The sequence below is a fragment of the Stenella coeruleoalba genome (assembly GCF_951394435.1).
Source record: "Stenella coeruleoalba genome assembly, chromosome: 1".
Classification (NCBI taxonomy): domain Eukaryota; kingdom Metazoa; phylum Chordata; class Mammalia; order Artiodactyla; family Delphinidae; genus Stenella; species Stenella coeruleoalba.
In genome coordinates, this window is record NC_137169.1 from 84,962,905 (window position 1) to 86,116,337 (window position 1,153,433).

At 36.1% G+C, this 1,153,433-nt stretch overlaps 2 protein-coding genes and 1 pseudogene across 4 annotated transcripts; 1 reads left to right on the forward strand and 2 right to left on the reverse strand.

Moving 5' to 3' along the window:
• Positions 1–121,438: 121,438 nt before the first annotated feature.
• On the reverse strand, positions 121,439–935,481 carry DPYD (dihydropyrimidine dehydrogenase). Of its 2 annotated transcripts, XM_079926014.1 has the most exons (23): positions 935,350–935,481; positions 896,593–896,703; positions 823,687–823,769; positions 743,069–743,156; positions 715,718–715,879; positions 699,790–699,986; positions 693,378–693,459; positions 685,291–685,378; positions 587,536–587,643; positions 585,645–585,814; positions 570,560–570,770; positions 548,933–549,117; positions 516,374–516,589; positions 462,290–462,454; positions 410,565–410,633; positions 401,487–401,570; positions 350,308–350,428; positions 349,375–349,494; positions 275,866–276,008; positions 243,163–243,342; positions 143,770–143,913; positions 125,885–126,025; positions 121,440–122,814 (listed from the first exon to the last, which is right to left on the reverse strand). In XM_079926014.1, exons 1-23 carry the CDS (start codon positions 935,386–935,388, stop codon positions 122,644–122,646), a joined length of 3,078 nt encoding a protein of 1,025 aa, XP_079782140.1. In that variant the 5' UTR covers positions 935,389–935,481; the 3' UTR covers positions 121,440–122,643. The 2 variants fall into 2 exon arrangements, with proteins under 2 accessions (XP_079782141.1, XP_079782140.1); XM_079926015.1 differs by lacking the exon at positions 243,163–243,342 and having other exon boundaries at positions 121,439–122,814.
• LOC307181574 (cytochrome c-like) lies at positions 816,275–817,085 on the reverse strand (annotated as a pseudogene). The gene has a single exon. The product of its transcript is annotated as a cytochrome c-like (transcript).
• Positions 935,482–1,128,499: 193,018 nt separating the features above from the next.
• LOC307187032 (geranylgeranyl transferase type-2 subunit beta-like) lies at positions 1,128,500–1,129,688 on the forward strand (the record flags this gene model as incomplete). Its single annotated transcript, XM_079922792.1, is given in 3 exon segments — positions 1,128,500–1,128,713; positions 1,128,716–1,128,909; positions 1,129,101–1,129,688. Coding segments are annotated over 3 exon segments (990 nt in total). The 3' UTR covers positions 1,129,683–1,129,688.
• Positions 1,129,689–1,153,433: the final 23,745 nt, after the last annotated feature.

Here is a 1,153,433-nt window from a genome sequence, read left to right on the forward strand (position 1 = left end):
AGAAGGGGCCAGATTGTGAGTATATTTTGAAGGTAAATCTGTAAAGATTGCTAATGAAGGGGAAGTGTGGTGTGAAAGAAAGGGAGAAGTCAAAGATAAAGCCAAGCGGGCTCCCTGGTGGCGCAGTGGTTGAGGGTCCACCTGCCGATGCGGGGGACACGGGTTCGTGCCCCGGTCCGGGAGGATCCCACATGCCGCGGAGCGGCTGGGCCCGTTAGCCATGGCCGCTGACCCTGCAGGTCCGGAGCCTGTGCTCTGCAGCGGGAGAGGCCACAGCAGTGAAAGGCCCGCGTACCGCAAAAAAAAAAAAAAAAAAAAAAAAAAGTCAAGGAATTTAATTGAGCAACTGAGAGAATGGAGTTGATATTTACTTTGATGAATAAATCCAGGGACAGGGTAGGTTTGGAGAAGAGGATTGTGGCTTTGGACGCGTTAAGATTGAATTTCCTATCGGATACTCAAGTTGCGTTGTCAAATAAGGAGTTGGATATGTAAGTGTGGACTTTAAAACTGGATATATAAGTTGCAAGTCATCTTAAGTCTTATTTCCTGGTGTGTCTCAATATTTAGCAGTTGGAGAAAAGAGGTGGAAATTAGTATAAGAAGCTTAGGAAGGGCCAGTGAGATAGGAAGAGAATCTAAATAGAGTAACAACCTCAGAGTCAAGCGAAGAAAGTGTTTCCAGAAGGAGAGTAAAAATGCAGCTAGTAGGGACTTCCCTGGTGGTGCAGTGGTTAAGAATCCGCCTGCCAAAGGGGACACGGGTTCGAGCCCTGGTCTGGGAAGATCCCACATGCCACGGAGCAACTAAGCCCATGCACCATGACTACTGAGCCTGCGCTCTAGAGCCTGTGAGCCACAACTACTGAGCCTGCGTGCCACTGAAGCCTGCGTGCCTAGAGCCCGTGCTCCGCAACAAGAGAAGCCACTGCAATGAGAAGCCTGCGCACAGCAACGAAGAGTAGCCCCGGCTTGCTGCAATGAAAGCCTGCTCGCAGCAACGAAGACCCAACGCAACCAAAAATAAATAAATTAATTAATTTTTTAAAATGCAGCTAGTAGGGGGAAAAATTGAAAATTGAAAATTGCCTGTTGGATGTAGCGATGTAGAGAGGAATTTGATAACCTGGACAGGAGTGTTTACAGTGACATAGTAAAGATGAAACTGATTGGAGTGAGCTCCAGAGTGACAGGGTGAAAGAAAGAGACAGCAAGTATAGACACCCTTTAAAGATGATATCTGTGAAGAGGAGCAGTAAAATTGAACAGTAGTGGAGTTGATCATGAGTCAAGAGAGGTTTTTTTATTTTTCTATTTTTGAAATTTTATTTTTAATTGAAATATATTTGATATATAACTATAAATTTAAGGTGTACAAGGGAAGTTGTTTTTTTTTTTAACGGTAGAAATTATAGTATATTTGTAAGCTTATAGGAATGAACTAATAGGAGAAATTGATGACTCAGGAGTCAGGACAATTGCCAAAATAAGTAGGTAACAGGATGAGGGGATGCAGCTCAGGGAAGCACCAGACTTACACAGAACCATGGAAAATGACAAGAGAGGGAAGGTGGAGAATGCAGGTCCAGATACAGATAGATTGGTAGTTTGGTAGATGTTCTCATTGCTTCTGAGAACTTCTAATGTCTCAGTGAAGTAAAATGCAAGGTCATCAGGAGAGAGTGAAAAGAATGGAGGAGCTGTGAAGAGTTTGAGGAAAGATGAGAGGGATCACCTAGGACATTAGGAGTGAGAGTATACTAGGCAGATGTGGTAGGATGCTGGTGGTGAATTTCAGCATAGTTCTGTGTTTTTCTCTAGCTCTCCCAGGGATAAGAGATTGAAACTGAATCATAATCATTGGTGCTGTAATATTTTTAAAATTTGTAAAGATATTTTCTCTTTCTGGATCATAACAAAGTATTATGAAGCCTTTAATGTCATCCACTCTCTGGGAACATTTGCATTTTCAACAGTAGGAGAAACCATTACCCGATACCTGATGATTGAATAGTAGAACTTCAGATTTCAGTAATAAGGTTGGTGAGGAAATGTTATTGGAGAATGAGTACAACTGTTGTTCCTCGAATAACAGTATATTGTTATCAATGGATGCACGAATTTGGACCTTTATAAATAAGCAGTTGTGATTTTAGATATTTACTTCCAACAGAGGTTATTCATTAATGTCTGGGTGAGTGTGCCACTTAGCTCCAGAACAAGAAAAGAATAGGAACAAGGAAAGGTTTAAGCGGGTAGCATATTTGTAAGTCTTCTTTGTTGCTGTCCTATGGTTATCTTTTAAAGCTGTGATTCATTTCCAGGGTTCTTCACCTAAGTGAATAATAAGTACCACAAAGATTCCCATATTTTCTTTTTTTAGCCCTTTGGCCCATTATTACAATGCTAAACTTAGACATCTTTGGAAAATGAGAGCACAGTGGTGTCCTCATAACACAAGATGCTAACTCTAGTCACCCCTACCATTTAATAAAGACAAAGGAGATGTCTCTCTCTCTTAAGTGGCAGAGCTAACCTTATAATCTGTCATAGCTCTGCTAAAGCAAGAAAATTCTGAGAAAACTTCTGACACATTTTTCTAGACTTCTGGAAAAATAGTATATAAGGAACCAAGAGAGCCTGACATGAAATGAAGACAGCTTACTATTCTGTCTTTTTTCCTTAATTGGAAATGCTGTTTTATAAGAAGCTCTATTTTATTTTCATGAACTTCAAAGAAGATCAGAGGAGTCTGATTAAACTAGAAAAATCTTCACTGGTGCTTTAACATTGTTGTTTTATTGCAGAACTGGTTCAAAGAGAGGTTGATGGGCCTGATAGTGCTTTCTGGTCTAGGTTACAATGGGAATCTTGAATTCTAACTGGATAATTCCCAACAGAAACACAAAGATAAACAGTGGAAAATATAATTCAATACAAAGATATTATTTACTTATATTTTCCATTTGCAATTTATTGGTTTTTCATTGCTAAGAGTCATTATCTAGCCTGTTATTTATGCATCCATCTACCCTATTAAACTAACATTTATTATGTATGTACGTGGTACTAGACTTCATACTAGGTACAGAGAATATGGAGATTAGTCAGTAATGGTCCTTGAACTCATGTAACACATAATCTAATCTTCCAACATAACCAATGGTATTGGGTTGAATTGTGTCCCCTTAAAATTCATGTCTACCTCAGAATGTGGTTTACCAAACCTCAGAGCGTGACCTTATTTGGAAATAGGATCTTTGCAAATGTAATAAGTTAAGATGAGATCACACTGTGGCATCCTTATAGGAGGAGGGTTATTTGAACACAGACACAAATAGAAGGAAGGCAGCCATGTGAAGACGAAGGCATAGGTTAGAGTTATGCTGCCCCAAGTAATGCCAAGGATGGCTGACAGTCACCAGAAGCTAGAAGGATACAGAGAGAGCATAGCCCTGCCCACACCTTGATTTCAGAGTTCTAGCCTCCTGAGCTATGAGACAATAACCTTCTGATGTTTTAAACCACCCAGTTTGTAGTTCGTAATTTGTTGTCAGCCCTTGCAAACTAATACAGATACTCACCCATTTTGATATATCTTCATTACCTTCAAATAATTCTCTTCTCTCACATTTTCTTTTGTAAAATCATTCTGTTTAACTGGGGAAAACTTTCAAACAAGTGGTCTGTTACTAGTTGATTTACAATACTCTGTGTCGACCCATTTTCTTTCTTTCACCCATCAAGCATTTTTGTTCTCATGTAGGGTAGATGTTTTCTTTTAAAAGTACGTCTATGAGACAATACACTTAGCGCAAGTGTATTGTGGTGTAAATAAAAGTTAATCATAGAGGACTAACTAGAAGCTGAAGACTTTTTTACCAAACCACAGGTGAAGGGCTTATAATTCTTCCCTGAATTTCAAATACTTTTTGTGAGAAGCAAATATGGAAGAAAAATGATATCAGGGCTTTTTAAAGTTAAATGAAATTTCTACTTGGCAACGTCTTAATAAACAGAAGCCAGCTAAGCCATATTTTCTTTTATCTGCACAAAATGAATGGCATTTCAATCAATAGATCCAACAGGAAAAGAGCAAGCTGTGGTAGTACAGCTGCCAATGTCAAATAATAGTAAGTACTCAAGTAAGTACTCAAACTTGTCCCTGTCCATTGGCAGGGACAAGTTTTGTGCACATGTTGTTTCATGAAAAGCAAATTCTCATGGTAATTGTTGGTGACCATGGAGATCATATTCTAAATTAACATTGTACGATTATTGATTTGGAGGTAGGAAATGCATTTATCCTAAAAGCTCATTACCTAGCAACCACTGAGGCAGAGTCACCCAATCAGAAATTGACTCTCACATAAAACTATGGAAGTCAAGTTACATGCACAGTTTTTTTGTGTGTGTATGTGTGTGTTTTATTTGGTATTCAAAAATAGGTCTGCATAGAATAGAATATTCATAGCCATTACTTTTCAAACCTGCTCAAGCTAGATTCTCTTATAAAGAATAGGAGAGAGCATAAAAAGATCTCTTAGGGTACTTGGGAAATAGCAAAATGATAAATTACTTGCATTGGTTAGATAACTTTTATTTTTTTCTTCAGGGGAGAGCCTCCTTCCTTACTTTGTAAACATTCCTCCTCATTCTCTCTTTCTCTCACTCTCTCTCTCACTTTCTCTTCTCTCAGGACTAACCATGTAGAAAATCTTACAATGTACGTATACAGAACTGTCTAACCAACACAACCTACTTTCACGTGGCATTTCTTTTAAAATATTTCTTTATGAAATATTTCCCTAAGATAATAATGCTCAAGGCTAATCAGAAAATCCCAATTTGATGTGAAATAAAATGTATGTGGGCTCTTCTTAGGTATGATCCCATGAGAGACAGCTGTTGTGTGGTACAAGTCCAAGTTTACTCATTCAGTTCATGGAGTTAAATAATAATTCACCTGGAAATAATACTCCTCAATGACAATAAATGTTTGTGTACCTACTTTAAGATTCTACTAGTTTCCTTTCATATTTTAATATGTTGGAAATAATTTCATGCTACTGTATAAAAGTGGAGGTGTTTTGGAAGTGGTGGAGACATATCTTTAAAAATCTGTTATAATAGCCTATCACATACAAACCCTGTTCATTTTTGGAATACTTGCTAAAACATAAGAATAAATTAAACTTTCACATTAAAACTAGGAGGGTAAAATAGTCAAAGATCTTGACCTTCCTTACTTAGTATCTCTATATGATTTTTTTTTTTTTTTTTTCGGTACGCGGGCCTCTCACTGTTGTGGCCTCTCCCGTTGCGGAGCACAGGTTCCGGACGCGCAGGCCCAGCGGCCGTGGCCCACGGGCCCAGCCGCTCCGCGGCACGCAGGATCCTCCCGGACCAGGGCACGAACCCGTGTCCCCTGCATCGGCAGGCGGACTCTCAACCACTGCGCCGCCAGGGAAGCCCTCTATATGAGTCTTAATGATGTTTGACTAGTTCTGATCACTTCTCAAAGGACAAATATTAACGCAATAGAAAAATGTAATTCTATCCTAATGCTTTGCAGGGGAAGAATTATGTGAACCGTGTATGTAACTATATCCTGAACCTTTAAAATTGGTCATAAATCTCTCAAAAAATTTAATTTTTTAATCTGTGTAGACTTGTTTTCATCATGCTTAATGTTAAAATCTAGTTACCTGTTGAGTGCCTGCGTAAAAGATGAAATGCTTGCAGCCTTTGGCATGACAGTTATAGCTATTAGTTATTAAGCTGGTAAAGTTAAATTTATAACCAAGTGACCAATGAATGAATGCCTTACTCCCTAATCCCTATTTTCTATCAGTTAGGCATACTACCATCCGAGAGGCTCTACTGAGTTGGATTATAAATAATATATCTATACATACACAAACTAGACACAGAATGATGTATATAACTGACGTTAAGATCCTTAGCTGGCATTAGTAATGTACCTCATGACTCATTCCCTGACAAATATTTATTGAATGCCTACTAAGGGCCAGGGATTGGGGATTTAGCCATAAACAAATCAAACAAAACTCCCTGCTTTTGTGGAACACTAATTCCATGATGACTTTAATTACAACATTGCAATGAAATATTTAATGAGAATTGTGTATAAGATTGAGCAATATAACTGGCTTTTCATTTAAGTAAAATTTATATAGAGTGTAATATACAGGTAAGAAGTAAACAGTCTGACAAGTTTTGATGAATATATACACCTGGGTTTATAACTGCAGTCAAAGTATAAGACATTTCCATCTCTCCAGAAAGTTTTCTCATGCTCTTTCCTAAAGAACCTATACACCACATCAGGAATGACTGTTCTGATTTTGACAACCAAAGATTGCTTCTTCTTTTTCTTAGATTTTATTAAATAGAATTATAGAGTATGCACTATTGTGTCTTACATCTTTCACTCAGCATAAATTTTCTGAGATTCATTCATGTTGTTGTGTCAGTAGTACGTTCCTTGTTATTGCTGAGTATGATTTCATTGTATGACTATACCACAATTTCTCTATTCATTCAAATGTTGATGGACATTCGGGTTGTTTCCAGTTTTAGGTTCTTATGAATACAATCTGTTACTTAAACAATCTGGCATAATCCTTTTTCATATAAGTCTGCTGTCGGATATATGTACTGTGAATATTTTCTCCCAAGCTGTAGCTTGCATTTTCATTTTTTAACCATGTCTTTTGATGAGCAATATTTTTAAAATATTTGAAGTCAGTTTGACACTTTTTTCTTTTATGGTCAGTGCTTTTTGTCTCATCTTTAAAAAAATTTTCCTCTTCAAGAGTCACAAAGATATTCTATGTTTTCCTCTGGAAGCTTTAAAGTTTTAACTTTTGGTTTTAGGTCTATGACCCATTTCAAGTTAATTTTTCTGTGAGGTAGAGGTTGAGATTTATTTTTGCTCCATGTATTTATCCAGTAATCCTGCATTATTTTTTGAAAAGACTATTTTTTTCCCTATTGAATTGTCTTGGGGCATTTGTCAAAAGTCAATCGACCATATATGTTTCTGGAATATTTCTGAACTCTACGTTCTGTTTCATTGATCTATTTTTTAATCTTTATGTAATACCATACTATTTATAATAAATTTTGAAATTAGATATTGTGAGCCCAGATTTTTTCTTCCTTATTCAAAGTCACTTTAGATATTGTAGGCTCTTTCCACATAAATGTAAGAATTAACTTTGTGATTTGTATTTTAAAAAGCTTGTTGGCAATCCCACTACTGGGCATATACCCAGAGAAAACCATAACTCAAAAAGACACATGCACCCCAATGTTCATTGCAGCACTATTTACAATAGCCAGGTCATGGAAGCAACCTAAATGCCCATCGACAGATGAATGGATAAAGAAGATGTGGTACATATGTACAATGTAATGTTACTCAGCCATAAAAGGGAACGAAATTGGGTCATTTGTAGAGATGTGGATGGACTTAGAGACAGTCATACAGAGCAAAGTAAGTCAGAAAGAGAAAAACAAATATCATATATTAATGCATATATGTGGAATCTAGAAAAATGGTTCAGATGAACTGGTTTACAAGGCAGAAATAGAGACCCAGATGTAGAGAACAAATGTATGGACACCAAGGGGGGAAAGTGTCATGGGGGTTGGTGATGATGGTGGGATGAACTGGGAGATTGGGATTGATGTATATATACTAATACGTATATATACTAATATGTATATATACTAATATGTATAAAACAGATAACTAATAAGAACCTGCTGTATAAAAAAAATAAAATTCAAAAAAAAGTAAACAGAAATGGTTACAATTAATTTTATGTTATATTTCGTTTAACTCAATATATCCAAAAATATTATTTCAACATATAATCAATATAAAAATTATGAGATATTTTATAGTCTTGTCTTTAGTACTGAGTCTTTGAAATCCAGTATGTATTTTACGCTTACAGCACATCTCAGCTTTGATTAGCACATTTCAAGTGCCCCATAGCCACATGTGTCTAATAGCTGTCGTATTGAATAGTACAGATCTAGAGGATAAAAGACAAGCATATTAAAAATTAACTTGTAGTTGAATATATATTTTGTCCTTCTATAAATGCATGGAAGCTAATAAGATAACTTCAAAAATTTACTTTCTTAAGACACATATTGCATTATCCAGCACATTTCTCAGTCTAAGCACTGTTTTAGGGAGGGATAGCAATGGTTAGGAAGCCAAGCTCTGAGCTAGATTGCCTATTTTCCTATACTTCCTCTATAATCTACTGTGTGACTTTAGACAAGGTTCTTATTCTCTTATTCTAAGACAAAGGTCTTAGGTAAGTTAAATAAGATCAAACAGTGGAAGGTGCACAGTAAGCATTCAAGAATGTTAGCTCTCAGTATTTCACTCTGTGTGTGTGTGTGTGTGTGTGTGTGTGTGTGTGTGTGTGTGTGTGTGTATGTGTATTTGGAAACAACTTATAAATGACCTGGATAAAAAAATGGATCCAGTGGCAAATCATGTTCATGTTCCCTTTTGGTTGGTCTTATAGTTAAACTGAACCACATATATCAGGTTTGATATATTAAAGTGGAATAATCAAAAGCTTCTTCATGATTTTTATGAAGAAAAATCATGAGGAAAGTGTCTGTGGAACCAACCAAAGAAACAGCCACCTCTACCCTGGCCAGCCGAGAGAGGTTCCATCTAGGGATCTTAAAATTGCTCTGTATTTAGAGCTGAATGGACTTTTCAGACATTTTTTATAGATATATTTGCTCTAATTTCTATTTCTGGTCCCAAGCTGCCAGTAACCTCTGCTGGCTCAGTTGACATTTGGCAGCTCTCTGACTCAGTAACTTAAGTCAAATTACCCTTTTCTCTTTGTTTTAATAACTATACTCTTCTATTCTCCTCCCTGGAGGCCAGAGAGAGGACAGAAGGAAAAAACGAAGTCCCTCTGAGGCAAAGTCTTAGATTTTTGAAAGAATCTATTTTGGACTTGCTTTAAAATCCATTCATTTTGATGAATATAATCTAGTATGTGTCTGGAGCCAGCCCAGTAAATCTGTGAAGATTCTCAGCTTCATCTCAGTATTCTGAGAGACAATAATTCTGCACTTTGGTGGCATAATGAGATTTATTTGCACAACTTCCATGAGTGTATCTATAGGATGTGCTTGTGGGGAGAAGGGTTATTCAAGTGCTATCATCTGACTTTCTGCTTTCAGTAAATATTTGCTATTTGAGATATTTTTCTATGTATGTGTCTCTTAGAGTTTCTCTGCTTTGTGATGTGTTCTCCTCTTGGGAGCCTGGCAGTATAAGTAGTTGACAAAAAAAGCTAATAAATCTGAAGTTAATAAGGCTCTAGACAGCAAAGTACATAGAAAAATGAGTCTCACTAGCTGCAGTGTATGGTTGAAGGCGGAACTGTCAACAGGAAGTCTGATTATTGCAAAGGGCAGGACAAAGCTCAGAAAAATTCCAGATGAGTTTTCAATTCACTGAAGTCATATCTCACATCAGCATATACCTCTCTCCTGGGATTTGAAGTTGGAGAGAAAGTAGTCAAGGAAGGATACAACTCTCTGTGGGGTTTCAGCTTAGCTTGAATTTGGAGGTGGTTCAGGTGAAATACCTTGAGGGGCAAAGTATGCAGGAATGGAGAGTGTCCACACTCAGATACATCATGCACCTTGAATGTTTGTATAAAGAGCTGCATGATGGAACCTCGTGCATTTTGTGATAATTTGCCATTCACGTTGCTTTTGAAGCTCAGTGATACAGATTCACTCCCTACCTACAGGGAGATCAGACACATTTAAACAGCGTTTATCTGCTGTGATTACACAGTGGAGGCGAGGTGGGGCCGTGGGCAGGGATTCGGTTCATGCAGACCCTTAGGCAGGAGCTTGGCTGCGGGTGGGTACAGTGACCGCTGGCGTCTGACTGTCATGGCAGCCACCACTCTGTATTTCCTCAGAGAGGTCCTCAGATGGGATGAGGTGTGTCACTATGGTTGTGGAGGTGACGTGCCGCTGGGACGGAGGCTGCTCTTCTGAGATCTGAGCGCTGAATCTGTGATAGCGGTGGAGACAAGATCCCTCATAGCTTCTAACATGTAAAAAGAGTAAGGGGCTGAAACACTGTATATTTGAGGATTAAAAAAAGGGAAAGGCAGGGCTTCCCTGGTGGCGCAGTGGTTGAGAATCCGCCTGCCGATGCAGGGGACGCGGGTTCGTGCCCCGGTCCAGGAGGATCCCACATGCCACGGAGCGGCTGGGCCCGTGAGCCATGGCCGCTGGGCCTGCGCGTCCGGGGCCTGTGCTCCGCAAAGGGAGAGGCCACAGCAGTGAGAGGCCCGCGTACTGCAAAAAAAAAAAAAAAAGGGAAAGGCAGCTTAAGTGTACAGCTGACATGGGGACACAATTATCAAAGAAACTAGGTTGTCTCTGATCTATAACACAGGAATTGGTTTCTCTCAAAATCAAGTCAACTACCTCTTGAAACATACACATTTCTCACACTGAAGAAAAAGGATCTCATTTGAAAATAGCATGTCAGGAATGAGGGTAAACTGAGGCTTCCATATAATTGTAAGTTTCTCAACACTTATGGAGTAAGCAATTTGTGTCAAGTTCATTGCTAGGTCCAGCAGGGAGGTCTAAAGAAGCAGGGGTCTCATCCAGCAACAACTCCCTGACTCTTCCCAGATGTCCAACTTTGTATGAGGCACTGGCCCATGCAGGTCGGAGACAGCAGAGGGAAAGACATTCTAGAGTCCTTGCGGGTGTCTGACAAGCACATATTCACCTGCTCTGGAGACCGCCATGTCACCTGGGGAAAGAGAGAGAGAAGAGGGTGGGGGGGAGTATCACTGAGAGAGTAAACCCTCCAGCTCTCTGCCTTCTCATGTAGCCTGGCAGGACTTCTTGCCTTTGAATTCAATGCAATACAACTGTGTCTTAGAATCAGCTCCCTTTTCTGGCTTAAGCTAGTTTGCATGGATATCTGTAATTTTTTGAGGGAGACCAGACATACAACAAAGGAAGATGAATAAGTATTAAATTGAAGTAGAAATAATCCTTCCTATTCTAATTTCCATCTTCCTGCCTTGTATGTGTATATTTTTCTTGATTCTCATATTTTTTGAGCTGCTCAATGGACCCTTCTCTTTTCTCTACCCTCTTTCCCTTTGTAATTTTATGTGATTTGCGGTAATAATGATGTCAAAGTAAATGAATCCCAACCTTTTTTCTCGTTTCTGGCTTTTATGCGCATTATGCTTGATAAAATTGGACTATCCACAGTATGACAGAAATCTATTCCCTACATGGTTAGTGTATTAGTTACCACTGAACTAATACAGTGTTTCCCATGTAAACCACAGCCTTTCCTATTTTAATCTCTATATGGCCAAGGCCTACTTACTTGACTCTGCTTAAATGCTATATATTTCTGATTCCTCTTGTTTCCCTCATCCCTCTCATCCCCTTCCCTTTCAAACCTATCCACTCTGGGGAGTAATTCTCTCTCCTTGAACTTCCCACACTATTCTACGTACTTTGCATGTGCTAACTCATTCAATACTAACCATAACCCTATGATGTACATAGCCTTATAATCACCACTATTTTACAGATGAGAAAATTAAGGCATAGCAATCGCATGACTTTCTTGATTTCATGCTCCTGGTATATAACAGATCAAGGATTCAACCCTAGACAGTCTGGTTCTAGGGTCCATGTTTTCAACCCTTATTCTGTAACGCCTAAGTATTGTCAGTGCTTTATATCTAACGTTAAAGATGTTGATGGCAGCTTCCTTTCCTCCTTTAACCTTCTTGAGTGTAGAGCAGCTGTTTGATTTTCTCTGGTTGCCCCACATTGCCTAGCAGGGTGCCTTACACATTCAGAAACTCAATAAATATTGGGTGAAGGATTGATTCTCTTATTTTGTTACCGCATCACTTTCTGTGGTTTGGTTGTCTCTAAATTTAACCAAACAACATATTAGTTGATGGTCAATATGTTGATTTATCAAAAAAACCTTATTAAGACCAGAGTAAGCCATCTCCTTTATTTCTTTCATGCCCCCTCTCACCTCCTCCTGGCTGAGGAAGAAAGTGGAATTGGTTTGACATGACAAATTTTGTGAGCTGCTTTTAAACAACTTAATAACCTCCAGGGTTTTACAAATTGATCTTTTTCTTAATGAATTGCCCCAGAAACTTTCAGGTTTGAGAGTCAGACCAACTGCTCCATAATTCATGAGTTAGCCCTTGTGTTCTTCTTGTAATGTAGGATGAACTGATTAATTTTTTGGACATTTTGGCAAATCTGATCTGGGTGACTAAGTCCCTGGCCTGTTTTAAATCCTATTTCTTAAAGTCCTCTGGTAGGAATTATATTATGTCTCTGACAATAGTGGCCTTTGTAATGAGAACTGAAACAAAACAGGCATTAAACATGCTCATGTTAGCCAACCATTATTCATTTCTCCTCTTACTACAAAGAGTGTCTACCCTTTGTTTATGACTATATTTGAAATATATTTCCTGGTTGCTAAATGTTACATCCCTCCTGCTAATCTGATTTTGTGTATCAGAAGCATATGCATAGGTTGAGGCTTTGGATGATAGAATTTGGATTCATTTATTTTTGAAGGTTAAAGTTTGGGGATTATTTATTACAGCAGCCCACCCTATACAAGCATGACCTTTACCTTGCTCATGAAGAAGGGCTGGTCACACAGACAACAGCTACTTAATCTTACTTTATTATGCCATGCAAGTGCTTGGGAGAAATTCTGAGCTAATGCTGTAGTCAAAATAAACTAATCTGTAATAGTTGAAGACATTTCCCTCTTGCCTGAAAGCTGTAGCTCCTATAGCTTTAAAGCGAGGCATTTATTTCTACATTCATCCATTTTTTTAACTAATATTTATTGATGTTCTATCATGTGCCTGGTCAGGTGCTAGGTCACGAGGAGCATATAAAGATGAATAAGAACTGACGCCTGCCCTTGAGGAGTTCAGCCTGGTGAGAGGACACTGCCAAGTTGTGTATCAACAAAAATATTGGGTATTTACAGAAGGAAGAGTGATTAAGTTCCTAAAGTACTTAGAGAAAGTGACTTTTTTTTTTAGCATCTTTATTGGAGTATGATTTCTTTACAGTGTTGTGTTAGTTTCTGCTGTATAACAAAGTGAATCAGCTATACATATACATATATCCCCATATCTCCTCCCTCTTGCGTCTCCCTCCCACCCTCCCTACCCCACCCCTCTAGGTGGTCACAAAGCACTGAACTTTAGCTTATATATACTACCAATTTTACATTTGGTAGTATATATAAGTCCATGTCACTCTTTCACTTCGTCCCAGCTTACCCTTCCCCCTCCCCGTGTCCTCAAGTCCATTCTCTACGTCTGCATCTTTATTCCTATCCTGACCCTAGGTTCTTCAGAACCTTTTTTTTTTTTTAGATTCCATATATATGTGTTAGCATACAGTATTTGTTTTTCTCTTTCTGACTTACTTCAGTCTGTATGACAGACTCTAGCTCCATCCACCTCACTACAAATAACTCAATTTCGTTTCTTTATATGGATGAGTAATATTCCATTGTATATATGTGCCACATCTTCTTTATCCATTCATCTGTCAATGGACACTTAGATTGTTTCCATGTCCTGGCTATTGTAAATAGTGCTGCAATGAACATTGTGGTATATGACTCTTTTTTGAATTATGGTTTTCTCAGGGTATATGCCCAGTAGTGGGATTGCTGGGTCGTATGGTAGTTCTATTTTTAGTTTTTTAAGGAACCTCCATACTGTTCTCCATAGTGGCTGTATCAATTTACATTCCCACCAACAGTGCAAGAGGGTTCCCTTTTCTTCACACCCTCTCCAGCATTTATTGCTTGTAGATTTTTTGATGATGGCCTTTCTGACCAGTGTGAGGTGATACCTCATTGTGGTTTTGATTTGCATTTCTCTAATGATTAGTGATGTTGAGCATCCTTTCATGTGTTTGTTGCCCATCTGTATATCTTCTTTGACGAAACATCTACTTAGGCGAGAAGATGACTTTTGAACCAGGTCTTCATTGCTAGAAAGGAGTGTGCAACACCAAGAGGAGGCAGAGGAAAAAGAGGTTGGGCATGAAAGAGAGATAGAGGGATGGAGATGGAAAGGAGAGTTGGTCTCTGATGTGGAAGGGCTTGGTGTGATTTTTCTAAAGTGGTCGTATTATATTCTGAAGGTAGTAGAGTCTGAAGGTTTTGAAACATGAGAGTGACATGCTTGTTTTTTTTGTTTTTTTTTTTTGTAGGAAGATCATTTTGATGTCAGGTGAGGCACAATTTGGAGAGAAGGTAATTGGAAGCTGCCTATAAATACTGAATGACATTGCTCAGAATTTGATTTTCTGGAGATGTTTATATAAAAACTCAACCCTAGTGGAAAGAAGGATTTTATTGATAATGATCGTGTCTTGGTAATCGTTAATGATTTATTTGCCCTATAGCAAAAGAATCAGCTCTGGCATGACTTTACTGCTCTCAGAGTACAAAATCACTGTTATTTTCCCCAGCCCAGGGCGCGTATCTGAAATTCAACCAAACCCTTGGCATTTAAGCAAGTTCACGCTCATTTGTAAGCTGCTTTGCGCAGCAGTATTTGGCCAAAACTGTTGTGCATGTTTGGTGGGAAAATGGCCTTGAAGGTAATTGTGGAGCCCAAACTTTCTCTCCTGATTAAAGCAGAATCAAATTTTATTTAAGAGGTGATGAGACTGATTATAGGGCTTGGGATACTGTAGAGCTGACAGCAATGGTGTCTGCAGGCCTAATGTAGAGCCTTATGCCAGCCTATGGCCGAACTATTAATCAATGGTGACAATGACGACTGTGATGCGTGATGTAAGTCACCCTTGGAAAAATTAGCTGTCTTGTCTGTGTCCACGGAAAGGAATGCTTTCTCTAATCATGGAAAACTGTATTTTTTTACATAAGAAATCTCAGATCCCATATTCAAAAAGAAGAATCTTGCCGTTCAGGGTGTATTTGAATAGCCTGCTGGATTCATGAGAGAACTGGGGTAGATTATGATATTATGGAGTCAGGAAAAGTAATTAAACACACTATATCGTCCATCTCTAAGATCTTATATACTAATAAGACTTTTAAAATGTTAAAAAATATATATAATGAACATATGCAGTAGAAACCCACATGTGTTTACAAAGAATTAAAACTCTAGAAAAATATCATGATGTCATGATGTTTGGCTTAATCAGACTCAGCCCAGGAAGAAGTGGAAGGAATTTTGCAGGTGGAAGCCATGACCATTTGATGTCTCAGGTGGTAGTGAGTAGTGATGAAAAAGCAAAGCCAGAGCTACTACCCATGTGATAGAGTAGAAGTCCATCTTCTGAGTCATGTCCAAAGACATAAGTCCAAGACCTGACTCTGCCACATTTTGGCTCTGGGATGGTGGAAAATTCATTTAAGCAATATATGCCTTAGTCTTCTTATCTGTAAAATGAGCAAATTCAATTATATCCCCTCTGAGATGCTTCTTAGTTCTAACACTCTATGAATTCTGTGAATTCAAGTCATTGTCTGAAGGCCCACAATTTCAGGGGTTTGACGAATCTGGCAAAGCGGTTGGTTTACCAGACTCTGTTGATGGGCTGTTAGGGCCATGGTGCTAAAGCAGCAATGTCGATGAGGCAGGGAGGGAAGGACTTTATATTCCTTCAGGGTTGGAGCTGATCTCTATCTACCTCAGTTTCCACAAACCAGTTATGAATGTGGAGTTGCTGAATGAAGGTTATAGCACTCATAGGACTGGATCCACCAAAGATACAGGAGAAGGATGCAAGCTTAGGATATTCTGGCCCTTTCCTACAGTGTACATGCAGTGCCATGATTAAAACAGTAATCAGCTTGGTGACTTAGGCAAGTTGCTTAATCTCTCCGAGCCACGTTTTCCTCACAAGAAAACTGGGCTAACCATAGCACCTATCTCATTAAGTAGGCTTGAAGATTCAGATAAATAATTTCCAAAAAATAGTACTTACTGAGTGGTAAAGGCCTGGCATTTTGTCTGAGTTTTAAACTCTCAATCTTACTTATTTCTCAAAAGGAGTAATGGGGATGTTGAGTAGAAAGACTGAGGTGGTAGAGGGAGGAAAGAGGGACACCAGAAACAACATTTTTATAGCTTTGTAGCTTTGTCTAGGGCTGGGCTTTGTCCCACAATTTGCCTCAGTCTTCTCATAATTCATAGGCATACTGCTGTTGTAGGTGTGACCTTTGACTTTCTAGAGGAAAATAATGAAGCAAGAGAAAGTTAGTGCAAGTGGATTCGTGGCTAAACATAAATGTGTCTTCTGTATTTTATGTTCACACCAGTGTGTTCTACTTTAAATTTCTCTATTTTTTCCCCACTTTTCAACTTGGTAGAAATCATTTGCTGTCCTTATGTTCAGTTAGTGAATTTCTTTTGTAGGAAAAAGAGCTTTTTAAAAATCGACTGTAATGACCACAGCACAAGTGAATCCTTCCCGTAAATTCACTTGGATTTTAACCTTGACTATTGTAAATGAAATGTAAGAATAAATTTAACATGCCTGAGAGAAGCAATGGGCTCCTCTTCTATTAATTTTAGATTCACACCTATTATTAATTTGTTTTTGGTTTCCATAGCGGGAAGACTAAGATTAATTGCATTCAAAGTGTAACAGGAGTGGTTTGGAAGACAGAGGCTCAGATGAAGATTTTTGAAACACTGTGATGTATTATCTAGAATGACTGTGAAAGTATCTTCCCTTGAGAATTTTCTGAAGAGACTGGCTTCCTTCCTGTTTATATTATACTCAGTGCAGTGGTAGCTGAAGTGTGGTGGTGGAGGCAGTGGTGGAGGGTGTGTATCCAAAGCCCCTTCCAGTCCAATCCTTCAGAGTCTAATACCAAAGGGAAGGAAACTTCACAAAGAGCCTTCATCATTAGAGCCAACTTAATGACAAAGAGCAATTAAGCATTTCTATGGTGGGTAGTGTTCTGCGTCTGTTAGCTATTATTAAACTTATTGAGTTTTTGAAGGGATTTATCTCTTGTTGTCTCTCTTTGCCTTGGCTCAATAAGGCAATGAAATCAGAATTGCATGCCTGTGACAACACGGGGCGTTGCCACCGGATGAAAGATGTTACCAATTTAGCCTGCCGACCACTTCAAAATCAAGAGGAGGAGCAGATGGGCTGGCTCTGGAAAATTCTCTTACTTGCTAGATGAAAACAACTCATAAAGTACTAAAGACGGAAAAGTGATTTTTAAAAATTAAGCAAATACAAATCAATTTTTCGTGTTTCTTGGTATGTTTCCTAAACAATAAAATCATCTTTGGCCTAGAATCAATCAAAGAGCATTTGTTGAGGGCCTACTAAATATCTGTTATGAACTATGGAGTACAAAATTAATGAGTTTTAAAGATATGGACTGCTTCTAAGGAGAGTACATATGATTACCAGGACAAGCTGCACACACGTGTGTATGTCTGTCTATATCTATTTGTTTATCTATATATGTATCTATCTATGCATCTATGTATCTGCCTATATATCATCTATCTGTAGAATTATATTAACAACAGGTCTTGAATTAATAGTATATGTATATCACATATAGATAAGACTAAATGTTAAATTGTGAGGTACTGGTATATAAAAAACTGTCAGTTATGCAACATGCAATACAGGTATTGTAAAGGAGAATTCTTAAGAAAAATTAATATGAATAGAGACATCAGAGACAACTTGATTTGGACGTTCAGGTGCATAGATGGGAGGAACAAAACAATTGGTTGTGACAAAGAGCTTGAGCCAAGATAGAGGTTGGAGTCAGGGAGGCAGTGAAAGGATCTGCTTAATGGGGGCTAATTTTTCTTGATTTGGAATTACAGAAGATAAAACAAAGTAGGCAAATAGGCCAAGAAAGCTAGACAGAGCTGGAATTAATGTGGAACCCATTATAGGTTTCTAAATTGGAGATGGCATATGGTTTAGTGGATGAATGAATTTAGATTTGGAGGTAAGCTCTACCTCCACCACTATTTTGTTAGGTTGGAAACTTGCCTAATGGAATTATTTGGGAAGATGAGAGTTGAACAAATTGTGCAATAGTAGAGGCAAACTTTTTAAAGGTGGAGAGGAATATAATTTAGCATAGAAGTTGCTGCAAACTTGGTGACATCATTCATTTAAAAAAACATTTACCAGTACCACCACTGTGCTAGATACACCCAATGGACAAGCTCCCTATCCTCCTGGAGTTTATAGTTGTGTTAAAAAGCAAAATTTAACTGAGTAAATTTTAAAGATCCTATTGGCTTTATTCAATGATTCATGAACAGGGCAGCATCTAGCAGAAAGAAAGGAGCTCTGAGGAGCTGTACAAAATAGAAGGCTTTATAGGCAGAAAGTGGAGAGGGACAAGGAAGGAGCAGCTTGTTTAAGGCAAGGTCAACTTCTTTTGGGGGATGGAAGGGTTTTATTGAGCAGATTACTTCATTAGTGCTGACAAGATTATTTCAGATTGACTGGTTAAAGGTTACATTCCTGGCAGAGGGTGAAACTGCAGTTAGGTTAGGTATTAAGTCTTGGTTTGCTGACATGGGGCTTAGGACAAGTGACTCCATTTGGGGCCTGTTGCCTCTTTTTAAATAATTTGAATGATGTCCACATTTAATACACACTACTACTTTGGTGTAGAGAAAAAGTAGCTTCTTTTTGTACAACTTGTCTAATCTTCCTCCCCATTCTTATCCCACTGGAAGAAAATATAACATTGCCCATTAATAATATTCCATCTCATCTTTCTCAGTCTCAATCATTTAACAGTCTCTGTGGGTTAAATCTTTAGTAAATCCAGAATTTTCAATTCCCCCTTAGGGCTAGTTTAGATTATCTCTTTCACATGACTCAATCTTTTAGGCAAGTCTTTAGTCTTTCAGATTTTTTTGTTCTTCTTCCTGCTCTTTTCCACAGTGGCATCTAGCTATGGAAAGCTTGTTTCAGTGACCCTGAGGTCATGGAAAAGAAGGTAGGTATTCCCACGGTGTCTTTCAGATACTGGTGATCTGAGCTGATAAGGCACAACCAGAGCTCTCTGAATATTTGGAATGATATTCACATTCCACAGTTAAACCCTGGAATCCACAGTTAAACCATTTGTCTCTGATTCTGTTGTCTTCCTGTCCTGGTCCACCTCCCCTAGCAACAAATGCATGTGTGCTCACCAGGGCACACAGGACCCCTCCGTGTCCCACATGGGCTCTGTGGCACCAGGAGAACTGTCTCCATCTCTCTAGCTGCCTTCCCAGACCATTGTTGCACTGTTGTTCTCAGCCTTCCTATGTGATGCCTGAGAAGAAACATGCAACCGACCCTCTTCTCTTTCACATGGTATGAGTGGGCTTTCTCAGACTTACCCACATGGGCTTTCTCAGACTTACCCACATGTTTCTAAAACTCCCCACATCCTGAAGACTTTAGCCCTGTTTCAGTCTGAATTATCTCCCTCATCCTAATTCATACGTTGAAGCTCTAACCTCCAGTTCTTCGGAATGTAAATGTATTTAGAGATAGGGCCTTTAATTAAGGTCAAATGAGGTCATATGGGTGGACCTTAATCCAAATTGCCTGGTATCTTTATAAGACAAGGAAAGCTGGACACACAGAGAGACACCAGGGTTATGCACACAAAGGAAAGACCATGTGAAGACACAGCGAGAAGGCGGCCATCTGCGAGCCAAGGAGAGAGGCCTCAGAAGAAACTAAAGCTGCCAACATTTTGATCTTGGACTACTAGCCTTCAGAATGGTGAGAAAATGAATTTCTGTTTAAGCCACCCAGACTACAATATTTTCTTATGGTAGCCCAAGCCAACTAACACAACTCCCAAAGCAGAAAGTTGAAGACCTATCCTTATGACTTCTTGGCTCTTTCCTCTCTCTTTCCTTTCTATGATTTACTGGAGCAGGAAAGTTGAACTTCCCATTTTCTGTGCATAATACTTTCCTATTTTAATCCTCCTAGGTACCAAGCTTCATAATACACCCATGATGGAAGAAAGGGTAACTCTCCCTACACTAATAAAAAAAAAAATCCATGATTTGAGTCTATCAGGCATGACTGTTCTTATGGTAGTCATGGAATAATTTGTAACAGTGAAACTAGCATGAAAATGCATTAGTTTAATATCCTCAAAGTATTATCCCTGCTACATGGCTTTAGTGGAGGAGACAAGCTTTAACATATAATCACACAAGTGAATAAGTAATTATGAAGAGGAGTAAGTGTGATGAAAGCAAATATAGGACCTATTGAGATGGGAATGGGTGGCAGTAGGGAATTCCTCTCTAAGAAAGATTTCAGCTGGGACTTGAAGGAAGAGTAGGATTTAGCAGGGAGCAGGGGGAGAGTGTTTCAGGAGTGCCAAGGCAAAAAGGAGGAAGGACACTCCTCTGAGGAACCAAATGGAAGCTAGTGGTGGTGGGTGGGGGCTGAATTAGGGTGAACACAAGGGTGTGGCATGGGTGTCATAGTGCACTGGGCTAGTATGTAGACCTGACTGTGGAGGGCTGGTGGACTGCGTCAGAGGTTTGAGATTTTAATCCCAGTACAAGGGCAGCCACCAAAGGATTTCAGCCTGTGACTGCCAATTTGTGATGATGGAAACTCCAGGAAGCAAAAATATGTAATGATAACAGCTATAGTAGCATTTATTAAATGCTTCCTTGGTGTCAGGAGGTTTCTATGTTGTTATTCAATCCTCACAACACCTGGTGAGGTAATAATTGCTACTCTTTATTGGGTACTGACAGTATTCCAAGCGCCATAATAAATACTTTACAAATAAATCTCTACTCTCACAGCACACCTGTCAGGAAGTATTATTATCTCCTTATTTTCAATAATAGAATGCAGGCTCCGAGTGATTAAGAGATGATTAAGGTAAGTGGCAAAGCTGATGTGCAAACCACAGCTATACAGCCCTACCTTCCACAGTCCTAGGCATGTAGTATATTTAAATAGAGAAACAACTGGAAAGGGTTAACAGTAGACAAAGCAAGATAAACAAGAAAGATGTGATTTGAGGAAGGCCTTTCAATATTCCTGAACCTCTCATTCTGACTGAATTTAGGACAAACCCACAAAATCTATATGTCATTCTACCTACGTAATTCACCAGCAACCCATTCAGCCACCTCGTGTCCATGCCGTACGTATTAGTTTCCTAGGGTTTCCGTAACAGATAGTCACAAACTCAACAGTAGAAATTTGTTCTGTCAAGATTCTGAAGGCCACAAGAAATCAAGATGTCAGCTGGTCCGTGTTCCCTCCAAAGGCCCTGTGAGGAGTATCTTTGTTTGCCTCTTCCACTGGTGGCTCCAGGCCTTCCTTGTCTTATGGCTGCATAACTCCATTCTCTGCCTCCATTTTACATGGTCTCTTCTTCTTTACTCAGTGTGTCTCTTCTCAGTGTGTCACTTATAGGACACGTGTCCTTGGGTTTAGGACTGGATAATCCAGGAAGATCTCACCTATAGATCCTCAATTTAAATGCAAAGATCCTTTTTCCAGTAAGGTCGGATTCACAGGTTCGAGAGCATGGGCACATCTTTTTCCCACTTTACCACGTGTTCCATTTCAGGAAGCTCCTCCTGTGTTCTGGATGAACATCCAGAGAAAACCCAAGGTATTACCAATCTGGTTGTGATCTCTTTGCTTCCAGAGGAAGAAGACCTCCCTGGTCAGTGTTCAGCTCTCTTGCTGTGGTTAAGGCTTCTGACCAAATATAGACAACTTAAAAGTCTACAGAAGCCCAAGGATTTTTTTCCATTTTGTATTTGGGAATTTTGTGATATTTCAGAATTCACCAAAATCATATAATTTCCTTTTCTCTCCTTGATACGCAGCTCTCTTTCATGTTTCAGTTTGTACATAGAGCATTAGAATGTGTGTTGTTATTGTACGTAAGAGTAAAAATGTTTGTCTGGAGTGTAAATAATAGTTATGACTTGATCATTTCTTTTTTTCATTTTTAATTTGTCAGTGTTAGTCCAATGAACTGAAGTGAAAAAGATCTTCACACAGTCCCGAGTTAACAAATTCTTTTCTACTCATACATCCAGGCATAAACGATAAGGCATCGTATGTGTTTGGAATGGAACCCTGTAATCTGACCTGCAGATCAAAAAAGTGCTAATAAGTGGCAATCAATCTATCAGCCAACAAATGGTTTTATTTTCACTCAGTAAGGGTTTCACGCTTAAAGGGGAGATGGATAATTAAGACTTCATGTTTCAAAATATTAAATATTGATTTGTAGACATTTAGCAGCAGGCATAAAGCTCTCCTGAGAGATGACAACAACTGTCTAAAAGATTATAAAAGATTTTATTTCTCTTGGTAGAATTTAGCATTTATTTCTTATTTAAAAGATGTGAAATGAGTTAGTAAAATATTATATCAAGGAGATAGCTTGGAGCTCCACAAATGGCTGTCATGTCTGCAGTGTGTGGCTAGCCAGAGTTAAAATAAAACCGTTTTGCTACTTTCATATTGGCTTTTGGTTTATTGATGTGTCAGAAGGTTTATAAGCTCTTCAACTCAAGTTTTGATTGTTTTATCCAACTACTGTCACTTCTTATCAGTATTAAAGGCAGAAATCAAAGAAAAGGCCCAGGGGAGGAGGACTTCCAAATGTTGCTTTTTGCTGTCACTGTTGTAATGCTGATACCCTCCTGACAGGCCCTTTTTCTTGACACCACGGGGTAATTAGGGGGATTTTTATAAGAGGTTTTACCAATTAGTTAATACATTTTCTGATTAAACACTCCTTTGTCTCAGCCATAGAGAAACTGCCTAAATGAGTAGGGGCTGGGGATGGGACCCACAGTCAGGGCTAGAGGGAAACACCATTGAGTCCAAATGTCACCTGAGCTTTGACTTTCCCAAGACCTTGAGTCAGTAATCCTTGTCAGTGCAGGCAACTGGGACAACGTTAGGGTCAGACATAATTTTCAGACCTTACAGAGTAATTCTGCGTTCAATAGACCCCATGTAATGTGTGGATTTCTAGTACCTTGATGAAATTCACTGTCTTTCCAAAGACACTGAATTCTCCACTAATAAGCTCTCTACTAATAAGCTCTTTTGGTTGAGGGAATGTGCAAGATAAAGAAAGGACAGCACATTGAATGGATGTGGGGACACCTACAAAACAATCTAAAGGTTCTGGAAATACCCAACATAGAAGATTGATAAAAATTGCAAAATTCCCCAGTGTTGCCATAGCATTCTCACAGATACAATTTGAGTTTCAACTTTATTTATCCTACTTAATGTACTTCGATACAAACAAGCATGCCATCAAAAATCATATGCCATTTGGTTTGTTGAATCAAGCTCTCAGTTGATAAAAGTAAAAACTGTGGTTCCAAGGCAGAACTCTTTTGGCAACATAAGGCTTGGAGGTGTTGGGTGGAGTGAAGGGATGGTGGTCTTGGGTCTGCTCTTCTGCTGGGGTAAGAGCAGAGTTTAAGCCTTAGAGTTCCCCAGGTGGAGGGTGCCTGGGAGGGACTTGGCTGGGCAGTCTCTGCTGCCTCTTATTTTGCTCTAATGGTGGCTTCCTACCTCTGAGCATCTTCTCAAATTTCCTTCTATATGGCATTCACTCTGGGGTCTTTTATTTCTCATTTTAATACTTTGAAAAATTGACAGCAGTTGGATTAAAAAAATTGGAATTTGGATTGAAGTTCTTATAAAGTTTCTTTCCATTGGAGATCATGTAATGATTGGGCGTGTTGCTTTATCAGCTCCTGCCACTTTCTAAGACTGAGGTAGGTAACATCCCATAGGTGTAAACTGTGAAGAGAAATGAGCCAGGGCCTCAAGTTCCCAAATTGTATCCATGATTCTCCACTGGATGATCCTTGGATTTCCATGCCCGGTGGTGTGCTTTCTATTGATTTTTGTTTTCTAAATCAATTGCACCATGGGGCTTTAGAATTGCTCATTAAGGAGGTTGAAAAGAAGCAAATTTGGTTCAAGTTTTCGTGCTGAAAATTTGCACTCTCTAAACCTGAACTGCCTAGCACTAGGGCTCTGCAGCCCTTGCCTCATGCTTTGGTGGCTCCCTTGCATATATCCCATGGCAAAGTGGAAAAGATTTAATGAATAGCCTTGTGGTACATGAAATTGATTTTCTTAGCAAATATTAGTTTGGGAGTTTCATGTGTGAAACTGACATGCAGTGTCACAGTTCATTTTATTTTCTTTTTTGCACTGGTATATTCAATTTTAGAACAAAAGTATTTTTGTATTTCCCATTGAAGTTCATGTGATGCAGTTTAGAGCTATCTTTTGCTTATAATGAAACACTTAGAATTAAAAATGCATTCTTTTAAAGGCACATCTTTTTTTTATTAGACATTTGAATGCATCACACGATTTTATCAGCAGTAGTAAGTAGAGGATAGAGTAGGGAAGTGACAGAAAATCCATTTGGCAGAGAAAATAGGCTCTCTTCATACGTGTATGTGATTGCATGTGTGTAACATTAAGTAATCGTAATGCAAGTATAGACATCTTTTGGCATCATAATGGCAAGTCAGAAAATAAAATACAATTTTTAAAATGTGGTCTGTTTTGGTCACTTGATTATTCACACTAGCAGAAAATAGAAAATAGGCTAAGTCAAGTGAATCTACTACATTAGATTCTAAATTAAGTCCTGGGTTATATCTCTTTTATAAGTGAAAGAGAATTTAAAAGGCAAGTCATCTATTTGGAAAAGAAAAGGAGACAACATAGTTAGAAATAAACAGTCATAGTTTGTTTTAAACATATATTTTATAAAACAAAGAAGCAGCTGTGTTTTCCATAAGAGAACCATTGAGAGTGCATTAAATGGAATATTTAAAGCTGTAAAGTTCAAATGGGAATTCATACCGATTATCATTGCCTCTAATAATTTAGATAGTATTTCCTAGTATGCAAGAAAATCTCTAAAGTATATGCTCATGTTCATATTTATATTTAGGTTCGAAAAAAACAAAACAAAGAAAAAAATCTTTTTCTTTCGAAGAGCTTCCAGGAGTCTTATTCTACATGTAAATCCCTTCTGATGATCAGGTGATCAAGGAAGTATTTGTCATTTCTAAAATACTAAACATTAGATTCTGAAGATAATGCACCCTGAAGAGGGGAAAACCTGGCTCGTTTAATAACGTATACTTCATTTAGAGTTCTGAGGAGCTTCGTTCTTCTGGCTACGACATTTCCCCCAGTCATGGTTCTGATGTATGCAGATCTCTAAGTACATTTTAAATAGAACAACAACTGAACGATTCACTCAACAGGATTCATGAAGAGGAAATAGACATATTTCGGCATGGGAGAATATTTATGCATTATTTAACAGCAATAATGTTTGAATTCATACATTATGCAAATGCAGTTATAATCAGGAAAATGAAAGAACTTGGACTGCTGCAACATCCTTAAACCCACCATTAGGTACCTATTTGTGCATAACGTGTAATGCTGCACAATGTCTTACGATGCTACAGTGTGTCACTCGAAGAGAAAAGTTATCAGAGATTAACTGGGTATAAAATGAAAAGTTGATGAACCCCTGATTGCTACCTTGGTACTGAGTTCTATAAATTTACCCTCAAACAAGTGCAAGGATGTTAATGATAATTAACACGATATTGGAATAAAATGCACTTTACTCAAATGCTGCCCCCCATTAAAGCTTTCTCCCTATTTAGATATGGACGACTTCATCTTCTTTATCTAGAGCGCCCTGCTTATGTGCAGGCACTAGTCTAAGAATTTTACATGACTTACCTCATTTAATCTCCTAACAATCAGCTCATAACAATGCTATGAGGTAGACACTATTATTATTCCTATTTTACAGATGAGAAAACTTAACCACAGAGAGAATGAGTATCTTGCCCAAGGTCACTGAAGTACTAAGTGATAGAACCTTGACTTTGAATACAGAAAGTCTGAATCCAGAGTCTACTCTCTTAGTCTCAATGTCATGTTGTTTATATGTATTACTATGACAGTTACTTAAGCTCTACTTCCTTCTTTTAGAGTGTAAACTCCCTGCTTTAAAAATGATAATAATCGAGCATTTGTTATATCCCAGGCACTGTGCCAGGCTGGGTGGATGCACAGATGAGTAAATATAGCCCCTGCTCTCCAGGGGCTCACAGTCTAGCAGGGGAGATATACATGAAACTAGACTGCATTGTGGGAAGAGAGAGACAGGCATGTAGAGGGGGAATTAGAGAAGCAATTGGAAGGGCCTCTAACTCATCTGGAGGAATGGGAGCAGGAAACTGAAGGAAAGCTAAAGGAAGAAATCCCCATGACTGGGTTGCATCCTATTTGCTTGGTCCTTTCCTTATCCTCTAGCTCCTGGCATGGGATTCTGCACAGAGAAATTGAATACGTAGATCAGTTTAATGTTTCATTGGTTGAATTAAGTCACTCTTTCCCAACACCAGGGACTTCCGTGTTGGTGATTTTGGGTGCCACAGTGTCTGGGGAGAGTTTAGAGAAGACATGTGCCCTGATTTTAACTGAAAGTAGTGGTTCCTGTTGATCTGTAGAGAATGTTATAAAATCCATGACCTTGACCCAGGGGAAAAAATACACCTATGTGGAATTCTGTGAAATTTCAAGGTGTTTGTGAACTCTCTAAAACCACTTAGGACCCCAGGTTAGGGACCCCTGGTCTGAAGGACGGCAAGTTGGATGAGTAATAAGCCTACTAGTATATAATGGCCATGAGTACAGATCAGTGGTTCTTAAACTTTCTGGTCCTGAGGGACTTCTTTACATCTTTAAAAAATATTGACTTTTTAAATTTTTAAATTATTGAAAAACCCTCACCCCAAGTTTCTGGTTTATGTGGATTATATCAATCTACACTTATGTGAGAAATTAGAACTGAGAAATTTAAAAATATTGCCTATTAATTCAAAAATTGCAACAACCCCCATTATGTGCTTACATAAATGTGTTATAGAACATAACTATGATTTCCAAATCACAGAATTAGCAACGCAAGTGGTATTAGTTTACATTTCTGTAAATCTCTTTAATGTCTGGCTCCATAGAGGATAGCTGGATTCTCAAGTCTGCTGCTGCTTTTAACCTGTTGGGATATGTTATTTTGGTTGAGCATATGAAGAAAAATCACTCTCACATAGATATGTAGTGGGAAAGGGAGGAGTACCTTGAATAGTTTCATAAGATCATTGTGGACATTCTTCTTTGATATTCCACCAAAACTTGGCAAGTGGTTGTTTCTTAAAAGTTATTTGAAATGTCAAACTTGAAACCATATTAATGAACTTTTTGTACTGTTACTTGAAAGTCCACTAGTTTCTTTTTGCATTTTGAGTGGATCTTTTGCTCCTGCATGATTTTTATAAACGTTTGCAGTGTTATTTGGAAATGTAAATTCACTGAGTTTTGCAGATCTTCTTGACACATTTCATTATACAGCATTAAAAAAATTGCATTCACTAATATCACCATCAATCTCACCCCAAAATCTTTAACTTTGGGAAGCTGTCAAACTCATCATTATGGATACAAGATTTCCAAAATTTCAATTTTCATGTGAATGAAATTTAATTTTATCAATGACAACAAACGTCAGTTGCTTTTCTTGAAGCGATAGGTTCACTTCATTTGTTTTTGAGAAAATGTCTCTTAAATATACAAGATTGAATAATCATAGTTTGTCCATCATTCTTTCAAGTAAAAATGCTTTTCCACAAAGTGACTTTTTCAGCTCACAACACAAACAATCACAGAAGTGTTTCTCCTTGAGACAAATCTTGTGCTTCTCTATGCAACCAAATCACTTCATATCTACTTCCCATTTCATCATCTTGATTATTAAATAGTGTATTCAAGAGTAGTTTTAATAAAATTAATTTTATTGTTTCATAAAGGACATTCTTAAGGGAAACTGGCATTTTTTAAAACTGTAATTGCATGGCAGTTGAAAAATACGATTATATTGTATAGCTGGAGGTCACTGCCTTGATTTTGCAAAGGCATCAGAAGTCCTATCCAGCATTCCTTTTGCACCATTAATGCAAACCATCAACACAATGATAAAGGCAAATAATGTCTTAGTATTATTATGAAAGTAGTTTTGACCTTGAAGTTGCCCTGAAAGATCTTAGGGACCCCTGACATTCTGCATTCCACAATTTGAGAGTCATTGAGGTAAAAGGTACAAAGAGAAATTAGCTTCCTCTATGGAGGAAAGTTGAAATAAATATGGAGGCAAGTTGAGAGGTTTGGGGAAAAGAGATTTTCAGGGAGAGAAGCTAACTAATAAAAGTATTAGTGTGTACCTAGGTGTGTTTCAAGTGCAAGGAAATACTGTAGACTTCTTAGATGTCCAATACACCAATCTTTTTTTTTTTTTTTTTTTTTTTTTGCGGCACGCGGGCCTCTCACTGTTGTGGCCTCTCCCGTTGCGGAGCACAGGCTCCGCACACGCAGGCTCAGCGGCCATGGCTCACGGGCGCAGCCGCTCCGCGGCATGTGGGATCTTCCCGGACCGGGGCATGAACCCGTGTCCCCTGCATTGGCAGGCGGACTCTCAACCACTGTGCCACCAGGGAAACCCACCAATTTTAATACTGTATTGTTCAGGATAAGGGTGTGAGACTCCTGAAGCAATCATTTTCCTGGCTGCAATTTTTGACCTGAGTGTTTCAAACACACCAATATCTATTTCTCTGGGTAGAATTTAAAGAAGGAGTCAGTGGGAAATGGTAGGAGGGAATTACACTCAACCAGCTGAAAATAGAGATTTTTAAAAACCTCACAAAACAAAGGCTTTCGAGAGTGAACTTACACTGCAAACCCATAAGCTTCAGAGAACCCTGGTTTAGAGAGGAGTGTTGACAGAGGCAAAACTGGAAAAGCAAAAGGCTGTTCTGCAGTAATTAAAACTAAACTGAAGAAGTCAAAAGATGCTTGTTATTCTGTGTTTTCATAGCAGTGTGTTCAGCTGCCATGGAAGAGGCTCTATTAGCATTTACTTTACAAATCTCATTTCTTCAGAGGTCAGAGCTCAAGCTGAAAATTCACTTCTGGTGGAAATTCCTTACCTTTCTGTTGGTCCATATCACAAATGGAATGCTTCCTAGGTTTATTTTAGTTGTCTAAATATTGTAGGGTTGCCTGGTAATAAATCAATTTTATGTAATATTTTTCTTCTCTTTATCTTTAGTCATCTTGAAACACTAAGGGTTTCTTGCATTAGAGTAGAATCCTGTATAATACATAGATCACTGATAAAAAGATAATTTGGTGTTGTGAAACAGGTTAATAAGAAAGAATATTACTAGCCATTCATCTTGCTGCCTCCAAGGGAAAGAATATCTTCCAGAGAGATAGCAGTTGAATGTCTTTTTAAAAACGCAGTGGTAATTTTCCCACCAAGATTATTGGTATGTGGATGGAAACTTGCAGTAGAAAGTTACCTAAGCTTCAAATTTCATTCATACTTTGTGATTTCCGTGACATCACCATTTCTTTAAGCACAGTTAAGGTATATTGTGTAGTACATTTCACATAGTCCAATATGCGGTTATTTCTGGGACTAGGTTAGCATTTGGTGGTGTTTCCTGCCAAAGAATTTTGCAAAGGAAAATGCTGTGCTTGGGTAGTGCATGAAGAATGTAATCTGCCGGGACTCTTGAGTACCCACCACATGAATAAAAATATGTGCTCTCAGCAGAAAAAAAAAAAAGCTTAGACTAGAAAAACTTACCCTGTTCTTCTGACCTCTGTGAGTCATTGTCACAAGAGAGGACAAGTAAGTACACAGCTCTGGAGATAAAGATAAAGGAGATAGGGTAGTAATCTCATGTTTCTACCTATTTGGAAGAAACTATTTTTTGTGATCTGGAATGTTGTAGACATTCACACTTGGCTTTGTAACTAATATAGTGATTAAACACATTTAGGTAATTCTGGACTGGGCATCAATGTTAGATTAATGGAAGACCTTCCTGGTAGTGCAATCTGTTCAACTACCCAGAGGGGTTTCTCAGAGGACTTTTTGGAGGTATCTTGTTGGGAAGTTTATATAAGAATAATCATTGAATTAAAAAATCACAGTGATAAAGGGGGCATTGGAGATGGTTTATTAATGGTTTATTACCATTCATTTCTCAGGTGAAATACGTTTTCAGCTGTTTGGGATCAAATCAGATGAGAGCGAACCTTTGGATGGGCAATAGTCCAGAGAACTCCTTGAATTCCTTTCAAGACCTAAGTTTTCATGATTTAATAATAAAAAAATATAAAAATACTTGCATTGAAATAAAAGCCCTCCATACATTCTAGCTATCATTTTTATTATCTTAACTGTTGGTTAGATGCTAAAGAGTGAAGGGGTAATAATAAAACCAGGTCTGAGAGAAAAAGGCTGAGAAAAAGACTGTCTCTCTATAGAGCTTTTCAAGGCAAGTGAAAGCAGCATTAGCCTGCTGAGTGGTCGTGATGGGGAACAGTTGAAAAGAGCTTAGAATTTCCAAATCAGCACAAAAGCAGTACAGGTGTCACTTCAATCTCATATAACGTTATACCCCCCCTCCCCAAAACCCTTGTTCCCTTCGTGAGTCAGAACCAATACAGCTTAAAAAGAGGCCACGGGAAGGAAGCACGGTGTTTGCTTACTCATAATGAATACTCTCCCTGTGATATATTGATAATATTGCTGCTTTTGTTTTTAGAGGTATAATATATGCCCCCCACCATCACACACACACATATTCCAAGCTGAAACATGGCACCAAGAGCTTCATCCTGCACAGTTTCATTATTAATAATGTTATCATTAATGCAAATGTTGACACATTATCTGCACAACCATTTTCTAGTAAGGAAATCCACAAATAACACTTGACATCTTGTTTGCATAGCAGCTACAGTGTGTATTTTTCACTGTTCTTTGTATCTTTACTGCTTATTGGAGCGCCACATCATTTTGGCCTAGTTCAAAATCTTTTAATATGCAAACCTGAACCAACATCAAAGGACAAATCAGCTTCAAAATGATTTTCCACACTAACAGTCTTGTACATCGCCACCAAATATTATCACATTGATTACTACACAGTTTTAAGATTCAATGGTTTTGAGTTGATTTTTTCCATACTAATATATGTGGACTTTCATTATATGATTTTGGGGTCATAATTTTTTAGTTCTTTTCTTAAATCTTCATTAAATGTGCAATTTTTAATACAATTCAGGGTTTTCTAGCATCATGATGTTAATGATACTTCAATTATTTTACGCTATTGTTTGCAATGCAATTAAGCAAGACACTGAATCTTTAATATTAACGTTTCTTCTGTATGCCTACAAGCATTACATAACCATTGCAAACTTGCTACAAATTCTGGAGGATTTAAATCAGAAACAATCTTTGAAGAGCTAGACCTCACCATAGGGGGCAAACATCTTGGCTCCTAAGAAAGGCATTGTAGAGAAGGTTTGCTAATTGATTTTTCCTTATGAACAATCTGTTTCTCTTCCAGTTTATTACAGGAGACACTGGCATTTGTCATTTTTCCAATATTTGGAGCTTGCTGCCTTAATAAATGCACATATCAGATGATGCTCGCTCCCTGTCTGATGGGCGAATGGTGTTGGGCAGAGGAAGGTCACACTGATGTTAAATTTGCTGCTGAGCAAAGGATCACAGTGTAAATGGAATCCTGAAAGCCGGGAAATGTGAGTGTGCCAGTGTAAATAATCTATTAATTATTGACAGCTAGGGGACTGAAAAATTCCTATTTAGTCATGACATCTTCATTTTCACGCTGAACCATTTCTGGCATTTTTAAAATTAAAGTTTTCTTTTACTATAGATATGAAATATTTCCATTTATACTAAATCTCTGCTGGTGCTTTCTTCTTCTTTTGACATTTTGTCTGATTTTTGCATATTAAAGCAACAGCAGATATGGCAAAAGGCAGGGAATGATCCAAGAATGAGAAAGAGAACCATGGTATTAGGATTGCTTACACATTACACATTTAAAAAATTCTGTCCCTACGTAGAGGGGAAACAAACCCCCAGGAAAAATGTAAGTGGTGTTTGAGAAGCTTCAGGCACATTCACTATTTATAGAAGTCAAATGACATTGAAGGTGCTGACACTTGTGAGACCATTTAGCAGATATCGCAGGACTGTAGGTCATTTTCAAACATTTAAAAATATTCCAAGCAAAAGGACAAGGCTAATGTAAAATATTTTAGCGTCCTTGCTGTAATTTTTTAAAGTTAGTGTTATAAACTGGTCAATGACATGATACCTTCATATATTCAATTTCTTTATCTCTACTACACATCATCAGGCTTGCTTTATTTCCGGCATCAGCTATTTGTTTAACTGAAGTAACTGGCACTCTGCTCATCAGAGTTTAACTGGAGAGAGTATAAATGTAGCCTAACGAAAAGGTTGGACCATGCAAGAACATTTGGGGACTTCTGAGGCACAGTGGGTTGGTGCCCCTGACATGTTGGGGAATGGCTTTTATTAACAGCACACTTCCGTTGGCGAGGTAATGTTCAGGCCTTTGATCACTATAAAGACCCTCTCTTCTGGGTTTCTTAACAAACTAAAAGGTTGAATCAGGTTCCCTGAAGTTTGTGAACCCCTTTTTGTCCATTTGGGTCAAGTTTGAAGCCCAAATGGACCAATTTATGTTTTCAGGTTAGTGTTGCTTTGAGTTGAGGAAATATGTTTGAACTTTCTATTCAGCAGTCCAACTCAGGGGGTGTGAATAACGGTGAACTGTTCACACGAGCCCCAGCACACCTCCACTGCTGGGTCTCCTACTGCTGGACTGCTGGTCCAAACTGGCCTTAAAGGATTTGCCACCAGGAGGAGGTCTTTCATGTTTCTCTACCTTTGATTTCCCACTCTCTGCTACTGATCATTTATGATAAACTGGCGCCTTTTGAGGTGAGCAATGTCATGGCTGCTGTCTACATTTGAAATGACACTACATTGATGCATTTTACAACTAAAACCAATATGAAATACATGATATTTAAAAGGAAGGTTTTAGGTAATATGTCTAAGATAGAAAGGGAAAAAGTGAGAGGGAAGGGTTACCATGGAATAAACGTAAGTGTGAGGAATTTAACTATGTAGTTTGTTTAAAAGAAGAAAGAAGGCAGGAAGGATTCGTCAAGAAGGAATCCTTCAGAGGCTAAGCTAAGAGCAAACCATTATTCCTAACAGAATCACATAGTAGGTATGAGTCTTTGTATCTTCAATTTGGAAAGATATTTTTCTTTTGGGGAGTGATGCTGTGCATTGTGTGTTCTACAACAACAGTATCTGAAATGGAGGAAATATAGATCCATCCTCATTGCTTATAACATGGGAGAACTAGCTCAGCCATAGCCCTAGTGGTACTTGAAATGCTCATTCTGTCCAGCAGAGGGCACTAGTAACTAGTGCACACCAGTAACACATTCACGGTATTTCCCATGATGAATAACCATATTTTCAATACATTACAAACCACAGTAATGAGAAGAACCAGTTATTATTTTTGTTCTTGTTATCATGACATAATATCTTTTATTTATCCCAGTGAACATTTCCAACTTCTATAGCTTCAATTAAAATATCAGTGCCGGATTCAGAATACTCAATGTCCAGAATTGGTCTATTAAAACAAATCCACGCAGATGTTTTCACGTGTCTGAATAAAAGGAACTTTCCTGACTTTTTCTCACACTAACACTTCTATTCATTTAAGCAGGATTCCAAAGCAAAAGGGCAACAATTCTAAACACTGGAGATTTTTGAATGGATAGAAATGGTGCTTCAGAACTTTTAAGAACCGTGTCTCTGCTGCCCCAGTAGGAACTTTTCACTGAGGAAACACAGTCAAGGTTCAACAAATCTTGATTTCACAGACAGACTCCAAAAATTTTAATTAGCCATCTCCTTACATGTTTAGATATTATTTATGTAACCATCTTATTCCGTATTTAAACACTAATTGGGCAGCCTGCTGACTGTTACTGAAGAATTCCTTGGAGGGTGACAGGTATTTCCAACCAATGATATTTTGATAACCAAAATATCATTCGCAAACTTTAACTAAAGAAATTTGGCCCTTTTCATCACCCTGGACCGGATGTATAAAAGGAAGAAGCCATAGAACTTTATATATCTTAACGGCTCCTCAGTAAACTTACCTATAAAAAACAATAGCAAACAGCTTCAAATCACTGGCAAGAGTTTCTTGCACTATTTTTGTGCAGTAGCAATCTAAAAATATTATTATTGAATGATAGTTATCTAAATATAAAGTCTATGCATATTCTTATTAAAAAGAAATGTTATGACATTTTTAAATTAATGTCTTTTTATATCCCCATATGTACATATGTGTTTAACTTTGGATCTGTGCGATTCTCCTGTTTTAGCAGGGAGACCTAGACCTTATGAATATGTGTGGTAATTAAAAAGTAAATAAAAACATGAATGTACACTGCACATCATTGAAATGACACACTTTACTATAAAATTATACCTTTTACGGCTTTCACTGAAAATATAGACTGTAGCGCTGGTTGATCAATCAGAGTTTTGAATTTTGTTATTCATATTTCTTATCACCTGTTTATGAGCAGTGTCCATTTTGCTTTCCATCACAGTTGTGCCTGGTTGAGTGCAGAAAAGGTTACATGCTAACATATGGTAAAAGCTTATAGGAAGATTTATACCATTTTGAATGGATTGTTTCAGGTTGCCTGCATTTTTAATACCGCTTTCTTGTCACGGAGAAGAGGAGTTTGTTATTTTTGGCTTTCATTAGAGTTCTCACTTCAGAGTTGGTTAGTGGGGGTTTCTGCTTTCAAAGCTGACATCTCTTTTCTTTTTAGCATCTGTTACATAAACAGGGTGAATAGCTACAGGGTTCCAAAATCGCGAAGGAAGCAGCTAACCCGCTTATTCCTCGCTCGACAATGTAACTGACAGCACGTAGCTCTCTCCACCCCTGCTGTCTCAGTTTTGAAGGGAAGCGCTGTTGCGCCGCCTCCCCGACACCAAGGCGCTGACAATAGGCAGATCTGAGGCAATGAGTGTTGCTGGGAAGAGAGCAGAGGAGAGAAGCCTGGTGGTGGGAGGATGAAGGTAATAAAGGAAATTATTAATACTTCTATAGTGGTTTTTTGCATCTTTATCTCACTGATTCTCATACCATCCCTTTGAGAATATATAATTATTACCTCCTGTTAAAAATTCTATATACATATTTGTACATATGTGTATTTTAAGTAAAGAAGAGGAGAAATACTCTAGGTAGGAGAATTCTTTTTTCTGTTCTCTGAGCAGGGACTGGTCAAATCAAAATGTCCTAAACACAAGGGAAAATATTACCTCACACAACAACAAGCTTCAGTGTAGAGTGGTTCCAGGGCAGAATGATGTCTTCAAGGACTGAACGTCTGCCATGGCCTTTCTGCTCTGCTGTTCTCAGAGCACACTGGATTCACACTCAGCTTGTGTCTTCATGGTCATAAAATGGCTGCCACAGCTCCAGGAGTCACAGTTCACATTGTCAAACAACACAAGATCTAGCACAGTCTCTTAAAGATAGCAAAGTCTGATGCATCAAATTGTACTGTTTTACCTCTGAGCTCAGTGGTGGCTTAATTCCCAAGCTCCACAGGGAAGCAGAATGGCTCCATTTGCTCCTGTCTCTCGGGTTCAAGCACATCATAAAAGAAAAACAGAAACAAAGACCTTGGCCTCAGAGAGTTAAGTAATTTATTCCAGGATCCAGGAGCATATATGGAACACAGTACCCATTGTTCTGTCTCTAAGTCTGTCCTGGAAGGTGTTTGGGTTAAAAGAAGACAGCCCTTTCAGATATCTGTTTATTTGTACAGAATATTCACTTCTTTGTACATAGTAGGCTCTCAATCAGCATCAGTTGATTTGATTTTAGGTTTAAAAATTAAATTAAAACGAAGTTCCCTCAGGCTATTTGGCTTTGCTCTCTCTCTGGCATTTCCCTGTGATAAGTTTAATTGAATTTGAACCAGACTCAACTGTGAGAAATGTCCAGGACCCAGATATCTTTTCTTTTGTGTTTAATTTTGTACTGATATCAACATAGATGGAGATAATCAGACTCTGAACTCATTCTGCTTCTCTAGGATGCTAGCTTCACTTTCTGTAATTAATCAGCCAATTAATCTACAATGCCTTTTGAGTAACCCCACTAATACTCCATTCTACCTGCTGTAAAGTATGTAAAAGGTGCTTTTCATCAAGGAGCTTGCAATATATTTGGATAAACATGTCAAATACAGGTAAAGGGTTGACTAATGGTTTTAAGGTTATATATGCATCAAATAATCAGGCTCCCTGGGAGGCTCAGTACACAAACAGGCAGACGATGTGAGCTGGCCTTTGGCAGGAGAACTGGCGACAGGGAAGCAGAATAATAACTCTGATGGAGAAGGTCTATTCAAATTTTATGAACATGAGTTTTCTCAGATATCTGCAGCTGCACCATCTTGGAGGGATTGGAACTGAATAGGCCTCAGAGGCATACCTCGGGCCTGGAAAACTGGGCCAATTGCTTAGGGCTGTGAACTCTATGCAGTGGGAGAATGATTCAGAGAGGCAGCCTTGAGGGCCAAAGGAGGACGTTTTTATTTAGGAAGATTTAACTAAGAGAAAAAGTTTGCAGGATCTATCCAAACAGTCAGCCAATAAATGCAGACCTCATCCCCAGCACAGAGCCCACCAAGCCACACAGCCTCTTTTATGACTTATTTAGTATGGTTTCTAATTCAACCTAATTTCCGCTGCCTTATCAGCAGTGTAGGCACACTGGACTTGATAGCAAGAGTTCTCTGATCTGTTGTTTTTTCTTTCAGCCAGAGTCTCTGAAGCTTGGATCAGGAATAGAGGTGTCGATTTAGAAGTCAAGAACAGGAGATGACTACTGACACCAGATAGGTACGCTACACAGGCAAGAAATTACAGAGGAGATAGCCAGAGATAGAGCCCAGAGGATTGCTCACTAGGGTTGATTCTAACCAAACTTGTCCCTGGATGTCTCATTTGTAAAAAGAAGACCATAATAGTATATCCATACCACAGGATATTGCAAAGTTTTGGTGAGTTAACAGATGCAAAGCATTAGAAAGTTTTTGTTTTTTTTGCAGTACGCGGGCCTCTCACTGTTGTGGCCTCTCCCGTTGCGGAACACAGGCTCCGGACGCGCAGGCTCAGCGGCCATGGCTCACGGGTCCAGCCGCTCCGCGGCATGTGGGATCTTCCCGGACCAGGACACGAACCCGTGTCCCCTGCATCGGCAGGCAGACTCTCAACCACTGCGCCACCAGGGAAGCACTAGAAAGTTTTTTGACAGATAGAAAGTACTCAATATTGTTATTAAGGCTAATAATTTTCTAATTCTCCCATTTTCCATTCTTCTCCCTTTACACATTTCTCCTGTCAGTGCTAAGCTGCCCTGGTGTCTGCATACCCTCCTTGGATGTTTGCAACCCTCTCCAAGCCCCTCTTGAAGTATATGTGGGCCTCCAGTCCTCCCTCTTGCCTTTCCACAATCAAAATTTAACTGTTCCATATCATGTAATTCAGCAATTCCACTTTTGGATGTATATCCGGGAAAAATGAAAACACTAAATTGAAAAGATACATTCACCCCAGTGTACATAGCAACACTATTTACAATAGCCAAGGCCTGGAAGCAACCCAAGTGCCCATCAACAGACAATTGAATTAAAAAGATGTGACATCTATATACAATGGAATACTACTCAGTGAAATGAAATACTGCCATTTGCAGCAACTTGGATGGACCTAGAGAATATTATGCTAAGTGAAATAAGCCAGGTAGAGAAAGACAAATACTTTATCACTTATATGTGGAATCTAAAAATTATGGAAAACAGAGACAGACTCACAGACATAGAAAACAAAGTAGTTACCAAGGGGCAGAGGGAAGTAGGGAGGGGCAAATTAGCAGTACGGGATTAACAGTTACAAACTACTATACATAAAATAGATAAGCACCAAGGATATACTGTATAGTACAGGGAATCATTGCCACTGTCTTATAATAACCTAAAATGGAGTATAATCAGCAAAAGTACTGAATCACTATGCTGTATACCCAAAGCTAACACAATATTGTAGATCTACTATACTTCAATAAAAAAAGAAAATTTAACTGTTCTATTTCAAGCCCCACTAAGTCTGACATGGGTGTTTGCATTATAAGCAGACAATGCTTTAATGTCTAAAGAACGTCTCTACTGCTGAGATATGAGACATCGACAGTGGTTTCCTGATTCAGGGCTCTCTTGGGTGCCCTCCTCAAAATACACTTGTAAGCAGTCCCCTACTCATGTGATACCTTGAAAGCAAAGCAACATAAATGGTAAAGAAGTAGGCACAGAGAAATGAGCAGTAACGGATGCTATCAGACTATTTCCACAGAAACCAAGAACTGGTTTAAAGAGAGAAGCAAACAAATTTGTGGTCATTTAAAGCCTAGAGACACATTTAATAACATTTTTTTTTTTTTTTTTTTTTTTGCTGTACGCGGGCCTCTCACTGTTGTGGCCTCTCCCGTTGCGGAACACAGGCTCCGGACGCGCAGGCTCAGCGGCCATGGCTCACGGGTCCAGCCGCTCCGCGGCATGTGGGATCTTCCCAGATCGGAGCACGAACCCGTGTCCCCTGCATCGGCAGGCGGACTCTCAACCACTGCGCCACCAGGGAAGCTCTAATAACATTTCTTAATTTCTTTAAGTTTCTATCTTTTTCCCCCTATGGAGGAAATCTACCCGACATAACATAAACCACTAATACTGCGCTCTAGGCAGAACATGGCTCTGTAAGCAGTGCAGGCGGGTTTCAGGGAAACTAACAACATTATTGATTTTAGCCAAGCTTATTAGAATCAGTGTTACATGCCCTCTTCCTCTACCAGATTGTATTTGGACTTCATTATGAAATCTCATTACATTAAAAAGAGGCAGCAATGAGTTCTGTAAATAAAAAATTTCCAAAGATGGATTTGTTAAAATTAGTATATCTGTGAAACCTGCTTTGGGTATCAATCTGTCAGGAAATGGAATCGTGTATTTTCTTTCTATCCTGCATACTCCCTGCTCTTTTTTCTGATTGAGAATATTCGCCAAATCTAGCGGCATACAGAAAATCATCCCTTGTTTTCCTGTTAGCAACCTCAGTGCAGCATACAACTGGGTGAGACATCAGATCACATAATGACTACAGGCAGCTTGAAGAGAAGAACATGGGTTTATTCCCCTTTCCATACAGCTCAGTGACACAATAAACTCGTGAATCCCAAGCAAGAGCTATGACAATGGAGTTAAGTCTGCAGCTCTCTGGCCCTGGTTTTTTTAGTGCAGAAATATGAAGGACTAGAAGAGATTTGAAATCACTCCCATTTCTGCTTTAATATGTGGCATATCATTTGGATTAGGCGGCTTAAGTGAATTGATGAAATTGATGGAAATGAATTTATAGTGGAAATTGTTTTTCCAAAGCAAACAGTTACCACATGTACTTTCCTCTTAGACCCTCACTCCTGCAGCTGTTTATTCAGTATCAACACACACAGTCTTGTAAATACTGGAGAGAATGATGAAAACTCTTTAGCCGGAAAGCTGAGTACTCTTTCTTCCAAAATTACAGATACAAACTCAACACCAAACTATGAGTGTGGCTTCACTTGGCACTGAGGAGAGATTCTGGAATCCCCATTTGAGAAGCAGGGAAAGATGAGAAGTCCAAGGCCTTCCTGGAGGGACTCGGAGGCAAACCTCTGGCCTGCTTCACGCATGGCTCCCCAGTAAACTTGCACTGGCTTTGTCCCAGAATGCTTCCTCCCCACCCACCCAGTTGACATTTAGGATCTCTATAGATCTGGGCATTGACCTGATCTGTTGGATTAATACTGACACGGGGACAAAGACCTTGGTACCAAGATACTGAGCAGAATATTACAGAGTAGGGAGAGCCACACAGAGAAGTTAGAACTCCCAGGACTCAAGTCTCCAGGTAAAGGATGACAGTTGAAGTGACAGGCTGATTTCTCCCTCTTCTGACATGGTTTTTCCCATCCACCATAACCTCTATAGATTAGTAGTGGTGTCACACATTTGCTCAAGCCATACACAGCCGTGCTGGGGAAATGTAGTGTCTTTATAATCTATAATTGATCTGAGTCTTCTTTATGAGTCCCCTCTCTCCTGGATGCTTTGAGTTGCCAATAAACAAGATATCAGTCTCCTCTGCTTTAAACAGTCTCATTTCAGCCTCTGGTTCATCTGTCTGGCCTCCTCCCAGGACTGCCTATGGGCTGCTGCTCCTAAACCATGGGGACTTGGCTTGGTCCCAAAGTTTAGGGGTGTCCTAGAGATCTGGAGCCTGGAAAAGCAGGCAGGCACTAGCTGCAGTGTTCCTAAATTCCGCTAGAACTGTAAGTTTTTAATTCTCGTTCCCTCTTGGGCTGTGACCTCAGGATGGGTGGGGCAGGGGAGGGGTATTGTATGCAAAGGAAAATGCATATGCATCCCTTCCTCTCTTTCTTTCCTTCCTGCCATTGCTCAGAGCTGGCAAGGTTGGGCTTTTATTTTACTTTCTCTTCCTTTCTGATCAGGACTTCTTACATCCTTCATTTCCCTTGCAGAGATCATTCTCACTGGTCATTGAGGTTTAAAGAGAGAATCCAATTCACCAATAAAGAATTTCAACTCAGAAGGCATTTTGAAAGCATTGCACCCATTGCCCACTCTTATATTGGTAGAGGTAAAATTTGAGTGGAATTATAAAATATTGGCATTATAAAATATTTCCCATATAAGCTTTCTTCACAATGACCGATTTCAGAGGCAAACTTGAGATGTCTATTGCCCTAGCTCCCATGTTGTCTAGCTAGATATCCTGACCTCACTGGAGTCTCCTAAAATTCTTTAAACCAGATGGGTATTTATCTTTAGTTACCACAGTATACTTGGAAAAGTGTGCATGATGCTTGTAAAAGAAACTGTGAAGGGTTTTGTATCAATCTGGCTGTTATCAGTGTGTATTTATGTTTACAAAATTCTCTTGTACTGATTTCATTAGAGCACTTTGAAGCAAGGAAGTCTCTCACTTCTAGTTTGTAGAGTTGTATATACAGAAGCATTAGGTTATGAAATTAGTTTTCTAAGTTTCTACAAGGGGAAAAATGATCTCATTGCACTCAACCCTAGTCAACCTCCCCTGGAGTACATTATACAATTCTGTATACAAGCAGTACATCTCTCGGAGGGCAACTGGGACACAATCATTCAACATCTTTATTCAACAAATATTTCTTGCACTCTACAGGCCAGCTCTTTTTTGTCGGTGCTGAGGACAGAATGGCGAAGTGTTAAATAAGGTAGAAAAAGTCTCTATCCTGAGGGAGCTTGTATTCTGGCAAGTAAAATAAGAAAGAGGATATGGGCGTGGACGAAAAATGTCACCTGCCATATCAGTCAACAAAGGATGTTGCGGTTATCAAGCCTTCAGCCACTGCAGCTGCCCCAACTGTGCACCCTGAGGGGATTCGGGATGGAGAAAAGCAGGATACTGGTCCTAGATAACTAAGGTGAATATCAAAGGAATGACGTCAATAAGTCCAGACTTTTGCATCTTCCCATACATAGAAAAGCACTAAATTCATTAACCTGAGATGTCTGGTTTTCTTTAATTAACGGTAATATTTTGATGCTCCGACTACCTGATTTTTTTGTTGCAGAAACTCCTATATATCCTGGCTCCTCCCTTACCTCTTCAGAGCTGTCTCTCAGAGCTGTCTGAGAGGCCGTCTTCTGGGCTTAAGTCCTCAGCAAGTCCACTGGAAAAAACATAATTCTCAACTTTTAGGTTGTGCATTTTGTTTAGTCCATGTGGGTAAATATAAAGAGTACCTAGGGAACTTCAAGAGTTTATCCATCAGAAGAAGAGAAACCTTGGGGAAGGGAGAGTGAGATTTGACAATTGTAAATAGTACATGGCCTGAATTTTAGAAGAGAGAGGAACTCATATTTCTATTTGGTGTTGCTGTGTAGACAGGACCAGGGTCAAGGGGGAGGATTAGGAAGGCATATCTTGCTCAATATAAGAAAGAACTTGGTAGCAATTAGAGTTTTACTTCACCTGTCTCTGTAGAACCCTAATATACTGCTGGCGGGAATGTAAATTGTGAAGCTGCTTTGGAAAACAGTATGACAGTTCCTCAAATGATTAAACATACATTTACCATATGACCCAACAATTCCGCTTCTAGGTATATATACAAGAGAAATGAAAACATATATGCGTACAAAAAGTCGTCCATGAATGTTTATAGAAGCATTATTCATAATAGAGAAAAGGGGGAAACAATCCAAATGTCCATCAATGGACGATCAGATAAAATAAATGGAATATTATTTTATTGGCCATAAAAAAGAATGAAGTACTGATACATGTTACAACATGGACAAACCTTGAAAAGATTATGCTACATGAAATAAACCAGTCACAAAAGACCACATATTGTATGATTCCATTCATATGAAAGGACAGGATAGGGAAATCTATAGAGACAAAAAATAGATTAGTGATTGTCTAGAGCTGGCAGAGGGGTTGGGGGGCTAGGAGAATGAAAGCTAATTTCTTTTTGAGGTGATGAAAATGTTCTAAAATTGATGGTGACGATGTCTGCCCATATCTGTGAATATGCTAAAACTGTATACTTTAAATGACTAAATGACATGAACTACAGTGTAAAAAAGCTGTTAAAAAAAGAAGTAATATTTGAATCTGTGGTTTCAACTTTTCAAACCAGATTATGGGACACTCCAAATTACAGCTTTGGTTTGAAAGAAAAGAGAGGGTCCATTTCAGCCTCCTTTTGAGCCTTTTAATTCTCTATTTTAGCAAGTATGGAAATCAGACATTGTCTGATGACTTGGGGAAACTGGGTTTTCTGAAAGATAACCCCTGCCTTTTTTTAGTGCTTTCTGTGTCCTTTGTCCTAGGTTCTCACTCCTAAGGATGCAACGATAAGATTCAGAAGAGAGAAAGATCTGAGAAAATTCACAAATCAGTTGATACTCTTCATCTCTCAATGAGCTTTTATCAAAAAGGACAATTTTTCAAAGAAATGTATAATAAAAGAAGGGTATCACTCATCAATACAAGCTTGAAATTTATAATAAGGAACAAAATATTAAAATTTCATAATTTTATTGCTTGTTATATAAAATAATAAAATTTTTACTTGTTGGTACTTACTGAGTGTCTATTGTGCCCTAGTCACTTTTAAATACCTTAGTCATAATTCTCTTTAGAGTTAAAGAAACAGTTTAGAGACACTGTAATTTGCTTCAAATCACTGTTTTTGGTTCAGTGGCAGAGCCAAGGCTTGAGTCTGTGTCTTTCAGACATCAGTCTGCTTTTACAAGTTGCCTCTGAAGAAAGTGGACCAAAACTACAGCTTGAACGTCCTTACCGCTAAGGAGTACAAAACAACCTAAGAGGTAAGCAAGAAACCTGGCTATGTATAAGTTCCCTCCACAAAGTTATCAAAAGTGAAAACATATCCTAAAGTGAGTTCTCCCGATTATTTCTTAATAGGTCAATACCATTGCGCAAAGTCTTGAAAATTCAAAATTTTCTTGTTTCATGATTACTGGATTCAAATGGCAGCGCTCTCGCTCTGTCTTTTTCTCTTGCTTTCTCCCTACACAAATTGCTAGCTGTTGAGCTGCCAACAAACCAGAGCTCCCCTGGTGCTTCTCACACATCTCCAGAAATGATGTCAGACCAGCTCGGCTCATGTTCATATTCTCCTTGGCTGATGAAATATTTAAACAGTGCTGATAGCCTCAGATGGCATTTTAGATGCTGAATACACCACCCTGTGGGTCTCTTTCCAGAGGAACAGTAGGCTGCAGTGTCCTGCATCCATCTCTCTCCCATGTTTATGCTAAAAATGACACTTCCTCCTAATGCTTTTTAATCAAAAGCAGCTCATCACCAATACTAAAAAAAAAAGTCATTGCCAGTAGGCTTGACTGACCAAGTGCACACAATTAGTAAGACCTTTCGGAGGAAGAATGTACAGAAAATGCTCCATTCTTTGACTTTCAATTAAAATGATAACTGCAACAGATCAAGTGATAGGAAACCTGTTGCCTTTCTGTCAACCCTGAGGCTGGTGCCTGGTGGGAGAGCAAGGCTGTCTCCGCAAGCACAGGTGAGCAGGTCATGCAGAGTGCAGCTTTTACACCCAAGCTAATTGAGGAAGACATTTTCATTTTGACCTGATCCCATAGAAAACAGACAAACAAACCCAAAACGCTTGTCGAAGAGCTGTGCTGACACAGGTAAGGTTAATAGGTGTGAGGGACTAGACTTTCCTTAATATTAATAAAACATAATTTGAGCCTTAACACAGTGCCCTTGTTCCTTAATTTTGATGGTAAAAATCAAACCGTTTCCCTTCAATGTCGTTAATGGGGTCAGTCTCCGAGTCTGAGTCGGTTGCCATGCCGCCAGTCCTGCGGAATCCTAAAAACCATCATCATTTGTTTCTAAACAGATCAAGAGCTATTTACCATCTCAGTGTTTTGTGCACAGCTGGGTGTCTGGCAAATGTCCAATATCCATTAACATTTAAAAATTAGTCCCATAATGCATCTTTTCTAGGGCTTGAGAAGTATACACAGTGACACATGTTGGGAACCAATTACACTTGCACTACCATTAGTCTGGCTGCATTCAACTTCCCAGCAAATGCAGGCTAATTTAGTTTCCAGAATGGTGTGTCTAAATTCATACAATGACCTTAGAAAAGACTGAGTATCTAAAGATTTAAAGTGGAACAAACTGCTTAGCAAGAATATTACTTCTCATAGTGAAACATGAGAACACATTATGTGATGATTCGCTGAATTTCTGCATGTTTCCTTTTAATCCACCTTTCTAATACTTGCAGTCAGGATGAGTCGGGAGGACACAGTTGGACTAACAGATCTCAGTAACCATTTTTATTCCCTTGGTCTGCAAAGCTAACATTACTTTGTATGTTAGCAAATAATTAAAAATGTGTCTATTCTTTCTTACTTCTGGGGTTATAGCTGGGTTACCTGATTCCATTTGTTTAATGAATGAACAAATCCTGTCTTAGGAGTAGAGCATGTCAAACTCTATTTGGGAATCATACTATGATACTGCCCAAGATGAGCAAAGCAAACTATAATGGGTGGTTTGGTAAAATGCCGAAAGTAGAGAAGTTCAGAAATAAATACTTTCTAGAAAGTGTTCTTCAAATTTGCACTGTCAGAAAAATTCCTCTAATAATATCCAAGGTGAAAGAGGGAGTCAAATCTATCTGGGGAGCAGCGCCCCCCTTTCTTCCCAGGTGTCCATTCAGTTTTCAGTCATCAGGATGGAAACTGATTGGCTTCTCTGGCTGATGATTCTGGAGCGCATAGTGTCCAAGCTTATCTTAGCTCCCTTAGTCTATGTCATGCTGTTTAATAAAGCTAAATTGCTCACATAAACAGAATACTGTGCCATGGGCTTTTAGGATTCAGAGGTAGTTTAAAAATATAATTTTTCACTAACATTCAACAGAACAATTTAGCAATAGCTTTACAGAAAATTGCAGGAAAGCAGTAATTTTCCAAATGTGCACAAACTGATTCAGCAATTTACAAATTAGAGACTTTGCGGTGGGGGGTGTGTGTGAGGATGTGCACTGAGCTAAAAAAGTTGTCCTCTCCTAGGGAAGATTTCCCATGCCTCAGGCCACGCTGGCGAACATTATTCCGTTTTTCTCAAGCACCTTGAAATATCATGGTAAAGCTCCTTTTGGAGGTTATAATTGTTAAGTTAAAATTGCATTGACTGAATTGACTTAAATTGGGGTTGATTCTAGGAAATGTCAAGGCCTCTAATTTAAGGGTAATTTCTAGTGGGTTCGGAGGCCTATGTTAGGATCTCCTCTGGTGTGCTCTTATTTTGAGAAGACTATATATTTATAATGTTTTGGGTTGAAATGCTTTTAAACATCATAGGAAATACAACTGCTTCATCAAGGCTGTTGATTTGTGTCCTTACTGAGTTAGGAGTTTGGGGTTAGCATTCTTTTTTATCATTTAGGGAGTGTGAATCATAGTTACTGCTTAAAATTTGTAGGAGAGGCACATAGACATAGTAGATTAAAATAATAAAGAATACATGTGCCAATCGGGGAAAACATCCAAACCTATAATTTTTCAAAGCTGTTTATACTGTATGTTTCCAGGTCATTTTTTTTCATGTAGGGATTAACCCAACGGGTGTAGAAGAATTTGATTTATTGGATGAGGAGAGCTTCAATTTGGTTGAGAGTATTTCATTTTAATAACTTGAAAGGTAAAGATTTTTACCTCTAACAGTAATTTGAATGTGTGTCCTGCTTAAAATAACTAGTTCAAAATAGGCTGGGGGAAAAGGTGCATTTTATCTTTTGTATAAAATGCATGCAGGGTTATGATCTCATCACACATACAAAAACCCTTTACAATTGGAATCGTGAACAAGAAATGTATTTCTTCCAACTTAATTATTTAGTTTCCTATGAAGAAGTTGCTCTGTAGAGGTCAATTATCCTTCAGGGATATCCTGGAAGAAATGAACAATTAGCTTGATTTTCTGTTGAATTTAGAGCTTGAGACTCAGTATGTGATCTATTAAAAAAAGGAGATAATTCCTCTTAAACCATGTCCTAATCTACATGGGAGCCTTACACTGCAGGTAAGAAATCAGCAAAGTAATCCAATCCACCACCATGGGGCCAAGACTGAGCATCTCGATACACAACAATCATGGCTTCAAAACATTAAAAGAAAAATCTCTTATGGGGAGCAACGAAAGATAACAGAATTCACTCCTCTTGAAGTGTAAAACCTTATGAAATGGAAATGCCATCTGATTTTTTTTTTAACAAAAGAGAATTGCTCAAATCTGATTAAAGGAAGTAGCAGCAAACATTGTAATTTGGGGTAATCAGGAGAGTATACAGGTTTATGGAGAGATGAAAGGCAAGAGTATGACTTTCATAAGCTTCAGACTATCGAGGAGGCTGACTATTACCTGGCTCTGCTCTAAAATAAGCTCTCTTACCCCAAGAAACAGAATTTAAAGTGGGGACTAAATTGAGTTAAAAAGCATCCTACACAGAGCTTTTCAGAAAAGCACTGAATTCGCCTACGCGATGAATCTAGAAAAAAAAATATTTCCTCTCTGGAAATGTCTTTCTCTCTCTTTTTGAGTTAACATGGGAGTTGTAAATACAACATTCGCTCTCTCTCTCTCTCTCTCTCTCTCTCTCTCTCTCTCTCTCTCTCTTTCTCTCTCTCTCTTTTAATTTGAGGATGGTAGTTTCAGCTGGTTCTATTCCCTTGGAGAAGCCGGGGCTATGCTTTAAGCTAAATAATATTGGATGCCCCTCAGGATCTTTACATCACCTTCATGTCACTGATTGAGCATTTCTCCTGAGGAAACATTCATTTGTTCTGTCTCAGTCCTAGGACTCTGGCTTTTAAACACACACACACACACACACACACACACACACACACACACACACACACACACTTGGGAGAGAGATGAGAATATGCAGAGGGTTTAAAGAAGAAGAACTCAGGAGTATATTATGGAGTGGGAAATTGTTGGAGTTGTGTCGTTTCAAATATAATCCCAAGAAAACAGTTTAAAGCCAGTTGCTGGTTTTCTTTACAAGAGGAAGAACGGTTTTATCAAAAACCACTCTGTGGGTGGCAGAAATAAGTTTCTCCATGGAGAGGGGGTAGAGCTCTCTTGAATGGCTGCTACATATGATACCAAAGATAATTTGTAATAATATATAAAGAGAGCACCCTGAATTCATTTAACCAATTTCAATGCGATTTAAACACTTTTCATGCATTTTCATTGACTTTTACAGCATTCTGGTGAGGCAGAGTGGGCAGATCTCATTTCTGCCTCTGCAGTTAAGAGATGGCTGTGATGAAGACTAGAGCCATGGATGTGTGGAGTGGTGTCTGGTGATACAAGATTAGGTGCTTCTTGTTGAATCCCTTTTCAAGTTATTTTTCTGATATATTTCCCTTTCAATATTTTCTGTACTCAGTTGCACACTGCTTCAAGTCTTGCCTGGAAGGAAGGGAGGGGGGTGTCCCAGGACTTGAATCAATCTGAAAGCCATGCTCTTTGATTTTAATCCCCCTTTTCCCTTAAACTCAACTTCTGCTGACAGCCTCAGCATGACCTAGTAATCTTGAGCCATCGGATTGGCATCAGATGTGGCCAGAAGAGATTTTATGAGGAAATGTGTGTTCCTACCACTCAGTCTGGACTTATATCTCCAAAATCAAGGCAGCTTAATGTGTCCTGAAGGATTGAGTAGAGGCAGCAATCATAGATTTTGGTGTCAAGACATGCCTGGATTTAAGCCCTGGCTTTGACACTTAGTCTGAGTCTTCCTCATCTGTAAAATGGAGATAATATTGGTAACCACCTCGAAGGATTATTTATTTAGGTGTTGGTGAGGATTAATGAGACAATGTGAGCAAACATGCGGTCACCACAGACCCATGCTGAACCAAATAGCTCATGTCTCTGTGATGCATAGTAGCTGTGGATTCAGAAGTGTCTTGACCTTAGTCTTTTCTGTAGTGTGCTTTCTTGGTCAAAGCCCCCAAATGCCAGCTTCCTCTGTTATACCATGTCAGAACCCCACAAAGGAACTTTCCTGAGTGTAATTTTATATCAAATATATGTTACAGAACTCTTAACATAATAACTTTTCTTGGCCTTGATTATTTCACAGTATATACCTACATCAAATCATTATGTTGTACACCTGAAACTAATATACTGCTATGTGTCAATTTTTTCTTGATTTAAAGAGTAAATGAAAGTAAAGATGACTGAGGAATCCATTAACTAATCTTTGCCCTATCGAGTAGTAAATTTTGTCATAAGAAGGCCTCACACCTCATAAAACTCTCTCTGAAGGTGCAAAATACGTGTGGTGGCAGTTTCCAAAAGCATTTCTGTACTTTGTTACCAGAATCAAACGTCAGAGAATGTTAGACCCAACAGCACCTTGGAGAGCTCCAAACTCACTGCTCAGCCCATTTTGCAGATGAGGAAACCAAAAAACATAAAATGGTCACACTGCTCCTCAGTTACTAAGTAGGATAAGAGCCTTGGACTCCTAATTCCTAGTATTGTGCTTTTTATATCTCATAGAATAAAACATAATCTAATATTTGTGGATACAAGTCTGAAGGCAAAGACTACTTGTTCATAAAACAACTGATCCATGTAAACAAACCAGTTATTCAGTCAATTCATTCCTTGGCCGGGGAAGGAGGGATGAGTTGCTGATGGGGAAGGGATTCTTAAATTGGCTGTTTGGCTAATTGTTTGATGAAAGCACTCACAGTTCGGGCCAGTGGTCATTCCAATAGTCTTCTAGATACAAACAGATCAGAAAAAAGAACTTCAGTGATGCCCCTTCCACTGCTGTTCTGGATGAATGGGAGGCAGTGGTTATGGCCATGGGCATTCAATTTGATGGAAAGAGATGGTTTTCATTCCTCAGGATTTACAGGATGCATAATTGTGGCTAGTTGTCAACTCTGTCTTATTCCAAAGGATGGCTCTGGGTGAGCCGTCACATTTTTTTTTCCTTCCACAGTGATTTGTTTCCTCTATTCGTTTTTCCTTCAGTGGTGCATTTACACAAGGCCTAACAATAGATGGACACCAAACTCAAGGGCACAGTCCAATAGTTCAAAAGGCCTTCTCTGGGAATTAAGGGGATGTTTGAGCAACCACCAGAATGACAGGTGAAGTCAATACAAAGCAACTTTAGTTTTTCTTTTCCTATTTGCTCTTAGAATTATGCATTTTGCCTACTGAAGAGTTGGTGAAGCTTCCTCTCTAATAGTAAGTTTTAAAACACCCCAAAGCATTTCCTACTCCATCCCCAAATTGTTTTTCTCTGGTAGAAACATTTTATTCTCCTAGGTCTCTAAAAGTTAGAAAATGTTTCAAAGGTGGCAACATCTGTTCCCTACAGTTTATCTGTTCCCAAAAGAGCTTTGCAGAATCACCTTCACTAATGTGGAGCCAGCACTGAGCTCTGTTACATCTGCTTATGTACCACATATCTGGATGCCTAACTACTTGTGTAATCTGAAGACCGAGATCTTATAAATGATGGCTCATAAATTTTACTACCTGAACTTTACTAGCTTAGAGCCCCCAGTTGCTCATTTGAGAATCTCAGTCCCTCTCCCACTTGATTCACTAATCATGTATGTAGGCCCACCCTGGGATACATTCACTTAGGATTCAGTCTGTCAAGTTCTTTGCAAGGTGCTTTACTAGCCTTGCAGTGTTCTTAGAAAGAAGACTTTTCCTGGGCACAGCATTTGTCTGGGAATGGCCCCAAGAGCCTTTTGGGAGACTGAGCTGTACCATTATGGGGGGGTGTCATGGGGCTGGAGACCCAAGAGAAGAGATAAGAAAGGCCTTCTGCCCTGCTCTGTGTTGTACTTTGTCACCTGGACTCCACAGTAGAATAACTTGGGTTCAGAATCTTATAACATTCAGCTCCGTACATCCTAACGTCTTCCTCCCTTTGTGTCCAAGACGGCTGCCTATCAGACTGGTGGTGGAGAGGAGAGCAGTTGGGAGAATGGGAGGATACTGTGCTATCCTCTCTGTCACTCCTTCCTTCTCAGCACCCCTCATATATACAACCACAGCAACGCTACTAACCCCACAGTGCCTCCTTTGGTTGAAACTCCAACCTCTTTGAAAATTCACTCATGGAAATGAATATCCATGTGTGTGATGGGGCATGATGGAGAGGCAATTGGATAGGAAAGTTCTCTTCCTAAAATCCTTGAGCAGTGTAGGAACTCAGAGTAGGAAAGGCTGGAGTCAATCATGTGGTGAGGCCCTTCCTCTCACACTGTCAGGGTGTCTGGTTCCTTCTGGCCGGCAGTTGTTTCTTAGGCTGGCTGGTTGTCAGAGGTAGATCCTCTTCTCCATGTGTCCGCCTCAGCTGGCTTCCAGGAGAACAGAGCATGCTGGTGACTGTTCTCATCAGTTCTTTATTGAAGAGCTCACATGCTTGCACTCAAACCATATAGTAAGGGAATGAATGTGGGGAGATTGCATGGCTTCTGACTCCCTACATTGGCCTTGAGGGTACGCCAAGTGGATGCTCTCTTGCTCACTAATTCTCCTTCTTCTCTCCTCTCACCCCTTTAAAGCCCTTTCCTACGTGAGTTCCCAGCACCATCCCTATTCCCTTCCTACTCCCACAAGTTCTCCCAGAAATTCAACACCCTCGCCAGAATAATGGAGCTGCTGTATTCTCTCCTTGGGTCCTGAAAAGTCCACAATGTGGGCCTCATGTATCCACTAGATGTTGTGGCTTTTTTCCTTCTATCGGCTTTTTGCTGGTCCACCAAATGCGCTCTCAACTAGAGCCCACTGGAGCTACAGAAAACATGCTCCCCCTCTACCTCTTCCCAGGAAGCTGTCCTTTGGAAGACCTTGTACCTAATCTTTGGTACAGATTCCCATTTCTCCTTATTAACAGACCTTTGACATTGTTTCTTGAGAATGATCCTGGCTTTCTATGTTCCCCTGCATTACATTCCTTACATTTATTGGCATGGATGGCACCAAATCTAAATCTCTTCTTTCTCAGGTGAAACTTAGCCTCTTTGAAAATTAACTCATGGACATATGTATACAAGCTGACCCTTGAACAACATGGGAGTCAGGGGCACTAACCCTCCCGCTTAGTCAAAAATGCCCGTATACTATAATTCAAAAAGAGTCATGTACCAAAATGTTCATTGCAGCTCTATTTACAGTAGCCCAGAGATGGAAACAACCTAAGTGTCCATCAACAGACGAATGGATAAAGAAGATGTGGCACATATATACAATGGAATATTACTCAGCCATAAAAAGAAACAAAATTGAACTATTTGTAATGAGGTGGATAGACCTAGAGTCTGTCATACAGAGTGAAGTAAGTCAGAAAGAGAAAGACAAATACCGTATGCTAACACATATATATGGAATTTAAGAAAAAAAAAATGTCATGAAGAACCTAGGGGTAAGATAGGAATAAAGACACAAACCTACTAGAGAATGGACTTGAGGATATGGGGAGTGGGAACAGTAAGCTGTGACAAAGCGAGAGAGAGGCATGGACATATATACACTACAAAATGTAAGGTAGATAGCTAGTGGGAAGCAGCCGCATGGCACAGGGAGATCAGCTCGGTGCTTTGTGACAGCCTGGAGCGGTGGGATAGGGAGGGTGGGAGGGAGGGAGACGCAAAAGGGAAGAGATATGGGAACATATGTATATGTATAACTGATTCACTTTGTTATAAAGCAGAAACTAACACACCATTGTAAAGCAATTATACTCCAATAAAGATGCAAAAAAAAAAAAAAATGCCCGTATCACTTATAGTCCTCCCCAACACCAATGGTTCCACATCCGGGGATTCAACCAACCTCAGATCGTGTAGTACTGTAGTATTTACTATTGAAAAAATAAAAGCATGGATAAGTGGACCTGTGCAGTTCAAACCCGCATTGTTCAAGCATCAACTATGCATGTGTGTGTGGGGTAAGACGGCTCCCCAAATTTCTCCCTGACCACAGAGTTGGGGTGTAGAGGTGGGAGGACTTGCAGGTAGTTTTCACAGTGCACCAACACGAACGGCACTGCTGGGGATGAGGGGCCGTGCCCTGTGCACACTCAGTATGTTTTCACACAAGTCCTTTAGTCTCTGTCTTAGGTTGGGTCCCCCAGAAACAGACCCCGAGACAAGGATTTAAGTATAATTAGTTTATCTGGGAGATGATCTCAGGAAACGCCAATAGCGGAATGAAGGTGTGAGACAGGAAAGGGAAGGAAGGAAGCTAATGTGTGTGCAGTGGACTCCCGAGCTCAGTCCTCTGCCAAACTCTGGGAGACTGTAAGCGACTTACATCAGAAGTGTCCCACCCAAGGGGTGGGGAAGATAGGTATTTATTCTTCTCTGTTACTAATGGCATGCTACTCTGGGAGGGATGAACTCCCTCAGCATTTCGGGCAGGCCCCGCCCTCTGTTAGAAACCAGAGAAAGCCCTCCGTGCAGAGTCATAGGTGCTCGCAGTCAGAAGCCGATAATAGCTTGCATTGGTGCAGAGCCAAAGGGAATGGGCAGGCCACTCACTGCGCCGTCTACTACTGCTCTATTCAAAGATATGAGGAGAAATACACTTTTATACTTTACTGGTCTGTGACCCAGAAAGGTAGAGACCTCTCCCTTCCTTTGGTCAGAACCTGCTCCATGCGGTTTGCTGGTGTGGTTTTTTGAAATGAAAGCCCTCCCTACCCCCATGCCACAGGGAAGGATTTAGCAAGGAAGAAGGAAGACTGGCTGGGATATTGGGTCGTTTATGATCGTCCGTCTTTGTTTGGAAAGCTCCTAAGAAGGTGGCTAGTACCTGTTTAATGAAAATAAGTATTTTCTAAGTGGAATAATAAATTAAAAATTGGGATTTGAAGCAAGAACCCCTGATCTCAAGAGAGGTGCTCTTTTCATTTAGTTCCACCTTTCCCTCATTAGGGGGTCCCTGAGCCCAGGAGGCTGGACACAGCAGTTGCCACCAATGATGGCAGCAAAAGGGTTCCCTCACTGGGAATTCTCCACCCTGACTGATAATGGCTTTTGTGTGTCTAGGACTGGGATCTGTAAATTGGCCTGCCAACCTGGCCAGAATGCTAAACCCCACTCCATTAAGGGCCATTCAAATCAACCAAAATGTCAGCACTCTTAAAAACAGATCTATTAATAATTCAAATGTTTTAGTAACAATACAAGTGTTTTCTCACATTATATTAGAAAATTTGACAATGTTTGCCCATATTTATGATTGCGCTGGCTTTCTTTTTCAGAAATAGTATGATTGCTAAGCACTGACACATTTGTTTCTGCACTGAATAGTCTGATTAGATGAAAATATCCCAAAGCCCATAGCTCTTATTTCAATAAAGAAAATTTGTCTAGGAGAACCGTGAATTCATCCCAAGAAAAAAGAAGCTAATTTTAGCATAGGATTAGTGGTTTTTAGGTGTTTTTGTTTCTTCTAGTTCTTTGATGATTTGTTATGGGTAGTAACTTTCTAATCAGGACTCATTCTGTTCCACCGGCTGTGACAGGTACTAAAGTTACCATGCTGTGGATCTGCACACGCATTATGTGCACATGCACATGCATTTACACACTTACTGTATTCACTCATCCATTGCACAAATACTTACTTGCTGATCCATAAATCTGTCACTAAATGTATAAACTTATTTGAAGGCCTACGATAAGGTCACTGCTATGCTAAAAAGGAGAGCACAGACCTTGTATCAGGAAAGACCTTAATTCAAATCCTATTAGTTGCCTAAGACTGAATAAGTGAGTTCAACTCTTCAAGTTTCAGTTTCTAAATCTGTCAGATTGTGATAAAGAAAACTTATCTCATGATTGATGAGGGTTAAATTAGAGAAGACATGTGAGTAAATTAATATTTGATTCTATGGATGACGCTATGAGGTTGATATCACTATGCACATTTTTGTAGAGGAGGCAAGCAGGATTCTCCCAAATATGATTCTCCCCAAGTTGCACAGAATGGCATCCATGTAGTTAAAGCAGGAGGCCACGTTCTGATTTATATACCTGACGTCTTGCCCTACAGTTTTCAGGCTGATATAGAAGTAACAGGAAGCTTCCTTTTATCTCAGGTGACACTACAATTGTTCTTATCAGGTAAGAGACATAGAATCTCTTTTTTTTTTTATCAATTAGATACTCATTAAGGTTAGCAAACTTTCATTGATTGGTAAAGGAGTATGTGGCTAGTGAAAGGGGCAGTAGCAACTAAACTGCAAAGCAGAGGATGCCTAACAACTTCCCTGAAAGTATTTTCATTTATTTCCATTGGGTTTTATTAAACATCCAGCATTACAGCCTAGGAAGGCTGTTTAAATATTCGAGCAGGAATTGATTGTGTGTTTTGACATAGTTGTGCTTTTGCAGGAGTATCAATGATCATATGGATTGTTTGTCCGTTTGACGAACTTCTTGCATGAGTGGTGTTGACAGTCAGACTGTTCCTTCAAGAGCATGTTTGGCTCCACCAGGGTCCTTTTGTAACATATTAGGGTAAATATTTTTCTTTGTGTGTGTGGGAGCACATTGCTAAAATCACAAAGGAAGGCGGTGGGAATATATGATTTTCGTATACAAATATTTATTTTACAGACATTTCAGAAACATTTAGTGCATACAGCTAAGTAGATCTATATATTGATTAGGCTGGCTTGTTCCCAGGGCAGGAGAACTTGATTCATCTCCTATAAATTCACTACTCTCTTTAGAGTTTCAGGATCTTCACCGGCAGCGTTTCTCCCAGGGTATTAAGGCCTTGGCCACCTACATAGGCATGGGTAAAGAAGAAAAAAGTAGGAGAGGAAGGCAGCAGCATGAACAGAATATTTTGAAGATAGAATTACAAAGCATAAAAAATGTTTACCTTTGATATCTTTTGTATAAGAAACCTCGGAAAAATAATTTTTATACTTCTCTTCATATTTTGACCTACTTTTGACAAAGGGAGGAGGATAAGGCAATAATGAGATGGGGTTTGGAGCCTCATCCACCTGAGCCCTCCTCTACCCCTCAGTGTGGCCTGAAGGAGGTTCCCAACAGTCCCGAGCCTCAGGCTCACCTCCTAAGAATGAGAACCTTTATAACTCCCATGTAGAGTTGTGAAGATTAAAGAAAATGTATACAAAGTACCCAGAACACAGTAAGTAATGAATCATTGTCAGATATTTTTATTTTTTAACAAGGTTATTATAGCCCCTGGGAAGACAGAATATCTGCTGGTTGGAATATGGTATTAGAAGTGGGCAAGGTGCAAAATTCTGTTTTTAGCTCTACTATCGACTCATTACATATTTGGCATTAGGAACGTACCTTCTCATTTGTGCCATTTAATTTTTAAGTTATCTGGAAAATATGATGTTGGAATTTGGTGATAATAACAGAGCCCAAAAGTGTTTTCAGGAAGGAATCTGGAGATAATGGGGGAGGGAATAGATCACACAGAGCCTTGTTGACCATTGTGAAGATGGTGACTTTGACTTCTACCATGTCAGGGTTTTCAGTAGAGGAGTACAGTTACCTGAATTAGGTTTCTAACTGACTCTTGTGGTTGCTGTGTTGACACTAACCTATGGGGTGGGGTTTGGGGAGAAAGGTAAGGCAGTAGGCAGAAAGACCCATCGGGTGGATGTTGTAGTAATCCAGGCGAGGGTTGGTGGTACCTCAGATGAGGATGGTTGCAGTGGAACTTTTGAGAAGTAATTATATTCTTGATGTATATTCAAAGTAGAGACAATAGCATTGTAGATGGGTTGGATGTAGGGTGCAAGAGAAAGAGAAGAGTTAAGAATCACTTGAAAGTTTTGGCCTGGCCAAGTGGAGGGATAAAGTGCCACCAACTGGGAAGGGGACAACTGAAGTGTTGATTTGGAGCAGATTTGGGGTGGAAGATCAGGAGCTCAGTTTGCCACATGCTGAATTTTTAAATGTTTATTTAATTCTAGGTCGATTGGGCAGTGAGAGGTATGCATCTAGAGTTGGAGATATGGATCTGGAGTTAGCGATATGTATCTAGAGGTCAGACTGGAGATACAAATTTGGAAATCACTTGCATGGAGGTGGTATTTAAAGCCATAGACTGGATGAGATCACCAAGTCAATTAGTGTGATAGTAAAGAGGACCAGCTGTTGAGCCCTGGGACAGTTTACTTCATGAAATAATGTCTCCCAAAATTTAAAGGAAGAGCAACATTATTCAAAAGAGCCCATATCTACATTTGATCACTTTTGTGACTTGTAACTGTGAAAAATATAAGTCGTCCTTGCTTTTGCTGGGTTTCTGCTGAAAGAGAAGATATAGTAAACACCAGGGGAAATTTGATGTTTTTTGAATGTCTCTTAACTGCCATAGACTTGCATCTGGAATATATGAAGAATGTTCAAAATTCAATAATAAGAAAACTAACCCTTGATTAAAACATAGACAAAAAAAATTTTTTTAATATCTTTATTGGGGTATAATTGCTTTACAATGGTGTATTAGTTTCTGCTTTATAACAAAGTGAATCAGTTATACATATACATATGTTCCTATATCTCTTCCCTCTTGTGTCTCCCTTCCTCCCACCCTCCCTATCCCACTCCTCCAGGCGGTCACAAAGCACCGAGCCGATATCCCTGTGCCATGCGGCTGCTTCCCACTAGCTATCTACCTTACGCTTGTTAGTGTGTATATGTCCATGACTCTCTCTCGCCCTGTCACAGTTCACCCTTCCCCCTCGCCATATCTTCAAGGAAACATAGACAAAAAATTTGAACTAAAACTTTACCAGAGAAGATATAAAAATTGCAAATAAGCACATGAAGAGATTCATAGTATCATTAGTCTTTATGGAAATGCAATTTAAAATCACAATGAGATATCACTGCACACCTACTAAAATAACTAAAAAGCAAAAACAAAAGAAGAAAACAAAAAACTGATAGTACCAAATGCTAAGGAGGATGCAGAGCAGCTAAGACTCCGATGGTTAGGAATGTAAAATGGTACAGCCACTTTGGAAAACAGGAAGTTTATTCTTATAAAGTTATATTTACTCCCCATAGACCCAGCAAGCATATTTACCCAAAAGAAATAAAAACTTATGGTAACACAGAAACCTGTACACACCTATTTGTAGTGGTTTTATTCATAACTGCCCCAAACTGGAAACAACCCAAATGTCCTTCAACTGGTGAATCGATAAACTGTGGTACATCCTTACCATGGAATACTATTTATCAATAAAAAACAAACTACAGCTACACACAGCAACATGGTTGAATTTCAAATGTGTCACGGTAAGTTTAAAAACCAGATTCAAAGGCTATATATTGTCTGATTCTATAAAGACAATCTATAAAGACAGAGAACAGATCAGTGATGTGATGGACTGGGATTGTGGAAAGGAGTTGAGTGCAAAGGGCAGAAGTGAATATTTTGGAGGGAGGGAACTCTTCTATATCTGGACTGTGGTGGTGGCTACATGACTACACATTTGCCGAAACTCATAGAAGTGCTCACCAAAAAGGGTGGATTTTACTGTGTAGATAATTATATTGCAATCGCCCTGATTAAAAACAGGATTTCTTTACACTAACAAAAAACAACTGGAAAAGAAATCAGAACAAACAAACAACCACATGGCTTCACAGTGTTGAACTTCTGGGAGACTACCTCAAAAGTCTAGAGAAAACCGCATCCCACGCTGAAGTCTTTCCCAAGGGCTGGGCAAGAGGGAGCGAGTCAGTGAGGACCCCTTTCATTCGCTGCATCCAGTGCACTTTGACAAAGCCAGAGACGGACTTGCTGTGGACCATTGGACAGCACATCGCCTCAGTGAAAGATGATCCAGCCTGATGTACTACAAAGTACCAGCATACAACAAGCTTGTTGTATTTTTAGATCCCGGACTCAGAGACACCATGTATGGTCTTTTCACCTGGGGTGAGGTTGACCTAAAACACTACAGGTAGATTCTCTGGAGTAAAAGATTTTTAACTACATGTCAGCGACGACTAGTTACAAAGGGAAAGAGAACTTGCCCCATTTGACACTAAATGACAGAACAATGTGACAAAAGCTAAAAACAGCAACAACAAAAATCAGTCTTTAAGACAAGAGGCTGATCCCCAGTAGCATTAGGAACAAGCCTTTTGATTATATCTTTTGTCCCATGAATAGTAAATCCCTACCCTCAAAACGCTTTCTAGGCTGGTCTCCTAGATTTTGATCTGATGACCTCCAAAGTACAATTTGCAAAGTTGAAGGAATCTGACCTTGTTTCATGTTTAGTTTCCATCTATCTCTGCAAAGTGTATTCTGGAGAGGAAGCCACAGGATCTTGTTGTCCCCCTATACATCAGGTACAGCACAGACCACATGTTCTATAGCTTTTTAGAGACCCGAGTAATGCGTTAAAGCCCCAATTAGTAAAAATGTTCTTTTGAACCTCTTGACTTAGTCTTCTAGCTAGGCTACTAATTGTAATATTGGCTTTCTATGAAACTTCAGCCTCAGTAATAAAGTATGGAGTAAGGCTTTGCTAGAACTAAGCTTGCAGAGACACCAGACAGGGTTCCTGCCATAAGGGCTGGCATTAGGGTAGGAAGAAGCAAGACTTAATAATAAAAAAATAATCATGATGACAATGATGATGACGATGACAATTCCAAGTAGCATATGCTACATCACAAATGTGCCCAAGAAATAGGAAACACAGTAGTGAAGCAGCACCCCGTAAACAGACGTTTAAGAATCAAACAGTTCTGCCCTGAAGTCCAAGTTCCATTCCTTTGTGCCTGTGAAACACTGGATGACTCACAGACCCTCCGTAAGTCTCAGTTTCTTTATCCAGAAAAAAAGATAACTGTAGATTCTACTTGTGCGCGTTAAAGGAGATCACACCTATGAACGTTTACGCACAGTACATGGTACAGCAAGCACTCCGTTAGTGTTAACTATTGGTAGTGGATGGAAGCGGAGGTAGTACAAGTCGTAGTGGGATTGGAAAAAAGTGGCTATTTCTGCAATGGTATGTCAAGTGTGCTCTCGGGGGGCAGATCCTGGCTGGATCTATACATTTGGGAGTATGAACAGTACTTCAGGTCACGGTAGTGGAGTGAGATTAAGGAAAGAACATAGATTGAAGAGAGGGTATGGCCTGGCAGGGGGCCCTCTAGCACGCCAAAGTCTAGAGGTTGGGCTGAGAAGGAGCTACTAAAGTTGGATTCGTTTTCTTTCTATTCATTTCAGAATTTACCTCTATAACACTTTACAAATCCCCCCAAAAACATCACAGTCATGGAATTAAGCTTCAGCCTAAATCCTGACAGGTAGCTCTACTCACTTTCATTTCTGTCATTATTAAGGGAATGTGAAAAAATAAGTTAAACTTTTCTTGGCCTGTGTAATTGTAGTCCAGGTCTCCATTGTCAAAGTAAAGGGTTGAAGCAATTATCTAGATAATTCAGGCAGAACCTACCAGGCCCCTGGGACCCCTCTCTCCTTCTGCTGCTTTTGCCTGAGTAACTAGGGAATCACTTCAATCCTCTCTCTGCTCACGTAACTCTGGTCTTACTATGTCTTTAACCATTGGAACTTGTCACTGAAATAAATATATCATATTGGAAACAAATACCAGGGAGGGAAGGTACTCTCATTTCACATGTGGATGTATTTTATTTCCATATGGACTGTGCTGGGAGCCAGTGCAGACAGCAGATCTAAAGTGTAAAGGATAAATGAAGGCAGACAGGTAGGAACTGAGTCCTTGTCAGTTTGAAAGGAAATCAAGCCCCCTAAAGGTGAAGGAGCTGAATTTTCTTGACAAGATCCTGTATTATCATTTATTGTTATTTATGGCTCTTTGGGAGAACAGCAAGAATACTAAAATAAAGGAGAACATGTTGACCCATGTCACAAAACACTATGAATTTATAACCTCCCTATTAGAGATATTTTCCTAATCAAGAAGTAGCACTTTAGCCTCAAGAAAAGGGATGTGAAAGGGGATGAGAGGTTTTTGATAAAAGACTAGAAAATTGTACTTGCTTAAATGCCCAGGATGGGATAAATAACAGCAGAGTAAATGAAAATCTCACCAGCAAATGACACCCTCCCTTTTGTGTGACTGAATATAAGTCCATGGAACTTGCAGTTGTGCCCAAATAAAGAGAAGCCACCGGCACTAACCCAGCATTGACAGAGGCTGTCAGATCTTATCTTAATGAGGCACAGATCCTAGGACAGGAGAGGAACAAAATGAAGCTGTGTGATAAGGTACACAGTGCAGTAATTGGATCAAGCTGAGGCAGTGGTGGTCCTTAACAGCAGCTCTGGATACAAACGAAAGGGCTGCCACTTGAAAATAATTTGCTATGTTTCAGTGTTACTTTTGTCCATAGACTTGTGTGTTAGAAGAGTCTTAGACTTTCCTTCTCCATTTGCCTTCCAGAATATTTGTCTCTAACCACACTTCAGCAAACTTAACAACATGGGAATCTTGAGATGCTTGAAATCCTTTATTTACGTGAATAGAATGTACTTTCTCAGCTCTTACCTTATTCTGCCTCCAGTAAATTCCCCATGTTGCTCACATAGTGTTGCAATTTGCATTGCATTGTCCATGATTTGCCAGGATTCCCCCAAGATGCTAGGTAAATATTGACATCCCATGCTGTGAAATGAGCTCTCCAGAATAAGCCGAGGTCTTGTTACAATTAAAGAAGTATTTAGCCCCTGTGATCCACACTTACAGCAGTTCCATAGACATTCTTTCTGTAATATATTGCTTTGTAACAAGCTACTCCAAAACTCAGTGGCTTTAAACAATAGCTTATCATCTCTCATTATTCTACAGTCTGGATGGGGCTCAGTGATGCAGTTCTCCTGCTCCACCTGGTGTTAGTTGGGGCTGGAACATAAGAAGATGGTTTCTTTACTCACATGGCTGGGCCTCACCTGGGTTGTCTAGAACAGCTGGGGGCTGGTCAGGCATCTCTCTCCACGTGGCCTCTTCATGTGGCAAGGTTGGGCCTCCTGATGGCGTCATGGTCTCAGAGAATCTGACTTCTTCCATGGTGCCTGGCATCCAACAGGGAAGACGCAGAAACTTCCAGTCCTTTTAAATCCAGGGCTTGTCCCATAACATTATTTCTGCTACACTGTACTGATTAAAGCAAGTGATGGGGCCAGCCCAGACTCAAGGGAGGGGAAATAGCTATTTCCCCTCTTAGGAGACAAAAATGCACCATATATGTACAAAAGGGAAGGAACTGACCTTTAGGGACCTTAGAGAGGCCTCCTGACTGCTCTGGTGGGGACTGAGGAGCATTGGACATTGGATTCATTGCTTGTAGATAGTTTATTTCTAGTGTAGAGCATATTATTTCAGGGATATGAGGTACCCTAGGCATCATTTAAAAGGCGTTTCTCCATGTACACACTGTTATATTTAAAATGAATAACCGACAAGGACCTACTGTAAAGCACAGGGCACTCCACTCAGTATTATGTAACAACCTAAATGGGAAAAGAATTTGAAAAAGAATAGACACATGTATGTGTATAAATGAAGCACTTTGCTGTACACTTGAAACTAACACAACATTGTTAATCGACTATACTCCAATATAAAATAAAAAGTTAAAAAAAGTCAAAGGCAAAGAAAACGTGTTTCTCAAACAATTTTATGGTTATCCGTAGTAAGAAACATCTTATATCATGATCCAGTATAAAAAAAATTTTAAAACATACACTTAGTAGTTTCATGAAAGAATATTGATCTTTAATACATGCATTGAACTCTGCTGTTTTTATTCTGCTTCATTTTAAAGAAAGTTGGTCTTGACCCATTGAAACTGATTTTATGATCTACCAATGGGGTAGCATCGTGATCTGAAAAATACCAATCTAATCCTAACTATTCATTTTACAGATGAGGTTGCTGAGAGTCTGCCTGCCGATGCAGGGGACACGGGTTCGTGCCCCGGTCCGGGAAGATCCCACATGCCGCGGTAAAGGCTGGGCCCGTGAGCCATGATCGCTGAGCCTGCACGTCCGGAGCCTCTGCTCCGCAAAAGGAGACGCCGCAGCAGTGAGTAAGCCCGCGTACCGCAAAAAAAAAAAAAAAAAAAAAAAAAGCTGCAGCGCAAGCAGTGATCTAATGTGAGCTGTTAATTTTGTTTACTTTTTCATTCTGGTCTCCAAAAAGGTGCAAATGAAGGATTTTTTTAAAGAGCGTTTTCTTTCTCATTACCCTACAACTTAACCATGCTTAGTGTATTTATTCAAGCATGAGCATCAACTCACAGCATTTTCAAACAAGCACAAAAACACAACCTATTCTCTGCCCTCAGGTTATTTTTTTGGTAGTTTATTTTCTTCACAACCCTAAGATACATAAAAGAAATAAAAGTTCATAAAGTCATACTTACTTATTAGAGCAAAGAGGGAACATTTCCTGACCTCAATGCTGTGAAGAAAGGGGGGGTGGTGGAAACGTCCACAGGAGATTTTGAGGAATCGGGCTGTCTTCCAGGAAGAGTTTTAGTATATTTCTGCCTGGAATCATAGATTGACTGGATGACCTCTGAATCCAAATCATTACTTATCTCGGTGTAGTGGTGTGATGGGGGCTGCATTAACTGATGGCCCAATTAGCTTTCCAACAATAAAACTGCTTATTAAGTAAACTAAACTATCTCTAAACATGGGCCTGCAGTTGACAGTGCAGAGCTGTACAGATGTTACTTTGGTTCTTCCTGTAGCTTGAGATTCTACTGCAGCACCGTCGAATAGAAATATGATGCGAGCCACATATGCACCACTTTGAAAATTTCTAGAAGCCACCTTCAAAGAAGTAGAAAGAAACAGGTGGAACTAATTTTTAAACTTTATATTTTGAAGTAAATTTAGACATAAAAGAGTTACAAAAATAATGCAACATTCCCAGACATCTTTCATTCAGCTTCTCTTCATGTTAGCATTCTGCATAACCACGGTAAGGCTATCAAAACTAAGAAATTAACATTGGCACAATATTATTAACTAAACTACGGACTTTATTTGGATTGGGGAAATTAACCCAATTTCAACATGGGATCAATCTAAAAATCATTAACAAGATATTTTACGTTCTTTGTTTTGTGCTAAACCTTCAAAATCTGGTGTGTATCTTACACTTATAGCATATCACAGTTGGGACCAGCCACATTTCAAGCACTCAGTTGCCCAGGGTGGCTGGTGGCTCCCACGTTGAGCCAAGTAGTCCTACCGTAACAAGTCAGAGAAGAGCTGCCATCAACAATCGACTTCCTCTTGTGTGACCCCTATGGTAGGTACTTGAGTCCATGAAGCACTGATGGGCAGGACAAAAGAGTCTATTGTTGACGGCACTGGCTTAGGGGTCAGGCAGAGTGGAGTTCCAACCTTGCAACTTACTGTTAGCTATGCGACTTTGACATCTAACTCAAATTTTCAGGGCCTCCTTTCCCTCATCTATTAAAAAATGAAGAAAATAACACCAACTCATGGGGTTACCAGATTGATTGAATGAGATCACGCGGTTAAACGCTGGCACATGCCTTACCGGGAGTGGCTGCCTGGCAAATGTTAGCTTTTAGTGGTTCTCTGTGTCACGGCCAAAAGATCAAATATATGTGCGTTTTCTTCAGTGTTGAGTGCTAGATAGTAAAAGTTGGTTTAAGGCTCTGGTTAATATTTTAGGAAAGCTCGATAAGTGGTTATTGAGTACCTACTATTTTCCAGGCACGGTGCTAAGTGCTAGAGGCAAAAATGTGAATAAAATCCCTTATGGAGTTTTCTCTGCAGAATCTGAAAGACTATTTATGGAAAAGGAATAGCTACCTAAGATGTTTTTAAAATCAATGGATCAGGCTGCATTTATTACTTGGATTAAAATTTACTTATTTCCTTGTTACAGAATGAGGTGGCAAGCTCATGGAGATGATTAGACATGTCAAAGAAAACTATCCATGGTAATGACAACAGTTAAATCCAACATTTCTTGAGCACAAAATCATCATGTGAACCCAGAAATATAACTCTAGAGATTTGCCTTGACTATTACCTTACAATGTCTCTAGTAAGGTTTTTGTTATCTAAATCTCTGAGTGTAGTGTATGTCGATTTTTAAAATCCTGACACATACAGAGAATCAGGAAACCACAGTAGTGACTCTTCCGAACTTGTAAGATAATTGTCTTTGGGAAGTTGTCCTATGGACGATCCTTCCCTTCCTCCCTCCCTCCCTCCCTCTCTCCTTCTCTCCCTCCCTTCTTTCTTTCTTCCTCTTTTCTTACTTTCCAATATTTCTTGCATCTATAACGTAAAAATTAGACAAGTTGGACAAATTATCTCATGATACAAAGTAAATGCAATTTGAGGAATGAACTACCTTGAACTTTCAAAATAAAGACTAATAGCTCATTGGTGTGTTTTAAAAGATTCTATTCATAGTGCAGTGATCACAAGACAAACAGACTGAATTCTGGCTCTTATATATAGATATATTCCTTTTGGACAACTTAACCGATTTGACTCTCAGTTTCCTTATTTATAAAATGAGAGTAAGAAAAATGCCTTCCTTTCAGGAATGCTTTGAGGATTAAAAAAGATAATGTATGTAAAGCTTGTATTACAACATATGCTTTACACACATCGACCACGGAATGAGTGTTCAATATATGGTTGTTTGTCAGTCCAAGATGTCAACCTACTTGCAATTGCGGGATGCTGAGGAATAAGAACTAGTGTAGCAAGAATGCAAAAAGAAAGAGTCCTTTAGCTTTTAATTAGCTAAATGGTATCTTTGTGCTTAGATGATCATTTTGAAATCTAAATTTTTTTAAAGCTAGATAAAACTTTTTTTCCCCATTCTACTCTCTCCAATTTAACTTTTCGAGGATCAAATATAGAGGATTTTAAGCATGATGTTTCTTTTATCACTTAAAGAGGATTGACTTTCTACCTCAGCCAGCAAGGTCATGAGACTCATTGCCCCGGCATGGAAGGAGACGGGGGGGAAAGGAAATGGGAAGCCCGAAAATGGCCTCTTCTGTTCCAGGAAGATTTGGGGAAAGGGTGAGCTGAGATAGAGTGAGGAGTTCTTCCTGCTCCTGGTTGGGTCCACTTCTCACTGGCACAAGGAAACTTAAAAATCACCCAAATAATTTTGTGGTCCTGAGAAGTGAGTGCTAATGGCATGGTGTGGGGAGAGGATGCAGGGTCTCTTAACAATCCCAACCTTTACAGTGGGTCTCCGCCCAACTTGGCTTAGAAATGATGGTGCCATGACTCTTAGGGATGAGCCTGAGGGAGCATCACTGGCTCTCCTTGGCCTTTGTAAGGCTTAGCAAAATTGGCCTGCTGTGGGGATGTAGAGGCCTTGAGAGGCCAGAAGACTACCAGAAGTTGGGATGAGGAGGCCATGCAGCAGAAGACTCCAAGCTGCATGCAGGGAATGAGTTTAAACGGTTGGGACTGTGAATCTGGCAATGAACACCACCCTCTCACTGTCAAAAAAAACTGTGAGATAGAAGCAATGTGCCTCTGCAGCTTAAGTTCATGGAGCAGGACAGACCAGACCAGACCATGTGTTACAGAGGACATGGGGTTATTTGTACATTCTATTTCCTTAGCACAAGCACTAGGTTGTGTTAGCTACATTCCTCCATATACTCTGACAACATTTTTACAAATAACAGGGCAAGGACAAGATAGTTTGAAATACTTAAAAGAGACTCCTATACCAGAAGAGACTGAGCTGCCTTAAGGGAATAATTAAACTATTGGATCTAAGTTTACCAGATTAGATTAAGATTTATATTCTCCTCTATTAGCTGGTAGTATAGATGTGTATGTTTGTATGTGTAGAAAAAAATGGGAGAATGAGAACATGAGAATATAGCCAATATTTTACAATAACTAGAAATGGAGTATAACCTTTAAAACTTGTGAATAACTATATTGTACACTTATAACTTATATAATATTGTACATTAACTATACTTCAGTAAAAAAATTTTTTTTAATTTAAAAACTAGGAGATTCCTTTCAAGGAGATGGCTAAGATTGTGAGAAGAGCACAGTTTTGTAGGGGGAAATCAAAAGTTCTATTTTGCACATGTTAAATATGAGATGCCTATTAGACATCTAAATGGAAAGGATGAGTAGGCATTTAGGTATGTGAGCCTGAAATTCAGAAAAGAGGGCTACACTGGAGATAACATGTAGGCATTATCAGCAAATAGCGTTTATGTGCCAGGGCATGGCTGGTCCTTGGCAATTCAAGTGTTTGAAGAATGTATACTTTTCACTAGTTATCTTTTGGCAACACTGCATGCACAGCTGGGATGGGGGATGGAAGCTTGACTGATTTTCCTTTTCCCTTGACCATAAGCCTAAGAAAAATGGAAAAGTAGGAATAGAATTAGTTGACCTAGAGGGTACGTATTGGTGCTGAGTACAAAATTCTTAGACATCTGTGTGGTTTCCCATGAGGAAGGGAACGAGGCAAACTGCCCACACTCCCTACAAGCTTCACAGAAGGAGTAGTGAGGACACAATTTGCATGCCACCCACGTCAATATTTTGAGAAGAAAAGTCCTATCCTTTTGTAGCCTCCTGGTTTAATACAAAGGTACAAGAAGAGTAGACATGAAAAAGGACATTGAACATTAACAAAAGCCACTTGTCTCCCACTGTTTCCACCTCTTTAACTTCTAAAAATAACATCTTTGAGAGCTGGGCCTACATATACATCTGTCTGTTGGGGTTTTCACCATCCTTGTGTCATATTCGTGCTTCATGATGAGGAGAAATTTACGGCATGTACCTCTCACTCCCTTCCTTCCATTTACCTCCACATTTACCTCTCCTTCACACATCCATCTTCCCCAAGTGTGTTCAGACATGACAGTGGAAGTAAATGCTCTATTTCATGTCACTGGGGATGGACGCCATCTTTCTATGTAGATGCGCATGGATCGATCTTCTCTGCATCACTGACATAATATAAAACTCCCACTCTTTTGAGGTCCCCACAGGTCCATTGTCATTCCTGACTTGTTTTCAGTTGCTGATTCTGCAGAGTCTATCTTGTTCTTGAGATAAACATAGTCTCCTTTTCTGAGAGCCTTGAGCAAAGTACAGGAGAAAGGTTAGTAAATATTGGCAGTAATGACGTTAAGTTTGCTAATATTGACAGCTACCATTCATTAAATATCTTCGTATGTTCTGGGTCACTATGTTCATCTCTTTGCCTGTCTTATCTCAGATACACGTGAAGTGGGGTTTGGGAGGCCAAGTACATGGTGGTTAGGGCCAAAGCTCTGAAGCCAAACTGTCTGGGTTAGAATTTTGGTAGCATCACTCATTGCTGTGTGATCTGGATCCCCATTTTTCTTGATTTTTTTCATCTGAGTAATATGAATAGTAATAGTGAGGATAATAAGGGTACCAACTGCAGAGAGTGGCTTCAAGGACTAAATGTGATAATATAAAGAAACAAAATTTGACATATTAAGAAACTAGAAAAACACTCGGCCCATAGTAAGTGATCCATAAATATCAGCTGTATCAATATCAGTATTATATTTGTCCTCCTGTCAAAAATGAGAAGAATAAATCAAATGCAAGTGATCCTAAACTGCACCATGATAGGTGGTATGTCTGGACTTAAAGTCAGGTTTGTTTCAGGCTATATATCTTCCAGTGGTACAGGGGCCAAAATGGCCCCATAACAGACTTCTGACATTTGTATATAACTAACGAATGTTTCATTCTAACATAAGAAATAGTGGTAAACACATCATGTGCTGTATCACACAGGTACATGTTATACCGCTGTCAAGAGAAGACCGCAGTGTTCCCATTTTACTCGACTCTTGCACTAGTTCAGGTGGCCCTGATCTACGCGCAAACTAAAACAACAACAATAATAACAAAACCCCCAGCAGCTATATGAGAAGGTCAGTGCACCCGACCATTACTACATCAGATCCCAGGCTGCAGATCCTGTCTTCACAGTCGAGCCTGTGCATGTACTTTGTACTTTAAAGCTTTTATAATTATCATTCTGTGATGCCTACTGTGTGGGTACCAATACCTAGGAATATTTGTGCCATCTGGGTAGAAATTAAAAGTCCCTGAAAGTTGACATTATAACTCTCAATGCATTTTTCTTCTCTATTTTTCTGGTTTCTAATGTTGACAACCACCCACATGGTATTCACTGGTTCTCAGTGTAGCCCACAGAAACGCCAGCTGGCTGCATGCCAGTGTCAGGAGGATGAGATTGTGGAGAGCTTCCTCATAGCAAAGCCTTGTCAACGACCAGCATTATTTCGGAATCTGAAATCTTTTTCTTTTTCTATCCCTTTGGTGTTTCTCTTTCCACCTGGGAGTGGGACAAAGGATGGGTTACTAATTATATTGTGGTAGCTGTGATTCATAACAACCCCAGCCCTCATCCTTATGCAGCATCACTCACTTAGCTGGTCCAGCTAATACTCGGAGATCGGATGGGGCTGCCAGCGTGCACATGCAACAACGCAGGAACTCAGCTGTGCCTCCTAGTAGCTCCGCGCTGGCTTTTAAAATATGATTTGTTTTCTCCAAACCTGTCCAACGCACAACATCCAGAAAGATACATGATAAAAACACAAAATCTGCCTTCTGCTTATTTTTGACAGTTATAACAATCTTTGTCTTCCATTAATAGAAATGCTAAATTTATCTGTTTGAGAATCAATGACTACCGAAATTCAAACAGAAGCATTTCAAAACCCAAGACCTTTCTTCTATCCTAACAACAACTCCTCAGGTAGCAGCACAGACTCCAAGGAGCAGTCTTTAGTTTGGAATATGGTCTTGTGTACATTGGATTGCTGATTAGAGCAATAAAAAATGAAGGAAGTTTGCAGAGTGCACAGCACTTCCTAGACTGTATGAAAACATGTTATCCTTTACTCAACAGGCATAATGCTTTAAAAATGGAACCTCACTAGCTTCAGGACCTACTTTGGCCTCCAAAATCTCCCAGCCAAGAAATCTAAGGGCTTCTGACTGCATGTATTTTGCACATAATGTGTGTGATGTGTGCATATCAGTATAGTAACTCTATGTGTTACTATGCTTGTATTAATCTGCCAGGAATGAGAGCAGTGCACTGACTTAAATGCCTTTAGAGAGTGATGGAGTCAGGTTACAGAGGCTTGTCATTCGAGGTGTATTTGGTTTATACTCGGTCCTGTGGTGGTTCAGAACTCTGTATTATCACATGTGGAGCATCGTCTCCTACCAAGGCTCTCAGGGGCTGCCATATTGGATTCCAAGTGGCTCTGAGTTTGGGAGCAACAACAGAAAAAGAGGGATTGATTGATGCCCCTCCTCTACCATAGACCTGAGGTTTCCTTCTATCTGCAATTCTGGACCCAGGGCTGTCTAGTAATTTATTTAAAATGTAGCTATGGTTTGGAATATTTAAGTTGTTCTTGCTCTGGGTATATTGTGTATTTCTTTGGTAGAACAACAGATAAGCTAGTATTTACTGAGTACTATGTCCTAGGCAGGTTCTAAGGGCTTTACATGTGTTAGTCCATTTAATCAGCATAGCAGTCCTATTAAGTAGCATTACTATTTTCCCAATTTCCTGATGAGGACATTAAAACACAGCAAGGGGCTTTCCTGGTGGCGCAGTGGTTGAGAATCTGCCTGCTAATGCAGGGGACACGGGTTCGAGCCCTGGTCTGGGAGGATCCCACATGCCGCGGAGCAACTGGGCCCGTGAGCCACAACTACTGAGCCTGCGCATCTGGAGCCTGTGCTCCGCAACAAGAGAGGCCGCCGTAGTGAGAGGCCCGCGCAGCGCGATGAAGAGTGGCCCCCGTTTGCCACAACTAGAGAAAGCTCTCGCACAGAAACGAAGACACAACACAGCAAAAATAAATAAATTAATTAATTAATAAACTCCTACCCGCAACATCTTCTTTAAAAAAAAATTAATAAATAAAAAACACAGCAAGGTTAAGTGATTTTCTTAGGGTCACACGGTAAGTAGTAGAGGCGAAACATGTCCAGTTCTTTTAACCACTATGGCCATGGACTTTGAGAGACAGCTTTTATGTAGAAGTAGCAGTAAGGAAATTTTTTAATATCAGGTCAATCCAGAGGAGAAGCTAGAAACCTCTGATTTATGATACATAAACTTCTTGGTTTTTCAGGCTACTTTGCCCTGTTAGCAAGAGCATCTAAGAGTCCTGGAATTGGGGGAAAATCCTAAATCTATTGTAGCTACACATTTTCTCCTTTTGCAACAAAAATATTCTGAATGTGTAAAATACATGAAAAAATTGCAACTAGTAAGAGATATGAACATAAAGACGTTCTTACCCCATGTGGTGGTAATAGAATAGATGTTTCCAGAACTGGTACTATCCACAGTTTTAAGTCTTACCTAAGGAGGAGATGAGGCTCCACTCCAAAGGAATGCAGGGTTCACTATATTAAACCATTTGGCTGGTGACTGTACCTAGAGTAAGGAGTGCTGCTGTACCCACCAATCATTTGTTAGCTTCACACACAATTGTAGGACATTTTCTATAAATGCATTTTCTGTAGATGGTACATTTGATCAAGGGCTAGACATTTCAAGGGATGCCTCTGAGTAGAAAGTTTTGATTTGCTACTATTAGGTCTAGCCGTGTCTCACAATGAGTCTTGGTTCCCCCTGAGTTCTGAGAGGTTGCAAGTATCTGAGGTAGTACTGAGTGACTGGTATCCCCAAGGAACCTAATACAATAAGGACCAGTTGAAACTCTGCCCTTGGAGACTCATGTATACTTCACCTTGGTCTGTGGCCAGGACACGGGAGATGGATGAGCCATTGGTTCATTTATTTCAATTAATTCCATATCACTCCACATCACCAATCCATTTCACTCCAGAGTAATACCAACAGCGTTCTCTTTTGGCCTGAACCAGTGAGTCCTTTAGATGTCCAGTGTTACCTCCTAATTATTTTCATTCTTGCTCCCCCTGCCCACACAAAAAAAATCATTAGCAGTACTGTGCGTGATTTGGTCGATTCACCTGCCAGTTTTGCTACACTCAGATTTCTAGAGCAGATCTGCAAACGAAAGGGTGTCCAAGTAAAGACTCTATGTGTGAGGATAATTCACTAACTAATGGTTGCACTGCTAATTTGATTTTGCTGCTGATCAGAGATATGAAGAGAATTGTAATTGAAACGCATTGCCACCAATTTGTAAATGTTGGTACACATTATCCATCATTGTTATGCTATTATGCTATTAACATAAATTATCACATAGAGGTAATTTAAAACTGTTAACTGATACAGGTATAACTTTTTCCTGGTGATAATTACACATAAAGGAAAGAGGTCAGGCTAAATGTTGCATGGTATTATTGCATGGACTTTGATGGACAGTAGTGATTAAGTGATGTTAGCGCTGAAAAATTACTTTGTTCCTAGCATTTCTATTAATTTTCTGTTATACATGAATTTAAAATATCATATTCAAATAAACAATAAATTTTTCTTAAAAACACACTTTCTGGGTTAACTTTTCTAAAGTCACTATTCTGCTTCATATTAATTTAATATTGATTTTAATGAGTTTTTATTTCATGTTTTTTAGCTGCATACTTGGCTATAAAACATTTTCTTTAAAAAGTTAGAAGACACTAACTCACTACTAGTGAATTCTTGGTTGAGTCCATGAATTCCCAATTCATTTGTATATTGATGAATTGAATTGTGTCCTATATTCTTAAGCAAATTGGTACCAGAAATAATAAGCTTATGCTTCAGAAGGTGAGTATTCAGTTTGACTAAGGGAATTGGGATATGTGGGCAGATTCTGTGTTGATGCTATGATACTATGAAGAAAGATTTTCAATGGAGTCTATCACGTTATGTACTGTATGTGGCTCTGGGGATATAACTAATGAAAGACAAACTGAGATCAATTATAGGATGAGAAGTAAAGTCAGATGAGGAGCACTGAATATTTCAGGTTTAAGCTTTGAAAATCTTAAGTGCTTGAAGCTTCTCAGCCAGAGGTTAGGTTGTCAATGAATATCACAATAAAAACACTGGACAAGTCATTCCTAGAAACGTTCCATGAGATCTTACTACAACTGATGTCAAGGACAAAATGTAAAATAACAAATAGTCCCTTAACAGAATAATGTGCTATAATTTTATCTCCTCCCAAAGGGTTCCATCAGTGCTAGGACTGTTGAGTCTATGAGACTCATGTGTTGCAAGTATTTATGAGATGGAGAAGAAACAACATAGGTGACATTCTGCTGCTGTGAAATGGGAGGCCTAGACTGATTTCTCAGTGCTCAGGTCAGAAAATAGCTGCACATAAAGTTATAGAGAACACGTGACAATAATTCTTTGTTATTCTCAACTGTGGGACACTAAATTCTGAGTCAGGACTTAGTGGGCTGTTTCTAAGTGATAAGTTCTAATATAATCACGAAGGGTGAAAGACAAATCATCAAGATTACTCTTGAAAACCTCAGGAAGTTGCACTATCGAAGACCTAGACACCCTCTTAAGAAATCCAGAGCCGCCAGTTTTCTCACAGGTTGTGTAGATCAGATTTCTGTGCACACCAAAGGCAGTAGATGTCATTTATTTAGGGCCATAATGCACAAGAAGGATATATGTATAAGCACCAGAGTCTGAGTCAACAGAGCAAGGACAGTCACATGATGAGGGGCATGTAAGAACCGGGACAGGTTGAAGGAACAGATTTTCATCTTCTCACATTCCATCCACAATTCTCTCTGAGATTTATAGGGACTGAGTGAAATTGCCGAAACTACTGGCCTAATTGCTTTATTTAAATGGCTATCTTTCACATTCTTCTTCTCTTTGCTCCCTCTCTTTTCTCTTCCTCTTTTCTCCCTTCCCTTACCTCCCCTCCACTACTAACTCTCAACAGAACATTATTTAGCATCACCCTGACAGTATCTTTGAGACAGAATAGAAGCATTAAGACTTAAAAAACTTGTATGTAGCGTATTCTCAGCTCTAAGATCTCTAATTTGTTCAAACCTCTATGACTTATTTTATGTTGGTAGGGATTCTTAATGTTTTTGTAGGTCCGAGATTTGAGTAGATTCTGAAAGGACCCTTTCCCAGAAAAAGGTACTATAAACATTCAAACTCGGGTTTCCCTGGTGGTGCAGTGGTTGAGAGTCCGCTTGCCAATGCAGGGGACATGGGTTCGTTCCCCGATGCCGCGGAGCGGCTGGGCACGTGAGCCATGGCCACTGAGCCTGCGCGTCCAGAGTCTGTGTTCCGCAAAATTCAAACTCAACGTAAAAATCAAGATCCATTCATGGTCCTATAATTTTTAACTAAGATTCTCTAGACCACCACAGGTTTCTCCTTCAACTAGCATGTGGTCCACATTCTCACAATCTAATAGTCTCTCCTATATCATCACTTTAGAAGGGACCTATAAGGATGATAAGGACAGAATACTAAGATTTAATAGCTAACATTCATTAAATGCTTAAAGATGTACAGGCACTAGTATCAGTTAACTCATTTACCATTTATCACAACCTGATGACAAACGTGCTGTTATCCTCATTTTACTGTTAAGGAAACTGAGGTACAGGAAGGTTAAGGAATTTGCCTAGAAAACACAACTAGTAAGTGACTGAGTCATGATTTGAGGTCAGAAAGTCTGGTTTGAGAGTCCAAGCTCTTAACCACTATGCAGTATAAAATTAACTGGGTGTCCTCTCTACTCAGTTTGGTAAAAAGAGAAGAGAAGATGATCATGGCTACACTGTACCGTCAAATTGTGACCCTGTGACAGTGGTTATTTCTACGAGTGCTTCCCTCCTTAGAACAGGATGTGCTGCCTCTTAGTACTCGAAGCTGGCTGCTGACCTACAACTACATCCAGCCAGTCTTACAATCAGTCCCCTTGGTAAACACTTGAATTGATTTCTAGCAGTTTTACAATCTGATTCCAGATTCCTAAAAGGACTATACCTACTTTTCAGAACAGGTTAATTACACATTACTGTTTGGTTTACAATCAAAATATAATTTCAAAGACTATTTAATTAAAATAATATTATTTAGGACATGTGGCTGCAAGTATCAGAAATTTAACTTGTTATAACTTAAGGAAGAAAAAAAATTATTGGGTCATGATCTCCAAAGATCTACAGAACAGTGAAGTCACGGAAAAATACAGAGAAGGTAATACTATTGGATATCTTTTGTCCTCATCTGCTTTTCCTTTTATTCATTTTCCCTTATTGCTAACTGGCTTTTTCCAAATGGCAGGAAACATGAAGCACCATAGCTTACACGTTTTACATTTTACATCTTAATCACAAAAGGGAGACAGTTTTCTCATTTTCTTCATGTTCAGTTCAAGAATCTAAGACAATATATTTTATGGACACAACTTGGTTTAATTTCCCAAGGGTTTGTTCCCTGGAACAAATAAAATGGGACTAGGGATAGAGGGGTTGGATCATTTGAAAACTTATTAGGTCTATAGAAGTATGTGGATGGAGTAGGAAGCAAGAAGTTCCCAGGAAAAGGGACAGAGTGATAGACAGCCCTTACCGAATGGCTATGACAGAAAACTCAACTCAATTTATTTTCTTGAAGTTAGCATTAAATTATAGAGAACTATTGTAAAGAGGGCTTGAAAACTTATTTCTTGCTTTACACATTGAGAAAAAATGGTATGCAAATTAAATTTGTGTTAATCCAGTAAATAAGTGACTGTTTGGAAAAGTTTTATTACAAATATTTCAGCAAAAGTAATGTTATTACAGTAAATAATATCAACCTCAGTTTGGATTTTCATATCAGTTTAGAGTGAGATAAAATTGTAACAGGAAGCCAATGGGAATAAGAAGCACCTTTCTTCAAAGCACAGCTGTGGCGTCCTGCCGAATGACCTTCTGGAGGAGTCTGGGACTTGCACTGAGGGAACTAAGTTCAGAAGCAAAGTGGATGGGTACAGTTTATGGACTGACGTGTCAGAGGTTTCCTCATAGTCTAATGCCACCTGGTGCTTTTTAATTAAATAAGCAAAATAGAATTAATATACATGACATTTTAAGTAACATGATTCTGAGACATGGGCCTGAGTCCGCTCCTAGAAGAATCTGTAGTTTTCAAGAGGGAGATTTCACCGGTGTAGCTACACCTGCCTTACATTGCTGTCACTGTGCTGAGTAAAAGATGCTTCTACACAAGCGTGTTCTTAGGAATTATGTTAGTAATAAAGGCTTGTACCTTATGGAGGTCATATTTTCAGCATTGAACAAGAATCAGGATGTGAAGGACAAGTTTCTCATTCTGTCTCACTCACATTAAGTGAGAAAAAGAAATTTATGTGTGAGACTTTATGTATTTAAAAATACATGTGAGTCAGGACGGCCTCTTCAATAAGTGGTGCTAGGAAAACTGGACACGTAAAAGAATGAAATGAGAACACTCCCTAACAACGTACTGAAAAATAAACTCAAAATGTATTAAAGACACTATAAAACTCTTAGAGGAAAACATAGGCAGAACACTCTTTGACGTAAATCACAGCAAGATCTTTTTTGACCCAAGATCTTTTTTTATTTAATGAAAATAAAAACAAAAATAAACAAATGGGACCTAATTAAGCTTAAAAGCTTTTGTACAACGAAGGAAACCATAAATAAGACAAAAAGACAACCCTCAAAATGGGAGAAACTATTTGCAAATGAAGTAACTGACAAAGGATTAATCTCCAAAATACACGAACAGCTCATGCAGTTCATACAACCAAAAAACAAACAACCCAATCAAAAAATGGGTGGAAGACCGAAATAGACATTTCTCCAACGAAGACATACAAATGGCCAACAAACACATGAAAGGATGCTCAACATCACTAATTATTAGAGGAATGCAAATCAATATTACAATGAGTTATCACTTCACACTGGTCAGAATGGCCATCATCAAAAAATCTACAAACAATAAATGCTGGAGAGGGTGTGGAGAAAATGGAACCCACTTGCACCATTGGTGGGAGAGTAAATTGATGCAACCACTATGGAGAACAGTATGATGGTTCCTTAAAAAACTAAAAATAGAGCTACCATATGACCCAGCAATCCTACTACTAGGCATATACCCAGAGAAAACCATAATTCAAAAAGACACATGCACCCCAGTGTTCACTTGCAGCACTATTTACAATAGTCAGGACATGGAAGCAACCTAAATGTCCATCAATGGAGGAATGGATAAAGAAGATGTGGTACCTATATACAGTGGAATATTACTCAGCCATGGAAAGGAACGAAATGGGGTTATTTGTAGAGACATGGATGGACCTAAAGACTGTCATACAGAGTGAAGTAAGTCAGAAAGAGAAAAACAAATATATACTAATGCATATATGTGGAATCTTAAAATTGGTATAGACGATCTTATTTGCAAAGCAGAAATAGAGATACAGATATAGAGAACAAGTGTATGGATGCCAGGGGTGGGGATGGGATGAATTGGGAGATGGGGATTGACATATATACACTATTGATACTATGTATAAAATAGATAACCAATAAGGACCTACTATATAGCACAGGGAACTCTGCTCAATGCTCTGCGGTGACCTAAATGGGAAGGAAATCCAAAAAAGAGGGGATATATGTATACATATAGCTGATTCACTTTGCTGTACAGTAGAAACTAACACAACATTGCAAAGCAACTATATTCCAATTTAAAAAATAATAAATAAATAAATACTAGATCTGCCATTTAAAAAAAAATATGTGGGAGTCAGATTGAAGCCTTTCTCCTTGACCAGCTTGAGTGAGTGTGAGAAACAATGTGGTGTGGATGGGCACATGCAGCTCTGAACTCCATCATTTGGAAAAATGAATAGCAGAAAGTTTTAGCTTTAATGCTTTTAAAAAATGTACTTTACTTTTAGATTTATAGTTAATATTTAAAAATCTCTTTCATCTACCATTAACTCTGGGAGCATGATGATGGAACACTAATATCAATTTGTAGCAGTTTTTGGGGGGGGAGTAGATGTGTCCATTTGCACAGCAAGTTCAAAGGACAATTTAAGATTGAACAAATGTAACCACGAATTTATGGTGATAGTAAGCCATCTCAGTAGCTTGAAAGGGAAAAGATGGTATATATGGGGAGAGAGGGAACAGAAGGATGAGATATAGTGGGGAAAATGCAAGAAGGGTGTGAAATTGGTAAGAAACAAAGTGTGTTTATACATAATCACAGACATCGATTCTATATAGAGGAAAAAGAAAATAGGATGTTAGAATTATAATTTGTGAGAAAGAAAATCCAGCATGCTTCTTGGTCATTTAGAATTATGACTCGTTACCCATTATGCCATTGGAAAGCATTAATACATAGTTGGTCAAGAGTATGGGCTGTAGAGTCTAAGTTCAAAAACCTTTCTTACTGGTTGTGTGACCTTGGAAAACTTAATCTTTTAAATCTCAGATCTACCATCTTCAGAATGTGGGTAAGAATAGAAGCTGCTTGAGAAGGTTATTCTGATTAAATGAGCAAATCCATATAATGTTACTACCATAGTGCCTGCTACACAGCAACCGCTTAATAAAGTTTCCTATTATTTATGATGCAGTCATTAATTCCCCCTCCTCACTTATGGATAGAAAAATCTGCCCCAACACGCACATGCACATCCTGGTCATATTCTTGGCTTCAGTACTCACTGGAATGGCCTTAACGTTGTCTGATCATGGATAACTCTTTGACCAAGGAATAGTAATGGACTGCTCAAGATAGAAGGTGACAAAGTCGTAACTACCATTCCTACTGATGGGTAAGCTGAGTCCCAGAATGCCTATGCATTCTTCATAAGATTACCCAACTAATTGGTGCTAGATTAATGATTTTTGCATTATAACATTTATTCTTAAGATCCTCTGGGGGCCAGGAACCTCTCTGAGCACCTGACAAAAGCTGTAGACTTTATCCTCAACCAATGTATCTCTGCACATATAAAACATTTTGCATATAATCTCAGGGAAATCCCCCACCACCACACTCAACACACACACACTTTCACAGGCTCTTGGTTATGGACTCTAGCTGATCAACACCCTCCTGATTTTGCACCTTGAAAAAAATAACTTTCGGTTAGATTCATCCTTGTTTTTCTTCCCATCCTTGTCCTTCATGTAGAGACTTCCATTCTCTCTTCCCCCTGTTCTCTAGACTATAGACACAGGAACAGGAGATCTAGAAGCAATGACTTATGTTATATTTTAAAGCTGGTTTGAACCTAGAGGTCTTACCCCCTGCATCCTTTGGAAATGTTTCAAGAAATACACAACCAACTCCAAGGAAAAAAAACTTCTACCAAATCCCTCAGGAACAGAGCAAAGAATAAACTAGGAAAAACATAAATGTGGGAGTATGTCCATATGTGTGGCTGTTCTAATTTTTATTATATCAAGAACATGTGAAATGAGATGGTGCCTCTAGATTTGTGCTCATAACAGAGAAAAAAATTGCCCAAAATCATTGCTTTCTTTACCTCCTGCAGATGATGACTTGTGGTTCAGCTGGAAACTTATATCCAAACTAAAGTTTTCCCGTCAGTGGTGGAATGATTTATTTTTTTCTTTTGGAAAAGTTACAAGCATCTCTCTGTATGCAAAAGAGTGAACAGTGGTAGACATAAGAGAATGGAAGGAAAGGAGTGATTTGCTTTCAAAGTAACAAATGCTTATTAGAGTATTAGTGAAGGAATAAGAGGGGGAGGCAAAACATCGGAGTGGTGAGAGGGGAGAGAGGAGAGGAAAGGAGAAGCATAGGGAGATCAGATTGCCAGCAGTTCATCCACCCCTCTGTTGGTGGCAGACAGAGGACCCCCACTGTCCCTTCCAACCTAGCCTAAAGCCCCCAGATAGAATAGCATGTGCAGTAGCATATGAGGGATATATAACAAAACTCCACAGACTGGGTGGCTTACACAACAGACACTTATTTTCTCACAGTTTTGGAGTCCGGAAGTCCAAGATCAATGTGTTAGCAGGGCTGGTTTCTAATGAGACTTCTTTTCTCGGCTTACAGATGACCACCTTCTCGCTGTGTCCTCACGCGGTATTTCCTCTGAGTTTGCACATCGCTGGTGTCTCTTTTGTGTGTTCAAATTTCCTCTTATAAGGACACCAGTCAGACTGGATTAGGGCCACCTTAACGGCCTCATTTTCTTAACCCCCTCCTTAAAAGCCTTATCTCCAAGTGCAGTCACATTCTGAGGTACTGGGTATTCGGACTTCACTGTAGGATTAGGGGGAGCCACAATTCAGCCCATAACAGCAGAGTAGCTTGTCAGCCTGCCAGCCTCATAAAAATAGTCATCCAGGCAGAGGTGAGCAGAAGTTTTTGTATTTTTCATCGGAGTAATATTTCCATAAGGTAGAGTGATGCAAGGTGGGCTTACCACTTACATTTTGAGCCATCAGGATTTGGAAGATATAAGGTAGATAGTGATTACTTTGGCTCTTTGACCAAGGTAAGTCCCAAATCCTACACCAGCTCTCTCTGCAAAAATCTGAAGTCTCTGGAACAAAAGATTTTCTGTAACCCTGAGAATGGATCTCCAAGAAGGCTGCCAACCCTAACATAAAGGCTTTGGTCCTGTCCAGCTCTCACTGCTGTGTATACTCACCACGGTGGAACATTTCCAATCCTGTCAGCTTGTCTTTGATTTTACATTTTTTATAGTAACTTTCTAGCCAAATATCAATGCTGCCCACTGTCTTTTAGATGTTCAAAATCAAAAGTTGCACAGTGGCTATGTTTTTATTTTATTTAAGGATTATTTCTATTTTTGGCAATCTTTGACAGCTCTTTTCAGCACTGACGCTACAGTAAACCCATTGAAACTCTGGCTTTCATGGAGAGCAAACAAGCCAGAGAATTATTTCACTCAACTCAGATGAGAGACAGATTTTTGTTATTTTCCGTCTCCAAAAATCCTATATATCTCCATTAAAGGTTTACCTTAAGAATGGAATTTTGTGTCTTGCTTGCATTTTCTAAACTTTGGAGTATTTCACATAAAATAGAAAAGTACCTTTCATATCTTTTATTTAAAGCCAGGACATCTTCTGGGCCAAAGAGGTGACTTTTAGAAATGGAGCTAGGACATGATCTTTTGCCCCAAATGGGAGACAAATCTAAAGTGTGCTGAGCTAAGAAGCCAGACAGGTTTCAGAAACCTCTTACCATATTTATTTTTATCTGTATACTTCATCTCGTGTCCATTCCCATATGATCTGCCATCAATTACCCATTGTAATGGAAACCTCGAGTTTCTTATAAGGTAGAGATACAATAAAAGTAACTGGAGGCCAGTGAGACTGCCAGTTCAGCTTTTGTCTGCCCCTGCACATCCCTGACTCCTTCCTATGGCCTTGTTGTTAAAAGCATCCATTTGTATATTTCTTCCTTTTTGCCTTTTAAAGTTCATGGGGAAAATTATCGTGTTTTGTTTCAAGGCACGTTGGAATCAGATCAGGAATTGAAATCCTGGCCCTACGCTTGCTGTGCCGACTTGGACTAGTTTCTTATCCTTTTTTCTGCCTTAGTTTCCTCATCTCTTAATTGGTGCTACGAAAAATAAATGAGATTACATTTATAAAGCACTTAGTCTAGTGCATGGCTACATAGTATCATCACTCCCTGAGTGGAAACTATTTGTATATTTCTTATCTCTCTCCTTATTATCTCTTTCATTTTGGTCCCATCTCCTCTCCTCTCCTCCTCTCTCCTTTCTCTCCTTTACTGTCCAGTTTTCTCTTTCTCCTAACAATAACATAGTATATGCACACCTTTGTCTGTGACCCAACCCAGTGAGTCTCAAGCAAGGGCTGTATTGGATATACGTAAGGATATTTAAGTATTTCAAAAGCCTGAGGGAAGTCTTAAATTGATCTGTAACAGCACTTCATTGTTTCTCTTCTTTTGACTCCAATTAGGTGAACTCAGTATAAAGAAACTGCTTCCTGTTTATCAGCAGCTCTGATGAGTTATAAATGTCTTGCATTAATAAGAGAGAGACAGAATGGGAAAAAAGGATCAACTTATAAACACATTTTTTTCTGGGAATTACATCTTTCAAAATGTGGAGTCCATGAGAATTGAGAAAGAGAATAAAAAAATTAAACACATTTTTTTCTCTTTTCTCATCTCTAAATTAAAAAAGATATAGACTAGATGCTTTTACCCGTCCTGAATACTAGTGGTATGGACCATGTCAGCCTGACTTTAACTGAAAGGTGTTTTGGTGTCTGAGGCCATCAGCCCTTTCATTGAGGGACACTATAAGAAAAATGTTTATGAATCACACCATTGTGTTAGTTGTTCAGGAATATTATTGAGGACATTGCCTGCTACATTATTAAGCGTGGCTCATGTATGAAAGCCATTCCACTATTTCATATTGGCATCTAGGAAACTTACAGTCAAATTCAAATCTCAATTCTAGCCACTGAACTGGTCTTTACAGCTTACAATTTATATTTTATTATCCCAGATCCTGGTGTTTAAAATACAACGTTTTCAGATTTTTCAATTTTGTAATATTTACCTCAAACCCTCTCTAGAAAAATTCAGAGTATGCATTAGTAAACACCTCTCCTCCCTCCTCTGGCTTCTGTAACTTCTTAGCACTCACAGATACCATTTCCTCCGAGGCTATTTCATTCACTCGCCTTCTTAGTCTCTGTTTATCTCCTGTGTAAAATCAATGACTAATAATTTGTGCACATGGACAAAAAGAGAGGCATCTGTTCTTTCTCCTCTCCCAACCTCTAATTTTTGCATGTGTATTTCTGTTTGGCTTGTAGATGTTATTCTATGCTATCCGGTAAGAAGAAATCTACAGTGATAACTCGTACCCCGTATCATACCTGACTTTCCCTTATGGTCTTAACTTTGTTAGTGAAGACTGATATTTTTCTCTTCTCTATATTTCTCTTTTCTTTTGTTTGAGACTATCTCATATTTTATTTTGGAATATGTCATATTTTACGTTGAGAAGATGGACTCCGGACAAAATTGTTCCTGAATTGCTTAGTTTGTACCTTACTTAAAAAACAATTGGTTATTGCAAGCCACATTACCCACAGAATGTAGCTGGCTCATGCCAGTCCTTGATTTAGTAATTTACTATAGATTATTGAAGGGGTTTTGCATTTTCATTTTTCAAATTGTTTCAAGAGCGTTTTGGTCATTTACAACAAAAACTTCAGTGAGCAGGATACACATGTAACATTAGTTTTTACAGAAGGATTGCTGAGACTCTGATAACTAAGATGGCATGTGGGTTAGCACATGGTGAAAGCCATGGATCTTGAGTAGGACTTCTTGGGTTTGAACCCCAGATTCTTCATTTATTTGCCACGTGGTTTTGAACAAGTTACTTAGTCTTTCTGTACTTTATTGTTTTTGCTTTTTAATCTGTAAAATGGGCCCAAAATGACACTTTTAGCTTAGCTCAGAGCCTGGCACATGAGCAGTATTATTGTTTTGATGATTTAAAAATTTCAGGATAAAATTGTCAAAACTGGCCTGCAATGAACTGGAACGTAATTACACATTATTGCCTTAATTCCATGTCTCTTGGCTATTAGCTGTTGGGTTTCTGTTATCCAGAGAAAGCTGTTCTATAGCCCAGCATTATACTTGTACATTGGGGAACAAAAGGGAGCTCATGTAAAATGAAGCTGAAAAAGAAGTTGATGATTTAAATAAATGAGAATTGTTTCTTATAAAACCCGGGAAGGATAAAGAACCCCACTCAGTTCATTAACCAGTCGCTAAATGGTGTTTGTGTTATCTCCATGAATACTAAATGAATTCATTATGATATGTGCTATTATGGTGAATAGCAAATGAATTCATAACGATGGGCTTCATAAAAATATTCCTAATGGAGAAGTTATGCATTATCAAGCTGGTTTCTAGAGTAACTAGGGCTTACACTTAAATGGGGGAAATAAATAATACTAGTCACGACATTGGTTAGTTGGAGTTATTTGGGAAGGTTCTACAGAACTGAGAACACAGTTCATGTCTTGGTAATATATCAGTAGCCTCAGATGACTCTCAGTTTTTGGTTTCTGTCTTTTGTTACTGATGGCTGATATCTATTTTTGTCTTTGATTCAAAGAGAAGGATCCAATTATATGCAGCTAGTCAACAGTAAACCTTTACTTTGTGATTAGAAAGATTAAGTGAGAAAGTCTTAAAGCGGTTTCAACCTTTCCTGCCCAGAGGCTATCTGAAGGAATGGTTATCACACTTCACCAATCTTCAGGTCAGTTGCTGTACATAAAATGCAGTGAACCCCCTCATCTGCCCACTTTCTCTCAGCATAAGAATAGAATAAATTTTAGAATTAACGGCATGAATAGTGTACCCTTGAAGTAATATTTGAATTTTATTGACCGTCATAAATAGATTATGAAATCATGGCAGCAACAAAAGCACAGATGGTGTCTTATCATAAACCTGCAAACTGCAAGCAATGAGCCTGAAGACCCCTCAGAGGGCACTTGTGGGCCATCAGTGGTCTAGAAACCACACTATGCTAACCTCTCATCTAAAGGTAGAATTACTTTCTTAGAAAAAAATTCACACAACTTCTTGATTTCATAATAAAATTAAAATACATCCAGGGCTTAAGTTTCAAGAACCAGCAGTTTTATGTGTAACCCTAATTTATGAATTACATTTGAGCCTCTAAGAGAAATATTTACTGAGAAGTATAAAAAGTAAAAGAAATACAAGGTAAAACTTTACTAATGCAAGCAGCTTAACAATTCAATTAAATAACATTACTTGCAGCCTACAATGTGCAAGGCATTGAGGGAGGTATGTAAATAAGACACTGTGTTAGTCTTCAAGAAATTTTCAATAGAGTTTGTCGTGTACATATTTCACTATGATATAAATTAAACTGGGATAAGACTTAGAACTAATACATATAATGGAATGTGAATAATTATAGCAAAATAACAGTAATCACGTACATAGGATTTTTTTGTGTGCCAGGAACCTTTCTAAACACTTTACATAAGTTCTTCATTTAGTCCTCACAACAAGCCTATGATGTAGGCACTACTGTTATCCCCAATTTACGTGTGAAGAAATGGAGCCACAGATGGTAAAGTAACACAGAGATAGCTGACTGTGACCTTTTCTTGCTTTTCTTCTAGGAAGGAGTGTTTTACTGAGAAGAATTTTGAAGCTGTAAAAGAGGGTGGAGTCAGAAGATGGAAGAAGGTTGGATTCCTGATACCATAAAAAAGATCGGACTTTCCAAAACAGAAGGTGGTATCAAAAGCAACAGAGATATAAAATAGGGTGACTGGTGAAAAAAAGCAAAGAAAGATGTTTGATAACTAAAACATCAATGGTATTTTTAAGTGAGTGGTTCATGGAAGCATTAGTGCATAGACATGATTTCCAGATTAAACTTAAAGAAAGAATAGGGCATAAAAATGTGAAGACAGTAAGTGACGCCTGTTCTTTTGAGAAATTTGGTATTGAGGGCCAGGGGAGCAAGGATGAGATTAGTTATAGGTATTTTTAAAAAGGAGAGCTTTTCAAAATAAGCATGGAATAAATTTAAGAGTGATTGTCAGAGGGGAGGAGTCGATGGAGACAAAGTGATTAAAGATGCAATCATCCCACCCTTTCTTGGGAGGGATATGCAATTTTATTTAATTTGTTTATTGAAATATAGTTGACATACAATATTATGTTAGTTTCAGGTGTACTACATAGTGATTTGATATTTACATACATTATGAAATGATCACCATGATAAGTCTAGTAACCATCTGTCCCCATACAAAGTTATTACAATAGCATTGACCATATTCTTTAAACTGTGTATTACATCCCTGTGCCTTATTTATTTTATAACTGGAAGTTTGTATCTCTTAATCCTCTTCAGCTGTTTCACACTGCCCCCACACCCCACCCTTTAGGCAAACACCCTTTTCTTCTCTGTATCTACGAATCTGTTTTCATTTTGTTTTGTCTTGTTTTTTGGGATTCCACATATAAGTAAGACCATATGGTATTTGTCTTTCTCTGACTTATTTCATTTAGCATAATACATTTAGCTCCATCCATGTTGTTGCAATAACAAGATTTCCTTTTTTATGGCTGAGTAATGTTCTGTTATATTACAGCTCCTTCTGTTATATTACAGCTCCTTTATCAAGTCATCTATCAATGGACACTTAGGTTGTTTATATATCTTGGCTATCATAAATAATGCTGCAATGAAAATTTCATATATCTATTTGAATTCGTGTTTTTGTTTTCTTCAGGAAAATACCCAGAAGTGAAATTGCTGGATACATGGAAGTTCTACTTTTATGTTTTAAGGAACCTCAATTTGTTTCCATAGTGGCTGTACCAAGTTACAATCCCACCAATAGTGTACAAAGGTTTTCATTTCTCCACATCCTTGCCAACACTTGTTATTTGTTGTCTTTTTGATGATAGTCGTTCTGAAAGGTGTGAGGTGGAATCTCAGTGTGTTTTCAATTTGCATTTCCTTGATGATGTTAAGCATCTTTTCATGTGTCTGTTGATCATCTGTATGTCTTCTTTGGAAAAATGTCTATTCAGGGCCTCTGCCCATTTCTTAATCTGGTTGCTTTTTATTATTGAATTGTATGAGTTCTTTGTATATTTTGGATATTAACCTCTTTTGGCTACATCATTTGCCTACATCTTCTCCCATTCAGTAGGCAGCCTTTTCATTTTTGTTGTTAGTTTCCTTTGCTGTACAAAAGGTTTTTAGTTTAATTTTTTTTCTTTTGTTTACTTAATTGAAGAAACATATAAAAAATATTGCTAAGATCAATGTCAAAGAGCATACTGCCTATGTTTTCTTCAAGGAGGTTTATGGTTTCAGGTCTTATGTTTAAGTCTTTAATCCATTTTGAGTTAATTTTTGTATATGGTGTGAGAAAGTAGTCCAGTTTGAGTTTTTGCATGTAGCTGTCCAGTTTTTCCAGCATCATTTATTGAAGAGACTGTCTTTTCCACATTGTGTATTTTTACCTCTTTAGTCATAGATTAATTGACCATATAGACTTGGGTTTATTTCTGGGCTCTCTTTTCTGTTCCATTGATCTATGTGTCTGTTTTTGTGCCAATACCATGCTGTTTTGTTTACTGTTGCATTGTAATAGTCTGAAATCAGGGCACATGATACCTCCAGCTTTGTTCTTTTTTCTTTTTTTGGCTATTCTAGGTCTTTTGTGTTGGTATTTTATAGAATATTTGTTCACTTCTATGACAAATGACATTGGTGTTTTGACAGAGATTGCATTGAATCTGTAGATTTCCTTGGGTAGCATGTTAATATTACCAATATTTATTCTTCCAAACCACGAGCACAGAATATTTTTCCATTTGTTTGTATTGTTTTCAATTTCTTTCATCAGTGCCTTATAGTTTTCCAAGTACAGGTCTTTTGTCTCCTTAGTTAGATTTATTCCTAGATATTTAATTATTTTTAATGCAATAGTAAATGGGATTGCTTTCTTAATTTTTCTTTCTGATAGTTCATTTTTAGTGTACAGAAACACAACAAATTTCTGCATTTTAATTTCATATCTTGCAACTTTACCAAATTCATTGATGAGCTCTAGTAGTTTTTGATGGTGTCTTTAGTATTTTCTATATAAAGTATCACATCATCTGCAAAAAGTGACAATTTTACTTCTTCTTTTACAGTTTGGATTCCTTTTATTTCTTTTCCTTGTCTTATTGCTGTGGCTAGGACTTCCAATACTATGTTGAATAAAAGTAACAGGAGTGGTCATCCTTGTCTTGTTTCTTATCTTAGAGGAAATGATTTTGCTTCTAACTGTGGAGTATGATGTTGTCTGCAGGCTTGTAATATATGGCTTTTATTATGTTGAGATATGCTCCCTCTATACCCACTTTGTTGAAATTTTTATCATAAATGAATTAACGCTGCCCAAAGCTTTTTCTGTATTTATTGAGATAATCAAATGATTATACTTCTTCAATTGGTTAATGTGGCATATCATATTGATCAATGTGCAGATATTGAAGCATCCTTGCATCCCTGGGATAAATCCCACTTGATCATGGTGTCAAAAAGATTTGTTGTTAGTTATAGGGATTGGACACCATGGTGTGAGGAAACATGGCTCGATGGTGATTTTCCTAGCTCAGGCTCTTCATTAACCAATGGACCTATTTCTTATTATTGTAATCCAAGAAGGGAAGGAAAGGAACTTGTGACCAAGATAGAGAAGAAAAGTGAATCCAGGGAGTAATTTCAGGGAATCCAAGAGAAAAGTTTGCTGATTTTTTCAATGTTTGGTACATTTCAATATCACTTGCATGTTTTCTGAAGAAATTTTTATCAATTTTTCAGACTCTGGACCTTCATTAAAGAAAGTTTTATAACACACACACACACACACACACACACACACACACACACACACACACCCCTACAGTTACTCTAACTATAATACACAAAAGCCTTAGTTTTGAGTAATTTCCAATATTACTTAAACATGTAATATATATGATGACTCAGGTAACTTTACCTTAACTTCATTAAACCAATGGCATTAGAGTCTATCTAACTTATTAATGGCACATTACACATTTCAGAAATGAGAGAACTTTTCACATAGTGCCTAGCAAAATGTTAAATGAATTAAATGTAGTTAAATATGAGCTTTAACACACATCTCATTTAACACTCACAAAAATCCTGTGAAATAGGTGTCATTATCCTATTTTACACATGAGGAAACATGTTAAGTGACTTGACTAAGGTTACAAGGGGTGGAGAGGAAAAGCATGGTCTTGAATGGGTTTCAAATATCGTAGTAGTACTTTCCCTTGCATTACATTTGTTTCGTTTGTACTTAAAATTGAAAGTATAAGGCAAGTTTAAACTATAAACTTCACTGTGTATTAAAAATTATAATATTTTTGTGTAATGACTTCTAAAAACTGTTCACAGTCTTGTACTGTGGCTTACACCTCAGCAGAAAAAGCTCTCAGCTCTTTGAGAGTGGGACCATTTTATGTAGCCTAAAAATGCTCTCAAATGAAGCCATTTAGTAGCAACTCCACAGACAGCCTCCGGAATATAAAGTATGAACAGAGTCTAAATGGGAAGAAATGTTTTTGTGGGGGAAGAATGCTATTATTAGTATCCTTACAGTCACCATGCTTGTGGTGTGGAACCTGAAGAAAAACAATGATGTAGATTTATTGATACTAGTCTCTAGTACCCTCCTGGAGGTAATTGATAATCAATTACTTATCTGACCTTAATATCTTTTCTATTTCTACCATAACAACCACAATAAGAACACAAGTGGTTTAATGCAATCATTTATTCCTTCCACAAACTCTTTTTAAGTAATTATTTGGTGCCAGGCACTGGGATTAGCATTTTCACTACAAATATGAACAGAGTTCCTAATCTATTCCCTTGAGGCTCTTGTTCTCTATTGTGTGTATTTTAGGTATATATATATATATATATATATATATATATATATATATATATATATATACACACACACACACACACACATATGTAGTATTACACATAAGACTGTTAAAATACATTATAAAAGATATTATATTAATGATAACCTGGCATTATGCATCAAACTAACAGTTGTCCCAGACGACTCAAATTCTAAACTTTTTCAGGAGAGAAGCTGCCTTATATAGCACTTCTCTTCCCTCCCTAACAGCTCCCCTCCTCACCAGCTGGTACAATGGCTTAGACTTAATGAGTGGCCAAAAATACTAATTAAATGATTTCTTGATTGGCTTTTGATAATCTTTATTCTTTAAGGTATATATTTAGCATTTTTCTCCACAGCAATAATTTTTAACCATCAGATAGATTTATTCTTTCATCAAACTCTAATAAATGCTACTAGACTACTACTACTAGGTAGTTTCTGGATAATTGTCACTGAGTTCAATTCACATCTAAACAAAGTCTTGATGCTCCAGTATTACTAAGGATGATTTGGCATATGTCAAAATTATTTCCTAAGGTCAGTAAATCAGGCAGTGTCTGCATAATGCCACCACCATTACATGATCTAACTTTCACATTCACATGTTGGCTTTATGTTTGCCCATCCAGGGGAGGAGAAAAAGTGAGAAAACCAAAATTTGCTTGGTCATAGAAGGCAAATCACTCAGTCAATTGTCTTGCCTCTCTAGGAAGCTATGGCTCAAAAACAAATTGAGCATATCTAAAGCTGATAAAGTGCCTAAGCTTCAAAAGCAAAACAAACCCAGAAACTGATAAATCCCTTTGCTTAAAAGCAAAACTGAAGAAATTTAAGTGACTAAGAGAAAAGCTTTTGTTTAGCAGCCAGGGATACGACACATAGTCTTGTGGGAGATGGGATGAGAATTAAATGATCACATAAATGATCCCACTGTTTTAATGGATGATTATGAAAAAAAAATGTTGTCTCATTTTGATCAGGGTTTACGGTAATACAGTGGAACAAGTTTGATAATTAAAGAGCTCCAGGAAAGCTGATGTTTATTTAAAAAAAAATTAAAATAAGCCATTCTCCTCACTATGTAATTTAGTTGACGACATTTTTTGTTTGTTTATTTTCATGAAAACCACTTCATTCTTTATCAGCTAGGCTCACTCATTTCTAAGAAGTCAGAATTATGTGCCCCCAAAGTCAATGATGTACATTGCAGAGCAATCAAATCAGCTTGAAGCATAAAGTCATTTTGTGATTAATTAGATTTGAACTAACTCTTCTTTGGAGGATACTTTGTGATAAATCCCACAATTTTGTGTGTGTGTGTGTGTGTGTGTGTGTGTGTGTGTGTGTGTGTGTGATTTGGGCAGTATTTAGCCCCGTGACCCTTTCTTACTTGTTGAAATACTCTCTACCTTTGGACTGCATGATAACTAACTCTCTTGATTTTTTCTCAATTTTTTTACTTCTTAGTCTCCTTTCTAGGGGTTTTCTTCTTTGCCCCATCTCTTTAACTTCTTAGTTTTCTGCCCCAGTTTTAACATGTGATGAAGGGCATAAGCTTTGAGACAGATTGTGGCTTCTCAATAACTATGGGACTTTGAGCAAATATTTTAGCTTTTTATGTCTTGTTTTCCCTCAATAATATGCCAAGATAATTATACTTGCCTGTTTGTTTCCTAGGGCTGCCACAACAAAGTACCATGACCTGGATGGCAGTCTCACAGTTTTAGAGATTAGAAGCAAGAAATTTAGTTGTTAGCAGGACCATGCTCCTTCTGAGACCTGCAGTTTTGCCTCTTTCCAGATTCTGGTGGGTTGCTGGCAATCTTTAGCATTCATTGGCTTGCAGTTGGGTAACTCCAGTCTCTGTCTTTGTAATCACATGTTTTCTCCCTGTGTCTATGTCTTCACATGACCGTCTTCTTATAAGGACCAGTTACATTGTATTAGAGGTCCACCCTACCCAGTAGGACCTCATTTTAACTTAACTAATCACATCTGCAATGACCTTATTTCCAAATAAATTCATATGCTGAGATACTGGAGATTAAGACTTTTGGGGGGACCATTTCAACCCATAACACTGACCTATGGCATTCTTGTTTGAACTAGAATGACTGATCAATTGCTTGGCATCTAGTAAGTGCCACAAAATTATATTCCCTTCCTTTCTCCTTCATGCTGGGTTATTATTACAGTGTCTGTCCATGACTGATTTCAGTCTGTCCCAATGTCCTTAATCTTTTTCCAAAAATGTGCACTGAATGTGGTGAAAGTTGGGTCACCACATTGATCTCTATTGATTCTCATCCTCACGCTGGTTTCTGAGGGCATGGGCTTATTAATGTTATTTGGTGTTTTTGTTTAGAGAAGCACTTACTTGCACCTCATGCAGTGTTTACCCATTGTTGGTTTCTTTCTTTGTCATCTTATTCAGTTTTACCGCAGTCTCTTCCACACCACAATATGCTTTTGTGCAAGAAATCAGATTACTCTAGGGAGAGGGTTAACGTCCACAGAGAGTGGACCCCAGGAGCACCTGATCTGCTACAGGAGGCAAGATGGCTCTGGAAGACACAAACTGTCCTAAGTTACGGATGCTCGAAGAAGAGTGGTTAGTTTTCATTGTAATACTTTACTTTTGGCTATGCTTACCTCCTGCCAGATTTCTAATTCCCTTGACATTTAAGATTGCCAAATCAGGCCATCTGTAAACATGAAAAGTTGTAAAACTGGGGTCTTTCACCAAAGTGATAGTTTTAATATTCTGAACAGAAGAAGGAATGATTTTTCTGGTCCGGAAAGTCCCAAACAATTTGGTTTGGAGTGGGTATACCTTCTTCCTTCTCTACCCTCTGTAATTTCTAGGGCTTTCTAAATGTGGGTGGATTTTGGTTCAATGACCATCTTTTAAAATTTTTCTTTTTTCCTTTCTTTCCGTCCAGAATGCGCCTTGGCAAGCATTGTGGAGAAGCCCAGCACAGCCTTTCATGAGCCAGAAAGGTTAAAACTGTGATGAAAGGACAGCACCAGCTCTCTGGTGCTGGTGAGTTATTCTGTTTATTCTACATATGTTTCCTTTTAATTAAAATGTCATTTTTAATTAAAAATGAAATGTCAAGAAGGAAAAAAAATTGGCAAAGTCTGGACTATTGCAATGAATGCAAGCAGAAAAAGTCAGTAGAGAGGAAAAAACTTTGAAAGGATGAGAACCGTATCTCATTCCCCATTTTTGTAGAAAGAAAAAAAATCCGGAAGAGGATTGGAGAGGTTTGAATGGTCCTTGTTGTTCATGGCACACACACACATCTGCTTTATAGCATGTTCCCATAATTAAAAAATATATATTCGATATGTGGGCACACGCTTTAAGTTAATGAGTGATACTGATGGGTGCCACATTTTTCATGAGTGACAGAGCCACTAATGAGATGCAGCATTGACTGCAGAGGGCACCAATAAATTGTGTAAAACACACTTGCTGGCCATTTATTTAATATATTTTACAGAAGTGTAATGCCTTATAGCTTAATATGGGGCTTTTATTTTGTTATAAACACCCAAGCCTACAATGGGCTTTTCAAGAATTATGCATCATTTATGCCTCCCATTTCAGCATCGCTCTGATAGAGAATGTTCCACATTATGATTAAATCCTCAAAGGGATGCTTCCATAGACAACTAAATTCCATAAAAATAATTGCACGAGAGTATCCATCCCTTTTTCTAGAGTGTAGGAGCTGACACACAGTTAGGAAGATGGTGGGGCATGTAGAAATCAGCTGTGGAGGAATGACAAAAAAGTAGTTTTTGTATTGAATAAGGGAGAAACCAATGAGGAGTGAACCTCTCCCCAGCAGGTAGTACTTTGATTTGGCCTTTCATCTCTTTCATTTTTGTCTTGTTTGCTCTTTCGATGAAAACTTCCCTTCCCTCTCCCTGTCTGTCCACGTTGGCTTTATTTTCTTCCCTCTGTGGTACTATGCTTTTCCTTGACTCGCGTCTGTGCATATTGTTTTCCTTATACTTGAAATATAATTTTTCCCCCAAACTCTCCCCTAACTCCCTTCCTAGCTACTCCTTCTCATCCTTTGCATCTCAGTTTATAAAATCAATTCTCAATAGCATCCAAATCTACTGCCTTTTCTCTACCATCAGTAGGTTCTGTGATTACCCGCCCACCATGATATTCTTTCATAACACACTGGACCTCTCCCTTGTAGCTCTTATTGCAACTGTAATTATATAATGAAATGCTTAACTTCCAACTTAACTTGCCTACTTTTTCTAGAGTGTAAGCTCCAGGAGGGGAAACCATGCCTACCTTATTGATGACTATGTCTCTAGCACCTGGCTCACTGTCCAGTACATAGTAAATGTTAGATACATATTTGCTGTTGAAAGAAATTTACGGTCAGTGAAGTAAGGCTCTGTGTGTGGTTAATATGTTTTGCTACAAAGCAGGTGGAAAGTAGTGTAGGTTCCTGCAGATTATGAACAGGCTCTACAAACAGTCAAGCACACCTCTACTGTAGATTTAGCTGTCTCTAGTATGGCTGTGATCCATGAAAATGATAATAGTGCTTAGAGTTTTATCCTGAAAAGATCAGGAAGAAAATGCAATTTATGGAGACATAATTCAGTAAACCGATATTAAGTTTCTACTGGCAGTGTGCTTGGTACTTACTGTACAATTTAAGAGCTCTCAGTTTAGTAAAATTTGTGGAGCAAGTGAGAATGAAAGAACATTTTTCTGCTGGCTATGCTTTTTGTTCTCCACCGGTAAATGTTATCTAGAGGAAAATGAAGGTTAGGTATCTGCCCAGTTCTTCACTGGGTCTACAAGGAAACATACTTGTAACTATTTACAAAGCTGAACCTGAAGGAAATCGAAATGATGCTAATTGTTTACCTTAATAGCTCATGAACTAACATGAAATGACTGCTTTTGTTGAAAAATAAATAAAATGGTAGAAATTTTATTAGGTATATATTAATTTCCTTGCCTCGTCCTCAGTTTTGTAAATATAAGTAATAAAAGTAAAGACATCTCCTATCCATTTCACTGGATATTTTTTGACAGCTATCTTTGAAAAATATTGAAAAGGTTGCCCCATTTTTCTTTATCACCATGACAGTCCAGAAGTCCTGCTTTGTGTCCAATTGAAATCCCTCCTGTTTTATTAAAACAATTTCTGCTTGTTTGCTTCTCTGTATCCACGGAGAACAACTGATCAGCATCCTTCATATAAAACCCTTTATATTCTTGGAGGCAGTAATTTCCTGTGAGATATTTAGTTGAAAGTTTCATAAACTTTAAGAGAAAAAAAGGACTGTGATTTTGTAACTTTACATTTTGTAAAGTTTATACTTTACAAAAATATTATCCAAAGTTTTGGACATAAAGATAATTACATTTACCTTCCTGTGTGACAAATTAACTCTAACCCCCTTTTAAATAGCATTTTGAGTCCCATCATAATACATTTAAATCACATATTTCCTGTCAAACATGGTTAATTATTTTGAAAGTGTGTGCATTATAGCACCTCTTTTTGGTTTCTCCTAATTTCTTGGTAAATCTCTTCTACTGTATTCTATCATTTAAATTTGTAATTGTTCCAATATGAATTATCACTCATTTTGAATTGATTTTGGCAATTTGATTTTAAAACCTTGAAATCTGATTATGGATAACCAATAAAAAAAAATTCATGTGAGAGACAATAAAATATTATCTTTTAGGGTTGAGTGATTCGATTTAGGAGCAGTTTTTAAAAATAGCTTATCTCTAGCATTAATTTCACATTAGTTGTCCACAGTAGTCTAAGACATCCAAACATTTACATAACAAAAAAGGCAAAATGTCACTTAAACTGCAAACATTTGTATGTGATCTAGAGGTGAAGTTATTTTCTGGGATTGACAGCACATGGTATTAACTGTCTCACAATTTCTTCATTCTTCACAGCAAGGGAGCTCTTCTTCTTGGAAGTTCTATGATTGGAGGGGTCTCGATACAAATTAACAAAAAGTTCTGCCCAACTGTTTCCTTGGTTTTGGTGAAAGGCTGCCCTCTTGTGCAGAGATGAGAAGCAACTGTTTAAAAACCTCATTTGCCTTATTAGTGATGCAATTACTGTTGGATTCTGAAATGAACATTAAGACTTTGCTTGGCACACACAACTCATCATTTAGAAATACCAAGAAGCCACTCTTAATCTTCCTTTGGATTCCTTCTACTTTATAAATGAATTATGATTTCCATAATTCTTTTATGCAACTCAGGCCAAAGGTAAACTTTCACTTCGATATAAGAATATAGCCCACTAATAGGAAGAATATACATGGCTCCCCTTTTAAAAAATAAATGTCCCAGCTTACCCTTCCCCCTCCCATGTCCTCAAGTCCTTTCTCTAGTAGGTCTGCGTCTTTATTCACATCCTGCCCCTAGGTTCTTCATGACCAATTTTTTTTTTTTTTGAGATTCCATATATATATATGTGTTGGCACACGGTATTTGTTTTTCTCTTTCTGACTTACTTCACTCTGTATGACAGACTCTAGGTCCATCCACCTCACTACAAATAACTCAATTTTGTTTCTTTTTATGGCTGAGTAATATTCCATTGTATATATGTGCCACATCTTCTTTATCCATTCATCTGTCTTTACATTTTATTAAAATATTCTCTCATGGAAAAAAAATAAGTAAATGATGTGCTTATTTCTAATTACAAAATCTTCTGATCTGTTAACAAACAGGGTCATATAACTAAATAAAAAAGAAGTCAGGGGGCTTCCCTGGTGGTGCAGTGGTTGAGAGTCCGCCTGCCGATGCAGGGGACAGGGGTTCGTGCCCCGGTCCGGGAAGATCCCACATGCCGAGGAGTGGCTGGGCCCATGAGCCACGGCCGCTGAGCCTGCGTGTCCGGAGTCTGTGCTCCACAACGGGAGAGGCCACAACAGTGAGAGGCCTGTGTACCTCAGAATCATTCCTTTTGGTCTGTTGAAGGCTGGTTCTTGACTTTGTCACCAGAGGGAGAGAAGAAACTTGGAAAATCCTTCCAAGATTAGCACTTAAAAGTGAAAAATAGAGCACACGCACTCTCCCACCCTCTTTTGGTCTTATTTTTCCAAGTATTTAGTTTCACCGAAGTAGTGATTCCAAAATTCACCTTTGATAAATAGATAGATAATAGTATATAATAGCAGTAGATAATAAGTGGATTATTTCTATCTAATACTTTAATAATGTTTTATTTTATGCAAATGCTTTCTTGCACTTTTTAAAATTAGGATTTTAAAGAACTTAACAAATAATTATTATTATTTAGAAAAGAATTAGTTGACTATCTGTGAAAGGTATGAGCAATGAAGAATACTGAGCATTGCTATCTGAATTAATTACTCTGTCTTTAACCCATAACTCACAGAATGGAGAAGTAAAGCTTTGATGTGGCTTACACTTTAGAATTCCATGAGGTCTTTAGTCATCTGATAATGTTCGAACTCCATCTTTTTAGAAGATAAGAATGACTTAAAAGCTAAAGGAGCCCCCCCAAAATAAAAATATATGTCCACACAAAAAGTTGCAAACAAATGTTCATATCAGTATTATTCATAATAACCATAATAGCCAAAAAACGGAAACAATCTTAATGTCTATCAGTGGAAAAAATGTGGTTTATCCATACAATGGAATATTATTCATCTATAAAAAAAATGAAGTACTTATACCTACTACAACATGGATGAATCTTGAAAACATTATGCTAAGTGAAATAAGCCAGACACAAAAGGCTACATAATGTATGATTCCATTTTCATGAAATGTTCAGAGTAGGCAAACCTATAAAGATAGAAAGTAAGATTAGTGGTTTCCTAGGAGTAGGGGTAACAGGGAAGGATGGAGAGGGAGAGGAGAAAAGGAGAGCTGCTATTAATGAGCACAGGATTTCCTCAGGAGGTGATAAAACTGTTCTAAAATTGATTGTGGGGATGGTGGCACAGCTTTGTGAATATATTAAAAAAACGTTGAATTGTACACTTTAGATGAATTGTATGGTATTGGAAATACATCTCGATAAAGTTGTTTTTTTTTTTTTTTAAAAAAAAGGTAAAAAGAAAACAAACCCTGCCCACTGTGTTCTGTAACAAAGTCTTTTCCTTTATTGTCAATGTCTAACATTTGGCATTCAAAACTCTTCTTATGTGTGCAGTTAGCCTCACAGAACCTTCCTTGGTTTTTAAAGATTTTATGTCACTGGTTCAAATCTGCCTTCTTGTTTTATGAGTTTAATTATTATGAATAATATTCCTTCAGACATTTTTCCCCCCTTCCAGGACAAAATGCCTTGCAGGGAATGTAAATATTTTAAGTGTTGTTACAATATTTATATGTGCAGAAACAAAGGGTCAAGGGCGGCCCTTTGCCCTAACAGATCCGAGCACAGGCTTTGAGGTCTGACCGATTAAGATTCAAATCCTGCTTATTAGTTGTGAAATCTAGCACAAGTCCTCTTTTTGAGTCTCAATTTCCTTAGCTGTAAAATGGGGACAGCTTCACACAGCTGTTCTCTCATGTATTAGATGAGATAATGCATTTAAAACACTTTGCAAAGTTGCTTAGCACATGATAGATATTCAAAAAAGAGATTAATAATAATTCTGAAGGAAACAATTTCGTTTATTTAACTAAAGTACATGACTAGAAAAGAGTTAGCTTCCTCAAGCCACTTTAATGTTAATTAGGGAGTTTTTGCTTTGGTCTTTAAAAATATGAATATTTCTAGAGCGTTCAATATGAAGATGCATTTTTTTTCCTTTAAAAAAAAGCTAGATAGAAACATGTAAGGAGTCATCACAGCTTTGGGAGAATGGACAAAATTATTCTCTTCAGGTATTATTTTCAAAATAATGGATTTTACTTGTCTTAGGAATTTTTTTATTCTTTTCATCACAATTGCAATCAGCACACTACCTGCTGTCAACAACAACAGAAACAGCTGGATCACCCATTTTGATGAGGGATTACTCTTCAGTATTTATAGTAACACCCATTTCACCAAGTGGAGCCCAAAAGAAGGAAAAAACAAACAAGTGACTTTCCTTATAACAGGTAACTGCTTTCTTTTGTATTAAATTTCCTTCCCTATTGCTCTCCCCAGCTTCAGAGTCTGAAGCCCGTTTTGCCACTCAGGGGACACTTTGAAAGCAGCCAAACCAATGTAGCTAATAGAAATTTAACTTTAAAAATACAAAGCTTTGCTTTAAATATCCTGTAGAAGCATTAAGCAAAATATTAAGGGATAAAAATAAGCACATAGCCATGCCAAAGACCTTGAAATCTGAACAGAGACTAGGTTCGAAGTCAGACATGCATAAATGTCTTTTCTCAGTGATATTAATGAAATGGTTAATTCTGTTGTCATGGCAACAAAGAACAGCTGTGATAAAAAAGCTAAAGGTCTATACATAATGCCCAATACAAGGTCTCTCTAGTTCTAAAGCTGATTTTCTTAGCTACAATAGAAGTGATGTGTTTTCAATATCATCCTAAGCTTTCACGTCAAATCTTCCCAGTTAATCCAATAAATAGACAAGTAGCATAAAAAGGAATATATGTTTGTACATTATAAACCTTATAAAAGAAGTTTACCTGTGCTCTATCTTAAGAGGGGATCTGGAAGGTAAACATATGCTCCTGGAAAAATAAAAACCTTTACTGAGTGGAAATTGTAAAAAATAAAATATGTTCAAATGGGATATCAGAGTAATTATCAAACACATTATTGTCTAGCCAGTCAGTAGGAATGTATTATATGTGAGATAACAATATCACTGTCAACAACAGCAATGCAACAGCAAAAGTAACTCAATTTTTAAAACTCACCAGAACATAATAAGTGAATGAGTTTGTTTTCCAGGCCCATCGGTGTTGTTTGTGTGAAAGTGAATTCACTTCAATTCGCTGAATAATCACACCAGTAAATCCACCCTGACTGCAGATCAATTTTGGACTCTGATAAAGACCCATATTTCATCTTTCTTCATAAACCTCTTCTCTCCACCTTCTGGTTCCTGCAAGTTGTCCTAGCTTTCTTGGTCTTCCTCATCTCTCCTCCTCATGGGTCTCTATCAGAACTATTCTCTCCACTCTCTTCCATGTTTGTAGCTCGGGTACTCATTGTGCCTTCCCTGCATTACTCTAATAACTGAATGGGTCCCCAATTTAATGTCTTCTCAGATGGCAGAGTGATCTTTTTAAAACACAAATCAAATTGTGTCGTTTGTCTTAAAATCTTTCAGAGAGTCTCCCTTTACATTCAGAAAAAAATCCAAACTTCTTTCTTTGTTTATTCATCTGTCTTTATTTTTTAAATAAACACTATATATATTTAAGGTGTACTTGATGATCTGATGTACCTATACATAGGGAAAAGATTACAACAGTCAAGGTAATGAACATATCCATCTCCTCACAGTTACCATTTTTTTTGGTAGTGAAAGCACCTGAAATCTATTCTCTTAGCAAATTTCAAGTGTATAATACAGTGTTATTAAGTACAGTCAGGCCATTCACTAGATCTCTAGACTTAACACATCTTACACAATGGCAGCTTTGTATCCTGCGACCAACATCTCCTCATTCCCCAACCTCCCTGCCCTTGGTAACCACCATTTTGTTCTCTGCTTCTGTGTTTTCAACTTTTAAAAATTACACATATAAGTAAGAGCCTGAAGTATTTTTCTTTCTGTGTCTGGCTTATTTCGCTTAGTATAGTGTCCTCCAGTTTTATCCCTGTTGTTGCAAAGGGCAGAATCTCCTTCTTAGAAGGCGCTTCATGATCTGAACCTTAGTGACTTTACTCTCATCTCCTGTGACACCGCACATCTTCCTCTCTGGCCAAAAAGACCTTTTGAAGCTTTCCAAATGGGCAATATGTTCTCAATATCTGTGTCATTTTACAACTCTTTCTTCCTTTAATTTGAATGTCTCTTTTTGCTTCTCCATCTAATACTCTCCGATTTGTAATTTTAGATCTAACTCATATTTTCAAAGGTGAGCAACATAGTATTATATGTAATGCAAAAAAAAAAATTAAATGTCCCATAGTTAAATAATCTAGTTAAATAAATTGTGTCATAGACGCAATATGGAATGTTTCAAAGCCATTACAAACTATGCCAGAGATATACATGTATTGATACAGAAAATATTTACTGCTATCTTTTTAGGTTACTATCAGGTGAAAAAACAGTATGTTCAATGTGATTCAAGTTTTTAAAATTAACTTTCTTGATGTATAATTTATATACTATAAAATGTACACATTTTAATTGTATAGTTTGATGGGTTTTTTTTTTTTAAATGCATACTAGCATGTGACCATCGTCACAATCAAGATAAAGAATATTGCATCAGCCAAAACTTTCACTGGCTCCCCTTACTAGTTAATCCCACTGCTACCCCTGGCCCCAAGCAACCACTGATTTCCCTTCTATTAATATAGATTTGATTTTCTTTCCTAGAGTTTCAATGAAACCATATAGCATGTGCTTTTTGTGTTTGGCTTTTTCCTTCCAGCACAGAGATTTTGAGATTCCCCCATGTTGTTTTATCGATAATCCTTTCATTTTATTGCTGAGTGGTACTCTACTTCGTTATTCAGTAATTTATCTATTCACATGTTGGTGGACATTTGGGTTATTTCCAGTTTTTGCCTAATATTAATAAAGCTGCTATGAACAGTCAAGTACACTTCTTTGCATGGACATGTGCTTTCTTTTCTCTTGGGTAAATCTCTAGGAGCAGAATTGCTCAGTTGATTGGTAAATGTATGTTTAACTTTATAGGAAACTGCCAAATTGTTTTCCAAAGTGGCTGAACAATTTTACATTTCCATCTTCAGTGCATGAGATTCCAGTTCCTCTGTAGTCTTACCAAGTTTAATAGTGCCATTCGTTTCAATACTGGCCATTCTAGTGGGTGTGTAGAGGTATCTCACTGTGGTTTTTATTTGTATTTACCTGTTGATTAATGACATTGAGCACCTTTTCATGTGCTTGGTCATCTGTTTATCTTTCTGGTATCTATTCAGATCTTTTGCTCATTTTAAAATTTGTCTCTTTTTCTTGAGTTGTAAGAATTTAAATTTTTTTTTCTGGAAACAAGTTCTGTTTTATGTATGTATTACACAATATTACATAATGTTTTATGTAATACTTACATAATATTACATAATATTTTCTCCTTGTCTATGGCTTGACATTTCATTTTCTTAATGGTTTCTTTTAAATAGGAGAAGTTTTCTTTCTTTTTTTTTTTTTTTTTTTGCGGTACACGGGCCTCTCACTGTTGTGGCCTCTCCCATTGCGGAGCACAGCCTCCGGATGCGCAGGCTCAGCGGCCATGGCTCACGGGCCCAGCCGCTCCGCGGCATGTGGGATCTTCCCGGACTGGGTCACGAACCCGTGTCCCCTGCATCGTGTCCCCTACTCTCAACCACTGCGCCACCAGGGAAGCCCTAAATAGGAGAAGTTTTTGCATGATTATGTTTTGGTAAAAATAAAGCATAAGCACATCTATCAAACACAGACAAGAACTTAATTGCGTCTTTCATCTTCGCATTCCTAGAACCTGGCTCAGTATCTGACATAGTCAGTGCACAATAAAATTTGATTGAATTCATTCAGCAAATATTACTGAGCACCTACAATGTGCCAGGAACTATGCCTGGAACTGGGAACACAAGTTATATATGAAATACAGACCTTGCAAATAAGTAGCTTATAGTTGAATAAATGAGAGGCAGAAATACTGTATATGGACAAATCTCTATATTCTCTGTGCCTAGCAGGATTCCTAGCACTTACTAGCTACCTGAAAAAAGTGTGCTGATGAATGAACTGCAGTGATAAAAACTGAGCCTTGCATTTTTTAGTGCCATTGTTTCAGATACACTATCCATTTATTTGAGAGGATTTTTTGCTTGTTTGCTTATTTGTTTTTAACTTATTTAATAAATATGAAGGTGGACAACCCAAATAAATGAGAATTCGATAGAAGACTGAGAAAAGTTTATAGCAGAGTTTTGTTTGGAGTGACCCAACCAAGTGAGCTGTTACTCTGGGGTCTCTGCAGAGCTGATGACTCCTAAAAGGAGAGGGATCAGGCAAATAAAATTTTTTTCATTTTTTTTTTTTAGGAGAGTTCATCTTTAAATAAAAATAGAGCCCCAGATGTCTGCATGGAGCTATCTCCTTTTCTTCTCTATTAGAAGTGGTCAGATCATATCTCAAGTCAGTTTAAATGTCTTAATTATTAACAAGACTACGATCATTCTTTACATAGATGTTGTCTATGTATTCCTCAGTCATTAGAATCAGGACACTAGTGTCATTATCTGTATAATCAAATTGGATGATTTCATCCTCAGGCTCTCTAATCAGCATGATACTGGTAACTCATTTCCTGTGAAACATTAACTCCAAGATATTAGATATATCATTATTGGTTACTACATTTGAACCTTTTTCTAATAAGGGCAAATAGAAATCGTGATTGCAAGAAGTCTCAAAACATATGAATAAAGAAAATGTTCTTTCAGCAGATGATAAATTCTAGTTATGTAGTCATTCATGTGTAAATAGAAAAGGCAATCAGGAGTGTGGAAGGATTTTTTATCTGGATAAATTGATCATTGACTACTATTTTAGGCATGGGATGTATTTTTCCTTTTATGATAATACTTAACAGGCAGGTTTTTTAGTATCAAGATTTAAGATGGGAGATTAAATAAAGCATTTTTAATTTTATGGTAGCATTCTACAGGGTAGGGACTTTTTACAAATACTAGTTTCCTCTGAGTTTAGCTTCTGTCTTCAGTTTTGAGAATAAATCACTACCTGTGGGTGGAAATATGCATCTTGATACATTTGGTAACAGCTTTGAAGACAGAAAAACACACACACATTTTTTGGAATGCAAATAGAGAAAATGCACTTCTTATAATCTTTGCATTTTTTGGAATGCAAATAGAGAAAATGCACTTATTATAATCTTTAGACAGGAATGCATTTCTGGGGAACACAAGGCTGTTGTCTAATTATTGGTGAATTCAGAACTGCTTGTTAACTTGTATTAAATTGAATTGGGATCATCCCTTAATCTGGCCAATGCATTGCCCTATTACATGTACTAAACTTTACCAGCTGGTTCATAATAATTCTTTCGTCCTTCTACAGGACAACTGGTTATATAGAATTCCTTAAAAAGCAACAAGACTTATTTTTTAAGTTTTCTAATTTCTTCCAGCAGCTGATAGGCATTACTGTAGAAAGCCTTGGAGACGACAGTGAACTTTGTCTGGCTTAGATTTGTATGGGAAAACTCTGAAAGAGACAGCAACGTTTTTCACACAGAGAGAAAGCCCTGGAAGAAATCAGTTACCTTCTTGGGGGGAAAGGTGGCTTCTATTGTTCTGTTCATAATTTAAAATCCTAATGATTGAAGAAGAGGGTTCTTGGAGGGAAGAAAGAATGATATATAATTTTATCCTCAACAATTAAAAACCAACAAACAGAGACCCAAACTCTAACCCAGTTGTAATGTTCCATCTCATCAATAAAGACAGGAATTTTTAAAGTTTGTAATTTTGTTAATTAATCTACCATTGCCTCAGTATCCTTGTCTAGAAAATGAAGATAATCATACTATCTTTGTCACTGACTTATTTTGAAGTTAAATCAAATTATTTAAACAATCCACTAGGACAATAGATGACACTTAGTACGGGCTCAATAAATATTAGTTTTACTATTAGTACTATTTTTAATACAATTATTTTCCACTTTTATTATTATTATGGATAACTCCTCTCTGGTTTCTGTAATGTTTAGGGTAAAGTCTGTAAAATGAAAAGAGCTGAGCATTCATCTTTGGGGGTGATCAGGAACTGACACTGGCCTTCTGGAGAGAAGTATCCTCAAACATTAGAGATCACCATGTCCTACTTAACAGATAGAAGGAAGCTGTGTAAGCCTTTCAGGCTTGCATCTTGGAGGGAAAAGGAGGTCATGGGAGACCTTGGCCTGAGCCAAGGTCCTGGGACATGATCGTGTTTCCCACTGTGCTGAGAAAGCACCAAAGATAAGTCAAGAGTTAGTGGTAATCAATTCACAGTTTTATTTGGAAATACAGGTCCATGATCTTTTCTTCCACAATTCTAAACAAAACCTCCAAAATCCAAGAGGGTTTGGGGTTTTTTGTTTTTGTTTGTTTGTTTTTTAGTAACTTATCATTTGCCAGTAAAATTAACCTGACTTGCACTCATTTGGGGGTGAAATCTGAAGCATCATCGTCACCCTTAGAGTGAATACACTGATCCAGAAATATTAATGACTTCGTATATGGAGTGCTGCCCTCATCTTTCTAGGGATGTATATGATATACAGCATATGCATATGCATTTTTTTCCTAAAATGTGAGAAATTCTGAAATGGGAAACACGTGTGGCCCCAAGCTTTGTGGATAAAGGATTAAGAACTACATCTCCTCACAGATTCACTTTGGTCTGGTAGGGTGAGCTGACCCAGTGTGCTCCATCGATTCCTCCCTGGGCCACTACCTCTGAGTGCCCACTCCTGGGGAGGCGTCTGTCATCTCCATGCAGCACCGGTGGGCTCGCCAAGAGAAGGGAGGCCATCGAGACTGAAGCCTCAGCCTGACTGTGGTGACTTCTTGCTTTAGAGAAAGCAACCCATCCCCACTTTTTTTGAAGCCAGGAGTCAAAATTTAAAGACTATTTGGACAATCAGAATTCAATCTGAAGGGTGACCTCCCCAGTGAGAGTAGAATATGGCCTTGTGAGTCGAACATTTCTAGTTCCAATAAAGCCTTTGTATATTGGAGACTTGGGCTCCTACCCATCTTTGGCTTTCAGTTTGGTGCTGAGAGCTCCTGCCGTAGTGAGATGTCCACACTTTGCCCCCCACTTCAGTAATGTAGCTAGTACGTTGGGACCACTCTGGGCTGACGCCTTCCCTCTTCTTTCCACTCATCTTGAAAATAAGACACTACCTCTGAGATTTATCAGTATCTAACCAATCATAGCAGACATATAAGGTCATGTTAAAGAAAGACTAAACATAGATGCTAGTCTTGGTACTTAAATATTCTAGAGAAGGAATGTGAATTGGAAAGGTGTTTGTTTAGTAATGAAATCCTAGAAATGGGATCACAGATGGAAATCATTAAAGCACCTTGGAGGGAAGGGACTCTGGCCAGGGGAGGTGACTAACCAGCCCAGGTGCTCTGGACGATTAGAAAGTAATGTCAGTGAACATTCCAACCATCTAACCAACTCCCTTTACTTTACTCCTGTTTTCCTTGTTAGAGAGAAAAAAATATGTTGACCCGAAGGCTTGAGAGTCCAAGCTCCTTGGCTGTTCTAGTTCTTATTGCACAGTCTGTTTCATAGAACTGTGTCTCTGAGTGGAGGTGATAGGAGTTTACCCCAAGATGTGGAGCTAGTCTGCTATGTGCGCTAATAAGCCCCCAAGACTAAGTTACCACCCTGGAGGCATTCTTGTAGGTGGGCGGCAGCCTTTCCTGAGACTGCCTGCCTTTGCCTGCAGAGAGCGGATGGGTGATTAGGAGAAGCTGACACGGTAACGTCCCTAGTTGTCAGATGGGAAATGTGCATCTTCCCCTCCAGGTTTTCTTCCTGAAGGAAAACATCTATTTTGGTATTCTTTATTCTTTTCTAAGGTTAGGGTACATCAGGTTGACAACAGTTAGTCAAATAAAAATATTTACTAAGCATCTATTGTTTTATCCTCACAGAGCCAGGCCTTAGGGGTGTGCAAAAGAAGGGGAGCTATGTTCCAAACAAACTTTAAACAAGAAGAAACCATTCCTGCAGCTAAAGCAGGGCAGGTAACTGTGGCTGGTTTGATTGACAGTGGGGAGAATTGGGGGCTGACTTAGTTAAAGGAGGGGGAGAGAGGTGTGAGCAGAGGTGGTGAGAGGTTCTAGAAACTTGGAAACAGGGAAGACACTTGCGTGTCTGCAGGGGCCAAGCAGCCAATGAGAGGGGTGAGTGGAGGTGGTCTGTCCACTTGGAGAGCCCTGCCTGAAGGGGCAGCTGCTTCTAGTTTTAGCGCAGGGGTCAGCAAACCTTTCCTGGAAAGTGCCAGATAGTAAATATTTCAGCCCTACTGTCTCCGTCATGACTTGTGACTGTGAAACTCTGTTGCGACCCCACTATGCAACTTGTTACCCATGACAGCAGCCATAGACAGTTCGGTTAGTGAATGGATGTGGCTTTGTTCCGTAAAACTTTATTTACAAAAAGAAGCTGCCTTGGCGTGGCTGCTGAAGTATGCCAACCCCTGCTCTAGAACTGATGGCTGTTGGATCTGAGTTTTCAAAAGGATTTAGAAATCAGGATCGTGATGTGACATATTTTGATCTTAAGATGTTGACTCAGTAAAATTTTTAATGCCACCTGATCCAAGCAAAATCATGTCTATGGCCCCATTGCGGCCAATTTGTTCACTCTCAGGAAGATCTGATATAGGCTTGGGGATAAGCAGGATCTGACAGCTGATGAGGAGAAAGAAGAACTTTCTAATAAAAAGAATAGCATGAGAAAGACGATCAGGGAGCAGAAGGTGCCTGTGGCGGGTGGTTAGGAGTATAAACACTAGAGCCATCTTCTAGCTGTGAGACTTTGGACGAATGACCTCACCTCCCAGGCTTGGGTTTCCCATCTCTGCATAACAAGGATTAGATTAGTTATTATTTGTAAAAGTGCTTGAAACAATTCCTGGCACAGAGGAATCACCAAATAGCTACTGGGTTAATAATAATTTAAAAAATTTGTTAAGAGGACTTGTAAATAACAAGCTAGATGTTTAGGCCAGCTTACTCTTAAGAATAAGTGCAAAAATTTTCACTCATTGTTCATTTTCCATTGACATGGGTGCTTTACTATTTGTAGTAAAGATTAGTGAATTCTACACAGGCAGACAACTTCCATTTGGTCCGGAGTCAAACTCCACTCCTGACTGGTCACTCACTCTGCAAATGTGTCTCTTGATCCCAAGGGGGACCAGATAGACTATATATACCAACTTGGGAGGAGAAGAGAGAAGGAACATCTAAGGAAATCTATTATATGCTAATTGCTCCTTAAGACGTTAGAATTCGTACCACAATCCTGTGAAGTAAATATGACAGTCTTCCCTCATCCTCCAAGTCCAGTAGCTTGCTGATGCTAAAAGTGGCCGTGACAGAAACTCAAACCCGGTTTAACATCAATGCCCATGTCCTTGCCTCTTTGGTAGCTGGGGTTTTCAAAATGTGTCTTGTGGCACTCTAGAATTTAGGAAAGCGACCATAAGCTCCTTGTGAGCAGAGATTTGTCTGTCTTTATGTTGAAAACACCAAGTCCTAGAGTATGCCCTAGGTATTTGTTAAACAAATGAATAAATATCGATACATAAATAAAGGAAGGGAGGAAGGGACATAGGACGATTTTTCGTGGCCTGTTTCAACCAGAGCAATTCCACCTGCATCTGCTTTACCCTTCTGGAAGCTCCTGCAGTGCATGTCACTGCCTCCTCACAAAAGCACATTATCTTCTCTGTGACATTTGCAGCAAAACTCAGAGAACGATAGTGTTATTGCTACATCACTGTATAAGGGTGTCTTCTCTAGGCCTGAGCTGAGATTAGAATCATCTAGCAAGTAGAGGCTCTTGAGCCTATGCTTCAGGAGCCCAGAATTCCCAACCATCACTTCTAGGACTTGCCCAGGCCTGTACCCTGGGTCCCCTTTCCAAAGGCAGATCCTACCATGAGACCTGTCATGTGCGATGTGGGACAGGCTCTTTGGAGGAAAATACGTTTTCGGTTTTTTTTTTTCTATTGACCTGCATATTGGCACTAAGGTGTCCACAGGCATGTGTCTAAGGCCACTGACAGGGGCAGAGAGAGTGCGGAGAGAAAGGTTTAGGCTGGGAAGACACTTTCCATTTGTACTTTTGTTCCAGGCACCGTAAATATTAGGGCCAACACATTGGACCCCTTTAACAGAAGGTAATATAAGGAGTGGGGGCAGCTTTTATTCCTTTTACCTGAAAGTAGAGCTGATGTCACAGAAGCTAAGAAGATTGAGAGTTCTGTTGCCTCTGGGACTGGAAGGATGTGAATGAGGATGTTAATGATGCAGTGGAAACTCAGGTTAGCAGAATCCAGGTTTAGAGTGATGGGACCCTGGTGTCTCCAGGAGCAGTGCTGGTGTGCAAGAGGATGGGGGAGCACATGGCCCCTTGGAGACAGATGTTAATCCTTTTGTTGTTGTTGGAAATTGGGAGTGGGGTGTGCTCTTCAAAAACGGCTGACATAGGTAGGCTTGCAGGTGAGGGTTGGCTGTTAACATTTATTTCATAATGTCCGTGTGACCTCATTGGTCCACACAGTGACCTAGTGAGGCCTGAAGATATTCAAATCAGGTGAACATTTCACATGAGCACTGTTTGATTAGCCCAGTGCTGACAGTTCAGCATGTGTCCCCATCGGAGCTGTCCTCACTAAAATTCAGCCCTTCTTGCAATAGTTCTCTTTAAGTACGCTTTGTAATTCTTTGGATGAGGGTTTCTAAAAACCTATTCTATTGGGGAGCCCCAAATCTGTAATTTCCTTCTAATGAGTCCTGTTAATTTGATGACAGCCTTCTCTAACATCAACACCACCCTCCTTTGGTCTGTAGGGGGCTTCATAATAAGACAGATCCAGGGGGACAGAGAGCTGCTAGACACATTAAAGAAGCTAGCGTCCCTGACTAAGGAAGGACTTATTAATGATTTTAGTCCCAAAGGGAGAGACACACAGAAATTCTTCAGAAAGAAATGGCAATGGCGAAATCAAAGCAACCCAGATGGCCTATAAACAGGCTAATTATGTGGAAGACCCAGAAGCAGCTCTGAAGTTTCTTCCCCAGCTGCCTTTGGAGTCTGCCTGGTAGCCAGCTGCTGGCGAGGCAAGCACATCTTCCACAGGTCATCAGCAAAGTGATGCCACATATTAAAGCAAGCGATAACCCCCTAGGATACTTCTTTATGTAACAAAGAATATTTTACATCTTTATGGGTAAAATTCTAGAGGATTTAGAAACCTCCATATTATTCAATGAGTAAAAAGTACTTATAAATTGTTTTTCTTACTGGAAAGGCATAATTATGGAACACTGCCTATATGTATTTGTTCACACCCATAACCCTGATGTCAGATTAAGAAAATGGTACTAGTACATGGTTAATGTATTGTAATTGAGAGATAAATGGCAACATTTTGATGAATAATGTCATTTAATGTCAAAGTTTTCTTTATCATCTTAGAAGTAGCAAGCCCAAAGCTTGGTGCAGACTCTGAAATTAGAGGCCAGGATTGAAAAACTCTGCTCAATCTCTTGGCCTTCACCAGACGCTTTGTGACACCCTGACAGACATCCTAAAGCAGGGAGTGCAGGGCTTTCTCCCTAATTGAGTTTGGTGATTTTTTTTTTAATTAATTAATTAATTTATTTTTGGCTGCGTCGGGTCTTCGTTGTTGCTTGCGGGCTTTCTCTAGTTGCGGCGAGCGGGGGCTACTCTTCATTGCGGTGCGCGGGCTTCTCATTGCGGTGGCTTCTCTTGTTGCGGAGCACGGGGTCTAGGCGTGCGGGCTTCAGTAGTTGTGGCTCGTGGGGTCTAGAGCACAGGCTCAGTAGTTGTGGTGCCAGGCTTAGTTGCTCCACGGCATGTGGTATCTTCCCAGACCAGGGCCCGAAGCTGTGTCCCTTGCACTGGCAGGCAGATTCCTAACCACTGTGCCACCAGGGAAGCCCGAGTTTGGTGATTTTAGCAATGTCTGCAGAGAAGCCAGGCACCTGATTCAGAATGGAGGAGACAGATGGTGGGAAAAGGAAGTGTGGAGGCTTCCTATTTAAAATGAATGCATCGATTTAACAATGGCCAGGATGATGTCATTAAAGGCATCTTGGTGATTACTAATTGATGTTCCCATGAGGTGAAAGACAAGTGCCCCCCCCAGAAATCTAGATATTATGCACGTGTCATTTTTAACTATATCTCATAGGAGGAAAGAACAATTGTTTGTAGTAGTTCTATGTTCAATATACGGGCTTAGTTTAGAAACCTAGAAGAGATTCCTAGCTGACCCTTGCACTCTTCTGGGCTTACACACTGTTATAGGATTTTCTGGTGTACCTACCAGTCTCCATCATCGTACTATGAGTTCCCTGAGGGACGAGCCATGCCATTTAAATCAAAATTTTATTACAGGGGAAAGAATGGTCTTTCCAACAAATAGTGCTGGGACAAATGGACATCCATGTGCAACAGAATGAAGCTGGACTCTTACTTTACACCATCTAAAAAAATTAACTCAAAATGGATCAAAAGCCTAAATGTAAAAGCTAAAAATATAAAAATCTTAGATGAAAACATAGGTGTAAATTTTATGACCTTACACTAGGTAATAGTTTCTTAGATATTACACCAAAAATATAAGCAACAAAATAAAGTAGATAAATTGGACATCATCAAAATTTTAAAAATTTTGTGCTTCAAAGGACACTACCAAGAAAGTGAAAAGGAAACACATGGAATGAAAAGAATTTTTACCAATTGTTTGTCTGAGCAGGGCCTTGTATCTAGAATATATAAAGTACTCTACAACTCAGTATAAAAAAGACAAATAACCTAACTAAACATAAGAAGAGAATATGAATAGACATTTCTCCAAAGCAGAGATAAAAATAATACACACAAGAAAAAATGCGTAACAAAAAGCTATCAGGAAAATGCAAATCAAAACCACAAGGAGATACCATTTCACTTTGCTAGGATGACTATAATCAAAAGGACAGATAAGGGCTTCCCTGGTGGCGGAGTGGTTGAGAGTCCGCCTGCCGATGCAGGGGACAAGGGTTCGTGCCCCGGTCCGGGAGGATCCCACATGCCGCAGAGCGGCTGGGCCCCAGAGCCATGGCCGCTGAGCCTGTGTGTCTGGAGCCTGTGCTCCGCAATGGGAGAGGCCGCGGCAGTGAGAGGCCCGCGTACTGCAAAAAAAAAAAAAAAAAAAAAGGACAGATAATAACAAGTGGAGATATTGGACATTCATACACTGTTGGTAGGAATGTGAAATGGTGCAGCAGCGACTTTGGAAAGCAATCTGGTAGTTCCTTAAAAGGTTAAACATAGTTACTACATGACACACCAATTCCACTCGTAGGTATACACCCAAGAAAAATGAAAACATGTCTACGCTAAGGCTTGGACATGAATGTTTATAGCAGCTTTATTAATAATAGCCAAAGATGAAAACAAATGTCCATCAACCGATGAATGGATAAATAAAACATTGGTATATCATACAATGGAATATTATGTAGCCACAAAAAATGAAGTATTGATACATGCTACAAGTTGGATGAAATTTGAAAAGATTAGGCTAGGTGAAGGAAGCCAGTCACAAAGGACCAAATATTTTATGATTCCATTTATGAAATGTCCGGAATAAGCAAATTCACAGACAGAAAGTAGATTGATGTTTGCCTGGAGCTGGGACAGAGAGGAATGGGGAGTGACTGCCAGTGGGTATGGGGTTTCTTTTGGGGAGTGATAAAATTGATAGTGGTGATGGTTTCACCCCTCTGAATATACTAATAGCTAGTGAATTTTATACTTTAAATGGCTGAATTTTATGTTCATGAATTGTACCTCAGTAAAGCTGTTAAAAAAATAATCTGTTGTGTACCCAGCCCACAATATGCCAGGCCCTCAACCTGGCCCTGGGAATGCAAATATGCGCATGGCAAGTGCTTGCAACTTAGTGCACTCATAGGCAGATGCATAAGGAGCAAAGATATTATCAGGAGGGAATGATTAACTCTCATGTCTGGGGATGCCCTAGAGAAGAGGTCCCAACGTCTTGTGTTAGTTTTTGAAGAAAGAAAAAAAAAATTACTCCTTGTATGAAGAGCAATACAGAACAAGGAAGCAGCACATGCTAAAGCATTAGGGTGTTTTATATATTTTGGTATAGGGTTCATTTTGTAAACCTCTATGCTAAAAAAGGGGGAAATAAAGGAGTTTAGAAAGCACTTCATTGGGCAATTGTTCTAGTACTGATGAGAAGTGGGAGGATGTCAGTTCTGGTCGAAAGTGTAGGATGGAGGGAATGGAGGGCAAGGACCACGCAGGGGGCATGTTCATGGAGCCCTCACTCTGGACCTCTGTGCGTCAGCTCTCTTCATCCGCAGCAGCCCCCCTATAAGGTCTGTTTACTCTTTTTTCACTTTAGAGACAAGGGAAGTGAGGCACAGAGAAGTTAGGTAACTTGTCCAAAGTCTAAAGCTAAGTGGCGAAATTGGGATTTCAAACCTGGGAAATCTGTCTCCAGAAACTGAACTTTTAGCCACTACTTTATTTTGCATCCCCTGAGAAACCTGCCACAAGGCTTGGCCCATCCCTTGTCCTTGGAAAGTGATTGTTGATGGAATGAACCCAGCTCTCCTGTCAAGCCCAAAGAGACTGTGCTAGGAAGCCCTGCCCTTGAGCATGGGCACTGCCACCACCTACAACCAGAGAAGTTGGAGATAGAGGCCCTGGTCTCATGTTTCAGGACAGCTGCCTCCTTCCTTCCTTTTTACTCTTTATAATATCCAGCCAGCAGATCCTACTGCCCAGGGGCACCATCCTGAAAAGCTAACTTAAAAAAAATTTGATATTATATTATAATTTTGTATTATTAAACTAATATTTATTACACTCTTTGCACGTGCAGGCACTGAGCGAAGCACTTTGCATGCAGTATCTCCTTTTGACCTCACAATAGTGCTGAGAAGTTGATCACTGAGAGAGTGGTATATTGGCTAATGGCGTGGATTCAGGAGATAGACTGCATGCGTTCAAATCTCAGCTCTGCCATTTACCGGCAGTGAGCCTTGTACATATTGTTTAGTAGCTCTGTGCCTCAGTTGCCTCGGCTCTAAAACTGATGATAATAATAGTACATACTTCATAAGATTGTGATGGTTAAAAAGACTATAGGATGTACGGTGTTTGGAATAGTGCCTGGCATGTAGTGCCGACTGGTTAAATGTTAGTTGTAATCTCCTTTCTCCTGAGAAAACAGGCTGAGATTATTAAGTATCTTCCACAAGAAGACACAGCTAAGCGGCAGAGCCAGGATTCAAGCACAAGGAGTTTGATTCCAGAATCTGCATTCTAAATCACTACGCCATGTCACTAGTCCACAAGATTCTGTTCACCTGGTATATATCTTCTGTGAAGTATCCTTTGCCTTTCCCAGATGAACTTAAGGATGCATTTATATTATTTCCATAATAGCACGATCAACATTCTATTATCAGAAAATTACTGTGTATTTCTAGTATTTTTCCATTACTTTACACAGTGGCTGGTATCTACTGGTTATTAATAAATATATGGTGTTCTCAACTCTACTGCTAAATATATCTTCAATCCATTCCTTCATCTCTAACCCCACTATTGCTGCCTTATCAGTTCAAGTTCTCAAAATTTCTTGTTTGAGTGGCTGTAAGGTCACTGTAATTAAACTTTGTGCTACCATGCCCATCACCATATGTCATGATATGAGATACTCTTAGTAAGCCTTTGTTTGTGCAATCAAAAGACTCTACAGTTTCCCTGCTGATAAAATTGATCTGAAAGCTAAATGTATATACACTTAGACCCGATAATTTCATAATTTGGACAGCCCCACCACCTGAAAGTCCTTAATAATTATCACTTGATGAATGTGGAGCTGTCTCTGCTATTTAAGGCATGGTAATGAAGAGTTAATTTGTAAACACCTCCTGGCTGAGTGTAAAAATGGTTGATGCAATACTATCGATAATATGCAAAGTATGGTTTTCTTTACTGTTGCTGTACCAAACAAGCTGTCTAAGATTTTCAACCACCCGACAAATTCCATAGGGGTCTGTATGTAGTAATGAACATCTTCCCTAAGGAAGGTATCTTCTAAACTCTCTGAAATTGACAGTCATTCATTCATTAAAATCTCACTTGATACAGGAACTAATAAACTTCCTTTCCTAAATAACAAATCCTTTACAATGAATAAAGATTAAGAAAACTTCATTTCTCATTTTGCCTCAGCATGAAACCAGTAGGCTAAATTTTATTTACTGCTCAATTACACACTCTGGTTAGGGGCCAAGCAGCTTCAGAATTTTCTATTTACTACAATTCTTTCAGGTTTTTTTCTATCTAGTGGAGTTGTACCTTATATTTTAGTTTTCAATACCTTGAAGCACCTTTTTATACACTTGTTTACAGTTAGAATATCCTCTTTTTGTGAGGTATCTATTTATGTCTTTTGCCCATTTGCTCTATTGGTGGTCTGTTTTTTTCTTATTGATTTGTAGGCCTTTTAATATTTTGTAAGTGAGTTCTTTGCCAGTTATATGTATTGCAAATGTATTTTCTCACTCTGTGACTTACCTGTTCATACTCTTAGTGGTCCTTTTGATGAAAAGAAACTCCTAACTTTTAAAAATTTTTTAAATTTTTGGCCATGCCTCACGGCTTGCAGGATCTTAGTTCCCCGACCAGGGACTGAACCCAGGCCCTTGGCAGTGAAAGCGAGGAGTCCTAACCACTGGGCTACCAGTGGGAGTTTCCCAGAAACTCCTAATTTTAATGTTGTCTTTATCAACTTTTTCCTTCATGATTAAGATTTTTGTTTTCTGTTTATTAAATATTTACCACTATGCGCCCATCAGATTGCTAACACCCCTCCTTCCAATATAAAGTGTTAACAAGGGTGAAGAGGAACTTGAATGCTGCTGGTGAAGTGTAAATGGCTATAATAATTTTGCAAAACATTTCGGTAGCACAAATAATAATAAAGACACACAATTCCTACAATTCAGCTATCCCCTTCCTGGTTATTTCTCAAAAGAAATGCATACATCTATGCACCGAAATACAAACACAAGAATCTTCATAGCAGCATTATTTGTAATAGTAAGAAAGACTACCAACGACCTATATTTTCTTCAATAATAACATAGATATGAAATCCTGTCATTCTTATGCACTGGAATACTATACAGGAATAAAAATCATCAAATTACCATTACATGCAATGGCATATATGACTCTCCAAAGGCTAATATTGAATGAAAGAAATCAATCATTTAAAAAAATACATATTGTGGGGAACTTCCATGGTGGTCCAGTGGTTAAGACTCCATGCTTCCACTGCAGGAGCACTGGTTCCATCCCTCATCCGGGAACTAAGATCCTGCATGCTGTGCAGTGTGACTAAAAAAAAAAAAACAAACAAACAAAAAAAACACTTATTGTGTGGTTCTATTTATATAAAGTTCAAAAATAGGCAAACCAGCATGGTGCTAGAGGTCAGGATAGTGGTTACTTTGCAGGAGAAAGGAAGAGGTCCAAGAAGGATTTCAGAGATGCAGGGAGATTTTTGACTTGGGTGGGAATTAAATGAATATTGTTCTCTTTGGGGTGTTCCCTTTTTTTTTTTTGTGATACGCGGGCCTCTCACTGTTGTGGCCTCTCCCGTTGCGGAGCACAGGCTCCGGACGCGCAGGCTCAGCGGCCATGGCTCACGGGCCCAGCCGCTCCGTGGCATGTGGGATCCTCCCGGACCGGGGCACGAACCCGTGTCCCCTGCATGGGCAGGCGGACTCTCAACCACTGCGCTACCAGGGAAGCCCTGTGGTGTTCCCTTTGTGTGATAAGCTGAAACTTATGACTTGTGAATTTTTCTGTGTGTGCTATATTTTAATAAAAAGTTTATGGAAATAAATTAGCACATAAGACAAAAATCATATTAAATTTCTTTTTGAGAATATTTGACTCTACATTTTACTGTCTCATCTCCTATACATATCAATGTAATCTGATATTTTTGGGCACAAATGAATGCTTTGATTTTACTTCTAAGGTCATGTAAATTTCTACTTTAGACAATTTTTTTTTTTCATATCTTAGGTACTAGATTCTAGCAACACGGAACTATTATGGACCTTACAAATTATCTTTAAGTCCCTTGATAAAGACCTGAAGTAGGACAATGAGAATAGAAGAAGATACAGAAGCACTTCTTATTTCAGAGGTAGAAGTTGATAAAAACTGGCAAAGGATGGGAGGAATGCAGTGGGACAGACTGTAGTTGATTTTTATTCTTTGGTCCATCCGTTTACCCAAATTTGGTAACAACAGAGGCTCTTGATCCTTGCAGAATATATGAGATTCCTATTGTTGCTGTAACTATCACAAACTAAGTTACTGAAAGCAACACAAATACTTATCATCTCACAGTTCTGGAGATCAGAGTCTAAGAAGTGTCTCCATTGGTTACAAACTAACGATGGGCTAAACTGCCTTCCTTTCTAGAGCCTCTAGGGGAAAGTCCATTTTCTTGCTTTTTCTAGCTTCTCGAGGTGCTCGAATTCCCTGTCTTGTGACCCCCTTCCATTTTTAAAGCCCTAAGTGACCAGCTGAGTATTTCTCGATTGCATTGCTGACATTCTGTCTTTTCTGCCTCCCTCTTCCACTTACTGAGGACTCTTGTGATTACATTCAGCTCACCCAGATTATCTAGGATAATCTCCCTATTTTAAGGTCAGTTGATTAGCAACCTTAATTCAATCTGGTGTTTATTCCCCCCCTTGTCATGTAGCTTGATAAATTCACAGGTTCCAGGCATTAGGACATAAGCAGCTTAGGGAGGGGACATTGTTTTGTCTACCACACAACAATATGATATTTTTTATGATACAACAAAGACGATGTGAACTTAGAGCTCCAGGGGTCACACGTGGAAACTGAAAATAAAGCCACAGAAGGCAGAACAGAGAGATGAAGGGAATCTGAGTTCTGCTGATGCCGTTGTTTGAAACTCTGGATCCAATAAACACTACCCCTGGGTTTTTAGTTATGTAAGCCAATAACATCCTTCTTTCTTTTCCTAAAATAGTTTGAATTGGATTTTCTGTCACTTGAAATTAAGCTTCGTGACTGATATGGGGCAGGAAAGAAAGGAAGAGCTTATTGTGATTTTATTGGATCAATCCTGAGTGACTAGACGAGGAGCAAAGCTATGATACACGAAGAAGGATGGGAAGAGATGAACTAAGGAGGAGATAAGAGTTGACTTTAGGCATCCGAAGTTAGGCTTTGTAACTGAATATCCGTTGTACAACAAGGACTCTGATATACACATTTGAAATTCAGAGAAGTGGGGATGACACATAGACTTTGGAGTCACCAGTCTTTCTCCTCTTATCTTTAATGTAGATGTTTTATCTATGGTGTTCTTTGCTAGGTCCTTGGACTCCTACACTGCTGTCTTTAGCAGAAGAGAGCATAAAGTTGCCATGTTCTTGTCTTCAGGAAACTTTCAAAGATTTTTATTTTAAGGGTTAGCTCAGAATAATACTGGAATAGGAGGCATTGCCATTGGCCATAGTTGTTGGTAAGACGTTGCAGTAGGATAAAAATTATGCATGCTGGGCTTCCCTGGTGGTGCAGTGGTTCAGAGTCTGCCTGCCGATGCAGGGGACGCGGGTTCGTGCCCCGGTCCAGGAAGATCCCACATGCCGCGGAGCGGCTGGGCCCGTGAGCCATGGCCGCTGAGCCTGCGCGTCCGGAGCCTGTGCTCCGGAGCGGGAGAGGCCACAACAGTGAGAGACCCGCGTACCGAAAAAAAAAAAAAAATTACTCATGTTTGTAGTCTCAAAAGAGAAAACGAACTTTCATTATTAAATATACCATGCCCCCCCAACCACATAAGTGCCCCATCAAAACATCACAACCTGTAAGAGGGAAGAGCAAGATGTAGTCTCCCAAATGTTGCAAAACAAACGGGGAATGTAAAAAAAAAATTATGGTTAGCTTCCTACAGTTCTGTCCCAAATCCCTAAGCCCTCCCTCTCTGTTTCACTCAGAAGAGATTCTTTTAAAACAGAGAAAATAAGCATTTTTGAGTTTCTTACATAAAGACATGAATTGAAAGTTTCTTATCTTTCACTCAGGTTCTTATATCTCCAAGAAAATATGCAGACTTAACCTTTTCAATAATTGAGTCTTAACATACATGTGTCTTTCTCACACTTGTGTGTGTGTGTGCGTGTGCGTGTTTGTGTATACTTGGCACTTTATCTTTGACCAAATACCTAGATTCCATGGAGCTGGATACCATAAAATCACAGAAGGTCAGGAAAGATGAATAAGCCAGCACTAGTAATAGGCAGGTAGATCTTAGTTTCAACAGAAACACATGAAGGAAAATTATTGGTAAGAGAGGAGATCTTGACCCGTATGTTGACTAATGCAAATCTTCAAAAACTTCCAGCAGTGTATGAATTTGAATTCATCAATGGTAGTGGAATAGAGAAGGCAGGGACACAGAAGACTCTGGGTGCTCACAGAACACAACATGTGGAAAAGCACTACACAAATTCTGTAAAGAAATAACTGCACAGATACATTAACCAATATGACTCAGTACTATAGACTATCTACCAGTGACAAGATGGCTTGGTTTCTTTAATGGCACAGCAGTTTATAGTGCATATTAGAAGAACAGTAAACATGAAAACAATGATAGACAATATCAGAGTTTATAAATGCTATAGATCAGTTAATGAAAGGCTAACATACTCAGAGGGACAATTAGCCATGCAAGTTTCCAACCTGAATGGGACTATTCACTTAAAAAATGTCATTTTGTAATTAAAAAAATTTAAGCAGAAAATCTGTACTAATTAATAAAAGAGGTACTATATTAATTAATGTTACCATATTAATTAACCCTTTCAGACAATGGTTATTTCATAGTTTCTTCAGGCCATTAAATGGCACCCTAAGACCACCAAAAGTGAATAATGCATCTCCAAATATTCATATTGTAGAAAAATAGGTAATACCCACTTAGTAAAATAATATGGAAGAGAGGGCATTGTCTGAAAGTCAAGTCAGCTGAGCTTCATTTCTAAATATGGTAATTGGATATATATATATATATATATGTATATATATATGTTAAGTTTCATTACTGGGATCTTTCATTTTTGTTAGAATTAGCTACCCTACTCTCTCTCTCTCTCTTTTTTTTTTTTTTTGCGATACGCGGGCCTCTCACTATCGCGACCTCTCTTGTTGCGGAGCACAGGCTCCAGACGCGCAGGCTCAGTAGTTGTGGCTCACGGGCCTAGTTGCTCCGCGGCATGTGGGATCCTCCCAGACCAGGGCTTGAACCCGTGTCCTCTGCATTAGCAGGCAGATTCTCAACCACTGCGCCACCAGGGAAGCCCAGTGTAAACATATTTTTAAGTGAACACATTAAAGATTTTAATGAACTCACTGTTAACAAGGGAACCAGTAAGATTTAAACTTGTTCCAGTATAAACATTTTCATTTTAAAATAACAAACATAGGGGCTTCTCTGGTGGCGCAGCGGTTGGGGGTCCGCCTGCTGATGCAGGGGGCACGGGTTCGTGCCCCGGTCCGGGAGGATACCGCGTGCCGCGGAGCGGCTGGGCCCGTGGTCCATGGCCGCTGGGCCTGCGCGTCTGGAGCCTGTGCTCCGCCGCGGGAGGGGCCGCGGCGGTGGGAGGCCCGTGTACCGCAAATAAATAAATAAATAAAATAACAAACATAATAGGAGAGACAGAAGATGATTTGTATCCAAAACATATCTTTGTTTTCTAAATTGCTTCACTATAGGATGCTTTTAAGTGAGGAAAAAAAAAGTGAATACTTATTCAATAAGTTATTTAATTAACCTGTATTATTTTGTTTTATCCTCACAATAACCTTAGGAATTAGAAACTATTTTAATACCAGTTTTATAGATTAGGAAGTTTGGTTGTCTGAGGTAACAAGCAATTAAGTGACAGCCAGGTATCAAACTCTAAAGACTGCAATTATCTTCCAACTTTGGTTAAAGCCCAGACTATGTAAAGGACATATGTTTGGAATAGTAGTGGAGGCTCTTAGTAGGAGAGTATTCAATTCCATTTTAATGAAACTGCATTTAATTTGTTAACACATGAAAGGATCTGGAGGTTTTTATGGTGGTGGAGAAATATGATGGGACATTCATGTTGGCAAGTAATCTATCAATAGAAGAGCACTGAAGAAGTGGAAGGAGATGTTGGATGGCCTGTTAGGAGGTATTATAAGAGCTGCATAATACACAATGGAGGAAAGAACCATGGCAGTTTCTACAATTTAGAGCTGGGGAAAGACTTGGGGAATGTTTTAGTAGTAAAATTGTTGGACATGGTAAGGGACTGCATGAAAGGGAAGACAAAAAGCAGGAGAAGTAACTATTTTGACTTTTGAAATTGAGTTTGAAATGCTTAAATACAGCAAGTGGTCAGATACATGGACAGAAGTCCAACTTGGAGGTATAGATGTTAGCACCATCTGTATAGAAGGGGTTATCAGAGTCAAGAGTGGGAAGAAATCTTAAGGACACCTTCATTAGATTTGAACTAGCTTGATATGTATGACTGACTGTGAATGGAATTTGCTGTAGAATTAACACCAAACTGCTCTACCAAGAGATAGCAAAAGACCGTGTTATTTAATAATGCTTTATAAAATTTTATTTGGTATTATTCAATCATACAGATTTTGTGGTAAATGTGCATTTCTAAAAGTGCATAATCAAACATTTAATTTTTCTTGATCTTGCATTTGTCATAGAAATATGCCACAGATGATTACATAAAGATTCACTACTTATGGATTCATATTAAAATATGCCACAAAGAAGAGATAAACTAATTTATAGGATGCTATTTGCTGATTATGAAAATAGAGAAATACGAAAATATCATTTGGCAGTAACAGAAAATATTTCTTTTTTATTTAATTACTTTCAAAATTCCACATAAACACTAAAATAAAGAGTTGGTAAAGTGGTATCACACATTTAATATATATTTCCAATACTATATTTTTCATTCTTGAATGATGAAGCACATGACCCACTGCTGTATAATCTGGGTTGTGTTCAAACATTAATTGCTGTAATCATGAAGGTTACTATTAGAAGCAGATAGAACAGATCTGTGCACAGCAAAAGAGTGGCTTTAACCAGAGCTCCGTCCTAACACATCTTACTTTGTTAGGAACATAGTTTAAATATTTAAAGAAGAATGTCATGTTGATTCATTGGTGGCGTTTGGACACCCATCTAAGGAGTGAGTGATGAATAGCACAGTGTGATATGAATGGTTACTAAATACTCTCGCCTTCAGTATCCAGCACCAAAAAGAAGTTATTTCAGCGAAGGGGCCTGAAAAAAGTTTCCCAAATCCTTGTTGGCTTTCTTTTCCTGCCACAGAAAATTATTATGTGACTTCATTTGAGCTTTATGGAGCTAATTACCTCTGCTTAGAAACAGAGTTAAAATTAAATGTAATTTTTAATTATAAAATGTTGCCTTGGAAACATTTGCTCATAAGTTAAATTGTACTTTGTTCTAAAATACTTATTTCTTTTACAATTAGAAATCAAAGACAGAGCCCAGCATAGGGCAATTTGGAAACTGTAGTATTAATTGCCACAAAACTGCTAATATTTTTCATAATGGACAACTGATGGTGAACGTCCAATTAACTGCTACACAGTTATATTTAACAGCTCTCCTCAGAAAAGAATTATTCTATTTTACGACCATTAACTGAATGGTCACTGGCAGTAGACATTTTTAAAATTTAGAAATTTCTTTAGAAATTATATGTTTGTTTGAATTTAGAAAGAGCTGAGCATAATGATCACAATTAAAAAGATCAGCATAAGTAGGTGACCTCAAGGTCCACAGCAACTGTTTCACAAATCACCTTAAGACATGGGATTCACAGCCAAGGGCAAGCCTCTCTTTGGTTCATAAGGTGTTGTCCTGGAAACCATTCTGATGCAGTCGATAATAGGGCAGACGGAGAGACACAGGGTACAGCCTGTACAACTGTCAGTAATGGTGGGCAGGTGGGTTTCAGGATCAAACTGGATAGCCTGCGAACAGAAATAAAGAGTCTTGCTGTCACTGCCCACAAAGGTCAAGAATGCCCCCATTTTAGCATCAACGTTTTTTTCCACTGCAGGAGAGCTGCACTTGGAGACAACTACGCCCAGCACCGTGGTGCAGCTATAGCAACAGTTGAGCTGCCAGGGAGAAGGAAAAAAAAAAAAAAGGACAAAAAAGAAATGCCTTTAAAATTAGAAACACAATGTTTAAAATTCCTTAGAGGTATTTTTCTCTCTTTGTGTGAGGAAAATATTTCATAACATAGTAACTCTCTAGTGTCCTGTGTTCTGAGAAAAACACAGGTCTTGTCAGTCTGACCATGACTGGGCAGGTGTCAGCTACCTGAGGGGGGCAGGGTGCTTCCACACCTTGTCCTTCTCGCACTCATGGTTCTCGGCAGTGGAGAAACGTCACTGTCAGATGGGGCAATGAATGCACTTGTTTGGATTTCAAATTATGTGTGTAGTGTTTAGAAGAAGGCAATAGGAAAAAAAATTAGCTTAAGTGCCAGCTTTCAGGTTTGAGGATTTCCAAGCTGATTCTAGGCATTACCCGACCACCAAGGGGAAAAATCACTGAAAGATGGGAGCCTGGACACCGCTTCCTGGTCCTGGCCTGACACTCCTCAGCTGGGAGAACCAGGATAAGTCTTCCAGCTCTAAAACTGCTCAGGATTTTGAGAAATTCAATAATTTATTCCATTTCCCCCCCTCCCTTCTTTCCTTCCTTCCTTTCTTTTAACATGAAGCAATCTATAATGTGCAATGAAAATACCTAGTGTGAAATTTACAATTAGATTTTTATTTAAAGTCATGATGATTATTTGTTAAAGAGAGAAACATTTGTTTCCAAATGTTATAACATTTCTTATTTGGAAACAACATGCAAGAATTTCCATCTAGGGGAGACTTCAGGGTAGATACGTGGGGGCAGAGGGGACTTGAGGACTTGTCTGGAATCTTGCAGAACAATTTGATGTTTTTACTCAGATGGTGCACTAATTTGGAGGAACAAGCTAGGGGGCTGAGCAAAATTATGAGGGTCATTAAGCCCCCGCCTCACTCCAGATACTCCTTGAGGCCAGGTCTGCAAATCTTACATTTTGAAATAATTACTGAATTCTGTTGTGTTTTTTTTTCCTGTGTCATACAACATGCTATATAATCCAATTCAAAATATTTTTTATGTTTAAACTTTTCCTCCCCCAAATGAGGCTGCTTGTAACTATAATTTTTTTCTCTTTTATGCACATAAAAATGAAAATGGTCTCAGAGTAAATTATGTCAGGCTGCTTAATATTTTTTAAAAATTTCTGATCTTTAAGGAAACAACCATATATCTGAACAAGAACTGTAGTTATGACAAACTATTAGAAAATTTGTCTAAACAAATTGTTGCTATGTTTTGTAAAACAACATCTCAGATGGCTGTTTAAATGAGTAAAAGCTATTTCTCTTCTTTATGTACCCTTTTATAAATAGAAATCCAAGAAACAATTGATGAAAATAAAATAATACTTATGTTTTAGAAATCTTAAACTTTGGGCTTCCCTGGTGGCGCAGTGGTTGAGAGTCCGCCTGCTAATGCAGGGGACACGGGTTCATGCCCCAGTCTGCGAGGATCCCACATGCCACGGAGCGGTTGGGCCTATGAGCCATGGCCGCTGAGCCTGCGCGTCCGGAGCCTGTGCTCCGCAACAGGAGAGGCCACAACAGTGAGAGGCCCGCATACCGCAAAAAAAAAAAAAAAAAAAAAAAGAAATCTTATACTTTGAAAATTTGCAAACATGTAAAACTTTTCAGTTGAAGATTTTGATTTTCTATTTTTTATCCTTTAGAGACATAAGAGTCAAAGGACTTTTAAAATCTTTTTAAATGTATAATTGTGATTTTTTTCCCCTCATTAATAAGATTATTTTTGCTAAAATTGTACCAAGGCTAGAATTCCAAGGTGGGAGTAATAACCTCTAAGATTTAAGATGTTAGAACCCTGATGCTGTGATTTTAGTGATGAAACTTCCTTACTTATCTCTGATTGGTTAATTAGAGAAAAGAAGAAATGAAAATGAATGTGATATGATTAGCATTTTCAAAGTAACTGTTAGAGACACTTCTCAGATAGAAAAAAAGTGATACAAGGGTGAAAACTTGGTATAGAAGTAGTGTTAAATTAAGGAAGAAGAGATTTTTAAAAAATTAAAATTATGTCTGTCATACCTGTATTAGGTGATCAGAAGAATATGTAATATCGTACCACAAGCAAATAGGAACTTTCTCCAAGCTGAATAAGGTAAATGAACTACAATTTTTAACAATGGCCAGTTTATCTAATTTGAAAATTCATTAATCATCTTAAAGGGATCTTATTTTACTTTATTATACTTCTTTATAGCTTGAAATATTTAATGAAAATAATATTATTCTGTAGTTTTTAGCCTGAAGACAGTTGAATGCCCAGTTTTTCTTTATTGTTCCATGGCAGACTCTCAGCTGAAGGCTGAGGAACTGGAAAGAATCTCTGGATCATTTCATGTGGTAGGAATACAACTTGTTGACTCTTCCAGCTATAGAGGAATTTCTGGTCCCAACCAGCCCATCTAGTTGGTGGGAAAATGCTTTTTCTTTCTAACTGAAGCTCAATCAATACTGAATGCAAGAGCATTCTCTTTTGGTAGAAGGAAGCAAGTCCTTTCAGGGTCATGGCAATAAATTGTAGCTCTTTTCCCTCTGCATGAGAGCATAATGCTTCCTCATGGGCATAATTGTGTGAATTTCTTTTTTTGTTTGAATTCTTCCTTCCAATTTTATGAGTGATGAAATGATACTAAAACAGTACTGTGCACTGAATGGTGGCATCGTTAGTATGAGTTATGGCTTCCCTTTAAAAAAAAAATCACTATGTTATGAGGGTGAGAGGACAGAGAGCTATGTCACTGCTGAGTAGCAATGTTTGGCACGTCTGGTCTGAATCCCACACTTTGTGACAGAAGATGCTTTCTGCTACAAAAGCCAAGAAGAAACATGCCTCACAGCATCCTAATTGCAGCAGGATTCTTACCTGGTAGCCAGAGTCATTACAGGTCATGTAGCATTTGCCACAGCTGATACACATTTCTTCATCAATCACAGCCACAACTTGCTCTACGGTGCTCAGTTCACCAAATGTTCCAAGGTACTGCAGTGCTTTTCCAATCACATCCTGAAAGATAGGCACTGAATTACTTACAGTGTTCATTGTAAAACATTGCCATGTGATGATTAGTATCTGTCCAAATTTCCCTGTTTTTATAAAATCCTGCATTATATAACTTAGAAGGTTTTGGATACTGTAGTTCTCACAGATATACTTTTTATAATTATAGCTTACATATTTCTGTCTCCTGAAAGATGGGCTTTCTGTATATATCTAGCGTAGAAACACAAGACCTAACTAATTGCATTCATCAGGTTTTCTACAAATGATCTAAATCAGTGTTTCTGTGGACAGAAGAAATGACACCCTTTTCAGTGGTTGTGGCTTCCTTTTTCTCAATTTTGGACTTTGAATGATCCAAAAGTAATGAAAAGTGACAAAGGGTAATGCACTGATACTAGAAAACTTTAGATTGCTAGGAATGAGGGGAATAAAAATGTGGACACTCTGCATTTATAGCACTGCATTTGGAGTCTAGATTTCATTTAGAAGAGTGCTTTGATAGCATACCCACCTGTCATGTCTTGAAGAGTATATTTCACGATTTAAAAATTCTAATTTATGTTAATTAATTAGGTTAATTTAATAGCTAAATAAGATGCTCTTTTACTATTAAAGAACTAGGATTTTCTTCATTCACCACTGAAGATTTTTCATGCTGTTACACATTGCTTTGTTCTTCATATTAATTGGAAGTGTGCTTAATATGTGAAGCACAGAAGATGTTTCATCAACAATAAGAAACACTTTGTTTCATAAAACAGAAGAATGTAACAATGTTTGTAAAATTAGTATGCTGTCAAGATTTTCTGCTTTTGTTTTTAACTTTTAACAAGACAATCTTTTGTTTGAATTCAAGGTCCGTCTTCAAGGTGGTTTGACTCACATTTAAAGCCACCTTCCTATATTCTCTATGGTATCTTATTTTCTGTTCTTCTTTTTATGACCTTGGTTACCCTTTTTTACTCTATTTTTTCCCGATTTCAGCTCTAAATGACAATATGCTCATGACTTTGAGCTTTTAAACTGAAACAAAGCTTACATAATTATATACCATTCGTGTGTCTCTCAAAAAATAAGGTGATCAAAAACTTACTGTCTTGACTATTTTCTTTTCAGTGTGTTGAAGGTATAATTTCAGTGATACCACAGTCTGTTTGTAGAGGGGGGGCACTTGATGTCCAAATCAATATCTCCATTCTGAATTTCTCTCACAGACTTAAGATATACTTTTATCAGCTGCATGATAAGCACTGTCATTAGAATTTGGTATGTCAAATTCACCCCTCACCGAATTTTTCATCAGCATCACAAAACTGGATCTTCCTTCTGATTTCCTTAGTCTTACTAACACTGTTAGGATTTCTTCAGTCACTGAGGCTTGAAATTTCAGAGCTGTATTTCACTCTGACTTCTCCCTACTCCAAGATCTCATTAGTTGCCAAGTCTTCTGAGCTCTGGATCTGCAATATCTTCTGAATCCTCTTTCCAAGTCTACTATAATCTTTAACCATTACTAATTAATTTCCCATTACTTCTAATGTACTTATAAGAGCCTACATGTCTCATCCTCTTATTCTCCCTTTCCTTTCTACCTTATGCAGTGTTGTCATCTTCATCTATGCTGTAGAGCACAGCTTAAATGTTCTCACTACCTTACTCAAAAATCTGTTGAATTAAATACAGTTTCACATTTAAGTCTAGCATTTAAGGCTTTCTACCAACTAGTCTTTTTTGGTCTTATTTCTCACTTCCGAACACCATGTGCTTTAGCTACACTGGACACATGCCCTACACTGAACACACTTGTCAGTCAACTCCTCTGGCACCTAATTTTATCTTGAGTCCTCTGTCCAGAATACCCTTCCTTCCCATCTTCACTTTGAAAAATCCTGTCCATCCTTCAAAGACATCTCACATGCCACTACTTCCTGAAAATCTCCTTAATTCTTCCTTCTCCTTTCCTAACCAAATTGAAGGTGTGATCTCCCGCTTCTTCATTCTCTTCTTCCTTTGTCTCCTATATCTTTTCCTCCTGCCCTTTTCCCCTCTTCATCCTTTCTCTCTCCCCCTCCTACCAATGCAATGGCCTAGAGTGTTTTATCTATTATGTGGAACTAATGGTTACAGATTACTTTGAGTTCTTACTATGTATCAGGCCAGTGCCATAATTTTTAAGCATTTTCTCATTTAAATCTCACACATTTTATAGAGGATGAGATTATTGACATTTAAGGTATAAAATTAAATAAATGATGAAGCAGGGATTCAGACCAGTGCTGCCTAACTTCAAATTCTATGATCATAAGCACTCTGCTTTACTGGCTCATCGGTTATTTCTCTATTTAGCAAAGTTTACTTCATGTTGTAGGTATTTTCTACATTCAGTTCCTTATTTGCAGCCTCTTAGGAGGCTTTATTCATCTTTGTATCTCATGTTGTGTATCTTGCTCCTCAGATCACTGAAACATAACGGGTACTCAAATCTTTGTTAAAATAAATGTATCTTTAGTTTTTCTATATACTAAATATTCAGCAAAATATTAGGCATACAGTTGTATGAGCTAACAGCTACTTTTTGATTTACCGAATACTTTTATTAATATGAGATTCACAAAAAGATTTAAGTACCTCTTTAAATACAAAATAATCATAGTCAACGTATCTGGATATGTTTAATATTTTCTAATATTTTAAGACAGCAAATGCATGAGGTCACTCTATGGCTGTAAAAGACTCTACGTGGTAGAAAATAATTTTTTCAATCTAGTAAACAAATTAGCCAGAACAGCTGTTTCATTGAATTAGATCATGGCTTGACTGAAATCATCAGTAAATATTCAAAAGATGATTAAACAGGAAACTCCTTAGATGGTCATCCAGCTTATAAGGCTTATTCCAAAGAAACAGTGCATATTTCTAAGGTATTTTATTGAAGGAAGCAAATTCACATTCTGTGTATATCAAATACGCCTTTTGCTCTATATTGGAGATTTGCTGTTGTCATTTATTAAAACATCATTGTTTAATGCAAAACTAAATCAAACAAAGTCCTTGGAGCCTCTAAAAATTATTTACACATGGTGTTAAAAATCACCCCTCATTCATCATAGTTCTTAAGAAAATTATGTATATATATATTTAATCTGGAAGAGGATAAAAGAATGGCAACAATTTTAAGTTATTTTGTAAAGAGTAATCAAAGAAAATGAATTATCATTCTATGTGGCAGAAAACGTGGTCATTTGTTTAAAACTCAAAGCTTCCAGGTAGCACTGCCAGCTTATAAATACCCTTGAGTACACGTTCTGGAATTTGGAGTTTGCTGAAAGTTGCATATAATCAGTAAAGCACATATGGCTAGTCTAGTCCCTGTGGGACACATACCTGTGGAGATCAGGGTACCTACATTCATTATTCCAAGCAGGGTGTGGATATACAAAGGTCGCGCGATCTGCTATAGCCATCCCTGATTAGTGGAAAAGTTTATGTATGAATGTGTATGTGGGAAGAGTGATGCCAAATTCTTTAAAGTGTAGGTGATACATGTGATTTAAATATGTTTTCCCAAAATTAACATTGGGAAGCAGTACAGAATTCTAGAATCACATCTTTGTCAATTAATTATTTGTTTGGGATAATCAGAAGTATTTTTAAAAACTAGATCAGTCAATATTTCTGTTTGATATAAAGTTTGGGATCAAAAGTGAGGAACTAGAGGGCCCCCATCCCATCCCTGCTGCATCATACTTAATGTATTAGGCTTAGTATGACTTTCTTACTTTTGGCCTATTTTTTTTTACGGGTGATTGAAGTATTTTCAAGTTGTGATTGATATCTGGCGTGTTAACTGTCCTTAGATTTAAGTCTTCTACACATCTGATTAGCATACTATTTACGATACCTGTAAAAATGTGTCATTCAAAGGCCAGGACCAAGGACAGTGTGCTGTGGGCAATCACTATGATGTCTATCCAAAACAGATCAAAATTATTTGGACGTAGCTGTTTAATTACTTTACCATTTCCTTATCTGTACCATTACCAATGTCACAGGTTCTTATCTGTTATATCAAGTTCACTGCTTGCCTAATAAACCTATCAAAATAGGAAATGAGATAATTTGGTTTGTTCTCACAGAATTTATGCTGACACTTGATAATTTCTTCCTTTACTAATGCTCTCAAGTCAAAAGTTTAATGATCCTTAATGAAGCTTTCTGGTCTACTTCTATCTTTTCTTCACTCCCCTTGCCACATCAACCTTTTCCTTTTCTAAAGAACCTAGAGCACCATTTAATTTTTAGCAGTGTGATACAGCAATATCATACTAAAATAGTTTCAAAAATACAGCATACAATTTACTTTTGATATCCTATATAATGTCCTCCGAGCTAGGAGACAGGGATGGTGACTGTACAATTAGATAGGGAAGTCTTGAGTTTAAATTCAGTAGAACTCTGATAACAGGACTCAGTGTGAATAAGCTGAGTTGGGAGGGCAGAGACAAAGCATGATTCAGGAAATAAAATAGTAAGTAAATTAGTGAAGAAGGTAAGAGAAACAAGCAAACCAAGAGATGGGGTAGGAGCTAGTGAGGACCTGGGAACTGAAGTGGGTGAGAGAGGGTGGAGTGGAAGAGAGCTTGTTACTGAGAGACAGATGGGTGAGGTTTGAGTGTAGTCAATATTGGTTCAGTAGAGATCTGTGGCCCTGATCACTATATTCTTTTTATGTGGGCTGGCTCAGGCTTTAAAGTAGCAAGTTCTTGCCAGACACTTTGGATTTAAATACATTTAATGAGGCTAAATGTGATATGTTTCTACTTTATCCTTACCTATCTTGGGCTTCACCTCTCGAATATGTTTTCCTTATCCTTTTCAGTTCTAAAAGCATTCTTTATGGGGATGCTACAAAGATAACAGGAGCTGAACAGTTCTAATTGTAAGTTAACAGTATACCATCTGCTCTAAGTAGTGGGTGTATTCTCTCTTTTTTTTTTTTTTTTTACTTTTAATAGACAAAATACATTTCCATTTTTCCTAATATTTTCTCCAAATTCAGATAATTTGAGGCTTTGGTATTTCTGAAACACCTTAAAATCTTGACGCCACTCTTTTATGATCGTCGTTGGTAATGTGATCTCTATTTTCTCATATGACTATTCAATACTGAGTTATCTAAATGCTTCACTCTTTTCCTATTCCTCGTGAAACTCAGAGATTATGTCACCAAATTTCAATTTGACAGCCTCTCATTCTTCTTGATCCATGTTCAGGTTAGTGCTCTGACTACAGGATTGTTTTCTATTGTTGTTTCTGAGCTCCCTGAAAGTAGATTTACTAAAGGTGGCATACTTGTACATTTAAGTTTAGACTTCCTTTCTGTGGCCTAACAAACTCTACGATGATATGGGATGGTTACTTTCCTTCAAGATTCTTTTAGCTGCCATTTTCCCCAAACAGATTTTTATAAGGAACCAGAAATAAGTCAATGCAGTAAGTCTCTCATTGCTTCTCTCTCCTTTGTGAGATTAAATTTCCAACATGGCAATTCAATAGTTTTGCCAATGTTTTGCCTTTAGTGGAGTGGGATTTTCATCTGAAGTCTGTAAAGGCTTACATCGCTGCTCTATCTTGCCTGTCCGTATTAACCATCTAGTTATGGGGTCTCTGATGTAGTCCCGGAAAACATTTCTGTTTTCCTTTCATTTCACTCTCCTGCAGCTGCTTCCTCCATGCTTCACTTTCACGTTTGTGGATTTCCATGCATGTGTATATCTTTTTGACATATACTGTTCCTCCCCCAGCCCCTTCATCAGACTTATTTATTCCAAAGAAGATATACCTTTCCATCATCATATTCCGGTCAGGAATCACATCTCAAAACATCCCCGTAAGACTTAAGAGTTGATTTTCACCATATTCTGTTCATGTGTTTTAAAGTGCAGTCTGATAATTTTTCATCTGCTATTTGCCTGTATATAGACAACTGAGAATGTTAATGCCTCCCGCCCATTTCTCTGGTATCTTCTGAAAATGCTGGGAAAATCCTCTACTATTTTTCTTCCTGTGTCATCCCTTTTATGCTCCATAGTATCTAATATGCCTTACAGTTATATATGAGTACTTTTCTCCTTCCCCTCACAACTCAATTGAAATAATAAACCTCTCGATCAGACTGACTGGTCTCCTGCCAACACTGTCTTGCCAGTCTTATGAGATGCAGTCTATCTCTTCCTAGAAGCAGCAGGAAGAGATGAAAACATCACTAGTGCCCCTAAACCATTCATTTTCCTACCCAGAAATTCAAAGACGTTAGAGATACATTCCTGGCTTCATAAAGAGAATGAGAATTCATTCTCAAATATATCAACAGAAGTGGGAAGCATTCGGGGAACTTTATAAGCCTTGGCAGACTCTCAAATCTCTGTTATATGCTGCCTGGGACTAAAGCACGTTTCTCATTTAGCAGGGCCAAATGTGCACGCTGTCACTTCAGTTCTCTTCAGCCAGGAGATAAAACGGCTTCCTATTTGGTTTCTTTTCTCTAGCACAGGTGAACCTGTGGAATGTGTTAGGAGCTTCTTCAGAAGGTCCTGGTTCATCTTTTAGAAGGAGACCTTTACATCTATTGCTGGAGGTCAGTTGTCTTTTTCTTACTTTATCTCATTCTTCCCCTTCCCCTTCAGCACTGATTTTGATTACCCTCCTCTTCCTCAGAAGCCTTTTCTTTCACAAAAGCGACAGCTCCGCAATATGGCAATATGTATGGTAAAGGTGTCACTATGAAATGGAAATCCAGATGTAGGGTTGATAAAAAGGAAATTGACTGGACGCCAGGCTGACGCTAGGGCCCCAGACTATTCCCTGCGGTAGGACTGACAGCCTCTGAGACCATTTCTTAGCTTCCAAGGACGCAAGGGGAAGCTGGATACCATGTTGGCTAGTGAAGACTTCTGGTTCTCAAGGACCCCCTAGTCACAGTGTAACACTGGGAGTAACCACTCTTGACGCTCTAGCTGAAATCCTTAAATGTTTAATCAGTATATCCCCTCGCCCTTTTACATCATGTTAAGACTGAGCAAGAAAACTGGATTATTTTCCTCATTACTGCCTCTCAGTTTGGTCCTTTCTAGGAAATCCTACTGAACAAAAGAATGAGTTTTGTATTGGATTTAAGGTCCCATGGCTGCATTTATTCCAAGTATGTATTAACACTATGCTTTGCAAACATACTCATATGCTTGAAATGCCACCTTCCTTTTTTTTTTTTTTTCTTTCATGAGAGACAGAAGAAGATAGTGATTAAGGACCAAGTTTTAGAGCCAGATTTTGGAATCAAGTCTTGGTTTTCATGTCTTCCTAGCTGTGTGACCTTAGACAAGTTATTTAACCTCTCTGTTTATTAATTACTTAATCAGTAAAATAGGGAAAATATGGATACCTGATAGGGTTATGGTGAGGATTAAATGAGTTAATTCACAAGCATGCAGAACAGTGCCTGAAACCTCATAAGTACTCAATAAATATTAGCTTTTATTATTAATTCTCTGCTTAATTAACACTAATTTATTAAACTCCATGTTAAATATCACCATCTCTGTGAAGCTTTGCACAATTACCCGAGGCGGAACTAATCCCTTTCACTCCTCTGTGTTCCCAGAGCATTTTGTACATATTTGATTGAACTGTAAATAATTTTTAACATGTGTCTTTCTCCCTTGTTAGACTGTGAGCTCCGTAAGGATAGATATCTCTCTTTTTAAAATTCATGTTGTATTCCCAGTTTCCTGGATTGCAGCGAGTGCATAATAAATATATGTTAGCACTACATCTCCACCAAGATCAGGAAAAACCTGGTGCCTTGAACCATGCCTTGTTAGTCTCTGGACGAAGACCCAGTCCTGAGCACACTGCTAAGGTCACATAGCAAATACTCAATAAATACTTACTGATTGACTGATATTGAAACTGCCTACTTCTGAAGCAGCAGACCATTAAGTCTTATCTGAGGCATTTGAAAGAAAAGAACAAAAGATGAGATCTATTGAGCATGGCTTGCTTAGAAATAATATTGTCACACTCATAACCAGAGAAGATGGGGGTAGATTAGAAACTTGAATCCATGACTGAAAAACTTGTTCAGACAAGAGGGGCTTAGTCAACTTTGTGGGACACTGGGGCCCTTTCTATAGCAGAAGGGGAATAATATACTGTGCTAGCTGAGAGGATAAACAAAGCAATGGCATGGAGTTTAAACTATTGAACAGAGGAATCTATAAAGAGGCCAGCAGCGAGTAGGGAAGAAACATGCTAAAATAAACAGATAGGTGGACAGGGAAGATATTAAGCACGAAAACAGATAACCCAGGCCCTCAGGAAAAAGGGGAGATGGAAAAATGGTATGTCAAGAACAGAAGAAACACTGTAGGGAAAACATAAAAGTAATGATGAAGCAGCAGAGGGAAGTACGTAGCATGCCTGGGTAAGTGTGGTACAATAAAACAATAAAAGCACAAGAAGAAATGTCTGATTCACATGCAGAGAGAAAATGACTCTTAAAGGGAACGTGGCTGTTAATTTCAATGGGGACTGAACAACCACGTGGCCGCATCATCCAGATGGAGTCTAAAATAATGGGCAAGGGGGCAAGGGACTCGTGAGAAAATGACAACAACCGTGGCTCCTTACATTTGAATAGAACTATGCCTCGTGCAATACTTTCACACACATCATTTCATTTAGAACAATGGAGTTGAGGTCTTCCGGCCTTATCTAGTATTTATTCTCCTTCCTGCCAATCTCCCACCTAGATTGTTACAACAGCCTTCTAACCAGCCTTCCTGCTTCTGTCCTTGCCCATCTAGGATCTTGTATCAACACCGCAGACAGAATGAGCCTTTGAAAAATTTTGTCAGATCACATCATTCTTCCTTTTAAAAAGCCTCAATAGTTTCCTGCCAAGGACTTTCCTACTTCGGGGTCTTTGCATTTTCTGTTCCTTCTGAATGGAACGTTCTCCCCCGACCCCGATATCTATCTGCATTTATCACTCTCTCACTCTTTGAAGTGTTTACTCATATGCCATTTAACCAGGCAGGCATCTCCTGATCAACCTCTCCAGCAATTACTTTTCCCCTAATCCTGCTGTATCTTCTCCACAGCACTGTGACCATCTGACGTAGTATGTACCCACTCGTTCATTTGTTTATTGTCTGTTCTATAATGTAGACACCAAATGTAGACACCACGAGAGCTGGGCTTTTGTTTTGTTCACTACTGAATTGCTAGAGACTAGAGTAGTGCTGGAACATAGTGGGTGGATGTTAATAGTTGTTGGATGAATGACAAAATGGATGTATGGGTGAATAGGACAATTATTGCCAACTGGAAATTGGAATCTCAGTGGTTACGTGTGAAAGGCAAAATGAAACAATACCAGATGTCCTTGCAAAGATGAGCAGTGCTTTCTGACCTGTGGACCACTTCCTCATTCTTAAGACTTCCTCTATTTTTTTCTCCACGTCATCATTTCCTTCTGGTTATTCTCTTATTTCTTTGATCACTTGTTCCCATTTGCTTCCCCAGAACTTCCTACTCCCTCATAGGGCATTAGGTTAAGCAAGAAATGAAGAAAATATACGTGAAGCCTCTGTCTTGTGTCTGGCACCCAGTAGGCGGTCAGCATGTCAGTTCTTTTTTCTTTATATCATCCAGCACAGGTGCAAAATTAGTTTGAGTTCACTAATTTCAATATGCTCAAATCTAAATTTTTCACCCCACATTAAAAAACTCATCAAACCTAAAACACCAAGAATAAAACCCTGATTCATTATCTTTCATTTTTCTTTATCTCAGTTAGTGGGACTATCAAAAATCTAATCATCTTAGTCTCCTTATTTTCAACTCCTTACTGTCCCTTATACCTCAGTATATAAAGAGAATCATCAAATTTTAGAGGGAGAATTATCAAGTCTTCATCAATTTAGCTTCTGTTTCCATAACCATGGCCACTCACCAAATCTAGGACCACATTATGAATCACCGGGAACAGCCCTTTTTCCACTTACCCCTCTAATCACTACCCAGTCTACAGGGCTCCTTAAACGCCAGTTCCTCAGAGAGGCCTTCCTCATCTCCCTCAATCTAAATTAGGTCTTGCTATGAAAGACTCCACACATCCTGTATTTTTCTTTATTGTTTGTATTACAAATAAAGCTTTATATTATTAGTGTGATTCTTTGTTTTAATACCTGTTTCTTTCTCTATTCTGTATGCTTCATGAGGACAGAGGCTGTGGCTGTTTTATTTTTTGTACTATAGATGCTCAATTCCTAGCACACTGCTTGTCTCATGGTAGGTATATGATAAAAATTTCCTGAAAAATATATGGACTTCTTCAAAACTTCCAACTTGGTTGACTTCCAGAGCTTTATGTATTCCTACTAACATTCTTGAGTTCACTTTATTGGACATATGGAAATGGAGGGTCACCCTAACCTGTTATCTACATCAAGCTGTCCATTCCTAACATCATAACTAATAGTGGGTAACATATACAGTATTTAGGATATGTTTGGTGCAGGCTAAAAGCACTTCACACACTACCTAACTTATAATCCCATGAGGCAGACTCTTTTTTTTTTTTTTTTTTGCGGTACGCGGGCCTCTCACTGTTGTGGCCTCTCCCGTTGCAGAGCACAGGCTGCGGACGCGCAGGCTCAGCGGCCATGGCTCACGGGCCCAGCCGCTCCGCAGAATGTGGGATCTTCCCGGACCGGGGCACGAACCCGTGTCCCCTGCATCAGCAGGCGGACTCTCAACCACTGCGCCACCAGGGAAGCCCAGGCAGACTCTTTAATTATGTCCACTTTACAGATTAGTTAACCGAGGCAAGTTCATGTAGCTGCTAAATGGCAGTGGCATAATTTGAACCCAAGCAGCGTGACAGAGTAGTTCCAGGCTTAATTCAGGAAACTCTTTTCCCATAAATATAATCTTCTAAAATCTTATAAACCTTGCTACATCTTGCAATGAAGGAAATAGCTTCTTAAGACTTTCTAACAGTCACTTTCTTCAAACACAGGCTACTTACTAGAATGACACTGGTAAGCCCAAATTCAGTTTCTTTAAATGCCTATGGCATTGCAGTAGGTAGAAAATCATATGTCACTCTCTTATCCAAGATGACTTAATGTATTGTCTGGACTCCATTCCTTCCTTATTTGCCAAGGATATAGCTTCTTTAATCATGCCCTTTCTGGTAGCTGTAGCTCTCCTTTCCTAGCATATAAACACATGCAAGCTTATAGTATCCTAACATATACAAACCAACCTTTCCCTCTACTACATTTCTTCTTGTCACTTTCCTTTTGATCTTTCTCAAGTTCAGGGAAGAGTATTCCATATGCCTTGTCCTTAATTTTGAAACCTTTATTCACTCTTCAATTTACCACCTCCTGGATTCTACTTTTCACCACTCCACTGAACCTGCTTAGGCCAAGATAAGCTAAAATATGAAGGTCTGATGTTTATGCTAAGGAGTTTACCATAAGATCATGCTTAAGATGTGGGAATTTTAAGCAAAGGGTAAAACAATCAGATTTGCATTTAACAAAGAATACTTCATAATAGTTGGAGGATACATTAGGTAAGAATGAGAAAAGAAGGTGGGAGGCCAGTTTGTAGAATATTTCAGAATTCCAGGAAAGAATGTATAAAGAACTTCCCTAAGACCTTTGCTGTAGGGAAGAGCAGAAGAGGAAGAGGACATGACAGATAAAAATGGTGGACACTGGTGAATGTCTATGATCCCATTCATGAGTGAGATGAGTCATAGGATGAAATCTAGGCCAAATTTCAGGTTTCTGCTTAGGTAAGAGGGTAGATAGAGTGCTGTTCGTTGAGACACAGGACTCAGGAGGAAGATCAGGCTTAGAAGGAATGATAATCAGTTTAGTTTGAAGTACGATGGCCTTTAGGCACCTTGCTTAGACTATCCAGGTGGAGGTATCCAGAAGATAGTGGGTGACACAGGTTTGAAGCATAAAAAGAGGTAGGGATGCAATCCAAAAATGTGCAGAAGACCTAAATAGACATTTCTCCAAAGAAGATATACAGATTGCCAACAAACACATGAAAGGATGCTCAACATCACTAATCATTTGAGAAATGCAAATCAAAACTACAATGAGATATCACCTCACACCGGTCAGAATGGCCATCATCAAAAAATCTACAAACAACAAATACTGGAGAGGGTGTGGAGAAAAGGGAACCCTCTTGCACTGCTGGTGGGAATGTAAATGGATACAGCTACTATGGAGAACAGTATGGAGGTTCCTTAGAAAATTAAAAATAGAACTATCAATCATACGACCCAGCAGTCCCACTACTGGGCATATACCCTGAGAAAATCATAATTCAAAAGGAGTCATGTACCACAATGTTCACTGCAGCTCTATTTACAATAGCCAGGACACGGAAGGAGCTTAAGTGTCCATCAACAGATGAATGGATAAAGAAGATGTGGCACATATATACAATGGAATATTACTCAGCCATAAAAAAGAAACAAATTGAGCTATTTGTAGTGAGGTGGATGGACCTAGAGACTGTCATACAGAGTGACGTAAGTCAGAAAGAGAAAAACAAATACCGTATGCTAACACATATATATGGAATCTAAAAAAAAGGTTCTAAAGAACCTAGGGGCAGGACAGCTATAAAGATGCAGACATAGAGAGTGGACTTGAGTACATGGGGAAGGGTAAGGGTAAGCTGGGACGACGTGAGAGAGTGGCATGGACATATATACACTACCAAATGTAAAATAGATAGCTACTGGGAAGCAGCCGCATAGCACAGGGAGATCAGCTCGGTGCTTTGTGACCACCTAGAGGGGTGGGATAGGGAGGGTGGGAGGGAGGGAGACACAAGATGGCGGAGATATGGGGACATATGTATATGTATAGCTGATTCACTTTGTTATAAAGCAGAAACTAACACATCACTGTAAAGCAATTATAGTCCAATAAAGATGTTTAAAAAAAAAAAAGAGGTAAGGATGGAAGATAGTTGAGTCGATATATAGGAAAAGTTTAAATGAATCATAAAGGGAAATGATATAGTAAGAAGGAAGCAGAGAGAGGAGTCCAGACACCATCATCATGTTCTCTCTCCACCCTTTTCTCTTATTGTACCCCAACCTGCACCTGCTTCTGTCATGTGAAGCTACATGCTTCTACTTGAACTCATCACCTCAAGGTCCACCTTCTGCTACCTTTTCCATCTGGTTCATATCAAGAAGAAAAGGGAACTATGTTGAACATATTTTAAAGTAAAGAATCAGCACTGTAGTAGAAGAAACATTTTTGTCTTCACAGAAATGTTAAAAGTAGTACTAAGGTCTTGGTTTCAAATAAGGGGCTTATAGCCAAGAATTCTGGACTTTGTCAGAAGGTTTTATTTGTCAAGTTTTTTTGTTAAACTCTTCCTTATTAGACAAAGATTTACTTAAGGTATGAAACTTTTTATAGAAATTGGCCATCCTTATTGGAACTTTGTCTAACCCATTTCTGATTCACTCTTGAAAAGCTTTAGCGAATTCTGAGACACTGAACATTTAAATGTAAAGTAAGTCATGCAATTTATGATACATTTTTTTGTCATTGGATCATAACTTGAGAGAAGGAAGGAGTCACTTTAAAATGCAAATATTGAGATCTTGGAATGGTTGCTTATTTGTGAAAAAAAATTAAAGGTATAGCCATATCTGATACTTTAGAGCAGAACAAATTTTAGATTAATTAAATAATCAAATGTAAATTCCAAAAGAACCAGATGGGGTGAATGCATATGATCTTAAGGCAGAAAAAGCTAAACTAAGCAAATAAAGAAAGGGAGAAATCACAAAACTAGCTTTTGCCAGATATGATTTCATAAAAGTAAAACTTCTGTATGTATATCTAAAAACACCATCATACAAATTATGAGGCAAATGGCAATATATAAAAAGTTTATTAAAAAAATCTATAAAACAAAGATAAATACGACAACAGAAAACTGGTCAAAAGAAATAAGTAACAAATTCACAAAAGAAGAAATGGTCCAAAATATATTAAAAAATCATGCCCATCTTACTACTATTTAGACATTGGAAATTAAAGAAAAAATACTTTTTTGACTATTATATTAGTTAAAATTAAAAATAAATCTATTGTTGATGGGTGTCTAAGAATATGAGTCCTCTCTTACATTTTTTGGCAGAGTGTAAATTTGCACATTCTTCCTGGAGGACAATTTGGCACTATGTATCAAAAGCCCTACAATTTCACCTGCAATTTCTCTTGAGGAAACAATAAGAGATCTACACAAAGATTTTTGTACAACGATAGTTATAATAGCATTATTGGTAAAAAATTCTGGAAATAGCCTAAAAATTCAACAATAGGTTAATTTTTAGAAGTTAATAAGTTCATATTATGAAATATTATAAAACCATTAGAGTGATATATAAATAATTATGAGGTTTTTATATAGAAAATTTGAGTATTCTATGTTTATTTTAATGTATTACACTTAGGTTTAGAAAAAGAACTAGAATTTTATAAATATAAATTTTAATAGTGATTAAGTTGAGGTGGTAGGATTATGGGTAAATTTTAGATTAATCTTTGTGCTTTTAACAGAAACAAAACAAAACAAACAAATGAAACTACAGAAGGTCAGGAGGAGGAAGAAAAGCAGAAAGGAAAAGAGACGTCTTTGTCCAGTGGTCTCCTCTTACAGATCTCTCATTAGATATTTTTCCCAAATCAAGTGATTAGTAGCACAGTGGTGACAAAAGCCATGTGTCACAATTCCCTTATAAAACGTTATTCTCCTTGTTCTATACTGACACCTTCATCTTCCATGAGCAATCTCTAGGTATATTTCATATATTTGCTAGAATGGATCCAAACATTTGGTCCCTATTATGAGCCAATCTTTTCAATCCTAAGCCAACAATTCTCAATTTCACCTCCATCCCCCACTCTACCACTGTTTACTATGTGACTTGATCAAATTATTTAATGCTTTTTAATTCCTCAATTTTCTTATCTGTAAAATGAATATAAAGATAGCACCTATCCCAGGTATTGTGAAGATTAAATGAGATAAAACATGTATAGCACTTGGAGCAGTATTGGCATATTAGAGCTATTGGTTGCTACATACTTCCATTGGTGCTTTCAGGAGATGAAATTTCTCTCCTATTCTGGAAAATCATACTGGAATATGAGTAAAAGTGAATTTATTAGAGGACAACTGTTCTAATTAAAAATACAATCATACACACACAGAGCTCACTTTTGGTAACAACATCATGACTCTAGCGATCAAGTGTCATCTAACGCCACCACGAATATCTCTGGGACAGGAACAGATCTCTATCTTCCTTCTTCCTCTAAAACATAAGCTCTGTCCCACTCTATAGAGATATAAAGCCTTATAGAAAGCAAGATGAAATGAGCAGTCATTGTCATGGCAAATGTAATTCCTCATTTTCCAGAAATAGTTGCACCTATAACTGGTGAAAATTCCCCATCTCTCTGCAGAAAAACCTCACCATTATCAGCTACCATTATGCTTTCTGACAGGACACACCATATTTCTAGAAATGATAATAGGTATTATAGAATGGGTATAGACACCCTGGGAAGAAAAACAAGATAGTGGAATATCCACTGGACATTGAGAAAAATCTACCATAGCAGCCCCTTAATATGTCAGCACTGTTATGGTCTTAGTTATGGGAAGATGGTGTCAATGGTCTCTTGAGGCTTATGTAATGTAACACCAGGGGTACTTCAATTTGGATCATCTCTGAAGTAACAATTTAGGAGAGGAATGTAAGCCTGTACGATTTCTAATAAGACTCCTCATCTCTCCTTGAGACTTTAAAAAAATGTTTACTTACTTTCCTGACTTCCCAGTTCTTTGGTTTATTTAATTCTGCTGAGTTTGATATTTTATTTGGATTAGTGATCGGTTAGCTTTAATTCAGCTTCAGCAGGTTTTTTGTTTGTTCTGTTTTTGTTTTGATTCTAGGTTATCAATATATTCCCTGACAGAATAGAAGCCTAAAAAAGGCCACAATGCTTTTATAATCACCTTGCTCTTCCTTTATTTCAAATATAAATAATATTTTTCTTTTGAATTTTGTATACATAAGGAAAAGATGGAGATCTTACATTTATTTCAAATTAATTAAGTAGGAAAAAACAAGCAGGGACAATTCCCACTTAACCCCAAATCATATATTAGTTATAGCCAAAGGGTGGGGGAAATGTGAAGAGTGGAAGGATCTGGCTTCTTCTTTACCATCAGTGTCCAGTTCATCCTTTCAGTATCACACAAATAATTGAAAGGAAACAGCTCAAGAGACTCTTTGGGGCTATTATACTGCTGAAAGTCCCAAGTGTTCACTTTATTTGGAATTATGGCATTAAAGTGCTGGTAGAATTTGTGTTCAGCCACTTCCATATTTCCTTTCAGAGCTCTGAATAACTTAGCCCTCTCAACATCGTCTAAATTCCACTGTTTTTAGCATAGGACACATTTCTTCTTTCTCATAGATAGAGGGGATTTTTAAGGGTTCCAACTCCTGTTTGACTACTAAAGAGGAATTTCAAAGAGCTCCTAAGAGTCAGCTTTTCAGCTGATGCTTCAACCAGGAAATGGAGATAGTCACTAAATGGAGAAGAGTAAGTTTCAGTGACTGAAAACCACATTCCCTGATGGTGACTTCAGAGAGAATGTGGACCAGTAATACTCTTTTTTTTTTTTTTTTAAATTATGATTGCTTTAAAATAATTCCATCTTGAGGGAGGTGGGCAGGAGGGAAGTAGGTGTGGCTATAAAAGGGCAAGCTGAGGGAACTTTGTGCTGATGGAACTCATATCTTGACTGTGGTGTGGATACAGGAACCTACCCATGGGGTGAAATTACACAGAACTAAACACACGTGTGTGCTCACACACACAAATGAGTAGAAGTACAACTGGAGAAATCTGAATAAGATCAGTAGATTGTATCTGTGTCATTATCCTTGTTGATTGTATCTGTGTCATTATCCTTGTTGTGATGCTGTATTACAGTTTTACAACATGCTACCATTGGGGGAAACTGGGTAAAGGGTACATGAGACCTCTCTGTATTACTTCTTACACCTGTATGTGAATCTACATCTTTTTCAAAATAAGAAGTTAAAGAAGAAAAACAAGAAATATAATGCACACATAATTCCATCTTAATGATAATTTTTGATATTATCCAGAAAATAATTTCCTGAAACCCAAATTTGTACAGGCTTTCCCAAGGCTGAAGCAGAGAAAGTTTGTCCAAAATGTAAGGTATCATGTTGATATTGATGGTGCATATTGATAATTTAGTTGTACTGTATGACTAAGATACCTCTTCGATTTAATTAAGATTACAGTAATTTTTAAATGAGTGTAAGAAGACAAAGAGTTCACTGTAATATTTTATGGCCTATTTAATACATCCAAAATTTGCATGAAACACATATTTGACAGTGTTCTAAAAAGTATAAAATATACAAATAAAAGAGGCTATCCTGTCACTGCAGACCGAATTTTTAAAACTCTCAATATATTAAAAAAAAAAACAGTGGTATATTTAAACAGGAAATAAACACAAACTAAACAATAAAATAGACATATTTATATATACAGCTTAATCTTTACCTTAATAGTGGGAATAGGCTTTTTGGGGATAAAATGGTTTCTCTCAAGTGGTGGAAAAGTTGCATTTTGTTCTTTCAGTCTAATCTTTTCCTCTGCTATGATTTTCTTGCGCTGCTCAAGATAAGGTCCAAAACTTGGCAGTTTCTAATAGGAAAACACACAAATAAGAAAGTATGTTAGCTCACAGAAGAGAAAAATGTGAGGATATAAACACAAATATTATAAACAAACAAATGTGTGTTCTGAGACTGTTTCACATATACTGTAACAAGGTCTTCATTCATTCTTGGACCCTAGTCTTCTACGTAACAGAGTCCATTAATTATTAAAAAGAACACAATAGCACAATACCTTTACCAAATAGGTATGTATTAGATATACAAATATTAATTGAAATACATTTCTAAACAGAGTAAAATTCACAATGGTAAACCAAATCATTCACTTAAAACAATAGCTATTTGTTAAACCATTTGTTTAGTTCATATAGACAGAAGGTGAAACCTATTGATGCTTTTTTTCCTCTTCATCAGGTTTTTAGCACAATATAGACACAGCCTAGTCTCTGACAAATGCTTTTGTCAATAGCAAAGGTACTTTGCCAAAGTTCAAATCTGTATCTCTGTTTTATTGTGTTCAAATTCTTACTACATCTCTTTAAAGATTGTAACTAACGTTGATTGCAGTTTACTGGAATAGCTGAAAAACAAAATGGTAAAAATATTGATTTCTCTGCACAGAAAATAAAGTTTATTTTGCATGAAAGAGGCAAAAATAGAAATGAAAAGCAGAGGAAATAACACAGTGCTTCAACAAACTCCCTCAGTATTCAAAATCACATTATGGAGCTTTAAATCTCAAGGTTATTCAATTGTACTTTACAAAGTTCATTTAGAAAGATACCTGGGTGTCATGGAAAAATGCTAAGTGGTTTCACGTTAACATGAATATGCCCTCATACTATTCATTATCCGACAATTATTTCCTCTTCACTTTGTCCTTCTCTTCTAGAACCTTTGATCTTCACTTTTACTGACATATACTGCTGGTGATAGACACCACTGAATTCCAAATGTTCTGTGTCTGCCTGGAACCTGGAATTGCTAGGTCTCTTTTCAAAGACTGCAAAAATACCACCCGCCGCCCCCGCACGCCCCCCCACCTCCCCCCCGCTAGCTCTCCTGCAGAATAAAGCAGATTTACCTAGCCAGTGAAGGCTTGGAAAACTACAGCATTCCAAGGTCATCTTGATCTCTGCCCCAGCAAGTAATTAGGTGAAAAAATCACACTTGTTTTAAAACACTGGCCTCTACCTACCAGGTTGCATAACACTCTAGGAAAATGAGTTCTCTGGTCCTTTAGAGGTGTCACTACAGTAGGTAAACTAAACTGAAACTGTGTTCCAATTTGGCCAAACTGCAACTGAAAATTTATATTAGCAGAAAATATTCATGTGGAACTATCTAAGATTGTTATTTCCATTACCAGTTTACTGTAATTATGTCAACAAGCTGAGCAAATAGAAACAATGTTATGAATGCCAAATTAATACACACAATTAAACCAGAACTATATACTTCATCTCTGCACCTTAATGCTTTTCTAAATTACAGTATTTAATGATTACAGTAATATGAAATGATATGACAGAGGGAGAAAATATATGAATATGTTGTATCTATTTTATCATAAAATAAGTGATGCTGTCTTGTTAAAAAGCATAAAATAGAGTCTAAAACAAATCCTCAATATTATCACATATGTAAGCCCTTTTCATGTAGAAAAGATAGTGCTTGCTTGTCCTATTATGAAATGATTCTTTTCCTAGGGCAGATGAGGTGTTACAGATTACACTTGGTGCCAAAGAAATGCCCCGAGGGTCCTTTCTTTGGTGAATGTACGTCCACTTGATATAAATCGTGTCAGAATATCAATCTCCCCACACTTCTCTTACACATCAAGGACACCTCTACCCTAATCTTATATCCTTGAAGATTATTATCAAGACTTGTTAGTGTGAAACACATGACCTCTGAGTCTAGCAGATCCCTCATGATAAAGGCAAGCTCTATGAAAATCTGAACCATCATCCTGATTCCTTGATGGGGCCTTACCTTCCTCAACACTATCTCATTCCACCTAAATGTTCTGTAAAATTATTCAAAAGAAATTATTCTCAGAACTTTTTAATCTATCTTCTTTTAAACATAGACCAGAGGAGATATTTTTTTCCATTTAGATTATTCTTTATCCAAAGAGAAATAAAGCAGTTAAATTTAAACTGTGATGATTTTAAATTGTTCCAATAATGGTAAAAATAATAATAATTAATAATAGGAAATCCCTTGATTCAGAATAGAATACAGCCTGAATAGACACCAACCGCCTGATATTTTCTGTAACTTTTTTGCCGTGGTTGACCACATTTACCGTATTTAACTAATGCAGGCTTTCCATAACTAAAGGTGCTACGATTCTAATGTGCTAATCTTTTATAACTAGTCCTAAGGAGAGGTTTTCAATTTAACATAGAGATTCCTATAGGATTTTCTTTGTGTGTGGGTTGAAGAATCAGTGGAAAAAAAAGAAAACTGTTGCCAAAGTTTTCTTTAAATCGAAAGCACACCCACACAGAATATCAGTGACTGCCCCCTCAATGTTCTGCCATTTATCTCCAAATCAAACAGGGTCTATTTTCATGTAGTTTCTCACTGCCATATGGAGATCCCAGAGGCTGAAGTATTGTACCAGGTTCCAAAACTTCAAGGCTGCCATAGTCACTTTGCTTTCTGCATTAGTGTGAGAAATTTCACTGCTTTAAAAAAATTATTATTACATCGCACGTTAGAATGCCTCTAGGATAGCTGAGAACTGAACATTTGAAAAGTTAAGTTTTCTGCAAATAAAAAGGTCAATTCTCCCTTGCACCAGAGGATCACATATTACATTTAGGCATATGTTTGTGTTCAGATCTTGCCAAAGGAACAAACCAAAGCAAAATAGAAATAAGAGTGAAGGTGAAGGCAGAGAGGGCCACTGTATATGTGTGCAATCAGCGATGATTAATAAAGCATTTAGTTCAAATCTCTGTCTGAACATATAGTTAATTGATTTCCTATTGCAGGAGGAGAAGCAGCAGGGCCTGACAGGGCCAGCAGCAGGAGCTTTTCCTCTTCATTCATTATTTTCTTGCAGAAAAAGTTGTAGCCTGCGGTAACTCAAAGAGAGCAGTTTTGAGCGTCATGCTATATTTCTTAAACAAAGGAAAAAGTTCTTTAGGACTCTCGAAAGCTGCTTTGTAACTGATGAGCTGAACAAAGCTCAGAAATGGTGTGATTTTTGTTTCAATGCTTTCTCCAGGGATTCATCATTGATGAATTTGTCCTCACCAGAAAAGCTAAATCCTACTCATTTAAAGATAACAGTATCTCACACTAAAACTGTCTCTGTCCAGATATTAAAAGCATTACACTGCCAATAGAAAAGTGACAACATAATGAATCAACAAGGATACCTTAAGCCAGCAAAGCTTTAGGGTAAAGAGGTCTATCTGGATTATAATTTATTCATGGATCAATCTAAAGGTAATTGAGCATATTATGAAGTAGAAGAGGGTTCTTGTTTCTAATAGAAGCAGGCACTAGTATCTTCCCATTTAAATTGCATAATTTTTATGAGAATGGCAGCAAGTTGGCTAATAGCACTGGTCTATAGTGCTGTAAGGGATCAACTCTTATTTTCCTAATCATACTCTCTCATCTGATTTGAAACAATGAGGGCAAGAAAAGTAATTTATTTGATATTCAAATGGTAATAAAAGATAAAATGATTTCAGGTTTATACTTAGTGCAAGATATATATATATATATATGTATAGATATAGTGCATATACTGTAAATATATATATATACACACACACACTGAGTGCAATATATATGTGTGTGTATTTTAATTTGTATACATATTTTGTACTCAGTATAAACCTGAAATCCAAATATATATATGTCTCATTTCTGTGTGTATACACTGACAGATTGAAGAATAAATTAGAGGTAAAGGATATAGTATGCTTCACAACTAAGAATTTATTTTATATGTTTTACAAAAACATGTTCACATATGACTTAGTTACACTATCTATCTTTTGTCATTTATTCAACATATGCAATATCAAATGCCTACTCTGGGCCAGGAACTGTCCTTTGCTACATTAAAGGCTGAATAATTTCCATACGTAATGTGTGTAATTATCATTGCAACTAACTTTGTAAGTATCTCTTGTCATTCATTAAGGGGTACTGCCAGGCTGAATTATATGTCAAGTATATCTGGTTATTGCAGTTATCTAAAGGCATTGTATACAAAGCTCCTTGGAAAACTATTTAATCTCAATCAAATGACCACCAAAGAGAAAAGTGAAGAAAACAAACTTTCGAAGAGTTGATCTTTAACAAAACTCAGAAAGGCAACGGAGTACTCTTGGATACCTAAAATAAAAAATGCAGGGCTTCCCTGGTGGAGCAGTGGTTGAGAGTCCGCCTGCCGATGCAGGGGACACGGGTTCGTGCCCCGGTCCGGGAGGATCCCACGTGCCGCGGAGCGGCTGGGCCCGTTGGGCCATGGCCGCTGGGCTTGCGCGTCTGGAGCCTGTGCTCCGCAACGGGAGAGACCACAACAGTGAGAGGCCCGCGTACCGCAAAAAAAAAAAAAAAAAAAAAAAAAAATGCAGGAGCACGATGGCTGGGAACCTGGGTTCTCTGAGTGTGTTCCTAGCACACCCTAATTTCAATCACTGTGCACTTGGCTCGATGCAAGGAAGTATGGGAGACAGAGATGAGAGGTCTCTGTTCTGTTCTGTCTGAATTCAGTTACTTTTCTTCTTCCCTTCCTTCAGTTATGACAGTAATCACTTACATTTGATCCTGATTTTTATTCCAAAATCTGCTTTCATATGGCTTACATTCAGAAACTCAGATTTTCCCCATGAATAACTGGCTTGTAATACTTAATCACTGATATAACAGCAAGCCATTTTTCATGATATTATCAGATTTGGACAGTGGAAAACAATAAGAAGACAAAGAGAGAAGGGCCATCTGTACATTATATTACCATAGTGCTATGTGGTGCCCAGTGGTGCACATTGGGACACTGGAGTAGGACATGCAAAATATATGAAATTAATGAAATATAACTCTTAGTTTAACCTGATAAATTTAAGTGGACAACTTCTGATCAAAAATGCAATGTCTATAGCAGTCAAAAGCAAAGATAACTCATGCTTCATAGTGAAAGCAGAAAGCCAGCATTTGCATAGTGGTTAGGATACTGATTTAGAAGTCAAATTTGCATTAAAATCACAGTTTTACACTCATTACCTGTGTGACTATGAGCCAATTACTTAACCATTCTGCTACTAATTTTCCTTATCAATGAAATGAGAATGATAGTATCTAACTCACGATACATTTGATGCTCGGTATAAGCATTAAAATGGAATAATTGTAAAGTGCATGCCTGCCAATTTATTCCCACAAGCCTTAACTGCTTATGTTGCATTGTGTACCAGGCTCTGTATTTCCACGTTTGCTCATGCTAGAACGAGCCCGCCCTGTCTTTTTTACCTGGTACAGGCCCATTTGGCATTTTCCTCTCAGCTTGGTATTCACAGCATTGAAGTAATGTCCTTTACTGACTCCCCTCTGTCCGCAGTGTTACGGGGGCCTTGCAGTGCTGCAGAGCACTCTGGGCACTTTTTAGCCTTGCACTTATGTCGCTGCCTTATCACTATTAGCTTCTGCCTCCATCTTCTCCACTTGAGGTCCTAGTTAGTTTTTGATCCAGCACATAACAGGTACTCAATATGTTTTTTCCCCCCTTGTTTTTGGCTTGTTGCTTAGCTTTTTTCTCAATAGGTTTTTCAAAACTTGAAAAATTATTGAATGAATGCATGCATGAATATCTTGAATGTATTTTAAAAATCCCGCTGGTTGTTTGAAATGTCAGGCAATCCCAAACAATTACTTTCAGAAAGAAATTAAGTTACAGAAATAAGTTCTTTAAAATTAAAAATTATATCATACTTACACAACAGCTGTGATTCATAAATTTAAAAAAACCACTTGTAGAGTGCAAGACACTTACAATTTATATATAAAAGACAATCTGTCTCCTTAAAGAGCCTGTCGTTAATAACAATTGCAATACTCCAAGACAGAGGCTGTGGCAGAGGTGCCCCAGGATGTCAGATGAACAATGACAATGTGCACCTGACCCCGGCTGAGAGGACAGAACTTTTCTAGAAATGACATCTGAGCTGAGTTCTGAAGGATAGGGTGAAAGTCGGTTGGCAAGTAGTGAAGTTGGAGGTGTGAGGGTCAGGAAAGGGGAGGAAAATCCTCCAAGTGGAATAAACACCAGAGAGAGAAGGGCGATACTTTGGAAGAGATGCTGGGGAGCCAGCAGACTGCTGACCCTCTGCTCTGTGTTTAATAAGATACAAAGGGTGAGCAGCTTCTTCCGTGAAGGGGAAGCAGAGCACATTTTGTTGTGAAGTGATAAAGTCGGGATGTATGTTACGGAGAATGTCAACCAAGAGAAGAAAATCTAACATGAATGGAATGCCAGCAAAGGATGAAGGAGATAAGACTTGCTTTTTTGCCAAGGACTGTGCCTGTGCTGGAGCTGCAAAGACAACTAGGAGGTCGTTCTTTCCAAAAGCAGTTTATGGCCTGTAGGAGGACTGACTCATATTCAATGGAACTGAGGTGAGAACATTATTGTTTTATATTGAAATATCATTTAAATGATGTATAGCAGATTCCTCTAAAGAAATAAACTTCATTGCTTAAAGCGATAACTTTTAAAGCAATATCTTTAGCTTGGAGTTCGGGAGATTAAGCCCTGATGGCATGATTGAAGAGAAACAAAACCAAAGAGATGGTCAAACCACTATGCATGAGAAATGCAGAAGAATTTTGAAACAGAGACGCAAGAGGGAAGAGATATGGGGATATATGTATATGTTTAGCTGATTCACTTTGTTATAAAGCAGAAACTAACACACCATTGTAAAGCAATTATACTCCAAAAAAGATGTTTAAAAAAAAAAAAAGAAAGCAGAGAGGAGAGGGAAGAGGAACGTGCATGAAGAGAAGGAAAAGCGAGAGATATAGAGGGAGAAGAGCCTATTGATGTGATGACGGGAGTACTTCTATAAAGAGGAAGTGCTAATATCCAATTTTAAGCAATCCAAATCCTCCCCTATGACCCCTAAAACTTTAAAAACGTCTCCTACCCACTTACATATCCTGGAGAGAAATTTGGAAGAAAGTCGGGGAAATAGGGTTGAGTTTCATGCTTGGATTGGCATATAGCTCAAAGAATAGAGACCAACGAGAGACAAGATTTGAGGGAGATTCAGAAATCAGTGGGAATAGGAATTTACTGCCAGAAGTGACATAGAGAACATAATCTCTAGGAATTTTGTAGCAATATCCAGAAGGATGGGACTGGTTGACCTCAGCTGACATTTGGGTTATGTAGGTAATTATAAGGAAGAAAGGGATAAGCAGAGGAAGAGATGCACAGTTTGATGTAACCCTGATTTAATGAGCAATTAATTCCAACTAAGAGACTTCTTAGTGAAGGAGGAATTTAAATTGTGATGAAAGATTATAAAAGGGAGAAATAGTGTGTGGTGTTGGAAAGGGGGGTAAAAAGAGAAAGGAATGGATGAGTAAAGGGTTGAAACATTAAGAAACTACAGAATGAACTTATTCTTACATGACTAAAACAGAGTAAGTGTCTGAGGAATACTAGCAGGTAAAGCTGGGAAATCTATGAAGGGCTCCGAATTCTGCGCAAAGCAGTTTGGATTTTTATTCTTCAGGGTGTAGGGAAACACCAGATATTTGAAAATATGTAATCAGGTCTTTGTGGTGGCAGAAAGAAGGATGAATTTTGGGTAGGTGCTTTGGCAAAAAGAGGAGAATGATCCAGAATGTTGGAGATAGGATTCTGGTTGTAGCAGAAAAGGGAAATAGATGACATAACATTTTTTAAAAGATTATACAGTACTCTGGAAAATAGAGAGCCAATACTGACTACACATCCCAACTCCAACAGTACACGTTGATTTTCACTCCCTCACAACCCACCAGCTGCTGCACCGCTGCTCTGACAGTGACTCCTGCCTGAAACCACCTAGCTTTCATTCTTTCTGACACAGAACCCTCTCTGAAAATCTTCTGTCTCTACCTCTTTGCTACTCATCTTTCTGCAAATGACCCCTCCTCTCTCACCATCCCCTGCTCAATCAGAGTCTCCAACATTTTCAAAATCACATGGGAACTGTGTTCACGGGTGGCTGCATAGGCTGTGAACTACAGAAGAGTTACACCTTAGTGAAAATGAGCATAAAACAGTGGTGGTAGGGAGCCTGGGAAGGATGAAATAGGATTTGTTTTTCTTTCCTTGCATTCTGGAGGACTCCTGCTTGTGTTTTGTAGTGATGATGAATTGGGGGAGAAGTGAAGGAAATCAACTTCCTCAACAATAGCTCTAGTGAGAGGGGATTGTAAGTTCTATACAGGAAGGGACTGCACCATCATTATTATCTTCATCAAAATCAGCATATTTATTGAGCATCGCTATACACCAAGACCTTTGCAAAGCGCATGAGTACCTAATCTCTTCTTCATTGCAACCCCATGAGGTGGGTATTGTTCTTGTCCCCTTTTACAGATGAGAAAACTGAGGTTCAGAAAGGCTAAATAACTTGCTCCAGTTTTCACTTATTAATAAATGGCAGAGCCAGGATTCAAATCCCAGTCTGCCAGATGCTAGACTCTCTGCTACGCTGTCACTCATATTTCGATGTAGTACTTACAAAGTTTATTAAATGAGTATTTAATGTATTCTTGATTGCTATAAAGAAGCATACTACACACATATTCCATTCCTTGAAATCTATGCTTCCCGTTTTTCTTTTTCCACAAACTGTGAAGCGGAAAACACCTCACACAGTAGACATCATTAAAGAAAATGCTGAACACATACCATGCAAAATATCTGTGTTAGTTTAGTCCTGTTTATTACTGGCCTCAAGTTTAATGAGCTCAAGTTAATACAGGTGAAAGGCCAGAGTGTTACATGTAGCAGTTAATGAAATACCATAGAGATGCTGAGAAAATGATTAGCAGCCAAATGTGAATTTAATATACTTCATTCTCAAGATGCAGCGCCCTGTGGGAGGCATCTTTCTGGGGGAAATAATGTGGTATATTGGAAGTAGCACTTGCTTCCGAGTTGGGAGATGGGGCTCCGATCTTAGTCTTGCTATCAGCTCTTCTTGTGACCTATGACAGTGCAGTGACTCCCTCTTAGTCTCAGTTCTCTTATCTGTAAAATGAGGAGGTTGGACCAGATAATTTATAAGGTTCCTTCCAGTGTGTCACTTTGTTTTGTTTTCAAATTCAGTTAGAAATCCTCAGGGTTTATGCCCAGGTAGCATCACATAGTCTGTGGATGAAACATTGGACTGAGTCATAAATTATATTGATATATACCTCTTTCCCTCCTATTTAGCTATAGAACATTCTGAATCTGTTGAAGCTGTAAAATATAGATATTATAAATAATGTTTATCAAACTCCTAAGATTGGAGTTAAACTGTTTTAGACTTCATCAGTACAACCACAGATAGCATTGCTATTTTATCTCATTATTAAATAATGAAATCTGTATAGATAATTAACAGAAATAAAAACAATTTTAAAAAGAAAGCTATTATAATCTGTATAAATTGGGAAATTCCTACGATCACAACTAACACTACACTGTAATTATCTTTACGAAGTTTGATGTCTAGTTACAAACTCACCTGAGACACACTCTATATAAAATCAACTACACACATAGTAGGAGTAGATATAAGTGATAACAGGCATGAAATTGCCAAGTGAGTAAGGTTAAAACACAAATACACGTCAACTGCATTTGTGTATATTCAAAGTTTTAGGTTTTTAAAGGAAAATAGGGCCTTCTACTAAAGCAGTGCAATATACAGAATGGTCACTCGTCTTGGGATGCAGAGACTAAGACACTTAGTTTCTAAAACAAATCACCTGCCCTCTGTGAGCCTCAGTTGTCATCTGTGTAAAACAGAAATAACAATGACCACCCTTCCTCCCTACTCTTCATAATTTTTTGAAATAGGAAGGCACGGATAGATTACTAAAATACAGCTTTTACCATTTTAAAAACTATAAAGCAGCATAGAACCCAAGTGTTATTTTAATATGAATATAAATATGATTTATGCTCAATATGATGAACAATATAAAGATGAAGTATGCTGAATTATAAAAATGTCACAAAATACTAGCTACACATGAAGAAAGACTTCCTGAGCTATAGTTCTTCCAATGCTTTAGGACGACTTGAATGAAATAATTGGCTTTTGAAATCCACCTTCAAAATGCTACTGCTTTCATGGCTAAACATTGCATAGAATGTCAAGTGCAAACACCAATAAGGGAAAATGGAATAAAAATTACTTCATTCAATGGTGTGGAAGCAAAGGAAAACAGAAAAATGGAGTGATGAAGGAAATGGGACCGCTATCAATATGAAAAAAGCATTCAGGATTCAGGCTATATTTGGAGCCAGAGTAGAAGATTAATCAATCTTTTCCATATTTATTCAATATGATACCTAGTATTTCCCTACACAAGAAACACCTGGATGACTGCTTTAAGCCTTCTTACCTCAAAGTGTGGCACAAGACAAAAACTGTTACATTTTGATCCAATCAAAACTATTTGGAGTTACATTTCAGGACATACTGGAAAAAAAGATCATCATTTTGAAAGTCAATTTTTAGGGTTTCTATGCTAAGCAGGAGATTTATACTGGAGAGAAAATAAAAGTAAGTGCAAGTTTTTAGTTGAAAGGAAAAGACTTTTCTAACATAGTTAATTACCATGCTAGTAGGAAGTATTTAACATGGGAAAAGAATCTTTTATATGCGTGGCAAAGTTCTCCATAAACAATAGCTTCTGCATACAGAATAGAAAACACTAGCTAACATCCATCTGTAACATCAGACTCATATCCAAACCTAGGTCACTACAGAAGGCAATCCTTGCCCCACAGATTTGGATTTTCCTCTCTGTCTCTCTTCCACATCACTTTCTAAACTATAATACCATTATTTATGTATTTTCTATTTTTCTGAATAGATCATAAACATTTTGAGAACAGGATACTTTTTTAACATGTTTTGTCATTCCTCTTAATTCTTTACATATAGTTGGCTTTAATTAAATATTTGATGAATGAATGAAGGATTAAAATCAACAGAAAGCTGTGCTGACAAGAAATTTCAGCTAACCATATGTGGTCACAGCTTAATGATGACAATAAGTGATCTAGTCTAAACACTTTTCATATAAAATATTCAGAAAGATTCTCTCTATGCACAATGCTGGGCAAGAGTGGGATTGATCTAATGCCTAATGACCAGGCAAATACAATTTTGCCTGGTCCATAATATTGCATAATCCAATATCTGATAATAACAGGGAATTGTAAAAACAGATAGCATTTGTAGTGATAAGGTATTGTAAGGTATAATTCCAGCAATCAATTTAGATTCAATGGCTTAGAGCTCAATACAAATAATTTCTTTGTATTTTCCAGGTTCTTTGTTTAAAGTTTTCTATCAAGAAAATAGTAAGGACCAACTATTTCATTTTCCTATTCATAACAAAAAAATCCAACAACAAAACATTTTATAGACCATAGTTACAAAAACCATTATTTTATTAAAAGTTTACTTTGAACAATTGTGAATCTAGGCAATTATCACATTAAGTCAAATACTCAGCTTCAGGGAAAGAATAATCCACTTGATTCTGTGGCCTTTACAAAGGCCATATGGCTATGCAGTACATGCTACTGTTCTTTTGACCCCCTACCGCAGCCATTGGCTGCCAGTCTTTTATAAAGATGAGCCTAATTCTTTGCATTGGCTAATACCACAAAATGAGGACAGCAGTCAAAGAAACCAGCCATTAGTACATAATTTTCTGAGCTTCATCAGACATCAGCCAATTGTTGAATATCACATGTCCTAAGAAGCATTAACACCAAACTCTAAAACTCTTATGTAGCTCTAAATTTCTAAAACCATGAAACCATAGCGGTTATGGTTTTAGAAATTGTTTTTGTGTATTATCTCAATTTCCACAATAACATAATTATTATAATATTGCTGAAACTTGAGGCCCACAGATGTGGCAAACACTTAATGCCCAAGTCCACATAACAGTAGGCAGCAGAGTAAACTCAAACCTAGGTCTCCCAACTCCAAGCGTAGCCCCTTCTCCTCTATATTGACTGGCCATGTCCTTCCCAAGCTTTTTAGCTGCTATTTCGCCAAAAATTATTGTATGTTTTTCGGCAAGGGAAAGATCTAATAAAATGTGTTCTTGTGGAAGGCTCATTCTATGTGCTAAGTATTGAAGATGTAACAGAGGGCAAAAGATATGATTCCTATCCTCAAGGAGTCTGTAGTAGTTTGTCATGTAATAGGATTAAACATAAATAAATAATCCTATGAATACATACAACATTTATACAATTTTCAATGATATATAGTTATCTGATTATTTGTTTAAAGTCTAATCCTATCCGACAACAACCTCTAACCCTTTGCTTTACTCACCAGGCAAAATCTTAGCCCGTATTTAACCCAATTATCCAGCTAGTCTATATTTACACTTGAAAACTGAATATGGCTGGAGAATATGACTGCTCCCCATTCCCCAAATGGGCACTAAGTACCCAATAAGCCTTGGTACGGTACCACTGTCATTCTTTTTTTTTTTTTAGCGGTACGTGGGCCTCTCCCGTTGCAGAGCAACAGGCTCCGGATGCGCAGGCTCAGCGGCCATGGCTCACGGGCGCAGCCGCTCCGTGGCATGTGGAATCTTCCCGGACCGGGGCACGAACTCGTGTCCCCTGCATCGGCAGGCGGACTCTCAACCACTGCGCCACCAGGGAAGCCCACCACTGTCATTCTTGAACTTTCTCACTACAAGATGACATTCTTATACCTTCTTCTTTCTCCTAAAAACTAAACTGCCACTCCTTCTCATTGTTAGTTGATGATCTCGGTTAAAGATCATTACATTATTGGTTAACATTTTTGAAGTAATTGTTCTAAATTTTATAAATCCACCTCATCTGTACTATCATCCTTCATCTTTTCTTCTTGCTATGATGGGAAGTGTCTTGGTTCTTTCAAAGGCTCCACTGAGGGCTCTATCTCACACCTGCCTGGTCATCCAAAGGAATGTGCCTCTGTAATTTTTATCTCTGCCCACCCCATGATTCACTCTCACTTTTAAAAAGTATTCCATTAACACACAAATGTGCTTTAATCTCTCATCCTGAAAACAAATACATAAAACAAATAAAATAACTCCTTTGAATCTACAGCCGCTTCTAGGTATTATTTATCTACTGCCTTTTAAATTTCTTTTAAGAATCGTTAATCGTGTCTGTCCTCACACCCTCACCTCCCATTTACTCCTCAGTATACTCTTGTCAGGAATTTGTCCTCCATTCCAAACCATGGAAATGCTTTGGTAATGAGGTCAACGAACACCTTTATTTCTCAAATTACATGGCTGCATTTTTGTGCTCATTTTACTTTATCTCTCAGAAATATTCAACCTAGGTAAGCCCTCCCTCCTTCTTAAAATACTACCCTTCTTTTCCTCCTACATCACTTCTGTATTTCTTTTGCTGGTTAAATCTTTCTTTGTGAAACTTAGAATATCCAAGGCTCAGTCCTAGACACTCTTTTTTCCCCCTCTGTTGACATACTCTTTCCAAGTGATTTAATCTTGTCTTATGGCCTTAAACATCATTTAAACTGTGGCTTTCAAATTTATAGCTCCAGTTCTATTCTTTAAACTGAGCTCTAGACTCTTATGTCCAGCACCTTAATTAACATATTTAATTAAATGTTGAGAAGCAATCTCAAAACTTAACATGTCTTAAGTAGATTCCTTGTTATTTCACTCCAAATAGGTTTCTTTTCTAATCTTTCCCATCTCAGATAATGGAGTGACTGCTCACCCATTTGCTCAAGTAAAAACCCTAGGGTTATTATGGCTTCTTTCTTTCCCTTATCATCCTGTGTAGATTGATCCTTCAGCAAAACATCCAGGCTCCACCCCCAACACACATCCCCAAACTCCCCACTTCTCACCATCTTCATTGATACGGCACTAGCCTAAGGCTTCACTGTCTCTCACAGTGAACATGGCAATAGCCTCCTAACTGATCTGCCTGCTTTCTCTTTTGACTTGATATAATGTATTCTCCACATAGTTACCAGAGCAGTTATCTCAAACACAAGTGAGAACAGGTCACTCCTCTGCTTAAAATTCTCCAATGGTTTCCCAGCGCACTTAAAATAAAATCTAAAAGCTTCACAATGATTGCAGATTTATCTGGTCCCCAACTACTTCTTCAGTTTTCTTTTTTGCTGTTCTCCTCTTAATCCACTATACTGCAGGCACACTGGTCTTGCTTTTCTCAAGTCTTATAAATTCCTATAGCCTTAGGGACTTTGCAGTTAAAGTAGGCCCTCCAAATCACACTCTGCGTATCTCCCTTTTAATAATAATCCTATAATTAATTAATTAATAAGTTCATTTCTCCATCCTCTCTAAAAGGTATGAACTACCAGAATAGGTTGTTCATCAGTTTCATTCACTGATGTTTGCCCAGAACCTTGAACCCTGACTGACTCATTGTATATTCTTAGTGAATGAAGGTACTGGGTGGCAGTGTATTTAGGATAAACAGTGCAGTCCTTGAACTGAGCTTGGCTTCCAATCCTGGTTCCATTATTTACTAGGTTTTTGACCTAGTCAAATTTTGCTTAACCTTCATATTATCTCAGTTGCCTCATTCATACAATGGGAATAACATTTCATAGGGTTGTAGTAAGGATTATATAATTTATACACTGTATATAAAATGAAGCTAGAGTTTTGTGCATAGCAGGCACTTAATAAATGTTAGTCCTTGTCTTCAACATCATCATTATTACAGAAATTCCAGCAGTGTATTATAGTTTTTTCAATTATTATCTTACATGTGCTTTAGCATCTTTTGCTATGGGCTTACCATTACCCTAGAATTAACATTCCCCTCCCTCCAGTAAACTATTTTTCCCTCTTTTACAAGGAAAGTCAATGGATTAACATCATGTTTTACATGAAGGAAAATTGTTTATTTCACATCCAGACTGCATACCCTCTATAAAGTAAGAATTGCTCACATTGTTATATACTTTTATGCTCCACATGTTTAAGTAAGTAAAAGTAAGGAAATGAAGATTTGATAGTTGCGAAGTAAATGTAAACACTAGTGCTTAAAGAATGAAGCCAAGCCCTAAAGTGAATGCTGTCATCTGTAGGGGTTGGGGAAAGATCCTAAGATCTGAGCCCATTACCGTGCTACTTCACGAACATCTGGCAGTCTGTCACTTCACAGGCAACAACATCTTCTCTAAACAGAAGAGACTTGAATTCATCAGGGAATCCCATAGTACAGTATATGCTTAACTTAAGTACCTGCTTTCCGTGATTTCCATAGATTATCATATTCATGACACTGTGGAGTGAAAGCATTCTTCTCACTCTCTAACCAGAACATGAAAAAGAAATTAAAACATTGGCAGGCACTTTGTCTCCAGTTTGTTGGACAAGTAAGAAAAGGACTGTCTACCCATTTATGTAAATGAAATTCTGTCAACTCAGCGCATTTTAAAAAGATGACAGCTGTCTGTCTATTAATAAATACCTGACAAGATAACAATTACATTTGGAGTTGACTGTTTTTTCTTTCAATAAATGTAGGTCAGTGGGTATTTTTAAGATTTTGTTTAAAATAAATTTTCAAACCCCAATAACTTTCCGCCTCATTTCCATTAAACCAGAAGGAGATTTCAACATGTACATTCTTGCTTTCTTAGCAGTGGTTTCAGAACATAATGGTCAAAGCCTTTTTTAATATATATAACTATGAAATTAAATACGTATGAGCTTACTGTGTGTATATACATACATACACACACACACATGCAAATACGACATCCATACTCTAATGCAATATTTTGAATTCTATAGAAAGGTGTAAAACATAGTGGGCTCTCTGGGCTTCCCTGGTGGCGCAGTGGTTGAGAGTCCGCCTGCCGATGCAGGGGACACGGGTTCGTGCCCCGGTCCAGGAGGATCCCACATGCCGCGGAGCGGCTGGGCCCGTGAGCCATGGCCGCTGAGCCTGTGTGTCCGGAGCCTGTGCTCCGCAACGGGAGAGGCCACAAGCGTGAGAGGCCCATGTACCGCAAAAAAACAAACAAAAAAAATAAAACATAGTAGGTTCTCTGTTGTCCAGTGAGCGGCTACTCAGTTTAGGGATTATCTGGGTTCTTGTGCTGCTTCTTCTATTTGACTTTGGATTTTTATTTCATTGTTAACTATCAGAAAGGAAGGGTAAGGATATATAACAAATTAATTAATCTGGTTACCCATCAAGCTTTGGGAATATATTTATGAATAATATATTAATGAATGATTTGAGTTTGGGTGGATTATCTATAGCATCCATTAATCCATCCTGGCCCAACGGCCTATTAGTTAGACTTCAGAAAGTGAGTTTTTTAAACAGAATGAGGATGAGATTTTGAACTTCCTTTTATGGAAGATCATTCCAGGAGAATGTGTTTTTCTCTGTCTAGTGGAGTTTGGGAGAGGGTCTATGTTGATGTATTAGAATGCCAGTTATAAGTACTGGATAATTTTATCTTTATTTATTACAGATTAAGAGCACAACATTGTATTTAATCACATTTAAAATGTTATGTTATTATTATGCATACTATAAGAGGAAAAATATAAGCAAAATAAATTGTTTAAAATATTAATAAAACTTTTTACACCTTCAGAGTCTGCTAATTTAAAGATGACATCAATTAATTGCAAGACATTCTGATTCAGAGGTATTAAAATGTGAAAAAAATGCATGTCTCATAATTGATGGAATGCATTATGTTCCCTAAATACTTACTGGTGCAGTTCTAAGGTTCTTTCTCATCATTGTTAGTAGCTGTAACAATGGTATTTCATTATTCCTAGAGCAATGCTGTATGAAAATTACATCATCATCCTAAAATTCTATTTATAAATAAATGTCCAAATTTTAGAAGTATAAAACAATAACAAAAACCTTATCATCAGAAAAAGGCAGGAAATAAATATTGTTTTATTTCCAGCTTTACCCCAAAAAACAATGTGAGTATCTGAAAGAAAGAGAAGGCAGAGAAGAGAACTCACTGGATGCCTCTGATTTGGGTGGAGTCCAGATCCGAATGCTTCTGAGATAGGTATCTGTTGTTTCCTGAATTCGATTTTCCCCCTATATCTATTCTAGAGGTAGGTAGTGCCACTTAGAAAATAAGATTAATGTGAGTTCAAGAAGAAATTATCGGGGGCTTCCCTGGTGGCGCAGTGGTAGCGAGTCCGCCTGCCGATGCAGGGCACATGGGTTCGTGCCCCGGTCCGGGAAGATCCCACATGCCGCGGAGCGGCTAGGCCCGTGAGACATGGCCGCTGAGCCTGCGCGTCCGGCGCCTGTGCTCCGCAGCGGGAGAGGCCGCAGCAGTGAGAGGCCCGCGTACCGCCAAAAAAAAAAAAAAAAAAAAAAAAATTATCATATGCAATAGTGTTCCTTCAAAGCAAATCACGATATCTGACCATTTTTTAAAAAGCAAAATTCACCTCTTGTATTTCTTATGAATGTTTTTGCATGAGCTAAATACCTGAGCAGTTGATGGACTTAGTTATTTCCAGGAGAAATTTCTGTTGATCAGAGTGCAGGGAATAATTCTATCACAGCCCCTTGGAAATATTTTTTTTTCTAGGACAGAATGAGCCACAGGGAGAAAGATACACAAGACAATGTCAAAAGATACAGCATCATTATGCCATTTAATGGCTGGTGTGGGTTACGTCAGCCAATAGTCCTGGGAAAGTAGGTTTTCCCTGAATAAAAATGAATCAAAAAGATAATGTCATATTTTATTAGACTCAATAAAATCATAAGCAAATACCATACATTCCTGTTAGTCATCTAGTGATGGAACTGTGTATGTGATGGCACTAATGGATTCCCTAAATGTAAATTACTGCTAAATTCCTAAGTAAACCGTCCCTCACTTCAGAGCCATTGTAATCCATCTCTTATGTCAGTTGAACTGTGATGCTTATCCTTCTGATTGCACAGGCTTTACTGCTTTTCTTCATTCATCTCTCATACTCAGTAATCTTTTTACCTCTCCTTTCCAAGTTTGTAATTTAAAAGCAATCTATTCACTACTGAAAAAAGGACCCTAGTGTAAATAAGATGACTTCGAGTTATGACCAAAGAAGCCATTACTGGCTTCTAAGAAATGGTCCAGGTTCTATTACACATACGACAATCTGGGGAGCCTCACTGCTCGCGCGCCTTCAGCAATGTTTCGTGTCAACACACAGAATCAAGGCTGGGTACTGACTTTGGGGTCTCCTTCTGTTACTACTTTTTTCACATGGTCTTACATTTCACGTTTGAGAGAAAAGTCCCAGAGGGCCAAGATTTGCTGCATTAAGTTCTTTGTCATCAAAATGGATTTTGATTTTTTTTAAAGTTGCAAAATAGTGGATTGGCTAAATTGGAACTCATTCCTCAAAATCCTAGATGGCCATTAAAAAGAAAATCATATACAGGAGGATTGTAAGAAGTATAGAAAATGCTTACATAATAAGAGAAATAAAAAGCAGAATTAGAGCAGTGTATGCAGTAGGATACTAATTTAGTTTGAGAAATTATTGTTTGTATGTGTATACACACACCGCACACACAGTTGGGATCTCTGAGTAGTAAGATTAGCAGTGATCTTTTTTATACTCAATGTATTTTGCTAATTTCTACAGTGAGCACATATTACTTTTATAATCAGAAAAATGTTATTAAAACAAATATTGTCTTAAAAGGTATACTAATGGGAAATATTATAAAAACCTTTGTGGGAATAAAATTACAGTTATCATTATGGCAAAAATTGTTCTCTTTTTTTAAAACTATGAGCTTCAAAAATTAATTTAGAACTGTAGCTACCACGCAAACCTAAGTTGTGGGAGAAAGCATAAGCAACGATGAGACAGAAATATGATAAGCAGACCTCAGGCCAAATTCTAAAATATTGTTAAATACATATTAAATCGGAAATGTTCATCCACTCCAGCAAAGCACTGTGCACATTTGAGGTTAGAGATATTTATTGCTGAATACATGACTAGATTTCTGTCCTATGTGGGGTGTTGGCAAATTAATGTGCTTCTAAGAATTAAACTGTAATGTAAACTTTTTAAGAATTAAAATTCTAATATTAGCTTTTATTAGAGTGAGTTATTTTAAATTTATATTTCTGAAGGAAGACATACATTTAGATAGATGTACATATAAAATATTTACACGCACACTCAGAATAAAACTTCGAGCTACCTAAACAACGGTAGTTTTCTGAATGTCCCTGAGCCTAAAAACATTGCATCTCCAGAAGGCTCTTTGGTGGCAAGTATCATCTGCACTGAACGGAGCTGAGAAGAGCTATCAAGCTAAGAGTTACCCTCACATTCAGTTTTGATGGGTCCGTTTGTGGATTGAAAGAGAACACTTTTGACTGGCTAGTGATGTCTTTTGTAGGCCAGTCTTTTTATGTAGAAGTCAGTGACTATGAGAGAAGTTTCACTAGAATAATAAACCAATTTCTAAAAATATGAAACAAAGACTATACATAGATTAGAGGCCATAGAAGCAAATACATTGATGCTGGAAAAATAAGGTATCAGTAGAGAGAGGATCGTAAACAACAGTTGGTGAGACACAGTGAAGGCTTGGATTTTACAAGCACTGAAGACCCATTAAGGTAATATCTACTTCCCAAACACTTAAAAACGGGTATCTGTATTTCACTAAGGCCTGCTATAACACATATATAACATGTATATAAATATATAACAATATATACTATATAAATATATATATTGTATGTGTATACACACACACATAAGTACACATGGAGAGAAGCCAACTGTAATTTCAACCCCATCTTCCTCTGGAAGCAAAGGACAAATGCATAAAAGGGAAACTGGGCATGTGCACATGATCTAAAAGAAGATAAATGAAGGAAAATATTAATGAGTCAATAAAATTTTCTCATTGCATATGATATTGAAGTTCAGAAAAAGTAGCTGTGGAAACTCTGCAAATGCTGAGACATTGGATGTGATTTGAAAGCTGAATAATCTTCTGTCTAAATAATCCAGTTAAGTTACACCAACGTTTCCTGAGAACCTACAATTTTTTAGGCATTGCCCTCTCTCACTGATTCACTGTTCAGCAAGGAGACTCAGGCTGACTGCACCATGGACACCTTCTAAAGGCGGCTATGCTGTATTGTACTGAGACACCAGCTTCGGAGGCCTAGAGACATACAGCTGGTGTGAAATGACAACCCTGGATCTGCTATGGATGCGGGGGAGCTCTTCTCACAGAACTCATTTCTGTACACAATCTCTTTCTTGCAACATTTTGTAGTGAAGATGAATTACCGTTATTGTCTTCTAATATCTATCCCAGCAGATGCTTGAACAAGTAACTCAAGTCCCCATGGGATAAAAAGCATAATGACAGGTTGAATGTGCTAACACTATAGGTTTCCCCACTAAAACCTTTATTGATTAAATGCCTTATCATCATCAAGAGTCACTCATTTATCCGATGCTTTCAAGTATATGTGAATGTATGGATGAACTACTTTTTCCTGAACAGTCTTCACTAAAAGATCACTTCAGAATCATCAGCTGAAGCTTTATTAATGTAGAATAATTGCAGAGGACACTCAAAGGAAGTTAGGTCAAGCACTGTTACCATCTTACTCATATACTGATTCAACCTATATACTGGGGTTTATCCACATTCTAGAAAGCTAATACAGAGATTAGAAGAGAAAGTTAATCCACTGTAGAGATACATTGCTTGGAACTTTTACATCATTGTAATGTCAATACAATTACAATTTTACATCATCACATCGTTGTAATGTCAAAGATGCAGTTTTTAATATTATTTGGTTTAGAATTTTGCATCTTTATTCATAAGTTGAAAATGGTCTATAATGTATTATTGCAGTGTTATTTGGTTTTAGTAGTAAAGTTGATCAAGGTTAATAAATTTATTGGGGGGGTTTCTGTATCTTTCTATAAGCAGGGATTGTTTAAATAACAGAAACTCTGACAAAACTATCAGCTATTCAGTTGCAAAACTACTCTTGCCTGATATCTTTTTAATGGTAAAAGTTAAAGTTTGCTTTCCAGTTCTATAGATGATAACTGGTTACATATTTCAAAATTTTTGTCGTTTATATTTGATGAGAAATTAGCTACTCTCTCTAGATTTTATTGCCAAAGTGTTATACATAACACATTATTCTCTAATTCTCTTATATTTGAGGTTACTTCTGGTTTCATTCCTACAGAATATATTTTTACTTCCTCCTTTTTGAGTTTTAATAATAATTTTATCTATTTATTGGCTTTTTCTTTTCAAATGTCATTTAAAATTAATTAGTTAATTAATTAATTAATTAATTTTGGTTATTTCCCAAACAGTCCTTGCTGACACCCAGGAGAAGAAAATATTCCTTGTAGATGCAGTGTATTTCCCCCTGGTGCAGGCTGACCTTCCCTTCTCTGAGCATCCTGAGCTGTCTTTATAATCTTCAGGTTCTATTGTGAAAATACCTTCTTCCTTTTCCCTCCTATCTTGCCCCTGTCCTTAACCTTCTGCCTAGATGCTCTTTCTTTTTAACATTAGATTTCTCTTTTTTTTCAGGCCAGAAACTTTGGCTTCCCTGCATACAGAGCATTTAAATGTACATGTGTAGAAAGCAGTAGGTGATTATAAAATAGATTCCCTCATTTCTTGGCTTCTGCAAAGAAGTAGGGATGGGAAGGGCGTCAAAAATTAGATCCAGCAATAATGAGTGACATTATTAGGTTTTCTGTCTGTTTAAGTACCAGGAAACAGCAGCATCTACTGAAAAGAATACTGAGCCTGGAATCAGATAAGAAGATTAAGGTTTTAGGTCTTTGTTTAAATTATTTTTTTCTGCCAGATTCAAAAATTAAGGCTTCTCTAAGGGATCTTTTACCAAATTTCTCTCTTTTTACTCAAAATATTAGAGAAGTACATGCAGCCAAACTGAAAAACAAAACAAAACAAAACAACAACAACAACAAAAAAACTAATTGTAAGTTTTGTGGTCTGGTGAATCTGCTTCAAAACTTTGTAAAAGGTTATTTGTTTATTTTTAATAATTTACCTTTCAGTGGTTTAGACCAGGTCATCTGAGGATTGAAGTTTAGTGAGAAAATTACTGTGCCAGTTGCAAATGGAAAAGAAGTTTCTAAATTTAGGTTCGTGGCTTTGGAGATCTTTGACTCTGGGATGAACCTGGTATCTGCATGCTGACCTGGGCAAGGAGCACAGCTCCCCCCGTGGATACCTCTTAAGTATGTAAGACAAACTATCATCATTTCCAAAAGATGTAATGAGACAAAAAATAATGTAATATTATTTAGTAATGAAGGCAAAAAAACTCCTCATTGTTTTTCACAGTCTTTGGAGACAAAAGGTTCTTACAATTTTGAATAAAAAGCCTTCAGTATAAAGCACACTAGGTGTGTTATTTATCGTGATTGCTAGTGACGTATTAGAGGCCAAGCAGAAGAGTATTTGAAAAGAAAGACCAATGCCGTGCATTCTGTAACTCTGGCTCACAACCAGTAAGACGTCAATTTTATGCCATCGACAACACATCTCATCCCTTCAGTGTGTCCCCAGAAGTCAGGTAGGAGTTCCGTGTAACAGCCCTGCACGAGAAGACGGTTGAAGACAACGACATGGAAATTAGCACATCGCGTGTCCCACTTTGCAGCCCAGTCTCTTGATTTCCATGATTTGACAGGAGATGATATCAAAGGCTGAAGAAGGGTGTTAAGGAATAGGTGAGCAGTTAGGATCGCGAGTCACACACTGACAGCAGAGGGAATGCTGGGGTGAGTGAAGCCACGGACATGGGCCCTATCATAGAAAATATGCTTTTTGTTAAAGCTCTCCGTATCGAGAGGGAGGAACAACCTTTCTGGCATGAATACTCTACTGCTGTGAGGATCTAGTAAAAGGTCTTCTCAGGGTTTGTTCAAAAAGGTCAGCTCAGGGACTACTGACCCCCACGACTTCATCCTGACAGTTTCAGCCCTCTCACAAAATCACTCTTGTCACTTCTAGCCTCCTGTGCTTTTCTGAAAACAAAACCCTCTACCACCTGCCGTCCATTATTCCATCAGCGAGCAACACGCGCTCTCTTCAGCTGATATTTCAATTTATTTGTGGTTAGATGTGCTATAATCCTCTGACCGAAGCCAAGGGAACAGTTTAAAGATTTAAAACAAAACGAAGCCAGTGCTTCAAACATCTCTTCATGCAATACTTACCAGACACAAAAATGTGGCTAATTCTCATCCGCACAAAAGCAAAACTAAGACACGCAGATGGTCAGTGCCTGCCCTCTGCAGAGGGAGAAGCAGGGTTGGCTCCAAGTAACAAATAATTATCCAGGTCCTTTGTAAATCAAGTTGTACCACTTCTCCTGTGAGCATCCACAAAGACGGCTGCATATATTTGCTATTAGCTCCTTCTTTGTCTGGGGATTTTGTTAATGCCCTTTCTTCATATAAGTTTGTGTCGCCTTGTTCTCACATTTGACACCAACTGAAATAGCCTCGCAGAACCTTTGTTTCTATTTTCTTCAAAATGTGTGTTCCTCAATGAGGTTTCATCCTAATCTCTTCTTTTCAAAAGGATATGAATTGAACATGCAGAGAATCAGCCTAACAGGACCGATTATCAATTTCCATTTCCTTTCAGCGCCTCTGCCACCCGTGGGCCCCCTAGACAGCGTTCCTTGAAGACAAAGGGTGTCTGAAATGGACAACTTTATTTTCTACACTGATCTCTCTTAGTGGACGACAGAGACTCATCGCCCATAATAAATCCTTCCTCTGACCCTTTTATATAATGCACAGCTGAGCTAAAAAGGAAATCAATGTGGCAATTTTAATTTAGCAGTTTCATTCTGTTAATTTATCTAAAAAATCCTATGCCATGACTTCCCCTTGTCAAAACAGCCAATTCCTGTCAATGTGAAAATGTGAAAATGCTTTGAGTTTCTTCCCTTTTTAAAAATAGTATGGCTGTAAAAAAAACCATGGGTCACATACTGAGCCCTCTGTGATTTTCTTGTGAGTGCAAAGCTCCTTTTGAAATCAATGTGAGCGCAGCAAGTTGGAGAAATGTGGAGGGTCTCTAGGGAGAAAAAAATCTGGGCCTACATTGTTTGTTAGCTTCGCTAAAGATGCCTGTGAAACACTATGGAAATGGGATGCCAAGAATCTGCAGTCTGTATGTGGTGGTGAAGCCTGGTCATTTTAGTAAAGTGGGGGCTGTCTAATCATGATTCATCCTTGGGGAGAGTTCTAAGTAACGAACCACACTGTGTTTTCTGTCAGGGCACCGTAAAATGAGCTTGAGCACGACCAGCAGACAGAGCCTTACACTCTGCTCTGGATGCCACGCTGTCGTAGGGGACGGAGGCCACCTCAATGCCACACAGCCATCAGGGCCACGGTGGGGTGAGCAGCAGTGGGGCCTGGGAGAGGTGCAGACTCCACAAGGGAGGTGGATTCTGCTGCCTTTTCAGTAGGAACCTCATGTCAAAGGAATTGCTTTTTCAAGTCTTTGTTCAAATCTGACTTTTCCGAAACATCCAATTTAAATTGAGAATTTTTCCTGCCTCTTGCCATTCCCCAGACCTACCTAGACCACTTACATAACTTTTTTCTTTTTTCCTCCTTGGCACTTGTGACTTTCAACCACCTTTATAATTTACTTATTTATTTTTATTATCTACCTCCATTCCAGGTAAAATGTTAAGTGCCCTGACTGCTTGTTCACTAAATCATCCTCAGAGCATGGCACAGTGTTTGGCACACCGTATGTGCTCAATAATTACGTTTCAGAAAGAAATGTTACAGGCCCACATCTGCCAAGCTGTCCTTTGGGTGTGGGAATGGCAGCATTGCACCTCTGTTGTCACCCCAGACCCGCTGTAGACGGTTTCCTGGAGGCTGACTCACATCATGGCCGTGTTTGGGAAGAAAATCACCTATTGCTCTGAGAACCCTCAGGACTTCCATAAGAACTGAGACTGGTAGAGGAGAGGAAGTCCAACTCCAAACCAGATCAAGGAACTAGCACAAGTGTGGGCTTATAAATAGTCAGATCCTGGGACTTGGGAATTGTAGAGACAAACCTAACTGGTTTCAGTTTGATACAAGGCTTCAGCTGTTGGGCCAGCATGCTTCAGCACAGTCAGTCAGTGAGGGCCATTATGGTATAGATACCATGCCAGGCACTGCAGAGGAGACAGCAACTGGCCTATGTCTACAAGTAGATTATGATGTATAGAAGTTAGCTTATGTTTCAAGTCCAGAGCAAGACATGGGGTTTAGTATCTTGAATCTTGAAGAACGGCAATGCTTTCAGCGGTGGAGATGAGACGAATGACGTTAAATGTAATGGGAATGGTGTTAAGAGAAGCAGAATGCATTTGAGGAATAACAATCATGTAATCCACTTACCTTGCAGACATGTTTACTGGAGGGAAATTGAAAAGGGAGATAAATCTAGAAAGATCGGTGGCTAATTATATTGGAGATGGGTTTTATATGTTGTATTATTTTATTGGGGAACCACCAATAGCTTTTAAGGAGAGGGCAGACTCCTTCGGAAGTCTGTGCTTTAGGCAGGATGTCTTATTTTGTTTTTGTGGGGGTAATGGGGTGGTGGTAAACATAATTACTTAAGTAAATAAATATTTGTGAGTGCTGAACTATAAAACTTAAGAACTATGAAATCCATCCAACTTCTAATCTTTAAGTGATAAAAGAATATTCTAGAAAGAGTCATGTATTTGCTTTTCAAAGACCTTGCAGATAGAGACTTTGCAACTTTGCTCGTCAATCTTTCTAGTACTCTGAACAGTTAAGAAATTCTTCTTTATTTCCAAATCAAATCTCTCTCTTTTTTTTTTTTTTTTTTGGTACGTGGGCCTCACTGTTGTGGCCTCTCCCGCTGCAGAGCACAGGCTCCGGACGCGCAGGCTCAGTGGCCATGGCTCACGGGCCCAGCCGCTCCGCGGCATGTGGGATCTTCCCGGACCGGAGCACGAACCCGTGTCCCCTGCATCGGCAGGTGGACTCTCAACCACTGCGCCACCAGGGAAGCCCCAATTCAAACCTCTTAACCTTCATTATAGCCAATTTTATCTGACTTCATCCTATATGTATACAGAGAATTACCATATGCTATACAAAAAGTCAGCCTGCTATATGCCTGAAGAGAGTAAGCAAGTAAATTTTGTTGAAATAATCTACTGTTCTCTAAAAACCTTGTTGCTTTAATCTTTCCTAATGTCACTCATTTTATCCCTTCAGTGAAAAGAAACAAAACAGAACAAAACTCTTAGGTCTCTTTGCTATCTTTATATTTCCTTCTGAAGATTGACATTAAAACTATACCTAGGAGAGTATGTCTATTGGAGAGAGTAGTGGATGATCATTTTGTGACTGTTTAATGTCATTGACTGACTTTTTAGTCCTCAATTGCATTGCTTTGATTAGTCTGATTAAATATAAGATTGCCTATACCCTCAGATTTTTCTTTTTTCTATACTCAGACCTAGTTAGATCAGATCATCCTCTGTTATCTTCAGAGTAAAGGTTAACTACCACATGACCAGGGTACAGGGAAACATGGTTTTGACATATTAATTTGTTTTAAAGGTAAAACTCTCAGTTTTAAGTTGATAAAATATAGACTGAAAATTTTAATGCCAACAATAACATTCTGAAAATTCTGGGTATCTTTACATATCAGAAACATATTTACCTTGCATACCAGCCAGTTCTAAGATATACACACAAAGAGTTTACCACAGTTCCTGTAGATAAAATTTATTTTTCAAATAAATTCTGCCTCTAATAATAAGGTTGGAGTTTGACCAGTTCATTGAGACTTGGTCCTTTATTACCCTCTGAAATTGGTACTATCAAGTGAATCTAAGAAAACCAGTAAAAATTCAACTGAATAGGGTTTGAAATATAGCACCTTCAATAGCCCAGAGCACTCTGCTACTTTCTAAATCCGATAAAAAAAGTAAATATATGAAGAAAAATATATTTGCTCCTTGACATCACATTTATATACTAGCTTATTTACGAAATTTTTCTTTATCGGTCCTTTGAATGTAAGAAAATAAGAAACCTAGATGCTTTAAAAATGGATGAGAGCACTTATTAACCAAGAAAATATACACGGATGTATATCAATATTTACTTTTGTGTTTTTATTCTTTCATTGTTCCCTAATTTTTCTATTTTATTTCCTATCTAATCTTTAACAGATTTTTAGAAAGCTACATCACAACATCCTAAGCATCCTATTTCATATTAAGCCACTGCTGGGCTTAGGTGGATACTTTTTTTTTTTTTTTTTTCGGTACGCGGGCCTCTCACTGTTGTGGCCTCTCTCGCTGCGGAGCACAGGCTCCGGACGCGCAGGCTCAGCGGCCATGGCTCACGGGCCCAGCCGCTCCACGGCCTGTGGGATCTTCCCGGACCGGGGCACGAACCCGTGTCCCTTGCATCGGCAGGCGGACTCTCAACCACTGCGCCACCAGGGAAGCCCAAGGTGGATACTTTTATTGAGTTGTCAGGACGATGAAGGTTCTGAGCCCTCAGCATATAGAAGTCAATATGCAGTAGTGAATCTGGGTCCCTGCCAAATATGGTCTGCCATTGTGAAGTTCCATGCCTGCATTTTAAATCGTGCTGGAGTTTCTTGCATTTCACTTTTCCTTGGATTTTGCTTCATCAAACAACTTCGGGAGAAGTATTTTACACTTCCAATCTCTGTGTGAAAGTCACTGATCAATCAGTGGATTTACGGTTTACAATGACACAATGCCTGATATATAGGAACCAAAATAAAATTTCATAATGAACTCCTTCCTTATCATTTTACTGAAGCAAATGGCTCCCCCTGCCCTGCTCCAAATAGCACATATTTCTGGCATTTTAATATATCGTTAGTTGGACCAGATAGATTTTAATCCCTAACAAAATCATTCTCCTAAACCTTAACTTATTTATTTCTCTTAATACTTTGCTATGAGAAAAGGCAAATAGTCATGTTAACTGGGTCACAGTGCTTTAATATTATAACTTTTAGTAACTTTTCTCAGTAATTTTAAAAACACAGAGAGGCACAGTTCCCAACAGACAGCCAAGGGAAACCAAAGAACTAGATTTATTCCAAGCACAGACTCCATAGGTCAATGTCCACATTAGAATTTGTGTTTTGCATTTTATATTATTTCCTTCAACTTGTTTCAGTGTCTCTCAAGGATGAGAAAATTATATTTTCCATGGTCCATTTGGAATTTATTCCTCCATATTTGTACAGATACTAGGGGTAAAATATTTGGTTTCCATGGATAGAAGACCACTGAGAAAAACTAGATGCTACTAAAATTTGCCTGCATCTTTGGACATCCTGTATGATCCTTCTCTTCCTCTCCTCCTATCCCAAATATCTGTGCATCCACACAGAAAATAGAATGGTTTGCATGCTCTTCTCTTAGTGATTTGCTGGGCAATTTCTGTTTCATGAATTTAGGAAACTCCTTCTATCTGTGGGCCCTTACTTTTTCTACTTGGTGTGAAAGAAAAACTCTAGTTTCATCCTAAAAAACATCTGGAGGAAATGAATCAGTAAGGTAGAACCACAACTTCTATAATATTGTTTTAACCTTAATCTTGAAATCTTTAAAAAGGATTCTTTTGGAATAAACTAACTAGTGAGAAAGAAATAAACCACTTATTTTTGGAAATAACAAATGATTTTAGGACCCTGTAGTAGCAACTTCCCAAATTAGCTCTTAGATTAAAATTTTCAGAAAAGAGGAAATATTTTAAAATAATCACATTTTCCTATCTAAGGTGAGGATGGTTTTTTGGTGAATGGAAACTGAACTTGTATCACTATGTCTCCTGTTTTATGTGGATGAATCTCTTTTTCAAAAGACTGTCTCAACCACATGAGTTCATTTTTTTTAACAAACCAACCAAAAAGTATTGCATCTTAGACATTCTGATTCTTAGACAAAGCATCAAAGCATCTCACTTTACCACAGAAAGTTAAGTATATTTCGGTTTTATAGCAGATCATCTACATAGGAGTGAAAAAGAAATTCCAGTTTTATAACTTCCTAGTACATATATTTATTAGAACTATGCTGAATACTTGCATAGGCCTGAGGTTTAAGAGCCCTAATTTACTGAACATGACAGAATAAACCATGATGAGCAATAAATTATTTCTATATAAATGCTTGGAAATAGTTCACTCTGCTTAGTGGAGATATAATTTATGCCATTCCTTTCTTTTGATACTATTAATGTTTTATAAATCCTTTTGAGATTACTAGTACAATGATCAACTTTAGCCTTGCTCTTGTCTGACTTGTCACAGATTCTCAATTTTGGGGATAACAATGAGTGAAATTTACTATATGTGTGAGACTTTTTCCAGAACTGTTCTTTGGCTCTCATTCTAACAGATGTGGTCTTAAGTGATAAATATCAATAGTTGGAGAAATTGAGAGGCAGTAGCTATGTCTCCACTTTCAGCACAAGTTTCCCAGTTGATTTGGTTTGGGATATCTTCTCTTTAGATACCAATATCTATATATAAATCTGATAAATTTGCTTGAGTAGAACTTCTGAATGTGAATATTTGACAAACTTGATTCTATCCTAGTGATTTTTATTATCTGTAGATTATAAATCATTTGTATACAAATGTCTTGCTGAAAGCTCTGGATCTTCACAAAACAAGCACTTACTTTGACTTGCCTCCCTGGCCCCTTCTTCCATATGTACACTGCAGCCAAACTAAACTTCTTTCAATCCCCAAATGCTGCATTATGTCTCATGCCTCTCCATCATGCACATACTGTTCTCTGGGTCTTACGTACCTTTTCTCTAGTCTTAGTCTTGTGAAGACTGACTATTTCTTTAGGTCTCAGCTTTTTTTTTTTTTTTTTTTTTTGCGGTATGCGGGCCTCTCCCTGCTGTGGCCTCTCCCGTTGCGGAGCACAGGCTCTGGACGCGCAGGCTCAGCGGCCATGGCTCACGGGCCTAGCCGCTCCGCGGCATGTGGAATCTTCCCGGACCTGGGCACGAACCCGTGTCCCCTGCATCGGCAGGAGGGCTCTCAACCACTGTGCCATCAGGCAAGCACAGGTCTCAGCTTTGATATAATTTCTTCTAGGAAGCACTCCTGTCAACACTTACTTCTATAGCACGTGGGATTAACCCATTCAGAGCATTTCCTCTGCTACCTTGAGTACCTTATTTTCCCCCAGGCTAATTCCTCGAAGGGCAAGGATTGAATGTTGCAGTATTATTAGCACAATGCCTGTCACATAGCTGCACTCAAATACATTCATTGAATAAATGAAAGGATGAGTGGGTAGTGAAAACATCGTCTTTTCTTTAATGTGCTTTCTGTACATGATTTCCCCATTTCAGTTCTTTTCTTCCTCCTGGAAATAGTACCTTGAAATGTTCTCAAATACTCTGTTTTCTTTGGAACTTTTCTGCCTTGCTCTACCTGGACAATCATTTATTCATTCACAAATATTTCTGAGTTTTGTTTATGTACAAGGCATTTTGCAAGGTTGTGAGAAGAACTCCAAGAGAAATCATACTTGGGTGTGGCCCTCAAAAAGTTTACAGTCTAATAGAAAAGGAAAGACTGGCATAAAGAACACTATCATCAAAGTAGAGAATAGTGCCAGGGAAAGGAAATGATGTATTCAGTTGGAGAGATAAGACAGGTCTTCCTAAACATGAACAAAGTCTTAAAGCATGTGCAGGGTCTGGACATCATGGCATACAGAGAAAAGACATTGCAAGCAATGAGATAACGTGTGCAAAGAAGAAAGAGGAAAACAGAGAGCGTATAAACACAGACAAAACCTGTTTGGAGCTCAGGGTTTATGAAGAATTGGAACAATGCTGATGGTATGTTGAGAAGGGAGCCTGGGTCTAGATAGTAGAGATCCTTGAATGCTGAGCTAAGAGTTAGATTTCTGGCAGACAAAGGGGACTACTGAAGCTATGAGCAGAGCTGTAAATCTCTCATCGTCTGGCTGAGTCTTGCTTCATCTTCCTACACAATATTTCTGTATCTAACTTTTTTTTCCTACAAAGCCACAGAAATACTTCTCATCCTGTTCCTGTTCCTTTTCCTATTATTTTATGACATAGTAATTGATTCTTCTAAAAAGCCCCACTTGAAGGCTGCTGGAAAGGTCATTGTCAAAGTACTTTCCCCCATCCTCATTAAGCTTTATTACTTATATTAAGTTAAAAATCCCAATAATTAGCCTCTTCTGTAGTTTCCTGCTGGCATCCTTCCAATTCCAATTTACCTGCTATACATTTTCCTGGTCCTTCTGAGACCTTTGACTCCAACTCTTCCATTTCTGGAGCCATTTCCTTGTCTTATATACCTCTGTGTTGTCTCTCTTTTTTGAAACACCAACTCACGGCCAAGCTCCCTTGGACATCTTGGATTATGGATAAAGCATATTAAATAGAAGTCATTAACCCCCCAACATGATGTTATATGTTGCCATAATAAACCTGGTCTGTATTGCTCATCTTGCATGAATCAAGCACATAGTAATAGGTATTTAATAAGTGCTTAGTGAATAAATGAATGGAATGAATCTTGATTCATGTTGGAATACATGTTCCTTATGAATAGGAATTAATTTTTATATTCTACAACCTCCTCTACTCTCACTGGTACAGACACTCAATAAATGCTAATTAAATGAATGTAATTAATCCTTTCAGAAAAAGGAATGCTGTGGAAAAATCCCAAGGAGGTGCCAAAGAGAATAAATTTTCTCACCTCAACATACTCAGAGCCTCATATATGGTATTTAAGATAATACAGAAATGTACTCTTTAGCTCTCATTTACTGATGCTTGGCCTATATGCTTTCAATAAAATATAGCCATTGTTGATTTTTTTTAAAGTCCACCTCAAAGCTTTCATATCTGGGTTTTTATGGCTTGCACAAACAAACAGAAGCTGGATGTGCTTAGAGTTATCCGTGCCTAATATTTTAATTCCATTGTTCAATAATTCCCATTCCTTTGCATTACTTTTGCTTTATTACACTCTTATAATACTCTCAAATATATCTATAAAACTTTACAACCCTTTTCCAATGGCATATGGTGTGTGTTCTGAAGAGAAACATGTTTATGAGCTGAAAGATGGGAAGAAAATGTAAAGTACTCCTATGGGACTTGGGGAGGGATTACTGCCTGTCTGCATGGCAGGAACACTGCAGTATATCAGACTCTTGCAACCTGAATCAGAGCTCTTCTGTTTCCGCAATGAACAGAAGTCTGGGAAGGTACTATGCCAACTTTGATGCTTTTAGGGGTTTTTTGTTTTGTTTTTTTGTTTTTCCTGCTGGAGACTGAAGTCAGTAGTTCCTTAAATGATACTTAAATTCTGTGTGCTATAGAATAATATCTATTAGCAAGGAGAGGAATTTAGCATGTGGACAGAGGTATGAAACCAAATACAATTTTACTGTCCTCTCCCATTGGAGCCCCCCACCCCCCAAGACTTTGTCAGGCCACAGTTAGTTCTTGGAGAACTTGTCCTTCCATAATCATTTTTGTAAGCCTACAGATTTTTGTTTTGAAAGACCCTTTTGTGTTCTTAAAATGCTTCACTTGTTGGGCTCTCAATTCAAATTTTGAGCTGCCTCCGATATACAGTCCCTATTTGTCTTTCTCATCACAATCATGGAGACACAGAGTCTAGAAATCTTAGCTTGGTCTCTAACCTTTCTCGTTGCTCCCTAATCGGTCAACAAGTACAGCCATTTCTCCTCTCAGTTCTCTCCTACCCACTTCTCGCCTCCATCTTCTTTGCTCTTCCCTAGTTTCAGGCCTTGACCTTATCTCCCATGGCCTACTTCAGTCATATCTTAATAGATCTCTTCTGACTCTAGCCTCTCCCACTCAGATTACCCTCCAACATGCCACCATAGGATGACTGTTCCTTTAAGAAAGCCTTAGAACTTCCGGGAAGATGGCAGAAGAGTAAGACGCGGAGATCACCTTCCTCTCCACAGATACACCAGAAATACATCTACGCGTGGAACAACTCCTACAGAACACCTACTGAACGCTGGCAGAAGACCTCAGACCTCCCAAAAGGCAAGGAACCCCCCACGTACCTGGTTAGGGCAAAAGAAAAAACTAAACAGAGACAAAAGGATAGGGACGGGTCCTGCACCAGCGGGAGAGAGCTGTGAAGGAGGAAAAGTGTCCACACACTAGGAAGCCCCTTCGCGGGTGGAGACTTCGGGAGGCGGAGTGGGGGAGCTTGGGAGCCGCGGAGGAGAGCACAGCAACAGGGGTGCGGAGGGCAAAGCGGACAGATTCCAGCGCAGAGGATCGGGCCGACCGGCACTCACCAGCCGAGAGGCTTGTCTGCTCGCCCGCCGGGGCGGGCGGGACTGGGAGCTGAGGCTCCGGCTTTTGTCGGAGCGCCGGGAGAGGACTGAGGTTGGCGGCGTGAACACAGCCTGCAGGGCGTTGGTGCGCCGCGGCTGGCCGGGAGAGAGTCCGGGGAGGGGTCTGGACCTGCCGAAGAGGCAAGAGACTTTTACGTCCCTCTTTGTTTCCTGGTGCACGAGGAGAGGGGATTAAGAACGCTGCTTGAGAGAGCTCCAGGGACGGGCGCGAGCCGCGGCTAAGTGTGCGGAGCCCAGAGACGGACATGGGACGCTAAGGCCGCTGCTGCCGCAGCCAGGAGGCCAGTGTGCGAACACAGGTCACTAGCCACACACCCTTCCGGGGAGCCTGTGCAGCCCGCCACTGCCAGGGTCCCGGGATCCAGGGACGGCTCCCCAGGAGAGCGCACGGCGCGCCTCAGTCTGCGGCGTCACGCCGGCCTCTGCCACTGCAGGCCCGCCCCGCACTCCGTGACCCTCCCTACCCCCCCGGCCTGGGTGAGCCAGAGCCTCCGAATCAGCGGCTCCTTTAACCTCGTCCTGTCTGAGCAAAGAACAGACGCCCTCCGGCGACCTACAGGCACAGGCGGGGCCAAATCCAAAGCTGAGCCCCTGGGAACTGTCAGAACAAAGAAGAGAAAGGGAAATCTCTCCCAGCAGCCTCAGAAGCAGCGGATTAAAGCTCCACAATCAACTTGATATACCCTGCATCTGTGGAATACCTGAATAGACAACGAATCATCCCAAATTAAGGAGCCCTGTGGATGAAAGGCTCTTGGTGCTGCAGCCAGGACTCAGTGCTGTGCCTCTGAGGTGGGAGACCCAACTTCAGGACACTGGTCCACAAAAGGCCTCCCAGCTGCACATCATATCAAACAGCAAAAATCTCCGAGAGATCTCCATCTCAACGCCAGCACCCAGCTTCACTCAACGACCAGCAAGCTACAGTGCTGGACATCCTATGCCAAACAACTAGCAAGACAGGAACACAACCCCACCCATTAGCAGAGAGGCTGCCCAAAATCATAGTAAGTCTACAGACACCCCAAAACACACCACCAGACGTGGACCTGCCCACCAGAAAGACAAGATCCAGCCTCATCCACCAGAACACAGGCACTAGTACCCTCCACCAGGAAGCCTACACAACCCACTGAACCAACCTTAGCCACTGGGGACAGACACAAAAAACAACAGGAACTACGAACCTTCAGCCTGCAAAAAAGGAGACCCCAAACACAGTAAGATAAGCAAAATGAAAAGACAGAAAAACACACAGCAGATGAAGGAGCAAGATAAAAACCCACAAGACCTAACAAATGAAGAGGAAATAGGCAGTCTACCTGAAAAAGAATTCAGAATAATGATAGTAAGGTTGATCCGAAATCTTGGAGATAGAATGGACAATAGAATGGACAAATTGCAAGAATCAGTTAACAAGGACCTAGAAGAACTAAAGATGAAGCAAGAAACGATGAACAACACAATAAATGAAATTAAAAGTACTCTAGATGGGATCAATAGCAGAATAACTGAGGCAGAAGAACAGATAAGTGACCTGGAAGATAAAATAGTGGAAATAACTACTGCAGAGCAGAATAAAGAAAAAAGAATGAAAAGAACTGAGGACAGTCTCAGAGACCTCTGGGACAACATTAAACGCACCAACATTCGAATTATAGGGGTCCCAGAAGAAGAAGAGAAAAAGAAAGGGACTGAGAAAATATTTGAAGAGATTATAGTTGAAAACTTCCCTAATATGGGAAAAGAAATCGTTAATCAAGTCCAGGAAGCACAGAGAGTCCCATACAGGATAAATCCAAGGAGAAATACGCCAAGACACATATTAATCAAATTGTCAAAAATTAAATACAAAGAAAACATATTAAAAGCAGCAAGGGAAAAACAACAAATAACACACAAGGGAATCCCCATAAGGTTAACAGCTGATCTTTCAGCAGAAACTCTGCAAGCCAGAAGGGAGTGGCAGGACATATTGAAAGTGTTGAAGGAGAAAAACCTGCAACCAAGATTACTCTACCCAGCAAGGATCTCATTCAGATTTGATGGAGAAATTAAAACCTTTACAGACAAGCAAAAGCTGAGAGAGTTCAGCACCACCAAACCAGCTCTACAACAACTGCTAAAGGAACTTCTCTAGGCAAGAAACACAAAAGAAGGAAAGGACCTACAATAACGAACCCAAAACAATTAAGAAAATGGGAATAGGAACACACATATCGATAATTACCTTAAATGTAAATGGACTAAATGCTCCCACCAAAAGACACAGATTGGCTGAATGGATACAAAAACAAGACCCATATATTTGCTGTCTACAAGAGACCCACTTCAGACCTAGAGACACATACAGACTGAAAGTAAGGGGATGGAAAAAGGTATTTCATGCAAATGGAAACCAAAAGAAAGCTGGAGTAGCAATTCTCATATCAGACAAAATAGACTTTAAAACAAAGACTATTAGAAGAGACAAAGAAGGACACTACATAATGATCAAGGGATCGATCCAAGAGGAAGATATAACAATTGTAAATATTTATGCACCCAACATAGGTGCACCTCAATACATAAGGCAAATACTGACAACCATAAAAGGGGAAATCGACAGTAACACATTCATAGTAGGGGACTTTAACACTCCACTTTCACCAATGGACAGATCATCCAAAATGAAAATAAATAAGGAAACACAAGCTTTAAATGATACATTAAACGAGATGGAGTTAATTGATATTTATAGGACATTCCATCCAAAAACAACAGAATACACATTTTTCTCAAGTGCTCATGGAACATTCTCCAGGATAGATCATATCTTGGGTCACAAATCAAGCCTTGGTAAATTTAAGAAAATTGAAATTGTATCAAGTATCTTTTCTGACCACAACGCCATGAGACTAGATATCAATTACAGGAAAAGATCTGTAAAAAATACAAACACATGGAGGCTAAACAATACACTACTTAATAATGAAGTGATCACTGAAGAAATCAAAGAGGAAATCAAAAAATACCTAGAAACAAATGACAATGGAGACACAACGACCCAAAACCTGTGGGATGCAGCAAAAGCAGTTCTAAGGGGGAAGTTTATAGCAATACAAGCCCACCTTAAGAAGCAGGAAACATCTCAAATAAACAACCTAACCTTGCACCTCAAGCAATTACAGAAAGAAGAACAAGAAAACCCCAAAGCTAGCAGAAGGAAAGAAATCATAAAAATCAGATCAGAAATAAATGAAAAAGAAATGAAGGAAACAATAGCAAAGATCAATAAAACTAAAAGCTGGTTCTTTGAGAAGATAAACAAAATAGATAAACCACTAGCCAGACTCATTAAGAAAAAAAGGGAGAAGACTCAAATCAATAGAATTAGAAATGAAAAAGGAGAGGTAACAACTGACACTGCAGAAATAAAAGAGATCATGAGAGATTACTACAAGCAACTCTATGCCAATAAAATGGACAATCTGGAAGAAATGGACAAATTCTTAGAAATGCACAACCTGCCAAGGCTGAATCAGGAAGAAATAGAAAATATGAACAGACCAATCACAAGCACTGAAATTGAAACTGTGATTAAAAATCTTCCAACAAAGAAAAGCCCAGGACCAGATGGCTTCACAGGCGAATTCTATCAAACATTTAGAGAAGAGCTAACACCTATCCTTCTCAAACTCTTCCAAAATATAGCAGAGGGAGGAACACTCCCAAACTCCTTCTACGAGGCCACCATCACCTTGATACCAAAACCAGACAAGGATGTCACAAAGAAAGAAAACTACAGGCCAATATCACTGATGAACATAGATGCAAAAATCCTCAACAAAATACTAGCAAATAGAATCCAACAGCACATTAAAAGGATCATACACCATGATCAAGTGGGGTTTATTCCAGGAATGCAAGGATTCTTCAATATACGCAAATCTATCAATGTGATAAACCATATTAACAAACTGAAGGAGAAAAACCATATGATCATCTCAATAGATGCAGAGAAAGCTTTTGACAAAATTCAACACCCATTTATGATAAAAACCCTGCAGAAAGTAGGCATAGAGGGAACTTTCCTCAACATAATAAAGGCCATATATGACAAGCCCACAGCAAACATCATCCTCAATGGTGAAAAACTGAAAGCATTTCCACTAAGATCAGGAACAAGACAAGGTTGCCCACTCTCACCACTCTTATTCAACATAGTTTTGGAAGTTTTAGCCACAGCAATCAGAGAAGAAAAGGAAATAAAAGGAATCCAAATCGGAAAAGAAGAAGTAAAGCTGTCACTGTTTGCAGATGACATGATCCTATACATAGAGAATCCTAAAGATGCTACCAGAAAACTACTAGAGCTAATCAATGAATTTGGTAAAGTGGCAGGATACAAAATTAATGCACAGAAATCTCTGGCATTCCTATATACTAATGATGAAAAATCTGAAAGTGAAATCAAGAAAACACTCCCATTTACCATTGCAGCAAAAAGAATAAAATATCTAGGAATAAACCTACCTAAGGAGACAAAAGATCTGTATGCAGAAAATTATAAGACACTGATGAAAGAAATTAAAGATGATACAAATAGATGGAGAAATATACCATGTTCTTGGATTGGAAGAATCAACATTGTGAAAATGACTCTACTACCGAAAGCAATCTATAGATTCAATGCAATCCCTATCAAACTACCACTGGCATTTTTCACAGAACTAGAACAAAAAATTTTGCAATTTGTATGGAAACACAAAAGACCCCGAATAGCCAAAGCAATCTTGAGAACGAAAGAAGGAACTGGAGGAATCAGGCTCCCCGACTTCAGACTATACTACAAAGCTACAGTTATCAAAACGGTATGGTACTGGCACAAAAACAGAAAGATAGATCAATGGAACAGGATAGAAAGCCCAGAGATAAACCCACGCACATATGGTCACCTTATCTTTGACAAAGGAGGCAGAAATGTACTGTGGAGAAAGGACAGCCTATTCAATAAGTGGTGCTGGGAAACCTGGACAGCTACATGTAAAAGTATGAAGTTAGATCACTCCCTAACACCATACACAAAAATAAGCTCAAAATGGATTAAAGACCTAAATGTAAGGCCAGAAACTATCAAACTCTTAGAGGAAAACATAGGCAGAACACTCTATGACATAAATCACAGCAAGATTCTTTCTGACCCACCTCCTAGAGTAATGGAAATAAAAACAAGAGTAAACAAATGGGACCTAATGAAACTTAAAAGCTTTTGCGCAGCAAAGGAAACCATAAAGAAGACCAAAAGACAACCCTCAGAATGGGAGAAAATATTTGCAAATGAAGCAACTGACAAAGGATTGATCTCCAAAATTTATAAGCAGCTCATGCAGCTTAATAACAAAAAAACAAACAACCCAATCCAAAAATGGGCAGAAAACCTAAATAGACATTTCTCCAAAGAAGATATACAGAGTGCCAACAAACACATGAAAGAATGCTCAACATCACTAATCATGAGAGAAATGCAAATCAAAACTACAATGAGATATCATCTCACACCAGTCAGAATGGCTATCATCAAAAAATCTAGAAACAATAAATGCTGGAGAGGGTGTGGAGAAAAGGGAACCCTCTTACACTGTTGGTGGGAATGTAAACTGATACAGCCACTGTGGAGAACAGTATGGAGGTTCCTTAAAAAGCTACAAATAGAACTACCATATGACCCAGCAATCCCACTACTGGGCATATACCCTGAGAAAACCATAATTCAAAAAGAGTCATGTACCAAAATGTTCATTGCAGCTCTATTTACAATAGCCCAGAGATGGAAACAACCTAAGTGTCCATCATCGGATGAATGGATAAAGAAGATGTGGCACATATATACAATGGAATATTACTCAGCCATAAAAAGAGATGAAATTGAGCTATTTGTAATGAGGTGGATAGACCTAGAGTCTGTCATACAGAGTGAAGTAAGTCAGAAAGAGAGAGACAAATACCGTATGCTAACACATATATATGGAATTTAAAAAAAAAAAAAATGTCATGAAAAACCTAGGGGTGAAACAGGAATAAAGACACAGACTTACTAGAGAATGGACTTGAGGCTATGGGGAGGGGGAAGTGTAAACGGTGACAAAGCGATAAAGAGGCATGGACATATATACACTACCAAACGTAAGGTAGATAGCTAGTGGGAAGCAGCCGCATAGCACAGGGAGATCAGCTCGGTGCTTTGTGACCGCCTGGAGGGGTGGGATAGGGAGGGTGGGAGGGAGGGAGACGCAAGTGGGAAGAGATATGGGAATATATGTATATATATATAACTGATTCATTTTGTTGTGAAGCTGAAACTAACATACCATTGTAAAGCAATTATACTCCAATAAAGATGTTAAAAAAAAAAAAAAAAGAAAGCCTTAAAGAGCCCCTTAAATAAACAACAGCCCCCTCCCTCCTGGCTACTAAGTCCCAGAGGACTTTGGGATTGCACTGCTCCACACACTCTTTACATCAGCAGCACTGGATGCACTCAGGGTCTTCTGCACATTCTACTCAACCTTAAATCCTCTTGAACTTCTTCACCTCTGAAATACGGCTCCTCTGTCAAAGGTGGCTCAAAGACTCTCGTATGTATTCCTGGATTTCTCCAATTAAAAAGAGTCTCCCTTCTATGCTCCCTGACACTATTGTTACCGCATCTCCATTGCAGCATTTTTATCCTGCTTTTTATTAGAATTTGTAACTTTAATTCCTGTAGCACCCAGTGAGTTGCATCTTCCTGTCTTCTTCAGCATCTCCATTACCCATTTGACAGTGTGTTTTAAGTGGACCCAAAATTATCTTTGCAGAAAGTATTGGCTCTACTCATGAGGATTTTTTTGGTCTATATTCTGACATTTTTAAATGACCCAGCCTTCCTTGTAGATATTCTAGTAACAGGTAAGATAAAATGGCATGGACCTGCCTTAGCAACACTCAGTGATGATCAAACAGATTTGAAAATAAAATATTCAAGGAGAATGGTTTGAAGGATAAATTTTTCTAGATTTTCTAAATTTTATTTCTAGGTGTTCTAAATTCAAGTTTTAGAGATCTACTTAACTAGATGGTCCTTTGTAAAAATCTCATCACTGTCAACAGTGAAGGATGGTGTAAAGTGCTGCACTAGGAAACCCACATTGCATTTGTATCGGGATGGGGCTCTAGAACATAGTATCTTTGTAAGGATATAACAGACATTTCTGGAGGGATTCTTACCAGAAAAAGCTGTGCTTCATTCATTTCTGTTGGTTTATACCTACAGGTATTATGAATTGTATATGTGATTGTTCCACTTTTTGCATGTTGCTAGGCAGTTTAGAATCTTATTTTCAACAATGCTTTATTAACAAACACAAGGCCACTCATAGACAATGGCTACTAACTCCATTCCTTTTCCATTTTATTTTTCTCACTTTAATATCTACCCTCTGATTTTTTCCCTTTCTAAGATCTATCTAACCATCTGTCTATCATCTACTTATCCAGTTATTACTTATAACTTGAAAATCATTGTAAGAAGTTTTAAATATGAACAGAGTTGAGGGAAAAAAATTAGAAATTTCTATTTCATACAAACTACATAAGGTAGCACTTTATTTGTAGAAGGTACTCAAGGGTTTCCTGACTGAACTCAAAGAATTTCAAAGCACTGAAAAATCCCAGAGAAAAAGGCTATAGGTCAGATGTAATCAGTCACTAGAAGGAACCCAAATAGGCTTTTGGTCAAAGTTGAAGACAATAATATGGTACTCATTGTTATTGGGTTTCATGTATTTATAGTGACTCATACTTCATAATTTTACATAAAAAGAGTGAGGCAACATATGCAGTATTTTTCCCTACTATAATCCTCATAAAGAGGGTCTGAAAGAGAATGGTACTTTTCATGCATGTACCAATACTCAGGCACCACTACATCAGCTAACTCAAACAGCAGTCACAAAAGTCACATCAATATTTCTCTTACCTCCACCTGAGAAAGGTTAGTGTTATGGGATGTGCACAAGAAGAAGGGCAAGGAGCATGGATTGCTGGTCCCTGCTGTATGTCAGAGCAAGACAACTGAAATACACTGAGAAGGTCAAGAGCAGCGGAAGCTGAAGAGACAACTGTTTGTGTGTGTGTGTGTAAATGTTCATAGGATCTGAAGAAACCTCAGTACAAATGTCAGTTTTCATGACCTGATCACATATGACTCAATACAGAGGTGAAATCAAGATGCCCCTACTGAGAAGTTCAAAGTATAGACCCCTGAAGAATAAGACTGCAGCAAGCCAAGGGATCCAGTCATAACGGGAAGGAAATCCATGAACACACTTTTCATATTACGCTCAGTTGGACTAGCAATGAAGATCATTAAAAACTGAATAATTTTAGTTTCTAGGGTTACCTTATTTTATTTTTTTACATTACAAAACTTTTCATTCATTTATTTACCTTTTAGTGTATGCTTTTTAAATGAAGATATATGGTTGCTAAGGTGTCTACAATTTAAAATACACTTGAAAAGATTTCTGTGACTTTCACAATTACCATGCTATTAACAGTGAACACAACTAAAATTGGGAGGGACATGGAGAAAGAAGCCGAGGAAAAAAATTGTCTTTAAAGATGTTTTTAAAGACACACACACAAAATATAATTCCTTCATTATCTTCATCAGACTTTCTTACATCTCAGCATTCTTTAGGTCAATCAGTCAAATCGCTGCTAATTCTTTCATCAACAGGAACATCATGATTGAGGTTAACACATCTGTGCAAAAGCTGTTACATTATAATAAAAAATTATAATTCTAAGAACTTTTTCCCTTAAGTGATATAGAAAATGCCCCTACAGATAAACTACTATTATATATCATTTCATTAATCTATTCCATGTTCATTACCTTGGCTATAGTATAGTTTACTAGGATAGGAAATGAATAAGATGCAGGAAATCTTTATAGCATAAGAAATATGCATAAAACATCTTGTTTCTATATTTTACAATTATAAAGGTAAAATAATACTATAGAAAAAACTGACACATAGAGAAAAGTAAAAGAAAAACACACACAGAAATCCAGCGCTCTAAAATTGGTATTCTTATGGGTCCTCCTTCCATCTTTGTCATGTGCAAGTCATCATGATGTAAAATTACTGTTAGAATGTGTTTGCTCATTTTGCATTTTATCATGTGGAGTGTGCCATATCACTGCCTAGAAACTGAAATACTCTAACTAATGATATACCATAATTTAATCAATTTTCCATATTGCTTCCAAGTTTTTATAGTTAGTACTATTTGATTATTAAATAATGATGAAGTGAACTTGTGTGCACATTTAAAAAGATGTATTTGGGAATATTTCCTTAGAACTAATTCAAAGGCTTTAGATTATAGGATTTCTTTTCCAAAGAGTTGAAACTATTTCCAAAGTTATCAATATTTACAAGATCGGAGAGAGGGAGAAGATGGCAGAAGGGTAAAACGCGGAGATCACCTTCCTCCCCACAGATACACCAGAAATACATCTACACGTGGAACAACTCCTACAGAACACCCACTGAACGCTGGCAGAAGACCTCAGACCTCCCAAAAGGCAAGAAACTCCCTACATACCTGGGTAGGGCAAAAGAAAAAAGAAAAAACAGAGACAAAAGAATAGGGACGGTACCTGCACCAGTGGGAGGGTGCTATGAAGGAGGAAAGGTGTCCACACAGTAGGAAGCCCCTTCGCGGGTGGAGACTGCGGGAGGCGGGGGCGGGGGGAGTTTCAGGGCCACGGAGGAGAGCGCAGCAACAGGGGTGCAGAGGGCAAAGTGGTGAGATTTCTGCACAGAGGATCTGTGCTGACCAGCACTCACCAGCCCGAGAGGCTTGTCTGCTCACCCTCCAGGGCGGGCGGGGCTGCGAGGTGAGGCTAGGGCTTCGGAGGTCGGATCCCAGGGAGAGGACTGGGGTTGGTGGCGTGAACACAGCCTTTAGGGGGTTAGTGCGCCACGGCTAGCTGGGAGGGAGTCCGGGGAAAAGTCTGGACCTGCTGAAGAGACAAGAAACTTTTTCTTCCCTCTTCGTTTCCTGGTGCGCGAGGACAGGGGATTAAGAGCGCTGCTTAAAGGAGCTCCAGAGACGGGTGCGAGCCGCGGCTAACAGCGCGGACCGCAGAGACGGGCATGAGCCGCTAAGGCTGCTGCTGCCGCCACCAAGAAGCCTGTGTGCGAGCACAGGTCACTCTCCACACCCCCCTTCCGTGGAGCCTGTGCAGCCCACCACTGCCAGGGTCCCGTGATCCAGGGACAACTTCCCCAGGAGAACGCACAGCGCGTCTCAGGCTGGTGCAACATCACGCTGACCTCTGCCGCCGCAGGCTCGCCCCACACTCCATGACCCTCCCTCCCCCCCGCCTGAGGGAGCCAGAGCCCCCGAATCAGCGGCTCGTTTAACCCCGTCCTATCTGAGCGAAGAACAGACGCCCTCCGGCGGCCTACACACAGGTGGGGCCAAATCCAAAGCTGAACCCCAAGAGCTGTGTGAACAGAGAAGAGAAAGGGAAATCTCTCCCAGCAGCCTCAGGAGCAGCGGATTAAATCTCCACAGTCAATTTGATGTACCCTGCATCTGTGGAATACATGAATAGACAACGAATCATACCAAATTGAGGAGGTGGACTTTGAGAGCAAGATTTATTATTTTTTCCCCGTTTCCTCTTTTTGTGAGTGTGTATATGTATGCTTCTGTGTGACATTTTGTCTGTCTTTGCTTTCACCATTTGTCCTAGGGTTCTATCTGTTCGTGTTTTGGTTTTTACTTAAAAAATTTTTTTTTCTTAATAATTATTTTTTTATTTTAATAACTTTATTTTATTTTACCTTACTTTATTTCATTTTCTTTTATCCCCTTCCTTCCTTCCTTCCTCCCTCCCCCTCTTTATTTCTTTCTTTTTTTCTTCTTTCTTCTTTTTCTCCCTTTTATTCTGAGCTGTGTGGATGAAAGGCTCTTGGCGCTGCAGCCAGGAGTCAGTGCTGTGCCTCTGAGGTGGGAGACCCAACTTCAGGACACTGGTCCACAAGAGACATCCCAGCTCCACATAATATCAAATGGCGAAAACCTCCCAGAGATCTCCATCTCAACACCAACACCCAGCTTCACTCAATGACGAGCAAGCTACCGTGCTGGACACCCTATGCAAAACAACTAGCAAGACAGTAACACAACCCCACCCATTAGCAGAGAGGCTGCCTAAAATCATAATGAGTCCACAGACTACCCAAAACACACCACCAGACGTGGACCTGCTCACCAGAAATACAAGATCCAGCCTCATCCACCAGAACACAGGCACTACTCCCCTCCACTAGGAAGCCTACACAACCCACTGAAGCAACTTTAGCCACTGGGGACAGACACCAAAAACAATGGGAACTATGAACCTGCAGCCTGCGAAAAGGAGACCCCAGACACAGTAAGATAAGCAAAATGAGAAGACAGAAAAACACACAGCAGATGAAGGAGCAAGATAAAAACCCACCAGACCTAACTAATGAAGAGGAAATAGGCAGTCTACCTGAAAAAGAATTCAGAATAATGATAGTAAAGATGATCCAAAATCTTGGAAATAGAATAGAGAAAATGCAAGAAACATTTAACAAGGACCTAGAAGAACTAAAGATGAAACAAGCAATGATGAACAACACAGTAAATGAAATTTAAAATACTCTAGAAGGGATCAATAGCAGAATAACTGAGGCAGAAGAACAGATAAGTGACCTGGAAGATAAAATAGTGGAAATAACTACTGCAGAGCAGAATAAAGAAAAAAGAATGAAAATAACTCTCAGAGACCTCTGGGACAACATTAAATGCACCAACATTCGAATTATAGGGGTTCCAGAAGAGAAAAAGAAAAAGAAGAGAAAAAGAAAATATTTGAAGGATTATAGTTGAAAACTTCCCTAATATGGTAAAGGAAATAGTTAATCAAGTCCAGGAAGCACAGAGAGTCCCATACAGGATAAATCCAAGGAGAAATATGCCAAGACACATATTAATCAAACTGTCAAAAATTAAACACAAAGAAAACATATTAAAAGCAGCAAGGGAAAAACAACACATAACACACAAGAGAATCCCCATAGGGTTAACAGCTGATCTTTCAGCAGAAACTCTGCAAGCCAGAAGGGACTGGCAGGACATATCTAAAGTGATGAAGGAGCAAAAGCTACAACCAAGATTACTCTACCCAGCAAGGATCTCATTCAGATTTGATGAAGAAATTAAAACCCTTACAGACAAGCAAAAGCTGAGAGAGTTCAGCACCATCAAACCAGCTTTACAACAAACGCTAAAGGATCTTCTCTAGGCAAGAAACACAGGAGAAGGAAAAGACCTATAATAACAAACCCAAAACAATTAAGAAAATGGGAATAGGAACATACATATCGATAATTACCTTAAATGTAAATGGATTAAATGCTCCCACCAAAAGACACAGACTGGCTGAATGGATACAAAAATAAGACCCATATATATGCTGTCTACAAGAGACCCACTTCAGACCTAGAGACACATACAGACTGAAAGTGAGGGGATGGAAAAAGATATTCCATGCAAATGGAAACCAAAAGAAAGCTGGAGTAGCAATTCTTATATCAGACAAAATAGACTTTAAAATAAAGACTATTAGAAGAGACAAAGAAGGACACTACATAATGATCAAGGGATCGATCCAAGAAGAAGATATAACAATTGTAAATATTTATGCACCCAACATGGGAGCACCTCAATACATAAGGCAAATATTAACAGCCATAAAAGGGGAAATCGACAGTAACACATTCATAGTAGGGGACTTTAACACCCCACTTTCACCAACTGACAGATCATCCAAAATGAAAATAAATAAGGAAATACAAGCTTTAAATGATACATTAAACAAGATGGACTTAATTGATATTTATAGGACATTCCATCCAAAAACAACAGAATACACATTTTTCTCAAGTGCTCATGGAACATTCTCCAGGATAGATCATATTTTGGGTCACAAATCAAGCCTTCATAAATTTAAGAAAATTCAAATTGTATCAAGTATCTTTTCCGACCACAACGCTATGAGACTAGATATCAATTACAGGAAAAAATCTGTAAAGAATACAAACACATGGAGGCTAAACAATACACTACTTAATAACGAAGTGATCACTGAAGAAATCAAAAAGGAAACCAAAAACTACCTAGAAACAAATGACAATGGAGACATGATGACCCAAAACCTATGGGATTCAGCAAAAGCAGTTCTAAGAGGGAAGTTTATAGCAATACAGTCCTACCTTAAGAAACAGGAAACATCTAAAATAAACAACCTAACCTTGCACCTAAAGCAATTAGAGAAAGAAGAACAAAAATCTTCAAAATTAGCAGAAGGAAAGAAATCATAAAGATCAGATCAGAAATCAATGAAAAAGAAATGAAGGAAACGATAGCAAAGATCAATAAAACTAAAAGCTGGTTCTTTGAGAAGATAAACAAAATTGATAAAGCATTAGCCAGACTCATCAGGAAAAAAAGGGAGAAGACTCAAATCAATAGAATTAGAAATGAAAAAGGAGAAGTAACAACTGACACTGCAGAAATACAAAAGGTCATGAGAGATTACTACAAGCAACTCTATGCCAATAAAATGGACAACCTGGAAGTAATGGACAAATTCTTAGAAATGCACAACCTGCCAAGACTGAATCAGGAAGAAATAGAAAATATGAACAGACCAATCACAAACACTGAAATTGAAACTGTGATTAAAAATCTTCCAACAAACAAAAGCCCAGAACCAGGTGGCTTCACAGGCGCCTGGTATGCAGGAATGTACAGTGGGGAAAGGACAGCCTCTTCAATAAGTGGTGCTGGGAAAACTGGACAGGTACATGTAAAAGTATGAAATTGGATCACTCCCTAACACCATACACAAAAATAAGCTCAAAATGGATTAAAGACCTAAATGTAAGACCAGAAACTATCAAACTCTTAGAGGAAAACATAGGCAGAACACTCTATGACATACAACATAGGAAGATCCTTTTTGACCCACTTGCTAGACAAATGGAAATAAAAACAAAAATAAACAAATGGGACCTAATGAAACTTCAAAGCTTTTGCACAGCAAAGGAAACCATAAACAAAACCAAAAGACAACCCTCAGAATGGGAGAAAATATTTGCAAATGAAGCAACTGACAAAGGATTAATCTCCAAAATTTACAAGCAGCTCAATAACAAAAAAAAAAAAACAACCCAATCCAAAAATAGGCAGAAGACCTAAATAGACATTTCTCCAAAGAAGATATACAGAGTGCCAACAAACACATGAAAGAATGCTCAACATCATTAATCATTAGAGAAATTCAAATCAAAACTGCAATGAGATACCTTCTCTCACCAGTCAGAATGACCATCATCAAAAAATCTAGAAAGAATAAATGCTGGAGAGGGAGTGAAGAAAAGGGAACACTCTTGCACTGCTGGTGAGAATGTGAACTGTTATAGCCACTATGGAGAACAGTATGGAGGTTCCTTAAAAAACTACAAATAGAACTACCATATGACCCAGCAATCCCACTACTGGACATATACCCTGAGGAAACCATAATTCAAAAAGAGTCATGTACCAAAATGTTCATTGCAGCTCTATTTACAATAGCCCAGAGATGGAAACAACCTAAGTGTCCATCATCGGTTGAATGGATAAAGAAGATGTGGCACATATATACAATGGACTATTACTCAGCTATAAAAAGAAACGAAATTGAGCTATTTGTAATGAGGTGGATGGACCTAGAGTCTGTCATACAGAATGAAGTAAGTCAGAAAGAGAAAGACAAATACCGTATGCTAACACGTATATATGGAATTTAAGAAAAAAAAATGTCATGAAGAACCTAGGGGTAAGACAGGAATAAAGACACAGACCTACTAGAGAATGGACTTGAATATATGGGGAGGGGGAAGGGTAAGCTGTGACAAAGCGAGAGAGAGTCATGGACATATACACACTAACAAACGTAAGGTAGATAGCTAGTGGGAAGCAGCCACATGGCACAGGGATATCGGCTCAGTGCTTTGTGACCGCTTGGAGGCGTGGAACAGGGAGGGTGGGAGGGAGGGAGACATAAGAGGGAAGAGATATGGGAACATATGTATATGTATAACTGATTCATTTTGTTATAAACCAGAAACTAACACACCATTATAAAGCAATTATACTCCAATAAAGATGTGAAAAAAAATTTTTTACAAGACCACCAGTTTCATACCAATACTTGACATTGTCTTAATATACGTAATTGTAATTTTTCTGCTTATTTGTTATGTGATATAAAAAGGAGAACTTATCTTTCTTTTAATTTTCTTCAAAAAGCAGTGGGCTTGAAAAATTTTTCTATGTTCTTTATTAGTTGTGCTTTTGTTCATGTATTTGACTATAGAGGTATCAAGATATTTTTCTAAAAATTTTAATTTAACCTTTTATTAAATAAAAATAGTAACTCTGCCACATTTATTATACTCTCCCTAAATTTATTGCTAGCCTTTTTAATTTAGGCTATACATTATGTACACAGGTTTTAAAATTTATGCATATAAATCTATAAATTATAATTTATATGTGTATTAATAAATGGAGTCTATAATTGTTGGTATTACCTTTATTTTATTTTTAAATTGCTTTTCAATAGTGATAACGTGCAGGGATATTAAACTTTATTTTCTTGTAAGTTTTTAAAGTTTATAGCTAACATACAGAGAAATCTATTTGTTGGTGTATTTTTCCTTTTTGTTGCTTTTTAAAATTGATTACCTATAGAAGTTTGATAAATATTCAGTTTTAATTTCTACCTGTTCTCTGGTTTGTTTTTTATATCTAACTATTTAATCCATTTGGAATTTGCTTAGGTGTATGCTATGAGACATTTTCGATTTTTTTTCTACGTAACTGCTATATATTATCATGTAATACATTTTAATTAAAAAATACTTTCCCACTGTTGCATGAAACTTTCTGTGATGCATAGAATTCATAGAACTTACTATACATACAAGGTTCTATTTTTAATTTAAAAAATTATATTCCATATAGGTATAGACTGTTCGTTAAGGGCTAATTACATTGATAATATATGATAATTACAGGAAGCAACATTACACTGATAATTTCCTTATCTTCTAGGGAATGACTTTTGACCAAGCTGGACTTTGGAGAGTTGGCACTGGGCTGATCATAAGTTTTCAAGAAATGAGAAGGATATTGCCTTCAATTTTTAAACTAAGTTATTATTCTATCTCCAAAATGAAAATAACCCTTCTCATTATATCTGAGTATAAACGTTTGTTTTCCTTTGGTAAATGAACTGTTTAAAATAAAACTGCATTTTGTATCATCACATAGTATTGTGAGCATGGATTCTGAAGCCAGACTGGCTGAGTATAATTCTCTGGGCTGCTACTGACAGGCTGGATAGTTTGGGGCAAATTACTTAATCTCTTTGTGCACTACTTTCCTCATAAATAAAATGACAATAATAACAGTCATTATCTCCTGGGGTTATTACAAGGATTGAACGAATATTTATATTATTTTACCTAGTTTTAGAGGAAAAGGGGAAACCGTGTTAACAAAAGTTTCCTAGAAAGGGTTATCATTTGGCTAAATCTTAAAACATTAAGTAGACGTCCACTATTTGAATTTTCCATTTTGACACCAGTTTCGGAAGCTGGTGGTTGCCGATTTAGCAGAGAATTTTTACTACATACTTTTAGAAAGTTCTGCTCAGCTCTGCTGGGACAAGTAGAATATTGCTTTTTCAAAGAAGTTCTAGCATAGGTTTCTCTTCAGATCATATAAATCTTTTGCCTTTTTTTTTCAAAGAAGTCTTAGGCCTAATGATGAAGTATGTCAATACTGCCTTTGACAGCTATCTCCTCTCAGTAGAACTAGTGCTGAGAGTACCCCAGTGTTGAGAGTATACATGGTAAAAGATCTGATAGAATAATTTACACACAGGTGAATAGTAGCTAGTGGGTTACTTCTTTTAGGCAGGATCTTATGTACATTTTTTATTTAAAAAGTGTCTCAGAAAGAATTGATATTTAAAAATATCACCCTAAAGGGCAGCTTAATCCACTATTTTTCTGGGTTTCTCTAAGCATTAAATTTGGTCACCATGAAGCAATAATCCTAGAGTTATTAGCTTAGGTCTACTAACACACACTTCTACTTAGTTGATTTAGCTAATCCTTAGCTTCCACTAAGAATTGATATGGTATAGTTATTTGAAGGACATTTTTGTATCTTTCACAAAATAGCAGTTGTAGGCATTGTACATTATATTAAGGAATATTTCTTAAATATGGATCCATGTAACAAAATTTCCCAATATTTAGTGCCTGTCAGAGCAAAATATTGTCTCTTAAGGCAAACCTAAACTTCTCCTTTTATCAGACCACAAGCACTGCAAAGCCCATGACCTTCTTTAGTTTCTTGGCTACCATTAAGTTTAAAGCTAAACTTGGTGTCCTGTTTCAGTACTATAGCTTATCCTTGGTTTCTGATACAAGTACTTCTTACTTCCTAAATGATTCCTGATCACTCTTAAATTAAAAAAAAAAAAGGAATTATCTTAAATATTTTAAATCTATAAGCTGTTTTAAAAAGCATATAGGTACATGAATGAAATAGTTATTATCTGTATTCCTCTTTTGACCTTTGTTAAATGTTAATTTTTAAAAGACAGTGGTAAATTTTTTTATTTCCAAGTAAATTTCAAGGTCCTACAGCAGGATAGGATTTCTTGTTTTATACCTTCTATACCCTTCACTTATAGGTACTCAATAAATAACTTGATTGGCTGACAGCTGTCTTTTAAAAGAGGATGTCTAGCTTTCGTTAAAAAATGATGGGTTAATAGAAATATTGAGCAAACAGAGGCTTTCTGTTATTTTCAAATTACTCCACAATGGTCTATGATTATTTTCTATATGTAAGGGAGAGTATATCCAGGATCACCACTCTTTAAACTGGAAGGAATTTTGACAGAGTCCAGTTCCTTTATTTCAGGGATTAAGAAAACAAGGCCCAGAGAGTTTATATCATTTGCAAAGGTTACATGCGAAGTCATTAGAAAGTCAAGACTGGAATTAAGGCTTCTCATTTTCTAGTCAAGTCATCTGAGGCCAATCTATTTATTCACTTTCTACATCCACACAATAAGAATGACTTGCACACATTTTAAGGTTTGAAATCAAGCATGACCCTAATTAGAATCTTCATTCATAAAACTCTAAGCTTTAAAAGCGTTAGGAGTCATGACACAAATAACAAAGTTCTAAGAGCTCACTGTGCCAGGCCCTGTGTTAAACATGTTTTATTATTTCATACAATCTTCACAATAACCCTCGATGTAAGTATTACTGTTATTCCCATTTTACAGATGAGAAAATGGGTGGCAGGCCCCATGCTTACTACCAAGATTCAGCTGAGCTGAGCTGAGCTCTCATTTACTATGAGTATTGCCTCACAAATCCATTACAGTACATGCTTTCCTTTTTAGATATGTAGATATTTTTTCCTAAACCAGACTGGGCTACTGTAATAATCCTCTACTAGAATCCTTAATTCCTACCCACTTAGGCCTTTTCCCTGGAAACTTCCTGCCATCAAAACAGTAATTCATACTCAGCCCTTCAGGACTTAAGTCACAAGTAGTGCTGGAATCCAAGAAAACACCAAGTATTCAGACAAATCGGGGAGGAATCATCTGAATTCCTTCAAAAGTCAGTGAAAAGAAGATGCTTCAATTAAGGAGTACCTTGGAGGAATGTAGGAATCAAATTTGTGAGGAGAAGGAAGGAATCTAAGGTGAAAGCAACTGGATCCTTTCTTTGTTTATGCCGTCCTCAACACCAGTAAAGAGGAGCGTACTAGATTGTCTTGGACTAGAAAGAAGAGCTAAAATGGACAACTAACACCATAATATTTCAAAGTGACACATATCAGAGAAAGTCTCAGCTAACCACTTCACTCCATAAGTATGATGTTTGTGAAAGGTGATCACCTGTTAATGTTGCTGATGAAGCCTAAGGAATCATGTGGCAAATGCTGAGGAAATAGTTCAATTCGAGCCAGATTAATTGTTCACCTGTTGGTGCCACAGTTCTGTGTAGTGGTTGTCGGGTCTTTTTGTAGCTGTGGAATACAGGGCCTCCTGAAAATGCTGAGAGTGTAGTGTCTTCCCGGAGCCGACTCTACTAGATGCCAGCCTCAATCACGCATGTGCCAGCTAATACCAGGCCACACAACCCATCAATGTTTTCAGCATATTTAATCATCTGCCTTGGAGAGACAGAAAATATTACTATTGATTTAGCTTGGTGTTTAATGTGGTTGTTAAATTTTAAATCACTGTACAATGACCAATACTTTGGGTAGTAATGTAATTCTTCCAGGTTTATCATCTCTCTAGAAGCTTAACTATTTAGTTCATTGTGTAGCATTAATCCAGAGAGAGGAATAATTTTTAATAACACAAACACTTAATAGAACAACTTTTCTGTAAGCTTTCTCATAATGGTAACAGGAAAAGACAATTGCTCTCACTGTGCTCCTCTGTAGACGTTTTGCCTGCTCTGTATCTCTGTCGGTTTTTCCATAATGTGCTCTTGGCACACTTACTTTAGGATTGCCGGTTTGAGAGCACTGCTTTTTTTATCCTTGTCACCAAATGTGATATTTTGAGCATTCAAGATACACTGCAAGTGTGGATAAATATTGAGACTGATTAATATTGAGACTGAAATGGAGAACATGTAGGTTCATCTACCTCTTTATAAAATGAGCCTTTAGGAAATTATTTCATCTTGGGGATATGCCTGGCTATTCTACACAATTTTTTCTAAAAGGCTAATAGTTAATGTGCCAGGCAGCACTCCTTCTGTACTCACTGCCTACAGGCAGAGTGGTCTTGGTAGGTACACACCTTAACATAGCATAACATCAACTCTTGCCTTTCCCACAGAGAAACTGATGGCTCCACTGAGTACACATCCCTGATCCAAAATGTTAGTGAACACATTTCTTATCGGCAGTGGAGCTCTCAAAGGTTTCTTCACTGTTCACCAACCACGTTCCAGTGTGGAGGAAGGATGTTAGCTAGGTATGGGACTAACAACAGATGCAATCTGGGTATTCAAGCTGACCCTACTGGTGGATGTTGGCTGCACACTGAATGTGGCCTGACTGAAACCTGTTCCTATATGAGTGTGGCACGTGGAAATTGGAACAGATGGCGGGGTCAGTAATAAGAAACTTGTTTGTTGTTGCCGATTGGAGGCCATTTCTCCTGCCAGCATGACTCCACAGATTTATCCTGGCATTGGTGACCAAGGGGAGACAAACAACGTTGTTCAACAAGCATTCTGAAAGATAGCATATGGCCAGGAATAAATCTCCAGAGAATACCAGGATGTGTTGTGTTGTGCTACACTGTGGTAGTATTGCTCCTAAGCAGTAGAGGGCATGGTGAGTTCGTCTGGTTAGCAGTATAAATAGAAGTGACTGAAAACAGCAGCAAATATAATCTGGTGAGCTTGGGAGCAATTGTGTGGTGTGCTGCTTCTAAGATTACTTGCTTAATAAACTGCGTTTGTTTCATTCTTTCTCATTTTACTACCAGAAAATATTCACATGGGTTGGGTTTTAGGGTGACAAAGTGTTGAGAATGTTTGTTGATTTTATATACATATACACACACACACACACACACACACACACACACACACACACACGTGCGTGTGTATGTATATATGTATATACATAGTAACTAATAAGAGAGAAGCATTAATGATGCTAGTCTAGAAGCTTAGTTAATTGGGAGTCTCTGGGGGGAGCAACTCAAGTTGGTGTCTGCTAATTAAGGCAATGCATTTTCCAGGGATTTAGAAAACCAAGAGCCCGTCTGACTTTATGACCACTCATGGGTTATAATGCAATAGCAGTGACTAGCTTTCACTGATTCTACTCACATGGCTGACTTGGTTAGATGCATTTCACTCTCACAACAAAAACTCGTGGGCAGTAATATAGTAACATTAGTCATAGAATAAAATACCAAGGTGATTCCACTTTAACATTTTTTCAGAAATCTAGAAATTTTGTCATTTAATTTGGTCCTTTTGATAAAAAGAAACCTGTCACAATTGCATATTTCTTCAGAAGCTTTGTGGATTCACAAATCTTATTCAAATATAGATTAATTTCCTGAGATACCTCCAAATTAGGTATCCTGAAATTCCATTCATCCAGTTTTGATCCATGCCGGCTCTGGTTCATTAGTGCTGAGCAGGTCCTGGTGCCTCAGATCCTTCTCCCTCATTTCTGATGCTATAGCAGGAGCTTCCCAATTACAACTGATCAAGTAAATGGGAGTTTTAGAAAATTGCAAGGTACTTTTCATTCTTCTGAGAACAAGTTATAAAAATAAAAATATTTACTGTTAAAGTGGTTTCACAAGATGAATCAAAGAAAAGTCAAACCATCATGAAAAACCCAATAATACAACTTCCAGATATGCAACAGAACAATGAAACAGTGCCAAAGCCAAAGACTTGGTTTTATTCATGGATTTAAAAAAATCTTGGACTTCTGGTATTTAAAACTCCTCTCCCCAGAATCTGGGTTTAATCCTAACATATGAGAGTGACCGGAAAAGCTCTGAGATCTGCCTAGGGTTTTATCCAAAAGGAAGAAAAGAACCTAGTGGGTTTGAGAGAGAATAGAGATGTTCCTGGCTAGTTTTGAAAGTGAAGCTCATTCAGTAAACTGTAGTATCAGTTTTTCCAAATCTCAAGTAATTAAGTTTTGTGTTATCCTACAAAGCTGAACATAAGTGTGAGCTGAGAGTGGGCCTTAAGTCACATAGGTTTGCAAACAGGTGGAGGGTAGGGAAAGCTCTCTTCTGAGTAGATATTACACCTGCAAACCTTGTCATTATCATCCCAAACAGGGTGGAATGGGAAGTGCTACTATGGTGACCTGGCTTCATGGAAGAGGGTGCTTGCATTTTCTAGCACAGTTCCTGGCACACAATGGAAGCTCTAGACATGTATGTCAGACAGAACTTCAAAGCTTGGGAGACCATGGGGCAGAAGGGCACAGAAGGTGGCCAGCAGGTTCCTGAGTTAGAAGGGAATTAAGTTAGGGCATGAAGATGGGCACCCTTGCTCCACTCTGCCTTACCTCCTTGAATTTATCTCCTGTTACTTCCCCCAACCATTCTACTCCAACACACTGCTCCCTGTTGTTCCTTAAGACTTTCACACTGCCTGTTCCTTCTGCTTGGAAATCTCCTCTCAGGCATCCACGTGGCCTATTCTTCACATCCTTCACCACTGTGCTCAAATGTCACTGTCTCAATGAACTGCAACCTGTCTCCTGACTCACATACTTTTAACTGCCTTACCCTGCTCTGTTCTTCCTTTTATATAGCCATGCCTCCTAACACACTATCATTTCTTATCCTTATTGTTCTTTTTTTTTAACAACTTTATTGGGGTATAAATGCTTTACAATGGTGTGTTAGTTTCTGCTTTATAACAAAGTGAATCAGCTATACATATACATATATCCACATATCTCCTCCCTCTTGCGGCTCCCCTTATTGTTCATTTTTATGTCCTCTCTCTTGAAGATAAGTTCTACAGGGGTAGGATTTATTTTTACTGATGTGTCCTAACTGTCTAGAACAATGTCTGGCAAACAGGGATTTGACAGTTATCTTAGGTTTCTGTGCCATGTGAACTGAATTCCCTTTGAAGCATCACAGAATATGTGCTGAGGGAAAGTAAGGAATTATTGACTCCTATGCTAAGTAGCTGCAGTGCATATCCGTGACCTCCTACCAAAAGCCAACATCCTGGGTATTCTAAAATCACATTCAAGAATTACTCAGTGGCTCTCGAAGAGATATATGCATTCCCATGTTCATTGCAGAAGTATTCACAATAGCCAAGGTATGGAAACAACTTGTGTCACACACACACACACACACACACACACACACACACACACACAGGAGTATTATTCAGCTATGAAAAAGAAGGAATTTCTGCCATTTGCAACAAAATGGATGGAGCTTGAGGGCATTATGCTAAAGGGAATAAGCCAGACAAGAAAAGACAAATACTGCATGGTATTACTTACACGTGAACTCTAAATAAAAAGGAAAAAGAAAAGACAGACTGAGAGAAACAGAGTAGAAAAGCGGTTGCTAGGGGCTAGGGGGAGGGTGGTGGAGGAAATTGAGAGAACTTGGTAAAAGGGTACAAGCTCAGTTATAAGATGAATAAAGTCTGAGGATCTAATGTATAAATGATGACTACAGTTGATAACACTGTAATTATCTGAAATTTGCTAAGAGAGTAAGACTTAAATGTTACCACAAAAGTAAAAAAAGCAAAAGAAAACAAGGTACATATGTGAGGTGATGTATGTGTTAATTAACTCTATGGGGGAAGAATCCTTTCACAACGTATACAAATATCAAATCATCACCTTGTCCACTTTAAATATCTTACAATTTTATTTGTCAGTTATATTTCAATAAAGCTGAAAAAAAAAAGAGAACTACTCAGGGACTCTCAAGTCAAATGGCAGGTCAAAGAGCTCCTTTGGATTCCTCCTTGGCTGTTTGCAAGTAGGGTCTACTAAATTAGATTTAGAGGTACTCAAGGTTTGAGAGCTATCCCTATATAATGCAGAGAGGATAGGAATTTAGATACCATTGGAAATTAAAATATATTGAAATGGAATCAATTTAGATTAGATAGTTCTTCAAATCAACTTGCACTCAGAGATCACGGGAGCAGTTTTTTAGTCAAAAATAATCAAACTTCACATTAAGGATAAATAAATCTATCTTCAGTAGGACTTCACCAAATATTTCTGGTGTTAGTGTGAAGAACTAACTTGAGAATTCTTTTTTTTTTTTTTGCGGTACGCAGGCCTCTCACTGTTGTGGCCTCCCTCGTTGCGGAGCACAGGCTCCTGACGCGCAGGCTCAGCGGCCATGGCTCACGGGCCCAGCCGCTCCGCGGCATGCGGGATCTTCCCGGACCGGGGCACGAACCCGTGTCCCCTGCATCGGCAGGCGGACTCTCAACCACTGCACCACCAGGGAAGCCCAAACTTGAGAATTCTGGTGAATGCATTTTAAAGAAAACTTCAGATAACATTAGGGAAGGAAAAGAAACTCACATCTTTCATATAGTTCCACACATTTAGAATACAGATACATGAGAATCTCTCTTTTTCTCAAAGACCTAAGAAAAAAATCAAGAGATACAGAAAAAAAGGAGAAAAGAAGTAAAAGGAAAAAGAAAAGATTCTAGGGATTTTTGTTTCAGTCCTCTTCAAATAGTTTATTCTCATCACTTCTATCGGATTTAACTTTCTCGTATTGGCTTAATTTCCCTTCCTCAGTGGTAGACTTAGAAAACTGCACTCCTTAAAAAAAAAAACTTTACATAATAACCCTTTTTAAAAAAGAAAAGTAACAATTTTTCTTCAGCCTTTCTTTTTTTGGCTAAACTAAGTTTAATTTAGTCTACAAAGCTAAATAATGCCCTTCCGGATTTTGCTTTTTGGCACTTGAAAAGTCTGGATTCTTTTACATTTGGCTCTTCCAGGGCTATTTTGATAAAATATTTGATCAATATTCTTTAGAGACTCCTACAAAACCTTCTAAAGCTACTACTTTCATTTTTAGATTTTGTCACTATAAAAAATATATGTTCACTCTGGGAAATTAAGGAAATACAGAAAAGAAAAAGAAGGAAACCAAAATCACCCAGAATGCCTGCTCTCAGAAATGCCAGTTAATATACAGATATCTCCTTTGCTTTTTTTCCTGTCCACATATACATGTTTTTTGAACAAAGCTGGAATTATATTTAGATATCATTTAGTTTCCTACTTTTTTTTAAACTTAATACGAGCATTTCTAGGTACAGTGTACATTATTTTTAAATATTATATTTATTTTAAAAAGGAGTCACTTTCATTCTACCAAGGGTGTTTATAACAAGATATATTTTTGAAATCCTGCTTGGTAGAACAGTTATATAAGAAGTGGGGTATCTCAGCATTTGCTTTAAACACACTGAAATATTTAATGGCCAGCACATTTGGAACTGAGAACACTTGACCAATTAGAGTAAATTCCTTGAACTGCAAAGTAAATAAACCCAGAAAAGTGATTTGAGGACCACTATTACTGATTGAGGTATCTGATTCTCTTGTCCACAGTGGAAAGAAACCTCAGGGAGGAGTGGACCTAGACTCCTGAGTAAGGCATTTTAGCATCATCCAGTGACTGTAGAAATTAGGTAGACCCTTCTATGCAGTAACTCAGTATATATAATGCATACATTTATAATGCTATCTATAAAATAGCAAATACAATCTTCATCTATATTCCACAAGTACTTCCTTAGAATTTAAGTTTTTCAAGCATTCACAGGCTAAAAATGATTTCTTTTTAATCATAAGAATTTTTTTACTATAGCATATTACCAGTGAACTTAGCTATTCATTACCTCAGGTTTAGTTTCTGAGATGAGTACAATCATAAAGCAAAAAGCATTCTGAAAAGAAAACTTACAACCCATCTTTGTAGGGCCATTTCTTATACGTCATCTTGCAAATTTTACTCTACCAGAATTTGGGCAGAGTTATTCTTAATAAGTGTGTAAAGGCTGCTTTTCTGTGTCATCAAGAAGAGTTATTCCCCCAGCACATGCCGACTTATTCCTCTAGTGTATGCAGTATCCCCAGTTACAGACCTTTCCTACATGGTAATCATTATTCCTGTTTTGCTTTTCTGGTCATCAAACCCCAGTACGTATCACCATGAAACAAATGTCAAATAAACGATTGTCTCAGGAGAACCCCAGAGCTGAACGTTTGACTCTCAAGACTTTGGAACAATATTCTCTGACTTTAAGGCCTTTGATAATTCAAGTGACTTTTTAAAGCAGAAGGACAAGAAATAGGTATGCTTCCTTAAAGTCGATACATAGGCAAGTGTTTTTCTTCCTGCTTTGCACAAATATAGTAGAAGAATCTTTTATATTCTGGCAACCAACCAGAACTCTATTAACTGGTAGATGAAGTAAACTAAACTATATGTTCCAGATGTAATAGGGAACAAATGCACTCAATCCATGGAAGGTAAAGTCACAGCCCACAAATGGAAAGAACTAAAAGTTATCAGGTCATTCTACATGAAAAGTCCATTTTGACATTTCTGTTGTATTAACAATCTGTTCCTGCTTTGGTGGCCTTGGAAGAATGAACAGCAATATTCATAGTCTCTACTATCAGCCTTGTTAATTTTTTTGAAGACCACTGGATAGTTATTAACCTACGACTTTTCACTACTTGAAGTGTTCTCATTTCTATAACAAATAGATTAAAATCAACAGAGAAAAGTTCCAAAGAGTGACAAAGTTATTGGGTTTTCTTGAGATTGTTATGCTTACTTCTTCATAATGGAGGTCTTTTGAGTCATGGTGAAATATCACCTATTTGGAGTCATATGCTGTGCTTTAAACCTCTGGTAGATCAGAAAAAGAGAGAACTTGGGTCCATCACTGAAATCTGATGCAGCAAAGAGGAGTGACAACTGAAGGAGTCTTAGACGAGTTATCATATTTTCTTACAAATTACGTTCTTATTCATTCTACAGTTATGCCAAAATAGCATTCGTTCTCTCAGCAAATTTAACAAATAAAATAAAATACCTTTCAATGTAGTGGCTAAGATTCAGTGATGTTGAGGGAAGGATGATAGGTAGAGAGATGCTAGTATGGTACAGGGTGTTGGTGGTGGGGGAGCAAGTGTGCACCGTTAATAGGAGAAGATGTCAAAAAAAAATGAAGCATAATAATAGTGCAATTTATCCTTGCTAAACGTACTGCAGTGTGCTATAATTAAATATGAAAACCTAAATTTATCTCTATGTTCGGTTGTCATTAATTTAACAGGGAGTGCACATGTTCTAATCTAATGGCTGATTTTTTTTTTCTCCATGTGCAGCATATTAAAATGTATATTAGCCTCAAGGTGCATAAACACAAAATAATAGACCAAAGGTTTTGGCCTGTGGAGAAAAAAATCCATGCTCAAAGGCCGTCAAGTAGCTGTGATGCAGGGGAGACACTCACTTAGCCTCATTAAGCCAAAGCTCTCTTTTGCTTGTCTTTTGTTCTGCATGACAGCAGCCTCTTTGTTGTATAATAATTCATTCCGAGTTCGTTCCAAGCTACCGAAACTGGTGAACTGTGGCCATTTTAATGAGAAGTATTGGTGGTATGCATAATCTGGAAGCCACGTGGCCAGACAATCACAGAGCACTGCAGCCCGCAAAATGAGATATTGTCGAAATCACAAATTTGTCAAGTTGTTTTTGGACAGGGTATTATAATAAGCACTAAAATATGCATCCTATTACTCTGCATCTGCCAGTCAAAGATCACAGTAATGAATGCGTGCTGCAGGGTAAAACCAGGCCGTTTTCCTAAGTAAAACAAACCACAGAGTACAGAAAAGAATTATGCGGTAGGTTTTTTTGTTTTTGTTTTTGTTTTTGGCATTGCTCGATTTCTTTTTTTAATCCTTTTGCACCAGGAGTCAGGTTCTCCTGGCATGGTGTCCACTGCTAGCAGTGAATACACAGAACCTTCTGATGCCAGGGAGTTTACGTGAATACATTGCTTTTTAATAGGTGTGCTTACCAATGGAGAATACAAAAACCTCAAACTCAAAGCTTAAACTGAGTCTAATGAAGAATTCCTTGGAGACAAAAGAAAAAAAGAAGGATAAGAAAATCTCTCCCAATGATATGATGCCTTATGTTTTATCCTTTCCTACTTCAAATGGTTTAGGCGTTGGGGCTTGTTTTTTGTTTGTTTGTTTGTTTCCCTGGGTTTTGTATCTGTTTGTCTGTTTCTTGCTTTTTTGTCTGTCTGTTGGTTTGTCTTTTTGGATTAACCTGAAGCTTCCATACTAGCCAGTTTAAGAAAACCAATACAGTGTATAAGGTAAGTCTTTTCACTTGTCAATAAAAATGGTCCTTAGGGAGAGTGACCATATAATTTATCATCTAACCCAGAGCGCAATTGAGAATGAAAGGGAGAGGGGTATCAACAATTGAAGGCATAAAAAACTGGTTTGTCACAGGCAAACTGGCCTATACGATTATCCTAACTGTAGGTTTTTGGATTGGTAAATGTGAAAGAAACTCACAATGACCAAAGGAAGTACAACACATTCTGTTATTTTAGACAATCTGTATTAAACGTGTAGGGGTTTTGTTTCTGTTTTTGTTTTTGCCTTCAGCTTACGGACTCTCCATAAAGCCCGGCTAGAAGTACAATGACTGGAAGACAATTGCAGAATAGGGAGAAGAATCCACCGTTCCACTCTTTTCTAACCACTCATTTAAACAAATTTTATTTGATCAGCAGGCACTATGAGAGACAGCAATCTATAAAACTATGGTCCTCATGGTGTTTATAAACAGGACTGGGGGTGAAAAGATGGTTAAAGACAAGTACCACAGTGACTCAAACAAACAGGTACACACATAGTAAATGTTCGTGTAGGTATAAACCAGATGGTCCCTTAGTTCAGAGGAGAGAAATATACTTGCTGGTGAGGAAAAATGAACAAAGCTTCCTGAAGTAGGTAATGACATCCTGAAGAATGAGTAGAATTTCATTAGGCAAGGACAATTGAGGTAGGGGAATTAATTGCACGTTATAAGCCGAGATGTTGAGGTTGTGATAGGAAGGAGGAGGGCATGTTTCAGGACCACCTGACTCAGAGATGATGCTGTATGTGCAGAGGAATAACAAAAGTAAGATCGTATAACAGGTTGCTGTGAGATCCCAAAGAGCCTTGAATGCCAAATAAAAGAATCCCTCGGGCTTCCCTGGTGGCGCAGTGGTTGAGAGTCTGCCTGCCGATGCAGGGGACACGGGTTCGTGCCCCGGTCCGGGAAGATCCCACATGCTGCGGAGCGGCTGGGCCTGTGAGCCATGGCCGCTGAGCCAGCGCATCTGGAGCCTGTGCTCCGCAGCGGGAGAGGCCACAACAGTGAGAGGCCCGCGTACCGCAAAAAAAAAAAAAAAAAAAAAAAAAAAAATCCCTTACGTGTATTGATCAAGCAGTGTCATTGAAAGCTCTGAACAGGAAAATGAGTTTTGGAAAGAGTAAACTGGCGGTGATATATAAGAGGGTTGGAGCGGGAGAAGCTGGAAGGAGAAAGCCTACGGTTGAAGAGCAGGAGAGAGGTCCTAAAAACCTAAACTAGAATGTTGTTATTTGAGTCAGATAAATGGGGCTCATCCAAGTGCTCCCATTCTTTCTGAAATATTTCTACTGTGAGACTTACACATATTCCCCAAGTTGCATCATATCTTCTCTGTCTTCCATGCCCTCAGCCACCAATCCATCTTGTTTTCATGAACATCTCTTCTGTGCCTTGTCTCAGGCGCAGTGATTGGAGAGCACGTGAGTGGTCTTGAGCTCTACTTTGAAAATGCTCAGGACCAAGAGGGTGAGTCTATGTGACTTGGTATAGCCTAAGCTAGTAGGCATTTTCTTTTGCTTTAATGTTTAAAAGTGTAAGCACTTGGGCTTCCCTGGTGGCGGAGTGGTTGAGAGTCCGCCTGCCGATGCAGGGGACGCGGGTTCGTGCCCCGGTCCGGGAAGATCCCACATGCCGCGGAGCGGCTGGGCCCGTGAGCTATGGCCGCTGAGCCTGCGCGTCCGGAGCCTGTGCTCCGCAACGGGAGAGACCGCAACAGTGAGAGGCCCGCGTACCGCAAAAAAAAAAAAAAAAAAAGTGTGTGTATACTTTGGGGACATAACTATTTTATTTTATAGGTGCAGGTTTGCAAAGGAAGATAAGTGCAAGGCAAACCAGAGCCCCGAGTTTGTCTCAGGAGATACAAGCTAGAAGCTCTGCCCACAGTTGAATCATGGAAGCCTGAAAGTGTAACAAATGTCCTGGGATGTAATGTCTGGAGTCTTAAAGCTGTGATGCATGACAAGCTAAGCTCTTCAGTGCCAGAGGTCTCTGTCTCTGGGGCACTAATACATCCCTCCATTGCTCAAGTCTTCTGTTTGGGGTGTATCCGTGTGTGTGTGTGTGTGTGTGTGTGTGTGTGTGTGTGTGTATGTGTATGTGTATGTATGTATGTGTTTTCCTTTGGTACATTTGCTTTGAAGTCTGGTCATCAAACTAGGCTCTTCCCTGGTGAGAGCACCATCCTATAGAGAAAACATCCACATTTACCTGCAGTTTGTGTAACTTGCTAAACTGAAGACAGACACACTGCACGGCAACCAGAATGCTTTCATTCACCTTTTAATTTCATTAGATTTGCATCTACTGGTCGAAATTCTGGTTTTATTTTTCAACTCTGATGATGAATACTAAGAATTATTTTACTTATAGCTCTATCTCATTTTGTAGGGAATGAGAAGTATTGTGGATTTTTTACTTTAAAGACTTCAATAATATTTATCTTCTAAATGGAATCTTCAAATATACCAGGGGTATCTTATGGCTTACTACATACTGAGACATGTCTACTATGAGATCCCTGGAAATATCTGTCTCAATAATATCATTCCACATGCTGATGTCATGACAAGAATCATTGAACACCTGTTAAATAATCAGAAACACTTGATAAAATTTCTAATGATTGTTCTACATAAATGGAATCCCCTACAGTGCATTGCTTGTATTTTCTTTATATTCCCCTTGAATATTCTTCCTTGCATTATAGCTATTTAAATCTTACCTTTCAACTAAACTATAAGTTCTCAATAGATAACACCTGCTTCACTCTAAGTTCACAGCACAGAGCCTTTCATGTGCTTTGGGCTAAATAGATATTAGTGGAATAGAAAGGTAAATCTAAATGTTTCACACTTTTCAGAGTTCCTCTCTATTATAGAAACATAATATGCAGATGTGCTAACAGAGGATGACAAAAAATAGCAGTCTTTTGAAAACTAGTATTTATTAAATGGATGGAATATATGTTATAAATTAGTGTTGTATAAACAATTAAAATGCTCTACAAGGACCAAACTGAAAGCTCATATTGGTGGCAATATGATATTGGATTTTAACTGTATTTCACCTGCAAAAGATTACTTTACTCCATCCCCAGTGCTATCATCTTAGTGTATGGCAACATTGTCTTGTAACTAGATTTCTCTAACAGCCAGTCCCACCTGCCCAGTGCACAATAAAAATGCAAGGCCCATTGTTTTAAAAAGCATTTAGATGGAGTTGGCAGGGCATTAAACCAAGAGCAGAACTCTTTTGAAGAGGGGAGTGTTGTGAGGCTGCACAGGTCACACACCCATGAAGCTGGCCCTGGTAATAGTCTTCTAATGATCTCTCGGATTTGATTTTGCGTATTTTCTATTTTCCCACTGCAGCACAATGATGTATTTAAAATGAAATTTAGATAATATCATTGTTTCTGGGTGAAACCATTTGACAGCTTCCCCTTGCACACTTAATATAATCCAAATTCTTTATCATAAAGCTCCACATGATGTGGTCACTGCCAGCCTCTCTAATCCTATGTGGTACGACTTTTACCCTTTTTCTCTAACTTTGGCCATACAGGCCTTCTTTCAGTCTGTTAAACTGAATCACAGATGCTTTTCTCTCCCAGTGGAATGCTGTTCCCTGACTCCCTCTCATCCTTCAGATCTCATTTCAAATATCACTCCCTCAGAGAACCCTTTCTTGATACCCAAACCAAAGTAGCTACACATTCCACATATTCTCCTAAGCACACCTTTTTCTCCTTCATTATAGTTATGACAAAATTTAACTTTTAAAAATATTAAAATTGTTTCTCTCCATTATCTGACTGTAATCTCCAAGAGGGCCAGAGCCCAGTCTATCTTCCTCACCACAGTATAACATCTGGCACAGAGCCTAGCTTATAATAGGTGCTTAATAAACATTTGTTGAATGAATGATTCATTCAAATGATCAATGACATTTTTCTCATTCTTTTAATGAAGTTAAGATGTAATTTGCTTGGGCAACCAGAAATATACAAGTTCACTCTGGCATTTGGAGGGGGGAGTACCAGGCTCTGTTCTGTACCCAGGAAGAAACTATTTTCTCAGGATAATGAGTATTTATTAATATTTATTTTTGTTATACAAAATAGGACCCAGAACTAAGTACATTCCCTCGTCATCTGTTTTCATGACTCCTGGGTGGTCTGAAATATAATGCCTCTTTCTAGGGCCTTCTCTTTCCCATTTTCTATTCTATTTCAGAACAATGAGCTGTTATTTTTCACTAGCCATCTTGTCCTTCTTTGGCTTCAAATAGAACTAGGGCCGTTTTTAAGAAACTACACACAAACAGAGTATATTGCCTCTTCCTGGAATTCTAGTACATTATTATGACAAATGTTTTTCATAGCAATATTCATTGCATTATGTTCAACTGTTTTTGTTGCTTGCCTGGAAATACTAGAAGTATAATTACTAGCTTTGACAAAGTAATAAAGTCAATAGAAAAAACTATGCTAGGATTATGGCCTCTTGTTAAGAGATAAGCAGCGAAGTCAATACATACATGGAAAATTAATATTGATATCAAATCCAGCTATCTTATGCTCAAAATAAAAAATCATTACATTCTTAAAATATTCTTCTATGAAATGTACTCGATTTATAACTTGAATGCTATAGAAAACATTAAAATGCTTTATATATATTTATATAGCACCTTACTTCATTTAGAAGCTTTTAATGATATGTTTTTATTATATATATATTATGCTTACATATATAATATATATATAAATATATATTATTTATATATATAAATAAATATATATATTTATTATATATAAATATATATATAAAAAATATATATATATAAATAAATATATATGTGTAAACTTTCTTTTGATTCTCTATAACAGTTCTATGAAATCAGCAGAGGAAGATTTAGTTATCTCCATTCTCTAGATGAGAAAACTGAGGCTCAGAAATATTACCTATGACCATGCAATCAGCTAATGATAGATTCAGAATTCAGATTTTCAGATTCCTGTTCTATTTTACTGTTCTATGTGTAAGAAATACAGCAGATATAAAAAGCATTTTTTTTTTTTTTGCGGTACGTGGGCCTCTCACTGTTGTGGCCTCTCCCGTTGCGGAGCACAGGCTCCGGACGCGCAGGCTCAGCGGCCATGGCTCACGGGCCTAGCCGCTCCGCGGCATGTGGGATCCTCCTGGCCCGGGGCACGAACGCGTGTCCCCTGCATCGGCAGGCGGACTCTCAACCACTGCGCCACCAGGGAAGCCCATAAAAAGCATTTTAAATTAAAAACATTTTGATGAACATATTCTATTATTCCATAGAAGAACTTAATAGCAAAAAGTTAATTCATGAAGAAGATTTACGATCGTACATTATCTGAATCGGTCTAGTATTATTTACTAAGCCCTCTTCAACCTTTCCCCATCAAAAAGAAGTGTATTAAATTAACATTATAGTTATTTAAGAACTATTTTTTTTCTAGCCTGATTTAACTTTATGGATAAAGTATTAATTATCATGATTTCTTGGTTTTCCATCAAAATGCAGTTGAGGATATTTAAACTGGTATTTCCAGGAAATTCCTTATGCTAACTTGGTAAAGCATTTACTTCACAGGAAGTATTTTCAATACTTTCTATAGGAAATTACACTGTGCAATTTCAGCCAAAGTTTCCAGGGATATGCAGGATTTATTTCCTGGCCTAAACCACCTCTAAATGAGATTTAAGAGTTTAAAAGCTGGTAGTGGAGGGGAGTAGTGCCTGTGTTCTGGTGGATACGGTCATACAGAGTGAAGTAAGTCAGAAAGAGAAAAACAAACACCATATGCTAACACATATATATGGAATCTAAAAAAAAAAAAAAATGGTTATGAAGAACCTAGGGGCAGGACAGCTATAAAGACGCAGATGTAGAGAATGGACTTGAGGACACGGGAAGGGGGAAGGGTAAGCTGGGACAAAGTGAGAGAGTGGCATGGACATATATACACTACCAAATGTAAAATAGATAGCTAGTGGGAAGTAGCCGCATAGCAGAGGGAGATCAGCTCAGTGCTTTGTGACCACCTAGAGGGGTGGGGTAGGGAGGGTGGGAGGGAGATGCAAGAGGGAGGAGATATGGGGATATATGTGTATGTATAGCTGATTCACTTTGTTATAAAGCAGAAACTAACACACCATTGTAAAGCAATTATAGTCCAATAAAGATGTTTAAAAAATAGATAAATAAAATATATTCAAATTAAGGGACTTCCCTGGTGCTGCAGTGGTTAAGACTCCACACTCCCAATGCAGAGGGCCTGGGTTTGATCCCTGCTCAGGGAAGGAGATCCCACATGCATGCTGCAACTAAGAGTTCACATGCCACAACTAAGGAGCCGGCGTGCCGCAACTAAGACCCAGTGCAACCAAATAAATAAATATATATATGAAGATATAAAAGATATTCAAGTTAAGTAAAATATTTCATGTACAAAATAAAATTTCATTCACAAATAAAATTATTATGCCTTAAAAAAAAAAAAAAGCCGGTGGTGAATGTATGGCTGGGCTACATTACATTCAGATGAATAAGATTTGCAAGGTCAGTGTCAGTATCAAATTTGGGTGTAAAATGCAAAGGTAGGAAATTTGATGTTCTCACTTTTTTAGAAGATGACTGACTCACATATATTGTATATACCTATATATGAACACATACATATGCAGAGGCCCATATTTAATATCTATTAGTGTATCTATTAAATGATGGTGTTAATCACATATACATACACACTCATATTTAATAGATATTAATATATTATATATTATACATAATATATGCTATTATATATAATATATGCAGATAGGCATACATACAATAGATATTGACATATACAATACAAAATCGATATTGACATATGATATTTTTTATATATTAATATATATAATTATCTATATGATATTAACACTATCAGCTTTTTTTGGTCAAGTTGTTACTCTCTCAGGTATAGCATGACTAAGAAATGGATACTTTTTTAAGCTTATGTTTGATGATTTTCATTGTATTTTCCCACTGATAAAGTAGAATTTTAAATATAACTCATTTTATTTTTATCTGTCCTCAATTGGACAGATTCATTAGTTCATTAAATTTAGAAATCCCTTCTCACTGCCCCTCTGTCATGTACTTAATGATCTGTAAAACACTTAAAAACACTAGAGGAGTTCGTTTTTTAAAAGAAACCCTACAGAGAAGCTTTCTGAAATGTCAGAAAATCTTTTGTAATCAGCGATTTATTTATTTGTGCTTTAACTACTAATGTTCATATAGTAGAGGCATTCTTTTGCAGGGCAAACCTGTAGTATGCTCTGCAGCTTAATCTGATGATAGCTGATACAGCTTATTTAAAAAAAATTTTTTGTTTTGCATTGCTATTGTAACAAAACTAGTTTAGAGCCTAATGAGCAGAATTAAAAGCCAGAAGAACAGGATTTAGGTTCAGCTGTGGGGGAAAGAGAATAACAGCTACACTGCATCCACACTCCTTTCCTAGCACTGTCTTTTTTGTGGACTATTTGGTAACATGGCATGATAGGTGAATTGAGGCCTGGCTGTAGGCTGTAGAACGTGGTGAAGACAGTGTTAAGAGCATGTGTCTAGGTAATCTGCACAGTAGGTACCCTTGTCCTAGGTAAGTTAAATGTGTTTTTACCTGTGTCATCACGAAAGTGGAACAGGCTAGGGCTGTACTAGACTGAACTTTTCTCAAGACCTGGTAGTGAAGTGGGGAGTTGGCCTCTACTGGTTATCTTCTGTGTGGGGTAAGGCTTACCTGGCCTGAATGAGTACCCAGACTTGGGCTGGGTACTTCTAGGTATGTGGGATGTAACATTTGGGACATAGTTTTCTGTTTGATTTCACTACTATACGTCAAACATCATGCTTCCTAAAATCAAAGGCTTTTCGCATTTCATATTTCCGTGTGCTGTCATACGTCTGACCTTGGAATCATCATTTAAACTATTCATAGTTCTTTTCATCTATCAAATTTTATAACCTGTTGTTCTCTGGGTCCTGTGTGAAGCATGAGCCTTTCTGCTTTTGTGTCCAACTATTCTCTTTGAGTTTTTACCTGAGTCATTATCTGCCTCTTCCATGATTTGTCTCTGGATAGGAGGCCCCAAATTGCATTAGCTGTTTTTATTATCCTAATACATTGAAAGCCTGATTTTACTATAATTTGTTCTTCATTTTCATCCCAGTTCTAGGTCTCCTGATAATCTGTTTTCTAAATTGTGTCTATTAAATGTCTTATTTGGCATTGCTTTTTCACAGATTCATATCTTACATCTAACCAGGTTTCGCTTCATTTCTTTGTCCTTATTTGTAACCTCTTTAGATTCTTTTATAGAAGTCAGCTTTTTCTGAGAATTGAAAAGTGGCTCTCAAATTATAACCATCTACAAATTTCCTTACTGTTCTTTTGACCTCATTTTCCAATGATTTCATTAAATAAGATATACAAAGTCCTTCCTACTTTGAGATATTACTTTATTGTATTATATACACCAGTATTTCTCAAACTTTAACATACACATCAATCACCTGGAAATCTTGATAAAATACAGATTGTGATTAAGTAGATCTGGGGTTGGGCCTGAGATTCTGCATTTCAAACAAGCTCCAGGTGATGCTGATGTCGCTGGTTCATGTACCACGCTTTGAGGAGCATTTATCTAGACAATTTTAGTTCATGCAAATAACGTAAATAACCTGATTTCAAATAAAGTTTTAAGGAAACTGTTCATGTTTTTACACATGGAACCTATTTGAAATGGTGGTTACTTGAGATGAATTTCTTTGTATTAGACTTTGTATTAGAGAAAGGATCTTACTTCCATATGGCCTAAGAGGGTGATTAGGATTTGATTTTCCCTTCTTCAGAATCTAGGGTCCTGCTTTGGGGTACAAAAATGCTTACGTGGTTCTTTCAAACCCTTCTTGATGGTAAGCTATATTACCTAGTGTTTGCTCCCATTCAATCACATGTCACCTTTTCCGCCTATTCATATAACTTTAGAGATAGATCCCTTTTCAGTGTATTGTCATCCTCTTGCCTTTTGCTTATTGGGGAGATTTATCTACTTATGTGGGATTTTATTCCTCAGATAAGATAGGTTTGATTACTGACCCCTGAGGAACACAAATGCCTAGTTATCCCTATTTGTAATTTCCTATTATTAAGTCAGTGCTCTATGCAGGACAACAAAGTCCCTCTCATTTCCATGGTGACTGAATGAAGAAGCAATGATTACAAGGAGCCAGCCAGAGCATATGAGACAGAAAAAAGGAGGCTTGAAATTTCTCCAGACTTAGGAAATACGTATTCCGTGGCACAGAATGGAGTATCACTTCTGAAATATTTCAGTTTCTGTGAGAACTGCCTACACCTCTTGATGGATATATTTTGAAGTCGTACAAGCATTCCCATACCCGTAATATGTGTATAAGCTCTCCTTTATTTTTGACTCTTTTATTTACCCTTAATGGTACATGGAACTAAAAGTGATATATTTTCTAGACATGGCTTGATTTCAGGTGATATATATGTGCAACCAGAGAATAAGATTCTTTACAATGAGCAGTGTTGAATAGGTGCTTCTACAGTAATCAGGCGTCATGTATTTGGACTTGACTGCCCAGGGTAACCATATATATTCTTATAGAAGCACTGGGTGCTTAAAAATGCTTTACTTCATTCCGAAGTTAACAAAAATGACCCTGAAAAGTACACTGATAGCAAGCAATATTGCACCAATTATACCCTTCACTGCCTTTGATTGCGGGGTTTTCTCTTTATTAGCTTAAAAGTGAGCAATACCAAGTCTAATTCCCCAGGGCCTTTTGTGCTTCTACAAATCATGTCAAGTTGCTCACAACCACTGAATTCATTGCTCTGATTTAGAGATAGCAGTACGTTGGATGAGAATTTAAAAACAACAATAGCAAAAATCATTTAGGTCTTCAATTTATACAAATTCGCAATTTCAGAGAGTTTTATACCTAGGTGAATGTTCTTTTTATGAGGATTCTTCATGTTCCTCATTAACCAGAGGTGAATTCTGGAGAGTCCACTTCTGGTAATGGCCAAGGGCCTTGTGTTGAACTTCTGCAAGTAACTCACCACACACACACATACAAAGTTATCCAAAGGGATTTAAGAATGATTAAAAGAAAGCAGAAACTGAAGGGAAGTTGACATTTGGAAGAAGGGAATAACACCATTCTTTTTGCTTGAGGATGGGTTCAGGTGGTATCAAGCAGGGAGGTTAAAATTCAGAGAGAAATCCACAGTCCTACTAGTTGAGAACGCAGAGTTCAGTGCCATCAAAGCGTCTAGAAACTGGGGGAATTTCTAGGAAAGGGGAAGGCTACAGAGAGCATCGAATTCTGCATATGTACTTGGCCCAAGTCTCTGGCTGACTTCTGAGCTATGAATGTGCTTGGCGGACTTCAAGCAGCCCAGCCAAAGCTGAAATAGCTGAAAAGATATTTCAGCTTCCGCTAAGTGCAGAGGCGTCAGAGTTCGGGGTTTGTGTTCACATAAGTTAACTGTCTGCTGAAACAAACAAAGTCAGCACTCTTAGGTAGCAAATAATAGAGTCCAGAGTCTCCACAACGTATCATTCACACAGTCCAGAAACAATAAAAAATTACCAGACATACGAAAAAGCAGGAAATTCTGCCAATTCTCAAGAGAAAGGGCAGTCAATGTAGATCAATCTTGAGACAATCCAGATATTGGAATTAGAGGTCAAGGATTTTAAGGCAGCTATCATAACTATACTCAAGGTATAAAAAAATATAATGATAATGAGTGATAAGAAACCTTGCAGGAAAGAAAATCTATAAAAATAAACCAAGAAGACATTCTAAAACGGAAAAATGTGGGATCTGAGATAAAAAAAATTTCACTAGGTGGGCTTAACAGCATAATGGTGATGGTACAAGAAGAAAGATTCAGTGAACATGAAGGGAGATCGATAGAAATTATCCAATCTGAAAAACAGAGAATATAAACAATTGAAAAATAAATAAATAAAGGAACATCAGGGACCTGTGGAACAATATCAAACTCTAATAAATATTTAATTGGAGTCCCAGAAAAGAGGAAAGAAAGAATGGGACACCAAAACTACTTGAAGAAATAGTAACTAAATATTGCCCAAATTTAGTAAGATGCATACATTTACAAATTCAAGAAGCCCAGAGAAACTTAAGCTGAATAAATATTATAGTTGATTTTGAAACATTAAAACGTTTTATAACATTTTAATACTATGTAGGGGCAAGCTGGGGAAAAATTTGGGGACTCTGAATTTGTAATATGTTTGGGGATATGGAAAAATGGGAAAATAACAAAAATGAACTAGAAATGCATTTTGTTCCTTTTAAATCTATTATTAGAATGTTAAACAGGAGTACTATAAGAATGAATTATCCATTAGATAACTAAATAAAAATAATATTATTCAGTCACTATGCCACTTAAATAAATTCTAAGATTTCCTTTCATTTCCCTCCCTTCCTTCCTCACTTTCTCCCTCTCTCTCTCCTTCCCTCTCTCCCTTTTATCCTGGAGAAAGGCAAAGAACATAATTTTTCTTATTGGCAACATTAGATTGAAGAAGAAATGACATTTTATTATTTGGGTCAAGAGTTACTGTGATAACCAATAGTTTTATATTTATAATATTGCATATTTAACAAATGTCTCCACAATTATTATACAGTAGAGTGCTAGGATATCTAAGATTATTTTAAAATAATTTCTATTTAACAGATATGAAATTAAAACAGAAAATTATTTTATGAAAATAGGTGATAAAGGAAAAATAACAAGCCAAATTTTCTCTATTAACCATTCAGAATATTAGAATAGGGTGACTGGGAAATTATACTGAAAATGCAAGATAGAATGTTTTCTCTACACTACTCATAGTAGAATGTTAATTATACATCCTCAACTGAACCAATGCCCTGGAGCTTTTCTATAATATTGATAAGAGAGTTCAAAATGGATGTCTCTTTAATGTACCACCTGACAAATACGAGATTAAAGGTCCTGCAGAATTTTGAAGGCCAAATGATGGGGTGTCTGATTCTGAGAGATAAGCTAACTCTTTAAATAGAAATGAAAGATTGCATGAGACTTACCCCCTTCTATCAGCCCCCCTCTAATTCCCAAGGTTTAAACTCAATTACATTTTCATTGGTACTTGAATTTTCCCTTATTGTCACAAATTTTGAACATCTGAATTTCAAAGAGAACACAACAGCCTTACACGCAGAATCAGTCATAGTTGGAAGGGTACCACCCAAATTATTTAGTTCGTCTATAAGAGACTGTACCATTACTGGGATTCAATAATGTGATATCTGAATAAAAGTCTTACTTTAATTACTGCTTTCATTTTTTTTTTCAAAGCCCAGTTCTTAACAAATTTTGAAAACATAAATTTGGACCTGGTCACTGTCTGTTCTCCGGTTAATTCTTCAAATAGCTTCAGGATAGCTTTAGTTAACTTGGCAAAATGCCCTCAGAAATGAATTAGCATGTTTAACAACTTGGCCAATCTCTCCCTCATCCCTACCCCAAGCAAAGCCTATTTAATTTCAAGCAGGCATTTTAGCATATAGTGGTTAAATTCCATCCTGCGTTCCTATCTTGAATTGGCTGATTTGGAGGCAGGCAGACTTCCTTCTGTATCTCATGCAATTTAGAAACAACAGCAGATTAGCGATTAAATTGGCTGAACAACTTCTGGCTCATATCAATTAATTTCTCCAAGGATTTTTCCTTAAATAAAGCATCTTTTATACACAGCTGCAGGGAATGTCTCAAACAACCCAGCTATATAATACACCACTATCTTTGAATACTTTCATTTTTAATGTTAGAAGCTCTGCCATAGAAAAGAGCCTGGAAATCCATCATTATTCTACACTGATACAAGTATAAGAAATAACAATATCAGTGTCCCAATAAATTAAGACTCTGTAAAGAAGAACTCTCACCTTCTGAAAGGTGCTGCAATCATGAGGGATCTGAGGGTATTTCTAAGCCAGTCAAAGAGCTATATATTTGGCATCTGTAGAGGTATTCTCCTTTTTAATGTTAAATTCAACATGAAATCTAAACCATGTGTAGTTAAAGTGATTTTCCAAGTAGAAAGAAAACAACCTACCAACCAAGTCCACACACTGTGAACAGTATAAGAGGAATGGGATCACCCTCCTTTGGAAACAGGGCTGAGAGGATAAAGTTGTGGTATTCACTTGTTTCTGGCTCCTAGAGTTCGATTCTTAAAAAAAAGTGGAAGGTTAAAAAGTTGTATAGTAAAACTGAGTCTTCATTCGAATGGGAAAAATAAATCACTTTCCTCTTGGGGTTTCCTTAAGATGCTTGGTGGTTTACCTGTACTATCCCCTCAGCTTTTGGAAGCTGATCAACCCAGCTACCTACTCCTTTCAAACTTCTCTATCCTCCCAGATCAGAGGTACCAGGAATTACCTATCAGGAATTACATTTTGTGTTGAGAACTCTCCAGACATAAGCAAGAACCCAGAAATTTGCCAAATGGGCTAAAACTTGTGCTTTAAAGTTTAAAAAAAGAAATCAGAATTTAATGCAGATACAGGAATATTACCTATGTTCCGCATTATCTGAGCATTTGGAAATTTTCCTTATATTTTATTTTTAGTAATTTTTATTACCACTAATGTTTTCAATAACTTTAGAGAGTATATTAATGCTAAATTAGATAATGGGAATGTTTCTGATAGCAAAAGTTTAGATTTATTAAAAAAATGGAAGAACAGATTTACACATTAAGTTTTTAGAGTGGCTTTTTTTTTTCTTCTCAGCAGATATCCAGTGGAAATTTTATATTTATCAAGAGTTTTAGTGCAGGATAAAAGTTAGAATTATTCCTGTCATAGGAAGAGCACAATAAACACTTCTGTGGAATATCTACCTCATATTTATATACTCCCTGGATTTATTTAGTATCCCGCTATTAGATTTAAAAATTAAAGCCCGTATCACTCTATTTCCTGTAAGTTACCACTTCTTGACACTGTACAATTCTTGGACATAATTACTTTGAGTCCCTAGAGTAATGTCAGTAAGCAACTCATGAAAGCTTCCTGGTAGAAGCAGATAGAATGAGACAATGACTACATAACTGAGATCAAATTATATCCGCAGGGAATATGGTGCTCTCTGTATCCTATGAAAGTCTACATGAAAAGCTCACTGATTTGGATGAATAGTGTGGAGAGTTCTTTCGAGCTGGTGAAAAGTCTGAATTATAGATTATTGGGAAAGAAATGTATATCCACTGGAAGAAACCACTAACAAGTGCTCATTTAAAACAGTACCTACATTGTTGGTTTTCATAAGCATTTTGATAGCATACTTGAAAGCTGTTAATTATCTAAAGTAGGTTAAACAGTTTCTTGCAATGTGTTTATACTGATAATTTGTTTAGCAAAGCAGTCCTTTTTATATCAAATAGCATAAAGGTATATTACAGCTACTGATGACTAAACATCCTGCATTTTAAATTAGTTATATCTCAAATTTACAAGTTTGTAGTTTTTCATTTCTAGTCTCTGGAAAAATTCTAGGACTTTCTTTCAGAGGTCCACTATTCTTATTCCATATTCACAAATATATAACTTTAATTAAATATGATCATATCCTGAGAGAATTATGTTTTCAAGTTTGGATGACAGATTTCTATAGTGCATGATAAGCTTAAACTTTTTCTTTTAGTCACATAGTCACAGATTCTAATTGTAAATCTGAGGAACTCTGAGAAGATGAAACCTTTTTACAAGCGTGATATTTTCCAACCAGCAAGTTAAGCTTTTCACAGGGAAATAAGAATATGATGAAGCTTCCCTAATTAATACCTATCTTGCTCTGTGATAGTCACTCCTACAGTGTTCAACAGGCTATCACAGTCAAGTGTCAAATAAGTTCCAGAAATCAAAGTACATTTTACCAGCAGCCGTTCTTCTCTTCTGAGAAGGATGTGGACTGGTTTGGGTTTGTGTTCTGATTTCCTGTTGTCTGGGTTCAAATCCCAGCTTGGCTATTTACTAGCCTTGACTGTTTTCTTATCTGTGAAGCGGGGACACCAGCAAGACCTATTTCACAGGTTGGTCTGAGGCTTAAATGTGGCACTCAGTCCAGCACACGGTACTTAGTAGGAGTCAGGAGAATGTTAACAATTGTTATCTGTTTGCTAGAAACATATCCAAAGGAAGTTAGGTTCATTTGGCATGAATTGTTCTTATCGAGTTTTTGTTTCTCCATATCCCTACCCATTCTGCTTCCAAACGAACACTGTTTTCCTTTTTTCACAATTATATATATATTTAAAAGCAGTGAGTTCAAGTTTTCTCCAGGGGGCCAAATTCAACTTTACTATTCAGAAATTTTCAGAATTCACATTTTTTTCCCTTTGGGAAAATCAATGTATCTTCAAAGTTTTGGCCCTGCTCCTGGGGATGATAGTTTCTCAGAGATGACCAGTACTGTGTTCGATCACATTTTCAAGCTCTCTCAGTTCCCTTGATGCAATCTGTCTGGGGCTGGAGACTTGCATTTAAAGTGGTTAAGTAGTACCTGACTAAACTTGCTCACATCAAAACAGGGTTTCAGTTTCCATTTAGTGATTTTTGTTCTGCTCTTTCCAGACTGAGATGATCCTTCTTAGTGGAGAGGATGGAAACAAAATAGGAGTTGAGTAGTTCTGTCAACTGTGTGTCGCCTGTAAACACTTAACAATTTTCCATTTACTTTCCTAAGAAATGGTCTGATCACTACCATTTTCATCTGGTAGCTCTAAAAAAAGATGTTACTGATGAGATGGATACCATCCATATTACTCTATTTTTTTCTTTCCAAATCAAAATGTCTACATATTAGCAAACTTCTTACATTTTGTCTTAGATGAAGCATCTATTTCTTTCCAAGGCAAAACAGTTGGGGGAAATACCCTTAGTATGAAAATGAGCTTACAAATGCCTGTAATAATGATCAGAGTTTCTTCTATTTTTTTTGGACAAATTGGGTTAACTTTTGAAACACTGCCATATTTTGCTCTTTAGATGAACTCTATTCTCAACTTGAAGCAGTTAATCACTACTGAATCAGGTTATATTGTTCTAACTTGCATTAGAACAGGCGTACATATTTGGCATAATAAATTAAAAAACTCAAAAATACTCTCTGATGGTGAACCGATGGTGTAACTCTTGTATACACCAATTACGCTCTGCCTGGGATTGTCGCTTGACTTTGTATACTCACTATGCTGAAATCTCCTCAAAGACAACCTTGAAGCTCATCCCTCAACCCCCAAATCCTGCTGCTGCTTCACCTCACCCCACCGAGCTCTGGCATGCTATACCTTGTAACACCAAATTAAAAATAAGGAGTAGGGCTTCCCTGGTGGAACAGTGGTTAAGAGTCTGCCTGCCGATGCAGGGGACACGGGTTCGTGCCCCGGTCCGGGAAGATCCTACAGGCCGTGGAGTAGCTGGGCCCATGAGCCATGGTCGCTTACCCTGCGCGTTTGGAGCCTATGCTCCGGAACAGGAGAGGCCACAGCAGTGAGAGGCCTGTGTATCACAAAAAAATAAATAAATAAAAAAATGAGTAGATAAAAATTTTAATGTTTTCCTGCGAATTTTTCTTAGGTCCAAGAATATAAGGCCAGGTATCCTGTAGGACTTCCAGAAAGAATCTTATAGGAGCAAACACAGGAAATATACAAGCATTGTAAAGCTAGGGCATAGTACCCACATACAGATCTAGGGTACTTTCAAACACCACTTAATTTTGGTTCGCTGCAGACTGACATGCACCACAATGCTTGAATAAGGACTGCACGAATGGGAGCTTCACCTGGAGTATAATGAAAATGTTCTAATGTTCTTGGCAAGTGTGTGTAGGGGTTTGCTTACCATTAAGTATAAATCAGTCATTGCCTGGTACCCTGAACAGTGAAGGGCACTAGAAGCACATAAGAGACTGTGTACCATAGGAGAGTCTAAAGTCCATTCAAATACCAGTTACTGCCTAGATGTCTGATTTTCTATGGAACTGAGATGACTTAAGAGAGAAAGAAGTCAGTGTTCACAGTTTGGCTGGGCATCCAGCCAGACGTGCACACAAATCTAGACAGGCACTGCAGCTGCCGAAGGAGAGGCCCGATGCTGGGGAGGGCAGAGAAGTCTGCGGGAGCCTGTGCAGGCTCCTCCCCATTGAAGGCTCTCTCTTCTCCATTACCCCCCAGCTCTCTTTATCTCAAACATGTTTAAAGACATAAATCAGCAGACAAGAAGGACTAGATTCATTAAGGCAATGGGTGGGGAAAATATATGCATATAAATAAATATCTAAATTCATAACCCAAACTGGAATTGTTGTAGAGGAGCTCAAAGTCAAGAAATCCAAAATAAAGAGACAGAACTGAAGGAAGAGATGGGTTCGTGACCTTTGCCTGTAAACAGAGTACATGGTGAGAGGATCAGGCCAGTGGGCAGGATGGCAATGTGGCTAACGATCTTGATGCCAGCAGTGAAGGGCCTAGGAAAGGAGGTGATGTGCCTGCAAAAATAATGATTTATCCTGAGTCCACTGAATACAGGTGAGCAAGCAGGTGTCGTGTTATTCTCAGTACAATCCACTACCACAGGTCACTGGAAGGCAGGTAGAAAGTTCACCACTTTGCCCACAGATTAATAGAATCTTAATCTGCTGTCAACCCAGCTCAAATCTAAAGCATTAGAAACAATGATTGTCTCAGCACAGGATGATAAGTAGAGGCAGTGAAGCACAGTGGGCAAGTGTGCAGATTTTGTGAGCACATACACCTGGGCTAGAATGCTGTCTCTGCTTTTACTAGCATGGGAACTTGTACAACTTTCTTAACCTCCCTGAGTCTCTTTTCTCCACAGGAAAAAGAGGAAAATGGTTCAAACCTTACATGGATTGTTATAAGGATTAAAGTAGGTAACATACAAAGCTGTCAAAACAATACTACACAGCAACCAGTTGAAAGTATTTTTATCATATCATCATAATTATTAATTCTACATTTCTTTGGGCAAATGACTATGAAGTCATGAACTGACTCTAACAGCTTTGTCTGTTTTATAAGATGAACACATACATCACCGAATGGTAGATGCAGGACTTAGCTAGGCTGTGCATTCAGTGGGTACAGTTGAGGGGCATCATCGGCCCCTTGGAATAACAAGACGGATCCCATTGACAAGACATGGGATGATGAAACCATGTAAGAGGAAGTTCATTGGAACAAAGGAATTCTTGGAATGGGAATATTAATGTCTAGAGAAGATGTAAGAAAAATTTTAAGCTAAGGAATCATTGTGTTTATGGCCATGACACAGGAATTAAAAAATCAGGTGAAAGTAGATTTTGTGTCTCATAGAATTTGAAGCACCCTCATTGTCACAATCATAGGTAGATGATGCTGTTACTTTCTTCATAGCCTTTAGAGTCTCTAACAGTGAGTGTGAGAAGGGGATTTGTATTTTAAAAACTCCAGAGTACATATATAAATGAGTAAAAAGTGTATCTTACTCTGGCTAACAGTTTTTATTGGACATCCTTCAAGTACCAAATAAAGTACTTAAAACTCATTGGATTAAGTTCTGATGAGCCTAGAAATGCTAAGGAGAGGGAAAGACATGATTTGATACAGAGTTATAGATCTGATTTCTGTGTGTGGAAATTCACATAAATTTGTTTTTGTCGCACTGATTTTGATAACGTGCCATAAAACTTTTGTTAATGCTAAGAGGAAAGACATAGCTAACGCTATAAATTCATATAGATATCTCTGCCTTACATATTTTGGTAGCAAATTAAATTTATCACTTCATTATCCCTTCCTGGCAGTTGGAAGTTGTAGACTTTAATGGAAGGTGCCAGGGCTGCTAATAGAATCTTCTCGTCACAGATGAAGGAAATGTAAAAGCAAAACTCACAAAGATTTGATGGGTTTTATGCTAAAAGACAACAGCACCCAAAAACACAAGCTAAGAATGAAGCCTGTACCCTATCAGGGGATGGAATTAATTATCTAACAGATTTGTAACTCTTTCTCTGCTATAAATAAAAATGCAGCAGTTTTCACAAGTGATCATTTGGCCACAGCCATTGCCTAGTATAGATTAGAATTAATGAGGACATTTACATAAAGCTTATACTACCATTTTCCACCCTCGAGACAGTTCATCTGTCCTTTCCCAATTGCTCCTAATTTCCCAGATTGAGATGGACACTTGTTCCTTTCTGCTTCTATAACTCCAGTATCATAATAGCAGTTATGTTGAAAGGAGGTATAGTTTAGTGGGTAAAGGCACAGTTTTGCAATAAACAGAACTGGGTTTCTATCCTGCTTCCACTAGTAATAACTAAACCTCTTTAAGCCTCAGCTTCCACCTTTATAAAATGAGGGTTTATATACATATAAGTAAATGCATGTATATATGTATATGTGTAGATAGTTATGTAAAGCAGTTAATTAATTTATTACTGTTATTATTATTATTATTTTTGCAATTGACCATCCCTTGATGATAAAGGGTTTATCTTGTTCATCACTCAATCTCAATTATCTACCACAATGCCTGGTATGTAACAGATACTCAGTATTTGTTGAATGAATATACATATGTTTAAATGATTAAAAGCCAAACTCAAATTAAAGCTTCTGAGCTAAGCAGAGAGACATAAATTCTAGTTAGTTCCCCAAATCAAACCTGTCACAAATGTTATGAGTTCAGAAAAGATATGTGATATTTGTTTCCAGCCATAATTTTTTAGGAGATGCATCTTAGATAATAGGAAGCACAAAAGCAGAAGCTTGAAGGAAAAAAATACCAGCATCAAAATATAGTTTTGAACTTTTTACAACTTTGCCATAGTAACGCCTCACAAAATGCACAAAATGTATACGTGTGAATCGAAATTCAACCTCAAGAGTTTTGTCTTTATTTCTATAAATGTTATAATTTTATTATCTATTAATAATGGTGCTATTACAAGACAAAATGTCAATGCATATATTAAAGCATCAGAAAGGTATTTGGCTTAAATTTCCAGACAAATGTCCCACTGGGTTTGTCTGTATAAGGGTGCGTAGGACATTAGGGCAAAAGAGCCCAGCCTTGCATGTAACACTCTATCAACAATCAATTTAAGGTTCTGTTCTGGGAGCTGTGGCCTCAGGCAAGGCCAGCTTTTCTTCAGAGGCTGCAAACACTGGCTGATGATACAAAGCAAAGGAAGCTGAAGGCCTACCAAAGGACCTAATCAAATCTTCCATCTTTCTGAAACAGCTTCTCATTTGCATTGTGATGCCGCATCCCTTACCTGTGTCACTCCTCACGGAGCCAGTTGTTCCCCTTCTAGATTTCTAAGCCCTAGCCAACCTCCCTGATGTGCAAGGCCTAAAGTATTCCAATTCCACGCCCAGTTGGCAGAGGGAGTTGGCAGAGGGAAATACATTTGTTTATGCCCCCAGCCATCCATTTGCTTTAAGCTGGCTTCCAGCCAAGATTGTTATCTAGGTACCAGTTATTCTTTTCCAATAGTTAAATTCATAAGGTTTTAGTTTCCCAAAGGCTACCTGATTAAAGTAATTTGGACATAAAAAGTGTCTTTAGTATTTCTTGTATGATATATCTTACTTTGTCCCTAGAAATATTACTGAATGCTTCTTTTCTAGTTTCTTTCAGAATTAGTTGTTTATTTTTTAAAAGTTAATTTAACATATTTATGTATATTTACACACAGTAAAATACACAGTAGACAGTTGGAGGAGTTTGAATAAATAAATATATCCATGAAACTATGACCCTAATCAAGGTATAGGACCTTGTTATCACTCCAGAAAATTCCCTTGTGCCTTCTTCCAGTCAATTTCTACTTATCACTGTTGTCATTTTGAAATCAAGTAGGACCCTGTAGGATCCTGTGGGGATCCTGGGCACAGAAGCTTTTCTATATCCTCCATTTCTTGTTTATAAGGAATAGCCTTCAGCTTCCATGACCTTCCCTGAATTCCAAAGGGTAGGTTCAAACTGTTGCTAATCAGGGAAGGGAGGGGACACACAGACAGACAAAGGAGGAACAGTCCAAAAACAATAGCGCAGCCTTGGGGCAGGGTCCTGCTTCCGCCTCAAGGGATACACATAACAATATCTTTGAGCTCTTCTGCAGAACCCAACCCCCCAACAAATGGAAGATGTTAACTACTTGATGAAGGATTCTTCATTTCAGAGAGGTCACAGTTTGATAACCTCAAGAATCACAGAAGTTCACTGGGAGACCACCTGAGGCCAGATTAAAGGAATACAGGCCCTGCACACACCTTGATCCTTATCAGCAACCCTACCCTTGAACCATTGCTATAAAACTCCTCACCAAATCCCCCGGGGTTGGAACACACAGTTTGGCGGCAGGAGCCTGCTGTGTCCCCCTTTGCCTGGCAAAGCAATAAAGCTATTCTGTGCTACTTCACATAAAACTCTGTCTCCAAGATTCAATACAGCACCAGTGCACAGAGGACAAGTTTTCAGCATCAATTTCTAACAAAATTTATTTTTCCCATACTAAAATTCCACATAAAGGGAATTATTTCGTAAGTATTCTTTTGTGTCTGGCTTCTTCCTCTTAACATAATGTTTTTGAAATTCATCTATCTCAAACTTTAAGGAGATATGTTTTTATTTCTCTTTGATAAATACCTGGGAGGAGAACTGTTGGGTCTTATAAGAAAGTGCCAAAGAGTTTTACAAAGTGGTTGTAACATTTTATATTTCCACTGGCAAAATACAGAGGTCTAGTTGCTCCATATTCTTGCCAACATTTGACATTGTCAGTCTTTTTAATTTTAGCCATTACAGTGGGTGTGAAGAGGTATCTCATTGTGGTGCTTCACTGCACTTTTTTTTTTTTTTTTTTTTGCGGTACGCGGGCCCCTCACTGTTGTGGCCTCTCCCATTGGGGAGCACAGCCTCCGGACGTGCAGGCTCAGCGGCCATGGCTCACGGGCTCGGCCGCTTCGCGGCATGTGGGATCTTCCTGGATCGGGGCACGAACCCGTGTCCCCTGCATCAGCAGGTGGACTCTCAACCACTGCACCACCAGGAAAGCCCTGCTGCACTTTTTAATGTCACCTAAGCTTTTTCTGTTTTTCCTTACCCAGGTTTGTCAGTTCTTACCTAGTACTGTCATTTACTTAGGAGAATATCATTCCTAATCACAGGTCAGGCTACCTAAACTATGGTGACGTGCAAGGTCACCTGTGTGATGGAATATAAGTTGGTGATGACAAAAGATGCATCTACCAAAACATTTCCTTGACTCACTCCTGCTAAGCTTCCTTTGGGTTTTCCAGGAGGGGCAGAATGTACCACCATCACAGATAGGCTTATCAGGCTTTTGGTAAATTAATTTTGGTAAATTAATTAAACAGAAGTCTGCTCAATTTTGGTGCCAAAGGACTAACGGAAGAAAAAAGGAGTGGGGCAAGGAAGTGGGGCTATAGAATGTCTGTCCTTGGACTCTACGTTGTTTCTTTTATTCAATTACTGCCTGCTCTAGGCCTTGACACCTACCTAACCAGTTAATGCCTTCCTCCTTAGCCCACGGAAATTATCCTTGAAGCTCCTTAGAATCAAGTGTATCTCTTATTAATTGACTTAATGTGAAAAAACCCCACCACATTTCATACAATTTAGGCTAAATACATTTTTTAAACACAGTGCAAATCAATTGAACTGTCCTTTCATGTTGCATCCTTCAACTGCTGAATATTCTATATGGCATTTCACAGAAATATGATTTGATTTGAGAACATCTGCAGCAGTCTGGAACACATTTCCCCCTGTACTTGACTTTTAGCTCATTATAGCTCTCAGATGTTCTCTCAGCAATCCTGTGACATATTGGAGTGTTACTGAACAAACATCAGTGAAGCCTATGTCTTGAGTAGTGTCAATCTCGGTTGAAAATGTTTCAGCTTTCTTAGCATCAACACTAGAAGAATTTAATTAACCCACTGAAACTTTCAAAATGATAGCTAATGCATGTAAGAAATGAGAAATCTGAAACGTAGGGGGAGAGTGGATAAGTGCTTAACCTCCCACAAGCTGATGCCTGCCACCCTCAGCCTGCGCTTAGGAAGCCCATGAAAAGCCTTGCTGCTCTGTGCAGCCTCCTAGACTTTGCCATGAAACCTCTGGCTTGCTCTGTCACCCCTCCGGAGATGGAGAAGGTGGAGGTGGCAACCACTGCTGTCACACTCCCCTGGTCCCCAAACGAGGTCAGCTTCCAACCTCTAATCAGCTCCCATCCAGCTGCTCTTATGTTTTTAGTAGGTGGGGTTGGGAGACCAAGGTCAGAAAAGCGCTGTTGGCAGTGACACGGTTTTTTGCCCACTGCTGCTATTACATTAAGGAAGCAGCTGGTGAGATAATGTATGCCAAAGTGCTTTGTAAATTATAAAGTGCTTATATAATTGTCAGGGATAATCACTACTGTTGTTTTATTCCTAGGTTGCAGGAAGAGCACTGAACTGGGCTACTGGGTGGCAAAGTCCACCAGAAAGCTGGAGAGATGGGCGTGTGGGGTCCAGAGGGGGGGTCTTGGTGAGAGTACACATTTGGATGATAACAGCAAGGAGATTAAAATTGGCTTCTGGGTCTGATGAGCACAGACAGTAATAGAAGAGCCATGGACAGGGGAATGTTACGTGAGGGCCAAAAAAGGGGAGGGGTTCTAAAAGATTAAGTCCAAGAAGCTTCTGTTCAGACACAGAAATGTTGTTTGACCCCAAGCCTCTGTCATACTTTCGGCCTTAGCTTGGGCCCTAGCCTTCCCACACTTCCTAGGCCTTAATTTCAGATTGTTTTGGAAAACATTCTCAAGTTCCCTGCCACCCCTGCTATTCTGTGCATATCTCTATATCACTGTAATTATCATACTATATTATATAAATAACTCTTTAATTGCCTAATTTCCACACTAGTCTGTGATCCTTTTAAAGAAGGCAGCATTATAACGCCTGGCACATACTAGGTGCTAACTGTCGTTTGCTTGATAAAAAGTAAGGGAGAAATCAGGAGAAAAGAGTGTTCAAAAATCAAAGAAGAAATTTCTAATAGGAAGAAGTGGTCAATTGTTGAATGTAAGAAGATCTAGTAAAGACAAGACTGGAAATTACTGGATTTGGTGATCACTAAATCACATAACTTGAACAAGAGCAGTTCTAGTGATTTGGGGGGTGGGGATGGATAGAAATCTAATTTTGATGGGTTGGAGATAGTAAAGCAAGTAAAGAATGAGAGACAATGAGTAGAGATGATGTTTTCTGGAACCTGACCTGTGAGAGGAAGAAAAAATTCAGACCCTGTTATTTATTTTTCTCAACAATCCTATGGGATACCTATTGTTATCCCAATTTTTTAAACAAGGAAATGGTGGCTAAGAGGAAAGTATGTAAGCTGCCCAAGGCCTTACTACTAACAAGAAAGAAGCTATGTGAAAAGCATAAACGCTGCTCAGTTTCATCAGTTGGATTAAGCCAATGGTGGGATCTCTTCACAATAACTTATTTAAAACCAGCTACAAAGCAGGAATAAATATTTTTGCTGTACGGTTTGGAAACAAGGCTATCTGGTATCTTCCGGCATTTTGCCAAGAGATCAGGCCCAGGGTGGAGTGATGTAATGGAAAACCGCATTATGGAAAACCGCATTATGGTACCAGCTGCCAGCACGTGGAAAGAGGTGCAGAAAGGAAAGTGAAGGTCACTAAAGAGGAGCTCTTCCGTTTTACAATTTTCAAAGGGCTACAGAGCTATCAGTCCTCTGGCAACAGCTACAAGTTATTTGCAATTCTGTATTAATCCTCACTGGCTGGTTGTACTCTGGTAATAATCATACTTGAAATGTCAGTGACTTAACACAATAAAAGTTGATTTCTCACTCATAAAAAAAAGCCTGTTGTGTCTCTGGATATCCTCAATGTGGCAGCTCAGCAATCCAGGCCATCCATTTTATGTTGCCACTTTCTCAACGTGAGACTTCAGAGTTTGCTATGGCAAAGGAAAGGGAATTTAGAGAACTGAGTGCCAGCCGTGAAATGTTTCCACTCAGAATTACATGCCACATTTCACTCACACTGCATCAACGAGATCTAGTCACCTAGTCCTAGGAAGCCTCCAAGAGGCAAGGAGGTTTACTTCTCCTACAGAACAAGGAAATATTAGTGAGCACCACCAATGCTGACCACAGACTCTGAGGGTATGAACAGAGAAGGATAATCTTGCAGGCTTGTTCTATATCTCAGTGAAGAATGTATACAGTAGTCCTGGGATAATTCTATTTTCTTAGGAGGCCAGGATTACTACAAATGCCATATGTTTACTTTCATTAATTTCACTTGGGACCTATATTGAACGTAAAGAAACATTTAGGCAACATTTGGTAACATTTAGGCTCCAAAAGATGACCAGCTTGATAGCCCTGAAACGACGGGTGACATTCTATAGCTCAGTTGGAATGGGCATATGCAGAGAATAATTGAAAGCAGAGGATCTAGAGAAGGTTCTCTAGTTTGAGATGAAATAGGATACAATTGATAAGCAGGAAAGACAAGAAAAATGCTTTAAAGATATACGGCAACAGAGGTTCAGGAGGCACGGTCTTGACATGGCTTGCCAGGAACAATCCACAGTAGATGGGGCAGCATGGGAGTGAGGCTTCAGGGCACTTCCAAGTCTATGAGGCAACTTCACAGACAGAGCCTGAAGCTGCAAATCAAAGAATTCCCTATGTAGCATTAGTCACATTCTCTGGGCAGGTTGTAGTCACAGCTTCTCAAACACGTTTCTAGGGGTCACTCGTGGCCATGAAGCACAGACTAATATAGGGCATGGATTTTAGACATGAATAAGATTGCTTTCCAATATCTATACAGCATGAAACGGAGGGGATATTTAGAAATTAGGTGGTTAATTAGGTCAATATGGCAACCAAACAGAGTAATCAGGTTTCTAAGGAGAAGAGGAGAAGGGATAGATATTTCATCTGGATATCTAAATGGATTTAGTTAATTGGGAGACTGCCAATTATTCAGAACAATTGAAGATATCTTGGCCTATCCTTCCTAAACTTCCAGGGTTTTGGTAATGCTATTCAATGGCAGTTACATGCATATAATTTCAAAGGTAAAAAAATACAAAACCAAAACCAAAATACAATAACAAAACCAAAGAACTATGGTTTGTCTTGTTTGATGTTTTGTGGGAGGGGGTAAATCACATCTTTCTTTTGAATTTCAAATAGCATTTAATTTTTTTTCTCAAATCTTAGATTAGGATAGGGCTTCCCTGGTGGCGCAGTGGTTGAGAGTCCGTCTGCCGATGCAGGGGACACGGTTTCGAGCCCTGGACCGGGAAGATCCCACATGCCGCGGGGCAACTGGGCCCGTGAGTCACAACTACTGAGCCTGCACGTCTAGAGCCTGTGCTCCGCAACAAGAGAGGCTGTGACAGTGAGAGGCCCACGCACCGCGATGAAGAGTGGCCCCGCTCGCCGCAACTAGAGAAAGCCCTCGCACAGAAATGAAGACCCAACACAGCCAAAAAAAAAAAAAAAAAAAAAAAAAGAAATCTTAGATTAGGATAAATTGTCATAAAGCTGAATATAATTAGAATCTCTGATTGACTATAATTGACTCTTTGCATTATCAAAATGACTCCTTTAATACCAGAATATTATATCTTTTATATAATGCTCCGTTTATTCAAGTGGACAGTGAGCTTAAACAGAGATATAACAAATGCCTATTTTTTTCTCAGGGGCATAGCTCAGAATTACAGAGAGATATTTTGCTTTATTCCATAAAATCAGGATTAGGAACAAAGCTAACTGGTTTGCGATAAATGTTCACTGATTTTGTAGAGTTCTTAGGAGGGAGGATAGGAGATGAGTTTGAGGATAGTATTTGAATTCAAATTTTATCTTACATGCTTATACTAATGGTTTCTTTACAAATCCTCAGTCCCCACCCAGAACAAGAAAAATCCTAATTTCTTTTCCTGGCTTAAAAGTACCATCAGAATTAATGTGGGTAACTTGTGTTGAAGATGAAAAGCACTTTTACACAAGTTCTAAGTATATAATTAATATTAATGAGGTGCATTCTGATTAAAGTAGTATATTTGATGAAGTATGAGGAATTATACTGAACCACTTACTTTCATGAAAGTGACAAAGGGAATAATTTCATTTGTACTTGGAATTAGATATCAATTTAATGAGTGAGAAGAAATAGGGACCCGTAAGTTTTAAAAGCATGATGGGATGCTGGAAACAGTAAAAATGTTGTATGGCTTACATTTTATTTCAGGCACACAGTGGTGGACTGCAACGAGGTGGGTATAATGGTTACAAATTCAAGAGCTCATCGCTGCCCAAATTCCTAAACCAGTCAAGCTGTCAGTGCTCCACACTCCAGGAAGTGCAAAGCCATATCCTGCAACATCTTTCTGTGTCGGTGCCCATGCAGGCATTACCAATTGATCACATACCTCCGCTGGGCTTGGCTTTGAGTTAGAATTCTCCTCTACAAAATGCTCTCAGTAATTGCCACCAAATATCAGAGTTCCCCTGTGCAATGAACCCACCTACCCCTGAGATGGGAGAGAAAAGAAGCTGGGAAGGTTTATAGGGGCACACACTGGTTATAAGCAATGCAAAACTATCTCTTCCTATAACATGAGAGACTTCTACCAGCCCCTCCTATAATTGTTGATATTAAATTCTGATACAGTTACTCTGATTTGGCAACAAAGTAGGCCCCTCCTTTTCACCTACAGTAGGACCAGTGATGAACCATTCATGCTAGTTTACTGCCCAGACCCCAAATTAACAAATTTATCTCCATTTTGCTTGGAAAGCAAACATTTCTGATTTGTTTAGGAGCTTTTTTGTGTGTATGAAAGGGAATGCTTCAAAGGACAAAGTTGCAGGCTTTTAAGCAGATCAAACAAAACTAACCTAATAAGGGCATGTTATCAATAGAAAGCCAAGAGAATGTATAAAAATAATGTATGAGTATCAGCTGGAAAATCTACACAGAAGATTGAAGAAATCCACTCATAAAGCATTGCTCAAATGTTTATGCTTACCCTAATGTTATCCATATATTTTGGATACAAATATATCACATATCCAAATTACCCCAATCTATCTATCTATGTTAGACTTAATTATAACAATAACTGCCATGCATTGAATGCCTGCTATGTGCTACATACATCATATATATGTTTTCTGGTCCTCACAAAGCACCCATGAAATCAGTATCATTATCTCACTTTGGCATTTCAGCAAAGGGGAACTGTAGGATTCATGTGGTTGGTCCAAGTTCACCCAGTAGTAAGACACTGAGGTGGGATTCAAACCCAGACCTGCTGGACTCCAAACACAGTGCTCTTTTTACTACAGCGGCATATTGACTCCTTTGTGGGATTCTTACACATTAATGAGCTGATGAGACACTCAGGACTACAAGAGGGGGATATCAAATCTTATCCAGCATTTTTTGCTTATAAGTAGGAATAATCACCATTTATAACAGGTGATTGCCCTATTCTAAAAGGATACTTGGCAATTCAGCATTCTACCTAAGATACTACTCAAACCATCTGATGATATTTAGAGATGTAGATAAGTTCCCATATCTATGCAGTAGACTCATTTGGTAATTTTGGAAAGTTTGAATTTCCAGGAACTGATGTTTTTTTGCCATGTTCTATGAAATGAACTAAAACAATAAAAAATATTTAGCCTCATGCAATCAGTCATAGAAAGCAATAATATTGATTTCTATTTCAATCATTACCCAAGTTAACTGAAAGAAATGTAACATGTCATCTGGAACTTCTCTAACTGTATAATGTATCCCCAAAACATAACTGCAGGGACAAAGCTGCAATGAGAGAAAATAGCATGGACAAGAACTATGAGGCCGTAAGATGAACTTGAAAGAAAATCGCTTTCATCACCTTTTCTCTCTCTTTTCTGGGCTAGCCGTGCAAGTGGTCATGGATAGGAGTTTGCTGCAAGAGCCCACGGGCTCCCTCACAGTGGATTTTTCATTGTAAGATTCCGTGTACTTGTTGATAAGATTAAATTATTTCAAATCCAGTTTACTTGCATAAAGTATTACATATATTTATTCTGGTCACAAGTTCTTTGTGAGATATAAGTATTATGGATATTTTCTCTCATTCTGTGACTTAAATTTTCATTTCCTTAACTTGCCTTTTGATGAGCACTTGCCTTTTGAAGTGCAACTTATCTTTTTTTTTTCTTGTATGGTTAGTGCTTTTTGTATCCTATCTAAAAAATTTTCCTTATAAGTAAATATATTTACTTATATTTTCTTTAAAACTTTTATAGTCTTTTTACTTTTATATCTATGATATATTTAAAATTACTTTTGTGTCCTGTGTGAGGAAAGTATGAGGTTCATTAAAATATATCTATATCTATATCTATGCTTATCCATTAATTCTAGCACCATTTATCAAAAGGATTTTCCTTTCTCCATTGGATTGCTTTAGTGCCTTTGTCAAAAATCAATTGAGTGTATATGTGAGGGTTTACTTCTGGACTTTCCATTGATCTATTTGTCTATCCTGACACTAAAACACACTTGCTTGATTACTGAAGACTTATAGAAAGTCTTGAAGGCAGATAGGTCAAATCATCTAAGTCTGTTCTTTTTCAAGATTGTTTTGACTATTCTGGCACCTTTGAAATCCAATGTAAATTTTAGAATCAGTTTATCAACTTCTACATAAACGTGTGCTGGCATTTTGATTGGGATTGTCATAACTCTACAGATCAATTTGGAGAGAACTGAGATCTTAACATATCTCTCCATTGATATTTCTTCATTAATTTTTCTCAACAATTCTTTGTAGTTTTCAGTGGGTGGCTATTGCATATATTTTAATTTGTTCCTAAGTACTTTGTAGTTTTTAAATGCCATTGTAAATGGCACTTTAAAGTTTAATTTTCTGTTTATTGTTCCTGTTGTTCATACAGAAATACAACTGACTTTTGTATATTGTCTTTTGTCCTGAAACTTTGCTTAATTCATTTATTGACTTTAATAGTGTTTTTATAGGTTTTTTAGGATGTTTTATGTACACAATATTACTATCTGCAAATGAAAACAGTCTTAGTCCTTTGTTTCCAATCTGGATGCCATTTCTTTCTTTTCATGTCCTTATTGCACTAGTTAGGACCTCCAGTATAATACTGGATATAAGTAGTGAGCATAGACATTTACGCTTAGTTCTTGATCTTAGGAGAAAAAGTTTATTTTTTTTTGCCATTACATATGAAATGAGCTGTAGAATTTTTGTACATGCCCTTTATCAGATTGAGGAAGTTTCCTTCCACTAGATTGCTTAGGGTTTTATGATAAGTAAATGATGAATCTTTTCAAATGCTTTTTCTGCATCTAAGGACTCGTACTGAGAAAATATAAAGAACTCCTAAAGTTTAATTAAAAATAAACCCAACTTCTAAGTGGACAAAAAATTTGAATAGACACTTCACAGAAGAAGATATATGGATGGACAATAAGGACACAAAGAAGTGTTTAAATCATTAATTTTCGGGGAGATGAAAATTAAAATTGCAATGTCATACCAATGTACATGTACTAAAATGTCTAAAATTAAAAAGACAGAGGATACAAAATGTTAGCTGGAAGAACCGAAACACCCATCCACAGTTGGTAGCCGTGTAAAATGGTACCACCACTTTGGAAATCTGTTTATAGGTTTCTTATAAAGCACACACATCACCTTAAGACTCAGATATTACACTCCTGGGTTTTACTCAAGAGAAATGAAAATATGTATTCACAAAACCAGTTATGCCTGAATGCTTATTTCAGATATATTTATAATAAAGGGAAAGTGAAAACAGCCCAAATGTCATTTTGAATAAATATACAAATTGTGGTATATTTATACAATAAAATATTTTTTACCAATAAAAAAAATGAATTACTTAACACTCCCCAAATCATGGATGAATCTCTGAAACACTGTGCAGAGTGAGAGTAACTACACACAAAAAAAACACACAATGTGGAATTCTAATTATATGATGTTAAAGAGTATGAACAAACTAATCTATGTTGATGGAAATTAGATTGTGTTTGCTTCTGGTGGTGAGGAGGAGGGAGAGATAATGACTGGGAGAGTGCAAAAGGGAATCTTTGAGGTGTTGACAATGTTCTGTATCTTGATAGAATTAAGAGTTGCATGGGTATATCATTTGTCAAAACTCATCAAATGGTTTATTTAAGACCTGTGTTTTTAAAGACAGACCTTTTTTCTTTATGTAAATTATATCTCAATTTGGAAACATAAAAAGCATGAAAAAATAAATAGCATGAAGACATAAAACTTTTAAAGTTTCGGGTAAACAGGAGATACCACTCTCCTCTTCTGAGACTGTTATTATTAGAACTTTTGTGATGATCATGCTTATGACATTATATATTCCTTGTGGATATTTCTTTGTTCTCTGTGTTGGATAATATACCAGAGACAAATAAATAGACATCTACATATCAAACACCATAACCAGATAGCAGTAGTTTTACAAAATCATATTACTTTTGGTTTTAAAAACATGAGAATGATGCATCTGGTCATATAGATGCGCCAATTTTGGTTTCTATCATCAAAATAAAGCCTTGTTTTATGAGTCATTATACAAGCACCACGACAGTTTCTCTGACTTTATCCTAATGAAAGCTTTTTAATGAGTACACATTATGTTCACTTATTAATATCACTGATATGTATTTCATCATATTTTAATACCTACTGAAAGTAATTTGGCACATTTACTGTTTTCTTCTAAAATGCCTGCTATTTTTGAAAGGGCCTGGCTGGAATTTTAATTATAAATTTGTTTCCTTTTTTTCCTTCCAAATAAGGACAGCACAGATAGTCTGTGCAACTTAATTGTATAAACATGTAGCATTGTGCTAGTTGCTTGAAAACTCAAGTGTAAATAAGACATGATCTCTGTTTTCAAGTTGCTCATAATGAGCTCAGCGATGGACAAGAAGTAATGTTAACTAGAAGATAATGTCATAACTGCAATAGCAGTTATATGAACAAAGGGCTGTAGGAGAAAGGAGTGACAATTTTCCCAGAGGGAGAGGAAGATAGTCATAGATGGCTTCACAAAGTAAGTGACATTTAAGATAGATCTTAAAAAAAAGATCAATTCATCAATTCGGCTACCACGCTGTTGCTCCCACATGGTAGATATTGGGTCAGGCACTGGCACAGAGTGTGTGGTCTAGGCCCTAAAGAAGCTTATACTCTAGGTACATTTTGCCAATCCTAGAAGGAATGCAGGTTGCTCACTTGCCTATCTCACTCTTTCCACTCTGGTTTCTTTCCATTTCATTTTACTAAAATAGACTTATACACCAAAAGGAACTTTTAAGTTCAAAGTTATTATTTTTCTTTATACATTTTTTCATTTCTGATGTCATGGGAAAAGTGATGGCTTGATAAGTCATTGACTACTAATATTTAGTTCTACCACTTAGCTGTTTTCTTACATTAATTTATTCATTCAGTTACTTATTCGAGCATCATTTATTAAGCCCTTTCTGAGTATCAGTGGGTCCCCAGAAATTGGGATACAAAGGTGAAGAAGACTGTCTGGTAGAAGAAACAGAGATGCAAAAATTCAAATGCTGTGTGATACTGGTTGCAACTAAGGTTGAGGAAGAGAAGGAGAAATTAATTCTGGTGTAGAGGTCAGAGAATAACTCAAAGAGAAGTGGATGCTTTCATTACTCTTTAGTGAATTGGAAAGACATTTCAGATGTAAGGAACAGCATGTGAAAATGAACGCAGAGACTAAGCAGTCAGTAGTGTTGTCCTGTGCTGTTTCCCTTTCACAGGCTCTTGCTTAGGAATCCTTCATCTCAGGCACAAAGAAGTGAAGTCATTTCCTCCTATGCTTTCTGACTGTAACATTCTCTGTTCTAATATTGGAGCCTCCAATTTCTTTCATGTTTCTCAAGCAAATAATCTCCACATAATTCTTATTTCCACACCTAAAAATGCCAAATACTAACAGTTTACTTTCTAATGTCACTAAAATATATACTTTGTCTCCAACTCTAAAGAAGAATTTGTGGATAAAGGTATAATTGCAACTATATTCTCACTTAAGTATTCTTCACAACGCTTTATCTAAAATACTTGGGGCCAAACGTAGTTCAAAATGCAGAATTTTTTTTTGGACTTTAGAAAAGAAAAATGGTACACATACTACCTTTTCCCTAGCACCTACAGCAAGATGTGGCGTGGCAACCTGGACTTCAACACATTCGTCGCTCGGAAGTAAACACGTAAATGTTCACTCTAAGAGGAATAAATAAAGATTATAAAAGCCTCCCATCGGTTCAGGCCGGGTTTGCTGCCAAATGAGTTATGTGAAACATTTGGTTTCAGAGCTTTTTGGGTTTCAGAAGTGTTAATGAGAGATCGTGGACTTGTACTGTGGTTATCCTCATTTCATAGTTTTAGAAACAGATTTAGAGAGATTAATTAACTTGTCCAAGTTGCTTAGCTAGTATAGTAAGGAAGCATCATGGAAACCTAACAGTCTTACTTGGAACTCTGTTGGTAACCACTGTCCCATACGTAGCAAGCAAACAGTTCACTTTTATTAAGTCGCAAGGTTTTCACCAGGTAGAAGAGGGGATTAAGGTAACTGAGTATACAATAAAAGTGCTTTGCTACCGATGCGCCTCCTTTTTTTTTTTTTTTTTCTTGCGGTACGCAGGCCTCTCACCGCTGGGGCCTTTCCCGTTGCGGAGCACAGGCTCCGGACGCGCAGGCCCAGCGGCCATGGCTCACGGGCCCAGCCGCTCCGCGGCATGTGGGATCTTCCCGGACCGGGGCACAAACCCGTGTCCCCTGCATTGGCAGGCGGACTCTCAACCACTGCGCCACCAGGGAAGCCCCCGATGCGCCTCCTTTTTGATGATACTGTGAATAGCCTCCCCTTCCTTATCCTCACAGACTTCCTCGTTGCTGACTGTCTGCATGGACTCTGGGTGTCATGCTTTGAGAACTGTATCTGTCCTTACAATTCTTCTTGCTTACATGTCTTTGACCTAGCTGCTGAACTAACTCCCGCTCCTGGTTCCTCAATGGGTATTTTCAACCATTGGCCATTCAGAGCCCAGTGTGCTGCTTTTCTGGATTTCCTCTCCTGACTCTCTATTTCATTTCTCTTCCAGCTCAAAACCATTTCTTACCAGCTTTCTCCCTCAAGAGAAGCTTGTGTTGTTCCCATTGCTAACTTCTCGATCTCTGACTGTATTCGGTTGCTATTCTTACTTTCATTTTTCTTGGCAATGCGGATCCTTGTATGCTTCCATCAGAATCAGGTTGTTAAAATGCAGATTCCTGGACTCACCTTTGACCAATGAAATCAGGATCTCTGGGAGCGGAGCCTGGGAATCTACATTTTCATAAGCATGCCACATGGTTTTTAAGCACCAGGAGTTGGAGGTCAATAGCTTTGTGGTGCAGCAGAGCTGGTGACTGCTCTTCCTGTGGGATCTACTTTCATGCTTGCAGGCACGAATTTATACAACTTGCACTGTAAGACCAGAGCAAACCATAAATGCCTGACTGCTTGCTCTTCCAAAGTCACATGAAGAAACATTGCTTGGGAAGTTTAATCAATTTATACGTGAGGTATGCATTAGGGAGACTATATTAAATATACTAATTATGTATATTAAATATACTAATTACTTGAAAGATAACATGACTAATTTGGCCAAACTAATTTGTTTCCACGGCTCAAGTCTCATTTTTCCTCCATCTTCAAACACTGTACTGTAATTCGTTTCTTCTAAATTTCTACTCTAATTTATTCTAGCCTGACCTCTGAGTGAAAGATGAAAGAGAGTAACAACTGTACTTTCCAAACAAATTTTTTCCTACCTAGAGAAGCCAGCTACTTCCAGCGGGGCTTTCTGGAAAGGGTCTGCAACTTCTCTTGTCCATTTATCATGAAAACAGGGTAAGAACCAGCATCCTATTCTTTAGCTAATGAGAATATAATATGAATTATTTTCAAAGATGCACACACACACACATACACACACACACACACACCTGCAACACTAGGAAGGAATAGCTAGGAAGCCGCAGCACTTTGATTCACTATTAGGGATATTAACCTAAAGGGGATAGTCACCTATTGTCTGAGTCATGTCAGCCCTCACCAGAGACTCTGGAGCATAGATCTATTAGCAGACCATCTGCTTGTTCCTCAGCTTAGTGCTGAGAAATGAATTGCTAATATAATCACATAGGCAAAATCTTTTTTTTTTTTAACAAATGATAATGCTGGAAATTACACTTTTGATTTTGATGAAGGCTGGACATACTAAAATAAAGTCTGAATCTAGATTCAAACTATCAGAAAATCAATTTCCACTTAAGTCACTGACACAAGTGTTTCCATCATTATCCATCTTCTATTTGAATATGTAAGTTTTCAAATGAGTGTGGAAGTCTTTTAAAGACAAAAATGGCACAGTGCAAGGCAGCTACTTCCATTTCAGCTTGCATGGTGACTGCATACATTTGAGACAATGCTTTTATAGACAGTCATAAACTATCAAAACTACCATGTCAGAAACAATTGACTTGATATATTTACATTGGATGAGTATAAAGTTATTTGTAATTTTTTTTTAGTTATGAACAATTTTAGGATATTGATGGTCATTGATAAAGGCAAGAACACTCACTGTCTAAATACTTGCAGACTCAGTTTATGATAATATGATTAGTTACACTAATAATGCTGCTTAGGCACAGTCTCGCTAATTATAATATTATAAATATTAATGTCACCCAGCCTTTTTGTTTGATTGCCACTCATGGAGTCATTCATCATGATATTTTCCTGGAATCCACACTGTAAGATTTTATTTCTTTCTCCCTTTTATTTTTCATCACTGGACTTGCAGGGATACACATTATTCTCCAAGAAGCCCTTATTTTTGGCTATCTGTTTGGAGAGGAATAGTGATATTTCCCATTAAAATTAGCCAAATGTAAATTGTTATATGATGTTTCTCTTATTCTTTCTGAGTCCCTAACCTTGCCATCCAAGGCAGAGTACCCAGGGTTTTTGTTTTCCATTCTTTTTCATGTGACCTGTTTCAAGTTAAGATTCATTTGAATTATTAAATGCTTCCTTAAAGAATCCTTTTACTTGCCTCTCTTTTTTTTAAGTTAATTATTGATGTAGTGACAAGCTGAAAAGACTAAGAATTATAATTTTTTCCTCCCCTCATTCAGGACTCAAGAAACGTCTTCTGACAATGGTTATCTATTTAGAATAATACAAAGGAAATACAAAGGCGAAATGCTGAATGTTGTTTTAGAAAAGATTTGCTAAAATCACTGTATTATACAAAATGTAAATGTAGTGTATATTTCTCTGAAAATAGCAGTTAGTGAGAAAGTTGGGACATAACCTTTTGAGCCCAGGTTTAACCACACAGCAGAAGCAGTTACAAAAGATACTGATTAGATTTTAATTTTAAAAACTTCATCGTATTATTCAGGGCTCCAGTGATTTGATTGTCTTGAAAATAGAAAGGTAATGTTATAATTTCCAGAGCTTGTTAAAGAATAAAGAAATCTCCAGCCTCCTACTGGAAAGAATGCCAGTCATCACCACAGTAAGCAAGAATTTGGAGGCACTTTACACTATAAACTTCAATCTTTTTCTTTTATATGACCTTGTGTTATATTGGTTTCATAAAAATGTAACTCAGAGACCTATCATAGAGTTGTAATCAAGCCTCCTTCAGAACGATTCTACAGCAGAAATCATATCAAATGGGCACTGTGTTTCCTCTGTTAGTGAGATGGTAGGAGGGCAAACAAGACCTGAAATAGAAAGTGAACAAGGCAGAGTTCTCAAGGACAACCCAGGAGAGGTGGCCACGTACCTTTCCCACGAGTTCAGCAATGCGAGGAACTGGTTTCCCTTTCTGGTGACTCTCGGTGGCTGGACTCTGCCCGTCCCAGTCTTGTAGCTCTTCAATGCTTTTCAGATAAAGCAAGGCTTTGAGGCCAGTGCAGTAGTCTTGAATGACAGTGAAATCCTGATTCTGAACAGCACTGCATACCTAGAAAAGGTGGAGCAACCAACTAAAAGTCAAGCTAAGAGCTAATTCTCCAAACAGCCTCACTTTTCATATAGTCAACACAATTTATTTTATGTGCCAGGCACTGTTCTAAGCATGACAGGTCAGTTGTTGCCTGGAGGGGATGGGAGTGGTCGGGAGGGAAGGACTACAAAAGGGACAAGGAAACTTTCAGGGACTGTGAATACTTTCATCAGCTTGATGTGGTGATGGTCTCACAGGTATACACGTATTTCAAAACATCAGACTGTACACTTTAAATATGTGCAGTTTACTGTATGGCAGGTATAGTCAGTATGGCTGTAAAAAAGTTAGGTCCAACCAGAAGAATTTCCCAGGAGTTAAATTTAGCACAACATGAGAATGGACATTTTAACTCTCTCATTCTCCCTCCGTTGAGACGTGCAGCCTGGACGTGGTTCTCATGCGAGGAGGTGGTCCTGCTGAGCAGGAGACCCATCAACTCAGCCCTCATGTACCACGGCCTGCCTCTTTAGCCTCATCTATCACTGTCCCCCTTTGTATTCACTGTGCTCCAGTCAGCCAGGTCTTTCCTCTTTTCCTCGAATTCGCCACATTCCTTCTTTGCCTTAAGACCTCGTAAGATCTCGCAGCCTAGAAGGTCCTTCCCTTCTACATATGGCTAACAGCACAGCTTCAGTCTCATGGGAATTATCACTTCCTCAAGGAGGCCTCCAGGAGCCCAAAATAAGTTAAGACCTTCTTTAGCTCATATATTTTTGACTTCTAAGTCTTGCAACGTTATTTGATTGACAGTTCCCTCCCCCAATAGACTGAATCTTCAGGAGGGAAGAAGCTATTTTATTTTGCTCAACATATTATCCCCAGTGACCAGCACAGAGTTTGTCATTTATTCTGCTCTTAATAAGTATATGTTGAATGAATGCGTAATTCAGAAGAGATTTTTTAAATTTGAGTGACATTTCTTAGAAAATAGAGATTTAATTCTAGAGTTAAGGAAGGTTGATTCTGAGAAATTAGGATCATTCAAATAAAAATATACTTGAGAGTCTGTGTTAGGATTTGAATTAGAGCTTGAATTTACTGGAGTTAGAGAAACACTCCAGGTTGATTATTTACAAAGATACTTCTCCAATTTTGATACCATATATAGTCTCCAGAGACTCATTTACAACTGCCAGTAGGACCTCCTCGCCCCTATGGCCCATCATCACTTCAAATTCAAAATTTACCATATAGAATTCAACACCTCTCTGCATCCATATTTCAAATCAATCCAAAGAAACAGCTATCCAAACAAAACTAAGCAAAGCAAAACTCACTTCTAGCCCATCTTCCCAGATATTAAATTCTTAGCATATATCATAGTTACTGGTGATTGCAGCCAATAAAGAAAAACCATGTCATACATGAATGTAGATGAAGAAATACCTGAAAATAGAATAAATCATATTCTATTTCAAGTTCTCTTAAAGCCTTCTGAGTCTTTAATTAACACATTTCATTGTAATCCTCATGCCTAGTGCACTCCCTGATACCTAGCTATTGCTAGGCTGGTTGAGAAAATTTATTGAAAACACACTAAGGGGTTCCAGAATAGGGAATGGGAAGTAGACAGAGACAGAGAAAGGGCAAGAAAAATATATACCTAAGAGTTCACAGCAAAAAGTGGTAGTGATTTCATCATATATATGAAAAAGAAGGCTAAGTGTGGAATTCTGGGAATATGAGCATTTAAAAGGAAGGCTAAGGAAGACCATGAAGGACACTAAGCAGAAGAGATACAAGACGGCATCACGGAAGATGTCAAATGCTGCACGAAGGTCAGTGACATCGGAGGTGAAAAGTGATCGTTAAATTTACCAATCAAAAGACTTTAGCATTTATGGGGGAGAAGCTCTGCAACAGGGCAGAAGCCATCTTATAGCGAGTTGAAGAATGGATGAGGATAGAGGATGTGACAATATGAAGACAGACTGCTCTGATGAGAAGTTTTGCTCCTATTAAGAGAAATAGGAGAGCTAGGGGTATAAGTAGGAGAATTTTGAATTTTTTTTTTTTTTTTTTTTTTTCGATACACGGGCCTCTCACTGGTGTGGCCTCTCCCGTTGTGGAGCACAGGCTCCGGATGCGCAGGCCCAGCGGCCATGGCCCACGGGCCCAGCCGCTCCGCGGCATGTGGGATCTTCCCGGACTGGGGCACGAACCTGTGTCCCCTGAATTGGCAGGCGGACTCTCAACCACTGCGTCACCAGGGAAGCCCTGTAACTTATTTTTATAAGGATGGAAATAGCTATGTTTTAGGGGAATGTGGACATTTTATATTTCAGAATAGGAGAGAGTGGCTTCTGTATATTATATTTCTGTCAAAATTGGCTGAATGATGGTGTGCTAAGAAGAAAACAATGTAATATCTAACATGAGATGAGCTCTTACTATGGGCCACACACTCTGTTAAACACTTTTTAATGTATTGGGTTGTCCAAAAAGTTCATTCTGGTTTTTCCATGAGGAAATTATATCATTTAGTCCTCAAAATAATGCTGAGGTAGGTTTAATTTTTAGCCCTATTTTACAGATGAGGGAAGTGAGATGCAGAGACTTGCCCCAGGCAGGCCACATGGTTAGAAAGTGGATTATACTGCATAATTCATGATCATGCAGTCTAAGGTGACTAAGGTATAGACATTCACGAAGGAAAACTCTTTTCATGTAACTACAATTATCTTTTCCATGACCCAAACACATGTATATATAATTTTAAATGATCAATTATCTTCAACCCAAATATAACTATTGTTTTGAAAACTCGATACTGCTAGATAAAAATTGTCAATGTCCTCCTGTTTTATTTACTTCTTACTTGTACATGAGTAGAAACAACAAGGCAAAAACCAAAAAGCAGAAATAAAAACCTTTCATTTCCTATTGTGAAGGGCTGTATGTTACCACAGTGCAGGAAAGAACATTGAATAACCACTAAATACAGACAAGAATATTTTCTAGGAAGTCCATTTATATCACATTAAAAAAAAATGTTTCTCAGGAGGAACAATTTAAGCATTAATTAGGCCTGTTATAACTTTCTTAGAGTTGATTTTCTTTTCAGAACAATTATAAAGAACATCATTATAATTTCCTCCACGGGATTTTTTTTTTTTAACTGTAAAAGTCAACTGATGCTTTACTTAATCTTCTTTGTTCACCGTGAGATTCTATTTTTTGGTAGTATATGTTAATGTGTATACTTTTACTATAGTCTTAAAATAGTTCCCCATATGGACATCATAAGAAATCAGATTTTGAAAATCACATCATGTCATGTAATTTATGGGATGTTCATGACTGCTGTGAAAACCTGCTGCTAAAAGGACTCTAGATACTCTGCAGTGTATGAATAGTCAAGTTGAATCTCAGTCCTCCCTAACTTTTCCAATGAGAAGATACAAGAGCCACTACTTCTCTTAATCCACAAACATGGCACAATTGTGTAGAGTAGATTCAGCGAAGTGGTGCTGGAGTGATCACAAAGTAGACTTGTGTATTTTAACTATGGAAGAACATGTGGGGCTAAAGGCTAAAAAGACTCCCTCCTTGCCCACCTCTTGTATGCACTTTACCCTATAGTGCTAGTGTTTCAGATAAATGGGAGCTACACCGAGCATGTGAAGGGGACACAGAACTTGAAGAGGTAGGAGAGACTACCAGATGGCAACTGAACATTGCTGGGATGGTGTGATATGCTGGAAACCCTGGACGCCACCATCAGGCATGGGTGTCAGAGGGGACCACTTCAGATATGTTTCATCATCAATCAAATGTCACACTATTTATATACCTTCCTAAAGTGAGTAATTTACCTTTTACTATCCATAAGATTAAATATTAATTTTCTGATAGAATTTCTGATAACAGAAGCGTTCACATTGATATTTCTTTGAAAATTTTAACATATATATATATTATCGGAGGGTCTTATTAAAATGCAGATTCTGTTTCTGTAGGTTTGGAGTGAGGTCCAAGATTCTGCATTTGTGACAAGCTCCCAGGTGGTGCTGATGTCGCTGGTCTACACTTAGAAGAGCAAGGATTTAAGCACTGGTGGGGATGAATCTCATCTTATCCTGAAATGCTGTCTGCAAAGTAAGTTTCTTCCAAACAAATAATTTCTTGATTTTTACTATTAGATTGTAGCAACATTTTCATGGCCCTTTAAAGCAGCACTACTTATCATAATAAGTCTCGTCTGAAAAAAAGAGAGTCGTTTTCTGATGAAATAGTAATGAGACCCAAAATAAACTTAGGACGCAAGCACACCACTGGGAACAGAGCTTTGTCCATGGGATTTGATGCTCAGAAAATGGATTTGCTCAGAAAGGTGCCTTGCTCTTGCCTAACCTGCACTGAGGGCTTTATCTCTATCTCAAAGGCAAATGGTTCCTTTTAAAACTCCAAACATGTAGCTGCTATTCCTAAATGGGTGTATTTTATATGACATCTCTTAATTGTTTGTTTAGCAGCTCTGATTAGGACTCTTAATAGCTGTTAACATGTTTGCTCAGTATAATTTGTAAGTTCTTTATGGTGAAGGCTGGTTTATCTTTCTTCGCAGCAGGGCAGCAGGTGCCATTATAAGGATCATTGCCACCATTAATTATTTCCATAAGCGTGAATCTCCCTACAGTGAGCTGTTCTAAATAGGAGCCCCTGGATTCTCAGCAGGACCAGCCCTGTGCAGGGGCTGAGTAGGTGGTGACCCCCCTGTGCGGCATGTTTTGAGGTGTGCAGTAAAGCTCCCGTGGCCACCGGACAGTCTCCTCTAGAGGTCCGACACAGTGCCCTGACTTTTCACTTTAGGTGCAGCCACATTTAATTGAAGGCTGTCTATGTAAAGCAACTGTAAAAATACCTGGGAGGTGACAGAGGGTTGAGGGGTGCTATTCCTTTCTCATTATTTCTCATTAAATGGGATTAACCATATTAATAGTAAATTACCTATTTACGGTGATTTATATTTTTAAAATCTCCTTTACATACATTATCTCTTTCAATACTCCGAATAAAACTATGAATCAGGCAGGGGAGAGGATAGTATTTTTACTTTAACAATGGAAAGAGCTTGGACTTGAAGAACTATTTCTTAAAGTCTAATTGAGTGGTTTTTATGCCATATCAAGGGGTTAAGAGCATACATGTAGAAGTTTGGCAGAATCAGGTTTAAACTGCATCTTAGCTGCCTAAGTGTGAGCAACTTTCTTCACTTAAAAATGGAGATTAAATACTTAGCACATAGGAGCGTCAAAGGCAATGTATTTAAGTGCATAAACTAGTAGCTAGCACTTAGTAAGCTAGATTGGCACCAAAAATAAATTTCATAACATGAATAAATCATTAGAGCATGAATTAGGCAGAATATAATTTTTTAAATCTATACTTTTTTGGTCTAATGCAGTAAAAGAAGGTCACGGATACTATTTTTATTTACATTAAGTAATGACCTCAAAAAAAGCTCTGGTCTTATTGTCAGAAGACATGTGTGAGACCCAGCTCTGTCCTTCAGCACCTGTGTGACTGAAGCTAGTCTTTTAGCTTGTTGTTTCCTCCTCTCACACCTCCCAATCTGAACACAGTGGATGATGATAGCTAATTCATTACTGTGAGGATTAAATTACCTCATGTAGGTGGAACTGCTGTGGAAATTAGAGTACCATTCAGACAGAATGGTATCAAACCTCAGAGTTATTATCAGGTAATCTAGAATTTAAAGGGCCTGGTGGAGGTCAAAATGGAAATTTTTGCCTGTAAAGGAAAACAAACTCCTTGAAACGTAAAAGACAATGTACTAGAAAACTAGCAAAGAGAATTCAAACTGGATTAAAAATACGAATCCCAGGCAAATAACTTGGCCAAGAAGAGTTCTATAGAAATAGAACACTGTGGGGCTGGGACTTGTTATGGTGCAACAGAGTAGCACCTCTTTCAAATGATATTTTGAAAATGTGACAAGGTTCTTAAATAGAGATCTTGAAGTATCAGACACAACTCAGATGAACCCATGATCACAATGATTCCGTTTCATTTCTTACCACATAGGTGGACAAACTACACTCCAGGTCTCAGAAATGTGTGCCACCAGACTGTAAGCAAGTAAAATACATGTTTACATTTTAAGTCCAAAGTAGTCTCAAAGTTTCTGTACATTCATTAGTAAGAGGGATATTGGAGAGTAACTACACTTAAGCAAAAATGGAAATTCTGCAATGCTTATCACATTCCAAAATATACTAATAACAGAGCCTTATGTGGCTGGAAGAAGTTCAAGAATATTCCCATGAAATATGTTTGAACCATGAAATATGTTTCATAAATGAAACACTGAATAAGGAGGATTATCCATCCAATTCTTAAAAGATTTCCCAGAAAAAGAAGAAAAATGTGATCCTATGATCTCTCTTTACTAATCTCTTTTGATAAAGGGTTAATCTGTTTAAGCAATGTAAAACACTTGCAATATTTTACATAGTGCTTTATTGTTTTCAAAGACAAAAGGGAATTTAGACATTTTTCAGACCAGCCTCCCTGTTTCACAGCTTAGGAGTCCAGAAAGGTTGAAAGAACTGTCCGTGGTCACACAGGTGGAGGCAGGGCTGGCCTCCCCACCTGGTCTGAAGCTTTTGCGCTAAGGCACTGCCTTTCAAGTGTCATCACTTAGTCCATACACCAATTCGGAGAGGAAGACAGAGAAGGTGCTATTAAATGTTTAGTGAGTGAAGAAATGGAAACTAAACATTGAATGTCCCAACTCAAAAGATTAGTAGGTGGTTGAGTCAATGGTCAGATTCGATCTTCTGACCTCTGCTTTTATTTCTCTAAATTCCGAAATCTTAATTGTAACGTGTCTTCCATGGTTCAATATGCTCATACTTATAATTTTCATAAGAAGAAGCACATTATTGAACAATGATTTCAAATTTATTATTTAATGAATAATGGCAGAAATCCACAGATTTTTAAAAGCATCCTAAAATAATTGGAGGACTACTTGAAGGTTTACTACTAAAACTGGAAAACAGACCTCTACTGTTGTTGGATGAAAATGCAGTTTCCAGTTCCATCTGTCCACACCCACTGATTAAAAACATCAGATCTTCCGAAGGCATGGAATCAGTCATTCCTCACTGAATTGAGTTCTGACCAGTACTGATAAACATGTATAAAACTACATTGTACTTTTGAAACCGGTGTACAATACATACCGTTAAAGTAATAATTCAGAATAACAATATCCCCCTGTGAGGTTTTGGTACTACATAAACATGGTACTGCTTACTAGAATTCATGAATAAAACACCAAAATTATGATTTTATAAAGCTATAGGTGAAAAGACAGCCCCTGGAGATACATAGTACATAGGGAGCTAGATAGGGATATATTTGCATATCCACATAAAACCACAAATCTTAGTAGTTCTGTCATATTAGTTTCCATTTGTTGGAGCTGTACAACATCAAAGTTGTGATGTCCCTATATACTGCATTTAGCAGTAATGTAATGGACTACGTGAAGAAATCAAAGTGAGAGTTTCTAAGTAGTTTCCTGGCAATTGAGACAGCAGGCTCTTTCATGTGCTCTGTAACTGTAGCAGTGCATTGATTTAAACTCCTTCTGAGATCTCAAATGCTTTTATACTCTTAGGTCTCTCAAGCAGCATTTTTTTTTTCAAAGTGATAAAATTCTAGCATTCAGCAGAATACCATCTTGTTTGCCCCAAAAGGAGAGGGCTTATTTCAGCTTTGCTACTAAACTGCACAGGATCACTAAGTAAAACAGCTGTCCAAATGCCATCCTATTAAGAAATCTGGCTTTGAGTTCAGTTTTCTATGTTCTGACCACAGCAAATTGGATTGGGGAAGAAAGAACAAAAACCAAATAGCCCCACAGATGTTGTTTTTGTGAAGGTTCAGTTCAGAAAAAGCCCAATGGATAAGCAGTTAAGCTTATTAATTTTTTTTCAAAGTTATCCTTTAATTGCTACTCATTGATAAATCCTAAAGGTATAGGAGTCACTTAATTTTTGTTTTGTATGTCATCTATTTCATTGTCGATTACATTCCTTATCCTCTTACCTAGCCATTTAAATTACCTATTTTCTGACAAATTCTAAGTATATGAATACCTCTTTTTTCCCAATCAGGAAGGAATTTTATGGAGCTTGAAAGGCTATTTTTCAATGTCCATCTGTGGTCATTCTCTATCTGATTAATTTCTTAACACACATTCAGCTGAAGACAGACTAAAGAGAATAAAGTGTTTCCAAGGTATTTTACACTGAGATTCAGACCACATTTTGCCAACCAGAATATATTCATCTATTCTCCAAGTACTTTCTTACAGGCAGCACAGGTGATGGGCCACGCCCTCGACTATTATTCAGAACAGCATTGTGGGACTGATCTTCTCACTTGTACTTTGTTGATGACACAACTTGACTGAGATGGCCTGGGCTGATTAGTCAAAGGGATGTGCCTTGCAGGTGAGATTGCCTCTGTCTCCTTCCTTATATCGTCCTTTACAAAGTCACTTCCAACTGGATTCAGATCTCAATTATGACCTGAACCAATAAATAATAATAGAAAAGAATCATACAGAGACACAGCACTGCTGTCTGCCTTTTATGAGGGGCTAGAGATAAAATGGGTAAGCCAGGCACAACATGTAGGGCCAAAGAACGGTGACTGCTTACCTGCCTCCTCAAAGACATTGCTGTTGATGGCCATGCTTCCCCACAGACATAAATACAAGACAAAAAAAACTGAGGCAAGGCCTGGAGTCTTCTGCACATCAGGGTCTTATGTAGCCCATTCTTCAGTTAGGGGCTGTGGCTGCAGTTTGAGGAAGCTTGGTCACTTTTGCTTCAGAAGCAGTAGGATTTTTCTACTAAAAAAAAAGAATCTCACCATCCTGGGCTATTGCTGTGGTGCAGCATCAGTTACCACAGTAATTTTCAATTACTCTGCAGTAACACAGGTGGTGGTGCAAGGGTTTCACAGAGCATTGTGCAAGCTCAGCACCTCCCATGATCAAAGTGGGGCAAGAAAAGGAAACTAAATATCCAAACAATAGCTGTCAGATGACTAAAATCCATAATTTTAGGCAATCTCTCTTTTTCAACAGTCAACACAGCTGCGAAAACTTGACTTACAATATCATTTACTAAAATACCGCACGGGGTTTGGATGACAGAAGGAGAATAAGTCATAATGCCTAGAAAGGAAATGTCTATTGGGCAAATTATCCCATGGAAAATTTTTTCTGGACCTTGAAGATGGATAAAGGTATGTGGTTATTCAACAATATAAGCAGACATTCATCATTCCAAGAAAAAAGGACTATTTGCCTGCAACGAGAAAAATGCTATTAATGTGAAAATAGCATCTCAAATAATAGTGTCCACTTCTTAACTCAAAGCCCTCACAATTCAGTAGTTGATTTTATGGTTAATATATTATTGATGAAAACACAAATTTGTGAGAGTAGTGTGTAGCTATTATCAGTGAGTCAAGAATCTTGACTGAGTTGCCAATATAGTCTGGGACAAAAAAGTTAGACAAAGTTCAGCTGATTGAGTGAATACTTACAGAGTTAAGTGCTATAGAAAAAAACCCTACCAATGTTCAAGTTAATATACTGAAAGCACTCGTATACACCGATGGAAGGCTGGAGAAGCAAAGCAAAAAGTTTGTATTTTTAAAAAGATGTGCTCTTTTTAAACATTGAAGACCTAAAGACAAAGAACATTAAAGACTTGTTCTTAATTCCTTTACTATACAGGTAGAAAACGTGAGGCTCACAAAGTTTGTGACTTTGTGGAAAGACCAGGGAAGTAAATTGTGTACCAGGTTTTTATTTTTTAAATTAATGAAGACCAAGAACCTGAAAACAAAATGCCTGGTTTTCAAGCTTCCACAAATAGATCGCTGGGATATGGTTACAGATGAATGAATGCAATGACCAAACAGGCAGTTTTATTTCTGCATTTCTCACTAAAAGAGCACATATTTTATGATTTATGAGTATGAGAGTTAACCTGAAGGAAGATAACAAACACCAGTAAAAGTTCTAGGCTGAGAGTTTTAGGAGGATACTCAGAGGTGATCATATGATTTACCATTGAAACTATGACACTTGAGAGTAAACAGGGCAATTATTCATAAAAACACCAGGACAATCATCATAAATTAAAATTGTCCTAGACAAACCTAGATCTATGATTTCCTTACTTATTAGAAGGTTTTTTCCCCCGTGTTTAGATTGGAGGGAGATTTTCGCTTATCCTCATGGAATGTGTTCTGAAATGCTCTGTCACTTTCGGTTTGGTTTAATATTCTGGTCCTTCAGGTACTTATGCAGGCCTCAGAACCTTAACAATGGATTGAAGTCACGGGGCATTTACTGCTTAGGTGGGAATTTGGAGTCATGGATAGCTGACCTGATCCAGATAGCCCTAGGGTTAAAGAGGCCCTCTTGGCCTCCAAGGGTCTTTTGGCAGGAGAAGAACTCAAGAAGAAAAGAAACAATAAGGACTGTCCCAAATCTGAATCTTGTAAGCCAGAATCTTGTAAACCACCCTTAAGGGTGGAAAAATCTGATGTACTTTACATATTTAAAAGTCTGTTCTTTTGTAGCTATCATTTCTTCATATTTTACCCAAATTCCTTTAGGCTTACTGTGCTTTGAAATTCACCTAGTGGGTATTACATTCCAAGTTCATGTGTAGCACCACATTTAAACTTCACAATAATACCATGAAATGTGGTATTATTTTCTTCAATTAGCAGATGGGTAAAAGAGGGTCAGAGAACTAAGGACCTTGACTAAGATCATACAGCTAATAAATAGCAGAGCAAAGGTTCAAATCCTGGGTCAGTCTGCTTCTAGGACCCTTTCTAATAACTTCTGTGTACTCTTGCTTTTCCGTTGTAACCACGACAATCACTCATGTGGAAACAGGGATAAATAAATAAATAAATTTTGTATTATATATATTTATATATATATATTATGAATCTATCTACCTATCTATGTATCTAAAATAGAACTCTTATGAGGAATATATCGAATAAAATATGTAAGTATCTGGGTCAGTACCTAAAGTACATGTATGGTAGGTATCATTGTCTGGATCTCATTCACCAGTTTTCAGAGACACAATAAAAGGATAGGTACGATATCTGTTTTGTTCATCACTGCACACTCACGTAAAGATTTGCGCTTGGCATGTGATTTGTTCAATGAATAAATGAATGAAGCAAGAGAAAGATATCAGAGCAACAGCACTCAATGATGAGCATAGTTCTTTCATTCTCTGTCAATAATTCATTTTCTCTTCCTCTACAGTAAGATATTTTTATTTCAATTCCTATTGAATTTAGAGTCTGTTCCATTCATTGCACCATTAAACATTAATTTCTTTGCACTTAACTCTTTTCTGGGAACACCAATGTATTTCTACGACGCAAAGAAGCAGCTCTACTTCTTTAACATTCTTCTTGATACTCAGCATACTGTTTGTCACAGCCAAACTTGGCCTGTATTTGGATTATTACTTATCTGGTGGTCCCACTCTAGATACCTGAATGTTGATAGCAGCTGTCATTTGATTTTTCTCTTCTAGTAGTCTCCTTTAATCACAACTGGATAAACATGTAATTTATTATTCTATAAAGACCTCATTTAATAGTGACTGAACTTACAGTAACATGTCCAAATTATGCAATGTTCTAAACTACTAATTTTCATTCATATATGCATATATGTTGAAGTGTTTATATATAGCAATCTAGATGCTATCCATGGTGAAGAACAGATAAAATAGAGCCAGGAGAAACTAAGAGAAAGGTCTTTAAGTTCATTTGCGTCTGGATTGGCTTATTTAATTTTTTTGTTTCTGCGTCACTCATATCCAGTTGTCTCCTTGGATCAGGACCAATATTTCCATTCTAAAGAATTCTTTCTCTATCTTTGATTATTTCAAGTTCATCCTTTAAATTTAAAGTTCAGAACTTCATCAACTTACTCTAAGTAGTTCAAGGTAAATAATCAAATTTACTACTGAACAGATTTGTGGAAACACTGGCATTTAACACAATTTGCCCTCCTTTAAAATATATCCTGCAAAATTGCTGCATCTTCCCAGTAAAGACCTTTTCTCTCTATTTGCTTGGGATGTAGCCAGGAGTGTTTAATAGATCAATATGAATTTTAATCATCAGAGAGCAGTTTTATGACATCATTTCTTCAAAAAAGTTTTACTCAAAAATTACCCACTCATTCATTTATTTTTTCATTCAAAGATACTAATTTATGAACCAGTCCTCTGGTTTCTTTTCAAATTCTATTATCAAACAAAACTGACTGCAGCATCCTGAGATGATGCTGTTTGTTTTATATCTATCAGAATGAACCTTCCTCAAAAAGATGTTGTCGGGACAAAATGAGATAAGAATTATGAAGAACTATATACAGGAAGGCTTTCTTGTTATATGTATGTCACAGTGAGTCTCATTCAGAGGTAAGAGTAACTATTCAAGTTTTTAATTGTGTATCTTGATGTGAAACTAGTGCCTTTTGAGTTTTCTTTCCATAATGATTAATTTCTAAGATAAGTTACTACATTGAGCCCCAGGACTAAAATTATCACATCTATGTTGTAAGCAATTGGCTTATCACACACAGATGAATATATAAGATAAAATGTGGAGACCAAGGAATAACTGAATTTCAACTGTCATGCTTTGACAACATAAACTAAAATCTGATTGCCATCCCCTCTCCACAAATCAACATACTGCAAGTTTTAAATCAATTAAGAATATGAATTAGAATATGTATATGAATTAAAGGAAAAGATAAATAAGGTAAATGCAGCTTAAGTGAATTTTATGTGTCTTACATTTCAGTCTTATCTATAAAATGTCACACTGTAAGTTAAACTATTGCTTACATCCTGAAGCTGTTATAAGGAACAGTCCCTAATTACATAACGCTCTAAAATGCAATAGAACTGGCTTATTTTTTTTAACTCTCTTTAGATTACTCACATTTACTTTGTGTGTTTCAGAGACATCATGCTCTATGAATATGCAACATTATTCTTAATTTAGCTCTGTAAAACCAGGCATGTGCAATGTGTGGTGTATTTGGCCATGCTGAATTCACCAGTGATTAAACTGATTTTTAGCTTGCGTCATTGTTTTCAGGCCCCATGATGAGTCACGGAACTTTTCTCTCACCTCATATATATTACTGCATCTGGTATCATTAGGATGGAGTTAACATCCAGGAGGTAGTGATTGATTTAGGGAGATGATAATGAGATTATGGCTCATGCCCTTAAAGCATGACAACTGAAATCCTATCCTTTTCCACATGAGGAAATATGCTAAATATTATAATATCTGACACGTCTATCACTGTGGGATTAAGCCAGCTATCTGAAACAGGGTTGATATTTTGATCCTTAGACATATTATCTTCTTTGTCTTACAAACACAGAATAATTGATTCGGAGATAATGAAGGTTTAAATCTGCATATCCAAATTTTTAATTCCAAGAAGTTTTTAGGTCCTCTTGGTTCAGATCTGTCAGCTTAAACAAAAGAAGCAAACAACCATCACTGTCTCTCTTTCCTCTGATTTTGTGGGGCGGGATCAGTAAACAGGATAAGAGAGGTGTTTAACTAGGTGTTTAACTAGGAATATGTATGTTTCAGACCGGGAGAATCTGGTATGAAAGTTTTCAAAAGACCCACAAGTCACAAGAACATTAAATGTGTGGGAAATCTGACCACTTAAACACAACAGAGAAGCAATATTTCCTGAGTGTTTGAAGAAAATGAGTTAGGGAAATGGATGAGCATGTTTTTAAAGACTAATAAATTTAGGCTTTTTTTTTCCTTTGGAAGGAAATGTTTTCTAGACCTTTTATTTACTTTATTTAAAAATATACATTTGATGCAAATTTCATTCCTTTTAATCTTTTCCTCTAACATAATCTTCTAGAACTCAGCTTCAGGATATATATATATATATATATATATATATATATATATATATATATATATATATATATCTGAGAATGATAAGGGGTAACTGAAACTGCCCTCTGAACTATTCAACACCCAGACGCTTTTTGTCTATTTCTAAACATTCACTGATAGAGACATCTACCCATTCATTTCTCAGCATCTGTACACGAGCATGTATCCATGTATCTACTTTGTGCCTAATCACTACCAGGCATTCATAAGAAATGGAAAGGAATATACATCCTAGCTGAGAGAGAAGACATATTTTTATGGGTTATACATGCATTTGAATGCTCGGTACATCTCTGGAAAGTAGGATAGAGAAAAGGAGATGCAACTGCCTATCTGACATCTCCACTGAGATGTCTCCTAGGCACGTTAACTATGGCCAGAATAGCATTCTTAATTTTCCCACTCCTTACGACCTAATTTTCCAATAGTCCAAGACTTAGGAATCATTCCTTATTCCTTTTTTTTTTTTTTTTTTTGCGGTACGCGGGCCTCTCACTGTTGTGGCCTCCCCCGTTGCGGAGCACAGGCTCCGGATGCGCAGGCTCAGCGGCCATGGCTCACGGGCCCAGCCGCTCCGTGGCATATGGGATCTTCCCAGACCGGGGCACGAACCCGTGTCCCCTGCATCGGCAGGCGGACTCTCAACCACTGCGCCACCAAGGAAGCCCCCCATGTGCCCTTTTACAGTCATCCTCCCACTTCCTCCCCAAGCTGCCGGCAAATGCTGATCTGTCTTCTGTCCTCACAGATTTGCCCCTTTGGATCATTTTCATATAAATAGAATTCTGTAATACAAATAGTACAGTATTTTGTGTTGGCTTGTCTTCACTTAGCATAATGTTTTTACACATGTTAAAACAACCTATGCTGTTATGGTGTCAGTTAATTTCATTGCTGAATATTATGCCATTGGACGTACCCCATTTTGTTTATCCATTCATCAGCTGATGTGAATCTGGATTTTCTCCATTTTGGGGGTATTAGGAACAGTGCTGCCACAATCATCTGTGTACAAGTCTTTGTGCGGATATATGTTTTTTTTTTTTTTTTTTTTTTTTCGGATATATGTTTTTATTTATCTTGGATAGGTACCTAGGAGTGAAATTTCTGGACTGTATGGTACATTTATGTTTAACTTTCTAAGAGCTGTCAAACTGTTTTCGAAAGTAGTTGCACCATTTTACATTCCCACAAGCAATACATGAAGTTTCCAGTTTCTCCACATCCTCAACAGCACTTATTACTGTCTGTCTTTTGAAAATAGTCATTCTAGTGAGCAAAAATGTCAATATAGCATAGTGGTTAAAATCAGAGATGCTAGGCCAAATTATGTGAGCTTAGATGACAGCTTTGCCACTTACCATCTTGTTATTTAACATTCCTGTCTATAGAATGGGGACAATGCTAATATCTATCTCGGAGGATTATTGGAGGGGTAAGTGTAATAGAACTAATAGCTTACAAGAGTATCTGACACATAGTAAATTCTGTGTGAGGATTAGCCATTATAATAGCTTTGTTATTATGATTTGCAAAGTTATAATGTACGTATAGCCTGTTTGTGGATCATAGTGAGGCTGTGGGAAGATATTTATGTTCTCTTCATTAAGAGTCTCTTATATGACGCTGGGCTAAGATAGTTATAACAAAATCCAGGCGCTAGAATGTCAAGTTTTATAAAAATCAAACTAAAGATCTTACATATAATTAGAATGGGTAAGACTCCAAATGGCCAGAGTGACCTATCAGACAACTTCGGTTAAAATTGGGACTTAGACTGATTTAAGCAGTGGTTTCATTTATTCATAAAATATATCTATCCATGAAAAAAAATGAAAAACTAGTATAGACAAGTTGTTTTCCTACATAAAGTTGCATTCAGTTCTCAATTACTTGACCATAAGGACCTTCTTCCTCCCTTTTCTTTACCTGTATATTCATACCTTTGATTCCTTTTTTCCTTTGCTTGACTGTTTGGATGATTAATGAATCATTGCGTGCTTCAACCAAGGAATGAATGGAGAAACAGCCAAAGAATGATATTCCCCCTTCTCAAATCACTACAATGCTCATTTTAGACACTTTTCCAGAGAGAACCAAGTCCCATCTTCGTATCAGGTATATTTCTGATGAATAACTTTAGAATATGTTTTGCACGCATGCTACTCAGTTTTTACGTATTACTGAAAGCATTTCAGAGCACTTCCCCTGGGTTTCCTGGTATAAACAGGAATCACTTCTGCATGCTTAGGTTGCTGCTGTCCTAATTTCTCCAGGTTCCAGAAAGTCTTTGGGTACCCATTTAATTCTCTCACAGCAAGCTATTCCTACTTGAGAGCTTCCTAGCTTCCTGTGTCTCATTCTGGGAGTGAAGTGATCTAGGTTATAGTGTAGTAAAAATATTACTATAAAATTGCACACTATTTTCACTTACCTATATTACCACTTATGGTTATAACCAAAGAAATGAACAGTATGAATATAACATTTAACTGTTTCTGTACTGACAGGGTTTTTCTCCATTTCTGAAATTCTATGCTTTTACAAAATAAGATGAATATATTCTCTTTAAAAAGAAGTAGTAAGGCCAACGGATGAAAGATACATTGAAGTAGAGTTTCCACAATATGAGGCAGAATTTGCTTATAATTTTAACTGGATAACTTGTAAGGTCATAAGTTATCTGTCACTGTGAATATAGAGGCTTGATAACCAGATGTGTAGAAGAGATTAGAATCTGGATGAAGTACCACTATGGGCTACACTCCAGTTTGTAGGAGCCCGCTTTCACAGGGTGATAAAACCCAGAAGCAGGGAGAGTTAACTCTCCAGAAGGATGAACTTTAACGAATGGAAGAGAGAAGACCCAAGGGAATGGCAGAGAAGTTTTTTCTTCATTTTCCCTGTGATGGATTGTCCCAAGGCACAGTTGTGTTTGTTTGTTTGTTTTGTGCCACACCATGCTGCCTGCGGGATCTTATTTCCCCGACTAGGGACTGAACCCAGGCCACTGCAGTGAAAGCTCCGAGTTCTAACCACTGGACCGCCAGGGAATTTCCCCAAGGCACTGTTTCTCTAGTCTGTCTGGAGGCAGTCCATGTGGCCAACTGACTGTAGCTTCTCTTTGCGTCTTGTGAAGCAGTGGCCAACTCAGTAACTCATTAACTTGTATTCAAATCGCATCTTCCTCTGCCTCATTTCTAGTTTCTTTTACTCTAACTATCCTAGATTTTACTTTCCAACAAAACAATAGCACTTGACCTTTCCCTCAGGCTCCTTTTCAATCCACCTGAGCTAAGACTAGCTACATGCTAGCCAAAAGCTAGAATAGAGGGCTGTAAATTTTGTTTTAAAATTCTTTGTGAATGTATAAAAATGCTAGTGGGGGATGATGATGATGAACCTTCCTATCTAACATCTGTGGGGTACTTTTTTGCAGGTACTATTTGAAGTGCTTTACATGTGATAATGTTTAATCCTCACATCCATCCTACGAAGTAGGTATTACTATTATCCCCACTTTACAGATAACAAAACTGAAGTATAAAAAGCTCACACACCTATTAAAGCCAAGGTCATATAGCTAACGAACAGTAGAGCTAGGATTTCACTCTAAGCAGTTTGATGCATTTTCATTTGTGTTGAAACATACATCAGTAAGACCTCAGAAGACTGAGGTCCCCTGTGCTTAGCTGGCAATTCTGAGGCTATCATTGCCTGTGTAGCCGACTCTGGACAAGGCCACTTGGGTCCTTGCCACACTTTTATGATTAGAATGTGGTCGCTAAACAGCTGAGATCCACTTGCTTTCAAGAATGCGTGCTTGGGGCATCAGACTCTCTACCTCCCAGGCTACTTAGCTCACACGTTCAAAAGGAAGCATCCTAAAACACACACTTGGTTGCACCAAAGTTTCTCATATCTTCCTGCGTAGAGGTTTATTACAGAGACCTGTAATAAAACAGACTTTTATTTTATGCTTAATTCAGGGCATTTGTAGTTTCACCTTGCATCATTTTTACCCACCATCATACGGTGCATATTACATCCATCCTGCACACAGACAGACATGCCCACGCTCAGGCTCATTATACTTATACGACTATTGGGGCTGTACTACAAAGGTTCCTATTTGTGTTGTGTAAGATACTTACAGCTGAGAGTGACCTATACTTTCGTTTTGCCTTTCTCTTGCTCTATTTAAAATAATAACCACAGAATCTCTTTCAACAAAAGGTCATCTGGGTCAATGGACAGAACACAGAGGATCAGATCACCTGCCATAATTGCAAATTAATGCTCTCCTGGTAATGCATTAACTACACACTATTGATCTACAATTGAATCACAGAAGAACTACTGAGAAGTGATTTTACTTTCCTATTTTTTTGTGCTTTTATTGCTTTCTCCATAACGCATTTTTCTTTCAACTGGAATTTTCTCTAATTGTCTCCATTTTTAACTTCCAACAGCGAGATGACTTCTAACTTGTAATTAGAATCTGTAAAAATTCATGTCTCTGTCTCAAAAGGCTTTTGGAAATCTACTGAACTGTAACTTTGATGCCATAAAACACGTACATGATGCACAGATACATACTTCTAGAGAGCCAAGCTTTTGAACGATTTTTTTTAACTTAGATAAAACAGAAATCCATTTGGTCCTCTATCTGAAATTACAATTTGTTGAATAGTCTGCAATAAAATATTCAAAACTTTCCCTTAAAAGCATTTTGCTTGGGAGCATTGATGATGTGATTTCCCTTCCTTGAGCAAACTTTTAACGTATAAGTAAACTGTTTCTATCAGATACATTGTTTTAAGGAGTGTAAATGTGAGAGGAAGATGAAAAAATCCAGTAAATATTTATACACAGAATACTTCTGACAAAATCCAGATTTCCTCTTGTTTGTGGCAAACTCAATTGATAAAAATTCTTCTACTGAGTGGAGCTGATCATAAATTTCAATGCTGAATTTGATCATGCTCCTAGTTTATACAAAGGTCATCTGGCCTAAGCCTGGTTTCTGAATTGTGAATTAGGAGTCACTTGAACTGGAGACTGAAATTTCCTGACAGAAATTTCCTGTACTTCTCATACACCTTAAACTTATCACTGATTTTTTTAAAACTTCTAAATGGGAGACATAGTTGTGATTTCTAAGAAAAGTCTTTTAAGAATGTTTTAGGCCTATAAGGACTTTGATATTTTACTGTAATTTCTTTCATAATCACTATTTGCATGAGTCCTAATCAATACTATGAAAATAAATGTGCATCCAAATTATTTGCTTATTCTTTAATCCTCAGTAAGTCACTGTCATCTGTAGCAAGAAAACCTCTAATAAATGTCAATTACATGACTAAAATTACATGATCTTGGTACTCTTTCTTCTAGGAGTTTATAATGAGAGACCAACACAATCAGAGTTGATATGCATTTTCCAACCAATCTGAGAGCTGGACCAGGGTGCTGGAGCCTCCCTGATGTGCCAGGCATCGCTGGATGGCAAGAGGTTGGCAGGATCAGAGAGGCTGGATCAGGAGGGAGGCACTAGACGTACTGGGACTCTGAATCGTGATACTTCCTTTAACATATTAAATATTTCTCACAGCAACCCAATAAGGTAGATACTATAACTTCTATTATACAGATGAATCAACCAAGGTTTACAGAGGTTAAATAATTAGCTTAAATTTATTTAGTTATAAAATGGTGAGTCCAGGAGTTGAGCAAAGAATTGTAGAACTTCAAATCTCCTTCTCTTAACTACTGTAATATACATGGCAATACAACCAGATCTGGATACATAACAGAGGCACACAAATACTGTCAAGAATCTTCAAGACTAGAATAAACAAAGTTTCTGAAAAACACTAGGGACCAACAACAACCTTTCTTAACTGAATGCATTAAGAGCAAGGAACTTGAGACACTGGTTGGCAAGATAAACGAAACAAAACACTACATATTAGACAATGATATAGAGGTATACGGCAGAACTGTTCAGCTTCAATTTTACCACACTAAGAAGAGATCCCACTAACCTTCCTAAGGCAGCTCTCAGAGCTCAGTTATATCTTTGGTGCAGAGCCCTAGGTGTCCTGTAGTGCAGTTACTGCCTAACAGAGTCGTCCTCCCTCTTCCTCTACCTTAGACACATCCTGTATTAAGATCAGAAAGTGAATAAACAAATCTTCACATTTCTAATCTTTGAAGATGGTTAGAAATAAGACGTTTTCAAGGCTACTCCGTAAGAAATGAGCTAGGTGTTCATATTTTAAATACTGCATGTTATACCCAAAACAATATTTTTAATAAACAGGACAGGTGAAAATTCATATTTGCATGACAATTATTTGTAGTGCACAAAGGCATTTTCTTTTTCATACTTATTTCTTCTCTCACACAAGAGAAAATTAACTCTGTAGTATGCTCTAAGTAAAAATAATTTGTTAAACACACATATTGCAAAATTGCAGGATTTATTTTAATTCACAGAGTAAAATGTCTTTTGGAATGTTCTAATGTAAATAAATCCAGGTTACCGTGACCAAAAAAAAAAAAAAAACAAGAAATGAAAGAAAAGAGAAGAAAAGTGATAAAGAATTGGGATAGCACATACAAAGCAAAATAGTACAGTACAAAATTGAATGTCAGGCCTGGGAACTCCTAGGGAGGTAGGTACTTATGAGAAACCAACTGTGAAATGTCTTTTTGTGGTCTGTATTTTCATTTTTTCTTGTAAGAGAAATATTTAGAATCTTTGTGGTCTGTACTTTCATTTTTTCTTGTAAAAGAAATACTTAGAATGGCACAAACAATCTATTCTGATCTGAACTCTTGGGGAAAAAAATTCAAATATATTAAGCATGTGATAGAACTGAATGATTCCGGAAAGGGATTTGTGTTAGTCTGATTTTTAGATTCATATCTAATAACATTTTTGTTGTATAGAAAATTGATGATGATGTTCTACCATTAACAGAACATGTACTGGGAGATATGTTTTTTTCTAGAAGTGATGGATTTGTGTTGATAAAAACACATTTTTGGAGACCATCATCCTTGGAAACAGTAAAAAAATATTTGCAAGGCAAGGATGAGGGAGGCTGGCTGCAGCCCTAGAAGAGAGGAGAGTTGAATCACAAAGGATAAAAACCATAAATTAAAAGTGAACCATGTGCTCTGGAAGTTCAAAGTAGAAAGGGCCCACTGAGCATTTATTTGCTCCTGGATTTGTGGAGAGAGCGAAGGGGTATGGTGTCAGACTGTGAAAATGTAAAGACCTTGTCACTCTTTAATAGCTTCCCATTAAACAGAGAATAACATCTAAAATTTTTATCGTGGCGTACAGTACCCCACAGGAGCCACCTCTGCCTGTGACTGCCCCTTCATCTCCTATCATCCTCATCTCCGCTGTGTCTTTCTGTCCTGAAACAAGACAAGACTGCTCTCACCCTTGTGCGCCAGGCCTTTGTATTTATGATCTTGCTCTTCCTTGTGCCAGGAGGACACTTTTCTCCCAGACCTCTGCATGGCTGACTTCTTTTTTTACTCATCCGAATCTGGGCTCGATTATCGTATCACTCCTTTGAGGGGGCTTCTAGCATGCAAGGTTCCTAAAAGCATTCTCAGTTGTCTGAAAACATCCTTGTACCCTTGGGGCTAGAACTATGCCTGGCACATAGTGGGCACCCACCACGTGATAAATGAAGATGTCATCTGATGTGAGTTCACTGAGGACATCATTTCCCTTTTACTAAATATCATATCTCAAATACAACTAAGATCACATCAACATTTACTGGGAAGCTACATCAATATGCTATTTTTGTTGACCTTATTGTGAATTAAATCCCTCCACAGCTTTTCTACAAAATCTTCTCTTTGCCATAGTTACGTCTATTTTAGATGTATAATTAAGTTTTTGCACCCAAGGATGTGTCTTTATATTTATCAACAACCAGCTTTATCTTCTTATACGGTATGAGTCACATATGTGTCTCTTGCTTTTCCTGAAGCTACATTGGAACTTACTCTGCCTCCCTATTTCACGTTACTTAAAAATTGATTAACTGGATTTCTACGTTTTCCCCAAACAGAACTCAGGAGCCCTAAGTTAGTCAGCTTTCTAGAAATCTCATGATTTCCTTTACTCAGCACATGAGAAAATTTATTAGAATTTAAAGTAATTTTGGAAACTGAAGAATTCAGGGATAAATTATTTAAGAAGGAGTAAGCAGTTCACCTGGAAAATTATAAGACTGGGGTAAACAAATGATACACAGGTGTAGTTCAAGAGTTGAGAATGAATCATCAGTTAATAAGTCAAGGACAGAGCATGCATTCACGTGTTTGTGAATGATGATGAATTTCTTTTTCATTTTCTAGAACAATTTCTTGAGCACAATAACATGGACGGTAGGAGACGCAGAGACAAATCATGGGGTAGAAATCAGGAAACATGGTTTCTAATCACACCGGTTAGCCAACTGGTGAAACAAAGTTAAGGTAATTACAAATTTGCAAATCTACAAAATGGGTTAAAAATGCTTATTGATATGCCCTGAGCTTTGTAAGAGCCAAATGAATTAATAACTAGAGAGGACTTTTTGAAAAACAGATGGTAATTCATCATTAATATTCTTTACAATATATTTGCTATGACCTAGCATTTTCTAATAACTCTCTATTCAGTCTGAATTCTGAACCCTAACTTAGTACCAAAACGAGTCTCTAAAATATTGAGGTGGATTTTTAAACAAATACACAATTATACACATCTAAATTAGTTTGGGTTTTTCAAAATAATGTTGGTGGATGTTGGCACTGCTCAGAATAATTTTGTTACACATTTTTTTGAACAGCTTATTAAAGTCAGTTTATGGACTGACCGAAAAGGAGACTCATGACTTTGTATACCTAACTCAGTTCAACAACCAACGTTGTTCACTTGGCTTGGCTCTCTTTAGTTTTGTTTACAGGAAATGAGATCCATTCTCAAAGTATGAAGAGTAGTTACTGATGGTATTGAAAACACATTAGCTCCCAAGTGACTATTTCTAATAGTCATTTGGGTGGATAAGTTATGGAATGATTATTAAAAAATTAGTTATGTTAAATCACAATTCATTTCAAATGATAAATTGATAAATTGGAAAGATTCAGAGAAAACCAACATAGAAAACACAATGTTTGGAAAATAATATGTGAAATAAGAATATCTAAACAACTAGGATTTTTTTTTTAACTGAAGAATAAAAAGGTAAATAGTAGTTTAAAACTTTGGTCAGACATATGAAGATTCTTTGATGAAGAAGTGAAACTAGTAATTAACCATAGCTCTGCATACAATGCAAAAAGGAAAAGACAATATAAAGGATCTGGCCAGAGTCAGGAAAAAATTTAGTCAGGAAAAAATTTCATATGGCTAATTGCAAACATCTTAGCTAACTCATGGTTATTTTCTCACATAAAATAGTCATTGTGTGGTAGCATTACTTTTTCTTATAGTAAAACTGTCATTCAAAAAGATTAGATTTAATTTCAATTAATTTCTTTTGAATCTAGATATTAATCTTTCTATCAAGTGGCGAATGTGTAATCATTCGAAAGCCTAGCAGGTTTCCATTTAATTTCCTCTGTTTGCTTATAAGCAACATTGTTGCACCGCAATCAAGATACTTTCCAAAAATTAAAACCTCTTCCATTAAAGACACCATCCATTAAAGTAATTTAAAATAATGCAATAACTGACACAGTAATTTGAATTTCACTGAATGGATACTACTTTTTTCCTATATATTATTCTACAAATATAGGGTTTCTATTTTTTAAAATAACTACTTGCATATTGTTCTTAACACTGTACATGAAACACTCATTAAAGCTAGGAAACAAGAAACTGCATAGTGGAAAGAAAAATGTGTCTATTTTAACTAGCTATGTGAAATAATTCTGATGCCATTTAAAATAACTTTGAATGGTATCAACTATTCTTCCTTCATGTATCATAGCCTGACTTTAATGATGATGATTAATGATGATTAAATAAAAAATAAGAAATAATTGAATAAATATATTTTCCGCTTACCCAATAAGAATTTAAAATATAGTACGCAAAATTTTTACCACCTATAGACCCCATCTATATAGTTGAAGCACTGCTGTCTTCCTGTGCATTATGACCAAGAGAGAATGTCCATAATGCATCTGCACTCATGTGGAAACAGTGTCATCGTGCTGCTTCAATTACCTCTTTTTCTCTAGTTTCAATAAAATAATACATCTCTTGATCACATTAAAAAATTCCATTTAGCTTGAACTAGCTCCATCAGAGCAGCTAATTATTGTCAAAAATTGATTTGGTTATATAACTCTAGTGAGTGTCTGTCACATGACCATGACTCACAGCAAATGCCCACTATACTCCCTCTTTCTCCTGTATTTCAGGATTTTCTATTAACTTCAGTGAAACCCATACAAAAGAAATGGAATAAAAAAACCCACCCATACAATCTCAATGAAGGCACAGGTCATAATTGTACATGAATGAACTTCCTATAATTTCTGATGTCCTGAATCAAAGTCCTTAAAAGATTGAATTGTAGTGGCAATATCATTAAATTAAATTATAGAAACCCAAAGTAATTCAGTGAAAAAAAAGGTAGCATAGTACTTATATCCTCTATCTATATACAATAGAGGAGAGTGAACATTTTGTGATGAAACCTATTACTAAAAGCAACTGACTCCGTCTGGGTTTTGGTTGCAATAGAAATCCCTAAATAGTTTTTATTAACAGAAATTGTAGACTAGTACTTAAATCAGATGAAGGGGATATAGAATTCATTCTGAAGGCTAGATCTGGGACAAACAACTTAAACTACAAGTTTAAAAAAAAAGCCAGTGTTAATTTATTAATCTTTTCAAACTGTTTTAAAGGGAAATTATTCAAGTTGTTTATTTACTATGCTTTTCCTGAATAACTAATTGGCAGGCAGAAGCAAACTTCCTTTTTTCAGAGTAGCCTTTCAAAAGATTTAAGACCTCAAGAGTTTATGAAGAGCTTGAGAATGTAATTTAACAAATAGGTATTTATAAATTTCAGTGTTCGGTATCTTAATTTTTTTTTTTTTTTTTTTTTTTTGCGGTACGCGGGCCTCTCTTTGTTGTGGTCTCTCCCATTCCGGAGCACAGGCTCCGGATGCGCAGGCTCTGGACGCGCAGGCTCTAGACTCACAGGCTCACCGGCCATGGCTCACGGGCCCAGCCGCCCAGCGGCACGTGGGATCCCCCCCCCAGACCGGGGCACGATCCCGTGTCCCCGGCATCGGCAGGCGGACTCCAAACCACTGCGCCACCAGGGAAGCCCAGTATCTTAAATTTAATAATAATTTTCACTTAGAATTTTTATAGATCTAACTTGCATATTCTAACTAATGAGAGCCTATCAAAAAAGATGAAAAATAAGATTTCAAAGACACTGGGGTTCACTTAAATAAATTAGAAGTTAGTTGGGTTGACTGACAAAGTAATAAGAGCAGCTACCAAGAATACACACCCATAATTAGTTTTGAACCTTATTTCTTGGCCAAAGTGTTGCATGTGGTTCTGTTGTAATAGTCATTTTTACTCCAAAGTTGTTCCAGGGAAATGATCTGGAATACTCAAATTATTGTCTAGCTAACTCCTTAGTTTTTATATAAAACATTAACTGAAGCATTTTTAAGGTAGGGTTATTGGATGCTTTACCACTGAAATGTTAAAATCCTCAGCAAAGCAAGTTGTAGAATAAGGTAATAGAAATAAACAGTGCCAATGAGAAATGGTACATTCCTAAAAATTGTAAGAAGACTTCAAAAAGCAAAAAATTGCCCATTAAAATGCAGCCTAGGGCTTCCCTGGTGGCACAGTGGTTGAGAGTCCGCCTGCCAATGCAGGGAACATGGGTTCGTGCCCCGGTCCGGGAAGATCCCACATGCCGCGGAGCGGCTGGGCCCATAAGCCATGGCTGCTGAGCCTGCACGTCCGGAGCCTGTGCTCCGCAATGGGAGAGGCCACAGCAGTGAGAGGCCCGCGTACCGCAAAAAAAAAAAAAAAAATTGCAGCCTGAAACCTAAAAGGCATTTTCCATTTTTAAACTGCAAGGTGGTCTAAAGTATTTTGTGATTTTTATATTTCAGTTAAACTCTCAATTAGCAAAAATTTAAGCAAGTGATGCTATAACCTAAGTATTTTAATTCAATAAAAATTTCCCTGATTCCTCGCCTTCAGTTTTTTATACAAATATTACCTTTGCAATGAGACCACTTTTTCACAGCACATATCATCTTACATACCAGATAATATACTTATGTTTCATATTTACTATATCTTTGTCCTCACTAGAATGTAAGCCCCATGAGGTGATGGACTTTTGTCTGTTTTATTCACAGAAGTATGTATTCCAAATTCCTAGAATAGTGCTAGGCATGTAGATTCTCAATAAATATTTACTGAATGAATAAATGAATGAATGCTTCTCTGTGATGCAAACTGATCAACAAGAAAAGAATGTTCTATCACACTTATCAAACTTATGAAAAAAATTTTAGCTTTCCACTTTTGAAATGTCAATACTTTTTCTAAAGTCACATAGAAGGTCATGGTTATTAAATTCACTTAAAAATTGAATTTGAAATTGCTACTTTGAGAATAAATCCTTATTCCAGTAGTGCACTCGCCTAACTACATAGTTTATTTATGTGCATCAAGAAAATCAGAATCAAAATGTTTAATTTATATCACTATTTCTGTTTATTACTTCTCTTTCTAAACTCCAGTATATCAGCACCATCACACTACTTAAATACATATCATCTGTCTGATTATGTCTTGCAAAAAAATGCATCTTGTCAGTACATACTTTACATCTGAGTAGAAACAGAAAGCTAGATTTGATAGTATTCCACCTTAAGTTATGTAAGTGGATGAGCTCTTCAAGGAAAATATTATAGAATCAGAGAAGGGGAATGAGGTGGGCAGTTAAGAGCCAGTGAACAAATGGCAACAGAGGAATGGGAAGGTGATGATGGAGGGATTTAGGGCCTTGAGGTGTACAAAAAAGATTTGAACCAACTGCCAGAGGGAATTTGATGGGAAATTTTTTTTAAAAGATGAATAAAAACATGCTTACCAGCACACCAAGGCCCAGCTGACATTAAACACTGTGAATTTGGAGTAAATTCAATTGGCAAAGTTACCTGAATTTCTCTAATAATATTCAGCATCCCAGAAGTATAGAAAATGAAAGGTTAGATTAACCCAGGACTAGGGAGTGGAACAGGGTAAAATTCAGTTACAATGGAAGAGAGATAGAAATATTATACATTCTCCACCCCATTCAAATGCCAAGCCAAAATTGTATATTCAGGGATTTTCCCACTCATAACTGTCCTGAATATATCTTAATACTGATTTTAGTTCAAACTTTAGCTAAAATTGGTTTAAAAATATTTTCCGGCTGAATTAAAACGTGACACATAATTGATACATAATCTGTACATAATCTGTAATTTTATGTCAGTAAAAGCCTATGTGTGGAAATTTACCTTTTTAACAACATCAATTGGGAGTCAATATTTTACATGGCTGGGAAGTTTCTGGGCCATTCTTAGCCAGAGCTGAAGGGGCAGTGCTTTGGCAGCCACTTTTTAATACCATGTTGACCTTCTCATCGCCTCTTCATAATCTGGTTTAAAAAAATGACGGGCTTGGGCTTCCCTGGTGGCGCAGTGGTTGAGAGTCCGCCTGCCGATGCAGGGGACACGGGTTCATGCCCCGGTCTGGGAAGATCCCACATGCCGCGGAGCGGCTGCGCCCGTGAGCCATGGCCGCTGAGCCTGCGCGTCCGGAGCCTGTTGCTCCGTAATGGGAGAGGCCACAACAGTGAGGGGCCCGCGTACCGCAAAAAAAAAAAAAAAAAAAAAAGATAAAAAATGACAACTCGAGCATACGCATTTAAAAAATACATTCAACAAATATTTAATGTGTTTTTCCTATACCCTGGTCAATACATCAGATGACCAGTATTCTAGGATGAGGCCTGGCATGAAAAGATACATTGAGCCAAACAGATTTCCTCTTTTGAAAATCTGAGCCAACAGATACTAAGCTGGTGAGGTATTTCATGTAGAAGGTGGAGCTGAAAGACCACCATGTCGAATGGGTCCATGATGAGCATGTGCTAGGCAGAAGTTCAGAGGAGGCAGGAACAAGGAGTAAGTCCTGAAGACAAAGGATCGAACAGAGCTACAGATTCCTTTGAGGGAGAAATCACATGGCTCACAAAAGAGATGGAAAAGGTCTCTGCCCAGAACTGCCCCATTGGTTCTTGCAGTTCCCGTCTCCATTCACATATAGAATACAATAGGCTTCATTTTCTTCAAGTGGTTTGAGTGAGTCTCTGCTTCTTGATCCAAGATGAGCCTAAGCAGAAACTGCAATTTGAGCGATTATTTTACCACATGTTTTTATGAAGACACAAAGTACTCCACATATTTATATGTGTCCATAAACTGAGTGCACATCTGTGTTTGGAACATATCATGTTATTTATTTTTCTATGTTCCCACATTTCTTCTCTTCTTTGAATCCTTACTCTAAGAATTAACTTGTAGCCTGAACACATAAGCTTTGAGTAGATGGGGAAGATCTGCCTATTACTGCTACTCCACCTTAGAGGTTCTGGGAGGGGGACAGGCGGTATGACCAGTTGGAAGAGCATTGGCTTTGCAGTCGAGAAACTCAAGGTTTTAGTTCTGGCTTTAGCGCTAGTCATGTGACTTTGGCTACACTACTTTCATCCTCCAAGCCTAAGATGATGTCAAAGAAGTATAAAATGATTTCACTCTCAGGTAGGCATGGAAATACTGTATCTAGCAGTAGCTAGAATCAGCACACGGTAGACAGTCAACAATTACTACCCCTCATGTGTGACTCGCCCAAGCTTACATGTCTGGAAATGAGCAGGAGTCCTTTCTGGAACCCACTCATAATGCATTTTTATACTTGAGTTCATGTATTCCTCCATGTTCATGAAAACAAATTCAGGTGATATTCAAGCCTAGACATCCATTATCTTCCAGATTCTTCTTGAAGATACTGCTCTGTATTCTCCCTTCATTTCTGATGCCCACAAGTCCCTTCTTTTACCATTTCCCTTCTTCTTAAGGAAATTCCTTCAGTCGTTCTTTTAGTTATGCTTCCTGGAAATAAATTCTTAGTATTTCTTGAGTTAAGAATGTCTTGTTTTATCTTTCCTTTTTGAAGGAAATAGGATTATGGGTTGATAGTTCTTTTCTTTCAACAGTTGAAAAATTTTGTCTCACTTTCTGGACTTGATGGTTTCTGATGATGAGAAATCTATTGTCGTAGTTGTTTGCTCCTCATAGGTAAGATGTCATTTTTTTCTTGCTTTCAAGGGCCTTTTGTCTTTAGTTTTCAGAAGTTTGATAATGATGTGTTTTGGTATGGGTTTCTTTGGATCTCTCATGTTTGAGATGCATTCAGCTTCTTGAATCTTGTAGGTTTATTTATGTCTCTTACAAAACTTGGGAAGTTTTCAGACATTCTTTCTTTTTCATCCCCTCCTTCTGTGACCTCTCCTCTGGCACTCTGATAACATGAATATTACAACTTTTGTTACACTCCCACAGTTCCCTGAGACTTTGTTCATTGTTTTCCTTTCTGTCTTTTTTCTCCCTGTTTTTCAGATTGGTTAATTTCTACTGCTCTATCTTCCAGTTCACTGATTATTTCTTTGTCCTCCCCATTCTTTTGTTGAGCCCATCAACTGAGTTTTGTATTTGTTATTATATTTTTCAGTACTGAAATTTCCATTTGGTTCTTTATAACTATGTCTTTTTTGAGACTTTCCATATTTTCCATTTGCTTCAAGCCTGTTTGTAATTGCTTCTTAGAGCAACTTTATGATGTCTGCTTTAAAAATCTTCATCAGATCATTCTAAATCTCTGTTACTGCTATCTTGGTATTGGCATCTATTAATTGTCTTTTACCATTCAGCTTGAGGTCTTCCTGGGTCTTGGAATGATGAGTGATTTTCAATTAAAACGTTGACATTTTGGGTATTATGCTAAGGGACTCTTCATCTTATTTAAACCTTTTGTTTTAGCTGGCATTTTTGGATACCATTCTGGTAGAGGAGGGCAAGGATGCTGCCTCATTACTGTCCAGATGCCCTACTTGTCCTCCTTTGACACCTGAGGGACATAACTCCTTGTTACTGCCAAGAGAAGATAGGAGTTCTGGCTCCCCTCTAGGCCTCATCTGACACCAGGGGGCTGTGACGGGGCGGGGACAGAGTGGCCTTGTTACTGCTGGGTGGTGATAAAAATCTTGACTCTCAGGCTTCACTGGTGGTGCAGTGGTTGAGAGTCCGCCTGCCGATGCAGGGGACACGGGTTCGTGCCCCAGTCCGGGAAGATCCCACATGCCGCAGAGTGGCTGGGCCCGTGAGCCATGGCTGCTAAGCCTGCGCGTCCAGAGCCTGTGCTCCGCAACGGGAGAGGCCACAGCAGTGAGAGGCCCGCGTACCGCCAAAAAAAAAAAAAAAAAAATCCTGACTCTCCATTAGACTTCCTCTGACAAGGCCCCGGGGGGGGGGAGGAGAAGGGACACCTCATTACTGTCAATGGGGTGGGAGTCCATGCCTCCCACATATGGGAGCTTATTATTGCCCAGGAGTGATGCTGGGTGCCTTGTTACAGCCTCCTGAGGCTGGAGGTAAGAGACCCATGCTTGTCCTTTGCTTGTGTGGACAGATGTGGCGCTGCAGTGTTTAAGCTGTGGTGTTTGGCTAGAGAAGAGCAGTTACGGTCAAAAATTTTCTGTCTTGCTAGGCTGTCTTTTCCTGGTTCTCTGGCTAGAAAGAGTAGGGGTTTTTTGTCTGCACCTGTTGTTTCTGGGTGGCTGGCTTCTTTGGCTCCAAGTCTGGGATATATGAGGCAAAAAGAAAACTCAGGAAATTCTCCACTGTGTGGTGCCTTGGGTCCTGAGATTCCTAGCCAGACTGCCTTCTCCCCTCCTTTCAGAATCTCTTTATGTTCGTTCTAGATATATAAAGGTTTTTAATTGTACTTACTCAGAAGCATAGGGAAAAGTACACCTACTCCATCTTCCTGGAAGCAGAAGTACTCCTCCATTAGCATTCTGATATATGTTATTTCCACTTTATATTTTATAACAGGATGTTAATTCTGATTGTTAAATTGGCAACACAAGATACTGCACTCCACTTTCTTGCCAGAGAATATAAGTGATGCTAAACACTCTGCTCCCCAATTACCATCAATGTTAGGTAGTAAGCAGACATATTAAAGTGGGATTTACCTCAGAGGTCACAGTCTAGTCCTCACATGAAAAATTTTACCTGGGTCATGTCAGACCATCCAAACCTGCATATCTGGTCCCTGAGAGAAATGCTTATGCTATAAAGTGCTGAGGCACTGTACTGCATCTATGTTGAACAACATTATAATATAAAAAGCAAGTGTATAAATAATAAAAAAATAAGTAATTTCTAAGTTATTTGTAGAGGGCTAATAAGAGTATGATGGGGCTTCCCTGGTGGCACAGTGGTTGAGAGTCCGCCTAGCGATGCAGGGGACACGGGTTCGTGCCCCAGTCCGGGAGGATCCCACATGCCGCAGAGCGGCTGGGCCCGTGAGCCATGGCCGCTGAGCCTGCGCGTCCGGAGCCTGTGCTCCGCAGTAGGAGAGGCCACAACAGTGAGAGGCCCGCGTACCGCAAAAAAAAAAAAAAAAAAAAAAAAAGAGCATGATGTACTACATCTCAAAGTATCACTTTATGAAGACAATGGATGATTTTCCCTCAGCTTTGTACCACAAGAAGGTAAACAACCAATTCATTTCTATATTTTGAAAGCTGTGATTTCTTTGCTTTGGCTACCAGGAAGTTCACAGTCAAGTTTGTTAATGCCTCCAGTACCATATGGCATAGATTGTGTGTATTGGCCTTGCCCCTGACTTCTTTTATTTTTCAATCAAGATTTTACTTTTACCCAGAGTTCCTCATATATTTGGGTTTTTTTTTTCATATATTTGGTTTTTATCCAGTGGTACAGTATACATTTTGGAACATGATCTCATTTATTTTAGAAACATACAGGTGAACAAATATGTTAAAAAAAAAAAATAGAGGGTTTGTAAGCCCTCAAAAGGACAGGAAATGAACCTCAGGTTTGTTCTCAACCCGTAATAGAAACTTAATGAGTGCTATGCTTTTGATCCCGCAAGGCCTCTTTCTCAAGAGACCCTACAAGAACATACTTGTCACATAATTTTCACTTTATTTGTTAGACGGAGTTTTGTGAAGGGACAGACAAACACAAGTACTACCTGGAGGACCGAAGCACCACTGTGGAGAAACTGAAGACCACTTTCAGCTGAGTCAATTCCACCAGTGGCCAAAATGGGAAATCCAGGCAAAGCGCGAGCAATGGTGGTCACAGCTCTCAAAGCAATAGGTCTGATGGCTGTGCCTACAGAAAATGAGGATGATCAATGGTTAGTATATTGACCACTTGAGCATATTGCCTTATAATCACTATCATGTGATGGCAGTGTTGTACTAGACGAAATTCAATTTTATCTCTACTTAAGATATATACGTATGTAATATACAAGCATTGCTATGTTTCAAAGTATGTTAATTTGTAAATGGATATGTACTTATTTTAAGGACTTTGATGCTATTATTGCATGCAGGCATGTTATGCAAGTGGGTATAGCAACTCTAGGACTCTCACATAAAATACATACATATCACAATTTGATATACAGTAATGTGTAAAAGATTGTATGGAACACTTGAGCATCTGTTTTAAAAAGAACAAGGAATAGCAGATTTTGTAAAAGAAAAACAATCACATACAGTGCATAAATAGACATACAGCTCTGTTATGTTTCCGCGAAGTATAAAGCAGCTGGTGTGAATAGAGATACTGCAAAAACAAGCAAGGTGCTGATGAACTTACAGATTCCATATTGCATTTTACATGTATTTCCCAAAATCTGATAGTGATTTTACTCAAACATAGTAAGCCTAATCTAATTTTCAATACATTAGAACATTTTAATCAAGTTAAAGAGAATTTACTAGAATTCAGTAATTAGAGTATGCGTTTGAGTTTGTATACATTATTTAACCAAACATTACCAATACATTATTTGCTAATTGTCATAAAGGCTGTATGGATGGACAGAATACTCTGAGGTCACTTTTTACATGATTACACTGTATAAGGCTGCTTAGACTCTCAAGGGTTAACCCAACTGGGAGTAAATTAATGCTCTCGTAACATAGTAATAGAATTTGATATTTCAGATGTACACTCATACGTCAACGGTCCTTTAAAGGCATTTTCTGAAGTAAAAATAGTTCTTTTTGTGCAACAATGTGGCATTGCCTCAAATAAGGGCTCTACAAACAACAAAACAAGCAAAGGGTAAAATAAGCCTCATGTGGTGCATACTTTGGCATCTCCTCCACCACCACAAGCATCCTTACCAGCATTCTCAATATGTATTCATTGGTGCTCCTATTAAGGAAGCACAAAGAGCTTTCATTAAAATCAGCGGTTTTCTTTTTATCCTGTTCATTTCAGATGAAACTGAATTTACGTGTAAACTAATGCTTTAGCACTCAACACCAAAAATGTTTGTGGAAATGTCTACTTGGCGCTCCCACACCTAAAAAATCTTCCTCTAGATAGCAGTGTTTCTTAGTCAAGAATATTCAATGCTGACACTTCAGGATTCCATAACTGACATTTAAATACAGGGTAGTAAGTTAGGGCAAATTAGAAACTGAACGTCAAGATTCTATTTCTATTTCAAAATATTTATCAGCAACTTCTTCTTAGTCTATATGTTTTAACCATAAAAAAGGCTAACATAGTGGACAGGAGAATGCATGGAAAGAATACACACACATATTTATAGAAACATACCTTTAGCTATACTAAAAAGAAATTCAAGAGTAAAAGTTAGAGGAAAGCATTTTTAAAGGAAGTTGTAACTTAAATAAACCTTTTAGACAGACATACAGCTATCTTGGCATAATATAACTGATGTGTTCAATATATGCTAAGTTGATGGCTCCTTTACACACATGTTACTTTGAAGTAATAAAGAAATATTGGGATTCTTTTTTTTTCTTATTTAGTTGACCCTGGAGAGTAAAGGAAATTTTTGCTAAGCAGATAAATAATTTATTTCTAACTGCACTGTTAGAAGACTATCATTAACACTAAGGGGTAAAATTTCAAAGTGGTACACAGGGATTTGGCCACATATTCCAATTGATATTAATGGACATCAAATGGCAAAATCCCAGAACACAGCTTTGAAAATTTAACCAGTTACATTTAAAGGGCAACATTATTACACAGGTGTTAAAAAACATCAGCAAATCCTCAGTGGCATTTGAAGATGTTCAATTAGGTCAATAAGACATTTTCTATTTGATGTATTTCTTCTTTTCTAAAACTTTTCTAATATAACGAATGAACATGAAAACCTTTCAAACTAATAAAGGTATCTTTTCAAAAATTAAGGGTAATTATGTTCTCTGAGGAAATGGGATCCAAAAATGAAGAAATGGATCCTTCTGTTGCTGGGTAATAGTAAATTCAGTTTTAATTTCCATTATAAATTCCATTTGATTGGTTTTCTTTATAACTCAATTGATTTAGTATGAAATATAATCTACCTGTTCTCAGCATTTTTATGGGGAATAGATTTTAAAAATGACTTTTATTCGCCATGAAAGGTTTTTGGAAGGAAACTGAAGGTATGTAAAAGGATCTTTTTAAATTGTTGTACAGAAATTTCTTTTTAGTTTTAAAGTGACAGAAATGAAAAAATAATAGATTCAATATAAAAATAAAACTTTTGGTGTGAAAGAAATACATATATCGATATCATACGAGATTGTACATATGTTAATTAAAATGCATACAGATTTCCAGAATCACAGTTATTGAGATAAGAATTTTAAAAACTTTGTCACTGCTACAGTAATTAATGATTTTAGACCAAAGACCAGGGAGGAAGAAGCCAGTTGAGAAGCTCAAGGAATTAAAAGTGGACTCCATCCTAAAGGAAGCAACAAGGTTTAAATCAAAAATTGAAATCCTATAAGCTTAAATTAATTAATAGGCAACGTGCAATTTAAATTAAGCCTTCATCTACATGGGGTAACCAGATGAACCTGATGGGAAATTAATTACATCAAGCCTTTCTGTTTCAACAGTGTGGGAGGTGCCAATGAAAGTCAGCCATTCTGAATCCCCACATTTTGAAACAAGCTGCAGGTTCAAACAAACAAAAAGTGAACTAGACCTTTGAGTTCCAACATTGCTGTGAAGAGTCCTGATTTGTGCCAAAGTGACCCTAGCAGAAAACCTGGGGGACTAGAATGAACTTTTGGTATCTAATCAATCGAGACCCTCCATATAGTCACATCCTAAAATGCAAATCAGTATGTTGAATTCATAGATCTTTGATAAACTTCACTTTACATTTGATTGATTCACGATCTAGAAAAACATTTCAGTAAGCCAGAGATGTTGAATTCAAAGGTAACCAATCTGAATTCAATGATTTTTTTTCTTAAGAAAATACTTTCTTATTTTAATTGCAATTTCAAAAATGCTACCATTAGTAGTAGTATTACATATTGATATGCAAGTAAGAATTAATGTATTATGACTTAGGTTCCTTACTCAGGCCTCATTTATCCATTCATCTGTTCATCTGTCTATTCAAGAAATATTAAGCACCTGTGCCTTCTTTTAAAAAAGAGGTAATTGTAACTGAATTGGAAAAGCTTAAAAGACAATCTCAGGTAATCAGTTTATGTTGTAACCATATTGTCACCCAGGGTGGATACCCAAAACACCAGCCTCAGTGATCTTAGGAGGTAATATGAGTTCAGTTATTCATTCTGTACATATCCCATTAGGAAAGCTTCACATTCATTTAAACATCATATATTTTATGATTGCTATTAATACAAATTCTAGAAAGAAGGGAATTTGAGGATGAATTAGTTACATCAGAGAGACAACAGGGCCAACTGCTTAGGTTCAAATTCTAGCTCCACTATTTACAAGCTCTGTAATCTTGTGAAAATTTCTTAATCTTTTCATCTATAAAATAATAAAATTATAATAACTTCACAGAGCTGTTTTGAGGATTAAATTATTTAATATATATAAAGGGCTAGCACATAATAAAGATTATACAGATGTTTGCTATTGTAACCTGTACTACCTAGAAGGACAATTGATTTCAGAGGGAGCATTTATTTAGTTTACTTTGTGCCTTTTATGCTGTTGCTGTGTGCTTAGTAATGCAAAGAAACCTTTTTTTTTTTTTTTATTGGAGACAAGATCGTGATGCCTAGGATGAAGAAACTTTATAACCTCTGCTCCCTTAGGAGAACCACACATCTCCCTCTCCCTTTTCCCCTCTCCAGCAGCTTTCATTTAGTGGTGTCATAATGTTGGTAGGATTAACTGACTCCAAAGCTAAAAATCTCAAAGGCAGACATCCATATATTTAAGATTTTATTTTGAGAATCAAAAGGTCCATGCATTAAATCAATATGCAAGACTTTTAATGACAACATCAGAAGTTGAGTTTATTGGTGAGAAGAAGGCAGAGCTTTACTTAGCATGACTAAACCCTTGAAGAGAAAAGACATTTTTTAATGGGCAAGATAGTGTGGAACATATGCTAATTTTGGATAACTGAAATTTTGAATAATTGAGTTTAATTCTGTTTGTTTTTTGCTTAATCATTTGACTCCTAAGACAGCTACTGTTACAGAGTTAGTTGTTAAAGCTAAGTCCACAATAAACTCCCTGATAATGGCTCTAGCCGGCAATAAAACAGAATTGGGTTATAATACTCACTCATGCTCACTGTGTATACAAAAAGAAAATGTAGTTTTAATTTGCTTACATTAATTAACATATAATGAATTAAGTGGATAACAAATTCCTTAGAAATTGAACTTTGACTGTCTAATTGTTAACAGTCTTAACATCACCCAGAAGAAAAAAAATATTAGCAAATCAAGAATTTCAAGGATTTAGGAGTTGAGAGATTGATTGTTATAAAATAAACATAAATCAAGCACCAAAAATTTATCCTTTAAAACAACTTTAAGGTATTAATGAACCTAACATACTGATAAATATGTAAAGCACATATATACATATATATATACACATATATACAATGGAATATTACTCAGCCATAAAAAGAAATGAATTTGTTATTTGTAGTGAGATGGATGGACCTAGAGTCTGTCATACAGAGTGAAGTAAGTCAGAAAGAGAAAAACAAATACCGTATGCTAACACATATATATGGAATCTAAGAAAAAAAAAAAAAAGGTCATGAAGTACCTAGGGGTAAGACGGGAATAAAGACACAGACCTACTAGAGCATGGAGTTGAGGATATGGGGAGGGGGAAGGGTAAGCTGTGACAAAGTGAGAAAGTGGCATGGACATATATACACTACCAAACGTAAGGTAGCTAGCTAGTGAGAAGCGGCCACATAGCACAGGGAGATCAGCTCGGTGCTTTTTGACCACCTGGAGGGGTGGGAGGGAGGGAGACGCAAGAGGGAAGAGATATGGGAACATATGTATATGTATAACTGATTCACTTTGTTATAAAGCAGAAACTAACACACCATTGTAAAGCAATTATACTCCAATAAAGATGTTAAAAAAATAAAATTAAATAAATAAAAATACATCTTTACACATGGATTAAAGTCCTCTGAGAAAATTACCATAATTCAACTAGAAACTGAAGTACTACAAGGATCCAGGGTTATATCAAGAGATATGAAATCTAAAGAGGAGAAATGGGAAAAAGAAAACCAATTATTTTAAGTTGTTATTTTAGGTTTACTGAAAAAGCTAAAAATTTTCTTATGAACATGTTTTAATTTTTGTTGAATATTTCAAGATATTTTTTCTGAGTCTTCATGTCTCTATAGCTGTTTATCTGCTTCATAACATATTCAATATATTCATCGTCAATTTATATTCAATAATTTGGTACCTAGCATGTGCCAGGCATTTTATTTTAAAGCAATAGAATTAATACTATTTACCAGAGAAGGGGCCATTTTCCTTTCTGAGCATTTATTTTTGGAGTGATTTCCATAGCCTGACACGGAGACTGGGGCTTCACACAGTGTGTGATTTAACCCTTAGAGTGCTGTGCAGGTAGATGCTATCATCTCTGTTTTGTATGTGAAGAAAGGGAAGTTCAAGCTGAATAAAACTTGCTTTATGCCAAAGTTTAAACACCAAGTCTCTGTGACTATCAGAGTTCATACTTTTCAGCTGCTACTGAGAAATGACAGTGCAGCAATTATGACGAGGATCACTTGCACATTGTCTTTGCCTAAGAAAACCAGTATCAGTATCATCTGTGGTCTAATGCTCAGAGCACAGGTTCTAAAGTCCAACCAATTAGGTGTAAGTCTTTGCTCTATTACTTTACACGATTGTGACTCTGAGCAAGCTCCTTAGTTAGCTTCCTAGAACATCAGTTTTCCCTATCTGTGAAACAGAGACATCAATAACAATAATATCGTAGCAACTTGGGGACTATTACATGATACAATTTGTGGAAAGCACTCGGCACAGGGCCCGGTTCATAGTATATATAAGCTAATATTACTATCAAAGCCAGAGAAAATTGATCAGAAAAATAAGCATTCACTATAAACATGTGGGGATAAACACTTAATACTTAGGGGGTGTTAATTAATCTCCTAGATATTAAATTTGGAGATCCTAAGTCATTTCATTTCTAAAAATTATAGTTTGAGTCTATGATTGTAAATGCATGTATTTGTGTGAATAACTCTTTATTAGATGTATAATGCAATTGCAATATCTAAATGTATATGTCTTATCCAGAAACTCTATTTCGAGAAATCTAATCCATTAGTGCATAGACATAAAGTTACATGTACAAAGATGTTCCTTGAATATTGTTTCTTATAGCAAAACAGTGAAAACAACCTAAATAATCACTAGCAGTTATGCTAGTAAATAAATTATAGTTCATCCATGTATGTATGATATCACAGGAAACTTTTAAAACTGACGTGGAAATATCTCTAGGATATGATGTTATGTGTTAAATGACAAGTAGCAGAATAATATATAGGGTGTAGTCCCATTTTAGGTAAAAAAATGTATGATTACATTTAGTATGTGGGCATGTAAATGCAAAGAATGTTGAGTTTTAAACTGCTAATAGTTATTTCTGGGGAAGAGGTTGAAGAGGAACTTTCAAGTTCGATATCTATACGTCCATATTATTTTATTTTTTTAGGTAAGAAAGTGTTTATGATTCACTTCTGCAACGAAAAGTGATTATTTTTTATAATGCTTCTAAAACAATACAGGAATAGGCATTTTCAGATTCTGTGCTGTGAAACATTTGTATATGGGATGTGCAATGATCCTACCCTCTGTACATTCAGAAGAGCACATTTGGTTCTATATCCAATATTTTAAGTAAAATATTAACAAACTTAGAATATATCCAAAACAGGGTGAATAGAATGATCTCTCTCTCTTTCTCTCATTCTCCCCCCCCCCGCCACATACACATATACACATGCACACACATAATGGGATGGACCCAGAGATGGAAAAAGCCTATGAAAAGTTTTGTTTGGAATCAAAGGGTAAGCAAAACCAGTAAAGCAAAATTTCAGTATGTCAGTTTTCTGAAGTAGTTTAGGATATGGCGATTTAGAAGAACACAGAAAAGCAAGAAAGTGCTTCACACATATCAAATTAAGGATGTCGAGTTATGTTACTAGTGTATGAAACTTTAATTTTAACATTGTCTGCCAAAATAAACTTTATTCCCCATAACTTAAAATGCATATGTATATATATATGTATATATAATATACATATCATATATTATATATAAATAGTTTATTATGTACAGCTAATTCCACTGTTATGGTGCAAAAAGATTGATTTTGAAATAAAAGTTTTTTTAAATAATATGTGTGTGTGTATAAAATGGCTGAAAGTAATCCCAATAGTTGTTCTTCAAATATTTAAGGGACAACCATGAAGAAAGGCTTCATTTATGTTTTCCTCAAAAGATAACGAGACCAAATGGTTAAGAACACACTATTGGTTTTATTGTTATTTTTATCATTAATTTGTTGTAAATTCAGCAACAGAAGTAGCTACATTTGGATGCCCATATCCCTTAAACCTAAATGGATATTTGGCAGGTAGTGGCAGGTAGTGGCAGGTAGGATGCAATAAAAAAGACATCTGTACTATAGAAAATATTGAATTAGATGATCTCTTCCAATTCAAAATTCCAGGATAATATGAACTTTGTCATGGTATTTTAAGGAGCAATTTTATATGCTCTGTGGTTTCCCAGTAGATACCAGTGATGAAGTTAACTTATAAAAGGATTAAGTATGAGTTAAAGTGAAATTTTAACATGCAATACATTCATTATAGAGACTCCTCTTTTGAGTGCTTTCTAATTGCCAGGAGTTTTCCTAAGTGTTTTTTCATGCATTGTCTCAGTGACATTACCTTAGGTATTTTTCTGTCCTCATGTTCTTAGATTTGTAAATGAGATCGTAAGAAATAAATATCTCACCCTCAAGATCACTCAGACAATGTGGGTCCAGTATTTGCATCTAGGTGTACCTGACTCCTAAATGTCATACTCTTAACCACAATACTATATTTCTTCCCTATTTTAATTGTTTGCATATTGATTAAGTTATAGAGAGAGGAGTTAATAATTGTTATAAATAATAAAGGTATGTTGTCCACATATGATAAAACCAAGAATATTGGCATTATATTAATTGTTGGCTAGTAACTAGATAGAAATGATAGTAGTTAGTAATTGGTCTAACTAGAGAGACCATATGACCTGGTTTGCCCAGGAGAGTTCCAGTTTATCACACCTATATTTATTTGTAATTACATGATGTAATTATAAACTGCATCGTCTTTCACTCTAAAAGTAATCTAGTTTGTTTAATCAATTATAATGATAATTGTATCTAGGAATTATAGGACAAAGATAATTATGGAAGCAAAGTGAAAGTTGATTTAGAACAAAACCATAATCTATGAAAAACTTAGAAACTAACTACACCTTCCAAGACTCAAAGGATGGCATGAAGAGATAAATTTCCTTGAACTTGTTACTAGAGGGAAAAATATATGGCATTCATATGTGATATCTAGGCATAATTAGTCTATATGTTCTTTCTGTTTTCAACCTGTAGGTGGCCACCACAAGCTACACTTATTAAACAACTCATTAGTAGCATTTTCAATACTGTCATCTTCAGATAATTAGCAATTTATTTAAATAACCAATTTCTGTAGAAATAATTGCCATGAAATGCCCTGAACCTACTTTTTTCATAAACTATAATAAAAGTGTTAAGATAATCCCTGACATTTGCAAATGCCATTAGTTCACCTTTCCTTTTGATAGTGCTATGGCATTATGTTTAAACAATTACCCGATAACACAGCAGTTTAATGAAACAGTACAGTAAGCACATTCTTCAATATGGCCAGCGAGGACATTCAGATTTAGAAAGAAATCCAGACATGTTAACATAGAGGAAAGACACACAGACAAAAGAAAAAGGATTATTGAAATAAGTACATTATTGCTATTTCCAACTTGGTTTAGTTTTCATAGTAGATGCTACAACATATGTACTCTCTTTGGAAACAAGAATGGAGAGTTTTGTAAATTGATTCATGTAATTGGATGGTGTCAGTTAAAATCGTATGAATCTATGAATATGTAAAATATACTCATCATATTATTTGTTCAGTAACCTCCACACACAAGAAACAAGTAGGGAATTTTTCTTACTCTCATTTTTCATGTATTTGTGTTTTTACTTACAAAATGGTGTAAATTTTCAAAGTAGAGTCATCAAGGAAAAACTATAAATGGCTTTTACATCTCAGATGGTATTTAGCATTTAAAATGGACCAGGGTTCTAATCTCAGTTTCTTCCTTGTGATTCGGCTCCCTATTTTAAGAACTACTGATGAGGGCTCCTAGTGTGTTTCTGAGTTACCAGAGATAAAACTCTCTGAGACCGTCACAATTTTTAAGCTGTTTGTCTTCAGATTGGGATTGACACAGACACACTACTATATATAAAATAGATAACTAATAAGGACCTACTGTATAGCACAGGGAACTCTACTCAATATTCCGTAATGGCCTATATGGGAAAAGAATTTTAAAAAGAGTGGATATATGTATATGACTAACTGATTCACTTTGTTGTACACCTGAAACTAACACAACATTGCAAATCAACTATACCCTAATAAAAATTAAAAAAAAACCAACAACTAGAATTCAAAAGCAGTGACAATATCATTTTACGGCTTAAAGGAAATAATGCTGAGAACCTACTGAATACCAGGTGCTCTGCTAAGTTACTTACACATTACTTATATCTTCACAGGTCACATATGCATTATCCTCCTTGTACAGATGAAGAAATTCAGGCTCAAAAAAGTTAGATAGCATATGTATACAAGAAAGGCAGGGTTGTGTAGTAAAATAACACATTATAGCAATAAAACAATTAGTTCACCATGTGACCATAAAATTCATTGATGGGTTTGAATTTGAGGGCTTTTCTTTATTTCCAGATTACCATATGCCTCAGTCCCCCCCCCCCCATAAGTACTTCTGGCAGTACTGTAAGCTTATAAATATAACGAATTTACCTATTAATATGTGACTCTTTAAAAATACACATATTTCCTTAGAGAGGAGATTCTGAACCATGACAGACTTAGCAAACTTGGTGTATAAACATCTCTCATAAGATTTTGCCTAAGGATGTTCAGGGCAGATGTTATCATACCACATAAAAATCTCACAGTCTATGTGTATTCAAAAATGGTTATTTGAAGAGGAGAAAGAGAAAGATTAAAATGACGATGATAATGTTGATGAACCAGAACTAGGCTTTGCTCTTGGAGAACCCAGGACAATTACAAAGGGGCATTTTTCTGAAGATATAAAAAATAACAAAAATTTTCCCACATCCACTAGGATCATATTATCTCTTTCTTTGTAAAGCCATGATTTCTTTCCTCTCTGAAATTCTGTACTCTGTTTACACTGTGGGTGGTTCCATGGTCAGGGTGTCCATGGTAGCACTTGCCCTACTGTCAATCTATTCCTTTTATTCTCACTCTCTTTTTCACTTTACAATGAATTACATGTGTAAATCTCTGGGCCTTGTGATAAGGCTGCATTCCACAGAGTCTGCTGAAACCCAGGTTGTAGAGCAAGCACTAAGGTTTTGTTCTCTCCTCTGGGCTGGACATCTCTCAAAGATATTAATGGGCTTTAACATTTTTTTTATTGAAGTATAGTTGATTTACAGTATTATATTAGTTTCAGGAGTACAGCACAGTGATTCAGTACTTTTACTGATTATAGTCCATTAAAAGTTATCAGAAGAGAATCGGTTAATTTTCTGTGCTATACAATATATCCTTGTTGCTTATTTATTTTATACACAGTAGTTTGTATCTCTTAATCCCATACCCCTATTTTGCCCCTCTCCCCATCAGTAACCACTAATTTGTTTTCTATATTTGTGAGTCTGTTTGTTTTGAATATACATTCATTTGCATATACATTCAAGATATAAGTGATATATAATAGTTGTCTTTCTCTGTCTGACATATTTCAGTAAGTATAATATTCTCTAGCTCCAACCATGCTGCTTCAAATGGCAGAATTTCATTCTTTCTTATGGCTGAGTAATATTCCATTGTGTATATCTCATCTTCTTTATCCATTCATCGCTTTTTTTCTTTTAACATCTTTATTGGAGTATAAGTGCTTTAAAATGATGTGTTAGTTTCTGCTTTATAACAAAGTGAATCAGTTATACATATACATATGTTCCCATATCTCTTCCCTCTTGCGTCTCCCTTCCTCCCACCCTCCCTATCCCACCCCTCTAGGTGGTCAGAAACCACCGAGCTGATCTCCCTGTGCTATGCGGCTGCTTCCCACTAGCTATCCATTTTACGTTTGTTAGTGTATATATGTCCATGCTACTCTCTCACTTTGTCACAGCTTACCCTTCCCCCATTCTCTAGTAGGTCTGTGTCTTTATTCTCGTCTTACCCCTAGGTACTTCATGACCTTTTTTTTTTTTTTCTTAAATTCCATATATATGTGTTAGCATACGGTATTTGTTTTTCTCTTTCTGACTTACTTCACTCTGTATGACAGATTCTAGGTCTATCCACCTCACTACAAATAACTCAATTTCATTTCTTTTTATGGCTGAGTAATATTCCATTGTATATATGTGCCACATCTTCTTTATCCATTCATCTGTTGATGGACACTTAGGTTGCTTCCATGTCCGGGCTATTTTAAATAGAGCTGCAATGAACATTTTGATACATGACTCTTTTTGAATTATGGTTTTCTCAGGGTATATGCCCAGTAGTGGGATTGCTGGGCTGGATGGGAGTTCCATTTTTAGTTTTTAAGGAAACTCCATAATGTTCTCCATAGTGGCTGTGTCAATTTACATTCCCACCAACAGTGCAAGAGTGTTGTCTTTTCTCCACACCCTCTCCAGCATTTATTGTTTCTACATTTTTTGATGATGGCAATTCTGACCGGTGTGAGATGATATCTCATTGTAGTTTTGATTTTCATTTCTCTAATGATTAATGATGTTGAGCATTCTTTCATGTGTTCGTTGGCAATCTGTATATCTTCTTTGGAGATATGTCTATTTAGGTTTTCTGCCCATTTTTGGATTGGGTTGTTTTTTTGTTATTGAGCTGCATAAGCTGCTTGTAAATTTTGGAGGTTAATCCTTTGTCAGTTGCTTCATTTCCAAATATTTTCTCCCATTCTGAGGGTTGTCTTTTGGTCTTGTTTATGGCTTCCTTTGCTGTGCAAAAGCTTTGAAGTTTCATTAGGTCCCATTTGGTTATTTTTGTTTTTATTTCCATTTCTCTAGGAGGTGGGTCAAAAAGGATCTTGCTGTGATTTATGTCATAGTGTATTCTGCCTATGTTTTCCTCTAAGAAAACATATTAATGGGCTTTTTTTTATTGAAGTATAGTTGATTTATAGTATTATATTAGTTTCAGGAGTACAGCACAGTGATTCGGTACTTTTACTGATTATAGTCCATTAAAAGTTATCAGAAGAGAATCAGTTAATTTTCTGTGCTATACAATATATCCTTGTTGCTTATCTATTTTATACACAGTAGTTTGTATCTCTTAATCCCATATCCCTATGTTTTCCTTTAATCCATTTAGAGTTTATTTTTGTGTATGGTGTTAGGGAGTGTTCTAATTTCATACTTTTACATGTACCTGTCCAGTTTTCCCAGCACCACTTACTGAGAAGGCTGTCTTTTCTCCACTGTATATTCTTGCCTCCTTTATCAAAGATAAGGTGACCATGTGTGCGTGGGTTTATCTCTGGGCTTTCTATCCTGTTCCATTGATCTATTTTTCTGTTTTTGTGCCAGTATCATACTGTCTTGATTACTGTAGCTTTGTAGTATAGTCTGAAGTCAGGGAGCCTGATTCCTCCAGCTCCATTTTTCATTCTCAAGATTGCTTTGGCTATTTGGGGTCTTTTGTGTTTCCATACATATTGTGAAATTTTTTGTTCTAGTTCTCTGAAAAATGTCAGTGGTAGTTTGCTAGGGATTGCATTGAATCTGTAGATTGCTTTGGTTAGTAGAGCCATTTTCACAATGATGATTCTTCCAATCCAAGAACATGGTGTAGCTCTCCATCTATTTGTATCATCTTTAATTTCTTTCATCAGTGTCTTATAATTTTCTGCATACAGGTCTTTTGTCCTAGGTAGGTTTATTCCTAGATATTTTATTCTTTCTGTGCAATGGTAAATGGGAGTGTTTTCTTGATTTCACTTTCAGATTTTTCATCATTAGTGTATAGGAATGCCAGAGATTTCTGTGCATTATTTTGTATCCTGCTACTTTACCAAATTCATTGATTAGCTCTAGTCATTTTCTGGTAGCATCTTTAGGATTCTCTATGTATATAGTATCATGTCATCTGCAAACAGTGACAGCTTTACTTCTTCTTTTCCAATTTGGATTCCTTGTGTTTCCTTTTCTTCTCTGATTGCTGTGGCTAAAACTTCCAAAACTATGTGGAATAAGAGTGGTGAGAGTGGGCAACCTTGTCTTTTTCCTGATCTTAGTGGAAATGCTTTCAGTTTTTCACCATTGAGGACGATGTTGGCTGTGGGTCTGTCACATATGGCCTTTATTATGTTGAGGAAAGTTCCCTCTATGCGTACTTTCTGCAGAGTTTTTATCATAAATGGGTGTTGAATTTTGTCGAAAGCTTTCTCTGCATCTATTGAGATGATCATATGGTTTTTCTCCTTCAATTTGTTAAGATGGTGTATCATGTTGATTGATTTGCATATATTGAAGAATCCTTGCATTCCTGGAATAAACCTCACTTGATCATGTGTATGATCCTTTTAATGTGCTGTTGGATTCTGTTTGCTAGTATTTTGTTGAGGATTTTTGCATCTATGTTCATCAGTGATATTGGCCTGTAGTTTTCTTTCTTTGTGACATCCTTGTCTGGTTTTGGTATCAGAGTGATGGTGGCCTCGTAGAATAGTTTGGGAGTGTTCTTCCCTCTGCTATATTTTGGAAGAGTTTGAGAAGTTTAGGTGTTAGCTCTTCTCTAAATGTTTGATAGAATTCGCCTGTGAAGCCACCTGGTTCTGGGCTTTTGTTTGTTGGAAGATTTTTAATCACAGTTTCAATTTCAGTGTTTGTGATTGGTCTGTTCATATTTTCTATTTCTTCCTGATTCAGTCTCGGCAGGTTGTGCATTTCTAAGAATTTGTCCATTTCTTCCAGGTTGTCCATTTTATTGGCATAGAGTTGCTTGCAGGAATCTCTCATGATCCTTTGTATTTCTGCAGTGTCAGTTGTTACTTCTCCTTTTTCATTTCTAATTCCATTGATTTGAGTTTTCTCCCTTATTTTCTTGATGAGTCTGGCTAATGGTTTATAAATTATGTCTATCTTCCCAAAGAACCAGCTTTTAGTTTTATTGATCTTTGCTATCGTTTCCTTCATTTCTTTTCCATTGATTTCTGATCTGATCTTTATGATTTCTTTCCTTCTGCCAACTTTGGGGTTTTTTTTTTGTTCTTTTTTCTCTACTTGCTTTAGGTGCAAGGTTAGGTTGTTTATTTGAGATGTTTCCTGTTTCTTAAGGTAGAACTGTATTGCTATAAACTTCCCTCTTAGAACCATTTTTGCTGCATCCCATAGGTTTTGGGTCATTGTGTCTCCATTGTCATTTGTTTCTAGGTTTTTTTGTTTTTTTTTGCGGTACGTGGACCTCTCACTGTTGTGGCCTTTCCCATAGCGGAGCACAGGCTCCGGATGCACAGGTTCAGCAGCCATGGCTCACAGGCCTAGCCGCTCTGTGGCATGTGGGATCTTCCCGAGCTGGGGCATGAACCAATGTCCCCTGGATTGGCAGGCAGACTCTCAACCACTGTGCCACCAGGGAAGCCCTGTTTCTAGGTATTTTTTGATTTCCTCTTTGATTTCTTCAGTGATCATTTCATTACTAAGTAGTGTATTGTTTAGCCTCCATGTGTTTGTATTTTTTACAGATCTTTTCCTGTAATTGATATCTAGTTTCATAGCATTGTGATTGGAAAAGATACTTGATACGATTTCAATTTTCTTAAATTTACCAAGGCTTGATTTGTGACCCAAGATATGATCTATCCTGGAGAATGTTCCATGAACACTTGAGAAAAATGTGTATTCTGTTGTTTTTGGATGGAATGTCTTAGAAATATCAATTAATTCCATCATGTTTAATGTATCATTTAAAGCTTGTGTTTCCTTATTTATTTTCATTTTGGATGATCTGTCCATTGGTGAAAGTGGGGTGTGAAAGTCCCCTACTATGATTGTGTTACTGTCGATTTCCCCTTTTATGGCTGTCAGTATTTGCCTTATGTATTGAGGTGCTCCTATGTTGGGTGCATAAATATTTACAATTCTTATACCTTCTTCTTGGATCGATCCCTTGATCAATATGTAGTGTCCTCCTTTGTCTCTTGTAATAGGCTTTATTTTAAAGTCTATTTTGTCTGATATGAGAATTGCTACTCCAGCTTTCTTTTGATTTCCATTTGCATGGGATATCTTTTTCCATCCACTCACTTTCAGTCTGTATGTGTCCCTAGGTCTGAAGTGGGTCTCTTGTAGACAGCATATATACGGGTCTTGTTTTTGTATCCATTCAGCCAGTCTGTGTCTTTTGGTGGGAGCATTTAATCCATTTACATTTAAGGTAATTATCGATATGTATGTTCCTATTACCATTTTCTTAATTGTTTTGGGTTTGTTATTGTAGGTCTTTTTCTTCTCTTGTGTTTCTTGCCTAGAGAAGTTCCTTTAGCATTTGTTGTAAAGCTGGTTTGGTGGTGCTGAACTCTCTCAGCTTTTGCTTGTCTGTAAAGGTTTTAATTTCTCCATCAAATCTGAATGAGATCGTTGCTGGGTAGAGTAATCTTGGTTGTAGGTTTTTCTCCTTCATCACTTTAAATATGTCCTGCCACTCCCTTCTGGCTTTCAGAGTTTCTGCTGAAAGATCAGCGGTTAACCTTATGGCGACTCCCTTGTGTGTTATTTGTTGTTTTTCCCTTGCTGCTTTTCATATGTTTTCTTTGTATTTAATGTTAATAGTTTGATTAATATGTGTCTTAGCATGTTTCTCCTTGGATTTATCCTGTATGGGACTCTCTGTGCTTCCTGGACTTGATTAACTATTTCCTTTCCCATATTAGGGAAGTTTTCAACTATAATTTCTTCAAATATTTTCTCAGTCCCTTTCTTTTTCTCTTCTTCTTCTGGGACCCCTATAATTCGAATGTTGGTGCATTTAATGTTGTCCCAGAGGTCTCTGAGACTCTCCTCAATTCTTTTCATTCTTTTTTGTTTATTCTGCTCTGCGGTAGTTATTTCCACTATTTTATCTTACAGGTCACTTATACGTTTTTCTGCCTCAGTTATTCTGCTATTGATCCCTTCTAGAGTATTTTTAATTTCATTTATTGTGCTGTTCATCATTGCTTGTTTCCTCTTTAGTTCTTCTAGGTCCTTGTTAAATATTTCTTGCATTTTCTCTATTCTATTTCCAAGATTTTGGATCATTACTATCATTATTCTGAATTCTTTTTCAGGTAGACTGCCCATTTCCTCTTTATTTTTTAGGTCTGGTGGGTTTTTATCTTGCCCCTTCATCTGCTGTGTGGTTTTCTGTCTTGTCATTTTGCTTATCTTTCTTTGTTTGGGGTCTCCTTTTTGCAGGCTGCAGGTTCGTAGTTCCCATTGTTTTTGGTGTCTGCCCACAGTGGCTAAGGTTTTTTCAGTGGGTTGTGTAGGCTTTCTGGTGGAGGGGACTGGTGCCTGTGTTCTTTGCTCAGACAGGATGTGGTTAAAGGAGCAGCTGCTTCGGGGGCTCTGGCTCACTCAGGCCGGGGGGAGGGAGGGGTACAGAGTGTGGGGCGAGCCTGCAGCAGCAGAGGCCAGCGTGATGTTGCACCAGCCTGAGGCGTGCCATGCGTTCTCCCGGGGAAGTTGTCCCTGGATCACGGGACCCTGGCAGTGGCGGGCTGCACAGGCTCCCGGGAGGGGAGGTGTGGATAGTGACCTGGGCTTGCACACAGATTTCTTGGTGGCTGCAGCAGCAGGCTTCACGTCTCATGCCTGTCTCTGGGGTCTGTGCTAATAGCCACGGCTCGAGCCCATCTCTGGAGCTCCTTTAAGCAGCGCTCTTAATCCCCTCTCCTCACGCACCAGGAAACAAAGAGGCAAGAAAAAGTCTCTTGCCTCGTCAGCAGGTCCAGACTTTTCCCTGGACTCCCTCCCGGCTAGCCGTGGTGCACTAACCCCTTCAGGCTGTGTTCACGCAGCCAACCTCAGTCCTCTCCCTGGGATCCGACCTCTGAAGCCCGAGCCTCAGCTCCCAGCCCCCGCCCATCCCGGCATGTGAGCAGACAAGCCTCTCGGGCTGGTGAGTGCTGGTCGGCACCGATCTTTGCGGGAAAAGATCTCTATGCTTTGCCCTGCACATCCCTGTTGCTGTGCTCTCCTCCGTGGCTCTGAAGCTTCCCCCTCGCCACACACAGTCTCCACCCGCAAAGGGGATTCTACTGTGTGGAAACCTTTCCTTCCCACTGGTGCAGGTCCCATCCCTATTCTTTTGTCTCTGTTTTTTCTTTTTTCTTTTGCCCTACCCAGGTACATGGGGAGTTTCTTTCCTTTTGGGAGGTCTCAGGTCTTCTGCCAGCATTCAGTGGGTGTTCTGTAGGAGTTGTTCCACGTGTAGTTGTATTTCTGATGTATCTGTGGGGAGGAAGGTGATCTCTGCGTCTTACTCTTCCGCCATCTTCTCAAATCTCCATTCATCTGTTGATGGGCACTTGGGTTGCTTCCATATGTTGGTTATTGTAAATAGTGCTGCTATGAACATGGGGTCCATGTACCATTTTGAATTAGTGTTTTTGTTTTCTTCAGATGTGTACTCAGGAGTGAAATTGCTGGATCATACTGTAGTCCTATTTTTAGTTTTTTGAAGAACCTTCATACTGTTTCCATAGTGGTTGCACCGATTTACATTCCCATCAACAGGTACAAGGGTTCCCTTTTCTTCACATCCTCTACAACATTTGTTATTGGTAGACTTTTTTAATGATAGCATTCTAACAGGGGTTAAAAGACATTAATGTGGACAAGGGCATTTCCAGGTGGACCTGATCAGAACTCTCTGAGTACCAATGCTCTCTGTAAACTGATCAGGCACTTAGGAAAGTAGGGGCTCTACTCACTAATATTTGCTCTACTGATTAGTAATTGCTCTCTCAGTTAGTTGACAATAAAATTTCTTCCTAAATTACAATAGGGTAAAAAAACGAGAAATCATTTTTAGTCAAAAGTATTGCTTGTACCCAGCACTATGTCAGTTACTAAAAGGCAGCAATAAAGGTACTTCCTTTCAGCAAACTTATGAGACTGAGTAGATGTGATGAAAACATGGGCAATGCATGTCCACATCCTGATTATGTGGAGCAAAGTAAAGAATTTCTGAAACTCAGAGGATAGGACGATCCAGGAGACTGAAGAGGTTCAGGAAGGCTTTGTGCGAGATGCAGGATGTCAACTGGGCTGTCAAGATGGATAGGTAGGTGTGGGGTTGCGAACTAGGATATTTAAAATTCAGGCAGGGGTTGGGGACAAGGTGAGCAAAACTGCAGATACAGTAATGAACAATTCATGTTTGTGAGACACTTAATGTTAATGGCAAAACTAAAGCAGCCTCTCAGGTTGGGATATGGTATATGACTCATTTGGGTGGGGAGAGGTGTTGCCTGGTGAGCAGAGGGACAGCCCCTCTCCCACTCCCCCAGCTATCATCATAAATTGCTGTATGATATTTTATTTAAAAAGACGATTTTTAAAATTTTGAACTGGCATAAGAATTCTTCAATTCTTATGAATTTCAACAGTGACTGAACAAAAGATATAATAAAATGAAAGAATTCCAGATTTATTTCATTGTTAATAAAAAATATTTCTCCAAGGGAACTAAACAGAATATACAGTCTATGTACATGTCCCTTGCTATAGCCTTTCAACAACTGTCACCAGTATTGCACATTTTTATTTTCATAAATGCATTTATACTCTTAACAAATGTCATAAATATTGCAGAAATCTGCAGTAAGCATAAAATAGAGCACGTGATAGATCAATTAGGAAAGGGAAAATAATTTAACATTGCATTACTTCAGATAAGATCTTCCAAAGTATTACCTAGAGGAGCTCTCATACTATACTAGACGTTGGGGATGTGCATCACTCTGGTAACCTCTTCTACCATGCCAGAGGGCAGCTAGGTGCCTAAAACTGGTCATCTACTCTCAACATGTGCCTATCCATGTGGCCTTTGATACTTTAGGGCTCTGGACTATAAGCAAGGATGCTCCTCAGGCAAGTGGCTAGTTAGAAACCAGCAGCTATTTGGATAACCATATAGGGGGTAAGAACATCTATTGGACCTAAATAGAATCAGGTAAAATCAAATCAAATAATGTATGTAAAGCAGATAGCACAGTGACAAGCACATATTAAGTGCTTAAAGCAGTACCATCACAACAGATTTTAAAAACAATAAAAATATAAGGGAACACTGTGAACAACTTTATGCAATAAATTCAACAACTGAAATGGACAAATTCTAAGCAAAACACAGCTAACCAAAACTGACAACAAAAAACAGAAAGTCAAAATAAAAAACAACCCCATAACTATCACACAAATTGAATTCATCATCATCATCATAATAAAAAACATTTGTACCAAGCAAACTGCAGGCCCAGATGGCTTCACTGGTAAATTCTATCAAGCTTAAGGAAGAAATAATACCAATCTTATACAAACTCTTGCAGAAGATAGAACAAGAAGGAACAATTCACAACTCATTTTATGAGGCCAGTATAATTCTGATACCAAAACCCAGCAAATACACTAAAAGAAAATAAAACTATAAGCCGATATCCTTCATTAATATAGACCCAAATATCTTTAATAAAATTCTGGTAAACTCTCTTTGAAGAAACTGATAAACTGATTCAAAAATTTATATAAAAATATAAACTAGAATAACTAAAACAACTGTGAAAAAGAAAACAGAATTCAAGGATGCTATTTCATTTCAGGACTTGCCATAAATCTACAGTAACAAGATAACAGTATAAAAATATAGAACAGGATGGAATCCAGAAATAGTCCCTACATACAAAGTCCATTGATTTTTGACCAAGTCACTAAGTTAGTTCAGTGGGGGAAAGAAAAATCATTTTAACAAATGGTGCTGGAACAACTGGATATTTGTAAGAAAAAGGGGAAAAAAAGAACCTTAGTTGTTATCTTACTTCATAGAAAAAATGTTTAAAGATTCAGAATGGACTGAGGACTTAAATGTAAACCCTGAAACTATAAAGTTTCTAGGAGAAAAACATAGGAGAATATCTCTGTAGTCTGGAGTTAAGCAAGATTTTTTGGAAAGAATATTAAAAGCACTTACTAAAGACAACCCTCAAATGGGAGAAAATGTTTGCAAATGAAGCAACTGACAAAAAATTAATCTCCAAAATACACAAACAGCTCATGCAGCTCAATATCAAAAAAACAAACAACCCAATCCAAAAATGGGCAGAAAACCTAAATAGACATTTCTCCAAAGAAGACATACAGATTGCCAACAGACACATGAAAGGATGCTCAACATCACTAATCATTAGAGTAATGCAAATCAAAACTACAATGAGGTATCACCTTACACCAGTCAGAATGGCCATCATCAAAAAAATCTACAAACAATAAATGCTGGAGAGGGTGTGGAGAAAAGGGAGCCCTCTTGCATTGTTGGTGGGAATGTAAATTGATACAGCCACTATGGAGAACAGTATGGAGATTCCTTAAAAAACTAAAAATAGAACTACCATATGACCCAGGAATACCACTACTGGGCATATACCCTGAGAAAACCGTAATTCAAAAAGACACATGCACCCCAATGTTCATAGCAGCACGATTTATAATAGCCAGGACATGGAAGCAACCTAAATGTCCATTGACAGATGAATGGATAAAGAAGATGTGGCACATATATACAATGGAATATTACTCAGCCATAAAAAGAAACGAAATTGAGTTATTTGTAGTGAGGTGGATAGACTAGAGTCTGTTAGACAGAGTGAGCTAAGTCAGAAAGAGAAAAACAAATACCTTATGCTAACACATATATATGGAATCTAAAAAAAAAAATGGTTCTGAACAACCTAGGGGCAGGACAGGAATAAAGATCCAGATGTAGAGGATGGATTTGAGGGCATGGGGAGGCGGAAGGGTAAGCTGGGACAAAGTGAGAGAGTGGCATGGACAATATATACACTACCAAATGTAAAATAGATAGCTAGTGGGAAGCAGCCGTATAGCACAGGGAGATTAGCTCAGTGCTTTGTGACCACCTAGAGGGATGGGATAGGGAGGGTGGGAGGGAGATGCAAGAGGGAGGAGATATGGGGATATATGTATATGTATAATTGATCCACTTTGTTATAAAGCAGAAACTAACATACCATTGTAAAGCAATTATACTCCAATAAAGATGTTTAAAAAAATAAAATAAAAGCTTACTAAATTTTAAAAAATTGATAAACTGGATTTTATAAGAAATCAATAAAGAAGCCAAAGTCTAGAAAAAATATTATATTTATACACATAAGTTTGAAAAAGAACTCATATCTAAAATGTATAAAGAGCTACTATAAAACAATAATTACAAGATGAATAACAGCTAAAATAAGCAAAACTTGAGCAGATGTTTCAAAAAAGAAAACATATAAATGGGCAACCAGTACATTAAAAAGTACTCCATCTTAGGGAAATAAAATCAAAACCTTCGTAAGACTCCATTTCACACTTGTTAGAAAATAGGTAAAAATCAAGAAGGCTGATAATACCAAACGTTGACAAGAGTGTGTAACAAGTAGAACTCTCATATATTGCTAGTTGGAGCATAAAATGAGAAAATCACTTTGGATAATTGTTTGAAAATGTCTTTAAAAATGAAACATACATCTATCCTATGACTCAGCCATTTCATTGCTAGATTTCTCCCCAGGAGAAATGAAAACAAGACTACAAAAGTGTATGTACAAGAATGTTCACTGCAGCCTTACTTATAATAGCCCCAAACTGGAAACCACCCAAATGTCCTTCAACAAGAGAATGGATAAACAAATTGTGGTCAATTAATTTACTGAAAATTATCATCAATAAAAAGGACTTGCCTACTGATACTGAAACAACACAGATGGTTATAAAAACTATTATGTTGAGTAAATGAGACCAAAGAGTAAACACACACACACACACACACACACACACACACACAGTGGTAGGGGTGTGAGAAAGAGAGAGACAGAGATCACAGAGAGAGAGAATGAATAATTTCATTTATATGAACTTTAAGAATAGTCAATATCTATATATATCTACAGTGACATATATATAATATGGTGAAGGAATTGACTGCCAAGCAGTATTAAGAGAAGTTTCTGGTATGAAAGAAATATACTCTATATTATTTCAAACTGTAGTTACTACAGATGTATACAATTGCCAATGCTAATTTAGCTGAACACTTAATATCTGTGCATTGTACTGTATGTAAATCCACTTCATTCAAAAAATAAAAAAAAAATGTAAATACATATTAGAGGTAGCAAAAATGTCCATCTTAAAAGTAAGCATCTCCCAGTTGGATCCACATCTAAGAAATCTTTGATGGTCAGATCACTCAAAGACTTCATTTTATAAAATATGAGAGCATCTTCCCATTAGCGGGCAGAAACTACATCCAAGAGAAAGTGAATCTTATATTTTAAAGGTCAATAGGACTAAAGATCATATATGCAGTACATCATGAACGAGAAATCCGGAGAAGTACATGACCCATCAGGAGCACTTTTTATCATATTATTGGCCTCTTCTATGCTTGTAATCTCCATGAAATTTTCTTGAAAGCAGTGCTTTTAAAGAAGCCATATATATCCCATATAAGCATGTACAGCAACATATACACACTGTCAGTGATAAATTACTGATTGTTAAGAATAAAGATACATGGAGTATAAAAATGATGCAAATATGAAGACAGGTATTACGTCCAGACCCTAGATCTAAAGCACAGCGCCTGAATTAGCCAGGCATTGTAAGCAGCGCTCCATGTAGAAAGACGACAGCTCCAGTAAGCTGCAAAGGCAATTTGGCCCTTTGCTGACTATTGTACTAAATGAAGACCCCAGAGCCAAATTTCAGAAATGTCATCAACTGATCACAAATATTGTTAACATATAATGAGAGTTTCTGTTTCTGCACTTTATGCCCAAATTGCTGTTCGAGTATATCTTTACCTCTCCAAAACAACAGTGAGCACTCTAGGGTGTTATTCCTATTAAAACCTTGTAATCATAAACTGATCTTCCCAGCCGAATCTTTAAAGAATATTTGGCTTATAGCTTATGTCAAGTCTATGATGGGTTTGCAATGAAAAAAAATCCTCCCCCTATTTGCTGCTTTTCCAGTCTTTTATGTTTTCTGATGAAATTTCAGGCTCTTGTCAAATTGAGGTCGTTACTTCGTAGATTGGCAAGGCTATTTAGGCTGAATTGGCAAGTGTGCAACCCCGGATGATTCAACTCGTTGCCAAATGGCATTTAGCTAACTTCTGCATGAATGAAAAGGAGACAGCCTATTCTGAGAACCAACTTGGTGGAAAAGGATATATAGTCAGTATCTAATGCACGTATCTAAGCAGAAATGTGATGCATATGTTTTTCCTCATTCATAGATGCTCATTCAGTTTATATTGTTGCCGTAAGTGTTTCACCATCCAAATGCTTAAATTGTGCATAATGATTCCAAATAGCATTGGACCATTCAGAATTGGGCATTGGGCATCACAGATGTGCTAAATCCAGCTACAGTGGCATGGCTAGAACATGGTTTCCATGCCTCAAGGGGAGAGACTTTTCTAGTAACCTTTGCCAAAACTGCTATATATTGTTTTCTCAACAGAGTTCAGAGACTCTTTGTAATTGTGTAGAAACTGACAGAAATCATATAGGACTATACCAATCTTTCAAATCTTTTCAAGTATATCTGCAATGGGTGTAAATAGGGCCAGCAGTCACAGTGTATTTCTCTTTTCTAACACTAATATTTGTTTTACTCTAGGCAATAAGAATAAGGTGTGAGAAATGGCATGCTCACAGGCAGTAAGTGGCTTGAAAAAGGTCTCCCGTTTGCATTCTAGAAGATCATTTATTTATAAACTCCAAAATACAAATCATAAGACTCCCAGAGTTCTTATTTACTAAAAGCTAAATTGTTACAGGGCAGCTCTTGAAATTTGATATTTTAAAATGGCAAATTATAAAAAGTTTCAAGAAAAAATAATATATGTCCCATATCTAGCACAAACTGAACTAGAGAAACATATTTGTGATTGCCAAAAAGGGCTAGCACTCTAAAGACTGTAGGCAAACAAAATGCTAACAAGTTTAATTATTCACAATGGCACATTTATGGAGAGTATAATGCCGCAATCAATAATTACAAGCCCACACAAACAGCATTGTAATAATTCTACAAGGCGTGTTCAGAAGTGAAATAATTTAGAATTTGAAATCAATAGCATTTATAGACATTGGAAAATGTCAAATGGAAAATGAATGCCAGTGTTTGTATTCTTTCTGGAGCATTTTCACTATTCAGATTTTAATTATTCCTTAAAAGATTTCCTAGTACCTAAAAGCAAAGGCAAACATTTGCCCTTTCATGTCTCAATTAACTCTTCCAACAGACTCAGATTTGTCGGGAGCTGTTTTATATACAGGAAAGTGACAAGTCTTCATGAGAACTAAGGTTTGTCCCAAGTTTTCCCCTTTAGTCTTTGTCCCTTTTGGCTTCTCTCCCTTATGACCTTCTCAGCCTCCAATCTCACTTTGTTTCAATTCAAAAAACTCTTTTTTAGCATGTCAAAATAAAGGTTTTGGCACAAATGCTTTCTATCACAAGATATTACTTGGGTAAATTCGTAAATTAAAATGCTCCTTATAATTAAAAATAAAAGAAACTTTGTGAGGGGTATAGGGAAACTCTGAGTACTATCTTTTCAACTTTTCTTTAAACCCCAAATCATTTCAGAACAAAAAGTTTATTCTGAAAAATCCCTTATACAGCACTTGGAATCTTCCTGCTCTTACAAAAAATATCAGTTTGTCTACATTATTTGGCAAAAAGGAAGACACAAACTTGTGCATACTGGAAATAGTTTTTTAAAAACACAGTACTTATAGTTGCTTTTATTAATTGCCATTTCCTAATAAGAAATAATAGCAATAACATCTTTTATTGAACTACTATGTGCAAAGCACTCTATTAAGGCTTTTACTTAAATAGTTTCATTTAAATCTCAGAAAATCCTTAGGAGCGATTACTTTTGATGCTCAAAGTGGTTAAATACCCTGCCCTTGTAATAATAACTGAAAGATCTTAGTTTCCACCCAAATCTGTTGACTCCCAAATCAGTGCTGCTTTCCACATTGCCTCACTTCAAACAGTTAGCATTTGTGTGTACTTATGTTCATACTAATATGATTCCAGGCACTGTACTAGGTTACATATTTGTAAGAGTGCTCAAAAATAACCCTGAAAACAAGTTGCTATTAGTCCTAAAAACAAAAGGAAACACACTGACGTTTTCTAGTAAAAGCTGTTCTAGTTATGAAAGCATTTCACTGTCAACTCTAGTCTTTGCTGACACTTCTTCAGGTTACTAAAAAAAAAAAAAATCTATATTTAGCCATTTCTTCATTAATGGATTGATGTCCAATCACCTTATATATCACCAAGTTATCTATCCACTGAAAAGGAAAAAGCAGAAAATTTCATTTCAGGTTACTCCAGAAACTATGGCAACCAGGCTGTTTGGCAGTCAAAGGGTGTAAAATCCAGATTAGATAGATGGATATATTTACATATTCACTTTTACATTAAACAGAGTGGATGACACATCCCTGTATAAAACCTATTATTTAAACACTTCAAGTGAAAAGTGTTAAAATAAATGGCTCATGACTTATGAAGTGTTAAAATAAACGTTTATTTCAACACTATACATGTCATAAGCCATTTATTTCAACACTTTCTACTTAAGAAGCCTCACCCAGACAAAAAGGAAAAATTTCCTTTGCTAAGATATGTCAAGAGGCCAAGACACAGAGGCTAAAATTGGAGTTTCAGTGCTAGAGGTCTTGGTTTGGAGAGGCTAGACCAGAAGGTATGGTGGGAAGTTTGATGCTTCACACCTGGTAAAAGCTCTATGCTTGTGGTAAGCAACATCACCCACATTGACTTCATTTAGACATCACATTTATCTAAACCAATTTTGAGACTTCAAGGCATGCCTGAGCATCAAACTGCAAATGAAATGTACTGTTTGGTGGTATTTCTACAAAGAAAACATATGTTCTATTTCATGTCTCCACTAATTAGAAGAGTCTGATGTAACCCAAACTCTGCAGGAAACAAAGCTTCCAAGAATAAAGGCAGAGTTTCATAAGTATAAAACAGCTTATATAGCACTTCTTATATGCCATGCTTCATTCTAAGTGCTGTACAAATATCAACTAATGTAATGTAATCCTCACAACAATTTGGAGATGTGAGTTCTCGTATTTCAGCCATTTTTTTTTTCAGATGAGAAAACTGAGATACAAAGTGGTTGAATAACCAATCCAAGAGAAACCAGTAAGTAGTGGCACCAGGATTTTACCCCAAGCAGTTAGCACCAGAGTCCCCACACTTCATCCCTGGGCTAGGCTGCTGCCTCTTAGAAATAGGATAGCAGACTACTTCGTGTTATGGTCTAGAAGTTATGTAAGCTTGAGAAGTTGTCCAGTTCATCAATTCATCTTCAGACAGGGCCAAATTAAATAGGTGAAAATTTCTCCCCTTTGTAAATAAGACATATAAACACAAATAATTAATGATGTTTCTATAAGATATTAGTATTGACTGATGACTGATGGCAGTTATGAATTCTTTCAGTTTTGCCTATTTTAAGATTTTATTTTCCTACAAATAAAACATTTATGGTTAAAATGAGAATGTCTGACAGTGACTAAGTTATTTCCCTCTAGGATGTTTCTATGGCCTCAATGCAAAAATGCTGGCAAATGTTTCCATTTTCAAGCAAACCCAATAGCAGTAGACTTCATATTCTGAACATCTCTCTGGGGTCTCTTTTATAACGTCTCTAATCCCATTCACGAGGGCACCACCCTCATCATTTAATCACCTCCCAAAGGCCCTACCTCCTTATACCATCACACTGGGTGTTGGGCTTTCAACATATGAATTTTGGAAGGACACTAACCTTCAGTCCATAACACCAACCAATCCCTTTGACAATCTCAAAGCCAAAAATTGGTAAAAAGAAGTCAGGAGACAGAGGACATTGTGACATATGAAGAACATACTTTTAACATACCACAATGGGGAAAAAAATTCTTAGAGAGATTATAGGGGTATCTGGCATTTCAAAAGAGAAAACTAAAGTGTAGAAAAATTATGAAATGTATTTCACAAAAAGATGTAGGATTTTTTTTTCAAATGACAATTTGGTTAATATTAAAATATATACTAATATGTTTAAAATCTCTATATTTGATATATTATTAGAATATAAACTAATACTTTAATAGTATAATTTTGATAATTATTTATCATATATTACATATACTAGATGAATGAGATCTATCTTTTCATAAAGAAACCTGATATTTAAGAATTATTATTGAGAACAAATTTTTTTTTACTACTATATATATATGTCTGAGTGTGAATATCTTAACAGCTTTTCCTCAGTTTAAGAAAAGTTTCAGACCTTCAACCAGAAAACAAAGTTTAAATTAAAAATGAACTTTTATACAAATTTAAAGTATACATTTAAAGTATTTAAATATTTCCATCCATTAAATCACCAGACATTTCTTGAATGCTAACTATAAAGTAGCCATTATGTTTGGTGGTGGTGAAATAACATTAGCATGTAATACATGCTAATGGCTCCAGAAAAAATCTGAGCAAATGACCATGACAGCTCAGAGGAAGGTGCAATAGTATACTTTGTTGGGTCATCTTTAAGATAATATGAGCTAAATCTTAAAGGAGAAGTGGCATTTTAGAAGATGGAGAAGGCAGGCAAAGGAATCACAGATAGAAAGCACTGCATGAGCAAAAGGTCAAAGATCTGGAAGTAATTGGAACATGAGATGTGTAACAAGGCCTAGAGTAAAGGATGGATTAGGAGAGACAGGAAGGGGACAGGTCTGAAAGGAGGGTGTGGCAGGTATCTCTGTGACCCACATCTCACGTCCTTAACCACCTCCGATTTCAACTGTTGCTGCCATGGACAGTTCCACGCCACCTATTATTAACCCAAGAAGGCAGAGGCCCACTCTAAGTTCTGCTAGGCTTCTTTCTTCTTTGTGCCCCAGGGCTGCTGCTGACACAGCAGAAGCCTACCAGGTCTGCGCAATTGCATCCACAAAAGTGCCAAGCCGTTAAAATTCCCTGGACAGCTTTCAAGTAGGGGGTGATGGGCACCCCTGGATAAATGCTTCGGCTTTCCATCCTTCAGGTGGAAACTTCAGCAAGACCCTCTGCCGTCTCTATACTTCTCAGGAGTTTGCAACTGCGATCTCAAAATAACACTCTTAATTGGTTTTTGCTTCTTCTTTGTCTTACTCTCCTTCCTCCCTAAGGCCTGCTTCCTGAGATCAACTCCCAAATAAACAACCTGCATCCAAGTTTTTGTCTCAGGGTTAGCTTTCAGAAGAACTCAAACTAAGGCAGTGAGAGTTACAACAGGGCCAGTGTGTGAAGGGTCCTGTGCTCCACTCAGCATTTTGGATGTTTTCTTACAGGAGCAGGAACGCCTCTGCGAATTTTGAGCAGAGTGGTCACCAGATGAGACAGTATTTTACAAGTTATAAATGATAGTGGTGTTAAACAAGGATCAGAAGGAGATGAAAGTGAAAGTGAAGAGATTATTAAAAGGTCATTTAAGAATTAAGTCTGTTGGAGTAAAAAATGTAAGTCCCCAAATATACTCTATACTGTAGCATCTGCTTTGTATAAAGTACAAATCCAAGCAAAATTAAATATCATATTGCTTAGGTGTATTGCACACACACACACACACACACACACACACACACACACACACACACACGATAAAATTAAAGAAAAAACAAGAACTTGGTAAACATAATGATAAAATTTAGGATGGTGGTTATCTCTGAGTGTGAGACAGGAGAACAGGATAGGGAGGGTCAGCTAAGTGTCGGTTATTGGCAACATTCTAGTTCTTACATTGGGTTAGTGGGATCATAGACTTATAATATTAATGAAATAATGAATTAATAAGTAAATAAGTAAATAAAAGAGTACCATTCATGGACCAATCATGATAGTGTTTTGTGACTGAAGACCCATTTTTGTGCATCCGAGATAATCCAAACAAATGAACCCCAAACTAGTGAGATTAAGCAATAAGTATATCTTTGTAGAAGAGTTCCACGAGGTTGTTTGCTGGTGAAAAAAATGTGGACTTAAATATTCTCCACATATTTTACTTCAGCTTTGAAAAAATCCATTGGAAGCTACTAAAGAAATAATAACTACTAAAAATAATAGTAACTGCAGTGAAACGAAGTTACTTAAAGTGTACACTGCTCTCTGATTGGATAGTGGCTAAAACAGACATGATTTTAAAAAAAGAATTAAGTTCATCATCTGTAAGTTCAGGCCTTGGACTAAATCAAGGTTATAGAGACAGAAAATGAGGTAAAAGAGTTCTGTCACACTCAGAGATGGACCATATTGTACCTTGTGATTAATTAGATATACAGAATAAGAGGCTGGGAGGTTAATGTTATTAACTGTGATAATTTTTAGGGTTTGTAGAAGATAATAATTTGGATTTGGGTGAGTACCTGAGGTTACCTAGATGGAAAACATCTGAGCTACTTAGGAACATGAAATATAGTCCATTATTTATATCTTGGTTTGCCATGCATAGTGCACTGTATAATTGGGATTCTGTAAATGTCTTATTTATATATAGTAGCCTAGGGCTGAAAGAGGATGTGACGGTATTGACTACTGGAAAGCATTTCCTAAAATGTTGTCCAGTTGAAAAACCATCTATGGACTTTAGTGTCGTAAAACCTTGGTATAAATTCTGCTTTCCTCTCTTAATAGCCACTGTGAGCTGGATTTTAAGCAATCTAAAAATAAAGCTAACAACACTTACCTCATAAGGTGGTTGTGAGAATCAAATGAAATTCTGAAAATGCTTTGAAACAGTAAAAGTGTTACACAAATAGCAGTTACCACATCATTTGAAAAACAGCTTTGGAAATTGATGAATATATAGCAACATGGATTCTGATGTTTCTGATGATGATGATGATGAAAGCTAAAATCTATTACCCTTACTATCTGCTAGCTAGATCTTTAAGTACTTTATAATGATTATCCCTTAATGATGATGGCAGAAATTGGAGTGATAGATCAATGAACCAAGGACCAAAGTGTTCAATCAAGGTGAGAGAGTGACTTAAGGACAGTAGATGAGATCGAGTGGCATAACTGAGGCAAGGTCAGTGCAAAAAGTCGAGGTGGTGTAAAGAAGACCAGAACTTCAAAGAATGGTGATTGAAGACCGTACAGCAATAATTTGGAAGGAGTAAAATAATAAAACAATTATATGAACATCATTAATTTTTGATCGCATTAAAACTCAACAAGCTCTGGACAGTGGCATATATGGACAGATAGGTATGTACACATACCTCTACATATATATAAAGTTGCCTGCCTTTCACCACTGTCATTCTTGGCAGATAAAACACTATAATCATTTTATAGTTGAATGGCATATAATACAATGAAAGGTCTTCACAGGAAAAAAAAATATTATGTTTTCCCCCTTTTACTTTCTTTAGCAGTGATTAGTTCCAGAAATATAAGGTATCATCACTTCTCAAAAAGCGCTGTAGGCTATAAGACTGCTCCTCTGAAGTGGACACCATGTAATAAATGTGCTTTATTCCAAAACATCAATCAGTTTCAAGAATGGCAGCTGCTTGTAGAATGGTAATAATAGAAATAGTCAGCTAAGAAGTATGCTAGGCTTTAAAACACTGGATGACAGATGTGAAGTCTTCTTGTTATAAAAGAACACTCTCATATAATTATGGTTTTATAACTAGTTACATCAGTTTCTAAATATTTAGTTTTCAAGATTTCTGTATCTTTTTTGTAACGAAACTTATATGGCAGTGTTCTGTACTGACATAAGAAATAAGATATATATTCAAGAACTATATGAAAGTATTCTGGATAGGTGTGGTGGCTCTAGGTCATTTAATTGGAAAACGACCCCATTTTAATGATTACTAAAAGCATGATTTGAAAGTATTTTAATTTACTGCAAAAGTATGGACTCGGAGTAAGAATGTTTGTGATACATCTTGCAATTACACGAAGTTAAAAGTTTAAGCAATTTATGAAATAGATACGTATACTTTATTGAATGTGCTCTTTGGTAAAAACCATGACGATTTTTATTTTCAAAAGCAAAACTTCATTTTGTGTCAAATACATAGAGAAAGTGGGTCCTTTACCTAAATTGAGATATATTTTGCTGGAGAGAGGGTTTGCAGACTGAACCTAACTATATAATGTAACATACCTAAATGCCAAAGAAATACAGTGGACAGTTCTAAAGGAGATTAAAGAGCAGGTGAATTCCAGGATGTGCTGGGAGAAAGTGATCCTCAAAGTACAAAATGAGATAAGCGGACGTCAGGCATTCCAAACTTCAGAAAGTTTTTGAAGGAAGGCATGGAAGTGAGAATGTACACGCTGATTTTACAGAACAAGGAGATAAGCATTCACCCTGGGTAGACAGTGTGTAAAATGATCACTGAGATGTAAATTGGGAAGTAATGCTTGCTAGATTGTAGAGATTTAGTCTAGGATGACTAAGAAGTTTGACAAACAGGACATTGGCATAATACACAGAGTTCTTTCTGTGTGGCATTGAGCAGATTTTGAAGGGGATTTTAACATAAAGGTGAAGGGAGAGAAAGGGAAGGGGAACTAACTGGGTGCCCCTATGTGTTGGGCAGCGTGATAGACAACTTTGACTTTAAATGTCATCCTTATAATTACACTTTATTATTAATATAAGTATTTGAAATCGCATCAATTCAAAATTATTTTAGAAAACCAATTGCACAAATATGGGGAAGTTTAGTACTAAATGACGCTTGCTCATGGGGATGAAGTTATGACAACCCTCTTTGAGAAAGAGATAAAAGAAGAACTTATATATCAAGAAAGAATCAATTTGCATCTCTCTCCTACCATGCTATAGGAGGAAGGAAAATTAGAAGGAAAACTGTGCCAAATGGTTGTTTTATTTTAAAAAATTAGTTTCAGAAGGTGGTTCCAAAATTATTTCTGAAGGTTGCGAAGGGTATGATTTTACTTGAGAAGATAACAAGTGTTCTTAGAATTGAGAAGTAAGAGTAGGCCAGGCATTCGGCATGCATTATCTCATTTATTCCTCATAAGAGCTCTGGGAGGCCTGATTTTGAGTATTATCTTCAATTCGCAGTGAAGATACAGAGGTCGTCAGCTGGTAAGTATGCTTTTGACATTTAAACTCAGTAAGTTCTTTGCATCATTTATGTGGCCTCCATCCAGTAACTCCCGAAACACTGAGTTATTTGCAGTTTCTTGAGGAGATCATGTTTATTCCCATCTCTGTGTCAATTCTCTTGCTATTCTCACTGCCTGAAATGTTCTTCACCTTCTTCTCCTATTCCTCCTTTGAGGCCCATATGAAATGTTATATCCTTTGGGAGGCCCTCCTGGATCATCCCCAATCACCACATTCCTTCCTTCTTGTTCCCTCTAGCACTAGCAGCCATCACCTTGAATGACAGCCAAACAGGCATGCATGCCTCTTCCTTTGTGGTATGAACTCTGTTAGGGCAGGAGAAAAATCTAGTTCCTACCTTGCCTGTGGGTGTATCCATGGGAAAGAAAATGAAAGGAAGCTTTAGGAAACACTGAGCATGGCTGGATGAGTTCATGAAGCTCTCTTCAGTCTGTTTCTTCATGTGTTAAATGGGGCCAATGGAAACCCCCCCCATTTAACCCTGGGGGGTTCCTGTTTAACCCCCCAGGGTTAAACAGGAAACTGTGTGTAAAGTGTTCCACATAAAACCTGCCACACTGTAAGCCACCAACGCGCGTTATTTCTTACCACCACTGCCACTACCATCATTATTCCTAGAAAATTCATTCCTTAACTTCCTAAAAGATCAAAAAGCATTATGCTTTCCTCTAAAACTTGAAGACAATTTTAAGTTTTATAAAAACGATTGTCATTGGGAGATTGCCATTTGAGTTTTAAATGTCACGATGAAACATAAATTAACTTTTATTTCTGTTATAATTTATATTTTGTCTTAACTTTTGATCAAAGCCTCAAAAGAATTAGCAATTTGGGGTATGTTAACTTTTACCTAGAAGATACATAAAGGATAATATTATCCTTCTTATTTCTCTTTCTCTTTTAGGAGGTGGAAATTATAAGACATTTTCCGGTAGAAAAGATATCAGACTTAGGTATATAGTCAGTTTTATTCTGGATCCATGCTGGGAGAGAAAACAATGAGTGTTCCACTTCATTTATGATTTCCACTGTGGAAATGATAAGGACTAGTATATTCTCAAATCAAATTAATCTATAGTTGTAGCATTTAAGATACAGTGAAAATCCCTAATTCAAGGGATTCAGTATCACCTATAAAGTCAAAATAAATGGGGTAAGATAAGAGTTCTCAGTCTTGGGTTATAGTGTCAATGCAAGACTTGAGCTGTGTTAATTCAACAAGCTTGATCTTGATTGCCAAAGCATGCTTGTCAATATTTAGCTCCCAAGGGGGCATGTCAGGGGCCTTTACAGAAACTAGCTTAAATACAAAATACTATAGGAGGATTTGTGATTCTTTTCCTAACACTCAGATTAAGCTGCTGTTTTTTTTTTTTTCTTCTAGCTTTTTAAACCAGGAATGTGTTTTCCATATTTCTACAGTAACAAGAGGAGAAATTGCATAGAAGAATTGTAAATGCTGTTATTAGGATTTCTCGAAACCCAGATAAAATTCTGTCACATGAAATCACTATAAGGCTTTTATCTGAGGTTTGAAATAGAATTTCCCCACCGTGATTACAATATGGGAAAAAGTGTGGAAAAAAACCGTTAATCTGTATTGAGAAATAAATGTAATACAGATGAGATGACGGGTAATGATCCCTACAAACTTAAAAACAAATGGCTTGCAATTTAGTAACTCTATACTTAGAATCTTCTGCTACAATGATGCTATGAGGTTTCTAGACTTCTGTAGCCATTATTCCTTACATTTAAGAAAATATAGTGAGGATGAATCTTATAATGAAGAAAACCTACACCCTCTATGGTGATTCAGAATAAAACATGATATGAAAATTAGCCTTTTTTTCCTAAACTAATACATTTCTCTTTCCCATCTGACTTTTCTGGTTTAATAGATAGAGGTTAGCAATCTACATTTCCCTTTTATTGAGCCTGACAAAGCATTTATGAAATTGAGTAGGATGAAGATAATGGCAAAAATAAAAACAAAATGTTAAACGTATATCTCACGTAATTGAAAAATTACCCCCTTAACTTGGTGATCAAAATTTTTATATATGTCAAGTCCTTATAACATAGCAGAAAATGGCCTTGATATCATATATCTATCTTAGTTTTTACCCAAAATAATGACTAAAGATGAAATCAGATCAATGCTGCACTAGTGAGAATCAGGCTGAAACGACCAGAACCAGACCATGATTTAGCTATTTTCGGTTAGCTATAGACAGCTGTGATTGACAATACTGATTTTTAATACATAAATGGCAAATTTCTCTTCTCAGTCTACAAGTTTCTGAATTGAAAACTCTGACGATTCACTGAAAAAACTGTTTTGATTTATCATATTTGTTTTACTAAGGTAAGACAAACGTCTGAGATACATTCTTAAATTCTATTTGAACTTTTATGTAGTGATAAATCTTCCCATCATTGTCCCTAATTTAAGCTTCCTAAATGTCAGTTGACCCTCATAACTATTACCATATTTTATAGATGGATGGATCAAGTGAGTACAAGGTAGCATCAGAAAGCTACCAGTATTTAAACCAGGACTTGAACCTGGTTTTGTTGATTACAACCTTGGGCTCTGTCTTTAATACAACATATCAGAGATTTCTTGATTGAGGCGAAGCTTGCATACAAACAATGATGAGACTTCCAGACCTAAAAATGTTTTTGGTTTTAGAGAAACGTTACTCTCCAGCATGTGTCAAAGATTTAGTTAAGCATGGACATATATATACTACCAAATGTAAGGTAGATAGCTAGTGGGAAGCAGCCACATAGCACAGGGAGATCAGCTCAGTGCTTTGTGACCGCCTGGAGGGGTGGGACAGGGAGAGTGGGAGGGAGGGAGACGCAAGAGGGAAGAGATATGGGAACATATGTATATGTATAACTGATTCACTTCGTTATAAAGCAGAAACTAACACACCATTGTAAAGCAATTATACCCCAATAAAGAAGTTAAAAAAAAAAGATTTAGTTAAGGAAAGATAAAACATTATGGTTTTCAGTTATATTGTGTGTTGTCTTTTCTTAGAAAACCACTTCAATTTCCCCCCAGTAGATGACAATGGCAAATCAGTTTTTATTCACTATCGCTTTTATCCTTGGACACTGCCTTATTGGATGCTGGGAATCCTAACTATAAACTACACCCTACTACTCTTGCTGTGGCTCACCATACTTCTGCCTCACTAGTATTTACTGTTTCTTAAATTCCTAAACTCGTGGTGGTAGGTCCTTTGCATGCCCTCTTCCCTCTGCCTGGTGCTATAAGTATCCACATGATTGCATGATTGGCACCTTTTATTCACACAAGTCTCAGCTCAAATGTTATTTCTCAGAGGCACCTACTCTGAGCCCCAATTTAAAGCTCTGCCCCTTTCTTCCTCTATCAAAATTATATCACCTAGTTTTTCTATATTCATAACAGTTAGGAGTATCTGAGATTATCCTTACTTATTGTTTATTCCTCACCTCCCGTCCCTCTCATCGTTGTTTGCTCAGAGTCTAGAACAGTACCTAGCACATGGTAGGCTCTCTAACAAATATGTTTAAAGGATAAAGAACTGAATCAGTCTCTTTAACATCCAAATATAATATATCCCACAAAAATATTTTTAAGAATAACATTTGTCATTATCAGCCCCATCTCTGGGAATTTAATCATAGCAGAATTTGTGTTACTGTGATGTATAAACAACCTCATAGTCTATTTTCTATTATGTAGTGTATTTTTAATATAAATACTGATTTGAAATAAATCTGGTATTTTAATCTTTCCACTCAACTTTTAAACACAATATTTCTTTAATCATTTCAGGTCGCCTACTGACTAGCTCAATTTCAAACATGTAACCTATCTATTCATAAGTCAGAACATTTTAGTATTCTCCACTTAGATAATCAGTTTTCTAAGAAAACCCCATTCCTTTATTATAGTATAAGTTTGATTCCTCCACTCAGAATTTTATAAATTAAACATTCCATATCAGATGTATTCTACAACATTTTTATTGAGAAAAGTAATATATTGTGCTCCGAGTAAAAAATTACTTTTAAGTCATATGAACTTAGACAAATAGCAGTATTGAATAAAGTTATTACCAATTACCAGATTTTTTAAGCTAAAAAGATGGAGATATCCAGAAATAAAGAATTTAATCTAAGTTTCCCAAGAATTAGCTCATAATTTTAATAGAATAAGAATTTCAGAGAAATACTGTGCTATAAAATCTGTATGATTTGTCCGAGTTCAGAAGGGTATTAATAAATGTCCCTAGGCAGCAACTTCCACTTGGCTTAGGATGTCAAGGGAGAATACTAGCCACGGAATGAAAAATAGTGCAGTTGTGCTCAGAATGCCCAGCTGCTAGGAGAAGACATCTCCGCACCATGGACAGAGTGCACAGGAAGCATCCAGACAGACTCTAGGACTGTGACCCAATACCTGATTAAATAACATTGCTGTGGCCTGAAATTCAGGGTCCTGGATCTTTGGCCTTCCCATGCAATTCAGTTCAATACCATTATACCATGTCAAGGGATCTCTGGTGGATTTGCAGTTTTCTTCATCTTTTATGTGAATATTTCAGATGAATGCTGTATCATCTAGTTCTGCCCCTCCCTTTAGCAGACTAGTGAGAAACAAGAGTTTTATTTAGGTCAGAGTAATTTAACTGACCCACAGCAGAAAGTTCCTGAAGAGCTCAGCATCTTAGCTCGAATGCTGATTTAAAAAGAGAGATGGAGTTGGGAAAACATTTTTTTTTTTTTCCTCTCTGAGCTGGGACAAGCCTTCAAGGCAGCCTGAAGTTGTAGGTTGCAAAAGATTATATTCCAGATCATTCTTTAATTTTGCTGAGGATAAGTAGGATTAAGACCTGATTTCATGTCTGTTGGCTTTGAAGAAGTGCAGAGTTAGAAAACAACCTCACGAAACTCCATAGCCAGTCCGAAAGATCAGGTGCTAGATTCCTTTTTTTCAGCAGTGTGCTTTCTGATAAGCCACTGAGGAGAAGCTTTATTGTCAATGAAAGAATATTGTACTTAACATTACATCAGAGTCCTTTAATTCTGATCTCATCATTTAGCATACCTGGACAACCACTTCCCCTTTCTGAATCTTGGTGCTGTTATCTTGAAGTGTTCACTAGGATTCTTCAGAGGATTAACTGAGAGAAAAGCATGGGAGCTCTGAGTGTCATATGGAGGCACGTTCTTTGGCTTTTCCGTCAGCTTTGTTAGCTAAGCACAAGGTCCCTACTAGCTACTGGGGGAGCTCAATGTTTGTGCTCTGGACAAGGATCACACCAAGGAGAAATCTGACTCAGCAGTTGTCTTTTCTTTGGGAATTGTCACCATTAGTCCCTCAAGAAGAATATACTTGTCAACAGCTCTGGCTGCCTCCCCACTTGCTCCAAAGGCTAGATCTTTGAGCTAATAATAACTTTTCAGTGTGTTTGCTATTTTTTCTTATATTCTAGGCAATCTAGGAATATTATGCAACTATTACAAATGATAATAATGACAATTTTTAATCGCATGGCAAAGTACTTATGATGATATAACTTTAAGTGAAAAAGAATGCAAATAAAATTGAATATATAGTGTTTTTCTATGATGATAAAATATAAATTGCTTGTGTGTATACACATACATATATATAATGTATGCATGCACACACATATATTAATAGTGAATAGAGGACAGACTTACTGATTTTTATCTTCTTTATATATTTCTCTATTATCCAGATAAAAATTTTCAACAATAATGTCTGTTTTGATAATAATTTGGAGGTGGCAAATCCATTGGCTTTGAGATTATTACAGTTTGGAATGATTTGGTATGAGGACTATTTGTTATATTACTGGTAGCCTTGTCACTCACTGCTGAAGTCTCTTCCCTTTCCCAGCCTCAACTGGGACCAATGCAGGGATGTAATTTCTGCCATCCAAGGGTACCTACCATAGTTAGCCATAAAAAGGAGGAGCACTTTATGTCTTTTCCCCCAGATGCTGTTCTATGACAACTTGCTTTTTACCATTAATGCTTGCCTGCTGTAAATGTGTACTTACTCATTGTATTAATCAGGTAGGTTGGGCTGCCATACCAAAATACCATAGACTGAGTGGCTTAAACAGTAGAAATTTATTTCTCAGAGTTCTGGAGTCTGGGAAGTTCAAGATCAAGGTGCCACCTGATTCAATTCCTTAGGAGGGGAGGGCTCCCCTCTTGGCTTTCAGTCAGCAGTCTTCTTGCTATGTCCTCACATGGAGGAGAGAGCTCACTCTGGTGTCTATTCCTCTTCTTATAAGGGCGCCACCCTTGTGACTTTATTTAAGTTTATTCCTTCTTAACATGTCCTGTCTCCAAACACACTGGGAACTAGGGCTTCATAGTGAACATGAATTTGGGGGCGGGGGGGGGCATAATTCAACCCACTTAAACTGAGCTAAAGTATTCAACCGTACGCAAGCACTCAAACTGAAGATGAACTGTAACTCCTCAAATTATACCACTGAGAAGAGAGTGACCTATATTTAAGCCCTGATAGTCTTTCAATTATGCTGTACTCTCCCAATAAACTTATTTCGAAAAGGAAACAATTTAATATGATATTTTGGATATGTCAGTATTTATCTGATAGAATTATAAGCAGGCAAATATTTTTTAAATTATTTAATCATTATTCTTGCATGGTGGGGAATGACCTCACAACTGAAAAGGCTGGATATTAGAATAAAAATCAATTTAAAATTTAAGAGTTGTAAAGATCATGAATGTATCCGTACATGATAAAGGGGAAAAAAGACCAAAATTTAGGTGAATTGGCATTTGTAGCTTGATATAAAATTTTCACTGACAAAATTACATATGATTTCAAAACTGTTTTATGGCAAATATATTAGATATAAGTAAAAATGTCTTTAGGAAAACTGTATTGGGTAACTAAAAAGTAGCTTCATTGATGAGAAATCACTTATTGATGGTGTGTGTGAGAGTTTGAATAAGATTGTTCATGAAATGAACATGAGAAAGATTACTTCCAAATTAACATATTATTTTATACACAATGTACTTTTATGTATGTATAAGGAAATTATGATATTAAATATTATTATTAAGTATTTGAAAATTTTCTTCACATCTGTACAATTTACTTATTCAGATTGGCTGAAAGCTTTTTTTTCTCAATCATCTCACTCAACATAGAGGATTGCCTTATAGTCCTAGGCACCTTGTACTTGGACATAAACTGCCTTTACCCGACACTTAATCCACAAAAATTGTAGTGTGTGAACTACACAAAAAATAGTGTTTTAACACTAACTCTGTGGATATTATATTGAAACACTGGAGAGAGATGCTCATGTAATTGATAGTTTTCTTCATTCACTTAGCACAATTGCAATTATCTTCTAAATGTTCAAGAGTTATTCCCTTACTTCAAGGTTATTCCCATTGCCTTGAAGGCCTGGGGCTGTACATGTTTCCTTCACTTCATTCCAGCAGATTGCTTGGCATATATATTTCTTAAAGGAAGGAAAGAGGGTGGAAAAGTTAGCAAGAAGCAGCAGAATCACTAAGCACCTAATAATCTTCCACTAAGAGTCTGAATTCATAAAGAGTGGGAGAATGAGTTTCACTTTCCCCAAGGATCTATGCTATTGTGGTGTTGAAAGACAGAATGCTACTGCAGAAGAATGTCTACAGACTCTAAACCTCGATCCTTCTCTCTCCCCAAATCTGCCTCCTTGCATTTCTGAACCAGGTGCTGACACTCCTCGTATATGAGCTACTCCTTTGGGTTACATCACAGATCTCCAGAAGAATCTAATTAAAACATACATACATTATCTGTGGAAGTTAATTAGCTAAGCCATTTACGCCAAAGCTCACTCACATGGACAGCTATGATGTCTGTGAGGGGATAAAACATAGGACAGGTAAATTCTGCTGTGAGTTTGGGGCCAGAAAATATTTGGAATACAGGCAATCGCTCCCTCAAGCTGAGGCTTGGGAGACAAAAGTTGGGCTCAAACACCAAAAGGCAATATGGACACTGGGAATTTGTCTGCTGAAAGAGGAAGTAAAAGTGAGAGAGACAAAACCTTTTGTCTAGTTAAGTTCTAGAGTACAGCCCTGCCTGTGCTGAACATTTTAAAGGAATTAGTTATATATGTTCTCTCACAAACTGTTTTATGTGTTTTGAGTAATTTTAGTCAGGAAGATTTCTGTTCTTTACTTAATATCTGTCTCTTGTGTTGATTCCCTAAGCTGTTATTGAGTATCCACTACTACTGCTACATACCAGTGACTTTGCTAATAGAAGATTTTTTAAAAAATTGACCAATATAGCATTTCTGTGCTAAAAGATCTTTCAGACTACTAAGAGAGAGATGTAAACAAACAATAACCACACAAATGATTGACTTCTTTGACAGAAGCACACGGAGAGTACGTGGAAGCCATTGAAGGGAACATCTAATTTAACTAGAGAGTTCCCAGAGAAGATTTGTTTGCACACTGAAGAAAAACTGGGATTTCCCCAGACAGGGGAAAAGCAAGAGATAAGCAAGAAGCATGGGGACCAGGGAGCATTTGAAGACCAGAGAGTGGTCCCCTGTGACTGGAGCACAGCTGAGTCTAGGGAGGTGGACAGGCAGAAAAAAACTAAGGCTAGAAACTTGCTTAGGAATGAGTTTGTGGGCGTAAGGAGTTTGAAGATTAAATAAAATTGTCTGTAGTGTAAAGAAAGAATAGACAGAAGATGGGAGAGAAATCATGGAAGTAAAATCAGGTAGGAGTTTATTTCAATATTCCCAGTCAGCGATAGTCTTGGGGGTTAGAAGAAAAAGAGCAGCTCAGAAGAACATTAAGTAAGTAGGTTTCTTAGGCTTTAGAGATCAATCAGATATGGTAATCTTATCATAGCCACCTGTTATCATTTTGGAAGAGGTAATGTGCATTGAAGGTAAAATTGTAATACAAGTCAGAGGCTGTCTTTTTAAATTCAATATTTTTCAAGAAATCTGCATATTCTCCACACTCTGATGATACTATATTTTGAAAGCCCTACAAAAGCATCAATTTCATTAATGCCGATTAAAAGAATGTAGAGAACAAATTACTAAAGCATAAATATACAGACCATTTTTCAATTTATTGCCCACTCACCAATGCCTTCTACTTCACCACATTCCAGAATAATTGTTTGTATTCCCCGTTCTCCCACTTGGTGAACGACTGAATCATGGTGTTCAAATCGAAGGACTTCCACACTTTGAATAATAATAATTGATCTCAAGCATGGTCTCTTAGGATTTAACATTCACTGTATTCTTCTCTCTGAAGTGTTTTTATATCAGTAACTGTAGCTTCATTGGCCCTTATATCACAGTGTTTGTTTTAAGAGCAAACCAGTACCCTGAGATAACTGTGAGCCTCTTTTTGAAAGATGATTTGCTTCCTGCAATTTGAATTTAGGGCAACAGATTTTGTCAAAGGCAAACAAGCACATTTTTCTCTTTTAAAAACCCAAGTTTTGAACATCTGTGAGAGGTCTCAATTGAGTTTGACACTCCGCCACGTCCCAGAAAAACCCCAACTCACAGTCATGTTTATTTCTTCTCTACTTTTTCTCCAACTTCCACTACATTTTAAAATTATTGCCTGACTAAATTAATAAAAACAAATTGAAAGATGGCAGAGAGCACAGGCACAGAAGCTTATTTTTTTTGAGAGGGCTACATTTAGCTAAAAGCATATTCTGTTGCTTCTAGTTTGAATCTTTATTTACACAACAATTAATCAGCTATAGTATGTCTTTTATCTGAGTAAATGATCAACAACCCTTTCTAAATATGTTAAGGAGTTCATTTCCATCTGAATTCTCCTGGCAAATACTAAAATAGATAACCTTAATAAGGCACTAATGAGATCATTATAAGTAGTTTTGTCTGTATTTAAAGCACAGATTTAAGATCTTCATTAATGATTAACTACTGGAAAACTTTGTCCAATCCCTTGAGTTATTTTTAAATCTTCATACACTATAATTACATATACTCAATCATAAAACTTTCCTTGGTGCTGAACACAATTGAACTTTGAATAAGAACAAGTATGTTACAAATCTTGGCTGTTTAAAAGGTTAATCTTTAGGTAGATTAATGACGTAGTGATCTTTACTCATTTCAAGCATTTTTTGACTGTGGAAAAGATGCTTTACTTACAAGTTATCGCTCTGACCAGACTTATAGGGATAATTTCTCTAGAATATTTAACAACAAACACCTTGAACTTTCTGATTATAAGGTGTCTCTGAGATCAGATAAAGTCTATCACTGGTCTTTATTTTCGGTCGTAGTAAAATAAAGTGCACTTTTTCTTATCAGTTTTGAAGGAGTGACAATTAGTTTTTAAATTATATTTGAGCTAAAATCAATGTGCAAGACTTTAACCCTAAAGTTACCTGACAAAATAAGGGCATTTTACATGTGATACCACAAAATTAAAAAAAACAGAAATACTTGATATTCCCGTTCATTAAATATAAAATAGTTATTTCAAAAAATAACTCGTAGGTGACTATATTTTAAATTCATAATGTACAATTTCAGAATTAAAGTCAGTTTCAAGGCAAATTAGCTAGTAGTTTCCAGCAAAGAGGTGAATTTAAGAAATGTAATTTTCTAACGTAATCAAACCTTTCAAAACATGGTTTGCCATGGGCCCAACAGGGCTAAGGGTAAAACTCAATATTTTCTGATCCCTGAAATCTTTGCAAAAAAAGGAATTCAGAAAATCAACACAGAAGTTTAAAAACTATACTAACATACTAATGGGGCAACATTGATATTCATCTATAAAGTATTCCCTCTCACAAGATATCATTTTTTAATACAGTACAATTACCTCCATAGTGACTGCAAAATGGCAGTTAAAGTTTTAAAGTGTAAATCTTTACTTTGAGTGTTTACCAGGCAGGGCTTTAAAAAGTGTTGGAGAGGACTAAGGAAGGTGGTAAGCTATTTATAAATGGGAAGGTCTTTTGCATTTGTCTAGGAATATATACTGTTAATATGTGATTAAATTACCATACCAGTTTTCCTGAAGGATTTCTGTGTTTATTGCTTTTTTTGGTGAAACATTTATCCAGCTCTCTCAGCCTTTAATATATGAATTCACATATATTAAAATGCAGGTGTGGGCTTCTCTGGTGGCACAGTGGTTGAGAGTCCGCCTGCCGATGCAGGGAACACGGGTTCGTGCCCCATTCCGGGAAGATCCCACATGCCGCGGAGCAGCTGGGACCGTGAGCCATGGCCACTGAGCCTGCGCGTCCGGAGCCTGTGCTCCGCAACGGGAGAGGCCACAACAGTGAGAGGGCCGCGTACCGCAAAAAAAAAAAAAAAAAAAAAAAAAAAAAAAAAATGCAGGTGTCTTACTTGTCTGATATATGTCATTTGCATTATTTGAAATCCTGCAGTACCCCAGTTTCTTGGAGTCCCTACAGTTCAGGAACAAAATTATTTAGTAATAAGATTCTAAGGATAAGACGATGTCTAATGAAACATACATATAACAACAACTTCACAAGCAATCTTTTCAATTTTCCTGTTGAATTTTAGGAGTAAAGGTGGAGAAAAATGTCTATGTTGAAGGAAGCACAGACTAAATTATTGTCATCATAGCCTGTGAATTATTATTGGATGCTCATTTTGCTCACAGGAGACTTTATACACCATAAAGTTATGGCAATCTTTATTTTAGAAGCTTATACTTTAAAGAATAAAATGAAGTAAAATAAACTTTACTTTAAAGTAAGTAAAATAAACATTGGCTCAGATACATACATCTAAGTGCAAGTAATTTGGAACTATATGAACAAAGTACATATACTCATTAACAATTATCATCGTAATAATAACTAAATGTCCAATGAGCATTTACTAAGTATTGCTATGCTAGAAGCCCCATGGGGACAAGGAGTGATCAGTGTTAGTGACCACTGTATCCAGTATGTGGGACTCGCATCAATTACACGTTAGGCAAGTCCTTCTCTCCTGAAGTTCACAGTCTAAGGAAGACAGACAAAAAATTAGAAGTAGAATACCATAGAACCATGATAGAGAGATGCACGGTATGCATGGACTCAGGGGGAGGGGCTTCTAAAGTTGGGGGCGTATAAGGAAAACAGTGGACTTTGTCTTGAAGAATACATGAAAGAGTGGCTCTCACGGTAGGAATGCCTCTATGTCTAAGGGAGCGGTATGTTTGTAGATGCATCAGTAAGAGAGAGCTTGGCATGAGGTAGATGTGTGAGTAGCTCAGCATGGTTGATCATGGCCCAGAGTAGCTGTTAGGAATGACAACAGATGAGGTTGATTTGACTGGGACAAAATCATGCAGGGCCCTGGGATGCCACTGTAAGGCGACTTTTATCCTGGAATTCTATCCATTTTATAAATTCTGGTTAAAAATGATACCTCTCCCACAAACCTTCTCTGATCCTTCCAGAGAGAAGTGAGCTCTCTCTCCATGGAGCTCCTACAGAATTCTCTTTGAGTTGATCTTTTGGCATTCACCACATTTTCTCTTGCAATAGGTTGGTGGACTGAAAAGAATAGGGAAGTAGGATTCAGAAGGCAAGAGGTCTACTCTCAATTGTGCCTTTGGACAAATGTGTTAACCTTATTAATTCTGGGTAACAATACTTCTAAGCATTTACCACATAGGGTTATTGTGAGTATGTGAAAGTGCTCTAGAAATTCTGAAATGTTACTTGAGTTATCTGAGTATATATCATGTATTTCCTATAAGAATGTACACACCTTTAAAAGGGACAAGAATTAGACTCTAGGAGGGGTGGACAGTAGTTTGACAATTATTTATAAGCCTAAAACCTTGAAGATTAATCTCAATCTTTATTTCTTCCAGGAAATCTTTGCTTTGTCCCTCTCCCTGATGTGTTACTTCCCCTCTTCTTCTTCTTTTTTTTTTTTTTTTCTGCAGTACGTGGGCCTCTCACTGTTGTGGCCTCTCCTGTTGCGGAGCACAGGCTCCGGACGCGCAGGCTCAGCGGCTATGGCTCACGGGCCCAGCCGCTCCGCGGCATGTGGGATCCTCCCAGACCGGGGCACGAACCCGTGTCCCCCGCATCGGCAGGCGGACTCTCAACCACTGCGCCACCAGGGAAGCCCCGTCCCCTCTTCTTGATTCACACACATGTGCACAGCTATTGCATGGTGCTTGCCATATTATGCCTTCTAACCTTCCTCCTCTCAGCTTCCTTTGCTGGATCCTCCTACTCTTCCTGATCACAGAATGTGGAAACAGTCTTTGGATTTCTTCTTTTCTTTGTCTGTATGCATTTCTAGTGTATCTCATCAGGTCCCATGATTTGTAAATACCATACACTGTTTACAGTCCGAATGCTCTATTTATGTCTTAAGCTCTTCCTTTACCCTGAGCTTCATAATCAAATATCCAATCAGTGGCTATATGTCTTCACTTGCATTTTTAATAGACATTGTAAATCCTACACATCCAAAATGAACTACTGATCTTCTTCCCCACTCGCCTGCCATAAAACTGTTCTTCTCCAGGGTTCTCCATCACTTTAAGTGGCACCATTATTCATTCAGATCCTTGACCCAGACTACTTGGAATCGTCTATAATTTCTCTTCCTCTCATTTCCAAAACGCAATCCCTCAGCCTGACTTACTTATAAAATATACCCTGAATGCAACATTCCCACCCTCCATTGCTTCCATTACTACCTCACTAGTCTAAATCACCATCATCTTTGGCCTGGATTCCTGCATTAGCCATCAAAATGATCTCCCTGCCTCCATTCTGTCTGCCACAGAATAGCTACTGTGACATTTGATTTAAAAATGGAAATCAGGTCATATACCTATCCTAAAAATTAGAATAAAATCCAAAATCCATAGAGGGCCTACATGATCTCTGGTTCCCCCTCTCATTGTATTGTCAAACACTCTCCTTGTTCACGCTACTTCACATCACATATCCTCACTGCTGTTCCCAAGCATTCCACCATCTCAGGGCCTGTGTGCTGTGCTTGCCTCTGCAGGTGAAAACATGGCTTGGGCCCACATTTAATTCAAGTCTTTTCTGACCACCATACTTTCTAAAATTGTGATTATATACTTCCCTTGCCCCTTCTCTGATCTTTTCTTTACAGAACTTATCACTATATTGCATTTAGGTATCTCTTTACCTATTTATTTATTCCCTCTCTCCTCTATTAGAATGTTAACCTTCGTGATAGCAAAAAAGCTTATCTACCTTGTGCAGTCCTATATTCCTGAGCAACTGAAAATAGCAAGACTGAATACTTATTGAATAAATATTCAATTAATAAATGTTTAATAAAACAGGCATTATAAGTATATTTGAATAACTGATTTCAAGTAATGAACCAGTTTAGCATTTGGATGCCGTCTGATCAAGATCATGCTCAATTGTCTCTTAATCCACCAATCTTTTCTTCATAATTTAACTGAACATTCCTGGCCGATAGCTTACCTCCTAGGTTTCCTCTGTAAGGCACTTTCTTCAACATGTTTTCTTTTGGTGGTGCTGATCTATGTATTTAGTTTGCTATTGCTCAGTTCAATTTATGTAACTAACTCTGACTAATGTGCCATGTAAGTGTTTACTGTCATTCATCTCATGACTCGGCCTGTTTCAGGAAATGCAAAGATCAAAAAAAAATTAATTTCTCTTTGATTGTGGCTTAATATTTTTCATCTTCAGAGATGTATTCCCCTCTGACTTGAACAACGTCTAATGTCAATGAAAGTCTGCCTACTCAGGGACTTCAAAGCCAAAAGTAGTGTGCCAGTCTAAAACAGAGCAGTGTGCTTTGAGGTTCCAATTTTTAAAAGTTAACATTTACTACTTGACTGCCCCTTTACCACATTACAATTCAGGGCAGGACAACTAAAAACTCCAGAAGGTGAGTGGATAGGGAAAGAGATACACAATTGTTATTGATAATATAACAACACATGACTAAGCTGCACTAGTTAAATGTTCCTCAATGTTCTTAACTCAATGCCTAGATTTAGAAAGTCACAGATCAGGACTCCAATTATGCTGAATTACCTGGGTATTACTAACCCCCAAGCCAACTTCCTGCCGTTGCTCTCCTCTAAAACTGTGTAGAGGAAAATGACAACCAAATCCGGCTAATTTCATGTGCATAATTGGAAAGAAAGCATCATTTAAGAAAAAAAAAAATAGTTTCCTGTCATTTGGCAATGACGCAAAAAGCTAGAGAAATCTAAAATCCTGAATTCTGTGCGGAGAATATTTTCCTCGCACAAGGAAATTTACTAGTTCCATATCAGTTTTAATTATGCGTGTATGTGTACACACGCACAGACAAAACAACACACATACACATACATACACATTACACTGTTAATAAGACAATGGTATTTCACAGAAATTTTTCCATAGCTCTTTGTAGACACTGAACGTGAGCTTATGAATGGCAAGAATTTACTTTTAAAATATAATGTGAGGCCAGAAACTATCAAACTCTTAGAGGAAAACATAGGCAGAACACTCTAGGACATAAATCACAGCAAGATCCTTTTTGACCCACCTCCTAGAGAAATGGAAATAAAAACAAACATAAACAAATGGGACCTAATGAAACTTCAAAGCTTTTGCACAGCAAAGGAAACCATAAACAAGATGAAAAGACAACCCTCAGAATAGGAGAAAATATTTGCAAATGAAGCAACTGACAAAGGATTAATCTCCAAAATTTACAAGCAGCTCATGCAGCTCAATAACAAAAAAACAAACAACCCAATACAAAAATGGGCAGAAGACCTAAACAGACATTTCTCCAAAGAAGATATACAGATTGCCAACAAACACATAAAAGAATGCTCAACATCATTAAGCACTAGAGAAATGCAATTCAAAACTACAATGAGATATCATCTCACACCAGTCAGAATGGCCATCATCAAAAAATCTAGAAACAATAAATGCTGGAGAGAGTGTGGAGAAAAGGGAACACTCTTGCACTGCAGGTGGGAATGTGAATTGGTACAGCCACTATGGGGAACAGTATGCAGGTTCCTTAAAAAAACTACAAATAGAACTACCATATGACCCAGCAATCCCACTACTGGGCATATACCCTGAGAAAACTATAATTCAAAAAGTCATGTACCAAAATGTTCATTGCAGCTCTATTTACAATAGCCAGGAGATGGAAACAACCTAAGTGTCCATCATCGGATGAATGGATAAAGAAGATGTGGCACATATATACAATGGACTATTACTCAGCCATAAAAAGAAACGAAATTGGGTTTCCCTGGTGGCGCAGTGGTTGAGAGTCCACCTGCTGATGCAGGGGACGTGGGTTTGTGCCCCGGTCTGGGAGGATCCCACGTGCCGCGGAGTGGCTGGGCCCGTGGGCCGTGGCCGCTGGCCCTGCACGTCCAGAGCCTGTGCTCCGCAGCGGGAGAGGCCGCAGCAGTGAGAGGCCCACGTACCGCAAAAAAAAAAAAAAAAGAAACGAAATTGAGTTATTAGTGAGGTGGATGGACCTAGAGTCTTTCATACAGAGTGAATAAGTCAGAAAGAGAAATACCATATGCTAACACATATATATGGAATCGAAAAAAAAAAAATGTCATGAAGAACCTAGGGGTAAGACGAGAATAAAGACACAGGCCTACTAGAGCATGGACTTGAGGATATGGGGAGGGGGAAGGGTAAGCTGTGACAAAGTGAGAGAGTGGCATGGACATATATACACTACAAAACGTAAAACAGATAGCTAGTGGGAAGCAGCCACATAGCACAGGGAGATCAGCTCAGTGCTTTGTGACCACCTGGATGGGTGGTATAGGGAGGGAGGGAGACACAAGAGGGAGGAGATATGGGAATATATGTATATGTATAATTGATTCACTTTGTTATAAAGCAGAAACTAACACACCATTGTAAAGTAAATATACTCCAATAAAGATGTAAAAAATAAAATAAAATAAAATATAATGTGACACGCTGAATCTCTAAGTATCATGGTTCTTACATTGAAATTTTTCAAAGAATTGTTTTTTAATTATCTAAAAATGTAACATATTTTGGTGAAACATTGCAGATTCACCACACCTATACACTCCTTCCTGAAAACCCCACCTTAATGACAGAAAGTAAATACTAAAAGACAAAAAGCATAGATGCATGGAGACAAAGAGAGTAAGGAAGGTGTCTTCTATAGATGAAAATTTTGGAACTTGGAAAGTGAATTGAGAAGTGGTAACTGCCGTAGTAGAAACCTACGAACATGCATGGTGTGGAACTCCCAGAAAGGCTCAGGACTGTGGAACGCAGCAATGCAGTGGAATGAAGGGCCCACAAGGGACTGAAAATGGGAACATCATGTGAAGATTGGTATGTAGAATCAGCAAGACCCCAGGTCCCCTCTCCCACTCTTTGCAGTCAGATTTCTAGTAGTCTGCTAAAGACCAGAGATTTACTTTTATTGAGAAAGTGTACTACAGATACACCAGATATCAAAACTAGTGGAAGGCTGTGATTGAGATGATAATGAAAAGTAGGGAAATGAAATGAAAGTCTGCATATTGAACACTGAGACTACCATTCACCCTCCTTTCCTTTTACATCAGAGGACATGTGCTTCCATGATAGGAGACTTGAGGATTCTTTTCCTAAGAAACTATTTGTTCCTAGAGAAAAGACCCCATATTTATGAGCCCCAATAAAAAGGACAGCTTACAGTTCAATCATTCTACATTTAAACTCTATAACTGCTCAACTTCACTCACAAACTCAAAGCTTCCAGTCAGCTTTTCAGTGTCTCACACTCAAAACTGAATCAAGAAAAAGAGCCCTGGATCTGCAGGCATTTCAGAAAGTCTCTTACATGAACTAGAGAAACCAAAACAAATCATCAAAATAAATAAAAGAATGAATAATGAGGAGGAAATAGTAAGCATATAAGAATTGAAGGAAAACTGAAAGAAAAAAAACCAAACAGTTAATATCCTTAGAAAGGGCAAGATAAGGCATTGCATTCAAAAGAAGAGCATGCAATAAAAAAGAAACTATTGGAAAACAAGAAAGAGTTTTAAGAAAATTAAAATACAACTACCAATAAAATAATAGGTTAGGGGATTTAAAATGATATAAAATTATATCCCAAAAGATAGAATAATAAATCTCCCAAAAGAGAGAACAGTAAGATTCAAGTAGGAAAAAAAAGATTTTTGAAAATTAGCAAGGAGAATGATTTAAAAAGACTGGAGAAAAATGAAGACAAATTATAACAAAATAACACCAGAAAATTTCTTAGATCTAAAGGTATAAATTTTCAGATAGAAAAGACCTGAGAGCTCAACAATATATTGAAAGGAAAATCCTCACTGCAAAAATCAGATCACAAGGGGTAAAGAGATCTGAAAGGGGGGAAATATATATATATATATATATATATATATATATATATATATATAAAATATAATATATAATATATATAATCGTAAATGAGCAGATATTAATTGCAATCAGATTTCTCAATAACTGATAGAATAAATTGGAATAATGGCTTCAAATGTTTAGTCAAAAATGACGTTAATGTGGGAATTTATGCTCAATCAAATTATTAACTATGAAAATAGAATAAAGATATTTTAAAATATGCATGAGCTGAAAATTTATGAGTATGCTTAGACTATCTCAGGAAGTTCTCAAGCTAAGTTCCAGAAAAATATGCTAAGTAATTACACTAAGAACGAGGAACATGGAGGAAACAGAAATAGAGAATCCAACACAAGTACTAAGTTAAGGGACATTCCTAAATGATATCAAATAGGCATACAGGCATAGGTTTTGTTTTGAAAATGTATATCAAGTTACAATTCTACCAATCGAGTGTCAAAATCTCTACTTCACCACCATTTTTTGAATTAAATATTCCCTTTAAAATATTTTACCAATTTGATACTTAAAAATACCTCACTGCTGCTTTACTTTGCACGTCTCTGTAAACTGAGTTTTAAAAGGTTTTTTTTCCTTGTGTTATTATTTATTTTCCTTTCTTGCTCAAAGAACTTTAAAACTCCACCTCTAGTTTACGACAGACCAGAAAAGAGCTGATTTTTTGACTTACACCTGGATATTATGCTATAAACTGAGGGATGTCATTAGAAAACCAACTCACTGGCGATAGCATGTTGGCTGTTAAGCCTTTTGTTGAGGATAGAACTATTATATTATATGGTATTCACTTAATGAGAAGGCATGCACCTTGGTTCTGAAGCAACTGAGTTATTATCTTACGAACACTTTTTACATTCATATTTTAGTTTTGTTCATGTTTTTAAAAAATATATAGATGTTTAAAATTACATGCAAACACATTCAATATCTTCACTGTGATATTTTTTCATTTCTTTCACCTTTAGAAAGCTTTTCTTTTCCATTTTAAATAGGGTAACTATCCACCTATCATTTTTCTTTTTTCAACAGTTTAATCTAGTACAGTTCTTCTTTTAGGTTTTAATATAAAACTTGTTTTGATGTATAGTATGAAGAAAGGATACACTTAGATTATTTTTCCCAAGGAGCTAATTTACCCATTCATTATAAGTTTAATAAAAGATATTTTCCCAATTGACTTGAGAGTCTTCTTTTATAATATGTTATGTTCTTTGGAATACAGAGTTTCAGGGCTTTCTGTTCTGTTCCTTGGTTTTTCATTGATTGTTATGCCAGCAAACACTTTTGAAGCATGTCAAAAACCTCAGTGTTCACTCGTCGCCCCCATAATTCCAGTTTGACTTTGAATGCAGCCACTTTATCCCCCGAGTTGAACACAGTTGTCATTCTTCTTTGAAGTGACAGATTGAGTTTGTTGAGCAGGTTGAATATGTCACACAAGTAAGCAAGTTTTGTGACCCATTGTGTGTCACTGAAATGTGCTGCCAGTGGTGACTGTTTTTCTAAAAGAAATCTCTGGAGCAGCTCTCATAGCTCAAAAATTCTGGCCAGTGATCTGCTTTTAGAAAGCCATCTCACTTCTGTGTATGAGAGAAGATGTGTGTGCTCTGCGTCCATCTCCTCACAGAGCTGCACGAACAGACATGAGTTAAGGGCATGTACTTTAATGTGGTTGATAATTTTAATTACCTCCTGCAAAACATTGTTAAGTTCAGGTGATATTTTTCAGCTATCCAGCATTTCTCTATGGATGACACAGTGCATAGACTCACATTCAGAAGTGACCTCTTTGACCCGAGTAGTGAAACCAGAAAGTCGTCCAGTCGTGGCAGCCACTCTGTCCGTGCATATACTGACACAAAATGACCAGTTCAGTTTTCCTGATATGTAATCATTCAAAGACTTTAATATTTCTGCAGCTGTGGTGTTGGTTGGCAACAAAAGTGCACATAACGTATCCTCAATGCACAATCTCCTGAAAAATATATTGCACAAAAACAAGCATTGTTGCCTTGTTGTCAACATCAGTAGACTCATCAACCTGGATTGCATACCACGGTGACTCAATCCTCTCTAACAGTGGTGCCTCAATACCCTCTGCTATTTCATCAGTTGATCTAGTTATGGTGCTAGCTGAAAGAGGAACACATGTCACCTTTAGAACTGCAGCCTCTCCTGAAAGTTCACGACAAACGTCCTTAGCAGCAGGCAGGATCCACTCTTCACCAACAGTAAAGGGCTTCTTAGCTTTAGCAATGAGGTTAGCCACTAATAATGATGCTCTCAGCGCAGACACATTTGACAAAGTGGTGGCCTTCAATAATTGCTTCTGTTCTTTGTGTCCACATTTTTTCCCTTTGAAAAACTCCAAAGGCATGTATTTTAATGCAGGGTGCTTGGTCTCCGTGTAGCGAAGCAGTTTTGAATGTTTCATGGCTTCACTGGATAGCCGGTTGCCACATATTATGCAAAAGTGAGCTTGGAGAATGTGAATCACCTTTTCAATGAACCCATAATTTAAGTAGGACTCTTGGTATTTTCTTTTAAACGCAGCTTTCTTTTTGTGGGCAGTCTTAGCGTCTTCTGTTGTCTCATCATTGGGTCTTTCCCCCTTTTCAAAGAAGCTCTCCAGTGATGTTAGTTTTTTACTCATTTTGGCTAGGGTTAGCCTGTTTTCTTACCAAAACTGTGACTGAGACAAGTGCAAAGTGCAGGAAAGAGGTGCGGATGGAAGTGGTAAATAAAACAATGGGCGGGCCATGTGTGGACTAAAATAAGTGTTGAATTCTGACTTAAAGCCTGCCACCAGGTGCAGCCGTACAACTGAAGTACGTCAACTCACTTGCCACTATAGTCTGCCACCAGATGCAGCTTAATTGCCACTTGCCACTCATTGATAGGGTTTTGATATGAGCCTGGAAGCAATTGATTTATTATGGTCTCTGTGCAGTCAAACCTCTCTGCTAATGATAATCTGTATTTGCAGCCGCTCTCCAGTGCTAGCATCACTGCCTCAGCTCCACCTCAGGTCATCAGGCATTAGAGTCTCATAAGTAGCGCGCAACCTAGATCCCTCATATGTGCAGTTCACAGTAGGGTCTGCATATCTATGAGAATCTAATGCCGCCACTGATCTAACAGGAGGGGGAGCTCAGTGCGTAATGCAAGCGATGAGGAGCGGCTGTAAACACAGATGAAGCTTCACTTGCTCACCTGCCACTCACCTCCTGCTGTGCGGCCTGGTTCCTCACAGGCCACGGACCAGTACCAGGGTTGGGAACCCCTATTTTACTACAAGCGTGTACTATGTTTTGTCATTTATTCAAATCTGCTTCTCCATGCTCTGCAGTTATGTTGTTTCTCACATTTAGCCCCCGTATATTGTTTGTTAAGGATGAATATTTTATGTTTTTGTTTTTTTTTTTTTTGCTACTGTGAATGTTAGTGCATAGGAGAGCAACTCATGTTTGTATGTCTGCTGTATGGTGCAGGCCCTACTGCCCCAAGAGCATAGGCTTGGGAACCAGTCAGACTTGGCCTCAAATAAAAATGAACCTGAGTCTCTGGCACAATTTTCCTCATTCATGAAATAACTCTTTGTAAAGGCTGCTTAGCTCAGTTCCTGGCACTGAGGGGCCCTTTAATAAAAGGTAGCTGCTATATAATATCTTAGTGCCACCATTGTCATTACACTGTCCTATACTCTTATTACTTCTAAGATTTAATATTTCATTTTGCATTTCCTAGGTATATGAGCAGAGCATCTCCAGGTAAGTAACTATATTTTCTAAAAATTCATATCCCTTTTTTTCGTGTAACATATGTTACACATAACTTCCAGAACAACATTTAGTAACAATCTAATGATATTATATAAATAATATTCATAATATTAAGCCACCCTTGCATTCCTGGAGTATTAGTCTTTGGTCAAGATGGATATCTTAATATAGTATTGAATTTAACTTCTTAGTTATTAATGTACATTTAGATTCATAACTGAAACAGATCCCAAATTTTTATTTAGTGCTTCTTAAAAAATCAACTTTCTAGTGTGCTGAGTTTCATAATTACTTCCATTACAGAAATATTCTGGTACTATTTTTGTAGTATTGGCAAAGAGGAAGCACCTTATACATGTAACCATTTATTTTATACATATCATTTAGTTTAACCATCACAAAAACCCTCTGAAGTAAGCCTTATTCTTATTCTATAGATGAGAAAACGCAGGAGATAAATGTTTCCCAAGGTGTCAAAATACATTAATTAAAAAATCTGTGCTTTTGAGCACTATGCTGCTTAACATGACTTTCAAAAATATTACTTTCTAATTATATTGCAAGACGACCATTCTTTATGTCAGGTCCCAATTTTTAATATTCATTCATTCAACAGTGTTTATTGAGCACCTACTATGTGCCAGCCACTGTTCCAGCAACAGAATATATATCAGTAAGTAATACAGTAAAATATCTCGCTCTTGGGAATTTTACTGAGTAGTAGCAGACCATAAACACAATAAGTAAGTAAATCATTTGTGGGCTGTGTCTAAAGCAACACTTAGAGGGAAATTTATAGTTTTATATATTTATATTAAAAGAGAAAAAAAGTATAAAGCCAATTATCTGTACATCCATTTTCTATTCTAAGAATCTAGAAAAAGAGGAACAAATTAAATCCAAAACAAGCAAAAGGAAGGAAATAATAGAAGTAAGAAATGAAAAGAGAAAATGAACAAAAGCTAGAACAAATCAATAAAGCCAAAAGGTGGTTCTCTGAAAAGATCAACAACATTAATAACTTCCAAGTAGACTTATCAAGGAAATAAAAGGTAATGCTCAAATTACTAACAATAGGAATGAAAGAGGCTAATAATTATAGATTCTAAAACATTAAGGATAATAAACATTAAAAGAATTATAAATAAGCATATGTGTCCTCTTTCCTTCCAGTTTTATTGAGATATAATTGACATACAGCACTGTGTAAGTTTGTGTACAGCATGATTTGACTTACATACATCATGAAATGATTATTACAGTAACTTTAGTGAACATCCATCATTTCATATAGGTACAAAAAAAAAGAAAAAATATCTTTTTCTTTGTAATGAGAACTCAAGATTTACTCTCTTAACAGCTTTCATATATAACATACAGCAGTATAATTTTATTAATCACATTGTATATTACATTCCTAGTACTTATTTATCTTATAACTGGGAGTTTGTACCTTTTGACCACCTTCATCTAATTCCCCATCTCCTCACTCCCCACCTCTGGTAAAATCTGATCTCTTTCTCAGTGAGTTTGCTTCTTTGTTTTTGAAGTATAATTAATTTACAACATTATGTTCACTCCTAATACACACAAAAAAGCGAGTCGATATTTCTATACATTAGAAAATGATCACCATGATAAGTCTAGTTGCCATCTGTCATCACACAAAGATATTACATTATTGACTATACTCCCCACACTGTACATTCCATACTCATGACTCACTTATTTTATAAATGAAAGTTTGTACTTGTTAATCTCCCTCACCTATTTCTCTCTTCCCCCATCCCCTCCCCTCTGGTAACCATCTGTTTGTTCTCTGTATCTATGAATCTGTTTCTGTTTTATTAGGTTTGTTCATTTTTTTTTTTTTTAAATTCTACATATAAGTGAAAACATTATTTGTCTTTCTCTGTCTGACTTATTTCACTTAGCATAATACCCTCTAGGTCCAACCATGCTGTGGAAAATGGCATAATTTCATTTTTTATGGCTGAGTAATACTCCATATATATATACCACATCTTCTTTATCCATTCATCTATCGATGAGCAATTAGGTTGCTTCCAATCTTGGCTATTGTAAATTATGCTGCTATGAACATTGGGATGCATATATCTTTTTGAATTAGTGTTTCTACTTTTTTCAGATAAACACCCAGAAGAAGAATTGCTGAATCATATGGTAGTTCTATTTTTAATTTTTCAGGAATCTTCATACTGTTTTCCATAATGGCTACACCAATTTACACTCCCACCAAAAGTACATGAGGGTTCTCTTTTCACCACATCCTTGCCAATATTTTCAATTTGTTGTCTTTTTTATAATAGCCATTCTGACAGGTGTGAGGTGATATCTTACTATGGTTTTGATTTGCATTGCCCTGATGATTAGTGATGTTGAGCATCTTTTCATGTATCTATTGGTCACCTGTATGTCTTCTATGGAGAAATGTCTATTCAGCTCCTCTGCTCATTTTTAAATCAGTTTGTTTGTTTTCTTGATGTTGAGTTGTATGAGTTCTTTGTATATATTTGCATATGAAACTCATCAGATATATCATTTGCAAATATCTTCTCCCATTCATTAGGCGGCCTTTTTGTTTGGTTGATAGTTTCCTCTGCTGTGCAAAAATTTTTTAGTTTGATGTTTTCCCATCTGTTTGTTTTTGCTTTTTGTGCCCTTGCCTGAGGAGACATATCCAAAAAAAAATTTCTAAAACCAATGTCAAAAGTACTGCCTGTGTTGTCTTCTAGGAGTTTTATGGTTTCAGGCCTTACATTTAAGTTTTTAATCCATTTTGAGTTTATTTTTGTATGAGAAAGTAGTCCAGTTTGCTTCTTTTGCATGTGGCTGTCAGGTTTTCCCAACACCATTTATTGAAGGGAGTATCTTTTCCACATTGTATATTTTTGCCTCCTTTGTTGTAGATTAATTGATCATCTAAGTGTGGGTTCATTTCTGGGCTCTCTATTATGTTCCATTGGTCTATGTGTCTGTTTCTGTCCCAGTACCATATTGTTTTGATGACTATAGCTTTGAGTTTGAAACCAGGTATCATGATACCTCCAGCTTTGTTCTTCCTTCCCAAGATTGATTTGGCTGTTTGGAATCTTTTGTGTTTCCACCAAATTATTTATTGTAGTTCTTTGAAAAATGCACTTGGTATTTTGATATAGATTGCATTGAATCTGTAGATTACCTTGGGTAGCATGGTCATCTTAACAATATTAATTCTTCCAGCCAATAAGCATGGTCTATCCTTCCATTTTTTGTGTTGTCTTCAATGTCTTTCATCAGTGTCTTACAGTTTTCTGAGTACAGGTCTTTTACCTCTTAGTTAGATTTATTCCTAGGTATTTTATAGTATATGTCCTTTTTAAATTTCACTACTTCAAATAATAATTATCCTTAAGTTTTTCAAAAAGCTGTTTCAAGTTTTTAAAATTATCTACGTCAAGAGTGAAGCAAAAAAAAAATCTCCAATTTAGGATAAGAAATTTGCACACCTGAATTTCCACCCACCTACTTTTGTTATTTCTCACAAATTATTCTTTGTTAAAATAATCTGGAATTTAGATCTAAGTTTTTCCTTTTAAAATTTTGTTAATATTTGTGGCTTCTTTTTCAGGATTAAGTTTTGACACAGGCATTTAATTTTGAAACAATTTCTAATACATGTTTAGGCCTACATATATGGTTAACATTTTAAAAGCTTAACATTTATGCAATGTCCTCCTAACTCTTGGATTCATAATTTAATTCAATGGTTCTCATACTTTAGTGTGCATCAGAATCACCTGGAGGGCTTGTTAAAACAGACTGCTGGGCCCTACACTTCAAAATTTCTGATTTAGTAAGTGTTGGGGTTCTCCCTGAAAAATCTGTGCTTCTAATAAGTTCCCAGGTGATGCTTACTGCTGGTCCAGAAACCATAATTTGAAAACCACTGTTGTAATTTATCACTCAGTTATTTAGTACATATATCTTCAATAATATTTTTAAAGAATGATATATTTTCTGAGCCCTTGTATATCTGAGAATTTTCGCACATTAATATCAACTTGGATGTTTGATTACCCTTTCTTCTAAAAATATATGCCACTCCATTTTCTTCTGCTATTTAGTGTTCTTGAGACCATATCTGTGGCTAGACTAATTTTATCCATATATTCTTGTAATTCAAAATATTTTGTAGAATGTGCTAGGTAAGTCTCTTTACAGATTCTTCTGGTAATCAGTGAATTCTTTCTAATTATTTTTTAATTTAGGAAAGTGTTTTAAAAGTTTAAAAATATATGCCTTTCATTATGAATTAACATATGGAAAGTGCCTATTAAAGAAACTAAAATTTAGAAAGTAAGCTTAGAATAGTGACTGGTATTTTTTCTTTAATTACCTGCTGCCCCACCCCCATTCTGCTACTTTTATCAAGAATTCCGTTTTTGGTTGTCTGTATGTCCATCACCTTCTCTTTCATGATATTGACTTCTCTGTCCTATTTGTCTACATTTTGGAGAGATTCCTAAGGCCACCCTTAACAACACTGATTTGAGTTTCCATGGTTTCAATTTTTCTCTGTCATAAAACAATGTGGATTTTATTTGTGCTATTGTATTTTGGCTTTTTTACTATTTTTCCTTTTCTCAACTATTTCCCTATACATTCTGCATCTTCTCATCTCAGTCCAGCATGAATTGCCCCTGTTTTTTCTGTCTGCATGGTTAGGCAAATCCCCTCTTCAGGACTAAAGGTATGTGCAGCATTGATGTTCACATTTCAAAGGCAAATTGGCAGAATCTAGCAGATCATGGGAGTCTGTGAGACTAAAGTGGGAAAGTTTTATTTTTTTCTCCTTGCCTTGATCTCTGACACTCTTTACAGATGGAATATATGTAAAACTACATAATTCCCTGTGAACAGATACTAGGACTCTTTGAGTCTCTAATTCTACTTGAAGATCTTAGCTTATGAGGATTAGAGCTCTTAAACATTAGGCATTGCCTCCAGCTACTCCTGGCCACCCCTCACAGAGAGAGAGAGAGAGATGAAGTTTTCATTCATTCTAGAATCTATCTTAGGGCACTGGAACAACAGCAATGCTGCTTGCCTTAAAGTAGGTATAAAAGTGCTGAAAGTGCTTCTTGGCTCTGTTTTAATCTATTCCTGGTTCAGAAAAACAAAAAAATCATCCAAAATATTCTCATAAAAACAGCTCTTTTGATACATCCAATCATATGCACATTCTCAGAAATACCTGGTCAGGAATACTATAGGAGTAGAAAAGAATGGTCTCTAAAGATATATCCCATCATCCCAAATTTAATACCTATACGTAAAGCTCACCAAATAGAAAGTAAAAATTGCTTGACAAGTGTGACATTTGGCTAAGAGTTAAGTCAACATTTTGCTGTTCCTTTGAATATTGGTCACTCTTTATTTGTTCATAAATGTTAGTAAGCATTTTGGATAATCCTTCTGAGGGTCTACTCATTTAAAAATCTAAATTATTATTAGAAAGATCAATGACTAAACTGAACCATCAACGATATACTGGTTCACTTCATTCTCCTTAAAACAAACATCTCAAATTTTTATGCGAAGTTTTATACCTTGTAATGGTGACATTCCCCACATTAAAATGCCCCCACCAACCCTGTGCCAAATGGGGACTGAAGATCACAGGTGTCAGAATACTCTGAGATTCTTGTTGAGAAAAGTATGTATTCCTGGTCTCACTTCAGATCTACTGAATTAGATGCTCTCTCGGCCCAGGAAGTGGCATATTTAACAAGCTCCTTGGGTGACTACTATCACACTAAACACTTTGGTGATCCCTGCTATATTATAAACCTATACAAAAATGGTGAAACTAAAGAAAAGTCTTTGGGGAATAATTTAGAATAATGGATAAGGAACAAACATGCACATACACACACACACACGCGCGCGCACACACACACACACACACACACACACACACACACACATTATTTCTACCAAAAAGTTACCATACCCCCATCAAGTATAAACTTGCTATTAAAACAAGGATTTAGGGAGCTAGAAGGGCCAAGGCAAAAAGATATTTCCGCTACTCAAACTATTACTGTTAGCCCAATTCTTTTCTATTATGTTTTATTTTACACTATTTCAGACAGAAATTTATAATTCCATTTTAACGTTGGGCTAAAGAAAAAGACCAAATGTTTGGAGCTAGTGAATAAAAATCCAGCACAGAAATAATTTGATCCATTAAACCTTTGGCATCTCCCTTGAAAAGTACATATGTTTCTTTGTGTTATTTCTCAGTATATTAATATGAGAAATGCATGAAGCACAGAGGTTAACAGGAATACTGAGAGGTTTACTAGGCCACTTACAGTATAATTGTGACCTGTCATTACTGTGATATTTTTTAAACAGTGATTAATCTTAGTGGCATATTTATAGATTATTTTCAGTCTAATTTATTTTTTGTTGGTAAAGAAATACAAAAGTGGGTCTCTGTGTATTTTCATCCTATAATATATTAAGAACATTACAAAAGCATAATAGAGTAAATTAATACAGAATGAGCTGGGGTAGGAAAGTTGCTATAACATAGTGGTTAAATTCATAATATCAAGAGCCAGACAGCATGAATCCCAATATACATAGATATCAGCTGTGTGATATTACAGGATTTACTTGACCTTTCTGTGCCTCAGTTTCTTTTTCAGTAAAACAGGTCACTAACTGAGACCACCTGACCAGGTTATAATGATTAAATGACATCACACATGAAAAGTTCTTATAGAATTTCTTATAATTTCTTCTTAGAATTTCTTAGTTACAAAAAGCTCACCAGCAAGTCAAGGTGGATGGCAGAGATTAAGAGACAGTCTGATCTCCAAAACCTTCTGAATTGTACACAGCTGAAAATTAAGAATCAAAAGGTGTTTCTTGCAGGTCTAAAATGTGCCTCTAACTTTCCTACATTTTGGTGGAGATAACAAAGAAACAGCAATGGTTCCTGCTTTCAAGAAGCTTATAATCTAAATAGGTCAATCATTAAACAGATGTGCTAAATGAACAAAGATGTCCAAGAAATATTCCTTGGACTCTTGACTATGTCTATATACTTTTTTTCAAATTAATTCACAATGATTAAAATTTCTCATGCCATATGATACCCAATGTATGCTAAGAGGGTTTCACCTTCTTCTTATTTTAATTATATTTTATCTTCTTTTGTTTTAAACCAGGGAAAGTGAGAAATAGTGTAGTTTACTATTTCCCTTTCAGAAAGGGCTTAGCATAGGTTTTATGGCCCAATATCTTCCCCACCTCACTACTTTCAAAATGTCCTTTTCACTCTCCCCACTTAATGAAAAACTAACATCTCTGAATTACTTAATACTGCTTTTTGCAAGCTCAGTTGAAATTATAAAGGAGACAATACTGCTCCTGGGGAAAAAGATGGATCTGTCCAAAAAGAAGGTGAGACAGTTGCAGAAATACATGGCCATTTGTAACTGACTGAAGATTACAAAGAAGGAATTAAGAAGGACCCCAAAGTTTGTTCTCAGTATCACAGTTGGACCAAGCCCTCATTCAGTTTATCTAAGTCAGTAACAAATAAGGATATTTATGGCTATATTGATGTCAGTTTCATTTCAATTGAATGCTGCATGCTTACGTTTTAAGAAAAATGCCTGAATGCTTCCTGTCTTTTTTTGTTGTTGTTTTTCTTTGGAATAAATTCAAGAATTTTCCCCTAATTCATCTATTTGACTCAATTTTCCCATTTGGAGATAAAGTGATACAGATAATAAGGGACATGATTTTGACAATGTTCACAGACTGTCAAATCGTATAATAAATTTTAGATTACTAAGTGACATCTGTAGCCTATTAGAATTTAATGAGTATACCATAGTTATACCATTTAGACTTATTGTGGCAGATTTTGGATGAAGACATTGAATAAAAATGCCTAGCAGTTCATCTCTGGAGACAGATCTTAGCTTGAATCCAAACTATGACATGTCCTGGCTCAACTCCAGATGGCTCAACTCCATATGGAGTTTGAGTCTTTAAGTCTGTAAAATGGGCCCAGTAATGTCCACCTCATAGGGTTATTTAAATAAGAATGCACTTAGAGTGTTCAATACAGTGCTGGGCACACAAAGATCATATTATTAAAAAGGCCTGGATATTCCACACAGCTGTTACTCATTTTTTGAATTGCCAGGGCTGAGGAGTGCAGAAAGGCTGATCAATTTTGCTAGTAACACAAGTGACTAGCAGCATAAATGTTCAAATACCACCATTAGCACATGTTAACTTATATACTGAAATTTATTAACTCATACAAGGAAATTTTCTCAGAATTGCTGGTGCTACTTTAAGAGACATAGTCGAGTTTACATAAAAAGTAATAAAACCAAGGTACTGTTTTGTTGTCATAAAGTTGTGCGAAGATTAGATGAAATAAGCTAGCACTCTTGTCCTAAAACTATGTATACTCAGTGATGTACTTCATATGGCAGTATGTATCCCATGGGTAAATTGATTTTAAGGGAATCACTTTCTAGATCCCATATTTCCATATGTACTATTTCTTAATTTATATTGCCTGAGAAACAGCACAGTCAAGAGATCATGCTGGCTCTTCTGTTCCCAACTCCCGTGTCTCAACGTTCCTTTCCACCTTAGAAAAAAAGCATATTTCTCAGTGATCTCAAATACTGCAATGGTATATTGCCCTGTGGTATAAAGATTCTAGGGTACCAAATGGAATGATAATTCAAAATATTGGCGTTGGTCTATGATTGAGTAAAAACTATTTTTGCAAGTCAGATGACTTCTAAGTTATTGCGTCAGAAAAACTGAAAGAGAAACTCATCAAATTATTTAAGTATTTTTGGTTAAGATCAATAAGTAATGTTTAGCTTATAACATGAAAGGTGTCCAAAGATCTGGGTAAAATGACTATGATATTATAAAACTCTTTCCACTCTAAAATTAAAATTATTTAGATGAACAAGGACTTTCAATGTTCACATCTAAAAATAAAAGCAGGATAGAATGATGCTGAACCCGGGCATTTTTAGGAATAACATGCATCAATGGATACATGATCAGATATTTTTTTTAAAGCCATATTTTTCTCATTAAGAAATACATTTCCAATAAAATTAGTTTCATGTTGAAAAATAATCAAAACTTATAATACATTTATATTATTATGATAAAGTATAAATTTTAAAGTCTAACAATATGAAAGAAAAAACATTTATCATTTAAAGTCTTAACCCAGAAATTTAAAAAATATAAATGTCCAGTTATAGACATATATTTTGTTAAAGACAAATTCCATAGAGCGGCTTATAAAAGAAGTTCAAGCTTAAAAAATAGGAAAACAGAATAAAACAGAATAAAATCTGGTGAGAAGTTCAATTAAAAATATTAGTTCAAGGGAAAAAAAATCTATGTAAAACTTTCAACTATTATTTAGAGCTTGTTTATGTACTTTTAAATAAGATGATGAGTATAAAGTCACTGCTTTTTAGACTCTATTAGGTTTATTTACAAGAACGATGTAGCAATTTCATTTTAAGAATGAATATTTGCAGAACTCGGAAAATTCTGTCTTTTGCTATCAAGTAAACTTATAGCCAAAATTTGTAAAGTGAAGGGTACACGGTATATAATTTTTTAAATGTGGGGTATTTATGAGCATAAAAATTTGAAGACCACAGACATAATATGTATAGAATCCTTAGTATACCTTCTGCACCAAACTGAATCAAAGTGCTGGACTTTTTGTAAAAGCATAGCAAAGAGGTTAAGCTGGCCTGACCAGATTCCTTTGGCTCCTCTTTTCCAATCCTAACTCTTCCTGTACCATCACTCCTGTATCATCTTGGCAGTCTGTACCTTTAATGCATCAGATACCGCATGGGTCTCTCAAAGGTTTACCATGTTCTACACTTAAGGACCTCTTGGAACTTATCAGGTATTCACATGATACAAAATTGTCTGGGCTGCACACCAGGACACTCCTCCATCCAAGAAGGCTGTAGGCAGCTTCCATGATTGATGAGCATTATGGCAAACAGGCTATAAACATGACTTTGGAAGACTCTCAGTGCATAGTGTAATCATGCAAACAGCAGGGATACTGTACACTGAAATAGCTTATCTCTGCAACATTGGTTATCTCCTTCCTTTTACTGCTAAAAGGATACCATTGTATGGGGATGACAGGAAAAAAGTAAGTGAAGAGAGAACAGAAGGCTACCAATACTGTTGTCTTCTATATTTTAAGAGTCTGAGAAAGTAACTTAGGTTCATTGATATTTAAGTGCTTGTCCTGGGAGAAAACTGTTATTATTCAGTATGTTAGTATCTGCACAAAGTCAAAAAGGAAAACATAATATTTCACAGTCGTGAGCTTAATTTTACCCTTGTCTACCTCTGACGCCTTCAAAGGATTACTAATATCCATAAATCGTCTTTAGTGGCACTCAGAATGTATTCTCTTCGCATAAACAATGGTTTGCAATCAACATTTAATCTGGAATGGGGTGACATATTCTTTCTATTCTGAAACATCAAATATTGTGTTCTATACTTTTTCTACGAATTAATTCTGACCTTATTAACTACAATTTGTTTCAGATACTTAACTGTGGGCAGAGATTCTGCATTTATTTATAGAATACCATGCTTCTCTAATTTTACCTTGGCTTAAAGCCTTTTAAGTTATTTGAGAAGTAAGTTATTCAAACCAAAATGCTCACTGACACTAACTGTACTTCATCTACTGTTCAATGCATATTTTCAGGCCCTCCCATACTTATGTATCAGAAATTCAAGAGGAAGGCTCCAGCAATCTGTATTCTAATAAGTCCTCCACGTACTGGTACACATTAAAGTTTGAGAACCACTGATCTCCTGGAGTCTCACCTCACCAGCAGGACTTCCATAAGTAAAAACTGGCTACAGTTTAGAAGTTAAATAGAAATATTTCCTTTATCAACATACATGAATCCTGATACATAAAGGAATCATATATACAAATCTTAAGTCCAACAATTAAGGGTTAATCTATTTTCTATTATGTGATCAGGCATTTGCTTCTAGAGGGTTTCAAGATCTTTAACTACTGAAAACCAATGACATTTTGATAGTTCTCTAGATGTTAGGAATAAATGTGTTAGCTTTATAGTCAGAGTTTGCTGGAGAGTTTGGACCAACGCTTACGGATTTAAGCCAATAAATGGATAAAGATGTGAAGAATCTCATTCTAATCATGGCCTCCTTTCCTAATTTCCCTTTTCACTGTTTGGTCTTCTCCTTTTCCTTAGGGAGCCAAGTGATTGATAGCCTAATCCAATGACTATTACAGCTGCCTCAACTAGGACTCTTTTCCTTATCATTAGCAGTTAGCCTATGGTTAAATTCACAGCTCACCGCTTGGTACAGCCCCTGAGATTTAAGGGTCTGGCCTTTAGAAAATATTTAACATAAAACTGAAATCTTGACATACTGAGAACTCAGTTCTCTGCAAGGTTTCTTTAATTAATCCAATGACTGTACCATTGTTCTGTATGAGATTGTGACATGGTGAACTGTTTCTGAAGCTTACAGAGATGTGTAGCTCTAAATTAAACAGTCACTGACATGTACCTACACTGATTTTTAGCACAGTAGATATGCATGAATCTGTGAATATTTAAATTCAAGCTCAAACAGTGACAAAATACTCTCCAGTTTTACTTTCATAATAGAACATTTTTGATTAATTTCAAGCTTGAAATCATTCTTTACGAAAACACACACACACACACACACACAAGAAAGAAATTTAATAATTCATTACCACTGCTGCAAAGGTAAGTTTTCTTAATATGCTTGTTGGTGTCCTTTAGTTTACAAAGTCTATCAAATATTTTCTTAGGAGCTGGTAACAGACATTAATTTATTTTCCTAATTTTGAACAAAGAAAACATATATACTATCCAGATACCCAAGAATTTTTTGGCTCTTAAACATTATTCGATTTTATCATTTATCTGCAGTTATTTTAAAATACCTAAGGAAAGAATATAGACCTTGATCTATGCTTTAAACCTTTGCCCTTGCTCCAGTCTGTCGATGAGCTGTAAGCGTCTATGAATATGGCAGCTGAGTCCCAGATGAAAAATTATGCATCTCATAAACTGCTATTCTGCTGAAATGTCAAGCCAAGGCAAGGCTGTACCTCAAACTCAGCACTTGGCATTTTCCTTCTGTCTGCTTTGTTGCCGTGAAGCAAACATGAACAGTGAGGATTTGTGTAGGGCAGGTAGCAGGCGAGCTCACTGTCAAAAATCTATTATTAGGGCTCTGATCTCCTGCATAGACCAACGACGGCCAAACAGTAAGAAACTCAGGCTTCGGGAAAAGCAATATAATGCAAAAGGGGATTCTTTGTCAATCTGTACGTGAATATACTCAAATAAGCATGATTTAAATGAGAATAGTCCTAATGGTGAGCTTCTCTCAACTAAACTGATAATTTATAATGAAAATTGTAATTCAACATCTTTATTTGATATGCCTACTTTTCACTATTCTGCAAATATAGTACATATACTTATATAACAAGTTCTTTAAGAATTTGATCAGTTAAACTTGTGATAGTCTAAGAATGTTTTTACATATGTGAATAATAGACTAGAATTTTTTCCATTATGTTGGTACATATAAAAAAAGAAAATAGATAAGTGAGTATAAAATGGAAGGCTCTCCTTTTCATTATTCTTTTTGGCATGATTTATTACTGCTTTTTTATTCATTTAAATATTGTCTTTATCAGGTTACTTTAGATATTTCAGTATTAAAATCTAAGCTCTTATTGACAAAGATGGTTACAATAGATAGCTGAAATTTTATGACGGATAGTAGGTGTGTTTTTCTGAAAGGATTATATGCATCAGTAATCATGTGATTGACACATAAAAAAATCCAGCCCATTAAAAACTACTTCCTATAAAAAATATCAGTACTGCAGTTTATGATATAATTGTAACGTATAGTATAAGAACTTCAAGCAATCTTACTAAAATTTTCAGTTGCTTGCATGTGTGAAAATAGTTATTCAAAACAAAACGTAACGGAAACTTCTGAGTCTCCAATCTAGTATTTGTTTTGTCATCTTCTCCATTTTACACAATAGTCACTAATAAATGCAACAAAAGAAGTTTAAGTTTATGCTTAGAGTGGGTTACATTGGATTTGTGTTTATGTAGTGCCCAGTAGCTGAGTGCATGCTGCTAAGTCCCGGCAACTCTTGAGTAACTATTTTAAAGACAAACATAAAATATGCAGTGTGGAGACAATGCTTAAATTCTTTTTTAAGCTACTATTGATACATTATTGATACATCGATTCCCTCAGGTTTTCTGAACTATACACTTTGTACTCATTTCTAGCCCTACATTGTCACAGAGTTACAAATTACTAGCAAATTTCTAACTTGCACCTTCTTTTATTGGTAATTCCCATGTTAATTTTACAAAGAAAACACCTTTAGGCTTGTAACTATAAGAGCTCAGTTAGTGTGCACTGTCCAATAGCCCACATAGCTAGATATCAAATCATATATCATTTATTTGTAGAATGTAAGAACATTTATGGAGTATACCATTATCATTTGTTGAGAAATACACCATCATTTCTTAACCTCTGTAATATCCTTCACGTGATTAGTAAAATATGGGTTCCTGAAACAGAGATCAAATCTTGAAGGCCGTCTTTGATGAATTATTCAGAAATCAGTATAAAGTTCATAAGTATTAGTAGTGAATAATAATACTGTTCTACTGTTTTAACTAAGTTGATACAGAATCAATAATTTCAAACATCTAAAATTTGAAATTGAGGACAAGAATTTCCCTTTTTTGATAAAATAAAACAAATTTAGCAAATAAAATAATTTAAAATGAGTTAATTTTTCAACCTTGTAGAAAGTAAATTGTACTGAGCTTAAAGAATCTATCATCATCTCAAAGTGCCTTCTGCAGAGAAATTTCAGAACTTTTCCCTATATGTGGGTGTGTGTGTATGCGTTTTCATGTAAAACAAACGAAATATGTGCGGGACAACGGAATAACAACAAACCTAAGGAATATGCCCATCCCCCATTAATAAAAAGAACCTTTTAAAACACAGTAAGGAACAATAACAAAAACTCCTTCAAATGAGTTTACCCCATTGCTTGATTACTATTTCTCCCGATGCAGCTATAAATGAATAAAAGTTATCCTTGTGAAGTCAGTTGCAAGAAAGACATATCTTTAGTTATGCCATGCAGGACTCATTTTTAACCATCTCTAAAAGAATCTTATCTACAGGGAGGACTTCATGTGAAAATGTTCCACCACAGCTGGATAACACCATTTATACAGGTGATAGTAATCACAGAGTTAGGGGCAAGCTTAAGATACCATTATTATTTGTGGACAAGGTCAAGAAAAGGGTCAAAATTTGAAACTAAATCAAGAAAAAAAATAACCAAACTGAAACTAGGTAAAATAATGAGTAATTCACTTGAGGATAGAGTTTAAAAATAACGTTCCTGATGAGATTAGTGTTCCTTCTAACCAAATAAATAAAGCCAAGGAATTTTCTCCCCTCCCCCTCAAAAAAACAATAATTTATTCAACTGTGTAGTGATACATGAACTAATTGCTGTTTGATGTTAAAAAGTGTTCTGCATGGATTCTAGAAAAAAAGAAAGTTAGGTGGTAACAACTTATAGTATTATGTTTCTACTGTCCATAGAAAGGTAGAGAATATTGATTCTTTAGAGGCAATGATTTAGACAGAAGTACTTGTATAGTGGAGAGCTTAATTAGTCATCCTAGTTTCATGAAAATATTCCTTATGAATACAGAACAAGCTTTCTTTTGATACTGTTCTCACTATGAAATCACCTTTAATAGACTCCTATTGTTATCACAAATCTTGCCAGGTATTTCTCCTACAATTAAAATTTAGGTTTATAAGTCATTTTACTATGAATTTGATTCCTGTGTTTGACCATCTTCCCCACTCCAATAACCTACAGATGAGTTGGAAAATGCAGTTTCTAAAATAACAAAGCTGAGGATGAGACCTTGGAATGAAGTCCTAACTCTCCCTCTTGATATAAATTTTAAACTTCAACAAGTAGAAGTTGCCTCACTTAATGACTTCTACAGGCATAAGGACATCTTTTATTTAACAAAGAGACCTCCCTCTAAATCAGCAGCTTTCTGACATTTTTGAAGTTAACCACAATAAAAAATTCATTTTACATCATGACCTAGCATAGAAATATACATATGTGCGCATTACATGTATAACTAAAAAAAGACGTTTGACCAGTGTTTATCCCTACTGTGTGCAAAGCATTATGACAGTTTTTTCTGTTCTATTTCATTAAAAAAAAAAAATTTGTTCAGAGTTCATTAAGCTTGATTCCATAGTACACTCATGAGTTGGGAACCAAAGTTTGAGAAACATTGCTTTAGAATACTCTAGAATCCAGACTGATCATATTTGAAATAATTAAACTGACATTCCTTAGCTGAGGTTCTGTTTTTGAAGCTAGTCACTGCACCCTACTAGCTAATATGTTTTCAAAGAAGGACATTACTGAAATGTGACCATTGTTCTATAGCATGTGCTCTACTCTAGTTCCTCACCATTTCCCCATTGACACAAAACAAAATATTCATTTCAAATAGCAGGGATCTTATTCGGAGAAAAAAAAAAAAAAAGACTGATAGAGAGCTAGAAAGTTTTGAAAGAGAAAAATAGCCTTCCCTGGTAATGAAAAGTACGTACTGTATTTCAGGTGGCTATCCAAAACTGAACTCTTTGTAGCTTTCACTTAAAAAAAAAAAAAATCTATGATTCAAGCAGCTCTTCCAAAAGTAGATATTCCAGTGTTCTGAGAGAACACTTGGGTAAGTATTAGCACTGTGCTGTGGGAATTTTTTTTTAAATTTTGTAAAAATACCTGGCATATTTTGTGTAGCTTTCTATATTGAAGCAGCATAATTCATAAAACTAGGAATGGTATTTAGCCATTTTGATATTTTCATCAGTCCTAAAATTTGAAGCCATTATTATTTAACACATTTTGTTAGGGTAGGTTTTGCTATAACTCATTCTGAAGGTACTTTGTTATAGAACTTACTTCTGTCCTAAAATATATTATCATTGCCTGTTTAAACTGCTTTTCAGATTATATTACCTTTAAATTAAAGCAAACATTGCTTAAAAGGAAAAAAAACTATTAATTTTGTCAATATGGAGAGAGTCTATTTTCAAAACAAATTGTTTATAATGTGAAGGGACTTATTATATAGAACCTATCAGAAATGAGGTACAAACCCTTAAAAATGTTAGGGACATTTTGTTGTTTAAAATGAAAGTTCTACCCAGGCTTGGTTGAGTTTATAACCCAAGTGAATATTTATAGATGAATTTATAAATCTTAGAAATAGAGTTTTATGGAAATGTTAACGGGCCCTGAGGTACAGCTAAACTTGTTTGCAGATACTGCTATAATTTCCAGTGTGTGTATGCTTAAAAGACTGCAACACAAAAGACTTTTTCTAATGCTGTAATTCCGTCAGTTTATTAGACTGAGTTATAGTATGGGAGAATATTCAGAAACTGCAGCTTAAATGAGAAAACGCGAATGGTGTTACTTACATAAAATACTACTGCAATAGTTCTTTTATTAATTTTTAATGTTCAGCACCCTCTGTGACCTCCTTTATTCTCTTGCTGTCAACATGGCAGGCTGGAAAAATTGAAATGGGCTGACAGAAAACATAGCGCACGTTACAGCCCAACTCTGGAATCTCTCGACTCTCTTTCTGAGACACATGCTAACTTGCTCCATGTTATTCTGCATTACAATAATATTTAAGGCCCTGTTTGATAGCTCCTGATAAAAGGGAGTTCTGTCTGGACCCTGAGCAGGTGCTCCCCTACAGCCTTCCTCTTTCTGACATTGTGGGAATGGCATTCAATTAAAAGCAGAATATACTTCTTTTTTTTTTTTAATCATGGCTTATAGGCACACTTCACGCTCTCAGAACATAATACCTCAGCATGGAGAGAGCTTTATTTGTGTCTATGCAGCCTCTTCCAAAAGCACATTTTGGTCTGATTCAGCAATGCTTTTCTTGAACAGTGGGACACTGCTATGTTATGTATATTTACCACTGTCTCTATCACCAAGGAGACTAATCCCCATACCAGTACAGTCAAGAACCTCACAGCATTGTCTTTGCAAGACCAAGTTCATGCTGTCACAGCAACAGAGTGCACAGGGCAAAAGATACTGAACAGGACTTTGGGATTAAAACTTCTCTTTCTGTTTCAAATGCAAGCATTCTATGATGAGAGAAAGTGTGCAAAGGTATGAGGTCTGCAAATATCTTGTCAGCTGAAGCTATAAACGTAATGTTTTAATGATTTATTTCACAGTTGTGAAGGTAAGATTTTTGAAGAAGGTAGATTTCAAACTTCTAGGAAGACTGGAAACTAACCCAGACTATGAAAAAAGATATTAAAATCAGGGTGCTTATATTCTTCTTTTAGAAGGCCTTGTTATTAGCCTTTACTAATTAATGATGAGACAATTGTGACAATGAGAAATTCTGAGTAATGCACAGACTGCAAGAGAAGAGAATTTGTATGAAATCCTATCTTGGTATACTCTCTTCTTGTGCTATCAGTCACTTGATCAATCTGTCCCATCTGTCATAACTATTAGGAGTTTTGACCAGCAGTGAGTTATAAGAATTTGGGATCATAAAAGGCACAGTATTCTTGCTTGTAACATGATCTCTTGATTTTTCACCAACCTCCAAGGAAGCAAAAATGCAAGGAGCGGGTTTAACACCTACCGGACACGCCTCCGTACGTAGTCCGTTTCCCAGTGCCCACTGCTGGCCAGGGTGTGCCATCGGCTTTTAGTCCCATGAGACCTGAGACGGTGTTGGTGGCTGTAACACCGTCTGCGCCACCTATGAAAAACACAACATTTTTCTGCAGTTCTTAAAGGGACGATTGCTAAAGCCCATTCAAACCCACACAACCCAGAAAAATGCACACTCTACTTCCTCTTGAGAACATTTCCTCCCCTCAAATATATTCACTAATTTCATTCCTATAATTATACTTAAAATGCTAGACATAAAAATTTTTAATTAGCACCACTTTATTTTTCCAATTATTATACAGATTTGTGGATGCCAAATGTTTTGTATTCAGTGTTATTTTTCCAGCTAATTTACAATATCTTTACAAATCAGGATGCAATTTCCATTGGATAGCACACAAGCATATATGATTTGTAAAATCATGCATTGACTGTATGATTTATGTATTCAAGATATTTATTGAGCATGTGTTTAAGGCAGAGTACTAGATCCCATCAAATATAAAGGGAACTCATAAGAAATTACACCTGTGGAAGCAGCTATCTTTTTAAGAAGTTTCATTAAAGGTTCAGGTGCTATTGCTGGACTGTTATATTGTGAAGTCATTCATTTTGGAGTGGTTTGTTGCGACTGTGGCTTCGGTTCACAATTGTTTGTGTGTAAACCAGGTGTTCATTAGGAAAAATGATAGATATTCTTGTATTCCCAGGCCACTTAGCTTGAGTATAGGTATGGAGCTGTTACATTTGTGAGGTCAAGCGCTCAATTTAATACTTTTCTTAAAGTTTAAAGAGAGATATGCACATATATTTGTGGATAAAGATATACTTTAATATGGCTATGAAATTTAGGCCCATACTTACATAACGAGGCAATTGATGTCAGTCAGGTTCTTACCTTCCTTTGCAGCTCTGGCGATGCTTACGATATCAGTGACATTTGGGGTCAACTTGGCAAAAAAAGGAATCTGAACAGCTTGCCTAACCCAGCGACAGATGTTTCGCACCAGCTCTGGATCCTGTTCAAATAGGTCAGTCAAATATAGAACATAATTAAAGAATTGTGATCAAAATGTGTGCTGGAACAACAGCAAAGCTGGAGATGTGCAAGACAAATCCAACTTGACAATGAGCAACATGATATATTTCTCAAATTCCTCCTCAGTATTACATCTAGACTCATTAGGGAACTAAGGTTAACACACTTCAAGTGAACTGCAAATTCATCACATAAAGGTTAAATTCCTCAAGGGAGCCTTTGGAAAATAAAATTACAAAGAACCAAATGGAAGAAAGTGTTTCCCACTTCCAGTTAAACAATGTCAGAAATAAAACATAAACTTCTGGTGATAAGTTCGGGAACCATTACAGAATTTCTAATGACCTCATTGGTTTAAGCCTAATAAAAATATTTGAATAGCTGACTCCCAGGTGAATGGTATGAAATCTGAAGTCTATTGTTTTCATTATTAGAAGACTTAGTCTTGTTGAATTGTATTCAAAAGAAAATATGTGACTTCCTAATCAATCTAATTACGGTATATAGTATATGCTAATATGGGGTAATTCAGTCTTAGGTTACACACGAGTTGATCAGTAACTTTAGCTTACTTTTGCAAATGTTGCCAAGAGCTGTGTAGCACTTTTCAACATTGGTCAACTTGAAAGAATTGATTAAAATGACAAGAATGAAACAAAATATCAAATGCTCATTTTTAAAAGCAAGGAATAGATGTTTTCCTCTGCCTGTTTCTTGTGATTTTTCAGGCTTCTATTTTCTCATGGGACAAGTATCATTGAGAGGGCAATAACCTATCCTTCCTATTGAAAATAACTTAGCAGTAGTAATGTTCTTTGATTTCAACACATACAATAGTCCTTTTTTTCATTACTTTTAGTGCAAAATTTATTCTGACAGGTACTGATAATGTGCTTTGATAAATTACATTAAAATATGCAATAGCAATTCATTATTGAACTTGGTAATATTATCTTAGGAAGTTAAAATGCTTTTTTTAAAAAATAAAAGATCCACCCAGAAAAATGCAGACATATATTTAAACTATGAAACAGTAGGCAAGTATTTCATTTGTAATTAATATTTTTATATGTAAGAAAGTTGCTCTTTGCATTTTAACCTTTCGAATTCTTTTAAGATGAGATTTCTAATGTTATAACCTTTAGAAAGAACCTTTTCACTTAGGTTTAATGTATCTTGATCAGTCATCTTGTATTACTCTACAAGTTATGTGGTTGTGTGCTAAGACACTGTGATGAGGTAATTTCTGTTGATTGTTATTGTTGCTATTCAGCAAAACTAATAATTTCAACAAGAAATCTTTGACTTGGCTTGTTCTCTTTTCAGAACAGTAATTTCTTCATTAAACATAAATATTAAAAATGCACTATATGGAATGCTCTACAGGGCATATTGTGTATTATGAATAGTAAAATCTGGAGACTTAGCTGTACAAATTCTAACTCATGAAAATGGAGATCTGCCCCTGCCCATGCAATGTTCATGAAATATTTATAACCACTGCATTGGCATTATGAAGACAGTTGCATCTTTGTGACTTTCATTTTTAAGTTATGAATTTCCATGGGACTTAGCCTAGAAATGACAGTAACTCTAGATGACATCAATTGCATGTCCTTTGTGAAAGCTTTCTTTAAGGTAGAATTTGACGATAATTTAAAGATCACTTGAATTGCATAATACATGGAAGGTAGCCTGATAAAAATTAGTATAACAAATTTAAAATATTATCTGGTTCCAATAGAGTAAAGACTAATAATCTGATATAGGTTTCTAAGTGGCTTTCAATACTATTGACCACCGTGTCTTTATATTTACTTTGAACATCTGTCACACTTTTTTCTGTTGATTCTCACCATACTTTAAATGGATGCCTCATACATTGTTTAACAATTTGAAATTTGTTCAGAGTTTTTCAGTTTTTGTAAAAAAATATGGTCCATTGGTTACCTTTATTTACTTGAATCATCTGCTGCTATTTTGAGATACCATAGTTTAATCCTCCGATAGTTCTATGAGTAAGGTTTATGGTGTTCAGATATATTTTATCTGTCTTCATACTCAGTTAAGCCAGCTGTTTACTAATCTTCATACCCAGCTGAAACACAATTTGATTACCTGAGAATTTTAAAGACAACTTATAGCCAACATTATTGTAAAAATTATTGACTGTTCCATAAATTGCAAAGTTTTGTTTGACAGGCATAATAGGGCATATTTTAATACAACTAGAAATGTGGTGAGGCTAATAACATGAAAAAATGAATCTGTATACTTTGGAGAAACTATTCACACATTCCTATTTCCTCACATTTTTGATATGAATGATCGAGATCTAAAAAAATTAATAGTGCTTCTGCATCTTGACCTTCTCATTTGCTAGTGATAGCATCAGGTGGCATGGCCCTTTCTAACAAGCCAATTTTTAGAATCTTATTGAAATGAATAAATTTTAGACAATTTCTAATTCTCCCCTACAAAAAGTCTTCAGGATAGGAAATACACAAAGTTACTACAACCTCTCAGACAGACTGAGACTTTAACATTATCCACACCAACAAAAATTAAATAAAAGAAGACGATTCTGGATTGCTTTTCTACTTCTAGGCATATAACATTGTAGGCACTCAAAAAAATTTGTTGTGTCAATGAAAGAAGACTAAATGAAAACTTGGCAGATTTTCAATTTATTTCTTTATGTATCCATCAATTTATAGATTATGTTTGGGTTTAAGAAAAACACAAATATATGTTATGATAGATACTGTCTAAAAGGATGAAATTCACTAAGACTTCTTTACAAAGCAGGAAAAATTCTGAAGAAGAATGGTAGATAATCATGGAAAAAAGAACAGCTTAACAAGTCTTTTAAAGTGTCTAGTCCACAAAAAGCCCACCTGTATCACCAATTTTTTACTGGCTCTTCCTGCAGATATTCATAATGTCCATTCCTGATCATGATTTGTAATCCCTCCCATAGCAACTGCTTGTGTGTGTGTGTGTGTGTGTGTGTGTGTGTGTGTGTGTGTGTGTATACTACTTTAATACCTGTTAACCCTTTTGTTATTTATATGATCGTCAAAGAAAGCTGTGAGGGAGCAGAATGGGTTTTCCTGTGATGGAGGTGTGTGATATTACTAGCAAGAAAGCAGTGAAGCCCTTAAAGGAATGAGTGACAGGTCTGGGGAGCACGTGGTGGTCTTGGGGGTACTACATGACGTGAAGGTAACAGATCAAGCTTGTGAGGTGCTAAGAAGAGGATAAAAGCAAACTAGAGATAAATGTGGCCTGTGACAATTTTAATGAGGACCAACCCTGTGTCTGTCTGCAATTAATACACTCTGGAATAGATTCCTATGAAAACCAAACAACAGTGACAACAGCAAAAAGCAGAAAATGTATTTCTGAGCAGACTGTTTGTTGCAGAAATTTCCATTGTCCAAAACTGGCTGCTTTTAAAAGCTTAATGTTCTATCTGGGCCACAAGATAATAATTTTTAATTCTAGTAACTAGCATGTCTCTAGTTACACATTAAGGGGGTTCTATATATGATGCACCCTGCTGCTTTTGAGGACCCTTAGATGACCTCTCCATTGTTGGACAGGTATTTTCACCAATTACCTAGGGCATCAAATCTCACTGATTTCATGCCCTGTACACAGGAATAAGCACTGGAGAATGGTTGTGAGAATTTCTTGATAAGTTAAATTACTAGTGAAATCTTTGACTTTAAGAAACATTTTCTCCAATTTCCCTGGTAATTTCCACTCTGCACAATTCTTTTCAAAATGGTTTTCTTAGAAGGTGGCATTTCAATGAACCCACTGAAAAATTTTACCAGTTATGAAATGTTTTCTACTAAGGAACTCTTAAATCTTAATTCACATGGCATGCTAGGAAGTAGCTAGCATTTTTATGTCCACTTTTCTGATAGACAGAACTAGGGTCTAGAAGATCAATCTGAGCACCTATTGCTCCTTCTTAATTTTCTTTCCCATTATCCTGTCCTAAACCATCATCTTCTTTAGCAAAATTGTTCCTTAAAGTAAAATGCAGCCATCAATTGTAAACTAGAACTATAAAAGGCTTCTACTTCATATATACCTGTAAGACTAGCTGTAGCTTCAGAGTAATAGGCAAAAGTGATATATTTATCCTTCTATGTCAGTAAAGTAAGACAGAAAGAGTTAACTACTCCAGGTAGAACTATTAGTAAATGCAAAGACTAGGCATCGGAATGGGGATGTTTTAAATTAACTTATATTTTAGCATGTGTCCTTCTTGCACCAGTTTTCCTGATTTAAGAATTCTAATGATGGCATAATCACCTTGGAAAACCGTTTGGTGGTTTCCTCTAAAGGTAAATGTGCACTTACTAATCCATGCAGCAATTCTACTCTGAGTAATATATTCAAGAGACACGAAAATATATATCCACACAAAGACTTGCACACAAAAGTTCATAGCAACTTTTTCAAAATAGCTCCAAATTGGAAACAACTCAAATATCCATTAGTATGTGAATGAAGTGGCATGTCTACACAACGGAATACTATTCATCAATTAAAAAAAAAAAAACTAAACTACTGAATCATGCAACAACTTGGACTTAATCAAGGAAACATTATTCTCAGTTAAAGAAGTCCACAAAATGGTACATGCTGCATGATTGCATTTATATGAAATTCCACAAAGGAAAAGCTACGCTGACAGAAAGCAGAGCATTGGTTGCTGTCACTGAGGTTTGGGGATGGGAAAGAGACTAAGTGGGAAAGGGCATAAGGAAATTTTTTAGGGTAATGGAAATGTTCTGTATCTTGATTGTGATGGTATTTACATGAGAGTAGACATTTGTCAACACATATCAAATTCTATACTTACATGTATTTTTTTCTGTTATAAGTAAATTATACCACCACAAATTTCTTTTAAAATTTTAAAATAATTCCAAGGGTGTTCAAATATAAGTAGAAAAATTAAAGCCAGTGGCATTCTAGGCAATGTGGGTTCTATCCTTTTAACAAATTTATTTACTGACGACAAGGCACTGCAACTAGCCTATGCTGGAGACAAAGATGAGTGAGACAAGGAAGGCAGAGTCTACTAGGAAGTACAACCCAGGCACATAAATAACATGTATGTTGGATGTTAAGTATAAAAAAGGAAATCCTGATATGCGCTCTTATTTCAGAGTATTTGAGAGCATGTAGCACAGAGTTCAGCACATAGTAGGCACTCAACAAATACTGTCGACTTGATAGAGCTCACATTGCATAAATTAACATTGACTTTCTTATTTCTATTTACTCAGAAGAAAACTGGGAGTATAAAATTACTGGTTCCAAGATAACCTAATAGACAACTGTTTCAGGCACTATGCACTATGTTAGACAATGGTGTTAGAAATATGATACACTATCTCTATTCTTAAAAAACAAAACAAAATAAAACACTTCATAATCCAGGGGGGAAATGCATATAACAAACATATAATATGAATATAAAATGCTATAAGTCTATAGCAATGTATCTGTATATGCATATAAAATATTTTATATATATATATATATATATATATATATTTTTTTTTTTTTTCCTCCACTTCCCTTGTGCCTTAAGCTGAAGATGACACAGAACTAACTGCTTGTGTGTTCTCTCCTCCCCAGGCACCCGTAGCCTTCTCCATCCTGATTCTTGCTTCAGGCTTTTCTTTCTCTCTCTCTGCCCAAAATGTCCTTCATCTCTTGTCCCTTGGATAACATCACTTCCATCCTACCTCAACACAGGATGGGTTAATAAATAATGATTCCCTTTTAAATACTCTCATAATGTTTCTTTATTACTTCATTTATCACAGTGTTTTATAATCATGTTTTTTTTTCCCCATCTCTACCAGACTATTAGTCTCTTAGGGGATGTATCCTGCTCTTTTATCTTGATCCTCTTATGTAGAGTCTAAGACACTAAAGATAATAAATACTGTGTTGAACAAAAGAATGAAGAATTCCTAAATGTGGATCAGATTTCCACAGTCAGCAAGAAAACAACTGTCCCTTCCCTTCAGTGGAGCCAAAATAAGCTGGAGATATTAGTAGTTCTTGCTCCATAAGCCAGTGGAATTTGGAAACAGTCTTGCTGTTCTCTACCAGCTAGCTGGACTGCCTGGAAGACAGCTGTGCCCTCCTGTGGCCCGGCAATCCATTAAAAACTCCCTGAGGTCCCGACTGCCCATGGCCCTTTCTGTCTAAATCTTTAGGATATTGAAGATTTTCCAGTCTGCACTCCTAACCTTGCCTCAAGTCCCAGTCCTTGGTCCCTGAGGCCTGGTGGGGAAGTCTATCCATAGTTTTGCCAGTTAAAGGGAACTTGCATTCCTTTAAATACCATTTCCTGTGACTACAGTTTAATGCCGCTGTTTCTTCCATTCAGACAGCATTTCCCTAGCGTACCATTCCTCTGATATTCCTAGTGTCAGTGTTCCTCATTCCCACACACTTAGTTTCAGAAGCTTAAACCTTTCACAAATGGATGAGAATTGCCATGAACTATTTAGATAATTCTTAAGAAGTAGGTAGTCTTTGAGTCATTATTTTTATCCCCTCTGATGACTAGCCCCTCTTTATCCCCTCTGGTCCACTAGCTCACTTCTTTATTCCCAAGTGGCAATGTAAGGATGGAGGTCAGCTCTGAAAACGGTTCAAACTTCAAATCTTCCCCTCCACAATTTGTCCCTATGGAAGCAGATTCAGATTTCCTCAGATTGCCTTGATCCTATCTTAATCTCAACTAGAAATCCACTGCCTCAACTGACCATGGCAATAAAGTGGGAGAAGTACCTGTTCAGTAGTCAGGCCAATGAACATCTCCTGCTCACAGGTCCATGTGCTATTCTAGCCAATGAGTGTCTTGGGGAGGCTCTTCCTCACAGCACTCTTGCTGTCTTATTATACAAATACCTTGAGTCTCTATTGTAGGAACCCCAAATTATAACCAAAAAAAAACAAACAGAAAAATAGAAACTGATTCTGCAAGTTAAGGGGTCAACTTTTTGAACTGTTGAAGAACTGTATAACCTTTCACCAGAACTAATGAGTAAATACACTAAGGTGACTTAACTAGGATCCGAAATGTTCTTAATGAGTACACGTAGAAGCAAACAACTATGACAGACCCAGACATGCACCACTCAGATCCTCCTTCAGGAAAAGACTTGTGCCCAGCTGCTACAGTGTGGTAGAGCAGACAACTTCTAACTGGTCCCTCCTTCAGATCCCCTTCAGCTTTCAAGCTAAGGTCGGGGTCCTCTTGGGGAGGTCCCAGCCAAGACAGCAAAACTGTCGTACAGGGGCCCAGCCATTTCTATCCAATGCAGGATTTCCCTAGTAGGCCATCTTTGCCCTAGGGCTCTCTGTCGGACTGGTGAAGATTCTTCTCATATCTGTTTCAGGGTCTGACTGCTCCCCTTCCCCAATCCTGCTTCATCCCTATCCGTCCCTATTCCTTCCACAAGTGTTACTCCCCAATAAACCTTTTGCACTTCTAACTCCATCTATGTGTTTGATTCCTGGAGGCCTCAATTCCTTACTTGATTTTTTTTTTTTTTTTTTGCGGTACGCTGGCCTCTCACCGCTGTGGCCTCTCCCATCGCGGAGCACAGGCTCCGGACGCGCAGGCTCAGAGGCCACAGCTCACGGGCCCAGCCGCTCCGCGGCATGTGGGATCTTCCCGGACTGGGGCACGAACCCGCATCCCCTGCATCAGCAGACGGACTCCCAACCACTGCGCCACCAGGGAAGCCCCCTTACTTGAATTATTTTAATTCTCTTCATGATAGGGTTAGGGTGTATTCTAAGAAAGTCAAAGAAGATAAAGAAGCTCACCCAAATGACCCCAGGGTATCTCACTGAGAGAAACTCAAGAAAGCTAAATGGAATCCTAACAAAGCTCTTAAACCCAGCTTTCCTGGAAGGTCCTGGAAACAATCAAGCCTAGTTTACTCAACAACGGACAATATATGCTTCTGGGTAAGAAAGGGTCCAACATCAAGAAGCAGGACTAATTTTTCCTGTGAAAAAGACTGCGTTAAGGGACATAGTAGCAGACAATGATTGGGTGTCCTCTGTTCAGATACAGTTCAGAGTCATCACTGGAGAGTTTAGAAATCTACCTTATCTTTTGATTCAGAACCTGTTGGAAAAGCCACTGCTGTGATGTGGGACACTGGAAATGACTGTGCGAAGTTTACAGATAAAGGAGATGATACCTTTGTGTCTGAAAAGCCAGGTCTACCCATCAGGGAAGTATGGCCAGGGGAATCAATGCACATGCTAATCCCTACCCCAGTGCCATATCCCTTGTTGATAAAACAAATTAATAACAACCTCTTTAAAAACATCATGAAGAGGTCGTCTGGCAACTTCTGGCAGGTGTGTTGGGTCTCTAATATTCTATTCTAAAGTCTGCTTTTGCTTTCATATCCATTCTCTTTGCCTGAACTCTTGCATTTCTGGACTTTATCCTTTGCCCACTTCTTTCGGGATAAGACCCCTTTGAGTCCTGACGCTTACCTGAATTGGCCTGCAGGTGCCCTGTTTGCATCCATATTTGATCCATGACTTATTGGTCAGTTACAGGCAGTCATTCCTTTCTGTTTCACAACGATTTTCCTTCACCTCTGCCGGATATTTCCATCTCTACTTCCCTTTTATCATCTCTCTCCCCACCCAAATGAAGAATGAAGCAGGCTCCATGTCTGTCTTCATAGGCAAAAAATGCCCTTTGAGAACCATACATTGGCCATAGTTCACAGAAATTAAGACACTTCAAAATCCTCTACATTAAAACATGTTTGAAAATGGCTTATTCTTTTTAGCATTCTTTACACTGAGCCCCCCAAAATACCTTGATCTTTCCTTATATGTGGGGTGTTATTTATTTGTGAATTCAAAGGTTAGTATTGTCCATGATGCAGAAAAAGTGCTGTCCATAGTCTGTTAATGAAGTTATTCAGTGTAACCTGAAAAATCTTATATGTGGAGAAACAGGCTATGAACATGCTTTGCTGATACCACGGGTAGGGGTTCAACATTGTGGACCAGCTGAGCCAAACTGAAACTCAGCAGGCTCCTTCATCACTGCCCAGAACACACCGAAAAGGCTTCAGTGGGTAATGAAGTGACAGCAGTCACTTGCACTTCTGTGTATGGATTCATTTTAGATAAGGGCAAGTAAGTATTTAAGTGTATAATATGGAGTTTTTATTCTTTGCAGACGTTAGGCAGCTTGTCATTTGTTTTCTTAATGCAAAGCATTAGTGTAAGCAGTGTAACAATTGATATTTTATACATCTGTTGGTCTACACACTTAGCCTATGTTTTTGAGTGATAGAGTTAGAAAACAACCAGAAGCACAAAACCTCAGTGTCTTTATAATCCCCTATTCGTGTGAATGATTAACTGACACAGGGAGGAGGCTAGTGTAAAACAGCCTTCTGCCCTGGAGCACCCATGATGCTGATACATTTAAGACGAAGAGTCTAGGGAAGCCACGCTTCTGTCCTGGGAACTTTATGAAATCCAAGCAAGAAGGAATTACTGTTGAGGCAATTTTAAATAACGTAGCAGAGGAAACCTCAATCCCTTGGCAATGAACGGTTTCAGCTAAGGGGAGCTCATCCGTAACAAGATGGTACAGTTCCTTAAGGGATTTCTTCTGCTGCTGCTAGAAGAGCTAGAAAGAAATACCTAGGCCTTTGTTTGTTTTGCCAGCTCAGTAGACTGATTTCCCTCTTTGAGCTGAAAAGGATTTGGAGATAACTAAAAGTGGGGTGACTTTATTGAAAAGCGTTTGCGTGAAAATGTGGGATGGGAAAGATACTAAACATGACCTTTTGTAAGTGTGATATTAACAGACTCTTGACAGATAATTCATGGATGTTAGATTTTACTCCAAATTTTGAGCAATCTGAACCTAACTTAATCTTTATCAATGTATTTATACTCATGTGGTTTGCAAGAGTACACATCATAAGGTGTGTGTGTGTGGGTGGGTGTGCATGTGCATGTGTGTGTAAAAAGAGGATTCTCTATTTTAAAGTCTCTCAGGTGTCAAGAAAAGGAACCATGCCCCCAACCCCCATTACTGAGGGCTTATTACAAGTATATATGGAGAAGTAAGAAGGTAAGTGAAATGTTTTTGGCAAAGGAAGAGCCAGTCCTCTGGGGTCTGGGATGCCTGTCACTCATCTTGTAGGACACACAGCAGCTCTGGTGACCCACCAGTGAAATCAGTGACAGAGCAGCTCATACTTTCTTGTTTTTCCTTTAAGAGTTGGTGTCTATTGCTTTTAGGATTAGAAACTCTGTGATACTAATGAATCTGCTCTTACTTTTCAGTATCTCTTTTTCCATTTCTACTTCTACTCACTTTCTCTTCTTTCTATATTGCCTTTTTGGTTCTCCCAATCAGTTTTTCTACAATCCACCAGAGAATCTATATATTTCAAAACCAAACCCACAGAGAAGATCCTCAGATAAAAACAGAATAATATTTTTGTTTTGTTTTTTGGCCGTCCTTCCTATTTCACACCCTTCCCATTTATTTTGTTAAATTCCCACTGTATGAAGTATCGGTGGAACACAGAAACTATCGCCACTATGGAACCCACTGAAAAGAAAATTTTTGTCTCTCTATTCTCTGGCAACCAACAAACAATTGCATGATTCTCGGCATGGCCAACTGATGCTCCAGCCAAAATTTCAGTCTCACAGTCAGAAAAGTGGCTGAAGTTTCTTTGTGGTAGTGTGTGGTGCAAAGTCTCTCGACAGTATCCAACAATGGCAGTAGTGGCAGATAACAGCACTGGTACAGGCTGTGTATTATCTGGGCAATTCTTGCTACCCATTCTCTGGATCCATTTGATTTCTGACCCTTTTCTAAGCCTGTTGTTCCTGCCTTCCCTGATTCTCTAAGACATCTTGTATCCTGCCAATAAATCTTTTCACTTCTGACAGCTAAAATCAGTTTCTGTTGCTTGCAATTAAGAGTGCTAAATGATAGTCAGAGAGCCAGTACCCAGTACAGAGTGACCTTATTGCTTGAGTTATGGCACCACACTCCCTGAAAGGCTGCTGATCTCTCTTTATTCAGACTACAGCTGGTCACTTTCTGCTCAGGATACAATATCTAGTCCAATGAACTGTGGTCAAAGTCTCCAGGACACATGCTTTTGTGACAGCTTGTACACAAGATATTGCTTTTGGTCACTTCCCTTTAGAAAGGAGCTTTAGGTGTGGCAGGTCCTCAGCTACATGGATCGTGTATAGTAATAAATAAATAAATAAATAAAACTTTTTATTTAGCTCCTAATAATTAACCTGAAACGTCCCATGAAATGTGAAAATTACAAAAAAATAAGGTATTAATTTGTCCTCAAATACAGTCAAATTAGATCACTTAGGGCACTAAAAATTGGTCAAAGTCAATAGAATATATAAATGGCTTTTGGGATTAGTATACGTCATTATTTTTCTATAAATCATTTAGCATTTGAATATGTCATAATAAGCAAGATGTCATATAATTCAAGAGACCCTTGCAGAAAGAAGTAATACATATCACCCAGGTACAGGAAAGCTTGATTTGAAATGTATTAAGAGTAGCTATGAGTTCTTAAAAGATGGATATGTAAACAGAGAATGGTAATATAGCCCATAAGAAAAAATATCCTGAGGCCCTGAAATTAATTTAAAATATGATCTCCCTTTCACTCTGAATACCTGCATGATTACCAATTCAACAAGGATCTTTCGTTTATCCCAATTCAACTTTACTAAGGTGCCTGCAGCCTACATGGTTGATAAAACAGTTAGGAAGCTTGCATGCGGGGAAAAAAATCTTCAAACTGCTTGATACACAAAATCGTATTAGTATTAAAAACAGGTGAGTATTTACTTTTGCAATATTCAAGAAATGTAAAGTACCCAAAGAACTGCTAAACTTAGATAGTTTAAAACTTTGCAGTTTTTTTTTCCACTTAAAAATAATAAGTGTGGTAACCCTTACTGGGTCATGTAATTAACATCTAGATGTTGCAGCATATAATTAGGTTTTTAGAATATTGGGCAAAGGCATCCAGCATCAAAAAAGGTTTACTCATACATTTCCAGTTGCTAATATTCTTAGATTTTAACATGCAACAGTTGAAATCACAAACGCGACACAGTTACTTCTTACTTTATCCTTTCTCTGCTAAGTAAGGTATTTGTGGGAATTCAAAAACTATTGAATCTAAACCTTACTGGACATTTGCAATCGTCCTGCAGTTAACCACAAAGACTTTATGAATGGTTTCATTTTGGTATAAGAAAAAGACATAAAAACAACCCCAAGCAATTTGCTCTCCTTGAAGTGTGTACAAAGAAAGTGGGAAGTTAGTGGTAGAATGATTACTTTTATTTACTTCTAAAGTGTGTGTGTGTATGTGTGTGTGGCGGGGGGCACTGGAGTCTTGAAAGAGTCACAAAATGGCAGCAACTGGATTAGGGCCTGTGGAGAAACACATGGGTAAGGAATGCATAGGAAGACTCTAAAGCATGGGAATGCACTGTGTGATCGGGAAATAGAAAGAAAATTCCAAACTATTGCTTATGAAGGGAGCAGAGAGGAGATATGGCTAAATGGTTCAACTAGAGTTTAGAGTCAGCTTCCTACAGATTCTGTGCCTTATCCTTTAGACAATAAGAAAACACGAAAAGCCACATGGTTAAATCCCCGTTTTAGAAATATAATTCCATATATGTCTATGGGTTGAGTAGGATAAGATACAGAGCAAGCAGGGACACCAATCTGAAAGAGAAAAAAGGCCTAGTGCTAGGCAAGAACTTCAAGTGGACTAGAACATCATTTTAAGGATGAATATTAAAAACTTTCAAGATTAGTACAAATTGGAGTTGGGGAATGAAAATCAAAAATAATTCTGTGGTTTGTCATTGTAGGAGAATAGTAATTTCATCAACCAAGTGAGGAAATACTAGAGAAGCAGGTTTGGCAATAAAATGATGAATTTTAGATACATTGAGTTTGTCCCTATAAGACACCTAGCTGAAAGAATCCAGTTGAGAGTTAATAGGAATCTGGATCACAGGATCACTAAATCATAGGTTTATGAGTTGTTAGTATGTAGTTGGTGGTTGAAATCTTGTGAAACCCTTGCTATGTCAGAGAGAGAAGAGAACAAAGAGGAAAGATCCAAGGAAGAAGCGAAACTCCAATAAAGAAGATGTAGATGTAGTGCTTGATATAAAATACACCAAAGACATCAGGTAGGATGAGGACTGAAATGTAGGCAATAGATTATACCCCTTAAAGTCACCGGCAACTTATGGCACATATAGCTAAACATAATAGGGATGGAGACAGATTACAATGGTTAAGTAGTTATATCTATAGATACACACAGCCCAAGGAAACCAAAAATAAATTTAATCTGAACTATCAGAGCTTAGAACTGTGCTTGACATAAAAGGTGTATGCAATGAATATGTTGAGTAATTATCATTTTATTTTTATCACAATTAGAACTAATGACACAGTGGAAGATCATTTGTTATGTTATGAGGCAATGCATATATGTAAGGGAGACTATATGACATTTTTAAAGGAATCGGTTACAGTTTAAACAATATCTCTGAATTCTAACAATGTGAAATCCATGACAGTCTGAGATCTAAATAATAAGCTTTGTTAATTAAATAACTTATTGAAATCACAGGCCTAGATAGGACTCAAAGAGGTTATTTAGACCATTCTCAGGCAATATTAAAAATAACAAACATACAACACAGTGATTTACAAGTGCTCTCACACATCGTAACTTAATTATCCTTAAATAATTCTACGTTTTGTTTTCTATCAAGTTATCCCCAGTGAGAGATACAGTAGACCCACTTCTCACAACATTTGAAGACAAGTTCACACAAATCTCTTTTGCATCTTAATATAAATTAAAATCATATATTTCTGTTTACCTTGAAAGAAAAAAAATAAAAATTGTTTAATATAATTTATACATTATCCTTGCATTAAATCTTTCTTCAAATGTCATTTTTAAGAAAGTTTTCCATGATTATGAAAGGATGATTTCATAACTATTGTGGAGTAATTTTTTGAATAAATTAATTAAAAATTATTGACTAAGAAAAATTAAAATTACTCATAATAAAACAACCAAACAACAGCACTATTAAAAAGGTTTATTTCCTTCAATTTTCTTGGAGTAAGAATACAGTTTCCTCAAAACTTAATTCTTACCATTTTTACAGTTGTATATCCTTTATTTTTTTCATTATATCATGCGCACTTCCTATGTCATTCAACTTCTTTAAAAATACTAATTTGATATCCATAAAATATTTCATCATATAGATATACCCTATTTTACTTAATTATTTCCCAATTTTTGCACTTTGAAATATGTCCAGTTCCCATTATAAATAACACTGAACTAAATCTCTTCTGGTGATTGGTGCTCCTAATTCCCTTGCTTTTGTTCCTAGGTGCTGTGTTTATGGATAAAATATGAATTCTCTTAAAGCAAGCAAACAAAATCAGACATTTAGAATATATAACCCCTTAGAAGAGCTGGATAGTCAATAGACCTGGGCCTGACACTAGTGGAAACTTATGTTGCTATATGTTATCATGGGAGCAATTGGTGAGGGAGACAGAATTGGATTTTTCAGTTGATGCAAAATAGGCGAGAGCCCAACCACAATCAAACAGTCAGCTTTTAGCCTCTCCCCCATCCCTCCGCACCTCCCCACCCCGGCCCTGGACCTAGAGTACACAGGGCTTCCATGTCTCACTCACAGATGGATTTCTCTTCAGTTAGCACAAGTACAATTTGGTTCCTCCACAATGTTTAATTTAAGCCAATGCTACTCATAATGGGATTTTCCTGAACCTTATATACCACAGATATCCCTATTAAGAGATAAAATGATAATGCTATTATACTGTGGCCACAGTCATTTCTAAATAATTAAGAAATAGACAATAACCTATGCTGTACATATAAACCATGGTATGCAGTCAAAATCAGTCACTACGTAATTTTAGAACAGTCATGTTAGCCCACTTATGTTTAACTACCAGACCAGAATTTGTTAATACGCTTCCTCCATCCAAAATATACTTCCCCATTCATATCACACACATTAGTTCCAACCCTTGAGAGAATTAATTTCTTCATTTATCTTTCCTTAGGATTTTATATATACTTGTATTTGGATTGCTCAATAGAAATGTATTAGACGAATGAATGCATATTATTTGTTATGTAAATGGATAATATGATAAAAAAAAAACTTTAAAATGTCAATAGGGCTATACATTCCCAAAGACACATTAGTTAGAAAAGACTAGGACTACATACTACTAAGTGAAAAAAAAAAGGTCAAACTACATTAAATACAGGCATGCTTTTATAAAGCATCCTTATGTAATCTTTTGCTAATTATCTGAGAATCATATATATACTTTTCTTTTCTTTTCTTTTCTTTTTTTTTTGCAGTACACGGGCCTCTCATTGTTGTGGCCTCTCCTACTGCGGAGCACGGGCTCCGGACGCACAGGCTCAGCGGCCATGGCTCACGGGCCCAGCTGCTCCGCGGCATGTGGGATCCTCCCGGACCGGGGCACGAACCCGTGTCCCCTGCATCGACAGGTGGACTCTCAACCACTGCGCCACCAGGGAAGCCCCCATATATTTACTTTTATACAACTAAATTTCCTTAAAATTTGCCAAAATTTTACTGTGATTATGTTGCAATCAATCCTTACAGAAAAGAGTTATCATTTATAAATTCTTAGGCTAGTTTTATTACATCAGTTCTTCATAACCAAGAGGCTTTTTAGTTTATATCTTTGTTTTATTCCACATTTAATTAAAGCTAACAATTTGTTTAAAGTGTGATAAATTAAAGAAAATGTTTCCCAACTTGAGTGAGAGACAATTTTTAAACGTTACTTCCTAGATTTTTGGGCAATTTGGTAGGATGAACTTAATAGCCTAAAACAGCTATTTACGAACAAGAGAAAAGAATAGTTGTAAATCTGAATTTTGTTAAAAATTGCACGAATAGGAATGAGCATTAACAAAAATATGTTTTGTAAGATGGAATTGCTACCAATTTGAAGTATGCATAAATTCATTTTTATGGTTATGCCATTAACTTTGAATTATCCATATTGGACTGGTAAGAGACACTTATAAGCAAACTCAAAAGCAAGTATATTTCTCTTTGGGATATAATCACAGTTACGAACGTACACTTTTAACTTTTTTATTTCCAGTATTTAATCCTGGATTAAAGTGATGCTTGGTGAGCAGGTTACTAACAGGTAAGGGTAAGAAATATCTTTGGTTCTAACAGGTAAGGGTAAGAAATATCTTTGAGTCACCATGCATGAATGGAACACTAAATAAATATCTTACTCTACATTAAAGCAAATATACTATCAGATTATCTTATACCATATTTGTGAGTTTGATCAATATTAAATATTAGCATATTCAAATTTACAAAAGAATATACATACAATGATCTTTTATTTCTATGGTATTTCCCATAACTTCTGCAATACCAAAAGTACACTATGTGTTTCAAGAACACTTGACAATTTATTTAGACTTTCCAAAAATTTCAAATCAGAGCTTTAGTAATTTTATTATTAGTTATACATATAAAATCTTAATATACAAAGAACATTTTACATATATTCCTCTCTTCTTAATAGGAAATGGATAAATGGACAACTGTTTGAACATTAAATATCCTATAATTCATCCTGATATAAAAATGAAGACCTGAAAATAAATACTGATTTTCCTGTTTATAAAAGAAATCAGGCTGAGTCCCATGTCAACAAATGAATTCGCAGCAGCTCTAAAGAAACTGTAAAGATGATCAGTCTATTTTCTTTTTTATTATTTTCTTGTCGTTTATTGTCACAGTTGTTGCTTAACGAAGATGTGAACTTGTGTAACTAAAATCTGCACCACAGGAAACAATAAGGCATCATCAGCCATATGCAACTTATTTGCATAGTAGTGGGCTGTGTGTTGTGTAACCAGTTGTAACCATCTTTTCCTTATTTGGTGATATTCATCCATTCATTCAACAAATATATATTCAATTACTATCTTAGCTGCTGGGGTAAATAAGTAAAGTGAATAAGACAAAGTTATGGTTCTCACGGAGTTTTCATTCAACTCGGAAATACAATAAGGAAAAAAGAAATAAATATGTAACACAATTTCAAGTAGGTAATAGAAAATTTAGAGCAGGGTAAGAAGATAAGGAGAGAAAGAGTGACAGGGCTGTGGGTATGGTAAACTGAAGATGGGTTGCTTCGTTTAAACCTGAGGAAGTCACATTTAAGTTTATGTATATTCTATGACCAAAACAAATAATCACTTTGCTTTTATAGTACCTTAAAATTATTTTAATTTCATTTAGTTAATTTTTTTTCTTTGTTCCGAGATTTTGAATTGTTTCAAGTCGGAGACCATTTTTTTTTTCATCATGCAATATCATCCACAGAGGCAAGCATAATACTGATATACAACAGGCACAATAGATGTACTAATCACTGACTAAATACTCATCACTTTAGATAAAACTTTATTAGAACGAGATGTGACTTCAGAGCAAATACTATGTTGATTTTATATGATCACTACCTGTTTCTATTACCTAGTTTTATGTTTAATACAATAACAGGAAACTGAGATGCAGATGTTAGCTAGTAGAATGCTTGTAAAAGTTAGACTAATTCTTAGCTAAGTGATTCACTTATACTAACCTTAATGTACAATTCAAATTCCTTGCAGAACTATACACTGCTATATTTTATATGAGATCACTCACCAGTAGTTAAAACTGCAAATGCTCACACTCATGTTAAAATGAGTTATGGCTAGGTAGTGAGATTTAAGGAGGAAAGGAAGAAAGGTAGGAAGGAAGGAAGGCACATAGGCAGGCAGGCAGGCTAAAGAAGACTAGACCTAAGTAACTGAATTAACTCCTCCAAGGCATCATGGTATTTGGTTTTTGTTACAGATTAAATGATAGTGCCATATATTTAGAGTGGTTTAAGAATGATGGCTGGTTTTACTTTTTCAGACACAGATATAGAATAGTATAAGATTAATTGAATGCCTGCTTTTATTAAGACAATAACTTTAAGTTCTACTTAAAGTTACATAATGCTTATGCTAGAGCAGGTGTTCAGAGAAATACAATTCCATAGTACTAAGGGGATATTCTTGGTACTATGTATCTATTATCTAGGAACTTTTACATTAGAAGAAAGAATACCTTATTTCAGCTTTAAGTTTAATATTCCAGGTCCTTTTTATTCCATCTGAGATGCTACTGAGATAATCACTGTTAATTAACCTCTGATTGTGTACCTAGGAACACTGAGAATATACTTGGTGTTTCTGGGCCTTGATACACCCCTCTTGCCTTGCTGTGCTATTTGGCATTCTGAGGTCTCAGCTACCTCCTTAAAATGATGACACATCCTGTCTTTGAGGTCATCAAATATATGAGGTCTTTGAGCCAGTTCTGTTTCTGTTTTACAACATATATAAATGTGTATATATATATATATATATATATATATATATATATATATATATATATATACACATATATATACACAACCACATATATTTAGTAAACATATTAATAGTGGAAGTAATATGAAAGTAGGACTAGGGTTAGCATCACTATAGGCAAATTTTTTTTTAACATCTTTATTGGAGTATAATTGCTTTACAATGGTGTGTTAGTTTCTGCTGTATAACAAAGTGAATTAGCTATACATATACATCTATCCCCATATCCCATCCCTCTTGCGTCTCCCTCCCACCCTCCCTATCCCACCCTCTAGGTGGTCACAAAGCACCCAGCTGATCTCCCTATGCTATGTGGCTGCTTCAAGAAATGAAATTGAGTTATTTGTAGTGAGGTGGATAGACCTAGAGTTTGTCATACAGAGTGAAGTAAGTCAGAAAGAGAAAAACAAATACTGTATGCTAACAATATATATGGAATCTAAAAAAAAAAAAATTGTTCTGAAGAAACTAGGGGCAGGACAGTGATAAAAACACAGACGTAGAAAATGAAATTGAGGACATGGGGAGGGGGAAGGGTAAGCTGGGATGAAGTGAGAGAGTCGCATGGACATATATACACTACCAAATGTAAAATAGGCAAATTTTTGAAGTAAGAATTCTATCTCTGAAGACCTGACCATTTTGTTTGATTCTCTGTCTTAAAGGCATCTTCATCTACTCCAAGCCACATACCCTGTCTTCACGTTTGAGCATGAATATAATTCAGGATAGTCATCAACAAATGATAGTGGTGATGTATCATATGACAGAGACTAAATATTTACCATTTATTGGGTCCTGGCACACTATAAGCAGTAAAATAAATCACAAGCTCTGGGGAAATAAATTGTTAGTTAGGAGTCAATAAATAAATAATTTCCTTATGATTACTGACGTACAGTGAAAAACAGTAAACACAAGAATTAAAACTACTACTTAATATAGTAAGTCTCTGATATTCATAGACTAAACATTTGAAGTCTCAACTCTTTGTGAATGATCCCATAGAGCATATATTAATATGTAATTTTATATGAAACTTGGAGGATGTTGTGAGCTTGGTCTGAGTGAGTCACTTGGCCAGGAATAAGCCTAACTTTTAATAGATTTTCTAGCCAGCACCTACGCTGAGGTGCAGGCTTAACTTTTTTTTTTTTTTTTAATACTTAGAAGTACAAAATAATTTTTGAACATGTCAGAAGACTTTGTGTAGAGTGAATCCCAAAGAAAGCCAATTGTTAATTCTCATGACGGAAATAAGGAAAAAGTGAAACAGTTTTATAAAATTGATGCATCTTAGAAAATAGAAGTTCTGTATAAATTTGGTGGTGACTCAGGCAAAAATTAGTAACCATATGCTCTATATGGGAAACAAGAAAAAGTGATGTTTGAAAACGTTTCGGCCGGTGCTCAATTCAGAATTTATGTTAATAGCATTATAAATGACTTAAGTTCTGTTTCTATAGAATCATTACGGTCTACAGGGACCATTTAAATATTTCAGTTATACTTTACTGCTTTTTATGAGGAAAATTATATATTATAGTGATACTTAGGGATTTGAGAAGGTCTTGGGACCTATCCCTCATTAATATTTAAGTCTCAGCACTTGTCGATTTACTTTTCTGCTATAATTTCCTGTTGATTCTTCAGTAATTGCTAAAATTTGGCTTATTATTGAACTCTTTATGAAGATGCAGAGTTTTCTTGAAAGTTTTTGTTAAATTTGACACTACAATGCATGGAAACTTAGGACTTAAGATACCTTAAGAACTGCAACTTCTCCAAATGTATATCCCCAGCTACTGATTCCTGCTGTTTGGTCATTTTTTGACTCATTTTTGAAAACGATGGCAGACTTTATGGGATTTCACACACAGTCTGTGGTCATACGTAGTTTATAGTCTAAGAGGGAAGCAAAGCACGTAATCGTGCTTTGTGTAGGCTGGTATGGGATGCTAGAGGCAGCATGATGGCATAATGAAAAGAATATGGGATTGGAGTCAGCTAACCCTCTGTTTTCCTGGATCTGTCACTTACCAGCTATATGACAGGTACCAAGCACATAGCAGGAGGTCAACATACAAGGTAAGCAGCACAAACTGCTGCCAAGTTTAGAGAAGGAAAGGGTCATCTGGGGCAGCAGTGGTCAGTAGAGATATTTGACTCTATCCTTGGAGAACAAACAAGCTTGACTGGGCAGATGGTGGAAGGAAATCTGTTCTGTGGCCCAAACACAAACGAGGGTGCTGCAGGGAACAAGAAAGTGGGGTGCATACTGGGGAAAGCAGAGTGTGTAAGTGTTGCAACATGGAGGTTCTGTGGACAGGTGAGGGGAAATCAGATCAAAACTGTAGATTTTGAAAGAAAGACAGGTTCCCTATCTCTGTGATAAGCTTCAGGAGAGGGTACTTCCTTTGTTTTTCATCATGCTTTCCTTGGCAACATGCACAGGAAGCTCTGCTGTCAGCTTTTTGTAGAGGCTGCTTCCTAAATTTAATTAGAAGACGCTTCCTAACACAGAAGCAGAACCTCCCCTCTTCTTTCCATTATTGCACTTTATCTAATCAAACTCAGCTCCTCAAATTTCCAGCTTAGCTGTTTTCAACACTGCCTGTGCATCAGAATCACTTGTGGAGTTATACACACACACACACAGGCCTTGGGCCCAGACTTCTGGACAAATCTAGGGAAGAGGGGTCCATGCACATTTTAAAGAGAGTTTCATTGGTGATTTTAATCTTCAGAAATGATTGGGGGAGAACTTGTAGCTCATATCTTCTTTCTTTAAAATGCGGGTCAAAGGTAGTCACCTGTTCAGATACAATAGCATGCTTATTTCTCCTTGGGATAACTGTACATTTCTCCTTAAAATAATGGAATATGTCACCTTGTGGATTAATTGTAGAGCTGTCAATACCCAAAGGCCTACTTTATTTACCACAGCTCTGTCTGACCCAGTGGGTCCCCACAGTCTTGCATTACCTCCCACTTGGCCAATTCAACAGATAGGACCAAGGATAACTAAATTTCTTACATTTTAAAATAACATACTGAAAAATATACCAGTGCAGTTGCTGCTCTCTTAAAAGTAGTACATATGCCTTTTTGAGGCAAAGACACAACGCAGTGTACTCTTTCTAATATTCTTTATTCTTCCATTCCTCTACCTTCATCCTAGTGACTTGAGGTTACCGAGACCGCCTTTCTCCCTTTACTCCCATGGGCTATTTTCTTTATTCAGTGCCTTATGTCCTGTCTTACATCTCATTCTGTCTCTTTAAGGTAACTGGTTTCATAAATTTAAATCATGAAGTTATAAATAGATTAATGATTTTTCCTTATAAAGAATAGCCACATTTTAAAAGATAACTCCAGAAAACAACAATGTAATAATGTCTTCACCTCACAGAATGACTCAATGATGGTGGATAGTTCAGACACCACGGCACAATAGTAGGAAAGATACATTTGAACAAGTACGCCTTTACAAAGCGTCTCTGGAATTACACCTTGTAGACTATTCTAAGACTGACTAGTAGGTACGCAAGAAGTGTTTTAGAATGAAGAACTATGCCAACATATTTCAATAATGTCAAGAAAAGAGAATTGAACCAGGAGCCAGGAAACCTGAGTTCGAGCTTAGGAACAAGATGAAAATGGACCTGAAAAGGGGGGAAACAAGTGCTTAGAGAGATGGGAAGTGAACCAGAAGAGTTCCTTTCCTTTAAAAGAAAGGAAATAATTTCAAGAAGGTGTTCTAAATAAGGTCAAATTCTGTGCAAGAGATAAGGAAGACGATTGTGAAAATGTTATTGGTGACATTTCTGATAGTATTTTGACTACAGTGAGAGGAAAGTTAGACAGAAGTTTGGAGTGTATAAATGGTGAAGAAGTGAAGACAGTTTTCTAGATGACTGGAAATGAAGGGATGAAAGAAAAAAAAATGGACAGGTGTACTGAGAGGATGGTAGGATTGGAACAGGGTTTATCTCAGGATTTTGTTCATGTATGTAGGAGATGGGGAAGGGGCCAAGGTGAAGGAGGAATGAAAAATATAAATACGGGGAAGAGAGTGAGATATTAAAGAAGTAGATGAGGTTGGGATTAAGCACTTGAGCAGAGGGGTTTGTCTTGGAAAGGAGGAGGGACTCTTATCTGACATTTGGGTTAAAGGAGAATGCTGACTAGAAAGATATGTTTCCAGGAATGTCAGAGCAATGAGAAGGCAGAATTCCTCAGGCCTCTACCAAATATTTCCTGTTGTACTCTCTGTTCCAAGAAAAGTACTCATTGCACCTCGCTGAGACCACCACCCATAGGCCCAACTCTATGGTATAATGTACTTATTCAGTTAGGTCTCCCAGGACAGATCCCTGTCTCCCATTGCTCTAAGGCAGAAGACCTCTGAAAGACACATTAGCTGATGGGCTAAACTCCTAGGCTTTTTGCGAAGAAACTACTAAGGCAAGACTGAATTGAAGAATTATGACTCAACACATTCTTGGGAATTGGTTTCCAGCTAAGAGAGTGCCTCAAATGAAATTAATACAGAGTTGAGTAGGATTCTGAAGGACTATATGGCCAAGAATCTCCAAGTCTGGCAGAATGGCAAGGGATAGCTTAATAGCTAAATACCACTTAACTATATTAACAGTTCTTGCCAATACTGGGCAAGAACTATCTCCCAGCAACAGAACCTGAACCCATGGCAGCCACATTGGCTAAATAAAGAACTTGGTTTACTTCAAAGGAAGTGAGTTACCACTAAATCGGCAAGCAGAAGGTGGGCCCTGCTTAGTTCCATTGACGGCTATATCTTGGTTCCCTTCTTCCACTATTCTAAATGGGTGGCTCCTCCATGACTGTTTATTAAGAACGGCAATTACTGTATTAAAGAATTTTGTAGATGAAGTAGTAGGACATCATGATCCCATTATTTTGACCTGCCGTTTTAATCCAAAAGATATTTCGACTGAAACTCTGGGAAAATTAGACTCAGTAGAAAAAAACCCAAACAAAATGACTGTGAAAGTGAAAAACTGTATAACATTAAAACTTTACACTTGATGGCAATATTTAAAACTGTGAAAAACAGATTCTGGGAAGATAGAAAGTTGCCAGAATAACACAACACCTAAAGAAGCTTTGAGCTCCCCAGAGAAGAGAGCAAGTATGAGGCTTCATTAACCTTGGGAAGAGGAGGTAAGCAGAAGTCTCACTAGGTCTGAAGTTAACACAGCAGATTTTTTTTTTTTGGAGAGGGCTCAGCCAACACATGCCAGTGATGCTCCAATCTTGCACATCTGTCAATATTTCACATGGTCCTCTGGGAGGCTAAATAATCCTGCTAGGGCTGACAGACCTAGAAGGGTTGGAGGGTGGGGAATAGGTGGAATAAATTGCTCCAACCATTCATATTTTAGGAGGAACTGACCTTTTCCTACTTTCACCAGAGTCTTAGGACCTGGTCTTACACCCTTCTCAGAAAAGGGGTCCAGGTATGCCAGTGTGTGATCACTAGAAGACAAAACCTCCGCATCATCCACAACCTTCCACTTGCTCAAGAGAACCTCAAATCCTGGCCTGTTCTTGAGTGACAAAACCTACATTATAGGGAAGTCAAAGGAGAACTACTACCTATTTCATAGACCCTGTAAGTTGTGGGAAGGAGGTCAAGCTGAACCAGTAGCTACTGTTAAAGAACAGCTAATGAATTAGATAGAGAAGAATGTTAATTTACATGTAATGAGTATTCTCAAGGAGCTGCAATTAGAAAATAAAAATAATAATCACTTGAACTGACAATAATGATTTTCAGAATTCTAAAACCAAATAGAGAAATTGAAAAAGAGTGTAGTCACTGCTGAGAACTGAATTAGTTGTCTGCATGATCAAATAAAAGGGGGAAGAAAAAGAAAATTAGCAGTAAAATAAGAGACTTAGAGGAAGATCTAGGTGACATAATACGCAAAGAGGAGTTTCAGATGGGGAAAAATTGAGCATGGAATAGAAGTGATAATCAAGGAAATAATAGAATAAAAATTCCCTGAGTTGAAGAAAGACTTGTGTCTTTTGAATGAATAGGCTCACTAAGACTCAGACAGGATTAATTTTACGAAAAGCCACACACCTAGACATAATCAGGGGAAATGTCTGACCTCCAATGCTAATGAAAACAATTCTTTCTTCGACCCAGAACAAAAATAGTTTTCTTACAAAGGAAAGATTATCTGACTATGCTATTAAAAGAAAAGGCCTACGATCCAAGAATCTTTATACTAGCCAATATAATACTCAAATGTTAAGGAAAAAGCACAATGGTTTTCAACATTCAGGGATTCAGAAAATATGCCACCCATGTATTGATATCTTATCTGTAGAAAACACTCAAGGAAGTACTCCCAACCTCATAAAAATTCAACCAGAATCAAATCTTTACTTTCTGAGAAGAGGAAAGAAGAACAATACGATGAAATACTGTTAAGCAACTTGTTTTAATTTATATGACGACAATTCTACAACTAAGATTTAGAATAGAAGTTATGACAGGATTCTTAATAAATATGTATTCTTAAAATTATATGCTTAAAATAAGAGATATATATATGTGTGTGTGTGTGTGAGTGTGTGTGTGTGTGTATATATATATATATATATATATGTCTTAAATAAGTTTAATAAAAACTTGCAACTAAATTTTTTCAGCTACTTAGGAAACCCAGGAATTGCGAAGGGAAGAAAGTAGAGGAAGAAAGGCAGGCTGAAGCCTAACGGTCTCTAAAAACAAGTAGAATGAGGAGGACTTCAGGGGTAAAATGAGCAAGTAGGCTGTTCTAGTAAGGACATCATAATTATTGAACTTGATATACTAATTGAGAAATATTGCTTTACACATCATTGTGAAGAGAAGAATGAAAGTCCATATTAGAGTAACAAATAAATAAATAAATAATAAAACAATGGGGGAAAACTTCAGCAAAGTAAGCAAATAGTAAACACAAAATAATATGAACTATTAAATCAAATAGACCAGTTACCACTATATGTGTGAGTAGGCTGAATTCCTTATCAAAGTAAAAAATATCCAGATTGGGTTTAAAAAATCAAATCAAATACCTAAAATAGAAAACAAAAAGCAAAAAAGAATGTAGGAAGAGCAATTTAGTTTTGAGTGAAAATCTAGACCAAAAGCATTAATGAAGATAAGGAGTGATATTATACAGTGATAACAGACATGATTCCCAAAACTATATGCATAAACTATAGAGCAAACAAGATAAGGCATATAACATAACTTTAAGGCATGAGTTTAGCATAAGGCTTACAACCCTAGGAAACAAATAGGAAAATATATAAAAACACGATGATAATTGGAGATTTTAATAGATGTCTTTTAGGTGTTGACTGAAAAATAAGCAAGGATGTAGATAATTTGAATCATACAATTAACAAGCTTGATCTAATAGATAATTGTAGAATTATGTAACAAATCTAGCACATGCATTTTTCTCAGATAGCAATGTGAATACACTGGGAATACAACTGGCCACAAGAAGAACACCTCAGCGGTTTCTCCCCAAACAGTGGTTTTATTCACTGAGTTCTTTGACTAGAAATTAATAAACTTATGCATCAACCACTAATCGATGACCTACCACACTCCTTCATCCATTGCTGACATTGTAGGAGAGTGACAACAAAGCTGAGCTATGGAGAGAAACTGATTCAATAGACAGAGAGGGTACTGAGGTGTCAAGTTCTTGTCTCCACTTTTCCCCTGAGTCAGCTGTACTATCATTCCTGTGGTTTGGCTCAAGTCAACATTTCCCTCATTTGGCTTAAGCGTTTATATTTTCATCCAAAAAAAGGGTCAACTAACCAAAGGTTCTCTCTCTCTCTTTCTCTCCACACATACACGCAAACATGTATATTGAACTTATACAAACACCTTCAATTATGTCATGCTGAATTACAAAGGCCCTAAATTAATGCAGATATCCTCAGATTTATATCCATATGCACAAGGCTTGACAAGTTAGACTTTTCTCATGAACCTTCCTTTTCTGCCCCAGAATAGCATAATTTAAGAAAAAAATAATTTGTTGAGTATACTTAGGAATCCATGGAATTTTCAAGTTTCTAAATTCTTTCACTGAACACAGACTACATCATTAAAAATAAACATTTTGAGTTATTTGGCTTAGAATTTAAAAAGGTGAAATTTACCTTAAAGACTTTTCTGTTTTACCTACAAAGTTAATGGTTCTCATTTCCTTTATCTCAGAGCAGATAAGCATGATGATCTGATAAGAGCAGCTGGTTTCTTGGTCAGTCACTTCATCACTCTGTGTTTCACTCCTTGATAAAGATTGGCACATCTTTTTCTGTTGTCAGTGTTCTAGTAGTGCTCATAGCGGCTGCAGAACTAAGTCTTTCATAGATGAAGCCTAACTATTCCAGTGGTGGACTGGAACCAACTCTATATTCAGTGACATCAGGTGTAGCTTGAAACTGGCCATAGTGGGAGCATTTATACCACAGAAACCACAAATGCTACAGATCAGGGGTTCATTTTCCATAGAGCTAGTTTAACAGCACACTACTGATTTTTGTTCCAGGTAGCTGATTTGACAAAGTTTGGAATCTCATACTCTAGTAGGAAGAAATAAAGTAGAAAAAAGGCCTATCAGAAATTTATTATTTTCTGCTTGAGTAAATGAATTTATTTCTGAGAAGTATAGTTTTTTTAAAAAGTCATGGAGTCCTTAAACTAATAATTTTAGGAAATGTTAAGTCTGAAAAATCATCTTATAAAATTATAAGCTTAGAAAAAAATTGTACTTTTGCTTAAGGCAAGTTAAAAACATGATCTTGTCTACTCTCCTCTTTTTAATCTCCTATATTCTTGTAGTAGTGAATCTTTCTAGTTTCTACTTCCAAGAACAACTAATTTAATTTTTCAAAGGATGGTTAGAATGACATTCCGGTGAATAAGAATTTTTCATATTATGCCTTAATAAAACTTGAAGACCTGTTATTATTCTATGGGGAAAAAAAAATTACCAAAGCTTTTCCTTTCTGATAAAGCACTGAAACATTTTTATTACTTCATACAACTTAATAATGCTAAGCAGAAGTGAACTTATGTTCTTAATGGAATTAATCAAATGTCCAGCTGATTATAACCAGTATTAGGTTCAGATTGGGCACAAGTGCTTCTCATGTGTGGGAACATGAACTGAAATCTCTTAATTTTCATCCACAAAATGTCCAGAAAAGTAAGAAAGGTAAAGACAAGGTCAAAACTGAGCGCCGAAAGTTGAACACCAATCAATGTGCAGAAGTCTAAGAGGGATTTGTGTTGGGAGTTGAAGTCGTGATAAGGGGCCTGTCAGGAGGAGGGAGAGCCCTGCTCTAAGGGGCTTGAGTTGTTTTTACTTAGCAGCCTTTGTACTTTGTGCCCTTGCCAGCTCATGAAGGGGCTTATCATTAGCACCCCACCACTCACCATCATCACCACTCTAAGAAGGACAATTCAATTTATTTTTATGGCAGAGACCAGTTTTTGAGGTCTGGATGAAGTCTGCTACCCCCTGTATTTGACTTACAGTTTCAGGTATTTAATAAACACTGTTAAAACAAAGAAGTGAAGAAAACCACCTCCAAAAACGACAACAACAAACAAAAAACAACAACAACCAAAGATAACACCAAACAACTTAAAAAAAAGCCTTATAAAAAATACTGAGAACCAGTGCATTTCCTTAATGTTATAAAGGTCTTCTGATATTCCTGTGTGTGTGTGTGTGTGTGTGTGTGTGTGTGTGTGTGTTTAATTGTCTCAGCTATCTTCTATGAACCGAGAAAGACCTTCTTTTGTTTGAATGTGACAGATCAGTTAGAAATGTGGCAACTACCATTTACAGTTATTGATTTCCATGTGACATTAAAGGCCCCAAATTCAACCATTATTCTCTTCAATTGTCACAAACAAAGGTTAATAATAGTTGAGTTTGGACTGAAGGAATCAAGTAAAGATTGCCCACTGAAATTAGCACGCTGTTCCTTTCTGAGTCTCAAGTCAGTATGAGGGTCTGTGTTCCACAGATTACATGTATATTATGACCCTTTTAAAATGTGCCTTTCTCCCAAAAGTAATATTCGAAATACAGAAAAGGAAAATGTAGTTTCAAGCTATTTAAAATAATAAATAATTTAAAAATATATTTCTCTTTGCGCAGAGTAAAAACATTTTGTTTTGTTGCTTCTATTGCAGCAAAATAATGTTTTTCATAACTGTAAAAAGTGGTATGTAGCATGATTAAACAATATTTCAATCCCTTAGTTCATGCAGAGGTTACCAGCTGGAGGGGAGAAAGGTTTGATTAAGTTTATGTCTTCCATGAGGAATTTTAAAGGAAAGCATACAACTTCTTTAATATATGAGTGCTGAAGCTACAAATGGCTTTTTCTCATGGGTAGGTATGAAAGAATAAAGTCCTTTTACTATAATAAATAGGCAAAAAATAGCTGGTAAGATATTATAAATCTTCACAAAAGCAATGGCAAATTTTAAAAGTCTACAAGTCTTTACAATTTCAACTTGCTTATATTTATATCATGATTTACTACCTATTTATCCTATTTATGAATGGTAAATAAAGATTCATGTGCTGTGTCCACTGTAAACATTTTTTTAACAAGTACCTTATTTTGAAAAAATTATTCCAATAATTTTATTATTTATTGATATATCATTAAATAGTTATATAGCATTATCAAATTATAATTCTCATTAGATGGAAACTAGTCATTTTTGGACTATTTCATAGACAGGAATTCTAGATCAAGTAAATGAGTTTAGGATAATTTATTGTAGATCATTATTTCTAAAAAAAAATGAGACTCCTCCCAAAAGTTAACCTGTGGTTGTTAGTAATCATTCTAAGGAATTTTGGAAGTGGAACAATATATTTCCAAATAAACCTGGTTTATTCTTTGAATAGAAAAAACATTGGGCCTGACTTAATGTCATGCAATAGCATTTCATACCAACAGTGGTAGTGAAATTATTTTAACTACAGGATACTATCCTGTGCACTCAAGCATAATAATATCCATTTAAAACCTGACTGAAATTTTAAAACACCCAAGAATTAACAATTGTTCCTATATAATTGTATAAAAGAAGAAATAAAATTTCCCCCTTCCCAATCCCAGAGTTTCTAACCACTAGGAACATTAGTGTGTATTCTTTCCATTTTTTTACCCTATGTTTATATAGGCATATCTGTATATACTTATGTATTATTGTTATTTAACAAAAATTTAATCGTTTGCTTTGTTCTCTCTCTCTCTCTCTCTCTCTCTATATATATATATATATACATATATATGTATACACACACACACATATATATATACACACACACCACATACATTGATATATGTGACATGTTCACTTTTTCCCCCTGATTAAAACATACAGACCTACCTCGTTCTTTTTAATAATGGTAGAGTATCCTGTTGTATGGATGTGCCAGTCCCTTAGAGATGAACAATTAAGTTGTTTCCAGTTTTTGTGTTTTTACAAATACTGCTGCACTGAACTATTTTCAACATGTTTATGCATGTGCTAAGATTTTTATAGGATAGATTCCTAGAATTGGATTACTGGGCCTAAAAGTTCATGCCCTGAAATTTACTCAGATTCAGCAAAACACTTTCTCAAAGTGTGGTACGATTTACTTCTCCATTAACAAAATGTGAGAGTGACTGCCTCCCCCACATCCACAACAGCACAGAAGGTTATCACTCTTTGCCAATTTAATTGATGAAAAATTTAGTGTCTGTGTTGCTTTAATTTGCATTTCCATGCAGACCTACTGAGTTGGCTATCTTTCACGTTTACTGGCCATTTGCAATTCTGCTTCTTTAAATTGACGATCCATTTTTTATTGGGTTGTTTCTCTTCTTCTTAATTGGCTAGAAATCTTTTTTTCTAATGTCCTTTTCTTCCTGCTTATATGGATAAGGCATGCTCACTTTAGAAAATACATATAGGCAAAAACAAGATTAAAGCTGTCCATATTGCTACCCACACAGAGAGGAATATTTTTGGCATATGTTTTGTTAGTAGCATGAATGATGAGATGAAATAATTGTGTCCATTCTGTTATGTCACCTCTTCTATTCACTCAACGACATAGCCTTGGCATTTTTCTATACTTTTAATGTTCATTCACAGCTCAAAATTAAAGTTGAATCAAAGCCGAGCTGCTCAATCAGCTTCCTCTCATAACTCATATCCTGTACTGGATCATGATTACTGTGGGAATGCAAGAAAATGCCTTTTAGTTGATAAGTAGAAAACAGCAGGAAGAAAAGTGACAAGAATCTTAATGGCAATTACATACGCAAGCAGACTCCATTCTTCTAAATATTTACATGTATTTTAATCTTCACTACAACTCTATAGGATGAATACTATTATTAATCTGAAATTTATTAAGGCAGTTGCTTTATATAGCATATAGTATGCATACAGACTGAATTCAGTAATCCAGTTTTGTAATCTATCCTCTTAGTGACTATGCAACCTGCCTAACGGAAGTACAAAAGCAGCAGTGAAATCATTTGCATTTGGATTGGTGTTTTCTGAATTATTTTTCCCAAGACTATTTTCCGATTGCAGGGATTTTGAACATAGAGATTTTTTTCATTATTTGTCTTTTTGTTTGTTTTTACTTGTTATTTTATATTGGAGTATAGTTGATTAACAATGTTGTGTTAGTTTCAGTTGTACAACAAAGTAATTCAGTTATACATGTAAATGTATCTGCTCTTTTTCAAATTCTTTTCCCAATTAGGTTGTTACATAATACCGAGCAGAGTTCCCTGTGCTATACAGTAGGCCCTTGTTGTCATCCATTTTAAATATAGCAATGTGCACATGTCAATCCCAAACTCCCTAACTCTCCCTCCCCTCCACCCTTCCCTCCCAACCTGTAACTGTAAGTTCGTCTCTAAGTCTGTGAGTCTGTTTCTGTTTTGTAAATAAATTTATTTGTATCATTTTTTTAAGATTCTGCATATAAGTGACATATTTCTCTTGCTGTGTCTGACTTACTTCACTCAGTATGACATTCTGAATAGAATAAATACAAAAGAATATTTATAAAATATATTTTTTTACATAAAAATACTTGTGTTTCTCATTTCCTTGCTTTTCAAAAATTAGTTTTACCATATACGTTTACATCCCTAAAAAACATATAATTTAATATTAAATAATTTTATATTATTGGGTTGGCCAAAAAGTTGTTCGGGTTTTTTGGTAAGATGTTACAAAATCCCGAATGAACTTTTTGGCCAAGCCAAATTATATTCTTTCTTACTTATTCTTCTGAAACTTTCTTTTTTAGCTCAATATCAAATTCCTAAGATTCATTTACATTTTTGCATGTAGCTGTGTACCAATCTTTTTATTGCTGTATAGTATTTCACTGTATAACTACATTACAGATTTTTCTGTCTTTTTTATTGTGGATGGGCGTTTGGTTGTTTATAGTTTTTATGTTATCTCTTAAGTGACTATTCAATTCTTTTCCCCATTTTTCTACTGAGTTGTCTTTTTCTTGTAAATTTGAAGAAATGCATACATTCTAAATTTTACTCCTCTGTCAATTGTTTGTAGAACAAATGTTTACTCCCAGTTTGTATCTTGCCTTTTCACTCTCCTCATGGTATCTTTTGATATCAATCTTTTCTTTTATGATTTGTGCTTTTTCTGCCTGTTTAAAGAGAGCTTCCAGATCATGAGGTCAATAACACATTCTTCAACATTGTTTTCTAAATGTTTTTAGCAAATGTTTTTGCCTATCACATTTAGGTCTTTAACTACATGTATTTGATTTTTGTGTATTGCTAACAATTGTCCTAGCACCATTTAGCTCTTAGTTCAATATTTTTGCACTGGTTTGCAATTACAGCTCACTTAAATCAAGTTTCCATATATGTTTGGGATTTTTTTCATGAATTCTCTATACTGTAACTTTGCTCGAATATCTAAACCTATGCCAAAACCACTATTCTAAGAGCTATAGCTTTATAAGAATTTTTGATAGTGGTTAAGGCCAACTCAATGTATATTAGGTGCTTAGAGCAATGTTTAGAACAGAATAAATGCTATATGAATCTTCGTTATTATTATTATTATTGAATGCCTTGGCTATTTTTTTGTCATCCATATAAACCTTAGACTCAGTTGGTCAATTTCAGTGAAATAATTTTGCTGGGATTTTGATTGGGTTTGCAATAAACATAGAGATCTACTTGGAAAAAAATGAAAATCTTTCTATAGCAATATCTAATTCCTGAAGATGATATTTTCCATTTTTTACATCTTTTTAAAATGTCTTTCAATAAAAATTTTTAAATTTTCTACAAAATGATTATATGTATCTTTTGTTAGATTAAATCTATTTATTTATATTTTTTAATGCAACAATAGTGTATAGTTTAAAAAAATACATTCCTAACTTGGTGTAGCTAGTGTATAAATGAATTGATGTTTGCATATTGATTTTTTCCCTAGAAACTTTCTAAAATCTTTTTTTTTTTTTCGGTACGCGGGCCTCTCACTATTGTGGCTTCTCCCGTTGCGGAGCACAGGCTCTGGATGCGCAGGCTCAGCGGCCATGGCTCACAGGCCCAGCCGCTCCGCGGCACGTGGGATCTTCCCGGACCGGGGCACAAACCTGTGTCCGCTGCATCGGCAGGCGGACTCTCAACCACTGCGCCACCAGGGAAGCCCTAAAATCTTTTTAATTCTAATAATTTATCAGTGGATTAGTTTATAATTTCACTATAGATAATCAGAAGATATATATCATCTAATTTTTTAATCCTTATATTTTAAAATTTTTATACTTTTATTTTATTATAAATTGATTTTATAATATAAAATTAATTAGTCTTACTGCATTGACATTTTATATCTAGTACAATGTAGGACAGATATGCAAATAACAGGTATCCTTGTTTCACTACTGATCTTAAAGAAATGCTTACCATTAAGTTTGCAATATGTATTATTGCAAAAATAATATATATTGCAAGTATTTTGCAAACATGTTAGATCACTTTAAGGAAATTCATTCCTATTCAGAGTTTTCTAAATGGTTCTAAAATTATGAATAGATATTGAATTTTATCAAACATTTTTTCTGTAGCTATTGAGATGATCATATAAATTTTTTCCCTTTTGACTGTTTATGTGATGATTTACCTTAATTAATTTTTTTCTTTTTTGGTTAAACCAACCTTGCTTTATTGAGGTAAGCCCCAAGTGTCATGCTATGTTCACATTTTTTATGCATTGTGGGATTCAACATGTTAATATTTTGTTTGGTATTTTGTATCAACGCTCATGAGTGAGATTAGCCTGCAATTTCTCACACTGACCTTTCAATATCAAGGTTATGCCTGACTTATAAAATGAGTTGAGAGGGGGGTATTCCTCTTTTTGCTATAGTCTGTAATACTTTAAAATCTTTTCTCCAAACACTTCGCATTTTTTGAAGCTAGTTTTGCAAGGGCTGCTTTTTCCTATGCACAAAAGACCAATCTGACTATAATGTTGGTCAGCCATTCTATAGTTAAAATGAAAATTATGAGTCTTTTTGACTAATTAGGTTTCAAACAGCTTTTGGTTGTACAGTATATCCATGGATGTTAAGACAGTATTGTCACAATTAAGGTTTTTGAAAAAAAATCCTTTCCAAGAGGATGTTTTCCATCAATAAACAGAAGTAAAATTAAATGCCCGATTAACAAACATAATGTCCTCTTTAATAATTCTCAGCACTCTGGTAATTCTGCTAATATTACTGTGCTATCTACAACTCTTTCCTTTTGTTTCATGTTTTGAATAATTCAATTAAAAGTCTGACAAAGCAATAACAAGGGATTAAATGTTGTAGAATTGTAATTCGAAATAAAAACATAAGCTCTTTGGAAGTATTTATTAAAAATTCTACAAAACCTTTTCAAGTATATGAGATCCTTGGATTCTATAAAGTTAACTGCTTAGCCAAGTTATCCTGCTTCGTCTTTTGTACTCAATTCCAGTAAACGAAGAAAATAAAAATATGTAAAGCTGAATGACGTCCTTGCAAAACAGACCACTTAGGAAGGACTCTGAGACTTCTCTATTTGGCCTACATTGAAGGAAGGATGATACCTTGCCTTCTTTTCTCCTGTATCGTGAGAAGACTCATCTGTTGTAAGATGATCACTGAACAGCAGGTTTATAATTTTGACCCTTTATCTGGAAACCATTAAGGTACAAGGCAATGAGGAGGATATGAAAAGGAATGTGATATAGACCTGCCGTTAGAAAATATTTACATTAGAAATGGAGGTAGGACAAAAGTCACTTTCATGCATAAACTAATCTCATGTGGTTGGTGGGCAGAAAGGAGCCAAGAAAATATGCTAAGGAGCATATGGATCAAGATGTCAACACCACAGGATTCAAACCTCCCATATAGATAGAGTTCTGCTCTCATCAGATTTAATGATGAAGAAAGATACAACGGGGAAATCGCTTATTCTTACATCAACATTAAAAACAAATTAATATAACGTGGCATCACTTTAGAAGAGGAGCTATGGAGTGGTGGTGAAGTATACAGGCCTGTAGTTACACACCCTGACTCTGAGTCCTGGCTTGGCCACGTCTTGGCTGCAGGATTTTGGACAAATTGCTTAACCTTTCTATGCTTCTATTCTTTTATCTGCAAAAATCAGGAACACGGTAACACTAGCTCAGAGGGTTGTTTGAGGATTAAATAATATAATCTATGTAAAATGTTGACACATTTCCTGGCATATAGTAAACTCTCAAAAAAACAAGAGCTATTTGTTGCTAGCAATGTAAGCCAATCCTACAAATTCTTATCAAAAAATTAGTGATGATTCTATGAGAATCAGAAACCATAAGATACATGCAATCAAGAAAAATGCTAAGTAAGCATAAAAAGAAGAAAAATATAATTAAAGAAATAAAAGCAAGTAAACCATGAGATTTTTTTTTTTTTTTTTTTTAAATCTTGTGAGATGAAAGTAGTCTCAGACCTGGGACTGCTCCTCTTCAGAGCAGGAGAGAGAGGTAAGAATGACAGGGAAGGGGACCACAAAAGAAAGGGAGTCATGAGGAAATCGAAACGTCTTTTTTTTTTTTTTTTTTTTTTTTTTTTTTTTGCGGGCCTCTCACTGTTGTGGCCTCTCCCATTGCAGAGCACAGGCTCCGGATGCGCAGGCTCAGCGGCCATGGCTCACGGGCCCAGCCGCTCCGCGGCATGTGGAATCTTCCTGGACCGGGGCACGAACCCGCGTCCCCTGCATCGGCAGGCGGACTCTCAACCACTGCGCCACCAGGGAAGCCCGAAACTTCCTTTTTAACCAAGTAAATTAAACTTTATTATAATACTGACTGGGGTATTGGTGGTGAGAAGAAAGAAATTAAATATTCAAGTCATAAGATTTAGCCCAAAATACATTGCTTAAACAGCTTCCTAATCTGAAGTGTACCACTGTATACAAACATTTAAAAAATAATAATATAGCCCTCTAAATTTACCTGCTTTCTCTATTTTTATGTTCACAACTTATACCAGAATGTGTGTTGCCCGTGCCAATTTTATATTTACTAATCTACATATAAGACTGGATAACTTTTGTAGGCAACTATTCCATTTGACAAATTTGAGGTGATCTGAAAGTTTGGGTACAGGGGTCAGTCAAATAAACTAACTGATAAGTTAATAGTTTAATTTTGGAGAGTTTTTTTTTTTTTTTTTTGAAGATGACAGGTTTTATATTAAGACTGACACCAGTCAAGGAAGGCACAGGAAGAAGTGAACTTCAATTATTCATGGTACTATAAGTCATCAAATCAGGAGAAAACATATGATGTAATTTTTTGGATTGTTTTATATGCTGATTTTAAAAATGTTATCATTTAGTCAATGGTTTATATCATAAGTGGAATCCGGTTGATAAAAATGCAATAGGAGATTCAAAAGAGATTGATACTGTAGACTTTTAAAAATTAGGACATCATGTCAAAGGCACACAAAACAGGAGCGATGCCTCGTCAAGGCTGAGCCATTTAGTATCGGGATGAATAAAACTATAGAGGGTGAACTGGGTTCACCTAATACAAAAGTCAGTTTTGTTTAGTGGAATCAGCTACAAAAGCCCTGCTTTTTAGGAACAAATCTGTGGGAGGTTTCCTGAACTTCTCATCTTCTATCTTGTCACCAAAAATATTTCCCCCATGGCATCCTTTAAGTATGCAAGTGTCCTAGTTACCATATTTGCTTATTTACTTTCAGTTTATTATCTCCCTTTCACTTTTACAACATCTTGATAGCTCTTTATATATGTTCCTCCCTCTTCTCTTCTCCCAACTAAGGAAGACAATATTAAAAATGGAAGTGTGAAATATATGAGAAAATAATATGAGCATTTTACTTCATCTGGAAGCTGACAGGACAACTGACTTATTCTTTTGGGTGCATAAAATGCACTATATTACAAGTTTGAGAGTTTACTCTGAAGGCCAATTAGTAAAAATAAGAGAAGCTGTTCCAATGGCATTTGTAAAATGATATTAAAGGGACCAGTGTTTCTTTTAAAAATAAAAAGACTGATACAGGAAAAAGTTAAAGGGCAGAATTCAAAGTGGCAAGAAAAGAGAAAAAGAAACCACAAAATGAAGGAAACACTTAACTAGAAATTTGGAGACATGAGGAACAGTGGAGAGATGAAAAATATAAAGAAAATGATTATGGAGATAGAAGAAAATCATTTAAGTGGCAAAAAACAATAAACTAGCTTTTCTGAGCTACTAAAGCAATTCTTATTTAAAATATCAAGTACCAAAAAAATAAAAACAGCAACAACCCTGGAATACAATAAAGTAAAAAAAATAGAGAATGAAAGTATAAAAATACAGTAGAGATAGAAACAGAAAACCAAACGTGATTCAGGAGAAACCAAATTAGAAGATAGTAATTTTACAGAAAGAGAAAATAAACAACCAAATAAAAGCAAACAGAGGGAGAAACATTTAAAAGGAACAAGGAACTAAATGCCGCAAAAGGAAGATTTTAATTATAGATTTTTATTTAATTACACTAATATTTAATAAGTATACATATTAATACAATTAAATTCACCTACTGCAAATATTACAAAAATCCGTAATCATACCAGATGTGAGGATACTGTTTATGTTTGTCTTTAAATGCAACTCAAAAATGAGACTGAAGAATCTGGCATATTCTCGGATAATCACTGCCAAGGAAATTTGAGCTTTCTAATCCAATTTAGGAAGAAAATCAGAAATTCTTTGTAAATAAATCTAGATAAAGAATAGGAGTGCTAGGTCCAAAAGGATCAAGGAAGAGAAAATGGAGAAGGCAGAATAACAGACAGCAATATGAGGTGTCCACAGAAAGAGGAAAGAAATTGGGGATAAGGGACATGACTAATTAAAGAATGCAAAAATGCAAAACAAAGCTGATGGTATCCAGTATCCTCAACACCTGCACAATTCCTACCACATAATAGTTGCTCAATTAATAACTAATTAATTAATTGAATGAATGGATGTTTCAGCTACCAGACTATCTTTTCAGGCTGTGTTCATCAATAGAAAAACAATGAAGGAAAAGCAAATAGGTAGATTTGCCAGGAATAGTGTCAACATAATTGCCACTTTGGAATAATACACCAACTTTTGGAAAAAGATGAAAAGCCTGAATAATACAGAAAATTAGGAACAAAAACATACAGATTCTATGTGAATTGATCTACAGGGAAGAAATAGGTCTGCACTCTTCTCAAAGAACAATTCTTACTGGTTGCTTTGATTGTTTTTTATTGTCATCAGCCTTGGCACTCCTCTTGACGTGTGTGTAGGATTCTTGGAACCAAAACGAATATCACGTACAGTAAAGTGCACCTATCCTGAAGGGAAAATGACAACCACATAACACCATGTAAAAGAATGCCAGCAAAAAGAGAATTTGTTTTTGCGTTATATGAGACAATAAGGCAGAAAGAGAAAGAAAAGTAAAGCAAATGACTGTGTGACAGAAAAGAACAAGGCTCACGACATACAAGACCAAGAAAAGGAGGTGGGGGAGCCCACGAAGGCAGAAACAACGTAACAAAAAGGACAAAACCAGCAGTAGAAAAGAACTGTCAGACACAAAACCCTCAAAACAATAGATACGAAAAAAAGGATCAAGATGACAGGAAAAGAACAGCATGGAATCTAGTAAGAAAAAGAAACAAAAATTTCAAATAATGGATTTTTTAACACCCCCGCTGTTCCACCAGTGCATTGTGTCACAGCCTCACAGAACAGTGCATAATTTATTATGGTCACTCGCTGCCAGGCTGTTCTAAAGGGCAACAGCTATATGAAAATACTCCCCACCGTTGGATGGCTTAATGATCCACCCTTTGTAGAGGGGTAGGGCTGTGGAATGGCCAGCGAGGACAGAACCACTTATGGTCAGGATGGTGCTCGGCATATTTAGTGCTCTCTACCCTGTGAAGAAAGGGCGAATTAACTCTGGGGCACCTCTGTGGGAGTTTTTTCACCCCTCTTCAGCTTCTCCTGAATAATCACCATCTATCAGGAGTAGTTTCTGAATGCTCAATATCACATATTGCCTCCTCTAGGGGAGGGATGATGTTAAATAGAAACAAAAAAAAATGGATTTTTAGAATAAAAACAGTCCTTGAAAATGAACATTCATGGCTGTAAAATTGCACTGTATTTTAATCACGTCTGGAGATTTAAAAAATAACTGTTAGGGCTTCTTTTTAGAAATGAACTTGGATACAGAAAAAATAAATATGACATAAAAATAAAGATCATTCAAATTATTTTTACCAGTCATTTTCAGGAGCATGGCCTTTTCAGTAGTTTATATAGAAGAGTTCTCATTACTTCCACAAATAGCACTATCTTCAAAGACATGCATCATTAAGATATGTATCCATTTCTATGATTAGTAAAGCCAGGGATTACTTCTTTAAAATTCTTTTTTTAGGGGCACTAGTGCCTGAGGTTGGGAGCAGAGGTTCATGAATCAGATGCCCAGGTTTTGGATCCTGATGCTGCCGTTTACTTGTTATGTGATTCTGCCACATTACTTACACTTTCAATCTCTGGACTCTCCCCTTTGTACAATGGGAATTAATAATAGTACATATGCCATAGAGTTGTGATCAGGATTACATGAGTTAGACCTTGAATCAGAGCCTGGCAGGTGTCAGTGATGGTACCTGCTCTCAAAGTGTGAGGGGACATTCAGGAGGCATTTGTAATCCAGAACTGTCTGCCATTAGGTGGTGGGCATGGAGACAGCAGAAAATAATGTTCTGCTCCAGATCTTCTCAATAAAAATGGCACAAAAAACCACTTTGTATGAAGGCTTAATTCATCCACTCATTCATTCATTCACTCATCCATTCATACCTTTATTAATCTGTCCAAAAAGTATTTACTGAACATACCATGTGTCAGAATAACATTAATCTTGGGGGTTCAATGTAGAGCAAGTCACTCTAGCCATAGTTCCTTTGTCTGTAATATAGATAATGTTCTATCTTCCACCTCAAAGTTGATTGAGGAGTGGATGTGATTCCATGTATAGAAAGACCTAGCAAATTGCCTAGAATAATACGGGCACTAAGTGAGTAAACTCAATTTCTATTGTTCATAAAAACTCTTCATGAATTTATTATCTTGGTGTATATTTATTTATTTATTTATTTATTTATTATACACATACACACATACATACATATATATATATATATCATGGTAACTTTCTTTGTAGCCACCTCAAAACTATAATTCCTTATTTACTATCTATTGGGAAAACTGTATTTCCCTTTACACTAAATCTATCATTTCTATAGAGAGAGTGAATATCTAATATATATAATACTCAAAATTTTATATATATAATACTCAAAATACTCAAAATTTTAAACAATTAAAAACTGTAAGTTTTTAATTGTTTAAAATAAGGATGGTTCCATTTAGAGGAAATTTTTTAATAAGAGCTTAGTGATAAGGATTGGAGAAAGTATACTGAAAATATCAGAATCACAGATATCAGTTCATGGTCCAGGATTGGAAAAGTAAAGATCCCCTGATAGCTGGGATTATAAACCATGGATTTGTCTGAGGCTAGGTCATCAGATGGATAAAGAATGCTTATCTGTTGTGGGTAAGAATGAGTCACTCACTACACCATGGAACGAAGAAGAGAAAGCTGGAGAGAGTGTGAATGCTGAAGGCATCATCTGTCTTCCTGGATCCGGACAATCATGAGGTCACCTTCAACCTTGTACCATCAGTTACATAAGCTAATATACCTATCTTAGTTTACAATACCAGAATTCCTCCATCTGCAGAAGACAGAAAGCTAAGAACTATCTTTCCACTTGTTTCTTCCTTAAAACTCATAGCCAATTCATCCTCAATTGCTGTTCAATATACTCCTTACCTTTGGCATATCCATTTCTCTATCTCCACCATCATTTTCTTCATCTAAGCTACAAACCATTGATATTTTTTACTTGAACTACTTTCTGCAAGAGATTTCAGCTGGTCTTCTCAAGTCCATTCTCATGCTCCTCTATTCTCTTCTCTCAAAATGAAAATATAATCCTATCATCCCCACCATGGTCACCGTCCCACTCACCAAACACATGCACATGTACACACGCACACACATATTCAATAAACCCTTTAATAGCTTTCCACTGCTGTTTGGATAAGATCAAAATGCTTAACAAGGCCTGGTTATGGGGTCTTTGACAGCATGACCTATATTTTCCTCTCCAATACCGTCTTGTGCCACACACATTTGCTCTAAGCACCCCATTCTTATTTCTTGCCCTTCAACAGGAGTTATTTCAGCCACAAGGCTTTTGCTCATGTTGTTTCCACTGCCTGTAATGCTCTAACCCACCCCAATCATTTCACTTAGTTAAAAATCCTCTAAATATTTCAGTTATCAGATCGAATATCACTTCCTTAAGTTATCCTTCCTTGACCTTTCAGAGTAGCCCAGAAACTTCATACTACATGCTCTTCAAGTATCCTGGACCACTGCTTCATGGTTACTATGCCAGTCATACTTTACTGTTTGTGGGGTTATTCATCCAATATCTCTCTCCTTTACTAAATGGAAAGCTACATGAGGACAGAGAACATGTCTAATATTGCTCATCATTGTATTCTTAGCATTTCACACAATTCTTGGTACATGGTAGATACTCTAAATATTTGTTGAATGAATGAAAGTAGGGAAATATATGATGATTTGGGGAGTACAAAATAGGGTCTCTAGAATCTATTTCTCCTAGATAAAAAGGCTAGTTTCTAAAAGTCTGAGACCTAGGTGATAGAACATAGAAGGAGAATCAAGAGTGAATGCAGGAAAGAGGAACAGAGAACAGACACTAGAAGTGAAGGGAGCTAACTGTTCCTTCATATACCAAGTTCTCCCATATTAGGCAAAACATAGTGATAGAAAAAACAGGAATGGAATGCCTACTCTGTTGCCATACGGCTTCTTGCATAGTCAAGAAAAGAAAAATGTTGGCAATGGAAAACTGGCAACAGAAATCTCATTTGATAGAGGACTAGAAATTTTACAAATAAGAGAAAAAAAATCTGCATTGTCTTTTTTTTTTTTTTTTTTTTTTTTGCGGTACGCGGTCCTCTCACTGTTGTGGCTTCTCCCGTTGCGGAGCACAGGCTCCTGACGCGCAGGCTCAGCGGCCATGCCTCAAGGGCGCAGCCGCTCCGCGGCATGTGGGATATTTCCGGACCGGGGCACGAACTTGTGTCCCCTGCATCGGCAGGCAGACTCTCAACCACTGCGCCACCAGGGAAGCCCTACATTCTCTTTTTTGATGAGTGATTAACATACATTAAATGTAATTGAATTTGCAGTTACCTTTGATCTATGAGGACTTTTAAAGCTGAATACACCCAGGAACAAAAGATAGGGAGGGAAGAATAAACACCCAACCTATCATTTCTAGAAAAAGTAAATAGCAAGTAATTATCAAGTAATATGAGGAAAGAACCAAAGATATTTAAGACATCTCAAAGTGGCTAAAATCGACAGTCATGCTTTAAATTGGTATCTCTTTAAACAAAACTTTTTTTTCAGAGTATGTATTAATTAATCATATTGCTACTTGATAAATTGACTTTTTTTTTGAAAGGACAAAAACAATGTTAGCTCCAAACATGACTGTCATTAAGATTTCTGCAGTGTAATCAACGTCAACACAGACTTCATGTTTGTGTAAAATCCGTGATTCCCCTTAAGGACCTCCTCATGTGTTTCAGGGGATGGGGGATGTAACAGTTCCCTGGGAATGTGACTGCTGGATGATGGTAACAAAATACATAGAAATTTCAATTTTGAATCAGTACTCCTAGGCTGTAAAATGCTATGAGTTTGATAAATCTATTTTCTTTGACTTACTTTTCTGGGGGTGGGGAGGGGCAATATTTTCTTCCATAGTCAAATAAACCCATGTGCCTCCTTCCTAACATTGCTCACCTACTCCCAGCTGGAAGCCTTAAACTGATTGTACTTTAAAAGATTACTTCTACCCCAGCGAGAAATGTGTAAAAACTTTCTCTCTGAAGTAGAAGTTGCCTTAATTTTACGGTCTTCTTAAAAGCAGTGCCTCTTATGCCTTCCCTTGATTTGCCTTATTCATTATCCTCTCTCTTGCCTTATCTTGAACTCTGCTGCCTCCGAGTCTGTTAGCTCCTGAGTTCTTACTAGTTTTCTGGTCCAGTCTTGCTTTTTAGCCCAAAATGCAGTGTCCTTTTACTCCTGGGTCTTTTGTCCCTATTAATGCAGGACTCAAGTCCTATTTGCCAGTTCTTTCGAATATTCTAGGCTAGTTGGATCCCGTGACTGGACCCGCCATTCCATTGCCAATATTTCTATCTTAGTAATTTTGGTTTCCAACTTTGTTCCTATTCTGCACTGCTGATACCTATTTATTCTGGTGTGACATTATGGTACACAAACTGTATGATATCACAGACTAAGATCATAGCCTCTCCCCACCTCATTTCCACATCTCTCTCTTTAGGTCAAACATGTTTTTGGTTCATCTTTGTGCTATAGTCAACAGACATATAGAAAACTCTCAAATTCACTGTGATGTGATCATTTGAGAGTGATTTTAAAACAATTTGAAATGTTATTGATGCTTTATTTCAGGAATATAACATGATGAGTGTAGTAAAAACTACATTAAGTTTGAAAATACATATTTAGATATTTTTCCTGCAACCATTCACCAGGTGGTCCACCTATTTGTACTAAATATATATATATATATATATATATATAATTTTTTTTAACTGACAGACCCATGATTGTTATTCTAGATAAAAACAATGACACTTCCTGATCTAGAACTAGTATCTCAGTTAGATTTAAAGGGTGTTGCTTTCTACTAAAGATTTATTATTTTTAAAAGAAAGGGATCATTTTTATATCATTAACCAACATTAATAACTAAAATTGAAAAACTCATAGAGAACCAGCTTAAGGCAAAATATTGGCAGTTCTGTAAATGCCTCTTACAGATCTCCTGTAGTTGTCTACTTATCCATGTCTATGTGAATGTCTGGGAATTAAAATCAAATAAAAAATTAGGCAACATAATATAGTGTAAAGCAAATATTTCTTTTTAATCAGATATACTCTTTCTCATAACCAAGTTGATAATTTATTTTAAAGCACTTCCAAAATTATACTGCCAAAAGGAAAAATATAAGAAGGCAGGATAGTAAAATGTATTTGGGTAATATCAGATTTCAGTCGCTTTTGCAGAAGCTTATACCATGCACCCATTTCTTGTCCGTCTTCCAGGAATGAGGTTATTTTACAGTGCAGTGATTTCCTAACCTGTGACATCTCAGGGGCTCAACCCACTGAGGCCAACCTAGCCTAGCCCACGTTTAGCCAGTCAGCTCATAGACCTCAAGAACAACTTCCTAGCCCGAACTTACATTCGTCCATGTTGATTAGAGCAAAGTTAAACACCACATTCAGGACAAAGCAACACTTTGACACCCATGTTTCTTAGAGAGGCTAGAGTCAGAAGGGATGAGAAGAATCAAGAACCTTAAACAGAGGAGGTCTCGTGGGCACATACCTAACCAGTATCAAAAAGAAAATTTAACTCAGCAGTAAGCCTCACCTTAGATTCCCCCAAGAGATGTCAGAGAGGTCACTGTGACTTGAGTTTGTTGTGTTTTACCACTGGTGGGGCTCCCACATTTCTTTCTCTAACCTTTAAGATTTCTCATACTCTTGAGTTCCTGCATTTCACCCCTGGGAAATATAGGAAGTGCTATCACTTGTCAGCTGTTTTGGCTTTAAAAGAGGTGTCTTTATACTGTCCCGTCCGCAGACATTCAATGGGGACCAGATTGAGGCAAGGCTGTGGTCATTGTTCCCTAGACTTTGTATTGCATATGAGATAGAGGGTCTGTTAGCCCAGCCGCTGGAAGAAGGTTTTATTTCCTAAGGGAAGCACTAGCACATCTGGGGCAACGTGGTCCTCACATTTAGTTTTGGATTCTCTTCCTGGTGACAGACATCTGCTGTCTGGCAAGGGCAAGAGAAATAATCTGTGTTTTATGAAAAATGTTGGCATGTTTTAACAGAAGCAAACCCTTTCTCTCTTTTTTTAATAAAAATACAGAGTTTATGTAAATTAAATTTGGACACAGAACAGATCATGAGGGAAATATCAAAGTGTTGCTTTAGGTGATCTTAATATAACTCAACAATTATTTAAGATCACTGAACATTTTAAGATTTATCACTTTTAAACTAGTTTGTTTTGCTTAGCTAAATTATCATAAAAAGCAGGACTGTATACGTATTTCCTGATGAGAAAATTAATGTTAAGACTGTTTTAGTTGAATAATCCAGTGTTTGGAAATTCTATGCAGAGAATGTATGTAAATAAATGGAGGGGGCTGTGAGATAGAAAGACATGGCAGGTGATGATGTGACACCGCCATCTTTATTCAGAACTCTGCTTTGCCTGTAAAGCTAGAGTAGTCTTCTCTCCAATTACATACTATCATTTTGGAATTTTCCATCCAAAGGAATTGTTACCAAGCTAGTTGTGCACTATTTAGTAATCACACCCACAATGAAAGCCAAACCATGGCACCCAAAACACTGAACAATGAGAATCCTCCAAGGGCCAGATAAATAACATCTCTGTAGCCTCTTAGAACTGTTAGGTAAAGAAATCCAAATTCATTGACAGTGATTCAATCTCTAGGTCACCATAGACTGAAATGAGAGTATGCACCTAGTTTCTACCTTTAACCTGTTCATATATAAAATATTATTTTTCCTTTCCCATGGAAGATTTGTTTGATTGATAAAACGTACCCAATTAATGAATTAGATGTCATTTGAAATAGAATTAGACAGGTGATTTTTATTTGAATAATTTCAATTGAAAAGATACGAATTCCAGGCGGAGGGAATAATAGTATTCAAAAAGGTACAAAGTGAGAAATTTCCAGGGCAATTGACTGACTTATTCAGTTGCCTAGAGATTTGGTTACAACCAAATGACAAAGTAGAAAATACTGGACAGAACACCGGATGGGGGTCAATGACAAGGGCATCACAGGCTCTGAGCCTTGTTAGTTGGTTACCTCAGGCTAAGGTTATTTAGATCACTTCCCAGTCCCCAGTTCCTGTCCTCTAAATAAGGAGGCTGAACTGGGAAATCTTCAAGGTTCCTCTCAGTTCTGAGAGTCTGTGCCACATCACTGACTCAAGGCAAAGAAGGAAACAGCTGGTGTGAAAAGTAACTCAAGAAAAGACTTTAAAAATGTATGCTTTCTGATGGCAAGGACAAAAAATCATGGGGATTATGTAACCAGTATTTTAAAGTCCTGTGGAGCATGTTTCCTCTTGCTCTCCTTTTTTGCTATGTGGAAGATAAAATAGGAAGGTAGGAAGACAAGGCAATTTATCCCATACCCCACGCCGCCCCCACCAACTATTTTTCTTTTGGTAGCTGATGGAGGGTCTAAGAATTAAAGGCACTGTTGGCTGAAGAAGGCAGCCTAGAGAATCTTCAATGTCAGGAACCCAGAGGATTAGCAAAAATGCTGGGAAGGCTTGGTTTCAATACTTAAAGGTTGAACCGGACAGGCACATACTGATCAAATCCATGTTGCGAATGAGCACTTATCCTTGGTCAAATGTTTGCTGCTGTTTACATGTACCAGATACATTGTGAAAGGAGCCTAATTAAGCTCTAGTTCCTCACTGCTGCATGGCAGTGCAGGCCAAGTTTGGCCATATCTTCCTTATCGCAAGAGACCTAAGAAGTCGAATTTTTTTGTCCAGCCGCCTGTTTTTAAAATGTTGGTAATAATTTCAAAAACAAAACAACCACAACAGTAGAAAGCTACTCAAGGTCTATTCAGCTTCTGTGTGAACCTAGGTTAGGAAGTTCTACAGGGTGGAAGTAAAAATATTCAGTATAATTCTAAAAGGACAAAAGAGGGATATTCACTTAATGCCCTATGAACACTTAGCATTTCAGAAAAGGAGAAGACCTCAAAGAGGTGCCATTTCATCTGGACTTTAGAGAATTTATTGTAGTTCAAGTACCTTTATAAAGTAATATGCTGCCACAGGAAACTGGTTTACACAGATTGCATGTAGACAACTTTAAATTTGAATGTCAAGACATCAGAGAAGCTTCCTTATTCCCAAGAGACAGAACACCTCCATAGTAGGTTCAGGTTTGTTTGTGACTTAGAGCTTACTTAGTCCTGCACTTAATTTTAAATTAATAATAATAATATTTATGCTAATATTCAAGTACTGATTTATTAGGAACTGTTCTCCGTGCCTTTCCTATATTCAGGCTTACATGCTAATTAAACTCAGGCCCCAGGAGCCACTGACCAGCTTTGTGACCTGGGAAACATGGAAGCTCAGGTGTTTTGTTTCTTATTTTTTAACTTGTTCAATGGGATAAAAACTCATCCTACTTCAGAGGATTGTTAGGAGCAGAAGGAAGAAGACAGAAAAAATTTTCATGTTGTAATATACCTCTGACTCTTTGGAGTATACACAACCCAAACTAGAGCACATTTTCACCTTTACTTGAGCAATAAGTAAAACGTTGACTTTTATGCAGACCAGGGAAAATGTTAATGTTTTTAAAAAGAACAACATGATATGCATTTATTTCTTTAGTTGTTCTTGTTTTACCAATGCTCTTTATGGGTAGATTAAAAAATTACATGTTAGCCTGCTGCCTATAATGTTAGCATTTAAAGAACATTAAACCTGGAGGGGACTTAGAGATCATCTAGTTCAAATTCCATGTTATAGAAATGGAAACTGATGCTTTAGGAGAGTAAGTGGCTTGATCAAGGTGACATAGATGGTTGATGGAAAGAATAAAGAATGAGACTGCCTTTAAGCACTTAGAAAGTGTCATGCTAAGTGTTTAAGATTTTATATGAAGTTTCACCATGCAGGGAATATACAATTCAAATTCCCAAGGTCGGCTTGAGATATTATTTATTTCTATAAATTCCATAAATATATATGATGTCTCTGTGCTGTAAAGGTTAGAGCCTTTTCTATTCATATATTTCACAATTTTTAGTCAGTTATGGAAACATAAAGAGTTTAACTATATATGTATATGTTTAAATATATACAGCTAATTTAAAAGCACTTAGGTACAAAGGCAGTACTTTTCACTTATTTGATATTTGCAAGAAGATATTTGAGACAAAGGAGAATAAAACAGATGTTTAGAGAGGAAAATGTACTGTATTATGATACCTTACCTCATCTTGAGCTAAAATCACTATTGTTTCTAGAAACACCAGAAATGTGGACAGTACAAGAGAGTGTTTCCAATGGATAAATATTCTAGCCATGGAATTAAGGTCAGTTTGTTTCATTCATGAAGCAAACATTTATCAGGCTCTGGCGATACACACAGGTCTGTGCTTGGCACAAAGGGAGCTTTCAGCAGATGGGATTCAGGATCACACTGTGATGGGAAAAATGAATTGGAATGCCTCCTCAGTCCCCCTACACCGAGTACAAATTCCCCATCCCACCAACTGGCAAGTGTTTAAAACTATGAACCTTAGGGAGGGAAGACGAGCCAGTGGGAACAGGAGACAGAGAAAGAAAAAAAGGAAATGAAAGAAAAGATGAATAAGCCCCAGATGTTTTTGTGCCCACTCTAAAAATTCAGAGTTATAGTAAAGATTTTTTTTTTCAATGCGCTAATATTCTTCCTTCCTGCTATTTAAAATATTGAACATTCATGTGTCCCGAGGCAGAGTAATCATTTAAATTATGTTGGAGCAAAATGATTAAATTAGCTTTATTTTCCTATTATATAATTTGAGGATATAATTCAAAAGAAAATTTCTAAACTTGGCTAATAGAAAGAATTGATTATAGTTTTAGAGATTATAACTAACAAGTGAAATGGAAATGGTTCTAAGTTTCCTTCAGTCTAAGATATAATGGTTTTTGGAACACATGTTTTCCATGAGTTCAAATTTTCCATGACTGCAAAATTTTAGCACTTGCATCTTCATTCAGCCAAAGGCTGCGAGAAAATCTGTGTGGCTAAATAACTTTCTGGAGAGGATACACCTAAGACACTTAACAGCTGGGTAAGTTTAGAGGTGTTCCCAGAGCAAAAGTCTACTCTAAAAAATAAACTCAAAGCTGGGCAACATTTTCAAAATCATTGTCATATTTGTGGCAAGGAATATATATTAAAATACATCTTTCTTTTAAAAATTAGTCAATAGATTTAAATTTTCCATAGCTGTTTTAATCCATGTAACTGAAAGATATTTTGGTTCTAAGTTTCAGACACTGGGAAAGGGGTAAAGAGAGAAACTTGACTCCCTCAGGCCCTGCTGCAGGTGTCCTTTTAGGAACCTTCCTCATTTTAAAGAAGTTACACATCTTGACACACTGACAGTTGCCTAATCATATGACTTATAAAAGTTATGATTTAATACAATGGTATTTTTCCTCTACAGGTAATTCTGAGGCTCGTTCTATTACCACACTTCTGGATAATCTGTTGTGAGTGGAACAGAGAATGTACTTGAGCAACATTTGACTAGACCATCCTTTCCTGCTGCCGTAAAAGAATGGTTTCTTCCTAAGTCACAAATCTATTCTGAATGTTAATTAAATATTTACAAGGTACTTTAAAATCCTCCCTGAATGCTAATATGAAAAGAGCAACCTATGTTCATTTGAATAAGCAGAAATTTCTGCCCAAGTTAAGGGCCTCTGGCCTCTGAGTTTAATTCAAATAATTCTATGACTTAAAAAAAAAGAATTGAAGAATTGAGCACCTACTGTGTACAAGGCCCTGTGTCACATGTGGAAATAAAACTAAACTTTCTAGGACTAGGAAATTTGTCATAAATTACAACATTTTGTATTATTTAATTCACATCATTTTCCTCTGGGCTTAAAAGCTAAATTAGATGCAAAATACTCACCTTTTTAGCATTAAGCTTTTACATTGTTCCTTAACGTATAACATTGTATCTAGTTACACAAAGATGCAATATTTTCTACATATTAACATATATTTCCACATTTTATTCATTAGGTTTTTGAAAGTACTTTAGCATGAAGTTTCCATTTATTGTATCCAAAAATAAAAATAGCATCAAAGTCTTCTTGCAACTCCCAAAACACAGTTAGGGAATAATGATCATATGCTAAAAAATGTAAAATGCAATTTGTGCTGTGCCCCATTTACTACAAAATCACTACGAACAATGCATTTTGTACAGTATATTGCTCCAGGGAAACTGGATCAGCATCAGGAATGAATAAAGAACATTGCATTTGAAATCAGCTAATTCTGCTTCAGCGCTTTTAAAAACTATTTGTTATAATATTACCTCCTGTCAAGCACATAATGTGATATTTTCCTCAATAAACCTAAACAGTTGCTGTAATTTCAACTTCTCTCATTTTCCACTTTTTAAGCACTAAATATTTAAACAATGCAGACCTGGAAGTCTCAAGCCACTCATCTGATCCTCCCATCTTCCTGCCTAAGGTATAGTAACTATCCGTACAGGGCCTGTTCTGTCACACAGACATACATAATGGCAGCTGTTGAGGTCCTTACCTGCCCGCAAGCCAGGCCCATTCCTCTTTCTCCCATGCCATGTGGACACGATAAATTTAACTCCAGGGCATCTGCTCCAGAAGCCTTTAAGATGTGGAAGGAAAATGAAAGTAAAGGCAAAGCTTTATTCGTGTACTGATAGGTTTCACCATTGATAACTCAACATAGGTCACATTTGCCAAATCTCAACTACTCTGCTTTCTGCACCACGGCTACCTTGTGAGGTAAATTCTGACTCTCTCAAATGAGAGTGTGTATGGCAGCAATAATAATAACAACAGCAAATGTTTATTGAGTGCTTATAAGATGACACTCACTGCACCATATGAGTTATATTTGCTATCTCTGACTCTCATAATCCTTGGACTATTAGGGTACCAATTTTACAGATGAGGAGACTGAAGCTCAAGGGAATTAAATGACAAACCTGGTTATCAAATGTCACAGCAGAGATTTTAACTCAGGTCTGTTTGACAGCACATTGATTCTGCCCTACACAGCTTCTATTTTCATAGAAACAAATCTTACTAATTCTGGATAATTGGTACTGGAGGTAGCAGTGCAAAGAAAAATGTAGTAGGCTAGCTGGAATGAATTTGAGTAAAATTTTAAATGTTCCTCTTTTATCAATTAACTTTTATTACTCATTAATACTGCTTTCATATGCTTCAGAGCATTCAAGCATGTTAATTCCCCAAACTGGAACACCATTCATTATGTTCTATGTTGCTTTAAATAAATTTAAAAGTAAAATAAAATTTTGGTAACAGTTCAAATTAAACCAAAGTATAGAAAAATATAGTCTTTCTCTTCTCTCCTTCAATTTCGTACTTCTAAAGTAATCAATGTTAACAATTTAATGTGTAATTTTCTACTTTTTCTATGTATAGAAAAAAGTAAAACATACATATAACACATGCATCGGGCAGCTTTTTCTTCTTGGTTTTGCTCTTTATACTTTTCATTTTTTTCTTCCAGTTTCATTGAGATATAACTGACATATAGCACTAAATAAGTTTAAGGTGTGCAGCATAATGATTTGACTCACATGCATAACAAAATGATTACCACAAGAAGTGTAGAGAACATCCATTATCTCATATAGATACCAAATAAAAGAAAAAGAAAAACAGCCCTTGTGATGAGAACTCTTAGGGTTTACTCTCTTAACAACTTTACATATGACATACAGCAGTGATAATTATATTACTCAAGTTGTACGCTACATCCCTAATACTCGTATATCTTATAACCAGAAGTTTATGCCTTTTGACTGCCTTCACCCAACACACCCTGACTCTGATAACCATAAATCTGATCTCTTTTTCTATGAGTTTGTTTGTTTGTTTATTTTTGAAGTATAATTGACCTACAACACTGTGTTAATTCCTAGTGCACAACATAGTGATTCAATATTTCTATACATTTCTATACATTACAAAATGATCACCATGGTAAGTCTAGTCACCATCTGTCACCATATAAAGATATTACACTACTACTGACTATATTTATCATACTGTACATTTCATACCCATGACCCATTTATTTTGTAATTAGAAGTCTGTACCTCTTAATCTCTCTCTCCTATTTCTCTCATGTTTTTTAACTGATAATCAATTTTATTGTATTTCTTAAAAGTCCATGCTAAGAAACATGAAGTACAGATAATTTTGTCTTACTTTAATAATTAAATGGGAATCTTTCTTATTTAACTCATTAATTCATTAGTATACAAATGGGTCTTAAAAATGAAAAAAAATATTTCATGCTAAGCATTCTTATAATAATTGGAGAAACACAGAATTTTTGAGAAGTCTTCTGTAAAAACTCTTAAGAACAAACAGAACGCTTTTTAATTTGAGGAATGGAGGATAAACTAAACAATTCTTTTACCTAACTTCTGGAACTCTTCCAATGCCACAATTTCCTTTTAAGTAAGGTAAACCAGAAGCTTGAATCAGTTCCCATAATATTATAACATGTCTATAGCATCACACAAAGACTTAAAGAAAACTTCATTATTTTCTAGGTGTACCAAACCTTTCTTTAGGCCAACAGAGTCTCTTCAAGTCTCTCTTTTCTTCCTAATCAATCAAGATTTTAGCCTATTTTTTCCTGTTTCATGAATTTTAAATAGGACCTCAACAAACATAAAAAATTCTAGTTAGTTCTTTCTTGGTTGACGTCTTACCCACCTTTATTCATTAGTGAGTCTGCTTTTTCTTCTGTACATTTGTGAAAATTCATTTGCTCATTCAGCCTATTTTCTAACATGGTTTTATTATGGTTTTTGCTTCTTTAATTCAATTTTAAAATGCTTCATGTTATTTGAAAATTACCATGAATCATGCTACATTTTTTCCTGCTGGTTTGGTGGTAAGCTTGGACAAAGCACAAACTGCTAAACTCTTGAACTCTAATTCTAGAGCTGCTAAGGAATTTGGGCAAGTCAGTTAACTTTCTTTGTTTCCATCTATTTTAGTGTAAACCGGAGATAATATGACTTATCTCAAAACCATGTCATGTGGGAATTTCCAGCTTAATTAAAACATAGTACGTTGTAATTATATACAATACTGCGCTTTTCTTATTATTTCTTAGTTATTTCAAATACTTCTTTTAGACTTCTTTATTTCTTTTAGACTGCTAGTTGAATTGCAGCAATTAATAGTAGATCAATTCAACAACATTTTGGAATAAGTTTTAGGTACCATTCGTATACATATTTACATTATACACATTTCCTAAATTGTAAGTGCAAGTTTACAATTAGCTATCATAGTAGACAATAATAGCTAACATTTACTGAGTACTTACAATACGTCAGACATTTTACTAGGCTCTTTGTAATGGGATATACCACTATCCCCATTTTGCAAGTGATAAAACCAAAATACAAAGAGTTCAAGTGACTCACTTTTTGTTCTATAGCTTGTAAATGAGAGCAGGTGAGTCCAGAGCCTGTATTCTTAGTCACTATCATAACTGATTAGAAATCACTTATTCCATGGCTGGAGTTGTTTCAGTGTGTTAACAAAACCTGACAACTCGACATCCTTAAAGCTTCTAAACTTTAAATAAATATTAAAATCTTGTAAAACCACTTATCCAATTTAAAGTCTGTTCAGTGTCTAATTGTTAAAAATGTCCCCAGTGTTATACACGTATACAAACACTGACTCACCAAACACACCTGGAAAGACCTTTGAAATGAGCATCTAGGCTTCAAAAACAGATAATCCTGCTCAAGGTAACACCAAGAGATGGGGAATATTCAATTGGCCTCTGCTTGAATATTTCTGTCATAGGGTACACCACCTTAAAAGGTAGTTAATTCTATTTCCAAGCAACTATATGCATTCAAAAAGCCTTAATTGCTGAATTCGCATGAAATGTTAAATTAACTGAAACTGGGCATGCATTCTTACTCTTGTTAGTCACAAGCTTTTTAGTTTCGTCACTTAGCCCAGAGTTTATTCTGCCTCACCTAAATGATTATACAATAACGTAATCTAGTGAAGGCAGTGACAGAAAATTTGCTGTTTCTAATTTCATATATTATCTATCACCCATCTATCGGCATGAAGTAGAATGATATGTTAATAGTGTGGACTATGGAGCCAGAGTTCATGGGTTTGAATCCCACTTTTACCACATCCTAGCTGTGTGAGTTTGGGCATATTATTTAACAACTTTTGGCTTCAGTTTCCTCACTTCTAAAAGGTGGAAAACAATGAAAGTAACTCCTAAGGTTGCTTTTAATCAAAGTGAATGACTTAGAAAAGTGCCTGGACTACATTAAATACTACGTGAGTGTAAACAATTGCTATCTATCTACCTGTCTCTCAGCCCATCCATCCATCCATCCAATTAGAATCTCCAACTTGCCCTTCCTCCGCTTTGATCTGAAAAAAATTTAGAGTAGCTATCCATACTTCAGGGGGAAAAAAGAAAACTATTCTAAGGAATCCTCAGAGTAGTGGTAGTAGTGTGATTTCTAAAATTTTATGAATCATTTTATAAAAACTCTCAGAGAAACTAGGGAAGCAAAACCACAAACCCTTGTACAATATATACAGCAAAATCGGGTACACAGCTCTTTCTCTTCTCCTTTCCTTACCTCTCCCTTCCTTCCCGATCAATGTAGTTATAAAGTCATTGGTTGGGGTAGAGCAAGGTAGGTGACTAGGAAGATCTAAGGAAGAGCCATGAGGGTCCAGTGTGGGATATCAGAGCCCAAGCACAGTGAGAAGGACAGACATGTGGAGGGTGGCTTGGTGTCGTGCATCAGAGTCCTAGTGGGAAGGGAAATCTCCCATGGATCAGGGGAACAGGCAAAGGACAACAGAGCCCAAGCAGGGTGGAGAGGCACGAAGCTACACTTTTTGGATTCTCTCTTAATTTCTTCTGTTAAAAGAATACACGAGGTCCACTGCCAACTTTCTATGTAGCAACAGTGCCAACTAGTCTCAACTATCCAAAACTGGGGACACAAGTTTTCTGGGATCTTAAACCACTTTGAAGTGGACGTGGCACAGGTAAACACTGAACTGGCTTGGGACCCACTGGGCACAAAGTCTGTGACTATCTCTTGTCTCCAACTAGGTGTCTATCTTCCCTGATTCCATTCTGTCCTGCTTACTGTTAGTGTTCAGGGACTTATATCCAACGGGTCCTACATATTTCTGTAATGCGCCTCTCTGCTTTTTACCTCAGTCTATTTGAGATTTCCTAACTTCAACATCTATTTAATTTTATGAAATACTGCTAGCCCAGACCCAGGTCAAAAATGACAAGAACCTGGCTTCAAAGTGGTTTACTTGGACTCTCTGCTAGGAGTAGTGTGGTTTGACACACTACTGGTTTGACATCTACACCTCTCAGCTGGGCCTTCCTTGCCTCATCCTACCAGTTACAGCCAGACCCTTGGCAATCCCTCATCAAGTCCCTGACTTAAAATCTTCAACTTTGGATCTTAATCACCTCAAGTTCATTGGTGCCCAATAAAGTGCATTCTTCCCATTTATTGTATAATTGCTTCCCTTTTGTTCGTCACATGCCAGTATGCCAGCTCTGTGCCTCTATTTTGCTTCACTCAACAAATATCTGAGGACTATCCGCTGGCTGGCAAAGCTATATGTTTGGAAATGGGAATTAAACAGTGAGCCAGATGGGGGTCTCTACCCCCCTGCCAGAGTTTGCTTTGTCATAAGGAAGATAGGTTACAGGGCTGATGACACCACTGTTTATCACCATTTTATTAAATTCTGCAGAAAAAAGGTACAAGCAAAGGTAGACCCAGATTTGGCGGAGCCTGAAGTTTGTACGATTTGGGGAAACTTCTTTAAAAATGAAACATAATTTTAAAATGACAAAGAGAAAATTAGTACAGGCACTTGGAAGTAGCTTGTACAAGTCAGAGCTCTGAAACTTAACCTTCATTAGCTTTATGGTAAACCAGTTTTTGAGGACAGGATCTTAGAAGGAGTAGGACAGGGGGTTAACCTACTGGTTAGGGAGCGCAGAGTGGAGGAAGAGGGAATATTCCAGGCCAGGGGAACAGCAAAGGCTCTGAGGTGTAAATGTATTGGAGGAGTGAAAGAAGGCCATCGGGGACTGGAATGTAAAGAACATACCCAAGGTGACACTGGGGAAGTGGCAAGGTACCATACCATGTAGGTCAAGTCAGGAGTTTTGCATCTTAAGAAAGGTAGTGGGAAGACTGTGGATTGATTGAGGGAGAGATTAGTGGGGCATCCTGAGATAAACTTAGATTAGGATGGTAGCATTGTTTATTGAGCCACACCTAATTTATATGTCTCCTCAAATCTGATGGCCTTAATTGCCACTCAAGCTTTTACCACTAGCTTAAAAAGTGCTATCCTACATCTCCCATCATTGCCAGCTCTCACAGCTCCCTCAGGATGAGAGCGGGGCTCTGTCACAGCCTCCACTGTACCTGTCAAAGTGGGAGCTCCAGGAGGGCCAGTGCCCTCAATATGCTGTGGGATTTGACTTCCCTAGCAGCTACCTAAAGGGGGCAGGACACATAACACAAAAGTGCAGAAGAAAGTAAAGTGTTGTAGTGTAAAATTTTACCAGTGAGAGACAGGAGACAGGAAGGAACCGGTAGATAGCTCCCTCCCCCTTCTTCTCCTGTAAACTGGTGCGAGGCAGGACAATTCCATACAGCCCTCCCGGTCCCACACGACTAAGCGATTGGCTCCATCTCCTTGGGAAGTGGCAGCCAGCTCTGGAATGCATCATGCTCTCTCTGCTTTCCCTTCCTCCTATTGCCTTTCCCCGCCCTCACTCTTACTGCTCTGGAATTGAATCCTTCAATGAACCATCTTCACATTAATTTTGACTCAGGTTCTGTTTTCTAAGTTAACACGCATTAAGAAAGAAATGGATTCAAAAATCTATTCAAATGAGTTCAAGATCTATTCAAGACCTACTATTGTGTATGGTTCAATTTGGTATACACATTTAAACTGTGAACATATCTACACAGCTGAGGCTCTACCGTATTCACCTTTGTTTTGGCTGGCCAGGGACTCTGCACATAGTAGGTGCTTCATGGATCTTCCTTGAATGGAATTGGAATAGGTTATCAATGTCCCAGAAAAGTAGGATAGTGTGTGATCAGATAACTGAGCCAAAAACAATTGAGCAGAGCCTAACCATGCTACTGATTTGACACCAAGCTGTAAAAACTTTTCCAGAGGCTGCTTCTGTTTTATGGTGTTCATAAGACAAGACAAATGAAAACCAGGTTGAGGAATGCATAAAAGAAGACATTAAAAGTGTGGGTATTCTAGGGTTAGAGTGAAAAGGAAGGTTTGGTTCAACATGGTTCTATTTCCAAGAATATGCATGTGACAAAAAAGATATACTGTATGTGCATTAACTTTTAAAAACAGCATTTAGTAGAATTTACTATATTTTAAGAATGTACTAGGTTCTTTTTTTTTTTAACCACCCACGTGGTCTTAAATGTTTATTCAAAATAGTGAAATAAAATGGTATCCTCTGGTGAAACAACTAATAATGATCCCTTCTTGTGCAAATTTTCATTCTGATACAGAGTTTCTGTCTCTATTTTTTCATGTTCTTATACAACTGGATCTGCTCTGCTGTTACACATGTGCATTTCTGTTTTCAGATATAACAGTAAAGAGCAGATTTCCTCAATTCCCTACTGCGTAATTCAAGAATTAATCTACTCTAAGGAGAGGAAATTCATGAATTTAAAGTATACCCATCACCACATTAAGTGATTTGCCGAACTTAAAAGCAGTGGCTCGCTACAACAGCTGCTGTGTTATCTCAGATTTCTTACCCCTCATTATCACCACCCCGAAAGAAATGTACATTCTAAGTGGTATAGTAACTTTGGCTTGAACACTCTTTGTTTTTGTTGATTTGTTTTAATGTGGGCTCTTCCATTGTAAGAAAATCTGTTTTAATCTGTTTTGAAGTATGTGTTCATAGAAACAAAACCAAATACTGACTCTACAAAGCTTTACTGGGTGTCGCCCATATAAGCTGTGATGGAATCATGCTGCCTATCGCTGCCCTCCAGGGGGATGTGAAGACCTGGGGATAGTTCCTTCATGTGCTATACCCTGAGTTGGTCCATATCTTAATCTTAGAGGGAAGTGTTTTTTCTTAATTGACACCATCTATGGATTGAACTTCTTGATATGTATATTGCTTTCCTGTGGAGAGATCCCACACACTGTTTTGACTGAATGGAAGGCATATCTTTTTCTTTTTTTTTTTTTAATGTTTTCCTTTTTTTTTCCTCCTTACTTCCCCTTTTACTTTTATTGATTGATTGATTGCTATAAGAACCTAGAATATGATATCAAATTGTAGTTTTAAACTATAATTTAAGAAATAGGTATAGAATGTGAGAAATATGAAAAATATCTTTAAGTTGGTTACATGTATAAAGGCTTTTGACTTTTTAAAAGTAAAATTTGCTTATTTAAAAATTAATGCTCATTATTGAAGAAAATTCTTTAAGTATTTTATTCTACAGAAGGCAGAGAAGCTAGTAGCGTGATAAAGCCATTCATCATAGTCAAGCTTTAAATTGGCAAAACTCATGCCAAACATGGGCTCTGTGGAAGATTTCATGGTCAATTAGGCCAATACATGTATGAAATGGACCCAGCTACAAAGATCATAAAGCCAATTACTGATCATGTTAATTTCACCCCCCCCCCAAGTCCCAGAAATAATTTTTGTCCTCGCAGGTTTAAGATATCCAAATAAAATATACAATCAATATTTTTGAACACTATAGAAAGCTTTATAATATTTTATAATGTAGAGTCCTTAGTTCATAAGTATTGTTAGATTTAGTCTTCTGTATTTCTGAGAGGTTTTCAAGAAACCCCAGCTCAAGCTGTCTACAGTATTTTTCATGACAACACGATGGACATAAGCATACAATTTTAGGTATGTATTTTTCCACTTGAAATACAAATTTGAGGCACATGGTTAGTTGTTTGCATTTGTGCAAGCTTCAATTTATATTATAGAAAACCTGCTGACTGGTGTTCCACTCAGGAGCATTCTGTCCTACCATTTTATGCATGTCTGTATTCAAACTAGAATAGTATTAAATGAACCTTTTATATTTTAACTATTCAAGAGTTTTATATTCAAAATTTCTTTTCTCGCTGTCAAACTAGTTTGCCTAAAGGCAAGGTAAGATCAAGTTAGACTCTCAAAGGTAGAATTAAATTTTATCATGGCATCCATCATAATATACAGTTTGCTTAATATGCAAATAAAGAGCATATGGATTCAAAGAATAAAGGATTTTCAGGCAGTGTGTGAAATCCAAGGGACCACTTTTATAGAATAGATTCCTTTTAAATTTACATTCCCATCATTTTAATGAAAACATAGGGTAAACAAATTATAATAGAAATGTTTTAAGTTACTATTTTCCATTCAATTTTACTTCTCCTGGGTTATTTTTCATGACAGCTCTTTATTTAAAACTAATAAAAATAGAAGAGAAGAAATAAAATAAATATACTAGAAAGAAATCATTACCTCAGCCTTTCTGGAGAGTTCCATCCAGTCATTTTTGTTGTAACTGCACATAATGCTAGCAATCACAATCTTTAAAAAGAGAAAGGAAAGAATATTAGATCAAATAGTTATGCCTTTGTACACAAGGGTATATGATATATATATATATATGTTTATAATGATAAACCAAATTATAAAAATTAGTTTTCCATCTGTTGAAAGAAATCATTAAAAAAACAGCAGGGCGTTATAGTGAAGCAAAGGATGAGATCTGGAGCTTCAGACTTACGTTAGAGACTTTCTCATTTACTCTCTTTGTATACTTGAGCAAGTTACTTAACTTTTCTGATCCTCAGCATTCACATTTTTAAAATGGAGAAAATAATACTGACCTTGCCCATCTCAAAGAGTGATGGTTGGAATTACATGGATTTGTGTATGTGAAAGGGTTGTTTAAATTATACAATGACACAGAAATATTTATTAATATAATTACTGGTATAGCTAAAAGTTTTCAAGGTATGGAAAGGAAGTGAATTAGTGTCTTCTTCAATCATATCTTATTATAGTATGGATAATAACACCTTACATATCATATTCAGAGTGAATTATAGTTTTAAAGTTTGTTAAATGTTGATTATTTAACTATAGTCTTACAGTAACCTTATAATGGAGGCTACATAGAGTAGTATTTACTAGTATCTGCTCTGAAGCCAGAATGTCTAGATCAGAGCTCAGACTCTACCACTAACTGTGTGGCCCTGGGCAAGATATTTAGTTTTCTCACTGGTTAAATATGGATAATAGTACCTTCCTACTTAGAAAAGTGATCATTGAATTGCTAAGATTTTATGGCTCTAATGATGTGCTAGGTAATGTTTTAATGGATTTTACTTTATTAACTTACTTAATCATTCTCAACATTACTCTCCCCATTTTACAGGTGAAGATGCTAAGGCACTGATATGGAAAGGTCACAGCCAGGACTCAGACCCAGAAATCTGGCTGACAGTCTGTGCTTTTAACCACTAGGTTTTGCTGGCCTAATGTAAATATTCAATATATGTCAGTAATTCTTTTTATTATTACCATTTAAAGACTATGAGATTGTGACACAAAGAGTTTGTGCCAAGCCTAAAGTCACAGAGTCCAGTGGAAGAGTCCACTAAAAGACACTGGGCTCTCACCACATACAGGTTTTTAATGTATGTCTAAAAAACAAAAGAAAACAAAGATGTGCTGTACAAGTCAGATGAATGCTTTTAATATTAAGAGAAAGACAGAAAATATGTTGGAGAGAGTTCTGAATACCAGAGCTCGAAATACTGAACAAGTCTGTCCTTAAGATTGGGTCAATTTTTTCTCTCCTGATAGACTGTAATCTCCATGGGTGCCTGGACTGCTCTGCATCATGCATCATTTTATCTACAATAACCAGCATGATGTTTGGCACATAGTAAAACTGAGTGAATAAATGTACGAGGGCACTAAAGGTAGTTGCTTTTGCAGCTCATCCTTTTAAAATTAAGCAGAAATGAACACCATGCGTTAGAGAAGGAAAAAAAAAATAAACAATTGGTGAAAACTGTTGGCAAATAATTATTATACGAGTCAGAGTGAAGAGTGAGCAGGGCAGTTGCGAGGGCTGGTCTTGGCAATAGAAAAAAGGGTCAGATGTCAAAATACACAGAACTCGTGAACTAGAAGGAGTAATTAAGAAAGAAGAATCAGGGGCTTCCCTGGTGGCGCAGTAGCTGAGAGTCCGCCTGCCGATGCACGGGACACGGGTTCGTGCCCCGATCCAGGAAGATCCCACATGCCACCGAGCGGCTGGGCCCGTGAGCCATGGCCGCTGAGCCTGCGCGTCCGGAGCTTGTGCTCCGCAACGGGAGAGGCCACAACAGTGAGAGGCCCGTGTACCGCAAAAAAAAAAAAAAAAAAAAGAAAGCCACTTCCAGGGAAGGAAGGTTTACTAGCACTGACAACTGGATATGATAGATGCTCTCAACTAGTGACTAAGATGGTTCCTCTTTACTAAGTGGCGAGTTTTTTTTGTGTTTTTTTTTTCTTAAAGAAGATGTTGGGGGTAGGAGTTTATTTATTTATTTATTTATTTTTGCTATGTTGCGTCTTCATTTCTGTGCGAGGGCTTTCTCTAGTTGTGGCAAGCGGGGGCCACTCTTCATCGCGGTGCGCCGGCCTCTCACTGTCGCGGCCTCTCTTGTTGCGGAGCACAGGCTCCAGACACGCAGGCTCAGCGGCCATGGCTCACGGGCCTAGTTGCTCCGCGGCATGTGGGATCCTCCCAGACCAGGGCTCAGACCCGTGTCCCCTGCATTAGCAGGCAGACTCTCAACCACTGCACCACCAGGGAAGCCCTAAATGCCGAGTTTTATTTTGATAAAGCTGTTTTTGCTCCAAATATATATTGATTGTGCCTGGACTGGTTAAAATCATCACTTGCCTTATAAGGCCTGGGGATCACAGGAGCTACACTTGAGCTCGATGGAGAGAAATAAGTATCACCCAGAGAATTTTCCTGAACTTTGAGAACACTGGTACCGTCAAATGCCTAGGAACGCAGTGACTAGATATGATTTGGGGCACACTGTCATTGGGGAAGGGTGACCACAGGTGGGAGAGATACATTACGTTGAACAGATACAAGTTATATTTGTATGCTCTGAGCAGCCGAGCACTGCCCTGTTCTTCCCTCATCATCTAAAAACAGACTTTATCTTCTTGCCCAAAAAGCTGGGAAAATATCCCCAACAGAGTTAATCACAGTGATCAACTACTCTGGTCTCATTAAAGTCCTTCAATGGAGCTGGGGAGTTAAAGGCTTTTTTCCTCTTTGGTCCCTGAACTGGAATGAAGGATGTTCAGAGTAGCTGGTAATCACTGACTGCTTACCTAACCAACCCAACCCTCCCACTCCTACCCAAGGCTAGCTGCACTAGGTAAAAACAAAGCAGAGACAGAGGAAGGTAGAGATGCAAGATGGAGAGATGTTTCTGCCACTTCTAAGTCAGGTGTACCACTAATATGCCTGTACAAGTGAACCAATAAATACCACTTTGGGCTTAAGAAAACCCAAGTTATATTCTATTTTCTATCACTGACAGTCTTGGCAATTACTACATGCAAAACTAGAATTGTCACTTTTAAAATAACTTCCTAAGCATTTTTTTTCTGTCAAGTAAATTTAAGGGAAAAATAACTTTATACACTATTTTTATATGCTAAATTATCTAAGAAGTCTAAAAATCTTTATCTAAAACCAAGGGATAGTTTGTGAAATTATATGGTAACATTCTATTTCAGAGGAATATGATGACTCCAAATCATTTTATTTTTTATTAAGAGATATTAGGATTTTTCGAAAAGTCAGGCTAAAAGACATTAACACTAAAAGAACACTGGACAGAATTTAATCTTTCTTTGATGATTAGAAAGCCCTTCAGTGTTTTGCTGTGCTTAGTTTGTAATCAAACAAAGGAAGACAGGTTACTTTTTTCCTATGGAAAAAAAAAGAATTGATGTGTATATTACATTGTGAAACATCATGAAATGTTACTAGAAATGAATACCCAATGAAACATTTTTAAAACCAAGGAACATTTCCCTATCTTTCATTTAATTTATGCCATTTCTAAGTGCTCCGTTTTTCATGGCTAAATTTTAAAACATTATTGGATGAGTCTATACATAACTATATCCTACATTTTTTGATACACAGTCTAGTGAGAGATTCAAACAATGTCAGTTAATCAATTAATATGGAAGCTGAGCATCTGCTGTGGTAGGCACTGGATGACATGCAGAGGAGTTTAAGATATTGATTCAGAGTCTTTGTTTATCAACATTTAACCAGTATCTTTTGAGACCTTCTATGCGCCAGTAACTGTAACTCAAAAGTGATGAGCAAAAGAGGAAAAGTCCCTACCTTCCTTCAGCTTACATTTTTAGGGAGGGAAAAAGTCATTTAAAAAATACATTATTAGGACTATTTCCAGGTCAAGATTAAGGAAAAATAGAGGAGAGCAAGATGGAGAATCACAGGGGTGCACAGAGCCTCATTAGTTGATGGTCAGTAAAGGGCTCTCTGAGTTGAGAAATAAAAGATAAGAAGGCACCTCACACAGAAGAATGGATTGGGACCTGAGTGAAAAGTGGCATTCCAGGTAGAGGAAACGGCATGTGCAAAGACTCTGAAGTAGGAGTGAGCCTGATATACTTAAAAAGAGAAGCCCTTTGTAGATGGTATTCCATGACAGGGCAAGAAGAGTGTAAGAGGAGACGAGAGAAGCAGGCAGTAGCCATATCTCTGGGAGCTGAAACCTGTGGGAGTTTGGATTTATTGTAGGTATAATGGGAGACCACTGAAAGGTTTAAAGGAGGGTGATAAAATGATCCGATTTACATTTTCAAAAGGTGCTTCTGGCTACTTTACAGGGAACGGAATGAGGGGCTGTAGGGTAAAAGCAAAGAGTCCAGTTGAGTTGAAATAATGTGGCTTGCATAATATGCATGGAGATACCACGAAGTGGAACTCTGAGCTAAGACCAACAAGGCAGGTCAATGGTTAGACTCAGGAGGTGAGAGGAGAGAAAAAATTAAGGATGATCCCTAGATTACTGGCTTGAGCCACTGAGTGGAGCATAGACACTTCACCAAGATGGAACAAAGCGTAGTGCAGTAACAAGTGGGGGACTGTTAAGAGGTTCAATTTTTAATATATTACATATAAAATGACTAGCAAGCATCCCATTAGTGATAACATCAAGTGTGCCACTGGACAGATGAGTCTAGAATTCACTGAAGAGGTTAGGGATGAAAGTGAACACTGTAGAGACTTCAACATATAATGGTATTTAAATTTACCTAGCTTAGTGACTTCTGAACAGAATAGAATAAAATAGAGAAAATGAAAGAGATGAAGATTAACCCAGAGCCACATGAAAATGCTAAGAGAGGGAAGTGTTCCAAAAAGTAAGGAGCAATCAACGGGGATGAATGCTTCTGACAGCTGGTGTAAGAAAACAGAGAAGTGTTCACAGGATTTGGCAGTACAGATGCCACTGGTAAGCTTTACAAGAAGGGTGGCGGTGAAACAGGGAAGACAGAAGTCAGACTGGAGTAGATGGAATGAACAGAATATGAAGGAGTGAGAGAATTGATACACAAAGCTCTGTAACAGTTTTTGTGGGCTAGCTCAAAGAGCAATGAGGCAGCAGATGAAGGGCTGTGGGAGGTCTAGTGAGATATATATATTTTTAAATGGACTATATTTGAGTATGTTTTTATGCCGATGGAAATGATGTGGAAAAGAGGAAGAAGCTGTTGAAAAGGCAAGAGGTGATGATGAATCTATAATAATTTATGAATCAAATTTTGGGTGTTGTTTCTCCCTGAAAAATACTTCAAAGGTTAAAAACAACAGGACACTTACTCTGCAACAAGGAAAAGTAGTGTTAAATGGCTTCAACTGTCATCCTTCCAAACTTTTAAATTAAAGAATCACGATTCATAGTCAAATTATTTTTTTTTATAATTCATTTCCTTATGGAATAAATAAAATGATTTTATTAAGTATTTATTTTTTCAATCTGAATGACAGTAAAGTCTGCACATCAGAAATTAAGGTGAAGAGCAACATAAAATTTCCAAGTAGTTACAAGCAGGCCGTCTTGTCAAATTCCCAAATACTTACAGTCTATGCCTAGAACACAGGTTGGAAACACTGATTTGGTATTCTGTAATCATACTGTGAACTATATTGGAAATTCAGTCAACAATGCAGCTTCAAGACAACCTAAATTTTTTAGTACGGAAAAACTGCAAAGTGACAAAGGTGAACAATTGTAAATTACAAGTGGCCAAGTTAGGTTTTGTCAAACAATTTAACAAAATCATTGCTAACACTACTGGGATTATATTATATTGAGGAGGAAAAATAGCATGGGACATGTGATTTTCAAAGACATTTAAAACTAAGAAAATATGTTTACTAAATATTAACTAATTGTACAACATTCAAATTGTAAATGTTCTTTATACCACTGTACAAATACACTAAAGTGAGATTGGTACAATTTTCCTGAAATGTACACATTGAGAGTAGAACATTAAAAGTAAAACTCATAAGCTCTTCAAATTTTATATGGTTACTGCTAATTTAATGGTTGCAAATGAGAATAGTACTCTTAAAGCTGTCTTCTATATTATTTTAAAATTTATCATTTTCTTTGCTTATTTTGGGACCCACAACTACCTTGCTTACACAACTATTCCTAATACAGAAAAGTCATGTTCAAAGTTATAAAATATGCACATGGTGTCCATAGAAAATCAGAGATGTTTTCCACTAGAACAAGAAATAGAAAATCAGAGATGTTTTCCACTAGAACAAAAAAAAAACCAAAAAACTGTAGACTATTCAGGAACTACAGTAACTGCTTTTTTCCTCTCCTTTTCATCACTTCTTACTAGGTTTTTATGTACTTTCCGTCCCCACTGTATTTAGCAACTGATCTACCCTAGGTCACCAGTAACCTCGGCAAAATTATTAGATACTTTTCAGCCCAAATCTATACTGGAACTCTTTCCAGCACTGAGACGGTTAACCACCTCCACTTCCTGAGACCCGCCTCTGTGTGAGCTTTGGAGATACCTCCTTCTACCCCTATTTTTCCTATTTTTGCTATTCCTTCTCAGGCTCTCCTGCCTTTAGCCACCTTTCCACATTGATGTCCCCAGGTTCTACTCATGGTCCTCTTTTAACGTAGACATCATGTTCACAATGAATTCAGAGAATACCTATATGCAGAAAATTCACAAAGTAAACACCTCCAACCTGTGTCTTTCTCTTGAGTGCAAGAACGGCATATTCAACTATCTTTGAGCACCTATGTTCAACTTGCCCCAAATCAAACTTAAATTTCTCCACCCTGAATTTGCATTTTCCCCACATCGAATTTGCTTATACTCTACCCTTTTGTCCCAAGTTAGAAAACTAGGAGGAGATTTTCTTTCTTCATTTCTCCCTCATTGCCTACATCCAATTACTTACTAAATACTCTCTAGTCCACTGGTTCTCAGACTTGGCTGAGCACTGAAATCACCTAGAGAGTTAAAAACATAACCCCAAGATCTGTATGTAGTTAGGCCCAGTCATCAGTGTTTTGTCAGGATCTCCAGATAGTTCTAACATGCAGAATAGTCTGAGAAGTATTGCTCTAGTTTACTCATCAAATATCTCTTCTAGGTGCTCCTGACTCTTCATCATGACTGTCTTAGTTAAGACCTTCACCACTGCTCCCCTGGATTACTGAAGTACCTTCCTTATTAGTCTCCTCATCTCTGATATCAGCCTATGTCATCTGCCAGATCCGTCTAAGAGACAAACCTGATCATATCACACTTCTGCTTCAAATCCAAATTCATGCTATACAAGACCACAATGGGACATTTGCTCCAACCGCACTGAATTACTTTGCTTCCTTTTTTTTTTTGCAGTACGCGGGTCTCTCACTGTTGTGGCCTCTCCCGTTGAGGAGCACAGGACGTTGAGCACAGGCCTCTCCCGTTGAGGAGCACAGGCTCCGGATGCACAGGCTCAGCGGCCATGGCTCACGGGCCCAGCCGCTCCGCGGCGTGTGGGGTCTTCTTGGACAGGGGCACGAACCCGTGTCCCCTGCATCGGCAGGCGGACTCTCAACCACTGCGCCACCAGGGAAGCCCTACTTTGCTTCCTGAATGTAACATGTATTCTGCATTCTCTTGACCATATGTCTACTCCTTTTATCTGAATGAATAAGGAATGGTCCCTGTGCTCATATGGTATAATAAAGGAGACATATGTAAATTGATACAAAAATAATTATAGTGTATGAACCAGAATACAGTGAGAGCAGAAAGGAAAGAGTGATTATCTGTATCTGTGTGAATCAGGGAAGTCCTCAGAGTAAAGGAACTCTTATTCGACTATGAAATCATCCATGGGTATTTACTGGAAACTGATTAGAAATGAAAAGGCCAAGAGTACTCCAGTTGTAGTAAGCAGCAGAAACAAAGGCACAGGGTGCTGTGTTTAAGGAATATGCTCTGCTTAAGGAATATCAAGCAGTTCAATTTAGCTTTGGGGGAAATGAATGGCTACACTTTGAGGGCATGGAGCTGGATGCATAGGTTGAAACCAGATTTATTCAGGCAAGGGGTTAAAACAATGGTTTCTAATCCGCTGAGCATTTGGCATTGAATTTTATATTATTTTGTCTAGTAAATTCCTGCTCCTCTTTTTCCCATTATCTTTCCCAGGAAGGCTTACCTGTTCACCCTTCCTCTCCTGTGTCTTCTGAGATCCCATAGCACCCTTTGCATGTCTTTATCATAACATTTACTATATTGTACTAAATTGTGGTTTGTATGTCTTTCAAAAGATGACCGAAGTTTTTGGGGATAGGGCCCAGCTTTTCATCTCTATAGCTCTAGAATCTAGTATTGTACCTTATATTTAATTAGGATTCAAAAATGTTTGCCTCAAAGGAATAATGAAATAGGTAGCTGAGAAAAGAAACTGCAAGTAACACACACTGCAAGTAATCCAAGCAGTTAAATAATGTATTGCATTAGATTTACAATATCTAAATGTAAGTAAATTTCTACATTCTACAGAAAGAATGAGAAGGACAGGTAGGTGGTGCAAGGTAAGAAGTTCAAGAACCTCTCACATTTTATAAAGTATATTTTATATCAATGAATAAGAATCCATTATATTTGTTTATAGATTTACACTTAATACACATTTTCACATACATTATCTCATTTATTCCACATAATAATTTTGAACTTAGAAAACCTTGTATTGAGAATAATGAGCACAGATAATTTACTTTACCAGCATAAAGTAAATCAATAGCACAGGCAGGGATTAAGCTCAGGTCTGTTGACTCCAAGTTCCTCTTGACTACATCAAGACTATACCATATTGATTTCCTATCCTTTCAGTTTACATTAGAGATTCTAGCTGATTCTGTGTCCTCAACCCTCTTGTGGTAGTCTATTTGAAAGAAAGTGTTCCCCTCCCTGTATCCATACCCCCTTGCAAAGTAACTGTGCAGCTACTCTGATAAAGTGGGGGATTTATTTACCTGCTTTTTGAATGTGGGCTTTGTGACTTGTTTTAATCCATAGAATATCACAGAAGTGATGCTGTGCCAGTGTCAAACCACAGCTTGAAGAGGTCTTATCCTCTTCTGTTTACTCTCTTGAAATCCTGCCTAGCCATGTGATCAAGCTAGTACAGCCTGCTGAAGGATCAGAGACCACATGGAACAGAGATGAACCATCCAGCTGAGGCCACTTGGGACCAGCCAGCACATAGCCCACTTGGAAGTTGACTATAGACGGAGTAAGACTAGCTGAGACCAGAAGAACCACACAGCTTAGCTCAGCCCAAATCGCTAACATGCATGCAGAATTGTGAACTAAATTCATAGTTGCTTCAATCAACTAAGTTTGGGGTGTTTTGTTATGTAGCCAAAGCTAACTGATACCACTTTTATTAAGTTTAACAAGAACAACAAGAACTAGCACTTGCTCTGTACTTGCATGTGTCAAGCACTATGTTAAGCATTTCACGTGTATTATCTCTAATCATGATAAAGTGGAAATTATCAGCCCCAATTTACAGATAGGAAAGAAAAAAACTTATTTAAAGAGGTTAAGTACTCAGGACTGTACAGCTAACAGGAGTAAATATAAATCTTAAACTCTCTACCTATAATATTTTTTCTCTGACTCATTTCTCTTTGCTCCTTAAACACACATTTATAGAAAACTATGTGGGTTTATTTTTATACATGATGCATTTCATTCAATGTGTGTCAATTTTTATTACTTTTATTTTCAGAGACCAACCTTATTTCTGTGTTCTTGCTCCATGTATTATTTCACTGTGACTCCATAAGTACCATCTAAGCTAGATAGGCAGACTGAACTGCCTAGGAAATCATGAAGTCAAAGGGAAGATCAAGTGAGAAGGACCCAATGAGATGATCGCTGTTTCCTAACCACCTAAACATGTTAAGGAATGAAAACAGGGTAGTGTTGGCTCTTTATAATTCGGTCCCAAATCAGCTTGCTGCCCCTTATCTTGACACACCAAACTGAATACACTATATATACTGGCCACCAGACTTTTCTTGGCTTCCATTCTTTTCCCTGTGCTGTTCCTTCTTCTTATAGCCTACCCTACTCCTCTGACAGTATATCTCCTATTCATTCTTCAAGTTCTAACACAGAGCTAACTTCTACCACACTGCCCTCAATGATCTCAGAGACAGAATTACTGTTTCTACTAGGTATTTGAGTGTGATGCCTCTACCTCTATTTCAGTTTCTATCACACTATAACACAGATGTATGTTTATTTATACCATTGTCTTCCCTTACTCCACTCAATGGGAAAACATGCTAATTTTTATTCACCTTCATTTTCTTATCATTTGGTTCAGCATTGAATAGCACCTAATGTGAACTTAACAACTGTCTGTAGAAGGAAAGATGGCCTTTTGTTATTTTTTTTATTCATTTAAAAAACTTTTCTAGTTCATCCCTATAAAGATTACAGTACTTGCTGCATCAGTGGAGAAAAAGTACATATATGAAACCACCAAGACTACCGTATATTTTCATACCTATAAGTCATTTACTGTCTTCATAGCATGATTTTGGCACTGGCTTTAATCTATGATGTCTAACTGGATTTAGGTTGTTCTATCACTATTGACCCTTCACTGAGGTTGCAGTAAGTCAGCTGAAGTCATAAAATTTGAATTCACTGTACACAAAAATGGTGTCACCTACATAAAACCTGTGAATGAGATTTGATTTTTCTTCTGCTTAAAAGGTCATGATATGTTGCCTGTATTGATGTGGTTCATTCAGGGACACAGCCTTTCAAAGGCACATAAAGGAGTTGGTTTGAAATATGTTATAAAGTATCTGTATTCCAATTTTAAACTTTTTCAATTTAGAGACTATAACAAATATTCATTTAATGAAATGCCTTCATAAATTAATAAGGTTAATAAATACAGTATTAAAATGTGCTATAGGAATTTGAGGTTTAAAAACAGGTTAAAAATAAAGTATTATTAAAAAAAAAACCTCTCAAGATAATTACATGGAATAATGCGCTACCTTAAATAGTCTGGGCGCTTCTTCCAATACTATACATATAACACATGGGTGTTATAAAGATTATTGAAACATTTTCTGTAAAGATTTTAAATTCCAAATAAAAATTTTATGTAAATACTGTTATTGTAATTATTTTATGAGATGTAGCTCTTTTGCTCTCATTAACTATGGTTGCACGTTTAATGCATATTCAATTACATAATCCTGTTGTGTAAGTTAGTGGTATCGTGTCTTAAGTTCTGGATGGTAAGCTTCTGGAGGACGTTGGCTGTGTCTTCCATCTCAGCCTATGTCCCTTGTGGGCTGGGATTGCCTGTTCTGTTTACTAATGTACCTGACACACACTAGGAACTCACAAAATATTTGTTGAGTGTAGAAGTAAATAAAAGAATAGCTGAAATGCAATAAATGTTTGTTAAATGCAATGTTTTTAAGAAGTCAGGGACTTCTAAAAACAAACAACTCTTTCCCAACTATATGCTATTACCTCACAGAAATTCTATAGGAAGCCTTAAATCCAGTTCACTGTGGAACATGCTGCCCACCCTTGGGAGACTCTGATTCTGTTCTGGGGACTTCTTCAAACTTACATATTCTCCCCTAGACATCCACAGGCACTCTCCCACACTTCCTTCCATTCTCTGCTCAAATGTCATTGCCTCAGTGACACTTTACTTAAGACTGCAAACCATCCCCTCCCAGCTCTGTTTTCTTTCCCATGGCACTTTCTATTATATCATTTTATTTAATATAGTTAATGTCTTTCTTGCCTCGGTGCGAATGTAAGCTCCACTAAAGTAAGAATCTTTGTTTTGGATACAGAACAGTGCTGGCATTTATAGTGATGCCCCTTACTTGTGAAATTAATAATCAAATACTAACATGTCATTTAAATGTCTTTTTGCATCAGCTACCTGATCTATAAAATGGGAATAACTTGGCTTCCCACACTTTTTTCATAGGGATTTTTCTGAGAATAACATGGTTTTATATATTTGACATTAAATACTTTTCAATGAAATTCAATGGTTTTTTATGACTACGAGAATAATGCCATATTCAGATTTGCCATTTTCTACAATTTAGTTAGAGTGCAAACAATGACATTTTGAAATATTGCACCACTTTGGTTTTAAACATCCACTGATAAGACTTTTAAAAATATGCTGTTGGAAAGGGTAGAAAGCATCATCTGTATATGCTCCTTTGATCTTTGGTAGGTGTCACTTTGTGGGTATATTTGTAAATTAATGCAGTTTAAAAAAAAAGAGGCAGATCCACAGGATCAAACTTTATAGATCAATTCACATTTTATAGATATTTTAAAATTATTTTTAGATTTCACTGAAATATTAGGAAATTCACTAATATCTAGGACACCTTTTATTAAATTATGTGTCTTGGCTTAAATTGTTTTAACAGAATTGAGATTAAATTTTTTTTCCTACTCACTCAGAAAAAATTCTAAGACCTTTGACCCCAGACATGTATGATTCCCTATTTGGAAGACCCAAAGAGGGCCAATACTGCAAACAAGTAGCACGTTAAGGATAGAGGAGTGTGCTGCAATGAGGAAAGTCTGGAGAGTAGGGGAGGCGTTAGCAGCCGTGCCCTTTTCCTGAGAGGTCTGAAGAACACACACTTTAGACCATAAAGCTGGAAGCTTTTCTCCTCACCCATGCTCTGCATGAGACACGTGTATTTCCATTGCTCCTGTCCTTCCCCTATGCACTTCTGTAAGTAGTCATTCATCACCTTTCTCCCCATGAAACCACCTGCTTCAGTGCCCACCTTGAGACAGGCACAGAGAAGGCGCTGAGGGAAAACTAGATGGCTGAATAAACTAATGATCTTGTGCACTCTCTTTTTACACAAATAATGCCATCTTCACTTTTTTTTTCTGCTTTCCTTCTCCTCTTCATCACATCCCATCCCCACCACAGTTTCCCTCACCTCACCAGACCTTTCTGAACAGGAAGCTATTTCCATGTGGGGACTCATGTGCTTCCACCTCCTCCATCTGGAGGAGCCGCATCTGCCAACAATGGGCACCTTGGTAAACTGCAGTAGAAACAAACCCTCTAACATGCTGCACTTTTCAGGATAATGATTAATGATACTTAACTAATAAAACATTCATTGTATCATTGAATTTTGATCAATGATTCCCTGCCTTAATGTGTTGTTCATACTTGGGAATCAACCAAAGATATTTCCACATTTTGTAAACATCTTAGGGTTTCATCTATATTTCAAATTTCAGTTCAAAAGGTTCCTTCTCAGAAGCTTGGCGTAGTGATTTACAACAGAAATAATGACAGGATCTTTTTCAAAGTGATTGGAACCTTTCCGGTATAAACTTTACACAGCATAATGAATGTGTTGGCATTTTGAACTTATGTGCATACTATAAAAATAAAACAGAGTGTACAACAAAGTCCCTGTTAAATTCACATTACCTGTTAAATGAAGATACCAAAAGGCAGAGTAGCCTAATTAAAATCAAGAAATGCTATTCAAGCCATACTTATATACCTCTAAGATAATACATATGCACTAATATTTACAATGCATGAAAAGGGTATACATCTCATTAAGCACATGGGAAAAAATCCCCAAATTTCTTTGCTTTAGTGAGTTATTTCATAAAATAGTTCTAATATCAATATTAGCTGTTTCAACTGCTGAGGTAAAGTCACATTTGTCAATAATCAATGTACTGGAACTTCTAATCCAAAGCAAACTCTGAAGGACCTTTTCAGAGTTTAAAATTTGACGTTTTTTCAAAATAATATATTTAAAGCTTAAAAATTAAAAAGTTTTTCTCTTAAATGTTCTTTTTGCTCATTGTTCATACTTTCCAGCTTGCTCACGATTGCACAGATGTGATATAAATGCTGTTTTTAAGAAACAGCAATGAAGTGTTTGTTTTGTAATCTTTTCTCTCCCATATCCCACATATAATTACATGATCTTTGAAACATTCAAAACAAATAAAAGTAGCCTTTCTAAAGTAATTTTATGGCTGGAATTTGTAGTCCTCTATATTAAAGGTAGATTATACATATTCCCTAGTATATAAGATTTGTCAATTTGAAAGTTTATTTAAAAAATAAATTTATAAGCATACACATGTCTTAGGAACTACTGTATAAAAGTATACACAATTAAGAGTTGGGAAAAAGGCATAAGACTGAAATTTTGGGTCATCAAATGTTTTGTTTTGATAATTACTATATATTTTCAAAGAGCATTATAAAAACTATAGCACTGATTATTTTAATTACTTAGAATATGGCAGAGAACAGCCTCCATAATAATTTGATTTAAAAAAACCAAATTCCTGTTTAGACCTTTTGAATTATTTACAACTACCTCCAATTGTTCTATCAGTTAATGAAGGAATAGTGAGGTATCCTTACCTCCCCCACCACACAAGTCATCACAGTAGAATACCATAAAAGCATGTGATGAGGATTTTAGTCTCAGATGCAGCCCATGTCCCCACATGTCTCATAAATTCTTCTAATGCATTTTCAAATGCATGATCATGAATGCCTATTCAGTGAAAAAGTTTACCATATGCTACATTTTTCAACAACCAAGAACAAAGAGCAAATGGTTCCTGGCCTTGTATATGGAACAAAAAGCATAAAAGCAAAACAAAAACCTCTTACATTTTTACTAAATAAAGGAATGAATGCAGAATTGTAAAGACTGAGTGGAAGCTTCTTTGGGCACCATGCTGTTCTTTTCTTGAGACAAAAGTGTTCAATGAGAGACAGATAGGAAGGAAAGGAGGTACAAATGTAGACCTCATGTGTCACCCAATCCATCTTCTGCTTAGTAAAAACTGTTTGCTACAGTATAATATTCAATGCTTCCTTCAGTATACTTTAAGTAACATGAATTTTTATTATTTCTTTAGGAAGAATTCACAATATAGTAAGTAGGAAGTTACTGTCAAGAGTTTTTTTTTTCCCTTCCCCCTTCAAGATACTCTTGGGTATGCCTCTTGAATCAGGCTAAGCAATCCCTTTCCTCTTTTAATATGTTCTAATGACTTGGAGTATTATTTCTCAGTAGATATTAATCAGTCAAGCCAGAGATATTTACTGCATTGGCTAAATGTATAATATATTCCCCCAAATTATTTATGTAAATAATATATACATATGTATGCTTAGAAATCATATATATATTATATGCATACATATACACATACACTTCCCCTTAATCAACCACCCCAATAACTCTACAATGATCCAGCCACCTATGAGCCTGAATTACTCAGCCAAACACACACACACACACACACACACACACACACACACACACACACACACAAATTCTATAAATTGAAAGGAAAAATACTTAACCTTACATTTTTGTCCTATCTAGGCAAAGTCCTTCTTTTTGCATTGTGACTTATTACAATTAGTCTTTTTATCAACTGGTTACCAGCCTTGGTTGAGTGCACAAGCAATTTCTGGTAAAGGACTCATTGTATCAAAATACCTTAACCAATAAGCTATAGGTTCTGAGAACCTCATTATATGGGATATTATCTCTATCATATACTTTGGTCTTAAGACCTGCCAGAAAAAATTCACTCAAAGCAAATTAGTGGCTACATTTCATGTATTAAAGGACATGTATAGTTTTGGTCTGGTGTCAGTTTCATGGTGTCATTTTACTGATGTGCATCAGAAGGAACCCATGGCGGAAAATTAACTTGGGCTTTTTAACTGGCAGAGCAAGATGCTCATCTTCTAAAAATACTTATGCCTTAATGGTGTTTTTTTTTCTCATATAGAATTATTCTGCCCCACTCCATTTCTTACTGCCTTCTTATTTATTTGCAGAAGAGCTATCACTCCACTGAATATGCTGTAGCTATAAAATTGCTAAGAATCGAGTCTCTCTAGGTGCAAGTATTTTAGTGCACAACCTGTACCTTACTATGCATGCTAACAGCAAGCAGTATTGAAGCATTTTTATTGCCTGACTTGACCTTTGGGCTGGTTTAAAGTGTCAGCCTCTTCCTCTGTTCATTTCATCTTGAATAAATTTGTCAATGAATATATTTTTTAATATCTTTATTGGAGTATAATTGCTTTACATTGTTATGTTAGTTGCTGCTGTATAACAAAGTGAAGCAGCTATATGTATACATATATCCCCATATCCCCTCCCTCTTGTGTCTCCCTCCCACACTCCCTATCCCACCCCTCTAGGTGGTCACAGAGCACAAGCTGATCTCCCTGTGCTATGCAGCTGCTTCCCACTAGCTATCTAATTTACATTTGGTAGTGTATATATGTCCATGCCACTCTCTCACTTCGCCCCAGCTTACCCTTCCCCCTCCCCATGTCCTCAAGTCTATGCTCTACGTCTGCATCTTTATTCCTGTCCTGCCCCTAGGTTCTTCAGAACCGGTTTTTTTTTTTTTTTTAGATTCCATATACATGTGTTAGCATACGGTATTTGTTTTCTCTTTCTGACTTACATCACTCTCTATGGCATAAATCACAGCAAGATCTTTTTTGACCCACCTCCTAGAGAAATGGAAATAAAAACAAAAATTAAAAAATGGGACGTAATGAAACTTAAAAGCTTTTGCACAGCAAAGGAAACCATAAACAAGATGAAAAGACAACCCTCAGAATGGGAGACAATATTTGCAAAGGAAGTAACTGACAAAGGATTAATCTACAAAATATACAAGCAGCTCATGTAGATTTCTAGTAGATTTCTGGTAGCATCTTTAGGATTCTCTATGTATAGTATCATGTCATCTGCAAACAGTGATAGTTTTACTTCTTCTTTTCTGATTTGGATTCCTTTTATTTCTTTTTCTTCTCTGATTGCTGTGGCTGACTTCCAAAACTATGTTGAATAATAGTGGTGAGAGTGGGCAACCTTGTCTTGTTCCTGATCTTAGTGGAAATGTTTTCAGTTTTCACCATTGAGAATGATGCTGGCTGTGGGTTTGTCTTATATGCCCTTTATTATGTTGAGGTAAGTTCCTTGTATACCTACTTTCTGGAGGGTTTTCATCAAAAATCGGTGTTAAATTTTATCGAAAGCTTTTTCTGCATCTATTGAGATGATCATACGGTTTTTCTCCTTCAATTTGTTAATATGGTGTATCACATTGATTGATTTACATATGTTGAAGAATCCTTGCATTCCTCATATAAACCCCACTTGATCTTGGTGTACGATCCTTTTAATGTGCTGTTGGATTCTGTTTCCTGGTATTTTGTTGAGGATTTCTGCATCTATGTTCATCAGTGATGTTGGCCTGTAGTTTTCTTTTTTTGTGACTTCTTTGTCTGGTTTTGGTATCAGGGTGATGGTGGCCTCGTAGAATGAGTTTGGGAGTGTTCCTCCCTCTGCTACATTTTGGAAGAGTTTGAGAAGAATAGGTGTTAACTCTTCTCTAAATGTTGATAGAATTTGCCTTTGAAGCCATCTGATCCAGGACATTTCTTTGTTGGAAGATTTTTAATCACAATTTTAATTTCAGTGCCTGTGATTTGTCTGTTTATATTTTCGATTTCTTTCTGGTTCAGTCTCAGAAGGTTGTGCTTTTCAAAGAATTTGTTCATTTCTCCCAGCTTGTCCATTTTATTGGCATACAGTTGCTTGTAGTAATCTCTCATGATCCTTTGTATTTCCGCAGTGTCAGTTGTTACTTCTCCTTTTTCATTTTTAATTCTATTGATTTGAGTCTTCTCCCTTTTTTTCTTGATGAGTCTGGCTAATGGTTTATCAATTTTGTTTATCTTCTCAAAGAACCAGCTTTTAGTTTTATTGATCTTTGCTATCATTTCTTTCATTTCTTTTCCACTTATTTCTGCTTTGATCTTATGATTTCTTTCTTTCTGCTAACTTCGGGGGTTTTTTGTTCTTCTTTCTCTAATGGCTTTAGGTGTAAGGTTAGGTTGTTTATTTGAGTTGTTACTTGTTTCTTGAGGTAGGATTGTATTGCTATAAACTTCCCTCTTAGAACTGCTTTTGCTGCATCCCATAGGTTTTGGGCCGTCGTGTTTTCGTTGTCATTTCTTTCTAGGTATTTTTTGATTTCCTCTCTGATTTCTTCAGTGATCTCTTGGTTATTTAGTAGCGTATTGTTTAGCCTCCATGTGTTTGTATTTTTTACAGTTTTTTTTCCTGTAATTCATATCTAGTCTCATAGCATTGTGGTCAGAAAAGATACTTGATATGATTTCAATTTTCTTAAATTTACCAAGGCTTGATTTGTGACCCAAGATATGATCTATCCTGGAGAATGTTCCATGAGCATTTGAGAATAAAGCGTATTCTGTTCTTTTGGATGGAGTGTCCTATAAATATCAATTAAGTCCATCTTGTTTAATGTATCATTTAAAGTTTGTGTTTCCTTATTTATTTTCATTTTGGATGACTTATCCATTGGTGAAAGTGGAGTGTTAAAGTCCCCTGCTATGATTGTGTTACTGTCCATTTCCCCTTTTACGGCTGTTAGCATTTGCCTTATGTATTGAGGTGCTTCTATGTTGGGTGCATAAATATTTACAATTGTTATATCATCTTCTTGGATTGATCCCTTGATCATTATGTAGTGTCCTTGCTTGTCTCTTTCAGTAGTCTTTCTTTTAAAGTCTATTTTGTCTGATATAAGAATTGCTACTCCAGCTTTCTTTTGATTTCCATTTGAATGGGATATCTTTTTCCATCCCCTCACTTTCAGTCTGTATGTGTCCCTAGGTCTGAAGTGAGTCTCTTGTAGACAGCATATATACGGGTCTTGTTTTTGTAACCATTCAGCCAGTCTATGTATTTTGGTTGGAGCATTTGATCCATTTACATTTATGGTAGTTATCGATATGTATGTTCCTATTACCATTTTCTCAATTGTTTGCGGTTTGTTGTTGTAGGTCTTTTCTTTCTCTTGTGTTTTCTGCTTAGAGAAGTTCCTTTAGCATTTGTTGTAAAGCTGGCTTGGTTGTGCTGAATTCTCTTAGCTTCTGCTTGTCTGTAAAGGTTTTAATTTCTCCATTGAATCTAAATGAGATCCTTTCTGGGTAGAGTAATCTTGGTTGTAGGTTTTTCCCTTTCATCACCTTAAATAGGTCCTGCCACTCCCTTCTGGCTTGCAGAGTTTTTGCTGAAAAATTAGCTTATGGGGATGCCCTTGTATGTTATTTGTTGTTTTTCCCTTGCTGCTTTTAATATTTTTTCTTTGTATTTATTTTTTGATAGTTTGATTAATATGTGTCTTGGCATGTTTGTCTTTGGATTTATCCTGTATGGGACTCTCTGTGCTTCCTGGACTTGATTAACTATTTCCTTTCCCATATTAGGGAAGTTTTCAACTATAATTTCTTCAAATATTTTCTCAGTCCCTTTCTTTTTTCTCTTCTTCTTCTGGGATGCCTATAATTTGAATGTTGGTGCATTTAATGTTGTCGCAGAGGTCTCTGAGACTCTCCTCAATTCTTTTCATTCTTTTTTCTTTATTCTGCTCTGCAGTAGTTATTTCCACTATTTTATCTTCCAGGTCACTTATCCGTTCTTCTGCCGCAGTTATTCTACCATTGATTCCTTCTAGAGAATTTTCAATTTCATTTATTGTGCTGTTCATCATTGTTTGTTTGCTCTTTAGTTCTTCTAGATCCTTGTTAAATGTTTCCTGTATTTTCTCCATTCTGTTTCCAAGATTTTGGATCATCTTTACTATCATTAGTCTGAACTCTTTTTCAGGTAGGCTGCCTATTTCCTCTTCATTTGTTTGGTCTGGTGGGCTTTTACCTTGCTCCTTCATCTGCTGTGTATTTCTCTGTCTTCTCAATTTGCTTAACTTATTGTGTTTGGGGTCTCCTTTTCATAGGCTGCAGGTTCATATTTCCTGTTGATTTTGGTTTCTGCCCCCAGTGGGTAAGATTGGGTTGTGTAGGCTTCCTGGTGAAGGGGACTGGTGCCTGTGTTCTGGTGGATGAGGCTGGATCATGTCTTGCTGGTGGGCATGGCTGCGTCCAGTGGTGTGTTTTGCGATGTCTGTGACCTTAGTATGATTTTAGGCAGCCTCTCTGCTAATGGGTGGGGTTGTGTTCCTGTCTTGCTAGTTGTTTGGCACAGGGCATCCAGTACTGTGGCTTGCTGTTTGTTGAGTGGAGCTGGGCCTTAGCATTGAGATGGAGCTCTCTGGGAGAGCTTTCACTGTTTGATATTATGTGGGGCCAGGAGCTCTCTGGTGGACCTATGTCCTGAACTTGGCTCTCCCACCTCAGAATCTCAGGCCTGACACCCAGCCAGAGCACCAAGACCCTGTCAGCTACTCAGCTCAGAAGAAAAGGGAGAAAAAAAAGAATGAAAGAAATAAAATAAAATAAAGTTATTAAAATAAAATATATGTTTTATTAAAAATAAAATAATTAAGTAATTTAAAAAACGAAAGAAAGAAGAGAGCAACTAAACCAAATCCACCAATGATAACAAGCACTAAAAACTATACTAAAAATATAAAAGAACAACAAAAAAAGAGACAGAACCCTAGGACAAATGGTAAAAGCAAAGCTATACAGACAAAGTCACACAAAGAAGCATACACATACACACTCACAAAAAGAGAAAAAGGAAAAAAAATATATATATATAAATAAATAGGAACAGAGCAACCAAATCAATAAACAAATCTACCAATGATAATAAGCTTTAAATAGTAAACTAAAATAAACATAAAACTAGAAAAAAAATAGATTCAGAAAGGAAGCCTGAAGTCTACAGTTGCTCCCAAAGTCCACCGTCTCAATTTTGGGATGATTCGTTGTCTATTCAGGTATTCCACTTATGCAGGCTACATCAAGTTGATTGTGGAGATTTAATCTGCTGCTCCTGAGGCTGCTGGGAGAGATTCCCCTTTCTCTTCTTTGTTCTCACAGCTCCCGGGGTTCAGCTTTGTTTTTGGCCCCGCCTCTGCATGTAGGTCGCCCTCTGGCATCTGTTCTTCAACCAGACAGGAAGGGGTTAAAGGAGCAGCTGATTAGGGGGCTCTGGCTCACTCAGGCCATGGGTGGGAGGGGTATGGAATGCAGGGTGAGCCTGCAGAGGCAGAGGCCAGTGTGACGTTGGAACAGCCTGAGGTGCACCATGTGTTCTCCTGGGGAAGTTGTCCCTGGATCACTGGACCCTGGCAGTGGTGGGCTGCACAGGATCCCAGGAGAGGAGGTGTGGATAGTGACCTGTGCTTGCACACAGGCTTCTTGGTGGCTGCAGCAGCAGCCTTAGCATTCCATGCCCATCTCTGGTGTCCGCGTCGGTAGCCGCTGCTCCCACCTGTCTCTGGAGGTTGTTTAGGCGGTGCTCTGAATCCCCTCTCCTCGCACACCTGAAAATAATGGTCTCTTGCCTCTTAGGCAGGTCCAGACCTTTTCCCGGATTCCCTCCCGGCTAGCTGTGGCGCACTAGCCCCCTTCAGGCTGTGTTCACGCGGCCGACCCCAGTCCTCTCCCTGGGATCTGACCTCCGAAGCCCGAGCCTCATCTCCCAGCCCCCATTCACCTCAACGGGTGATCAGAAAAGCCTCTCAGGCTGGTTATTGCTGGTCAGCACTGATCCTCTGTGCGGGAATCTCTCAGCTTTGCCCTCTGCACTCCTGTGGCTGTGCTTTCCTCCGTGGCTCTGAAGCTTCCTTCCGGCCCATCCCTCGTCTCCACCAGTGAAGGGGCTTCCTAGTGTGTGGAAACTTTTCCTCCTTCACAGCCCCCTCCCAGAGGTGCAGGTCCCATCCCTATTCTTTTGTATCTGCTTTTCCTTTTTTCTTTTGCCCTACCCAGGTACGTGGGGAGTTTCTTGCCTTTTGGGAAGTCTGAGGTCTTCTGCCAGCATTCAGTAGGCGTTCTGTAGGTGTTATTACACATGCAGATGTATTTCTGATGTATTTGTGGGGAGGAAGGTGATCTCCATGTCTTACTCCTCCTCCATCTTGAAGGTTCCTTATAGCTTTGAAAGGATTTCAAACTGTGTCATTCCATCTACCTATAAGGTCTAAATTCACATGAATTAGACTCTCACTCATTAGACTGTCACTCTCACTCATCACTCATGTAATGTGGTACAGAAACTTCTTGTCTTGTCAATGGTTCATGTAGAGCTATAATTTGGAATATGCTAAAGAAATGTATCTAGTGACTGTTCATGGTGCTAGATCCTTCCAGAATCTTTGACTGAGTAAATACTTAACTCTCTGATTTGCCATATCCATAAGTATTAAATTTTGGACCTCCCTCATTTAACTTTAAAGACACTATTTTGTTTTAGCTTCTAGATATACAGCAACATTTTCCCATCAGAAATGGATCCTAGAATACTTTGAAGCAACTGGCATAGAACTTATCTCGACGTATGTCTTGTGGTAATTAGCAGTTGCCAAAACGTCACATTATTCTTGGTGAAATAGAAAAACTTCTATCTGGAAATCATTAGAGGTCCATGATCTGTAAAGCTATTTGCAAACCCAACACAAATTTAAACAATGTGAAAGTGTTGCTCCATTCATCACTCGGATGGAATTAATCCAGACCTTCTGGGATATCCTTAACTGAGAGGTGGTCACTGAATCCCCCCTTTAATTAGGCCCTGGTTTCATCTCAATCCCAAAAGATTTCTTATTGACTCATATTTTCCTACAATTGGTTCTCAACATTCAACCTCTAATATAATACAGCCACTAAAGATTAATTAATTAACTTTAAATTTTCTAAGGTGTGTTCTGAAAGATCTTTGACTCCTGTCTCCCCTGCTTGTTAGCTGTTTGATCACTGAGAGGAAACATACTTCCCTAAACTCTACAAGGGAGGTCACATGACATAGTGAAAAGAGCTTGGACTTCCACATTTATTAGCTGTGGAGCTTAGGTAAATTTCATAGTTCCTTGGGTAAGTCAGTAGTTTCTGTGAGACTCAACTTCCTTATCTGTAACATGGGGTTAATAATAGCTGCCTTAGTGAATTCTTGAGCTACTGTTTAAAAAGCATTTCTATTTATTTGTCTATTTCTATACCCGTCTCTGTCGCTTTCTCTAATCCTATCTCCATCTCTACTTCTACACCTGTATTTCTAAATGATAAACACAAAACACCCCAAAAGTATTAGCTAGCTCCTTTGACTCTGTAATTATCTAAAATTAGCACATATTTCTTATATACAAATATTAAATCCAATATGTAAATTTCAATTTCAACAAATAACATATTACAATACATGCCTTTAAGCAGGAGAATTGCATTAACTGAACGGTTGAAGGAAGTACACGAAATACATTTCTTTTAAACAAAACTACATATAGTAAGAAGAATATTCTTTAAATAGACATAGTCTATTGCCTGGTAAATCTGATTACAATTTTTTTCAACATTGAAATACAAATATGTTTCTTATTAAAAACTACCTAGAACATCAAATCCCATGCAGTAAGAGTGTTAACCATTGTAAACCCTGTCATGTCTCTGAGAAGCAAAGGAATTATCTTGTTATCAATTTAATAATGGAACATTGAAGTAAATGATGCCATCCACTGACACCAGTAACACTGTCTCTCTGGGGAAATTCATGTCTGTGAGAACTGTCAATCCAGATGGATACGGACATATTAAACATACTCCTTTCAATCCATAAATCTACCCTTTCTGGGATGCCTTAATAAAAAGATTCCTTATTTTGATAAAGACAAGCTATGCAGAATATCCTGACATTACTGATCTATAATCCTTTTATTTAAAAAAAATATTTTGTGGAAGGGGTTAGTAAATAATTTAACAAATTTTCTTCTTCCTTTGTTTGCTTTAACATAACCTGCATGTAAAATATTATTCTGAGGTTTTAGATGAATGAAGTATTAATAATTACATAGAGATGTAAAAAGCAGATATAAGGTATTGAGATTCAGCTATTTGCTTTAGCAAGCTTTCTGCAAAACACAGTTTACCTCTGCTGTTTTGCATTAAAATTGCTTCTAGTTCTAATTCAGATGTATATAAGATGATTCTTTATATTAAATGTGTCATACATTTTCCCATGAGAATATATGACAAGAAAAGTAAAAATCGTAAGTATAAATATATCAATCAAATATACAGTACTAGAAAAGAATGAAAATCTTCTCGGTACAAAAATACATTATAAGAAGAAGCAGAAAGCAAGAAATCAGTTCAGTTGCATTGTAAAATTACTGAGATGTTTTGGTATCTTAGATTGCTGGTGCATATTAAATTGCATTAATGGACACAGGTTTTAGCCAAAACCTAGAAGTAATGACATCCTCAATGCCTAAAAACTGTGGAAGGAAGAACACATATTGATAAGGGGAAAAGAAGTTCAAGATGGAAGGATTCTAGAAAAGGTTCTTGAAATTTCCAACTGATTTTGAACTATTACTCCCACCGTCCCCACCCCAGACGATTATATTCCAGGGTGAAGAGAGGGCTAACTTGCCATGAGATCATTCAACGTGCTCCTGTCCAAATGCCTTGTGGGCAACCCAACTAGATATCTTAACAGGCACGAGAAATACTATGTACCCAAAACCAAACCCACCATTTCCCTCCCCAGATCTGTGTCTCCTGCTACATTCCATCTTTAGTGAATGGAGCCTTCAAATACAGTTATGTAAATGAGAACTGAGAATCATTCTACAATACTTCATTTCTTTATGCAATAAGTCCTACACTTGCTACTTGAATAGTCACTATCTCTGGCAATTCCAACTGTTACACCCTCTAAAATTTATCACCTCTTCCATGTCCACTGCGCTTGTCCAGGTTGTTCCCATGTATTACCTATGTCAGGTCCTTCTATAGACCTGGTACCTAACAGCTACATACGATATATTATGGCTTTAATTCTCACAACAATTTTATGACATAGGCACAAATATTCCCATTTTAAAGATTTTTTTAAATTAAAAATAACTTGTATTAAAGTTTAGGTAATTGCAACAGTTCAGAAAAATGCAAAATGAAGAATAAAAACCTACTTCTAACTCTATTCTCTACCTCTAGGCCCTTTTTCCACAAATGTGAACACTATTAATGTTACTTATCTATTTAAAAACATACATTTTCACACCAAAGAGATCACATTATGCACATGGTTCTGCAACTTGAACTTCAATTCCAAAATTATCTTTGATATTTATTAAATCAGCCTCTATGTATTTTTTCCAATTTTTTAAAAACCATTAAACAATACCACAAAAACTACTTTTGTACACATATGTTGGAGATTATATCCACTGAGTAAAATCTTAATGAAGAGATTTCTGGGTCAAGGGGCACATGCATTCAAAATTTTATTGCTATGGTCAAATTCTTCTGCAGAAAGTGTGTACTAATCCCACTATCAGCATACGAAAATGCCTATTTTCCCATATTCTATTATATTAATCAGAATCCTGGCAGGAAACAGATGGCACACTCAATTTGGGTAATTTGAGTAAAGATTAATAAAAGGGCTATTTACAAAGGGGTAGCCTTGTGGAGGAAAACCACAAGGGAAAGTGGAGGATAACAAAGGAGCCAGTAGGGAGCCATTACCATCCCAAGACCTGAAGGCTGGTGAAGAGGGAGGGCCATCAGACAGGAGCTGAGATTTAGTGGCAATCACAGCCGCCTCACAGTGACTCTTCAGGGAGGGAGTTCCCAACCTTTCCACAGTCTCTCTGGTCCTCCTGACTGAGCCCAACTGGAAGCCAGAGGACAAGATGGCCCATTGATGCAGGTCAGCCTTCCAGATCCAGATATGGTGTGAAAGGGGAGAGTGGATCTGAACACACACTGAAGATGTCGACTGGACCTTATAATTTTCCAGAGTTGAAAGTTAAAAAGGGTTTGTGCATAATATTGAAGCATGTGGGTACTTCTATTCTGTCATGTTGCTTTCTGAACTATTAAATACTCCTTTGCGAGGTGGTTTTGGTGCCTCTACTCTTGTTCTTTTTCCAACAAGTTTCAGTAGAGCTACTCAGGGATCTTTCCAAAATGTAAGCGGGATCATGCCATTTCTCTGCATAAAATCTCTCTGTAGTTCTCCACTTTTCAGGGATAAAGTTCAAACTCCTAGGCAAGAATAAATGGCTTTCATAATTGGGCCCCTGTGGTCTGGGGCCATCTCTCTAGCCATCGCGCCTGCTACCAAAAAACTGCCTGTTTGTATTCAGCTCTCAACCACTGCTGAGCCATTTGCAGTTCCCAGTTGTGAACCATTTTCTCACACCTGTGTGTGACTATATTACTTGGTCAGCAAAGCCAGCTCCTCCTTTGTACACATGGTCAACTCCTATTCATTCTTCAAGATGCCACTCCAGAGTCCCTACCTCTGGAAGGCTCTTCCCAACCAACTCTCTTTTGGCAAAGTTAGACACTCGGTACTCTCAACCTCTATGTGACATTGTGCATTTCTCCCTTGCACACAGTTTTCTGAACCTGTTTACTTGCTTATCCTCCCCTTTAGATTGTGAACAACTTGAGAGCAGGGCTTGTTGCTTGCTCATTTTTTCATCTTCCTCTTTGGTATAGAGCAGAGACTCTGATGTCTGATGAGTGTGAGTCCTGGGGTCTTCACTAATTTGCTGTATGTACTTGGTAAAGTCCTTTCATTTCTCCAAGTTCCTTAGCTTATAAAATGCACGTAATCTTAGCACCTCACTCTTACGATTGTTGTGAGAGTTAAAAGAGTTTTAAGTTTGCCAAACCTTTAGCACTGTATCTGGTATAGAAGCCCTCAATAAACTGTTAGTCATTAATCTTGTTTGCTCCAGAACGTTTACGTAGCATATCAAACCACCAAGGATTCCATTTCCAAGAGGTTCACAGCGACTATTTGCATGAAGAAACACTACCTTTCCCTAGAGTGATGTGAAAATGTTTGAGGCCTGACATTAAAACTCCTGAGGGCATCAAATTTAAGATTTCTGGACAAACAAAAGAAACAAGTGTTTGCTCAAATCTCTGGGTAACTAGAGAAATACAAGGGTAGACTTGTTTTGTCAGTTATTGTTCATTGTGTAATCCATAGCATACAAGAGTGTCTAACACATAATGGGGGATAATAATACTTAGTGGAAGAATGTATATGCCTTAGGTTGGGGGGGGACACCAACTGCTTATCGATATGAATCACTGTTGTGGCCTAAAGTGCCACACAAGCCCATTGTCAGTGACTGGGAAATTATTGCAACTCCTCAGGAGGGTGGAAACACCACTCAAAAAGCATGACAACAATGTAGGGTCTTAAAAACTGTTATCTCTGGTGGGAAATTCTCCCTCAGCTTTGAAGACCTGATGGCAGAATCAATAGGAAGAATATTTCCAAGAGCAGAAGCAGGAAGAATTTCTGTAAGAGGTGAGGTTCTAAACTAGTAAGACATGTAAAGTACTGAGGACAGGAGCAAGGAGATAGAGCATAGAAGCAATGGGGATTGGAGTTCCGTGTTAATACTGAGTGCTGCTTCTGAGTCAAATGCTCCTGAAATTCTGATTCATTCTTACTCCTTGTTTTATCTTTGGGAAAAGGGAGAGAAATAGAATTCTCCTCACCATTAATTCTAAGTGATATTATGAATAAACTAAAAAAATAAATCCGATTTTTAAATTATAATTTACAATATTAAGAAAAGTACCACTAGTTGGATACAGTTTAGAAAATGCAAATTTTAAACAAATAATACATTCATTAGGGAGAGTTTTACAATTAGACAGAAGAAGGCTTTCACAATTTGATTATTTAGTCCTTACCAAGGCACGATGAAAATGACTGGATAGAGGGCAAATGACAAGGGCAAATGATATTAAATGAGGGGATTAAGGTCACATTTGCAGACTTCCTCTAATAACATGTCCACTGATGAGTAGGTATTGTGGTAGGCTGACCTAGGAGTCAGGACAAAGGCATATAGCCAAGCCTTTGTCCTTTGTTTTTTGAAGTTAATTATCTATATGTTGGTAAATCCAGACCTAGGAGACCATGAAATCAGCAAACTAAAGGCGGGGTAAAGCAAAATAAACTTTTCTCATCACGGTCTAAGACATCCCACTTCCTACTTGCATGGTGGTGTTAGGTCAGCGGCGTTGCCTCAGATCCTACAGGTCAGGAGAGAGTCTTAGCACATGACAGGGTGGTAGGCTCTGGTGCTTCATTCACTGAGCACCTACTGTTTGCCAGGAGTTGTGCTAGGTTCTAGGTATACAATAGTCAAGAAAACAGATGTGATATCAGCGTACATACCTCAAGATTACAGTCTAGCGAGGAACAGAAGTACTCAAAGAACATAAAATGGTATATGCCTACAAACTGTGATGAGTGCTGCAAGTAGGTTGTTACGGTATCCAAACAAACACATACATACATAAAATAATGGGCACTTGACACAGATAATCCTTTCAGGTAATGTCTACCCATAGAAGTGACTTGCAATTGAAAATCTGACAGATGAATGGAATTTGGGGGGTGAAAATGGCCAAATTCAACTAAGCGGATTATCATGTATCAAGACCCAGATGCAGTGAGAACTAGCCATGTTTAAAAGCATAAAAGAAGACTAGTATTGCTGGATGGTACTGACAGGAGGGAACGGAATAAGATGCTGTCAGGGAAGCAAATAGTAACCATAGTAAAATGTTGGTTCCAGCAAAAGAAACCATACTGTGATGATCTTACGAGGAATTAGCTGGAAAACTCTCTAGCTCTCCCATGCTGCCCATATGCCTATTTTTTTCAACCTGAGGGTGGAGTTGAACATCACTGAATTCTTGATTTCATTCAAGTCTGCAGGTAACCACACATCCATACTGTAAGTTCTTTTTCTGTCTGGTGAGTCATCTGGCCTAGGGGGAGGAGTATGATTATGGCTAAGTGGGGTAGGTGAAAGGAAAGCAGCAACTTCTTTTGTTCCTTTCCTTTCAGACCTGATTTTATCCTGAAGAAGAGAATACAAAATGACACTGCATCCCTCCTGCTGGGGAGAGTGCAGAATTGGTCATGGGCAATTGTGAGCACTGAGCTGACATAGTACCCTGGTGACCCGAATGAGTTAATGTATTGTCCAGAAGCTCTAATTTACAACCAGGAAGAATTTGGGGTATTGAGAGGCAGATTGAATAGGTCCATTTTGGCCCATTGTGATTTCAGTGACAGGTCCAGTTTGCTCTAGTCTAAACTGACTCACCAAATCATGCATTCAGACAATTAAATTACCAACCCTTTGACATACTGTAGGATTCCTGCAATGTGACACAGCCCTGTCACTTCAGGTTCCAGCTTAATGTGCCCTTTACTTTCCAGTCCTTTCCTCTTTTCAGGCACTTTGCACTGAAAATCTTCTTTGACATTGATTTTAAAACAAGATAGGCACAGTGTCGTTTATCTTTCTATTAACCTATGAATACAAAATCTTGCCTATAATCTTGTAATAAAACCAGATATATAACCAGAAATATAGCTAGCCATCTTGATTCTAAGATTTGTACCTTTTTAATTAACCAGCACTATGTCATATCTGTTTGTCTTTTCTTGTGGAACTTTCTTAGTATATATCAATAATAACTATTACATTTATTTTTATCTACTGATGATAAAAGATAATTCCAATAAAATACATAATCAAAGAGGATTTAAAAAATACACTTCCAGAGTGGTTCATGAAACTAATAAAAATGATATCTGGGAAACATTTAATACTTTTTCAATCAAAATACCAGTGGGAAAGTAGTCCCTATAATAATGGGTGTTCAGTGGTTACATGGGGACACTCCAGAACTTTTGCTAGGGTGGTTTATTCAGAAACAGTCACGGGGCTGCTGGATGGAAACAAGATGGAAATGAGTCTTTCATCACACAAGTAGAAAAGACAACTGAAAGTAGAGTGGTAGTCAGAATACTCTTGGCAAAGAAAACACAGACACATGGCTCAGATAAGAACGAGAAGAAAGAGAAACACCACGTGGAAACTGACCTGCTATACTGTGAAAGAAAGATTCTTTGGCCCCAGTGGTTAAACTATATCACCAGAACTATAGAAAGGAGGAAATGAACATTGATTATGATACTATGCATCATTTATTTTTTGTTATGCAAATACTTATAGTGAAATTCTCCATAACACTCATTACTGAGTTTGGGCTCAGTAATTCTTCCAGGATCCTTCTGTCACATTCATAAGATCAATTTGAAAGAGCCTTCCTCTTCTCCAGACACTGATATTAGTATATGACCTAGTGGGCCCTTGAGTATTATATTTGAAATTCTTGTGCCCACAGTGAATAAAACCCTTCTCCAAATGCTGTTTTAGTGAAGATTAAATTTTTCTTAGATTTTTCTAAAATATAAAAACCAAGCAATTAAGAGTTCTTAGATTGGCCATTCCCAGCATCCCACATTATCTTTATTCTAATATGTTCCAAATGCATCAAGTAACCAATTCAGTTTTTCAGATTTAAAATTTTCCTTGTATTAAAAAACATATAAATTAAAAAGCTGAACCATGTTTATTGAATATAGATTACATAGATAATGAGTCTGTCTTAAAAATTTTAGGGCATATGGTGACTATACTTAGGGTAGTGTATTATAAAAAACTGATAAAATTAATTTGAAATCCCTAGACTATAAATATGTACATGTTTGGCATACATAGTTAATTCTTTTATTAAATGTATATTAAAATCAGCAGGATAATTAGATGTTACCAAAATATTTCAACTCAAGAAAAACAAAGAAAACTATTTAGTTTGCTCTTTACAACAATACAATACAATAGATTATTAAGCTGATATCTTTAATAAACTGATGATTTGTACATTTTGGTAGAACACAATTAGGCAAATCAAGATATTTCAGTATGACAGCAACAATTTCAAAGTAAGGGTAGAATTATCATATTGTCTTATTAATTATTAGGAATATTTTATTACTAAAAATAAAACTATAAAGATATCAGAAGAAAGGGGGAATTGGAGATTTCTACCCTCCTTCTATGACTACAACTTCTTGAAAACTCTAATCTCCTATCATGATCCAGTTCTTTGTTACTCCAGAGGAAAATTTAGAAGGGACATTTTGTAGAAACAGATGTCTGATTAGTAAGGTTTCACACATGATTATGCTCTTAGATTATAGATAAACTTCAATGGAGATAAAAGTATATTTGACATTTTACAAAACAGCCTTCATCCAAACATGCTATGGCTTCAAGCCAATCCTCCAACTCTGGTCAAATCCTTCTGTATTCGATTCTAAAAACATTCTTACTTGAACCTTTGGCAGCATTCTTTTAATTATTCCCCTTTTCACAACTTTCATTCCTTACTTGCATTACAACTGTACACTTTCATAAATATTATATCTATTGGCTTCAGCTAACTGAAAAAGAAAACCCATGTCTTCTTTACAGCTATAAGGTAGATGTCACTATTTAGGCCATTTCGACTACTTAGGAGTTTGTTTTATATGATGTTCCTGCAAATTCCTATAGCATTAGAGATTTCAGATTCAGAGTTGGCAGAAGAGCTTCATCATTTATGCAGCATTTAATATATGAATTAAGTTGTTTTGATCCTGCACTATTTCATGTTTGATCCTCAAATACGTTCCTTTAGAAAATTTCTATCAACAACCACTGACTTGCAATACTCTGAGGCAAAAGGAAAGACATATTAGCCAAGGCTTTGCCCTTTGTTTTTTGAAGTTAATTATCTATATGTTGGTAAATCCAGTCAAAATATAAGCTTTCTGATATTGGAAATCTTGAGAATTAGACAAAAATGACTTTCTCGATTTTTTTTCCTGGTTATTATCTCAAGAGCCAATATAAACATATTCCTATTTGTGCTTGGTCAAATGACTGACATTTTTGTGTGTCCAAAGATCTATACCTTCATCACATATAAGCTATAATACAAAACTCCTGTTTGTCTATTCTAGGAAATTACTAAGAAAACATAACCCCAATCCTTCACTCTACACTAGGTACCAAAATAATTTCACAGCTGATTTAAAACTCTTACCCTCATCTTCATGCCCCAAGTGCAATGTGACCTGTCTAGCCAGGAAACTAACAGAGCATTCTCTCCCTTCCTCTTTCTGCCGTGTGTTCCCCAGCTCCCAGCAGTGGTCTGTTCCCATAGTTAACCTCACAGACAAGATAAAGCTTTCTTGCCCAATGAAGCAAGAAGAAAAAAAATTCTCTCTGAAAATGTGCCTCCATCTGAATTTTTTTTTTCCAGGAATAGATATTAATCCTGCCCCTTTGCCCACTCGGCCAATAGTCAAAAAACCTCTGAATATAAAAATTCTCAGTAATTTTCTATGTTGCTCCCATCAAACTAGTTCATTACATATGACTAAAATGGAGTAGGGAATAGAAAATAATATGTATTCACCTCTGGAATGATCTCTTATCTTTTCTGAGCATGAGATCCCACTGGCTTCTCTTATGTGCAATTCAAAGATGCCTAAAAAATGACTAAGTATTTATGGTTCAGTTAAAATATAAAAGCTCTTTCTTCTGTTATTCAATATCCACTGCAACAAATACTACTGCAGTGTAGGTTACATGGTACAATAAGATTTCTCAGCCTCAGTGAGAGATCTTTTTAATCAAATCATTGTCAGACATGTAGTATCTTTAAGGCGGTGATAGCATCACTCCATCTCTTTGTTTATGGATGAGACTGTGATTTGGCCAAGTCATATAGCTGCCAACAGAGCTGCAAAAGATTGTAGTTCTTGCAGACTGGGCCCAGCATTTATTCATTTATTCCCTACACTCCATGATTGTTTCCCAAACTCATCCTCCTCTCCCCACTCCCCCCACCACCACCAAGCTGCAGACTCCCTAATCTCAGTTTCAATCAGTTGCTTGAAATTATTTTGGAAAGAAAAGTAGTTCTTCAAATTCTAAACCTGAAAAGGAAAAACAGTTCAAAAAGTTAATAGCCAACAATATTTATTTGAGTGATTACCATGTGCCAGGCACTGTAGAACAAAATTAATAAGGTGGAATCAGTAGAGGTAGAAAAGCAGCAGGTTTTGTTCACACAAGGAAGTTTCAAGAGTTTGAGCTCATTACTTAAAATAACAAGGGGATCATGTGATAGGAGACAGTTAAGACAGACAACCAATCAACCAGCCAAGGAGCTACAATAAAAACTAAAAGCTAAACAACAACAAAATCTACCTGAGGTCCTTAAAAAACACTTGATAACATCACTTACACAAATAAGTGATTCATATAATTTGAAAATGAACACGTTCAAAATGCATCAAGTCCTTAAGTTTTTCTGAGTGTGTTTAGGTGTTTTTAAGTCTGTTTATGTGAGTACCAGTAAGAAAGGTTTCTTTTCAAAGTGCTCATATGGTTATGATTAAATTGCAGTATTAATTTGGATTGAGAAAATGGTTTACTTTGCTAAACAGAATATTTGGTAAATAGAGTATTAAAATTTTAAAACATTTAGAAAATTTTACCAGGATGTAAATGACATCAGAATATCAGTTCAGGAAAACTTAGTAAAATAGTGAGCATTTTTAGAAGTGGACATTAGACATAAATTTGGATTTTGGTAGAATTAATACAAACTATTATGCCACCTTTGTAACTATACAGAGAAATGTTAAATGTTTAGCTCAGACTGTTAATGGTATAATATGATATAGATCTTGGTAAATTTGAGTTAATGTGGACTACAATTTGTGCTATGCATGTGACTGTAAAGATTGGTATGCTTTATAACTTGTTTTATTTCACATAATTTGATTTTATATTTCACTTAACTTGTATCATTTTTAAACTTCAGTAAATCAATAATATATTGGTGAAAATATTTTATATAAGAAATAAATTCAGCATAACTTTGTCTGCCTTAAACCTAAATACAAAGAAATATCTGTCATTGTGGTCTGCAATTTCTTCCTTTTTCTTTTTTTTTTTTTTTTTTTTTCTTGTCTTTCCTTTTCCTTCTTCCTTTTTGTTTTGTTTTGCTTTGCTTTCTGGTCAGGAGGTATGATTAAGTAGATATTGTTATAGGTAAGTGTTGCATATTGGTGAGACTGAAAGCTTTGAAGTTCAATTCCTGGCTTTGCTACTTTCTAGCACTTTTATCTTAGGTAATTTACTTATTTTTTTAGGATTAGTATGCACATTTGTAAAGTGAGGAAGATACTTTCTGTTTAAAATTGTGATGTGCATTAGTGACAAAGTAGGTATTACTCAGCATAGCAACTGGCAAAATAATGGGCAATTATTACTAATTAATTTAGTCATCGTTAATTACCATACCCTGACTAATAGATACTGACAACATATAAGTCTAAAGGATGTGCACCTGGGTTTTAATAGTATTCTCTTGGGTGTGTTTTATTTGGGGGTGGGGGGAAGGGAAGGTTAGCAATAACCAAAAAACATGTATTTAGGGAAAGAGGCATGAGGTGCTTAAGAAATGTGGACAAACTGAACACCATTTTGCATGACTTGGGTACCAATATCTCTAAACTTCATTTTTCTCCTTAGTAAACAGATTGAGCCAGATGATGCTTGCTAATTACTGATTCAAAGATTCTGGTATTCAAGGACCCTGTGACTTAACAATTCAGTTACATTTATTGAGAATGATAAAGAATGGCAACTCCAATTTTTTTCTACCATCATCAGATTTCTAAGATTAGAAGGCTGTTTCAGTGATGATTGGAAGTAAATCTTAATATAAATCAGAACATCACAGGAGGTGCATAGAAGTTCCTTAGTTAGAACTATGAGAAAGGAATATTACCCTTGGAAAATTCAAGTGTGTGATTTGATATAGCCTATCTAATCAATCACTGATCGACTTAGATTTGGTCACCTGTTTGTTAGACTCGGCCAACATGGCCCAGGGGACATGGATTTTTAAATAAGAATAATAATTTAGGGCTTCCCTGGTGGCGCAGTGGTTAAAAGTCCGCCTGCCGATGCAGGGGACGCAGGTTCGTGCCCCAGTCCGGGAAGATCCCACATGCCGCGGAGCGGCTGGGCCCGTGAGCCATGGCCGCTGAGCCTGTGCTCCGCAACGGGAGAGGCCACCACAGTGAGAGGCCCGCGTACCGCAAAAAAAAAAAAAAACAAAAAAAAAAGGAATAATAATTTAAACTAAGTATTTTGACAGTTCCCTTTTCTTTAAAAACAAACAAACAAGCAAACAAACCTTTCATGGCATGAGTCCTTTAATTATATGGCTGATTTTCTATAAATTATTGAAAAAATTTAAGAAATGCCCACTTCCACATGAAATTAAATAATATAACGTGATGTATATGACAGAGAAGCAATTGAACTTGGCTGGGCATGGGCCTTGGCCCTAGGAATACCAAGAGACCACTATCTGGAGGGAAGAACAGAGACTACATGCAAATAATTACAAGATAGAGTTATATATGAATTGATAGAAGTACTATTACCCTTCTCCCATATCTAGTTCCTCTTATAAAAATTCTGGTTTACATCTGTACACCTTTCTGTATCTGTAAAATGTGCTTATGTGAATCAATTCTTTTGAGAATGTGGAAGTGGAGCCTAGAGCCTGGGGGTTGGAAAGAACAAAGAAAGAGAAATAGTACATAGCAGAACAGGCTTAGGAGTTTTTGTCAGACAATCTTTGGCAAGACACTATAAAATAGGGCCTAGAACTAACCCTTAGAAAAATTCATTTATTCATTTTTCTTGAGATATATTAATTGAGTCCCACTATGTACAAGCTACTGTTCTAGAAGGTAGAGATTCAGGAACAAATGAGGAAAAATAAAAAAGGTCCCTACCCTTATGAAATTCACACTCTAGAGAAGAAATAAGTTTTGTGAGAAAAGGGACAAATATATTATTGAATATATACTGAAATACTGAAATATACTGTCTAGTTGAATATTATATTCTAAAATAGTTTCTGACACTTAGTATATATTCAATAAATATTGGTAGAATAATAAAAGGGAACAATTTTGATAGTAATGAGTACTATTGGAGTTTGTGATAGGGGACTGCTCTCCACATGACAGTCAAGGAAAGCCACTGTAAGATGGTATTATTCGAATAGATAACTTGTGCTAGAATCTCTCATTTCTTTATAAGATTCAATTACATGAATGTTAGAGGATTTGATATTGTCCCACAGATCTCAGACACTATGACATATTTCTTCTTTGTTTTCTCAGTTTGGGTAATTTCTTTTACTCTGTCTTCAACTTCACTGATTCTTCTCTCTGCTATATCCAGTCTCCCTCAAGCCTATACTATGAATTCTTCATTTCTGAAATAGTATCCTTTATATATTTCTATTTGGATCTTTTTAATATTTTACAACCCTCTGATAAAATTCTACCATCTTTTCATGAATGTTTTTCCACTAGACCCTTTTTTTTTTTTTTCTCACATTTATCATGTTAATTCTAGAGTCTTTATCTGATAATTCCAATTCTATCTCTGGATATGCTTCTACAAACAACTTGCGAGAAAACTCTCTTGACCTGGGTCACATTTTTTTTTTTTCTCAAACCTTATAACTTTTCATTGTATGTCAGATAGTCTGTGTAAAAGAACAGTAGAGACTTAAATAAATAAAAATTATCTCAGAAAAGGGTGTACCCCTCCTTATGAGGCGGCTAATGTAGGAGACTGAGTTGATCAAATCTGTAGTTAAGCTGAGTCTGGGCTTTGTGTTGATTTTACTAGATCTAGTTCTCCACTGGCTTCAAATGTCTGAGTGTTGGATTAGAAATTTCTCTTCAGTAGGACTTGGAAACTGAGCCCCAGAAAGACTCCAGTCTCTTTATTATGATTAGTCCAGCCACCAACTTTCCAAACCATGGGATGTCTCTTGCTGCCTGCAGACCAGCTGCTAGCTTTTTGTGTCGTCAGGGAGTTCTTTTTGCTCTCTCCTTCCACACTGGCCTTCCGTGCTTCAGAACATCTTTCTGCTGAGCATGCCTTCCTCAAGCCTTCAAAAGGGCTACTGCAATACAACTGGTGAAGGCTTAGAATGCCTCGGAGAATTTCTCTCAGGGCTCTTTCCCCACCCCAGGCTTCAGTAGGCCTCTGCCTTGTAATTGGAGAAGGTCCTGATTCCCTTCAGGATGATCTCTCTGAGCTCTGCTGCCTCAGCCCCACATCTGGTAGGCAGCGCAATGAAATAACATGGGAAAGAGTTGGTTGCTAATGGCTGACAAGTTCTCTGCCTGGGCTCCTTGAGGTTCTCACGCATCATACCACTCCAAACACATCCATTAAACATTTTTAAATCTTTACTGGTTTTTCTGTTGTGATTTCCTTCCCTTCCCACCATTCTTCCAGGGAGCAAAACAGTCAAGAGTCTCTTCTCTCCCAAAAAGAGCTTATCACTTTCTGGAATTTATTTCTTTTGGGTTAATCTGCATGGGTTTAAAAAAAAATTCCAATTTTGCTGATTATCTGACTTACTCTGTTTTTGAGGGTGGGAGTGTAATCTCTTCTGGCTTTCTATCTCCTAACTAGAAGCAGAAGTCCTGCCTGAAATTCAAAGACACAATCTAATCATATTGTATCTATCCTAGCTGAGTTTGAACTGAGAAGGTCTTAGAAGGTGTTAAGCAGAAGTAAGGCAAAACCTCTGAGTCGTAAAACATGATACAAAAACTTATTGAATAGTAAGTAGGAAAGTATGTTAAATGTAAAGTATTTGAGGTGTAATTATAGTCTGGGTAACAACAAAAATTATTGTTATATGTCATTTTCACATTGATTTCTAATCTGTTTTCTAATAATTCATCTAAAAACTTATTGCATACATAAGTTTTCCAGTCTATAAATATGTTCATTTTCTATATTGACACCTCCCCCCCAACCTTGCAACCCAAGAGCCATAACTAAATTTACAATTTAAACTAAATCAACCACAAAACAGTTACTGATCATTTTAATATTAGGGCTTTTAAAGGACACATTATGAAAAAATTAAAATGCAAAAAGAAGCACAAAGTTAAATTATTTATTATGGAAAGATTAGTTAATCTAGTTACTTCTCTAAATTTTTCATGAATAAAATATTACACAAAATTTCCTTTTGGGTGATCAGTATATAGATCAGAAACTCCCCAAAGAAGCTGTATTAATAGTTAACTCATTCTTTATTAATACTCTAGGCATTTTAACAACATGCAAAGTGAAGTATCTACCTCAAAAATGACTTTAATGATAAGTTATTTCTTTGCTTCATGTACATAATGGATAATTAGCTTAGGAAAAATCTCAAAGGGAGAAAAAATAACCAACTGTGAAATTCACAAATACTTTCCTTGGACTGGGTGCAAATGCTATTCAGGCCAATACCAGGGATGCATAAATTCTCTCTATCTTATTTACAATCCAGTTTTGATTAGTTAGGAGCTCATTTTCCAGTTTGTGAATTATCTAGGTCTTTGCTTCTTCTCTTCCCTCTGGCTGATTACCTTTCCCATTTCTCTGCTCTTTAGCACCTCCACCAGAAGGGGAGGAAAATCCAGGTGAAAAGAAAAAGTGAATCATACATGGACATTTTTAAGTATTCTGAAGCTTGACTTTAAAAAATACTTTTTTTTCTATTGTGAGTGTTTGTACATCAGACCTCTGTCATCAATTTGAAATTTTACCACTAACAGTCTAAGAAATATCCTTGGGAAATTACCTTCATCTGGATATCAGATTCTAATACAAAATGGGGATGATATTCATGTATTCCTTACAAGGTTATTTGAATTCATAAAATCTCTTTGTCAAATTCTTGCTTCTTTTCCTTCTGTTAAGATTCAGGGCTTGCCTTGGGAAATGGCTCCTTGCCAAAAAATGTGTTTTTTTTTTTTTTTCTTCCTTCCTTCTTTTTTTAAAATCTCTCTTCTCTTAACACGGTTATGAAATGCACTCTTGGTAGAAAAGTAGAAGCTACTGGCAAAAATATCATATCTTTACTGTTGTATTTCATTCGTAATTCCATAATTCTTCTCTATCTGTTATTAAAATGATAATCACAAGCTACCAGTATTAATGGACCTCATTTTAATGTATATTTTCATGACTTTGATTCTTAAAATGAAGACACATCCCACAGAGTGAAATTTTAAGTAAATTAGAGGGTTCATTTTACACATGTTTGTTCTACTAAAGTTTGCCTCATTTGTGATATTTTAAGGATGAAGTACTAAATTTGCCTAGTGATTAAATTAGAAGTCCAGTGCCTCCGTGACCATTCTCCTTTTAGATTGTTTACAATTAATTAGTTCATATTTGTGCATCACAGATATAGTTTTAAATTCTGATTAAATTGAAACAATTACCCAAACATAAATAATGGTTGAAATAGAAAGACAGTTATTAAAGAGCAGTCTATAGACTGTTAAAATAGTACTAAGTATTTATTTTTTTGAAAATTGTCTTAAAGAATAAAGAGAATAATTTTAAGTAAATACCTTAGAAGACCTAAGGGGAAAAATATGAAATTTGCTCCTTGTGAAAAATAAATCTCTGGAATATTCCCTGTACGGTACAGTGTAAAATAATAAAATGCCCAGTGGCAAAAAAAAAAGTAAAATAGAATAAGTAGTTTGTAACAAAGTTAATGTAACACACATAACTATAGTATCTTATGTTAAATAACAGCCTCTATTTAACAATCTCCAACTTTTAGCCTCTCATAAAATGTTGGAGATTTTAAAAAAAAATAATAAATTAAATGGGCCCTTCAAGATTTAAAAAAAAAAAAAAAAAGATACAGTTAGGGACTTGAGGGGTCAGGGGCAGTAAGAGGTTTTACTTTATCCTTTCTCTCTCCTAGTTTTCCTAATACTTTAAGAGAAGAATGCATTAGAGTTGATTTCTCCACAAAAACAGAACACTGACTGATGTGAAATATTACCAAATTGATATTAAGTAAATGAGTCCACTGAGCAAACCTCTTCAGCGGTTTGAGTATGGGCTTTGTTTTTAGTTTATGACATGGTCTGGTTATGTAGCAAACATATATAATTGATAAATTGTATCCACTGCCTCTCTCATGAGCTAGTATATAATCAAGAAAGAGTCTAAATTCAATGCAACATCGCCATCCCCAGGGTCTCTTTCAACATGGTTCAGTGTGTTGGATGCTATACTTCCAAACTGAGGAGACAATATTGTTACCCAAAAGGCAGCCTGACAAATTACAAAGTGGAGGAGAATTTGAGAAAAAGTATGTTGCAGGCAGTTAATGCTTGTATATATAAAGTGACTAAAAGCTTTGAAGGATTTTCTTAAGATTTTCCCTTTACTGAATGAGATAAAGCCCTAGCATTTTAATCTCCCACAAAGCAGAAGCTTAAAAAAACACCCAACATTTCTTTTCTTTCTTAACACTGCATAACATCATTTTTAACCTCACGTTAATTCCCATGTCTCCATATCAAAGTGAATACAATCAAAACACTAGAAAATTTCACGGAAGGTAATAATTGACTGGTGGCTTGGGCAATGGGTAGGGATTGAACAGCCGGGTGACAGCAGTTTAGCCATTTAATCCAATCTGGGATTAATTCCCAGGGCACATCCCATGAAAAGTGCTTTTATAATTTTAAATGTAACCTATTGAATATGTTAAAACAGATTTATTGAAATATAATTCTCTATATACTATAAATTATATAAAGTATAACATATAATAATTGCATGTATTTAAAGCTTACAATTTTATATACTTTGAAACTATCATCACAATCAAGATAATGAATATGTCTATCATGCCCCCAAATTTCCTTGCGACGCTTTATAATCCCTCCCTCCAACTCCTCCCCTGTCTATGAGGCAACCATTAATCTATTTTACATCCCTATAGATTAGTTAACAGTTTCTACAGTTTTATCATAAAATATGTATTTTTTGAGGGGGAGAGGGGCTGGCTTTTTTTTTCTCAGCATCATTTTTGAGATTAATCCATGTTATATGTATCAAATAGTTCATTCTTCTTACTACTAAGTAGTATTTTATTGTATACATACACCATAATTTGTTGATCTATTCAGCTGGGCATTTGAATCATTCAGTTTTTTGCTATTACAAATAAAGCTGCTGTGAACTGTCCTGTACAAGTCTTTGTATGGACATATGTTTTGGTGTTTCTTGGGTAAATAGCCAAAAGTGGATTATCTGGGTCATATGGTAGGTGTATGTTTAACTTTTTAAGAAACTACCAAACTATTTTCAAAAGTGGTTTCACCACTAGCAATGTATGAGAGCTCTTGTAGTTCCATATCCTTGCTAACATTTGATATGATCAGTCTTACAAATTTTAGACATTCTAATAGATGTATATCTCACTGTGGTTTTAATTTGGATTTCTATAATGACTAATGATGTTGAGCACCTTTTCTTGTGCTTATTTGTCATTCATGATCTTCTTTGGTGAAATGTCTCTTTACATGTTTTGCTCAAAGTGGGAAGGGTTGTTTGCTTTCTTATTACGGGGTTTTGAAAGTCCTTTAAACATTTTGGATATAAGTCTTTTACCAGATACATGATTTGCAAATATTTTTCTTAGTCTGTAGTTTGTATTTTCATTTTCTTAGCAACAGGTTTGAAGACCGAAGTTTTAATTTGGAAGAAATCACATCTATCATCTTTTTCTTTCAAAGACTATACTTTCGGTATGCATCTAAGAAATATTCAGTATTTCTCTAACCTAAGATAACAGAGTCTTTCTCCCTTTTTTTTTTTAAAGGAGTTTTATAGTTTTAGGTTTGTCATTTGGGTCTATGAATATTTTGAGTTAATTTTTATATGTCATGTCAGACATGAGTCATTTATTTTATTTTTATTTTTTGCATATGGATACCCAATTTTACCAGCATCATGTGTTGAAAAGACTAAATGCTGTCCATTGAATTTCCTTTTAGCATCTTTGTCAAAAATCATTTGTTCATATAAATAATTTGTAGGTTGTTTTCTGGACTTGTTATTCTGCTCCATTAATCTATTTGTCTATCTATCTTTACGCCAATGCCACACTATCCTAATTACTGTAGTTTTAAAATAAGTCTTGAAATCAGAAAGTTTTAGATTTCCAACTTGTTTCTTTTTTAATTATTTTGGCTACTGTAAGTTCTTTATACTTCCATATGAATTTCAGAATCAACTGGTTAAATTCTGCAAAAAAATCATGCTAATATTTTTATTGTAATTTCATTTTACCTTTAAATCAATGAGGTTACTTGACATCTTAACAATAGTGACTCTTCTGATCACTGAACATGATATAGCCTCCCATTTACTTAATTCTTTAATTTCTATTGTAATATATTGTAGTTTTCAGTGTTCACATCTTTCACATCTTATGTCAAATTTACCCCTATTTCATTTTTTTGCTATACTGATATATTTATAAGATATACTTATTTCAGTTTCCAATTGTTAATTGCTAGTATATAAAAAGTACAAATGATTTTTAAATGTTGATCTTGTATCTTCAATCTTGCTAAACTCATTTATTATTTAAAGTTGTATTTTGGTAGGCCAAGGCTAGGTTGAGTCGTTAGGCATTTGCCTGGAGTGCAGAATTTAACGGAGTGCAAGAAAAGTTAGTAATAAAGATAAACAGTATTTTAATGCAACTCTTTAAAAAATCAAATCTGAAAACAGTAACTTGTAACCTAGCTGCCTGCTTTTGTAAATAAAGTGGTTTTTATTGGTATATTCAGTCAGATTTTCTACATAATCATGTCATCTGTGAATAAAGGTAGTTTTACTTCTTCCTTTGCAATGTGCATATCTTTTATTTGTCTTCTCTTATTTAACAGTACAGGAACTCTAGCACAATGTATACTAGAAATGGCAAAAGCAAATATCATTATTTTATTTCCCTTAGGAAGAAAGCATTCAGTCTTTTACCATTAACTAGGATGTTAGCTCTAGGATTTTTTTAAAATGCATTTTAGAGGGCTAAGAAATTACTCATATTCTTAGTTTGCTGAAATTACTTAAAAGTTAGGAAAGGATTTTTGAATTTCTTCGAATGTTTTTTCCTGTTTGTGTTGTTGTTATTATTTAGTTTGCAACTTATGTGAATTATATTATTTTCAAATGTTAAACCTACCAGAATTCCTGGAATAAACCTCATTTGTTCATGAGGTATTATATTCTTTATATATTGTTGGTTAATATTTGTAAATTTGTTTAGAACTTTTGCATCTACGTTAATGAGGAACACTGGTCCATAGTTTTCTTTTCTTGTCCTGCCTTTATCTGGTTGTGATATCAAAGTGTGGCATTACAGATTTAGTTAGTAAGTATTTCCTCTGTTTTTCTTTTCTGAAAAAGTAGGTGTAGAATTGGCATTATTCTTTCTTAAATGATTGGTAAAACTCACTCATGAAGCCATCTGGGCTTGTAGTTTTCTTCATGGAAATGTTTTAAACCAGTAATTCAATTTCTTTAACGTTATCCATTGCTTCTTGAATACACTTTGAAAATTTGTGTCTTTAAAAGGGATTTGTCCAGTTCACCTAAGTTGATTATCTGCATAAAATTGTTAATAATATTCTGTAATTTTCTGTTTTATATCTGTAAAATCTGCAGTGGTGTTACTTCTCTCATTCCCTATATTGGTAAGTTATGTTTCTTTTCCCTTTTTTTTCCTGATCAGTCTGGCTAAAGTTTTATCAATTTTATTTGTCTTCTTAAAGAATCAGCTTTACGTTCCTTGACATTTTCAATTATTTTTCTGTTATTTATTTCATCAATTTCCTCCTCTAATCTTCATTATGTCCTTTACGTTATTTATTTTGGGTTTAATTTTCTCTTTTTCTAGTTTTTAAAGGTGGAAGTTGTAGTCATTCATTTGAGATCTTTCTTCATTTCTGATACATGTATTTGATACCACAGATTTTCCCTCAAGTAATGCTTGTATGGTATATCACAAATTTTAACATTTTGTATTTTAATTTTCATTCCATTCAAAATAATTTTTAATTTTGCTTGTGATTTCCTCTTTTAACCAAGGGTTATTGAAGTATATTATTTATTTTCTAAATATTTGGAGATTTTCCAAATACATTCCTATTTTGATTACAAATGTAATTCTGTTGGGGGCAGAGTATATACCTTGGATGATTTAATTTTTTTTTAATTGCTGAGACTTCTTCTATGGCTCAGAATATGGCCTATTGTAGTAAATATTATGCATGTACTTGAAATGACTGTGTATTCTGTTGACTTTGGATGGCGTGTCCAATAAACGTCAATTAGATAAGTTGATAGCATTTTTCAAATCCTCAACAGCCTCATTCCATTGTTTTATTAATTACTGACAGGTAGGTATGGAAATCTCCAATTATAATTTTGAGTTTTCCCATTGCTCCTTGCAGCTCTATCAGTTTTTTATTCAGGTTTCTTGAGCTCTGTTATTAAGTCATAAAACATTTAGGATTGTCATCAACTCTGGATGAATTTTTTTCATCATTATAAGTTGATCTTTTTTTGCCCTTGATAATATTCTTTGCTTTTATAACTACTTTGCTATCAGTATTATGAGATTGTATTTGAATAGAATTACCATTGTATATCTCCTTCCATTGCTTCAATATTCTCCTATTTGTGTCTTCATATTTTAAATTGTTTTTTCTTGTAGGCAGCATACAGTTGAATCTTGCTTTTTTTTTAACCAAATATGAAAATCTCTGCCTTTTAATTGAGATGTTTAGACCAATTACAATTAATTTGACTATTGATACAGTTAGGTTTAATTTTACTTTCTTTTGGTGTGAGTACTTTGTTTAATTCTATCTTACACCTTTATTTTTCATGTTTTATCTGTAACTAAGTCACATTACTTTAGTGGTTGTATAGAGCTTAGAGCATATATCTTTAAGTTATCACAGTCTACCTTCAAGGGATATAAAACTTCATAAGGTTTTAGAAGCTTACAGTAGTATACTTCCATTTCTTCCTCACAACTTTTGCACTATTGTTGTCATATATTTTACCTTCATGTATGCTATAAACTCCCCACACTATCTTATAATATGTTTTTGTTTAAACAACCAATTACCTACTAAAGTGAATAAATAATTTAAAAAATTATTTACCCATGTAGTTACAAATCTTGGTGCTCTTTACTCCTATGTGTAGATCCATATTTCAACCTGGCATCATTTTCCTTCAACATAAACATTTTCTTTTAACATTTCCTGTAGTGAAGATTCCTAGTGATGAATTCTTTCCATCTTTTTTTGATTGAAAAAGTACTTATTTCACTGTATTCTGAAAGATATGTTACTGAATTTTGAAATCTAGGTTAACAGTTTTTGTTTGCTTGTTTTTTAAATCTTTCAGCACTTTAAAGATGACCTCTAACTTGCACTGTTTCTGATGACAAATCAGAGCAGTAACCCTTATGTTAGGTTCCTCTTTATGGAACATGCTTTTTGTCCCTGATTGCTTTGAAGTTTTCCTCTTTATCAATGGTTTAATTAATTTGATTAGGATGTAGTACCTTGGTGTAATTTTATTCATGTTTCTTGTGCTTGGAGTTCATCAAGTTTCTTGTTTATTATTTTTATTTGTTTGCTTTTGTTTTGTTTGCATACTGGGAGGCTTAGAGTTTTAAGAAAAATTGGGAAAGTTTGGTCTGTTATTTCTTCAAATTTCAGGAATTCCAGTACATATTAGGCCACTTGAAGTTTTCCCCAGCTCACAAATGGTATGTTTACTTTCTTCTCTCTCTCTCTCTCAACCTCTGTGTGTATGTGTGTGTGTTTGTGTGTGTGTGTTTCACTTTGGATAGTTTTTATTGCTGTATTTTCAAATTTACTAATTATTTCTTCTTCAGTGCCAATATGCTGATAATAACTTCCAGTGTGTTTTCCATCCTTTTCGTTGTAGTTTTCATGCTTGGAATTTTGATTTAGGTCTTTTTTCTATCTTCCATGGCTTAACTTAGCCTTTTGAATATATGGAATAACAGTTTTAATGTACTTGCCTGTTAATTTTAACATCATATCAGTTTTAACTGATCGATTTTTTTTTATTATTTTGGGGCTATTTTCCTATTTCTTTACATACTAGGTAATTTTTAATTGGATGCCAGACATTGAACTTTCTCTTTTTGGTACTAGATATTTTGTATTCCTATAAATATTCTTGAGCTTTTTTATGAGTTGCAGTTAAACTACTTGGACATATTTTTATCCTTTCAGGTCTGGTCTTTAAGGTTTGTTGGGCATAACCAAATTAGTGCTTGGCCTATGGCTAATTGTGAATCATTTTGGATTTATTTTGATTTTTGTATATTAGACAGATCTTTTTAAAAAGAAATAATAAAGTAATGCCACTAGATAATTGTCCTGGATTTTAGCAAAAAAGCGAGGCTGGGAAATATCTATGTCCTCTGGAATAAACAAACAATATTACAAAATCATTACTTAAGCTGCGGTGTAAAAAAGAGAAGAGCTTCCTGGAGGATATACTAAGCTTCCCTTCAATACCTGATCCAGCAGTTTTCTAATTTACTTAAAATAAATCAGCATGGGAATATGTAGACATTTACAGAAACAGGGACATTATAAGCTTAAATAATTCCAGATGGAACAAAGAAGGAATGCCTCCAGTTACAGAGACTCTTACGTTTCTGTTGGTGAATACCCTTTTTGGGATACGAGGAGAGAAGAGATAAGGTGCTGTTTGTGCTTTGTAAGCTCTGTGATCAGAAAGCAAAAGTAATGAACTTACACTGATCATTGCTTCCTGACAATACATTTATTGTAGTTCCATTTGTTACAAATTTATCTGAACAGACTGAATGGGTAACACAATCCCCTATTTCTAATTAGCTGGACTTAATTATACATACTTCAAAGAAAAGGAAGACCACTTCTGCTGAGCCGGACTTTGTGGCACCTGTAAGAAGATTGTGCAGGAGTAATGGGGTGACGAATGTCCACTGAATAAGTAGGGAGCATCCTCCTACTTGGAGGATACCTAGATCTGACTCAGTCCCTCGAATTCCCTATTTTCAAATACAGAACTTAAAACGAGGCCAGGTAACAATTCAAGCCAAGGTCCACATTGAGTCACTGGCATTGTTTTCTATAGACACCTACATCCCTGCAAAGCAAAAAGAGCTGAGCTATAAAGTGTTCTTCACTGGAACTAATGACAAGATAATGATTGACTGATGACAGAACTTTCTTTGTCAAATGAAAAGATTTGTTTTGTTTTGTTTTTTCTTTTGACAGTCTGCAGCTGAGAAAGCTCAATCTAATTGGCCCATCTGAGTGGGTTGACAAGGGAGGATTGTAATATGTATGTTCTTAATTTCTCAGGTTCTTTATGGTCAAATAGAACACCTCTTCATGGTGTAATGGAAAGATTTCCAGTCCCAAAGCATTTACTTACTAACTGTGTCATCTGGACAGTTAATGCAGTGTCTCTAAATGTCAGTTCCCTCATCTGTAAAATGGGGAAAATCTCTGTTTCACAGATACATAAAACCCTTAGCACATATAAACAGCTCCCAGTAAATAGTTCCGGTATAGGAGTTTTATAAATATTTAATGATATATGCCAAAGTTCATGAGTGACATTGATGGTATATATAGTGGAATCAATTGAGGAACTTTATAAAAAATATAAACACACTCACATACACATATACATATCTATACACATACATACACACACACAGATCTATATTCACTGTATCCATGCCAGAATTCTAAACTGATTCAACTAGTATAGGGCCTAACCATAAATATCATTTTTGAAGCTCTCTAGGAGATTCTAATATGCAACCAGAATTGAGAAACACTGGACACAGGTTCTTAATGTGAGGTCCTTAGAACCCCTGATAGAAAACAGAAAATTCATGAACTTGGATGGAAAAAAAAATTAGGTCTTTATTTTCACTAGTCTCTCACTGAAATTTAGCACTTCCTCCATCATGAAGCAACAAGCCAGTGTGCTTTGCACCAACAGAAACCAGAGAAAATCACATAGAGATGTAGAGTTGCTGCAGCTATCTCAGGGTATCAGTTGGAGTCACCATTATATCAAGACAGCAGTAGGTAGCAGATCTGCTATTAGATTGTATTTTTAGTGCCTTACTAAAGAGTAACATATTTTACTACATCATATTTTTTAAAATATTTCAAGAATTTTATTTTAATATAACGGGAATCCTTTATTACCTTATGAATTTTGTTTTATGCATTGAAAAACAGTATTCTAAAAGAGGCTTTTAGGCTTCACCAGGGTGCTTATGGAGGCCATGGCACACACACAAGGTTAACAACTCTGTATTTAGAGGCTACTGGTCAGGAAAGCATCTTCAGAATGCTGACGGAGAGCAACTTCTTTGGAGTCATTTTGAACATAATGTGTGCAATGCCGATCTCTCAGTAATAAACTGAGAATGGGTTTCAGTAGAAATGAGGTGTCTTATAATAGAAGTATATTTACATACCAATTGTTCTTCCCTTATTAATTTCTCTAACAAAGCCATCATTCCCTTTTCTATCTTCACCAGCTGATTCACTGATGAATCCCTATCTTTTGCCTAACTCTCACTTTAGCTGCCACAAATGATAGAAAATGCCAGTCTTTGCTTGCTAATTCAGTGCATTCAGACAAAATGCAGCATGTATTTCTTGCTAAAAATTTTTTGCAAGCCTAAAGTATATGATGTCTAAGGTTTTTGCAGTGAGAATTAAAGGATTCACTTAAAATTGATTTCTGTAAGCCCTAATTACACAATACATTTCATAATAAGCATTGCAAAATCTCAGCTTAGGAAAGAAAAGAAAAAAACTCTTAGTAATAAATTGTCACTACAATGATCAGTGTGCCAAGTTTAATTCACAGGTAAATAAAAGGAAACTTTGAAAGCCAAGCAGAAATCTGGTATAAGTGTAGGCTTTGGTATAATTCTGTGACAGTTAAGAAACAAGCCCTTACAATATATTTCAGGGGGGTCTTAATGTCTTTATATTCAACATGTTCTTCCAGCTGTCTCCTCTAGTTCATGGTCAGCTGGTGCCTACTTTCTCTGGAAAGAAAGATACTGGCTGCTGATGTTAGCTGAACTATATGCCCCGCCCCCCCCCACCCCCCGCACAATTCCTTTTTCAGAAAAGTTAGCCCTTGTTTAGAAGCTGCCATAATAGGTTGAATTATCTGATCCCTGTCATTAAAGGTGGCAGCCACGCGCTCGAGAATGATGTGGGAAAACTCCAGTGAGAGTGATAATTAAACGTGGAAAATGAAGGGTCACCTTCTTTCATTCAGCTCATTGGGTTTGGCATCAGAGTAATTCCAAAACAGTGGGGGACATTCTGCTCTCAGCATGGCAATATCTAGGTGCACACATACTATTTCTATGGGTTCAAATGGGAATGCCATTTTAATTGTATTTAAAATGTTATCTTTCATATGGGGAGTAAAAATGTTAGAAATTAATTCTAAGAATACAGAAAAAGAATAATGAATATAATCTAAATGGTGAAATAATTAGAAACAAGAAAAGCTGCATTGTTTTCTCAGAAGAAAAAGTGTTATAGGAGAAGAAAATTATTTCCAGGGAAATTGAAAAGAACATTTAAATGTGTTCAAGTCTTTCTGCTTGACTGTAGGATCACAAAGCAAGGGTTTTGTCTCAACTTTCTTGTCTACTTACTGTCATTTCTTGGAGGCCATTATTATAACATCTTACTCCTCCTCAAGAGAGGGTAGAAAGTATCAGGTGAGCTTAAGACAAGTTATTGGTAGGTGTTATTTTCCAGAAAAAGGGATTTTTTTCAGATACATTGGCTCATCTAAATACTATTGAAAGAATATTTCATACTGTTCTTATTTTGCATTAATATAAGTAACACTGAGCCTTTAAGGGACTGAAATGATATTGCAATATAAGCAGGTGCACTAGTGAACACTATTACTAGACAGGAGCATGGATGCTAAAATCAAATTTCAAGTTCAAATTCTGGCTTCACCATATAATAGCTGTGAACCTTGGGCATGCATGCTACTTAACTCTGTGTGCCTCAGTTCCTCATCTGTGAAATGGGGAAAATAATACTACCTATCTTATAAAGTTGTTGAAAAATTAAATGAGTGTTAAAATACATAAAGCATTTATAACCATACCTAGCACAGAGTGAATCCTATGTAAGTGCTCACACTTATTACCATTTATTATTATTTTATTGCATGTTCAGTACCTAGCATAGTATTACTTAACACGGTAGATTGTTTAAAAATATATTAATAATTATTTCTATGGTTGACCACTTTTTGTCCTTGTCATTCTGAGAAAAGCTTCCCAAAACATGTGGATTCTTTTAAACACAAATAGTCCAACAAAATTGTTACTAGAGTTGATTATATAATGTGCAAACAGATAATTGCAACATCAAGCTCAGGAAGTGAAAAATTCCTGAGCAGAAGCTATAGATTTCAGATGGCCTTTATAGTTCCCTTCACATCTGAAGGGTTGAATTGAGGAAGATAAATTGTATCTTCTGTGATTATATTTTGTTTCAAGATAAGAGAGAATTTTGAAACAATTAGAGCCTTCTAAAACAGAAAAAGAAACTTGATGAGCTAGGTGATAGTGTGATAGCTAAAGTTCCTTCGTAAAATTTCCTGATTTATCAGTTTGTGGGCAAACATCCACAAATTTCATTAGATTTTAAAATATTTATTATTAGAATACTTGAAGTGTTCTCATTTGTCTTTGAAATATTTTCTACAATGCAAACATACATCGCCCCAAACTTCAACCTCAATTCACCACCAGCTCAGTGAGAGAGAGAGAAATGTGTGTGTGTTCATGTGTGTGTATGGTGAAGGGGGCTGGGGGGAGGAGGAGGAGAATGAATGAATGACATTAAAGACAACACTAACCAATTATTGAAGAGAAAATACTATCTGTGGACTAAAAAAATATAGGCAATATATAAAATCCAGAAAAAAATGAAATATCATACATAAGCCTGATATTACTGTAATATTTGTGTATAGTACTTTAGAAGAAAAAAACATTTTATAAAGGCTAGTTGACTCATTCAGAATAAAGGTGTTTGGTGCATTATTTCCCACTGAAAAAATCTAAACTATACAAGAAATTCTGCTTCTGCCTCAGCTTTATATCTAAAATGATTTATAGTCTGCAATTTCTTCCTAAGGTCATCACCTTCATAAATACTAGCCACATACAGTGAAAACCAACTCAATACAATGAGTATTTCATTTCTCTTCCTCCTGCTTATGTAGATACTTCTTCCATCTACATGGCACCCATTTATAATAAAGCCTCACATTGTGCAGATTTTTATGAGTTCTTGAGCATTTCTTTCTTTTTCATCTTTCTATGCATCAGCAAAGCAACTGGCAGATTCTTTAATAAAATATATTATACACATTAATATTTATAAGCCTATGAATTGGATGTTTAAATAAACATTCACCAACTTATGCCAATTCTTTTGTTTTAGACGTTAAATCACACTTACATTGTCTGGAAAGTCAGCTTTTAGTTCAGTGACACTTTGACACCAATATGCAGCTGTTTTTTCACTGATGAGCTCAATATTCAGGAAGGAGCTTTGTCCAGGGCCATACATGGGGCCGGAGGTGGTCCCCCGGATGATTCTGGGTGAAACATTTGTCACTATGTCCTGTTGAAAGAATAAAGATATTGGGTCTCCTTTCTACAAAGGAAAAACTGTTATCTTCATTCTATGCTCATTTCCATATGACAGTATTCTACTAAGTCCTGCCTCACATTTTTAATATATTTTAAATTACAGTTGAACATAAACTACTTTCAAATGAAAAAGTAAAATAAAATATTTGTTATCTTTACTTAAATTACTTCGTATAATTGTAAGGTTAGCATAGTGGAAAAATATGTAAATTCATTTACACTGGTTTTGGGCATACACACTTTAATTTGTCTGCAATTAAATAATAAATAAAAATGCGAGGGCTTCCCTGGTGGCGCAGTGGTTGAGAGTCCGCCTGCCGATGCAGGGGACACGGGTTCGTGCCCCGATCCGGGAAGATCCCACATGCTGCAGAGCGGCTAGGCCTGTGAGCCATGGCCGCTGAGCCTGCATGTCCGGAGCCTGTGCTCCGCAATGGGAGAGGCCACAACAGTGAGAGGCCCAGGTACCGCAAAAAAAAAAAAAAAAAAAAATGCGATAAGTAAAATGTAAGAAAATCATTTCAGTCTATTTAATCTAAGCATCTCCAATGAGATTTTAACTCAAATAAGAGTTAATGTTTGTAAAGAAAAAGATTTTTTTTTCTAAAAAGTAATTTCAATATAAATCAGCTAAGGAGTACATATTAGCATTATTGGCTCATCAAACTTTAACACAGATTCTAACAAACTAACTAGGTTGACTTACCTATATGATTCTAACCATAAATTCACATTCAATGAGAACTAATTTTTCCTAAGACTGAAATGAGGATATCAATAACTTCCTGATAACTATAAACAGTAAACAGTCAAATTAACTTGCTTGTTAAGTGTAATTAACGATCCATACTGCTTCTAAAGCTGTATTAACAAAGAAGAGTAACATTCTTACATTGCTAAAAACTAAAAAGAAACAGACAAAAAAAATGTTTCTTTAGCCAGCTTCCAATTAAAATTAATTTTGAGTAAAGGTCATTTAGTTAAGGAGCTATCAGAATTATTCCTTTAAGTACCCCTCCTCACCATCTTGTCACTTTTAGTGAGATAACATGAACCCCCATTAGTATATAGCAATTAAGGTCAATTTACATATTTTAATTAAGAACCACCCCATATAAAACAATTAGCGTAATAGGCATACTAACTGGATTTCATAACATTTGGACGTTTTTCCAACTAGATAGACAGGAAACCTTAATTAGCATTAATTAGTGCTGATCTGCATATGTTTGATAAGGCATACCCTTGCCACAAAAGATTATTTATTCCTGAATCTGCCAAATGCTACAGTTGCAGAGGATAAAAGGACTTTTCTTCACATTGCATGTTAATTTCTGGCAATTTACATTCACTTTTACATACGAATTAGTATATTATAAAATAAATGTTATAAATGTTACAATAAGCCACCTTAAATATGTACATTTTTACTTATAGGAATCCTGCCAGTTAATGTTTTACTAATTAAGCCATTCTAATTTTATTGTAATCGTAGGAATACCACCAGCCTTACTTTGATTTGCTATTGTGAAACCATGTTACACGATCTTAATGGGTAAAATGACAAGTAGAGTCACCCCAGGAAGCTCAAGCCTAGTGGGTCCAATTTCTATCTTGGCAAATGCTTAAATGTGTGCTCTGTGTACCTGCTGGTGGCTTCTGTGCAGCTCAGCCAGGTAGGTACTCTCATGCTGTCACGGTCTGAGAAAACAATTCTAGAAATGTTTCATTCAAATTAGGCTGATTTTCTCTTAGGTTTCAATTTCAAGAGACATACATTTAAGCCTTGAGTTCCTCCTTTCCTCTGCTATCCCCTCTACTCTAAATTTTCTTCACCTAGATAAGTCCAGTCTAGGTCACAGTCTGTGCTCTGCACAGGAGAATTGGACCAAGGAGGTGAAGAGAGTCCATATTCAGTTTACCAAGTCATGCGCCCTGGCAATGGGTAGTTCCACAAATGAAAAGGCACCTGTTTTAAATGACCATTTTGTAATTTATTGACTTGTGTTGAGGAGGAAGAAAACTTTCCCCCACCCTTCTAGGTTCTTCAGGCTGGTCTAAGAACTAAATTGACATGAGATAAACAGGAGAAATGGAATTTAACTTCATATGTACAGGAATCCTACATACATGAGAGGGTCAGAGTCCCCACATACATGAGAGGTTCAGAGACAGAAAGGTTAAATGAAGTATAAATGCCATCCTGAGCTAAGGAAAGAGATAGGGATCTGGGGCTTCCAAGAACAGAAAGGTCATTATAGGACAATAAGAAGAAGAGTAGATGTTTGGTAACTAGATGTTTGCCCTGTTGAATAGATGGAGACACTTAGGTAAATAACTCTTTTCTGGGAAAAATCCCAAATTTAAATTCTTCTAGGTACTTAAAGGAGGGGCAGTAGTTTCTCTTGAACCTGCAGGATCTTGACTGCCTTTATCTCAAAGTAACCTTCATGCCAAAGTGACACATTTTGGGGATGCTAATTCTGAACCCCTACGATTGGAAGTGGCACTTCCTGCTTATTCAACAAAACTGACTCGTGTGTTAGACTCCCTGCTCCTGCCCATTCTTCAGGTCTTAGCTTAGACTTCAGTCTATTTAGGAATCTTTTCTGATCTCTCCAGCACCATCAAGTCTTAAGCTGCTCTGACTCACACTCACAACAATAACAATGGTACCAAGAGTACCATTCCTGGGGCTTCCCTGGTGGCGCAGTGGTTGAGAGTCCGCCTGCCGATGCAGGGGACACAGGTTCGTGCCCCGGTCCGGGAAGATCCCACATGCCACGGAGCAGCTGGCCCCGTGAGCCATGGCCGCTGAGCCTGCGTGTCCGGAGCCTGTGTTCCGCAACGGGAGAGGCCACAACAGTGAGAGGCCTGAGTACCGCAAAAAAAAAAAAAGAGTACCATTCCCCATTTGGTACTCTTTACACTCTGTATCGTTGATTGTCTATATTCTTGTCAGTACTTTTCAGTAGAGTGTAAACTTTTGAAGAGGAGGAACTATATCTTGTTTACTATTACATGTCCATCTTCTAGCCTCGCCTTTAGTAAGTGCTCATATAATGCATTTTTCTTTCTTTCTTTTTTTTTCAATTGAAGTACAGTTGATTTACAATGTTGTGTTAGTTTTGGGTGTAGAGCTAAGTGATTCAGATATATACATATACATATATATATATACATATACATATATACATATATATACACACATATACATATATATGTATATATACTTTTCCAGATTCTTTTCCATCATAGGTTATTGCAAGATACTGAATATACTTCCCTGGGCTATACAGTAGGTCCTTGTTGTTTCAAATAATGTTTATGAAGGAACCTAAACTAGAACCCTAGGCACTAGAATAGGTCTTGTCCTGAGGCAGGAACTATAAGGTATTTGTTGCTGGCCTCATTCTGTTGCTGAACAAAATGAGTTTGGGCTTATAGTCAAACTTTAGGAACTCGTTCTTTGCTTAAATCCTTTCCTACCAGACCATTCACTTGCTTCCCCTGATCCCTCAGGGACACCTTCTTTGAATACAGTCCCCCACCCCACACTATGGCTAGATCCCGATACCAGCATGCAGTGATGCAGATTGCCCATTACTCCACTTCTCCCCATCCTAGCCTACTGTAGATCTTTGATGACAGAAAGCATATTTGAACTTGATCACCCTGTAGCTTCTAAGACCTTTCTGACTGTTGACCTTAGGCTGCTGGATTTATCTGATCTCTAGGATCCAAATAGAATGGCCCCATTCAGATATAAACCAACTCTTATGCTTTTCCAGTTCAAGTGGATAAGAATTCCTAACCTCGTCGATGGCCACCTAGAGGACTTCTTGGGTTAAGAGATTTCTTAGGTTAAAGTCCTGATAAGATGATTTCTTCCTATCAGGACCTTAACCAACTATAGTTGCCTCTTATATCTGTGCCCTAGGCTGTGCCCATATCTTCATAGAATGTGTAGATATCTTTTTAATATCATAAAACAAAAAAGATGAGTGGAAGAATCACAGCTATACTAAATAATGAAAATCTCAATAGTCCAGGAATTTTAAGCCATATGCTATTTTACAGTATTCCTCCTAATAACAATTCGGCCAAGAACTCACAACAGCCAAAAGGGTCAATAAGATGACAACATTTAATTGGAGGACAGTCAAGTCAATGCTTCTTTCTTCAAATGTTTCCCCTCAGTGATACCTTAAAACCTCAAATTCTTCCACTAGAGATTTTGTGTACTGTGAGTTAAATTTATTGTTAATGTTGGGATTGTTTTATTTCCTCTTCTATAATCCAATGTTAAACTGTAAATATACTTTGGGAGGATTATCAATGATTTCTTTAACCAAGATCCAACAGGAAGTACAAGGCAAATCAAAGGGAAGTTTTATCTACTGTATGACAGGGATTGTTTACTCATTTATGTTGATTTATGACAGGTAGCGCCTCTCTATACAGGTCAGTTTTCTCTCTCCTTAAGCAAAGAAAAAGATTCTTAATAATGGCCCAGATTACAGCCACCTATTGTGTATAACTTGTCAACTATCCATGAGTAAATTGTTACCATCGCAGCAATTAAAAAGTTCAGCATATTCCAAATTCAACTAAAGTGCCAAAATTCCAATATGGTCATCCGGTGATAAATCAATAATATAAATTTTATTCTAGGTTTTGTTTCCCAAATTCAGTCATATTTACCACTACTTTGTCAAAAACCTTCTCCACTGACTTGAGACTTAGACTTTTTAAATTAAGTGAAAGATGAATGAAAACTTGGATATAACAAATTATCCTTGGTTATCTGATTAAAGTTAGAGCTTCAATAATTGGGCAATAACTTACTAAAGCATTTGACCTGGGAATACTAGAATCTGAGTATGATTTTACAAGATGATATTTTGCTTTAATATTTAACAGCTAAATCATATTAGCATTGCTTTAGGGAGTTAATGTAACAAAATAAACATATTCAAGAATAGTTAGAACAGATAAGAGTTTATTCTCTATAACAAAGAAGATGAATCACCATAGTTCTAGTGTTCAGTACATTAGCAATATTCAGACATTTTAAAAAATTGATGTTTATTTATAAGAAATCATTAGGTGATATCACTGCTTCATGTGATTCTGTAATTACCATTATAAAATGGAGTGCTAGTGACCTCTTAACATTTGAAGTGATGATAGTGATTTTTCAGCACTAGTAAAGAGACTGAAATGGTAAATAGGCTGATTATATTTGTTTGTTTAAGTTCATTTACTTGACCTCTCTTATCCTAAAAAAAAAAAACCATGCTGTTTCCATGGTTACTGCTGGAGTAAGATAGTCACAATGGGCTCAATGAATAGGAAAAGGAAACTTTGCAGAGATGACTTGGTAAGAAACTAGGAAAAGAATTGGGGTCTAAAAATGGTAGCTGAAAATGAAAAATAAAATTTGCACAGTGAACCACAGCTACTATACTACAACAGATGAATTTTAAAAATATGTTGTTGAGTGAAAAAGAGCAAGATGTAAAAAAATAAAGAATATGATACCTAAAACATATTTCTGTGATGAAATTAAAAATAAGTAAGAGAATAATTTAAAACAATTACTTTTGTTACTTTTTGTAGTAGATAGATGCTGGGGGAGAAACTGGAGATGAGGGGCAACAAAGGCTTTCTAAAAGTATTAGTGATATGCACTTTCAAAGAACCTTTATTCCTGAACTGTAGAAACACATGGTAGAATGAGAAATCTGTTTAACGAGCTTTGTGCTAGCATAGTGAATACTATCATAAGCTATCGCTAAAGGTTTGTTGGTTTACCTGAAAACCTGTAACTTAAATCTTAGGGATATTTGTTCCTTTTTAATTTCCAAGATTCTGCTGTGAATTGGTTGTTTTTTATCCAAAATTCTTTTAATTATTTGGTTTTAATAACTAGAATTTCAAAAATGTAATGCACTGCAGGAAAGATCGTCCTCTAAAATATATCATATTCTATATAAGTGGGATTTAAGTATTCATTATTCCATAAAAGAGTAGACTCACTTTACAGATAAATCTAACAACAAATATCCTGTTACATAATATGATTCCATCATTATAAATCTGGCATACTGTTACCCTGGTAATAGCAAAAAGTAAAATAAAATTCAACAGTGGCCCAGTTTCTAGTGCAACTCCACTGTTATGAAAGAACCCTCTAACATTTTATTTTCTTCATGAACTAAGTATATTAATATTTGATTACTCCATAAAATAAATTTTATAAGGGTCAGAATAATTTCCACTTGGTTGTTTTGGAGGGGTGACATGGGTAGGATGAGAATCTTTTCTTAATACATCAATTTTCCATCTTAGTATCTTATACAATGATAGTGCTCAAAAACCTAAATTAGGGCTTCCCTGGTGGCGCAGTGGTTGAGAGTCTGCCTGCCGATGCAGGGGACACGGGTTCGTGCCCTGGTCCAGGAGGATCCCACATGCCGCGGAGCGGCTGGGCCCGTGAGCCATGGCTGCTGAGCCTACGCGTCCAGAGCCTGTGCTCCGCAACGGGAAAGGCCACAACAGTGAAAGGCCCGCATACCGCAAAAAAAAACAAAAAAACAAAACCTAAATTAGTGACAAAATTTACCCATTTGTCATCAGGAACTTTAAAGCTGTCTATCCACATGGAAATCACAGTAAATAAGATTACCAACGTTATCCTACAAATACAAAATAATTTATCAGAGAAACAGTGGTGTTGAAAATGCAGAAACAATAGTAATTTAGATTTGTATAGCACAGATCTTCCACATAGATCATGTATTTGATCTTCACAACTCTGTCATCATGCAGTTAATGCTACAACCAGGTCTTAGAGAAATTAAAGTGACTTGTCCACTGTTGCACAGCTCTAGTGAGCATTAGAGACGAGACTAGAATCTAGATGTATTTATGTGATATGAGTAATAAAATTATTAGTGATTTAACATTTGATGTATATGATAATAATTAGTACTAATTTTAGTTGCAAGAAAAATAAATCAACTTGAACAACTTAACTTTTAAAAGTGGGATGTGGCATATGAGCTTTAAGGAAAAGAAATGTATTACATAATGCCAGAATGTTAGGAATGTTTCTCTGTCTCTTTTCTCTGCTTCTATTTGCATATCTCTTCATTCTTTTCTCTATCTACAGAGGGCTTCCTCTGTCTCAGTTCTTATGATAGAACACAGGCCTGTTGACAGGTCCCAAGTTACAAGATGTATAGTGTCTCCCCAAAACCTGTAATCTCTCAGGCCCACCAACCCCTGTGGCAGAGACTCTGACATGCTTACTTGGGTTTGATAGTCACTGTTTGTCTAATTAACTGTATCTAGCAGGGTAGAATTAAGCAGGATTCACACAGATGCTCATGTAAACAAAGATGTAGTAACTGAGAGCTGAACAAGTAGTCTTTTTAAACAAGTCTTCTACCTAGGACTAGTCTATGCAGGTTCACCTTAGAAAGAAGAAATTACGATATGGGCATTCATAAAGTGTCATTAACTTGGAAAATGGCTGCAAAAAGACAAAATTATTATCATTTAGTGAAATTAAACTTTCCATAGTCTTGAATCAACCTTGATAATCCATTTCTTATTCCTGTGGCCCCAAACTTTGCAAGATCAAAGTCCTAAGAACCCTTTGAAACCTTCTCATGTTTTAGAACACATTGGGAATTCTGTATTTCCAGTGTGCTGGTGTGCTGACAACTGTCAACACAAATGGCCTGGGGTGCACTTAATCTCAATCTTGGGCTGGACAGAACCGACCAATGGCTACCCTATGTAAGAAAGGGAAGACAGTGGAGGGAGCAAGAGGAAAATCAAACAAACAACAGCACATTGTGCAGTAGAATAATTAGGGAAACGATTTAGAACCTGATTAGGCTTAAAAAGGAAATGATGAACAGAAACTAAATAGACTGAATGTCTATGTCAAGGAAGGAATTTTACTCACATGCTCTTAGTGCACACCTGGGGCCAACTGCCTTCCTCCTCCTGGATAGTGTCAGACATCTAGAAGATATGGTTTCTCACAATGCACAAATATGGAGATTTAATTTTTGAATTTTATTCGTGTCTGACTGGTAAAATTCTGGGTCACAGATTTGTAGCCTTTTGTCTTTCCTCTTCCCCCTTTTCAAGGAGTTTATAACTTTGCACACAGGACACTAAAAAGTAATTTGATTTGCTCTTTGACTTTTTCATCTATCAAAATGGCTTCACTATATCACAGAGAGGTTGTAGGATATTACATGACATAATAGAGCACATGGCTGACATGTGATATTTGATAAATATTTATTCATTCATCAATTCACCAACTTTAGAGACAAAGTAGAAGTGAAAGTTCAGGCAACTGTGCATGGGCTGAAGCTGGGAACTCGACAGGAAATTAGGATGGGAAGATTGCATAGAGTTAGGTCAAATTAGAGAGTCTTGAATGACTGTTTTAAAGAGTTCAAACTTCTTTCTGCAGGCTTTGAGAATCCATTGTGTTCTGTCTCTTATTCAAGTTATTAATACCAATAGCTCACAGCAGCTGTGCATTCACAGAGATAAGTCTTACAAGAAACAGATGAAGAGCTTTTTCAGTGCTGATATCAGATGGATTAGAACGTGATTAATCAGCAGACAGACTGATTAAATTATTGGGTTCACTGTTCAGATAAGAGGTTTTGGATATACTCTGCCAAACTGTAATTAACTTAGAAATTTCTGCTGGCCTGCTCATAAGATGATCATGTGATATGCTTTGAGGAAATCTTTTAGGGCCCAAAACAGCAGCTGTGAAGGTATAAGCATGAGTCAGTTCTAATAATTATTAAACATCTTCAAGTATCAGGGGAGGATTTTCATTGAAAATGATAAATGTTAAAAAAAAAAACTTTACTTTTTATAAAACTTGTATAAATGCTGTGGTCTTACTTGAGAAGCCACTGTAAATGAAATGGCTATTATTTAGGGAAGGGGACATCTAAAAGAACCAGACAGGAATTCTCCATCTTTGCATTATGATTAATAAGATATTGAGAGAAAGCCCTCACAATATAGTTCATTTAAAAATACCTGACAGGATATGAAAAAGCAAAAGCAAAAGATGCACAACTGTACCTGTGTCAAAATAAGGAAATTTCTCAGAGATCAGAAATGACAACCAAGCAGAGATCCACAAGGCAAACCAGCTGTAGAGTGATATTTACCCTCAAGGTTTCTGCCAGTCCCAGGTGGCCTACAGCCTGAGTTCTAATGGCTTAGAAACATCTGAGAGAGCCACATAGTCAGGGCACAAGCACGGTGGTCGTGTGACAAGAAGCCTCCAAAAAGTTATGCTCTCATCTTCTGAGCTAAAGAACAGCTACAGAGTAATGATGTGTATGTGTCCATTTGAGCCTAAATACTGGATGAGAAAAAAAAAATCTCTCTCCTAAGAATACAAACTTGTGCGGGTCCCAAAACCACAAGTTGAAAATTTGGTTTAAAAATGGCTCTTGGGGCTTCCCTGGTGGCGCAGTGGTTGAGAGTCCACCTGCCGATGCAGGGGACACAGGATCGTGTCCCCGTCCGGGACGATTCCACATGCCGCGGAGCGGCTGGGCCCGTGAGCCACGGCCACTGAGCCTGCGCATCCGGAGCCTGTGCTCCGCAACGGGAGAGGCCACAACAGTGAGAGGCCCGAGTACCGGAAAAAAAAAAAAAAAAAGGCTCTTGGCCATAGTGTCTTCAGATAATTAATAGAAGCAGTGTCAAAATCTCTCTGGAGGAAATTTTACCCCAGGGATGTGAGTTCACAATAGATTTCTACTAATCAAATGAGGGGAAAAAAGGCATCATAAATGAAAAAACAAAGCAAAATAAAAATCCCCCACAGATACTGAGATTTTCAAATATGGAGTGTAAAAGTTTAGTACGTTTGAAAAATAAAAGAGAGGCTTGAATGTATAATCAAAGAATAAGAAATTCAAAACTTACCATAAAAATTTTAAATATAAAAAAAAGAATTTCTAGAAAAAAAAAGTAATAATTGGGAAAAAAAGAATCTTAATAGTTGGGGGTAAATAAGAGATTAGACATAGATGAAGAGAAGTAGTCAATCTGATGATATATCTGGGAAAATTACCTGAAAGGTAGCACAGACAAATGAGATGGAGGTAAAGAGACCTGAAACACAGATTGAGAATTAAAGGAGAAACCTAACTGGAGTTCACAAGAAGATAATGGGGACAATCAGAAGAGAAAGTATTTCAATATATATTGTCAGAGATTTAATAGAATTAATGAAAGATGTCAGTCTTCAGATCCAGGGACACCAAAAAACTCAAGGAAAACACATCAGATCAATGGAAAAGAATAGAGAGCCCAGAAATAAACCCACACCTACATGGTCAATTAATCTACAACAAAGAAGGCAAGAATATACAATGGGGAAAAGACAGTCCCTTCAATAAATGATGTTGGGAAAGCTGGACAACTACATGCAAAATAGTGACACTAGACTTATTATCTTATACCATACAAAAAATAGACTCAAAATGGATTAAAGACTTAAATAAGATCTGAAACCATTAAACTTCTAGAAGAAAACATATGCAGTAAGCTCTTTGACACTGGTCTTAGCAATATTTTTCTGGATCTGTCTCCTCAGGGAAGGGCAACAAAAGTAAAAATAAACAAATGGGACTACATCAAACTAAAAAGTTTTGCACAGTGAAAGAAACCATCAAGAAAACAAAAAGCAGTCTACTGAATAGGAGAAGACATTTGCAAATGGCCCATCCAATAAGAGATTAATATCCAAAATACATAAAGAACTCATACAATTCAATTACAAAAAACAAACCTGATTAAAAAACGGGCAGAGGATTTGAATAGACACTTTCCAAAGAAGGTGTATGGATGGCCAACAGACACATGAAAAGATGCTCAACATCACTAATCATCAGAGAAATGCGAATCAAAACCACAATGGCATATCACCCCATACCTGTCAGAATGACTATTATCAAAAAGACAATAATAACAAGCATTGTTGAAGATGTGAAGAAAAGGGAATGCTCATGCACTGTTGGTGGGAATGTAGATTGGTACAACCACAAAACAATATATAAGTTCCTCATAAAATTAAAAATAGAACTATCATATGACCCAGCAATTTCTGGATATTTAACCAAAGAAAACAAAAACACTAATTCAAAAAGATATATGTAGTCCACTGTTCACTGCAGCTTTATTTGCAATAGCAAAGTTATGGAAGCAACCTAAGTATCCACTGATGGAGGAATAGATAAAGAAGACATGACATGTATACACAATGAAATATTACTCAGCCATAAAAAAGAATGAATTTGCCATTTGCAACAAGATGGATGAACCTAGAGGGCACTATACTAAGTGAAATGTCATACAGAGAAAGAGAAATACTGCATGATTTCACTTACTTGTCAAATCTAAAAAACAACAAACAACACAAAAGAAACAGACTCACAGATACAGAGAATAGACTGGTGGTTGCCAGAGGCAAGCGGTATAGGGAGATGGGCAAAATAGGGGAAGGGGATTAAGAGGTACAAAGTTTCAGTCATAAAATAGATAAGACACAGATATGTAATGTACAGCGTAGGGGATACAGTCAATAATATAACTTTGTATGGTGACATATGGTAACTAGATTTATCACGATGATCATTCCATAATGTATAAAAATATTGAATCAGTACATGGTACACCTGTAACTAATATAATATTGTAAGTCAATTTTACTTCATAAATAAATAAATAAAATTAGTACCTTGTAGTAAATAAAGCACTAAAAGCAAAGAGAAGACTTAAAAAGGAACCAAAGTTAAAAAGACTACCTACAAGGAAAAGCAGATTGATAGTGAACTTCTTGACAGTGCCAGTGGAAGTCAAAAGAGAGTAATCTATTTTCTATAAAGAAGAAATATTGACTGAGAATAACTGTATACCTTCAAAATTATAACTCAAAAATGAGGATAGGGACTTCCCTGGTGGCACAGTGGTTAAGAATCCGCCTGTCAATGCAGGGGACACGGTTCGATCCCTGTTCGGGAAGATCCCACATGCCGTGGAGCAACTAAGCCCATGCATCACAACTACTGAGCCTGCGCTCTAGAGCCCATGAGCCACAACTACTGAGCCCGTGCACCACAACTGCTGAAGACCATGTGCCCTAGAGCCCATGTGCCACAAATACTGAGCTCATGTGCCACAACTACTGAAGCCCACACACTCTAGGGCCCACGTGCCACAACTACTGTGCCCGCATGCTGCAACTACTGAAGCCTGCGTGCCTAGAGCCCGTGATCTGCAACAAGAGAAGCCACCACAATGAGGATCCCAAATTAAAAATAAATCAATAAATAAATAAAACATAAAAAAAAGAATGAGGATAAAATAAAGACATTTTCAAATAAAAGGAATGATGAGCAAATAGTATATGGCAGTGACAATGAATGAACTAATGCTAATTCAACTAAAATAAATGCGAAAAACAGAAGATTAAACAATAAGTGAAAAGCATAACAATATAAACTGTGTGGTCATACTTATATAAAGTATTAAAACAGGCAAAACTAAATATACTATTTAGGGATTCATATGTGGCAAAACACAAACAAAAGTAAGAAAGTGATTATTCCAAAATCTAAGTTACTACCTCTAGAGGAAAGAGAAAGGAATGCAACTGAGGAGGGGTGCATAGAGTCAAAGGTACAGAAATGTCTTATATTCTACATCTTAACTTGTGAAATGAGAAATAATAAACTCATTTTATTATTACTTAAACTATATATCTAAATTACACATACTTTTTTGGTATGCATGCTATGTTTCATGGTTTTAAAAAAAGTAAAACAAAAAAATATATCAAGCAGGAAAAAGAAAAACTGATAGGATGCAGACCTCATGGTGGAAGTATTCTAGAGTAAGCCATCTAAAACCCTAAGATTGGTGTGTTCTTCCTCAACCTTAACACCTCTGTTGATATAGAGCCCTGTACATTTTAGAAAATACTGGTTCTAGTGTCCCTCTAAGAAAATAATGAGGTTGTATGACATGATCCCTACCATCAGTTTCAGCCACCACTGATTAGGATAGCAAAACGTCATTTATCCTAAAACTATAAAACATTCAACATGCAAATCTTTCAGATTAGAAATGTTACTCTCTGAACATTTTCCATCCATGACACAAATTTATGATTTTGGGATAATCTCAAACTCATATTAAAACCACATGCTGTGGCTATCTTAGGGAATCCTCCCCAGCAATATTCTACTGACTAAAATAAGAAGACGCAATATGAGGGAGAAAAAAAGAAGTTTACTTCTGCCAAGAATCTGTGAAACCAATCAGCTAACAAAAAATCATTCATCTGAGCAAATATACAAAGTCAAACTCCCCTAAATGTAAGTTAGGCAGCCATGAGATTTAATAATTGAAATAATAAAGTTTAAAGTCTATTTTTTCATAATTCTAACACCCCAACTCAATAACATTCTTTCATATATTAGGCTGTAAAGATGCTTGCATTATAATTACAAAACACAATTTAAAAAAATGTATTATGTCCTACAGCACTTAGCCTTGACAAACAATTACTGGATATCACATTCAATTGAATACAAAAAGCAATCTTTATCACAGGTTAAAATTAGCCTTGGAACAATAAATGCTTTCACAGCTATTATAAACTCCAAACTGCTTTGTACCAGTCTCTTCTGAGGAAATGCAAACAAGTAAACTGAAGGACATTTGAAAAACTTCCTGTGTCCTCTAGTTTTTTCAAGTTGTTTTTTTTTTTTAGTTTCATAAGTAATAATCATTCATGTTACACTTAAAAGGTGGTCGATACGGCTTCATAGGGAAAGGCTTTACAAATTAGAATAAAATAAAACAAGAACAAATAACCAAGCAAACAAAGAAACTGAGAATTCTGAAATTCAGAATGTGTTATTCATAGTAGCATTCTATTTTAATTATCAGGACCACTTTTTAGGCATTATTGTAAAAAAGAAAATTGAATGGCAAAGTCTTTGCTTTGATGGGTTTCAGGGACATGCTACCCCAAAATATGGCACGTTGGCGTATTTAACACCTTAAGCTGAAGAAATTGTTTAAAATGGCAGAAGCAGAAAGGTCACGCTGACCTCATTCCTCTCACCCTTTTCTCCTGAAACATGTTATACAACTTTCATGTGAAAAGTACCCTTCCTGTACCTGGAGGAGGGAGACATTCTTATACCAGAGATGGGGAATTGGGGGCCAAGAAATCTGTACAAACAAACCTTGTTAAACTCACCCATAACTTCCTAGTTATTTCTTCACCACTTACTACCCCCTAGTCCAAACTGCTTTGTCTTGTCCATTCTTCACAAATTTATTGTTTCTTTGTCTAAAACGTATTAAATCTTCCTGCTCTGGCCACTTCTTTGGGTCTTCATTCTCTTGTGAAGTATTCTGTGGACATGTAAAAACTCAACAAAATGTGTATGCTTTTCGTCTCTTAATCTGTCTTTGTCAGTTTAACTTTCAGAACCCAGCCAGGGACCCAGCCAGGGACCCTACAAGGGTCCAGGAAAACTTTTTCTTCCCCTAGAAATGGCTTTGTCAGTTGGTTCAAACCTAGTATTCTGAGATAATATACTTTCTTGTCCACTCATCCTTCAGAAGACAGCATGAACTGTAGAATTTCACCATTTAAATTACTTAATGAATTACTTTAATCATAATAGTTATTAATTCTGAAAATGGTACAATCAAAATCATAACAGCAAAGTGGTGGGCAGATGCAAATGCTGGATATCACCACAAAATATTCTTACAGGTTGACCTAAAAATAAACTGATTCCTGGTAGAGATGTTATAATCAAAAGCTTCCATCACTGACTAAAATACTAATTTGAGAGTCTACCACTAGCTTGCTGAAGTAGCCTTAGAGATCATTAGATGGTTAGAAGGAACAATCCAGTGCTCAGTTTTCCTTTGGGCTGTAATCATGTTCTGACTCTAAGTATATTCAAAATTAATTAATTAAATAACTATAATAATAACAATGAATATATTTTAAGTAGCAATTAATTCAGTCACTTAAATGCTTGTCCAGGTGCCAAGACTGGTAAAAGCCCCTCCAAACGATACCTCATATTTGTATAGTGCTCGGTGCTTTCACATATACAATAAAATTTAATGCTCTTAAATGTCCTATGAAATGAAACATTTCCCAAGGGTGCTTGCTGGGATATTTGGGTATGGATGGGAAGTTCTTTGACCATACCACCTTGGGAAAACATCAAAGTTATAGCTCCTCTTGGTGATTAACAATGCACCCTCAGCATATGAAAGGCCATAAGACATCCAGCACTAAACCTATCTGTCAACCTTTCCATAATCCATTATCTCACAAACCCACAGGACTCTGAAACTTTTTCTCACATATTGCCAATTAATACCCTGCACACTTTAATATTTTATAGAAAACAGATTATGATATACATATATGGCAGTGGTCTTTAAAATTTTTTATCTTATACATATCAATAAGAGCAAACATTTGACCAGTCATCTCCAAATAAATAATTTGCAAAAATAAAATATTTTCCTACTTTCTTACTATATCCCAATGCTTTAGGGATGTTTGAACTCACAGTGGACAGGAGGGCACTGAAAAATATCTCTCTGGAGTACAGAAAGAAGAAAAATCTGTCCAGAGAGAAAGCTTAAAATCTTACAAAGGACAGGAAGATTGTCCAGAGCAGAGGTCGGTAAACTTCTATTGTAAAGAGCCAGGTAATAAATATTTCAGGCTTTGCGGGCAATGTGATCTCTGTCACAACTACTCAATTCTGCCATTGTCATATGAAAGCAGTCATAGACAAAATGTAATGACAAAGCAATCTGTGTTCCGATGAAAATATATTTATGGACACTGAATTTCATTTCTTGCTGCTACTTACATACCTTTCATATAATTTTCACTACTTACAATATTATTCTTCCTTTGATTTTTTTTCCCCCCAAACATTTAAAAATGTAAAAATCATTCTCAGTTCATGGGCTGTATAAAAACAGGCAGAAGGCCAGATTTGGCCAGTGGGCCACAGTTTCCAGACCCCTTGTCCTAAGTGTAAAGGGTCAGATTAAAGAGCAAAGCAAAGGATGGGGATGAGGGAAAGCACCATTTTGATTTTCCTACAAAGCTTTACAGGGTGAAACACAAATAATTAGATAAAGATGATCCTGTTTCTTAAGGTTTAGTAGGCTTAAGACATTTAAGCTGCTTGACAGTAAGCAGCAATACGAAATACAGCTGGTCAATATATAACTGATTCCAAAATATAAATGTATAGAGGAATACTTTCCAAAATATTTTTTTAAATGGCCACTTTGACAAGTTTTCAGGAAACTCCAAGATTAGTCAGAGCTGGCTCCATGGTCCTTACGGCCCTCTGTGGAGAGTCAGCACCAATGTTTACTAGTTGGACTTGTCCTTGCAAAAATGATACAAAGGAACGGCCTTTTAATATATCAACCTCATTAGGAACAAAATGCACTGCTAACATCTGTAATGTTTCATAGCACTACATATAATTATTTTCAAATTTAGGTGAGGGTTACACAAACATCATAGATCTCCAGAAGCCTTTTATCTGATATATGTAAACATAATAAAACCTCACGGTTCTGATTACCAAAGGCTAAAGAATGAGTAATTTATACATTGCAGGCCTACAGATGTACAATTTGTGTGATAAAATAGCCCTAAGGGGAAGTTCCAATCGCAAAGACAAAGGACACAAATAAAATGCCACTATTTCCTCACAAACTTTTTTGGCTGTGGTTGATTTTTTAAAAAATAGTATTATTATTTCTGATTTTTCGGTAGCAAAAGTAAAACAGTAGTTACAGGCAACACAGTTTAATACTAGTTATAAACAAGAGAATGTTGAATTTCATTCATTAACATATTGATAAATTTCTGCTTCTATAACAAAATTAAGTTCTACTAACAGTTCACAACTTAGACTGTAGATACTAACCACAGCACCATATAATGATCTTATAATTGGATTGCAATGTCTTGGATCAATTTTGTAATTTCAAAATAATCTTATTTCTTTTTTGAAATGGTTACAAATCTAATATATAGACAAATGTGGAAGATCCCAAGTACCTGAACCACAGCAAGTAAGGTATCTGATTGTTCCCTTAGATAAGATGAAGGATATGAGTTAGGAAAAAAAAAAAAAAAAAAAAACTTAAATAATTGCTTATTCACATGGAAAAGGATTTCTAATATTGAACAAAAGGGCTCCACTTTCAGCCAAGTCATGTTCATCATTTTTATAAATAACTGACGGTAGCCACATAAAGACCTGAATACAGATATAGAGAGATCATATTTATTAAATGTGCCGATGGTATTGAGGGGAATTAGAAGAAATTACTCCAATGGACTAAGAGACCAGATTAAGAGACATAGGTCAATACTGATTACCATAAACCTACTGCACCCATTCCCCTGGCATTTTCAGAGGCTTTTTTTTTTTTTTTTTTAATACAAAGAGGCAGTATGGTGTATTGGTTAAAAATAATAAAGTCAAACTACCTAGTTTACATCCTAATTCTTTCATCATACTAGCTGTGGCACCTAGACAAGTTACAACCTCTTTCTACTTCATTTTCCTCATTGGTAACATGAAGACAGTTAAAGATAACATTTCAAAAAGTTATCTTGGATAAGGTAAAACAAGGTACATGTAAAGTACTTGGAACAGTATGTGATAAAATATAAACATTTATTATAGTTCAATGGTCTTCTGTGCATTAACATTCTTTACCCTCCCTCTAGTTCCAATATATATGATATAATATTGATGTCAACCTTATTTTGGTGAATTGATACTGGATATTGGGGAGGTTGTGCATCGCTCAGAGTAGTACACCTGCACAAAGATACTGGGAGAACTCTGGTCTTCAGGAGGGCTTCTGCTAATTTACTGAAGCTGCACATGTTAGCTGACACAATTGGATCCACAAAAGGATTATAAAATTTCTGAATTAGTTCTCCTGATAACATGCCACACTGCTTGTCCTGGTAAAGAGAAAGAATTTAAGCTGGAGATTGTGAGTGCTACAATGTGGCAAAGATCTAGGTCATACATACCCCCCTTTTTTTTTTTAACATCTTTATTGGAGTATAATTGCTTTACAATGGTGTGTTAGTTTCTGTTTTATAACAAAGTGAATTAGCTATACATATACATATATCCCCATATCTCCTCCACCTTGCGTCTCCCTCCCACCCTCCCTATCCCACCCCTCTAGGTGGTCACAAAGCACCGAGTTGATCTCCCTGTGCTATGCGGCTGCTTCCCACTAGCTATCTATTTTACATTTGGTAGTGTATATATGTCCATGTCACTCTCTCACTTCATCCCAGCTTACCCTTCCCACTCCCTGTGTCCTCAAGTCCATTCTCTACATCTGCATCTTTATTCCTGCCCTGCCCCTAGGTTCTTCAGCACCTTTTTTTTAGATTCCATATATATGTGTTAGCATACAGTATTTGTTTTTCTCTTTCTGACTTACTTCACTCTGTATGACAGACTCTAGGTCCATCCACCTCACTACAAATAACTCAATTTTGTTTCTTTTTATGGCTGAGTAATAGTCCACTATATATACTTGCCTTTTACACATCCTTTCTCTCTCAGTGTATGGTGGAGATTTTCAGAGTCTATGTAGACTGTAGTGCCATTTCTCTTATGGCTATGTGTATTTTTGTGTTTTCTTTTTTAAAAAAACTTTGTACAAAGCTTGAGATGCCTACTTCACTTCTGCAAATGTGTATAATGAGATCAATAAAGTTTCCCCAACAGTCGCAAATTACACTGCCTCTACCTTCAATATGTTTTAAGGGAGATCATAAAGACTAAGGTAGACAGTCCCAAGACAGGACAAAAAAAATAAAAAAGCTAGAGTCAGAAAGGGAGACCAATATATTGGATACAGAATCAAATTCCAAAGAGATGTTGATGGGCCGGAATGATAGACTTAATTTAGCAAAACAGCATGTAATGAGTAATTATATTTTGGATCTAACACTCCAAATACACAAGTACAAGATAGAAAAGGCATAGTTCATCAATGGAAAAAAAATAAAATACTATGCTGCTTTTATTTCAACATGGCTATAAAGAAAAAGGAGGCTACACACAAAAAAGTAGTGAATATATTAACAGTAAATTTGTATTAGAAAAAGGGATGTGACTGTCCCACTCTTTTCAGAGATGTTCAGAGTACTGCTTCCAGTTTGGGGCAACTGAACACTTTCATTAAAAAATAACAACAACAAAAATTGGTTAAGAGACTTAAAATGATATCATATGAGGAGTAATTCAAAAAAGTAAGTACATTTAGCTTAGATAAGGTAAAACAAGAGATATATAAAAGTTTTGATCATTTATCTGAAGGACAGTTATATAAAGGAGGTTTAGACTTTTTCTCAAATTACCTTAAGAAGCAATAACTTGCACAATAATTAGAAACTATTCAAAAGCATTTCAACTATGCTTTCTAATGTCCAAAGCTGTTTAAGGAGGCAATTATTTGTCTCTAGAGAGTTCCTCTTAACTGAAGTATTTGAGAATAATATAGTAGACACCTACTAGATTATCTACCCAGCGCTTCTTTTCTGAGAACTGTCTTTTCTCTCCTTCATCCACCTGGTTGTGGGAGCCCTATACACAACTTTAGATTGATTTGGGGGCAAGCATTTTAAAGAGAGTCCAGACATGGTTGCAATTTTTAATTACATTTTTTCCTTAGGCGAACTGATTTCTTGTCTTTGGGATCCTGTTGGACATCCCATTATATACTTCTCACTTAGACTTAAGTTGCTGCAACCAAAACAGAACTAACATACCTATTGGTATGGATACTAATTGATAACGATGGAACAGGCAGATGACAGCAAATAAACCCGCAAATCCTCTTCCAGCTAATATTTTGCATTTTTGTGGTTAACTATTTTCAATAAACATCCATTTTTAAGGGTGAGATTTAGAAGTTTTATCACAAACCCCAACATTTACCCAAATCTTGTTACCTCACATAGCCTTAAAAAGAGAAGAAAATAGGATAAAATGTTCCCTAAATCATTAAAATACTGAATTTTTGAGAAATAATTCCCCATTTTCCCTCTCCCCCCAGTCCCTGGCAACCACCATTCTATACTCTGCTTCTATGAGTTAACTATTTTAGATAACTCACATAAGTGGAATCATGTAGTATTTGTCCTCCTGTGACTGGTTTATTTCACTTATCGCAATGTCCTCTAGGTTCATCTATGTTGTTACAAATGGCAGAATTTTCTTCTTTTTCAAGGCTAATATTTCATCGCATGTATATACTACATTTTCTTTATCCATTCATCTGTCAATGGACATATGGATTGTTTTCATATCTTGACTATTGTGGATAATGTTGCAATGAACGTGTGGGGCACAGATATCCCTTTGCAATCCTGATTTCAACTGTTTTGCGTATATATCCAGAAATGGGATTGTTGGACCTTATAGTAGTTCTGTTTTTAATATTTTGAGGAACCTCCATACTGTTTTCACAGCAACTATACAGTTCCACATTCCCACCCAACAGTGTATAAGGGTTCCATTTTTTCCACATCCTCACCAACAGTTACATGTTTTTGTTTTTTTTAATAACAGCCAGCCTAACAGGTGTGAGGTAATATCTACTTGTGGTTTAGGTCCAAATTTCCCTGATTATTAGTGATGGGTATACAAGATGAGTAAGTTTTAGAGGTCTGCTGTAAAAAACTGTACCTATAGTTATAACAGTATGGTATTGTGCACTTTAAAATACGTTGAGGATAAATCTCTTGTTAAGTAGTCTTACCAAAAAATAAAAATCCACAAAAAACAAAGGAAATTTCTGGAGGTGATGAATATGTTTAGTGTCTCGGTTGTGATGATAGTATCACTCATGGGTGCATGCATATGTCCAAACTGATCGAAATGTAAAAACTAAATGTGTGCAATTTTTTGTATATCAATTATAGTTCACAAATCTAAAAAAAAGATACTGAATTTCTGAACAGATGTTAAATATTGATCACAGGTCACTGAAATGACAAAGTCGAAGTTGTAATAAAATATTCTAATGATGAACAATGCAGTTTAGGGAGAAAGAATAGAAATATAATTATTTCAAATTCTGAGTGTAAATATGGACATTAACACAATGAAGTGTAAATGCCAATAGAGCCCAGGTATATATACTTTCAATGTTTGATTACATATATGAGAACATACCAAAGATATATTTCGAATTAGATATAGATCGGGAGTTCCGATAGATGTTATTTCACATTTTAAATTTCTGGGACTTTCTCTAAAAACTTTTAGATATTTGGTGTTCTTTGATTAGTGTCTAGGTATTAAGTCAACTCTTCTTAAAATAATGTACAGATTAATTTTATTTGTAGTAATTGTATACTAGATATTTTGAATATATTTACTGTTCATTCAGTAAAAATTTAGAGGGCAATTAGTCTGTACCAGTTACTTCCCGTTAAAATTAATAAATAACCCTCAAATGAATAATAAACATATAAGATATGTGTTTTTCATATTTAGGTATAAAATATTATGGTGGTATATAATGTAGAAAATGCATACAGATGTAATTTTGTCATTTTGAATATCTTTCCTAATCTTTTATTTAGCCTGAATGAAACATATATAATTATAACAAATCTTTTTTCTCATATAAATTCTATAAATCATGAATAAAATGTAATTCCAATAAAAATTCCTTTGATTGACTTTTGGAATTATAAAAAAAAATGATTCCAAATTTTACCTATAAAAATAAAGTAGCGAGAATAGCTAAGGAAATGTAAAAAGAAGAAAAGGGCAATAATATATATTAGTAAAATTAACACATACAATAAAAATCAGTAACTTTAACAGTATGGTTTTGTTACAAGAAGAAACAGAAAGAACAATGGAGCAAAATAGGAAGCCAGTGTATGTGGGCATGTGTGTGAATATGGTGGATAGTTAGGCTATAATATTCAATTAATGGGAAAATATGAATTAGTCATCAATTGTCCTAGGACAATTGATAAATCATTTAGTGAAAAATAAGCTAAAGATAATTATGACTTGCCATACACCAAAATAAACACCAAATTTTATAAAATAAAAATAAGTAAATGAACAAGAGGAAATAGAAGAAATATGTTACAATGTACCTCAATTTTATATGTTGATAAATTTTCTAAGTATAAAATCAATGAAAACAAAGAAACAAATAAATGGGACAAACTAGACTTAATAAAAATTTTAAATATCTATACTTCCATACCATATAATCATAAAAATACAAATGAAAACATGGGAAAACGTTTGCAGCATGGAGAGCTTGGATTAATACTCCGTCTATTGGAAGGAAAGGATTAACAGCTGAGTTGTGGCCTTTCTTCTAGCTCCAATGTCAGCAAAATTTTTTCTGTAAAGGGCTATTTAGTTAATATTTCAGTCTTTGTGTTTCAAAAGTCTCTGTCATAACTACTCTGCAATTGTACCATGAAAGCTACCACAGACAATATAAAGTAATGGGTGTAGCTGTGTCCCAATAAGACTTTATTTACAAAACTCGGTAAGGGGACAGATTTGGCCTGTGGGCCTTAGTTTGCTGACCTTTGTTCTAGCCTCAGAGATGCCTAAAGACTTGACCTCTGGCCAAGTTCTCCCTGCAACAGTAATTCAAAGAATGTATATCCCATACAAGTTAAATGAGAGTCCTGCTGAGGTTATGCTCTACTCACTGGATGGCTGCACCTTGTTGTTGAGTTTGGTCATTAATTAATTAATTGATGAGATGCAGCTACATCAAAGGATGTACCTACCACTGAGAAAGCCATAAACTAGCAAGGTAAAAAAGACTGGATGGATCCGGGAGCTGATGGTGTCTCTGAACTGAGAGTCCTCACCCAGGCCGCCTCTTTTATAGTAACCATGGAAGTCCACGGTGCAGAATGATTTGTGGATGTTGGAAACTCTGCCAGAGACTCATGCCACTTCCACTCTGCTGTCACTCTGCATGCTGAACAGACCTGTCCCAGATCTTTCTCAAACCTAAGTAAACCTGATACTGAGTCTCTGAGCTTGACTATCAATCCAAATCCAAAGACAACTGCTACTGGGAAGAGCAAAATATACGTGTGATTATAAAGCGTTTTAAATCACTAAGAAAAAGGAACCTTCTAATAGGAAAATGGCCCCAAAATATGAATAAACAGCTGACAAAATAAAATTTCACATGAAAAATAAAAAGAGAAACAATAAAAATGTTTTACCTCATTAGTAATCAAAAAAATAAGTTTAAATGATACCCCATTATATACCTATCAAATCAGAATTTATTTTAATGATAAAACTGTGCATTGGTAAAACTTGAGGGAATAGGAAATTTCATGGAGTTGACACTGGAAAACTTGAAAGAATTTAGCAACAGAAGGTGAAATAAAATGTACTTTTTGAACAATAATCTCATTTCTGGGATTTTATTTCAAATGTAATAAATTATTACATTATTTGTAATGCATTTTTTGCATTACAAATAATGTAATATGCATATTTTGCATATTACAAATGCATATGTGTATGCAAATAATGTATATACAAATATGTGTATACAAATACACAGATGTGTATACAAATAATGTGTATATACATGTGTATACAAATAATGCACAGCATGTGTATACAAATATGTGTATACAAATATGTGTATACAAATAATGCACAGCAAAGAAATTATTTGTAAGCAAATAAATTAAATACAACCTTAAATGTCAAATAATAAGTGAAAAAATATATATATCAAAACCAAATTCAGCAGACATTGTTCACTGCCTATCTAATATCCAATCCTATTTTTGTTCTTACTCACAGAATCCTGATATCATTTAGGCGGAAATGTGCCCAATTTAAGACTTGCCTCTGTATATTTCCTTACACCTAGGGGAGGCCATTTGACATAGATCTGGTCAGTGAGAAGTAATCTGAGAATTTCTGAAAAAGCTTTGCTTCTTGATATAGACATTGCACTTTCCTGCTTTTCCTTTCTTTCTGCCTGAAAAACATATTTCTCAATAGCAGCATTTAAATGATAAAAAGCAAGGAGAAATGCCTCAAATTTTTGAAGAGAAATAACTTTTAAGCTAGAAAATTTAAATCAATAAGAATTCTAAAAATGTACCTACTATACACCCTTTCTGTGGAGCTTTCTGGAGGATTGGTTTTAGGAAAATAAGAGTTCAACCAAGAAAGGAGAAATGGGATTCAGGAAACATGGAGAGTAGCATAAAGTAAATTGAGGACTCAGAAATATGAGTATAGATTAGAACAGGAGTGGGTGGTCTCCATAAGATGAATAAACTGACTGAATCTTTGGAACTTTTTGTGGAAAAACTGCTTATGCATATGTAAGAAATCAGGTAAAATATATAGGAAAAAATAACGAGTTATATAAAATATAAAACTTTTTTAAAAGGTGTAATTATTAAATCCATGTAAAACAAACATTTGTAAGTCAAAGGAAACAATCATCACACACAACTTAAGTCAACAATGAGCAATATTTGCATAGACAAAGTAAGGTAAACATTAATAATTGAGAATGAAATTCTTAGGAACTGTAACAGGAAATCAATAGAAAATGTATAACTAAAAAAATGCAATGTAAGTGCATTAGACTCATACTTTTTAAAAACCTAAAAAATGGTAAAAATTGAAAGTAGTTGCTTTGCAATAGCAAGAAAAAAAGTGTGAAAAGGTGGGGCAGGGAACAGCTGAATTTCATAAAAATATTTTTAGTATTATTTGAGGTTTAACTTTGGGCACATAATACTTTGCTAACAGCAAACTTTTGTTTTAAAAAAGTTATAAAAAGTAGGCTAAAAGAAAATATGGTATAAAAACTACTATGTTAAAGATTACTATATGTGCAAAAACACCCCTCAAAATATTAGAGACATATAACTCAATAGAAAAGTAGTCAATATTTGTCAATTACTCCTCAATAAAGCTTGGGGAAAAAAAGGAAAAAACATAGTTAAAGGAAGTGCACAGACATTTCATAGAGGAAGGAAGGTAAATATTGATAACAATGTAAAAAGACACTTAAATTTACCAGTAGTCAGGAAAATGCACATGATAACCAGGAGATGCCATTTTTCACCCATAGGATTTTGCAATATGGTGTGTGAAAATAAGTAAAGAAAACCTCATTTTAAATGGAGTTGGGAAGCCCTGAAGGGGGAGCTCTCATGCACCACCACTCCCAAGATTTTCTCCTTGCCCAGCAATAGCCCAAACAATGAGACACAGCCACATTCAACCAATGAGAAACTGCCACTACCCTAACTCTTGTTCTCCTCCAATGAACTTTCATTCAAACAGCCCCTCTCAACTCCCTCCTTTCCTCTATGAAAGAACATTCGTCTACTTTGTTCTTCAGACACGTCTGTGGTTCACCCATAGTCGGCATGTCCTGAATTGCAATTCCTCTGCTATCCCCAAATAAACTTGTTCTGTTGGCTAAACTGCTTACCTTTGTTTTAAACGTTGACAGTCAAAAAGTTTAAAAGATTGATATAACATTCAATGCTGAAATTCACGGTGAAGATGGATACTTTTACATTATTGGGTGTGTGAACTGCTAGGACATTTTTGAAAATTAATCTTCAGTGTTTCTCAAAATTAAATAATACATATACTTTTGAATCAAAATTCCCCTCATAGGAATCTAGTTTAGAGAAATAATAGTCCAGAAAACCAAATATGAACATTTCATAGTGACAAAAATTTATAAAACCCTATTGTCCATCAAGAAAAAAACAGTTGAATAAATCCTGCTATAACCAATCCATACTATGAGAATTAGGGAGCCATTTTAAAAAATGAGTGAACTTGCTTACATTCTACTTTGAGAGGTAGACCATAAACAGATAACTAACACCGCATATATTAATATAACCATCTTGTTAGAACCTTAAAATCTTGATAAAGTTAAAGCTATTTTTTAAAGTTAAGAAGCCATGGTTCCTTTGGTTGTTTCATTTGTCTAACTGATACCTGCATTGGCACATATTTTTATCTAACAAGTATTTTAAATTACCAGTTCCTCTTAGAAAACTGTATGAGCTCCACTTTCTCCTTCTCTCTCTGTATATGTATGATCATTCACACACATAGATATATTAAGAAACACACACCTAGTCCTAGAGAAAGAAATTACTGATAGTGGACTATAAATCATCATTGCCTTGAAAGTTTTTTTTTTTTTTCCATATACCTTTTACTAAAGCAGACGCATTACCTTCTCCTATTGTGGAGTGGTGAGGGTGGTGGGAGAAGCAAAGGTCTATCACGTTGAAAGTTATAGAAGTGATACTACATGTCGACAACAATTGACAAAGCACAGTGCTGTTATTGAGAGAACGGTCTAGGGGATATATATATATAATCTAGATATAAAGATTTACTGTCAATCAGTGAACTATACAGTTATTTAATATGTGGATGTATCCAGTTCTTCCCATTGCATTAAATTGCCTTATTCCTCCTTTAAAGTGGTGTTATCCACCTGAACACACATTCAATTACATTTTCCACTAAGGATGAACTGCTAAAAATCAATGCACATATCATAGACACCTATATTTTTCTTTCTCCATTAGAGTTTAAGAGTGCTACAATTCTATAAGTATTGACTCACTTCATTAGATTATTTTGGGTGAAGAACTTGAGGCAAAGATACCGTTTCCATGTGAGTACTTTAATAGAAAATATATACTTAAATTCCACTGTTTTTTTCTTCAGGTAAAGGCTGAACCAGATTCGGGTTCACATGGGTAAAAAACTGGTTTGGATAAATAAAGGACATGTGCAGGCCAGTTTCGTTAGCGATAACAAGGAAGAATTTTTATTATTTTATTGGGAATCAAAGAGAGCAAAGTTAGTTTTCATAATAGAAGTAGCAATTAAAAAAAAAGTATGCATTTCTGGGTACTGAGAATAGGCCAGTCACCTTTGTGCAGAAAAAGTCCCCCACCTCCCTCTGCCTTCACCTATAATTTCCCATTACAAAAGTTAAGATTTTAGTTCTTTTTATATTACCTCTCATGCAAACTTACCCTCCTCCAACCTCCCAACATATCTGAACACATTTTCAGTTAAATCTCCAATCAGTATTTTTATGTTTGTAACTAGGTAAATATTGGGATAGAATGAGAATAGGGGGAAAGAACAGAAATACAAGCTTGACTTTTTTGACTATATCTTATATACATTTGACTCTGGACCAGGCACATATTTTACATAATTTAAAAGCAGCCAGTGGCATAACCACACAGAGAGTTTCTACACAACACGGCTACTTTAAAGCACTGTGATTTGTACATCTCCAGTGGGACAAAAATAATGGCAAACAAAAAAAAATAAAATATATGTCAATTTTTTTTTCAGTATTAAACTTGTTGGGATAGTGGTTTGGCTGTGTATAGTATAGAAGAAAGAAAGTATAGATGTAACATTGACAATGTCAATTAAAAATCATGTAGCTCTGAACTGGAATTGGAAATAACAAGTATCATTATTTATTTTATTCTAAAACAATTAATATTCAGATCACTGTCTACTAAAAAAGCCTAGAAGCAATGACCAACCTAGCATCAGTGGGCAGCCCTAGGACCCAGATTATGGTCTCTAAATACTATTTTTTTATTAAGTGGAACCAGATTACTCAGAGAAATGACTTTCTACTTCAGGGCAGGAAGTAAGCAAAGTGAGCCTAGAACATTTTGTCCCATCATAAAACAAGGCAGCTGTCAAAAAATACAAGCATATTAGAGTCATGTGAAAGCTTATAAATAAGTGGAAAAAAATAAAGCATTTATCCTGCTTCTCCTATATGAACTCTAGCTCGGCGTAACCAAATAATTCATGGTAGGAAATTACTCTTTATAGAATTCTAGTTAACATTTGAAGAAGGTAAGATAGAATTAAAGTATAATGTTTATGCAATGTCATATAAATTAATAGATCCATGTAGAGTAGTAACAAAATTTGTTTTCTAAATCAGTGTACTATTGAGACACTGGAAAAAACATATGTAACCTGGGCTCTTTGGGATGTATGATTTCTTGAGATGACCAATAGTTACTTACTAGCATCATCAATAGAGAAAAGTGGCTATTTTATATACCCTGATAGATTAGGATAGATACCTACTAGATATTCTTGCCAAAACAACAACAACAACAAACACTATCAATCCTCTAGATCTAACCACCACATTACAATAAATCTAAGGGTCTAGAGATAATTTAAATGAAAGCTCAGGGAGGCAATCAAAGAAATCTAGGCTTTAAAAAACTCTCAAGGACACATCAGCTGGCTTTTCTAACAAAAACTGACAGAAACAATTTTAGAGAGGGAAAAGTTTAAAGAGATTTAAGAGAAATATCATACAATTGCTATTTAGGGATCTTATTTGGACATACTAATTCAAGTAAATAAATAAACAAAATTAGAAGCAAACACAAAAGTTGACTAGATATTTTATGATATTAAGGAATTATTGTTAATTAATTTTAGTTGCTATTCCAGTACTGTTTTCATATTAAAAGAGAATCTTTTTAGAGATATATATTGAGATATTTACCAATTAAATCATAAAACAACTGATATTTACTTCAAAATAATCGGGAACAGGAAGAGTGGTGAGGTAAAAATGGATGAAAGTTGGCTTTGAACTTATAATTATTGCAGCTTGGGGATGGACATGTGTTTTACATTTTGAAATTTTCTGTAATTAAATTTTTTAATATGACATGAATACTAAGCTTTGTTATCCCTTTCAGATACTCAAAACGGGTTCTATGAAAATCTGTATCTAATATCTCAACCTGTGTCCCCATCTTAAATGATTATATATATATATATCAAAATCGGTGTCTGTTGTAAATTTAATCTCTATTTCGTAAGCTAACCACAAATTGGTATGAACCTACAGGTGTAAAGTTTGAAAAACAGTGGCTCTGACTAGATGATACCACTGTTTGAGCACATAAAACTTAGTTGAAAAGACAATCCATAGCTTCGTGAAACTATTTATACTTGCTGATGTCGGACACCCTATTTTTAGGAGAAATTATTTTGAGGAAAAAAATATTTTTAAGGAACTAATGAGTTTGGGGCATGTGCTACACTAAAGAGTTAATATCCAAAATATATAAACAGCTCATACAACTAAATATCAAAAACCAAGCAACCCGATTAAAAACTGGGCAGAATGGGCTTCCCTGGTGGCGCAGTGGTTGAGAGTCTGCCTGCCGATGCAGGGGACACGGGTTCGTGCCCAGGTCCGGGAAGATCCCACTTGCCGTGGAGTGGCTGGGCCTGTGAGCCATGGCCGCTGAGCCTGCACATCCAGAGCTTGTGCTCCGCAACGGGAGAGGCCACAAAAGTGAGAGGCCTGCGTACCGCAAAAATAAAAAAAATAAAAAAAACTGGGCAGAAGACTTGAATAGACATTTTTCTAAAAAAGACATAGAGATGACCAACTGGCACATGAAACGATGCTCAACATTGCTAATTATTAGACAAATGCAAATCAAAACCAAACGAGATATCATCTCACACTTGTCAGAATGGATGTCATCAAAAAGACCACAAATAAAAAATGTTGATGAGGATGTGGAGAAAAGGGAACCCTTGTACACTGTTGGTGGTAATGTAAATTGGTGCAGCCACTGTGGAAAATAGTATGGAGGTTCCTCAAAAAACTAATTTGAAAAGATTATTTACAATAGCAGCATTATTTACAATAGCCAAGATATGGAAGCAACCTAAGTGTCCAGCAACAGATGAATGGATAAAGAAGACATGATATATATATGTATATGTATATGTGTGTGTGTGTGTATATATATATATATATATATATATATATATATATATATATATATATATATACACACATAGGATAGATATATAGATATGTAGTGGAATATTACTCAGCCATAAAAAAGAATGTAATTTTGTCATTTGCAACAACATGAATGGACCTGGAGGGTACTATGCTTAGTGAAATAAGTCAGACAGAGAAAGACAAATGCTGTATGATATTGCTTATATGTGGAATTTAAAAACTAAAACAAACAAATGAATATAGTGAAACAGAAAAAAAACAAAGATTACAGCTTATGTTCTTATTTTGACATCAAGGCAAAAGCTCAGTTCTAAAAACTGGATGAATTTAGCACAGCAAAGTCAGGGAAATCCTAACTCAGTAATTCTCAGACTGTCCCTGAGGGGTCTATTCACATCACAACCGCATGTGCTAGAGCTACTCTAGGACACATCACAGGCTTGACCTGAGGTCATTACCCTGGTTAATCCTCTCCTACTATCATGAAGATGAGAAAATATGTCAATAATGATAGTTACCCTTTGTTGAGCGCTTACTATGCCCTCAGCACTTGTTAAGGTTTTACTTCTATTACCTGCTAGAAATGTACTTGACACATGGGTGAACTCAGTAAATTATAGTTATTACTATTTCATTGTAACAACTTTACAAATAGGAGACTGAAACTTAGAGTTGAAATAAATTGCACAGAGTCCCCTAGCAAATTGGGACATGAAAGGGAAACCTGCTACTGAATACATGAGATGTATGCATAATAAGTCCTGTTGGTGTTTAAACCAGCTTGAAAATTCATTCCCCGTGGCAGTGCTACCATGAAAGTTGGTTGGTGAACCAGAATAAAGCAGAACTGGGCTTTATTCATTAGTTTATAATTCAACAAAATTTTGATTCTTGCTCCAAACATGCATTTAATAATGTTACCCTTAATATTTTTTGACCACTTACTAGATGCCAAGAAATATATCTAGTATTTTCATCACTATGCCAAATCAATCACCACGGCATGATGCTGGTTGGGCAAATCATTAACCTTTCTGTGACTCTGTTTCCTTTCTATAAAGTATTGATAATTATAGTACCTTTACTAGTACATTATCATCATCATCACTATCATCAACTCAGTGACTATTCACAACAATTCCTTAGGGGAGATATTCTCATCTGCTCTACCATTTACTAATAGCTCCATTAGAGCAACCATTCCATGTCTCATCCTCATCTACTGGATGGGACTAATATTAATATATACTGCACAGCCTTGTTGTGGAGATTTAGTGAGTACATTAACCCACAGCTCCTGGAATATAAACACACAAGAACTGTTTTCAATTGGGTAAGGTCCTAATGAATGGGGGAACAGAGCAGATATGAATGGCTTTGCCCCTGAAACCAAAAAATAATGAAATATCATATATACTGTGCAATTGTGAGGGCTCACTGCTCTTCTGTGTCATCATTATTTTTTTGAAGTTTCTTTTGATGCCATTTTTAGAGTAACATTTTTTAAGAATAAGGGGAGATAGTGCTGTGTAGTAGAAAGACATTGGTTTTGGAGTTAGGTAAACCTGACTAAGAATTCTGGCTTCACCATTTAATAGCTGTGTGACCCTGAATAGTTTACTTACTTCTTTGGGATTTTGTTTCCTTAATTACAGTATTATGAAACAATATGAAAAGATACAAAATTCTTATTTCTAAGAACTGTCATGAAGATTAAATCAGATGATCTCTGTCATAATAATACATAAACTGTTTCAGTCATATTTTCCTCTGTATCAAGTTTTTAGAGGAAGGTAGGCTCTACAAAAAGATTTGATCCTAGAGTTTTGTATCCTCAGATTAATTTTTTTTTCCCCAAAAGTTGCAACATCAGCAGATTCTCCACCCAACTTTCATGGTAGCACTGCCATTGGGAATGCATTTTTAAGCTGGTTGAAACATCAACAGGACTATTATGGATATATCTCATGTATTCAGCATTCAGTAGCAGGTTTCCCTTTTATGTCCCAATGCCTCAAAAGGAGCTCTTCTGATACGGTATTTTTGATTCATTTCCACTTGTCAAGGAGGGACTATCAGGTTTTATTTCAAATTTGTGTCATGCCATTGCTGTGTGATACTTCACATCACAAAAGATGACGCAACTTTCCACATATTAAGCTCGACACAGTCATAAATTTGCACTCCAAGCCCTCATCGACTTCAATAGGGCTTCAACTTGTAGAATGATTACAGATCAAGCCATTTTGATATAATGTAATTTTTTTAAGTAGCTTTCTTCCACAAGTAGAAACATGCTGCAAACAGCAAACTACCTGCATAGCACACACACAGCAGTCAGTAATCCCGCTCCTTGTCAAAACATTTTCTGTTCATATGGGAGTGTTGACTGTCGTCAGAGACTTAAAAAGATTTTAAGGAAAACCTCTGTAGCCACACTCTACTCCCTATTAGCATAACACAATTTGAGGAGCTTCATTAAAATTCATTCTTACAGGGCTTCCATGGTGGCGCAGTGGTTGAGAGTCCGCCTGCCGATGCAGGGGACATGGGTTCGTGCCCCGGTCCAGGAAGATCCCACATGCCGCGGAGCGGCTGGGCCCGTGAGCCATGGCCGCTGAGCCTGCGCGTCCGGAGCCTGTGCTCCACAACGGGGGAGGCCACAACAGTGAGAGGCCCGCGTACAAAAAAAAAAAAAAAAAAAAAAAAAATCCATTCTTACAGAACCACACCTTGGATGCTTTATTAGAATAAATTAGCTACCATTGTTGAACTTCTATGCATGCAAATCATAGTATGCTTTCCTTCATTTTAAAATCAGCTTTTGTTTCCAAATTAAGATTTATTTTGCCAGTTGATCACAGCATAAATCACAAAGAGCATAGCCTGCAAACATATGTTTCAAGTTCAAGCAGCAATGATCTGCTACTTACAACCCTGAAGACAATAAACATTTTTATCCAATCAACCGGAGTCTAAATAAATTCAAAGAATGAAAAGTCTTTGAAATATACAGGCTTTTGGATATCAAATTACCTTTGAACCCCCCCACCCAGAAGTATCTCTAACAAAATCCATTTGAAATACTGCTTCAATATTCTAAAAAAATCAATAATTTAAACCACAGGTTGAACATTTTTACTTCTTCTACGGCAGACTGTCATTTTTCGAAATGAAAATGCTAATGATACCGAAGGGGAAAGCACTAAGCAGAAGAGATGCATGAATGAAACCTTGGATTGGCTAGACTTGCTGGTTTGATGTCTTTCTCTCTCACTCATCTGTGACAAAATGTCTTTTAAAATCAACAACTTTCATTTCAGTGTTTCTAAAAAATGCACTTCTCTATTGTACATTACCTTCTTTCTATAGGAAGTTAAGGAATGTGCTATAGCAATACATTTTACAGTAAATACGAATACAAAATGTTATACCAAGTAGGCTCTATTATTTCAGCATAATTTATAATGTCAGGACACTTTTAAATATTGCACAGAGCACTAGGGAGAGGATATTCGCCTAGTACTAATGGTTTTCATATTCATTCCACTGTACGAAAATATAAGCAATGAAGAAAGCCATGGAAATCCAGAGCCCAGAGGAGTTCAATTCAGAAGAAACTTTTTTGCTGCCTCTGAAATTATGTGCAGTGTTTAAAAATGTTAAGAAATAAAGGTGTGAGTCCAGGGTCATCACCTTCCTTGTGAGGGAACTGGATTTAAATGAGCTCTACCTAACATAAAATGTTGCTAGTAAACTGGGTGAATGTTGGAGTTGAGTCATTTTTGTCCAAGAACTGGGAATTCATGGGGTGTAAAACATCTTACTGGAACAAGGGCCAGAGAGATAAAACCAACAAAACAATGTTGACCAATGAATAGTCAAACATGATCCCAAGAGCAGTGGGACTTACGAGGGAGAAATCTTGTCCCATAAAATAAGATAGTTAAAAAGAGGCCGATAGTAAATCTTTTAATAAGTTTCTCATTTCTTTCCTAAAAACCTACAGCAACTTAAATTCAACCTATAGCTAAATTATGAAAAGAATATTATCGATCAGTTTGTATCAAATGATAAATTACATCATATTTCCATCTGGAAGAATAAAAATCCTAACTTAAAACAGAAGAGAGGAATTTGGCTTTTGCTGAGTGGCGGGCTGTGTTCGTGGCACTGAACTATGACTGCAGCAGACACAAGAAACAAGCAGACTCAGAAATTGTTAAGCTAACATACACACACTACTATATATATAAAATAGATAAACAACAAGGACCTATTGCATAGTACAGGGAACTATATTCAGTATCTTGTAATAACATATAGTGGAAAAGAATCTGAAAAGGAATATATAGCTGAATTACTTTGCTGTACACCTGAAACTAACACAACATTGTAAATGAACTATACTTCAATTTTTTTTAAAATGGTTAAAAATTTAGAAAACAAAAAAACTGTTAAGCCTCAGTTTATCCATGCAGTGGGGATTATGACATCTACTGTAGTGATGTGTGAGTAGTAAAAAAACAAAATGTAAATTATGTGGCTTTCAGAATTCCTGACATATAATATATATACAAGAAATACCTAATGCTAGTTTTTTCAGAGGAAGTTACATCTGGAACTCAGATAACTCTAAAAATTTTTAAATGTTCTAGTTAAACATTTAGCATGGTAAAAGAGAAAAGAGCTGGCTAATAAGTTGGTTCACCTACCTCCCTTTACAAGGTTACATAGTGTGTTAGTTGCAATTCCATGGCAATTTTCATCTTCTTCCTATTAAAACAGGCAGTTCTAGGATTCCAAAGGTTTATGGGAATGCAGTTTTAAGGGAGGAGAAAGTTTCCAGGGAGGGTTACATCTAAACTGGCTCCTGAGGCTGAATTGAGTTTCCCATAGGCAAAATATTGGGGAGGGGTCTTCAGATGGAAGCTCACCACATGAACAAGTGCTGGGGGAAGACAGCACCTGGCATCTTCGGGGAACGTGAGGGTGCCCTCAGGCAGGTGTGACTAGAGCAGTGAGCAATTTATAAATCTTGTGCACAAGCATAGTCTGTAGATTGGATAATAAAAAGAACACACAGGGTCTGAGAAAGTGTATATTACACAATTGTATTACACAATTATAGGAAATTCTATAATTGTATATACAAAGGGAACACTTCTATTTAAAAAAATCTTAGACTCTCTGTTACTAAACAGGTGGAGTGGAAATCAAGGCTAAGAAAACATTGGGTTGAGATGACAGAGGGCCTTGTATGACACGGTAAGGAGTATGAAGTTTCTCCTACAGGTAGAAAGGATAGTGACATGCCCAAATATATTTAGGGGGATAAATTTGGTTGAAAATAATCGCATTAATTTCTGTTGGGAGAGACCATGGAAATTAGACCCTTTAAGAGGTTCATGAAATGTTCTAAGTGAGGACAAATGAGGCCTTGAACAAGGAAAGTCAGAGCAGGGAAGGAAGATAATGTGTATGGAGTGTTCTGGATTTGGTAACTCATTCTATGGGAACAGTCAACACTCCATTTGAGAAAGAAGGAGAGAAAGAAGGAAGGAGAGGGAGAGGGACAGAAGGACAGAGGAACAGAAGGAGAGAGAGAGAGAGATTGATAAGTTTCCACATCTTAATAAACTGTAAAAATGTTTCTCATGCCTTTCTCTCTGCTTCCTCTTTCCTTCATTGAAAATCAAGAGTCAAAATGTAGACGTGGACTTAAATGGATGAACAGTTCTGTGCTGGCACTTTATCCACTTGTGAACTCAAAGTTTTAATAAATTTCCCTTCCTAAGCTGCATCAAAGATTTTTGTTCCGTTGTTGATTTTATTATTATTGATTATATTATTATTACATTAGCATTTGAATCTGTGAAGTGCTGTAAGACAGTTTGTTAACAATTTGTCATGATACCTCTGGTGGGTGGGAGGATGACACATATCATTATCATTATTATTAAGATTTTCTTTTACAGCTGGTACCATGATAAATGATTTACAGATAAACATAGCAATACTCAAGTTATTTATATCAAGTTAATTAATCATATTGATTTAATAACCTGTTCTGTTAACTTTTCCCCTGTAGATGTTAGTTTTAGATCTAATTTTAGAATAATTAAATTGAGTTCAAACGTTCAAACTCTACATTAGTACCTATATCTCATCTGAAAAATTATTAACATTTTCAGTTCAATTTTAATAACTGAAACTCTTCTAGCAGGGTGACCTTTTCCTTCCAAATATTTGAAGTAATTATAGCTGGAGAATGAAAGTACCCACTGACAATTTTCTTTTGCTATTGAAAAGTACTACTTCAGTGACTGGCCCAGAACACAGAAACCACGTTTTTCTCCTCCTATCTTCACTTGCTTTATGAATGGGGCAACCATAAACAGCTGCCAAGTCAGAGATCCTGGAGTCGTTCTTGCCTTGTCCCTCCCCATCTCTGGCTTCATGCAGTCAGTCACCAAGGCTGCTACTGCAGTCTCCTTTATACATTTTATATAGGTTCACGTTACTCAGTCTACAACCTTGGGCCGATACCATTTCTTCTCCAGTTGAATGCTCCTGTAAAGTCCATGAAGACTGGATGTTCCTTGCCATGCTCCTCACCACTCTATCCTCGGGGTCCACGTACAGCATTTGGAAATAGAGTAGCTTATAAATACTTGTGGAATGAATACATTGATCCTCCCCCTCTTGCATAGAATGAGAAAAGCACCAAGTATGGCAGCAGAGAGCAGGGAAAAACATTTGCTCCAGACTCCTAGAGTGATATTCTTTTTTTTTTTTTTTTTTTTTTTTGTGGTACTAGGGCCTCTCACTGTTGTGGTCTCTCCCGTTGCGGAGCACAGGCTCCGGACGCGCAGGCTCAGCGGCCATGGCTCACGGGCCAGGCCACTCCGCGGCATGTGGGATCTTCCCGGACCGGGGCATGAACCCGTGTCCCCCCAATCGGCAGGCGGACTCTCAACCACTGCGCCACCAGGGAAGCCCTAGAGTGATATTCTTTAGTCTTGCTATCTAGAGTGTATTAAATGTTTCTCCTTAGGTTTCTAATTTAGTAAGTTATGCTCATAATATAGGTTGGAACACTTATCCATTTCCTTGAACTATATAAATAACCAAACAGTAAGAGAGTACTCTTTGAATATATGACATCCTGTAACACTGTCTCCCAAAGGCCGGGGACCCATATAAACTGGCTATTCTTTACAGGTTGCCTTCTACCCCCCACCCTAAACTCTTATTTTCAGAAAGACTTGCTCTCATGTTATGCCTCCAGTATAAGTGGATAAGGCTTTCCTGATGACCACACTTCCTAGATCAAGAGAAAAGAGTGAAAAATGGCAGCTATTTTAACTGCTAGTTATGACAACTAGTTGTTATGGTGATATGTTATTAAGAATATTAAGGCAATCGCAATCTCCCAATTTATCCCTCCCCCACCTTTCCCCTGGGTAACCGTAAGTTTGTTTTCTACATCTGTGACTCTATTTCTGCTTTGTAAATAAATTGACATATACACACTACTATATATAAAATAGATAACTAATAAGAACCTACTGTATAGCACAGGGAATTCTCCTCAATATCTGTAATGACCCATATGGGAAAATAATCTAGAAAAGAGTGGATCTATGTATAGGTATAACTGACTCACTTTGCTGTACAGCAGAAACTAACACAACATTGAAAATCAACTATACTCCAATAAAAATTAATTTTAAAAAGAATATTAAGGCAATTATTAGGTTTTCATACTTTTACTATTTAGTTATCAATTATACTAGAAGCGAATATCACAATGAGAAACAACTTCAAACTCATTCTGATAGCTATAACAAAAAAGACAACCAACAATGTTGGTGAGTATGTGAAGCAGCTAGAGACCTCATACACTGCTGGTGGCATTGCAAACTGGTGCAGCCATTTTGGAGAAAAGTTTGGTGATTCAACAAAAGTTAAGTATAGAGTCACTGTCCTACTCAACAATTCTACTCCTAGGTATATTCACAAGAAAATTGAATACATACATCCACTCAAAAACTTACCCATGAATGTTCAAGAAAATACTACTCATAATAAGCAAAAAGTAGAAAAAGACTCTAAATATTCATGAACTAATGAATGGATAAACAAAATGTTAGTATATCCATAAAAAGGAATGTAGTTTTGATACATGCTACAACATGGATGATCTCTTGAAAATATCATGCTAAGTAAAAGCAACCAGACATAAAAGGTCACATATTGTATGATTCCATTTATATAAAATGTTCAAAATAGTCAAACCCATGAAGATAGAATGTGTATTAGTGGTCTCCAGGGGCTGGGGGGTAGGGGGAATAGGGAGCCATTGCTCGTAGGTATAAAGTTTCTATTCTGGAGTGATGGAAGTGCTCTGAAATTAATTAGTGTTGATGGCTACACCATTCTGTGAATACACTAAAAAACATGGAAATACATATTTTAAAGAGTGAAATTTATGATATATAAATTGTAAAAGAAAAGAATTCTAGAATGAGGTTGATAGCTAAGGTTGCTAAATATTGTATTTCTTTTTTTTAATTGCAGGGATAAAACTTTCCAAAGAATTTAAAAAAACTGTGATTACATAACACACACACACACACACACACACACACACATACACATATATATATATAATAAATATACATATTTTATATAATATACTTAGACCAAAGCAAAGTATTATAATTTCTCAACAGATAACTATATGATCTCATGATATACATATATATACTTTATTCTTGTGATAGCTATACATAAATGGAAATTATCTAGCTTTTGAATTAATAGAAAAAACATTGAAATTTATACATAAATGTAAATGAGGAATTTTTTTTTGAAGACTGTGTTTTGTAAAAATTCTTCTTTAAAACTTTATCAGCAATGATAGATATACGTGATTTCTTCTTATGCAAACTTATATCACTTACAATAAATAAACTTTTCATATTACTCTCTAAGGAATAAAATGAAAAACTGAGTAGATCAAAATGTAGAATGGTTGGAGTTGCAACACTGACCTCTATCAGATTTTTCTCCCTCAGGAGATATACCTTTAAATAAGCAATTTCAGTGTTTAGCCTTGTATTCCTTTGATAAATTCACTTTTTTTCTATCTTACATAATTTCTTTATAAAGACTTCATAACCTAAGACTCCAAATGGAATGAATATGATTTTTCTTTACCCTTGAAATAAAGAATATTTTACTTTACACCTTTTTTTAATATCTGTGACTTAATATTTTAAGGTATTGCTTTAAGACAGGTTGAAAAACACCTTTTGTGTTAAAATAGCAAATATTTTCATTTACCATGCATATATCTCCAAGGTTCATGCTAATTCAAAGATATTTTACAGAGTATATAATGTGTATTTCTCTCTTTCTATTTAAAAACATACAGCATACACACAACTTCAAATCCTCAGTGGAAAACAGTGAGAATAAAAAACATACACATTCATCTAATCACAGGCATACATGCATTTTATTAGCTAAGAAAGCAATTAAAAAATGTTGACACTAAAATTTAATCAAGACCTTATCTTTCAGAAATCTGTTTTGAAACACTTAAAATTTTATCTTTCTTCATTAACATAAAAGTATAAATCCAAGATTTATTATGCATCTGTGACCCTCTGTTTCAACTGCAACTTAAAGTTCTATTCAAAATCTTATTTCAAAATCCTCAAAAATGTTGGAATCTAGAGGCAAATGGCAGAAACAATCATTTGTATTCAGGTCTCTTTTAAAAGGGAGATGTATGTGTATACTAACTTCATTTATAAAGGGCCTGTATTCTTCAGTGGATTAGTTTAGCTTATTTACAAGGAGAATTTTCATGTTTGTATTTCAACCATAGATAACTTTCTGAAATGAAAAGTTATACTTCCTCAGCTATAAAGAACAACAATAGCAACAAAACAAACTTCTAGATCTTCTATTTTTAAGGCACTAACATTTTGCAAGTTATAACTCCAACAGTACTCACATGCATTCAGAAATGAAATACATGTAATTCAATACTGAAGTACTCTGTTCTTATATTTTACTAAATTTAAGCAAAAGCCATTTGTGTGGTAAAATTGTATAAATAATAAAACTGAAATTCTCCCATTACAAATAATTTTTTTTATTTCTTAGAAGTATATCTAAACATATCTGTAGTATGTCTAATATTTTATGGTTCTTGGTGAAGCATAAATTAAAAATTAAATAATTAGGGCTTCCCTGGTGGTGCAGCGGTTGAGAGTCTGCCTGCCAATGCAGGCAACATGGGTTCATGGCCCAGTCCAGGAAGAGCCCACATGCCACGGAGCGGCTAGGCCCGTGAGCCATGCCCACTCAGCCTGCATGTCCAGAGCCTGTGCTCCACAACGGGAGAGGCCACAACAGTGAGAGGCCGGCGTACCGCAAAAAAAAAAAAAAAAAAAAAAAAAAAAAATTAAATAATTAACCCAAAATTCTTACTTCTAATGTCTTTTAATCAGTCATATTTGTTGTCTTCGCATATCTTCATAAAAGAAGCATTTTTCCCCTTAGATGCGTGGAATTTTTTTTGCACATGAACACCAAATAACGTGTGTTAAAAGGGGGAACTGTAAAAACACAATGTGTATATTAATATAATATGATATAGTGTATCAGAGCTGATAAATGCCAAGCAAACAGCACATTTAACATGTTGAAGCACATTTTAAGCCTTCCTTTGCTCATGTAACTTAGGCTTCAAATGTATTTCTCAATTGCTCACTGCAGAATATCTGCAGAACTGAAACAATACTTTCAGTATAAAAATGAAAACCCCTTTGTTTCCACAAAAATCCTTATTCTGTCATCCACTGGCATGAGCTTTCCAGTCATGTTCTCTGCCAGTCCTTACCAGTTTGCCAATTACACAAGCTGCTTCCCAGACATCAGACACAAATTCCACAAGACTGCTGTGCAAGCGTACCCTAATTAACCATCAGCTTAATTAGACAATTTACTGTGTAATTAGCAGGCAATTAGTCAACACCTCTCAGATCTTATTGACTGCTGTGACAGCCTTTCCATCTCTCCACATTCCAATACACAACAGCGACCATGTTTCTAGCACTCTTCAACCTGGTACGACATGGTTCTGGATGGAGAAGTGGGCAATATTATACAACAAAGGAAAAAATCAATATGTAGTCTGTCCAATTATTGAACTGCTTATAAACTTGTCTTTTATTTAATACTGAAAGTTCAATATTAAATATACTTTAAGTACTTGCTCCAAAAATGGCTATAGTGGCAACTTCTTAATATGTTTTATTTCATGTTTTAATGTGAAACACTGCAAATTACATGTACTATGAATTATGCTCCATGTGATTGACTATGCCTATAATAATTTGAGTGAATTTTCTGACCTGCGTGTAAGAGAACTACTCGATTAAATCCTATTAATGTTAATAGCAGTTATAGACACAAACCCCATACACACTGATGGAAGGCATTCTAGAGTTGGGAAGCATTTTCTAGTTTTCAGTGAATTATAAACAGGTTCAGAAATCAGGAATCACAGCTTGGTGTTTTAACATTTACATTAGTACTTATTAAGTTTAGATGAAAAAGCGTTTTTAAAAATGTTTTTCTCTGAGCCCGTGTGTGTGTTACATAACATCCACTGCTCTTTGCAGTGCAATTTCTGATTCTGATAAAATCCTTTCCTTTTTGGGGGGATTTTTTGATTGGCAACTAATGAGATTCCAACAGCTATAAGAAAGAACAATTCCTTATCTCTTTTGTTTTTCAGAAATATTAAAGAGGAATTTTATTGAATGATTTAAAAGTCACAAATCTTCTGCTATTTGAAAGGAACAGAAAATAAGAATATGTGACCATTCCTTCACAGTTTAATTGGTCAGTTGTCATCTATATTTTCTGTTATCTGATAAACTGCAATAAACATAAAGTACTTATTACAATAGATTTTTTCCTATATTATTTACACTTTCCCATTAGCAATGATTTTTTTTTTCTTCTTTTTGAATGTAAGGGCCCAAAAATTCTAGGCAAGAAGAACAATTAGTGAAAGGCAACAGGTGACAATGAGGTTGGCTCATTGGAGAAAACTAGAAAAGGCCATTGTGGCTGTAGCTTAATTGGTACAAGTAGAATGAGATGAGGTAGCTTAATGTAGCTTAACTGGTACAAGTAGAATGAGATGAGGTCTGAGAGACAGGCAGGAGCTATATGATAAAGCGATTTGTACAAGAATTTTGGATCTTAGTTTACGGGCTATGGAAAGCCGTTAGAATGTTTTAAGCAAAGGAGGGGCATGATATGACTTAGGTTGTAAGAGATCACTTAGACTGTGGTGTGGAGGCTGGCGTAGTATTCATTGAGAAATGACGGTGGCTTAGATGTGGGTGGTACTAGTGGAGATAAGACCTTAAATGAGAAGGGCAAAAATATAGTGATTTTCTATGCTTTAAAAAATGATTACATAACTATTAATGTTTTAGTTTGGCATGCAGATTGTGGTAACAATAATGACAACTCTACTGATACGGTATTTCACATGTTAGAAAATCATTTTTACAATTTTTTTTTTTTTTAAATTCAAACTGATCTTCACTAGAATACCATAAAGAGGGGAAAACATATTTTGGTCCTGCTTTACCGAAGGTTTAGAGAAGTATAGATGTATATTATAAGTATAAGGTATAGATGATACAAACATAAGCCTCATGATTAGACTGGATTAATCAGAAAAAAGAGACTGTGTTGGGAGCAAGTGGAAGTCATTACTGAAATGGTGAATGGGAGTTACATCATGATTAATAGTGACTTCCAAATTGAATTGTGTAATTCCTCTACTTAAAACCTCTTTAGTTCCCTGTTGTCTATAAAATCACATTTAAATTCCCAGCCTAACAGGCCTTTCCCATAGTCACCACAGATACTTATACCACCCTGTGATGCATTATGCTGAATCTTACTTAAGATTCAGCTGCTGAATCTTAAATACGCTTGGCACTCTCAAGACCATGGATGTCCGTGTGCTATCCTTTCTGCCTAGAATAAAGATACAGCTCAAATGTGAAGTCATTTTTCTTTTTAAAAAACTGAGGAAAATACTGCTTTTGAAGTAACATTTTTAGTCTAAGAATCTCTGCTGCCTTATGTCAACATTTAGTCGGTCTTCCTGCATCTTTTTGTTGTATATTCTGAACGAGTTTAAATCTTGTAGAGCAAAAACCATTTATACACATACACACACTCACATGCACACCATATGAATGGTCAGTGCCTAACAAATGTTTGAGTCGATGAGAAAAAAAAGTGTATATAAAGACAACAACAGTTCTCAAAATACATCCAGTCTAGTCAGTATACCTAAAAGTGACACTTATGACACTTTTAGATAAATTTTAACTTTAATATAGAGTGAATTTGGCAGAAGCTAATGATAAATTGTTCCAAACATATGGGATATTGTGGGAAAACATGCAAATGAATAAGCAGAGCAGGATGAAAAGGGCAGGGATTTAGCTGAAATGAAAGAAGCAGATGGGGAAGTCGGGTAAGTAAAGGTAACTGATATATGAAAAGAAAGTTTGGCTGAATGTTTCTCTAAAAAAACAGTTACTTCCTTAAGCATCTAGTGACACCTTATTTCAGAAATAGTGGTGAATGTGAAGTGACGAATATTGAACATGAAGCTCATCGCAAGTCACGTAAGAAAAAGGAACACAAATAGAACTGCAATTTAAAACTGAATAAATTCTTATAACAAAATAGCCAATGTAGGTATATCTTTAATAAAAATTTGACAGTGAGCTAATCACTGGGTTTTATATTTAAAGTTTTTTTTTAATGAAGGTTAAAGACTATCTTTATGTAGTATGACTAGAATCTTGTTAAAAATCAATGAAGAAAATACAAAGCCAAGGATGGTATTATGGAATTCAAGTCATCTTAATTTCAACCAAGACTGCATCATTCAAACATTCCCAGAATATGCATACTTTTCAACTAGTTAAATTTAAAATCTGCAAAAAAATTAAGTGAGACTGGAAAATCAGTTTCCCAACGGCAGGACTATACTCTAAGGAAATTCCCATTAGCCATAATTATGAGACTTTTCCATTAACCTTGGCACTAGTTGCTTAAGAAAAAAGGAGCTGAATGAGAGGTATTTTCCACTACAAGTTAGGTTTTGCTACCAGCTAACCCAGATCAAAATTGTACACATCAATTTATATTATTAAAAAGCCTATTTGAGTCTCACCTTGTCCACTCTACCAAAATGATTAACTAATTAACAAGTGTGAAATCGCAGCCTGAAATGGAAAAGAGGTGAAGACGTAATTATATTGGAAAATTGATTGGTCTCCTTCATAGTTGACTAGCCCAAATTGTGAAATAGAAGGCAAAAAAATTTGAGAACAATTTAAATAACTTTAATAATATACTTGGTTAAAAATGCTACTTTGGTTACAATTAAAAGATTTATGTTTAATATTAGAAGTACGTCAACCTGTTTGGAAACATCATAATCTACATTTTACTGAACAAACTAAGCCTGGCATACATGGCGTGCTTGAAAATTATTCATTTAGAACTTTGGGGAGAGGTAGGGAGTATTTTTATTGGATTCTAACTTGCAAGACTTAGCTTCATTATTGCAAGTGTACACACAAATGGGTATGCGAGCACACACACACATTCTTTTGTTGTTGAAGCGATCAAGTTTGCTTCAGAGAAGAGCTTGCTAAACAGTCTTGAAGTGAACATTTGGATGAAATCTCCCCTAAGACTACTACATGTGAACTGTACCCTTTAAAAAAACCCATTCTGTATGATCTGAGGGTGAGTCAATTTTATGAATTATGAATTCAGTCAAAATTATGAATACAGTTCATCTAAATAACAATTAAAGAACCTAACCAGTGAAAATCAAACTATTACTACACAGAAATCACTTATGGTTTTAGCATGTTAAAAAGTTTCTCAGAGGAAAAGCTTATATTGAATGTGTTTAAATAATTATAGTCCTTAGTTAATGTATAGTTAGATATACAATAGAATAATACTACACATTAAAAAACACCTATTTATGTACTAAATTTAAAGCCAGAACTATAGCAGTGAAAATAACACAATGGAATGTTGTTCATTCATTGTTTCATAGACTTTCATGATAAAGTAATGTAGAAGCTCAATAATAATAAAATATATTAGTTTTGATATAATCTTTTAAAAATCCAGACCTTTATTTCTCATAAGGCCTTCCAAAAGGAGTTATAAGAGTAAACTGTGATTTTCTGTATTGTAATCCAAAGAGAATTACTTAGGCTCTAAAATATAATTATGTATCATATTTGTGAAGTTTTTCTTAACACCTTTAAATATTATTTTTTGCATTTATAGTCCTGACAATGTTAGTCCTGATTTTTATCTGGTTCATAGGTGCTGACAATTTGTGCAAATGTAGGCAACTTCCTCTCAATTAAGATAATGAGGATCGAAACAAGTTTCTGGAAATCCACATGGGAGAACCGACAACCTACACGGTGAAAAGTCTGCAAACCTTATTATGGGAAGGAAAATGGGACTATTTAAAAAGGAAAAAGACAAGGCTTGCAGATAGGACATGAGAGCTGTCTCCAAGTAACTGAAGAGCTGTCATGTGGAATTGTGGTTTAAATTAGAATCCTATAATTATTCATTCATCTAACAAGTATGTATTGCATCCTTCCTATCTGCCAGACATGGTTCTTGGCACTGGGCATACAGTAGCAAACAAGAAAGATAACATCTCTCTTCTTATGAAGCTTACTTCAAATGGCTAAAACAGAAAATATACAAGTAAATAAATAAATGATTAAGAGCATGGTAATTTCATATGGTGCCAAGCACGGTGAAGATAAAACAACCAGGGAAATGGGGGACAGACAGAATGAGTTCTGAGTGGTCAGCGAAGAATTCTCTGAGGAGAGAATTTTTGATGTGAAAACTGAATGGGAAGCAAGAGTAGCTGTATAAAAAGCTGAGGGCAGAGCCTTCCAGGCAGAGCAAACACAAGCAAAATGGTCCTAAGAGTTGGAGGAGCCTACCATGTTGGAGGACTAGAAGGATGGCCAGGGTGGCTGGAGAAGGATGGTACAGGAAGATTGGCTTTTCATGACAATGGATTCCCAGAGGTTTTTAATAAATCTCTCTCTCTCTCTCTCTCTCTCTCTCTCTCTCAGTGAAATAGTAGATAGAACCAAAATAGACATAAAATCCCAAGTGCCACTCTGCTTGAAGCAGGGGGTGGGAGGCCCTCAGTGCACCTGTTCAGCTGAACTCCAAACGCTGATGGAGTCAAACTGCCTTCATTTTAGACATAGAGTAATGAGGTCCAGTGAGGATAAATTAGGAAACAGCATCATATAGAGGAAAGAGCCTGAAATAGACCAAATAGACCTTGGTTCAAAACCTGGCATGGTAAATTTAAGGCTTTGGATGAGTAGAGCCATTTCCATGCTCCTGGGTCTTGTCTGAGGACCGAAGCATGTGAATGAAGCCATCAGGGACAAGCCAGCCACCAAGCAGTCTGTCAATTGGCCACAAATGCACTAGTGAGAATAAGTAACATCACATGGGGCAAAAAAGGCCTACCCAACTGAGCCCTGACCAGATTACCAAACTATAGGATCAAGAGCAGATTACTTGTTGCTTTAAGCCACTAAATTGTGGAGTGCTTTGATATACAGCAACAGATAAGTGATACAGAAATATCTGCTAGCCTAAAATCAAAAACATGCAGCACCAGATCTCAGATTGAGAGGCAGGCAGAGGCCTCTCTTGAAAACTCAAGAGTAGTCTGTTAGTAATCTGGAAGAATGTTAGTGGAGGCTTAAAACACAGTGTAAAAAATGCTATTGGAGACTGGGAAAGAGTGGCCTTGGGACTTCCCTGGTGGTGAACTGGTTAAGAATCCACCTGCCAATGCAGGGGATACGGGTTCGAGCCCTGGTCCAGGAAGATCCCACATGTCGCGGAGCAACTAAGCCCATGTGCCACAACTACTGAGCCTGCGCTCTAGAGCCCGCGAGCCACAACTACTGAGCCCACGTGCCACAACTACTGATGCCTGTGTGCCTAGAGCCCGGGCTCAGCAAAAAAGAGAAGCCACCGCAATGAGAAGCTCATGCACCGCAACAAAGAGCAGCCCCTGCTCGCCGCAGAGAAAGCCCGCGTGCAGCAACGAAGACCCAACGCAGCCAAATAAATAAATAAAATTAATTAATTAATTAATTTTTAAAAAAAGAGTGGCCTGTATTACGCAGTGACGGAACAAGTGGCAAGAATGTCACTGGTGATCATTCAGAAGATAGAAAATGTACATAATGCATTTGTGGATCTGACTAAAGAAATCTCTAGACAGAATGCTGAGAGTGTCAGTTGAGTGTTTCTGCCCATGTATAGTAGGGTACTGTAAGAGAGAAAAGAGTCAAATAAGGATATATTTGACTGCTAGCAAACTTAGAGTGAGTAAAGAAAAGGAGCCTAGAACTTGCCACATTGGAAAATAAAACTATTCTTCACACTTCATCTCTCCTGGAAGGAAAAAGATTTTCCAAGTAAGAAATGACCCTGGGGTAAAGATCACATCAAGAGCATTGCTATATGATACTCTGTTAGGACTTTACAAAGATTTCAATCTGGTCCTAGTAGATTCTTTCAAGTAGACAATATTGATTCTAAGAATCTTTAGGACACTGTGTCACAGCAGCAAGACATATTCAAAATGGAGAGAAGTCTGTCTCAAAAAGACTTATGGATGTAGCTTTGGGGCATGGAGTCGGCCCTTAACAGATCTGAAAAGTTTTTAAGAGAGTTTTGTGGTGACATCACTATGACCTAGGACTAAAAGAGATAATTCAAAATAAAGCGAGAAATAGGGATTCCTAACTTTCTATGGTCAGAAACAGGCTGAAAAGGCTACTCCACTGCCAACATGGACCATCAGTGGTCATTTCTAAACAAAACAAAGCAAAACAAAACTCAGAGGACAGAAGCAAGATCCCAGAAGTTAGGGCCAATAGTGGATAGGAACAATGGATTAGGGAACCACTACTAGAGAGTAGAACTGGATCTTAATTAAGTAAGGGGCCCTGACAACATGTGCCCAACTGAATTTCAAAATTGCAATGGACAAGTGATTGCTATTTTCCTTCCATTTCTTCTCTTCCTGAATGAGAGTATCTGCTGTGGTTCTCATGACCATATCATTTTATGTTGGGTGTATAGCAGATAGACAACTTGTCTTTCTATTTCACAGAACCCTGGATCAAGTGAAGGTGAACCCAAACAGCCTTATATGGGTTAGGACCTGATACAGATCACTAGGTCATAGACATTGAGCCCCAAATCATGATTGGATGACATTCTGAGTGTCTTGGAACGGGGTGGATGCATTTTGCACATGGAAGGGATGTGAATTATTGTGACCAGAGGGCAAGTTACAAAGACAGCTGCAATAATCCTTCCATGCTGTATGCATGCCCCTTTGTGATATGACTTTGCTGTTCTTCCCATCAATGAGCAGATGGTATTTACCTACTTCTTGAATACAGCCATGTATATTGTACCTTGTAACTTGCTTTGTCACAGAAAGTACAGTGGAAGTGACAGTGTGTGAATTTTGAGGTCTCAGCAAGGCCTTACAGCTTCGAGTCTTGCCTTCTTAGAACACTGCTACCTTGTGAACAAGCCCAAGTTACTCTCCTTGATGCTGAGATATCAAGAGGCAAGAGAGATTATGAAGAGATGGAGAGAAGGGCCCGGCCATCTCAGCCATTACAGCAACTCTGACCAGACACATGCGTGGGGCCATCTTGCCTGTCCCCAGGCATCCCTCCAACTGACTGCAAATGCATGAATGAGCCCAGCAGACATCATGTGATGCAGAAGAACTTCCCATATGAGCTCAGCCAAACTACCAATGTACATAACTGAGTGAATAAATAATTGTTGTTCCAACTCCTGGGCTACTTATTTAGCTTTCTCAGACTATTACAGTTGATCCTTGAACAATGCAGACTTGAACTGCGTCCACTTGTATGCAGATTTTTTTCAATAATCAAGTACTACAGTACTGTATGGACCCATGGTTGGTCCAATATGCAGATGTGGAACCACAAATACGGAGGGCTGACTATAAAGTTGTAAGCAGATTTTCGACTTTGCAGGGGGTCGGTGCTCCTAACACCTGTGTTGTTCAAGGGTCGGCTGTATTTCATCTAAAAAAATTATACTATCTATCTTATTGTGAAGATTCAATGGATAACTTATGAAAAGTATTTGGCAATATCTATACATTCTAAGTAATTGATAAATGGTAGTTAGTAATGTGTGTAAAAATAATAATCATAACAACGACCTGCAATTTCAAACAACATGTTCAAGATAGTGATATAGAAGCAACTTTGGACAGAGACTGTTGTTGCCCAGGTCAAATTTCTTTTCCCTAGATGGCACTGCCTCGCCATACTTGTTAGCCTTCCTCTACGGTATTTATTTACTTGGAAGGAAAAAGAAAAAGAACGCCATATTTTAAAATCAACAATTCATTTATGTTAATAAGTTAGACTAATTTATGTCATGATGTCTCCGAGGGCAGAACTATAAAATATGGATGCAACTTATGAGAAGGCCGATTTGGGGAAATTAAAATGAATACATTTCTAAAACAGATCTTTCTATAGCTATAACAGGCTGCAGTGCCTTAAAAGATCTAGCATGTTCTGTCACTAAAGGCTACATTTCTTCTGTCAGGGCTATTGACACATAATTTGGCCAGATAATTTTTATTTCCCGTCCTAATACTGTACAATACTTATTCCGTTTTCTCAAAAATCCTCTGCATTTTAAAGGCTTAGTCAACAACCTAAATCTTAATATACAATCCATGCATTTAGAAATTCCACTGACATTTTCATTTTTAGACATGTATACATGTACTATAAAAGCAACCTGGGATATGAAAATTTTAAATTGGCCTTTTCTCCCTTGATTGAGATCAATACTCAGACCAATCCATTTTTTATGTGTTAACTGTCTGTTCATATGGCTGGAAGAAAAATAAACTCAATATGCTGTTGCCAAGAAATCTATGTATTCATTTACTAATTCATTTATCCAAAGAATATCTATGAAACATTTATCAAACTCTTCCTATACACTAAGCATCGTGCTATGTGGTATAAGATTGTATTTTATGCAAACAGTTACAATCAATACTTTGATGCCAAAGAAATAATGAAGACCCTTAAATATTTCTCAGATTCTAGTTTTCAGTATTTTATGTTGAGAGAGACTCATTATTTGTACACCTACATACCTAATTATTTGATACTTATTAAAACAAAATATATGCATTCAAGACATTTTCTTACTAAAAATAAAGTACAAGTGTACTGTAATAGCTATATATAGCTTATAAATGAAGTGAACTTCTGCTTAGGTCTGAATTTGATTTATGATAGTTAGAAACACTTCTGAGTTTATCTGGGTAGTGATGAAAATATATGCACCCTACAGTTATTCCATATTTGCAGTATATAATATGTGGCTACCTATGAGAAAAAAATTATGATATAATCAGCAAAAACAAAGTGTTTTATCTATTTCTTATCAGTATAATGCAAACACAGGTCAGGAGGTTATTTTATGTGAAATCTAAACAATTTCTAATATTCCCAGTTAAACAGAGCACTACTCTGGTTTGTCAGGACACTTTAGCTTTAATTAAGCTTGACAGATTGATTTCTCCCCTACCTTTTTAAACTTGAACTCAATATATATTTATATTAAAATTTATACTTATATTTTAAATACTTTTATCATGATATTTCAAATATTGTCTTTATAACACATAAACAGAATCTCAAGAAAAGCAAGCTAGGTATTTTGGGACACTCTAGGAAAGTCTGATTTGGGAAGGAAAAATATAGTTAATAAAAGCCACCTTTGATGTTATTTAACACAAAAGCAAACATAGATCTTTTTATATTTGACATTAAAAATCTTATCATTTGCCTCCCTAAAGAAAGCACATACAGCTTTTATACAGACTGCACAGTAAAGAATAATAATATTTCTGTTTACTGAGATAACAACTGGCATTTCACTGTAAGTCAATGGTCTTTCATTGCTACAGCATATTAGACCTCAATCTGGCATCTACAAATGTCGAGTATAAAAAATATATATATAGGATGAAAATCAAAGCATGTTCCAAACTCCCCAAAAAAATAAAAAAAAGGGAAACAAAGTTCACCTAAACATATTTGCTGCAGAAAGCAGTGTAATATTCAGCTGTCAATCTTGAAAAACAATGAGGGAGCCACACTGTCAGTAGGACAGGATAATAAAATCTCCAGCAGATGTTCAGGCAGGGCTCTAATTTTTACTGAACTCCCTTGGCAAGCATTTAATTTCTTTATCATATGCAAGCTCGGCAAATTGTACTTCATCAAAACTGTATTGTGAAATATTAATATTTCATATGATAACAAAACTGCATAGAATAACCTTTGTCATATTAAGAGCATCCAAATTTCAAATGTCAAGACTCTGAATTTTAATACATTTTAAGTAGACTCTTGAAATCGCATACTAAACTGTAATAAGGCTAATCTAAATTGGTATGCTATAATGCCACACAAATGTATAGTACATATAATACTTTAATAGATGTCTTTAGAAAGAGGCTGTGAAAAACATGTGTTTATAATACTGAGTTTTATACTACAATATTTCACCAACAAGAAAGCACAAAACTCATAAGAGAATAATAAATTCACAGAAATTTAATCACTAATTAGAGACAATATAAGAACACAAAACAAAAAGAAGTAGATCTCTATGAAGCAAAATGACTACTTTGCAAAATCAAGTACGGGAAAAAAATCATTTTTGAAAATAGAATTATATAAGCCCAAGGTGGCATTGTTATTTATGTCATTACAATCTGCACAGATACATTTAAAATAGTTTTTGCACAAATATTTTGTTGTACGCACCATCAAAGTAAGTAAAGTGGAGCTTCCTAAAACCCCCGTCATTATATTTTATGTGCCAACTTTAATTTGCATTTGTCTATAACTCTCCTTTTGAACCAGCATCACAGACTTCTGAATTGGTAGATTAAATTCAAATTGGAGTTCCAGAAGGAAGTTAGCTCCCACATTTATTTCTGCTGGTGATCCTAATAAAGGCAACTGCTCTTAGGTTATTGAAAGAGACAGCTTCACAAATCAATGCATGTCACCAACAGAGCAAAGACAGATGTCTCTGATTAATCAGAATTCAATTTTTGTAAGCAAACAGGAAGTTCAAAGCAAACACTTTTTTTCCCCTACAATTCTTCCCTTATACCTGATTAGCCACCTATTTCTGTTTACATATAAAATTTTTTAAATAGCATAACTAAAATAGTCATTAAGTGATATCAGAGACTCAGTTTTTCTCAACGATTAAACATTTGATTATAGCTTCCAAGTAATTCTTAAGGAAGAATTGAAATAAAAACAAATGTATTGTCAGTATTCTACAAGGTTGTAAACAATTGATTAATGGTATTCTAAAGCTAAATCCAATATGTTGTTTATTTTTACACTTTGTTTAACCAAAGTATTTCTAAGTATTCAGCCAATTTATGAAGAAACCTCCCTTTAGCTATTTAAACATAAAAATATTTAACCTTTTTTTTCATGCACTAGTTTTCTAACTTTTGAGGATTCTCTAGATATTCTTGATCACACTTACACATAGCATCTTGTAAAGCTGTCAGAATAAAACAGCTGTGATGGTTTAGCCATAATAACGCCAGCTATTGATCCTAGTAAGAGGTGAAAGAAGAGAATGTGCTTAATGGGGCATATTTCTTGCGTATTATTTTCTTTGCCTAAGGATAAGGCTGATTTAAATAATGATACTCTTTTCTCAGTCAGTAGATACACACATTCTTATACATTAATTATTACTAACTACTGGTAAGTACTAAATATATCGATAGGTGTAGCATTTAAAATTTTATCAATAAAGGGCCTAAAAATGTTAAATTTTGCTGCTTTTTTCTAATCCAAAACCGTGTAAGGATGCAACCCTCTACTGCATAAATTATTCCACTTTGAAAACATACACTTCTATGCTTTCTGTACTTTAAAGAATCAATCTGAACTTTAATATGTAGTTTATTTTCTACTAAGTATGTCCACTTGCATTGTGAGTACAAAGTCATAATATCAAATTAAACTCAGGTATTGTATTTGGGGAAAGGTTTCTGTATTTAAAAATTCAAGAAGAATCTTATTCCCAGCACCAGTAATTTACAATAAGTGATTTTTTTTGGCACGGCTTTGATTCCAGGATTATGTGCAAATAAAATTCATTGTCTCTCTAACTTTGAGTTGAGGCATATGTCCTCATTCACATACATCCAGAAATCACAAAACAATTAATAATGCCGACATAAGAATAAGTAAGTTTGTGATTATTAAATGAAATAGACACTCTGTAGTATTTATATTTTTGATGCTTCTTAGACAAAACACAATGAAAACTCTATGCCATTCCCCCTCCATGGGACAGAAGGAATAGAAGGAAATTAAAGACTCATTTGTAATAATAGGTTTTATCCAGTAGTTTAATAATAGTTATTTATAGGTCAGAAAAATCTTTCCATTATAATATTTATGCCCTAATTAAAATACATGATAGATATTTAAACATGACTTCAAAAATAATTTCTTACCTTATCAAGAGAGAAAGTTTTGGTCAGAGCAAAGCCCCATCCAGCTTCAAAAGCTCTACGAATCATTGATGAACTGCTAGTTGGAGTTGCACTGGCAAGACCAAAAGGATTTGTAAACTTCAATCCAGCCATTTCCACACTAATGTCCACCAGATCAATAGGAGTATAAAAGAGGGGTAGTTGAGGCGTGGCAGAAACTGAAGCTCCATATTGTGACTGCGAAAAAACAAATAGCCAATAATTATTCTTGTATCACATCTGATTTTCCCATATAATCTTTTACAAAAATCACTTCAACACAGCATTTAAATTAATATAGATTACATCGGTCTGTTTGGAGTGATGAAAATTAGCAAAAAAGTCAGTTAGCAGAGAACCAAATTCATATAATATCATCTTTTTCTAATTTAAAAAGTAGTTTAGAGAGTACTAATGGAAATAATATCAATTAAATAAACAATAAAACTACACTTAAAACATTCTGAGATTCAAACACAAAAGGGAGTAATTTCAGAATTTATCTCCTTGGTCCCATTAGCCCAACCTTTTTGTACTTAATTTGTGGAAATGTCTTTAGTGCTCAGAGATAAGGGCAACAGCAAGTCAGGAGTCCTAAATTCAATTTCCAGTAACCTCACTCTATTTATGAGATTTTAGGAAAGCCACCTAACACATCCTTTCCTTTTCTTCTTTACCGTTTTCAGTACAGCAGCATGAATGCTGGTTGCCTAATTTCCTACCTCCTAGGGATCCTGGAAAATGCAGGAGATCAAAAGCCACAGGGAGACATCTAATTTGGAAAGTGGGTAATGTATTCATGTGCATGAGGGGACTTTCTTCAGAAACCAAACAGGTACCAAACAGTATAGAAATTTCAACTGTAATTTCTCAAAACTGTAAAACTACCTTTGTTAAATGAACAGTTAAAAGCAACTTTGTATTACTGGAAAGATTCAATCAAAAAACCCTTTACAAAGTGCATGGCCCACTGAAACACAGTAGGTGCTTTCTAAATGTTGTCTCTCTGATTGCAGAGGTTATTGAACATTTCATCAGGTCTTTTGTTTGTAAAATGTCTCTGTCTCTGAGGAGCTTCAAGATGGCGGAAGGGTAAGATGTGGAGATCACCTTCCTCCCCACAAATACATCAGAAATACATCTACATGTGGAACAACTCCTACAGAATACCTACTGAATGCTGGTAAAAGGCCTCACACCTCCCAAAAGGAAAGAAACACCCCACATACCTGGGTAGGGCAAAAGAAAAAACAGAGACAAAAGAATAGGGACGGGACCTGCACCAGTGGGAGGGAGCTGTAAAGGAGGAAAGGTTTCCACACACTAGGAAGCCCCTTTGCGGGTGGAGACAGCAGGTGGCGGAGGGGGAAACAGAACCGCGGAGGAGAGCACAGCAACAGGGGTGCAGGGGGCAAAGCGGTGAGATTCCCGCACAGAGGATCGGTGCCGACCGGCACTCACCAGCCCAAGAGGCTTGTCTGCTCACCCGCCGGGGCAGGCGGGGCTGCGAGCTGAGGCTCGGGCTTCAGTCGGAGCGCAGGGAGAGGACTGGGGTTGGCGGTGTGAACACAGCCTGCAGGGGGTTAGTGCGCCACGGCTGGCCGGAAGGGAGTCCAGGGAAAAGTCTGGACCTTCCGAAGAGGCAAGAGACTTTTTCTTCCCTCTTTGTTTCCTGGTGCGCAAGGAGAGAGGATTAAGAGCACGGCTTAAAGGAGCCCCAGAGACGGGCACGAGCCGCGGCTATCAGAGCGTACCCCAAAGACGGGCATGAGACGCTAAGGCCGCTGCTGCCGCCACCAAGAAGCCTGTGTGCAAGCACAGGTCACTATCCACACCTCCCTCCCGGGAGCCTGTGCAGCCCGCCACTGCCAGGGTCCCGTGATCCAAGGACAACTTTCCCGGGAGAACACATGGAGTGCCTCAGGCTGGTGTAACGTTATGCCGGCCTCTGCCGCCACAGGCTCACCCCACATCCGCACCCCTCCCTCCCCCCGGCCTGAGTGAGCCAGAGCCCCCGAAGCAGCTGCTCCTTTAACCCCATCCTGTCTAAGCAAAGAACAGATGCCCACAGGCGACCTACAAGTGGTGGTGGGGGGGCGAATCCAAAGCTGAACCCCGGGAGCTGTGCAAAAAAAGAAGAGAAAGGGAAATCTCTCCCAGCAGCCTCAGGAGCAGCGGATTAAATCTCCACAATCTACTTGATGTACCCTGCGTCTCTGGAATACCTGAATAGACAATGAATCATCCCAAATTGAGGAGGTGGACTTTGGGAGCAATGATATATATATATATATTCTTTTTCCCTATTTCTCTTTTTGTGAGGGTGTATGCGTATGTTTCTGTGTGTGATTTTGTCTGTATAGCTTTGCTTTTACCATTTATCCTAGGGTTCTGTCTGTCCACTTTTTTTTTTTGTAATACTTTTCAGCATTTGTTATCATTGCTGATTTTGTTTTTTGGTTTGGTTGTTCTTTCTTTCTTTTTTTAATTACATTAAAATATTTTTTGTAACTATTTTTTGTTTTTTATTATAATATTTTTTTTTAAAAATCTTTTCTTTCTGCCTTTTATTCTGAGCTGTGTGGATGACAGGCTCTTGGTGATCCAGCCAGGCCTCAGGGCTGTGCCTCTGAGGTGGGAGAGCCAAGTTCAGCACATTGGTCCACCAGAGACCTCCCAGCTCCACGTAACATCAAATGGCAAAAATCTCCCAGAGATCTCCATCTCAACACCAAGACCCAGTTCCACTCAACGATCAGCAAGTTACAGTGCTGGACACCCTATGCCAAACAACTAGCAAGACAGGAACATAACCCCACCCATTAGCAGAGAGACTGCCTAAAATAATAATAAAGCCATAGACACACCAAAACACACCACCAGACGTGGACCTGCCCACCAGAAAGACAAGATCCAGCCTCATTGACCAGGACACAGGCATTGGTCCCCTCCACCAGGAAGCCTAAACCTACTGAACCAACCTTAGCCACTGGGGGTAGACACCAAAAACAATGGGAACTATGAACCTGCAGCCTGCAAGAAGGAGACGTCAAACACAGTAAGTTAAGCAAAATGAGAAGACAAAGAAACACATAGCAGATGAAGGAGCAAGGTAAAAACCCAGCAGACCTAACAAATGAAGAGGAAATAGGCAGTGTACCTGAAAAAGAATTCAGAATAATGATAGGAAATATGATCCAAAATCTTGGAAATAGAATGGAGAAAATAGAAGAAAGGATAACAAGATCTAGAAGAACTAAAGAGCAAACAAACAATCATGAGCAACACAATAAATGAAATTAAAAATTCTCTAGAAGGGATCAATAGCAGAACAACCGAGGCAGAAAAACGGATAAGTGACCTAGAAGATAAAAGAGTGGAAATAACTACTGCAGAGCAGAATAAAGAAAAAAAAGAAAGAATTGAGGACAGTATCAGAGAACTCTGGGACAATATTAAACAAACCAACATTCGAATTATAGGGGTCCCAGAAGAAGAAGAGAAAAAGAAAGGAACTGAGAAAATATTTGAAGAGATAGTCGAAAAATTCCCTAATATGTGAAAGGAAATAGTTAATCAAGTAAGTCCAGGAAGGACAGAGAATCCCATACATGATAATTCCAAGGAGAAGTACACCTTCAAGACACATACTAATCAAACTATCAAAAATTGAATACAAAGAAAAAATATTAAAAGAAGCAAGGGAAAAACAACAAATAACATACAAGGGAATCCCCATAAGGTTAACAGCTGATCTTTCAGCAGAAACGCTGCAAGCCAGAAGGGAGTGGCAGGACCTATTTAAAGTGATGAAAGGGAAAAACCTACAACCAAGATTACTCTATCCAACAAGGATCTCATTCAAAGTTGATGGAGAAATTAAAAACTTTACAGACAAGGAAAAGATAAGAGAATTCAGCACAACCAAGCCAGTTTTAAAACAAATGCTAAAGGAACTTCTCCAAGCAGGAAACACAAGAGAAGGAAAAGACCTACAATAACAAACCCAAAACAAGAAGAAAATGGTAACAGGAACATACATATCAATAATTACCTTAAATGTAAATGGATTAAATGCTCTAACCAAAACACATAGACTGGCTGAAGAGATACAAAAACCAGAGCTGTATATACGCTGTCTACAAGAGACCCACTTCAGACCTGTGAAGTGAGGGCATGGAAAAAGATATTCCATGCAAATGGAAATCAAAACAAAGCTGGAGTAGCAATTCTAATATCAGACAAAATAGACTCTAAAACAAAAACTATTACAAGAGACAAAGAATGATGCTACATAATGATCAAGGGATCAATCCAAGAAGAAGATATAACAATTATAAATATTTATGCACCCAACATAGGAGCACCTCAATACATAAGGCAAACACTAACAGCCATGAAAGGGGAAATCGACAGTAACACAATCATAGTAGGGGACTTTAACACCCCACTTTCACCAATGGACAGACCATCCAAAAAGAAAATAAATAAGGAAACACAAGCTTTAAATGCTACATTAAACAAGATAGACTGAATTGATATTTATAGGACATTCCATCCAAAAAAAACAATACACTTTCTTCTCAAGTCCTCATGGAACATTCTCCAGGATAGATCATATCCTGGGTCACAAATCAAGCCTTGTTAAATTTAAGAAAATTGAAATTGTATCAAATATCTTTTCTGACCACAACGCTATGAGACTAGATATCAATTACAGGAAAAATCTGGAAAAAATACAAACACAGGGAGGCTAAACAATACACTACTTAATAACCAAGAAATCACTGAAGAAATCAAAGAGGAAATCAAAAAATACCTAGAAACAAATGACAATGAAAACAGGACGACTCAAAACCTGTGGGATGCAGCAAAAGCAGTTCTAATAGGGAAGTCTATAGCAATACAATCCTACCTTAAGAAACAAGAAACATCTCAAATAGACAACCTAGCCTTACACCTAAAGCAATTAGAGAAAGAAGAACAAAAAAACTCCAAAATTAGCAGAAGGGAAGAAATCATCAAGATCAGATCAGAAATAAATGAAAAAGAAATGAAGGAAACGATAGCAAAAATCAATAAAACTAAAAGATGATTTTTTGAGAAGATAAACAAAACTGATAAACCATTAGCCAGTCTCATCAAGAAAAAAATGGAGAAGACTCAAATCAACAGAATTAGAAATGAAAAAGGAGAAGTAACAACTGACACTGCAGAAATACAAAGAATCATGAGAGATTACTACAAGCAACTATATGCCAATAAAATGGACAACCTGGAAGAAATTGGACAAATTCTTAGAAAAGCACAACCTTCTGAGACTGAACCAGGAAGAAGTAGAAAATATAAACAGACCAATCACAAGCACTGAAATTGAAACTGTGATTAAAAATCTTCCAACAAACAAAAACCTAGGATCAGATGGCTTCACAGGCAAATTCTATCAAACCTTTAGAGAAGAGCTAACACCTATCCTTCTCAAACTTTTCCAAAATATAGCAGAGGGAGTAACACTCCCAAACTCATTCTATGAGGCCACCATCACCCTGATACCAAAACCAGACAAAGATGTCACAAAACAACAAAACTACAGACCAATATCATTGATGAACTTAGATGCAAAAATCCTCAACAAAATACTAGCAAACAGAATCCAACAGCACATTAAAAGGACCATACACCATGATAAAGTGGGGTTCATCCCAGGAATGCAAAGATTCTTCAATATACGGAAATCAATCAATGTGATACACCATCTTAACAAATTGAAGGAGAAAAAGCATATGATCATCTCAATAGATGCAGAGAAAGCTTTCGACAAAATTCAACACCGATTTATGACAAAAAACCTCCAGAAAGTAGGCATAGAGTGAACATATCTCAACATAATAAAGGCCATATATGACAAACCCACAGCCAACATCATCCTCAAAGGTGAAAAACTGAAACTATTTCCACTTAGTTCAGGAAGAAGACAAGGTTGCCCACTCTCACCACTATTATTCAACATAGTTTTGGAAGTTTTAGCCACAGCAATCAGAGACGAAAAAGAAATAAGAGGAATCCAAATTGGAAAAGAAAATAAAGCTGTCACTGTTTGCAGATGACATGATAATATACATACAGAATCCTAAAGATGCTACCAGAAAACTACTAGAGGTATAATCAGTGAATTTGGTAAAGTAGCAGGATACAAAATTAATGCACAGAAATCTCTTGCATTCCTATACACTAATGATGAAAAATCTGAAAGAGAAATTTAGGAAACACTACCATTTACAATTGCAGTAAAAAGAATAAAATACCTAGGACTAAACCTACCTAAAGAGACAAAAGACCTGTATGCAGAAAATTATAAGACACTGATGAAAGAAATTAAAGATGATACAAATAGATGGCGAGATATACCATGTTCTTGGATTGGAAGAATCAACATTGTGAAAATGACTCTACTAACCAAAGCAATCTACAGATTCAATGCAATCCCTATCAAACTACCACTGGCATTGTTCATAGAACTAGAAAAAAAATTTCACAATTTGTATGGAAACACAAAAGACCCTGAATAGATAAAGCAATCTTGAGAATGAAAAACGGAGCTGGAGGAATCAGGCTCCCTGATTTCAGACTACACTACAAAGCTACAGTAATCAAGACAGTATGGTACTAGCACAAAAACAGAAATATAGATCCATGGAACAGGATAGAAAGCTCAGGGATAAACCCACGCACATATAGTCACCTTATCTTTGATAAAGGAGGCAAGAATATAGAATGGAGAAAAGACATCCTCTTCTAAAAGTGGTGCTGGGAAAACTGGACAGGTACATGTAAAAATAAAGAAATTAGACACTCCCTAACAGCATACACAAAAATAAACTCAAAATGGATTAAGGACCTATATGTAAGGCCAGAAACTATCAAACTCTTAGAGGAAAACATAGGCAGAACACTCTATGACATAAATCACAGCAAGATCCTTTTTGACCCACCTCCTAGAGAAATGGAAATAAAAATAAACAAATGAGACCTAATGAAACTTAAAAGCTTTTACACAGCAAAGGAAACCATAAACAAGATGAAAAGACAACCCTCAGAATGGGAGAAAATATTAGCAATTGAAGCAACTGACAACAGATTAATCTCCAAAATTTACAAGCAGCTCATACAGCTCAATATCAAAAAACAAACAACCCAATCCAAAAATGGGCAGAAGACCTAAATAGATATTTCTCCAGCAAAGATATACACATTGCCAACAAACACATGAAAGAATGCTCAACATCATTAATCATTAGAGAAATGCAAATCAAAACTACAATGCGATATCATCTCACACTGGTCAGAATGGCTCTCATGAAAAAATCTACAAACAATTAATGCTGGAGAGGGTGTGGAGAAAAGGGAACCCTGATACACTGTTGGTGGGAATGTAAATTGATACAGCCACTATGGAGAACAGCATGGAGGTTCCTTAAAAAACTAAAAATAGAACTACCATATGACCCAGCAATCCCACTACTGCACGTATACCCTGAGAAAACCGTAATTCAAAAAGATTCATGTACCACAATGTTCATTGCAGCTCTGTTTACAATAGCCAGGACTTGGAAGCAACCTAAGTGTCCATCGACAGATGAATGGATAAAGAAGCTGTGGCACGTATATACAATGGAATATTACTCAGCCATAAAAAGAAACAAAATTGAGTTATTTTGAGGTGGATGGACCTAGAGTCTGTCATACAGAGTGAAGTAAGTCAAGAAAGAGAAAAACAAATACCGCATGCTAACACATATATATATGGAATCTAAAAAAAAATGGTCATGAAGAACCTAGGGGCAAGACGGGAATAACGACGCAGACCTACTAGAGGATGGACTTGAGGACATGGGGAGGGGCAAGGGTAAGCTGGGACAAAGTGACAGAGTGGTAGTGTATATATAGACATATATACACTACCAAATGTAAAATAGATAGCTTGTGGGAAGCAGTCGCATAGCACAGGGAGATCAGCTCATTGCTTTGTAACCAGCTAGAGGGGTGGGCTAGGCAGTGTGGGAGGGAGGGAGACGCAAGAGGGCAGAGATATGGGGATATATGTATATGTATAACTGATTCACTTCGTTATAAAGCAGAAACTAACACACCATTGTAAAGCAATTAGACTCCAATAAAAATGTAAAAAAAAAAAAAAGTATCTGTCTCTCTCTTTCTCTTCCTCCTTCCCTTTCTCTCTGTTTATCTCTGAAAGACAAATAATACTGGCAAATATAAAGAGGATGAATTTTCTCAGCCAAAGTGGTTACTGAATGGACAGGTCTAGTTAATTGTAAGTTAGAACTCTTTTCTCTTGTGAATCATCACTCAAAAGTTGTTTGAGCAGAACTTTAATTTTACAGGAATGTGTCTTATGTAGATAAAGATTGCCATGACCTGCATAAAAATTATTTCTAGACCGCCACCATTTATAATGCAAAGTTAAGTTCACGTAATATGTAAAAAGGCATCAAACTTGTCAATTGAAAGACTAATGTGTCTCTGGTGCCTGCAAAGAGGTACCTGATGGCATCTAGCCTTCAGCTGTGGCAGGCATCTTCTGCCAACAATGTTCTGGGTTTCAAGGGACATTTCTGAATGTTGTGCAGTCCTATTGTGAGCACAATGTCTTCTGTTCTCACGTGGATGGCAATACTATTAAAAGGATTATTAGCAAAGACAAAAGTTATAATGTATAATATAAGGAAGTGAGGGATAATCAGAGTCATGTTAATTTGAGGTGTGTGTCTGTCTGTGTCTGTGTGAGTATGTACAGGGATAGGTGAGGAAATAAACATCTTCAGTGAGATTTTTTTAGCTCTGAATAATCATAATTTAAATTGAATCAAGGAACTTCAAGGTTAGACTATGGAAGAATTTCCTGACACCACAATTTGGTTAACACCAGGGAAATTTTAGAAGCCCCTTCCATGTTTGAGGAGCCTTAGAAACTTTGGGCAATCTTTGATCTGATGATGATAGCAGAAATACTTATGTTTCCATGTTCATTATTAGGTGAGGTGAATGACTCCACATTTTCTCCTTTTTTCATGGCTTTGTACTGAAATAACTAATCTCTTCAATCTCACAGATGAATTTTAGTTTTTCAATAATTACAGCTATATAGCATTAGACAATAGCCCAAGGACGTAGATATATATGTGTAGTTTAACTTGCATTTCTTAATTTACGTAGTTTTAAATACATAAAACATTGCTTTGGAATTCTTAAGAAGGCTGCTGCCTTAATATTTAGAAAGGGAATGATGTGGCCAAACTCTGCAAGATTTTCCTTAAGCTTCAAAACAAAATCGAAAAGCAAACAACAAAACAAATAACAAAAAAATCAATAAACACACAAATGTCAAATGAGCAGTATACTTTCTTATAAAAATGTATATTTTATTTCATTGACAAAACTACTACTGATGTATATGCAGATATGACATAACCTAAAATCTTTAGTTGTAATAGGCAGTCTTTTTTCATATTGTACATACAGGGCTATTTTTTTGTTTTGTCTTTGTGCCTTTTTACCACAGTGTGGTGCTACAGCAAACCAGTCTGGTCAACCTCACACTATACTCAAGCCTTAATGTACGCTTCATTTTCTGAAATTTAAAAGCTTGTTCCCCTCTGCACCCTTGCTCAGGGAACTTAAGCATCTCAGATTTCAGCTCTCACCACAAGGCTAGTTCCTCCCAAATCCAAATTGCAACCTCCAAATTCAGATTTCCAAGAGACTTCAAGACCTTTGGATGTGGATGCTTTGTCATTAATTCAAACTCAACTCCTTCAAAATGTACCTCATCGTACATTCCCTTCTAAAGAATATGTTATTCAGATTTTCAATTTCAGACTGTATTATTTTTCCAGTCATCTGATAGTGTTAGTAAGCAATGAATGTAAGAAACAACCTAGATGTTGAATAATGAGGACTAGCTCCCCAATGATGCAACTGTACAAAGAATGTTATACTGGTGTCAGGAATGACACAGAAAAAAAGAATGTATTGACATAGAAGAGTGATTATCCTGTAATAAGTGAAAAAATTAGTGATGAACAAAACAGACAAGGTCTCTGGAGCTTACATACAGAAAAATGTAAATAAAACTACCCACCAACCAACTGAACACAAAATTAAAACCACAGATCATTCATCACACTGTCACTTGTCTCCATGCATTATCTTAGGTATTCCGACTAGCCTGAAATATAACCTAACACTTTCTTCACCCATCAAGCTCCTAATCATCTTTCCAAACTCAACTCATTCATGCAAGAATATGCTTCCTGGGGCATTTCTTTAATAGACTTCATATAGTTGTCTAAAGTAGCTGACTCTTTTCTTTGATATTTTATCATTTAAAATATGGCTGTACCTCAGTAGTCATCATACTGTGCAGTACATGTTGATTTTCTCTTCAAACAGAGCATAAGCTCCTTGAAGGCAGAGACTATAACCTATTCAAATTAGTATCTCCATTAGAATTTGAAATATTTGCAAAATATATGTTTAGATTACATTATATCATATTATATATAAAATACTTACTCTTAAAGGCAAATCTGCCCCTTGTAGAGACAAAGATAAATAAAATCACTTTCCCATAAGGCAACTCTCATCATTTATATCTTTATAATTATTTTTAATACACAATGCTTTTCGACATTCTCATTGTCCTTTGTTGGATATCTCATTTACCTTCTATTTTCTGAAACTGAGGAGTCTGCTAAAGTAGTTAAAAGGGTTAAATACAGGAACTTGAATTTTAAAAAATTTCCCCCTTCTCTCCACTCTCTAATTCAGGAATCAACTTATAATCTGGACATCACCACAATCTCTCTGGTTGTTCAAAATGCACTTAATAGAAACAAAAAGAAAACTACAGAATCAAAAGAGACTGAAGTGATAAAGAACTGAGATCAGGATGGAGGGCAAGGGTAAAAATAGAGATTAAGGAAAAACTAAATATTCAGCAGATTTTTAGAGAGTAAAAATAAAAAGTAACACTTCTTTTATAAAAGCCATTGTCAGCCACATGAGATATTGAGAATGAGAGAGATGTCTAAAGATGACTTTTGTAAAAATTTCCTTTTTCCCCCTCAGAATTTTTTAGGGGAGACTGAGAAAAGATTTTAGTTACTTACAATTCAATCTAAAAAAAATAACTCGATGACATGCATAGACCATGAGAGTTCCCAAATTTATATGAGTTACACTTAAATGTTCTCATTTCATTTCCATCTACAAAATCCTTCAAGGAGCTTCACTACCTGCAGAATACAGCATTATCTCTTCAGCACTATATAACCCCAGTTGTGATCTGGGCTCTTCCCTTTCCCTACACTTTCTAATCACATCTTTCACCCTTTCTAATCTCATCTACTACCATTCCCTCACAACATCTTATACTTCAGTTTATTAAACCACTTACAATTTCTCAAACAAAACAATGTCATTAATGCATCTATGCATTATGACTTTTTATTTTTCCTAAAATGTTACCTCCTGCCTGGTTTTTCTGCTCTGAAAATTCCAACTAATCCTGCAAGAGTCAGTCTTGCTGTCATCTCCACCAGGCAACTTCCCCAGCTATCCACAAGCTCACCTGTTCCCTTATCATACTCTGTACTTGGTTGCTTACATGTATGTGTCTCCCATTTAATTTACTTCCAGCACCAAGCATAAGACTTAACAGAAAGATGCTTAAAATATTTGTTGAATGCATCAGACTACTGTCCATGGGTACTTAGCCTCTTTTTTACATCAGTTCCCATAAGATGATAATCAGTTTAGATGAAATAATCATTAACTGTATTCCAGATATTTAAAAAGTCCAATATTCTATTATTTTAATGTAGAGTAACATTCGACTCTTACCTCTGGAAGACTACTGAATTTATTAGCAAAGCCTCTCAAAAGAGTCATCTAGTAGGAATGGTAAATAACTGTTCTAGGCAATCAAGTTCCTTATGTAAATACAGGCATTCTATAATTCAGTCACACAAAGTGACGTAAAAATTCACCTCACAATTTTGCTAGGATCCAGCTTAAAATAACACATTTTTAGGCCCTCCATGACTTTTAACTTCCAGATTCAAATGGACTCCTTTGGTTCCAGGTAACAGAAACTAGGTTCAGAAGATTATTATGAGGGTATAGAAGTATCTCATGTAACAGCAGGAAAACAGCAAGGCATCCAGGAAGAGCTGGGAATCCTCATGGAAAGCCATAGGATCTGTCTCTTGCTCTCTCTTCTGTGTGCATCTAGGTTTATTCTGTCTCTGCAAATTGACTTCCTCTGCTTCATTATCCAGAATGGTTGATATTTTATAGGTCTAGCCCAGACATTTTTAACTCTACATTTTAAAACATTTGGAGAGTTTTTTAAAAATTCTGATATCTTGGCAAGAGAGACTCCATGCTAATTACATCAGAATTGCTCTGAGTAGGACTCAAGCACTGTAATTTTTAAAAATCTCTCCAGGAGACTGCACTGTGCATCCAAGCTTGAAAATCATTTCTTTAGCCGTATTAATGCTTCTCCTAATTCTTATTCTCAAGTGAGACATTCAAGTTTAGCCACCATCATCTTAAACGTCTACATTTTTCATATAAGCTGGGCACATACTCTAAAAAGTGCTTAACTGCTTAAAAGGCATTAGTTCTGACAACCATCAATACATTTTCCAAATATTAAGGCCCACTGTAAAAATAGGTCACTTACTTTATTCTCAAAATGAACAAGATACTTGTCTATTTGCAAATAATACTTATGCTGGGCCTACTGATAAGTGTTTTGTACTTATTCTCTCTTTTTGATCACAACTCTTCAAGTTAGGCACCATTCTCCTATTGAAGATGAGAAAAGTGAGGTTCAAAGAAAGTAAATTATTTGTCCAAAGATAAGCAGCTAATATGTGGTAGAGCAAGATCTGAATTCAGAGCTTTCCCTTACTACATTATATCAAGTTGCCCCTATTTACATAAACATTGTTTTTCTAAAGTATTAATGCCCTCAAAATAGGAAACTGACTTAAAAATTATTCATGATGGTTTGATTAAACACACACACACACACATGTACACATGCACTTTAAAATCTATTATCAAAAATGAAAAGTAGGGCTTCCCTGGTGGTGCAGTGGTTAAGAATCTGCCTGCCAACGCAGGGGAGATGGGTTTGAGCCCTGGTCCGGGAAGATCTCACATGCCGCAGAGCAACTAAGCCCGTGCTTACTACAACTACTGAACCTACGCTTTAGAGCCCGCGAGTCACAACTACTGAGCCCACATGCCACAACTACTGAAGCCCATGTGCCTGGAGCCCGTGTGCCTGGAGCCCATGCTCCACAACAAGAGAAGCCACCACAATGGGAACCCCACGCACCGCCACAAAGAGTAGCCCCCACTCACGGCAACTAGAGAAAGCCCGTGCACAACAATGAAGACCCAACGCAGCCAAAAATAAAATAAATTAATTAATTAATTAAAAAAAAAAAAAAACACTGGCAAACAGACTCTTATACCTAAGGTCCAAATTAAAAAAAAAAAAAGAAAGAAAAATATATACCAGTCAGATATTAACGAGATAATCAATCATAATGCCTTTCATTTGAGAATAGAAATAAAAACAAGTACAATGCTACACTACAATGACCTATTATTTTATTATTACTCTTTATCACTGGTATTCTTCTATTATACCTGGCTGGGTCATGGAATCACAGACAGAGAAATTTTCATATATAATTGTTATTCTGTTGAGGGAAAAGCAAATCACATCATAATTATGTATCCCAATTTCACTTTTTCCCTAATTTGCTTTAGTAGAATGATTTTTTTTTAAGAAAGCACTGTTAAAAGCAAGACTATTGGTAGTGTTATGTTTAATTGAAGAAGAAAAAATAACTATCACTATGTTGCTTCCAATTTAAAATCCTCAAACAGCTTTCACTTACTCACTTTATTTATATTTCATTGTGATATAACTATAATGGTCCCTATCTTGGGGTACAGCTGTTCTAGAAGCATCCATTCTGAGATTATTTTAAGGCAAAGAATAAATAACATTGTGCAGCTACTTACAGCTAGATTAATTCATAGGTTGGATTAATGCATTAATTAACTCCAGCTCAGTTACTTTGCCCTTTGAAGAAATATCCGAGGGAAAAAAACTTACAAGGCAGAAATTAATTTGGATTAGCTGTTTCCATGATGGAAAAGCCTAGGTACAGTGATTATAATTATAACATAAAATCAGATTTCATTTCTCCATTTTGAGAAATTATTATTTATAATGAAAATTTTAGAAAGATATGAGTCTATAAAAAAGTTTCTAAAAAATAATGATCCCATTTTATTCACTTAAAGGACTATATTCACATTGCTTTTAATAAGATATTTGTAACCTGAACACAAAATAAGGCTACAAAATTAAATGATATTAACTCAAATCAATGTGATCTTTTTTCTCCATCTAAACCCTATCTTCACGCCTAACTACCAGCTGTTAAGCAACTTAAAGTAGTATCATGCAAACATTCCTCTGTTCTTCAATAAAAAAACTATTCCTCCCTTAGTTTTTCCCATTTACTTTATTATGACACTGCCATTTATCCAGCTTAAGCCAAAAATCTGTGAATCATTCTTGATATTGTTCTCTCTCATTCCCCATTTCTCTTCCACCAGCAAATCTAATGACAGTGTCTCCAAAATATATGAATCCAAGCACTTCCATCCATTTTCACTGCCACCATTATCTCTTACTGGGACTATTTCTTACTGGTTTCCCCAGTTTCCCCATTTTCCTTGCCTCCTACTGAAATCCACTCTTTACTTTGCACCAGAATAGCCTTTTAAATACATAAATTTGATTGTTTAAAATTTTTCATTGGCTTCTCATTGCATTTTGTTAATATTCAAACTCTTTATTATAGTCTACAAGATCCTTCATGATCTGGTCCTGTGTCCCTATTCAAACTTACCTTATTCCACTCTCTATATAAATATACATATCAGTCACATGTGATTTCCACCAAACTCTATCTTTCCCTGGGGGTCTGCATGTACTCTTCTACCTGGCATGTTTTGTTTTTTTTTTTTTTGTTTTTTTTTCCTTTAATTCTTCAGTTTCCATGTAAAACTTTACTCCCATTTCCAAGTACCAGCACTTTTGGCAACTGCTATAGACTGAACTGTGTTCTCCCCAAATTCATATATTGAAGCCCTAACCCCCAAGGTGGAACCCGATCATGGTGGCACCCTGATCTCAGACTTCTAGCCTCCAGAACTGTGAGAAAATAACTTTCTGGTGTTTAAGCTACCCACTTCATGGTATATTGTTATGGTGGCCTGAGCTGAGTAATAGAGCAACCCAATGTAGAATCGCCAATGAGTCAAGTGAACTTGTAAAACATGCTTCCTAAATCTCATGTGTCCCATGACCTAAAATGTTTCCTAGGCATATTCAATTTCTCAACAATATTTACAAAGTGCTTACTATATGGTAGACATTGTGACCAGGTCTAGGGACAGAGCAGTAAACAAATTACACTTTCTAGTTTCATGGATCTTATACAAAGTGATGGGGACTAGGGGGTGGGACACAAACACAAACATAGATTAGTGTATCTCTGTGTGTGTGTGTGTGTGTGTGTGTGTGTGTGTGTGTGTGTGTGTGAGATAGTGTGATTCATAATGAAAGGTATATATTTGGTCTTTGTCCTGTTTTCTCACACATTGCTCCTAAAACTCTTGGACTTTCCTCAATGATGAAAACAATGGAAGTGTCTTTTGCTATGTCAATGAGGTGACTTTTGGAAAGAACCAAAGGATGGGGGCTGGTTGCCAGGAGAATCAACCTTGTGGTAAGTCGGAACATTCAGTCCCACCCACCTGTCTCCCTGACCTCAGTGGAGGGGAGAGGGGCTGGAGGTTCAATCAATCGCCAATGGCCAATGATTTAATCAATCATACCTAGGTAATGAAGCCCTATAAAAATCCAAAAGAACAGGATGTGGAGAGCTTCCAAGGTAGGAATACCAGATTTGGGTGAGAGTGGTGTGCCTGGTGAAGGCATGGAAACTCCGTGCCCTTTTTCCATATCTTGCCCTATATAATAATTCTTCCATCTGACTATTCCTGAGTTATATCCTTTTATTATAAACCAGTGATCTAGTAAGTAAAATGTTTCTCTGACTTCTATGAGCCACTCTAGGAAATTAATTGAACCCAAGGAGGAGATCATGGAAACATCTGATTTATAGCCTGTCAGAAGTACAGATAACAACCTGCTCTTGTGATTGGCATCCTAAGATAGAGGGGGGTCGCTGGAACCTCCTATAGCCTATTAGTCAGAAACACATGTGATAACCTGGGCTTGGTGACTGGTATCTGAAGTGGTAGAAGGGGGGAAGGTGTCAGTCTTGTGGGATTGACCCCTTCCCTGTGGGATATGACACTTATCCCCAAGTACATAGTGTCAGAATTGAGTTAAATTGTAGGATACCCAACTGGTGTCCTGAGCATTGCTTGGTGGTGTACAGAACCACTCCCGCTCTACACACACATGTTGGTATTAAGTCCAGGGACCCAAAATATTGTGTTTTAAAGTGGTTTTTCCTCAGAAATAGAATGCAGAATATGTGGGTTAAGGAATAGTATGGCTGGGGTCAGGGAAGTTTTCCATTTGGTACACACAGAGGCTTCTTTAATAAAGTAACACCTGAGCAGATACCAGAAGGAGGTGAGCAAAGGGTCATGTGTGTATCAACAGAGTTTTGGTATACCCTTTTCATGACTTTGAAATGCATGGCCCAATTTATCAGTTTAGTTACGGCAATAACATTGGTTTCTACCTTCTACTAAGTATAATATCATCCATTAAGAAAACAGAATGTATCAGTCTCCCAAGGCAATAGAAATAAAAGCAAAAATAAACAAGTGGGACCTAATCAAACTTATAAGCTTTTGCACAGCAAAGGAAACCATAAAACAAAAAGACAACTTACGGAATGCAAAAAAATATTTGCAAACGATAAGACTGTCAAGGGATTAATTCCCAAAATATACAAACAGCTCATACAGCTCACGATGAGACTGTCAAGGGATTAATTCCCAAAATATACAAACAGCTCATACAGCTCAATAACAACAACAAAATAAACCCAATCAAAAAATGGGCAGAGGACCTAAACAGACATTTCTCCAAAAAAGACATCCAGATGGCCAATAGGTAATTTCTCAACGTTAATTATTAACAAAATGCAAATCAAAACTATAAGGAGTTATCATCTCACATTGGTCAGAATGGCCATTAAAAAGTCTACAAAAAAAAAAAATGCTGGAGAGGGTATGGAGAAAAAGGAACACTCCTACACTCTTGGTGGGAATGTAAATTGGTCAGCCACTGTGGAAACCCATATGGAGTTTCCTTAAAAAACTAATAATATAGTTATCATATGATCTAGCAATTCCACTCCTGGGCATATATCCAGAGAAAACTCTAATTTGAAAAAATACATGAACCCTAATATTCATAGAAGCACTATTTACAATAGCCAAGACATGGAAGCAACCTAAATGTCCATCCACAGATGAATGGATAAGGAAGATGTAGTATATATATAGTGGAATATTACTCAGCCATGAAAAAGAATGAAATAATGCCATTTGTAGCAACATGGCTGGACCTAGAAACAGTCATACTGAGTGGAGTCAGACAGAGAAAGACAAATATCATATGATATCACTTATATGTGGAATCTAAAAAATAATACAAATGAACTTATTTACAAAACAAAAACAGACTCACAGATATAGAAAACAAACTTATGGTTTCCAAAGGGTAAGGGGGGACAAGGATAAATTAGGAGTTTGGGATTAGTAGATACAAATCACTATATATAAAATTGATGAACAACAAAACCCTACTGTATACCACAGGGACCTATATTCAATATCTTGTAAAAACATTATCATGGAAAAGAATTTAAAAAAAGAATATATACATATTTGTATAACGGAATCACTTTGCTGTATGCCAGAAACTAATACAACATTGTAAATCAACTGTACCTCAATAAAATTAATTAATTTTAAAATTAACTAATTAAGTTGTAGAAAAGAAAACAGCATGTAGACTATTACACAGAACCTCTACTTCATACAACCATAAGGGTTGGTTAAAAGGATAATACAGTACTTTAAGAAATGGCTTCTGTTAGCCAAGGATCCCTCCCAAATAATAAATAACATGTTGACAAATTTTCAAGTGTCAGTCAAGAAGGTAACAATTGCCATATTCACAGGCCCAGGGGCAAATGCGGCGACACTGCTGACAAGATGTCAATGACTAGTGTAAGAAAAGCCTGGTGACCAGCACAAGGTGGTGCCTGACAGCAAATCCATGTAGTACAAAGGAGTCAGTATGAGCAAGGTGAGAGTGATGAAGGTAAATAACAGAAGCTGACATTTAAGAAAAGTGACAGCAGCAATGTTAAATATTAAGACTTGGAATAAAAAGTTCAAAATTGTAAGTCAACAACCTATCAGGCAATCCCTGCTTTGGTGTTAAGCTATTAACTCTGTATTTCTAGGAGGAGAAGTCTCTGATATAGGCTAAGGTGGGGATAGGATGCAGGGAGAAAACCAGTACAGTCTCTCAGAGGTTATTTTGCCACCCTCAACAAGTCAGTTAGGCCTCTTTAAGACTCATTTGTCTCATCTTTAAAACAACGATTGTGAAGGATGTTGTAGGAATCAAACGAGAAAAACTGTAACACTGTTATGCTCATTTTCACCCTTCCATTTCCATGTTAACTGTACCCCACCACCTGTTTTAGCAGTTGAAAGTAGTATTTGTCACCAGTGATCCGAGTGCATTTGTAAAATCTACTTCCTAAACCTCATGTGCCCTGTAATCCTCAGCATATGCAATTTTTCAACCACAGTTATCAAGTACCTACCATATGGTAGGCATTTGTTGTCCAATCACCTACTATAATACAGGCGTTGTTCTAGGCATCGAAGATACCATAGAGAACAAAACTGACGAAACATCTCATTGAAGGCTACATTCCCATGGGATGTTGTCCTGCAGGCAGTGACTATGCAATATATGCTAAGTCATCCAAAAATGAAATAACATCATTTCGAGGGGTGATTGTATGGATTACAAAAGCCCAGTACCTTTGTTCTCATCCCCACTCTGGTACAGAGTTCTCTGATGACTAGCAGGAACTTACCTACACATTCTGCCTTCCACAAGCTCAGCTAAAGTTCAGCCAAAAGAACACCACGAGGAAGAGGATGCACAGTTACTGAAAAGAACAGCAGGGCTGAGGATGAAAAAACTTGGCTACAGCCCCAACACGGCCATCACAGAGTTTCAACACCTTAACGGTGGCATTACATTTCTCCTGTTCTTTTTTGTGGATCTTATTGCTGTCTTTATCTCTTTGAGGATCTTTAACATACTTATTTTAAAGCCCTTTCAGAAGATAGTTCTATTATTCAATTCTCCTATAACTTGAATTTAATCTTTCAAAGTCTATTCTTCAGCTTCCTGCCCTATGTATTAAGGGGTTGAATCAGATGATATTCATATCTCTCTCAACCAACTTCAGCATAGGTTTTCTCATTTGTAAAATGGGGGAAAAATGGTTACTCCAAAGGTAATTTTTCAGTGTAACATGAATGTTAAGCTCCTAAAAAGGAAATGAGCATGTAGCAGGTATTCAGTAGATTAGATTCTTTATTTTTAACATGTATTATTTGGGTTTCAGAACCATAAAAAAATTATAATTTTGTCCTTTTTATGGATGAAAATAGTGAGGCACAAGATAACACATCAGAAACTTTAACCGGTTTCAAGTCTTTAAACTGGGAATTCCACCTCTATAAGTACATTGTGCTGCCTCAGAGCCATTAGTGAGATAACCAAAGGGCAATATGACATCCCCAAAGGTCTGAAGGGAGAATTAATGAATAATTAAGTCAGGACTTGAACCCAGGTCTCTTGACTTTTAGGTTTCCATTACGTCACCTTATCAGGATAATTTTCTTTTTTTTAATTTTTATTTTATATTGGAGTATAGTTGATTAACAGTGTTGTGTTAGTTTCAGGTGTACAGCAATGTGATTCAGTTATACATATATCTATTCTTTTTCAAATTCTTTTCCCATTTAGGTTATTACAGAATATTGAGAAGAGTTTCCTGTGCTATACAGTAGGTCCTTTTTGGTTATCTATTTTTAATATAGTAATGTGTACATAGCAATCCCAAACTCAGATTCTTTACAGCTTGTATTAAGAGTCAACTTTAATAAATCATTGAATGCAGAGAATAAAATTTTAGCTAAAATTTTCAACTGAGTTATTTTGCATTTGAATTTCCCCCAGCAACCTAAAGAATTTTAGTTCTTTGTTCTACTGTGATATTGTCCTTAGCCCTATACAGCTCCAGGCATTAAGGTGTTAAAGATTTGGCATAGAATTCTTAACGTCTATAGCCCATTTGGACCAAGTGACACTGCAGTGGCTAAGTTCTTTCATTCAACATCAGCACACGCTGAGATCAGGTTCTGTATGGCATGGATCAGAATTTTCAGAGTTATTTTTTCTACCCATTCTAATCTTGAGTTATCTGCCTGAAGTAGCAATCTACTGCTATATTGGTAAGGAAATATTCTGCCTTTATGGAGACAATTTCATTTTAAATTACTTTTCAGGTCAAATGTTGCCATTTAATAAGGTTTGGAACCTTATACAAAGTCAATAAAAGGCGTTAAAATTACTTATTAGTCATGGCATTTTCTTCCCCTATCACCAACTAGATAGTTTTGTTTTGATAGCTCCATTAGATATAGGCTCATTCCTCAGTTTTTCCTTGATTTCCTTTTACAACATATAGATGATATAAAAAATAAATCCCCCTTCATATGCAAAAAGGTACACATTATTAAAATTGAAATTTTTAATAGAAAAAGTATTGTCTCTGATACTTAATAATTACTTTAAACATTAGCTAGGGAATACACCAAAAATTAACATGAATGTACCACCAAAGGCAAATTCTATAGATAGCACTATAGGGTTTATTGTATGCTTATTTACAACACTTAAAATGGACTTTATTTTTCAATAGCTGTAAGCGAATTTAACTTTACTACTTCCCATTGAAAGGGATACAAATTAGATCACATGCACTTCTGATTCTTTTTCAGTCTGAAGGTCTAGTTTCCCAATAAGCAATTGGGCTGAAGTCATCTCAATACTGTGATCCTGACCAAGTGGAAAAACTTAGCATGGAAACAGCATTTAGCCATGACATACTTCAATATTATTTTTCGGAGGCTATCACTACCTCAAACTAAATCCATTATGATTTAAAACTGTCTTTTTATTGATATTCATTGTTTTTCAACCTGACAGTGGCCAAAGATTTATACCAATTTTCTTTTAACACAGGAATTAAAGAGTTTGAAATATATCTTAGAGGACACTTTTTCAATAGGCCTCAAGATTTTAATACAGCTGTCATTTGAAAAGCCTTACCTCCTCTCAGTTGGAGAAGGGTTTAGAGAAGAAACCAGCTCCCTTGATAAGACTGTTTTTATTTGAAGCAGTGGAGGATTCAAAAATTAGTATGACATATTGATGATGCCTTTTTTGAAAGGCACTTTTATTCCCTAAGTAGAAGAAGACTGTAGAGGGCTGTCAATCATTAAACCACAAATGAAGTCCTTTGCCTGGCTAAGATATTTGCAACTATACCAATGCTGGTAAACTAACCACAAAATTATAGCCTTTTCTCCTGCCTCACCCAGATTTCACAGGGGCTGCACACCCAAATAAATGCCTCTTGGCTACCCATTCATCTAACAGCTGGAAAGATGACACTTGACATTTGGAAACTTTCCTGTGAAGATTGCTGCAAGGCTTTCCCATTAGCTTCCTGGTGAGACTGTAAGGTCGAATAAGCTGCCTCAAAACCTGCAAAGGGTAACGGAAATACTCTAATATTAAGCCTGTGCAATTTAAATTTCTAATTCTCAAATCATATTTCTTCAGATACTGTAGAAACCACTGGTATATTTCAGGGCAAAAGAATGCCTTTGAAGATGTGGAATTAAAGTGATATCTTAAGCAATGATGATGATAAGTGCCTTTTATTTAAAGTTGGCACTGAAGGTCTTCTAAGCAAGAGAGACTTGGACATAGATAATTTCTTCTAAGTTTGTTTTCTAAAATCCCAGACTGTCATATTTTTTTTAGCAACTGTTCATCTTTGTCCAGAACAGAAATCTTAAACAAAAGGCACTGTCACTACCATTCTTTGGGCTTTATTTTCACATCATAGATGTTATGAGAGATAGGTTTAAAATTTTAACAATCCAACAGTGTGGGTTTGTTTGGAAAATCACTGACCCCAATATAAAATAAAATTGTAAATATTCCAGTATTAAGAAAATGCTGTGATCTTATACATCTTTCAAGTATAAACATAGGACTTTTTTCTCTTTAGAAAGAGACCTTTCGAAGAGACCCCCAAATCAAAAAGTTTTAATAACCTGACAGTTCACTAAAGGTATTAGATAGATAAAATCCTTCACATAATCTCAAATCCTAAAGATGGCAGAAGGTGAAAGATTTCATTTATTGATATGAATGCACATAATTCAATTAGCTTTATAGCAATGATCCTTCTGCACTGTGCCCAGTTTTGAATTCCCCATCTTCAAAGTGTCCTTACAATTTTCTATTCTTGGTTGTTAACTCAGTATTTCCCATGTGAGAGATTCACAAGAATGAATAGGCCTCTCTAAATGTTCAGTCATATGTCCAAATGTAGATAAAATTAATGATTAAAGAGGAAAATGAAACATTAAAAAAAATATATGCAGAAGGGCATTGAAGAAACAGCAGACATGAATGATGTAACTTTGAATCTTGAATTAATCACCATCTGAGACTGAAATCACTTTTTAAAAGTCAATTTAGTGAGGCTGAATTTTACCCTATTAGTGACAATGACAGATAGGGATTCCTCTGATGGGAATCTCATGGCCTCAAATCACAAAAAAAACACAGACACAAACCCAGCTTTCTCACAACATTCCATTAACAAATCCACCAAGAGGAGTCTCAGCTCACAGAGAGAAAATGAAATACTTAGCAATGACTGGATGACTCTTTTCTCTTCAAACTAAAACCACAACTACCATGTTGTACTCACTCACTATATGGTGGGACTATGTCATGTCTCTCTCTCTAGGTACTGAAATCACAAATTTGTTTCACATAGCCTATTGAACTACCATCAGATAGATGGTAATGACTTTCTGTCACTCTTGACCTGGGGCAGATCTGAACTAGTGACCAAAAGGTTAAAGGCTCTGTATCTCATTACTAACCCCCTGAGAGATCTAGTTCTCTCAACAACTAACTATTCTTTTGTGCCTCAATGAAACCAAAAGAAAATACACAAAAACCTCAAGCAGTAGAGAAGCAGGTCATCCATGCAAGGAATTTATGATAGTTTTGAAGAACTTTACAAACACCTATTTCAAAATATACCCATATACTACATACAACTGAGGAGAATCACATTAACTGTGAGAGAAATTCATTATAACCTTCATTAAAATATCATATAAGCTTCACTGAAGCCGAACAACACTGTAGAAAGTTGAGCTGAAAAAACACTGTAGAAAACTAAAACTTAAAAGATACCTGTGCTCTGTGATCTTACAGGGTTAGGAAAGACATTTTAGATCTAGTATGATGCTCTAATATTTATGCGTGTATCTTGTACATACATTCTAAGATAATTTTGCCACAACAATTAGTTTTAGGAGGGATTGACAAAATGGAAGTATAACATAAAGAAATAATCATAAATGAAATAATCATAACAGTATCAGGCACTTTAACATGGATACTTATTATAGGAATACAGCTTATTTAATTAAGCGTAAAGTTTGAGAAAACAAAAAAAGAATATCATTTGGGAACATGCATGTAGACAAACTCATGTACATAGAAGGAACACTGAAACTAAACCAATAATAAAATTAACTTTCTGTTGTAGAAAGTTGACCTCAAATGCTGACTGCCAAGAAACAATATTCTGTAACTATTTAACTTCAACTATTCTTTTTTTTTTGCAGTGTGCAGGCCTCTCACTGTTGTGGCCTCTCCCGTTGCGGAGCACAGGCTCTGGACGCGCAAGCTCAGCAGCCATGGCTCACAGGCCCAGCTGCTCCACGGCATGTGGGATCTTCCCGGACTGGGGCACGAACCCCTGTCCCCTGCATCGGCAGGCGGACTCTCAACCACTGCGCCACCAGGGAAGCCCTAACTTCAACTATTCTGTAACTAAGTATTCAGTGACACCTAAAGTCACTTGTAAGCTCAGTAACCAAAACATTTTTTTTTAATGTTTAATGACCCAATGCCTCCTTCCTTACCCTGTGCAGTTTCTCATGAATTCTACCTAGAAGAAACCAGGTGTTATCCTTTTCATTTCTTGCCTATAGTTGAATAAGCTCTATACAAATTCTGTCCTTTATTTGAGTTTCTATTAATTCCGTACTTATCCTTCCACTAATAACTCTTGTCTTTTGCCTTTCAATATTTATCTTTGTACCACCACAACTGCTTTCATAGCAGCAGCATGTACATTTAGATAAACCCATCCACAACCAGTAATAAATATTGTGTTTTTTTTTAATGTTACATATAAGAGATAGTGAATTTAAAATAGAATTCTGAATCACAGAATAGTGACATGACTAAAGGATCACTCTAATGATGTAATCAAACCTGTGACTTTTGAGATAATTTCCGTATATTTAGATTGCTTTATTTGACAAAATGTCTCCTGTTTACAAGATCATTTTCTGAGAACTACCATGATTACTTTAGGAAAAATGAACTTCTGATCTAGGATTAGACTTAGAAGAATTTAGCTTGTATTCTATCTCCAAGTTCTCAGAGAAGGCCATAGCATGGTGAGATATCATGTAGTCTTTTTTCCCTCTACGTTGACTGAATTTTTGTTTGTATGTCAATACTAGAACAAAGTAAGTGCTGAATCTTCTGAATGATTGTATTTTTGTAAAGAACATTTGGTATTAAGGTATTAAGGTCCTCTTTGGTAAAGTAGGACCTTAGGCACCTTTTACACTCTCTTAACCAAGCTCTTTCCACCAAACAGATTCACTAGACTAGTTTCTTCTCTCCTTTTCCTCTCTGAGATATACAAAGGAATGCCAAGGAGTACTGAATCTTTGTAATGGGTGGGGTGCTCCTGTGTGCCTATGAACCTTCTACTCCACCTGTTGAGTTGTGTGCTTATTAAGAGTCAGTTGTACATTCTTTACCCCATTTGTGTTGGCTCAAAGTGTAAATAAAAATTATATAAATCGATGAGCTATACGAATGTGAAAAGAAAGAGGGTTGATTCTGTGAAAACTAAGTTGAATGTTTTCAAAAGATATGATAAAAAGGTGAGTTACTAAAAAACAGTTGCTGTCAAATTAAGTGTGACAGAAACAACTGAAATGACTTCAGGACAATCATAAAAACCCAGAAAATTGCTATGTACGTTCCTTGAAAATGTGGTTCCACTTTAAAAAACAAAAATGGAAGTTGTAGACAATATATTATAGTTAGGTTTAGATAAGAAATATTCTAGAACTCCAGTGACTGGATTGAAAAGATCTTGGCCCTGCTTATTTTTTTTAAGAGAAATGAAAATGAGAAAATATCTAAATGCATTAAAATAAAATGATATGCTTAATATATGTGTATATCCTTTTTATACGTCCCATTTTAACTTTTTTGGATTAACCAAACAATTATTGATAACTGTTTCATAGGACAAGATAACTTTTTTGTACTCCCGTGTTTTTAAATAAATGTTCTAGATTTAACCAATTTATCATTGATAAATGTTCTGGATTTACCTATATAATTAAATGTCTGATTTTTACTCCAATTAATAATTAAATAGACTTTAATCATACTAACTGAGCTAATTGCCCCTCTATTTTCTTTCTCTGGGAAGTTCAAATTCCTAGAACTTTTCTATACACTTAATCATTTTGGTTAAGGTATATTTTGGGCCAGAATTAAGTTATACACAGACTACAGCCTCCAATCACAATCTTTAATTTCAGTTTCAAACTACAGAGGAACTCTCAGGAGAAGTTCTATTGCATTATTATATTTTTAAATTTTAACACATACTGTAGGGGAAGGTGTCAAGGACTGCTGCTAATTGGCAAGAAAACTAAGATTCCAGAGTTGAAAAGTACCAGGGAAGTAGTCCAGTACAGGGGAACTTAACAGCTAGACATTTGTGTGTTCAAATCTTGGCTTCATTTCTAACAGGATACTGACCTTGAATAGGTTTATCATTTGAGCCTAAAGTAAAGTAGGTAAAGTTGGTAAAGTATTTTTACCAGCTATGAAACATAGATAATGATGCCTGTTTAACAGGGTCATTATAACCAAAAACTGTACAATGTATGATAGATGCTAAACAATTAGTGGCTGTTATTTCAACGGTTGACAAGTGAATATAAAAGGCATGTTCCAGGGAGGATAAAAATCAGGGACTACTTCTTTTGAGTCTTCTCTAATAATTCTAGTCAACATTGATTTCTGTTCTTTGACTAATTTAGCATTTATTTGTTATAGTAAATTTAGCTTTCTATTATGTCATATATATTTTTCTCTAACTATTTCACATGGATGAAATAATTGAATTCAAACATCATTATAAGCTCCTTTAGAGAAGGAAGGCTGATGGGTTAATGTGGTTAATTTCTTTTTTTTTCCTATTACAGAACTTTTTATCTATCCATCTGTCCACATACATGCACACACACAGACACAGACACATACACACACACACTAGTTAAATAAATCCATTACAAAGATACAAGTGCGAATTTGAAAATTTATAGAATTTTTTTGTTTACCTGTAGTCATTCTTTCAGTTACATACTCTTTCTTTGGGTACACTGTCAAAGTTATCTTAGATAGTCAGTATTCTCATTTAAGTGAAAGAAGAAAACTCAAATATGCCTGGACTCCACTAATATCATAGTATTATAAACAAGTGAGGTGAAGTCATACTGGATCACTTATTAGTACAACTAAAGAAGAGCAAGTTTAATATTTTAAAATAATGACTTACAAGGAGGGAAATGTTGACAAAATGAAAAATATTTCTCTCTCTATAAATTCCAGATCTGACACTATCACTTCTTTATTCAAACAGTTCCTACCACATTCCTGCCTCATTACATACTCCACATTAAATTCCCGAACTGGGTACTCTCATCATGTTCTAACCCCAGTATAATAAACCCCAGATCCTTTCTCCCATTTTTCCTATATAGTCTCCATGTTCGGGGCCTCCACTAGCTCAGACTGCCTTTTGGTGAAAACAAAAGAAAAAGCTGTAGCACAGGTGCAAGGCTTAAGGAGCAGGCAGAAAGCACCTTTGTGAAAATTCAAGGAAGGCACTCCTGCCTCTGAATAGAAGCAGCACAGCAAAAGATGCCATTGTTCGGTGAGTGGAGCTTGGTCTGAATTTCAGCCAACTGGTACCCTTGTTTGGGTAGCCCTTGCACAGTGGGCAAGCTATGCAATCTTATCCAGTAGGCTTCTTTAAGTTCCAGCGATTCAAATCACTCAGCATTCTTCCAGTTTTTATCTTCCCTCTTTACGTGTATCTTGATTTTTATGAAGTCTGCTCACTCCATATCCTGATACCCACCTCCAGGCAGAATCAATCATTAACTCTTCCATACTGCCTCGTGCCTTTACATTTTTTATTACTGCATTTGTTATTTTGTATTATATGTATGCTTCCATAACTATTTGTAAAGCACCATTTTAAAAAACTACTGCTTACTGAATGAATGAATGAATCCATGCATGAATGACTACACAGATAGACAGATGGATGCATATGGATGCAAAAATGAATGGCTAGATAAAATGCTCTCATCATGACCTGAAACAGCCTCTTTCAGTCGTCATCTGTTAAAATACTATACTTTGACTTTCTATTCAAATCTCCTCTTTTATAATTTTTCTCTGATACCATTTTAACAGTCCAAAGGGAATAATCTCTAATAATTCACAAACAATAAATATTTAGAGCTCAGACTCTTTACTAAGAACTTTCCATAAATTCCCTTATGTATTCTTCCCTGAAACCCAATAGGGTAGCAACTTTATTATTGCTCCTTTATTAATAAATCATTTCTTTACCCCTAAGAAGACCACATCTTAGAGCAATGAAGTGACTTTCCCAAGGTCATACAGTTTGAAAGTATTGTTGAAATCAGATCTGTTTAGTTCAGAGCTCAAATTTCTAACTACTCTATTATACTTCTCCTCATTTATTCACTTTGGTACCCTCCCAAAGTCAAGTGTTAGACCGAACAGCTGGTACTCAATAAGTAGTAATTGATTAAATTAACTAATAAAATTTAAGTGAAGCTCACTTCAGATAACTATGGGAATTACTGAAATCCCAACATGTGTGTCTTTAAATAATCACATTTACCTGAAAAAGTGTATTTCAAAGAAATTCTAAATATCCAACTGCAATGATTGCATGTATGAATTAATACTATAATGTATGTATAAAATCATTTTTTTTAAGTCCACTGTCTAGTGTTGCATGTTTCCCCAAAGTATAACATAAGACAAGGTGTTATAAACCTTCATTCATGAATACACTTCAGGCATTATATAAATTTTTCTAAACTAATACTACATTGGTAAGAAAACACTAGTTATTTACAGTGCTAATTAACTTATATAACAAATATATTAGTTTTCTTAACTCTTCTTTAAATTCCTTTAAAATCAATTATCCCTACATTTTTTCCTATTTAATGATGAATACGCTCTTTATTTTGAGGGTATATTAGTAAGCTAGCAGGCCACTGGCTTGTGTAGCATCAGACCAGGGAAACATAGGATGCTAAAGAACACACTAGAAGGAAAGTGTTTCTGGAAGAGGAGAAGGAAGCAAAACCTGAAGGACAAGCGGGATACAGACAGGTGAAATGGGTGGAGTCAGGAAAGGCCCAGATGTAGGAGATATCTTGATGTGTTAGGGGAAATTCAAATTGGTATCACAAGCTAAGGAGTTTGGACTTCATCTTGAGCATAAAGAGGAGCCTCTGAAGGGTTTTAAGTGAGGAAATTAGGATCAAATTTGTATTCTAGAAAGATGACTCTGGCTGCAGCATAGGGGCTTTGGATTTGACAGGGGGAAATTGGGGGCAATTTTAGGAGGTGATAGAGGCCAGAACTAAGTTACTGACAGAGAGAAAAATCCTACTTTGTCTATATGTTCCTTTTTAGTCTCATAACTGCTTAGCACTTTGTATCCAACACCCTCGCATAATAGTGAAAGTGTTCATTTTACCTGACAGAGATTTTATCTGCCTTCTGTTTTCACTGCATTTCTAAAATGTCATTCAATACTTTCTTTGACAAATCTGAATTCTTCAGCCAAACCCAAAACTTTTACTGGTCACAAATTTTTAATTTTTTTTATATTTTAAACACTATCATTCCTAGCAATATATATTTAAAGCACATGCACTTTTTTTTCATAATACCTAAGAGTCTGTGTCTTTCCTTTCATGAGTAAGTGGAAACTAACTAAAATGATTGCTCATTTTTATCAGCACACATTTATCAGATTCAGGGAAGTAGAAAGATAACAGTGAAGTAAAAAAAAAAATACCCTTAAGAATCTTCCTGAATGATAATTGTGAAGCACTACAAAACCACCATCATCATAAAATATAGTAAACATTCTCTATGTCTTTTAATTTAAAAGCTACAAATGGATTTAAATATTTAGAAAACAATAACACACGCCATTCTCCACTTGCCTATGTTCAAGTTTACTGTTTCAAATCTCTCTAGCGTCTCTGCCTTCCCACCATTTTCACTTCTGCAAACTGAATTCACATCTTCACTAGGTTTTATCTGGCGTAGCACAAAAGCCTTTTCCCTTCTCCTGGGTCTACCTTCATTTCTTCAAGGAGTTAACAGACTGGTCAGTGAGATGTCTGGTCAACCCAAAATCGTATTTCACACAAAAAATAAGCAAATTAAAATAAATGTGTGAAAGTCTTTACAGGCGTAGAATTGACCAGGCATATATGATAGAAAGAAGAAAAGAAAATTTAGATTGGGGCTTCCCTGATGGCGCAGTGGTTGAGAGTCCGCCTGCTGATGCAGGGGACACGGGTTCGTGCCCTGGTCTGGGAAGATCCCACGTGCCGCAGAGCGGCTGGGCCCATGAGCCATGGCCGCTGAGCCTGTGCGTCCAGAGCCTGTGCTCCGCAATGGGAGAGGCCACAACAGTGAGAGGCCTGCGTACCGCAAAAAAAAAAAAAAAAAAAAGAAAGAAAATTCAGATAAATAACTCATAAATAAGGGTGTGTACAGCAGTGCTGTTTTATGAGAAAAATAGGTGTGTGAACACACTAGCATAAATCTTTCAACTGTGTTTTCTTAAGAATTATCTCTATTCTGAGACTGTGCTGTTTCCTACTTTTCTCATAAACTTTCTTGTTAATAAATGTGAGTAAATATTATAATTTCATGTGTTTGAGTGTTTATTTTAATGCTGTTACTCAGCAAAACAAGAAGCAATCAGCCCTATATTGGTTTTCAAATTGATTTTGAAAATTTTATTAGCCTGAGTAATCCAGAGTTTGAGGACCACTGATGTAGAGGATTTGACTCTAGGAATCAGAAATGTTAAATACTGGAGATGAAACAAGTTTAGGAGATCATGTTTGGTTTAAAAGAAGTGAGTTTGAAGTGTAGGTAAATATATATCCAAATGGAGTGGTGAATTTGAAATGTAGTTTAGACAAGTGAAGATGTTCAGCAGACAGCTGGATCATGGAATGCTCTACTGGAGATACAGATTACGGAGTTACACACTTAGGAGCCTTGGGAGAACACTATGAAAATAAGAAATAAGAGTAGAATGAGAAAATTAAAAGAGTGATAAGTTTTGGGACAGAAAAAGTGAAAAAGGCAAAGCAGGAGTCCATCCTGGGTAGTTGTCTTGAACTGTTCCTGCTGTGAATTTCTGAGGCCATACGGACTCTCCAAAATACAGATGCTGCAGCAACTAGAGCCAAAACTACTACCAACATGTCTCCTTTGTATTCCCAGATTTCTGTCTGTTAAAATTTCATTCCTTTTCCCCTTTTCTTCCTAGCCTAGTCCCCTTTTGATTTATGAATGATTTGGACAGAATTCTTAATTTTAGACTTATCATCTCCCCCAAACACTGCTTCCTTTGTCTCTATGCACAACCAGTAGACTGTGGTTTACACCCATTCTTAGAGCATTACCTCTATGGGACACCACACCACCCTCTGGCCCAGATCGCAACATCTCAAGCCCCACTACTCAGAGATGCCAAGGTGAGGTGGGAGTAGGTTGGTTAACTGAACATAAAAAATATGATGTAATCTGTACCAAGTCCAGGCCCTACCTAGTAAGTAAGTAGTCACGGATGAATTACAGAAAGAGTAGAGAACAACGAGAATAGACTAAATGGTGGTGACAAAGAGGAAGAAAAATATTCAAGGAAACGGAAACATTAAAGACAAAGTGAATTTTGCTAGCATGTGAGAAACCAAAGAAATCAAAAGAAGGGAGGCAGGAATTATATCGTGAATTTAGAGCCTTTCTTGAATAGGAAAGAAAAATAAGGATTTTATTTACAAGAGCAAACTTTTCCAGAAACATTTTATGTAAATGAGGTTACTGTGTCTACATTTAGTTAAATTATAGAGCAGGAAAAGAACAGAGCATTTTGTCAAAAAGTAAGACAACTGAAATCTAGTAGATATGGCTTTTTTCCCCAAGAGCACAAAATTACTGTACCAGAGTACGCTTAACTTTATATTTTATCATTTTTACATTCTGCATTTGTATCATAACAGCAAATAGTGAAAAAATAATTACAATTGAAATTTATAAAATTTTTGTTTTCTTTTCAATTAGGTGCATATAATTTAGGAAGTGAATAGGAACTCACTGATCCACATGGACAGACAACATAATTTTCTGGACTGTGCAAGATTATTAGGAATATAGATTCTATATCATACTGCATATCATCCAGATTTGATAAATGTATTATCTATGTCTTTAAGCATTGATAAATATTTTGAATACAGGATGAATAACTTCATAGTATTCCACTGGTAGAAATGCATAAATGAATTTTCAGTCACCTAAACAGGTCTGCTATCCAGTCCACATTTAAAAAAATTTATCCAAGTAAATATGTATGTGACCTATTGCATATATAGTTACTATATACCTTATAGAAATGCTCATATCAATGAGTAGCAAAAATAAAGAAGTACTTATCCATTGGAAAAAATTAACTGAAATTGATGGCAAACACCTACCTGTATGTATTTGTGAATGTACCAAGAGGCTTGCTTTCCGTCATTCACGGATTCCACCGTAGTGTTAGCCATACCAACAACATCACCACCTGCAAACACCCATGGTTCACTGGTTTGCATAGTTTCTGGATCTACTTCTGGGAGATCCCATCTGTTAAATTTTATAGGGCTCAAGGCTTCTTTTACTGGAAAAAAGTGAAAGACAACAGGCAATGACTAATCTGTGCATCACATAAAAATAATTTGAAAATTAAGAAAAATTATGATGTAATTATTGTTCTAGGGATTCAAGCAACTGTTTTTAATGAACCATAAAAATGGAAAGTTAATGAAATATCTTAGTTAACAATACATTCAAAGTGTACTGACTTAACCAATTCAAAATAAAACTCACATGTAGGTGTTAAAGACCACAGATTTGGGCAATGTTTCAGATCTGGTATTTATGTGTAAGATGTTTGGCAGACTACAGTCCTTTAAATATTCTAATGGTTATAAAACACATTTTCTAAAACTTTGTCCATGACCATTATTTTCACAAATTTGTTACTACTCTTATGAACCCAAATTTATTCCTGTGTAACATAGATGTAAGTTATATTGTGAATTTGAATCAACTGCCAATCTCTTCCTTTCACAGCAAGTTTTATGAACAAAACAAGACATATCTTCTACGTTTCCATCAAATTACTTACACTTAATGTTAAGCGATTTAATGGACCCAGAATACAGTTACATTTAGCCAGTAATTTCTGTTTTATTTTGTAAAAATCTACAAATGCAACCATTAACATTAGTTCCTTGTGGAAATTGCTCTGTAAAAGAGATTTAAATTATCTGCTAAATATGCTGTGTTCCAATGAATCTAAACATGTCAGGAAAAGGAAGAGGTTGAGTCCCTTTAAGAAAAATTACCTAAAGGAAACTCACTTGTCGCACGATCTGGATATTTGGAAGAGATAAAAGAAAATAAGTTAGATTAAGGGGTTAATCTAGAGAAGAAATAAAGAAAGGTAGACAGTACCATATATGACGGAGCAAACTGAGCCAGTGTTTAAGATAAAATGTTCTTTCCAGGTATTCATATCATGAATTTTAAGCACAGCTTCTCAAGATAGACTAAGGGAGTTATTTTTTACTCCAATTGAAAAGAAAATATAACAATATAAACAAAAGGAGAAAATATTGGAAGCTCTTAGAATACAAAAATTAGTTGTTGAATAGATGAATAATTTAAGTTTAAAATAAAATAGCCAAACCATGTTATTCTAAAATTATTTTTTTCTGAGCAATAGAAAAAAAAAACATAAAATAAACCCTGGTGCATATTTGTAGCTTTCTACTTGAAGAATATTAGAATTCTAGAAAACTATTAAGGGACTACTGTTGATTGTGTTTTCCCCACAAGACTGTAGGTTCCATGAGAACAAGAATGTGTCCATGCTATACTGCTTACCACTGTGCCACCAACCCTACCACAGCACTTAAAACATAAGAGACACTCAATTCAATGGATGGATGGATGGATGGATGGATGGATGGATGAGTAGATGGATCAATGCCATCATGCTCAGGTTTTTATTTAAAAATCTTCTATTGTTTGTATCTCTGATGCAATTTCACCCTTCATTGAGAGTAAAATTAAATATTCATGTAATTATTTTCAATACAGAATGGCATTCTGAGAAAATTTTTCTATTGTCTTTAAAGGTCACATGAAAAGAGACCTTTAGCATTTGTTCCCTGTTGCATAACAGATCATCACTACCATTTGTGGACAGTTACCTGAGTTGCAAAACATCGATAGTGAGCATGGCTCATCAATTCAACCTATTATAATAATGGTAACTGTAACACACCATCATTGAATGGTATAGAGACATACACACACACACACACACACACTCACATGCAAGGGATAAAAAATAATTCTCCTGTATAAGAAATGACCTTATTTGTCCAAGACTTTGATACAACTTTGTCCTACATAGAGATCTGAAATAAAGATGGTTTTTAAATGAGAAGAAATTCAAAATTATTTCACTAGGAGATCAAAGCTCTCTTATACATTTTCCTCATTTTTTTACAAGAATATCCTTGAAGATTAGCACAGATTTCACTCTAAGCTTGAGCAATGCAGGGATTATGCCTTAGTTATCTTTGATTTCCCACAGCAGCTATTAGAGTCAAAGACATATATACTGTGAAGTTATTGAAGCTTAAGCTTCAGGGTCCCTCACTTGCATGGGCCTCTTTCAAGGCCTAAATTTGAATTTGTAATTTTTTTCTTTTTTATAGAAAGTCCTCAAGTTATATAGGCTTCAGGTCTCGCAAAACTTGAATCTACTCTTCAGTACAGTGCACCTTAAATAGTAGGTGCTGAATAAATGCTTGCTGAATTAAGTTGAAGTTCATGAATAACGTGCTTTATAACTTTTTTATGATTTACAAATGCATATGGTATGATTCACTTTAATATTAGAGCTCTATCACTAACTCAGTCAATAAACAGGAGACGTTACTAGAAGTTTAATAAGTAATTCTTGCATTTCTTAAAATATTTAGCACCAACACTATAAGCCAACCTAGGAATATTTATTTGTGAATTCAAAAGCACTATTCTACTCATGGGTCTTTCCATTGGATACACTTTGTATTACTTTATGTCTCTAAACATTCATACATACTCATGTTTAATTTTTAAAATATGCTCTCTTTCCTCAATATTTGACTCAATTATAGCTTGAAGTCAGACCTGAATATAAACTTTTAATTTTTCTATCATTTGTAACATCCAACTAACCTCACAAATAATCAAATAACTATGACACTGTATTCCAAAACAAAATTTTTCTCTCACAGTAAAAATTATCTCAGCCCCCTTTTGAAAATCACCTATTTAATTTTCCCCCTACTCTTTTTAGAGGGCTTCAAGGTTCACATGTTCATAGTTTCATTTAAGAAATAAATAAAAAAATGAGAGATCAAGCAATTGGTTATGATGTTATTAAATAGTATAGCAAAGCTTACATCAATCAAAATAGAGATCATTTGTTTGCATTTTAATATCTAATATTTTAACTTTTTCTTTGTCCAAATGATAAAGGATCATTGAAAAAATTGAAAAAAAATAGAACACGGACAGCTTATAAGAATATAAGCGATGCTTTAGTGGGTCAGAAATGTTTTCAATCAGTGGCACTAAGCAGCTAACACAAGAATGACTATTCATTACAACTTGAACATCAAATGATTAGGATCGTTTCCCTGTAGGCACAGTGGACTCAATATTTAAACATGAGAGACAGAGAGAGGGGATTAATTAATTTTTTGAAACTTTGTTGATTCTGATTGTGGATCCTAATAACACTTTTCATGATTTCGATGACTCTTTTGAAATGTAGCTATTTCTATTACTTAATCATATTTTTAAAGCTCCAAAGTATTTAACTTAGAACTCAAATTAAGGATTCAGTGAAAAAAATCTATATGCTTTTATTCATAATTTGTCAGGAAGGAGTTCATTTATTTAGCTGCTTCTTATTAGAGGGACTTTCATCCTCCTCATCATTGTAACTATCCTTCTATGGACTCCTCACAGCTCTCTTACATCTCTGCTGATACGTTTAACTTGGAATACAATAAAAATAAGTCTCAGAAGGATATCTTCTGTTTTGCCTTTATCTAGCTTGGAAGGAATGAAAGCATAAGTGGATGAAAAATGTATATTTACATTTGCAAACCAAATAACTGCTTGCCATATCCTATGAAGTGTTAAATGAATATTAATAGAAGGATTGTATTATTTTCTTTCTTGTTTATAAAATAATGGGGGTGGGGGAAGAGGGATTTTCTGTTATGATCATACACAGTTTCCCCACAGATTTCCATGAGATTGCATCTTGCTGGAGACTGCAGCATATGTCCTGGTAGTTCCATAGATGAACAGAAAAAGAACTTGAAAAAGAATCCCAAAACGTGCTTATTCACAGTCTATATTATTCTGCAAATGGGATAGAAATGTGTTAAATGTTATGGTGCCTGGAATTTTATGCAGTCTTTAAAAGGAATGAAAACATCCTTAATTCATACCAAACATTCAAGATTTATGTTAATTTTCTGCTTTAATCACTACTATGTTCGAATGAGCTTATTTAAAAAACAAAGACACACTGAGGTAGCTTTACAACAAGAAATGGTTTTGAAATAGGAACTTTTAGTCAACTTAATGTTATGCATGAGATGATTTTTTTATATAGACTTAATTGTATTGTGACACACAAGTTCTTCAATAAGCCAGAGCTTAAAATTGCAGAAACCGTCCCTCAGGGACACATCACTGGCAGATGCAGATTGCCAAGGTCAATTAAACTGATGTAGCTGTGCTGTCATATATGTAGAAGAGAAACCCACAAGCATATGACAAGTATATTTCTCAGTATTTATAAAAAGATGTCAAGAATGTTATATTTTAGTACATAAATATAAATTAATTCTCCATAAACAATAAAACAATACAACAGAAATCATAATGAAGAACGATTATTAGTATTCTTTGGAGAGTTTGAGATGCTATAAAACAATGGGGGGAATAAAAAATTTCAACATTTGTAATAAAATAGTATCTTGAAAACAGATGAATTCATCAATGTGTTTGTTGTTTAATTTTACATAACGTATTAGCCAAGAGGACCAAAGCACAATGAAACAAAAAGGCGAGCTGAGGCAATAATCTCAGTAAATCAGAGCTGAAAGCAAAATCACAGCAAGAGCAAATAAATTCTAATTACAGGGCCAGGATATCAGAGCTGTGTTTAAATAAAATAACCTGGGGTATGGAGGGGACAGAACCACAGAATGCCTTCAACTAAGTATATCAAGTCCGGTTGGCACGAGCTTTGTTCTCACACCTCCCTTCTGCCTCTGAGTATTCGAATCAATATGCTGTCCATTCCCAAACACAATGGAGCGGACAATGCCAATTCATCATTTTCTTTCTGTAAACCCCTCAAAAGTCAACCTTGATATTGTACCTTCCTGATTCTACAGAACCTCAAGTATCTCTGATTCTTTTTAGACTATTGCCTTTCTCATATTCTCCTCTCTCATCTCCTATGTTGAAAAACTGGTCTTAACCTGGTTCTCTCTTCTCACTGCCATTCTTACATCTTCTTTTATCTAATTTCTGGAGTAATTTACACTACCTACATTTTTTACCACCCAATTATTCCTTCCAGTGTATCCCTCTTATGAAAATATGGTCTCTACGGTCACCAGATTCCGTGATTTCCTTTTTGCCTTTCTATAGCATCCAATAGACGAATCAGGGTAATTTTGATCTCCTTCTCTGATTTGCGGAATGCTACTCTATCTGGACTCTCCTTCTTTTTAAACTGTCCTTAGGCTCTATCTGGCTCGTTTTCATCTTGTCATCATCCTCTTCCCAGCTCTCAAATATTGTCTACTACACTTTTCTGTGTCAGAAATTATAGTTGTCTTGTGCTTTTAACTTCATCTCTCTGGAAATGACCTCAAACACGACCTTCTGCTTTTTTTTCTGACACTTCTAGCTGCCTGTTAGAGATTCTAATGTGGATACTCTACTGTCCCTTCTAAATTGTCACATCTAAAACCCAGTTCACAAGCTTCCTCTGGGATTTTCACATTTCACAATTATTAGTAAGCTTACTTTTTCACGTCTCCTACTCATCGTGACCACCGAAGCTTCACTGAAATTCTTATCACTAAGATGATCCAGATTGCCACATCCAGTGACCCTTCCCGTCATCACCTCACTTCAGGAAGTAGGGTGGGGTGGGGTGAGACACTCAGAGAACAAGATTTAAGAAGGTCCTTAGGCTCAAGATCGTGCAAGGGCAGGTCAGTGCCTCAACTGTCTCACCCTACGCATGGCACTGTCTTCCTTGATTTCTCAGTAGCATTCAACAGATGACCACATCCTCCTCATAAAAGTCCCCTATCTTGGCTTCAATGACACCACACTTTCCGCTTTTCCATTTGCCTCCATGATCACTCTTTAACCTTCACTGCCGCTTTTTCCTATTCTTCCTTCTCAAAAAAACGTAGAAATAGATCTTAGTCTTGGCATAATATTTGAATCTTTTCTCTCCACTTATCTCAACATGCAGTCAGTTACCATGTTCTAACAATTCAACCAAAGGAAATTCTCTCCTAGTTACTCCTTACATCTCATTTATATCATCCTCACCTAATGAAGAACGTTAAGGAAAACAATCAGCATTCATTGATCCCTTGTGTGAGGCAGACATGATGATGAATATTTCCATACAGTAGTCTCATTTAGACCACAGCACAACTCTTTAAGGTAGGTATTAGCATCCTAAATACAGCCAAGAGGTGGTAAAGCCAGTATATGAATCCAGTTATTTCTCACTCCAAAGCTCTCCTTGCAACTGACCCTTGGTGTGAGGGAAAGAAAAAGCCAGGAATAGGCCAAAAACAGTCTCTTAAAGTTTCACTATTGGGAACCGTGGGAATAATTAAAATGAAGCAGATTGGGGTTGAAGGGGCAGCAATTATCTTTCTTGTAGGTCTTATTTCCACAATTAGAGAATCAGCTCATTGTAGAGAAGAAACCCAAGTATTTTCCAAAAGCTTCCCAAAGCTTCTAAAGAAAGTCTCTACAGTGACAAACACACTGATTAGAGAAGAACAGGCATTGGCTAATTTCTTTTGACTGATTTAACTATTTGATTTTCCTACTGCTATGGTTAAATAACGCTCAGTTTGGATATGCTTGTAGAATTCAGGCAGTGTAAAAGTACAGATTTAATTTTCCTTCCCTCCATGCCCAAGATAAGCTTAGACTCCCCAAGTTAAATACAAAAGATGGATGTCAATAATAGCCTGTAGCAACTCCTTTTGTTTTACCTGTATTCTATAGGGAGTCTCATTTCCTAAACTGACCGACTAATCAATTCAAAATTAAAATTGTCTAAGCACTTCACCTTGATTTGCTTATTTCTCTGCAATAATTCCATCTATTTAAAACACTAAACTCCTTGAAGATTTGATTTCATTTTCTCTGTAAGAGATCTCCTCAAGGAGGTCAGTGTCCTTGAGGAAAATATATGGGGATTGTTTTCAGATTCTCAGTTGGATTCCCAAATGCTGCACTTTGATTTGCTTATTTATATTCAATGATACCATCTACTTAAGACTACAAACTCCTTGAAGGAATAGATCATCCTTTAATCTGATTTGGACCATAATCATCATAATTCTATGCACATTTGGGTGCCTAATACCTCTTGATAATTAGGAGACAGTGAAAAAAGTGGAAAGGCTACTGAAATATTTTATGTATACTTCTCAGTGAAAGAACTTTTTAAAATGCTGGATGATACCATCAAGTGATATAAATAACTACAGAAAGGGGTTAAAAAATGTTTAATATAAAATCCTCATTTGCTGCATTTAAAGCATAAATAAAAACAAAGAGAAAGCCAGAAGTAAATTACACTACTTGTGAAAACAATATTATTAAAATATAAGTGAATACTGAAAAATATTTTAATTAACAAAATAAATCAAATGGAAAAGATTCCCTAAATAGAGCTTTAAAAGTAAGTCTATGTGTGTTTGACTGCCATGACTAATTATGTATCCATGTAATGTGTGTTCAATTTGGGCTTATTTAAATAGCAGAAATGCTCATTAGCTGCAGTATATCTGTGAAGCTTCAGTAAACAGTTTAATGGTTTTTATGTTTAACCAATTTCATAAGTTCCTGTAATTTTAGCTTTAGCAGCTCATTAATGTTACTTTTTGATATCCATCTTATGACTTTTTTTTTCCTTGTCAATCGGCTGTAGCCATACTTCAATGCAAACTTAAAACATACAGTAGAATTTATTTTAAACAATTTTAGCACATAAGTAGATGCACGATTCAAAAATATAGCTTCTTTATATAGAGTACTGGTTGTATTACCATGCAGTCAAGAACTATCTTTGGTATTGACAAAGGCTATATTCAATAGAATTCATGATGATAATAATGACAAACATTTATCGAGTGCTCCAGGAACACGTGGTTGGTTTTGGATGAGGCAATGTATATGTTATCTCTCTGGATCTTCACAGAATAGGTATTATTTTAATTTTATAGCTGAGGAAACTGAGACTAAGTTACACAGATCACATTCTCAGGATTTGAACCTAACTACAAATCCACCACAGCTGTACCAGCTGGGAATACCTTCAGAGGCATTTGGAGATAAAACACCTAGACCTTAGTAGAGGGCCCTACACCTTGGGATTAGATATAGTCATATGATGGACGAAATTCTAGAGAAAGAACACAAACCTGGGTAAAACTAGAATGAACCATTTATTTTTTAAAGTGGCAGCAATCACAACCTGAACTAAAGCCAGAAGAGGAATCATCAGAGTTTCATGAGATTCAAGATGTTTCTGAGCCATACAGCCAAGAAGTGATCATTTCAAGAAATGTCAGATACAAGAGAAATGTAAGGTAGGTAACCAGATTTGGGGATCTGGAGTTCAATGAGCAGTAAAAAGATGATATGTGCAGGTAAATGATGAAGGCAAAAGGCAGAATAAAAGGGGTTAAGGAGAAAGGATCTGGCACAGACAGCAAGGCGGTGCATACAGGATGTTCTTCTGGGACTTTAGTAATGATTGCACAGGAAAAAAATACGGCACTAGCTTGCATTGGTTCATTCAATTAGCAAATATTGTCTGCTGTGTACTAAATCCAGCTGTAGGCACTGTAGTAAACCACAGATAAGGGAACTGTCCTTGTGGGATGTACATTTCAGTTGGCAGAAGATAAAAAATAAAAGGTGAACAAGTAAGTGAACTATATGATAGTGAAAATGGCTATGAAGAGAGATATATCAAGGAGAGTGTTATGAGGTGAGGGGGCTGAGAAATGGAAGATCATGGTGGGGATGGAGGGGCACAGAGGGCTCTTTGATGAGATGACATCTGAGCTAAAACAAAGGATAAGAATGAGCCAGCATGTGAAGACCTTGAGGCAGATCATTCCAGGCAGAGGGAACTGTTACAGAGGAGTTAGAATGAGCTGAAGTTGATGCACTTGAAGAGTAGAAGGGAGGCTTTAAGTGCGTGGAAGAAAGCAAGCAAGAGAAGAGGGGAGGGGGCCTAGAGATAGGCAGAGGCCTGATCAAGGAGGGCTTCATAAGCTGTGGGAAGAATTTTATTCTAAATAAAGTAGGAAACCACTGGAGGGTTTGGAACAGGGGAATGAAATGATGTAATTCTTCTTTATAAAGCTGATTCTGGTAGGATTATAAGGAAGCAAGAGTAAATGCAGGGTGACCAGTGAGGAAGCTACTATTTTCAATGCAAGTGAAAGTATCAAGCATCTGACCATTCTCTCAACAGAAGGAGGACTTGCTGGTCTTCATGTGATATTTTATATAAACATTGCTTTCATAAGCTTTTGTCTTTACTGTGAATTTTCTGTAGCAGTATTTAGAATAAAGCAATCATTTCATTCTATTCATCCCAACATTTATCCATCTCTTCATTCAGCCATTTAGCCATTCATTCAGTGAACCCTTGAGACTGTGCTGGGTACTTTGGGTTAAAATATGAATAAATTACCCTGCAGTCCTACTGTCAACATAATTTAGAGTATATAAGGTGTATAGGTTGAAATAGGAGAAGAGAAGGAGTCAAAAAGGAGACAAAAAATTAATTATATGTTTCCCTCTATGTGTGAGGGGAACATATTTTATTGACATGGCCCTTTAGATTTCAGGTACCCACCAACTTTAGAAGAAAATTCAGATACTTTAGCCTAACACTAAAACATTTTGTGAATTAGCAATGATACATTTCTCCACCTTTACTATTTCTTGTTGTGTGCACTATGATCTAGCCAAAGGAATTACCCCTTGTATGTATCTAGCCTGTTCACTGTGATGAAATGTGCTTTCCCGTCTCTAGTCTCGTAATTCCTGTCCAGTCTTCATCTCTATTACCAATCCCACTGCCTCCATACACACTTCTTTGATGCTTACAACTGGAAGTCATCTCTCCACCCTGTGTGTTATGCTAGCAGTTTATCTATTTCTCCTTGAGTCTACCTAATGGCATTTTGCATTTTTCCCTCTCTATTAGACTGCAAGCTCCTGTAGACAGGGACAATGTATTTTGTGTGTGTGTGTGAACCCAGGAGAACCTAACCCAGAATCTTGTAAACTCAATAAATATAGAATGAAAGAATGGGAAATAAGGTCCCAGAAGTATGTAGGAGGGCAGATTAGAAGGGTGTTAAAATTAAATTGAAGCATTTTGTTTCAATCCCACCGTCAGGGGAGAATAATTTTAGATTCTAAACTATGAGAGTAATACAATGATACTGGTGATGTGGCAGCTCATTTGGCTGCAGTGTGCAAATACAGGGAAAACACTGGGCCATGTTAAACAAAGTGAATTGTCAATACGCTTTTCAGAGGTCTTGGAAAATCATTGGATGTTCACTGAACATAATATGCTTGACACTCTTTCATGCACTTGTACGGAAAAAATTGTTGTGTAAATGAAAGTCCTTTGAAAACATTTGAAAAGCTTCATAATTACAAAATATTATAAGAATGGCTAGCATGGAAAAAAGGTTGGCACTGGATAGCATTAGAACATATAAAGCTTAGGTGAGACCTCTGAATGTATGTTCAAGTAAGTGCTGGCTTTCTCCTCCAGCAATGCCAGCACGTTCGGGACACCTAATAAATTACATGTGAATATTACATTTGAATTGGGTAGCTTCCATACTGGGGTGCTATCTATTAAATATGATCCAATGTAATTTTCTAACTGATGAAATTACAACTTACATGTATGTAGGTCAATATCTAATTTAACCAAAGACTATTTTAAATAGGTATACTGTTATTTTTATTTTGTGATTTGAGCCAAGAATACAAATGCAAAGTAATTAACAAAACTATTCTGTAATACCAAATACATATTACTAAGAACATGATGAATCTACATCATTACTAAATTTATAATTTCACTAAATTTTACATCTTGATTTTATATCTCACAGCAGCAGCTTACTGTAGTTTAACACTTCACAAGAATCTTTGGTTTCAGAATAAACCATAAGCTAACTAGTATTTAAAAGACAAATATAATAGGTCCTATGGTAAACAAAGCTCTGGACATGTATTACACTCACTCTATGTTGAATAACATTTTCCTACGTTTTAAGATTTCTGTTCTCTGAAACAATTATGTTATTTTGTCCATTTTCTACCTTCTTTCCCCAGCAAAACTTGTTACATGCCACTGCTCTACTTCTTGTATGTAATCTTTGATTTGATGGAAAAGTACTGATTTATCCACTGTCTCCCTGTGAGAATGCATATGATATCAACCACTAGTGAAACCTGGAAAACAAAGATAAGGGAAGGCTCTGAACAGAGCTATTCACTGGGGAAACAAACCTATTCCTATGCAGTTATTAGAGGGAAGTAAAATAATTACAGAAATATCATGTTGTGCTTCAAACGGATGTCTAAGGCAGTTGTAAGTGATGTGATGTTGAGTCCAAGTCACTTTCAACACTGTTATCAGTTTCACCTCCCTCCTCATCACCTTCACCCCTTTAAAATAATTCCAAAGAAAAACTGTGCAAAGATTCCATTATTTTGGATGGTTACTCTGCAGAAATGCCAGTACTTGCTTTAAATCCTACCACTTTATCCTCACTCTGCACAGTGTATTCTGTAATAGAAAGACAATAAATCTTTCAGCCAGAAAAAAATTTGATAATTAGGACAATTTTTAAGAAAATATGTACAGTTTTACTATTGGTTTCCTGAGAATGCTTCTTGCCTAAAATACAGTTAAAAGCCAGACAATGTACAGGGAGGACTAAAAAAGGATTCATTCTCATCACTGGGCCAACGATACAAAGGATATATCACCTTTTATTACTCAGGCATTATGAAATGAAACGGTAGCATCAGGAACCAACTGCATTAGTGAAAGGGGGAAGGTACAGAACCATGGATTAAAACTGTCTTGATGCCATGTCCTCCAAAGATATTTACCACCTAAAAAGCAGCAATAACAAAAGCTGATTGTTTTCCTCTTCATAATATGGTAGGTGAGATCCTTCTGGATTTCCAAATACCACGTGTCCTCTTTCATCATACTTTTAAGAAGTTGTTATCTAAAGTACAAGTTATACCAGCTTTTATTCATTAATTCAATCAATGAATAACCACTGTTCTGGGCACTAGGTTATGACAGTGAAAAGACAGACAAATGATAGATAATGATTCTTAATGTCTCTTTTCAATCAGAATGTTCTTAGTTCTAGTCCTATTTCCAGTTGTTGAATGGATTAGCAAATCCAAATGACACACATCACCATTTCCCTCAGATCTGTTCTGTCTGCTGCATTTGTGAGTTCTGTAGGCATTATGGACATCTGATCAGATTCCCATGCCAGATACTCCATATTCCACCCCTTTATCAGATGACCAAACCCTGACTGCCTACGTAAAAAATATGTCTGGATTCTGAATGTTCTTCTGCAGTTCTATGTCCTTTAATTTAATCTGGGCCTTAATTAGTAGCCACGCAAACTGACAACAAGTCTTTTAACTGGTTTGATCGATACTATTCTGTCTTAATCCCAGGCCACCTTGGAGCAACATGCTTATTCCACACTCCTGATGCTTCCTTCCATGTGGGGAAACAATTATTGGTATAACACTCGCGGTGTCTCTCTGTATCTTACCTCTCTTAGAAAAGCTGAATTCAGTAATTATAATTAGTGGATCTGGAAGAAGAAATTAGGCATGCATGACACACCCTTGTCAAGCTTATAGCTTGGTAGCTCCCCAGTTGAGCACAGGTTGTCTCCCTCCCTGAACACTGGAAATCTTACTGCTGCAGCTTCCCAACAGGGGACCTGCAATTGTTGGATCTTACCTGTGACTGGTGAGTAACTTTGCTTATTTCAGGCATCCAGTACTAGGAAACACACTTGTCTTCTGATATGAACCACCTCAAAGGTGACTTCATGGTTTCTAACTCCCAACTATCTGAAGAATATTACAAATGCTGCAAACCCAAGCAGAGAGATGGAAGATCCATCACCTACCAGAGTTACCTCATTAACATAAAGGTCTCTCCCATATTTAAACCCCCTCATTTTCACCTGGGTGTCTATAGGATAAAATTCAAAACTCCTGGCTTAGCATATAAGTCTCTTAACTCCACAAAAATTTGTAGCCAAATTTCCTGCCATCTTGCCCCTACCCACTTCCCACCTTATCTTACCATACGGCATCTGCCCCAGCTAAACAGACTTTCTCACTATTGTCTGGTCACCTGAGGCCATTCATCAGCTTGTACTTTGTGTATGAATATTCCCTCTAACAAAGAAACTCCTACTCAAGCCCTAAAACCCAGTCCAAATATCATCTCAAATTAGCACATTATGCTACAATTTATGTATTTACATGCCTGTTTCTCTCATTAGCCTATGAGTCCCTGGGAGGCAAAGACTCTCTTTTACTCATGCTTGTATTCTTAGTGCCTGGACAGGGCCTATAACATATTTGGATATTATAAAATGTTCATTGCATGAAAAATAATGAGAGAATGAATAGTAAAAATCATAAAATTAAAAGTTCAATTTTAGAAATAAAAATGCAAAATTCAGACCTTCATTTATAAAGATGAGAACATGCATGAAATAAGTAGGCTGATGACAACTTTCTAAAGACATGCTGTTTTTTTTAATATAGCTTTTAAAAATGACTGTAAAATGACTACTTAATCCAACAGTATGGTGTTGAGCAAGTTGCATAATCTCCCCGTGGCTCCCTCCCTTCCACCCCCATTCCACCTGGAAACTCCTACACATCACTCAGCCTTCAATTTACAACCCACTTCCTCTAGGAAGTTTCTCTGAACCTTCAGACTATGTTTTGCGCTTCCCTAGGACTCTAAACTTCTCCCGGCACAATTTATTAAACTGCATTCCTAGAGGCAAAGTTTGCATACACCTTTTCCACACTTTATCCCCAGAATACAGCCCAGGGCCTGGAATAGCAGGCCATCAGAAGTCATTAGCTAAACAAATAAAGCTGTGAAATTAGGAGTCTAGAATACATTATCTCTTAAATCCCTTCCAGCACGTTTGGAAATGTATGTAAGGAAAACTTCTACGCAAGTTACTGTATTGTAACATATCCATAAGTTACATTGGACTGACAAACTTTATTTTTCAGTTCTTTCTCATCCATTCTTAGTTGTATTAATCATTAGTGAGGTCCTGCCTCTAACATTTGTGCCATTAATTAAAAAGTTCTCTGATCTATCAATAAAGTGCAGTATTCCTTAACCTGTTCTTTGAAACTATATTGTAAACATTTCTGTTTATAAAAATGCATGCAACAGGGATAATCTAACCAATTATGACACATTTTCAACTTGGTACTCCACTCCTTCCCCTTCCTCTTTATTTTTGGTAAGGCAGAAGAGGAATGATGAAAGCTGAAGGCCACAAAGAGTGGACAATTGTTCAAAGAAAAGTTTGCTGAATCTCTAAGTGCCATGAATGGCTTCTGAAGGACATACTTTATTGTTTGAAAAATGAAACATATTGGTTAAAATAAAAAGGGGTTATTAAAATGCCTCAGTGTTCCCACTTCCATTAGAGAAGTAGCATATAAGTAACATTTTAATAAGGAAAGAAACAAATCAAACATACTGATGCCATGTCTTTTCAAGCACAGGTAACTATTATTATTGGGCACTTGACTCATCTAGTGCTCAGTTTAAAACATCTTTTCTAGGTTTTTCCCAACACCTAAAATAATTGAGGAAAAAATGGGCCCATTTGAAAAATTCCTAAATATCTGCACTGTCACAGTCTCATGCACACCATTTCTTGCCTACATAGCAATTTCTAGCTCTGGCTTAGGCTAGAACAAGGCAAACTAACCCATGGCCTGCATCTTTTCTCAGGGTAGGAAGCAAGTGAATCAAACTACACTTGAAGCTAGTACTGGCAGAACATTTTATTTACCCCATGAGGTTTTGAAATAATTTTCTGAGGGAACTGGTAAGCAATTTTAAAGCCTCTCCACCATCGTCCCCCTCCCCCCCAAAAAACATCTCACTCCCTTATGGAACTAATTGCAACTAATGCTATGAAGGAAGTTGCTTTCTGAGGGTTTCCTTAAATCTTCAGAAAGAACGGGGCTTCATGTTTCCTTGTCTCTAGTAAGATAAGCAGGAAGAAAATGTAGGCACTGGGTGAAGTGTATAAACTCCTTTCCTAAAAGAAAAGCCATGCATCCCCTGCTATGCCCAGAGAATTCAGTCACCTTGTGATTTGCTCTCCTGAGCAGTACTGTGCAGCACTATCCTGAGTCAGTTTTACACATCATTCATCCTATCTTTCCTTCCAAAAAACAAAGGTTTTTAATCTTAGTTATCTCATACCATAATTTTCAAATGCTTAAGAGCTCAAGCTTAGTATCCTCTAAAGTGCTTCTCTTTCCATTTTAAGATAAAAGTGAGCAAACAAACCAAGAATTTGGCCCAGTTTTACCATGTTTAAGAGGAAAAAACAAAGATATTAAAAATATCCTCTGCTCTTTATATACATGATTTATGAAAACACAAAATGGAGTTTTCTAACTACTAACAATTAGTTGAAAGAAAATTCCTCTCAATGGTATGAAAATCATCAGAATTGATAATAACACATTTTTAAAACATATGATACAGTTACAAGCTGTGTAATCTTTTTTCTGTAAATAAAAATAACCAAATGTAGGAAACATCTTCTCATTTAAAAAATCATAAATTGTAAGAGCATCTGCTTCACTTATTTTACAAAGACATGTGGACGAAGCCTGCAGGTCCCCAAATGAAGTCCTAATTTTCAAATGCTTTTATTCCTAGACAACATTCATAATGTCATAAGGGTATAATATAACTCAATTTAATTATTAAAATATGATTTTGTTACACAAGCGTAATATCCAAAATGTTAAGAGATGCTCACTATGTGCTAGACATATATCTAAGTGCTTTACATATATTATTAATTTATTTATTCTTAAAATAACCCTAGAAGGTAGATGCTATAATCTTCCCTCTTAAAAGATCGAGACCACAAGACCACAAAGTATGAAGAGACTAAGGGAGCCAGATTTCCAGAGGGGCAGCCTGGCTCCAGAGCCCCTGCTCTAAGCTGCTCTACCAGAGGAACTCTAATTAGTGTCCTATTTATTGGATTATAAAGAGTGCAACAATTTATGCCAAAACAGGGGAAAACATCAATAGCAATAGAAAAACAGAACTACTTGTCTAACATTTGTGCTTTCTAAGAAAAGTAAACCAAACTGACCCCACAGCAGGAAAAAATAACAACTAGGTGTAATAAAATTAATATCTTAACATGAATCAAGTCAAGTCAAATGCACAAATGTATATTGTGCATCTATTATGGGTACAATAATATGTTGGCCACTATTGGGACTACAACTTACTATAAAGGTACAGTCTATGCCTTTTTGGGGTTTACCATCTAATTGGAAGATAAATTATAATAGGTTCTGGAAGATGAAAACACATAGCTCTTTTCACAGCGTACACTTCAAAAGAACGAGAGGTCAGTTGTCTGAAAGCATAGTCAAAGACACATAAAACTGTGTCAACTAGGAATGTGAGGACAAGGCGACTGTTATCACCTCCACTGGAAAAATGAAACTATGAGTTCAGTGAAAATGGTAACGCATTCTCCTTATCAATTCCAAACCAACAATGAAGATATGCACGCTTTCACAACTGGCAGTTTGGTTCAAAGCAGAAAGAGAAGGGAATAAAATAAGGAAAAATTCTCTCAAACTTGACATTGTCCAAACAAACAAAAAGAGGGAAAAGTCAATTCCATAAACACTGACATTGGTGTTTAATAGAAGAGGAGACTTCCTATATTATGAAATACATACTTTTAAAATAAATAAATAAATGTGTTAAAATTTCCAGTGAAGGGCAACATTTGTGGAGTAGAAATGCCAGTTAAAGGTAGCTTGTGCTTAATTTACTGACAGCCTTTAAAATCAGTCTTCAATACTAAAATCCAAATTTGAGGTGATTTGGAATCTTACATAGTTAGAGAAAATGGATGAGAATTTTGAAAATGTGGAACCACTCTCAGTTTTTCATAGGAAAGATATTAAATAAGACTAAGACTTTATCATACCAATCAAATTAGAAATTGGACACCACACTGCCTTTAGAATTTGGACAGTAGTTAATGAAGGATTCAATTAAATTGTGCCCATAATAAGCACACATATATTCCATGCACAGGGATGTGGAATACAGAGTCTTCTGTTCTTATTTCCCACTTACTACTACAATCCCAAAAAAAGAGAAATAAAATAGAATTAAATAAAATAATGATGATTACTTATAATTGTTACAAGCCTTAGGAACAATGAAATAATTAGCAACTGTAATCCAAGGATATTATACAAATTTGTTTTATAAATTTGACGTACTTATCTTTTCTTTAAGCTATGAGGCACTAACTATTTTTCTGACAGGAAATATTTATTACAGATATATTGGGTGCTTAATACTAAATAAAGTTATTTTATATTCTCCTTTGCGAAACACACAAATTAATGGACTTGCAAAAGTGATGCCGTATATCAGAAAAAAGTGAGATTAAAAATTTAATTTTCTGCAAATTCCCAACTTAGTTTACCTTTACAAATACCTATTATTGATATAATTGAGACACTACAATTTCATTTCACTACTATTTTCATTTAAAATATTATTGTAATCAGACAATGCTGAGAGTATAAATTATCACTGTACTTTATATGTACTCTGTCAAGTTTATTTCATTCCTTGAATTCTTCAGCATATATTTACATAATGCATTCACCAAGGACTTTCTAAATTAACCGCTTTGGAATCCACCCTGTATTAGATACTGGGAGGAACACTTCAAGAGGGAACAGTGGAACGTAAAGTCAGGCACGTAGTATACATAAAATCATTTCCTGAAGTTCTCAAGTACTAAGGCGTAGGCGCTTCATCCTATTGTGTAGGGTAAAATTGTTGAATTTAATAAAAAGTAAAACTGGAATTAGATATCTGAATCTGGAACACCACTTTTGGACTTTAGTGATAGGAGAACTATGGTGTGATAGCGAACTTGAGAAGAAATCTGCCTTAAGGAAACCTGATGAGGTGATCCTTCCTTACTCTGGGCATATCTCTCTAAATGTATTCTTAACTTGATAAAACAACTATTTGTTTGCAGGTCTGCCTCCAACACCAGTTTGTGAGGTTTTTAAGTATAAGGAAAGCATCATTCATCTTTGTACTCTCCAGAATACAATTTGGTACCTGGCATTCTCTAGAAACTCACTAAATCATTGTTACATGCATGGGCATAAATATATGATGAAATGTCTTCTGAGACACAGAGAGTGGAGAAAGAGACTGCAGAGTCATTTTACACAGAAGTGCAATAGTGTCTACTGTAATCTAGCTATTACTTGGCACACAGAAGTTGTTCATTAAATATTTCTTACAGGAATTAATGCATGTGTGAATAGATGAATGAATGAATGAATCAGGTCAGTAAAGGAATAAATATATTAAGAAGAGAAATGGGCAAAGTCTGAACTTTGGAAAGCTAGAGGAAGAAAAGCAGTCAGTGACAGTAGGAAAGGAATAGTTAAAAGAAAAAGCAAGAAAATGGAGTGTTGGACTTCCCTGGTGGCACAGTGGTTAAGAATCCGCCTGCCAATGCAGGGGACACGGGTTCGAGCCCTGTTCCGCGAAGATCCCACATGCCATGGAGCAACTAAGTCTGCGAGCCACAACCACCGAGCCCATGTGCTGCAACTACTGAAGCTCGTGCGCCTAGAGCCCATGCTCCGCAACAAGAGAAGCCACTGCAATGAGAAGCCCGAGCACCGCAAGGAAGAGTAGCCCCCACTCACCGCAACTAGAGAAAGCCCATTTGCAGCAACAAAGAACCAACACAGCCAAAAATAAATAAATAAAATACATAATCTTTTTTTAAAAAAAGAAAATGGAGTGTCATAAACAATAATAATGTGTTACAGTTTCATTTCCAAAGCACTTTCCCATTATATTTTAATTCTGACAACAGTCCTGAGAGGTAGGAAGAGTATATATTATTATCATTGTTTTTTTATAGAGGAAGAAAGCTGAGGCTCAGAAAGGTTAAGTGACTCGGAAGAGAGTTTTTCAAACAGAAAGAAATATTTAACACTGTCAAATGCAGAAAATAGAATATGGACTGAAAAGATGTCACTGAGTTTGGCATGAAGTTCACTGGAGCCTGTGCAAAGTGAGGTTGGGAAGGACAGAAGAAGAAGGGTAGAAAAGCAGGTTGATGTTTAAGGAAAGAGATTATAAGTAAATATATTAAAATATATCATACCACATATGTAATAATCACAAAGGTACCACACATAAATCACATCACACGGGTATCAAGAAGGGATAAAATTCAGGGTAGAAGAGGGAGACATGAATATCTTCTCTTCTTAGCCAAATAGACAAATTGCTTCCTATAAACTGATTTTCACTATACCTGATACATGTGCACATGAAAGTTTTCTTTGAAATTATTATTTTAAGATTTTAAATACCATTTAGACAAGATCTTCTTGATCAACTTCTAACAAATAATGATTCTCTCTACTATTTTTTAAATGCTTTCCATTCAAAAAACAATATTGAATATATTTAGAAAGCAGTAGAGGCATGAATGCTATTTAATATTCCAACTCTTCCAGCTCCCCTCTAACTTGAAAGTAGCTCTTATTAATGTCAGTATTGAAGGGCCCTCGTAAAGCAAGTAATTCTAGTTGAGGAAAATTTCCCAAGCAGTTTGCTTTTCAAGTCAGCAGGAGGGGGGAAGAAAGGAAAGTGAAGAACCATTTTTCCTTGATTTCTCTAATGTATAAGGGGTAACACATGTAGAGCACTGGAAGAAACAAACACAAGTAAATTTTGGAATAAAATACACAAATAAATTCTTAAATGACTTCGTCAAATAAGCACAAATAAATCAAATTCTCTTTTCTTCTACTTCATATTTTAAATACTAAGTTAAATCTTTCGCACACACAGGAACATAAGCTTTGGAAAGCTGTTTTCTATGATTTTCTAAGTCATATCTACTTTAAGTTTGCTTAGAAAAAGATATATTTTTCTTAATATTAGAGTTGTCAGTTGTGGAACATAAATTTAGATGGTAAAATAAATTATTTTTGATAGGCAAATAATCAACAGAATTGCAAGTTAAATATGATTCAACTTTTTACTCAATTTTTGGTCATATGCAGAGCAGTAAGAACAGTATGATTTTTTTAGATAATAGAATACAATTTATACGTTGTTCTTTTTTTCCTTGCTGAACTCATCAACAAATAGCAAACCACACTGTGACTATGTCTACATATCACATAAACGTCTAGATGAAAAGTGGCAAATTCAGGCCATCATCCAGCTATTCAAAAACATTTATCTTGATGACATTAAACATCTGGATGTTTCCAAATACCAAGATGTTTGATGTCCTGCAGATAAAATATCTTGATGAGTGGTTAAAATTTTCACTTATCTGTTGCAGAAATATGCACGTTTCCAAGTATATATCTCTTCTATTTCAGACACAAAATGTAATTTTAGCATAGATATAGTAGAAAGTTATAGGAATTGTCAGGTTTAGATTTTTTCTTTTTTTGGTTACTGTTTTTCTTAATGAATCTCTGACAGAGAGAAACTTTCTTTTATTTTCCTTTTAGTTAATAAAATAGTTAATTGTCATTTTGACAGCGTGTAGTAAAAGGTAAAAGATTTGCAAAATGAAGGCGTGGGGAGGTACCTAAGCTTTATATACAATGGTCCACAGAAACACTGTGTGTGGGGAAAACTTAACACAAAATAGTCTTAGTTGGTTGACTTATTATTCATTTGGAATGCTATATAAAACATTTCCTTTTCTCATTGTCTTTTTTTTAAGCATTTTGTTCTTTCTTAGCATGTCCATTTATGCCATTTAAATGAAATGACAGGAGTTCAAACTTCCTAATTTGATCATTTTGATGTCTCTAGTGATGATTTGGCATGAAGATAGTAGTCAACATGAATTCTATTTTTGACTATTCATTAGATCCTAATTTGCTTGAATCACTGAAGATTGGCTCTTACAACTTATCTGTCACATTTTCTTACTCTAGGTCTAATTGAAGAAAAAGCTATTCTTATAGAGGAAACAAGGCAAAAATTATTACAAAGTAGAACATGTATTTTGATTATAAGCTTAAAAGAAAGGTTAATGTTCTTTTCAATTCCCACTACCTTAAAAATAATTCTCTGTAAACATTAAATACCATTTCTACATCTTATAAATCAAGATTTCTTGCATTCCATACTAGAAGAAGGAAATGAATGTTCAAGTGAAAAACAATTCCCTGAAAGCTGGAAACCATTATGGCAGTAAAATAACAGACAATTCATAACACATTTCAGCTCCCGAACACTCTACCTTTAGGATCACTCAGAACTGAGCCAAAGGCACTGATGACCACATCGGCTTTCAGATGGACTATCTGATCTTCATCTTCATTCCAGTTTCCGGTTTCATCTTGCTCTGTCCGAACAAACTGCACAGCAACAATTCTCCCGCCTTTTACGATAACCTTCCGTGGGGACAGGAAAGGCAAAAATTCACATTTTTCTTCCTTCGCAAGCTCCATCTAAAATGAAACAGAATAGAGAAAAACTCGAAAATGTTTCTTCTTTATTTAATATTTGATTTTTAATTCAATTATACATGCTAAAGCTTATAATGTTTAAATAAACATGAAGTTTTTTCTTTCACCAAAGCTGAGGTTCAGTTATCAGCTATTCACGTTTTATAAATCACTGACTCAGGAGAGTCTTAGACTGAAGTTGTCATGTGGAATTTTATAGATCATGGCATGACAAGATGCTTCTCAAGTTTTAGGTTGTGCATGCCCTACGGTTGGTGATGTGTGACGTTTCTCACTATAGTAGCCTGGTCTCCTTATGCTTTCATTTCTGTAGGTTAAGTTCTCTTTTTAATTCTGCATTATATGAAAATAAATTCTTATTATTATTACCAGACTGTATATACCTAAGCTGGAAAAAAGTCAATAAAGTGGGTGAGCCAGTCTCTGGAAGTAAGTGATTAGAATGGTAGGTAGGAAAATAGATTAGAGGAATTCTGTAGAACCAAGAAATAAATAAGATTTATTTTTACTTTTTGTGTAAAAATATACACGAAAATTTCAGGAAACAAGCATGCTCCTCTTGACAAATTCCCAGTTATTCCACATATCTCACATAATTTATTGTGCCATAAAATTAGGCACCCTAGTTTTTGTTTGTTTTCGTGCCCATAAAGGGATTTCTATTAAGACAGAATGTTGATATTTATTTATTCCACTTACTGTTTTGGAGGAAATACAGGCATTTTTTAATGTGATCCTAACCAGTCTGTTGAGTAGTCTTTTCCAAAAGATATAAAAACATCCCACTAAAGAGGTTGAGAGGGTGTTGAGTCTTATTCTTTCCCTACCCCATGGAAGACAGGTAGATTCTCAGTTGACAAGTGAGGCTGAGAAAGTTGTGTGTGTAAGGCTTCAAACCAGGAATTATCTGGGCTACATCAAGATGAAAAAACTGAGACACAGAGTAACTTGCTCAACGTTGTTCTGAAGCCATGGACCCATCTCTCAGCGCTCTATCCGTAACTAGCGGTTCCAAACTTTACAGTGCATCAGAATCACCTTAGAGGGCTTGTTCAAACACTGCATAGGCCCACCCCCAAGGTTCCTAGTTCTATAGGACTGGATGAGTCCTGAAGATGCGCATTTCTAACAAATTCCTAGGTGATGCTTTGCTGCTGGTCCAGAAGTGATATTTTGTGAACTACTGTCATTGTAGATTATAGCTGTCTCTGAACTCAACAGATCTATACCATGTATTCTCCATGAGACTAATATTGCCCATAAGGGAGCAAAATTGATTCTTGGGGAAGAAAAATTCTTAGATAACATAAAGCATAGAGCCATAACTTATAAACAGATATACAGAATATCTAGTATATTAAAATAACAGTGTGGGGGTAATTAGAAAAAAAATCTAAAATGACTCCTTCAAGGGCTGATAATTTTTTTTTTAATTTGAGAAATGCAATATATTACCAAATATTGGCATGAAGCTATTTCAATCTACATCTTACTTAGGATATTTTTTGAATACTGGTTTTAATGGCTTAAAAATTGGACTACCTAAGCCATTATCACACAATATTTTACTTTGCATTATAAAATTAAGAGGTTAGCAATAGCAAAAGTACTACATAAGTGGGTAGTGTGGGTGGTAAGTATACAGAACAGTGGATCTCAAACTGCTCATGGTTTAGAAGGAAAACAGAAGTAAGTGGAACTGAATCAGTTTTGAAACCCACTTCCACTGCTTATTTGGCATAGTTGCTGAATCTCTTTGACCTTCAAGTTCCTTATATATAAAAACAGGATAACAATACCTAACTAATTGGTATGTGGTGTTGTTTAAGGCAATTCAGAAATGTAAAACACCTAAAGCAGAACTTAACATGTAGAAGGTGAAAATAAATGCAATTTATTTGTAGTTGTCTTTTTCTGAATTCACTTTTTCCCCAAATCATTCTTCAATCTATTTAGTATCACTTAGCAATAGGATTAATGACTCCAATAGAAAGGTAGCCCAACAACAAAGGTAAAAAAAGGAAAGCCCCAAGAAACTTGGACTACTCTTTAAATTTCTACAAAATAAAAATGTGCGATGTCTGGAAAGCAAAATATTCCTTAAATACCTCAAATTAAAAAATAAATAAAACATACCATGATATGTTTTCTGTATCTCTTTTGTCCCATTTGCAGAATGCAGTGCCTTATAGCTCAATATAAACCAGTTATTGTGTTTCAAAAATGTCAAGTGATGCTAAATTTTAATGATAATGCCAAACTTGACTGGATAACAATGCCAAATGTTTATGGTTTGAATAAATCAATACACGATGTGTATTTATAATAGTACTCCTCTCTGTGGAGGGCAGAAATAAAACCCTGAACTTGGCTGTACACATATTGAGAGCATGTCTCAGACTGATTTAGGGCCTGTTTTGTCCCATTCTACTCTTCTTAACTATGAATACTTAGACAGTATATATTATTAGATGTAGATAATCTCACATACTTTTTGCCAAATCTGGCATTTAATTTAGAAACAAAAATTGAACACTGCAAACAAATCAAACCTTTTAAGAATTTAAAATAAGGTTACCAAATGATTTATGCTTGAACATGCTTCAGTAGTACTCTTACCATGGCTTTTGACTAAAACCTATATTCTAAAACCTACGTAGAGTTATGAACATGAAGAAACCATATGTTAATGTATCCTTAGCTCATATCATAATTTTCCATATATGCCAGGGTTGATACCAAATATTTAGTATTCATGCCAGCTATCTGACAGTGCACGGAAGTCAGCAGGTATATACATTGGCCCCCAAAAAGACTATTCTAAAATTCTGCTTTTTTTTTTTTTTTTTTGGCGGTACGCGGACCTCTCACTGTTGTGGCCTCTCCCGTTGCGGAGCACAGGGTCCGGACGCGCAGGCTCAGCGGCCATGGGTCACGGGCCCAGCCGCTCCGTGGCATGTGGGATCCTCCCGGACCGGGGCACGAACTCCGTGTTCCCTGCATCGGCAGGAGGACTCTCAACCACTGCGCCACTGGGGAAGCCCTAAAATTCTGCTTTTGAAACTTGCAATGTTATTTACTTTCTCAAACATTTAAGATTAGACTATTGGGCAGCAGACACAAATCACACTCCTTCCTGCTATTTTTCTATTAGGTACCTAGATTTTTCATTTTACATAAAAGAGGGGAAAAAACTTTTAAAGGAAAGATAGAAAGACATGACGAACATATGTAATTATTTGGAAAGTATTGACATTATATTGAAAAAAGAACTGAGATAATAAGATATATCTTAGTCAATAGGGGAATATTAGGAAAATGAGAATTGAAAGTAAGTGAAGCCATATGTTAAGTGAAATATCCTTTGCATTATTTGTGGACAACAGAGGAATTTATTTTCACTGTTTAAGAAATCTGTCTGACAAGACAAAAATAATAATAATAAATACTTACATAGCAGCTATCCTTTAAGTGCTTTATACATAACTCATTTTAATTTTCACACAGGAGATGTGACACCTATATATTAGTTATTTTTTAAGTATTTCTTCAAAGCAAGTTTTTCTCCCTGTTGTGGCTCAAAAAGCCAATAACACCCTGGATATCATCAGGATTTACAGATTTATCAACCGACTTCTGGCACTCTGCTGCTTGCTGGCCTCACAACCAACACTTTGTGGGAAGAAGTATTATTTCCTTCCTACAGAAGAGAAACTGAGGATCAGAGAAACCAAAGGTATATTAAGAGATGGCAAAGCTTAGCTAAAATCCTGATATGGCTAGAACAAAATCCTGTGGTATTCAGTTTTATTCAAAGGCAGAAATTGTGGTATATTTGAAATAATGAGACTTTGTATGGTTCCAGTTGTTGACTCTCAAAACAAGGCGAATTCGAACAGGAAAGGATCTAGCTAAAGGCAAATTAAAGGTAAGGAGTTGGCTGGATAAAGGCTGCCTTCAGTGGGAAGAGGAAATCCAAGCTTCCTAGTCTAAGTAAGTTTAGAGGTACTATATAATCATGAAATACAGGAACCAAGTGATGGATTTATGAACCCAATATTGTAAATTAGTTAATGGAGACTCCTTGAATCCAGAGGAAGGATAAGTTTAGAACAAAGAAGTACTACTTCATAAAGCAAATAGTAGAAACATAAAACATATCATCTCAAGATATAAAGGTGGAAAATTAAAATAGAATTTAAATACATTTATTTGTTAGACAGTAAACTTCAAAAAAAACCTCTTTAAGTACAGAAAGAATATCTTACTAACTTTCTATCCCCAGTGTCCAGGAGTGACATTCAAATATTTAACAAATGATGAGTACAAACAAATGAACATTCAGACAGATGCCTGGCAAATCAGGATATACTCCAGCTGATATGCCACATGGAAGGTTATCAAGTGAATTTCAGCCGTATCAGTATCTATCAAAATAACTGGCACACAGTAGACACTGAATAACATTTTGTTTACCAAAATGAATGACTAATATGAAAACCCAAAGGACATTCAAGCTAACAAAAGGAAAACCAATTAGTAGTATGTGGTGTCAACAGTTACTAAACATCCATCCTAAAGCAAGGAACACAGAGCATGCAAAAGACATGCTACCTGACCAGAGCATCCTATGTTGTGAGTTTGAAATCAGAAAGCAAATGGTACTTCTCCTCAGTTGTCAGTTACACTGTCATATGAAAATGATGGACCAAAGTGACCAGTGGTCTAACCTCATGCTGTGGGTCTTAATATTTTATTGTTCAAATTAATCAGCCTTCTGGGCTAATTAGTTCACAGATGTCAATGTTAGTGCCTTTTAATACCTAATGTTTGTTAATGATCATTAATAATCAGCAGCTCAGAGTTTGGTATATGGACACTCCTGTTCATGGCACACATATTTATTTGTTTGATGGAGCCTGTTCTCATGAGGAACAAGTGGTACATCAAGCAAACATACAAATATCTCTTGTCTTTTTCTCCACCAATAATTACTCAAGGGAATAAAAGACAAAAGCATCTATAAGGTTCCATTTTTGAGGTTCAGTAAATCAAATTGTTCCTTTCTTTTCATACTGTATGAGCAAAGTGAAAAAAAAAACACTTCTTAGCTTTGATTTTTACCTCCATATTCAGGGATAATATGTGGTTGATGCAGAGTGAAATAAAAATAGAGTGCTATAACATGCAATAATGATCATCATTTTAATGATTAACTTTATGTAATATGATGATTTGGTCTGATTAATATTACAGGCATCATACTGTGGAAATTATGAAACAACTTAATTTACTATAATTAAAAGCATGATGTCAACTCATTTTTAGATTGCATATAGGCAAAGTAAGCATAGGTTATAAACCATAATTAGCAGAATTCAAAACTAGCATACATTAAACTCTAGTTGCCAAAGTTTGAGAAACAATATGAAGAAACTATATTCTTTGTAAAGATTATCCTCTAATAGCTAGACATTTAACAATTTATCAATTCTGTATGAACATGAGGACCTCAGAGATGGTATTTCAAATCAAAATTGTCTGGCAGTCTGCTTTGGCCAGTGATAATCCTGGACAATATTATCTTTTATTTCATCGCTGTTAAATTTATTCATACTACATAATGAGTCCAATTAATTTATAAATTTACCATATATTTATTAAGTACTTATTATGTACAAAAATGGTGCTAGGTGCTGCCGTTAATAAAATAATCCCTACTTTCAAAAATCTCATAGAGGCAGACAAATCTGCAATTATATTGTGTGATAACATATAAACACCTTCTGTTCTAATGACAGATAAAAGGGCATTTTACACAGCAGTTGTGCAGGTCAAGAAAGGTCAGCCTGGAAAAGATACAGCATAAACTAATCTTGAAGGATGAGTAGGAATTAGTTACTGAGAAATCCTGGTATGGAATAGATTATCTTCCTTTGGTAAGGGAAGATGTAGGATGGTAAGAAAGTTAATCTCAAGAAAGAAAGAAAAGTGACCTGGTTAAATCCCCTTGTAAACATGCTAATGGAAAACAAACTACCAGCATTTGCAAGTGGGAGAGACCTTATCTGCGTAACGCTTTTGGCAAGATATACCTGCTAGTCTAGGATTGCTATGGTAAACAAAACCTGGGAAATATGGATTTATACAGCAAGGTTCTCTCTAAAGAGTCAAATAAACTATGTAACTATCTGAGTATAAACTGGAGATGCTTTATAGTTAAAACAGCTTCTTTTTGTGTAAGTGATGAGCTACAAATGTTACTTAGAGACCCTACGTTATTCTGAACAAAAGCACACCCTGATGCAGCAGGATGGGACCTGGAGAACTGTACTAGCGGTCTTGCACCTCCTCTTGTTTACCCCACACTTCATGTTTACTTATATCCTTGAAATTATTTATAAAGCTCGATACAAGTTATATCTCTAATTCATGTGAGTTTGATTTCACAATCCAATCTTCTGGTTATTTTGGTTACCAAGGAGACGAAGGACGATAAAGAGTCAGTAAACTCTGACAATCCACTCTTGATCTCATCTTTAATTTACTAAATACTTCCTAATGTATTTTGTACTTTTTGGTTTATACAGACTCACAGTCTGTGGTGGAATGCAGAGCAATTTTGATATGCTTACCACTCTCTGGACCTACAAGCTAATTCTTCAATTATTCTTTTCTTGGGCGAAAGAGTTTGCTGAAACCACAAGTTGAGTTTCCTTCTTTTAGTACCTCCTATGGTGTTACAAGCAGTTGGCTTCTTTTAATTTTAAGCTTTTAAAATGGAAGAATCTTGAACAGAAGGAAACATTTCTTCACATGAGAGTTGTACTACACATTTGATATAGTTGCCCCTTAACTATATTGTGTCGTGATTGAGCTGCACAAACCAGAAATGCAATGCCTACATAATTTATAGGCTTAAAATGCCTTTGCACAGGTATCATAAAATACATCTTTTCTAACAAGAAGAGGGTATTTTTAAACATTACTCACTTATGATTGACAACATTTTCTTAAATCTGACTATAGCTCTTCTTGTTCCTCATCTTAGATTTTGCTACAGTCAAGCATTCCTGGCTAATGTTGGAGTATCTCACACAATTACCTTCTGCATAACTTTGGTGCCTTTGCAGTACCTTCTTCCATCTTGAAATGCCTCTTCATATAAATTCTGTACAAATCAGGATCCTCTGTTTTATGCAACTCACTAATCCTCTCTGATTCTACAACTTTTTATTCATTTTTCCATTGGTTTCATACATTGATGGGTTGAATTTCTTTTTTTCCTTTTTTTAAAAAAAATTCTCAGCTATTTTTTAAGAGACTGAAGACCAGGAACAATTAACATTTTTCAATCTACTTTTAATACTAGGTTGATATTGTAATATAATACATTAAAAAAATTAAATTAAAATATAAATAATTAAATAAAAATAACTACTTATTTAAAAGCTATCAGAAGTAATTTTGAGGTATATGTATATACATAAATATAAATTATATACTTTGAACATTTCATATTCATTTAAAGTCTTCCTATAAGGTTTTCAATGTCCCTAAAATATTTTATTCAACGTGCTTCATTGATCTGTTGTCTTGGATCAAGCACTATTCTATACTTTCAGTCAGACCCAAGTTGAATGAGCCAATCCATTTGAAGGAGACTGCACTTTAATTTGTGGGATAAGTATAAAGTAATAACTACCCTATGCGGTAAGTGCTCTAATATAGGAAGCATAAAGAGCTATAAGGTCTCACAGGAGGGAGAGGCTAATTAGAATGGGATTAAGGAAGCCTTCAAAGAGAAAATGACATTTAGAGCAGACCTTGAAGGATGAGCTCACCTCTTAAGAGAAAAAAAATCACTTTAAAAAGAATGACAATTTTTTTTGGTTTTTGCATTAATCCATGCGTGGTTTTCATTTATTTTTATCTTTTAAATTGTGTGCATGTTGAACATGTGTTTAAAAAATTATACAAATTAATTTTTAATATTTTCAATTTATATAAAAGAAAAGAAGATATTGGAAAGCTGAGATGAATATTATTAATGAGAGAGGCGCTTCTAAATTTCACATAAAAGTTAACAGAGTAATAGCAACATAAAGTTTAATAGAGTAATAACAAAATATCATTATTTAATAAGATTTGATAGTGACTTGATACCAGTTTAAAATGTTCACTGTTAATGAATCTGTGTGTATATATATATTTTTCATATATATAGTATATATATGTACATTGGAAAGTTGGTAAAAAAAGGTACATCGTTTTTAGCTCTACAGATATTCCTAAGTCAACACAATGCAGCCACCCCCTTGGGATTTTTGAAAATAATTAAGCATTTAGAATATATAATCTTGAATGGGCACAGGATTTGTTGGCTCCTGGCCTATTTACAGTCCTTTTTTTCCACTCACCATCTGAATTATCACATGTAGTGCAGAATTCTGACAACCACACCTGTCAGCTTCTTTGATACCCATGTCTTGAGTGCAGCAGACTTTACCTCACCAACTGACTGAGGAAACATTAACTGCAACTCGTTTCAAGTGTAATATTTATAGATATTGCTAAAATTTTCAGTACAGAGTTGCTCTCATTCCATGGAGAGATAAAGCCTTCCTGTCCAGATTCCATATCATTCACAGATCTTTCTCTAAATGTTCAAAATACAGAACTTGGGGAAATAGAAGAAACTCTGAGAAGCATAGTTATAACACTTATTTTACAGATGGGCACATCAGACTAGAATATATAACCTAGAACCAAGTACTTCAACTTTTAGTTAATTCCTTTTTGACTGTTCCATTCTACCTCTCATACTACACTGAAATTTCAGGCTTTTCAAAATGTAAACACATACAGATCCTTGGAATGTCATTCCCACATCATCATAAATTATTAAAGGCATACTTAATATCTCAGTACCAAGGGAGTCATTAACTACCATTAATTAACTTTGTGTTCCTGGGGACAATTGTGTGTTTGTGTTTGTTTGCAGGTACCTTCATATCCCCAACCATGCTAACAGGTCTTTGATCACCTTCTGTGGAGAACGTCAACCGAAATGATTTGCAGGTGACAAATATTGAAGAGCTGCTTACTAAGTAAAATTAAATTTGCCAGCTTATAAAGTTTATTTTCTAAAAATAGTCCCACGGTCATATCTCTCATAACTAAAAAACTAGAAAACATTAGCTACTGGTAGGAAAATGCATGTTTAGCTAGCCGTATTTAGATGATGAAAGTATCTACGGATGTAGCTTTAACATGATCATTTGATATTAAAAATATCTGAGGGGAGACCTACGGATCATGCCACATGAATGATCTATTATGGGGCATGCTGTGTGGTACCAGAAGGATTCAATTAAAAGGTACATTTTTTCACACTAAGATGTGTTATTTCAGAGCTGTAGTAACAGTTGAAGAAATTTTTGACTAACAGACCAGGCAATCTGGTTCTGTTATTTTATTATTAAAAATAATAAAGTAGCATTACCAAAATAGTTGACCTTCTGAATAGCTAAAATACATAGAAACAGGCATTATCAAAGTTAAATCAGTTATCATTTTGGCAAATAAACAGGGGGGAAGCCAAGGGGTGCTAGGGAGTAAAATAGAGAGCCCATTTAAAATATAGCAAAATTAAAGACCTGTCATGTTTTGCTGCCATTGGGAAATTGACTATGTGAACAATAGATTCTTGGTATGTTCTCTGTGTGTGGGAATATGCTATTAAAATAATTTTGTATCATATTCTTCTCAGTAATAATTAATAAGAACTACAAAGTCCTTCCCTAACCTTATCCTTTAAATTTATCAACTCAAGAGGGTCTATTGAGTCCTGACCTTCATGCCTCCTTCTAGGGATTCCCAACTGCCTAAAGCATTCTTGCAGTTCTATCTGATCTGTCAACAACTTTTAATACCAGCATTTTTGGGGATTCTGTTATCCTGTGAAATTTAATCTCACCTATTTAAGCTTGCAGAAAGTTCTGGAGGGAATTATTAACAGATTTTCCCTCATCTTCTTAGAGGACAGTGCTGAATGATTGGCTGGTTTCCCTAAGGACCCATGGCTGAGCAGTGCTAGTTTGTCAGTAGCATCCTATTTAGCATGTGTGTGAGGCCACAAGGGAGACTGAAAGACATTTGGAATCAGAATTACATCAATATGCTGATGATGCCTCCATATCTTCATTTCATCAAACCTTATATCCTGTAGCATTAATGCTTTCTTAACTAAGATGGAAAGTGCCCCCAAACAGCACACTGCTTATGGCTCTAATTAGACAGCTGGAAACTACATTGATGATACACTAGAGCAGTGGATCAGCAGCCTCAGCATCACCAGTGAACTTGTTAAAAATGCAAATTCTCAGGCCCATCCCACAGCTACTAAATCAGAAATTGGGACTAGGGCCCAGCAAGTTGTGTTGAACAAGCCCTCCAGGCGATTTTGATGCACACTGAAGTAAGAAAACCACTGCATTAGAGAAATGGGATGCGCTTGTCACTGCAGAATCTATTAGTAGTGCCTCCTAACTTAGTAGATTAAAACATTTCTGGATCTAATTATATGGTTCTTTGTTACTAACCATGTAACAATTCCTTGTTAAGTCTAACTGGCCTATGTAATAATTCATATTTGCCACTAAATGATGGGAAAACTTTATATTGTTCTGTATTTGCCTCCCCCTTCAAAAATCATTTGAGAATTAGACCACAGCTTTGGATATATACATGCTGGCATGCCTGACAGAGAGGCCTTTTACCAACAGACAAAATATGTTATTTCCAAATTCCATCAAAGAGCCAAAGCCCAATAAACAATATACATATTTGAGAAAAACTTTATCAATCTTCATTGACTTCAAAGAAACCAGTGTGATTGCAGTTTGTGTGTACTGGGGGTAAAAAGCATAGGAGGAATAGAAGAAATATCAAGAAATTGGGTTTGATATTAAATTCTTCGTATAGGTTGAAAATTTGTCTGAGAACATTCTTTCAAAACCTGTATCTTGAAGTAGAAGATATTGACTTACCAGTTTCATAAGTGTTAGCACTACCATGTCTTGGGCCTCTTTGATGTATACCAAATCAAGTAATTACATTTATCTAACTTGGAAACTATGAGCCTTTTTAATGCTAGAAGCCCTGGATGCTTATTCTCTCCAGAAAACATTTATTCCACAATTATTTGTTCAACACTTTTTATGTGGAATCCATTGTGCTAGGCAGGGGAAGAAAAAAGTGATGATCATGGCACCGTTCTCATAGAGCTCACAGCTCAGTAGTTTTAAGACCATGTAAACATTTTAGTTTCTTGTAAGCTAATAATAAGCATCCAAACATTTGTTCTTCTAGTTTTAATTAAGCCCCAGATCCGCTTGAGTTCCACTAAGCTCAACTGCAGGCATACGACAAGTTATCCCACCAACCCATTGCTTCCTCCCAATACTTTGATAAACACACTTCATCCCACCAAGCTTTGGCCTTCTGACTGAGCCATGCCTGGACTCTGATCCTTTCCTTCCTATAATGCAGCCGCTTTAACAGTTAGCCCCTGAATAGCCTCCCTGCTTCTGACCCAATCCCCTTAGTCAATTATCAGTAGAGCAGTCCTCTTAAAATTTAACTCAGATCTTGATGTTTGTCTGCTCAAAACAGTTCAGTTGTTTCCTCTTTCACTCAGTAAAAACTAAAGACCTTATGAACACTTACAAGACCTCACCACATACCGCCACATACTATCCTCTCATACTCTGTTCCAGTTACGCTGACTTTTTTTTTCTATTCCTAGAAGTCCAACAGCCTTCCTCAGTCAAGGGTGAATGCATTTACCTTGACATGGAACCTTTTTCTCCCAAATGTCTACATTCCCTCAATGTTTTCATCTCTATCCCCAAAGTCATCATATTAGAGAGGCATTCCTGGGCCATCCCATTTAAAATGGCAAGTCCTGGGCTTCCCTTGCGGTGCAGTGGTTGAGAGTCCGCCTGCTGATGCAGGGGACACGGGTTCCCGGTCTGGGAAGATCCCACATGCCGCAGAGCGGCTGGGCCCGTGAGCCATGGCCGCTGAGCCTGCGCGTCCGGAGCCTGTGCTCCGCAACGGGAGAGGCCACAACAGTGAGAGGCCTGTGCACCGCAAAAAAAATAAATAAATAAATAAATAAAATAAAATGGCAAGTCCTGTCTCCTCTTCCACCATAGCCTCTCCCCAAATTCACACTTTGTTTACTCCTATTTCAACTATTTTCTCCATTGCATTAACCACTGTTCAACATACATTTATGTGACAATTTATTTGTTTGGTTGAGTGTATTTCGTTACCAGGTATGAGCTCCATGAGGGCAAGAATTTCTATCTGACGTGTTCACTGCTGTATTCCAATTGCCTAAAGCAGTGCTTGATACACAGTGGATGCTCAATAAATGTAGGTTGATTAAACAAACAAAAAAACAAACAAGCAAACAAAACTTCTACCTTCTCAAGTAATTAATTATCTGGTCTCATTTTGTGTGTCTATGTGTGTTCTACTTATGCAGAAGAAATAGCCACTACTCATTTCTAGTGACCCTTGCCAATGGATGATGGCTATAATATAAAGCATGAAGTAAACTGACATTGCCATTCAGGGGTGTCTTCCCTTCCAACTTTCAAGATGCAGCCTTTCATAATGAAAACTTCTCTGACTTTCGATTTAGAAAAATAAGATTTAAAATATTTAGTTCAAAACATATTGCTCAAGCACTTATTCTTTGCTGAGGTCCTATGCTATGCATGAGGATACAAAGATGAATCAAATTAGCTTCTGTTTTTTTTATCTTAGGCAAGTCATTTTACTCCAGTATGGCTGTTTTCCTTTTATTTGTACCATGATAAGTTTGTACTAACTGATGCCTAAAATGGTGCTCCAGAGAGGGTGTGGAGAAAAGGGAACTCTCTTGCACTGTTGGTGGGAATGGAAATTGATACAGCCACTATGGAGAACAGTATGGAGGTTCCTTAAAAAACTAAAAATAGAAATACCATACGACCCAGCAATCCCACTACTGGGCATATACCCTGAGAAAACCATAATTCACAAAGAGTCATATACCAAAATGTTCATTGCAGCTCTATTTACAATAGCCAGGACATGGAAGCAACCTAAGTGTCCATCAACAGATGAATGGGTAAAGAAGATGTGGCACATATATACAATGGAATATTACTCAGCCATAAAAAGGAACGAAACTGAGTTATTTGTAGTGAGGTGGATGGACCTAGAGACTGTCATACAGAGTGAAGTAAGTCAGAAAGAGAAAAACAAATACCGTATGCTAACACATATATATGGAATCTAAAAAAGAAAGAAAATGGTCAGAAGAACCTAGGGGCAAGACAGGAATAAAGATGCAGACCTACTAGAGGATGGACTTGAGGACACAGGGAGGGGGAAGGGTAAGCTGGGATAAAGTGAGAGAGTGGCATAGACATATATACACTACCAAATGTAAAATCGATAGCTAGTGGGAAGCAGCCGCATAGCACAGGGAGATCAGCTCTGTGCTTTGTGACCACCTAGAGGGGTGGGATAGGGAGTGTGGGAGGGAGGGAGACGCAAGAGGGAAGAGATATGGGGACATATGTATATGTATAACTGATTCACTTTGTTATAAAGCAGAAACTAACACACCATTGTAAAGCAATTATACTCCAATAAAGATGTTTTAAAAAATAAATTAAATAAATAAATAATAAGTAAAATAAATGGTGCTCCAGAAAAAAGCTCCTATGGTTACAAGACTATCTCCACCTTGGATTTTGGAAAAGTCTGAAAGGGTAGAGTGGATGGAGAAAAACCTGGAGAATAAAGTTGACATTTTTAATTCAGTCATGAACCAGTGGTGACTCTGATATTTTAGTGAGATTGATCTGTAATGTGGTTAGTCTATATGTGACAAATTACCTATTGACTACAGTTATAATTCTTTCCTAGAATAGAGACTCCAAATATGTTCAGGCATTCTAAAGCAAATCAAATTCATAATACTGATTTGGATAAAATGAGTAATTTATCTTTCTATAAATACATTTGGTTCTTGTTCTCAGAACTAATACCCTTTATAAGGCATTATCTTCCTTAACGTTAAAATTTGAGAAGTCTGTGGTACATGTACCCAGCTGATGTTTCACCCAAGATTAGTCACCAGTCACCTGTTAGAATGAAATGATTTTAAATCTGTCATTTTTAGTAAGTTAACTAATTATTAATTCTAAGTAATGCTTACATTAGAGCTCTTTTAAGAAATAAATGGAAATCTCTTCATTCTACTGCCTTCATAGCAGAATGAATTAACTATAAGTATTATATATATCTATATCTATATATAGATAGAGATAGATATAGATATAGATATCTTTGAATGCAGCTTGTAAATGTGACTTATGGAAAATTCCGAATGTCTCTAATTACCACATTCTCCTAATTAATATCCATATATTTTGTGAAGAGTATCTAGTATTTGGATATGCAAGACTTAGCACATTCCACTGTTACTAGTTAAATACAGTACCTTTCAAAGATATTAACCCTGAGAATACAATACACAAGAAGCACTTGTGTATTGACAAAGATAAACTTCTCATTGTCTCCAAATCAGTATTATAAAATAATTTTCTTTTACTTTGAATGTCTGTACTAGAAAAAGCAACTATGGGTAACCCAGAAATTTTTAAATGTGCATCTCACAACCTGAGGAACATTCTAATGATTTAAACTAGGAGACTGCATATTAACAGTTTTACATCTTCTAAAATTTGTTGCATGACAACTCCATATTTTCTGATGGTTCCATTTTACCTCCTCAGGGACAGCTCTTATATGAACAAAGCCTTTTCTGAAGACGATGAACACTCGGCGGGCTCCACAACGTAAAGCAGATGTTGCACAGTCGAAAGCTGTGTCTCCAGCTCCGAGTACAATCACGGCTCCCCGTATCGATGGCAATGGAGAGTGACAGGCACACATTCCTGAATGATGAAAGGAAAACCCCATTTTCAAGTAGAGAAACCATTTCTGCATGACAGCTCAAAAGATACTTGTACTCAAAGCAGTGTAAAATTGCATCTTGCAGTTTTCGAGGATGGAGTGTCACTATCAAATTATTCTGCTTCATTGAAAGACAGTTTTATTCCCACTTTAAAAATATGCTCATACATGTAATTTCATAGTCAATACCTTTAACTTCTTTTTTTCCTTCTAGAAGGATAGCTATAACACATTTTGAAGAGTTTGGGTCATAATAAACTGGAATCAATCAATTTAAACTCTGTCAAAGTTGTGATATGTATTTTTAACTTATTGTCATTAAATTTGTTTGTTAGAAGAAAAAAAGTGATCCTTGTGATCTGAGTTAATAATTTGCAATATTTCATTAAAACCTTTTATTTAGAAATCATCTTATAAGATTTCTAACATATAGCCCTGCTGTATAGTATATTTAGTAAATTTGGAAAATTAACATGCTGAATACGTTCCCTTTATGTAACTGAAGAATTTCTGAGAACTATTTTCTTGAAATAGTTAAAATAAAACTTTCTCCCTTTCACTGCTTTTTTCCTGGTTTTGTTTGTAAAACTGAGCAATAAAAGAAATATGACTCTCCAAGTGAACATTTCTCAACAGTATTTATATGAATATTTGATGTCCACATGAAGACTCTTTAAAAAGTAAAATGCAGGTGTTCGTTATGTATTAGGTAGCGCTGTATTATTGGATTAAATAAAACTGTTGACAAGATAAATTACTATAATTTTTGAAATGGCACCACAGATAGCATAATCATTTTGCTTGAAAGAGTTTGTATTTGGGATTACATAATTAGCCTTTTGTAATTCTCAAATACATGCTATGTGTACAATGATCTTCCCTAGCAAGCATCGTGTTCTCTTGCAAGGAAGAGGATGAAGATGTTACACAACTTTAGCTGTAAAGTTCTACAGATTGATCTAAGAGAGAAAGTTTCTAATCTTTTTCAATTTTAGGAGAATAAATGTAGATTCTTATCTTTTCCATATGTAACTGATGTTAGAATATCTGAAGTTCAGAATTCTTTAAAAATATATATTTAAAGGAGTTTGACTATCGGGTTTTAGTGAATATATTATAGCTTCTTTAAGACTAAGATGATGATTCTAGCCCAGTCAAAGCAGAGGACAGGCATAGCTTCCAGTTGTTCTTCCTTTGGTGTGTGAAGTGATTTCACACAGAGACTAGGTATTAGGGTATCCATCAAAGTGTTTTGTTTTAATTTCATAAAACTGTGGTTCAAGAAGAGACTGAATCTTTCTGCTGGTGTGGATACAAATCATGGAAGACATGATCACTTGTCCTATTTTAAACAAAAAAATAAAACAGTTCCCAAAGTGAAGTTCCTGCCTTTTCTTTTAAGAACATCTTCTGATGTTTGTTAAGGACACTCTTATTTTGAAGCAACTTTTCATAATGCAGTTTAGACCTGTATACAACACAGTGAAAAATCCTTATGATGATGTTTGATTGGGAGGATGGACAAATAGATGATTCTGGCTAACAGTAATGTCAGATTTTTTTTTTTTTTCATTTTACATTGGTGTTATAAAAGGATGAGCTGGAGATCTGGACAATTTCCTACTGAGTCTGGACTTAATATATATTCATAATACACATAACAACATAGGTAACATTAGAAACAGAAGACAGTATGTGATACCTGCTTTACTGCTTTTGGCTACAAGTGGCAGAAAGTCTTTGGATGTATAAAACCCCTGGTCCTGTGTCAGGCCTTGGAAGATGTGATCCTTTTTGGGTTCTGGCAAACCTAAGTAAAAAAATTTATAAAATGTCATTAGAAGGAGGACTGACTTTTTCTACTGACTATTAGAAAGAAAGTAGAAAGCTGTAATCATTAAGATAATGTGGTTCTTAGAGGAAAAAAAATCTATAAGCAAATTAACATAAAAGAATGTACATAACACAATGTAACAGACCTCAGAGTATACCTTTAATACATAACTAAGAATACATCATAAATCACACATTCATGTGCACATGTACATATACAGAAACATGGATACTCACATACAGTGTTAAGGGGAAAATCAGGTTATATTCTTTCCTCATGTCATAAATAAAAGTAAATTTCTGGTGTATTAAAGTGCTAAATATAAAAAATTCATCACAAAACCTAAAAGAAAATATGGATATATGTTTATCTAGTTCCTGAATATGGAAGGTCTTTCTAAGGGGGTGGGGGGAGACTAAAAAATTTCGAAGGAAAAAAAAGTGTTTTACCACAAAAATTCAGCTAGTTTTACACTTCAAAAATATTATAAACAAATTAAATGCCAAGTGATTAGCTAGAAGAATATTTTAACAAATAAAATGTCTTTTCTACATAAAGACATTTCTCAGTTTTAATGAGGAACATATTAACTTTTCAATAGAAGCATAAGCAAAGGGTAACAAAAATTGGGATAACAAAAAACATAGTTTATAAGCACCAAAAATCTTAAATCCCCTAGTAATTTAAGAGCTGCAAGTTAAAACAATGAGATATGATTTCTCCTCTACTAAAAAGTAAAGGGTTTAAGAAAATTACACTATATGGCAAGGTTAAAGATGAGATTTGTTATGCTCTTTTGGTAGAAATTTGGTAGAAACTGGTGCCTAATTCTAAAAAACAGTTTGGAATCTATCATAAGAAAATACTAAGACATGCAAATAAAGGTTTGATGTACAAAAACGGTCAGTGCAAAAAAAAGATAAGAGAGAAACAGAAAGGGTGGAGGAATATCAAAATGCCAACAGAATGAATAATCCAGTTTTACTTTAAGAGATGAAAAAATGACAGAACAAAATGCAGCCATTAAAACAAACATTTGAAAAATGTGGTAACAGATTGTAGTCAAAATACAGTGTTAAATAAACTAGCAGGACATAAAACACTGTGTATAGTATGATTTAAGTTTTATAAAAATATATAAACTATATAATCTGAACAGTAATCATTTCTGGTAGTGGGATTGTGGATATTCTGGGTTTTTAAAAATTATTTCCTTATTTTCCAAATGTTCTATAACATGCATGTATCAACTAGTTAGGAAATAATTGCCAACAGTTTGAAAAGAATATGAATAGTTGGTTAAAATGTTTTCAAACTACAAATGAAGCAAATCTGATAGCTTTCACCCCACTACAGGAAAGCTTTTCATCTCAATTCCATAAGGGGGAAATTTATAGTTTAATGTTATTTACTATCCAAATCTCAGTCTACCAATAGGCCATTCCAGAGAAATAGTAGTTTATTTCATAGTTAAATGAAAGCCAATGGTAGCTGCTGGTAGACACACAGAGTAAAAAGCATGGCCCCAGAGATGAGTTTGTTGTGTGCGATAAGGTTGATACTGTATCTGACCTGAAAACTGAAGGTGCTGGTGGATTGAGCGCATAGCCAGCAATAAACCACTGCTGTCCTTTCAAATTAAATCAAACATTTTTCTTTCCTGTCTAGCACCTCTTTCATTTCCTCCCCCCCCCAAAAGATTTGCCCTTTGTTTTTAGGTTATTTTAAGACCATTTTTTTAAAATTATTTTAATTATCTAAGAAAGTTAGGCAAGTCATTTGACTGGTCTTTGCTCTGGCTTCTCTATAAACAAAATGGGGATAATTTTATTTCTTCATTTTCTGACACGGAGGAATATCCCTTAGTCTATTTGTAACATGGAAACGATTACATAAATGTGTGGTTATATATATTAATGGAATTCTTTTCAAAGGGCTGAGATGGGGGTGGTTACAGTTACATAAATATAGCTGAATATGTACTTGAAGATTCTAATGACAAAACAATTTTTCTTGAAAGCTGTTAAAAGATGATTGTAGTTTAAGCTATATTTGATTAGACAAACCAACATGTGTCATTTTATATATATATATAAAATATATATATTTAAATAATAAGGACCTGTCTTCCCTTTGATATTACTATACTTTAGAGACTGCATATGTTCTATGGTACTTCATTTTCCCATTTTCCTGTTAAAAAAACACAACAAGGAAAACAATTTGAAGGGTTTTGCAATTTCAAGGTGATGTGATAAGCAAAAACCTTTAAGACAGATCAAAAACAAAGCACAGAGAATATAAGTGGTGGATAAGAATTCTACAGTTTCTGGTAATGAAGTCTAAGATCCTTCCTTTACTAATCCCTAATCTGAGCTTTTTCATTACTTGCCATGGTTAAGGTAAAAGGGAGATTTACATCTGTGCTTATTTTCTATAGACCCATTGCTAAAATAACTGTTATATAAAGAAATGCAAGGCATTCGTATTAAACACACCACCTGACTCATAGAGATGATGTTTTCTCTCCTGAAAGAATTATTTCACAAGAAAAAAGCTTCGGTAAAATTTAGATTTCATTTTTTCACTTGAATCATACACTGACAAGGACAACTGAGTTTCCTGTGCTTTCACCCCACTCTGCATTTATCACTATAATGAATTTAACATTTACTGGGTCAGATTCTCCCTGTAAATGTTCAAGAGGGCACCAGCTAAATGTTCTGACCTATAGATACTGGCTTGAGGACAGGAAAAATGAGCCAGTAACTGGATGGGATGATTATGATTGGGTTATCTCTGCAGCCTATTTAGCCACACCTCAAGTCATGCTCACTTTTAGATTCCCAGTGTCCAGGGAGCGCTTCTCCCCTACCTGGGTGGCAGATCATCTATTAGGACCATGTATCTGAAGTTCTGCTCACGTACTCTTTGGCAGTCCAGCCCAGCTGGCAGAAGTACCCTATTCTCTGCTAACTATGATGCTGCTGGGTAATTAGGAACAGGGTCTTTGTCATCAGACAGAGTTTGGTGTGAGTTCTACCTCTCCCATTTATCTGATTGTGATCTTCTGTAAGTTCCTATGACGGTTAGTTTTATGTGTACATAGCTAAGTACACACATCAAATTATCCAATCAAACACTAATCCAGGTATTACCGTGAAGGCACTTGATTGATGTGGTTAATATCTATAATCAGTTGATTTTAAGTAAAGGAGATTACCTCAATAATCTGGATAAAGTTCATCCAATCAGTCCAAAGGTCTTAAGAAAAAATTGAGGTTTCCTTAAGGAAGAACAAATTCTGTCTGTCTGCTGGCCTGGCCTACAGATTTTAGATTTGACAGCTCTCTCAATTGCATAAGCCAATTCCTTGAAATAAATCATACCACTCAATCTATCTATCTATCTGTCTATCTATCTATTTATCTATTTTATATATCTCTTAAAGGCTTTATCTTTCTAGAGAGCCCTGAAACAATTAATTAATTGCTCTGATCTTCTACCTCTGCATTTCTAAAACAGAGATAATAATTATATTTCTCTTCTCTCATAGATGTGTCTATCTATTTATCTATCCATACATATATATATAAAGCATTGGGACCTGGCACATAGTGAATGCTCAATAAACACTATCTATTAATATTAAGATAGGTTTATTATTCTGTAGTTTATAATTTTTATTTCAAATTCCACATCTCGTGGCAAGGAAGAATAAATCTTAAATCAAAGTAAGGTATTAAAACCTTAGCAAATTTAAACAAAGTGCTACAAAAGAAGAAAAATGAAGCAACCTTAAGTGAAATATGAAAGATAATGAAACTTGCAAATACCCATCTATCAAAGGAAGATTTCCCTGAGAGTAGGTGGCATATTAATAAATAAGGTATGTGTCTATACCAGGATGATTTCAAAATGACACTGAAATGACTTTTTAATTCACCTTTCAGTGGGAAGAAGGAGGTTTATGAATAAAGAGGAATTGACAAAGATTTGACAAACAAAACAGCTCAGGGTAATATACGTATAGTGTTCTTTGTCTTTCAAGGAGGCCAGATAGTTTCTTTGTTCCCCTAGAATAGTTACTGAAGTTTTTGGTGTTTCAGCATGCATTTTTACAAAGGTATACAAAGGAACACGTTCTTAAGACGTACTGAAAGATTATCATTTTCAAGTTCTCCAAAAAGAAAAGAAAGAAAGAAAATGTTGCTTATACTACAGAAAATCTAACTTAACATGTATTGATTACTTATAGGCACTGTTTTAAGTGCCTGACATATAGGTAGGTGATTTTTATATACTAACTCATTTAATTCTCAAAACAACTCTAAAAGACAACTCACATTATTATCTGCATTTTAGATATGAGGAAACTGAGGCACATAAAGATTAAGTAACTTTGCTGAAGGTCATAGAACAAGTAAGTAGTAATGCCAATTTCTAACCTGGATGGTCTGGCTGTAGAGTGTATGCTTTAACTTCAAAATGCTGCCTTTGCCATGTATAAGGTTATAATTAAGCCCTGTTATAATGTGTTGCTACATAACAAGTGATGTCTAAAGTAATCATTCAACGTATATGTATTAAGTTTCACTGTAAGGCTATGGATACGCATACAACACAGAATGTTCCAATCTAGTGGTAGAGAAAAGACTGGCTGCTTCTCTGGGCTGCATCTTTCTTTTGAGATTCTTTTCTCTAGCACAATTCCTCTCTAAAATGTCTTCCTTCTTAACTGCATTCCCCTTGGGTATCTGCTGGTTATTTTTCAATATTTGATATTCTTTGAAATCTGTATTTTTGCTTTGTTTCCAAAGCACCTCCCTCTGAAACAACTACAGAATATACAACAGCAGTGTATTTAGTAAATTCTTTGTACTCATATTAAGTTCTGCACAACTTCAATTAACATTAACAAGATATTAAATATTCTGTTTTGTGTTATCATCTAGTAAGTAATAGATGAGGAATAAGTCTCTAAGGCTCAGTCTTCATAGCTATTGTAGGACGTGTTTAAGAATTTCTCAGATTTTATAATGTCTGCATGTGTTACTTTACTGGGTCAACTCATTCAGTGTTAATTGAATTGAGCAACAATTTGTGTGACGCCTCTCATTCTTGAAGGCATTCACTTGAATGACAGCTAAGCCGTCATGCGGAAGATGGTGATCAGACAGACATGTCACGGGAGACAGCCTCACACATCCCACAGAAGTGGAGAAGACAGCACAGAACATTGTGAGACTGCCTCAGGTTCCTGGCTTACGGAAATGGGCAACGTTCTAGTATTCTGAACTCTCTCTGCAGGTATACTGTCTTGTTATTTCACACGAGTGCTTTTTCAATAAGAAGATTTTAGTAGACATATAAAATCCCTCTGATTATGTCCTACTCTCAAGTTTACTGGCTGAGCACAGCAAAATGTAGTTGATGGCAAATGTCCTAAGTTTTTCACTTTTCCAAGTACTTTTGTGTCTGAGATTTTGCTGTCTTCTCAAAGAAGAAAGCACGTTGTGTGATCTCAATCCTCATTGCTAAGCCTGGTTTGGGGAATGGTGCTGCATGAGGAAGAATATTAACATGTGAAGATTAAACATGGATTCATTAAACAAACCCTCACTAAGGGACACGAGGCTATCTACCACAGCTATGCAGTTGTATCTTTGTAAGAAATGTCCCTGTGTAACCATTGTTTTTCTTTATTTTTGTTTATTAAATCTTTTAAAAATATCTTAATGCCAACTGACTTATTTCTATCATTTGTAAATACAGCGTACTGAATAAGAGTGAAAGCTCTAAAACTTTCTGTGTTAAAATTCTCATTCTAGCTCTTACTAGCCATTGACCTTGGGCAAGTAAATTATTCTTTCTGGGCAGCAGCAGCCTCATCATAGGATTGTTAGGAGAGTAAAATGAAAACAATATATGTAAAGCTCTTTGCATAGATGTGAAATAAACGTTTCCTTTTATTTGCATTTTCTCCCTATATTTCTCCCTATATCTCATTATATTTGTTTGATATAATGAAAGGACACATTCGGATAGACATAAATTAAATGTTCATCTAATCCATCATATACACAATTCACACTGTTGCACATTTAAGCGGGCAGTGTTGGACAGATTTGTTAGAATGAAAGGCTGTGGTAAGACAAGGGTATTCCTCTAACCTCATTCATTCTACAGACTACAATGGACGCAAACCATACGTGCTTCAAGACCAGGAAATAGCAAGGTTAAGACCCTCTATTGGTTAAGGCATCATTCAAATTGCAGCAGTTAGTTAACATCCTGCCTCAGAGACCGCTGACCTAGGATTCTGGAGAACTGGGTTCTAGTCTCATTATATCCCCTTTCTAGCTGTACTTGGGTAAAATTACTTTTAATACTGTGGCTGTCAAATTCCTTTATTTTATCTAATTATGTTTTATTAAGCTATAATTGACATATATTAGTTTCAGGTGTACAACATAAAGATTCAGTATTTGTATATATTGCAAAATGATTACCACAGTAAATCGAGCTAACTGCCTTGATTGGAACGAAGATATCTCTGACTTATGTACAGGGTTGCTCTGAAATGAGGTGGAAAAGTACACATAAAAGCACTCTGGTAAATCTAAAAACCATTCAAATGTAAATCATTATTACTGTCTTGGGTAAAATATAAAAACTATGGAAAATAAAGACTCACATTATAAAAGATTCATAGTATACACTTTCACAAACAGAAGATACTGCAATTAATCATAAGAAGATATTTAAATGGCTGTACATGGATATGTAAATGTAGGTATAACTCATAAATACATGTATTATGGATATATGTGTTTATATACTTACTAGAAAAAGTAAACTATTTCGATATCAAGCCCAAACAGTTGAGATTACAATATGGAAATAAAATATTCTTTTCAAGGGCCTAAGCATTCCACAATTTCACAATGGATTATAAAGTTCTTCATCTGTCACTTAAAGATCACTTATATGACTCAAAGGATTTACTTCCAAGGGAAAACAGTGCCGTAAGGGTTATCATTCTAAGATCTATATATGGATTAGAAAGAGAACAGATCAATGATGCCCTATTGTGATTCTTTTCTCAATAAAACTCCCCATCTTTTTCTGACAACCCACTGTAAATGCGTTTAGCTCTTGGGTGTTCAGACTGAATTCAGAAAGAGTGGAGTGATTCAATATAACACATATGAAATCAGATCACCATATATCACAATAGTATTCATTTCATTGATTTTTCAAATCCCCATTAAATATCTGTTCTGTATAACTGCTGTCTAGTCTCTCTCTCTCTATATATATGACCACAAGAATAAATTGTATGGATCACATAATTCGTTAGAGCATAACAAGATGAAGACTCTTAAAAAATGTTATGAATGAAATCACCATCTCAAATCATATTTTTTCCCATTACACAAGGTATTTTTCTATACAGAAACATATAACAATAATGACATCCAGACCTAAGAGGAGTAAAGAACACTCATACAATTTTGAAAATCGGAGAGACGCTGAACTAAGATCTTCTTTTTGTATTTAATTATGAAAACAGTATAATTTTAAAAGCATTGGAGAAGAGAATAAAATAAACAAATGCAATAATTCCTATGAAGTTACAAACGTATTTCAGTTTGCTTCTATGATTTCATGTAGAAAATATGTATAAGTTCTATTATACCAACGAGATCAGTTCATAAAATTTCATATTAGAGCTTAATATCAGGCTCCAATTTAGAGTTTTCATGGTGACAGAAAATATAAACATATTAATAAAGCAATGTGTTCACAAGATCAACACATGTGAAGTAAATTGAATCTAAGTGGTTAAAATTCTTCTAGAGGATTTTTAATCTGTAATAAAATATCTAGCAATTTCATATAACAAAATGAGAATAAGATTCACTATGCATTTGTAGTCTCATAATTTTTACTCCTTTTACACATTTGGAAAAAATAGAGAGAGAGAGACCTTATTTTAATTAATAAAATATTGTCCAAGAACTCAAAGACAGATAAAATATCCTTGAGTGTTTTCTACTTTCCTGATAAATAACTTCTATATTCAGGATCCACCTTATCTATTGTTCTTTCTATATAAAGGGACATATGAAGGAAACAAAACAACAAAATTCTGGACCAAAAAAAAGAAGCTGAACTATTTTTCTTTATATTTTTGTAATCCAATTTTCTTGTAATTAGCAGAAGTTATTTTACTAATTAAAATTTAATTTTAATATAAAAATAAGATCTCATTAAAATCCCTCTTCTAGACAACATGTTAATGTAATTTTCTTCTTCTGTCACAAAATTATACATATCCCTTTGATTTTTGGTATTATTTATTAAAGTGTGCTTTATCTCTTGGGCTTTTTCTATTTGTTTTCCTCCCTTCTCTTTTCTCTGTTTCTCATTCTCATTTGGCTTTTGCTATAAAACAATTTCCTTAAATTTTAATCCTCACATCATGAAGTAAGGGTAAGCAAAAAAATTCAAAGAATATGCCTCAGGGGAAGATTTTTTTTTCTTAATGACTGGAATTCTTAGATGGTGTTAGAAAATTACTATTTAGCACTATGTAAGTATACTATATTCCAAAGTAAAGAAATCATTAATAATAAAATACTAAAAAGGAACAGTTATATTACAAAATAAATCTACCAGGCTTACAAAGAAAACAAATTTGCTACAGCTACCTGCTGTGGAGATGAGGCAGTAATCTCAACAGCAGGAAATAAAAGAGAAGAGAGGAGAAAAATACAAAAGCACAGACATTAAAAAAGTAATTAAAACACTTATCTCCATCGACATACATTACGGAAAAAAACCCTCAACCAACCACCTAAAACCATACTTTATTGAACTGCACAGCAGGAAATAGCATTAAAGCTGCCACCGTAAACACACATTCTGTAGAAGGGAGAACACCCCTTTAAAAATGTAATCTCAAAAGTATTACTAATGTGTTAATCACCAGTAAATATACCATACATTCATTGTATTGTATTAGCTACTTTCTCAAAGGTATTTATTAATTGTACTTCTAAATTTTTTACTCAAATAAATTCTTAAATATACGTACTGGTAACCTCTTTATTTGTAATCGTTCTAATGAATTTTACAGCTATATTGTGAGGCTAAAGTATTCTGTATATCAAAAACTTTATGTAAAAATTTTTAATATAATATGCATTTATAATAGATAATGCAGTTAAACTGTTTTCTTTAAAGCCAAACTAATCTTTGCTATAGTACTGAAATAAAAAGAGTGAAACACAATGCAAGAGTTGAGGTCATGGATTAAAACTGAAATGAAAGCTAAGAATCATTCTGAATTACCCAAGTATGCTCTGGCCTTCAGAGCTCTGCAAAGTGAAACAATACAAGTCTGAGGAAGCAAGTGGCAGACCTTAAAATAAAGATCATGCACCAAATGTGCTTGGTGACTCTCTCAGCTGCTGAAACTTGTTTCTGCATCTACCTGATTCTCCCCAGGCATGTCTGTGAAACAATGGAGAGCTGCCTGATTCAGAATCAAAAGACTTCTAATGGCCTCCTGACCTTTACTTTTTAGCTATTAGCTACAAGCTCATGCCTAAGTCATTAAATTTTAAACCTCAGTTTTCTCATCTTTAAAATTAGAAGAATTACAAAATGCATTTCCTTATAGAACTGTTATGTGGACAAGTAAGCATAGTACAGCTCTATATTGCTGAAACAACTTAAATTTACACATAGAAAATATAGATATTAGTTTTGCTACCATATAATTCTTTTACCTTTTAATTATGCATTTTGTTCTTTACTCAAATGATACATTTCTGTGCAAATTTATTGATCTTATTCTAAGTCACTGCTGTGGTTTTTATAAATCTTACAAGAAAATACTTATCTTAGTAGATTTTTTAAAGAAATGTGTATGCAATAAGAAAAATATTAAATTATTTCCATGATTAAATATACTTGGAATGTGCTCAGTATTACCGATACATCGCTGAGTTAGAGTCTTGAAACTAGAATACTTTTCTAGGAATTCAGAAAATTCCACAAAGTAATCACTTTCCAAAGACACTCTTGATGGATAGACATGGTCAACCATTTCAGAAACATATAGTTGACCTTGAACCTCAGTTTGTTCATCCACAAAATAGGCAGATTATCTAGAAACCAAATTCTGAAACTTGCCTGTGATTTTCTAGGAATCCAAGACTATGAAAACGTATCTTTGTACATGTGTACATTTTATTGTGTATGTGTACAGAGGGTCCATACCTTTCATTATACCCCCTACGGAGCCTGTGACTCAAAAATGGTTAAAGAATCACATTGACTAAGATTAATTCAACTATACCATACCACTTATCCAGCTGCCATTCCAAGTGCATGGAGTGTGGTCTCAAATGCAATGTAATTATCCACACCTGACAACTGTTACGCATCATGAACAAATACCATTTTATATAAGACTTTGTAAATATATTAAGGTCTGGTAAAATAAAGTTATAGTTTTGATGTCAGACATAACTATGTTCATGTTATTACTCCACGGTAATATTGGCTGTATAACCTGCATAATCACAGTTACTTAAATTTCAAGTCTCCATTTCCTTGTCTATGAAATCAGGTAAATTAATTTAGATAATATATCTCAATAATATGATAAATGCTTACCACAGTGACTAGCATGTGGTAAATACTAGTAAATGAATTGGCTTTTATGTATTTTAACTTCCAAAATCCTATTACTTTCATACTTGTACCTTCCTTGATATTTTTCTTTCTTAACACTTACATAATTTTAATATAAAACACCACAACAACCACCAAAACTACAGATAATTTTAAAAACTTAATGCCAATTGAAATTTCCTTTGATATTGGTGATTAACCATATAAAACTTGGCAGATTCAATGTATATTCACTACATATCCAGTTCTGAAATTCCTGTTACTTAAAAAAGCCAAGCAAAACTACAGTCTATCCTGTTCAACTTTCAAATTTGGATACTAGTTGTGATTTTTAATTGTTATTAAGATAAGATGGAAATAGAAATTTTGGATGTTTCATTTATTTAAGCACTTATTCATTAATACCTACTGAGTGCCTACTGTACTTAGGATACAGAGGTACCTGGGATATACAGAGATGAATAGCTTCCAATCTAGTGGGAGAAGAACATATAATCAGAAATAGAAGAAAGCAAGATAAGTGCTATGACAAACGGATGCATAGGTAAGTGCACAGGAGCCCTTACAAAACACAGTTCACCTCAGCTGGTGACAATGATACTTACGCTCAGTCTTGAAAGATGAATGTTTCCCATGGTAGAAAAAGAAAGAGGAAGAATGAGCAACATATACAAAGGTGTGAAGGGGTAAGAGTTCAATCTGAATGAAACTAGGGTGTGGTCAGGGGAGCAGATAGGAGAGAGGGAATAGCAAAATTTGAAATTGACAGATAAGCAGGCCCCAGACCATAAAAGGCCATGCAAGCCACACCAAGGAGTTTGGATTTTACCCAGAGAAAACACTGCAGAGAAATGATACAGTCAGCTTTGTATATTAACAAGGACAAACTGGTATCAGTATGTAGACCTGATTTGCAGACAGTGAGAATGAAGGAACTAGATCATTTAAGGGGATGCTGCATAAATCCGGATAAGACAGGAACACTAACCTTGTACTTCTCAACCTGGATTATTAGTAACCTCCACTAACATGGCATTACAGGGAGTGTCCACAGCCTCAGTACAAACACAGCCTACTTTCCTGGGTCAACAATTTCAATCAAAGATAAGTACTTTAAATTATGGTGTTTATATTAAGACAAAAATGGAGATGCTCAGGAATGAAATGCAAATTTCGAATAAAATTTTACTACTTCAAAGAAATTCTGTATATGGGATTTGAAACTGTGCCTCTGGATTCCTTAGAGGTATGTTTTCACTTTCTTCTCCTATTACAGTAACTTTAATGGGGAAAAAAAAAAAAAAAAGAATTGATTCACACTAAGATACTGACAGTGGGGATACATACAGGAGAATAAAAACATATCCTGAAGGTCTTTAAGGGCTAATTTCATTGGATTTGGCACCTCGCGGTTGAAAAGTGTAGAGAGAAAGGAAGGGTCACAGCTGAGCCTCAGCTTCCTGTTTCGGTGGGTTCCTCAACAGTGGTGTGCTTGACTGTGGCCCAGGACAGTGGAAGAGGAGCAGATGCTAGGGCAACAGTATTGTTCCACTTCGAACATATTTAATGGAGTGTGGGATATCCACTAGAGTCATTCTACAGATAATTAACAAGTAAAATTTCAAGGCTGAAGCTCATGAGAGAAATCTGGTCTGGACCAACAGATCTGAAAAGTATCAGCAAAGAGACTGTACTGGAAGCCATGAATGCTAATGAGCTAATCCTGAGGAAAAGAAAGCCAACAGTGGAGCCCTAGATAACATAACAACATTTAAAGGAAGAAAGAGGAAAAGGAGCCCAAACAGAAATTGAGGAGGGATCAGTCAGTCATGAGAGGCAGGAGAAAGCAGTATGCTGAATGCCAAGAGAAGAGAGGTATCAGTTCAGACTTTATAGATATATATACATGTATATATATTTATATATATATATATCTCCAGTGCATAAAAATGTACCAAGAAACAGGTGTTTAAAGAGTACTTTTGATTTTAGGACTCATCCTTCTTGAATTTTAAGTATAGTGCAAGGTCACTTTTATTTTGGAAATAAAAGCATTAATTAATTAATTGTTTTTGGAGATAATATAGCTAAAGGAGATTTATTGAGAGAGAACATAAAAGAGAACAAAAACAACAAAATAGAAATATATGTATTGTAGTTATGAAAATCAATTTAAATGAGGCAAATCAGAAGAGGAAGAGGAAACAGGATAAACCCTATACTGACACCCACACTGCAAGGTATTCTAGTGGTAATGCCTGCCAAAGTATGAAAAGATTTTGCTAGAAGAGAAACATAACACATGCCTTTCTAGGAATCAGTATCAGTGGAGAATATATTCATACTAAAATGCATTCTTAAGAAGAAAGAATTAGTCAACAATGGCAACTCTGCATTAATTAAATTCTGAACGAATAACAGAAAATGGATGTAGCTTAGCTTGTATAATATTTGTTTGATTAAAAACTGCCTTTAGGGGCTTCCCTGGTGGCGCAGTGTTTGAGTCCGCCTGCCGATGCAGGGGACACGGGTTCGTGCCCCGGTCTGGGAAGATCCCACATGCCGCGGTGCGGCTGGGCCCGTGAGCCATGGCCGCTGAGCCTGCGCGTCCGGAGCCTGTGCTCCGCAACGGGAGAAGCCACAATAGTGAGAGGCCCACATACCGGAAAAAAAAAAAAAAAAAAAAAAACACAACCAAAAAAACTGCCTTTAGGAGGGCTTCTTAAAGAATTTCATCAAAACTGAAGCTTTGAATTAGGGAGCTATTGTTCCACCTCTAGTAGGTTTGGAAATCCCACAAAAGGGCCCACTGATATGTGGTTCACCCTGCAACAAATTTTTCTGACTTCTGAAAGGAAAACCAAATAATGACTCCCAGACAGGTGAAGTACATGGCCAAGGTAGCAACACCTATGTTTGCTCTCAGTTCCCCCACCTACTTGCTGTGTGATGTGTAGCAAATTAGCCTATTTCTCTGTACCTTAGCTTTTACTTCTGTAAACTGAAGCTTTTAGTACCTCGTCCCCTGAGCTTTTCCAAGAACTCTTGAATCACGAAGCATTATACAGACATAAGAAATTTAATAATAATTGAAAATATTTTCATTATAATGGAGTCTATTACATAGACAAAGAGTATCATCTTCTCTTTTACTACTACAAGGTGAAGAAACTACAGTAACAGTGGATGGTGGATTAATCAGGGAGATCAAATTGAAATTCTGGGTTGCTCTTTGGAAATGATTTAAATTCCCTATGAACTGTGCAATATACACAAAATCAAAAACTAAATTATACTCAAAAGCGCCTGAACCACTCTAACCATGGTATAAAAGCATATATCTTGACATCATCAATAAAAATCTTACACGTTTTAAAGTCAACATAGAATAATGAATTCTATCCCAAATGCCTGTGGTTTAATGAAGTGAGCAGTCGATGTTTGATTTTTTTTTTTTTTCAGTTTCTGAAATATGATATTAGGGTCATTTCTTATAAATATTTTCAGTTTTTTTAAAAGAAGTCATAGTCTACTGCTAAGCTGTTTGAGTTATGCTGCTTAGAGCATGGTTCATGTAAAACCAATATCAGCAATTTCATCTAATCCAATAGTTGTAAATTCTAGCCACGATGAACACTTTTGTGAGTCTAACTTGCTGTCTTGCCAGTGTACTCTGTAGATTATGAAGGAGAGGAGACAGAATGCAGTTCAGAAGCTCTCTTCAGCACCCCCTGTCCTAAATTCAGGTTCAACTTCATATAAGCTCAGTAGTAATAAATATTTTGAGTTAACGTTTGTAGCGTGCTTTGCCACTTAACAATAATTTTTGTGTACTGGAGCTCTACAACAGCTTTATCGGCTAGGCATCTTTATGACCATTCAAAAAAATGAGCAAACTGAGGTTCAAGGCAGTGAAACAAGCTTTCTGAAGCCCACAGCTAGTCCCATAGCTAGTAAGTGCCAAAGCCAGAATTAATCCAGCAAAAGCTCTTAAATACAGTGTTTCTTCCACCATTACATAGAATATATGTTTAGGATAGTCTATAATCTTTATTATTAGGGGAAGAAAAGGAACCATAACCTAGTCTTTGAAAATTTAGCATACAATGATCTGTGGCACCTTAAATTTTCTGAATGTTAATACAGTAGTTTTATTCATAAGAAAGATAAAAACATGCTTTACAGATTAGCAGGTAATTATTCACATATCCCACCTACGCTACATTTTCAAAGATTTTAGGTAAACTATGCCTACTTAAATTTACATGATGTCTTGTAAAAAGGATTTTCTAAGCCTTATTCATTTGTTTAAAGCACAGATCTACAATGACAAACCTATCATCAATTCATTTTGTTGAAAGGGTAATAATGAAAGCGTTATTTTCCTTCTTTCACTGTGAGTCATTTGACCTATGTTAAATCAACTCTCAAATTTTCATTCATTATTTCTACATGAAGGATTTTGCCAGCTCAAAAAAGTATAAATCTTCATTTGTCAAATTTAAACTATCCCTGTCCCAGTTGCTATCAAGGCTCATAGCTCTTATCCCTTAAAAAACAGCAAAATATTGTCAAGTCACACAACCTGCCCACAGCCTCAGATGACCCCTGGAATCAATAATATTTGTAACTTGTAAGTGCACAGTTAAGGAGATCAGAAGGCAAGCGCTGTCCTCGTTAACCGCATTGAGCTGTGATACTACAGCCGACTCCCTTGTGTGGTCTGTGATCAATTTTAATCTCCTGACCAAGAATAAAAGAATGCAGACTCCTGATTCTGGATTCATCTTGAAAGGAGAGTATAGATTTGTATGTCTGCAGTGTGAATGAAAGATTTAATTCAACTGGCATTCCAGGAAAGAATACATCTAAACTATCATTCCTCCTCATTACCCTCACTGCTTCCAGGGTCCTCTATCGACAGAGCTAAATACTGAAAAATGTGTACACAATGGGTTAAAAAGCAAAGCTGTCTTTGTGGACATATGATCAACTGCCTACAGAAGCAGACTTTATAGTGACTTGTCTTATTGCTACATGATTTAAAGTGGAATCACTTTTTCTATCTTGAATTTCCTTAGAAAGATTATAATTTTGTGCCAGACTTCTTTGTGTGAAAATCTTTATGTTTAAGCAATTAAAGAATGCATAATTTACAAAAATCATCATTTAAAATAATCATGATTAGTTGTTTTCAAATCCCTACATTTAGGTACACTGTTACATTTTGGGAACTTTAAATTGCAAATTGATACGAGAAGAAAAGACATCACCAGTTTGTTAGTTTTATATCTTTATATCTATACCCATGTCTCTCTCTCTCTATGCACGTACATATATATGATAATGCATTTACAAACAAATGCAGAAATATTCTTATTTTTCTATGAAAATAAGAAAGAGTATATTTTATTGTTAAAAATAAAGTGTTCTTGCAGTTTACAGGGACAATTCAGGCAACTGTAATTTGAAAATTCCCTAGTTCCTATAAAATAGCATTTTCAATACATCAGACAAAAATTCCCATTCCACATCATCACTACCATCATTGCAGCAGTTTTTGAGCATTCATGATGCATCATGTACTGTGCTAGACAAAAACAAACAAACAGAGCAAGCTGGTGAAGAACACGGACCCCAAAGGCAGAGCCTAAGTTCAATTCGCAGCTCTGCTCCTTCCAAGCTCTTTGATCTTGAGCATATTAATTTGCCACCTTTGCCGCAGGTCCCTCATCCGTAAAGCAAGTATAAGGTCATGAATAGCACTGAACTTAGTAGAGCTTTTATAATGACTAAATGAGAGAACACAGACAAACATGGAAGTATGTGTGGCACTTCATGGGTATAAAATAGGTGTTAGCTATAATAAAATGTATTCTGGCTCATTCATTCATTCATTAATAAACATTCAGTAACTGCTCCCTACGTAAAAAGGACCATGTTAGGAAACAAAGATGAGCAGAAGACAACAATCTGACGTTTGCAAGCTGTTTAACTTTTGGACATCAGCCTTCTTATTTACAAAATTAAGATAGTAACATTTGTCTTGAAAGACTGTTATAGGGAGCAAATGAAATTAATTACATAAAGTGTCAATCATAACACCAGCTACATATAGGGGATGGTCAATAGATGTTTATTGAATGAAGGAGTAAAGAACTGGATGGATGGATGGATGGATATATGTTATGCCTTAGGCAGAGAGGAAACAAGAGTGAATCAATCAGTCATCAGCTCAGAGCACACATTTATAAGTGAATTTCAAATATTTCTAGACTAAAAAATTGAAATGTAGCAGGTAACAAGGTTTTTACATGAAGTCCTGGCAAAAAGTACATTTGTCCTGTTTCCTCCCATAGAGAAATCAGCATCTAGTGAAAATGTAAAGGATAAATATAGATTCCTTTCACAGGAGCTGCCTTTTCTCTGTTTATTAATTGTGTAATGGGTTCACAGTTCAAAAGGCCCAAATTTGGCAGTGGTAGACAACTGATATTCTAAAACCAATAAAGCAGGGTATGGTGCTGTTTACCAGGGAGGAGTGATTTATTTTATCATTTGATTTTAAATATTTAATGAATTCCACGACATCTTGATTGGCTTGAAAACTCTGGAAAAAAAAAAAAAAAAACCCAAGAAAACAGAAGTGGGAATCATCTTGACATTTTTATTTTAAGAACAATGACTCCACCTCAGCTAACAGAAGTGAATTACTAAAGGAATCTGTTTCTCTATGTGAATTTTAGTAATGGAAAATTATGTTTATTCTGTCTCTTAAAATGACTATTAACCAGATAGTTAAAATGTATATTGATTTGAAAAGGATAGTAACATTTTAACCTATCCAGTGTGCCAATTCAGTCCAATTCTGTTCTATGTATGCTCAAAGCTGATCAGTTTTAATGAGCTGTTCTATGAAAGTAATACCACCAAGCATTCATTTTTTTCCTAGTTAATGCCATGCTAAATTAATGGTATAATGAGAAAGAACTCAGGGATGTGCCAGCATCTTAAATGGTAAAGAAATTGGGGGCTATCAGACCCAGTCAAGTGGTAAGTAGAATGATAAATCTAATTGCAATGTGCTCAAGTAAAAGACACCCAGATCCAGGTAGAAGAGCATGAAACTCGGAGTCCAGATCTGGCAGAGTTGGGTAAGGGGCAGAAAAGAGGACATTTAGAAGAAAATCAAGTAGCACCTCTTGAACACTGGTTCAGGAAAGCTTTGTGGAACTAAAAACATTTCTTTTAGATATCTTAACAGTACTATACTATCTGACCAAAAAAACTGCTATAATTTGACTACTGTAAATGCCAGCTTATGTACAGAACCCATCTCTTGTTTTTTTGTTTTTTGTTTGTTTTGTTTTGGGTTTTTAAAAAAAATCTATTTATTTAGGCTGCGCCAGGTCTTAGTTGCAGCTTGTGGACTCTTACTTGAGGCATGCATGTGGGATCTAGTTCCCCGACAAGGGATTGAACCCAGGTCCCCTGCCTTGGGAGCTTGGAGTCTTACCCACTGGACCACCAGGGAAGTCCCAGAACCCAACTCTTCTTAACCGAGGATAGACTTTGCATATGTGTGTACATGTGTGTGTATAATATATATTATGATGCATGTAAACATATTCACAACTACAGGTACACAAGCAACTCCATATCTACTTACCTAGCTGTATATGTATATGTGTATGTATGGTTTAGAAGTATTAGTTAGTAACAAACATATTGTAGCTTTATCAAAAAGTTAAACACCCATCCTTCTCAAACTCTTCCAAAAAACTGCAGGGTGTAACACTCCCAAGCTCACCCTGATCCCTACCATCACCCTGATACCAAAACTAGACAAAGATATCACAAAAGAAGAAAATTACCGGCCAATATCACTAATGAACATAGAACCAAAAATCCTCAACAAAATACTAGCAAACAGAATCCACAAACACATTAAAAGGATCATACACCATGATCAAGCGGGATTTATGCCAGGAACGGAAGGATTCTTCAATATACGCAAATCAATCAATGTGATACACCATAGTAACAAATTGAATAAAAACCTTATGATCATCTCAATAGATTCAGAAAAGCTTTTAACAAAATTCAGCACCCATTTATGATAAAAAACTCTCCAGAAAGTGGGCACAGAAGGAATCTACCTCAACATAATAGAGGCCATATACAACAAACCCACAGCAAACATCATTCTCAATGGTGAAAACCATAATTTGAAAAGATACATACACTCCAATGTTCCTTGCAGCACTATTTACAATAGCCATAATTCGAGAAGATACATGCACCCCAACGTTCACTGCAGCACTATTTACAATAGCCAGGGCATGGAAGCAACCTAAATGTCCACTGACAGAGGAATGGATAAAGAAGTGGTACATATATACAATGGAATATTACTCAGCCATAAAAATAATGCCATTTGCAGCAACATGGATGGACCTAGAGACTGTCATACTGAGTGAAGTAAGTCAGACACAGAAAGACAAATGTCATATGATATGGCTTGAATGTAGAATCTAAAAGGGTACAAATGAACTCATTCGCAAAAAGAAGTAGAGTCACGCATGTAGAAAACAAACTTATGGTTACCAGGTGATAAGGGTTGGGGGGAAGGGATAAACTGGGAGATTGGGACTGACATATACACACTACTGTATATAAAATAGGTAACTAATAAGCTGTATAGCACAGGGAACTCTATCAATACTCTGTAATGGCCTATATGGGAAAAGAGTCCAAAACAAAAAAAAAGTGGATATATGTATGTGTAACTGATTCACTTTGCTGTACACCTGAATCTAACATTACATTGTAAATCAACTATACTCCAATAAAATTTTTTTTAAAAAGTAAGACAATTAATTGACTTACCTCGTCCCCTCTACCAGCTCGAAAATCATTCACAAAAATCAGTAGGTATAGCTGCTTTAGGTAGAATAGCTGCTTTAGGTAGAATCAGTAGGTATAGCTGCTTTAGGTAGAATAGCTGCTTTAGGTAGAATCAGTAGGTATAGCTGCTTTAGGTAGAGATAGAAAGGTATCTCGTAACCTTCCTATAGGATAGAAATCACCAAGAATCCATTGACTGCCATTATCCAAGGTGGTTTAAGACACCTAGACAAATTAGGGATAAGATGGCCACTAGGCCAGGCTAAGTTTTAGCCAAACAATCAAGTCATTCATCACCAAATCTTTTATAACCGATGTACCTCCTGATTGGTCTGTGCCCATGCTTTGCTGGTTAGTCAATATTTAAATGTCATTCCTGGGATCTAGCCAAATTAAAGTGAACATGAGGATGAGAGGCCAGGAAATATTTTCTATGCTAACATGGCAACAAGGTGGAGTGGGATGGGGTAGGGGTAGGAGTAACAGAGAAATGAGAAGACACAGAAATACTATCCCTTGCCTCTTATCAAAATATATAACAAAATCTCAGCGTGCTTCTATACTTCACTGACTCCTTAATCCCTCCTTCTACCAAATGAAAGTAAATACTCCCAGAGATTTATTGTTAACATGACTTTCAAGCATTAGTTTACAACTAGAAAAAGCATGAATGGCTCATCTATTATTTGGGCCATAATGACAAATATTTAGAGTGTATCCTATTTCCACAGATCTCTCCTTAAAACCTGCATTTATATAGTAATTGGCGTTAAAAGTAGAAAGGGTTAAGAGACTAACCTAATCCTGTGTTGCATTCAGCATATCAACGCAATATATTGTCTCTGTGGAGTTTCATTTCACATGATAAAAGAAACAAGAAGCATCTGATCAATAAACAGAAAATCAAGTTACATATTCCCACTAGGTTGCTCTAACAAGGATTAATCTCAGAAATGTTGGTGCATGCCTAACGTTGTGGCTTTTAATCCTCTCACACCAGTGGGTCTAAAGTACTTGCCATTAGCGCTAATGTAAAAAGAATTAATACTTTACATATGGATACCCACTCTACTCAAATGAAGGGGTTAATGGTAAAATAAGCCTTTAAGGATGTAAATGATTCCTCCCATGTGGCTGGAAAATAGCTCAAGTGTTTTTCATTTAAAATTATTAACATATAGAAACATTATTATCTCTGCAGTTAATATGCACCTCACTGAAAATCTCATGGTCTGCAAAAATTAAGGAAGGTAGCATCCCTAATGAAGTTATAAAACATATATCATTTATTAAGCAACAAATTACATCTTTAATTTTGGCTTTAATATATCTTTAATTTAAGCTTTAATCATTATATGGAAAATGCCTTCCAAAGCCCCAGGACAAATTATGTCATGACAATAGGGTTTGTTTCTTCTACCCCCTACCTTCCACCCACCCCCAGTGCTAAACAAGGTTGTAATTGACCTCAAGCTTCCTTTTTATGAGCAGGCACTTCTCTGAAATACTGAGAAAATCAAGGGCAAGACAACAAGATATGAATGTTTTTCCATTAAGAGTCTAATTGTATCTAATTTTGACATTTTTTATTGATTAATGTAGAGTATTGAATAATCTTGTGAATATTTTGAATCAGATTTTCATTGCTTAAAATGTGAAATGTTAGAATAAAAAGGTTAAAGCCAAATTAGGCATACATTTTTCTTCCCTCCCTCCCTCTCCCCCTACATTCTTTCTCCCCTTCCCTAGATTCCTTCCTCCCTTCAATAAATATTTATTAAGGGGCTTCCTTGGTGGCGCAGTGGTTGAGAGTCTGCCTGCTGATGCAGGGGGCACGGGTTCGTGTCCCAGTCTGGGAAGATTCCACATGCCACGGAGCGGCTGGGCCCGTGGGCCATGGCCACTAAGCCTGCACGTCCGGAGCCTGTGCTCCGCAACAGGAGAGGCCACAGCAGTGAGAGGCCCGCTACCGCAAAAAAAAAAAAAATTTATTAAGCAGCCTTGATATGATAGGCATTGTTCTCTTCTAGGAAAATTTATCTAAATTTGTTTTAAATCATATACTAATTTAATGTAATGTCTATTTGCACAAAGCATAATTTCAGTTGTCAATAGTTGATAAAGTTTGTCTGAAAAACCTTCTTTCAAAGGAAAAATACTTTATGTCTTGATAATACAAGGGGGCAAACTCTGTTCAGTGTGCTTATAGAAATCAATCATACTTCTCTGAAAATAATTAGGGAAGAGTCATGACAATTGACATGTCATTAAAATCTTTAATAAATTATCATTGTTCATCCTCTAACACAATGCTCATCACCTGTTTTACATAAACAGGTAGTTTCAATCACAAAATGTTAGCATTCTGATGCTATATGTAGAAATTTTGATTACATGCCATTTCTCAAATGGCAAATATGTTTTCCCCTGTGTAGCAGGTCGAGGTGAAGGATGAGTCAGCTGAAGGAGGAGAGATGTGTTGATCCTGGAGGAAGGAGGGCAAGAGGAGAGGACAGAGGAAGGAGCACGCTGATAGGTGCTGGTGAAACTTCCAAAACAACTGTTACTAATCCTGAATTGCCAGTATGTGTCTAAATCTGTTCATTTATTTTATATACATTTACAAATTAAAATTACAGTTTTAAAGAGGTAGGGTATGAATATAAACATATATAATGAATTAATTCTAATTTATAAATTTTATTACATTAAATAAATAATGAGGGTATCATTACATGTCAATTAACACCAATAATGAGTAAAGACACAGTATAGAAAAGAAAATGAAATTAGATTCCTTGAACATACAGAGGACAATTGCACAGAGCCAGAACTATGGGCACCATACAAGTGGTAACAGTTGACCCTTGAATAATATGGGTTTGAACTGGGCAGGTTGACTTATATTCAGATTTTTTTTCAATAGTAAGTACTATAGTACTACGTGTTCTGACTTTTGGTTGAATCTAAGGATGTGGGACTACAGATACGGAGGAACTGTGGATACAGAGGAACTGCAGATCCCAAGGACCAGTTATAAAGTTATGCCTGGATTTTTGACTGCACGGAGGATTGGCCCCCCCAACGCCCCAACTGTTTAAGGGTCAAATGTATTTTCTTTTGTGTATACATACAAAATTATAATTTTCTTTGAATTTTCGCTGCTGGATCATCTTTTTCTCTAACTTTCCAGCTCATGAAGAGCCAGAGAGACTGGATCTTACTTATAATCCCAGTGGTATCTCTCATGGAGTCAATACTCAAATAACTGACCTATGGGAAATTTTATACTGCACCTACAAAGTTCTACTCATGGCACTGAAATATAGTGATTTAAAATATAATAAATGTTTTTAAATGAGCCAAATCTTTAAAGTTGATTTAAATTTTTTAACAAAGTTTTATAACAAGGTGTATCAAATCAGGTTGCCACAAGAAACAGATTTCACTCTTAAAGGATAATAACTCCAGTAGATTTTATTTACAAAGGAAACATTGCAAAGGTGCAGGTAAGATGTTAAGGAATTACAAGGGACAGAGATTTGGGGCTAGAAGAATTAATCTAACATCAATGGTTCTGCCAGATAACGTAACACTTTCACTCTGTTTTCAGTAGATCAAGAGTCACCTATTAGACATTACAGCATATAGTATTTACAACACAGTGAGGTTATTTCCCCCATAAGTCTGACAGAGCAAAATCAAACATAGAAACTTTTTATAAAACCAGATAAAACTGAGATAAAAAGTACTTCAAGGATGATTTGCTCCCAGAAGGGGCTTGACTTGTCCAAAACTGCATAGTCAACTAAGTGACCAAGCTGGGGTCTGGACCCAGTTACTTAATTCTCAGACAACTTAATTTTCATTAACAATGAAAGCATCATGATTACCCACCAAAAGAAATCAAATGTACATCTTCCCTACTCACCAAAACATGCACTTTTCAATGTATTTTTAAAAACCATGTTTAAGTGTGAATGTACAGGATTATTTAATGTTATAAGTTGCAGAGACCTTGGATATCATCAGAGCTCACTGTCCCATTGCAGTAGTGAGAAAATGAAACTTACAAACTTTTTGAATATTTGGGTACCAAAAGGGCAAACTAAGACTTCGAGATCTTCTAATTCAAACATCGATGCTCTTTCCACAATCAAAGCTGCCTCTTATATATATATATATATATATCACGTTTTCTTTAGGAAATGTACACTATTAGTAATAATGTAAATTGATACAGCCATTAGGGAAAACACTATAAAGCTTCCTCAAAAAATTAAAAAAAAAAAAGTACCATTTGATCCAGAAATTCCGCTTCTGGGTATATAGCCAAAGGAAATGAAACCTGTATCATAAAGAGATATATGCATTTCACTGTTCAATGCAGCTATTAAAAATAGCCACCTCACAACGGTCAGAACGGCCATCAAAAAAATCTCTCAACAGTAAGTGCTGGAGAGGGTGTGGAGGAAAGGGAACCCTCTTGCACTGTTGGTGGGAATGTAAACTGGCACAGCCACTCTGGAGAACAGTATGGAGGTTCCTTAAAAAACTAAAAATAGGGCTTCCCTGGTGGCGCAGTGGTTGGGAGTCGGCCTGCCGATGCAGGGGACACGGGTTCGTGCCCCGGTCCAGGAGGACCCCACGTGCCGCGGAGCAGCTGGGCCCGTGAGCCATGACCGCTGAGCCTGCGCATCCGGAGCCTGTGCTCCGCAACGGGAGAGGCCACAACAGTGAGAGGCCCGCGCACCGCAAAAAAAAAAAAAAAAAAATAGGATATGCTGGTTGGCATGATAAAATACAGTGTTCTGATTGATTCAGTTGCCTTTAGCATTTAGTAATATGTAAACAAGTTAACTACTTTTCATGAGATTGGAATTAAGCAAATTTTTTTTTTTTAAATTTTATTTATTTATTTTTGGCTACGTTGGGTCTTCGTTGCTGCATGCGGGCTTTCTCTAGTTGCGGTGAGCGGGGGCTATGCTCTTTGTTGCGGTGTGCGGGCTTTCTCGTTACGGTGGCTTCTCTAGTTGGGAGCACGGGCTCTAGGCGCCCGGGCTTCAGTAGTTGTGGCACACGGGCTCAGTAGTTGTGGCGCACGGGCTTAGCTACTCTGCAGCATGTTGGATCTTCCCGGACCTGGGCTCGAACCCATGTACCCTGCATCGGTAGGCGGATTCTTAACCACTGTGCCACCAGGGAAGCCCCTAAGCGCATTTTTGTACTTAATTGTTTATAATGTCACATGAGAATTCTGAAAAAAAAATTTCCTTTCCTTTCAAATGTGTTACATATATACAATCCATATCCATGTTTTAATCAATGCAAGAAAAGCTAACTAATGATATTGTTAGAGCCATTGGTTCTATTTTTACAATACTGAGCAGCATCACAAATCCAGCAGCTATGTTTTTTATTCCTTTAAAAAGTTTCAGTTTTCCTCCTTAGTCTTGGTATCTTTTGTATTTTTACCATATATACAAACTCAAATTTCACTTAGTTTCTAGGAAATCTGGAAGCAATTTTTATCCATTAAAAATGGATATTTTTCAATATGGCAACATTATTTTCTAGGCTTGAAGCATTTTTAAATATTGCCAGTGGCATTTGTGCCTATACTAGTTGACAGCTTTTTCTCATGCTGAAAAATAGATTTGGGGAAGTTAAAGCAAATTCACACATCTGGAATTGCCATGACTGATTCAAAATATAAAATAGCTGAATGCTATGAGAACCAATTTAGTCATTGTTTTTTATTTAATGTTATAGTTAGGCAAAATTCCCTAGAATAAGTAAAAAATATATGTATATATAGGAACCCTGGAATTATTACCCTGGATCAAACTCAGATTCCCGGGCTACTTGGCTACATCACTATCTCAAGGTATAGATAGGACATTAATCTTAAAGTTCTGCTATGTATTGGTGTTTCCATACCCATTTGAATATATTTAGATTTCTCACTAAGAGCATCTCATTGGTTATAAGAACCATTTCCGTATCACCTTCTCAAAATCAGGCAAACATAACTGGCCAAAACATTTCACTCAAGCTTCAAATAGCTTACAGTTTCACATATTAGACCAGAAATCCATATTTACTTTTTATACTGTTCAGTAGTGTATGACTTTTATTAGTGTATGCTCTTTCATTCTTCAGTCTCCCAACACGTGGAGGTCTAAGCTTTTTAGGCTTCCTTCATACTTCTGCCTTCATCTAATCATTTTAATTAGTTTTATGGTTCCATTTTTATTATCATTTTTAATTAAAAAAATCAGCCTCCCATTTGCAAATGTACTATAGCTTTATATGAAATTGGATAATTAGAAGTTTTCACCCCATTAAGAGAACTATCATATTTGCTTCAAACTCAACTATCTAATAATTGGCAAATTTATACACCTACCATATAAGAGTACCTAAATTCATAATGATGGCCATGTCAGCATTGTAAGAAGCTGAATGTCTTTTGGATATCAAAGAAATTTGAATTTGAGTATAATAAAAATATTAACTATTTTTAGCATAAACATTGAGAACCTACTATAAATTTATCACTCTTCTAGGTACTTTGAGTAGTACAGAAATATATGTACCTGTACTTATATATTATTTTATATTTAATGTGTTAGGATAGGGATATGAGTTAATTTGAATACCACTATACATGTACACTGGAATTGAACAATTAGGTAAATCAATGGCAGATGATGGGAGTCAGCTTTCTCACTGTTGGCATAGGAGGATATAGGCAAATAAAGGGAAGATGCTAAAATGACCAATGAATTAGAGCTGGAGACACCAGTATGTACTCATGTTCAGCTTAGTATAGATACAGATGATTATACATTTATAGATATATGTATGTACACAGGTGAGTATACACATATATATTTTCTTACTCTGTCAGTTAAGAGGTCCTAGAAGCAATAACACTGCAGTAGCAATGAGCATACTTAGCTCTGAGATCTTCATTTTTAATAAAAGGACCTTGGAGAAATGGCTGATTCTAGGACTAGGGCAAAAAATATACAAGATATGCCTGTAGTCTGTTGTAGTGCCAGAAGTTAAGTGCTAAAACACAAATACACATACGCATACACACACACATAGGATGATGGGCATACATCACAGAAGCACGGGAGCCAACTTACAGAACTCCTAATGGTCACAGCTGGAAAAATTAGAGCAACAAAATAAATAGCTTAATATTAGATTATATCCCAAAGCACAAAATAAGCATCCTTGAGCTCATACTTATATAAATAAATGATGAGATAAATGAATAAACAGGAAGAACAGACAAATATCCACACAGTATAATTCCAAATAATTTATGTAGGTACTGTACTCTCAAAGAAGGGGAGCATAACTCCCCAACTCTTAAGTATGGCCTCTGCTCATAGTGACTTCATTCCAAAGAGTATGAAAAGGGGGCAAAAGAGTAACTTAGTAGTGGGGGAACCTGGCATACACTACTTTAGCCAGGTAGACTAGAACAACTTATTGAAGGTGGACTATCATAGAAAGTGAAAAGAATGACCAACCTAGAGTAGAGATGATTCACTGCAGAATAACTGGAAGTAAATTTGGAACCATAGAGTGTTCAGTTGTTACCAAGACCTCATAAAGTCAGCCCTAAGCAACAGAAGCATCTTAATGAGGGTTTTTTGATCAGGGACACAATATAATGAAAAGAACTATTAAGGAAGATAATTTTAGTTGGCGGGATGAAATTAAAGAAGAAATTCTGATACAGAGAGCCTGTCTATAAGAGAAAATATTATTGTTTATAAACATCTGAAATAGAGTAGCAGCAGATACAATAGAAGAAAAAAAGATATAGAATTATTATAGATTAATTGTAGATGATATACAGGACAGTAACTGTTATGGTCTGAGTTGTGTGCCCCAAAATTCATATGTTGAAGTCCTAACCTTCAATACTTCAAAATGTGATTGTATTTGGAGATAGGGTCTTTAAAGAGGTAACTAAATTAAAATTAAGTTAAGGTCATCGGGGTAGGTCCTAATCCATTAAGACTGGCATCCTTATAAGAAGAGGAAATTAAGACACAAACACACACAAGGAAAGACCATGTGAAGACAGGCACAGGGAGAAGACAGCCATCTACAAGCTACGCAGAGAGGTCTCAGAGGAAACTAACCCTGCTGACACATTGATCTCAGACTTCTAGCTCCCAGAATTGTAGGAAAACAAACTTTTTTGTTTAGGCTATCCACTTTGTGGTACTTTGTTATGGTAACCTTGGAAAATTAATATAACGATAAAACAATAATTCTCAATTCTAAAGTTTTGCAACCTAGTACAATAACCACGACATCACTAAAAGTAACTGGGAAAATGGAGGAGGAAGTCCATGTGGGCTGTGGCAGATGATAAATCCCTCAACACAGATAAATGATTGTCCTCTTTGGGTCATTTAAAAAATCAAGGATAAAATAGCTTGTCCTCTTGACTGTGTACCTACTAGCCTGTGGGCAAAGTGAGGCCTGAGACCACTTCCTTCTTATTTTTCACTCTCTGTGATCTTGAAACATAGCAAGAAATATATATATATTGGTTAAGCTAATGAATTTATATTTCCCACAGTGCCAAGCCCAGAGTGTCTTGCATTTATCAGTGATTCATTAATGTTTGTTGAAACAAATCAATAGGAAAAATGTTTTAAGCCCTAGTCAAAGTTATAATTATTTTTAAATGTCAATGATACCAACATAACTTAAATGAGAAAACAATTATTAAAGTAATGGGAAAAATATCATGCAAATATCCAGCTACTTCAGGTACTTTAAGATGATTTTAATCTCAATTTAATTTGGAAGTGAATACTTCCAATGCCTATAACTGGTTACTCCAAATGACAGGAAAAAAAGCAAGCAATGACTTCTAAGCCTCTCCGAAAACCTCTGCCTAACTGAAAATGGGTTTGTGTTCTCTCTCACATTTCTACTTCAGTCTATTGTTTCTAAATATGATGTATATATTTCCAACATAATCAATAGTCTTCTAAAACAATGTTAAGTTGCTATCAGTTGTTAGTATTTGCCTGACTTGTATAGGTGAGAAGGATCAAGTCTTATCATGTCTCCCTCTGTATTAGCTTGAAAACTGTCAAAATGAAAAGACATAGAAAGGGAAGAGATTGGAGGGGAACTATAATTCTTGAAATACATATTATGTGCCAGGTAGTTTCTAGGTGGCATACATTCAATTCCCACAGCATCTCATCTCTAGTTTATCTAAGGGGGAATTGGAGCTTAAATATGTTGAAGTAACTTCCCAAGGTATCATATTCACTAAGTGGCAGATCAAGGATTTGGTTCCAAAGCCTAGATACTTTAATTTACAGCCCACTGCCTTCCAGGATTAATGAAACTTTGTATGTAAATATTAACAACAATAATTTAATAACTATAATCATTTCAATTATCACTTCCAAGTAAGTAAACTGCTGTTACCTGCATATCGCCTCTTGTTGCATTATAAACTGAGTGTGAGGACCCAGCCTGTGGCAACTCACATTGTTTCAGGTATACTTCCCAGATCACCCTCCTGCTCTTCAACTTCTCAGGTTTCTAGGTACCAAAGAATGTATGTCCCCTCGCCTTCCCAATTATGACACCGCACTTGGAGGCCCAACTATGCTTTTGTCTGTTGCAGGGCCAGCAAGTTTCTAAGTTCCCCTATCCCCATCTTGCCTATGACAGAAAATCCTGCTCTGAATAACACTTATTTCCTTCTCTCTACGTACTGTGTTTTGGAACATCTTTTCCAGACTGGATGACTTAGGGGGATTGAGCACTACCAACTGATTATCATTCGACACTACATTGCTAATTGCATTGAATTATAATAATATATATTTATATATATATATAGCATATATAATGTATACAAATAAAATACATTATTATAATTATAATACTATTAGGTCCAAAGAGGCAAAATTATAAAGAGCCTTTTGAACCACACTGAAGACTTTGGATGCCATCCTGAGAAAGACCAGTTTGCAAGCTGGGTTGTAACTATCTAGTAAGGAAAAGATAAGTGCTAGGACTAAGGAATGATAAGAAAGGGACCCATTTTTGAGACATTTAGCAGTAGACTCTTTAGGATATGAAAACTGCCTGGATATGGAAGGAAAGGGAGAGAAAAAGTCTCTGAAACTTTAGTCACTTCCATTGACTAAATCTTCAGGAGCATTTGCTTCCTGGAATTACCCATCCTATTGCCCCAGCTCTCTAATACTCTCCATTTATACTCCAGGAACCTATTTCCACATCCTGCTTTAGCTCACGCCCGATGTGTATTCGTCACTCCTCCCTGCATCTTGATATATATTCCATGCCCAGATATCACCCAGTATACACAGTGATTCTCTTGTTGTGTATGCCATAGAGAAAAAATTCTCCGACATTAATGGTTAAATTGCCATTTGAAAATCAACTAGTAATAAGAAAAAATGCTTTTGGCTTCATATATGTTTTGCCTGCTGTTTTAGGTCCTGCAATCAAGTACATAGCAATAGTCTCAAACAACTGTATCAATAACAGTTAATTATAGGAAATCTAATACCACTTGGAAATCTTGCCAATAATAACAACAATGATAATAATAATACCTCTTCATAATTTTTAGGAGATGAGAACAACCATGATTTGTGAGGTGACAGCCAAGTCCTACTTAGACTTACAAAATGATTTATATATGCAAAATAAAATGGTTAAAAGGAGAAAAATTCAGGATTCTCATTTCATTATATGCAAACAGAACTAGTAAATACTAATGTATGACTGTGCTGTTTTATGGGCCATGTATTATATGTAAAAGAGCATTATGTGCTTAGACTTTGCAACTAGACACCTGGGTTCAAATCCTAGCCTCTACATGCTAACAAAAGGACTTGGGATGAATTTTCAACTGGGAATCCCAATGATGGGAAGATACGCATAATTCATTTGACTTAACATATGTAACAGAATTAGAAGAATGCCTGGCCATTAGTAAACTCTCACACACATTAGATATTATCTCTGCTCCTTTTAAGTTAATAGTTATCTTTAAAACAACAAAAAAAGCAAATCACTGATTTATTTGATTTTCTGTTTTCCTCCCAGACCATAACTACTCTAGCAGAAAATGCTATCTGTCCACCTCTAAGTCACATGCTAAATCTGACATCTTTTTACCACTTAGGTTGCTACCACTTGGTTTGGGCTTTCCCAGAAACAGCCTAAGACAAGAAATCAATTGCAAGTACTTTATTTGGGAGATGATTACATCCTTGGCAGAGGAGGACATGAGTCAGGGATTCTGGGAGCCAATGTAGGACACTTGCCTCAGAGCTATCCCATCCCGGGGGTCTGGTAACTGGAGCATTTAGGGGGCATCAGTGATAGTTCGAAGGTGGCTCACAGAGGCATTATTTCTTTTGGTACATCCTGCCTCTCCACTGTCATCTCATACTGGCCCCTTACTTTTTAGATTGATACAGCCATATTTTATCAAATGTAGTAAAGCCAGCATGACCCACATCCTCACATAATTCAATTACTCAAGTGACTCTCCTCAGAGATGCCATTTCTGATCATTCTATTTAAAATAGCACCCGCACCCCACTCCCCTTAAAAGTCAAAAATTTATTTCAAATGTTAGCAATCTTTTGTTCAAGATCAATATATTCAGCAAATACTATGATGGGTTTTAGAAATTAGAATCTAGACAACACTATGATTTATATAAATCTTTTAAATTTTATTATTATACCTATAAAATGGGGATAATAAAATCTATTTTCAGGGGTATAAGAATTGAATAAAATAATACAAATATGCTATAAAGTACTATATAAATGTACTACAAATGCAGTGTTCTTATACTTAACACTTTTTAATATTTTGTACTAAAGTTTTCCATATGGTTCATTTTATTTCATTTCCATTTTCCTTCCTTAACCACTTACTTTTGTCTGTTTTGTTTTGTTGTTTGCTTCCTAGGTCCCTTCAAGTACTCTGTATGCCATCTCTTATGTGTCTAATCTGGCGCTGCTCTATTTCTCCATGACTTCTTAGTCACTCTCTTTCTAGCTCCCTCCACATCTTCCTCCTGGAGGGTTTGTTCCTTCCTCTGAGCATTCTGCCAGTATTGTCTCTCCTGCCGCTTGAAGCTAACAAAACCCTGAACTGCTGCTTCTCTAGGACCTCGGAGCTTAATGTTTTGTCAGCTTCAAGCTGTTTTGGAGAAAGTGTTGGCTTATTTCTCAGCTGTAGCATTGACTTAGCAAGTCTTCCTTCTAAACCTGTAAATAATTCATTTCAGGTCAAGTTTTTGTTACTAGAAACTTTTCCCAGTAAATAAGTTTCTTTATCTCTGGTACGAAAGTATGGTTTGGTGGTACTAGTGCTAAGCAACTTATTAATAAAATATAAGTTCTATAATAGGAAGGCATAAGCCTACCACTTAGGTACAACACTATCTGCTACTATTTTTTTGTTTTGGGGAGCAAAGCAAAGAATTACAGTGGTAATACAGCTTCCCGCCCTTCAGAAAGCCTGTCAATAGGCGGTACTGTCAAAAGCTTCAAGACATAAGCCAAACCTCAATGGAACACTAATGCTCCTGTTGTCTTGATATGTTTCAGTCTAGGTTCTATAATAACTTAAATAATTGAAGAAATGGAGGTAGTTGAAACAACAACAAAAAGGTAGGTACGTAACAGGCTTCTGAGAGTGGCTTACCAATTTTCATTTTGCTGATACTACACCTAATGTGGCTTACAGGGATCCCAGAAGGATTTCCCAGTCACTTCAAACTGTCATAGTCTGAGCTGCCCCAATGATGGGAGTGGGATCAAGAGTACTGGGCATTCTGTTAGTCACTCCAAGCCCAAAAGACTGTAAGTCAAGAACAGGCACAAACTCTCTTCTGATCGGCAAAATTGAAAGCCCAGCCAGCCACTATCAATCCTGCTCAGAGTATAGTTTATCTTCTCTTGTCAATCTAGAAAACCCTACTTGTTGCTGGCATTTCAACAAGCAAGATTTATTAAGGGTGAAATGTCAATCTTGAGCCTTGCTCCACCTTGTCCCAGGTCAGTAGGCAATGAAAGTGGTCATTCTAGAAAGTGGCATTTTGCAATCATAAGCACTTATGTGAAACCAATTTGGGAAATGATTTATGTTGACAAAGAGTAAGAGATCAAATGCATAAAGCAATAAAGAGATGGACAAAAAAATATGTGCTTCTAAGGAACCTGTTATTCAGAACTAAGTTGAAGGAATTTCATGTAAAAAAGTAGATATGAATTAATAACTTTTCTATGTTTTATTCAGGAAAAAGGAAACACATGCAAACTGCTAAAATATAAAAAGAAATGAAAATGGAATCTTCTTGAAACATAATTTGCAATTTTGGACAAATGTTTGCTCTTTAAAGGTATGGGAGTAGGAAAAATAATTTGTGGAGAGATCTTTATAATACAGTAGGGGGATAAAAGAGTCAGAGAAACCATAACATTAAAAGATGCAAAATAAGAATATTAGATCATTTTATGGATAACACAGTTATAGTTTTTTTAAATGATTTTTAAAGACCCCTTTGAAATTGAGACTTGAATTATACATAAATACAGCCACAGGGTTGGACTTCTAAAATTCCATACCACCACTCAGTTGTAACCTAAAAGTAATCCCAAGAGTATATAAGCACAAGACCATGTAACTTCTTCCATAGTAAAAATAACTAATATAACAGGGAGTGAAATGAAAAGAGCTGGCAATGCATTTCCCCCCCAGCATATCAAGCAGGTTTTCATAAGGAAGCTGTGGTCATCAATCACTACCTCATTACCAGCCCGTCATCTGGGCTTAGGCTAAATGTATTCTGGCTGGCTGCCATACTAAATGTTCAATGAAACATCCTTAAGGCTCTCTACAAGTTCAGCTGAAGTCGCACATGCTATACATCAAAGAGGAACATTAGCGTTATCATAGCTTAATAAATAGTGCCATTCTGGCAATGTAATCTTGTGTTCTAGAGCTATCTACCATCCCCAGTATTATACTGCTTAAGTAAACAATCTTGCTGTCTCCTGTGAGGTTTATTTAATGATAAATACATATAGAGATAATTACTCATACTACAGATATACTGCCAAATCTACTCAAAAGCTGGACATAAATGAGATTAACAAAATATTTTAATACACACAACATGTAAAAAAAAAAATCTTTCTGGGAATATAAGTCATACATGTCCATTGCTATTCATCATGTTTGACTCTCACTGGAAAACTTTTAAGCCAAATGATGGCCCCAATCTTGCTGGTGACTTTCACAATTTCAACTAACACAGATATTGGGTGATACGCTCGTTGTTGAAATGATTGCTCACTGTCATTAGTCTTATAATGACAGTCCCAGAATTTTTAATATACATACAGGTGTCATTACCTTCACTTGGATAAACTATATACCTAAGTTTGAGGATGGGCTATTTTTTAACGTGAAATGTGCAAAATGGTTTCAGAGCAGTCAACATTTTTGCAGTTTCTGGTTATTCTTAGTTTGGTCGTTAAAGCCTAAGGATATAGGCAACATGCACATTACTAAGAAAAAATGTCCCTGGCTTCTTCCCAAGTTTCAAAAATATATAAGTAATTCTAAAACAAAATTGTGGGGCATGCTTTTTTAACACTAACAAATTTGCTGAAGCCACACAACTTTCTTTGGTTTTCTTGCTAATTACATGCTTTTGATTAAGAGTTTCCAAAAAAATAGTGATAATATTTAAGAAATCTGAAAGCTAAATCTAAAATGTGAAGTCAAACATCTTAATAAGAATTATGAATCAAGATGGGATATGCCAACAATAAGTAAATTTTAAAAAGAAAAGACTTAGTGTCAAATATAAGATGAAGGTCATCTTGGGCCAGAAAATGAGATATAAATATAAAACAGCAAGCAATATTAAGGCCCTCATAAAATAAAGGGCACTAAAAATGAGATAAGGATATGGAATCAGGTTTCCCCTGAAAGTCTAGGTCTGGGGCTGGGCTAACCTGCCAGGGAAAAGTGGCCAAAACCATTGCCAACACGCCGTCTGAAACTATGACATTTTAAAATGTGAGCCTACAGGGGATAGTTGGGCATAGACACAGCCTCTTCACTATTAATCAAACCAAGACATCAACCACTTCAGACATTAGATCACTGTGGGAAGAAGCCCCCAGACACATTATTAAGATGTCAAGGAGGAAAACCGTTCACTCTATTCTTAGATTCAGTGTCTGGGACCTGTGAATTCAACAAATAAAAGATTAACAGGAGAAAAGGTGTATGGTTTTTATTAATATTTGCATGCATAAGCGTTCACAGAAAATAAGCAAAACTCAAGAGGAAGTTTGACTTGGGGGCTTATACACTCTTTTAACAAAGGAAAGGAGGTTTGTGCTACAAGGGAAGATAAATTATGGGGAAATGACTAAGAAATATATGAGGGAAATAAAGAAAGATAAGGGTTATTTTAGTAAAGTCTGTTTATGCAAACTCGTCTCAAGTGTTGAATCCAATCTTTGGCATTGAGGTCCTCTTCCCTTCCTTTCCTGCTGGGCAGGGCAGGGTGGTCAGGGGCATGACTAAGGGGCACTTCCACAAAGAGAAATTTATGCCCTGTTTTTAGGCAGATAAGGGGAGGGCAGAGTACTCTTCCTGTATCTGTGATTCTTAATTGCTTTCAATTCAAAATAATCCTTATGCCTAAGAGGCATATTTTGGGGAGGCATATTCTGATTCCCTTCAAAGACCTGATTCAAGACTAAAGTTCTAGAGGAACAGATTAGGAAACTGCAAAACCACTGGATAGGCAAAGGAGGGTACAGATGAGGAGAGAAAGAAAAGTAAACCAACACAAAATTTTAAAATTCTATTAAAAATGAATATGCAAAAACAAATGTTATAAAGGATTCAAATGCTAAGAAAGAAAACCATCTAAGTCAATATGCGAAACAGGAATTACAAAAAAATAAACATTTTATGGAACACTCTGACAAAAACATTACAATAAGTACGTCCAGAATGCTTAGAACAGAAAATGATATATTGGTTTTTCTTAACAAAGTATCAACTTCTGGTACAAAAAGAGGGAAATTAAATATGAAACAACAGATTTGAAAAAAATAATTGATATAAAATAATGGAAATGAAATACAATTAATAAAATAACAATAAATGAAAAAATAACTCTTGCTCTGAAGATGTCAAAAAGATAATTAGAAATGATACTGAAAAATTCATCCACAAGGCAGAATAAAAACTAAAACATGAATAAGTAGGTAGAATATATTGAAGCAGGAGGAAAGGGGGCAGGGACAACCTTTAAAAGAATGATATAGCCATAATACAAGACAAAGACTGGTTAGAACCAACTGGGTCCCAGATGAAGGAAGATTCGACTTCCAGTGGACCTTGAGCCTCATTATATGCTCATTGTAATACATTAGCATGCTAAATGACACACCCACCAGTGCCCTGACAGTTCTGAGGCCAACCATAAGAGGTCAAAAAGCGGGCAGTGGCCCAATTCCTAGAAATCCCCGCCCCTTGCCCAAAATAATTGGAATAATCCTCCCACTCATTAGCCTATGAAATTACCAGCCCATAAAAATTAACCACGCCATATTTCGAGGCTCTCTCTCACCTTCTGAGATGGCCCACGCTCTGTCTGCAGAGTGTGTTACCCTCTAAATAAATCCACTTTTTACCTATCACTTCGTCTCTGAATTCTTTCGCAATGAAGAAAGAACCTCAAATTCACCGGGAACAACATGAAAGATACCAACAGATGTCTTTGAAGTTCCAAGAATAAAATAGAAAAATAGAGAAGTATGATTTAAAAAGATAGTAGGTGAGTATTTTACAGTATTTAACACTGGTTGCCAAAGTGGGCACTTATGTTTCCACAAGGCTTATAGAACAGTGTCAGAATAAAACCTATTCATGTCTCAGTGTAGTACAACTGACAAGAGCAGGATTTTTAGGGACAAAGAAAAACCCTCAGGACCAAATCTAATCTCCTCCATCTAGTTGCAATTGCCTGAAATTCCTTTAACTGAAGACAAAGCCTTTCAATCTGTAGATAGAGATAAAAGGCTTAAAATGCAAATAACCAGGAAGAAAGAATGTATTCTGTCCATGCTCTGTTTACTTAGATGGGGTGTTCAAAAAAGTGAAGAGGCACAAAGCACCATAAGAGATCTGTTGAGAGTGATGTCTTTGAAGAGAGGGTCTGGTTCAGACTCAGGCTATCTGTGCCCCTGGCTCTGGATTTCAGAAGGTAATGTTCTAGTAATTTTTTGGCCGTACTCCAAGGGGTGAGATGTTCTGTAGAGCCTAAGCTATGTGCCCACCTGGAGTCCACGCTTCAGGATGGAATTCCTTTCACCAAAGGCCTGAGCCTGCTTCCTGGGCCTGCGGCCTCTTTGGTTATTATACCATCCTTAGTGTCATGTCTGCAAACCAAGGGCTAAGGGTGGCCAGGGTGCAGCTATTGCTCTCCCCATTTATAAAATGGGAATAAGACTCTATTCTAGAATTGCCACAATGATTTAAAAAGTCATTGTATATGATTGATATATATAAACATTTAATAAATGCTCATTCCTTACCCCTTATTGATAATGCTATTATCGTAAAATAAATGTATGTGTACTGAATTAAGAATAATGTTCTATTATCTTCTGTTATCTACTGTCCCATGGCTCAGACACTGAACAAAACTACCGTACTATACTCAACATTAACTGTTACTTTGTGCATATTTATTTGGTTGTTTCCTCCCATCCTGTCTTTTTCTTATCTATTATAGACATTTTGGAAATAAGAATTTGTAAGCACTGTGCATTTTAAAAAGTATAAATAAGAAACAGTTGAATTTTCTGAAAGTTTAAAAAAATCTCCTTTCCTAATGATCATTAAAGTGATGTGTTATATCAAATAATCAATGGTCTCATTAAAAATGACAGCAGTCTTACAAATAGTCTATGAAGCTGGGTCCTTGAGTTTCAGTAGTGTATGTCTGTGTATTTAATTTCATATAATTGGTAGGTAAACAAAGAAATAAGATTTTCAGCTATGACATTGATTCCAATTAACTCATTGTTAATTTAAGGAGCCCACTGGAGGCTTAAGATGCATTAAAAAAATATAACCAAATTAGATCCTCAAACACATGTATGCATCACTAAATGATGCTTCACATTCCTATGCAAGCTGATATGATTTCTGAGTGACACTGATAAGGTCAACAGTCATGTGAAAGCTGGTTCTTATTCTACTCAACCTAATTGAAATATAGGGACAGAAACTGTATTTTTATGATATCACAAAAAAGGAGTTAACTATCGAAACAGAAGTAACCCAAGGGCAATCAATCATCAGAGAATCTACCTCTTTATCTAGTCTGCATATATAACTGACAACTCATCAAAATATTTAAATATATATAAATGAAGTCAGGTTAAACAATGACTTGCAGAATTTAAAGAGTACAAATTCATTGATTTGTTTTTTAAAAATAAATTCCTAAGGAGGAGAAAGGGCATTTTCCAACTCCCCTTGAGGCACTTAAGATTTTTTTTTTTTAGTATTGCTTTCAACCTCTAGCAGAGGTGTTTTTCTTGACATATTTATTCTGTTAAAAGATTATGTGAGTCTGTAATTGTACCGGTCGCATAACAACACCATGGCCAACAAGGTCAACATCCAACACCATGGCCTAACCAGTGTAAGTGGTTCCCCGGTAGTTTTGGAGAAGTTAGGACACAGCCTACATTTGCAACAACTGTCACTGCCTGGAGGCTCCTGACCCTTCACAGATGCCATGTGTCATGGAAGTTTTCCCTGGGTGAATAAAATGGTCATTTTTATAGAAAAGTCACAGAGGTCAGTAAAGTGATAGCAGAAAAGGGTGACTCATACTTGACTCTGGTGCTCTAGCTCTAAGGTCTGAAAGTTAGTCTAAATATCTTGTTTATTCTTGCCTGCTATGACTTTAAGAGGTCAATCCCCTTAAAGAGATAGATCCCAGTAGCTGGTCTTCTAGCATAAAATATTTATTATGAAGTCAATGCTTTACTTTTCCTCTTCAATGTGAAAAGCGATTTTTAGCTTCCCTGTCTTTCTTAGATGAAGATTATGACTGCCTAGCTGACACATGCATGGAATATAAAAGACATATGTCACTGCTTAGCCTGTCCCAAGTCTTGCAGTGGGAATAAACCAAATGATTCTTCCTTTGGACACAACTGGTTGGACAGAGGATGAATGCTTAATCCAGGTCCTAACCTCTGATCAGTCCACCCAGATACTATATGCAGTCTGTAGTGGGGAATTTGGTTGGTATCTGTAATGCAGAAGGTTAAGGACTTCTTTTGGAGACAAGTACAGTAAGCACATGTAAAGTTATAGAGAAAAGTAGAGGATGAAAATAGCAGAAACAAAAAGAGACAGATCAGATTCAAGAGTGTTTGGCAACCAAGAAATGAAGAGCTTTATTTCTGTTCCTGATGCTTTCTACTTCCCATAAAGCCTGGCAACATCTCATGTCCTATATTTACAGTGAATCACTCTTAACTTGAGCTAGCTTCTGTGGCTTTCTGCAAAGAAGACTACCACTGAGAAAAACACAGCAAACATATTTATTATTACTGTCTATAAAATTTGAACTAGAACTCTCAAGCTCCTCCATCTCTAAGATGCAATAAACAAAATTGTAACTTTGTATAACTACCAAAATGTCATGTTAAAATGTCTTCCCATTGCTTTCTACCCTTAGTTATCAGGGCTCCACATGTTGCAAATATTTGTGTATATATATCAGATGATAAGGCACTATAGAGTGAAGTTTATCACATGTTTTTAAAGGAAAATATTTTAAAGTTACATTTTGAAATATGTAATACTTCCACATAGTTCAAAGATAAGATACAGAAAGATACATTGTGAACAGTCCCCCTGCCTTCACTGCTTTAACTTTTTTGGATAGCACTGAATATATGAAATTTTCATGCATACACAAGTAAATATTCTTATTACCCTATTTTTTGCATAAATGACAGCATATATTGTTGTACACCAACTTTTTTCACTTACTGATCCATCTCAGAGATATTTCCCCATTGATATATAAAGATGTTCTTCAGTATTTTTAAAGCTTCCTAGTATTCTGTTGTATAAATATACCATAATTTATTTGTTGATTATTAGCTAGTCTCTCCTGATGGACATTTAGGTTGTTTCCATTACTTTGCTACTTTAAAAAGTACTGCAGTTAATAAACTAGTAGACACATCATTTCTTATGTGTGAAGAAATTTCTCAGAAGTGGAACTGATGGTTTTACATAAGCATTGTATGAGAGTGCCTGTTTTCTCACAGCCTCATCCAACAATCTGCCAGACTAATAGATAAAATGGCACCTCAGTGGAGTGTTAATTTGCATTTCTTTTATTATGAGTGAAGTTCAGCATTTTTTCAACTGTTTAAGGGTCATTTTTTATTTCCTTTTCTGTGAAACATGCTATTCTATCTTAGTGTAGGATGTGAAACATAGATCCAACTTTATTGAAGAGGATATCCCAGTTATATCAAAACCATGTAATGAATAATTTGTTTTTCCACACTAATTTGGAATACCACCTTTTACATATACTAAATTCCCGTGTACATTTGTGTCCATTTCTGGGTTTGTCTAATCTATTCTGTTGATCTGTCTTTTCAGGTACTAGTACCATATTATTTTAATTGATAAGATTTAATGATGTTTTAGGTTTATTACAATATAACTTTAACTTCTGTTGCTCTTATAAATACATACTTTCATTTCACCACATCTTCTAATAGGTTAATTAGAATCATTTTTTGTTTGCATATATAAAAGCTACTGATCTCAGTACACACATTTTGAACTCCAGTTTTCCTGAAATTTGTTTATGAAAGTTTATCAGTTGATTTTTCTTTGGTACTCATCTAGAATGAAATATTTTTTCTCAACCAATACAATTCTTATAACTCTATCTTCTTTCTTTTCCCTAAGTGTTCTAACTAACTACTTCCAGTAAATGTGAAATAACAATAATGATAATGGACATTATTATTATTGTCTTGGTCCTGAGTTTACTGAGAATGTTTCTCCATTAGAGAAATGCTATGTTAGATTTGCATTAGGATAAATATATATTTGTGTTAAGAATATATCCATCTCATCCTACTTACAGTATTTTTATTTGAAAATCAATAATGACTATTGAACTCTGTCAAATGACTTCCCAATTTTGATATAAATTATCATATTCTCCTTAGACTTATTAATACAGTATATCACTAGCTTTCCCTAATGTTGAACAACGCTTATATTCTGTAATGAACCTCCCTTTTTCCTGGTGCATTATTCTTTAAATGTGTTGGTGGAGTCTGCTTGATAAATTTCATTTAATATTTTGTATTAATATTTATAAGTGAGATTGGTAAGACTCATACATAGTTTTTTTCTTTTTTTTTCTTTTGGGGAGAATTGGGCAATTTTTGTCAGGTTTGGCATAAAAGTTATGAACATTACAGGAAAAACTTTAGAAGTGTTCCTTACTTTCCAAGCAATTTAAATAATAATGAAGTTGTTTGCTCTCTTATGAAAATTTCTGAACCTGACTTTTGTGAGGTGAACTATGACATATTTTTCTTCTTCTTTGTGGAAATCAGTCAACTCTCTTTTTGAGGTAAGTTTTGGTAAACATTATTTTAGTAAAGAATTATACATTTCAAATGTATTTGCCCTGAATTTTATAAAGAACTTTTTATAATTTACTTAATTTTTTCTGTTATTTATAGTTATTTAGTACTCAGAGTTCATATTTTTTGTAGTTTTATTTGTTCACTTTTTCCTCTTTTCCTAATTAATCTACTTGGTTTTATAGCCAAAGACTAGATATTAGATTTATTTTTTTTAATTCTATTTTTCTGTTTTCTAAGTCATTAATTTCTGAGTTTGTCTTTATTAATTACTTCTCTTCTTTTTTCTCAATTTAAATTATTTTTATTAATACATTAAATTATATTATTATTTTAATTTAAACCTAACCTTCTGGGTCAGAAGTTTAAATCTTTGTTTTATTCTTTCTTTTTTGTTGATAAAGTTATTTAAGGCTATAATTAATTGTATTCCACAGGATTTTATATGTTGAGTTTTGATTTCCCCCCCACTTATATTACAAATTCTGTTATTTCAATAAGTATTTCCTATTTGACCCAAAGGTAGTTTAAAGGAAATCTCTTCCCCTGTATTTCCCATACAGTGTTTTTTGTTTGTTTTTTTTTTGCGGTACGCGGGCCTCTCACTGCTGCGGCCTCTCCCGTTGCGGAGCACAGCCTCCAGACGCGCAGGCGCATTGGCCATGGCTCACGGGCCCAGCCACTCCATGGCATGTGGGATCTTCCCGGACCGGGGCACGAACCCGTGTCCCCTGCCTCGGCAGGCGGACTCTCAACCACTGCGCCACCAGGGAAGCCCCCCATACAGTGTTTTTATTGTTTGTTTGTATTTACTCCATCATGATCACCTAATCAATACCAATATATTGTTACAGTGTGATCAATATTGTGTTTACTCATGAAAATTTACTGAGATTTTCTTCATAGCATAGTACATGCTCATTTAAAAATTGTCCATGGGTGCTTTAAAGGAAGATGTATTTTCAGTTTCAAGGTACAGAGTTTTGTTTATGTGTTTTAGCAATTGATTATTATGTTATTTAATTCTATCTCACTTCTGTCACCTTGATCAGCTTGGACTGAGAGTGGTGAAATAAGTTTCCTACTAGTAATGTGCCTATAGGAAATTTGCTGCTTTCAGTGCATAGATTTTCATCACTACTACATCTTCATTGTGATTTTCAGCATTTGGTATTAAAAAAGTGCCCTATTTCTCATTTTATTGCTTTTGAACTGAATTTCACCTTGCCTGTTATTAGCATCATGACCCTTGCTTTACTTTTGTTTTCATTTACCTGGTGTAACATTATCATCCTTTTATTTCAGCCTTTCCAATTCACTTTGTTTGAGCTGTACCTATTAAATAAAGCACAGAATTGGGTCTTGATTTGAGACGCAATCTAAAGGATTTGTTTTCGTTTTTGTTCTGTGCCTTTTATGATATAGTCAATATAGTTGGTCAGCTAAGTCATCTTATTTCATGCTATTTTTCCTGGTTTTTACATATTTTACCACTTGGTCTGCTGCTTTCTAAAAATTTAAAACGGGTAGTGTATATATGTCCATGCCACTCTCTCACTTTGTCCCAGCTTACCCTTCCCCCTCCCCATATCCTTAAGTACTTTCTCTAGTAGGTCTGCATCTTTATTCCCATCTTGCCCCTGGGCTCTTCATGACCAATTTTTCTTTTTTTTTTTTTTAGATTCCATGTATATGTGGGAAGCAGCCGCACAGCACAGGTAGATCAGCTCAGTGCTTTGTGACCACCTAGAGGGGTGGGATAGGGAGGGTGGGAGGGAGGGAGACGCAAGAGAGAAGAGATATGGGGATATATGTATATGTATAGCTGATTCACTTCATTACAAAGCAGAAACTAACACACCATTGTAAAGCAATTATACTCCAATAATGATGTTAAAAATAAAATAAAATAAAATAAAATGGGTAGTTCTTTCGATATTTTTACAAAAACAATACCCTCAACCTACTAATATTTTAGATGGGATCAATAGTTCCCTAATATGAAAAATAATAAGATTTCTTCCCCTAACACCCATTCTCCACCACTGGCCTTTAGTCAATACTATTTCCATCCTCATGTTTTTCCATTACATGTAAGAGTAATGTGCTTATGTTAAGCTCAATGTGCTTATACTTCTATTGAGTGACTCAGTCAGCTTTAAATGATTACCTAGCTATTAAAGATAAAGCCTCACATTGTTTCCCACTTTTCCTCCATATTTGATATTTTTATCATTTCAGCATTATCATAGCACATTTCATTCATATTCTCTTCTATCACCATGATCCCCACGTTTGTTCTAGACTTTATTCTTCAGTTATGTTTGTAGCACTCACTAACACTTTTGACCCACCAATCAGCATCTTTTCTGATTGACTGAAGTTTGTTCTCTAATAGTTTCACCAAGAATGGTCTCCTGAAAACAATCTTTCCTGAATTCTTGAATGTTCAAAATGTTTGCCTGTAGACTTTATACCTGAGGACAGTTTGGCTAAAAATAAAATACTTAGCTCATATTTTCTTTCCTTGACTCTCTTGTAGGTATTGCTTCAGTGTTTTCTGTTCTAGAATAATGCTGCAGAGTTGTATGAAGCCAGTCTAATATTTTTTCTCTTAAGTATGACATGATCTTTTCCCCTACATATCCAAAATATATATTTTTTTATTCTTTAAAAAAATCCATTAATTTTCCTTGGATATTTCACAGTCTTAGGCACTCCAGGGTAATTTTTCCTGGCAAGACGTTCAAAGTATCATTTATAATCTTTTATTTCATGCATAGAAGTTTTCTTGAATTATTATTTCAAATATTTGTTCTGTTCCATTGGAGGAGGAAGAGACTTTCTTCTGAAGTACTCCAATTATGTGTATGTTAGATCTCTTTTGACTGTTTCTTATAGTTATTATAATTCTTTCCCTTTATCCATATCATTTTTTGCTCTTCTCATTTCCATGTTATATGTCCTTTACAGTGCTTTGCAACCTTTATTAATTTTTCTTCCATTCAGTGATTATGTTGTTTTTTTGTCATCTTTCTTATATTCTGCCAGTTCATTTTCTATCTCCTCCTATTTTTCTGCCTTGGTTTTGGCACTTAGGCTTTACAGCTTTCACTCATAGACATGATGACACACTACGTTTTCTTGTTTTAAATAAATAGCAAAATATGAGTCATTATTTTTATATGTTCAACTGCAGTATGTTTCTGGGGAGTATGATTCATCTATTGGTAAATGTATTTGCTTTTTTCCACAATTCCTTATAGTATTTATGTTTTAAGGCCACAATAATATCTTATTACTCAGTACCTAATGTTTTGACTTCGTTTAGACTGGTTATTTAGAGGATGATCCTGCAGAGGTGGTTAGGCAGTGAGAGAAGGTAACATTCCAAGATTATTAACCCAAAGGTTCTATCCTTTTTTTGCAGCCATGCACACAGATGCCTTCCTGCAAATATAGCTTTTTTATGTGGGATTGCTTGAGTAATTTCACCTACTCTGTTTTGCTGAACAAAATCAAGTACAGGAAGAGCTTTTTGTTTTTGTTTTTTCCTACGAGCATTGCCCACCCAAGTTCCAACACTTATTTATGCAAAGAAGGGCAAATTGCCATGCTGTATGAGCTCTCTCACTTCTAACTCTATAATATTTGTTTTCACTTTCTCTTCTACAGTTTTTGTCTGATTTAAGCAGCTCTTGGCAGCTCCTAAAATACTTCGGAGTATACCAGTTATATCTATATTCTGATTTTACTGAAAAAAAATGTGTTTGGATGTTTTTGATATTATTGATGTTGACTTTAAGAAGAAATGTAAGGGGCTTCCCTGGTGGTGCAGTGATTGAGAGTCCGCCTGCCGATGGAGGGGACACGGGTTTGTGCCCCGGTCCATGAAGATTCCACATGCCGTGGAGCGGCTGCGCCTGTGAGCCATGGCCGCTGAGCCTGCGCGTGTGGAACCTGTGCTCCGCAACGGGAGAGGCCACAACAGTGAGAGGCCCGTGTACCGCAAAAAAAAAAAAAAAAAATGATAAGCTAGCTTACTAGAAAATATAAGTTTAAATATTTTGGTGTCCTTTTCACAAATACAGAAAATTAAATTGATGTATATTATTCTTAAAATTTAACATGAGTTTATATATTTTTTCTAAGCAAATTTTATATTTGATCACCCAAAACAATGGGAAGTACAGAGCCCAATTATTCATCTGATTAGAAATAGAAGACAAATTCCCTGGAGGTGAGATATACCATGTATAGAACTAGGAAAAACAAAAATAACAGTATAATATACAGCTTTTATTCTAATATATACTCATATAGTATGTGTTTCTTACTAAAAGCAGAAAACTTTAAATTCAAGACCACACATGTTTTCAAAGAGGGAAATTTGCCTATTATAATGTGTAATAAACTACTGAACATTATTTCATTCAACAGTGCTACATCTTTATAAGTTCTCTGAATAAGCCAAAGAAAGTTTGTCTTAAAATACTTATCAGACTATATTATATCTGCATAGTACCTTTGTATAATTATATAACTTCTGAAAATAAAGATATATAAATTCACTCTGTATTTGTTTTCCTAACAAAGTATTAAAATTATTACACTGTCAAGTACTATATCATCACAAAAATTATGTCCAATAGGATTACCAAAACAAAAGTCTCCTCAGACTCTCCATTTTTTTCCAATTCATACATTTGATATTTTGCCAATTACTGATGAGTCAACTCTGCCCTTTCCCTTTCATTCATCTTCTCATTTTCATTTCTGCTGCTACTACCAAATCAAATTTTCATTATCTTTCACCTTGACAATAGGCCTCATAGAAACATGAAAAGTTATTGTTGAAAGGAACTTTGTGATCATAGCTAGGCTACCAAATATCAGGTCTGGATTTAACTGCCGCTGTTACTAGGTAACGGTTTGAAACTATCGGTATAGTTGAGGTCTAACAGAAATAGTAGTAAGGAATCTAGGTGGTGAGATCCATCCTGGATTCAATCAAGTAGCAGCTGTCATGCAGAAAACCCAACCTTTGATAGGACTGTGGAAATCAGTCTGTGGTTTACAGTGAATGTCTAAGGCACTATGGGAAAACTAATCTAAAACTAAAGTAAAAGTGGGCCAGGTGCTGTGGACTGTGTTAACGTAACAAGGAAAGGAATTAGGGAGCTGAGCTTTAGAAGCAATTTAATGCCTGTGTATCATCTCATTAGGTATTATGTCTTGGGCTTGATAGGAAACCAGATACTTGGGGAATAAACTTTATTTCTGTTATACGATTATGGTTAAAATTAGTGTTTTGAGAATAAAGTTTAGAACATAATTACTGAAATAAAGTAGCTATACAAGTAAACAGTAACAGAAAACGCATAGAAATATAATTAAAACTAGAGATTATATTGATTTATATCATAAGGACATATAGTTTTATTCACTATTGAGAACTGGGATTTTTTTTTTTTTTTTTACATCTATCTCAGTGTATTGTAATGGTTCATTTTTATTTATTTATTTATTTATTTATTTATTTATTTATTTTAACATCTTTATTGGAGTATAATTGCTTTACAATGGTGTGTTAGTTTCTGCTTTATAACAAAGTGAATGAACTATACGTACACATATATCCCCATATCTCTTCCTTCTTGCATCTCCCTCTCTCTCACCCTCCATATCCCACCCCTCTATGTGGTCACAAAGCACCGAACTGATCTCCCTGTGCTATGTGGCTGCTTCCCACTAGCTATCGATTTTACATTTGGTAGAGTATATATGTCCATGTCACTCTCTCACTTTCTCCCAGCTTACCCTTACCCCTCCCAATGTCCTCAAGTACATTCTCTAGTAGATTTGCATCTTTATTCCCATCCTGCCCTTAGGTTCTTCATAACCATTTTCTTGTTTTTAGATTACATATATATGTGTTAGAATATGGTATTTGCTTTTCTCTTTCTGACTTACTTCACTCTGTATGACAGACTCTAGGTCCATCCACCTCATTACAAATAACTCAATTTCATTTCCTTTTATGCCTGAGTAATATTCCATTGTATATATGTGCCACTTCTTCTTTATCCATTCATCTGTTGATGGACACTTAAGTTGCTTCCATGTCCTGGCTATTGCAAATAGAGCTGCAATGAACATTGTGGTACATGATTCTTTTTGAATTATGGTTTTCTCAGGGTATATGCCCATTACTGGGATTTCTGGGTCATACGGTAATTCTATTTTTAGTTTTCTAAGGAACCTCCATACTGTTCTCCATAGTGGTTGTAACAATTTACATTCCCACCAACAGTGCAAGAGGGTTCCCTTTTCTCCACACCTTCTCCAGAATGTACTGTTTGTAGAATTTTTAATGATGGCCATTCTGACTGATGTGAGGTGATACCTCATTGTAGTTTTGATTTGCATTTCTCTAATGATCAGTGATGTTGAGCATCCTTTCATGTGTTTGTTGGCAATCTGTATATCTTCTTTGGAGAAATGTCTGTTTAGGTCTCTGCCCATTTTTGGATTCAGTTGTTTGTTTTTTTGATATTGAGCTGCATGAGCTGCTTATAAATTTTGGAGATTAATCCTTTGTCAGTTTCTTCATTTGCAAATATTTTCTCCCATTCTGAGGGTTGCCTTTTGGTCTTGTTTATGTTCTCCTTTGCTGTGCAAAAGCTTTTAAGTTTGATTAGGTCCCATTTGTTTATTTTTATTTTTATTTCCATTTCCCTAGGAGGTGGGTCAAAAAGGATCTTGCTGTGATTTATGTCATAGAATGTTCTGCCGACGTTTTCCTCTAAGAGTTTTATAGTGTCTGGCCTTACATTTAGGTCTTTACTCCATTTTGAGTTTATTTTTGTGTATGGTGTTAGGAAGTGTTCTAATTTCATTCTTTTACATGTAGCTGTCCTGTTTTCCTAGCACTACTTATTGAAGATGCTGTCTTTTCTCCATTTTATATTCTTGCCTCCTTTATCAAAAATAAGGTGACCATATGTGCATGGGTTTATCTCTGGGCTTTCTATCCTGTTCCATTGATCTATATTTCTATTTTTGTGCCAGTACCATACTGTCTTGATTACTATAGCTTTGTAGTATAGTCTGAAGTCAGGGAGCCTGATTCCTCCAGCTCCGTTTTCCTTTCTCAAGATTCCTTTGGCTATTCTGGGTCTTTTGTGTTATCCTCAATGGTGAGAAACTGAAACCATTTCCACTAAGATCAGGAACAAGACAAGGTTTCCCACTCTCGCCATTATTATTCAACATTGCTTTGGAAGTTTTAGACACAGCAATCAGAGAAGAATAAGAAATAAAAAGAATCCAAGTCGGAAAAGAAGAAGTAATGTTGTCACAGTTTTCAGATGACATGATACGATACATAGAGGATCCTAAAGATGCTACCAGAAAACTACTAGAGCTAATCAATGAATTTGGTAAAGTAGGAGGATACAAAATTAATGCACAGAAATCTCTTGCATTCCTGTACACTAATGATGAAAAATCTGAATGAGAAATTAAGGAAACAATCCCATTTACCACTGCAACAAAAAGAATAAAATACCTAGGAATAAACCTACCTAAGGAGACAAAAGACCTGTATGCAGAAACTTATAAGACACTGATGAAAGAAATTAAAGATGATACACACAGATGGAGAGATATACCATGTTCTTTCATTGTAAGAATCAACTTTGTGAAAATGATTATACTACCCAAAGCAATCTACAGATTCAATGCAATCCCTATCAAACTACCACTGGCATTTTTCACAGAACTAGAACAAAAAATTTCACCATTTGTATGGAGAACTGGGATTAAGATATAATAATAGCTAACACATGTTAAGCATTTATTTTATGCCAGGCACGATTTTACACATTTTATCTGTACCAAATCACTTAATCCTGTCTATGATCCAGTGAGGCAGTTATATTATTTTCCAGACTTAAAGTTAAGAAGACTGAAACAAGGAGTTACTGAGTAACTCATTCAATAAAAAAACTAAGTTTAAACCCAGGCACTACAGTTCTGGAATCTTCAATCATAATCACTTGGAATACATGATTCTTTGAAACTACGCATAGGCATATGACTCCTGCTATCTCATTTCAGTCAGATGAGATCCTCCATAGAACAGTTTTCATGCCGGAAGCCTATGCTGAAAGAGAAACCACCTGGAAAAAATAAAATCTACTTTTTCCTCAGTATAACATACTACCCGTGGATTGTAGATTGTTTGCACAGAAGGCCATAAGAACTCCTTCCATCCTTGTATGCATGACTCATTGTAGATGACTTTGCCATTCCTCTCCTTAAAATTTAAGGGGAATCTATGACCCTGCCCTTGCATTTGGATTATCCTGTAACAATTGCTTTGACCAAAATAATGGGGTGAGAATAACACTGTGTGACTTCTAAGCCTTGGCTTCAAGAAGGCTTGAAGCTTGTACATTCATTCTCTTGGGACAAACCTACCTTGTGAACAACTGGGCTAGCCTCCTTGAGGATGAGATACCATGTGAAGAGAGATAGAGGATGGGATATCATGTGAAGCGGGATAAATGTGTAGATTAAAAAAATCCAATTTTCCCAATTGACACCTGAGACATGTGAGAAGCCGATCCCAGGCCAACCAGCTTCTAAGCAACCTCCCAACTGATTCCAATTCATGTAAAAACAGCTGAAAATATGTGTAGCACAACTTCTGTTTGATCCCAGATCAAAATGCCACCCATGGAATCATAAACAAATAAATGTGGGGTTGTTTGTTATGTAGCAATAGGTAATTGACACACTTTAAACACAAAAATCCATTAGAAAATCGGTCATCCTGGTTATTCCTCCTGATTGGTCAATTTCATAATCTGCTTGTTGACAGTGATTGTTTAGATTAGGTCTTTCTTGATATTTTGTTTTATTACCCTCTATCTTTCAATACTTTCTCAAGTCCTTTGGGCTTTACTCTCATTTCCAATATGACTGGCTTATACTATATAATTTCTCTGTCTCTGTCTCTCTATATGTGTGGGTATGTGTGTATGTGTGTGTGTGTGTGTGTGTGTGTGTGTGTGTGTATATAAAATATATACATTATATATATACACATATATAAAATATTGTATGACTTTATGGGGTACTAGTCACTTCAACTTCTGTCTTTAAATCCCAAAATCATTTAGTTCAAATTATTCTGAGATGACAGCTTTATATGTGTGTATATGTAGAAAGGAATGGAGAAAGACTATTTAAGTAGCTATTTAATACAGCTCTTTAATATTCACTGTCTACAATCACTTTCTGAACTATCTCCCCCAAAGCACATAGGTATCCTTCTGTATGTATTCATTTCTTTCATACTTTTATTACAAAATAACCTAAACTATGGTTCTTTCTCTAGTTATCCTGGATTCTTTCCTACAACAGAAACCCTACTGAAAGTGTAAACTGTCAAATTTTCGTCCATTATGAAAATCTCTCAATACTGACAATTAGCTTCCAGTTGTTTAAATCACCAAGTGCTACCTTCCGTCCCCACAGCCAGCCTAAAAAATGCCCCACAATGTTAAGTTGAAGGTACAAAACCTTGCAAGAAATAATCTTAATGTGGGATTGGTTGGTGTTCAAATTTTCTTATGAAGGACGCACATAAGGACATAGAGTCTGCTTATGCCATTTGTATGAGTCTGAAACTATGCTCAGTTTTATATGAGATGAAAAGTGGGAATCAATGTCAGTACCAACAATTAATATTTATAAGGATTACAGACTGATGCATAATTATCAAGGTTTCACATGTGTCATTTCTTTTCATCATCATATCAACCCTGCATTTGGGACCTGGGAAGGGTGTGACTTGTCCAGGGCTGCAGATCCATTTTAAAGACAGAAAGAACCAGAAACCTATATTTATTATGAATTCTTATTAGATTCCTACTAAGTATGCCGTGGATCTTAATTTTGTTTTACATATGTTATATCTACATAATTAGAAAGAAGGACATACCTCTGTATGTTCTTTGATGTCAAGGATGCTAGGCAATATTAATATTTGACATCTTAGCAAGGAGTTCTAAGAAAACTCTTAAATCTAGAAGGCTTATATTTTCATATGTTTGCCTACACATTTCAGTTTAATTGAGGAAGCAATTTTTGGTCTTTAATTAATTGGAACTGTAATTATTCAGCCTGGAGAAGTCAATTTAATGAAGATTTTCAGCTACATAAGGAGCTCTCAAGATGATCATGCCTATTTCCACTTAAGACTGATTTATAAGTAAAAAAGATGAGGAAAATATTCCTGACAGTGAAGGTTAGCAAATTTTAGAAAACACAAAGGTTACAGAAATTCTTTCATGACTGTTATTAAATAAATCTTCATATTTCTTATTTTAGTTATAATTTTGTCTGCACATGAATAAGTTACTTAAAAAATAATGTTTCTTTTGCAGTTTTGAATGATTCTGTGGCTGCATATAGTAATGTATTTAAATCTGATCACAATGCAATTAACCATGTATTACTATTTGGTAATTAAAATACGGTAATTAATTTTTGGACACTTCAGGGGAGTCAAAATTTTGAAAATAAGCAAAAAGTACAAAGAAAACTTTGGGGGGACTGTCTTGTTGCCAGACAAGTATTCCTGTGTTTAATTTAAATGATAGTTAAGATTTCATAAATAATCCTAAGTTAAATATAAGAAGGGGGAGTTAGGAGGTACCAAACAGTAATGATGAAAAGCCCCTTATTTTTAGGCCATGAATGCTCCCAGAGAACAGAGAAAATGAGAGACAGGGGAGAGGTCGAGAGACCATAATAGGAAGAGATCTGTGTTCCTGAAAAGAGCAGAATCAATGCCATCATCTTGTGTTCCTATTAGCAAAGCCTCTTAAATGATTTTCCCACCTCTACCCTTCCCTCTATACAGCTGCCAAAGAGATTCCTTTAAAATGGAAATATGGAGGCAGCCACATGCGCCTACCAAGGATCAAGGTCTCAGCAATGGGAGGCCACCGTTCCTTCCCAATATCAGAAACTTAGGGGCTGTGGGGCAGGAGGCCACCGGAATGGAGCCCACCAGATAGTAGCCAGCGCTGTCTGCTTTTACCGCCCTCCCTCTCCTGACGCAGGCCACTGCTCTCGGTCTCCTCTTTGTGCTGCTTAACCAAGGACGGCTCACTCCAAACACCACCCGTTCCTGGGCACTCAGAAACCACTGTCCCTGCCACCCTCACCTGTCCCGTGCCTCCTGTGACCAAGTGACCTCTGTAGACAAAAGAGTCTGAGGCAGAAGAACCAGGAGTGCTTAAGAATGCTGGGATCTGTAAGGTGCTTTGTGAACACAGGAGGTGGTTCACTGTGGCTTCATAACAGCAGTTGATACTGGTGATGTGGAGGTTTCAACTTTTCCTCAATATAAGAAAAAAGATTTAAATAAAGCACCAAACTTTGGAAAAGTCTGCTACACTCACACATTTTTGGGAGAAGTTTGGGAAGAGCAATGAAAAGTGGTTGTATCCACATCTGGTTACTATGGAAGTGGGAGCTGAAACAGCTGCAGAAATGACAGGGTCATGAGAGACCTTCAAGATGGTGGAAGAGAAAGACGTAGAGGTCACCTTCCACCCCACAAATATATCGGAAATACATCTACATGTGGAACAACTCCTACAGAACACCTGCTGAACACTGGCAGAAGTCAGACCTCCCAAAAGGCAAGAAACTCCCCACATACCTGGGTAGGGCAAAAGAAAAAAGAAAAAAACAGAGACAAAAGAATAGGGACGGGACCTGCACCAGTGTGAGAAAACTGTGAAAGAGGAAAGGTTTCCACACACTAGGAAGCCCCTTCACTGGTGGAGACTGCGGGTGGCGGTGGGGGGAAGCTTCGGAGCCGCGGAGGAGAGCACAGTAACAGGGGTGCGGAGGGCAAAGGAGAGAGATTTCCACACAGAGGATCGGTGCTGATGGGCACTCACTAGACCGAGAGGCTTGTCTGCTCACCCGCCAGGGCGGGTGGGGGCTGGGAGCTGAGGCTCGAGCTTCAGAGGTCAGATCCCAGGGAGAGGACTGGGGTTGGATGCGTGAACACAGCCAGAAGGGGCCAGTGCACCACAGCTAGCTGGGAGGGAGTCCAGGAAAAAGTCTGGAACTGCCTAAGAGGCAAGAGACCATTGTTTTGGGGTGCGCGAGCAGAGAGGATTCAGAGCACTGCCTAAACAACCTCCAGACACGGGTGCTAGCTGTGGCTATCAGTGTGGACACCAGAGACGGGCATGGGACGCTAAGGCTGCTGCTACAGCCAAAAAGAAGCCTGTGTGCAAGCACAGGTCACTCTCCACACCTCCCCTCCCGGGAGCCTGTGCAGACCGCCGCTGCCAGGGTCCCGGGATCCAAGGACAACTTCCCCGGGAGAACACACGGCACACCTCAGGCTGTTGCAATATCAAGCCGGCCTCTGCCACCCACAGGCTTACCCGACATTCCATACCCCTCCCTCCCCCGGCCTGAGTGAGCCAGAGCCCCCGAATCAGCTGCTCCTTTAACCCCATCCTCTCTGAGTGAAGAACAGACTCCCTCAGGCGACCTACATGCAGAGGCAGGGCCAAATCCAAAGCTGAACCCCAGGAGCTGTGCGAACAAAGAAGAGAAAGGAAAATCTCTCCCAGCAGCCTCAGGAGCAGCAGATTAAATCTCCACAATCAACTTGAGGTACCCTGCACCTGTGGAACACCTGAATAGACAATGAACCATCCCAAATCGATGTGGTGGACTTCGGGAGCAACAATATATATATTTTTTTCCTTTTTCTCTTTTTGTGACTGTATGTGTATGCTGCTTTGTGTGATTTTCTCTCTATAGCTTTGCTTTTACCATTTGCCCTAGGGTTCTGTCTGGTTTTATTTGTTGTTTGTTTTTTTTTAGTATAGTCTTTAGAGCTTGTTATCATTGATGGATTTGTTTTTTGGTTTGGCTGTTCTCTTCTTACTTTCTATTTTTTCTTTTTTTATTACTTTTTAATTTTCTTTAATTTTAATAATTACTTTTTATTTTAATAACTTTATTTTCTTTTCTTTTCCTTCCTTCCTTCCTTCCCTCTTTCCTTCCTTTCTCTCTCCCTCTCCCTTTCTCTCTTTCTGTCTTTCTTTCTTCCAACACAGACCTCCTGGCTCCACGTAATGTCAAACAGCAAAAGCACTCCCAGAGATCTCCAACTCAATACTAAGACCCAGCTCCACTCAACGACCAGCAAGCTACAGTGCTGGACACCCTATGCCAAACAAACTAGCAAGACAGGAACACAACCACACACATTAGCAGACAGGCTGTCTAAAATCATAATAAAGTCACAGAAACCCCAAATCACACCCTTAGACGCAGACCTGCCCACCAGAAAGACAGATCCAGCTTCCTCCACCGGAACACAGGCACAACTCCCCTCCACCAAAAAGACTACACAACCCACTGAACCAATGATAGACACTCGGAGCAAACACCAAAAACAAGGAGAACTATGAACGTGCAGCCTGCGAAAAGGAGATCCCAAACACAGTAAAACTAAGAAAACTGAGAAGACACAGAAACACACAGCAGATGAAGGAGCAAGGTAAAAACCCACCAGACCAAACAGATGAAGAGGAAACAGGCAGTCTACCTGAAAAAGAATTCAGAGTAATGATAGTAAAGATGATATAAAGTCTGGGAAATAGAATGGAGAAAATACAAGAAACGTTTAACAAGGATATAGAAGAACTAAAGTGCAAATAAACAATGTGGAACAGCACAATAAATGTAATTTAAAATTCTCTAGAAGGAATTAACAGCAGAATAACTGAGGCAAAACAGATAAGCGACCTGGAAGATAAAATACTGTAAATAACTACTGCAGAGCAGAATAAAGAAAGAAGAATGAAAAAAATTGAGAACAGTCTCAAGACCACTGGGACAACATTAAATGCACCAACATTCGAATTATAGGGGTCCCAGAAGAAGAAGAGAAAAAGAAAGGGACTGAAAAATATTTGAAGAGATTATAGTTGAAAACTTTCCTAATATGGGAAAGGAAATAGTTGATCAAGTCCAGGAAGCACAGAGTACCATACAGGATAAATCCAAGGAGAAACACGCCAAGACACATATTAATCAAAAATTAAATACAAAGAAAAAATATTAAAAGCAGCACGGGAAAAACAACAAATAACATACAAAGGAATCTTCATAAGGTTAACAGCTGATTGTTCAGCAGAAACTCTGCAAGCCAGAATGGAGTGGCAGGACTATTTAAAGTGATGAAAGGGAAAATCCTACAACCAAGATTACTATACCCAGCAAGGATCTCATTCAGATTTGAAGGAGAAATTAAAACCTTTACAGAGAAGCAAAAGATAAGAGGATTCAGCACCACCAAATCACCTTTACAACAAATGCTAAAGGAACTTCTCTAGGCAGGAAACAAGAGAAGGAAAAGTCCTAAAATAACAAACCCAAAACAATTAAGAAAATGGGAATAGGAACACACATATTGATAATTACCTTAAATGTAAATGGATTAAATACTCCAACCAAAAGACATAGACTGGCTGAATAGGTACAAAAACAAGACCTGTATATATGCTGTCTACAATCAGAGACCAACTTCAGACCTAGGGACACATACAGACTGAAAGTGAAGGGAAGTAAAAAGATATTCCATGCAAATGGAAATCAAAAGAAAGCTGGAGTAGCAATTCTCATATCAGATAAAATAGACTTCAAATTAAAGACTATTACAAGAGACAAAGAAGGACGCTAAATAATGATCAAGGGATTGATCCAAGAAGAAGATATAACAATTCTAAATATGTATGCACCCCACATAGGAGCACCTCAACACATAAGGCAAATGCTAACAGCCATATACAGGGAAATCGACAGTAACACAATCATAGTAGGGGACTTTAACACCCCACTTTCACCAATGGACAGGACATCCAAAATGAAAAATATAAGGAAACACAAAGATCAACGCAAAGAACAATAAAATTAAAAGCTGGTTCTTTGAGAAGATAAATAAAACTGATAACCCAATAGCCAGACTCATCAAGAAAAAGAGAAGACCCAAATCAACAGAATTAGAAATGAAAAAGGAGAAGTAACAACTGTTATTGAAGAAATACAAAACATCATGAGAGATTACTACAAGCAACTATATGCCAACAAAATGGACAATCTGGAAGAAATGGACATATTCTTAGAAAAGCACAACCTTCTGAGACTGAACCAGGAAGAAATAGAAAATATAAACAAACAAATCACAAGCACTGAAATTGAGACTGTGATTAAAAATCTTCCATGAAACAAAAGCACAGAACCAGATGTTCACAGGTGAATTCTATCAAATATTTAGAGAAGAGCTAACACCTATCCTTCTTAAACTCTTCCAAAATATACCAGCAGGAGGAACACTCCCAAACTCATTCTACGAGGCCACCATCACCCTGATACCAAAACCAGACAAAGATGTCACAGAGAAAGAAAACTACAGACCAATATCACTGATGAACATAGATGCAAAAATTCTCAACAAAATACTAGCAAACAGAATCCAACAGCACATTAAAAGGAGCATACACCATGATCAAGTGGGGTTTATCCCAGGAATGCAAGGATTCTTCAGTATATTTGTATCAATCAATGTGATACACCACAGTAACAAACTGAAGGATAAAAACCATCTGATCATCTCAAGAGATGCAGAAAAAGGTTTTGACAAAATTTAATATCCATTTATGATAAAAACTCTCCAGAAAGTAGGAATACAGGGAAGTTACCTCAACATAATAAACGCCATATCTGACAAACCCAGGGCCAACATGTTTCTCAATGTTGAAAACCTGAAACCACTTCCAATAAGATCAGGTTGCCCACTCTCACCACTATTATTCAACATAGTTTTGGATGTTTTAGCCACAGCAATCAGAGAAGAATAAGAAATAAAAAGAATCCAAGTCGGAAAAGAAGAAGTAAAACTCAGTGTTTGCAGGTGACATGATAGTCTACATGGAGAATCCTAAAAATGCTACCAGGAAACTACTAGAGCTAATGGATGGATTTGGTAAAGTAGCAGGATATGAAATTAAGGCACAGAAATCTCTGGCATTCCTATATACTAATGATGAAAAATCTGAAAGAGAAATTAAGGAAACACTCCCATTTACCATTGCAACAAAAAGAATAAAATACCTAGGAATAAACCTACCTAAGGAGACAAAAGACCTGTATGCAGAGAATTATAAGACACTGATGAAAGAAATTAAAGATGATACACACAGATGGAGAGATATACCATGTTCTTGGGTTGGAAGGATCAGCACTGTGAAAATGACTATATTATCCAAAGCAATCTATAGATTCAGTGCAATCCCTATCACACTACCACTGGCATTTTTCACAGAACTGAAACAAAAAATTTCATAATTTGTATGGAAACACAAAAGACCCCAAATAGCCAAAGCAATCTTGAGACAGAAAAACAGAGCTGTAGGAATCAGGCTCCCTGACTTCAGACTATACTACAAAGCTACAGTAATAAAGACACTATGGTACTGGCACAAAAAACAGAAATATAGATCAATGGAACAGGATAGAAAGCCCAGGGATAAACCCATGCACATATGGTCACCTTATTTTTGATAAAGGAGGCAAGAACATACAATGGAGAAAACAGCCTCTTTAATAAATGGTGCTGGGAAAACTGGACAGCTACATGTAAAAGAGTGAAATTAGAACACTCCCTAACATCATACACAAAAATAAACTCAAAATGGAGTAAAGACCTAAATGTAAGGCCAGACACTATCAAACTATTAGAGGAAAACATAGGCAGAACACTCTAGGACATAAATCACAGCAAGATCCTTTTTGACCCACCTCCTAGAGAAATGGAAATAAAAACAAAAATAAACTAATGGGACCTAATGAAACTTAAAAGCTTTGGCGCAGCAAAGGAAACCATAAACAAGACGAAAAGACAACCCTCAGAATGGGAGAAAATATTTGCAAATGAAGAAACTGACAGAGGATTAATCTCCAAAATTTATAAGCAGCTCATGCAGCTCAATATCAAAAAAACAAACAACCTAATCCAAAAATGAGCAGAAGACCTAAACAGACATTTCTCCAAAGAAGATATACAGATTGCCAACAAACACATGAAAGAAAGCTCAATGTCACTAATCATTAGAGAAATGCAAATCAAAACTACAATGAGGTATCATCTCACACCAGTCAGAATGGCCATCATCAAAAAAATCTACAAACAATACATTTTGGAGAGGGTGTGGAGAAAAGGGAACACTCTTGCACTGTTGGTGGGAATGTAAATTGTTACAGCTACTATGGAGAACAGTATGGAAGTTCCTTAAGAAACTAAAAATAGAACTACCATACGACCTAGAAATCTCACTACTGGGCATATACCCTGAGAAAACCATAATTCAAAAAGACACATGCACCCCAATGTTCATGGTAGCTCTCTTTACAATAGCCAGGACATGCAAGCAACCTAAGTGCCCATTGACAGATAATGGATAAAGAAGATGTGGCACATATATACAATGGAACATTACTCAGCCATAGAAAGAAACAAAATTGAGTTATTTGTAGTGAGGTAGATGGACTTAGAGTCTGTCACACAGAGTGAAGTAAGTCAGAAAGAGAAAAACAAATACCGTATGCTAACACATATATATGGAATCAGAAAAAAGAAAAAAAAATGGTTCTGAAGAACCTAGGCACAGGACAGGAAAAAAGACAGACGTAGAGAATGGATTTGAGGACATGGGGAGGGGGAAGGGTAAGCTGGGACAAAGTGAGAGTGGCTTGGACATATATACACTACTAAATGTAAAGTAGATAGCTAGTGGGAAACAGCTGCGTAGCACAGCGAGATCAGCTCGGTGCTTTGTGACCACCTAGAGTGGTGGGATAGGGAGGGTGGAGGGAGATGCAAGAGGGAGGGGATATGGGGATATATGTATACATATAGCTGATTCACTTTGTTATACAGCAGAAACTAACACACCATCGTAAAGCAATTATACTCCAATAAAGATGTTAAAAAAAAATGGAAATCTGATTCTTCCACTCCCCATCCAGCTACCTCGCCTCTCTGGCCTCTAGTCACCTTTCTTTGCTCTCTCCCCACTCAGGTTACATGATCCCTCCGTGTCTCCCACTCAGGTTAGGTCCCCTTGGAATGCAGCCTCATAGTCCTTTACAATTCATTATATCACTTTTAAAATTGTTTCACGATGTGGTATGTGTTGTATTTAATATTTGTTTCCCACCAGCCTAGGATCTCCTTAAGAGCAGGGATTATGTGTGTCCTCTTCACGTATATATTTCCAGAACCTGCCCAATGCCTGACATGAAGCAGGTTTCCCAGTACCCTGTTAAATGAATGAGTAAATTTGCAGTGAATAATATTTTCTTTACTAATCTCTTCATTTATTCAATCATTCAATTAAACATTTAATAAGGGTTTAGTTTATGCTCAGTCCTAAAGCTACCATAGGCAAAAGGGATGCATAAAACTTGCTGCAATTTACTTTCTAATTCATTAAGAATAACATATAATAAGTTCCATAATATTAAAAAAATTCTTTCATAGAAGTTAGTTTTCTTATGATAGTGATTACATTTTTAAAAATCTTGTTGATCTGAAGAGGATGTTCCTCATAGTAACAACACCAAACTTTGCAAAAGTGCCTTTTAGAGGTGAGTTAAACAAGCAGATATATCTCACAAACCACACAAAAAGGAATTAGTAGTCCTGATGGCATAATTCTGCTACTGTTCCAAGTTTATTTTCACATTGTTTTTCATTGGGTTTAACCCACTATGACTATTATCAGGTTACTAGTAACTTGAAAGAATTTTGAATTTTATTTTCTGAAATAATTATCTAGTATATGTGAAATATAAGGTAACTACTTTTATAGAAAAGGTATAATTTTTACCTAAGCAACAGTGAATAATTCCAGTTGTGTACACACACACACTCACATACACAACACACACGCACATTAGAACTCCAACAGCAGTGCTTAAAATAGTACCACTCCCTTCATTGCATTCTATTATTTATCATATAACATGTCACCTAACTAAAAATTGTTCAATCATAAAATGATAGATTATTCAAACGTCTAGCTATAAAAGTTGCAGTGAAATCCTCAACTCAGAGTATTTGATGAGTGTTAAGGCCTCAAGACTTCAAACCTTGTTTCTGTTTGGGGACTGTTGTTTCAAGTATCTACAATTTATTCATCTTTATACATAAAACATATGTGCAATTTTAATAGTTGTATATGATGCAGAATTTGAACATTTAAGGGATGTTGTTACACCACATTAAGTTTAACCCTCATTTACGTCTTGGATGATAGATGCAAGAATTCCAACTGAGGCGATTTTATGAACCAGTTAAATGATTTGTATTCAGAACAGCATTAAAAGTCCCCATGACAAAGTGTACTTGAACAAAAATACCCTGCTTGTGACACATTCTTTACAAGTAATGCGTTTTCATTTTTCACATGTTGCATCTCATTTATTTTACTCAGGCACACATACTTAAATCTGCAAGATACTGCAAGCTTCCAATACCTTTGAAATAATAAATCACTTCTTGCAGATGTTTTCACCCGCTGCAAGGCTGCCGTTCATTAATCAAACATTATCAGTTTCTATCATTGCCCAGTGTTAAACAGAAAAAGCACTTCATTTTGAGTTCTGACTTTCATTCACTGGTTAGTCCCTGACCCCACAGTACTCACTGCTTTCACTTTAGAAATGTGAAACCTCCTACAGTGTAATAGATTTTACAGCAAAAATCCTAAATGGTATTATATTTTTTGGACTCTGTATTGCTTTATCCTGAGCTAAATCACACTACATATCTAAAATGGCAAATAAATGCAGTCATAATATCCATTCAGAATTATATCCACAAAAATAATAAATTTATAACGTATGCTGTGTTTCTATGAATATGCCTAACATCAAATTTCTAGAACACAGGTGCAGGGACATACTTTTTAAAAAATTTGCTTAAGCTATTTAAATCATTTCGGAAGACAATGAAGGGCAATTTGTCTACCCACAGTAATTTTTAAGCCTACAAAAAGAAATTGGAACAAAGAGACAACTGTAAAATCTTTCTGAATTTTTTTTCTCTCTAGGGAAACACATTATGGAAAATGGATCGACTTGTAATACAAGATATTATGGACGATCTTATGGATCATGAGTCACTGGAGACACCCCATAACATCCTTACGACCTAAAGAACTGACAACTGATGTAAACTGCATTTCTTTACTGCCTTAAAGATAGCCCAATAATACAGATACTACAAAAAAGAATTTGAGCATCACTTTCATTTTCTTTTCAAAAACACAGTCTCGTGTTAATCATTCTCTTTGACTAACAAGTCTTGAACAATAAGAACTCAAAGCCAACTCTAAGACCAAAATTGACTTTACAATAAATTCATGAACTGGAGACTGCCATGCAATTAAATTTATTTATTTATTTATGACTGTGTTGGGTCTTCGTTGCTGCACGCGGGCTTTCTCTAGTTGTGGTGAGCGGGGGCTACTCTTTGTTGCAGAGCACGGGCTCTAGGCACACCAGCTTCAGTAGTTGTGGTGCATGGGCTTAGTTGCTCCACAGCATGTGGGATCTTCCTGGACCAGGGCTCGAACCTGTGTCCCCTGCATTGCCAGGAGGATTCTTAACCACTGTACCACCAGGGAAGTCTCCACCCAATTAAGCGTAAAGGAAATGCTTTATAAATATTTCATTTCACCAGTATGAATCGATATCATTAGTGATTATTCATAAACTTTCTCTCATTAAGGTATGGTGCTAAAAGCCATACATATTGATATGGTCCCCATTCCAGTAAATTTATAATAAAAATTATGTGAATTTTTGCAAGATCCTTTTTCAGATCAAGATCTGAGGGATTCAAAGTCAGTAAGAAAAGCAACATGAAAAACATGTTACCATGATTTCACTCAGGTATCAACTAACCTTACAGAATATTAATTTGAGGGCAGAGGGGAGAGTAATAGTACCATGGCAAGTTTTTTTGTATGGTGATGCTCCTAAGCCTGGAGGCCTAAAGCATAGAGGCTCTGATGTCATCAATCCAGAAATCCAGATGCCTCCCACTGCCTTGGGAATAAATCCAAACTCCATAAACTTCTTAACCTCATCTATGACCCATAACAATTTATTCATGCCCTACTGTCATGCCCTATCCCTGTCATATACTTTCTTACCCTTCAGCATGAATCTTAGGAATACATCATACAATACTTGCCACAGTTTTCAAATTTCACTCCATTCTTTCAAGTTCCTGTGTTGTGGTGGACACGATCTTCTCTGCCAGCAATGGAGTTACCTCACCTCTGTCTAAAAGACTCCCACCCTCCCATTAGTACAGTAATTATAAAAAAAAAAATTATGAGTCTCCAGGAAGTATGTCTAAATAATCATGGAATTCTTAGTGACTAGTAGAGTGCCTAGACGAATAATCATTGTTAAAAATATGACAAATAATTGAATAAAATAATGGACATGGGTAAAAGTTGTCTTTACCAGTCAAAATTTGAATTTCTTGTTTATGCCTTAATATGTTCTTGTCCTTACATTTTCATAAAATCAATCCCTCCCCACTTTTCTTTCTCTATCCATTCTATCTTCTCGTTTTAGTTTCCCACAAGGAAAGGATCTGAAACACTTTTGTATTAGGTTTAAAATAAGTGATAGTGCTAAAATTTTATTCTTTCCATACACATATGCATTTAACTAAAGATAAGCATATGATGATGTCCTTATGCTAAATAACAAGCCTTTAGCTGTGAAATTGTAGGTTTGGGTTTAAAAGTGTTTGAGGAGAGAAATCAGACTCAGATCTCTATTTAAGTCTGAACTTAATGTCTACCAGTGATCAATACTGTGCATGTGCTTTCTGTATGTACAATAACTTATCAAGGTGTCATCTATAGTTTATAACCCCCATCTTATCTCAACTAACCCAACAATCTCAAAACTTAATGGGATAAGTAGAGATGCCATTCACAAATTTGTGTAAGGCCAAATAGGTTACAGATATGTAGTTATAATATATATTCTCCTGCTTTCATAATGTATTTGAGATAGTATAAAATTTGAGATAATCTAATAATTGGATAATTACAATGATTGAACACTCATATTAACTCTGAGTTTCCTGGCAATGGAGTAAAAATGAGATGATTATAAACTACATAGATATCAATATCTAATGAAAGAAGGTTTACCAATTCATCAGGAGAGACTATTTTTCTCAAGGAATTTTGTTATACCAATCAATATATAAAATTTACTGACCAATATAACAATGTTCAATAGTAACTGTACCAAAGGAATAAGATTTCTTTACTTGGCTTTTTAATATTTGAAGAAGTCTTGGGAATTGTAATAAAATATATATATATATATTTCCATATAATTTTCAAGATTATGTGAGATATCTTATTGTAATCTTTATATAACCTTTGTAAGGCTATAACCTGATATCCTAATAACCTTTCTGTACAGAATCACTAATATGTATTATCTGATCTGAGCAGCAAATACATACCTTTAGAAAAAACAATTCGTTGACTATATTATCCTATCAGAAATACCTTTTATAAAAATAAGTAAAATATTAAATAGCAAACAATAATAAAAATAGCTTGAAAAATAATCAATCAAAATCAAATATAGACTACCATAAAAGGGATATTTTCTATCTATTGTGTTCTACTTGAATATACACAAATATGATTAAACACTTGCATTTCCCAAGAAAAAAATCTTGACAATTAATTTTGCAATGAGGCATTTTGAAAATAAAATCCTATGTGATCCCACAATGAAGTGTCATGAATTTGATTTTTAAAATTACTACACCACTTTCTTACAAACTAGTACATATCCCTTTTTTCCTTAGAGGCTAAAAACATGATCTCACTGAAGCTCAGCTCCACTACTCTGTTAAGCCTCAAACAGAGCGAGACACATTTGTGACTGCTGTTTCAGCGCTCAGAAGATGCTTTTTGTGAGTCTCTTTCCATGTTGCCTGCTGAAACACATCTAGCCATCCCAGCTCCAAAGTGAGAGTGGTAATCTCTCACGGAGTGTCACAGTTTAATTTTGTTTTTGTTTAAACACATTGATTCCTAAAACTCAGCTAGGGCAAGGAAAATAAAACCTTTGGGATTCAATAATAAAAGTTAAAATATTTAAAAATAGTCTTATAGAAGAAGCAATCAAATGAGTGTAACACACACATGAGTACACAAAGTGCTGGCATCTCCTCCAACTCAAGAAAACAAAAACTTAAAAATTGTACAAATTTGAGATAAATATGAACGGACTTGTGTTATCTTGTGTTGTGAGGCAATTAATAAAAATATTGACTTTTAAATATTTTTCTGAGTCATCTAGCTTTCACTGTTTGCGGGGAAATAAGGCTGAAAGGGGGGAATAGCATGCTTAGGAAACTCAAAATAAGGCCACATTTTCCTCTTTAATTTTTAATGAAAAATAATTGCTAAAGAATACCATTATTTCTTCTGCAAGAATGAGGACTTAGAAGATTGAAGGAACTTTTCAAAAAAGCAACATCTCTTGAGCTCTGACGTTATTGTATTTCCATGTCTCTTATAAATCTAATGTACCATTTTCCATTAGCTATTGATCTCTTAACAAGTCATAACAACACATCTTATATAACAAACAACCATGCCTAACTGTCATACTCTACCTACAAAGCAGTTGCTCTGAGAGCTCAGTGAGAGAAAGGATAAAAAGATTCTCGGGCTTCCCTGGTGGTGCAGTGGTTGAGAGTCTGACTGCCGATGCAGGGGACGCGGGCTCCTGCCCTGGTCCGGGAAGACCCACATGTAGAGGAGCGGCTGGGCCCGTGAGCCATGACCGCTGAGCCTGCGCGTCCGGAGCCTGTGCTCCGCAATGGGAGAGGCCACAACAGTGAGAGGCCCCGCGTACCGCAAAAGAAAAAAAAAAAAAAAAAAAGATTCTCAACTTATAGAGAAATTCACTCACTCAAAATGTAGAAATTCACTTAATCCTCCCTTTTTTTCCCTAGAGTACCCATGTGCCTCGTGTCCTCTAGTTTAGGCACTGGGTTTACTCTCCTGAACAAATGGGGTTCTTAAACTCTTCAAGGTGGACAAGGGATCAAGAGATTTAGCTGCTTTTTAACAGACTTTTGACAAATCTCTTCCTTTACTCCTACACTCACAGCTGCCCGGTATTACTAATATTGAAAGTTTAAGTGGATTCCTTGTTGTCCAGTCCAGGACTCAGTTTTCTAGGGTCTGCTCAGTCCGATCCCATATAGCCATCTGATTTTCAGCTTCTAAAGTTTTATTGTTGTTTTCTCTCCTACTCTTTTTTCTTCTGGGTTTATGGCATTTGAAAAATTCTATTGCTTTTATGTTAGTGGCAATTCAAGGTAAGATAGAAGCATATGCTTGTATTCAGCCTCACACTTTCAAATAGAAGCCTCACTTTAATTATAAAAATAAGAACGTCTGTATTATATCTTACTTTGTGTTAATACTTGGAAAATTTTCTATTTTCTTTTCAATAACCTGAATAGAACTAGAAAATTTATTTGTAGGTGTGACTTTTCTCTCTTTGGTCTACATTCCAAGAATGAATTTGAACTTTTAAGTTCAACTGTAATTTCTTAAGCCCATTGCATAACTGTATTCTTTAGCATCTTCACTGTACAATTATCACACCAGTAAGCAAGACGTAAGGCAAAAAAAAATCAGCTATGGCTTTCTGTAGATATTTATTTACTAAAACTTCTAGAAAGTATTAAAATTTGTATTTTTAAATTAAATTTCTAAATTCTAACATACAGTCTTGCCCATGAGTTGCCTCACGCTTGTGACTCTTAAAGTTTGTCAATATTTTATATGAGCCAATGTAATATAAAACCAAATTATTTTTTGACACTGTTGGGGCTTCTGTCAATCAATGACATCACATCCTATTGCCATTACAGACTAAGCAAATGGTTTTATTTTTAATACATTGTATGTAAATGAAAACCATCCATTTTCTTATAGTCACAGGTACATCTGATAAAAAATGGTTCCCTAACAAAGGAGCAACAGGTGTCCAGAAAATTCAGTTCACACTGCATTTTTCTTCTGCTAGTGGTATCAGAAAACTAATAAGTTAACATCAATAATATATTCCAAATAGAAATATATTTATTATATAACTAATGGGGGATATTGAAGATGATTGTTTCCTCAATTCTTCTCAGAGACCATTCTCATTTAAGTATAACAATTGGCTAATTAGAATTATTCCTGAAAAATTTTTAAAACAGATACAGCTTATGCATTTGAATTTCATACAAATATTAAAAAATTTTTAAGCCCAACTAATGGTTCAATATACCTATAGGACCACACCTAAAGAAATTAAAAGTTATTTAGTTGCTTATTTCTGTTCATAAAATTCTATTAGTTTTATTCTACAGACAGTACCTGCAGTTTGCATCAAATAAACCACAAGAACAACATCAAGAAAACATTTTGTTTAGTTATACCAGAATTCAATTTTTGTTGATGCCCTTTTAAGCATTTCAATTAGTTGTTATGTTTATGTTTAGTTTTATAAATTAATCTTCTCAAATATCTAAATATACATTTCCTAATAAGCTTTAATATTCCAAGTGATAAATATGAGAAAATGCTTTGAAACCAATTATAAGAATAATCTTACATAGTCTGAAAATGCTGATCAAAGTATATCATTTCAATAATGTCACTGCTGGGACAATATAGCTTTATTTGGTGAAAATAATGATTTTCACTTTTATGAGAATGTTAGATTTTTATCCTATGTACACAGAGATTAATACAACATTGAAAAGCCTAAGCTACAGGAATTTAAGAGTAAAAGACTGTATATATAATTCTAATAGCTACTTACTAAGTGGCCATTTGTTTTCCAATGTCCTCATTTAGGTTCCTAATTTTAAATCATAAGGAAAAAGACCTAAGACTTTAGACCTAAATATTAATTACTTACCTCATATTTTGCCCAAGTTCAAGCTCTAATCACCTCTTACCTACATTGTATAACAATTGCCCAGCTTGCCTCCACATGTCCAGTTTTGTTACTCTCAAATGCATCCATACAGACTATGCTGCTTAAAACCTTTCAATCGTCTTTCATATTCAATAGAATAACAGCCCAAGTTCCTTAGCTTGCTAAGCTGGCCCTCCGTGATCTGCTTCTTGCCTAACTCTCCAACCCAAACGCTCAACAATTAGAGATTCACACACTCCAACAACACTAAAGTACTCAGAATTTATTATGCTAGTTCACTGAAAACTTGCTCTGTTGAGCCTTCTGTCAGAAATAACCTCCTCCCTCCAACTTCTCTTTTCCTGATACCTCTTAATCATTCTTTCAACTCAGTAAAGATGCCACTCCCTCTAGTAAGTATCCATGACTCCCTTCCCCCACCCTAAAAAACATTCTTACACTTAAATTCATCAGGGCCATGGATAATGTTGGGCATCCCCACTGTGCCCACAAAACTGGGCAACTCTCAGCTACTATATACATTACCATGATGTTTTGAAATTACGTTACTCTACACCCCCGTGAGTCTTTAGTCTTCATGAAGCCAAGTACAATGTTTTCCCCGTTACTGAATGCTTAACAAGCAGTACCTACAATTTCTTTTGTTCGATACAATGTCTATCAAGATCCATCCATGTTGTTTCATGTATGCCTAATTCATTCTCTTCTGTTGCTGAGTAATATTTCATTGGTGAATATTCCAGAATTTGTTTAACCCATTCATCTATTAATGGACATTTGTGGGGGGGTTCCCCATTTTTGACTAATATGAATATTCATGTAGGAGTCTTTGTTGTGGACATGTTCTTATTTCTCTTGGTTAAATATCTAGCTGTGGCATCACAGGGTAGGTATATGTTTAACTATATAAACATTTACTAAACTGCTTTCCAAAGTACATTTTACACTCCAACCAGGAATGTATGAAAGTTCCAGTTGCTTTATACTCTTGCCGATCTTTGGTATTATTAGTCTTTTTACCTTAGTCATGCTAGTGGGTGTGAAGTGGTTTCCCTCTGTGGTTTTAATTTGCATTTCTCTAATGATTACTGATGTTTAGCATCTTTGTCATATACTTATTGGCTAGTCCTATATATTCATTTGTCAGTTCAAACCTTTTGTCTCATTTTTATTTTTTAAACTGGACTATTTACCTTATATGCCATGAAGAATTCCTACCATATTCAGGAAATATACAAATTCTCTCTCTATATATATAGAGAGAGAGTATTTGCCATTTCATTTGAAGAGCATTTTTAAATTTTAATGAAGTACAATTTATTTCTCAAATTTTAATGTTTCATTTTTTAATTTTCCTTTCTCACAAGTATTTTTTAACCTAATTAATGATCCCGAGGATTTTAAGGGAAATCCATAATTTCAATGAAAATTACACTAACAACCACTGAGCCCTTGGTACTAAGCACTGTGCTAAATTAACTTAATCATCAGAGTAACCCCCATGAGGCAAATTATTATCTCCACTTAAAAGATAAGGAAACCTAAACAATGAGAAGTTAAAAGAATTTACTCAAGGGCACACAGCTAATATAAAACAGAGTTGGGATTATATTCTGGTCTTTCTAACCTTGAATTCCCTGCTCCTAACTTTTATTGCTTTACTGCCTCTATAATTCCAGGCCCAGGTGATAATTCGCTGGAAATTTTTAAAATCTGGAATGTTTTTACTACTAAAAGAGATCATGGGAAATATCTGTAGGATGAATATAAAATTTTGATATAATTAGATACATCCAAATAGGCTGCTTGTAAATTGGCACACTGGAGATTTGGGAGAAAGATTCCAATGATCTTTTTTTTTTTTTTTTTTTTGCGGTACGCGGTCCTCTCACTGTTGTGGCCTCTCCCGTTGCGGAGCACAGGCTCCGGACGCGCAGGCTCAGCGGCCACGGCTCACGGGCCCAGCCGCTCCGCGGCATGTGGGATCTTCCCCGACCAGGGCACGAACCCGCGTCCCCTGCATCGGCAGGCGGACTCAACCACTGCGCCACCAGGGAAGCCCCTCCAATGATCTTTTTTATATTACATAATACAGTTTGTGCACCAGTATATGGGTGGTATCTGCTCCATATATTCAGTAATGGAAATTCTTTGGTTATCTGTATTGTTCTGAACAGTTATAGTTTAAAAAGGTCAATCCATAATAAGAAGTAGTTACCACACTACATATATTGAACTATTGTTCTTTAACATATGGCTAAGTAAGCCTTTGGCAGAACTCACTTTTTTCTTTTGACTAAAGTTTTGGCCTAAAGGCTTAGCTCAAAATGAATTACCTCATTTTTCAAGTCAGCAAATAAGACTTTTTAACTTATTTTTTTTTCACTTATGCCCTATAGTTGACTTAGATTATTTAAAAGTGAAATACATGCACAAAGTATAAGAACTCAAGTTTTTGAATGAATGCTCAATTAGGTCATTCTTTATTGAATTTTACATACATTTATTTTGCTCTCTTGTCTCTTTCTCCTCATTCACTCTCATTTCTTCCATTTCCACCTCCTCATACATGAGTATTGTACATTCATATAGTCATCATTCATATAGTACATTCATTTTAGTCATCCAGGTTACCAGTGCCTACAAAGCTCCAGTAACATAGCATAATACGCTTAAGGATGAATTTATCTTCAATCTTTAACTTACAAAATGCCCTACATTTTTCCTAACAGTAATATTCTCTAATGGCATGGTGGCAGATTTCATCACTATACTCAAGCAAAACACAAGCTCTTGCTACGGACTAGTAATTTGCTAAAATACTACCGTTCCTGCATTTTTGAAAATAATATATTTGTCATAATAAGTTACTAATGGGGTTATTCAGTGATCTGATAGTATTAACTCCATTTCTAAGCAATTAATTATTTATAGCTGAGTATAACTTATAGCTAGACAAACTGGCTCAAACCAGCTTTGTGTGTTGGTTTTATTTTTATATGCTTGAAGGGATAACAATTTTGTAGTTCTCTTAGAATTCCATTGAAAAAATAATAACTGATTTCATTGTAATACATTAAAGAGATATTACTTTTTTTAAATACAAATAAAAAATAAAACTAATGTTCAATAAAGGTATCATTCCCACTTGTTCCATCTGTTACAATAAAATGTTTTATTTTGTTCTTTTCTTCCTTCTATCCCATAAAAGTTAACTGGCTAAGACCTCCCATAAATGTAAAAGTAGTTAAGGAACATTTTAATGTTCTTTGCCTATATTTCTCTACTTTGCTGTGGAGTTTCCTTTCCCCACTTAACATTTTCTGTTGGGTGTGCTCCTGGAGATAAGGTTTTCTCTTCTCTCTCTCTCCCTCCTCCACTCCCCCGCCACTCACTTGGCTCTCATGTTCTACCTTAGAATTTTTTCCATCATCACCAAACTCTCAATGAGGAAAAATATCCTTACAACCTTCAAACACTAACACAGCTGCCTATGCTGTTCTTTGCTAGTCTCTTATTCTTCCCCACCTTCTCCTCTTTAAATATTTCAAACTTTTGTTTTCCATTTACTTCTTGCCTTGCCAGAAAGTGTATTCAGATTTCTCTATTAAAGCAATAACTACAACTTTCTCATCTCTCCTCTTTCCTTAAGCCACTTTACCACTCTTTACTTACTTTCCTGTGATTATTGTATGGGGTACTGTGGAATGGTAAGAAGACCACAAACTTTGGATATATGCTTTAGTTCTTGAGATCCTTGGTGACCTTAGGCAAGCCACTCTTCCACCTAGACATAGTTTCTTCAGCATTAAATTTGATGTAATGAACACCTGCTCCCTGGGATTACAGTGCAGTTTACATGAGATCATACGTGCAAGGCCTCTAACACACAGTAGGCATTCAAAAACAAACGTTAGCAAAGCACTTAGGCACTGATGGCTCAAGCCAAAGTTGACATTTACAATAGGACAAATGTGATTTATTTGCATTAGATAAGAAAAACTCTCAAAAACACCAAGTGTACTTTCTAGAATTATTGGTTTTTCTTACTTTTCTCAAGTTAATCAAGTTACTGATAGAGTTTTTAAGGCTCTTTCAAAATACTCAACAAAGGCAATTACCACAACTTAGATTCAGGACCCTAAAAAAAAGCTGCATTTCAAAACAGTCTTCACAAAGTAATCACAAAACATTTGCTAGCCTGATTAATAGACATTTAAAATCTTCTGAATGACTTGGCTCAGGATTTTAGTTTATTTCCATTGTAACCATTTAAGAGGAGCTCACATCTGTGATCAACAAGCCTGTGTTGTGTCCTGTCATTCATCTACACTGGTTGGTGGAACGATCAGGAACATGGTAAAAATTCCCGCAGGATCCCAGAGTCCTTTCAGCATCCTGTTATAAATAAAAAGGAACTCTCCACTAAAGCCAATTTGATAAGAAAAGTATACATCACTTTTCAGCTGAAAGGTAGGTGATTTTAATAGCAGGTTTAAGCATTATTGGAAAATTATTTTTTAATAGAAATAAAACCAGTGTAATTTTAAAAATTGAATACAAATAATGAATACCAGTGGTTAATATTATATATTGTTACCAGGATTCTAAAAAAGTTACAATGATGAGGGAAAAAGAATTTAGCAAAACAACAATTATCAGTGTTTAAAAAGATCTGTTTATTTGATTTAACATAAATTATGTCTGTAGTAATAAGTATTAGGTAGAGTTTAATGCAACTCATTACTACAAATTCATTTTGTCAAGAGGGTAAACATAAATCCTGAGATCATAACTTGCCTAAGATTTTCCTCCCCACTCCTTTATTTCCTCTACCAATCAACCTACAGTGGTTTGTGGAGACCATATGTTCAGTTATTCTGCATTGTGAAAACTTAAAAGAATCTGTAAGGATTGATTTTACATTTCCATAATACATAATATATATTTTCTTGCCAGACGTTAGCGGAATACAACATTGAACTCTAATGATGGCAAAAAGTTAATTTTAGAGATGTATCTATTTAATAGTTATGTAATTGTGAGAATTTCTAAATGTATTAAGCCATATACTAGTACTATATTTTGACAAAAGAGAAAATACAGAAAGCCAGTAAGAATACTCTAGGGAAGAAGTAAACTTAAAAAGGAACAAATTATGGCAAAATTGAATTTCTTTTGCAAAAGAATTTTATTGGTTATTGAAAAAAGGATGGTAAACTCACATCTCACTTTATATGATAAACATGTCTCTAGGAAAAAAAATCAATAAATTTTATAAACTATATCTTATGTTAATTCTTGTTAAGGAAATTTGCTTTTTTAAGGACAGCAAGATCATGGTTTTTAAAGTAAAAGTTTTCTTTCTCAATTCATTTATTTTCTAAATATACATGTATTATACAAGATTTTCTTTTAAAAGGTATATTTTCATGTAATTATTTAATATTTCCAACTTACTTATGACAAATATCCAGTATTTCCAAGTCAACTCCTTAGCAAGTAATAACCAGGTTTGAGAATACTGGCTCTGTACATCAGCAGCTAATACTAGCATTGCGCCACAGAAGTTCAGTACTCATGTGAGTTAACTTTACTTTTTCTCTATTATCACAAAAGATCCCTCTAACCAGAGAGTTATCTAATCTATGCTAAGGTCAAAAGAATGAACAATAACAGAACTAAAAATAACTATGAATAAATCATGTTGAAATAATATCCCTAGACACAGAATTAGAACATAGTCATTGCAGTGTGTCTGAATATCACACTCTGTGAGCGTGGGCAGTCATACAATTTCACTGGGCCTTAGTTTCTCACGCCACATAGGGCGGTTATGAAGAACAAATATGTAATCCCAGTGATACCATGGCTTCACATAATACCTATAAACTGATAATACTAACGACTGCCATTTTTTTATTCCTACCACATGCCAATTTCAGTGAAAAAATAACTTACATTATTTCTATTACTCCCAATAATCATAAATGGTGGAATAATAACTGAATTTGACCAGCTTTAAGGCTTATAGTTTTTCTGCTAGAGCACACAGCAAGTAATACCAAATCCACCTCTCCTGCCCACACTTCACACTTGATTTACAGACATAATCAGGTATACCCGAGGGCTTACTGGATCTTTCCACCAGGATATCACAGGAATCCTAAACGTAAGAGGTCAAATCAGAACTCATAATGTTCCCCTCTTATTCTACTGGGAAACTGACACCACCATGCAATTGGTCAAAAGAAGTGTTGAAGACATCCTGACTATTCCTTAAAGAGCTATTCCTTAAATTTTGTACCCGCATTGCTGATTCTTGCTCCTATTCTTCACTGACCATATCTAATCAGGTGCTAAGAACTACTCATTACACTTCCTCACATTTGTTCCCTGCTCTCAGCTCTCACAGCCCTACTTCAGACCCTCAATTTTATTTTACCTGAATTATTGCAACAGGTACAATGTAAGATCTCCCAGTATCTGAACTTGTCCTTCCCCAATCCATTTCCATAGTGCCACTAAATTAATCTTTCTCATCTCTTACCTCTCACATCACATTCCTTCATCTTGCACAGTAAAATGGAAATACACTAACTAACTAAACTAAACTCACAGGCATATCATGCAACACCTGCAGAATCTGACTGGGTTGTATCTGTTTTACCCTACTTTCTAGCACACACCCCTGGCAGTAAAAGCTCCAGCAACAATATGGAGCTGTTCCAGATGACATTCCCTATACCTGGTGTCCTCCTCATCTTCTCCCTCCTGCATGTTCCCTGATTTGTCTTTTTCCTATAGAGGCTAATGGCTAGGACGAATTAATAGGAACACATATAAGTAAGTGAATACAATGTTTAGAGGCTGTGCCACCATGTTACATATTGTAGGAAAGAAAGAAAGAGTTACCTGGGGAACGATCATGAAATGTTTGTTTATCTCCCCTTAAAACTGCAAGCTTCTTGATAGCAAGGACATATTAATCACCTATCAGGAATTTAATATTTACTGAATGAACAACTGAATGAAGTAATATAAGCAATAATGGGAGTGAAAGCCTTAGCATTATAAAAATTGTAAGAATGAAGGTCATTTATTATTGTTAATACTTTAAGCACATGTCTGTTGATATTTTTTCCAGTGATGCCAGAGTTGGATTCTAAAGATAACTTATAAATATTAGATTTTTCAAATAGCATTTTCAGGTTGTATGGGCATAATTAAGTAAAAAAATACAGCTACGTATGTCAAATTATTCAAAACTATTTTTTTAATATGATGTTGAGTCAAAACATTTTTTAATCGTTGCCTCATTTTGGTCCCTGTTCTTGATTCTTAGAAAACTTTTAAAGTCTAGAAGTGAGGTTTGCTTCCCCTAGACTGCTTTTTGACTCTTCTTCCACAGAGAAAAAGGGGCGACAGAATGAAAATAACCTTAAGTTATGCTGCCTTTGAAAAATTACTCTTTCCTCACTTTATCCTCCTCAAGCTTCCATTTCTCAGAACGTTGATGTTAAATTGCAAAAGGCTGGTAGCTAAGAATTAAAACAAAATAAACAACCCCACCACCCCTCCAAAAAACCCTGCCCAGAACCAAGAAGGATTGTTTCATAACTTATATGTGCATGTGTGTATGCAATATAATATGTGTATACCATACACAGAAACACACAAATATATAGAAGAAAAAAGAACACATTTAAATATAATGGAAAATAGTTGCAAAGAAACCTAAGACAGCTTTAGGGCCAAATCTATACCACTCTAATAGGAAACCTCTCTGTTGAACCAATCATTAGAGACTTAGTTTTCTTTAGTCCTCATATGATCCACTCTATAGTAGCCCAGAATTTTCCCACCAGAAATTCTAGTTAATAGCTACCAAATATGTATTAGAAGGGGGAAAAGCACAGATACATAACAGTGATTCAACTTTCCCTAGAGTCCCCCATTAATCAAGCATTTCTACAGTCAATAGCAGAGGAAAACATACATATGCAAACACAACACCAAAAATTTACTTATTTGACCGTATCAGAGTGGTACTCTTTAGAAAATAACTTTAGTCTATATACACAAAAGGCTTCTAATTTATAATAATAATATAATAATAACTGATTATACCTTCCAAAAAATGACAATAGGATTTTATATTATTAATCTTGGTTAGCATTTGGGTTTTAGTTTTCATATACATTTTTTGTTTTGGCATTTTTCTAAGTAGCATAAAGGCAAACCTGAATCCAGTTTAAGGCAAATTTAAGAAAAAATAAAAATTGAATAAATCAGTCCTGAATTCAATATATTTTTACAGTAGGTCAAACAGATATTGAAATAAAATAAAACATGATTTTTCCCACCAATTAGCACAAAAAAAATGCATTTCTACCTGATCTTACTGTCCTTAAAGTTAAGAAAAATCATAAGTTCTATTCACTATCCACATTCTTTTCTTATTCAGTATTTAGTTTAATGTTATCTCTTTTCATTTACCAGTTATACTTCTTCTATGGTCTTTAATAAACTTTGCTACATAACAAACACCTTATCTGTTTTTTGTATAAGACGATGGATACACTTACATAAAAATGTAAGGATATGTTCCAAATAATGTCCAGCTTACTTCCCTGAGTACCAAGAATAAGAGGAATTACAGTCTGAATGGCTCTTTGTTACTTCTGGGCTGAATCAATAGGTGCTAATTGTTAGAAATTATAATGGAGAGTTGAGAGAGAGGACAAAATAATGTAGAAAGGAAAGTTACATATATTTAATAAATCATGTCCTAGCCTAGAAACAAAGATTTTTACTGTGTGTGTATGTTTCCTATTTACCTATCAAAAATTGATGAGATACAGCAAGAACTAACACAACATTGTAAATCTACTCCAATAAAAATTCATTTAAAAATTGATAAGAAAACATAAAACTAAGCATGAATCACAATTTATAAGATTACACCTTAGAACCATCAATCACTTCACAGACAACTGACTAATTTCAGTTCTCAATTCCTGCTGTGACTTTAGTTCATGGATGTGTTTTTGTTTTTTCTTTGATTGTGAAACTAAGCATATACTTAGTTACTGAAGACTACTTTAAAAGGATAAAAATTAAACCTGAGGAAAAAAAATAGCAGGTTTACCTATGTTAGTAATGTTTTCAAAAAATTAATATAGGCATGGTATCAGGAAGAAAAATATTCCTGGATACACCTTTCAGATAAGCTATTTGCTAAAATAGTAACTAAGATGTGAGGAAGCCATGTACTTTAATGAACACGAAAATGTGGGGACCCACCTACAACTGGCTATTTTAAAGTGCTAGCACAATATAATCAGTGATGGATACATCTTCTGCTTCAAAGACAGGTTTTATATTGGTGTTCTTAAAAGTATTTAACAAACAGTTCCATACTCTCAAAACAAGTTAGGCGGTATTAGACAAAAAAGTTAACTTGATTTACATTGCATGTGGACGTCCATGTAAAGGCTTCTCTTGTCTCAAAACTATGAGAAAATATAAGCAGTCAGTGTTCTTAAGTAATTCCTTTGTCTACAATCTGCTGGGCAAATCTGGCCTTCCACCTACAATATAGTTTTATTGACACATAGCCAGCTGTGTTCTTTTGTTTACATTTACTCTTTTCTATGCCTGCTTTTGCACTATAAAGGCAGAGAGTTGGGTAGTTTTCTATGCCTGCGTTTGCACTATAAAGGCAGAGACCTATGGCCCACAAAACGTAAAATACTTGCTCTTTTTTAAATAAAAATTTTGCTGACTTCTCATGTAACTTTTTTTGCCACTAGATAGAAGCTCAAATAGAAGATATTTAAGTTCTGTCTTCTAATATTCCTCTCTCCAATTTACCCCTTATAAACTGATCTCTTTGCTGTATTTCACCCTCTTTCCCCATCCTTTTTGCTTATAATCCAATTGAGGTCCTCATGACATCAAAAAGATAAATAAAATTTCATTTTTACTCAGAGAAGTTTTTATCTGCTTATCCATCTTCTTGATTAATTTTGCACTTAACCTATATATTTTTAATATTCATTACCTCTATATTACCACTGTGAGTTTTTGTTGGTAATAGGTAGGATGCAAAAAAAGTATTAAAAATCACGATAAACTACCTCATACCCATTACGATGGCTACTAACAAAAAATCACAAAATAACAAGTGCTAGCAAAGACAGAGAAATTGAAACCCTTGTGCACTGTTGGTGGAAATGTAAAATGGTTCAGGCACTATGCAAAATATTATGGCATCTCCTTGAAAAATTAAAAATAGGATTACTATATGATCTAGCAATTCCACTTCTGGGTATATACCAAAATTAAGTGAAAGCGGGGACCTGAAGAGATATTTACCCATGTTCATAGCAGTATTGTTCAAAACAGCCAAAAGATGGAAGTAACCCAAGTGTCCACTGAAAGATGAAAGGATAAACAAAATGCAGTAATACATAAAATGGAAAGGTGTTTAGCCTTAAAAATAAAGGAAATTCTGACACATGCTAAAACATAGATGAAACTGGAAGACATCTGCTAAATAAGCCAGCACAAAAGAACAAATACTGTATGATTCCACCTATATGATGTATCTAGAGTAGTTGAACTTACAGACATAGAAAATAGAATGGTGGTTGCCAGAGAACGAGGGAAGGGGAGAATAGGGAGTTGTTAAATGGGTATAGAGTCATTTACCATTGCAACAAAAAGAATAAAATATCTACGAATAAACCTACCTAAGGAGACAAAAGACCGGTATGCAGAAAATTATAAGACACTGATGAAAGAAATTAAAGATGATACAAATAGATGGAGAGATATACCATGTTCTTGGATTGGAAGAATCAACATTGTGAAAATGACTCTACTTACCCAAAGCAATCTACAGATTCAGTGCAATCCCTCTCACATTACCACTGGCATTTATCACAGAACTGGAACAAAAAATTTCACAATTTGTGTGGAAACGCAAAAGACCCCAAATAGCCAAAGCAATCTTGAGAAAGAAAAACGGAGCTGGAGGAATCAGGCTCCCTGACTTCAGACTATACTGCAAAGCTACAGTAATCAACACAGTATGGTACTGGCACAAAAACAGAATTATAGATCAATGGAACAGTATAGAAAGCACAGAGATAAACCCACGCACAGATGGTCACCTTATCTTTGATAAAGGAGGCAAGAATATACAGTGGAGAAAAGACAGCCTCTTCAATAAGTGGTGCTGGGAAAACTGGAAAGGTACATGTAAAAGTATGAAATTAGAACACTCCCTAACACCATATACAAAAGTAAATTCAGAATGGATTAAGGACCTAAATGTAAGGCCAGACGCTATCAAACTCTTAGAGGAAAACATAGGCAGAAAACACTAGGACATAAATCACAGCAAGATTCTTTTTGACCCACCTCCTAGAGAAATGGAAATAAAAACAAAAATAAACAAATGGGACCTAATGAAACTTAAAAGCTTTTGCACAGCAAAGGAAACCATAAACAAGACGAAAAGACAGCCCTCAGAATGGGAGAAAATATTTGCAAATGAAGCAACTGACAAAGGATTAATCTCCAAAATTTACAAGTAGCTCATGCAGCTCAATATCAAAAAACCAAACAACTCAATCCAAAAAATGGGCAGAAGACCTAAATAGACATTTCTTCGAAGAAGATATACAGATTGCCAACAAACACATGAAAGAATGCTCAACATCATTAATCACTAGAGAAATGTAAATCAAAACTACAGTGAGGTATCATCTCACACCAGTCAGAATGGCCATCATCAAAAAATCTACAAAAATAAATGCCGGAGAGGGTGTGGAGAAAAGGGAACCCTCTTGCACTGTTGGTGGGAATGTAAATTGATACAGCCGCTACGGAGAACAGTATGGAGGTTCCTTAAAAAACTAAAAATAGAAATACCATACAACCCAGCAATCCCACTACTGGGCATATACCCTGAGAAAACCATAATTCACAAAGAGTCATGTACCACAATATTCATTGCAGCTCTATTTACAGTAGCCAGGACACGGAAGCAACCTAAGCGTCCATCAACAGATGAATGGATAAAGATGTGGCACATATATACAATGGAATATTACTCAGCCACAAAAAGAAATGAAATTGAGTTATTTGTAGTGAGGTGGATGGACTCAGAGTCTGTCATACAAAGTGAAGTAAGTCAGAAAGAGAAAAACAAATACCGTATGCTAACACATATATATGCAATCTAAGGAAAAAAAAAAGGTCATGAAGAACCTAGGGGCAAGACGGGAATAAAGACGCAGACCTACTAGAGAATGGACTTGAAGATATGGGGAGGGGGAAGGGTAAGCTGTGACAAAGTGAGAGAGTGGCATGGACATATATACACTACCAAATGTAAAATAGATAGCTAGTGGGAAGCAGCCGCATAGCACAGGGAGATCAGCTCGGTGCTCTGTGACCACCTAGAGGGGTGGGATAGGGAGGGTGGGAGGGAGGGAGACACAAGAGGGAAGAGATATGGGGACATATGTATATGTATAACTGATTCCCTTTGTTATAAAGCAGAAACTAACACACCATTGTAAAGCAATTATACTCCAATAAAGATGTTAAAAAAAATTCAAAGAAACTATAAGGGACTAAAAATAAGTGCATGTATGCACAGTTGGGGCAAATTATGGACAACAAGATACAAAAAGACCAAAAACCCATCTGCCACTTCTGAAGAGCTGGGAGCAAAAGCAGGGGGTCCAGAACAAAATCAGAGTACTGTGCATGCCCCGTGCACACAACACTACCAAAGGGGTGGACACATCCCCTAAACCACCCCTCCAGACCCAACACCTGGACCCACCCCTACCCTCACCCCATATAAGGAACCAGCTAGCCCCACCTCAGTGAATGAGCAGAGAAACTTGTTACTTGTTTTCGCTCAGGAGCCCCATTAAAGCCTTGCCTGGGAAAAAAAAAAAAAAAAAAGGGTATAGAGTTTCAGTTCTGCATGTTGAAAATTGTTCTGTGGATGAATGGTAGTGATGGTAGCACAACAAAGTGAATGTACTTAATGCCACTGAACTGTACATGTAAAAACTGGTTAAAACAATATATTTTATGTTATGTGCATTTTACCACAATTTTTAAAAATGAATTTAAAAAGTTTAAACCATTATATACGAGCAACGCCATCTTATTGTGTTTGTTAAGAGTAAGGCTTTGGTTTCAGATGGACCTCCATTCAAATCTAGGTTCTAGTACTAAGAAAATTACTTAACTTCTTTTAGACACAATTTATGTATGTGTGAAACGAAAGTACCAATAATACCAATCCAAAATTACTTCAAGATAATTAAAATAATTTATGCAAAGAATACAGCCAATACTCCAAGAACTTTAGCTACTATATATATATATATTACATTCATATGTATACAATTCTTATTTATTAATTGCATTAAAGTAGTTTTATTGTTTTTCTAAATGAATCATAACCCTTTAAATTTATTTTGTAATCTATAATCCTTAGCACATATGGTATAAGTTTAATAATATACTTTGAAATATGATCAGCCAATGGTAAGATTAAAGGAATAAGAACAGTGGCAATGCACCTGACTATGGTATGGTCTTTATAAAATACAAAAGAAAGACTGTTTCCTCTCAGTAAAAGGGAAACAACCATAGAGATACTAAATTGCAGTCAATTTTAAAATACATTAATCTGGCACTGATAAATGTATCAGTAAAGTATAAATATTAAGGTTCAAAAAACAAAACCATCATGTACATAAAAAAAGGAAGAGTAGAAATACAAAATAGGAACTTAAAGAGTCAAGAAGCAAGTTTCCATTTAATATGACTTTTTTCCACTAAACTAGATGTACTGACATAATCTTTGACTGATTAACTCAATATCAATATCTTCTCCAAAGTTAACATGAATTAAGAGTTGGATGCACAATTTATCTCAGTAACACAAGCAAAGTGAACATCTGTTAATTTTCTGTTGTGGAAGTTTTTGTTTGGGGAGGTGGGGGATGTGAACAGAGCCTCTGATGAACAGAGCCTCTGATGTGTAATGTTCTTTCCATCTGCACACCAGGAGGCACTGCATGGCTAATCAGAAGATAACACACATCAAGTTTCTCACATATTTTGAGATAAGTAAATAAATCAAAATTTTGTTTTAAAATTGTTTTCTTAAATGTCCATGGCAAATATGCTTAAAAATATACTCTAAAGGTTTATGTTATTTGAGGTAATAGTTATAAATTAATCATGAAGTATTGTTTTCCTCATAAATAATATTACGAAGTAATATGAGTTTAAGAAATTAAGAAAGAGTAATGTAACCAAACTAGGTTCTCCCCCATTGATTTTCACTTATTCATTTAAATAAATCTGTGTCATACAAAAGAGCCTTGGGGAATTCAGAACATGATTTTGCTGGAGGCCCCTTAAACAATTCAAAGACAGGATCTGGAGAAAAACTGATTTGATATAAATTTCAATTGAATTGCTTCTAAAATAGATGTTATTACTTAAAATACAATGTCTTAATGAAGTCTCCTCTTCAAAGCACTTGTCTTGCTTTAGAACATACTGTTTTTAAGCATTTATGTCAAAGAAGGTGTTTAAAAGTCCATGGAAAAGAATATTAGTTCATTTGATCTACTGCTGCTAGCCAAAGATGGTATAGCCTAACCTGTATAAATAGGAAATAAGTGATAAATAAGACACAAATTAGCCTGCAAATTTTCTCATTTCTATTCTACGGAAAAAGTATCTCTAGAAAGAATGCTAAAGCATATGTAGAAATATACCTACTTTCCTCTAACTCGCATCAACTCTGCCATTTCCATATCGTTTCTCATGATTCTCTTATTAATCTCTCTTTCATTGTGTATAATGGACTCCCTTATTTTACCAACTTTTACATAGAGTGATTTACAAAAGGGTAAGATATGCAGAGTTGTGTGATTTGTAGTATGAATAAAGCTATCTAGTAGTATGCCTCAACTTTAATTGGAAATCACTGATGTTTTGTACATATGTGTTCGATGTAGTTGTGAATTTCAAATTCATTGAATTGAGGGGTTGGGGATGGAGGTTGTGTGCTGTGGCATTACTTAATACTTCTATAATATCCACTAACAAGGAGTCACTTCAATTAGTGACTTCTAATTTTGTTAATTATCCTAAAGTTTATCCTTCGACATCAACATTCTACCTCTAGAGGACAACCCATACCTATTGGATGATTAGTACATTTAAAAACATCCATCGTGTTGCCCATAGTGAATGTTCAATAATATCCCCTTCCAAGTTCAGATGATGATTTTCACCCATCAAAAGGTGTAACCATTGGCCATAAGCCATTAGGAACTGCTAAAAAAACAGTGCTTTAACAATGTGCTTCTTTAATTTCAGCAACTACAGTAAGTGCAATATATTTTCATTTCATAAAATATATAGAGAGAAATATAATAAAAATTCCTCCATGTCTCCATCCAAAGAAATCCAAAGATGTTCAATATTTTAAAATATAATCTACATTCTTTTACAATTTTTAAATAAAATGAACATGGGCTACAGGATATTTTAAAATAACCCTCTTGCTAAATAAATTACTTCCTCTTTGACTACCATATGAAAGCAATCAATATGTTTTAATTAAACAAATGGTTAATTCAATAGATATTTATTGAGCACCTACAATATTCCAGGAATTCTACCAGCAGAAAAAGACATTTTTTAAAGAGATTTTCTGGGGCTTCGCTGGTGACGCAGTGGTTGGAAGTCTGCCTGCCGATGCAGGGGACACGGGTTCATGCCCCTGTCCGGGAAGATCCCACATGCCACGGAGCGGCTGGGCCCATGAGCCATGGCCGCTGAGCCTGCACGTCTGGAGCCTGTGCTCCACAACGGGAGAGGCCACAACAGTGAGAGGCCCGCGGACCACAAAAAAAAAAAAAAAAAAAAAGATTTTTCTGTATCACCACCTTCATCATAAAACACTTATTAAACACCCTCAAGCAAATAGCTTTGCCTTTACCAAAAATGCTCAAAAACCTCCTAATATTCAATTTAGCAGTGTAATACTTGATATAATGATAGACATAAGCATAAGAATGACATTCACTATAACATTTAGAATTTTTAAATTATTGCCTTTGAGTGGGTAATCAAAACCATGAACACGTCTTTGCATTTCATCAAAAACAAGATGCCTGGAAAGTACATGAATTTTAAAAAAGGTCAAATGATCAAGTATAGTTTTAAACTTCTCAAGAAGTTATGATGCTATTTTTCATTTTTTCCTTTATTTCTCTTTTCTTTTCACTCTTCCAATTATTTTACTTCAAAAAACTGTATTGATATACCTTGTGTCAAGAAATGTGCTGAAACTGTAAAATACAAAGATTTAAAAAACTAATCTCAGTTCCCACAGGTTTTTAATATGGCATTTTTGTCCATGGGGCAGAGAAGTGGATATATGCACACACCAAAAATAAGAAGAAAACTAAATTCAGTCCTATAAATGACATACAAAACATTTTGCTATATGTGAATATACAGTGAACATTTATCTCAGCAGGATAAGTACGACAGTCTCATGTAGGAAGTACCATTTGAGATGAATATTATATGTATTGACTTTACCATATGGGGACAGACTGAAAATTTTTCTCAGTAAAGGAAAGAGTATAAGCCAAGGTATAATGGTGATTATAAAAGTACAGGTTACTTTTGAGGAATGGCTAGAGATCTGGTAGTGGGAGAGGTCAATAAGGGGTGTATGTTTAAGGAAAAAGGGGTATATTTAGACAGCTATGGTAGCCAGTTGAAAGTCATACTAAGAAAGCCAGCTGAAAGTCATACTAAGAAAATTTCTTAGTCATACTAAGAAAATCATACTATGGTAGCCAGTTGAAAGTCATACTAAGAAAGCCAGTTGAAAGCCAGTTGAAAGCCAGTTGAAAGTCATACTAAGAAAATTTCTTAGTCATACTAAGAAAATTGGACTTATTCTGAATGCAGTGACAGCCACAAAAAATGTTTGAGACATTTATAGCTTATTTTATGTAGTGTTATCTCAGGTGGAGAGTTCTTCAAATTAGAGTATCACATTACTCAGAGAAGCAGTGATAACCATCCTGGGGACCAGGATTACTCTTACCAACATGATTAGTATGGTCTCCTAATATAATCAAACTCTTTAGGAATCAGCACCAGCTTGGTGAACTTGAAATTAGAACAAGGAGATTTAGGGACCTTTAAAATGGACTTACTATGTATCTTCATGATAGGGGCTCAAATAACTCCAGGTTCATTGATTCATGTGCCTTTAAAGAGACACTGCCAATATTTCCTCAGGTTTTTTTTTTTTTTGTCTTTTTCTGTGCTTGGAAAGTTGACCAGCCCCTATTACCTACTTCTGCAGATTAAGATGCACTTTCTATAGATATGTTAATATGATCAAAGACTAATTGCCCTACATCTATTTTATCTCCTTCTGGGGGCTTTGCTTGAACTCATTAAGTGATGATTTAATGAACTCTCAGCTGGAATTCTATTTCCCTCATTTCTGAATTCTTGGGAGCCATCTAACAATTATACCCGAGTACTTACAAGTGACACTAGATTAGACATTATTACAAATTTTAAAAAGTGGATTGGCAAAATATCCATGCCCTTTTCTCACTTACAATTAAGACACGTTTACTATTTTAAAATAATCTATTCAGAATTGTGCATAGTTCTCAAACAACTTCAGTTTTTATCTGTAGACAGAAGTGGGTGGTCTAAAAGCCTATTTCATTTTCTTCTAAATAAATAGGAAGTATACATGATTGTGTACAATTTAGAAACTACTGATTAAGAAGCTAATTAAGAATAACTTTTATAGAGAAGAATTCTGGCTCTAAGAAGGCACAGGAGATTTAACTAAAGGCCACACTATAGCAAATTTAACACCATAATCTCTCCATGGGTTTTCTTAATTGTAATTATCTCTTCTTTACTGTTACAATATTTGGGCTTCATCACATTTAAAAAACATTCTTTTCTGACAGTAATGGGAGAAAACCAATTGGTAGTAACAATGAGAAAAGTGATCTTAACTATAAAGCCTAATTCTTGCAGATTATTAAGTCCCATATTCAAGATCATTAAGCTGGACTCATCCATGTAAACAGGTGTCATCAGCTAACATGTTGAGTTTCAGTCATTGCATCTGAAACACTTTTTATTTGTTTATTTAGTTTTAATTTTTATTTAACATCTTTATTGGAGTATAATTGCTTTACAATGCTGTGTTAGTTTCTGCTGTATAACAAAGTGAATCAGTTAAAAGTATACAAACATCCCCATATCCCCTCCCTTGTGCATCTGCCTCTCACCCTCCCTAACACACCCCTCTAGGTGGGCACAAAAGCACCAAGCTGATCTCCCTGTGCTATGCAGCTGCTTCCCACTAGCTATCTATTTTATATTTGGTAGTGTATATATGTCAATGCCACTCTCGTTGTCCCAGCTTACCCTTCCCCCTCCCCATGTCCTCAAGTCCACTCTCTGCGTCTGTGCCTTTATTCCTGTCCTGACCCGAGGTTCATCAGAACCTTTTTTTTTTTTTTTTTAGATTCCATATGTATGTGTTAGCGTATGGTATTTGTTTTTCTCTTTGTGACTTAACTTCACTCTGTATGACAGACTATAGGTCAGTCCGCCTCACTACAAATAACTCAGTTTCATTTCTTATTATGGCTGAGGAATATTCCATTGTATATATGTGCCACACCTAAGTGTTGATGGACACTTAGGTTGCTTCCGTGTCCTGGCTATTGTACATAGAGCTGTACATGTAGCTGTCCTGTTTTCCCAGAACCACTTATTGAAGAGCATGTCTTTGCTCCATTGTATATTCTTGCCTTGTTTATCAAAGATAACGTGACTATATGTGTGTGGGTTTATCTCTGGGCTTTCTATCCTGTTCCATTGATCTATAATTCTGTTATTGTGCCAGTACCATACTGTCTTGATTACCATAGTTTGTAGTATAATCTGAAGTCAGGGAGCCTGATTCCTCCAGCTCCGTTTTTCTTTCTCAAGATTGCTTTGGCTATTTGGGGTCCTTTTTGTTTCCATACAAATTGTGAAATTTTTTGTTCTAGTTCTGTGAAAAATGCCATTGGTAGTTTGATAGGGATTGCATTGAATCTGTAGATTGCTTTGGGTAGTATAGTCATTTTCACAATGTTGATTCTTCCAATCCAAGAACATGGTATATCCATCCATCTGTTTGTAGCATCTTTTTAATTTCTTTCATCAGGGTCTTACAGTTTTCTGCATACAGGTCTCTTGTCTCCTTAGGTTTATTTCTAGGTATTTTATTCTTTCTGTTGCAATGGTAAATGGGAGTGTTTCCTTAATTTCTCTTTAAGATTTTTCATCATTAGTGTATAGGAATGCAAGAGATTTCTGTGCATTAATTTTGTATCCTGCTACTTTACCAAATTCATTGATTAGCTCTAGTAGTTTTCTGGTAGCATATTTAGGATTCTCTATGTATACTATCATGTCATCTGCAAACAGTGAGTTTTACTTCTTCTCTTCCGATTTGGATTCCCTTTATTTCTTATTCTTCTGATTGCTGTGGCTAAAACTTCCAAAACTGTGTTGAATAACAGTGTTGAGAGTGAGCAAACTTGTCTTGTTCCTGATCTCAGTGGAAATTGTTTCAGTTTTCACCATTGAGAATGATGTTGGCTGTGGGCTTGTCATACATGGCCTTTATCATGTTGAGGTAAGTTCCCACTATGCCTACTTTCTGGAGGGTTTTTATCATAAATGGGTGTTGAATTTTGTCGAAAGCTTTTTCTGCATCTATTGAGATGATCATATGGTTTTTCTCCTTCAATTGTTATTATGGTTTATCACATTGATTGATTTGCAAATATTGAAGAATCCTTGCATTCCTGGGATAAACCCCACTTGATCATGGTATATGATCCTTTTAATCTGCTGTTGGATTCTGTTTGCTAGTATCTTAATGAGGATTTTTGCATCTATGTGCATCAGTAGTATTGGTCTGTAGTTTTCTATTTTTGTGACATCTTTGTCTGGTTTGGTATCAGGGTGATGGTGACCTCATAGAATGAGTCTGGGAGTGTTCCTCCCTCTGCTATATTTTGGAAGAGTTTGAGGATAGGTGTTAACTCTTCTCTAAATGTTTGATAGAAGTTGCCTGTGAAGCCATCTGGTCCTGTGTTTTTGTTTGTTGGAAGATTTTTAATCACAGTTTCAGTTTCAGTGCTTGTTACTGGTCTGTTTATATTTTCTATTTCTTCCTGGTTCGGTCTCGGATGGCTGTGCTTTCCTAGAATTTGTCCATTTCTTCCAGGTTGTCCATTTAATTGGCATAGAGTTGCTTGTAGTAATTGCTCATGATCCTTTGTATTTCTGCAGTGCCACTTGTTATTTCTCCTTTTTCATTTCCAATTCTGTTGATTTGGGTCGTCTCCCTTTTTTTCTTGATGAGTCTAATGGTTTATCAATTTTGTTTATCTTCTCAAAGAACCAGCTTTCAGTTTTATTGACCTTTGCTATCATTTCCTTCATTTCTTTTTCATTTATTTCTGATCTGATCTTTATGATTTCTTTTCTTCTGCTAACTTTGTTTTTTTGTTCTTCTTTCTCTAAACTTCAGGTGTAAGTTTAGGTTGTTTAGTTGAGATTTTTCTTGTTTCTTGAGGTAGGATTCTATTGCTATAAACTTCCCTCTTAGAACTGCATTTGCTGCATCCCATACGTTTTGGGTCACCATGTTTTCATTGTCATTTGTTTCTAGGTATTTTTTGATTTCCCCTTTGATTTCTTCAGTGATCTCTTGGTTATTTAGTAATGCACTGTTTAGTCTCTATGTGTTTGTATTTTTTACAGATATTTTTTCTGTAATTGATATCTAGTCTCATAGAGTTGTGGTCGGAAAAGATACTTGATACAATTTCAATTTTCTTAATTTACCAAGGCTTGATTTGTGACCTAAGTTATGATCTATCCTAGAGAATGTTCCATGAGCACTTGAGAAGAAAGTGTATTCTGCTGTTTTGGGATGGAATGTCCTATAAATATCAATTAAGTCCATCTTGTTTAATGTATCATTTAAAGCTTGTGTTTCCTTATTTATTTTCATTTTGGATGATCTGTCCATTGGTGATAGTGGGGTGTTAAAGTCCCCTACTATGATTGTGTTATTGTCAATTTCCCCTTTTATGGCTGTTAGCATTTGCTTTATGTATTGAGGTGCTCCTATGTTGGGTGCATGTTTACAATTATTATGTCTTCTTCTTGGATTGATCCCTTGATCATTATGTAATGTCCTTCTTTGTCTCTTGTAAGTCTTTAATTTAAAGTCTATTTTTTTCTGATATGAGACTTGCTACTCCAGCTTTCTTTTGATTTCCATTTGCATGGAGTATCTTTTTCCATCCCCTCACTTTCAGATTGTATGTGTCCCTATGTCTGAAGTGGGTCTCTTGTAGACAGCATATATACGGGTCTTGTTTTTGTATCCATTCATCCAGTCTGTGTTTTTTGGTTGGAGCATTTAATCCATTTACATTTAAGGTAAATATTGATATGTATGTTCCTATTCCCAGTTTCTCAATTATTTTGGGTTTGCTATTGCAGGTCTTTTCCTACTCTTGTGTTTCGTGCCTAGAGAAGTTCCTTTAGCATTTGTTGTAAAGCTGGTTTGGTGGTGCTGAATTCTCTTCTCTTTTACTTGACTGTAAAGGTTTTAATTTCTCCGTTGAATCTGAATGAGATCCTTGCTGGGTAGAGTAATCTTGGTTGTAGGTTTTTCCCTTTCATGACTTTAAACAGGTCCTGCCACTCTTTTCTGGCTTGCAGAGTTTCTGCTGAAAGATCAGCTGTTAACCTCATGGGGATTCCCTTGTATGTTATTTGTTGTTTTTCCCTTGCTGCTTTTAATATTTTTTCCTTGTAATTAATTTTTGATACTTTGATTAATATGTGTCTTGGCGTGTTTCACCTTGGATTTATACTGTATGGGACTCCCTGCACTTCCTGGACTTGACTATTTCCTTTCCCATAGTAGGGAAGTTTTCAACTATAATCTCTTCAAATATTTTTCAGTCCCTTTCTTTTTCTCTTCTTCTTCTGAGACACCTATAATTCAAATGTTGGTGTGTTTAATGTTGTCCCAGAAGTCTATGAGACTGTCCTCAATTCTTTTCATTCTTTTTTCTTTATTCAGCTCTGTGGTAGTTTTCTCCTCTACTTTATCTTCTAGGTCACTTATCCATTCTTCTGCCTCAGGTATTCTGCTATTGATTCCTTCTAGAGAATTTTTAATTTCATTTATTGTGTTGTTCATCATTGTCTGTTTCCTCTTTAGTTCTTCTAGGTCCTTGTTAAACGTTTCTTGTATTTTCTCCATTGTATTTCCAAGACTTTGGATCATATTTACTATCCTTACTATGAATTCTTTTCAGGTAGACTGCCCATTTCCTCCCCATCTGTTTGGTCTGGTGGGTTTTTACCTTGCTCCTTCATCTGCTGCATATTTCTCTGTCTTCTCATTTTGTTTTATTTAGTGTGTTTGTGGTCTCCTTTGTGCAGGCTGCATGTTCATCATTCCCGTTGTTTTTGGTGTCTGTCCCAATGGGTGAGGTTGGTTCAGTGGCTTGTATAGGCTCCTAATAAAGGGTACTGGTGCCTGTGTTCTGGTGGGTGGGGGTGGATCTTGTCTTTCTGGTGGGCAGGGCTGTGTACAATGTTGTGTTTTGGGATGTCTGTGAACTTAGTATGACTTTAGGCGGCATCTCTGCTAATGGGTGGAGTTCTGTTACTGTCTTGCTAGTTGTTTGGCATGGGGTGTCCAGCACTGGAGCATGCTGCTCGTTGAGTGGTGCTGGGTCTTAGCGTTGAGACAGAGATCTCTGGGAGAGCTCTCACTGACTGATATTAAGTGGGGCGGGGAGGTCTCTGGTGGACCAATGTCCTGAACTTGGCTTTCCCACCTCAGAGCCTCAGGCATGACACCCAACTGGAGCACCAAGACCCTGTCAGCCACACGGCTCAGAAGAAAAGGGAAAAATAAATAAATGAATAAATAAAGGAAAAAGAATAACGTTATTAAAATAAAAAATAAAAAAATATTAAAATAAAAAAATTAATTTTAAAAGAAGAAAGAAGAGAGCAACCAAACCAATAAACAAATCCACCAATGATGACAAGCCTTAAAATCTATACTAAAAAAAACCCAGAACAACAGACATACAGACAGAACCCTAGGGCAAATGGTAAAAGCAAAATGGTAAAAAAAAAAAAAAATCACACAAAGAAGCATACACACTCACGAAAACTGAAAAAGAAAAAAAAAATATATATATATATATATATAAATTTTAAAAAGGTAGAGGGCAACCAAATCAATAAACAAATCTACCAGTGATAAAAAGCTCTAAATATTAAACTAAGATGAACATAAAACCAGAAGCAAACTAGATGCAGAAAGCAAATCCCAAGTCTACAGTTGCTCCCAAAGTCCACCGCCTCAATTTGGGATGATTCGTTGTCTATTCATGTATTCCACAGATGAAGGGTACATCAAGGTGACTGAGGAGATTTAATCTGCGGCTCCTCAAGCTGCTGGGAGAGATTTCCCTTTCTCTTCTTTGTTCACATAGCTCCTGGGGTTCAGCTTTGGATTTGGCCCCGCCTCTGCATATAGGTCGCCTGAGGGTGTCTGTTCCTGCCCAGACAGTATGGGGTTAAAGTAGCAGCTGATTCGGGGGCTCTGGCTCACTCAGGCCAGGGGAGGGAGGGGTACATAATGAGGGGTGAGCCTGCGGTGGCAGAGGCTGGCGAGACGTTGCACCAACCTGAGGCACGCCATATGTTCTCCCAGGGAAGTTGTCCCTGGATCACGGGACTCTGGCAGGGGTGGGCTGCATAGGCTCCCAGGAGGGGCGGTGTGGATAGTGACCTGTGCTTGCACACAGGCTTCTTGGTGGCTGTAGCAACAGCCTTAGCGCCCCACACCCATCTCTCGTGCTGATAGCCGCGGCTCGTGCTCATCTCTGGAGCTCGTTTAGGCGGTTCTCTGAATCCCCTCTCCTCACGTACCCAGCAACAATGGTCTCTTGCCCCTTCCACATATCCAGAGTTTTTCCCGGACTCCCTCCCGGCTAGCTATGGCACACTAGCCCCCTTCAGGCTGTGTTCACGCAGCCAACCCTAGTCCTCTCCCTGGGATCTGACCTCTGAAGCTGGATCCTCAGTTCCCAGACCCCGCCCGCCCTGGCAGACGAGCAGACAATCCTCTCGGGCTGGTGAGTGTTGGTCGGCACCGATCCTCTGTACGGGAATCTCTCTGCTTTGCCCTCTGCACCCCTGTTGCTGCACTCTCCTCCGTGGCTCCAAAGCTTCCCCCCCCCCCACCACCCGCAATCTCCACCCGTGAAGGGAGAGACTTGTGTGGAAGTCTGTGTGTGGAAACTTTTCCTCCTTCACAGCTCCCTCCCCGAGGTGCATGTTCATCCCTATTCTTTTTTTTTTTTTTTGCAGTATGCGGGCCTCTCACTGTTGGGGCCTCTCCCATTGCGGAGCACAGGCTCCGGACGCACAGGATCAGCGGCCATGGCTCACGGGCCCAGCCGCTCAGTGGCATGTGGGATCTTCCCGGACCGGGGCACGAACCCGTGTCCCCTGCATTGGCAGGCGGACTCTCAACCACTGCACCACCAGGGAAGCCCCCATCCCTATTCTTTTGTCTCTGTTTTTTCTCTTTTCTTTTGCCCTACCCAGGTACGTGGGGAGTTTCTTGCCTTTTGGGAAGTCTGAGGCGGAAAATAGTCAAAACGGTTGCATAAAAATCAACAGTTTAAAAATATTTATAGATTTCGTACTATGTGCCAGGGACTACACTATACACTGAAGATTTATCAGTGAGTAAGGCAGACAGACTCTTTGACCTACAACAGTTTAACTTCTACTGGCAGAAACAAACATGTAACCAGTCAATTATAATACATGGAAATAAGTGCTAAAATCTGATCTGAACATCCAGAGAGGGAACAGGGACATAATGGTGTGAGGATTGTTGGTAAGGAAGTGGCTTCATTCATCCAGGCTAAAGAGTGAAGGTAGGGAGTGGATCGTCACAAGTAAAGAGAACTCCATGAAGTAGAAAAAAGGATATGGAAGAACTCAAATATGAAAATAATGACAGTTCTGGGTCCAAGCAACACCAGGTCCAAAATCCAAGTTAAAAAAATTAAGATGAGGTAAAAGTGAAAACATTTCAAATGTCTGCAACACCCAATTTACTAAGTGACTAAAGACATAAGTTGTGAATAAATCATGAAGAGCCTTGAAAGTCTTATTTTAAGGAGTTTTTCCTGTATCCTGAAAGAAATAGGGATGGGGCGATTTAAATGAGGGAATGACATGATGAGATCTAATTTTAGAAAGATCACTATCTCTGTTGTGTGGTTAACGGTGGCGAGACTGGTTAGGAGGCTAAGGAGTAGCCTAGTAACATGAAGAGAAGTGAATAGTGATAGTGAGAAGTGAATTCAAGAATCGACACAAGTAAAGCATACAGAGAGAGAGACTCTGTATGCTTCACAGAGTGAGACAGAGACTATTCAGCTCTATAATATCTTCCGGCAGCCTCTGCTCCCTTTGTATCTATTGTGACTGTAATTATGGATTTTACTGGTATTCACCCTGTCATTCCTTCCCTCTCTCAAGTATTAAAAACAAAAATTCAGAAAAAAAAATACTTCGTCAGAAGAATCTATAAAGTATTACCATTTTTCTGAGGGTGTCTTAGTGGATATTCTTTCCCTTACATGCTTGCTTAGCCTTTTCATCACTGCCATGTTTTGTGAGAATATAAGAGGTAAAGTACCATAAAATGGACAATCAGAAATGGGAAGGGAAATAGGCTCCTTTGAAGCAAAGATTAAGGATTCAATTCTTCAGTCACCTAGAACAGTGATGCTTAGATTGGCTCCAGAATATAATCACCCAAAGAACTTAAAAATATATATATACCTAAAACATTGTAGTCACTCAATACTTATTTAATTCACTTAACAGCTGCTTATTGAGAGGTGTTGGGCATACTATGGGGAAAAAGCAATTAGTACTTGAGGGTGTTTACAATGTATAGCAGTGGCTTTCAAGCATTGACTATTAAGCCGCATCTTAAAAACACATTTTCCATATAATGCAGTACGCATGTGCAAGCACATACACCAAAAACAAATACACATATGATAGAAAAACATTTTTCACAAAATAACATTTACCACAACAATATGCAGCACAGTTTTTGATATTTTCTATTTGCTTGTGCTCATTTTTTAATAATAAAAAATGATGGTTGTAAACCATTATATTGATTTCAATATCAACCAAAGAAAGCCATCAAATACTCTGAAAAAACCTCATACAGGACTTCCCTGGTGGCGCAGTGGTTGAGAGTCCGCCTGCCGATGCAGGGGACACGGGTTCGTGCCCCGGTCCGGGAAGATCCCACGTGCCGCGGAGCGGCTGGGCCCGTGAGTCATGGCCGCTGAGCCTGCGCGTCCGGAGCCAGTGCTCCGCAACAGGAGAGGCCACAACAGTAAGAGGCCCGCGTACCGCGCAAAAAAAAAAAAAAAAAAAAAAATCCTCGTAGAGAGGATGTTCTAAAACTCTATTTCTAAATACTGATTGTAACGCACTGTGCCGGTGCTTTTATTTCAATAAGAATACCCAAAATTTACAGTCTTTTAAAAAAATACCAATTATCTCAAAGACAACTCAATCCAGTATGAATAAGACACAGAGCTTTATCTCACTTACCTTTATTTCACTTAGAAAAAACTAAACATCTCATGGGTAAAGAGATGTACTCTTTCAGTCTCACAACGATGTACACACAATGACATAATTTCCTTAATGGATTCTGGAATTAGTTAGGGAAAAACCTAAAAGTGAGCAAGTTTTCACCAGCAATATTACACACAATACTAAAAATCAGGAAACATGAGAACACACTTCTGTTAATGCAATGGATTTATAAAGCTATCCTTAATAAGTCATATTTAATTAAAAACTAACTTTTTTTCTTTTAGAGAAACTAACATAGGATGAGACAATAGTTATAAATATAGAAGAGCTATAATACGGTTTCCCCAATTACAGAAGGAGAAAATACTCTTTTATCATTAAGTGACCTATGTAACCAGCATGTAAGAACTAAGTTCTAAGAGTTTTTCTTTGCTATTAACTGCTTTACTGATTTCTCTCAATAAGGATTCCACGTGTCAGATACAAATGATGATGCACATGTATGACAGAGACCTCTATTTTTTTCCTCTCTCTATATCTATTATCCCCCTTCTCTATAGAAATAGAAGTTTAATGGAGCATTATGTCCACCCAGCTGAAGGCTTTATGTCCCAACATCCTTTGCTGCCAGGTATGTTTATGTGACAAGGATGTAGACAATAAGATACAAACAGAAGTGATATGTGCAATTTCTGGGTCATAAACTTAAAAAGAAAGGAGTCCCCTTCCTTATTTCCAATTTTTGTTAGCAGGAATGTGGAAATATTGGCCACCTGAGAACGAAAGATGGAAGTCAGGTGTTGAGGATGGTTCATACTGTTAAAATGAGAGAGAACTAAACTTACATCTCGTTTAAGCCTCTATTATTTTCCTTTCTTAAAGTGGCCAAACCTATATCCTAAGTAATGTAGAATTCCCATTCCAAAATGTACTCCTCTATACTGAGTGGGAAAAAGTAGATAAACAAAGTGAGTGAAGTTTAATTACAACATAGAAGCATGGTGAATGAACAAAAGCATGTAAGGATGTGAGGCTGTCTAAGTAATAGGTAGTTATATGGTAATAGAAAGGTCACAAATTCCCAACTCGGCAGTCAAGAGTGTCAAATAAATACTTCCTGGAGAATAAGGCTACTTGTCTTCTACACACAGAACCTTTTTTTTTTGGCAAAATGAAACTTTCTTGTATACGTTTCATACAAAATACTGAAATAGAACATAACTGCATTCTACACATCACTACACCAAAATGTCAAAAGATTCACTTCTCAGCATGAAAATGCACAGAAACATAAATATGAAAGGACTTCACATTAAATGTTTTATTCACACCTCAGTGCAGAGTCAAATGGAGTATTGTGAATGGGATGTAGCACTATCAAATAACATATGTAAGGGGACTTAATGGAATAAAAGAAAAGAAAACTCAAACATTCCTGATTCTTGCAGATGGAAGATATCTCCATGGCTGAAAACACTCAGAGTGATAAAATTCAGCTCTTCCAAATTTTGTTATAATTTGCTTCTTGAGCAATTAATTTGGTGATATTTCAATGTATTGGTTATTTATTTGGCCCCTATCTCTTCAGTACAGAGATTCTTTGTAGACAAAGTTCATAGAGATACACTAAACTGCATTAGCATATGCAACTCCATTAATAGAAAATGTATCTTTTACATACAACTGCTTTTACATACAAATTCACAATGGTGAATTTCAAATAGCTATTTGAAAACATTGCCAATGTTTCAGCGCTATTGCCTGACTAAATTTTTCATTTATTATTAACCAAACATTTTTTAATACACATTTGTTGAGAGTAACAGCAACTTACTGATCCAATTTTACTGGTGTTTAGCAGAATATACATCAAAAAATACTTGCCCAATTTCTTTAAGTAAAATTCTCAGTACAAATGTAATGTTGAAAAGTAAAACCAAAATCGAGGGTAGTGCCACTAAAAATGGAACCTAGAGAATATATCCCTAGATATTTTCTCTTTCCTCTTTGTATCTACGCATGATTATTGTACTTAGATAACATAGGGAAATACTGACAATGGCACTCAAGTTTCTGAAAGAAAGGAGGTTCAGTACATATATTTAGGAGCTAGAAGGCAGGAAAATTTATCTTCCTCTTCATAATTTTTCATCTAAGTAAAGGGAGTGACAGAGATGGTCTTAAACTTGGTATCAATTATCTAGTAAGAGAACACACACCATCCTGATAAGAAAATTTAGTAGATAGTAAAGCATTCCTGATTATTTTACTCCAGAAACACTATGAAAAAAGAGAGCCCTAAAAGAAATGTTATCTAGTGTGTGATTACTTAAAGAGATGGAACAGTTTTTACCTCTGTGTAGGTTTATTAGACATTCCTATTCAAAGAATGTGAACTAGAGAGGAGACAAACTAAAAGACATGAGGATGCACTTAGTTTATATGCCATAATTGTTCACAGTATGATCATATAAGAGAATAAATACAAAGTTCATGAGACAAAGAATAAATTAAATCAACCATTTGCTCTTTCTGGTTTCTCAGTATACAGGAAATGGAAGGGAAGAGTATTAGAAAACTCAATCTCCGTGGGATATTTAGGCAAAATATGGAACCATAAGATACATCAATTGCCTTAGCAGTTATACACTGTCCATGTGACATTCAGAACTATGAATAAACATCTTTAAAATTCACCCAAATATGAAAAGTCTTTAGAAAATATTGAAAAAAAAAGAAAATGAGCTAATTCTCTCCTTTAATATCAATTTAACCAATTTGTTTAATCATAAAGAGAAAGCTACAGCATCAAGATATTTCTAAGCCCAAATTCTGAGCTTCTGTGGCATGACTTGAAAACACTTTGCTTCTTAGATGTTCGCTGGTGATGAGAGTATGGTGAGAGAATGGGAAGATAAAGACAGTCTTGCCAAAGTCAATCCATAATGAGGTGAGGCAGTGCAGCATGTTACAAAATAGGAAATATTCTTTGGCCATTCATTTCTGTCTGCTCCTCCCTGAACAGACACAACTTCTAACATGAAAATGTCTGAAGGTAGTTATTCTTCTGGATATTATCAGGAAGTAAAAAAATATTATAAAGAAAAATATTTTAAAGTAAGCTACTCACCTATCCCAATGAAAGCAGCTTTGTACCCTTCTTCTTTCAAAGTGCTAAGAGTAATTTCATTCACTGAAAGGCTTTTACCACAAATTACCTGTAAGAAAAAAAATTCTGTAACTGTATTTTGGCATTTGAATGACTAAAACCTTAATCTTTAACATCGAAAATAATAAAAACTCCATATACCATATATATAATTCCATGTATAGATATGAAAATATTTTTGTCTTTTAGTATATAGGCTTATGTATACTAAATAGTATATAAGTAGAACAAACATGTTTTACTTAATAGCTAAATGCATTTTTGCCTTTTAATTAAGTACCACAAGAAAAGTTAGTGTATTTAAAATCAAGTCAGTAAATTTTCACAGCTTAATTAGTATGTTCAAGGCACTATGTGGGGCATTTTAAAGAATAAAATGTTAAATGAGACACAGTTTCTGCCTCAATGTACAGTCAAGATCTGTGCAGAAGATGTACAGAAATAAGTATAATAAATAACTGAGTGTGATCAGCACATGTCTACAAGAACTCAAGGGATGGAGAAATTCATTTTGGCTGAGGTCATATAGATGAGAAAAAAGAGAGGTAGTGGGATTTCAATAAAGCCCTTCTTAAACTGAAGTATAGTTGATTTACAATATTGTGTTAGTTTCAGGTGTACAGCAAAGTGATTTGGTTAAACATATATATGTGTGTGTATCTATATTCTTTTTAAAATACTTTTCCGTTACAGTTTATTTTAAGATACTGAAAATAGTTCCCTGTCAATAAAGCCATCTTAAAAAATGGATAGGATTTTGATAGCGGATACTTTCGAGGGAAGATGAGTAAAGTAAGGAGTCAGAGGGTAGATACTTCTATTAAAAATCACAGTACTTTGCTTAATTCCAGACATGAGCCTATTTTCAGATCTTGAACCTGCTGACTGAAGAGGTGGTCAGGTCCCTAGAAAGAAAGACCCTGAAACATCCTGGCAAGTAAATACTATAATGATTCCTCTATTCCTTCTCTAAAGGGAATTATAGCCATTTACCCAGGTGACCGTACACTGGGGAAGGGGGCATAATCACACATTTCAAGGACCCTGGACAAGGTTCTTCACTGACATTGATAGCTGAAGAGTGGGGACCTACAGTGATAAGGTGAAAAATGGAACCTGGATAAAGTCTGGTTCACAGTGGGCCTAAGGGGATCACAGACCCAGTTAGTGGTTATTCCCAAGTCTCCAAGTGTATAATAAAAATTGTTATACATGTCAGTAGAAATAATCCCCACATTGGGTCTCTGGTCTGCAAAGCAAGAGCTATTATAGCTATAATATTGGGAAGGCCAGAAAACTTCTGAAACCCTGGTCGAGAGAGTAAATCAACCCCAATGATAGCCTGGAGTCGGTGGGATAGGAAAAGATGGTGGTGGTCCATGTAATACTTCTGTTTCATTTCCCAGTCTGGCCCCGCTGAGACTAGATGATTTCTGGAGAATGACTGTAAACTCCTGCAGGCTTGACCAAAGTGAAGCCCTGACTGCACTGTCTGTGACAGATGTGGTATTACTGCAGATTAGTAAGGCCACAGGTACAATGCACGTAGCCATTGATATGATGAATGCACACTTTTCATGTTTCTGTGGAAAAGGGATCAGAAACAGTTCACATTCATAGGGGAAAGATAAGAATATTCATTTACAGGTTTGCCTCAGGAATATGTCAACTCTCTTCTGTAACAATATGTATAATCTGAAACAATCTGGCCATACCACAGAACATCATAGTGATCCATTACACTGAGAACATCATGCAGATTGGACAGCATAAGCAAGGGGTAGCTAGTATGCTGGAGACTTTAATATGCCTGCCCTCCACAGGGCAGAAGATGAACCTTATGAAGATCAGGGACTAGCCACTTGAGTGAAGTAAAGGGGTCAGGTATGTGCCAGTATATACTCTCTAAAATACATGACTTCGCTGCAATTTTGCACTCATTTACCATTATAAATAAGGAAGCACAATGTCTGGTAGGTTTGAGTTTTGAAGTCAACATGTTCCTAAAAACAAAAGTCTCTAAACTGATCCATAACAGAAGAACAAAGTTTACCCATTAAAGCAATAATTGCACCTAACTTGCATAGAGTACCTAACTAAGTGCAAGACTCTTCTAAATACTGCATAGATGGACTTCTCTCATCCTCACAATAGCATTATGAAGTGATATTGTTATCCTCATTTTACAGATGATGATACTAAGGGACAAGAGAGCTTTGACAACCTTTACCAAAGTCAAATATGTAGTTTAATTGCAGAACCAGCACGTGTAAAAGCTATGCTCTAATGTCTCTTGAGAATGAAGGGCAGAACCAGCACCATCCTCAAAGGCACAGAACAACATACTGCATGTGGAGAACTACTTGAAAATGTAGTGTTTCTGGGGTATAAAGTGCAAAGCAAAGAAAACAAAGAGAAAGTAGGGGGATAAAATGACTTTGGATATAACATAGGGGGGCATTTTTGTTTTACTAAAATACTAGTTCTAATTTTATTGGCAGATAAAGGAACCATTTGAAAGTTTACAACCAGGGGACAACCAAGGTGAGATTAACGACTAATATTCAGAACTCTGGAACATATCAAATACCATGAAATAAACTAGACAATTAAATAAACACATATTATTAAAAGTACTTAATACTAAGTATCTAATAGTGGGTATTACTATTAGAGTTAGTAGAGTTAGATGCTATTAAAAGTAATGGATAATGAAGCTTTAGAATTTTAATTTATTTTTCAAAGAGTAGATTTTTTTATTAAACTATTTCTGATCATAAAGAAAGATAAAAAGTTCTAGTGCTTATTTTTTGAAATGACCTCAATACCAATATACAATGAAGGTTAGACATAAAAGAAAACTACAGGTCCAAATATTCTAAATAAAATTTTAGTAAACTGAATAATACTACAATTTCCAAAGTTGAGCAGTGGAGTGCCCTGCCAATGGGTCTGTCAGTGGAAGTGATACTCAGAATACTTGACTTTAGGTTTGGTTTACTAACTGACTCAGCAAAAAAATTGAAGAAAGACCCCCATCTTTCCTGAGGTAGTGTTTGTGTGCATGTGTGTGTGTGTGTGTGTGTGTGTGTGCGCGTGTGTGTAGCTGAGTAGTGGAGTTATGTGATTTATCAAACAGGATTGAAAATATTCCAATTTTTCCACCCTGATAGAGTGAACATGTCCCTGAATTTGTAACATACAGAAAGGATGCACAGGCATTTTGCGTTTCTCAGTCTGTTTCCACCCTAGCAGGCAACAGTGTGCAACTGAGGAAGCAAAAAAGTTGAATTATACTTTTGTGTATCGAAAACTGGAAAGACAAGTAGCTTTACTCCTAGTGTTAATTTACTGGGACTGGGACCAGTAAGACTTTACTTACTGTAGTCAGACATTGTGGGACAGGGGGAGAATAACCATCACTGTGCAGTAAGTAGCTCCATGGTGCAAATGAGAACAAAGCAATAATAACAATAATCAGTGGAGTGACAAGCACAAGGACTCTTCCCTATGTTGGGGAATCTAGTCAAATTTCCCTTTTCTAAAGCATAAAACCCCCAAACATTTGCCATCAAATCCAAAACTCACTCTCAGAAAGAACAGGAGAAAGATTCTTTGACAAAATGCTAAAATTTTGCTTACATTATGCCTTAGGAAATTGGACCAAGACGTGTAAAACTTAAAACTGGTATTATATGATAACTAACAGACATCAAAACATTTTGTGGCTGATATACTATGAAGTCCTAAGATTATTTGTTAAGTATATACGATGTTAGAAAAATCATGTTATGGGCATTTTGTTTGTGTTTTTGCTCCTTTTTCTCCCATATTTTTTATATATGTAATATTTTCTGTCATAATTTTCTTAGATATGGATTATAGCATATATTAACCTCCCTCTAATGGCTTTAATATATGCCTGGGTACTCAAACATCCCAGCTAAATTGAGAATAAAATTTGCTCCACATCAAGCTTAGTGTAAGAGTTATTACTATTTCAATAGAAGGGCTGAATATAATAAGCCCTGAGCCAAAGTTCCACCTAATATCTACTCCGGGACTTGACAAAAACTTTCTTTATGCATCCATAATATGTCTTCATACATATAATAATATTTTTAATGTAGGATTAAGGTTTACAACTTTTTTGGCGTGGAACGCTTTTTTGAAATGAACTGTGTGGCACCCATTATTAAAAACTACAGATAATAATGTACATGCTCTTCACATTTTTGATAGAAAATTTGGCTAAACAGACCAAGTATTTCCAGACTCTCTAACATAGAAAATAAGATAAAATAATTTTAAAACTAAATTCAGCTCTTTTTAGACACAAAATTATTTTGTTGGCTCTTAATGCACGTTTCTCGCCTTCCAGTAGAGACAAAATATGACTTCATATTAGTTTTCAATAACATCCTATAATGATGGAAATGCTTGCTGCAAATAAACATAATGACAAACAAGATGATATAGAAAATTTATCAAGAAAGATATCTCAGATATTTTTGTTCAAATTATGAAGACAGAGCTTCCCTGGTGGCGCAGTGGTTGAGAGTCCGCCTGCCGATGCAGGGGACACGGGTTCGTGCCCTGGTCCGGGAAGATCCCACATGCCGCGGAGCGGCTGGGCCCGTGAGCCATGGCTGCTGAGCCTGCGCGTCAGGAGCCTGTGCTCCGCAACGGGAGAGGCCACAACAGTGAGAGGCCCACGTACCGAAAAACAAAAACAAACAAAAAAACCCATCAATGTTCTGTTTCTCATAAAAAGACTGAAATCAGATGGATAAAATTTTCAAATTTAGCAAAAATATAAGTATCAAGACAATATTCTTACCAACAATAAAATAATGAAATGCTTGGAAATTTATTTCTATAAAGCTAGCATAACTCTATAACCAAAATCTATAGCATAACCAAAACTCACAAAGATAACAAATAAAAAATAAAGCAAAACAAAGACAGACTTTCAGTAGCTTTGAAACTCTATAAAGCGAGCAACAGAATCTATTCCCTGTTGTATTTACAGTTTTAATATTCAGTGCATAAATAAGTGAATGCAAAAGAAATTAAAAAAGAAACTCATAGAACAAACCTAGTTCTAGATGTACAGATATAATAAAACATGATGCAAAATGTATATATTCCAGAAATGCAAAGATTAATATAACTCAATACATTATCTGAACATAGACTTTCAAAAGGGGCAATTAGGGCTTCCCTGGTGGTGCAGTGGTTGAGGGTCCGCGTGCCGATGCAGGGGACGCGGGTTCGTGCCCCGATCTGGGAGGATCCCACATGCCGCGGACCGGCTGGCCCCGTGGGCCATGGCCGCTGGGCCTGCGCGTCCGGAGCCTGTGCTCCGCAACGGGAGAGGCCACAGCAGTGAGAGGCCCGCGTATCGCAAAAAAAAAAAAAAAAAAAAAAGGGGGCAATTAAAAAATTTAACACCCCTCCTCCGTTAAAATAAAACAAAATAACTTAGGAAATGTTACTATTCTAAGTCTAGAAAAAGAAAACATTTATTCAATATGATAAAAATACTATTTCATAGATCAGAAAAGATGCCATGCATTACCACTTTTATAACATACTAGTGACAATGAAATAGTGGAAGAAAAAAATATATATATATAACATACAAATAGAGGGTTTTTTTTGTGACACAATATTTGACTGGAAAAATTCATCTTAGAAAAAACAAGAACTAATCTATCAGCTATTAGATATGAAATAAATTGAAATTACTCAACAAGAAATTTAGCTGAAGAACACAGTTGGGAGGGAAGATGATGAATTAAACTAAGTTTATATATGATGAGTGTATGTTATTTGGATGATAAATGTGTTCATTAAACTATTAAGATTACAGGACTGGAGTTCAAAAGAAAGATGGTTCTAGACAAGTCCTTAGCACACCTCTAGGCAAAAGTAAATTCTCAATAATTATTTATCAAATAAATGAAACAAACCTATTAGAAAGAGAAAAAAATCAGATAATAACCAAGATAATGCTAGATCATGAAAGCTAAAAATACATACATACATGAACATAAATGCATGCATTGATATATACATGCATGCATACATATCAGAATATATCACATGCTGCACAGGAGCCAAACAGTATAAACCCAGAGAAAACTTCGTTTCATTGCCAGGAAATTATTGTTGACTTTAAAATATACAGTGTTAGTTGAGAGGTAAAAACGGAAGGCAGGTTGTAAGAAGAATCTGGTGATGAGAAAAATGTGGTAACAAGTGTAGAACATTTTAAAAAATATATATCCTTTCATGGATAAAGTTGATAAGTCATAAAAGATGCAAGCATTTCATCAATGGATGCAAGTCCTCAAAGCTGAAAAAGAACCTCATTACTGTCTCTCCTCAGAGTGATGGACAAGACAGTATTAACCTTCTCTTTAATTCAGGTTCTAATTCTTTCCTGATAATTTAATAAATTCATAGGGTTTAAAATTCAAATGTACAAAATGGTGAAAAACTCCTTCCTACACCTTCCCAAAGGCAATCTATACTATCAGGTTCTATACATTTCCAGAGCACATATATTTCCAGGCATATATAAGCAGATATGTTTATATTTTACACAAACTGTAGTAGCATACTTTTCCCTTTGAACAAATATTGACCAAGGCAAGGGACATTAATTGACTTTGTCAAGCTTATCTGACTATAAAATTAGAAAGTGTCATAATTGTAGCTGAAATGTACGTTTTCTGGCACTCAGTGAATTGACTACTATTATGTCTTGAGTTTCCTAGTAAGAGAAATGGGTATGCCCTAATTTATGCAATATATTTGGTATGGTAAAAATCAAATGCAATTTTGTAATTACTTATAAGATGAATTCAGAGGTGTCAAATTAATTTTTGATTCATCTTCAATTTGAAGTATCACTTAATATATTAGTTTGAAGTCTCAATAATCATGTTCTTATTTAATGAGATTTAGGTAAGAACTTGCATTCAAAATGAAATACATTTAACAAACTTTTCAGAATGTATTTATATAAAGCAAGTAATCACCCTTAAATCTATTTTGAACACTATTTTTGAACTCTGTTTTCATAAAGTTGTGCACATCTGTATGGCATACCTGCTATAAGATTTTTTGTTTGGTGATTATGTGTAAATGTTTCATCGCCTAACCATTGCCAAATAAGATATAATTGTAAGTGTAAATGCACAAAATACTGTTTGAGTGTTTCCCTTTTAATTGGTTATTTTAATTTTTATTTCTAAATGCAAGAGCCATGAATAGTTTGTACTTTTCAAAATAGCTCCCATATGTACTTACAGAATGTATTATGTAAATCATAGTACTTTGTTAATCTATTATCTTATACCTATTACAGAAAGGTAAAATTTTTGAAATAAAAATAGCAATATGTTCAAGTGAAGAGCCAGAGTATGATACTCTTAAATAATACAAAAGAATAGGAATATCTAAAGCTATATTACGAAAGTAAAATGTATTACTTTTTTGACCATCTTTAAAAGAACACAATATTTATTTCACAAAATAATTAAAAATACAGAGCTGTTGCTTTCTACCTTGCTGAGTAACTGTTTATGTTGAAAAAGGATTATCACATTAACACTATTGACATTACACATATAGTAAATAAAATAAACCTCTGTAAGAAATTATGTTCCAAATTGTGAAATACAAATGTTTCAGAGTGCACAAAACTTGCATGAAAAAAACGTGATTAAAGCAACCAAACCCTTCTATTAGCTGCACTGAACCCCTAAAGCAATTTAGGAATTTGTTTCTTACAGACAATTAATCACATGCAGGCGTGCCAGATGAGAACTATTGATTGCCCTTTTCCAGGCTAGTGGCATTCAGACAGTAGACAGACAAATGCCCTAAGCAAGGAGAAGCATCTTTCTGCTTCTGCCTGGTGTAGCTTTTAATTGTTCTTTCCTAAAGTGTGTGACATTTTGTTGTTAATCTTTAGTGTAGAGCTTACTCCTTTCTTTTGGAGCAATACACATGTAAGTGTTATGTTTTTCACTTACCTTTACACCAAGGTCCTTCATAAGCTCAATCTCAAAATTGACTACATTATATGGTAGCCGGAACTGAGGGATTTCAGAGATACTGAAAATAAAAACGAGAAGCATTTGTGGGAAAATCACCAATTTAAAAAATGCAACATGTCTTTATTGATCAGTATTAAAGGAATAAGTATCTCTTCTGAGGGTATTTTCATATCACATAATGTGAGTGTGAGGACATCCACATTTTTATATGCATGACAGAATATGATATGGGCTTCAAGAGAAACAGTAGAAACTGATGTGGAAAATAAATAAAAACAATGAAAAACAAATAGTGAGTAGACAATTGGCCTATACTTTTAAGTTTATTACAGTATTTAGTTGACTTATTTACTAACACTTCTATAAATTCCTAAGAAAAGAAAATCTTAAAAAAACAAAAATTTGAAAGTATACAGTGTTTAACATATATATCATATATACATATATATTCTATAACTATACCTCTAGCTTGTTCAAATTCAAATCTGTAACTTTGTATTATCATGCTGTTCAGGACATTACAGAATAAGTTCTGTAATGTGATCTACAGAATATTTTTACAGTAAAACAATCTTCTATGAAAGCAATGTGTCCCAAAAGGGTTCAGTCATTAAAAAGTAATCCTACTTGATATCAGTGCTCATTGTTTTCTGTCTTCAAATACAATCACTTCAAGAGTTAATAGTTCATACATAGTATTAAAGGTAAGTTCAAATAACTTTTCAATATCTTATAGCAATAAAAAGGCTACATATGTTCATGAATATACAGCAATTCATGTAGTCATTCGTCCAACAAGCATTCATCCAACAAGCATTTACAAAGTACCAGGTACAGTGTTAACTGCAGTGATTTAATGGTGAATTTGACCAAATTACCACTTTTAATAAGCTCTCATTCTTGTGAGCAAAGATATATAAACAGATCATTACAACAGAATGTAGTACATTCAGTGAAAGAGCTATATCCAAGCACTATAGAGACTGATTTGTAAAATAAATAAATAACTGTTGAAGATGAACTTTCTGGATCATTCAGTGCAAGGTCTTCCAAAGTGCACCTGTAGTCTTTTCATTCTTTGGTGACTTAAGAACTTGATTATTCAATTAATTTCCATACATCAATCAGCAAGGCACCATGCTCATCTCAGTGCTATAGAAAATGCAAAGTACTGAACAGTACAAAATCAAGGTCCTATATTAAAGGAGCTTTCTATCTAGTTAGGGTGTAAGATTATACATAAGAATGACTTAGGGCATAGGGTAAGAGAGAAAAACCTCCTAAGCTGATCTTTGGACAACCACGCTACCTCAGCGGTTATCATAATGCTCTGGGCACCACACAGGACTCTGCCTTTGTAGGGTAGCAGAATATGCCCCTCCAAATACGCCACTTCGGCACAGGATTATTTTGAGCTGAAGATAATTAAGAAGAAACAGATACAAGAAAAGCTCTCCGGTCCCCTATTACCTGCCAAAAAGCAGTACATAACACACATTGCAATGGTGTGTCTTCCTTTCCTGTACCAAGAAGGGCAAAACTCTTAATCACCAGGAGACAATTGTAGACCCTTACCAGCCCAAAGATGGGCACCAAGAGGAATTTACATTACAAGCTTTACTAAATAACTCTTATGTTCCATTAGTTTCCCCCATATATTAACCTCTCACAGTTTGCTGTCCCTAAAAGCATAAATCCTTTTTCCTTTGTCTTGTCACTTCTCCACAAATTTATCATTCTTTGTTAAGATGCTACATAGGGGCTTCCCTGGTGGTGAGGTGGCTGGGAGTCCGGCTGCCAATGCAGGGGACACGGGTTCAAGCCCTGGTCCGGGAAGATCCCACATGCTGTGGAGCAACAAAGCCCGTGTGCCACAACTACTGAGCCCGTGTGCCACAAGCACTGAAGCCCACGTGCCTAGAGCCCATGCTCTGCAACAAGAGAAGCCACTGCAATGAAGAGTAGCTCCACCCCCAACCGCAACTAGAGAAAGCCTGCACTCGAGACCCAACGCAGCCAAAAATAAATAAATAAAATCTATCTTTAAAAAAAAAAAAAAAAGATGGTACATAAACCTCAAGTTCTGACCCCCCTTCTCTGAATGACTCATCACTGGGTTCTCCCACATGTATGTACAATACATGTGTTAATAAACACTGTTTTTCTCCTTAATTTGTCTTATGTTAGTTTATTTCACAAGGCAACTACTGACCTAAGAGGATATTTTTTTTTTCCTCCCTGTACCTTCCGAGGCTAAGGAGAAAAATTCTTAAATAGTATGGATTATATAAGTAGGCACAAAGAGACACCCAGTCTTGATAGGCCTGGGGGTCTGCAGAAGAGAGACTGAAAATGGACTAACATTGGAATCTGATGAAAGTCCTCAAAGGGCTAGACACGAAAGCAAAAATTCTAGCTAAATAAACCAACCACAGCAAGGTGAGCCTCTAAATACAGACAGATACACTGTGAGGCTGAGTACCTTCCTCTGACTTGGGCTTTTTATGGGTTCTGAATAGAAGTATACGATATGTAAGTAAAAAAAATGATGCTAGTTTAGGTCAATGGTTCTAATTTAAGATATGGCTCTGAAACAGCAGGTTAATGAAGCAGGAACAATTTTTCTATTGACCAGAAAGAAAGGAGAACACTCTCAACCTAGCAAGAAGAAACCAGAGCAAGGAGGAAGTATAACTCTGAAAGTTGAAGTAGCCAGCAGAGCAAATGGAATGCCAGGCTGCTAGGGCTTGAGCAGCTCTGCTTAGAATCACATACTGCCCTGAAAGCGTTGTAGCCCACACTTACTTAGCACATGTGTTATGAATAAATGTGTGAGAATCACATTTCCAAGCATCTTCTATAGGAAATAAGAGTAATGTGAGATACTAAAAAGAGTTAGATTTGATCATAATCAAGTAGGCAGGGGATAAGGAGGTAATTATTGATTGTTATAAACATGACACAATTATATTCACCAATGGTTGAGGTCAGCAGACAGATGGGCGACACACACACACACACACACACTCACACACACACACACCCTCATGGTACAACGTGACAAATATCAAATACCAAATGTGAACGAGAGTGTTTCAAAGGAGAATTAGCTTATTGCAAGATGAGATAATCAGGTGAAATGTGACATATGATCAGCTTTCAGACAAGTGAAGGCATCTCAAGATGAGGAAAATGATAAGGAAGGAGGAACAGAAGGGGGAGGAGGGGGAAAAAAGTGTACATGCTGTGTTCAGGGGACGGGCAATGGAGCAGAGGGGGTGTCAGCAGGCTTCAACAGGAACACTAACCACCCCAGATACCAGGCAAATTCCTCCTCATTTCAGAGCTCTAAATGCCGTCCATATGTGATGGCACCCACATTTTTATCCTCAAACCTAAATTCCAGAACTTTATATTCACTTGGACGTCTAATAGGTATCTCAAATTTTTTATACCCCAAACTAAACTTTGGTTCCTCCACCCCAACATACGTCCTCAGACAACTCCTTCCTATGAGCTGCTCAACCCTATACTCGTACTCTATTCTCTTACCAGCATCACACCAAGTCCAAGTGCAGGCAATAAGGAGGTACACTGTTTTCAGACGATTTAAAAAGTTATGAAACTGACAAAAATAAGCCTTTTTGTATTATCACCATGAGCAGGTAACTCTCAACAAGTCAGTGATATTCTAAACACTGTCTCCCCCCAAAAAACTCTTTGGTGGATCTAAATTCTAAATAATGGCTACAGTTGCTACAGAGTTTTAGTAATAAATGATTTTAAAATAAATATCCACATGTGTCAGGTCTATAGTCTTCTGCTCTACCAGCTGAGCTATGGAAGGTGAAGCAATTATACTCCAATAAAGATGTTAAAAAGATGTGTAACCTTTAAATAATCCCAATTTTATTACCCATTCATTAATAAACTGAGTTCTACAGAACAGTTAATATGGAGAACTCCAGTTAAACAGCAACCACTGGCACATGCTGATACACCTACAAGCATATTCCTCATTCCAATGGCCATAGGCAGCATGTGTCTCCACCCCTGCAAGACTACGTATTCCAATGTTTAAACAGTTGATCTGAGACTGATAAAATGATAACACATGAAGCAATATGAATCTACTTCAATTCTATCATTTTGTGTGACCAGAAGTTTTTAACTTGGGTTTAAACTTTAAAATAGTGAAACTGTGAACTATACCTTTAATATTGAAATTATTTTGTTTTAATTGCTAATATTTTGTGTTATGGTGAATAAGTGAATAAAAATAATTACAATCACCAATTATTACATAATTCTCTTTGAAGATTATTTTATTGTACAGACTAGAGGATAACCATATTTTAAAAATTATCTATTCCATATATCAAATGCTCTAGGGACAGCACTAAACTGCCATTTTTGAAACCCCCTCATGCATTTATAAACACCTGACATACTCTATATTTGGTTTATTGTTGCTTTATTGCCTACCCCCCCCCACTACCAGAATACAAGCCCCATGAGAACAGGCACTTTGCTTTATTTACCTTTGTATCTCTAGGGCCCGAGACAATGACCAGCACATAGTAGGAGATCAATAAATATAAAAGGAAGGAAGGAAGGAAGGGAGGAAGGAGGGAAGAAGGGACAGAGAGAGATTACCCTCAAGACTGCGTATTGAGAAAGGGGATACAAGGACAGAAGATGGAATTTAATTGGAATGGTTACTTCCCAAGTTTGTTGTACTTATAAAAACAAACTTTCATTCTTCTATATGTGCTCTTTTAACAATCTAAAGTTTTGAAAGAAATCTTCCTTGTGGCCACACATCCTTTAGTACAATCAGTGGAATGCCCAGATAACCTAAAAAAATAATCGTTCTTATATGTTCATGTTTCTTTCATCTAAATGGAATTAACCAGTAACAACCTCCTTCCATTCTTTTTAAAGCACGATGCTCATACTCCAATAGAACTTTGCTTTAGTTTATTACGCTAAGGTACCACACTTTAAATTTGTGTTACATAACACATGTTCTCAAAATACTTTCTATGACCAAATCTATTTCACCTAAACCTCATTTCCTTATTGTGAATCCATAGGTTGTCTTTTTGTTTTGTTGATGATTTCCTTTGCTGTGCAAAAGCTTTTAAGTTTGATTAGGTCCCATTTGCTTATTTTTGTTTTTATTTCTTTTTCCTTGGGAGACTGATCTAAGAAAACATTGCTAAGATTTATGTCAGAGAATGTTTTGCCTCTGTTCTCTTCTAGGACTTTTATGGTGTCATGTCTTATATTTAGGTCTTTAAACCATTTTGAGTTTATTTTTCTATATGGAGTGAGTGTTTTAAGTTCATTGATTTACATGTAAGCTGTCCAGGTTGCCCAACATCAGTCGTTGAAGAGATTGCCTTTTCTTCATTGTATATTCTATAGGGTTCCATTTATTTTAAATAAAGCATTTATTTTAAATAAAAGTTCCATTTATTTTAAATAAAGCATCCAATTTCTAAGCTTAATATGAATTTCTGAAAATCAGATACAAAGTGAATATTTTCCATTTCAGTGTATGAATCTTCATGGGAATAAATGATTATGTGACTGAATCCTGGTTTAATAATGATGCTGATTAATAGTAAATAATAATATGGTATCTATGAGATAAACACTGCATAAATGTACATTAAAATGGAACATTTTTAGTAGACTCTAACATAATGATAATCAAATGCAAAACTTAAAGAGATTGGAGAATGAAAATACGTGATCAGGACAGCACGTCTGTGTACACAACAAAATGAATCATCCAATATTCTGTGGAGTTTGGTTTCTCCATCTCTAATTTGCATAATTTTCACATATATATATCGCCATTAAAGGAAAGATTCACAGGGGTGAAATAAGCTTTCTTTTTTTTTTTAAAGATTTTTTTGATGTGGACCATTTTTTTAAAGTCTTTATTGAATTTGTTATAATAGTGCTTCTGTTTTATTTTTTGGTTTTTCTGGCCGTGAGGCATGTGTGATCTTAGCTCCCTGACCAGGGATTGAACCCGCACCCCCTTCATTCGAAGGTGAAGTTTTAACTGCTGGACAGCCAGGGAAGTCCTGAAATAAGCTTTCATATGATTGGTTCCTCTATTCATAAAATATTTTGCTGAGATTTCTCTTAAATTCACAGAACTAGACAGAGAAATTTTAAAATAAATATTGCTTAAAGCCAACTGCAAATTTAAAGTGAATAATGAAATCAAAATTTGAGCATTTGGAAAAAGAACACTTAAAATACCATCTGTGAGCCTGAAGTTCCTATACGATTACGAACCAACAATGTTCATAATCATTTTACCCCATCAATTTTGACACTGTGAACATGAAATAAATGTAGGCATTACCTTAAACCACCAACGTATTCTTGTTTTTCAAATATAGTGATGTCAGAGTAGCCTAATCGAGCCAAGAAGGAAGCACAACTTATACTTGCAGGCCCAGCACCCAAAAGAGCAATCTTTGCAGAATAGGCTTCAGGCATTTTTTCTGGGGGAGGCAGAAAATGACTCCTGATTTGTGGGATATTCATTGCTTTGAACACCTACGGAGAAATCAATTGGCATGGTTAACATTTTTAAGCTAATTTTTACATCCTCAAACATAGTTTTAATGTTTCCAATCCATTTGTGCTTTTAATAGAAATAAGCAGTACATTTTAAGTATTAGCATACTTAGAAGTTATACTGGGTCAAGCTGATGGCAATCTACTACGCTTGACTAACTCTTTCTCAATCTTTGAAATTCCTGTCTAAGGTCCTCTAGGAAGCATTCCTGACTCGCTTTCCCTACGCCAGCCCTGGTCCAAGTTAAATGCTCCTCCTCTAAGCTCCTGTATCATACTGTGTATGCTATTAATGAAACCATTTACCACGTGTGCCACGTTTCCATGTTAGCGGAACATTAGTTCTTGAGTCATAGAATATGTCATATATAAAAACACACACATATAACTTATTAACTATTTGTTTTAAATATTTTTAGAAACATGTTACCATTGTATAACCAGCAGTGAGCGCTCACCTGGCACATAGACATTCAGTAGATAATTTATGACATCTGCTTCTGGTTATGATAGATTAGCTTTTGAAGAATAACATTTCAAAAATACATTGGAAGCACTGGAGAGCCTCTGAAGTAAGCCTGACTAGAGGAGCCAAGATCTCAGAAAAAAGGGAACAGCAGAGAAGTGAGGTGACAGTTTAGGAGTTACTTTTCCCCTGAGGGAATTCGCCACTTCTTAGCAGAGTGAGGAATCTTGTAGATAGATGACCACGGCTCAGAAGAGACAGAAAGAGAGATTTTAGCTAATTTTCTAGGACTAGAGAGACACAGTGTTTATAAACAAAACAAATCTCTATAAAGCAGAAGGGAGCTTTCTGCACTCTGAGAGGCCAGAAGAAACAACTGGAGTACAGGAGTAGCTGAAGAAGAAAAAGTCCTAGTAAACACCTTAGCATACAGCTGAAACTTCTGGAGGGCTGTACTCTGCAAGTGGGGCAAACCAGAGGAAGACATGTAGCCCAGCCTGATTTAGATGAAGGTGATAAGGTCTCACTCCTGTCTACCTCCCAAATGATAGGGTGAACCTTCTGTGGAGGATAAGTCAACTGCAACATCTACAAATTTTCATATACGAGGCCTGGCTTTTGATCAAAAAAGCCCAGGCCTCTCATTAACTAAGAACTAAGAACTGCCAATAACTCAGAAAACATAAAGATATGCATACATAATCCAGTAAGTGTAGTTATCAAAGATAGACTTTAGAATAACTATAATGAACATGTTCAAAAAATACATAAGAATGTGAACTTCACCAGGAAACTTGAATTTGTTTAAAAAAAACAGAAATTTTAGAAAAGAAAAAAATTCAAAATTAAAATTGAAAACTAAATAAATGTACTTAACAGTAATTTGAACAGGTGAGCAAAAATGGACTCATAAACTGAAGATGAGTCAGTTTTATTCTGTTATTTGTATATTATTATTGCACTGGATTTTCCCCCTTAGTTTTACAGTAGGGTGCATCAACCTTGGTAGTTTCTGATGAACTGAATATTTGAATGAAATTTTGTAAACTTCATCACAAACGCAACATGTTTAGAGGTCTGGCTTTAAAATTATGCTCTCGGGGTTGAGTCATGACCTCCATCATTCTCACGGTGTACAGTATTGAATAAGTGTTTTAACATCTCCATGCTTCAGTCTCCTCAAACTGTAAAGTGGGGTTAATAATATCTATCTCATAGGGCTAATATGAGGATTAAATGAGTTAATACATGTAAACCTAATCTGAGGGTTTCTCTGAATGCCAGGGCACAGTAGAATTGTACCACATAGTAGGCATCCAGCAAGATTTTGATGAATTTCAAAATTACTGAACTCCAGTGATAGTTACTCATTTCAACAAATGAGTAACACATGCAGTTCTTCCTCAGTGATACAAAAGGATGGTTATTTATAGGTTATTTGTAAGTGAATAATCTTGAGGAACATTTTAAATAGATTTCCTTGTATAATCGCCCTGTGATTTCTGACTTTTCACTCATCTGGAAAGTGCATTTCTTTCATCACTCCATATTGACTTTACTAGCATTTTCCCCATAATTTTCATATTATTTTGAGGCAAGGGAGAAATTATCCTGATTTTAAAAATGCAAAGACTGAGACACAGAGAGGGGCCATGTAATATTCCCCCAAGCTTCCTCACATTCTGGAGACAGAAACAGTATAATTTTCTAATAATTATGCAGTGCTCTCTAAATGGAAAAGGACATAACATGGTAAATGCAAAGATATTTACTGATTCTAATTGGAGAGTATCCTTTTACTCATTTAAATATTTCTTACTTTCTAAAATGGTACTTAATGGAAATAAACACAAATATTTGGTAGCTATACTTCTTCCTCAATTACTCTACTTGTTCTTATAAACCAAGCAATAGCAACTATAAATTATAGGGGAATCATGACAAAGTTTTCTTGGATATTTCAGAATATCTCCACTAGTTGAAGGATATATTGTAAAAGGTTAGTTGTATTCAACATATCCCATAAGAGTTTTATATTTTTGCAAGTATTTAACTTGATTTTATTATAGAAAAAAACATAATTTCTGGTCGTTTCTAAAGAGATACTATTTCATCAGTTTAGGTCTAAGAGAAACCTTAAAAAAAATACATTGGTTTTCATTTTGCTGGTTTCAGTTTCTTTGAGTTAATTAATTAGCAATATGACAGTCTGGTTACCTTTTGAATGCTTAAATGGAAAGAGATTGTTATTTGTGCATCCAAAAGTAAGTTACCTCAAATTACATGCCTTCTAGGAGATGCTTCTATGTAATTTTCTTTGTAACTTGCTTCCTTTTGTGAAAGAAGTCAAAGGAAGTACTGAGTACATACTATTCACCGCACTCATCCTTAGAAAAGAAATATTCTTGGGCTGTCTGACAGTTTCTTCATCACAATTAAACAAGGGACACCAAAAGTGGGAACTGTGTTTCAAACACATGAGAAATAAGGAAAATTTCATGCTACGGCAAATTTTTAGTTATCAAAATTATTAATGCATTAGTGATTCTTAAAAAATGTTTCATTATGTTCTTATTATTAAAATAGACATTATTGTGAGACATCGCTGGCATGGTAAAAATACTGTGTAATTTGAAATCAGAATATTCTGTTCCATTAAATTTCCACCTTAATTTGGTAAATATCTTTATGTGCCCTCTATACTAGTATGAATAAGACAAACACAGACCTTCCAGTAAGTAGTTCCCTGGGTAACAGAGTACTCATATGTCTTAAATATAGAAAAATTATTACAATGCAATCTGTCCATGTGTAGGGTTCATTTTTATACATGGTGCTGTTGGAGCTGGTGAGAAAGAAATGTTATCCCAGAAGGGAAGAAAGATAACGCCTTAGCCAAATCTTAAAAAAATGACACATGTTATTGTGGAGAGGATTTCACCTCTCTAAATGTCAGCTCTAAAATTAAGAGAGTAATAATTACTTCAACAATTTATTGTGAAGATTGAATAAATCAATGATGATAACCTCCCGGGATTAATGCTTTCTCTTTATAAGGCACTCACGTAGGTGCTTAACATTTATATCTCCAGCCCTAAAAATCTTTAAAGTTAGGTATCATTGCTCATTTTATAGACAGCAGAACTGATTCCTAACTTATTATTCTACATTATAGTTCATAGTTTTATTATGATTAAACTATATGTTCTATTTGTGATTTAAGGCTACAACTGAATTGAATAGTTAAGTTGACAAAATACAATTAGAAAACATAGGTGTGTGTACTTTGGTTATGAGCAACTTTACTGATCCAAAATCATATGTAGGTTCAAACTAAATCAGTGCAAACACTCATTTGCCTTCAGAATTTGCTCATGCTGTTCTCTGTGCCTTGAATTCTCACCCACTCCCAACTTTACCATACTTGGTGAACACCTTTCAGGATTCGGTTTAAATTTCACTTTCTCAACTCAGCTTCCCCTCCCTGCTAGACTATCTGTTAGGGTTCCTAGCTACTGGCTCCCACAGTATTGTCTGACTGCCCCCTCTCCGCACTTCATTGTAATTTGCTTGCTTTATTGTCTTTCTCACTAGGCAATAAGCTCCCTGAGGGCTAGTATCATTCCTATCTTGTTCATCACTGTATCCTTAGCACCCAGACACTGCCTAGTACCTAGTTAGTCACTCAAATATGTGTTCATTGCTGGAGTTGGAAAATAAAGCTGCGAGGGGTCAGGCAATCCACGCTACAGCTTGCTGGGGACAAAAAAGAGAGCAGGGAGGCAACAGAGAGTGATGGAGACATGGCAGACTGGAGAGATCATTCCCCCATCCTATCAGCTTCAACTGATTTTTAATATGATTTTTCTAGAAACAGCAGTAATGGTTAACTACTTATAAGCAGGTCAATAAAATAATAAAAGAACAGTAATTAGAAGGCAGCCATAATTGAAATGTACTGGTTGTTATGTGATATGCCAGATAATCATTTACTAAACTATTTTCAAAGAGCCAGGTTTTCTTTGTAGATCACCATTATTTTTGCTCTCATGTTCTATTTCATTATTTTTCTATTATTTTCAGTTTCTTTCTTCTACTTTTTCCACATCTACCACCAACACATCCCTCCTCCACCTGTTTCCTCTCTCTCTAGCTTCTTGAAATGAAACCTTCTTACTTATATATAATCTTTATCTCTTCTGTTATATACACTTAACACAATAAATTTTCATGTAAAAATGGCTTCAGCTACATTTTACAGGTTGTCAATGGAAATTGTGTCATTCAGGTCTAAATATTTTATAATTTCTATTGTGATAACCTTTTTAACCCATGAGCTATTTACAAATGTGTGTTTTAAATTTGTTGCTATTACCTTCATTTTGACAATATTTTTATTTTTGATTTCTAATTTAGTTGTGTTGCAGAAAAGTGCAGTCTGTATGTATTTATTTGGAAACAATATATACATATATGTCCACACTCATATATATCTATATGCACTCACTCTATATTAGTTGGGTACAGGAACCTTTCTGGATTTATCAAATCAATCTAATAAACTTTATTCAAAAAAATCTTACAAATTTTGAGTAAGGCCATATTGTAATGTATATGTAAGTTTATGAATTTTATACTTTTAAGACATTTATTCTTCTTTTCATTAATTGTTTTTCTCTTTATTTTTACTAGTACACTTTCCCTAAAATTCCACTTTTGTTACATATGAATATGACTACACTAACTTTTTTATGGTTACTATCTTGCAAGGTATTGCTTTTTTCAACCACCTTATTTTCAAGTTATCTGATAAGGTCTTTCTCTTTTAAACATCATATAGCTGTTTGGAGTACTTATTTTTAATCCATAATAAAGTCACTTATGTTTTAATAAGTAAACTTAATAAATATTTTATTATGATTAATTATATATTTGTATGTATTTCTACTATCTGTTCTGTGTTTCCTGTTTACCATATTTTGTATTTGCTTCTCTCTCTCATTTTTTATTTTTCCTTTCCTGTCTCTCACTGGATTAAGTTTTCTACCCACCCACCCCTCTTTGATTCTATGATTTCTTAGAAGTTACAGGTGGTATTTCTATACTTTTTGTGATTACCTTTTAATTTTTAACATAGATATTTCAATGTTTTTAAAACATTGAAGAGAGATATCAAGTATCTCTCTCCTCCCAACACAAAAGGCCCTTACCACCCTAACTGTGCTCTACCACACCCACCTCAAACACCTTCCTTGTCAATTTTATATAAAATTTTATCTCTATCTTTTTTAACACCCCAAAATGAGTTGTTATCATTACCTTACAGTCAATAATTTTATTTACCATCATATTTTTCTGGTTTATTTGCTCACCATCATTTCGTACATCTCTCTTTCATTCCAAGTTTGTCTCAGTCATGCTGAAGAATAACTTTTAGCAGTTCTTATAACAAGGTGAGTAATAAGTCACCTTAGATTTTAAATGCTTAAAATACCTTTACTCATGCTTGTATTGTTAAGGGAGAAATACAGTTCTTTATCTTAGTTCTTTATAAAAAGTGTTCTTGGCTTCTAACATCTATGGATGCTGATGAAAAGTCTGGGGTCAGTCTAAATGTTGTTTGGTTTTAAAGTAATCTGTTTTCTCTTTTTCTGAAAGCTGCTTCTTTTGAGATCTTTGGTATTTCACAATATTATAATCGTGTGTCTAATAGAGGGGCTTACATCTTTTCTTTCTTTTGGAAAATTCTCTACCATAACTGCCTTAAGGCTGCTCTTCACCAATCTCTTTCTATTCCATTTCTAAATTTAACTTTTTACTGGTATTTTTACTACAGTGAATATTTCCAATCAACTATTTTTCATACCAAATTCATTGTTTTTTTTCCATAATTTTACCTTATTTTTATGGATATTATTTTCTATTTGTTTTAAAGGTCTGATTATGGTAGTATTTGGTTTCATTAGGACAAAATCATCTATAGGTTGAGTCTTTTGATTATCACTGGCAGCATTAGCTTTTTCAATGTGGCTTTGGACTTTTTGTTCCAAACTTATTCTGAGACAAAGTTTTCTGTCTTTGCACTTACCCTCTTGCTTCTTATGTACAGTACACGATGGCCTCCACCCAGCATCACTCCTCTCCCTCTACCCCACTGCAGAAACAGGTCTCTAACTGGAAGCCCAGGGCTCCAGTCCCCAGGTGATATTTAGAGATAACACAGAAGCAAGTTACTGGGCCACTAGGCACATGCCCAAAACACTGGGGCAGAGCTCTCATTGCTTATCTTTGTAGCTTCATATAAGCCCTAGCCCTGCATCTATTTTTTTTAAAACTTTCTACCAGGGTTAGGTAAATCCAGTCCTCTATGATGCATAATGTTTTTGGTACTTATTATCCCACACCAGTCAAACTCCCCAGCAGCCCCTGATTGTTTGCTTATGCAGAGCCTAGGAGACAGTGGCCCAAGTCCCCTGTTTACTGTTGAATATTTCTATACCATTTCTGGCCCCAAAAGGTATTTATCTTCCTTGTTAGTTCAGCTATTAACTTTTCTTCTGTGCTTATTATATTTCATTTATAGTTACGCTTTGGAGCAAACGGGTATTTAAATTTTAACTCCCAGCATAATGGCTCTTACAAGTGATTCATGCTGATACACTATTACTGCTTTGTGCTACTTTATACTACTACTCATCAAATATATTTGCAAAAAAAATACATATTTTTAAGTTGCTAAGATTCAAATGAATGAAAGTCCATCCTTCTACACTGTAAGGTGCCCACAAGAGTATATATATTTGAACTTATAAACAAAAATTCAAAAAACATTAATAGTAAATCTTAATAACCATGTGATTTCGGTAAATTTCAATGTTATTGCCCCAAATCTCTGAATGTATTTTTATGTGTTAAAACTCCAGATACTAATATATAGTTATAAGACAAACTAAAATGTTATGATGAAAATCATCTAACTATCTATCCATCCTGCAGGTTTAATTATTCATCATTGTGCCAGCACTGAGTATTTTTTTTTAATTTTTACTGGAGTATAGTTGCTTTACAATGTTGTGTTAGTTTCTCCTGTACAGCAAAGTGAATCAGCTATATGTATACATATATCCCCTTTTTTTGGATTTCCTTCCCATTTAGGTCACCACAGAGCACTGCGTAGAGTTCCTGTGCTATACAGTAGGTTCTCATTAGTTATCTATTTTATACATAGTATCAAGAGTGTATATATGTCAATTCCAATCTCCAAATTCATCTCACTCCCCAACCCCGCACTGAGTATGTTTAATAGATTTCTAAAGATTTTTGGAAAAGAATGTCAAATATTTACCAATATCTTTATCAAGACATTATTCCTTTCTATTAATCATTGCATTAAGACCAAAAGGAGAGACACAAATGAAGCCTCTACAGGCATTACTTGTGTTTGCATCCCCAAGAGCAGCCCTCTTGATTTCATTTATACAAACCATTGATTTTATTACTCTTTAATGCATATCTTTCATGTACTTCTTATTTCTCTCAGAAATACTTTTTTTTCTTTTCTATGAACAGTATTCACAAACTATTGATAACACTTTTTTCAAATAGAAGTGGTATGGAGAAATTTTATTCAAAGATGATACAAGTTTGGGACAATAAGGCAAGTGTGAAATGTCATCAAATCTAACAACTATTCGCTAATCCATATTCTATTTATAGATGAACTGCAAAAGGCATTAGCCATAAATATTGGTTATTATCCATAAATAGTGGTTATCATCCATTATCATGGTAATATATCTTAGATTATACACATGAACTAGCAGATCTTATTGACCAGTTTGCCAAACTGTATCATAAATGTGTTAGACTCATTCTTAAATGTACTTATAGACCAGTTATCACAAAATCAGGCTTAGGTTTTCCTAATTAATATAAAACTTTAGGTAAAAGCTTAAACTTCAGGGCTCTCAATTGCACAGGTCCCTTCCAAGGCCCTGCATTTAAATTTGTAGCACTACTTTTGTGTAATTCTTCAAAGAAGGAACCCAAAGTTTATCATCTCAGGCCCCATGAAACCTGAATACTGGCTGTATAATAATCCTTCAATGGCAAGAAGAAAAGAAAAAACAAAAGCTTCCTGGTAACATATATAAATAAAGAAAACAACTAAGCCATATGTGTTGGTCATACACAACCTATTTTAATATAGTTGCTTCATATCTAACAGAAAATGAGGTACAGTGACCTCATTTTGTGAGTTGTAAGGTACAGTGACTGAGGTATTTGTGGCTGAGTCAACAAGGTGTAACTGTGAGCCTGCAGCCAGAAAACCCAAGTTTACATTGACTTTGTATCAATGACTTATAACATTAGGCGGGACAAGTGACAGTTTGTGAAATAATGGGAATTAGATGCTTTGTACTCTGGATCTGCCTTTTATTACATGTGAACTTGTGTAAGTCTCTTGTTACTCATACAAAAAAATGAGGGTGATAACATTTACCTAGAGGGTTATTTTGAGTATCAGTCAAGTTCTAAGTAAAGTACCTAACATTGTCCAGGGCTAAAGGAGTTTGTTTAACAAACTATGATTTTCTAATCATTTTGATCCTTGGTTTCCTCATGCCCCAAATGGGAAAAACATTGGCTAGTTTACATGTCTTAATGGTTGTTTTTCAACATTTTAAAGTGAGATATTATAAAAAAGCATTGAAGTGCTATGCAAGTATGGAGTATTATGATGCTACATTTTCCCCCTACCTGATCCTATCCTTTGTACTAAGGTCTAATCATCTCCAAAACCAAATATCAAAAATTAATGAAGATTAGAGAGGGGAGACAGCAGATGCAAGAAGAACTACAATCCTGCAGCCTGTGGAACAAAAACCACATTCACAGAAAGACAGAAAAGATGAAAAGGCAGAGGGCTAAGTACCAGATGAAGGAACAAGATAAAACCCCAGAAAAACAACTAAATGAAGTGGACATAGGCAACCTTCCAGAAAAAGAATTCAGAATAATGATAGTGAAGATGATCCAGGACCTCGGAAAAAGAATGGAGGCAAAGATCAAGAAGATGCAAGAAATGTTTCACAAAGACCTAGAAGAATTAAAGAACAAACAAACAGAGATGAACAATACAATAACTGAAATGAAAACTACACTAGAAGGAATCAATAGCAGAATAACTGAGGCAGAAGAACGGATAAGTGACCTGGAAGACAGAATGGTGGAATTCACTGCTGTGGAACAGAATAAAGAAAAAAGAATGAAAAGAAATGAAGACAGCCTAAGAGAACTCTGGGACAACATTAAATGCAACAACATTCACATTATAGGGGTCCCAGAAGGAGAAGAGAGAGAGAAGGGACCTGAGAAAATATTTGAAGAGATTATAGTTGAAAACTTCCCTAACATGGGAAAGAAAATAGCCACCCAAGTCCAGGAAGTGCAGAGAGTCCCATACAGGATAAACCCAAGGAGAAACACGCCGAGACACATAGTAATCAAATTGGCAAAAATTAAAGACAAAGAAAAATTATTGAAAGCAGCAAGGGAAAAATGACAAATAACATATAAGGGAACTCCCATGAGGTTAACAGCTGATTTCTCAGCAGAAACTCTACAAGCCAGAAGGGAGTGGCATAATATACTTAAAGTGATGAAAGGGAAGAATCTACAACCAAGATTACTCTACCCAGCAAGGATCTCATTCAGATTCAATGGAGAAATCAAAAGCTTTACAGACAAGCAAAAGCTAAGAGAATTCAGCACCACCAAACCAGCTCTACAACAAATACAAGGAACTTCTCTAAGTGGGAAACACAAGAGAAGAAAAGGACTTACAAAAACAAACCCAAAACAATTAAGAAAATGGTCATAGGAACATACATAACGATAATTACCTTAAAAGTGAATGGATTAAATGCTCCAACCAAAAGGCACAGGCTTGCTGAATGGACACAAAAACAAGACCCATATATGTGCTGTCTACAAGAGACCCACTTCAAAACTAGGGACACATAACAGACTGAAAGTGAGGGAATGGAAAAAGATATTCCATGCAAATGGAAATCAAAAGAAAGCTGGAGTAGAATACTCATATCAGATAAAATAGACTTTAAAATAAAGAATGTTACAAGAGACAAGGAAGGACACTACATAATGATCAAGGGATCAATCCAAGAAGATATAACAATTATAAATATATATGCACCCAACATACGAGTACCTCAATACATAAGGCAACTGCTAACAGATATAAAAGAGAAAATCGACAGTAACACAATAATAGTGGGGGACTTTAACACCTCACATACACCAATGGACAGATCATCTAAAATGAAAATAAATGAAGAAACAGAAGCTTTAAATGACATGATAGACCATGTAGATTTAATTGATATTTATAGGACATTCCACCCAAAAACAGCAGATTACACCTTCTTCTCAAGTGTGCACAGAATAGTCTCCAGGATAGATCATATCTTGGGTCACAAATCAAGCCTCAGTAAATTTAAGAAAATTGAAATCATATCAAGCATCTTTTCTGACCACAATGCTATGAGATTAGAAATCAATTATAGGGGAAGAAACGTAAAAAACACAAACACATGGAAGCTAAACGTTACTAAATAACCAAGAGATCACTGAAGAAATCAAAGAGGAAATCAAAAAATACCTAGAGACAAATGACAATGAAAACATGACGATCCAAAGCCTATGGGATGCAGCAAAAGCAGTTCTAAGAGGGAAGTTTATAGCTATACAAGCCTACCTCAAGAAACAAGAAAAATCTCAAATAAACCATTTAAGAAAAAATAATAATAATAATGAAGGTTGGATTATTAGTCCAAGGATGCTAATGTAAATGCATATGCCTTATCAAGTTTGTTATGAAATTTCATTGTTGGTTTGTATTATTTCCTGAGAAACTACAATGTTTCTCAGGACATGTAGTATGTAGAAGCAGCCTACAACAATATTTAATTCTAATCAATGTTCAATCAATGTTTGTTTGATTAACTGAATCCTTACCTAGTGGGAGCTTAATACACTGGGTGTTTATACAAGCCAGTTTTCCTGGTATAGTCCTGGTTTGTTTCTGTTGCCCTGAATTAATTATTAATAGTGTTCTCATTCACTTTCCAAAGTATCTCGGTCATTTGTTTTATTAACTGATTTATAAAGCAATCGACATAACACACAGAGTATATCCAATCTCATATTTCAATTTATGTACTTTTTCTTAATAATTGATTTTAATATGAGGACTGCACCTAAATTTTTTATTTGTTCTCTACTTATCTATTTGATAGATGGGATGCATCAAAAAAAAAACATTATTTGAGAGAGGACATGCAATACTCTATTATTTATTAGTGTATGTGTGTCTATATTCTACTCCAATATACCTGTAGAAGGCAAAAGTTTAAGGCTTTCAGTGACTCCGTGTTCAAGATGAATATATGGTAGAAATAATATTTGTTCTATTAAAATAATCACTAACTCAAGTATTCATGTTCATTCACAATTCTTTAAAGTATTTATTGCAGCATTTAACAAAATATAAATATTGATGTCATTTAAGTAATTTTATTAGGTTACTTAATGTAGCCTCATAATACCTGGCTGCTTGAATCATATCAGTGTATTTTTTTATTATATTATAAGCACTGGTCAATTTGATTTCAACTGTGCCTACTCAATAAAACATAGAAATAAACACAAATAGTATATGATGGTATATAAATGGTATATGATGGTGGGCTAAGAACTGGGTATTACAAATGAGAGGTGATATAAAAAACCTGCTGAGAGATACAATTAGAGAAAAATCTAAAGAGTAATTCTGTTCTCAGTGAGTCACCTGATTTAGTCTGGAATTCCGTTTGTCAGTTCCATTCTTAACTGAAAATATGAAAAGTAAACTAAAAGTACAGTGTCAAGAAGTATATGCCACACAAAACAGTATATGTAATGGGTATTAAAATAATCTCATAAAACATTTACTCGGAAAAATATATTGTTTTTAGATACCAATTTCATAATCTAATGTATTCCTAAAAATTCATAATTGAGGAAGCAATCTTAAGTACTAATCCTCTGAACCTCATTCACTTTAAGATTTAGAGTCAAACTTTAGAACCTTGGACTTTCAATTTTAATTTTTCTAAATTGTCTCTAAAACTCTTTAACATCAGTAAAAGGGAAGTGATTTGACATGCAGCTAATTATCTACTTATAGTTGTTTTTCAAACTTTAGAAATGAGTAGAAAGATGCATTCTTATTTCACTATCTTTTTGCAACAATTCATTAGTTAAATTTGAGAGGTAATGAGAGTCTAGTTGGTTTATTAAATGTGATAAATACATGATTTCTTAAAAATTCAACGAAATGATCAAACACATTTTAAAATAAAATTTTCAAGTGTTACATTTTTGTAGAGAAATTTTTAAGACCCTGATGAAATTGATAAGAAAATCCATGGCAAACTATTATTTCCAAAATTGTTTTATTGAAGCACTATTATTATACCTAACTGAACTAGGAAAAACTGCCTCCAAGAGAGATTTGGAATCACCCTGTAGCCTGTCTGTCCCACAAGCACACAAAAGTGTGTGAAGCAAGGTCACTGCAGATGTGAGGACAGCAAAGGACTGACAATACAGGACCAAAAGAAAGTAGCTGAGTAGCTGGTCTCCTGATTCTCCTCATGCTATCCTTTGTGTGATTTATTCCTTTTCTACCACAGTCCCTCCAAATCATATGCCCATGTTCAAATGGAAAGGTGTAAGATATGGATTTAAATGATAACGGCAGACTACAGAGTTGATATTTTAAAAATCACTTATAAGTTATAGGAAAAACAATTTTGAAAAATATCATACTATTTTACTCTGCTTTCCTAACCTTTGCTTAATTTGGCTGAAAAATAGATTTATATTTCTTTAAAGGTCAAAAATCAATCATTGCTTTATCAAACAACCAAAACATGAAATTATTTGCATCATGTTCCACTTTGACTTAAGTATTCACGTCAATAGTTTAGTAGTTTGAAAGAATAATAGTATTTTGTATACTGTTATTTATAATTAATATTTTATTTTAATATTATTTAAAATATTTATACTTTTTCTTTTCACTGGAAGTCAATTAGTTCATTGTATTTTGCTTATTTTTTTAATTGAAGTGTAGTTGATTTAGTGTTAGTTTCAGGTGTACAGCATAGTGATTCAGTATTTTGCAGATTATACTCCATTTTAGGTTATTACAAGATAATGAGTGTAATTCCCTGTGCTATATAGTATATCCTTGCTGCTTATCTATTTTATACATGGTAGTTTGTATCTGTTAATTCCACACCCCTAATTTGTCCCCCCCATTCCCTCTCTCCTTTGGTAACCACAAGTTCGTTTTCTATATCTGTGAGTCTGTTTCTGCTTACCTGCACAACTATGAGAGTTGGGTAAATTTAAGTAAACAACCCTTTCACAGAACTCTCTACAATAACTTGCCCTAAGTAGTCAACTTAAAAAAAAAAAAAAAATGAATGGAAAGCTTTTCTATATAGTTCCACTGGGAGATTTTTATTTATGATTTGATAGATATATTTGAAGACACAGTAATACAAAGTAAAAATGGAATGTAATAAGATACATTCCTATCTAAATTCCATGAGTCACTTAAAATAATTTTAATGCCATTCTAATCTATGCTATGTCTTAAATAAACAGACTGCTTTGGAAAGCAGTGGTAGTAACCTCATTAAAACCAAGTGAGAGTTCTCCGAGGAATGGTGTTTCCCTTTCTCTCCCTCTCTCTGTTTCCTCTCTCCCGTGCTCTCTCTCTCTCTCTCTCTCTCTCTCTCTCTCTCTCTCTCTCTCTCCCCCTCTCCTCCCCTTTCCTTATCACTCTCCCCCTTTCGCCTTCTCCCTCTCTGTTGTCAGGTCACTGACAAACTAACAATATTATTTTAACTCATCTTGTTTTGAAATGCAGTGTTAGTTCGTATACATGTTATGTGACCTTTTACTTACTACATCCTTGCAAGCTTGCCCTGTTTTAATGAAGAGGCAATGAGTCCCCAAAGAAAAATGTGGAAGAATTCAAGTGAATCTTCTCCATCAACTAAGGATTTTCTCAGGTTGTAAAGATCATACCTTGCACTGGTCAGGTAAGCCTAATGCAATTTTGAATTTGGTAGGAAAAGAAATTAAATCCAAGAATTTATTGCAACAACTCACAACCTCAAATTGTTTCTATTTTCTCATTCCCAGGAGCCCTTCCTTAGAATTAACCTGTCAGAAAGCAGGAAGGGAATAACCCTGATTTATTACTAAAAGCAAAGTGAAATTTAAGCTTGAGGGATACTATGGGAAGGGTCCTAAAAAGAAAGAATATATTGCGTTTAAGTTGACAAAATCAGACAGGGAAGTCATTAACTAAAAATCTAGTGTTGACAGGCATTTAATTTGGTATTCTAGCCAACTGGACACCAAGGATTACAAAATTTTACTGGAACCTCCATATAAGCTGGTCATTTAAATGATACATGGGAATTGACCTGGTAGTTGACTCCAAAAAGGAGACCCCAGAGAGAATAAGATGTCCCAGAGAATCAAAGTCATTTAAAAAGGATTCATAAAAGAAAAAGACATGGCCCAAACTTACAGGATAAATAGGGACAAAATGTTTTCATATTACTTTATTATAAATTTGCATTCAAATAACACACCGGCTTTTAATCCATAAATTCACAAAAGCTAATGTTAAAGAATATTATTCAGTTTCAGGGTGTTTGATAATTCTACAACCTCTATTACTCAAAAAATATTACAGAAGAATACTGATGCATTATTTCAAGCTGTAAAGATTAAAGACAGTTTCTGGAAAAAGAATCAGTTAAGCAAGATAGTCTTTTCATAATGAGGGCTCCTAGCCATACTCCAATGTAAAGTTAATGAATATATCCCATTTTCAGATCCTCCACTTTATATAATTTTCAGTGAAAGTTTTTTAATAACCTTCTGGGATTACAATTAAATTGACATATGGTTTTAGAAAATTTCATTTTTGAAGCCAAGTTGTTGAATAAAAATACTGTTTATGGCACAAAACACTTTCACTTTACCTGTATTATCACACTAAAAATATTGGATATCAACAAAGCATCAAGAATTAAAGTTATTTTAAGATTTTTGTGCTTTGGGGGGAGGGAAACAATGTATACATCTTACATACCTCAGTAGCAAACTGTTGCAATCCACCAATATTAATTGGTCCCTCTTCAGTGGCATATAAATTGCATCCACCTACACAAAGATCAGAAGTTGGACATACCATTCCACAGGTCAGACCAAGTGGGTTATCAGAAAAAATCATCTTAGCAGCTCCATAATAGTTCTGCAAAAATAAAATAAAATAAAATTTTCTTATGTAACAATGTACCTTTTAAACATTCAAATTATGACCTATTTTTTTCTATTAGGTTATTGGATTGAAATCAATATATGTATAAGATGCAGAGGTTATAATACTGTTTACCATCATCAGGAGCTATAAAGCAATTATTAGCAAAGTAATATATAGGAGTATTCAATATACATCATATTAATAAATGAATAATTTTGGTAGTCGAAATTTAAAATATGAATGTTCTGTAACTATTTTTCTTTCACAAGGCATCTAACTCTATCTTGCTATAAATATTTATTTTCAGTTTTAACAAAGATTAGTTAGGTAGATTACTTGAACAAGCTTAAAATCTAAACCTTAAGAAAAAAAAAAAAGATTATGCTCAGGTTATCCAGGTTATCCTCCATTTAACTAAATTAAAAGCAACCAGGGCTCTATTTCCCTTCATTTCTTCTGGCCTGTCCATGGGTACTATGTACTGTGACACTCTTTGTTGACTATCCTCCTTCAGTAACATCCTATTAACCAAATATGCAGACGAAACTCATTATACAGGACTAAACCTTAACAAGTTCATCCCTAATCGCTCCCTTCCACACATTTGACTATTATAGATTAGCTTAGAATCCTTTACGTTTCATTAAGAATTTCTAGGGACTTCCCTGGTGGCGCAGTGGTTAAGAATCCGCCTGCCAATGCAGGGGACACGGGTTCGATCCCTGGTCCAGTAAGATCCCACATGCCACAGAGCAACTAAGCCCGTGCGCCACAACTATTGAGCCTGCACTCTAGAGCCCGTGAGCCACAACAACTGAAGTCCATGCGCCTAGATCCCATGCTCCACAACATGAGAAGCCACCACAATGAGAAGCCCACACACCGCAACAAAGAGTAGCCCCCACTTGCTGCAACTATAGAAAGCCTGCGGGCAGCAATGAAGATCCAACGCAGCCATAAATAAATAAATTAATTAATTAATAATTTTTAAAAAAAGGATTTCTGGACTAAAAAGAGAACTGCCATATGACCCAGCAATCCCACTACTGGGCATATATCCTGAGAAAACCATGAGTCATGTACCACAATGTTCACTGCAGCACTATTTACAATAGCCAGGACATGGAAGCAATGTTAAGTGTCCATCGACAGATAAATGGATAAAGAAGATGTGGCACATGTATACAATGGAATATTAATTACTCTGCCAGAAAAAGAAACGAAATTGAGTTATTTGTAGTGAGGTGGATGGACCTAGAGTCTGTCATACAGAGTGAAGTCAGAAAGAGAAAAACAAATACTGTATGCTAACACATATATATGGAATCTAAAAAAAAAATTGTTTTGATGAACCTTGGGGCAGGACAGGAATAAAGACACAGACGTAGAGAATGGACTTGAGGACACGGGGAGGGTGAAGGGTAAGCTGCGACGAAGTGAGAAAGTAACATTGACATATATACACTACCAAATGTAAAATAGCTAGCGGGAAGCAGCTGCATAGCACAGGGGCATCAGCTCGGTGCCTTGTGACCACCTAGAGGGGTGGGATAAGGAGGGTGGGAGGGAGATGCAAGAGGGAGGGGATATGGGGATACACCTATGCGTATAGCTGATTCACTTTGTTATACAGCAGAAACTAACACAACATTGTAAAGCAATTATACTCCAATAAAGATGTTAAAAAAATTATTTTTGGAACCCGACGTGTTCATAAATTATACAACTACATCATCATTTACTAAATAATAAGTTGAATATTTCAGAAGAATGTTTTCCTCTAATGAAAATTAAAATATTGGGCCTGACCATTATTCCTCAAAGCTGTCAAGTATTTTGTCAAAACTAAGGAAAATTTTGAGAAGCTGTAACAGTCAAGAGGTCCCTAAGGAGATGTGACAACTAAATGTAATCTGTTATTTTGGACAGGATCCTGGATCAGAAAAAGGGCATGAGGTGAAAACAAAGGAAATCTGAAGAAACTATAAACTTTAGTTAATAATAATATATTAATAATGTTTCACTAATTGTAATAAATGTGCTATACAATGTTACATGTTAATAGTAGGTGAAACTTTGTATGGAAATTCTCTGTACCATCTTCACAATTTTTTAATAAATATAAAAATACTCTAAAAATACTTTTTAAAAAAGAGATGGTAGAACATATTTAACAATATGAAACAAATGCATTTGTTTTTCTTTTGGCTTTTGTTTAAAGTACTTTTGAAGGTCTTCGAAAACACATACATTGCTTCCATAACTAACTTCAATCATAAATACAAATTCCTATATAAAATACTGATGATAATAAACAACAACAATCATCTTTACTATTTATTGACTCTTTACTATATTTCTAGAACTTTACCAGGTCTTTATTTAAGTTTTAACACCAATCATCTTATATAAGATGTCCAGCACTAAATAAAAAATTTCTAGGCATAAGAAAAGACAGAACTAAATCCCTGACGATCAGAAAAACAAATAAATAAATGAAGCAGACCCCAAGGTGATCCAGAAAGTAAAGTTAGCAGATGAAAACTTTAAATTAATTTTAATAAAAATTCAGTCTAAAAAGACACACAAAATAGATGAAACAATAAAAATATAATTAGAATATTGTAATCTGTTAAAAAAGAATCAAACTGACATTCCATAACTAAGTAAAACATTTTAAAATAGATCTAAATGCATGGTTTTAACAGCATTCATGGTGGTTTAACAATATTTCTCTTATTCTCAGATCTGTCTCTCCACTCCATTTCTGTGCTTACCACCTTATTTCAGGCCCTCAAACCTCTGTCTGGGAAAAGGAAATCATTGTGTACTGTTGGTGGGAATGTTAATTGATGTAGCCACTGTGGAAAACGGTATGGAGGTTCCTCAAAAAACCAAAAACAGAACTACCATGTGGTTCAGCCATTCCACTCTTGGGCATATATATGAAGAAAACGAAAACACCATTCGAAGGATTACATGCACCCCATGTTCATAGCAGCATTATTTACAAAAGTTGGGATGTGGAGGCAACCCGGATGTCCATCGACAGATGAATGGATAAAGAAGACATAGTATACAATGGAGTATTGCTCAATGGAGTATTGGTCTTCTTAGAAATCAACAGTCACAACTGACACATGTAAATGTTTCTTCAATACACTTGGAACCCGAATGAGTTTTTGGCCAACCCAATACGTTCAACTGATTTTTTTTTTTTTTTTTTGGCGGTACGCAGGCCTCTCACTGTTGTGGCCCTCTCCCGTTGCGGAGCACAGGCTCCGGACGCGCAGGCTCAGCGGCCATGGCTCACGGGCCCAGCCGCTCCGCGGCATGTGGTATCTTCCCGGACCGGGGCACGAACCCGTGTCCCCTGCATCGGCAGGCGGACTCTCAACCACTGTGCCACCAGGGAAGCCCCAACTGATTTTTAAAAGGGTTCCAAGACAATTCAATAGGTAAAGAACATTCTCTTCAACAAGTGATACTGTAATAACCAAATTCCACATGCAAAAGGATTAAGTTGAAACTCTACCTTACACTGTACATAAAAGTTAGCTAACAATGGATGATAGATCTAAATTTTAGAGCTAAATTTATAAAACTCTTAGAAGACAACATTGGAGCAAATCTTCAGGACCTTGGATTAGGCAATGGTTTTTAGATATGACAACAATGCACAAGCAACAGCAAAAATACAGATAAATTGGATTTCATCAAAATTAAAAGGATGCCATCAGAAAAGTTAAAAGGAAACCAGAACAGGAGAAAACCATACATGATAAGAAATTTGCATCTTGAATATGTGAAGAATATTTACAACTCACTAATAACAAACAAATAGCCCCAATTAAAATGAGCAAAGTATTAGTATAAACATTTCTCCAGAAACATATAAATGTCCAAAAAGCATAAGAAATGACACTCAACATCATCTATCAGGGAAATGCTAGCCAAAATGACAATGAAATATCACTTCTCACCTGCTTAGTGGGCTATAGTTGAAAAGACATACAGTGAAAAGTGTTGGCAAAGATGTGAAGAAATTGGAACTCTCATAAGCTACTGATGGGATTGGAAAATGATGTAGCTGCTTTAAAAAATAGTTTGGCAGTTCCTCATAAGTTTTAAAAGTAAAGTTACCATGAGATTCAGCAATTTCACTCTTCGGTGTACACCCAAGAAAATTCACAACATATATCTATGTAAAACTTTGTACACTAATGTCCATGGCAGTATTATTCCTAATGGCTAAAATGAAAACAACTCAACTGATCATCAACTGATGAAAGGCTAAAAAAAAATGTTGTATATCCATATAATCGACGTTATTTGGCAATAAAAAGTAATGAAGTAATGATAAATGCTACGACATGGCTGAACCTTGAAAATATTACGCTAAGTGAAATAAGCCATTCACAAAAGACTACACATTATATGATTCCATTTATAGAAAATATGTAGAATAGGCAAAACCAAAGAGACAAAGCAGATTGATAATTGCCTATGACTGGGAATCTGAAAAGAAATGGAAAACAGCTGCTAATGGGTATACAGTTTCATTTTGGGATGATAAAAATATGCTCAATTTGATTGTGGTAACGATTGTAACTCTGCAAATTTATTCACCATCACTGAACTGTGCACTTTACATTGGCAAATTGTATGGGATATGAATTATATCTCAATAAAGTTGTTATTTTAAAAAGTACACTTACAGGACTGGGAATTATATAGGCAATGTGTAAGGCAATAAAAAAATCATTCTTGTAGAAAATAAAATTTTTTTATAAAGGGATATTTGAATAAGACTGCTAAATTAGATGCAAAACTGGACAATATCCTAGAAGACAACAAAACATCACTTTTGGAGTTATATTTTCTACTGAATGGAAATAATTTGCAACTCTACTATACACAAATCTCAAAGTAAAGATGTAAATTTGCAGTCTAAAATTTTAATTAATGTTACAAATTAATAGGTTTTTTTTCCTAAAAATTAAATAATACTTAGGTGTCACGTTGTATTTACTTACAAAATGCTTTAGTATGATAATGGTAAACAAATACAGACTTATCTCATTGGTCGTTGGTCTGATTTTGGATAATTTTGCCTAATAGGGGTAAACATTAAACAAACTGTTCATAATGAACAGTTACGAGCTTAAAATTAATTGGTCTACTCCTAAGCAAACTTCTTTAGTTCCTACTTAAACCCATTGATCCACTAACTCAGCACCTGCAATTAAGCAAGCAGTTAATCACTGCCGAGAAAATCTCAAAGTCATTGTCAGTATTCTTTCCTCATCTTACTTGACACATCAGGAACATGTGACATGATTGATTAACAAATATTTACTGACTCACTGACTAAAAAGTCCTATTGCATAATTAGAAGTTTTTATAATATAAAAAGAGTATCATAGCAAAAAATGTCAATTGCAGATAACTTTTAAGGATATTTGAGGAAAAAACAATGCAGAAAGAATATAATCTACTTAAACACCTAAGGATCTTTCCACAAGAATACTGATTGTTTTATGAGCCCCAAATTAGTTTCAAGACTGCACATAAAATAATCACAGAAGAGAAAGAGATACATATTTTTTTAAATGCAACAAATAAAACATTTAAAATTACACTTATGGCTCATGATATGCTACCGCTGTCAAACTTACTGGGCCTGATCTATCACCGCCTATCATTGACAATAAAACTGTCTAGTAATTTTTCAGCACTCTCATAACTCCAAGTGTAACCATTACATCAAAATAAAATTATAGGAGGCTATAAAATTTTTTTTAATTAATAAGAATTACTGAATGTTTCTTAAATTAAAAAATCACCATGACAATTTTTTTTTAAGGCAAATTTACGTTCCCTGATATCAAAATGATTTGCTATCGGAGTAAGAAGTCATTTCAGGCTAAGGTTTAGAATCAGTTTTAAAATTGGTGGCATTCAAAATGACTCTGGAGGTGACAGACCTAAGAGATGAGAGGGAATGTGATATAGTCATTGTAGACTGAAATGAGTAAATAATCAGAAAAGTTCAAAATATGTCTTGGCATAATGACTTGGCAGTTTGGCTAGAGTAGTTCATTCATCCACTTAGGAAATGATGATTAGGAGATATATTTGGAAAATGTGTTTGGACCAAATTATGGAGAATCTTCACTGTCAACTTAAGGGTTTGGTATTTAATTGAAGTTTTTTAATAGAAGGGTGCCAGTACTAAGGGACTAACTAGGAAGACTACTGTATAGATGATGTGGAAATTCTCAGAAAGGGAGTGGAATTACAGGGAATTTGAAGAAGAAACAATTTAAACCTAAAAAACGGAAAGCATTGGCATATATCACAGAATATAGAAACATGGTTTTGAAAATGGGCTAAGCCAACATTAAGCACCTATTCAGAAGTCACCTTTGCAATTGATCTCTTACAATTAATTTTGAAGAAACGGTAGATAACTCCATGTGTAGAGATATGGGTACTCAGAGTCAAAGACATTCAGAAACCTGTTAGAAAGGGAACACTTCCTCAACTCTTCCCATCAAGAACGTCAAGATCAATATCAATTATTTCTCTCATAGTAAGTGGGAAGATTTCTTGAGCCCTCCTTCTAAACTAGAGTTTTGACTCCTAGTCTGTGAGCTCTTAAACCTTTCTAAAAGTAAAGGCTATAAAATTTAAATTTAGTAGGGTACTTTAAAGACAACGCAGCAGTCTCCTTCTAGAAAATACACAACCACTTCAACTGGTTTCTTCATGTTATTCAGTCACAAGTATTTTAGTCTTCTACTGTGTGAAAGAAAAAATGTACAGGGCTATGTTAGGAGGGAAAGAAAATAAATATCTGATCTTTTGTGCACAGATTTATTTTATATATAAAGGATGATGACTTTTCCCTTCTTTAAACAAAAATCTAAAAGACAAAAATGATGTTTGATATGTTTGCTGTTTTTATCTCAACACAAAAGAAGAGGCGTTGACTGTTATCCGGTCCATTAACTTACCCAGTGTCTTCTCGGTGCTGAATTTTCTATTACTCATTGGGATTTTTAAAGCATATTCTAAGGAACAACTTATGCCATTTACGTGAGTTAATTTTAAGATAACTTCAACTTTTATTCTTTGTTTTTCATTTTAAAGTTATAGCTTGAAACTTCATTAGTGTCATCCCTCTACAATTTAATGATTTTTAAAGTCATTATCAAGAAACACGAAAAACTCACAAGCCAGCTATTCTCTCATATGGTATAACTATTTTAACAAATAGTTCTATCATATTCAGGCCTTCATGTCACTACAGCATTATCAATACAGCTGGTGGATTTATTTTAAAGTGTTCTTCCTTCTTCCAATGAGTGTTTTCACAGATGGAAGCACCCTTCCAAGATAAACTCCAATCTGTTGCATTTAAAAAATACTTGGGCTAAACTTCAATAAGTTTGCATGTGTGAGAAGGGTGAATTAACATTACTTGTATTTCTGGATTGAGCTATATAATGGTGAGTGTCATGATGTACATTAGTTGAACAGAAAATATCTCTAGTAGCACATACAAAAGTATAGGCAAAGGACATCTCTCTGGCACTCACCATCCCTCAATAAACAATCTATGTATCTTCACATATTTGGCAAAGGAGAGGTAAGGATATATCACGAACAGAATACACAAAAATTTCCGCCCTCACAGTACTCACATTCTTGTAGAGACAAATGGAGATGGAAGAATAGATTTGGATGCTTTTATTCTGAAAATCCTCCCTTCATACCACATACACTAAATTTTACAAAATTTTTACAGGAGTAGACTTTAGAACTATGAATTTATTTTAGTCTTACTTAATGCGTAAGGAAATAAAAAAAATCATTCTTGTAGAAAATAAAGTTTTTATCTGACCTTGAGATGCTAAACTAGAAAACACACATTCAAGTGCACGCACGCACATGCGCGCGCACGCGCACACACACACACACACACACACACACACACACGGGTTTCTGAGCCATATGCTCCTGGATTTGAATCATGCTTATACCATATGATTGGAGGAAAATGTAATATCTCTCAGCCTCAGTTTCATCACCTAAGAAATACAGATCAAAATTCCTTCTTAATTAGTCATATTTATGTTAAATATTGTTTAAATACTTGACACAGATAAGATGCCTAGTACATTATGGAGCATAGGGCAGATTTAATGAATTTAAGTCCCCACGCCTTCCCCTAGGCTTTTTCTCCCTAAAAAGGTTTTCTTAACATGTTAATTCTAAGAGTTTAAGATTTTAACACTTATTAAAGAAAACTCATGTTAGGAAGTAGAAGACAGCAAAAAAGAGCAAAAAGTACAGAAAGAAAAATTATCATCAATCTACTAGGTCATAAAAAAGAAATGACATGGAGGCATGTAAGTAGAGGCATAATAATTTATATACATTATAGAAATGTAAAAATGTCACTTCTACTTCTCCAATTTTCTGCACCCTATCCACCTTTCTCTATTAAATTGACCTGAGAACATATAATATTACCCAACTTAGTTAAGATAACTTAGTGTGTATGTGTACATGTACTCAATTCACTAATCATCAAGTATTTATGAACATCTACTCTGTGAGAGGCCTTTTGGTAAGCACTAGATACGCGTGAAGAATCAGTATTTTTGCTCTTGATTGTTCTGGTTAAATGTAATACAATTATCTTCTATACCAATATCCACCCTATTCATACCATATATCATTGTTCAAATAACATTTCCTTTAAAAAACTTTATCAATTTTTCTCCATTTTCCAACCAGAAGCATAATGCAGGTATGTCCTTTCTTTGCACTACACCTTTTCAACCACTGTATTTGTTAATATAAATTTACGATAGTTGTATATTTTTCTGATCTGTCTTTTATTAATTTTTTAAAATTTCAGAAACCATGTCTAATCTATAATCTTTGCCTCTAAGCAAGCAGTAGAATATTAGAAACTCAATTGATTAGCATTTATCTTTTAATATCAAAAATAAACATTTAGGTAAAATTCAAAAAGTGTAAAGTACTTCACAGTTTTGAATGATCATTTTAAAGTAAATAATGTGAATATCTGTTGTAAAAACTAACAAGCCCACTTTATCCGACAAAATAATAAAATGTGCAATAGATTTTGTAAGAAATTTACAAAGGTATAATTGTTTTCATTCTTAGAGAGAGATTAAGAAGCACAGAAATAAACAATAGAACATAAGATTATTTCATTTAGTGTATGCTAGAGTTCGCATATAGTAGTTTACCATAATTCATGATATACTTTCTTCAAGGAGATAGGATGCCTTTCTACATCTAAACTGCAATGCAAATATAGAAACACATATGTTAGAGTCATGATCATAATGTTAGAATGATCATTAAAGCTAAGAAAAAAATGTAAAAGTAGAAATCTACAAGCATCATTTATAAATATTACATAACTTGAAAGCAAATAGAAATATTTTAATTTGAGAAATTATTGAAGGTGAAGTAAAATTAACATTGATAGAATCCCCTATTTATAAACTACATAAAAATGCTAAAAGATTTTTCTCTAATTTTATATTAGAGAATTGTGTCATCTCGGATATAATTTAAATATACTGGTTACTAATATTTGGCTACAAAAAGAAAAACTGTGGAGGTTTTGTTGTTGTTTCTCTGTTCTTTAAAAAACTTTTGTTATTGAAAAGGGCAAAAAAGTACAAGTCAATCAAGTTTTTGGCCAAGTTTTAAAAATAAATTTATATTTTCAATAACAAATATATATAATAGCTAAATTAAAAAAAGAAACCTGAAGGTAAGAAAGAGCTCAAATAATCTCACTCCAAATCATCTTACCCCAAACAAGATTTAAAACAACAAACTCAGTGACCGTTGTTGAACATCATATATATGATAATAACTTGACAGAATTTTACTACTTATGATAATAGAACTAGACTATAATTTAACACTCCTATTTTCTTCTATTCAAGCAAAATAAAGTCACACTATTTTATGAAGGTTTACTCTTCACTGACAGAAATGAGAGATTTCTTAACTGACAGGGTGTTTTGGTGTCTACCATAGTGTGTTATATATGGCTCATAAAACCAGCTGTCAGTTACAATCTGTACAGTGGGTACAAATAGATTTATCAGAAAAGTCTCCTTTCCAAGTGCATTAATTTAAACCCAAACTACTTTCAAAATTGTAATTAGTTTTGATTATAACAATTTACTTAAAAATCTTCAATTTATCAAAGTACTTGTCTAAAAATGAAACCCAAATTTCTTTAAGATGACGTCTACTGTGTTATACATTTTGCCCACTCTTCAATACATTAATACTACTTATAAAACTCAGGATAGCAAATGTGTTACTTATTTAGCTCTTTATATTTTAATAATGACTTATAAATATACATACTTCATTCATATAAATAGCGTAGTGTGATGCAAACAAAAGCACACTCGACAAGGAAAAGCATACTCAGGAAAATCCAGTTACATTATCAAGTGGTTCTGTGATCTGGGATAAATCATTTAACCTTGCTGGATTTCAAATTTCTTCGCCATATAATGGGATGGTTAGTTAGATTAAAATTCCATTTGTCTAGATTCTGTTACACTGAATTTTACTTATTAATAATGACAAATATTCTAAGTAGTATCTCATGTGTTTATATAGATTTTTCTTTGTCTTGATTATACTAAAGAAAAAAGCCGTAATTCCAGTTTAATTTACATATACATATATAGACTATAAATCATTGTTCTGTTTAAAAATAATTAATTTTTAAAATATATTTACAGTAGCATATGTTTAAATGTTTCCAAACATACACACAACCACAAAGTGTGGCTTTACCTGTCTCATATAAAATTGGTTTCATATGTACAATGAATATCTTTTCTCATTTAGTTATATTACTTTTAGATTTTATATTGCTCATATTTTATAATGGGTTGACTAATAATACTTTGTGTTACAGGTTTTCAGAACTAAATGTTAATCTTTTGAAGCAAATACAAAGAAAAGTAGTTAATGTTACCTATGTTGGGTGTGATTAAAAGTAAAAATGTAACCTTTTAAAGGTCCAAAGACATATATTATAAAACAGAAACAGGACAGACTTTGCATAAGCATTAATGATTCAATAGACAATTTAACATCCATCTATCTTTTCCAGCACAATGCATTAGAAAAGAGGGGACATTTTGACAATAATATTATAGTCCTTTGTCTTTAGCACTAGTAAATTTAGCATTCTACCATTTGCTAGACTCAAAACTGAGAGGCTATGTATTAAAGGCTGAATTCCAGAAAATTTAATGTTATACCAACTGATAAATGAATAAGGTAAGATAAGCATACATTTGCATTAATAAATTTAAATTAATATATTAGAGTCCAAACACAGTGTTCAATAATTATTTTGCAGAGCATCTTTCCATTTCATAAAATTAATTTTACATGTTGAGAAAAGTCAGGATATTCTGAAAATAAATATACTATCAGGGGAATAAATATAGAATTAAGTATATGATAGATGTGGCATTTCAGAATAGTGGGAAATGTATTATTCAACAGATTTGGAACTATTAGTTATTTAGAAAAAAAAAAAGCTGAATTTTTCTCTCATCCTTTATACCAAAATAAAAACTCAGAATAAGGCCTGCACATGTTACTCTGTAAACCCTTAGATTTATTTTATTTTACTACTGAATTTTAATTTATTATTTTTATTAAAAATATACATGCTGGGACTTCTCTGGTGGTACAGCGGTAAAGAATCTGCCTTCCAATGCAGGGGATGTGGGTTCCATCCCTGGTCAGGGAACTAAGATCCCACATGCTGCGGGGCAACTAAGCCCACATGCCACAAACTACAGAGTCCATGTGCTCTGGAGCCTGAACCACAACTACAGAGAGAAAACCCATATGCCACAACTAGAGAGAAGCCCATGTGCCGCAACAAAAGATCCTGCATGCTGCAACTAAGACCCAACACAGCCAAAAAATAAAGAAAATAAATAAATATTTTTTAAAATATACATGCTCATTGTAGAAGTAAAATAATAAGGACATTTATAAGAAAAATGTTAATAACCTCTTTACCCTGCCCTCAACCTTAATCAACTGAGGAATCTAAAGTTTAAGTTATTTCCTTCTATGCCACTTTTAGCTTATATATAAATTAGAATTTTTTCTAAAGATAGTGTTATGTTATTCATATTAATATGCAGCTTACTTTTTTTATTCAATAGGGATATCTCTCTAGATCAACAAATATAATAATAATGCATAGCCTCATAACATTCCATAATGTAAATATAACCTAATAGATTTATCAATTTTCCTAATGATGGATGGCACTATAATTGTCTCAAGTTTTTGCTACCTCAAACAATGCTATGATTGGTATAATAAATACTATTGTACATATGCCATTAAATGGTCGTACTTTTATTTCTCTAGGAAGAACAGATAGCAAAGCATTGCTAGTACAACAGTATATATATTTGAAATTTTCAAATACATTACTACTGTATGAGACTTCTTGCTTCCTTTCTGCTAAATAGCATAGGAGGTTATTTAACATTTTAACTTTAAAAATATGATGAGAAGGCTTCCCTGGTGGCGCAGTGGTTGAGAGCCCACCTGCCAATGCAGGAGACACAGGCTCTTGCTCTGGTCCGGGAAGATCCCACATGCCGCGGAGCAGCTAGGCCCGTGAGCCATGGCCGCTGAGCCTGCACGTCCAGAGCCTGTGTTCCGCAACGGGAGAGGCCACAACAGTGAGAGGCCCGTGTACCGCAAAAAAAAAAAATATGATGAGAGAAAACCCTTTGATTTACATATTTCTGGCTAATATGGAAGTAGGACATCTCTAATATAGCCATTAATCATTTGCATGACCTCTTCTTTAATGTTTATAACTTTTGCCCATGCATACACAGGGTCAGGTTATTTTTTCTCATTTAAATTTTTAGGAACTCTGATTTAACAGAGAAGTTACCACTTAGCCTAAACATGCAGAGCAAAAAAAAATGTTCACTTGGTTTCAAGTTTGGTTAGATTTTATTTTAAAATACATTTTTAAATGTGTGTAGTAAAATTTTCTCTCACATATTTCACAGGTTCAAAATTATCCTTAAATCTTTTTCTTTTTATATTTAAAAATTTAGTCCACCTAAAATTTATCTTAGATGGCCTGATGAAGGATCTAAAAGTAAAGTAAAAATTTTATCAGAACCACTTTTCAAAGAACTCATCATTTTCCACTGAATTAAAATGTCCTCTTCATTATATATTATGTTCTCTTACTTACTTGGTTCTATTTACAGATTTTCATCAGTTTCAGAAATGTGCATTCCTATACCAACTCTATATTATCTTAACTATAGTAGCTTTATAGTGAGTATCAATATCTGATGGCAAATCTTTTTGTCTTATTTTTCAACAGTTTCTTCCATGTGTCTTCTCAATTACTATTCCAGTATTTACTAATAAAAATGTGGGTTTCAATCATTCTAGACTACCCACTAGATCTTATTTATAGCACTTTTCCACATGTATTGAGAAATAGTTAGCTACCATGACTCTTCTAATTTAAAAAGTTAAAATTATAGGTAAAATATGTTTTAAAAAGTCACTGTGGTGGGAGAGCAGGAAGATGGCGGAAGAGTAAGACGCGGAGATCACCTTCCTCCCCACAGATACACCAGAAATACATCTACACGTGGAACAACTCCTACAGAACACCTACTGAAGGCTGGCAGAAGACCTCAGACCTCCCAAAAGGCAAGAAACTCCCCACGTACCTGGGTAGGGCAAAAGAAAAAAAAGAATAAACAGAGACAAAAGGATAGGGACGGCACCTGCACCAGTGGGAGGGAGCTGTGAAGGAGGAAAAGTTTCCACACACTAGGAAGCCCCTTCGCGGGCGGAGACTGCGGGAGGCGGAGGGGGGAGCTTCGAAGCCGCGGAGGAGTGCACAGCAACGGGTGCGGAGGGCAAAGCGGGGAGATTCCCGCACAGAGGATCGGTGCCGACCGGCACTCACCAGCCCGAGAGGCTTGTCTGCTCACCAGCCGGGGCGGGCGGGGCTGCGAGCTGAGGCCGGAGCGCAGGGAGAGGACTGGGGTTGGCGGCTTGAACATAGCCTGAAGGGGTTAGTGCACCACAGCTAGCCGGGAGGGAGTCCGGGGAAAAGTCTGCACCTGCCGAAGAGGCAAGAGACTTTTTCTTCCCTCTTTGTTTCCTGGTGCGTGAGGAGAGGGGTTTAAGAACGCTGCTTAAAGGAACTCCAGAGACGGGCGCGAGCCGCGGCTAAAAGCGCGAACCCCAGAGACGGGCGCGAGCGGCGGCTGAAAGCGCGGACCCCAGAGACGGGCGCGAGCCGCGGCTGAAAGCGCGGACCCCAGAGACGGGCGCGAGCGGCGGCTGAAAGCGCGAACCCCAGAGACGGGCACGAGCGGCGGCTGAAAGCGCGGACCCCAGAGACGGGCGCGAGCCGCGGCTGAGGGCGCGGACTCCAGAGACGGGCGCAAGCCGCGGCTGGAGGCGCGGACCCCAGAGGCGAGCGGGAGACGTTGGGGCTGCTGCTGCCGCCACCAAGGGGCCTGTGTGCGAGCGCGGGTCGCTCTCCACGCCCCTCTTCCGCGGAGCCTGTACAGCCCGCCATTGCCGGGTTCCCGGGATCCGGGGACGACTTCCCCAGGAGAGCGCACGGCGGGCCTCGGGCTGGTGCAGGGTCACGCCTGACTTTGCCGCAGCAGGCCCGCCCCGCATTCCGTGCCCCTCCCTCCCCGCCAGCCTCAGTACGCCAGAACCCCCGAATCAGCGGCTCCTTTAACCCCGTCCTGTCTGAGCAAAAAACAGACGCCCTCCAGCGACCTACACGCAGAGGCAGGGCCAAATCCAAAGCTGAGCCCCTGTGAGCTGTGAGAACAAAGAAGAGAAAGGGAAATCTCTCCCAGCAGCCTCAGAAGCAGCGGATTAAAGCTCCACAATCAACTTGATGTACCCTGCATCTGTGGAATACATGAATAGACAGCCAATCATCCCAAATTAAGGAGGTGGACTTTGGGAGCAAGATCTATGATTTTTTTCCCTATTCCACTTTTTGTGAATGTGTATGTGTATGCTTCTGTGTGAGATCTTGTCTGTATAGTCTTGCTTCCACCATTTGTCCTAGGGTTCTATCCGTCCATGGTTTTTTCTTAAAATTTTTTTCTTAATCAATTTTAATTTTAAGAACGTTATTATACTTTACCTTCGTCCTTCCTTTCTTTCTTTCTTTCTTTCTTTCTTTCTTTCTTTCTTTCTTTCCTTCCTTCCTTCCCTACTTTAGACAACGAATCATCCCAAATTGAGGAGGTGGTCTCTGAGAGCAAGATTTATGATTTTTCCCCCTTTACCTCTTTTAGTGAGGGTGTATGTGTACGCTTCTGTGTAAGATTTTGTCTGTATAGCTTTGCTTCCAACATTTGTCCTAAGGTTCTATCCGTCCCTTTTTTTCCCTAAACAAGAATTTTTTAATTCAATAACTTTATTATACTTTATTTTATTTTTACTGTATCTTCTTTCTTTCTGTTTTTCCTTCTTTCCCTCCTTCCTTCCTCCCTCCCTCCCTCCCTCCTTTCGTTCCTTCTTGCCTTCTTTCCTTCTTTGCTTCTTTCTTTCTTTCTTTCTTCCTTCCTTCCTTCCTTCCCTCCTTCCTTCCCTCCTTTCCTTCTTTCTTTCCTCATACTTCTAGTAATTCCCTCTACTTTTTCTCCCTTTTATTCTGAGCTGTGTGGATGAAAGACTCTTGGTGCTCCAGCCAGGAGTCAGGGCTCTGCCTCTGAGGTAGGAGAGCCAACTTCAGGACACTGGTCCACAAGAGACCTTCCAGCTCCACATAATAACGAACGGCGAACATCTCCCAGAGACCTCCATCTTAACACCAGCACCCAGCTTCACTCAACGACCAGCAAGCCACAGTGCTGGACAACCTGTGCCAAACAACTAGCAAAACAGGAACACAACCCCACCCATTAGCAGAGAGGCTGCCTAAAATCATAATAAGGCCACAGACACCCCAAAACACACCACCAGACGTGAACCTGCCCACTAGAGAGACAAGATCCAGCCTCATCCACCACAACACAGGCACTAGTCCCCTCCACCAGGAAGCCTACACAACCCACTGAACCAACCTTAGCCACTGGAGACAGACATCAAAAACAGGAGGAACTACGAACCTGCAGCCTGCAAAAAGGAGACCCCAAACACAGTAAGATAAGCAAAATGATAAAACAGAAAAACACACAGCAGATAAAGGAGCAAGATAAAAATGCACCAGACCTAACAAATGAAGAGGAAATAGGCAGTCTACCTGAAAAAGAATTCAGAATAATGATAGTAAGGTTGATCCGAAATCTTGGAGATAGAATGGACAATAAAATGGACAAAATGCAAGAATCAGTTAACAAGGACCTAGAAGAACTAAAGATGAAACAAGCAACGATGAACAACACAATAAATGAAATTAAAAATACTCTAGATGGGATCAATAGCAGAATAACTGAGGCAGAAGAACGGATAAGTGACCTGGAAGATAAAATAGTGGAAATAACTACTGCAGAGCAGAATAAAGAAAAAAGAATGAAAAGAACTGAGGACAGTCTCAGAGACCTCTGGGACAACATTAAACGCACCAACATTCGAATTATAGGGGTTCCAGAAGAAGAAGAGAAAAAGAAAGGGACTGAGAAAATATTTGAAGAGATTATAGTTGAAAACTTCCCTAATATGGGAAAGGAAATAGTTAATCAAGTCCAGGAAGCACAGAGAGTCCCATACAGGATAAATACAAGGAGAAATACGCCAAGACACATATTAATCAAACTGTCAAAAATTAAATACAAAGAAAGCATATTAAAAGCAGCAAGGGAAAAACAACAAATAACACATAAGGGAATCCCCATAAGGTTAACAGCTGATCTCTCAGCAGAAACCCTACAAGCCAGAAGGGAGTGGCAGGACATACTGAAAGTGATGAAGGAGAAAAACCTGCAGCCAAGACTACTCTACCCAGCAAGGATCTCATTCAGATTTGATGGAGAAATTAAAACCTTTACAGACAAGCAAAAGCTGAGAGAGTTCAGCACCACCAAACCAGCTTTACAACAAATGCTAAAGGATCTTCTGTAGGCAAGAAACACAAGAGAAGGAAAAGACCTATAATAATGAACCCAAAACAATTTAGAAAATGGGAATAGGAACATACATATCGATAATTACCTTAAATGTAAATGGACTAAATGCTCCTACCAAAAGACACAGATTAGCTGAATGGATACAAAAACAAGACCCTTATATATGCTGTCTACAAGAGACCCACTTCAGACCTAGAGACACATACAGACTGAAATTAAGGGGATGGAAAAAGATATTCCATGCAAATGGAAACCAAAAGAAAGCTGGAGTAGCAATTCTCATATCAGACAAAATAGACTTTAAAATAAGGACTATTAAAAGAGACAAAGAAGGACACTACATAATGATCAAGGGATCGATCCAAGAAGAAGATATAACAATTGTAAATATTTATGCACCCAACATAGGAGCACCTCAATACATAAGGCAAATACTAACAGCCATAAAAGGGGAAATCGACAGTAACACATTCATAGTAGGGGACTTAAACACCCCACTTTCACCCATGGACAGATCATCCAAAATGAAAATAAATAAGGAAACACAAGCTTTAAATGATACATTAAACAAGATGGACTTAATTAATATTTATAGGACACTCCATCCAAAAACAACAGAATACACATTTTTCTCAAGTGCTCATGGAACATTCTCCAGGATAGATCATATCTTGGGTCACAAATCAAGCCTTGGTAAATTTAAGAAAATTGAAATTGTATCAAGTATCTTTTCTGACCACAACGCCATGAGACTAGATATCAATTACAGGAAAAGATCTGTAAAAAATACAAACACAGGGAGGCTAAACAATACACTACTTAATAATGAAGTGATCACTGAAGAAATCAAAGAGGAAATCAAAAAATACCTAGAAACAAATGACAATGGAGACACAACGACCCAAAACCTGTGGGATGCAGCAAAAGCAGTTCTAAGGGGGAAGTTTATAGCAATACAAGCCCACCTTAAGAGCAGGAAACATCTAGAATAAACAACCTAACCTTGCACCTCAAACAATTAGAGAAAGAAGAACAAAAAACCCCAAAGCTAGCAGAAGGAAAGAAATCATAAAAATCAGATCAGAAATAAATGAAAAAGAAATGAAGGAAACAATAGCAAAGATCAATAAAACTAAAAGCTGGTTCTTTGAGAAGATAAACAAAATAGATAAACCATTAGCCAGACTCATCAAGAAAAAAAGGGAGAAGACTCAAATCAATAGAATTAGAAATGAAAAAGCAGAGGTAACAACTGACACTGCAGAAATAAAAGAGATCATGAGAGATTACTACAAGCAACTCTATGCCAATAAAATGGACAATCTGGAAGAAATGGACAAATTCTTAGAAATGCACAACCTGCCAAGACTGAATCAGGAAGAAATAGAAAATATGAACAGACCAATCACAAGCACTAAAATTGAAACTGTTATTAAAAATCTTCCAACAAAGAAAAGCCCAAGACCAGATGGCTTCACAGGCGAATCTATCAAACATTTAGAGAAGAGCTAACACCTATCCTCCTCAAACTCTTCCAAAATATAGCAGAGGGAGTAACACTCCCAAACTCCTTCTACGAGGCCACCATCACCTTGATACCAAAACCAGGCAAGGAGGTCACAAAGAAAGAAAACTACAGACCAATATCACTGATGAACATAGATGCAAAAATCCTCAACAAAATACTAGCAAACAGAATCCAACAGCACATTAAAAGGATCATACACCATGATCAAGTGGGGTTTATTCCAGGAATGCAAGGATTCTTCAATATACGCAAATCTATCAATGTGATAAACCATATTAACAAACTGAAGGAGAAAAACCATATGATCATCTCAATAGATGCAGAGAAAGCTTTTGACAAAATTCAACACCCATTTATGATAAAAACCCTGCAGAAAGTAGGCATAGAGGGAACTTTCCTCAACATAATAAAGGCCATATACGACAAGCCCACAGCAAACATCATCCTCAATGGTGAAAAACTGAAAGCATTTCCACTAAGATCAGGAACAAGACAAGGGTGCCCACTCTCACCACTCCTATTCAACATAGTTTTGGAAGTTTTAGCCACAGCAATCAGAGAAGAGAAGGAAATAAAAGGAATCCAAATCGGAAAAGAAGAAGTAAAGCTGTCACTGTTTGCAGATGACATGATCCTATACATAGAGAATCCTAAAGATGCTACCAGAAAACTACTAGAGCTAATCAATGAATTTGGTAAAGTGGCAGGATACAAAATTAATGCACAGAAATCTCTGGCATTCCTATATACTAATGATGAAAAATCTGAAAGTGAAATCAAGAAAACACTCCCATTTACCATTGCAACAAAAAGAATAAAATATCTAGGAATAAACCTACCTAAGGAGACAAAAGACCTGTATGCAGAAAATTATAAGACACTGATGAAAGAAATTAAAGATGATACAAATAGATGGAGACATATACCATGTTCTTGGATTGGAAGAATCAACATTGTGAAAATGACTCTACTACCCAAAGCAATCTATAGATTCAATGCAATCCCTATCAAACTACCACTGGCATTTTTCACAGAACTAGAACAAAAAATTTCACAATTTGTATGGAAACACAAAAGACCCCGAATAGCCAAAGCAATCTTGAGAACAAAAAAAGGAACTGGAGGAATCAGGCTCCCTGACTTCAGACTATACTACAAAGCTACAGTTATCAAGACGGTATGGTACTGGCACAAAAACAGAAAGATAGATCAATGGAACAGGACAGAAAGCCCAGAGATAAACCCATGCACATATGGACACCTTATCTTTGATAAAGGTGGCAGGAATGTACAGTGGAGAAAGGACAGCCTCTTCAATAAGTGGTGCTGGGAAAACTGGACAGGTACATGTAAAAGTATGAGATTAGATCACTCCCTAACACCATACACAAAAATAAGCTCAAAATGGATTAAAGACCTAAATATAAGGCCAGAAACTATCAAACTCTTAGAGGAAAACATAGGCAGAACACTCTATGACATAAATCACAGCAAGATTCTTTCTGACCCACCTCCTAGAGTAATGGAAATAAAAACAAAAATAAACAAATGGGACCTAATGAAACTTCAAAGCTTTTGCACAGCAAAGGAAAGCATAAACAAGACCAAAAGACAACCCTCAGAATGGGAGAAAATATTTGCAAATGAAGCAACTGACAAAGGATTAATCTCCAAAATTTACAAGCAGCTCATGCAGCTCAATAACAAAAAAACAACCCAATCCAAAAATGGGCAGAAGACCTAAATAGACATTTCTCCAAAGAAGATATACAGATTGCCAACAAACACATGAAAGAATGCTCAACATCATTAATCATTAGAGAAATGCAAATCAAAACTACAATGAGATATCATCTCACACCAGTCAGAATGGCCATCATCAAAAAATCTACAAACAATAAATGCTGGAGAGGGTGTGGAGAAAAGGGAACCCTCTTGCACTGCTGGTCGGAATGTGAATTGGTTCAGCCACTATGGAGAACAGTATGGAGGTTCCTTAAAAAACTACAAATAGAACTACCATATGATCCAGCAATCCCACTACTGGGCATATACCCTGAGAAAACTGAAATTCAAAAAGAGTCATGTACCAAAATGTTCATTGCAGCTCTATTTACAATAGCCCGGAGATGGAAACAACCTAAGTGCCCATCATCGGATGAATGGATAAAGAAGATGTGGCACATATATACAATGGAATATTACTCAGCCATAAAAAGAAACGAAATTGAGCTATTTGTAATGAGGTGGATAGACCTAGAGTCTGTCATACACAGTGAAGTAAGTCAGAAAGAAAAAGACAAATACCATATGCTAACACATATATATGGAATTTAAGAAAAAAAAAAAATGTCATGAAGAACCTAGGGGTAAGGCAGGAATAAAGACGCAGACCTCCTAGAGAACGGACTTGAGGTTAGGGGGAGGGGGAGGGGTGAGCTGTGACGGGGCGAGAGAGAGTCATGGACATATACACACTAACAAACGTAGTAAGGTAGATAGCTAGTGGGAAGCAGCCGCTTGGCACAGGGATACTGGCTCGGTGCTTTGTGACAGCCTGGAGGGGTGGGATAGGGAGGGTGGGAGGGAGGGAGACGCAAGAGGGAAGAGATATGGGAACATATGTATATGTATAACTGATTCACTTTGTTATAAAGCAGAAACTAACACACCATTGTAAAGCAATTATACCCCAATAAAGATGTTAAAAAAAATAAAATAAATAAAAAAAATAAATAAAAATAAAAAGTCACTGTGAACGCACCCATGAGCTTTCATGTCCAGGGACTGAAAAATGAAAAGGCAGTGAGCAGAGAAATAAGTGGAACCATCTTAAAGGCATTCATCAAACCAGGTGAAAAAGGCTTTCGTTTTCAGGTCCTTTGAGAACATAGCAAATATAAATTCCTTCTAAAGAAACATCTTCATTGCTGTCCTCAAAGAACTTCCACAGATAAAGCCTCAAAGAAAATGAGCAACCAGAATTAAAAAATAATAATAAAAAAATAAAAATAAAAAAAGATATTAAACACACAGGGAAACAAAACACTACGAGTGGAGCCAGTAGACATCACAGACAATATAATCAGGCTCACAAATACTTTAGATAGTGGGATTCTCAGAGTACAAAGTTAAGTAATTTTATCTGTTTTAAAAAATTAAATACAGGCTTGAAAAATAAATAAAAAGCTACGAGATTTTTTTTAATGTAAAAAAAAGGACTCCTAGAAATGAAAGATAAAATTGTAACTCAAAACTCAGTGGACCATTTTAACAACATGTTTGCAATTGGTTAAGAAAGTATTAGTAAACCTGAAAGTAGAATTGAAGAAAATGATCTAAGATGTAACCCCCAGAACACAGAGATGAAAGTTTAAAAAATAAATTGAGTCATTGAGACTAAAGTAAGAATGTTTAACATATATCTAATGAGAGCTCCATAAAGAGAGGAGAAAGACAATGAGAAATTCCCCCAAATGATGAAAGACATCAATCCACAGATTCAAGAATCACAAGGAAAACCATGCAAAATAAATAAAATGAAATCCAGACTTAGATAAGTCACTGTAAAACTGCTGAACACTAAAGATAAAAAGATCTTTAAATCAACTCCCCTCCAAAGATATTATGACTCTCAAATGAGCAATAACTAGGCTGCTGGTGACTTTCCAATAGCACCAATGCATGACCAAAGACTAAAATGATATTGTCTGAGAGGTGAAAAAAAATAATAACTGCCAACCCACAATTTTATACATAGTCAAACTATTTTTCAAGAGTTAATAAATGTATAAAGTTTCAGAAACAAAAAGAGTTGGTCAACACCATACCCTTACTGAATAAAGATTTAAAGTATTTATTCTAAGCAAAAGTGAATTGATTTCCCATGGAAATCTCAACGTGGAAAAAAAACCTGAAGAAAATAGGCAAAAATTTGAATAAAGCTAATCCAGTATTGGCTAATCAAGCATTAACAATACTACTGATCAAGTTTTAAAAGGATAGAATTACTACATTATGAGATAGGGAGGGCTAATTAGAATTACAGTACCTTAGTCTATGCCACAAGACCCACTCAGATTAGGTCCCCAAATGGCACAGATACAGAATATTTAGCTTGTTTTAAAATTTAGAATACAATCAGTCCTAGAAAAAAAATACATCTTTCACATTACTCAAAAATTGGCATCTCAACTGTAAGGGAAACTGACAGACAAGTTCAGAACTACTTATTTAAACCAAATGGCAGACTTAGCTCTGAAGGATAATGGCTTGTCAGTCCTCTTGGTGCATCACATAGACTTTTTAAAAGCTGTGTTCCCTTGAACATCATCTTATGGCAGGTAGGTAAATTTCTTTCAGTTTTCTTGTGATGGATAGAGGTGCTCACACTATCATCTGGCAATAAAAGTGAGGGAACTAGCCTTGTGTACCAAAGAAAACCTGAAATCTCATCACTACATTTTGTTTTATTTATCCAAAATATTCATATCTTTTAAATTACTCAGTAATAAATTATGGACTTCCTAATACTTTTTTTTCATCTGCTTACTTCTCTTTCATAATAGTGGAGAAAGCCCAATTGGTTTACATAATAGGTTATGTATTGGGACATTAGTTTCTAGGCAATGGAGAGCCACTGAAGCTTTTTGAACAAGGGTGTAATGTAATTAGAGTTACGATTTTAAAAAATTATTCTGAAAATGATCCACATTTTATTTGATAAGGGTATAAACCACTTAGCCATTGAAGTTGAAAAGCAAACCCAAAAGGAGGATGGACTAAATCTATTGATTGCACTTCTGCTTTGTAACCTTTGTGCATGTGTGTGCATATGCACACACACACACATATATCAAGACAACATATTTAAATAAAAATATTGTTATCAAGAATATTTATCAATAAATTCTGCTGGTTAAATTGTGTTGCTCCTCTGACTTCTTGTTACTTTCAATAGGAATCTATGATAAAGAAGAGTCTTTTATTTTACATTCAGTCATTTAGTCAGTTGTTTTTCTAATGTATATTATTAAATTTATCTATCTAGATATAAAAGTCACAAAATCTAAGTACACAGATTCTGTAAAATATGCAAATCTGTGGAAAAACCAAAGCTTTACAACTTAATATAAAATTTTGAAAGAGAAAATAACTATTATTTGAAATAAAGCATCATGAAACAAGAAACATTTTTTAGCAATTTTTCAATAAATTTATAGACTGACCTTATGCATACTGTTTTTTCAAAAGAAAACTATTGGGCTTCCCTGGTGGCGCAGTGGTGGACAGTCCCCCTGCTCATGCAGGGGACACGGGTTTGTGCCCCGGTCCGGGAAGACCCCACATGCCGCAGAGCGGCTAGGCCCGTGAGCCATGGCCGCTGAGCCTGTGCGTCCAGAGCCTGTGCTCTGCAACGGGAGAGGCCACAACAGTGAGAGGCCCGCGTACCACCAAAAAAAAAAAAAAAAAAAGAAAAAAATAAGAAAACTATCAAAAAATATAGCCTAGTATTCACAGTTTGATTAATCTGAAACGTGTACTTCCGATTGAGAGATACAATTGTAAACAACAGCCTGCACGAACAGGCAGAAAAACTGACTGAGGAGGTACGACAGAATTGAGTGTACCTTTGGAAACTAGAGCTGTAATCCAGTTTGTAAGAAAGTAAAGAATGGAAGTATTGGCCTAAACTCCACTGAATCACAGAAACCGAACACAATACAACACAAGTGACATCCTTTTTTCAAAAAGGCACAAGGTTCATTGAGTTGGGTGATTCAATTACCCTCTCAACCTGGAAAGAACCCCCCTCCTGATCTGAAGTCCACTGGCAGAGCAATGTGGGACAGCCTACATTGTACACAGCTGGTAAATAGCTAAAAAGCTGCAGGCTTTAAAGTACAAGAATCTCTGACCTTTCATGATTGGTGCAATGATTCTTCAACAAAATACTACTTACAACAGAGTTCCTTAAAAGTCTGCAAAAGATTACATTTTCAATTAAATACCTCCAAATATCTTCTCTTCATACGGAAATCTGTTTAAATAAATACAATGTGCAATGTGCAATGTTTCATCAGGTAGTAAAGAATTAATGAAACAACATTTTTTCCTAAAATAGAAATGATTTTAATCTTGTTTAGACACTTTATAGACTTTTCAAAGAATATCATTATTCCCATTTTGTCTTTTTTTAATAAACTTTTGTAGACCTTAAATGAATGTGCTATACACTAATTAGAATCACAAAATCACTATTGAATTATAGAATATATAAGGAAAATTTAGCTAGCATGCATCATAATTCTAGTATCTCCTCATGCATGAAGCCAAGAGTACTACTACCTTAGATATAATTTTAGCCAAAACACTTTCTACTTCAAATTTTGGACATTTTGTTTTACTCCTTTTCTCATGAGGTTATTAAATAAATGAGATTTCATGCACACATTTCACATAAATTATTCATTCTCACATACAAGACAGAGATCCTGTGATGATAAATGTTTGGGATACTACAAAGTTAGTATCCCTTTTCAGATTTCATCTTATTTACAAAACAAACATAAATCATTGATGATTTCCTACTATCTACAGAATTAAGTCTCAAATATTGAGCATAGAATTAAAATATTTTCACGACCTAATCCCAACCTAATTGTCTGGTCTCTTTCTCATCACTCTTGTTCATGTAATCTAGGCTTCATCTTAGCTACACTGAATTTATTATATTTCTCCAAATATGCCGTGTATACACCCATATTCCTGCTTTTTCATATGCTGAATACTCTTCCTGAACTGCATGGATTGCAGCACTAACCATATTGAATTATGGCTAGGTTTTTGTGTTGCTTTGTTTTTTAACGTATCTGGCTTTGCTTACAGATTATGAATTTCCAAAAGGCAAGGTCATAGCAGGGACCCTTTCTTACCCAGTACCTGTCACTGTGTTTGGTACATAGTAGGTGTTCAATGAATAACACCGGCTACAGAAAAAGTAATCACTTGTATAATATTTACCATATTGAATGAATAGGGAAGTTAATAATTCTACATCAACAAAATATTTGTTGAATAATTACCATATTAGAGGTTTTTTTCACATACAAATATTATTTAGTTTATACCATAATCCTGTAAGACAGATGCTATCTTTCTTTCATAAATGAAGGTAAAGAAATAAGTAATTTTCCCTGGGTTCACAAGCGTTCAATCTAAAAATTCAACCTGGACTTCAAATCCTAAAAAAACTGACCATGTAGATTAATACCATGTCCTATACCTAAGTAATAACCTCTAAATCTTTTGAAATTCTAAAGCTATATAAATTTATAATTTTTCTCCTACAATATTTTTTAAATCATTGACATATTAAGAAATGATCTTTATATATTAAAAGGCACCTGGTAGTTGAAGGGGCACTTTACTGGATTTTTGCAGCATTTTAGAACATAAGTTTTAAACCCTGTGAAAGGAAGGATTCGCTACATCCTTATGAGAAGATTACTTCAGCTTTTGCTCAGTTAAAAGATAAGATACTTGGCTAAGAGATTGTAATGCTCCTTTCACAAACAAAAGATACTATTAATTAATTATTCAATCAATAAACCATTCTCTTAGTGAATAAAAATTAGGTTTAGCCTTACATTGACTTAAAAAAAAAAAAAACTGAAAGATCAAAATTCCTTTTTTTTCTACTCATGCCCATAAAAGTCTGTTTTCTATTTTTTAATTGTTGGGGGCTTTTGGTTACAACTCTATCAGTCTCTATGAATTATTCCAAATCTTAAACGAATTCCCTTGATTTGTTTCAGTGTGCCAGAGTTAATACCAAAGCACATTTTAAAACAAAGATACGGACTTCCCTGGGGGCGCAGTGTTGAGAGTCCGCCTGCCGATGCAGGGGACACGGGTTCGTGCCCTGGTCCAGGAAGATCCCACATGCCGCGGAGCGGTTAGGCCCGTGAGCCATGGCCGCTGAGCCTGCGCGTCCAGAGCCTGTGCTCCGCAATGGGAGAGGCCACAACAGTGAGAGGCCCACGTACCGCAAAAAACAAAAACACAAAAGTACTTCACAAATTTGAATGTGTTCAGATAATCAATGACATTCCTATCTATAAGCATTTAGCACGCCTAAGCTAGAGTAAATCTATTCAGTGAATGCTTTGTATTAAAAAATGACTAATTTCAACACGAACTAATTTTTAAGACAATAAACAGTGAATACGCATTTCACAATAATCATATCACAAACTGGGAGAGACTAATTAATAAAATGTGCCACATTTTCACAGGCCTATAGAAATCATATTTTTAATACTTTAACCCAATTTACTAAGACAAGCTTTATGCTTTAATCATGGTCATAATAGATAGAGAACAAGATCAAAGGCTGTTATTAATTTTCATTTGCAGAACTGAATCCAAATTTACCTTGTTTGAGATACTTGTGATGAACGATTTAATATCTAGATTGGTTGGACAGCTCTTCTGACAGGGGGCATCTGCACATTTCAGGCATCTAGGGAATAAAATAACTGAATTAAAGAAACTATAAAGTAAGTGAGATAATATTCTATATATTCTCTACCCTATACCCATTCAGAGTTAGTGTCTATTAAGAACAAATAAAATTGTACTATTTTTAGATACAAAAATTTTTTAAGCAATAAACATAGAGTACTTGTGTTTCACTTTTTGCACACCTCCTAAGGTGTATGAAATGGCACCACTGAGGCTAATAACTGCCCTTTCTCTTGGTGCTCCTCCTAGAGTTTAAGAAGATCAAACTTATTTAAGATACATCATTCATCCATCCATTTACTAAATCAGTCTTACTTGGATCCCTCACAACACTGATAATGCTTAGAGAATGGAGTCTTTTATGATAAAAGTTTTGTATGCCTTTTACACCACAATTATACAAACACAAAGGTAAAGTCTCTCTTTTTACCACGTGTAAATTCCTTTCTTCCTCCATTCATCCCTCCCACTTTTCCACCCACCTCTCCTCCCAGCCTTCTTCTTCCCCTGCCATCATCCCTCCCTCCCTCCCTCCCTCCTCCAATTTTCTGATGTCTTTTAACCTACGTATTATTCACATGGCAATTGGGCTTTGCAGTAGATGCCTCAATGCATAGACCAGATCTACCCCCTTTCAGACTGAAGTATTTATTCCTCCAGCTGCTGTGCCCTCACGTGAAGAGAACAGGCTGAACCAAGGTCATGCCCCCTTTCTAGCTGCTGCCAGTTTCCAATCACAGGTCAGTGAGGGGAGATAGAGGCGCAGTCTCCTTGCCCCCACTTGGGGAATAGGTCTGCAGGGATCTACTGCAGCCTTTATTGTAGCTATGTCTGTCCAATCCTGATTCCTTCACTCTTGTTACAGGTGTGGATCTTCTAATAGACTTCCCACATACTAATCTCATATCAGAATCTGCTTTCTGCGGAAATGACCAGAGACATGTTCAAACTTCAGTGTTCCTAAGAACCACCTGGGAAGCTTGATAAATGTCATAATTTCCACAGAGAAGCCCCTCCTGAGTCTGAGTTACTGGTCTGGGAATCTGCATTTTGGAAAGCCCCTTTAAGGTGATTCTGATAAACATGGTTGGAGCCACACAGTGAGAATCACAGTTCTATAATTACTACCTTAGGACTGAAACCACTGGTTAGAATGGTCTTTAATTTGTACATTCATATACGTATTTGTGTATTCATTTGATAAATATTTAATGAGCCCTTGTTACATGGCAGAACCTGGGATATGAGGTTATAAAAGTGATGAACAAGACCACCATGGTCCTGCTCTCATGGAACTTGCAGTTTGGAGGAAGTTCAGACATATAAAAGGCACTTGTAGTAGTCAGTGTGGTCAATGTGAATTTGGGTAAAAACAGCATGCTAAGGGAGCATATAAGAGGAACAGTAGTCCTGGAGGGAGAGAGTGAGGCAAAGCTTATTGGGAACAATAACACTTAAAGGGATGATTGAAGAATGAGTGGGCATTAGGGAAGCAAATGAAGGTGGGATTTGGAGTGCAGGGTCACTCAAGAAAATGACAAAGGATAAAAACAGTACGTGCCAAGGCCTGGAGAGAAAAAACATGAGAGGGTAGGTGAACTAATGGAATCTGGTATGGCATAAAGTGAAAGTGGGAGTAGTGAAAAATTAAGCTGGTGATCTGAAATTTAACATACACCATTGTCACATCTGTCAGAAGACGAGAATTCTCTGAGAAGTTCACTGAGAATGAGTCCCACGTTGCTCAGTGACAAAGGTCACTAGCTGGCTCATTTTCTATCCACTTCCAAGTGTAAAGACGTTGGTTCATTTCCTTTAAGAAAACAATACCGGTCTCCTTGTCATTCTTTTATAAGTCAGAGAGTCCTCTTCATTGTCTGAACCAATTTCTCAGTACCTAATTAATATCTTGTTTTTAAATCTGATCTCTTCTCTCTGGTTTGTGCCCTTAGCCTTCTCTCTAAATTAAATTTTACACAATGAGTACCGAAGGCTTTTCATAATCAATTGTCCTCTCTGAAATGCAGTCATTAAACCTCTCCCCTATCATTTCACTAAATGCCATTGTTAGATTCACATTTATAATTTAGTTGAATTCCTATCTTCTTATACTTATGGGTTTTTTTTTCCCTAAAACACTGTCACCGAGTTTAAAAAGAATTTCTTGGAAGTATGATCAGTAGGACAACAATCCAAAAAGAAAACAAAGCATGGTTTATTTGGTCCTTGATGTTGAAACGACGTGATACTTATATGTGTTATCTTCACATGGATAAATATGTTGTACATTAACAGTGGTTTGAAAGGATTTCCTATTATGTGGTAAAATAAAATAGCTAAAATAAAAATAGCTATAAAATAATATGCAATCTTAAATGTCTTCTGATTTGTAAAAAAGTCATTTTGACAATTTTTTAAATATCTGCCACTCCATAAGAATAAAGCAACAGAAATACTTGTTATGATAGATAAAGATATAGATAAATAGATAGAGGATTCTGGTTATCCCTAATGAAGTCACAAGCTTTCGGCTTTTCTTTTTTTTAACACGCAACTTGAATAATAAGGCAATTAAAAAATAAAGTTATAATGTCAGCAGGTATGAATGAGCCAAATTAATTCAAAGTGTATTTTTCTGTTCTTCCAGAGAAATCTTATATTCAACATAAACAGATTCACTTAACAGCACTGACAACACAAGGAGTTTTAGTTGTGGTTATTAAGCCTCTTTACCAAATAATTCTCCTTTTATTATTGAGCTAGTTCACAAATAACAGCTGTTGGAAATGTCAAATGTTAATGAGGCAGGGCAATGGAAACCTGAATTGTAGCATTCTTTTTTTCTTTGGTGCCATGAATATGCCAGAATGGGCAGACTCTGATAATAATACCATCTTGCAATTCTCTAAGCGCTCTGCAGACTAAAGTGCATCAGGCTGCCATTAATCCCACTTATCACTCTGACAGCTCAGTAATTACACTACTGCTATAGCCAGGTAGTCCTAATAAAATATCAACCACTGCAGTGGAATGCATACTGGGGAGATGTTTTATTAAACTTGGGGGGGATTGATCATCAAGTGACATTAGTGTTGACCTATTTTTCTATTTGACAATAAATTATCCTTTGACCATGCCATAATAGATATTACAGAGTGCATTTACTGTACCAAATCAGAAAGGTACTGCATTACAATGATGTAGGCAAATGGTGTAAATAAAATAACAGAAATGCATGTCAGAATGTATTACCTAAATTGCTTTAAATGATTGATACCATGAAAAATCACAGACACAGTACTTAGGGGAATATGTCAACAATTATTGTAAACCACAGTCCTACATAAATTTTTCATTAGAAGTAACATTTAAATTACACTTGTTTTTATCCTTAGTCATTTAATTCCCCTTTTATGTTTCAAAGTAACTCTTTTATAGTGAAGTTTATTTTTAAATGCATTGTAAGAGGCAAAAGTTAATACAGATAAACATTTATGTAATATTTTAATCCCCAAATAATTACATTTATACTGAGTATGTTAAATTATTTTTAAAGCAATAAAAAGTCTTAATTTTTTACCAATGATGAACTTTTTTCATTTTTATATTTAATAGAGAGGATAACTACAGATTTCATTAAAAGCAAAATATACAATCTTTAATGATGTTAATCCTTCATGATTCAACATCACCATAAAAAATGTACGAAAACTTTAGTACTGCTACGTAAAGGACAAAAACTATTAAAGATATATTTATCCAGGAACTTTCTCTAGGGAAAGAGAGCTATGATTCCTCTCCCCAAATATCAGTGAGGCTGGACAGTTTGTTCTTTTTTTTTTTTTTTGCGATACACGGGCCTCTCACTGCTGTGGCCTCTCCCGTTGCGGAGCACAGGCTCCGGACACGCAGGCTCAGCGGCCATGGCTCACGGGCCCAGCCGCTCCGTGGCATGTGGGATCTTCCCGGACTGGGGCACGAACCCATGTCCCCCGCATCGGCAAGTGGACTTTCAACCACCGCACCACCAGGGAAGCCCAGAGGCTGGCCTATTTTACTCCACAGTATGACACCAAAAAACATTATAGTGAGCAATGAACTAAAGCATTTCATTCTTCACACATCTGAGAACAGATGCCTGCTTCTTTTATTGTTAAGCATACATAGCAGTTGGAATAGTAACATATGCTTGTTGAAGAATTTTCTAATCCATGAGTTTAAATAATAATTAATTTCTTTCTCAGTTTAAAAAAATCACACAAATCTGTTTGAAAGACTTGAAAACTCACATTGCATTGTCTTTGGGTTTTTTGCTAGACTTTGGTTCAATCAAGTCAGCACTGTTTCATCAGGTTATGTATTATCTATGTTAGCTTATATAATCAAACTGGGCAAGTCAGTATTTACATTAAAAAATTTAAATATTTTCTTAATATTCATGTTGTATTTCCTCAGATCTTTGATATTCAGTACCTTTATTTGGAAAGGTCTAACTACTTCAGGTGTAGCAGTGGGTACAGGATCTAACTTCTCCACTCTATTATAACCAGTGTAAGCAAATATATAGTCTAATATCCTTCCCCAACTTGGCAACATTTCTACTGAAACTGGGCAGAATGGAGTATCAGATTGAATGGAAGGTGTGTGAGTCAAGAAATGGAGGTTAGAAGTGTCATACATATATCTGAGTTCCACAGCTTACATCACTTGCACCCAGATTCAGTCATAATAAAAGGACCCAAGAAAGCTGGTTGGCATCTTTAAAGTATGATGAGACTAATCCAATGTTCTGATGCATTAAATATACAAGAGCCATTCTCAGCTTCCAATAATTCTCTCTGCTTCTCTCAGTATTCCATTAACAGCCTTTCCTATATACTTTCTGACTCTGCTTCTCTGATTACACCACAGGTTCTTACTAGCTCAAGGGTATTTGGAACTAACTTTGAATATTCCTAATATGCATCTTGGCCCAGTTTCTACATTCCACTGGGCTGGAAAGCTATGGCAACATCATTTACAATAACTGAATTTTTTTTTTTTTGCGATATGCCGGCCTCCCACTGCTGTGGCCTCTCCCGTCGCGGAGCACAGGCTCCAGACGCGCAGGCTCAGCGGCCATGACTCACGGGCCCATCCGCTCCGCGGCATGTGGTATCTTCCCAGACCAGGGCACGAACCCACGTCCCCTGCATCGGCAGGCGGACTCTCAACCACTGTGCCACCAGGAAAGCCCTAACTGATTTTTTTTATCCTGTGCACCATTCTGCCTTTTAACCCCACCAACGATGTTCATGTTTTAAGGCTTTTAATATTTATTTGATTTTATAGGTTAACAACAAAACAATCTTTAAGTAAAGATATTTATCCACTAGAAATTTCCATTCACATGTGGGTGCTCCAAGATAGTTCAAAAGAAGGAAAATTTAGGGCTTCCCTGGTGGCGCAGTGTTTTAGAGTCCGTCTGCCGATGCAGGGGACGCGGGTTTGTGCCCCGGTCCGGGAGGATCCCACATGCAGCAGAGCGGCTGGGCCCGTGAGCCATGGCCGCTGAGCCTGTGTTTCCGGAGCCTGTGCTCCACAACGGGAGACGCCACAACAGTGAGAGGCCCGCGTACCGAAAAAAAAAAGAAAAAAAAAAAAGAAGCAAAATTTAGAACAGTACACAATTCACACAATCAATGCTCAAAACATTTTGTTGGATGATCATGAATCTAGGAATATAACATAGTTAAAAACTTTTCTACAATATGTCTATAGTCTGTGTCAAAAAATTGTTTTGTCTCAAATACTAATAGCTAAAAATGTGCATTTTACACTTTTTGCATATTTTGAGTTAAATGAAGGAACTTAAAGTTAAAAATAATACTCGTTTTTGATCTTCATATATAACTGATTCTTAAAAATTAATAAGATCACTTTTATCTCCACTTCATAGATGAGAATATTGAGCCTCTGTAAATCTCCCAGAAGCATAATGAAACCAGTGGCCAAGGCAGCTGAAGGAACTACTGGAACATATTTACCATCTTACACCCATCTAGCCCATTCAGGTATGAAGACAACTCAAAATTTTAAAAGGTGATGTTTTACTGACCTCATCTCTTGACAACACTAGTGCCTCCTTCCCAGAGTAATTTGAAGACTGAGAAAAAAGCAGTTGAGAAGTCACAGCTAGAAAAAGGCTATAGTATCCTCTCTCCTAGAGTCCAATTTTATTTTAAGAAAAAAAAAAAAAAAGTGGAAGGTAGTCTTAATCATCTCCTCAAGAGGCTTCTCAAGTCAAGATGAAAACATTAGAGTTTTATGATATTACACAGTTTCGAAGGCTAATTCAATTACAGCTTTAAACAGCTTTAGCTGTAGCCACTTCTATTGGAAAGATACTTTTTGAGCATAGTCTTATTTTTGAAAAAACTGTGTGTGCTACAGAAACCTCAACAGCCTAAGAAGCCATAAATTTGCATACATCTTGTCCTGCAAGCAAATAAAACACTTCCATAAGACTTTAGTACATATTACCTCCTAAAATTTTAAACAAACATATCGTCCTATTTTACTACACAAAGAGAGTATCATCATGAGTATCTGAAGAATGCTGCTCTTAAACTTAGATTTTTCTCTTTCTTATGAGAGCCAATGGGACTTTAAGTTTTTGTTGTACAGAGGTGGAACAAGAAGAATGTGATGGAATCTGTATATATTACAAACTGCAAGAAGTCGTTGAAAGAAAATAAACACACATCATGCATATATGCATAAGACAGAAATAATTAGGTATGAAAAGAGAACCAAGTATGATTAAAGGAAGTGGGGTCAGTCCTTAAGGCTTTCAGAATCTACTGGGACTTTAAGATACTAGAAATAGCAGTTTTAAATAATAAGCCAAGATTTAAATACCGATACCAAAATCTAAAGAAAATAGGTTTATTTGCCAAATGTAGGTTACAGCAGTGAAGGAAGAGTGCCCCCATTTCCAATTTCTCTCTACTATAAATTTATTTGAAGAGTACAAGATCATGACTTACAAATTGAATTGTTGAAATGGAATAAAAAATGTTATTATATTGTAACTATTACAAGTAATTGGGAACTTCCCTGGTGGTCGAGGGGTTAAGACTCTGTGATCCCAAAGCAGGGGGCATGGGTTCAATCCCCAGTCAGCGAACTAAAATCACACATGCCACGTGGCGCAGCCAAAAAAAAAAAAAAAAAAAGTAAGTATTACACATTCACAAGTTTTAAAAACATGTCAGTAACACAGAAACACTTAAGGTCAATGAATACAGAACAAATCAAAGTATTTATTAAATGTTTTTTTCTGCCAAGTAGATATCTAGGCCCTAAAACCTATGATATAATTTTATCCCTGTCATTTGCAGCTACAACAGAGGTATACTTTGATCAAGAAAACCGGAGATACTAATAGATAAAAGTCCTGCTTTATGTCCTGGAGGGATGGTCCGCTTGGCAACACTCTTAGGAAACCTTTTTTTTTTTTTTTTTTTTTTTGCGGTACACGGGCCTCTCACTGTTGTGGCCTCTCCCGTTGCGGAGCACAGGCTCTGGACGCACAGGCTCAGCGGCCATGGCTCACAGGCCCAGCCACTCCACGGCACGTGGGATCCTCCCGGACCGGGGCACGAACCCGTGTCCCCTGCATCGGCAGGCGGACTCTCAACCACTGCGCCACCAGGGAAGCCCAGGAAACCATTTTTTATCCACCTTAAAGATGGTGGGGATTGAGAGTATTTAAAGGGATTGAAGAAGATGGCCAAGAAGATAAAGAAGATTTATCAAGAAGATAAAGAGATTCCTCTCTCTTGCAGTAATGAGAGGGTGATAAGCCATGTAGCTGGATAGGGTTACTTGTGAGACTTGGTTATACTAAATATAGGCAGCATAAACAAGCCAGATTATACATAGCGTATAGGTATGATATATAGAGCGTGTGTGTGCACACACCCAGACTTATGTGTACACTAATATTAATTACTAAGTGCTCAAATGTGCTTGCTTGTCCAAAACCTTTAAATGTATTACCTCAGAAAGCATAGCATAGAGGTTAAGAGAACAAGCTCTGGATCTTGATTGCCCATATTTAATTCTTGACTTCACTGTACTGGTGTTAAGACTTCAGGCAAATGACCTAACCTCTCTGGGGATCAGTTTTCTCATATGCAAATGGAGGTAATAATTTGTACTTCAGAGGTTTGTTGTGAGAATGTTTAAATATTATACACTTACACCAAATAGTATGTACTTCTTTAGTTACTTAACAGGCATTCTCTATAACTCTCAAAATGCTCTGAAAAGTTATGCATTGCTTTCTCTCCTTTAATGTGAAAGGGGTCAGTGAAGAGTCACAGTATAATGTTTTACAGTTATTTATATACATTAAACGTAGTAGATATCTGACAAACATAAATATATGCTTTAAATCTTCATTTTCTCCTTATGGGATTTCAGAAGAAGGAAAAAGTATTTCTACTTCAGGAAAATCAGAGAAGCCTTCTCAAACAAAGATACTTATGCTGGAGACTGAAGAACAAGTAGGATTTTACTATGGACCAATGAGTCTACTAGAGCTTGATACTGACAGCAAGTTATGGATGCATATGTGGTTTCTCCGTATTCCACACAGCAGCTACTACACCATGTACATTTTACCTGCCCAATAATATAGGAGGAATGAACGAATAAAAGGAATGAGAGGAAAAGAAATTCTGTTGCCTAATGTAATTCATTAAAAAAAAAAAGATTATGGGTTCATCCAGGGCAGAGACTACATAACCCATCTTTGGTTCTCAGTATTACTCACAAATGTTTATGGAAAATTCCTGTCAGTGCACTTCTTCAGGAATCAAACTGCTAAAATACATGTCAATCTCATTAGTGACCCAAAGTCATTTATACAGAATCCTTTCCTCATGAGGTTTCTGGTTGTTTCTTCATGCTAATAGTATGAGGCAAACATATTCTTCTCCCAAAAATCAGTTAAATTAAAGATGATAGGTTGGGCAACTCAGTATACTGTGAAGTTTGTGCTTTTGAAAAATGGATATATCCTAACTAAAAATGTAAACTGATCTTTATTATGGATGTATAGTTGAGTAAGTAACTAACAAAAGCAATTAGCAAATATGAGAATCCATGCGATGAAAGAGGCTTTCCTTCATTCCTGCTCCACACATTATCTCCTAGTACTTCTGTATTTTCAATGCCTGTATAAGGCATATTTCTCCCTTCCCCTTTTCAACTGCTGCCACCTGGTGAGATGGTGACAAAGTATTTCTTACCCTCCAGGGTAGGGTAGCACTTTGTCCTGACAAAATATGCTATCTATGCGCAAATAAAATATTTCCTTAGGTAACTGTTTGCAAATAAGAAAATACCTATATTTTGCATACCATTTTAATTTGAATACATTTATATACATGTGACGACATACATCCGTAATAAAGATCAGTTACACGTTTAGTTAGCATGTAGTCGTTTTCAAAAACCCAAGATTCACAATACATTTTATAGTCTAGCCTACCATTTTTAACTACAACAAGCCATATGTAATTATTTTTCAAACCAGTATATTGCTGCTCAGCACAACTGTGGTTCCCCTCACATTCTAGACATCTGTTACATGATGCTCAATACACTTTTGATCCTTTACAGACCTTAGGGAGAACTAGGTGACAGTACTGACAGTTTTTATTATAGCTTTCCTACTACTCAATAATCTTGTTTCACCTGGACTATTTCCCCAGTAGTGTCATAAACTCTTTGATTTATACTGAGAATCCTTCCAGGCTTCTTAGAAAGAAGAAATTATTTTTCGTAGCATGTCCATATGCTGTGCAAATTATATTTTCAAACTTTGGAACACCTGTTGTATGTTTATCTTAACGCCAATGAAGCCCCTTTAGGAAGGGCTACCCAAAAAGGTAATTTATATTAGTCATAGATGCTCTAAAAGCAAAATTTTCAGCAAATGTCAAAACTGAAAAAGCTTTATATTTTATGACTTTTTCAGGCAATTTCAGAAAAAATATAATAATAATAGTAATATTGACAGATCTTTGATTTCTAATAAACATGTAAAAGAGAAACAAAGTCAAACAGTTTATAAATAAAATACAACTCCTAGATATGTGGGATATATTGATCATGAAAAAAAGAACATTTGTGTAAATATGTAAACCTACTTAAGTGCATGGAGACTAAGATTTAGGATAGATTTTACTTTTTACAATGTTATATTATTTGAATTTTTTGCAATGTGTAAATAAAACATGTAGTATAAAAAATAAAAAAAAGACTTAGATGTTGTTTGGCAACTAAAATCACATTATCTTGTGTAATTTTCATTTTGGTCATTTGAATTGACAAGGCCAAAGCCAACCCACGATGCTCCCATATCCTCTTTAAGTTTTACAGGGGGCTAGTTGAAGGTTTTAATAGGAAGACCACAATGAAGTATACTTCTGAGTAGCTGGTGGTTCACAAAGCTAACAGAACAAAGGGTCAGGTCTGGCCAAAAAAACAAAAAAAAGAGTGAGTGAGTGACAGCACAAGTGCTGGAGGGAGTCATTAATTAAGTTAAAACAACAGCTGAATAAAATACTTGGCCTTAAAATTATAAGACAGTATTTGCCAATAATAGTATTTAAATTTATCCAAATCTCAGCTATCTAAGTGCAGCAGGAATGTAGGAATACATTTATTAAAAAGCCACCATGTTCTAAGTTCTGTGCCGGCGAAGGAGAGAATTTACTGAAACTTACTTGGAAGACGTTGACTCAAAAATATACTGGACTTACTTCATGTAAAAGAGATTTTTGTTCAGTTTTTTTTTTTTCTTTGTAAGTGCAACAGTGATTGCAATACTTTAGGTGCTGAAAGAACAGATTTGGAGAGCAAATGCCATATCTGAATTTTCTTCCTGTTGGAACTAGTATTCAGTTTCAAGTGTGGAGCCCACACAAATTTATCTGAAAGTTTTACTTCATAAAAATAATGTCACTCCTCCTTTTTTAAAAGTAAAAGTTTTTAAACACACTTTAAATTAAATTTAAATATTCATTCCTTTTACTTAGTTAAATCTATGTTGATTACCCCAAGTAAAAGAAAACTGTATTCAGCACAAATTTTTTCAAGTGTTTTACACAATCCTGGTGATCTTTTTAAAAACCCGTATCCGATCATGACATTCTCCTGTGTAAAGGGAGAACTGGCATATAATGACCTTTGAACTTGGCCCCTGCCTATTGCACTCCTCCAGCTCCAGCTGCAACACCTGCCCCACTCTAGAACTCTGCAGTTCTGTGAGCAGGGCAAGTCATTTTTCAACCTCTATCTATTCCAACAGGCTCGTCCCTTGCCTGAAGAGCCGCACTTCAAACATGCTGCAGAATTCATCTCAGCTGTCTCTCATGAAGCCCCCTGGTTCTTACCATTCTGATCTCCCAGAGCACCCTGTGGATTTCTTTATCAAAGTAATTAACACATTGGACTATAACAGTTGATTTTCTGGTTTCTCTACTATTTCCTCCTCCAGTGAGAAAATGGTTGGGTCCCTTGTCTTTGTTGTTGGTCTGATTGAAAATAGATTCATTTTAAATTAGCTGAAAAAGACAACCAGAACTTTGGGTATATGCCAGTTATTGTTTTTAATGTTTGGGAAAAATTATTTTAATAATTGACTTTCAAACTTATGTAAATAACATACACGTCGGTGAAAAATATTTATATTTGGTTTAATTTATTTAATAAATACTTGTGTAGAAGTTGCTATATGCTAGTTCTACTGTATGTGTTTTATAAATATTAACTCATTTAATCTTCATAACCACTCAGTGAGGTAGACATAAATATTAACTCACTATATCTTTATAAGAACCTGATAAAGTAGATACTGTTGTTATTCTCATTTTAAAGATAGTAAGGCACAAAATTTTCTTCTCTGATTTAGGTTTGAAATATTTTATTGCTTATTTCTGTGATCCTGGTGATTATTGAGTTAATAGACATTTCCTAAAGTCCTGGGATTCCCAATTTTCTCTTCTACTTCATTCTAAAATCATAATAGTGTATGGTGATGTCAGAGCTTGCCTCACAGGTTGTGAAAGCTGAATTCAGGACTATTATCCAGGTGTGACTTTCTCCAAAGTCCAGTCTGTAGGTATCATCATTTCATTTCTGCAGCATTTCTCATAATGATAGCCAGGAGCCCCAGAGAACTTGAGAAAGTTTCTGATATAATATAAGAAAACCATGTATGTTATAGTCATTATTATACAATATATGCCATATATGGCTGGCTTCAAATGCAATCTAACAAAATTCCTCATTTGCTTTACAAGGTACCCAGCAATAACACTTACAGATCATGTTATTCTTTACAAAGCATTTTCTTATATGTAAATTACCTACAGAAATCACTAAGATCAATCTTTTCAGTAGAAATACCAGATAGACAAAATAAAAGCAATTAGAAACATCCTACAGATACAACTATGAGTCAAAATAGATAAACTAAAAATATATTCAACATCTGTAATCATGACCAGCCTAAAATAATGTCACTATAATTATAACATTTGGAACATTATATATTGTGGCAAAAAAATAATTAAGACCAAAATTGTTCTGTTAAAGATGTTGTCCAGACCACTATTACTTCCCACTAGGGTTTGTGTGAAGTGACTTAGACACTATTTCAGTACTTGGGAGTTTAATGCCTAAGAGTCAATGCTGACATCGCACATGAAGAATATGCAGAAATTTCAGGAAATTAATGAATATGAGAGAAAAACAGATAAGAATATAAATGTTTAATCTGCTTAATTTAATTCATATCTTAAGGTGGACCAAGGTTTCAGGTAATAGCACTGCTTGGAAATGAACTAATGTTATGATGGTCTGATCATTATCAGAATATTTTGAAAAAATTAGCCTAGAAGCCAAAGGACACAATGTTCAGAAATAACATCTTGAACATTGTCATCAAAACTAGCTGCCTACAGCTAAATATTATTTAAACTCTAAAAACAGCAAAATAAAAAGCTATGGGCACATCATATATATTTTTGTAATACTGGAAAATTCCATTGACTACGCTTCTAGTGAAATGCATTATAATACTGACAGTGCTGTCACAGTTTGTCACAAGTACCATTAAATTTAAGAAATTTAAATGAAGAATTTGATTGGAAGTAATAGAACTTATATATGTTTGTGGTCTATGGAATCTTAACATATCATTTCCTTCGTTTTTTCATTCATTTCCTTCCTTCCCTTTTTTCTCAATCAACAGATATCTATAGAGCACTTGTTACTTGCTGAGGATTACTGCTGCATTCTGGAGTAAACAAGATGAGAAAGCCTTGGGTTCTGCCCTCAAGAAGCTCACAGTGGAGAAGTCAGACAAATAAATACACATTCTCAAATGATGCGAAGGTGTGGCAATGGAAAGATGAGGGATGTACATACTTGCTCAATCTGTCCCCTCCTCTTTCTTAGTATGATGCTAAGGACATAATGAACAGATTTGTTTCTCTAGGATGTGTGTGTGTGTGTGTGTGTGTGTGTGTGTCTACGTGTGTATAGGTGTGTCCCTGTGGATAGGCCAAGTAATACAGGACTTGAGGAAGAAAGAAAAAGTGAGGAACTGGAAGTATTTGCTACTATCTACTGAAAGTAGCATTGAGCTCTCTGCCCAATTACTTTTAGATTCACCTCAATCACAAACACATCATCTCTTTCAAATGATCTCTCTTCTTTTACCCACACACCAGCCAGTAGGTACTCATCACAACACAATACCATAAGAGACAATATAGTTTGATGGATTCTGGACTTAAATCCAGCTCTATCACTTACTAGCTTTGTGATCTTAGAAAAGTTACTTAAATACTTTGTGCCCCCAGCTTCCTCATCTAACTTGCTAACTATAGGCTAGACACCATACAACTATAGGGAGGACTGCATAAATTAATACATGTAAAACGCTTAATGTCTGCCATATAATAAATGCTCAATGATGTAAATCACCGTTGTAAATCATTACTGCCTAGGAACAATGGAGAATGCAATGGAATAAATGAGCACTGTTTTTCCACAGCTAATGGGAAGCGCAATGTTACGATGAAACTGTAAAATAATGACTACCACACAGGTTACTGTGAAAACCAAGTAAGATAATTATGAAGAAGACCAACAACAATGTTGCCTAATAAATGATGAGTAGAAAACATTTAAAAGAATATCTTCCAAGCCACTTCAAGGGAGTTTGTGGAATACAGAAGTGAAGTGGTATCATACTGAATAAAAATAGAATGTGTAACCATGAAAGATTATACGAAATAAAATATGTAAGATGTGTTATGTGCATCCATAAGGTTTATAATGAAAACAGCAGCCACACCCCAAAGCCAAAAATAAACTGATCTCTACAGATACCCTACAAGCATGATGGGTCAAACTTAGAAATGGCTTGGCAATCATTACCTCATTTCTCCAAATGATCTCTTCTTTAGCTCATTATTAATAGTTTTAATGAGACTGCGTTAGTAACCAATTCTGCATTTGGGTAGTTAGTGTAGGCAAATTTATATGTTACCAATGAAAAGAGGTACTGGAGCCTAGGGTGGTGACAGTAGGCAGGGAGGCAAATGAATTTTGCTTTGTCAAGGGAAGCACCTCTGATAGAGTATAATTTTTTTGCCTCTTTTATTTCCCACATCTAGAATGGATATTTTTCCAATACATGAACACATTTCATATGATAGGACACCTAAATTTTCTACTTTAAACAGAAAGAGAAAGAAGAGAAACTTATTTTCAAAAAATATTTTTAGAGAATAATTTTTCTTATGTACTACCTTTTAATTCAAGCTGTGAAATGTCCCACCTGTTCCCTTCTTGATATTTTTTTAAGGTGAACTTTTCAGAACAATCCCACGGAGAGGAAATTGCTTTACAAGCTAGGAAGATATGAATCTGTTCTCCCAGTAGAGTGAGTGCATAAATCCTTTTTTATTGAAGAGGTGTTGGTAAAGTTCTATATATAAGACGACAGTACAGTATTGATTTTGGTAGTGCTGATACAAAAGCAATATTTTTATTTAAACATGCCATATTCTTTCCATTTTCCTGCCTTTGCTCTTACTTTTCCCTCAATATAAAATGGATGACTCCTCACTCATATTCCTCGTCTGGCAAATTCTTGGGCATCCTTCAGGATGCAGAATAGGTATCATCTCCTCTTGAGAAGGCTTCCTCAATTACCTCCTTTCCCTCCTTAAAGGTTATTCATTTACTTCATATCCCCACATTTTTCACACTATACTATAATTATTTTTTAAACTAACTATATCCCCAAATAGTTGATAGGTTTCAGGAGACATTCATTCATTCAAAAAATACTGATGGAGCATCCGTTAGGAATAAGGTCATGAGAAAATAATGGCTAACAAAACAGACACAGTTCCTTTCTGTAGCTTAGGGTTAAACAAACAAACATTTCACTGAAGATGAAGAAGGATTATAATATCATAGAGAGGTGGGATCAGGGGATCAGGAAAGTCTTCCTGCCATCTCAAGGATGAGTAGGAGTTACCCCAAGCGAGGAGAGGAAGGGACAAAGGAAACGTGCAAATGCTGTGAGATGGCAGGAGGCTCAGAGGATGGAGGTTTTGAAGGAAGATGCTGGTGCCTGGAACAGGAAGTGAGCAGGAGGGTGACTAACAAGGGCTGGGAGACTTCAGATTTATTCTGGGACTTCCATCAGATAGCCATACCAGGGGCTCAAAAAATGTTTGCTGAATAAATAAATGAATAAAAATAATAATAAAAAGAAGACTATGCACTTGCTTGGTTTTTGAGGGCTTATATTATTTCTATCTTGAGAAAATTAAAATTTTTACAAGGTAATTTACTTCACATTACTATAAATAGGAATGAATATTTTTGCCTTAGTGAGACTTTCCCCTTTTCATATATTTAAAAGTAATTTAGAGCGCTATAATTCAGATTAAAATACAGTATTTATGATGCAGCTAACTTGAAAAATAGGCATCTTACATACATCTGCTTCCAGAGGAAATATTTATAATATTTACAAAGTTTCTCTGTGGATTCCAAGAAGATGAAATTGTACAACCTCTTTAGGAGAAAAATTATCATTTTCCACATAGCCTTACCAAATGAATGCCCCCAAAAGCAGCTTGGCACTAACCATTTCTTTTGTCTGCACTACTGAATTCCCATAATATACACTACCCAAGAAAAAGGAACACCTGCCCCTGACTGATCATCTCATTGTAGACATTTCCCATCATGAAGTGATTCAGTCATGAGGCAAAGACACCTAAAAATAAACTCTCAGGGGAAGACAAATTCAAGCATCTAATCCACAATTGTCCTCTGCATTGAAACAGCACTGGGCAAAGAGTGCCTTCTGGCTCCTGTGCTGTTATGAACAAATTATATAACCCTAATCACATCATTTAACCTGATCAGGCCTCAGTTTTCTCATCTTAAAGGTATGGGTGTATGATGAAGTGGTCTCTAAGTGGCTTCTAACATAAAAGGGCCATGGTCTGATGTCCTCTTCACATGTTTCTCAAATGTTATGGGACTAGGAGAGTAAAATTCTTAAGAAAAAGTATAAACACCATTCAGTTTTCAGTTTGAGGAGTCAATAAAGGATCACCAAAATTTTAAAGTCTAATTTTTTTTTAATGAGAGAAATGAACATTTTAATAAATGGAACATAGTTTGAACCCAATAGTGAGACCTGTCCTAAAATTTCATTAGTCACATGGAAACGCTTATTTTAAAAGTAATGTGAAGAACATGAAAGAAACCCAACCCACAGTAATAAAAATGGTAAAATATTTGACAACCTTGATCTGGTCCAAAATGTTCAGCTACATTAAGTGATGAGGATATAGAATGTTTCCAATTCCTCCACCCTGTTATTTCTTGGCAGTCTGACTTAATTTGGGATTAAAAAGTCCTTAATAAAGGTATTTAATTCCATTTTTAAGTGTTAGGAACTGACCGCCTCTACCTACACTACAGTCTGAAGTTCCCATTAATTTCTATCTTCATCATGCCTTTTTTTTTTTTTTTTTTTTTTGCAGTATGTGGGCCTCTCACTGTTGTGTCCTCTCCTGTTGCAGAGCACAGGCTCCAGACACACAGGCTCAGTGGCCATGGCTCACGGGCCCAGCCGCTCTGCGGTATGTGGGATCCTCCCAGACCGGGGCACGAACCCGTGTCCCGTGCATTGGCAGGTGGACTCTCAACCACTGCGTCACCAGGGAAGCCCCATCATGCCATTTTAGTCTCCTGCACAGGAGAGGTCAAGCTCCTTTCTAGAAAGTGTATCAAAAGAAAACAGTTTGGGGCCAGAAAATATGGGCTTATATCCTGTCACTGCTACTTGAAGGCTGTGGGGCTTGGGTAAGCCACCTAATCTTTCTATGCCTACCTTTTCCCAACTGGAAAATGAGATAATACTTACCTTAGAATCATGAGAATTTAATAATGTACATGAAGGACTGAAGCCCAAGTAGCTATTCAAAACAGACATGGATTCACTTACACATTCTGTTTGCTGGTGTTCATACTCATCCCACCAACACCTTACCTGGAGCATGTCTCTCAGGGACTAAGTCTTTTGACCTGTATTTTGTTTACTTGCTGCCCAAGCTATAAGCCAGAATTACTGAATCCCACAGATATACACCTTTTGCTGGGTTGGTATTCAGAAATATTTCACTAACTTTCCTAAGGCTCTAAAACTCCAAAGATCTGTTGACTACTCATTAGGTCAGATTTTTTATTTCTGTCATCTTGTCTCTCTCTGTCTCTAGTCTACACTTCTTAAAATTGCTAAAATCCTGAATTTTGAGTCTTCACTGCCAAATTGCCTTTTAATATTATGCTTATCTCTTCTTCGATAATCCAACAGATTTATTCATGTGGCTTCTTATAACCTCACCACTCTCTTTGATATTTCCTTTCCTTCCTAGCCATAAAGTTACATAATAGTGGAAAACAGCATTTGTCTAAATTAACATTGGTATATTTCTCTTAGAAGACAAATAAGAAACTATATTTTTGCTTAATTTTGTATATAAACCACTACATATCATTTCTTTAAAAAAAATGATATTTTGTTTTAGATGAATATTTGTAAGACACACAATTTTTATACTGTATTGCCACCTTCTATAATCTTTTATATATATGTGTATACATATATATTTGTATTAAACTCACATTCCTAAACTGAGAGGCTATTAAGAAAAGACATGACTCTAATTTGTTTCAGCAATAACATCATATTTATTTATCAGGCATTTTCTAAGTACCTACCATGTGACAAACACACACCAGGGTTTTAAAAATGAATAGAATGTGATCCATGACTACACAATAACCATATTGTTGGGCAGCAAATATTTAAACACCTAATCATGGCTATATATGGTGAGATAAATTAAAAGATAGTACAAAATGCTCCAGAAGCAAAAAGAAAGCAGTGATAAGTTTATAGTGGGGAGAGTCAAGGGAAGTGTTCTTCAGAAAGTGGCTTTTAATCAATCTGGTCTTAAAGAACAATGACCATGACAGAGAGAGAATGAAAGCGGGGGGTGGGGGGGACGGTATTCGGTGGAAGAAACAGAATGAGAAAAGGCATGGAACGTAAAACTACATGGTGTGTTCCTGAAAAAGCTGTTCTACAGGAAGGTTAGAGTAAGAGGTACCTGAGAAGCAGTAGCTAGAAAAAACTGTCCAGAAATATAGTCTGGATTAGAACTAAGTTTTACTAGTCTTCTAAGAATTTTGGTTAAAATGACATTGTAAAATTTTGATTTGAAGTTCATCTTCATTTCAAATAGCCACATGACATTCTCTCTCTCTCTCTGCCTCCCCGTCTCCCTCCCTCCATATATACATATGTTAAAAGTGCAGAGGTAACCTAAAGAACAACTGAGATACCTCGATGGATAGGAAAAGAAACAAAACCACAGAGTAGCAAGCAGATTGGAAGCAACAGGTCTGATGGGCTCCAGGCCCTGAAGCAAGCATAGAGAGACTAGAATCAACTCTTTTGATACAACTGAGACCAAAAGTGCCCCATCTGAGATGGGGGACTGGAATATGACTCTCTGCTTAAAATCATGGACCTTTACCATGTAAGGGATTAGAAAAATACTGAGAGTTGTGCTAATTTGAATTAAGACTCATATAAAGCTTTATGCCAAAGAGAGACAGAAGGAAGCTAACACAGACTTGATTCTAAGACATGGGTCAAGCCACCCCTCATGTGGTTACCACAGATACAACATCAACACAATATTACTATGGGATAACTTCCAGAGCCACCAATAGAAGACATGAGATCCATATCGAAGCAACCATGGAATTATTACATGGGAAGGGAAGAAAAACACATTTCATCAAGAGAAAAACAAATAAGCACAACAATCACTCAATATACACAAACACACAAAATTTATAAAAACAGACAATGAAAAACTTACGTAAAAGACTGCCAGTAATCAGGAATTGAATTTATTACAAAGTGAAAATACAGAGTAATCTGAAAATTTCAAGATTACTATGTTTATAATCCTCATAATAAAATAAAATAATGGAGTAGAACCTGCTGTATATAGTACAGGGAAATCTACTCAGTGCTCTGTGGTGAACTAAATGGGAAGGAAATCCAAAACAGGGGGGATATATGTATACACATAGCTGATTCACTTTGCTGGTACAGCAGAAACTAACACAACATTGTAAAGCAACTATACCCCAATTAAAATAATAAAATAAAGAAATATTTTAAAAGTTCAACTGTAAAAAAAAATAGTAGTCAATACCATTCCTTAAAAACAAAAGAATAACATATGAAACAAAAACAAGCAGAAATGAAAAAGAAATGGGAGGATATTGAAAAGAACCAAATAGAAAATCAGGAAATAGGAAGTTTTGTTGTTGAAATGAAACTATAATAGATGGGACACGTTCTAGACTGGATGCAGTCAGAGAGAAATTTACTCAATTGTAATATGATACTGGAGGATTCATATAACCTGCAGCACACAGCGAAAAAGATTAATATATTTATATTCTGGGATAAGGAGTTTAAACATCATTGTACAGCAGAGAGTGGGAAATTACTATTCAGAGGATTCTTTAGGAACTAATTCTGGTGTCAGTATAAAGAATGAACAACAGGTCACTGTCATATTCCTGCCAAGTCATGATGAGGTCATGAGCAAACAGGTAGTAGAAGGAATGGAAAGAGATACATTATTTCCCCCAGCTTTTCTCTCACTTGATTTAGTTTCCATATTTTTAAAAATTACTTAGGTCAAAACTTCTTTAGTTGTTCTCTGAATCCTCTCTTTCTTGGCCTCAGATTCTTTCTCCACAAGTATTCCTATCTTCATTATTTCCTTCCAGTCACCCTAGCATAAAGCCTTATTACTACCTACTACCCAGAATATTATTTATTTTCAATATGATTGGATATCTCCAATCATATTATTACATGGCAGTCATACTATTTTCTAATAACTGTCAAATGAAGTGCAGACGCTTGAAAAATGATAATAGAAATAGTACTATTTTAAAATCAAATGGATCTGGGTTCAAATCCTGTCTTTTCCACTTATTAATATGACAAGTCACAACTGTTGTGAGCCTCACCTTCTGAATCTATACAAGGGGATTCATAGAGTTATTATCAGGACAAAAGGAGATTAAATACCTACAGTCTTGCTAAATATTTGTAATGTAGTAAGTGCTTAATAAATGTTTTTACTTCCCCATCCCCTTGAATACCCAATAAGAACAGCAGTCTCTAATATTCCTGATTAACCAAGAAAGAAAAGACCAATGCCCGCATTGTGTCTTACCTTCCTCTGTTTATGTATTTGGTTAAACTAATTTATTTACCCAGCTGTCTCCCCCTCTAGTCTGTAAAACTTTCAGAGCAGTGCCCACTTTTATTCCTCTCTGCATCACTCTATACCTAGCACAGTGCCCAGCTAATAGTAGAGGCTTAATAAATGCTAGATAAACAAATTAATGTATCTACCATCTCATTTATCTCCCACTCACTGCCCCTACATGCAACCAATGCTTTTTAAAAACTGTACAGTATGATATTCTTAAATTACCTTTACAAGTCTCTCCGTCTTGTTCTTCTATCATTCCCCTCAACTTTCCTCCTCCTAGCAAAAGCACATCCAATCTACCTCTTCGACTGATTTTATTATCTCCCTCAAAACTGACCTATCACTTCTCTGAATTCCTCAATCAAGAAAGAGAAAGGATCTTAATTATCATATCCAATAATATATTCTGTTTCCTAGGCTAGTTTATCACACATAGTAGGAGCTCAAATTTGTTAAACTGACTTCAATAATCTTGCCAATTAATTAAAAGTTTTTTCATAGCAGTAGAATGCATCATAAAAAGATAATGCATATTTTAAATTATTATGATTTATTAACTCGATTATTTTGATTTATGCCAGGGTTCTGAAATGAGGATTTAAAATTCCAAATAGGATATTAAGATTCTCAATATTCATTCAAACATCTATTATGAATCTTATTTCTCTCTGAAAGTAAAGCTTCATACCAACCTAATTAGCATGCATTTATTGTGTGTGAAAACATCCTCAAGGATTTTACTTTTTTTTCCAATCAGTTCATAATTGCTTTTACTAATAGCTACTAAATATTTTATTAATTTAGAATTAACATAAAGATAACACTATATATAAAAATAATAAGAAAACACTGCTGACAATCTGTTGAGGTAAGAAGGAAAGCATGAGAAAGAGGGGAGAAAAGGAGAATAGGAAACTGGAAGGAAGAGGTGATAATGTTGAGAAAAAAGGAAAAACAAAAAAATGGAATAAAAAAGGAAAAGAACTGATAAAGGGGTGAAAAAGTAACAATGAAACAAGAAGGAAGAATACAGAAAGAAAGAAGAGAAAAACAAGAAAAGAGAACAAAGCATAGAAAAAGAAAAAATGTTAGATGCATATGGTATTTATTCTATCCATATATAAAAGTCTAGCATTATGAAATTAAAATATAGTATAAGATAAAATGACTCAGCTTTCCTGAGACAGCACCAGGCAGCAAGCAGGATGTTAGTTCCCCGATGAGGGATCAAACCCGCGTCCTCTGCGGTGTAAGCACAGAATCCTAACCACTGGACGGCCAGGGAATTCCTAAATCTTCTTTAAATACTTATTTTATAATGATATTCTCCTGCCACAAAACATTAAAAAGACTCATCCTTTCTGAGGCTTATAAGTTTAAATCCCTTGACCTCCCTACCATTCAGTGATAGATTTAAATGTTCTCCAACATTTAACTTTCACTCTGATGAGGTTCTTTGCTGTTTTTTTTAAGCATTAATATATGACACTGTCATAAACTTGTGGGAGTTCTTTATAGAGTTTGTGGGAAGGAAATGCTTTTGCAGATTATGTTTCATTGCTTGAATATTTAACATACGACAGAAAAATGTCTGAAGAAATTTTTTCTTTAATACATTTTTATGGGCCGTGGCTACAGGCAGGCTATTGGACCACCTCAAGGTCACTACACTCAACAGCCATTACACTAAGGTAGGACATCTAAGAAATTCAGGTGCAAGCTCATAGGACACAGAATCAGCCGTAGAACACAAGCACCTGTGGCAGGTAATACCACATAAGTATACCACTCAAGAATTTCCAAATTCCATCTCTAGTCAAAAACTCACACCTCACAGGTGGGCTTACAACATAAGCAGGAGAGTAGCTGGTAGCCTTACTCTTGTTTTCATTTTTTTCTTCTTTAACATCTTTATTGGAGTATAATTGCTTTACATTGTTGTGTTAGTTTCTGCTGTATAACAAAGTGAATCAGCTATACGTATACATATATTCCTATATCCCCTCCCTCTTGCATCTCCCTCCCACCCTCCTTATCCCACCCCTCTAGGTGGTCACAAAGCATGAGCTGATCTCCCTGTGCTATGCGGCTGCTTCCCCCTAGCTATATATTTTACATTTGGTAGTGTATATATGTCCATGCCACTCTCTCACTTCGTCCCAGCTTACCCTTCCCCCTCCCCATGTCCTCAAGTCCATTCTCTACATCTGCGTCTTTATTCCTGTCCTGCCCCTAGGTTCTTCAGAACCTTTTCTTTCTTTAGATTCCACATATACGTGTTAGAATACAGTATTTGTGTTTCTCTTTCTGACTTACTTCACTCAGTATGACACAGTATGACACACTCTAGGTCCATCCACCTCACTAGAAATAATCCAATTTTGTTCCTTTTTATGGCTGAGTAATATTCCATTGTATATATGTGCCAAATTTTCTTTATCCATTCATCTGTCAATGGACACTTAGGTTGCTTCCCTGTCCTGGCTATTGTAAATAGAGCTACCATGAACATTGGGGTATATATGTCTTTTTGAATTGTGGTTTTCTCAGGGTATATGCCCAGTAGTGGGATTGCTAGGTTGTATAATAGTTTTATTTTGAGTTTCCTAAGGAACCTCGATACTGTTCTCCAGAGTGGCTGTATCAATGTCCATTCCTACCAACAGTGCAAGAGGGTTCCCTTTTCTCCACACCCTCTCCAGCATTTGTTATTTGAAGGTTTTTTGATTATGGCCATTCTGATGGGTGTGAGGTGATGCCTCATTGCAGTTTTCATTTGCATTTCTCTAATGATTAGTGATGTTGAGAATTCTTTCATGTGTTTGATGGCAATCTGTATATCTTCTTTGAATAAATATCTGTTTAGGTCTTCTGCCCACTATTGGATTGGGTTGTTTGGTTTTTTGATATTGAGCTGCATGAGCTGCTTGCATATTTTGGAGATTAATTCTTTGTCAGTTGCTTCATTTGCAAATATTTTCTCCCATTCTGAGGGTGGTCTTTTCATCTTATTTATGGTTTCCTTTGCCATGCAAAAGTTTTTAAGTTCCGTTCAGTCCCATTTGTTTATTTTTGTTTTTATTTCCATTTCTCTAGGAGGGTCAAAAGGATCTTGCTATGATTTATGTCATAGAGTGTTCTACCTATGTATTTCTCTAAGAGTTTTACAGTGTCTGGCCTTACACTTAGGTCTCTAATCCATTTTGAGTTTATTTTTATGTATGGTGTTAGGGAGTCTTCTAATTTCATTTTTTCCATATAGCTGTCCAGTTTTCCCAGCACCACTTATTGAAGAGGCTGTCTTTTCTCCATTGTATATTCTTGCCTCCTTTATCAAAGATAGGCTGACCATATGTGCATGGGTTTATCTCTGGGCTTTCTATGCTGTTCCACTAATCTATACTTCTTTTTTTGTGCCAGTACCATACTGTCTTGATTACTGTAGCTTTGTAGTATAGTCTGCAGTCAGGGAGCCTGATTCCTCCAGCTCCACTTTTCTTTCTCCAGATTGCTTTGGCTATTCTGAAACTTTCATGTTTCCATACAATTTGTAAATTTTTTTGTTCTAGTTCTGTGAAAAATGCCATTGGTAGTTTGATAGGGATTGCACTGAATCTGTAGATTGCTTTGGTTAGTAGAGTCATTTTCACAATGTTGATTCTTCCAATCCAAGAACATGGTATATCTCTCCATCTATTTGTATCATCTTTAATTTCTTTCATCAGTGTCTTATAATTTTCTGCATACAGGTCTTTTGTCTCCTTAGGTAGGTTTATTCCTAGTTATTTTATTCTTTTCATTGCAATGGTAAATGGGAGTGTTTCCTTAATTTCTCTTTCAGATTTTTCATCATTAGTGTATAGGAATGCAAGAGATTTCTGTGCATTAATTTTGTATCTTGCTACTTTACGAAAATCATTGATTAGCTCTAGTAGTTTTCTGGTAGCATCTTTAGGATTCTCTATGTATAGAATCATGTCGTCTGCAAACAGTGACAGTTTTACTTCTTTTCCAATTTGGATTCCTTTTTGCTTTTCCATCTCTGATTGCTGTGGCTAAAACTTCCAACCTATGTTGAATAATAGTGTTGAGAATGGGCAACCTTGTCTTGCTCCTGATCTTAGTGGAAATGGTTTCAGTTTTTCACCACTGAGAACAATGTGGTTGTGGGTTTGTCATATATGGCCTTTATTATGTTGGGGTAACTTCCCTCTATGACTACTTTCTGGAGAGTTTTTTTCATAAATGGGAGTTGAATTTTGTCGAAAGCTTTTTCTGTATCTATTGAGATTATTGTATCGTTTTTATCCTTCAATTAGTTAATATGTGTATCACATAGATTGATTTGCGTATATTGGAGAATCCTTGCATTCCTGGGATAACCTCATTTGATCATGGTGTATGATCCTTTTAATGTGCTGCTGGATTCTGTTTGCTAATATTTTCTTGAGGATTTTTGCATCTATGTTCATCAGTGATATTGGCTTGTAGTATTCTTTCTTTGTGGCATCTTTGTCTGGTTTTGGTATCAGGGTGATGGTGGCCTCATAGAATGAGTTTGGGAGCATTGCTCCCTCTGCTATATTTTGAAAGAGTTTGAGAAGGATAGGTGTTACTTCTTCTCTAAATGTTTGAGAGAATTCACCTATGAAGCCATCTGGTCCTGGGCTTTTGTTTGTTGGAAGATTTTTAATCACAGTTTCAATTTCAGTGTTTGTGATTGGGCTGTTCATATTTTCTATTTCTTCCTGATTCAGTCTCAGAAGGTTGTGCTTTACTACAAATATGTCCATTTCATCCAGGTTGTCCATTTTATTGGCATATAGTTGCCAATAGTAGTAATCTCTCATGATCCTTTGTATTTCTGCAGTGTCAGTTGTTACCTCTTTTTCATTTATAATTCTGTTGATATGAGTCTTCTTCCTTTTTTTCTTGATGAGTCTGGCTAATGGTTTATCAATTTTATTTATCTTCTCAAAGAACCAGCTTTTAGTTTCATTGATCTTTGCTATCGTTTCCTTCATTTATTTTCATTTATTTCTGATCTGATCTTTATGATTTTTTTCCTTCTGCTAACTTTGGGGGGTTTTTGTTCTTCTTTCTCTAATTGCTTTAGGTGTAAGGGTAGGTTGTTTATTTGAGATTTTTCCTGTTTCTTGAGGTAGGATTATATTGCTACAAACTTCCCACTTAGAACTTCTTTGCTGCATCCCATAGGTTTTGGGCCGTCGTGATTTCATTGTCATTTGTTTCTAGGTATTTTTTGATTTCCTCTTTGATTTCTTCAGTGATCTCTTGGTTATTTAGTAGCATTGTTTAGACTCCATGTCTTTGTATTTTTTTTTTTTGTATTTTTTAGTTTTTTTCCTGTAATTGTTATCTAGTCTCATAGCGTTGTGGTCGGAAAACATACTTGATATGATTTTTATTTTCTTAAATTTACCAAGGCTTGATTTGTGACCCAAGATATGATCTGTCCTAGAGAATGTTCCATGAGCACTTGATAAGAAAGTGTATTGTGTTATTTTTTGATGGAATGTCCTTAAATATCAATTAAGCCCATCTTGTTTAATGTAGCATTTAAAGCTTGTGCTTCATTATTTATTTTCATTTTGGCTGATCTGTCCATTGGTGAAACTGGGGTGTTAAAGTCCCCTACAATTATTGTGTTACTGTCGATTTCCCTTTTTATAACTGTTAGCATTTGCCTTATGTATTGAGGTGCTCCTATGTTGGGTGCATACATATTCAGAATTGCTATATCTTCTTCTTGGATTGATCAGTTGACCATCATGTAGTGTCCTTCTTTGTCTCTTTTAATAGTCCTTATTTTAAAGTCTATTTTGTCTGATATGAGAATTGCTACTCCAGCTTTCTTTTGATCTCCATTTGCATGGAATAGCTTTTTCCATCCCCTCACTTTCAGTCTGTATGTGTCCCTAGATCTGAAGTGGGTCTCTTGTAGACAGCATATATACAGCTCTGGTTTTTGTATCCATTCAGCCAGTCTATGTCTTTTGGTTCGAGCATTTAATCCATTTACATTTAAGGTAATTATTGATATGTATGTTCCTATTACCATTTTCTTAATTGTTTTGTGTTTGTTATTGTAGGTCTTTTCCTTCTCTTGTGTTTCCTGCCTGGAGAAGATCCTTTAGCATTTGTTGTAAAGCTGGTTTGGTTATACTGAATTCTCTTAGCTTTTGCTTGTCTGTAAAGGTTTTAATTTCTCCGTCAAATGTGAATTAGATCCTTGCTGGGCAGAGTAATCTTGGTGGTAGGTTTTTCCCTTTCATCACTTTAAACAGGTACTGCCACTCCCTTCTGGCTTGCAGAGTTTCTGCTGAAAGATCAGCTGTTAACTTTATGGGGATTCGCTTGTATGTTATTTGTTGCTTTTTCCTTGCTGTTTTTAATATTTTTTCGTTGTATTTAATTTTTGATATTTTGATTTAATATGTGTCTTGGTGTGTTTCTCCTGGATTTATCCTGTATGGGACTCTCTGCACTTCCTGGACTTGACTATATCCTTTCCCATATCTGGGGAGTTTTCAACTATAATCTCTTCAAATATTTTCTCAGTCCCCTTCTTTTTCTCTTCTTCTGGGACCCTTATAATTCTAATATTGGTGCATTTTATGTTGTCCCAGAGGTCTCTGAGACTGTCCTCAATTCTCTTCATTCTTTTTACTTTATTCGGCTCTGCAGTAGTTATTTCCACTATTTTATCTTCCAGGTCACTTATCTGTTCTTCTGCCTCAGGTATTCTGCTATTGATTCCTCCTAGAGAATTTTTAAATTCATTTATTGTGTTGTTCATCATTGTTTGTTTGCTCTTTAGTTTTCTAGGTCTTTGTTAAACGCTTCTTGTATTTTCTCCATTGTATTTCCAATATTTTGGATCATCTTTACTATCATTACTCTGAATTCTTTTTCAGGTAGACTGCCCATTTCCTCTTCATTTGTTTGGTCTGGTTAGTTTTCACCTTGTTCCTTCACCTGTTGCGTATTTCTCTGTCTTCTCTTTTTGCTTAACTTACTGTGTTTTGGGTCTCCTTTTTGCAGGCTGCATGTTTGTAGTTCCCGTTGTTTTTGGTGTCTGCCCCCAGTGGGTTAGGTTGGTTCCATGGGTTGTGTAGGCTTCCTGGTGGAGGGGACTGGTGCCTGTGTTCTGGTGGATGATGCTGACTCTTGTCTTTCTGGTGGGCAGCACCACATCCAGTGGTGTGTTTTCGCGTGTCTGTGAACTTCATATGATTTTAGGCAGCCTCTGTGCTAATGGGTGTGGTTGTGTTCCTGTCTTGCTAGTTGTTTGGCATGGGGTGTCCAGTACTGGAACTTGCTGGTCGTTCGGTGGAGCTGGGTCTTAGCATTGAGATGGAGATCTCTGGGAGAGCTCTCGCCAAGTGATATTAGGTGGGGTCAGGAGGTCTCTGGTGTTCTAATGTCCTGACCTAGGCTTTCTCACCTCAGAGGCTCAGGCCTGACACCTGGTCGGAGCACCAAGACCCTGTTAGCCACACTGCCAGCCCGCAGTCCCCAGGAGGGTCGTGGCTTCAGTCAGTGGGACCTCTCCAGATCCGGCAGCAGAGTGAGGCTGCCATGCCCTGGGGCTCAAGGGCAGCTCGGTGATGGCAGAGGAGAGGGACCTCAAGCCAGGAGTTCCAGCTCTGCCCAAATGCGGGCTCCGTTCTGGTAGCCTTACTCTTGAGGACATACTAACAACTCCTGCAAAAACTGGCCAATCAATCAAAGCTAATGCCAATCTATTGGACTCTCCATCCAACCCATAGTCTGGTAAGCAGTAATATATGCACATTGTTCAAACCAGTGAGCTGGGGGTGGTTTTTTATGTGACAATAGCTAATTGATAGGAAAACTGTACCTAGAAGTTCAGTACTATCATAAAAAAACCTAAAATATGTGGCACTGGCTCTACAATGAGGAGGTAGTCAGAGGTGGAAAATTCTTACAAAAGATAGAAAAATGGCAAGAGAATTATTAGTAAAGGCTGGGAAGGTGCTGGAATTATTAGGGATGCTGGAAAAATAATGGTGACTTGTGTTTTGTAGCAGCAAATGTAACACTGTGCCCTGTAGTAAATCTAAAGCAAGATATTATAATATACCTAATGAATTTATGGATCTTGGCAAGATGATTTTTCAGGTGATATATTCAGAATGTCAGTTGGTCTTACTACATTTAAGGTATATTAATAAAGAGTGAACCAAGAAGGTACTTGTCCATTTGCAAGTCAATTTTAGAGGGAATATAGTGAAGCTGAGGGTAGCTAAGTTTGCAAATAAAATTTTTCTCATCTGTAGTCTTCCCAGCTGGCAAAAGATTTTCAAAGTGAAATGAGGCCCAAGGAGTACAATGAAATCAAGGCTTAGGTTGTAACGCCCTTTGCTAAGATCTCTAAAAGAATTAAGTCGTGTTCAGTGGTGAGAGAAAAGATGAGGACGAGGACATGGGCTTCTAGAAATCTTTAAGGTGTGGTCTCACAGACACCAAATCAAAAAAAAAAAAAATAGCAATAAAAAAGTGTATAAAGAGAAGCATTTCTGGAAAACGATTGTGGTTTGGCTTTTGTGGTGAAGAGTAAACTATACCAGACATAGAGAAAGCCCACAAAATTTTATAGTAAGTTTCATAGGTAAAAGAGCCACCAACCTTTAATAAAAGCGATTTAAATTGTTCAAATTGCAAAACATCTTCTGGGCCTCTAACTTTCTATGAGAGGAATAAGCCTAAGAAAACTACTCTGGTCCCAAAATGGACCTGAGAAGTATTTCTTCAGAAGTAGCCGAGAAAAGTAACAGATTAGGAAGGACATCACAAAGAGCAGAGCAAAAATCTGAGAAGGGGCCATGGGGAACAATGAACTGGAAACTTACTCCCAAGGGGAAGAGTCAGGACCTAATCAAGGAACATTTCCTATTTTTGGAGTTGAGGAACTTGATAATATTTTTCCAGCATGGTTTCAGAATTACTGTGGACCAGTGACTGTTTGGTGCCTCTCATTTTCCCCCCTTTTGAAGCTGCATCTGAGGAATCACATCAGAACTTTATGTAGTTTATGAGACCCTGTAATTAACATGATACTAGAACTGGACAAGATTTCTGATGGTGCTGAGTTGGAAGTGAGGAAATTTTGCTTTTGGGAGAGACATGTGTAACTGATGCAAGAAGTGGTCTATAATAGAGTGGTAGAAAAATGGACCAGTTTCTTCACCCCTTCCCATATCTACACCCTTTGCAATGTGACTTTGCAGCTCCTTTCATCAAAGGGTAGATCTATTTCCCAAATCCTTGAATATAAGCTGATGCTGTGAACTGCCTTGGCCAAGAGAATGTGGCAAATCGTGTGCCAGTTCTGAAGCTAGGCCTCAAGAGATCTTTCATGCTTATGCCCCCTCTCCTGGAGCTCTGCCATTCCTGTGTGAACAACTCCTATCTAGCCTGATGTAGCTAGTACATGAGTGACCACAGGGAGGAGAGTCCAGTTGTAAAAGCCAAGGCTACCCGGACCTCCCAATAGGCCACCAACCTCAAACATGTGAAAGAGTTTAGTCAAGATCAGCAAAGCTATCTGCAAAACTTAGCCCTGACGGGATGTGTAAGTATACTCATGTACAATAATAAATACTATTGTTTTAAGCTTCTGAGTTTGGGGATTGCTTGTTATGCAGCAATAGCTAATTGATACATGCAATGATCCTCTAAAAGTCTCAAATGCAGACTAAATAACATCCAAATTTTTAACAACATCTAGAATTAATTTCAACAGTCCTCTCTTTAAATAGGGCCAGAACCAGTTGGTCATTTTAGGTTCTTTCATCTTATGACTTTGTTCTTTCTGCCTATGCACAAAAGAGAGGCTGAGATTTGACAAAGTTAAGAGAAAACACACTATTACAATATCTACTTTTTACTTAAATGTTTCCATGAATAAATTTATAATGGCTCAATTTAAGAAGGAGATGACCCAGAAAAAGAGCAATCAGTTCCTCTGAAGTTCTGGGAATCTGAGGATTCTCTCAAATATGTACGTATATCCCTTCCTAATTATGGAAATTATTGAGCAAGCATCTTCCTATATCTAAAAGTTCTAGATTTTGTAATGCCAGGAGACACATAATCTACAGTTTTCTAAAAAGTACTGTGTGCATATTTGTGTATTAAACATAATAATTTTAAAATTCATTGTAATCAGGCTACAGTCCTGAGAAGCAGAAAATGTACTTTTACCCTGAGTGTGCTCTTATCAGCATTTATTTCTATGTTAGCTGATTCTAAATACTCTTTTTTATGCAAGCAAGCATTGCCAAACATCATTCTATAGGCAAGAATTTCCCGCAAATCATAGATTGACAGTGAAAGAAATTCACTCATCCTTTTTATTGGCATTTTAGAAGACATTAAGATCTGTGATAATGTAAAAATTTCAAGTATCCTTTCACATTCTAAATTTAGTCATTTTCTTTGCAGTTTAGCAGTTAAGCAGTTATTTCACGTGTGAAAATGGAAATATTTCAATTACAAAAGCTAAATTCCTACTACAAGAGGGATAAATGTTCAACATTTTTTGCTGTAAGTAAAACTGCTTTTTATGCCTGTAGGACTCCCAAAATCACAACTATTTATTTCAAAATGCATCTTTTCCTAGTAAGGAAAAGTACATATCAGTCTACCACTTATTGAAGGTTAAATGAGAGCTGTTTCAAATTTAGCCAAATTTCACAAAACACAAGCTATTTTATCAAGATATGATAAATATTTGTCATATAGTAATAAAAGAAATAAGAAAATTATATTTATAATATTAACTATATCACATAATCCCCCCAGATAAAAAATAAAGATCATTAGATTTTAAAAATGAAAACTCTATTCAGTTTTTCATATAAAATTGCCAAAAAAATATCCTTTACTAGGTTATAACTTATAAGATGACTTTCTATAGCCATTCATCTTTCTATTGACAGAATGTCCCAGATTCTTACAAATTAGGTAGAAATTGACGGTCTTGCCTTGATTTCCACTTACTAGCACTATTCTGCAGGAAGGAAAAGGATTTTTTGGAAGAAATGAAGTACTCTGATATAACAATTTTCATGCTCAAAGAATACAAGAGCTGGATACAATTATACAAATTTTTCTAAAGCAATAGAACATCAAGTTTCAACCAATTCATCATGGGTTTTTTACCTTTAAAAAACTCCTCAATTTTTTACCAACATTCTTCAAGCATAAGAATAATCTCCATCATACATTTGAGTTATAAAACAACATTTAACATACCAGGTTGGAAAACATTTGTCATTGAGTAATGATGTGTTCATTTTGAACAATTATGAGACTGTGACTGTTAAATCATTACATTTTTAGATTAAAAAAAATTTTAACACTGTCAAAGTGTGGGACAAGATCTCAAGACTACCCTCAATATATTTTGAGAAAAACATCTCGAAGTCAAATGTGAACTTAATTTAGAAATATTTCTTAGTTGTTAAAATATAGATGCATATATTTTCAAACTTCTGCCACAAATTAGCTGCTCATTCCACATTGGATAATAACTTTAAAATATTCAAACATTATTTTTCTCCATAACTTATAAAGAACACAGTGTCTGGGGAAATAAAACAGAAAATAGGAGACATTAGGAAGAAGTTATCATCCTTCCACTTTAAACCTTCCATTTTGAGTGGGAGTGGAGGTTGGGAAAAATAAAGGAATAAATCAGTAAGCAAATTAATCAGCAATATGATTTTAGCTACTGATAAATGCTTTGAAACAAACAAAACACACACACAAAAAAAAAGCAATTGACTAACAGGAGCAAGGATCATTTAGATTAGGTAGTTGGGGCTTCCCTTAAGACACAATATTTGAAGTAAGTCCAAACGATATTAAAAAACCAGCTATCGGAAGACCCGGAAGGAAGAGTGTTTTGGCAGGAGGCTCTGTAAATGCAAAGTATCACTGCTCATTAACATGTTCATGCTGCACTTCCATAACTAAACTGCAGTTGCCTGAGTTCAGAGATTACGTTACCCTAGTTGCTTTATGTGAATATTATTGTATAACTCTACATTTCCAACAGTTGATTAATAAAAGTCTATTAGTTAATGAAAATAAATGTTTTTGTAGCACTATGATATATGAGTGTGTATATTGCTTTTAGCTATTAGAAAAGATAAAATGTCATTATTTAAGCTATGTAAATAAGGAAATGACTGATATATTTAATAAACTATTCAAGAACAAAACTTTTTCAAAAGTTTTTTAAAACTTTTGCATGCATTTTTTCTATGAGTACCAACATTTTCCAAATTAGAACATATAAAAATACATATTTGCATAATTAATGTTGTGCATGTGAATGAAAAAATACCCACTGGAATAAAAAGCACCCCTATTTTCATTACAGCATTATTTACAACAGGCAAAACATGGAAGCAACCGAAGTGTCCACTGATAGATGAATGGATAAAGAAGATGTGGTATATATATACTCAATGGCATACTGCTCAGCCATAAAAAATAATGAAATCTTGCCATTTGAGACAACACAGATGCATCTAAAGGGTATTATGCTAAGTGAAAGAAGTCAGACAGATAAAGACAAATATTGTACGACCTCACATGTGGAATATAAAACACAAAACAAATGAACAAACTAAACAAAACAGAAACAGACCCATAGATACAGAGAACAAACTGGTGGTCACCCGAGGGGAGGGAGGTGGGGGGTTGCTGAAATAGGTGAAAGGGATTAAAGGGTACCAACTTCCAGCTATAAAATATATGTCACAGGAATGTAAAATGTATCATAAAGAATACAATCAATAATACTGTAATAATTTTGTATGGTGATAGATGGTTACTACACTTACAGTGATGATCATTTCATAATGTATTTAAATGTAGAATCACTATGTTGCACACCTGAAATTAACATGATATTATATGGCAACTATAGTTCAATTTTCAGAAAAAGATAATTGTGACTAACACCTGACATGAGAACATACTATTTTGAGTAACTAGAAAACACACTACATTTTCATGACAGCTTTTTATTTTTATAAATTTATTTATTTATTTTTGGCTGAGTTGGGTCTCCACTGCTGCGCGTGGGCTTTCTCCAGTTGCAGCAAGCAAGGGCTACACTTCGTTGCCATGTGCAGACTTCTCATTGTGGTGGTTTCTCTTGTTGCGGACCACAGGCCCAGCTGCTCTGTGGCAAGTGGGATCTTCCCGGACCAGGGCTCGAACCCGCATCCCCTGAACTCGCAGGCGGATTCCTAACCACTACGCTACCAGGGAAGCCCCATGACAGCTTTTTGACATAGGCTCTGTCTAGGATGACTGGATAATATAACAGTCATTTCTATTTTATTAAACTGGGAAAATTCATAATACTCTTGTAAATAAATCTTTATAAGTGTTAGATCAAGCACAGGAAATAACATGAAATATATTAGATATGATATCCAAAATCTCAGTGTAACAATTTATTTACTGCAAAAGTCTCATTCATATATTCTATTTCTTACATTTATTTATTACCTCCTTAATACATCTTAAAACATTAAAATCTAAAATATAAATATATATGGGCACACACATATACATCTGTACATATAGGATGTATTTGTTTGTGTGTATGTAGATAAAATAAACCATAACACTATAAATTGGCAATTGTGAAAAACAAATGGCCATCCATTTGAGATATTTTAAAATGTTTAAGCTTAATTTTATCAAAAAACTTACAGTTAAATCAAAATGTAATTTTTCCCACATCAGATTGGCAAGTATTAAAAAGTATCCACTGTTGGAAAGTAAATGGGAAACAGACACATTAAAAATCCATCAGTGGTTATCAACTTTAAAGAGCTATTTGACATTTATATTAAAAAAAATACTCCTGCCCTGCCTCAGGTGGGGCAATAACTAGTAATTTTTCTGCATCTGTGGGGAGATCTCCTTCCTCATTCCTAATATTCTGAATTTATGTTTCATAGCATTTATTTTTATCCATTTGGTATGGTCTATCTAAATAAATGATTTATCTTTTCAAAGAACCAGCTTTTAGACTGAGTTATCAGTTTTTCATTTTTTATTTGATATCTTCATTAATTTTTACTGATTTGCCTACTGCTATCACATTTCTCACTACTATTGAGCTTCTATCAAGCATCCTAATTTTAATAGTTTTCTCATTATAAATAGTGCAGTGTTAATTAGTACATAACATTTTTCTTTTTCTTTTTTTTTGTCTCCCCAATGTTTTACAAGGCACATATTCTACTTTGAATTTTTCTAGTTGCTCTCTTGGTGTTTTATTTAATAGCATAAGTGAACTAATTTTTCTCCTGGTCAGTTAAAAGTAAAATTGTATATTTTTGACTTCTTTAATTTCCCTACTCCATAATTACTCATTCTTCATTATTACAGTCTGGGGTCTTACATGCAAATTATCATCATTATATTGACATGTTTTCATTATAACCTATTCTTTCAAGAATATTTGTCTTTTACATTCACTTGTACCCAAGATATTTTAAACTCCAATTCTTGATTTCTCAATTTTTTTCATTCACTTGGAAAACATTTTCCAGTAATGTTCCCTAATAGGTTAAACGGTATATATTCTGAACACTTGAAAGTTTAAGAACATCTTTCTGTCACTACCATAGATAAACATCTTGGTTTTTCATAAAATTATTAAACACAATATATTTTTTCCTTAAAATTCTATAGATAGAATTTCTCCACTGTCTTCTGACATATGGAATTGAAAATAAGATGTGTGAAGCCGACTGATATTTCCCCCTCTTATAATCTGTTTCTTTGGCCTAGATATTGATAGAACTTTTCTTAATTATTGCAGTACAATAATTTGACAGTAACAAAAAGAAAAAGAAATTACTGCAAGGTAAATAAAATATTCTTCTATTATGCCTCTGATTATTGTCTCATTTCCACATTTTTGCTTTCTCTTTGGGGCACATCTATTTCTGCCCCCCTACTCTCTATTCCCTTACTCTGCTCTTTTTTATTCAAAGTATTTATCATTCCTAACATATTATATATTTCTATGTCCCCATGTCTATAATTCTTCATCCCTCCACAGGATGTCAGCTCTGTGAGAGCAGGTACAATATTTACTCTGTTCATTGCTGTATCCCTAGAGAATTGACTGAGATTTAGTATGCCTAGAATGTAGCTAGAATATAAACGTTTTGAGTGAATCACTGAAATCATATATATTGGGCCATCATTTTATCCTTAATATAATTGATTGTCTCATGTTACACATTATAATTTTCATCTGCATTATTAAGAACTGCTCAAATTTCTTCTTTTTATCACAGATTTTATTTTATATTTTTAGCCCTAGTTCTACTTATTACTGTCTCCAATGTGGGATTTTTCTTTTTTTAGATTCTTAGCAGTTCTGTCTTACCTCTCTCCCTTATCCTATCTCTTCCTGTATTCTGCTCTTTTTTCATAGAAGTCATGCCTTCATGACTGTGTTGAGGTCCTAAAATTCTTCCAAGGTGCGTGCACGGCTTTGTATTTTTTTTTTTTTTTTTTGCGGTACGCAGGCCTCTCACTGTTGTGGCCTCTCCCGTTGCGGAGCACAGGCTCCGGACGTGCAGGCTCAGCGGCCATGGCTCACGGGTCCAGCCGCTCCGTGGCATGTGGGATCTTCCCGGACCGGGGCACAAACCCGTGTCCCCTGCATCGGCAGGCGGACTCAAACACTGCGCCACCAGGGAAGCCCCATGTACTTATCTTTAAACAAAAGATAATGGGTAACAGTTACAGGCATTGCTACCAGAGTTCATCTGCTTCACATGACCAAGTCCTGTGACTATCTTGGGACTACCTTTCAAAGAAGATCCTATGACTTGATTAGTCTTGAAGACTTCCTATCCAGTTTCTCTAGGACTTTCAAGATCTGCCTATATGTAGAAAGAGGAAGGAGGCATGGTGGAGACAGGAGCGAGAGTCTAGAGCAATGAAGTATCCTCCTCCCTCAGTCTCAGGCAGTCTTTATGATATAAATTTCAGGCACAATAAAAATAAGAAATCTGGCCAAAGTTTTCTTAGGCGAATTCCTTCTGATGTATATGTAGTATGTAATTCTTCAAGACTATTAAATTGTCCATCAGACTTAGTTGTCACTGTTTTTGTAAGGTTTGACATTTTTAGTGTATCTCCTTAAGAGTTCATAAAGGCTGGAAAAGGCTACATTTTAATTTTAATTAAAGTAGTATTTAAGTTTTCTGACAGATATTATATACTTCTAATGAAATTATCTTAAATACCACATGAAGTTTGGATACTATTTACCATGATTAAACTACTAACTACAATTAATAATTATTTATTTATATGTCTTTCTTCCTTTTCTTCCCTGGGTAGTCATTATTTGCCACCTACCAGCTGGTAGTGAAAATCTATAATGATTCATTTTTATCCCAGATTATTTAAAATATTAATATTTTAAAATTTATATATGCCAGGCTTTTTCATATTATGTATGTCTGATTTTTCACTTGCAATATAGAAAAAATGACTTTGTAATGAAAATGACTTTCCCTTTGCTTATGAGCAACTATAAATCTGTTTCTTGGAAACAGTGTCAAAGATACTCCAGACACCCAAGCCCACATTAATTTCTCCTTACTGCACATTCACTCACTAACATGCAATTCAGTGCTTACTTATTTACAAATTCATAGTATGAAATGTTCTTAAGATAGAAGTGCCAGAAGGGACCTTACAGATTATCAAGTTCAATTTACAAATGAGAGAACAGAACCACAGAGACATATTCAAGATTACAAAGCTAGCTAATGGCAGAACTGAGGCCATAACACAGGTCTTACCATTTCTTTTCCAGTTTTATTTTTCTAGCCAGATGGGAAGGTATTTAAGGACAGAGATCATGTCCTCTATGTCCTAGTAACCTCTTTCATAATATGGGTAATAAGTGAAAAATGTTGAAGTGCTGATAAATGAGGAATGACAAGCAACACATGCTTTTGTTTTTCTGTTGCTGTTCTAGCTTGACTGCATGGTTAAGTAACAATTATGTACCATATCATAATAATGTGACAACTAAATGTGATAAACCTCAAATGTGTTCTCCAAGTAAGGTCACATCAGAAAATACTTAGAAATAAAAAAATATTTTCTTTGGTTGTAATAATAATTAACAAAATATCTCAAAGTTTAGTAAGCACATCAATAACATCATCTCATTTAATCTTTCAATGGCCTTATTTAGTAAACATTATTATTATCTCCAAATTACTAATAAGAAGAAAAATCTCAGAGACAAAGTAACTGGCTCAACGTCTCAAAGCTAATGAATAGGAAGGCAGGAAATTAAACTTAGTCCATTTCATTAAGAAGCTTAAATTCTTTCTATCACTTCTCCACACACGAATGCTGTTTATTAAACCATGTCCAAAAACTCCTGTATTCAATACCACCAAAATGAAAATTATAATTATTACTCTCAACATTCAAAATTACTATAACCTAAGATATATTTCTTAAAATGTGTAAACTTAGTTATCACTTCTCACTAAAACATGTCAATGATTATAATAGGAAATATTTCACTGTTACGTCATTGTATATAGGCATAGGGTGAAGGGAAAGGTTTCCCTTTATGCAGCAGTGAATACATAAACCTATTTAACAAATTGGAGTTAGCAACGGTAAAACTCAAAAGAGTAGTATCTTTGATAATTTTCCACATATTCCCTAAGAAATAGCTGCTCAATTTTCCTAAAAAAAAAAAAAAAAAAAACCAAAAAAATCCTTAGGTACAGTGAATTTTTATGTACAGCACAACAATGGTTAAGGAACCACTTGGTGCAACAAGCTCTCTTTCTATACTGATGGTTATCATTGAAACACACTGCCACCTTATGACAATTCTTTTTATATCTTAATTTTCAGAAAACTCTGTTTTAAAAATAAACTCTTGCCAGGAATATGACCATGAAGTACAGAAATTATCTAAAATTTAAAAGAAACAAATAAAATAAAATCCCTAGCTCTACTGAAAACAGACTGAGAGAAAAATGCTATATTTAAAATAATATTTTTAGATTTTGAATAACACAATGATTTTGATGACATGATGTAAGCATTTTTAAATTCAAGAGACCAGGATATAACTGATTGCATGCTAGCAATGGACTTAAATTTTGAGTCTACTTTCCAATTATAGTTTGAGAAGTTATATCCAAAGCTTTAGTCCCTTATTGTATCTATCATACTGCATACACACACCCAAAAGATATAAAAATTGCAATGGTTCTGTTTGGAAGTATAGGGTAAAGAGACACTAAAATTAAGAAAGATGGTATACCTGAATAAAGTCTTTATTATGTGAAATTTATAGTAAAGCAAAATAAGTATTATTACTACTACAAATTAAAGTACTGATTTGCATAGAATCCTCTTTTTGTTTCCACAGTAGAAATTTCTATTGTACCAGAAAATGTGAAGCTTTTATCCAGCAGCTGGCTTATTTTTCTCTATGGATCCAGTGATTCATGTCTGTATTGGGTTTTGTTTCCTTTTTTGCATTAGCTCCTAAGGTACTTATAGATGAATTTATGGTTCATATTTATTAAGTATATAAGAAGTCACTGTATGCATTTTGTACTCTACTATCACTCCTGGCTACACCTTATTTTTCTGCCTTATTTTTACTTTGGCCTGATAGTACCATTTACTTTCATTTTTATGTATATACTTGGTACTGTGGAATGAGTATGGATTTTGGAAGCTGAACAACCAGAACCAGCTCTAACTTTTACTAGCTGCAGGATCCTGATAAATTACTCCATCTCCAGGGTAAACTATAGATTTGTCATTCATAAATCAGGGTTAAAATACCTTCTTTGCACACAGTTGTCATAATGATTAGACAATGATTAGAGATACTTAATGTCTATTGAGTGCTTGATATGTAATGGTTACTTATATAACTTAATTTCTACATTTTTATTTCAATAAAGCATCTGAAATCAAGTTGTATTTTATAATTGCAATTAATACAGTAGTATTCTTTCAAAAAAGATGTTTTTAAATCAGTGATATCTGAGAATCTAGGAAAAACAGTATTAACTTATTGTGCTGTATTTTTATAATCACCCTCATGCTCTTTTTGAACTAAACAGAATTATTAACAAAAATATTTCAGTGAAATGCTCAGTTGAAGTTAAATTATGAATGAAGGATAAACAAATGAAGGATGTAATAAAGATTCTGGTATTATAGTTTTAAGGGAAAAAGTTGACGGTTCACTAAAGTTTTCTATTTTTGTTTAAAATTTATGAGCAAAGGAACAAAACTTTAAAAAAGAATTTGTGCTCAATAACACATTGCTTAGTTTAGTTACTGACTTGCTGTTTGCCCAAAGTTTTCATCAAGAGAGTTCTTACATGTGGATACCAGTGGAGACATCTGTAAAAGTTAGTGCCACGTTAACTCTTCTAGGCATCGCGGCACCTGGTGACGCCACAGGGAAGAAATCATGGATACTTCTTGAACATACTGCAACAGCTGTCAACTCAGAAGGAGGTATATTCTAAGTTCTACCAAGCAAGTAGTATTCTACAAAACCTCATTCTATTCCTTCTTTTAACTGAAAAGAAGCCAGATGGAAACATGCAACTTGTCAAATGGCAAATAAAGAATTCATATACATCGTATTGCATGGGTCTCTTTATGTTCAGCTTTAAATACTTGGTCGCTCAATTCTCAGAATAATTTCACTGACATTTTAAAAGAAAAATAAAGATACCAGATGCTTTTCCAGGTAAAGAAAACACCACATCTCTAAGAGAACACAATAAATGTAAAGACAACGGCAATATGATTGTATCTTTAACATAATATCAGAATGAAGAAATGAGACATCATTCTAGAAGCTTAATAATGTCCAGAATGACTGTGACTATTGCATGACTAGCCATCTCTCACAACAGTTAATGGTGCAATCTGCTTGGAGCACACAGCCACAGAAAACCAGAAAACAAGCATTTTTATTCATGATATAGCAATCCTAGCTGTGCTGCTAGGGCTAAACCTCCACCTGTATCTCCATTGCAGACTTTTATTTCCATCCATTATATGAAATTACCATAATAATTCTAAATATACTGTGGCCAGATTTAATCGTTAATGTATACAAAGATCAAAAACTAGTAATTTTGTGATATATTATTGCTACCAAAAATTACTTACGATTTTAAGATCATAAGATGCTTTTCACAAAATTGGACATGTAATTATTCAATATTTAGAGTTCAAGCTTCACTATTTCTGAGGTGCCACTGGGAATGTGTTAATTTGTCCATCCATTCTCTTATGGCCGCATAAAAACATTAGTTGAGTACCTACCATATAACATACACCATGCATTTTTATTTACACGGAGCCATTCCTTAAACATCACTAAACATTTCTTTTATAGCTGAAGTCTAGTTTAGGGCAGGAGAAATACCCTACAAAATCTGAAAGAGAATGATTTGTATCAAGAATCTGAATCACATCGTAAATGGTCTCCATTGGGTATGATGTCTTAATGATGGTGTGATAGAGATCACTGAATCCCCACGAGCATTCATAAATTTCTCACTAAACTAAATTGTAGTATAAATAATTTCCTAAAAGCTTCTTAATGACACAAATTGTTTGCTTCTCTTCTACATAAAGCCTAAGAATTATATAAATGATTGTAGCAAGTCAACTCTCATTTTTCGATACCAGTAATAACACATCTTAATGTGGTTAAACAACAATAAGCAGTATTTTATTAACAATATTATCCACTTTTCAAATGCTTAAAATTTTACGGTATTTAAATACAACAACCACATCATTCATGAGAAACAGACATCTTTACACCCAGCACTACAGATGAGAAAGCTGAGCCTCACAAAGGTTCAGAGAGCTACCTAAGATCACACAGAAAGTAAGAATACTGGGGTTTTGACTAACTGATTCATGTTTGTGTCCAGCCCATATCTCATTCCAGTCCTTTATCCCTTGATAAAGCTTTTAGGCACAAAAGTTAAATACTAGAATGTACTCTTCAGTATACATTGTAAAGGAAACTTTAAGGGACAGAAAGATGGCACTTAAGATGTTGAGGCAGGAAACCCAGCCACTATTTTCCACTTTCTCTCTTCCTTATCCTCTCCCGCTAATAGATGCACAATTAAATCACTGCAAACAAAGAACTTCTATGTAGGAGGTGTAGTTCATACTGCCCAGTTTCTGTGAGTTACATAACTCACTGTAGGAGATATACTCATAACTACTACTTCTACAATCCTCACTTCTTTGCAAGTCGTTTTACCTCACCTTTCTTTTCACACCATCATCCCATTTCCTTTTGTGGCACCAGATAGCTGCTGTGGTTAACAATATAAACGATGACAGTCACTGCAGCCTTGCTTGGCACATGCTCTATGGAAGGTCCTCATCCTAGTAGCTACCTCTTTCCCAGAAAATGGAAGCCTACCACAGAGAGCTCTTGATTATCTGCAGGTAAAACATCTGCATTGGGAATTACCCATTTGCTCCAGACACTGCCGTGCACACACTTTTCTTCCCACCCTACCAAGCTGCATTCCAATTTCATTCAGTTGCCTATTTACATTTAAAACTTCCAACAAAAGCACAGAAAGTGAAAGTGGTGAAAAGGCAAGGGGGTAGGTGGGGAAGGCCCACTCAGAAAAAGGCCATAGAATCATACTACTATTGTATATATACCCACTCTAGCATTAACAGGATTAGTCAACTAAGTGCCTTAAGTCATTTATAAAGAGTAAACTATTTTCCTTGCCTACATTTGAAAAACAGAATAAATGACTAAACTCCTTTTCTGCATTTGTCTGTATGAATCAAGCCTTAGAATATATTCCCTGAATATCAGTTGGTAGTACCATCAGGGTGTTGCTATGGTTCTTTGTGACTCAAAAATATAAAATGTGAATCAACATAATGAAGGTACAATCCTAGAGAAATGTGCAGTGATGTGACAGGCACTCAAGAATTCTTGGAGAGTGGGGGAGCGGTGGGTAAGGGAGAAGCACAAAATGTTAACATTTATAGTTCCTGTGTTACCTATCTCTCAAACATTCTGTTCCTAGTTCTTATAGAATCAAGACTATGGAACATAAAAACAGAATAGAAAACTTTGATCTTGACAAAATAATTTCTGAATAATTATGACTATAAGTGATTGGCCTCTTCTACAATATTAAGAACTCCATGGCTCAGTTTTATGTAGATATGTGTTGATCATCTTATTTTAAAAAATCTTTCTTATTTAAAAAAAATATTTTGATACGAGTGGACTCGGACCATAGGAAATAAAATGTACTTTCATTCTTAGGTTGAAGGTGAAGGGGTTGTTACCCCAGGAATGATGTTCTTACTTTCAGGAAAGAATAAGAAGGCATCATTTCTTGGGGATCATAAAGCTGGAGATAGAACCTCATGACAACTTGTTCAATGGAAGGCCATACCTTCCTTAAGATCAGTACTTTATCCTAAATCCCAGACTTGTCCCCAAATCAGTAATAGGAAACATCAGCTTTTCCACACAATCCCTCATACTTCTAATAAAATCATGCTTCCCATGGCAACAGATGATATCTCAGGAGAGGCAAGTTCAGAGTAGAAACAATACACATAATTGTGGTTTAACGAGCAGGACTGATACTACACTGACCTTATTATCCTCTTACATTTTTTGTTAGGGGTAGTAGTAATAGTTTACAAGAACATGAGTCACGTTATGGTATAACCAATCTGATGCGAAATATTTGATCTCATTTGAATTTCTATCCCCAAGAGACAGAAAAATGTTCAATATAGAAGGAATAGTAAATAAAAGCAAAACTAAGGACATCTCAATTCCCAGTGATCATTATCTCTCCAAGCAGTAGTGTTTCCTTAGGCATGAGCCATGCTTTTCCTTTTCCTTTTTTTTCAAATTACTCTTACAGTGAAAATAAAACCAATTTTTCAGCTTTACATAACAACATTTGAAAGTATAGATATCTATTCAGTAACCTAGTCTCCCTGGCAAAAAGCTCTAGGGATATATGAAGAAGCTCTTTAGAGGAAAAGGACATACAGAACAAGGGAATACACTTAAGTCTCTAAGTGTATTAAGGAAAATGTAAATATATACAATTTTACAAGACTAAACCATTATCTTCAAGAAATGGAGCACACAATGTATTCGGGGGCGGGGGAGGTTCTCATTTAATACAATAGGCTATGAATCAACCAGATTATATATTTCCTCTTACTCATAAGGGCACTAGGGAAGCACTGTTTCTCACAGATGGTTTATATTAAAAAACACAGCCACTCTCTTTGCTCCCCTTTCAGAATACTCTCTAACTACTTCTATGAAAAACATGCGAGGGATTCATATTACCTGACTAAGCTGACAGATGTTATCCAAAGTGACATTGTTATGAGACTGTGATTTTGACAGTCATCTATATCAACTTCTTCTTAATGTCTCATTTTTCACAGGGTTAAGTACACAGGAACAAAGATAGACAATACATTAAAAAGTGTGTCCAGAGGAATTTTAACACCAACAGAAGCTGGGAAAGTAATTCCTGTGTTGCTAACTTTTGTGTCAGGAAATAATGTAGAATTATGGTGTACATGGAGCTCTAACTTTAGTAAACACAATGACATTTGTTAGATTTTTGTTGTGTAATGAGAATTAAATTTACATCTTGCTATTTAATAAAATCATTAAAAGAGAATATAACTCAGACTTTGTAGAAGGGAAAAAAATACAGCAGAAAAATTAAAATATACTTGCCTTTCCAACAAGCTTCAAACACCATGAAGTCCATTAAACATTTAATTTAATTAATATGCCTATTTCCTTAGTGATAACATTTACTGTTATAACATTTACCATATTTTAATATGCTTTACTGAATATGAGAAAGATCAAATATCTATCTTTTGAAGTATGTACCAGAGATATAACACACATTTCCTCTACTAGTATCATATGAAGCAGCTTGGGCCATTGTTTTATGCTATGCATATTATTCATTTTGAATATATATTTAGAGTAGTATTTTCCAAGTGGAAGAAGATAACTACTCACACGCATTTGTGATTCAAAGCTTTCATTTAGGCAATGACGCCCACCCATCAATAGTCTTTCATGCCATATGTTTTTATAGCAGTTCTCTAAACACAAAGGGAACTTAAATATTCAGTGAGTTTCAAGTACATCAGACACCTCTGTGTTTATTAATAGATCTTTATGTGAGTTGAAAGAGAAAGATGACCTTTCCTTATAGGTCACTGCCTCCTGACTGAAATAATGAAATAATGTGTGCCCAGTTTGGCCTTTAAATCTTAGGTCAACGATATGCCTCAGCCACATTAAAAAAAAAAAAAAACAAAAGGCTCAGCATTTCTCCAAAAATACTCAAGACAACCTCATAGAAGATGAATGGCATTTAAATCTTATTACTCGGAAAAGAACAAAGGTAATTTTTTTAAAAAAGCATTCCCTTCTCTTTTTATAGCATGTTTATTAGTAACCATTATTTTACCAATCCTATCAAATATGATGGTTGGTGCCAAAAAAAATTTAATGATATTTCTAAGGAAATCCATGCCTTCTCCAAACATAAAAATGAAAAAAAAAAATAGGGTGATATGTAAAAATATTGAAATTTGTGACATGTGATTAGCCTTCATTTCTACACAAAAGATATCACCCTTGCAAATATATTTTTATAAAGCAGAAAGATAAAATGTGTCCAGTCCACTCTGAATTACTGTAATGTTCTCATTTAAAACCACCATCTGTCAGAGATAATCTTATTTTATACCAAGGGAACATCCATTAAATATTCATCCTCCTCATCCTGGAAATACGCTCATACAAGATTAGGGCCCTACCTGAGGAGATATGAATATTAGTCATTTTATTAGCTCGTCGCTGAATGAACCTTAGAATAGACACCTGAGAAGTTTACACCTAAAGAGTATCATTCTTTTTAGGCTGAAGAGTGTGATTTCTGAGGGCTGCTATTAATTTACACATTCTGAGGCCAATGAGTTAATTTATACTATCTTGGCAACGAGCAGTTATCACCTATTTTGTTTGATTTTAAAATAGCAGAAATTTGCAAAGGTAAAGTTTGTTAAAATACAGCATATACCTGCAAGAATTTGGGTGGAAATAAAAAGCTAATGTTGGCATAACTGCTGAGGGGGAAAATTGGGTAAATCGTTCTCTTTTTGCATGGACGTTCCTAACTTCTAGACTACTTAATCACAGCTTCATAATTTATGCTTTATTTCCCCGGCTTTGGGGACAAAAATACACAGGTCACTGTGAACTAAGAGCAGTCCTTAAAATATTCATGCCGCCTTCTATTCTTCATACAATAGTAATGAGAAAATTGAACATTTTGTTCAATTACAGAAAAAACTACTAAAAATTTCAAGTTATATATGCAGACAAATCATATGTAAATTCAAGAAGAAAATAAAGCCTCCCCTCTCATTTCACAGATTTCCCAGGAGGATACTTCACATAAGCAGTAAAAATATTTGAAAGCATAACTTAGTAAGTCATAACTGCATCTATAACTAAAGTGAAATGGAAAAAGTGAGACCTTCATCCTAAACAGTGAAATAGATCATAATGACACTTTGGAAAGAAAGAAGTTTCAAGATGCTATATCACAACTGCTGGCTTACATTGTCAACCTGCATTTCTAGTCTTCATTTAGAATAGTGGCAGTCTTTCATGGCAAGGTTCCCCTGCTATTCTGTAATACATGAAAAAGAAGAAAGAGGTCTATTTACAAGATTCAACTTACCCGTAGGCAGAGAAGTAGCAAACACTTTAAAGAACGATTCTTGGCAAAGACTAGAAGTCTAAGATACAAAATTCAAACTAATGATCCTTCTGCAATTTTTATGATGTCCTTTACTTTAAAAAAAAAAGCTAAACTCTGAACAAACAGAAGTTCAATTGAGTAAAACTATGGTAAGAAACGTACTTTTAAAAATAGAGCTAATGACTCTCAAAATGTTCTTTTCTGAAAATAGAAGATATTTATACATTAAGTGCTAAAATATAAGTGTGCATGAACATTGATATTATCATTATCAATACCTCTGCACAGAGTTCACTTTGACATTGACTGTTTTTGGTCACCTACTGCACCCATTTGAAAGACAAAGTTTAATAAGTCTTCCCCTAGGGAAAATTATACCACAGTGGGGAAATATGCATGAAAAGGTTTAAATAATCATTGCAGTACAATGTAACAAGTACTTTATTATAATATGTGATAGATTTTCTTCAACAATCTCTCCCATCCTTGTATGTGCATGCCACTTCTCCCTTTAAGAGATGGGATCTTCCCTCTTGAATGTAGACTACATTTGTGACTCCCAGTGACCAATAAAATGGTGGCAGAAGTGCCACTGAACCAGTTCTGAAACAAGGCTTTAAGGGGCTCAGCAGCTTTCACTTTTGCTCTCTTAGAATCTAACCGCAATGCTATGTGATGCTAGTTTAGCCTATTGGAGGATGAGAGGCCATGTGGGAGAGCCATGTGAGTGAGACCATTCTAGTATTCCAGCGCCAACTGAGGTCCCACAGGACTGCAACCATACAAGTGAGCCCACATAAGAACAGCAGAACTATCCAGCTGAGTCCAGCCAAAGGAATTATAAGAAACAGTAAACTGTTGTTTTAGGCTACTAAGTTTTGGGGTGGTTTGTTATGTAACAATGGATAAATGATACAAAATAAGGAAAAAATAATCATGGCATTCATAGACCTATAGAATCTAATCTAATTTCCCCAAGAATAACCAGCTAGTAAAGGACAAAAAACCAATTCCCCTGAATTTCCACCCAAGATGCAAGTATAGTGCAAAGGCAAAAATACAAGCTCTATTCTCAAGTTGAACATAAAATCCTGTGGCTGAATATGAATCCCATTAACCAATATAAAAGATGACCTACATTGGTGGGACACATTAGTATCCTCACTCAATAATAAATTCACAGTGATCCAGAATCTGGCAAAGATTCATGTAACAGCCCCAATTTAAAATATTACAAATAATTTGCTAACTATTCAGTATTAAAATTTTGAAAGTGATATCCACATATTATATTTCAGAAACAAATATAACAGGACCATATAAGCTGAGCCTCCTTCAAAAATGCTTTATATGAGATATCGTTTAATGATAAGGCTTCTGACTGTACTGGGAGCATCAATCATTGAACAGCATCTCTTTCTTTTCTAAAACTGAATGATAAGCTATTACTCACATACTTACTATTGATCACTAGGATACAAAAACCTGTGTGGTAAATTCTAGTAGTTTAATTTCTGGGAAAATAGTTTGTGAACATGAATTTTAGGTTTTTCTTCCCAGAAAATAAATCATATTTTTTATCATAGATGTTAAGCAAAATTTTAAATAGCCCCATTTCTTTTCTTCTGCTTTTCTCTCACCTCCCACACTTCTTTCTCAGCCCATGGGATCTCATGCTGGCCTGAGTTCCTTTTGCTATTTCACAATTTTCTCAATTCCTCAGAAGAGCAATATTTGAATAACAAAATTAAGTATAACATAAATATGTCTTTTTAGATACATCTCCCAAAGGACTCCATGTCCCCAAATCACTCAACTCTTTTCCCCAAATCAACACGTTCAGTCTCTGAATACAGCTGGTATCAGCTAGTTACTAGCAAGAAAGCTTCAACACATGGCTAATAAAAATACCTCTTTAAATCTCTGATAGACTTAGAGATGGATGCTTTGAAAAATCAAGGAGGGCGGCCTTCAATAGTGCAAGGGAGAGAATCAAGTTAAAGAGCAGAGAATCACACCGGCAGTACCTGAGGATGTGTGCAAGAGGGAAGGTGCGCCTTGGAGAAGGGAGAGGTTACTAAGGATCCACATTAACAGGAAGTTGGGATGTGTGTTGTAAATCCTTCACTCACCTCCCTCAGAAAATTTTCAGTAATTTATCCACTGCTTACTAACAATTTCTAAGAAAGAACTCTTTCTGTTGATGGAGAAAAGTGATAAATTCTGTCTCAAAGTTACACTCTGGGCTCAAAACAGATACTACTCGTAGACCCAAGCGACTTCAGGATTATGCTCCTTTTAAACAGAAAAGGTGTTGCTGGAAGAGGCCACTCTTCTTGCACAAGAGGGAGAGCAATGATATTAGCATTTTAGTCTCTAGAAGTTCTTTCTTACACATATTGAAAAGGATGGTACGACGCCTGGAGGGATTCCGCATCAGGACCCAGGAGAGAACAGATTTTCTACAGAATCTATGCATTTCAAACAGAAGTACCATGTTTCCATGGAGGGCACAGAATATTCTGCAACAATGTGATTTATATGGTTCTCTTACTTTTTTGACATTTGTTTCAGAGCAATTGCCTGAATACATTCTTTTTTTTTTTTTGGCAAAATGTGGATAATAACATATGTTGAAAAAGTAAAAAACAGTGTGATTATTTTCTATGTTCACCTATCATTTGAATATTATTTGTTACTCTCTTTACATCTCTTCTTTACCCTTCTTTACAAATCTTCAAAATATTAGGTTTATGTATGATCATTTATATTGGAAAAAGTAGAATTACTACAGAGGACATTCTGTTGAGTTCAAAATATTCAATTAGGAAAAAACATCGATACCTCATTTACTCACATTTATAGTCATTAAAGATTATCTACAAGTATCACACGGTAAATGTCCCTCTTTGCTTTAGTATAAACTGCAATCAAAAGGTTTCCAATTATCTATTAAATTATCATAATATGTTTTATAAATAGATAAGCTACTCTATTGAGCTTACAACTTCTTTATTAATGTTTATACATTCAGTCAGGAAATAGGCAGTTGGTTCATCCGAAGTGTCTAAATAAGAGTTATATATATATTATAAATAAATACCTAATATGACAGGTCAGTTATACCCAGTTTCTTAAGAGGCATCATTCACATTTTGTAAGGAACAACTCTTTTTTGTACCGGGGATGTCTGAGATCTGTGATGCACTCTTATTAGATGCCAAAGCACCCATCCATCATTGTGACAACAACCAAAAATGCCTCCCCACGTTTTCAAATGCCCGCTGAGGGGTAATAATACCTACTGCCCCAGTTAAGAATTACTAGATTCACTTTATAGTTCAGGAGGGAATAAAAATCTTTTACAAAACTGAAACCAATGAAACCTCTACTTAACTTGGAAACCATAGTACTCTGCTTTTGCAACTGTAGCATTAGCAGTACTGTAACAAGTTTTATGGTCTAGTGTGTATTTATAGTATAGCTGTGCTAAACATTTTTGAAGGAGTGAGAAATTTGCATTTGTGATAATGCAGAAAGCTTACAGGGAAACTATGCTTAAGTCTAGTAACTGTATCATGGTCTGCTCATGAATCAGTTGGCCCCAGGTACATTTCTTTTTACTATTTTAAAATCCCCTTTCTTTGAGAAAAAGAATATTTAAATATTATACTAAACTAATTCATTCCAATCAGTATCCCACATTTGTGGACAACACGAAAACAAATATTTTATAGACTTGTCTAAAACTATTCTGACCACTGAAATTTGTCCAGTTAAATATTCAGCTACATCAATATTTTATTAGACCTTTCTTTTTTTGTTAAATTGTGGGGGAAGACGAGGAAATAGGAATATAGAAAAGGAGTTAGTAATGGGAAAAGAGAAAAAAACAAAATCTTCTTGATTCTTAATTGCTCTAGGAAGCACAGTGTTCATAATATTTTGGGTTTAAGAAACTGATTTCAAAAAATTATAAGTATTTTTAAAATGGGGGAATAAATTGATGTTTCTAATAGCTCTCAAAGAGAATCTTCTTCTGCTAACACTTTTATGCAGTCATAATGCAGTATAAAGATACTTCAACTAATAATTGTTCATTGTAGGCCCATTAAATACAAAGAAGGACTATACTATCAGAAGTCCTTAATCAGGGGTACCTTCCTGACACCAATTTAGTCATAGGACTTTGCCCATCTCCCAGAGTAAAAAAGAGAAAGATACTGCTACTGACTCTTCAGTCTGCAGCTGGCCTTTCTTGTGCTAAATACTTTTTATATTTTTTTTTCTAACTTAGTTCCACAGCATTTCAGCAGCAGCATCTCCATTTTACCAAAGATGAAGCTAAGCCTCAAATATGTCACACCACACATAAGTGTCATTAAAATAATATATGAAAACTGATGATTAATAAGATAACCAGAAAACTCAGTTAAAGTCATGCTCCTTTATGTAAGTTATCAGTCTTGGGTAATTTCAAAATGGGTAGCAGAAAAATATAGGAGAGAAAATAGTTTCTATTTGTACTTTCCTATCCTCTCTAAAAAGAGATTCAGCAACTGGAGGCAGCTTACTACATATTCATCATAATTCATTCACTCATTCAACAAATGTATCTACCTACAACAAATATGATCATATTATTTTATTCCATCATTTATCAATTTTTTAAATGCTAGGGATAGTAATTTCAAGTGTTGGAATAATAAATAACTGTGCAATCAACTATTGAACATTTAGTGAAAAATATTAACTGTTAAGTCATATGTGAGTCCTTCTAATAGAATACATAAAATATATTGAAAAGCAAACTAAAGTAGAATGGAGAATAGTATACATTACAGCAAATAATCAGAACAAATATTCCTACATAAATTTGACTTTATATACTTTTACCTTTATCTTAACAATTTCACTTTTTGACATAGCAAATAAAATTTTGCATTCATCACTGCAGTTTTTTTTAAACAATGAACACAGTATACACACTTCTATGCATAAGAGTGCTTAACTTTTAATATATGTATATGCTCAATAAAGATAGTATAAAATAGAAATCTCATTCTCTGAGGAAGTTATTTATTAAAAATAACTGTTATAGGGCTTCCCTGGTGGCGCAGTGGTTGAGAGTCCGCCTGCCGATGCAGGGGACACGGGTTCGTGCCCCGCCCGGTCTGGGAAGATCCCACATGCCGCGGAGCGGCTGGGCCCGTGAGCCATGGCCGCTGAGCCTGTGCGTCCGGAGCCTGTGCTCCCTCAACGGGAGAGGCCACAACAGTGAGAGGCCCGCATACCGCAAAAAAAAACAAACAAAAACAAACAAAAAAAAACTGTTATAATAATGATTACATGTCTCATTTTGTTGTACCAAGATATAATGAAATACTACTTATTATTCTAATAAAATGCAATAAAAATGATCTTTCCCTGTGTTACTGTTGTGATTTTAAGGTCTCCCTATAAATCTCCTACTAACAAAAACAGTACTTCATCAATCAATGCCCCCATTAAAGACACATCAATGATGGTGACATCTTAAAGCTTTTATTGTTCTGTACAGTTTAAAATTCACTTTCTCTTTTAATCTACATATCAATTCTGTTAGGTAGATATTATTATTATCCCCCATTTTACAGACATAAATATTGACACTTAAGGAAGTTTTTTTTTTTTTATTGTGTCAAATTACACAGCTAATTAAGGAAGTTAGGTAACATTCATTTTTCTTCAGGGCTTTTAATCACATTAAATGGATTCCTCTATTCAACATATGGATTTAATTTTCTATGAAAATAATACTGTAATTTCTCATTCCACACTAATCACAAATTTAAAATATCCTCTCAATACACCAGGAAAATCTATGTTTTAGTACTTATATAGTAAACATCCTAATTATGGATGTGACTCACATAAATAAGTTTTCACCCCACTTCACTGTAACTCTTTCTTAATGCCAGTATAAAAATTACTCTTTATTATTACTTGTGAAAAAAGACATCAGGGAGATTCTGAACCAACAAAGGAAGAAAATACACGAAGGGAAGGAAAAAGAGAGATAAGGAGGGAGAGACAGAGAAACAGAGAGAAGAGAGAACAAACATCCAGCAGTAGTGATATGAATTATTTTTTTAGTTATCACAAAAGTAATAATTACACTGTAACTCCATGGGAACAATGGTAATTTCACAGTAGCTCACGTTACTGTTATCATCCTATATCCTGAGAACTGTGAAATTAATTTGTGGCACTACTGTAAGTGTTGGCCATAAGCTGTTCCCTTGGTAACAGTATTATGCTACCATAGAGAAGGAATATTTGGCAGCAAAAAGGACAGCAGCAAGCTGGTAATACATGGGAAAGCTTCTATCTAAATACACATAGCATAGCAATCACCTTCGGAGAAACTACATGGTTTTCCAAAAGAGTTCCCTCTGTTCACTGTCCAGTATCTGTTGACTATAGTTAGTTCAAATGAATAGCAGGTAATGATCAAATTACCAGTTCATATTTAGTTAACAGGGCCTTCTTATCTTTAAAAAATTGCAAGGAGAAAGTACAAAAATGTATTACATTTATCTTGCTCTCTTGTCTCTTTCCTCCCCTGAAATTATTACATGCCATTAGAAGCCATACCAACGTATACACATACACACAAACATACACAGTTCAATGAAAAGCATGCATGCAGCTGATAGCTAGGCAACCCTTAGGTATACTAGGCATATTTTTAAAACTATTTTGCTTAAGGATATTCATTTAAGAAGGAGGATCTTTTACATCTGCAGTCTACTACCTTCAAAGTCACAGAAGGAAAAGTTGAACATGTGGCCAAAAGTCTAGTAGCTTACATTTCTACTTTTTCTTTTTCAACATAAAATATTGAAGAGAGTATACACTAAAGTGGAAGAGCATAACTGTGTGATACCACAAGAAATTCTGAATTAGAGATGTGCATTTTAAAAGCCATGCACCCCAAGCTTTGGATGGCTTAACAACCCAGAGGCAAAGGGCAGATTCTCCAGCTCGCCCCTTCTTTCATAACACTAAGCAGGCTGAATACCACTCCAGGACAGCAACAAATTGGCTGCGCACACTGTTTAGATTAGCTAACATTTATGTGTCTGTGCTAAACTAAGCATCATGAGACTGGCACTGTTTTGTCAATTTTCAGATAGAAAATTCAGATATGAATTCTTCAGAGTTCAGTAAGTCTATTTTAAAATCTATTTTTGCTTTTGATATGATCAAATTGTACCTAGAGATATAACTGCATCTTAATATTTATGATAAGCTTTTGCTGAGTAATATTTTCCGTATATATGCAACGCAAGGTCAATAGTTACTAGAAAGTCCTTTGTTTGGCGTATAAAAGATTCCTGTCAGCCTAACTTCAGGGACTATTAGGTTCTGACAAGTTCTGCAGAAAAGTTAAATCACAGACAGAAATGTATTAAGCTTAGTTGGCTCCTACACACCAATCTTTTTTTTCCCCAAAGTACCTGGCACAGAGTAGGTTTACAATATTTGTTGAATAACTGAATAAATATTCTCAAAATCCTATTTGGCCATATTCCCCATAATGCCATTGTCCTAACCTACATTTAGAGTCATCTCCTCTGACATCTATTTCTCCAGAGTTATTCTCCTAATTTAGTTCTCTGGATATTCTCTCTGTAATATCTTGGAAAAGATCAATGAGAATAGGAATTATTGGATATTATTTTATTTTATTTTATTTTATTTTTATAAGAACTAACCACACATAGGCTAACCACAAACTAAGCTAATAAACCATGGTTTAACAGAATTCTCCATAATAACCCAATAAATAGTGAAATAGTTTTTGCTATTATGAAGTTACCACCTATTCAGTGTATGACCACGGGCAAGTTTCCTGACCCACTTGAATTGCAGTATCTTCATACATAAAATGGGTATAATAATAGTACCTACCTCATGGGATTATTATTAGGGAGAAACAAGATGATCCATGTAAAGTATTTAGCATAGTGTTGGAAAAGAGAAAGATCATATTAAATGTTTATGTTATTGTTATAATATTATATTAAACACATCAAAAGTATCGATACTTAAGATATATTTACTTCAGTGCTTAAAGTTTTATCTACTATGTCACCTAGTCTGGATATGTTCCAAAACCTATGCTGAATAATCTTCCTTGTACCAGGAACTAAAGGTGGTATTGAAAAGAAACAGATTTTGGTGTCAAGCAGACAAGAATATAAGTTATAGCTTTGTCACTTAAGAGAGTTCTCATCTGCAAATTACTGAAGCTTCTTGAATGTTAATTTTCTATTAAAAAGGGTGGAGATTGTAAGTGTCCACTACCTTCTTCTGATTTTTAGAATAAAATTCATACTCCTTTCAATAGCCAATGGGTCGTAGAACTCATCTTCCTCCACCAAACTCCATCCACGTTGCTTTCTTCAGAGTCCTCATACATGCCAAGCTTGATATCCATTCAAGGTGAGCCTGGAAACCCATGTACTTTACCTCAGTGGTACACCTCCCCTCACCCATGGAAAGCAACATTGAGGCATAGAGGATTTATGTAATGATTAGTCGGGCACATTATGTCAACTGAAATAAGGTTTCCAGGAAGTTTGTATATTTGAGTAACTTCAGTATTTCTTAGGAATCACAAATGATTATCCTAGCCTTACAATAAAATGTGACCCTGATTTGTGTGATCAATAAGCAAATTTTCATGGAAATTACTGAGTATATGACAGTAACTTCTAGAGGCAAATTTATACCTGCATGAATAAGTTCTCATCCTGAAGAAAAAAATTACCTTCTGAAAGTCCATGCTAGTTATCTGAAATAACAAAGGTGAAGTACAAACTATGTGATCCATCATAACGTGAAATAAACATGTATTGCTACTCTGTGATTTTGGTCTTTATCTCTGTCTGACCCATTTCTTGAGATTATTACCTCAAGATGCTCTCCCATGGAGTTTTCACTGGGAATACTTTAATCCAGTTTCTTAAAAATCCATAACAAATTACTAGGGTCTCAATGACTCAGTAACACTCCTATGTTTCAAAAATGATATATAAAAAACATAATCTACAGTAAGTGTGACTAAAGTATTTTATACCTGCAGTGTTGAATTGTTCCATTGGAGGAGAGCAGGAAAAAATATAAGTTCACATGCCAAAACTAGAACCTTGTTGTCACTTTAAAGTGTATTCTCTCTGAATTTACTAATTCAAAATCCCACAATTCCAACATGAATCTCTTAGCCTCCCATTCTGCTTGCTCAGTTTCCCAGTTACTACTGGTCTTTATGTTCTTCAAGATCTCTGCTATACTCTGTGTTGAAAAAATAGATAAAGTGAAGACACGCAGAACTAGACTACCAAATGGTTCAAGTCCCTGATTTGTTATTCATTATCTGTGTAACCTTAGGCATGGTTCTCTTAACTGTGAAATTAATGTAAGAATAATACCTTGAATTTTAAGTAATAATAATACGCACCTCATTGTATTGTCACAAGAATTAAGTGAGTAATCATATGTAAAGTATTTAGAAAAGTTCCTGGCATAAGGTAAGTAAGCAATAAATTACAGCTATTATGATTGAGTCCTTCATTTTTTCTTTATTTTAGTTCCTCCCTTTTTTTACTTAAACTCCATTTTAATGATTTTAAAGAACCTTCTATAAAGATGCCTATCCCCTTGTTTCCCAGTTCTTCCATTATGCCTTTCTTAGAAAATTCATATTCTGAATGAAAACTTCCATGCCCACAGAGAAAACCATATATACATGCAGAAAACCAGCAACATAATATAGCCAGTGTCACCAATTATCTGAGCTCTCAAGACTCCACAGAAACGGGACCTATTTCTTTGGTCAACTTCTCATTCTTCCATTCTCCAGAACAACTATGAAAAACTTTCATCTTTCCTCCTCACTGCCAAGCCATTTCTGTTCCATTCCTTTACCCTCAGCATGATAACCTTCTTTTTTATTTTTGTGACAAAAGCCTTTAGTTGGTGCTCCCTAACAGAGCTGTCACCAATTCTCTAAACCTGCTTGTAATGATCACTGTTTTTCTTCTGCCCCTTATCATAACTGTATTTCTGGTCCTCTTCCTATCAAAGGTGAATCCCCACAAATGTAAATGGATTCCATCTCCTTCTACTGTCTCTAAAGTCACATGCTTTCAATTTTCACCTCTTCTCCTTTCATCTCCTAGAACCTCCTTATTAGCATCTAATTATTTTTAGTCACTCCAATGTAATAACATTCTTCTCTGAATCCTACATCTCCTTCCTCCTATGAACAGCCAAAAAGTAGAAAGAAGTTTGTTGTCTATACTGACCATCCCCATTTTCTTCCTGTCTACTTATTTATTCATTCATTCCACAGTCTATTCCGGTCTACTTTCTGCTCCTACTTCTCCATGGATACATTCATGTTACTAAGTATGTCCACGCCATTCACTCCAGAGAATACGTTTTCAGATCTCCTCTTACTTAGTCTTTCAGAAGCATTCAATAAAGTTGTCTACTCTCTCCCTGTTAAAGCACTCTCTTTCTTTCAACTTTAAAAATAGTATATTTTCCCCTTGCTTTTTTGGTCATTCCCCAGTCTCCTTTGTTTTCATTTGTGTTTTACCATTCCTTTCCTAAATAATTGTTAATACTGGAGTTCTTCAAGATTCTACTGTGGTCTTTTGTCTCATTCTACACTCATTTCCATGGCTTCAATTATATCTCCATACTTATCATCTTTATGTCCTGCATTCTCAGATCTCCACACTACAACCCATCTCTGTCCTTATCTTTGGGCATGTATGTCAAATATAATTATTAATTCCTTCATTGTTCATTCAACAGATACATAGTGAACATTTGTCATGCCCCAGGAACAATTCTAAATGGTAGGGATGTACATTGAACAAACACACAAAACTTCCTGCCTTCACACAGCTTTATTATACCGAGGGAGTTACATTAAATATAAACAAGTAATATAGACAGTATATTAGATAGCTGTGAATTCTCAGGAGAAACATAAATTAGGAAAGATGAATAAGAAACGTTGATGATGTAACTTGGGTTATGTTTAGATAGCAGCCAAGGAAGGTGTCTCTAAGAAGGTAAGATTTCAGTTCTTCAGAGAGAACTGAAGACTGAGAGGAAGCAAAGGGCATAGAGAATGGCAAACTCCTGTGTTCTGTGAAACTTTTTATGGTTTGCCTCCTCCCTCTCTAATCAAATTTTCAGTCATGTATATTGACTTTTCACTGCCTAACATTTTTTTAAAATTTCTTATGCCTTTCTTAATTGTTTACTACTTTGCAATAAATGTTAAACATGATTTATTTTATTATTTGAATAGTAGTGTCTTATCTTCATGCAAACAGATCCTCTTTTAATTTATTTTAGAAGTAAGCAGGATACAAATAATAAAATAAGTCAAAGTAAAATATATCAGTATGTGAGTTGAGCTTTTACTTTGTAAAGAAAGGGCACTATGCTTAATAGAAAAAGAGATGCAAAGAAGCCGGATTGTAGTGGGTAGAGGTATGACTGAAAGGTAGAGACATGGAGTCACACTGTTTAGATTACTTATTCCAAAAGGTTGGCAGTGAAACGCCTTCCAGATAAATTTGTAGTTAGATACAGCACAATTCTGACAGTTGGCTCTTAGTGAATTCTTTCAGGTTTTTAAAACTATTTAATTATGAACATAAGCCTTAATTAAGACAAATCTTTCCTCTGCCTAAATAAGAAACTGCTTAAATGTCAGAGGGCAAGACTAAAAGTTTCTGTCTAAACTCATTTTACAGTCTCCACATTTACATACAACGTGCCATGCTACCAGGAACCACTAAGCACATTCTCACACAGGTTCAGGGCCATCCATGCTCCAGTAAGAACTTTGAACTTGAAGAAACATACAAGAAACCACTGAGTCAGAAGCAATTTCTACTACTCAGAGTACCATTTGTTGCCCTTTGGGTGTCCCAGATAACATTCCTCAGATATTTCTGTTACCAAGACTCCCAGCTTAATCTTTGCAAGACTCACTATGTGAGATCCTGAATTTAGGGACCTTATTCTCTTTAGTGCAGACGTCAGAGCCGTCTTACTTATCCTTCATGCCTTGACTGATCTTTCTGAAATCTAGAACTTTTACCATTAAAAAATATATGTTTTACATGTCTACAAATCTATATAATGAACATATTTATCCCTCTCAGGCTATAGTCCAAGGTATGGCCCTGAAATGGCTTCAGGTTTTTTCTTCAAAAATTCTATAGGATCCTATATCAGTTCTTCTTTTTTTTTTTTTCCTTATGGTTGTTGTTGTTTGATTTACCCCACCAGTAACATTTTTTTTCTCAAACTAAACTGAACTGGCTTATCAAGATATAGTAAAGTAAAAAGACATCTGCAAAAAACTTGATACAGGCAAAAGCAGTGTTTAAATGATTCAAAGTTTTGTTCTTACATGTCTTCAACATACTAGTTTATTATTCTTTTCAAATAAACACATTATTTTCTCAAACCGAAGGTATGAAATTATTACAATAAAATCAAATTAAATATATTAAATGCTGTATAATTATCTCATTTATATGGCTAAGGTTATTAGCTTATATACAATGTCTTTAAAATATCTATTTGCAGTTATGTTTCAAACTGCAGATTTGACACACCAGCCAGGAGGAATGCTACAATTCCTGCTGTGCTAAACTTACTGAAACAAATAGAAAAAACACTTTATTTTGTTTTGTTACTGTTTTACTATTTTGTAATTGGACTACCCTACAGGAAATACTCTTCTTTATATCACTGAGTTAGTATAATAATCTTGTTTCATGCTCTTCCTTTATATACAACATAAGGATTTCTGAATTATTATTTTATATGAGGGATAAAAATAATGACAAAAAAATTTAAAGATATTAATCAAAAGGTGTGTTAGAACTACTTGTAATGGCAAATGCTCCTAATAATATGATTGAATGTATTTTTTGACAATGGAAATATGGGCACACATACTTATATCCAAGTATCTATAAAATGCGACTACACAGATAGAGAGATAAGAAGCATTCTGAAAAAAAATATGTCTTCTCCAAATGTTTTAAATGAGCAACACCATATATCTTACTATTCAAAGATTACAAAGTTGTTGTTTTTTCCTTTCAATTATTAGCTAAAATAAGGCTAAAAAGCAAAGTCTCCTTGTATACAAAGTAGTCTTGAAATTTATATCTGGAGACTATCATTTAGGGTTATATTCAGTGATGCTTATATATTATGTGTTCCATGATTAATTTTGTCAAAATAAATAACTTTTATGAAAGTGCTAATATCTTCATAGAAGAATTAAAAACGATCTTTAGAAAATGCTTGATAAGTCCGCTCCATCTCTCCCTGGATTCCACATGCTAAGACCACTTTTAAAGAGAATTTTGTCACTGAAGTAAAAAATTCATTTAAAAGGTTTTTAAGCTGGAGTAGCTTTATGAACAGTTGTGCTAACAGCAATAAAATGTTATTTCTAGTGAATAATGAAAAGTCTTATCACATTCCATTTAGAGAAAAAACAAACTTGTTAATAGGCTAAATGGTTTTTTTAACCATAATTCTCATTTAATGCAGACATCTTTGGGGGGGGGAAGGGGTGCATATAATGGTGTATAACATCTAATTTGGAGCTCTATATAAATACCACCTGTTTCTTAAGTACTATCAGCACTTACTGAGGATCAGATTATAAGGATACCAAAAAGCTTTATTTTATATAAAAGCACACATAGAATTTCTTCAGGAACAGGCACTTGTGAATATAATAGTAACGAAAAATAAAAAGGAACTAAATATAATTTTGCAAATTACATCCTACGGTATCATGTCCTAAAGCTCTGTCCCAAAACTCACTATTTCAGAGGATTTTAACATGTTACAAAAATTCATTAAGAAAAATACATAAATGCATTTATTTCATAAAACCTTAATTAGACACATCCTACAATGTGTCTTTGACATTATCTATCCCTACAGAATCTCATTGATATTTCTCTTCCTAGACCAAAGTCTATGGCATTTGATTGTGTTCACCCAGGTGTAGCATACTCAGTGATACAGAACTCTCTCCTGAATAAAGAAGAGGGATTTAAAGAAATTAGAAGATAACAGGTTGCATATTCTAGTTGTAAAAACAGTCACTTTAGGAAAAGTAAGTGCTTAAGTGGTCATATAAAAAGCCCTATTAAAGCCAATTAAGCAGGCTTCCCTGGTGGCGCAGTGGTTGAGAGTCCACCTGCCAATGCAGGGGACGCGGGTTCGTGGCCCGGTCCGGGAGGATCCCACATGCGGCGGAGCGGCTGGGCCCGTAAGCCATGGCCGATGGGCCTACGCTTCCGGAGCCTGTGTTCCGCGGTGGGAGGGACCGCAACGGTGAGAGGCCCGCGTACCGTAAAAAACAAACAATTAAGCTTTGTCTCTTAGGATTTGTAAACCTACACTTTTGAGCACTGAACTGAGTTGACAAGACCAATTAATAACTAATTCTTATCAAAGTAGTGAAATACTTCATTTATATTTGGGATAACCTGCATGTATATTATTTTGGTTTTGAAAAAATAAACACTAACTTGACACTTGCTAAAATATTCTGTTAAAACAAGCAATGACCTGGGGCTCTATTTCGATTCATTAAATGAAATATAAATTAAAAATGTTTTGAAAAATAAGGCTCATAGATGTTAAGAAGCTTACTAAAAATTACAGTCAGTCCAAGGGACAGAGCCAAAATTAAAACTCTGGAAGGATAGAAGACTGACCAATTGAAAGGTAAAGCAAATTAATTTTGGTTTAAGGAAGCTGAGTTTTGCATGACAAACATGCAAATGTCAAATAAGCATTTAGAGCTTTGGGTCTGGGGTTCAAGAAAGTGATGTGGCAGATAATACAGATTTAAGAGACAATAACTAACACACAGACTACGAATAAAGGCAAAATAAGGAGGTGCGATCACTAAAGGCATGAATGCAAAGTGAGAACAGGACCCAAGAGGAAAAATATTTTAGAGAGAATAGGAAAAAAAAGTGGATTAAATATTCTGCTTGAGGGAAGGAGACACAAGAGGGCTATGGGGATATATGTATACATATAGCTGATTCACTTTGTTATACAGCAGAAACTAACACAACATTGTAAAGCTATTATACTCCAATAAAGATGTTAAAAAAGATATACATATAAAATATATGTATATACATATATATGTGTATATATACATATGTATATATACACAATGGAATATTACTCAGCCATAAAAAAGAATGAAATAATGCCATTTATAGCAACATGGATGGACCTAGAGATTATCATACTAAGTGAAGTAAGTCAGACAGAGAAAGACAAATATCATATAATATCCCTTATATGTGGAATTTTAAAAAAAGGATACAAGTGAATTTATCTACAAAACAGAAACAGTCTCACAGACTTCAGAAACAAACTTATGCTTACCAAAGGGGAAAGGTGGGGGTGGGGAAGGGATAAATTAGAAATTTGGAGTTGACATGTACACACTACAAAATATAAAATAGATAATCAACAAGGACCTACTGTATGGCACAGGGAACTCTACTATTATTAGGATATTATTTTAGGATAAGGATATTCTGTAATATCCTAAATGGGAAAAGAATCTGAAAAAGAATAGATAATATGTATATGTATAACTGAATCACTTTGCCGTACGCCTGAAACTAACATAACATTGTAAATCAACTGTACGCCAATATAAAAGAAAATGTTTTTAATTAAAAGAAAAAATATTCTGCTTGAAATGAATAAAACAAACAAAAGAAAAACAACATTTGTTTTTCTCTAAAGTTATAATGACATGTAATTGCTTATATTCAACCAGTACATAAATTTAATAACCAACACAATGTGTTAAGGTAGACAGAGAGGGACTTCAACTTCTATACAGAATGTAGTAGGTCACAGTAGGTCAATCGATGCTCTAATTGCCAAAAACTAGAAAAAGCTGAATAAACCACAAACATTTTCAGAGGCATCAGAGATCTGAAAAAGCAAGGAAAATTACACAAACTGAAGTTCTTGAGAAGGGAGAATGTTCTCAAGATAAGGTGAGGAGAAATTACCAAAACTTTTAGTGATCATTGGCACAAGGGAAGGGGTGCTGTAAGTGGAACAGTAAGAGGACAAACACGTCTGTCTCCCTGCTGGATATATGCAGAATTCTAGTGCTGTGTGGGAGGCTTATAGAGACTAAAGTTCTAAAAGGCAAACAGAAAAAAAAAAAAAGGGAAGAGGGAATGAGGCATGAAATAAAAACTGTTAGAAACAAAAGAAGAAAACTGACAAATCTCAAATCATACTTGAAGAGTTTAACAACCCTCTCTCAGAAAAAAATAAATATTTAAATAAATAAAAATCAGTAAGGATACTGAAGATCTAGATAACACTATCAACTGTCTCTAAGTGACATTTATAGGACACTACACCCAACAATTGCAGAATAAACCTTCTTGTCAAGTCAACATGAAATATTCACTAGGCATAAACCATATGCTGAGATAGAAATCAACTTTGAAAATATTAAAATCGTAGAGATTTTATTTTCTGGCCATAATCTTTTACAATTGATAAATCAACATTGACACGTCTTGATCACCCAAAGTCCATAGTGTACTTTAGGGTCACTAAAATGTTCAGATCTTTTGCCCATTTTTTAATCAGGTTGCTTGTTTTATTATCATTGAGTTTTAAGAGTTCATTGTATATTTTGAGTAAAAGTCCTTTATCAAATATGTATTTTGAAAATATTTTCCCAGTATGTGACTTGTCTTCTTATTCTGTTGGCAGTGTCTTTGCAGAGAAAATTTTTAATTTTAATGAGGTCCAGATTATCAACCTTTCTTTCACAGATCATGCCTTGGTATTGGATTTAAAAGTTATCAGTGACTCAAGATCATCTATGCTTTCTCCTATGTTCTGGGAATTTTCTACTTTTGCATTCTACATTTAAGTCTATGATCCACTTTGATTTAATTTTTGTGAAGGCTGTAAGGTCTGTGTTTATATTCATTTTTATGCACGTGGATGTCCAGTTGTTCCAGCCCCATTTATTGAAAAGACTATCCGATATCCATCATATTGCCTTTGATCCTTGGTCAAAGATGAGTTGACTATATTTGTATGGGTCTGTTTCTGGGCTACCTATTCTGTTCCATTTATCTGTCTGCTCTATAGCCAATACTACACCACAATATTGTAGCTAGAATGTCTTAAAATTGGGTAGTGTAAATTCTCTGACTTTGTTCTTCTCCTTCAATATTGTACTGGCTATTCTGGATCTTTTACCTCTCTGCATAAACTTTAGAAACAGTTTGTCAATATCCACAAAATAACTTGCTAGGATTTTGACTAGGATTGTATTGAAGCTAAAGATCAACTTGGGAAGAACTGATATCTTAAGAAAACTGAGACTTCCTATCAAGGAACATGGAATCTCTCCATTTATTTAGTTTTTCTTTGATTTTGTCCATTGGAGTTTAATAGTTTTCTTCATATAGATCTTACATATATTTTGTTAGATTTATACCTAAGTATTTCATTTTGGGGGTTGCTAATGTAAATCATAATGTGTTTTGAATTTCACATTCCAATTGCTCATTGTTGGTATGAGAAAAACAATTGATTTTTGTTTATTAACCATGTATCTTGCAACCTTGATATAATGCTTATTATATACCAGGAGGTTTTTTTGTCAGTATTCCGGGAGGGTTTTTTGTCAATATTTTTCAGATTTTCCACATAGACAATCATGTCATCTGTGAACAAATAGAGTTTTATTTCTACCTTCTCAATCTGTATACCTTTTATTTCCTTTTCTCGTTTTATGCATTAGTTAGGACTTCCAATATGGTATTAAAAAGGAGTGTTAAGAGTGGACATTCTTGCTTTGTTCTGAATCTTGTCAGATAGATCTTTTTATTTGGGTCTTTTTTTTCTTTTTTGTTATTTAAAATAATGATGTATGCATCCATGATCTTTTTATTTATTAAAAATTTTTTTTATTGAAGTATAGTTGAGTTACTATATCATGTAAGTTTCCAGTGTACAGCACAGCAATTCAGTTATATATATATATATATATATATATATATAAAAATCCTTTTTAGATTCTTTTCCCTTATAGGTTATTACAAAATATTGACTATATTGATAGTTTCCTGTGCTATACAGTAGGTCCTTGTTGGTTATCTATTTTATACATAGGACTGTGTATATGTTAATTCCAGATTCCTAATTTATCCCTCCCACCACCTCCCTTTCCCCTTTGGTATCCATAAGTTTGTTTTCTATGTCTGTGAGTCTCTTTCTGTTTTGGAAATAAGTTCATTTGTGTCTTTTTTTTCCTTTTAGATTCCACATATAAGCGATATCATATGATATTTGTCTTTCCCCGTCTGGCTTACTTCACTTAGGATGATAATCTCTAGGTCTATCCATGTTGCTGCAAATGGCATTATTACATTCTTTTATGGCTGAGTAATATTCAATTATATAAAGTCCAAATAATCTACCATGTTACATACTTATGAGGATATAAAATATAAAACTTAGTTAAGGAATTTATTCATATCCTAAATAGACTGTTTGGAAATTTGTGTAAATATACTTCTATGCAACATCATATATAAAATGTATTTACTGTTACATATAAGCAGATAAAAATAATAAATAATAAGAGGCATACAATAATTTAGCATGTTTAGATAATCTTAAGCTTGCTCATATATTTATAGATGGCAAATAGTATGTATTAGTATTGATACAGTCAAGATATCTTTCTGGAATAACTATATCATCTATAGAAATATATGTGACAAAAATATTTGTCATGACCCTTAAAAGCAGGTAAATATTTTGGTGGAAGTGCTGAAAAAACAATCAATTCTATAAAAATTTCAAGTGAGCAGAATAATCCTGAAGAAATATGAATTGCAAGACAAGTCTTGTATTACTACCAAATAAAAATAGACTTTCATTTTAATGGAATGACCGAACCTAAGCAATGATTCTCAGGCTTCAATTAATGGTTCTAACTGGCTCAAACTTGCTACCCAATGCTTTTTAATTATTTAATATATTTTACTCATATGCAATCATTTAACTATAATTATATGTCAAAACTAGTAATTTATTTCTTTACAAAGAAAAAATTTCTTAACCTTGTTTCACTATTAAAAAGAAAAAATCTGATTCCTCAAACAGCTTTTTCATCCAAACTGTTTAAATTTCAACACAGTTCTTAGCCCTGGGTGAGAAATGTCTCAAGCAATATTCCCTTACAGAATATGAAATTATAAGCAACATCTAAGGGGATGAAGGAAGAAATGAAATATGAAGGAAAAATATGACAATGACAAATATAATACCAGTAAGTAATTTAACCTTATTGTAAATCATTTTTCTTACCTATCTAAAAAAAAAAAAGAAAGATTGCTCTAAACTTTCCTCAAAGATAGAGGGAGATACTGGCAGGATAACTGGTTTGTAAACACAGCACAGATATCGACTAAAAGTATCACCTATGACGTCCAACGACAGATACCCATTTCCACTAAAACTTGATGGAAGTTGATGTTATGGAAGACTTCTAAATAAAATGACTACTATTGTTTCTTCTATTTGCCAGCCAAAGTAATGGCCCTTAAAATGGGAGAGAACTATAGGGCTAAAAGTTAGGACATGTACTAAATTAACTAAATTTCTTAGGAGGTTTCTTGGAAGATATTAGGAAGGTTGAAATTTAAACATCAGGAGCATTTTTTTAAAGAGTACAGAGTATCCCATATGGCCTCTCATTGAATCCTAGAAAAAATTTCTTTGTGCACTAGAAGAAAAATATTTATTCATGATTAACTGATTTATTAAGTAAATATTGACTGATTAAATTTTAAAATAGAGGCAATTCCTCAGAGAGTCTCATGGGTACAAAACTTTATAAAGGAGTTAAATAGACAAAAAACACATCACAATGAATATTTTCCAATAAATATAGCTATCATGTATGTACTTTAGTAGATGCCATGATTCTTCATCCATTTATAAAAATAATTGATAAAGTATAATATCACAACGTTGAATTTTCATAGGTACCTCATTGTGGTTAACTAGTGTCAAACCAAAGAGTAACATTATACTGTTTCATAATGTACATGGTTCTTCAACCACAAGCATAACAGATTAATGCTAACTGATTCAGTGGCATTGACATGGATACCTCAAGTTGCCTGCATACTGGTGACTTTACAATTGCAACTGACGATTTAATTCTTAATCATGTCTGTTCACTTGCATGAGTAATCTAGGAAATGTAACTTATTCAATTTCAAGGAACAGCCCAGAAACTAGGAGATATGACACCTCAGTAAATGTTCTAAGTCACACTTATTAATAACAGTGGAAGAGCTTCATAGTATTTTTACTATTAATCAGAGAAAATCACAAATTCATAATATATGTACCAAACAATTCCTTGAAATTTATTTTAATTGGTTTATGTCAAGTTTGCTCTTAACGAGGGGTCAGTGAACTATGACCCATGGGACAAATCCAGCTGGCTGCCAATTTCCATAAATAAAATTTCATTAGAACACAGCCACAACAATGCAGCCACACCCGTTGGATGACATATTGTCTATGTGGGTGCATTTGCACTATACCAGCACAACTGAATAGTTCCAATTAGAGACCATATGACCCAGAAAGCTGAAGATACTATCCAGACTTCTACATAAACTGCTTGCTTACTTCTGCTTTAGACTATCAAATTACCATGTTCTGTTTATTTAAGCAACAAATTCAGAAAAAGTAAATCTAACCAGTTAGCTATCTTCACCAATTGTCAGAATGGGACACATGTTTTCTTCCCAAAAAATAGAGTAAACACAAACACTCTCGATGGATAGAATTCAGTATACATCACAATAACCTGTAGAAATAATAGATAAGAAAGGGTAGAAATCTTCTTTTAAATGTAGTGTGCTGATATATGAGAAATGGTAAATAGAAAAACTAAACTGCAATGTATATCTTCTAGAAGAGAAGACTATTACAGAAAAAAAATAGAATCAGCTATTGTGTTATATGTGGAATGAACCTAAATTAATTAGAATGAGCAATAACAAAATATACCAATGTACTTATAAACAATAATGAATTATCTATAAACCCATTCTATTATTCTTCTTAAATTGTAGAAAATGCCAAATATAATTACAAAATACATATTCAAAACATGTAAACCACTAATTCTCCACTTGTAAAAGCCTGATTCAAAAAGCAATTTACTTTATGGTTTACTTAAGCTTTGTAACTACATTAAAATATGATAGTATATACACAACAGCTTGTTAACAAGATTATCATAACATTAAAATCATAATGGGGCACTTCAATTATGGATACTTAAAATTAAAGCTAATCCTCACAGTACCAATTTTTATCTCCTAAATAATTTTAGCTATTAGCTGCTCATTCAAAGTCTGTATCTAAAATGATAAGCATTCTAGAGTAAGACAGCTCTGTACTTTTCTTTGGTAGCAAAACAAAAGCTGTATCCTTTCTCTGTAGTCTTTAACCCACAATCTTTTGCTACGAAGGGAAAAATGCAATTTTTTTTTTTACCTTAGTTAAGTACTATTTATTTATGTTGTTGCTAATGTTGTTGTTTTAAATAGTAACTTCTAATATAGTAATACATATTTTCTGTTTTGGTTTTATCATTCTAAATGTATGAAGTTGTCATAAAATAGCAGTTACAATATTAATTTGATTTTTTTCTGTAAATATTTCTTTTAAGAAAATATTGTCTAGTTACACAGTGGGCACCAGGTTGAAAGAACCAATGCTCAGATTAATGAATATGATAATGCATTTTATAAGTATATAACTGTATCAAGTCATGCCTGATTTACTTGTGCTGTTGTTTCCCAAAATTTATAATTAGCAAGTATGCAATCATTTCTCACACTCAAGTTCTAATTAAAGTTCAAAGTAGAGGGCTTCCCTGGTGGCACAGTGGTTGGGAGTCTGCCTGCCAATGCAGGAGACACGGGTTCAAGCCCTGGTCTGGGAAGATCCCACATGCCGCAGAACAACTAAGCCCGTGTGCCACAACTACTGAGCCTGCGCGTCTGGAGCCTGTGCTCCGCAACGGGAGAGGCCCCCGCTCACCGCAACTGGAGAAAGCCCTCACACAGAAACGAAGACCCAACACAGCCAAAAATAAATAAATAACTTAATTAAAAAAAAAAAAGTTCAAAGTAGAGGAAAACAGTAAATTAACATAGCTCCTAATTCATATATGCCAATTGCTACCAAATCCATAAATAATCCACAAGTATTAGGTATATATTTGGTTTTATTAAACATTAGTGAAAATTAATATAGAACTTTTCTTCTACTTCCCATGAATGGTGAAAAAATTAAATTATCTTTGGCCCATTTGAAACTGAATGACAAATCTTGCTTTCACTCATCCCTGACATGAATGAAAGTAACATTCGTAAGTTATGCAGTAAACAGATAATACCAAATGTATGTGTGTGTGCATACACGTGTGCACATTTGCACACATATGTGTAAACTGTGTGTATACATATGTATTCGTAGTACACAAATTACATTAACTTAATTACACGGAATATATAATCAAATGCAATTAATTACATATATTTTTACATAATTAATCATTTTCCTAATGCTTAACTTACCTTTTCTAAGCTGCATTTCAATAGTGTTATTAAAGTAGTTCCATCACATCATTATCTAGAAAAAGTGATGGTGTGCTTTTGTCTTTATATTTTATAAAATTTGACGATATTCAGCCTGGTTGCCCTCTTTCTATGTTAGGTGACAGAAACCATAGACACATGTGCTTATGTGCATAGTAGAGTGTGTGCCTCTCTCTAACAGAAGTGATAAAGACAAGATATTCTCCTCTGCATGGAAGAAAAGAGGATACTCTTGTAACCTGCTTACTGGGGGCGGAGGGTGGGGTGTGTCTTCCAGAGATTCCTGCTGATCCATTTAGCGAAAAAAAAAACTTGGAGAAGTATAATTATTATAGGATCAAGAAATGTGATTGAAATAGAAAGCTTACACATTGCTTCTGCATCCAATTTCACAGGTCAAACTTTGCATGTAGTTAAAACACACACATACACACACATGGGCATTTATAATTACCTTTATTTTTGTAAACTTTGAAAACAAAAATATGTTACTAATATTGAATATGTAATCACTGATCATTATATAACATATTCAGGATTTTAAACAATTTGTGTTTACTTTTCATACCATTAAACAACCTGCTGATTTCATTAGAAATATTTTAATAATTTCTCATTTTACTTATTTTATACTTCTCTTCAACACCACTTCAAATTTTCTCATGCCTTAGATTTGTTTTCTAAACTACTTATTCAATTCACTATTCATAAATATTTAGGTTGCCTTCTCTTCCCCCTCATCTTTTTTTACCATCATAAAAGAATTTCATTGAAAGTTGTGCATAAAACTGTAATTCTAACAGATATGTCTAAAAAGCAAATGGATCTCCAAACTTCAAATGCTGTCAAACTGCAAGATTTCCTTGACTGGGACAGGGAGATTCATATAGAGATAAAAATAAAGATAGAAATTAATAGAGATAGAGTACATATATATGGACATATATATATATATACAAACACACATTTCTGCATATAATATATATATATATATATATACACATACACACACAAACATCTACAAGTGTAAGGTTAAGTAGGATAGTGATAATATTCTTATCTTCAAGTCTTATTCAGATGGCCAAATTACTCATAGAGACAGTCTTTTACTTCAATTCATGTAGAAGTACCAGTTAAAGAAATACCAGTGTAGTTTAACCATTATGCTTAGCAAGGGATGCAAAATTAATATAACTAAAACAATAAGCAACTAAAACAATATGTAGGTACCAGGAGTAACACATCCCTTAGATCAGATGGCAAACAGCCTCAGTACCACTAGATATTGACAGAGGAATGAAATTAAAGTTGTACTTTATAAACTAACACATCTAGAAGGAAAAACTGAAAAATACTTCTTTTTAATGTCTTTGAATCTCTCTTCAGACCTCACTCTTTCAATGAAAAGTTTAGATTGCTATTTATATTCCTTCTACCTCTCGAAGTCTAAAGTAAAGCAATAGCTTTAAAGGATTTTTACCTTTCAACTTAAATGATATTTAAAATGTACTGTATCTCTTAAAATTATTTTCCTAATTTACATAGTTATACTTTCAGTTTAACTCTGGATACATAGCTGGGTTTATGGTACACCTGCAATTACTATTACACGCACCAGAAAAAAAGCCAAGAATATAAACTGTGCAACTCAACATCACCATCTAGTGACAGAATTCCTAACACGTGACAAAGCTGAGCAAAAAAGAATAGATTTCAGAGATATAATGCCCTGGTAGTTTATCTTTAGAATAATCACCAAATGTAACAGCTCTCACTGAATATGTATGGCTCTACAAATAAAATCCTAACCCTTAATTGGCTATGTCTGTACTCTAAAATGTAATTTATATTCTTACCATAGAGGTATATCCACAGATCTCACCAATCTATATTTTTGTGTATTAAGTCATTATCAGAAAGCTTCATATAGTTTTTTACATTTTTTTCTTAATGAACTACATTCTATATGTAACTTTTCTTTCAGATTTTGACACCCCATTTTCTTAAGTTATTCAACTGAAGTACCTTCCAATTTCATTATTTCTACTACACATGGCCCACTACTGCCTTGGGAAGTAAAAAGGTGACAAAGAGACACCACGTTTTTTAAAAAGGTCCCACTTTTCCCCTTGATGTTTAGAAATGATTACAGGGACTATGACAGGTGCAAAATATAATACAGTAATCAAATCACTTTGGTATGATAAGAGGGTTGAATTGGCAGAGATAAGGGGAAAAAATGAAAAGAAATTGAGAATTTCACCTCTAAATTCACTATTATCATACTATAGACAGAGATTTCACCTGGAGATGATACATTTTTTTCTGTCCTTAAAATTTTTTCATGTCATCATTTTCAGAAATCCTGTACAGTATTTCCACACAGCCATGGAACTACAATGGACTCTATAAGTTAGATAAAAAATATTCCCTCTGGCATTCTACATTCTAAGACCACACCGAAGTTTTCCAGTCAATTCCATTATGTATGACATATGTAATTTATTTGAAATAAGCACTATACACCATTCAATGGAAATAATGTATACAAACATTGTAATACTTTGTATCTTCATTTTCTTAATGTTTCATAAATTACAAAGCATTCTCTCCTACATTATTGTTGTTCTTCATATCAATCCTATTAAGCTTTTAATCCTATCTTATAAAAAAGACTAAAAAAGACTAATTTATCTAAAATCACAGTTGGAGTCTAAAATCTGATTTTTGCCACTTATCCAACATTTTGTATCTTATTTTATTCTTCCCATTTTTCCTTCTTACTTCATTATTTTTCTTTTTTTCTTTTATTTTTTTTAGATGGAGAATTTTAATTAAATTGGCATAGTTAAGACCAAAAAGGGAAGGTGGACATTGTCAGTGTATCTTCAGTCCTTGCCTTAACGGGCGAATGAACACAACTTGAAACACAGGTGACTCTTGCTGGTCTATGAGACAGTGAAGGGAGCTTCTCAATATTTAAATATATTAATATAACCAATTATAGAAATCTAAATATAAAACCAATCTCCTATAGGGTTTGAGAAGGCATTCACCATATCCCTGAAAAGTTTAACATTCCTTATTCAAGTTTAATCATCTCTTTAGAAAGGGAAAACAGTGATAGTCCTTGTTGAACCAGAATTACTATCAAAATTCAAAAAGCTGACCATATTTATTTAGCCACAAGCCAATCTTATTTAAATCAGGACAGAAATATTACATCAGCCATTCATGATCTGAATTCTAGTGTATGAGATCAATTTAAATATGGTACACATAAAAAGTCATGAGACATTTCATAATAAATAAGGCAGTGGCCAACTATTACTCATTAGTAGCTTTTTTGAGATAAGCTATCAAGTCTGCCCTTTCTCCCTTCTTCTTAATGCCAGCAAAGATCATTTTTGTTCCAGGGATGTACTTCTTGGGATACTCCACATACTCCATCAGCATCTCCTCTCCCCAGAGGTGATGCCTTTGTTTTTGTTGGCATCTGTGTAAGAGAATCCGACAGCCTGTCCTGTCTTTCACCCAAACAGAACACGGAGATTTGGCCTGGTCTTGTGCTTGCCTCCCTTTTCCACAGTATGGCACTGGGCACACTTCTCAACAAAAATCTTCTTGCCCTTCTCGACATCACCCATTATTAAATCGTTCTTTCTCTGTGCACGACTCAGAGGTTCCCACTCGCAAGCCGAAAGTCCCGCTCTCTAATCCCAAGAACACGCCGGTCCGCGCCTACGTATCTCATTATTTTTCTAATCATTCATAATATGCTCCCATTATAGAAAATTTAGAACAGAAAATTATAAGCCTGAGAAATGTGTAAGCCCACCACTCAGATATAATATATTTTGCTGTATTTTATTCCTATCTTTTTTCTCTTTATTCTTTATATTCAATGGAGATCATGTTCTACATGCAATTTTGTTTCCTGGTATTTTTCAGTGAACATCATGATACTCGTGTCACTCAAAAACACTGTTAAAGGTCATTTTAATATCCAGATATAACTAAATATGCCACAATTTACCATTATGTATATATATTTATTGATATACCATATATATTATTTTATATTCTAGAAACTTCATTTTCTTATTATTTCCTTAATAGTAGACAATTAGGTTCTACTCAATTTGTTTACTGTTATATTCTATAATTTGAGAAACAGTTTCAGATTGTCCATAATGTCTATGTCTTGTGCATAGTATATTTCATGAAGTTAAATTTATATGAAAAGGGGTATGTTTGTTTCAAGGTTCTTAGTACTTATTGGTACACTCCCTTCCTTAAATGTAAAAGTAATTTCAATTGCTCTTGATCTCTGAGAATGGCACAATGGCTCTTACCATTCCATCTCCAGCACTCAAAAATCTCCTCCTCGCTGAACTGCAGTAACGTCAATAACCAAGAATTAGTACTTTTTATGTAATTTATATTTTGCTTGCCATTAGAGTTGAATATTTTAAGGGTTTCTTAATCATACTTTGCCAATTAACCACTAAGCTCCTAAATTGTTTTGAATCTCTTACACACATGGCAATACAGAACACTGATGTTGTCTTTAAATTTTGTGATTTTTTTCCATATACAGAAGCTTTTTTTTTTTTTTTTTTTTTTGCGTTACGCGGGCGTCTCACTGCTGTGGCCTCTCCCGTTGCGGAGCACAGGCTCCAGACGCGCAGGCTCAGTGGCCATGGCTCACGGGCCTAGCCGCTCCGCGGCATGTGGGATCTTCCCGGACCGGGACACGAACCCGTGTCCCCTGAATCGGCAGGTGGACTCCCAACCACTGCACCACCAGGGAAGCCCCAGAAGCTTTTTTAATGCAGTCAAAGCTTAGTTATTTCCTCAACTACTTTTTGGATTATTATCTCTTTCCCCATCTAAACCTCAGAGATAGTCACTTTCATAGTTTATTGGACTGTGGCTGTCTCATTTATTTATTTTAGCTCTTTAATATACACGAAACTTCCTTTAATACCCGTGAGGTGAAAATATAAGGTGATTTCTTTTCTCTAAACAGCAAAACAACTGTCTCTTATACCATTTGCCGAGCAATTCAACATGTCCTGGATGATTGGGGTACTCTAATATAACTACCTCATAGGATCTTCATAGAATAGGTAATACACAGAAAAGTTCACAAATTTCCATCTTTATCTTAAAACTGACCATATTACTAAATTCTTTTATTAATTTCTAGAGTGTTTTTGTTGTTAATTCCATAGAGATTTCTACATACAAGTCATGTCTTTAGAAAATAATAGTCACCTTGTCTCCTCCATATCATATTTGTTAATTTTGGTTTTATATCCATTACTGTGTTCTGATTTCAGTTTTACTCTTCATTTTTTGAGAGTGTGCATGATGTGTATGTGTGATGTGTGTGAACATGGTTTAACCTTACCCTAGACTCTCCCTTGATGATAATTCCATCGGTGAGAGAAAGGTGAATGTCATGTTAGCAACTCAAAAACATCCCTCTGGGGCGATGCTGTCCAAACCATAGCCACTAACCACATGCAACAATTTACATTTAAATTAATAAAAATTAAATAAAATTAAACATTCAGTTCTTCAGTTACACTAGCCACAGTTCAAGTGCTCAGACACACCATATCAGAGTCCCAATTTATTCTGTTGGAGAAAGTTATTTAAAATGTTTAAATCCCGGGCTTCCCTGGTGGTGCAGTGGTTGAGAGTACGCCTGCTGATGCAGGGGACACGGGTTCGTGCCCCGGTCCGGGAAGATCCCACATGCCGCGGAGCGGCTGGGCGCGTGAGCCATGGCTGCTGAGCCTGCGCGTCCAGAGCCTGTGCTCCGCAACGGGAGAGGCCACAACAGTGAGAGGCCCGCGTACCGCAAAAAAAAAAAAAAAGTTTAAATCCCAAAATATGTTTCTCTCTGACACACATTTTCCTAAACCAAGTATTTTCTAGGCATCTGGTTAGATTCTCCTTTCTGATTCCATGCACTATCATTCGAAATCAGATGCTTTCCCATGGCTACAAATATCAAAGTACTTAACAAATCCCAGGCTGCAACCTCCAGTCTTTTTCCTGAGTTGCAGAGTTGTATTTTCCTTTGCCTACTGCAAATTTACACATGAGTTTACCATAGCTATCTCAAATTCATCTGAAAACTAAAATCATCTTACTTAATCCTCCTCTTCTTTTCTCTTTCCCTATCTTAATTAATGTATATCCAAATACTCAAAATAAAAACATTTGAGTTTAAACTTACACAGTGCTGTAAGTCAATTATATCTCAATAATACTGGAAGGGACAAAGAGGCATGGACATATATACACTACCAAACGTAAGGTAGATAGCTAGTGGGAAGCAGCCGCATAGCACAGGTAGATCAGCTCGGTGCTTTGTGACCACCTGGAGGGGTGGGATAGGGAGGGTGGGAGGGAGGGAGACGCAAGCGGGAAGAGATATGGGAACATATGTATATATATAACTGATTCATTTTGTTGTGAAGCTGAAACTAACATACCATTGTAAAGCAATTATACTCCAATAAAGATGTTAAAAAAAAAATGATTGAAAAAAAAAAAACTGGAAGGGAAAAAAAGTTGAATACAAAGTCAAAAAAAATTTTTTGACTTGCCCTTGATAAATGTCCTTCTTCTTATTTTTTATCTTTATCAATAATTCAACAAATAATTATTAAGCACCTAATATGCTAAGAATACATATGGTAAGGCTAAGAATACAAAGGAGAGCAAAATAGCAATCCTCCTACCCTCATGAGATTTACTATCTAGTAGGATACACAAATAAATTAGACTTTATTCTGAAAGCATAAGAAAACTTTAAAAGGTTTTAAACAGAGCAACAGAGATTAAATCAAGTTTTTAATATATTGAGGCTATTAAGTCACAGAGTCTCATCAGATCTACCTTCTAAATATTTCTAAATTTCTCAAACACACTCTCCTCTGTTGACCTCTATACCCTTCTACCTTTATCTTAGTGGGGTCACTGATTTCTCTACATCTCTCATTCCCTCCACTGTACCCTCTACTCTACTGCCAAAACAAACTTTTGAATTACTTTTTCCCAGTCTGGGTATGAGTTAAAACCTAATAAAATACTTGTTTCATTTAGCCAGCACATTCCAGAGTAGGCTGTATCCCCTTACACGTTTTAAATAGCCGGCCACACGTTCTCACATCCAGGATTAGATCCTCACATCTGGGATCAGGAAGAAGCACCGGAGGGGTCTAAAATGATTCCTGAGCTGGGACACTGATGAAAGAACAGGCCCAAGATTGCTTGGCAAAGACTGCCCACGAACAGGGATTGGATGAGACGACAGAGAACTGAGCAAGGGCAGAGACCTCTCTTTTTTGTTCTTAGTAGAACCTTAATAAATGAGGAGGTAATACCCAACTTGATGATAAGGCCCAACCAAGGCAGCCACAAAATGTCTGTCACTCTTCAGATTCAGTCAAGTTTTGCTCCAACTTCTCCAGACTACAGACACACTCAGGAGGAGGGTACCACTGTGGGTGCCCGGAGCCACCTGAGGGCTGCTGCAGAGGTTAAGTTAGTGAGAAAAAAAGGATGTTCAATAGCCAAGCTATGTCATGCCCATGGACCAAGAGAAAAAATGCCGTATCATTTTTGGGATCAGGGAAACAACTCAAGTACTGGGGCTCTGAGTCTTCACATCAGGCATTTGATTTTTGTATCTGTCTCCCCAACTAGGCCATTAGCCCCTTGAGGGCAGAGATTCCCTTATTCATATCTGTAACCCCATTACCTGGTGTATTACAGAAACACAATAAATGTTTATTAAATAAATGAATGATTGTATCTATCCCCACATTATATTTTCTTACCCTATTAGAATTCTAAAAAGTTGTAAAATAATCTTCATAGTTTTATCAATATATTTAATCCTGTCACCCTTCCTTAAAAACCACAATCACTCCTTGAAGTAATTTAAAGTATCTATCCTGGCAAGCTAGACTCTATGTAACTGACCTCTAGAATATGGTAACAAACACATTTCCAACAAGCCTCCTGAAACCAGCCCCTGAGCTAACTGAAATTGTTGGCAAATTATTCATACCTGTCTCCCACTGCCCCCTCTCACACTCTGAAATTCTGAATAGTTCCCACCATCCCTGCCAACCTCGTACTGCTTTATTTATACCCAAGGATTCTTGGCATATGAGGAGAGATATTACTGACCAAATAATTCTGCCTATGTGAGTTTTGCAGGAAAACATACATTCAAAAAAGCTTGAAAAAAATTTGCTCTACGTCTTTAAAGACGACTTTACTGTTCTTGAAATACATCTTGCACCTTTGTTCAATACCTTTCCCTCTACCTGTAAAACTGGCCATATTCAAGGCCTAGATCAAATTTCTTATCCTCTCCATGGTTTTCTTTGATTTGACACTCTTCATGTAAGACAATAAAAATGATCATAGATGAGAGAACAATTAATTTTTGCCCCTTGATGCATTCTCCTTTTATTCTATTAGTCACATAACATTATAACTTTTTGTTTATATGCGTCCATAGTCTCACATATAAAGAATGAGCTCCTGCTGTATTTTCTAAAGGCAAAAACCAGAAGTTTTTTTAAAAGTGCTAGGCCCACAGTACACTAAACTGTTGAATGCTTTTGGTAACAAGATTATTTAGTTGTGTTTAGTGAATCTAAAGATTATGAGTGTGTGTATGTGTAAAATATCCTGCCAACGTAAACAAAGTACATTACACAGCCATATGATTAAATGCTGATTTAAATTATCTAGCCTATTGCTTTATCTCATAGCATGGATGGTTGAGAGGTTACTCCAATCAGGTAATACTTGTTTTTCTCATTAATTCATCTCTACTTTTTGAAAAGCAGAATTTTCGAAAATAGCAAGTATTACAAAATTTGGCAGAATTTTATAATCTCTTCCAACGCAGTTCTCCCATAATTCAATTTGTTTTTTTCTTGATGATGAATTTTCTATACTAATTACATCCTTCCCTTGTTCATTGTATTTCCCTCACTCACATCCATTTTCATTCACATTGCCCCTTTGCAATTCTTTCTATGTTTTTGGCCTTTTATTCAAAGCTTCAGAGCTGGCATTCTCTTTGTCTTCCTTTGGGTCTATGGGTTTACTTCAAACTGAATAGATATAAAAATACAGAGAATAACTGTACAGTTCTAAATAAATATTGATGTTATGCTTAACATATTCAAAGTTATTACAATAAACATTTACAAAAATGATGTTTTCAATTTATACCTGTGGTAGTTTCAGGTAGAGGATAAAGAATATATTGAAAAACAGCAGTTCAGTCATAACTTCTGCATTGGCCTTTTCCACATACATTTTACTCTTTATTTTAAATTTACGACTATTTTCAATAACTTTTACTTTCTGAGAATGCCCACTTGCATTGTATATAGATACAAACTCTCTATTGTGGACTCAGTTTTATTTTTCCCTCTTTGTTATTAGTAAAGACATTAACAATAAAATAGGCTCACTTGCTCCAGCTGGTAATTTCTCAATACTAGTAATATATTATTCCTCTTTTTGTGACATCATAATCATCTATATAGAAGTACCATGTATCTTTGTGTAGAAGCTACTGTTTCCATTAAATTTAATTACCTCCCCCTGTGGTTTTAAATAGAAGTGGCTTCAAAATGAGGGCAGCTTCTATTAAATTTAATTACTTTCCCCTGCTGCTTGCGTGGTAAAAGGGAGGTCACTAAATGAGAGCAGCTTCTAGCCTAAAGTATATGGTAACTGTGTGCCAGCAATAACAAAATTGTGCCCAAAATACCCTTCTAGGGAGCTTCACAGGTTTATCCTTTCTCCTATTTAAAATTTTTCCTTTAGCCTTAATTTAAGCCCTTAAAAAATGAGCATGGATAGAAGCAGATATATCTTAAAAATCAATTTTAGTTTCACAGGCTAAATCAAGGCAAATATACTATTTCTGTACAAATATATTGGAAATTATCCCACTCAAAGGTTCAAGCTCAGAACTTTTAAGATTAACATCATTTGTTGTCGTTTCTCCAGCTGTAAGGATGCTAAGTTTTATTCTTCACACATTTTCAATGTCTAGTAAAAGCCTTCATTGATTCTGATCAGATGGATTTAAAGACTGCTTCCTAAAAGTTATTAAAAAGGTATTAAGTTTAGGGAGATTTCAGAAAAATATTCAGAAATAGTAATGTTAAAAAGGAAAAAAAAGAAAACCCATCAGGTTCATTATAGACTGCTGTATTTGAAAAAAAGTTAATCTGTATGCTTTATAATAGTATGAAAACGTGTATCAGTTTAAAAATACTATGGTATAATCCTATAAAATATTTTAGTTAAATATTAATTAGGAGAAAATACTACTCAGTTAAAACACCATTGTACTATTTATTTTTTTACACAGGCAGAACGTAGATGAACAACATTTCCATTCAATCACACAGTTTAGTATAAATATAAAACAAGACACCCCTCAAGCATTTTAAGTAACAAATTAAACATTTACATTTTTTACTGTGCACTGAGGCTTAACATTTATGCAGCTTCAAAACCAAAGTACAGCCTCAAGGGAAGTCTCTCCACTGACAAATTAATACCTTAGAGAACAGAGCTGAATGGTGGCAATGAACTCATTTGTTCCCCCAATAATGAAGAATGACTTTTTCTTTACCACATCTGTGACTGTTGCTATGGTGACCCAGACTTACCTCATTGCTTCTCGGAGAGCTCCTCGTTCACCAAGAGTCGTGTGCTTGATGTCATCAAAATTATTCTCCAGCTTCTCGCAATTCTGCAACATATTAGAAAAATGCATTAATCTCCCAACATACTGAGATAAAATTATATCTATGCAATTATGTAAAATATAATTGATTATATTGATTATGGACTCAAAAATATGCACACCATTTTAATTGGGTAGGATTCATTAAAATTGACAGTGTGAATTCAACAGTAACAAAATAAAAACGTTTTATGTTACAGCTGTCACAGAAGTCTTCTTATCAATTTTTCAAAATTGGGTAAATAGAAGAAATGAGTATTATATAAAAGTAGTACAACTTCTAGAGTTTTGAGGTTTAAAAATTAGTTCTCTAAAATAATCTCAAGTATACCAAAGCCAACTGGAATTCAAAGAAAGTCAGTAAAGTTTGAAATCACAATAAATTGTATATGATAAATACCCAGTTCTAAAATATTAGTATTTACTGATATGGAAAGATAAAGCCCAGGCATAATATAATAATAAAAGTTCAAACATTTTGAAATCAAAATTTTAAAATTAGATCTTTAAATAACAGTTATATACAAATTGTTCACAAATATATATATATATATGTATATATATTTGAAAATAAATAAGTCCACTCATTAAAATTATGTGACATTGCATCAGGCTCTTAGCATTACTGGACTGAATTTTCTAAGAGTTTTTTTGTTTAATTTTAATTATGTTTTTATATGTAAAACTAACTTAATCTCACATGACCCTAATAAGTTATCAGAACATAATATATAGGATTAAATTTTACCCTAAAAAATGTATCCATATGAATCTTTTGGCACATTAGATTTCATGTATTTAGGTAATAAAATAACTGGATTTAGCATTTTAGTTAATTTAACAGACAGTAAAACTAAAGAATAAAATTTTAACATTAATGGGTTCTATATTAAATTGTAAATAAGTATGCTGGATTTTACAAAAATACAGAATTTAGATTAATAATTTCCAATGTGTAAGAATTCATTGATTTAAAACCCATTGTTATATATACCATTATCTTACCTTGATATCTTTTTTAGATTGGCCAAATTAAGGCAAAGATCCTTTTTAACACATAGTTACATGTTTTACAATGAAAATCTTGAAAATTAGCAAAATGTATCTAAAATAATTTGAATTATGGATCAAAGTCCTTTTTTGGATATGTAACTTGCAAATATCTCCTGATCTGTGTCTTGTCTTTTCACTTTTTAATAGTATCTTTTCATAAAGAGAATTTCTTTTTATTTTTTTTTTTTGGCGGTACGCAGGCCTCTCACTGTCGTGGTCTCTCCGGTTGCGGAGCACAGGCTCCGGACGCGCAGGCTCAGCGGCCATGGCCCACGGGCCCAGCCGCTCCGCGGCATGTGGTATCCTCCCGGACCGGGCGCGAAACCGTGTTCCCTGCATCGGCAGGCGGACTCCCAACCACTGCGCCACCAGGGAAGCCCGAGAATTTCTTATTTTTAGAGAGGCCCAATTTATTATTGCTTTAATTTATGGTTAGTGCTATTTGTGTCCTGTTTAAGAAATCTTTGATTTCCTCAAGGTTATAAATTTATTTTCCTATATTTTTCCACAAAGCTTTATTACTTTGCATTTCATATTTAGATGTGTAATTCATCTGGGATTGATATTTGTATATGTGTATAACAGAAAAATCACACCATACAGGTCAGCGGTTAAATCAGTACTATTTTTTGAAAAGGCCATCATTTCCCCACTTTAATTCATCTTCTCCATAAAGTAAGACACAGTATACATAGGGTCTGTTTCTGGGGTCCATAATGGCCAACTGCTCAATTTCCTATATTTGTGCTAGTATCACACTGTTTTAATTACTCATATCTATAATAAATAAAGAACTCCGACAAGTAAATATGAAAAAAAACCAGACAATTCAATGTAAAATGGGCAAAAGACTTATATAAACACTATATAACAGAGACTATACAAATAACTAATTTAAAAGAACATGCTCAACATCATTAGTCATGATAAAGATGCAAATTTTAAAAATGAAATATCACTACACACTTTGAAAATGTGTAAAATGAAAAAGATAGATGATAAAAAAGTGGGTTTTTTTAATATAAAAAGCAACTGAAGCACTGCTGGTAGAACTGTAAATTGTTAAAACCACTTGACAAAGCTTTTTGGTAGCATTTTCAAAAGCTGAATTTTCATGTCTTGGAATATACCCAGAACAAATATGTAATATGTTTGCCTAAAGTCGTATACAAGAATGTTAATTGTAGCACTATCCAAATTTCCCCAAACTGGAAACAAGTCAAATGCACATAAAGATGGAATATATAAATCAACTGTGTTATATTACTACAATGGAAAATACATAGCAATGAGAATGAACAAACTACATCTATGTGGAATAACATGGATTATCTCACACCCATAGTATCAAATAAAGTGACACACAAAAGATCACATAGGAAAATTATTCCACTTAAATGAATTTCAAAAACAAGCAAAGCTGCGCTTCTCTTGTAGCACAGTGGTTAAGAATCCGCCTGCCAATGCTGGGGACACGGGTTCGAGCCCTGGTCCGGGAAGATCCCACACGCCGCGGAATGACTAAGCCCGTGCACCACAACTACTGAGCCTGCGCTCCAGAGCCCGTGAGCCACAACTCCTGAAGGCCGGGTGCCTAGAGCCCGTGCTCCACAACAAGAGAAGCCACCGCAATGAGTAAGCCCGCATGCCACAACGAAGAGTAGACCCCGCTCACCGCAACTAGAGAAAGCCTGCACACAGCAACGAAGAGCCAACGCAGACAAAAATAAATAAATAAATAAATTTTTAAAAATTACCTTTAAAAAAATAATAACTTGGAAACAAAAATAAGCAAAGCTACAGTGAATAGTTCAACAATAAAAGTAAGAAAACAATTCCATTTATAAGAATATAAAAAAGAATAGAATACTACTTAATAACTTTAACAAAAGAAGCATAAGACTTGTGTACTGAAAAGTACAAAACATCATGATAAAAATTAAAGAAAGCCAAAATAAATGGTAAGACATCCATGTTCATGAATTAGAAGACAATATTGTTAAGGTGGCACTACTCCCTAAATTAATCTAAAGTTTCAATGTGATTCCTGTCAAAATCCCAGCTGACTCTTTTTTTTTCAGATTTTGATAAGCTGATTCTAAAATTCATATGAAAATAGAAGGGACCCAGAATAGCCAAAACCTTCTTAAAAACAGAATAGCAAAGTTGAAGGCCTAACACTTCCTGATTTCAAAAATGACTATAAGCCTACAGTTATCAAGACATATACCCGCATATATATATATACAAATGTTCATGGCAGCATTATTCATAACATAAAAGGTAGAAAAACTGCAAGTCAATAAAATGATAAATGGATAAGCAAATATGGTATACCAATATAATGATATACTATTCAGCCATAAAAAGGTAAGTTCTGATACATGATGAGCTTTGAAAACGTTATGCTAAGTGAAAAAGCCAGATGCAAAAGGTCACATTGTATCAATTCATTTATATAAAATGTCAAATACAGGCATATCCATAGAGACAGGAGATTAGTGGTTGCCAGGGGCTGCAGAGAGGGAAGGAATTATTGCTAATGGTAACGGGGTTTCTTTTTGGGGACATGAAATTTCTGAAATTAGTGGCGATCAATGCACAACACTGTGAATATACTAAAAACCACTGAATTATATGCATTTTAAATGAGTGAACCGTATGATATGTGAATATATCTCAATAAAGCTACTATTTTAAAAGTAGGCAAAACTAATGAAGGTGTTGGAAATTAGTGGATACTGACTACAGGAGACAGAAGAGGGTCTTCTAGGGCACTGTTTAATTCATTTTGTGAAAATTCATGGAACTGAATACTTAAGATCTGTTTAGTTTTCCATATGTAATACTGCAATAAAAAGCTTTAAGAAGAGAGCTTGAATTCTGGTGAAGGAATCATAATGCAGTAATATATCACTACAGTTAAAGAATGCAGATAAAGAAGTTCAAAGTATCTGACACAGTAAGCATTAGCTACCAGCTAATAATAATAAAATAACATTTTATTATTTACCAAAATTCTGTACTAAAGTTCCAATTCCTGTAACTTACCCTGATAAATTTTTGATACTTCATTAACTAAACTATGAACTTTTTCTCTATAGAGTGATAGTCTTAAAGAATGACATTTATATGACTATAATTGCAAAGATGAATAACTAAATTATTTGAATTAGATGGCCTTTGAAAAACACTTTCCCAGTACTTCTGGGATAAAAATTAGTCTGGACCTCTAAGGCAGAAAGCAGAGTTTTCCTTTCTTTATTCAGGAAAAAAAAGAGGGGGGGGGGGGACAAATATAAATTTTACACTGAACAGATTGTAGTGCCCTTTCAAATATTTCTATGGAGATAATAATATTTTTTAGAAGCTTTATGTTCATAGGTGTTCAATGCAGCATTTTTATGACAGTGAAATATTGGGGGGGATTCTAAATTTTCAACATAAAAGAATGGTTAAATAAAGCACTTTAAATTTGAGGGATATTATGCATTAATTACAAATCCTGTTTAGATAGAGTTAGCCAATGTTTATTTGACATTGTGTAATTTTTTTTAAAAAGACACTATAAAATTGAATATGTTGTATGATATGATTACAATTTTGGAAAACAAAACAAGCAAAGCCAAAAAAGACTAGAAATGAAATAGTAACTCAGATTATCTCAAAATGTTGAATAAACAAGGGTTTATTTTTTTACTTATAGTTTTCAATATTTTCCAAAGTTTCAGTTACAGGTTTATATTTCTTTTTGATTTCAAGATTTAAAAAATTAAGCATTTTTTTAAAGATTTTGAAAGTATCTGTATATTCTGTGCTGAATATGCTATTTTTGTAAAATATAATAAAACAAAATAATTGCTAGCAATAAAAGAAATTTAATATAAGATAGGACTGGACTTTTCCAATATTTATTTTTTCTATTAAATATGCACTTGACTAATTAAGATTTCTGCCTCCTGATTATTTGCCAATGAGTTCATGAAAGTTTTAATATTTCAAATTGTCCAAAAAAAGTTTCCAATCATCAGTTTGATTTCTTTACTTTTGCACACCCAAAAAGAGGTATAAGGATGTACACAAAGCAGTAAAAGAAAATAAAGTCATATAATAAAATCAGTTACACTTATTTGCTATATTCAACCTACAACATAGCTTAATGTGAACAACTGATACTCAAATAGTGCCACTTGGGCTAAGCGAATACCTGAAAAGACCCAAACACAACTACTAGTTATATAATATTTGGAATATACTGTTTTTAACTTTCATATATTTAAACTTAATAACAGATGACTAGTATTTATTCATGATTCTAAACAGACTTCACAATACAATTTTTAGAGTTGCATAATATTCTACTGCACCCATGTGCTATTACTTATTTAGCTAATTCCTTTTTGGTTTGGTTTGGTGGTTTGTTGCTAATGCTATTATAAATATAATACAAGAATAGATGGCTAAAAATGAAATAAAAGCTTAAAAAGTATTAAGAAAAAATAAATATCATTGACTGGGATTATTCATTCCAACTAATTTCCCATCTAACTCAAATTGTTTTCATCTAAAATATAACCAAATTATGTGACTATGGTAGAGTCAATACTCAAATTCAGGATTACTGATTCTATATCTCATTCTCGTTCCTGAATTTAACTGTTAATGGAAAACAATGCATGTTTTCTCTGTGGTCATATAATTATACTTATTTTTATCTAGATTTGCCATAAACCCAACCCCATCAATTTAGATGAATCACTGCTAAGAGTCTTACATTTAAATCTTAAGTTGGGAAAAGGTTTCATAACATTGTTCTTTCAAACTTTACTGACTCTTGATATGGAAAACAGCACCTATCACTTCCCCACAGGTGGTTTATAAATCAGATGTGGAAATAGATATTTCTATTTAATTGTTTTGGGCATATTTTTCATTTTTAATATATCTCCTACTTTGGATATACATAAATATATACACAGATACACACACATATATACATACAAATGTGTTTGTTAAATGGACTCATTTAATAGAAATAAATCTGTACCTTGACGAGGTATTTTTGTTTTTTATGGTTGGTTTTCAAGAAAATCTTAGAAACTTTGATTTTACCAACAGAGATTAACAAAATCAAATAACGTTATATCTGAATCTATTTATTTAAGAACAATTGTCTTCAGTTAGGGTACTGTCTTCTCAGACGCTACCTATAGGAAATGTGAGATTTAATCATTAAAATCAATGGAAAGGCTAGAAAAGTCACACTACTGTAATTAAGAGAGAATTTTAAGATCTCAATTTAGCCATTTAAAGTAACTCCCTAGACCAGAGCAATAATGCCCACAGCAAAACAAAGTCATAGATAACAAATATTTAAGGCAGCCTGCTACAACCGTGTGACACAGCAGCTTAAATCAAAAGCAAACACCGATGGAGTCCACAAAAACCTCTTTTCATCCCAATATCCATTTCTGAGTCCCTTGGGAAAAGCTGTATAATAAAATGTAAAAAGCAAAAAATAAATAAGCTTTTACTATTTCTTATAATTTATAAATCATTTCAAAAAAGTGAATGTTAATCTGATCAATTTTTGAAAAAGGTCAATTCACAGTAAAATCCATGTGTAGACAACCTTTTCAAAACAGAATTCTTGTGGAAATTTTACTCTTTCAGATTTATATTTTTAAAAATTATACAGATGGTTTCAGAATCTCAAACGAGTCTAGATGTTACTACAAAAAAATGCATTTGCCTCCCTTCTATGTGGTAAATTGAGAGCATAAAGAAAAAATACATATATTTTCTTGTTTGTCTGTTTTTTCTTCTGGTCCTGAAATCCCTCATCACTTTCCTCCTCTTAGCTACCTGCACTGTGGTTTTAAACTTTATTTTGGTCTCCACTGCTGCAGAGAAACAAGTTCGTGAAGGACATTAAAGAAGAAACAAGCAAAATTACTGGATTTTGAGTTTTTAAAGGCCTATCCTTGGCATACACAAACAATAGGGTGGAAAGACTGCTTGATTGTCTAGCTTTTCCAGCCACAGAGATAGGAGATAACAACATTCTTCTAAAGACAGAGTGAGAGAAAAGTTGGACACAGAAACCTTAAGTAGCCCCACTGAGCTCACTATGGCTCCAGGAATTGAGAACAGGCAAAGATATCAGAGTTGACTGAGACAGAAAGTGTTCCAGAGCATCTGAAGGTACTTCTTCATTTTAATGATAAGAAGCCTCAAATTTAATAGTGATTTTATCTGGAAGTGGTTAAAATGACATATTTTACCATGAAGTGGAATGGGAACCCAAAATGATTATTGAATAACAGAAAAGGAAAGAATGCTCCATGTTTCACACTCCCTGAGTCTGCAGAAAACTTATTGTGCCCAACAGAACAATAGAGGAAATAAATAAGTCTTGTAAACATTTAAACAGTCTAATTGTTACCTTCACCAAAAATACCTGTGTCCTGAAGAAATCAAATCCAAGATTTTTTTTTAAGAACAATATATGAAAGTACCAAAGAAGAGATACAAGAGTTAAATTCTAATTAAGACAAATGTTAGTCTTTTTCCAGAATGAGATAAACATCTCAAGAAACTAACATTTTTATCTGCTCATCCTCTCCATAAATAAAATTAAGCATCAGATGCTTTAGATGAGAGGCAGAGAGACACTCTCACGTTCACCATTAGTAACATTTTCCTAACAGTAGGGACAACTGTAAGTAAAATGGAGCCAATGTCTTCTATCAAAGTCTATTCTCAGCCCAGTTCATATGAGTATGGATCTAAAAAAAATTATAAACTTATGTTTAAATAACAAATAACTTAATACGCTGTTCATTACAGGGTGAAACCATGTAACCCAGATTGGGACTTGAACCCACAGTCTTTTAATTGAGATCACACACCTGGTCTCAGGACTTAACGAGGCTCAGGTTCTTGATGTTCTTGTCGCAGAAAGAATTCAGTGAAAGACAAAGTGATAGGTAAGAAGTGGATTTATTCAGAAAGAAACACACTCCACAGGCAGAGTGCGGGCCATCTTAGAAGGCAACAGGCCCCAAAATATGAGGTGGTTAGTTTTTATGGGCTGGGTAATTTCATAGGCTAATGAGTGGGAGGATTATTCCAATTATTTGGGGGCTGGGGTGGGGATTTCCAGGAATTGAGCCACCACCTACTTTCTGACCGTTTATAGTTGGCCTCAGAACTGTCATGGCGCTGGTGCGTGTGTCATTTAGCATGCTAATGTATTACAATGAGCATATAATGAGGCTCAAGGTATACTGGAAGTCAAATCTTCCACCATCTTGTACCTAGTTGGTTTTAACCAGTTTTTGTAATGTCCTATGGCTATGTCATTATTTTAAAGGCTGTGCCCTGCCCCCTTCCCTCCTGTTTCAAGGGGATTCTATATGTTAGTGTAGGATTATCCCAGAATACAATTTCAGGCATAAGTAAGGCATAGGGGACTTTCCAGGATGTAAAAAGCTTTCAAACAATTCTAAAAATGAACTCACGCATGGTGATGACTGATACTTCTTATTTTTCAAGTGCCTCGTAATTTCCTTTGACCAAGATAATTGCATGAGAGAGCTGCAACCATCACAGCAGATGCAAGACAGACAATCTATTTTGTAGGAAAGAAGGAAGGCAAAGGCAAAGGGTAACTAAAAAGGAAAAGGGGACACAGGGAGAGAATGAATGAACAAACTACTCCTCAGATTAGCAAGTACAAGAACGAGAAAAATCAGTGATTAGTAATAAAACACTGGAACAAAAAACAGGCCTATTAGCCTAAGTACCATGGAGCAAGAAAGTGGGAACACACAGAAAAAATGGAAGGACATGAAAAGTATTGAATTTAGTGCTGACCAGATATTCCATTGGCTACAACAGGCAAATGTTATCTCTACTTAATTAGTAGGAAACTGGAAATCCATATCAGCAACCAAGGTAAATGTTATAGTTTTTTGGCGTATAAAGATGAATTATATTAACAGTAAACTAGCTAATAACATGAAGGGCTTACTCTGTGTTAGACACTTTTCTAGGAACTTTATCCATTTAATCTGCACAACAACCATTGAGATCCATACTTCACAACTGAGGAAACAGGCACAGGGAGATTAAGATAACTTGCCTAAGGTCATATAGCTAATAAGGGATAAAGCAGGGATTTGAACCCAAGGAGTCTGTCCTCAGAGCCAGACTCAAATCCCTCAGAGACTGCTTCAAAAGAGTAAACTGAGTAAAGTGAATATAATAAAGTTCTGCATAGGTCCTCCTCTAGACGTTTGTTGTTAAGTTTAGATAACTGGATTGGACGGACAATAGCTTACTAATAAAGTGGGGCATAAGTTTGTACAGAATACTGTTTTATTTCTTTCTGGATGTGCTACACTTTACAAGGTAGAAAATAAGGAATCCAATATACAGATGTTTAGGCAAAATTAATACCCATAAATATTTTGCATGCAACAGTCTTTATTTGGGTCTGTGACACCACTGTGACAAATATAATGAGCAATTAAATTCCCAAGTGCTCAGATTTTGGCAGCAATTAAAGTAGAAACTAGAAACTAAGCATCAAAAAGAACTGGTTTTGGTGGCCTCCTGCCAAATGAATCCCCATGGGTTGAGAGAACGTCTAGGGTTTCAACTGTGATAGATTTTACAGTGTTTTAATATCTCATCTGTATTAAGGATTGTATAAAGGTATGATAAAACAAATGAGTAAAATATCAACAGCAACATGGGGGCAAAGTAACACACAAGAAGATCTCTGAATGCTGAGAAATTTAAACACGATCACTGAAGTATCTTTGCTTAACTAAACCAAACAATAACAAATTCAACCAAGTATCTAGTGATTCACATGCTGGATGGGGCAGGAAAGAAGCAAAAAATTCAGCAAATTACATTATTAAATAAAAGAATTGATGGTATTACCATATAATGTAATTTCTATTAGGACAGCATTTCCTTTATGAAATAATCACAATAATTAGAACTAAATAGATTGGACCTAAATTTATATAGTAACCAATTTTTTTAATTAGTAAATTAATTTTAATAAATGAGGAAACAGTTTTATATTATTAAGGTCACAGAGAGTTAATGGCACAGCTACTAGAACTTTAGTCTCATAATTACTAAATAACAAAAGCTGAAGTTAATCAATTAAATTTCAATTCAGAAAAAAAACTTGAAAATCTACTGTTAGGCATCATACTAAGCATCAGGGATATAAAGGTAAATAAGAAAAGACCCCCATATTGATCGCAATCCAGTGATAATATAGAGAAGAGAGAGGAATTAACTCTCCTAGAGCAGATATGTCTATGAGTTAATGGCTTCTAAACATGTCTTTGAAATGAGTCAAAATTTTCCAGATTAACAGGGGCTGAGGAGGGGTGAGAAGGCAAAGGTAGTGGAATTGGCTCTAGCCTCAGACCTCAGCATTACTGCCTACTAGTTATAGGTCCTTAGGCAGGACACTCAGTTTATTCTAAGCAAAATATACTTGAACCTTCTAGCATGGTCATCAAAATTAAATAATACATGTAAATCACTTAGTACACCAAACAAATAGAAGGTCTTCAATAAATGGAGGAAGCAAAGGAAAAGAATAAAGAGGAGGAAGAAGAAGAGTATCCATGAACCCCACCATAATCCTAATGGATCAGACATTATGGAGTGAGGTAGAAAAAAGTGCATTTTTCATGTCTTCCAAGTGATTCTAATGAGTAATAAAGTAAAATCAATACAGTCTTTATGGGAAAAAGAAGATTTTTAACGTTTTGATCATAAGATCCCTATGAGAATATAATGAAAATCATGATCCTTTCCTCTTAAAAAATTAAATATTCACAAAAAATTCATATGCATATATATACAATATGCTACATACAATTTCAATGAGCCAGTGGATCCCCTGAAGCCCATCTATAGCCCTACGTCTATGCGCACCAAATTTTAATATGAGGAAGGATGATTTTGTAATGGACCTAGATGACATAGAAATGAAAGTTACAAATATAATGTCCAAGTACATTGAGAAGCAAGGGGTCCAAAAGCTGGCAAATTTCTACTGTTTGATAATGATGCTTAAGTATTCATATTACTAATAAAAAAATATGTTGCAAAAGTCAATTCTGTTGCCAAGCTAAAATGAAAGCAAGTCATTCACTCATTCATTCATTTAATATTCATTTAGTTTCTAATAGGTGCCAGATACACGGTAGTCACTGGGGATACGAAGGTTTAAAAAAAAAAACCTCTTCATGTTCAAAAACACAATTTCAGTTCAAAAAGGAAACTATTATCAGGCAAGTATGTCCCACATCCAGAGGAAGAATACTTGCATATTAATGTGATCATTACAAATGATCACATATTAATGCGATCATTACAAATCTCAGATGACTGGAAGCCTGCAGGACCCACAGGGAATTAACACCACAGAGGTCACAAGTTTTATGGAGGCAATTATAAATTTACATTTCATAAAGCAGAAACTAACACACCATTGTAAACAATTATACTCCAAGAAAGATGTGGAAAATAAATAAATAAATAAATTTACATTTCAAAATCTGAACAATTTACGTAAAATAGCACACTCCAAGCTATAAAGCTACAACTCTAAGGTAATTTAGCATTGATTAATTTAATGATTTTCTTTAGGCAGTAAGGTAAACAGGGAAAAGTTAATACCAACGCCTATGTTTCTCATGAAGTCAGAAATTCCTAAGGTCTAAGTTCCTCCAAAGAATGAGTCAATTAGATGAACTTACTCTTCCAGTAAAATGTTATGTTTTAAATCTTGGCACTCAGCAAAAAGCCTCAGAACTAGCCCCACTGAAGTTCTTTATGACCGAAGTAAGAAATAATAATTATATTCAGATTTTTAAAATTCCAGATGAATATTCTCATACCAATATACGATTTCCAGTTCTAATCCAGAGTTTCATATTTCAATAGATAATTGCTTTTCCCTTCGGTATGTCTTAACTAGTCTAATCCTTTCAGTGAACATTAAGACATAATCATGTTTAGCTAATGTCATTTCACTAATGGTGGCCAGCTTACAATCAAGGCCTGTCTAGGAGAATCTCGTATGAGTCACAGTGAAATAGAATATAATATAGTAGGAGACATAGGAGCTGTGGAGACAGGAAATCTGTTTTTAAGTTCCAGCTTTGCAAGTAAACTGTTTATATATTCTTAGGAAAATGCTTAACATCTCAGTCTGCAAATATTTCCTCATGAAATGAAGATATCAATGAAAATGATAAAAGTAATGACACACACTTCAAAGTGTTGTGACGAAAAATTAAATGAGATCATGTATGTGAAAATATACTCTAAACAAGAAAGCACTGTTCAAATAGTGCTATACATTTTTAAATGGATAGAATAAATCTCATTTCCAGGCTCATAGTCTAAGTCAAAATGTATTTTAGCTACAATTACCTTGAAGTATTTTAAATTTTAACTCGTATTCATGGTAAAAATTAAGTAATATTTTAGTACTTTCCCAAGGTGAGCAAAAATTAAAAACAGTTCTGCTGCAGAATCCTACCTGCTGAGCATTAATTCCTATATCTAAAGGAGGTAAACAAAATTCAAGATTGAGTATTTACTTTTTAATCTTAATTTCTTATTCAAATTACCACATAGGTCTTTACATAACGTATGGTTATATTTTGTCTTTTTTGGATTCGTTTTTTTTTTAATATTTATTTATTTGGCTGTTTCGGGTCTTCGTTGCAGCACGCGGGCTCTTAGTTGCAGCTCACAGGCTTCTCTCTAGTTGTGGCATGCGGGTTTTTTCTCTTCTCTAGTTGTGGCGCGCAGGCTCTAGGGAGCGTAGGCTCTGTAGTCTGTGGCACGCGGGCTCTCTGGTTGAGGCGCTTGAGCTCAGTAGTTGCAGCGCACAGGCTTAGTTGCCCCGAGGCATGTGGGATCTTAGTTCCCTGACCAGGGATCGAACCCGCATCCCCTGCATTGGAAGGCGGATTCTTTACCACTGGACCACCAGGGAAGTCCCCGTATGGTTAGATTTTGAATGAATCTCACTTGGTTTACAGGATAACCAAATGAAAAACAATTATCATTATTTCAAAAAATATTGTGGAGTACTATGTGCCAGACACTGCCTATCTCAAATCACTATATAAACTTTAATATTTGCTTTGTAGAAGTCATTATTATTTCCTTATTCACCTAATCTTGAGGGGGAAAAGCCTTTCAAAGAGCAATTTAAATAATGAAAATCTACTACTTCAACTGCGAAGTTTGCTCACCTTCAAGTTCTGTTTGATAGGACCGATCTCATTTGCTACCAGGCTTCCTGAACTCAGTTTGCTCCAGTGACAGTGCCTCCTTGCTGTTCCTTCTACACAAAAGCACCCTTTCTCCTCAGGACCTTTGCACATGCTGTTCCCTCTGCCTGAAATGTTCTTCTGCCAAATATTCACATGGTTTACTCTTTCATTTCATTCAGGTCTCTATTTAAATGGCACTTCTTTAGAAACATCTTCCCTAACCACTGTCTCTAAAAATGAATTTATCTTCACTCTCTCTGCCGCCTTTCCCTACTTCACTATTCTTCTTCATAACATTTCTTATACCTAACATTATATTACATGTTATGGTATTTTTAAAATACTGACTGTATTCATAAAGGCAAGGGGTTGTTTTTTACTTATAAATGTTGACTATACTTATGAAGGCAAGAGGATTTTTTTATTAATTTATTTACTACTACATTTCCACATAGTAGTTAACCATTAAAGGCTTGTTGAATGGATGGTCTAGGAACTTTCACATACATGAATCAGATGCTACCTTCAATTAAAAGTGCAAAACGATGTCAGTGAAGGCAGCTAGCTATCTTTCCTCCAAGAGACCTTCCATTGTAGCCTTATCTTGACAACTACCTCATGGTTCAAATTTGGTTATTCAGTCTTGCAAACTAACAGCTAATTTTGTCAGTCTGCCTTTCATATTTTGTCTCACATTAACCAAGTTAAATGAAACAGAGATAGCAAAGTAGAGTGCAAATGCAGTCATTTATTACATTAAACTGTTACATGGACCAGACTATTATGATAACATAAACAGTGAAATTTAACTTTCGGGAAATTCAATATGGAATGGCAAATAAAAATCAATGTTGGTTAGTGAGCATAGATTCTAATGAAAAGAAATCAGACTTTAAAAAGTGTTACTTCAAAAGAGACAGCATAGAGTATTCTTGCTTTCCACAAAGAGATCATTACCAGTGCCTTTACTGGACATGAATAGACACTGCCCTTGTTGAGCTTTATAACTCATTTTCTCCTATGATTCTAGAGTTAAGTACTCTTAATGGACATTTGGGTAGAGCTAACCCAAACAAGTCTTTATCTGCCAGTTGAATCTCCCAAACTTTTTAAGATAATTTTTCCTGTACATACTTGTAAGTCACAATAAAATGCTCTTTGCGGTGCCAAAAAAAAAAAAAAAATCAAAAAGAAAACTATTTGCAAGTCACTATAGTAAGAAAACAAGGACTTCCAATTAAGTACTTAATAAATTGCTAAAATGGAGGGGAAAAAAAACAAGAAAGCAAAACAAAACCAAAAAAATCCTGAAAGTACTAGAAACTGATGGTGTTTATAGAATATGCCTGCTAAGAATAAGAAAAGTGGGAAAAAATTGGATTACAAATCATAATCTACATTTGTATCATTTTCTCAAGACACTGCTTCAAATCCTAGCTCATTTACAGCACTCTCATCCAGTTCAGCCTATGATATCTACTGAATAGCATGGGTGTATATTTTTTTGATGAACAGCAAAAGCGTACTGGCCAAACTGGACCTTCCTGTGTTCAGTGATACGGTGGAAGATGGACAGAAAGCTACAGAAGGAATAGAAGCTTTGATCACCTTATTTGTCTCCTAAGCTAGGGTATGTGCGCTCATATTTAAATACCTCTTTAGCACTGGAGTGCATGCAGACCACGGTTTACCATGAATTAGCTCCCTTTTGGCAGTTCCTTGCTATGAACTTCAAATAAATGACAGAACTTTGTATACCTTCAAATAACCCTCTGGTAGATATTTTGAGCCCTGCTATGCTAAATGAGGCCAATAAGAAAAACCTAATTCCAAGAAGATCAGAACATTCCCAAAAGACAACTCTTCAAGTGTTATATATTTATGAGTTAATTTCTATAAAAAGTATTTCTACCAAAACAAAAAATTAAATTCATTTTCTTAATACTAATAAATTCACGGTACCAAGCACTTCATATACTGGCTGATTTGTTATCGTAGAGAAGGATCAATACCAGTCTGAGTAATCTACATTAAAATGCCCATCAACCACATGATCCAACAGCTATTTACCTTTGCCGTGTGGAAGCTTGAAAATAAACTATTTACTAATAGTTTTACTAACATCAGTATGCCCCCACTAAATTAATTACCACCACTAGAAAGGCAGAGGTACACGGTTGTTCTATATAGGATCTTAAGCCTATTCAAAATTAAAAATTTGATATAATCTGGAGGCTTTAAAATTAAACAATCCCTTGTCCTTGGGCAGCTTATCTCAGAAGCAGTGGGTGTTCTTTCCAGAATAGGGATATCTCAGCAGATGAGGAAAAGTTTGAGGTCAAGGTTGACAGTGTTGGGGGAGTGGAATAATTCCATTATTACTACTCTGACATCAGTGGTATTTTTCTACATCTCAAAGACAATTTTAGATAGTTAAGTTTTTCACGTGAAGGATTGTCTTTAGGAACATCATCCACTTTAAAAATCTTAAACAAGTGTCTCATTTACTGAATCCAATCTGCTTATTCATGCACTTAATTACACAGAAAACACATCATTCTCAGTGTTCAGCACTTAATCTTTAGTATGTTTACTTTGGTCAAAATCTACAAATGTCTACAGACCATATGGCTGCGTAATGCAATGCATAATGTATTACAACAGTACCATACATAGCATGTACGATGTAAAGTTAGACATCAGGTAAACTCAAAGAAGTGAACATACACAAACATAGTCTTTTCTCCAGTGCTGGGAAGGACCACTTATTTTAAAATTCTATTAAAAAATAATTAAAAGCTGACTATGTATCATTTTAAGCTATCTCATTCTCTTGTTTGGAATAAAACCCTTGAGATCACAGCAAAGTGAGTCAATTCAAACAGGAAGGAGTAATTCAGTACTGGAAGTACTGAAATTTAACAATCTTTAGTGCATCAAAAATTTTAAATGTACATTACAAAAAAAATTATGCAATCCAATCCAACATAAGTCTCCATAAACAGTACCTAAACTGATAAACTGATTTTTGTTTACAAAAACATATGCCTAAGATTTCTCTATAAACATGGAATGCTTGGTACTAGATAGATATCAAACAAACAAAAGACCCTAAAATAGTATTTCTAATCATGTATCTTTAAAAGCACACGTGCATTTTAAATATGTGAAAAAAGTTTAATAGAATCATTTAAGTTCTTGTGTTAAGTTAAAATTCAGAAAAGCAATAATTTTTAAGTCACAAAAATGAAGCCTTCTAATATCCTTTTGGTTTTGAAGAAATAAAGGCTTTTACTTGACAGTTACTTACATAAATTTGTATCAAAAAGAGAAGTTGGCAGAGACTTCTAAATTCATAACAATTGTCTATTAGTCTGTTTTTAATAATTTTTCATTGGCATGTAATCCTCTTTAATTAGATTCCACTCTCTGTTGTTTCAAGACTCCATAAACTGGTGTCTTATATACCAGCTGCTAAAGCAGGAGTTACTGTCTAAATGATATTCACAATGAGTATTTAGAAGGTTTACAATTATACCCTTGCTAATAAATTGTGCTATTTTCCCCAACAATTTTAAGTGCTAATCTTCAGAAGCCATTTTAAAATTAGCTAAAATTCCGTCAAGAGATTTACAAAAATTGTTAGCATGAAGATAATTATGTCACAGTCCTTGGACTCCATCTCTGATTGTGTGCATAAATCAGAAAATGTCAGCTGTGTTTTCCCTTAATAATTATCCTTGCAGCAATATATTATAGTCTAAACTCCTATTATAATTTTTGTTTCTGGTTTCTAAAACATCAGACAATTATTTCAAAAGTTTGGAACTGATTAAATAATTTATATTGCCCAGAACAGTGATTATCAGTTCTAAAATTTTAAGTATCAGTAATAAGTGGATCAATATGGAAAGTATAAATTCAGTGCTCATGAACCCTCCATCCTCGAACTAAACACTTGAATGTGCTAACAATTTTTTAAAAATATTGATTGATTAGAAATCTAACATAGCAGATAGTAGGCACATAGAGGTATACAATTGAGTAGAAATTCTAAGACATATATCCTTTTACTTTCAACACCAGAAACACATGAAACATAGTATCTGTGTATCTGAAATATGTGTCAAGTTTCTTATCATCTGTTAATATATGATTTTTCTATCTTTCTTGTAAAAAAGTATAACCTTCATTTCAGGAGGTATGAAATGAAAAATAAGTTCTCTCCCTTTCGTCCAATAATCATAAATTACAGGTGTGTTTTGATTTTTTTCTGATTAAACAAATTAGACTAAAAGATGGAATTCTGATATAAGCTTAGTAACCATAATAAAAACCAAAGTCTTAGATAGTTATCTTTATACTTAATTAATAGCTAAATACCAAGAAATATTTTTGGTGTATTTCTCACCATATCAAGCATTTTAGAATTAGCAAAGATAAAAGTTCCAGTTCTCTGAATACATCAATGCTATAACTTATCAAAATGGCTAGATGTAATAGTTAAAGGCAAGTGGCTGAAAGTTCTGGGTATTCAAAGACAGGTGAAAAAGGGGTATATTTTCCTGAAATATTAATTTCATGAAAGATATTCTGGAAAAAATTTTGAAATTTTGCCAGTCAACTATAATCAATAGTCACATTTTCCATGTTATCCAATACTATGTCCTTTCCATGAAATCTCAGAGTGGAAAATAGTTATGTGCACTAAATAATTGGTAAATAATGGAAATTGAGTATTATTGCTGAATTTAACATTACAAACTCTGCAGTCACATCAAATTAACAGGACCATTGCTAGCCCAAAAAGGAGTGTAGCAGCTAGAACCAATGATTTCAGGAGACTCCCATGATTCAATTTTCTGAAGAATAAGTTTGTAACCTTAGAAACCAGGCTTCTTTCCTCATCAATTAAACCAACCAATAGACAAAACTCTTTCCCACAAAATACATCAACATTTTCCACAACAGCTTCCTTAAAAATGTTTTAGTAATACACATTATCAAGCCACAATCCTTTCTGAGTATACTCCCCAATATAAAAAACAAGTTTAAAATTGTGCTTAAGTGAATTAGCATTTTTAAGTTTAATTTTTCAATTTCAAATTTTATTTAATAATTAGATGTTCAATTGTAAAAGTAATATATTTTCCTTGTAAAATTGGAAAAAAATGTGAAGTTACATAAAAAATAATAATCTCCTACCCCATACTAAAGTCTATTCTAATCCTCTGTACTAGTCATTTTAAGCACAATTACTATCTTTCTATAGAGTTTTCCATGCTCACAGAAACATATACTTTATGCTGTACTTTTCCTGTGTGTGTTGGGGGGCGGGGGGGTTTCAATAAAGTTCACCTTTTTAAAAAGTCAGCAATTTTTTTTCACATAACATGAATATGTAGATATCCTACCAGATCAATAAATATGCCTCTAAAATTCCAAAAACTACATCAAGTTCCATATTTTTAACAATTTTATTCATGATAGAAATGTACTTTTTATCCTAGCATTTTATTGCTACAAATAATACTATAATACGTACCACTGTACATGGGTGATGATAATTTTTCTTATTGTGGGATAAACTTTTTCGTAGTAGAAATGTTAGGACTTTTTTTTTTTTTTTTTTTGCGATACGCGGGCCTCTCACTGTTGTGGTCTCTCCCTTTGCGGAGCACAGGCTCCGGACGCGCAGGCTCAGCGGCCATGGTTCACACGCCCAGCCGCTGCGCGGCATGTGGGATCTTCCCGGACCGGGGCACGAACCTGTGTCCCCTGCATCGGGAGGCAGACTCTCAACCACTGCGCCACCAGGGAAGCCCTAGGAGTTTCTTTTTCATTTTAAGATATATTACTAGATTTTTCACCAAAATTTTGTACCAATTCACAACTCACTAGCAGTGTATGAAAGTGCTTAGTTACCTGAAACTTTGCTCGTGCTAGATATTATTAATCTCCTACACGTTTGCCAACTTAAGACTGCAAATCATTTTACATTTACCTGTCTCCTAATGAGGTTGAGCATCCTTTCACGTGTTTACTGGCTGTTTATACTGTCTCTTTTAGATATTGCCTATTCATATCCTTTGACATTTTTCTTAATCATTTATGTTATAAATATATTCCCAGACAATTGCTCCTATTTGACTAGTTTAGGGTACATTTTGCCACACAATCATTCTTTGTTATTTTGTTGCTTGTTTTTAAAGTATATTAAAAGCAATGACAATAACATAAAATCTATAAAATGAAGCTAAAATGGATTTTTTAGAGAAAAATTTATAACATTAAAAGAAATAACACAGGAAACAATCATAAAATATTGAAAATTATAAAGTATTTATAACAATTCATAACAGAGAAAAAGAAAAGAGAATCCCTCCACACTTATCTGATGGAAATGGGAATAAATTTTTGAAACCTAGGGCTGTAAGATTTTGGTTGGATCTGCTTTGCATCAGAAAGAAGCATCCAAGCAGAAAACAGGGTTGTTATTTATGTTTAAATCATAAAATTTAATATATTCAAATGACATCTGAATAACTAGTTGAGAATAGAGGTTAACCAAATACTGTATCTTTCTTAGATGAAAGCATGAACTTCACTAATTTCCTTAATTTTTCCATGTTCACCATTTCACCGTTATTTATGATGGTATGTTCATTTTCCAAACATTTAAAGACAAAATAATCTGTGAAGAAAATTTCAGTAGGCTATTTGAGTCTTTTCCTTTTATTTCTTTTTATTATTATTTTAAAATATTGTATTTAATTAGAAAAAATGAATGGAGTCATGTGTACAATGATGCCAAATCCATGAAAGGCAAGAAGATTCACCTGCATCTGGACCATGCTACTTTGAATGCTCCAGGAGCTATAGCCACATTCTCAGTTTATACTTTGTCTCCATGAGTTTGCTTCTTTTTTCCTGACTGGTTTGAGTAGCAAAACAGGTAGTTTTACGATTTAAAAATTTGAAGTATCAATAACTGTAATTTTAGATAATTTTTTAATGAAATAGACAAGAATGTGTACAGTTTTCTCTGCTGCACTTCACTGGAGACAAGCGTTGGTCCAAGAAATTTTCATCATGAAGGAATATGATGCTCTGTCAGAGGTTAAAAACTGAAATAAGGTAAATCAACTTAAATTCATTGCTCACTCTAATACAGAGATTTGCAAATTTGGTCTATTTAAACATTCTTACAAGTTTGGGCATGATTCATTAAAAAAATTACAAGGAAAACAGTCTATTTATGGTACATGACCAAAATGCTGCAATGAAAATGAAATTTGAAAACTGAATGAAGAGAGTTGATTATGCAGATTGCAAGGCTCAGATAATTTACATGTGATGAAAATTACAGTATCAGTTTTTAAATTAATGGCATTATCAGTCATCGTTTTTCCCTGAATCAGTCCTTTTATGAGATTATCACAGAGACAAGAGAAGATGGACCAAAAGATTAGTGACCCTTTTATCCCTTTCATCCCATCATAAACCACAAGTGGCTTAACTTGTCATCAAAAAATATACTTATCAAAATTTCTGTCAACACAGCCTCAAAATATTGCACTGCACTGCCTCTTTGACTTCATTCTGGATCTCTCTTATTAGTGATTATCTGGGGGTATTTAGTAAGCAGTGAAGAAAAGAAAGTGATGGCATCTCTCCCCCACATGACTGTGTGCAATCGCCAATGCTGGGAGGGCTAAAAAAGAATGATAATCACCACGTTGCTGAAATGAATATGTGATGTAAGTACTTCTTAATTAAAGCAGCTTCCTGACACTGACAGGATCATTGAAACAGCATCCTACCGACTATCCAAAGCTGGGGAAAAATATTGTTCCTTGGCCTGAGCAATTCGAATATTTTAATGTCAAAATGAACAAATCTTAAAGTAATCTGACATACTATATATTTTACTTATTTTGTTTGCTGTTAATTTTATCAAACTAGAATGCAATTTCCACAAGAGAAGATATTTTCCTATATTTTGTTCACTGCTGCGTTCGCAGGGTATCAAGCAGTGCCTGACCATAATAGGCATTCAATGAATGAATTAAAACCGTATTAGATGTAGAATTAAAAATTTGCATAAATACTAAAATTAAACAAAAGAGACTTTATAGACATTTTCGCTGGGCTAAAGGCCCAGACCTTCTCTAGTATGCAGTAGCTCCTTTGAAAAGCACTACTTTATTGATACAATTCTTAAAAACTGACTTGCTTCACAGGGGAAGATGATAAGCATATCTTAATTGTTCTTTAATGACTATTAGTAATATATAAAGTAATGTATTATTTATATTATTATAAAGTAATATTTCTATTAAGCATATTAAATATTTCAACTTGATAAATTGAGTAGATATCTTGCCATCCTTGTTAGAATAATTAAATGTTGTCTGCAATCATTAATAGAATAACAAATATAATAAAATTGTCAGTGAATATGTTAAAATTGCAAAGATGAAAAATTATTTTAGGGCTTAATTCTCAAATGCACTTTTTTAAGGAAAATCATACTAAACTGCAATTCAAGATAATTTCCTCTCTCACAAATATATTATTTAGTTATTTCTATCAGAAGACATCTATATATTTAAATAGTCCAAATATCTTAATTCTTAAATTAAGCATTATATACATATTACATACACATATATTACATACATAGACTTAAACATATCCTACAATTCATATAGGAGCTTACTTGGTATAACTCTCCACCAAATGATACTATTAATACCTTTTACTAATTTCACCGTTATTATTATCATAATTAACATGATTATGGTTAGTATTATCTTAAATAGCTTATATATTACTAGTTCTACAAAGATCTGCTCAATATTGTATTCACTGACAGATTGCTGCTGAGACCACTGAACTGGAGGGGGCCTTGAAAATGCAATAAATGTTTGTTGAACTGAATTGAAACTACTGCCTATTGGTAGTTATGAAGTGAAAACCTATATTGTTTAAAAGACTTCCAAAAAACAAAATTCACAACCTCTCAAGGAATTAAAATCTTCACTCTTAGGATATTCTTTAGTTCTAATCTAAAGTCCTTATGCTTCCCACCCTCTTGTTCTGCACTCAGTGGAGATGTTCAATAAATATTTGTTAAATTCCATCCTCTTGTTCTGTTCTCACTGAAGATGGAAAACAGCTAGTCATCTTTCTTTTGTAAGAACTCTTCATCCTTAAAGACTGTTATTAACTCCCTATTCTTATCGTCTCAAGATTGAACAATCCAATTCTCTAGCCTTGCTTCATCATTCTGATTTGTTTTCAACTCTAAATTTATACACATGCTTATCTCAGGAATCCACTGCATTTCTCAACTTTCCTTCTTATTAATGGGGTTCAAAACTGGATAACTTGTTCTATGCATTTAACCAATTTTGAACATAATCAACAAAATGTTGCTTTACAGCTTCTTACTACAGCAATAACTCCCTCTCCAGCAGCCCAATCTAGATGTTCTTAGGAATTAAAATGACACTTTGACCCACTAGAACATACAAATTTACTGGCAGAAGCTATTTTCCCTCATAGCAAATAATGTTTCCCTTCAGTACATTCCATAGAGTTTTATCATAATTTTTCTCAGCACAATCCAGTTACATGTAAACTGAATACAATTTTAAGACACAACAAAACAGAGTAAAAAGTGACACCCATGTGCCATTTCATGGTAGATTTGAATAATTCCACTGTCTTCCCCAAATCATTATTTATGGAGCCTCTGACAATCCCCCTGTGAACAATATGATACCTGCTGCATAAGAACTTTTATTTCGTCAGCTAAGTTGGAGATGTAAACTTGATTTTCTAAACACTTAGCATACAATCAGGCTGACCTTGCTTTGTGTATTAACTAGATTAAATGATAGCCGCACTTCTCTCCTTAAAAAGTCAAATGTTCATTAATTAAGTAATACTCTGAAATAGACACTCCATAATATTTGTATACATAAATCATTTTATGAATTTTATTGGTATGGATTTACTAGAAATAAATTAATTATACTTTTAGAATTTATTCTGAATATTCTAGCTCTCTGTCCTTGTAAAGTTTACATTTTAATGGAGGGGAGAGAAATGATACAAATATATACTTCAAATATCTATGTAAAATATAGTAAAATACACACTTCAAATGTCAACATTTAACACTGATAGCCTCAAATACTGTTAAATGCTTTAGGGAAAGAAAGGAAGGTAATGTGATAGTGAGGGAGATGTGGACCTAGTACAAACAGAATGGTCAGGGAAGGCCTAGTTTTTAAGGTCATGATAGAGGAAAATGGAATTGCAAAGACCCTGAGATGGCTATTAACTTGGCTAATTTCAAGTAAAAGAAACAGTGTTCCTTAAAAGTTTGATAAAGTGCATAATAGTAGAAGTTAAAACAGGAGAGATGGACAGGGTCCAGATCATAAAGGATCTTGTTAAACCGTGGTAAGGAGTTTGTAATTCATTGGAATTACAACATGAATCCTTCACAGGGAGATACTTATTTAGCATCATTGTCTTAAAATCATAAGAAAATCATCACATAATATTTTCTGTTCTCTTTTGTAATCACTATTCCTCATTTACTAATTTTTTAACTTCTTAAAATATTAGTTCATCATGTGCTTCTATAAAACACGTATTCATCAAGAAGTGTAGATTTCTAAAAATACTGCACAACAGATAAATTATCTTTTAGCTTGTGGAATTAAATATGATGAACAAAAGGGAGGGATGAATGGCTGTCCCAGTCATCATTTTTAGTTAGCCACCCTCAGATCTGACTTGCACTGCTCACCTTTCACTAAGAATCAGTGCTGTATTTCCAACTTACTGCTAGGAATTTAGAACATGTTTGACACTAGACTGTATATTTTTCCTCAATATAAATTATTTTGGGGAATTCCCTGGCAGTCCAGTGGTTAGGGCTCCACACTTCCACTGCTGGGGGGCAAGGTTCGATCCCTAGTCAGGGAATTAAGATGCTGCAAGCTGCGCAGCATGGCCAATAAATAAATAAATAAATAATTTTCTTCCCAGGAACAACCAAGTACTTTTGGGATGCAGTGACTGTTGAAAACTAAGAATACAATCGCTACAAAAAAGAATCTCAAATAATTATTCAGACAAGAACTCTCTCCACTTATTTTATTTCTTAAGTACAAAAAAAAGATGTAGTGTAAAAAATAAAGATAAGTGAGGAATAAAAGTGTAAAAAACATAAGCAATTGGTAAAATGTGTCCTTAACATACCTATGAAGCTTAGTAAAAATAAATTATTCTTAAAAGTTTCATAGTACTTTAAAAATAAAACATATTTAAAACACAAGTTTAGCCTAACAAAATAATAAAAGGGATCATTAGGCAGGAAATAAAAGCATGCTATATTTATCAGCTTAAATGAAGGGATTAAAGAGAGCCTCATTCCATTTATTGACTCTGGTATTTACTGATTGTGATATTCAGAAGTCAATTAATTAAAATATGTTACAAATTTAATATTATACATTTATAGAATCAATATACAGTGTATGATTTATTAGTCTAAAGGAAAAGATTAAAATTTCAGCAAAAAAGGAAGAAAGAAAGAGAAATATCATAGATGTGATGAGGGCAGGGTAGGGATTAAGATAGCATTTGAATGCAAGTCAAAATATACCAATTAAACATAAATGTAAAATGGTTAAGCTTCTTTATTAAAAGATATTCTCAGAATAAAAAATAACAAGATATACCTCTATATCAAATGACAATTATAAATAATAGGATGGGCCAGGCAAATGCAAAGAACAAGATTGTTTTATATTGATAAATAGTAAAATCTTCAAAGAAGATACAATAACATTAAACTGAGATGGAAACAAAGCATTCAAAACATTTTTTAAATAGTCAATAGAAAACTTTAAGACATTTCTCTATTTTTTTCTCTTTTTTAAATTATTTTATTGAAGTATAGTTGATTTACAATGTTGCATTAGTTTCTGCTATACAGCAAACTTAGTTTTATATATATATATATACACACACACACACACACACACACACACACACACACACACACACATTCTTTTCCATTCTGGTTTATCACAGGATATTAAATATAGTTCCCTGTGCTATACAGTAGGACCTTGTTGTTTATCCATTCTATAAACAATACTTTGCATCTGCTAACCCCAAACTCCCAATCTATCCCTCCCCTACCCACCTCCTCCTTGGCAACCACAAGTCTGTGTTCTATGTCTGTGAGTCTGTTTCTGTTTCATGGAAGTTCATTTATGTCATATTTTAGATTCCACATACAAGTGATATCATATGGTATTTGTTTTTCTGTTTCTGACTTAGTACAATAGTCTCTAGGTCCATCCATGTTGCTGCAAATGGCATCATTTCATTATTTTTATGGCTGAGTAATATTCCATTGTATATATATACCATATCTTGTTTTTTTTAAGGTACTGTTTATCTGCATTCTTTTAACATCTTATTGAAATACAGTTGATTTACAATGTTATTTTTAATTTCTGCTGTACAGCAAAGTGACTCAGTTATACATAGTATTTTTCATATTCTCTATTTAACAATAAGAAAATATCATTTCTGTTTAAGAACTTTTAAAAATTGTGACTATTCTCCTAAAATGTCATATTGAATAGATAAAATAAAATAAATCCAAAACAGTTCATCCTTTAAGAGAATGTGTAAAGTGTCATTATAGAGGAGACAGGAGGTTGGGCTGTGACATGCAATTATATTTTACGTTATTAGGGCAGCAGATCTAATTTAAAAAGTTTTACTGTGTGTGTATACAGCATATAAATATCAAACACCATTATCATATGAACACTTACAGTATATGTGTATAATACACATTCAAATTGTCTTTTTAAAAAATCTACAAGTATATGAAATTACTAATTATACAATTATGCCTAATTAGATATGAATCAGTGTTATTCATGTCATAGTTATAAAATGGTGTTGTATAATTAACAGCAAGTGTTATCTCCCTCTGTACCATCACCATTACTCAGCATCTTGAGTGCTATGTTTGTTTTGGAGAAGCTCAAATAAAAAATCAAAGAGTTTTCAGAGGAAAACAATGAGGAAAGATTAAGGACTTTTTTCTGTGTATTATGAGATTATGAGTCAAACATTTCCAAACATTTGAAATGTAATCAGTTTCAGTTTGCTTTAAGTTATAACTAACAACTGAAGATTAGATGTGAGAGAAATTTCTTATACAGTATATTTTAAGAAAATAATCTTAAATATGTAAATATGTGAAATCAGGGCCTTTATATCAATACCATCTGAGGCATTGTTGATAATAGCAAAAAACAAAACCTGTATAAAAATTGCATATTCAGCTTTAGGGCACTGAATATATAAATTATCATATTACTGTGGTACTAAAAGCATTTAAATAATATGTAGTATGATATGTGATAAAATAATATGTAGTAAATTTTCCATTTAAAGTGAACAAAACGAGGTTACAAACTAACAGGTATGCTATATAATCCCATATTTAATAAAAATATAGAAGTATTAACTAAGAATGAAACAACACACCAAAATGTCTGTGACTTTACCTTTTTCTTAATTTTTTTTTTTATTTTTGCGGTACGCGGGCCTCTCACTGTTGTGGCCTCTCCTGTTGCGGAGCACAGGCTCCAGACGCGCAGGCTCAGCGGCCATGGCTCACGGGCCTAGCCACCCCGCGCGGCATGTGGGATCTTCCCGGACTGCGGCATGAATCCGTGTCCCCTGCATCGGCAGGCGGACTCTCAACCACTGCACCACCAGGGAAGCCCCTGTGACTTTATTTTTGAGGGGTAAGATTTCAAGTGATTCATTCCACTTTGCTCTGCTCTGTCTATATATATTTCCTAAAATTCTCTAACACTATCAAAAATTCTTTAATAGCTAACTTTTACTGAATTCTTGTTCTGTATCAGGCATTGTTCTAATTCTTTTAAACCCTACCAACAGCTCTGTAAAAGAGCCATTACTAAATTTGTTTTTTTCAGATGAGGAAAGTGAGGCAAAGAGGTTAAATAACTTGTTGCCTAAGATTTACTGGGTAGAAACTGACAGCGTTCAGATTTGAACCTTACGCGTATGGTACCAGGACCTGCACTACACTCTAAGCATTCCACAAACAAGAAAAGAATTATCTTTTAGAATTCTCAAAGCATTATAATAGTTATATTAAAAATTAAAGAAACAAACCTGATGAATATAAAGATTGCCATAATCAGTTCTATCTCCTTTTATGCATATTTACAGGAAAAAATATGGGCAAATATTCTGTAGCAATGTTTGAATAAAGCTTTCCTGAAAGACATGAGTCTCTTCCAAACTTTTAATTTTGTGACTTTCCTTTAACAAAAACAAAAAAATCACATGTTGTTGTTGTCCTCAGGAGCACTAAGAAATTTCCTGCCTGAGAAGTAAATGACTGAGGGGAAAAAATTACAGACTATTATGGCATGCTAATAATCCAAATTAGATAAACAAACACAAGCAACGGAAAGGAAGAAAGAGCAAATGCACTCAGCAGAGAATGGTGATAAAGAGTAATGGACAGCTCATTCTCCACAGCTAAAATTGCACAAGCTAAGCTGTCTAAGGAAAATGAGTCATGTGATTCTCAAGTTATAAGGGAATCTTACAGAATATTTTGAGTTTGAATAGCTAACACTGCAGGCAATTGAAATAGGTCTCCAAATATCTGATTAATGTCATGCACGATTACAACTGGTATAGAATATTTTTGTACCTCTCTTACAAATGGTAAAATGCAGGTTAAATTTCCAGTTTCTCTGTTACTTAACTTGCAAAGTAGGTATTAATTAAGGAAGTAAGTTAAGGTTAACTAAAATTTTAGTTATGAAAATGAAGTTTAAAACTCTTTATTAGAACACTTTTCACTTCTACAATGCTTCTTAATGAACTATTTTGTGCTTTGATTCAATAGTCCTTTTATTTCATATGAATTCTTTAACACAAATGGATTTTTACACCAGAATCTGGCTTTAAATCTCTAAAAAAAATCAGCCTCAGAATACTAGAGTGACTGTATAAAAGGAAAAATGAGAAGAGGAATAATATGAGGGGTGCTGTGCAACCATGAGAGATAAGAAATACATGAGATCATAGGGAAAATAAAACTACCAATAATGTCATCTATAGAATTAAGTCTCCAATTTTTTTCAACTTAATTTAATCATGCAAAGTGCCTACTAAAAACCACCAGGCTAGGTGATTTTTGTATTTCAATGCTTATAAACTATAACTCTACCAACTGTTCCTCTATAAATGATATATTAAAATCAAATCAATAATGATTTTTTAAATATATGTCCTTTTTTAGAATATATCTCCCATGATTCCTTACCAATTTGCAAGTGAAAGGGAAAAATACATTGTTCTCTTTTTTCATAAATTGTCTATGTAATAAAATAAAACAACATAATTTATGTAAAACACAGAATAGAACTTTAACATCTTTCCTAAGTTAAGTATATCACTGTTTTATCATTTGACAAAGCAATGATGCTCAAAGAGTAATATTTGACAAAGGAAATAGTCATATCTATAGTCATAGGAAAGATATATAGAGAAGGACATCTTAATTAAAATTTTAAAAATATAATGTCTCTAGGGCTTCCCTGGTGGCGCAGTGGTTGAGAGTAAGCCTGCCGATGCAGGGGACACGGGTTCGTGCCCCGGTCCGGGAAGATCCCACATGCCGCGGAGCGGCTGGGCCCGTGAGCCATGGCCGCTGAGCCTGCGCGTCCGGAGCCTGTGCTCCGCAACGGGAGAGGCCACAACAGTGAGAGGCTCACGTACCAAAATAAATAAATAAATAAATAATGTCTCTAACAAGTTATAATTTTGGAACACAAATTATCACTTGCCTAATTCCTATATATGTCATTTCTGTTGCACTTTATTTAATATCCTAATTCAAACAAAGTAATGAAAACTATTCGCTATGATGAGGTCTAATTAGGATCCTCCTTATTTTTAAGGTAGTGTAGTATATCACCTCACTTATTATTCCTTTCACCTATAAACTATGACATATATATAAATCACCTAAGTGTAGACACTACATATAAGGTCAAGGTCAAAGGTGAAATTCTTGAATGGTAATATACCGTGATGGAAGTTCAAGAAAGAGTAATTATAATTTAAATATGCAAGGACATTTGGACCTCCCTCCCTTATGTAGTCTTTTTCAGATATCCATATATTTACACAAAGTTTTACAGAAAGTTTCTGACCTTAAATCAAAATTAGATATTCAACCCTAGTCCCAAAACTTCTGCAAATATCAAACCAGACCATACCTACTTTTATAACTTTCACAGTGGCTAATGGTGCCAGCAGCAAGGAAAAAAAAATAATTGGGAGATGGACAAATAAATATGAAAGCTTTCTGTAATTGTAAAGCACCGTAAATAAGAATTGATGTCTATGTGTGTGTGTGTCTGTGCTTGATTCAGGTAAACCAGGACTGAACACCTGAAAGAAACTGAGCTGTTAAATTTTGCATGTCTGAACCAGTCAGGAAGTACAGTTATATGATGACTGAAGAAAACCAAATGAAGGAATGGAGAAATGAAGTGGAAATTAGGCCACTTTTAACAAATATTCAAGGATCAACATTAGAGACTAAACTATTATTAGCTTAGTTAGCTTAAAATCAGAAATTCTCACATTAAAAACTAATTCTGTTTTAATTTTCTTTCTGCTTTCTCTTAGTTATAATAATACCGACTAAGTGTTATTATGGCTTACATAGTGCTTGCTATGTGCCATATATAGGGTGTCACATTTGCTAACAATATTATTATTATGTTAGTATTAAGATTAGTATAAATTAATACCATTCTCATTTTATAGATGAGGAAACTGAGCACCAGATAGTGGAAAATAACCTCCCTAATATCACAGAGCTAGTAATTTTCTTTTCTTTTTTTGTTTTACAGGGCTAGTAATTTTCTAAACCTCAGTTTTCCCATCTTTAAAATGGAACACAGTATAATACATGTAATGCATTATAATAACTATTATTATTTATTAATGATGATATTTTCCAAATTGTAAGAGTGGAGTTGTAACCAATGAGCACTGAACACCTGCATTTTCTAAAAAGGTCATCTCCATTGTGAAATTGCTTTGCAGAATGGCAACTTTCTATTCATCTTACTGAAATTCAATTGATCTGATGCTCACATAGTAATATTCTGATTATTATCTGGCTTTTAACGGAGTTCCTTTCTAGTGTTCTGATACATGGAAGAGTTACTTTCCTCATTATAAACTAACAAACTGGCACACTGAAAATTAGGAAGAACCATTCCCATATATTTCCCTCAGAAATAGTTTACCAATTTATTACTGAGAACCAATTGGCTGTCGATACCCAGACCCCACAGTGCATTCTTTGTATCTTGACATCACCTACAGGCATATCTCTCTAAAACCCATTAATCCCATTCTGGGTTAATGCTTTAGAAGTGCTTTCTGGCACTTGGGTATCTGTCTGTCAGGTTATTTCTCTTGTATTATAGTCCTTTAGTAATGGGTTTCTCTCCCTCACTTGACTAAACATTCTTCTTTGTATAAAAGTTCATGCATAACCCAGTGTTTGATCGATAGTATGTACTCAATATCCACTTACTGGATTAATTAACGATTGATTTATATTTAGTTCAACTCTTTAGGAACTTCTATGATATTAGTTTAGTCATGTGCAGTCTTCAAAATTCTTGATCAATAAACTCCTTGGGCATTATCATACTTAAATTCCTGAACTAAGTGAATCACTCTGAAAAGAATAGTTAAGATTCTGCTGCCAAATGTGAGCACTTCTGATGAGCAGCAACTTATTTAAAATTGCTGAGTACAACCTCAAGGCTGATTTTTTCCTATCCAAGTATGAGACATACTACACCACACCTGGCCTAGAGTGTAAACTATAACACTGTCTGAATTAAAATGGTTAATAAATCTACTAAACTGTGTAAACAAACAGGCAAAATTTATTTAACGTTTAATTTTTCTTTCAAAATATATTACACACCATCTTCAGTTATCTTCAGATACACTTTTACTAGAAGGCTGACATGAAGGATGTCATCAGATAATAAGAGATCATCAGATAACACGAGTCACATGACTTATCTAAGATTGAGTAGTTAGCATAGAGTCTACTTCCATTTGCCAGTACTGCTGTGCTTTATGAAACTATCTTCAAAAATAAGCAGCAGTTATAAGAATAAACCAGGCCACACGGAAGCAAATGCCTTATCTTCACAAAAATAAAAACATTTATAACCGTAAAAGAATACTAATAAGAAATAATAAAGATGGATGGAAAAATATTCCTAATTACAATGTTTGGTTCTGGGCAAACATTCTGGAGGAAAGAACAAATTTATAAGAAAATTAATCTGATTCAAAAAGAATCAGAGGGCTTCAAAAAGAATTTGGAGGACTAGAATCAACTTTAAGAGAAGCCAGATTCAGGAACAAATCATTAGAAATACGCAAACTTATAAATCTTTAATAAACAGGTAGAGAGTTCCTTTTAGAAAAGAGCCGAAAGAATAAAAATCTAAATGTTTAGAATAAGTTAAGCTGGGAGCTGAAGTTCCAAGAAAGTTTCAGTCTTTAGAACACACATCAAAACACAGCCAATTTCACGTAGCTGCAACCAAAACAGCCTTCAAAATACATAAGAAGAATTAAGAATGACTTCAGATAGCACTAAAAGCAGTGCATTGGATAAAAATTTCAATCTTGAGGGAAGTACAAAACTACTTTCACAAGAAGCCAGAGATTGGAAAAGGGAAAGGGAACAAACATTAAACAAAATAAAATGTTAGAAAACTCTAAAGTGTGCATGAAATGAATTCTAAAAGATAAAGAAAGATCAAGCCTTGGGTGAACACTAGCTAAAGATGAGGGATTGGGCTACTGCTCTTGGAGAAGATAACAGAGATGGTGGGAACTTGGAATTGAATATAAATAATGCATTAGATCCTAATTGTCCATCAACAGATGAATGGATAAAGAAGATGTGATACACACACACACACACACACACACACACACACTCTGGAATATTACTCAGCCATAAAAAGAATGAAATTTTGCCATTTGTGACAACATGGATGGACCTGAAGGGTATTATGCTTAGTGAAATAAGTCAGACGAAGAAGGACAAATAATGTATGTTTTCACTTATATGTGGAATCTAAAAAATAAAACAAATGAAAAAGCATAAAACAGAAACAGATTCATGGACACAGAGAACAAAGTAGTGGTTTCTGGGGGGATGGGGATTAAGGGAATACAATCAATATTTTCAGTAACTTTGTACAGAGTATACTCTATAACAATGTCGAATTACTATGTTATACATCTGAAACTAATACAATATTGTAAGTCAACTAAACTTTAATTAAAATAAAGAATGCATTAGAAAATTAAGCCCACTTAGAAGATGGATTGAAAGTTATTTTGAAGAAATTAATTGATGCAACTAAGTTATTTTTTTTCACAACTTTATTGGAGTACAATTGCTTTACAATGTTGTGTTAGTTTCTGCTGTACAACAAAGTGAATCAGCTATACGTGTATATATATATATATATATATATCCCCAAATCCCCTCCCTCTTGAGCATCCCTCCTACCCTCCCTATCCCATCCCTCTAGCTCATCACAAAGCATCGAGTTGATCTCCCTGTGCTATGCAGCAGCTTCCCACCAGCCATCCATTTTATATTTGGTACTGTATATATGTAAATGCTACTCTCTCACTTAGTCCCAGCTTCTCCTCCCCCCCCCCATGTCCTCAAGTCCATTTTCTACATCTGCGTCTTTATTCCTGCCTTGCCACTAGGTTCATCAGTACCATTTTTTTAGATTCCATATATATGTGCGTTAGCATATGGTATTTGTTTTTCTCTTTCTGACTTACTTCACTCTGCATGACAGGCTCTAGGTCCTTCCACCTCACTAAAAATAACTCAATTTTGTTCCTTTTTATGGGAGAATAATAGTCCATTGTGTGTGTGTGTGTGTGTGTGTATATATATATATATATATATATATATATATACACATATATGTGCCACATCAATGGAACAGGATAGAAAGCCCAGAGATAAACCCATGCACCTATGGTCACCTCATCTTTGACAAAGGAGGCAAGAATATACAATGGAGAAAAATAGCCTCTTCAATAAGTGGTGCTGGGAAACCTGGACGGCTACATGTAAAAGAATGAAATTAGAACATTTCCTAACATCATACACAAAAATAAACTCAAAATGGATTAAAGACCTAAATGTAAGGCCAGACACTATAAAACTCTTAGAGGAGAACATAGGCAGAACATTCTATGATATAAATCACAGCAAGATCCTTTTTGACCCACCTCCTAGAGTAATGGAAATAAAAACAAAAATAAACAAATGGGACCTAATGAAACTTAAAAGCTTTTGCACAGCAAAGGAAACCATAAACAAGATGAAAAGACAACACTCAGAATGGGAGAAAATATTTGCAAACAAAGCAACGGACAAAGGATTCATCTCCAAAATTTACAAGCAGCTCATGCAGCTCAATATCAAAAAAACAAACAACTCAATTAAAAAATGGGCGGAAGACCTAAACAGACATTTCTCCAAAGAAGACATACAGATTCCCAATAAACACATGAAAGGATGCTCAATATCACTAATCATTAGAGAAATGCAAATGAAAACCACAATGAGGTATCACCTCACACGCCATCATCAAAAAATCTAGAAACAATAAATGCTGGAAAGGGTGTGGTGTAAAGGGAACCCTCCTGCACTGTTGGTGGGAACATAAATTGATACAGCCACTATGGAAAACAGTATGGAGGTTCCTTAAAAAACTAAAAATAGAACTACCATACGACCCAGCAACCCCAGTACTGGGCATTTACCAAGTATATTCAAAAAGAGACATAATTCAATGTTGTGTACCACAATGTTCATTGCAGCACTATCTACAATAGCCAGGACATGAAAGAACTTAAATGTCCATCAACAGATGAATGGATAAATTACTTAACAACTCAATAAAAATAAATAAATGCTAACTAAGCTAACTGAAGAAGATAGGAGAATTTATGTACTTAAAGGTTATATCAAAAGTTTCCAAACTGGCAAAGCTTCATTGCAGTCAGAAAACACACACACAAACACACACAAACACACACACACACACACACACACACACTCTGAACAGTAGAAGCAAAAGCTCTGGTGAAACTTCAAGTTTTTCCTGAACTGAATCAAAAAAAAAAAATGCATTTTCACAAAGTATCCAATTAGAGTGAATTTATTCCATAAAGATGGAGGGGGGCTTCCCCGGTGGCACAGTGGTTGAGAGTCCGCCTGCCAATGCAGGGAACACGGGTTCGTGCCCCGGTCCGGGAAGATCCCACATGCCCCAGAGCAGCTGGGCCCGTGAGCCATGGCCGCTGAGCCTGCGCGTCTGGAGCCTGTGCTCTGCAATGGGAGAGGCCACAAGAGTGAGAGGCCTGCGTACTGCAAAAAAAAAAACAAGATGGAGGGGAAACTTCTCAACAGAGAGGAAAAGATCAGCTACACATGTAAAGAGATAGACATCTATAAAATTATTGCCAAAAAGTCTTTTAGAAATAATTTCAAAATATATCATTGGCTATTATCAAAGGCAGCTTATTTCCCATGAGAAAAAAAACTCAGATAATAGTTTGAGAGATCTATTGGCTGAGAGAAAGTCTGATATCATAAGAAAACAAAATGCCAACACATTAGACAAATTATTAAGAATTTAAATATTCTGAAAAGTATCCTAACATCCTCAATACTCCACGTGGGAGGCACTTAGCAGAGACCAAGGAGGACTACCTGGAAATGCTCTGGATGAAAAGATCTCTGGAAAAGGAGGAGCATCAAGCTGTCGTGTTGTGCAGCTGCAGAGTTTCAAGTCCAGAATGGACCAGGTGCCACCTGCTCCTGTCCCAGGGTTACAGCCACATGAGCAGACCCTTCCATCAAGGCAGCTCCTTCCTGACAGAGCAGGTCCTCCGTAACAGCAAAACTGACCTTGCACTGGCAGGTGGTTTGGACTTTCTTTGGGCACAACTCTCCCACTTGACGTGGAGTTGCTGGTCCAGACCCTGGTGGTCTAAGTCTTTCTGTTAAAAGTGAGATGTTACAGACAGATACTCAGGGGCAGGTATTAAGAGAAACCTTTCACCTTCCCCCAATTCTGTAAAGTGAAGATGAACTTCCTGAAGAATCCACTCCCCTGAAGAAACTCCCTCACTCAGTACATCCTCCCCTGACAAGAAGAAAGGTCTGTATACCAAGCACTGAATTTTGTCTTCTAATCACATAGCCTGAAAATAGAAATAAGTCAGTTTCCTAGTTCATCTCACCGTCCCATGAGTCTGTTTCTGAAGATCCAAAACCATAGCAAGATGCTTTTTTTTTCCTTTACTAAAGGAATTTTTTTTTCTTTCTCACATTTTTTTGGTTTTCTTTTACTATTAAGTGATTACATAATGGCTCAAATGAAAGTTTGATAGGATTATAATCCATAGGAAAATGTTTTATAACTGTGTGTTATTTAAATGTGAATCATATGTAAATTGCTTCCATCTTATTCAATTTGTAGGTAGTGTAATTACAGTATTTTTGTTTTTAAATCCACTAAAATAATCCAGAAACACAGGCAAGTATTTTTGTCTTCATTCAAAAATGTGATTTTTTTCCTTTTTTTATAGCTATTATTTAAGTGATTATGGAAACTTGATAGGATTACAATTCTTAGGATAATGTTTTATAAATGAATTTTATTGAAAAGTGAATTTTGCAGGTACAGTGCTTGTTTTCTTGTTTCTAGATAACATAAAGACAGTACTTCTGTTTTGCTGTTTTACAAGTCTTCCCTAACATTAGCTGTAATAAGAGTTTTACAAGGAAATCCTGCCATAGAGACATTTGAAACTTGAACTTTATTCTGTAACCAGCGATCAAATTTAATGTATTGGGGATTCCCTGGTGGCGCAGTGGTTGAGAATCTGCCTGCCAGTGCAGGGGACACGGGTTCGAGCCCTGGTCTGGGAAGATCCCACATGCCACGGAGCAACTAGGCCTGTGAGCCACAATTACTGAGCCTGCGCGTCTGGAGCCTGTGCTCCGCAACAAGAGAGGTCGCGATAGTGAGAGGCCCGCGCACCGCGATAAAGAGCGGCCCCTGCTTGCCACAACTAGAGAAAGCCCTCGCACAGAAACGAAGACTCAACATAGCCATAAATAAATAAATAAATAAATAAATAAATAAATAATAAATTAATTAAATTTTTAAAAAAACTTAATATGTTTGCGAAACTAGTACGTTTACCAAAATAAACTTTGATTTAAAAAAATTAAACTACCTAAACATCTAGGCTCTGGAAAAGAAAAACAGACATTACTGTCTAGTACTTCAATTAAGAATTATCAAATCTACACTACTGTCAAAACAATTTTAATATTAGTCACAATATATGCTTAATGAATATATATTTGAAATCTTTAATGCCAAATGCAGAATGTATTTGACAAATATTATGTGACTAGTTCTAATTTTGAATGAAAATACATGTATTATAGTTCTATGAATTTACAATGACCTATAGTTAATGTTTGATATTATTTCTGTTTTTCTAATTTCTACTTGATTTTTTTTTCTTATGTTTATTTTCCACTGGTAATTTTTAATCATTCTCTCCCTTTTGGACCATTTACTTCTCTGTTTTTGAAAATATCAAGCAATTTATTTTTTTGTTATCTTTGTTTTATTCTTCAGCTTTATATCTTCTTGCCTATTACCCAAATGACCCTAAGCAGTACTCTTTCTAAACCAAAAAATTAATAAGTTAAAAGAAAATGCTCTCTATGGGACTGTTGTATGGTCTAGCAACACTATTCACTGCCCTTTTTAACACAGAGCAGTAACAAGGATTCCTTCCCTTTCTGTCTCCTTAGTATACTATGCAAAACCTTTCTTTCACTGTATATCGACTCACTGGTAAACAGAAGAAAGACATAAATGACAAAGATATGTTCCACTATTAATATCAGTATTCATAACAATTTAATCTTTTTTTAAAATTTCTCTCTGGTAGATTAAATGAGATAGCCTTAGATTTTCATAATTATGGAAGACAACAGAAATTCTAAATATTTTTATGAGGTCGTATTTTAAAATATCTTATTTATAGCTAGAAAACACTTTTAAGATACTAACATCCTTACTACTATTCAATTATTGACTTTTAAAGTTAGAACAATGTCAGCTTAAATATAGTTATTAAAGTACGCTTTTTTCCAATAAAGGAAATTTTCCTACCAAATTATTGCAGAAGATAGAGGTAAATATAGCTCAGTATATGCACTAAAATGTAGAAAACAGTAAAAAGATTTTAAAACCAAATAATAGAAGGCATTTAACAAATTTATCATTTATGATCATTTGCATTCACCAATAACAGACAAAGTTTTTCACCTTGAAGTGTAATTAAATCCAAATCTATACTACTTAGGAGAAACAAAACAAAACAAAGCCAGAAACAAACTTTTTAAGATAAAAGCATGAACAAAAATGTATTAATAAGCAAACAAAAATAAAACAGCTACAATAATATACTAACAGATAAAATACAAAGCAAAAATTTTAAATTGAGTTTCAACACATGATAAAATATATGGCTGCCTAACTTAACTGCTACCTCTTCAGAGGCCATCCAACCTAAATTCCCTGTCTAGTCACTTCCTCTCATTTCCCTCTACTTACATTCACCACAATATATTTATAGTACCCCAAATTTTATCTATTTAATTACTGCTCATCTTCCCTAACTAAATTGTACTCACCATGTATTCAGTCCCATTTAAACAGAGACCTGATAGTATTGTTTAAATAACACAGCTAACAAGTTTAAATTAATAAATATATATCAAATTTCACATGATATCCCGTAATTAGGGGATATATTTACTTTCAATTGTTCTTAGGACATTAAAAACTAATAACCTAATATTACACAAATTTAAAATAATATTTTACAGTCATTTCTAAAAAGCAATTTTTATACAGGCCTTCTCACTACAATGCAGCATAATGAGAAAATGATAACATAACAAGAAAAATATAATCATTTGGACAAAAGCGCCAACCATTATCCTGAACAGCTATTAGGTAAAACTATAATTTTTCTTAAAAAAAATTGTTTTAAATAAGTAAAAGGAAAAAACTCCATACAGTAAGTCCCCTACATATGAACCTTCAAGTTGCCAACTTTCAAAGATGCGAACATGCCTTCTCATGTCCAATCACGTAAGCTAGTTCACGTGTCTGGCGTACACTGTCATGTGCGTGCATCCTCTACGAGTGGTTGTGCTTTTGTGTACTTTACGGTACAGTACTGTATAGAGTACAGTAGTACAGTATCTTTATTTCAAGCCCAGGATGTCTGGAAGCAAGTGTGAAAGCAGCAGTGATGTAGCTGGTCCTGCCAAGAAGCGCCGAGCGATAACGATGGAAACAAAAGTGAAAGTAATTGAAAGAGTGGAGCGAGGTGAAAAGATGGTACACGTCACTGGTTCCTGTAGCATTGAACTCCTTGCTGTGCAACACAAGGAGCTTACTAATGAAGACCTAATGGAACTGGAGGCCCAGAGAAGGACAGAGAGAAGAGACACAAGAGGAAGAATTAACTGAAGAACTGAGGAGATTCACAACGCAGGAAATGGCAAGGGGATTTTCTTCCTTTGAGGAGGCACTGTAAGTTTTTGTGGCACAGGACCCGAATGTAGAAAGGTACACGAAGGTTGCAGCAGCCGTTCAGAATGCAATCCAGTGCTACCGTGTCATCCATGATGAGGAAAAAGGAGCTACTACCCAGACATCCCTGGATCATTTATTCAGAAGGTAGACAGAATTGAATCCAGCAAGGAACCAGAACCTGTGCCATCAACATCACACGTGAGTGAAATTTCGGCTTTCCCTCCATCTCCTATTGCTGACGTTCCTTCAGCTCTACCATCTCCCACCTCCCCGCCCTCCTCCGGTCAGTAACTCTTCTTATCTGTTCACTTGATGCCAGCCCCTGTATGCCAGCTGTTGTACTGTATTACTGCACTCTTTCAAGGTGCTGTACTGTAAGGTTAGAAATGTTTACTTTTCATGTTTGCTTTTTATGTATTATTTGTGTGAAAAATATTATAAACCTATTACAGTACAGTACTATATAGCCAATTGTATTAGTTGGGTACCTAGGCAAACTTTGTTGGACTTATGAACAAATTGGATTTACAAATGCACTCTCAGAATGGAACTCGTTTGTACGTAGGAGACTTACTGTACTAAAGACCTAGCCAAGCTGTAATTACTATTTTTTAATCTTAATGATATATTTAAGTCAAGAAGTTATGACTTTAAAAAACAAGAGTGATAGTAAAAAAGTGAAATAAAATAGTAGTGATATTAGTAATAAGGATAAAATGTGACGTGGCATGCTACGAGAGCATCCAGCAGAGACACATGAGCTAGGCTACAGATTCAAGGTCAAACTTCCCTTCCTCTCATAAAGAAATGCTATATGATCAACAGAGGATGAGAAAATTAAACACACACGTACACATACACACACACACACACACACACACACACACACACACACAGGAAAGATCTGTAAAGAAGAAAGGGAAACAGCAGCTACACTTTTGGGGAGGTATAAACTCCAGTTTCTGGAAGAAAATTTGTCAGCATTCATTGTTTGAATGAGCAATTTCACTTCTAGGAATCTATACTATAGAAACATGCAGAGGGACTTCCCTGGCAGTCCAGTGGTCAAGACTCCGTGCTCTCAATGCAGGGGGCACAGGTTCCCTGGTTAGGGAACTAAGGTCCCACATGCCCCATGGTGTGGCCAAAAAGAAACGTGCGGATATGCAAAAAGAAGGTAGACAGACGGAGCTTCACTACAACGTGGTTTGTAACGGTATAGAACTGGGAAGTACTAAAAGTCTTTTTAAAAAGGATGATCAGGGACTTCCCTGGTGGCACAGTGGTTAAGAATCCACCTGCCAATGCAAGGGACACAGGTTTGATTCCTGGTCCGGGAAGATCCCACATGCCGCGGAGCAACTAAGTCTGTCTGCCACAACTACTGAGCCTGTGCTCTAGAGCCCGCAGGCCACAACTACTCAGCCCGTGTGCCACAACTACTGAAGCCCACGTGCCTAGAGCCCAGGCTCCGCAACAAGAGAAGCCACTGCAATGAGAAGCCTGCGCACCACAATGAAGAGTAGCCCCCGCTTGCCACAACTAGAGAAAGCCTACACACAGCAATGAAGACCCAACGCAGCCAAAAATAAATAAATTAATTTAAAAAAATAAAAATAAAAAAGGATGATCAGATATGTAATTACGTATGTATATAATAGAATATTATGTAGCCATTAAAATTAATGAAATAGATCAATATGTACTGCCCAGGAATCAGGTAAAATCTGTTTTATATGTAGCAACTAACAGCAGACTCTTCTAAAAGTCTATAACCTGATGATAAATCCAGTATAACCATATAAGTTCTAATGTTACATAAAAGTATATATAACACTAAGTTTCTGGAATGCAATCAATAAACAAGTAAACCCCCAAACTGTAATAAAAGGAAAATAATAATGCATGTAACATAGTAATATAGATCTGCTCAAAGAGAACTTCTCTTTAGGGTCCTAGTAAACCATGAAAGTGACATTAGTCTAAAGTTAATTTGTGTAAGACCCTGGAATATGGGAATGGAGGCTAGGCTAATTTTGGAAAAGAACTCACCAATTAGTGGGAAAGGCAGATCTTAGACTGAATAAAAACTTTTAAGGGCTTCCCTGGTGGCGCAGTGGTTGAGAGTCTGCCTGCTGATGCAGGGCACACGGGTTCGTGCCCCGGTCCGGGAAGATCCCACATGCCACGGAGTGGCTGGGCCCGTGAGCCATGGCCACTGAGCCTGCGCGTCTGGAGCCTGTGCTCTGCAGCGGGAGAGGCCGCAACAGTGAGAGGCCCGCGTACCACAAGATGCTAGGCACTTAGTACGTATAAGAACTTACAGTATCATTGGGAAGAGTGACAAGTAAAGCAGCAATGTAAACACAGTGTAAGAAATTTCTTAATAGTATAATATAATTTACTTGTTTGGAAGTTTTTATTGTCTGTCTCCCCTGACAAGAATGAGAGTTCCATGAAGAAAAGATTTTTGTCTAGTTGTATTCTAAATGCTTATAGCAGTGCCAGGGAATTAATAAGTCCTCAACAGATTAGTTGATTGAATGAAGAAAGGGAAAGAAAATAAGGGATAGCAGAAAGGAGGGAAGGTGGGCTATACTGGAGGTAGGTTCATGGTGTTGGGAGGCCAGGGAGTAATCAGAGAAGGTTTTCCAGAAGATATAAAATCTTAGCTGAGACCTGAGGACAAGATTGAATTTAGTGAAAGTATTTGAATGGTGTGAGATTATCTTAAGTCCTTGATCAAATAAATGGAAGACTGGTTAGACAGAGATAAGTGGAATTGATTTCTGTAAAAATACTGTTTTATTTTGCAACTAACGTTCCAGTGGTGTATCCAAGGTGAAGATGTTGATAGACAGATAGATAGATAGATAGATAGATAGAATTTGATACATATATCAAATTATACAGAGAGTTCTAGTAAGAAAAATGATTGGAAATATGTTCACTGGGCTTAGCAACACAGAGGCCATTTGTGACCTTGATGAGAGCGATTTCGTTCAAGCAGAGGAAGTGGAAACCACATTGTGGAGAGTTTAGGAGTAAAAGAGAAATGAGTGCTTGGCATTTCCAGAGAATGGGCAGTGATTTTGAGGTCTGGATGAGGGAAGGAGATTTAGCTGGTTACATCTGTGAATACCTCTAGTTATAATATATACTTCAACTAATTTTTTAAAAATGACAAGCCTAGGCTATGTGTTTGAATGTGGAAGAGGAAATACTGCTGCAGAGGTAGAGGGGGGAAAATGTGTACTGCACTCAAAATGAGCGTCTTCCATAGGCGTTTGGAAATTCTCACCAGGAGCTTTGAGAATCCAACAGTATAAAATTACTTAGTGACACTAGTTGGTGAGGAGAAAGATTTGCCTGCCTATTATTTGGATGTTAAAAGAAAAGAAAAACAAACAGCTTTAACAAGGAGAGTAAGCTTCTCCACTGAACTACATGAAATGCATTTAATTTTTCTCTCCAGGAGTGTACTCAAGCTTGTATTATCTCTGTGGTTTTGGTTGTTCTAGGACAATACCTTTGAAAATATCAAAATCTTTCTGCAGATATTTAAAAACATTTATTCCAAAGAATAAGAAATATTGAGACCTAAAATTCATAATTTATTGATTACTGGATATTGGTTTATTTATATAATGGAAAATTACCATAGAATTTCCATCACTACCATTTTTTCATTCTATTTTTTTTCTGTCTCTTTCTTGCCATCCTCCCTCACTCTTTAACTACATAGTTCCATTCTCTCCACAATTTACTGTCAAGAAATATTTGCTGAAAGTTAATAATATTTATAATAATAATAAATATTTGCTGAAAGTTAATAATAATAATAAAGTGCCTGTTGGCATGAGTCAATAACATTGACTCATGAGTCAATAACATTGCATTTATTTTGTTATACTTAAATTTATTGCAAAAGTAACCCAGAAATTTCACTTACATCATACCAATGGAAGTACATTGCTTTTACTTTTAAAATTAGTTATAAAATTATAAAATACTTGACCATATTATAATGTGGTAACTGGCACTCTTGTTTTAAAGCTTTTTTTTTTTTTTTTTTACAGTATTTGGGAATGTGTAATTGGGAGAACTGTATATGGGCATACCAATAAGCTTTTTTTAAGAAACAGTTATTCTGGTCAAACCATGACCATAATGTCTCTGCCTAAAACCCCAGGTTTTTAAAAATAAGACATATAAACAAGGATCTAAAATAATTTAAAATGTCAACACTGACACACATTTTAAACTAGCATACATAGGGCTGCCTTTTTAAATTATTCATTATTGAGCTGTAAGTGGTTATACAGACATAGAAGAACCAAAGATGACTAAGACACAATCCCTATCATCAAGCAGCTGAAATCATCTCTGATGTTCTAACAGAAGACATGGGAATCCACGTAGTTACATGGTACAGATAGAAAACTTCCTTCCTTAAAACTAGGATGAACCTCAAGAAGCATTTCCAAAAGTACATATAAAATAATTTTTACTTTTCCATTCACTTTCCAAACCACCTTGTCACCTTTGATTGTTTCAATCAACAGATGCCACAGGAGGGCAAATGTAGAGTAATCACACATGTTGTGGCCTCTCAGTGTGACTTCCATAAGGGAGCTTCTTAGCCGACTTTTTGCAAATGGGTTAGAAGTATGGCAGGACATACTGATGGATGTAAAGTGATAACATTTTTTATATTGATAAAAACTGAGTCATTGTACACATTCAAAATTTACCACACTTGAAAATATATTTGAAAACTATACAGGTCCTTCTGTTAACTTTCTGATCTTAATAATTTCAAAAATATCCTATTTGAAAGTTTTTTTTTATAAATTATAAATACTTAATATCTTCTTTCTATACTTGATTTTTACTACATTATATTATATTCTTTATATACATTTATGTTTTATATATAATGACATATTTGTTATATATTTACTTATATATAAATATTTTTATTTACATAACTTATATAGGGAAATGTAACTGACTCATCTACCAAGCCCCATTTACACACCTCCAAATACTCCCTGGTATCTCAGTGTGGCATGCAAATATTTCTTTGTGTGTTCTAAAACAAAAGAAAAATGGTGTTCTAAAACAAAAGAAAAAGGTTGGGAAGTGCTATGCTAAATGATTACTCAATTTGTAATGATGGGAAAACTGGCCTATCTGCAGTAGTGGTGCTCCCCTCAGCTAGATTATTCTGTGTGTGAAATTTTAACCTATAAACAATATTACAAAGTATGCCTCTGACGGATCCCACAATTTCATAAAATGTCCAGGTCTTAAGTGCATCAGGGTAAGAAACATTATTACTGATTTCATTTGGGCACCATAGAAAAAGCATAATATGCTCCTCTTCAAGTCCTTTATACAGAATAATTCCAGACAAAATAAAAACTTCTCATCATAACAATCCAAAGATATAAGCTATGTGATATTTCTCTTCTTATGACCTAAAACAATCTTTTCAGTTAAAAGCCAGGATGACAGCTGTATTATATTTACTTATAAAACTTGAGAATCATTTTGCTCACTAAAAGATACTGTTAGATGGTTAGAGAAAACAATTTATTGAGCCCACTGGGGGCTAAATATTTCTAATTCCAATCCACCTCAAAATGGATACAACATGAAAATACTGGTGTTCAAAGAAGCAGATGAATTTGAAAAACCAAACTTTAAATGTGAACTTCAATTTTGATTCATGTGTGACTGTATTTTTTTGTGTCATTAATTAGATTTGAGATAATAACATGGACTAGTTTCTAGAATCTTTGTTTCATTAATCTGTGTATATACTTTTGACAAGTATTTGTCTTGGTCCTGAGGATATAGCTGTGGACAAAACTGCCTGAGCCACTGCCCTCAAGAAATTTAAATTCTAGAGAGGGAGAAAGTCAATAAACAAATAAACCAGCAAATATATAGATGATAATAAATGCTACAGAGGAAAATTAAGTGTGGTTAGAGATAATAAGAAATGCTGGGATGGGAGATGTTGCTATGTGACTTTCAGTCTCAAGAAAGATATTTCCAGTTAGATTACATATGAGCAGAGATCTGAAGGAAGTTAAGAGAGTGTGCTATGCAGATATCTGGGAAGGAATATTTCAGACAAAAAAAAAAAAAAAGATAGTGTAAATGCCATGAAGCAGGAAGCTGTATGATGTTTCATGAAAAATTAAGGAGACACGGACTTCCAGTTCCTGGTTCTGCATGTAAAGAGCCTGGAAGTCACTACTGCAACCTAACAAGTAAAAAGCCTGAACAAACTGAAAAATAAACAGCTTTTCTTGGACTTGTGAAAGAGGCGAGGACCCAGAGCAAAGTGTTTTCCCCAAGACTGGACAGACAGGTGCATACAGGGAGTCAGAGAGTACCTGTATAAAGACAAAGGAGAGGAAATTGCCACAGGAACCAGTGCCAGGGTAGGAAAAGCTGAACTGTAATTGGTAAATTGCTGCATGCTCAATGTGAACAAGTCTGAGAGTGAAAAATTCCAGGGAACCCAATCATAGGGAAGCCCCCAAAATATTGTCAGATTTACCTCCAAGAGTAGATATATTAACTTGAGAGAGAGCAGACTTCAAAGCAAGGAAAATTATCATAGAAAAAGAAGCCACACACAAAAGAATGAAACCTGACCCCTATCTTACACCATACATAAAAATCAACTCCAAATTGATTAAGACTTAAACATAAGACCTAAAACTGTAAAACTCCTAGAAGAAAACAAAGGAGAAAAACTTTTTGACATTGGTCTTGGAAAGATTTTTTTGGATTTGACACCAAAAGCAAAAGCAACAAAAGCAAAAATAAATAAGCGGGGGACTACATCTAACTAACAAGCTTCTGCACAGCAAAGGAAACCATCAACAAAATAAAAAGGCAGCCTATGAAATGGGAGAAAATATTTACAAACCACATATCTAATAAGGAGTTAATATCCAAAATATACAAGGGACACACACAACTCAATAGCAAAAATAACCCAATTTAAAAATGGGCATAGGACTTAGATATTTTTCCAAAGGCATACAAATGGCCAGCATGTACATGAAAAGGTGACCAACATCACTAATCATCAGGGAAATGCAAATCAAAACCACAGTGAAATATCACCTCCCACCTGTAAGGATGTCTATTATCAAAAAGACAAAGATAATAAATGCTGGGGAGGATGTGGAAAAAAGGGAACCCTTGTATACTGTTGGTGGGAATATAAACTGATACTGCTATATTGAGAACATATGGAGGTTCCTCAAGATATTAAAACTAGAACTACCATACGACCCAGCAATCCCACATTTGGATGTATATTCAAAGTAAATGAAATCATTATCTCAAAGAGATATCTGTACTCTCATGTTCATGGCAGCATTATTCACACTAGCAAAGGTATGGAAACAACCTAAGTGTCAACTGATGGATGAATGGAGAAAAACAATGTGGTATATGTATATATACAGTGGAATATTATTCAGCCTTTGAAAAGAAGGAAATCCTGTCATTTGCAAAAACATGGATGAACCTGGAGGTCATTATGGTAAGTAAAGGAAGCCAGACAGAGAACGACAAATGTCACATGGTATAACTTATATGTGGAATCTAAAAAAAAAAAAGGTCAAACTCATAGAAAGTAAAAAAAGTGGTTGCCATGGGTTAGTAAAGAGTACAACTTTCAATTATAAGATGAATAAGGTCTGACCATCTCATGTATAACATGGTGAGTATAACTGATAACACTGTAACGTATAATTGAAATTTGCTAGAAGAGTAGAACTTAAATTCTCTAAATAAATAAAGTAAATGTGTGAGGGAATGGATGTGTTCATTAATGTGAAGGGAAGAATCATTAGAAAAATAAAAAAATAAAAAGAAGGGCATTACACAATGATAAAGGTGTCAATTCTCCAGAAAGACATAAAAATCCTTAATGTGTACATGCTTAACAACAGCATGTCAAACTAAGTCAGCATAAAATATTATAGAATTGCAAAGAGAAATACATGAGTCTACTATCATAATTGGAGACTTTAACAACCCTCATCAGAAATGGACAGATCCAACAGGCAGAAAAAGTAATAATATAGTTGAACTCAACAACTACATCAATCAACTGGACATAATTGACATCTACAGACTGTATCCAACAACAGGAGAATGCACATTTTTCTCAAGCTCACATGGAACATTCACCAACACAGAACACATTCTGGGCCATAAGACACATCTTAACAGATTTAAAAGAATACCAAACATACAGTGTCTGCTCTCAGAACACAGTGTAATTAAACTAGAAATCAATAACAGAAAAACAACTAGAAAATTGTAAAATACATGGAGATTTGATAACACACTTTTAAATAACATATGGGTCAAAGAAATCTCAGGAGAAGTTTAAAATATGTTGAACTAAATAAAAATGAAAATATAACTTACCAAAATTTATGGAATGCAGTGAAAGCAGTACTTAGAAGGAAATTTATAGTATTAAATACATATATTAGAAAAGAAGATCTAAAATCAATAACCTAAACTTCCACCTTAGGAAACTAGAAAAAGAAGAGCAAATTAAGCAAAATTAGAGAATGACAGGAATTAATAAAATTGAAAACAAGAAATCAATAAAGAAAATCAATTAAACCAAAAGCTGGTTCTTTCAGGACATCAGTAAAATGGGTAAGACTCTAGCCAAGCTAACTAAGAAAAAAAGACAGAGGGCACAAATTACTAACATCAGAAATCAAAGAGGGGACATCACTACAGATCCTACGTACATGAAAAGGATAATAAAGGAATACTAAAAACAACTCTATGCCCACAAATTTGATGACCTTGATGAAATGGACCAATATCTTAAAAGACATAAGCTGCCAAAACTCACACACAAAGAAACAGACAATCTGAATAGGACTGTATTTATTAACAAAATTGAATCAATAATCAATAACCTTTCAAAACAGAAAGCACTAGGCCCAGAGGGTGAATTCTATCCCCTGGTGAATTCTACCAAACATATAAGGAAGAAATTATACCTATTCACTACAACCTTTTTCAGAGTTATCCTCTGAAGCAGAGAATACTTCCTAACTCATTCTGAGGCCCGCATTACCCTAGTACCAAAACAAGACAAAGACATTATTAAAAAAGAAAACTATAGACCAACATTCTCATGAACATAGATGCAAAAATCCTCAACAAAATATTGGGAAATCAAATCCAACAATGTATAATAAGAATTATACATCATGAGCAAGTAGGACTTATTCCAGATATGCAAGTCTGATACAACATTCAAAAATTAATACAATCCATCAACAGGCTAAAATAGAAAAATCACACAATCATATCAATAAATGCAGAAAAAGCATTTGACAAAATCGAATACTCATTCACGATAAAAAAAAAAAAAAAAAAACAAACCTCTTGGTAAATTCGAAACAGAGGAGAACTTCCTCAACTGGATAATGGACATCTACAAAAAATCTACAGCCAACATACCTAATGGTGAGAAACTTGTAGCTTTCCCACTAAGATCAGGTGCAAGTCAAAGATATCCCCTCTAAACCACTTCCTCTCACCAGTCCTTTCCAACATCGTAATGAAAGTTCTAGCTAATGAAATAGGAAAATAAAAGGTAAACAGATTGGGAAGGAAAGAATAATGCTGTCTTTGTTCACAGATGATATTACTGTCTATGTAGAAAATTGGAAAGAATCTACCAAAACACTCCTGAAAATGATAAGCTATTACAGCAAGCTTGCAGAACACAAGGTTAATAAACAAAAGTCAACTGCTTTCCTCTATACTTGAACAAAGGGAATTTGAAATTAAAAACACACTGTCATGGGGCTTCCCTGGTGGCGCAGTGGTTGAGAGTCCGCCTGCCAGCGCAGGGGACACGGGTTCGTGCCCCAGTCTGGGAAGATCCCACATGCCGCGGAGTGGCTGCGCCCGTGAGCCATGGCTGCCGAGCCTGCGCGTCCGGAGACTCTGCTCCGCAACGGGAGAGGCCACAGCAGTGAGAGGCCTGCGTACCGCAAAAAATAAAAAATAAAAAAAATAAAAACACACTGTCACTTACATTAGCAGCCAAAAAAGTGAAATACTTAGGTATAAATCTAATAAAATATGTACAAGATCTATACAAGGAAAACTACAAAACTCTAATGAATGAAATCAAAGAGGAACTAAACAAATGGAGATAAATAAATGATCCTATATAGAAAGGCTCAATATTGTCAAGGTGTCATTTCTCCTGAACTTAATCTATAGATTAAATGTAATCCAAGTCTAAATCTCAGCAAGTTATTTTATGGATACTGACAAACTGATTCTAAAGTTTATATAAAAAGGCAAAAGACCCCACAACACCCAACACAATATTGGAGAAGAAGAACAAAGTTGGAAGACTGACAGTAACCAATTTCAAGACTTACCATAAAATTACAGTAATCAATACAGTGTGGTACTGCCAAAAAATAAAAAAGATAAATACATCAATGGTACAGAACAGAGAGCCCAGAAATAGACCCACACAAACTGATCTTTGACAAGAGAGCAAAGGCAATACAATGATGCAAAGACAGTCTTTTCATCAAAGGGTGCTGGTAAAACTGAACATCTATATAAAAAAAAAAAAAAATTAAAAAATAATCTAGGCATAGACCTTACACCCTTCACAAAAATTAATTCAAATTAGATCACAGACCTAAATATAAGAAAAACTATAAAACTAGAAGATAACATAGAGAAAACCTAGATGATCCTTGGGTATGGCAATGGCTCTTTAGATACAACACCAAAGGCACTTATGAAGAAATAACTGATAATCTGGACATCATTAAAATTAAAAGCTTCTTCTCTGAAAAGACAATGTCAAGAGAATGGGAAAGCAAGCCTCAGACAGGGAGAAGATATCTGCAAAAGATTTATCTGAGAAAGTACCATTATCCAAAATATAAAAAGAATTCTTAAAACTCACAATGAGAAAGCAAACATCCTGATTCTAAAATGGGCCAAAGATCTTAACAAACACTTCACCAAAGAAGATATATAGATGGCAAATAAGCTTATGAAAAGATGTTCCATATCATATGTCATCATGGAAATGCAAATTAAAACAACAATGAGATACCATACATAACTATTAGAATGACCAAACTATGCAACACCAAATGCTGGCAAGGATGTAGAGCAACAGAAACTCTCATTCATTGCTGGTGGGAATGCAAAATGATACAACCACTTTGGGAGACAATTTAGCAGTTTCTTACAAAACTAAACATACTCTTACCATATGCTCCAGCTATCACACCCCTTGGTATTTACCCAAAGAAGCTGAAAAATTATGTTCACACAAAAACTTGCACATGGATATGTATGGCAGCTTTATTCTTAATTGCCAAAACTTGGAAGCAGCCAAAATGTCCTTAAGTAGATGAATCGATAAATAAACTATGGTACATACAGGCAATGGAATATTACTCAGCACTAAAAAAGAAATTAGCTAGCAAGCCATGAAAAGGCATGCAGGAATCTTAAATGCGTAAAAAAAGTGAAAGAAGCCAATTTGAAAAAGCTACAGGCTGTATGATTCCTACTATATGACATTCTAGAAAAGGCAAAACTAAGGAGACAGTAAAAAGTTCAGTGGTTGCCAGGGGTCTAGGGGAGGAGAACGATGAACAGGCAGAGCACAGAGGATTTTTAAAGCATTTAAATGTACCACTCTGGTGGGAGATGCTGATAATGGGAGAGGCTATGCATGTTTGGGAGGTAGTACATATATGGAAAATTTCTGTACCTTCCCCTCAATTTTGCTATGAACCTAAAAATTCCTATAAAAATCAAAGTCTTCCTTCCAGAGTAAGTCACTGGGAGAACAACAGAAGTTGGAGCAAAAAGGGTAGTGTTGCAGATTGTACAAGACTGTATTTTATCTAGATTGTGATGGGAAGACAACGAGAAGACATGCCGTATTTTATGTTTCAAGATAATAATAATATGGGTTTTTTAAGGTTTTGTTTGTTTGTTTGTTTTAAACGTCTGAGGAATAGGGGAAAACAAGGAGACCATATAGGAGAATACCTAAGTTCAATATTGCTTTAAATCTGGGCAAGAGATGGTCACATTGGAGAACCTCTATCTCTCAAACATATATACCCATAATACATTTATTAAAGAACAAATGCCTGCTCCTGTCACTCTGAAACTGATATTGGGTGCTGATACAGTTTTAAACCCTAAAAGGGTTCTAAACCATTTTTAGGGTTTAGAACCCTAAAAGTTCTAAACCATTGAGGCTCCAGAGAACACTTCTCTACATCTTCCATCCTATCTCCTTCAAAAAGAGAGAATAACATGAATAAGTGTGGGTATGTCATTACTGACATATGAGATAAAAACTGCTTTGGAATGAAGGGAGGATTTAAAGGCAGAAGCCGTTAAATAAACAACAGAGAATTAAAGTCCTTCCTTACAGATAGCATAAATTCAATACTTCTTGTATCATTTTCTAGTAGTGCCAAGAGTCCATTGACTTGATTCTTTCCATCTCCTAATTCATAATTCCAGAAACACGTTATTGTAATTGTAGGGAAACAAAATTTGCCACCCCAAAATGTGTTTCTTTGGCTTGAGGATTATTTTAGGCTGATTGCTTTAAAGAAACAAAAGGCTCAGGAAGAGTTTTTAACCTCCTCCTCTTAACGGCCAATTAAAATATTTTATAAAGGGCCTGGTCCAGAAGGAGCACTATCACCAGAGATATCCACAAAGAACACGAGCTAAGTGTGGCCCAGGGCCTGGAAAGGAATGTGTTTTTCCTCCCCCACACAATCCTTACAAAATCTGCACATGACAGCCAGTGAGTAACTAGTAATATTAAACAATCCATATTACTGTTAATTTGTATGCATATATAGAGCTAGATATAATATGTGAAACATGATTCTTTAGAGTACCATATACATGAAAACTAAAGCTTATATTCAAATTGATTTATTTTTATCAAATACTAATATTTGATAATATTTACAAAAAAGTTCAATATAAATTTCAACTTCAGTTAAATATTTTGATATTTAATAATTATAAATTGTTTTACTTCATTGAATGATTTTGTTTATATTATTTTATTATACCATTTTAATAAATAATGTGAATATTTTAGAAAAAAGTTTTAAATATATGAAAATAGTTTGTAAATGTTTAAATATTTACTTTAATTTACATTTTAATGAAATATATTCAAATTGGTATATTTTGAATCAATTCCATTATATTTTAATCCTTTAAAACATTATTACCACTAGAATACAAATTATATGGCATCTTCAATTATCACAACACAGTTTGTTTCTGCTGAAACAAAGGCAAGAAAAAATAAATTTCATAATATAAATATAGTAATTTTATAAACTACACACGTTTATTTTATTACTCACCTAAGCATCACCAGCCCACCAACAGAACAGCCATGTATAAAAACCATATTTTTCAACTTTATCATGAACATGTATTTGTTAAAGTTGGGTGCTAGAATATAATTTTTTAACACTTTTTTGTCTTGCATTATAGCTTGTAAATATTCAAATATATGAGATGTGGGCCTCTACTTGTATTCTTGCCTGAGCCAAACAAATGTCCAGGCCAGGGTAACAGCCAGAAGACCAGGTATGGTTGTGCAGTTGTACACATAATTCTAAGAGAAACCATACCCACAGATCACAATACAGATGAAGCTCCCATGAGGTGGAGAAGGTGAGAAGTTGTCTTTTCTGTATATATTTTGAAGGTAAAGCTAATTTATTAACAGACTAGATATGATGTGTGGAGAAAATAAGAAATCAAGATTCAATATTTTTGGCCAGGGGAATTAAGTGGATAAAGTTATCTTTTACTGAGACTTATCTGGCTATTAAAAAGAAAAAAGTTTAGGTAACTGTTAAAAAAAACAGCTCCCGACACTTTCTATGTATTTTCTCTTAAGAGGAATGACAGAACAATAATACCTACCATAGAAATACTTCACCAAGGTGGTAAGATAAATGTCAAGTGTTTTGAGTTCCTTGGAGGAAAATATTCTATAAATGCAAACTGGAACTGCTATCTTGATATTATTTATGATAGTTTTAAAATGATTTCTTGAGTATATATTCTGTCTAGATTCTTTTCTGATGCCAACACTGTGTTAACAGTTCCAATGAAAGACTCAAATACAAGGCAAATCTCAGAAAATTTTTTTATTTTGTCAACATTACTGTTTTCAGCACTTCAGCACTGTTTTCAGCATTACTGAATTTTACTGATCTTTCACATGTAGCTTTCTAGATGTTTATTCCCATTATTAAAATATCTGTTTCTATTTTTTAATTAATAATAAAATATTTTTATTTTTCTTAAATTTACTGCCCTTACAACAGTACAATAACATTACTGCTTTGAGACAATTTTCTGTCAGATATATCAAGCTGCTGAGTATAATTAGATCACTCTTTTGAAAATTAGTTTCTTTGGAAAACTTGATTTGAATTTTGGGCAAACCCAGTAAAACTTGCCTAATGATATATTGGTAATGAAAACAACTAAAAAAAGGTGGGTAAATGTAACAACTGTTCCTATCTTGTCTCAGTTCAGTACAAAAATATTCCAAACATTTACTTTCTTCTTGCAAAAACATAAACATGTTTTTATATATTCTGAAGTGTGCTAGGACTTGCAGATGTCCAGTTTCATCCCTAGGTGTTAATAGTTTACTTACTAGCTACATAACCTGGACAAGGAACTTAACATCTCTAATTCTCAGTTCCCTCACCTTTAAATAGGAATAACGCTAGCACTTACATCACTGAATTATTGTGAAAATTAAGTAGGTGTTGTTTAATTTCTTCTTCTAAAAGGGTGCATAGTAAGAATATACATTTAAAGGCCTTCATATGCTGGTCCGTATTATCCTGTCTATTCTGGTAATACTATAGTTATCTGCAGTTCATTGAAAACATGTCACTGCTTTATAAATCTATGAGGCTACACATGCTGTTCTTCTGCTTGTATTGCTTCCTTTTCCCCTTCTCTTTCCTGCCTGGTTAAAGGCCTGCTGTATCTTCAAGATTCAAATGACCCATAATCTTCTCCAGTTATTCCTCGTATTCCCTCCTGGCAAAGGTAACTTCTTTAATTATCCAGTTATTTATTTCTCAAATATTTATAGAATGTCCAATATTATCCAATGTTCTAGAATTTTTCTATGCTTTAGAATATCTATTCAAGATTTATCTTAAAAATATAATTGTTTTTATTTTGACCTTTACTCTTCAACTTTCTACCATTGGTCCAAACCCAGTTTGTTGAATGAATGATAAGAAGACTGAAATGCCACCATTTCTATTTATTTCTGTTTGAGGGATTAAATATTTGTTCAATTGATTCATAATATTTCCCACTCAAAAGATTAAAACTAGGTTACTATGATGACATTCATCACAAAGCAAGCAATGTTTCAGGGCTGGACAAAATATACTATGAACTGTTTTTCCAAGAAGGTATAAGATAAATGCAGTAAAAAGGAATAATGCTTTTATAGGGGAGATAAGTAAGGTGTTCAAAAGAACACTTTCAGTGAAAAAATTACAACCTATGATATTTAATCTAACAAAGCTTAGTATACATCTGATAAAGCCTAAACCTTGCATCGCAGATAACTTGTCCAATATATACCCGAAGTTTGAGGCTTGATAAGTTCTTTCAGCCTTTTTCTGGGTTGGAGTGAAGTTATCTTCTCTTCCACTTTTTTTTTTTTTTCGCCTCTGCCTAGAAGCCATTCCGGTACAGCCAGAACCACAGAACGTGTAACATTACCAGTAATTAGCAAGAAGTGACTTTACCACTGAATGTCAATAATAAGAGAAAAAATCAGCAACAGTGATAGCAAAATCTATCAAGGATGAATATAATAGCTAGCAATCGTTGAGTGCCTACTATATGCCAGGCACTATGCCAGCTGGGAGAACAATGGGCCAAGATGGCACCATAGCTGGTATTTCCCACCGTACATCAGTGCTACATTCCATTGATGTCTGTTGCTCCCTAATACGAATATGGATACCTTCTTGTATCCCTATTATGGTACTCAATATGTATTTAATGAATGATGGATGGCATTTTATTTAATTTTTTCATCCCTTTCCAACAAAGAGTGCTGTTCATTCTTCCTAAATAATTTTCACAATATCTGAAGAATCTTTAATCCCTTTCTCTTTATTCCCATAACTCCCACCTTTATTGATGTACCTAACTAAAAAGTAAGTTCCAAATTAACATTCTAAGGATTACTCATTAATTTTAAAACATTACTTTTATGATGGTAGTATCTTAGTCCAAATCATGAGTTTATTGCCCTAAGAAAAACATCCAAATCCCTAAAGTGTACTTAATTTTTTTTCACAAGCTCAATCCAGTCTTCTTTTCTAGACATTTTCACCTCCACCCTTCCTTCCAAAACTCTTCTTCTATTGCTCTCAGGCATGAATCCCTTCTGGAGCCTGAATTATCTACTGGATTTTTGCCTCCCAAACATACTATGCATATTCCACATTCAAAAATCTGTTCTCCTTGATGGACCTCCTGGCCCTCTTCCTTTTACTCACTCTTTTAAATCCTCCCCTACTAAACCAAAATATGGCAAGAACCCAAATATGATAGAAAAGTTATTCCAAATATGTGCAAGAAAAACCACCACACTGTCAAACTTTCTTAGGCAGAGCTGTGGGGAAATGATTTGGGTAGATTACTTGTTGATTTGCAGCTTACAAAGCTGCTGGCTTTAAAGCCAGAGAGTATAACTTTAAAAAGAAGGCATATAGATATAGATTTAGAGATAAAGAGAGATAGATAGGTTAATATAGAGGTACAGATATAGATTCCAATTCTCAAAACACATGAGAGGCAATTTAAAATGAAACATGATAAACCTAAAAGCAAATGGATAGAAAATGGATAGGATGAACTAATAGATAATAAGGGCAAAGGTATACCATAAATACTATCTGTATTCTTACTGGAGCTCAGGGAGGAAAAAATAGAAGTAATCCAAAATAACCAACTACAATTACTTCATGTAACATGGAAATAAACTAAGAATACTACATCTGTATACATTTTGTCTCTTATAGAATAAGGAACACTGAGAGAGTTTATGATAAAGGGTCTATTTAATCATGAAAATCATATGGTTATATCAACCTGGATTTGTTTACCAAATACCCAAATGGATGAAGCGGGTCAACTGTATGGTGATGAGTGGTAACTAGACCTTTGGTGGTGATCACTTTGTAGTGTATAAAGATGTAGAACTATAATGTTGTACACCTGAAACTTATATAATGTTACATACCAATTTTACCTCAATTTTTTAAAAGTATATGACATTTGAAAAAAAATCACACTTAGGATAAATAAATGTAGTATCAGTTTACTCAATTTTTACCATCTGTAAATTATGACAAGATGTAAGAAATCCTAGATAAATGTCTTATCATCTGAACCTGAGACATTCCCCATATGCACATAAAAATAAAATAATAAAATAACACACCATTTAGTGAGCATTTACCATGTGCTAAGCTTTGTATTATACCCTTTTAAAATTCATTAGTTTATTTACTCCTCAAAATAATTTAATTAGATTGCTATAATTATTAGTATTTCCATTTTTTATTGAAGGAAACTAGAGCTAGCTGATAGAAGTGAAGAATAGTACCCAAGGTCAAGTTAGTAAATGCTGAGACATAATTTGTACCCAGGCAGTCTGTCTCTAAGTGGGAGCTAATTACATTACACTCTACTGCTTCACCCAACACATACAATTTAACTATCTTTACCCCTTACTCTGTTTTTCTTTTCCTACTTAATTATAATTTTCATATATTCCCTAAAACTAAAACACCCTTTTCTAAGTCATTAGAATTTGATATATACCACTGTGCTCCTTAGGATTTTTTGGTTGTCTATACCTAAAATCTGCTTTAGGTAGTTTAAGCCAAAAAAAGAAGACTATATTTGGATACAAGAGTATCTCACAAAACACAAAACTGCAAAACTCCCCTGATGAAAAGCCATGAGTAACCCAGGCAGCCTTTTTATCTACATCTGCCTCAATCTTCTCTCTCTTTAGACTGGCTTTTTCTGCTTTTAATATAATTGGCAGGTGGAAAATGGCCACCCCACAACAACCAGGTTTCATTTTTTTTTCTACTGAAACAACCTAGAATGAAATGTTATCTCTTGTCCCAGATTTCTAAGACAGAATCTGCTTTTCCTGGGTTGGGTGAGTTTTCTCAATCAGATTCAGAATCTGACCCTAGAATTGGGGTCACAGTCAGATGGTGCAAGTATAGTTTCAACGGCCCACATCTATGCATCTGTGAATTGGGGGGCAGATACCCTCAAAAGCATACACCACAGTCATATTTATTCCAGAATTTATGATAAATATTTGCCTCTTGTAGAAGAGAATCCTATAACTAAGGAACATAAAAACTATAGGGAACTCAATCCTAAGAAGTTGTACATGAAGGCAATCAGAGTATGCTATCCCAAAATATGCTACTTTATTCAATTTTTAAAGATTATTTTGAGCTGAAGGCAATTAAGAAAAAACAAGTGCAGAAAGAGCTCTTTGCCCTCCACTATCTGTCTAAAAGCAGGACATAAACTTCCCTTCCTGAATGCGTTCCTCCTCCCTTCTCCTGAAGAACAACCCTTATCACTGGAGACAGAAAGTTGACACAAAGATGCAAAAACAAACCTTACTAAAATAAGTCCTATCAGCCATTAGTTTCCCCCATATACTTACCTTCCCACAATTAACCACCCCTAGAAGTCAAATCCGTTTTCCTTTGGTCACTTCTCTACAATATACTGCCCTTTGTTAAAATGATATATAAGCCCATGAGTCTAACTGCTTCTTTGAGTCTTCACTTCTTATCTATGAAAGCCTTCATGGACATAAACTGTTAACATCAAATAAAATGTGTACACCTTTTCTTCTATTAATGTTTTTTGTCAGTTTAATTTCATAGACCTCATATATTGAACATAAGAAGAAAAATTTTTTTTCTCTTTTACATAAATTATAAATATGGATAGATAGATGATAGATAGATAGCTATAGAAATATACAGATATTTAGAGCTACATCTTCAAATGCTGATGTTGAAGTGTTAACCACTGATCCAATCTGCAAATCTTGAATAGATACTAATGTTTTCAGGATCAATCCTATGCAATGTTCTGGAGAATAGGTTAGTAAAATCTAAATAGATATTAGAAATTCTGAGAGACTAAAAAAGGAAATATTCCATTCTGTCTTATTAAAGACTACTGAAGCAAAGTATAACCATGCATAGGATATAACACAATTTTTGTTTTTGTTGTTATTAAAGCAACTCAAAAGAAGTAACACTAAAATACCCTGGTCTAAAGAAAACAAAAAAATGCAATGCAGTTAGGATGTTCCGATCTTGACTGAGTTATATAAAACTCCAAATAAACTTCCATAATGGAGGACTATGACAGCAGAGTTTCACATCTCTGCTCATAGTCAATTGTAAGTGTGTGACTAGAGGAGGATCTTTTTCAAGCTATTTCTCTATAGTCCCTGATACCCAGAGTGCATGCAATATTAATGTTCTAGCTTGAGTATACAGCATACACCAAATCCTCACTAAAAGAAAAGCTCCTCAATTCCTAATCATTTCAATAGGCTCTAATGTAATATTTCCTACATTGGAAATCACTGCACTTTATTTAAGGAAATCAGTTTGGCCGAGTGAGCTCTGTGGAGTGCAGCCTGCACAGACGTCAGTTCAAAGGATCAGATGTCAAAGTGCTCCCTCTAATGTCCCTTAATCATCACTCTGATTAGCGCTTGAATAGGACTGTGATTAAAAACGTTGCTGCCATTGTCTACCTATTCAGGCGCCTAGCATTCTACGTGGGTTCCACCGATTAGTGTTTGAATAGGGGAGCGATTAGAAAGACAGCTGCCATTGTATGCCCATTCAGAAAACAGCAAAACTCGCATATTTATTTGTTATGAGCACCAAATAAATGTTTTGCAAAGGTAAAATATACCATTAGGCTCTAAAGACAATTTAGCTGATTTCTTTAGTTCAGAGCACTCTATTTTCCCATATGCAAAGTTATTTCTTATTTGCAAATACAGTAATATGCTTCATTAATATCTTTTAAAATATACATATCCTGTTTTTATAGACATAGTCTTAACACATCTGCTTTATTATATACTACTTATTGACCTACAATACATCATATAATTCCAGTTTAGTATTTATGACTATGCAAAGAATTTCTATATAAACAAACCAAATCAGTTTGGTTTCAGATCTTTTGGATTCTCTTCTCAATATTCCTGGACTAATATGTAATCTATATGAACAACTTCTCCAAAGAGAAACTTCCTTGTCAAATGGTTAGAGGAAATGTTTCACTCTCGGCCATTTTAAGGGAAGAGAAACATTTCAGGTTAGCACTTAGTTCCCTACAGGGGCTCACACAACAGAGCATTGGCCAGGGCGAAATCCCCATGACAACGAAGAGCTATAGACTGGTGAAACTGGGCAGGACCAAGGTGTCATGATGAAGCTTTTTGGAGAGTGCAAAATATGGTAAAAAAAAATTCACAGGAAGATAATTCATTCCAACTTCATGGATATATTAGGCAGTGCTCAGAAAATCTGGTACCTCCGTTCTTTCTCTCTCTCTCTCTCGCTCTCTCTCTCTCTCTCTCCCTCTCTCTCTCTCTCTCTCTCTCTCTCTCTCTCTCTCTCTCACACACACACACACACACACAACTTGCTGCTAAGAAATTTCTCGGCAATACAGGAAATGTCTGCTCTGTTTTCCATTACCGTCCTTAATATCTTCCTGTTTATTACCCTTCCACATTCTTTCCATATTTAGTTACTTTGTTCTGTATCCACTATCATTATGGATCTACATATGTAGTAACAGAAACAGATCTGGGAGCATCAACCCATCAATGCTACACAATGACAGTTATAGAGGATTATATATATATGCCAGGAAGTGTTTTAAAGTGTATAGGAAGTGTATATAGTACGCAAATTGACTCATTTAATCCTAACAACAACTATATCAGGTAGATGCTGTTATTACCCTCATTTTACAGAAGAGGAAATGGAGGCAGGAAGAGATTAAGGAATTTACTCAAGGGCACATAGGTAGTAAATGGCAGAACCAATAATTGAACCCAATTAGTTTATCTCTGTAACTCACTCTTAAACCAACCTTTCTGCTGATAGGTCATCCCTTCAGGTTCCACTGTCTTCTTTCATAAAAAGCCAACCTCAAAGATAAGGCAGCTAGCTTTAAAGGGAAAGATTTCTTTCTTTTGCTAATAAAGCTAACTGAAACACACCTTACTCAGAGGAAAGTTTTTTCCAGTTCCATTTAAACCCTGACTAGATAACTACACTCCATTCTAATTAACAATAAAGTTGGTTTAAAAAAAAAAACAACCAGAACTGCCACTTAACTACTATAAAATTTCACTCCCACTTAACTATTATAAAATTTCAAACTAAAGAAGAGCAAAATAAAAGTAACAGAGCTGATGGCTGACAATTACAAATGAGTTTAATTTGTGTGTCACATGGACGTGGAGAAAGTTGTGATCAGTCTGAAATAAATAATTAAAGCAAAGCTTTCTTGTAACAGCCTCAGGAAATCAAGAGTTAACACTTTTCTTCTTTTTAGCCAATTAGCATTTTATTACATATTTTGCCTGGAGAATAAATCTCTGACAATACTATTCTAATTCTATGTGTGCAATAAAGTGCCAAGGAAACACATACTTTCAAAGACAGAACCTAATATATGGCAAAATTCCAAATTCTAGCAGGTAGCAGAGTGTGCTTTCTTAATGAGATGGTATGCACTTCTCTCAATGAAAGAATCAGCATAAAGAACTTTTCAATAAATGTTATTATTAATATCATTACTGTTATTGTTACTTGTACTACTCCCCTCTGATCTCTTCTGTCTCATCACTTGGTACTTCCCCCCATATTCTACACAGCCATGCAGCACTAAAATTGTTAAAGTATCAATATCGTTAGTTCAATATCCTCCCTCATCTTAGGTGTCTGCAATATATAGTCTGTACTCTGGTGGGATCCTTCTTCTTCTTTCCTTCCTTCATCTACATTTTCAACTTAAATTCTGTTTTCTCAGAGAGAAAACAGAATTTTCTGTTTTCTAACGCTAAATTCTGAGACTAGGTTACATACTTCAAGTCCCATGGATGGCAATACTCACAACACTTGGTTGTGAATGAGTTTAATGCCTGTTCGAATGACTGTAAGCTGTCAGGGCAGGAAAAGCATCTGTCCCTTTCCCCACTTTTCACAGTGGTTGGCAGATATTTGGCCTTCCATTAATATTTGGTAATTAATTAAACTGTACAACTCAGATTTCAAGCAAATATACTATGAATATTAGTAAAATAATTTATCTATAGTAGTGTTGAGGCAGGAGGTAGATGGGCCCCCCCCTAGGGTAAGCAATTGGAGTTTGTCCCCTGTGGATACTCCAAGATGAGAATAGCATGACAAATCGAGAGAAGAGGCTGGGCCCTGCCCAGATAGAAGATAAGAGACCATATATTTCTCACTCTCGAAGTCAAGGAGACCTTCCCGACCAGAAGCTCCTTGGATGTCAAAAGGGGAGTTATGCCAAGCTACCCATAGGTCTCTTCGGTGGAATCCATCTTGGCTGAGAGATGCGTGCACACACGGAAGGATCCTGAGATATACCAAATATGGACTCTGAGCCAGGCAAATCAAAATGATTGGCCAAAGGAAACCTGGAAGAAATGCCCATAAAAGCGATTTAAACTACCACAAGGGCGCAACCCTCTCTCTGTGTCCGCCCATGTGTCTATCCACACGTACTGTACTCTTTTTTCTCCTAATAAACACTTCACTTGTTTCACTACTTTCCGTTTTTGTGGGAATTCTTTTCTGCAAAGCCAAAGGGCCAGGGCCTTGTCACTGACCACTGGTCTAGTGGCTAGAATTCGGTGCTCTCACCGCCATGACCCAATCTTAATCTCTGGCCAGGATCAGAAACCCTGCTTCTAGTCGCTGCAGACCAAGGCCAACCAAGATCAGTGTTGTATAAATATGGAAAAATGTGATGCAATGTATTAATTATCTAAGAGAGGTCAATGCTATAAAAAGTACCTTATTTCTAGCCATTTGGATCAATGCCCAAAAATGTTCAAAAGATGCTCTTTGGAGTTCATAATTCATATATAGACAATGGAAACCAATCAATGATTTCATATTTTAAGTACAGATTCAGAGTATACTTTGTATTCTTAAAGAAATTGAGATTGCCCAAAATTCTTTAGAAATTTGTAACTAGACTTTAAGACTTCTACCAAAAATGCCCTTCCCATAAGTAGTATGCTACTATAGTAAAATAAATACTGGTTATGTGTCAAAATTCATACGACTGAAGACTCCATCCCAATTTCAAAATTACAAGGTTTACATATGTCTAAATGACCGTGCAGCAAGAGTTTAGGCTCAGAATCCCTGTTCTTCTTAAAGTTGTATATTCTGACAACAGGATTTTTAGGTAGTCACATTTCACAGTACATTTTAACTCTGTAAAATTTTCCCTCTGCTGAACTTTTAAACTTGCATTTTCTTTAAAGGATTAGTTTTTTCTAGTTTATGTCTATCTTAACACACACATAAAGTTAATTACTAAATTTATACAGTAATAACTTCTAACCTTTGTTAGAAGTATGGAAGAGATGATCCAATAAAGATCACTTAAAATACACCTATTTAAAAATAAACTTATTTTTCGAATCCATTACAATGTTCTCAACAAATGCAGCAGGATAACTGTTCTTAATAGAAATGGTAAAACCATACCAGATTAATGATTCCAAAAAATCCGATAATATATGCAGTAGCATTACTGGGAAATTAATGTAAGGACCAGGGAAGCCCACCCAGTGAGCCAGCTAGGATTTCTGGGGCCACCTGTGCCATCCAAATCCATTTGAGTCCCTGCTGCAGGTTGGCAGTTGTTACCCAAGTTTAAACACTCATGGGGACATTGCTGGGTCCCAAGGCATGCTGGTACCTCCGGCACAGTGCAAGCCTTTGGTTGGCAGCAGTTTTCAGGGTCAGTACTATGGTGATGTAAGTGAGGTGTCCATGTCACAAAATTTAAGGAGACACTCACTCTCAAGAGTCCTGCAAGTACTATCTCAGCTTCCCAACACAGGGTTCTGAATGGCTTTGCCTGGCCTAGCCCTTCTTTCTTAGTCTCTCCAACCCAAAGTAGGAACTTACCCTACCCTAACTTCCCACCCCAACAGACCTCATTTGATACTCTGCTGGATGAAGGATGGGAGATAATCACCGATTCTGTTAAATTCAAAATCAGACTTTGTGGGATACGAGATGTTTTACTGTAATTTTTGTCTCCTTCCTCCTAAAGTTTACACATGTTAGGCAGCTGGGCCACTGGTTTTCATTTCTTAAAGAGAAGAATGTAAGTGCAGAAAGCAGCGACACAGAGATTTTCTGTGAGACTTTGGATTTCAGAAGTCAAGTTTTCAAGGAAACTGGAAGAACTTGGGTGATTGACAGTGTGGATTTAGGAGGATATGTGTGATGAGTTAAAAGCAAATTTTTTCCTTCACTCTTACCTTCCCATCTAAACTATATAAATATTTTAAGAATGGAAAAACAAAATGAGGATCAAAAGGAAAGGGAAGGGTCCAGGAATAATGGTCGATCCAGAGAAAGAAGCTCAGTTCCTCAGGCTGGATACAGGGGGAATGACAAACCCTAGCCAGGTGCGTGGAAATCATGAGCTTGGAGAACCTGTCACCCACTAACTAGATGAAGCCCTGGGAAAAGGTGACTAAACCGTGAAGTTCCCCAAGCCCCTGTGTTGAGAAGGACGTTAGAATGATTGTCATGTGTTCGAGAGTGACTTCAAAGTAGAAGAGAGGTGAGGGACAGGAAGGGACCCGGTGAATGGGAATGAAGGATGACTCCACATTCCCCGTGATGGTTATTAGAAGAAAGATGTCATGAAGAATCAGCAGGGCTCAGCTCACCTATCACACTTGCCACCAAATCCCCAGAAACTCATATATTAGCTCAGAGAAATAAGGGGGAGTGGGGGGACAAACAAGGAAAAGAGAATTCTGAAAGTGACAGTGACTAAACTTCTACTCTTAGAGAAGTTCAAACTAAAAATTAAGTTCAGTTATAGGAAAATAAAGGAGGTTTTATTTCCTGCATGCCTGAGTTTCTAGTCTGATATTTGTATTAGGTATACAAACCATGTATTTTTCAACTATTGAAGAAGGCATTAAGTTGTAAAGAATCTTGGTTTTGGTTACTTTTTTTAATTCCAGAAACTCCTTCAGGCATTGAGTCTATTTTTGGAAGAAAGCTATTGTCAGCAATCAGGAAAGCAAGCTCAAGCCTGAGAAGCTGTTTTAAACTATGGTGTAAGAAGAGGCCAGTGCAGAATAGGATTGCTTTCTTACTGTGACTCTGGTCAAAAGCTCATTTAATTTTGGAGCTTAAAAATAAAAATTCATATTGTGAATTTGATATGTACCAATATTGGGACCTGCATTCTATGTCAAGTTTAACAGAGCCAAGTAGCTGGGGATCCAAGCTTCCACCTTCCCTTTCTGAATGAGATTGGTTGACTAATAACTTTATTAACTACGTGGATTTCATCTCTTAATAGTCATGTAAAATTGAGAGGGAAAAATGGACTCAGCAGATAAGGCAAGCTAGAAGGATAATTTCCAAAGTACAAAAAATAGCCCCATTCGGTAATCGGGTATTAGAGGAAAAGCACACTGATCTCTCCTTCTTTGTAGGAACTCTCCCACTACGCTCCTCTGGTTCTCATCTCACCCATCATAGCACTTCTTGGCTAAATTCTCATCTCTGCCTGCCCTTGCCTGGTGCTCAGTGCCAAGCTGAGCCACAATGGAGCCTGAGGCAAAAGGAAAGAAGTGTGCTTCCATATACACATTTTATATATTTTTTGTATTATTTATAGATTTTGTATGATTTTTGTATTATTTACCTTGATTATTGAGTCTTTTGGTGCCTCCTTTACACTCTTCACCTGAGGCCTGTGTCTAACTCCCCTCTCCCTAATCCCTGCCCAAAGTCTAACCTCCATATTCTTCCCACTCCACACACCCTTCCTGGGTAACTCTGCCCACAGGCCTTTAATTACCCACATATATTCTGATTACTCAAAACTCTTCATCTGCATTCCTGACCCCGTTACTGAGCTTCAACCTTTAAACTAAACAGGATGACACACAGGTACAAGAAACTCAAAAGATCCCAAACTGAATTCACGATTTCTCTCAATTTATCGTATGAACAATTAAGTGTACACATAAAGTCAACTCCCAAGTCATATTTATTTTACCTCCCTGTTATGGACTAAATGTTTGTGTCCATCAAAGTTCACATGCTGAAATCCTAACTCTCACTGTGATGGTATTAGGAGGTGGGGCCTTTGTGAGGCTTTTAGGTTATGAGGGTGGAGCCCTCATGAATGGGATTAGTGCTTATAAAAGAGGCTCCAGAGAGCTCTCTCATCCCTTCTGCCACGTGAGGGCACAGCAAAAAGCCATCTATGAATGAGGAAGCAGGCCCTCACCAGATACTAAATCTTCCGGTGCCTCGATCTTGGACTTCCCAGCCTCCAAAAGTATAAGAAATAAATGTTTGTTGTTTAAGCCACCCAGTCTGTGATATTTTTGTTATAGCAGCCCAAACAGACTAAGACACCTCCTATATATTCAAGCTTATCCTCTCTCCTACATGCTCCCCGCCCCTGGTCTCCATGATTTGTCTTCCAGCCTTGCACATCAGTCCCAGAGACCTGGCCTCCCATCTTTCTCGTTGAACCCATCTTCTACACTGAAAGTTAGACTGATTCTTCTCAAGACAAATCTGACCAACTCATACTGATAATTAAAATTCCTCCAGGGTTCGTCCTTTGAAAGAGGACTATATGTTGATATTTCTGTCTTCTTCTAAAGAATGTGAGACCTTCTTGGCAGGGTCTATATCATGTTCATTTTTATTCCAGAGTGCTAAGCAGCACAATGCCTGGCCCATTGTAAACAGGCAATAAATGTAGAAACAAAGTAGTGACTAAGATGGTGAAGCTCACCCAGGGAAAAAATAAATGATTACCAAAACCTACATATTACTTACTAGAAGAAAAAAGTTCAGTGATTTATTTTTATTTACTTATTTTAAATAGTCTACTTAAAGAGCTCTGGTACCAGACTGCATGGATTCAGCCTCTAGTTCTACCATTTAGTTGTGGACCCTTAGACAGGTTTCTTAAGCTTCCCTCATCTGTGAATGGAGATAAAATATAACACCTCACCAGGGTGGTTCTGAGGCTAAAAAGAGTTACTTCATAGAAAGCACTTTGAAATATACCTGCAGTCAGCAAATTCTTAATATACATTATGGTTTATTTTTATTTGTATTATTTTACTTTGAGCACCTACTACGTGCCATGTGTTTAAAACAAATTAGCTAAAATTCTCAAAACATGTCAAATAATTGGTTGTCTTTAATTGCCTTTCCTTTTTATTTTCACCCAGGGTAAGTTTTCTGATTTGTAACATTTTCTGCTCTTTAAAAACTGCTAACGGAAAATGAGCACAAAATATTTATGTAATTAAGACAGTTCAACATTTTCAAAAATGGCAAAAATAAACAGCAGTTATAGAACACCTGCTTAAAAGATACTGGAAATAACTGTTTCGTGCTTCATTAACCAGTAAAAACACATTTGCCAGTTTAAATTCCCTACTGAATTCAGAATTTCTAATTATTACTAGAATAGTATTAACTTGGCAAGGAAAGAAATTCCTGGGTAAAAAATTTCAGAATTGCCATTCTTAGGGTACTTCTACAGGCCAAAACAGATGCCTATTTTCTAAAAAGCCTATAAACAAATATTTGTTTATTAAAACTAAATGTGATTTAATTTAATAGACAATTTTAGACTACTTATTTTGCATATTTTATTCACCTTTGAGTGGCATTCAATACAGTGCCTAACATACAGTTGCTTCAAGGACCAAAGTGGAAAGAGAGACAGAGAGGACTCTACCCAAATAAACCCAAACCACAGCCCCAATGCAGATATGCTAAGAATGATAAAGCAGTAATTATCTGAGTCAAACCAAAACAGAGAATTGTAAAGCCAAAAGCAAAATCATTAGAAAATAAAACAAAATAAACACGAATAAATAAAGCCTTTCTATTTGGTAGTTGGGGAGTTGGTTCAAAACGAGCTCTTTGGCTGCCTTCAGAAATGATGTAAGATTACTGGTCACAAATGTGACCACCACTACAATCTACATTTTCCTTAACTTTAACGTATCTATTTTCTAATCATCTTATTCGTGTTTTTTAAGGAGGCCAGGTAATACACTGGATAGGACACACTAGATTCAGATAACCAGAATTCTAGACACGGCTCCAACACTAAGTAATTTCAATGAGTTTAAGCAAATAATTTAACATTTTCAGCATAGTCAGTAAAATGAGGAAACAGATCAGTATAATGAGGAAACAAATCTGGGTTGTCCATTCACATCATGGTAAAAATCAAATGCAATATGCAAAGGGACTCTGGAAACTGTATATAGCACTATACAAGAAAACATGTGATCCTTATGTCTAGTATGTAAGGACTATGTAAAAGAGGGGTCATATTCATTCAACAGATCTTTAGTGAGCACCAAGGGTTCATGAAGCTGGGGACGCAAAGAAGCCAAGAAGTCTAAAGAGAGCTTGGTAGGGTGGCAGGTTAGAGTTTTAAATAGGGTGGCTGGAGAAGCCCTTGTTGAGGTGACAACTGTACAAAGGAAATTATGCAAACTCCAAGTAAGCTAGAAAACCACTGAAAGATTCTGAGCACAGGAATATTAAAAGGATTTCTCCGATGAATTATTATGAAGAGACTCTACCAGGAAAGGGCATAAGCATGGAAACCATTACAAAGCAACTGAAATAATCCAGATGAAAGATAATGATGATGGCTTAGAAAGGTTGGTAGTGGTAGAAGTGGTGAGAAATAATCAGATTCTAGATATATTTGAAGCCAAAAGGATCTTCTACTTAGGTATGGATGGTGAGAGAAATAACAAAATCAAGGACTCAGTATTTTGCTCTCAGAGAAAGGGTGGATGGACATGACTCCAGGAATAATACATTTTGGAGGTAAGATCATAATTTGGATTTTCAGTATGTGTACACTGAAATGGCGATTAGACATTCAAGTGGAGGTATTCATTAGGCATTTTGTTATAGAGGACTAGAATTTAAGAAAGTGGTCCAGGCAAGAGATATAAATGCAGGAGCCATCTGTCTATACATGGTATTTAAAATGAGGAGACAAAATGTGATCACCAACTTAAGTGAGTCTCTAAAGAAAGAAAGAAATATCTGAGCCCTGGGCACTCTGATATTTAAGGGTGAGAAGATGAGGAATAACCAACAAATACGCTGAGTGAGAAGGAGATACCAATAAGGAAAGAAGAACACCAGGGAGTCTAATGTCCTGGAAGTCAAGTGAAAAAAATATTTCAGGAAGAAGAGAGTGACTGCCTATGTCAAGTACTGCTGATACAGGCCACAATTTGCTCTTAATTTAGCAATTTAAAGTTCGTTTTCCCTAAAAGCAAAATTTGAGACAGGGATTTGGGTTCACGTGATTATGGAGTGACTGTTCTTCAGGAAATACCAATACAAGAGGGGTGAAGCAGGGTAGGAAAAAAAAAAAATGCTGAGCAAGCATTTGTCAGTGATAGTGTCTTGTCTTAGTCAAAGCTACAGGGCAAGGATCTGGAGCACAACTGCCCATAGGAGCTGTCCTTACCTTGAGGCAAGCAGGCTGGCTTCTTCTAAGATACTGTCTTTCTTTTTAGTTCTCAGAAGGTTAATTATGATACGTCTTGCTATGGATTCCTTTGTGTTTCACAGAGGCTTTTGAATCTGTAGATTTACGTCTCTTGTTAAATTTGGGAAGTTTTTAGCTATTATTTCCTTTTGGGGTATTTTTCAGCCTCACCCCGTTTCTTCTCTTCTTGATAGGGGTAGAAGTTCAGTGGTCTCACCACTGACACCACAGAGGGTGACTGGGGTTGTGGGCTGCATTGGTTACCGGCTAGCTAGTGGGTATGAAAGTCCTGACTCCCTACTCTTTCACCCAGCAGAAGGATTGGAGCATCTCATCCTCTCATCATAAGATGGAAGTCTAGGCTCCCACTCGGCCTTTATGAATGCATCAGGATGAGGTCACAATTTTTTTTGTTGTGTTTGGCTAGATTAAAGCAGTTACTGTTGAAAAGTCTTCTGTTGCTAGACTGTTCCTTTCCTGGTATTTTGGCTAGAGAGAGCAGACTTTGTTGAGATCTGTGTACATGTGTGTGTGTATGTGTGCGTGTGTGTGTGTGTATCAGTTAGCATTTCTGGTTTTCCAATTTCTTCAGCTCCAAGGCAGAAAAAAGAAAACCCAGGGAACTCATCACTGTGTCATGTTTCAGGTCCATATCCCTAGCTGGCTGGCCTTCTCTTCACTTTTCAGAATCTTCTTATGCTTGTTTTACCTATAAGGCTTTTTGGTTTAGATGAGTGATTATAAAACTCAAGTATAAAAACTTATCAATTCAAAATAAATCATATCTTGTGGTGATACTTTTATTCATGCACAAAGAGAATAATAATGAAAAGGAAAAAAATGCATTCTTTAATTACACTGAGGATAACTTTCAACTCTAGCTCCATATTTCCCCTTGGGAATATTATTTCACTGTTCTTTATTAATCCAGTGTATCACATAGAGTTTTCAAAATGGTTTACATCCAGAGCAATATATCTGCTGTTAGAAATTGAGATTATTTTAACATATATTTAAAGCTTTTATTTTTCCTCTAACACTTGCTCATTATAGAAAATTTGAAATATACAAAAGTGCTAAGAAAACAAATATAATTACTATTAACATTTCATTATTTTTTTCTTTGTGAATATGTATATAAGTGTGGTTATGTAAAAGTGCATACAATCATTCTTAAATACAGTGCTGTTTCGTGCCTTGTTCATATAATATAGATTGTAAGTATTTTTTCAGATTATTAATTATTTCAAAAGTAATTTTAATGGTTGCACAATTTACCACTGAATAGATCGGCCCTAATTTACTTAACCATAACCCAATGGTTGGAATTCAGTAGGTTTTTTCCCCCAGATTTTTCTCTACAAATAATGTTGGGATGATCTTCTTTCTATTTAATTATTTACCTACATTCCTAATTCTTTCCTTAGGATAGTTTACTAGGAGATGAATTACTGGGTGTAAGTGTTTGATAATTTAAAGGTATTATTATGGACTGAACTGTATGTATATCCCCTCAAATTAATTTATTGAAGTCCTAACCCCCAGTAACTTAGAATGTAACTGTATTTGGACAAATTTGGAGACAGCCTTTAAAAAGGTAATTAAAATGAGGTCATCAGAGTGGATCTTATCTGAGATATTGGTGTCATTGTAAGAGGAAATTTGGACAAGTACAGAGTGAAGACCATGTGAAGACACAGAGAAAAGACAGCCAGCTGCAATCCAGAGAGAGGCCTCAGAATAAATCGCCCCTGCTGACACCTTGATCTCAGATTCCTAGCCTCCAGAGCACTGAGAAAATAAACTGTTCTTTAGGCCACCCAGTCTGTGGTACTTCGTTATGGCAGCCCTAGCAAACTAACACAGGTATTAACAAATATTGTCAAAGATATTGCCAAAGATACTGTCAAATTGCTTTTCTAGGAATTTGTGCCAATATATATTTAATAGAGAAAAACACTTCTCACTGTATCTTTGCCAATTACAAAAAATAGGATAATATTGGACCGGCCAAAAAGTTTGTCCGAGTTTTCTGTTAACACGTTATGGAAAAACCCGAATGAACTTTTTGGCCAACCCAATATACACCACTCAGTTTACAGGCTAACATTATGGAATGAAAATGCTAATTTTTATAAAATAACAATAACAATAATAATAATGGAGAAAGCCTCTCTTTCTAAATAAACAGTTTAATAATCTATAAAGGGGACCTTAGAGAATTTATCTAATTTAATCTAATTTATCTGGATCACATTTAAAATGAGAGAGTTAGACTTGATAATCTTTAAAGGCATTCTAAGTTTGAAAATTATGTGATTCTTTTTTCAGTGTCCTTCAATTGTTCACATCATTATACAGGAACATGACTGATAGTTGATCTATTCCTTGATCTAATTTGGACCACATTAGTGTCCTTCCAGAGACCTCTACTAGAAATGTCATAGTAGAATGCAAAGCTCACAGAGCCGGAGCAAGGAAAACTGAATTTCAAATCCAGATCTGCTAGTAAGTGGCTGTGTTATCATCTCAAGTCATGTTGTTTCTCCGTATTTCTATTTCTTTTTTTACTCAAAAAACTTTGCTGGTTGATCAGTGACAGAAAGATTAAATATCAGATAAAAACAAATGCACATGAGCACATACCCTCAATTCCTATCCTCAAAGAGTTTATATGTAGGAAAGAAGTGCATAAAAATAAATTAAAATCATTGTATTAAATAGAACATATACACAAGGTACCAAAAGAGCTAATGTTAAATAAGCTAATACTATTAATTAGCTCACTAGTTACTTTGAGAAAATTAATTTTGGAGAAATTAATTTTGGGAAATCAGGTAAAAAGGAAATTGCTTTCCCAAACTTAAAGATTTATACCTCCTAAGACAGCATTTTAAAATTGCTTTCAAGGTTGTACTTAATCCTCATTTATGGCCTAACAATCCCAGCCCAGTAATCATTTCATGGGCCCAATTAAATAACATTCTAGCAACCAGATCTCAGATTTTTGCACCTATACCTCACCTGGAACTATGAGATGCTCATATTGAATACCTAATGTTCAAATATTCCCCCAAAGCATATTTTATAACAGTTTGTATACATTAGTATACCCTTGTTCAACTGAATTATATTTATAACTTTGAAACTCTTCTGTATCATTGTATCATTACAAAATGATTTTAAGAGGTTTTTACAGATTTTTAAGAAAATAAATTTTGGCACCAAACTAAATTTATAATTTTAAACTATTTCAATAGATTTTTAAGCATCAAAATTAAACACACTTTTCAGATTATTCAAATATAAAATATTTAAAATAAGAAAAATATCACAGCTGTACTTTACACATATTTAATTATGTTTCTAACTACGTATAAAATCTGGTCTTACAGTGTGTAGAATGAGATAATTTTCAGCATGTACTCATGTATCAGTGGTACTTACAAAGCAGTTCTTATCAGGATTTCTTTTCCAATGTTTCTTGGCTAATTTCTTGGCCAAAGTGGAATGCAGAGTTGCATGAGATTGTGTTCGAGGATTTAAAGCCAGGATACTCTGAAGACAGCATAAACAAAGTATAAGCATGTGTAAATATGTTGGCATTTTAAAAAATCAAATTTTATTTTAAGATTCCCCACACATACCCCAAAGACATATATTAAAAATGTTGTTTTTCCCTTCTACTATTGTAATTCCACAACAAACTTATCTAAAGTAATCATTTACTAGGTGATATCCCAGCTGACTTTATAAAAATATTTATTAATGATAATATGGAGTTCAAAAACATGTGAAATATAACAAATAACTCTTTAAGATAAATTTTATAATTAGTATTCTTACATGAGAATGAAAAGAGAGGCACTTCATTCCAGATTTGATTTAAAGTAGTAATAATACTCTCTACTTTAAGTTTTTAGAGTTTTACCAATTGCTTTCAAACGTATTATTTAATTTAACTTACAAACAGCTACTATTATCCCAAAATCTTGGATGATCAAATAAATTGAGGCTGGTTAAGTAACCTGTTCAAGATCTCACAATTAATATGTGGAAGGGAATGAATCAGAACTCAGTTCTTCTGAGTGTTGGGCTTACATTTGAATTCATCCAAAGATGAAATCTATATATTTTACTGTGACTTTGTGAGGTATAAAGTAGAAGAGAAAACCTTTCTAACCACACATGTAAAGCAGCACCTGAGTAACTGAATAAAAAATGAATTCCAAAGCCCTGTCTTAAGCAATGTTTTAAAACATAACCACTGGGCTTCCCTGGTGGCGCAGTGGTTGTGAGTCTGCCTGTCGATGCAGGGAACACGGGTTCGTGCCCCGGTCTGGGAAGATCCCACATGCCGCGGAGCGGCTAGGTCCGTGAGCCATGGCCGCTGAGCCTGCGCGTCCGGAGCCTGTGCTCCGCAACGGGAGAGGCCACAACAGTGAAAGGCCCACGTACCGCAAAAAAAAAAAAAAAAAAACATAACCACTAGGAGTCTTCCAGAACAATCACATGAAGACCTCTGCAGATCAACTCCCCAGCAGAACAATATAACTGATAAAAATTAGTAAAATTAAGAAGCCTTTGAAATCTCCAGAAATTGTCGTAAAGCCAAAGAGCAAATGAAGGAACATTTATTCAGGCAAAATCTACTGAAACTTGGTAAGAATGGCGAGGGTGTGTGGCATTCGAAGTGCAGTCTGCCCCCAGCCTCCACGTTCCCAGTTCAGCCTGACAGAAATTCTACCTCAGGTGAGTACAGCCAAGAACACAGAGCTCCCTCCGCCCCCAGCCTCTAGCTGAGGCTGTGGTGTCTCCCAGAGAGAGGCAGGACATTAACATTTCTCATCCCCTCTCCCTACTCTACCAGCTATGCAGCAACTAAATGCCAAAAGTGCAGCTGAGAAGTCAGGAGCTCCTTTGCTTCACCCAGCCCCCACTCATAGAGTAGAGGCTCTACTTCAGAAGCAAACATACCAGTAACAATGGGGTTCTGATCACCATCATCTCAGCTCGCTCATGGTTTAGAGTTAGCAAACCAAGAGAAGCAAACTGAGATCAGAGGTTACCGCCTATACCAGGGCCCTGCTCATAAAAGCAGGAGTGTCACTCTGTGAGAAGCAGGCCACTGTAACCACACCTAGATCTGGAGCTGTGGCTCAGAGATTTTTCCCAGAGAAAGAGGCAGGCCATAAGAACAGACGGCTCTCCCCAGAAGAACTGACTTTATTTGAATTAATACATAGGAAGTTCAAGCCTAAGGGTAGTCTCAAAAACAATAAAGATTTTGATGCCAAACAATTAACACAAAACTGGTAGCTTCATGAGAGCAATAAAGTAAGGCATAAGGCAGACAGTTTACCAGAAAGAAATAGCTAACAGCTCCTGCAGGGCCACAGCAAGCCGCAAAGACTCACCTGAAAGCTACCCCAGCAAAGGGGCCCAAATTTAACTGAATCACACTGTGGAGCAATTTATATGCCAGGGCATTGTCAAAAACAGCAGAGTAATCAACTAGCAATCAATAGAGACTAAGGGCTGGCTGTGATACCAACAGAGGTGGATAGTTTAACAAAGAGATCCAAAGAGAAGACACAGAGTCCCACTAAAACCCCTGTCATCCCAGAGTTACTAGGCACACACCCACGACTTCACCCTACATGAGTGCTATCTGAGGTTCACACCTTGGGGGAAATAGACTTCCCTAAAGTAGTACACCAAATCACTAAACAAATATGCAAACAACAACAAGCCCCCATCCCTGGGGTGGGGGAGAAGGAAATTAGTATCCTGAATTGCTATATTATCTGAAATGTTCAGCTTTTAATAAAAAAAAAATTACAAGACATTCAAAGAAGCAGGATTATGTGATCCATGCAAGAAAAAAAGCAGATAACAGAAATTGCCTTTCAGAGGTTCCAGGTATAAGATTTAATAAAAACTTCAAAGCAGCCATTATAAGGAAGGTATAGTAACAATATCTCATCAAACAGAATATTCATACAGAGATAGAAATTATTTTTAAAATTATGGAGATAATAAACTACAATAACTGAAATGAAAAATTTGCTAGAGGGGCTCAGTAGTATATTTTAACTTGCAGAAGAAAGAATCAGCAAATTTTAAGAGAACTCAAGAGAGATTATGCAATCCAACAAACAAAGAGAAAAAATATTTTTTTTAAATTAACAGAGCCTTAAAGATATGTGGTACAAAAAAAAAAAGATATGTGGTACACCATTAAGTACCCCAAAATATTGTAGCAGGATATCAGGAGAGGAAAGAAAGGAGGAGAAAAAAATATAAGGAGAAAAATGACTAAAATTTTGATTTTAAAAAAAGACAGAAAAAACATTAAAGTATATATCCAATAAGCTCAAGAAATTTGAAGTAGGATAAATGCAAAAAGATCCACACATAGGAACGTTGGTAAAAATGCTAAAAGTCAACACCAAAGAGAAAATCTTGAAAGCAGCAAAAGAAAAATACTCATATGTACAAGGGAACTCCAATAAGTTTAATTGTTGACTTCTCATCAGGAACAATAAATGTCTGAAAGTAGTAGGATAACATTTACAAGGTACTAAAAGAAAAAAATTGTCAACCAAGAATCCTATACTGAAGGCAGAAGAACAAAAAGGAAATAGATTTGAAGTATACTGTAAACCAACTAGACCTAATAGATATCTATAACCACACTCCATCCAACAACAGAATATACATTCTTCTCAAGTGTACACAAAACATTCTCTATGACAGACCAGATGCTAGGCCATAAAACAAGCCTTAATAAATTTTAAAGGATTAAAATCATACAAAGTAGTTCTCCAACCACAATGGAATGGAAACAGATATCAATAACAGAAAGAAATCTGGGAAATTCACAAACAGCTTACATGCACATAGTAAACATTGTGCTGAGAGGAGTCAGTTACAAAATACCACATATTGTATGATTCTATTTATACACAATGTCCAAAATAGGCAAAGCTATAGAGACAGAAAGTAGACTGTGGCTGCCAGGGGCTGGGGGGATTAGGGCAAATGCAACATTACTGCTAAAGGGTATATGGTTTCTTTGGGGATGATGAAAATTGATTGTGGTGATAGCAGCACAGCTATGAATACACTAAAAGCCTTTGAATTCTACACTTTATACAGGTAAATTGTACAGTATGTGAATTACATCTCAATAAGGCTGTTACCAAATAATAATAATAAACACATATTCTACATTCAGTGGATTTCACTGTATACTGCATTCATTCTAATAAACATCAATTGGGACTTATTTTATTATCCCAGTATAAATGAAGATTACTTTTAATAATTGCTATATATGATATACATGATATTTCTTCAATCTATCAATTTAGATGTCTGTGTTCTGGACAACAAACGAACAATAGAGCTATGAGTTTTAAACTCATAGTGTATTCCTTATGATGCAATAATGCCAAAGCAACCTAGTAATAAGAGCCAACATTAGAAAACATAAGTGGGCTCCCCTGGCAGCACAGTGGTTAAGAATCCAACTGCCAATGCAGGGGACATGGGTTCGAGCCCTGGTCTGGGAAGATCCCACATGCCGTGCAGCAACTACGCTCGTGCGCCACAACTACTGAGTCTGCACTCTAGAGCCCACGAGCCACCACTACTGAGCTCACGTGCCACAACTACTGAAGCCCGTGCACCTAGAGCCCATGCTCCGCAACAAGAGAAGCCACCACAATGAGAAGCCCGCTCACCGCAACTAGAGAAAGCCCACTAGCAGCAGCAAAGACCCAATACAGCCAAAAATAAATAAATTTATTTTAAAAAAAGAAAGAAAACATAAGTAATCTCATTTTTATACAAAAAAAGTTGAAAACACTTCCTTATTATAAAATAGATGCAGTTTTGTTTTAGTTATTCAACCTGAACCATTACTAATCTCACACATTAATTCAAACTGATAAATAAAAAGATGACATTTTTTAAAGGTAGTTATTGTGGCCAACATTTAAAGGAAAAAAAAAAACTGGGTAATATGCAAGAAAGATGGCTGTATTTCATTTAGTTTTTACTTCCACAATCCATACTGTGATAAATGATTATGTTTATCTATGTCGGCACAGTAATGTAACTTTGAGAATAAATATTCTGAATGCAATTTATTGGCTGCTTATCACAGTAACTTTTCTTTTACACAGCATAAGTAGAAAGTATAACACAACATGAAATATTGGGTTAACCTTTTGCAAAAAGGCAGTGAGTTGAATTCAATGGATCTTGGCTAAAAATAAATTGGATTGTGGAGAATGGTTACCAAGGATTTGACTTAATAATATCCCAAATGAAAAGTGATATAAAATAAAAATACAAGACACGAGTGGTTGAGAGCTGTTAAAAACAATTTTCCAAAGCAAGACTTTTTAAAACTAAAAGTCAATATCATCAATAACTAAGCAGCTGGCAGAATAATACAGGAGAGTTCTAAATTGTGTTCTTCCTAAGAAATGACCAAAGCCAGGTCCTAAAAGGGTCACAGGGTCCCCTCCCTGGATAAATTGAGCACTATAAGAGGCCCATTAACCCTTTCAGATATAAGGCATACTGCTTATAAAGGGAGATTTTCTCCCATGCAAAGAATTTGGCCTTTGGCTTTCCCATTTTCAGTAACACAATAAAAATGTACTGGTGATTCTAAAGACAAAAAAACAGAATTTGAGAAAATTTCATTGTACTAATTTTATTTAGGTTAAGAAACGATAGAATATGATCCAGAGACAGATTTACACATGAGATCAAGTCAGAGGCATGTGTTGTCACTGTGCTGTCTGTCAGTGCTATTCTGGGAAGCAGCTGGAATGCCACAACACAAAAACTAGAATTCTGCATCTGAGGAGCATCCTTCTGTACTGCCATAGAGAACACAAAGAGGAGCCCATATTGACTACAATAACAGGCCCTCACTTCACAAATAAAAGCATTAAGTCTTAGCCCAAAAATACTGGAACTGAGTACTGAGAGCTTGAATTCCAATTGCAGAAAACCACTTGGCCAACATATTCTCTTTCTAAACACACAGCTTTGTTTTATATCACAATATCGATTATTCAAACATAATGCACCATTAAGCTCCCTTCATCCTTTGCATTTTAAATTATAAGCAAATGTTTCCTCTTCAGTACTGGTCATTGCTTACTGACCCATTAACATAATACACATACACTGACATTTCTGATTTACAGGCTGAACTTAATGAGTTAGATTTTGTCTTATTTAAATTATGTTTAAATTTTGTCTCTGGTAACTTATCCTGAGGTCTCTATAATGGTCTCCTACTTTCCATTGAATCATGTCAAAAATAAATAAAATTTAAAACATGCTTTTCTCATTTTTTCATAATTCGGTATAACTATCTTGATTTCAGCAAAACATTGTATTGTGCTGCCATTCTTTTCCTCTATAAATATTCTCAGCTAACAGAAAAACAGAAACAACTATTGCTTAATGATTTTGCTAAGTATCTCTTGCTTCATCCAGGTAACAATCTAACAAATGTTCATCAATGGAGAACTGAACTTTTCAGTATTCATTTGCTTAACAGTCTCTTGCTTACAGGCCCCAATCTCAGCCAGTTACCCTACTCTTTCCTATGTCTATCACTAGTCATAGTATAAGGCAAGTTTAAGTAACTTAGGAATTTACAAAGGTGTCTTTGGCTCTTGGATAAGCTCAGAACTCCAGCTGGGTTGGGAGCTGAAGAGGAGAGAATGCAGCCTCCATTTTGCACCTTGCACCCACACTTGAGATATAAATAACCTTGAAGTCTGAAAACCTTGGAAATCCATGGTAATCTGTCCCGGTCAAGAAATCTAATTATTCTTAATGCACTTTCATTCCTTGTCCAGGCTCAGATTTCTTTTCCTTTAGGTTGGACTACCTTTCCAAATAACTTATCTTCCATATTTTTCATTTTACTAGCTCTATTCAAAGAACATTTTTTCCTTTATGCACAATGACTAACTCACTACATTTAATACATAATTGATGAAGGATGAAGTCTCTAACAGTCCTAAATTTTACAACTTTCATTGTATTAAATATCTACTAAGCAATATGCATAGTGTTTCAGATTAAATTTGGGCTTAGATTTTAGCTCTACTATTTTTGCTGGTTATTTAAACGCTCAGTCCCTCTACTTCTTCAACTATAGAATGGTCATTAGTAATAGTACCTACTCCATAGGGTTGTTTTGAGGATTAAATAAAATGACATATAAAACTTAGAATGGTGCGTGCAGAAAGTGCTTAATACATGTTATCAATTAGTATATGATGGGACTAGATTTTAGACTCCACTCAACCCATTTATATTCATATTCTTATATTGTTAATTTTGAATACATATGTATATATGAATCATACAGGAATATAGAAACAGATGAAGGCAACAGGTGAAAAGGTAACTATAAATGAGACAGTAAGTAGAGATATATCCCAGGTGAAAACAAATCATTGGTCTCTGAACTTATCTTTGCCCTAAGTCTGCAATTTCAAAGGCACATTGCCTGAAAATGCAATATGCTCTTCACAAATTAGAATGGAAGGGTCATGAAATTCAATTACAGATTTTTAAAATCCAGTACATGTATATAGCAATGTAGATATCATTTTATAATACATATAACTCTATATAACTCATGGACCTTTGGCTGCAACATGTTTAGGTGAACTCATATTACATTTCCTTCCCAAGAAAGACAGGGCCAGTCAAAAGTGATGAATTTATAAAACATCAAAAAACTCATCAACTGGAAGTGAATGAACCCCTTCAGAAATGCTAGTCATTCTGGGACTTCCATGCCTGGGAAATTTGATCTATTTCTACTGAACCAATAGTTAATACAAATAAAATAGTTTACGTATCTTAAAACACTGCATTCATCATGTCACTCTCCTATTCAACAAGCAAAGGTCTGCCACGTGAAGCTGCTGCCTGCCTTTGCAGGGTCCAGTATGCACTCTTCTTCACTTACAGAATACACACCACACATTAGGCACCTAAGTGCTTCCTAATTGAAAAACGTCTTTTAATGTCTTTCAGAAAAGATTAAGAATTCAAACACAGGATTCATAACTTATACATCTGATATTAATCTCATAATTCTTAATACAGAACAGAGCATACCAAAGGTGGTGACTGATTCTGACTTAGACACTGTATTAGTCAGCTTGGGCTGCTATAAAAGAATCTCATAGACATTTCTTTCTCACAGTTCCGAGAAGGCCCTGTCTCTAAATACTATCACATTGAGAGTTAGGGCTTCAACACATAAAATTTAAGGGGGACACAAACATTCAGTCCATAACAGCCATGGAAAGGATTCTACTATCTGTGGAACTATGCAAATGTTAACTTGGGCATTAACTTAAAAGATATTTTTCTCTTAAGATTGCAGTGGTACTACATTGAGTCTACACTTTTATTTTATCAAGAAGAAACTTCAGAATAAACAAAAGAGATATTACATGGTATTGCTTAAATTTTAATAAAAACAATATTGACAAAGAAATTAATACTAGCCATTAATTATGTATCTTCCTTTATTCCTTTAACCATTTGAATAGCATATATACCTAGTTATGTACTGTTTATATATTTTCATAACAGGAATTGAAAACAAAGTGTCACATGCAAACCCTTATAAAGTGGTATCAAAAAAAAATAAAATAGATAAAGTGGTATCAAAAATATAAAAATGATGAGAACCTGTACTATACCCATTTTATTTAAAAATTTCACTACTTTATAAACTATTTTCTATTTAATATAATTTAATATATTATTGCAAAGTATCTCTGCATTATATATTTAAATAAAAAACAATATTTGGAAAAGGCATAACTATAAAAACTCATGCTAAAATAGTATCTTACATTCTCAAGAGTTGCATATATATATATGAATGTATACACAGAAACTCAAGATAAAATTATGCACGAAGAGAATTAAAGAGAATTATTACATTACCAAAAAATATTCACCAGTTCACTGATAATTAAGAAAATTCATATTCTAGAATTTATACTTTTTATATTCAAGAAAAATTAGTAACTTTATCTTAAAACTTGCTTTACAGAAATTTTTTGGCCTCAAAAATCAGCCTTTGAGAGTCTTTTTAAGTAATATGAAAACTATTACAATTTACCTTTAATCTATTAACTTTTGTGTATAAGATACATTGTTTCTCAAAAGAGCTGTGTTTACAAGACTAAAGGTCATTTTAGTTCAAGAGAGGCTAAGTGTACGCCAGCATGCTAAAAATAAAGCAATACTGGAGAGCAAATGGAAAAGCTAGAAAACAAGATTTAAGGGGAAAGAAGAGAGTAGGACCTTGGCTGAGTTTAGATTTTTTTTTTAATTAACTAAATTGAGCAAGTAGCATGATTTCCAGGTTCACAAAATCGTAATAAATCAAGGATTGACTAGTTGCCCTTCATTTATATGGTTAATAGCTAAAAGGAAACATATATGGGCTAGCAAGTGATTTATATCAGAAATAAAAACTAAAATTATTTTTAAGTGATCTATTAATTTCTTGATTTTATTAACATGAAGAATTATCATAAGATACATTTTCTTTTTGCCACCAGGAAGAGATCCACACCTGTGCAGAGACTAACCTACTTTCTTCCTTTTTTCCGCCCCACCATCCCCTAGTCTATCCCCACAGCTGTGCTTGCTTAACAAAAACTAAGGCAAAACCTTTGAACCAGCCCCAGCCAGAAAGCGCCAAGACGGTCAACCGCCCTGAACCGGTTCCAGCCCAACCACGAGGGCGGCGCCTGTGCAGACGAGAACCAAAGTGTCCATAAGTTGTCTTTGCCTCATTACCATGCTAAGATCTCCTTCCAAAGAGGGGGCTTGCACTTTGCGAGACACAGTTTGTGCTGCATGCAAAGGAGCCCAAAGGACTACTCATGCTCTGGTTGCTTCTGGAAATTGCTGCCCCTTTCCCAAAGTCTGATGGCGTACTCACCTGTTACCCCTTAGGAGTTTCTCGCCTCCCTCCCTGAGGGAGAAGGGTTCAGTAGAACACAGAGCTTTCCCTTCCTCATTCCTTAATCAATAAAGTTTCCCGCTCTGCTTTGCCGAACCTGCTCCCCTTCAATTGGTGCAAGCAGCACCAGGCAAGAAAAGGACCCAACTGGGATCCACCCGATCCAGGAGGGGGTCAGTAAGAATTTGAGAAGGATAAGTGTGAGGCAAGGATGTGGTGAGTTTGGGAGTTCAACTATTTAAAATCAAGAAAATGCAACTTTTGAAAACTTTTTTTTTATTATGCTATAAGCTTTAGTTTACTTCTCAACTCTCCATGACTTTTATGCCATATTCAATACTGTTGATTTGCTCTTCTATCCAGAAATACATCGTCTTTGGTTTCTGTGGTATCAGAGTTTTAAGGCCTCTCTTTCTATTCACTACCTTTACTTCTGTGACTTCCATTGTCCTCTTGACCACAATTAAGGGTCCTTGGACCTCTTCTGAATGCCCCTTTATTGATGATTTCTGCAGCTGAGTCTTATATCTATATTCCAAACCCTGAGATCTCTCTCTGTCTTGATCTACAGTTATCTACTTCACTGGATGCCAAATAACCCACTTGCATGTTCCATCATTATCTCAATTTCTTCACATCAAAAAACAATGTATTGTCTTTTTCACCCAACTTTTTAACTCCACTTGACTTCTGTCAATAATACCACCACTTCTCAGTAAATTGAACTTCACATGTGGTCAATCTATAACTACTGTTTCTTTTGTTCCTTAAACCCACACAATGCCAATGTCATTTACATCTGGCCCATCCTCTCTGTATTTCCTATTTCTACAAACTATTGCAGATCCTATTACAGTACACTTGGATCATGATATACTACTACTCTCCCAATTAAACTATTCACCTCAATTCTGTACTTTCTCTCTTTCCCATATAACAGACATCCTACACACATATAAATGCATGTGCACACACACATATACACACCACAAAGCTTAAATGTCTCCCCATTACATACATAATGCCAATAAAACTATCACCTTGCTATTCAATCTGGTACCCACACATAGACACACCACAAGGCTTGAATGTCTCCCTGTTACATACCTAATGCCAATAAAAATTATCACTTTGCTATTCAATCTGGTACCACCTACCACTCCAACCTACTTCCGCTCTCACCTATTTGTTGTTTATTGAGTCTGTGTACAATCCTACCTCCACACTTCTGCTCACATCACTTCCTGTCTAGGATGCAGCCACTTTATGTTAGTTTAAATGCTAACTTTCCTTTAAGAACTAAGAACTATTTCCTCCAAAAATTAAGAAGAACTGTCCTTGCCTCTATTTAGATCATATCCATGAACTTCTAGATAACCTATTGCCACTGTCACTGGACACATCAGATAGGATATCAATTATTAATATATATGCCCTCTCATCAAACTGTTCAGTAAAACCCTCAAAAGCAATGATATAGTTTATATATCCTCCTGTCCTCAAAACCAAGCATAATTTTTCGTTACTAAAATTATGCAAAAAATGGTTAATAAGAAAAGTTCTTTAGCAAAACAGTCATAAAAAGCAGCAAGAAACTTCCACTGGAGAACGAACTTTAATGCTGGCAAAACAAACAGAATTTTGTTTTCTTAGTGTTCATTCTATTGCAGAGGACAAAAAACACCATTCAGTATCTGTTAGCACTTACAAAGATATTTAAGCCATATAATCATTAACTACTCCAAAATGGGAGGTCAGTGTTTTCCTACTTTCATTGGAAGGTTTAATCACTTGCTGAAGCAGCAGTGACACTTTGAACTGAACCTTGCAATCTGTGGTAATATAACACCAGCAAAAAGTTCTGACAAGAAAACAAATGAATTTCTTGTTATCCACTTTGAACATTTTCTAGGGTCAAAATTTTGAATTTTATTACACAACACAGACATCTCCAACATATGATAGATGTGGTCCCTACGACAAAAGAAGATGCAGACCACTGGACGAAGTAGACACAAAAAAAGAAAAATAGGGGCTTCCCTGGTGGCTCAGTGGTTGAGATTCCGCTTGCCGATGCAGGGGACGCGGGTTCGTGCCCCGTTTCGGGAAGATCCCACATGCTGCGGAGTGGCTGGGCCCGTGAGCCATGGCCGCTGAGCCTGCGCGTCCGGAGCCTGTGCTCCGCAACGGGAGAGGCCACAGCAGTGAGAGGCCCGCATACCGCAAAAATAAATAAATAAATAAATAAAGTGGTCTAAGTATGTTCATAGAGCAATGCATGGTGCTAAGTCAGCCCATAAGGTGAGTCTAGGAAAGGCTAGATTTGAAGTGTATTTTTTAAGGTTTTCCCTTGTAATCTTTAAAATAAAAAGGAGATCCTCTTAAAAGAAAGTATGACTTGTTGTTTATAAAAAAAAACCTGGAAAATACCTGGCAAGAAGAGAAAAGTTAAATTACAGTCTGTCTACAGTTGAGTAATATACATACTTATTATAAATTGTGTTTAAAAAAATACTGATGTGGAGAAAATATTATGAAAAGTTTTTAAAAGGAGGAAAAATCAAATTTATATATGAAATAAGATCAGTTCCATGAGAAAGATATAATTTTGTGTATTAGATAACTATTTTAATTAATATAAAATGCATGGATATAATTACTATCTAAGCCCTTTCTCTTACGTGATATCTTGTATTCTTAATGACCTTTGTTTGAGTGCCTAAGAGAATGATCTCCATTTATTATAAAAAGTAGTATTAGCTAATGGAAAATATGCAGTATGAAGTCAGATCAAGATATCTCAATTCTTTAACAAACATGATCTAGCAATTCCAACTAGGGGCATAAATATCTCACTTTAAATACTTTGGATTTAAACCTAAATTAAGATATGAAGAAATGAAGCCTCTTTTACTACTCTTCCGTTGTAATTAAATACTACTTGACCTAAACTGGTTTCCTTTCAGGAATAAGTAAAATTAAACTCTCTGCATCTTCTCAGGGTCTCTAGGATTCAGTACATTAGAGTTGGAATGGACTTTAGATATTAAGATTTTATTTCCCATCCTAACTCAGAAATCTTATTCCAAACACTTATTAAACTATATCAATCAAATTTATCAAAGAAATATGACAAAGCATTAATCTATAACATATACAAGGCTCACACAAATTATTAAGGAAACAAGAAAATGCTAAAAGATAAATACAAAAAGGGCATAAACACTTCACAGAGGAATGCATGTATATTTCCAGTTAAAAAATGTTCAGCCACCCACTGGGTCTTCATTGAAATAATTTTCTGCTCCTACCACTACTAGAAAAGCTCCTGTCAACTCTCTGATGATGAACAAGTTGCCCAGTATTTCTCTTTGTGCTATTGTTGTCACACATTTTACTTTTTTTTTCATATTTTTCACTTTTTTAACTTTTCAAGTAATTTTTATAATAGCTTTATTGAGATATAATTCACTTACCACACAGTTTACCCATTTAAAGTATACAATTTAATGGCTTTTAGTACATTCACAGAGTTGTGTAACCATCATCATAAACAATTTTAGAACACTGCATCAATTCCCCCTCCCCCAAAAAATCCATACCCATTAGTAGTCACTTTCCATTTACCCCAAACTCCCAGATTCAGGCAATCATTAATCTACTTCCTGACTACAGATCTGTCTGTTCTTTTTTCCCAGCTTCACTGCAGTATAATTGAGAGATTATAAAATTATATATGTATTTAAGGTATACAATGTTGTTCTAATATACATATACATTATGAAATGTTACCACAATCGAGCTAATTAAAATACCCATCCCCTTACAGTTATCTTTTGTGTGTGTGTGTGTGTGTGTGGGAAGAACATTTTAGGTCTACTCTCAGTAAATGTCAAGTAATACAGTACTATTAACTATGGTCACCACGCTGTACGTATCAGATTTCTAGAACATGTTCACTCTGCATAACTGAAACTTCGTACCCTCTGACAATCATCTCTCCATTTCCCCCACCTCCCAGCCCCTATTTTTCCCTTTCTGTGCCCAGCTTATTTCACTTAGCACAATGTCCTCCAGGTTCATCCATGACATTGCAAATGAGAGAATTTCCTTCGTTTTTATGGCTGAATATTCCTCTGTGTGTGTGTGTGTGTGTGTGTGTGTGTGTGTGTGTGTGTACTCCATTTTAGTTATTTACTCATCCACTGATGGACACTTGAGTTGTTTCTGTATCTTGACTATTATGACTAGTGCTGCGATGAACATTCCCGGGAGTGCAAGTATCTTCTCTTCTGATACTGATTTCTGTCCTTTGAATAAATACCCAGAAGTGGGATTGCTGATCATGTGGTAGTTCCATTTTTAATTTTTTGTGGAAATTTCACACTGTTTTCCATAACTGCTGTACCAATTTACAGTCCCTACAACAGTGCACAAGAGTTCCTTTTTCTCCACATTCTCGCCAGCACTCATTATCTTTCGTCTTTCTGATAACAGCCCTAACAGTGTGAGGTAGGCTCTCACTGTGGTTTTAATTTTCATTTCACTGATGAATAGAGGTGTTGAACACCTTTTCATATACCTATTAGCCATTTGTATGACTTCTTTGAGAAACGTCTATTTGCATCTGCCTTTTTAATTGGATTATTTGTTTTCTCACTATGGATTCACCTATTCCAGACATGTCACATAAACAGAATCACACAATATATGGTCTTTTGTAACTGCTTTCTTTCATTTTGCACAATGTTTTCAATGTTTTATCCATGTTGCATTTTACTTTTATATATATTATAAACCCCACACTACATAGTTTTCATTTAAATAATTACCTTTTAATGACCTTTAAATAAGTAAAAACCATACATTTACCCATGCAGTTACCATTTTTGCAGTTTTGTATTCCTTTGTGTAAATCAATATTTCTGCCTGATATTATTTTCCTTGTCTGAAGGACATGACTTCCTTTCACGTTTCTTACAGTGCAGGCTTGCTGCTGATACATTCTTTCAGCTTTTGTCTGAAAAAGTCTTTTTCACCTTAGTTTTCGAATGCTGATTTCACTGGGTATAGAATTCTAGGTTGAGAGTTGTGTGTTTTTCCCAGTACTTTAAATACGTTGCTCTGCTGTCTTCTCACTTGCATCGTTTCCAAGAAGAAAGCTGTTTACCCTATCTTTGTTCTTCTGAACTAGTTTGCCTGTGTTTTTGTCTGCTTTGAAGATTTTCTCCTTATAACTGGTTTTCAGCAATTTGATTATGATGTGTCTTTGTGTGGTTTCCTTCATATTTCTTCTACTTGGCTTCATGGGGCTTTTTGGACCTATGGATTTATTTTCTCAAATTTTTTTCTGATTTCTCATCCCACCACCACTCCTCTCCCTAGGGGATTCCATGTACGTATATATTAGGCCACTTGAAGCTGTCCCACAACTTGCAGCTCTCTTTTTTTTCCTCTCTATGCTTCATTTCAGATATTTCACTATCTTTTCTTCTGCACTATCTAATCAGTGTTTCATCTTATCCAGTGTATCCTTCATCATAGATATTGTAGTTATCATTTCTGTAAGTTCAATTTAGCACTTCTGTCTTATCTTCTGCGCCTCTACTTAACTTTTGAACACATAGAATGTTATAACTATTCTAATGTCCTCTACTAATTCCAACATCTGTGTCAGTTCTGAGTTTGTTTCAATTCGTTCACGTTTATCCTCATTATGGGTTGTATCTTCCTACTTCTTTTCAAAAATGTCTAGTAATGTTTAATTGGATGCCAGGTATTGTGGATTGCACCTTGTTGGGATATTTCTGTATTCCTATTTATGTTCTTGAGTTTTGTTCTAAGACGTAGTTATGTGGAAATAGTTTGATCCTCTTGGGTCTTGCTTTTAAGATTTGTGAGGTGGTATCTGAGCAGCAGTTAGTCTAGGGTTAATTATTTTCCACTACTGAGGCAAGTGCCCTATGAATCATGAAGTGTTCCAGTCTGGCTGGCGGGAGCAAGCATTCTTCCCAGACCAGTGTAAATGTCAGGTACTGTTCCTTCTAGTTCTCTCAGATTGTTCTTTACCCAGCTTTGGGTCACTTTTCTCACATTCATGTGCTGATTTTCCCTCTGAGAAGCACTCTCCTCTGTTACTCTGTGCTACAAACTCCAATGGCCTTGGTCTCCCCAGAGTCCACCAGGCCCTGGGTGGGTTCCCACTTCCTGAGATGAGGCTTATAAACTCTCTCAAGAGAGTAAGCTGGGCAAATATTGGGGGCTCTCCTCCTTTGTTATCTGTCTCTCAGGGATCAGAATCTTTTGTTGCCAGATAGCTAGTTTATTAAAAACCATTGTTTCATATGCTTCATTTTTTTTTTACTATCAGGTGGGAATGTATGCAGGAACGGGTTCGTTCAGTAGGCCTGAGTCGCTCAAATCCTGCACATTACCAGAAAAGGACTATTTTCAGAAGTAGCCCTTGACCCACTCCTGGGAACCAAGCTGGGAATGCTCTGATCAGAGTACTTTTATATGCCTAAGATCTTGGGCCATGCTACACTAACCTGACTAGATAGTTTAAGCTTACAGTGTGATTAATGATGAACATCTGCTTTTTCTCTGGGGGTCTGGTGCTTGAGTAACTGAAGTCAGCCATGTAGCACTATATGCCTCTGTGACTAAGGCCAAATAGAAACTGTGAACACTAAGGCCTGGGTCAGTGCCCCTGGTTGGCAACACTTCACACATGTGGTTACACATTGTGGTTGGGGGAATTAAGCATGTCCCACATAACTCCATTGAGAGAGGACACCTGAATGCTTGTGCCTGGTTTCCTCTGGATTTGACCTATGTTCCTTTTCTCTTTGTTGATTTTAATATATCTTTCATGTAATAAACTGTAATCATGAATATAATAACTTCTGAGTTCTGTGAATACTTCTAGTGAATCAATGAGTCTGAGAGTGGTCTTGGGCACCCCTGACCCAAAATGTAAACTCATTCCCTTTTACTCCACCTTGAGCAGAAGTGGAAGTAGAGACAAGAGTACCATATTTTAACGGTCACTCTGTCCCACACAACTTAACTTTCTAAAGCATCTTGACAAAAAAACATAGAAAAATTCTCTAAATGGCAACAAAGTGATTTCTCCACTCATATATTCAAGTGTCAGCCAATAAGATGTATTTAGAAGTGTGGGTCTTTTAGGAAGTCTCATTAAAGGGAGGGGTACACCCTTCTTTTCCCCCTCCTCCATCCTTCTGGAGCTCTAACTTCCAAACTGAACGATAAGGTGGAGTTGAGGATATCAGAGTGTAAAGACAGAAGCCTGCTGACAAGAAAAAGGTGCTGCATGCCCTCCACTATGTATCTCTGGGATGCTTTACATGAGGAAGAAATAAATCACTGTCTTGTTTAAGACACTTTTATTAATTTTTTCTATAATATGCCTCATAAACTGGTTCTTACAGTGGCCAAGGTGATTCTGGTGGCCAACTAGGTATGGGAAGCACTGATAGTCCCATCAACAAGCAAACTATTTGGAGCCAGAATATATATAAACATCAAAATGAAAGCATTTGGCTTACGTACTTAAAAGAAAAATGGGAAATCACATCAGCATAAGTTAGTATTTTTCTTGAAACCCATCACCATGTCAAAAATCCTAAACCAAAAATTACTCATTTCAAAAAATGATCAATGGAAACTTTGTTGTGCCAGCACAGAAAAAAAAAAAAAGATTCATTTTAATCTCCATTGATTGACTGCTAATAGGTTTCTCCATTTTAACTGACATGAATTTTTTACAATATGGCACGATGATGTGAATAAAAATTTACCCAATGTTCATTCGTACACTGTTTTCTGGAAACCTTCCATAACCATCCTTTGCACACTCCCTGCCTTCAATCCACTCAAACCAAGCTATGTTAAACCCAACTTACCAGGCTGTGGTAGATTACACACTCTGTGCTCCCAAGATACACTATCTCTATCAATATTTTTGGACTTAATTTCAGGATTTATTCTCAGCCTAATATATATTTCAAACAAGAAGACAGCTTAACTCCTCTTTCTCAAAATTTTATAACGTTTCTTCTTTGTAGAAATACTTAGGCACATTTTTCTAATGTTCTTACATTGGATGACTGTTTATAATAGCTGATGTTAAATCGGAGATTCCAGTACACAAGGCACCATTCTAAGAGTTTTTCAAGTTGATCCTGTGATGCCATTACTATTATTATTGCCAGTTTATAGATGAGGAAACAAAATCACAAGGAGGTGAAGTAACTTGCCCAGAGAGTGGCAGAGTGTCTTCAGATTCCATACTGTTAATCACTACTCTACTTCCTCCATGGGCAGCAATAATATTACCTTCATATTTACTTTTAATGTATGTAACTCAGATATTGCAGTATATTCACTGTAAATAATGAAATGAGTTTTGTATTAGGACATATAACAATGTAAATAAGACATGAATAAGTCAGACTTAAAGAAAAATCTATTATCTGTCTGTTAGCCACAGCACCTAACAAACTAACTGGTATACATTGATTACCTGTTTCGAGGTTAAATGAAAAGAAAGAGGCAAATCTTAGAAATATTGTTAAGGAAACTCTGGAAGGAGGTGATGACAATGAATGAAAGCTGTAAGAGACAGAAAAATAAGTGTATCTCCCATGTCAGGAATTTGTGATTATAAGAGAAAGGGTAACCACAGAAAATAAAAATTGAGATACAGAACTGGCTTAGGAAAAAGTGTTCAATTCTTTTTGACACATCACTTGAGTACTGGTGTTATCTTACAAATGACACATAGACTAAAAAAACTGACAGTGAAATACAGCATGTTACCAGTGCCTTTCAATTGTTGAATTTGAATGAAGTCCAGACATCTTATCTGAAAAGCTAAGATCTTTCCTTAATTGTGAAGAAATCACAGATGCTCTGGTACCAAAAATACAATTTACAACTTAGAAATGCCAAGTAACACTACTTCCATTATAATAGAAATTATATGCTTAACACTTTCAGTTTATAAAAATTTTTACATATATTATTAGATCATGTGTTCCAATTGAAATCTACACTGTAAAAAAAGAAAAAAAAAAGTCTACTTATGTGCCTGTCTGCCCAACAAGACTTGAGCATATCGACTATAATGAATGGCTATGACTCATCTCAGTACCTTCAGTACCTTGTATAGGTATAACATAAATGAGGCTCACAATGAATTGAATTGCACCTCCTTAGAGTGTTAGAGCTGTAAGGGACCTCCATTTACAGATAGATGAACCTAGGAAGGTGAAAGGAGAACCCAAGTTAAAGGCAGTCAAGATTAGGACCAAGTCTCCTGATTCCATTACTTCACCATATTCATATAAAAATATTACTACAAAGAAGCTACAAAATATTTTGAGTTATCCACTATTTTACATTGCCTCTGACCACACTTCTGACTGGAAGTATATATAAAAGCAGAAATGGAGCAACAATCAAGAAACGTATAAATATTCAGACCAGAGAGAGGCATAATAGGTCAGAAGTTCAGTGTTTCAGATTTTTTGGATAAAACTAGGCTTCTTTTGTTTCCACAGGAAAGATCACATGATCCCCATATTTAAAATAATTCTTTAAGCATTAAAAGTTTTCCATTGCCACTGAAATACTATTCATCTCAAGATGAGTAAATTATCACTGTCACTTTCAATACAAAGCTTCTTGCACTTCAGCTGTCATTTTACAGATTCATAACTGAAAATAAATTTTAAGCAGAGTTACATTGCTGTGTAATGAGTAATAATTTTATCAAATTAGTAGCATTCAGCTTCTAGTGAGATTTATTTTAGTCATAGAATATTTAGTAAAAAGAGCATACAAACAGAACCATTTACCTTTTAAGACTTTTCTAAAATGGGGCATACTACTAGGAAACAATCAGCTATTACTCTCTATTTCAATCTAAATAACTGTAGTAACTTCCAGGTGTTTGATAAAAGGCAATTCCATCACTGTATAGGTCCACATAGTTTCTATAAGCCTTCCTGGCATTTAAACTTATTCAAAGGTATAAACATTTTCCTCAAAAATGATGGATATTAACTTGTAATTAAGGTTATTATGTTAGCATAGAGGAGGATTTGACTTAATGGAAGACTCTCTGTGATGGAAATTAACAAGATTGCTACATAATTACATAACAGAATTAATTGTGAGCAACATTTGTGCTATTTACACACTTGTTAAGATTTAAGGAAGCAAAGGCTGGATGATTAATACATCTCGTAGTATTTACAATGAAGTGAAATAAAAACGAAGTACTAGAAATGATCTGTTTAACGTTATCAGAGAATGAGATATCTCAGACTTCTTTTGCTTTTTTTTTTTACATTGAACATAATAACTTTTTATTGGAAAAGGTAAGAAAACTTTAAATACAATGAAATTCAACCCTCCTAAAAATACAGGTTATGGAACTGAAGCATTTGATAACTTTTAAGTATACAAAAAAATGGTGTTTCTCACAATTCATGAATCAGTTCCAAAGTAGAGCTTCTGCCATAACCAGAATCTTGAAATAGGCAAAACATACTAGACTAGCAAAGCAATATCTAATATGAGCAAGGCTGTAGAAATGTCCCGTGTTATTACATTAATTCTATTATTAACATAGCAATATCTTTAGGTTCACTAATATCTTTCTAAAATTATTCCTTGGAAAACTTTTCTTGGAACTATCTTACATTTCACTGTTTTTCACTTTCTAGCCCACTATTTGGTAATTTAAATTAGTTTCAACTGTACTAGAGGAACCCAGAGATCCAAATATTTAATGTTTTAAAAATCTTAATCTTTAGGTGGTCTTTTAAAAAACTGTACTTTTCCAAAACTGCTAGGCAAATAGCCAAAGATAAAAAGAAAAATGTCCAAAAATGTGATAGATGAATCATACTATGGGTAAATTAAAAGCAGGAACAGCTAAAAGTGTTGCCTCTAAAAAAGGAATGGAGAGAAGATGGAGAGAGCTGCAGAGAAGTCAGTGTTGTCGGAGCTGGACCCAGCTCCAGCGGGTACTGGAGAGCCTACAGTTAACATTTTTTCCCAACTTCATGTTTTTAGGGTGTAAAACCTGCTGTGGAGGATGTATCTACCCCCTGGTAATCAGCAAACACTACAAATCATGGTTTCCCTGCTCCCCGTCCCCCTTTCTCCACTCCCAATCAGTAGTTTACCAGCCTATCACTGGGAGGAATAATAAAGAGCACCACTGATTTCCTTAAAAGCTTTTCTTTATTTTTTATTTTTATTTTGTCCATTTGTTACACTAATTAAATTACATTTAAAGATGCCTTTATGGGCTTCCCTGGTGGCGCAGTGGTTGAGAGTCCGCCTGCCGGTGCAGGGGACGCGGGTTCGTGCCCCGGTCCGGGAGGATCCCACGTGCTGCGGAGCGGCTGGGCCCGTGGGCCATGGCTGCTGAGCCTGCGCGTCCGGAGCCTGTGCTCCGAGACGGGGGAGGCCACGGCAGTGAGAGGCCCACGTACCACCAAAAAAAAAAAAAAAAAAAGATGCCTTTATTAAAACAATGGGATAATTCATAGATTATTCCACAGGATTCACTGGGCAGCAAGGTAATCATAACATTTCAGTGACAGTACCTTAATAACATGGAAAGAACTCAAAGTTCCATATTAATCCAAAGTAGTTCCCATGGATATTAAAAGGCACTGGTGAGCTTGAGTAATAGCATGAGCATTTGCATAACTAGTCAATGTAATTTAATATCCCCAGAAAAGTTGACTCAAAGAATAAAAGTTATCAAACCCAAAGGTTGTATTTTTAAACCATAGGTGAATATGGAGGTATACTATTTTAAAATTGAGAAATGAAATATTTACATAGACTCCTGGTTTATTTCATTTTCAGATTAACTGAGAACTAGACAAATTGCTTTGTTTTGAACATTGTAGAGCAAATTACAATTACACAATATGCAACTCTTAAGTATTTGCCATTGTAGTATAATTAATTCAAAATTGTATTAGTACTAAAGATGCAAAAGAGACAATGGTTAGGCTTATATAAATTAACCACAGATCATAGCCTTGTAATGATTTTTTTCTAATTCTCAAATATGAACTGATTGTCTTGACAGTGGCATCATCACTGTTATAAAGTAGAATTGCAAAAGAATAATGTCCTTCAGTCAAGGGATCCAGTGAATGTTTTATAACAAATGTCTAAATGTATAGAAACTAAAGAAAAAAATATATATATATACATATAGAATCCCAAAGCCAATTCCAGTTCTGCAGTCCATTTTGCCTATTTTTCCTAATTTCTCCAACAATTAAAGACTGTGTCCTGTCAGAGATCAACATAGCCTGGCAAAGGGCAAAACTGGTCAGTTGACACCATGTTGAGAAGTGATTGATGAAACCTCATCAGCTCCCCTCCACTGCAACCATCTGGCCTGTGGATTAGAAGCCATTCATACCTTGTTTCATTTACACATGTGAAGGACTCCTTGAAGAACTGAATATAAAACATCTTATTGAGAAATTTTGTGAATGCATACAGTGGGAAAAAATGTAACGTTTGAAGGACTTCCCACTCCTGTACTTCTTTTACTCCTCATTTTCATGTCATGTATTTTAATGTCTGAATAAAGAGCAATGTAAAACTGGGCTCATATTCATAGATTTTAGTTTCCAGTTCACTACTGACTTTAGTCGAACCATTTAACCTTTCTATGCCCTTGGTTTTATCATTTCTGAAACTAATATATCTTTGTAAGGCTGGAAACATGTTTTTAAGTAAGGCAGGGAGGAAAAAAGTGCTGTGAGTACACAGACCCACATTCACCCTTCTTAACTCTAACACTGCCAGCTCCTGTACTTACACCTGTCTTACACTTGACCCATTTAAGCCAGGAGAGCCCTCCTCTACCTGTCCCTAGAAACAGACACCTAACTCATTTTTGGCCCCTGAATTACAGGAGATTGGAGTGAAGGTGGGAGAAGATTATAACACAACTTACATGTATCTCTTTATTATCATTTATTTAATAAAATGAAAATAGTGTAAAGCTAAATCACCAAGCTGCATGAATGTGGATTTATAACATGCATACTTTAATTCTAACACCATAATTCTGAACCATCACACCCAAGCACTTTTCACCTTCTGTCCTGATTTATACTTATTTGTCAATTTGCTTCAAATTCCATTCTGATGTCATAAGCTCATTGAGGGGAGACGCATTTACCTTTTTAGCCAGTTCCCACATGGTACTTAATGTAGAGCTTAGGATATAGCAGATACTTAACAATTACTTATAAAACTGAATGAAGGTATATACCTTGTTGGTAACTTTAGCTTTGGAAAAATACATATTTAATTTTTAGTGTAGATTTTAGAATGTATCTACTTGGTTCTTTATCATATTTGATAATAAACATATTTCCCCTCATACAACGACTGTACATGTCTGTAAGTTAAAGAACTTCATGATAATATCAGCTTCCAGATGCATTTGTTCTTAATTCATTTGTTCCAATCAATAATAGTATGAGGCAGACAGGACAATGACCATGATCTCCATTTTATAGATACAGAAATTAGCTTAATTTGACAAATCTATACAGTGGCAGAACTAGGACTTTAACAGCATATTTAGGGTTCTCTAAAATATATTATGATATTTAACCCTAATTACTTCCTTAAACTATGGATGTGAATTTAATAAAGATCTTCTCTTTTACAAACTTTAGCTATCTCTACTTCCAAAATCTCATCCTTCCTTCCCTTGCTTCCTTCCACAAATATCCCAGCTTTTTTGCAATTCATATTAAAATCTGTATTCATTTGCTATGGTTGCCATTAAAAAATACCACAAACTGGGTGGCTTAAAACAACAGGCTCACAGTTCTAAGGCCTATAAGTCTGAAATTAAAGTGTCAACTGGCCATATTTCCTCTGAAACCTGTAGGTAGTCTCTTGGACACTCTGGTGTTTGCAGACAATCCTCTGCATTCCTAGGCTTGTAGATGCATCACTCCAATCCCGGCCTCCGTAGTCGACTATATGGCCATCTTTCCTCATGTATCTTCACATCATCTTTCCTCTGATTCTCCTCCTTATAACTCTGCATTCCTGTCATCTACCAACCCCTTGGTCACCACACCACCCTCTGCCCAAATTCAGTGAAAATTTAACATCGAGTTTTCTTTCCATACCCTCCATTCTTTTCAGCAGTCCAGTGACTTCAACAGCCACTTAGATCATCCAGCATGTGCCTCTTACTCAACAGTCTCACCAACAATTTTTTTTTCTTCCACATCACTTCAGCCACCATCTCCCTTAGTCTTGTTATTAATTATTGCACCACCTCCAAAAGCTTTATTTCAAACACACCACTCTAATCTTCACCTCTTATACTCTTCCCTCTTACAAAAATTCTTTGACCTTACTGAGACTGCCAATCCATTGAGTGCACCCCTGGTATTCTGACTTCCCTCATCTTCAAAACACCCTTAACTCCCTTCCCCTCTCTCACATCAACTTCATTGCCCAGGCAAATCTGAACCCAATTAAGCCCTTTAACTACTTTCTCTAGCTACCCAAGCAGCTAAAAGTGGCTGGAGAATTCCCAATTATGTTCACTGTTCTCATGTTAAATTTTTGACAAATTTCAAATGGAAAACAAACACTGCCTAACAATCCTACTCTACTTTCTTATTGTTTTCATTCTCCCACTTTGCAGAAAATCTATTCATAGTTTCATCTGTTCTTCAAATCTATATTCCATCTTCCTCTTAGCCTCAGTTAACGATATTGCCTCATACGCTTATTGAGAAAATAAAAACCATCAGATGGAAACTCCCTCAATTTCCCACCACCCAATATACCACCTCTCTACTTTTTCTACTCTAATGCTTATATTATCAATCCTATTCCCTCTCACCAAAAGAATCCTTTCATACATGTAATTATCCCTCCTATGTATTCAACACTGGTGTCTCTTCCCACTGGATCTCTTCCATTAACATGTGTATATGCTCTTTTATCCCCTTCCAGCTACTTCCGCATTTCCATGTTCCTCTTTACAGCAGAATTTTTCCCCAGAGTTATCACTTGTCATACTATCACTTCCTTATATTCTGTTCTCTTCTCAGTCCACTCTTATTGGCTCCTTTCTCCAAGCTAGCTATTGTCAAGCTCACAATTTCTCCATGTTAACAAACTAAAAAATCTTTATGCCCTCATCTTACCCTCTCAACAGCAATAAAGACAGCTGACTTTAACACATCCTTCCTCTTTCCCTGGTCTCTGTGATACCAGACTCCTCAGCCCCTTGTCTAGCTCCACTGTCTCTAAGTGGTTTTAGCCCTATAATTCTCCAATATCCATCTCCACCAGGACTGCTTCACTGATCTTCAGATGCTTATTTCCAGCTGCCTATCTGATATCTTCACTTTGATATCAAATAGGGATTTCAAACTTAATGCCATTACATACAACACCTGTATCTCCCTCACACCGGTTACTTCTTTTTGCTCTTTAAACTAAGTTCTAGCCTACCTCTTTGATTTGCTTTTTTTAACTCAAAAGCCATGACAGACTTCTGGTCTTTCAGGTTTGAGTTCAAAAGTCACCTCCATAAGGAAGCCTGCTCTGACTGCTACATATAAAGAAGGCTCTACTAGTCATTCTGCATCATTTTACTCTGGTTTACTTTTACCAAAACTCGTCATACTGTCTAAAACTAACCACACATTTTAAAGTTTTTTTACTGTCTATTACTCGCCTACTGTAGTGCAATTTTATTGAAAGCAGAAATCTTTTTGGTCTTGTTTGCGGATGTGTTTCTGAAATCTAGACCAGTGCCTAGCACACAGTAAGAAATTTATAAATATTTTTAAATGGACAAAACAAAAAAAGTAGATTTCTGTGTTTTTAAAATATCAAAACAAGATATTTTCAGAGATACAAAGTCCACTGGAGTCAAAACAATAATTAGTAGCCATTATTAATATTTTAACAGCTGACATTACACAGTTACTATGCGTTAGAACTATTAAAAATATGTAGTACTGAATATGCACTATTTCCTTCAACCATACAACAATCTTATGATATAGGTACTATTACTGCCCCGATTTTTCAGGCAAGGAAACAAACAAAAAAAGTTATTTGCTAAGGTCAAAAACTAGTAAGTGGCAGAGCTAGGATACAAACACTAGCGCTCTCATTCCAGAGCCTATACTCTTAATCACTAATCCATGCTACCCTTTCATTACAATTAAAATAAATAATAATGATCCATTACATATTACCAATAAATATTTTAATAGGTTAAGTCTACTGATCTATTACCATTTCTGAATTTATCTGAGGGTAGTTTTAGTGGATGGTATGTTTCCAAAATAGCATTAGTTTTGTTCTGATTTTGTAATTCATTAGCACTTAATTTTCTTAAAATCGGTGATATTTCTACTGTTCTTATTTGTATTTCTTATTTTCTGTTATTATTATATTAAAATTCTGTTAACATAATTTAAAAGAAAATGCAAACTATTTTAAAATGTGGAAAAATGTTCAAACTTACAATATTCAAATAAATGCAAATTGAACTAATCAGACAGTTTTCATCAAATTGTTTATTTAAAAATTAAAAATCAATATTAACCTTCAAGGGTATCATTTCATACACATTCATACACTGATAGCAGCCATATGAATTTGTACAACTCAAAAATATTTCAAATCCTTAAAACAGTCATACCTGCAGTGGATAATTTCTTTTCGAGAATCCTTTCATGATAATGTGATCTTAAACATGTATAAAAATATTTTAAAGTTTCGTTTATTACTGTCTAGTTTTGGTGTGAAGGGGTGATGGGCAGTAATATTCATGAACATATGAGAATTTTCTTCTACAAATGTTTTTATCTCTTTCAAAAAATATAGAGGCTTAAGCATACCAATGTTCAGAGTTCAGGTTGCAAGTAAATTTTAGCTTTAAAATGAAGCATGAATCAAAGTTATTTTGGGTCTTCCCTAGCGGTCCAGTGGTTAAGACTCCATGCTTCCAACGCAGGGGGTGCAGGCTGGATCTCTGGTCGGGGAATTAAGATCCCATATGCCACGAGGCACAGCCAAAAGATTAAAATTTGAAAAATAAAGAAAAGAAAATGTTTTTTTAAAAGTTATTTTGGTTAACACATCTAAAACAAAAAAAAGTTTTGCTTTATTAAATTTGTCATGTGAGAAAACTGTGTTGAGGCAAAAGTAGTTACACTAACTGCCCCTTTTCTCTTCCTAAGTACTATAAGGAAAAGAAAAAGGAAAAAATTGCAAACATACATGTGCTTGTGTGTACACACAAACACACACACACACACACAACTCATTCTTCTGATATGAAGACCTAAGGTGAAAGAATCCTTTGAGAATCTGGCCTGACAGAGTGATTTTAAAGGTGGGGCTACAATGTAAAAGTTACCATCCTTGGTCACATGTTGGGACATCTGCAGTTGGTGTTACATTTATTCATTTGCAATCACATCCTGAGATTTATTCATTCAAGATAACAACTTGAATCCCAACCTTACTCATCCTGTTCTCCCAGGGCAGAAAAAATAAGGAACCATCATCAGGCAGTAAAGCCACAATCTAGAAATAAGCATCAGATCAGGACTGAATGCAAATCAAGTCATATCCACATCAAAGGAAAGGACATCCAGATGCCTGAGTGTTCCATAGCCTTGTGTCAGTGGTGAGAGGATGAGGCAAATGGGTGATTGGTTCCAATTCCATTTTGTCCTTTCTTTGTACCCAATAATGAGACATTTTTCCATTTAAAAAATATTTTTTAAAAATGCTTAATTCAGTTGAATCATTGTAGGTTAGAAGGGCAGAACTGAAATGCACTACAAATCATTAAAGCCACCCTCTCAAGTATATTTACAACATTTTAAGAATTTTGTTGAAGCATTATTTTTAATAACCACACTAAAAACAAATGTCTGATAATAAATGTTTTCAATAAACTTTGGTATCTCCACTCCCAGAGAATCATGCTGCCTTTTAAATAGTAAGAATGTAGGGAAATACTTCTGACAGGATAAAAAAGCAAGTATAAAATTATATATGATTCCTTCTCTATTTTTTGCATGTATGTATTATAGATTTTTGGTCTGTGGTTGATATGAGGTTTATATATAGCTATATATATATATATATATATATATATATATGCTTTAAGTTGCTGATCTCTTAATTTCAAATATATATATATATATATATGCTTTAAGTTGCTGATCTCTTAATTTCAAATGCATTTTAACGACCCTGCATTTTTACTCCCCACTACTACTGTTTTTGACATCATATTTTACATCTTTTTGTTTTGTGTATCCTATTGCAGATATAGATGATTTTACTACTTTTGTCTTTTAACCTTACTAGCTTTGTATGTGGTGGACTTGCCTTCCCCAATGAGCTTTTTCTTTTCATAATTTTCATGTTTCTAATTTTGGCCTTTTCTTATTCCCTTAGAGAACTCTCTTTTACGTTTCTTGTAAAGCTGGTTTGGTGGTGCTGAACTCTTTTTCCTTTGCTTGTCTGTAAAAACTTTTGATTTCTCCATCAAATCTGAATGAAAGCCTTGCTGGGTAGAGTATTCTTGGTTGTAGGTTTTCCCCTTCATCACTTTAAATATATTATGCCTGCAGAGTTTCTGCAGAAAAGTTAGTTGATAGCCTATGGGAGTTCCCTTCTACATAACTCGTTGCTTTTCCCTCATTGCTTTTAATATTCTCTATCTTTAATTTTTGCCATTTTAATTACAGTGTGTCTTCGTGTGGTCCTCTTTGGGTTGATCCTATTTGGGACTCTCTGTGAATCCTGGACCTGGATGTCTGTTTACTTTCCCAGGCTAGGGAAGTTTTCACCTATGATACCTTCAAACATGTTCTCTTCCCTTTCTCTCTTCTTCCGGGACCACTATAATGGGAATATCAGTGAGCTTGATGTTGTCCTAGAGGTCTCTTAAACTGTCCTCATTTATTTTCATTCTTTTTTCTTTTTTCTGTGCAGCTTCAGTGATTTCCACTACTGTCTTCCAGCTCACTGATTTGTTCGTCTGTATCATTTCATTTACTGTTGATTCCTTCTAGTGTATTTTTCATTTCAATTATTGTATTCTTCACCTCTATTTTGTTCCTCTTTATATTTTCTAACTCTTTGTTATAAACTTCTGACTTCTCACTTTGTTCATCCATTCTTCTCTCAAGTTCTTTGATCATCTTCACAATCATTACTTTGAACTCTTTATCTGGAAGACTGTCTATCTCTTCACTTAGTTTTTCTTCTGGGGTTTTACGTTGCTCCTTTGTTTGGAACATGTTCCTCTGTCGCCTCACTTTGCCTAAGTTGCTGTATTTATTTCTATGTATCTGGTAGGTTGGTTATGTTTCCTAACCTGGGAAAAGTGGCCTTCTGTAGGAGATGCCTTATGCATCCCAGCAGTATACTCCCCTCTGATCACCAGAGCTATATGCATTAGTGGTGCCTCTATGAAGGCTGCATGGGTACTTCTGTTGTGGCAGGCTGACTACTGTGGATGGCCTGGTAGGCGTGGCCAGCCCTTCGTCCAGTTGGTTGCCAGGCCTTGCCTTGTGCAGAGGCTGTTGGCTACTGGTTGGCAGCACTGGGTCACAAGATAGCTGGCTGTGGAACCCCAGGGGGTCCTGGGACTAGTACTGGCTCGGTAGGCAGAGCTGGGCTCTGGAGTGGGTGGACGAAGCACTAAGGTTCCTGGATCTAGTGTCGGTCTGCTAGTTTGTGGTGCCAGTTCTGATACAGCAGGCTGTGCGTTTCTGGGTGTCCCAGACCTGGTGCTGGTGTGCTGGTGAGTGAAGCTGGAAATCAGGGCAGCTGGCTAAGGAAACATCTCAGAACTGATATTGGCCTGCTGGTGGGTGGGGCCAGGGTTGGCAGGGCCTGAGGCTTGTGATGGACACTGGCAGCTGGGTCCAGGGGTCCCAGGGCTAGTGCCAGCTCACTGCTGGGCAGAGCCAAGTCCCAGGGTCTCTGACTGCAGGGCCCCAGGGTGTCCCAAGGCTTGTGTTAACCCACTGGTGAGTGGCCAGCCCTAGGGTGGCTGGCTGAGGGGCCCAAGGTTTCTCGGAGCTGGTGTTAGCCTGCTGGTAGGAGGGCTCAGGGCCCACTGGGTCCCAGTGCTGGTGGTGGCCCGCTGGTAAGTGAGCTGGGTCCTGCCAAGGCAGGCTGCCAGGTGCAACTGACCTGGGACTGGTGTCCACATACTGGTGGGTGGGGTGGGACCCAGGGGGTTCTGGAACTAGTATGTGTCCAGTAAAGAGCTGGGAAACAGCTGGGTCCTTGAGTCTCTGGTTGAAGGGCGCTGGGGTGTCCCACTTCTAGTGCCTGCTCCCTGGTGTGTGGCATCAAGTCTTAGGCCCTCTGATGGACAGGGCCATGCCCAGGAGAGGCTGTGGGTTCAGGGGGTCTTAAGGCAGCCTGCTTGCTGGTGGGTGGGGCCATGCACGCACGTGTGTGTGTGTGTTCGTGCGTGCGTGTGTATAATGGAATATTACTCAGCCAAAACAGAGAATGAAATTTTGCCAATTTTTCCATTTGCAATGACATGGATGGACCTTGAGGGTATCATGCTTAGTGAAATAAGTCAGAGAAAGACAAGTACTGTATGTTATCACTTACATGTGGAATCAAAAATTAAAATAAAACACAGCAAATGAATGAAAATAACAAAAAAAGAAACATACTCACTGATACAGAGAACTAGTGGTTACCAGTAGGGAGAAGGAATCAGAAAGGGGCAAGATAAGGGTAGGGGATTAAGAGATACAAAATACTATGTGTAAAATAAATAAGCTACAAGGTTATATTGTACAGCACAGGGAATATAGCCAACATTTTATATGGAGTATAATCTATAAAAATTTTGAATCACTACGTTATACACCTGAAACTAATACAATATTGTAAATCAACTATACCTAAATGAATATTATACGTGATTAAACTATTTTGGGAAAAAACCTCATGTATAGGAAAATACTAAATTACTATCCGCATGACTGTTTCATGTGGTATGACTGTATGTTTGGGATCTTCTTTTCACTTTTTTTTGCATCTTTTGAATCTTCTGTAATGATCATGAAAAATAATTAATTTAGAGAAATTTTTAAAAATTATTGAAAGTTAACCCCCAATAAAGAGTATTTTGCTGTGAATGTTGTTATGCTTTAATCCTAGGGATCTGTGAAGAGAACTGAATGACTTTTTCTTCTTTGAATTACCAAGGATTTCAAACTTTTCACCAGCACTCCCCAAAATCTGTCATGGAAGAACATTTGGAAGAAGATTCCCAAAGCTTTGAGGACACTGTGGTGCAAAGAGTCAGAGAAAGGTAACTTGAATTTCTGTGGGGCTGGGAATCCACTATCTGTACTCTAGTTTCCGTTGACAGTTATCAATCAAAAAGCACACTGGAGAAACTGATTCCTTTCTGGAATCTCTGGTCTTAATTCCTAGTTAAATACAGCATCACTCTACAGACACACAAAAATATGAATTTATTAATTCCAGATCACCCTCACAGAACTCCAGCCATATAAAGAAGGATCGGACTTTTTCTGTGTGCTCTGGAGAGATTTAGACTTAACTCATTCATTTGATTAAAAAAGAAAAGGAAGCAAGCAAGCATGAAGAAAGTTTAAAAATCAGGTGAATAAGTATATCAAATCCTTATAGCTGGTATAAATGGTGCACTTAATCCCACCTAGCATGTAAAATACAGTAGCTCCACACCACTACCTTGCATTTCCTTAATATGATCACCCAGCAGGTCACGTTTCCAAACAATTTCACCATTGCCATATTGTATCACAAACCATCCGTAAAAGACTGATCAATAGCAAACTCATTGAGGAATCAGCAAACTCTTCACAGTGGTTGAATGATTTCCACAAGGTCAGACAGCAAGGGATCTCACTTATGGAGCAAAAATATCCCCAGGCTTGGCCCCTATCCCAGGATACTTGTTTTAATTAACATATAGTAAATACACATTATCTTCTATTGTTTTGCTGAAGATTTCCTCATGGCCTTTAATTAAACATACTAACATTTCTAAAGTTTTAACATGCTACTATGGTCAATTTTTAATATCATTCAAAGGATTTCACAAAGACTAAACAAACAGATCTACTTAGATGAGTCAATCTTGAGTAGGTAAAACAAGTTGAAAACTGGAGGATGAAGTTTTGGGAGAGAGGTGAAGGTGGGGAAGGGCATGGGGAGGATCAGCAGAGAGTGGTAGGTAATAAAATATTGGGGGAGGGAGAAGTACAGTCAGGCTCCATCCTTGAGCACCATCTGTATAAATCAGGCCTGGAGTTGACATGTAATTTTGTGTGGGTCCCCTGAGAAGTGGCCCTCAGGGCTTCATTATTGATGAAGAGATTTTTCTTCAAAGTGGCCTAGCCAGGAGTACCTCAAGGGGACATTCATAAGCACTCATAATATCAATTACCAAGCACCTGGGAGGTAGGGACACGGATTGTCTCTTTAATTATTATGATAGAGGTAGAAGATAGTGAGAATGCTATTACACAACCAAGCTGAAATCCTCAAAGAAATTAAATTACCATAACCTAGTATACAAAGTTTATTATCTGAGTCATCCTTTAGAAAGGGCACACTTTACCTTTTCCTGGTGCAAAATAGGTTATCTCCAATTCCCTCCTTCCTAGGAATTCAAAAAGTTATAAATACAAATATAGTGTGTGCAGGGATGCTTAGAAGTCCGGAAAGAAACTCTCTTTGAAGCTAATATGCTCACTTAGAGAAACTATAAGTTTAGTCCAGTTTACACAAAGAGATATGGAGTTGGACACTTTTTCTTAAAATAATTGTATAGGGATTTCTTTTCAGAAAAGGATAACACCAATCCCTTCTACATATCATTGAGAATGCCAAGAAACCATTTTCACCAATGCTTGCGCCTGATCTCGTCACAAAAACACTCAGAAAAACACCAAAAATATCAATCCATATGTACACTGCAGTAAAACAGCAAGGGTTAGGAGGTAGGAGAACAGTCAATGCTGAATCTGAATCTTATTCCCCAGAGATTTAGATGTGGATAATCCTATATAGACAAAGCCTGTGCCACATACTTCCTTTGAATCTCCTGCAGCTTACACTAGAGGGTTGGTAATACAGTGGGTATTAAAAATATTTTTTAAATAGAAATAAAACTCAACATGAAGAAGGTCTCTTTAATTTGACCTGAATTTTAAAAACTCCCCCATCTCACTGGTAATACTGACCAAAAGAATTCAGGAATTTTCTCATAAGTCATGTCTGCAAAATTTTTTCATCTGTAGTAAGCCTCACTCATAATTCTTTTAACTTCATTAACTCTCCCTTTCTTCACGTATTTTAACAGCTTTTGATACCACTAGTTAATTCTTGGAGTTGAACAACAGTCTAGCCAAATGACATTTACATAACACAGATGATATATGCAATAATAATATTTACAATAACTACTACCATTCAAAAAGCACATATTTTAAGTGACAGATGCTGTCTAAGGCATTATATGTACATGACTCCAATTAATCCTTATTTATTAAATAAAATTAAATTAAAGTTAATAAATTAAATCCTTAATTTATTGCATGAAATAAATTAAGATTAAAACCAACTGACAGAGGAAGAAATGACTGATAGTCCAGGAAACAACTTGACCACAATCACACAAATAGAAAAATAACAGTGTCAGGATTTGAACTCAGGACCGTTTTAACACAATTTTTGTTTGTTTGTTTGTTTTGGTTTATTTTTCAAACTAACCATGAAATGAAGCTTGATTTTGTGAAATACAAAATAAAAATTTTTATACAAAAATAATGAGTTCCTAACATCAATATATAGATAAGTGTGGTAAAGAGTCTGAAAGAAGTTATATGTTGAGTTAAATACAGCTGTTTCCTATCTACTAGTATAACATTTTAATTAAAAGCAATGGAAGCAGTAATAATTATAAACCACAGGAAAGACATAATCCTATTAAGAGTTATCAGTAGTATAATTGGCTCCAGGATATCTGTGAACACCCACATTATTGATGTTTGAGGCCAAAAAATACCTCTGTCTTAACATGGAGGATTAAGAGCAAATGAAGTCCAGAAGGCAAACACGTCACATTTGAATATCAAAATCCTGATTACAGATAAATTTATAACCTTAGAATGCCTTATTAAATTTTTTTTAATTAAGGCAGGATATGAATGACACAGAACTTTCCTTACAGTTTTAAGGACTGAAGATTTCTTCCTCCTATATATCATCGTGTCCATTTAGCTAAGAGGCAGAAAAGCAAATTGGCCAATTCTACTTTTCAATCTCTTTGGCCACACTGAAGCCTAGACTATATCAAATCTCTTACAGTTCCTTTGTCACATTATTTCATGACGATTTTTTTTTAGTCTCATTGTCTTCAATTTTAGTGTTTCTAATTTTCTGACTTAACTTTATGCTAATTACTAGAATTCACCCACAGTGACCACACACGTTTACCTTATTGGAAGGTCTATTTTTCAGCTCTTGTGTTGTTGCTTGTTTATATACAGAGTTTGGTAAAATGCTGTATTCCAACAGTTTAGGAAAGATATGATTGCTTAATGATCATCCAGTTATCTCAGCATTCTGACTAGAGATCTTCTTGGTATTCTTACTAATTCCTTACTGTAAATGTAGACCTTTCCAAAACTGGGTTTTCCTTCTAGAATGTAAGAAAGGAGACTATTGAATTTTAGCACATTTTAACAATTAAGCAATCAGTCAACACTATCTGCTATGATTAAGATTAAGCAGATCCAATCTAAAAATCTCCCTAGTGATAGATTCATCATTAGTCATTAATCTCACAGTTTTTAATTAAACCACTGAAACTAGCCATCTACTTCACATGTAGGAGGTAAAATTCTTTTTAAAACTGTAATGGAATACATACATAACCATCCTTAACTACAGGAATGTGTAGTACCTTAAAACTACAAGGAGCTATCATTGGAATAACTCTCCAAATTTGGAGTAACTTTCCAAATCACATAATCAGACACATTTCTACCACCCAGCTAAATTCGTTAGAAAGGAGAAATACTTTAAAATAAAATTAAGTATTGTCCACGGGACAGCTTAAAATAAGGAGAACAAGCACATTTTTAACAACTCAAACTCACAAAACAAATTTAAAAAAAAATTTTTTTAATGCTTTAAAAGCCTTGGCAAGTCAAGATAGCATTCCCAGAGATTTGTGGTGCCCAATCAATAAAAGGAAGGAGACAAAAATGGATGCAGTAAAAAACATTTAAGTTTAAATAAATAAATAAATAACCCATAACTTCTGCAAAGTTGAATCCTTATTCTCTCCTTTGGATCTATGCACCTCCTCCCTCCCCAGGGGCAAAAGTAGTTACGATAAAGGGCATTCTGAAATATCTTTTGCCATCTCTACCAATTCATAAGCCTGTTTTTAAAATTCTCCTGAAAATTTACTTTCTCCAAGTTGTTTCCATTATACTGCCATTTCCCAAAGCCATCGTTTTATTATCTTATTTTCTTAATTAACAAACACAGAAAATTCTAGATTATCTTCTCAAATGAATAGAAGTCACATTATCGGTAATTCAGAAACCATTTCTACTTAACTCTAAAAGCATTATGATTTTGTGGACATTGGACTAAAATCATTTTTTTATTCAACATAAATTTGAAATGAGTTTATAACTCCTTATGAATCATTAACTGATAATTCTAAGAATAGACCTTGATTTGGGATTATGGAAACAGTAAAGGGGTGGACAGCAATTTAGTTCAGCTATAAATACTTACCAAAATTACTAATATCCAAAGAATTAATTAAAAGCTCACTGTACCTGCATACATTTTCTCTCTGCTATACTTTTACAGTAAATTCTCAATTACCCATGTCAGTGGAGGGGAACAAGACATTGAACAAAAGTGAACTCTTCCAAAATCATTCTTACTTGCTTTTAAAAGTGCAGATATTGACAACAGACCAGTTGTCAGTTCAAACTAAATGAATTATTGTGAAGGTATTGCTGAGGTCAGGTAACGTGATCAATGTCTGATATTCACCTTTCTTAAAACCTTCGCAGGAGAATTTGTATTCAAAAGTCAGTCTTGACAAAATTTAGCTAAATCCAAAAAGTAAGCCCACAAAGCAAAATATCTTTTTAAAGTATATAGCTACCATTAATGAACTTTAAAATAGTAGTTATTTCACAGGCAGTGATTTTCCTAAGATATTTGTTCTATATTTTTATTTTTTAACATGTTTTGTCCTTTTCCTAACAAGATGTGAAGTTGTGACATTTATTTACTAATTTTACATCTTGTCTATGTTTATATCTTGTCTATTTTATATCTTGTTTATTATCTTGTCTATGATTATTTTCCTTACTTAGCAGATTATGCAGATGTGACACAGAGAAGCTAGGTAACCTAAACAACGTCACCTATCTAAAAAGGGGTAGACATAGACCTCAACCACAGGCAGTTCGCTCCAGATCCCAGGCCCTGAACCACATTAATAGGTCTGGAGAAATGTCTGACTTCTCATACATCTGCTACCATTACTACAATTACAATAATTTTTTAGTATATGAGCTAGATTCTATTGCCTAGTATCTATTACCTACTAATGCATCCTTGCTATGCCTATCTTCCGGCCCAGGGATATTTCAGTTTTGGAGTCTGGTGACCTTCTGACTGTTTTTTATGCTCCCAACCCTTCAAACCCTGATGCACTATTGGATTGAGGCTAGAAATATGGAGTGAGCACACAAAACAACTTTGTAAGCCTCAGTAACTTTTTTCCCCAGAAACAAAAATATTTCTTGGCTGCTTCACTGAAACCTGAGGTTCTATAGGTAGCTTAAGGAGAAAATTTAGTCACTATTATAGCGGGTTGTCACCATCACCTTCTGTTCTTTTCACATTCATCAACTGAACACTTACTGTTTTACACTGATAATTTTTTTTAAAGATTACGTGCTTCTCCACATATTTGAGACAAGGCAATGGTCACAAGCAGATCAACCTCTAGACAATGATTTTAAAGAATTCATTCAAAAAAGGCAAATCCAATATATACATTCAAATTTGATAGAAAATTGAACCTTCATAATTCATTTTGACTCTTCCAAAAAAAAAAAAAAATGAGCTTTGGTGAGTCAATAGGATCACCTGAGACATCTATGCTTGCATGTATTCCTCTAGATTTAATGTATTTTTCCTCACTGCATTATATTTTAATGATTAATTTCACACCCTTTCACGGTACTCTAGCTCCTGAATCGTGCATATTACTTTGAGGGAAAAGAAAATTCCCATGCATGATGAAAGATGTTACTGATTAAAGTGTGGTGCATATATGAACTACATAAAAGGTGAAAAAGCTTGAATGCCACTATTCTATATCAAGTAATATTGGGCCAACTAAGCTTAGATTAAGGGGAGTAAATGTGAGGGCTTGACCTTCTTAAATGGTCTTAGTTGAAACAATTCATGAAATTAAGCTGGTCGTTAATGTTTCACTGGCATCTTTTTCCTTAGTGTAATATGGTTATGAACTGATTTCATGGACAACTGCGAAATAGATAAATTCAAAAGCCAAAAGCCCTCTGACATTCTTATCTCTGAAATCAGTATATCACTACTACCTAATACTGTCAGAAACGTACTATTTGACTTAGCTTCAAAAGGGGGGGGCGGGGCAGAGGGGGCATTTGGTGAAGTCAAAGTAACAAGGACCAAAAAGGACAATGACATAAATCAAGTATCTTTTACCCTGTGCATGAATAAACATTGGGTTAAATATATCATATTGATCAATATGAAAAAGTAAACGATCCACAAGAGAAACTACAAGTAAATTAAGTAGACATGTCCACATAATATACTTTGGCTCTTATTACTACAGTGGATTTTTCAACCCAATGTATGGAATCTGGAGAAAACACTACTATCATCCCCCAAACAGAACACAAAGTTCCTTCAATCACTGACAGAGAGAACACAGAGGCAACACAATGGCAAAAAGCAGCTCTTCTGCAAACAGGTGGTTTTAAAATTTTACTTAAGCCACTGAAAGGACTGAGGAAAGGAAAATTTTTTCATTCTAAGGAAAACATAGGCGTGCACATACACACGTTTTACCAGCGTAGGAGACTCAAATTTTAAAAAGCCCCAAACAAAACACAACAAAAAACTACAAAGCAGTTTATTTTAGCTCAAAAGTGCTGACATTGGGTTAGTACGTCTAAAATCACTGTTTGTTATTATATCTGTCTCATCGCATACATAAAGGTCTTAGGGAGAAGTCAAAGGAAATGGTCATGTATTTCAGGGAGGACTTTATTCACAGGAAGAAAGATGACATTTTTACAGAAACAGAGTGCAAGAATCAAAAACTGTTGACGAGAGGAAAATACAGTTTATTTTGTATTTCTGAAGGCACTGTATTTTTCATATTTTCAATACCTTATCCCATTCTTCTCTATGTTATTTTCATAAGCAATACTAAGGCTAGCAGGGGCTGCTGTAGCTGACACACAGATCTTTATTTCTATACTTTGCAAATATGCATTATTCCGCGACTGGAGGTGGGGCAGCAGACTGGAGGTGTCCGGAAACGCGAAACGCTTACAGGGGCAAAGGGGAAGGTGCGGGATAGACTGCGTGAGAAATGAGCGCTCCTTTGAGAAAATCCATCTCTCTCGAACACTCGTGGTTCTTCAGTCACTGCCACTCAGAGACTTCTTTAACCCCCACTCCGAAGTAAACAGCCAGGTCCCAAGCCAAAGAACACCCCTACCGTCGCGGGCCCCCCACTTCCCTCCCTGCCAGCCCACACGGGTCTCTGGCTCCTCGCTCCTCCGCCTCCCCGCAAGGCCTCCCGCGGAGGCAAAGTTTCCCGCCTCTCCCACTTTCCCCGGCCCTGCGGTGGCCGCGGCGGCCTTCTGGGCACCCGCCAGCTGCGTCCCCCTCCCTCCCTAGACGAGCCCGCGCGCAGTCGGTACCTCGATGTCCACCACGTCCTTGCTTAGCACAGAGGCCATGGCGTTGCCCACAGCCTGGAGTCTCCTACAGACGAAACCACCCCGCGTCCTCAGGCTCCAGCCGGAGAGCAAAGCAACAGCTTGCCCGAGCGCCTGTGGAAATGGAAAACAGAAGGCAGTTGGCGCGGGGGCGGGGCGGGCGCCGGCCGGTGACGCCCCCGGGGCGGGGCTGCGCGCTCGGCCCCGCGGTTCCCCGCGCGCCGCACCGTGGGCCGAGTGGCGGGAAGGAGCCCGCCCCCTGTTTCCCGCCTCCGCCCCACAGCCTAGCAGCTTGTTTTCCTTCTGTTCTCGGAAAGAAGGGAGGGAGAGAGCGGTAGCTCTGGGGACTGGCCTTTGCTCTGTAAACTGTTAAAGGCTGAGCTAGGTACGTAGGGGCAAGATGTGATTCAAGGTAAAAACGGTCGGCGCTCTAAGTAACTAATTACTCCTTTTCTCTCCTTCCGCAGGAGCCCTGCAAGGTGCAGAAACATTGTCTCATGGGCAGCTGCATCCTCAGAATTCCTCAGGGATAAGATAGTAGTAAATGTTCCTCAGGCCATCCAACAAATAGGCGGGAGCAGGCAAGGTCAGTGATCTTCTGAGAATTGACAATCCCTGGGGGCAGGGGCGAAGAGAAAGGGGGCCCGGGATGAAAGTGAGCAAAAATTTCTACAGACAGAAGCTGCAAGTAGCAAGTCCTGTAGGTGGTACAAAATCAAGGTTGTGTTTTTGCAGTGCAGTACGTTCTAATGTCTATTTTAAAAAATTGTTCTAAAATGTGAAGCTCTTTTGAAGAATTGTTCTTTATGTTTTGTTCTAGAGCTTGCTGGGGAGAGGGGAACGACTTCATTTAGAGACAGTCTCAATCCAGAAAATATTCTCCTCATCTTTGAGTGTATCTGTACTCCAGGCGTCCCTCCTTTCTCCCTCCATCGTCCTCTCTTCTCCTGTAACTCGTCCTGCTTACTTCTGTTAAGGCTTTTATCACACTTCTTAGTCCTCTTGGCTAGATAGTGAGCACCTTGGATTCTAGTATTTCCTCTTTATCATTATTCTTTCAACAAATATTTATTAAACATTTTCATTCATTCAACAGATATTTAGTAAACATTTTCAGTTACCAAACACTGTGTTAGGTGCTCTGCCCATAGGCTTCAAGAAGACACATCAGTCTCATGGAAATTTTACTCAGAGTAAGGAAGTGAGCAAACTAATAGGAGACTGAGATGCCAGCTTGGAAGATTAGAGGACTAGAACAGAATGACTGGGGTGTGCGTGTTCACCATCTTGAGTGGTTGGGAAGACTACTTTAAACAAACCATCAGATTACCGTCCAGAACCTGGATAGAGGCTGGATACATTTTTCTTAAATCTAATAGTATATTAAGAGAAAGTAGAAAGTTACATAGAAACCTTGGACTATTCTTTTTTTTTTTTTTTTTTTGCGGTACTCGGGCCTCTCACCGCTGCAGCCCCCACCTCCGCGGAGCACAGGCTCCGGACGCGCAGGCCCAGCGGCCATGGCCCACGGGCCCAGCAGCTCCGCGGCATGTGGGATCCTCCCGGACCGGGGCACAAACCCGCGTGCCCCGCATCAGCTGGCGGACTCCCAACCACTGCGCCACCAGGGAAGCCCACCCTGAACTATTCTTGACTCCCCTTTTCTCCCACATTTAATGCATCCCAAGCTCTCAGGATTCAACCTCCTAAATACATCTTGGAACATTTCTTCATTTCTCTTTCTTCACTGCATCCACCAAGATCCAAGCTGCTGGTATTGCAGCTTCTACTCTTACCGCTCTTCCCTCCAGATTGAGCTTTAAAAAGTATCGATTGGCTCATCACACACACACACACACACACACACACACACAGCATAAATCTTTCAGTGGTTCCCACTGTATTCAGAATAAAATACAAACCCATAGTGACCTCTGAATAACCTGCTCTTCCCCTCTTCTCCAACCTCACCTAGGACTACTCTTGCCATGAGTCATTATGTTCCAGCCACAAAGTAATCTTCCCATTCTCCAACCACTTTTCTCCTTTTACACATGTCCTCCATTCTACTTGTATTTCAGGTTTCAGAGAAACCTTCCCTGACCTATCCCCACCACCAACAAAATTAGACCCACCCTGTCTCTGTTGTTCTCTTTCAGGACACCCTATTTTTGTCTCCATAGCCCTGTCAGATTTTATTTGCATATTTATTTGAGTGTGATTTGTTTAATATCTGTCTTCTATTTAGAATGTAAGCACCAGGAAGGGAGGGTCCACATCTGGCTTGGTAGCCTACTGAATATTAAGTGTCTAGACCGGGACTGAAACATGGGACCAGGAATACTAGGTGACTGAATGAACTCAGTAAATCCTAAAGTTAGTTTATGCAGTAAGCAATTCATTTTAGAAACTTTAGTTTTACTTTACAGTTTCACTTTACCATATATTCTTCTCAATATTCCACTTATTCCTGGGAAGTAAAATCATAGTATCTATCAATGATTTTCTAGTTAAAATGTGTCAAACTAACTACTTTTCTTTTCATGGAGTAAAATTCCAAAGTCTGATTTCCTTCATCGTCCTACGACCATACCTTACTCACCACCAAAGTCATCTATATCCTCTTTCTTGGAGATATTTTTTATATATGCATACATATATCATACATACATATACACATATTTAGAAGGCTAGAAAGAGATATACACATGTGTGCATTTATCCACATATAATATGTATATAATATGATATATGTAATTTTAATATGTATGATTCCTTCTCCAGTTTAACCAGAAAGTTTCAATAGTCAATTTCCTGACCACCAGAGATATGGATTTATGTGTTGTTTTAGGTTGCACACTAATACAAATCTTATCAGTTTGCAATCCATACTTTAGTTGTCCAAGTTATCCTTAAGAGTTAGACACTATATTTCCATTTTGATTTTATGTGATTATTATTCTCCTAAACCACCATAGAGGATAAAAGCCCAAAATATGCTGTCTTTCCAAAGGTGAGAGCTTCTTCAGTGATACTCAATAATCAAATAGAAAATTTAAATGTTATTTTACCATCCTCTCAATCTCACCAAACAGATGTATCCTATTCTGAGATATTTAATTAAGGCATATAATCACATTGCTCACATGCCACACCTATACTCCATGATCAGTGATGGAATCTAGTAATATTTTAAATCCATTAAAATCCACATTAAACACAGTTGTACCTGTAAATAATCCAAGCTGTTTAAAGCTTACTGCAAATGCATTCACACTACACTTTTTTAAAGTTGTAAGTTATGATGGCACTTGTCAAGCTGTCCCTCCGTCTGGAAGCACAGTCAAATATCAGGTGTTCCATTAATTGTTTGTAGGCTTTAGAGGGACAGCATATCAAGTAGTGTACAGATTTACCAAAATGCATCTCAGCCTAATAATTTACATTACACAAGTGAATATTATTACCATAATCAGAAGGAAGGCTTATGAGTCATCTTTCATTTCTGAAAAGTTATTCAGTACCATGATTTTGGAAACACAATGAAAATTTAGATTTCCATATGCTTTTATTTCCCCTCTTTAGTCTAGAATTAAGCAATTTTTAAAACATTCTTTGGAAGATGATTTTCTTCCAAAAAGTCAGAGCGTTTGATTTAGCATAAAACCTTTTTTCCCCCATCTGATTTTCTAAGGCCAGATTAACTCCTATCCAAACTGACAAAGAGGATAATGACTAAAAATCAATTGGACTCAAATGTATCAAGTATTCCTGCTCAAAAATATAATAACGTATATATTTGTCCTATTTTATGGAATAAACATGGTATAATTTATTCAGCTGTGTATGCCATGTATCCTATATAAGCCTGCATGTGCACATGCATACACACATGTGGGTGCTACATGTATGCATATATATTATGTAATGCCATAAAAATCACAGATAACAAAGAGAAAATATAAATTTCTGTCACAAATTTATTCAATGATTACTTACTGAATGCTATTGTTTCAGGCCCTGAGATAGGCATTAGTGATACCTCAGTGTATAGTAAAGACAATGTCCTTGTCATCACAAAAATTAAGCCACTAGTTCAAAAACTCACACTGTCACATAGTGATTTTGAGTAAGTGATGAATGGGGTTATTATGAGAGTTAAATGACAAAATATGTGATAGTATTTTGTACATTGCAAAACACCATGCAGTGTTACACATTAAATGTTTAAAGATATGTTCTCCAATGCTCATATTCCAGAAATACACCATTGGGGTATGGTTGACTAGAATGATTTGGGGTAAAATGCAGTGTGAGTTGGAGGTTTATAGACTTAGCCGACTTAAACTAGGGGAAAAATATCCTCTGGAATGAATAGTCCCTGAATTTCTGTCATTACCTCGAGGCCTTTTTCTCAGGCTTGTTGCTTCTCTCTCACAATCAAAACTTACCATAATCCCAGCAGCTGGCAGTTAATAGCTGTCTCTTGGTTTTCTTGCTGAGATTTTACTCTTTCATAGTTTCAAGTGTGTTTATATTTGGGATTGAGACAGAACCTTACTGAAATTATTCAGTGTTTCTTTTGGTCAACTGCAGTGGATGTCTGATGTGCCTCACAGGTTCCCACACTTCCCTGCAAGTTAAGACTAAGGTACTCATTCTCACAGCTGCTGGGCGTGTTGGCAGAAGAGTGACTTTGCTGAGTCACTCTTCGGAAATTGCCCCTGGCTAAAGAGAGCTATTCACTTAAGGGTCATTCCTCTTCCTCAGGTAATGCACATCCAATAACTGATTGATGTGGGACCATAAAGGTTTGGCACTTGCCTAAATTCAAGATATCTTTGAGGGGCCATCCCAACTTCAGAGGTCCCTGGAGGGATCATCTGAGACATTTGTTGGAATTGCCAAGAGTTCAACTTCTCCCTCTGTCCATCCTGCTTCATTCTCCACTCCCACAGGTCCTCATCCAGATAGCAATTCCCAATAAATAAGTTTCCTGCATGCACATTTCTATCTTAGGTCCACTTCCCAGGGGACCTAAGCTGCATTATCACCACTGTATATTGTTTCACTGATAAAATATATTGCATGTAAAATGTACTTAATTATCCACGTGTCTGGACATAAAAAAAATTGACTCATATAATAAAGTCTCATCATTTCTTTCAGTATTCTGAGATATTCCTATATTTGTTCATATATTTATTTATACCACAAATAACTATATGCCTAATACATACTAGGTATAGTAAATAACATTAGAGGTACCATGGTAAGCAAAAAAGAAATGAAGTCTCTGCTTATGCAGCTTGCAGATGAGTTAGAGAGATAAACATTTGTCAAGTAATCACACAAAAATATAGTACTTACTATGAATAACAATATCAAGGAAAATATAGAGAACTATTATGTCAGAAGGACTGGGAAATCAGTGAAGGACACCTTGAGTAAATGACTTTGCTGCTAATTTCTGAAGAACAGTAGAAGTTAAGAAGGCAAAAAAGAAGAGATCAACAGCATTCCAGGCAAGGAAATAATCTCTGCAAAGACTCCAAGAACAGTGGTATCCTAATGGAAGGGAAAGAAGGCTCTGATATCTGGAGGTCAGGAAGCTAGGTGGAAAGTGTCGCAGAGCGAGGCAGTAGAAACAAGAATGGACTGTGGTGTTTTAGTCTTAGTTTAAGATTTTGAATATTATCCTATAAGAAGTGAGAAGTAATGGAAGTTTTTTAAAGCAGTGGAATGACATGATCAAATATGTATTTTGAAGTATCACTCTGATTGCAGTGTATGTGTAATTGCATATTCATATACTCACTTGGGTAAATATGTGAAAATCAACCAAGGCAAGTGATTTCTGGGGATGGGCTCAGTCATTTCCTCCACATGTTAGCCTGGCTGATAGTCACCATGGTCATAGAAACCAAAATAGTGAGTTTCCTACCATATATTAATGTCATTGTCATTTATTATTTTCTAATAATTAAAAAGCAGATTTTTTTTCTTAATTTTTTAAACTTTTTCTTTTTTAAAATTAATTAATTTATTTTTTGGCTGTGTTGGGTCTTCATTGCTGTGCACAGGCATTCTCTAGTTGCAGTGAGTAGGGGCTGCTCTTTGTTGCGGTGCACGGGCTTCTCATTGCAGTGGCTTCTCTTGTTGTGGAGCACGAGCTCTAAGTGCACGGGCTTCAGTAGTTGTGGCTCACGGGCTTAGTTGCTCCATGGCATGTGGGATCTTCCCGGACCAGGAATCAAACCCGTGTCCCCTGCATTAGCAGGTGGATTCTTAACCACTGCCCCACTAGGGAAGGCCCTCTATTTTCTTTTTAATTGAGTTGTAGATTATTTATAATATTATATTAGTTTCAGATGTACAACGCAGTGATTCAAAATTTTTAGAGACTATACTCCATTTGAAGTTATTATAAAATATTGGCTATATTCCATATGCTATATAATATATCTTTGTAGCTTATTTATTTTATACATACTAGTTTGTACTACTTAATCTTCTAACTCTATTTTTCCCCTCCACCTTTCCCTCTCCGCACTGGTAACTACTAGTTTGTTCTCTATATCTGTGAGTCTTTTTCTGTTTTGTTACATTGACTCTGCCCCAGGATCCAGCCCCACTCACCAGCAGGCAAGCACCAGCTTTGGGACACCACAGAACCCATAGCCAGTGATGTCAGGATCCAGCCCCACCCACCAGCAGGCCAACACTAGCTCTGGGAACCCTAACCCTGCAACCACCCACCCCAGAACCTGGTTCTGCTCACCGGTGAGCCAGCACTAGCCCTGGGAACCTGGCCCCCTCCCCGGGCTTCCACAACTTGGCCCCACCAAAGAGTGGCCATTAGCTTCCACACAAAGCAGGGCCTAGCAACCAACCAGACTGACAGCAGCCACCCACAGCCAACCACAACAGAAGTACCCATGCAGCCAACAGAAGGGGTACCCCTAGAACACATAGCTGTAGTGACCAGAGAGAAGGGAGTGCTCTGCTGGGACTTAGAGAACATCTTAATAAAAGGCCACTTTTCCCAGGTCAGGAAGCATAACCAAGCTATCAGATACATAGAGATAAAAACAGCAACTTAGGAAAAATGAAGTGACAAAGGAACAAGATAAAACTCCAGAAGAACTAAGTGAAGTGGAGCTAGATAGGCAGTCTACCAGATAAAGAGTTCAAAATAATGATTGTGAAAATGGTCAAAGATCTCAGAAGAAGAATGGATGAACAAAGTGAGAAGTCAGAGGTTTATAGCAAAGAGTTAGAAAATATAAAGAAGAACCAAACAGAGGTGAAGAATATAATAATTGAAATGAAAATACACTACAAGGAATCAACAGTAGATGAAATGATACAGAGGAATGGATCAGTGAGCTGGAGGACAAGAGTAGTGGAAATCACTGAAGCTGAACAAAAAAAAGAAAAAAGAATGAAAAGAAATAAGGACAGTTTACAAGACCTCTAGGACAACATAAAACATAGAAATGTTCACCTTATAGTGGTGCTAGGAGAAGAGAGAGAGAGAAAGGGGCAGAGAACGTATTTGAAGGTATAATAGCTGAAAACTTCCCTAGCCTGGGAATGTAAACAGACATCCAGGTCCAGGAAGCACAGAGAGTCCCAAACAAGATCAACCCAAAGAGGACCACACCAAAGTACATTGTAATTAAAATGGCAAAGCAAAAATTAAAGCCAGAGACTAGATTATTAAAAAGCATCAAGGGAAAAGCAATGAGTTATGTACAAGGGAACTCTCAGAAGGCTATCAGCTGACTTTTCAGCAGAAACTCTGCAGGCCAGAAGGAAGTGGCATGATATATTTAAAGTGATAAAGGGGAAAACCTACAACTAAGAATACTGTACCTGGCAAGGCTTTCTTTCAGATTTGATGGAGAAATCAAAAGTTTTACAGACAAGCAAAAGGAGAAAGAGTTCAGCACCAGCTTTACAAGAAACAGTAAAGAGGAGCTTCCCTGGTGGCACAGTGGTTGAGAGTCCGCCTGCCGATGCAGGGGACATGGGTTTGTGCCCCGGTCTAGGAAGATCCCACATGCCGCGGAGCGGCTGGGCCTGTGAGCCATAGCCGCTGAGCCTGAGCGTCTGGAGCCTGTGCTCTGCAACAGGAGAGGCCACAACAGTGAGAGGCCCACGTACCACAAAAAAAAAAGAAACAGTAAAGAGACTTCTCTAAGGGAAAAGGAAAAGGCCACAGCTAGAAACATGAAAATTACAAAAGGAAAAAGCTCATTAGTAAAGGCAAATATCTGGTAAAGGTAGTAAATCCACCACATACAAAGCTAGTGAGAAGATTAAAAGACAAAAGTAATAAAATCATCTATATCTGCAATAGGAAGTTAAGGGATACACAAAACAAAAAGATGTAAAATATGATGTCAAAAACAGTAGTAGTGAGGGGGCGAGGAGTAAAAATGCAGGGTTGTTAAAATGTATTTAAAATGAAGAGATCAGCAACTTAAAACAATTATATATATATATATATATACCTGTAATACATACACACTGAGAAAAGAGAAATGAATTCAAACATCGTTAAAGATAGTAATCAAGACACAAGGGAAAAGAAAAAAATAAGAAGAAAGGAACAATAAAGAACTATAAAAACAACCCTCAAACAATTAGCAAAATGGCAATAAATACATACCTATCAATAATTACTTTAAATGTAAATAAACTGAATACTCCAATCAAAGACATAGAGGGGCTGAATGGAGACCAAAAAAAAAAAAACAAACATGTAATATGCTGCCTACAAGGGACTCACTTCAGATCTAAAGACACATACAGACTAAAAATGAGAGGATGGGGAAAAAGTATTCCATTCAAATGTAAATCAAAAGAAAGCTGGGGTAGCCATCCTTATATCAGACTAAATAGACTTTAAAATAAAGACTGTAATAGAGACAAAGAAGGACATTATGTAATGATTAAGGAATCAATCCAAGAACATGTAACAATTTTGAACATATATGCACCGAACATAACAGCACCTAAATACATAAAGCAAATATTAACAGACATTAAGGGAGAAATTGACAGTAACACAATAATAGTAGGGGAATTTAACTCCCCACTTGCCTCAATGGACAGATCATCCATACAGAAAACCAATAAGGAAACACTGGCCTTAAATAACACATTAGAGCAGGTGAACTTAATAGATATATAGGTAACATTTCATCCAAAGCAGCATAATATGCGTTCTTTTCAAGTGCACATGGAACATTCTCCAGGACAGAACACAGGTTAGGCCACAATACAAGCCTCAGTAAATTTAAGAAAATTGAAATCATATCAAGCATGTTTTCCAGCCACAATTCCATGAGACTTGAAATCAATGACAAGAAAAAAAACTGCAAAAAAAGACAAACACGTGGAAGCTAAACAATATGCTACTGAAAGATTAATGGATTACTGAGGAAATCAAAGAAGAAATTTTTAAAAACCTGGAGGCAAATGAAAACAAAAACACAACAATGGATAATCTATGGGATGCAGTAAAAGCACTTTTAAGAGGGAAGTTTATAGTGATACAAGCCTACCCAAGGAAATACAAAAAACCTCAAGTAAACAACCTAATCTTACACCTAAGGAACTAGAAGAACAAACAAAATCCAAAGATAGTAGAAGGAAAGAAATCATAAACATCAGAGCAGAAATAAAGGAAATAGGGACTAAAAATACAATAGAAAAGATCAGTGAAACTAAGCTTGTTCTTTAAAAAGGTAAACAATATTGATAAACCTTGAGCCAGACTCACCAAGAAAAAAGAGAGAAGGCCCAAATCAATAAATCAGAAATGAAAAAGGAGAAGTTACAACAGACACCACAGTAATACAAAGGATCATAAGAGATTACTACGAACAATTATACTCCAATTTGAACAACCTAGAAGAAATGAACAAATTCCTAGAAATGTACCATCTTCCAACACTGAACAAGAAAGAAATAGGAAATACGAACAGAACAATTATGGTAATGAAATTGAATCAGTAATTTAAAAAACTTCCCCAAAACAAAAGTCCAGGGCCAGATGGCTTCACAGGTTAATTCTACCAAACACGTACAGAAGACTTAACACCTATCCTTCTCAAATTATTCCAAAATATTACAGAGGAAGGAATACTTCTAAACTCATTCTGCAAGGCCAGCATTACTCTGATACCAAAACCAGACAATAATATCACACACAAAAAAAAAAATTACAGGTCAACATCACTGATGAACATAGATGCAAAAATCCTCAACAAAATATTAGCAAACCAAGTCCAACAATATGTTAAAAGGTTCTTACTCCATGATAAAGTGGGATTTATCCCAGGGATGCAAGGATGTTTCAGTATCTTCAGATCAATCAGTGTGATACACCACATTAACAAACTGAAGAATAAAAACTATACAGTCATTTCAATAGATGCAGAAAAAGCTTTTCACAAAATTAAATATCCATTTATGATAAAAAAAAAAAAACTTCACAAAGTCTGTGTAAAGGAAACATACCTTGGCATAATAAAGACCATATATGATAAGCTTACAGCTAATGTCATACCCCGCGGTGAAAAGCTGAAAGCATTTCCTCTAAGATCAAGAATATGACAGGTATGCCCAGTCTCACTACTTTTACTCAACATAACAGTAGAAGTCCTAGCCACAACACTCAAACAAGAGAAAGAAATAAAACTAGTCCAAATTGGAAAGGAAGAAGTAAGACTGTCACTGTGTGCGCATGAGATGATACCATAGAAAATTCTAAAGATGCCACCAAAAAACTACTAGAGCTCATCAGTGAATTTGGTACAGTTACATGATATAAAATTAATAAGCAGAAATCTGTTGCATTTCTATACACTAAAAACAAACTATCAGAAAGAAAAATTAAGGAAACAGTCCTATTTATAATTGCTTCATAAAGAATAAAATGCCTAGGAATAAGTCTAACAAAGGAGATAAAAGACCTGTACTCATTAAACTATAAGACACTGATGAAAGAAATTGTAGACAACACAAATAGATTGAAAGATATACTGTGTTCATGTGTTGAAAGAATTAACATTGTTAAAATATTTATACTACCCAAAACAATCTACAGATTCAGTGCAATCCCTATCAAAATACCAATGGCATTTTTCACAGAGCTAGAACAAATAATTTTAAAATTTGTATGGAAACACTGAAGATTCCAAATAGCAAAAACAATCTTGAGAAAGATGAACAGAGCAAGAGGTATCACACTCCTTGACTTTAGACTATACTACAAAGCTACAGTAATCAAAGCAGTATGGTAGTGGCACAAAAACAAACACATAGATTAGTGTAACAGAATAGAGAGCCCGGAAATAACCCCACTCATTTATGGTCAGTTTATCTACAATAAAGGAGGGAAAAAGATATAGTGGTGAAAATACAGTCTCTTCAATGCAATGTGCTGGGAAAACTGGGGAGCATATGTAAAAGAATGAAATTAGAACATTGTCTCACATCATAGACAAAAATAAAATCAAAATATATTAAAGACCTAAATGTAAGACAGGAAACCATAAAACTCCTAGAGGAAAACATAGGCAGAACACTCTTTGACATAAATCAATATTTTTTTGGATCTGTCTCCTAAGACAAAGGAAACAAAAGCAAATATAAACACCTGGAACCTAATTAAACTTAAAAACTTTTGCACAGCTAGGGAAACTATCAACAAAATGAAAAGAAAACTTACTTACTGGGAGAAAATATTTGCAAATGATATGACTGATGAGGGGTTAATATCCAAAAAACATAAACAGCTCATACAACTCAATATCAAACAAACAAACAAACAACTTGATTTTAAAATGGGCAGAAGGTCTGAATAGGCATTTTTTTTCAAAGAAAACATACAGATTGCCAACAGGCACATGAAAAGATGCTCAACATCACTAATAATCAAAGAAATGCAAATCAAAATCACAATAAGATATCACCTCACACCTGTCAGAATGGTTATCATCAAAAAACCCACAAATAACATATGTTGGTGAGGATATGGAGAAAAGGGAAACCTTGTACAGCGTTGGTGGGAATGTAAATTGGTAGAGCCATTATGGAGTACAGTATGGAGGTTCCTCAAAAACTTAAAAATAGCACTACCATATGGTCCAACAATTCCACTTCTGGATATATATCTGAAGAGAATGAAAACACAAAGTCAAAAACATATATGTACCCCAAGGTTCACAGCAGCATTATTTACAGTAGCCAGGTATGGAAGTGGCCTAAGTGTCCATCATCATATGAATGAATAAAGAAGATGTGATATATATATATATATATACACACAATGGAATACTGCTCAGCCATAAAAAAAGGAATGAAATTTTGCCATTTGCAGTAACATGGAGAGATTTGGAGGCATTATGCTTAATGAAATGTCAGACAGAGAAAAACAAATACTGTATGTTATCACTTATATATGGAATCAAAAAAATAAAACAGATCTCTATGGTTTTAATCAAAGTCTAGAAAGAAAAACCTAAACCCCAGAAGGAATTCTGTCTCTCAATCAGTGGCTACCTTCCTATTTTCCAACATGAAACTATAAAGATCCATTTTTAATCTTCTGAATAATGAATGACAGGCTATTCTTGTTTCTTGGTTTGTTTTCATGATCACCGCCTCCTCTATATTGTGAGGTCCTTCTTAGTATTGAGTGTGTCGTATCTTTTCATTCTCCATGCCTAACACAGTACCTAGTAATAGTACATACATAAATATGTTGGAATTAATATTATTACTCTCTCTAAACTTGACAGCATACAGAAAACCTGAGAGGAAAAGATTTCTAGTAATAAATGAATAAATAAAGGGCATTAATGGGCCATTCACAAAAAGACAAAGAATACAAGTGGATGATAAAGAAGTGAAATTGTATCAACCAAACTAGTAATCAAATGCCATTTAAATGATAATGAGATATGATTTTTCACCTATCAGACTGGCAAAGAAAATTTAAGGAGTGATCAAGCCATAGGAAAATTAATGGATTCATAAGACTCTATAATGAGTAAAATTTTCTTATGGTGTATAGTTACAGCAGTTTAGCAGTACATACCCAAATTTTAAACATGTTCATTATCTTTGTCCCGGCAACTTCATTTCTTATATTTTTATCTTAAAAAAAAGTTATGCTTCCATGCAAAATTTACCTAAAAATATGGTTCATTCCAATGTTGTTTATGCAAAAACAAAAAGGTAACAACATAAATGTCCTACACAAGGTGACTGATTAATAACTATATTGAATGGATACAGTTAAATCTTATGCAGTCTTTAGAACTGGGGTTGTAGAATTTTACCCACAGTGAAAGATACTGACAATATATCAAAGAATATATGAGATTATATGGTCTGAATATACATGGATAAGTAACAAACACATATTAGTTAATTATAGGAAAAAGTAAAAGTTATTTTAAAAACTCTATTGCATCATGAGCAAATACACAAGCACATATACCTTTTATAAATTTGTATATGTGCATGCAAGGAAGACCTTCCTCACTCCTACCATGGTGCTTGACACATGTTAGGCACTCTGTAATTTTCATATGAAGTATTTTATATGAAAAACTGAATACCAAAAGTGTTGATAATATTCTACAGTCCATTCTATGAAAATAATTATTCATATTGTATTTCTGGATGAACATTTTTTAAGAGTTATAGAAACTGGCACGTAGAATTATTAATATCATAGTCCTGGCTACAATTTTTTAAGTTATAGAAACTGGCAAATAGTGAACACTACTTGAGCCTCATCTAACTAGACAAAATAATCTGAATATTTGAATAATGTCCTATTACAAAATAATTGATTGAATGTATTGATTTATTTAATCTATAAAGTAATAATTACATCAGTCCTTTGTTCCAAACCCTTCACGGCTTCCCAATTTACTCAGTAAAATTTACAGTGCCCTATAAGGCATGCATGATCTAGCTGTCTGATTCCTTTCTCCCCCTAATTCCTACTGTTCTTGTTCACTCCAACTCTATCCAGATAGGCCTTTCCATTTGCTGTTCCCTCTGCCTGCAGTGATATTCTACCAGATATTCTAACAACTAGCCCCTCATCAGCTTCAAGCATCTATGTAAAATTCACCTTTTTGGTAATGTCTATTCTGACTACCTAATTAAAACTGCAGCTCCCATTTCTCACATTCACCATACCCCTCTCCTGCATTACTGCAAACTAGCATTCTATTTGTTTTAATTATGTGTCCATTCATCATCTACCTTAAGTTCTGTAAGGTTGTTTTGTTCACTGTTATACTCTCAGTATCTGGACTACTACCTAGCACACTGTATATGCTTAACAAATATTTTGCCTGAATGCATGATACAGCTAGTACATTATAGTCCCCTTTCACCTTTTCATACTTCTGTATTAGCATTTAACGTTGAATATTATACATTTATGAGTCTGTCTCACCCACCAGAGAGAATTGTTCAAGGGCAAGGACTATGTCTTGTTAATCTTTGAATCCTTAGCTTACATAGTGTCTAGAAATAAGTAAATTCACTCAGATATGTGTTGATTGAACAAACAAATGGATTAAAAATCAGCATACTTGTATATTCTCCCAGTAGCACTTGCCCCAGTGCATCCTTAGACATTTAAAAGTTGAAATTTATCATGTATGGCAATCAGAGAAACTCCTGCCTAGAAGCTTACTCTGAAACATGTTTCCTGTTCTCATTCTTGTCTTAGCAACTTACTTGGCAATATTTGATAAATATAGTCACCTGTATAAAGTAAATAAATTTGAAAATATTTCCATTTTCTTATTTCATGTCTTAAACACATTCAAAGAGTTTCATTAGTTTTGTTTTTTCAAGTGTCCTGAGCAGTCCCTTCTCCGTCTATTGAAAATATTATCAAATTATGCTTTAAAAAAAATTGCATCTAATTTGCAGAATGCTAGAGAACAATTGTTTGATAGTGTTGGGGAGCAGCATTTGACAGCCCCAAATATGTCTCTTTGGCATATTAATTGTTTTAAATTGGTTATTTTCTGAGAAACAGCAGACATGGAAGGGCTCTGAAACCCACGTAGAAGTTGCCCTTTTGGAAGAAACATAATTTGTAAGAGGAATCTCCATTTTAAGTGTGTCTTTCTGTGCCTAAGAGATGGATGACTAAATATCTAGAAACTCTTATCAGTAGAGAAAGCAGTGACTTGAACCTGCATCACAATCACCCTTGTTTACTATGCTTTTCCTGATACCTCCCCAAACTGATTCTCCCACTCTCAATATCCTCTTTTTTCTTAAATTTTTATTGAGGTATAATTGACTTACAATATTGTGTTAGTTTCAGGTGTACAGCAAAGTGAATCTATTATACAAATACATATATACACTCTTTTTCAGATTCTTTTCCCATATAGACCATTACAGAGTATTGAGTAGAGTTCCCTGTGCTATTCAGCAGGTCCTTATTAGTTATCAATTTTATATATAGTAGTGTGTATGTGTCAATCCCAATCTTCCAATTTATCCCTCTTTTGTCTTTAGCTGAAGATGGTGTTTATGGTGAGGGCTTCAGCCATTTTGGCGAGTTATTCAGTTTTTCTGGGTCTCTCCCATGTATACATGTTATTAAATTTTTGTTTGATTTTCTCTTGTTAATCTGTCTCATGTCAATTTAATTCTTAGACCAGCCAGAAGAACCTAGAAGGGTAGAGGAAAATTTCTTCCTACCCAACAACAGTTTGTATCATAGGCAGGATAAACGTTCCTAAAGTATTTTAACACTCTTTTAGAAGCACTAATAATTACATGTTTGTGCCATTGTATGTGACATGTTTGTGTGTATATAGATATATTTTATCACTCAGTATACTGTTTAGATTTATTGCTTAAGGTTAGTCATCACTGAACTCATAAATTCAACTATCTTGTTTTAAACTTTAATTGAAAGAAATTCTTTTAAATATCGTCTTATTCTTTTCCTTTTTTTTTCAATCAGAGAAGTGGGAAGGTGAGGGATACTGATTAGCATGACTCTTCCAAGTAGCACAAATACATTTCACAATGTGATCTTTGATAAATGTCCAAATGGATTTTAAAACTAAGTAAATTGAACTGCTTTTTATTGAGTCCCATAATTTATTCCAACCATCTGTGTTACACACACACAAAAGTTTGTTTTTTAAGGGTTTTAGATTTTTTTTTTGTCCTCCTCAGCACCATCATTAGGATATAAAAACATTAACATATTTCAGGATTGACTTTTGCCCCCTAAAGAATATATCTTTCAGTCAAGAAACATTTTTCAACACCACTATTTGCAATTTGGAGATTAAAAAATATGAACCCAAAAGCATCCTTTTGGCATCATACTTTCTATTTAAAGGCCACCAAATGTTTCTTTCTGAGAAATTGTATTGAACAGTTAGGATCTTGGCATGCACTGTTGTTCTAGGGAGAGATATTCCTGGCCCACACTTGTTGCTGGGTAATGAATGACTAGAATGTGTGGACGGAGCCACCTTCCCATCTGTACTAGCCTTAGCTACCATCGATTGCTGTGTGGTGTCCTCTGTTGAACCATGCATGCTTAGTCATTAATTTTACTTGGGACTAATAAAAATACCTGCCTTTATTGATCAGCTACTGTATGCCTAGGACATTACATATAATTTCCGATTTAATCATCACAGCAATCAGAATTTAAAGATAGAGAAACTGCTGCTTATGTATTTTATGGGAATTTCTGATAACTACTTTTTTGTGTGTGTGTGTAGAAGTTATTATTGATAAAACAATGTTAGAAATGTGTGGATTTTGTTTGTTTGTTGTAAATGCACTGGAATTTAAAAAGTGCATTTTTAGTTTTCTTCAAGGAGAATGGTACTAACTTTTAAAGTGTCTACTATGCTAAACTTCATATTAATTATCACAGTGAAAAGAAAAGAGGCTTAGTAAGATTAACTGTGTATCTTCTCAAGACTGAATCCAGGCATATCCTGGATTCTTGCCTAGGACTCCTTCATTCAGTATGTGTTTCAACTTGAAATAGTGTACTGGTAGCCTATATTCTCCTACAGAATCCACCTATCTTCCTAACTATGTATCTATCTATTCTAGTCTAGTCTAGTCTAGTCTACCTGTGACCTATAATAATCCTGATATTTGGGGAATGATATTATCTAAATGGTGACTTTTCTGTGCTACAGTAAGAGTCAAACATATAAGTTACATGTGTAACTATATGTATCAACCACATCCTATGTAAATACATGTATTTGTGGTTGATTCATACAATAAATCCATGCCTAGGTGATAAGCTCTATTGTCATCTTTCTCCCGTCATTTGCACTAAGCTGAATTACTAAGCATGCAACGCAAATCTCAAAACAACTCATATGATGCAATGATACAAAAAGCAATTCACAGTTTAAAATAGATTGTTCTGAGAATAAGAAAAAAATTGGCTAAAGCAATAAAAGTAGAGAAAGATGAAGGAATTTGAGATCATTTAGCCTAGAGAAAATAAAGCTTGCTGAGTTTGAAAAAATGATTCATTTAAATAGGTTTTTTATAAGAATAGTGAACAGTTTTCTATTCTGACATCAGATCAAGAAATGAATTAATAAATTATCAAAGAGTTTAATTGGCTATAAGGAAAATAGCCTCTATGCCAAAGTGATGAAATATTAGAACGAATTACTAAGGAAGATATGAAGTCTTTATACTGGAAATCTGCACAAAGAACATAAACAAACATCCTGCCCCCAAAAGTAATCTACTGGACAACAAGATCTCAAGTAGTTTTTTTCTAAATTTTTGTTTTATAGACATCATAGCTCTTTCCTTACTTTTCTTCCATCTCTCCCTGCCATTCATAACAATATCCTAAACAGTAACAATTTCTGCCTTTTCTTTTTTTTTTTTAAACATCTTTATTAGAGTATAATTGCTTTACAATGGTGTGTCAGTTTCTGCTTTATAACAAAGTGAATCAGTTATACATATACATATGTTCCCATATCTCTTCCCTCTTGCATCTCCCTCCCTCACACCCTCCCTATCCCACCCCTCTAGGTGGTCACAAAGCACAGAGCTGATCTCCCTGTGCTATGCGGCTGCTTCCCACTAGCTAGCTATTTTACGTTTGGTAGTGTATATATGTCCATGCCACTCTCTCACTTTGTCCCAGCTTACCCTTCCCCCTCCCCATATCCTCAAGTCCACCCTCTAGTAGGTCGGCATCTTTATTCCCGTCTTGCCCCTAGGGTCTTCTGACCATTTTCTTTTTTTTTTTTTTTTAGATTCCATATATATGTGTTAGCATATGGTATTTGTTTTTCTCTTTCTGACTTACTTCACTGTGTATGACAGTCCCTAGGTCCATCCACCTCACCACAAATAACTCAGTTTCGTTCCTTTTTATGGCTGAGTAATATTCCACTGCATATATGTGCCACATCTTCTTTATCCATTCATCTGTTGATGGACACTTAGGTTGCTTCCATGTCCTGGCTATTGTAAATAGAGCTGCAATGAACATTTTGGTACATGACTCTTTTTGAATTATGGTTTTCTCAGGGCATATGCCCAGTAGTGGTATTGCTGGGTCATATGGTAGTTCTATTTTTAGTTTTTTAAGGAACCTCCATACTGTTCTCCATAGTGGCCGTATCAATTTACATTCCCACCAATGGTGCAAGAGGGTTCCCTTTACTCCACACCCTCCCCAGCATTTATTGTTTGTAGATATTTTGATGATAGCCATTCTGACCGGTGTGAGATGATATCTCATTGTAGTTTTGATTTGCATTTCTCTAATGATTAATGATGTTGAGCATTCTTTCGTGTGTTTGTTGGCAATCTGTATATCTTCTTTGGAGAAATGTCTATTTAGGTCTTCTGCCCATTTCTGCCTTTTATTTATTTATTTACTTATTTATTTATTTTTGACTGTGTTGGGTCTTTGCTGCTGCGCACGGGCTTTCTCTAGTTGCGGCAAGCGGGGGCTACTCTTCGTCGTGGTGCGTGGGCTTCTCATTGCAGTGGCTTCTTTTATTGCAGAACATGGGCTCTAGGTGAGCAGACTCAGTAGTTGTGGCTCACAGGCTCCAGAGCACAGGCTCAGTAGTTGTGGCACATGGGCTTTGTTGCTCTGCGGCATGTGGGATCTCCCCGGACCAGGGCTCGAACCCATGTCCCCTGCCTTGGCAGGCAGATTCTTAACCTCTGTGCCACCAGGGAAGTCCCTGCCTTTTCTTTTTAAGCACATCTGATTATAAGACTATTAACTGCAGTTTGTCTTTTACATTCCATTGTCAAGAAGTGAAAATAGTTATATATGAGCCAGTTTTTCAAGAAAAATGCAGATTGCAAGGGAGAGCACACTTAAAATGTATTCCTTACATACATGTAGGGACTAGATCGATGATTGAAAAATATTGTTAAATCATAACACTCCCCGGTTCAAAACCTATCAATGGCTTCTCATTAAACTAAAGTAAAATCCAAATTCTGTAGTATGGTCTACAAGGCCTTTCAGGATCTGAACATTCTGTATCTCTGTTCTCTTCTCCTCCCATTCTTCTCCAGCTCACACCACTTCAGCCACTCTGGTCTTATTACTTACCCAACACACCAGCTTCTTAGCTCTTCCTAGTCTTTTTCCTTGGAGTAATACCAAAATGATACTGAACAGGTGACCACTCAACAATGTTGTATGAGGATATTCTACACTCAGGGAACAGCAAGCACAAAGCTCTGAATGCTCTCTTTCTGTCATTTTCTCCTGAACATGCATAGGTAGACATACACATCAACATCCATATCTTTCTACTGAACATTTTTCTTTGCTGCACATCCACTGACATTATATCTGTTTTGTATACCCATTTAGTGTCAGTTTCTCCTTCTATGTCATGAGTACTATGATCAAAGACTGCTTTCTTTCTTATTCTCTGTTATATTGCCTACACCTAGTATAGTATCTGGCACATGCTAGACATTTAATAAATCAGCCTTTCAATTTAAACATAGGCATTATTTCCACAATGCCAAAATCTGATGGAAAAAAAATATTGTTTATAGTTGTGACTATAGCCAAAGTCAGTATATTTGTGACTGAATATTAAACTTTTCATCTGTATGGTTTGTCATAATGGAAAGAGAGATGTAGTCTGAAGGTGAACTGGGAAGTACAATTTGAAGAAATTATATCATTTATTCTTTCTAAAATGAATCAAGGCTTATTGTCTTCGGGTAAAAATGTATTATTAAAAAAAATCTTACAGTGAACTTCTTTTCTCCATGTAAGAAAACATTTGCTATTTAAAAAATGTGATTCTCTCTCTGATGTGAGAAGAATTTATTCCATTCCCTATCCTAGAATTTCATTGCCATTTGCATGTTGCCTGGAATACAAATTGTACTTAGTAATCAATCAGTGTTTAATTGCTGCTCAAGTAAACCCTCGTAATCAGACTTGCTGTAAAAATGTTAAGGTGTGCAAAAAGCATAAGGTGGCATTTTCCCCTCCTTCTTATTATGCCTGTGTAAGTTCCATTAATACTAATAGGAGGCACAGCTGGTCGTCAACAGGAGATTACAGGTTGCTGTTTAAATCATATTTTATTTTTATACCTTGACAAGATTTATGTATTGAAATCAGTTGGCCAGATTTTTGCTGTTGTTAAGAAAGCTGTTCTCTGAAAGAATGAGATTGGGGAAGGGAAATGGAGTCTCATATTTTTTATTTTAGGAAGATAAAGACTCGAAATCCAAGCAGCAGCTTGTCCTTATACAGCAAGTCTGTCTTATGCTTTAGCACCAGCTGGAGTCCCATTTCTAATTTGCTGTGAAGAATTAAGTGATTTGAGACACATACCCTGGAGTATTTGACCTCCAGTGTCAACCAGCTAGCTTGCAATTCCCTTGGCTGGAAAGTTTCTCCAGAATTGATTTGAACTAACATCAGTTAAAATACTCTGCAATATAGTAGTAAATATCATTGAAAATCTGAGGATGACTTTATAGCCATGAAAATAAGCACACTGTAGAATATTAAGGAAAGGAGTTTAAAAAACATGGGAAGCTTGGTGATCAGAAATGTTGTGACAATAGAACTTTTCACCTCAAGGTCATCGGTTTGAGTCTGGCACAGTTGGGTAGCTTCACTGGCTGAAGGTGATTGTGAACTGTGTCAGAGCTCTCAAGCTTATTTGTCATAAAACAGCTATTCCTGTTATTGTCAATTGCCACAGTGTTGACAATTCTTGAGATTAAAAGGACTAATAAGGACAAAGTTAGGGCAGTATCCTCATTACCCCAATGCAAACCAGCCTCCATTTATTTGTCTTCCTTTTCCCATGTTGTTGCCCTCTTCTGGATTGTTGTCCATTTTTTCTCTGTACCTAATCTAGTTCTTCAAGTCATTCAACTCATTCCTTCTCCCTCTCCATGATACTTCTCCCAATAATCCTAAGGATTATTATTTTCTCATTCCTGACCTTGCTTGGTATCCAGTTACCTGATGATAAATATACCAGTATGAGTAACGCTATTATAGGTGGGGGAATAAATGTCACCATTCCCATATTTCTTGAACTTTTCTATCCCTCTATTTTCTCTTTCCCCAGATTCCACTACAGTTAATTAGCCACATCCCATGGAGCCATATCCTAATTCTCACTCCAAAATCTCACCTGTATCCTCACCCTAGTTCTGGTGCCCCTAGTTGACACTGCCTACCCTAACTTGCTGTACTATCCACTCTAAATCATGAAGGATACAATGAAAGCTTATAACCAGGGACATCCCCATCCCCTTAACATGATAAAGTAGATAAACGAGAAAGTAGATGGAAAGTGTCAGTTATGAGGTGAGATCAAAAGGTAGGGGTAGCTTCTGAGAATCCCTAGTTGGAAAACTACATAGTGATTACCTTTCATAGCCTATTTTCCCATATTTATTAGAGTCATATGTTTGTTGGGATACTTAGTGCATTTAATACTACATTTCAAGTATAGTGTGAGTTCACATAGCCTTATGACTTTACATAATCCCCTAATTCTTTAACTTCTATGTTTATTCCCAGAGTAAAACTACATGGTGGGATGGAGTAATAAAAATATCTACCTTTTATTGAGAGATTACTCTATGCCAGGTACTGCCTTGAGTGCATTATGTATATTATCTCATTCAATACTTAAATCTATCTCAGGAGATATTATTATGCTTGTTTTATAGTAAAGGAAATTGAGCCTTCAAGAGTTTAAGTACATGACCAAAGTCACACTACCAGAAATATCAAAGTTTCAGGATGAACATAGATATTTCCAAATTCATAGCCCATTTTCTTAACCAGTATTGCCCACGATGTCTTCAAATTCTAATATTTTGTGATTTGATCTACCTATTTAAGCACCTAAGGTCTAGCCTGAGATTTAGCATAATACATCAAGTTTGCTTCAAGGAACACTATGCATATGCATTCAACTCAGTGCTTTATTTAATATATTTGGTAGAATGAAGTAGAGTTAGCTTATGTGCCATTGTGTACCAATTCTTGGTTAAGTCTTTGTCACCCAGTAAGATTTTGAGTGTAATAATGCAGTAACTGACATATATTTTCTTTTTGTCTTAGAAAACATATGGCACATTATTGGGCACTGAATAAATGCTCAGCAAATGCTTATAGCTTTGAATTGATGTTCTAATAAAATTATCAGTTTATGGAAATTCAGAAGTTTGTGCCCTGCAAATTTTGATCTTAATTTGAAAGAAAAATTATCCTACTTGCTATTATGGTACCTAAGACTATATACAATCCACTAGTGAGGTTTTGAGGAATATGTGATCATTTTGTATTCATAATTTATTTTTTCTGAATATGTGATAATAAAAATGTAAAAAAAAAATAAGGGAGAAAATATGTAACACTCATAATTCCACCATCAATGCTTTAATCTATGTCAATTTATACAACTGTTTTACACAGTTGGAATTATTTTAATAACCTTGATTTGTAACCTGATTTTTTTCACTTAACACAAAATATGATATTTAGTAGATTCATGTTATTCTAAATTTTGAGTGTTATTAAGTATAGGTTAGGTTATGCTGCAATAACAAATGATGGCAGAAATTTCAGAGGCTTAATACCACAAGGTTTATGTCTTACTCATGATACATTTCCCATGTGGGTCGACCCAGACCCTCTGCTCCATACAGTCATCCTGGGACCTAGTTGCCAGAGCTTTCACTTTCTTTTGGTTGTACCTTCTGGAATATGTGGCCTCCTCAGTCACTGCAGCACATTAAAAAGATGCAGGAAGTTTTCATCTTAACAATTAAATACTTAAACTAGAAATGACACGTGTCATTTCCACTCATAGTCCAATAGCCAAAACAAGTTATATTACCCTCCTAATTGCAAGGGGGCTGAAAACTGTAAGGAAACATACGGAATATTTTATATAACTAATCTTCCTCACTTTTTTCCTTCAATATAATTCCTTCAGTTTTATATTTAACAGAGATTTCTCAAAGTTATGATTATCAAGAAAGGCATTCTTCCCATTTTTCAAGTGTTGATATAAAGGTAGCAGTTACTAACCTTAGAGTTCAGACTCAGTTAGGTTCACCAGAAATGTAACTTAAATTACTCTCTAACAGAACTTAATTTTTATTCTGAATCCTTAATCAGTCAAATGGCAAAACCAAAATCTCGTTCATTGTAAGGCTTCTTTTCCCTTTCACACAGAGTTGCTTCTTCTAAATTCTAGGCAGTTGACAAAGTGCCGGTGTCTTAGTAAGGAGGGTGGGCACCTGGTCCTCGGTCATTTTCATGTTTCTCTGTGATAAAAGATGAGATGACCATCATCCATTCTGTTCACTGTCCACACATGTAAGTACAGTTTGCTTTTCTTTCCTGAAGACAAGGCCTCCAAAGCATCCTGTTCTCTCTCAGTTACTGCTGTGCGCCTATGGAACAGAGGGAACACATTATTTTGCTACTGTAGCTACATTGGGAATGTGTTAGGGATGGGATGAGTGTGAGGGGAAGCAAAACAGGCAGAGCTCAAGTTCTTTTCTGAGAAACCCACAAGTGACTAATCTTTCATTCTTGATAGGAAAAATGAGGAATATAGAGATTGACCACATATTCTTCCCAAATCTTATGATGTAGCATAACCTTGTTCCTGGATCTCAAGTTTTAAAATGAAAAAGAAAATCTGACTCATTTTACTCGTGTTTTACAACCCTCATTTCAGGCTATAATCTGACTGAATAAATAGAGGAAACACAAAAAATGAGGAAAGGAAAAAGAAAAATACATAGCAAATTATCAAGATATTATTCTGTAATCTGCTAACCAAGTACTCATAGCTGGTTTCTTCTGTGTAAGGTGGCCATATTCTGCACCATGCAGCTATGTTATCTAATAAATTCTGACTGTCTAGTGTTTATTTGGGATCCCGGAGCCAAACTTCTCCTGTAGTAATGTGTGGCTCAATCATATTCTCAACCTTAGAATTTTGCTTAGAGACTCTGGTGTTCCTAGGAATAAAATTTTATTTTATACCTTTAGAAGTGGTGGTAGTGAAATGGGGGATTATTGCTGTTTGTTCATTTGTTGGTTGGTTGTTGCTTTAGAAGAAGCATTTTGTCTATCACTGTGGATAGGTGATTTATTAGTTGTGAATGTTAATTCATTAATTGTGAATGGCTTGTGAATTCCCTCTCTCCCTTCATCTGGCTCCTGGGAAGGAAGCTCTCTCTTGTTTCTAAGGAATTATTTTCCAATCCTCCTGCCCATCAAGCAAAGTTAGAAAAATAGATTATTTTGTCATTCTGGTGGAGGGATTTTTGGCTGAAGAAGCCCTTTTTGAGATATGAATTCATATTCTGAGAAAGAAAAGGACAGGGATAGTAGAGGCCTTATGTTTTGGGAGTGGGGTGAGAATGAGAGTTGACCCTCAGTCCTGAGTGGAAATGGGAAGGAGTGTGAAAAAACAAAAGTGAGTGCAGCTTCCACAGAGTAGAAGCCCTCTGAACAGGTAGGGTCTTAGAAGCTGAAGGCTCGTTTTTGCAAAGACCCAGTGCTAAGTTTCACACTTTTGAGGATCATGGCAAGTGTCCCCCATAACTTAGCCAGATAAAGTGGAAGTTGACCTTCCTTTGGAGCAACAGTCCTCAAAGGCACTGTGTTGTCTAGGCAGGAATTCTGATAAAAAATATGAAAGAGCACATAGTGAAAGATCAAAGTCTAGTATTACATGACATTACGTAGACCCTAGATGGTCTCTTTATTTTTTTATAAACCTTTTATTTTAGAAAAATTTTAGATTTACAGAAAAGTTGCAAAGGTAGTACAGAGAGTTCCCATGTATCTCACATCCAGTTTTCATTATTATTTCCATCTTAGATTAGTATGGTACATAGGTCAGGTTAATGAACCAATATCGGTCCACTATTACTAACTAAAGTTCAAACTTTATTCATATTTCTTTATTTTTTACCTAATTTTTTTTTTATTGTTGCAAGATCCCATCCTCTATACCATGTTATATTTAGTTGGCATGTCTCCTGAGATTCTTCTTGGCTCTGGTAGTTTCTCAGAAATCCTTTTTTTTAATAATATTAACAGTTTTGAGGAGTGCTGGTTAGGTATTTTGTAGAATGACCCTTAATGAAGATTTGTCTGATGTTTTTCTCATGATTACACTGGGCTAAGGATTTGGGGGAGGAAGACCACAGAAGTAAAATGCCATTCTCATTGCATAATATCAAAAGTATATGCTATCAGTCTGACATCACTTCTGATGTTAAACTTGATCATTTGGCTGAAATAGTATTTGTCAGGTTTCTCCACTGTGAAGTTACACTTTTTCCCTCTCTCTTTTTCCATACTGTATTTGCGGGGGGCGGGGGGCGGGAACGGAGTGATGAAGTCACTATAAAAGCTCATATTTAATGTTTAGAAAAAAAAAGATCAGTGGTTGGTGGGGAAGAGTGAATAGGTAGAGAAGTATGTAAAGGAGATAGAGTCTGATCTGTGCTTCGAAACAGAGGTAGGTTTGGATAGGCAGAAAGAACAGAGGATGGGGGTCATGCTCCCCTTCCTTGAGGACTGAGAATCTATATAAATTACCTGTAATTCTTCTGCATGGAAGCTTTTAAAATTCTCTCCCATGTATTTACTTATTCAATAATTAATTTATATTAGTGTAGATTCATGGATTTTTAAAAATAGTTTAGGTTATAATACAGTACCACTTTATTTTGTTACTCAAATTGTTCCAGCTGTAAACATTGAGAGCTCCTTAAGTTGGCTTCTGTGTTGCTTTAGGATTCCATTTATGTGTGTGTGTGTGTGTGTGTGTGTGTGTGTGTGTGTGTGTGTGTGTGTGCGAGTATTAGTCGACTCAGGAGGCTGCTATAACAGAATACCATAGACTGTGTTGCTTAAACAACAAGAATTTATTTCTTACAGTTCTGGAGGCTGGGAAATCCAAGAACAAGATGCCAGCTCATTCAGTTCCTCAGTGAGGGCCCTCTTCCTGGTTTGCAGGTGATTGCCTTTTAATTTTATCCTCACATGGTGGGGAGAGAGAGAGAAAGAGAGAATGAGAGAGAAAGAAAGAACAAGCTCTGATTTTAATGCCGTCATGGGGGCCCCACCTTCATCTAAACCTAATTATCTCTCAAAGCCTCCATCTCCAAATTGGGGATTGGGGCTTCAACATATGAATTTGGAGGAGATACAAACATTCAGCTCATAACTGTGTGTGTGTGTGTGTGTTTTACCACTTTCTTTCTGGCACTACAATATGCTGCAGGCTCATCGTGTGTACTTCCTGAACAGTCTGGAAGCAACGATTTCTCCAAGGAGCCCTGGTTCATTTTATTGGAGAATGGTATTAGAAACCAAGATCTGGGCACGAGGTATGCTTACTGCTACTGGAGTGTCATTGCTTCTAGGCCTTCTCAGCAGACAGAGCAAGGAAATATGTGTATGTATACTCACCCTCGTGTAGATAAATATCTATAAATATTTCCTATGTATCCTTCTGTGACTATATTAAACTAAATGTGAGTTTATACTGATGTCTTCAACTCTAATCCATTACTACGTAGATCATCTAACCTTCTCCCCTTGCTTTTCTGTAACCTCTTATTCCAACGGTGAGAGAACTGACTCCCATCATCCACCATCCATCATCCACCATCCATTTACTTAATTGTTCAGTTTCAGTGCACATGTATAGCAGTAGCAGAACTGTTAACCCATGCTCCAGTGGGAAGCAACAATACATTGCTTTTGTAGTTACTTTTGCCTAGTTTTACAGACTCTGCTAATTTCCAAAGTTGCTTTGGTTAACACCTGTTCCCCCACTTCTTTCAGTGAGGTTATTTTGTGCATTTGTAATACAGTTAGATCCTTTTGTCACAGTCTGCATTCTATCTCGGGATCACTTGATTTCCTAAATAATTTCTTTTTAATTTGCGTACATTAAAGTTTGCTGTTGGTGTTGTGAAGTTCTATGGGTATTGATTGACAAATGCATTATGTCATATATTCTCTATTAGCATCATGCAGAATAGTTTAATTGTCCTAAAATATCTCCTTTATCTCATCTATTCAAACCTTCCCTCTTCTGGAACGCTTGGCAACTATTAGCCTGTTTACCCATTCTACAATTTTACCTTTTCCAGAATTTCGTTTAGATGGACTCACACAGTATGTAGCCTTTCAGGTTGACGTCTTTCACTTAGTAATATGCATTTAAGATTCATGCATATTTTTGTATGCCTTGCTAGCTCATTACTTTTATCACTGACTAGTATTCTGTTATTTGGATATACCACAGTTTGTTTAACAAAAAGAAAGACATCCTGGTTGCTTCCAACTTTTAGTGACTATGAATAAAGTTTCTGTAAACATGCATATGTAATATTGATTTTTATCTTACTTTAAAAAATTTTTTGACATAATTTACATACCATAAAATTCATCCTTTAAAGATGCATATTTAAGTATTTTTAGTACATTTACAATGTTATATAATCATCACCACTAATTCCAGAATAATCTCAGCACCCCAAAATGAAAACTTGTATCCATTAGAAATTACTCCACAGTGTCCCTTGCCCCCAGTCCCTGGCAATCACTAATCTACTTTTTGTCTCTATGGCTTTGTCTATCTGGGGACGTTTCATATAAATGGAACCATACAGTATGTTGTGTTTTGTTTCTGACTTCTTTAACTTATCATAATGTTTTCAAAGTTCATCCATGTTGTACCATGTAACAACACTAATTGCTCTTTATGTCTGCATAATAGTCCATTTTATGGATATAGCATACTTTGTTTATCCTTTCTTTAGTTGATGGACGTTTGGGTTGTTTGTACTTTTTGGCTATTAAGAATAATACTGCTCGGGCTTCCCTGGTGGCGCAGTGGTTGGGAGTCCGCCTACCGATGCAGGGAACGCAGGTTCGTGCCCCGGTCCGGGAGGATCCCATATGCCGCGGAGCCGCTGGGCCTGCGCGTCCGGGGCCTGTGCTCCGCGGCGGGAGGGGCCACAGCAGTGAGAGGCCCGCGTACCGCAAACATAAATAAATAAATAAAATAAAATTTAAAAAAAAGAATAATACTGCTATAAATATTTATGTACAATCTTTATATGAGCATATGTTTTCATTTCTCTTGGGTCTATACCTAGGAGTTGAATTGCTGAGTCATATGCTAACTCTATGTTTTACTCTTTGTGGAACTGCCAAAATGTTTTCCAAAGCAGTTTTACTATTTTAAATTCCCACCAGCAATGTATGAAAGTTTCAATTTCTCTCCGTCCTCACCAATACTTGTCATTGTCCATTATTTTTATTATAGCCATCTAAGTGGTATGAAGCAATATCTTCCTAGAGTTTTGATTTCCATTTCTCTAATGACTAATGATGTTGAGCATATTTTCTTGTGCTTCATGTGCAGATTTGTGTATGAGCGCAGTTTTCAAATCAATTTGGCAAGTACCTAGAAGCATTATTGTTGGATTACGTGTTAAGACTATGGTCTCTTTATTTTTATTCAATCGAATAAATATGATATGAATTGCAACCAACATTTGTGGAAAAACTCCTACCTGTTACAAACTATGACAGCCAGCCATTTGTTAGCCAGAGAGGAGGCAGAAAGCTCCTATTACCCCATGTCATTCTTCCCTGAGTGGGGAGGAGACATTTCACCCTCTAGGGAAGCTTGGAGAAGCGTTGGGATACTTTTGGTTTAACAACGACTTGTGTGCTACAGGCATTTATTGTCTGAGGCCCAGTCAATACTGTGCAGTGTGTGAAAGTGTCTTGCACAATCAAGAAAAGCCCTATCTCAAATGTCATTGAGCGTCCCAGATGAAAATAACAGCCAGACGTATGAGTCAGCAGAAACCAAAAGGTAGAAAAAAGTGAGGGGTAGAATTCAAAATTTGCAAGTGATGGAAAGAAAATAGTGGTTAAAGACAACTTCCTGGGACTGAGAGGTGATACGATCTTCCTAGAGCTGTCTTGAGTCATGTCATCTCTGGGAACTCTATATGTTATGGTCTCTATTTAACGACCCCTGGGTCACTTGAGAATCTTGTTTTCCTTATTTATATTTTGTATCTTCAACCTGACCACCTAACATTATGTAGATTACCTAAGTGAGTGCCAGGTTTTGCAATCAGGAGATGCTAAGTAGCATACCTTTTTTCCCCCATAAAGATATGGAGAGGGTGGAATTTGAAGAGGGAGGTCCACTTTACTCTGAAGTTATTCATTATAAGCTGTTAGGACTAATATTTGCATGTGGTTAAAATGTTACAAGTAATGGTGGTATCTTTAAATATTAACCTGGCAAACTCATTATTTGGGATACTTTGATTTGTTGTTTTTTTTCTATGTGATTCTAGTAAATTGGTTTCTGAGAAAACTCCACATTATGAAATGGAAGCAAATTTCATACCAAATATTTGCGGAGGAGAAAAAAAAGCCAGTACTTTGCAAGTTTACTCACACTGTGTGGTTTGTTGTTTCAGAAAGCTTAGTATTTCACAAATGTATTCAACATTATAAATCATGAATTAACATAGAAAAAAGTGAAAACTTCTCAATAACACCCATAGGTAGGAATTATAGCTTAAGTTGTGGTTAAAGTAGGACTTTGTCAAACGTATAACCAAGTTACATTCTGTATACACTAAAGCATTTACTTTCCATATACTTGAATTTTGCATGTTACCAAAATGCTGAAGTCATTTTTTCCCTAGTGATTAGAACCTGGAATACATTGTTCTGTATTATCAAGCTGCCAAGGCAATAAGTAGTGGTTAAGCCATGTGGTAGTCTATTACATTGGTGGCCCCGGATGAATTAGTCTCCTGGTATTTGTCCCCTTGTGCAGTCCTTTCCCTGTGAATCTGGACTGGACTAACAATGTGCTTAACTAAAAGAATAGGTCTAAGGTGACTGTGCTAGTTCCAGGCCTAAGCCTTAAAAAGTCTGGCAGCTTCCATTTTTGCACTCATAGGAGGCCTTGATCCTCTAGACAAGAAATTCAGCTATGCTTTTGGAAAGGCCATAAGAAGCAGCGAGGAGAGTGAGAGGCCCTGAGACTACATGAAAGAGAGATGCCTAGCCCTCAGAGAGATGCCTAGCCCTCTCAACCTCCCTGTTGCCCACAGCTGACTTGCCCGCTGAATTTACCTACAAAAGTGACCAGCAATAGGACCATCAGAAGAATCAGAAGCTGAGCCCAGCCCAGACTACAAATGTGTAAGCAAATAAAACAGTTGTTTCAAGCCAGTAAGTTTTGGCTATGAATGACCAGAAAAAGCACTTACAGAATATCTGACACTGCATAGTTTGCCAAGGAGGTACAAAGAATAGATGATGGAGTGATGCATGTTTGACTTCCAGGTTTATTTTATTTTATTTTGTCTTATTTTATTTAAATTTTATTTTATTGAGGTAAGAACACTTAACCTGAGATGTACTCCCTTAGCAGTTGTTAAGTGTAGAATACCATATTGTTGACTATAGGTATGACGTTGTACAGCAGATCTCTGGAACTTGTTCATATTGCTTAACTAAAACTTTATGCTTACTGGTTAGTAACTCCTCTACCCTCTCCCCCCAGCCACTGGCTACCACCTTTCCACTCTGATTCTATGAATTTGGATATTTTAAATACCTCATATAATTGACTTCCAGGTCTTGAGCTTCCAGTCTTGAGTATACTATACATCTTTTCACTGAAAGTTTTAGAAACTACATTTTTTATTAGTAATATATTTTAGCTACATTTTAGATTATCCAAAATATAGCATGGAATATTAATTATATTTAGCATTTTTGTGAGTGAATAAGTTTTCATCTTCTAATAAGTAGCTTATAAATGAACTTTTGGAAGGCATTAGTTTACTGAGTGTTGTCTGTATCATCACATATAGTACCTCAAGGTACAATTTTCAATTATTGCAGTAATTCAGGCAAGGGAGAAATTTGGACCTGCCTGAGCAATTCAAGAAAGGTGCAAGCCACTTTGGTACCCGGAACTGATAGGAAGGAAAGAGTTGGAGTGAGCCAGGTGTAGAAGAACAAGACAGACCTTCTGAATGAGGTGTGACATGCTAAATGAGGCACAGTGGCCTGGGGGAAGCTGCCATCTTAGAAGGGTACTTAAAGACTTGGTTTAGATTCACACTGGATGGGTTAAGAGGATTTTAAAGGAATTACCCAAAGGTAACTTAGCAAGGAAATTACATGATTAGGCCATGTTTTAGACTTATGAATCTGGCAGCAATTCTGAGGACAGAGTAGAAGAGGGAGAGGTTTAACAAAATCATGAAAAATCTTACTGACATCCAGTGTTTTCAGAAACTTTCGCTAGTATTCAAAAGAGATTTTTTAAAACAGAAGTATAAAATAATTGCAGTAAATAGTAATAAGTACTTTTGCTGTTTAGTCAAATACTTTCATATAATGTCATAATAACAACAAATTAGAAAAACTACCATATCTTCTTGATCAAAAAGTTAATTCTTTGGTCATGTAACTTTAATGATCATCCTGGGCTGTTCCATGATACTGTAAATAAAGAGATGTATACTTTTTGCAACCATAACCTTTGTCATCCTCGAGCAATTTTGTTAATGTTGACTTTCCTTAGAAACTTTAGAGTGCTTGTATACGTATATATGTATTTTTCTTTCGGTCTCTTATGCTGGACATGATTTTTCATATTTTGACAAATGTTAAACAGCAGAGCATTTTCTTACACATTTAAATGTCACTAAATAAATGTGAATGTGTCTTCCTGTAATGAAAAAAGATGTTCAAGACAAAGAAATTCAGGCGGACTCTAAAGGAATAATTGAGTCAGGATGAAAAATAAAACGAAAAATGTTCTCCCTATCTCTCAACTTAGTCCAAAGTATCTCTTAGAATATCTTAAAGGTATCCTCTGTGAACGTATACCTATACTTCATATTATTATTTGTAATTGCATAGGGAGTATCACAAGAACTGAGAAAAATATCTTGTTAAAATGTATTACCTTTATAAAATTTGTAACCAAAGATTTATTTATGCACAAATACTCTTCAAAGGGCAGGCCTCGTGTTCAATACCCAGTTATGGCTAGAGTTAGTGCTAGAAAGGCAGGTCCATAAGGTCTGTCCAATTTATATTCCTAGGAGGATGAGCTGTGTTAGGATTATTTCTAACACACAACCTGAATATTCTATTCTATACAACTTTGTAGAATTTGGTGGAAGCCTTTCCAAGTTAGGTAAAGCTTTTTAGAGGGCTTAGTATTTAGCTAAATTTCCTGGATTGGTCTCGGAGCTAATTTAGGCTTTAGTGACATGTAATAACAACTTGAGACATTTCCTTGGCCAGAATTTATGTGATATGTGCTTCTGTGATTTAGAGTGTTATGTTGTATCACTGGATTACAGATAATCCATTTCCCATTGAAATATGTAGCCACAAACTTTAAATGAATAAAGAATGAGTCGAATAAGAAGCATAGCAAATGTTGCTAAAATGCAAAGTCTGCATATATTTTTAGATTTGTCTACATTAGGACCTATACTATAAAATATGGAAATTCTTTTAAAATCTGGAGATACTGCATGGTTTTGGAAGGCATTCCTCTAAATGGATCTAATTTAGGTTTTAAGTATTGTTTGGGATAAAATATTAAAGGTAGCTTTTGATTTGAGATGTTTAAATTAGAGTTGCCTGTAGATTAACTTCAAAGATTAAAACTCATAATCAGCTGTTAATTCTAATTCTTTTTACTGTCATATAAGTGTAAAATTGTATTTTTATCTCTAAGGTAACATAATGAACCATGAATCTACAATTTGAAAAACTGTATACTAATGAACTTATAATTCCCTTGTGCATATGTTGGAAGGCTTTTTTTCAAAGCATATCTGAAAGTATAAAGAATCTCTTTTTAGTGTTTGATTAGCAGCAAAATTAGTGAGTTAGAAACATTATTCATACTACAATAGAGACGTAGGCAAGTTGGAAACTCTCCAATTGGGTATTTGGAAACAGGGACAACTTAATTGTTCTGAGGTTGAGAGACAAATTATTGATTACATTTTCCCACTAAAGTGTTCCCTTTAAAATGAAACTGAAATTTGCGGGGTGGGTGGTGGTGGTGGTGGGATGAACTGGGAGATTGGGATTGACATATATACACTAATATGTACAAAATATATAACTAATAAGAACCTGCTGTGTAAAAAATAAATAAATTAAATTAAATTTTAAAAAATTAAATTAAACTTATATTGTTGGTACCTTTTGCTAAGGAAACACTCATCCTCTACTGGAAAGTGCTTGGCAAATGGTAGGTGCTCAATAAATATTTTCAAAATGAATGCTAAATGCAAACATGTCCACTAATTATGAATCTTCTGCTGCTTATTTGAATTGAATAAAAATTGTGTTTTATTTTTTTTATTGTACAGATTAGACACAGTAAAGAGATATGAATGTTGATGCCATTTTTGGTGACTTTATGAAGCAAATATGTGATTTTCAAATTTTGACTCAATATTTATATTTCTAGTGCACAAATAACTGATTTCCGGAAAATATTAAAGGCAATTTTTTGTGTATCAAATGTTTTGATCTTTTCAATAATGCCTCTTGAACATGAATTTTGAAAATATAAACCCAAGCAATGAAAGAAAGAGTACAAGTGTCTAGATATTAAATGAAATGTTTAGAGGTGTATATCTTAAGCTATGTCCACTCAAACTGAAAATAAGAATTTTCTGTGCAGCATAAGAAATTATGGTAGAATGAGTTGCCTCTGTGTGTGTGAGTATGTACGTACTTGGGTTAGTGTTCTGTTTGTTTTACAGTAAATGGAAAAATAAATGATTCTTCTTGTGGCTGAGTGAGAATTTTAGTGTCCTAAGTTGTGTATGTGTTAGATAAGAAAAAGTCCTTAAATATTCAAAATTGGTATTATTTGTATATACATTAAAGAAGTTCTTTCACTGAATAGGAGAAGCAATGCTTACAGAAAGCTTGGAGTTGGGTGAGGAGAAAGAGGATCAAAGCTGAACAGGGATAGAAGTAAGGATAACCATGAACTAAACAAAAGTGTGAAAAATACTTTTATTACTCATTGGACAAGAAAATTACAGAATCAGGGATGCAGAAAATCCACACATTTTGATGTGTGTAATTTAGTTTCAGTTTAAAAGATGCTGCTAAATAGAAGAGAAACAAATTCAGATATTTCCAATTGAGGCTTGTGTCCAGAAGAAGGGATTTCAGGCTTTACTCAGGTCTATCATTAAATGTATCTGATACCATCATTAAGTATGTATTAATAACCTAACACTTATGTATGTACAATACTATGTTAGATGATGAGAAGACAGAGAATCGTTAGACATAGTTAAGAATCTTAAGTTTTCCAATCTTATTGGAAATCCAAGAGACACCTATAGAAAGAAGATAAGATCTGGTATCATCTGCTATGTTCCAAATATGTGTACAAATAATAAGTGTTATATTCAACTATGATAGAAGGTGGAATGTGATAAGTGTTAAAGCCAAGTAACATGGGAGCACAAAAGGTGGAGAGATTAAAATTGGGGAAGAGGAAATAAGATTTTAATACACTAAGTTTTCATGTAGAGGGAACAGTATAGCAAATGTACTAACGTAAGAAAGATGGAGCAAGATTGTGGAGTTGCCCTGACTGAGCACACATACAGGGTGTACAGTGGTGTAAAAGCCTTAAAAAAGTAAGTTGACTGTAGTAATGGAGAATTTCAAATGTTGGAATATGAGGTATTAATTGTATTAAATAGACCTGTAAAACTGTTCACAGTCTTTCAAGACTCAAATCCTGGTGTAACATGATGAGATTTTGGTTTAAGATGAAAACTCTGGTAGTGGGTAATGAAAAGAATAAAGTGAAGGTGTGGAGACAAGTAAGGAAGTTACTATAATAATCCAGGTGATAGGGATTAAGAATCTGAACTAGGACAATAACAGAATGAATGGAAGCAAGAGGTAGATGATGTTGCAGAGATGAAATAAAAATACTGTGCAAGCAAATAGTTGTTAGGACAGATAAATGAAATAAAAATGTTAGTAACTACTATTTGTTACACATTTTTATATCCATATTTATTGTCTAAAATTGTCTTTCTGAAATTCTTGGAAAGGTACAATTTTCCAAGACTGAACCAGGAAGAATTAGAAAATATAAACAGACCTATCACAGTGATGATATTGAAACTGTAATTTAAAATCTTCCAACAAACAGAACTCTAGGACCAGATGGCTTCACAGGCGAATTCTATCAAACATTTAGAAAAGAGCTAACACCGATCCTTCTCAAACTCTTCCAAAAATTTGCAGAGGGAGAAACACTCCCAAATTCATTCTACAAAGCCACCATCACCCTGATACCAAAACCAGACAAAAATATCACAAAAAAAGAAAATTATAGACCAATATCACTGATGAACATAAATGCAAAAATCCTGAACAAAATACTAGCAAACAGACTCCAACAGCACATTAAAAGGATCATACACCATGGTCAAGGGGGATTTATTCCAGGGATGCAAGGTTTCTTCAATATATGCAAATCAATCAATATGATATACTACACTAACAAATTAAGGAATAAAAACCATATGCTCACTCCAATAGATGCAGAAAAAGCTTTTGACAAAATTCAACACCAATTTATGATAAAAACTCTCCAGAAAGTAGGGATAGAGGGAATCTACCTCAACATAATAAAGGCCATATATGACAAACCCACAGCAAGCATCATACTCAATGGTGAAAAACCGAAAGCATTTCCACTAAGATCAGGAACAAGACAAGGATGTCCACTCTTGCAACTCTTATTCAACATAGTTTTGGAAGTCCTAGCCACAGCAATCAGAGAAGAAAAAGAAATAAAAGGAATACAAATTGGAAAAGAAGAAGTAAAACTGTCACTGTTTGCCAATGACATGATACTATACATAGAAAGTCCTAAAGATGCCACCAGAAAACTACTAGAACTAATCAATGAATTTGGCAAGGTTGCAGGATACAAAATAATGCACCGAAATCTCTGCTATTCTTATACACCAACAACGAAAAATCAGAGAGAGAAATTAAGAAAACACTCCCATTTATCATTGCAACAGAAAGAATAAATAAAATACCTAGGAATAAACCTGCCTAAGGAGGCAAAAGACTTGTACTCAGAAAACTATAAAACACTGATGAAAGAAATCAAAGATGACATAAACAGATGGAGAAATATACCATGTTCTTGTATTGGAAGATCCAATATTGTGAAAATGACTATACTACCCAACGCAATCTACATATTCAGTGCAATCCCTATCAAACTACCAATGGCATTCTTCACAGAATTAGAACAAAAAATTTCACAATTCATATGGACACACAAAAGACCCCGAATAGCCAAAGCAATCTTGAGAAAGAAAAATGGAGTTGGAGGAATCAGGCTCCGTGACTTCAAACTAAACCACAAAGCTACAGTAATCAAGAAAGTATGGTACAGGCACAAAAACAGAAATATAGATCAATGGTGCAGGATAGAATGCCCAGAGATAAACTCACACACATATGGGCACCTAATTTACAGCAAAGGAGGCAAGAACATACAATGGAGAAAAGACAGCCTCTTCAGTAAGTGGTGCTGGGAAAATTGGACAGCTACATATAAAAGAATGAAATTAGAACACTCCCTAACACTATACACAAAAATAAAATCCAAATGGATTAAAGACTTATATGTAAGACCAGACACTATAAAACTCTTAGAGGAAAACATAGGAAAAATACTCTTTGACATAAACCACAGCAAGATCTTTTTTGACCCACCTCCTAAAGTAATGGAAATAAAAACAAAAATAAACAAATGGGACCTAATAAAACTTAAAAGCTTTTGCACATCAAAGGAAACTATAAACAAGACAAAAAGATAACCCTCAGAATGGAAGAAAATATTTGCAAATGAAACAAGAGACAAATGATTAATCTCTAAAATATACAAACAGCTCATGGAGATCAATATCAAAAAACAAACAATCCAGTTTAAAAATGGGCAGAAGACCTAAATAGACATTTCACCGAGGAAGACATACAGATGGCCAAGAGACACATGAAAATATGCTCAACACCACTAATTATTAGAGAAATGCAAATCAACACTACAATGAGGTATCACCTCACACCAGTCAGAATAGCCATTATCAAAAAATCTAGAAACAATAAATGCTGGAAAGGGTGTGGTGAAAAGGGAACCCTCTTGCACTGTTAGCGGGAATGTAAATTGATACAGCCACTATGGAGAACAGTATGGAGGTTCCTTAAAAAACTAAAAATAGAGGCTTCCCTGGTGGTAGAGTGGTTGAGAGTCCGCCTGCCAATGCAGGGGACATGGGTTCGTGCCCCAGTCTGGGAAGATCCCACATGCCACGGAGCGGCTAGGCCTGTGAGCCATGGCCGCTGCACGTCCGGAGCCTGTGCTCTGCAACGGGAGAGGCCACAACAGTGAGAGGCCTGCGTACCACAAAAACAAAAACAAAAAATCTAAAAATAGAACTACCATAAGACCCAGCAATTCCACTACTGGGCATATACCCTGAGAAAACTATAATTCAAAAATAGTCATGTACCACAATGTTCATCGCAGCTCTATTTACAATAGCCAGGACATGGAAGCAACCTAAGCGTCCATCAACAGACGAATGGATAAAGAAGATGTGGCACATATATACAATGGAATATTACCCAGCCATAAAAAGAAACAACATTATTTGTAGTGAGGTGGATGGAGCTAGAGTCTGTCATATAGAGTGAACTAAGTCAGAAAGAGAAAAACAAATATGGTATGCTAACACATATATATGGAATCTAAAAAAAAAAAAAAATGGTACTGATGAACCTAGTTGCAGGGCAGGAATAAAGAGACAGACATAGAAAATGGACTTGAGGACATGGAGTGGGAGGGTGAAGCTGGGGTGAAGGGAGAGTAGCATCAACATACATATACTAACGAATGTAAAATATTTGGCTGGTGGGAAGCAGCAGCATAGCACATGGAGATTGGTTCCATGTTCTGTGATGACCTAGAGGAGTGGGATAGAGAGGATGGGAGTGAGGCTCAAGAGGGAAGGGATATGGGCACATATGTATGCAAATGGCTGATTTGCTTTGTTGTGCAACAGAAACTAACACAGTACTGTGAAGTAATTATACTCCAATAAAGATCTATTAAAAAATAAAAAAATAAAGTTGTCTTTCTTATAATGTAATTGTCTGGTGTGTGTGTGTCAGAGCAATGCCAACCTAATAAACTGAGTTACTTCAAATATATTTTATGCAAAGATATTTGCATTATTTTGAAGTAGCAGAGCATCAATTTGGGGTATAGAAAGGTTCTCTCAAATGAAGAAGGGATAATAGGCAAAATCTGATAGAAATTCACATTTCATGTGAAATGTATGGAGTATATGTATGTGTGTGTGTGTATATATATATATGGAAATATATATATATATATATATATGGAAATATATATATATATATATATATATATATATATATATATAAAATACTCCCCATCAGCTTTATATCTGAAAAGATTATTGAGAATCATTGTTGGAAAATGTGTTGGAATAAGGAAGTTTATTCACCACCTAAACCAATTCATTTGAAGTGGGATTAGATATCATCTATTTAATAATGAGAAAAACCAAAAAAAATAAAAGCCATACCTGAATATGTTAAATAACAATACAAGACAATGGAAAAGAAGCATCTGCTTGACCTGGTGAAAGGACTTTTTTCTGAAAGTGATTTGCTGCAGGAACCAGAAGGAAATATTAGAAAACAATCAGCGTTCAAAAAAGTATGCAAGAAATCATTGTTTTTTACAAAACAATAGAAGAAAGTCATTAGAGAAACCATGTTCAAGTGAAATGATAAAGGAATGACTTAAAATAAGAAAGAATTGTAAAGAAATTAAAAATTATATTAAAAGAATAACAATCCATTGATATCTCAAAAAGCTTAATGATGATGTAGAGGATAAGCTTGAATCAAACAAGAAAGAGAAGAACAATAAAACAGTAGGAAATGACTTTTGCTATTTTAGTCTCTGATGTTTTAATTAAACATAAAATGCATTATGGAGAAATTTGAGAATAAGATAAACTCCGTGGATCTTTTCCCCAGAAACAGGTACACATGCATATACACCTAAAACTCGTCAATTTTAAAAGGTTCGCAGACCTCCCAAATTGCACACATGTACCCTACGTTAAGGTGAAGAATTCCCATTATGCAGTGAATCTGAATAATCTAGTTCAATATTTCCAAAACCAGTATTCCATGGAATACATTTTTTCCCCAACTGGCTAAGACCTAAGTGTCCCATACTCAAGTTTGGGAACTGATAGAATAAGCAATATTAAGCAGATTCCACTACTTCATTACTTCTCAGAGCCTTATATATGCAATGTATCAATACCTAACTGTTTTTAAAAATGCTTACTCTCTGCCAGACAATAAGTGTTCAGTATAATATATATTCATCTTACAGTCCTCAGAACAGTCCTATAAGTACTGTACTGTTATTGACAGTGGAATGACATGGAAAGTGAGGTTAAATAACTTGTGAAAATTCACACAGCCTGTCAACTGGGAGAGCTAGGATTCAAACAATCTAGTTTAGACTCTGTGTTATTAACCACTACAATAAAGACAGGAAGCAGGGCATATAGGGACTATTAAACTTTTGCATTTTGAGGTGAACCTATTAATATTCCACAGAAGTATTTTATAGAGCATATATGGAAAGTGTTAATATGATTAAGTAGTTGAATAAAATATAAACATAATGCGAAACTTACACACACACACAGTTACATAGCTTTGAAAACTAACAAAATACAGAACATGTTTACAAAACGTGATCATTTTATTAGGCAACCAAAAATATCTCAACATATTCTGGGCAGAAATTATGCTTTCTATATTCCTTGTTAACAATGCAAAGAAACTAAAAATTATTAACTGTATTAGTTATGGTATAATTATAGCTGCTGATACAGAGCCTCAAAATAACAGCTCTTAAATGAGTTAGAAGTTTATTTTTGTCACACAAAGAATTCTATCATAAACCATCAGGGTGGATAGGGCAGCTCCTGGTATCAGGGACCCAAGCATCTTCTATTTTCTTATTCTACACACCTCAACCTTTTGCTTCCACATCGTGGTCTAAGTTAGCTGCTTCAGCACCTCTCTCCTTCATGTCTGCATTTCAGACATTGAGAAGAAGGGAGCACACTCTTTCATTTTCAGAGTAAGCATTTATATCACTTCATCATTCCATCACTTTCACTCAGGTCTCCTTGTGGAACTATTACATGGCAACACCTAGCTTCAAGAGCAACTAGGAAGTAGTAGTCTTCAGGATGGTGACCATGTGCTCAGCTAAAAAACATATCACCACATAAGAAGGGGATAACAGATATTGGGATGTTGGGGCAACCTATAGATTTGGCCAATCTAGAAGAAAATATTCTCTTTACTCAGATACACAATGAAATCAAAACTATAGTTACAGCAGGTTTAAAACTGGTGGGATGCTGCCAAACTTACACTCAGGAAAAAATTGAATGCTTAAATGATCTTGTATTAAACAAGAAAGAATGAAAATGAATTAATCACTCAAGTGAAGAAGTTAGAAATAATTCTTTATAATGAGTAGAAGAAAAGCAGGGAAAAATTAATAAAGATAAAATTGCAGGTTAATAATTTATAAATGAGAAAAAACAGCAGAATGGTAAATAAATGTAAATGCTGGCTCTGCAAAAGACCATTAAAAGAGACAAACTGCAGAAAACGCAAGTCAATAAAAAGGGAAGATGCAAGCTCTTTACATTATGTATGAAAGAGCGAATATAATCACAAACACAAAGGAAGATTTACAATCATAGGCATATATCATCACCTAGTGCAGTGCCTACCAGAACACCTAACACAAGTAACAGGAGCTTAGTTTTAATTAGTTAATAGGCCCTAGCCTACAAAAAGCTCTTTCTATAAAGTAATTAATATATAAATCTGTTATAGTAAAAAAATCAATTTAAGATGTTGGAAATATGAAGCAGAGAAGAAGGAAGGAAATCAATATTTTTGTAGCACATTCTGTATGCCAGGTACTTTACATACTTTTTCTCATTTATTTAAGCTTCACAACCCTGTAAGGAAAGATTACTACATTTCAAAGCTGAGGAAACAGATTCAAAGAGGTGAGTAGTTTGTTCAATCTCAGGATCTAAATGATTGAAATAGTGTCTGTTCAGGTTAGTCTGCCTAACCTGAAAGCTGATGTTCTTTCCACTGCTTTGTACACTTTTGCTCATTCTCAGACTTCTCTTTGCCAAGAAAATCTTTTCGAGTTCCTTATATCTAAGCAGGCCCATTTAATCTAGTTTATTTTTTCAAATAGCAGGAATTTGTATACAACTTCTTTTGAAAAAGCAGTTTACTGCTCAAAAAAAAATTTTTTTTTCTTCTTAGTTATTGCATCTAGGTGGGAGGGAACTTGCCTAAGGCAGAAGTTTCTCTCAGATCTCAGGACAAATCATATTGCTTCTAATCAACCGGTATACTTTTTATCTTTCAGACACTGGTCTCATAACTGACTGCTTCTTTCCTCTTTGGCTTGTGAGAAGCTCAAAAAACAGGCAGGTTTTTTCCAAAACCCTGCAAAACCCATGCGTGTTTTTTGTACTAACCTTATCTCTGATTTTATTTTCTCTAAGCTTTTTAATTTTTGTTTGATTTTAATATGTTTATTATATCCATGATGTTCCAAATACTTTTGCAAGCCATTTAAAATAGTATATGTACTAAAATGTTGATTGGATAAGACATATATATAGGGCTTCCCTGGTGGCACAGTGGTTGAGAGTCCGCCTGCCGATGCAGGGGACACGGGTTCGTGCCCCGGTCCGGGAAGATCCGACATGCCGCGGAGCGGCTGGGCCCGTGAGCCATGGCCGCTGAGCCTGCGTGTCCGGAGCCTGTGCTCCACAACGGGAGAGGCCACAACAGTGAGAGGCCCGCATACCGAAGAAAAAAAGAAAGGAAAAGGTAAGTATAGGAGTAAATATAAATGAATATTGATATTAAGGAACAATACTAATGTCTTGAGCACTTTACAATGTTATATAATTAAGTGCATCATAATAATAAAAATTATCTCAACGAGGATAATATTTTCATAATGTATACATAAATCATAACATTGCACACTTTAAAAATCTTAAAATTTTATTTTTACCTCAACTATACCTTAATAAAGCAGACAAGAAGATAACACAAAAGGGGAGAAGGGAATAAATTGAGGCAAATCATTCCAAGATCTCAGCAATGAAAAAGCAATAATTTATAGACAAGGATGCATATTTTAGTAACTATGGCAATCACAGAAGGAAAAAGAACATAGAACTAACAAATAGTAGGGAAATAGAATGGCAAAATATAATTAACCCCAAAGAAGTTAAGAAAGGACATAAAACTATAAAACAGATGGGTTATATAGAAAACAAATTATATAATACCTATCAACCCCCTCAGTAACTCTACTAAATAAAAAGGCATTAAATATTCTGACTAAAAGACAAAAAATAAAGCTTAACTATGCTACTTATTAGAAGTATGTCTTAAGTATAAGGGCACAAAAAGAGTGACTGTAAAAGGATATGAAAAGATATATAAGAATGTATTCAAAAGGAAGTTGGGTATTACATTAATATAAGACAAACTCGATTTTAAGATTAGAAGAATTTGTACAGAAAAAAGAACTATTTCATACTAATAGTAGGTCAAAGCAACAACAGAATATACAATTGTAAATTTGTATACACCTATTAACATAGCAAATATATATTATGATGGATAGATGGATAGATAGATATAAGCAAAAGTTGACACAAGTAAAAAGAGAAATAAACAAGTCCAAAGCATATGAGAGAGTTTAAGTCACCATTATTCATAGCTGATAGAACAAACAGACAAAAACATTGTAAGAATATAGATCTGAACAACACAGGAAATTATTTATTGGCATAAATTGAACAGTGCATACAATCATGATAGAATATACATTATTTAAATGCATATTGAATATGTACCAAAATCTAAACTTGGCAAGTTCCATAAAAATAAGAAGAATTCCAAAAAAAAGTTTCAAATAATTGAATAATACAGAGTATAGGCTTCTGGTCACTGCTGAATTAAGCTATAAAGTAATAACAGAGATAACTAGAGAATCTCCAACTTTTGGAAATTAAGCAATTTAGTTTGCATGATTGAAAGACAAAACCACAGTGGAAATCAGAAAATCTTAGGAACTAAATAATAATACAGCACATGAAATCTTAGTTACAGCAATGTTCTCTAGAGACAATTTATAGCTTTAACATCTTATATTGGAAAAGAAAGGGCTAATAATGAATATCAAAGTTTCCATCTCAAAAAGCTAGAAAAAGGAACAGCATATTAAACACAGAATAGTAGTTTGAATGAAATAAAAGTAGAAAAAGATGAAATAGAAAGCAAACACACAACAGAAAAATTCAACAAAGTGCAAAGTTGTCTTGTTTTTGAATAATAAAATTGATTATCACTTGGAGATAGGAGACAGGCCTGACCAAGTTTTTTTAAAAAAAAAGGAGAGAGAGAAAATCATTTTTACGAAAATCAGGAACAAAAATGAGATGTCATTATAGGTTCTATCGATATTAGAAAGATAATAAAGGATGTTTTGAATAACTTTACACAAATACGTTTGACAGTTTAGATGAAAGGAATAGATACCTTAAAAAACAAAATTTAGGGCTTCCCTGGTGGCGCAGTGGTTGAGAGTCCACCTGCCAATGCAGGGGACACAGGTTCGTGCCCCGGTCCGGGAAGATCCCACATGCCACGGAGCGGCTGGGCCCGTGAGCCATGGCCGCTGAGCCTGCGCGTCCAGAGCCTGTGCTCCGCAACGGGAGAGGCCACAACATTGAGAGGCCCGCGTACCGCCAAAAAAAATAAAAAATAAAAAAATAAAATAAAATTTGCCAAAGACATCAGGAAAAGTAATAGAAAATTAAATAATTCTGTGTCTATTTTAATAATGGAACCCATTATTGAAAATTTTACACAAAAATATCCCGTCAAGTTGATTTCACCAGTGACTTCTTCAAAATATTTATGAAGAAACAACACCAATTCTATAGAATCACTTCCAGAGGATTTAAACAAACAAACAAAAAAAAAACAGAAGAAAAACTTCCCATTCTTTTTATGAGGCTGTATAATTCCAGAAAATCTGGAAATATTTAAAAAAATTAAAATCACACAAATTTTTTTACATGAACACAGATGAAAAAAATCCTGCACCAAAAAGTGCAGTGTGTTAAAATGAGTCAGTTTTATTCCATGAATTGTAATGGTGTTTTAGCAACAAAAAATAAATCAATATAATTGACCTTAATGGAAAAAAAGGAGAAAATAGATACAATCATATCAATAGATAAAGAAAAATAAAATACAATTCATGAAAAGAAAAGAATTGTGTAAGCTGGGAACAGTTGGGATCTTCCATTTTATTGAAAGCTTTCCTCAGAGTTTGGGAATGGGACAAGAGTGTCTGAAGGTTTCAGTCTGTGCAAAAATATCTGAAAAAATGAAATGAAAATAATATTACAGGAAGAAATAAACTGTCATTATTTATAAACAATATAATTACATATGTGGTAAATCCAAAAAAATGTGGAAAAATTACTAAAATTTATAAGTGAATTCATCAAGATTACTGAATACAAGGTCAATATACCAAAAATCAACTGTATAGCTATATATCAGCTACAGAAAATATAACATAGAAATGGTAAAGATAACTTTTACAATAGCATAAAATATAAACTATCTAGATATAAATCTAGATAAATCTAAATACAGATAAATCTAGATAAATCTAAATACAGAATATGTAAATTCTGTATCCTAGAAACTACAAACATTGTTGAGAGAAATTAAAAACCTAAATAAATGAATGGATATAATATGCTCATGAATTGGAAGATATAATAGTGTATAACTATTTTCCCCCTTATAAGTGATCTATAGATTCAATGCATTCCAACTAAAACCCCAGAAGAGTTTTTTTTCTGGTAGAAATTGATTAGCTGATTCTAAAATTTATATAGAAATACAAAGGTCCAAAAATAGTCAAGAAAATCTTTAGAAGAATAAAGTGGAAGAATTTCCAGTGCCAGTTACCGTGGCTTATTATCAAGCTGCAGTAATGAAGATGGTATGGTACTGACAAAATAATAGGTGAAAGAAATAGATGAGAATTCAGAAACAGACACACATTCGCCTGGTCCCTTTATGTATGGCAAAGATGACACTGCAGGGCAGTGGAGAATAAGGGGTACTGGTTCCATTGAATATCCATATGAAAAAATGATAGTTGTTCACCCAGCTTTATTAAGATATAATTGACACATAATTCTGTGTGAGTTTAAGGTGTACAATGTGGTGATTTGATACACTTATATATTGCAAAATGATTACTGCCATAGTGTTAGCTAACACTTCCATCACGTCACATAATTACCATTTCTTTTTTATGGTGAGAACATTTACAATCTATGCTCCTAGCAACTTTCAAGTGTATAATACAGTATTATTAACTGTAATCACAATGCTGCAATTAGGTTCCCCAGAACTTATTCATCTTATTTTATAAGTTTACCTTTTTAGAATCCACATATAAGTGATATCATACAGTATTTGTCTTTCTTTTCTGACTTATTTCAGTTATCATAATGCCCTCAAGTTTCATCCATGTTGTCACAAATGGCAGTATATCCTTCTTTCTCATGGCTGAATAATGTTCCATTGTGTATGTGATATATAGATAGATGATAGATAGATAGATAGATAGATAGATAGATAGATAGATAGACAGATAGATAGATGATAGATAGAGATATATCACATCTTTATTCATTCATCATTCACATTGTTGTTTCCATATCTTGGCTATTATGAATAATGGTGCGTTGAACACAGGAGTGCAGATATCTCTTCAAGGATCTGTTTTCATATCCTTTAGATATAAACCCAGAAGTGGGATTGCTGGATAATATGGTACTTCTGTTTTTAATTTTTTGAACAACATCCATACTGTTTTCCATAGTGGCTATACCAATTTACATTCCCATCAGCAGTGCACAAGGGTTCCAATTTCTCCACATCCTTGACAGTACTTGTTATCTCTTGTCTTTTTGATGAAAGCCATTCTAACATGTGTAGTGATATGTCTTGTGTTTTGATTTGCATTTCTCTAATGATTAGTGATGTTGAGTACATTTTCATGTAACTGTTGGTCATTTGTATGTCTTCTTTGGAAAAATGAATATTCAGTTCCTCTGCCCATTTTTAATTGATTATTTTTTGCTATTGTGTGAATTTTTTATATATTTTGAATATTAAATCTTTATCAGATATATAATTTGCAAATACTTTCTCCCATTCCATGGGTTGTCTTTTCACTTTGTTGATCATCTCTTTTGCTGTGCAGAAGCTTTTTAGCTTGAAGTAGTCTGACTGATTAATTTTTGCTTTTTTGTTGCTTGTGCCTTTGATGTCATATCTATGAAATCATTACAAGACTAATGTCATGGAGCTTTTTTCCTATGCTTTCTTCTAGTAACCTTATAGTTTCAGGTCTTAGGTTTAAATCAACCATTTTGAGTTAATTTTTTGTCAGTGGTGTAAGATATGGGTCCAATTTCATTCTTCTGAATATGGTTATCCAGTTTTCCCAACACCATTTATTGAAGAGACTATCCTTTCCCCACTTAGTATTCCTTAAAGGCCTTTGATTCTGTTCTGTTGATCAGTGTGTTTATTTTTAATGCCAGTACCATACTTTTTGATTACTATAGCTTTGTAGTATAGTTTGAAATCAGGAAGTGTGATGCCTCCAGGATTGTTCTTCTTTATCAGTATTGCTTTGTATATTTGAGGCCTTTTGTTGTTCCATACAAATTTTAGAAGTTTTTGCTGTTATTGTGAAAAATGCCACTGGAGTTTTGATAGGGATTGCATTGAATCTATAGATGCCTTTGGGTAGTATGAACATTATAAAGTTATTAATTCCTAATCCATGAACATGGGTATCTTTCCATTTTTTGCTTCTTCTTCAATTTGTTTCACCAAAGTTTTGTAGTTTTCAGTGTATGGATCTTTCACCTCCTTGGTTAAATTTATTCCTAAGTATTTTATTGTTTTTGATGCTACTGTGAATGGAATTTTTTTCCTTGTTTTGTTTTAGATGCTTCATTGTTATTGTGTAGAAATGCAACAACTACTTCATGCCATACAGAAAAGTAAATTTCAGAAGGATTGTAGATCAAATTATTAAAGTTAAAACAATAAAGATTAAGAAAAAGCATAACGGATTTTTTGTTTGGTTTTGGAGGAAGCAAAGATTTATTCATCAGGACACAGCATTAAGTTTACATAAAGGAAAGAATGATTAACTGGATAATATTTAAGTTAAGTATGTAAGTTTTACTGCATAGAATTAAGAATGTTCAGCGATCAAAAACACCATTAATAGAATCAAAACCAAGACACAGGGCTTCCCTGGTGGTGCAGTGGTTGGGAGTCCGCCTGCCAAGGCAGGGGACATGGGTTCGAGCCCCGGTCCGGGAGGATCCCACATGCCGTGGAGTGGCTGGGCCCGTGAGCCATGGCCAATGAGCCTGCATCTCCAGAGCCTGTGCTCCACAATGGGAGAGGCCACAACAGTGAGAAGCCCGCGTACCAGAAAAAACAAACAAACAAACAAAAAAACCAAGACACAATGGTAAAGATATAGATATATGATAGATAGATAGATAGATAGATAGATAGATAGATAGACAGATAGATGGATATCTGACAAAAGACTTTTATCTAGAATATATTAAGAATATCTTCAAATCAATAAGAAAAAAGCATACAGTCCAGGAGAAAAAATAGGCAAATGATTTGAATAGACAGTTCACATAGGAGGACATCCAAATGGCCAGTGAATAGGATAAAACATGCTTAATATCATTGATAATCAAGTTAGTGCAAACTAAGATGAGATTGGGATAACATTACTCACCCACCAGAATGAGTAAAATGAAAAATACAGGTAGACACCAAGAGGTGCATCATTTCTTGATGGTTCCCATCCCAAATGGTTCCCATCTGCCCAGCTGTTGGACTCACTAAAATGTAGAGGACAGCACTGATGAGGATGTACCTTTAAACAGCCCAGGATAAGAAGGAAGCTCACTGTCTTCAGACCTTATGAAGCTTTGTGGTGAAGTGAAACCTAAAAACAAGCCATGTGGCTGACACGGTCTTGGTGTTCCAGCCGGGTGTCAGGCCTGTGCCTCTATGGTGGGAGAGCCAAGTTCAGGACATTGGTCCACCAGAGACCTCCCTGCTCCACATAATATCAAATGGTGAAAGCTCTCCCAGAGATCTCCATCTCAATGCTAAGACCCAGCTCCACTCAATGACTAGCAAGATACAGTGCTGGACACCCTGGACCAAAAAACCAGCAAGACAGGAACACAACCCAACCCATTAGCAGAGAGGCTGCCTAAAATCATAAGGTCACAGACACCCCAAAACACACCACCAGATGTGGACCTGCCCATCAGAAAGACAAGATCCAGCCTCATCCACCAGAACACAGGCACCAGTCTGCTCCACCAGCAAGCCTACACAACTCACTGAACAAACCTTAGCCACTGGGGGAAGACACAAAAACAATGGGAACTACGAACCTGCAGGCTGCAAGAAGGAGACCCCAAACACAGTAAGTTAAGCAAAATGAGGAGACAGAGAAACACACAGCAGATGAAGGAGCAAGATAAAAACCCACCAGACCAAACAAATGAAAAGTAAATAGGCAGTCTACCTGAAAAAGAATTCAGAGTAATGATAGTAAAGATGATTCAAAATCTTGGAAATACAATGGGGAAAAATACAAGAAATGCTTAACAAGGACCTCGAAGAACTAAAGAGCAAACAATGATGAACAATACTATAAGTGAAATTGAAAATTCTCTACAAGGAATCAATAGCAGAATAACTAAAGCAGAAGAACAGAGAAGTGACCCAGAACATAAAATAGTGGAAATAACTATTGCAGAGCAGAATAAAGAAAAAAGAATGAAAAGAATCGAGGACAGTCTTAGAGACATCTGGGACAACATTAGACACACCAACATTCAAATTATAGGGGTCCCAGAAGAAGAAGAGAAAAAGAAAGGGACTGAGAAAATATTTGAAGAGATTATAGTTGAAAACTTCCCTAACATGGGAACGGAAATAGTCAATCAAGTCCAGGAGGCACAGAGAGTCCCATACAGGATAAAAGCAATGAGAAACACTCCAAGACACATATTAATCAAACTATCAAAAATTAAATAAAAAGAAAAAATATTAAAACCAACAAGGGAAAAACAACAAATAACATACAAGGAAGTCCCCATAAGGTTAAGAGCGGATCTTTCAGCAGAAACTCTGCAAGCCAGAAGGGAGTGGCAGGACATATTTAAAGAGAGGAAAGAGAAAAACCTTCAACCAAGATTACTCTACTCAGCAAGGATCTCATTCAGATTCAATGGAGAAATTAAAGTCTTTATAGGCAAGCAAAAGCTAAGAGAATTCAGCACCACCAAACCAGCTTTACAACAAATGTTAAAGGGACTTCTCTAGGCAGGAAACAAAAGAGAAGGAAAAGGTCTACAATAACAAACACAAAACAATTAAGCAAATAGTAATAAGAACATACATATCAATATTTACCTTAAATGTAAATGGATTAAATGCTCGAACCAAAAGACAAAGACTGGCTGAATGGATTCAAAAACAAGACCTGTATATATGGTGTCTACAAGAGACCCACTTCAGACCTAGGGACACATACAGACTAAAGTGAGGGGATGGAAAAAGCTATTCCATGCAAATGGAAATCAAAAGAAAGCTGGAGTCGCAATTCTCAAATCAGACAAAATAGACTTCAACATAAAAACTATTACAAGAGACAAAGAAGGACACTACATAATGATAAAGGGATCAATCCAAGAAGAAGATATAAAGATTGTAAATATTTATGTACCCAACATAGGAGCACCTCAATACATAAGGCAAATGCTAACAGCAATAAAAGGGGAAATTGACAATAACACAATCATAGTAGGGGACTTTAACACCCCACTTTCACCAATGGACAGATATTCCAAAATGAAAATATATAAGGAAACACAAGCTTTAAATGATACATTAAACAAGATGGACTTAATTGATATTTATAGGACATTCCATCCAAAAACAACAGAATACACATTTTTCTCAAGTGCTCATGGAATATTCTCCAGGATAGATCATATCTTGGGTCACAAATCAAGCCTTGGTAAATTTAAGAAAATTGAAATTGTACCAAGTATTTTTTCCAACCACAACACTATGAGACTAGATATCAATTACAGGAAAAAATCTGCAAAAAATATGGAGGCTAAACACATGAAGTCTAAACAATACACTACTAAATATCCAAGAGATCACTGTAGAAATCAAAGAGGAAATCAAAAAATACCTAGAAACAAATGACAATGAAAACACGACAACACAAAACGTATAGGATGCAGCAAAAGCAGTTCGAAGCGGGAAGTTTATAGCAATATAAACCTTCCTCAAGAGACAAGAAACATCTCAAATAAACAACCTAACCTTACACCTAAAGCAATTAGAGAAAGAAGAACAAAAAAAAACCGAAAGTGAGCAGAAGGAAAGAAATCATAAAGATCAGATCAGAAATAAATTAAAAAGAAATGAAGGAAACAATAGCAAACATCAATAAAGCTAAAAGCTGGTTCTTTGAGAAGATAAGCAAAATTGATAAACCATTAGCCAGACTCATCAAGAAAAAAACGGAGAAGACAAATCAATAGAATTAGAAATGAAAAAGGAGAAGTAACAAGTTACACTGCAGAAATACAACGGATCATGAAAGATTTCTACAAGCAACTATATGCCAATAAAATGGACAACCTGGAAGAAATGGACAAATTCTTAGAAAAGCACAACCTTCCAAGATTGAACAAGGAAGAAATAGAAAATGTAAACAGACCAATCACAAGCACTACAATTGAGACTGATTAAAAATCTTCCAAAAAACAAAAGCCCAAGACCAGATGGCTTCACAGGCAAATTCTATCAAACATTTAGTGAAGAGCTAACATGTATCCTTCTCAAACTCTCCCAAAATATAGCAGAGGGAGGAACACTCCCAAACTCATTTTACAAGGCCACCATCACCCTGATAGCAAAAGCAGACAAAGATGTCATAATGAAAGAAAACTACAGGGCAATATCACTGATGAACATAGATGCAAAAATCCTCAACAAAATACTAGCAAACAGAATCCAACAGCACATTAAAAGTATCATACACCATGATCAAGTGGGGTTTATCCCAGGAATGCAAGGATTCTTCAATTTATGCAAATCAATCAATGTGATAAACTATATTAACAAATTGAAGGAGGAAAACCATATGATCATCTCTATAGATGCAGAAAAGGCTTTTGACAAAATTCAACACCTATTTATGATAAAAACCCTGCAGAAAGTAGGCATAGAGGGAACTTACCTCAACATATAAAGGCCATATATGACAAACCCACAGCCAACATCTTTCTCAACGGTGAAAAATTCAAACCGTTTCCTCTAAGATCAGGAAAAAGACAAGGTTGTCCACTGTCACCAGTATTATTCAACATAATTTTGAAAGTTTTAGCCACAGCAATCAGAGAAAAAAAACAAAAGGAACCAAAATCAGAAAAGAAGTAAAGCTGTCACTGTTTGCAGATGACATGATACTATACATAGAGAATCCTAAGGATGCTACCAGAAAACTACAAGAGCTAATCAATGAATTTGGTAAAGTAGCAGGATACAAAATCAATGCACAGAAATCTCTTCCATTCCTATTCACTAACGATGAAAAATCTGAAAGAGAAATTAAGGAAACACTCCCATTTACCATTGCAACAAAAAGAATAAAATACCTACAAATAAACCTACCTAAGGAGATAGAAGACCTGTATGCAGAAAACTATAAGACACTGATGAAAGAAATTAAAGATGATACAAACAGTTGGAGAAATATACCATTTTGCTGGACTGGAAGAAACAACACTGAAGGTGACTATACTACCCAAAGCAATCTACAGATTCAATGCAATCCCTATCAAACTACCACTGGCATTTTTCACAGAACTAGAACAAAAAATCTCACAATTTGTATGGAAACACAAAAAACCCCAAATAGCCAGAGCAATTATGAGAAGGAAAAACAGAGCTGGAGGAATCAGACTACCTGACTTCAGACTATACTACAAAGCCACAGTAAACAAGACAGTACGGTACTGGCAGAGAAACAGAAATATAGATCAATGGTACAGGATAGAAAGCCCAGAGATAGACCCACGCACATGTAGTCACCTTATTTTTGATAAAGGAGGCAAAAGTATACAATGGAGAAAAGACAGCCTCTTCAATAAGTGGTGTTGGGAAAATTGGACAGCTACATGAAAAAGAATGAAATTAGAACACTCCCTAACACCACACACAAAAATAAACTCAAAATGGATTAAAGACCTAAATGTAAGGCCAGACACTATCAAACTCTTAGAGGAAAACATAGGCAGAACACTCTATGACATAAATCACAGCAAGATCCTTTTTGACCCACCTCCTAGAGAAATGGAAATAAAAACAAAAATAAACAAATGGGACCTATTAAAACTTAAAAGCTTTTGCACAGCAAACAAAACCATAAACAAGACCAAAGGAAAACCCTCAGAATGGAAGAAAATATTTGCAAACGAAGCAACTGACAAAGGATTAATCTCCAAAATTTACAAGCAGCTCAATATTAAAAAAAACCAAACAACCAATCCAAAAATGGGTAGAAGACCTAAATAGACATTTCTCCAAAGATATACAGATAGCCAACAAACACATGAAAGAATGTTCAACATCACTAATTATTAGAGAAATGCAAGTCAAAGTTACAATGAGGTATCACCTCACACCAGTCAGAATGGCCATCATCAAAAAATCTACAAACAATAAATGCTGAGAGGGTGTGGAGAAAAAGGAACCCTCTTGCACTGTTGGTGGGAATGTAAATTGATATAGCCACTATGGAGAACAGTATGGAAGTTCCTTAAAAAACTAAAAATAGAACTACCATATGACCCAGCCATTGCACTACTGGGCATATACCCTGAGAAAACCATAATTCAAAAAGAGTCATGTACCACAATGTTCATTGCAGCTCTATTTACAATAGCCAGGACATGGAAACAACTTAAGTGTCTATCGACTGATAAATGGATAAAGAAGATGTGACACATGTATACAATGGAATATTACTCAGCCATAAAAGGAAACGAAATTGAGTTATTTGTAGTGAGGTGGATGGACCTAGTGTCCGTCATACTGAGTGAAGTAAGTCAGAAAGAGAAAAACAAACACCATATGCTAACACACATATATGGAATCTAGAAATAAAAATTGGTTCTGAAGAACGCAGGGGCAGGACAGGAATAAAGACGTGATGTAGAGAATGGACTTGAGGACATGGGGAGGGGGAAGGGTAAGCTAGGACAAAGTGAGGAGTGGCATGGACTTATACATACTACCAAATGTAAAATAGATAGCTAATGGGAAGCAGCCGCATAGCACAGGGAGATCAGCTCAGCGCTCTGTGACCACCTAGATGGGTGGGATAGGGAGGGTGGGATGGAGACGCAAGAGGGAGGAGATATGGAGATATATGTATATGTATAGCTAATTCACTTTGTTATAAAGCAGAAACTAACACACCATTGTAAAGCAATTATACTCTAATAAAGATGTTAAAAATAATGAAAAATTCAGATAATGCTAGTGTTGGTGAGATGATGCTACAACTGAAACCTCATATAGTGCTAGTATGAATGTAAACTAGTACAACTACTTTGGAAAACGGTTGGACAATATCTACTAAAGCTGCATATATGAGCTACCAGCAATTCCACTTTTAGGTATATGACCAATACAATAGAGTATATATGTTCACCAAATCATTGGAACAACATTTTGCAATGAGAAAAGAGGAAAAGAATAAAATCCTAAAATAAATCTAATTTGAGTTGGGTGATGTTTGAAGCAGCTACTACCTGTAGGGCTAAGTTAAATTCTCCCAGCTCAGTGATTCTAGAAATGCTCTCAAAAACCCCTTTAGCTGGGCACAGGTTCCTGGTCTGTTGACTTGGTCCCAGTTTCAACATCTCACCCCATCTTTCTCAGACAGCGGTGTTAATATAGTGTTTTGCCTGATCCCAGGCTTGCCCTTGGATCTTGACTTTCTAATGTTTCTCTACTCCATATTCTACAGTCTGTGAAGGAATTTCACCCTATTCCTATGATCAGGCCTATCTCACAGAACTCCATCTCAGGAATTGCCCTCAGAGCCCCTCTTTAGCTGGGATGGGAAACTATAAGGTGTCAGTGAAACAGGCAGAAGACTAGCAAACATAGAAGAGTCATATTGATTAGATGGCCATTATTTTTCTAATTGTCCTGTCACTTTTGTGTCACCAATTGGTTTTTCCACGTTGATGAAAATTAATTATAAATTTTCTAACACACTGATTTCATGGCATCCTTCTGGGCATATACTTATTATCAATGTAATTAATATGTTTTCAGATACTCTGCTTTGGGAGAAAGTTCAGGTAGTTGAACTCCCTCTTTAGCAAACACTGTGTCTTGCCTTCATGATAGCCTTGTCTTGTTTATCAGGAGAGTGTCATGGGAATTTTTTTTCTTTTTTAAAAATTTTTTTAAATTGAAGTATAGTTGCTGTACAATATTATGTAAGTTATGTGTGTACAATATAGTGATTCTTAATTTTTAAAGGCTATATTCCATTTATAGTGATTATAAAATATTGGCTATATTCCCGTGTTTTGCAATATATCCTTATAATTTATTTTATACCTAGTAGTTTGTACCTCTTACTTCTCTATCCCTGAATTGCCCCTCCCCCCTTCCCTCTTCCCACTGGTAACTGCTCGTTTGTTCTCTATATCTGTGAGTCTGCTTCTTTTTGTTATATTCACTAATTTGTTCTAATTTTTAGGTTCCATATACAAGTGATATCATACAGTATTTGTCTTTCTCTGTCTGACTTATTTCACTTAGCATAATGCCCTCCAAGTCCATCTATGTTGCTGCAAATGGCAAAATTTCATTCACTTTTATGGCTGAGTAGTATTTCATTCTTTATCCATTCATCTGCTGATGGACACATAAGTTGCTTCCATATCTTGGTAATTGTAAATAATGCTGCTATGAACATTGGGGTGCATGTATCTTTTTGAATTAAAAAGTGTTTTTGTTTTTTTGGCTATATACTCAGGAGGGGAATTTTTTATTTTTATTTTTTTGCAGTACGCAGGCTTCCCACTGTTGTGGCATCTCCCGTTGCGGAGCACAGGCTCCGGATGCGCAGGCTCAGCGGCCATGGCTCACGGTCCTAGCCACTCCACGGCATGTGGGATCTTCCCGGACCGGGGCACGAACCCGTGTCCCCTGCATCGGCAGGCGGACTCTCAACCACTGCGCCACCAGGGAAGCCCCACTGGGAAATTCTTTACAGAATTCTCCAATCGTTTCACTCCTTTTGTCCCATTCCCTTGTTTCCTTATTCCCTCTGTTCCTTCCAAAGTTTGCAAATTTCTGCATAGGTGTGGAATATCTTCTTGTCATAAAATGTTATGTTCCTCCACCTTCCACTAAGCTTGTTAAAATATATTTACCCTTCTTTTCTGTCTTCCAATATTGAGTTATATCCCATCAAGTTGTACCTAGGAAACTTTTTGGTTAACATTTCAAATAACTTTTGTATTATATAAAGACATACTCTATATAGGGTCTAGAACAATCAGCTTTACGTTTTGTTCTTATATTTTTTACAGTGGCTTAACTTCATAGCCTCATTCAAAGAATCACGTAGGATAGTGAGAAACTTCGTTATCTAATTGACATATTGCTGGATGATGGACCACTCAAAAGTAGAATCAATTTTAGAATTTACACAACAAATCCATTCTCACTGCATTTAGGAGAAGTTAAAAAATGTATTTTTCATTCTAAAAGTATTCATAAAGGGGTAAATGTTAAGAAGATCAATTCCATAATAAGTGAAACATGTTTGACATGTGGTTAGTGGGAGGGGGGATGAAAATAAGAAAAAAACTAAAGATGATATAATTTCTGAATCCTTACAAGTTTTAAATATTCTAAACCTAGCATAATGCCATCTTCTTTCTCTCTGCATTTCTGTTACTCTCTGCACTTTTTATTCCTTAAATCCTTTAATTATAGCACTGGACCAGCTGCAGCAATGAGGACTGTAACTATGATTTGCTAAAACTCTGTAAGCTTTTCAGTTTCTTACAATTCACTACCTCCTAAACAGATTGGACTTGCACCTCGGCTTTCAGAGAAAAAAGTGTGGGCTCTTGTACTCACATGAGATTGACTGCAAGCTGATCCAAGTGGTGCCAGGGATGGACCATACGGGGCTTGGTTTATGCACTACCTGAGATCTGCTTGAGACCATCTACATCTCCAGACTTCAGACACTTCCCTCACTAGTGATGGGGTAGAGGAAGTGACACGCTAGCAAATAGTCACACCTTCCACAGTTATGAAGCTCCGGACACTGCCAGTGCCACTGCCACCTTCATTGCCACAAATTTAGAAGCCTTCACATGTTGTACCAACTGACATAAAGACATTACATCTGCCCGTTGGCTGTACTGCATGCCTGGAGGCTCTGGATTCCCCAGCATATACCTGGAGGGGCCAACTAACACAACCCAGAAACTGGGGAGCTATTATTGCATGGGACATATAGAAAACAGGATACTGCAAATAAATTGTTTGCTTTTCCTTTCCCTCACTGGACTGTTCCAAGTTGCAATTAGTTACATATAACCCTTCTGGGATATCCTGCAACAATTAACAACCAACTGTGATGCAAAGCTGTGACCAGCTCAAAAATATACTCCTTATTATCCTCAGTTTTTCCTTCACTCCTGCTTCTCTGGGATTGCATACCCAAGAAAGTCATAGCACATAAGCTTTGCCTCAAGGTCCATTTTCTAGGGAAGTTTATTTAAGACATGGACTAAACATCAACTAAAAAGACAATTTTAGAGTCCCTCTTCTAAATGGCCACCACTAAAACATAAGGACATGAAAAAGTTGAAAGAAGTATAGAAAAATATATAGCAGGCAAATGTTAATTTTAAAAACCCACTGTAGTTTTATTAAAGACTGATAAATAAACTTCAATGAATAAAACAGGATAATTAGGAATAAAGTGGCCAAATACATGTCAAAAATTCATCAGAAATATTAAATAATTAAATTGTGTGCACCTAATAAAACATCTCTAAAATATATACAGGAAAAATGGTTGAAACAAGAGCAAAGTGATAAATTTCCAATCATAGAGACTTCCAGTCGCCCTTTCAATCGTTAACACATTAAGAAGAAAGAAATTTAAAGATAGAGATAATTTGAGCACACAATAAACATATTTTAATAGAAATTTTAAAAACTGGAAAAAACCCAAAATATTCTTTGTTAAGTGACTGAATTAAGAGACTGTTATATAGGCACTCAGTGGAAAATTATGTAGCCATGAAAATGAACAAATTATAGCTACATGCGACACAGTGAATCTAAGAAACATAGCCTTGGGTGAGACAAGCAAGTTGCAAACCACGAAGTTAATAATACCATGTTATATATGTCAAAATCTAGAAATAGATACATCTACAACAGAAACTATTTGAAAAAGCAGAGGAACAATAAACCCAACATTCAAGGTATTGGTTACCTTTTGGGATTGGCAGGGAGATGGGGTTTGGAGGAAAGCATATGTACAGCCTCGGTGACATGGGTAATATTCTACTTCCTGAGCTGGCTGCAGGGTTCATGACTGTTATATTTTCATGCTTCATGATTTTTATATATAAAATATTTTTACTTATATATATCAATTTTATATAACAAATATTATATTATAAAATAATATGTAAAATTTTAAAATTAGTCTTAAAGATCATGTCTATTGAGTAAAATATTGATATATCATTAGTTAGTGATAAAATTGTTTAAGAAAATTAATTTTGACAATTTCAATACCAAATTTTAGTCACTGTAGATCTTGAATTGTGGTCTACTCAGAAAAAAAAAATCATACTTTATATCCTGAGTCTCCTAGATTCTCAAAGTCAATAAAAAAGTAATTTTTAAAATGATAAACTCTGATTCAACTTAATGGTCTGCTTTCCAATTCAATTCAGTATTTTTTTCAATATAGAAGGGGTATAAAGTATGTCCAGGGAAATATGGCATGTTTTTCTAATGGTGTTCAGAGGTGCGTCTATCTATAACTTTGAAACTATCAGTGAACGTGTATACTTTACTTAATGTAGAGAAATATTAGTGTTGCTACATGTCATTTAAATATTCTTCCTTGAATTACACATGCTATACATACAGTGCTATATCCTCCCACTCCCATACCTGTAAATTGTTAGTTCAGTCTGTGCACAGAGCTATGAGTGATAAGCTTAGAGAGCACCAAGATGATGTGCTAGTCTGTTCATTTTATTCCTAAATGCTGCCAAAAACCCATATATACCCCATATCTTAAATACACATATTCATTAAGAGATAGCATGATGATAACTAGCTGATTCCAATCAAACCTTCAGTTTATTCACTTATTAGCTGTGGGTTACTTATTATCTTGCTGCCACATTTTCTGCATTTTAAAAATAGAGATAATGTTATTCCCCAATTTAGACGTTTGTTGTGAATATAAAATAATATAGGTGAAGTTCGTAGCACAATGTCCTTTTTATTCATTGAAAGTGCTCAATAATTGTAAACTACTGTCATTATTATTATATAGTTGAGGTAGTGCTTACACCTGTGACCAGTGTTTTTCTCAAAGGAAATAGTACTGGTGTGCTATTTTACTCTTATGTAAGATTTCAGACTACATAGGCTCTATAAGAATATCATGTTTATATGTATGGAGATTGGAAATAAAGGAACGAGTGTATCAGTTTTAACTGCAAGATACAGAAGACCCAACTAAAAGTGGCTTAAACAATAAGGAAAATTTATTATGTCATGTGTCAAAAATCCTTTTTTAGATGTAGGGCGGTACTACACAGTTGGTTCAGAATCTCTCTTTTCTGCCATCCTCTGCATGTGTGTTACTTTCTTCAGCCTTACAAGAAGGCTACAATAGCTTCAGATAGCTTCTCAAAAGACTATTCAAAGATTGAATGAAAAGGCATCCCTCCCCTTTGTCTGAAGAGTATGAAAAAAATCTTGCAAGATGATGTAGTCTTGTGTCTCATTGGCCACAACAGCTTCACATGTCCCTAGAAGAAGCAGGGGTGGAAGGTTGTGAAGGTAGGTAGTGACAGTATTTGTCACATTGAGGATGGGAAGGAAGTGTTGGAAGCAGCATTTAAAATGTTAATCAATCAACAATCAACAAATATTTACTGTACAACACCTAGTATAGAGAATTATTCTATAAATATTTGGGGTAAATACAAAAAAAGATGGCAGTATGTCATTAAGAAGAAAAATCAATAATAAATTTTTTATTAAAAAAGAAAAATACTAGCAGGGACATAGATTCAATTAAAATAAGAAAAATGTACAGAATTATAAAGTAGAAGTATCACATTATTTGTGTATAAGCAAATGTTCTTATCTATATATATATATCTCCTCTTTATCCTTAACTACATTTCCCTCATGGGAAATAACACTCATTTTATTTTCAGTGTTAGCATACCACATGGTTTGGAGAAGTTCCTTTTTTTCCTGGTTGTTACCTGGACACTAACATTTAAAAAATAAATGGAGAAACTCTAGAAAAGTTATGCAATTTGCAATTCAAGATGCAAATTATAATGATAAACTAAGCACTTAGCATGTATAAATATTATACTTAGATTCTAGGGCTTACTGACAAATGATAAGCATGAAAACACTTACACAAACAAGGAAGTATATCATATTTTAGTTCAAAGCCATCACAGAAGCCATAAAATTCCTTAGTGCACATTTTTGAATTTTGGAAATATTGATGATTTCTACATGCATATTGAATCAAAATGGTCATCAAGAGAGTAAGCAGTAAATATTTAATGGATTTGTGAACATTAGGCCAATTATTTTTAACTTGTTTCCATTATAGATAAAAGGAATATTGAAAAAAAATTCTCAGTGCTGTTTTTTTTGAAGATGCCAAGTTTTTAAAGGCTCTGAACTCATAAAAATTTTAAAGCTAATAGAAACCTTATAAATTATTTCATCCTTTCTCCTAATTTTACTAATGAGATTCAGGTAGAGAAGAGGTTAAGTGACTTTTCCCAGTTCGTGCAGCTGGCTAACTGCTTTCTGGGACTGGCTTGCACCCTTTTCAGGCTGCATTTGAACCTTTTTCACAGATTCTTTCCTTTTCTTCTCTAATGTATTTGTGTCCTTCATTTCTTCTCTGGCATGCTTGGAATACACAGAAACTATAAAACCTGGATCTTAAAGCAGGCAAATAATATATTTTACTTAAATTTTAAACAATTCTGTTAAAAACATAATCTGGAGAGATGGATTATGTTTTAAGTCAGTTGTGTTTCCTCCCCACCCCTCCACCCCAGATTTACTGAGGTATAATTGAGAAACCAAAATTGTATATATTTAAGATGTAATGATTTGCTACACATTGTGAAATGATTACCACAATCAAGCTAATTAACAAATCTCTCATCTCACATAGTTATCGTTTTTGTTTCGTTTCTTTGTAGTGAGAACACTTAAGATCTACTCTATTAGCAAATTTCAGGTATACAATCACACTATTATTAACTATATTCACCATGCTGTACATTAGGTTCCTCAGGATTTATTCAACTTATAACTTACAGTGTGTACCCTTTGGCCAACGTCTCCCCATTTCCCCCTCCACCCAGCCTCTGGCAACCACCATTCCACTCTGTTTCTGTGAGTTTGAATTTTTTAGAATCCACATTTCAGTTGTCCGTTTCTTTGCTCAAGATTGGATTCTAATATCTGGGATGATTACTTCTCTGACAGTTGGGAAATCTAACCAACAGCTCCATTCCTCACAAGCTCACCATCCTCAAGCTTACCCAAAAGACTACTTGATAACACTGAAGAATAACCACTGTAATTATAGAATAACAGAACAGAAAATCAAACTGGTTCAAAGTCTCTACCTCAACTGTAAGAGACCCCAAGGAGTCTCTTACAGTTCTCCCTGTAAGAACTGCGTAGTTCTTACAGGGAGATTGTTCTTATGAATAAGGATTTTTATCTCCAATCCTTGCCCATGCACTAAAATCTACCCCTTCTCCAAACAGGAATGTCCTCAAGGCCACATGGCTCAACGTTATCTTCTGAAAATACCTCTGCCATGTCTATGTTGCTTAAGTCATTATCTGTTTGATAGAAGCACACCCTTTAGGCAATTTCCACCTGGTCTCATTACAGTTCACGTCCGTTTCCTATGTTGGTAAAATCAACCAGCTATTTTCCATTCAGAGATTCATTCCTTCAATAAATAATGGTTAAGCACTTGGCTTATTCCTGGCATCCTAATAAGCTCTGGGGATACTTTGGTGCGCAAGAAAGAGACAATTTCTTCCCTTAAAGAGCATTTAGTCCACTAGGGAAGACATGCAGCTAGACAACTAAACTCAACGCGATTCTTGCTCTGATCCAGCAATTATGGAGTATAATGAAGGCACGTGACAGAGAGGCCTGATGTAACTTCCAACGATGGTTACTTTTAAACTGAACACTGAGTAGGAAGCTCACAGGCAAAATAGGTCAATTTCCTTTTTACTCTTGTGTTTGGTAATTAGTTTCCTCATTAGTTTTTCAACAGAATTGTTCCTCATTAGTTTTTCAACAAAATTGTTCGTGAAAGAATATTTAAAAACTAGAAGCTTTTCTTCTGGAAACCTTAATTCTTTTTCTCCACACTATTTGCGACATCTACATTTCTCCACTTCCTGGAACTGACTCTTAATATGTGAATTTAATTTCTGTCATGGCTGTGGTTTCCAAAGAAGAGTCACTGACCCCCTATCTCAGAATCACTTAGGGTAATATTTAAATATGGAGATTATAGGTAAGCCTCCTAGTCCTACTGAAACATAATCTCTGGGAATGTGAGGAGAGGAAGAGAGAGAACTAAAATTTGCATGCTTAACAATTCCCCTCATACACACTAAGGTTTGAGACTTATTGGCTGCCATCATTGAGTGTATATTCAGAATGTAACTAAAATCCTCTTCCCCAGTTTTCTTCTCATTGCCTCCAAATGGAGTATATGTGTCTTTTCAAGGAGAACTATTCCTAGCTGTCCAAGTACCAAAAAACTCACCTTGATTATTTCCCATTATATTACCTAAGGCACTATGTTGGTATATAAGCATTTCTTGGGACTAAAATGACACATGCCTAGGGCAATCACCAGTTGTTGTGGCTCTCTTACTTGGTAGAAATAGGAATTAGTAAGGTCAGTTTTCAAAATTCCTGCTTAGCCTATCTGGAGTTGTATATTTTTATCTAGGGAAACAAAATCACAGTTCCTATAAGTGACTAGCCTCTAGCCAATTCAGAAAATTAGGGCAAAATTTATCAAAGTACCCTAGAGTTTTTGACCCAAGATCCAACATTCTACTAACTAAATCATTTGGGTACCAAAATATATTGCACAAAACTATTGTATTAGTTAGGATAAGATTAGTCTGCTGCCAAAAAGACTCTTAAGGAGAATTCAGTGGCCTAAGGAAGATTCAAGTTTATTTCTCTCTCATGTTAATAGTCCAACATTAACTCATGGTCCAAGTTGGGGGGTATGGCACTGCTCCACATGGTTTTTAACTGACTAAAATTCCTTTCATTGTATCTCCTCCATTCTCTAGAGCATTCTACCTGTCTGCATGGTAAATCAGATTTCTGTACATTCCAGTTAGGGGAATGGAAGGGGAAGGGGAAGGGGAGCATGGAGAAAGCACAGTAAATGCATACATCATTTCCGTTCATAGTCCAGAAGTGAAAACTTTGTCCTGTGGTCACACACAACTGAGAATCAGGCTCATATTTGTAATCTCTGACTGAGTGGCTATAAGCCTGCTGCCAAATGTATTACTATGGAAAAAGGAAAAAACAGATATTGGTGTACAGCTAGCAGTCCCCATAACTGTACTTTAGACATGCAAACTGAAATGGTATTATTTTTCCCATAAAAGAGATTATTGACGCTGAAAAAAATGCATGTATTTTGTTCATGAGCATAGGACTTTATTAGCTTAATAAGAAATGAGATATACTCCCTTTTTTGGAAAATAAGTCTGTGTCATTTTTCTATTGCTACTTAACAAACCACCCCGAAACTTAGTGGCTTAAAACAGAGGTCAGCAATTTTTTTTTCTGTAATGGGAAGATAGTAAATATTTAAGGCGTTGAAGCCTATATAGTCTTTGTTACAACTATTCAACTCTGCCATTGCAGTGTGAAAGGAACAATAAACAAATGACTATGGCTGTGTTCCAATAAAACTTTATTTTCAAAAACATGTCATGTTCTACATTTGGCTCATGGGCTGTATAGATTGGCTGACCCCTGGCTTCAAACAACAACTATTCTATTTTTGCTTATTATTCTGTGGGATGATAAGTTGATTGTCCAGTTAGCAGACAGGTCATCTAAGGCTAAATAATCTAGAATGGGCTTGCTCATGTACCTGGTGTTTAGCAGGTTGGTTGATATTGGGGACCTTAGATGGTATGTCCCATCTCCACCCCATGTGGTCTCTCATCCTCCAGGAAGCTAGCTCAAGCTTCTTCGCATGTCAGTCTCAGGGCAGCAAAGACAGCAAGCCCAGATGTGCAAGTGCTTGTCAAATCTCTACTTTCAACATGTTTCCTGATGTTTTATTGGCCAAAGCAAGCCACCTGATAAAGCTCAGATTGAAGGTGCAGAGAAACTAGCTCTTGATGAGAGGAACAGCAAAGTCATAATGCAAAAGGTGTGTGCAGACAGGGATAGGAGGGATTATTTTAGTCACTTTTGTAAACAATCTACCATGAAATCATTGAAGTACTAAAGGACATTACAATTCAACTTGATATTTTTAACAATAAGATGATCTTCATACTTTGTGAGCTATAGTGGAAAGTGGGTAGGTATAACATCTTAAAATATTACAAAGAATTATATTCCAAGGCCAGAGAAATGAAACAAGGATCTTAAGAATAAATCCATATTGAAGACTACCTAGATGAGAGAGTTGTTAAGTAAGCAACTAAGCGGGGTTATCTCTAGACTGTTTAATCTTTTCTTAAATTCCTTATTTCCTGCAGTTGCTACCTTCAAAGTTTCAAGGTATACATACAGCCTGTCATCTTGATAGACATAGTGGCCTCTGGCTCAGAATTTTCTGTTTGAGCTTTCCAAACAGTGGGGTATACAGCCAACATCAGTCCTTGAATTAACTTATCGAGAAGTTTTGAAGAACTAAAGCCATTTACAATCTAATTTAGTGGATGGTGGGTTAAAAGCCCCAAGGATGCCCTTGAGCTTCTGTACGAGTCACTGTAGAAAGCAGAAGTTTTTCTAAACTAATGTACAGAAGAAATATACTATACAAGTATTAGCAATTGTCTTCTTTACAAAATCTAAAAATATATAGGAGAAATCATTCCATCTGTAAAGCCAGTGAAATAATTTTTACAAATCCTCCTCTCCTGGAATTTTGATTAACTAATTGAAATGTTTTCTAGTGTGTTAGAAAAGCAAAATGGTTCAGTGTTTTATGTAATAGGATGAATTAAATTACTAGAGTGCTACCATTATTGATGTTTATACTACATACCAGGCATCATGTGAAATATATCATCCATGGAAAGGTATGCAGAACATTATGAGGACCTGTCGTATTTGTTTTTTCTTCTCAGATGAAAAAAACTAAAAGCCCAGAAAGATTAGGGAATTTCCCAAGGTCCAGGGGTGTGCTGGTAAGCTGGCACATGGGGGTAAAAGCCCTGATTTATATGGTTTGCCAATTTTTGCCATGTAACTGATCTCAACCTGGCTGATTTCAAATTATCAGTGTGATGTCAGTGAACACGATGTTGGGAAGAGCTGCACATAATCAGCTATCATGATCCAGTAGGAGGTGGCTCTGATACTCCACTGTCAAGATCATAAGCATAATAGGAAGTTGGAGAGCCAGGATTTGAGCTCCTGGCTGTCTACAAAGTCCATCCTTTAAACCATCATACAATATGCCTTCTGACATAATAAACTATTCACCTGAAAAATCACAAAAGATCATGAAGGTCTACAATATCTTTAATCCCAGAAACATAGATACTTCTTTATTCTCTATTTTATTGAAACTAATACAGGAAATAGTCTCAGAATTATTCAATAACCATATGTTAGAGGCCAAGAAAAACGGTGTACTTCATCCATCACCATTTCTATTATTCTTCCCTTTCCATTATCTTAAGCTTTCACAGATTTTGCTAGTGTTGCTTCTTATTCATATTTCATTGCCACTCTTCATCTTAATATCCATATACTTGGTCCCCAACAATTTTTTTTGCTGTTTCAGAATGTTGGCTGCTTTTTTTCATTTTCATAGTTTATTAAATTTTTTCTTACCTTATAGTGTAACTTTCTCACTTATGCTCTTTAGTTCTTCAACATTCTGGCATTCCTTGTTTGAGCAAGTAAGTAGATGGATAGAAGTCTAACTACTAAAATAAGATGGGTTCACATTTTAAGAATTATTTAACCTTTTTTAATACCAGAGTATCCTCATCTGTAAATGAGGATAATAAGAGTACTTACCTTGTGATGTGTGAGTGATTGATCATTTAAAAAACAAACAAACCAGGAACTATAGCAGGAACAAAAATGGAGGGTATGAGATGGTGGTACGGATGATACTTTGAGAATGTATGAGATCCAACATCATTTTATGCTGATGAAAAACATCATTTGTTGTTTGGTGGGAACATATCTCAAAGATTTGTAAACAAAAAAACTCTTGAAAATGATAGCATTTTTTTCATAGCATGAAATAAAATTGCACTAGATTATTTTCTTTGCATAACAGATTTTATACTAAGAATTTCATCCTTTGCTAAAATAATTAAGATACTCATGAATACCATTTACTGTTACCATGAATTGAAAGAATGACAGATGAGAAAATGAATTTTTCCCAAATATTCTCATATGTGTTAAGCTTTAAGAAAAATAAAGAAAACAATTTTGCAAATTAGTATGAATTTTTATCTGATTGGTAAGAGGAAATTTATGAAAGCATACCTGTGATGATAGACCAATACATGTTTATACTATGCTGGAGAAAATGAGAATTTTAAAACTCATCAGAATTTTCATAATTTCTTCAAATAGCTGAATTGAAGTGAGTGGATACCCAGCAAAATTATTTTTCATATACTTCTGTAGAAAAATAAAAGTACAAATTGAGGTGATTTCTCTTTTTATAAAATGAGCCCCATTATATATTTTCTTCCCATATAAAGATAGAACATATACTGCAAAAGAACAAACTTAAAATGGAGAATTCTCACTGTCTAGTAGTAAAACAAAATCTTACCTTCTGTTTGATGTATTATTCTTGTTACTCATAACAAAATTCAGTGATATCACGATTTTCTGTTGAAATTATTATTTTATCATGTAGCATACCCTAGAGTTTTGAAGAGTTGTACAGAATGGTGAATAAGAATTTTTTTGGACCTGATGCATTTTCAAGTACATCCAGGCAAACGAAAATAAATAGATAGGAAACAGAGCTAATTAAGAAGATTGAGTTTCAAATGAAATAAAACCGGCAATAGGAACAACATTGAACTCTGAATCAGGAAATGAAGCCATGAGTGAATTCGATTTTAAGTAGTGGTTAATTACAATTAAGCTTCAAACATAACTTGTAAATCATATATCAGAGCATTATATAGAAAATATAACGTAGTTTGTGTTTAATATATTTTAATTTACTTTCCTTCCTTAACTCCTACTCTAACATTGTTGTTATACTATGGAAAGCCAAGTTTCATATGACCAATAGAAGGTAGTTTAATAATGTAATAATGTCAAGGGCTAGAAGGAAATTCTGGAGAGAAAAATCATTGACTTAGAATTTAACCAATATCCTTCTAATAAATGGAAAGTACTGAAGAGGGCATAAATGCTGCATCAACATAAAGAAAAGAAATCTATTGAATATAATACCTCTGTTCTTTCCAAAGTCAAATGATTCTCTTTACTATTCCAATGGCTTCACTTGTTAAATTTCATCGCTTAGCAGACAAAATGTGCAACTTGGTAATAATATAGTCATATTGGCATTTTTTCTTCCTACAATTAAATAACTTGAACTTTCCCTCTATATAGCATATTACACTATAGACATATATTGTTTCTCTTCAAATTTTGGTATTACCGTAAGGTGTGAGCTTCACTTATTAAAACAAGATAATTGAGAGCTTTATTTTATTCAGGGGAAAATATGGGGGTTAGTTTTTTGTTTTTATTTTTTGCGGTACGCAGGCCTCTCACTCTTGTGGCCTCTCCCGTTGCGGAGCACAGGCTCCGGACGCGCAGGCTCAGCGGCCATGGCTCATGGGCCCAAACGCTCCGAGGCATGTGGGATCCTCCCGGACCAGGGCACGAACCTGTGTCCCCTGCATCGGCAGGCGGACTCTCAACCACTGTGCCACCAGGGAGGCCCGGGGGGTCAGTTTTTGCATAAAACTTTAGACTGTAGTAAATCTCATTTTTCTCAGTATTCTGGGTTAGATTTTTATTGACTAGTAAAATAGCATGATGTTTAAAACATTTACAATAATTTATTTTATATGTAAAACTGTATCACTGACGAATATTGAATCTAAACATACTCTAGTTTAAACCGATTGTAAAGCAGAAGTAGTGAGAAAGCTAAATAAATGATAGACAAATTAAAGAGGAGTCAGGATTAGTCACAAAGTGAAAATGAAAGCTCTAATAATGACAACGTTGTGAACTAAACATTTAAAGAAAATGCAAGACATATCTTGGATTTCTAAATTTCTATTTCCTCATAGTTTCTCTGGGCTTCATTTTATTATCAGGTTATGAAATCTAGCCTAATGGAATAATAAGCATGCTGAACTTACAAAGAATGCTACCGAAATTATCTTGCAACATAAATATAGATTTTGTATTATCCTGAATATAATCACTATACTGTCAAGATGTTATATCTAATAGTTTTTATCCTGCAATGTAGACTACTATAATTCCTCAAACCTTTATTTATTTTTATAGACAAGCCATTTTATTATTAGAGTTTGCTTTTTGTCTTGAACACTTTATTTTTATATTAATTCTACCTTCTAGAGAACAGTGGAGAATGTTTAAATTGACCATTTTTATGGCGTACGTGATTTGTCATGAGCAATATAAATAAATACATTAATTGCCTTATCATACTTGTATCTGACAGATGGGTCCCCAGGCACAGAGCCTAACCTTTTATTTTGACACCTGCCACATTTTGCCAGCCCTGACCCTTTTTCTTTGCCAGAGTGTCGCTGTGCTGTTCACCATGGTTGCACTAATCCCCAGCTTTTAAAAGGCATAATATTGGAACCCTTCTGAGAATCGCTGCTATCAATCAGCTGATACCACAACATAAAGCATTTTACAGATCCATCCAACATCCTTTCTTTCCTGTGATTCAAACACATTTTCTCTTATTTCTGTATCCTACTGGCTCAATAAGATTACATGGAGTTTGTTTTAATCTAATACCCCATATTGTTACCTTCTGATATAAACCATTTAGTTTAGCAGTAATTTAAAATTTAGAATTTATTGGAGAATAATAAAAGAAGTTATGTTTCCATTTTTAAACTAAAAGATACTTCTTTACTACAAAGCAAGTATGCTACTTTAATGTAGCTAAGGAGTTAAAAATAATCTGAACACGTTAATTTGAAAAAAAAAAAGCATCGGGACAATAAAATATGTTTTGAGAATTACTGTGCACTCAATCTCAAACCTGCACCTTTGATTTCTGGGGTGATTCCAAAAGCCACTAACACATGATATGTGTCTGGATTCATACAAACTAAAAGCACATGCCTAGTCCATTAGACAGAGGTCTGGTTCTAAAGAGTTCTGCAACTCAGAGGACAGACAGAAGGCAGGTAACCTGTGGAGGCGCATCCATTACTGAAATAATTTAATATAAATTTTAAAGGATTCCCTCTTTGAGAAAAATCAGACTATAATTAATTATGGAAGATGTTGTAAGCAATATTTTGGAGGGAATATGTTGGAAACAAAGAATGTTAGAAGTAGATAAGTAGGTGGGAGACAGATATTTGATAGCAAACATAAAGTTCCACCAGACCAACCCAGTTTGGCTTACAATCTCATTGCGGACTGGAAGCCAATTAGAGACGGGTACACTAACAACATGCCTTTCAAATACGGCATCTATTGCTTCTGAAGTAAGCTTATTTGGAATAAGGGAAAGAGCCTTGGACTATGTCTTAAGCTAACTTTCTTCTATAATTTAGACCCATTTATGCCAGCTAGGATATATATGTACATTGCAAGAAGTATGGGATCTGTATCTTAGGACATTCAAAGAAAATGCTGTTTCATGCCTGGGCCTAAGAGATATTAGAGTTAAAAGGCAATTCTAGAGTTATGGCAGCTTTTTGTACCTCAGCGCCAGCGTTTTTGAATCTTTAGTGAGCCACCATTAATATGACTCAGCTGTATTTCACTTCTTCCTCTTTCTTCTCTGCCCCAATCCAAATTTCACAGTTTACTCAGAGTTTCTGATAGCTTATATTTTAAGCATGTACAAAACCTTGGGCTATCATAGAAAATCATTTTTTCACTTATTAGATCTAAATCCAGAGACAAAAAGACTGAAGGGCCCGTCATCTTTTCAAGCCTGGCCACAGTTCATAGGTTGCTAGCCAGCCTATTCTTTGGTCCCAATTCAACAACTCTAAATGGTGGGAAGCAGAGATTACTTGTGAGTAAACATCTCCACTTAGGTGGCAGATGTTCTGGATGAAAATGATTCTCTTAGAAGGAATATGTCATGACTGACATAGACAATATTCAAAGCGTAGTCCAGAGACTGGAGCTGGTCCCTGTGCTATTTGTTACCCAACCAGAATGATAAGCACATTGAGGATAACCATGTCAGAACTTTTACAGCTATTTGTTAAAGTCACTTGATGGCTGTTGAATCCCACAATAAAAAGTTTAGATTTGTGTTTTGTATACATTTTTGGGTTTTTTTCCTAGTAATTCATTTATATTATATTATTAAAAAATAATGGTGACATTGAAAGTGGGTGGTAAACTCATCTATCACTACAGATATTTTGATAGGCACTGGTTTAGAAGGCTCCTAGAGTTCTAATTGTGGTGCTCGCCTAGCTAATTAAGTAATAATGATCAAATCTTTGCAGTCATATTATAATCCTCTAAATATCAGTTTCCTCTGTAAGGAAACTCACCTTCCCAAGTTATTATCAGTCATAAGGCAATACATGAGAATAAATTTGAAAAGTTGTAATAGGCTAATCAGAATTAACTTATATTTAATTGTTATTAAAGTCTCTACATACATATATCTATATATATCTTTCCCATATAAATATAAGATATAGCTGCAGTGGAGATTTTATTGCTTGTTTATCTTGTATTTGCTATTTTTTGCAAAAGGCAATCAGAGATCAAATTGATAAAGATCTACTCAGGAAACAACCTGTTCTCAATAATTTTACAATTTAGTTGATTGTAAATAAAAGTTAAGTAAAAATATTTTAGCAGTGTAACATTCCAAGAACTACGAGGAAGAAGTATATGTGTAATAAATTAGTCATATAAATATTAAAGACTAAAGATATTCAAAGGAAGGAGAGAGAATTTCATGCTATGGTGATTAAGGAAAATTTTTAGAACAGGTAGGATTTGTACAGGATCTTGAAGAATGAATGAAATTTGGAAAGGTGGGAAGGACAAACTAGGTTATTCTAGGCATAACACAACTTTCAAGCAGAAGCATTGAGTCAGAACATCTATGTATATGTGTGTGAAATGGGTGGGTATTCCAATAGATAGATAGATAGAAAATAAATAAAATTAGAAACAAAATAAATAAAATTAAAAATTCTAAAAATTAAATTACAATAGGCAGTCTTAAGTTTTTTGTAGTTTTCCTCACCTAAAGCATGATCTTAAATTATTAAAACTGAAACAGTTGAAATAGAATTGCTTTTACATTCATATCATTTACTGTCACATGTTAAATGCAAACAATGGAAGTGCAAAATAATTTAATAAATCATTTTCTTCAAGTAAAACAATAATTTAAATGATAATTTTTAAAAATCTCATAAACAATTCAAAGAATAAAAGCACAGTTATTAAAGTATTAGTATTCTTTCCTGTGGATATCTGACATTTCAGTCTAATGTAAAGAACAAAACTGAATGGCAAGAGAATTGCTTCCCCTAATAAACAACTTATTAGCTTAGCAATTTTATTACTTTACACTAGGGTCATAATAATTAAATTACAGAATATCATAGAGCATCATGTAAATTTGAAGCACTGAACATATAGTGCCTCACTTATAAAAGTCCACCAAGTATGAATGCCGTTATTTTAAGGCATAAGAACTAAGATATTATTAGCAAAGCAGTGATTTCAATACAGGTTTTTGGTATTTCACATTCAACTCTATGACACCAATTTGAAGTACCAAGGTACCAGTAATTTTGTTTGTATAATATTTTTATTTTTATTCTGAAAATTTTATATGATAAGATTAAATCAACAATTTATTTGTTCAATTTGTACAAAAATGACAAACCAAAAAATAATCTACAATTCTAAAGTGGTCACTGCCTAATATAATAAGCAAACATATCATGCTGCTGCAAACATATATTGCAAGAATCATCCTACTCTGATGGCATATAAATAAGACAGTATTGAAAGTGAAAGAGTAACTCTGTGTAGGAATCTCCAAGTATATAAAATACAATTAAAGATGGTAAAGACAAACTGAAAATGTTTAAACAAAAAAAATCAAAACCACAGTTCTGCCTTAATTTTAAAAACTGCAGTTCCTGGAAAGAAAAAAGGTAATAAAAAAGATCTTAAGCTTAGGAAACAATAGGTGGAATTACATGAAAATGAAAGAATTAGAGGAAAATGTGTAGAAACAGTTAATAACTTCCTCGGCAGCATTTCCCAGACCACGTAGATGTGACAAGAGCTTATCAATCAGTTAGAAAAATACAATAAAATGGATTGAATGAAGCTTTTCCACTTAAGATCACAAATTTATAAAGCCAAAGAATTTTATTTTGGTTTCAATTTGTCTTAAATAATTAAATTTTCTCTACATTTCTAGTAGTTTAATAATACTTTTATTAATTGACTCTATGAATAATTTATACTAAAATTTGTTTAATATTCACATGTTATAAATTCTTGCATTTTGCTTTGTAATGTGTTTGTAAATGTTTATCTTTGAACTGTATGAACTCTTTAATTTTGCTTTCTTTCATTAATTTTTAGCAATATTCACACTACCTAGCATCAGGCTTATCATTTTATCTTACTATTAATTGCCTGTCCAATTGAAGTTCAGTATTAATCAAGCCATACTAGTTGATCTCAGCTGAGGACTCTTAAGAAAAAGACGTGATGAGAAGATCGTGGTTGTCAAATGATGTTTAGTCAGTGAGCTGGCTGCTCCTTTTACGCTGTTTCTTTCCACTTATTCTAATCCCTCCTTTCCATAAACTCCTCTGCAATATAGCAATTAGACTTATTCCTTCAATTAAATATGATATCCGTATAACATATACTATTAAAAAGTTATCTTTTTCTTTTAAAGATTATGATTCTTCAAAGAACGGTCAATATTCACCGCTTTGTTGTTTACCACACATTTCGCCCCTCAGCTATTTTTCAATTTGGCATCCTGTACCCCAGCTGTAGATAGCAAGAATCTTTAGTTAGCAAACTCATGACCTTTCCTCAGAACTAATTCTGAGTCACCTTTTGCTTTTTTTTTTTTTTTTTTTTTTTTTTTGCGGTACGCGGGCCTCTCACTCTTGTGGCCTCTCCCATTGCAGAGCACAGGCTCCGGACGCGCAGGCTCAGCGGCCATGGCTCACGGGCCCAGCCTCTCCGCGGCATGTGGGATCTTCGCGGACCGGGGCACGAACCCGTGTCGCCTGCATGGGCAGGCGGACTCTCAACCACTGCGCCACCAGGGAAGCCCTGCTTTTTTATATTACTTATCACTCTTATCTTAAAATGTATTTCTTTCGGCTTCCTTGACTTCTTGTAACTCGGACGATTTGTTTGCCTCCTGCCCTTTTTTGCCCTGGAATGCAGGTATTTCCTAAGGATCCGCTTTCTTTTTTTCCTTTAGTTTTCTAATCATCTGTGGAATGTAGCTCTTGTCTCTCCCTACTTTAATCTCTGTGAGGATTTTCCTGAAATCACTCTCTCTCACTCCACACCACCCACTGGATCAACCTGACATACCACCAGCACCTCAAACTCAACGCGTCCAAAAGCTTTTCTCTCCTCTCTCCACACACTTTCCTATTCCTTGGGTAGCAGGACCATAATCCTAGAAAACCAGACAGGAATACTGCACTGGGGTCTCACTCCCCACCCCACCATCCTCACCACATGTCTTGAGTTTAGAAATTGTGTGGATTTTGCCTTCACAATATTCCTAACATCTGCTTCCCCATCCGGATTCTCATTTTTACTGTTAGTCTCTCATTTAACTTTGATCTAAAATATCAAAATAATTATATAACTTGATTCTCTATATTCACTTTCTTCCTGTAAAACATAACTCTGATCATGTTCAGAAACCTCCAATGATTTTTTATGAGAATTCTAAATTACTTGTTTTTAAATTTCAATAACCTCTACTATTTGGCCACATATACTTGTCTAGCCTTATTTTTAAATTCTGTAACTTTTAAGATACATTTCCCCTGTCTTTTCTCCCTTACAATACACTGTAAGTTTCTTAAGAATTAGGGCTTGGTTATTATTTGTCTGCGTGTTCCTTAGACCTTCACACAACATTTTATTCTAGGATCTCATTATACATGTTTTCATAGTGAATGAATAAATGAATGAAGTAGCTTTTACCCACCACCTCTTCATCCTGGAAATTCTAACATTCCAGACTAGCAATAGAATTCTCTTAAGATCAAACCTAATAAAAAAAAACCAGAGTGATGGGTCACAGCCCTGGATGCACCCTGGAATCACTGGGAAGATTATGAGAAACAGTAATGCTCCACCTCCAGAGACTCATTTAATCGTCCTGGGTGGGATTCAGTAAAACGGTATTTTTAAACGTTCTCCAGGTAATTTGAAGTACGCCCAAAGTTAAAAACTTTTGAGCTAGAGAGAAAGTGTGGGCTGGGGAAATTGGAATTTTGAATTTAGTTCAAGATTAATTTTCACATACTATATTTACCCCAACAATAAAATCCACCCAAATGAATATTTTCACTGTCTCTAGCATCAGAATTTGATACTTAATAGATCTACGGCTAATGGAAAATATGCATACAAAAAAGAATTAGTTTTAATAGAATATTAGACTTTTAAAATCTATAGGTAATTATCTGAGATTAAACTATTCAAAAAGAATATTAGACCTGAAAGTAAACCATCGTAATTTATGCCTGGTTCTTTTATTCTATTTATGCAGTGATCTGTTTATTCAACCAACATTAATATTCAGTGATGTTTTGGTTGTTTATAATTGCAATTTTAATTTATACAGAAGTAATTTCATATCGGATTGTTTTAAATTCTAGAGTTTATTGATCCTTAATACATCCTATGTAATCATTAACAGTATTGAGTTATTGGACCTTGGTAAGATCTTCAAGCTCACTAAGTGTTTTGAATCCTTTACGCTTTAAAGAGGGAAAGGGTACAAATGATGTAATCATTTCTGAGTTTTTAATATTCCATTATTTTGTCTTGCTCTCTCTTTAAATACAGATATAACACATATTTGGAAATATTTTTTACATTTTAGATATCACCAAGCAGCCAAGTGGTATTGTTTATCTAACCCTTATTTTTTTTAGAAAGTAATTGGTTTTAACACCACCATTTGTGACTCAGTAATTCATTAACTAGTTCTGAAACGCTAACCAATTTTTTTTCTTAATAAGTCCCTCCTGTGTCACTTCCCTACCTCCTCTACCCCAACTCTGCTCCAAAACTGTCAATATTTCAGAATAATATAGAGGTAAATGCAGAAAATTTTTTTTTTTAATTCTGAAACTGGTTTCAAAAAACCTGAAGCCCTTGGAGTTATGGAGAGGACTCAGAGTATAGATATACTTATGAGAGGGAAATTTGTGAAAAACTAAAAATGTGTCACCCCCAGCCCCCATCTAGGCTTGCTGGGCATGGAGCAGGTGAAGGAGAAGTGATATAAAGAGATTATCTATCATTAGAAATATAGAAGGGATGAAATAAAGTGAGCCACCTGAAAGAGTAAAGCAGGCAGGAATAAGGAATGTGTAATAGATGATTACAAGTGTGGACTCAAGCCAGACTGCCTGTGTTCAAATCCCAACTCAGGCATTCACTAACTGTGTGACCCCAGGCAAGATATTGGCAATTATGTTGCCTAATTTTTTCTATAGTCTAAAAAATGAGGATAAATAAAATATCTACCTCATAAAGCTGGGGCAGGAATTAACTGAGTTGGGGATGCTGGAGAGGATGTGGTCTCACTCAGACCTCCCAGCTCCCCACGTACTTCACATCTTTTTCCTCCCTTGGCTCTGTGATGATGCTTCATCCTCATTCCCTCCTATTATCTTGACTATTCTCTCAAACTCAGTTCATGTAAGACCACTGTCTTTAAGCGTTGTCTTCTAGCCAACACTCTAGGTCACAGGCATCCTAGAAAGACCCTGACACCTGCTTAAGACACTTCTCCAAGCTTTGCCTCCTACCACCTAAGCTGAATTTCTTCATTTTTCTTTGCTCAAACCTTTTATGTGGACCTTGCATTTAGATGGCATACCAGGCTTTTGATTTGGCATCTTCCCCCCTGCTTCATCCTCTCAGCACCTAATGTGCTTCTGATAAGAGGAGGACACACTGCCCCTGCACTGGACCAGACTTCCAAGATTCTTCCCAGACCCCAGGTCCGGAAGCCTCACCTCCCTTTTCTCCTTGGGATGATCACACAGCCTCCACAGTAGACTTCTGTCTATCCAACTACCCCTTAAAGGATCAAGGATCCTCTCAATTTCTCATTTCCCACATTAACCCAATCTCCTTTTCCTCCACGATTCCAACATTCATTGATGGGCTAATAAAAATAATGACTTAACATCGATTGAATGCTAATATATACCAAACACTTTTTGGAGATAGGTAGTATTACCTTCATCTTGCAAATGAAAAAATTGAGGCACAGAATGAGTAGGTAACATAACCAAGGTCACACAGCTCATAGATGGGAAAGGAAAGAATGAAAATCTGAATCTCCACACCGGATTTGTACTAAGTGTGTTTTTTAGAAGCAGACTGTCTGGGTTTGAATCCTACTTGGCTGGGAGCTGTGTGACCCGAGGTAAACTGTTTAATAGATCTGGGCCTCAGTTTCTAATTTATAAAATTGGGATCGTTATGCCTGTCTCCCAGGATTTATGGGAGTGTTAAGTGGGATAATAAATGTAAGGCACTTAGAACAATACCAGCACTTAGAAAGTGCTTTAATGGTTTCTTATTGTTATTACTCTTTATTGCCTCTTCCTGATGGCTAAATCTTTGTTCCCAGTTTTTTGAGCACTAACCCATGTATCTGACTCTGCTAGATGTCTGGATGTTCCACAGATGTCTCAACTCATTATTATCTCCCCAACTTATCCTTCTAGTAGAGCTTACCTTGGCGAATGCTATTATACAAAACACAGGAGTCATCCTGGACTGCTCGTTATTAATCAGTTAATCCCAACAATGAATTTCCCCATATTTTTCCAGCCTTAAAAGTTATCTCATCTTCCCTCCTCTCACTCCTACCTATAGCAGACTCATTTCTCATAATACTGAAATACTTAATGATAGTTTACTATTAAAAAACAAACAAAAAAACAGGAACACTGCTATGTGCCAGCGAGTCAATGACAATCATAAAATGAATAGTATCTAATCTCTTCTCTCAAGGATCTCACAGTCTAATTAGGAAAAGAACACATTAATAATTGAACACCAAGTGGTGAGCGCTTTAACAAGGCATATGTCAGGTATTAATGGAAGGTGGAAATGGGGATTATGGATGGTGTGGTGAAGAAGGCAATACCAAAGGTCAGTCTTATTCAACAAGCCAATGATACAAGGCTCTGTGCTAGGTGTTGGGTTATTTCTTCTGACCTGGAGAATATCATAGTCTATGGGAGAAACTATAAATATACATTTCAGTATAAAATAGCAAATGCTAAGACAGAGGGAGACACAGTGAGTTCTGAGAGCATAATCGAGGTCTGCAGTATAAGAATAAGACATTTTAGAAATGTCAGGATCTAAACTAACTGCCTCTGCCTTATTTGACTTGTCTTACTGGAAAAACCTATTTTTAAGGCTCTCTTCAGATGTTGCCTTCAGTTTGAGGCTGATCCTGGCTTCCTTCCAAGTGGGTTTGGTTCACAGTGTCCGTTTTACCCCACTCTCATCACTCCACCCTCAGCCTTTTACCTCTCCTTGACCACTCCTCTGTGAGAGCAAATATAATTTCTTTTCTAAATAATTATTTGCATGGTACTCTTTCTCCCAACCTAATATCAAGTGAGACGTCTCAATATGTGGGGAGTTTGCCACCATAAAAGCCTCATTTTCTTATAGTAATCCACTCAATTATCAAATGCTCTACCCAGTTAATAGCAAACTGTACTTGGTGACTTCGGAAATTTACCATGATTGAAAATGAGAGTTAAGGATGCACTTTACATTTAATCTAGGTGTTCCTTAATACAAATAGTACAAATGGGTATAATATATCTTCAAAGCTTTAATTTTCTTTATCATTATAGCAGTCAGATTACATTTAAGATGTGTTTATATTCAGCGGAGTTTTAAAAAATTAAAACATTAGTCACAATGAAATACCTACGTATTACATATAATACTATATGTAAGAACTCAGTAAAGTTTAGTTATTGTTCAATCTCTTGTACTTAAATTATCTTCATTGATAGCCAAGATATGGAAGTAACCTAAGTATCTATCAACAGATGAATGGAAAAGGAGCTGTTGTGCGTAAATATATATACAGTGGAATGTTAGCCATAAAAAAAGAATGAAATTTTGCCGTTTGCAACAACATGGACAGACCTGGAGGGGATTATGCTTAGTGAAATAAGTCAGTCAGAGAAAGACAAATATTACATGTTTTCAATTATATGTGGCATCTAAAAAATACAACAAACTAGTGAACATAATAAAACAGAAACAGACTCCCAGGTACAGAGAACAAACTAGTGGTTACCAGTGGGGAGAGGGGTGGGGGGAGGGGGGAGGTAGGGGATTAGGAGATACAAGCTACTAGTATAAAATAAATAAGATACAAGGGTGTAATGTACAGCACAGGGAATATTTTATAACAACTTTAAATGGAGTATAATCTACAAAAATATCTAATCACTATGTTGTAAACCTGAAACTAACAAAATATTGTATAAATTTAAAAAATTGTCTTCATTGAACATACGAGCACTTCCCCAGTATTTCCTATGTGCCAGGCACTGAACAATCTGACCTAACAGGGCTGCCAGCCACTAATTCATATGGCATCGTTGTACAATTTGGAAAAGACACTCTTCCTCAGGACATTTTTGTGTCCACGTTGAGGAATTTGTCATAATAAACTAATTTTATTAGAACAAGCCACCATACTGCCATCTGCAGAAGAGTGTTGTAATAAATACGTAAATTGGCAAGGCATACAATGTGAATGGCTCCTCTAGGATTGTGCAGTAAGCAACCTACACAACCATTCACCGAGGTCCAGCTTAGTCTATCCTTGTCCTCAAAAAGAATGTTACATTTGGTAAGAAAAATAAATGCTTCAATAATGCACTAAATCAGAAATCATAAGTTTATATAAGTAAGCAATTTGCTATAAAATTATTAAAAAGAAATACCATCTTAATAAGTAATGAGTATCATACATGGTTTCAATTTGGCAAAATGCTATGCTGACTGTGAGACTCTGAGAAGTCACACTATAAACAGTGATGAACTTTTGACTATGGTCATTATTTAGAAAATCTGTTTTTTAATAAAAGCAGCTGAGAATCTGTCAGACACACAATTATTGGGTTGAAATTGACCTAAATAAGTCCACATGTTCAAAATCCTGTTTCCAGAAAAAAAAAATCCTTAAACCACCTAAAATAAATATTTATCTTTTTAAAAAAATATTAACGACTCATATTATAAGAAAATCCTCCTTATAGTTAAATCCACAGTGCTTAGAATTTAATGTCTTTTATTCTCTCAATGTGAGAATAAATGATACAACAAATGTATAGTGCCTGGATAGGGTAGGTACTCTATAGGTGATGAAATCCTTCTTATTAATGCATTTAGAATACTTTTCAGGTTTCCTATATTATGACAGGTTACAGTATTAATTTCCTGCAAGCAAATATAAATGAATAATCAACTAGTTGATTACAGTACCTGAAATTTTCTTTATAGAAAGTGGATATGGCAGTCTGTGATCTCAGGTTCACGTTAGAGCATATGTTGCACAAGTACAAGATTTAACCAGGAGATAGTAACATTGTAAACATTATTCCAAATTTGAAGAAAATGGCTTTTTAATATTTATGTCTATCACTGACTTTTAAAAATTGAGAATGCCCAGGTTTGATGAATTGAGACAATGGTAACTAACTAATTAACTAACTAACTAAATAAATAAAACTAAGCAATGCCTTTTCCTTACCATGGAATCCCTTTACCTGTTCTCTTTTTCTTAACGATTTCTTTATGTTCTCTTTTTCCCAACATTTCTCAATTCTTTTTCCATTCAGCTTCTTACTGCCACATATAACATATTAAAATTTCCCACAATTTCTTTTCTTTCTTTCCTTATATTCTTTTTTTTAAATCATAGGTTACCTAAGATATATTAGAATACGAATGTGTTTGGATTACTGCAAGAAGGATTCCATATGATCCCAATATCTATATTGAGCTGTTTTCTTCAGTTTTATGTAGCCCAATTAGCAGCAGATGTTTTTGAACATTTTATGTGTAGAATGTTTGTATTTTTCATAGTAATTTTTCTTCTAATTGTGTTGGCACTTTTAGTGTATTTCTAACCTTTTTATTGTACAGAAAAAAAAAATCCTCTAATGCTGCATCATGAGAGATAAAAGGGACACTTCTATCTTCGTGCTTCATAATTACAACCTGCAGCCAGGAATGGAAGTCATGGTGGCACAACTAGAGAGTTGCTTATCAGGGACATGAGATTAAGGAGTCTGAAAGAAGAATGCACCCATTAATTGTGGAGAAAGAAATAAGGGGATCATTTTCTTAATTACATAGAAATGTAGGAAGAAAAAAATCTAGGAAAAAGGGCTAAAAATTGCATTTCTGTAACAATTAGTAGAGAAAAGAAAACTTTAATCAATTTATTTTCACAGTTTCTACACAAATAGATTCAAAAAGAATTATCCACACCAAAATGATTCAATTACTTATTTTTTCAGTGAATTTAGTAACTATTTTTTTCCTGATTGAATGAACCAACCAAATGTTTGATAACTTCTAGTGGATGTTGACAGTGTATTGATGTCAGTCATGCCAACAGTTTTTTTTTTAATAAATACTAAACTGAGACTATCCTTTGAATTTCTCATTAAATATGAAAGTCCATATTATTTCCTTGTTGTACTCTTGAAAAAACTCTTACAAACAGGGCCAAACATCTCTTAGAGAGGAAAAAAGGAATTTACCTCCTTGACTTTACCAAGAACTGTTACTCAAAATTTGTTGTTATTGTTTAATTCAGGGGAAAATGCTATATTAAGCAGTGAAAAAATTAAGAGAACATGTGATTTTTAAAAAATATAGCTACGATATAAATGAGAGTAATTGATCTGTAGCACATCAACCCAACTTCATAAGAAACCTTCTAAATTATATAATAAATTGCCCTTTTTTCTACCACATAGGCCACTGCTTTTTGTTGATACTATTTACTATAATAGTACTAATGTCTATGACTTGAAAAAGCAGACTCTCTCTGATAAGAAGAAAGATTTTTAAGACAAGGGCCTTCATTCTTTGTGAAGAGCTAATTATTCAACAATTACATGTGTGACATATTTTACACGTTAAAAACTATGTAACAGAACTGATTGTTGCTTAAAACAAAACAATCTTTTTAGGGAAAACTAGTAACAGTAAAATCTGTTTTTAAATCCATAGAGTTTAAGTTGCTATATAAATGATGATATAAAGGAAAATAAACTGATTTTTGATTATACATTTAATGTTAATTCAAGTGCCTCTTGATATCACCTTAAATTAATTTTAGCTATAAAATTGCCTGTTGACAATCTGTTTTTATAAATCTCTTAAGAAAGATTTGCATTATCTATCATTTAGTTCTAGTTTGTATTTAAACAATAAAACTTAGTGTTTGTAATATTACTGTCATTTCTACCTAAAACTTAGTTAGATTTAGCAATATACTTTACCCACTTATTTGCACAGTGGCTCCCTAATTTATACTTTATAAATTATTTATTTATAAATAAATAAATCTCTATGGATTTATTTATTTATTAATGAAATATGTCCGTTAGTATTTCTTTCAAGTGACACACTTTGTGTGTCATTGTATGTCTTTAAACTTTTTTATTCTACCCTCTTTTGTAAATGTTAACTTTACTTTGAATGTTATTTCCTCAGCACTTTGAATTTATTACTCCATTCTCTTCTAGCCTCTCCTAATGATGATGAGGTCTGTTATCAGTCTGATTGTTCCTTTGTAAATAAGGAACTTATTTCTCCTTTATCTCTATTTGATTCCAAGATTTTCTCTTTGTCCCTGATGTTCTGCAATTCATGACAAAAAGTGACTAAGTATAATTTGTTTTATTTTTTATCTAACTTTTTGATATGAGGGCTCATTTCTGTCTTCAGTTCAAGATATTTTTCAGCCATCATTTCAACGATTTCCCCCTCCCTATGAACACTATTGTTTCTTACTTGGATTATTATTAGACATATGTCAGAGCTTCTTGATTGTTTTTTTGTCTCCACGTCTTTTAAATTCTCTTTAATGCCTTTTTTTTTCTTTCCATCTCTCTCTTTGTGCTGCATTTTGCACGCTTCAATCTTCCTATTCACTCATTTTCTCTCCATCTATGTCTAGTCTACTTTATATACTTTTCATTATTGTTTTATTCCAATGACTTTATTGTTTTATTTGATTGAAAACTGTTTTTGGTTTATACTCGTGGAAGCTGGGAACTCAGGATTCTATACTAAGTCTTGAATAAATAATGCCAAAATATTGAGGTTGTAATTCCAGAGAGGAAAATCCTATGATTAAGCTACAAGATGCATGCAAGAAAGGATGAATCATTATCTTAGTAGCCCTAGCATCTAGTAAACAGCCTGGCAAATTGTATATCTCAATAAGCATTTACAGTGTAGATTAAATATAAACCAACTAAGTGATAAACTTAGCAATAGTATATGCTAAGCATTGATAGGTTGTCTTTTCTAATTGTCAGTGGTTCAAGTACAATGATTCTCAAACCAGAGATATTAAAAACAACACTTCAGGAGAACTTTAAAATGAAGATTTACAGGCCTCACCACAGAGTTTCTGATTCAGCAGGTTTGGAAAATGTCTAGAAGTCTGTATTTTCACATGTTTGATGTTGATTCTGGGAGTACAGAAAGTATTTAGAGAAATATTACCTGAGTGTAATCAGATTTTGAAATGATAGTAGAGGTAGGTAAACCAAAGATTCCTCTACATGATTTAGTCAGTAGAGAGGACAGTTGAAACTGACAGGAGAGAAGACCTTTGGAATAAAGCTGAATAACAGGAGAAAAATTTGAGAAAGGCTGATCCTGCCCTTATCAAGTATTATATCAAAGCTAGATCCTTTAAAAAATTTGTAAACAATAAATGTTTGGTCATTTGCTCTAGTAAAAAGCAGCATTTTTCAGCATACATTTTTAAAATTCTTTACATTGTTTCCTTAGTTAAAACCATTTGAAAATCTGTAGAAAAAGTTAATATTGAGTCTTTTTTTCTTGTGGATTTATTTTTTTAAAAAAAGCTTTGCATTGAATTTTGTAGCATCACAGAATGATAATGTAATGTAATTTAGCTTAATAGCTATTTTGTGTTAGATGACAGTTTTATTAAGCAGAACCAATAATCATCTTTATTCAGAGTCATAACGACCCATTATAAATGGTCTTATTTTCCCTAAATTTAATTTTACCTCTTAGAGTATGCCTTTCTAGAATTGCTAAAATGGTTACACTTGGTTTCTTTCATAAATATAATTTTAACAATCACTATAGAAACATGAGTCATCTGGTAGTTAGTACCACTATTCTATATATTTGATACAAAACTATTTTAGTGTCTTGGTTTGTTATTAAATTATTATCGGTTTGTTATTAAATTAAACTTTCAGACAAGGAAATTTCAGGAAATTAAATTACCATCCTTTATGTGTTGGAGGCTTAAACTGAGATGAATATTCTTTTCTTTCTAGGATGCCACCTTTCAGACCCCTGTATGTATTAGGGTAGGGATTAGCAATCAGATTAGACAAAAGTGGGTTTTGTCCCCAGCAACCTCCAGAATAACTGGATTCACATTCGCCTCTTTAAAAGTAACAACAAGCTAGGGTGGTTTTATGTTTATCAGGTATTTTAGCTTAAAGTGAAAAAATTTAGACAACAATCAGATTATTTTTTGTTCCAACAATTGCACTGATAAATGAGGGGAGAGAATGAAGTTATTTAGGTCATAGATACTTCAGAGCAGAGAGGACATCAGAAGTTCTCCAATTTTAAGGTTGTTTTATATAATATTAAATATCTATTCAATGTCATATAGTTTACAGAGCATTCTCACTTGCATCCTTTTATATAGGCCTACACCTTTTCTTCCAGAGGAACATTATTATTGTTCTAAATTTACACTGAGGGGACTAAGTGTCAGAGAAATTAACTCACACCCAAGACGGTTACCTAGTTCAAGTGGAGGCAAAGCTTATGCTCTTTCTCCACAACATCAGAGTGTTGACAGTCAGAGCACATCCCAAAGGCTCTGGATGCCTGGGAACAGAGGCAAAAGGTCAAAGAAGTTCAAAAAATGGAGGGTGAAGGTCACCTCAACTACAAACTTTACCGGCTTTATATTATTGTCCTGGGACCAGCATGCAACAATTGCTTAGAATTCAAGGAAAGTCAACTCCTTTCAGCTTCTGTCATGGGCACTATAGGTGGCTCCTGTTGCTTTTGAGTAATAATTCTATTTCATCTATACATGATTAAATATAACTTTCTTCTATAAAATTTGTTCCTAAGTGAACTAAAGATGTATTTCCAAGAATTCAAGGGTACTATGAATCAAGGGGATGCAAATATGAATTAACCTATGATGCCATTATGTAATTTGATATTTTACTTTATATTATATATTTATTTATTCAATAAGTAAATAGTGAATGCCGGAACTGCATTATACACTGCGATCATAGAGAAAAAGACACAGTCTCTGACCTTATAAAGCTCATACTCTGGTTATGGAGAACGGCATTGACAATACAACATGGTAAGTAATATAGTAGAATTCATAGGAGGTCCTGAGAATGCAGAGGGACAACCTTTAAACCAACCTTCCAATTGTTTTTGAAATTATTGTTTTGCTGTGATTCACTTACATACATGCATATCAATTATTTGAAAGTTTGCACATATGTGTATATACATATAGCATGTAGCTTTACTCTTTCTCAGTTGCTACCTACCTAATCTGTAAATAAAATAATGTTCCCGAGTTTGTTCAGACAGAAAAAATTCATGGAGAATGGTAAATTAGAATTGCTTTGATTGCACTTGGAGCATGTAGTTAATACAATGAATACTGGGCTATCTATTTTTATAGGGGTCTTAATAAGCCATGCTGATAGTGGCATTTTAAAAAGTCTTGGGTAAATTAACAAAAGAAATGCTTTTATTTTTAGCCTAACAGATGTTTAGTTTCTGGTTTATAACTATCTCTTAAAACATTAGAATCACTGGAATGCTGCAACTACCCAGGAATTCTGCCAGTCTAGCAAAGTCTCTAAGATAAATCTAGAATAACTAAGAAAATAGGATATCTCTGTCAATTATGTCCCATATCTATAAAACTCTTGGTCACAAATTATGGTTCTCCAAAAATCCGTGTTCTCCACTTGGGTTTTTAGGTCAATAGTTATATCCATTTGTTAGTATAAACAATACAAATTATCTGAATTCTATCAAGTTTTTTGGTTATGTTTATATTATTTTTATTTTAAATAAAAATGATCATGGTATTTGGAGTAAGTCTTTCTGGCCAGATTCTGAAGCTTTCTCTATCTTTGGCTCTAGACAAGTTATTTACGCCAAGATTTAGTTTACCTTGAAAATGAAGATGATTCTTACCACATAGTTCTATTGTCAGGATCAAGCACAATATATTATATAAGGAACGTGTATAGCACAAGGCATAGGGCAGTTTCTGGGTCAGTGATAGTTTTTATTTTTGCTTGGCTATAAAACCTGTGCTGGATAATACTTTAACATTTAAACACACCTTACAACATTCCGATGGTGGCATTTAGTTAAAAAATGTACTGATTCCTATTCATTTATTTTGTGGGGACATCAAACTCACCTGTCAGTGATTGGCCTGGCCCATATGATCCGACCACTCAAAATATTACTTGGGTTGTGTTTCCTCACCAAAAACGGGTGAGACATACAAAGTATTTTCCTTTTATTTTCTCATAGTTGTAGCGTTAAGTGATGCCTGACATTCTATTTTGAATGCACAGGCTGAAGGCTGTACAATAAAAAGGAACTGGGGATGCTTTGTGAAATTCATCAAGGTATAATGACACCATTTGATTTTTAAAACTGGATTAAATGTAGTTGTATTATTTGACACCATATGGATATTTGAGCTTAGTTGGTCAGAACTTGGTACTAGTATGTCAGGTTAGGGTATTCAATCTCCCTCATGTACCAATTACAATCTGATTGATTTTTCACTCATCAGATTTTTGTTTTGTTTTTTTCTAGGCTCTCTGACTGCAGCTGTAACTTCAACTTGCCAATGTACACCATTGCTCACAAGAAGACCAGATAAGAGAGTGTGAATGAGTTTATTGCCAACCCTTTCCTACTCCCAAAACAAAACAATTTTGTAGATTTGTTATTGATGGGTCATAGCACCATCTTCATATACAAATGACAACATTTCATATGGCATTATTTTCAGTATAAATGATAATAGAGATCACAGGGAGACTGTACAAATTATCTTGGGCTATTGTCTTATTTATAGATTAAAGTACAGTTACGTTTTCCACTGATTTACATTCTGACATCTTAGCTGATTATGTTATTTGCTTCTTTTATGCTCGTCCTCCCCTTAGATCTTGCATAACTATACTTTTCTTTACTATTCTTTCCCTTGTTAGATTGTGTATTTTCTCTGAGCGGCAAAATACGTTTTTTATTATTATTATAAGAATGCTAAGTATTTACCTAATTACCCTTCAGAGAACACTAGAAGAAAATGCAGTTGAACAAATGGATGAATACTGGAAAGGGATTACTGAATACTTATATTATTTCTGGAAGTCAGCAGCTGTTTTCTCTTACTTTCAAATAGTTTTATTCTAGGTTTCTATTTTTTTTATGACAGTTTTTCAAGCTTAGAGCTGGTAATTTTTCTTCCTGTTTGAAAAAATATTCCAGTAGTGTGCAAGTACTCAGATAAATATTTTCTATTAAATATTCATGAATTTCAGAACTGATTAATACATTTGTTCATTTTTAGAATGAAAAAATAATACAGTATTTATTTTTATATCATGGATTTCAGTTCACATATAAGTTCAAAGAATTTCAAATTAAATTTTATGCCAATCCAAAAATTGAATAACTGATATAAGTAAAAGGGCATAAGCCCAATACAAATAGTCAGACAGAGAAGAATCTCATTAATTTATTTTAGGCAGTCAATCAGTCACCATCATACAATATCAAGAGCATAACTTTGTGCCAGGGATTTCTGTAGATACAAAGTTGAAAAGACATAGTACGACTCCTCCAAAATTACATACTCTATTAAGAAAGGTAGATGATGTGGATGTGAAAACAAATTAACATCAATACAGTGCAGTCAGATGTATCATAGAAATACGTAGAGTCACTGAGAGACTACCTAGCCCAATGGATAATCCAATCTGGCAGACAACGTATACTATTTCTGTTTCAATTTGGAATGCATTCTGATTGTGGCCAAGCAAGTTTGTTTTATTAACTTTTGTGCTGGATTGGCTAATCTTTAAATTGTTTTAATTGCTTACATACATATTATTTAGGAGTAGGACAAATGATAAAATATAATGAATGATAGGATAAAGGATCATGTGAGATTAAACATTAGTAAAAAATAATTCAAAAGGTGGAATTCATTCCTGAAATGGAGAAGTAATTGCAAAATTAGGAACATGTTTGTGGAAATTCAATAGCATAGCTTGGCACTGACACTCTGATTCACGGCTCTCTTGCTATCTATTCACATTTTTCCTTTAGGGGAAGTTTGACAATGATGTCTTGCAAATGGGTTGCCACTTTCAAAGCATCTTGCTAGCATTTTAGCAAGGGGAAAGCAGCTCTGGCATTTTAAATAAATGTTCTCCAAATCTTCCCTGCCAGACATCTCATTAAGTAGGAAGCCTCAATAGAGTAATATGGAAAAGCAATTTTAAATAGAAGTTTGATCCAAAACATGGTGATTTTTGTAAATAATATTCTGGGAAGTCTTCTGTGCTTTTTATAGATTTAATTTTACTGTTGGAGTTGTATGCCTCTCGCTGTTTATTATGACCAGAAATATCACCCTGCCACCCACCACTCCTTTTCAAGGAGAATGGATTGTAAATAAATGTATGAAACCATTCCATAATTTACAGAAGACTATTCAAGAAATGACAATTTCTGAAAGGATCGTTTATTCAATATGTTCCCACATAAATATCCTCTAAGATATTAAATGCATCCCCTTCTTTAATATGATGATATTTTTTAATAATATCATTAGAGACCTTCTTTTAAATACTATATTATGATAATTGTCTCTGCCTCATTGTGATTCTCTTGCTAAAAGTGGACCCCTGAAAGCAGGGGTCATATGCACTGTATACACATTTATATCTCCAACCTGACCACAAACATATAAGTACTTGATTAATTTTTTTTTTTTTGCAGTACGCGGGCCTCTCACTGCCGTGGCCTCTCCCGCTACGGAGCACAGGCTCCGGACGCACAGGCTCAGTGGCCATGGCTCACGGGGCCCAGCCGCTCCGTGGCATGTGGGATCTTCCCGGACCGGGGCATGAACCCATGTCCCCTGCATCGACAGGCGGACTCCCAACCACTGCACCACCAGGGAAGCCCTGATTAATATTTTTGAAGCAATGACTACTAGCATGACTTATCAATGTTAGGTACTTGCTGATACCTATTTATTTCTTTTATAAATATGACTTTCAATGTGATTGATAATCTTAGTCTAATATTCTTGTTTGCTGAAATTGGTTGGAAACAATCCTGTGCCATTCTATCTGGATTGCCTTCATTCCAGTGCATGTTCTCATCCTCTCTTGGTTGGATCACAGAAATAACCTTCTTAGCACTTACCTGGCATAAGTCAAATGTCCCCACCCACTCTATGTCTGACTTCACTCCCAAAGTGATATTTCCAACATTCAAATCTGATTATGTCACACTCATGCTCAGAACTCTTCAATGCCTGCCTTTCACTCCACAATGAATCAAGACTCCAGGGTTATTTTACCTGGACTTAGTTCTAGGAGTATATGAAAAATCCTGTCTTTTCACTTTTCTCCCTGAAGTGCTCCACTTAGGAGGTTCATTAAATATTGTTGAATAAACCCTGCAGAACTGAATAAATATAGATGTCTATTGTAGCCCACTTATGCCAAAATTTGGGCAGTCAAGTTTGTTCATGGAAGTTTTTTAATAGAGATGTTTGTTTGAAAATGCAGATGGGTGCTTTAGGAAAGCATTTCACACACTGGGCCTGTTGATAAAAATCATCCAAGGTGGAGGGGTGTGTGTGTGTGTGTGTGTTGCGCTTTTTTTTTTCAGTTTTTATTTTATATTAGAGTATAGTTGATTTACAATGTTGTGTTAGTTTCAGGTGTACAGCATAGTGATTCAGTTATACATATACATATATCTATTCTTATTCAGATTCTTTTCCCATATAGGTTATTACAGGATATTGAGTAGAGTTCCCTGTGCTCTACAGTAGGTCCTTGTTGATTATCTATTTTATATATAGTAGTGTGTATATGTTAATCCCAAATTCCCTGGAGGGATAAATGAGGTATATTTTTAAAATGAATATTTCTGGAATTAGAATTTGCTAAGGAAAACTTGAGAATCTTTAATTTTTTTTAAATAATTGCTCTAATCGATTCTCTTGTCCAGGCAGGTTTGGGAAAGATCTCTTGGAGTTATAGCTAATATCTGGAGACTAGATGCCTGCTCAGTGTGGAAAGCTGAGATATGTGACCCTAAAGTCATTCCCTTCCATGAATTTTGAGGAACTGGGATTCTAGTGGAGGTCACAGTTTACACATGTGCAGATGCAGATAATTGACTTGAGATTTAACTGAATGCAGATAGGAGGAGTTTGGGAACAAATGACTGGGTCCAGGGTCACCAGATCTGGAGAGTTCTGACCAATTGTCAAGGATTCTAAGGGAAATCATTCTCTAACCCCACATTTGTTTATTAATTTAACAACTATTTGTTGAACACCTATTATGTGCCAGGTATAGTTTTAGGTGTTGGGATATAGCAATAACTCACATAATCTCAGCATTCTTTTAGGTGATCTGTCCCAACTCACCATGCTTGACTCTAGAACTCTCCAGTTAAGAGTAATTTTCATAGCCACTTGGCTCTTATGCAAATTGAAAACAATCTTCCCCAAAGAGCCATCATCAAAATAAGTGTTGAGGTTTTTGGTCTGACTGAAAACTCTGAAAGTATAACAGTTGGATCCAGGTTATCAGGCACAACTTCTCACCCTATGAAACCTGTTTATATCCTACATGAACTCTTATGAAGAGTTTATTCTAGGCCTAGCCCAGAATCTCTGACTATTAAATGCCCTATCATTTTAGGTGAAAATACATTGTATTTCTTATTTTTATCTTTTGAACGTGGCATTTTTCTGCTCACATTGATAATCCTATAAATATTTCAAGCTGTAGAGGCAGGATGGTGAAGTGTGGAGAATTGTTCTTACCTCACAAGCTGTGAAATTAAATGAGTTATAAAATGGTGTTATATTGACTAGCATTTAACATCTATACATTAAAATTACTGTGTTAATTTGTCTTCATTTTGCAGGATGTTAAACTGAAATTTGAGGTGGCTACAATGACTTGTAAATATTTATTTATGATAACAAAAGTGTCTTCAAACATTGTCAACTTTTTAGTACACCTAATGTTTCTATGAAGTATGGTGAGTTAAAATGATGGCCTTGAGACAATGTTTTCTACTCTATTTTTAAAATCCTGTGCGGTAGTCAAGGCTTATGTTTCTTGGTATTTCATTTCTCTGTGGTAACATTAAAATTTAATTACTACATTTTTACAAGGAAATCGTTCTAAAGGCAAAGTCTACTAAATTAAATCTAAAGACAATAAAAGACCATAGTGAAATAAAAATAGAACTGCAAATACAAAAACTAAAAACAAAATAGTAAGCATGGGGGTTTTTCGTTTTGGTTTTTAACCAACAGTTTTATAGATGTGGATGCTTTGGAAAATGGAAGAATTTTCAACAAGAGCCAAGAACGTCATGGTGATTTCTGTGAGTGTATTTCCAAAGACCAGAAGAAATATATCGGCCACTAAATGGGAATTATATAGACTCTTACATAGATAATACACCCACCAAAAAGCAAAAGAACTACCTTACTTTTGGAATTTCCCTAAAATTCCACTTGTAGTTGCAAAAATAAAACAAGAAAATGGTGTTTATTAGCAGTGGTCTTAAAGTCTATGGAATGGTGCACTTGACTTATGAAAGTAGAAAGCCAGGGTATCCAAATAAATATCCTTTTTGTCTTGTTTATTGGAGTGAGAGGGAGTTTTACTAATTACTATGCTGTAAATATAAGAAGTTAAAGCATTTAATAGTTTCCTTTACTGTTCACGTTTTTCTGGGATGTTTTGAAGATGACTGCATCAAACACAAACTATTTTAAAAACTAGTAGATTAAAAAGAGAAGTTACCGCTTTTCCTTCCAGGGGTTTTATGAGCCCACATTTAAGTATTTATCATTGAAATTAGGATAATTCCCAACACTACCACCGACATCAACATCTACCATGTATATTGTACAACAGGGTTTCTTAAATTCTTCCACATCATAGCACTCATTGAAAGTAGCATTTGTATAGCACACTGGGGTGAATAAAATCAAAAAGAAGGTTTCTTCCTGCAGAGTCTGAAAGCTGGGGAAGGTCTGGGCCCCAGGCCCAACCCAGAAGCCCTGAGGGCTGCAGGCATCACTATTCTGGCACACTCCTGGTCCGTTTGCATGCATCAGGGTGTATTGGCATACCTGTTGGGGAGCTCTGTGTTTGCTTTTAAAGAGATGGTAATGCTAAAAAGACTACGTGTTCCTTTTTTTCAGTTTCCTTGAGCCAAAATTTTAGCAGGAAATATTTCTGTATTTTATATCTCAGCTTTCTACTGGAATAGATTGCTTCCAATGTCCCCAGTGATGAAGATGATGAGAAGTAAGTACTTGAGTTTTGTCTCAAATAAATGCAATTAGCATAAGCGAATCTGTTTGTAGTGACTCAGGTTTTTCTTTTTCCCTGAAATTTTCAATAAAAAATTGGGGGTTCAAAGTAGCAAATTGGATTGCTTAGCAATTTTTTTCTAAGGTAATTATTAATGGTTTGCAAGAAAAGAATAAGGTGGCATATCCATGTAACTTGATTTATTTTATTTTAAATATCTTTTTTTTTCTAGTTTAAGATATAGTGTTTTTCATCTAACTCGTGTATAACAATGACAATCTCTAAAACAGAATTAAGCATACCAGCCAGTTTAACTTCAGAAAGAAATGTCTTTAAAGCAATTAGAGAGGTGAGAGTGGGTGGGGGAGAGAGGATTGATTTATCAGCTTCCCTTAGTGTGTTCAAAATTTAACAACTCTTCCTGTCTAGAAACTGTTATATGTAGCTTTAATCTCTTCTACTACAATGCAACTTCATTTTCTTTTTTTATGTCTTGTAAGGCAGAGGGCCCCAAGAGTGTAAGAGAAGTTAAAGAATAACCAGCTCTACAACTGTGATTGGGTAGCGTTGCCACAACTATAAAATGAAAGCTATTTCACTTGTTCTATAGCCCTTAAACTTTGGAAATAGTGTCCAATAGTGGAAAATTAAAAGAAAAAAAAGTCTTCCTTGTTGTCCAAAGGAAAAGAATCATGAGTCTGTACACATGATAGATTAAGTCAATTGTATTTCTTTCAAAAGCTTTTAAAAGCACAAGTGAAGTCTAAAAAAGGTTGTATGTCACCATGAAGATGTCAGTAACCTATGACACTTAAGCAATTGATTCCTATGTTCATTCTGCTTTATTAATAATCTTTTGTATATTTCCCAACACATTAACCTGCTCGTACTTCCATAATAATCTCTTCAATTTTGAAGATAGTCTCATTGCAACATGTACTCTTGAGCACTAGTCTCATCTGTTGGAGACTGAGATCATATACCAGGAATACCCTTTGAGCATTTGTGACCTTAAAACCAGTGTGAAATTGGATCACAATTACAGAAAAATACCCAGTCTGCAACTATTTGTCTCAGACATCTTAATGGCAGCTCTTGTACTTGAAATGACTTAAGAAGACTATTCAACATCAAATCTTTTCTAAGGAACTTATTGAAGTACATTTGAACTTTATCATACTCCTAGAAAGTTTTGGAGAAACTGTTGGTTTCAACATATATGTCCCTTGATTGTGCCTTTTGTATTGTGCTTCAAATGGATAAACAATGGGATTTTTCCCATTTTTAAAGGGCACGATGGATCCATTTCCTCAACATTTTGAAATGCAGAGGACATGAAACTATATACCAACTATCCCTAACATATTTATAACATTTCTGATGATCTTCAATAATTTTACATATAATGTATTAAATTTACACAGTATATCAACTATTTATTAGAGTTTTATTACAAACATTGAATTGACACACAGTAAAAATGTCGCAAAATTATTAAACACATAGGGAGTACACACTATTGTTATTCTATAGCATTTAGAGAAACAAATAAGGTGAGTTGGTGCCATCTCACGTATTATCTAGAAATTGTTACTCTCATATTTTTCCAGATTGATAATTAATCCTGGGCACCAATAGATTGCGGGGGTGGGGGGAGGTCTTTCTGTACATGTGTAACTTCTGAAGTTCTGGTTAGAGAAACACATTCCACATGCCCACACAAAAAAACTTTCACTCGTGAATAAATTTATATGATGGTTAAATTTATTTCTAGAACATTTTAAACTAATGTTTCCTATTAAGCCATTTTACAATTTTGAATTGATATAAATTATGCCATTTCTGAGTTATGATTCTTCTGTAACAGTTTTTTACCAAGTACTAACTGAACATATTTCCTAACTCTGTCAAATGAACTTTGCTATTTTTTGTAGATTCTTGATTTGAACTATCAGCTAATTACAATATTATCTTTTCTATGAACTTGGTAGGTCTAAGGTTTTCTCTATTCAGTAACCAATTTGAATGAATTTATTTTGGCAACATATGGAATTAGTCTAAATGATCTTTTGTTAAGGTGAGTTCAGTTTAGATAATAAAATTTAATTTCAGAAATGTAGCTCCATTCACCATTTTATTAACTGATGCCAGTAGCTGAATATATGGATTAATAAGTGAAATGTTATTCATGAGAAAGTAGAAAAGTCAAAATAATTTCCTGATTTTTAAAATCTGATTATTAGTGATACTGTTATATACTTTTACCAGTTCCTATAGTTAAAACTGTATAAAGCAAAGTAGAGTTACAGATGAAGCTTTGTATTTTTAAAGACAGTCACATAAGGTTCTTTCCAAATCATTCAGCAGCTACTTAGAAAACTGCTATTTTGAATGATATCATTTTGCAAAGATAATTATCACTAAATTATTACTACAGCATAAATGGATAGGTTGTCTCTGGTTATCTACCAAAGAATCTCCTTCATCTATAAATTTATGAGTACATTTTAATGTGAAGTTCATATTTTAAAGACACGAAGACAAAAGGGGTGCATCCTGGTCTATGGATTTGGGAAATTCTTTTCTTTCTACCTCAAAAGAGGCTATTTGTTTGGAGGTCAAGTCCAACACATGTGCAGTGTAAAATTACAGAGTTGTCTGGCCCTGAGCTTCACCTGGAAGTCTGGTTACACGTTTATTAGTGAGAAATTCTAGCCAGGCTAGATCACTTGGGGGACCCCACCATCTGCTGTGAGCCTATATCTTAATGCAGTCTGGCCTCCTCTTTAGATGATGGGGGATACACTTTTAAACAACATGTGATACCACTTCCGCTATCAATTTAGCAACATTTTACTGAAATTGGAACTTACAAACAATATAAGGACAGTGGGATCAACGTTTTAAAACATGGATAGTGGGAATGAATTGATAATTGTAAAAATCAATTTGGCAAAAATGCATCAGGAACCTTAAAATATTTGTATCATTTGAGGTAGTAAATTCTATTTCTGGGGATCTGTCATAAGGAAAAACTAGAATATTGACTAAAAGTTGTATTGAAAGGTTTTTATGACAGTGACATTTGTAATATGGGAATAATTTAAACATCCAACACAATGTTACTGGGTAAATAAATTATAATACACTCTGAGGAAAAGAGATTACAAATAATTAAACTTGTTCATAATATGGGAAATGCTTTAAAATAAATAAAAAATGACAATTGAAAAACAAACTTTAAGAAAGGATTACATAAATTCATGAGGAATTGTATCTGCATGTATGTGCATAACTATATTTTGTACCTATTTCTGCATTTTTCTAACTATATTTAAAATGCATAATGAAATGTCCTTAAGGAGATAATGAAATGTCCTTTGTGTTCTTTTAAATTTCTTTACACTTTTACACATTTTCAAACTTGCATAAAATTAGATATTATTGTTATAATCACAAGAATCTTATTTTAAAAAATAGACTCAGCCCCTAATAATGGAGAAAGAGTGCCCTTCATCAGCTGATGTGTCCATCTGACAGCACAAAAAATACACTATCAGACTGTCCCCATATACTAAAACATTCCATCACTTACTCATGGGTGACAAATTGGGATATATTTGATAACATGGTTTGTATAATTATTACTAATAATTGAGGCACTTGGCTTCATGTATAGTAATTTCCAATACTTCTCTTTTTCAAGTGTAAGACAACAAGAGTGAGTTGAGAGTTTTTGTAAAATCCCAAAGAAGGTGTGAAAATAATAACTGAGAAATAATTTAAAAATCATACAGAACAAGACCTTTTTAACTCATAAAATATACTATAAAATTATTTCCTGAGGAGATTATTTCAATGTATACTTTAAGTGCCTTTTTTTTTTTTTTTTTTTTTTTTTTTGTGGTACGTGGGCCTCTCACTGTTGTGGCCTCTGCCGTTGTGGAGCACAGGCTCCGGACGCGCAGGCTCAGCGGCCATGGCTCACGGGCCCAGCCGCTCCGCGGCATGTGGGATCTTCCCGGACTGGGGCACGAACCAACGTCCCCTGCATCGGAAGGCGGACTCTCAACCACTGCGCCACCAGGAAAGCCCTAAGTGCCTTTTTATAAACAATATTGACTGGAGAACTTGAGTCTGAAATGTTTGGAAACTAATAGGAGTTTATTAATTTCATTTAGGGTATTTCAAAGCCAAGTCTTATTAGAGTTGTTAAAGGACCTTTGCCATAGTACTAATGATTATTGTGTTTTATTATATTGCCACCAAACTGGGAACTACAGATATGGAAGAATGGTCTTAGGACAAGAATAAATTGGAAATGGTACAATAGCTCAATTTTGTCCTGGTAACAGAGGTCTGAGGAGGAACAATTTTGCTATGAGATGATTTTTGTTCATGGTAAACACCACAGTTAACACCTTTATTTCAGCATTTTTTTCACTGAATAAATACAGGCAGGGAAAATGTTTATGAATGAAATGCATTAAGTTAACGTGTATGAAATTTACTGGCACCAGGCACGCTGTGGCACAGCATTCTGTTCACAATAGGAACAAGTTGAAAAGAAAGTAGAATGAATGAATAAATGATAGGCATTTAATGAACCCTGATTTCCTTCTCCTTCATCACTGTTTCTTCCTTAATTGATAGGTGAGTCAAAAATTCAGGTCTGCAGTGTGGCCTGGAAGATTTCATGCTAAAAACAATACAAAACAAACAAACACAAATATATTTATCAGTGTACAACCCAATGGTATTAAATTTATTTTGAGTAACATAATTTTTTAAATCTCCAGAGTAAATTCAAATAGTAGGCAAAATGCCATGGTTTTTAGTTAAAATCTCAGGAAAGTGAACATTTTTATATGTGCCTATTAATAACCCTATAATATATGTTTTCATGAGTAAAATAAAATTACTAATAGACCCCTACAGTTACACTGCTGAGAGCTGCATATCAGGATGAATTTGCATGAAGAATGTAAATTTCATTTTTTGTCATAGTGATCTGACTTTCATCACATGTGGCTATTACATTTTTAATGGCTGCTTAGCAACTGAATCTATAGCTTTTGTTTGGTAATGTATATTTTAGGGAAAAAATCACATTCAACAGGAGTTTAGAAAAAATTCTGGTTTTTATATTGATTGATGCACATTAATTGTTTACCAGAATATTTAAACATCCCCCAAGCTCATCTTCTGAATAAATCATTTGCAAACTCATAGGCAAATAGAGCATAATTGATGGGAGTAGCATTCAACAAATGCCTTGTGATTTGAATTTTATGTGTGTTTTATATATGTGGTTTTATGGATAGCAGAAACTGAATAATATATTTATCTTTGGGTATAATTTTCCCCAGTAAGCTAACTAAGAAACTAAAATTTGATATCTCTGTTTGGGGTAATTTGAAACTGAAGTTGCATTTGTTTGAAAATAATTTTAAAGTTTTGAACTACCCAGTAATACTAAATAAAAGTTTTATTGAAAACTACAAATGCAAAGCAATTGAAACGTTGATCACTGAAAAAGAAAAAAAAAAAAAAATAGAAGTGGGGGTAAAGGAAGGAAATGAGAAATGGTTTTATTTCTCAATAAACATGTCATTGCTGATTAAAGAAAGATATGAGATTTCATTGTATGCTACAACGGAGGATGACATCAAAGTGTCCTGTTGGTAGCAAACTAGCTATGTAAACCAAAAAATAGAGCTGCATTAAAAATACAATACATTGAAACAGTAATTTTTCAATGCTGGGTAAATACTGTGGACATTTTAAATTCAAAGATAAGCAGAATCAGCAGACAGTGACAGAGTTAAATTTGCTAAAAATCAATAGAAGAGCAGTAAAATGCAATTTTCTTAAACCAGGCTGTAACTTCAAGTGAGCTGAACCATTCCTGATTCAACTGAGAGATTTTTAAATAGGACTTAAGAAAAGTGGATTTAATATTGTTTCATTTTATTAGTGCTTGAGCAACATAAATGTGAAACGCTTTGAAGTAATCTACATTATATTTTTATTAGCTTCAGAGTTTCTATATACATATTTTATGTTCTTTTCATAAGCTTAAATAGTATTACATTCTAATTATTATTTGCAGATGGTATTTGTTTTTCTCATAATGACCAGTCAGGAATCAGTACTCTGAGTTCATGAAAAAGAATCATTTCATGTTGAGTAGCAGTTACTCAGTATGCATTCTAGCTCTTCCTCTCAGAGGGAAAGATTTAAATAATGTATGGCGGGTTCCTTTGTAATGAGGTGCTCTTTTTTTATGTTTTGTTGCAATTTTGTCACTTTAGAGGAAATGTCGTTAGTTAAAGGGTCACAAATCATATCAAGGATTTCATCGATGCCATATAATTGAGCTATATATCTTTTAATGGGTGGATGAATGTCATTCAAGGCTCTTGGGCATTTAATTCAAATACTAAATTTAAGAACCATGAGCATATTGATGAGTTAGGAAAAGATATAGAATTTTTTGCATGACACGAGACCTGGGTGAATATCTCTTTTTTTGTCCTTTCTTTCTCATTAAAGATTGATCTAAAGATTTTTTTGAGGGAGACTTATTTGATAGACGTAGCCACTTTTTTGATTCCCAGAGTGGCAATAAAAAAATCGCTCAATAAAACACCATTTCCCATTTCTCTTGTGTCCAGTACTCCCTTCCTCTTCAAATGCAGCTGTTTTCTTAAGAATTCTTTCAAAAGTGAAGGCCATGGGAAAAAAAAAAACAAAGACAGTTTCTGAAGAGCCAAGTAGCTTCTTAAAGCACTGAATTGAAGTGTTGCTTCTAAGCATTGTGTGGCTTCTAACATAGGCTATCTTGAAGTAATAAAAATAAAAATAACAAATCTCACCAAATTTTATTTTAACAGAAGAGTAGCCTTCCTAAAGATATCTTTCATTATTTTGTCATCTCCTTTTTTTTTTTTCGGTACGCGGGCCTCTCACTGTTGTGGCCTCTCCCATTGCAGAGCACAGGCTCTGGACGCTCAGGCTCAGCGGCCATGGCTCACGGGCCCAGCCGCTCCGCAGCATGTGGGATCTTCCCAGACCGGGGCACGAACCCGTGTCCCCGGCATCGGCAGGTGGACTCTCAACCACTGTGCCACCAGGGAAGCCCTGTCATCCCTTTTCTTAAATGTTTCCTGCATGTGAAATCTCTTGTATCCTCTGGCACACATGACTTGTTAGGTATTGATATTTATTTTGTTCATTTATTTATTTTTAACATCTTTATTAGAGTATAATTGCTTTACAATGGTGTGTTAGTTTCTGCTTTCTAATAAAGTGAATCAGCTATACATATACATATATCCCCATATCTCCTCCCTCTTGCATCTCCCTCCCACCCTCCCTATCCCAGCTTTCTAGGTGGTCACAAAGCACCGAGCTGATCTCCCTGTGCTATGCGGCTGCTTCCCACTAGCTATTTATTTTACATTTGGTAGTGTATATGCACATTTATTTTTATTGCCTACACATTTTGCTATTATGCCATGTCAGGCCCTTTGTCAACTGACAGTATGTGTAGCCCTGTATTTGGGATACATGTCTAGGAGGCATAATAGGTAGCAGCAACATAAAACACAAAATCAGCAACATCCTATGCCAGAGAAAATATTTTCTTTTTACAAAAGTTTTGTAATATTCTCTTAACTTAAAACACTAGCATGTTAATTGTACCTGTTTCCAAAGAGCATGCCATTATTATTGACATGCTGCTAGCTTTATGGTCCCAGGATGCACGAATTATTAGTGTTGCTTGACATTTTAAAATCCCTAACTCTATAGCCTATAGCTATATTCCCGTTAGCTATTACAGGCTTTAAGAGGTCATGCTAGTTCTTGATCAGTGATTGCTCAGTATTTCAGAGGTGTCAGATTCTCTTGTTGTTAAAAAAAAATCTTGGTTGTTACTTTCGGACTTTATAAAACATTGTCTAAATAAAATTGTAAAGCACTGTTATGTGTCTGATGCTTAGAGGACACCTACGATGATTTTTGTAAAGAAACTACAATTACTTTTCTACCACTATTTTTTTTAACACTAGAACAATACTATTCAAATGCAATTATTATTAGATTTCAGTGCCTTTCTCTCAAAGCATTCCAATGAAATATTAAAACAACACTGTATCATACATAACTGAATATGTCTGAATACTTATTATCCAAAAAAATCCATCTGATTAGGAGGAATAATGAAAATAGTTGAGTTACAGGAAGGTATAGCATATTTATGAGTCTTTAATTTTCCAGGAACAACATACTGATTCGTATCAGACTGAATGGCTATTTGCTTGTCATGGAAAGATACAAGCATTGGAAGCATGAAACACAAAAACAGAAATATCAAAGACATCTGATTTCTTTTTCAAAGACTTGTGATACTTTACTTTTGCATTCTCAGTTTGTTTTTCATTGTGAGAAGATGTTAACTGACAAATTCTTTGAAATATTTAGGCAAATCAATGAATTCCCAAATAATATGTCTGTGTTTGGGGGTTTTAATTATTAATGAATTACAATGAAAATATATTTTGTTTCATTTTTTTCCTTTAATACACACTTACCCTCTCCTATCAGCAGGAAACATTTTAAACTAGGACACCTGTAATGAAACTCAGCACAATTAATTGCCTGTTAGTCTCTTACACTAGATCTATACTACTAGTTATGTTGCTAAATTGTGGGTTTGTAAACTTGCTTTATACAGGTTGACTCCCAGCTCATCAAAGGATGTATTTCAAAGTCCCAGTGAATTAGTTCCAGTGATCAGTTGACAATAGGAAACACAGTTTTCAGTGTTCTCCCTCTGTCATATTTAATGGCTGATTTTAAGTCCTTGTCCCAACTCATCTCTCTGAAGTACTTCAATCTGTGGGACAATTCTCTATATCTTGAAATATTCTTTTCCTTTGGCTTCCATTCTTCGCCTTCTCTTCTCATCGTATCACTAACCGATCTTTCTCAATTTCCTTTCTGGGTCCCTTCCCTTTTCCCATTCCTTAGATTCTCCTTTTTGGTTCTCTTCTCATTTATCCAAAGAACGTTTGTGAAGCAATTACTATGTGTACTATAGTGTGAAATCTCTGAGGTATTCAAAAGTGCATACAATAAAGGCACTATCCTGAAGACCTTGACCTTTAATAGTGAAGAAAGCATGTAAACATAACTTTCTAACTGAATGATGTCAATGCTTCTCTTCTCTGCATGTTCTGCCCAGGTAATCTCACTGATCCTCAAGACCTCAACTACAGTGTGTGCTGCCTATCCCTGACACTTACCTGCAGCTGTATTTCCAGCTCCTTACTAGACCTCTCTCTTTGGATGTCCTCTAGACACTTAAAACTCAATGTGTCACAAATTAAATTTTTTCTGAACCAATGATACTTTAACTTCCAGAAAAAAAAATTCATAGTTCATCTACTTGATTCTTGGTCTTGAATGTTGTCACTTGTGTTAATACTTTCTCAGTCTTATAACCTCTAAATTATCCTTGACTAGTGCTTTCTATTTCCTTTCTTACACTGAATGTGTTTTTTTTTTAAAAAAAGAAAAAGTCTACTTATTTTCCTTGGAATATAAGTCTGCTTATTTTCCTTGTCTTCTGAATATCAATTCCTCTTGCCACTTTCTTATTTCAGTCCTACTTCACCTCTCATCTGGATGAATGGCAATAATTTCATATCCTATTTCCCTACCATGTAGACTAGTGGAAATATACGGGGCTTTGGAATCTTTCAAAATGATTAAAAGCACAGCTGCACCACTGACTATATATGTGATCTTGGATAGCGAACTACTTACTCCAAGCTTCAGTTTCTCATGTATGACATGAAATAATAATATGAACATTTCAAATTTGTTGAGAAAATTATTGTATAATATAATTTCTGGCATATATTAAACACATACAAATATTAGTTACCTTCTCACTTCAATTTATCCCAGACAATACCATTAGAATGATCTTCCTTTACAATTCTGATCATATTTTCCTATTGAAAAGCTTCACTGAATTCCCACTGCTTAAAAATTACACTCACCTGGATATTTTAACTCCAGTCCACTTCTCTAACCTCATTTCCTGTCTCTCCACTCCTGGCTTCTATTGACTAAATTGTACCAACCTTCTCACCATTCACTGAGCTCTCCGATCCCTGTGAATACTCTATGTCTACCCAGACTGTTCCGGGCCCCTCTTTGGAAGGGTCTTCTCCCAACTCTTCTCTTGGTAAAACTCCTTTTCATCTTCAAGACCCAGATCAAATGGCACATCTTCTGGAAGTCTACACTGACTCATCCAAGAAGAAATAGTCATTCTGCCTTTTGTACTTCAGCATCACTTTGTTTACAAACAAGGGCATGTTAATGTCTTGTGACCTTTCCTATATGAGCTTCAGTTTGCTAAACAATAATAACAAGGAGAACAACAGTAATAACATTTATGGAATACTTCCTATATGTAAGGCATTGTACTGTGCCCTTTACGTTGCTTATCTCATCTGGACCTCACTGCAACACGGTGAGGTATCAATAGATGTTATTCATCCCTAGTTTACTGATGAGCAAACTGAGGCTTAAAAATTTGCAATTAGTCCTAGATGAACCACTTAGGTAGATCTAACTTCAGAATCCATGCTTTTAAACACATATAATTATTTATTTTAAACATCATATGTTGATTTGCAAACTCCTATAAGAATATGATAAAAGTAATTTTTAAAATACCATTTGCGGGCTTCCCTGGTGGCGCGGTGGTTGAGAGTCCGCCTGCCGATGCAGGGGACACGGGTTTGTGCCCCGGTCCGGGAGGATCCCACATGCCGCGGAGCGGCTGGGCCCGTGAGCCATGGCCGCTGAGCCTGCGCGTCCGGAACCTGTGCTCCGCAACGGGAGGGGCCACAACGGTGAGAGGCCCGCGTACCGCAAAAAAAAAAAAAAAAAAAAAAAAAAAATACCATTTGCAAATCCATTTCCATATCATGTAGCTCATGGATCTTCTGAGGAATCCACTGATCTGAAGATAAAACCCTTTTCCTTACAGATCAAATTTTTAATTCTATAATCTGATGAAGAAATATTATCAAACTTTTCATTTTTAAGTAAAATCCACATTTAAAATGACAACCTACAGTTATCTCAATGATGTGGCTTCTAAGGAAATTGAGATCCTTTAGGTCTCCTGAAACAATGTTTGAAAAACACTGGCTCAAGGTAGTGACATGTTCAACTCCTCAGAAAATGTTTATTTCTCTTCGTGTTGGAGAGTGAGCTTGTTATGAACTGTACAAAATTTATCCTTGCATCCCATCATGAGTTTTTTGAAGGGTTATTTACTCAATCAAGCTTTTATCTGAACATTTCAATGAGGTTGGGATTTAAAAGAAAAGTAAAACATGTTTCCACAGCCAAGGTAAGTTGGGCAAAGTACTTTTTATCATGAAAACTGAGCAGCATTGACAAATAGCTGACATGAATGGAAATGTGTTGATCCAGATTATTGAGATCACCCCCAGACATATTTGGATCAATGCTCAAACATGTGAATTATAAGTTAATCAGTGGGAACAAAGTTGTTCTTACATACGGATAGAAGAGATTGCAAATTGGCTGCCCGTGGACTGAATTTGGCCCATAAACATGTTGTTTGTTCTGCCTGATATTTTTTAAAAATTTAAGACAGTATTTAAACACCAGGGTATTTGGTTTTTACATGAATCTCTGGGTTTACAGCTTCTCTTGAAAATTTGGAAGCTCTGATAACACTGGGTCCATATTCTCACATGGCAACAATTGGCTGGAACTGAACAGCAGCTGTTCCCTCTACATAGGACTTGTACTTTCCAGTGTAGCACAGCCTCCAGCAGACCCATTTCACCCATTTACCATACCTGCCTGTCCCTTGTTGGTAGTTGTAACCTTAGAAGACTGGTCTGGAAATTTGAAGAGTTTATAGGAAGCTGTTACTTTTAATAATGCATCATGTGCTGCAATGCAAAATGAAATCACCTCTTCTAAAGTGTAGGTTAGAGGGCTTCCCTGGTGGCGCAGTGGTTGAGAGTCTGCCTGCCGATGCAGGGGACACAGGTTCGTGTCCCGGTCCAGGAAGATCCCACATTCTGCTGAGTGGCTAGGCCCGTGAGCCATGGCCGCTGAGCCTGCACGTCCGGAGCCTGTGCTCCGCAACGGGAGAGGCCACAACAGTGAGAGGCCCGCGTACCACAAAAAAAAAATAAATAAATAAAGTGTAGGTAGAGATATACACTCCTAGATAGTCACTGAGGCTGCTGTGACTCACAAAAATAGTATAAATAGAAAAATCCCACGTTTAAATATTTGGAATCAAATACTTTTGACTATGGAGAAACAAAAGACTTGAATCCTCACCTCCTGGTCAAATCTTCGCCTTCTTGAATCCAGGTACCCTATGATGAGTATGAAATCAAATCCAGAAGCCCAATAGTATTTCAATGAATAAGTCATCCACAGTTCAATGTAATTTTAATATTGATTATCTATAAGAAAGATGGGAGGAGGGGGTTGGAATGAAGATCTATTTTCTTTTTATTCTCTTTAGTTTGGTATTATTAAATTTGTATATCACCTTGTAATTAGAAACAACAATATAAACAAGCAAAACATAAATGGGCAAACATGTTATTTCATCATATTTTACAATTCTTTGTTTTCTAGTCTTTAGTCTTTTCAATCTGGTGGTGATGATGCTAGTATTATTAAAATGGTCTAGTAGGTTATAGTATTTCCAGTTATTCTAAATCCTTACAGTTCTATAGGACCTTGAAGGAAATTTCATCATGAGAAAAAAATTAACCATATCATGGTTTAATTGTTTGTGTTGGCTAATAAATGTAACACTAAATTTCTATTCCTACTGCTTTGCTGAATCTTAGACTAGAGGATATATTAGAGGACTGATTTGATTTAGAAGGACTTTGAGTCCCTTAAATTATCATGAAAAAAAAAAGCTCAAATTTCTTTGATGTGTCACTCATCTTTCAGCAGCCCTGGTAATGTTAGAGCACTTCATTTTTTTCCAAAGCACTTTCACATACTGCAAACTTGCCTTTAGGTATTGCAATTAAGTTAATTTAGGATATTTAGCCTAATGGAAGTATGAACAAGGATAGCTCAAAAAGGAGGGTGACTGATTGAAGACTTTTCTTTCTGGTTCAGCAGTCTTTAAGACTGAGAGAGATTTAATAATTCTGATAAGTAGGTAACAGGAGAACCAATACCTAGGAAGACTCTGGAAATGTGAACATTGTCATTTGTAATAGATTCTCACCATTTATGGATTTACCATTTGAAATTTGACTCTTCACAAACTGCCCCAAAAGTTTATGACATTTAAAAGCTGTGATCATTTTTTGAACCTTAAAATTTGAATTATTTTCTTTTCAACTCTGGTAATTTGAAGAAAATCACTTAGCTAGTATGTGAACCTAGTTACTCACTGGACATCAATGCTGCCTGTTGTTCCCTAACCATCTCTGCGTACAAAGCATCTCACTTAGAATGGTTTAAAAAACACAACTATTTCTTTGTGGAAAGGAACTGGTCTTCAAAAGAGAAGAGGAGATTAGACAGTCAAAAACAAAAGTGATTAACTTCTGGTGAAAGAATTTCTCAACTGAAATAACCCAACACTGAAAGCAGTGTTTCTGTTTATAAATTTGGAAACTTCAGATTTCAAATATCGAAAATATCAGGAGTCTACTACCCTTCTGGTATATCCTTTAATACCAATTCTCTTACTTTCAACACTGGACACATTTAAGTTTGCTAAAAGGTCAATTTAATCTTCATTTAGTCAAACAAAAAAATACTCATTGAGTGCCTATTTATGCAGATTATGGCATTAACAGAGATTAAAATAAAGCATTGTTACAAATAAGGTTCCTTCCAAAGATATTCCTCACCTTCTGGATTTAAAGACTTCTATTTCTGGTCATATGGTCCTCTGATTATTCACTTTCCTTTTCATTCTGCTGTATCTTTGCATATGCCTTTTATTTCCCCTTAAATGATGTCTATGCCTAAGTGCTGTATTTGTTCCAGATTCAGCTCAGGTGGTAATTTCTCCAGGAAACATTGCCAAGGAGAGTGGAGCATCTTTGCTTGAGTCTACTCAGCACTCTATACTGACTTCTCATGACGTTTCCCATTGTAATGAGATTATCCATTCATGTGCTCCTCTCTACACTGGTATCTCCATCACTAGGACTTCAGCTTATTAAGGGGTTAGACCATGTTTCTCTTTCAATTAGTGGGTATCCCCAGTGCACATCAAAGTGCCTAGAAGAGTAAACATTCACTTAATTTCGATAAAGTTGGGAGAACCAGGTGGAGAAAAAGGCCCGTCTGGGAGAATGGGATGATGAGGTGAGGTGGATGCTGTCCTGGAAGGAAGAAAAAGCTGAAAGGCAGCAGTATTCAGTATATACAGAGCATCGATGTGCAGTTAATTGAGAGCTGACAGTACACTGCCAAATGAGAAAAGAGCAACCTCACTGGAGAATAAACTTGCATCAAATCCAAGAAATACAGTAGCCATTTGTTCAATGATCATATGATTGGGTTTGATTCTGAGCCTACCAGGCAGTACTTTGTCAAAATGATTCAAACAGATGTGTTTCATATCCAGAGGAAATAAAACATTTAGGATAATGCAGTAATGTTCTAAACTTAAAAAAAATGCAAATAAAATATCTTCTTGAAAGAGGCATAAATTACAAAACTCAACCATATATGTAATTTAGGTTGTATCTATGCATTCAAAAAGATAAATTATAAATGTATGCCACTAATTTATCTTTTAATATCTTCATGTTCTTACATGTTTTCTTATTATAATATTAAATAATATAGATACCAGATCTAGAAAAATTTTTCTTAGTTTGATAATTGTTCTAATTATGAAAATCTGATGAAGCAAGAATTCAATCTGGAATAGCTCTCTTCTTTTGATTCTCCTTTAAACATTTTATATTTATTCCATTTAGTGTGAGTTCTGTCTCTTGATACAGAGACAGAAAACAAATAGTCTTTAACATATTGTTTTATTCATATAAGATTCCCAGGAAAATGCTGATTTTTAAGATTAGGAATCTTTCATAATGACAATATGTCTAAAAAATAGGTCTAGTTATTTGTTTTTGCCTGAGGATATGACTTAAATCAAGGCTTTCCAATTACAATCCAAGGAAAGGAAAACAGGTTGTATAAATAATTTTATGACCAAATATTATTATCTTCCTACACTGAGGGCTGTGACATCCTGAGCACCATACTAGGCCCTGGGACAACCAAAATTAATTAGAGAAAGCTCCTGCTTCCGAAGAGTTAATAATCAAGTAGGAAGATAGACACAATAACAGAAAATGCAAATATTTGAAAAAGAATTAGCTAGAGCTTTGTGCGAGTGCTATAGGGGCAGAGAAGGGAGGGCATTTGCACCAGTTTGAAGGCTTTATAAAAATGCGGTGGAGATGATGCTGAGTCTTAAGGGTCAATAAAAGGAGGTGAAGGGAGTTCCAGGCAAGGGAGACAGCAGGTAGCAAGACATGGGGTTAGACAATAGAGTACCTGATGAATCAAGCAGGTTCCCATCTCAGGGCCCTTGCACTTGCTGTTTTTCCTTCTGGAATGCTTATCCCCCAGAAAGTTAAATGGTTTTATTTTCTCTCATTTCAATCAGTTCTCTGATCAAATGCCAGGTAGTACTCCCTAATCTGTACTCTCTGTCTCCTTACCGTACTTCATTTTTTTCTGAGGAGTTATTACCATATGCTTATTATTTATTGTCCACATTAAAGCTCACATGAAGGCATGAACTTTATATGTATCTGGATTCAAAGTCCCTAGAACAGGAAATTACTCTCCATAAATAACTTGCCAAATGAGTGAAACAATGACCCTAAAAGTATTAATAGCAAATGAGCATACCTGAGATTCAACTTTCCCTCTGTGACTATTTCGACACATAAAATGACTTAGGTCAGGAAACATGTTAAACAACCCTGAAGTTGAAGATAAAAGCATGAATCATGGAGAGGAATAAAGTTCTCCATACTCCATTCCTGTTCCTAAAACTGCTCCGTCAGTTTCGTAAAGCTTTTCTGAAGAAACCAGAAGCCTCATATATTTATAGGATCAAGAGTTAATCTCACATATTAAAGTTAAATTTCAAGCCCAAACTAAGTGATATTAGAGCATCTAGATCAACATATTTTTGAAAGAGCTTATGTCATAAATTATTCTTGCAATATAGTCATGACTATAATCTGAAGATTTTCTGGCCTAGAAACTCTACTCCCATAAAACTACAATTTTTCCAGGATTTCTCAATTCTCTAATAAATGAAAATATAAACTTCATTGTCACAAACCAACACATTCATAACTTTTAATTTGGTGCAATTCTCCTTGAAGTTCTCAAGAAATGTGTATTTCTTTCCAAATATATAATATATTGTATAATTTATATTTGCACATGTCTACATGCTCTAGATATGCTGAATACAGATTGTGGGAAAATATTTGAATTATATTAATAGGAAAAGTGATCTAGTGGTTATAAATACGTCCTGCTAATTATTAATATCACTTACTATACATCTTACACTTGAATTTAATTACTTCAAGTTAATAAAAAAAAGGGCAGCTATTTTATTTGATTATAGAGTAAGTTAAAAGACCTATTTTCCTAATCCTTGTAATATAGGTCATGCACTTTTAAAATATTTGAGAACATAATTTGATTTTATATTATTTTACATGCTTGCCAAACTTCAAGCATGAATACAGAATTAGTGCTCTATAACTACAGGTTAAATTACATTTTGAAGAACATATATATTATGTACATGAGGAATATATATATGTTAATATATATATGTTCAGAATATACATATATAGTTTGATGTAGTCCCACTTGTCTATTTTTGGTTTTGTTGCCTGTACTTTTTGTGGCATATCAGTGAAATCACGGCTAAGACCAATGTCATGAAGCTTTGGCTCTATGTTTTCTTCTAGGAATTTTACAGTTTCAGGTCTTACATTTAAGTCATTAGGCCCATTTTGAGGTGATCTTTTTTTTTTGCATGGTGTAAGATAAGGGTCCAATTTCATTCTTGTGCATATGGATATCCAGTTTTCCCAACACCATTACTGAAGAGATTATCCCATCATCATTATGTATTCTTTGTACCCTTGTGGAAGATCAGTTGACTATATATATATGGATTCATTTCTGAGCTCTCTATTCTGTTCCTTTGGTTGATATGTCAGTCTTTATGCCAGCACCATACGGTAGCTTTGTAATATATTTTGAAATCAGAAAATGTGATGTCTACAGCTTTGTTAATCTTTTTAAGATTGTTTTGGCTCTTTGAGGTCCTTTAAGGTTCCATATGAATTTTAGAATTGTTTTCTCTATTTCTACAAAAAAATTGCCATTGGGATTTTGATTGGGATTGCATTTAATCTGTAGATTTCTTTGAGTAGTATGGACATTTTAACAATATTAAACGTTTTAATCCATTAACACAGGATATTTCCCTATTTTTCTGTGATTCCATTCCTTAAGTTCTTTCATCAATGTTTTGTAGTTTTTTAGTGTACTTCTTTAATTGCCTCAGTTAAGTTTATTTCTAAGTATTTTTATTCTTTTTGTAAATGAAACTATTTTCCCATTTTCCTTTTCGGATAGTTCACTGTTAGTGTATAGAAATGCAACTGATTTTTTATGTTGATTTTGTATCCTGCAGCTTTACTACAGTTGTTTTTAGTTTAACAGGGGTTTTCGTTGTTGTGGTTTTTTTTTTTTTTTTGTCTTTATGGAATAATAATCAACAGAGTGAACATATGGAATGGGAGAAAATATTTACAAACTATATATCTGATAAGGGGTTAATTTCCAAAATACGTAAGAAATTCCTATAATTCCATAGCAAAAAAATCTAATAATCCAATTTTTTAATAAAGGGTTAAGGACTTGAATAGACATTTCTCCAAAGAAGATATGCAAATGGCCAACAGGTATATTAAAATATGCTCAACATTGGTAATCATCAGGGAAATGAAGAACAAAGCCACAATGAGATATCACCTCACATCCGTTAAAATGGTTATGATCAAAAAATCAAAAGACAATGTTGGCGAAGATGTGGAGAAACTGAAACCCTTATACTGTTGGTGGGAATGTAAAAAGGTACAGCTGCTGTGGAAAACAGAAGGCAGTTCCTCAAAAAGTTAAAAATAGAACTGTCATATGATCCAGCAGTTCCACTTCTGGGTATTTATCCAGAAGAACTGAAATCAGGATCTCATCTCAAGGAGTTATTAGCACTTCTATGTTCATTATAGCACTATTCTCAACAGCCAAGATGTAGAAACAACCTAAATGTCCATTAAAAAATGAATGGATAAAGAAATATGGTATATACATACAATGGAATATTATTCAATCTTCAAAAGGAAGGTAATTCTGCAATATGTGACACCTTATGCTAAGTGAAATAAGTCAGTCACAGAAGGACAAGTACTGCATGATTCCACATACATAAGCTATCTAAAATAGTCAAACTCATAGAAGCCAAGAGTAGAATGGTGGTTGCCAGGGGATGGGAATAGGGAGAAAAGAAGAGTTGCTAATCCATGGATATAAAGTTTCAGTTATGTGAAATGAGTAAGTTCTAGCAATCTGCTGGACATTTTATGTATAGTTAACAATATTTTATTGTACATGTACAATTGTGTTAAGAGGGTAGATCTCATGTCAAGTCTTCTTACCACGATTTTAAAAAAGAATATATATATATATATATACATATACATATAATTTAAAAATCTATGGGTTACTTAAAATATTCAAATGCTTTTCTCTTTTTGTTTTGAAAAAATAAGTTCCACTACTAGAAGTAATTGGTCATTTCTTTTAAAATCAACATTACAGCGGAATGGGGGGAAAGGCCTTTTTTTTAAACTAGACATCTGAAATAGCTATTGAACTTGAACTACTGTAACTGGGAAATACATAATTATGAAAATTTGAGAAACCTTCAAAATGTGAATATATATTTCAGAGTTTTTCACAGTATAGCTACATGAATCTAGCAGACGTTGGTTATGTGTATTCATATTCTTTGTAAGTGGTGTAAACAGCATTATTTAGCATTTATATACTGCCTGACAGAGAAGTCAAGCATCACAAAGACATTTATTTATTAATCATTAAAGGAAATAGGTGTCAAGAATAATTTACAGTATATTATGTATGTCTCCAATAGGCTAATTTTATAAACCTTACAATCAGGAAGAAAAAAAGCCACAAAGAAAAGCAGTCTTCTGGTTTTCATAGTTTAGGAAAATTGGACTGTTACATAGAACACATAAGAATTTTCTCCCCTATGTGATTTTGGGGAATATTTTTCCATGTATAATAGAAACTTGAGAGAAAAAGTGAGAGAGAGAGACAGAAAGAGACAGGTAAAGGCCCTAAATACATTGATTATGTAACTTTACATGCTGAGAATGAATTGGCTATGAGGTTATGAGACAGGAATCAGGTCTAACACCTGTGCCCTAACTGCTTTCATGAATGACAACTGCAGATATACACACAGGCACAAGTAGAGAAGTAGAGTATATCAGACCTATGACATCTCCATTTAAAATATGGAGATATGACACAAAGTAGTTTCCTCTTTTTCAGATTTTCAACTTAAGATAGATTCCATAAATGAAAAAAAAGTATATTACTTCAGAGTTGTAGCTTATAAATTAATTTTTAAGTTCATTAGTGTAATAATATCTCATTAGCATAAAAATATTAATTTTACCACATCCAATCTGTGTATGCCTTTTTCATTCATACCTGGGAGTCAGTTCTCCAAGTGAAAGGTAAGAGTTAATATTCGAATAAGTGATTTCACCCATTTAAACTTAGAGCAGGCAAGTATTAATTTTTACATATTCATGATTGCCAATATTTTGATTAATTTTCATGAATTTCAACTGATATTGATACTTGAAATAGGTTTTCCAGATCTTTAATGTGAGTTATTCATATAGACTAAGGCATTATCAATACTTCTCCTACGAAGAAAGACTAGATGTAAAGGGTAAAATACCTTAGGAATGTATTGATCAGTTTATAAGCAAAAAAACCCCCACTAAAATTAATTTTCATTGAATTGATAAAATTATTTACATATATCAAGAATTCCTGGCATACTAATTTTTACCAAACCCTTAGGGAAAAAATCAGCTATATCAAATTTCATCTAGAAGCAACTAAATCTTAATGCTAGCTACCAAGCAAAGATGCGACTCCTTTCAAATGTGAGTTTTCTTCATTTCTAAAAATAATGAGTACCAGAATGTTTTAGGTAGATTATTCTAAGGGAAGCAGAATAGCATGGTAATAAATTTCCGAAAGGGCTCTTCAGTCGGATTGCTTTTTTAAAGCCCTGCTCTGACATTGCTAATATTTTCTCCTGGACAAATTGCTTAACCTCTCTGTGCCCGTTTCCTATCCATAAGATGGAAAAAATAATGCCTATCCCACAGGGTGGTTGTAAGAATTAAATAGAAGAATCCATTTCAACTAAGCACTGTGCCTGACACATAGAAAATTCTCCATACCTTTTCAGTATTAGAGTAATGCTGTTAAAATTGAGGTAGTCTCAGTTTAAAAATAAATTGGTCAGTAAATTTTGAGACTGTGGAGTTTGACATTTTTACTTACAGTTTGAGGGGTGTTGGTTTTAAGAAATGTTGACAATATTTCAGGAGAACATATTTCTGACTTCTTTCTTCCTTGCAAACTTAAATGTGGAATTTCAGTTGTTTGCATTGCACTTGAACAACTATTTGAACATGTTTCTAAGATACTATCTCTAAAATTACCTCTAGAAGCCTCCTCTCTGTTTCCTGTAGCTTATATTCTACACCAATGTAGATGAGATAAGTATAGCATTGCGTGCTAAAATATTCTGCAAAAGTCAACATGGGTTTAAATAGTTTCATTGATTCAATTATCATTGGAGTTATCTCTATATATGTATCATTTATATTACTATATACTCCAACCAGCTTCATAATAAGATGCTTAGTAGGAAAAAGTAACTAAGATAGATAGGAAAAATCAAAACACGCCCCTTATATTTTCTCTTTATGCATACATTTACTTTGTACTTCAGAGTCCTGTTCTGGCAGAGCTTTCCAATACTTGTACTGGGTGCACAATTAGTAAACTTGGCACTGACATGTTTCAATGGTCAAAACCATGCAAGAATATAGTTCCTTGCTTTGTCTGAAATTGGCCAAGACTTTTTGTGATAATAGCAAATAAATCATCTGCTATATTTTGCACATATACACATAAAACCTCTCTATAGGTGTCTGTGAGATTAAAATTTTTCTCAATGATAGGAGTAGGTTTATGTAACCTAATATTATAACCCAAATAAGTTCTAAATGTTAGGTGTTTTAATAAATTTTTTTAGATTGCTTTATTCTACTGAAATTTTAGAAAGCAACTATGACCGCAGTATAAAGTTGTGGGATTTATACCATAAAGAAATACTACATAACACCTAAAGTTTAGAGTGTTTGCATTTCTTAAAAATTTTGACCTGAAAAAAGTAAATACAGTTGAAATAATTCAATGTATTTCAACATATTCTATAAAATATTTTCATTCTATTATCTCATTTACTTTATGAGGTTATGGGACTTTGTCATAGTTATAACATCGCAAAGTAAATTATTTTAGATAACAGAGAATTTAGTAAAATTTAAGTCAGCAACTTCCTGTCAGTTAACACAGTACCTTTTAGTATCCTAATTTATCTTCCCTCTTTTTTCTCTTAAGAAATGGGTGTTCCTCAGATATCTGCATCTATCTTTCCATGTCCATATGGTTTTGAACAAGTGGGGAAAGTATTCACTATTTGCTGTGTACCCACACTTGTATAGTTTAGCTGGAACACCATTTGGTGTGGTACTCTTCCCATTTTCCTCATTTTGATTGCTTTCTCAATCTGGAATATGGTAGGTTGATCATCCAACAGGTCTCCAGATGGCTGCTGGATCATTCTATGTAGTATCCATCAACAATATTTGATGGGTTATTTAAAGTTTATCCAAGATTTTTGCAAGTTAATTATTTGGTCATAAAATATAAATTTTATCTGGAGAAATATCATAATCAGATTTTAGGAATGAAATCTTATGGATTATTTAAAGAAAGAAACAGGAAAACACATTCATATCTTTTTGAGAAACAGATGGCTACTCTTACTGTTGGTTATCCAAAATTGTTTCCATTTTTACCCTTCTATACTGGCTAAGATGACATTTTAGTGGAAACAGCATCCTTACATACAGACCATCTTTGTTCCTTGAAGGACAACTATTGAAATAACAAAGTATATGAGTTTAAACTTCTGCATGACAATGAGGCAGACCCACAGAGCTATAAGGATCAATCAGTGGAAATGGAATCAGATCATAATGATACCATGAAGATGTGATATGAGGCAAGAATGTAAAGATGTGAGGAAATTATGATGTATATCCTCATGTGAATATAAATGTGTCTATAGAAGATCATGGTTTATCAACCTCCTTTTCTGCCTCCCTACCAAAACATGCCAAATCTTTACTGCATTTTGGAACACCAAAAATGTATAGTTTCTTAATTTATCCTTCAACATTCTCCATTTCTCCATTGTTTTGTAAACAGGACTGGTGTAAAAAATTGTTTTCCCCTCTCTCTAACCAACTCCTGTTTTATGCTTAGCTGATTGTAATTTCATCTCAGTTACATTTCCCATTCTCTCTTCTCATTCATTCATTTATCCTTTCCTTTTAAGTTTACTGAATACCTACTGGAGATTCAGGAAAGATAACAGGTGATTTAGAGAACATCACGCAGGGAGCTCTTAATAAGGAGGAAAAACGGTATGTGAGCCAGTAATTACAATAAAGTGCGATGGGTACCATAAGGTATTCATAAGGAGATGTGAAACCACAGAAAGCCCCCTAACTCTGTTAGTTTGATTCCAGATTAATGCATCTTCATGTTTTCCTGAATCACTATCTGTACATAAATATCTGCTTTATTTTATCTTTCACGCAAGATTTGCTGAAGCATGTTTAATGACATCATTTGTTGTATAAGTGGAAGTATTTGCAGCGGGCTTAAAACCTTAACAAGCAAACCCTAACTGAAATTGGAACATACTTTCCAATTTGCCTCATCTGTGTAATACATGTATGAAATATTTCTGAATTAATTATTCCCTCTTTCTTTTTCCATGCAAAAATGGAAAAGATGTTCATGATTCTTGCCTAGTGACTATTCATTCTTTGGGTAAAGAATATATATATTATAACCTTTATAATGGGACCAGAATTTAGCTTCAACTTTCAAGCTTTAGCCTCCAGTTAAAATTATCACATGTTGTATTTTATGAGCTTTTCTGAGAAATTCTTGATATCTTCAACTTTCACAAAATGCTTGCTTTAGAATTTACCTTCTTCAAAGTGGATTTGGATTCTGTTTCTTTCATCTCAGAAGAGATGTGTTAGTCCCTATTAAGTTCTAAATTTATTTCAAAATTGATTGAACAATGACATTTAACTGATATCTATGTTTTAGAATTAATTTAAATGAGAATTAGGATTGTCAGAAGTAATCTGAAGATTGGATGATGCCTATTTCAAGTACTAGGCTAAAGATTTACAAGACGTATACTAGTTTTAATTTATTTTAAATCTAATGGCATTATCATCTGATAGAGAAATGCAAAGTTAGTGAACTAATTCAATTTTGTATTTAATTCTTGTCACTTTATACTAGTCAATTAAGAACATTTAGACCTAAACAAATTTCAGAATAGTCATAAAAATGCAAATCCTTATATTTTGTGTACAAAACCAAGTTAATTGATTTTTCTGTTACTTTTTATTGATTTGATTTGGCATTAGGTAGATATGTTATTATTATCATGAATTTGTGTGTAAAACTGATTAAAATTCATTTTCATAAAAAACATCTATAATTATTTCATGAAATATTATTTAATTTATTTTTTCATCATACAATGTAAATATTTCAAAATAAAGTAAGGCGGTCTCTAACTAGCACCCATGTATGTGTATAATATAATGACAGGATAGTGTAGTAAATCAATCTTTCAGATAGCCCACGTCTTTTTTTCTGAAACAATGAGTTTACATGAAAATATTTTTAGACGTTTTTGACAAACAAATTTTAGCTTTTTCTGTCTTCCCCAAATATGGTGTGTATTTTGGGACTCAAATGCTTTCATTGTAAATAAGAAGAAACAAATAAGAACAGTTACTCCTCTAAGGACAGAAAATTATCAGAATAAGTTTTGTGTTTTATAAAAACACATTAAACTATCTTATAGACTACTATAAACAGAAAATTCAAGCAGAGATCTTTGCTCTGGGATATGTTTCTTAAAAATATAATATCCAATAAGTAATAATATTTTAGATATTAAATACTTCATCTACCCTCATTCTTTTTTTTTTTTTTTTTTGTCGGTACGCAGGCCTCTCAGTGCTGTGGCCTCTCCCGTTTCGGAGCACAGGCTCCGGACGCGCAGGCTCAGCGGCCATGGCTCATGGGCCCAGCCGCTCCGCGGCATGTGGGATCTTCCCAGACCGGGGCACGAACTCGTGTTCCCTGCATCGGCAGGCGGACTCTCAACCACTGCGCCACCAGGGAAGCCCTACCCTCATTCTTAAAGCTGTTCCTTAGGAGTAATTTCTTTATTTTTCTAAATTACTACAACTTTAAAATAATGCCTTCCTTTAGCAAATCTTTCAATAGAGAGTTGGAATTTTCCTGAGAATCATGCTAATTAATGAAACTGAAGGACAAAGCAGACAATGTATTCCTAAACTATTTTGATATGTCTCAGTGCCTTTGTGCTTGATCCTGCCTTAGCTTAGAACACTCTTCACCGAGCACTGGTTCCATTCCTGGCTTTCCTGATCTCAGAAAGTCACCTTATCTCGGTTGGCTTCCTCCAGTTAATCTTTGTCTCCTCAAGGTGTTAATTTCCTTTGTGGAAGTTTTCACAATTTGTAATTACTTTTCTCTCTATTGGTTTAATTGCTTATTGGTCTCTCTTATTGCACTGGAAGCTTCAGGTAAGTATCAACTTTGTGTTTTTTAGCAACAAAACCCAGCACCTTGCATAGTGTCTGGCATGTAGTAGCAGTTCAAATAAATATATGTTGAATAAATAAATGAGTGAAATCAAAACTTAACCACACTTCTTTTTTGGCCAAAATTTCTACTAGCTCAAAATAGCCTAAAGTGACATATTTTTGTGTGTGTGAAAATCATATATTCCAAGAAAGTGTTCTAGGTGCTTACAAATTCTGTGGAACAATTATTTATTATTATTTCTAATCCAAAAATTGTGGCATTCTGCCAATATTTATGCAATAGCAATATGAGGGCACAGAGTAATAACTGCTGAAAGAAATGATAATTCTTTTCACTTTGCCATCATTTACATTTTTGTCAACTTTAGAAAAGGAGAAAATGGTGAGAAAAATCTGTAAAAAGTTTACACACAAAAGAATATTTCAACGAAGGAAAATATGTCAGCTTACTATACCATATTTTGTTCTTTCAAAATATTACAAAATTGACATGGGACATAATGATGTTTGATGTTCTACGAAAAATACAATATGTTTAGGAAACTGTATATGTGATATGGATGCATCATTGTGAGAAATACATAAGGAACTGTTAACATTTCAAAAGCACAGATTTTCAAAATGGTATGTATATGTGTCTGAAATTGCTGGTGTGCTACAGTTAATTTTTATTCACTTATCTTTTATAGACAATTTCCATAACATATCATGAATCCCTAGAGCTGCTATGATTAAGTCAATATATGTACTTGAATAGTATGTAAATGTATTTAAGTATTTAAATATAGTGTTCTTGATATAGCCTAAGGTGTTTCACATGAATATATACAATATTTTTGCTTTTTGAGGGAGATAAATGTATTTTTATGCTTCATCACACATACTGTAAATATCCTTTATGCTTGTACTAAATTCCCACCTTGCTTCACATCATCCATTTAATTTTTTTATATATGCTGCATAATAAATGCATGATGCTAAATTCAAACTCTGTAACAGTCTGACCCATGATAAGTCAATTCCATATCTTTCTCTGTGCTTCACTGATCTGGTCAGAATATGGACTTCTTTTTATACAAACAGGATTGTTCTGTGATTGAAGCCATGAAATCAGATGAGAACCTGGGAAATACTGGAGAAATATTGTTCAATGGCATTATTACTGTGAATGATTTTTTTTTCAATTTTCTTTCTCAAAAAAAGAAAAATCTCTGAGATTACTTAAAATCACAGAAAGCTACAGCTAGTTCTATCACTTAATTCTACAGATGAAGGAAATGAGACACAAAGTGCTGGTTTAAGGTCACATTTCAGCTAATGGCCGAAGCAGAAATAGAGCTCAGTTCTACTAATTCCCAAACTGATGCTCTTCTCAGGCATCACGCATCTTCACTGGTTGTTTTAAGAAAACATGGAAATGGCAGTGAAGTGGGAAGAACTGAATATAAAGTAGCCCTTAGGCTCTTGAACTTATTAGCTGTGTGGCTTTGGATATGTGACAATCCCTATGAAACTCAGTTTTCCTATTTATAAAATGTCAATAATAGTACCTGACACAGTTTCAGAAGTAAGTAAAACGAGATAATAGATACTTTATACAATGCCTGCCATGTGGGAGGCATTCAAATAAAGTATACTATTATGATTATTTACAATTAGCATTCTTTTAAAAGTTAATCATTACTATAAGCATGAGTAATCACAGCATTCTACAGTATGAGACAATCATTGGGTGGGCAGAGCTCTCCTGACATTGGAAGGATCTAGCTTTGCTGTGGCAGACCGTGGCTGCACCCAGTTTAGCAGTAATTAGTCCTACTCAACCAAGGTAATCGGGGAAATTGGCTCTCAGACCATATTTGCAGGTTTATGTGGAGGGAAATGATTCAATATTCAGTAATGGTTAGGTTCTTTCAATGTTCAACCTTGACGTCCTTGTGTAAATAGGATCATTGTTGAAATGGCATGGAAGTTTTGTGTGCAGAATGACAGCTGGGGCAGCCCCTTAATCAGATTTACACAGAAAAGGAGGGGATGTGCCATCATGGGAATGCCAATGAGAAGATGCGCTGAATGTGAAAATCAGTTATTTTTAGTGTTAATGTAAGTATTAACAGTGATAACCGGACATAGAGTTGTCCTTCTAGTTTCTATGTTCCGTAAAGGAGAAAAGAATCCCATGTTTATTTGTCATGTTATGTTTAACAATATTTTCACTTCAAATAAAGGCCTAGAAATATTTTATAAATTACATAAGTTTCATAAATTACCCAGTAATTGAGTAAAGAATGTGACAATTTGGGATAAACTATGGGAGGAAGAAATTTTTTGTGATAATTATAGAAATGATCACGCAAATACTTGGCAGGTTAAACCCCATACGTGTTGAACTAGACGTGATCCATGACTCTGGAGTTGTTACTATCAGCAGGACTTTTCTTGGAGAAAACAGTATCATATTAAGACTGGAAGTTGTAATTTCTCTAAAGCTCAGTTTCTCATCTTTAAAATAAGAGTAATTGTACCAAATGACCATTTAAGTCTGTTTCAGCATTAAACTCTGAAAACAATTCTATCATCAGTTCAAAGATAGAGTCCTTCCTATACATGCACCCAGAATCCATCAGGACTGAGGCTTGAGGGGAGATATTCTACCCTGTGAGGTTCCTATTCTCAATCAAACCAATACCCAGGATTATTAGAGGATTTAGGAGTGATTCCAGAGATACTGCTTCTATAATCACAACCTAGTTTGTTCTTGACCCTTCAGGACAGCATAAACCTAGTTTTGACTTCAGCAGGAAATCCTAAATTCAAGGCCAGAAGCAGAACCACACTGTTGTCCAGAACTGGGAAATATGTTTTAGTATACTAACCCATTCCCTCGGTGGCTGTGACATAAGTGAACTCACAAAATCAGATTCCCTTTTTTTTATGCTCACATATTTTGACACTTATAGCTTGTTACGTCACAAATTATCCTTCATCCATGTGTTGTCTGGAACATGGCTGAAGGTATTCAGTGGTCTTCAAGCCTCAGGATTCCAATTTTACTAAATTTTAAAGAGACATCCATTCCAAATTTCCTTTGTTTAACCTACTCCAGAAATCGAAGTGCCTTTAAAGGTAAATGACAGGATAATAGATCTCTAAGTCTTCTTTGCAATGAATATTATACTTTCATTTTGCACAGTAGAGCTCAAAATGCCTCACTTTATGCTGATGGTGGGCACTTTTAGAGTTGTTTCATCCTCCTACAGTTAAAGCATATGACAAAGTGGCCACTTGCAAAAAGAGATGAAGGGGATGAGAGCATGAAATTCACAGAAATTAAGATCACATTAAACACTAAGTAGATGTACTTCCATCTACCTCTATTTGTAGTTTAAATTTTAAATTTGCTATACCAAGAATTTCACATTGACAAATTACTTTTATGGTTAAAATTAGATACCTTGGGGAAAAATATAATAATCATAGTAAAGACAAACTGGAAACACAGTAATCCTCACAAATCAATGTAAATCAAATACATAGATATGTATGAATAACATTTAATTATTCATAAATAGTTCTTAAAAATATACTACTAAAGGAACTTAATACATTACAGTTTAATGTATTTTTTTCAAAATAATTAATTTCTGTAGCCATATGGATCTACCACAGAAAGCAAATTATGTATATTAGAAAATGAAAATAAAATAAAGAAAATGCCTTTCCTAAATATAAACTTTATTCCTTAAGTTAGTGTAATTTTGTATTATAATAAATGTAAAAAAACAAATCCATATAAATGTCCCTCCTACTAAATAGTGGAGAGAAATCGAAATGAAGCTAATTCTTTGAAAACAAATTTCTCTAAACAAATTTTTACCATGTGTTCTTTCTGCTGATAAACAACATGTAAAGTTAAAGAGAGGAAAATGAAAACAGTAATCACCATTCACCAAATATAATTTTGGGAAATCATTTCAGAATCTTTTAAGTCAACCTGGATTTTTATCTCTTGACTGAAAATAATAGTGGCTTCCCCAACACAATAGCCTAGTTTTTTCAAATAAGCTAGTATGACTAACAAGTGACGGTTATTTAAAATATTATTTTACATTTTAAAATTTATTTAAATAAATTTAACTAATGTATATGAGATATGTGGGATTCCTTTTTAAAGACTAAGAAACCAAGACAAATTAGGATAGCAGTTAATAAATCAGAACAGAATTTCAAATTTGATATAAAGTTTTTTTAAAGAAAAATAGATCATAATTTTAAAAGGATATAAATGATATATTTTATAATTATTTCTACATTAGACTAAGATATTTAATCATCCTAAGACTGGACGTTTTGTAAGTGGTCATATTTTTCTAAGAGATGTAAAAGCAAAAGTATATCATGTGATGGTCTTTTATCATGGCCTAGCTTTGATTAGAAACCCTTAATCCCTATTAATTTAACTACTAAAATATTTTGGATTGTTTTTATAGATTTTTTAAAAAGCATTATACACAGTGATAGGAAAGGATTTAAATTATTTGAATACCTTGTTTTGTCATCATCTAGGAGTACTTTGAAATTAGTTTTCCTGCTTTATTGGCATTCTATGGCAATCTTTGTGCTAAAATGTCAGCCCCATAGTTTCATGAATCATTATAAAAACATCATGGAGTATCATTTATAATGCACAATAATTCATTTTGACACAAAAAAAACAGACCTTGTTGCAGTATGCCATTCTTGGATTCTATTTTCATGAAATTTGAGGTAAGTGCTAAAAGTTTGATCTGGCCTGGTTCTTGTTAGTGAGCCAGTCATGGCATTAAAGTTAATATATATCAAAAAGAAAGAACAGAAAGGTCGGGTAATAGAAATAATTCGATTTAATAAACATGTTACACCTAATATTTCATATTTTAACATGCTAATTTTAATACTTGGACTTAATACTTGGCCAAAGTGTGCTTTCACTTTTATTTCCTCAGTATTTTTTTCCAATTATCTTTTCCTGTATGGCTAAAAATTTCAAGTTTTCTTCTTTACAGGAAAATGTTTTTTATATAAATATTATTTGAGTGTTTTAGGAAATTTTGTTTACTACAAACTTTAAAATGTACATCATTTAATAATTAGAGTTCAGAGCTTCCCTGGTGGCTCAGTGGTTGAGAGTCCGCCTGCCGATGCAGGGGACACGGGTTCGTGCTCCGGGCCCGTGCCCCGGGCCGGGAGGATCTCACATGCCGCGGAGCGGCTAGGCCCGTGAGCCATGGCTGCTGAGCCTGCGTGCCCGGAACCTGTGCTCCGCAACGGGAGAGGCCACAACAGTGAGAGGCCCGCGTACCGAAAAAAAAAAAAAAAAATAGAGTTCACAAACTATAAAATAACACATTTTCCGGTGGATAATCGTTTAAAATTTCCTGCATAGATATACTTTTATAGGCATATTGAAAAACTTTCTAAGTAGCATCAGGTAGCAGTTTGCAAATAAAATGGTCCAGATGTGACTAAGTCAATTTTGCAAAAGGCTTCAAGCATTCTAGAACAGAGATGCTAAACCACTAATGTTTTATTGTTGATAATTAATAAGCTCACATCTGATAAGTTTCCAGCTATCAACATACTAATTTATATAAAGTATAAATCCACAATGATGAGATGATCAGCAATATACGTCCACAATAAGCCAAATGAGATATGGCTAAAAAGTAAATCTATATACTCATTTGAGAAAGATTCTAATGGGCTTTATAATGTTAACAAAATTTTCAAACTGACTTTTCCTTTATAAAATGTTTAAAGTTACATTTGCTACATAAAAAAAGAATGTGTGAAACATCAACAATGTAATAATTGAACACCTCTGAATCCACCCTATAACTTAAGAAATAGAACCAATAATAAACTGAAACATTTAATAAAAATACAATAGAAAAATAAGCTGTTTTTGACATTTCCAAATTGTATCTTTTCTGCTTAAATATAGGCTACTTGGTACTTATTTTGTATCCTTTTTACAGTCACACCTTCTTTGTTTGAGGTCTGAAGTACTAGTCTGAAGTACTAACCTTTAAATTAGTGTCTATTTAATTTAATAACTAAATCCATCAAACTTCAGACTCACTAAAATGATTTCATTTTCCTTTCTGGATAATCTGAAGTGCTTAATCTTAAATGTTAACTGTCAAAATAATGGACTTCTTTTTTCCTCCATAAGAATAACTTGGATTTCTCACATATCTCTGGTCAATCATTCTGTCTAAACTGGGTGTGCATAAATTGTTCCACCACTGAGATTCTCTCTTTAGTGTTTAAGTCTGGACAGCGTTGCTCATCTCTACTGTGAAAAAGAAATAAGATCATATTCTAAAATTAATATATAGTCTTTTGCTCATAGTCAGAATGTATTTTTAGAGACAGAAAGTTCTATTATTCTGACAAGTAATGGAGCAACTATAAAATTTTTTTTGAGAAAATAGGATATTATAGAACACTTTAATGCATTAAAATTATAATGTGAAATACTACACAATTTATTATTTAATGTTATACATATTCTCCATTAGGTAATTTTTTGATATTTGGGCTACGCCTTCTCTCTTTATACATTAGTAATGGTTGTATTTTTACTAAGAAATATTATTATTAGTTGTTCATTATATATTCTGGCATCCTATAATGCATATGACTAAACTTACACTTTGTCATAAGCAAGTACAGTGTCTTATTAAAAGAAGGAAGAGGTTAGACTGAGAAAAATTTCAGTTATGTTGCCAATCGGTTACTTTAACATTAACTCAAAGGTGGTTTGAGATTATGTTTTGTGCTAAATACAAAAGACAACTTTAATGGATCAGAGAACTATTCTAGGTCTTACAATCCAGAGTGATATAGTTTATTAGTTGTCCTTTTAATTTGAATTTAAAGTATAAAGAGAAACAATTCCCTGCACTTTAGAGCTGTGTTATTTTAGCCTTTAAATTCCTAGTATTTCCATGAAAGCTTGAATAAAAAGCTGTGGTCTGACAAACTAAGAACATATTATAGTTCTATGAAAGTCTCCACTTGGCATAATGAGAACTGATATAATCTAACTGTTTAATCAGTAACATTCATTTTTACTATTATACAATAATCTATATTCTAAGTAAATTTTAATCAAATGACGTTCTAATAAACATATTTAGGAAATTTATTTTACACTATTGCATTACTTACTGGAACGTTTTGTAAATGCTCAAAGATTTTGATCAGGGCAATTCACTTACATGAGAATTTAAAAATTCTTTGTGTCATTGATGAATGAGAAAATGTTAATAATGATCCATGGGACAATAACACACACACAAAGTACTTATTAAATGCTTTACGCCTTTTATAAAATGAAGCTGATTCTCCTTGCTTCTGCACTGGGACACAATTTAACACCAGAGTAAAATTTGGGAAGCTATTGGAATTACTACAATGATAGTAACTTAAATCAAAAGAAAAGTTTAAATTCTGGAAAAATTCAATTCAATATGCATTATCACAATTATAAAGCTATTAGCAATAAGAGTACTATTAAGAGTATTATATAACACTAATAAGAGTACTATATAAGTTCCATACACATAGATCTCCAAATAAAGTGGAATATTTGGGAACCTAAAATATTTCCCAAATGTTACGGAATTTGCCAGTGAGGTGCAGTCCTGATTTTGAATTTAAAGTATCTGCTATAATTAGTAATTAATAATAAAGTATTACTATAAATCTACAACAGAGCCTAAATTATTGATATTTGGGTCACTGTGGCATAGAACCTGACTTTAATTGTGAATTATCTTTAATCAGTAGGAAGCAGTGGTTCTCAAACTCTAGCAGGCATCAGAATCAGGCTTGTTAAAACACAGACTAGCAGGCCCTCACCTCCAGATTTTTGGATTCAGTGGGCCTGTGATGCCATCTGGGAACCTGCGTTTCTAACAAGTTCCCAAGTGATGCTGAGACTATGATCGAGAGACCACATTTTGAGAACAACTGATCTTAACTGTAGCATTGTACTCTTAGCACCTTCTTTGAGAAAGCCTATCATCACATTCTCACAAGACATTTATTGACTCTGGAGCCTAAGATTATTAATGGATTTGGGAATTACATGTATTCACTATCATTTTAATAGTTACTAAAATAAAATTTCTGATAACCATAGATACACTAACAATTTTTCCTAGGACAGTATAATTATGTGTAGTTATAAATTGTGTTATAATAACTTAGAAATGGTAATAAAGTATTGCTTTGAGGTGAAAAACTGTGTACTTAATTCTTTTCTTATCAGGTGCTTCCTTGGTCTCTTCAGTTCTGAAAGGTAGTCTATACTCTAAGGAAAAGAAATACAAGTCCTTTTAGAAATAATTTTTAATATTATATCTGTGATGGGTAAGTGTTTTCTGGTGAATAGAGACAACAGTAATGGCTTAGAGCAACATTCACTTTTACACAATTTAATATTTGTTATATTAACCACAATCTTGTAAATTTCTTGAAAGGAAGATGTTACTTTTTTGCGGTCTCTCACTGTTGTGGAGCACAGGCTCCGGACGGGCAGGCTCAGCGGCCATGGCTCATGGGCCCAGCCGCTCTGTAGCACGTGGGATCCTCCTGGCCCGGGGCACGAACCCGTGTCCCCTGCATCGGCAGGCGGACTCTCAACCACTGCGCCACCAGGGAAGCCCAGGAAGATGTTACTTTACATTCTTTTGAATCCCCCACAGAGCTCGTCCACAGAGCCTGGACTGTGAGATGTCTTAGAGGGCATGCATGATTTAATGACAATGTCACCCCAACATTTAGAAGAATGCCAGGTACATAGTAGGTGCTTAATAAACGTTGACAGCCATGAATACATGACTCATGAAGAGTACATGCATAATAGGTATTTACTGATTTATTCTGAAAGACGTCCTAGATCTTTTGACTATACAATCTGTTTGATCTCAGCATGTTCGTCAGAAGCTGTAAAATGAAACGTGGGATGGTCTAAATATTCTTGCATTAAGGCAGATGACTTGATAAATACCAAATTGGCCTTAAGTTATTCATTTTGCCCATGTCTATGCTACAGGCATTACAATAAAAACCTGTTTCTACATTTTAAAAGTTTTCTCATTTTTAATAATGTAGCTATGACCCTGTATAAACAAAATATATATTCAAAATACACATATTATCACTGTTACTTGTAGTATAAGCTACAGGTTTAATGAGACTAGAATGGTGAAAGCCAGATTTGGTTCTACTTGTGGCTGATGAGAAAGAGATTTATAACCTAGAACTAGGTCTTCTGAGGCTTAAATAGACCTGTGTATTGCACCTGAAATGTGAATTTAATTTCTGCTTTTAAAGTATATTAACTCAGATATTATCTTTGTTTTTTCATCAGTTCTGAGAATTGTACCCTAACATATGCAGGGGGATTTAACTGCATACGTTAAATGACAATTACATCATTACAAAGAAAGGATGAGTGTGAAACCCAATGACAAAAAAGTTATGAAGGAGTTCTGTCTTCCTCTCACTGATTGGTAACCTAAAAGCCCAGGAAAAACAATTACAGCATATAGGATGTGTGGTACGGGAGAAATCGCAATAACATCTGATAAACCCAAATGCCTCGATACAGCTGAACTAATTTTTTCTAACACAATATGAAAAACCACTGATGACAAAACATTTTAATAACAGAAGTCATTTAAAAGTTTTTCTTTTTTTTTTTTTAAGGAAGAAAGAAAACGAAAAATGAAAGAAAAAGTCCTACTGCTCTGCGTCTATTTTTAAGACTGACCCCCAATACACCAGTTACAGGACACAGTACTGAGGCCTGCTGGCTGTGACAGCCCATGTGACTCTATAAGGAGACGCAGCCCCGACTAACACACCAGCAGCCCTGCTTCTGGCAAATATCCTTTACCACCTTCAAAGAAAGAACAGGGTGGGCCAGAGCTGTAATGCTGCTTAACACGAAAGACTCTTTCTGCTTCCTTCTCCCTTTCCTCATAAAGTGAATGAACTTTTGTTAGAAGACAACATACAACATTAAGTTAATGTAACTTAAAAATTTACAGCAGGTTGTATGCCTGGAGGCACATTCTGGGGCCACCTGTAGGCATCTAATTTCACTGAATATAATGAATACTTGTGGAGAATTTCTCCGAGTCTAGAGGAGAGTGGGTAAGAAATGTGTTGCTGGTTTACTCCAATACGGATTCTGTCGTGGAGGATTAGAGAACTGTACTCTCTCCAACAAATAGGAGTAATCTTTCTCCCCACAAAAGATCCGTTAAATGCAACACCAGACACCTGGGTGCCAGATCTACACAGCCATTTCTTGGGCACTTTTGATAACCCACCTGCGGCAATTGCCACTTGGCAATTGCTTAATGTAGCACATTGATCCATTTGAGGCTTTTTTTTTTTTTTTTTTTTTACAGTATAGAAAGCTATTTTGTCTCTCTATATCCTCTTTATCTCTTTGAAGCCTCCTCATATTTTGGCAAAGGTAGCAAGTGACAGTAAGAATACGCTTGATATGATTCCAAGCGTTTATTTGGGAGAAATTAATATGTGTAGTTTAGCAATGCTCGGCAACCTTGACCTTTTTCAACTGGAAGGTAAAATTAATATACTGCAGAGCTGCTTTAAAGAGAAAGTGTTTGTTATTATGCTTTTGCCACAAGGTAAGTAGATTTAGTACTTATCCTGTAGCTACTTAAAGTATATATGTTGTTTCAGATCCTATTCTGCTGTAAGATCAGTGAAATTTTCCACACACATACACACACAAACTTTTATCGAATAAGTTCTAAAAGCTAGCCTAATTTTCATTCATTTGGGTTATAAATTACCCATAAACGTTATTAATGTAGCCCTTAGTCTTAGAGTCCTTGCAAATACTGTTTGGATATTTAATTATCCGACAACCTTTCTCCACAACAGTCGCATGGTTTTGAATTAAGAAAAGTACATTTAAATTATCATTTACGTACTGAGGATTGGATTCTTGGTGGTATTAAGGTTGACGTTTCCTTTTGTTTGTACTACACAAAGGGTTAATAAGGTTTGCATAACCTTTTCTTTGATGGCTTTACAGCAGAGCATTACAGGATTGCTGCCAAAACAGATTTTAACCCTTTTAATCGTACTGTTAATAACCACATCGCGAAGAGTACAACCTATGCTGCACAGGAGGCAAAATAGCTCTGAACACAGTTTTGACCTGATAGCCAATCAAGGAAAGTTTCCTAGAGATACTTGCCATTTTGGTTGCTATGGTGAGTTTCATATTTTGTGGAAACCACTGCTAGATGTCTTAAAATAGACCTTTGCCAAGAAAAACATTGGTCCAGTGGCATATGCTGGCAGAGCATTGCAAGGTTGCTCAAATTCCCTTCCTTTATTTTTCCCTCTCTCCCCTGGGGCAACTGCTCCAAGCATCAGCCCACTAGTCTGGCAGGCTAAGAATCCAGAAACTTGCTGCTAATTACAATGCTGACAATTCCCAACCTGTTTACTGGCGCCAGCAATCAAACCGCATCCTCTGGAGTGAACCAAAAAGCACTTGTTGGCTTTAGCTTCCTGAGGTTCCAAGCTGGCTATATTAATTACTGTTAACTTAAAGCTGTATGTTGTACAAAAGAAGCTTAATTAGCTGGTTTGAGGATTAAAATCTATCCTCTACAAATTTTAAAGCCTTCTGTTCTTGACCAAATTATGTGAATCCATAAAACATCTTTCCTTGGACAAAATGTTATTATTTTAGGTGTGGCTTCTCAGAGTCAGTTTTGCAACTGTATTTATTACCTTGAACTAGGCACTAAAATAATCAGAAGAAAATCTCTCTCTCCTTCTCTCTTTCTCTCTCTCTCTCCCCCCCTTCCTCTTCTCCTCCCTTCCTTCCTCTCTCCCTCCCTCCCTCTTTGCTTCCCTCCCTCCACGTTTCAACTCTTTATCTTTCTATCTATCTTAGAGTTATGTGCACATTTTGTTTTTTAAAAATTGAAGAAAATAATGAGCATAATTATTTACAGTTATTGTTTACAGTTAATGAAAAAGGAAAACCTTTTGATGAGGACAAAATGGTCAAAAGATATATTTTTATCTTGGTAAATTTTAAAACCGTATAGTTACTTACACCATTTTTCAAGTGAACTCTCACTGCTGTGAGTGAGGTCTGATTTTGGAACAGTCATCTTTCGAGTATAAGAAGTGTATTTCCTTGATTGATAAGCTGGGTGACTACACAGTGAGTAATCACCCTCTCAGGCTCCTAAATGGTTAGTATTACAGGTACTACATAATTTTCATACACAGCATAATAGCAATGGACAAGGGTTTAGTAAAACTGAGAATTTTATTTTGACTCTATTCTAATCCAAGAGTCATTCTGTCTTTCTTTATTCAAGATAGCTTTGAATACTTAAAAGCTGAAATAACAGAGAGTAAATACAATTTTAATTTGTATATTAAAGATGTGATTTGATTTCTGTTCTGCTGTGTGAAAATCATTCAGCCAGTGTTACTTACTAATCTTATTTTAAATTTTCCATTGAATGTACTACATGACAAATATTTGTCACTCCAATCTTTTAGCCAATATTTTCATCTGGGAGCTTATTAAATTGAGCTGATTTAATTGAGATTAAAATTTTCCTTTTTTTACTGAAATATTGCAACTTGGGTAAAAGATCAAGCTGTTCTTTTAATTATGATTTATGTTTGTTTCAGCATTAACATTAATTTGGCCTATAAAATCTTCCTAGATTTTGAAAAAACCCTATCCATAAGCACACTGCAGACCTTTAGAATCTATTCGCACATTCACATCTGTATATACAATATTTGAGCTTGAAAAGGTTAAATCAGATAATAACTGACTAGTAAGGATAATATAATTATTGTCAGATACCAGGAAAAGCAAAATTATAATAAAAACCTCAGTGTTGAAGTTTTAGTGTGATGTGTTAGAAAGAAAACATCCGGAAAACTTAGAAAATGGGTTCCAAGTATTAACTGCATGTCTATGGGGACGTTACTTAGATTCTCTGTGTTGTGAGGATTTCATGTATAAAAAGTAGAAGTATGACCATACACCAAATAACTGGATCTGAAATAGAAAATTATCATGACAACTAAAAATCATAAGAATGTACTATAGGCTTATCTAAGACTCATGAAATTTTGTACTCTGTGTGGATAATGGACTGGAAAATAATTACATCAAAAGAAAACTAATGATCAAGTGGGAATGTTATGTCTTTGGACACAAGAGCCAAGCCAGAGAAGAACAAGTGTGTCAATCTTCTATAACTTTACCATTGTTAATTAACAAACAGTCCTCCGCCCTAAAATTTAAATTGCAGTGAAAAGGAAAAGCTAGACTCTTAGACACAAGTGTCCTTTTTATACTGAGAAATATTGCTAATACTGTCTTAAACAAATCCCCCTAGGTAACTTTATTTCTAAAGCAGGCATTCAAATATAAAATATGTCTTTTCCAATAGAAAAATGGATTAAAAAGGCTTTTTAAAGCCATGTTCCCCTTAGGCTTAATTTTCCACAAGTCTGTCTTTTCAGACTGATGATCTTTCCTTTGACCTGTGAAACATCCAGATTTCATGCCTTTCTCAATTTTCTACCTGTAAGTTCCACCCATTTTACTCAGACACTATTTCTATTTTAATTGATTCTATACCATTTCTATATAGTTCTGTACTAGAGCATGACTTTCTATCTAAATAAAAGCAAGAACTTTTGCGTACTATGAAAGAAACCCTACTATATAGTTACACTATATAAAATCAGTACTGTCAACTTCCCATATTTTGGGAAAAGGACACTATATAAAACAGATCTCTTGTAAAGTTTCCTAAAAATTGGTATTTGTTCAATGTGCATTGGTACTAGCTATTAGATCTGCCAATAAAACTGCCACAAATAATTTCATTATTGTTTCTTTAACACATCACCCCAAACTGCATGATCCTCTCTGCAGTTCACATCCTTAATATGGTTACTTGCTATCACTGTCCCTTGTCTCTTGTCAAATCCAATTGTTATCTGCACAGATCGCCAGATCTAAATGTGAAACTGTCTAAAAAATTTAACGTCAACACTGATTCTTAATATAGCAGCCACAACTAACAAAAACCTGTTTGGAGTAAAGAATTTCGACTTTGTCCTAGTATATAGTATTAAACAATGTCAGAGCTGTTTTGGACAACTATATCCAGCAACAGAAAAGAATATGAGATATTTTAATTGAAGTGTAAGTAAATGGCTTCTGAACCTTATGCTCCTATCACCAGAAATCTATTTGAAATCAATGGCTTTTGAAAGCTTTACAGAACTTTTATTAAACGTATTCTCAGAGTTTTAAATGGACATGATGTGTCATATCCATCATTAAACTGTGGATGAAACATTATGTAAATTATCTGGATAAAACAATAGCTGACAAACCATATTATTTTAATTTTAAGAAAATGGGTGTATTCTTTTGTGGTTAAAATGTTAACTTATATTTATTATACTTGGAACATCCAGGAGAGTCACACCTTTCAAATAAAACTATAAATTAAGTTTGCTTGTAATTTAAATTTGCTTTGCTAGTAAATAATGAAAAAAAAATATTGCACAGATCCTGACCTTAGAAAATATATCTATCACAGTAATTATTATATGGGATAAAATGAATTTCTATTTATTATTTGTTTAACATTTTATGAATTCTTCTAAGTATTTATAGATTTAATATTAAATAAAATATATTAGGTAATATTTTCTACATCAGAATTCACATAGAATGAAATGAGTCTTGATTAAACAGTTACTTACAATTCTAAAAAGCATACCAGCTTAAAAGAAATGTTCCCACAGATTTTTCAATTATTTAGGAGTTATATCTGAGAATCAGAGAAAATGAATTTTCTATCTTAGCAAAGAATAAAAGCACTATTAACACAACATTATAAATCAACTATACGTCAATTAAAAATTTAAAAAAATAAAAGCACTATTAAACAAATTGATAATTAGAGTTTACATTAACATTAAATTAAACTTAACTACATTTAGTTCAACGGCCATTTTTTAAAAATGACATTAACTATGGAAAAAAATGTAAAATTCTGTGTTAACATGTCCTGAAAGGATATAGTTGCTTTCACTAAATTAATAAATATTTTAAAGAAACTATCATGTGCCAGACACCGGACTAGATATTTTAAAAGGATGTACCATTGCTATGCTATTTTAGGATTAACTATCCTAGACAAATATTAGTCCTTTTCTTTTTAACAGAATGAAAAATAGTAATTTCCCCATTCCTCTAAAAATTGTAATTAAATTTAATAGCAGAAACATTTACACACAGAATAAACATTTTAAAAGGCCCAATGTTTAGTCTTTACCCACTATTATTGTATACATAGACTTTGAAAAGAGTTGTTTGTGATTTGGTCTTATTAACTTGAAATATTTTTGAGCTGTATCCATGGCTTGAGAGTCTCACAAATATTATACATATAGAGACATACACATACACGCATTCCCACAAAAACACACTAGGATGAATCAGTAAGTCATTCTTTTGGGGTTTTCTTTCCCACTGAAACTTCAAATAAAAATCAAAGGGTGAAGAAGTGATAAAAATGTCTCCATGTGCTCATGTTTTAAAATTTTACGTAAAGATTGTTTAAGTAAAAACAATTTCCTGTTCAATATCAAGACAAAATATGTTGGTGAATACCTTTGAAAGATTTATGTCTTTTTTAAATCTGCTTTCTTAGTTGTGGTATGGATTTGCTCACCATCTATCTATATATAAAATAAAGAGTAGAATTCAGGCCAAAACAAAAAGGTTATTTTGGAAATGGAATTCATGAGAGGTAGAAGGGCCTTGAGAGGATCTAAATCCAGCCCTCCTGTTGTGGATGAGACCCTGAGCGCTGGGCAAGCCCTGTGGCTAGTCACAGTTCACAGCAGAATCTGTACTCAAAATCAGATTTCCCAGCCTTTATTCCAAAGTTCTTTCTACCATAAGATGCACTTTCTTCCATTAAGTATCATATAATTGAGGAAAAGACAAGATTCAAGTTTTTTCCATATAACTGCCTCAATTCTCTAATTTGCTTTGTCTTTGTAAACACCGTGAAAGCCTGTTTAAAATAATAGTTATGAAAACAAATTGTGCATGAAACTGGACCCATAAAGTAACCATTCTTAAATTTAATTCCCCACAAGTTATGCATAAAATAATTTAGAATATTTGTTAAGTCTTATCCTAATATGTTTCTATTGTAAAGGAAAAGATGTTTTTGCAATTATGCTTCTGATAGAATATTAGGCATTCATTCATTCATTCACTCATTCATTCATTCTTCTTGAAGTCCCAAAATGAATGGAATATTTACCAGATATACAAAAGAAATCTTAAATAAGTAACTTTAGTTTATCTTGGGATTGTTTGAAGCAATTCTTGAAATTGGTCACATTTGCTCACGGAGATAAAAATAGACCGCAAACAATTTCCACTTGTGTATTGGATATAAATTTTTTAAAAAATTACAAGAAATATCAATTTTCTAGTTAAATTATATCATTGTTATGAAAAGAATTTTTTAGAAAGTGTCTCTTAAGAGCACACATTTTATTTGTTTAAAAAACAGACACTACTATGAAATTATGCAATTATGCCACTACTGTAATGTAACTTGTCAACTTGAAAAAGTGTACTATGATATAAACTGTATTTTAACCATGAATTGTATTAGTAAATAGGCTACAGCAATATAAGTGTTTTTTTAGTTTGAAATTTGAGGTTCAGTATTGTTTTGAAGCTAATAAAATAAACACAGGAAGCCTTATTTAAAATCCTTTGAATATTTTAAAGTTCATAGTTCATTCTTGGCTTTTTTTTTAACTTTTAGTTTCAGCTATAGGTGTCATGTGTATAAATTTTCAGATACCATGGATTGTTACTGAATCTCAAAGGGTATTTCCACAAACACAGCAAATGAAAAGTGTTGTCTTTACACTTGTATAGACAGTATAATACTTTTCATTGGTTGTGGAGAACAGACTGTCTTACTTAGCTCTCATTATTAACCAGGATAGAGAACTCAGAACTCAGAACATAAAAGATTTAGGTAGTCACATATTTGTAATCTGGGACAATATAAATATTAGGACACATTGGTTCCACCGTCAAGCTGCACTCAGCAAACTCAACCAGGTACTAAACGTATTTCAAGAAACTTAAAATTTCATAATATTTCTTTAGCTTACAGTTTTTGCATGAATTGCAATGTCTTCTCAATGAAAAAGCTTATAATATACACTCACATGAAAGGTTTTGTAAATTTAAATTTGAGTTCTAAGTCATGATTTAAAGTATAGGTGCCAGAGGAGAAAATCTCAAAACATTTGAAAAACAAACTGTACTACAAAACTCATTGTTTAAAAGATATTTAGCACTTATGTTTATAGGTGTATAACTACCAATAACTATATGTAATAGCTAAATACGATAATAAAACTCTTTAAGTATTGTCATTAATATGTTTTCTTCGTATTGAGAACATTTATCATCAAATAAATTTACTTTCAAATAGTAAGTCTAACATGCAGATTACACTACTTTATAAGAGTAAGAACATCATCCTGTCATTTCTGTGATTCAGTGACAGCGGAAACTGTACAGTATTGAAAAGTTGTGATCATCTTATACTGGCTTCTGTGTCCTCAGTCCTTCTCTGTCCTACATAAAAGCACAAAATCTTCCCCAATATACCCATCATCCCCACCTAGACAAAAAAAATGTCTATTTTTATACTTGAAAATTTACTAGTACTGATATGGAATATAATTTAAAAAATGGTAATATGACTTATGGAATTTTCCTCCCATCAAAATGCTACTTCATCACTCTCCTTTGCCTGGACATTCATTGATAGTACTGTTCTAGTTCTAGACTGGCACTGCTGTAACACCAAGAAACATATCATTCTAGAGCTAACAGTGGACTTGGAGAGAGATCCTGCCTCCAGGACATGATTATTTATTTAAAAATGTACTTGGTCAGAATCATCTGCACAATAATTTTTTTTGGTATTCACACAGAGGTTGTCACGACCCTCAATGGATCTTTAACCCTGAAAACCACCATTCCCTGCACTTCTATTCAAGCAAAAATATCAGAACATGATTCACAAACAAAAAATAAAACCAGAAAATTCTTTGTAAAACGCAGTTTCTGTGAATCTCCTTACCTGAGACTCAGTAGTAAACCATCAACCAAGATGGTGTTTCTTACACCTATTAATGAATATCATGTTATAAATTTGAGTGTTCTAGACATATAAATTTCAACGAGAAAACGAAAATCTTCTATCAAAAGCCATAAATTGTGTTCATAAAGATTTGAGTACTTAGGCAGACTTCATTAAGGTAAAAATAGCAGACAAAAGCAATTTTCACAAGTTTACTCCTTCCCTGTCCACTGTGCCTTAAGTATTACTGTCAAGTAAACAGTCTAAGCTGTATCCATATGCTTTTCTCAGGTAGAAATTGTATCACCTTTGTAAAGCAAACCATATTTTAGAAAAAGGATGCATACCCTTCTAATATTTGGACATCAATTGAAAAACAACCCACCTATTATGATTACTTAAAATCACTTGTATCTAGCATGAAAAACATACACAATCACTTTGTACTTCTTTAATCTTGTCTATGGATACCCACAGGGCAAAAGTGATAACAAGCTAGTGGTGATGTAATTTAAAATTCTATTTTCTGAGGGAGAAAAAAAGCTGCCTTATAACAATAACAATTAACTACAGCAATTTCAATTGAATAAAGTTTTGGGGATTTTCCTCCTTCTTATCTAAAAAGGCCAAGTATGGTAAAAACCCATATTTTTTTGTTTTGTTTTGTTTTCTAAATTTAAATAGGAACCAGCTCAGTCAGACTGACACTTAATGGAAACTTTTTTAAGAAATAATTCTGCACAGGAAAGAAAGCAATGAGATACGTAGTTAAACCACTTGAACCAAGAATATCAAATACTTTTTGTGACCATGAGATGAGTACAGGTTTCCTCTAGATTTCGTCACTAGCATTTAAAAGTATTCCACTCTAAAAAATTATTATTCATTTATGAAGCAATTGCAATCATAAGCTAAAGTACCAGTGGCAAAGAATTGAATGAAACAGCTTATTTTTCAAAAGTTCTTCCTTATTCTCTCAACAAATGCCAGAGTATTACATCTTTCATTTCTTGCAAACTCTGTCACTAGGTTCCCAACTCCCTTTCTGCCTTTCAATCTCATACACTTATTTAACCAACCAGCATGAGGCCAACTTTCCAAAGATCACCGAATTACTGGATTATGCAGGTTCTCTCTACTTTCCCAATTTCCTAATGAAACAAGGGCACCAGTAGACATATTGAATTCTGTTAAATACACAACAAGCACAATATTTAAAAGCCCTTAATCACCAACTGGTGAATCCCGAGTGAAAGAAGGTAATTCATGGAACGATGAAGGAAAGAACAGCAGTTTACAAATTCTCTTGCTAGTGATAGAATTTCGAGTGCAAAGGTAGTATCTGTGTTTTCTTTTCTACTTAGACTCCTTCTTAAAACGGGATCGCCAGCCCTGGGAGCTTCTGAGAAGGGCCACCACTCATTTTCCTTGCAAACAACCTTCCCTGAGCGCAAAAGCTATGAGTGCTGATACCCTGAATGTGGGATCAGATGCGGTGTGGTAGGAATAGGGACAGGGAGAGGCGTGGCATAGTGTACCCTTCACTATGAATCCAAGACACTGGAAGAAAGGCGAGACTCTAGATGGGAAAGTGTGAGAGTGTGCCTGCCTCCTCTGGGGCACTTTGCTCTCAATGTCTCCATGGCTCAGGGCTGCTCTGGTGGGCAAGAACCCATCGGGGTACATGCACGTCGCGCCCGGGAAAGGCCAGTCCTCCCAAGAGAAAAGGTGTCTGGGGAGTAGCTCGGTTTAAAGCTGGTGTGGGAGCGCCGCAAAGGAGAGCGTCGCAGGCTTCTCCCTCTCTTTTTTTCCCCTCCTGCAGCTTCGACTTCTCAGGAATTCAGTCTTCGCAGCCCGTGCAAAATCAGGGGCCACCACGCAGGTAAGAAACTTGGTCTTAGGGTCCTATGAGGTTCTTAATGAGCCTCGTGGAACCTTCTGGGGGCCTGGCACGTTCTAGTCCCCAGCATTTTTCTCCTTCCACCTATGAAGCGCCGCCACTGGGCAGGCCCTGGCGCCTCCCTAGAGGGAAAGGAGAGTTGCAGAGCCGCGTGGTCTTAAGCCCACAAGAGCTGAGAGCTGGAGCCTCCTTGGCCCGCGTCTTCTCCGGTGGATCACCTTTTCCAGCACCATTTTGGGCATCTCAACTCCCGCCACAGCCGGTCGTCCTCAGATGTGTCCGCGTGTGCGGGGTGGGGGTGGGGGGTCGGTGGGTGGTTGCTAGCTCTTCGCTAGGACCCCTCCTCTGCTGGACAAATCCGTAGGGTTTGATCGTCCATTAACATTTGAAACAAACAAACAAACAGAAACTGTAAGTAGAAGTAGGGAAAGGCTCTCTCTTCCTCTAGTCCCATCGCAGCAGACCTGAGAAGGGGAACGTGCCTTGGGTTTGTTGATGTTTGAGACTCATCCTAACGGCAGAGGCAGGGAAGACACGACGAAGAGGTGTCCCAAAGAAACTGGACGACTGAGCAGTCCCTGCCTGCCCCACCGCTTTCGGGAAGGTTCCAGTTCTGTGCCAAACGGCAACCAATCCGGTTCCCATGCTGATTCTCCACCCCTTCGCGGAGAATCCGAAAAGAAAATATGGGCCCCCGAGAGACCCAACACACTTCCAGTCTGGAAGTTCCGGGGGACCCGGGCCCGGGTCTCCCGCCCGCTCCCCACCCAGGCCGCCAGGTCTGGCTGCGGAGTGGCACGGCTGGGGGTGGGGCCCGAGATTCGCGAAGTCACAAGCCTCCGCGGCTTGCGGGGGCACCTTCGCCCACGGACACGCCCTTTCTGCGCAGGCAGCCCGCAGCGACCCTCTGCTAAGCTCCAGCTCCTCACTCGCGACGTTGCCAAACTGCTCAAGGCCTTTCCATCACTCCTAACTTTCGAGATTCGCCCGGGCCGCGTCTCTCCCCGCAGCCAGACCCCAACGGGGAGAGGAGCCTGGAAGGCCGGGGACGCCGAAACTCCCCGCAGGCTTCGCGGAACAGACCCTCATCCTTTCCCCGCCCCTCCCCTCCGCCTCGACCCCCGCCCTTCTGCACGCACCCATTCTACAGCTCCAGTCACCAGAGGCGCGGCGCACACAGCCCTTCTGGTGGGATGTGTCTTGCGATCACCTAACACGCGACCCAGAGCGAAAACACCGAGGAAAGGAAAAGATCAAAAAAGTGCTACCTTGGCAACCACAGGCGTTTAGAGGCCAGCTGGTGGGCTGGGAGGGGCGGCCGCTGCCCGCCTGCCGCTGGTACTCTCCTCGACTACGCGTATTCTTAAGCAATAACAACGTAATCCGTATTATCCACCCAAGAATACCCGTCACCGAAGAGAGTCAGAGGACCAAGCTGCTGCTGCCGCTGCTACCGCTGCCGCTGCTACTGCCGCCGCCACCAGAACTCTTGCTGCTGAGCCCGCCCCTGGCTGGGGCTGGGCTGAGCTTGACCGGGACCATAAATCCATAACTCGATTTCCCTAAAGAAGGATCCAAAGCTGTGCTCGGCTGCTTCCTGCCCAAATCCAAATGGCTGCTCTATCTCCAATTCTGAAAGACAAATCACAAAACCAACCACTTAACACAGAAGAAGAGTGCACTCTTCCCAGTGAAGAAGGAGGACGTGGGAAGGCTCTTTGGGCACAGGGTGGGCGTGACAAGTAACCTTTAGTTTACCTGGTGCTCTCCCAGTGCCTTCCTCTGTCCTTGTTCTGCTTGGTACCCCCTCTGGTCTCAGCCAGCCCACTCTAGGTGCTTTGATTGAGTGTCATGGCAGCGAGAGAGCCCTGTAAGAGACATGCATAGTTAAGCACACAAATATTACAAATGTATTTGCCTAGACGGCTTTAAGAAGAAGTGAGGCTCAAATAAAGATAGGGTCATGCATGGGTGAAATTTTCAGCAGTGTGTTTTGGAAATGCATTTTCTCAAGCCCAAGATCACAGAAAATAAACACTCATTCAATTTACTACTTGAAATCAAATACTTATAGATCTACAAAAATAGGCATCTCTCCTTTGAAGGCCTTAGAGCTATACAACATAATGATTTTTAAAGGGAAAAAAAAAGCTTCAAAGCACAAAATAATTAAACTCATTTTCCATAGTATCAGAACTCACTGAATTGGCAAGCTGGTAGAGTTTCCATGATTTAGGCACTGTTTTGTAGTACCACGATGTGTAATTCCAGAGCCCACATTTTTAATATACAGTACAAATACATTGCTGTGCAGTTGTTGTGAACACCTCTACAGAAAAACCTTTGAAGATCTGTCTTCATAAAAAAAAATTTAAGAAAAAAAAAACAGTATAAACTCATTTGCAAATTGACTGTAATTTTGGTTTCCAGAGAGAGAATCTCTGTGATTCTTTGATGATCAATATGGCTCTTACTGGAAAAGCTTTGTCTTAAGATCCTGCAGTGAATATTCTGATAATAGGGGTTTATTGTTCACTAAATAAAATGAACAAGTGCAACGTCACTACCCAAGACATGTTGTGGTTCCATTAGAAAGTTCTCAATTTGCTTTTCCCTTTACTCTCAAATACATGGAAGTACATCCATGTGAGTGGAATAGGGAGGGGTATATGGAAACATGGCAATAGACGTTATGATTCCTCAAATTATGTAAGTGCAAATAGCTCTTCATCAAGGGATAATTATATAACAGAATCTCTCCCACTACCACAACTCATCTCTAACTGACCTGGTTGCAATTTAAGGCATTTAGGTCGTGCTTTCTCTTATTACTGTTATTTTTTAAATATATGACTTCTCCAACACACCAACTCATCATTTTCCTGACATGTTACTTACAAATAGAAAAATCAACATGAATTCTAGGTTTTATGAACAGCTGTTTAGTATATAATGCCTGATGCCTAAAATAACTCAAAAGAAAAGAAGCATTGCCCAATTAGTAGCCTATTTTACAGTATTTTCAGATGACTTTTAAGTACACCTTTCACAAAAAGACAGATGCCAATTAAACAAATTAATAAGTGCTATTTTCTGCCATTACCTAACATAGCTATAAAGTGAAGCTTTTCTCTGGGGATGCTACAACCAAACACACACACACACACACACACACACACACACACACACACTCACACAGAAAGCTGACAGGTTCTCTTCAGCTTGAACTCCTAGAAACAAAAGCCCTTAGGGAAAGTAATGCAATAGTCTGTGAGCAAAGTGTACATTTGTTCCTGAACTCTTCCATTTAAAATCAACTAACATTAAAAGGAAAATAAGAAACACATTTTAGAGACAGATTTTGATTTAGTAAATAGAACATTCCTTTTGAATTAAAAAGGATTATCAAGGCATATATACACCACACACACAAACACACATACATACATATATGCATATACATACATACATACATACACAACAATACATGGCATATCAGAATCACAGCATAAATACCCACACAGCTTTTCAATGCTTTCTGAGTAATCTCCTTTAGTTTTGCTTCCTCACAATTGGAATAAAGCACGCACACACACACACACACACACACACACACACACACACACTGACCCACAGACTCACACGCTTTAAGAAACTAGAACAACGCAGTCAATATGCTTTCTTTTTATCCAAGTAGTCAGTGCCAGCCCTTTCCCTACCTACCTAAATGTTCTCCCAGCTTCAGCACCTGGACGAGTGGACAGCTCAGCCCGGGCCGATTGCCGGCAGCACTCGCAGCAGAACTGACTCTCTGAGCTCTAACCAAAGCTCTCTCGTGCTTCCGCGGGGCAGCCTGACTTACGAGAACACCATTTCCTACGAGACCACTGCCGCTGGGTGCATATTCAATTCAAGCCTCCTTAAGCTGTCGGATTTCCCCCACCCATCCACCCTCCCCCCCTTCTCCACCCTCTACACAAAAACGGAAAAGGGAAAAAAAGCCCAATACCATCAGGGCGTTTGTTGATCAACTTACACTTTGCTTTTGAATATTTAGATACTGCTAGCGGAGCAATATCAACGGAGGCTTAGGTCTGCATTAAGTACCTTTGTTCATCGACTCCTGCAAGCCATGTTTATTAGAATCTACATTTCTCTAGCTCCCCAATAACTAGAGGTGTGTTTTGCGGGCAAGGGCTTTCAGCACCTTTTGATCTCTCAAGGCCACCGCGACTGACTGCCAGTCCCCACTACTTTCCCACCCTGTCCCCCGCACTCCAACACCCATCCCAGTCAAACGCTTGGTAATTTGCGACCAAATATACATAAAGAAACGCGACAAAGCAATCGGTTTGAGGAAATAAGCCAATTAAGCTAAAGCAGAAATGCCTGTCTCTCTCCCCTCCTCCCCCTTGCCTCCCTCCCTCTCCCTCTCTCTTTCCCTCTGAAGTAGAAAGGGGGAAACACCGAGGAGAGGGGAAAAATCGGGAGGAGTGTGATAGTCGACTCTTACAATCAATGGAAAAACACTATACACATCTTACTGAATAATACTGTCGTTCTCAGACAAAAAGAAACAGATTTATCGATGTAAACATAGTCTCCCTGTTCCACACATCCTACATCCTTTACGTTTGCTGAGATTTGTCTTGCGGTATAGCAAAGTAACTGTCACAAATCCATCTCGATTGAAGAGCTTACCCTCTAAATCCAGGTTTCAAGCGGAACTCCAACTGTGTGTAGAAGCCAGAGAGTCATCTGATGAGCAGTGAGGTAGGCTCTGGGCAGTGGGAGCTGCTTCCCTCGGAGTGCCGGGTTACAGTGTTAACAAGCCCTAGGAAGGGACCTCGGTGCCTTGCGCTGGCTGTGCCCCAGTGCCTTCGCATGGTGGCGGCTTGCTCACGCTTCCGAGGAGTCCCAGGCGGTAGCCTTCAGCTGATGCGAGCTTCCAGAAAGGAGTGGGGAAGGGAAAAAAAATCATCTAATGCAATCAAATCGATCTGATCTACACCATCTGTCGCCTGCCACTATACACAAACGTTAAAATAGGAAAACGGAAAACACTGACAACCCGAGAGGGCTGGTCTGCAAAGAGTTCATTTTTAGCAGAGCATAATTGGGTATGGTCGGCGTACAGTTACAAAAGCTGCTGTTAACCATCCAGTAGTGGATCCCAAACATGCTAATGGTGGATTAATTGAGGAAGATCTGACGTGCAAGCTTCATAGTCTCTTATTCATGACTTCCCAATGGGAAAGGACCAATGCCTTGTGGGACCATGGTAACATACAGTCAAAAAGCTGCTAAGAAAATGGCTGTGTGTTCACAGCACCTCTCTCTGATAACAAACATATGTCGACTAAAACGGTTTAGTAGAATGGGGGGGGGGTGTGTTGGAGAATAAAATTTTCTTTCCCAGTATAAGCAACCCCATCTTCCTTCCTTAAAGAAATGCAAAAATAGACACCATATCTTTACCACAGTGGAGGAAAAAAAGATGTTTTAAAAGATTTTTTCAAGATTAAATTCTGCCACATGAAAGAAACAACACTCCTGTGCAGCAATTCTAAAAAAAAAAAAAAAAAAAAAAAAAAAACTATTATCATTTTTTTCCTTACTGTGATCAGAGTAGATCTATAGCATGTGCAGTATATAGAAACTCAGCCCAGTTAATCCTACCAGGATTGACTGGATGTTGTTTAATGCCAGATACCCTTTTGATTTCCTGAAATCAGGATGCCTCTTGGGCAAGACATTTTGCATCACTGAAAATTGACATAATGAACGTTAAGTGTGATTGCAGTGAGGAGATGGGGAGAGTTTTCTTTTTTAATTCTACAGTTATTCCCTCTGGCCAAAATTCCTTTTGGACTGTTTCCAGTCTTTCCTGATCAGCTGATGGGGGAGGTATAGGGAAGGGGAGGGAGTGTAGATACAGGGTCAGGGGGAAGAAGGAGGAGGGAGACTGTAGATTACCAATAGCCAATAAATTCAATTCTACCTGTAATAAAAAAACTATGGCAATAAAAGAGATCACTTACTAATTGCTGATCATGATATTTAAATATAAATATAAACCAGTTTTTAAAATTAGTGGTTTATATGTGGAAAGAAAATAGTGCAAACAATAGAGTGACCATCCCTTACCCATTTGTATTTTTAAAATTAAAAAAGGAATACAGAGTTTATTATCTAGATATGTGATGTTCTTTTATTATCTATGTCCAAATAGGCCGCGTTTCCTCTCATTTTGTCATCCATTTGAACGCTGAAAGTTGTATTTATTTTGATTTGGCTGCCTTTGAGAATATAAATTACGTATATTCATAGTAAACAATTAGTGTTTAGGATAATTCTTGAGAAAGCTGAATATGTCTTCTGAAACTTTGATCATCTCTTTAAGAAAAAAAAAACCTCACAGTTATGAATTAGATTAGTCTCAAAATATATCTTGAAGACAAACCAAACAATTTACCTGATCTTTTGTTTCAATATACATTAATTAAGCACTCTTTCCAACCTACACAACATTCCAGGGTCATAGTCAGAAATCCCAGTCTAATAGCTCAGCAACCTTTGTTGTCATTCGTGTCAAGCTATTGCCCCCTGCAGGTTAGGCTGAAAGTGCAGGCAGAATTTGGCCAAGTCCTCGTAAATTTATGGTAGTCACGTTACTCATTCTCTCCCAATACTTAAGTAAAGTCCATTTATTAACTTTAAGTTTGTTTACATCATAGTTTAAACTGTTTAGAAATAGCTAGTAAATTGAGAAAAAAATGAAATGAGATTTGTAGATAGCAGATTTCAGTTTTCCTTCTGAGAATTGCAGGGTGGAGCAGATTACCCACTTTGTTGTCACACAGGAAGTACCTTTTTGCACTCAATATTGTTTCTTCACCTTTTCATATCCTTTCCCCACAAGCTCCAGCAAAACTTAAAAACAAATGCAACAGAATTGGAATTATGATTTCTCAACAATAAAGAAATTATTCTGGGTAATTTACTACTTGATGTCAGTGTGCTCTAGGTAGACTCAATGAAGTGCATTCGAATCAAACCCTTTCAGAGTCTTCCTACTACTGATATGAGGACAATTACAATGTTTTTCTTGAATATAAAATGAAATGTTATTTCAACGTCCATGCTCCCGCCATCCTATCCTCCTCTCCTACAATCAACTTTTCCAAACAAGGCACCTCGCCAAGATGAAATAAATTTAGTGTTGACAGAATAGAGATTAAGTCAACTTCTCAACAGTATTAGAAAGTGGGGCAGGTTTATGGGAATGATTTCAGAAGGCTTATGGGAAGATTCTTTTATATTTTCGAAGTCATGATATAGCTACTTACACTGAGTCATAAAGAACCCTGCAGTGGTATTTCCCTATTATTTAAATACATATTTTATTGAACAGTGGGATATCATTATGCAAAATATCATTGATTTTAATGTCAAATTAGCAATCAATAAGAATTTTACCCAGTCAAATGTTAGAAGTACTATTTCCACATTGTGTTGAAGTAGTTAGAAACATGAAATGCATTATTCTATCTTAACAGCTATTCTGAAATGCACACAAAAGACTTAAATAAGGATAGTGGCAAGACTCAGGGCTTTCTTGGAGGATTTTTTTACCCTACTCACTGATACTTTTTCCAGACCCTCTGGAATAAAAACATGGTATGGGAACTGGGGATGACTATGTCATATTTTGAACAAATCTAAAAACAAAACCAACCAAACAACAAAACCTGAAAACCTACCCTTGTTTTATTACATTTTTAAAGCTTGGTAAATTTCAAAAGGACAGTACATCTATAAATTAAGATCTTTGCTTCTACATTTCATTAATACTCTTGATCCAAGCAAAGAGAGGATTTGGACTAGGCTGTTGGACTATTAATTGCATAACTTGTTGTAGCCAGAAGAGTGACTGGTTGCCTGCAGCTGACATTTCTAGCTGTCTTTGAGTGGACATTTTTCTTTCAAAATACATATCATATATTTGATATGATTACACATGATTATATATATATATATATATATATATATATGCACACTGCTATTGAGCAAGACAATTTCAACTATTTTGATTCAAATGTCTATCAAACGTCTATGGACAGAGTTGCTCTTAATTAGCGTCCAGAAAAGAGAGATGGTGTCATTTGACCTGCGGGTCTGAATCAAGGGCAATGATTTTTAGTTCTCCCCACACACGACGCAACAGATGGCCCGCAAGTGCCCTGAAAAACACAATTCTCTTCCTCTTACTATCATCACTATTATTCTAATTGTTTCTAAAGGATCCGAACAGGGTTCCAGAAACCTTGTAATGTTGTTATTGCCGGAATCCTGGGTTATTGGACATTCTTATCCTCAGAAGCTAAAGGCCAGGCAATCTTATTCATTTGTGTCCTATGACTCAACTCAGTTTCCAGTTGGCGGGCCGTGTGTGGGGTGTGTGTGTGTGTGTGTGTGTGTTCATCCTGAAAGTGCTTCTTTCCAGAGGTTTTCAAATGCAAATGGAGTGGGAGCGGTGGGAGTTTTGGTGGAGTGTGGTGTGTGGCTTGAGGGCATTTGGGGAGAGGGTGTCTCGGGCAGTAACTTTATACAAATTCAAGGCCATCACTACTGCTGCAGATCTAAACAAGGTAGTTCTGAGAGACCCCTTAAAAGATAGGAGTATCTTCCTTATCTCCACCGAGACGAGCTAAAGGCAGGTACCAGTGCTCGCGCTGTTTTGAGAGAGGGTCCCGAACACCGCCGGAGGCCAGTTCTCGCGGGCGGGCCGGGACTCAACTCTCGTGTGGCGAAGGGCAGCGCGCCGTTCGCCAGGCCCAGTGCGCCAACGCGGAGGAAGGCCAGCCGCCCTGGACCCCGGCTCGGCTCACTTTCCCCGGACGCCCCGGCGTGGGACGAGGGCACCGCTTTAGCCACATCCACTCTAGTTTCAGCAGCTGCGGCCCGCCAGCGCGGTCTCGGACCCGGGCCTCCTCGGGGAGAGTAAGGGAGCGAAAACTCCACCTCCACCTTGGCTCTCAGCTCGAGGAAAGGAAGCCAAAGCAAAGGTGTGCTTACACCGGACAACGATACACAAACCGTTGCCTCTTTGGGTTAAGGCGGCCTGCGTTTTGCAGCCCCAGGAGCGCAAGGTGCGGTCCGCGCGGGGACGAGGGCACAGGGAGTCGCCGCCCCCGCTGTATCCCCACCGCGCGCTCTCTCGGGCCTCCCGCGTCTCGGCCAGCGACGTCGGCTCGCCCCCTCACACCCTCGCCGGGAAGGCTGCCCCCAGCCGAAGGCGACCTGGGCCGGAGGCCGGAGCGAGACGGCGCCGCGGCGCTTGGGAGCCAGAGTAAAGCGGAGGCGCGGACCCTGTTCCTGAAAACGCTCGATTCCTCCAGAGTTTGTCAAGTGTCAAGCAGCTCCAGGAAGGCGAGCTTTCGGGGAAACCCACTGTGTGGCTCACCCCGTTTGGTCTCTGTCAAGCCCTCGCCTTCCTCGTCTCTCCAGATCCTCCGCGCTCCCGGGGTCGTGGGCAGCGCGGGCTGAGCCGGCCGAGGAGGCAGCGCGGCTTTAGGCAGAGCGAAGGGGCCCCCTGCTGGCCGGACGCGGCAGGCGCGGCAATCCGCTCCTGGTTCCCGCCGCCCGGCCGCGCAGCCCCGCCCCGCCCAGCCCCGCAGCGACCCTCCAGCGCCCCCGGCGCTGAGGACGCGTTAAAAGAAACAGAAAACAAAACAAAACAAACAAAGCGCCAAAATCCACTCTCACCTCGTCTGCTGCTTAAAGGTAAGTGTGAGTCCAGCCTCTTCTCCCATGCCCCTCTCTGACCCTCCTCTGGTCCTCTGGGCTGAGATCTGGGGGAGACAAAGGGGCAACTCACCCCACCCCAAATAAATCGTGGCTGCTTTTGAAAGCACGTTTTGCAAACATAAAGATCAAACACAGACAGACACACACACACACACCCTCATCCAAACCCACACTTACCAGTCCGGAAGAGGGCTACTGATGTGCATGTTTCTGGAAGCATTTCATTAGCTGTTGGAGGAAACGTTTACTGATACTGCAGGTTGTAGGCAACTCCAGTAATTCTGTGTATTGGAAAGAGGAGGGAAGACGAGGAAAGATTCCCTTTAGTTTAATCCTCCCTCCCATACCTGGACGTGAGTCCTATTTTCAGTCTCAAGTCCTAGCATGGGTAGAAAAGTTTTCATCCTCTTACTGAGAAGGAAGAGAGATTCAGCCCTTTTTGGGGGTTTTCCTGTGTACTGCTCCCATTCTTCACCAGAGAACTGGCGAAGGGATTGTTTTGTTTATCTAGACAATTCATAACTTAGTTCTGTATGGTGTTTTGAAATTAGTTTAACCTTGAAATAGTCTATGTGCTTTGAGTGGCAGGTTCTTCTGTGCTTAGGTACAGGTTATTAAAAATCACAATGTTTCTTTCTATTCAGGCAACCTTGAGTTAGAGATGGGCATAATGTCTTACTATTGTGACTTTCAGTAGTGTCTGTTGCCTCTGGATGTTTACTGTCTTTGGAGAAGGAGTAAGGTTTAAAAAATTTGTTTTATAAGTTTAGGCAAATAATAAGTATAGGTCCAGTAAGAAAAGATCAGTACTATTTGCTTCTACTTTCTTCACACACTCTTTGGGGAAGAGAATTAAGGATTTTGACTGTCCCTGAGACTAGTTTATAGTAGGCCAGATCTAGAAGAGTATCTTTTAAAATGGTGTGTCTTTTTATTTGGTATTTTCAGATGGATGACAGAATATTTGATCTGCTAATAGGAAAGGGAGTAAGGCTGATTTGGAGTGGGATCCGGCACCTCTCTTTTATATCCAACAGTCTGGGAGATCTGAGCCGGTCACAGAGGATTAGAACTCCAGAAGATAACAATAACAATTATAATAATAAGAACTAACATGTATTGAGTGTCTGCTCACTACCAGGTGCTAAGTTTCAGCCTTTACCTTCATTATCTCATTTAATTCTCACTACAGTCTTATGGATAAGGTACTATTATAGTTTCTCATTTTACAGATCAGGAAAGTAAATCTTAGAAAGGTTTATTTATTTGACTAAGGAGACAACAGGTGGTCATCATAAAGTAAGGATCTGAAAAGTAGGCAGTGGGAGAGATATCTTGAGAAATGATGCTTATTGTATTGAATTCAAGGTGGCAATAAACTAATAGTTTAAGTCTGAGTTTTGTCTTTCATAAAAAAAAGAGAAAAGGTAATCTTTTCTGGAAAGAAAATATTAGATAAAATGGGAGTATTTGTTGCAAAAAATTCTAGTCATCAATTCCCTATTCCTATTTCCCAGTTGAAAAAACTGAGAGAATGAATCGACTTAGCTTCCCTGGCAAGGTGCACAGCCAGGCCTGGAAATGAGATTTTCTGATTCCAGCTCCTCTGTCCATTCTACTTAACCAGACTGTCCAAACACAGAAAGGGCCTTGGTTTTTCTCAAAATGCTAAACAGTAAATCATTAACAGCTCATAGTCCATATATCTCAGTGAGTAAGCTTTCTTTCAGCTTAATTGTGAATACCTTTTTATACTTAAAAGGATGCAAATGTAGAAATTGTGCTGTTTTCAGTGGTGAATTAAATGACATAAAATTCACAAAAGACTAAATAAGCTACATCAGCTTTACTTGAAAAGCAGTTAAAGCAGTTAAAAAGATATCTGAAAGGCCTGAGTACAATTTTAGTCTTCTTCACCCCCCACAAGACCGATCTTACCCCACGCCAGGTAAGTCATTCCACATTACATTTCTGCTAGTTTTTGTTCATGAAGGAGTTTAACACTCACAAGGTTTTGGTGCTTTTCATCTCCATTCATATCTTTCTTCTTTGTTCTGTGAATGGTTACAGTAAAAATATCAAAACAAATCTCTGGAGTGGCCACTTTAATGACAAAAAATATATAAAACTAATTGGCAAGAGATTTTAGACTGGCACCCACATTTTAAGACACACTTAAAATGCACTGAAGTATATTGTGTAGAACTGATTCACTCTGTGTTGTAAAGTTAGCTCAGGTACAGAATGTGCTTCATAAAATGGTCTTAGGGTTACTTCATTTTCAGTAGGGCTCAAAAGTATCAGAAAAAGCCAGATGAACTGCCTTAAGTCACTGATTGGACTGCAGCCCATGTGTCTCATCTTTCTCAGTCATTTGTGTGCAGATTATTTGGCCACATGGCCTCCTGTCATGTTGGGGATCTGTGATTTTTCCAGAGGTTTAATTTAGTTGAATATGATTGTTAATGTCAAGCTGGGAATTTTCTCTCCCAACCTCTCATTAAAACCATTAGTATCAATATCAGTTTGGAACTATTATGTTATGTAATGAAACTTGCTTGTCTGCGTGAATTTGTACCAAAACACTCTCAGATTTTTAGATTTGAAGGGCTTTTTGAAATTATCTAGTCTAATCCTTTTATTTACTGATGGATAAATTGACGTCCTAAGAAGTAATTCAGAATTCTCCATGTCACTGCCTACTTAGTGGAAGAATGAGAACTGGAACCCAGATTTTCTGTATTCAACCTCTAACGCAGAAGTGCATTGCCACAGCATCATGTTCCTTCTTTATTTGATTGTCAGAGATTCAGTCACTCATTCAACAACTAGTTATTGCCATGAACTTGGCAGCTGTCCTAGACATTAGAAATTCAACAAAAGGAAAAAATAAAACAATCCAGAAAAAGGCTTTAATTTGTTGAAATTTATATTTTAATTGTGGACAAAGTCAAATGCCAGTCTTAACAATGGTTAGAAAGACATTTTATAAAGACATTTTTCTTAAAAAATACCTTTAATGTGTTATAAAGTGAAAGGCAGCAACAACATGCTAATATTCTTCCACATTTCCTGTGAAAGAAATTTGGGGATCTCCTTAGTGCCAAATAATTAATTGACTGGAAATTGGTAAATGGAGAAAGCACACTGTAACCACGTAGGCAGGACCCTCTCAGGTGATCCATTCATGGATCAAGGGTAATTCTTTTCCAGAGTCGTCTTGTGATTTGGGATTACAGGCCTGTGAGAAAACATGGACTTGTGCAGGAACTAGCATAAAGAAATAATAAAGAGATCAAAGAGGAAATTATTCAACAAGATGTTTTTAAAAAAGATACATTTTCAAATGTATATTAGATTATCCTAGCAGATGAACCAAAAGGCCAGGAGAGTACTAGCTTGAGAGTTTAAGGCAGAAGCCACAGGGTCTATTATAATTGGTTTTTGTGATAAGCTCAAGTTTCCCCTTTTAGAATATGATATACAGTAGCCCCCTTCTCCACACCCCCCAGTGGAATAATTGGGGAGGGCAAGGTATAAAAAGTTGAATCCTGTAAAATCCTTGGTCTCATTATTGTGAGATTCATAAAAAAATAACATTTTTCAATGTTATTTCAATGTTATTCAAGTAGAACAGGCCATTACAAACAAGACATACACTGGACGTTGAAATGAAAAATTATCAAATGATTAGGATACAGCAGCTTCCTAAAATCCCCCCCCCTGCTGCTTTTCCTGCAACAATTTTGCTTGTCAGAGTTTAAACAATGAGGACCAACGGCCAATTGTCTCATGTCCACGTTTACTACTAGTGAGGGGCAGGGTTTTTTTTGCAGGGTTTTACCATATTTTGCCTAGTAATGAAATGAAGTTTTCTTTTGACAAATATATAAAGTCAAACTTTTAGAATTGGGAAGAGTGGGGGGATGCGGTAGGGAGAAAAGAGTTTTGTCTGATAAAGCAGGGGGAAAAGGTACATTTACACACTGAAATTTCTTCTCTTTCCTGACAATTTAATTTGTATTTGTTCTCAGTTCCAATAAAGCAATAATATAACATATTAGTTGTAAAGTAGTTAATAATATAGTATAATATATTCGTTAATAAAATAGTAGTTTGGCTGTTTCGCATTTCGGCAGTCTATGTGTTAGTCATGTGATAGACAAGACTGACTGAAATAAACTTGGATGACTGTTCCATAGTTAGGGCCACCCAAATCCAATTCACTGTATTGTGAACTGTTAAGGAACTCTTGCAGAATTTCTCTTTCATGTTGCCTGGATGTCATGTGTTGGTATCAACCAAGGAAATGATTAGATTATATCCTCAGGAGAATCACTGATCTATTTTCTGCCTCCAAGTGTAATCAAGATTAAACTGCAACTGCACGAAGTGTTGCATTGGAGATAAATGGTTGAATTGTTATCCCTATTACCTGTATTACTGAGACTAGAAGTTGGAAGTAAAGAGCTCTGAATCTCTGACTTTTCTGCCCACAGACCCACTGAAGAAGCAATAGCATACTCCCCCTCTAGGATCACTGAAAAAAGTAGCAAATCTTAAATGAAGAAAAACATGAGACCTGAGACCTTTTTGATCTGCTTTAAGATCCGAGTGAGCTTATGGAACAATTATGTTGGAGCACCCAAGTGATGTGACTGAGGTTATCTTTCTGGAGGGGTGAAAAGGTCTTTGTGAAACACACAGCTTTTGGAGCCTACTCTCTGTAGAAAGAAAGACAGGAAGGAAGGACGGGAGGGAGGAAGGCAGGCAGGAAGGAAGGAACAGAGGGAGGAAGGGGGAAAGGGAAGTGAAGGAAGGGAAAGGAAAAAGGGAGGAAAGGAAAAAAAAATCTCTTTTGAGGTAGGGGTTGAGTGACAAGAGAAACTTTTAGCCTTCAGGTTTATTTTCTCTGCACTAGGTATATAATAATATAGTTTTTAAATTTGTTAGTAATTTTCATTGGAGTATGGTTGCTTTACAATGTTGTGTTAGCCTCTACTGCACAATAAAATGAGTCAGCCATACACATACAGATATCCCCTCCCTTTTGGACTTCCCTCCCATTTAGGTTACCACAGTGCATTAGGTACAGATCCCTGTGCTATACAGTATGTTCCCATCAGTTGTCTATTGTATACATAGTATCAGTAATGTATATGTATCAATCTCAGTCTCCCAGTTCCTCCCTCCCCACCCCTTTCCCCCTTGGTTTCCATACATTTGTTCTCTACGTCTATGTCTCTATTTCTGCTTTGCAAATAAGATCATCTATACCATTTTTCTAGATTCCACAATACTATAGTTTTTATATCTTTAAATCCATACTTAGCTAGGCATTAAACATTAGGAATAATCTGTTTATAGAAAATAAAGCCATTTTTATTTGAAAACAAATGGAAAAGATAATTATTTTTCCCCAAATGTGTACCCTTTTAATTGATCAAATGCATCCAACAAATTCTGCCGGCAATTTGAACACTCTGTAGGTGTTGTTGCTGCTCTAAATTTGTCTGCAAGAGGAATTGTAAATGGTATTTACCTTTTAATTAAACAAAGCATCTTGGAAATTAAACACATGTTCTTGCACATCAAAATTTAGTTAACATTCTTTTCATTGTTCATCCTGCTGATACTCTGACTGCATCATGAGTCCACACACAATATAGAATCACGCTGCTCCCCCCTCTCCTGCACTTTGCATTCTTCAGAGTAGATGATATCACATGCTAGAGTACACTCTGTAACTGACTTCTAATAACTGAGCAGCTTTTCCCATTTAATATACTTAATATTGTGTAAAATATGGGGCTGCATTGGTGTGTCCAGAACCTGGAAAGCTTTGGACACTGATCTGACATATGTCTTATAATCTTACACTGGAAATTTGACAGTGAATGACAGAACACCTTAGAGGAATATAAGAAGCTGATAAAGGCAGAAGCACTGCACATAAATGCAGAGTCTGGTTTCTAATAGCTACATACTTTTTTACATGCATACTAGTAATTTGACATTTATAATTCACTGTTGAGCTGAATTTCTGTCATTTTTTTACTGTCAAGTTTTCCACATTTTGAAATAAATGTCCCTTCTAATTATTATATGAATTTGAACTCCAACATTCAATTATTTCCCCTGTCCCTTATAATGGAATACTACATTTGGCTGAAGTCTGATTTGTAAGACCATTTAGGAAATGTGATCGTTTCACATGTATCCCCGCAAAACTATACATGGGCACCCCTTTCTTGATTGTACTCTGCCTTACTTGTGAAAGTACGATTTAAAACTCATCCATCAGTACTATTTCCAAGAAAATAAGGTTATTAATGGCAGAATGAAGCTGAGATAATTAGGATATCATCTTAATGGAACAAAAGTCAGAGAGAGGTTTTTCAATAAAGCAAAACTGTAGTTAACGACTGTCACTCAGTTGTACCGGTGCTCATTAATCTCTTTTATTTCTGTTTATTTATGGTTTATATAATTGAAATAAAGCCATTCGCTTAGAATATTGCCAAAGGAGAAATGCTTTCTGCTGTGAAAAGCGGCATTTCAGAATAAAGTTAAATAAAATCCAGGGTGAGATGAGGTCTTCCCTTATCATTATGGCACCTCGAAGATTTTTCTTTTTTAAAGTTGAGAGATTATTTTTACTATCAGTGTTTAGTTTTAAGGTTCAGGTAAATAGCATGTTGAAGAGACGCTATTCATGTAAGAAATTGCTTTGAGGCACAGAAATGATTGGTGTGGATAGAGTGGAGGAAAGGGTGAGCAGCCCTTAGTGTCATAAAAAGCTTCAGCTTAAAGGAGTCAACGACATACAATCTTTCTCTGTCGTAACCAAGCTTTAAAATACAGAAGTAAATAATAAAAGTACCATGTGCCAATAAAGAATTTTATGTTTTAAATAGGTTTTTATAAAAATGTTGGTAGTATGATGCTTGTTTGTTGATTAAAATAAGCCTTCACACATAAGAATAAAATGCCCTTTCTTGATTTCCAGGAAATGAATAGAATGTGAATACTGAATGCGTGCAAATAGGACCTATAATAATCAAATACATTTCCCTAGATTCAGATAAGACCAAAGATGATGGACTTTGGATAATGACAGAATTTTAAAATGTTATTATTTGCTTTTATACTAGCACAACTTCTGTCCCCTTGTTTAAACATTTGACAATTTTCCAACTATAAAGAAAATCTATGCCAGTCAACGAGTTTCAGAAATATTAATTGGAACTTTCACTGATGTGTAAAAATGTGCCTGAACTATAGACGTAGATTTTCTGTCTGAAAAAAAAATTTGTTTTAAAGTTTCATATTGATTCTTGTGCCATTTGGTTTTCACTAGGCTTATGAAAGATAAAGCAGTGATTTAACTCTTCATAGAGCCATCCAATGTGTAATAATTTTTAAAGTGATGTATAAGGCTTCCTTCTTTTAAAATAATTTTTATAGCATATTTAATAATGTGCTCTCATTTTATATATCAATTTACAAAAATATGAATAAAAATTTTTCAAAAAATAAGTAGTGCCTTCACAAAAGCTGACAAAATAACCAGTGCTTCTTTAGTTTTTGCTGACTACCAGGCATTGTGCTGGATACGTGACACATCCCAGAAACGCTGTTAAGATACGTTGCATCTTGCAGCAACCCCACGTGGAGGTACTCTGAGGGGACTGAGACTTATGGAGACTGAATGCCTTGTTCAAGGCCACCCATCTGTAAAATGTGGGATTTGGTTTCAAACCAAGTTCTGACCTGAGGCAAGGCTCTTATATACATTGCTGTGTGTCTACTCACAGTCTAATTTACTGAACACTTAGCAAGTACCAGACACTGTCCTTAGTAATTTACAGGCTGTGAAATGTTTCTTCTTTAGCATCAAACCTAAATCATAATCTAAGACAAGAATTTTGACTCAAATGGTACTTCTGGGTTTAGGCTGAGTGGGGAAGTAGAAGGGTGTATAGGTAGGGTCACCTAAAGCTAATATGCTAAGTGGGCCAAGTGTGTTTTCAGTGCCTTTTCATTCCCACTTTCTCCCCTCCCCCAAGTCTATTTCCCATTCCCATCGAACAAATTTTCAGAAGAAGATACTCCTGCCAAAAATGTGCATTTGATTAGGGTCATCTAGAAAACTGAATGGAAGTTAAGCTTTAAGGAAATAGATTCACTCGTGCATTCATTCACTCATTCATTCGTTTTAAAGTATGAAAGGGATGTGAGGACCAGAGAATATCCTAGAAATCATATAGTTCAAGGGTGAGAAACTAGAGTCCCTCCAAATAGGGCCTGCAATGTGGCTTTTCCCCATTATATTTTATTTTGAAAAATTGAATTTGAATGCCTTTAGGTGAGGCATAGTTTGTCCAGTACACCATAGATCCTCACCACCAATTCCATCATACTCTCATCCTTGTTCCACACATTCCCTACTTGGTTCCTCAAATCATTTTAAGCTTATGACTGCAGATAGTCACACATAGAACATTTTTGAGAAGCCTGAGTCCAAATAAGTTAGATTCTCTCCCCAAAGTCAATATCATCTTATTCTTTCAACACCTAGGACAGTGCTTTGCACATAGGAAGTTCAATAAATATTTAATGAATGAATGAGTGAATGAATTAATTAATGGGACAGACTTGAGACTGCAGCCCAAGTGTCCCTGGTCCGATCCAGTGTTTGTTGCACCTTATCACTTAATCCTTGGGAGGAATGGGGAAACATCTCTACTTTTGTGCACAGGAAATTTGACTCTATCTTTCAGTACATGATTTTTCTTTTTCTGCCTAAATCAAATGAGGCCTAAACTAAAAGTAATTCAGCCAGAGGAGATTCATTCAAAGGTTGGTTTCAAATTGAAATCATGTAAACACAGCAACTAAATGTATAGTACTTTCCAGAAGACCCAGAAAATCATATTTACTTCCAATAAAGTCATGATTATTGATGTAGTACACTATCTTCATCCCTGAGAATGAAAGGGACAAAGAAATATGACAAAGTGAATATCTTTGTCAGCCATATCCAGAATGTTTTAGGAGCCTGGAGAAACCTTTGGGCTGAGCTGACTTTATAGCCAAACATTCCCCCCCCCCCCAAAAAAAAAGAATAACTGAGCCATTTATCTATCACTATGATTAATCTACTCCATACCAACAGCTGGCTATTTAGAAAACAACTGGTTCCTTTATTCAGCATTCATTTGTGTATTTAGTATGGTATAGCTTTGAGCTGATCCTTCTATCATTGTTATAGCGTGTCAGCCATATGACTGCTCTGGAGAACCTTGGAATGTCCGTTCGGGTTAATTGTATAAAGTAAGAAAAGTTATACTTTTGATTGAGAATGAGTTTTAAGGCAGTAACCATGTTGCCACAGGTGTGAGAGATACTCTAATTGGGCCTATCAAGCATACAGAGTCAGGGCAGGGTATGACATATGATGAACTGAGACCAGGTCTTCATCTGCCACGTAACCATCTGCATGACCATCACATTACCATTACAAGCTGTTTCAAAGCCTTCAATGCTCCTTATTTTCTAACAACAAATTCCAAGTCCTGAGCATGTCAGTCAAGGCTCACCATGCTGGATGCTCAATAAATATTTTTTCAATAAGCTCATGGATATTTGCTGGCATACACTGTGTCCTGCTTTCACCCAAGAATTCTCAAAGGCCTCTGAGCCTTGTTTTATTATTTTTTTTCCTATGACTTTTCCCACAATTCCCTGGGAAAGCCCTTCTCTTACTTCAAGCATGTCCCCAGCCTCACCTCCTTTATGAAACTATTTCTGTCCCTGTTTTTGAGCATCCTCTAAAAAGTTTAAAGAAATTGCTCTCTCTTTTCTAATATATTGCACAGCACTTTCCTGGCTGCTATTATGCATATGTCACACTTTACCTATTTTATAGCTATTATGTACATGGTGTATTACCTATATTATAGATGTTAGGTGCAAGCCCATGTTACCTATATTATAACATTATATATATATATATATATATATATATGTATATATATATATGTATATATATATATATGGTTCCCTAAAAAATGTAAGCTGAGAGGAAGTGGTGATATCTTTTGAGATATATCCCTAGCTCTACCATTTTTTGCTTATTTGAGTGTGACTATAAAGTAGTATATTTTCTCCTTTCTTCTTACCTAATTTCTTTTGTTCTTTTCTTACTTAAATTTTTTTTTAAAACTATGAAATTTGCACAGCAAATATAATTTCATCTTTCAAGATGATATTTATTTTGTTCACGCTGACATCATTAAAACATGTTTTAAGATCATCTCCTCTGGAATTGTTTTAAAATTGTCTCATTACTTTCTGCCAGCCTTTAGTTTTTGGTCTCATTTTGGTTGGTTAAAAAATTTTAACTCATGTTCAAAATTTGAAGACTTGCAGCAACTGAAAAAAAACCTAAATGCCAAACAAGAGTTATTGGTTAAAAGGAAGTGTAATAATCCTTATAAAGAATATTATGCAGCCATTAAAATAATGATATGTAGGAAATTAGGAAATTATTTGTATGAAAATTGTTCATTCTTTTTTCTTTTTTGTTACTAGTGATGATTTTTCTCTTTTTATAAAAAGATAATTAAACTAAAGAGAATTTGAAAGAGCAATTCCATGGACACCCGTATATCCTTCTCCTTGGTTCATTGATTATTAACATTTTGTAAACATTTTCTTTATCTGCTTTTCTGTTTCAATTTAGATTGATGGAGAGAGAGAGAGATAGGGGTGTGTGTGTGTGTGTGTGTGTGTGTGTGTGTTGTGTGTGTGTTTCCTAGGCCCAGAGGATTTTTCTTCATCTTTAGAGTCTACAGTCTAAAAAATACTAGTTTTATTAGAGCTTGTCTGGGTCAGTTTTCCCAGTTACACAGTGGGTCCTTTTAATATGAGTCAGGTCTTCTTTTACCAGAATTTCTTCCTTTGATTGTAACTTTATATATTTCATTGTTTTTAAAAAATTTTCTGGGGATCAGATCATTTCTATGATAAATGTCCTATAGTCTATTTTATATATCAATTACATTTTCCCTGTTTTTTTTCCAGTTTATTTTGTTTTCATTGACATGGCTTTATGTTTGCGTTTCTTTAATATCCTTTACGATCTATTGTTGTTGTTTAATCCATTCTCCCTTGTGCACCTTGTAATTTAGTCTTTATTTCTAACATGATTTTTATAATTTTAAAAATATCATTTCTTTCTGAGTTTGTCAATTCTTCATCTCTATTTTATTTGCCCATTTCTGTTTTGAAGTTTATAAATTATGATTTAAATTTTTAAAAATTTTGTAAATTCTTGTTTAAGGTTTATTTAATTTAGTTTCCTTCTGCTTTATTGTAATTTCATTGAGGAGAATATAAACTGAAATACTTTGATTTGTACTTTCCATTTTCCTTGTACAGTAGTTTGGTATGAACATCGTTGGACATCTTTTTAAAAAATTTTAAATGTGTTTGATTTTCTTAGACCAGAGGTAAGTTTTATGCAGACAAAGGAGATAGGTTTGGCTGGCCTATTAGTACAAGAGTACTTCCTTCTTTCGATATGGTAACGTTAATTTTCTTTTATTGATTTATTTTTTTTTTCTCTTGGGGGGGTGGATGATTGTATCTTCTGATTTTGTAACTTTGTTCAGGCCCTTTAACTTTCATCTCTTACCTCCTTCTTTTGCATCACCCTTAAACCTCCAAAGGGACCTTTTTCCTTCCAGAAGTGGTGCTTTCCCAAGAGTACTGTTACTGGTCTTATGCACTTTATCTCTTTCCTTTTGGTTTCCTGGGTATGGATGTAGAAGGTCCTGGTTGAGCAATAAAGGGTGTACGTCACAAGCATTCCCAAGTAATCAGTGACCTTCTTCTTTTCCTAAGCAATTTCAATCAAAGAAAAGGAATGGTTTTTGGAAAGAAGAGAATAAAAATGCCTTGAAGGTAGATAGTTGTATATTGCAAAATATTTGTGCAACAGTGATAATGAACATATTTAGAATATTTGGATGATTAATCTCTACAGACATGTCACAAGGATTACAACATTGTTCTCCCTCTAAAGAACATAATGGAAGTAAACTGAAAGTAAATAAGAAAGGGAATGTGCTCCAGGTGCTATCAACCTTTATTTGCTGGTGTTTTAGAGTTCTGAAATTTTCTGGAGTTCAAGAAGAAAGAGTTAAAATGAAACAGAACTATCAAATTCACAATTAAATTAAACTGTTGACCATTAGAGAATTTGATAATATAAGGTTGTACATTTTTAGTACTGAGAATTTTTATTCATCTCATTTCAGAGCTATGTATTTCTCCTTAAATGGAAAAACCTAGTGTTTTATTCTTAAGTATGAGCTTTCTGATGACATGATGAGAATCAATCTTTCTCTCTCCCACCCTTTCTCTTTCCATTATTCAGACTTATTAGTGCTGTTCACCAAACAGTTCTTATTCTCCTTGGGTACATGGAGTTAGTTGTGACCATGTTATCTATGTTGGTCAAGGAAATGTGAGCAAAAGTGCTGTGTGTCCTACTCCATGGAAGTATTAAGAAGCAGAGTGCAACACACCCCACTTTTTGCCTCGGAAACTTCTCTCTTTACCCAGCTCCTGGAGTGAGGGAGATGAAGAGCAAGGCCCTCAGCTCCCCACACTACCATCCCTCACACACCCAGAAGACAGGTAGAGTAAGAAATTAACTCTGAGATTTTGTTTCTGTTTTTAACTACAATATTATTTAGCCTATCCTGTAAGTGTGTAGACAAAGAAGGAAAGTTACATTCTTCATGCAAGTTTAGCATTTTGGAGTTGGGGAAAATTTTACACCATAGGTCAACTGTGTTATAACTTAACAGTACATATTATATATATGTATATTAAATATACATATATAGCCATATATGTTGTCATATTTTAGTAACATAGCATTTTATTTCTTCAAACACTTCAAGCTAACTCATTCTTGAGGATCCACAAGGTCAATTCCCTTTGCAGGATTTCCTCCCATACTTGTGTGTTTGGCTCCTGCCCATCCTTCAGGTCTTGGCTAGGATAATGTCTCCCCTAAGAGCCTTTCCTGGTTACCCTATCTAAGTAGATCCTGACCTGTTACCTTTTATTGCAGCATCATGTCTGGATTTTCTGAGCTTGCAAGTAGATATTTATTTGCCTGTTACATGTTTATTGTCTTACCCTCTAGCCTGTCAGCTACATGTATCTGTGTCTGTCTTCTTCACCACTGTATAACCTGTATAGGGCAAAATGACAGGTTCAAAGTAGACAATTAATGCATATTTGATGATTAAACAAATGACAACATTATTGCAATAAATGTACATGGAATAGTTGCAACTCTATACAATATTTTATATAATCATGAATTACAGCATTTTCCTCCTAAAACATCAGTTCTTTTAAGCTGGTGGTAGAAAGTATGGAAATAGAAGTAGTTCAGAGGTTTTGTTTCTTATTCAAAAGAAATTGGTCATCATCATCATTATTATTGTTACTGTTATTATGATTTACTTTTGGGGCCGCCTGTCAATTTTTTTTTTTTTTTTTTTTTTTTTTGCGGTACGTGGGCCTCTCACTGTTGTGGCCTCTCCCGTCGCGGAGCACAGGCTCCATACGCGCAGGCCCAGCGGCCATGGCTCACGGGCCCAGCCGCTCCGCGGCATGTGGGATCCTCCCGGACTGGGGCACGAACCCGTGTCCCCTGCATCGGCAGGCGGACTCTGAACCACTGCGCCACCAGGGAAGCCCGCTGCCTGTCAATTTTTGACAGAAAAATGTGCTCTTGTATCTCTAATTTTAAAATACCAATCGAGTATATTATCAGCATGATGTAAGTGTTAATTAAGAAGTCTGCCTGTGATTGTGCTAGGATAGCCAGTACATTTTCAATTCAGATTGATAGCATAAATGATCTAGGCACTACAAATTTCTGTTTAATAATAATAAATTTTATTACAAAAACTCTATGTACTATAATATCTAAATATGTGGTTAGAAAAGTATCTGGATTATTTTCTTTTTAGAAAATAATAAAATAAAATTATTTTTAATAAAATTATCATTTTAATAAAAAATAAAACTATTTAGAGTGTTCAATTGATTTGACTCCACTGGGCCAATGCTAAACCCAATCTTCGGAGTTTACAATCAGTATTAATGCTTTTTGTTAATACTTTGTTAAGGACTTTAGAAGCGTAAAAGCATCTAGTCACATGTTTTTGGAGTATAGTTAATGTTGTGAATATAAATATTTTATGTAAGAACATTTTCAGCAAAGTTAGACTTTCAGTGATTCCATATTATCAAAATAGTGATATAAGACTACAGTATGGTTAAAGAATAATTTCAGAAATAATTAAGACATTAAGTTTGTAGTTAACATACTTAGGAGGAATGAGCCTTTTGTATATAATCAAAATAATAATAAATGCCAAGGATTTATGGATTAGGCTCAAAAACTGTTTTAAGAAATCTTTAATCCAAGAATTCATAAATAACTGTACACACACACACACCATTTTGGCTAGCTTAAGCAGGAAATACTTTACCAGAGAACATAGGAAGATCACAATTTTTGGAGGGCTGAAAAAAAAGCTTCTAGTCTAAGCTTTCAGAAGGGACTTGAAACCACAGCAGAACCAAGAGGACTGCTGTGTGTGCCATGATCAGGAAACTGCAAAATTAGGAAGCTTTCCTCTTGACTGCTGGTACTACCCTGATTCACACCTGCAAGCTGAATGGGTGCCTTGCACCCTACCCCTCTCCCTCTCACTGCATAACTCTCTTTCAAATGAAAGAGGAAACCAGGTTACATCTGGGGCCCAAGCTACAAGCGGATATAGAAAAGGTCATTTTTAGATTTTGAACCTCTGCCACTGAAGGGAGTGGATGTTGAGAAAGCCTATACAGCCCTTATAACATCAAACACAATTAGAATTATGCTATCTAGATAGCTTTGTGTCTTGCATTTTTTCAGTTTAAATTTTATCACACTCATTTCTCACATCTTAAATATGTTATAAAATCACATTGTTGGATGACATGATTCAATTTATTGAAATAGTTTAATCATTTTGATTAATAAATATAATTTTACTAATTATTAGAAAAATACAGTGCATAGCACATTTGAAGTACTCAATATATACTTGTTGAATGAATGAATGAATATCATTTGAGGATCCAGGTTGATAACAACAATACCATCTTAAATGCATGATATCTGAGATCATTGTCGTTTCTACCCATGGGATGGAGAGAAGAACCTGGAGGGGTGGTTTAGGGAACTTTATGGGGCAGACTTGGCAGTAGCATATCTTATTCATAGCAGTATCTTCTGCTGACATTCTGAGGGGGAGAAAAAGACACAAAGTCACATCTAAAGGCAAGGGAGAAGGGAGGATAGGAAATGGAGTGTTCCTGGGGTAGAAGTTTTAAAGGACAGCCTTCAACACAGCATGAGAGGAATTCAGACTTATTTTTCTACCTTGTCTATAAGGCCCTTCATACTTGGATTATTCATTGGTTAACATTATTTTTGAAACTGCTGATCATTCACAATCTATATTATTACTATCTAATTTAACCTTAACAACACATTTTCTCTAGAAGGAAGGAATAAACGTTAAGTGGAGACATGATGCATTTGAAATATTTTTATCAGAACAGTTGACTGTGTAGCATAACTAAACAGAATTATTTTCAACCGTCATGATATGTGGTTTGTAGCCAATGCCAACTCTATTGAGACAACTGAAATAAGTTGTCTGAACTGAAATAGTTCTATAAGCATCCAGACCTTCCCCATTCTCTTTGATATATATAACTAGAGTACAGCTTTTCTTTCTAAATTTCCTATAAGTAGTCTACTAAAATACAACCAACTTGTTTATGGTCCTCTTATTTCATTGACCTTACAATCTGATCTAGACTGGACTGTGTCACCAACTACTGGGAGTGCGCCCTGCCACATTATCACTTTTCTAGTTCTTTATAAGACAGAGGCAGTGCTCCTTCCCCTTTTTATTCACAGCCTGTATCTTCTGTCATTAGGAAGATCATAAGTCCTGTTTAGTACATCACTAACTACATTATTGCTCAGCAAATTACTTCTATTTCTATGCCTCTGAAATACACACAGAAAATAAGACAAGGTAGGTCAGCTTGACAAATGTTGACTTTGACTAGAGAGAATTTATGTCTACTGCATTGGCTGAGATAAATTAGACTTAATCACACTTACCATCATCATTAATTTTCTCCCTAGATTCTAAATGATAACAAATCAGTTAAAATGTGTACCTACTCTAGAGTAAGCAGCTCAGCCTTGAGGTTATTATGCAACGGAAAGGAGAGACTCTTCAAATTATTTATTTTTATGAATAGAGAGCAAGTCTTAAAGAGATAAAATGTGTATGGAATCCACAATAGTAGGTAAATATGACACTCAGCAAATTATCCAATTTGGATAATTGGGTATAATTTTTTGATTTAACAAAATTAGTTGACCAGATAATCTAATGGATTAATTTGTGGTCAATCTGATATGGATTATAGTATTTTTGAAGATTAGGGTAGTATTTATGTTAAAATCTTTTTTTTTAAGTCATTGATCCAACCAAAATTAGGTTCTTTCTCCTAAAAGGGATAAGGTAGATCTTCATTATTCCCATTATCTTTATCTTAAGGAAGACCCTATTTTTAGACAATTTGAGGAAAAAAATGGATAAAAAAAGAAAAAGTATAGTAGTAATAACAAATAATCTTTATTGTATGCTTACAAGGTGCCAAACACCATGCTAAAGACTCATTCAACAAATATTTTCTGAGGGTCTGACAGGTACTGAGGACACAGCAGTGAAGAAAGAGCCACAAGTCTCTGGAGTTTGCATCTTAGAGAGTGGAGATGGACACTATGTGCAATAAATAAGTAAATTGTATAGCATATTCCAATATAGTAAGTCCTATGAAGAAAACAAAGGAGAGTAAGGGCGAACAGGAGTGTTAGACTGGGGCTGAAGTTTTTAAACGGAATGGTCATGGTGGTGTTGAACATAGAGATGAGGTATATGAGGACAATTACAGATTTACAGACTCTATCTGCCCTGGGATTTCCTTTCCCTTGCCAGCTAGAGTTCTGTATCACTGACCTGTGTTTACAGTTTGCTCTCACTTTCTACCTTCTAGTTTGATTCTGAGGCCCTTCCTCTGTCTCAAGGGTGAGCAAGGCCTTTCCATCTGGGCTACAGTGTTACCTTTTCAGCTCAAATTGTAGCCATTCTTCTCAAAGCCAACCAAGTCCTAGCTCCACCAGACTCTGTCCAGAGAAATTCCCATCCAGTTTTTTTTCTTTTCAGAGCACATAGCTAGAAAGACTAAACTCGTCTGAACCTCTTAGTTTCTCTTTAGCATGCTCTAAACTTTCTCAAGTCTATACAATTTTAAAATGGAGGATAGGGATTAAGTTAAATACTTTCATTGACAAATATTACAATTTTAAAATGAAGGATGGGGATTAGATTAACTACTTTCATTGACAAATATTGTGTCATAGAGTATGATGGCTGCTTTATGTTATATTTATGCATGTAAAAATCTAAGGAAATAGATATTACTCTTCCATATATAGTTGAGGGAATGAGGCTCAGTGAGTGGTTGATTGGGGCTTAAAGCCATGCTAGAATTTTTTTAAAAAAGGAAAGATTTGCTTTTGCACAATTCCTTCACCTAATATCATCATCCCAATTCTCCAGACATCAGTTATTCCTCTGCCACTTTTTGATAAAATACAGAAATCTGATGTTTGTAGGGTTTGATTTATTTGAAACATTTCATTTCAGGATTAAATTTAATTTTTGTAACAAAATACACCTGAATATAGAATTGTAATTTAATTTATTCATTCATTACTTATTTATTTATTTAACATCTTTATTGGAGTATAATTGCTTTACAATGGTGTGTTAGTTTCTGCTTTATAACGAAGTGAATCAGTTATACATATACATATGTCCCCATATCTCTTCCCTCTTGCGTCTCCCTCCCTCCACCCTCCCTATCCCACCCCTCTAGGTGGTCACAAAGCACCTAGCTGATCTCCCTGTGCTATGCAGCTGCTTCCCACTAGCTATCTATTTTACATTTGGTAGTGTATATATGTCCATGCCACTCTCTCACTTTGTCCCAGCTTACCCTTCCCCCTCCCCGTGTCCTCAAGTCCATTCTCGAAGTCTGCATCTTTATTCCTGTCCTGCCCCTAGGTTCTTCAGAACTTTTTAAAATTTTTTTACTTTTTTCCCATATATGTGTGTTAGCATACGGTATTTGTTTTTCTCTTTCTGACTTACTTCACTCTGTATGACAGACTCTAGGTCCATCCACCTCAGTACATATAACTCAATTTCGTTTCTTTTTATGGTGACTAATATTCCATTATATATATGTGCCACATCTTCTTTATCCATTCATCTGTTGATGGACAGTTAGGTTGCTTCCATGTCCTGGCTGTTGTAAATAGAGCTGCAATGAACATTTTGGTACATGACTCCTTTTGAATTATGGTTTTCTCAGGGTATATGCCTAGTAGTGGGATTGCTGGGTCGTATGGTAGTTCTATTTTTAGTTTTTTAAGGAACCTCCATACTGTTCTCCATAGTGGCTGTATCAATTTACATTCCCACCAACAGTGCAGGAGGGTTCCCTTTTCTCCACACCCTCTCCAGCATTTATTGTTTGTAGATTTTTTGATAATGGCCATTCTGACCAGTGTGAGATGACATCTCATTGTAGTTTTGATTTGCATTTCTCTAATGATTAATGATGTTGAGCATTCTTTCATGTGTTCATTGGCAATCTGTATATCTTCTTTGGAGAAATGTCTATTTAGGTCTTCTGCCCATTTTTGGATTGGGTTGTTCATTTTTTTGATATTGAGCTGTATGAGCTGCTTGCAAATTTTGGAGATTAATCCTTTGTCAATTGCTTCATTTGCAAATATTTTCTACCATTCTGAGGGTTGTCTTTTCGTCTTGTGTATTGTTTCCTTTGCTGTGCAAAAGCTTCTAAGTTTCATTAGGTCACATTTGTTTATTTTTGTTTTTATTTCCATTTCTCTAGGAGGTGGGTCAAAAAGGATCTTGCTGTGATTTATGCCATAGAGTGTTCTGCCTATGTTTTCCTCTAAGAGTTTGATAGTGTCTGGCCTTACATTTAGGTCTTTAATCCATTTTGAGTTTATTTTTGTGTATGGTGTTAGGGAATGTTCTAATTTCATTCTTTTACATGTAGCTGTCCAGTTTTCCCAGCACCACTTATTGAAGGGGCTGTCTTTTCTCCACTGTATATTCTTGCCTCCTTTTTCAAGGATAAGGTGACCATATGTGCATGGGTTTATCTCTGGGCTTTCTATCCTGTTCTATTGAAAAACTGAAACCATTTTCACTAAGATCAGGAACAAGACAAGTTTGCCCACTCTCACCACTGTTATTCAACATAGTTTTGGAAGTTTTAGCCACAGCAATCAGAGAAGAAAAAGAAATAAAAGGAATCCAAATCGGGAAAGAAGAAGTAAAGCTGTCACTGTTTGCAGATGACATGATACTATACATAGAGAATCCTAAAGATGCTACCAGAAAACTACTAGAGCTAATCAATGAATTTGGTAAAGTAGCAGGATACAAAATTAACGCACAGAAATCTCTTGCATTCCTATACACTAATGATGAAAAATCTGAAAGTGAAATTAAGAAAACATTCCCATTTACCATTGCAACAAAAGGAATAATATATCTAGGAATAAACCTACCTAAGGAGACAAAAGACCTGTATGCATAAAATTATTAGACACTGATGAAAGAAATTAAAGATGATACAAATAGATGGAGAGATATCAACATTGTGAAAATGGCTATACTACACAAAGCAATCTACAGATTCAATGCAATCCCTATCAAACTACCATTGGCATTTTTCACATTACTAGAACAAAAAGTTTCACAATTTGTATGGAAACACAAAAGACCCCGAATAACCAATGCAATCTTGAGAAAGAAAAATGGAGCTGGAGCAATCAGGCTTCCTGGCTTCAGACTATACTACAAAGCTACAGTAATCAAGACAGTATGGTACTGGCAGAATTGTGATTTTAAAGGAACAGCAAAGTATGTTCATCATACTGGCATTTTCACATTTTACCTTCTTACCCATCCTTTAATGTTGGTATTATTATTATATCTATTTTATAGGGCAGCAAAGTGAGGTTTGTAATGGTTACATAAAATGCTCAGGATGATATGTCTAGAAGTGACGGTACTTAGATGCTGAAAACAAGTAATAATTCAATTAATTACTTCTAACAAAAGTGTTAACTAAAATACCTCCCCAAATCAGCTGTGGAGAAAAATGTTACTACTTAGACAAAATGTTACTACTTAGATAAAACATACTTATTAAGATTGAAGAAGAAAATTTAAATAAAAGTCAAATAAGAAATCCATATATGACTTTTATTTTAAAAAATTAGAAAACTCTTATGTTTTTTCTCTTTCAAATGAAATGGAATTTTTTAAAGTTAACAATCTTGGGACTTCCTTGGCAGTCAGTGGTTAAAGACTTCACTTTCCAATGTGGAGGATGCGGGTTTGATCCCTCGTTGGGGAGCTAAGATCCCACGTACCTCGTGGCCAAGAAGCCAAAACATAAAACAGAAGCAATATTGTAACAAATTCAATAAAGACTTTAAAAATGGTCCACATTAAAACAAAATCTAAAAAAAAAGAAAAGTTAACAATCTTATAACCACCTGTGTTAACCTGAGCCTAATATTCCATGTTTTTTCCCTTTACACTTAAATAATATTATTGGCACACACACTACAACAAAAAAGAAACAGCTTTTACTTTAAAATAAAATCAAAATATAAAATGTGTCCTTATGTAATGAAAAATGACATGATATTTTAAAAACTCTTCTTTTAATATTTTAAAATGTAGAATGTAAGTATGAATGTTGCTTTAAGAAAGGTACTCATATTATTACAAAAATAGAACTTATGCTTGTGATGTTGCAGTTGCCATGGTTACTACAAATTTGTTACTTAATAGCAGAGCAAATAGATTCATAAACATGCTAATTATATCTGATACATTTTTCAGACTGTTTTATATGAATATGCATATAGTCTGCATAAAAATGAATGTCCCCATCCAATAATTTTGCAAGTTTGGGAAGGTTTTGCTGTATTCTCTATAATGTAGTGTATGAGCATCTCAACATAGGAAAAAAGAGAAAAGAAAATATTCAAGCAAATTATTTTATGATTCACAGAGTAGACAACTGTTGTTTTTAAATTAAATAATATAAACAATTGTAAATGCTAATTCTTTACTATACAGTCAGTACTTAGAAAGGTTAAAGTTTTGGATTTATAATAAAGCTCTTCTTTTCTGTCATTCCAGTTAAAGAAATATTAAGAAGCTAGTAAGACAAATGAATATAGTTCTGAGTTTTGACATGAATCAGCATGCTATAAAATTTATACATGAAGATGAACAAAGATTTTACAAATACAATGTTTTCCTTTCTATAGCTTAAGTATTTGATAACATTGAGTACACACTGAACGTTGCAAAAATTCAAGGGCGCTGCTCTATCTTTTTCTAAAAAGCAAAGCTACCAACATAATGAGAAGGGAAGAATAGTCTTCTGCAGTTACAAAACCACGAGGAGGGGAAAAAATTGGCCCAGATTACCCATTGAGTCAGCACATGATATAACTCAAAATAGATGCAGGAAAGAGTCTGTGACCCTTCTTGAGAAAGAGGATTTACTTGGGAGATTTGTGACTTCAGTCAGGGCCTTGTATAGCTCTCTGATGAAAGAGTGAGAATATATGTGTCTCCAGAGAGTTACACCAGGAGGGGTTCTTTGCCCTAATCTTGTGATTGAAGATGTTACCACTCTCATGTCTCCATTTAAAACAATGCCCCACTTTCTGTTTTATTGACACTGACTTTTCTCTCCTTTGATGAAGTTCTAGGTAAAAACACCAGTTAATTGCTCAGAAACCAAGTGGTATTGAGCAACATATATGATATTAACAATCAGGCACTTATTTGTTTATGCTCCGTTTTTCACTTTCACAAACAAAGCACATGGAAGTTGGTTGCTGTATTTCAGATGTTTGAGCATGTCAGGTATATTGACTGAAAAATCTGCTCTGCAGCTCACTGTCACCTAGTGATTGATATCAGCTGTAACAAGATAAAATGTTATGGCATCATAATTCTGTTTGATGGAAGGTAATCTTTGATCTTTTACTATCAACAGAAGATTATAATATATACTTAGTGTGATAAATAATACCCTTTCACTGATGTCAGAGAAGAGCAAGTTAAATTGATATGGTTCCAATAGCTAGTATTTTATTTGCAATTTTTTTAAAGATTAAACACCTAATAAACAGTAAGACTAGATTCCTAAAATGTATTATTATTTAATTATTACTTCTGTTTGTTAATAATCATCAATTATGCTTTCTTTTGCATTGAACTAAAGGATGCATTTTAAAAACTGCTTAAATGTATAGCCTTGAGGTAACATTTTTTGGTGGGCATTATGGCACTGAGGTGCCAGTTAGAGGCATTAATATGCCAAAGTATTATGTAAGTTAAAAAATCAGGAATTGAATATTTGGTATGTGAAATACTCTAAATAGTATGAACAACCATCTTCCCTTTCCTTTAAAATATAGAGTCCAAATTCCTTGCTTAGCATGTAACAAATACTTGATAGATATTAGCTCTCAAAATTATTTTTTTATCATAAGTAATTGCAGCTCTTAGCATATGCTATGATCTTATGATTTACCTCAAATGTCTGTCTGCCTAGAAAAATTCTCACCTTTCAAGATATAGTTCAATTGCCACTTCCTTTGAGAGGCTGGTCCAGAGTATCCTTTCTCTATGTCTCAGAAAGGATAGTTGTTCTTCCTCTCTTTTCGCCATGTTTTTGTTATTACTGTTTTTTATTGCCTTGAGATGAGTTGTTGCTTGTATGACATTCCATTTGAATGTGAGTTTCTAGAACCAGAGATTGGGTCTTGACCATCTTTGCCTTCAGTGTTCACTAGGTGCTCAGTAAATGTTTGTTGGTTGAGTTACTGAATATGATGAGAGGTCCACATAGTATGAAAAGCAAAAGGGCAGAAAAACAAAAATGGGAAAAAATCGATTGACAAGAGAAAATAGTCATAAAAAAGAAAACACAAAGTCTACTTCTGGTGTTAATCATTTCTATCCAAAACCTTACAGCTTTGTGTACATACAGCAGACCTCAGGCATTGCCCTGAATTGAGAATTGCCATACCTCTCACTTTTCCTTTCCTCGGGGTATTAGCCATAGAGCATTTAAAAAAAACCTTTCTCATCAAATCCTCTGATTTGATACTCACAATATCCTTGTGAAATAGTCAGTTCAGGTGTATCATCATCGCTTTTTTTAAAAACATCTTTATTGGAGTATAATTGCTTTACAATGGTTGTGTTAGTTTCTGCTTCATAACAAAGTGAATCAGTTATACATACACATATGTCCCCATATCTCTTCCCTCTTGTGTCTCCCTCCCTCCTACCCTCCCTATCCCACCCCTCTAGGTGGTCACAAAGCACCTAGCTGATCTCCCTGTGCTATGTAGCTGCTTCCCACTATCTATCTATTTTACATTTGGTAGTGTATATATGTCCATGCCACTCTCTCACTTTATCCCAGCTTACCCTTCCCCCTCTCCATATTCTGAAGTCCATTCTCTAGTAGATCTGTGTCTTTATTCCTGTCTTGCCCCTATGTTCTTCATGACCATTTTTTTTTTTTAGACTCCATATATATGTGTTAGCATATGGTATTTGTTTTTTTCTTTCTGACTTACTTTACTCTGTATGACAGACTCTAGGTCCATCCACCTCACTGCAAACAACTCAATTTCGTTTCTTTCTATGGCTAATATTCCATTGTATATATGTGCCACATCTTCTTTATCCATTCATCTGTTGATGGACACTTAGGTTGGTTCCTGTCCTGGCTATTGTAAATAGAGCTGCAATGAACATTTTGGTACATGACTCCTTTTGAGTTATGATTTTCTCAGGGTATATGCTTAGTAGTGGGATTGTTGGGTCGTATGGTAGTTCTATTTTTAGTTTTTAAGGAAGCTCCATACTGTTCTCCATAGCAGCTGTATCAATTTACATTCCCACCAACAGTGCAGGAGGGTTCCCTTTTCTCCACACCCTCTCCAGCATTTATAGTTTGTAGATTTTTTTGATGATGGCCATTCTGACTGGTGTGAGATGATATCTCATTGTAGTTTTGACTTGCATTTCTCTAATGGTTAATGACGTTGAGCATTCTTTCATGTGTTTGTTGGCAATCTGTATATCTTCTTTGGAGAAATGTCTATTTAGGTCTTCTGCCCATTTTTGGATTGGGTTGTTTGTTTTTTTGATATTGAATCATCACTTTTTTATAGAGCAGGAAACTACAGCTCAGAGAGGTTAGTGGTTTGTCCAGGGTTACACAGCTAAGAGACAGGTTGTAGACTCAACTATGACTATCCGACTCCAGATAAAGTGCACTTTCACTGGTACCATAAGTCTTTCCTGAGGCTAATTACAAGTGTTTTGTCTATTTGAGAAATTTTTACATTCAAAACACTAGATTCATGTTTAGCGGGCTATAAAATAAGTAGATTCAATGATGTCTACAGTTGACTTGAATTTGGCTAGTACACAATGTATCATTTTTGATTCTTGCTATATAAACGATATGAGAACATTAAGAAATGAGAACTCTGAAAACCTGGTGCAGCATTTTCAGGTAAATATTTCTGTATTTCTGCAGATTCCTCTAGTGAGGTTTTATTGCCATGGCTAAAGATTTTTAGAAATAATTTTGCTCTGAAATAGGGAAAAGTTTACAAAGTTCTGTAAGTTCATCTTTCGTGTTAGGTTTGTACATACAGGCCAGTACTATTCACCTGATCATACTGCATTTATTCAACTTGTAAAAGGAAACTATCTCCAAAAATACAAGATTCCCTTAGACTTTTGGCAGAATCATTGTTCTCAAAGAGATAACAGATGTCATCTTCCTTTAGCAGGTGAGAATCTGGACTTTCTAGACAGTTATGAGCAGTATTCTGAAACCAAAGCTTCAGTTAATTTGGATCTACAATTACTGTCAGCTATAGTAACTTAGAAGCATAAACTTTGTAGCTGAGGTGACAGAAGATTGCCTAATGAAATCTGTTTGTACAAGAAGAAATTGTGGTCTGGAGAGGTTAAGAGGTTCATCCAATTTTACATGGGTAATCAATGGTGCAACCAGGACTTGAAGCCAGGTTACCTTATTTCTTTTCAACATTCTTTTCTCTGAAATATCCTGACTCCATCTTGGTGGATATATCAGTTGTCTCTTGCTATGTAACAAATCACTGCATATGATGGTGGCTTGGGGAAGCTGTGGCCATTGTTGTGGGCTGTGCTAGTGATTCTGTCACAATGATAAATTTGCATACCAATGGGGGAAAAAAACCTCTTTATCAATTTGTGTAAAGACCTCTTTTCTAATTGTCTGCTTGGTCACTATGTCACCAAGTGACATATGTGTAGGACAAGGATATAAGTAAAATGTATGGTTGCTAAGTTTCAATTTCTGTTTCACCAAGGAAACGATTCAACATTAATTAGCCAGAACTACATATCAAATATGTTTATTCAAACATAAAATACCCCAAATTCTACCAGTTTGAAGCTATTAAAACCAATTTTAGGGGGAAGGACCATGGGTTTTCCCACATCAGCTGTGGCATTTTACTCTCTTCTGGCAAAGCAGATATTTAGCATTAAAGGAGTCAAAAGTATCTTCTTTAGCTCATATTTCATTGCTTTCACAAATGAAAGTAAAGATGTAGGCTGGAATTTAAAGAAGCCAGATATTTAGGCAACAATTTTGAACTTCTTTGAATCTTTTCTGAAGAAGCATATTCAGGAGAAGTAGGATCAGGAAAAACAAAACAAAACAAGACATGAAGTTATGACAACAATAAGGAATTTTAGAAACTAGAGTGTGGCCAACTCCGTGGGAAGAGGGAGAAATATCTCTAGAGGATTTGAGGAGGGCATTTTACAGCTGAAATGCCAAAGTTCTTTGCTAGTTACCCTGGTCCAGTCATTACTCTGAAAAATAGAATTCAAAACATGCTCCAGCAGAAGTAGAAGATGTACAGCCAGTTATGGATGATGAATCAAAAGAAAAGAGGCTCACTCATTTTGATACAGCCTGGCTTTCCTTTGTGTCCAAAGGTTATAATTGCTCGTAATATATATCAAACTTTTATTATTAATCTTCTGAAGAACTTTGTTGAGAATCAGTAAAATATGCCACTTTTTTTTCAGGAAAACTAAAACAAAAGCAAAAACCTCAGTATCCGGAAATAATCATTTTTTTGCTCCTCATTCTCTTATTCAGAAATTTTAGCTGGGATCAGCTGGGTGCCTTTTCTGTGGGACTCACTAGAGGTCACTCTTGTGAATGTAGTAATATGGAGGCTTAATGGACGAAATGATCTAAGATGGTCTCACATCTGGCTGCTGACAGGGCTCCCTCCTCTCTCTCTCTCTTTGTAGCCTATAACTATCAAGAAGTCTAGCTCAGGCTTCTTTTTATGGCATTTGGTTTCTAAAAGGGTGACAATGGAAGCTCGAAGGCCTCTTGAAGCATAGACTTGGAACTCCCATAACATAATGCCCATCACATTTTTCTGGTTAAGGTGAGTCACAAGGCCCATAAGCAGGGAGAGAAATTGACTCTACCTTTTGCTGGAAGGAACAGAAAAATCATACTGCAAAGAGGCATGTGCGTAGAAACGAGAGGCATTTATGCACCATCCCGTTTGTTTTGCAACCTGTGTTATTGGATATGCCAAAAGTTCTTAACCATTCGCTTTCATCTATATGTTATATAAAATAATACTTTAAGGTGCAGAGAATTTAATTTGTGTTTTATTTTTATTTTACTGAGAAGAACTTGTGTGGTTACATATCATAAAGACAACCGTTTTCTGACTCAAAATAATGGTGATACTGACATTTTAAAGTTTTTTTCCCTTGCTACAAGTCAATGGAATAGGTTGACATTTTTATAGATATATATTTCTTATTTTTCTCAGGAAGAGGTTGAGGATAAAAATTGGTTCTCTAGTGAGTGTCTGTGTTTTGGTTTCTGTTAAATGATGATCTATAATTGATTTGTGTGCCAACTAGAACTGCCTCAGACTGTTTTCAGCTATTTTGTTCTCAACTCAATATGTAGTTTATTCACAGCATTACCAGCCCTTTCCCAGATAATCAATCATAAACTAAAGAGAAAAAGACTGTTTTTAATGGAATATTGAGAAAAAAGGAAGTGACTAAATAGTGTGGGCTTGGGGAGGGAGAAGTAGGGGAGAGTAAACTTAGTAACTGTAAAGATGTTTTGTAATAGGTCCAACTTTCTAAGCATTCTTTTGTTATTTAACCTTATGCTGTTAGAGATGCCAGGGCAGAAAGCAATGTAGATGATTAGGGACAAACGTGGAAGCCTAATGTGTTTAGATGCTTAATAGACAAAAATGTTATTTAATCCTTACAACAATTCTATTAAATAGTGCTATTATACCCATTTTACAAATTAGAAAACTGAGGATTTGAGGTTAGTAATTTATCCAAATTCGTACAGACATAAAATAACAAAAGTAAGATAAGAATACAGAGAAACTTGATTTCAAATCCTTATTTTGTTCTTCTGTTACATACAAGCTTTTGACTTGGGGAATATTAACATGATAATCCCTAATTTTTCTGCAGTATCGTAAATAAAGGGTCATAATAACCAGGCATAATAAGCTACAATTGTTTAATAAACACAAAGAATACAGTGCACATTGTAACTGGTAATTATTCTACTAGAAATACTTATCAGTAAGTATTGTCTAAAGAAGCTATGAAAATATCTTGCCCCTCCTTTCAGGGTGAATACAATTTTGCCAATTTATATCACTGTTTTAGAGTAACTTCTGGGTGGAATGTGGGTTGGTAATAATCATTAATGGACTGTCATTTTGTTATACTATATCTTTAATCCGGTCTTAAAAATATTAATTTAGAAGTCTTAGGTTCCATTGTGAGAAGAAACAAACTAATTCAATAAGAATCAAATCCAAGGTGTATATTTTTTTCACATTACATCTCTGAAATCAGAATTTGTCTTACACCAGTAAGAAAGCATTTTATCTTTTTTAACTGTTTAATGGTCCTTGATTCAAAATAATAAAGATGGAAACAAGCTCAAGTAGGTGGCTCACTATTTCTTCTTTTTTATAGATGAAGTATCTGAAACACAAAAGTTTAACTAGCTTTTCCAGTGCCACAAAGGCAGACCCAGGATTTGAACTAAGGATGCATGAGCAGCAAGAAAGTCTGGGATAGCAAAATTAAGCCTGACTTTTGGAGTATAGGATGTAGGAAGTGCAGAAATTTGGAGAATAGAAAACTCACTATGTTTGATGTGTCATTGAAGAAAAATTTCCATACCTTATTCTTTATCCTAACCTTTATCTTTACAGCTAATTCACTCAGTGACATCATTGGCCCTCTCCTTTCTTCTTTTCTACTACTCCTTCTCCACCCTCCACCATTCAGCTTATCTTCCCTAGTAAAAAACTTCGGCCAGTCTCTAATCAAATCCTATACTTCATTTCCGTATTCCTTTTTTTCTGACTAGCAAAACCAACAATGGATGACCTTATCTATGCACTTTCTCAAATACAGTGAAAACCACACATGGGCAGATTCATGGTCACCAACCTGAAATGGACTCTTGACATTTTTGAGAAATATACTCTTTTCCTTTTTCAACACTCTCTCCCATTGTTCACATCAACTCTTTCAAATATCCTCTTCAGGCTTCATGTTTTCTTTCTCACCTCACATTTACTCTAAAATTCCTAATTTTATCTCGTTATAATCACTCAAAGTGTTATAACATTATTATAATAACAATGCTAAAATATATAATATTTATTTTAATGAAATCAAGAATAAAAGTTGGAGGCAATATAAAATAGCAAATTGCAGAGGAGCCAGGCTTAGAGCAAAAGTTTCCTTGTTGCCAAAAATGATTCCCATTTCCTTATTATCTCAAAAAGTAGGGTACACACACACAAACATACATGCAAATACACACAAGGACATATATATTTGACATTTTGTTATCTTGTGAATAGATGATACAGTCACATAGTTTGAAATTAAAATAATAACTCCTTCCTCATCTACCCCATTCCCTCCAACCCACTTTAGGTAGGCACTCTTCCAGTGTTTCTTTATGAAATAATATGTGAATTAAAACAAACATTTTTGTGCTTCCTTTTCTTATACAAAGGATAACATTATATATGTATATATACATATATGTTTTCATATATATATGTGTATATATATGCATATTCTTATTGCAATATTTTTGGAGAGAAAGAGGGTCCTCTTGGGATATACATATGCATATACATACACGTGTGTGTGTGTGTTCTGCACATTGAGTTTTTCACTTAAAATATGTTTTGGTGTTCTCTCCATGTCTCTATAAAGAGACTGTCATCCTTTCTGTTTGCTTGTTTGCTTTTTTAGTAGTTGCATAGCATGCTGTTGAATGTATGTACCATAGTTTATGTTTAACAGTTCTTTATTGAAGGACTCTTGGTCTGTATCCAATTTTATGTTACTACAAGTAATGTTGCAATGATATCCTAGTATATTTGCCATTGGGTTCATGTGAAAGGGTATCTGAGTCAGTTCCAGAAGTGGGTTAAAGAATAAAGCGTTAGTAATCTTGATAGATATTTTTAAATTACCCTCCAGAGGCATGTACCACTTTGTATTCCCACCAGCATTTTGTGAGTGCCTGTTTTCCCATAAGGTTTGACAACAGAGTATATCATCATACTTTAGCATATTTGTTAATATGATATGTAAGAAATTTTAATATGCTTAAGAACTGTTTGTGTTCCTATTACTGAGGTCTGTCTTTTTACACCATCTGCTTAATTTCTTATTGTATTGCTGTTATTTTTCTTCTCCATATCTTGAAGCCATTTATATTTATTAAGGGATCAGTCCTTTGTTTCTGACATCAATTGACATTTTTGTCCCCATTTTGTCTGTTGTTTTTGCATTTATTTCTGGTGCTTTTTAAAAAATGTAATATAGCTTATTAATTTTTGTCTTCATTTCTGGATTTTTTAAGTCAGAATTGGAGAGAAGTTACTCCTCCAAGCTTATAAAGAAATTTGTTCATATTTTCTTCTAATAATTTTATGATCTTACATTTACATTTACATCTTTAATCCATTTAGAGATTATCTGGTAAGGGTCAAAGTTGTCTTTTGATGCCTATCCATTTGTTATAGTACCACTTATTAGAAATTTCGTTCTACCTCACTGATTTGAGATGCCACTTAATAATATGGCAAACTGACATTTCTTCTTTGGGTCTATATTTGTACTTTCTGTTGTTCTTGTTTCATTCATCTGTCTTTATTCATGTGCCAATATTTTACTGTTTTAGTTTCCTTAGAGCTGTGTGCTATCCAGTAGGGTAGCCACTAACCACATGTAGCTATTGAGCAGTTGAAATGTGGCTAATGTAAATGAGGTGTGCTGTAATTGAAAAATACACATTGGATTTTAAAGAATTAGTTTAAACAAGGAATTTAAAATACTCCTTTAATTTTATACTGATTATACATTGAAATAATATTTTGGATATATTGGTTTAAATAAAATATACTTCAAAATTAATTTTACATGATTCTTTTTACTTTTTAAATCATGGATACTAAATGTTTTTTAATTGTTTATGTGACTATCATTATATTTCTATTAGACACCACTGATTTTGAGTATGTTTAGGCATGTTGAGTTTAATGTGGCAAAAAGACATTTAAGTGGAGTCTTAGGGAACACTGAAAAGTTATAAGTTTGTGTAAGAAATCTGCTTTGCTCATGGCGAATTAGGAATTTTCTTGTCAGGCTCTCACTTCCCTTCAAATCATCTGTATGTTGCTTCTGCTTTCTGGAATGCCCTTCCGTACTACATATATCATGTGTGTGTGTGTGCGTGTGTGTGTATGTTTAAACACCTCACTCTTACTCATTTATGACTCAGATATCACATTATCTCCTCTGCTGGGCTCACTATCATAGCTATGCCTAAGTAACTGTTTTTTTTTTTTTTTTTGTCTTTTCCCCAACTTAGTTCTAAGCTCCTTGAGGACAAGAACATTGCCGTAGTCATATTTGTGAATCCACAGCCTAGGACAACACATGCATAGATTAAACAGTCTTTACTGTTCGCAGAATGAGCTGGTAATGAGAATCTATGAGACTGGATGAGTTCTCCACGAGAGGAAATGCTAAGGGGAAAAGAGTGAATTTTGGAGGCATCTGCAGGTAGATAAAGCTAAAGAAAGTGGAGTAATGAAAGCAACCTTGAACTAGACTCCAAAATGCAGGAAAATAGCCAGGAGCATTCTTTTCATAAAATAAAGTGAAGTGTGTTTGAAGAGATGAGGCATGAGCAAACAATTTTTAGTTTGAATGGAAACTTAGTGATAAGAGGCCTTGAGAATTGTTGCATTCTTTAAAGAAGCAAGTAAAGAAGGAGAGATTTGTAGGCTACTACACTCCTTTAATGAATATAAAAATTCCCCTACCTTGCCCAGTGTTAAATATATTAATTAAAAGATGCAATGTTGCTTAATCTCACTAGCGTTTTTCACTCAGAATAAAATGCAGGTGATTCATGTGAAAATTTGTGAAAGGGAATATATTAATATTTTAAGAGTTAGAAAGGTCAAGTGAAATGATTTTTGTCTTCTAAATGAGGAAGATGCATGCACATTTGGAGACACAGAGAAGGAGCCCATAGAGAAGGAAAGATCCAAGATACAAGAGAAAGAGAGGATGACTGTTCTCTCAGGAGGTGAGAAGGGAGAGTATTGTGAGCCCAGGTAATGGGGATGGCTTTTGAGATGTAGAAAAACATTAGTTTTTTTGGACCTCATTTACACTGGGTGTTTCATGGAGCAATGATGCTCAGGTAGTCTTTTGTTATTATTTAAGCCCTTTCTACATTTTATCACCCTACTCTTTTCCATTATTATTTGAGACACAAAATAAAGAAGATAGGTTTGGTGATATTTGGCCAGAGTCAGTTTTTGTCTAGGGTTTTTGTGTTTGTTGCCTGTATGTGTGTTTCAAAAACTAAGTTCTGGGAAAGTAGCACTCTACTCAATTTTATTGGATTCATTTTGGAACATATAAGCATACTGATTTCAAACTTGTTTAAATATTTGAATTTTTTGATTCTCTACCAGAGATTAATAACTCTAAAAAACATTTGCTGATTGGAGTAAAAGTCTCTGTAGTTTATGCCTCTATTTCATAGAGTACAGAGCGAGATAGCACATTTGTCTGACAAATATATATTTATGTCAGATAATATCAGTTTTGTTATCACCATCTGCACTCTGCTATATTTTAACAACAATATGAACAGAGATATACATATAAAATTGTGGATTTACAACAGATATCATCACTAATTTCTAATTAACTACATGTTTTTTGCTAGTTTAGATAACTTCAGAGTGTTAAGTTAAATAGCAACTGAAGCTCTATTTTATGTTCTCGGAAATATTACATTTTATAGAGGATTAAATTAAAAGATGAAGAAAATGATGCCAAATTAAAGCTAGTTTAAACGAAACCATGAAGGCAAAAAATCTGTTTTTGACATGAAAGGAAATTATTATATAATATTGTGATTATTCATTGAAGATTTTTATAGTGCATGGCCTGCAATTTAAGATTAGTAATTTATCAAGTAACTCTAAGTCAATATCTGCTGGACATTTTCTGTAACAATATGTGCAATGAGATGGTGAGGTTATGTTTACATTATGATTTCAACATTTATTCTTTGCTTCAAAAATTAAAGGTTTTCATAAGATTATTATTATTCAGAAGAATATGTTATCTTAATATCAATATATTTATACCAGACCTAAAGATTTTGCTATTTTCTTAATATATGTCTCAAGGTATCACTTTATAATCATTGAAATCAAATACAAAGGAGAAATTCTCTGATAATCCTTCTAGCCAAAAAATACGACTATTTTAATTACATAATCATTTGTAATCCTAATCTAAATATAAATTTTAACAATATATCAGAATTGCCCATGCTGCCACATAGTCTTATGATGCTCATTTTAATGAGTCCATAATAATCAAGTTAATATTTGTTTATTTAAACACTCCTTAATATTAGGACAATTAGATTGTTAACAATTCTGCCCACCATAGATATTGTTGAAATACATTTCTTTGTAACCATCATTTTCTCTTTTTTTTTAGCTTTGGAGTCACAAGGCCTAGGTCTAAACTCAGACACTCCCATTTACTAACAGTGATTTTTGCCATTTATTTAACTTTACTAAGTTTTAGTGTCTTTATCTGTAGAACGGTGTCACTATACATTACTTTACAAGGTTTTTTGGGAATTGAATTCTAAAAATATTGTATTCATTCCACTCATATTTAACGGGCATATATTCTATGGCAGGGACTGTTCCAGATTCTATGTATCTACACTGGAGAAAACAAAATCCCCTGCTAGCCTATTATATTGCTTACGTAGGGAAAACATACAATATTATATATATATATTTGGTAATAATATATACTAAGGATAAAAATAAAGTAGTATAAAGGAGAGAGAGAGTGCTGGGAATGGGAGTAACTATTTCTTTTTTTCTTAATAGATCTTTATTGGAGTATAACTGCTTCACAATACTGGGCTAGCCTCTGTCACACAACAAAGTGAATCAGCCACATGCACACATACATCCCCATATCCCCTCCCTCTTGAGCTTCCCTCCCACCCTCCCTATCTCACGTCTCTAGGTGGTCACAAAGCACCTAGCTGATCTCTCTGTGCTATGCAGCTGCTTCCCACTAGCTATCTGTTTTACATTTGGTAGTGTATATATGTCAGTGCTACTCTCTTACTTCATCTCAGCTTACCCTTCCCCCTCCATGTCCTCAAGTCCATTCTCTATGTCTGGATCTTTATTCCTGTCCTGCCCCTAGGTTCATCAGAACCATTTTTTGTTTTTTAGATTACATATATATGTGTTAGCATACTGTATTTGTTTTTCTCTTTCTGACTTACTTCACTCCGTTTGACAGATTCTAGGTCCATCCACCTCGCTACAAATAACTCAATTTCATTTCTTTTTATGGCCGAGTAATATTCCACTGTATATATGTGCCACATCTTCTTTATCCATTCATCTGTCAGTGGACATTTAGGTTGCTTCTGTGTCCTGGCTATTGTAAATACTGCTGCAATGAACATTATGGTACATGTCTCTTTTTGAATTATGGTTTTCTCAGGGTATATGCCCAGTAGTGGGATTGCTGGGTCATATGGTAGTTCTATTTTTACTTTTTTAAGGAACCTCCATACTGTCCTCCATAGTGGTTGTATCAATTTACATTCCCACCAACAGTGCAAGAGGGTTCCCTTTTCATCACACCCTTTCCAGCATTTATTGTTTCTAGATTTTTTTGATAATGGCCATTCTGACTGGTGTGAGGTGATACTTCATTGTAGTTTTGATTTGCATTTCTCTAATAATTAGTAATGCTGAGCATCTTTTCACGTGCCTCTTGGCCATCTGTACGTCTTCTTTGGTGAAATGTCTATTTAGGTCTTCTGCCCATTTTTAAATTGGATTGTTTGTTTTTTTGATATTGAGTTCCATGAGCTGTTCGTATATTTTAAGTAGTCTCATAATCCTTTGTATTTCTGCAGTGTCAGGTGTGATTTCTCCTTTTTCATTTCCAGTTTTATTGATTTGTGTCCTCTCCCTTTTTCTCTTGATGAATCTGTCTAAGGGTTTATCAATTTTGTTTATCTTCTCAGTGAACCAGTTTTTAGTTTTATTGATCTTTGCTGTTGTTTTCTTCGTTTCTATTTCTTTTATATCTGATCTTTATGATTTCTTTCCTTCTACTAACTTTGGGTTTTCTTTGTTCTTCTTTCTCTTGTTTCTTTAGGTGTAGGGTTAGATTGTTTATTTGACATTTTTCTTGTTTCTTGAGGTGAGATTGAATTGCTATAAACTTCCCTCTAAGAACTGCTTTTGCTGCATCCCATAGGTTTTGGGTCGTTGTGTTTTTGTTTGTCATTTGTTTCTATGTATTTTTAAATTTCTCCTTTGATTTCTTCAGTGATCGCTTGGATATATAGTAGCACACTGTTTAGCCTCCATGTATTTGTGTTTTTTACAGGTTTTTTCCTGTAACTGATTTCCAGTCTCATAGCGTTGTGGTCAGAAAAGATGCTTGATATGACTTTAATTTTCTTAACTTTTCCAAGGCTTGATTTGTGACCCAAGATGTGATCTATCCTGGAGAATGTTCCATGTGCACTTGAGAAGAAAGTGTATTCTGCCACTTTCAGGTGGAATGTTCTATAAATATCAATTAAATCTATCCGGTCTATTGTGTCATTTAAAGCTTGTGTTTCCTTATTTATTTTCTGTTTGAATGATCTGTCCATTGGCGTAATTGGGGTGTTAAAGTCCCCCACTGTTATTGTGTTACTGTCGATTTCCCCTTTTATGGCTGTTAGCATTTTCCTTATATATTGAGGTGCACCTATGTTGGGTGCATATATATATTTACAATTGTTATGTCTTCTTCTTGGATTGATCCCTTGATCATTATGTAGTGTCCTTCCTTATCTCTTCTAACAGCCTTTTTTTTTTTTTAAGAAGTTGTTAGGGGTAGGAGTTTATTTATTTATTTATTTTTGCTGTGTTGGGTCCTCGTTTCTGTGCGAGGGCTTTCTCTAGTTGTGGCAAGTGGGGGCCACTCTTCATCATGGTGCATGGGCCTCTCACTATCACGGCCTTGTTGTGGAGCACAGGCTCCAGACACGCAGGCTCAGTCGTTGTGGTTCATGGGCCTAGTTGCTCCGCAGCATGTGGGATCCTCCCAGACCAGGGCTTGAACCCGTGTCCCCTGGATTAGAAGGCAGATTCTCAACCACTGTGCCACCAGGGAAGCCCCCAGGCTTTCTTTTAAAGTCTATTTTATCTGATATGAGTATTGCTACTCCAGCTTTCTTTTGATTTCCACTCGCATGGAATATCTTTTTCCATCCCTTCACTTTCAATCTGTATTTGTCCCTAGGTCTGAAATGGGTCTCTTGTAGACAGCATATATATGGGTCTTGCTTTTGTATCCATTCAGCCAGTCTGTGTCTTTTGATTGGAGCGTTTAGTCCATCCACATTTAAGGTAATTATCGATTATATATGGTCCTATTACCATTTTCTTAATTGTTTTGGGTTTGTTTTTGTGGGTCTTTTTCCTCTCTTGTGTTTCCCACCCTGAGAAGTTTCTTTAGCATTTGTTGTAAAGCTGGTTGGATGGTGCTGAATTCTCATAGCTTTTGTTTGTCTATAAAGCTTTTGATTTCTCCATCGAATCTGAATGAGATTCTTGCTGGGTAGAGTAATCTTCATTGTAGTTTTTTTCTTTCATCACTTTAAGTATATCCTGCCACTCCCTTCTGGCCTGCAGAGTTTCTGCTGAAAAGTCAGCTGATAACCTTATGGGGTTTCCTTTGTATGTTATTTGTTGTTTTTCCTTTGCTGCTTTTAACATTTTTTCTTTGAATTTAATTGTTGTTAGTTTGATTAATATGGGTCTTAGTGTGCTTCTCCTAGGGTTTTTCCTGTATGGGACTCTTTGTGCTTCCCGGACTTGGGTGACTATTTCCTCTCCCATGTTAGGGAAGTTTTCGACTATAATCTCTTAAATATTTTCTCAGACCCTTTCTTTTTCTCTTCTTCTTCTGGGACCCCTATAATTCAAATATTGGTGCATTTAGTATTGTCCCAGAGGTCTCAGAGACTGTTCTCAATTCTTTTCATTCCTTTTTCTTTATTTTGCTCCTCGGCAGGTATTTCCACCATTCTGTCTTCCAGCTCACTTATTCGTTCTTCTGCCTCAGTTATTCTGTTACTGATTCTTTCTAGTGTATTTTTCATTTCAGTTATTGTGTTGTTCATCTCTGTTTGTTTGTTCTTTAGTTCTTCTAGATCTTTGTTAAACATTTCTTGTATTTTCTTAATCCGTGCCTCCATTCTATTTTAGAGATTCTGGATCATCTTTACTATCATTACTCTGAATTCTTTTTCAGGTAGATTGCATATTTCTTCTTCATTTATTTGGTCTCATTGGTTTTATGTTGCTCCTTCATCTGTGATATATCTTTTTGCTTTCTTTTTTTTTGATGAGTGGGATTGTGTTCCTGTCTTTCTGGTTGTTTGGCCTGAGACTTTCATCACTGGAGTTTGTAGGCTGTTGGGTCTTGGTGCTGAGATGAGGACCTGGGAGAGCAGAGATGAGCTGGGTCTTGGTGCTGAGATGAGGACCTCTGGGAGACCTCACTCCGGTGAGTATTCTCTGGGGTCTGAGGTTCTCTGTTAGTCCAATGGTTTGGACTCAGAGCTCCCACCACAGGAGCTTCAGCCTTACCCCTGGCTTGTGAACCAAGACCCCAACCGGTGTGTGGAGTGGCAAAAAAAAAAAAAAAAGGGATAACAATAGCAAAGTAAAAAATAAAATTAGAGTAGGAAATTAACAGATATGTTAGAAAAATAAAAAAATAAAAATATAGATGAAACAATAACCAGAAGGTAAAACAGATCCACAATAGTAAAAAAGAGGAGAAAAAAAATGTGGAAAAGTCCTTGGCTGTGGAGGGCGGGGCCTAGCAGGGGCTAGGTTTGGGCAGTCGGTGGGGCCTATGCTTAGGACCCACAGGGCTGGAAAAGGCCCTGGGTGTGTGGGGGTGGGGCTTAGGCTCAACGGAACAGAGTGGGCCCACACGTGCCCCCCACCTCTGGTCTCAGAGGGTGGGGGACCCCACCTGGGGACCCAGCAGGCTTTCTGGGCTTGAGTGGGTGGGGCAGACACCCTCTGTGCCTCTCCCACTCCTCTGGTCCTGGAGGACCCCTCCTGCCTGCCTCTCCTGTTCTTCCCCCAGCCTTCATCCTATGCCCCCAGGACCCACATGGCCCAGAGGGGACCTCTGAGGGCGTAGGACCTGGCCCAAGAGCTGGGCAGACTTCTCTGGCCGATTGGGCAGGGAATATGTTGTGCTCCACCTGGATCCCAGCCCCCCGTGGTCCCTCCAGGTGTGGGAACCCCTCTCCCCCAGCCACCCCTCAGGGGCACCGGTCCTGTCCGGCCTCCTCCCACAGTCCCCCCACGTCCTACCAGTTCGCTTGTGGGTTCCTCCCATCATCTAGGGTGTCAAGATCCCACATCAGTGTCCTTCAGGCGCCCCAGTTGTGGGGAGACACGAACTCCAAGTCTTCCCACACTGCCATCTTGACTCCGCCCCTCCCCCCCCCCAGAGTAACTATTTCTATAGAGTGGTATCTCAGAGTCTCAGATAAGATAATATTTAGGTAGAGAACTGCAGAAAGTAATGGAGCAAGTGACCTGACCGTCTGTGTGGCTGGAGTTGGGAGTGAAGGAGAATATTAAAGACAGAGAAAACAGCAAGTTAAAAGCTCCTGAGCTTGCATTTGTGGAGCAGGAAAAAAAAAGGCCAATGAGGCAGAAGCAAAGTGAGAAGGAGTGGGAGATACAGTCAGAGATGAACGAGGATGGTGGAGGGTGTTGCCCATGATTTAGAGCCTTGTAGGCCATGGGAAGGATTTGGCTTATCTGAGTATGATGGGAATTATTGCAAGAATTTGAGCAGAGAGGAGACACAACTGGATTTAAGGTTTAATAGACTCATTTTGGCTGCTATGCTGAGAATATATTCTAGGTTGGCAGTGGTGGAAGGAGAAAGACTGTTCAAGAGGCTACTATAAAAACCAGGCTGGAAATGGTAGTAGCTTAAGGTAAGGTAATACAAAGAAGTGAAGAGAAATAGTTGCATTCTGGATTTATTTAAAAAATATGTCCAAAAGGATTTGATGACAGATAGTGTGTAGGATATTTGAGACAGAAAGAAGTTGAAGGTGATCTCAATAGTTTTTCTTCTAAGCAGTTGAAAGAATGGCATTGTCATTTCATGATATGTGGAAAGTTTAGGTGTGGAAGGAAAATCAGAAATTGATTTTGGACATATTATATTTGAAATATGTATTATACTGTTCTGAGGTATTCAGTAGACTGTTGGATGCATGAGTCTAGAATTCAAGAGGAAGGTCCTAGCTAGATTATTAAACTTGAAAGTGGTCAATATTTAGATGATTTTCTAATCTATAAACCTGAATCCTCAGCTAGAGATTAGTAAGGTTAGGGAGGAAAATGATTTGGAAGGCTGAGCCACTAGGCAATGCCAACATTTAGAGGTCGGGCCATAGAAATCAGCAAAGGAGAGAGAGAATCATTAGTCAATGACCGAGGAGGAAAACCAAGAGAGAACTGTCTTCCGAAAGCCTAGTGAAGAATGTTTTTCAGTAAGGATGGAATGACATAGTAAGAGCAATGCAAAATAAAACTATTATTTCTTATCAATTGTATTGGATGGTGACTTAGTAATATCTATAAAAATTACAAATGCATGTATCTTTCAACCCAGTACTCCCATTTTCAGGAACTTAAACTATATATATAACAGAGTAACGTGGAATTATGTATGAATAATAAAGTATGAATACTGAATATTCAAGGAAACATTTTATGTTATAGCAAAAGATTCATCTATAATAGGCTGGCTGTACTTACAGTACATCTCCATGATGGAATATTATGCAGTTCTAGAAAAGAATGAGGAAGTTCTCTATGTAACTAGTATGAAAAGATTCCATGTTATATTATCAATATTAAGTAAAGGTATATATCGCATACTATCTTATCTATAGTAAAGGGAGGAAGTAATAAAACCCAGAGTCGTTGTATGTGCATAAACATTGGAAATGTATACAAGAAAATAGTAAAAGTGTTTACTATATGGTGGGCAGATATGGAAGCATATGGATAGGAATGAGGATGGGAGTGAGCGTTGTAAATATATACTAAATAAAAATCATTTTGATAGAGACTTCTCTGGTGGTCCAGCAGTTAAGACTCTTCACTCCCAATGCAGGGGGCCCGGGTTTGATCCCTGGTCAGGGAACTAGATCCTGCATGCCGCAACTAAGAGCCCTCATGGCTCAACTAAAAGATTCCTGCATATGGCAACTAAAGATCCCGCATGCCACAATGAAGACTTAGTGCAGCCAAATAAATAAATAATTTTTTTTAACAAATGATTTTGATATTTGAATCACATATTTTTAAAAGGGAGGAGAAGGAGAGGGAGATCAGCTTTTTCAAATGCTGCTAATGGGTTGCTGAGGTAAGCTCTGAAATAAATTGACCATCATATTTGGTAAAGGAGACACGTCAATAAAGAAAATACCTTCTAGAAGCTGTGTTGAAAAGGGGAAGTGAGATATGGAATGTTAGCTAGAAGGGGTTATGAGGAAAGAATGTTATTAGGTTTATCTAGTGATGAAAGTAATCGATCAGAAAGGAAAATATTGATGATGCTGAGAGAGAGAGAGAGAGAATTGTTGGCGTGGGTAAAAGACCTACCAGTGATGGCATTCCTTCTGAATTTTCATTTTCATGCTTCAGACTAATATCAAGCTATCCTCTCAACAGAAATGTTTATCACCTTCCTTCATTTCCTTACATCTCTGCCCTTTTAAACTGTTTCCCTGTTTGCCACTGCAGAAGAACAAATAGATTAGATTAGAATTTTTAGAGATCTAAAATACCCAGTTTATGTGGATATCTAATTTAATCCTCAGAACCATCCTGTGAACTTCATATTGCTATTCCCATTTTACAGAGAAGGAAATTGATGTTCAGGTTAACTTGCCTATGCTTGTACAGTGGATAGTAGCACATTCTAGATTCAAATGTCAGCTCTTTATGAATCTAGAGGGTTTTTGTTTTGTTTGTTTTTCCATGTTGTAATGACTTCTATGGATATTCTGAAAAGGCTTCAAAGAAACAGCGTGTTACTACAAGCAATAATAAAATTTTCTTCTATTTGTTCATTCAACAAATAGTTATTGAGCACCTATCTTGCATTAGGCACTTAACTAGGTATGGAAATAAAGGGATGAATGGGATGGATATGAATTCTGGCCTCATGATGCCTGTAATCTTTTGAAGAAAAGAGATTTAGGAAATCATTGTGATTACAAGAGGTGTTAAAATAGCAAAACGCTGTCTGTGAGTAGAAACAAAGTTCTATACTGAGAGAATGAGCTATAATAAAAGAGCTGTGGGCTATAAATAAAATAATAGGATAAACTATTTTATTTTTATTCATTCACATGTTATGTGGTCAATATAATTATAAATAATAGTAAACTGTCATTGAAGAGAATGTCAAGAACCACAAAATAAAATATCCTTTAAGTGTCTTATATATTAGGGCTTAAAGAAATCAATATTTTATGATACTAAATATGTAGTAAAAGCAGTTTACCTTTTTTTTTTTTTTTTTTTTTTTTTTGCGGTACGTGGGCCTCTCACTGTTGTGGCCTCTCCCGTTGCGGAGCACAGGCTCCGGACACGCAGGCTCAGCGGCCTTGGCTCACAGGCCTAGCTGCTCCGCGGCATGTGAGATCTTCCCGGACCGGGGCACGAACCCATGTCCCCTGCATCGACAGGCGGACTCTCAACCAGTGCACCACCAGGGAAGCCCAGTTTACTTTTTTCTTAATTTAACTCTTATTCTTAAAGTCACTCACAGTTTTAGAAAACTTGAAAATAAAACTCAAACGTCTGTAAGTTTTTCTTTGGTGATCTCTTAAGGGTTTTATGAAAGAATTATAAATATTATCTTTCATCTTTGAAACCATGTTCTTTGGCCCTCTAGAGGAAACGGTGTGGGAATAAATAATACATTTGTAAACCCAGGATAGAATATAATCTTGACTTTATTGATAAGAATTGACATACACAAAATAGCTAGTAAAGTACAAATCACAGTGCCATTGTGCAGGAGGAATGGCGAGATACACAAGACTAAGGGAGACACAATAAAAAAGCAAAGTACATGATATAACTCCCTCAATATTTTAAAACAGATGTCATCACATGCAGAAAGTTTTCAGCATTTTTATGTTTCTGATTCTGTACTTTGTTTCAAAATCATGAGAACTATAAAGAGTAACAGTGTTTACCTTTTATGAATTTATCTTTCTAAAGATATGGTGCACAATAACCAAATTTTCTTCCTTTACATTTTCGTCAAAAACTGGAAGAATATTTTCTGAATTAGCCTTGAGATGGATGCTATTGTGCAGTTTCACTGAAATACCCAGATACTTTGATATTATATGCACATTTTTTAGTTCAAGAAGAGCAAGAGAAAGCTTTGGGTGTTGTCCATGTATGGAAAGTAGTTATAACTTCCTTCATTCACTTTCTCCCGCCTTCCAATGTGGCATTTAGTAGCTTAAACATTCTTCAGTGGTTCCTTTTCATTTCTGGGTAGAGGATCCACCCATGAAAATGAACAATATACGTCATGTCATCTGATTCCTGCCGTCTCCCAAACTTACTTATCTCCTGTGCTCATTACTTTCTAAATGCTCTCCCATTCCCAGATATCCCATGCTGTTTCTCACTGTTTTTACATTCATGCAATACTTAAAATGCTATCCTGCCTGCTCTTTGTCTGATGAACCCTTACTCACTTGTCAAGACTCAGATCAAATGGTCACCTCTTCTGGGATGGCTTCCCTCACCTCTCGAAGTGGAGTTAATCACCTCTGCTTTTCTGCTCCCATCTTGTATTTCTTTGGTCTTTGTTAGTGAGTTACTTGTTGAATAGCTCCATTTCCAGATTGGTAGTTCTGGGAAGGCAGGTTCCAGTCATCCTAGTATCACTGTCCAGAGCCTGCTCTATATTTGTTGTTTAAAAAATATGTTTAATAAGTCTTTTGAGGGTACAGCGGGTGGAGGTGAATATCAGAGAATAAAAAGTAGGCTCCTAGGGCTGCTAGCTTTAAACCTGTCTCATGGGGATGTGCGGCTACTGGTGGGTGGGGGAAAGAGTCAGATCATGCAGATTAGCTGGGGAAAAAGGGCAACTGGAGTTGGACAAATTTTGAAAGAATTGCAGTTTATATATGTCCAGCATTCATTCCTAAAGGGCACTGCTTCAAGAGTGTTTCATTGGAGTGTGGTTTTAATAAAGTCTAGAGCCATTTTCTTGTCCTCAAGATGTTCCTTGTAACTCTAAGGCTATATCTAAATTAAAGCTAATGACCAAACAGATTTTTTTCTCTGTTAATGTCTAGCAGGAAAGAACCATTAGAAAATTTCTGAATTAGAGTCTGTTTATTGAGAAGAATCATCATGTATTCCCTTAAGCAACTCCCTGTCTTAAAAGTAAGTATAACTGATATGTTCAGTGAGCAAGACTCATGGAATGTAATCAAAAGCAACTTTATTTTGTCTCCCACTATTCTAATAAAATTTATTCAGTGGGGAGAAGTTCGTCCTCTGACCCTGGATAAAAAGTCTTGCAGTCCAAAGATTTTCTATTCACTCCTAGGTAATAAAAAGCCCTGCAGCCACTTTAAGTCACAAACACAGTCTCCTTGAATAATTAGAAATCCCTAGGGCCCCCTGTAATAATCAGAGCTTCAAACTTTATTCACGGTTAGAAGGACGCCTTGTCCTCACAAGGGCTTGTTGCAGACCAGCACTTCGATTTCTTTCTTACCTCCTTCTCCCTCACTAATGGTAATATTTGATGCTGCTAGAGTTGAAGTTCTGGAAGGAAAGGTCAGAAAGAGGCCAAGAAGGTCTTATTTGGCTGACACTGCCATAAGGTGGCATTGGGGGTTTCAATCTGGTTCTTCCTCTCATGGGCTGTTTGTTAGGTTCTTCAGAGAAGCCCACTGGGAGCCTCTCACCATGCCTCCTAAAGTGTGGATAATTTGGGACTAGATGATGCATTCTCTTCTGCACTCATCAGCCCCTCATGAGTCTACCCCAGTTGGGGTTACCTTGCCCCTCTAGACAGTCCTTTTCAGCCATATTTTCACAGGCTCCAGGCTGGCTCTTGCTCACCTGGACCACAGTTACGAGTCCTTGCCCTCATAAACGGTAGAATGGAGCCACACTGGTGTAGCCCATATTGATCTCTTTCACTACTTGCCACCTCAGATTGATAGCAGAGCCTCTTTCCTTGAGATTCCTAAGGGATATATTGGATAACTATCCACTGTGCCTCCTAAACTCCTGCTGATACATACCAGAGCACACATTTTAGCCCTTCTCTTCAAGCTTAATCTAAAGGGAATGCATCTTCTACCCCCAGTCCCCCTCAGCACACTGATGCCTATCTCCAAAGAATGACCCTCCTCATAAATCTTATTTCAGTCTTCAAAAACATTACCAGCTCTTTTCAGTCTCAGACATGGGCACACTGCAGAAGGATGTTATTAACAAGTCAGATGCACCCGACACCCTATTAGTGGAGAAGCATGCAGATTATATAGCATCCTATGGCTCAAAGAAAGATGATTACAAATACTGTATGTCTGCATATTTGAGAATGAGTGGCATCTATTGGGGTCTGACTGTAATGGATCTCATGGGACAACTACATCGCATGAATAGAGAAGAAATTCTGACATTAAGTCTTGTCAACACGAGTGTGGTGGAATAAGTGCTAGTGTTGGACATGATCCTCATCTTTTGTACACTCTTAGTGCTGTCCAGGTTCTTACTCTCTATGATAGTATTAATGTTATTGATGTAAATAAAGTTGTGGAATATGTTCAGAGTCTACAGAAAGAAGATGGTTCTTTCGCTGGAGATGTTTGGGGTCCCACTAAGCAGCTGGTCTAACTGAAGTTAATGGTCTGCTGGAAGTTCCAGCATGCACTGTGCTAGTTATATCAGCATACAGGAGTACTGGAACAGGGGGGGCCAGTCTAAAAGATAGGGCTGAATACAGTGCAGGCAGGAGAGACCAGCTGCTTCACGGGATGTGAAAATCTACTTTTATATAATAGGGAGAAATCGACGCAAGATTGTCTTTTTGTGCGGTGGCAACTTTGGCTCTATTGGGGAAGCTGGATGCTATTAATGTGGAAAAGGCAATCGAACTTGTTTTATCATGTATGAACTTTGATGGTGGATTTGGTTGCAGGCCAGGTTCTGAATCCCATGCTGGGCAGATCTATTGTTGCACAGGATTCCTGGCTATTACTAGTCAGTTGAATCGAGTAAATTCTGATTTACTTGGTTGGTGGCTTTGTGAACGACAGCTTCCATCAGGTGGACTCAATGGAAGGCCAGAGAAGTTACCAGATCTATGCTATTCTTGGTGGGTGTTGGCTTCCCTAAAGATAATTGGAAGGCTTCATTGGATTGACAGAGAGAAACTGTGCAGTTTCATTTTAGCATGTCAAGATGAAGAAACGGGAGGATTTGCGGACAGGCCAGGAGATATGGTAGATCCTTTTCATACTCTATTTGGAATTGCTGGATTGTCACCTTTGGGAGAAGAACAGATTAAACCTGTTAGCCCTGTGTTTTGCATGCCTGAAGAAATACTTCGGAGAGTGAATATTCAGCCTGAACTAGTGAGCTAGATTAGATTCCTTGATGCAAAAGGTGCTTAGTGTAGTTTTACTGTTTTAACATTTCAGTATTTGAAGTGCTTAACAACCTTAATGGCTGCCATGTTAATATTTTATACATGAATTGTGTTGATTTTAATAAATTATATAATTATACATATTGTAAATTAGAGACCTTTATTGTATCTTCAGCTTTCCGTTTTCTTCTGGAATGCTGTTATTCTGAGCGTAATATTTTGTTTATGCTTCAATGTATCTATCTTGTCTCCATAACAGCAAACTGAGTTGAACTCTATTTAGCTGATGAAGTCTTGTGTTCTGATTTTCCCATGTACTCCCTTGATATGTTATATATAACTATAGTTAATATAAATTGGTCTTTGTCAATGAGAATGTTAACTGATAAAGAATTGTTGAACCCTATAGGAATTAAAAGATGAAAAAGAAAAACCAAAACACAACATTACCATTTTACTTCCTTGGTGGGAGTAAAGGGTTTTCAAGAGTCTTGTAACTACTTTTCAAACATTCCTTTTTAAATTCTACATATAGCCTGGCAGTTTCTTTGGAATACATCCCTTAGGGTATCTTGGTGTCTAAGATGAAACTTCCGAATTAAAGTCCTGTTACTCAAATAAATGTTCACAAAACAGTAATAAGTAGACATTTGAATGTATTAGTCTTCACTGATAGGCATTATTGACTTGTACATATGAATTTAGGGTTAGTGATCTGTAGAGAGGCCCCTAAGTAACAAATAAATTAATTGTTCTTTATGCCCTTGATGTAGATCTTATCTTGATACCCTCACAGGCCTAGTGAGTGAAGAGGTGAACAAGAGAAGCTTTTTAATTGTTCTTCAAAAATTCTGTAGCTAGTAAATCAAGTGGATTCCAGAATACAACATATGTGTTATTTGGATTGGGAAGGCATTTTCTCATAGAAAGAACATGGTAAGTAGTTCAAGATGAGTGTCTGATGAACGAATTAAACAATGATCAGGTATCTAGGCTATCTCTAAGGAATTCAATTATGTCCCTAAAAGTACTAGCCTGTAATCTGAATGCTAAGAACAGAGTGACATATGGTTTTGGGAGAAGAAGAAGAGGGTTTTTTTCCTCTCTTAGACTGAGTTGGACAAAGTGTTTAGCCAGTTTGGCTTTGGTATACTTTTTTTTTTTTGCGGTAAGCAGGCCTCTCACTGTTGTGGCCTCTCCCGTTGCGGAGCAACAGGCTCCAGATGCACAGGCTCAGCGTCCATGGCTCAAGGGCCTAGCCGCTCCGCGGCATGTGGGATCTTTCCGGACCGGGGCATGAACCCGTGTCCCCTGCATCGGCAGGCGGACTCTCAACCACTGCGCCACCAGGGAAACCCTGGCTTTGGTATACTTTTACCTCCTTTTTTTTTGGATACCTTTGTCCTATCTCCTTGTGCTCAGGCACCTATTTACCCAGTATACTAATAGTTTTCCAAATCCCAAGCCCAGCCTTCTTTTCAGAGTTTTCTACATTCCTAATTCACCTCCCCTTTTCAGTAACACAGTTCACATCAGCACCACTCACTGATCTAAGCTGGAGATAGCAGAAAGTGTTATGATTGAATTAATTCACACTAATGTTTAGATGGCTGGAAATAGTTTAAATAGTTTATCCGTGCTGGAAATCCAATATTTGCATTTAAAAAAAGAGGTTTATTAATCCAAATTAATTTAATCTGTGAAGGAATGAGTATCTTGCATAGGGCCTGGGATATGTTAAACTTTCAATATTATTTGTTGAATGAATGGATGAATGTTGGGCTTTCAGGCAGTATAAAAAAATGAAGTGAACATTTTGTGCAATTTAGGGAAGGTATTTTTAGGTAGGGGTGGCATCTTTTTAGACTTACCAGCTCTACCTTCAGCTCCTTAGGTAGACTTACCAGCTCTACCTACCAGCTCCTTAGACTGTTTTGCTTTTCAAAGTTCTAAAGGTAAAACCCATAGAGTATTTAAAAATCTAAACATTTTTACAACTCACAAATGGAAGTAGAAAACAAAGGCAGTGGGAAATTGGGGAGTTGGGATTGGGTCAGGAATTGTAATGGCAAAGGTACTTGTTAGTCCAGATTTGTAAAATTGAGGGACTCTGAACTGAAATACAATATGAGTAGAGTGTAAAAATTAGATTTGACTTCATGTTTATTTAGCTTTTTTGGTGTAAATTATCTGTATCCTTTTATCAAGACTATGTAACATGAGCTCCTTGGTTTCTTTCACAGCTATTTTGCTTCTCTAAATAACCCAAACTGTGACAGAGACTGGGCTCAATGAGGGAAAGAGAGGAAAAAAAAAAAAAAAAAAAAGGAAAGAAATTTGCCTTGTGTCCCAGCAGTCACAGTCAGTATATGAAGAGGAGGCTAATGAACTTGCTTGAGCTACACCGTAGGTTGTGAGTTAGGGCTGGTGCCTTTGAACTGCTTCACTCTGCCCAGACGCTAGGTAATCTGGACTGAAAAACAATGAAAAAGGCAATATGGAATAACATATACTAATAAAGTACCTGAAGTTACTATGTATTCAATGCCAGGTAAAATAACTCTTCACTACCATAAAGAGCAGTGGGTATAGCTAAACTTTTCCAAATAAATACTAATGTAAAACATCAGGAGGAAAAATGGCCCCACAAACTAAATATATGTTTCACATTAGTAAAATAATGCTATGGGGTTTGAAAAGAGGGTGGGGGGAGGAGGAATCACCAGTATGCAAATGATTAGAAGCTAATTGGATTTCCCAGAGGAGTAGAGTTGAGAACCCACTGGTTGTTTAAAGAGCAATGAATTCTGAGCTCTTACAACTGCATGTTGAAGAAGATCCTCCGTGCACTTAAAGAGGTCATGGTGCCTTTTAATGCAACTATAATGCAACTATAGGAATATTGCTAAAAACGCTGCACAGATAGTAATCTTTAAGCCTCAGATGAGCCAGAGTCAGCTTTGCAATGCTGCCTGCAGAAAGAAAGATCTCATTTGTGAAAATAACCACTCTGTTTTCATATTGCCAGACATCTGCTCCTGGCTAAGAACAACATGAAAGGGAAATTTTTCTGGTAGGGCTCTGTCCTTCTGCAAAGGAAGACATTCTTTTGAAATAATTGACCATCTAGACAGAATGGCCTATATTCGTATCTGCAAATTAATCTAATCAGGGCCTCCCCCTTGGGTTAAAATTGACACTTAACTCTCGTGGAGGCCTAATGGCATTCTTGTCCTTACACTTTATGCCAGGGTCAGCGACGACAAAGATAAGGTGCAAAATATTTGGCAATACAAAAAATACAGTGTCCTAGAAGAAAGTAAGGAAATACACATTCAGTGGGCACCTATGGTTTGCATTTATCAGGCATGCTACTCTCCTATATATACCTTTGTAACAACCTTTTTTTTTTACATCTTTATTGGAGTATAAATACGATGTTGTGTTAGTTGCTGTACAACAAAGTAAATCAGCTATATGTATACATATATCCCCATATGCCCTCCCTTTTGAGCCTTCCTCCCATCCTCCCTATCCAACCCCTTTAGGTGGTCACAAAGCACCGAGCTGATCTCCCTGTACTATGCAGCAGCTTCCCATGAGCCTTCCATTTTACATTTGGTAGTGTATATATGTCAATGCTACTCTTCATCCCAGCTTCTACTTCCCCCTGGTGCCCTCAAGTCCTTTCTCTAGGTCTGTGTCTTTATTCCTGCCCTGCCAGTAGGTTCATCAGTACCGCTTTTTAAAATTCCATGTATATGCATTAGCATATGTTGTTAGTTTTTCTCTTTCTGACTTACTTCACTCTGTATCACAGACTCTAGGTCCATCCACCTCACTACAGATAACTCAACTTCGTTTCTTTTAATGGCTGAGTAATATTCCATTGTATATATATGTGCCACATCTTCTTTATCCATTCATCTGTTGACGGACATTTAGGTTGCTTCCATGTCCTGGCTATTGTAAATAGTGCTACAATGAGCACTGTGGTACATGACTCTTTGAATTATGGTTTTCTCAGGGTATATGCCCAGTAGTGGGATTGCTGGGTCATATGGCAGTTCTATTTTTAACTTTTTAAGGAACCTCCATACTGTTCTCCATAGTGGCTGTATCAATTTACATTCCCACCAACAGTGCAAGAGGGTTCCATTTTCTCCACACCCTCCTCAGCATTTATTATTTGTAGATTTTTTTGATGATGGCCATTCTAACCAGTGTGAGGTGATACATCATTGTGGTTTTGATTTGTATTTCTCTAATGATTAGGGATGTGGATAATCTTTTCATGTATTTGTTGGCCATCTGTGTGTCTTCTTTGGTGAAATGTCTATTTAGGTCTTCTCATTTTTGGATTGGGTTGTTTGTTTTTGTGATATTGAGCTGCATGAGCTGCTTGTATATTTTGGAGATTAATCCTTTGTCAGTTGCTTCATTTACAAATATTTTCTCCCATTCTGAGGGTTGTCTTTTCATCTTGTTTATGGTTTCCTTTGCTCTGCAAAAGCTTTTAAGTTTCATTAGGTCCCATTTGTTTATTTTTGTTTTTATTTCCCTTACTCTAGGAGGTGGGTCAAAAAGGATCTTGCTGTGATTTATGTAAAAGAGTGTTCTCCCTATGTTTTCCTCTAAGAGTTCTATAGTGTCTGGCCTTACATTTAGGTCTTTAATCCATTTTGAGTTTATTTTTGTGTATGGTCTTAGGGTGTATTCTAATTTCATTCTTTTATATGTAGCTGTCCATTTTCCCCAGCACCACTTATTGAAGAGGCTGCCTTTTCTCCATTGTATATTCTTGCTTCCTTTGTCAAAGATTAGGTGACCATATGTGTGTGGGTTTATCTCTGGGCTTTCTATCCTGTTCCATTGATCTATATTTCTGTTTTTGTGCCAGTACCATACTGTCTTAATTACTGTAGCTTTGTGGTATAGTCTGAAGTCAGGGAGTCTGATTCCTCCAGCTCCGTTTTTCTTTCTTAAAACTGTTTTGGCTATTTGGGGTCTTTTGTGTGTCCATACAAATTGTAAAATTTCTTGTTCTAGTTCTGTGAAAAATGCCCTTGGTAATTTGATAGGGATTGCATTTAACCTGTAGATTGCTTTGGGTAGTATAGTCATTTTCACAATATTGATTCTTCCAATCCAGGAGCATGGTACATCTGTTTATGTTATCTCTGATTTCCTTCATCAGTGTTGATGAGTACAGGTTTTCTGAGTACAGGTCTTTTGCCTCCTTAAGTAGGTGTATTTCTAGGTATTTTATTCTTTTTGTTGCGATTGTAAATGGGAATATTTCCTTATTTTCTCTTTCTGATCTTTCATTGTTAGTGTATAGGAATGCAAGAGATTTCTGTGCATTAATTTTGTGTCCTGCAACCTTACCAGATTCATTAATTAGCTCTAGTAGTTTTCTGGTGGCATCTTTAGGATTCTCTATGTCTAGTATCGTGTCATCAGCAAACAGTGACAGGTTTACTTCTTCTTCTCCAATTTTATTCCTTTTATTTCTTTTTCTTCTCTGATTGCTGTGGCTAGGACTTCCAATACTATGTTGAATAATAGTGGCGAGAGTGCACATCCTTATCTTGTTCCTGATCTTAGAGGAAATGCTTTCAGTTTTTCACCATTGAGACTGATGTTTGCTGTGGGTTTGTCGTATATGGCTTTTATTATGTTGAGGTAGGTTCCCTCTGTGCCCACTTGCTGGAGCATTTTTATCTTAAATGGGTGTTGAATTTTGTTGAAAGCTTTTTCTGTATCTATTGAGATGATCATATGGTTTTTATTCTTTAATATGTTAGTATGGTGTATCACATTGATTGTTTTGCATATATTGAAGAATCCTTGCATCCCTGGGATAAATCCCACTTGATCATGTTGTATGATCCTTTCAATGTATTGTTAGATTCTGTTTGCTAGTATTTTGTTGAGGATTTTTGCATCTATGTTTATCAGTGATATTGGTCTATAATTTTCTTTTTTTGTGATATCTTTGTCTGGTTTTGGTATCAGGGTGATGGTGGCCTCATAGAATGGGAGTGTTCCTCCGTCTGCAATTTTTTGGAAGAGTTTGAGAAGAATATGTGTTAGCTTTTTTCTAAATGTTTGATAGAATTCTCCCGTGAAGCTATCTGGTCCTGGACTTTTGTTTGTTGGAAGATTTTTAATTAGAGTTTCAATGTGATTACCTGTGATAGGTCTGTTTATGTTTACTAATTCTTCCTGGTTCAATCTTGGAAGGCTGTACTTTTCCAAGAATTTGTCCATTTCTTCCAGGTTTTCCATTTTATTGGTATATAGTTGCTTGTAGTAGTCTCTTATGATCCTTTGTATTTCTGTGGTGTCAGTTGTAATCTCTCCTTTTTAATTTCTAATTTTATTGATTCGAGTCCTCTCCCTTTTTCCCTTGATGAGTCTGACTAAAGATTTATCAATTTTGTTTATATTCTCAAAGAACCAGCTTAGTTTTATTCATCTTTGCTATTGTTTTCTTTGTTTCTATTTCATTTATTTTTTGCTCTGATTTTATGATTTCTTTCCTTCTACTAACTTTGGGTTTTCTTTGTTCTTCTTTTTCTGGTTGCTTTAGGTGTAAGGTTAGATTGTTTATTTCAGGTTTTTCTTTTTCTTGAGGTGAGCTTGAATTGCTATGAACTTCCCTCTTAGAATTGCTTTTGCTGCGACCCATAGGTTTTGGATCATGGTGTTTTCATTGTCATTTGTTTCTAGGTATTTTTTGATTTCCCCTTTGATTTCTTCAGTGATCTCTTGGTTATTTAGCAGCACACTGTTTAGTCTCCATATATTTGTGTTTTTTACTGTCTTTTTCCTGTAATTGATTTCTAACCTCGTAGCATTGTGGTTGGAAAAGATGCTTGATATGATTTCAATTTTCTTAACTTTTCCAAGGCTTGATTTGTGACCCAAGATGCGATCTATTCTGGAGAACGTTCTGTGTGCACTTGAGAAGAAAGTGTATTCTTCTGCTTTCAGGTGAAATGTCCTAAAAATATCAATGAAGTCTATCTGGTCTATTGTATCATTTAAAGCTTGTGTTTCCTTACTTATTTTCTGTCTGGATGATCTGTCTATTGGTAAAAGTGGGGTGAAAGTCCCCCACTGTTATTGTGTTACTGTCGATTTCCCCTTTTATGGCTGTCAGCATTTTCCTTATATATTGAGGTGTACCTATGTTGGGTGCATATATATTTACAATTGTTATGTCTTCTTCTTGGATTGATCCCTTGATCCTTATGTAGTGTCTTTCCTTAACTCTTGTAACAATCTTTATTTTAAAGTCTATTTTATCTGATATGAGTATTGCTAATCCAGCTTTCTTTTGATTTCCATTTGGATGGAATATCTTTTCCCATCCCCTCACTTTCAGTCTGTATGTGCCCCTAGGTCTGAAGTGGGTTTCTGGTAGACAGCATATATAAGGGTCTTGTTTTTACATCCATTCAGCCAGTCTGTGTCTTTTGGTTGGAGCATTTAACCCATTTACATTCAAGGTGATTATCGATATGTGTGTTCCTATTACCATTTTCTTAATTGATTTGCATTTGTTTTTGTGGGTCTTTTTCTTCCCTTGTGTTTCCCACTTAGAGCAGTTCCTTTAGCATTTGTTCTAAAGCTGGTTCGGTGGTGATGAATTCTCATAGCTTTTGTTTGTCTGTAAGGCTTTTGATATCTCTGTCAAATCTGAATGAGCTCCTTGCTGGTAATCTTGGTTGTAGGTTTTCCCCTTTCATCACTGTAAATATGCCCTGCCACTTCCTTCTGGCTTGCAGAGTTTCTGCTGAAAGATCAGTGGTTAACCTTGTGGGGATTCCCTTGTATTTTATTTGTTGTTTTTCCCTTGCTGTTTTTAATATTTTTCCTTGTACTTAATTTTTTTTTTTTTTTTCTGTATGCGGGCCTCTCACTGCTGCGGCCTCTCCCATTGCGGAGCACAGGCTCCGGACGCGCAGGCTCAGCGGCCATGGCTCATGGGCCCAGCCGCTCCGTGGCATGTGGGATCTTCCCAGACCAGGGCACAAACCCGCGTCCCCTGCCTCGGCAGGCAGACTCTCAACCACTGCGCCACCAGGGAAGCCCTGTACTTAATTTTTGATTAATATATGTCTTGGTGTGTTTCTCTTTGGGTTTATCCTGTTGGGACTCTCTGTGCTTCCTGGACTTGATTGACTATTTCCTTTCCCAAGTTAGGGAAATTTTCGACTATAATCTCTTCAAGTATTTTCTCAGACCCTTTGTTTTTCTCTTCTTCTTCTGGGACCCCTACAATTTGAATGTTGGTGTGTTTAATGTTGTCCCAGAGGTCTCTGTGATGGTCCTCAATTCTTTTCATTCTTTTTTCTTTATTCTGCTCCCTGGCAGTTATTTCCACCATTTTATCTTCCAGTTCACTTATCCATTCTGCCTCAGTTATTCTGCTATTGATTCCTTCTAGAGTATTTTTATTTTCAGTTATTGTGTTGTTCACCACTGTTTGTTTGCACTTTAATTCTTCTAGATCCTTGTTACATGTTTCTTGTATTTTCTCCATTCTGTTTCTGAGACTTTGGATCATCTTTACTATCATTACTCTGAATTCTTTTTCAGGTAGGTTGCCTATTTCATCTTCATTTATTTGGTCTTGCAGGTTTTTACCTTGCCTCCTCATCTGTAACATATTTTTTTGTCATTTCATTTTTCTTTTTTGATGGGTGGGGCTGTATTCCTGTCTTACTGGTTATTTGGCCAGAGGCATCCAGCACTGGAGTTTGCAGGCAGTTGGATAGAGCCAGGTCTTGGTGACGAGATGAGTTCCTCCAGGAGCCCTCACTCTGATTAATATTCCCTGGGGTCTGAGCTTCTCTGTTAGTCTAGCAGTTTAGACTTGGAGCTCCAACCATAGGACCTTGGGCCCGACCTCCAGCCAGGGAACCAAGATCCTGCAAGATGTGTGGCGTGGCAAAAAAAAAAAAAAAAAAAAAAAAGCAAACAAGCCAAAAGGAGCAGAACAATAACAAAGTATAAAGAATAAAATAAAATTTAAAAAATAAAAGATTTATTAGAAACAATAAAATGTAAATGAATCAACATCAATGAATCAACAAGGTAAAACAGAACCCCAATCTAAAAGAGGAAAAAAAAAAAGGCTTGGCTATGGGGGACAGAGTTTAGGCAGGGTGGAACTTGGGGGTGGTTAGGGTTGGGTGGGGCCTAGGCAGGGCAACGTTCAAACGTGGGGCATGACATCTGCTTAGGACCTGCATGGAAGGGGAGTGGCAGCACATCCAATAGGGGGCCTCCAGAGTGTGGAGTTTTGGAGTTTGCAGGTAAGGCCCTGGGTCAGGGTGTGTGGGTGGGGTTTAAGCCCAGCACGGTTGGAGGGGGTCTCAGAGGGGTTCTCCAAGTGTAGAGGTAGGGCCCTGGGTGGGGGTATAGGGGTGGGGCTTGGCTCTGCACCACAGGATGAAGGCTCCAAGGGCAGACGATTAGACCTGGGAGCCCAACAGGCTCCCTGGTGCCTAAGTGGACAGGGAAAGCACTGGCCGTGTTCCCTTCCATTCCTCCGCCACCACACCTCCCCCAACGTCGACCCCATCCCCACTGGACCCCTAACCGTGGGTGGGTCCCGCTGCGTGTAGGAACTCCTCCCCTCCCCCAGCCACCCCTCAGCGGTGCCAGTCCAGTTGGTCCAGCCTTTACTTTTGCTCCCCCTTCCCTCCCTCCCACTCCCTCCAGACCTACACGGCTGGAGGAGGCCTAGTGGGCAGAGGATCAGGCCCGGGATCCCCAAGTGGGCAGGGGAAACCTGGCCACACTCCGTTTTTGATCCTCTGCTCTCCCAATGGTCACTCAATTTCCCCCTACCGACGTGGGATCTCTTCCCCTCCCCCAGCCACCCCTCAGGGGTGCCAGTGCCGTTCCGCCTCCACTTCTTCTCCCCTTCACTACCCCCCCATGGCCCACATCCTGCCCAGTCGCTGGGGGTTCCTCCCGTCCCATTAGGTGTCTGTGGTCCCCCATCAGTGCCTGGCAGGTGGCACAGTTGTGCAGAGATGCGAATTCCCAGTCCTCCTAGTCCGCCATCTTGACTCCGTCCCCAAAGCATGTCCGCAACAACTTTTTAAAGATGAGGAGCCTGGGCTTCCCTGGTGGCGCAGTGGTTGAGAATCCGCCTGCCGATGCAGGGGACACGGGTTCGTGCCCCGGTCTGGGAACATACCACATTGCCGCGGAGCGGCTGGGCCTGTGGAGCCATGGCTGCTGAGCTTGCGCGTCCGGAGCCTGTGCCCCGCAACGGGAGAGGCCACAGTAGTGACAGGCCCTAGTACCGCAAAAAAAAAAAAAAAAAAAAGAATATAAAGATGAGGAGCCTGAGCACAGAGAGTTTAAATAAGTTGTCCAATATTTCTCAGCCCGTAAAGTGGAAAATGTAGAATTTAAACCTAGAGCTATCAAACCCTAAAACCCCGGTCATCCCTCTGGGTTACACTGGCTTCCTTAAAGGACTTAAAGGTTGCAAGAAAGGTTAAGACTAACAAAAGGTACTGTGAAATACTAAACGCTTTTGTTGGGGCAGAGGACAGGGGGACCAGGGACAATGCAACATTCTAGATATTTCATCAAATGGATCCTCCCTTGAGCACATCTGAGTGCACTCTGTGTTTCAATGTTTTCTCCTTAGAGACACTATATTTTCTTTAAGGCCCAGACTTTTTACTCTAATCTTGTTTCCCCAATGTAGTGCCTAGCCAAAGTATTGATAACACAGGGAAGTGTTGTGTTAACACGTCCTGTCCTATTTTGAATGGAACAAAGAGGTCCAAATAGAACTCTGCTGTGTCAGAAAGGTGAGCTATTTACCATATTTCACAGGCATTGCTTTGTGGTACTTTAAAATTCACAAGCATATCGTGTTGTCTTTTCGATTATGAATTGTAGATATTTTGACAAACTAGATATTTCTCTAAGAAGCCCCATCCTATATTTAAGTAGCAAAGAACCAGAAAAAAACCTGTTTTCTTTGGAATTATTTTATATGGTCTGGTCAATGTCAAAATGCTGTAGTTGCCTAATAAATAGCAGGTCATACCAATCAGTCCTCCACGGGTCTATTGTGATTGCACAGCAGACCCCACACATCAACAACCTGAGTAATTTGACACTCCAGCTCTGAAAAAGGTAAATACAATTAATGCTGGGCTGTGAAATAAGTTGAAATGTTCATTTGGGGATGCTAATCAGATTTGGAGACCGACCCCAAAGTATTCTCAGGGTTGTGTTTTTCATTTAAAAATCTATAAAATTTTATTAAGAGTGAGAAATATTGTAACTACCAAATAAACATGAGGAGGATAGTAAGTGGCCTGTCTGCTGATATTAACTGTGGAATTTACTGTAGAAAAAAAGAGCTAGTGCAAAATCAGCATTCTGCCTCATGTCCTTGCTCTTTGAAGAACACCAAACATTTGACATATTAGAAATGGCTTAGAACCAAGTCAAAATTTAAACAGAACTACTAATCCTATTTGTATAAACTTGACTTGGAAGGGCTGAGAAGGAGCACTGGACTGCAAGTCAGGAAACGGGCCCCCATCCTGGCTCAGTCACAGTCTGTGTGATCTGCAGGAAGTCTCTCAGTCTTATGTTTCAATGACCTCATCTGGCAAATGGGGGAAATAATACCTCTCTCTGCCTGTGTGGGGATGTTGTGAATATCAAATAAGATGATCCACATACTGGCAGTGAGAAGCATGTCTTAGCACTATAAAATATGTGTTATCGTTATTATTATCCAGAGATAAAGCTATTAAAATGAAGATTTAATTTGATGTATCTAAAAGAGGTATGCAATAAAATACCTTGTCAATCAGATCAAGGCAATGTCTTTTATTGATGACAGTAAAATATACAAGCATAAATTGACTTTCCTACCAACTGTTCCCTACTGTTTCCCAAGGAACATTCCCTTTCACCCCCAAGAAAAATTAAGCTCTAGAAATCTGTTATTGTGACATTTAACCATCAGACACTTACTTTACCATTTTACTACTTTCCTTTTTATTGTCCTTGGTGGTAAATTCACTGGAGATGGAGGCACTGGTAACGTGCAGGTTGGGCCTTTGGATTTCCAGCAGTAATAATTGCCTAACTGCTTGAATGTCAGTGGTTGGTGTACAAAAGGACTCTCTAACTGAGATTTACTAGTTTCCCCCTTTGATATTCCATTAAGGATATTGTAGAGAGAAAGTGTGCTTTGAAAAATTGTTAGGAAAAACTGTGAGTTAGGTTTCTAGAGCTCTACCACATACGGCTCTAGGCTCAACAGGCTTCTAGGTGCAGGGAAATGAGTGGGAGTTCTGATTATGACCAATGTTCAAATCTTAGCTCCTCCACTTACGCATTGAAATGACTTTGGTTTTAAGCAATTTATTATTCAGAGCCTCAGTTTCCTTGTCTGTGTAAAAAGCATGATGGTGCATTCATTTATTTAACTACTGTGTATTGAGCCTTTGCTATGTGGCAGATACATGCTGGATTCTTAGGGGCCAGTGATGATCAAAACTCTTCTTCACAGTTTAGTAAGGAATCAAAGTGGAAGGGCTATAGACTGTGAGAAGTATTATGTAATTATAAGATTAAAGTAATAGCGGGGATAAGCAGAAAAGAGATTTAGAAGAATATGTTTAGAGGACTATACCTAGTAACAATAGTAGCTACCAGTGCATTCAATAATAATAATAATAATAATAGCTATCATTATTGAATGATTACTAGGTGCTACATACCGTGAAAGTAATTTACATTTATTACATACATTTTATCCACTTTACACACCAATGAGATAATTATTGTTGTTTCTTTTAACAGAGGAGAAAATAGAAGCTCCAGAAGGTTAGGTGACTTTCTCAGATCTCGCAGCTAGTGAGTGATTGAGTTAGAACTCTGATCCCAGGTTTTTTTTGTTTGTTTGTTTGGTTGGGTTTTTTTTGCGGTACGTGGGCCTCTCACTGTTGTGGCCTCTCCCGTTGCGGAGCACAGGCTCCGGACGTGCAGGCTCAGCGGCCATGGCTCATGGGCCCAGCCACTCCGCGGCATGTAGGATCTTCCCGGACCAGGGCACGAACCCGTGTCCCCTGCATCGGCAGGCGGACTCTCTACCACTGCGCCACCAGGGAAGCCCTGATCCCAGGTTTTTTAAGACTGATCATTAATGCTCGTAACCACTGTGCTAACAACTGTGCCGCCATAACAACAGCAGCAACAATCTAAATTTTATGGAAATGTTACCTAAATATCTCTTACCCTCCCTGTCCACTCCTATCACGTGTAAAAAGAAGCTTCTACAATTCAGGAATTGTGACCCATGAAGACATGCATATTGCAATTCACATGTCTGATCTTCTTTTGGGGGGGTTCCAACTTCCAGAGCAGAAAGTTCCTAACTAATATATTTCCTTGACAAATAAAATAAAGCAAGTGTGTCGTTCTACCTGGAAATCTTTAAATTATCTCTTTAGACTTTCAACACACAATTTACAAGTGACAGGCAACATATTTCATTATCTTTATGTTTGAAATAACTTTCAAAGAGAGTGAAGAGGGGCGTTTGACATTATTGTAATCAATTCTGTCAAAAATATTATTGGATTTACTTGATTTTTGTGAACACAATCATTTTTCATTGTTATTCTGAATTTTCTTAGATGTTTTACAGGAGGCTAACATAAATAGTACAATATGCTTCAGTAAGATAGCTATTGAAAAAATAATGAGGAGGTGCTCTTCTGAGCAGAAGCACTGTGTAAGCTGTGATGGCCATTTTTATAGCAAAGAAGGCAATTTCCCTAGTGTCCTCTGCCTAATACAAACTCCACTCTCCTCAACCAGAAGGGTGACATGGCTTCCTGTATCCTGAATGGCAGCTGGACTTTGTTGGGGTCAGAAGGGAAGCAAAACTTAGAGAGGCACTAAGGACCTCACAGGGTGTGTAGGTCCAAGCCTTGACAAGATTATGAATCGGTCTCTGTTGGCCCTGATCCAAACAGACTTGCCTAAATTAGGTGCTTTGGGGCTGAAAACCTTTGTGTGAAGGTTCACTTTTTTGCCTGGTTGCCATGAGAGTTAAGGTTGAAGAAGGCATAGGGCAGGTATCCATGTGGCTGGCAGCTCTGGATGACTCATGTCCAACAATGTTTTGGAATATTATGAGGAAAACTCTATCTGTGTCTCCTTATATGTAGATGAGGGGAAACTGCTCTTATCCTTGGGCACAAATTAAGACTGGAACAGAAATACGCATTTAAGTGAAGTACCTTGGATTAAAAATTATTATTGTGTGTCCTTAGTTGACTCTTAAATTGCTTGTAACTCTTGTCGTCTTATTTATTTTCCTAAGCAAGATATTTGTTGGTCTTATATGTAGAATTTGACAGAATATCTGGCAGAGGTCTTTGACATAAATTAGAGAAGGTGCTATTATCCTCATTTTATGTATGAGGCATCCAGATATCTGAGAACTTAAATTATCTAATGACTCTTAGCTACTAAGTGGCAAAGTAAAGAGTGCTTAGAGTCTAGATGCTTTTCCTGCAATACCAAAATCTTGCATTTGGAAATATTTTTGTCATATATCTATAGTTGAGATGAGAACCTTGAATTTCCTTGTTCTAATTACCTACCCCATGGGCTAATTTCTATATTTTTTGGTCTGTGGTACTATGTGTATCTTATGTGTATGTTTGATGTGATTGTGTATTTGTATGAAATGGGAAATAGTCTCAAGAGTCTTTAGAGGAGATATTAAATAAAATTTTTTTCCATAAATGTGAAAAAAAGTTGAGTTATTTTATTTCTATCCCTCAACTAATTTTGTTTTTTATTAGTAAAATAATATTTTGACATTGTTAAGCATACTTTTTTGAGGGTATGAGAGTAGGGCAGCAAAAAACAGGGCAGTATCTTTCCTATTTTTGTATTCCAAGGGCCTAACAAAACAGCAATAAAAGATAACTGAATGTTTAAAAGTTTGAATCATAGAATTCTTCTGAAGGAAAGCAATTTGATTCCTTTGAAATATACCTAGCTATCTAAATTTAGCTAACATAAGCTAAAATTACCTGAGGAAGTTTCTTAAAAGATCTATTATGATGAATAGCTAAGCATACTTTAGAGTTAGCATATCAGATATCAGGATGTAAATGAGTACTTCCAAACCACTTGAAAAGCATTTGTTCTATAACTTGTACTCTAAGACTAGCTACAAAGTCATAAGTACAGAATTTTATACAGCTCCATGTTACGAATGTAAGAATGAAGCAGTCAGATCCTGCCTGCAAAGGGTTGGTAGGCTGGCTGACTGGGGAAGTTAAGTAAGATTTAAGATACTTGAATTACTTACAGAACATGCTAGCAATGAGGACTAATATCCATGCCAAATAAGGCTTTGGTCAATAAAGGTTTAAAACAGAAGTAAACAGAATGCAGGAAAAGAATATTGTGAAGGTGGAGTAGGGGAGGCTTCCTAGAGGAGGTGGAATTTAAGCTAGACCTTTAAAGATTTGGATTAGCAAAGACAAGGGAGGTTAGACCTACACTGCACAGAGAGCTAGAAGAAAAGGCCCAAATGTGCACAAGCATGAGGTCTTCCAAGGGATAATGAGGACCAGTCAGGGGGATGAGTATGATTGAAAAATGATTTGCCCATCAAAGGTAATTTAGCCTTGGTTTTGTTGCCTGATCTTCCACAAATTTGCATCCAAATTGATGAAGTTATAATGTATGTGGTCTCCAGCCTATTGTAAATTTCCATCTCTGTGTTTTTCAGGCATCTCTCTCTCTCATGAGCCCCCTTAGAAATCAAGAGAAATAATACACTGTGCAGAGGAAAGAGAATCTGGTCCTTTGTGCATCCCTGCTGTGGTGCAGCAAGGTCTGATGCCCAAGGTCACACGATCCTATTTCTAGGATTGGTCAGAAAGGATTGAGCACATGTCTGTAGAGTTTTGCCTCAATATTATATTTTAGATGGTTCAGTCAGAGCTGTTACATTTGGCAGCATTCCTTGTTAGCATTTGATAAACAATTATTGCCAAATGTTAGCAAGGAAACCTGCCAAATGTTACAGCTCAGATTTAACTGCTGAAAAAAATATGCAGTTTGAAAAAGGCTTTTGCTACAGAGCCATCGCCTGGTGTGCCAGTTCTGAAGCTGCAGGGGACCCCGGTTGGGACAAATTGTGAGTCTAAAGGTATAGGGCTGTTTGCCAGCAGTTCTGGGTTCCCTTCTGAAGTTATGAATTAGTTGACACCTGTTGGTTTTCAAAGCAGTAAGTTTGGGGCAAATCATTTTTGATGAACATTTTGTTCCAGGGCGTCTGGTTACACTTTATATATGACACATCTTCTTTCATGGCACTTTATGCCAATGGATAAAGTGGTAGATTATCAGATTATATAGTCTCTTGCTTATCTGTTGGTGGATTGCCCAATTTCTTTCAGGGTTCAGCGTTCTTTAAGGTACTATGGAATTATTCCTGTTTTCCATTTCCTCCAGGAAACATTTTCCCATCTTTTCATTCTCATTTTCCATTCTTGGTTACCAAAAAAGAAAAAGTACCATGCTAAAATTACCCCTGTCCCCCCAATTTTGGGTAGTTTTACCATCTTGGTAAATCAAGAGAATATTGTCAAGATGGCGCACCTGGATTTTAGTTGTTGGATACTATCCATGTCAGAGGAGTTCTAGATACTTGGTTAAGAATAAGAGAAAATAGATGGCTGGATAATAGTTAGTTATCTTTACAACCCACTGAAGAGCTCTTGGTGGGAATTGATTATAAGATCAACTTCAAACCAGAGGGTCTTTATCCTTATTTAACAGAGCTTTGTTCTCCTCTTTGCCCTGTAAAATTTTGCCAGAGGCTTGTGTTAGGATAAGCAATTTTATTTAATGTGTGGGTGGTTTAAAGCCTGGGGGGATAACTAAAATGTTGGGACACATTCAAGGTGCATAAAGATAAAAAAGTTAAAATTGGGGGTAAAAACCGACAAGTTTACTAAATAGGAATTGATAGAAAATTTTGCCTATATGTTAAAAAAATCCATGGCACAAGTCACATTTGTATTTTCTCTCCAGGATTTAATCTGTCTTCCAATGTTGAGGTAGTTTTCCTCCAACCATAAATTCAAAATGCCAAATACTTGCTTTCCTGGGCCAGTGTTCCCAAGCAGCTTGTCTTGGCCAGTCAGATGTGCTAGTCCAGGACTTTGAATGTGAAGTTAGTGACTCAGGAAAGAAAGATAGTGAAGAATTCATCCTGCAGGAGGTGGTGCTATCTGTAACACAGAGCATCAGTGGTTTCCGTAGGTCATTTAGTGCTGGTGGCAGTGACAGGATATTATTTTTATAATGTGTTATATTAACTACAATGTTGAGTTTATCTCTTAATTATTTATTGAACCTTTTCAACCTCCCCATCACTATGACCATTTTCTAGCTCATATTTTTATAATCTCCTCCCTGAACTAGTATAAAGGCCTCTTAACTGTCACCTTATATCCTCAGATGTATTCTGCACATAACCTATAACCTATTGAGTGATCTATATAAAATGGAAAAAAAGCATTTTTTCTAAAAACAAAAAAAAATTTCTCAGTTCAGAGGAAAGATAAGATATAGTAAGAAGGTGTTAATTAGTGTTTTAAGATAAATAATGATGTGAGGGGGAATTAAGAACATAATCTAAAGTAAAATCCTTGGTGAAAGTGCAGAAAGGTAGGGATGAAGATATATGTAAATAATTTTGAACATTGAGGAAAGAAAATGAGGACTAACTGCCCTCACCTTTGCCTGTGAGGTACAGGGCAAGATCTTCTGCCAAGACGTTGAGCTGGGTCTTGAAGAGATGGAAAGTTTAGAATATCCACTGAGGGAAATATTGGTTGGCCAAAGAAAATTAAATAATTACCATCATGAGGACTCAGCTAAGACTGACAACCACAGAAAATGCTGTGGCATCGATTAATAGTGTTATGAAAAGAAAACTCTTTTTTGACAGGATATAGGACTATAGAAAGTAAAATACGGGGTTAATTTAGGTTTGGGAATTTATCAGATGGGTTTGGTTGAAGGGTAATTTCACCCAAAAATTGAAGATGGGGATGAGTAAAAATCCCAGTTCTGAAAATGAGGAATAGGTTAGGTAAGAAAGGAAGCAAGTCACAATATACAGGGCAAAAATTGAAGAAGGGGGTAAAGGAACTTTGAGATGGAAGAACCAATTATGGTCATACATTAATCTTATTCTTTCAAAGTTGGAGTAATGATGGAAAGTACCAAAATTGAAAGTAGTTGATTATTAAAATGGAATGAAGATAAAATTTACTGTAGTAAGGGCTTCCCTGGTGGCACAGTGGTTGAGAGTCCGCCTGCCGATACAGGGGACACGGGTTTGTGCCCCGGTCCGGGAAGATCCCACATGCCGCGGAGCGGCTGGGCCCGTGAGCCATGGCCGCTGAGCCTGCGCATCCGGAGCCTGTGCACCGCAACGGGAGAGGCCACAACAGTGAGAGGCCCACATACTGCAAAAAAAAAAAAAGTTACTGTAGTAAGATTTGATCTAAAACTCTGAGTGGAAGTCTCTGTTCTGTTCTGAGGACTAAAAAATGTTTCCTTAAAGGAGAGAGGAGTGGTAGGTTTCATCGACTACTGTTATTGACCCTGCACCTTAAGAGAAATAGCCACATGCACAGTGGTTTTTCATTGGAAAACTTTCTGCCCAAGAACACAAATAATTCGGCAGCAAAACTGATACAGAAAATAGTAGAAACCTCATAATTAGTAGTAACTTCAAAGTTCATATAACCTAAATTCCTACCTAATTAATTCGATTTATAATTTTCCTGATCAGCTTGAATACCAAAAGTGACAGAACTCAGTTGCCTTACAAGACAGTCCATTCTGTTGTGGAGTTGATCTGATCATTAGCCATTTCTTCCTTGAATTGTGTAAGCATATAGGCAGAAAGTTTGCATACTTGTACTTTCAAAAGGCAGCTTTTCAATTGTGTGGAGGCATTCTGTGTCCCCTCTACTTCTTTTCAGGATAAAATAAGCCCATTTCCTTCATTTGACCCCCGTAAGATACAGTTTCAAGGCCTTTTGATATCCAGATTGTGAAGGCTTAGGGACCAAGTTATAGACTGCCCTTTCTTGAACAGACACCACCCTTCATCTGTCTTCTCATTTGGGGTATCCTTGTCTCCCTTACCTTACACTCCAGACCCATCTCTCATCTCAGTTTCCTCTGACTACTATTCACTTTGCCTGAAATGATCACCTTTTCATTCTTCTCTTGGTGACATCTTGCTCATCACCCAATACCCAGCTCAAATGTTTACCATTCTTGTTGCTCAAGGCAGCTTTGGCTACACCTGTTTTGTGCTACCAGCACTTGTTTTACACTTATGTTATAGCACTTACAGTTATTTTTTCCACTAAAGTGTATTTCCAAAGGTCAGTGATCTTATTCATCTTTCTGTTTCCATTGCATAATATTCTTCATGTAGAATTCAGTAAATATTTTAAGTGTATATATTTTTTTCAAGTGTGATGCCCCAAGCTGGATACAATACTCCAGCTGCTACAGAGTAAGGTGGAAATATCATGTTACTTAATCTGAACACTGTGCCTCCTGACACACTTATTTATTTGTTTTATCATTTGCTTGTTTGTGTTGTGGCTCCAGTTTACTCATATTGTGCTCATACACAACTGCATTCCCTGTTCTTTTTCACCAGACTCTGCTATTAAGCCATATTTCCTCCATGCTCAGTTCCTAGCAACAGAAACTGATTCTGGCTAATTTAGTTAGAAAATAAAAGCAGTTGTTGAAAGGTGGTGTGTAACTCACAGATGCAACTGGAAATCTGGAATTTAGAAAATGGGCAGGAGTAGGGAGAGACCAGGCAGCTAGAAGCACAGCCAAAACCCTGGGGGAACATCGACATTTAAATGGCAGATGGAAGAAAAGAGCCCAGGAAGGAAAACTGAGAAGGCGCCATCAGAGGGGCATGAGGAGAGCCACAACAACAGTTTTAAAGTGATGGACGCTAAGAGAGTGGAGAAGAGAATTCCACCAACAGGAGGCTGAACAGTGGCAATGCAGCAGAGATTTAATAAGACAGTGATTGTAAAATGCCCATTGCATTTGGCAGTTAGGCAGTCGTTGGCAAGCTTGGTAAGAGCATTTTCAGTAAAGTGGTGAAAACAGAAGGTAACTTCCAGTGAGGAGGTGAGTCAGCAGGGTAGGCTAAACTTTTGAGTATCTTGGGTGAAAACAGATGAAGAAAGGAATATGACCCCAAGGGAGAGCTTTTATTAGTTGAGGTTCTTGAGCATGTTTATAAACTGTGGGAAAATGCTGGGAAAGAGGTTGGAGCAGAGAAGAGAGAAGGGATAACTGGTTAAAATGTGTTTCTGAGGAGACAGAAGGGGCTTGAAGCAGAAGTCAGAATAGTAGTCGTGAAGGTGGGAGGATCACCTCATCCACTGAGGTGGAAGGAGGGCAGAAAAAGGTGTATGAACCTAACAGTAAGTTTGCTTGTATGGGGATAAAAAGTGGATGGACATCAGCCTTGATGGTTTCCATCTTCTCAATGAAGTAGAAGGGAAAGTGATTTACTGAAGATGGAAGAGGACTCTTGAGGAGTTTCTTTTTTCAATATATTTTGTTGTTGTTTTGTTGATGGCTTTTCTTCCATTACCCATTCCTTCATCTGTGGTATTTGCCAGAGTTTACACTCCTTAAGTAACCTACTCTAGAGTTACTTTCAGTTGCCTTCATGATAACATATACCATTTCTCACTGTGATCGTTTACAGAGGCATCCACCTCCACCAATAGATACTGAAGTTAAAGAAGATACCCATGTTTTATTTCCATTCTTCATCTATAGATGGTCCTTAATCAGTATTTGCTGAGTGAACAAAAGGTTTTTAAAATTTAATCTCTTTACTCTGGTTCATATTAAGGGTTTTTATACTTGACATATTTAGAGCGCACGGCAAAGTAGAGGGGGAAAAATCAAGTACACTGTATAATACCTCACTCTGGCATTTTTACATAAACCCAATATTATGTCCTTTTAGTTCTCAATATTTCATCAATAGACCTCCATGCTCTGGTGCAGACACCTTGTATTGTATGTCCTGATGTGTCCATCCAGTAAGGTGGGTAATTGAAAGTTGGATAAAATTTATTGTGGAAAAGACTTAGAGCTTAATTCTTCCTCTGGTCAGCAACTGGGCCCATGTGCCTCTGCCTACAGAAGTGAGGCAGGAGGCCCAACCCCCCCACACCCCCTCAACTTGGAAAAGGGCCCAATTCTCTAAATGGCCACTCTACTCTTGTGACTCATTGAAGCAGCAGAGAGCAGGACACTGTTCCTGCTTTTGCTCAAGCAGGGGTGATGACCCCTAGCTCCTTGCTTTGCCATTTCTACTCTGACTTATCAGAGGACTGTGTGGTCTGTAGGCCTATGGCAGCTGTGACTTAGCAGTTCTGGGATAGAACTGGACATAATTTATGGGCCCAAAGACCTGGAGAGGAGAGATGATGGCTTGGCTGTGGTATGTGTCAGACAGTTAGCACACCCTGTTGGGATGGAAATGGATGATAGGACAATGTTTTCTGTATCTTTAGTGTACTTATTTTAGGTCCTCACAAAAGGGGACTTCACATCTGCTTAGAAAGGAGTGGAAGAATACTAGGAATAGACGCTGACTTGCTCAACTTTCTTCATTGACTCTGGCACGTGTTTTTTGTATTTTCTTTCCTGCTTCGTCTTCTACCTTAAGTTGAAAGGCCATACGACTGCATCTCTAAAGTCAGCGTTACTGTTCAGTGGGTATGATCCAGGAGGGCTGTCCCAAGGTTGGCATCTGTTCTGATTTCTTGGTGCTTATCATACCTAGATTCTATTTATTCAGAATATCAGTCCTGGACCAGAAGAATCTGTTGGAGAGGAATGCTTCCTCTCAGCCTCCTTAAAGTATTAATAATGGAAAGAGTAGCTAAGGCACTTAAAGGGTAGCTAAGGCACTGTGCTAGCTAGGCATTTTATACACATCTGATTTTTGCAATACCTCTTGAGAAATAGGTGTTATTATCCATATTAGCCAATACATACTGAACCACAGAATGTTTTTGTGAAGTTCCTAAAGTCACAGTATTAGTAAGTGACAGTGATTCAAATCAGCTGTGACTGATTGATCTTAAGTCTACTCCTTTTCCACTTAACTGAGCCCCATGAATAGATTTGGAGAGGAAAAGTAGTACTGATTGGCACTAAGGATCTAGAATGTTAGGTAGACGGATGAAAAGAGGCTGTTTTCTCTGTAACTCCTTCCCCCACCAAACGTTGGCATTGGTGAATGTTTGGGGTAAGGAGGAGACCAAAATGAAAATCATATGCTGATATGCATATGAATTTCTCAGGGCCTCATTGAACAAGCTGGGGATGGGTCTTTCTCTCATTTGCTCCCCACTTATTCTCCAGTCCAGTTTTGATGAACCCTAAAATTTTGACTAAAGATATTTCTAGTCTCTATGCCTTTGGAACTGTTCTACCAAAAGTTTAAAATCATACAACATGAGTATAGGAAAAGAATAAGAGGCAATAAAAAAGACTGAAGTGGAAAAGGAACAAAAGGAGTTTCACCTCAGCCAATCTTTTTTTTTTTTTGTATGAAATTGTCCATTAGCTGCCAAGTGTCTTCCAAATGTAACAGCTGTGTTCTTGAATATATGCAGAGAAATTTAGGAAGCCTATTCTGTTTAAACTAAATGAGTTGCTTATAAAAGTGCTGATGCAGTGAAGGGTCTAGGATTTCATTTAAGTTAATATATAGGCTAGAACCCCAGGCTGATGAGGATCAGGAGATCTCATTTTTATTCTAAAACCACATGTACTGTTGATATCTTTGCTCTCACTGCCATTAATTAGGGAGTAAAGCACATGACTAAGGCACTGGGGCAATAAAGCCATGTTTAGGAACCAGACAGACTGGGTTCAATTTCAATGTCTACCTCTCATTAGTTATAGGATTTTGAGCAAGTTCCTGGAACTCACTGTAGCTTGGTTTCATCATCAGCAAAATGTTCACAAAATAATATTTTAAGCAAGCTGATGTATACAGTATATGTATTAACAGTGCTTAGCATGTAAATAGCCATATGTAAAGATTATTTGTTCTTATTATACAAAATGAAATGGCACTCTGTAGAAACGTACCGTGCTTAGCCAAAAAAGAACTCAGACTCCCCTCTCCCTCACACACAGGAGAGTTCTAGAGGGAGAATCTCCCTGTATCTAACATTTTACTTTGGCATTTACCTTCCCTTAGGAGTTTCTCCCTGACTGAGTATCAGCATCCTCTCACTGGCCTCAGGGGACACAGCTTCCTTGGTAATATTACTCTAAAACCAGTGAGTGGGGGTTGGTGAGGGTGCTCTCATCTTATGACCCTATCTGAGATGAGGCTCCTACCACAATGAGATCTTACTAGAGGTTACTGGCAGAAAGGTGAGTGAGCACGTATTATCTATTTCTGTGCTACTACATGTGGCTATTGAGCATTTGAAATGTGACAAGTCTGAATTAAGATGAGATGTAAGTGTAAGACACACTGAATTCCAAAGACATGGTGTAAAAAAAGAATGTAAAATATCTCATTAATAATTTTTAT

Coding starts and splice junctions, on each gene's coding strand:
- DPYD (XM_079926014.1), bottom strand. CDS start 935,388: ATGGCCTCTGTGCTAAGCAAGGACGTGGTGGACATCGAG. Junction 699,987..715,717: donor TGCAACAGTTTGCTACTGAG/GTATGTAAGATG, acceptor ATTTCTCCGTAG/GTGTTCAAAGCAATGAATAT. Junction 549,118..570,559: donor AGTTCTGAGTGATCCTAAAG/GTAGAGTGTTCG, acceptor ACTTTTTTCCAG/TAAAAGAAGCCTTGAGCCCT.